The sequence below is a fragment of the Schistocerca gregaria genome, unplaced genomic scaffold (assembly GCF_023897955.1).
Source record: "Schistocerca gregaria isolate iqSchGreg1 unplaced genomic scaffold, iqSchGreg1.2 ptg000486l, whole genome shotgun sequence".
Lineage (NCBI taxonomy): Eukaryota > Metazoa > Arthropoda > Insecta > Orthoptera > Acrididae > Schistocerca > Schistocerca gregaria.
This window is the reverse complement of record NW_026061895.1, coordinates 1,201,718-2,355,150: the sequence shown is the minus strand read 5'-3', so window position 1 is coordinate 2,355,150 and position 1,153,433 is coordinate 1,201,718. Positions and strand designations below refer to the sequence as shown.

Sequence of the window (1,153,433 nt, the reverse complement as noted above, 5' to 3'; positions counted from 1 at the left end):
AGAACACAGATGAAGCTTCTAAGTTGATGTAATAGCCAGTAAGAAGTAGTACAATTCAAGTTTTAAGTATCGATTGTTGACTTTTTAGCTGCCCTTGGTTCCTTGGACATGAGCTAGGACCTTAAGATTCTGCATGAAAGGAGGACTAGCAGCCGAGTTGCACGGGAGAATGTGAAAAGTGTTCATATGTAGTAAAAACCAGAGAAATCCGTCCGTGTTCAACATTTGTTATCGAATCGACTTAAAGCCAGATCGTAACATTGGCCGCTCTTCTCTCTGAAACGGTTGTACTTATCGTCTGCAAAGCTATGTCGAGTGCTGCGGCATGCGGAGACACTAAAAGCACCATAGTAGAACACAGATGAAGCTTCTAAGTTGATGTAATAGCCAGTAAGAAGTAGTACAATTCAAGTTTTAAGTATCGATTGTTGACTTTTTACCCTTCTTTGGTGCCTTGGGCATGAGCTAGGAACTTAAGATTTTGCATGATAGGAGGTCTAGCAGCCGCGTTGCACGTGAGAATGTGAAAAGTGTTCATATGTAGTAAAAACCTGAGAAATCCGTCCGTTTTCGTCATTTGTTGTCGAATCGACTTAAAGCCAGATCGTCACATTGGCCGCTCTTCTCTTTGAAACGGTGGTACTTATCGTCTGCCAAGCTACGTGTCGTGCTGCGGTATGCGGAGACACTAAAAGCACCATAGTAGAACACAGATGAAGCTTCTAAGTTGATGTAATATCCAGTAAGAAGTAGTACAATTCAAGTTGTAGGTATCGATTATTGATTTTCTAGCTGGCTTTGGTGCCTTGGACATGAGCTAGGACCTTAAGATTCTGCATGAAAGGAGGACTAGCAGCCGAGTTGAACGGGAGAATGTGAAAAGTGTTCCTATGTAGTAAAAACCTGAGAAATCCGTTCGTTATCGTCATTTGTTATCGAATCGACTTAAAGCCAGATCGTCACATTAGCCGCTCTTCTCCCTGAAACGGTTGTACTTATCGACTGCAAAGCTATGTCGCGTGCTGCGGTATGCGGAGACACTAAAAGCACCATAGTAGAACGCAGATGAAGCTTCTAAGATGATGTAATAGTCATTAAGAAGTAGTACAATTCCAGTTTTAGGTATCGATTATTGACTTTTTAGCTGAGTTTGGTGCCTTGGACATGAGTTAGGACCTTAAGATTCTGCATGAAAGGAGGTCTAGAAGCCGAGTTGACCGGGAGAATGTGAAAAGTGTTCTTATGTCGTAAAAACCTGAGAAATCCGTCCATTTCCGCCATTTGTTATCGAATCGACTTAATGCCAGATCGTCACATTGGCCGCTCTTCTCTCTGAAACGGTTGTACTTATCGTCTGCAAAGCTATGTCTCGTGCTGCGGTATGCGGAGATACTAAAATCACCATAGTAGAACACAGATGAAACTTCTAAGTTGAAGTAATATATAGTAGGATGTAGTACAAATCACGTCTTAGGTATCGATTATTGACTTTTTACCATTCTTTGGTGCCTTGGACATGAGCTGGGACCTTAAGATTCTGCATGAACGGAGGACTAGCAGCCGAGTTGCACGGGAGAATGTGAATAGTGTTCATATGTAGTAAAAACCTGAGAAATCGGTCCGTTTTCGTCATTTGTTATCGAATCGACTTAAAGCCAGATCGTCACATTGGCCGCTCTTCTCTCTGAAACGGTTGTACTTATCGTCTGCAAAGCTATGTCGCGTGCTGCGGTATGCGGACACACTAAATGCACCATAGTAGAACACAGATGAAGCTTCTAAGTTGATGTAATAGCCAATAAGAAGTAGTACAATTCAAGTTTTAGGTATCGATTATTGACTTTTTAGCTGGCTTTGGTGCCTTGGACATGAGCTAGGACCTTAAGATTCTGCATGAAAGGAGGACTAGCAGCCGAGTTGCACGGGAGAATGTGAATAGTGTTCATATGTAGTAAAAATCTGAGACATCCGTAAGTTTTCGTCATTTGTTATCGAATCGACTTAAAGCCAGATCGTCACATTGACCGCTCTTCTCTCTGAAACGGTTGTACTTATCGTCTGCAAAGCTATGTGGTGTTCTGCGGTATGCGGAGACAGTAAAAGCACCATAGTAGAACACAGATGATGCTTCTAAGTTGATATAATAGCCAGTAAGATATAGTACAATTCAAGTTTTAGGTATCGATTATTGACTTTTTAGCTGGCTTTGGTGCCTTGGACATGAGCTAGGACCTTACGATTCTGCATGAAAGGAGGACTGGCAGCCGATTTGCATGGGAGAATGTGAAAAGTGTTCATATGTAGTAAAAACCTGAGAAATCCGTCCGTTTTCGTTATTTGTTATCGAATCGACTTAAAGCCAGTTCGTCACATTGGCCGCTCTTCTCTCTGAAACGGTTGTACTTATCGATTGCAAAGCTATGTCGCGTGCTGCGGTATGCGGAGACACTAAAAGCACCATAGTAGAACACAGATGAAGCTTCTAAGTTGATGTCCGTTTTCGTCATTAGTTATCGAATCGACTTCAAGCCAGATCGTCACATTGGCCGCTCTTCTCTCTGAAAAAGTTGTACTTATCGTCTGCAAAGCTATGTCGCGTGCTGCAATATGCGGACACACTAAAAGCACCATAGTAGAACACAGATGAAGCTTCTAAGTTGATGTAATAGCCAGTAAGAAGTAGTACAATTCAAGTTTTAGGTATCGGTTATTGACTTTTTACCCTTCTTTGGTGCCTTGGACATCAGCTAGGAAATTAAGATTTTGCATGAAGGAGGATTAGCAGCCGAGTTGCACGGGAGAATGTGAAAAGTGTTCATATGTAGTAAAAACCTGAGACATCCGTCCGTTTTCGTCATTTGTTATCGAATCGACTTAAAGCCAGTTCGTCACATTGGCCGCTCATCTCTCTGAAACGGTTGTACTTATCGTCTGCAAAGCTATGTGGCGTTCTGCGGTATGCGGAGACAGTAAAAGCACCATAGTAGAACACAGATGATGCTTCTAAGTTGATGTAATAGCCAGTAAGATATAGTACAATTCAAGTTTTAGGTATCGATTATTGACTTTTTAGCTGGCTTTGGTGCCTTGGACATGAGCTAGGACCTTAAGATTCTGCATGAAAGGAGGACTGGCAGCCGATTTGCATGGGAGAATGTGAAAAGTGTTCATATGTAGTAAAAACCTGAGAAATCCGTCCGTTTTCGTCATTTGTTATCGAATCGACTTAAAGCCAGATCGTCACATTGGCCGCTCTTCTCTCTGAAACGGTTGTACTTATCGTCTGCAAAGCTATGTGGCGTTCTGCGGTATGCGGAGACAGTAAAAGCACCATAGTAGAACACAGATGATGCTTCTAAGTTGATGTAATAGCCAGTAAGAAGTAGTACAATTCAAGTTTTAGGTATCGATTATTGACTTTTTAGCTGGCTTTGGTGCCTTGGACATGAGCGAATACCTTAACATTCTGCATGAAAATAGGGATAGCAGCCGATTTGCACGGGAGAATGTGAAAAGAGTTCATATGTAGTAAAAACCTGAGTAATCCGTCCGTTTTCGTCATTTGTTATCGAATCGACTTAAAGCCAGATCGTCACATTGGCCGCTCTTCTCTCTGAAACGGTTGTACTTATCGATTGCAAAGCTATGTCGCGTGCTGCGGTATGCGGAGACACTAAAAGCACCATAGTAGAACACAGATGAAACTTCTAAGTTGATGTAATAGTCAGTAAGAAGTAGTACAATACAAGTTTTAGTTATCGATTATTGACGTTTTAGCTGGCTTTGGTGCCTTGGACAAGAGCTAGGACCTTAAGATTCTGCATGAAAGGAGGACTAGCAGCCAAGTTGCACGGGAAAATGTGAAAAGTGTTCAAATGTAGTAAAAACCTGAGAAATCCGTCCGTTTTCGTCATTTGTTATCGAATCGACTTAAAGTCAGATCGTCACATTGGCCGCTCTTCTCTCTGAAACGCTCGTAGTTATCGTCTGCAAAGCTATGTCGCGTGCTGCGGTATGCGGAGACACTAAAAGCACCATAGTAGAACACAGATGAAGCTTCTAAGTTGATGTAATACAAAGGAAGAAGTAGTACAATTCAAGTTTTAGGTATCGATTATTGACCTTTTAGCTGGCTTTGGTGCCTTGGACATGAGCTAGGACCTTAACATTCTGCATGAAAATAGGAATAGCAGCCGATTTGCACGGGAGAATGTGAAAAGTGTTCATATGTAGTAAAAACCTGAGAAATCCATTCCGTTTTCGTCATTTGTTATCGAATCGACTTAAAGCCAGATCGTCACATTGGCCGCTCTTCTCTCTGAAACGGTTGTACTTATCGATTGCAAAGCTATGTCGCGTGCTGCGGTATGCGGAGACACTAAAAGCGTCATAGTAGAACACAGATGAAGCTTCTAAGTTGATGTAATAGCCAGTAAGAAGTAGTACAATTCAAGTTTTATGTATCGATTATTGACTTTTTAGCTGCCCTTGGTTCCTTGGACATGAGCTAGGACCTTAAGATTCTGCATGAAAGGAGGACTAGCAGCCGAGTTGCACGGGAGAATGTGAAAAGTGTTCATATGTAGTAAAAACCAGAGAAATCCGTCCGTGTTCAACATTTGTTATCGAATCGACTTAAAGCCAGATCGTCACATTGGCCGCTCTTCTCTCTGAAACGGTTGTACTTATCGTCTGCAAATCTATGTCGAGTGCTGCGGCATGCGGAGACACTAAAAGCACCATAGTAGAACACAGATGATGCTTCTAAGTTGATGTAATAGCCAGTAAGATATAGTACATTTCAAGTTTTAGGTAACGATTATTGACTTTTTAGCTGGCTTTGGTGCCTTGGACATGAGCTAGGACCTTAAGATTCTGCATGAAAGGAGGACTGGCAGCCGATTTGCACGGGAGAATGTGAAAAGTGTTCATATGTAGTAAAAACCTGAGAAATCTGTCCGTTCTCGTCATTTGTTATCGAATCGACTTAAAGCCAGATCGTCACATTGGCCGCTCTTCTCTCTGAAACGGTTGTACTTATCGATTGCAAAGCTATGTCGCGTGCTGCGGTATGCGGACACACTAAATGCACCATAGTAGAACACAGATGAAGCTTCTAAGTTGATGTAATAGCCAATAAGAAGTAGTACAATTCAAGTTTTAGGTATCGATTATTGACTTTTTAGCTGGCTTTGGTGCCTTGGACATGAGCTAGGACCTTAAGATTCTGCATGAAAGGAGGACTAGCAGCCGAGTTGCACGGGAGAATGTGAAAAGTGTTCATACGTAGTAAAAACCTGAGAAATCCGTCCGTTTTCGTCATTTGTTATCGAATCGACTTAAAGCCAGATCGTCACATTGGCCGCTCTTCTCTCTGAAACGGTTGTACTTATCGTCTGCAAAGCTATGTGGCATTCTGCGGTATGCGGAGACAGTAAAAGCACCATAGTAGAACACAGATGATGCTTCTAAGTTGATGTAATAGCCAGTAAGAAGTAGTACAATTCAAGTTTTAGGTATCGATTATTGACTTTTTAGCTGGCTTTGGTGCCTTGGACATGAGCTAGGACCTTAAAATTCTGCATGTAAGGAGGACTAGCAGCCGAGTTGCACGGGGGAATGTGAAAAGTGTTCATATGTAGTAAAAACCTGAGAAATCCGTCCGTTTTCGTCATTTGTTATCGAATCGACTTAAAGCCAGATCGTCTCATTGGCCGCTCTTCTCTCTGAAACGGTTGTACTTATCGTCTGCGAAGCTATGTCGCATGCTGCGGTATGCGGGGACACTAAAATCACCATAGTAGAACACAGATGAAGCTTCTAAGTTATGTAATAGCCAGTAAGATGTAGTACAATTCAAGTTTTAGGTATCGATTATTGACTTTTCAGCTGGCTTTGGTACCTTGGACATGAGCTAGGACCTTAAGATTCTGCATGAAAGGAGGACTAGCAGCCGACTTGCACGGGAGAATGTGAAAAATGTTCATATGTAGTAAAAACCTGAGACATCCGTCCGTTTACGTCATTTGTTATCGAATCGACTTAAAGCCAGATCGTCACATTGGCCGCTCTTCTCTCTGAAACGGTAGTACTTATCGTCTGCAAAGATATGTCGCGTGCTGCGGTATGCGGAGACACTAAAAGCACCATAGTAGGACACAGATGAAGCTTCTAAGTTGATGTAATAGCCAGTAAGATGTAGTACAATTCAAGTTTTAGGTATCGATTATTGACTTTTTAGCTGGCTTTGGTGCCTTGGACATGAGCTAGGACCTTAAGCTTCTGCATGAAAGGAGGATTAGCAGCGGAGTTGCACGGGAGAATATGAAAAGTGTTCATATGTAGTAAAAACCTAGAAATCCGTCCGTTTTCGTCATTTGTTATCGAATCTTCTTCAAGCCAGATCGTCACATTGGCCGCTCTTCTCTCTGAAACGGTTGTACTTATCGTCTGCAAAGCTATGTCGCGTGCTGCGGTATGCGGAGACACTAAAAGCACCAAAGTAGAACACAGATGAAGCTTCTAAGTTGTTGTAATAGCCAGGAAGAAGTAGTACAATTCAAGTTTTAGATATCGTTTATTGACTTTTTAGCTGGCTTTGGTGCCTTGGACATGAGCTAGGACCTTAACATTCTGCATGAAAGGAGGACTACCAGCCGATTTGCATGCGAGAATGTGAAAAGTGTTTATATGTAGTAAAAACCCGATAAATCCGTCCGTTTTCGTCATTTGTTATCGAATCGACTTAAAGCCAGATCGTCAAATTAGCTGCTCTTCTCTCTGAAACGGTTGTACTTATCGATTGCAAAGCTATGTCGCGTGCTGCGGTATGCGGAGACACTAAAAGCACCATAGTAGAACACAGATGAAGCTTCTACGTTGATGTAATAGCCAGTAAGAAGTAGTACAGTTCAAGTTTTAGGTATCGATTATTGACTTTTTAGCTGGCTTTGGTGCCTTGGACATGAGCTACGACCTTAACATTCTGCATGAAAGGAGGACTAGCAGCCCAGTTGCATGGGAGAATGTGAAAAGTGTTCATATGTAGTAAAAACCTGAGAAATCCGTACGTTTTCGTCATTTGTTATCGAATCGACTTAAAGCCAGATCGTCACATTGGCCGCTCTTCTCTCTGAAACGGTTGTACTTATCGATTGCAAAGCTATGTCGCGTGCTGCGGTATGCGGACACACTAAATGCACCATAGTAGAACACAGATGAAGCTTCTAAGTTGATGTAATAGCCAATAAGAAGTAGTACAATTCAAGTTTTAGGTATCGATTATTGACTTTTTAGCTGGCTTTGGTGCCTTGGACATGAGCTAGGACCTTAAGATTCTGCATGAAAGGAGGACTAGCAGCCGAGTTGCACGGGAGAATGTGAAAAGTGTTCATACGTAGTAAAAACCTGAGAAATCCGTCCGTTTTCGTCATTTGTTATCGAATCGACTTAAAGTCAGATCGTCACATTGGCCGCTCTTCTCTCTGAAACGGTTGTACTTATCGTCTGCAAAGCTATGTGGCGTTCTGCGGTATGCGGAGACAGTAAAAGCACCATAGTAGAACACAGATGATGCTTCTAAGTTGATGTAATAGCCAGTAAGAAGTAGTACAATTCAAGTTTTAGGTATCGATTATTGACTTTTTAGCTGGCTTTGGTGCCTTGGACATGAGCTAGGACCTTAAAATTCTGCATGTAAGGAGGACTAGCAGCCGAGTTGCACGGGGGAATGTGAAAAGTGTTCATATGTAGTAAAAACCTGAGAAATCCGTCCGTTTTCGTCATTTGTTATCGAATCGACTTAAAGCCAGATCGTCTCATTGGCCGCTCTTCTCTCTGAAACGGTTGTACTTATCGTCTGCGAAGCTATGTCGCGTGCTGCGGTATGCGGGGACACTAAAATCACCATAGCAGAACACAGATGAAGCTTCTAAGTTATGTAATAGCCAGTAAGATGTAGTACAATTCAAGTTTTAGGTATCGATTATTGACTTTTCAGCTGGCTTTGGTACCTTGGACATGAGCTAAAACCTTAAGATTCTGCATGAAAGGAGGACTAGCAGCCGACTTGCACGGGAGAATGTGAAAAATGTTCATATGTAGTAAAAACCTGAGACATCCGTCCGTGTACGTCATTTGTTATCGAATCTACTTAAAGCCAGATCGTCACATTGGCCGCTCTTCTCTCTGAAACGGTAGTACTTATCGTCTGCAAAGATATGTCGCGTGCTGCGGTATGCGGAGACACTAAAAGCACCATAGTAGGACACAGATGAAGCTTCTAAGTTGATGTAATAGCCAGTAAGAAGTAGTACAATTCAAGTTTTAGGTATCGATTATTGACTTTTTAGCTGGCTTTGGTGCCTTGGACATGAGCTAGGACCTTAAGCTTCTGCATGAAAGGAGGATTAGCAGCGGAGTTGTTCGGGAGAATATGAAAAGTGTTCATATGTAGTAAAAACCTAGAAATCCGTCCGTTTTCGTCATTTGTTATCGAATCTTCTTCAAGCCAGATCGTCACATTGGCCGCTCTTCTCTCTGAAACACTTGTACTTATCGTCTGCAAAGCTATGTCGCGTGCTGCGGTATGCGGAGACACTAAAAGCACCAAAGTAGAACACAGATGAAGCTTCTAAGTTGATGTAATAGCCAGTAAGAAGTAGTACAATTCAAGTTTTAGGTATTGAATATTGAATTTTTAGCTGGCTTTGGTGCCTTGGACATGAGCTAGGACCTTAAGATTCTGCATGAAAGGAGGACGAGGAGCCAAGTTGCACGGGAGAATGTGAAAAGTGTTCATATGTAGTAAAAACCTGAGAAATCGGTCCGTTTTCGTCACTTGTTATCGAATCGACTTAAAGCCAGATCGTCTCATTGGCCGCTCTTCTCTCAGAAACGGTTGTACTTATCGTCTGCAAAGCTATGTCGCGTGCTGCGGTATGCGGAGACACTAAAATCACCATAGTAGAACACAGATGAAGCTTACAAGTTGATGTAATAGCCAGTAAGAAGTAGTACAATTCAAGTTTTAGGTATCGATTATTGACTTTTCAGCTGGCTTTGGTACCTTGGACATGAGCTAGAACCTTAAGATTCTGCATGAAAGGAGGACTAGCAGCCGAGTGTAACGGGAGAATGTGAAAAATGTAAATATGTAGAAAAAACCTGAGACATCCGTCCGTTTACGTCATTCGTTATCGAATATACTTAAAGCCAGATTGTCACATTGGCCTCTCTTCTCTCTGAAACGGTTGTACTTATCGTCTGCGAAGCTATGTCGCGTGTTGCGGTATGCGGGGACACTAAAATAACCATAGCAGAACACAGATGAAGCTTCTAAGTTGATGTAATAGCCAGTAAGAAGTAGTACAATTCAAGTTTTAGGTATCGATTATTGACTTTTTAGCTGGCTTTGGTGCCTTGGACATGAGCTAGGACCTTAAGCTTCTGCATGAAAGGAGGATTAGCAGCGGAGTTGCACGGGAGAATATGAAAAGTGTTCATATGTAGTAAAAACCTAGAATTCCGTCCGTTTTCGTCATTTTTTATCGAATCTTCTTCAAGCCAGGTCGTCACATTGGCCGCTCTTCTCTCTGAAACACTTGTACTTATCGTCTGCAAAGCTATGTCGCGTGCTGCGGTATGCGGACACACTAAAAGCACCATAGTAGAACACAGATGAAGCTTCTAAGTTGATGTAATAGCCAGTAAGAAGAAGTACAATTCAAGTTTTAGGTATCGGTTATAGACTTTTTACCCTTCTTTGGTGCCTTGGACATCAGCTAGGAAATTAAGATTTTGCATGAAGGAGGACTAGCAGCCGAGTTGCACGGGAGAATGTGAATAGTGTTCATATGTAGTAAAAACCTGAGACATCCGTCCGTTTTCGTCATTTGTTATCGAATCGACTTAAAGCCAGATCGTCACATTGACCGCTCGTCTCTCTGAAAGGGTTGTACTTATCGTCTGCAAAGCTATGTGGCGTTCTGCGGTATGCGGAGACAGTAAAATCACCATAGTAGAACACAGATGATGCTTCTAAGTTGATGTAATTGCCAGTAAGATATAGTACAATTCAAGTTTTAGGTATCGATTATTGACTTTTTAGCTGGCTTTGGTGCCTTGGACATGAGCTAGGACCTTAAGATTCTGCATGAAAGGAGGACTGGCAGCCGATTTGCACGGGAGAATGTGAAAAGTGTTCATATGTAGTAAAAACCTGAGAAATCCGTCCGTTTTCGTCATTAGTTATCGAATCGACTTGAAGCCAGATCGTCACATTGGCCGCTCTTCTCTCTGAAAAAGTTGTACTTATCGTCTGCAAAGCTATGTCGCGTGCTGCGGTATGCGGACACACTAAAAGCACCATAGTAGAACACAGATGAAGCTTCTAAGTTGATGTAATAGCCAGTAAGAAGTTGTACAATTCAAGTTTTAGGTATCGGTTATTGACTTTTTACCCCATCTTTGGTGCCTTGGACATGAGCTAGGAAATTAAGATTTTGCATGAAGGAGGACTAGCAGCCGAGTTGCACGGGAGAATGTGAATAGTGTTCATATGTAGTAAAAACCTGAGACATCCGTCCGTTTTCGTCATTTGTTATCGAATCGACTTAAAGCCAGATCGTCACATTGGCTGCTCTTCTCTCTGAAACGGTTGTACTTATCGTCTGCAAAGCTATGTGGCGTTCTGCGGTATGCGGAGACAGTAAAAGCACCATATTAGAACACAGGTGATGCTTCTAAGTTGATGTAATAGCCAGTAAGATATAGTACAATTCAAGTTTTAGGTATCGATTATTGACTTTTTAGCTGGCTTTGGTGCCTTGGACATGAGCTAGGACCTTAAGATTCTGCATGAAAGGAGGACTGGCAGCCGATTTGCACGGGAGAATGTGAAAAGTGTTCAAATGTAGTGAAAACCTGAGAAATCCGTCCGTTTTCGTCATTAGTTATCGAATCGACTTCAAGCCAGATCGTCACATTGGCCGCTCTTCTCTCTGAAAAAGTTGTACTTATCGTCTGCAAAGCTATGTCGCGTGCTGCGGTATGCGGACACACTAAAAGCACCATAGTAGAACACAGATGAAGCTTCTAAGTTGATGTAATAGCCAGTAAGAAGTAGTACAATTAAAGTTTTAGGTATCGGTTATTGACTTTTTACCCTTCTTTGGTGCCTTGGACATGAGCTAGGAAATTAAGATTTTGCATGAAGGAGGACTAGCAGCCGAGTTGCACGGGAGAATGTGAATAGTGTTCATATGTAGTAAAAACCTGAGACATCCGTCCGTTTTCGTCATTTGTTATCGAATCGACTTATAGCCAGATCGTCACATTGGCCGCTCTTCTCTCTGAAACGGTTGTACTTATTGTCTGCAAAGCTATGTGGCGTTCTGCGGTATGCGGAGACAGTAAAAGCACCATATTAGAACACAGATGATGCCTCTAAGTTGATGTAATAGCTAGTAAGATATAGTACAATTCAAGTTTTAGGTATCGATTATTGACTTTTTATCTGGCTTTGGTGCCTTGGACATGAGCTAGGACCTTAAGATTCTGCATGAAAGGAGGACTGGCAGCCGATTTGCACGGGAGAATGTGAAAAGTGTTCAAATGTAGTAAAAACCTGAGAAATCCGTCCGTTTTCGTCATTAGTTATCGAATCGACTTCAAGCCAGATCGTCACATTGGCCGCTCTTCTCTCCGAAACACTAGTACTTATCGTCTGCAAAGCTATGTCGCGTGCTACGGTATGCTGATACACTAAAAGCACCATAGTAGAACACAGATGAAGCTTCTATGTCGATGTAATAGCCAGGAAGAAGTAGTACAATTCAAGTTTTAGATATCGATTATTGACCTTTTAGCTGGCTTTGGTGCCTTGGACATGAGCTAGGACCTTAACATTCTGCATGAAAATAGGAATAGCAGCCGATTTGCACGGGAGAATGTGAAAAGTGTTCATATGTAGTAAAAACCTGAGAAATCCGTCCGTTTTCGTCATTTGTTATCGAATCGACTTAAAGCCAGATCGTCACATTGGCCGCTCTTCTCTCTAAAACGGTTGTACTTATCGATTGCAAAGCTATGTCGCGTGCTGCGGTATGCGGAGACACTAAAAGCACCATAGTAGAACACAGATGAAGCTTCTAAGTTGATGTAATACAAAGGAAGAAGTAGTACAATTCAAGTTTTAGGTATCGATTAATGACTTTTTAGCTGGCTTTGGTGCCTTGCACATGAGCTAGGACCTTAACATTCTGCATGAAAGGAGGAATAGCAGAGCTGTTGCACGGGAGAATGTGAAAAGTGTTCATATGTAGTAAAAACCTGAGAAATCGGTCAGTTTTCGTCATTTGTTATCGAATCGACTTAAAGCCAGATCGTCACATTGGCTGCTCTTCTCTCTGAAACGGTTGTACTTATCGTCTGCAAAGCTATGTCGCGTGCTGCGGTATGCTGAGACACTATGAGCACCATAGTAGAACACAGATGAAGCTTCTAAGTTGATGTAATTTCCAGTAAGAAGTAGTACAATTCAAGTTTTAGGTATCGGTTATTGACTTTTTACCCTTCTTTGGTGCCTTGGACATCAGCTAGGAAATTAAGATTTTGCATGAAGGAGGACTAGCAGCCGAGTTGCACGGGAGAATGTGAATAGTGTTCATATGTAGTAAAAACCTGAGACATCCGTCCGTTTTCGTCATTTGTTATCGAATCGACTTAAAGCCAGATCGTCACATTGACCGCTCTTCTCTCTGAAACACTTGTACTTATCGTCTGCAAAGCTATGTCGCGTGCTGCGGTATGCGGAGACACTAAAAGCACCAAAGTAGAACACAGATGAAGCTTCTAAGTTGTTGTAATAGCCAGGAAGTAGTAGTACAATTCAAGTTTTAGATATCGTTTATTGACTTTTTAGCTGGCTTTGGTGCCTTGGACATGAGCTAGGACCTTGACATTCTGCATGAAAGGAGGACTACCAGCCGATTTGCATGCGAGAATGTGAAAAGTGTTTATATGTAGTAAAAACCCGATAAATCCGTCCGTTTTCGTCATTTGTTATCGAATCGACTTAAAGCCAGATCGTCTCATTGGCCGCTCTTCTCTCTGAAACGGTAGTACTTATCGTCTGCAAAGATATGTCGCGTGCTGCGGTATGCGGAGACACTAAAAGCACCATAGTAGGACACAGATGAAGCTTCTAAGTTGATGTAATAGCCAGTAAGAAGTAGTACAGTTCAAGTTTTAGGTATCGATTATTGACTTTTTAGCTGGCTTGGGTGCCTTGGACATGAGCTACGACCTTAACATTCTGCATGAAAGGAGGACTAGCAGCCCAGTTGCACGGGAGAATGTGAAAAGTGTTCATATGTAGTAAAAACCTGAGAAATCCGTACGTTTTCGTCATTTGTTATCGAATCGACTTAAAGCCAGATCGTCTCATTGGCCGCTCTTCTCTCAGAAACGGTTGTACTTATCGTCTGCAAAGCTATGTCGCGTGCTGCGGTATGCGGAGACACTAAAATCACCATAGTAGAACACAGATGAAGCTTACAAGTTGATGTAATAGCCAGTAAGAAGTAGTACAATTCAAGTTTTAGGTATCGATTATTGACTTTTCAGCTGGCTTTGGTACCTTGGACATGAGCTAGAACCTTAAGATTCTGCATGAAAGGAGGACTAGCAGCCGAGTGTAACGGGAGAATGTGAAAAATGTACATATGTAGAAAAAACCTGAGACATCCGTCCGTTTACGCCATTCGTTATCGAATATACTTAAAGCCAGATTGTCACATTGGCCGCTCTTCTCTCTGAAACGGTTGTACTTATCGTCTGCGAAGCTATGTCGCGTGTTGCGGTATGCGGGGACACTAAAATCACGATAGCAGAACACAGATGAAGCTTCTAAGTTGATGTAATAGCCAGTAAGAAGTAGTACAATTCAAGTTTTAGGTATCGATTATTGACTTTTTAGCTGGCTTTGGTGCCTTGGACATGAGCTAGGACCTTAAGCTTCTGCATGAAAGGAGGATTAGCAGCGGAGTTGCACGGGAGAATATGAAAAGTGTTCATATGTAGTAAAAACCTAGAATTCCGTCCGTTTTCGTCATTTTTTATCGAATCTTCTTCAAGCCAGGTCGTCACATTGGCCGCTCTTCTCTCTGAAACACTTGTACTTATCGTCTGCAAAGCTATGTCGCGTGCTGCGGTATGCGGACACACTAAAAGCACCATAGTAGAACACAGATGAAGCTTCTAAGTTGATGTAATAGCCAGTAACAAGAAGTACAATTCAAGTTTTAGGTATCGGTTATTGACTTTTTACCCTTCTTTGGTGCCTTGGACATCAGCTAGGAAATTAAAATTTTGCATGAAGGAGGACTAGCAGCCGAGTTGCACGGGAGAATGTGAATAGTGTTCATATGTAGTAAAAACCTGAGACATCCGTCCGTTTTCGTCATTTGTTATCGAATCGACTTAAAGCCAGATCGTCACATTGACCGCTCGTCTCTCTGAAAGGGTTGTACTTATCGTCTGCAAAGCTATGTGGCGTTCTTGCGGTATGCGGAGACAGTAAAAGCACCATAGTAGAACACAGATGATGCTTCTAAGTTGATGTAATTGCCAGTAAGATATAGTACAATTCAAGTTTTAGGTATCGATTATTGACTTTTTAGCTGGCTTTGGTGCCTTGGACATGAGCTAGGACCTTAAGATTCTGCATGAAAGGAGGACTGGCAGCCGATTTGCACGGGAGAATGTGAAAAGTGTTCATATGTAGTAAAAACCTGAGAAATCCGTCCGTTTTCGTCATTAGTTATCGAATCGACTTCAAGCCAGATCGTCACATTGGCCGCTCTTCTCTCTGAAAAAGTTGTACTTATCGTCTGCAAAGCTATGTCGCGTGCTGCGGTATGCGGACACACTAAAAGCACCATAGTAGAACACAGATGAAGCTTCTAAGTTGATGTAATAGCCAGTAAGAAGTAGTACAATTCAAGTTTTAGGTATCGGTTATTGACTTTTTACCCCATCTTTGGTGCCTTGGACATGAGCTAGGAAATTAAGATTTTGCATGAAGGAGGACTAGCAGCCGAGTTGCACGGGAGAATGTGAATAGTGTTCATATGTAGTAAAAACCTGAGACATCCGTCCGTTTTCGTCATTTGTTATCGAATCGACTTAAAGCCAGATCGTCACATTGGCCGCTCTTCTCTCTGAAACGGTTGTACTTATCGTCTGCAAAGCTATGTGGCGTTCTGCGGTATGCGGAGACAGTAAAAGCACCATATTAGAACACAGGTGATGCTTCTAAGTTGATGTAATAGCCAGTAAGATATAGTACAATTCAAGTTTTAGGTATCGATTATTGACTTTTTAGCTGGCTTTGGTGCCTTGGACATGAGCTAGGACCTTAAGATTCTGCATGAAAGGAGGACTGGCAGCCGATTTGCACGGGAGAATGTGAAAAGTGTTCAAATGTAGTGAAAACCTGAGAAATCCGTCCGTTTTCGTCATTAGTTATCGAATCGACTTCAAGCCAGATCGTCACATTGGCCGCTCTTCTCTCTGAAAAAGTTGTACTTATCGTCTGCAAAGCTATGTCGCGTGCTGCGGTATGCGGACACACTAAAAGCACCATAGTAGAACACAGATGAAGCTTCTAAGTTGATGTAATAGCCAGTAAGAAGTAGTACAATTAAAGTTTTAGGTATCGGTTATTGACTTTTTACCCTTCTTTGGTGCCTTGGACATGAGCTAGGAAATTAAGATTTTGCATGAAGGAGGACTAGCAGCCGAGTTGCACGGGAGAATGTGAATAGTGTTCATATGTAGTAAAAACCTGATACATCCGTCCGTTTTCGTCATTTGTTATCGAATCGACTTAAAGCCAGATCGTCACATTGGCCGCTCTTCTCTCTGAAACGGTTGTACTTATTGTCTGCAAAGCTATGTGGCGTTCTGCGGTATGCGGAGACAGTAAAAGCACCATATTAGAACACAGATGATGCCTCTAAGTTGATGTAATAGCTAGTAAGATATAGTACAATTCAAGTTTTAGGTATCGATTATTGACTTTTTAGCTGGCTTTGGTGCCTTGGACATGAGCTAGGACCTTAAGATTCTGCATGAAAGGAGGACTGGCAGCCGATTTGCACGGGAGAATGTGAAAAGTGTTCAAATGTAGTAAAAACCTGAGAAATCCGTCCGTTTTCGTCATTAGTTATCGAATCGACTTCAAGCCAGATCGTCACATTGGCCGCTCTTCTCTCCGAAACACTAGTACTTATCGTCTGCAAAGCTATGTCGCGTGCTACGGTATGCTGATACACTAAAAGCACCATAGTAGAACACAGATGAAGCTTCTATGTCGATGTAATAGCCAGGAAGAAGTAGTACAATTCAAGTTTTAGATATCGATTATTGACCTTTTAGCTGGCTTTGGTGCCTTGGACATGAGCTAGGACCTTAACATTCTGCATGAAAATAGGAATAGCAGCCGATTTGCACGGGAGAATGTGAAAAGTGTTCATATGTAGTAAAAACCTGAGAAATCCGTCCGTTTTCGTCATTTGTTATCGAATCGACTTAAAGCCAGATCGTCACATTGGCCGCTCTTCTCTCTAAAACGGTTGTACTTATCGATTGCAAAGCTATGTCGCGTGCTGCGGTATGCGGAGACACTAAAAGCACCATAGTAGAACACAGATGAAGCTTCTAAGTTGATGTAATACAAAGGAAGAAGTAGTACAATTCAAGTTTTAGGTATCGATTAATGACTTTTTAGCTGGCTTTGGTGCCTTGCACATGAGCTAGGACCTTAACATTCTGCATGAAAGGAGGAATAGCAGAGCTGTTGCACGGGAGAATGTGAAAAGTGTTCATATGTAGTAAAAACCTGAGAAATCGGTCAGTTTTCGTCATTTGTTATCGAATCGACTTAAAGCCAGATCGTCACATTGGCTGCTCTTCTCTCTGAAACGGTTGTACTTATCGTCTGCAAAGCTATGTCGCGTGCTGCGGTATGCTGAGACACTATGAGCACCATAGTAGAACACAGATGAAGCTTCTAAGTTGATGTAATTTCCAGTAAGAAGTAGTACAATTCAAGTTTTAGGTATCGGTTATTGACTTTTTACCCTTCTTTTGTGCCTTGGACATCAGCTAGGAAATTAAGATTTTGCATGAAGGAGGACTAGCAGCCGAGTTGCACGGGAGAATGTGAATAGTGTTCATATGTAGTAAAAACCTGAGACATCCGTCCGTTTTCGTCATTTGTTATCGAATCGACTTAAAGCCAGATCGTCACATTGACCGCTCTTCTCTCTGAAACGGTTGTACTTATCGTCTGCAAAGCTATGTGGCGTTCTGCGGTATGCGGAGACAGTAAAAGCACCATAGTAGAACACAGATGATGCTTCTAAGTTGAACTAATATCCAGTAAGATGTAGTACAATTCAAGTCTTAGGTATCGATTATTGACTTTTTACCTGGCTTTGGTGCCTTGGACATGAGCTAGGACCTTAAGATTCTGCATGAAAGGAGGACTGGCAGCCGATTTGCATGGGAGAATGTGAAAAGTGTTCATATGTAGTAAAAACCTGAGAAATCCGTCCGTTTTCGTCATTTGTTATCGAATCGACTTAAAGCCAGATCGTCACATTGGCCGCTCTTCTCTCTGAAACGGTTGTACTTATCGATTGCAAAACTATGTCGCGTGCTGCGGTATGCGGAGACACTAAAAGCACCATAGTAGAACACAGATGAAGCTTCTAAGTTGATGTAATAGCCAGTAAGAAGTAGTACAATTCAAGTTTTAGGTATCGATTATTGACTTTTTAGCTGGCTTTGGTGCCTTGGACATGAGCTAGGACCTTAACATTCTGCATGAAAGAGCACTAGCAGCCGAGTTGCACGGGAGAATGTGAAAAGTGTTCATACGTAGTAAAAACCTGAGAAATCCGTCCGTTTTCGTCATTAGTTATCGAATCGACTTTAAGCCAAATCGTCACATTGGCCGCTCTTCTCTCTGAAAAAGTTGTACTTATCGTCTGCAAAGCTATGTCGCGTGCTGCGGTATGCGGACACACTAAAAGCACCATAGTAGAACACAGATGAAGCTTCTAAGTTGATGTAATAGGCAGTAAGAAGTAGTACAATTCAAGTTTTAGGTATCGGTTATTGACTTTTTACCCTTCTTTGGTGCCTTGGACATGAGCTAGGAAATTAAGATTTTGCATGAAGGAGGATTAGCAGCCGAGTTGCACGGGAGAATGTGAAAAGTGTTCATATGTAGTAAAAACCTGAGACATCCGTCCGTTTTCGTCATTTGTTATCGAATCGACTTAAAGCCAGATCGTCACATTGCCCGCTCTTCTCTCTGAAACGGTTGTACTTATCGATTGCAAAGCTATGTCGCGTGCTGCGGTGTGCGGACACACTAAAAGCACCATAGTAGAACACAGATGAAGCTTCTAAGTTGATGTAATAGCCAGTAAGAAGTAGTACAATTCAAGTTTTAGGTATCGATTATTGACTTTTTAGCTATCTTTGGTGCCTTGCACATGAGCTAGGACCTTAACATTCTGCATGAAAGGAGGAATAGCAGAGCTGTTGCACGGGAGAATGTGAAAAGTGTTCATATGTAGTAAAAACCTGAGAAATCGGTCAGTTTTCGTCATTTGTTATCGAATCGACTTAAAGCCAGATCGTCACATTGGCTGCTCTTCTCTCTGAAACGGTTGTACTTATCGTCTGCAAAGCTATGTCGCGTGCTGCGGTATGCTGAGACACTATGAGCACCATAGTAGAACACAGATGAAGCTTCTAAGTTGATGTAATTTCCAGTAAGAAGTAGTACAATTCAAGTTTTAGGTATCGGTTATTGACTTTTTACCCTTCTTTGGTGCCTTGGACATCAGCTAGGAAATTAAGATTTTGCATGAAGGAGGACTAGCAGCCGAGTTGCACGGGAGAATGTGAATAGTGTTCATATGTAGTAAAAACCTGAGACATCCGTCCGTTTTCGTCATTTGTTATCGAATCGACTTAAAGCCAGATCGTCACATTGACCGCTCTTCTCTCTGAAACGGTTGTACTTATCGTCTGCAAAGCTATGTGGCGTTCTGCGGTATGCGGAGACAGTAAAAGCACCATAGTAGAACACAGATGATGCTTCTAAGTTGAAGTAATATCCAGTAAGATGTAGTACAATTCAAGTCTTAGGTATCGATTATTGACTTTTTACCTGGCTTTGGTGCCTTGGACATGAGCTAGGACCTTAAGATTCTGCATGAAAGGAGGACTGGCAGCCGATTTGCATGGGAGAATGTGAAAAGTGTTCATATGTAGTAAAAACCTGAGAAATCCGTCCGTTTTCGTCATTTGTTATCGAATCGACTTAAAGCCAGATCGTCACATTGGCCGCTCTTCTCTCTGAAACGGTTGTACTTATCGATTGCAAAACTATGTCGCGTGCTGCGGTATGCGGAGACACTAAGAGCACCATAGTAGAACACAGATGAAGCTTCTAAGTTGATGTAATAGCCAGTAAGAAGTAGTACAATTCAAGTTTTAGGTATCGATTATTGACTTTTTAGCTGGCTTTGGTGCCTTGGACATGAGCTAGGACCTTAACATTCTGCATGAAAGAGCACTAGCAGCCGAGTTGCACGGGAGAATGTGAAAAGTGTTCATACGTAGTAAAAACCTGAGAAATCCGTCCGTTTTCGTCATTAGTTATCGAATCGACTTTAAGCCAAATCGTCACATTGGCCGCTCTTCTCTCTGAAAATTTGTACTTTTCGTCTGCAAAGCTATGTCGCGTGCTGCGGTATGCGGACACACTAAAAGCACCATAGTAGAACACAGATGAAGCTTCTAAGTTGATGTAATAGCCAGTAAGAAGTAGTACAATTCAAGTTTTAGTATCGGTTATTGACTTTTTACCCTTCTTTGGTGCCTTGGACATGAGCTAGGAAATTAAGATTTTGCATGAAGGAGGATTAGCAGCCGAGTTGCACGGGAGAATGTGAAAAGTGTTCATATGTAGTAAAAACCTGAGACATCCGTCCGTTTTCGTCATTTGTTATCGAATCGACTTAAAGCCAGATCGTTACATTGCCCGCTCTTCTCTCTGAAACGGTTGTACTTATCGATTGCAAAGCTATGTCGCGTGCTGCGGTATGCGGACACACTAAAAGCACCATAGTAGAACACAGATGAAGCTTCTAAGTTGATGTAATAGCCAGTAAGAAGTAGTACAATTCAAGTTTTAGGTATCGATTATTGACTTTTTAGCTGGCTTTGGTGCCTTGGACATGAGCTAGGACCTTAAGATTCTGCATGAAAGGAGGACTAGCAGCCGAGTTGCACGGGAGAATGTGAAAAGTGTTCATACGTAGTAAAAACCTGAGAAATCCGTCCGTTTTCGTCATTAGTTATCTGACTCGACTTAAGCCAGATCGTCACATTGGCCGCTCTTCTCTCTGAAAAAGTTGTACTTATCGTCTGCAAAGCTATGTCGCGTGCTGCGGTATGCGGACACACTAAAAGCACCATAGTAGAACACAGATGAAGCTTCTAAGTTGATGTAATAGCCAGTAAGAAGTAGTACAATTAAAGTTTTAGGTATCGGTTATTGACTGTTTACCCTTCTTTGGTGCTTTGGACATGAGCTAGGGAATTAAGATTTTGCATGAAGGAGGACTAGCAGCCGAGTTGCACGGGAGAATGTGAAAAGTGTTCATATGTAGTAAAAACCTGAGAAATCCGTCCGTTTTCGTCATTTGTTATCGAATCGACTTAAAGCCAGATCGTCACATTGGCCGCTCTTCTCTCTGAAACGGTTGTACTTATCGTCTGCAAAGCTATGTCGCGTGCTGCGGTATGCGGAGACACTAAAATCACCATAGTAGAACACAGATGAAGCTTACAAGTTGATGTAATAGCCAGTAAGAAGTAGTACAATTCAAGTTTTAGGTATCGATTATTGACTTTTCAGCTGGCTTTGGTACCTTGGACATGAGCTAGAACCTTAAGATTCTGCATGAAAGGAGGACTAGCAGCCGAGTGTAACGGGAGAATGTGAAAAATGTACATATGTAGAAAAAACCTGAGACATCCGTCCGTTTACGCCATTCGTTATCGAATATACTTAAAGCCAGATTGTCACATTGGCCGCTCTTCTCTCTGAAACGGTTGTACTTATCGTCTGCGAAGCTATGTCGCGTGTTGCGGTATGCGGGGACACTAAAATCACGATAGCAGAACACAGATGAAGCTTCTAAGTTGATGTAATAGCCAGTAAGAAGTAGTACAATTCAAGTTTTAGGTATCGATTATTGACTTTTTAGCTGGCTTTGGTGCCTTGGACATGAGCTAGGACCTTAAGCTTCTGCATGAAAGGAGGATTAGCAGCGGAGTTGCACGGGAGAATATGAAAAGTGTTCATATGTAGTAAAAACCTAGAATTCCGTCCGTTTTCGTCATTTTTTATCGAATCTTCTTCAAGCCAGGTCGTCACATTGGCCGCTCTTCTCTCTGAAACACTTGTACTTATCGTCTGCAAAGCTATGTCGCGTGCTGCGGTATGCGGGCACACTAAAAGCACCATAGTAGAACACAGATGAAGCTTCTAAGTTGATGTAATAGCCAGTAACAAGAAGTACAATTCAAGTTTTAGGTATCGGTTATTGACTTTTTACCCTTCTTTGGTGCCTTGGACATCAGCTAGGAAATTAAGATTTTGCATGAAGGAGGACTAGCAGCCGAGTTGCACGGGAGAATGTGAATAGTGTTCATATGTAGTAAAAACCTGAGACATCCGTCCGTTTTCGTCATTTGTTATCGAATCGACTTAAAGCCAGATCGTCACATTGACCGCTCGTCTCTCTGAAAGGGTTGTACTTATCGTCTGCAAAGCTATGTGGCGTTCTGCGGTATGCGGAGACAGTAAAAGCACCATAGTAGAACACAGATGATGCTTCTAAGTTGATGTAATTGCCAGTAAGATATAGTACAATTCAAGTTTTAGGTATCGATTATTGACTTTTTAGCTGGCTTTGGTGCCTTGGACATGAGCTAGGACCTTAAGATTCTGCATGAAAGGAGGACTGGCAGCCGATTTGCACGGGAGAATGTGAAAAGTGTTCATATGTAGTAAAAACCTGAGAAATCCGTCCGTTTTCGTCATTAGTTATCGAATCGACTTCAAGCCAGATCGTCACATTGGCCGCTCTTCTCTCTGAAAAAGTTGTACTTATCGTCTGCAAAGCTATGTCGCGTGCTGCGGTATGCGGACACACTAAAAGCACCATAGTAGAACACAGATGAAGCTTCTAAGTTGATGTAATAGCCAGTAAGAAGTAGTACAATTCAAGTTTTAGGTATCGGTTATTGACTTTTTACCCCATCTTTGGTGCCTTGGACATGAGCTAGGAAATTAAGATTTTGCATGAAAGAGGACTAGCAGCCGAGTTGCACGGGAGAATGTGAATAGTGTTCATATGTAGTAAAAACCTGAGACATCCGTCCGTTTTCGTCATTTGTTATCGAATCGACTTAAAGCCAGATCGTCACATTGGCCGCTCTTCTCTCTGAAACGGTTGTACTTATCGTCTGCAAAGCTATGTGGCGTTCTGCGGTATGCGGAGACAGTAAAAGCACCATATTAGAACACAGGTGATGCTTCTAAGTTGATGTAATAGCCAGTAAGATATAGTACAATTCAAGTTTTAGGTATCGATTATTGACTTTTTAGCTGGCTTTGGTGCCTTGGACATGAGCTAGGACCTTAAGATTCTGCATGAAAGGAGGACTGGCAGCCGATTTGCACGGGAGAATGTGAAAAGTGTTCAAATGTAGTGAAAACCTGAGAAATCCGTCCGTTTTCGTCATTAGTTATCGAATCGACTTCAAGCCAGATCGTCACATTGGCCGCTCTTCTCTCTGAAAAAGTTGTACTTATCGTCTGCAAAGCTATGTCGCGTGCTGCGGTATGCGGACACACTAAAAGCACCATAGTAGAACACAGATGAAGCTTCTAAGTTGATGTAATAGCCAGTAAGAAGTAGTACAATTAAAGTTTTAGGTATCGGTTATTGACTTTTTACCCTTCTTTGGTGCCTTGGACATGAGCTAGGAAATTAAGATTTTGCATGAAGGAGGACTAGCAGCCGAGTTGCACGGGAGAATGTGAATAGTGTTCATATGTAGTAAAAACCTGATACATCCGTCCGTTTTCGTCATTTGTTATCGAATCGACTTAAAGCCAGATCGTCACATTGGCCGCTCTTCTCTCTGAAACGGTTGTACTTATTGTCTGCAAAGCTATGTGGCGTTCTGCGGTATGCGGAGACAGTAAAAGCACCATATTAGAACACAGATGATGCCTCTAAGTTGATGTAATAGCTAGTAAGATATAGTACAATTCAAGTTTTAGGTATCGATTATTGACTTTTTAGCTGGCTTTGGTGCCTTGGACATGAGCTAGGACCTTAAGATTCTGCATGAAAGGAGGACTGGCAGCCGATTTGCACGGGAGAATGTGAAAAGTGTTCAAATGTAGTAAAAACCTGAGAAATCCGTCCGTTTTCGTCATTAGTTATCGAATCGACTTCAAGCCAGATCGTCACATTGGCCGCTCTTCTCTCCGAAACACTAGTACTTATCGTCTGCAAAGCTATGTCGCGTGCTACGGTATGCTGATACACTAAAAGCACCATAGTAGAACACAGATGAAGCTTCTATGTCGATGTAATAGCCAGGAAGAAGTAGTACAATTCAAGTTTTAGATATCGATTATTGACCTTTTAGCTGGCTTTGGTGCCTTGGACATGAGCTAGGACCTTAACATTCTGCATGAAAATAGGAATAGCAGCCGATTTGCACGGGAGAATGTGAAAAGTGTTCATATGTAGTAAAAACCTGAGAAATCCGTCCGTTTTCGTCATTTGTTATCGAATCGACTTAAAGCCAGATCGTCACATTGGCCGCTCTTCTCTCTAAAACGGTTGTACTTATCGATTGCAAAGCTATGTCGCGTGCTGCGGTATGCGGAGACACTAAAAGCACCATAGTAGAACACAGATGAAGCTTCTAAGTTGATGTAATACAAAGGAAGAAGTAGTACAATTCAAGTTTTAGGTATCGATTAATGACTTTTTAGCTGGCTTTGGTGCCTTGCACATGAGCTAGGACCTTAACATTCTGCATGAAAGGAGGAATAGCAGAGCTGTTGCACGGGAGAATGTGAAAAGTGTTCATATGTAGTAAAAACCTGAGAAATCGGTCAGTTTTCGTCATTTGTTATCGAATCGACTTAAAGCCAGATCGTCACATTGGCTGCTCTTCTCTCTGAAACGGTTCTACTTATCGTCTGCAAAGCTATGTCGCGTGCTGCGGTATGCTGAGACACTATGAGCACCATAGTAGAACACAGATGAAGCTTCTAAGTTGATGTAATTTCCAGTAAGAAGTAGTACAATTCAAGTTTTAGGTATCGGTTATTGACTTTTTACCCTTCTTTTGTGCCTTGGACATCAGCTAGGAAATTAAGATTTTGCATGAAGGAGGACTAGCAGCCGAGTTGCACGGGAGAATGTGAATAGTGTTCATATGTAGTAAAAACCTGAGACATCCGTCCGTTTTCGTCATTTGTTATCGAATCGACTTAAAGCCAGATCGTCACATTGACCGCTCTTCTCTCTGAAACGGTTGTACTTATCGTCTGCAAAGCTATGTGGCGTTCTGCGGTATGCGGAGACAGTAAAAGCACCATAGTAGAACACAGATGATGCTTCTAAGTTGAACTAATATCCAGTAAGATGTAGTACAATTCAAGTCTTAGGTATCGATTATTGACTTTTTACCTGGCTTTGGTGCCTTGGACATGAGCTAGGACCTTAAGATTCTGCATGAAAGGAGGACTGGCAGCCGATTTGCATGGGAGAATGTGAAAAGTGTTCATATGTAGTAAAAACCTGAGAAATCCGTCCGTTTTCGTCATTTGTTATCGAATCGACTTAAAGCCAGATCGTCACATTGGCCGCTCTTCTCTCTGAAACGGTTGTACTTATCGATTGCAAAACTATGTCGCGTGCTGCGGTATGCGGAGACACTAAAAGCACCATAGTAGAACACAGATGAAGCTTCTAAGTTGATGTAATAGCCAGTAAGAAGTAGTACAATTCAAGTTTTAGGTATCGATTATTGACTTTTTAGCTGGCTTTGGTGCCTTGGACATGAGCTAGGACCTTAACATTCTGCATGAAAGAGCACTAGCAGCCGAGTTGCACGGGAGAATGTGAAAAGTGTTCATACGTAGTAAAAACCTGAGAAATCCGTCCGTTTTCGTCATTAGTTATCGAATCGACTTTAAGCCAAATCGTCACATTGGCCGCTCTTCTCTCTGAAAAAGTTGTACTTATCGTCTGCAAAGCTATGTCGCGTGCTGCGGTATGCGGACACACTAAAAGCACCATAGTAGAACACAGATGAAGCTTCTAAGTTGATGTAATAGGCAGTAAGAAGTAGTACAATTCAAGTTTTAGGTATCGGTTATTGACTTTTTACCCTTCTTTGGTGCCTTGGACATGAGCTAGGAAATTAAGATTTTGCATGAAGGAAAATTAGCAGCCGAGTTGCACGGGAGAATGTGAAAAGTGTTCATATGTAGTAAAAACCTGAGACATCCGTCCGTTTTCGTCATTTGTTATCGAATCGACTTAAAGCCAGATCGTCACATTGCCCGCTCTTCTCTCTGAAACGGTTGTACTTATCGATTGCAAAGCTATGTCGCGTGCTGCGGTGTGCGGACACACTAAAAGCACCATAGTAGAACACAGATGAAGCTTCTAAGTTGATGTAATAGCCAGTAAGAAGTAGTACAATTCAAGTTTTAGGTATCGGTTATTGACTTTTTACCCTTCTTTGGTGCCTTGGACATCAGCTAGGAAATTAAGATTTTGCATGAAGGAGGACTAGCAGCCGAGTTGCACGGGAGAATGTGAATAGTGTTCATATGTAGTAAAAACCTGAGACATCCGTCCGTTTTCGTCATTTGTTATCGAATCGACTTAAAGCCAGATCGTCACATTGACCGCTCTTCTCTCTGAAACGGTTGTACTTATCGTCTGCAAAGCTATGTGGCGTTCTGCGGTATGCGGAGACAGTAAAAGCACCATAGTAGAACACAGATGATGCTTCTAAGTTGAAGTAATATCCAGTAAGATGTAGTACAATTCAAGTCTTAGGTATCGATTATTGACTTTTTACCTGGCTTTGGTGCCTTGGACATGAGCTAGGACCTTAAGATTCTGCATGAAAGGAGGACTGGCAGCCGATTTGCATGGGAGAATGTGAAAAGTGTTCATATGTAGTAAAAACCTGAGAAATCCGTCCGTTTTCGTCATTTGTTATCGAATCGACTTAAAGCCAGATCGTCACATTGGCCGCTCTTCTCTCTGAAACGGTTGTACTTATCGATTGCAAAACTATGTCGCGTGCTGCGGTATGCGGAGACACTAAAAGCACCATAGTAGAACACAGATGAAGCTTCTAAGTTGATGTAATAGCCAGTAAGAAGTAGTACAATTCAAGTTTTAGGTATCGATTATTGACTTTTTAGCTGGCTTTGGTGCCTTGGACATGAGCTAGGACCTTAACATTCTGCATGAAAGAGCACTAGCAGCCGAGTTGCACGGGAGAATGTGAAAAGTGTTCATACGTAGTAAAAACCTGAGAAATCCGTCCGTTTTCGTCATTAGTTATCGAATCGACTTTAAGCCAAATCGTCACATTGGCCGCTCTTCTCTCTGAAAATTTGTACTTTTCGTCTGCAAAGCTATGTCGCGTGCTGCGGTATGCGGACACACTAAAAGCACCATAGTAGAACACAGATGAAGCTTCTAAGTTGATGTAATAGCCAGTAAGAAGTAGTACAATTCAAGTTTTAGTATCGGTTATTGACTTTTTACCCTTCTTTGGTGCCTTGGACATGAGCTAGGAAATTAAGATTTTGCATGAAGGAGGATTAGCAGCCGAGTTGCACGGGAGAATGTGAAAAGTGTTCATATGTAGTAAAAACCTGAGACATCCGTCCGTTTTCGTCATTTGTTATCGAATCGACTTAAAGCCAGATCGTCACATTGCCCGCTCTTCTCTCTGAAACGGTTGTACTTATCGATTGCAAAGCTATGTCGCGTGCTGCGGTATGCGGACACACTAAAAGCACCATAGTAGAACACAGATGAAGCTTCTAAGTTGATGTAATAGCCAGTAAGAAGTAGTACAATTCAAGTTTTAGGTATCGATTATTGACTTTTTAGCTGGCTTTGGTGCCTTGGACATGAGCTAGGACCTTAAGATTCTGCATGAAAGGAGGACTAGCAGCCGAGTTGCACGGGAGAATGTGAAAAGTGTTCATACGTAGTAAAAACCTGAGAAATCCGTCCGTTTTCGTCATTAGTTATCGGATCGACTTCAAGCCAGATCGTCACATTGGCCGCTCTTCTCTCTGAAAAAGTTGTACTTATCGTCTGCAAAGCTATGTCGCGTGCTGCGGTATGCGGACACACTAAAAGCACCATAGTAGAACACAGATGAAGCTTCTAAGTTGATGTAATAGCCAGTAAGAAGTAGTACAATTAAAGTTTTAGGTATCGGTTATTGACTGTTTACCCTTCTTTGGTGCTTTGGACATGAGCTAGGGAATTAAGATTTTGCATGAAGGAGGACTAGCAGCCGAGTTGCACGGGAGAATGTGAAAAGTGTTCATATGTAGTAAAAACCTGAGAAATCCGTCCGTTTTCGTCATTTGTTATCGAATCGACTTAAAGCCAGATCGTCACATTGGCCGCTCTTCTCTCTGAAACGGTTGTACTTATCGTCTGCAAAGCTATGTCGCGTGCTGCGGCATGCTGAGACACTAAAAGCACCATAGCAGAACACAGATGAAGCTTCTAAGTTGATGTAATAGCCAGTAAGAAGTAGTACAATTCAAGTTTTAGGTATTGAATATTGACTTTTTAGCTGGCTTTGGTGCCTTGGACATGAGCTAGGACCTTAAGATTCTGCATGAAAGGAGGACTGGCAGCCGATTTGCACGGGAGAATGTGAAAAGTGTTCATATGTAGTAAAAACCTGAGAAATCCGTCCGTTTTCGTCATTTGTTATCGAATCGACTTAAAGCCAGATCGTCACATTGCCCGCTCTTCTCTCTGAAACGGTTGTACTTATCGATTGCAAAGCTATGTCGCGTGCTGCGGTATGCGGACACACTAAAAGCACCATAGTAAAACACAGATGAAGCTTCTAAGTTGATGTAATAGCCAGTAAGAAGTAGTACAATTCAAGTTTTAGGTATCGATTATTGACTTTTTAGCTGGCTTTGGTGCCTTGGACATGAGCTAGGACCTTAAGATTCTGCATGAAAGGAGGACTAGCAGCCGAGTTGCACGGGAGAATGTGAAAAGTGTTCATACGTAGTAAAAACCTGAGAAATCCGTCCGTTTTCGTCATTAGTTATCGAATCGACTTCAAGCCAGATCGTCACATTGGCCGCTCTTCTCTCTGAAACGGTTGTACTTATCGTCTGCAAAGCTATGTCGCGTGCTGCGGTATGCGGACACACTAAAAGCACCATAGTAGAACACAGATGAAGCTTCTAAGTTGATGTAATAGCCAGTAAGAAGTAGTACAATTAAAGTTTTAGGTATCGGTTATTGACTTTTTACCCTTCTTTGGTGCTTTGGACATGAGCTAGGAAATTAAGATTTTGCATGAAGAAGGACTAGCAGCCGAGTTGCACGGGAGAATGTGAAAAGTGTTCAAATGTAGTAAAAACCTGAGAAATCCGTCCGTTTTCGTCATTTGTTATCGAATCGACTTAAAGCCAGATCGTCACATTGGCCGCTCTTCTCTCTGAAACGGTTGTACTTATCGTCTGCAAAGCTTTGTCGCGTGCTGCGGTATGCGGAGACACTAAAATCACCATAGTAGAACACAGATGAAGCTTCTAAGTTGATGCAATAGCCAGTAAGAAGTAGTACAATTCAAGTTTTAGGTATCGATTATTGACTTTTTAGCTATCTTTGGTGCCTTGCACATGAGCTAGGACCTTAAGATTCTGCATGAACGGAGGATTAGCAGCGGAGTTGCACGGGAGAATGTGAAAAGTGTTCATATGTAGTAAAAACATGAGAAATCCGTCCGTTTTCGTCATTTGTTATCGAATCAACTTAAAGCTAGATCGTCACATTGGCCGCTCTTCTCTCTGAAACGGTTGTACTTATCGATTGCAAAGCTATGTCGCGTGCTGCGGTATGCGGAGACACTAAAAGCACCATAGTAGAACACAGATGAAGCTTCTAAGTTGATGTAATAGCCAGTAAGAAGTAGTACAATTCAAGTTTTAGGTATCGATTATTGACTTTTTAGCTGGCTTTGGTGCCTTGGACATGAGCTAGGACCTTAAGATTCTGCATGAAAGGAGGACTAGCAGCCGAGTTGCACGGGAGAATGTGAAAAGTGTTCATACGTAGTAAAAACATGAGAAATTCGTCCGTTTTCCTCATTAGTTATCGAATCGACTTCAAGCCAGATCGTCACATTGGCCGCTCTTCTCTCTGAAAAAGTTGTACTTATCGTCTGCAAAGCTATGTCGCGTTCTGCGGTATGCGGACACACTAAAAGCACCATAGTAGAACACAGATGAAGCTTCTAAGTTGATGTAATAGCCAGTAAGAAGTAGTACAATTCAAGTTTTAGGTATCGGTTATTGACTTTTTACCCTTCTTTGGTGCCTTGGACATCAGCTAGGAAATTAAGATTTTGCATGAAGGAGGACTAGCAGCCGAGTTGCACGGGAGAATGTGAATAGTGTTCATATGTAGTAAAAACCTGAGACGTCCGTCCGTTTTCGTCATTTGTAATCGAATCGACTTAAAGCCAGATCGTCACATTGGCCGCTCTTCTCTCTGAAACGGTTGTACTTATCGTCTGCAAAGCTATGTGGCGTTCTGCGGTATACGGAGACAGTAAAAGCACCATAGTAGAACACAGATGATGCTTCTAAGTTGATGTAATAGCCAGTAAGATATAGTACAATTCAAGTTTTAGGTATCGATTATTGACTTTTTAGCTGGCTTTGGTGCCTTGGACATGAGCTAGGACCTTAAGATTCTGCATGAAAGGAGGACTGGCAACCGATTTGCACGGGAGAATGTGAAAAGTGTTCATATGTAGTAAAAACCTGAGAAATCCGTCCGTTCTCGTCATTTGTTATCGAATCGACTTAAAGCCAGATCGTCACATTGGCCGCTCTTCTCTCTGAAAAAGTTGTACTTATCGTCTGCAAAGCTATGTCGCGTGCTACGGTATGCGGACACACTAAAAGCACCATAGTAGAACACAGATGAAGCTTCTAAGTTAATGTAATAGCCAGTAAGAAGTAGTACAATTCAAGTTTTAGGTATCGGTTATTGACTTTTTACCCTTCTTTGGTGCCTTGGACATCAGCTAGGAAATTAAGAATTTGCATGAATTAGGACTAGCAGCCGAGTTGCACGGGAGAATGTGAATAGTGTTCATATGTAGTAAAAACCTGAGACATCTGTCCGTTTTCGTCATTTGTTATCGAATCGACTTAAAGCCAGATCGTCACTTTGGCCGCTCTTCTCTCTGAAACGGTTGTACTTATCGTCTGCAAAGCTATGTGGCGTTCTGCGGTATGCGGAGACAGTAAAAGCACCATAGTAGAACACAGATGATGCTTCTAAGTTGATGTAATAGCCAGTAAGATATAGTACAATTCAAGTTTTAGGTATCGATTATTGATTTTTAGCTGGCTTTGGTGCCTTGGACATGAGCTAGGACCTTAAGATTCTGCATGAAAGGAGGACTGGCAGCCGATTTGCACGGGAGAATGTGAAAAGTGTTCATATGTATTAAAAACCTGAGAAATCCGTCCGTTCTCGTCATTTGTTATCGAATCGACTTAAAGCCAGATCGTCACATTGGCCGCTCTTCTCTCTGAAACGGTTGTACTTATCGTGTGCAAAGCTATGTCGCGTGCTGCGGCATGCTGAGACACTAAAAGCACCATAGCAGAACACAGATGAAGCTTCTAAGTTGATGTAATAGCCAGTAAGAAGTAGTACAATTCAAGTTTTAGGTATTGAATATTGACTTTTTAGCTGGCTTTGGTGCCTTGGACTTGAGCTAGGACCTTAAGATTCTGCATGAAAGGAGGACTAGCAGCCGAGTTGCGCAGGAGAATGTGAAAAGTGTTCATATGTAGTAAAAACCTGAGAAATCCGTCCGTTTTCGTCATTTGTTATCGAATCGACTTAAAGCCAGATCGTCACTTTGGCCGCTCTTCTCTCTGAAACAGTTGTACTTATCGTCTGCAAAGCTATGTCGCGTGCTGCGGTATGCGGACACACTAAAAGCACCATAGTAGAACACAGATGAAGCTTCTAAGTTGATGTAATAGCCAGTATCAAGTAGTACAATTCAAGTTTTAGGTATCGGTTATTGACTTTTTAGCTGGCTTTGGTGCCTTGGACATCAGCTAGGAAATTAAGATTTTGCATGAAGGAGGACTAGCAGCCGAGTTGCACGGGAGAATGTGAATAGTGTTCATATGTAGTAAAAACCTGAGACATCCGTCCGTTTTCGTCATTTGTTATCGAATCGACTTAAAGCCAGATCGTCACGTTGGCCGCTCTTCTCTCTGAAACGGTTGTACTTATCGTCTGCAAAGCTATGTGGCGTTCTGCGGTATGCGGAGACAGTAAAAGCACCATAGTAGAACACAGATGATGCTTCTAAGTTGATGTAATAGCCAGTAAGATATAGTACAATTCAAGTTTTAGGTATCGATTATTGACTTTTTAGCTGGCTTTGGTGCCTTGGACATGAGCTAGGACCTTAAGATTCTGCATGAAAGGAGGACTGGCAGCCGATTTGCACGGGAGAATGTGAAAAGTGTTCATATGTATTAAAAACCTGAGAAATCCGTCCGTTCTCGTCATTTGTTATCGAATCGACTTAAAGCCAGATCGTCACATTGGCCGCTCTTCTCTCTGAAACGGTTGTACTTATCGTCTGCAAAGCATTGTCGCGTGCTGCGGTATGCGGAGACACTAAAAGCACCATAGTAGAACACAGATGAAGCTTCTAAGTTGATGTAATAGCCAGTAAGAAGTAGTACAATTCAAGTTTTAAGTATCGATTATTGACTTTTTAGCTATCTTTGGTGCCTTGCACATGAGCTAGGACCTTAAGATTCTGCATGAACGGAGGATTAGCAGCGGAGTTGCACGGGAGAATGTGAAAAGTGTTCATATGTAGTAAAAACCTGAGAAATCCGTCCGTTTTGGTCATTTGTTATCGAATCAACTTAAAGCTAGCTCGTCACATTGGCCGCTCTTCTCTCTGAAACGGTTGTACTTATCGTCTGCAAAGCTATGTCGCGTGCTGCGGTATGCTGAGACACTATGAGCACCATAGTAGAACACAGATGAAGCTTCTAAGTTGATGTAATTTCCAGTAAGAAGTAGTACAATTCAAGTTTTAGGTATTCAATATTGAATTTTTAGCTGGCTTTGGTGCCTTGGACATGACCTAGGACCTTAAGATTCTGCATGAAAGGAGGACTAGCAGCCCTGTTGCACGGGAGAATGTGAAAAGTGTTCATATGTAGTAAAAACCTGAGAAATCCGTCCGTTTTCGTCATTTGTTATCGAATCGACTTAAAGCCAGATCGTCACATTGGCCGCTCTTCTCTCTGAAACGGTTGTACTTATCGTCTGCAAAGCTATGTCGCGTACTGCGGTATGCGGAGACACTAAAATCACCATAGTAGAACACAGATGAAGCTTCTAAGTTGACGTAATGGCCAGTAAGAAGTAGTACAATTCAAGTTTTAGGTATCGATTATTGACTTTATAGCTGGCTTTGGTGCCTTGGACATGAGCTAGGACCTTAACATTCTGCATGAAAGGAGGACTAGCAGCCGATTTGCACGGGAGAATGTGAAAAGTCTTAACATGTAGTAAAAACCCGAGAAATCCGTCCGTTTTCGTCATTTGTTATCGAATCGACTTAAAGCCAGATCGTCACATTTGCCGCTCTTCTCTCTGAAACGGTTGTACTTATCGATTGCAAAGCTATGTCGCGTGCTGCGGTATGCGGAGACACTAAAAGCACCATAGTAGAACACAGATGAAGCTTCTAAGTTGATGTAATAGCCAGTAAGAAGTAGTACAATTCAAATTTTAGGTATTCAATATTGAATTTTTAGCTGGCTTTGGTGCCTTGGACATGAGCTAGGACCTTAAGATTCTGCATGAAAGGAGGACTAGCAGCCCTGTTGCACGGGAGAATGTGAAAAGTGTTCATATGTAGTAAAAACCTGAGAAATCGGTCCGTTTTCGTCATTTGTTGTCGGATCGACTTAAAGCCAGATCGTCACATTGGCCGCTCTTCTCTCTGAAACGGTTGTACTTATCGTCTGCAAAGCTATGTCGCGTGCTGCGGTATGCTGAGACACTATGAGCATCATAGTAGAACACATATGAAGCTTCTAAGTTGATGTAATTTCCAGTAAGAAGTAGTACAATTCAAGTTTTAGGTATCGGTTATTGACTTTTTACCCTTCTTTGGTGCCTTGGACATCAGCTAGGAAATTAAGATTTTGCATGAAGGAGGACTATCAGCCGAGTTGCACGGGAGAATGTGAATAGTGATGTAATAGCCAGTAAGAAGTAGTACAATTCAAGTTTTAGGTATCGATTATTGACTTTATAGCTGGCTTTGGTGCCTTGGACATGAGCTAGGACCTTAACATTCTGCATGAAAGGAGGACTAGCAGCCGATTTGCACGGGAGAATGTGAAAAGTCTTAACATGTAGTAAAAACCCGAGAAATCCGTCCGTTTTCGTCATTTGTTATCGAATCGACTTAAAGCCAGATCGTCACATTTGCCGCTCTTCTCTCTGAAACGGTTGTACTTATCGATTGCAAAGCTATGTCGCGTGCTGCGGTATGCGGAGACACTAAAAGCACCATAGTAGAACACAGATGAAGCTTCTAAGTTGATGTAATACCCAGTAAGAAGTAGTACAATTCAAATTTTAGGTATTCAATATTGAATTTTTAGCTGGCTTTGGTGCCTTGGACATGAGCTAGGACCTTAAGATTCTGCATGAAAGGAGGACTAGCAGCCCTGTTGCACGGGAGAATGTGAATAGCGTTCATATGTAGTAAAAACCTGAGAAATCGGTCCGTTTTCGTCATTTGTTATCGGATCGACTTAAAGCCAGATCGTCACATTGGCCGCTCTTCTCTCTGAAACGGTTGTACTTATCGTCTGCAAAGCTATGTCGCGTGCTGCGGTATGCTGAGACACTATGAGCATCATAGTAGAACACATATGAAGCTTCTAAGTTGATGTAATTTCCAGTAAGAAGTAGTACAATTCAAGTTTTAGGTATCGGTTATTGACTTTTTACCCTTCTTTGGTGCCTTGGACATCAGCTAGGTAATTAAGATTTTGCATGAAGGAGGACTAGCAGCCGAGTTGCACGGGAGAATGTGAATAGTGTTCATATGTAGTAAAAACCTGAGACATCCGTCCGTTTTCGTCATTTGTTATCGAATCGACTTAAAGCCAGATCGTCACATTGACCGCTCTTCTCTCTGAAACGGTTGTACTTATCGTCTGCAAAGCTATGTGGCGTTCTGCGGTATGCGGAGACAGTAAAAGCACCATAGTAGAACACAGATGATGCTTCTAAGTTGATGTAATAGCCAGTAAGATATAGAACAATTCAAGTTTTAGGTATCGATTATTGACTTTTTAGCTGCCTTTGGTGCCTTGGACATGAGCTAGGACCTTAAGATTCTGCATGAAAGGAGGACTGGCAGCCGATTTGCACGGGAGAATGTGAAAAGTGTTCATATGTAGTAAAAACCTGAGATATCCGTCCGTTTTCGTTATTTGTTATCGAATCGACTTAAAGCCAGATCGTCACATTGGCCGCTCTTCTCTCTGAAACGGTTGTACTTATCGATTGCAAAGCTATGTCGCGTGCTGCGGTATGCGGAGACACTAAAAGCACCATAGCAGAACACAGATGAAGCTTCTAAGTTGATGTAATAGCCTGTAAGAAGTAGTACAATTCAAGTTTTAGGTATCGATTATTGACTTTTTAGCTGGCTTTGGTGCCTTGGACATGAGCTAGGACCTTAAGATTCTGCATGAAATGAGGACTAGCAGCCGAGTTGCACGGGAGAATGTGAAAAGTGTTCATACGTAGTAAAAACCTGAGAAATCCGTCCGTTTTCGTCATTAGTTATCGAATCGACTTCAAGCCAGATCGTCACATTGGCCGCTCTTCTCTCTGAAAAAGTTGTACTTATCGTCTGCAAAGCTATGTCGCGTGCTGCGGTATACGGACACACTAAAAGCACCATAGTAGAACACAGATGAAGCTTCTAAGTTGATGTAATAGCCAGTAAGAAGTAGTACAATTCAAGTTTTAGGTATCGGTTATTGACTTTTTACCCTTCTTTGGTGCCTTGGACATGAGCTAGGAAATTAAGATATTGCATGAAGGAGGACTAGCAGCCGAGTTGCACGGGAGAATGTGAAAAGTGTTCATATGTAGTAAAAACCTGAGACATCCGTCCGTTTTCGTCATTTGTTATCGAATCAACTTAAAGCCAGATCGTCACATTGGCCGCTCTTCTCTCTGAAACGGTTGTACTTATCGTCTGCAAAGCTATGTGGCGTTCTGCGGTATGCGGAGACAGTAAAAGCACCATAGTATAACACAGATGATGCTTCTAAGTTGATGTAATAGCCAGTAAGATATAGTACAATTCAAGTTTTAGGTATCGATTATTGACTTTTTAGCTGGCTTTGGTGCCTTGGACATGAGCTAGGACCTTAAGATTCTGCATGAAAGGAGGACTGGCAGCCGATTTGCACGGGAGAATGTGAAAAGTGTTCATATGTATTAAAAACCTGAGAAATCCGTCCGTTCTCGTCATTTGTTATCGAATCGACTTAAAGCCAGATCGTCACATTGGCCGCTCTTCTCTCTGAAACGGTTGTACTTATCGTGTGCAAAGCTATGTCGCGTGCTGCGGCATGCTGAGACACTAAAAGCACCATAGCAGAACACAGATGAAGCTTCTAAGTTGATGTAATAGCCAGTAAGAAGTAGTACAATTCAAGTTTTAGGTATTGAATATTGACTTTTTAGCTGGCTTTGGTGCCTTGGACTTGAGCTAGGACCATAAGATTCTGCATGAAAGGAGGACTAGCAGCCGAGTTGCACAGGAGAATGTGAAAAGTGTTCATATGTAGTAAAAACCTGAGAAATCCGTCCGTTTTCGTCATTTGTTATCGAATCGACTTAAAGCCAGATCGTCACATTGGCCGCTCTTCTCTCTGAAACAGTTGTACTTATCGTCTGCAAAGCTATGTCGCGTGCTGCGGTATGCGGAGACACTAAAAGCACCATAGTAAAACACAGATGAAGCTTCTAAGTTGATGTAATAGCCAGTAAGAAGTAGTACAATTCAAGTTTTAGGTATCGATTATTGACTTTATAGCTGGCTTTAGTGCCTTGGACATGAGCTAGGACCTTAACATTCTGCATGAAAGGAGGACTAGCAGCCGATTTGCACGGGAGAATGTGAAAAGTCTTAACATGTAGTAAAAACCCGAGAGATCCGTCCGTTTTCGTCATTTGTTATCGAATTGACTTAAAGCCAGATCGTCACATTTGCCGCTCTTCTCTCTGAAACGGTTGTACTTATCGATTGCAAAGCTATGTCGCGTGCTGCGGTATGCGGAGACACTAAAAGCACCATAGTAGAACACAGATGAAGCTTCTAAGTTGATGTAATAGCCAGTAAGAAGTAGTACAATTCAAATTTTAGGTATTCAATATTGAATTTTTAGCTGGCTTTGGTGCCTTGGACATGAGCTAGGACCTTAAGATTCTGCATGAAAAGAGGACTAGCAGCCCTGTTGCACGGGAGAATGTGAAAAGTGTTCATATGTAGTAAAAACCTGAGAAATCGGTCCGTTTTCGTCATTTGTTATCGGATCGACTTAAAGCCAGATCGTCACATTGGCCGCTCTTCTCTCTGAAACGGTTGTACTTATCGTCTGCAAAGCTATGTCGCGTGCTGCGGTATGCTGAGACACTATAAGCATCATAGTAGAACACATATGAAGCTTCTAAGTTGATGTAATTTCCAGTAAGAAGTAGTACAATTCAAGTTTTAGGTATCGGTTATTGACTTTTTACCCTTCTTTGGTGCCTTGGACATCAGCTAGGAAATTAAGATTTTGCATGAAGGAGGACTAGCAGCCGAGTTGCACGGGAGAATGTGAATAGTGTTCATATGTAGTAAAAACCTGAGACATCCGTCCGTTTTCGTCATTTGTTATCGAATCGACTTAAAGCCAGATCGTCACATTGACCGCTCTTCTCTCTGAAACGGTTGTACTTATCGTCTGCAAAGCCATGTGGCGTTCTGCGGTATGCGGAGACACTAAAAGCACCATAGTAGAACACAGATGATGCTTCTAAGTTGATGTAATAGCCAGTAAGTTATAGAACAATTCAAGTTTTAGGTATCGATTATTGACTTTTTAGCTGGCTTTGGTGCCTTGGACATGAGCTAGGACCTTAAGATTCTGCATGAAAGGAGGACTGGCAGCCGATTTGCACGGGAGAATGTGAAAAGTGTTCATATGTAGTAAAAACCTGAGATATCCGTCCGTTTTCGTTATTTGTTATCGAATCGACTTAAAGCCAGATCGTCAAATTGGCCGCTCTTCTCTCTGAAACGGTTGTACTTATCGATTGCAAAGCTATGTCGCGTGCTGCGGTATGCGGAGACACTAAAAGCACCATAGTAGAACACAGATGAAGCTTTTAGGTTGATGTAATAGCCAGTAAGAAGTAGTACAATTCAAGTTTTAGGTATCGATTATTGACTTTTTAGCTGGCTTTGGTGCCTTGGACATGAGCTAGGACCTTAAGATTCTGCATGAAATGAGGACTAGCAGCCGAGTTGCACGGGAGAATGTGAAAAGTGTTCATACGTAGTAAAAACCTGAGAAATCCGTCCGTTTTCGTCATTAGTTATCGAATCGACTTCAAGCCAGATCGTCACATTGGCCGCTCTTCTCTCTGAAAAAGTTGTACTTATCGTCTGCAAAGCTATGTCGCGTGCTGCGGTATGCGGACACACTAAAAGCACCATAGTAGAACACAGATGAAGCTTCTAAGTTGATGTAATAGCCAGTAAGAAGTAGTACAATTCAAGTTTTAGGTATCGGTTATTGACTTTTTACCCTTCTTTGGTGCATTGGACATGAGCTAGGAAATTAAGATATTGCATGAAGGAGGACTAGCAGCCGAGTTGCACGGGAGAATGTGAAAAGTGTTCATATGTAGTAAAAACCTGAGACATCCGTCCGTTTTCGTCATTTGTTATCGAATCAACTTAAAGCCAGATCGTCACATTGGCCGCTCTTCTCTCTGAAACGGTTGTACTTATCGTCTGCAAAGCTTTGTGGCGTTCTGCGGTATGCGGACACACTAAAAGCACCATAGTAGAACACAGATGAAGCTTCTAAGTTGATGTAATAGCCAGTAAGAAGTAGTACAATTAAAGTTTTAGGTATCGGTTATTGACTTTTTACCCTTCTTTGGTGCTTTGGACATGAGCTAGGAAATTAAGATTTTGCATGAAGGAGGACTAGCAGCCGAGTTGCACGGGAGAATGTGAAAAGTGTTCATATGTAGTAAAAACCTGAGAAATCCGTCCGTTTTCGTCATTTGTTATCGAATCGACTTAAAGCCAGATCGTCACATTGGCCGCTCTTCTCTCTGAAACGGTTGTACTTATCGATTGCAAAGCTATGTCGCGTGCTGCGGTATGCGGAGACACTAAAAGCACCATAGTAGAACACAGATGAAGCTTCTAAGTTGATGTAATACCCAGTAAGAAGTAGTACAATTCAAATTTTAGGTATTCAATATTGAATTTTTAGCTGGCTTTGGTGCCTTGGACATGAGCTAGGACCTTAAGATTCTGCATGAAAGGAGGACTAGCAGCCCTGTTGCACGGGAGAATGTGAATAGCGTTCATATGTAGTAAAAACCTGAGAAATCGGTCCGTTTTCGTCATTTGTTATCGGATCGACTTAAAGCCAGATCGTCACATTGGCCGCTCTTCTCTCTGAAACGGTTGTACTTATCGTCTGCAAAGCTATGTCGCGTGCTGCGGTATGCTGAGACACTATGAGCATCATAGTAGAACACATATGAAGCTTCTAAGTTGATGTAATTTCCAGTAAGAAGTAGTACAATTCAAGTTTTAGGTATCGGTTATTGACTTTTTACCCTTCTTTGGTGCCTTGGACATCAGCTAGGTAATTAAGATTTTGCATGAAGGAGGACTAGCAGCCGAGTTGCACGGGAGAATGTGAATAGTGTTCATATGTAGTAAAAACCTGAGACATCCGTCCGTTTTCGTCATTTGTTATCGAATCGACTTAAAGCCAGATCGTCACATTGACCGCTCTTCTCTCTGAAACGGTTGTACTTATCGTCTGCAAAGCTATGTGGCGTTCTGCGGTATGCGGAGACAGTAAAAGCACCATAGTAGAACACAGATGATGCTTCTAAGTTGATGTAATAGCCAGTAAGATATAGAACAATTCAAGTTTTAGGTATCGATTATTGACTTTTTAGCTGGCTTTGGTGCCTTGGACATGAGCTAGGACCTTAAGATTCTGCATGAAAGGAGGACTGGCAGCCGATTTGCACGGGAGAATGTGAAAAGTGTTCATATGTAGTAAAAACCTGAGATATCCGTCCGTTTTCGTTATTTGTTATCGAATCGACTTAAAGCCAGATCGTCACATTGGCCGCTCTTCTCTCTGAAACGGTTGTACTTATCGACTGCAAAGCTATGTCGCGTGCTGCGGTATGCGGAGACACTAAAAGCACCATAGTAGAACACAGATGAAGCTTCTAAGTTGATGTAATAGCCAGTAAGAAGTAGTACAATTCAAGTTTTAGGTATCGATTATTGACTTTTTAGCTGGCTTTGGTGCCTTGGACATGAGCTAGGACCTTAAGATTCTGCATGAAATGAGGACTAGCAGCCGAGTTGCACGGGAGAATGTGAAAAGTGTTCATACGTAGTAAAAACCTGAGAAATCCGTCCGTTTTCGTCATTAGTTATCGAATCGACTTCAAGCCAGATCGTCACATTGGCCGCTCTTCTCTCTGAAAAAGTTGTACTTATCGTCTGCAAAGCTATGTCGCGTGCTGCGGTATACGGACACACTAAAAGCACCATAGTAGAACACAGATGAAGCTTCTAAGTTGATGTAATAGCCAGTAAGAAGTAGTACAATTCAAGTTTTAGGTATCGGTTATTGACTTTTTACCCTTCTTTGGTGCCTTGGACATGAGCTATTAAATTAAGATATTGCATGAAGGAGGACTAGCAGCCGAGTTGCACGGGAGAATGTGAAAAGTGTTCATATGTAGTAAAAACCTGAGACATCCGTCCGTTTTCGTCATTTGTTATCGAATCAACTTAAAGCCAGATCGTCACATTGGCCGCTCTTCTCTCTGAAACGGTTGTACTTATCGTCTGCAAAGCTATGTGGCGTTCTGCGGTATGCGGAGACAGTAAAAGCACCATAGTATAACACAGATGATGCTTCTAAGTTGATGTAATAGCCAGTAAGATATAGTACAATTCAAGTTTTAGGTATCTATTATTGACTTTTTAGCTGGCTTTGGTGCCTTGGACATGAGCTAGGACCTTAAGATTCTGCATGAAAGGAGGACTGGCAGCCGATTTGCACGGGAGAATGTGAAAAGTGTTCATATGTATTAAAAACCTGAGAAATCCGTCCGTTCTCGTCATTTGTTATCGAATCGACTTAAAGCCAGATCGTCACATTGGCCGCTCTTCTCTCTGAAACGGTTGTACTTATCGTGTGCAAAGCTATGTCGCGTGCTGCGGCATGCTGAGACACTAAAAGCACCATAGCAGAACACAGATGAAGCTTCTAAGTTGATGTAATAGCCAGTAAGAAGTAGTACAATTCAAGTTTTAGGTATTGAATATTGACTTTTTAGCTGGCTTTGGTGCCTTGGACTTGAGCTAGGACCATAAGATTCTGCATGAAAGGAGGACTAGCAGCCGAGTTGCACAGGAGAATGTGAAAAGTGTTCATATGTAGTAAAAACCTGAGAAATCCGTCCGTTTTCGTCATTTGTTATCGAATCGACTTAAAGCCAGATCGTCACATTGGCCGCTCTTCTCTCTGAAACAGTTGTACTTATCGTCTGCAAAGCTATGTCGCGTGCTGCGGTATGCGGAGACACTAAAAGCACCATAGTAAAACACAGATGAAGCTTCTAAGTTGATGTAATAGCCAGTAAGAAGTAGTACAATTCAAGTTTTAGGTATCGATTATTGACTTTATAGCTGGCTTTGGTGCCTTGGACATGAGCTAGGACCTTAACATTCTGCATGAAAGGAGGACTAGCAGCCGATTTGCACGGGAGAATGTGAAAAGTCTTAACATGTAGTAAAAACCCGAGAGATCCGTCCGTTTTCGTCATTTGTTATCGAATTGACTTAAAGCCAGATCGTCACATTTGCCGCTCTTCTCTCTGAAACGGTTGTACTTATCGATTGCAAAGCTATGTCGCGTGCTGCGGTATGCGGAGACACTAAAAGCACCATAGTAGAACACAGATGAAGCTTCTAAGTTGATGTAATAGCCAGTAAGAAGTAGTACAATTCAAATTTTAGGTATTCAATATTGAATTTTTAGCTGGCTTTGGTGCCTTGGACATGAGCTAGGACCTTAAGATTCTGCATGAAAAGAGGACTAGCAGCCCTGTTGCACGGGAGAATGTGAAAAGTGTTCATATGTAGTAAAAACCTGAGAAATCGGTCCGTTTTCGTCATTTGTTATCGGATCGACTTAAAGCCAGATCGTCACGTTGGCCGCTCTTCTCTCTGAAACGGTTGTACTTATCGTCTGCAAAGCTATGTCGCGTGCTGCGGTATGCTGAGACACTATGAGCATCATAGTAGAACACATATGAAGCTTCTAAGTTGATGTAATTTCCAGTAAGAAGTAGTACAATTCAAGTTTTAGGTATCGGTTATTGACTTTTTACCCTTCTTTGGTGCCTTGGACATCAGCTAGGAAATTAAGATTTTGCATGAAGGAGGACTAGCAGCCGAGTTGCACGGGAGAATGTGAATAGTGTTCATATGTAGTAAAAACCTGAGACATCCGTCCGTTTTCGTCATTTGTTATCGAATCGACTTAAAGCCAGATCGTCACATTGACCGCTCTTCTCTCTGAAACGGTTGTACTTATCGTCTGCAAAGCTATGTGGCGTTCTGCGGTATGCGGAGACAGTAAAAGCACCATAGTAGAACACAGATGATGCTTCTAAGTTGATGTAATAGCCAGTAAGTTATAGAACAATTCAAGTTTTAGGTATCGATTATTGACTTTTTAGCTGGCTTTGGTGCCTTGGACATGAGCTAGGACCTTAAGATTCTGCATGAAAGGAGGACTGGCAGCCGATTTGCACGGGAGAATGTGAAAAGTGTTCATATGTAGTAAAAACCTGAGATATCCGTCCGTTTTCGTTATTTGTTATCGAATCGACTTAAAGCCAGATCGTCAAATTGGCCGCTCTTCTCTCTGAAACGGTTGTACTTATCGATTGCAAAGCTATGTCGCGTGCTGCGGTATGCGGAGACACTAAAAGCACCATAGTAGAACACAGATGAAGCTTCTAGGTTGATGTAATAGCCAGTAAGAAGTAGTACAATTCAACTTTTAGGTATCGATTATTGACTTTTTAGCTGGCTTTGGTGCCTTGGACATGAGCTAGGACCTTAAGATTCTGCATGAAATGAGGACTAGCAGCCGAGTTGCACGGGAGAATGTGAAAAGTGTTCATACGTAGTAAAAACCTGAGAAATCCGTCCGTTTTCGTCATTAGTTATCGAATCGACTTCAAGCCAGATCGTCACATTGGCCGCTCTTCTCTCTGAAAAAGTTGGCACTTATCGTCTGCAAAGCTATGTCGCGTGCTGCGGTATGCGGACACACTAAAAGCACCATAGTAGAACACAGATGAAGCTTCTAAGTTGATGTAATAGCCAGTAAGAAGTAGTACAATTCAAGTTTTAGGTATCGGTTATTGACTTTTTACCCTTCTTTGGTGCCTTGGACATGAGCTAGGAAATTAAGATATTGCATGAAGGAGGACTAGCAGCCGAGTTGCACGGGAGAATGTGAAAAGTGTTCATATGTAGTAAAAACCTGAGACATCCGTCCGTTTTCGTCATTTGTTATCGAATCGACTTAAAGTCATATCGGCACATTGGCCGCTCTTCTCTCTGAAACGGTTTAACTTATCGTCTGCAAAGCTATGTCGCGTGCTGCGGTATGCGGAGACACTAAAAGCACCATAGTAGAACACAGATGAAGCTTCTAAGTTGATGTAATAGCCAGTAAGAAGTAGTACAATTCAAGTTTTAGGTATCGATTATTGACTTTTTACCCTTCTTTGGTGCCTTGGACATCAGCTAGGAAATTAAGATTTTGCATGAAAGGAGGACTAGCAGCCGAGTTGCACGGGAGAATGTGAATAGTGTTCATATGTAGTAAAAACCTGAGACATCCGTCCGTTTTCGTCATTTGTTATCGAATCGACTTAAAGCCAGATCGTCACATTGACCGCTCTTCTCTCTGAAACGCTCGTAGATATCGTCTGCAAAGCTATGTCGCGTGCTGCGGTATGCGGAGACACTAAAAGCACCATAGTAGAACACAGATGAAGCTTCTATGTTGATGTAATACAAAGGAAGAAGTAGTACAATTCAAGTTTTAGGTATCGATTAATGACTTTTTAGCTGGCTTTGGTGCCTTGGACATGAGCTAGGACCTTAACATTCTGCATGAAAGGAGGACTAGCAGCCGATTTGCACGAGAGAATGTGAAAAGTCTTCACATGTAGTAAAAACCCGAGAAATCCGTCCGTATTCGTCATTTGTTATCGAATCGACTTAAAGCCAGATCGTCACATTGGCCGCTCTTCTCTCTGAAACGGTTGTACTTATCGACTGCAAAACTATGTCGCATGCTGCGGTATGCGGAGACACTAAAAGCACCATAGTAGAACACAGATGAAGCTTCTAAGTTGATGTAATAGCCAGTAAGACGTAGTACAATTAAAGTTTTAGGTATTCAATATTGAATTTTTAGCTGGCTTTGGTGCCTTGGACATGAGCTAGGACCTTAAGATTCTGCATGAAAGGAGGACTAGCATCCGAGTTGCACGGGAGAATGTGAAAAGTGTTCAAATGTAGTAAAAACCTGAGAAATCCGTCCGTTTTCGTCATTTGTTATCGAATCGACTTAAAGCCTGATCGTCACATTGGCCGCTCTTCTCTCTGAAACGGTTGTACTTATCGTCTGCAAAGCTATGTCGCGTGCTGCGGTATGCGGAGACACTAAAAGCACCATAGTAGAACACAGATGAAGCTTCTAAGTTGATGTAATAGCCAGTAAGAAGAAGTACAATTCAAGTTTTAGGTATCGATTATTGACTTTTTAGCTAGCTTTGGTGCCTTGCACATGAGCTAGGACCTTAAGATTCTGCACGAACGGAGGATTAGCAGCGGAGTTGCACGGGAGAATGTGAAAAGTGTTCATATGTAGTAAAAACCTGAGAAATCCGTCCGTTTTCGTCATTTGTTATCGAATCAACTTAAAGCCAGATCGTCACATTAGCCGCTCTTCTCTCTGAAACGGTTGTACTTATCGTCTGCAAAGCTATGTCGCGTGCTGCGGTATGCTGAGACACTATGAGCACCATAGTAGAGCACAGATGAAGCTTCTAAGTTGATGTAATTTTCAGTAAGAAGTAGTACAATTCAAGTTTTAGGTATTCAATATTGAATTTTTAGCTGGCTTTGGTGCCTTGGACATGAGCTAGGACCTTAAGATTCTGCATGAAAGGAGGACTAGCAGCCCTGTTGCACGGGAGAATGTGAAAAGTGTTCATATGTAGTAAAAACCTGAGAAATCCGTCCGTTTTCGTCATTTGTTATCAAATCGACTTAAAGCCAGATCGTCACATTGGCCGCTCTTCTCTCTGAAACTGTTGTACTTATCGATTGCAAAGCTATGTCGCGTGCTGCGGTATGCGGAGACACTAAAAGCACCATAGTAGAACACAGATGAAACTTCTAAGTTGATGTAATAGCCAGTAAGAAGTAGTACAATACAAGTTTTAGTTATCGATTATTGACGTTTTAGCTGGCTTTGGTGCCTTGGACATGAGCTAGGACCTTAAGATTCTGCATGAAAGGAGGACTAGCAGCCGAGTTGCACGGGAAAATGTGAAAAGTGTTCAAATGTAGTAAAAACCTGAGAAATCCGTCCGTTTTCGTCATTTGTTATCGAATCGACTTAAAGTCATATCGTCACATTGGCCGCTCTTCTCTCTGAAACGGTTGTACTTATCGTCTGCAAAGATATGTCGCGTGCTGCGGTATGCGGAGACACTAAAAGCACCATAGTAGAACACAGATGATGCTTCTAAGTTGATGTAATAGCCAGTAAGATATAGAACAATTCAAGTTTTAGGTATCGATTATTGACTTTTTAGCTGGCTTTGGTGCCTTGGACATGAGCTAGGACCTTAAGATTCTGCATGAAAGGAGGACTGGCAGCCGATTTGCACGGGAGAATGTGAAAAGTGTTCATATGTAGTAAAAACCTGAGATATCCGTCCGTTTTCGTTATTTGTTATCGAATCGACTTAAAGCCAGATCGTCAAATTGGCCGCTCTTCTCTCTGAAACGGTTGTACTTATCGATTGCAAAGCTATGTCGCGTGCTGCGGTATGCGGAGACACTAAAAGCACCATAGTAGAACACAGATGAAGCTTCTAAGTTGATGTAATAGCCAGTAAGAAGTAGTACAATTCAAGTTTTAGGTATCGATTATTGACTTTTTAGCTGGCTTTGGTGCCTTGGACATGAGCTAGGACCTTAAGATTCTGCATGAAATGAGGACTAGCAGCCGAGTTGCACGGGAGAATGTGAAAAGTGTTCATACGTAGTAAAAACCTGAGAAATCCGTCCGTTTTCGTCATTAGTTATCGAATCGACTTCAAGCCAGATCGTCACATTGGCCGCTCTTCTCTCTGAAAAAGTTGTACTTATCGTCTGCAAAGCTATGTCGCGTGCTGCGGTATGCGGACACACTAAAAGCACCATAGTAGAACACAGATGAAGCTTCTAAGTTGATGTAATAGCCAGTAAGAAGTAGTACAATTCAAGTTTTAGGTATCGGTTATTGACTTTTTACCCTTCTTTGGTGCCTTGGACATGAGCTAGGAAATTAAGATATTGCATGAAGGAGGACTAGCAGCCGAGTTGCACGGGAGAATGTGAAAAGTGTTCATATGTAGTAAAAACCTGAGACATCCGTCCGTTTTCGTCATTTGTTATCGAATCAACTTAAAGCCAGATCGTCACATTGGCCGCTCTTCTCTCTGAAACGGTTGTACTTATCGTCTGCAAAGCTATGTCGCGTGCTGCGGTATGCGGAGACACTAAAAGCACCATAGTAGAACACAGATGAAGCTTCTAAGTTGATGTAATAGCCAGTAAGAAGAAGTACAATTCAAGTTTTAGGTATCGATTATTGACTTTTTAGCTAGCTTTGGTGCCTTGCACATGAGCTAGGACCTTAAGATTCTGCACGAACGGAGGATTAGCAGCGGAGTTGCACGGGAGAATGTGAAAAGTGTTCATATGTAGTAAAAACCTGAGAAATCCGTCCGTTTTCGTCATTTGTTATCGAATCAACTTAAAGCCAGATCGTCACATTAGCCGCTCTTCTCTCTGAAACGGTTGTACTTATCGTCTGAAAAGCTATGTCGCGTGCTGCGGTATGCTGAGACACTATGAGCACCATAGTAGAGCACAGATGAAGCTTCTAAGTTGATGTAATTTTCAGTAAGAAGTAGTACAATTCAAGTTTTAGGTATTCAATATTGAATTTTTAGCTGGCTTTGGTGCCTTGGACATGAGCTAGGACCTTAAGATTCTGCATGAAAGGAGGACTAGCAGCCCTGTTGCACGGGAGAATGTGAAAAGTGTTCATATGTAGTAAAAACCTGAGAAATCCGTCCGTTTTCGTCATTTGTTATCAAATCGACTTAAAGCCAGATCGTCACATTGGCCGCTCTTCTCTCTGAAACTGTTGTACTTATCGATTGCAAAGCTATGTCGCGTGCTGCGGTATGCGGAGACACTAAAAGCACCATAGTAGAACACAGATGAAACTTCTAAGTTGATGTAATAGCCAGTAAGAAGTAGTACAATACAAGTTTTAGTTATCGATTATTGACGTTTTAGCTGGCTTTGGTGCCTTGGACATGAGCTAGGACCTTAAGATTCTGCATGAAAGGAGGACTAGCAGCCGAGTTGCACGGGAAAATGTGAAAAGTGTTCAAATGTAGTAAAAACCTGAGAAATCCGTCCGTTTTCGTCATTTGTTATCGAATCGACTTAAAGTCATATCGTCACATTGGCCGCTCTTCTCTCTGAAACGGTTGTACTTATCGTCTGCAAAGATATGTCGCGTGCTGCGGTATGCGGAGACACTAAAAGCACCATAGTAGAACACAGATGATGCTTCTAAGTTGATGTAATAGCCAGTAAGATATAGAACAATTCAAGTTTTAGGTATCGATTATTGACTTTTTAGCTGGCTTTGGTGCCTTGGACATGAGCTAGGACCTTAAGATTCTGCATGAAAGGAGGACTGGCAGCCGATTTGCACGGGAGAATGTGAAAAGTGTTCATATGTAGTAAAAACCTGAGATATCCGTCCGTTTTCGTTATTTGTTATCGAATCGACTTAAAGCCAGATCGTCAAATTGGCCGCTCTTCTCTCTGAAACGGTTGTACTTATCGATTGCAAAGCTATGTCGCGTGCTGCGGTATGCGGAGACACTAAAAGCACCATAGTAGAACACAGATGAAGCTTCTAAGTTGATGTAATAGCCAGTAAGAAGTAGTACAATTCAAGTTTTAGGTATCGATTATTGACTTTTTAGCTGGCTTTGGTGCCTTGGACATGAGCTAGGACCTTAAGATTCTGCATGAAATGAGGACTAGCAGCCGAGTTGCACGGGAGAATGTGAAAAGTGTTCATACGTAGTAAAAACCTGAGAAATCCGTCCGTTTTCGTCATTAGTTATCGAATCGACTTCAAGCCAGATCGTCACATTGGCCGCTCTTCTCTCTGAAAAAGTTGTACTTATCGTCTGCAAAGCTATGTCGCGTGCTGCGGTATGCGGACACACTAAAAGCACCATAGTAGAACACAGATGAAGCTTCTAAGTTGATGTAATAGCCAGTAAGAAGTAGTACAATTCAAGTTTTAGGTATCGGTTATTGACTTTTTACCCTTCTTTGGTGCCTTGGACATGAGCTAGGAAATTAAGATATTGCATGAAGGAGGACTAGCAGCCGAGTTGCACGGGAGAATGTGAAAAGTGTTCATATGTAGTAAAAACCTGAGACATCCGTCCGTTTTCGTCATTTGTTATCGAATCAACTTAAAGCCAGATCGTCACATTGGCCGCTCTTCTCTCTGAAACGGTTGTACTTATCGTCTGCAAAGCTTTGTGGCGTTCTGCGGTATGCGGACACACTAAAAGCACCATAGTAGAACACAGATGAAGCTTCTAAGTTGATGTAATAGCCAGTAAGAAGTAGTACAATTAAAGTTTTAGGTATCGGTTATTGACTTTTTACCCTTCTTTGGTGCTTTGGACATGAGCTAGGAAATTAAGATTTTGCATGAAGGAGGACTAGCAGGGAGAATGTGAAAAGTGTTCATATGTAGTAAAAACCTGAGAAATCCGTCCGTTTTCGTCATTTGTTATCGAATCGACTTAAAGCCAGATCGTCACATTGGCCGCTCTTCTCTCTGAAACGGTTGTACTTATCGTCTGCAAAGCTATGTCGCGTGCTGCGGCATGCTGAGACACTAAAAGCACCATAGCAGAACACAGATGAAGCTTCTAAGTTGATGTAATAGCCAGTAAGAAGTAGTACAATTCAAGTTTTAGGTATTGAATATTGACTTTTTAGCTGGCTTTGGTGCCTTGGACTTTAGCTAGGACCTTAAGATTCTGCATGAAAGGAGGACTAGCAGCCGAGCTGCACAGGAGAATGTGAAAAGTGTTCATATGTAGTAAAAACCTGAGAAATCCGTCCGTTTTCGTCATTTGTTATCGAACCGACTTAAAGCCAGATCGTCACATTGGCCGCTCTTCTCTCTGAAACGGTTGTACTTATCGTCTGCAAAGCTATGTTGCGTGCTGCGGTATGTGGAGACACTAAAAGCACCATAGTAAAACACAGATGAAGCTTCTAAGTTGATGTAATAGCCAGTAAGAAGTAGTACAATTCAAGTTTTAGGTATCGTTTATTGACTTTTTAGCTGGCTTTGGTGCCTTTGACATGAGCTAGGACCTTTAGATTCTGCATGAAAGGAGGACTAGCAGCCGAGTTGCACGGGAGAATGTGAAAAGTGTTCATATTTAGTAAAAACCTGAGAAATCCGTCCGTTTTCGTCATTTGTTATCGAATCGACTTAAAGCCAGATCGTCACATTGGCCGCTCTTCTCTCTGAAACGGTTGTACTTATCAATTGCAAAGCTATGTCGCGTGCTGCGGTATGCGGAGACACTAAAAGCACCATAGTAGAACACAGATGAAACTTCTAAGTTGATGTAATAGCCAGTAAGAAGTAGTACAATACAAGTTTTAGTTATCGATTATTGACGTTTTAGCTGGCTTTGTAGCCTTGGACATGAGCTAGGACCTTAAGATTTTGCATGAAAGGAGGACTAGCAGCCGAGTTGCACGGGAGAATGTGAATAGTGTTCATATGTAGTAAAAACCTGAGACATCCGTCCGTTTTCGTCATTTGTTATCGAATCGACTTAAAGCCAGATCGTCACATTGACCGCTCTTCTCTCTGAAACGCTCGTAGATATCGTCTGCAAAGCTATGTCGCGTGCTGCGGTATGCGGAGACACTAAAAGCACCATAGTAGAACACAGATGAAGCTTCTATGTTGATGTAATACAAAGGAAGAAGTAGTACAATTCAAGTTTTAGGTATCGATTAATGACTTTTTAGCTGGCTTTGGTGCCTTGGACATGAGCTAGGACCTTAACATTCTGCATGAAAGGAGGACTAGCAGCCGATTTGCACGAGAGAATGTGAAAAGTCTTCACATGTAGTAAAAACCCGAGAAATCCGTCCGTATTCGTCATTTGTTATCGAATCGACTTAAAGCCAGATCGTCACATTGGCCGCTCTTCTCTCTGAAACGGTTGTACTTATCGACTGCAAAACTATGTCGCATGCTGCGGTATGCGGAGACACTAAAAGCACCATAGTAGAACACAGATGAAGCTTCTAAGTTGATGTAATAGCCAGTAAGACGTAGTACAATTAAAGTTTTAGGTATTCAATATTGAATTTTTAGCTGGCTTTGGTGCCTTGGACATGAGCTAGGACCTTACGATTCTGCATGAAAGGAGGACTAGCATCCGAGTTGCACGGGAGAATGTGAAAAGTGTTCAAATGTAGTAAAAACCTGAGAAATCCGTCCGTTTTCGTCATTTGTTATCGAATCGACTTAAAGCCTGATCGTCACATTGGCCGCTCTTCTCTCTGAAACGGTTGTACTTATCGTCTGCAAAGCTATGTCGCGTGCTGCGGTATGCGGAGACACTAAAAGCACCATAGTAGAACACAGATGAAGCTTCTAAGTTGATGTAATAGCCAGTAAGAAGAAGTACAATTCAAGTTTTAGGTATCGATTATTGACTTTTTAGCTAGCTTTGGTACCTTGCACATGAGCTAGGACCTTAAGATTCTGCACGAACGGAGGATTAGCAGCGGAGTTGCACGGGAGAATGTGAAAAGTGTTCATATGTAGTAAAAACCTGAGAAATCCGTCCGTTTTCGTCATTTGTTATCGAATCAACTTAAAGCTAGATCGTCACATTAGCCGCTCTTCTCTCTGAAACGGTTGTACTTATCGTCTGCAAAGCTATGTCGCGTGCTGCGGTATGCTGAGACACTATGAGCACCATAGTAGAGCACAGATGAAGCTTCTAAGTTGATGTAATTTTCAGTAAGAAGTAGTACAATTCAAGTTTTAGGTATTCAATATTGAATTTTTAGCTGGCTTTGGTGCCTTGGACATGAGCTCTTCTCTCTGAAACGCTCGTACTTATCGTCTGCAAAGCTATGTCGCGTGCTGCGGTATGCGGAGACACTAAAAGCACCATAGCAGAGCACAGATGAAGCTTCTAAGTTGATGTAATACAAAGGAAGAAGTAGTACAATTCAAGTTTTAGGTATCGATTATTGACTTTTTAGCTGGCTTTAGTGACTTGGACATGAGCTAGGGCCTTAACATTCTGCATGAAAGGAGGACTAGCAGCCGATTTGCACGGGAGAATGTGAAAAGTCTTTACATGTAGTAAAAACCCGAGAAATCCGTCCGTATTCGTCATTTGTTATCGAATCGACTTAAAGCCAGATCGTCACATTGGCCGCTCTTCTCTCTGAAACGGTTGTACTTATCGACTGCAAACCTATGTCGCATGCTGCGGTATGCGGAGACACTAAAAGCACCATAGTAGAACACAGATGAAGCTTCTAAGTTGATGTAATAGCCAGTAAGAAGTAGTACAATTCAAGTTTTAGGTATTGAATATTGAATTTTTAGCTGGCTTTGGTGCCTTGGACATGAGCTAGGACCATAATATTCTGCATGAAAGGAGGACTAGCATCCGAGTTGCACGGGAGAATGAGAAAAGTGTTCAAATGTAGTAAAAACCTGAGAAATCCGTCCGTTTGCGTCATTTGTTATCGAATCGACTTAAAGCCTGATCGTCACATTGGCCGCTCTTCTCTCTGAAACGGTTCTACTTATCGTCTGCAAAGCTATGTCACGTGCTGCGGTATGCGGAGACACTAAAATCACCGTAGTAGAACACAGATGAAGCTTCTAAGTTGATGTAATAGTCAGTAAGAAGTAGTACAATTCAAGTTTTAGGTATTGATTATTGACTTTTTAGCTATCTTTGGTGCCTTGCACATGAGCTAGGACCTTAAGAATCTGCATGAACGGAGGATTAGCAGCGGAGTTGCACGGGAGAATGTGAAAAGTGTTCATATGTAGTAAAAACCCGAGAAATCCGTCCGTTTTCGTCATTTGTTATCGAATCAACTTAAAGCTAGATCGTCACATTGGCCGCTCTTCTCTCTGAAACGGTTGTACTTATCGTCTGCAAAGCTATGTCGCGTGCTGCGGTATGCTGAGACACTATGAGCACCATAGTAGAACACAGATGAAGCTTCTAAGTTGATGTAATTTTCAGTAAGAAGTAGTACAATTCAAGTTTTAGGTATTCAATATTGAATTTTTAGCTGGCTTTGGTGCTTTGGACATGAGCTAGGACCTTAATATTCTGCATGAAAGGAGGACTAGCATCCGAGTTGCACGGGAGAATGTGAAAAGTGTTCAAATGTAGTAAAAACCTGAGAAATCCGTCCGTTTTCGTCATTTGTTATTGAATCGACTTAAAGCCAGATCGTCACATTGGCCGCTCTTCTCTCTGAAACGCTTGTACTTATCGTCTGCAAAGGTATGTCGCGTGCTGCGGTATCCGTCCGTTTTCGTCATTTGTTATCGAATCGACTTAAAGCCAGATCGTCTCATTGGCCGCTCTTCTCTCTGAAACGGTTGTACTTATCGTCTGCAAAGCTATGTCGCGTGCTGCGGTATGCGGAGACACAATAATCACCATAGTAGAACACAGATGAAGCTTCTAAGTTGATGTAATAGCCAGTAAGAAGTAGTACAATTCAAGTTTTAGGTATCGATTATTGACTTTTTAGCTGGCATTGGTGCTTTGGACATGAGCTAAGACCTTAACATTCTGCATGAAAGGAGGACTAGCAGCCGATTTGCACGGGAGAATGTGAAAAGTCTTCACATGTAGTAAAAACCCGAGAAATCCGTCCGTTTTCGTCATTTGTTATCGAATCGACTTAAAGCCAGATCGTCACATTGGCCGCTCTTCTCGCTGAAACGGTTGTACTTTTCGATTGCAAAGCTATGTCGCGTGCTGCGGTATGCGGAGACACTAAAAGCACCATAGTAGAACACAGATGAAGCTTCTAAGTTGATGTAATAGAAAGTAAGAAGTAGTACAATTCAAGTTTTAGGTATTCAATATTGAATTTTTAGCTGGCTTTGGTGCCTTGGACATGAGCTAGGACCTTAAGATTCTGCATGAAAGGAGGAGTAGCAGCCCTGTTGCACGGGAGAATGTGAAAAGTGTTCATATGTAGTAAAAACCTGAGAAATCGGTCCGTTTTCGTCATTTGTTATCGAATCGACTTAAAGCCAGATCGTCACATTGGCCGCTCTTCTCTCTGAAACGGTTGTACTTATCGTCTGCAATGCTATGTCGCGTGCTGCGGTATGCTGAGACACTATGAGCACCATAGTAGGACACAGATGAAGCTTCTAAGTTGATGTAATAGCCAGTAAGAAGTAGTAAAATTCAAGTTTTAGGTATCGATTATTGACTTATTAGCTGGCTTTGGAGCCTTGGACATGAGCTAGGACCTTAACATTCTGCATGAAAGGAGGACTAGCAGCCGATTTGCACGGGAGAATGTGAAAAGTCTTCACATGTAGTAAAAAACCGAGAAATCCGTCCGTATTCGTCATTTGCTATCGAATCGACTTAAAGCCAGATCGTCACATTGGCCGCTCTTCTCTCTGAAACGGTTGTACTTATCGACTGCAAAACTATGTCGCGTGCTGCGGTATGCGGAGACACTAAAAGCACCATAGTAGAACAAAGATGAAGCTTCTAAGTTGATGTAATAGCCAGTAAGAAGTAGTACAATTCAAGTTTTAGGTATTGAATATTGAATTTTTAGCTGGCTTTGGTGCCTTGGACATGAGCTAGGACCTTAAGATTCTGCATGAAAGGAGGACTAGCATCCGAGTTGCACGGGAGAATGTGAAAAGTGTTCAAATGTAGTAAAAACCTGAGAAATCCGCCCGTTTTCGTCATTTGTTATCGAATCGACTTAAAGCTAGATCGTCACATTGGCCGCTCTTCTCTCTGAAACGGTTGTACTTATCGTCTGCAAAGCTATGTCGCGTGCTGCGGTATGCTGAGACACTATGAGCACCATAGTAGAACACAGATGAAGCTTCTAAGTTGATGTAATTTCCAGTAAGAAGTAGTACAATTCAAGTTTTAGGTATTCAATATTGAATTTGTAGCTGGCTTTGGTGCTTTGGACATGAGCTAGGACCTTAATATTCTGCATGAGAGGAGGACTAGCAGCCGATTTGCACGGGAGAATGTGAAAAGTCTTAACATGTAGTAAAAACCCGAGAAGTCCGTCCGTTTTCGTCATTTGTTATCGAATCGACTTAAAGCCAGATCGTAACATTGGCCGCACTTCTCTCTGAAACGTTTGTACTTATCGATTGCAAAGCTATGTCGCGTGCTGCGGTATGCGGAGACACTAAAAGCACCATAGTAGAACACAGATGTAGCTTCTAAGTTGATGTAATAGTCAGTAAGAAGTAGTACAATTCAAATTTTAGGTATTCAATATTGAATTTTTAGCTGGCTTTGGTGCCTTGGACATGAGCTAGGACCTTAATATTCTGCATGAAAGGAGGACTAGCAGCCCTGTTGCACGGGAGAATGTGAAAAGTGTTCATATGTAGTAAAAACCTGAGAAATCGGTCCGTTTTCGTCATTTGTTATCGAATCTACTTAAAGCCAGATCGTCACATTGGCCGCTCTTCTCTCTGAAACGGTTGTACTTATCGTCTGCAAAGCTATGTCGCGTTCTGCGGTATGCTGAGACACTATGAGCACCATAGTATAACACAGATGAAGCTTCTAAGTTGATGTAATTTCCAGTAAGAAGTAGAACAATTCAAGTTTTAGGTATTCAATATTGAATTTTTAGCTGGCTTTGGTGCTTTGGACATAAGCTAGGACCTTAATATTCTGCATGAAAGGAGGACTAGCATCGTGTTGCACGGGAGAATGTGAAAAGTGTTCAAATGTAGTAAGAACCTGAGAAATCCGTCCGTTTTTGTCATTTGTTATCGAATCGACTTAAAGCCAGATCGTCACATTGGCCGCTCTTCTCCCTGAACGGTTGTACTTATCGTCTGCAATGCTATGTCGCGTGCTGCGGTATGCTGAGACACTATGAGCACCATAGTAGGACACAGATGAAGCTTCTAAGTTGATGTAATAGCCAGTAAGAAGTAGTAAAATTCAAGTTTTAGGTATCGATTATTGACTTTTTAGCTGGCTTTGGTGCCTTGGACATGAGCTAGGACCTTAACATTCTGCATGAAAGGAGGACTAGCAGCCGATTTGCACGGGAGAATGTGAAAAGTCTTCACATGTAGTAAAAACCCGAGAAATCCGTACGTATTCGTCATTTGTTATCGAATCGACTTAAAGCCAGATCGTCACATTGGCCGCTCTTCTCTCTGAAACGGTTGTACTTATCGACTGCAAAACTATTGCGTGCTGCGGTATGCGGAGACACTAAAAGCACCATAGTAGAACACAGATGAAGCTTCCAAGTTGATGTAATTGCCAGTAAGAAGTAGTACAATTCAAGTTTTAGGTATTGAATATTGAATTTTTAGCTGGCTTTGGTGCCTTGGACATGAGCTAGGACCTTAATATTCTGCATGAAAGGAGGACTAGCAGCCGAGTTGCACGGGAGAATGTGAAAAGTGTTCAAATGTAGTAAAAACCTGAGAAATCCGTCCGTTTTCGTCATTTGTTATCGAATCGACTTAAAGCTAGATCGTCACATTGGCCGCTCTTCTCTCTGAAACGGTTGTACTTATCGTCTGCAAAGCTATGTCGCGTGCTGCGGTATGCTGAGACACTATGAGCACCATAGTACAACACAGATGAAGCTTCTAAGTTGATGTAATTTCCAGTAAGAAGTAGTACAATTCAAGTTTTAGGTATTCAATATTGAATTTTTAGCTGGCTTTGGTGCTTTGGACATGAGCTAGGACCTTAATATTCTGCATGAAAGGAGGACTAGCATCCGAGTTGCACGGGAGAATGTGAAAAGTGTTCAAATGTAGTAAAAACCTGAGAAATCCGTCCGTTTTCGTCATTTGTTATTGAATCGACTTAAAGCCAGATCGTCTCATTGGCCGCTCTTCTCTCTGAAACGGTTGTACTTATCGTCTGCAAAGCTATGTCGCGTGCTGCGGTATGCGGAGACACAATAATCACCATAGTAGAACACAGATGAAGCTTCTAAGTTGATGTAATAGCCAGTAAGAAGTAGTACAATTCAAGTTTTAGGTATCGATTATTGACTTTTTAGCTGGCATTGGTGCTTTGGACATGAGCTAAGACCTTAACATTCTGCATGAAAGGAGGACTAGCAGCCGATTTGCACGGGAGAATGTGAAAAGTCTTAACATGTAGTAAAAACCCGAGAAATCCGTCCGTTTTCGTCATTTGTTATCGAATCGACTTAAAGCCAGATCGTCACATTGGCCGCTCTTCTCTCTGAAACGGTTGTACTTTTCGATTGCAAAGCTATGTCGCGTGCTGCGGTATGCGGAGACACTAAAAGCACCATAGTAGAACACAGATGAAGCTTCTAAGTTGATGTAATAGAAAGTAAGAAGTAGTACAATTCAAGTTTTAGGTATTCAATATTGAATTTTTAGCTGGCTTTGGTGCCTTGGACATGAGCTAGGACCTTAAGATTCTGCATGAAAGGAGGAGTAGCAGCCCTGTTGCACGGGAGAATGTGAAAAGTGTTCATATGTAGTAAAAACCTGAGAAATCGGTCCATTTTCGTCATTTGTTATCGAATCGACTTAAAGCCAGATCGTCACATTGGCCGCTCTTCTCTCTGAAACGGTTGTACTTATCGTCTGCAATGCTATGTCGCGTGCTGCGGTATGCTGAGACACTATGAGCACCATAGTAGGACACAGATGAAGCTTCTAAGTTGATGTAATAGCCAGTAAGAAGTAGTAAAATTCAAGTTTTAGGTATCGATTATTGACTTATTAGCTGGCTTTGGTGCCTTGGACATGAGCTAGGACGTTAAGATTCTGCATGAAAGGAGGACTAGCAGCCGATTTGCACGGGAGAATGTGAAAAGTCTTCACATGTAGTAAAAACCCGAGAAATCCGTCCGTATTCGTCATTTGTTATCGAATCGACTTAAAGCCAGATCGTCACATTGGCCGCTCTTCTCTCTGAAACGGTTGTACTTATCGACTGCAAAACTATGTCGCGTGCTGCGGTATGCGGAGACACTAAAAGCACCATAGTAGAACACAGATGAAGCTTCTAAGTTGATGTAATAGCCAGTAAGAAGTAGTACAATTCAAGTTTTAGGTATTGAATATTGAATTTATAGCTGGCTTTGGTGCCTTGGACTTTAGCTAGGACCTTAAGATTCTGCATGAAAGGAGGACTAGCAGCCGAGCTGCACAGGAGAATGTGAAAAGTGTTCATATGTAGTAAAAACCTGAGAAATCCGTCCGTTTTCGTCATTTGTTATCGAATCGACTTAAAGCCAGATCGTCACATTGGCCGCTCTTCTCTCTGAAACGGTTGTACTTATCGTCTGCAAAGCTATGTCGCGTGCTGCGGCATGCTGAGACACTAAAAGCACCATAGCAGAACACAGATGAAGCTTCTAAGTTGATGTAATAGCCAGTAAGAAGTAGTACAATTCAAGTTTTAGGTATTGAATATTGACTTTTTAGCTGGCTTTGGTGCCTTGGACTTTAGCTAGGACCTTAAGATTCTGCATGAAAGGAGGACTAGCAGCCGAGCTGCACAGGAGAATGTGAAAAGTGTTCATATGTAGTAAAAACCTGAGAAATCCGTCCGTTTTCGTCATTTGTTATCGAACCGACTTAAAGCCAGATCGTCACATTGGCCGCTCTTCTCTCTGAAACGGTTGTACTTATCGTCTGCAAAGCTATGTTGCGTGCTGCGGTATGTGGAGACACTAAAAGCACCATAGTAAAACACAGATGAAGCTTCTAAGTTGATGTAATAGCCAGTAAGAAGTAGTACAATTCAAGTTTTAGGTATCGTTTATTGACTTTTTAGCTGGCTTTGGTGCCTTTGACATGAGCTAGGACCTTTAGATTCTGCATGAAAGGAGGACTAGCAGCCGAGTTGCACGGGAGAATGTGAAAAGTGTTCATATTTAGTAAAAACCTGAGAAATCCGTCCGTTTTCGTCATTTGTTATCGAATCGACTTAAAGCCAGATCGTCACATTGGCCGCTCTTCTCTCTGAAACGGTTGTACTTATCAATTGCAAAGCTATGTCGCGTGCTGCGGTATGCGGAGACACTAAAAGCACCATAGTAGAACACAGATGAAACTTCTAAGTTGATGTAATAGCCAGTAAGAAGTAGTACAATACAAGTTTTAGTTATCGATTATTGACGTTTTAGCTGGCTTTGTAGCCTTGGACATGAGCTAGGACCTTAAGATTTTGCATGAAAGGAGGACTAGCAGCCGAGTTGCACGGGAGAATGTGAATAGTGTTCATATGTAGTAAAAACCTGAGACATCCGTCCGTTTTCGTCATTTGTTATCGAATCGACTTAAAGCCAGATCGTCACATTGACCGCTCTTCTCTCTGAAACGCTCGTAGATATCGTCTGCAAAGCTATGTCGCGTGCTGCGGTATGCGGAGACACTAAAAGCACCATAGTAGAACACAGATGAAGCTTCTATGTTGATGTAATACAAAGGAAGAAGTAGTACAATTCAAGTTTTAGGTATCGATTAATGACTTTTTAGCTGGCTTTGGTGCCTTGGACATGAGCTAGGACCTTAACATTCTGCATGAAAGGAGGACTAGCAGCCGATTTGCACGAGAGAATGTGAAAAGTCTTCACATGTAGTAAAAACCCGAGAAATCCGTCCGTATTCGTCATTTGTTATCGAATCGACTTAAAGCCAGATCGTCACATTGGCCGCTCTTCTCTCTGAAACGGTTGTACTTATCGACTGCAAAACTATGTCGCATGCTGCGGTATGCGGAGACACTAAAAGCACCATAGTAGAACACAGATGAAGCTTCTAAGTTGATGTAATAGCCAGTAAGACGTAGTACAATTAAAGTTTTAGGTATTCAATATTGAATTTTTAGCTGGCTTTGGTGCCTTGGACATGAGCTAGGACCTTACGATTCTGCATGAAAGGAGGACTAGCATCCGAGTTGCACGGGAGAATGTGAAAAGTGTTCAAATGTAGTAAAAACCTGAGAAATCCGTCCGTTTTCGTCATTTGTTATCGAATCGACTTAAAGCCTGATCGTCACATTGGCCGCTCTTCTCTCTGAAACGGTTGTACTTATCGTCTGCAAAGCTATGTCGCGTGCTGCGGTATGCGGAGACACTAAAAGCACCATAGTAGAACACAGATGAAGCTTCTAAGTTGATGTAATAGCCAGTAAGAAGAAGTACAATTCAAGTTTTAGGTATCGATTATTGACTTTTTAGCTAGCTTTGGTACCTTGCACATGAGCTAGGACCTTAAGATTCTGCACGAACGGAGGATTAGCAGCGGAGTTGCACGGGAGAATGTGAAAAGTGTTCATATGTAGTAAAAACCTGAGAAATCCGTCCGTTTTCGTCATTTGTTATCGAATCAACTTAAAGCTAGATCGTCACATTAGCCGCTCTTCTCTCTGAAACGGTTGTACTTATCGTCTGCAAAGCTATGTCGCGTGCTGCGGTATGCTGAGACACTATGAGCACCATAGTAGAGCACAGATGAAGCTTCTAAGTTGATGTAATTTTCAGTAAGAAGTAGTACAATTCAAGTTTTAGGTATTCAATATTGAATTTTTAGCTGGCTTTGGTGCCTTGGACATGAGCTCTTCTCTCTGAAACGCTCGTACTTATCGTCTGCAAAGCTATGTCGCGTGCTGCGGTATGCGGAGACACTAAAAGCACCATAGCAGAGCACAGATGAAGCTTCTAAGTTGATGTAATACAAAGGAAGAAGTAGTACAATTCAAGTTTTAGGTATCGATTATTGACTTTTTAGCTGGCTTTAGTGACTTGGACATGAGCTAGGGCCTTAACATTCTGCATGAAAGGAGGACTAGCAGCCGATTTGCACGGGAGAATGTGAAAAGTCTTTACATGTAGTAAAAACCCGAGAAATCCGTCCGTATTCGTCATTTGTTATCGAATCGACTTAAAGCCAGATCGTCACATTGGCCGCTCTTCTCTCTGAAACGGTTGTACTTATCGACTGCAAACCTATGTCGCATGCTGCGGTATGCGGAGACACTAAAAGCACCATAGTAGAACACAGATGAAGCTTCTAAGTTGATGTAATAGCCAGTAAGAAGTAGTACAATTCAAGTTTTAGGTATTGAATATTGAATTTTTAGCTGGCTTTGGTGCCTTGGACATGAGCTAGGACCATAATATTCTGCATGAAAGGAGGACTAGCATCCGAGTTGCACGGGAGAATGAGAAAAGTGTTCAAATGTAGTAAAAACCTGAGAAATCCGTCCGTTTGCGTCATTTGTTATCGAATCGACTTAAAGCCTGATCGTCACATTGGCCGCTCTTCTCTCTGAAACGGTTCTACTTATCGTCTGCAAAGCTATGTCACGTGCTGCGGTATGCGGAGACACTAAAATCACCGTAGTAGAACACAGATGAAGCTTCTAAGTTGATGTAATAGTCAGTAAGAAGTAGTACAATTCAAGTTTTAGGTATTGATTATTGACTTTTTAGCTATCTTTGGTGCCTTGCACATGAGCTAGGACCTTAAGAATCTGCATGAACGGAGGATTAGCAGCGGAGTTGCACGGGAGAATGTGAAAAGTGTTCATATGTAGTAAAAACCCGAGAAATCCGTCCGTTTTCGTCATTTGTTATCGAATCAACTTAAAGCTAGATCGTCACATTGGCCGCTCTTCTCTCTGAAACGGTTGTACTTATCGTCTGCAAAGCTATGTCGCGTGCTGCGGTATGCTGAGACACTATGAGCACCATAGTAGAACACAGATGAAGCTTCTAAGTTGATGTAATTTTCAGTAAGAAGTAGTACAATTCAAGTTTTAGGTATTCAATATTGAATTTTTAGCTGGCTTTGGTGCTTTGGACATGAGCTAGGACCTTAATATTCTGCATGAAAGGAGGACTAGCATCCGAGTTGCACGGGAGAATGTGAAAAGTGTTCAAATGTAGTAAAAACCTGAGAAATCCGTCCGTTTTCGTCATTTGTTATTGAATCGACTTAAAGCCAGATCGTCACATTGGCCGCTCTTCTCTCTGAAACGCTTGTACTTATCGTCTGCAAAGGTATGTCGCGTGCTGCGGTATCCGTCCGTTTTCGTCATTTGTTATCGAATCGACTTAAAGCCAGATCGTCTCATTGGCCGCTCTTCTCTCTGAAACGGTTGTACTTATCGTCTGCAAAGCTATGTCGCGTGCTGCGGTATGCGGAGACACAATAATCACCATAGTAGAACACAGATGAAGCTTCTAAGTTGATGTAATAGCCAGTAAGAAGTAGTACAATTCAAGTTTTAGGTATCGATTATTGACTTTTTAGCTGGCATTGGTGCTTTGGACATGAGCTAAGACCTTAACATTCTGCATGAAAGGAGGACTAGCAGCCGATTTGCACGGGAGAATGTGAAAAGTCTTCACATGTAGTAAAAACCCGAGAAATCCGTCCGTTTTCGTCATTTGTTATCGAATCGACTTAAAGCCAGATCGTCACATTGGCCGCTCTTCTCGCTGAAACGGTTGTACTTTTCGATTGCAAAGCTATGTCGCGTGCTGCGGTATGCGGAGACACTAAAAGCACCATAGTAGAACACAGATGAAGCTTCTAAGTTGATGTAATAGAAAGTAAGAAGTAGTACAATTCAAGTTTTAGGTATTCAATATTGAATTTTTAGCTGGCTTTGGTGCCTTGGACATGAGCTAGGACCTTAAGATTCTGCATGAAAGGAGGAGTAGCAGCCCTGTTGCACGGGAGAATGTGAAAAGTGTTCATATGTAGTAAAAACCTGAGAAATCGGTCCGTTTTCGTCATTTGTTATCGAATCGACTTAAAGCCAGATCGTCACATTGGCCGCTCTTCTCTCTGAAACGGTTGTACTTATCGTCTGCAATGCTATGTCGCGTGCTGCGGTATGCTGAGACACTATGAGCACCATAGTAGGACACAGATGAAGCTTCTAAGTTGATGTAATAGCCAGTAAGAAGTAGTAAAATTCAAGTTTTAGGTATCGATTATTGACTTATTAGCTGGCTTTGGAGCCTTGGACATGAGCTAGGACCTTAACATTCTGCATGAAAGGAGGACTAGCAGCCGATTTGCACGGGAGAATGTGAAAAGTCTTCACATGTAGTAAAAAACCGAGAAATCCGTCCGTATTCGTCATTTGTTATCGAATCGACTTAAAGCCAGATCGTCACATTGGCCGCTCTTCTCTCTGAAACGGTTGTACTTATCGACTGCAAAACTATGTCGCGTGCTGCGGTATGCGGAGACACTAAAAGCACCATAGTAGAACACAGATGTAGCTTCTAAGTTGATGTAATAGCCAGTAAGAAGTAGTACAATTCAAGTTTTAGGTATTGAATATTGAATTTTTAGCTGGCTTTGGTGCCTTGGACATGAGCTAGGACCTTAAGATTCTGCATGAAAGGAGGACTAGCATCCGAGTTGCACGGGAGAATGTGAAAAGTGTTCAAATGTAGTAAAAACCTGAGAAATCCGCCCGTTTTCGTCATTTGTTATCGAATCGACTTAAAGCTAGATCGTCACATTGGCCGCTCTTCTCTCTGAAACGGTTGTACTTATCGTCTGCAAAGCTATGTCGCGTGCTGCGGTATGCTGAGACACTATGAGCACCATAGTAGAACACAGATGAAGCTTCTAAGTTGATGTAATTTCCAGTAAGAAGTAGTACAATTCAAGTTTTAGGTATTCAATATTGAATTTGTAGCTGGCTTTGGTGCTTTGGACATGAGCTAGGACCTTAATATTCTGCATGAGAGGAGGACTAGCAGCCGATTTGCACGGGAGAATGTGAAAAGTCTTAACATGTAGTAAAAACCCGAGAAGTCCGTCCGTTTTCGTCATTTGTTATCGAATCGACTTAAAGCCAGATCGTAACATTGGCCGCACTTCTCTCTGAAACGTTTGTACTTATCGATTGCAAAGCTATGTCGCGTGCTGCGGTATGCGGAGACACTAAAAGCACCATAGTAGAACACAGATGTAGCTTCTAAGTTGATGTAATAGTCAGTAAGAAGTAGTACAATTCAAATTTTAGGTATTCAATATTGAATTTTTAGCTGGCTTTGGTGCCTTGGACATGAGCTAGGACCTTAATATTCTGCATGAAAGGAGGACTAGCAGCCCTGTTGCACGGGAGAATGTGAAAAGTGTTCATATGTAGTAAAAACCTGAGAAATCGGTCCGTTTTCGTCATTTGTTATCGAATCTACTTAAAGCCAGATCGTCACATTGGCCGCTCTTCTCTCTGAAACGGTTGTACTTATCGTCTGCAAAGCTATGTCGCGTTCTGCGGTATGCTGAGACACTATGAGCACCATAGTATAACACAGATGAAGCTTCTAAGTTGATGTAATTTCCAGTAAGAAGTAGAACAATTCAAGTTTTAGGTATTCAATATTGAATTTTTAGCTGGCTTTGGTGCTTTGGACATAAGCTAGGACCTTAATATTCTGCATGAAAGGAGGACTAGCATCGTGTTGCACGGGAGAATGTGAAAAGTGTTCAAATGTAGTAAGAACCTGAGAAATCCGTCCGTTTTCGTCATTTGTTATCGAATCGACTTAAAGCCAGATCGTCACATTGGCCGCTCTTCTCCCTGAACGGTTGTACTTATCGTCTGCAATGCTATGTCGCGTGCTGCGGTATGCTGAGACACTATGAGCACCATAGTAGGACACAGATGAAGCTTCTAAGTTGATGTAATAGCCAGTAAGAAGTAGTAAAATTCAAGTTTTAGGTATCGATTATTGACTTTTTAGCTGGCTTTGGTGCCTTGGACATGAGCTAGGACCTTAACATTCTGCATGAAAGGAGGACTAGCAGCCGATTTGCACGGGAGAATGTGAAAAGTCTTCACATGTAGTAAAAACCCGAGAAATCCGTACGTATTCGTCATTTGTTATCGAATCGACTTAAAGCCAGATCGTCACATTGGCCGCTCTTCTCTCTGAAACGGTTGTACTTATCGACTGCAAAACTATTGCGTGCTGCGGTATGCGGAGACACTAAAAGCACCATAGTAGAACACAGATGAAGCTTCCAAGTTGATGTAATTGCCAGTAAGAAGTAGTACAATTCAAGTTTTAGGTATTGAATATTGAATTTTTAGCTGGCTTTGGTGCCTTGGACATGAGCTAGGACCTTAATATTCTGCATGAAAGGAGGACTAGCAGCCGAGTTGCACGGGAGAATGTGAAAAGTGTTCAAATGTAGTAAAAACCTGAGAAATCCGTCCGTTTTCGTCATTTGTTATCGAATCGACTTAAAGCTAGATCGTCACATTGGCCGCTCTTCTCTCTGAAACGGTTGTACTTATCGTCTGCAAAGCTATGTCGCGTGCTGCGGTATGCTGAGACACTATGAGCACCATAGTACAACACAGATGAAGCTTCTAAGTTGATGTAATTTCCAGTAAGAAGTAGTACAATTCAAGTTTTAGGTATTCAATATTGAATTTTTAGCTGGCTTTGGTGCTTTGGACATGAGCTAGGACCTTAATATTCTGCATGAAAGGAGGACTAGCATCCGAGTTGCACGGGAGAATGTGAAAAGTGTTCAAATGTAGTAAAAACCTGAGAAATCCGTCCGTTTTCGTCATTTGTTATTGAATCGACTTAAAGCCAGATCGTCTCATTGGCCGCTCTTCTCTCTGAAACGGTTGTACTTATCGTCTGCAAAGCTATGTCGCGTGCTGCGGTATGCGGAGACACAATAATCACCATAGTAGAACACAGATGAAGCTTCTAAGTTGATGTAATAGCCAGTAAGAAGTAGTACAATTCAAGTTTTAGGTATCGATTATTGACTTTTTAGCTGGCATTGGTGCTTTGGACATGAGCTAAGACCTTAACATTCTGCATGAAAGGAGGACTAGCAGCCGATTTGCACGGGAGAATGTGAAAAGTCTTAACATGTAGTAAAAACCCGAGAAATCCGTCCGTTTTCGTCATTTGTTATCGAATCGACTTAAAGCCAGATCGTCACATTGGCCGCTCTTCTCTCTGAAACGGTTGTACTTTTCGATTGCAAAGCTATGTCGCGTGCTGCGGTATGCGGAGACACTAAAAGCACCATAGTAGAACACAGATGAAGCTTCTAAGTTGATGTAATAGAAAGTAAGAAGTAGTACAATTCAAGTTTTAGGTATTCAATATTGAATTTTTAGCTGGCTTTGGTGCCTTGGACATGAGCTAGGACCTTAAGATTCTGCATGAAAGGAGGAGTAGCAGCCCTGTTGCACGGGAGAATGTGAAAAGTGTTCATATGTAGTAAAAACCTGAGAAATCGGTCCATTTTCGTCATTTGTTATCGAATCGACTTAAAGCCAGATCGTCACATTGGCCGCTCTTCTCTCTGAAACGGTTGTACTTATCGTCTGCAATGCTATGTCGCGTGCTGCGGTATGCTGAGACACTATGAGCACCATAGTAGGACACAGATGAAGCTTCTAAGTTGATGTAATAGCCAGTAAGAAGTAGTAAAATTCAAGTTTTAGGTATCGATTATTGACTTATTAGCTGGCTTTGGTGCCTTGGACATGAGCTAGGACGTTAAGATTCTGCATGAAAGGAGGACTAGCAGCCGATTTGCACGGGAGAATGTGAAAAGTCTTCACATGTAGTAAAAACCCGAGAAATCCGTCCGTATTCGTCATTTGTTATCGAATCGACTTAAAGCCAGATCGTCACATTGGCCGCTCTTCTCTCTGAAACGGTTGTACTTATCGACTGCAAAACTATGTCGCGTGCTGCGGTATGCGGAGACACTAAAAGCACCATAGTAGAACACAGATGAAGCTTCTAAGTTGATGTAATAGCCAGTAAGAAGTAGTACAATTCAAGTTTTAGGTATTGAATATTGAATTTATAGCTGGCTTTGGTGCCTTGGACATGAGCTAGGACCTTAAGATTCTGCATGAAAGGAGGCCTAGCATCCGAGTTGCACGGGAGAATGTGAAAAGTGTTCAAATGTAGTAAAAACCTGAGAAATCCGTCCGTTTTCGTCATTTGTTATCGAATCGACTTAAAGCTAGATCGTCACATTGGCCGCTCTTCTCTCTGAAACGGTTGTACTTATCGTCTGCAAAGCTATGTCGCGTGCTGCGGTATGCTGAGACACTATGAGCACCATAGTAGAACACAGATGAAGCTTCTAAGTTGATGTAATTTCCAGTAAGAAGTAGTACAATTCAAGTTTTAGGTATTCAATATTGAATTTTTAGCTGGCTTTGGTGCTTTGGACATGAGCTAGGACCTTAATATTCTGCATGAGAGGAGGACTAGCAGCCGATTTGCACGGGAGAATGTGAAAAGTCTTAACATGTAGTAAAAACCCGAGAAGTCCGTCCGTTTTCGTCATTTGTTATCGAATCGACTTAAAGCCAGATCGTAACATTGGCCGCACTTCTCTCTGAAACGTTTGTACTTATCGATTGCAAAGCTATGTCGCGTGCTGCGGTATGCGGAGACACTAAAAGCACCATCGTAGAACACAGATGTAGCTTCTAAGTTGATGTAATAGTCAGTAAGAAGTAGTACAATTCAAATTTTAGGTATTCAATATTGAATTTTTAGCTGGCTTTGGTGCCTTGGACATGAGCTAGGACCTTAATATTCTGCATGAAAGGAGGACTAGCAGCCCTGTTGCACGGGAGAATGTGAAAAGTGTTCATATGTAGTAAAAACCTGAGAAATCGGTCCGTTTTCGTCATTTGTTATCGAATCTACTTAAAGCCAGATCGTCACATTGGCCGCTCTTCTCTCTGAAACGGTTGTACTTATCGTCTGCAAAGCTATGTCGCGTTCTGCGGTATGCTGAGACACTATGAGCACCATAGTATAACACAGATGAAGCTTCTAAGTTGATGTAATTTCCAGTAAGAAGTAGAACAATTCAAGTTTTAGGTATTCAATATTGAATTTTTAGCTGGCTTTGGTGCTTTGGACATAAGCTAGGACCTTAATATTCTGCATGAAAGGAGGACTAGCATCGTGTTGCACGGGAGAATGTGAAAAGTGTTCAAATGTAGTAAGAACCTGAGAAATCCGTCCGTTTTCGTCATTTGTTATCGAATCGACTTAAAGCCAGATCGTCACATTGGCCGCTCTTCTCCCTGAACGGTTGTACTTATCGTCTGCAATGCTATGTCGCGTGCTGCGGTATGCTGAGACACTATGAGCACCATAGTAGGACACAGATGAAGCTTCTAAGTTGATGTAATAGCCAGTAAGAAGTAGTAAAATTCAAGTTTTAGGTATCGATTATTGACTTTTTAGCTGGCTTTGGTGCCTTGGACATGAGCTAGGACCTTAACATTCTGCATGAAAGGAGGACTAGCAGCCGATTTGCACGGGAGAATGTGAAAAGTCTTCACATGTAGTAAAAACCCGAGAAATCCGTACGTATTCGTCATTTGTTATCGAATCGACTTAAAGCCAGATCGTCACATTGGCCGCTCTTCTCTCTGAAACGGTTGTACTTATCGACTGCAAAACTATTGCGTGCTGCGGTATGCGGAGACACTAAAAGCACCATAGTAGAACACAGATGAAGCTTCCAAGTTGATGTAATTGCCAGTAAGAAGTAGTACAATTCAAGTTTTAGGTATTGAATATTGAATTTTTAGCTGGCTTTGGTGCCTTGGACATGAGCTAGGACCTTAATATTCTGCATGAAAGGAGGACTAGCAGCCGAGTTGCACGGGAGAATGTGAAAAGTGTTCAAATGTAGTAAAAACCTGAGAAATCCGTCCGTTTTCGTCATTTGTTATCGAATCGACTTAAAGCTAGATCGTCACATTGGCCGCTCTTCTCTCTGAAACGGTTGTACTTATCGATTGCAAAGCTATGTCGCGTGCTGCGGTATGCTGAGACACTATGAGCACCATAGTACAACACAGATGAAGCTTCTAAGTTGATGTAATTTCCAGTAAGAAGTAGTACAATTCAAGTTTTAGGTATTCAATATTGAATTTTTAGCTGGCTTTGGTGCTTTGGACATGAGCTAGGACCTTAATATTCTGCATGAAAGGAGGACTAGCATCCGAGTTGCACGGGAGAATGTGAAAAGTGTTCAAATGTAGTAAAAACCTGAGAAATCCGTCCGTTTTCGTCATTTGTTATTGAATCGACTTAAAGCCAGATCGTCTCATTGGCCGCTCTTCTCTCTGAAACGGTTGTACTTATCGTCTGCAAAGCTATGTCGCGTGCTGCGGTATGCGGAGACACAACAATCACCATAGTAGAACACAGATGAAGCTTCTAAGTTGATGTAATAGCCAGTAAGAAGTAGTACAATTCAAGTTTTAGGTATCGATTATTGACTTTTTAGCTGGCATTGGTGCTTTGGACATGAGCTAAGACCTTAACATTCTGCATGAAAGGAGGACTAGCAGCCGATTTGCACGGGAGAATGTGAAAAGTCTTAACATGTAGTAAAAACCCGAGAAATCCGTCCGTTTTCGTCATTTGTTATCGAATCGACTTAAAGCCAGATCGTCACATTGGCCGCTCTTCTCTCTGAAACGGTTGTACTTTTCGATTGCAAAGCTATGTCGCGTGCTGCGGTATGCGGAGACACTAAAAGCACCATAGTAGAACATAGATGAAGCTTCTAAGTTGATGTAATAGAAAGTAAGAAGTAGTACAATTCAAGTTTTAGGTATTCAATATTGAATTTTTAGCTGGCTTTGGTGCCTTGGACATGAGCTAGGACCTTAAGATTCTGCATGAAAGGAGGAGTAGCAGCCCTGTTGCACGGGAGAATGTGAAAAGTGTTCATATGTAGTAAAAACCTGAGAAATCGGTCCATTTTCGTCATTTGTTATCGAATCGACTTAAAGCCAGATCGTCACATTGGCCGCTCTTCTCTCTGAAACGGTTGTACTTATCGTCTGCAATGCTATGTCGCGTGCTGCGGTATGCTGAGACACTATGAGCACCATAGTAGGACACAGATGAAGCTTCTAAGTTGATGTAATAGCCAGTAAGAAGTAGTAAAATTCAAGTTTTAGGTATCGATTATTGACTTATTAGCTGGCTTTGGTGCCTTGGACATGAGCTAGGACGTTAAGATTCTGCATGAAAGGAGGACTAGCAGCCGATTTGCACGGGAGAATGTGAAAAGTCTTCACATGTAGTAAAAACCCGAGAAATCCGTCCGTATTCGTCATTTGTTATCGAATCGACTTAAAGCCAGATCGTCACATTGGCCGCTCTTCTCTCTGAAACGGTTGTACTTATCGACTGCAAAACTATGTCGCGTGCTGCGGTATGCGGAGACACTAAAAGCACCATAGTAGAACACAGATGAAGCTTCTAAGTTGATGTAATAGCCAGTAAGAAGTAGTACAATTCAAGTTTTAGGTATTGAATATTGAATTTATAGCTGGCTTTGGTGCCTTGGACATGAGCTAGGACCTTAAGATTCTGCATGAAAGGAGGCCTAGCATCCGAGTTGCACGGGAGAATGTGAAAAGTGTTCAAATGTAGTAAAAACCTGAGAAATCCGTCCGTTTTCGTCATTTGTTATCGAATCGACTTAAAGCTAGATCGTCACATTGGCCGCTCTTCTCTCTGAAACGGTTGTACTTATCGTCTGCAAAGCTATGTCGCGTGCTGCGGTATGCTGAGACACTATGAGCACCATAGTAGAACACAGATGAAGCTTCTAAGTTGATGTAATTTCCAGTAAGAAGTAGTACAATTCAAGTTTTAGGTATTCAATATTGAATTTTTAGCTGGCTTTGGTGCTTTGGACATGAGCTAGGACCTTAATATTCTGCATGAGAGGAGGACTAGCAGCCGATTTGCACGGGAGAATGTGAAAAGTCTTAACATGTAGTAAAAACCCGAGAAGTCCGTCCGTTTTCGTCATTTGTTATCGAATCGACTTAAAGCCAGATCGTAACATTGGCCGCACTTCTCTCTGAAACGTTTGTACTTATCGATTGCAAAGCTATGTCGCGTGCTGCGGTATGCGGAGACACTAAAAGCACCATCGTAGAACACAGATGTAGCTTCTAAGTTGATGTAATAGTCAGTAAGAAGTAGTACAATTCAAATTTTAGGTATTCAATATTGAATTTTTAGCTGGCTTTGGTGCCTTGGACATGAGCTAGGACCTTAATATTCTGCATGAAAGGAGGACTAGCAGCCCTGTTGCACGGGAGAATGTGAAAAGTGTTCATATGTAGTAAAAACCTGAGAAATCGGTCCGTTTTCGTCATTTGTTATCGAATCTACTTAAAGCCAGATCGTCACAATGGCCGCTCTTCTCTCTGAAACGGTTGTACTTATCGTCTGCAAAGCTATGTCGCGTTCTGCGGTATGCTGAGACACTATGAGCACCATAGTATAACACAGATGAAGCTTCTAAGTTGATGTAATTTCCAGTAAGAAGTAGTACAATTCAAGTTTTAGGTATTCAATATTGAATTTTTAGCTGGCTTTGGTGCTTTGGACATAAGCTAGGACCTTAATATTCTGCATGAAAGGAGGACTAGCATCGTGTTGCACGGGAGAATGTGAAAAGTGTTCAAATGTAGTAAAAACCTGAGAAATCCGTCCGTTTTCGTCATTTGTTATCGAATCGACTTAAAGCCAGATCGTCACATTGGCCGCTCTTCTCTCTGAAACGGTTGTACTTATCGTCTGCAATGCTATGTCGCGTGCTGCGGTATGCTGAGACACTATGAGCACCATAGTAGGACACAGATGAAGCTTCTAAGTTGATGTAATAGCCAGTAAGAAGTAGTAAAATTCAAGTTTTAGGTATCGATTATTGACTTTTTAGCTGGCTTTGGTGCCTTGGACATGAGCTAGGACCTTAACATTCTGCATGAAAGGAGGACTAGCAGCCGATTTGCACGGGAGAATGTGAAAAGTCTTCACATGTAGTAAAAACCCGAGAAATCCGTACGTATTCGTCATTTGTTATCGAATCGACTTAAAGCCAGATCGTCACATTGGCCGCTCTTCTCTCTGAAACGGTTGTACTTATCGACTGCAAAACTATTGCGTGCTGCGGTATGCGGAGACACTAAAAGCACCATAGTAGAACACAGATGAAGCTTCCAAGTTGATGTAATTGCCAGTAAGAAGTAGTACAATTCAAGTTTTAGGTATTGAATATTGAATTTTTAGCTGGCTTTGGTGCCTTGGACATGAGCTAGGACCTTAATATTCTGCATGAAAGGAGGACTAGCAGCCCTGTTGCACGGGAGAATGTGAAAAGTGTTCAAATGTAGTAAAAACCTGAGAAATCCGTCCGTTTTCGTCATTTGTTATCGAATCGACTTAAAGCTAGATCGTCACATTGGCCGCTCTTCTCTCTGAAACGGTTGTACTTATCGTCTGCAAAGCTATGTCGCGTGCTGCGGTATGCTGAGACACTATGAGCACCATAGTACAACACAGATGAAGCTTCTAAGTTGATGTAATTTCCAGTAAGAAGTAGTACAATTCAAGTTTTAGGTATTCAATATTGAATTTTTAGCTGGCTTTGGTGCTTTGGACATGAGCTAGGACCTTAATATTCTGCATGAAAGGAGGACTAGCATCCGAGTTGCACGGGAGAATGTGAAATGTGTTCAAATGTAGTAAAAACCTGAGAAATCCGTCCGTTTTCGTCATTTGTTATTGAATCGACTTAAAGCCAGATCGTCACATTGGCCGCTCTTCTCTCTGAAACACTTGTACTTATCGTCTGCAAAGCTATGTCGCGTGCTGCGGTATGCTGAGACACTAAAAGCACCATAGTAGAACACAGATGAAGCTTCTAAGTTGATGTAATAGAAAGGAAGAAGTAGTACAATTCAAGTTTTAGGTATCAATTACTGACTTTTTAGCTGACTTTCGTGCCTTGGACATGAGCTAGGACCTTAACATTCTGCATGAAAGGAGGACTAGCAGCCGATTTGCACGGGAGAATGTGAAACGTTTTCACATGTAGTAAAAACCCGAGAAATCCGTCCGTTTTCGTCATTTGTTATCGAATCGACTTAAAGCCAGATCGTCTCATTGGCCGCTCTTCTCTCTGAAACGGTTGTACTTATCGTCTGCAAAGCTATGTCGCGTGCTGCGGTATGCGGAGACACAATAATCACCATAGTAGAACACAGATGAAGCTTCTAAGTTGATGTAATAGCCAGTAAGAAGTAGTACAATTCAAGTTTTAGGTATCGATTATTGACTTTTTAGCTGGCATTGGTGCTTTGGACATGAGCTAAGACCTTAACATTCTGCATGAAAGGAGGACTAGCAGCCGATTTGCACGGGAGAATGTGAAAAGTCTTCACATGTAGTAAAAACCCGAGAAATCCGTCCGTTTTCGTCATTTGTTATCGAATCGACTTAAAGCCAGATCGTCACATTGGCCGCTCTTCTCTCTGAAACGGGTATACTTATCCATTGCAAAGCTATGTCGCGTGCTCCGGTATGCGGAGACACTAAAAGCACCATAGTAGAACACAGATGAAGCTTCTAAGTTGATGTAATAGCCAGAAAGAAGTAGTACAATTCTAGTTTTAGGTATTCAATATTGAATTTTTAGCTGGCTTTGGTGACTTGGACATGAGCTAGGACCTTAAGATTCTGCATGAAAGGAGGACTAGCAGCCCTGTTGCACGGGAGAATGTGAAAAATGTTCATATGTAGTAAAAACCTGAGAAATCTGTCCGTTTTCGTCATTTGTTACCGAATCGACTTAAAGCCAGATCGTCACATTGGCCGGTCTTCTCTCTGAAACACTTGTACTTATCGTCTGCAAAGCTATGTCGCGTGCTGTGGTATGCGGAGACACTCAAAGCACCATAGTAGAACACAGATGAAGCTTCTAAGTCGATGTAATAGCCAGTAAGAAGTAGTACAATTCAAGTTTTAGGTATCGATTATTGACTTTTTTGCTGGCTTTGGTGCCTTGGACATGAGCTAGGACCTTAACGTTCTGCATGAAAGGAGGACTAGCAGCCGATTTGCACGGGAGAATGTGAAAAGTCTTCACATGTAGTAAAAACCCGAGAAATCCGTCCGTTTTCGTCATTTGTTATCGAATCGACTTAAAGCCAGATCGTCACATTGGCCGCTTTTCTCTCTGAAACGGTGGTACTTATCGTCTGCAAAGCTATGTCGCGTGCTGCGGTATGCTGAGACACTAAAAGCACCATAGTAGAACACAGATCAAGCTTCTAAGTTGATGTAATAGCCAGTAAGAAGTAGTACAATTCAAGTTTTAGGTATTCAATATTGAATTTTTAGCTGGCTTTGGTGCCTTGGACATGAGCTAGGACCTTAAGATTCTGCATGAAAGGAGGATTAGCAGCGGAGTTGCACGGGAGAATATGAAAAGTGTTCATATGTAGTAATAACCTGAGGAATCCGTCCGTTTTCGTCATTTGTTATCGAATCGACTTAAAGCCAGATCGTCACATTGGCCGCTCTTATCTCTGAAACGCTTGTACTTATCGTCTGCAAAGCTATATCGCGTGCTGCGGTATGCGGAGACACTAAAAGCACCATAGTAGAACACAGATGAAGCTGCTAAGTTGATGTAATAGCCAGTAAGAAGTAGTACAATTCAAGTTTTAGGTATCGATTATTGACTTCTTAGCTGGCTTTGGTGCCTTGGACATGAGCTACGACCTTAAGATTCTGCATGAAAGGAGGTCTAGCAGCCGAGGTGAACGGGAGAATGTGAAAAGTGTTCATATGTAGTAAAAACCTGAGAAATCCGTCCGTTTTCGTCATTTGTTATCGAATCGATTTCAAGCCAGATCGTCACATTGGCCGCTCTTCTCTCTGAAAAATTTGTACATATCGTCAGCAAAGCTATGTCGCGTGCTGCGGTATGCGGAAACACTAAAAGCACCATAGTAGAACACAGATGAAGCTTCTAAGTTGATGTAATAGCCAGTAAGAAGTAGTACAGTTCAAGTTTTAGGTATCGATTATTGACTTTTTAGCTGGCTTTGGTGCCTTGGACATGAGCTAGGACCTTAAGATTCTGCATTAAAGGAGGATTAGCAGCGGAGTTGCACGGGAGAATGTGAAAAGTGTTCATATGTAGTAAAAACCTGTGACATCCGTCCGTTTTCGTCATTTGTTATCGAATCGACTTAAAGCCAGATCGTCACATTGGCCGCTCTTCTCTCTGAAACGGTTGTACTTATCGTCTGCAAAGCTATGTCGCGTGCTGCGGTATGCGGAGACACTAAAAGCACCATAGTAGAACACAGATGAAGCTTCTATGTTGATGTAATAGCCAGTAAGATATAGTACAATTCAAGATTTAGGTATCGATTATTGACTTTTTAGCTGGCATTGGTGCCTTGGACATGAGCTAGGACCTAAAGATTCTGCATGAAAGGAGGACTAGCAGCCGTGTTGCACGGGAGAATGTGAAAAGTGTTCATATGTAGTAAAAACCTGAGAAATCGGTCCGTTTTCGTCATTTGTTATCGAATCGACTTAAAGCCAGATCGTCACATTGGCCGCTCCTCTCTCTGAAACGGTTGTACTTATCGTCTGCAAAGCTATGTCGCGTGCTGCGGTATGCGGAGACACTAAAATCAACATAGTAGAACACAGATGAAGCTTCTAAGTTGATGTAATAGCCAGTAAGAAGTAGTACAATTCAAGTTTTAGGTATCGATTATTGACTTTTTAGCTATCTTTGGTGCCTTGGACATGAGCTAGGACCTTAAGATTCTGCATGAACGGAGGATTAGCAGCGGAGTTGCACGGGAGAATGTGAAAGGTGTTCATATGTAGTAAAAACCTGAGACACCCGTCCGTTTTCGTCATTTGTTATCGAATCGACTTAAAGCCAGATCGTCACATTGGCCGCTCTTCTCTCTGAAACGGTGGTACTTATCGTCTGCAAAGCTATGACGCGTGCTGCGGTATGCTGAGACACTAAAAGCACCATAGTAGAACACAGATCAAGCTTCTAAGTTGATGTAATAGCCAGTAAGAAGTAGTACAATTCAAGTTTTAGGTATTGAATATTGAATTTTTAGCTTGCTTTGGTGCCTTGGACATGAGCTAGGACCTTAGTATTCTGCATGAAAGGAGGACTAGCAGCCGAGTTGCACGGGAGAATGTGAAAAGTCTTCAAATGTAGTAAAAACCTGAGAAATACGTCCGTTTTCGTCATTTGTTATCGAATCGACTTAAAGCCAGATCGTCACATTGGCCGCTCTTCTCTCTGAAACGGTTGTACTTATCGATTGCAAAGCTATGTCGCGTGCTGCGGTATGCGGAGACACTAAAAGCACCATAGTAGAACACAGATGAAGCTTCTAAGTTGATGTAATAGCCAGTAAGAGGTAGTACAATTCAAGTTTTAGGTATTCAATATTGAATTTTTAGCTGGCTTTGGTGCTTGGACATGAGCTAGGACGTTAAGATTCTGCATGAAAGGAGGACTAGCAGCCGAGTTGCCCAGGAGAATGTGAAAAGTGTTCATATGTAAAAAAATACCTGAGATATCCGTCCGTTTTCGTCATTTGTTATCGAATCGACTTAAAGCCAGATCGTCACATTGGCCGCTCTTCTCTCTGAAACGGTTGTACATATCGTCTGCAAAGCTATGTCGCGTGCTGCGGTATGCGGAGACAGTAAAAGCACCATAGTAGAACACAGATGAAGCTTCTAAGTTGATGTAATAGCCAGTAAGATATAGTACAATTCAAGTTTTAGGTATCGATTATTTACTTTTTAGCTGGCTTTGGTGACTTGGACTTGAGCTAGGACCTTAACATACTGCATAAAAGGAGGACGAGCAGCCGAGATGCACGGGAGAATGTGAAAAGTGTTCATATGTAGTAAAAACCTGAGAAATCGGTCCGTTTTCGTCTTTTGTTATCGAACCGACTTAAAGCCAGATCGTCACATTGGCCGCTCATCTCTCTGAAACGGTTGTACTTATCGTCTACAAAGCAATGTCGCGTGCTGCGGTGTGCGGAGACACTAAAATCACCGTAGTAGAACACAGATGAGGCTTCTAAGTTGATGCAATATCCAGTAAGAAGTAGTAAGATTAAAGTTTTAGGTATCGATTATTGACTTTTTAGCTGGCTTTGGTGCCTTGGACACGAGCTAGGACCTTAACATTCTGCATGAAAGGAGGACTAGCAGCCGATTTGCACGGGAGAATGTGAAAAGTGTTCATATGTAGTTATAACCTGAGAAATCCGTCCGTTTTCCTTATTTGTTATCGAATCGACATAAAGCCAGATCGTCACATTAGCCGCACTTCTGTCTGAAACGGTTACATTTATCGTCTGCAAAGCTATATCTCGTGCTGCGGTATGCGGAGACACTAAAAGCACCATCGTAGAACACAGATGAAGCTTCTAAGTTGATGTAATAGCCAGTAAGAAGTAGTACAATTCAAGTTTATGGTATCGATTATTGACTTTTTAGCTGGCTTTGGTGCCTTGGACATGAGCTAGGTCCTTAAGATTCTGCATGAAAGGAGGATTAGCAGCGGAGTTGGACGGGAGAATATGAAAAGTGTTCATATGTGGTAAAAACCTAGACATCCGTCCGTTTTCGTCATTTGATATCGAATCGACTTAAAGCCAGATCGTCACATTGGCCGCTCTTCTCTCTGAAACGGTTGTACTTATCGTCTGCAAAGCTATGTCGCGTGCTGCGGTATGCTGATACACTAAAAGCACCATAGTAGAACACAGATGAAGCTTCTAAGTTGATGTAATAGCCAGTAAGAAGTAGTAAAATTCGAGTTTTAGTTATTGAATATTGAATTTTTTGCTGGATTTTGTGCCTTGGACCTGAGCTAGGACCTTAATATTCAGCATGAAAGGAGGACTAGCAGCCGAGTTGCACGGGAGAATGTGAAAAGTTTTCAAATGTAGTAAAAACCTGAGAAATCCGTCCGTTTTCGTCATTTGTTATCGAATCGACTTAAAGCCAGATCGTCACATTGGCCGCTCTTCTCTCTGAAACACTTGTACTTATCGTCTGCAAAGCTATGTCGCGTGCTGCGGTATGCTGAGACACTAAAAGCACCATATTAGAACACAGATCAAGCTTCTAAGTTGATGTAATAGCCAGTAAGAAGTAATACAATTCGAGTTTTAGGTATTGAATATTGAATTTTTAGCTGGATTTTGTGCCTTGGACATTAACCGGGAACTTAAGACCTTGCATGAAGGAGGACTAGCAGCCGAGTTGCACTGGAGAATGTGAAAAGTGTTCATATGTAGTAAAAACCCGAGAAATCCTTCCATTTTCGTCATTTGTTATCGAATCGACTTAAAGCCAGATCGTCACATTGGCCGCTCTTCTCTCTGAAACGGTTGTACTTATCGATTGCAATGCTATGTCGCGTGCTGCGATATGCGGAGACACTAAAAGCACCATAGTAGAACACAGATGAAGCTTCTAAGTTGATGTAATAGCCAGTAAAAAGTAGTACAATTCAAGTTTTACCTATCGGTTATTGACATATTACCCTTCTTTGGTGCCTTGGACACGAGCTAGGAACTTAAGATTTTGCATGAAGGAGGACTAGCAGCCGAGTTGCACGGGGGAATGTGAAAAGTCTTCAAATGTAGTAAAAACCCGAGAAATCCTACCATTTCCGTCATTTGTTATCGAATCGACTTAAAGCCAGATCGTCACATTTTCCGATCTTCTCTCTGAAACGCTTGTACTTTTCGTCTGCAAAGCTATGTCGCGTGCTGCGGTATGCGGAGACACTAAAAGCACCGTAGTAGAACACAGATGAAGCTTCTAAGTTGATGTAATACCAAGTAAGACGTAGTACAATTCAAGTTTTAGGTATCGATTATTGATCTTTAGCAGGCTTTGGTGCTTTGGACATGAGCTAGGACCTTAACATTCAGCATGAAAGAAGGACTAGCAGCCGAGTTGCACGGGAGAATGTGCAAAGTGTTCATATGTAGTAAAAACCTGAGAAATCGGTCCGTTTTCGTCATTTGTTATCGAATCGCCTTAAAGCCAGATCGCCACATTGGCCGCTCTTCTCTCTGAAACGGTTGTACTTATCGATTGCAAAGCTATGTCGCGTGCTGTGGTATGCGGAGACTCTAAAAGCACCATAGTAGAACACAGATGGAGCTTCTAAGTTGATGTTATAGCCAGTAAGAAGTAGTACAATTCAAGTTTTAGGTATCGATTATTGACGTTTTAGCTGGCTTTGGTGCCTTGGACATAAGCTAGGACCTTATGATTCTGCATGAAAGGAGGACTAGCAGCCGAATTGCACGGGAGAATGAGAAAAGTGTTCATATGTAGTAAAAACCTGAGAAATCCGTCCGTTTTCGTCATTTGTTATCGAATCGACTTAAAGCCAGATCGTCACATTGGCCGCTCTCCTCTCTGAATCGGTTGTACATATCGTCTGCAAAGCTATGTCGCGTGCTGCGGTAAGCTGAGACACTAAAAGCACCATAGTAGAACACAGATCAAGCTTCTAAGTTGATGTAATAGCCAGTAAGAAGTGGTACAATTCAAGTTTTAGGTATTGAATATTGATCTTTAGCTGGCTTTGGTGCCTTGGACAAGAGCTAGGACCTTAAGATTCAGCACGAAAGGAGGACTAGCATCCGAGTTGCACGGGAGAAAGTGTAAAGTGTTCATATGTAGTAAAAACCTGAGAAATCCGTCAGTTTTCGTCATTTGTTATCGAATCGACTTAAAGCCAGATCGTCACATTGGCCGCTCTTCTCTCTGAAACGGTTGTACTTATCGTCTGCAGAACTATGTCGCCTGCTGCGGTATGCGGAGAAACTAAAAGCACCGTAGTAGAACACAGATGAAGCTTCTAAGTTGATGTAATAGCCAGTAAGAAGTAGTACAATTCAAGTTTTAGGTATCGATTATTGACTTTTTAGCTGGCTTTGGTGCCTTGGACATGAGCTAGGACCTTATGATTCTGCATGAAAGGAGGAATAGCAGCCGAGTTGCACGGGAGAATGAGAAAAGTGTTCATATGTAGTAAAAACCTGAGAAATCCGTCCGCTTTCGTCATTTGTTATCGAATCGACTTAAAGCAAGATCGTCACATTGGCCGCTCTTCTCTCTGAAACGGTTGTACTTCTCGTGTGCAAAGCTATGTCGCGTGCTGCGGTATGCGGAGACACTAAAAGCACAATAGTAGAACACAGATGAATCTTCTAACTTGATGTAATACCCAGTAATAAGTAGTACAATTCAAGTTTTAGGTATCGATTATTTACTTTTTAGCTGGCTTTGGTGCCTTGGACATGAGCTAGGACCTCAAGATTCTGCATGAAAGGGGGACTAGCAGCCGAGTTGCACGGGAGAATGTGAAAATTGTTCATATGTAGTAAAAACCTGAGAAATCCGTCCGTTTTCGTCATTTGTTATCGAATCGACTTAAAGCCAGATCGTCACATTGGCCGCTCTGCTCTCGGGAACGGTTGTACTTATCGTCTGCAAAGCTATGTCGCGTGTTGCCGTAGGCGGAAACAGGAAAAGCACCATAGTAGAACACACATGAAGCTTCAAAGTAGATGTAATAGCCAGTAAGAAGTAGTACAATTCAAGTTTTAGGTATCGATTATTGACTTTTTAGCTGGCTTTGGTGCTTTGGACATAAACTAGGACTTTAAGATTCTGCATAAGAGGAAGACTAGCAGCCCAGTTGCACGGAAGAATGTGAAAAGTGTTCATATGTAGTAAAAACCTGAGACATCCGTCCGTTTTCGTCATTTGTTATCGAATCGACTTAAAGCCAGATCGTCACATTGGCCGCTCTTCTCTCTGAAACGGTTGTACTTATCGTCTGCAAAGCTATGTCGCGTGCTGCGGTATGCGGAGACACTAAAAGCACCATAGTAGAACACAGATGAAGCTTCTAAGTTGATGTAATAGCCAGTAAGAAGTAGTACAATTCAAGTTTTAGGTATCGATTATTGACTTTTTAGCTGGCTTTGGTGCCTTGGACATGAGCTAGGACCTTACGATTCTGCATGAAAGGAGGGCTAGCAGCCGAGTTGCACGGGAGAATGTGAAAAGTGTTCATATGTAGTAAAAACCTTAGAAATCCGTCCGTTTTCGTCATTTGTTATCGAATCGACTTAAAGCCAGATCGTCACATTGGCCGCTCTTCTCTCTGAAACGCTTGTACTTATCGTCTGCAAAGCTATGTCGCGTGCTGCGGTATGCAGAGACACTAAAGCAGCATAGTAGAACACAGATGAAGCTTCTAAGTTGATGTAATAGCCAGTAAGAAGTAGTACAATTCATGTTTTAGGTATCGATTATTGACTTTTTAGCTGGCTTTGGTGCCTTGGACATGAGCTAGGACCTTAAGACTCTGCATGAAAGGAGGACTAGCAGCCGAGTTGCACGGGAGAATGTGAAAAGTGTTCATATGTAGTAAAAACCTGAGAAATCCGTCCGTTTTCGTCATTTGTTATCGAATCGACTTAAAGCCAGATCGTCACATTGGCCGCTCTTCTCTCTGAAACGGTTGTACTTATCGTCTGCAGAGCTATGTCGCGTGCTGCGGTATGCTGGGACACTAAAAGCACCATAGTAGAACACAGATCAAGCTTCTAAGTTGATGTAATAGCCAGTAAGAAGTGGTACAATTCAAGTTTTAGGTATTGAATATTGATCTTTAGCTGGCTTTGGTGCCTTGGACAAGAGCTAGGACCTTAAGATTCAGCATGAAAGGAGGACTAGCATCCGAGTTGCACGGGAGAAAGTGTAAAGTGTTCATATGTAGTAAAAACCTGAGAAATCCGTCAATTTTCGTCATTTGTTATCGAATCGACTTAAAGCCAGATCGTCACATTGGCCGCTCTTCTCTCTGAAACGGTTGTACTTATCGTCTGCTAAGCTATGTCGCGTGCTGCGGTATGCGGAGACACTAAAAGCACCATAGTAGAACACAGATGAAGCTTCTAAGTTGATGTAATACCCAGTAAGACGTAGTACAATTCAAGTTTTAGGTATCGATTATTGACTTTATAGCTGGCTTTGGTGCCTTGGACATGACATAGGACTTTAACATTCTGCATGAAAGGAGGACTAGCAGCCGAGTTGCACGGGAGAATGTGAAAAGTGTTCATATGTAGTAAAAACCTGAGAAATACGTCCGTTTTCGTCATTTGTTATCGAATCGAGCTAAAGCCAGATCGTCAGATTGGCCGCTCTCCTCTCTGAATCGGTTGTACTTATCGTCTGCAAAGCTATGTCACGTGCTGCGGGATCTGGAGACACTAAAATCACCACAGTAGAACACAGATGAAGCTTCTAAGTTGATGTAATAACCAGTAAGAAGTAGTCCAATTCAAGTTTTAGGTATCGATTATTGACTTTTTAGCAGGCTTTGGTGCCTTGGACATGAGCTAGGACCTTAACATTCTGTATGAAAGGAGGACTAGCAGCCGAGTTGCACGGGAGAATGTGAAAAGTGTTCATATGTAGTAAAAACCTGAGAAATCCGTCCGTTTTCGTCATTTGTTATCGAATCGACTTAAAGCCAAATCGTCACATTGGACGCTCTTCTCTCTGAAACGGTTGTACTTATCGTCTGCAAAGCTATGTCGCGTGCTGCTGTATGCGGAGACACTAAAAGCACCATAGTAGAACACAGATGAAGCTTCTAAGTTGATGTAATAGCCAGTAAGAAGTAGTACAATTCAAGTTTTAGGTATCGATTATTGACTTTTTAGCTGGCTTTGGTGCCTTGGACATGAGCTAGGACCTTAAGATTCTGCATGAAAGGAGGACTAGCAGCCGAGTTGCACATCAGAATGTGAAAAGTGTTCAAATGTAGTTAAAACTTGAGAAATCCGTCCGTTTTCGTCATTTGTTATCGAATCGACTTATAGCCAGATCGTCACAATGGCCGCTCTTCTCTCTGAAACGCTTGTACTTATCGTCTGCTAAGCTATGTCGCGTGCTGCGGTATGCGGAGACACTAAAAGCACAATAGTAGAACACAGATGAATCTTCTAAGTTGATGTAATACCCAGTAAGAAGTAGTACAATTCAAGTTTTAGGTATCGATTATTTACTTTTTAGCTGGCTTTGGTGCCTTGGACATGAGCTAGGACCACAAGATTCTGCATGAAAGGAGGACTAGTAGCCGAGTTGCACGGGAGAATGTGAAAATTGTTCATATGTAGTAAAAACCTGAGAAATCCGTCCGTTTTCGTCATTTGTTATCGAATCGACTTAAAGCCAGATCGTCACATTGGCCGCTCTGCTCTCGGGAACGGTTGTACTTATCGTCTGCAAAGCTATGTCGCGTGTTGCCCTAGGCGGAAACAGGAAAAGCACCATAGTAGAACACACATGAAGCTTCTAAGTTGATGTAATAGCCAGTAAGAAGTAGTACAATTCAAGTTTTAGGTATCGATTATTGACTTTTTAGCTGGCTTTGGTGCTTTGGACATGAACTAGGACTTTAAGATTCTGCATAAAAGGAGGACTAGCAGCCCAGTTGCACGGGAGAATGTGAAAAGTGTTCATATGTAGTAAAAACCTGAGACATCCGTCCGTTTTCGTCATTTGTTATCGAATCGACTTAAAGCCAGATCGTCACATTGGCCGCTCTTCTCTCTGAAACGGTTGTACTTATCGTCTCCAAAGCTATGTCGCGTGCTGCGGTATGCGGAGACACTAAAAGCACCATAGTAGAACACAGATGAAGCTTCTAAGTTGATGTAATAGCCAGTAAGAAGTAGTACAATTCAAGTTTTAGGTATCGATTATTGACTTTTTAGCTGGCTTTGGTGCCTTGGACATGAGCTAGGACCTTACGATTCTGCATGAAAGGAGGACTAGCAGCCAAGTTGCACGGGAGAATGTGAAAAGTGTTCATATGTAATAAAAACCTTAAAAATCCGTCCGTTTTCGTCATTTGTTATCGAATCGACTTAAAGCCAGATCGTCACATTGGCCGCTCTTCTCTCTGAAACGGTTGTACTTATCGTCTGCAAAGCTATGTCGCGTGCTGCGGTATGCTGAGACACTAAAAGCACCATAGTAGAACACAGATGAAGCTTCTAAGTTGATGTAATAGCCAGTAAGAAGTGGTACAATTCAAGTTTTAGGTATTGAATATTGATCTTTAGCTGGCTTTGGTGCCTTGGACAAGAGCTAGGACCTTAAGATTCAGCATGAAAGGAGGACTAGCATCCGAGTTGCACGGGAGAAAGTGTAAAGTGTTCATATGTATTAAAATCCTGAGAAATCCGTCCATTTTCGTCATTTGTTATCGAATCGACTTAAAGCCAGATCGTCACATTGGCCGCTCTTCTCTCTGAAACGGTTGTACTTATCGTCTGCTAAGCTATGTCGCGTGCTGCGGTATGCGGACACACTAAAAGCACCATAGTAGAACACAGATGAAGCTTCTAAGTTGATGTAATACCCAGTAAGACGTAGTACAATTCAAGTTTTAGGTATCGATTATTGACTTTATAGCTGGCTTTGGTGCCTTGGACATGACCTAGGACTTTAACATTCTGCATGAAAGGAGGACTAGCAGCCGAGTTGCACGGAGAATGTGAAAAGTGTTCATATGTAGTAAAAAGCTGAGAAATACGTCCGTTTTCGTCATTTGTTATCGAATCGACTTAAAGCCAGATCGTCAGATTGGCCGCTCTCCTCTCTGAATCGGTTGTACTTATCGTCTGCAAAGCTATGTCACGTGCTGCGGGATCTGGAGACACTAAAATCACCACAGTAGAACACAGATGAAGCTTCTAAGTTGATGTAATAACCAGTAAGAAGTAGTCCAATTCAAGTTTAAGGTATCGATTATTGACTTTTTAGCTGGCTTTGGTGCCTTGGACATGAGCTAGGACCTTAACATTCTGTATGAAAGGAGGACTAGCAGCCGAGTTGCATGGGAGAATGTGAAAAGTGTTCATATGTAGTAAAAACCTGAGAAATCCGTCCGTTTTCGTCATTTGTTATCGAATCGACTTAAAGCCAAATCGTCACATTGGACGCTCTTCTCTCTGAAACGGTTGTACTTATCGTCTGCAAAGCTATGTCGCGTGCTGCTGTATGCGGAGACACTAAAAGCACCATAGTAGAACACAGATGAAGCTTCTAAGTTGATGTAATAGCCAGTAAGAAGTAGTACAATTCAAGTTTTAGGTATCGATTATTGAATTTTAGCTGGCTTTGGTGCATTGGACATGAGCTAGGACCTTATGATTCTGCATGAAAGGAGGACTAGCAGCCGAGTTGCACGGGAGAATGAGAAAAGTGTTCATATGTAGTAAAAACCTGACAAATCCGTCCGCGTTCGTCATTTGTTATCGAATCGACTTAAAGCCAGATCGTCACATTGGCCGCTCTTCTCTCTGAAACGGTTGTACTTATCGTCTGCAAAGCTATGTCGCGTTCTGCGATTTGCGGAGACACTAAAAGCACCATAGTAGAACACAGATGAAGCTTCTAAGTTGATGGAATGGCCAGTAAGAAGTAGTACAATTCAAGTTTTAGGTATCGATTATTGACTTTTTAGCTGGCTTTGGTGCCTTGGACATGAGCTAGGACCTTAAGATTCTGCATGAAAGGAGGACTAGCAGCCGAGTTGCACATGAGAATGTGAAAAGTGTTCAAATGTAGTTAAAACTTGAGAAATCCGTCCGTTTTCGTCATTTGTTATCGAATCGACTTATAGCCAGATCGTCACAATGGCCGCTCTTCTCTCTGAAACGCTTGTACTTATCGTCTGCTAAGCTATGTCGCGTGCTGCGGTATGCGGAGACACTAAAAGCACAATAGTAGAACACAGATGAATCTTCTAAGTTGATGTAATACCCAGTAAGAAGTAGTACAATTCAAGTTTTAGGTATCGATTATTGACTTTTTAGCTGGCTTTGGTGCCTTGGACATGAGCTAGGACCTTATGATTCTGCATGAAAGGAGGACTAGCAGCCGAGTTGCACGGGAGAATGAGAAAAGTGTTCATATGTAGTAAAAATCTGACAAATCCGTCCGCGTTCGTCATTTGTTATCGAATCGACTTAAAGCCAGATCGTCACATTTTCCGATCTTCTCTCTGAAACGCTTGTACTTTTCGTCTGCAAAGCTATGTCGCGTGCTGCGGTATGCGGAGACACTAAAAGCACCGTAGTAGAACACAGATGAAGCTTCTAAGTTGATGTAATACCAAGTAAGACGTAGTACAATTCAAGTTTTAGGTATCGATTATTGATCTTTAGCAGGCTTTGGTGCTTTGGACATGAGCTAGGACCTTAACATTCAGCATGAAAGAAGGACTAGCAGCCGAGTTGCACGGGAGAATGTGAAAAGTGTTCATATGTAGTAAAAACCTGAGAAATCGGTCCGTTTTCGTCATTTGTTATCGAATCGCCTTAAAGCCAGATCGCCACATTGGCCGCTCTTCTCTCTGAAACGGTTGTACTTATCGATTGCAAAGCTATGTCGCGTGCTGTGGTATGCGGAGACTCTAAAAGCACCATAGTAGAACACAGATGGAGCTTCTAAGTTGATGTTATAGCCAGTAAGAAGTAGTACAATTCAAGTTTTAGGTATCGATTATTGACGTTTTAGCTGGCTTTGGTGCCTTGGACATAAGCTAGGACCTTATGATTCTGCATGAAAGGAGGACTAGCAGCCGAATTGCACGGGAGAATGAGAAAAGTGTTCATATGTAGTAAAAACCTGAGAAATCCGTCCGTTTTCGTCATTTGTTATCGAATCGACTTAAAGCCAGATCGTCACATTGGCCGCTCTCCTCTCTGAATCGGTTGTACATATCGTCTGCAAAGCTATGTCGCGTGCTGCGGTATGCTGAGACACTAAAAGCACCATAGTAGAACACAGATCAAGCTTCTAAGTTGATGTAATAGCCAGTAAGAAGTGGTACAATTCAAGTTTTAGGTATTGAATATTGATCTTTAGCTGGCTTTGGTGCCTTGGACAAGAGCTAGGACCTTAAGATTCAGCACGAAAGGAGGACTAGCATCCGAGTTGCACGGGAGAAAGTGTAAAGTGTTCATATGTAGTAAAAACCTGAGAAATCCGTCAGTTTTCGTCATTTGTTATCGAATCGACTTAAAGCCAGATCGTCACATTGGCCGCTCTTCTCTCTGAAACGGTTGTACTTCTCGTGTGCAAAGCTATGTCGCGTGCTGCGGTATGCGGAGACACTAAAAGCACAATAGTAGAACACAGATGAATCTTCTAACTTGATGTAATACCCAGTAATAAGTAGTACAATTCAAGTTTTAGGTATCGATTATTTACTTTTTAGCTGGCTTTGGTGCCTTGGACATGAGCTAGGACCTCAAGATTCTGCATGAAAGGAGGACTAGCAGCCGAGTTGCACGGGAGAATGTGAAAATTGTTCATATGTAGTAAAAACCTGAGAAATCCGTCCGTTTTCGTCATTTGTTATCGAATCGACTTAAAGCCAGATCGTCAGATTGGCCGCTCTGCTCTCGGGAACGGTTGTACTTATCGTCTGCAAAGCTATGTCGCGTGTTGCCGTAGGCGGAAACAGGAAAAGCACCATAGTAGAACACACATGAAGCTTCAAAGTTGATGTAATAGCCAGTAAGAAGTAGTACAATTCAAGTTTTAGGTATCGATTATTGACTTTTTAGCTGGCTTTGGTGCTTTGGACATAAACTAGGAATTTAAGATTCTGCATAAGAGGAAGACTAGCAGCCCAGTTGCACGGGAGAATGTGAAAAGTGTTCATATGTAGTAAAAACCTGAGACATCCGTCCGTTTTCGTCATTTGTTATCGAATCGACTTAAAGCCAGATCGTCACATTGGCCGCTCTTCTCTCTGAAACGGTTGTACTTATCGTCTGCAAAGCTATGTCGCGTGCTGCGGTATGCGGAGACACTAAAAGCACCATAGTAGAACACAGATGAAGCTTCTAAGTTGATGTAATAGCCAGTAAGAAGTATTACAATTCAAGTTTTAGGTATCGATTATTGACTTTTTAGCTGGCTTTGGTGCCTTGGACATGAGCTAGGACCTTACGATTCTGCATGAAAGGAGGACTAGCAGCCGAGTTGCACGGGAGAATGTGAAAAGTGTTCATATGTAATAAAAACCTTAAAAATCCGTCCGTTTTCGTCATTTGTTATCGAATCGACTTAAAGCCAGATCTTCACATTGGCCGCTCTTCTCTCTGAAACGGTTGTACTTATCGTCTGCAAAGCTATGTCGCGTGCTGCGGTATGTGGAGACACTAAAAGCACCATAGTAGAACACAGATGAAGCTTATAAGTTGATGTAATAGCCAGTAAGAAGTAGTACAATTCAAGTTTTAGGTATCGATTATTGACTTTTTAGCTGGCTTTGGTGCCTTGGACATGAGCTAGGACCTTACGATTCTGCATGAAAGGAGGGCTAGCAGCCGAGTTGCACGGGAGAATGTGAAAAGTGTTCATATGTAGTAAAAACCTTAGAAATCCGTCCGTTTTCGTCATTTGTTATCGAATCGACTTAAAGCCAGATCGTCACATTGGCCGCTCTTCTCTCTGAAACGGTTGTACTTATCGTCTGCTAAGCTATGTCGCGTGCTGCGGTATGCGGAGACACTAAAAGCACCATAGTAGAACACAGATGAAGCTTCTAAGTTGATGTAATACCCAGTAAGACGTAGTACAATTCAAGTTTTAGGTATCGATTATTGACTTTATAGCTGGCTTTGGTGCTTTGGACATGAACTAGGACTTTAAGATTCTGCATAAAAGTAGGACTAGCAGCCCAGTTGCACGGGAGAATGTGAAAAGTTTTCATATGTAGTAAAAACCTGAGACATCCGTCCGTTTTCGTCATTTGTTATCGAATCGACTTAAAGCCAGATCGTCACATTGGCCGCTCTTCTCTCTGAAACGGTTGTACTTATCGTCTCCAAAGCTATGTCGCGTGCTGCGGTATGCGGAGACACTAAAAGCACCATAGTAGAACACAGATGAAGCTTCTAAGTTGATGTAATAGCCAGTAAGAAGTAGTACAATTCAAGTTTTAGGTATCGATTATTGACTTTTTAGCTGGCTTTGGTGCCTTGGACATGAGCTAGGACCTTACGATTCTGCATGAAAGGAGGACTAGCAGCCAAGTTGCACGGGAGAATGTGAAAAGTGTTCATATGTAATAAAAACCTTAAAAATCCGTCCGTTTTCGTCATTTGTTATCGAATCGACTTAAAGCCAGATCGTCACATTGGCCGCTCTTCTCTCTGAAACGGTTGTACTTATCGTCTGCAAAGCTATGTCGCGTGCTGCGGTATGCTGAGACACTAAAAGCACCGTAGTAGAACACAGATGAAGCTTCTAAGTTGATGTAATAGCCAGTAAGAAGTGGTACAATTCAAGTTTTAGGTATTGAATATTGATCTTTAGCTGGCTTTGGTGCCTTGGACAAGAGCTAGGACCTTAAGATTCAGCATGAAAGGAGGACTAGCATCCGAGTTGCACGGGAGAAAGTGTAAAGTGTTCATATGTATTAAAATCCTGAGAAATCCGTCCATTTTCGTCATTTGTTATCGAATCGACTTAAAGCCAGATCGTCACATTGGCCGCTCTTCTCCCTGAAACGGTTGTACTTATCGTCTGCTAACCTATGTCGCGTGCTGCGGTATGCGGAGACACTAAAAGCACCATAGTAGAACACAGATGAAGCTTCTAAGTTGATGTAATACCCAGTAAGACGTAGTACAATTCAAGTTTTAGGTATCGATTATTGACTTTATAGCTGGCTTTGGTGCCTTGGACATGACCTAGGACTTTAACATTCTGCATGAAAGGAGGACTAGCAGCCGAGTTGCACGGAGAATGTGAAAAGTGTTCATATGTAGTAAAAACCTGAGAAATACGTCCGTTTTCGTCATTTGTTATCGAATCGACTTAAAGCCAGATCGTCAGATTGGCCGCTCTCCTCTCTGAATCGGTTGTACTTATCGTCTGCAAAGCTATGTCACGTGCTGCGGGATCTGGAGACACTAAAATCACCACAGTAGAACACAGATGAAGCTTCTAAGTTGATGTAATAACCAGTAAGAAGTAGTCCAATTCAAGTTTTTGGTATCGATTATTGACTTTTTAGCTGGCTTTGGTGCCTTGGACATGAGCTAGGACCTTAACATTCTGTATGAAAGGAGGACTAGCAGCCGAGTTGCATGGGAGAATGTGAAAAGTGTTCATATGTAGTAAAAACCTGAGAAATCCGTCCGTTTTCGTCATTTGTTATCGAATCGACTTAAAGCCAAATCGTCACATTGGACGCTCTTCTCTCTGAAACGGTTGTACTTATCGTCTGCAAAGCTATGTCGCGTGCTGCTGTATGCGGAGACACTAAAAGCACCATAGTAGAACACAGATGAAGCTTCTAAGTTGATGTAATAGCCAGTAAGAAGTAGTACAATTCAAGTTTTAGGTATCGATTATTGAATTTTAGCTGGCTTTGGTGCATTGGACATGAGCTAGGACCTTATGATTCTGCATGAAAGGAGGACTAGCAGCCGAGTTGCACGGGAGAATGAGAAAAGTGTTCATATGTAGTAAAAACCTGACAAATCCGTCCGCGTTCGTCATTTGTTATCGAATCGACTTAAAGCCAGATCGTCACATTGGCCGCTCTTCTCTCTGAAACGGTTGTACTTATCGTCTGCAAAGCTATGTCGCGTTCTGCGATTTGCGGAGACACTAAAAGCACCATAGTAGAACACAGATGAAGCTTCTAAGTTGATGGAATGGCCAGTAAGAAGTAGTACAATTCAAGTTTTAGGTATCGATTATTGACTTTTTAGCTGGCTTTGGTGCCTTGGACATGAGCTAGGACCTTAAGATTCTGCATGAAAGGAGGACTAGCAGCCGAGTTGCACATGAGAATGTGAAAAGTGTTCAAATGTAGTTAAAACTTGAGAAATCCGTCCGTTTTCGTCATTTGTTATCGAATCGACTTATAGCCAGATCGTCACAATGGCCGCTCTTCTCTCTGAAACGCTTGTACTTATCGTCTGCTAAGCTATGTCGCGTGCTGCGGTATGCGGAGACACTAAAAGCACAATAGTAGAACACAGATGAATCTTCTAAGTTGATGTAATACCCAGTAAGAAGTAGTACAATTCAAGTTTTAGGTATCGATTATTGACTTTTTAGCTGGCTTTGGTGCCTTGGACATGCGCTAGGACCACAAGATTCTGCATGAAATGAGGACTAGCAGCCGAGTTGCACGGGAGAATGTGAAAATTGTTCATATGTAGTAAAAACCTGAGAAATCCGTCCGTTTTCGTCATTTGTTATCGAATCGACTTAAAGCCAGGTCGTCACATTGGCCGCTCTGCTCTTGGGAACGGTTGTACTTATCGTCTGCAAAGCTATGTCGCGTGTTGCCGTAGGCGGAAACAGGAAAAGCACCATAGTAGAACACACATGAAGCTTCAAAGTTGATGTAATAGCCAGTAAGAAGTAGTACAATTCAAGTTTTAGGTATCGATTATTGACTTCTTAGCTGGCTTTGGTGCTTTGGACATGAACTAGGACTTTAAGATTCTGCATAAAAGGAGGACTAGCAGCCGAGTTGCACGGGAGAATGTGAAAAGTGTTCATATGTAGTAAAAACCTGAGACATCCGTCCGTTTTCGTCATTTGTTATCGAATCGACTTAAAGCCAGATCGTCACATTGGGCGCTCTTCTCTCTGAAACGGTTGTACTTATCGTCTGCAAAGCTATGTGGCGTTCTGCGGTATGCGGAGACAGTAAAAGCACCATAGTAGAACACAGATGAAGCTTCTAAGTTGATGTAATAGCCAGTAAGAAGTAGTACAATTCAAGTTTTAGGTATCGATTATTGACTTTTTAGCTGGCTTCGGTGCCTTGGACATGAGCTAGGACCTTACGATTCTGCATGAAAGGAGGGCTAGCAGCCGGGTTGCACGGGAGAATGTGAAAAGTGTTCATATGTAGTAAAAACCTTAGAAATCCGTCCGTTTTCGTCATTTGTTATCGAATCGACTTAAAGCCAGATCGTCACATTGGCCGCTCTTCTCTCTGAGACGGTTGTACTTATCGTCTGCAAAGCTATGTCGCGTGCTGCGGTATGCGGAGACACTAAAATCACCATAGTAGAACACAGATGAAGCATCTAAGTTGATGTAATAGCCAGTAAGAAGTAATCCAATTCAAGTTTTAGCTATCGATTATTGACTTTTTAGCTGGCTTTGGTGCCTTGGACATGAGCTAGGACCTTAAGATTCTGCATGAAAGGAGGACTAGCAGCCGAGTTGCATGGGAGAATGTGAAAAGTGTTCATATGCAGTAAAAACCTGAGGCATCCGTCCGTTTTCGTCATTTGTTATGGAATCGAATTAAAGCCAGATCGTCACATTGGCCGCTCTTCTCCCTGAAACGGTTGTACTTATCGTCGGCAAAGCTATGTCACGTGCTGCGGTATGCGGACACACTAAAAGCACAATAGTAGAACACAGATGAAGCTTCTAAGTTGATGTAATAGCCAGTAAGAAGTAGTAAAATTCAAGTTTTAGGTATCGGTTATTGACTTTTTAACCTTCTTTGGTGCCTTAGACACGAGCTAGGAAGTTAAGACTTTTCATGAAAGAGGACTAGCAGCCGAGTTGCACGGGAGAATGTGAAAAGTGTTCATATGTAGTAAAAACCTGAGAAATCCGTCCGTTTTCGTAATTTGTTATCGAATCGACTTAAAGCCAGATCGTCACATTGGCCGCTCTTCTCTCTGAAACGGTTGTACTTCTCGTCTGCAAAGCTATGTCGCGTGCTGCGGTATGCGGAGACATTGAAATCACCATAGTAGAACACAGATGAAGCATCTAAGTTGATGTAATAGCCAGTAAGAAGTAGTCCAATTCAAGTTTTAGGTATCGATTATTGACTTTTTAGCTGGCTTTGGTGACTTGGACATGAGCTAGGACCTTAAGATTCTGCATGAAAGGAGGACTAGCAGCCGAGTTGGACGGGAGAATGTGAAAAGTGTTCATATCTAAAAAAATAAAAACCTGAGAAATCCGTCCGTTTTCGTCATTTGTTATCGAATCGACTTAAAGCCAGATCGTCACATTGGTCGCTCTTCTCTCTGAAACGGTTGTACTTATCGTCTACAAAGCAATGTCGCGTGCTGCGGTATGCGGAGACACTAAAATCACCATAGTAGAACACAGATGAAGCTTCTAAGTTGATGTAATAGAAGGTAAGAAGTAGTACAATTCAAGTTGTAGGTATCGAATATTGACTTTTTAGCTGGCTTTGGTGCCTTGGACATGAGCTAGGACCTTACGATTCTGCATGAAAGGAGGACTAGCAGCCGAGTTGCACGGGAGAATGTGAAAAGTGTTCATACGTAGTAAAAACCTTAGAAATCCGTCCGTTTTCGTCATTTGTTATCGAATGGACTTGAAGCCAGATCGTCACATTATCAGCTCTTCTCTCTGAAACGGTTGTACTTATCGTCTGCAAAGCTATGTCGCGTGCTGCGGTATGCAGAGACACTAAAAGCACCATAGTAGAACACAGATGAAGCTTCTAAGTTGATGTAATAGCCAGTAAGAAGTAGTACAATTCATGTTTTAGGTATTGATTATTGACTTTTTAGCTGGCTTTGGTGACTTGGACATGAGCTAGGACCTTAAGACTCTGCATGAAAGGAGGAATAGCTGCCGAGTTGCACGGGAGAATGTGAAAAGTGTTCATATGTTGTAAAAACCTGAGAAATCCGTCCGTTTTCGTCATTTGTTATCGAATCGACTTAAAGCCAGATCGTCAAATTGGCCGCTCTTTTCTCTGAAATGGTTGTACTTATCGTCTGCAAAGCTATGTCGCGTGCTGCGGTATGCGGAGACACTAAAATCACCACAGTAGAACACAGATGACGCTTCTAAGTTGATGCAATAGCCAGTAAGAAGTAATCCAATTCAAGTTTTAGGTATCGATTATTGACTTTTTAGCTGGCTTTGGTGCCTTGGACATGAGCTAGGACATTAAGATTCTGCATTAAAGGAGGACTATCAGCCGAGTTGCATGGGAGAATGTGAAAAGTGTTCATATGTAGTAAAAACCTGACAAATCCGTCCGTTTTCGTCAATTGTTATCGAATCGACTTAAAGCCAGTTCATCACATTGGCTGCTCTTCTCTCTGAAACGGTTGCACTTATCGTCTGCAAAGCTATGTCGCGTGCTGCGGTATGCTGAGACACTAAAATCACCATAGTAGAACACAGATGAAGCATCTAAGTTGATGTAATAGCCAGTAAGAAGTAATCCAATTCAAGTTTTAGGTATCGATTATTGACTTTTTAGCTGGCTTTGGTGCACTGGACATGAGCTAGGACCTTAAGATTCTGCATGAAAGGAGGACTAGCAGCCGAGTTGCACGGGAGAATGTGAAAAGTGTTCATATGCAGTAAAAACCTGAGACATCCGTCCGTTTTCGTCATTTGTTATCGAATCGACTTAAAGCCAGATCGTCACATTGGCCGCTCTTCTCTCTGAAACGGTTGTACTTATCGTCTGCAAAGCTATGTCGCGTGTTGCCGTACGCGGAAACAGGAAAAGCACCATAGTAGAACACAGATGAAGCTTCTAAGTTGATGTAATAGCCAGTAAGAAGTAGTACAATTCATGTTTTAGGTATCGATTATTGACTTTTTAGCTGGCTTTGGTGCCTTGGACATGAGCTAGGACTTTAAGATTATGCATAAAAGGAGGACTAGCAGCCGAGTTGCAGGGGAAAATGTGAAAAGTGTTCATATGTAGAAAAAACCTGAGAAATCCGTACGTTTTCGTCATTTGTTATCGAATCGACTTAAGGCCTGTTCGTCACATTGGCCGCTCTTCTCTCTGAAACGGTTGTACTTATCGTCTGCAAAGCTATGTCGCGTGTTGCCGTAGGCGGAAACAGGAAAAGCACCATAGTAGAACACAGATGAAGCTTCTAAGTTGATGTAATAGCCAGTAAGAAGTAGTACAATTCAAGTTTTAGGTATCGATTATTGACTTTTTAGCTGGCTTTGGTGCTTTGGACATGAGCTAGGACTTTAAGATTCTGCATAAAAGGAGGACTAGCAGCCCAGTTGCACGGGAGAATGTGAAAAGTGTTCATATGTAGTAAAAACCTGGGACATCCGTCCGTTTTCGTCATTTGTTATCGAATCGACTTAAAGCCAGATCGTCACATTGGCCGCTCTTCTCTCTGAAACGGTTGTACTTATCGTCTGCAAAGCTATGTCGCGTGCTGCGGTATGTGCAGAGAGTAAAAGCACCATAGTTGAACACAGATGAAGCTTCTAAGTTGATGTAATAGCCAGTAAGAAGTAGTACAATTCAAGTTTTAGGTATCGATTATTGACTTTTTAGCTGGGTTTGGTGCCTTGGACATGAGCTAGGACCTTACGATTCTGCATGAAAGGAGGACTAGCAGCCGAGATGCACGGGAGAATGTGAAAAGTGTTCATATGTAATAAAAACCTTAAAAATCCGTTCGTTTTCGTCATTTGTTATCGAATCGACTTAAAGCCAGATCGTCACATTGGCCGCTCTTCTCTCTGAAACGGTTGTACTTACCGTCTGCAAAGCTATGTCGCGTGCTGCGGTATGTGGAGACACTAAAAGCACCATAGTAGAACACAGATGAAGCTTCTAAGTTGATGTAATAGCCAGTAAGAAGTTGTACAATTCAAGTTTTAGGTATCGATTATTGACTTTTTAGCTGGCTTTGGTGCCTTGGACATGAGCTAGGACCTTAAGATTCTGCATGAAAGGAGGACTAGCAGCCGAGTTGCATGGGAGAATATGGAAAGTGTTCATATGTAGTAAAAACCTAAGAAATCCGTCCGTTTTCGTCATTTGTTATCGAATCGACTTAAAGCCAGATCGTCACATTGGCCGCTCTTCTCTCTGAAACGGTTGTACTTATCGTCTGCAAAGCTATGTCGCGTACTGCGGTATGCGGAGACACTAAAATCACCATAGTAGAACACACATGAAGCTTCTAAGTTGATGTAATAGCCAGTAAGAAGTAATCCAATTCAAGTTTTAGGTATTGAATATAGACCTTTTAGCTGGCTTTGGTGCCTTGGACATGAGCTAATACTTTAAGATTCTGCATAAAAGGTGGACTAGCAGCCCAGTTGCACGGGAGAATGTGAAAAGTGTTCATATCTAGTAAAAATCTGAGACATCCGTCCGTTTTCGTCATTTGTTATCGAATCGACTTAAAGCCAGATCGTCACATTGGCCGCTCTTCTCTCTGAAACGGTTGTACTTATCGTCTGCAAAGCTATGTCGCGTGCTGCGGTATGCGGAGACACTAAAAGCACCATAGTAGAACACAGATGAAGCTTCTAAGTTGATGTAATAGCCAGTAAGAAGTAGTCCAATTCAAGTTTTAGGTATCGATTATTGACTTTTTAGCTGGCTTTGGTGCCTTGGACATAAGCTAGGACCTTAAGATTCTGCATGAAAGGAGGACTAGCAGCCGAGGTGCATGGGAGATTGTGAAAAGTTTTCATATGTAGTAAAAACCTAAGAAATCCGTCCGTTTTCGTCATTTGTTATCGAATCGACTTAAAGCCAGATCGTCACATTGGCCGCTCTTCTCTCTGAAACGCTTGTACTTATCGTCTGCAAAGCTATGTCGCGTACTGCGGTATGCGGAGACACTAAAATCACCATAGTAGAACACAGATGAAGCTTCTAAGTTGATGTAATAGCCAGTAAGAAGTAGTACAATTCAAGTTTTAGGTATCGATTATTGACTTTTTAGCTGGCTTTGGTGCCTTGAACATGAGCTAGGATCTTAACATTCTGCATGAAAGGAGGACCAGCAGCCGAGTTACACGGGAGAATGTGAAAACTGTTCATATGTAATAAAAACCTTAGAAATCCGTCCGTTTTCGTCATTAGTTATCGAATCGACTTAAAGACAGATCGTCACATTGGCCGCTCTTCTCACTGAAACGGTTGTACTTATCGTCTGCAAAGCTATGTCGCGTGCTGCGGTATGTGGAGAGAGTAAAAGCACCATAGTAGAACACAGATGAAGCTTCTAAGTTGATGTAATAGCCAGTAAGAAGTAGTAGAATTCAAGTTTTAGGTATCGATTATTGACTTTTTAGCTGGCTTTGGTGCCTTGGACATGAGCTAGGACCTTTAGATTGTGCATGAAAGGAGGACTAGCAGCCGAGTTGCACGGGAGAATGTGAAATGTGTTCATATGTAGTAAAAACCTGAGAAATCCGTCCGTTTTCGTCATTTGTTATCGAATCGACTTAAAGCAAGATCGTCACATTGGCCGCTCTTCTCTCTGAAACGCTTGTACTTATCATCTGCAAAGCTATGTCGCGTGCTGCGGTGTGCGGAGACACTAAAATCACCATAGTAGAACACAGATGAAGCTTCTAAGTTGATGTAATAGCCAGTAAGAAGTAGTAAAATTCAAGTTTTAGGTATCTGTTATTGACTTTTTAACATTCTTTGGTGCCTTGGACACGAGCTAGGAACTTAAGACTTTGCATGAAGGAGGACTAGCAGCCGAGTTGCACGGGAGAATGTGAAAAGTGTTCATATGTAGTAAAAACCTGAGAAATCCGTCCGTTTTCGTCATTTGTTATCGAATTGACTTAAAGCCAGATCGTCACATTGGCCGCTCTTCTCTCTGAAACGGTTGTACTTCTCGTCTGCAAAGCTATGTCGCGTGCTGCGGTATGCTGAGACACTGAAATCACCATAGTAGAACACAGATGAAGCATCTAAGTTGATGTAATAGCCTGTAAGAAGTAGTCCAATTCAAGTTTTAGGTATCGATTATTGACTTTTTAGCTGGCTTTGGTGACTTGGACATGAGCTAGGACCTTAAGACTCTGCATGAAAGGAGGACTGGCAGCCGAGTTCCACGGGAGAATGTGAAAAGTGTTCATATGTAGTAAAAACCTGAGAAATCCGTCCGTTTTCGTCATTTGTTATCGAATCGACTTAAAGCCAGATCGACACATTGGCCGCTCTTCTCTCTAAAACGGTGGTACTTATCGTCTGCAAAGCTATGTCGCGGGCTGCGGTATGCTGAGACACTAAAAGCACCATAATAGAACACAGATGAAGCTTCTAAGTTGATGTAATAGCCAGTAAGAAGTAGTACAATTCAAGTTTTAGGTATTGAATATGGAACTTTTAGCTGGCTTTGGTGCCTTGGACATGAGCTAGGACCTTAAGATTCTGCATGAAAGGAGGACTAGCAGCTGAGTTGCACGGGAGAATGTGAAAAGTGTTCATATGTAGTTAAAACTTGAGAAATCCGTCCGTTTTCGTCATTTGTTATCGAATCGACTTAAAGCCAGATCGTCACATTGGCCGCTCTTCTCTCTGAAACGGTTGTACTTATCGTCTTCAAAGGTATGTCGCGTGTTGCCGTAGGCGGAAACAGGAAAAGCACCATAGTAGAACACAGATGAAGCTTCTAAGTTGATGTAATAGCCAGTAAGAAGTAGTCCAATTCAAGATTTAGGTACCGATTATTGACTTTTTAGCTGGCTTTGGTGCCTTGGACATGAGCTAGGACCTTAAGATTCTGCATGAAAGGAGGACTAGCAGCCGAGTGGCATGGGGGAATGTGAAAAGTGTTCAAATGTAGTAAAAACCTGAGAAATACGTCCGTTTTCGTCATTTGTTATCGAATCGACTTAAAGCCAGATCGTCATATTGGCCGCTCTTCTCTCTGAAACGGTTGTACTTATCGTCTGCAAAGCTATGTCGCGTGCTGCGGTATGCGGAGACACTAAAAGCACCATAGTAGAACACAGATCAAGCTTCTAAGTTGATGTAATACCCAGTAAGAAGTAGTAAAATTAAAGTTTTAGTTATCGATTATTGACCTTTTAGCTGGCTTTGGTGCCTTGGACATGAGCTAGGACCTTAACATTCTGCATGAAAGGAGGACTAGCAGCCGAGTTGCACGGGAGAACGTGAAAAGTGTTCATATGTAGTAAAAACCTTAGAAATCCGTCCGTTTTCGTCATTTGTTATCGAATCGACTTAAAGCCAGATTGTCACATTGGCCGCTCTTCTCTCTAAAACGGTTGTACTTATCGTCTGCAAAGCTATGTCGCGTGCTGCGGCATGCGGAGACACTAAAATCACCATAGTAGAACACAGATGAAACATCTACGTTGATGTAATAGCCAGTAAGAAGTAATCCAATTCAAGTTTTAGCTATCGATTATTGACTTTTTAGCTGGCTTTGGTGACTTGGACATGAGCTAGGACCTTACGATTCTGCATGAAAGGAGGACTAGCAGCCGAGTTGCATGGGAGAATGTGAAAAGTGTTCATATGCAGTAAAAACCTGAGACATCCGTCCGTTTTCGTCATTTGTTATCGAATCGACTTAAAGCCAGATCGTCACATTGGCCGCTCTTCTCTCTGAAACGCAAGTACTTATCATCTGCACAGCTATGTCGCGTGCTGCGGTATGCAGAGACACTAAAAGCACCATAGTAGAACACAGATGAAGCTTCTAAGTTGAAGTAATAGCCAGTAAGAAGTAGTACAATTCATGTTTTAGGTATCGATTATTGACTTTTTAGCTGGCTTTGGTGCCTTGGACATGAGCTAGGACCTTAAGATTCTGCATGAAAGGAGGACTAGCAGCCGAGTTGCATGGGGGAATGTGAAAAGTGTTCAAATGTAGTAAAAACCTGAGAAATACGTCCGTTTTCGTCATTTGTTATCGAATCGACTTAAAGCCAGATCGTCACATTGGCTGCTCTTCTCTCTGAAACGGTTGCACTTATCGTCTGCAAAGCTATGTCGCGTGCTGCGGTATGCGGAGACACTAAAATCACCATAGTAGAACAAAGATGAAGCATCTAAGTTGATGTAATAGCCAGTAAGAAGTAATACCATTCAAGTTTTAGGTATCGATTATTGACTTTTTAGCTGGCTTTGGTGCCTTGGACATGAGCTAGGACCTTAAGATTCTGCATGAAAGGAGGACTAGCAGCCGAGTTGCACGGGAGAATGTGAAAAGTGTTCATATGCAGTAAAAACCTGAGACATCCGTCCGTTTTCGTCATTTGTTATCGAATCGACTTAAAGCCAGATCGTCACATTGGCCGCTCTTCTCTCTGAAACGGTTGTACTTATCGTCTGCAAAGCTATGTCGCGTGCTGCGGTATGCGGACACACTAAAAGCACCATAGTAGAACACAGATGAAGCATCTAAGTATGTAATAGCCAGTAAGAAGTAATCCAATTCAAGTTTTAGGTATTGAATATTGACCTTTTAGCTGGCTTTGGTGACTTGGACATGAGCTAGGACCTTAAGATTCTGCATTAAAGGAGGACTAGCAGCCGAGTTGCATGGGAGAATGTGAAAAGTGTTCATATGTAGTAAAAACCTGAGAAATCCGTCCGTTTTCGTCATTTGTTATCGAATCGACTTAAAGCCAGATCGTCACATTGGCTGCTCTTCTCTCTGAAACGGTTGCACTTATCGTCTGCAAAGCTATGTCGCGTGCTGCGGTATGCGGAGACACTAAAATCACCATAGTAGAACACAGATGAAGCATCTAAGTTGATGTAATAGCCAGTAAGAAGTAATCCAATTCAAGTTTTAGGTATCGATTATTGACTTTTTAGCTGGCTTTGGTGCCTTGGACATGAGCTAGGACCTTAAGATTCTGCATGAAAGGAGGACTAGCAGCCGAGTTGCACGGGAGAATGTGAAAAGTGTTCATATGCAGTAAAAACCTGAGACATCCGTCCGTTTTCGTCATTTGTTATCGAATCAACTTAAAGCCAGATCGTCACATTGGCCGCTCTTCTCTCTGAAACGGTTGTACTTATCGTCTGCAAAGCTATGTCGCGTGCTGCGGTATGCGGACACACTAAAAGCACCATAGTAGAACACAGATGAAGCTTCTAAGTTGATGTAATAGCCAGTAAGAAGTAGTTCAATTCAAGTTTTAGGTATTGAATATGGAACTTTTAGCTGGCTTTGGTGCCTTGGACATGAGCTAGGACCTTAAGATTCTGCATGAAAGGAGGACTAGCAGCCGAGTTGCACGGGAGAATGTGAAAAGTGTTCATATGTAGTAAAAACCTGAGAAATCCGTCCGTTTTCGTCATTTGTTATCGAATCGACTTAAAGCCAGATCGTCACATTGGCCGCTCTTCTCTCTGAAACAGTTGTACTTATCGTCTTCAAAGGTATGTCGCATGTTGCCGTAGGCGGAAACAGGAAAAGCACCATAGTAGAACACAGATGAAGCTTCTAAGTTGATGTAATAGCCAATAAGAATTAGTCCAATTCAAGATTTAGGTATCGATTATTGACTTTTTAGCTGGGTTTTGGTGCCTTGGACATGAGCTAGGACCTTAATATTCTGCATGAAAGGAGGACTAACAGCCGAGTTGCAGGGGGGAATGTGAAAAGTGTTCAAATGTAGTAAAAACCTGAGAAATACGTCCGTTTTCGTCATTTGTTATCGAATCGACTTAAAGCCAGATCGTGACATTGGCCGCTCTTCTCTCTGAAACGGTTGTACTTATCGTCTGCAAAGCTATGTCGCGTGCTGCGGTATGCGGAGACACTAAAATCACCATAGTAGAACACCCATTAAGCTTCTAAGTTGATGTAATACCCAGTAAGAAGTAGTAAAATTCAAGTTTTAGGTACCGATTATTGACTTTTTAGCTGGCTTTGGTGCCTTGGACATGAGATAGGAACTTAACATTCTGCATGAAAGGAGGACTAGCAGCCGAGATGCACGGGAGAATGCGAAAAGTGTTCATGTGTAGTAAAAACCTTAGAAATCCGTCCGTTTTCGTCATTTGTTATCGAATCGACTTAAAGCCAGATCGTCACATTGGCTGCTCTTCTCTCTGAAACGGTTGTACTTATCGTCTGCAAAGCTATGTCGCGTGCTGCGGTATGCGGACACACTAAAAGCACATTAGTAGAACACAGATGAAGCTTCTAAGTTGATGTAATAGCCAATAAGAAGAAGTAAAATTCAAGTTTTATGTATCGGTTATTGACTTTTTACACTTCTTTGGTGCCTTGGACACGAGCTAGGAACTTAAGATTTCGCATGAACGAGTACTAGCAGCCGAGTTGCACGGGAGAATGTGAAAAGTGTTCATATGTAGTAAAAACCTGAGAAATCCGTCCGTTTTCGTCATTTGTTATCGAATCGACTTAAAGCCAGATCGTCACATTGGCCGCTCTTCTCTCTGAAACGCTAGTACTTATCGTCTGCACAGCTATGTCGCGTGCTGCGGTATGCAGAGACACTAAAAGCACCATAGTAGAACACAGATGAAGCTTCTAAGTTGATGTCATAGCCAGTAAGAAGTAGTACAATTCATGTTTTAGGTATCGATTATTGACTTTTTAGCTGGCTTTCCTGCCTTGGACAAGAGCTAGGACTTTAAGACTCTGCATGAAAGGAGGACTAGCAGCCGAGTTGCATGGAAGAATGTGAAAAGTGTTCATATGTAGTAAAAACCTGAGAAATCCGTCCGTTTTCGTCATTTGTTATCGAATCGACTTAAAGCCAGATCGACACATTGGCCGCTCTTCTCTCTGAAACGGTTGTACTTATCGTCTGCAAAGCTATGTCGCGTGCTGCGGTATGCTGAGACACTAAAAGCACCATAATAGAACACAGATGAAGCTTCTAAGTTGATGTAATAGCCAGTAAGAAGTAGTACAATTCAAGTTTTAGGTATTGAATATGGAACTTTTAGCTGGCTTTGGTGCCTTGGACAATAGCTAGGACTTTAAGATTCTGCATGAAAGGAGGACTAGCAGCCGAGTTGCACGGGAGAATGTGAAAAGTGTTCATATGTAGTTAAAACTTGAGAAATCCGTCCGTTTTCGTCATTTGTTATCGAATCGACTTAAAGCCAGATCGTCACATTGGCCGCTCTTCTCTCTGAAACGGTTATACTTATCGTCTTCAAAGGTATGTCGCGTGTTGCCGTAGGCGGAAACAGGAGAAGCACCATAGTAGAACACAGATGAAGCTTCTAAGTTGATGTAATAGCCAGGAAGAAGTAGTACAATTCAAGATTTAGGTATCGATTATTGACTTTTTAGATGGCTTTGGTGCCTTGGACATGAGCTAGGACCTTAAGATTCTGCATGAAAGGAGGACTAGCAGCCGAGTTGCATGGGGGAATGTGCAAAGTGTTTAAATGTAGTAAAAACCTGAGAAATCCGTCCGTTTTCGTCATTTGTTATCGAATCGACTTAAAGCCAGATCGTCACATTGGCTGCTCTTCTCTCTGAAACGGTTGCACTTATCGTCTCCAAAGCTATGTCGTGTGCTGCGGTATGCGGAGACACTAAAATCACCATAGTAGAACACAGATGAAGCATCTAAGTTGATTTAATAGCCAGTAAGAAGTAATCCAATTCAAGTTTTAGGTATCGATTATTGACTTTTTAGCTGGCTTTGGTGCCTTGGACATGAGCTAGGACCTTAAGATTCTGCATGAAAGGAGGACTAGCAGCCGAGTTGCACGGGAGAATGTGAAAAGTGTTCATATGCAGTAAAAACCTAAGACATCCGTCCGTTTTCGTCATTTGTTATCGAAACGACTTAAAGCCAGATCGTCACATTGGCCGCTCTTCTCTCTGAAACGGTTGTACTTATCGTCTTCAAAGGTATGTCGCATGTTGCCGTAGGCGGAAACAGGAAAAGCACCATAGTAGAACACAGATGAAGCTTCTAAGTTGATGTAATAGCCAGTAAGAAGTAGTCCAATTCAAGTTTTAGATATCGATTATTGATTTTTAGCTGGGTTTTGGTGCCTTGGACATGAGCTAGGACCTTAATATTCTGCATGAGGGGAGGACTAACAGCCGAGTTGCAGGGTGGAATGTGAAAAGTGTTCAAATGTAGTAAAAACCTGAGAAATACGTCCGTTTTCGTCATTTGTTATCGAATCGACTTAAAGCCAGATCGTCACATTGGCCGCTCTTCTCTCTAAAACGGTTGTACTTATCGTCTGCAAAGCTATGTCGCGTGCTGCGGTATGCGGAGACACTAAAAGCACCATAGTAGAACACCCATTAAGCTTCTAAGTTGATGTAATACCCAGTAAGAAGTAGTAAAATTCAAGTTTTAGGTATCGATTATTGCCTTGTTAGCTGGCTTTGGTGCATTGGACATGAGATAGGAACTTAACATTCTGCATGAAAGGAGGACTAGCAGCCGAGATGCACGGGAGAATGCGAAAAGTGTTCATGTGTAGTAAAAACCTTAGAAATCCGTCCGATTTCGTCATTTGTTATCGAATCGACTTAAAGCCAGATCGTCACATTGGCTGCTCTTCTCTCTGAAACGGTTGCACTTATCGTCTGCAAAGCTATGTCGCGTGCTGCGGTATGCGGAGACACTAAAATCACCATAGTAGAACACAGATGAAGCATCTAAGTTGATGTAATAGCCAGTAAGAAGTAATCCAATTCAAGTTTTAGGTATCGATTATTGACTTTTTAGCTGGCTTTGGTGCCTTGGACATGAGCTAGGACCTTAAGATTCTGCATGAAAGGAGGACTAGCAGCCGAGTTGCACGGGAGAATGTGAAAAGTGTTCATATGCAGTAAAAACATGAGACATCCGTCCGTTTTCGTCATTTGTTATCGAATGGACTTAAAGCTAGATCGTCACATTGGCCGCTCTTCTCTCTGAAACGGTTGTACTTATCGTCTGCAAAGCTATGTCGCGTGCTGCGGTATGCGGACACACTAAAAGCACCTTAGTAGAACACAGATGAAGCTTCTAAGTTGATGTAATAGCCAGTAAGAAGAAGTAAAATTCAAGTTTTATGTATCGGTTATTGACTTTTTACACTTCTTTGGTGCCTTGGACACGAGCTAGGAACTTAAGATTTCGCATGAAGGAGGACTAGCAGCCGAGTTGCACGGGAGAATGTGAAAAGTGTTCATATGTAGTAAAAACCTGAGAAATCCGTCCGTTTTCGTAATTTGTTATCGAATCGACTTAAAGCCAGATCGTCACATTGGCCGCTCTTCTCTCTGAAACGCTAGTATTTATCGTCTGCACAGCTATGTCGCGTGCTGCGGTATGCAGAGACACTAAAAGCACCATAGTAGAACAAAGATGAAGCTTCTAAGTTGATGTAATAGCCAGTAAGAAGTAGTACAATTCATGTTTTAGGTATCGATTATTGACTTTTTAGCTGGCTTTCCTGCCTTGGACATGAGCTATGACCTTAAGACTCTGCATGAAAGGAGGACTAGCAGCCGAGTTGCATGGGAGAATGTGAAAAGTGTTCATATGTAGTAAAAACCTGAGAAATCCGTCCGTTTTCGTCATTTGTTATCGAATCGACTAAAACCCAGATCGTCAAATTGGCCGCTCTTTTCTCTGAAACGGTTGCACTTATCGTCTTCAAAGGTATGTCGCGTGTTGCCGTAGGCGGAAACAGGAAAAGCACCATAGTAGAACACAGATGAAGCTTCTAAGTTGATGTAATAGCCAGTAAGAAGTAGTCCAATTCAAGATTTAGGTATCGATTATTGACTTTTTAGCTGGCTTTGGTGCCTTGGACATGAGCTAGGACCTTAAGATTCTGCATGAAAGGAGGACTAGCAGCCGAGTTGCACGGGAGAATGTGAAAAGTGTTCATATGCAGTAAAAACCTGAGACATCCGTCCGTTTTCGTCATTTGTTATCGAATCGACTTAAAGCCAGATCGTCACATTGGCCGCTCTTCTCTCTGAAACGGTTGTACTTATCGTCTGCAAAGCTATGTCGCGTCCTGCGGTATGCGGACACACTAAAAGCACCATAGTAGAACACAGACGAAGCATCTAAGTTGATGTAATAGCCAGTAAGAAGTAATCCAATTCAAGTTTTAGGTATTGAATATTCACCTTTTAGCTGGCTTTGGTGCCTTGGACATGAGCTAGGACCTTAAGATTCTGCATTAAAGGAGGACTAGCAGCCGAGTTGCATGGGAGAATGTGAAAAGTGTTCATGTGTAGTAAAAACCTGAGAAATCCGTCCGTTTTCGTCATTTGTTATCGAATCGACTTAAAGCCAGATCGTCACATTGGCTGCTCTTCTCTCTGAAACGGTTGCACTTATCGTCTGCAAAGCTATGTCGCGTGCTGCGGTATGCGGAGACACTAAAATCACCATAGTAGAACACAGATGAAGCATCTAAGTTGATGTAATAGCCAGTAAGAAGTAATCCAATTCAAGTTTTAGGTATCGATTATTGACTTTTTAGCTGGCTTTGGTGCCTTGGACATGAGCTAGGACCTTAAGATTCTGCATGAAAGGAGGACTAGCAGCCGAGTTGCACGGGAGAATGTGAAAAGTGTTCATATGCAGTAAAAACCTGAGACATCCGTCTGTTTTCGTCATTTGTTATCGAATCGACTTAAAGCCAGATCGTCACATTGGCCGCTCTTCTCTCTGAAACGGTTGTACTTATCGTCTGCAAAGCTATGTCGCGTGCTGCGGTATGCGGACACACTAAAAGCACCATAGTAGAACACAGATGAAGCTTCTAAGTTGATGTCATAGCCAGTAAGAAGTAGTACAATTCAAGTTTTAGGTATCGATTATTGACTTTTTAGCTGGCTTTGGTGCCTTGGACATGAGATAGGACCTTAAGATTCTGCATGAAAGGAGGACTAGCAGCCGAGTTGCACGGGAGAATGTGAAACGTGTTCATATGCAGTAAAAACCTGAGACATCCGTCCGTTTTCGTCATTTGTTATCGAATCGACTTAAAGCCAGATCGACACATTGGCCGCTCTTCTCTCTGAAACGGTTGTACTTATCGTCTGCAAAGCTATGTCGCGTGCTGCGGTATGCTGAGACACTAAAAGCACCATAATAGAACACAGATGAAGCTTCTAAGTTAATGTAATAGCCAGTAAGAAGTAGTACAATTCAAGTTTTAGGTATTGAATATGGAACTTTTAGCTGGCTTTGGTGCCTTGGACATGAGCTAGGACCTTAAGATTCTGCATTAAAGGAGGACTAGCAGCCGAGTTGCATGGGAGAATGTGAAAAGTGTTCATATGTAGTAAAAACCTGAGAAATCCGTCCGTTTTCGTCATTTGTTATCGAATCGACTTAAAGCCAGATCGTCACATTGGCTGCTCTTCTCTCTGAAACGGTTGCACTTATCGTCTGCAAAGCTATGTCGCGTGCTGCGGTATGCGGAGACACTAAAATCACCATAGTAGAACACAGATGAAGCATCTAAGTTGATGTAATAGCCAGTAAGAAGTAATCCAATTCAAGTTTTAGGTATCGATTATTGACTTTTTAGCTGGCTTTGGTGCCTTGGACATGAGCTAGGACCTTAAGATTCTGCATGAATGGAGGACTAGCAGCCGAGTTGCAGGGGGGAATGTGAAAAGTGTTCAAATGTAGTAAAAACCTGAGAAATACGTCCGTTTTCGTCATTTGTTATCGAATCGACTTAAAGCCAGATCGTCACATTGGCTGCTCTTCTCTCTGAAACGGTTGCACTTATCGTCTGCAAAGCTATGTCGCGTGCTGCGGTATGCGGAGACACTAAAATCACCATAGTAGAACACAGATGAAGCATCTAAGTTGATGTAATAGCCAGTAAGAAGTAATACCATTCAAGTTTTAGGTATCGATTATTGACTTTTTAGCTGGCTTTGGTGCCTTGGACATGAGCTAGGACCTTAAGATTCTGCATTAAAGGAGAACTAGCAGCAGAGTTGCATGGGAGAATGTGAAAAGTGTTCATATGTAGTAAAAACCTGAGAAATCCGTCCGTTTTCGTCATTTGTTATCGAATCGACTTAAAGCCAGATCGTCACATTGGCTGCTCTTCTCTCTGAAACGGTTGCACTTATCGTCTGCAAAGCTATGTCGCGTGCTGCGGTATGCGGAGACACTAAAATCACCATAGTAGAACACAGATGAAGCATCTAAGTTGATTTAATAGCCAGTAAGAAGTAATCCAATTCAAGTTTTAGGTATCGATTATTGACTTTTTAGCTGGCTTTGGTGCCTTGGACATGAGCTAGGACCTTAAGATTCTGCATGAAAGGAGGACTAGCAGCCGAGTTGCACGGGAGAATGTGAAAAGTGTTCATATGCAGTAAAAACCTGAGACATCCGTCCGTTTTCGTCATTTGTTATCGAATCGACTTAAAGCCAGATCGTCACATTGGCCGCTCTTCTCTCTGAAACGGTTGTACTTATCGTCTGCAAAGCTATGTCGCGTGCTGCGGTATGCGGACACACTAAAAGCACCATAGTAGAACACAGATGAAGCATCTAAGTATGTAATAGCCAGTAAGAAGTAATCCAATTCAAGTTTTAGGTATTGAATATTGACCTTTTAGCTGGCTTTGGTGACTTGGACATGAGCTAGGACCTTAAGATTCTGCATTAAAGGAGGACTAGCAGCCGAGTTGCATGGGAGAATGTGAAAAGTGTTCATATGTAGTAAAAACCTGAGAAATCCGTCCGTTTTCGTCATTTGTTATCGAATCGACTTAAAGCCAGATCGTCACATTGGCTGCTCTTCTCTCTGAAACGGTTGCACTTATCGTCTGCAAAGCTATGTCGCGTGCTGCGGTATGCGGAGACACTAAAATCACCATAGTAGAACACAGATGAAGCATCTAAGTTGATGTAATAGCCAGTAAGAAGTAATCCAATTCAAGTTTTAGGTATCGATTATTGACTTTTTAGCTGGCTTTGGTGCCTTGGACATGAGCTAGGACCTTAAGATTCTGCATGAAAGGAGGACTAGCAGCCGAGTTGCACGGGAGAATGTGAAAAGTGTTCATATGCAGTAAAAACCTGAGACATCCGTCCGTTTTCGTCATTTGTTATCGAATCGACTTAAAGCCAGATCGTCACATTGGCCGCTCTTCTCTCTGAAACGGTTGTACTTATCGTCTGCAAAGCTATGTCGCGTGCTGCGGTATGCGGACACACTAAAAGCACCATAGTAGAACACAGATGAAGCTTCTAAGTTGATGTAATAGCCAGTAAGAAGTAGTTCAATTCAAGTTTTAGGTATTGAATATGGAACTTTTAGCTGGCTTTGGTGCCTTGGACATGAGCTAGGACCTTAAGATTCTGCATGAAAGGAGGACTAGCAGCCGAGTTGCACGGGAGAATGTGAAAAGTGTTCATATGTAGTTAAAACCTTAGAAATCCGTCCGTTTTCGTCATTTGTTATCGAATCGACTTAAAGCCAGATCGTCACATTGGCCGCTCTTCTCTCTGAAACAGTTGTACTTATCGTCTTCAAAGGTATGTCGCATGTTGCCGTAGGCGGAAACAGGAAAAGCACCATAGTAGAACACAGATGAAGCTTCTAAGTTGATGTAATAGCCAATAAGAATTAGTCCAATTCAAGATTTAGGTATCGATTATTGACTTTTTAGCTGGGTTTTGGTGCCTTGGACATGAGCTAGGACCTTAATATTCTGCATGAAAGGAGGACTAACAGCCGAGTTGCAGGGGGGAATGTGAAAAGTGTTCAAATGTAGTAAAAACCTGAGAAATACGTCCGTTTTCGTCATTTGTTATCGAATCGACTTAAAGCCAGATCGTGACATTGGCCGCTCTTCTCTCTGAAACGGTTGTACTTATCGTCTGCAAAGCTATGTCGCGTGCTGCGGTATGCGGAGACACTAAAAGCACCATAGTAGAACACCCATTAAGCTTCTTAGTTGATGTAATACCCAGTAAGAAGTAGTAAAATTCAAGTTTTAGGTACCGATTGTTGACTTTTTAGCTGGCTTTGGTGCCTTGGACATGAGATAGGAACTTAACATTCTGCATGAAAGGAGGACTAGCAGCCGAGATGCACGGGAGAATGCGAAAAGTGTTCATGTGTAGTAAAAACCTTAGAAATCCGTCCGTTTTCGTCATTTGTTATCGAATCGACTTAAAGCCAGATCGTCACATTGGCTGCTCTTCTCTCTGAAACGGTTGTACTTATCGTCTGCAAAGCTATGTCGCGTGCTGCGGTATGCGGACACACTAAAAGCACATTAGTAGAACACAGATGAAGCTTCTAAGTTGATGTAATAGCCAATAAGAAGAAATAAAATTCAAGTTTTATGTATCGGTTATTGACTTTTTAGCTGGCTTTGGTGCCTTGGACATGAGCTAGGACCTTAAGATTCTGCATGAAAGGAGGACTAGCAGCCGAGTTGCACGGGAGAATGTGAAAAGTGTTCATATGCAGTAAAAACCTGAGACATCCGTCCGTTTTCGTCATTTGTTATCGAATCGACTTAAAGCCAGATCGTCACATTGGCCGCTCTTCTCTCTGAAACGGTTGTACTTATCGTCTGCAAAGCTATGTCGCGTCCTGCGGTATGCGGACACACTAAAAGCACCATAGTAGAACACAGACGAAGCATCTAAGTTGATGTAATAGCCAGTAAGAAGTAATCCAATTCAAGTTTTAGGTATTGAATATTCACCTTTTAGCTGGCTTTGGTGCCTTGGACAGGAGCTAGGACCTTAAGATTCTGCATTAAAGGAGGACTAGCAGCCGAGTTGCATGGGAGAATGTGAAAAGTGTTCATATGTAGTAAAAACCTGAGAAATCCGTCCGTTTTCGTCATTTGTTATCGAATCGACTTAAAGCCAGATCGTCACATTGGCTGCTCTTCTCTCTGAAACGGTTGCACTTATCGTCTGCAAAGCTATGTCGCGTGCTGCGGTATGCGGAGACACTAAAATCACCATAGTAGAACACAGATGAAGCATCTAAGTTGATGTAATAGCCAGTAAGAAGTAATCCAATTCAAGTTTTAGGTATCGATTATTGACTTTTTAGCTGGCTTTGGTGCCTTGGACATGAGCTAGGACCTTAAGATTCTGCATGAATGGAGGACTAGCAGCCGAGTTGCAGGGGGGAATGTGAAAAGTGTTCAAATGTAGTAAAAACCTGAGAAATACGTCCGTTTTCGTCATTTGTTATCGAATCGACTTAAAGCCAGATCGTCACATTGGCTGCTCTTCTCTCTGAAACGGTTGCACTTATCGTCTGCAAAGCTATGTCGCGTGCTGCGGTATGCGGAGACACTAAAATCACCATAGTAGAACACAGATGAAGCATCTAAGTTGATGTAATAGCCAGTAAGAAGTAATACCATTCAAGTTTTAGGTATCGATTATTGACTTTTTAGCTGGCTTTGGTGCCTTGGACATGAGCTAGGACCTTAAGATTCTGCATTAAAGGAGAACTAGCAGCCGAGTTGCATGGGAGAATGTGAAAAGTGTTCATATGTAGTAAAAACCTGAGAAATCCGTCCGTTTTCGTCATTTGTTATCGAATCGACTTAAAGCCAGATCGTCACATTGGCTGCTCTTCTCTCTGAAACGGTTGCACTTATCGTCTGCAAAGCTATGTCGCGTGCTGCGGTATGCGGAGACACTAAAATCACCATAGTAGAACACAGATGAAGCATCTAAGTTGATTTAATAGCCAGTAAGAAGTAATCCAATTCAAGTTTTAGGTATCGATTATTGACTTTTTAGCTGGCTTTGGTGCCTTGGACATGAGCTAGGACCTTAAGATTCTGCATGAAAGGAGGACTAGCAGCCGAGTTGCACGGGAGAATGTGAAAAGTGTTCATATGCAGTAAAAACCTGAGACATCCGTCCGTTTTCGTCATTTGTTATCGAATCGACTTAAAGCCAGATCGTCACATTGGCCGCTCTTCTCTCTGAAACGGTTGTACTTATCGTCTGCAAAGCTATGTCGCGTGCTGCGGTATGCGGACACACTAAAAGCACCATAGTAGAACACAGATGAAGCATCTAAGTATGTAATAGCCAGTAAGAAGTAATCCAATTCAAGTTTTAGGTATTGAATATTGACCTTTTAGCTGGCTTTGGTGACTTGGACATGAGCTAGGACCTTAAGATTCTGCATTAAAGGAGGACTAGCAGCCGAGTTGCATGGGAGAATGTGAAAAGTGTTCATATGTAGTAAAAACCTGAGAAATCCGTCCGTTTTCGTCATTTGTTATCGAATCGACTTAAAGCCAGATCGTCACATTGGCTGCTCTTCTCTCTGAAACGGTTGCACTTATCGTCTGCAAAGCTATGTCGCGTGCTGCGGTATGCGGAGACACTAAAATCACCATAGTAGAACACAGATGAAGCATCTAAGTTGATGTAATAGCCAGTAAGAAGTAATCCAATTCAAGTTTTAGGTATCGATTATTGACTTTTTAGCTGGCTTTGGTGCCTTGGACATGAGCTAGGACCTTAAGATTCTGCATGAAAGGAGGACTAGCAGCCGAGTTGCACGGGAGAATGTGAAAAGTGTTCATATGCAGTAAAAACCTGAGACATCCGTCCGTTTTCGTCATTTGTTATCGAATCGACTTAAAGCCAGATCGTCACATTGGCCGCTCTTCTCTCTGAAACGGTTGTACTTATCGTCTGCAAAGCTATGTCGCGTGCTGCGGTATGCGGACACACTAAAAGCACCATAGTAGAACACAGATGAAGCTTCTAAGTTGATGTAATAGCCAGTAAGAAGTAGTTCAATTCAAGTTTTAGGTATTGAATATGGAACTTTTAGCTGGCTTTGGTGCCTTGGACATGAGCTAGGACCTTAAGATTCTGCATGAAAGGAGGACTAGCAGCCGAGTTGCACGGGAGAATGTGAAAAGTGTTCATATGTAGTTAAAACCTTAGAAATCCGTCCGTTTTCGTCATTTGTTATCGAATCGACTTAAAGCCAGATCGTCACATTGGCCGCTCTTCTCTCTGAAACAGTTGTACTTATCGTCTTCAAAGGTATGTCGCATGTTGCCGTAGGCGGAAACAGGAAAAGCACCATAGTAGAACACAGATGAAGCTTCTAAGTTGATGTAATAGCCAATAAGAATTAGTCCAATTCAAGATTTAGGTATCGATTATTGACTTTTTAGCTGGGTTTTGGTGCCTTGGACATGAGCTAGGACCTTAATATTCTGCATGAAAGGAGGACTAACAGCCGAGTTGCAGGGGGGAATGTGAAAAGTGTTCAAATGTAGTAAAAACCTGAGAAATACGTCCGTTTTCGTCATTTGTTATCGAATTGACTTAAAGCCAGATCGTGACATTGGCCGCTCTTCTCTCTGAAACGGTTGTACTTATCGTCTGCAAAGCTATGTCGCGTGCTGCGGTATGCGGAGACACTAAAAGCACCATAGTAGAACACCCATTAAGCTTCTAAGTTGATGTAATACCCAGTAAGAAGTAGTAAAATTCAAGTTTTAGGTACCGATTGTTGACTTTTTAGCTGGCTTTGGTGCCTTGGACATGAGATAGGAACTTAACATTCTGCATGAAAGGAGGACTAGCAGCCGAGATGCACGGGAGAATGCGAAAAGTGTTCATGTGTAGTAAAAACCTTAGAAATCCGTCCGTTTTCGTCATTTGTTATCGAATCGACTTAAAGCCAGATCGTCACATTGGCTGCTCTTCTCTCTGAAACGGTTGTACTTATCGTCTGCAAAGCTATGTCGCGTGCTGCGGTATGCGGACACACTAAAAGCACATTAGTAGAACACAGATGAAGCTTCTAAGTTTATGTAATAGCCAATAAGAAGAAGTAAAATTCAAGTTTTATGTATCGGTTATTGACTTTTTACACTTCTTTGGTGCCTTGGACACGAGCTAGGAACTTAAGATTTCGCATGAACGAGGACTAGCAGCCGAGTTGCACGGGAGAATGTGAAAAGTGTTCATATGTAGTAAAAACCTGAGAAATCCGTCCGTTTTCGTCATTTGTTATCGAATCGACTTAAAGCCAGATCGTCACATTGGCCGCTCTTCTCTCTGAAACGGTTGCACTTATCGTCTGCAAAGCTATGTCGCGTGCTGCGGTATGCGGAGACACTAAAATCACCATAGTAGAACACAGATGAAGCATCTAAGTTGATGTAATAGCCAGTAAGAAGTAATACCATTCAAGTTTTAGGTATCGATTATTGACTTTTTAGCTGGCTTTGGTGCCTTGGACATGAGCTAGGACCTTAAGATTCTGCATTAAAGGAGAACTAGCAGCAGAGTTGCATGGGAGAATGTGAAAAGTGTTCATATGTAGTAAAAACCTGAGAAATCCGTCCGTTTTCGTCATTTGTTATCGAATCGACTTAAAGCCAGATCGTCACATTGGCTGCTCTTCTCTCTGAAACGGTTGCACTTATCGTCTGCAAAGCTATGTCGCGTGCTGCGGTATGCGGAGACACTAAAATCACCATAGTAGAACACAGATGAAGCATCTAAGTTGATTTAATAGCCAGTAAGAAGTAATCCAATTCAAGTTTTAGGTATCGATTATTGACTTTTTAGCTGGCTTTGGTGCCTTGGACATGAGCTAGGACCTTAAGATTCTGCATGAAAGGAGGACTAGCAGCCGAGTTGCACGGGAGAATGTGAAAAGTGTTCATATGCAGTAAAAACCTGAGACATCCGTCCGTTTTCGTCATTTGTTATCGAATCGACTTAAAGCCAGATCGTCACATTGGCCGCTCTTCTCTCTGAAACGGTTGTACTTATCGTCTGCAAAGCTATGTCGCGTGCTGCGGTATGCGGACACACTAAAAGCACCATAGTAGAACACAGATGAAGCATCTAAGTATGTAATAGCCAGTAAGAAGTAATCCAATTCAAGTTTTAGGTATTGAATATTGACCTTTTAGCTGGCTTTGGTGACTTGGACATGAGCTAGGACCTTAAGATTCTGCATTAAAGGAGGACTAGCAGCCGAGTTGCATGGGAGAATGTGAAAAGTGTTCATATGTAGTAAAAACCTGAGAAATCCGTCCGTTTTCGTCATTTGTTATCGAATCGACTTAAAGCCAGATCGTCACATTGGCTGCTCTTCTCTCTGAAACGGTTGCACTTATCGTCTGCAAAGCTATGTCGCGTGCTGCGGTATGCGGAGACACTAAAATCACCATAGTAGAACACAGATGAAGCATCTAAGTTGATGTAATAGCCAGTAAGAAGTAATCCAATTCAAGTTTTAGGTATCGATTATTGACTTTTTAGCTGGCTTTGGTGCCTTGGACATGAGCTAGGACCTTAAGATTCTGCATGAAAGGAGGACTAGCAGCCGAGTTGCACGGGAGAATGTGAAAAGTGTTCATATGCAGTAAAAACCTGAGACATCCGTCCGTTTTCGTCATTTGTTATCGAATCGACTTAAAGCCAGATCGTCACATTGGCCGCTCTTCTCTCTGAAACGGTTGTACTTATCGTCTGCAAAGCTATGTCGCGTGCTGCGGTATGCGGACACACTAAAAGCACCATAGTAGAACACAGATGAAGCTTCTAAGTTGATGTAATAGCCAGTAAGAAGTAGTTCAATTCAAGTTTTAGGTATTGAATATGGAACTTTTAGCTGGCTTTGGTGCCTTGGACATGAGCTAGGACCTTAAGATTCTGCATGAAAGGAGGACTAGCAGCCGAGTTGCACGGGAGAATGTGAAAAGTGTTCATATGTAGTTAAAACCTTAGAAATCCGTCCGTTTTCGTCATTTGTTATCGAATCGACTTAAAGCCAGATCGTCACATTGGCCGCTCTTTTCTCTGAAACAGTTGTACTTATCGTCTTCAAAGGTATGTCGCATGTTGCCGTAGGCGGAAACAGGAAAAGCACCATAGTAGAACACAGATGAAGCTTCTAAGTTGATGTAATAGCCAATAAGAATTAGTCCAATTCAAGATTTAGGTATCGATTATTGACTTTTTAGCTGGGTTTTGGTGCCTTGGACATGAGCTAGGACCTTAATATTCTGCATGAAAGGAGGACTAACAGCCGAGTTGCAGGGGGGAATGTGAAAAGTGTTCAAATGTAGTAAAAACCTGAGAAATACGTCCGTTTTCGTCATTTGTTATCGAATCGACTTAAAGCCAGATCGTGACATTGGCCGCTCTTCTCTCTGAAACGGTTGTACTTATCGTCTGCAAAGCTATGTCGCGTGCTGCGGTATGCGGAGACACTAAAAGCACCATAGTAGAACACCCATTAAGCTTCTAAGTTGATGTAATACCCAGTAAGAAGTAGTAAAATTCAAGTTTTAGGTACCGATTGTTGACTTTTTAGCTGGCTTTGGTGCCTTGGACAAGAGATAGGAACTTAACATTCTGCATGAAAGGAGGACTAGCAGCCGAGATGCACGGGAGAATGCGAAAAGTGTTCATGTGTAGTAAAAACCTTAGAAATCCGTCCGTTTTCGTCATTTGTTATCGAATCGACTTAAAGCCAGATCGTCACATTGGCTGCTCTTCTCTCTGAAACGGTTGTACTTATCGTCTGCAAAGCTATGTCGCGTGCTGCGGTATGCGGACACACTAAAAGCACATTAGTAGAACACAGATGAAGCTTCTAAGTTGATGTAATAGCCAATAAGAAGAAGTAAAATTCAAGTTTTATGTATCGGTTATTGACTTTTTACACTTCTTTGGTGCCTTGGACACGAGCTAGGAACTTAAGATTTCGCATGAACGAGGACTAGCAGCCGAGTTGCACGGGAGAATGTGAAAAGTGTTCATATGTAGTAAAAACCTGAGAAATCCGTCCGTTTTCGTCATTTGTTATCGAATCGACTTAAAGCCAGATCGTCACATTGGCCGCTCTTCTCTTTGAAACGCTAGTACTTATCGTCTGCACAGCTATGTCGCGTGCTGCGGTATGCAGAGACACTAAAAGCACCATAGTAGAACACAGATGAAGCTTCTAAGTTGATGTCATAGCCAGTAAGAAGTAGTACAATTCATGTTTTAGGTATCGATTATTGACTTTTTAGCTGACTTTCCTGCCTTGGACATGAGCTAGGACCTTAAGACTCTGCATGAAAGGAGGACTAGCAGCCGAGTTGCATGGAAGAATGTGAAAAATGTTCATATGTAGTAAAAACCTGAGAAATCCGTCCGTTTTCGTCATTTGTTATCGAATCGACTTAAAGCCAGATCGACACATTGGCCGCTCTTCTCTCTGAAACGGTTGTACTTATCGTCTGCAAAGCTATGTCGCGTGCTGCGGTATGCTGAGACACTAAAAGCACCATAATAGAACACAGATGAAGCTTCTAAGTTGATGTAATAGCCAGTAAGAAGTAGTACAATTCAAGTTTTAGGTATTGAATATGGAACTTTTAGCTGGCTTTGGTGCCTTGGACAATAGCTAGGACTTTAAGATTCTGCATGAAAGGAGGACTAGCAGCCGAGTTGCACGGGAGAATGTGAAAAGTGTTCATATGTAGTTAAAACTTCAGAAATCCGTCCGTTTTCGTCATTTGTTATCGAATCGACTTAAAGCCAGATCGTCACATTGGCCGCTCTTCTCTCTGAAACGGTTATACTTATCGTCTTCAAAGGTATGTCGCGTGTTGCCGTAGGCGGAAACAGGAGAAGCACCATAGTAGAACACAGATGAAGCTTCTAAGTTGATGTAATAGCCAGGAAGAAGTAGTACAATTCAAGATTTAGGTATCGATTATTGACTTTTTAGATGGCTTTGGTGCCTTGGACATGAGCTAGGACCTTAAGATTCTGCATGAAAGGAGGACTAGCAGCCGAGTTGCATGGGGGAATGTGAAAAGTGTTTAAATGTAGTAAAAACCTGAGAAATCCGTCCGTTTTCGTCATTTGTTATCGAATCGACTTAAAGCCAGATCGTCACATTGGCCGCTCTTCTCTCTGAAACGGTTGTACTTATCGTCTTCAAAGGTATGTCGCATGTTGCCGTAGGCGGAAACAGGAAAAGCACCATAGTAGAACACAGATGAAGCTTCTAAGTTGATGTAATAGCCAGTAAGAAGTAGTCCAATTCAAGATTTAGAGATCGATTATTGACTTTTTAGCTGGGTTTTGGTGCCTTGGACATGAGCTAGGACCTTAATATTCTGCATGAGGGGAGGACTAACAGCCGAGTTGCAGGGGGGAATGTGAAAAGTGTTCAAATGTAGTAAAAACCTGAGAAATACGTCCGTTTTCGTCATTTGTTATCGAATCGACTTAAAGCCAGATCGTCACATTGGCCGCTCTTCTCTCTAAAACGGTTGTACTTATCGTCTGCAAAGCTATGTCGCGTGCTGCGGTATGCGGAGACACTAAAAGCACCATAGTAGAACACCCATTAAGCTTCTAAGTTGATGTAATACCCAGTAAGAAGTAGTAAAATTCAAGTTTTAGGTATCGATTATTGACTTTTTAGCTGGCTTTGGTGCATTGGACATGAGATAGGAACTTAACATTCTGCATGAAAGGAGGACTAGCAGCCGAGATGCACGGGAGAATGCGAAAAGTGTTCATGTGTAGTAAAAACCTTAGATATCCGTCCGTTTTCGTCATTTGTTATCGAATCGACTTAAAGCCAGATCGTCACATTGGCTGCTCTTCTCTCTGAAACGGTTGCACTTATCGTCTGCAAAGCTATGTCGCGTGCTGCGGTATGCGGAGACACTAAAATCACCATAGTAGAACACAGATGAAGCATCTAAGTTGATGTAATAGCCAGTAAGAAGTAATCCAATTCAAGTTTTAGGTATCGATTATTGACTTTTTAGCTGGCTTTGGTGCCTTGGACATGAGCTAGGACCTTAAGATTCTGCATGAAAGGAGGACTAGCAGCCGAGTTGCACGGGAGAATGTGAAAAGTGTTCATATGCAGTAAAAACCTGAGACATCCGTCCGTTTTCGTCATTTGTTATCGAATGGACTTAAAGCTAGATCGTCACATAGGCCGCTCTTCTCTCTGAAACGGTTGTACTTATCGTCTGCAAAGCTATGTCGCGTGCTGCGGTATGCGGACACACTAAAAGCACCTTAGTAGAACACAGATGAAGCTTCTAAGTTGATGTAATAGCCAGTAAGAAGAAGTAAAATTCAAGTTTTATGTATCGGTTATTGACTTTTTACACTTCTTTGGTGCCTTGGACACGAGCTAGGAACTTAAGATTTCGCATGAAGGAGGACTAGCAGCCGAGTTGCACGGGAGAATGTGAAAAGTGTTCATATGTAGTAAAAACCTGAGAAATCCGTCCGTTTTCGTAATTTGTTATCGAATCGACTTAAAGCCAGATCGTCACATTGGCCGCTCTTCTCTCTGAAACGCTAGTACTTATCGTCTGCACAGCTATGTCGCGTGCTGCGGTATGCAGAGACACTAAAAGCACCATAGTAGAACACAGATGAAGCTTCTAAGTTGATGTAATAGCCAGTAAGAAGTAGTACAATTCATGTTTTAGGTATCGATTATTGACTTTTTAGCTGGCTTTCCTGCCTTGGACATGAGCTATGACCTTAAGACTCTGCATGAAAGGAGGACTAGCAGCCGAGTTGCATGGGAGAATGTGAAAAGTGTTCATATGTAGTAAAAACCTGAGAAATCCGTCCGTTTTCGTCATTTGTTATCGAATCGACTAAAACCCAGATCGTCAAATTGGCCGCTCTTTTCTCTGAAACGGTTGCACTTATCGTCTTCAAAGGTATGTCGCGTGTTGCCGTAGGCGGAAACAGGAAAAGCACCATAGTAGAACACAGATGAAGCTTCTAAGTTGATGTAATAGCCAGTAAGAAGTAGTCCAATTCAAGATTTAGGTATCGATTATTGACTTTTTAGCTGGCTTTGGTGCCTTGGACATGAGCTAGGACCTTAAGATTCTGCATGAAAGGAGGACTAGCAGCCGAGTTGCACGGGAGAATGTGAAAAGTGTTCATATGCAGTAAAAACCTGAGACATCCGTCCGTTTTCGTCATTTGTTATCGAATCGACTTAAAGCCAGATCGTCACATTGGCCGCTCTTCTCTCTGAAACGGTTGTACTTATCGTCTGCAAAGCTATGTCGCGTCCTGCGGTATGCGGACACACTAAAAGCACCATAGTAGAACACAGACGAAGCATCTAAGTTGATGTAATAGCCAGTAAGAAGTAATCCAATTCAAGTTTTAGGTATTGAATATTCACCTTTTAGCTGGCTTTGGTGCCTTGGACATGAGCTAGGACCTTAAGATTCTGCATTAAAGGAGGACTAGCAGCCGAGTTGCATGGGAGAATGTGAAAAGTGTTCATATGTAGTAAAAACCTGAGAAATCCGTCCGTTTTCGTCATTTGTTATCGAATCGACTTAAAGCCAGATCGTCACATTGGCTGCTCTTCTCTCTGAAACGGTTGCACTTATCGTCTGCAAAGCTATGTCGCGTGCTGCGGTATGCGGAGACACTAAAATCACCATAGTAGAACACAGATGAAGCATCTAAGTTGATGTAATAGCCAGTAAGAAGTAATCCAATTCAAGTTTTAGGTATCGATTATTGACTTTTTAGCTGGCTTTGGTGCCTTGGACATGAGCTAGGACCTTAAGATTCTGCATGAAAGGAGGACTAGCAGCCGAGTTGCACGGGAGAATGTGAAAAGTGTTCATATGCAGTAAAAACCTGAGACATCCGTCTGTTTTCGTCATTTGTTATCGAATTGACTTAAAGCCAGATCGTCACATTGGCCGCTCTTCTCTCTGAAACGGTTGTACTTATCGTCTGCAAAGCTATGTCGCGTGCTGCGGTATGCGGACACACTAAAAGCACCTTAGTAGAACACAGATGAAGCTTCTAAGTTGATGTAATAGCCAGTAAGAAGAAGTAAAATTCAAGTTTTATGTATCGGTTATTGACTTTTTACACTTCTTTGGTGCCTTGGACACGAGCTAGGAACTTAAGATTTCGCATGAAGGAGGACTAGCAGCCGAGTTGCACGGGAGAATGTGAAAAGTGTTCATATGTAGTAAAAACCTGAGAAATCCGTCCGTTTTCGTAATTTGTTATCGAATCGACTTAAAGCCAGATCGTCACATTGGCCGCTCTTCTCTCTGAAACGCTAGTACTTATCGTCTGCAAAGCTATGTCGCGTGCTGCGGTATGCAGAGACACTAAAAGCACCATAGTAGAACACAGATGAAGCTTCTAAGTTGATGTAATAGCCAGTAAGAAGTAGTACAATTCATGTTTTAGGTATCGATTATTGACTTTTTAGCTGGCTTTCCTGCCTTGGACATGAGCTATGACCTTAAGACTCTGCATGAAAGGAGGACTAGCAGCCGAGTTGCATGGGAGAATGTGAAAAGTGTTCATATGTAGTAAAAACCTGAGAAATCCGTCCGTTTTCGTCATTTGTTATCGAATCGACTAAAACCCAGATCGTCAAATTGGCCGCTCTTTTCTCTGAAACGGTTGCACTTATCGTCTTCAAAGGTATGTCGCGTGTTGCCGTAGGCGGAAACAGGAAAAGCACCATAGTAGAACACAGATGAAGCTTCTAAGTTGATGTAATAGCCAGTAAGAAGTAGTCCAATTCAAGATTTAGGTATCGATTATTGACTTTTTAGCTGGCTTTGGTGCCTTGGACATGAGCTAGGACCTTAAGATTCTGCATGAAAGGAGGACTAGCAGCCGAGTTGCACGGGAGAATGTGAAAAGTGTTCATATGCAGTAAAAACCTGAGACATCCGTCCGTTTTCGTCATTTGTTATCGAATCGACTTAAAGCCAGATCGTCACATTGGCCGCTCTTCTCTCTGAAACGGTTGTACTTATCGTCTGCAAAGCTATGTCGCGTCCTGCGGTATGCGGACACACTAAAAGCACCATAGTAGAACACAGACGAAGCATCTAAGTTGATGTAATAGCCAGTAAGAAGTAATCCAATTCAAGTTTTAGGTATTGAATATTCACCTTTTAGCTGGCTTTGGTGCCTTGGACATGAGCTAGGACCTTAAGTTTCTGCATTAAAGGAGGACTAGCAGCCGAGTTGCATGGGAGAATGTGAAAAGTGTTCATATGTAGTAAAAACCTGAGAAATCCGTCCGTTTTCGTCATTTGTTATCGAATCGACTTAAAGCCAGATCGTCACATTGGCTGCTCTTCTCTCTGAAACGGTTGCACTTATCTTCTGCAAAGCTATGTCGCGTGCTGCGGTATGCGGAGACACTAAAATCACCATAGTAGAACACAGATGAAGCATCTAAGTTGATGTAATAGCCAGTAAGAAGTAATCCAATTCAAGTTTTAGGTATCGATTATTGACTTTTTAGCTGGCTTTGGTGCCTTGGACATGAGCTAGGACCTTAAGATTCTGCATGAAAGGAGGACTAGCAGCCGAGTTGCACGGGAGAATGTGAAAAGTGTTCATATGCAGTAAAAACCTGAGACATCCGTCTGTTTTCGTCATTTGTTATCGAATTGACTTAAAGCCAGATCGTCACATTGGCCGCTCTTCTCTCTGAAACGGTTGTACTTATCGTCTGCAAAGCTATGTCGCGTGCTGCGGTATGCGGACACACTAAAAGCACCATAGTAGAACACAGATGAAGCTTCTAAGATGATGTAATAGCCAGTAAGAAGTAGTACAATTCAAGTTTTAGGTATCGATTATTGACTTTTTAGCTGGCTTTGGTGCCTTGGACATGAGATAGGACCTTAAGATTCTGCATGAAAGGAGGACTAGCAGCCGAGTTGCACGGGAGAATGTGAAACGTGTTCATATGCAGTAAAAACCTGAGACATCCGTCCGTTTTCGTCATTTGTTATCGAATCGACTTAAAGCCAGATCGACACATTGGCCGCTCTTCTCTCTGAAACGGTTGTACTTATCGTCTGCAAAGCTATGTCGCGTGCTGCGGTATGCTGAGACACTAAAAGCACCATAATAGAACACAGATGAAGCTTCTAAGTTAATGTAATAGCCAGTAAGAAGTAGTACAATTCAAGTTTTAGGTATTGAATATGGAACTTTTAGCTGGCTTTGGTGCCTTGGACATGAGCTAGGACCTTAAGATTCTGCATGAAAGGAGGACTAGCAGCCGAGTTGCACGGGAGAATGTGAAAAGTGTTCATATGTAGTTAAAACTTGAGAAATCCGTCCGTTTTCGTCATTTGTTATCGAATCGACTTAAAGCCAGATCGTCACATTGGCCGCTCTTCTCTCTGAAACGCTTGTACTTATCGTCTGCAAAGCTATGTCGCGTGCTGCGGTATGCGGAGACACTAAAAGCACCATAGTAGAACACAGATTAAGCTTCTAAGTTGATGTAATACCCAGTAAGAAGTAGTAAAATTCAAGTTTTAGTTATCGATTATTGACTTTTTAGCTGGCTTTGGTGCCTTGGACATGAGCTAGGACCTTAAGATTCTGCATGAAAGGAGGACTAGCAGCCGAGTTGCACGGGAGAATGTGAAAAGTGTTCATATGCAGTAAAAACCTGAGACATCCGTCCGTTTTCGTCATTTGTTATCGAATCGACTTAAAGCCAGATCGTCACATTGGCCGCTCTTCTCTCTGAAACGGTTGTACTTATCGTCTGCAAAGCTATATCGCGTCCTGCGGTATGCGGACACACTAAAAGCACCATAGTAGAACACAGACGAAGCATCTAAGTTGATGTAATAGCCAGTAAGAAGTAATCCAATTCAAGTTTTAGGTATTGAATATTCACCTTTTAGCTGGCTTTGGTGCCTTGGACATGAGCTAGGACCTTAAGTTTCTGCATTAAAGGAGGACTAGCAGCCGAGTTGCATGGGAGAATGTGAAAAGTGTTCATATGTAGTAAAAACCTGAGACATCCGTCCGTTTTCGTCATTTGTTATCGAATGGACTTAAAGCTAGATCGTCACATTGGCCGCTCTTCTCTCTGAAACGGTTGTACTTATCGTCTGCAAAGCTATGTCGCGTGCTGCGGTATGCGGACACACTAAAAGCACCTTAGTAGAACACAGATGAAGCTTCTAAGTTGATGTAATAGCCAGTAAGAAGAAGTAAAATTCAAGTTTTATGTATCGGTTATTGACTTTTTACACTTCTTTGGTGCCTTGGACACGAGCTAGGAACTTAAGATTTCGCATGAAGGAGGACTAGCAGCCGAGTTGCACGGGAGAATGTGAAAAGTGTTCATATGTAGTAAAAACCTGAGAAATCCGTCCGTTTTCGTAATTTGTTATCGAATCGACTTAAAGCCAGATCGTCACATTGGCCGCTCTTCTCTCTGAAACGCTAGTACTTATCGTCTGCAAAGCTATGTCGCGTGCTGCGGTATGCAGAGACACTAAAAGCACCATAGTAGAACACAGATGAAGCTTCTAAGTTGATGTAATAGCCAGTAAGAAGTAGTACAATTCATGTTTTAGGTATCGATTATTGACTTTTTAGCTGGCTTTCCTGCCTTGGACATGAGCTATGACCTTAAGACTCTGCATGAAAGGAGGACTAGCAGCCGAGTTGCATGGGAGAATGTGAAAAGTGTTCATATGTAGTAAAAACCTGAGAAATCCGTCCGTTTTCGTCATTTGTTATCGAATCGACTAAAACCCAGATCGTCAAATTGGCCGCTCTTTTCTCTGAAACGGTTGCACTTATCGTCTTCAAAGGTATGTCGCGTGTTGCCGTAGGCGGAAACAGGAAAAGCACCATAGTAGAACACAGATGAAGCTTCTAAGTTGATGTAATAGCCAGTAAGAAGTAGTCCAATTCAAGATTTAGGTATCGATTATTGACTTTTTAGCTGGCTTTGGTGCCTTGGACATGAGCTAGGACCTTAAGATTCTGCATGAAAGGAGGACTAGCAGCCGAGTTGCACGGGAGAATGTGAAAAGTGTTCATATGCAGTAAAAACCTGAGACATCCGTCCGTTTTCGTCATTTGTTATCGAATCGACTTAAAGCCAGATCGTCACATTGGCCGCTCTTCTCTCTGAAACGGTTGTACTTATCGTCTGCAAAGCTATGTCGCGTCCTGCGGTATGCGGACACACTAAAAGCACCATAGTAGAACACAGACGAAGCATCTAAGTTGATGTAATAGCCAGTAAGAAGTAATCCAATTCAAGTTTTAGGTATTGAATATTCACCTTTTAGCTGGCTTTGGTGCCTTGGACATGAGCTAGGACCTTAAGTTTCTGCATTAAAGGAGGACTAGCAGCCGAGTTGCATGGGAGAATGTGAAAAGTGTTCATATGTAGTAAAAACCTGAGAAATCCGTCCGTTTTCGTCATTTGTTATCGAATCGACTTAAAGCCAGATCGTCACATTGGCTGCTCTTCTCTCTGAAACGGTTGCACTTATCTTCTGCAAAGCTATGTCGCGTGCTGCGGTATGCGGAGACACTAAAATCACCATAGTAGAACACAGATGAAGCATCTAAGTTGATGTAATAGCCAGTAAGAAGTAATCCAATTCAAGTTTTAGGTATCGATTATTGACTTTTTAGCTGGCTTTGGTGCCTTGGACATGAGCTAGGACCTTAAGATTCTGCATGAAAGGAGGACTAGCAGCCGAGTTGCACGGGAGAATGTGAAAAGTGTTCATATGCAGTAAAAACCTGAGACATCCGTCTGTTTTCGTCATTTGTTATCGAATTGACTTAAAGCCAGATCGTCACATTGGCCGCTCTTCTCTCTGAAACGGTTGTACTTATCGTCTGCAAAGCTATGTCGCGTGCTGCGGTATGCGGACACACTAAAAGCACCATAGTAGAACACAGATGAAGCTTCTAAGATGATGTAATAGCCAGTAAGAAGTAGTACAATTCAAGTTTTAGGTATCGATTATTGACTTTTTAGCTGGCTTTGGTGCCTTGGACATGAGATAGGACCTTAAGATTCTGCATGAAAGGAGGACTAGCAGCCGAGTTGCACGGGAGAATGTGAAACGTGTTCATATGCAGTAAAAACCTGAGACATCCGTCCGTTTTCGTCATTTGTTATCGAATCGACTTAAAGCCAGATCGACACATTGGCCGCTCTTCTCTCTGAAACGGTTGTACTTATCGTCTGCAAAGCTATGTCGCGTGCTGCGGTATGCTGAGACACTAAAAGCACCATAATAGAACACAGATGAAGCTTCTAAGTTAATGTAATAGCCAGTAAGAAGTAGTACAATTCAAGTTTTAGGTATTGAATATGGAACTTTTAGCTGGCTTTGGTGCCTTGGACATGAGCTAGGACCTTAAGATTCTGCATGAAAGGAGGACTAGCAGCCGAGTTGCACGGGAGAATGTGAAAAGTGTTCATATGTAGTTAAAACTTGAGAAATCCGTCCGTTTTCGTCATTTGTTATCGAATCGACTTAAAGCCAGATCGTCACATTGGCCGCTCTTCTCTCTGAAACGCTTGTACTTATCGTCTGCAAAGCTATGTCGCGTGCTGCGGTATGCGGAGACACTAAAAGCACCATAGTAGAACACAGATTAAGCTTCTAAGTTGATGTAATACCCAGTAAGAAGTAGTAAAATTCAAGTTTTAGTTATCGATTATTGACTTTTTAGCTGGCTTTGGTGCCTTGGACATGAGCTAGGACCTTAAGATTCTGCATGAAAGGAGGACTAGCAGCCGAGTTGCACGGGAGAATGTGAAAAGTGTTCATATGCAGTAAAAACCTGAGACATCCGTCCGTTTTCGTCATTTGTTATCGAATCGACTTAAAGCCAGATCGTCACATTGGCCGCTCTTCTCTCTGAAACGGTTGTACTTATCGTCTGCAAAGCTATGTCGCGTCCTGCGGTATGCGGACACACTAAAAGCACCATAGTAGAACACAGACGAAGCATCTAAGTTGATGTAATAGCCAGTAAGAAGTAATCCAATTCAAGTTTTAGGTATTGAATATTCACCTTTTAGCTGGCTTTGGTGCCTTGGACATGAGCTAGGACCTTAAGTTTCTGCATTAAAGGAGGACTAGCAGCCGAGTTGCATGGGAGAATGTGAAAAGTGTTCATATGTAGTAAAAACCTGAGAAATCCGTCCGTTTTCGTCATTTGTTATCGAATCGACTTAAAGCCAGATCGTCACATTGGCTGCTCTTCTCTCTGAAACGGTTGCACTTATCTTCTGCAAAGCTATGTCGCGTGCTGCGGTATGTGGAGACACTAAAATCACCATAGTAGAACACAGATGAAGCATCTAAGTTGATGTAATAGCCAGTAAGAAGTAATCCAATTCAAGTTTTAGGTATCGATTATTGACTTTTTAGCTGGCTTTGGTGCCTTGGACATGAGCTAGGACCTTAAGATTCTGCATGAATGGAGGACTAGCAGCCGAGTTGCAGGGGGGAATGTGAAAAGTGTTCAAATGTAGTAAAAACCTGAGAAATACGTCCGTTTTCGTCATTTGTTATCGAATCGACTTAAAGCCAGATCGTCACTTTGGCCGCTCTTCTCTCTAAAACGGTTGTACGTATCGTCTGCAAAGCTATGTCGCGTGCTGCGGTATGCGGAGACACTAAAAGCACCATAGTAGAACACCCATTAAGCTTCTAAGTTGATGTAATACCCAGTAAGAAGTAGTAAAATTCAAGTTTTAGGTATCGATTATTGACTTTTTAGCTGGCTTTGGTGCCTTGGACATGAGATAGGAACTTAACATTCTGCATGAAAGGAGGACTAGCAGCCGAGATGCACGGGAGAATGCGAAAAGTGTTCATGTGTAGTAAGAACCTTAGAAATCCGTCCGTTTTCGTCATTTATTATCGAATCGACTTAAAGCCAGATCGTTACATTGGCTGCTCTTCTCTCTGAAACGGTTGCACTTATCGTCTGCAAAGCTATGTCGCGTGCTGCGGTATGCGGAGACACTAAAAGCACCTTAGTAGAACACAGATGAAGCTTCTAAGTTGATGTAATAGCCAGTAAGAAGAAGTAAAATTCAAGTTTTATGTATCGGTTATTGACTTTTTACACTTCTTTGGTGCCTTGGACACGAGCTAGGAACTTAAGATTTCGCATGAAGGAGGACTAGCAGCCGAGTTGCACGGGAGAATGTGAAAAGTGTTCATATGTAGTAAAAACCTGAGAAATCCGTCCGTTTTCGTAATTTGTTATCGAATCGACTTAAAGCCAGATCGTCACATTGGCCGCTCTTCTCTCTGAAACGCTAGTACTTATCGTCTGCACAGCTATGTCGCGTGCTGCGGTATGCAGAGACACTAAAAGCACCATAGTAGAACACAGATGAAGCTTCTAAGTTGATGTAATAGCCAGTAAGAAGTAGTACAATTCATGTTTTAGGTATCGATTATTGACTTTTTAGCTGGCTTTCCTGGCTTGGACATGAGCTAGGACCTTAAGACTCTGCATGAAAGGAGGACTAGCAGCCGAGTTGCATGGGAGAATGTGAAAAGTGTTCATATGTAGTAAAAACCTGAGAAATCCGTCCGTTTTCGTCATTTGTTATCGAATCGACTAAAACCCAGATCGTCAAATTGGCCGCTCTTTTCTCTGAAACGGTTGTACTTATCGTCTGCAAAGCTATGTCACGTGCTGCGGTATGCGGAGACACTAAAATCACCACAGTAGAACACAGATGAAGCTTCTAAGTTGATGTAATATCCAGTAAGAAGTAGTACAATTCGAGATTTAGGTATTGATTATTGACTTTTTAGCTGGCTTTGGTGCCTTGGACATGAGCTAGGACCTTAAGATTCTGCATGAAAGGAGGACTAACAGCCGAGTTCCACGGGAGAATGTGAAAAGTGTTCATATGTAGTTAAAACTTGAGAAATCCGTCCGTTTTCGTCATTTGTTAGCGAATCGCCTTAAAGCCAGATCGTCACATTGGCCGCTCTTCTCTCTGAAACGGTTGCACTTATCGTCTTCAAAGGTATGTCGCGTGTTGCCGTAGGCGGAAACAGGAAAAGCACCATAGTAGAACACAGATGAAGCTTCTAAGTTGATGTAACAGCCAGTAAGAAGTAGTCCAATTCAAGATTTAGGTATCGATTATTGACTTTTTAGATGGCTTTGGTGCCTTGGACATGAGCTAGGACCTTAAGACTCTGCATGAAAGGAGGACTAGCAGCCGAGTTGCATGGGGGAATGTGAAAAGTGTTTAAATGTAGTAAAAACCTGAGAAATACGTCCGTTTTCGTCATTTGTTATCGAATCGACTTAAAGCCAGATCGTCACATTGGCCGCTCTTCTCTCTGAAACGGTTGTACTTATCGTCTGCAAAGCTATGTCGCGTGCTGCGGTATGCGGAGACACTAAAAGCACGATAGTAGAACACAGATTAAGCTTCTAAGTTGATGTAATACCCAGTAAGAAGTAGTAAAATTCAAGTTTTAGTTATCGATTATTGACTTTTTAGCTGGCTTTGGTGCCTTGGACATGAGCTAGGACCTTAAGATTCTGCATGAAAGGAGGACTAGCAGCCGAGTTGCACGGGAGAATGTGAAAAGTGTTCATATGCAGTAAAAACCTGAGACATCCGTCCGTTTTCGTCATTTGTTATCGAATCGACTTAAAGCCAGATCGTCACATTGGCCGCTCTTCTCTCTGAAACGGTTGTACTTATCGTCTGCAAAGCTATGTCGCGTCCTGCGGTATGCGGACACACTAAAAGCACCATAGTAGAACACAGACGAAGCATCTAAGTTGATGTAATAGCCAGTAAGAAGTAATCCAATTCAAGTTTTAGGTATTGAATATTCACCTTTTAGCTGGCTTTGGTGCCTTGGACATGAGCTAGGACCTTAAGATTCTGCATTAAAGGAGGACTAGCAGCCGAGTTGCATGGGAGAATGTGAAAAGTGTTCATATGTAGTAAAAACCTGAGAAATCCGTCCGTTTTCGTCATTTGTTATCGATTCGACTTAAAGCCAGATCGTCACATTGGCTGCTCTTCTCTCTGAAACGGTTGCACTTATCGTCTGCAAAGCTATGTCGCGTGCTGCGGTATGCGGAGACACTAAAATCACCATAGTAGAACACAGATGAAGCATCTAAGTTGATGTAATAGCCAGTAAGAAGTAATCCAATTCAAGTTTTAGGTATCGATTATTGACTTTTTAGCTGGCTTTGGTGCCTTGGACATGAGATAGGACCTTAAGATTCTGCATGAAAGGAGGACTAGCAGCCGAGTTGCACGGGAGAATGTGAAACGTGTTCATATGCAGTAAAAACCTGAGACATCCGTCCGTTTTCGTCATTTGTTATCGAATCGACTTAAAGCCAGATCGACACATTGGCCGCTCTTCTCTCTGAAACGGTTGTACTTATCGTCTGCAAAGCTATGTCGCGTGCTGCGGTATGCTGAGACACTAAAAGCACCATAATAGAACACAGATGAAGCTTCTAAGTTGATGTAATAGCCAGTAAGAAGTAGTACAATTCAAGTTTTAGGTATTGAATATGGAACTTTTAGCTGGCTTTGGTCCCTTGGACATGAGCTAGGACCTTAAGACTCTGCATGAAAGGAGGACTAGCAGCCGAGTTGCACGGGAGAATGTGAAAAGTGTTCATATGTAGTTAAAACTTGAGAAATCCGTCCGTTTTCGTCATTTGTTATCGAATCGACTTAAAGCCAGATCGTCACATTGGCCGCTCTTCTCTCTGAGACGCTTGTACTTATCGTCTGCAAAGCTATGTCGCGTGCTGCGGTATGCGGAGACACTAAAAGCACCATAGTAGAACACAGATTAAGCTTCTAAGTTGATGTAATACCCAGTAAGAAGTAGTAAAATTCAAGTTTTAGTTATCGATTATTGACTTTTTAGCTGGCTTTGGTGCCTTGGACATGAGCTAGGACCTTAAGATTCTGCATGAAAGGAGGACTAGCAGCCGAGTTGCACGGGAGAATGTGAAAAGTGTTCATATGCAGTAAAAACCTGAGACATCCGTCCGTTTTCGTCATTTGTTATCGAATCGACTTAAAGCCAGATCGTCACATTGGCCGCTCTTCTCTCTGAAACGGTTGTACTTATCGTCTGCAAAGCTATGTCGCGTCCTGCGGTATGCGGACACACTAAAAGCACCATAGTAGAACACAGACGAAGCATCTAAGTTGATGTAATAGCCAGTAAGCAGTAATCCAATTCAAGTTTTAGGTATTGAATATTCACCTTTTAGCTGGCTTTGGTGCCTTGGACATGAGCTAGGACCTTAAGATTCTGCATTAAAGGAGGACTAGCAGCCGAGTTGCATGGGAGAATGTGAAAAGTGTTCATATGTAGTAAAAACCTGAGAAATCCGTCCGTTTTCGTCATTTGTTATCGAATCGACTTAAAGCCAGATCGTCACATTGGCTGCTCTTCTCTCTGAAACGGTTGCACTTATCGTCTGCAAAGCTATGTCGCGTGCTGCGGTATGCGGAGACACTAAAATCACCATAGTAGAACACAGATGAAGCATCTAAGTTGATGTAATAGCCAGTAAGAAGTAATCCAATTCAAGTTTTAGGTATCGATTATTGACTTTTTAGCTGGCTTTGGTGCCTTGGACATGAGCTAGGACCTTAAGATTCTGCACGAAAGGAGGACTAGCAGCCGAGTTGCACGGGAGAATGTGAAAAGTGTTCATATGCAGTAAAAACCTGAGACATCCGTCTGTTTTCGTCATTTGTTATCGAATCGACTTAAAGCCAGATCGTCACATTGGCCGCTCTTCTCTTTGAAACGGTTGTACTTATCGTCTGCAAAGCTATGTCGCGTGCTGCGGTATGCGGACACACTAAAAGCACCATAGTAGAACACAGATGAAGCTTCTAAGTTGATGTAATTGCCAGTAAGAAGTAGTACAATTCAAGTTTTAGGTATCGATTATTGACTTTTTAGCTGGCTTTGGTGCCTTGGACATGAGATAGGACCTTAAGATTCTGCACGAAAGGAGGACTAGCAGCCGAGTTGCACGGGAGAATGTGAAACGTGTTCATATGCAGTAAAAACCTGAGACATCCGTCCGTTTTCGTCATTTGTTATCGAATCGACTTAAAGCCAGATCGACACATTGGCCGCACTTCTCTCTGAAACGGTTGTACTTATCGTCTGCAAAGCTATGTCGCGTGCTGTGGTATGCGGAGACACTAAAAGCACCATAGTAGAACACAGATTAAGCTTCTAAGTTGATGTAATACCCAGTAAGAAGTAGTAAAATTCAAGTTTTAGTTATCGATTATTGACTTTTTAGCTGGCTTTGGTGCCTTGGACATGAGCTAGGACCTTAACATTCTGCATGAAAGGAGGACTAGCTGCCGAGTTGCACGGGAGAACGTGAAAAGTGTTAATATGTAGTAAAAACCTTAGAAATCCGTCCGTTTTCGTCATTTGTTATCGAATCGACTTAAAGCCAGATTGTCACATTGGCCGCTCTTCTCTCTGAAACGCTTGTACCTATCGTCTGCAAAGCTATGTCGCGTGCTGCGGTATGCTGGGACACGAAAAGCACCATAATAGAACACAGATGAAGGTTCTAAGTTGATGTAATAGCCAGTAAGAAGTAGTACAATTCAAGTTTTAGGTATTGAATATGGAACTTTTAGCTGGCTTTGGTGCCTTGGACATGAGCTAGGACCTTAAGATTCTGCATGAAAGGAGGACTAGCAGCCGAGTTGCACGGGAGAATGTAAAAAGTGTTCATATGTAGTTAAAACCTGAGAAATCCGTCCGTTTTCGTCATTTGTTATCGAATCGACTTAAAGCCAGATCGTCACATTGGCCGCTCTTCTCTCTGAAACGGTTGTACTTATCGTCTTCAAAGGTATGTCGCATGTTGCCGTAGGTGGAAACAGGAAAAGCACCATAGTAGAACACAGATGAAGCTTCTAAGTTGATGTAATAGCCAGTAAGAAGTAGTCCAATTCAAGATTTAGGTTTCGATTATTGACTTTTTAGCTGGGTTTTGGTGCCTTGGACATGAGGTAGGACCTTAATATTCTGCATGAAAGGAGGACTAGCAGCCGAGTTGCATGGGGGAATGTGAAAAGTGTTCAAATGTAGTAAAAACCTGAGAAATCCGTCCGTTTTCGTCATTTGTTATCGAATCGACTTAAAGCCAGATCGTCACATTGGCCGCTCTTCTCTCTGAAACGGTTGTACTTATCGTCTGCAAAGCTATGTCGCATGATGCGGTATGCGGAGACACTAAAAGCAACATAGTAGAACACCCATTAAGCTTCTAAGTTGATGTAATACCCAGTAAGAAGTAGTAAAATTAGAGTTTTAGGTATCGATTATTGACTTTTTAGCTGGCTTTGGTGCCTTGGACATGAGATAGGACCTTAACATTCTGCATGAAGGGAGGACTAGCAGCCGAGATGCACGGGAGAATGCGAAAAGTGTTCATATGTAGTAAAAACCTTAGAAATCCGTCCGTTTTCGTCATTTGTTATCGAATCGACTTAAAGCCAGATCGTCACATTGGCCGCTCTTCTCTCTGAAACGGTTGTACTTATCGTCTGCAAAGCTATGTCGCGTCCTGCGGTATGCGGACACACTAAAAGCACCTTAGTAGAACACAGACGAAGCATCTAAGTTGATGTAATAGCCAGTAAGAAGTAATCCAATTCAAGTTTTAGGTATTGAATATTCACCTTTTAGCTGGCTTTGGTGCCTTGGACATGAGCTAGGACCTTAAGATTCTGCATTAAAGGAGGACTAGCAGCCGAGTTGCATGGGAGAATGTGAAAAGTGTTCATATGTAGTAAAAACCTGAGAAATCCGTCCGTTTTCGTCATTTGTTATCGAATCGACTTAAAGCCAGATCGTCACATTGGCTGCTCTTCTCTCTGAAACGGTTGCACTTATCGTCTGCAAAGCTATGTCGCGTGCTGCGGTATGCGGAGACACTAAAATCACCATAGTAGAACACAGATGAAGCATCTAAGTTGATGTAATAGCCAGTAAGAAGTAATCCAATTCAAGTTTTAGGTATCGATTATTGACTTTTTAGCTGGCTTTGGTGACTTGGACATGAGCTAGGACCTTAAGATTCTGCATGAAAGGAGGACTAGCAGCCGAGTTGCACGGGAGAATGTGAAAAGTGTTCATATGCAGTAAAAACCTGAGACATCAGTCTGTTTTCGTCATTTGTTATCGAATCGACTTAAAGCCAGATCGTCACATTGGCCGCTCTTCTCTCTGAAACGGTTGTACTTATCGTCTGCAAAGCTATGTCGCGTGCTGCGGTATGCGGACACACTAAAAGCACCATAGTAGAACACAGATGAAGCTTCTAAGTTGGTGTAATTGCCAGTAAGAAGTAGTACAATTCAAGTTTTAGGTATCGATTATTGACTTTTTAGCTGGCTTTGGTGCCTTGGACATGAGATAGGACCTTAAGATTCTGCATGAAAGGAGGACTAGCAGCCGAGTTGCACGGGAGAATGTGAAAAGTGTTCATATGTAGTAAAAACCTTAGACATCCGTCCGTTTTCGTCATTTGTTATCGAATCGACTTAAAGCCAGATCGTCACATTGGCCGCTCTTTTCTCTGAAACGGTTGTACTTATCGTCTGCAAAGCTATGTCGCGTCCTGCGGTATGCGGACACACTAAAAGCACCATAGTAGAACACAGACGAAGCATCTAAGTTGATGTAATAGCCAGTAAGCAGTAATCCAATTCAAGTTTTAGGTATTGAATATTCACCTTTTAGCTGGCTTTGGTGCCTTGGACATGAGCTAGGACCTTAAGATTCTGCATTAAAGGAGGACTAGCAGCCGAGTTGCATGGGAGAATGTGAAAAGTGTTCATATGTAGTAAAAACCTGAGAAATCCGTCCGTTTTCGTCATTTGTTATCGAATCGACTTAAAGCCAGATCGTCACATTGGCTGCTCTTCTCTCTGAAACGGTTGCACTTATCGTCTGCAAAGCTATGTCGCGTGCTGCGGTATGCGGAGACACTAAAATCACCATAGTAGAACACAGATGAAGCATCTAAGTTGATGTAATAGCCAGTAAGAAGTAATCCAATTCAAGTTTTAGGTATCGATTATTGACTTTTTAGCTGGCTTTGGTGCCTTGGACATGAGCTAGGACCTTAAGATTCTGCATGAAAGGAGGACTAGCAGCCGAGTTGCACGGGAGAATGTGAAAAGTGTTCATATGCAGTAAAAACCTGAGACATCCGTCTGTTTTCGTCATTTGTTATCGAATCGACTTAAAGCCAGATCGTCACATTGGCCGCTCTTCTCTCTGAAACGGTTGTACTTATCGTCTGCAAAGCTATATCGCGTGCTGCGGTATGCGGACACACTAAAAGCACCATAGTAGAACACAGATGAAGCTTCTAAGTTGATGTAATTGCCAGTAAGAAGTAGTACAATTCAAGTTTTAGGTATCGATTATTGACTTTTTAGCTGGCTTTGGTGCCTTGGACATGAGATAGGACCTTAAGATTCTGCACGAAAGGAGGACTAGCAGCCGAGTTGCACGGGAGAATGTGAAACGTGTTCATATGCAGTAAAAACCTGAGACATCCGTCCGTTTTCGTCATTTGTTATCGAATCGACTTAAAGCCAGATCGACACATTGGCCGCTCTTCTCTCTGAAACGGTTGTACTTATCGTCTGCAAAGCTATGTCGCGTGCTGCGGTATGCTGAGACACTAAAAGCACCATAATAGAACACAGATGAAGCTTCTAAGTTGATGTAATAGCCAGTAAGAAGTAGTACAATTCAAGTTTTAGGTATTGAATATGGAACTTTTAGCTGGCTTTGGTGCCTTGGACATGAGCTAGGACCTTAAGATTCTGCATGAAAGGAGGACTAGCAGCCGAGTTGCACGGGAGAATGTGAAAAGTGTTCATATGTAGTTAAAACTAGAGAAATCCGTCCGTTTTCGTCATTTGTTATCGAATCGACTTAAAGCCAGATCGTCACATTGGCCGCTCTTCTCTCTGAAACGGTTGTACTTATCGTCTGCAAAGCTATGTCGCGTGCTGTGGTATGCGGAGACACTAAAAGCACCATAGTAGAACACAGATTAAGCTTCTAAGTTGATGTAATACCCAGTAAGAAGTAGTAAAATTCAAGTTTTAGTTATTGATTATTGACTTTTTAGCTGGCTTTGGTGCCTTGGACATGAGCTAGGACCTTAACATTCTGCATGAAAGGAGGACTAGCAGCCGAGTTGCACGGGAGAACGTGAAAAGTGTTAATATGTAGTAAAAACCTTAGAAATCCGTCCGTTTTCGTCATTTGTTATCGAATCGACTTAAAGCCAGATTGTCACATTGGCCGCTCTTCTCTCTGAAACGCTTGTACCTATCGTCTGCAAAGCTATGTCGCGTGCTGCGGTATGCTGAGACACTAGAATCACCATAGTAGAACACAGATGAAGCATCTAAGTTGATGTAATAACCAGTAAGAAGTAATCCAATTCAAGTTTTAGGTATCGATTATTGACTTTTTAGCTGGCTTTGGTGCCTTGGACATGAGCTAGGACCTTAAGATTCTGCATTAAAGGAGGACTAGCAGGCGAGTTGCATGGGAGAATGTGAAAAGTGTTCATATGCAGTAAAAACCTGAGACATCCGTCTGCTTTCGTCATTTGTTATCGAATCGACTTAAAGCCAGATCGTCACATTGTCCGCTCTTCCCTCTGAAACGGTTGTACTTATCGTCTGCAAAGCTATGTCGCGTGCTGCGGTATACGGACACACTAAAAGCACCATAGTAGAACACAGATGAAGCTTCTAAGTTGATGTAATAGCCAGTAAGAAGTAGTACAATTCAAGTTTTAGGTATCGATTATTGACTTTTTAGCTGGCTTTGGTGCCTTGGACATGAGCTAGGACCTTAAGATTCTGCATGAAAGGAGGACTAGCAGCCGAGTTGCACGGGAGAATGTGAAACGTGTTCATATGTAGTAAAAACCTGAGACATCCGTCCGTTTTCGTCATTTGTTATCGAATCGACTCAAAGCCAGATCGACACATTGGCCGCTCTTCTCTCTGAAGCGGTTGTACTTATCGTCTGCAAAGCTATGTCGCGTGCTGCGGTATGCTGAGACACTAAAAGCACCATAATAGAACACAGATGAAGGTTCTAAGTTGATGTAATAGCCAGTAAGAAGTAGTACAATTCAAGTTTTAGGTATTGAATATGGAACTTTTAGCTGGCTTTGGTGCCTTGGACATGAGCTAGGACCTTAAGATTCTGCATGAAAGGAGGACTAGCAGCTGAGTTGCACGGGAGAATGTAAAAAGTGTTCATATGTAGTTAAAACCTGAGAAATCCGTCCGTTTTCGTCATTTGTTATCGAATCGACTTAAAGCCAGATCGTCACATTGGCCGCTCTTCTCTCGGAAACGGTTGTACTTATCGTCTTCAAAGGTATGTCGCATGTTGCCGTAGGTGGAAACAGGAAAAGCACCATAGTAGAACACAGATGAAGCTTCTAAGTTGATGTAATAGCCAGTAAGAAGTAGTCCAATTCAAGATTTAGGTTTCGATTATTGACTTTTTAGCTGGGTTTTGGTGCCTTGGACATGAGGTAGGACCTTAATATTCTGCATGAAAGGAGGACTAGCAGCCGAGTTGCATGGGGGAATGTGAAAAGTGTTCAAATGTAGTAAAAACCTGAGAAATCCGTCCGTTTTCGTCATTTGTTATCGAATCGACTTAAAGCCAGATCGTCACATTGGCCGCTCTTCTCTCTGAAACGGTTGTACTTATCGTCTGCAAAGCTATGTCGCATGATGCGGTATGCGGAGACACTAAAAGCAACATAGTAGAACACCCATTAAGCTTCTAAGTTGATGTAATACCCAGTAAGAAGTAATCCAATTCAAGTTTTAGGTATCGATTATTGACCTTTTAGCTGGCTTTGGTGCCTTTGACATGAGCTATGACCTTTAGATTCTGCATTAAAGGAGGACTAGCAGCCGAGTTGCATGGGAGAATGTGAAAAGTGTTCATATGTAGTAAAAACCTGAGAAATCCGTCCGTTTTCGTCATTTGTTATCGAATCGACTTAAAGCCAGATCGTCACATTGGCCGCTCTTCTGTCTGAAACGGTTGTACTTATCGTCTGCAAAGCTATGTCGCGTCCTGCGGTATGCGGACACACTAAAAGCACCATAGTAGAACACAGACGAAGCATCTAAGTTGATGTAATAGCCAGTAAGAAGTAATCCAATTCAAGTTTTAGGTATTGAATATTCACCTTTTAGCTGGCTTTGGTGCCTTGGACATGAGCTAGGACCTTAACATTCAGCATGAAAGGAGGACTAGCAGCCGAGTTGCATGGGAGAATGTGAAAAGTGTTCATATGCAGTAAAAACCTGAGACATCCGTCTGTTTTCGTCATTTGTTATCGAATCGACTTAAAGCCAGATCGTCACATTGGCCGCTCTCCTCTCTGAAACGGTTGTACTTATCGTCTGCAAAGCTATGTCGCGTGCTGCGGTATGTGGACACACTAAAAGCACCATAGTAGAACACAGATGAAGCTTCTAAGTTGATGTAATAGCCAGTAAGAAGTAGTACAATTCAAGTTTTAGGTATCGATTATTGACTTTTTAGCTGGCTTTGGTGCCTTGGACATGAGCTAGGACCTTAAGATTCTGCATGAAAGGAGGACTAGCAGCCGAGTTGCACGGGAGAATGTGAAACGTGTTCATATGTAGTAAAAACCTGAGACATCCGTCCGTTTTCGTCATTTGTTATCGAATCGACTTAAAGCCAGATCGACACATTGGCCGCTCTTCTCTCTGAAACGGTTGTACTTATCGTCTGCAAAGCTATGTCGCATGATGCGGTATGCGGAGACACTAAAAGCAACATAGTAGAACACCCATTAAGCTTCTAAGTTGATGTAATAGCCAGTAAGAAGTAGTACAATTCAAGTTTTAGGTATTGAATATGGAACTTTTAGCTGGCTTTGGTGCCTTGGACATGAGCTAGGACCTTAAGATTCTGCATGAAAGGAGGACTAGCAGCCGAGTTGCACGGGAGAAAGTGAAAAGTGTTCATATGCAGTAAAAACCTGAGACATCCGTCCGTTTTCGTCATTTGTTATCGAATCGACTTAAAGCCAGATCGTCACATTGGCCTCTCTTCTGTCTGAAACGGTTGTACTTATCGTCTGCAAAGCTATGTCGCGTGCTGCGGTATGCGGACACAGTAATAGCACCATAGTAGAACACAGATGAAGCTTCTAAGTTGATGTAATTGCCAGTAAGAAAAAGTAAAATTCAAGTTTTATGTATCGGTTATTGACTTTTTACACTTCTTTGGTGCCTTGGACACGAGCTAGGAACTTAAGATTTCGCATGAAGGAGGACTAGCAGCCGAGTTGCACGGGAGAATGTGAAAAGTGTTCATATGTAGTAAAAACCTGAGACATCCGTCCGTTTTCGTCATTTGTTATCGAATCGACTTAAAGCCAGATCGTCACATTGGCCGCTCTTCTGTCTGAAACGGTTGTACTTATCGTCTGCAAAGCTATGTCGCGTGCTGCGGTATGCGGACACAGTAAAAGCACCATAGTAGAACACAGATGAAGCTTCTAAGTTGATGTAATTGCCAGTAAGAAAAAGTAAAATTCAAGTTTTATGTATCGGTTATTGACTTTTTACACTTCTTTGGTGCATTGGACACGAGCTAGGAACTTAAGATTTCGCATGAAGGAGGACTAGCAGCCGAGTTGCACGGGAGAATGTGAAAAGTGTTCATATGTAGTAAAAACCTGAGAAATCCGTCCGTTTTCGTCATTTGTTATCGAATCGACTTAAAGCCAGATCGTCACATTGGCCGCTCTTCTCTCTGAAACGGTTGTACTTATCGTCTGCAACGCTATGTCGCGTGCTGCGGTATGCGGAGACACTAAAAGCACAATAGTAGAACACAGATGAAGCTTCTAAGTTGATGTAATAGCCAGTAAGAAGTAGTACAATTCAAGTTTTAGGTATCGATTATTGACTTTTTAGCTGGCTTTGGTGCCTTAGACATGAGCTAGGACCTTAAGATTCTGCATGAAAGGAGGACTAGCAGCCGAGTTGCACGGGAGAATGTGAAACGTGTTCATATGTAGTAAAAACCTGAGAAATCCGTCCGTTTTCGTCATTTGTTATCGAACCGACTTAAAGCCAGATCGTCACATTGGCCGCTCTTCTCTCTGAAACGGTTGTACTTATCATCTGCGAAGCTATGTCACGTGCTGCGGTATGCGGAGACACTAAAATCACCACAGTAGAACACAGATGAAGCTTCTAAGTTGATGTAATATGCAGTAAGAAGTAGTACAATTCGCGTTTTAGGTATCGATTATTGACTTTTTAGCTGGCTTTGGTGCCTTGGACATGAGCTAGGATCTTAAGATTCTCCAATAAAGGAGGACTAGCAGCCGAGTTGCACGGGAGAATGTGAAAAGTGTTCATATGTAGTAAAAACCTGAGAAACCCATCCGTTTTCGTCATTTGTTATCGAATCGACTTAAAGCCAGATCGTCACATTGGCCGCTCTTCTCTCTGAAACGGTTGTACTTATCGTCTGCAAAGCTATGACGCGTGTTGCCTTAGGCGGAAACAGGAGAAGCACCATAGTAGAACACAGGTGAAGCTTCTAAGTTGATGTAATAGCCAGTAAGAAGTAGTAGAATTCAAGATTTAGGTATCGATTATTGACTTTTTAGCTGGCTTTGGTGCCTTGGACATGAGCTAGGACCTTAAGATTCTGCATGAAAGGAGGACTAGCAGCCGAGTTGCACGGGAGGATGTGAAAAGTTTTCATATGTAGTAAAAACCTAAAAATTCGTCCGTTTTCGTCATTTGTTATCGAATCTACTTAAAGCAAGATCGTCACATTGGCCGCTCTTCTCTCTGAAACGGATGTACTTATCGTCTACAAAGCTATGTCGCGTGCTGCGATATGCAGAGACACTAAAAGCACCATAGTAGAACACAGATGAAGCTTCTAAGTTGATGTAATAGCCAGTAAGAAGTAGTACAATTAAAAGTTTTAGGTATCGGTTATTGACTTTTTATCCTTCTTTGGTGCCTTGGACACGATCTAGGAACTTAAGATTTTGCATGAAGGAGGACTAGCAGCCGAGTTGCACGGGAGAATGTGGAAAGTGTTCATATGCAGTAAAAACCTGAGACATCCGTCCGTTTTCGTCATTTGTTATCGAATCGACTTAAAGCCAGATCGTCACATTGGCCGCTCTTCTCTCTGAAACGGTTGTACTTATCGTCTGCAAAGCTATGTCGCGTCCTGCGGTATGCGGACACACTAAAAGCACCATAGTAGAACACAGATGAAGCATCTAAGTTGATGTAATAGCCAGTAAGAAGTAATCCAATTCAAGTTTTAGGTATCGATTATTGACTTTTTAGCTGGCTTTGGTGCCTTGGACATGAGCTAGGACCTTAAGATTCTGCATGAAAGGAGGACTAGCAGCCGAGTTGCACGGGAGAATGTGAAAAGTGTTCATATGCAGTAAAAACCTGAGACATCCGTCTGTTTTCGTCATTTGTTATCGAATCGACTTAAAGCCAGATCGTCACATTGGCCGCTCTTCTCTCTGAAACGGTTGTACTTATCGTCTGCAAAGCTATGTCGCGTGCTGCGGTATGCGGACACACTAAAAGCACCATAGTAGAACACAGATGAAGCTTCTAAGTTGATGTAATTGCCAGTAAGAAGTAGTACAATTCAAGTTTTAGGTATCGATTATTGACTTTTTAGCTGGCTTTGGTGCCTTGGACATGAGATAGGACCTTAAGATTCTGCACGAAAGGAGGACTAGCAGCCGAGTTGCACGGGAGAATGTGAAACGTGTTCATATGCAGTAAAAACCTGAGACATCCGTCCGTTTTCGTCATTTGTTATCGAATCGACTTAAAGCCAGATCGACACATTGGCCGCTCTTCTCTCTGAAACGGTTGTACTTATCGTCTGCAAAGCTATGTCGCGTGCTGCGGTATACGGACACACTAAAAGCACCATAGTAGAACACAGATGAAGCTTCTAAGTTGATGTAATAGCCAGTAAGAAGTAGTACAATTCAAGTTTTAGGTATTGAATATGGAACTTTTAGCTGGCTTTGGTGCCTTGGACATGAGCTAGGACCTTAAGATTCTGCATGAAAGGAGGACTAGCAGCCGAGTTGCACGGGAGAATGTGAAAAGTGTTCATATGTAGTTAAAACTAGAGAAATCCGTCCGTTTTCGTCATTTGTTATCGAATCGACTTAAAGCCAGATCGTCACATTGGCCGCTCTTCTCTCTGAAACGGTTGTACTTATCGTCTGCAAAGCTATGTCGCGTGCTGTGGTATGTGGAGACACTAAAAGCACCATAGTAGAACACAGATTAAGCTTCTAAGTTGATGTAATACCCAGTAAGAAGTAGTAAAATTCAAGTTTTAGTTATCGATTATTGACTTTTTAGCTGGCTTTGGTGCCTTGGACATGAGCTAGGACCTTAAGAATCTGCATGAAAGGAGGACTAGCAGCCGAGTTGCACGGGAGAACGTGAAAAGTGTTAATATGTAGTAAAAACCTTAGAAATCCGTCCGTTTTCGTCATTTGTTATCGAATCGACTTAAAGCCAGATTGTCACATTGGCCGCTCTTCTCTCTGAAACGCTTGTACCTATCGTCTGCAAAGCTATGTCGCGTGCTGCGGTATGCTGAGACACTAGAATCACCATAGTAGAACACAGATGAAGCATCTAAGTTGATGTAATAACCAGTAAGAAGTAATCCAATTCAAGTTTTAGGTATCGATTATTGACTTTTTAGCTGGCTTTGGTGCCTTGGACATGAGCTAGGACCTTAAGATTCTGCATTAAAGGAGGACTAGCAGGCGAGTTGCATGGGAGAATGTGAAAAGTGTTCATATGCAGTAAAAACCTGAGACATCCGTCTGCTTTCGTCATTTGTTATCGAATCGACTTAAAGCCAGATCGTCACATTGGCCGCTCTTCCCTCTGAAACGGTTGTACTTATCGTCTGCAAAGCTATGTCGCGTGCTGCGGTATACGGACACACTAAAAGCACCATAGTAGAACACAGATGAAGCTTCTAAGTTGATGTAATAGCCAGTAAGAAGTAGTACAATTCAAGTTTTAGGTATCGATTATTGACTTTTTAGCTGGCTTTGGTGCCTTGGACATGAGCTAGGACCTTAAGATTCTGCATGAAAGGAGGACTAGCAGCCGAGTTGCACGGGAGAATGTGAAACGTGTTCATATGTAGTAAAAACCTGAGACATCCGTCCGTTTTCGTCATTTGTTATCGAATCGACTCAAAGCCAGATCGACACATTGGCCGCTCTTCTCTCTGAAGCGGTTGTACTTATCGTCTGCAAAGCTATGTCGCGTGCTGCGGTATGCTGAGACACTAAAAGCACCATAATAGAACACAGATGAAGGTTCTAAGTTGATGTAATAGCCAGTAAGAAGTAGTACAATTCAAGTTTTAGGTATTGAATATGGAACTTTTAGCTGGCTTTGGTGCCTTGGACATGAGCTAGGACCTTAAGATTCTGCATGAAAGGAGGACTAGCAGCCGAGTTGCACGGGAGAATGTAAAAAGTGTTCATATGTAGTTAAAACCTGAGAAATCCGTCCGTTTTCGTCATTTGTTATCGAATCGACTTAAAGCCAGATCGTCACATTGGCCGCTCTTCTCTCTGAAATGGTTGTACTTATCGTCTTCAAAGGTATGTCGCATGTTGCCGTTGGTGGAAACAGGAAAAGCACCATAGTAGAACACAGATGAAGCTTCTAAGTTGATGTAATAGCCAGTAAGAAGTAGTCCAATTCAAGATTTAGGTTTCGATTATTGACTTTTTAGCTGGGTTTTGGTGCCTTGGACATGAGGTAGGACCTTAATATTCTGCATGAAAGGAGGACTAGCAGCCGAGTTGCATGGGGGAATGTGAAAAGTGTTCAAATGTAGTAAAAACCTGAGAAATCCGTCCGTTTTCGTCATTTGTTATCGAATCGACTTAAAGCCAGATCGTCACATTGGCCGCTCTTCTCTCTGAAACGGTTGTACTTATCGTCTGCAAAGCTATGTCGCATGATGCGGTATGCGGAGACACTAAAAGCAACATAGTAGAACACCCATTAAGCTTCTAAGTTGATGTAATACCCAGTAAGAAGTAGTAAAATTAGAGTTTTAGGTATCGATTATTGACTTTTTAGCTGGCTTTGGTGCCTTGGACATGAGATAGGACCTTAACATTCTGCATGAAGGGAGGACTAGCAGCCGAGATGCACGGGAGAATGTGAAAAGTGTTCATATGTAGTAAAACCCTTAGAAATCCGTCCGTTTTCGTCATTTGTTATCGAATCGACTTAAAGCCAGATCGTCACATTGGCTGCTCTTCTCTCTGAAACGGTTGCACTTATCGTCTGCAAAGCTATGTCGCGTGCTGCGGTATGCGGAGACACTAAAATCACCATAGTAGAACACAGATGAAGCATCTAAGTTGATGTAATAGCCAGTAAGAAGTAATCCAATTCAAGTTTTAGGTATCGATTATTGACCTTTTAGCTGGCTTTGGTGCCTTTGACATGAGCTATGACCTTTAGATTCTGCATTAAAGGAGGACTAGCAGCCGAGTTGCATGGGAGAATGTGAAAAGTGTTCATATGTAGTAAAAACCTGAGAAATCCGTCCGTTTTCGTCATTTGTTATCGAATCGACTTAAAGCCAGATCGTCACATTGGCCGCTCTTCTCTCTGAAACGGTTGTACTTATCGTCTTCAAAGGTATGTCGCATGTTGCCGTAGGCGGAAACAGGAAAAGCACCACAGTAGAACACAGATGAAGCTTCTAAGTTGATGTAATAGCCAGTAAGAAGTAGTCCAATTCAAGATTTAGGTTTCGATTATTGACATTTAGCTGGGTTTTGGTGCCTTGGACATGAGGTAGGACCTTAATATTCTGCATGAAAGGAGGACTAGCAGCCGAGTTGCATGGGGGAATGTGAAAAGTGTTCAAATGTAGTAAAAACCTGAGAAATCCGTCCGTTTTCGTCATTTGTTATCGAATCGACTTAAAGCCAGATCGTCACATTGGCCGCTCTTCTCTCTGAAACGGTTGTACTTATCGTCTGCAAAGCTATGTCGCATGATGCGGTATGCGGAGACACTAAAAGCAACATAGTAGAACACCCATTAAGCTTCTAAGTTGATGTAATACCCAGTAAGAAGTAGTAAAATTAGAGTTTTAGGTATCGATTATTGACTTTTTAGCTGGCTTTGGTGCCTTGGACATGAGATAGGACCTTAACATTCTGCATGAAAGGAGGACTAGCAGCCGAGATGCACGGGAGAATGCGAAAAGTGTTCATATGTAGTAAAAACCTTAGAAATCCGTCCGTTTTCGTCATTTGTTATCGAATCGACTTAAAGCCAGATCGTCACATTGGCCGCTCTTCTCTCTGAAACGGTTGCACTTATCGTCTGCAAATCTATGTCGCGTGCTGCGGTATGCGGAGACACTAAAATCACCATAGTAGAACACAGATGAAGCATCTAAGTTGATGTAATAGCCAGTAAGAATTAATCCAATTCAAGTTTTAGGTATCGATTATTGACTTTTTAGCTGGCTTTGGTGCCTTGGACATGAGCTAGGACCTTAAGATTCTGCATGAAAGGAGGACTAGCAGCCGAGTTGCACGGGAGAAAGTGAAAAGTGTTCATATGTAGTAAAAACCTGAGAAATCCGTCCGTTTTCGTCATGTGTTATCGAATCGACTTAAAGCCAGATCGTCACATTGGCTGCTCTTCTCTCTGAAACGGTTGCACTTATCGTCTGCAAAGCTATGTCGCGTGCTGCGGTATGCGGAGACACTAAAATCACCATAGTAGAACACAGATGAAGCATCTAAGTTGATTTAATAGCCAGTAAGAAGTAATCCAATTCAAGTTTTAGGTATCGATTATTGACTTTTTAGCTGGCTTTGGTGCCTTGGACATGAGCTAGGACCTTAAGATTCTGCATGAAAGGAGGACTATCAGCTGAGTTTCACGGGAGAATGTGAAAAGTGTTCATATGCAGTAAAAAGCTGAGACATCCGTCAGTTTTCGTCATTTGTTATCGAATCGACTTAAAGCCAGATCGTCACATTGGCCGCTCATCTGTCTGAAACGGTTGTACTTATCGTCTGCAAAGCTATGTCGCGTCCTGCGGTATGCGGACACACTAAAAGCACCATAGTAGAACACAGACGAAGCATCTAAGTTGATGTAATAGCCAGTAAGAAGTAATCCAATTCAAGTTTTAGGTATTGAATATTCACCTTTTAGCTGGCTTTGGTGCCTTGGACATGAGCTAGGACCTTAACATTCAGCATGAAAGGAGGACTAGCAGCCGAGTTGCACGGGAGAATGTGAAAAGTGTTCATATGCAGTAAAAACCTGAGACATCCGTCTGTTTTCGTCATTTGTTATCGAATCGACTTAAAGCCAGATCGACACATTGGCCGCTCTTCTCTCTGAAACGGTTGTACTTATCGTCTGCAAAGCTATGTCGCATGATGCGGTATGCGGAGACACTAAAAGCAACATAGTAGAACACCCATTAAGCTTCTAAGTTGATGTAATACCCAGTAAGAAGTAGTAAAATTCAAGTTTTAGGTATCGATTATTGACTTTTTAGCTGGCTTTGGTGCCTTGGACATGAGATAGGACCTTAACATTCTGCATGAAAGGAGGACTAGCAGCCGAGATGCACGGGAGAATGCGAAAATTGTTCAAATGTAGTAAAAACCTTAGAAATCCGTCCGTTTTCGTCATTTGTTATCGAATCGACTTAAAGCCAGATCGTCACATTGGCTGCTCTTCTCTCTGAAACGGTTGCACTTATCGTCTGCAAAGCTATGTCGCGTGCTGCGGTATGCTGAGACACTAAAAGCACCATAATAGAACACAGATGAAGCTTCTAAGTTGATGTAATAGCCAGTAAGAAGTAGTACAATTCAAGTTTTAGGTATTGAATATGGAACTTTTAGCTGGCTTTGGTGCCTTGGACATGAGCTAGGACCTTAAGATTCTGCATGAAAGGAGGACTAGCAGCCGAGTTGCATGGGGGAATGTGAAAAGTGTTCATATGCAGTAAAAACCTGAGAGATCCGTCCGTTTTCGTCATTTGTTATCGAATCGACTTAAAGCCAGATCGTCACATTGGCCGCTCTTCTGTCTGAAACGGTTGTACTTATCGTCTGCAAAGCTATGTCGCGTGCTGCGGTATGCGGACACAGTAAAAGCACCATAGTAGAACACAGATGAAGCTTCTAAGTTGATGTAATTGCCAGTAAGAAAAAGTAAAATTCAAGTTTTATGTATCGGTTATTGACTTTTTACACTTCTTTGGTGCCTTGGACACGAGCTAGGAACTTAAGATTTCGCATGAAGGAGGACTAGCAGCCGAGTTGCACGGGAGAATGTGAAAAGTGTTCATATGTAGTAAAAACCTGAGACATCCGTCCGTTTTCGTCATTTGTTATCGAATCGACTTAAAGCCAGATCGTCACATTGGCCGCTCTTCTGTCTGAAACGGTTGTACTTATCGTCTGCAAAGCTATGTCGCGTGCTGCGGTATGCGGACACAGTAAACGCACCATAGTAGAACACAGATGAAGCTTCTAAGTTGATGTAATTGCCAGTAAGAAAAAGTAAAATTCAAGTTTTATGTATCGGTTATTGACTTTTTACACTTCTTTGGTGCCTTGGACACGAGCTAGGAACTTAAGATTTCGCATGAAGGAGGACTAGCAGCCGAGTTGCACGGGAGAATGTGAAAAGTGTTCATATGTAGTAAAAACCTGAGAAATCCGTCCGTTTTCGTCATTTGTTATCGAATCGACTTAAAGCCAGATCGTCACATTGGCCGCTCTTCTCTCTGAAACGGTTGTACTTATCGTCTGCAACGCTATGTCGCGTGCTGCGGTATGCGGAGACACTAAAAGCACAATAGTAGAACACAGATGAAGCTTCTAAGTTGATGTAATAGCCAGTAAGAAGTAGTACAATTCAAGTTTTAGGTATCGATTATTGACTTTTTAGCTGGCTTTGGTGCCTTGGACATGTGCTAGGACCTTAAGATTCTGCATGAAAGGAGGACTAGCAGCCGAGTTGCACGGGAGAATGTGAAACGTGTTCATATGTAGTAAAAACCTGAGAAATCCGTCCGTTTTCGTCATTTGTTATCGAACCGACTTAAAGCCAGATCGTCACATTGGCCGCTCTTCTCTCTGAAACGGTTGTACTTATCATCTGCGAAGCTATGTCACGTGCTGCGGTATGCGGAGACACTAAAATCACCACAGTAGAACACAGATGAAGCTTCTAAGTTGATGTAATATGCTGTAAGAAGTAGTACAATTCGCGTTTTAGGTATCGATTATTGACTTTTTAGCTGGCTTTGGTGCCTTGGACATGAGCTAGGACCTTAAGATTCTCCAATAAAGGAGGACTAGCAGCCGAGTTGCACGGGAGAATGTGAAAAGTGTTCATATGTAGTAAAAACCTGAGAAACCCATCCGTTTTCGTCATTTGTTATCGAGTCGACTTAAAGCCAGATCGTCACATTGGCCGCTCTTCTCTCTGAAACGGTTGTACTTATCGTCTGCAAAGCTATGATGCGTGTTGCCTTAGGCGGAAACAGGAGAAGCACCATAGTAGAACACAGGTGAAGCTTCTAAGTTGATGTAATAGCCAGTAAGAAGTAGTAGAATTCAAGATTTAGGTATCGATTATTGACTTTTTAGCTGGCTTTGGTGCCTTGAACATGAGCTAGGACCTCAAGATTCTGCATGAAAGGAGGACTAGCAGCCGAGTTGCACGGGAGGATGTGAAAAGTTTTCATATGTAGTAAAAACCTAAAAATTCGTCCGTTTTCGTCATTTGTTATCGAATCTACTTAAAGCAAGATCGTCACATTGGCCACTCTTCTCTCTGAAACGGATGTACTTATCGTCTACAAAGCTATGTCGCGTGCTGCGATATGCAGAGACACTAAAAGCACCATAGTAGAACACAGATGAAGCTTCTAAGTTGATGTAATAGCCAGTAAGAAGTAGTACAATTAAAAGTTTTAGGTATCGGTTATTGACTTTTTATCCTTCTTTGGTGCCTTGGACACGATCTAGGAACTTAAGATTTTGCATGAAGGAGGACTAGCAGCCGAGTTGCACGGGAGAATGTGGAAAGTGTTCATATATAGTAAAAACCTGAGAAATCCGTCCGTTTTCGTCATTTGTTATCGAATCGACTTAAAGCCAGATCGTCATATTGGCCGCTCTTCTCTCTGAAACGGTTGTACTTATCGTCTGCAAAGCTATGTCACCTGCTGCGGTATGCGGAGACACTAAAATCACAACAGTAGAACACAGATCAAGCTTCTAAGTTGATGCAATATCCAGTAAGAAGTAGTACAATTCGCGTTTTAGGTATCGATTATTGACTTTTTAGCTGGCTTTGGTGCCTTGGACATGAGCTAGGACCTTAAGATTCTGCATGAAAGGAGGACTTGCAGCTCAGTTGCACGGGGGTATGTGAAAAGTGTTCATATGTAGTAAAAACCTGAGAAATCCGTCCGTTTTTGTCATTTGTTATCGAATCGACTTAAAGCCAGATCGACACATTGGCCGCTTTTCTCTCTGAAACGGTTGTACTTATCGTCTGCAAAGCTATGTCGCGTGCTGCGGTATGCTGAGACACTAAAAGCACTATAGTAGAACACAGATCAAGCTTCTAAGTTGATGTAATAGCCAGTAAGAAGTAGTACAATACAAGTATTTGGTATTGAATATTGACCTTTTAGCTGGCTTTTGTGCCTTGGACATGAGCTGGGACCTTAAGATTCTGCATGAAAGGAGGACTAGCAGCCGAGTTCCACGGGAGAATGTGAAAAGTGTTCATATGTAGTAAAAACATGAGAAATACGTCCGTTTTCGTCATTTATTATCGAATCTACATAAAGCCAGATCGTCACATTGGCCGCTCTTCTCTCTCAAACGGTTGTACTTATCGTCTGCAAAGCTATGTCGCGTACTGCGGTATTCGGAGACGCTAAAAGCACCATGGTAGAACACAGATGAAGCTTCTAAGATGATGTAATAGCCAGTAAGAAGTAGTACAATTCAAGTTTTAGGTATCGGTTGTTGACTTTTTAGCTGGCTTTGGTGCCTTGGACATGAGCTAGGACCTTAAGATTCTGCAATAAAGGAGGACTAGCAGCCGAGTTGCACGGGAGAATGTGAAAAGTGTTCATATGTAGTAAAAACCTGAGAAATCGGTCCGTTTTCGTCATTTGTTAGAGAATCGACTTAAAGCCAGATCGTCACATTGGCCGCTCTTCTCTCTGAAACTGTTGTACTTATCGTCTGCAAAGCTATGTCGCGTGTTGCCGTAGGCGGAAACAGGAAAAGCACCATAGTAGAACACAGATTAAACTTCTAAGTTGATGTAATAGCCAGTAAGAAGTAGTCCAATTCAAGATTTAGGAATCGATTATTGACTTTTTAGCTGGCTTTGGTGCCTTGGACATGAGCTAGGACCTTAAGAATCTGCATGAAAGGAGGACTAGCAGCCGAGTTGCACGGGAGAATGTGAAAAGTTTTCATATGTAGTAAAAACCTAAGAAATTCGTCCGTTTTCGTCATTTGTTATCGAATCGACTTAAAGCCAGATCGTCACATTGGCCGCTCTTCTCTCTGAAACGGTTGTACTTATCGTCTGCAAAGCTATGTCGCGTGCTGCTGTATGCGGAAACACTAAAAGCACCATAGTAGAACACAGATGAAGCTTCTAAGTTGACGTAATAGCCAGGAAGAAGTAGTACAATTCAAGTTTTAGGTGTCGGTTATTGACTTTTTAGCTGGCTTTGGTGCCTTGGACAAAAGCTAGGACCTTAACATTCTGTATGAAAGGAGGACTAGCAGCCGATTTGCATGGGAGAATGTGAAAAGTGTTCATATGTAGTAAAAACCCGAGAAATCCGTCCGTTTTCGTCATTTGTTATCGAATCGACTTAAAGCCAGATCGTCACATTGGCCGCTCTTCTCTCTGAAACGGATGTACTTATCGTCTGCAAAGCTATGTCGCGTGCTGCGGTATGCTGAGACACTAAAAGTACCATAGTAGAACACAGATGAAGCTTCTAAGTTGATGTAATAGCCAGTAAGAAGTAGTACAATTCAAGTTTTTGGTATTGAATATTGAATTTTTAGCTGGCTTTGGTGCCTTGGACATGAGCTAGGACCTTAATATTCTGCATGAAAGGAGTGCTAGCAGCCGAGTTGCACGGGAGAATGTGAAAAGTGTTCATATGTAGTAAAAACCTGAGATATCCGTCCATTTTCGTCATTTGTTATCGAATCGACTTAAAGCCAGATCGTCACATTGGCCGCTCATCTCTCTGAAAAACTTGTACTTATCGTCTGCAAAGCTATGTTGCGTGCTGCGGAATGCGGACACACTAAAAGCACCATAGTAGAACCCAGATGAAGCTTCTAAGTTGATGTAATAGCGAGTAAGAAGTAGTACAATTAAAGTTTTAGGTATCAGTTAACGACTTTTTACCCTTCTTTGGTGCCTTGGACACGTTCTAGGAAATTAAGATTTTGCATGAAGGAGGACTATCAGCCGAGTTGCACGGGAGAATGTGAAAAGTGTTCATATGTGGTAAAAACCTGAGACATCCGTCCGTTTTCGTCATTTGTTATCGAATCGACTTAAAGCCAGACCGTCACATTGGCCGCTCTTCTCTCTGAAACGCTTGTACTTATCGTCTGCAAAGCCATGTCGCGTGCTGCGGTATGCGGAGGCACTAAAAACACCATAGTAGAACACAGATGAAGCTTCTAAGTTGATGTAATAGCCAGTAATAAGTAGTACAATTCAAGTTTTAGGTATCGATTATTGACTTTTTAGCTAGCTTTGGTGCCTTGGACATGAGCTAGGACCTTAAGATTCTGCATGAAAGGAGGACTAGCAGCCGAGTTGCACGGGAGAATGTGAAAAGTGTTCATAAGTAGTAAAAACCTGAGAAATTCGTCCGTTTTTGTCATTTGTTTTCGAATCGACTTAAAGCCAGATCGTCACATTGGCCGCTCTTCTCTCTGAAACGCTTGTACTTATCGTCTGCAAAACTATGTCGCATGCTGCGGTATGCTGAGACACTACAAGCAGCATAGTAGAACATAGATGAAGCTTCTAAGTTGATGTAATAGCCAGTAAGAAGTAGTACAATTCAAGTTTTAGGTATTGATTATTGACTTTTTAGCTGGCTTTGGTGCCTTGGACATGAGCTAGGACCTTAAGATTCTGCATGAAAGGAGGACTAGCAGCCGAGTTGCACGGGAGAATGTGAAAAGTGTTCATATGTAGTAAAATCCTAAGAAATTCGTCCGTTTTCGTCATTTGTTATCGAATCGACTTAAAGCCAGATCGTCACATTGGCCGCTCTTCTCTCTGAAACGGTTGTACTTATCGTCTGCAAAGCTATGGCGCATGCTGCGGTATGCGGAGACAATAAAAGCACCATAGTAGAACACAGATGAAGCTTCTAATTTGACGTAATAGCCAGGAAGAAGTAGTACAATTCAAGTTTTAGGTATCGACTATTGACTTTTTAGCTGGCTTTGGTGCCTTGGCCATGAGCTAGGACCTTAACATTCTGCATGAAAGGAGGACTAGCAGCCGTTTGCATGGGAGAATATGAAAAGTGTTCATATGTAGTAAAAACCCGAGAAATCCGTCCGTTTTCGTCATTTGTTATCGTATCGTCTTAAAGCCAGATCGTCACATTAGCCGCTCTTCACTCTGAAACGGTTGTACTTATCGATTGCAAAGCTACGTCGCGTGCTGCGGTATGCGGAGACACTAAAAGCACCATAGTAGAACACAGATGAAGCTTCTAAGTTGATGTAATAGCCAGTAAGAAGTAGTACAATTTAAGTTTTAGGTATCGATTATTGACATTTAGCTAGCTTTGGTGCTTTGGACATGAGCTAGGACCTTATGATTCTGCATGAAAGGAGGACTAGCAGCCGAGTTGCACGGGAGAATGTGAAAAGTGTTCATATGTAGTACAAACCTGAGAAATCCGTCCGTTTTCGTCATTTGTTATCGAATCGACTTAAAGCCAGATCGTCACATTGGCCGCTCTGCTCTCGGAAACGGTTGTACTTATCGTCAGCAAAGCTATGTCGCTTGTTGCTGTAGGCGGAAACAGAAAAGGACCATAGTAGAACACAGATGAAGCTTCTAAGTTGATGTAATAGCCAATAAGAAGTAGTACAATTAAAGTTTTAGGTATCGGTTATTGACTTTTTACCCTTCTTTGGTGCCTTGGACACGAGCTAGGAACTTAAGATTTTGCATGAGGGAGGACTAGCAGCCGAGTTGCACGGGAGTATGTGAAAAGTGTTCATATGTAGTAAAAACCTGAGAAATCCGCCCGTATTCGTCATTTGTTATCGAATCGACTTAAAGCCAGATCGTCACATTGGCCGCTCTTCTCTCTGAAACGGTTGTACTTATCGTCTACAAAGCTATGTCGCGTGCTGCGATATGCGGAGACATTGAAAGCACCATAGTAGAAGACAAATGATGCGTCTAAGTTGATGTAATAGCCAGTAAGAAGTAGTCCAATTCAAGATTTAGGTATCGATTATTGACTTTTTAGCTGGCTTTGGTGCCTTGGACATGAGCTAGGACCTTATGATTCTGTATGAAACGAGGACTAGCGGCCGCGTTGCACGGGAGTATGTGAAAAGTGTTCATATGTAGTAAAAACCTGAGAAATCCGTCCATTTTCGTCATTTGTTATCGAATCGACTTAAAGCCAGATCGTCACATTGGCCGCTCTTCTCTCTGAAACGCTTGAACTTATCGTCTGCAAAGCTATGTCGCGTCCTGCGGTATGCGGAGACACTAAAATCACCATAGTAGAACACAGATGAAGCTTCTAAGTTGATGTAATAGCCAGTAAGAAGTAGTACAATTCAAGTTTTAGGTATCGATTATTGACTTTTTAGCTGGCTTTGGTGCCTTGGACATGAGCTAATACCTTAAGATTCTGCATGAAAGGTGGACTAGCAGCCGAGTTGCAGGGGAGAATGTAAAAAGTGTTCATATGAAGTTAAAACCTGAGAAATCCGTCCGTTTTCGTCATTTGTTATGGAATCGACTTAAAGCCAGATCGTCACATTGGCCGCTCTGCTCTCGGAAACGGTTGTACTTATCGTCTGCAAAGCTATGTCGCTTGTTGCTGTAGGCGGAAACAGAAAAGCACCATAGTAGAACACAGATGAAGCTTCTAAGTTGATGTAATAGCCAGTAAGAAGTAGTACAATTCTAGTTTTAGGTATCGATTATTGACTTTTTAGCTGGCTTTGGTGCCTAGGACATGAGCTAGTATCTTAAGATTCTGCATGAAAGGAGGACTAGCAGTCGAGTTGCACGGGAGAATGTGAAAAGTGTTCATAAGTAGTAAAAACCTTAGAGATCCGTTCGACATCGTCATTTGTTAACGAATCGACTTAAAGCCAGATCGTCACATTGGCCGCTCTTCTCTATGAAACGGTTGTACTTATCGTCTGCAAAGCTATGTCGCGTGCTGCGGTATGTGGAGACACTAAAAGCACCATATGAGATCACAGATGAAGCTTCTAAGTTGATGTAATAGCCAGTAAGAAGTAGTACAATTCATGTTTTAGGTATCGATTATTGACTTTTTAGCTGGCTTTGGTGCCTTGGACATGAGCTAGGACCTTAAGATTTTGCATGAAAGGAGGACTAGCAGCCGAGATGCAGGGGAAAATGTGAAAAGTGGTCATATGTAGTAAAAACCTGAGAAATCGGTCCGTTTTCCTCATTTGTTATCGAATCGACTTAAAGCCAGATCGTCACATTGGCCGCTCTTCTCTCTGAAACGGTTGTACTTATCGTCTGCAAAGCTATGTCACGTGTTGCCGTAGGCGGAAACAGGAAAAGCACCATAGTAGAACACAGATGAAGCTTCTAAGTTGATGTAATAGCGAGTAAGAAGTAGTCCAATTCAAGTTTTAGGTATCGATTATTGACTTTTTAGCTGGCTTTGGTGCCTTGGACATGAGCTAGGACCTTAAGATTCTGCATGAAAGGAGGACTAGCAGCCGAGTTGCACGGGAGAATGTGAAATGTGTTCATATGTAGTAAAAACCTGAGAAATCCGTCCGTTTTCGTCATTTGTTATCGAATCGACTTTAAGCCAGATCGTCACTTTGGCCGCTCTTCTCTCTGAAACGGTTGTACTTATCGTCTACAAAGCTATGTCGCGTGCTGCGGTATGCGGAGACACTAAAATCACCATAGTAGAACACAGATGGAGCTTCTAAGTTGATGTAATAGCCAGTAAGAAGTAGTACAATTCAAGTTTTAGGTATCGATTATTGACTTTTTAGCTAGCATTGGTGCCTTGGACATGAGCTAGGACCTTAAGATTCTGCATGAAAGGAGGACTAGCAGCCGAGTAACACGGGAGAATGTGAAAAGTGTTCATACGTAGTAAAATCCTTGGAAATTCGTCCGTTTTCGTCATTTGTTATCGAATCGACTTAAAGCCAGATCGTCACATTGGCCGCTCTTCTCTGAAACGCTTGTACTTATCGTCTGCAAAGCTATGTCGCATACTGCGGGATGCTGAGACACTACAAGCAGCATAGTAGAACACAGATGAAGTTTCTAAGTTGATGTAATAGCCAGTAAGAAGTAGTACAATTCAAGTTTTAGGTATCGATTATTGACTTTTTAGCTAGCTTTGGTGCCTTGGACATGAGCTAGGACCTTAAGATTCTGCATGAAAGGAGGACTAGCAGCCGAGTAGCACGGGAAAATGTGAAAAGTGTTCATATGTAGTAAAAACCTGAGAAATTCGTCCGTTTTCGTCATTTGTTATCGAATCGACTTAAAGCCAGTTCGTCACATTGGCCGCTCTTCTCTCTGAAACGGTTGTACTTATCGTGTGCAAAGCTATGTCGCATGCTGCGGTATGCTGAGACACTACAAGCAGCATAGTAGAACACAGATGAGGCTTCTATGTTGACGTAATAGCCAGTAAGAAGTAGTACAATTCAAGTTTTAGGTATCGATTATTGACTTTTTAGCTGGCTTTGGTGCCTTGGACATGAGCTAGGACCTTAAGATTCTGCATGAAAGGAGGACTAGCAGCCGAGTTGCAGGGGAGAATGTAAAAAGTGTTCATATGAAGTAAAGACCTGAGTAATCCGTCCGTTTTCGTCATTTGTTATCGAATCGACTTAAAGCCAGATCGTCACATTGGCCGCTCTGCTCTCAGAAACGGTTGTACTTATCGTCTGCAAAGCTATGTCGCGTGTTGCCGTAGGCGGAAACAGAAAAGCACCATAGTAGAACACAGATGAAGCTTCTAAGTTGATGTAATAGCCAGTAAGAAGTAGACCAATTGGAGATTTAGGTATCGATTATTGACTTTTTAGCGGGCTTTGGTGATTTGGACATGAGCTAGGACTTTAAGATTCTGCATAAAAGGAGGACTAGCAGCCCAGTTGCACGGGAGAATGTGAAAAGTGTTCATATGTATTAAAAACCTGAGACATCCGTCCGTTTTCATCATTTGTTATCGAATCGACTTAAAGCCAGATCGTCACATTGGCCGCTCTTCTCTCTGAAACGGTTGTACTTATCGTCTGCAAAGCTATGTCGCGTGCTGCGGTATGCGGAGACACTAAAAGCACCATAGTAGAACACAGATGAAGCTTCCAAGTTGATGTAATAGCCAGTAAGAAGTAGTAGAATTCAAGTTTTAGGTATCGATTATTGACTTTTTAGCTGGCTTTGGTGCTTTGGACATGAGCTAGTACCTTAAGATTCTGCATGAAAGGAGGACTAGCAGCCGAGTTGCACGGGAGAATGTGAAAAGTGTTCATATGTAGTAAAAACCTTAGATATCCATCCGTTTTTGTCATTTGTTATCGAATCGACTTTAAGTCAGATCGTCACATTGGCCGCTCTTCTCTCTGAAACGGTTGTACTTATCGTCTACAAAGCTATGTCACGTGCTGCGGTATGTGGAGACACTAAAAGCAAAATAGTAGAACACAGATGAAGCTTCTAAGCTGATGTAATAGCCAGTAAGAAGTAGTACAATTCAAGTTTTAGGTATCAATTATTGACTTTTTAGCTGGCTTTGGTGCCTTCGACATGAGCTAGGACCTTAAGATTCTGCATGTAAGGAGGACTAGCAGCCGAGTTGCACGGGAGAATGTGAAAAATGTTCATATGCAGTAAAAACCTGAGATATCCGTCCGTTTTCGTCATTTGTTATCGAATCGTCTTAAAGCCAGATAGTCACATTGGCCGCTCTTATCTCCGAAACGCTTGTACTTATCGTCTGCAAAGCTATGTCGCGTGCTGCGGTATGCGGAGACACTAAAATCACCATAGTAGAACACAGACCAAGATTCTAAGTTGATGTAATAGCCAGTAAGAAGTAGTACAATTCAAGTTTTAGGTATCGATTATTGACTTTTTAGCTGGCTTTGGTGCCTTGGACATGAGCTAGGTCCTTAAGATTCTGCATGAAAGGAGGAGTATCAGCCGAGTTGCAGGGGAAAATGTGAAAAGTGTTCATATGTAGTAAAAACCTGAGAAATCTGTCCGTTTTCGTCATTTGTTATCGAATCTACTTAAAGCCAGATCGTCACATTGGCCGCTCTGCTCTCGGAAACGGTTGTACTTATCGTCTGCAAAGCTATGTCGCGTGTTGCCGTAGGCGGAAACAGGAAAAGCACCATAGTAGAACACAGATGAAGCTTCTAAGTTGATGTAATAGCGAGTAAGAAGTAGTCCAATTCAAGTTTTAGGTATCGATTATTGACTTTTTAGCTGGCTTTGGTGCCTTGGACATGAGCTAGGACCTTAAGATTCTGCATGAAAGGAGGACTAGCAGCCGAGTAGCACGGGAGAATGTGAAAAGTGTTCATATGTAGTAAAAACCTGAGAAATTCGTCCGTTTTCGTCATTTGTTATCGAATCGACTTAAAGCCAGATCGTCACATTGGCCGCTCTTCTCTCTGACACGGTTGTACTTATAGTCTACAAAGCTATGTTGCGTGCTGGGGTATGCGGAGACACTAAAATCACCATAGTAGAACACAGATGGAGCTACTAAGTTGATGTAATAGCCAGTAAGAAGTAGTTCAATTCAAGTTTTAGGTATCGATTATTGACTTTTTAGCTAGCTTTGGTGCCTTGGACATGAGCTAGGACCTTAAGATTCTGCATGAAAGGAGGACTAGCAGCCGAGATGCACGGGAGAATGTGAAAAGTGTTCATATGTAGTAAAAAACTGGGAAATTCGTCCGTTTTCGTCATTTGTTATCGAATCGACTTAAAGCCACATCGTCTTATTGGCCGCTCTTCTCTCTGAAACGCGTGTACTTATCGCCTGCAAAGCTATGTCGCATGCTGCGGTATGCTGAGACACTACAGGCAGCATAGTAGAACACAGATGAAGCTTCTAAGTTGATGTAATAGCCAGTAAGAATTAGTACAATTCAAGTTTTAGGTATCGATTATTGACTTTTTAGCTAGTTTTGGTGCCTTGGACATGAGCTAGGACTTAAGATTCTGCATGAAAGGAGGACTAGCAGCCGAGTAGCACGGGAGAATGTGAAAAGTGATCATATGTAGTAAAAACCTGAGTAATCCGTCCGTTTTCGTCATTTGTTATCGAATCGACTTAAAGCCAGATCATCACATTGGCCGCTCTGCTCTCGGAAACGGTTGCACTTATCGTCTGCAAAGCAATGTCGCGTTTTGCCGTAGGCGGAAACAGAAAAGCACCATAGTAGAACACAGATGAAGCTTCTAAGTTGATGTAATAGCCAGTAAGGAGTAGACCAATTGGAGATTTATTTATCGATTATTGACTTTTTAGCTGGCTTTGGTGCCTTGGACATGAGCTAGTACCTTAAAATTCTGCATGAAAGGAGGACTAGCATCCGAGTTGCACGGGAGAATGTGAAAAGTGTTCATATGTAGTGAAAACCTTAGAAATCCATCCGTTTTCGTCATTTGTTATCGAATCGACTTAAAGCCAGATCGTCACATTGGCCGCTCTTCTCTTTGAAACGGTTGTACTTATCGTCTGCAAAGCTATGTCGCGTGCTGCGGTATGTGGAGACACTAAAATTACCATAGTAGAACACAGATGAAGCATCTAAGTTGATGTAATAGCCAGTAAAAAGTAGTACAATTCAAGTTTTAGGTATCGATTATTGACTTTTTAGCTGGCTTTGGTGCCTTCGACATGAGCTAGGACCTTAAGATTCTGCATGTAAGGAGGACTAGCAGCCGAGTTGCACGGGAGAATGTGAAAAGTGTTCATATGTAAAAAAATACCTGAGAAATCCATCCGTTTTCGTCATTTGTTATCGAATCGACTTAAAGCCAGATCGTCACATTGGTCGCTCTTCTCTCTGAAACGGTTGTTCTTATCGTCTGCAAAGCTATGTCGCATGCTGCGGTATGCTGAGACACTACAAGCAGCATAGTAGAACACAGATGAAGCTTCTAAGTTGATGTAATAGCCAGGAAGAAGTAGTCCAATTCAAGTTTTAGGTATCGATTATTGACTTTTTAGCTGGCTTTGGTGCCTTGGACATGAGCTAGGACCTTAAGATTCTGCATGAAAGGAGGACTAGCAGCCGAGTTGCAGGGGAAAATGTGAAAAGTGTTCATATGTAGTAAAAACCTGAGTAATCCGTCCGTTTTCGTCATTTGTTATCGAATCGACTTAATGCCAGATCGTCACATTGGCCGCTCTGCTCTCGGAAACGGTTGTACTTATCGTCTGCAAAGCTATGTCGCGTGTTGCCATAGGCGGAAACAGGAAAAGCACCATAGTAGAACACAGATGAAGCTTCTAAGATGATGTAATAGCCAGTAAGAAGTAGTACAATTCAAGTTTTAGGTATCGATTATTGACTTTTTAGCTGGCTTTGGTGCCTTGGACATGAGCTACGACCTTAAGATTCAGCATGAAAGGAGGATTAGAAGCCGAGTTGCACGGGAGAATGTGAAAAGTGTTCATATGTAGTAAAAACCTGAGAAATCCGTCCGTTTTCGTCATTTGTTATCGAATCGACTTAAAGCCAGATCGTCACATTGGCCGCTCTTCTCTCTGAAACGCTTGTACTTATCGTCTGCAAAGCTATGTCGCATGCTGCGGTATGCTGAGACACTACAAGCAGCATAGTAGAACACAGATGAAGCTTCTAAGATGATGTAATAGCCAGTAAGAAGTAGTACAATTCAAGTTTTAGGTATCGATTATTGACTTTTTAGCTAGCTTTGGTGCCTTGGACATGAGCTAGGACCTTAAGATTCTGCATGAAAGGAGGACTAGCAGCCGAGTTGCAGGGGAGAATGTAAAAAGTGTTCATATGAAGTAAAAACCTGAGAAATCCGTCCGTTATCGTCATTTGTTATCGAATCGACTTAAAGCCAGATCGTCACATTGGCCGCTCTTCTCTCTGAAACGGTTGTACTTATCGTCTGCAAAGCTATGTCGCGTGCTGCGGTATGCGGAGACACTAAACGCACCATAGTAGAACACAGATGAAGCTTCTAAGTTGATGTAATAGCCAGTAAGAAGTAGTACAATTCAAGTTTTAGGTATCCATTATTGACTTTTTAGCTGGCTTTGGTACCTTGGACATGAGCTAAGACCTTAAGATTCTGCATGAAAGGAGGACTAGCAGCCGAGTTGCACGGGGGAATGTGAAAAGTGTTCATATGTAGTAAAAACCTGAGAAATCCGTACGTTTTCGACATTTGTTATCGAATCGACTTAAAGCCAGATCGTCACATTGGCCGCTTTTCTCTCTGAAAAAGTTGTACTTATCGTCCGCAAAGCTATGTCGCGTGTTGCCGTAGGCGGAAACAGGAAAAGCACCATAGTAGAGCACAGATGTAGCTTCTAAGTTGATGTAATAGCGAGTAAGAAGTAGTCCAATTCAAGTTTTAGCTATCGATTATTGACTTTTTAGCTGGCTTTGGTGCCTTGGACATGAGCTAGGACCTTAAGATTCTGCATGAAAGGAGGACTAGCAGCCGAGTAGCACGGGAGAATGTGAAAAGTGTTCATATGTAGTAAAAACCTGGGAAATTCGTCCGTTTTCGTCATTTGTTATCGAATCGACTTAAAGCCACATCGTCTTATTGGCCGCTCTTCTCTCTGAAACGCTTGTACTTATCGTCTGCAAAGCTATGTCGCATGCTGCGGTATGCTGAGACACTACAAGCAGCATAGTAGAACACAGATGAAGCTTCTAAGTTGATGTAATAGCCAGTAAGAATTAGTACAATTCAAGTTTTAGGTATCGATTATTGACTTTTTAGCTAGCTTTGGTGCCTTGGACATGAGCTTGGACCTTAAGATTCTGCATGCAAGGAGGACTAGCAGCCGAGTTGCACGGGAGAATGTGAAAAGTGATCATATATAGTAAAAACCTGAGAAATTCGTCCGTTTTCGTCATTTGTTATCGAATCGACTTAAAGCCAGATCGTCACATTGGCCGCTCTTCTCTCTGAAACACTTGTACTTATCGTCTGCAAAGCTATGTCGCATGCTGCGGTATGCTGAGACACTACAAGCAGCATAGTAAAACACAGATGAAGCTTCTAAGTTGATGTAATAGCCAGTAAGAAGTAGTACAATTCAAGTTTTAGGTATCGATTATTGACTTTTTAGCTGGCTTTGGTGCCTTGGACATGAGCTAGGACCTTAAGATTCTGCATGAAAGGAGGACTAGCAGCCGAGTTGCAGGGGAAAATGTAAAAAGTGTTCATATGAAGTAAAAACCTGAGAAATCCGTCCGTTTTCGTCATTTGTTATCGAATCGACTTAAAGCCAGATCGTCACATTGGCCGCTCTTCTCTCTGAAACGGTTGTACTTATCGTCTGCAAAGCTATGTCGCGTGCTGCGGTATGCGGAGACACTAAAAGCACCATAGTAGAACACAGATGAAGCTTCTAAGTTGATGTAATAGCCAGTAAGAAGTAGTACAATTCAAGTTTTAGGTATCCATTATTGACTTTTAGCTGGCTTTGGTACCTTGGACATGAGCTAGGACCTTAAGATTCTGCATGAAAGGAGGACTAGCAGCCGAGTTGCACGGGAGAATGTGAAAAGTGTTCATATGTAGTAAAAACCTGAGAAATCCGTACGTTTTCGTCATTTGTTATCGAATCGACTTAAAGCCACATCGTCTTATTGGCCGCTCTTCTCTCTGAAACGCTTGTACTTATCGTCTGCAAAGCTATGTCGCATGCTGCGGTATGCTGAGACACTACAAGCAGCATAGTAGAACACAGATGAAGCTTCTAAGTTGATGTAATAGCCAGTAAGAAGTAGTACAATTCAAGTTTTAGGTATCGATTATTGACTTTTTAGCTAGCTTTGGTGCCTTGGACATGAGCTAGGACCTTAAGATTCTGCATGCAAGGAGGACTAGCAGCCGAGTAGCACGGGAGAATGTGAAAAGTGATCATATATAGTAAAAACCTGAGAAATTCGTCCGTTTTCGTCATTTGTTATCGAATCGACTTAAAGCCAGATCGTCACATTGGCCGCTCTTCTCTCTGAAACACTTGTACTTATCGTCTGCAAAGCTATGTCGCATGCTGCGGTATGCTGAGACACTACAAGCAGCATAGTAAAACACAGATGAAGCTTCTAAGTTGATGTAATAGCCAGTAAGAAGTAGTACAATTCAAGTTTTAGGTATCGATTATTGACTTTTTAGCTGGCTTTGGTGCCTTGGACATGAGCTAGGACCTTTAGATTCTGCATGAAAGGAGGACTAGCAGCCGAGTTGCACGGGAGAATGTGAAAAGTGTTCATATGAAGTAAAAACCTGAGAAATCCGTCCGTTTTCGTCATTTGTTATCGAATCGACTTAAAGCCAGATCGTCACATTGGCCGCTCTTCTCTCTGAAACGGTTGTACTTATCGTCTGCAAAGCTATGTCGCGTGCTGCGGTATGCTGAGACACTAAAAGCACCATAGTAGAACACAGATGAAGCTTCTAAGTTGATGTAATAGCCAGTAAGAAGTAGTACAATTCAAGTTTTAGGTATCCATTATTGACTTTTTAGCTGGCTTTGGTACCTTGGACATGAGCTAGGACCTTAAGATTCTGCATGCAAGGAGGACTAGCAGCCGAGTAGCACGGGAGAATGTGAAAAGTGATCATATATAGTAAAAACCTGAGAAATTCGTCCGTTTTCGTCATTTGTTATCGAATCGACTTAAAGCCAGATCGTCACATTGGCCGCTCTTCTCTCTGAAACACTTGTACTTATCGTCTGCAAAGCTATGTCGCATGCTGCGGTATGCTGAGACACTACAAGCAGCATAGTAAAACACAGATGAAGCTTCTAAGTTGATGTAATAGCCAGTAAGAAGTAGTACAATTCAAGTTTTAGGTATCGATTATTGACTTTTTAGCTGGCTTTGGTGCCTTGGACATGAGCTAGGACCTTAAGATTCTGCATGAAAGGAGGACTAGCAGCCGAGTTGCAGGGGAGAATGTAAAAAGTGTTCATATGAAGTAAAAACCTGAGAAATCCGTCCGTTTTCGTCATTTGTTATCGAATCGACTTAAAGCCAGATCTTCACATTGGCCGCTCTTCTCTCTGAAACGGTTGTACTTATCGTCTGCAAAGCTATGTCGCGTGCTGCGGTATGCTGAGACACTAAAAGCACCATAGTAGAACACAGATGAAGCTTCTAAGTTGATGTAATAGCCAGTAAGAAGTAGTACAATTCAAGTTTTAGGTATCCAATATTGACTTTTTAGCTGGCTTTGGTGCCTTGGACATGAGCTAGGACCTTAAGATTCTGCATGAAAGGAGGACTAGCAGCCGAGTTGCACGGGAGAATGTGAAAAGTGTTCATATGTAGTAAAAACCTGAGAAATCCGTACGTTTTCGTCATTTGTTATCGAATCGACTTAAAGCCAGATCGTCACATTGGCCGCTCTTCTCTCTGAAAAAGTTGTACTTATCGTCTGCAAAGCTATGTCGTGTGTTGCCGTAGGCGGAAACAGGAAAAGCACCATAGTAGAACACAGATGAAGCTTCTAAGTTGATGTAATAGCGAGTAAGAAGTAGTCCAATTCAAGTTTTAGGTATCGATTATTGACTTTTTAGCTGGGTTTGGTGCCTTGGACATGAGCTAGGACCTTAAGATTCTGCATGAAAGGAGGACTAGCAGCCGAGTAGCACGGGAGAATGTGAAAAGTGTTCATATGTAGTAAAAACCTGGGAAATTCGTCCGTTTTCGTCATTTGTTATCGAATCGACTTAAAGCCACATCGTCTTATTGGCCGCTCTTCTCTCTGAAACGCTTGTACTTATCGTCTGCAAAGCTATGTCGCATGCTGCGGTATGCTGAGACACTACAAGCAGCATAGTAGAACACAGATGAAGCTTCTAAGTTGATGTAATAGCCAGTAAGAAGTAGTACAATTCAAGTTTTAGGTATCGATTATTGACTTTTTAGCTAGCTTTGGTGCCTTGGACAAGAGCTAGGACCTTAAGATTCTGCATGCAAGGAGGACTAGCAGCCGAGTAGCACGGGAGAATGTGAAAAGTGATCATATATAGTAAAAACCTGAGAAATTCGTCCGTTTTCGTCATTTGTTTTCGAATCGACTTAAAGCCAGATCGTCACATTGGCCGCTCTTCTCTCTGAAACACTTGTACTTATCGTCTGCAAAGCTATGTCGCATGCTGCAGTATGCTGAGACACTACAAGCAGCATAGTAAAACACAGATGAAGCTCCTAAGTTGATGTAATAGCCAGTAAGAAGTAGTACAATTCAAGTTTTAGGTATCGATTATTGACTTTTTAGCTGGCTTTGGTGCCTTGGACATGAGCTAGGACCTTAAGATTCTGCATGAAAGGAGGACTAGCAGCCGAGTTGCAGGGGAGAATGTAAAAAGTGTTCATATGAAGTAAAAACCTGAGAAATCCGTCCGTTTTCGTCATTTGTTATCGAATCGACTTAAAGCCAGATCGTCACATTGGCCGCTCTGCTCTCGGAAACGGTTGTACTTATCGTCTGCAAAGCTATGTCGCGTGTTGCCGTAGGCGGAAACAGGAAAAGCACCATAGTAGAACACAGATGAAGCTTCTACGTTGATGTAATAGCGAGTAAGAAGTAGTCCAATTCAAGTTTTAGGTATCGATTATTGACTTTTTAGCTGGCTTTGGTGCCTTGGACATGAGCTAGGACCTTAAGATTCTGCATGAAAGGAGGACTAGCAGCCGAGTAGCACGGGAGACTGTGAAAAGTGTTCATATGTAGTACAAACCTGAGAAATTCGTCCGTTTTCGTCATTTGTTATCGAATCGACTTAAAGCCAGATCGTCACATTGGCCGCTCTTCTCTCTGAAACGGTTGTACTTATCGTCTACAAAGCTATGTCGCGTGCTGCGGTATGCGGAGACACTAAAATCACCATAGTAGAACACAGATGGAGCTACTAAGTTGATGTAATAGCCAGTAAGAAGTAGTAGAATTCAAGTTTTAGGTATCGATTATTGACTTTTTTGCTAGCTTTGGTGCCTTGGACATGAGCTATGACCTTAAGATTCTGCATGAAAGGAGGACTAGCAGCCGAGTAGCACGGGAGAATATGAAAAGTGTTCATATGTAGTAAAAACCTGGGAAATTCGTCCGTTTTCGTCATTTGTTATCGAATCGACTTAAAGCCACATCGTCTTATTGGCCGCTCTTCTCTCTGAAACGGTTGTACTTATCGTCTGTAAAACTATGTCGCGTGCTGCGGTATGCGGAGACACTAAAAGCACCATAGTAGAACACAGATGAAGCTTCTAAGTTGATGTAATAGCCAGTAAGAAGTAGTACAATTCAAGTTTTAGGTACCCATTATTGACTTTTTAGCTGGCTTTGGTACCTTGGACATGAGCTAAGACCTTAAGATTCTGAATGAAAGGAGGACTAGCAGCCGAGTTGCATGGGAGAATGTGAAAAGTTTTCATATGTAGTAGAAACCTGAGAAATCCGTACGTTTTCGTCATTTGTTATCGAATCGACTTAAAGCCAGATCGTCACATTGGCCGCTCTTCTCTCTGAAAAAGTTGTACTTATCGTCTGCAAAGCTATGTCGCGTGCTGCGGTATGCGGAGACACTAAAATCACCATAAAAGAACACAGATGGAGCTACTAAGTTGATGTAATAGCCAGTAAGAAGTAGTACAATTCAAGTTTTAGGTATCGAGTATTGACTTTTTAGCTAGCTTTGGTGCCTCGGACATGAGCTATGACCTTAAGATTCTGCATGAAAGGAGGACTAGCAGCCGAGTAGCACGGGAGAATGTGAAAAGTGTTCATATGTAGTAAAAACCTGGGAAATTCGTCCGTTTTCGTCATTTGTTATCGAATCGACTTAAAGCCACATCGTCTTATTGGCCGCCCTTCTCTCTGAAACGCGTGTACTTATCGTCTGCAAAGCTATGTCGCATGCTGCGGTATGCTGAGACACTACAGGCAGCATAGTAGAACACAGATGAAGCTTCTAAGTTGATGTAATAGCCAGTAAGAAGTAGACCAATTCAAGATTTAGGTATCGATTATTGACTTTTTAGGTGGCTTTGGTGCCTTGGACATGAGCTAGGACTTTAAGATTCTGCATAAAAGGAGGACTAGCAGCCCAGTTGCACGGGAGAATGTGAAAAGTGTTCATATGTATTAAAAACCTGAGACATCCGTCCGTTTTCGTCATTTGTGATCGAATCGACTTAAAGCCAGATCGTCACATTGGCCGCTCTTCACTCTGAAACGGCTGTACTTATCGTCTGCAAAGCTATGTCGCGTGCTGCGATATGCGAAGACACTAAAAGCACCGTAGTAGAACACAGATCGAGCTTCTAAGTCGATGTAATAGCCAGTAAGAAGTAGTACAATTCAAGTTTTAGGTATCGATTATTGACTTTTTAGCTGGCTTTGAGCCTTGGACATGAGCTAGTACCTTAAAATTCTGCATGAAAGGAGGACCAGCATCCGAGTTGCACGGGAGTATGTGAAAAGTGTTCATATGTAGTAAAAACCTTAGAAATCCATCCGTTTTCGCATTTGTTATCGAATCGACTTAAAGCCAGATCGTCACATTGGCCGCTCTTCTCTCTGAAACGGTTGTACTTATCGTCTGCAAAGCTATGTCGCGTGCTGCGGTATGTGGAGACACTAAAATTACCATAGTAGAACACAGATGAAGCATCTAAGTTGATGTAATAGCCAGTAAGAAGTAATCCAATTCAAGTTTTAGGTATCGATTATTGACTTTTTAGCTGGCTTTGGTGCCTTCGACATGAGCTAGGACCTTTAGATTCTGCATGTAAGGAGGACTAGCAGCCGAGTTGCACGGGAGAATGTGAAAAGTGTTCATATGTAAAAAAATACCTGAGAAATCCGTCCGTTTTCGTCATTTGTTATCGAATCGACTTAAAGCCAGATCGTCACATTGGTCGCTCTTCTCTCTGAAACGGTTGTACTTATCGTCTGCAAAGCTATGTCGCATGCTGCGGTATGCTGAGACACTACAAGCAGTATAGTAGAACACAGATGAAGCTTCTTCGTTGATGTAATAGCCAGTAAGAAGTAGTACAATTCAAGTTTTAGGTATCGATTATTGACTTTTTAGCTAGCTTTGGTGCCTTGGACATGAGCTAGGACCTTAAGATTCAGCATGAAAGGAGGACTAGCAGCCGAGTAGCATGGGAGAATGTGAAAAGTGTTCATATGTAGTAAAAACCTGAGAAATTCGTCCGTTTTTGTCATTTGTTATCGAATCGACTTAAAGCCAGATCGTCACATTGGCCGCTCTGCTCTCGGAAACGGTTGTACTTATCGTCTGCAAAGCTATGTCGCGTGTTGCCGTAGGCGGAAACAGGAAAGGCACCATAGTAGAACACAAATGAAGCTTCTAAGTTGATGTAATAGCCAGTAAGAAGTAGTCCAATTCAAGTTTTAGGTATCGATTATTGACTTTTTAGCTGGCTTTGGTGCCTTGGACATGAGCTAGGACCTTAAGATTCTGCAAGAAAGGAGGACTAGCAGCCGAGTTGTAGGGGAAAATGTGAAAAGTGTTCATATGTAGTAAAAACCTGAGAAATCCATCCGTTTTCGTCATTTGTTATCGAATCGACTTAATGCCAGATCGTCACATTGGCCGCTCTGCTCTCGGAAACGGTTGTACTTATCGTCTGCAAAGCTATGTCGCGTGTTGCCATAGGCGGAAACAGGAAAAGCACCATAGTAGAACACAGATGAAGCTTCTAAGTTGATGTAATAGCCAGTAAGAAGTAGTACAATTAAAGTTTTAGGAATCAGTTAATGACTTTTTACCCTTCTTTGTTGCCTTGGACACAAGATAGGAAATTAAGATTTTGCATGAAGGAGGACTAGCAGCCGAGTTGCACGGGAGAATGTGAAAAGTGTTCATATGTAGTAAAAACCTGAGAAATCCGTCTGTTTTCCTCATTTATTATCGAATCTACTTAAAGCCAGATCGTCACATTGGCCGCTCTTCTCTCTGAAACGGTTGTGCTTATCGATTGCAAAGCTATGTCGCGTGCTGCGGTATGCGGAGACACTAAAAGCACAATAGTAGAACACAGATGAAGCTTCTAAGTTGATGTAATAGCCAGTAAGAAGTAGTACAATTCAAGTTTTAGGTATCGATTATTGTCTTTTTAGCTAGCTTTGGTGCCTTGGACATGAGCTAGGACCTTATGATTCTGCATAAAAGGAGGACTAGCAGCCGAGTTGCACGGGAGAATGTGAAAAGTGTTCATATGTAGTAAAAACCTGAGAAATCCGTCCGTTTTCGTCATTTGTTATCGAATCGACTTAAAGCCAGATCGTCACATTGGCCGCTCTTCTCTCTGAAACGGTTGTACTTATCGTCTGCAAAGCTATGTCGCGTGCTGCGGTATGCGGAGACACTAAAAGCACCATAGTAGAACACAGATCAAGCTTCTAAGTTGATGTAATAGCCAGTAAGAAGTAGTACAATTCAAGTTTTAGGTATTGAATATTGAATTTTTAGCTGGCTTTGGTGCCTTGGACATGAGCTAGGACCTTAATATTCTGCATGAAAGGAGGGCTAGCAGCCGAGTTGCACGGGAGAATGTGAAAAGTGTTCATATGTAGTAAAAACCTGAGATATCCGTCCATTTTCGTCATTTATTATCGAATCGACTTAAAGCCAGATCGTCACATTGGCCGCTCTTCTCTCTGAAAAAGTTGTACTTATCGTCTGCAAAGCTATGTCGCGTGCTGCGGTATGCGGAGGCACTAAAAGCACCATAGTAGAACACAGATGAAGCTTCTAAGTTGATGTAATAGCCAGTAAGAAGTAGTACAATTCAAGTTTTAGGTATCGATTATTGACTTTTAAGCTGGCTTTGGTGCCTTGGACATGAGCTAGGACCTTCAGAATCTGCATGAAAGGAGGACTAGCAGCCGAGTTGCACGGGAGAATGTGAAAAGTTTTCATATGTAGTAAAAACCTAAGAAATTCGTCCGTTTTCGTCATTTGTTATCGAATCGACTTAAAGCCAGATCGTCACATTGGCCGCTCTTCTCTCTGAAACGGTTGTACTTATCGTCTGCAAAGCTATGTCGCGTGCTGCGGTATGCGGAGACACTAAAAGCACCATAGTAGAACACAGATGAAGCTTCTAAGTTGACGTAATAGCCAGGAAGAAGTAGTACAATTCAAGTTTTAGGTGTCGGTTATTGACTTTTTAGCTGGCTTTGGTGCCTTGGACAAAAGTTAGGACCTTAACATTCTGTATGAAAGGAGGACTAGCAGCCGATTTGCATGGGAGAATGTGAAAAGTGTTCATATGTAGTAAAAACCCGAGAAATCCGTCCGTTTTCTTCATTTGTTATCGAATCGACTTAAAGCCAGATCGTCACATTGGCCGCTCTTCTCTCTGAAACGGTTGTACTTATCGTCTGCAAAGCTATGTCGCGTGCTGCGGTATGCTGAGACACTAAAAGCACCATAGTAGAACACAGATCAAGCTCCTAAGTTGATGTAATAGCCAGTAAGAAGTAGTACAATTCAAGTTTTAGGTATTGAATATTGAATTTTTAGCTGGCTTTGGTGCCTTGGACATGAGCTAGGACGTTAATATTCTGCATGAAAGGAGGGCTAGCAGCCGCGTTGCACGGGAGAATGTGAATAGTGTTCATATGTAGTAAAAACCTGAGATATCCGTCCATTTTCGTCATTTGTTATCGAATCGTCTTAAAGCCAGTTCGTCACATTGGCCGCTCTTCTCTCTGAAAAAGTTGTACTTATCGTCTGCAAAGCTATGTCGCGTGCTGCGGAATGCGGACACACTAAAAGCACCAAAGTAGAACCCAGATGAAGCTTCTAAGTTGATGTAATAGCCAGTAAGAAGTAGTACAATTCAAGTTTTAGGTATCGATTATTGACTTTTTAGCTAGCTTTGGTGCCTTGGACATGAGCTAGGACCTTAAGATTCTGCATGAAAGGAGGACTAGCAGCCGAGTTGCACGGGAGAATGTGAAAAGTGTTCATAAGTAGTAAAAACCTGAGAAATTCGTCCGTTTTCGTCATTTGTTTTCGAATCGACTTAAAGCCAGATCGTCACATTGGCCGCTCTTCTCTCTGAAACGCTTGTACTTATCGTCTGCAAAGCTATGTCGCATGCTGCGGTATGCGGAGACAATAAAAGCACCATAGTAGAACACAGATGAAGCTTCTAATTTGACGTAATAGCCAGGAAGAAGTAGTACAATTCAAGTTTTAGGTATCGACTATTGACTTTTTAGCTGGCTTTGGTGCTTTGGACATGAGCTAGGACCTTAACATTCTGCATGAAAGGAGGACTAGCAGCTGATTTGCATGGGAGAATGTGAAAAGTGTTCATATGTAGTAAAAACCCGAGAAATCCGTCCGTTTTCGTCATTTGTTATCGAATCGTCTTAAAGCCAGATCGTCACATTAGCCGCTCTTCACTCTGAAACGGTTGTACTTATTGATTGCAAAGCTATGTCGCGTGCTGCGGTACGGGGAGACACTAAAACCAACATAGTAGAACGCAGATGAAGCTTCTAAGTTGATGTAATAGCCAGTATGAAGTAGTACAATTCTAGTTTTAGGTATCGATTATTGACATTTAGCTAGCTTTGGTGCCTTGGACATGAGCTAGGACCTTATGATTCTCCATGAAAGGAGGACTAGCAGCCGAGTTGCAAGGGAGACTGTGAAAAGTGTTCATATATAGTAAAAACCTGAGAAATCCGTCCGTTTTCGTCATATGTTATCGAATCTACTTAAAGCAAGATCGTCACATTGGCCGCTCTTCTCTCTGAAACGGTTGTACTTATCCTCTACAAAGCTATGTCGCGAGCTGCGATATGCGGAGACAATAAAAGCACCATAGTAGAACACAGATGAAGCTTCTAAGTTGATGTAATAGCCAGTAAGAAGTAGTACAATTAAAGTTTTAGGTATCGGTTATTGACTTTTTACCCTTCTTTGGTGCCTTGGACACGAGCTAGGAACTTAAGATTTTGCATGAGGGAGGACCAGCAGCCGAGTTGCACGGGAGAATGTGAAAAGTGTTCATATGTAGTAAAAACCTGAGAAATCCGTCCGTTTTCGTCATTTGTTATCGAATCGACTTAAAGCCAGATCGTCACATTGGCCGCTCTTCTCTCTGAAACGGTTGTACTTATCGTCTGCAAAGCTATGTCGCGTGCTGCGGTATGCGGAGACACTAAAAGCACATAGTAGAACACAGATCAAGCTTCTAAGTTGATGTAATAGCCAGTAAGAAGTAGTACAATTCAAGTTTTAGGTATTGAATATTGAATTTTTAGCTGGCTTTGGTGCCTTGGACATGAGCTAGGACCTTAATATTCTGCATGACAAGAGGGCTAGCAGCCGAGTTGCACGGGAGAATGTGAAAAGTGTTCATAAGTAGTAAAAACCTGAGAAATTCGTCCGTTTTCGTCATTTGTTTTCGAATCGACTTAAAGCCAGATCGTCACATTGGCCGCTCTTCTCTCTGAAACGCTTGTACTTATCGTCTGCAAAGCTATGTCGCATGCTGCGGTATGCGGAGACAATAAAAGCACCATAGTAGAACACAGATGAAGCTTCTAATTTGACGTAATAGCCAGGAAGAAGTAGTACAATTCAAGTTTTAGGTATCGACTATTGACTTTTTAGCTGGCTTTGGTGCTTTGGACATGAGCTAGGACCTTAACATTCTGCATGAAAGGAGGACTAGCAGCTGATTTGCATGGGAGAATGTGAAAAGTGTTCATATGTAGTAAAAACCCGAGAAATCCGTCCGTTTTCGTCATTTGTTATCGAATCGTCTTAAAGCCAGATCGTCACATTAGCCGCTCTTCACTCTGAAACGGTTGTACTTATTGATTGCAAAGCTATGTCGCGTGCTGCGGTACGGGGAGACACTAAAACCAACATAGTAGAACGCAGATGAAGCTTCTAAGTTGATGTAATAGCCAGTATGAAGTAGTACAATTCTAGTTTTAGGTATCGATTATTGACATTTAGCTAGCTTTGGTGCCTTGGACATGAGCTAGGACCTTATGATTCTCCATGAAAGGAGGACTAGCAGCCGAGTTGCAAGGGAGACTGTGAAAAGTGTTCATATATAGTAAAAACCTGAGAAATCCGTCCGTTTTCGTCATATGTTATCGAATCTACTTAAAGCAAGATCGTCACATTGGCCGCTCTTCTCTCTGAAACGGTTGTACTTATCCTCTACAAAGCTATGTCGCGAGCTGCGATATGCGGAGACAATAAAAGCACCATAGTAGAACACAGATGAAGCTTCTAAGTTGATGTAATAGCCAGTAAGAAGTAGTACAATTAAAGTTTTAGGTATCGGTTATTGACTTTTTACCCTTCTTTGGTGCCTTGGACACGAGCTAGGAACTTAAGATTTTGCATGAGGGAGGACCAGCAGCCGAGTTGCACGGGAGAATGTGAAAAGTGTTCATATGTAGTAAAAACCTGAGAAATCCGTCCGTTTTCGTCATTTGTTATCGAATCGACTTAAAGCCAGATCGTCACATTGGCCGCTCTTCTCTCTGAAACGGTTGTACTTATCGTCTGCAAAGCTATGTCGCGTGCTGCGGTATGCGGAGACACTAAAAGCACATAGTAGAACACAGATCAAGCTTCTAAGTTGATGTAATAGCCAGTAAGAAGTAGTACAATTCAAGTTTTAGGTATTGAATATTGAATTTTTAGCTGGCTTTGGTGCCTTGGACATGAGCTAGGACCTTAATATTCTGCATGACAGGAGGGCTAGCAGCCGAGTTGCACGGGAGAATGTGAAAAGTGTTCATATGTAGTAAAAACCTGAGAAATCCATCCATTTTCGTCATTTGTTATCGAATCGACTTAAAGCCAGATCGTCACATTGGCCGCTCTTCTCTCTGAAAAAGTTGTACTTATCGTCTGCAAAGCTATGTAACGTGCTGCGGTATGCGGAGGCACTAAAAGCACCATAGTAGAACACAGATGAAGCTTCTAAGTTGATGTAATAGCCAGTAAGAAGTAGTACAATTCAAGTTTTAGGTATCGATTATTGACTTTTAAGCTGGCTTTGGTGCCTTGGACATGAGCTAGGACCTTCAGAATCTGCATGAAAGGAGGACTAGCAGCCGAGTTGCACGGGAGAATGTGAAAAGTTTTCATATGTAGTAAAAACCTAAGAAATTCGTCCGTTTTCGTCATTTGTTATCGAATCGACTTAAAGCCAGATCGTCACATTGGCCGCTCTTCACTCTGAAACGGTTGTACTTATCGTCTGCAAAGCTATGTCGCGTGCTGCGGTATGCGGAGACACTAAAAGCACCATAGTAGAACACAGATGAAGCTTCTAAGTTGACGTAATAGCCAGGAAGAAGTAGTACAATTCAAGTTTTAGGTGTCGGTTATTGACTTTTTAGCTGGCTTTGGTGCCTTGGACAAAAGTTAGGACCTTAACATTCTGTATGAAAGGAGGACTAGCAGCCGATTTGCATGGGAGAATGTGAAAAGTGTTCATATGTAGTAAAAACCTGAGAAATCCGTCCGTTTTCGTCATTTGTTATCGAATCGACTTAAAGCCAGATCGTCACATTGGCCGCTCTTCTCTCTGAAAAAGTTGTACTTATCGTCTGCAAAGCTATGTCGCGTGCTGCGGTATGCTGAGACACTAAAAGCACCATAGTAGAACACAGATCAAGCTTCTAAGTTGATGTAATAGCCAGTAAGAAGTAGTACAATTCAAGTTTTAGGTATTGAATATTGAATTTTTAGCTGGCTTTGGTGCCTTGGACATGAGCTAGGACGTTAATATTCTGCATGAAAGGAGGGCTAGCAGCCGAGTTGCACGGGAGAATGTGAAAAGTGTTCATATGTAGTAAAAACCTGAGATATCCGTCCATTTTCGTCATTTGTTATCGAATCGTCTTAAAGCCAGTTCGTCACATTGGCCGCTCTTCTCTCTGAAAAAGTTGTACTTATCGTCTGCAAAGCTATGTCGCGTGCTGCGGTATGCGGACACACTAAAAGCACCAAAGTAGAACCCAGATGAAGCTTCTAAGTTGATGTAATAGCCAGTAAGATGTAGTACAATTCAAGTTTTAGGTATCGATTATTGACTTTTTTGCTAGCTTTGGTGCCTTGGACATGAGCTAGGACCTTAAGATTCTGCATGAAAGGAGGACTAGCAGCCGAGTTGCACGGGAGAATGTGAAAAGTGTTCATAAGTAGTAAAAACCTGAGAAATTCGTCCGTTTTCGTCATTTGTTTTCGAATCGACTTAAAGCCAGATCGTCACATTGGCCGCTCTTCTCTATGAAACGCTTGTACTTATCGTCTGCAAAGCTATGTCGCATGCTGCGGTATGCTGAGACACTACAAGCAGCATAGTAGAACACAGATGAAGCTTCTAAGTTGATGTAATAGCCAGGAAGAAGTAGTACAATTCAAGTTTTAGGTATTGATTATTGACTTTTTAGCTGGCTTTGGTGCCTTGGACATGAGCTAGGACCTTAAGATTCTGCATGAAAGGAGGACTAGCAGCCGAGTTGCACGGGAGAATGTGAAAAGTGTTCATATGTAGTAAAAACCTAAGATATTCGTCCGTTTTCGTCATTTGTTATCGAATCGACTTAAAGCCAGATCGTCACATTGGCCGCTTTTCTCTCTGAAACGGTTGTACTTATCGTCTGCAAAGCTATGTCGCATGCTGCGGTATGCGGAGACAATAAAAGCACCATAGTAGAACACAGATGAAGCTTCTAATTTGACGTAATAGCCAGGAAGAAGTAGTACAATTCAAGTTTTAGGTATCGACTATTGACTTTTTAGCTGGCTTTGGTGCCTTGGACATGAGCTAGGACCTTAACATTCTGCATGAAAGGAGGACTAGCAGCCGATTTGCATGGGAGAATGTGAAAAGTGTTCATATGTAGTAAAAACCCGAGAAATCCGTCCGTTTTCGTCATTTGTTATCGAATCGTCTTAAAGCCAGATCGCCACATTAGCCGCTCTTCACTCTGAAACGGTTGTACTTATCGATTGCAAAGCTATGTCGCGTGCTGCGGTATGCGGAGACACTAAAACCACCATAGTAGAACACAGATGAAGCTTCTAAGTTGATGTAATAGCCAGTATGAAGTAGTACAATTAAAGTTTTAGGTATCGGTTATTGACGTTTTACCCTTCTTTGGTGCCTTGGACACGAGCTAGGAACTTAAGATTTTGCATGAGGGAGGACCAGCAGCCGAGTTGCACGGGAGAATGTGAAAAGTGTTCATATGTAGTAAAAACCTGAGAAATCTGTCCGTTTTCGTCATTTGTTATCGAATCACTTAAAGCCAGATCGTCACAATGGACGCTCTTCTCTCTGAAACGGTTGTACTTATCGTCTGCAAAACTATGTCGCGTGCTGCGGTATGCGGAGAAACTAAAAGCACCGTAGTAGAACACAGATGTAGCTTCTACGTTGACGTAATAGCCAGTAAGAAGTAGTACAATTCAAGTTTTAGGTATTGATTATTGACTTTTTAGCTGGCTTTGGTGACTTGTACATGAGCTAGGACCTTAAGATTCTGCATGAAAGGAGGACTAGCAGCCTAGTTGCAAGGGAGAATGGGAAAAGTGTTCATATGTAGTAAAAACCTGAGAAATCGGTCCGTTTTCGTCATTTGTTATCGAATCGACTTAAAGCCAGATCGTCACATTGGCCGCTCTTCTCTCTGAAACGGTTGTACATATCGTCTACAAAGCTATGTCGCGTGCTGCGATATGCGGAGACACTAAAAGCACCATAGTAGAACACAAATGATGCTTCTAAGTTGATGTAATAGCAAGTAAGAAGTAGTGAATTCAAGATTTAGGTATCGATTATTGACTTTTTAGCTGGCTTTGGTGCCTTGGACATGAGCTAGGACCTTATGATTCTGCATGAAACGAGGACTAGCGGCCGCGTTGCACGGGAGTATGTGAAAAGTGTTCATATGTAGTAAAAACCTGAGAAATCCGTCCATTTTCGTCATTTGTTATCGAATCGACTTAAAGCCAGATCGTCACATTGGCCGCTCTTCTCTCTGAAACGGTTGTACTTTTCGTCTGCAAAACTATGTCGCGTGCTGCGGTATGCGGAGAAACTAACTAGCGGCCGCGTTGCAAGGGAGTATGTGAAAAGTGTTCATATGTAGTAAAAACCTGAGAAATCCGTCCATTTTCGTCATTTGTTATCGAATCGACTTAAAGCCAGATCGTCACATTGGCCGCTCTTCTCTCTGAAACGGTTGTACTTATCGTCTGCAAAACTATGTCGCGTGCTGCGGTATGCAGAGAAACTAAAAGCACCGTAGTAGAACACAGATGAAGCTTCTAAGTTGATGTAATAGCCAGTAAGAAGTAGTACAATTCAAGTTTTAGGTATTGATTATTGACTTTTTAGCTGGCAATGGTGCCTTGGACATGAGCTAGGACCTTAAGATTCTGCATGAAAGGAGGACTAGCAGCCGAGTTGCAAGGGAGAATGTGAAAAGTGTTCATAAGTAGTAAAAACCTGAGAAATCGGTCCGTTTTCGTCATTTGTTATCGAATCGACTTAAAGCCAGATCGTCACACTGGCCGCTCTTCTCTCTGAAACACTTGTACTTATCGTCTGCAAAGCTATGTCGCGTGCTGTGGTATGCGGAAACACTAAAATCACCATAGTAGAACACAGATGAACCTTCTAAGTTGATGTAATAGCCAGTAAGAAGTAGTACAATTCAAGTTTTAGGTATGGATTATTGACTTTTTAGCTGGCTTTGGTGCCTTGGACATGAGCTAGGACTTTAAGATTCTGCATGAAAGGAGGACTAGCAGCCGAGTTGCAGGGGAGAATGTAAAAAGTGTTCATATGAAGTAAAAACCTGATAAATCCGTCCGGTTTCGTCATTTGTTATCGAATCGACTTAAAGCCAGATCGTCACATTGGCCGCTCTGCTCTCGGAAACGGTTGTACTTATCGTCTGCAAAGCTATGTCGCGTGCTGCGGTATGCGGAGGCTCTAAAAGCACCATAGTAGAACACAGATGAAACTTCTAAGTTGCTGTAATAGCCAGTAAGAAGTATTACCATTCAAGTTTTAGGTATCGATTATTGACTTTTTAGCTGGCTTTGGTGCCTTGGACATGAGCTAGGACTTTAAGATTCTGCATAGAAGGAGGACTAGCAGCCCAGTTTCACGGGAGAATGTGAAAAGTGTTCATATGTATTAAAAACTTGAGACATCCGTCCGTTTTCGTCATTTGTTATTGAATCGACTTAAAGCCAGATCGTCACATTGGCTGCTCTTCTCTCTGAAACGGTTGTACTTATCGTCTGCAAAGCTATGTCGCGTGCTGCGGTATGCGGAGACACTAAAAGCACCATAGTAGAACACAGATGAAGCTTCTAAGTTGATGTAATAGCCAGTAAGAAGTAGTAGAATTCAAGTTTTAGGTATCGATTATTGACTTTTTAGCTGGCTCTGGTGCCTTGGACATGAGCTAGGACCTTAAGATTCTGCATGAAAGGAGGACTAGCAGCCGAGTTGCAAGGGAGAATGTGAAAAGTGTTCGTATGTAGTAAAAACCTGAGAAATCGGTCCGTTTTCGTCATTTGTTATCGAATCGACTTAAAGCCAGATCGTCACACTGGCCGCTCTTCTCTCTGAAACACTTGTACTTATCGTCTGCAAAGCTATGTCGCGTGCTGCGGTATGTGGAAACACTAAAATCACCGTAGTAGAACACAGATGAACCTTCTAAGTTGATGTAATAGCCAGTAAGAAGTAGTACAATTCAAGTTTTAGGTATGGATTATTGACTTTTTAGCTGGCTTTGGTGCCTTGGACATGAGCTAGGACCTTAAGATTCTGGATGAAAGGAGGACTAGCAGCCGAGTTGCAGGGGAGAATGTAAAAAGTGTTCATATGAAGTAAAAACCTGAGAAATCCGTCCGGTTTTGTCATTTGTTATCGAATCGACTTAAAGCCAGATCGTCACATTAGCCGCTCTGCTCTCGGAAACGGTTGTACTTATCGTCTGCAAAGCTATGTCGCGTGCTGCGGTATGCGGAGGCTCTAAAAGCACCATAGTAGAACACAGATGAAGCTTCTAAGTTGCTGTAATAGCCAGTAAGAAGTAATACCATTCAAGTTTTAGGTATCGATTATTGACTTTTTAGCTGGCTTTGGTGCCTTGGACATGAGCTAGGACTTTAAGATTCTGCATAAAAGGAGGACTAGCAGCCCATTTGCACGGGAGAATGTGAAAAGTGTTCATATGTATTAAAAACTTGGGACATCCGTCCGTTTTCGTCATTTGTTATCGAATCGACTTAAAGCCAGATCGTCACATTGGCCGCTCTTCTCTCTGAAACGGTTGTACTTATCGTCTGCAAAGCTATGTCGCGTGCTGCGGTATGCGGAGACACTAAAAGCACCATAGTAGAACACAGATGAAGCTTTTAAGTTGATGTAATAGCCAGTAAGAAGTAGTCCAATTCAATTTTTAGGTATCGATTATTGACTTTTTAGCTGGCTTTGGTGCCTTGGACATGAGCTAGGACGTTAAGATACTGCATGAAAGGAGGACTAGCAGCCGAGTTGCAAGGGAGAATGTGAAAAGTGTTCATATGCAGTGAAAACCTGAGACATCCGTCCGTTTTCGTCATTTGTTATCGAATCGACTTAAAGCCAGATCGTCACATTGGCCGCTCTTCTCTCTGAAACGCTTGTACTTATCGTCTGCAAAGCTATGTCGCATGCTGCGGTATGCGGAGACAATAAAAGCACCATAGTAGAACACAGATGAAGCTTCTAATTTGACGTAATAGCCAGGAAGAAGTAGTACAATTCAAGTTTTAGGTATCGACTATTGACTTTTTAGCTGGCTTTGGTGCTTTGGACATGAGCTAGGACCTTAACATTCTGCATGAAAGGAGGACTAGCAGCTGATTTGCATGGGAGAATGTGAAAAGTGTTCATATGTAGTAAAAACCCGAGAAATCCGTCCGTTTTCGTCATTTGTTATCGAATCGTCTTAAAGCCAGATCGTCACATTAGCCGCTCTTCACTCTGAAACGGTTGTACTTATTGATTGCAAAGCTATGTCGCGTGCTGCGGTACGGGGAGACACTAAAACCAACATAGTAGAACGCAGATGAAGCTTCTAAGTTGATGTAATAGCCAGTATGAAGTAGTACAATTCTAGTTTTAGGTATCGATTATTGACATTTAGCTAGCTTTGGTGCCTTGGACATGAGCTAGGACCTTATGATTCTCCATGAAAGGAGGACTAGCAGCCGAGTTGCAAGGGAGACTGTGAAAAGTGTTCATATATAGTAAAAACCTGAGAAATCCGTCCGTTTTCGTCATATGTTATCGAATCTACTTAAAGCAAGATCGTCACATTGGCCGCTCTTCTCTCTGAAACGGTTGTACTTATCCTCTACAAAGCTATGTCGCGAGCTGCGATATGCGGAGACAATAAAAGCACCATAGTAGAACACAGATGAAGCTTCTAAGTTGATGTAATAGCCAGTAAGAAGTAGTACAATTAAAGTTTTAGGTATCGGTTATTGACTTTTTACCCTTCTTTGGTGCCTTGGACACGAGCTAGGAACTTAAGATTTTGCATGAGGGAGGACCAGCAGCCGAGTTGCACGGGAGAATGTGAAAAGTGTTCATATGTAGTAAAAACCTGAGAAATCCGTCCGTTTTCGTCATTTGTTATCGAATCGACTTAAAGCCAGATCGTCACATTGGCCGCTCTTCTCTCTGAAACGGTTGTACTTATCGTCTGCAAAGCTATGTCGCGTGCTGCGGTATGCGGAGACACTAAAAGCACATAGTAGAACACAGATCAAGCTTCTAAGTTGATGTAATAGCCAGTAAGAAGTAGTACAATTCAAGTTTTAGGTATTGAATATTGAATTTTTAGCTGGCTTTGGTGCCTTGGACATGAGCTAGGACCTTAATATTCTGCATGACAGGAGGGCTAGCAGCCGAGTTGCACGGGAGAATGTGAAAAGTGTTCATATGTAGTAAAAACCTGAGAAATCCATCCATTTTCGTCATTTGTTATCGAATCGACTTAAAGCCAGATCGTCACATTGGCCGCTCTTCTCTCTGAAAAAGTTGTACTTATCGTCTGCAAAGCTATGTAACGTGCTGCGGTATGCGGAGGCACTAAAAGCACCATAGTAGAACACAGATGAAGCTTCTAAGTTGATGTAATAGCCAGTAAGAAGTAGTACAATTCAAGTTTTAGGTATCGATTATTGACTTTTAAGCTGGCTTTGGTGCCTTGGACATGAGCTAGGACCTTCAGAATCTGCATGAAAGGAGGACTAGCAGCCGAGTTGCACGGGAGAATGTGAAAAGTTTTCATATGTAGTAAAAACCTAAGAAATTCGTCCGTTTTCGTCATTTGTTATCGAATCGACTTAAAGCCAGATCGTCACATTGGCCGCTCTTCACTCTGAAACGGTTGTACTTATCGTCTGCAAAGCTATGTCGCGTGCTGCGGTATGCGGAGACACTAAAAGCACCATAGTAGAACACAGATGAAGCTTCTAAGTTGACGTAATAGCCAGGAAGAAGTAGTACAATTCAAGTTTTAGGTGTCGGTTATTGACTTTTTAGCTGGCTTTGGTGCCTTGGACAAAAGTTAGGACCTTAACATTCTGTATGAAAGGAGGACTAGCAGCCGATTTGCATGGGAGAATGTGAAAAGTGTTCATATGTAGTAAAAACCTGAGAAATCCGTCCGTTTTCGTCATTTGTTATCGAATCGACTTAAAGCCAGATCGTCACATTGGCCGCTCTTCTCTCTGAAAAAGTTGTACTTATCGTCTGCAAAGCTATGTCGCGTGCTGCGGTATGCTGAGACACTAAAAGCACCATAGTAGAACACAGATCAAGCTTCTAAGTTGATGTAATAGCCAGTAAGAAGTAGTACAATTCAAGTTTTAGGTATTGAATATTGAATTTTTAGCTGGCTTTGGTGCCTTGGACATGAGCTAGGACGTTAATATTCTGCATGAAAGGAGGGCTAGCAGCCGAGTTGCACGGGAGAATGTGAAAAGTGTTCATATGTAGTAAAAACCTGAGATATCCGTCCATTTTCGTCATTTGTTATCGAATCGTCTTAAAGCCAGTTCGTCACATTGGCCGCTCTTCTCTCTGAAAAAGTTGTACTTATCGTCTGCAAAGCTATGTCGCGTGCTGCGGTATGCGGACACACTAAAAGCACCAAAGTAGAACCCAGATGAAGCTTCTAAGTTGATGTAATAGCCAGTAAGATGTAGTACAATTCAAGTTTTAGGTATCGATTATTGACTTTTTAGCTAGCTTTGGTGCCTTGGACATGAGCTAGGACCTTAAGATTCTGCATGAAAGGAGGACTAGCAGCCGAGTTGCACGGGAGAATGTGAAAAGTGTTCATAAGTAGTAAAAACCTGAGAAATTCGTCCGTTTTCGTCATTTGTTTTCGAATCGACTTAAAGCCAGATCGTCACATTGGCCGCTCTTCTCTATGAAACGCTTGTACTTATCGTCTGCAAAGCTATGTCGCATGCTGCGGTATGCTGAGACACTACAAGCAGCATAGTAGAACACAGATGAAGCTTCTAAGTTGATGTAATAGCCAGGAAGAAGTAGTACAATTCAAGTTTTAGGTATTGATTATTGACTTTTTAGCTGGCTTTGGTGCCTTGGACATGAGCTAGGACCTTAAGATTCTGCATGAAAGGAGGACTAGCAGCCGAGTTGCACGGGAGAATGTGAAAAGTGTTCATATGTAGTAAAAACCTAAGATATTCGTCCGTTTTCGTCATTTGTTATCGAATCGACTTAAAGCCAGATCGTCACATTGGCCGCTTTTCTCTCTGAAACGGTTGTACTTATCGTCTGCAAAGCTATGTCGCATGCTGCGGTATGCGGAGACAATAAAAGCACCATAGTAGAACACAGATGAAGCTTCTAATTTGACGTAATAGCCAGGAAGAAGTAGTACAATTCAAGTTTTAGGTATCGACTATTGACTTTTTAGCTGGCTTTGGTGCCTTGGACATGAGCTAGGACCTTAACATTCTGCATGAAAGGAGGACTAGCAGCCGATTTGCATGGGAGAATGTGAAAAGTGTTCATATGTAGTAAAAACCCGAGAAATCCGTCCGTTTTCGTCATTTGTTATCGAATCGTCTTAAAGCCAGATCGCCACATTAGCCGCTCTTCACTCTGAAACGGTTGTACTTATCGATTGCAAAGCTATGTCGCGTGCTGCGGTATGCGGAGACACTAAAACCACCATAGTAGAACACAGATGAAGCTTCTAAGTTGATGTAATAGCCAGTATGAAGTAGTACAATTAAAGTTTTAGGTATCGGTTATTGACGTTTTACCCTTCTTTGGTGCCTTGGACACGAGCTAGGAACTTAAGATTTTGCATGAGGGAGGACCAGCAGCCGAGTTGCACGGGAGAATGTGAAAAGTGTTCATATGTAGTAAAAACCTGAGAAATCTGTCCGTTTTCGTCATTTGTTATCGAATCACTTAAAGCCAGATCGTCACAATGGACGCTCTTCTCTCTGAAACGGTTGTACTTATCGTCTGCAAAACTATGTCGCGTGCTGCGGTATGCGGAGAAACTAAAAGCACCGTAGTAGAACACAGATGTAGCTTCTACGTTGACGTAATAGCCAGTAAGAAGTAGTACAATTCAAGTTTTAGGTATTGATTATTGACTTTTTAGCTGGCTTTGGTGACTTGTACATGAGCTAGGACCTTAAGATTCTGCATGAGAGGAGGACTAGCAGCCTAGTTGCAAGGGAGAATGGGAAAAGTGTTCATATGTAGTAAAAACCTGAGAAATCGGTCCGTTTTCGTCATTTGTTATCGAATCGACTTAAAGCCAGATCGTCACATTGGCCGCTCTTCTCTCTGAAACGGTTGTACATATCGTCTACAAAGCTATGTCGCGTGCTGCGATATGCGGAGACACTAAAAGCACCATAGTAGAACACAAATGATGCTTCTAAGTTGATGTAATAGCAAGTAAGAAGTAGTGAATTCAAGATTTAGGTATCGATTATTGACTTTTTAGCTGGCTTTGGTGCCTTGGACATGAGCTAGGACCTTATGATTCTGCATGAAACGAGGACTAGCGGCCGCGTTGCACGGGAGTATGTGAAAAGTGTTCATATGTAGTAAAAACCTGAGAAATCCGTCCATTTTCGTCATTTGTTATCGAATCGACTTAAAGCCAGATCGTCACATTGGCCGCTCTTCTCTCTGAAACGGTTGTACTTTTCGTCTGCAAAACTATGTCGCGTGCTGCGGTATGCGGAGAAACTAACTAGCGGCCGCGTTGCAAGGGAGTATGTGAAAAGTGTTCATATGTAGTAAAAACCTGAGAAATCCGTCCATTTTCGTCATTTGTTATCGAATCGACTTAAAGCCAGATCGTCACATTGGCCGCTCTTCTCTCTGAAACGGTTGTACTTATCGTCTGCAAAACTATGTCGCGTGCTGCGGTATGCAGAGAAACTAAAAGCACCGTAGTAGAACACAGATGAAGCTTCTAAGTTGATGTAATAGCCAGTAAGAAGTAGTACAATTCAAGTTTTAGGTATTGATTATTGACTTTTTAGCTGGCAATGGTGCCTTGGACATGAGCTAGGACCTTAAGATTCTGCATGAAAGGAGGACTAGCAGCCGAGTTGCAAGGGAGAATGTGAAAAGTGTTCATAAGTAGTAAAAACCTGAGAAATCGGTCCGTTTTCGTCATTTGTTATCGAATCGACTTAAAGCCAGATCGTCACACTGGCCGCTCTTCTCTCTGAAACACTTGTACTTATCGTCTGCAAAGCTATGTCGCGTGCTGTGGTATGCGGAAACACTAAAATCACCATAGTAGAACACAGATGAACCTTCTAAGTTGATGTAATAGCCAGTAAGAAGTAGTACAATTCAAGTTTTAGGTATGGATTATTGACTTTTTAGCTGGCTTTGGTGCCTTGGACATGAGCTAGGACTTTAAGATTCTGCATGAAAGGAGGACTAGCAGCCGAGTTGCAGGGGAGAATGTAAAAAGTGTTCATATGAAGTAAAAACCTGATAAATCCGTCCGGTTTCGTCATTTGTTATCGAATCGACTTAAAGCCAGATCGTCACATTGGCCGCTCTGCTCTCGGAAGCGGTTGTACTTATCGTCTGCAAAGCTATGTCGCGTGCTGCGGTATGCGGAGGCTCTAAAAGCACCATAGTAGAACACAGATGAAACTTCTAAGTTGCTGTAATAGCCAGTAAGAAGTATTACCATTCAAGTTTTAGGTATCGATTATTGACTTTTTAGCTGGCTTTGGTGCCTTGGACATGAGCTAGGACTTTAAGATTCTGCATAGAAGGAGGACTAGCAGCCCAGTTTCACGGGAGAATGTGAAAAGTGTTCATATGTATTAAAAACTTGAGACATCCGTCCGTTTTCGTCATTTGTTATTGAATCGACTTAAAGCCAGATCGTCACATTGGCTGCTCTTCTCTCTGAAACGGTTGTACTTATCGTCTGCAAAGCTATGTCGCGTGCTGCGGTATGCGGAGACACTAAAAGCACCATAGTAGAACACAGATGAAGCTTCTAAGTTGATGTAATAGCCAGTAAGAAGTAGTAGAATTCAAGTTTTAGGTATCGATTATTGACTTTTTAGCTGGCTCTGGTGCCTTGGACATGAGCTAGGACCTTAAGATTCTGCATGAAAGGAGGACTAGCAGCCGAGTTGCAAGGGAGAATGTGAAAAGTGTTCGTATGTAGTAAAAACCTGAGAAATCGGTCCGTTTTCGTCATTTGTTATCGAATCGACTTAAAGCCAGATCGTCACACTGGCCGCTCTTCTCTCTGAAACACTTGTACTTATCGTCTGCAAAGCTATGTCGCGTGCTGCGGTATGCGGAAACACTAAAATCACCGTAGTAGAACACAGATGAACCTTCTAAGTTGATGTAATAGCCAGTAAGAAGTAGTACAATTCAAGTTTTAGGTATGGATTATTGACTTTTTAGCTGGCTTTGGTGCCTTGGACATGAGCTAGGACCTTAAGATTCTGGATGAAAGGAGGACTAGCAGCCGAGTTGCAGGGGAGAATGTAAAAAGTGTTCATATGAAGTAAAAACCTGAGAAATCCGTCCGGTTTTGTCATTTGTTATCGAATCGACTTAAAGCCAGATCGTCACATTAGCCGCTCTGCTCTCGGAAACGGTTGTACTTATCGTCTGCAAAGCTATGTCGCGTGCTGCGGTATGCGGAGGCTCTAAAAGCACCATAGTAGAACACAGATGAAGCTTCTAAGTTGCTGTAATAGCCAGTAAGAAGTAATACCATTCAAGTTTTAGGTATCGATTATTGACTTTTTAGCTGGCTTTGGTGCCTTGGACATGAGCTAGGACTTTAAGATTCTGCATAAAAGGAGGACTAGCAGCCCATTTGCACGGGAGAATGTGAAAAGTGTTCATATGTATTAAAAACTTGGGACATCCGTCCGTTTTCGTCATTTGTTATCGAATCGACTTAAAGCCAGATCGTCACATTGGCCGCTCTTCTCTCTGAAACGGTTGTACTTATCGTCTGCAAAGCTATGTCGCGTGCTGCGGTATGCGGAGACACTAAAAGCACCATAGTAGAACACAGATGAAGCTTTTAAGTTGATGTAATAGCCAGTAAGAAGTAGTCCAATTCAATTTTTAGGTATCGATTACTGACTTTTTAGCTGGCTTTGGTGCCTTGGACATGAGCTAGGACGTTAAGATACTGCATGAAAGGAGGACTAGCAGCCGAGTTGCAAGGGAGAATGTGAAAAGTGTTCATATGCAGTGAAAACCTGAGACATCCGTCCGTTTTCGTCATTTGTTATCGAATCGACTTAAAGCCAGATCGTCACATTGGCCGCTCTTCTCTCTGAAACGGTTGTACTTATCGTCTGCAAAGCTATGTCGCGTGCTGCGGTATGCGGACACACTAAAAGCACCGTAGTAGAACACAGATGAAGCTTCTAAGTTGATGTAATAGCCAGTAAGAAGTAGTACAATTAAAGTTTTAGGTATCGGTTATTGACGTTTTACCCTTCTTTGGTGCCTTGGACACGAGCTAGGAACTTAAGATTTTGCATGAGGGAGGACCAGCAGCCGAGTTGCACGGGAGAATGTGAAAAGTGTTCATATGTAGTAAAAACCTGAGAAATCTGTCCGTTTTCGTCATTTGTTATCGAATCACTTAAAGCCAGATCGTCACAATGGCCGCTCTTCTCTCTGAAACGGTTGTACTTATCGTCTGCAAAACTATGTCGCGTGCTGCGGTATGCGGAGAAACTAAAAGCACCGTAGTAGAACACAGATGTAGCTTCTACGTTGACGTAATAGCCAGTAAGAAGTAGTACAATTCAAGTTTTAGGTATTGATTATTGACTTTTTAGCTGGCTTTGGTGACTTGTACATGAGCTAGGACCTTAAGATTCTGCATGAAAGGAGGACTAGCAGCCTAGTTGCAAGGGAGAATGGGAAAAGTGTTCATATGTAGTAAAAACCTGAGAAATCGGTCCGTTTTCGTCATTTGTTATCGAATCGACTTAAAGCCAGATCGTCACATTGGCCGCTCTTCTCTCTGAAACGGTTGTACATATCGTCTACAAAGCTATGTCGCGTGCTGCGATATGCGGAGACACTAAAAGCACCATAGTAGAACACAAATGATGCTTCTAAGTTGATGTAATAGCAAGTAAGAAGTAGTGAATTCAAGATTTAGGTATCGATTATTGACTTTTTAGCTGGCTTTGGTGCCTTGGACATGAGCTAGGACCTTAAGATTCTGGATGAAAGGAGGACTAGCAGCCGAGTTGCAGGGGAGAATGTAAAAAGTGTTCATATGAAGTAAAAACCTGAGAAATCCGTCCGGTTTTGTCATTTGTTATCGAATCGACTTAAAGCCAGATCGTCACATTAGCCGCTCTGCTCTCGGAAACGGTTGTACTTATCGTCTGCAAAGCTATGTCGCGTGCTGCGGTATGCGGAGGCTCTAAAAGCACCATAGTAGAACACAGATGAAGCTTGTAAGTTGCTGTAATAGCCAGTAAGAAGTAATACCATTCAAGTTTTAGGTATCGATTATTGACTTTTTAGCTGGCTTTGGTGCCTTGGACATGAGCTAGGACTTTAAGATTCTGCATAAAAGGAGGACTAGCAGCCCATTTGAACGGGAGAATGTGAAAAGTGTTCATATGTATTAAAAACTTGGGACATCCGTCCGTTTTCGTCATTTGTTATCGAATCGACTTAAAGCCAGATCGTCACATTGGCCGCTCTTCTCTCTGAAACGGTTGTACTTATCGTCTGCAAAGCTATGTCGCGTGCTGCGGTATGCGGAGACACTAAAAGCACCATAGTAGAACACAGATGAAGCTTCTAAGTTGATGTAATAGCCAGTAAGAAGTAGTCCAATTCAATTTTTAGGTATCGATTATTGACTTTTTAACTGGCTTTGGTGCCTTGGACATGAGCTAGGACGTTAAGATACTGCATGAAAGGAGGACTAGCAGCCGAGTTGCAAGGGAGAATGTGAAAAGTGTTCATATGCAGTGAAAACCTGAGACATCCGTCCGTTTTCGTCATTTGTTATCGAATCGACTTAAAGCCAGATCGTCACATTGGCCGCTCTTCTCTCTGAAACGGTTGTACTTATCGTCTGCAAAGCTATGTCGCGTGCTGCGGTATGCGGACACACTAAAAGCACCGTAGTAGAACACAGATGAAGCTTCTAAGTTGATGTAATAGCCAGTAAGAAGAAGTAAAATTCAAGTTTTAGGTATCGGTTATTGACTTTTTACACTTCTTTGGTGCCTTGGACACGAGCTAGGAACTTAAGTTTTTGCATGAAGGAGGACTAGCAGCCGAGTTGCACGGGAGAATGTGAAAAGTGTTCATATGTAGTAAAAACCTGAGAAATCCGTCCGTTTTCGTCATTTGTTATCGAATCGACTTAAAGCTAGATCGTCACATTGGCCGCTCTTCTCTCTGAATCGGTTGTACTTATCGTCTGCAAAGCTATGTCACGTGCTGCGGTATGCGGAGACACTAAAATCACCACAGTAGAACACAGATGAAGCTTCTAAGTTGATGCAATATCCAGTAAGAAGTAGTACAATTCGCGTTTTAGGTATCGATTATTGACTTTTTAGCTGGCTTTGGTGCCTTGGACATGAGCTAGGACCTTAAGATTCTGCATGAAAGGAGGACTAGCAGCTCAGTTGCACGGGAGTGTGTGAAAAGTGTTCATATGTAGTAAAAACCTGAGAAATCCGTCCGTTTTCGTCATTTGTTATCGAATCGACTTAAAGCCAGATCGTCACATTGGCCGCTCTGCTCTCGGAAACGGTTGTACTTATCGTCTGCAAAGCTATGTCGCGTGCTGCGGTATGCGGAGGCTCTAAAAGCACCACAGTAGAACACAGATGAAACTTCTAAGTTGCTGTAATAGCCAGTAAGAAGTAATACCATTCAAGTTTTAGGTATCGATTATTGACTTTTTAGCTGGCTTTGGTGCCTTGGACATGAGCTAGGACCTTAAGATTCTGCATTAAAGGAGGACTAGCAGCCGAGTTGCACGGGAGAATGTGAAAAGTGTTCATATGTAGTAAAAACCTGAGAACTCCGTCCGTTTTCGTCATTTGTTATCGTATCGACTTAAAGCCAGATCGTCACATTGGCCGCTCTTCTCTCTGAAACGGTTGTACTTATCGTCTGCAAAACTATGTCGCGTGCTGCGGTATGCGGAGACACTAAAATCACCATAGTAGAACACAGATGAAGCATCTAAGTTGATGTAATAGCCAGTAAGAAGTAGTCCAATTCAAGTTTTAGGTATCGATTATTGACATTTTAGCTGGCTTTGGTGCCTTGGACATGAGCTAGGACCTTAAGATTCTGCATGAAAGGAGGACTAGCAGCCGAGTTGCACGGGACAATGTGAAAAGTGTTCATAGGCAGTAAAAACCTGAGACCTCCGTCCGTTTTCGTCATTTGTTATCGAATCGACTTAAAGCCAGATCGTCACATTGGCCGCTCTTCTCTCTGAAACGGTTGTACTTATCGTCTGCAAAGCTATGTCGCGTGCTGCGGTATGCGGACACACTAAAAGCACCATAGTAGAACACAGATGAAGCTTCTAAGTTGATGTAATAGCCAGTAAGAAGAAGTAAAATTCAAGTTTTAGGTATCGGTTATTGACTTTTTACACTTCTTTGGTGCCTTGGACACGAGCTAGGAACTTAAGATTTTGCATGAAGGAGGACTAGCAGCCGAGTTGCACGGGAGAATGTGAAAAGTGGTCATATGTAGTAAAAACCTGAGAAATCGGTCCGTTTTCGTCATTTGTTATCGAATCGACTTAAAGCCAGATCGTCACATTGGCCGCTCTTCTCTCTGAAACGGTTGTACTTATCGTCTGCAAAGCTATGTCGCGTGTTGCCGTAGGCGGAAACAGGAAAAGCACCATGGTGGAACACAGATGAAACTTCTAAGTTGATGTAATAGCCAGTAAGAAGTAGTCCAATTCAAGATTTAGGTATCGATTATTGACTTTTTAGCTTGCTTTGGTGCCTTGGACATGAGCTAGGACCTTAAGATTCTGCATGAAAGGAGGACTAGCAGCCGAGTTGGACGGGAGAATGTGAAAAGTGTTCATATGTAGTAAAAACCTAAGAAATTCGTCCGTTTTCGTCATTTGTTATCGAATCGACTTAAAGCCAGATCGTCACATTGGCCGCTCTTCTCTCTGAAACGGTTGTACTTATCGTCTTCAAAGCTATGTCGCGTGCTGCGGTATGCGGAGACACTAAAAGCACCATAGTAGAACACAGATGAAGCTTCTAAGTTGACGTAATAGCCAGGAAGAAGTAGTACAATTCAAGTTTTAGGTGTCGGTAATTGACTTTTTAGCTGGCTTTGGTGCCTTGGACAAAAGCTAGGACCTTAACATTCTGCATGAAAGGAGGACTAGCAGCAGATTTGCATGGGAGAATGTGAAAAGTGTTCATATGTATTAAAAACTTGGGACATCCGTCCGTTTTCGTCATTTGTTATCGAATCGACTTAAAGCCAGATTGTCAAATTAGCCGCTCTTCTCTCTGAAACGGTTGTACTTATCGATTGCAAAGCTATGTCGCATGCTGCGGTATGCGGAGACACTAAAAGCACCATAGTAGAACCCAGATGAAGCTTCTAAGTTGATGTAATAGCCAGTAAGAAGTAGTACAATTAAAGTTTTAGGTATCAGTTAATGACTTTTTACCCTTCTTTGGTGCCTTGGACACGTTCTATGAAATTAAGATTTTGCATGAAGGAGGACTATCAGCCGAGTTGCACGGGAGAATGTGAAAAGTGTTCATATGTAGTAAAAACCTGAGACATCCGTCCGTTTTCGTCATTTGTTATCGAATCGACTTAAAGCCAGATCGTCACATTGGCCGCTCTTCTCTCTGAAACGCTTGTACTTATCGTCTGCAAAGCTATGTCGCGTGCTGCGGTATGCTGAGACACTAAAATCACCACAGTAGAACACAGATCAAGCTTCTACGTTGATGTAATAGCCAGGAAGAAGTAGTACAATTCAAGTTTTAGGTATAGGTTATTGACTTTTTAGCTGGCTTTGGTGCCTTGGACATGAGCTAGGACCTTATGATTCTGCATGAAACGAGGACTAGCGGCCGCGTTGCACGGGAGTATGTGAAAAGTGTTCATAAGTAGTAAAAACCTGAGAAATTCGTCCGTTTTCGTCATTTGTTTTCGAATCCACTTAAAGCCAGATCGTCACATTGGCCGCTCTTCTCTCTGAAACGCTTGTACATATCGTCTGCAAAGCTATGTCGCATGCTGCGGTATGCTGAGACACTACAAGCAGCATAGTAGAACACAGATGAAGCTTCTAAGTTGATGTAATAGCCAGTAAGAAGTAGTACAAATAAAGTTATAGGTATCGGTTATTGACTTTTTACCCTTCTTTGGTGCCTTGGACACGAGCTAGGAACTTAAGATTTTGCATGAGGGAGGACTAGCAGCCGAGTTGCACGGGAGAATGTGAAAAGTGTTCATATGTAGCAAAAACCTGAGAAATCCGTCCGTTTTCCTCATTTGTTATCGTATCGACTTAAAGCCAGATCGTCACAATGGCCGCTCTTCTCTCTGAAACGGTTGTACATATTGTCTGCAAAACTATGTCGCGTGCTGCGGTATGCGGAGAAACTAAAAGCACCGTAGTAGAACACAGATGTACCTTCTACGTTGACGTAATAGCCAGGAAGAAGTAGTACAATTCAAGTTTTAGGTATTGATTATTGACTTTTTAGCTGGCTTTGGTGCCTTGGACATGAGCTAGGACCTTAAGATTCTGCATGAAAGGAGGACTAGCAGCCTAGGTGCAAGGGAGAATGTGAAAAGTGTTCATATGTAGTAAAAACCTGAGAAATCTGTCCGTTTTCGTCATTTGTTATCGAATCGACTTAAAGCCAGATCGTCACATTGGCCGCACTTCTCTCTGAAACGGTTGTACTTATCGTCTACAAAGCTATGTCGCGTGCTGCGATATGCGGAGACACTAAAAGAACCATAGTAGAACACAAATGATGCTTCTAAGTTGATGTAATAGCCAGTAAGAAGTAGTCCCATTCAAGAATTAGGTATCGATTATTGACTTTTTAGCTGGCTTTGGTGCCTTGGACATGAGCTAGGACCTTATGATTCTGCATGAAACGAGGACTAGCGGCCGCGTTGCACGGGAGTATGTGAAAAGTGTTCATATGTAGTAAAAACCTGAGAAATCGGTCCGTTTTCGTCATTTGTTATCGAATCGACTAAAAGCCAGATCGTCACATTGGCCGCTCTTCTCTCTGAAACGGTTGTACTTATCGACTGCAGAGCTATGTCGCGTGCTGCGGTATGCGGAGACACTAAAAGCACCATAGTAGAACACAGAAGAAACTTCTAAGATGATGTAATAGCCAGTAAGAAGTAGTACAATTCAAGTTTTGGGTACTGATTATTGACTTTTTAGCTGGCTTTGGTGCCTTGGACATGAGCTAGGACCTTAAGATTCTGCATGAAAGGAGGACTAGCAGCCGAGTTGCAAGGGAGAATGTGAAAAGTGTTCATATGTAGTAAAAACCTGAGAAATCCGTCCGTTTTCGTCATTTGTTATCGAATCGACTTAAAGTCAGATCGTCAAATTGGCCGCACTTCTCTCTGAAACGGTTGTACTTATCGTCTACAAAGCTATTTCACGTGCTGCGGTATGTGGAGACACTAAAAGCACCATATGAGATCACAGATGAAGCTTCTAAGTTGATGTAATAGCCAGTAAGAAGTAGTACAATTCATGTTTTTGGTATCGATTATTGACTTTTTAGCTGGCTTTGGTGCCTTGGACATGAGCTAGGACCTTAAGATTGTGCATGAAAGGAGGACTAGCGGCCGAGTTGCAGGAGAAAATGTGAAAAGTGTTCATATGTAGAAAAAACCTGAGAAATCCGTCTGTTTTCGTCATTTGTTATCGAATCGACTTAAAGCCAGATCGTCACATTGGCCGCTCTTCTCTCTGAAACGGTTGTACTTATCGTCTGCAAAGCTATGTCGCGTGTTGCCGTAGGCGGAAACAGGAAAAGCACCATAGTAGAACACAGATGAAGCTTCTAAGTTGATGTAATAGCGAGTAAGAAGTAGTCCAATTCAAGTTTTTGGTATCGATTATTGACTTTTTAGCTGGCTTTGGTACCTTGGACACGAGCTAGGAAATTAAGATTTTGCATGAAGGAGGACTATCAGCCGAGTTGCACGGGAGAATGTGAAAAGTGTTCATATGTAGTAAAAACCTGAGAAATCCGTCCGTTTTCGTCATTTGTTATCGAATCGACTTAAAGCCAGATCGTCACATTGGCCGCTCTTTTCTCTGAAACGGTTGTACTTATCGTCTGTAAAACTATGTCGCGTGCTGCGGTATGCGGAGAAACTAAATACACCGTAGTAGAACACAGATGAAGCTTCTAAGTTGATGTAATAGCCAGGAAGAAGTAGTACAATTCAAGTTTTAGGTATCGATTATTGACTTTTTAGCTGGCTTTGGTGCCTCGGACATGAGCTAGGACCTTAAGATTCTGCATGAAAGGAGGACTAGCAGCCGAGTTGCACGGGAGAATGTGAAAAGTGTTCATATGTAGTAAAAACCTTAGAAATCCGTCCGTTTTCGTCATTTGTTATCGAATCGACTTAAAGCCAGATCGTCACATTGGCCGCTCTTCTCTCTGAAACGGTTGTACTTATCGTCTGCAAAGCTATGTCGCGTGCTGCGGTATGTGGAGACACTAAAAGCACCATAGTAGAACACAGATGAAGCTTCTAAGTTGATGTAATAGCCATTAAGAAGTAGTACAATACAAGTTTTATGTATCGATTATTGACTTTTTAGCTAGCATTGGTGCCTTGGACATGAGCTAGGACCTTAAGATTCTGCATGAAAGGAGGACTAGCAGCCGAGTAGCACGGGAGAATGTGAAACGTGTTCATATGTAGTAAAAACCTGGGATATTCGTCCGTTTTCGTCATTTGTTATCGAATCGACTTAAAGCCAGATCGTCACATTGGCCGCTCTTCTCTCTGAAACGCTTGTACTTATCGTCTGCAAAGCTATGTCGCATGCTGCGGTATGCTGAGACACTACAAGCAGCATAGTAGAACACAGATGAAGTTTCTAAGTTGATGTAATAGCCAGTAAGAAGTAGTACAATTCAAGTTTTAGGTATCGATTATTGACTTTTTATCTAGCTTTGTTGCCTTGGACATGAGCTAGGACCTTAAGATTCTGCATGAAAGGAGGACTAGCAGCCCAGTTGCACGGGAGAATGTGAAAAGTGTTCATATGTATTAAAAACCTGAGACATCCGTCCGTTTTCGTCATTTGTTATCGAATCGACTTTAAGTCAGATCGTCACATTGGCCGTTCTTCTCTCTGAAACGGTTGTACTTATCGTCTACAAAGCTATGTCACGTGCTGCGGTATGTGGAGACACTAAAAGCAAAATAGTAGAACACAGATGAAGCTTCTAAGTTGATGTAATAGCCAGTAAGAAGTAGTACAATTCAAGTTTTAGGTATCGATTATTGACTTTTTAGCTGGCTTTGGTGCCTTCGACATGAGCTAGGACCTTAAGATTCTGCATGTAAGGAGGACTAGCAGCCGAGTTGCACGGAAGAATGTGAAAAGTGTTCATATGCAGTATAAACCTGAGACATCCGTCCGTTTTCGTCATTTGTTATCGAATCGACTTAAAGCCAGATAGTCACATTGGCCGCTCTTATCTCCGAAACGCTTGTACTTATCGTCTGCAAAGCTATGTCGCGTGCTGCGGTATGCGGAGACACTATAATAACCATAGTAGAACACAGACCAAGCTTCTAAGTTGATGTAATAGCCAGTAAGAAGTAGTACAATTGAAGTTTTAGGTATCGATTATTGACTTTTTAGCTGGCTTTGGTGCCTTGGACATGAGCTAGGACCTTAAGATTCTGCATGAAAGGAGGACTAGCAGCCGAGTAGCACGGGAGAATGCGAAAAGTGTTCATATGTAGTAAAAACCTGGGAAATTCGTCCGTTTTCGTCATTTGTTATCGAATCGACTTAAAGCCACATCGTCTTATTTGCCGCTCTTCTCTCTGAAACGCTTTTACTTATCGTCTGCAAAGCTATGTCGCATGCTGCGGTATGCTGAGACACTACAAGCAGCATAGTAGAACACAGATGAAGCTTCTGAGTTGATGCTGCGACACTACAAGCAGCATAGTAGAACACAGATGAAGCTTCTAAGTTGATGTAACAGCCAGTAAGAAGTAGTACAATTCAAGTTTTAGGTATCGATTATTGACTTTTTAGCTGGCTTTGGTGCCTTCGACATGAGCTAGGACCTTAAGATTCTGCATGTAAGGAGGACTAGCAGCCGAGTTGCACGGGAGAATGTGAAAAGTATTCATATGTAAAAAAATACCTGAGATATCCGTCCGTTTTCGTCATTTGCTATCGAATCGACTTAAAGCCAGATCGTCACATTGGTCGCTCTTCTCTCTGAAACGGTTGTACTTATCGTCTGCAAAGCTATGTCGCATGCTGCGGTATGCGGAGACACTAAAATCACAATAGTAGGAAACAGATGAAGCATCTAAGTTGATGTAATAGCCAGTAAGAAGTAATCCAATTCAAGTTTTAGGTATCGATTATTGACTTTTTAGCTGGCTTTGGTGCCTTGGACATGAGCTAGGACCTTACGATTCTGCATGAAAGGAGGACTAGCAGCCGAGTTGCACGGGAGAATGTGAAAAGTGTTCATATGTAATAAAAACCTGAGAAATCCGTCCGTTTTCGTCATTTGTTATCGAATCCACTTAAAGCCAGATCGTCATATTGGGCGCTCTGCTCTCGGAAACGGTTGTACTTATCGTCTACTAAGCTATGTCGCGTGCTGCGGTATGCGGAGACACTAAAAGCGCCATAGTAGAACACAGATTAAGCTTCTAAGTTAATGTAATAGCCAGTAAGAAGTAGTACAATTCAAGTCTTAGGTATCGATTATTGACTTTTTAGCTGGCTTTGGTGCCTTGAACATGAGCTAGGACCTTAACATTCTGCATGAAAGGATTACTAGCAGCCGAGTTGCACGGGAGAACGTGAAAAGTGTTCATATGTAGTAAAAACCTTAGAAATCCGTCCGTTTTCGTAATTTGTTATCGAATCGACTTAAAGCCAGATCGTCACATTGGCCGCTCTTCTCTCTGAAACGGTTGTTCCTATCGTCTGCAAAGCTATGTCGCGTGCTGCGGTATGTGGACACACTAAAAGCACCATAGTAGAACACAGATGAAGCTTCTAAGTTGATGTAATAGCCAGTAAGAAGTAGTTGAATTCAAGTTTTAGGTATCGATTATTGACTTTTTAGCTGGCTTTGGTGCCTTGGACATGCGCTAGGCCCTTAAGATTCTGCATGAAAGGAGGACAAGCAGCCGAGTTGCAGGGGAGAATGTAAAAAGTGTTCATATGAAGTAAAAACCTGAGTAATCCGTCCGTTTTCGTCATTTGTTATCGAATCGAGTTAAAGCCGGATCGTCACATTGGCCGCTCTTCTCTTGAAACGGTTGTACTTATCGTCTGCAAAGCAATGTCGCGTTTTGCCGTAGGCGGAAACAGAAAAGCACCATAGTAGAACACAGATGAAGCTTCTAAGTTGATGTAATAGCCAGTAAGAATTAGACCAATTCAAGATTTAGGTATCGATTATTGACTTTTTAGATGGTTTTTTGTGCCTTGGACATGAGCTAGGACTTTATGATTCTGCATAAAAGGAGGACTCGCAGCCCAGTTGCACGGGAGAATGTGAAAAGTGTTCATATGTATTAAAAACCTGAGACATCCGTCCGTTTTCGTCATTTGTGATCGAATCGACTTAAAGCCAGATCGTCACATTGGCCGCTCTTCTCTCTGAAACGGTTGTACTTATCGTCTACAAAGCTATGTCACGTGCTTCGGTATGTGGAGACACTAAAAGCACCATAGTAGAACACAGATGAAGCTTCTAAGTTGATGTAATAGCCAGTAAGAAGTAGTACAATTAAAGTTTTAGGTATCGATTATTGACTTTTTAGCTGGCTTTGATGCCTTGGACATGAGCTAGGACCTTAAGATACTGCATGAAAGGAGGACTAGCAGCCGAGTTGCACGGGAGAATGTGAAAAGTGTTCATATGTAATAAAAACCTGAGAAATCCGTCCGTTTTCGTCATTTGTTATCGAATCGACTTAAAGTCAGATCGTCACATTGGTCGCTCTTCTCTCTGAAACGGTTGTTCTTATCGTCTGCAAAGCTATGTCGCATGCTGCGGTATGCTGAGACACTACAAGCAGCATAGTAGAACACAGATGAAGCTTCTAAGTTGATGTAATAGCCAGTAAGAAGTAGTACAATTCAAGTTATAGGTATCGATTATTGACTTTTTAGCTAGCTTTGGTGCCTTGGACGTGAGCTAGGACCTTAAGATTCAGCATGAAAGGAGGACTAGCAGCCGAATAGCACGGGAGAATGTGAAAAGTGTTCATGTGTAGTAAAAACTTGAGAAATTCGTCCGTTTTCGTCATTTGTTATCGAATCGACTTAAAGCCATTTCGTCACATTGGCCGCTCTTCTCTCTGAAACGCTTGTATTTATCGTCTGCAAAGCTATGTCGCGAGCTGCGGTATGCGGAGACACTAAAATCACAATAGTAGGAAACAGATGAAGCATCTAAGTTGATGTAATAGCCAGTAAGAAGTAATCCAATTCAAGTTTTAGGTATCGATTATTGACTTTTTAGCTGGCTTTGGTGCCTTGGACATGAGCTAGGACCTTAAGATTTAGCATGAAAGGAGGACTAGCAGCCGAGTTGCACGGGAGAATGTGAAAAGTGTTCATATGTAATAAAAACCTGAGAAATCCGTCCGTTTTCGTCATTTGTTTTCGAATCGACTTAAAGCCAGATCGTCACATTGGCCGCTCTGCTCTCGGAAACGGTTGTACTTATCGTCTACTAAGCTATGTCGCGTGCTGCGGTATGCGGAGACACTAAAAGCACCATAGTAGAACACAGATGAAGCTTCTAAGTTAATGTAATAGCCCTTAAGAAGTAGTACAATTCAAGTTTTAGGTATCGATTATTGACTTTTTAGCTGGCTTTGGTGCCTTGGACATGAGCTAGGACCTTACGATTCTGCATGAAAGGAGGACTAGCAGCCGAGTTGCATGGGAGAATGTGAAAAGTGTTCATATGTAATAAAAACCTGAGAAATCCGTCCGTTTTCGTCATTTGTTATCGAATCCACTTAAAGCCAGATCGTCACATTGGCCGCTCTGCTCTCGGAAACGGTTGTACTTATCGTCTGCAAAGCTATGTCGCGTGCTGCGGTATGTGGACACACTAAAAGCACTATAGTAGAACACAGATGAAGCTTCTAAGTTGATGTAATAGCCAGTAAGAAGTAGTTGAATTCAAGTTTTAGGTATCGATTATTGACTTTTTAGCTGGCTTTGGTGCCTTGGACATGAGCTAGGACCTTAAGATTCTGCATGAAAGGAGGACTAGCAGCCGAGTTGCAGGGGAGAATGTAAAAAGTGTTCATATGAAGTAAAAACCTGAGTAATCCGTCCGTTTTCGTCATTTGTTATCGAATCGCCTTAAAGCCAGATCGTCACATTGGCCGCTCTTCTCTTGAAACGGTTGTACTTATCGTCTGCAAAGCAATGTCGCGTTTTGCCGTAGGCGGAAACAGAAAAGCACCAAAGTAGAACACAGATGAAGCTTCTAAGTTGATGTAATAGCCAGTAAGAAGTAGACCAATTCAAGATTTTGGTATCGATTATTGACTTTTTAGCTGGTTTTTTGTGCCTTGGACATGAGCTAGGACTTTATGATTCTGCATAAAAGGAGGACTCGCAGCCCAGATGCACGGGAGAATGTGAAAAGTGTTCATATGTATTAAAAACCTGAGACATCCGTCCGTTTTCGTCATTTGTGATCGAATCGACTTAAAGCCAGATCGTCACATTGGCCGCTCTTCTCTCTGAAACGGTTGTACTTATCGTCTGCAAAGCTATGTCGCGTGCTGCGGTATGCGGAGACACTAAAAGCACCATAGTAGAACACAGATGGAGCTTCTAAGTTGATGTAATAGCCAGTAAGAAGTAGTACAATTCAAGTTTTAGGTATCGATTATTGACTTTTTAGCTGGCTTTGGTGCCTTGGACATGAGCTAGTACCTTAAAATTCTGCATGAAAGGAGGACTAGCAGCCGAGTTGCACGGGAGAATGTGAAAAGTGTTCATATGTAGTAAAAACCTTAGAAATCCGTCCGTTTTCATCATTTGTTATCGAATCGACTTAAAGCCAGATCGTCACATTGGCCGCTCTTCTCTCTGAAAAAGTTGTACTTATCGTCTGCAAAGGTATGTCGCGTGCTGCGGTACGTGGACACAATAAAAGCACCATAGTAGAACACAGATGAAGCTTCTAAGCTGATGTAATAGCGAGTAAGAAGTAGTCCAATTCAAGTTTTAGGTATCGATTATTGACTTTTTAGCTGGCTTTGGTGCCTTGGACATGAGCTAGGACCTTAAGATTCTGCATGAAAGGAGGACTAGCAGCCGAGTTGCACGGGAGAATGTGAAAAGTGTTCATATGTAGTAAAAACCTGGGAAATTCGTCCGTTTTCGTCATTTGTTATCGAATCGACTTAAAGCCTCATCGTCTTATTTGCCGCTCTTCTCTCTGAAACGCTTGTACTTATCGTCTGCAAAGCTATGTCGCATGCTGCGGTATGCTGAGACACTACAAGCAGCATAGTAGAACACAGATGAAGCTTCTAAGTTGATGTAATAGCCAGTAAGAAGTAGTACAATTCAAGTTTTAGGTATCGATTATTGACTTTTTAGCTAGCTTTGGTGCCTTGGACATGAGCTAGGACCTTAAGATTCTGGATGAAAGGAGGACTAGCAGCCGAGTAGCACGGGAGAATGTGAAAAGTGATCATATGTAGTAAAAACCTGAGAAATTCGTCTGTTTTCGTCATTTGTTATCGAATCGACTTAAAGCCAGATCGTCACATTGGCCGCTCTTCTCTCTGAAACGCTTGTACTTATCGTCTGCAAAGCTATGTCGCATGCTGCGGTATGCTGAGACACTACAAACAGCATAGTAAAACATAGATGAAACTTCTAAGTTGATGTAATAGCCAGTAAGAAGTAGTACAATTCAAGTTTTAGGTATCGATTATTGACTTTTTAGCTGGTTTTTTTTTTTTTGCCTTGGACATGAGCTAGGACTTTATGATTCTGCATAAAAGGAGGACTAGCAGCCCAGTTGCACGGGAGAATGTGAAAAGTGTTCATATGTATTAAAAACCTGAGACATCCGTCCGTTTTCGTCATTTGTTATCGAATCGACTTAAAGCCAGATCGTCACATTGGCCGCTCTTCACTCTGAAACGGTTGTACTTATCGATTGCAAAGCTATGTCGCGTGCTGCGGTATGCGGAGACACTAAAACCACAATAGTAGAACACAGATGAAGCTTCTATGTTGATGTAATAGCCAGTAAGAAGTAGTACAATTAAAGTTTTAGGTATCGATTATTGACATTTAGCTAGCTTTGTTGCCTTGGATATGAGCTAGGACCTTATGATTCTGCATGAAAGGAGGACTAGCAGCCGAGTTGCACGGGAGAATGTGAAAAGTGTTCATATGTAGTAAAAACCTGAGAAATCCGTCCGTTTTCGTCATTTGTTATCGAATCTACTTAAAGCAAGGTCGTCACATTGGCCGCTCTTCTCTCTGAAACGGTTGTACTTATCAACTACAAAGCTATGTCGCGAGCTGCGATATGCGGAGACACTAAAAGCACCATAGCAGAACACAGATGAAGCTTCTAAGTTGATGTAATAGCCAGTAAGAAGTAGTACAATTAAAGTTATAGGTATCGGTTATTGACTTTTTACCCTTCTTTGGTGCCTTGGACACGAGCTAGGAACTTAAGATTTTGCATGAGGGAGGACTAGCAGCCGAGTTGCACGGGAGAATGTGAAAAGTGTTCATAAGTAGTAAAAACCTGAGAAATCCGTCCGTTTTCGTCATTTGTTATCGTATCGACTTAAAGCCAGATCGTCACAATGGCCGCTCTTCTCTCTGAAACGGTTGTACATATTGTCTGCAAAACTATGTCGCGTGCTGCGGTATGCGGAGAAACTAAAAGCACCGTAGTAGAACACAGATGTAGCTTCTACGTTGACGTAATAGCCAGGAAAAAGTAGTACAATTCAAGTTTTAGGTATTGATTATTGACTTTTTAGCTGGCTTTGGTGCCTTGGACATGAGCTAGGACCTTAAGATTCTGCATGAAAGGAGGACTAGCAGCCTAGTTGCAAGGGAGAATGTGAAAAGTGTTCATATGTAGTAAAAACCTGAGAAATCGGTCCGTTTTCGTCATTTGTTATCGAATCGACTTAAAGCCAGATCGTCACATTGGCCGCTCTTCTCTCTGAAACGGTTGTACTTATCGTCTACAAAGCTATGTCGCGTGCTGCGATATGCGGAGACACTAAAAGAACCATAGTAGAACACAAATGATGCTTCTAAGTTGATGTAATAGCCAGTAAGAAGTAGTCCAATTCAAGATTTAGGTATCGATTATTGACTTTTTAGCTGGCTTTGGTGCCTTGGACATGAGCTAGGACCTTATGATTCTGCATGAAACGAGGACTAGCAGCCGCGTTGCACGGGAGTATGTGAAAAGTGTTCATATGTATTAAAAACCTGAGAAATCCGTCCATTTTCGTCATTTGTTATCGAATCGACTTAAAGCGAGATCGTCACATTGGCCGCTTTTCTCTCTGAAACGGTTGTACTTATCGTCTGCAAAGCTATGTCGCGTGCTGCGGTATGCGGAGACACTAAAAGCACCATAGTAGAACACAGATGAAGCTTCTAAGTTGATGTAATAGCCAGTAAGAAGTAGTACAATTCAAGTTTTAGGTATAGATTATTGACTTTTTAGCTGGCTTTGGTGCCTTGGACATAAGCTAGGACCTTAAGATTCTGCATGAAAGGAGGACTAGCAGCCGAGTTGCAAGGGAGAATGTGAAAAGTGTTCATATGTAGTAAAAACCTGAGAAATCGGTCCGTTTTCGTCATTTGTTATCGAATCGACTTAAAGCCAGATCGTCTTATTTGCCGCTCTTCTCTCTGAAACGCTTGTACTTATCGTCTGCAAAGCTATGTCGCTTGTTGCCGTAGGCGGAAACAGAAAAGCACCATAGTAGAACACAGATGAAGCTTCTAAGTTGATGTAATAGCCAGTAAGAAGTAGTACAATTCTAGTTTTAGGTATCGATTATTGACTTTTTAGTTGGCTTTGGTGCCTTGGACATGAGCTAGTACCTTAAGATTCTGCATGAAAGGAGGACTAGCAGCCGAGATGCACGGGAGAATGTGAAAAGTGTTCATATGTAGTAAAAACCTGAGAAATACGTCCGTTTTCGTCATTTGTTATCGAATCGACTTAAAGTCAGATCGTCAAATTGGCCGCACTTCTCTCTGAAACGGTTGTACTTATCGTCTACAAAGCTATTTCACGTGCTGCGGTATGCGGAGACACTAAAATCACCATAGTAGAACACAGATGGAGCTACTAAGTTGATGTAATATCCAGTAAGAAGTAGTACAATTCATGTTTTTGGTATCGATTATTGACTTTTTAGCTGGCTTTGGTGCCTTGGACATGAGCTAGGACCTTAAGATTGTGCATGAAAGGAGGACTAGCAGCCGAGTTGCAGGGGAAAATGTGAAAAGTGTTCATATGTAGAAAAAACCTGAGAAATCCGTCTGTTTTCGTCATTTGTTATCGAATCGACTTAAAGCCAGATCGTCACATTGGCCGCTCTTCTCTCTGAAACGGTTGTACTTATCGTCTGCAAAGCTATGTCGCGTGTTGCCGTAGGCGGAAACAGGAAAAGCACCATAGTAGAACACAGATGAAGCTTCTAAGTTGATGTAATAGCGAGTAAGAAGTAGTCCAATTCAAGTTTTTGGTATCGATTATTGAATTTTTAGCTGGTTTTGGTGCCTTGGACATGAGCTAGGACCTTAAGATTCTGCATGACAGGAGGACTAGCAGCCGAGTTGCACGGGAGAATGTGAAAAGTGTTCATATGTAGTAAAAACCTGAGAAATCCGTCCGTTTTCGTCATTTGTTATCGAATCGACATAGAGCCAGATCGTCACATTGGCCGCTCTTCTCTCTGAAACGGTTGTACTTATCGTCTGCAAAGCTATGTCGCGTGCTGCGGTATGCGGAGACACTAAAAGCACCATAGTAGAACACAGATGAAGCTTCTAAGTTGATGTAATAGCCAGCAAGAAGTTGTAGAATTCAAGTTTTTGGTATCGATTATTGACTTTTTTCTGGCTTTGGTACCTTGGACATGAGCTAGGACCTTATGATTCTGCATGAAAGGAGGACTAGCAGCCGAGTTGCACGGGAGAATGTGAAAAGTGTTCATATGTAGTAAAAACCTGAGAAATACGACCGTTTCGGTCATTTGTTATCGATTCGACTTAAAGCCAGATCGTCACAATGGCCGTTCTTCTCTCTGAAAAAGTTGTACTTATCGTCTGCAAAGCTATGTCGCGTGCTGCGGTATGCGGACACAATAAAAGCACCATAGTAGAACACAGATGAAGCTTCTAAGTTGATGTAATAGCCAGTGAGAAGTAGTACAATTAAAGTTTTAGGTATCGGTTATTGACTTTTTAGCTGGCTTTGGTGCCTTCGACATGAGCTAGGACCTTAAGATTCTGCATGTAAGGAGGACTAGCAGCCGAGTTGCACGGAAGAATGTGAAAAGTGTTCATGTTCAGAATAAACCTGAGACATCCGTCCGTTTTCGTCATTTGTTATCGAATCGACTTAAAGCCAGATAGTCACATTGGCCGCTCTTATCTCCGAAACGCTTGTACTTATCGTCTGCAAAGCTATGTCGCGTGCTGCGGTATGCGGAGACACTAAAATAACCATAGTAGAACACAGACCAAGCTTCTAAGTTAATGTAATAGCCAGTAAGAAGTAGTACAATTAAAGTTTTAGGTATCGATTATTGACTTTTTAGCTGGCTTTGGTGCCTTGGACATGAGCTAGGACCTTAAGATTCTGCATGAAAGGAGGACTAGCAGCCGAGTAGCACGGGAGAATGTGAAAAGTGTTCATATGTAGTAAAAACCTGGGAAATTCGTCCGTTTTCGTCATTTGTTATCGAATCGACTTAAAGCCACATCGTCTTATTTGCCGCTCTTCTCTCTGAAACGCTTGTACTTATCGTCTGCAAAGCTATGTCGCATGCTGCGGTATGCTGAGACACTACAAGCAGCATAGTAGAACACAGATGAAGCTTCTAAGTTGATGCTGAGACACTACAAGCAGCATAGTAGAACACAGATGAAGCTTCTAAGTTGACGTAACAGCCAGTAAGAAGTAGTACAATTCAAGTTTTGGGTATCGATTATTGAATTTTTAGCTAGCTTTGGTGCCTTGGACATGAGCTAGGACCTTAAGATTCTGCATGAAAGGAGGACTAGCAGCCGAGTAGCACGGGAGAATGTGAAAAGTGATCATATGTAGTAAAAACCTGAGAAATTCGTCTGTTTTCGTCATTTGTTATCGAATCGACTTAAAGCCAGATCGTCATATTGGCCGCTCTTCTCTCTGAAACGCTTGTACTTATCGTCTGCAAAGCTATGTCGCATGCTGCGGTATGCGGAGACACTAAAATCACAATAGTATGAAACAGATGAAGCATCTAAGTTGATGTAATAGGCAATAAGAAGTAATCCAATTCAAGTTTTAGGTATCGATTATTGACTTTTTAGCTGGCTTTGGTGCCTTGGACATGAGCCAGGACCTTAACATTCTGCATGAAAGGATTACTAGCAGCCGAGTTGCACGGGAGAACGTGAAAAGTGTTCATATGTAGTAAAAACCTTAGAAATCCGTCCGTTTTCGTAATTTGTTATCGAATCGACTTAAAGCCAGATCGTCACATTGGCCGCTCTTCTCTCTGAAACGGTTGTTCCTATCGTCTGCAAAGCTATGTCGCGTGCTGCGGTATGTGGACACACTAAAAGCACCATAGTAGAACACAGATGAAGCTTCTAAGTTGATGTAATAGCCAGTAAGAAGTAGTTGAATTCAAGTTTTAGGTATCGATTATTGACTTTTTAGCTGGCTTTGGTGCCTTGGACATGAGCTAGGCCCTTAAGATTCTGCATGAAAGGAGGACAAGCAGCCGAGTTGCAGGGGAGAATGTAAAAAGTGTTCATATGAAGTAAAAACCTGAGTAATCCGTCCGTTTTCGTCATTTGTTATCGAATCGAGTTAAAGCCGGATCGTCACATTGGCCGCTCTTCTCTTGAAACGGTTGTACTTATCGTCTGCAAAGCAATGTCGCGTTTTGCCGTAGGCGGAAACAGAAAAGCACCATAGTAGAACACAGATGAAGCTTCTAAGTTGATGTAATAGCCAGTAAGAAGTAGACCAATTCAAGATTTAGGTATCGATTATTGACTTTTTAGATGGTTTTTTGTGCCTTGGACATGAGCTAGGACTTTATGATTCTGCATAAAAGGAGGACTCGCAGCCCAGTTGCACGGGAGAATGTGAAAAGTGTTCATATGTATTAAAAACCTGAGACATCCGTCCGTTTTCGTCATTTGTGATCGAATCGACTTAAAGCCAGATCGTCACATTGGCCGCTCTTCTCTCTGAAACGGTTGTACTTATCGTCTACAAAGCTATGTCACGTGCTTCGGTATGTGGAGACACTAAAAGCACCATAGTAGAACACAGATGAAGCTTCTAAGTTCATGTAATAGCCAGTAAGAAGTAGTACAATTAAAGTTTTAGGTATCGATTATTGACTTTTTAGCTGGCTTTGATGCCTTGGACATGAGCTAGGACCTTAAGATACTGCATGAAAGGAGGACTAGCAGCCGAGTTGCACGGGAGAATGTGAAAAGTGTTCATATGTAATAAAAACCTGAGAAATCCGTCCGTTTTCGTCATTTGTTATCGAATCGACTTAAAGTCAGATCGTCACATTGGTCGCTCTTCTCTCTGAAACGGTTGTTCTTATCGTCTGCAAAGCTATGTCGCATGCTGCGGTATGCTGAGACACTACAAGCAGCATAGTAGAACACAGATGAAGCTTCTAAGTTGATGTAATAGCCAGTAAGAAGTAGTACAATTCAAGTTATAGGTATCGATTATTGACTTTTTAGCTAGCTTTGGTGCCTTGGACGTGAGCTAGGACCTTAAGATTCAGCATGAAAGGAGGACTAGCAGCCGAATAGCACGGGAGAATGTGAAAAGTGTTCATGTGTAGTAAAAACTTGAGAAATTCGTCCGTTTTCGTCATTTGTTATCGAATCGACTTAAAGCCAGATCGTCACATTGGCCGCTCTTCTCTCTGAAACGCTTGTATTTATCGTCTGCAAAGCTATGTCGCGAGCTGCGGTATGCGGAGACACTAAAATCACAATAGTAGGAAACAGATGAAGCATCTAAGTTGATGTAATAGCCAGTAAGAAGTAATCCAATTCAAGTTTTAGGTATCGATTATTGACTTTTTAGCTGGCTTTGGTGCCTTGGACATGAGCTAGGACCTTAAGATTTAGCATGAAAGGAGGACTAGCAGCCGAGTTGCACGGGAGAATGTGAAAAGTGTTCATATGTAATAAAAACCTGAGAAATCCGTCCGTTTTCGTCATTTGTTTTCGAATCGACTTAAAGCCAGATCGTCACATTGGCCGCTCTGCTCTCGGAAACGGTTGTACTTATCGTCTACTAAGCTATGTCGCGTGCTGCGGTATGCGGAGACACTAAAAGCACCATAGTAGAACACAGATGAAGCTTCTAAGTTAATGTAATAGCCCGTAAGAAGTAGTACAATTCAAGTTTTAGGTATCGATTATTGACTTTTTAGCTGGCTTTGGTGCCTTGGACATGAGCTAGGACCTTACGATTCTGCATGAAAGGAGGACTAGCAGCCGAGTTGCATGGGAGAATGTGAAAAGTGTTCATATGTAATAAAAACCTGAGAAATCCGTCCGTTTTCGTCATTTGTTATCGAATCCACTTAAAGCCAGATCGTCACATTGGCCGCTCTGCTCTCGGAAACGGTTGTACTTATCGTCTGCAAAGCTATGTCGCGTGCTGCGGTATGTGGACACACTAAAAGCACCATAGTAGAACACAGATGAAGCTTCTAAGTTGATGTAATAGCCAGTAAGAAGTAGTTGAATTCAAGTTTTAGGTATCGATTATTGACTTTTTAGCTGGCTTTGGTGCCTTGGACATGAGCTAGGACCTTAAGATTCTGCATGAAAGGAGGACTAGCAGCCGAGTTGCAGGGGAGAATGTAAAAAGTGTTCATATGAAGTAAAAACCTGAGTAATCCGTCCGTTTTCGTCATTTGTTATCGAATCGCCTTAAAGCCAGATCGTCACATTGGCCGCTCTGCTCTTGAAACGGTTGTACTTATCGTCTGCAAAGCAATGTCGCGTTTTGCCGTAGGCGGAAACAGAAAAGCACCAAAGTAGAACACAGATGAAGCTTCTAAGTTGATGTAATAGCCAGTAAGAAGTAGACCAATTCAAGATTTTGGTATCGATTATTGACTTTTTAGCTGGTTTTTTGTGCCTTGGACATGAGCTAGGACTTTATGATTCTGCATAAAAGGAGGACTCGCAGCCCAGATGCACGGGAGAATGTGAAAAGTGTTCATATGTATTAAAAACCTGAGACATCCGTCCGTTTTCGTCATTTGTGATCGAATCGACTTAAAGCCAGATCGTCACATTGGCCGCTCTTCTCTCTGAAACGGTTGTACTTATCGTCTGCAAAGCTATGTCGCGTGCTGCGGTATGCGGAGACACTAAAAGCACCATAGTAGAACACAGATGGAGCTTCTAAGTTGATGTAATAGCCAGTAAGAAGTAGTACAATTCAAGTTTTAGGTATCGATTATTGACTTTTTAGCTGGCTTTGGTGCCTTGGACATGAGCTAGTACCTTAAAATTCTGCATGAAAGGAGGACTAGCAGCCGAGTTGCACGGGAGAATGTGAAAAGTGTTCATATGTAGTAAAAACCTTAGAAATCCGTCCGTTTTCATCATTTGTTATCGAATCGAGTTAAAGCCAGATCGTCACATTGGCCGCTCTTCTCTCTGAAAAAGTTGTACTTATCGTCTGCAAAGGTATGTCGCGTGCTGCGGTACGTGGACACAATAAAAGCACCATAGTAGAACACAGATGAAGCTTCTAAGCTGATGTAATAGCGAGTAAGAAGTAGTCCAATTCAAGTTTTAGGTATCGATTATTGACTTTTTAGCTGGCTTTGGTGCCTTGGACATGAGCTAGGACCTTAAGATTCTGCATGAAAGGAGGACTAGCAGCCGAGTTGCACGGGAGAATGTGAAAAGTGTTCATATGTAGTAAAAACCTGGGAAATTCGTCCGTTTTCGTCATTTGTTATCGAATCGACTTAAAGCCTCATCGTCTTATTTGCCGCTCTTCTCTCTGAAACGCTTGTACTTATCGTCTGCAAAGCTATGTCGCATGCTGCGGTATGCTGAGACACTACAAGCAGCATAGTAGAACACAGATGAAGCTTCTAAGTTGATGTAATAGCCAGTAAGAAGTAGTACAATTCAAGTTTTAGGTATCGATTATTGACTTTTTAGCTAGCTTTGGTGCCTTGGACATGAGCTAGGACCTTAAGATTCTGCATGAAAGGAGGACTAGCAGCCGAGTAGCACGGGAGAATGTGAAAAGTGATCATATGTAGTAAAAACCTGAGAAATTCGTCTGTTTTCGTCATTTGTTATCGAATCGACTTAAAGCCAGATCGTCACATTGGCCGCTCTTCTCTCTGAAACGCTTGTACTTATCGTCTGCAAAGCTATGTCGCATGCTGCGGTATGCTGAGACACTACAAACAGCATAGTAAAACATAGATGAAACTTCTAAGTTGATGTAATAGCCAGTAAGAAGTAGTACAATTCAAGTTTTAGGTATCGATTATTGACTTTTTAGCTGGTTTTTTTTTTGCCTTGGACATGAGCTAGGACTTTATGATTCTGCATAAAAGGAGGACTAGCAGCCCAGTTGCACGGGAGAATGTGAAAAGTGTTCATATGTATTAAAAACCTGAGACATCCGTCCGTTTTCGTCATTTGTTATCGAATCGACTTAAAGCCAGATCGTCACATTGGCCGCCCTTCACTCTCAAACGGTTGTACTTATCGATTGCAAAGCTATGTCGCGTGCTGCGGTATGCGGAGACACTAAAACCACAATAGTAGAACACAGATGAAGCTTCTATGTTGATGTAATAGCCAGTAAGAAGTAGTACAATTAAAGTTTTAGGTATCGATTATTGACATTTAGCTAGCTTTGTTGCCTTGGATATGAGCTAGGACCTTATGATTCTGCATGAAAGGAGGACTAGCAGCCGAGTTGCACGGGAGAATGTGAAAAGTGTTCATATGTAGTAAAAACCTGAGAAATCCGTCCGTTTTCGTCATTTGTTATCGAATCTACTTAAAGCAAGGTCGTCACATTGGCCGCTCTTCTCTCTGAAACGGTTGTACTTATCAACTACAAAGCTATGTCGCGAGCTGCGATATGCGGAGACACTAAAAGCACCATAGCAGAACACAGATGAAGCTTCTAAGTTGATGTAATAGCCAGTAAGAAGTAGTACAATTAAAGTTATAGGTATCGGTTATTGACTTTTTACCCTTCTTTGGTGCCTTGGACACGAGCTAGGAACTTAAGATTTTGCATGAGGGAGGACTAGCAGCCGAGTTGCACGGGAGAATGTGAAAAGTGTTCATAAGTAGTAAAAACCTGAGAAATCCGTCCGTTTTCGTCATTTGTTATCGTATCGACTTAAAGCCAGATCGTCACAATGGCCGCTCTTCTCTCTGAAACGGTTGTACATATTGTCTGCAAAACTATGTCGCGTGCTGCGGTATGCGGAGAAACTAAAAGCACCGTAGTAGAACACAGATGTAGCTTCTACGTTGACGTAATAGCCAGGAAAAAGTAGTACAATTCAAGTTTTAGGTATTGATTATGGACTTTTTAGCTGGCTTTGGTGCCTTGGACATGAGCTAGGACCTTAAGATTCTGCATGAAAGGAGGACTAGCAGCCTAGTTGCAAGGGAGAATGTGAAAAGTGTTCATATGTAGTAAAAACCTGAGAAATCGGTCCGTTTTCGTCATTTGTTATCGAATCGACTTAAAGCCAGATCGTCACATTGGCCGCTCTTCTCTCTGAAACGGTTGTACTTATCGTCTACAAAGCTATGTCGCGTGCTGCGATATGCGGAGACACTAAAAGAACCATAGTAGAACACAAATGATGCTTCTAAGTTGATGTAATAGCCAGTAAGAAGTAGTCCAATTCAAGATTTAGGTATCGATTATTGACTTTTTAGCTGGCTTTGGTGCCTTGGACATGAGCTAGGACCTTATGATTCTGCATGAAACGAGGACTAGCGGCCGCGTTGCACGGGAGTATGTGAAAAGTGTTCATATGTAGTAAAAACCTGAGAAATCCGTCCATTTTCGTCATTTGTTATCGAATCGACTTAAAGCGAGATCGTCACATTGGCCGCTTTTCTCTCTGAAACGGTTGTACTTATCGTCTGCAAAGCTATGTCGCGTGCTGCGGTATGCGGAGACACTAAAAGCACCATAGTAGAACACAGATGAAGCTTCTAAGTTGATGTAATAGCCAGTAAGAAGTAGTACAATTCAAGTTTTAGGTATAGATTATTGACTTTTTAGCTGGCTTTGGTGCCTTGGACATAAGCTAGGACCTTAAGATTCTGCATGAAAGGAGGACTAGCAGCCGAGTTGCAAGGGAGAATGTGAAAAGTGTTCATATGTAGTAAAAACCTGAGAAATCGGTCCGTTTTCGTCATTTGTTATCGAATCGACTTAAAGCCAGATCGTCTTATTTGCCGCTCTTCTCTCTGAAACGCTTGTACTTATCGTCTGCAAAGCTATGTCGCTTGTTGCCGTAGGCGGAAACAGAAAAGCACCATAGTAGAACACAGATGAAGCTTCTAAGTTGATGTAATAGCCAGTAAGAAGTAGTACAATTCTAGTTTTAGGTATCGATTATTGACTTTTTAGTTGGCTTTGGTGCCTTGGACATGAGCTAGTACCTTAAGATTCTGCATGAAAGGAGGACTAGCAGCCGAGTTGCACGGGAGAATGTGAAAAGTGTTCATATGTAGTAAAAACCTGAGAAATACGTCCGTTTTCGTCATTTGTTATCGAATCGACTTAAAGTCAGATCGTCAAATTGGCCGCACTTCTCTTTGAAACGGTTGTACTTATCGTCTACAAAGCTATTTCACGTGCTGCGGTATGCGGAGACACTAAAATCACCATAGTAGAACACAGATGGAGCTACTAAGTTGATGTAATATCCAGTAAGAAGTAGTACAATTCATGTTTTTGGTATCGATTATTGACTTTTTAGCTGGCTTTGGTGCCTTGGACATGAGCTAGGACCTTAAGATTGTGCATGAAAGGAGGACTAGCAGCCGAGTTGCAGGGGAAAATGTGAAAAGTGTTCATATGTAGAAAAAACCTGAGAAATCCGTCTGTTTTCGTCATTTGTTATCGAATCGACTTAAAGCCAGATCGTCACATTGGCCGCTCTTCTCTCTGAAACGGTTGTACTTATCGTCTGCAAAGCTATGTCGCGTGTTGCCGTAGGCGGAAACAGGAAAAGCACCATAGTAGAACACAGATGAAGATTCTAAGTTGATGTAATAGCGAGTAAGAAGTAGTCCAATTCAAGTTTTTGGTATCGATTATTGAATTTTTAGCTGGTTTTGGTGCCTTGGACATGAGCTAGGACCTTAAGATTCTGCATGACAGGAGGACTAGCAGCCGAGTTGCACGGGAGAATGTGAAAAGTGTTCATATGTAGTAAAAACCTGAGAAATCCGTCCGTTTTCGTCATTTGTTATCGAATCGACATAGAGCCAGATCGTCACATTGGCCGCTCTTCTCTCTGAAACGGTTGGACTTATCGTCTGCAAAGGTATGTCGCGTGCTGCGGTATGCGGAGACACTAAAAGCACCATAGTAGAACACAGATGAAGCTTCTAAGTTGATGTAATAGCCAGCAAGAAGTTGTAGAATTCAAGTTTTTGGTATCGATTATTGACTTTTTTCTGGCTTTGGTACCTTGGACATGAGCTAGGACCTTATGATTCTGCATGAAAGGAGGACTAGCAGCCGAGTTGCACGGGAGAATGTGAAAAGTGTTCATATGTAGTAAAAACCTGAGAAATCCGACCGTTTCGGTCATTTGTTATCGATTCGACTTAAAGCCAGATCGTCACAATGGCCGTTCTTCTCTCTGAAAAAGTTGTACTTATCGTCTGCAAAGCTATGTCGCGTGCTGCGGTATGCGGACACAATAAAAGCACCATAGTAGAACACAGACCAAGCTTCTAAGTTAATGTAATAGCCAGTAAGAAGTAGTACAATTAAAGTTTTAGGTATCGATTATTGACTTTTTAGCTGGCTTTGGTGCCTTGGACATGAGCTAGGACCTTAAGATTCTGCATGAAAGGAGGACTAGCAGCCGAGTAGCACGGGAGAATGTGAAAAGTGTTCATATGTAGTAAAAACCTGGGAAATTCGTCCGTTTTCGTCATTTGTTATCGAATCGACTTAAAGCCACATCGTCTTATTTGCCGCTCTTCTCTCTGAAACGCTTGTACTTATCGTCTGCAAAGCTATGTCGCATGCTGCGGTATGCTGAGACACTACAAGCAGCATAGTACAACACAGATGAAGCTTCTAAGTTGATGCTGAGACACTACAAGCAGCATAGTAGAACACAGATGAAGGTTCTAAGTTGACGTAACAGCCAGTAAGAAGTAGTACAATTCAAGTTTTGGGTATCGATTATTGAATTTTTAGCTAGCTTTGGTGCCTTGGACATGAGCTAGGACCTTAAGATTCTGCATGAAAGGAGGACTAGCAGCCGAGTAGCACGGGAGAATGTGAAAAGTGATCATATGTAGTAAAAACCTGAGAAATTCGTCTGTTTTCGTCATTTGTTATCGAATCGACTTAAAGCCAGATCGTCATATTGGCCGCTCTTCTCTCTGAAACGCTTGTACTTATCGTCTGCAAAGCTATGTCGCATGCTGCGGTATGCGGAGACACTAAAATCACAATAGTATGAAACAGATGAAGCATCTAAGTTGATGTAATAGGCAATAAGAAGTAATCCAATTCAAGTTTTAGGTATCGATTATTGACTTTTTAGCTGGCTTTGGTGCCTTGGACATGAGCTAGAACCTTAAGATTTAGCATGGAAGGAGGACTAGCAGCCGAGTTGCACGGGAGAATGTGAAAAGTGTTCATATGTAATAAAAACCTGAGAAATCCGTCCGTTTTCGTCATTTGTTATCGAATCCACTTAAAGCCAGATCGTCACATTGGCCGCTCTGCTCTCGGAAACGGTTGTACTTATCCTCTACTAAGCTATGTCGCGTGCTGCGGTATGCGGAGACACTAAAAGCACCATAGTAGAACACAGATGAAGCTTCTAAGTTAATGTAATAGCCAGTAAGAAGTAGTACAATTCAAGTTTTAGGTATCGATTATTGACTTTTTAGCTGGCTTTGGTGCCTTGGACATGAGCTAGGACCTTACGATTCTGCATGAAAGGAGGACTAGCAGCCGAGTTGCACGGGAGAATGTGAAAAGTGTTCATATGTAATAAAAACCTCAGAAATCCGTCCGTTTTCGTCATTTGTTATCGAATCCACTTAAAGCCAGATCGTCACATTGGCCGCTCTGCTCTCGGAAACGGTTGTACTTATCGTCTACTAAGCTATGTCGCGTGCTGCGGTATGCTGAGACACTAAAAGCACCATAGTAGAACACAGATTAAGCTTCTAAGTTAATGTAATAGCCAGTAAGAAGTAGTACAATTCAAGTCTTAGGTATCGATTATTGACTTTTTAGCTGGCTTTGGTGCCTTGGACATGAGCTAGGACCTTAACATTCTGCATGAAAGGATGACTAGCAGCCGAGTTGCAGGGGAGAATGTAAAAAGTGTTCATATGAAGTAAAAACCTGAGTAATCCGTCCGTTTTCGTCATTTGTTATCGAATCGACTTAAAGCCGGATCGTCACATTGGCCGCTCTGCTCTTGAAACGGTTGTACTTATCGTCTGCAAAGCAATGTCGCGTTTTGCCGTAGGCGGAAACAGAAAAGCACCATAGTAGAACACAGATGAAGCTTCTAAGTTGATGTAATAGCCAGTAAGAAGTAGACCAATTCAAGATTTAGGTATCGATTATTGACTTTTTAGATGGTTTTTTGTGCCTTGGACATGAGCTAGGACTTTATGATTCTGCATAAAAGGAGGACTCGCAGCCCAGTTGCACGGGAGAATGTGAAAAGTGTTCATATGTATTAAAAACCTGAGTCATCCATCCGTTTTCGTCATTTGTGATCGAATCGACTTAAAGCCAGATCGTCATATTGGCCGCTCTTCTCTCTGAAACGGTTGTACTTATCGTCTACAAAGCTATGTCACGTGCTTCGGCATGTGGAGACACTAAAAGCACCATAGTAGAACACAGATGAAGCTTCTAAGTTGATGTAATAGCCAGTAAGAAGTAGTACAATTAAAGTTTTAGGTATCGATTATTGACTTTTTAGCTGGCTTTGATGCCTTCGACATGAGCTAGGACCTTAAGATTCTGCATGAAAGGAGGACTAGCAGCCGAGTTGCACGGGAGAATGTGAAAAGTGTTCATATGTAATAAAAACCTGAGAAATCCGTCCGTTTTCGTCATTTGTTATCGAATCGACTTAAAGCCAGATCGTCACATTGGTCGCTCTTCTCTCTGAAACGGTTGTACTTATCGTCTGCGAAGCTATGTCGCATGCTGCGGTATGCTGAGACACTACAAGCAGCATAGTAGAACACAGATGAAGCTTCTAAGTTGATGTAATAGCCAGTAAGAAGTAGTACAATTCAAGTTTTAGGTATCGATTATTGACTTTTTAGCTAGCTTTGGTGCCTTGGACGTGAGCTAGGACCTTAAGATTCAGCATGAAAGGAGGACTAGCAGCCGAATAGCACGGGAGAATGTGAAAAGTATTCATATGTAGTAAAAACCTGAGAAATTCGTCCGTTTTCGTCATTTGTTATCGAATCGACTTAAAGCCAGATCGTCACATTGGCCGCTCTTCTCTCTGAAACGCTTGTATTTATCGTCTGCAAAGCTATGTCGCGAGCTGCGGTATGCGGAGACACTAAAATCACAATAGTAGGAAACAGATGAAGCATCTAAGTTGATGTAATAGCCAGTAAGAAGTAATCCAATTCAAGTTTTAGGTATCGATTATTGACTTTTTAGCTGGCTTTGGTGCCTTGGACATGAGCTAGGACCTTAAGATTTAGCATGAAAGGAGGACTAGCAGCCGAGTTGCACGGGAGAATGTGAAAAGTGTTCATATGTAATAAAAACCTGAGAAATCCGTCCGTTTTCGTCATTTGTTATCGAATCGACTTAAAGCCAGATCGTCACATTGGCCGCTCTGCTCTCGGAAACGGTTGTACTTATCGTCTACTAAGCTATGTCGCGTGCTGCGGTATGCGGAGACACTAAAAGCACCATAGTAGAACACAGATGAAGCTTCTAAGTTAATGTAATAGCCCGTAAGAAGTAGTACAATTCAAGTTTTAGGTATCGATAATTGACTTTTTAGCTGGCTTTGGTGCCTTGGACATGAGCTAGGACCTTACGATTCTGCATTAAAGTAGGACTAGCAGCCGAGTTCCACGGGAGAATGTGAAAAGTGTTCATATGTAATAAAAACCTGAGAAATCCGTCCGTTTTCGTCATTTGTTATCGAATCCACTTAAAGCCAGATCGTCACATTGGCCGCTCTGCTCTCGGAAACGGTTGTACTTATCGTCTACTAAGCTATGTCGCGTGCTGCGGTATGCGGAGACACTAAAAGCACCATAGTAGAACACAGATTAAGCTTCTTAGTTAATGTAATAGCCAGTAAGAAGTAGTACAATTCAAGTCTTAGGTATCGATTATTGACTTTTTAGCTGGCTTTGGTGCCTTGGACATGAGCTAGGACCTTAACATTCTGCATGAAAGGAGGACTAGCAGCCGAGTTGCACGTTAGAACGTGAAAAGTGTTCATATGTAGTAAAAACCTTAGAAATCTGTCCGTTTTCGTAATTTGTTATCGAATCGACTTAAAGCCAGATCGTCACATTGGCCGCTCTGCTCTTGAAACGGTTGTACTTGTCGTCTGCAAAGCAATGTCACGTTTTGCCGTAGGCGGAAACAGAAAAGCACCATAGTAGAACACAGATGAAGCTTCTAAGTTGATGTAATAGCCAGTAAGAGGTAGACCAATTCAAGATTTAGGTATCGATTATTGACTTTTTAGCTGGTTTTTTGTGCCTTGGACATGACCTAGGACTTTATGATTCTGCATAAAAGGAGGACTCGCAGCCCAGTTGCACGGGAGAATGTGAAAAGTGTTCATATGTATTAAAAACCTGAGTCATCCATCCGTTTTCGTCATTTGTGATCGAATCGACTTAAAGCCAGATCGTCATATTGGCCGCTCTTCTCTCTGAAACGGTTGTACTTATCGTCTACAAAGCTATGTCACGTGCTTCGGCATGTGGAGACACTAAAAGCACCATAGTAGAACACAGATGAAGCTTCTAAGTTGATGTAATAGCCAGTAAGAAGTAGTACAATTAAAGTTTTAGGTATCGATTATTGACTTTTTAGCTGGCTTTGATGCCTTCGACATGAGCTAGGACCTTAAGATTCTGCATGAAAGGAGGACTAGCAGCCGAGTTGCACGGGAGAATGTGAAAAGTGTTCATATGTAATAAAAACCTGAGAAATCCGTCCGTTTTCGTCATTTGTTATCGAATCGACTTAAAGCCAGATCGTCACATTGGTCGCTCTTCTCTCTGAAACGGTTGTACTTATCGTCTGCGAAGCTATGTCGCATGCTGCGGTATGCTGAGACACTACAAGCAGCATAGTAGAACACAGATGAAGCTTCTAAGTTGATGTAATAGCCAGTAAGAAGTAGTACAATTCAAGTTTTAGGTATCGATTATTGACTTTTTAGCTAGCTTTGGTGCCTTGGACGTGAGCTAGGACCTTAAGATTCAGCATGAAAGGAGGACTAGCAGCCGAATAGCACGGGAGAATGTGAAAAGTGTTCATATGTAGTAAAAACCTGAGAAATTCGTCCGTTTTCGTCATTTGTTATCGAATCGACTTAAAGCCAGATCGTCACATTGGCCGCTCTTCTCTCTGAAACGCTTGTATTTATCGTCTGCAAAGCTATGTCACGAGCTGCGGTATGCGGAGACACTAAAATCACAATAGTAGGAAACAGATGAAGCATCTAAGTTGATGTAATACCCAGTAAGAAGTAATCCAATTCAAGTTTTAGGTATCGATTATTGACTTTTTAGCTGGCTTTGGTGCCTTGGACATGAGCTAGGACCTTAAGATTTAGCATGAAAGGAGGACTAGCAGCCGAGTTGCACGGGAGAATGTGAAAAGTGTTCATATGTAATAAAAACCTGAGAAATCCGTCCGTTTTCGTCATTTGTTATCGAATCGACTTAAAGCCAGATCGTCACATTGGCCGCTCTGCTCTCGGAAACGGTTGTACTTATCGTCTACTAAGCTATGTCGCGTGCTGCGGTATGCGGAGACACTAAAAGCACCATAGTAGAACACAGATTAAGCTTCTTAGTTAATGTAATAGCCAGTAAGAAGTAGTACAATTCAAGTCTTAGGTATCGATTATTGACTTTTTAGCTGGCTTTGGTGCCTTGGACATGAGCTAGGACCTTAACATTCTGCATGAAAGGAGGACTAGCAGCCGAGTTGCACGTTAGAACGTGAAAAGTGTTCATATGTAGTAAAAACCTTAGAAATCTGTCCGTTTTCGTAATTTGTTATCGAATCGACTTAAAGCCAGATCGTCACATTGGCCGCTCTGCTCTTGAAACGGTTGTACTTATCGTCTGCAAAGCAATGTCACGTTTTGCCGTAGGCGGAAACAGAAAAGCACCATAGTAGAACACAGATGAAGCTTCTAAGTTGATGTAATAGCCAGTAAGAGGTAGACCAATTCAAGATTTAGGTATCGATTATTGACTTTTTAGCTGGTTTTTTGTGCCTTGGACATGACCTAGGACTTTATGATTCTGCATAAAAGGAGGACTCGCAGCCCACTTGCACGGGAGAATGTGAAAAGTGTTCATATGTATTAAAAACCTGAGACATCCGTCCGTTTTCATCATTTGTTATCGAATCGACTTAAAGCCAGATCGTCACATTGGCCGCTCTTCTCTCTGAAAAAGTTGTACTTATCGTCTGCAAAGCTATGTCGCGTGCTGCGGTACGTGGACACAATAAAAGCACCATAGTAGAACACAGATGAAGCTTCTAAGTTGATGTAATAGCGAGTAAGAAGTAGTTCAATTCAAGTTTTAGGTATCGATTATTGACTTTTTAGCTGGCTTTGGTGCCTTGGACATGAGCTAGGACCTTAACATTCTGCATGAAAGGAGGACTAGCAGCCGAGTTGCACGGGAGAATGTGAAAAGTGTTCATATGTAGTAAAAACCTGGGAAATTCGTCCGTTTTCGTCATTTGTTATCGAATCGACTTAAAGCCACATCGTCTTATTTGCCGCTCTTCTCTCTGAAACGCTTGTACTTATCGTCTGCAAAGCTATGTCGCATGCTGCGGTATGCTGAGACACTACAAGCAGCATAGTAGAACACAGATGAAGCTTCTAAGTTGATGTAATAGCCAGTAAGAAGTAGTACAATTCAAGTTTTAGGTATCGATTATTGACTTTTTAGCTAGCTTTGGTGCCTTGGACATGAGCTAGGACCTTAAGATTCTGCATGAAAGGAGGACTAGCAGCCGAGTAGCACGGGAGAATGTGAAAAGTGATCATATGTAGTAAAAACCTGAGAAATTCGTCTGTTTTCGTCATTTGTTATCGAATCGACTTAAAGCCAGATCGTCACATTGGCCGCTCTTCTCTCTGAAACGCTTGTACTTATCGTCTGCAAAGCTATGTCGCATGCTGCGGTATGCTGAGACACTACAAGCAGCATAGTAAAACATAGATGAAACTTCTAAGTTGATGTAATAGCCAGTAAGAAGTAGTACAATTCAAGTTTTAGGTATCGATTATTGACTTTTAGCTGGTTTTTTTTTGCCTTGGACATGAGCTAGGACTTTATGATTCTGCATAAAAGGAGGACTAGCAGCCCAGTTGCACGGGAGAATGTGAAAAGTGTTCATATGTATTAAAAACCTGAGACATCCGTCCGTTTTCGTCATTTGTTATCGAATCGACTTAAGCCAGATCGTCACATTGGTCGCTCTTCTCTCTGAAACGGTTGTACTTATCGTCTGCAAAGCTATGTCGCATGCTGCGGTATGCTGAGACACTACAAGCAGCATAGTAGAACACAGATGAAGCTTCTAAGTTGATGTAATAGCCAGTAAGAAGTAGTACAATTCAGGTTTTAGGTATCGATTATTGACTTTTTAGCTAGCTTTGGTGCCTTGGACGTGAGCTTGGACCTTAAGATTCAGCATGAAAGGAGGACTAGCTGCCGAATAGCACGGGAGAATGTGAAAAGTGTTCATATGTAGTAAAAACCTGAGAAATTCGTCCGTTTTCGTCATTTGTTACCGAATCGACTTAAAGCCAGATCGTCACATTGGCCGCTCTTCTCTCTGAAACGCTTGTATTTATCGTCTGAAAAAGCTATGTCGCGAGCTGCGGTATGCGGAGACACTAAAATCACCATAGTAGGAAACAGATGAAGAATCTAAGTTGATGTAATAGCCAGTAAGAAGTAATCCAATTCAAGTTTTAGGTATCGATTATTGACTTTTTAGCTGGCTTTGGTGCCTTGGACATGAGCTACGGCCTTAAGATTCTGCATGAAAGGAGGACTAGCAGCCGAGTTGCACGGGAGAATGTGAAAAGTGTTCATATGTAAACAAATACTTGAGAAATCCGTCCGTTTTCGTCATTTGTTATCGAATCGACTTAAAGCCAGATCGTCACATTGGTCGCTCTTCTCTCTGAAAAGGTTGTACTTATCGTCTGCAAAGCTATGTCGCGTGCTGCGGTATGCGGAGACACTAAAATCACCAGAGTAGATTACAGATGAAGCTTCTAAGTTGACGTAATAACCATGAAGAAGTAGTACAATTCACGTTTTAGGTATCGATTATTGACTTTTTAGCTGGCCTTGGTGCCTTGGACGTGAGCTAGGACCTTAACATTCAGCATGAAAGGAGGACTAGCAGCCGATTTGCATGGAAGAATGTGAAAAGTGTTCATATGTAGTAAAAACCCGAGAAATCCGTCCGTTTTCGTCATTTGTTATCGAATCGACTTAAAGCCAGATCGTCACATTAGCCGCTCTTCTCTCTGAAACGGTTGTACTTATCGATTGCAAAGCTATGTCGCGTGTTGCGGTATGCGGAGACACTAAAAGCACCATAGTAGAACACAGATGAAGCTTCTAAGTTGACGTAATAGCCAGGAAGAAGTAGTACAATTCAAGTTTTAGGTATCGATTATTGACTTTTTAGCTGGCTTTGTTGCCTTGGACACGAGCTAGGACCTTAACATTTTGCATGAAAGGAGGACTAGCAGCCGATTTGCATGGGAGAATGTGAAAAGTGTTCATATGTAGTAAAAACCTGAGAAATCCGTCCACTTTCGTCATTTGTTATCGAATCGACTTAAAGCCAGATTGTCACATTGGCCGCTCTTCTCTCTGAAAAAGTTGTACTTATCGTCTGCAAAGCTATGTCGCGTGCTGCGGTATGCGGAGACACTAAAAGCACCATAGTAGAACACAGATGAAGCTTCTAAGTTGATGTAATAGCCAGTAAGAAGTAGTACAATTAAAGTTTTAGGTATCAGTTAATGACTTTTTACCCTTCCTTGGTGCGTTGGACATGAGCTAGGACCTTAAGATTCTGCATGAAAGGAGGACTAGCAGCCGTGTTGCAGGGAAGAATGTGAAAAATGTTCATATGTAGTAAAAACCCGAGAAATCCGTCCAATTTTCGTCATTTGTTATCGAATCGATTTAAAGCCAGATCGTCACATTGGCCGTTCTGCTCTCGGAAACGCTTGTACTTATCGTCTGCAAAGCTATGTCGCGTGTTGCCGTAGGCGGAAACAGGAAAAGCATCATAGTAGAACACAGATGAAGCTTCTAAGTTGATGTAATAGCCAGTAAGAAGTAGTCCATTTCAAGTTTTAGGTATCGATTATTGACTTTTTAGCTGGCTTTGGTGCCTTGGACATGAGCTAGGACCTTACGATTCTGCATGAAAGGAGGACTGGCAGCCGAGTTGCAGGGGAGAATGTGAAAAGTGTTCATATGTAGTAAAAACCTGAGAAATCCGTCCGTTTTCATAATTTGTTTTCGAATCGACTTAAAGCCAGATCGTCACATTGCCCGCTGTGCTCTCGGAAACGGTTGTACTTATCGTCTGCAAAGCTATGTCGCGTGTTGCCGTAGGCGGAAACAGGAAAAGCACCGTAGTAGAACACAGATGAAGCTTCTAAGTTGATGTAATAGCCAGTAAGAAGTAGTCCAATTCAAGTTTTAGGTATCGATTATTGACTTTTTAGCTTGCTTTGGTGCCTTGGACATGAGCTAGGACCTTAACATTCTGCATGAAAGGAGGACTAGCTGCCGCGTTGCACGGGAGAATGTGAAAAGTGTTCATATGTAGTAAAAACCTTAGAAATCCGTCCATTTTCGTCATTTGTTATCGAATCGACTTAAAGCCAGATCGTCACATTGGCCGCTCTTCTCTCTGAAACGGTTGTACTTATCGTCTGCAATGCTATGTCGCGTGCTGCGGTAAGCGGAGACACTAAAATCACCATAGTAGAACACAGATGAAGCATCTAAGTTGATGTAATAGCCAGTAAGAAGTAATCCAATTCAAGTTTTAGGTATCGATTATTGACTTTTTAGCTGGCTTTGGTGCCTTGGACATGAGCTAGGACCTTAAGATTCTGCATGAAAGGAGGACTAGCAGCCGAGTTGCACGGGAGAATGTGAAAAGTGTTCATATGTAGTAAAATCCTGAGAAATCAGTCCGTTTTCGTCATTTGTTATCGAATCGACTTAAAGCCAGATCGTCACATTGGCCGCTCTTCTCTCTGAAACGGTTGTACTTATCGTCTGCAAAGCTATGTCGCGTGCTGCGGTATGTGGAGACACTAAAAGCACCATAGTAGAACACAGATGAAGCTTCTAAGTTGATGTAATTGCCAGTAAGAAGTAGTACAATTCAAGTTTTAGGAATCGATTATTGACTCTTTAGCTGGCTTTGGTGCCTTGGACATGAACTTGGACCTTAAATTTCTGCATGAAAGGAGGACTAGCAGCCGCGTTGCACGGGAGAATGTGAAAAGTGTTAATATGTAGTAAAAACCTTAGAAATACTTCCGTTTTCGTCATTTGTTATCGAATCGACTTAAAGCCAGATCGTCACATTGGCCGCTCTTCTCTCTGAAACGGTTGTACTTATCGTCTGCAAAGCTATGTCGCGTGCTGCGGTATGCGGAGACACTAAAATCACCATAGTAGAACACAGATGAAGCTTTTAAGTTGATGTAATAGCCAGTAAGAAGTAGTCCAATTCAAGTTTTAGGTATCGATTATTGACTTTATAGCTGGCTTTGGTGCCTTGGACATGAGCTAGGACCTTAACATTCTGCATGAAAGGAGGACTAGCAGCCGAGTTGCACGGGAGAATGTTAAAAGTGTTCATATGTAGTAAAAACCTTAGAAATCCGTCCGTTTTCGTCATTTGTTATCGAATCGACTTAAAGCCAGATCGTCACATTGGCCGCTCTTCTCTCTGAAACGCTTGTACTTATCGTCTGCAAAGCTATGTCGCGTGCTGCGGTATGCGGAGACACTGCACTCACCAAAGTAGAACACAGTTCCAGCTTCTAAGTTGATGTAATAGCCAGTAAGAAGTAGTACAATTCAAGTTTTAGGTATCGTTTATTGACTTTTTAGCTGGCTTTGGTGCCTTGGACATGAGCTAGGACCTTAAGATTCTGCATGAAAGGAGGACTAGCAGCCGAGTTGCAGGGGAGAATGTGAAAAGTGTTCATATGTAGTAAAAACCTGAGAAATCCGTCCGTTTTCGTCATTTGTTATCGAATCGACTTAAAGCCAGATCGTCACATTGGCCGCTCTGCTCTCGGAAACGGTTGTACTTATCGTCTGCAAAGCTATGTCGCGTGTTGCCGTAGGCGGAAACAGGAAAAGCACCATTGTAGAACACAGACGAAGCTTCTAAGTTGATGTAATAGCCAGTAAGAAGTAGTGGAATTCAAGTTTTAGGTATCGATTATTGACTTTTTAGCTGGCTTTGGTGCCTTGGACATGAGCTAGCACCTTAAGATTCTGCATGAAAGGAGGACTAGCAGCCGAGTTGCACGGGAGAATGTGAAAAGTGTTCATATGCAGTAAAAACCTGAGAAATCCGTCCGTTTTCGTCATTTGTTATCGAATCGACTTAAAGCCAGATCGTCACATTGGCCGCTCTTCTCTCTGAAACGGTTGTACTTATCGTCTGCAAAGCTATGTCGCGTGCTGCGGTATGTGGAGACACTAAAATCACCATAGTAGAACACAGATGAAGCTTCTAAGTTGATGTAATAGCCAGTAAGAAGTAGTACAATTCAAGTTTTAGGTATCGATTATTGACTTTTTAGCTGGCTTTGTTGCCTTGGACATGAGCTAGGACCTTAACATTCTGCATGAAAGGAGGACTAGCAGCCGAGTTGCACGGGAGAATGTGAAAAGTGTTCATATGTAGTAAAAACCTTAGAAATCCGTCCATTTTCGTCATTTGTTATCGAATCGACTTAAAGCCAGATCGTCACATTGGCCGCTCTTCTCTCCGAAACGCTTGTACTTATCGTCTGCAAAGCTATGTCGCGTGCTGCGGTATCCGGAGACACTGCACTCACCATAGTAGAACACAGTTCAAGCTTCTAAGTTGATGTAATAGCCAGTAAGAAGTAGTACAATTCAAGTTTTAGGTATCGATTATTGACTTTTTAGCTGGCTTTGGTGCCTTGGACATGAGCTAGGACTTTAAGATTCTGCATGAAAGGAGGACTAGCAGCCGAGTTGCAGGGAAGAATGTGAAAAATGTTCATATGTAGTAAAAACCAGAGAAATCCGTCCATTTTCGTCATTTGTTATCGAATCGACTTAAAGCCAGATCGTCACATTGGCCGTTCTTCTCTCGGAAACACTTGTACTTATCGTCTGCAAAGCTATGTCGCGTGTTGCCGTAGGCGGAAACAGGAAAAGCATCATAGTAGAACACAGATGAAGCTTCTAAGTTGATGTAATAGCCAGTAAGAAGTAGTCCATTTCAAGTTTTAGGTATCGATTATTGACTTTTTAGCTGGCTTTGGTGCCTTGGACATGAGCTAGGACCTTACGATTCTGCATGAAAGGAGGACTGGCAGCCGAGTTGCAGTGGAGAATGTGAAAAGTGTTCATATGTAGTAAAAACCTGAGAAATCCGTCCGTTTTCATCATTTGTTATCGAATCGACTTAAAGCCAGATCGTCACATTGCCCGCTGTGCTCTCGGAAACGGTTGTACTTATCGTCTGCAAAGCTATGTCGCGTGTTGCCGTAGGTGGAAACAGGAAAAGCACCGTAGTAGAACACAGATGAAGCTTCCAAGTTGATGTAATAGCCAGTAAGAAGTAGTCCAATTCTAGTTTTAGGTATCGATTATTGACTTTTTAGCTGGCTTTGGTGCCTTGAACATGAGCTAGGACCTTAACATTCTGCATGAAAGGAGGACTAGCTGCCGCGTTGCACGGGAGAATGTGAAAAGTGTTCATATGTAGTAAAAACCTTAGAAATCCGTCCATTTTCGTCATTTGTTATCGAATCGACTTAAAGCCAGATCGTCACATTGGCCGCTCTTCTCTCTGAAACGGTTGTACTTATCGTCTGCAATGCTATGTCGCGTGCTGCGGTAAGCGGAGACACTAAAATCACCATAGTAGAACACAGATGAAGCATCTAAGTTGATGTAATAGCCAGTAAGAAGTAATCCAATTCAAGTTTTAGGTATCGATTATTGACTTTTTAGCTGGCTTTGGTGCCTTGGACATGAGCTAGGACCTTAAGATTCTGCATGAAAGGAGGACTAGCAGCCGAGTTGCACGGGAGAATGTGAAAAGTGTTCATATGTAGTAAAATCCTGAGAAATCAGTCCGTTTTCGTCATTTGTTATCGAATCGACTTAAAGCCAGATCGTCACATTGGCCGCTCTTCTCTCTGAAACGGTTGTACTTATTGTCTGCAAAGCTATGTCGCGTGCTGCGATATGCGGAGACACTAAAATCACCATAGTAGAACACAGTTGAAGCTTTTAAGTTGATGTAATAGCCAGTAAGAAGTAGTAGAATTCATGTTTTAGGTATCGATTATTGACTTTTTAGCTGGCTTTGTTGCCTTGGACATGAGCTAGGACCTTAACATTCTGCATGAAAGGAGGACTAGCAGCCGAGTTGCACGGGAGAATGTGAAAAGTGTTCATATGTAGTAAAAACCTTAGAAATCCGTCCATTTTCGTCATTTGTTATCGAATCGACTTAAAGCCAGATCGTCACATTGGCCGCTCTTCTCTCCGAAACGCTTGTACTTATCGTCTGCAAAGCTATGTCGCGTGCTGCGGTATCCGGAGACACTGCACTCACCATAGTAGAACACAGTTCAAGCTTCTAAGTTGATGTAATAGCCAGTAAGAAGTAGTACAATTCAAGTTTTAGGTATCGATTATTGACTTTTTACCTGGCTTTGGTGCCATGGACATGAGCTAGGACTTTAAGATTCTGCATGAAAGGAGGACTAGCAGCCGAGTTGCAGGGAAGAATGTGAAAAATGTTCATATGTAGTAAAAACCAGAGAAATCCGTCCATTTTCGTCATTTGTTATCGAATCGACTTAAAGCCAGATCGTCACATTGGCCGTTCTGCTCTCGGAAACACTTGTACTTATCGTCTGCAAAGCTATGTCGCGTGTTGCCGTAGGCGGAAACAGGAAAAGCATCATAGTAGAACACAGATGAAGCTTCTAAGTTGATGTAATAGCCAGTAAGAAGTAGTCCATTTCAAGTTTTAGGTATCGATTATTGACTTTTTAGCTGGCTTTGGTGCCTTGGACATGAGCTAGGACCTTACGATTCTGCATGAAAGGAGGACTAGCAGCCGAGTTGCAGGGGAGAATGTGAAAAGTGTTCATATGTAGTAAAAACCTGAGAAATCCGTCCGTTTTCATCATTTGTTATCGAATCGACTTAAAGCCAGATCGTCACATTGCCCGCTGTGCTCTCGGAAACGGTTGTACTTATCGTCTGCAAAGCTATGTCGCGTGTTGCCGTAGGCGGAAACAGGAAAAGCACCGTAGTAGAACACAGATGAAGCTTCCAAGTTGATGTAATAGCCAGTAAGAAGTAGTCCAATTCAAGTTTTAGGTATCGATTATTGACTTTTTAGCTGGCTTTGGTGCCTTGGACATGAGCTAGGACCTTAACATTCTGCATGAAAGGAGGACTAGCTGCCGCGTTGCACGGGAGAATGTGAAAAGTGTTCATATGTTGTAAAAACCTTAGAAATCCGTCCATTTTCGTCATTTGTTATCGAATCGACTTAAAGCCAGATCGTCACATTGGCCGCTCTTCTCTCTGAAACGGTTGTACTTATCGTCTGCAATGCTATGTCGCGTGCTGCGGTAAGCGGAGACACTAAAATCACCATAGTAGAACACAGATGAAGCATCTAAGTTGATGTAATAGCCAGTAAGAAGTAATCCAATTCAAGTTTTAGGTATCGATTATTGACTTTTTAGCTGGCTTTGGTGCCTTGGACATGAGCTAGGACCTTAAGATTCTGCATGAAAGGAGGACTAGCAGCCGAGTTGCACGGGAGAATGTGAAAAGTGTTCATATGTAGTAAAATCCTGAGAAATCCGTCCGTTTTCGTCATTTGTTATCGAATCGACTTAAAGCCAGATCGTCACATTGGCCGCTCTTCTCTCTGAAACGGTTGTACTTATCGTCTGCAAAGCTATGTCACGTGCTGCGGTATGTGGAGACACTAAAAGCACCATAGTAGAACACAGATGAAGCTTCTAAGTTGATGTAATTGCCAGTAAGAAGTAGTACAATTCAAGTTTTAGGTATCGATTATTGACTTTTTAGCTGGCTTTGGTGCCTTGGACATGAGCTAGGACCTTAAATTTCTGCATGAAAGGAGGACTAGCAGCCGCGTTGCACGGGAGAATGTGAAAAGTGTTCATATGTAGTAAAAACCTTAGAAATCCTTCCGTTTTCGTCATTTGTTATCGAATCGACTTAAAGCCAGATCGTCACATTGGCCGCTCTTCTGTCTGAAACGGTTGTACTTATCGTCTGCAAAGCTATGTCGCGTGCTGCGGTATGCGGAGACACTAAAATCACCATAGTAGAACACAGATGAAGCTTTTAAGTTGATGTAATAGCCAGTAAGAAGTAGTACAATTCATTTTTTAGGTATCGATTATTGTCTTTTTAGCTGGCTTTGGTGCCTTGGACATGAGCTAGGACCTTACGATTCTGCATGAAAGGAGGACTGGCAGCCGAGTTGCAGGGGAGAATGTGAAAAGTGTTCATATGTAGTAAAAACCTGAGAAATCCGTCCGTTTTCATCATTTGTTATCGAATCGACTTAAAGCCAGATCGTCACATTGCCCGCTGTGCTCTCGGAAACGGTTGTACTTATCGTCTGCAAAGCTATGTCGCGTGTTGCCGTAGGCGGAAACAGGAAAAACACCGTAGTAGAACACAGATGAAGCTTCCAAGTTGATGTAATAGCCAGTAAGAAGTAGTCCAATTCAAGTTTTAGGTATCGATTATTGACTTTTTAGCTGGCTTTGGTGCCTTGGACATGAGCTAGGACCTTAACATTCTGCATGAAAGGAGGACTAGCTGCCGCGTTGCACGGGAGAATGTGAAAAGTGTTCATATGTTGTAAAAACCTTAGAAATCCGTCCATTTTCGTCATTTGTTATCGAATCGACTTAAAGCCAGATCGTCACATTGGCCGCTCTTCTCTCTGAAACGGTTGTACTTATCGTCTGCAATGCTATGTCGCGTGCTGCGGTAAGCGGAGACACTAAAATCACCATAGTAGAACACAGATGAAGCATCTAAGTTGATGTAATAGCCAGTAAGAAGTAATCCAATTCAAGTTTTAGGTATCGATTATTGACTTTTTAGCTGGCTTTGGTGCCTTGGACATGAGCTAGGACCTTAAGATTCTGCATGAAAGGAGGACTAGCAGCCGAGTTGCACGGGAGAATGTGAAAAGTGTTCATATGTAGTAAAATCCTGAGAAATCAGTCCGTTTTCGTCATTTGTTATCGAATCGACTTAAAGCCAGATCGTCACATTGGCCGCTCTTCTCTCTGAAACGGTTGTACTTATCGTCTGCAAAGCTATGTCACGTGCTGCGGTATGTGGAGACACTAAAAGCACCATAGTAGAACACAGATGAAGCTTCTAAGTTGATGTAATTGCCAGTAAGAAGTAGTACAATTCAAGTTTTAGGTATCGATTATTGACTTTTTAGCTGGCTTTGGTGCCTTGGACATGAGCTAGGACCTTAAATTTCTGCATGAAAGGAGGACTAGCAGCCGCGTTGCACGGGAGAATGTGAAAAGTGTTCATATGTAGTAAAAACCTTAGAAATCCTTCCGTTTTCGTCATTTGTTATCGAATCGACTTAAAGCCAGATCGTCACATTGGCCGCTCTTCTGTCTGAAACGGTTGTACTTATCGTCTGCAAAGCTATGTCGCGTGCTGCGGTATGCGGAGACACTAAAATCACCATAGTAGAACACAGATGAAGCTTTTAAGTTGATGTAATAGCCAGTAAGAAGTAGTACAATTCATTTTTTAGGTATCGATTATTGTCTTTTTAGCTGGCTTTGGTGCCTTGGACATGAGCTAGGACCTTAACATTCTGCATGAAAGGAGGACTAGCAGCCGAGTTGCACGGGAGAATGTGAAAAGTGTTCATCTGTAGTAAAAACCTTAGAAATCCGTCCGTTTTCGTCATTTGTTATCGAATCGACTTAAAGCCAGATCGTCACATTGGCCGCTCTTCTCTCCGAAACGCTTGCACTTATCGTCTGCAAAGCTATGTCGCGTGCTGCGGTATCCGGAGACACTGCACTCACCATAGTAGAACACAGTTCAAGCTTCTAAGTTGATGTAATAGCCAGTAAGAAGTAGTACAATTCAAGTTTTAGGTATCGATTATTGACTTTTTAGCTGGCTTTGGTGCCATGGACATGAGCTAGGACTTTAAGATTCTGCATGAAAGGAGGACTAGCAGCCGAGTTGCAGGGAAGAATGTGAAAAATGTTCATATGTAGTAAAAACCAGAGAAATCCGTCCATTTTCGTCATTTGTTATCGAATCGACTTAAAGCCAGATCGTCACATTGGCCGTTCTGCTCTCGGAAACACTTGTACTTATCGTCTGCAAAGCTATGTCGCGTGTTGCCGTAGGCGGAAACAGGAAAAGCATCATAGTAGAACACAGATGAAGCTTCTAAGTTGATGTAATAGCCAGTAAGAAGTAGTCCATTTCAAGTTTTAGGTATCGATTATTGACTTTTTAGCTGGCTTTGGTGCCTTGGACATGAGCTAGGACCTTACGATTCTGCATGAAAGGAGGACTGGCAGCCGAGTTGCAGGGGAGAATGTGAAAAGTGTTCATATGTAGTAAAAACCTGAGAAATCCGTCCGTTTTCATCATTTGTTATCGAATCGACTTAAAGCCAGATCGTCACATTGCCCGCTGTGCTCTCGGAAACGGTTGTACTTATCGTCTGCAAAGCTATGTCACGTGTTGCCGTAGGCGGAAACAGGAAAAGCACCGTAGTAGAACACAGATGAAGCTTCCAAGTTGATGTAATAGCCAGTAAGAAGTAGTCCAATTCAAGTTTTAGGTATCGATTATTGACTTTTTAGCTGGCTTTGGTGCCTTGGACATGAGCTACGACCTTAACATTCTGCATGAAAGGAGGACTAGCTGCCGCGTTGCACGGGAGAATGTGAAAAGTGTTCATATGTTGTAAAAACCTTAGAAATCCGTCCATTTTCGTCATTTGTTATCGAATCGACTTAAAGCCAGATCGTCACATTGGCCGCTCTTCTCTCTGAAACGGTTGTACTTATCGTCTGCAATGCTATGTCGCGTGCTGCGGTAAGCGGAGACACTAAAATCACCATAGTAGAACACAGATGAAGCATCTAAGTTGATGTAATAGCCAGTAAGAAGTAATCCAATTCAAGTTTTAGGTATCGATTATTGACTTTTTAGCTGGCTTTGGTGCCTTGGACATGAGCTAGGACCTTAAGATTCTGCATGAAAGGAGGACTAGCAGCCGAGTTGCACGGGAGAATGTGAAAAGTGTTCATATGTAGTAAAATCCTGAGAAATCAGTCCGTTTTCGTCATTTGTTATCGAATCGACTTAAAGCCAGATCGTCACATTGGCCGCTCTTCTCTCTGAAACGGTTGTACTTATCGTCTGCAAAGCTATGTCACGTGCTGCGGTATGTGGAGACACTAAAAGCACCATAGTAGAACACAGATGAAGCTTCTAAGTTGATGTAATTGCCAGTAAGAAGTAGTACAATTCAAGTTTTAGGTATCCATTATTGACTTTTTAGCTGGCTTTGGTGCCTTGGACATGAGCTAGGACCTTAAATTTCTGCATGAAAGGAGGACTAGCAGCCGCGTTGCACGGGAGAATGTGAAAAGTGTTCATATGTAGTAAAAACCTTAGAAATCCTTCCGTTTTCGTCATTTGTTATCGAATCGACTTAAAGCCAGATCGTCACATTGGCCGCTCTTCTGTCTGAAACGGTTGTACTTATCGTCTGCAAAGCTATGTCGCGTGCTGCGGTATGCGGAGACACTAAAATCACCATAGTAGAACACAGATGAAGCTTTTAAGTTGATGTAATAGCCAGTAAGAAGTAGTCCAATTCATTTTTTAGGTATCGATTATTGTCTTTTTAGCTGGCTTTGGTGCCTTGGACATGAGCTAGGACCTTCACATTCTGCATGAAAGGAGGACTAGCAGCCGAGTTGCACGGGAGAATGTTAAATTGTTCATCTGTAGTAAAAACCTTAGAAATCCGTCCGTTTTCGTCATTTGTTATCGAATCGACTTAAAGCCAGATCGTCACTTTGGCCGCTCTTCTCTCTGAAACGCTTGTACTTATCGTCTGCAAACTATGTCGCGTGCTGCGGTATCCGGAGACACTGCACTCACCATAGTAGAACACAGATGAAGCTTCTAAGTTGATGTAATAGCCAGTAAGAAGTAGTACAATTCAAGTTTTAGGTATCGATTATTGACTTTTTAGCTGGCTTTGGTGCCTTGGACATGAGCTAGGACCTTAAGATTCTGCATGAAAGGAGGACTAGCAGCCGAGTTGCAGGGGAGAATGTGAAAAGTGTTCATATGTAGTAAAAACCTGAGAAAACCGTCCGTTTTCGTCATTTGTTATCGAATCGACTTAAAGCCAGATCGTCACATTGCCCGTTGTGCTCTCGGAAACGGTTGTACTTATCGTCTGCAAAGCTATGTCGCGTGTTGCCGTAGGCGGATACAGGAAAAGCACCGTAGTAGAACACAGATGAAGCTTCTAAGTTGATGTAATAGCCAGTAAGAAGTAGTACAATTCATGTTTTAGGTATCGATTATTGACTTTTTAGCTGGCTTTGGTGCCTTGGACATGAGCTAGGACCTTAACATTCTGCATGAAAGGAGGACTAGCTGCCGCGTTGCACGGGAGAATGTGAAAAGTGTTCATATGTAGTAAAAACCTGAGAAATCCGTCCATTTTCGTCATTTGTTATCGAATCGACTTAAAGCCAGATCGTCACATTGGCCGCTCTTCTCTCTGAAACGGTTGTACTTATCGTCTGCAATGCTATGTCGCGTGCTGCGGTAAGCGGAGACACTAAAATCACCATAGTAGAACACAGATGAAGCATCTAAGTTGATGTAATAGCCAGTAAGAAGTAATCCAATTCAAGTTTTAGGTATCGATTATTGACTTTTTAGCTGGCTTTGGTGCCTTGGACATGAGCTAGGACCTTAAGATTCTGCATGAAAGGAGGACTAGCAGCCGAGTTGCACGGGAGAATGTGAAAAGTGTACATATGTAGTAAAATCCTGAGAAATCAGTCCGTTTTCGTCATTTGTTATCGAATCGACTTAAAGCCAGATCGTCACATTGGCCGCTCTTCTCTCTGAAACGGTTGTACTTATCGTCTGCAAAGCTATGTCGCGTGCTGCGGTATGTGGAGACACTAAAAGCACCATAGTAGAACACAGATGAAGCTTCTAAGTTGATGTAATTGCCAGTAAGAAGTAGTACAATTCAAGTTTTAGGTATCGATTATTGACTTTTTCGCTGGCTTTGGTGCCTTGGACATAAGCTAGGACCTTAAATTTCTGCATGAAAGGAGGACTAGCAGCCGCGTTGCACGGGAGAATGTGAAAAGTGTTCATATGTAGTAAAAACCTTAGAAATCCTTCCGTTTTCGTCATTTGTTATCGAATCGACTTAAAGCCAGATCGTCACATTGGCCGCTCTTCTCTCTGAAACGCTTGTACTTATCGTCTGCAAAGCAATGTCGCGTGCTGCGGTATGCGGAGACACTAAAATCACCATAGTAGAACACAGATGCAGCTTTTTTAGTTCATGTAATAGCCAGTAAGAAGTAGTACAATTCATGTTTTAGGTATCGATTATTGACTTTTTAGCTGGCTTTGGTGCCTTGGACATGAGCTAGGACCTTAACATTCTGCATGAAAGGAGGACTAGCAGCCGAGTTGCACGGGAGATTGTTAAAAGTGTTCATATGTAGTAAAAACCTTAGAAATCCGCCCGTTTTCGTCATTTGTTATCGAATCGACTTAAAGCCAGATCGTCACATTGGCCGCTCTGCTCTCGGAAACGGTTGTAATTATCGTCTGCAAAGCTATGTCGCGTGTTGCCGTAGGCGGAAACAGGAAAAGCACCATAGTAGAACACAGATGAAGCTTCTAAGTTGATGTAATAGCCAGTAAGAAGTAGTCCAATTCAAGTTTTAGGTATCGATTATTGATTTTTAGCTGGCTTTGGTGCCTTGGACATGAGCTAGGACCTTAAGATTCTGCATGAAAGGAGGACTAGCAGCCGAGTTGCAGGGGAGAATGTGAAAAGTGTTCATATGTAGTAAAAACCTGAGAAATCCGTCCGTTTTGTTCATTTGTTATCGAATCGACTTAAAGCCAGATCGTCACATTGGCCGCCCATCTCTCTGAAACGGTTGTACTTATCGTCTGCAAAGCTATGTCGCGTGCTGCGGTATGCGGAGACACTAAAATCACCATAGTAGAACACAGATGAAGCTTTTAAGTTGATGTAATAGCCAGTAAGAAGTAGTACAATTCATTTTTTAGGTATCGATTATTGTCTTTTTAGCTGGCTTTGGTGCCTTGGACATGAGCTAGGACCTTAACATTCTGCATGAAAGGAGGACTAGCAGCAGAGTTGCACGGGAGAATGTTAAAAGTGTTCATCTGTAGTAAAAACCTTAGAAATCCGTCCGTTTTCGTCATTTGTTCTCGAATCGACTTAAAGCCAGATCGTCACATTGGCCGCTCTTCTCTCTGAAACGCTTGTACTTATCGTCTGCAAAGCTATGTCGCGTGCTGCGGTATCCGGAGACACTGCACTCACCATAGTAGAACACAGATGAAGCTTCTAAGTTGATGTAATAGCCAGTAAGAAGTAGTACAATTCAAGTTTTAGGTATCGATTATTGACTTTTTAGCTGTCTTTGGTGCCTTGGACATGAGCTAGGACCTTAAGATTCTGCATGAAAGGAGGACTAGCAGCCGAGTTGCAGGGGAGAATGTGAAAAGTGTTCATATGTAGTAAAAACCTGAGAAAACCGACCGTTTTCGTCATTTGTTATCGAATCGACTTAAAGCCAGATCGTCACATTGGCCGCTCTGCTCTCGGAAACGGTTGTACTTATCGTCTGCAAAGCTATGTCGCGTGTTGCCGTAGGCGGAAACAGGAAAAGCACCATTGTAGAACACAGACGAAGCTTCTAAGTTGATGTAATAGCCAGTAAGAAGTAGTCCAATTCAAGTTTTAGGTATCGATTATTGACGTTTTAGCTGGCTTTGGTGCCTTGGACATGAGCAAGGACCTTAAGATTCTGCATGAAAGGAGGACTAGCAGCCGAGTTGCAGGGGAGAATGTGAAAAGTGTTCATATGTAGTAAAAACCCGAGAAATCCGTCCGTTTTTGTCATTTGTTATCGAATCGACTTAAAGCCAGATCGTCACATTGGCCGCTCTTCTCTCTGAAACGCTTGTACTTATCGTCTGCAAAGCTATGTCGCGTGCTGCGGTATGTGGAGACACTAAAAGCACCATAGTAGAACACAGATGAAGCTTCTAAGTTGATGTAATAGCCAGTAAGAAGTAGTGGAATTCAAGTTTTAGGAATCGATTATTGACTTTTTAGCTGGCTTTGGTGCCTTGGACATGAGCTAGCACCTTAAGATTCTGCATGAAAGGAGGACTAGCAGCCGAGTTGCAGGGGAGAATGTGAAAAGTGTTCATATGTAGTAAAAACCTGAGAAATCCGTCCGTTTTCGTCATTTGTTATCGAATCGACTTAAAGCCAGATCGTCACATTGGCCGCTCTGCTCTCGGAAACGGTTGTACTTATCGTCTGCAAAGCTATGTCGCGTGCTACGGTATGTGGAGACACTAAAATCACCATAGTAGAACACAGATGAAGCTTCTATGTTGATGTAATAGCCAGTAAGAAGTAGTACAATTCAAGTTTTAGGTATCGATTATTGACTTTTTAGCTGGCTTTGTTGCCTTGGACATGAGCTAGGACCTTAAATTTCTGCATGAAAGGAGGACTAGCAGCCGCGTTGCACGGGAGAATGTTAAAACTGTTCATATGCAGTAAAAACCTTAGAAATCCGTCCGTTTTCGTCATTTGTTATCGAATCGACTTAAAGCCGGATCGTCACATTGGCCGCTCTTCTCTCTGAAACGGTTGTACTTATCGTCTGCAAAGCTATGTCGCGTGCTGCGGTATGTGGAGACACTAAAATCACCATAGTAGAACACAGATGAAGCTTCTAAGTTGATGTAATAGCCAGTAAGAAGTAGTACAATTCAAGTTTTAGGTATCGATTATTGACTTTTTAGCTGGCTTTGTGGCCTTGGACATGAGCTAGGACCTTAACATTCTGCATGAAAGGAGGACTAGCAGCCGAGTTGCACGGGAGAATGTGAAAAGTGTTCATATGTAGTAAAAACCTTAGAAATCCGTCCATTTTCGTCATTTGTTATCGAATCGACTTAAAGCCAGATCGTCACATTGGCCGCTCTTCTCTCCGAAACGCTTGTACTTATCGTCTGCAAAGCTATGTCGCGTGCTGCGGTATCCGGAGACACTGCACTCACCATAGTAGAACACAGTTCAAGCTTCTAAGTTGATGTTATAGACAGTAAGAAGTAGTACAATTCAAGTTTTAGGTATCGATTATTGACTTTTTAGCTGGCTTTGGTGCCTTGGACATGAGCTAGGACCTTATGATTCTGCATGAAAGGAGGACTAGCAGCCGAGTTGCAGGGAAGAATGTGAAAAATGTTCATATGTAGTACAAACCACAGAAATCCGTCCATTTTCGTCATTTGTTATCGAATCGACTTAAAGCCAGATCGTCACATTGGCCGTTCTGCTCTCGGAAACGCTTGTACTTATCGTCTGCAAAGCTATGTCGCGTGTTGCCGTAGGCGGAAACAGGAAAAGCATCATAGTAGAACACAGATGAAGCTTCTAAGTTGATGTAATAGCCAGTAAGAAGTAGTCCATTTCAAGTTTTAGGTATCGATTATTGACTTTTTAGCTGGCTTTGGTGCCTTGGACATGAGCTAGGACCTTACGATTCTGCATGAAAGGAGGACTGGCAGCCGAGTTGTAGGGGAGAATGTGAAAAGTGTTCATATGTAGTAAAAACCTGAGAAATCCGTCCGTTTTCGTCATTTGTTATCGAATCGACTTAAAGTCAGATCGTCACATTGCCCGCTGTGCTCTCGGAAACGGTTGTACTTATCGTCTGCAAAGCTATGTCGCGTGTTGCCGTAGGCGGATACAGGAAAAGCACTGTAGTAGAACACAGATGAAGCTTCTAAGTTGATGTAATAGCCAGTAAGAAGTAGTACAATTCATGTTTTAGGTATCGATTATTGACTTTTTAGCTGGCTTTGGTGCCTTGGACATGAGCTAGGACCTTAACATTCTGCATGAAAGGAGGACTAGCTGCCGCGTTGCACGGGAGAATGTGAAAAGTGTTCATATGTAGTAAAAACCTGAGAAATCCGTCCATTTTCGTCATTTGTTATCGAATCGACTTAAAGCCAGATCGTCACATTGGCCGCTCTTCTCTCTGAAACGGTTGTACTTATCGTCTGCAAAGCTATGTCGCGTGCTGCGGTATGTGGAGACACTAAAAGCACCATAGTAGAACACAGATGAAGCTTCTAAGTTGATGTAATTGCCAGTAAGAAGTAGTACAATTCAAGTTTTAGGTATCGATTATTGACTTTTTCGCTGGCTTTGGTGCCTTGGACATAAGCTAGGACCTTAAATTTCTGCATGAAAGGAGGACTAGCAGCCGCGTTGCACGGGAGAATGTGAAAAGTGTTCATATGTAGTAAAAACCTTAGAAATCCTTCCGTTTTCGTCATTTGTTATCGAATCGACTTAAAGCCAGATCGTCACATTGGCCGCTCTTCTCTCTGAAACGCTTGTACTTATCGTCTGCAAAGCAATGTCGCGTGCTGCGGTATGCGGAGACACTAAAATCACCATAGTAGAACACAGATGCAGCTTTTTTAGTTCATGTAATAGCCAGTAAGAAGTAGTACAATTCATGTTTTAGGTATCGATTATTGACTTTTTAGCTGGCTTTGGTGCCTTGGACATGAGCTAGGACCTTAACATTCTGCATGAAAGGAGGACTAGCAGCCGAGTTGCACGGGAGATTGTTAAAAGTGTTCATATGTAGTAAAAACCTTAGAAATCCGCCCGTTTTCGTCATTTGTTATCGAATCGACTTAAAGCCAGATCGTCACATTGGCCGCTCTGCTCTCGGAAACGGTTGTACTTATCGTCTGCAAAGCTATGTCGCGTGTTGCCGTAGGCGGAAACAGGAAAAGCACCATAGTAGAACACAGATGAAGCTTCTAAGTTGATGTAATAGCCAGTAAGAAGTAGTCCAATTCAAGTTTTAGGTATCGATTATTGATTTTTAGCTGGCTTTGGTGCCTTGGACATGAGCTAGGACCTTAAGATTCTGCATGAAAGGAGGACTAGCAGCCGAGTTGCAGGGGAGAATGTGAAAAGTGTTCATATGTAGTAAAAACCTGAGAAATCCGTCCGTTTTGGTCATTTGTTATCGAATCGACTTAAAGCCAGATCGTCACATTGGCCGCCCATCTCTCTGAAACGGTTGTACTTATCGTCTGCAAAGCTATGTCGCGTTCTGCGGTATGCGGAGACACTAAAATCACCATAGTAGAACACAGATCAAGCTTCTAAGTTGATGTAATAGCCAGTAAGAAGTAGTACAATTCTAGTTTTAGGTATCGATTATTGACTTTTTAGCTGGCTTTAGTGCCTTGGACCTGAGCTAGGACCTTAAGATTCTGCATGGAAGGAGGACTAGCAGCCGAGTTGCAGGGGAGAATGTGAAAAAAGTTCATATGTAGTAAAAACCAGAGAAATCCGTCCGTTTTCGTCATTTGTTATCGAATCGACTTAAAGCCAGATCGTCACATTGGCCGTTCTGCTCTCGGAAACGGTTGTACTTATCGTCTGCAAAGCTATGTCGCGTGTTGCCGTAGGCGGAAACAGGAAAAGCACCGTAGTAGAACACAGATGAAGCTTCTAAGTTGATGTAATAGCCAGTAAGAAGTAGTCCAATTCAAGTTTTAGGTATCGATTATTGACTTTTTAGCTGGCTTTGGTGCCTTGGACATGAGCTAGGACCTTATCATTCTGCATGAAAGGAGGACTAGCTGCCGCGTTGCACGGGAGAATGTGAAAAGTGTTCATATGTAGTAAAAACCTTAGAAATCCCTCCGTTTTCGTCATTTGTTATCGAATCGACTTAAAGCCAGATCGTCACATTGGCCGTTCTGCTCTCGGAAACGCTTGTACTTATCGTCTGCAAAGCTATGTCGCGTGTTGCCGTAGGCGGAAACAGGAAAAGCATCATAGTAGAACACAGATGAAGCTTCTAAGTTGATGTAATAGCCAGTAAGAAGTAGTCCATTTCAAGTTTTAGGTATCGATTATTGAGTTTTTAGCTGGCTTTGGTGCCTTGGACATGAGCTAGGACCATAACATTCTGCATGAAAGGAGGACTAGCTGCCGCGTTGCACGGGAGATTGTGAAAAGTGTTCATATGTAGTAAAAACCTTAGAAATCCGTCCATTTTCGTCATTTGTTATCGAATCGACTTAAAGCCAGATCGTCACATTGGCCGCTCTTCTCTCCGAAACGCTTGTACTTATCGTCTGCAAAGCTATGTCGCGTGCTGCGGTATCCGGGGACACTGCACTCACCATAGTAGAACACAGTTCAAGCTTCTAAGTTGATGTAATAGCCAGTAAGAAGTAGTACAATTCAAGTATTAGGTATCGATTATTGACTTTTTAGCTGGCTTTGGTGCCTTGGACATGAGCTAGGACCTTAAGATTCTGCATGAAAGGAGGACTAGCAGCCGAGTTGCACGGGAGAATGTGAAAAGTGTTCATATGTAGTAAAAACCTGAGAAATCCGTCCGTTTTGGTCTTTTGTTATCGAATCGACTTAAAGCCAGATCGTCACATTGGCCGCCCATCTCTCTCAAACGGTTGTACATATCGTCTGCAGAGCTATGTCGCGTTCTGCGGTATGCGGAGACACTAAAATCACCATAGTAGAACACAGATCAAGCTTCTAAGTTGATGTAATAGCCAGTAAGAAGTATTCCATTTCAAGTTTTAGGTATCGATTATTGACTTTTTAGCTGGCTTTGGTGCCTTGGACATGAGCTAGGACCTTAATATTCTGCATGAAAGGAGGACTAGCAATCGAGTTGCACGGGAGAATGTGAAAAAAGTTCATATGTAGTAAAAACCAGAGAAATCCGTCCGTTTTCGTCATTTGTTATCGAATCGACTTAAAGCCAGATCGTCACATTGGCCGTTCTGCTCTCGGAAACGCTTGTACTTATCGTCTGCAAAGCTATGTCGCGTGTTGCCGTAGGCGGAAACAGGAAAAGCACCGTAGTAGAACACAGATGAAGCTTCTAAGTTGATGTAATAGCCAGTAAGAAGTAGTCCAATTCAAGTTTTAGGTATCGATTATTGACTTTTTAGCTGGCTTTGGTGCCTTGGACATGAGCTAGGACCTTATCATTCTGCATGAAAGGAGGACTAGCTGCCGCGTTGCACGGGAGAATGTGAAAAGTGTTCATATGTAGTAAAAACCTTAGAAAATAGTCCGTTTTCGTCATTTGTTATCGAATCGACTTAAAGCCAGATCGTCACATTGGCCGTTCTGCTCTCGGAAACGCTTGTACTTATCGTCTGCAAAGCTATGTCGCGTGTTGCCGTAGGCGGAAACAGGAAAAGCATCATAGTAGAACACAGATGAAGCTTCTAAGTTGATGTAATAGCCAGTAAGAAGTAGTCCATTTCAAGTTTTAGGTATCGATTATTGACTTTTTAGCTGGCTTTGGTGCCTTGGACATGAGCTAGGACCATAACATTCTGCATGAAAGGAGGACTAGCTGCCGCGTTGCACGGGAGATTGTGAAAAGTGTTCATATGTAGTAAAAACCTTAGAAATCCGTCCAAATTCGTCATTTGTTATCGAATCGACTTAAAGCCAGATCGTCACATTGGCCGCTCTTCTCTCCGAAACGGTTGTACTTATCGTCTGCAAAGCTATGTCGCGTGCTGCGGTATCCGGAGACACTGCACTCACCATAGTAGAACACAGTTCAAGCTTCTAAGTTGATGTAATAGCCAGTAAGAAGTAGTACAATTCAAGTTTTAAGTATCGATTATCGACTTTTTAGCTGGCTTTGGTGCCTTGGACATGAGCTAGGACCTTAAGATTCTGCATGAAAGGAGGACTAGCAGCCGAGTTGCAGGGGAGAATGTGAAAAGTGTTCATATGTAGTAAAAACCTGAGAAATCCGTCCGTTTTCGTCATTTGTTATCGAATCGACTTAAAGCCAGATCGTCACATTGGCCGCTCTGCTCTCGGAAACGGTTGTACTTATCGTCTGCAAAGCTATGTCGCGTGTTGCCGTAGGCGGAAACAGGAAAAGCACCATAGTAGAACACAGATGAAGCTTCTAAGTTGATGTAATAGCCAGTAAGAAGTAGTCCAATTCAAGTTTTAGGTATCGATTATTGACTTTTTAGCTGGCTTTGGTGCCTTGGACATGAGCTAGGACCTTAAGATTCTGCATGAAAGGAGGACTAGCAGCCGAGTTGCAGGGGAGAATGTGAAAAGTGTTCATATGTAGTAAAAACCTGAGAAATCCGTCCGTTTTGGTCATTTGTTATCGAATCGACTTAAAGCCAGATCGTCACATTAGCCGCCCATCTCTCTGAAACGGTTGTACATATCGTCTGCAAAGCTATGTCGCGTTCTGCGGTATGCGGAGACACTAAAATCACCATAGTAGAACACAGATCAAGCTTCTAAGTTGATGTAATAGCCAGTAAGAAGTATTCCATTTCAAGTATTAGGTATCGATTATTGACTTTTTAGCTGGCTTTGGTGCCTTGGACATGAGCTAGGACCTTAATATTCTGCATGAAAGGAGGACTAGCAATCGAGTTGCACGGGAGAATGTGAAAAGTGTTCATATGTAGTAAAAACCTTAGAAATCCGTCCATTTTCGTCATTTGTTATCGAATCGACTTAAAGCCAGATCGTCACATTGGCCGATCTGCTCTCGGAAACGCTTGTACTTATCGTCTGCAAAGCTATGTCGCGTGTTGCCGTAGGCGGAAACAGGAAAAGCATCATAGTAGAACACAGATGAAGCTTCTAAGTTGATGTAATAGCCAGTAAGAAGTAGTCCATTTCAAGTTTTAGGTATCGATTATTGACTTTTTAGCTGGCTTTGGTGCCTTGGACATGAGCTAGGACCTTACGATTCTGCATGAAAGGAGGACTGGCAGCCGAGTTGCAGGGGAGAATGTGAAAAGTGTTCATATGTAGTAAAAACCTGAGAAATCCGTCCGTTTTCGTCATTTGTTATCGAATCGACTTAAAGTCAGATCGTCACATTGCCCGCTGTGCTCTCGGAAACGCTTGTACTTATCGTCTGCAAAGCTATGTCGCGTGTTGCCGTAGGCGGAAACAGGAAAAGCACCGTAGTAGAACACAGATGAAGCTTCTAAGTTGATGTAATAGCCAGTAAGAAGTAGTCCAATTCAAGTTTTAGGTATCGATTATTGACTTTTTAGCTGGCTTTGGTGCCTTGGACATGAGCTAGGACCTTAACATTCTGCATGAAAGGAGGACTAGCTGCCGCGTTGCACGGGAGAATGTGAAAAGTGTTCATATGTAGTAAAAACCTTAGAAATCCGTCCATTTTCGTCATTTGTTATCGAATCGACTTAAAGCCAGATCGTCACATTGGCCGCTGTTCTCTCTGAAACGGTTGTACTTATCGTCTGCAAAGCTATGTCGCGTGCTGCGGTATGCGGAGACACTAAAATCACCATAGTAGAACACAGATGAAGCTTTTAAGTTCATGTAATAGCCAGTAAGAAGTAGTACAATTCATGTTTTAGGTATCGATTATTGACTTTTTAGCTGGCTTTGGTGCCTTGGACATGAGCTAGGACCTTAACGTTCTGCATGAAAGGAGGACTAGCAGCCGAGTTGCACGGGAGAATGTGAAAAGTGTTCATATGTAGTAAAAACCTGAGAAATCCGTCCGTTTTCGTCATTTGTTATCGAATCGACTTAATGCCAGATCGTCACATTGGCCGCTCTTCTCTCTGAAACGGTTGTACTTATCGTCTGCAAAGCTATGTCGCGTGCTGCGGTATCCGGAGACACTGCACTCACCATAGTAGAACACAGTTCAAGGTTCTAAGTTGATGTAATAGCCAGTAAGAAGTAGTACAATTCAAGTTTTAGGTATCGATTATTGACTTTTTAGCTGGCTTTGGTGCCTTGGACATGAGCTAGGACCTTAACATTCTGCATGAAAGGAGGACTAGCTGCCGCGTTGCACGGGAGAATGTGAAAAGTGTTCATATGTAGTAAAAACCCTAGAAATCCGTCCATTTTCGTCATTTGTTATCGAATCGACTTAAAGCCAGATCGTCACATTGGCCGCTCTTCTCTCTGAAACGGTTGTACTTATCGTCTGCAATGCTATGTCGCGTGCTGCGGTAAGCGGAGACATTAAAATCACCATAGTAGAACACAGATGAAACATCTAAGTTGATGTAATAGCCAGTAAGAAGTAATCCAATTCAAGTTTTAGGTATCGATTATTGACTTTTTAGCTGGCTTTGGTGCCTTGGACATGAGCTAGGACCTTAATATTCTGCATGAAAGGAGGACTAGCAATCGAGTTGCACGGGAGAATGTGAAAAGTGTTCATATGTAGTAAAAACCTTAGAAATCCGTCCATTTTCGTCATTTGTTATCGAATCGACTTAAAGCCAGATCGTCACATTGGCCGCTCTTCTCTCCGAAACGCTTGTACTTATCGTCTGCAAAGCTATGTCGCGTGCTGCGGTTTCCGGAGACACTGCACTCACCGTAGTAGAACACAGTTCAAGCTTCTAAGTTGATGTAATAGACAGTAAGAAGTAGTACAATTCAAGTTTTAGGTATCGATTATTGACTTTTTAGCTGGCTTTGGTGCCTTGGACATGAGCTAGGACCTTAAGATTCTGCATGAAAGGAGGACTAGCAGCCGAGTTGCAGGGAAGAATGTGAAAAATGTTCATATGTAGTAAAAACCAGAGAAATCCGTCCATTTTCGTCATTTGTTATCGAATCGACTTAAAGCCAGATCGTCACATTGGCCGTTCTGCTCTCGGAAACGCTTGTACTTATCGTCTGCAAAGCTATGTTGCCTGTTGCCGTAGGCGGAAACAGGAAAAGCATCATAGTAGAACACAGATGAAGCTTCTAAGTTGATGTAATAGCCAGTAAGAAGTAGTCCATTTCAAGTTTTAGGTATCGATTATTGACTTTTTAGCTGGCTTTGGTGCCTTGGACATGAGCTAGGACCTTACGATTCTGCATGAAAGGAGGACTGGCAGCCGAGTTGCAGGGGAGAATGTGAAAAGTGTTCATATGTAGTAACAACCTGAGAAATCCGTCCGTTTTCGTCATTTGTTATCGAATCGACTTAAAGTCAGATCGTCACATTGCCCGCTGTGCTCTCGGAAACGCTTGTACTTATCGTCTGCAAAGCTATGTCGCGTGTTGCCGTAGGCGGAAATAGGAAAAGCACCGTAGTAGAACACAGATGAAGCTTCTAAGTTGATGTAATAGCCAGTAAGAAGTAGTACAATTCAAGTTTTAGGTATCGATTATTGACTTTTTAGCTGGCTTTGGTGCCTTGGACATGAGCTAGGACCTTAACATTCTGCATGAAAGGAGGACTAGCTGCCTCGTTGCACGGGAGAATGTGAAAAGTGTTCATATGTAGTAAAAACCTTAGAAATCCGTCCATTTTCGTCATTTGTTATCGAATTGACTTAAAGCCAGATCGTCACATTGGCCGCTCTTCTCTCTGAAACGGTTGTACTTATCGTCTGCAATGCTATGTCGCGTGCTGCGGTAAGCGGAGACACTAAAATCACCATAGTAGAACACAGATGAAGCATCTAAGTTGATGTAATAGCCAGTAAGAAGTAATCCAATTCAAGTTTTACGTATCGATTATTGACTTTTTAGCTGGCTTTGGTGCCTTGGACATGAGCTAGGACCTTAAGATTCTGCATGAAAGGAGGACTAGCAGCCGAGTTGCACGGGAGAATGTGAAAAGTGTTCATATGTAGTAAAATCCTGAGAAATCAGTCCGTTTTCGTCATTTGTTATCGAATCGACTTAAAGCCAGATCGTCACATTGGCCGCTCTTCTCTCTGAAACGGTTGTACTTATCGTCTGCAAAGCTATGTCGCGTGCTGCGGTATGCGGAGACACTAAAATCACCATAGTAGAACACAGATGAAGCTTTTAAGTTCATGTAATAGCCAGTAAGAAGTAGTACAATTCATGTTTTAGGTATCGATTATTGACTTTTTAGCTGGCTTTGGTGCCTTGGACATGAGCTAGGACCTTAATATTCTGCATGAAAGGAGGACTAGCAATCGAGTTGCACGGGAGAATGTGAAAAGTGTTCATATGTAGTAAAAACCTGAGACATCCGTCTGTTTTCGTCATTTGTTATCGAATCGACTTAAAGCCAGATCGTCACATTGGCCGCTCTTCTCTCTGAAACGGTTGTACTTATCGTCTGCAAAGCTATGTCGCGTGCTGCGGTATGCGGAGACACTAAAAGCACCATAGTAGAACACAGATGAAGCTTCTAAGTTGATGTAATAGCCAGCAAGAAGTAGTAAAATTCAAGTTTTAGGTATCGATTATTGACTTTTTCGCTGTCTTTGGTGCCTTGGACATGAGCTAGGACCTTAAATTTCGGCATGGAAGGAGGACTAGCAGCCGAGTTGCATGGGAGAATGTGAAAAGTGTTCATATGTAGTAAAAACCTGAGAAATCTGTCCGTTTTCGTCATTTGTTATCGAATCGACTTAAAGCCAGATCGTCACATTGGCCGCTCTTCTCTCTGAAACGGTTGTACTTATCGTCTGCAAAGCTTTGTTGCGTGCTGCGTTATGTGGAGACACTAAAAGCACCATAGTAGGAAACAGATGAAATAACTAAGTTGATGTAATAGCCAGTAAGAAGTAATCCAATTCAAGTTTTAGGTATCGATTATTGACTTTTTACCTGGCTTTGGTGCCTTGGACATGAGCTAGGACCTTAATATTCTGCATGAAAGGAGGACTAGCAATCGAGTTGCACGGGAGAATGTGAAAAGTGTTCATATGTAGTAAAAACCTGAGACTTCCGTCTGTTTTCGTCATTTGTTATCGAATCGACTTAAAGCCAGATCGTCACATTGGCCGCTCTGCTCTCGCAAACGGTTGTACTTATCGTCTGCAAAGCGATGTCGCGTGTTGCCGTAGGCGGAAACAGGAAAAGCACCATAGTAGAACACAGATGAAGCTTCTAAGTTGATGTAATAGCCAGTAAGAAGTAGTCCAATTCAAGTTTTAGGTATCGATTATTGACTTTTTAGCTGGCTTTGGTGCCTTGGACATGAGCTAGGACCTTAAGATTCTGCATGAAAGGAGGACTAGCAGCCGAGTTGCAGGGGAGAATGTGAAAAGTGTTCATATGTAGTAAAAACCTGAGAAATCCGTCCGTTTTGGTCATTTGTTATCGAATCGACTTAAAGCCAGATCGTCACATTGGCCGCCCATCTCTCTGAAACGTTTGTACTTATCGTCTGCAAAGCTATGTCGCGTGCTGCGGTATGCGGAGACACTAAATTCACCATAGTAGAACACAGATCAAGCTTCTAAGTTGATGTAATAGCCAGTAAGAAGTAGTACAATTCTAGTTTTAGGTATCGATTATTGACTTTTTAGCTGGCTTTGGTGCCTTGGACATGAGCTAGGACCTTAAGATTCTGCATGGAAGGAGGACTAGCAGCCGAGTTGCAGGGGAGAATGTGAAAAATGTTCATATGTATTAAAAACCAGAGAAATCCGTCCGTTTTCGTCATTTGTTATCGAATCGACTTAAAGCCAGATCGTCACATTGGCCGTTCTGCTCTCGGAAACGCTTGTACTTATCGTCTGCAAAGCTATGTCGCGTGTTGCCGTAGGCGGAAACAGGAAAAGCACCGTAGTAGAACACAGATGAAGCTTCTAAGTTGATGTAATAGCCAGTAAGAAGTAGTCCATTTCAAGTTTTAGGTATCGATTATTGACTTTTTTGCTGGCTTTGATGCCTTTGACATGAGCTAGGACCTTACGATTCTGCATGAAACGAGGACTGGCAGCCGAGTTGCAGGGGAGAATGTGAAAAGTGTTCATATGTAGTAAAAACCTGAGAAATCCGTCGATTTTCGTCATTTGTTATCGAATCGACTTAAAGTAAGATCGTCACATTGCCCGCCGTGCTCTCGGAAACGGTTGTACTTATCGTCTGCAAAGCTATGTCGCGTGTTGCCGTAGGCGGAAACAGGAAAAGCACCGTAGTAGAACACAGATGAAGCTTCTAAGTTGATGTAATAGCCAGTAAGAAGTAGCCCAATTCAAGTTATAGGTATCGATTATTGACTTTTTAGCTGGCTTTGGTGCTTCGTACATGAGCTAGGACCTTAACATTCTGCATGAAAGGAGGACTAGCTGCCGCGTTGCACGGGAGAATGTGAAAAGTGTTCATATGTAGTAAAAACCTTAGAAATCCGTCCATTTTCGTCATTTGTTATCGAATCGACTTAGAGCCAGATCGTCACATTGGCCGCTCTTCTCTCTGAAACGGTTGTACTTATCGTCTGCAATGCTATGTCGCGTGCTGCGGTAAGCGGAGACACTAAAATCACCATAGTAGAACACATATGAAGCATCTAAGTTGATGTAATAGCCAGTAAGAAGTAATCCAATTCAAGTTTTAGGTATCGATTATTGACTTTTTAGCTGGCTTTGGTGCCTTGGACATGAGCTAGGACCTTAATATTCTGCATGAAAGGAGGACTAACAATCGAGTTGCACGGGAGAATGTGAAAAGTGTTCATATGTAGTAAAAACCTGAGACATCCGTCTGTTTTCGTCATTTGTTATCGAATCGACTTAAAGCCAGATCGTCACATTGGCCGCTCTTCTCTCTGAAACGGTTGTACTTATCGTCTGCAAAGCTATGTCGCGTGCTGCGGTATGCGGAGACACTAAAAGCACCATAGTAGAACACAGATGAAGCTTCTAAGTTGATGTAATAGCCAGTAAGAAGTAGTACAATTCAAGTTTTAGTAATCGATTATTGACTTTCTCGCTGTCTTTGGTGCCTTGGACATGAGCTAGGACCTTAAATTTCGGCATGAAAGGAGGACTAGCAGCCGAGTTGCATGGGAGAATGTGAAAAGTGTTCATATGTAGTAAAAACCTGAGAAATCTGTCCGTTTTCGTCATTTGTTATCGAATCGACTTAAAGCCAGATCGTCACATTGGCCGCTCTTCTCTCTGAAACGGTTGTACTTATCGTCTGCAAAGCTTTGCTGCGTGCTGCGTTATGTGGAGACACTAAAAGCACCATAGTAGGAAACAGATGAAGCATCTAAGTTGATGTAATAGCCAGTAAGAAGTAATCCAATTCAAGTTTTGAGTATCGATTATTGACTTTTTAGCTGGCTTTGGTGCCTTGGACATGAGCTAGGACCTCAAGATTCTGCTTGAAAGGAGGACTAGCAGCCGAGTTGCACGGGAGAATGTGAAAAGTTTTCATATGTAGTAAAAACCTGAGATATCCGTCCGTTTTCGTCATTTGTTATCGAATCGACTTAAAGCCAGATCGACACATTGGCCGCTCTTCTCTCTGAAACGGTTGTACTTATCGTCTGCAAAGCTATGTCGCGTGCTGCGGTATGCTGAGACACTACAAGCACCATAGTAGAACACAGATGAAGCTTCTAAGTTGATGTACTAGCCAGTAAGAGGTAGTACAATTCAAGTTTTAGGTACTGAATATTGACCTTTTAGCTGGCTTTGGTGCCTTGGACATGAGCTAGGACCTTAGGATTCTGCATGAAAGGAGGACTAGCAGCCGAGTTGCACGGGCGAATGTGAAAAGTGTCCATATGTAGTAAAAACCTGAGACATCCGTCCGTTTTCGTCATTTGTTATCGAATCGACTTAAAGCCATATCGTCACATTGCCCGCTCTGCTCTCGGAAACGGTTGTACTTATCGTCTGCAAAGCTATGTCGCGTGCTGCGGTATGCGGAGACACTAAAAGCACCATAGTAGAACACAGATCAAGCTTCTAAGTTGATGTAACAGCCAGTAAGAGGTAGTACAATTCAAGTTTTAATTACTGAATATTGACCTTTTAGCTGGCTTTGGTGCCTTGGACATGAGCTAGGACCTTAAGATTTTGCATGAAAGGAGGACTAGCAGCCGAGTTGCACGGGGGAAAGTGAAAAGTGTTCATATGTAGTAAAAACCTGAGACATCCATCCGTTTTCGTCATTTGTTATCGAATCGACTTAAAGCCAGATCGTCACATTGGCCGCTCTTCTCTCTGAAACGGTTGTACTTATCGTCTGCAAAACTATGTCGCGTGGTGCGGTATGCGGAGAAACTAAAACCACCGTAGTAGAACACACATGAAGCTTCTAAGTTGATGTAATAGCCAGTAAGAAGTAATCCAATTCAAGTTTTGGGTATCGATTATTGACTTTTTAGCTTGCTTTGGTGCCTTGGACATGAGCTAGGACCTTAAGATTCCGCATGATAGGAGGACTAGCAGCCGAGTTGCACGGGAGAATGTGAAAAGTTTTCATATGTAGTAAAAACCTGAGAAATCCGTCCGTTTTCGTCATTTGTTATCGAATTGACTTAAAGCCAGATCGACACATTGGCCGCTCTTCTCTCTGAAACGGTTGTACTTATCGTCTGCAAAGCTATGTCGTGTGCTGCGGTATGCTGAGACACTACAAGCACCATAGTAGAACACAGATGAATCTTCTAAGTTGATGAACTAGCCAGTAAGAGGTAGTACAATTCAAGTTTTAGGTACTGAATATTGACCTTTTAGCTGGCTTTGGTGCCTTGGACATGAGCTAGGACCTTAAGATTCTGCATGAAAGGAGAACTAGCAGCCGAGTTGCAGGGGAGAATGTGAAAAGTGTTCAAATAGAGTAAAAACCTGAGAAATCCGTCCGTTTTCGTCATTTGTTATCGAATCGACTTAAAGCCAGATCGTCACATTGGCCGTTCTGCTCTCGGAAACGCTTGTACTTATCGTCTGCAAAGCTATGTCGCGTGTTGCCGTAGGCGGAAACAGGAAAAGCATCATAGTAGAACACAGATGAAGCTTCTAAGTTGATGTAATAGCCAGTAAGAAGTAGTCCATTTCAAGTTTTATGTATCGATTATTGACTTTTTAGCTGGCTTTGGTTCCTATGACATGAGCTAGGACCTTACGATTCTGCATGAAAGGAGGACTGGCAGCCGAGTTGCAGGGGAGGATGTGAAAAGTGTTCATATGTAGTAAAAACCTGAGAAATCCGTCCGTTTTCGTCATTTGTTATCGAATCGACTTAAAGCCAGATCGTCACATTGCCCGCACTGCTGTCGGAACGGTTGTACTTATCGTCTGCAAAGCTATGTCGCGTGCTGCGGTATGCGGAGACACTAAAAGCACCATAGTAGAACACAGATCAAGCTTCTAAGTTGATGTAATAGCCAGTAAGAAGTAGTACAATTCAAGTTTTAGGTATCGATTATTGACTTTTTAGCTGGCTTTGGTGCCTTGGACATGAGCTATGACCTTAACATTTTGCATGAAAGGAGGAATAGCAGCCGAGTTGCACGGGAGAATGTGAAAAGTGTTCATATGTAGTAAAAACCTTAGAAATCTGTCCGTTTTCGTCATTTGTTATCGAATCGACTTAAAGCCAGATCGTCACATTGGCCGCTCTTCTCTCTGAAACGGTTGTACTTATCGTCTGCAAAGCTATGTTGCGTGCTGCGGTATGTGGAGACACTAAAAGCACCATAGTAGGAAACAGATGAAGCATCTAAGTTGATGTAATAGACAGTAAGAAGTAATCCAATTCAAGTTTTGGGTATCGATTATTGACTTTTTAGCTTGCTTTGGTGCCTAGGACATGAGCTAGGACCTTAAGATTCTGCATGAAAGGAGGACTAGCAGCCGAGTTGCACGGGAGAATGTGAAAAGTTTTCATATGTAGTAAAAACCTGAGAAATCCGTCCGTTTTCGTCATTTGTTATCGAATCGACTTAAAGCCAGATCGACACATTGGCCGCTCTTCTCTCTGAAACGGTTGTACTTATCGTCTGCAAAGCTATGTCGCGTGCTGCTGTATGCGGAGACACTAAAATCACCATAGTAGAACACAGATGAAGCTTCTAAGTTCATGTAATAGCAGGTAAGAAGTAGTACAATTCAAGGTTTAGGTATCGATTATTGACTTTTTAGCTGGCTTTGGTGCCTTGGACATGAGCTATTACCTAAACATTCTGCATGAAAGGAGGAGTAGCAGCCGAGTTGCACGGGAGAATGTGAAAAGTGTTCATATGTAGTAAAAACCTTAGAAATCCGTCCGTTTTCGTCATTTGTTATCGAATCGACTTAAAGCCAGATCGTCACATTGGCCGCTCTTCTCTCTGAAACGGTTGTACTTATCGTCTGCAAAGCTATGTTGCGTGCTGCGGTATGTGGAGACACTAAAAGCACCATAGTAGGAAACAGATGAAGCATCTAAGATGATGTAATAGCCAGTAAGAAGTAATCCAATTCAAGTTTTGGGTATCGATTATTGACTTTTTAGCTGGCTTTGGTGCCTTGGACATGAGCTAGGACCTTAAGATTCTGCATGAAAGGAGGACTAGCAGCCCAGTTGCACGGGAGAATGTGAAAAGTTTTCATATGTAGTAAAAACCTGAGAAATCCGTCCGTTTTCGTCATTTGTTATCGAATCGACTTAAAGCCAGATCGACACATTGGCCGCTCTTCTCTCTGAAACGGTTGTACTTATCGTCTGCAAAGCTATGTCGCGTGCTGCGGTATGCTGAGACACTACAAGCACCATAGTAGAACACAGATGAAGCTTCTAAGTTGATGTACTAGCCAGTAAGAGGTAGTACAATTCAAGTTTTAGGTAATGAATATTGATCTTTTAGCTGGCTTTGGTGCCTTGGACATGAGCTAGGACCTTAAGATTTTGCATGAAAGGAGGACTAGCAGCCGAGTTGCACGGGAGAATGTGAAAAGTGTTCATATGTAGTAAAAACCTGAGACATCCATCCGTTTTCGTCATTTGTTATCGAATCGACTTAAAGCCAGATCGTCACATTGGCCGCTCTTCTCTCTGAAACGGTTGTACTTATCGTCTGCAATGCTATGTCGCGTGCTGCGGTAAGCGGAGACACTAAAATCACCATAGTAGAACACATATGAAGCATCTAAGTTGATGTAATAGCCAGTAAGAAGTAATCCAATTCAAGTTTTAGGTATCGATTATTGACTTTTTAGCTGGCTTTGGTGCCTTGGACATGAGCTAGGACCTTAATATTCTGCATGAAAGGAGGACTAGCAATCGAGTTGCACGGGAGAATGTGAAAAGTGTTCATATGTAGTAAAAACCTGAGACATCCGTCTGTTTTCGTCATTTGTTATCGAATCGACTTAAAGCCAGATCGTCACATTGGCCGCTCTTCTCTCTGAAACGGTTGTACTTATCGTCTGCAAAGCTATGTCGCGTGCTGCGGTATGCGGAGACACTAAAAGCACCATAGTAGAACACAGATGAAGCTTCTAAGTTGATGTAATAGCCAGTAAGAAGTAGTACAATTCAAGTTTTAGGTATCGATTATTGACTTTTTCGCTGTCTTTGGTGCCTTGGACATGAGCTAGGACCTTAAATTTCGGCATGAAAGGAGGACTAGCAGCCGAGTTGCATGGGAGAATGTGAAAAGTGTTCATATGTAGTAAAAACCTGAGAAATCTGTCCGTTTTCGTCATTTGTTATCGAATCGACTTAAAGCCAGATCGTCACATTGGCCGCTCTTCTCTCTGAAACGGTTGTACTTATCGTCTGCAAAGCTTTGTTGCGTGCTGCGTTATGTGGAGACACTAAAAGCACCATAGTAGGAAACTGATGAAGCATCTAAGTTGATGTAATAGCCAGTAAGAAGTAATCCAATTCAAGTTTTGAGTATCGATTATTGACTTTTTAGCTGGCTTTGGTGCCTTGGACATGAGCTAGGACCTCAAGATTCTGCATGAAAGGAGGACTAGCAGCCGAGTTGCACGGGAGAATGTGAAAAGTTTTCATATGTAGTAAAAACCTGAGATATCCGTCCGTTTTCGTCATTTGTTATCGAATCGACTTAAAGCCAGATCGACACATTGGCCGCTCTTCTCTCTGAAACGGTTGTACTTATCGTCTGCAAAGCTATGTCGCGTGCTGCGGTATGCTGAGACACTACAAGCACCATAGTAGAACACAGATGAAGCTTCTAAGTTGATGTACTAGCCAGTAAGAGGTAGTACAATTCAAGTTTTAGGTACTGAATATTGACCTTTTAGCTGGCTTTGGTGCCTTGGACATGAGCTAGGACCTTAGGATTCTGCATGAAAGGAGGACTAGCAGCCGAGTTGCACGGGCGAATGTGAAAAGTGTCCATATGTAGTAAAAACCTGAGACATCCGTCCGTTTTCGTCATTTGTTATCGAATCGACTTAAAGCCATATCGTCACATTGCCCGCTCTGCTCTCGGAAACGGTTGTACTTATCGTCTGCAAAGCTATGTCGCGTGCTGCGGTATGCGGAGACACTAAAAGCACCATAGTAGAACACAGATCAAGCTTCTAAGTTGATGTAACAGCCAGTAAGAGGTAGTACAATTCAAGTTTTAATTACTGAATATTGACCTTTTAGCTGGCTTTGGTGCCTTGGACATGAGCTAGGACCTTAAGATTTTGCATGAAAGGAGGACTAGCAGCCGAGTTGCACGGGGGAAAGTGAAAAGTGTTCATATGTAGTAAAAACCTGAGACATCCATCCGTTTTCGTCATTTGTTATCGAATCGACTTAAAGCCAGATCGTCACATTGGCCGCTCTTCTCTCTGAAACGGTTGTACTTATCGTCTGCAAAACTATGTCGCGTGGTGCGGTATGCGGAGAAACTAAAACCACCGTAGTAGAACACACATGAAGCTTCTAAGTTGATGTAATAGCCAGTAAGAAGTAATCCAATTCAAGTTTTGGGTATCGATTATTGACTTTTTAGCTTGCTTTGGTGCCTTGGACATGAGCTAGGACCTTAAGATTCCGCATGATAGGAGGACTAGCAGCCGAGTTGCACGGGAGAATGTGAAAAGTTTTCATATGTAGTAAAAACCTGAGAAATCCGTCCGTTTTCGTCATTTGTTATCGAATTGACTTAAAGCCAGATCGACACATTGGCCGCTCTTCTCTCTGAAACGGTTGTACTTATCGTCTGCGAAGCTATGTCGTGTGCTGCGGTATGCTGAGACACTACAAGCACCATAGTAGAACACAGATGAATCTTCTAAGTTGATGAACTAGCCAGTAAGAGGTAGTACAATTCAAGTTTTAGGTACTGAATATTGACCTTTTAGCTGGCTTTGGTGCCTTGGACATGAGCTAGGACCTTAAGATTCTGCATGAAAGGAGAACTAGCAGCCGAGTTGCAGGGGAGAATGTGAAAAGTGTTCAAATAGAGTAAAAACCTGAGAAATCCGTCCGTTTTCGTCATTTGTTATCGAATCGACTTAAAGCCAGATCGTCACATTGGCCGTTCTGCTCTCGGAAACGCTTGTACTTATCGTCTGCAAAGCTATGTCGCGTGTTGCCGTAGGCGGAAACAGGAAAAGCATCATAGTAGAACACAGATGAAGCTTCTAAGTTGATGTAATAGCCAGTAAGAAGTAGTCCATTTCAAGTTTTATGTATCGATTATTGACTTTTTAGCTGGCTTTGGTTCCTATGACATGAGCTAGGACCTTACGATTCTGCATGAAAGGAGGACTGGCAGCCGAGTTGCAGGGGAGGATGTGAAAAGTGTTCATATGTAGTAAAAACCTGAGAAATCCGTCCGTTTTCGTCATTTGTTATCGAATCGACTTAAAGCCAGATCGTCACATTGCCCGCACTGCTGTCGGAACGGTTGTACTTATCGTCTGCAAAGCTATGTCGCGTGCTGCGGTATGCGGAGACACTAAAAGCACCATAGTAGAACACAGATCAAGCTTCTAAGTTGATGTAATAGCCAGTAAGAAGTAGTACAATTCAAGTTTTAGGTATCGATTATTGACTTTTTAGCTGGCTTTGGTGCCTTGGACATGAGCTATGACCTTAACATTTTGCATGAAAGGAGGAATAGCAGCCGAGTTGCACGGGAGAATGTGAAAAGTGTTCATATGTAGTAAAAACCTTAGAAATCTGTCCGTTTTCGTCATTTGTTATCGAATCGACTTAAAGCCAGATCGTCACATTGGCCGCTCTTCTCTCTGAAACGGTTGTACTTATCGTCTGCAAAGCTATGTTGCGTGCTGCGGTATGTGGAGACACTAAAAGCACCATAGTAGGAAACAGATGAAGCATCTAAGTTGATGTAATAGACAGTAAGAAGTAATCCAATTCAAGTTTTGGGTATCGATTATTGACTTTTTAGCTTGCTTTGGTGCCTAGGACATGAGCTAGGACCTTAAGATTCTGCATGAAAGGAGGACTAGCAGCCGAGTTGCACGGGAGAATGTGAAAAGTTTTCATATGTAGTAAAAACCTGAGAAATCCGTCCGTTTTCGTCATTTGTTATCGAATCGACTTAAAGCCAGATCGACACATTGGCCGCTCTTCTCTCTGAAACGGTTGTACTTATCGTCTGCAAAGCTATGTCGCGTGCTGCTGTATGCGGAGACACTAAAATCACCATAGTAGAACACAGATGAAGCTTCTAAGTTCATGTAATAGCAGGTAAGAAGTAGTACAATTCAAGTTTTAGGTATCGATTATTGACTTTTTAGCTGGCTTTGGTGCCTTGGACATGAGCTATTACCTAAACATTCTGCATGAAAGGAGGAGTAGCAGCCGAGTTGCACGGGAGAATGTGAAAAGTGTTCATATGTAGTAAAAACCTTAGAAATCCGTCCGTTTTCGTCATTTGTTATCGAATCGACTTAAAGCCAGATCGTCACATTGGCCGCTCTTCTCTCTGAAACGGTTGTACTTATCGTCTGCAAAGCTATGTTGCGTGCTGCGGTATGTGGAGACACTAAAAGCACCATAGTAGGAAACAGATGAAGCATCTAAGATGATGTAATAGCCAGTAAGAAGTAATCCAATTCAAGTTTTGGGTATCGATTATTGACTTTTTAGCTTGCTTTGGTGCCTTGGACATGAGCTAGGACCTTAAGATTCCGCATGATAGGAGGACTAGCAGCCGAGTTGCACGGGAGAATGTGAAAAGTTTTCATATGTAGTAAAAACCTGAGAAATCCGTCCGTTTTCGTCATTTGTTATCGAATTGACTTAAAGCCAGATCGACACATTGGCCGCTCTTCTCTCTGAAACGGTTGTACTTATCGTCTGCAAAGCTATGTCGTGTGCTGCGGTATGCTGAGACACTACAAGCACCATAGTAGAACACAGATGAATCTTCTAAGTTGATGAACTAGCCAGTAAGAGGTAGTACAATTCAAGTTTTAGGTACTGAATATTGACCTTTTAGCTGGCTTTGGTGCCTTGGACATGAGCTAGGACCTTAAGATTCTGCATGAAAGGAGAACTAGCAGCCGAGTTGCAGGGGAGAATGTGAAAAGTGTTCAAATAGAGTAAAAACCTGAGAAATCCGTCCGTTTTCGTCATTTGTTATCGAATCGACTTAAAGCCAGATCGTCACATTGGCCGTTCTGCTCTCGGAAACGCTTGTACTTATCGTCTGCAAAGCTATGTCGCGTGTTGCCGTAGGCGGAAACAGGAAAAGCATCATAGTAGAACACAGATGAAGCTTCTAAGTTGATGTAATAGCCAGTAAGAAGTAGTCCATTTCAAGTTTTATGTATCGATTATTGACTTTTTAGCTGGCTTTGGTTCCTATGACATGAGCTAGGACCTTACGATTCTGCATGAAAGGAGGACTGGCAGCCGAGTTGCAGGGGAGGATGTGAAAAGTGTTCATATGTAGTAAAAACCTGAGAAATCCGTCCGTTTTCGTCATTTGTTATCGAATCGACTTAAAGCCAGATCGTCACATTGCCCGCACTGCTGTCGGAACGGTTGTACTTATCGTCTGCAAAGCTATGTCGCGTGCTGCGGTATGCGGAGACACTAAAAGCACCATAGTAGAACACAGATCAAGCTTCTAAGTTGATGTAATAGCCAGTAAGAAGTAGTACAATTCAAGTTTTAGGTATCGATTATTGACTTTTTAGCTGGCTTTGGTGCCTTGGACATGAGCTATGACCTTAACATTTTGCATGAAAGGAGGAATAGCAGCCGAGTTGCACGGGAGAATGTGAAAAGTGTTCATATGTAGTAAAAACCTTAGAAATCTGTCCGTTTTCGTCATTTGTTATCGAATCGACTTAAAGCCAGATCGTCACATTGGCCGCTCTTCTCTCTGAAACGGTTGTACTTATCGTCTGCAAAGCTATGTTGCGTGCTGCGGTATGTGGAGACACTAAAAGCACCATAGTAGGAAACAGATGAAGCATCTAAGTTGATGTAATAGACAGTAAGAAGTAATCCAATTCAAGTTTTGGGTATCGATTATTGACTTTTTAGCTTGCTTTGGTGCCTAGGACATGAGCTAGGACCTTAAGATTCTGCATGAAAGGAGGACTAGCAGCCGAGTTGCACGGGAGAATGTGAAAAGTTTTCATATGTAGTAAAAACCTGAGAAATCCGTCCGTTTTCGTCTTTTGTTATCGAATCGACTTAAAGCCAGATCGACACATTGGCCGCTCTTCTCTCTGAAACGGTTGTACTTATCGTCTGCAAAGCTATGTCGCGTGCTGCTGTATGCGGAGACACTAAAATCACCATAGTAGAACACAGATGAAGCTTCTAAGTTCATGTAATAGCAGGTAAGAAGTAGTACAATTCAAGTTTTAGGTATCGATTATTGACTTTTTAGCTGGCTTTGGTGCCTTGGACATGAGCTATTACCTAAACATTCTGCATGAAAGGAGGAGTAGCAGCCGAGTTGCACGGGAGAATGTGAAAAGTGTTCATATGTAGTAAAAACCTTAGAAATCCGTCCGTTTTCGTCATTTGTTATCGAATCGACTTAAAGCCAGATCGTCACATTGGCCGCTCTTCTCTCTGAAACGGTTGTACTTATCGTCTGCAAAGCTATGTTGCGTGCTGCGGTATGTGGAGACACTAAAAGCACCATAGTAGGAAACAGATGAAGCATCTAAGATGATGTAATAGCCAGTAAGAAGTAATCCAATTCAAGTTTTGGGTATCGATTATTGACTTTTTAGCTGGCTTTGGTGCCTTGGACATGAGCTAGGACCTTAAGATTCTGCATGAAAGGAGGACTAGCAGCCCAGTTGCACGGGAGAATGTGAAAAGTTTTCATATGTAGTAAAAACCTGAGAAATCCGTCCGTTTTCGTCATTTGTTATCGAATCGACTTAAAGCCAGATCGACACATTGGCCGCTCTTCTCTCTGAAACGGTTGTACTTATCGTCTGCAAAGCTATGTCGCGTGCTGCGGTATGCTGAGACACTACAAGCACCATAGTAGAACACAGATGAAGCTTCTAAGTTGATGTACTAGCCAGTAAGAGGTAGTACAATTCAAGTTTTAGGTAATGAATATTGATCTTTTAGCTGGCTTTGGTGCCTTGGACATGAGCTAGGACCTTAAGATTTTGCATGAAAGGAGGACTAGCAGCCGAGTTGCACGGGAGAATGTGAAAAGTGTTCATATGTAGTAAAAACCTGAGACATCCATCCGTTTTCGTCATTTGTTATCGAATCGACTTAAAGCCAGATCGTCACATTGGCCGCTCTTCTCTCTGAAACGGTTGTACTTATCGTCTGCAAAACTATGTCGCGTGCTGCGGTATGCGGAGACACTAAAAGCACCATAGTAGAACACAGATCAAGCTTCTAAGTCGATGTAATAGCCAGTAAGAAGTAGTACAATTCAAGTTTTAGGTATTGAATATTGACCTTTTAGCTGGCTTTGGTGCCTTGGACATGAGCTAGGACCTTAAGATTCTGCATGAAAGGAGGACTAGCAGCCGAGTTGCACGGGAGAATGTGAAAAGTGTTCATATGTAGTAAAAACCTGAGACATCCGTCCGTTTTCGACATTTGTTATCGAATCGACTTAAAGCCACATAGTCACATTGGCCGCTCTTCTCTCTGAAACGATTGTACTTATCGTCTGCAAAACTATGTCGCGTGCTGCGGTATGCGGAGAAACTAAAAGCACCGTAGTAGAACACAGATGAAGCTTCTAAGTTGATGTATTAGACAGTAAGAAGTGTACAATTCAAGTTTTAGGTATTGATTATTGACTTTTTAGCTGGCTTTGGTGCCTTGGACATGAGCTAGGACCTTAACATTCTGCATGAAAGGAGGACTAGCAGCCAAGTTGCACGGGAGAATGTGAAAAGTGTTCATATGTAGTAAAAACCTGAGAAATCCGTCCGTTTTCGTCATTTGTTATCGAATCGACTTAAAGCCAGATCGTCACATTGGCCGCTCTTCTCTCTGAAACGGTTGTACTTATCGTCTGCAAAACCATGTCGCGTGCTGCGGTATGCGGAGAAACTAAAAGCACCGTAGGAGAACACAGATGAAGCTTCTAAGTTTATGTAATAGCCAGTAAGAAGTACTAGAATTCAAGTTTTAGGTATCGATTATTGACTTTTTAGCTGGCTTTGGTGCCGTGGACATGAGCTAGGACCTTAAGATTCTGCATGAAAGGAGGACTAGCAGCCGAGTTGCATGGGAGGATGTGAAAAGTGTTCATATGTAGTAAAAACCTGAGAAATCCGTACGTTTTCCTCATTTGTTATCGAATCGACTTAAAGCCAGATCGTCACATTGGCCGCTCTTCTCTCTGAAACGGTTGTACTTATCGTCTGCAAAGCTATGTCGCCTGCTGCGGTATGCTGAGAGACTACAAGCACCACAGTAGAACACAGATGAAGCTTCTAAGTTGATGTAATAGCCAGTAAGAAGTAGTACAATTCAAGTTTCAGGTATTGAATATTGAATTTTTAGCTGGATTTGGTGCCTTGGACATGAGCTAGGACCTTAATATTCTGCATGAAAGGAGGACTAGCAGCCGAGTTGCATGAGAGAATGTGAAAAGTGGTCAAATGTAGTAAAAACCTGAGAAATACGTCTGTTTTCGTCATTTGTTATCGAATCGACTTAAAGCCAGATCGTCACATTGGCCGCTCTTCTCCCTGAAACGGTTTTACTTATCGTCTGCAAAGCTATGTTGCGTGCTGCGGTATGTGGAGACACTAAAAGCACCATAGTAGGAAACAGATGAAGCATCTAAGTTGATGTAATAGCCAGTAAGAAGTAATCCAATTCAAGTTTTGGGTATCGATTATTGACTTTTTAGCTGGCTTTGGTGCCTTGGACATGAGCTAGGACCTTAAGATTCTGCATGAAAGGAGGACTAGCAGCCCAGTTGCACGGGAGAATGTGAAAAGTTTTCATATGTAGTAAAAACCTGAGAAATCCGTCCGTTTTCGTCATTTGTTATCGAATCGACTTAAAGCCAGATCGACACATTGGCCGCTCTTCTCTCTGAAACGGTTGTACTTATCTTCTGCAAAGCTATGTCGCGTGCTGCGGTATGCTGAGACACTACAAGCACCATAGTAGAACACAGATGAAGCTTCTAAGTTGATGTACTAGCCAGTAAGAGGTAGTACAATTCAAGTTTTAGGTACTGAATATTGATCTTTTAGCTGGCTTTGGTGCCTTGGACATGAGCTAGGACCTTAAGATTTTGCATGAAAGGAGGACTAGCAGCCGAGTTGCACGGGAGAATGTGAAAAGTGTTCATATGTAGTAAAAACCTGAGACATCCATCCGTTTTCGTCATTTGTTATCGAATCGACTTAAAGCCAGATCGTCACATTGGCCGCTCTTCTCTCTGAAACGGTTGTACTTATCGTCTGCAAAACTATGTCGCGTGCTGCGGTATGCGGAGACACTAAAAGCACCATAGTAGAACACAGATCAAGCTTCTAAGTTGATGTAATAGCCAGTAAGAAGTAGTACAATTCAAGTTTTAGGTATTGAATATTGACCTTTTAGCTGGCTTTGGTGCCTTGGACATGAGCTAGGACCTTAAGATTCTGCATGAAAGGAGGACTAGCAGCCGAGTTGCACGGGAGAATGTGAAAAGTGTTCATATGTAGTAAAAACCTGAGACATCCGTCCGTTTTCGTCATTTGTTATCGAATCGACTTAAAGCCAGATCGTCACATTGGCCGCTCTTCTCTCTGAAACGGTTGTACTTATCGTCTGCAAAACTATGTCGCGTGGTGCGGTATGCGGAGAAACTAAAACCACCGTAGTAGAACACACATGAAGCTTCTAAGTTGATGTAATAGCCAGTAAGAAGTAATCCAATTCAAGTTTTGGGTATCGATTATTGACTTTTTAGCTTGCTTTGGTGCCTTGGACATGAGCTAGGACCTTAAGATTCCGCATGATAGGAGGACTAGCAGCCGAGTTGCACGGGAGAATGTGAAAAGTTTTCATATGTAGTAAAAACCTGAGAAATCCGTCCGTTTTCGTCATTTGTTATCGAATCGACTTAAAGCCAGATCGACACATTGGCCGCTCTTCTCTCTGAAACGGTTGTACTTATCGTCTGCAAAGCTATGTCGTGTGCTGCGGTATGCTGAGACACTACAAGCACCATAGTAGAACACAGATGAATCTTCTAAGTTGATGAACTAGCCAGTAAGAGGTAGTACAATTCAAGTTTTAGGTACTGAATATTGACCTTTTAGCTGGCTTTGGTGCCTTGGACATGAGCTAGGACCTTAAGATTCTGCATGAAAGGAGAACTAGCAGCCGAGTTGCAGGGGAGAATGTGAAAAGAGTTCAAATAGAGTAAAAACCTGAGAAATCCGTCCGTTTTCGTCATTTGTTATCGAATCGACTTAAAGCCAGATCGTCACATTGGCCGTTCTGCTCTCGGAAACGCTTGTACTTATCGTCTGCAAAGCTATGTCGCGTGTTGCCGTAGGCGGAAACAGGAAAAGCATCATAGTAGAACACAGATGAAGCTTCTAAGTTGATGTAATAGCCAGTAAGAAGTAGTCCATTTCAAGTTTTAGGTATCGATTATTGACTTTTTAGCTGGCTTTGGTTCCTATGACATGAGCTAGGACCTTCCGATTCTGCATGAAAGGAGGACTGGCAGCCGAGTTGCAGGGGAGGATGTGAAAAGTGTTCATATGTAGTAAAAACCTGAGAAATCCGTCCGTTTTCGTCATTTGTTATCGAATCGACTTAAAGCCAGATCGTCACATTGCCCGCACTGCTGTCGGAACGGTTGTACTTATCGTCTGCAAAGCTATGTCGCGTGCTGCGGTATGCGGAGACACTAAAAGCACCATAGTAGAACACAGATCAAGCTTCTAAGTTGATGTAATAGCCAGTAAGAAGTAGTACAATTCAAGTTTTAGGTATCGATTATTGACTTTTTAGCTGGCTTTGGTGCCTTGGACATGAGCTATGACCTTAACATTTTGCATGAAAGGAGGAATAGCAGCCGAGTTGCACGGGAGAATGTGAAAAGTGTTCATATGTAGTAAAAACCTTAGAAATCTGTCCGTTTTCGTCATTTGTTATCGAATCGACTTAAAGCCAGATCGTCACATTGGCCGCTCTTCTCTCTGAAACGGTTGTACTTATCGTCTGCAAAGCTATGTTGCGTGCTGCGGTATGTGGAGACACTAAAAGCACCATAGTAGGAAACAGATGAAGCATCTAAGTTGATGTAATAGACAGTAAGAAGTAATCCAATTCAAGTTTTGGGTATCGATTATTGACTTTTTAGCTTGCTTTGGTGCCTAGGACATGAGCTAGGACCTTAAGATTCTGCATGAAAGGAGGACTAGCAGCCGAGTTGCACGGGAGAATGTGAAAAGTTTTCATATGTAGTAAAAACCTGAGAAATCCGTCCGTTTTCGTCATTTGTTATCGAATCGACTTAAAGCCAGATCGACACATTGGCCGCTCTTCTCTCTGAAACGGTTGTACTTATCGTCTGCAAAGCTATGTCGCGTGCTGCTGTATGCGGAGACACTAAAATCACCATAGTAGAACACAGATGAAGCTTCTAAGTTCATGTAATAGCAGGTAAGAAGTAGTACAATTCAAGTTTTAGGTATCGATTATTGACTTTTTAGCTGGCTTTGGTGCCTTGGACATGAGCTATTACCTAAACATTCTGCATGAAAGGAGGAGTAGCAGCCGAGTTGCACGGGAGAATGTGAAAAGTGTTCATATGTAGTAAAAACCTTAGAAATCCGTCCGTTTTCGTCATTTGTTATCGAATCGACTTAAAGCCAGATCGTCACATTGGCCGCTCTTCTCTCTGAAACGGTTGTACTTATCGTCTGCAAAGCTATGTTGCGTGCTGCGGTATGTGGAGACACTAAAAGCACCATAGTAGGAAACAGATGAAGCATCTAAGATGATGTAATAGCCAGTAAGAAGTAATCCAATTCAAGTTTTGGGTATCGATTATTGACTTTTTAGCTGGCTTTGGTGCCTTGGACATGAGCTAGGACCTTAAGATTCTGCATGAAAGGAGGACTAGCAGCCCAGTTGCACGGGAGAATGTGAAAAGTTTTCATATGTAGTAAAAACCTGAGAAATCCGTCCGTTTTCGTCATTTGTTATCGAATCGACTTAAAGCCAGATCGACACATTGGCCGCTCTTCTCTCTGAAACGGTTGTACTTATCGTCTGCAAAGCTATGTCGCGTGCTGCGGTATGCTGAGACACTACAAGCACCATAGTAGAACACAGATCAAGCTTCTAAGTTGATGTACTAGCCAGTAAGAGGTAGTACAATTCAAGTTTTAGGTAATGAATATTGATCTTTTAGCTGGCTTTGGTGCCTTGGACATGAGCTAGGACCTTAAGATTTTGCATGAAAGGAGGACTAGCAGCCGAGTTGCACGGGAGAATGTGAAAAGTGTTCATATGTAGTAAAAACCTGAGACATCCATCCGTTTTCGTCATTTGTTATCGAATCGACTTAAAGCCAGATCGTCACATTGGCCGCTCTTCTCTCTAAAACGGTTGTACTTATCGTCTGCAAAACTATGTCGCGTGCTGCGGTATGCGGAGACACTAAAAGCACCATAGTAGAACACAGATCAAGCTTCTAAGTCGATGTAATAGCCAGTAAGAAGTAGTACAATTCAAGTTTTAGGTATTGAATATTGACCTTTTAGCTGGCTTTGGTGCCTTGGACATGAGCTAGGACCTTAAGATTCTGCATGAAAGGAGGACTAGCAGCCGAGTTGCACGAGAGAATGTGAAAAGTGTTCATATGTAGTAAAAACCTGAGACATCCGTCCGTTTTCGACATTTGTTATCGAATCGACTTAAAGCCACATAGTCACATTGGCCGCTCTTCTCTCTGAAACGATTGTACTTATCGTCTGCAAAACTATGTCGCGTGCTGCGGTATGCGGAGAAACTAAAAGCACCGTAGTAGAACACAGATGAAGCTTCTAAGTTGATGTATTAGACAGTAAGAAGTGTACAATTCAAGTTTTAGGTATTGATTATTGACTTTTTAGCTGGCTTTGGTGCCTTGGACATGAGCTAGGTCCTTAAGATTCTGCATGAAAGGAGGACTAGCAGCCAAGTTGCACGGGAGAATGTGAAAAGTGTTCATATGTAGTAAAAACCTGAGAAATCCGTCCGTTTTCGTCATTTGTTATCGAATCGACTTAAAGCCAGATCGTCACATTGGCCGCTCTTCTCTCTGAAACGGTTGTACTTATCGTCTGCAAAACCATGTCGCGTGCTGCGGTATGCGGAGAAACTAAAAGCACCGTAGGAGAACACAGATGAAGCTTCTAAGTTTATGTAATAGCCAGTAAGAAGTACTAGAATTCAAGTTTTAGGTATCGATTATTGACTTTTTAGCTGGCTTTGGTGCCGTGGACATGAGCTAGGACCTTAAGATTCTGCATGAAAGGAGGACTAGCAGCCGAGTTGCATGGGAGGATGTGAAAAGTGTTCATATGTAGTAAAAACCTGAGAAATCCGTACGTTTTCCTCATTTGTTATCGAATCGACTTAAAGCCAGATCGTCACATTGGCCGCTCTTCTCTCTGAAACGGTTGTACTTATCGTCTGCAAAGCTATGTCGCCTGCTGCGGTATGCTGAGACACTACAAGCACCACAGTAGAACACAGATGAAGCTTCTAAGTTGATGTAATAGCCAGTAAGAAGTAGTACAATTCAAGTTTCAGGTATTGAATATTGAATTTTTAGCTGGATTTGGTGCCTTGGACATGAGCTAGGACCTTAATATTCTGCATGAAAGGAGGACTAGCAGCCGAGTTGCATGAGAGAATGTGAAAAGTGGTCAAATGTAGTAAAAACCTGAGAAATACGTCTGTTTTCGTCATTTGTTATCGAATCGACTTAAAGCCAGATCGTCACATTGGCCGCTCTTCTCCCTGAAACGGTTTTACTTATCGTCTGCAAAGCTATGTTGCGTGCTGCGGTATGTGGAGACACTAAAAGCACCATAGTAGGAAACAGATGAAGCATCTAAGTTGATGTAATAGCCAGTAAGAAGTAATCCAATTCAAGTTTTGGGTATCGATTATTGACTTTTTAGCTGGCTTTGGTGCCTTGGACATGAGCTAGGACCTTAAGATTCTGCATGAAAGGAGGACTAGCAGCCCAGTTGCACGGGAGAATGTGAAAAGTTTTCATATGTAGTAAAAACCTGAGAAATCCGTCCGTTTTCGTCATTTGTTATCGAATCGACTTAAAGCCAGATCGACACATTGGCCGCTCTTCTCTCTGAAACGGTTGTACTTATCTTCTGCAAAGCTATGTCGCGTGCTGCGGTATGCTGAGACACTACAATAACCATAGTAGAACACAGATGAAGCTTCTAAGTTGATGTACTAGCCAGTAAGAGGTAGTACAATTCAAGTTTTAGGTACTGAATATTGATCTTTTAGCTGGCTGTGGTGCCTTGGACATGAGCTAGGACCTTAAGATTTTGCATGAAAGGAGGACTAGCAGCCGAGTTGCACGGGAGAATGTGAAAAGTTTTCATATGTAGTAAAAACCTGAGACATCCATCCGTTTTCGTCATTTGTTATCGAATCGACTTAAAGCCAGATCGTCACATTGGCCGCTCTTCTCTCTGAAACGGTTGTACTTATCGTCTGCAAAACTATGTCGCGTGCTGCGGTATGCGGAGACACTAAAAGCACCATAGTAGAACACAGATCAAGCTTCTAAGTTGATGTAATAGCCAGTAAGAAGTAGTACAATTCAAGTTTTAGGTATTGAATATTGACCTTTTAGCTGGCTTTGGTGCCTTGGACATGAGCTAGGACCTTAAGATTCTGCATGAAAGGAGGACTAGCAGCCGAGTTGCACGGGAGAATGTGAAAAGTGTTCATATGTAGTAAAAACCTGAGACATCCGTCCGTTTTCGTCATTTGTTATCGAATCGACTTAAAGCCACATCGTCACATTGGCCGCTCTTCTCTCTGAAACGATTGTACTTATCGTCTGCAAAACTATGTCGCGTGCTGCGGTATGCGGAGAAACTAAAAGCACTGTAGTAGAACACAGATGAAGCTTCTAAGTTGATGTATTAGACAGTAAGAAGTGTACAATTCAAGTTTTAGGTATTGATTATTGACTTTTTAGCTGGCTTTGGTGCCTTGGACATGAGCTAGGACCTTAAGATTCTGCATGAAAGGAGGACTAGCAGCCAAGTTGCACGGGAGGATGTGAAAAGTGTTCATATGTAGTAAAAACCTGAGAAATCCGTACGTTTTCCTCATTTGTTATCGAATCGACTTAAAGCCAGATCGTCACATTGGCCGCTCTTCTCTCTGAAACGGTTGTACTTATCGTCTGCAAAGCTATGTCGCCTGCTGCGGTATGCTGAGACACTACAAGCACCACAGTAGAACACAGATGAAGCTTCTAAGTTGATGTAATAGCCAGTAAGAAGTAGTACAATTCAAGTTTCAGGTATTGAATATTGAATTTTTAGCTGGATTTGGTGCCTTGGACATGAGCTAGGACCTTAATATTCTGCATGAAAGGAGGACTAGCAGCCGAGTTGCATGAGAGAATGTGAAAAGTGGTCAAATGTAGTAAAAACCTGAGAAATACGTCTGTTTTCGTCATTTGTTATCGAATCGACTTAAAGCCAGATCGTCACATTGGCCGCTCTTCTCTCTGAAACGGTTGTACTTATCTTCTGCAAAGCTATGTCGCGTGCTGCGGTATGCTGAGACACTACAAGCACCATAGTAGAACACAGATGAAGCTTCTAAGTTGATGTACTAGCCAGTAAGAGGTAGTACAATTCAAGTTTTAGGTACTGAATATTGATCTTTTAGCTGGCTTTGGTGCCTTGGACATGAGCTAGGACCTTAAGATTCTGCATGAAAGGAGGACTAGCAGCCGAGTTGCACGGGAGAATGTGAAAAGTGTTCATATGTAGTAAAAACCTGAGAAATCCGTCCGTTTTCGTCATTTGTTATCGAATCGACTTAAAGCCAGATCGTCACATTGGCCGATCTTCTCTCTGAAACGGATGTACTTATCGTCTGCAAAGCTATGTCGCGTGCTGCGGTATGCTGAGACACTAAAAGCACCATAGTAGAACACAGATCAAGCTTCTAAGTTGATGTAATAGCCAGTAAGAAGTAGTACAATTCAAGTTTTAGGTATTGAATATTGACCTTTTAGCTGGCTTTGGTGCTTTGGACATGAGCTAGGACCTTAAGATTCTGCATGAAGGGAGGACTAGCAGCTGAGTTGCAGGGGAGAATGTGAAAAGTGTTCATATGTAGTAAAAACCTGAGAAATCCGTCCGTTTTCGTCATTTGTTATCGAATCGACTTAAAGCCAGATCGTCACATTGGCCGCTCTTCTCTCTGAAACGCTTGTACTTATCGTCTGCAAAGCTATGTCGCGTGCTGCTGTATGTGGAGACACTAAAAGCACCACAGTAGAACACAGATCAAGCTTCTAAGTTGATGTAATAGCCAGTAAGAAGTAGTGGAATTCAAGTTTTGGGTATCGATTATTGACTTTTTAGCTGGCTTTGGTGCCTTGGACATGAGCTAGGACCTTAAGATTCTGCATGAAAGGAGGACTAGCAGCCGAGTTGCACGGGAGAATGTGAAAAGTGTTCATATGTAGTAAAAACCTGAGAAATCCGTCCGTTTTCTTCATTTGTTATCGAATCGACTTAAAGCCAGATCGTCACATTGGCCGATCTTCTCTCTGAAACGGATGTACTTATCGTCTGCAAAGCTATGTCGCGTGCTGCGGTATGCGGAGACACTAAAAGCACCATAGTAGAACACAGATCAAGCTTCTAAGTTGATGTAATAGCCAGTAAGAAGTAGTACAATTCAAGTTTTAGGTATTGAATATTGACCTTTTAGCTGGCTTTGGTGCCTTGGACATGAGCTAGGACCTTAAGATTCTGCATGAAAGGAGGACTAGCAGCCGAGTTGCACGGGAGAATGTGAAAAGTGTTCATATGTAGTAAAAACCTGAGAAATCCGTCCGTTTTGGTCATTTGTTATCGAATCGACTTAAAGCCAGATCGTCACATTGGCCGCTCTTCTCTCTGAAACGCTTGTACTTATCGTCTGCAAAGCTATGTCGCGTGCTGCGGTATGTGGAGACACTAAAAGCACCATAGTAGAACACAGATGAAGCTTCTAAGTTGATGTAATAGCCAGTAAGAAATAGTGGAATTCAAGTTTTAGGTATCGATTATTGACTTTTTAGCTGGCTTTGGTGCCTTGGACATGAGCTAGGACCTTAAGATTCTGCATGAAAGGAGGACTAGCAGCCGAGTTGCACGGGAGAATGTGAAAAGTGTTCATATGTAGTAAAAACCTGAGACATCCGTCCGTTTTCGTCATTTGTTATCGAATCGACTTAAAGCCACATCGTCACATTGGCCGCTCTTCTCTCTGAAACGATTGTACTTATCGTCTGCAAAACTATGTCGCGTGCTGCGGTATGCGGAGAAACTAAAAGCACTGTAGTAGAACACAGATGAAGCTTCTAAGTTGATGTATTAGACAGTAAGAAGTGTACAATTCAAGTTTTAGGTATTGATTATTGACTTTTTAGCTGGCTTTGGTGCCTTGGACATGAGCTAGGACCTTAAGATTCTGCATGAAAGGAGGACTAGCAGCCAAGTTGCACGGGAGGATGTGAAAAGTGTTCATATGTAGTAAAAACCTGAGAAATCCGTACGTTTTCCTCATTTGTTATCGAATCGACTTAAAGCCAGATCGTCACATTGGCCGCTCTTCTCTCTGAAACGGTTGTACTTATCGTCTGCAAAGCTATGTCGCCTGCTGCGGTATGCTGAGACACTACAAGCACCACAGTAGAACACAGATGAAGCTTCTAAGTTGATGTAATAGCCAGTAAGAGGTAGTACAATTCAAGTTTCAGGTATTGAATATTGAATTTTTAGCTGGATTTGGTGCCTTGGACATGAGCTAGGACCTTAATATTCTGCATGAAAGGAGGACTAGCAGCCGAGTTGCATGAGAGAATGTGAAAAGTGGTCAAATGTAGTAAAAACCTGAGAAATACGTCTGTTTTCGTCATTTGTTATCGAATCGACTTAAAGCCAGATCGTCACATTGGCCGCTCTTCTCTCTGAAACGGTTGTACTTATCTTCTGCAAAGCTATGTCGCGTGCTGCGGTATGCTGAGACACTACAAGCACCATAGTAGAACACAGATGAAGCTTCTAAGTTGATGTACTAGCCAGTAAGTGGTAGTACAATTCAAGTTTTAGGTACTGAATATTGATCTTTTAGCTGGCTTTGGTGCCTTGGACATGAGCTAGGACCTTAAGATTCTGCATGAAAGGAGGACTAGCAGCCGAGTTGCACGGGAGAATGTGAAAAGTGTTCATATGTAGTAAAAACCTGAGAAATCCGTCCGTTTTCGTCATTTGTTATCGAATCGACTTAAAGCCAGATCGTCACATTGGCCGATCTTCTCTCTGAAACGGATGTACTTATCGTCTGCAAAGCTATGTCGCGTGCTGCGGTATGCTGAGACACTAAAAGCACCATAGTAGAACACAGATCAAGCTTCTAAGTTGATGTAATAGCCAGTAAGAAGTAGTACAATTCAAGTTTTAGGTATTGAATATTGACCTTTTAGCTGGCTTTGGTGCTTTGGACATGAGCTAGGACCTTAAGATTCTGCATGAAGGGAGGACTAGCAGCTGAGTTGCAGGGGAGAATGTGAAAAGTGTTCATATGTAGTAAAAACCTGAGAAATCCGTCCGTTTTCGTCATTTGTTATCGAATCGACTTAAAGCCAGATCGTCACATTGGCCGCTCTTCTCTCTGAAACGCTTGTACTTATCGTCTGCAAAGCTATGTCGCGTGCTGCTGTATGTGGAGACACTAAAAGCACCACAGTAGAACACAGATCAAGCTTCTAAGTTGATGTAATAGCCAGTAAGAAGTAGTGGAATTCAAGTTTTGGGTATCGATTATTCACTTTTTAGCTGGCTTTGGTGCCTTGGACATGAGCTAGGACCTTAAGATTCTGCATGAAAGGAGGACTAGCAGCCGAGTTGCACGGGAGAATGTGAAAAGTGTTCATATGTAGTAAAAACCTGAGAAATCCGTCCGTTTTCTTCATTTGTTATCGAATCGACTTAAAGCCAGATCGTCACATTGGCCGATCTTCTCTCTGAAACGGATGTACTTATCGTCTGCAAAGCTATGTCGCGTGCTGCGGTATGCGGAGACACTAAAAGCACCATAGTAGAACACAGATCAAGCTTCTAAGTTGATGTAATAGCCAGTAAGAAGTAGTACAATTCAAGTTTTAGGTATTGAATATTGACCTTTTAGCTGGCTTTGGTGCCTTGGACATGAGCTAGGACCTTAAGATTCTGCATGAAAGGAGGACTAGCAGCCGAGTTGCACGGGAGAATGTGAAAAGTGTTCATATGTAGTAAAAACCTGAGAAATCCGTCCGTTTTGGTAATTTGTTATCGAATCGACTTAAAGCCAGATCGTCACATTGGCCGCTCTTCTCTCTGAAACGCTTGTACTTATCGTCTGCAAAGCTATGTCGCGTGCTGCGGTATGTGGAGACACTAAAAGCACCATAGTAGAACACAGATGAAGCTTCTAAGTTGATGTAATAGCCAGTAAGAAATAGTGGAATTCAAGTTTTAGGTATCGATTATTGACTTTTTAGCTGGCTTTGGTGCCTTGGACATGAGCTAGGACCTTAAGATTCTGCATGAAAGGAGGACTAGCAGCCGAGTTGCACGGGAGAATGTGAAAAGTGTTCATATGTAGTAAAAACCTGAGAAATCCGTCCGTTTTCGTCATTTGTTATCGAATCGACTTAGAGCCAGATCGACACATTGGCCGCTCTTCTCTCTGAAACGGTTGTACTTATCGTCTGCAAAGCTATGTCGCGTGCTGCGGTATGCTGAGACACTACTAGCACCATAGTAGAACACAGATGAAGCTTCTAAGTTGATGTAATATCCAGTAAGAAGTAGTACAATTCAAGTTTTAGGTATTGATTATTGACTTTTTAGCTGGCTTTGGTGCCTTGGACATGAGCTAGGACCTTAAGATTCTGCATGAAAGGAGGACTAGCAGCCGAGTTGCACGGGAGAATGTGAAAAGTGTTCATATGTAGTAAAAACCTGAGAAATCCGTCCGTTTTCGTCATTTGTTATCGAATCGACTTAGAGCCAGATCGACACATTGGCCGCTCTTCTCTCTGAAACGGTTGTACTTATCGTCTACAAAGCTATGTCGCGTGCTGCGTTATGCGGAGACACTAAAAGCACCATAGAAGAACACAGATGAAGCTTCTAAGTTGATGTAATAGCCAGTAAGAAGTAGTACAATTCAAGTTTTAGGTATCGATTATTGACTTTTTAGCTGGCTTTGGTGCCTTGGACATGAGCTAGGACCTTAAGATTCTGCATGAAAGGAGGACTAGCAGCCGAGTTGCACGGGAGAATGTGAAAAGTGTTCATATGCAGTAAAAACCTGAGACATCCGTCCGTTTTCGTCATTTGTTATCGAATCGACTTAAAGCCAGATCGTCACATTGGCCGCTCTTTTCTCTGAAACGGTTGTACTTATCGTCTGCAAAGCTATGTTGCGTGCTGCGGTATGCTGAGACACTACAAGCACCATAGTAGAACACAAATGAAGCTCCTAAGTTGATGTAATATCCAGTAAGAAGTAGTACAATTCAAGTTTTAGGTATTGAATATTGAATTTTTAGCTGGCTTTGGTGCCTTGGACATGAGCTAGGACCTTAATATTCTGCATGAAAGGAGGACTAGCAGCCGAGTGGCACGGGAGAATGTGAAAAGTGTTCATCTGTAGTAAAAACCTGAGAAATCCGTCCGTTTTCGTCATTTGTTATCGAATCGACTTAAAGCCAGATCGTCACATTGACCGCTCTGCTCTCTGAAACGGTTGTACTTATCGTCTGCAAAGCTATGTCGCGTACTGCGGTATTCGGAGACACTAAAAGCACCATAGTAGAACACAGATGAAGCTTCTAAAATGATGTAATAGCCAGTAGGAAGTAGTACAATTCAAGTTTTAGGTATCGGTTATTGACTTTTTAGCTGGCTTTGGTGCCTTGGACATGAGCTAGGACCTTAAGATTCTGCATGAAAGGAGGACTAGCAGCCGAGTTGCACGGGAGAATGTGAAAAGTGTTCATATGTAGTAAAAACCTGAGAAATCCGTCCGTTTTCGTCATTTGTTATCGAATCGACTTAAAGCCAGATCGACACATTGGCCGCTCTTCTCTCTGAAACGGTTGTACTTATCTTCTGCAAAGCTATGTCGCGTGCTGCGGTATGCTGAGACACTACAAGCACCATAGTAGAACACAGATGAAGCTTCTAAGTTGATGTACTAGCCAGTAAGAGGTAGTACAATTCAAGTTTTAGGTACTGAATATTGATCTTTTAGCTGGCTTTGGTGCCTTGGACATGAGCTAGGACCTTAAGATTTTGCATGAAAGGAGGACTAGCAGCCGAGTTGCACGGGAGAATGTGAAAAGTGTTCATATGTAGTAAAAACCTGAGACATCCATCCGTTTTCGTCATTTGTTATCGAATCGACTTAAAGCCAGATCGTCACATTGGCCGCTCTTCTCTCTGAAACGGTTGTACTTATCGTCTGCAAAACTATGTCGCGTGCTGCGGTATGCGGAGACACTAAAAGCACCATAGTAGAACACAGATCAAGCTTCTAAGTTGATGTAATAGCCAGTAAGAAGTAGTACAATTCAAGTTTTAGGTATTGAATATTGACCTTTTAGCTGGCTTTGGTGCCTTGGACATGAGCTAGGACCTTAAGATTCTGCATGAAAGGAGGACTAGCAGCCGAGTTGCACGGGAGAATGTGAAAAGTGTTCATATGTAGTAAAAACCTGAGACATCCGTCCGTTTTCGTCATTTGTTATCGAATCGACTTAAAGCCACATCGTCACATTGGCCGCTCTTCTCTCTGAAACGATTGTACTTATCGTCTGCAAAACTATGTCGCGTGCTGCGGTATGCGGAGAAACTAAAAGCACTGTAGTAGAACACAGATGAAGCTTCTAAGTTGATGTATTAGACAGTAAGAAGTGTACAATTCAAGTTTTAGGTATTGATTATTGACTTTTTAGCTGGCTTTGGTGCCTTGGACATGAGCTAGGACCTTAAGATTCTGCATGAAAGGAGGACTAGCAGCCAAGTTGCACGGGAGGATGTGAAAAGTGTTCATATGTAGTAAAAACCTGAGAAATCCGTACGTTTTCCTCATTTGTTATCGAATCGAATTAAAGCCAGATCGTCACATTGGCCGCTCTTCTCTCTGAAACGGTTGTACTTATCGTCTGCAAAGCTATGTCGCCTGCTGCGGTATGCTGAGACACTACAAGCACCACAGTAGAACACAGATGAAGCTTCTAAGTTGATGTAATAGCCAGTAAGAAGTAGTACAATTCAAGTTTCAGGTATTGAATATTGAATTTTTAGCTGGATTTGGTGCCTTGGACATGAGCTAGGACCTTAATATTCTGCATGAAAGGAGGACTAGCAGCCGAGTTGCATGAGAGAATGTGAAAAGTGGTCAAATGTAGTAAAAACCTGAGAAATACGTCTGTTTTCGTCATTTGTTATCGAATCGACTTAAAGCCAGATCGTCACATTGGCCGCTCTTCTCTCTGAAACGGTTGTACTTATCTTCTGCAAAGCTATGTCGCGTGCTGCGGTATGCTGAGACACTACAAGCACCATAGTAGAACACAGATGAAGCTTCTAAGTTGATGTACTAGCCAGTAAGAGGTAGTACAATTCAAGTTTTAGGTACTGAATATTGATCTTTTAGCTGGCTTTGGTGCCTTGGACATGAGCTAGGACCTTAAGATTCTGCATGAAAGGAGGACTAGCAGCCGAGTTGCACGGGAGAATGTGAAAAGTGTTCATATGTAGTAAAAACCTGAGAAATCCGTCCGTTTTCGTCATTTGTTATCGAATCGACTTAAAGCCAGATCGTCACATTGGCCGATCTTCTCTCTGAAACGGATGTACTTATCGTCTGCAAAGCTATGTCGCGTGCTGCGGTATGCTGAGACACTAAAAGCACCATAGTAGAACACAGATCAAGCTTCTAAGTTGATGTAATAGCCAGTAAGAAGTAGTACAATTCAAGTTTTAGGTATTGAATATTGACCTTTTAGCTGGCTTTGGTGCTTTGGACATGAGCTAGGACCTTAAGATTCTGCATGAAGGGAGGACTAGCAGCTGAGTTGCAGGGGAGAATGTGAAAAGTGTTCATATGTAGTAAAAACCTGAGAAATCCGTCCGTTTTCGTCATTTGTTATCGAATCGACTTAAAGCCAGATCGTCACATTGGCCGCTCTTCTCTCTGAAACGCTTGTACTTATCGTCTGCAAAGCTATGTCGCGTGCTGCTGTATGTGGAGACACTAAAAGCACCACAGTAGAACACAGATCAAGCTTCTAAGTTGATGTAATAGCCAGTAAGAAGTAGTGGAATTCAAGTTTTGGGTATCGATTATTGACTTTTTAGCTGGCTTTGGTGCCTTGGACATGAGCTAGGACCTTAAGATTCTGCATGAAAGGAGGACTAGCAGCCGAGTTGCACGGGAGAATGTGAAAAGTGTTCATATGTAGTAAAAACCTGAGAAATCCGTCCGTTTTCTTCATTTGTTATCGAATCGACTTAAAGCCAGATCGTCACATTGGCCGATCTTCTCTCTGAAACGGATGTACTTATCGTCTGCAAAGCTATGTCGCGTGCTGCGGTATGCGGAGACACTAAAAGCACCATAGTAGAACACAGATCAAGCTTCTAAGTTGATGTAATAGCCAGTAAGAAGTAGTACAATTCAAGTTTTAGGTATTGAATATTGACCTTTTAGCTGGCTTTGGTGCCTTGGACATGAGCTAGGACCTTAAGATTCTGCATGAAAGGAGGACTAGCAGCCGAGTTGCACGGGAGAATGTGAAAAGTGTTCATATGTAGTAAAAACCTGAGAAATCCGTCCGTTTTGGTCATTTGTTATCGAATCGACTTAAAGCCAGATCGTCACATTGGCCGCTCTTCTCTCTGAAACGCTTGTACTTATCGTCTGCAAAGCTATGTCGCGTGCTGCGGTATGTGGAGACACTAAAAGCACCATAGTAGAACACAGATGAAGCTTCTAAGTTGATGTAATAGCCAGTAAGAAATAGTGGAATTCAAGTTTTAGGTATCGATTATTGACTTTTTAGCTGGCTTTGGTGCCTTGGACATGAGCTAGGACCTTAAGATTCTGCATGAAAGGAGGACTAGCAGCCGAGTTGCACGGGAGAATGTGAAAAGTGTTCATATGTAGTAAAAACCTGAGAAATCCGTCCGTTTTCGTCATTTGTTATCGAATCGACTTAGAGCCAGATCGACACATTGGCCGCTCTTCTCTCTGAAACGGTTGTACTTATCGTCTGCAAAGCTATGTCGCGTGCTGCGGTATGCTGAGACACTACTAGCACCATAGTAGAACACAGATGAAGCTTCTAAGTTGATGTAATATCCAGTAAGAAGTAGTACAATTCAAGTTTTAGGTATTGATTATTGACTTTTTAGCTGGCTTTGGTGCCTTGGACATGAGCTAGGACCTTAAGATTCTGCATGAAAGGAGGACTAGCAGCCGAGTTGCACGGGAGAATGTGAAAAGTGTTCATATGTAGTAAAAACCTGAGAAATCCGTCCGTTTTCGTCATTTGTTATCGAATCGACTTAGAGCCAGATCGACACATTGGCCGCTCTTCTCTCTGAAACGGTTGTACTTATCGTCTACAAAGCTATGTCGCGTGCTGCGTTATGCGGAGACACTAAAAGCACCATAGTAGAACACAGATGAAGCTTCTAAGTTGATGTAATAGCCAGTAAGAAGTAGTACAATTCAAGTTTTAGGTATCGATTATTGACTTTTTAGCTGGCTTTGGTGCCTTGGACATGGGCTAGGACCTTAAGATTCTGCATGAAAGGAGGACTAGCAGCCGAGTTGCACGGGAGAATGTGAAAAGTGTTCATATGCAGTAAAAACCTGAGACATCCGTCCGTTTTCGTCATTTGTTATCGAATCGACTTAAAGCCAGATCGTCACATTGGCCGCTCTTTTCTCTGAAACGGTTGTACTTATCGTCTGCAAAGCTATGTTGCGTGCTGCGGTATGCTGAGACACTACAAGCACCATAGTAGAACACAGATGAAGCTTCTAAGTTGATGTAATATCCAGTAAGAAGTAGTACAATTCAAGTTTTAGGTATTGAATATTGAATTTTTAGCTGGCTTTGGTGCCTTGGACATGAGCTAGGACCTTAATATTCTGCATGAAAGGAGGACTAGCAGCCGAGTTGCACGGGAGAATGTGAAAAGTGTTCATCTGTAGTAAAAACCTGAGAAATCCGTCCGTTTTCGTCATTTGTTATCGAATCGACTTAAAGCCAGATCGTCACATTGACCGCTCTGCTCTCTGAAACGCTTGTACTTATCGTCTGCAAAGCTATGTCGCGTACTGCGGTATTCGGAGACACTAAAAGCACCATAGTAGAACACAGATGAAGCTTCTAAAATGATGTAATAGCCAGTAGGAAGTAGTACAATTCAAGTTTTAGGTATCGGTTATTGACTTTTTAGCTGGCTTTGGTGCCTTGGACATGAGCTAGGACCTTAAGATTCTGCATGAAAGGAGGACTAGCAGCCGAGTTGCACGGGAGAATGTGAAAAGTGTTCATATGTAGTAAAAACCTGAGAAATCCGTCCGTTTTCGTCATTTGTTATCGAATCGACTTAAAGCCAGATCTTCACATTGGCCGATCTTCTCTCTGAAACGGATGTACTTATCGTCTGCAAAGCTATGTCGCGTGCTGCGGTATGCTGAGACACTAAAAGCACCATAGTAGAACACAGATCAAGCTTCTAAGTTGATGTAATAGCCAGTAAGAAGTAGTACAATTCAAGTTTTAGGTATTGAATATTGACCTTTTAGCTGGCTTTGGTGCTTTGGACATGAGCTAGGACCTTAAGATTCTGCATGAAGGGAGGACTAGCAGCTGAGTTGCAGGGGAGAATGTGAAAAGTGTTCATATGTAGTAAAAACCTGAGAAATCCGTCCGTTTTCGTCATTTGTTATCGAATCGACTTAAAGCCAGATCGTCACATTGGCCGCTCTTCTCTCTGAAACGCTTGTACTTATCGTCTGCAAAGCTATGTCGCGTGCTGCTGTATGTGGAGACACTAAAAGCACCACAGTAGAACACAGATCAAGCTTCTAAGTTGATGTAATAGCCAGTAAGAAGTAGTGGAATTCAAGTTTTGGGTATCGATTATTGACTTTTTAGCTGGCTTTGGTGCCTTGGACATGAGCTAGGACCTTAAGATTCTGCATGAAAGGAGGACTAGCAGCCGAGTTGCACGGGAGAATGTGAAAAGTGTTCATATGTAGTAAAAACCTGAGAAATCCGTCCGTTTTCTTCATTTGTTATCGAATCGACTTAAAGCCAGATCGTCACATTGGCCGATCTTCTCTCTGAAACGGATGTACTTATCGTCTGCAAAGCTATGTCGCGTGCTGCGGTATGCGGAGACACTAAAAGCACCATAGTAGAACACAGTTCAAGCTTCTAAGTTGATGTAATAGCCAGTAAGAAGTAGTACAATTCAAGTTTTAGGTATTGAATATTGACCTTTTAGCTGGCTTTGGTGCCTTGGACATGAGCTAGGACCTTAAGATTCTGCATGAAAGGAGGACTAGCAGCCGAGTTGCACGGGAGAATGTGAAAAGTGTTCATATGTAGTAAAAACCTGAGAAATCCGTCCGTTTTGGTCATTTGTTATCGAATCGACTTAAAGCCAGATCGTCACATTGGCCGCTCTTCTCTCTGAAACGCTTGTACTTATCGTCTGCAAAGCTATGTCGCGTGCTGCGGTATGTGGAGACACTAAAAGCACCATAGTAGAACACAGATGAAGCTTCTAAGTTGATGTAATAGCCAGTAAGAAATAGTGGAATTCAAGTTTTAGGTATCGATTATTGACTTTTTAGCTGGCTTTGGTGCCTTGGACATGAGCTAGGACCTTAAGATTCTGCATGAAAGGAGGACTAGCAGCCGAGTTGCACGGGAGAATGTGAAAAGTGTTCATATGTAGTAAAAACCTGAGAAATCCGTCCGTTTTCGTCATTTGTTATCGAATCGACTTAAAGCCAGATCGTCACATTGGCCGATCGTCTCTCTGAAACGGATGTACTTATCGTCTGCAAAGCTATGTCGCGTGCTGTGGTATGCTGAGACACTAAAAGCACCATAGTAGAACACAGATCAAGCTTCTAAGTTGATGTAATAGCCAGTAAGAAGTAGTACAATTCAAGTTTTAGGTATTGAATATTGACCTTTTAGCTGGCTTTGGTGCCTTGGACATGAGCTAGGAACTTAAGATTCTGCATGAAAGGAGGACTAGCAGCCGAGTAGCACGGGAGAATGTGAAAAGTGTTCATATGTAGTAAAAACCTGAGACATCCGTCCGTTTTCGTCATTCGTTATCGAATCGACTTAAAGCCAGATCGTCACATTGGCCGCTCTTCTCTCTGAAACGGTTGTACTTATCGTCTGCAAAACTATGTCGCGTGCTGCGGTATGCGGAGAAACTAAAAGCAACGTAGTAGAACACAGATGAAGCTTCTAAGTTGATGTAATAGCCAGTAAGAAGCAGTACATTTCAAGTTTTAGGTATTGATTATTGACTTTTTAGCTGGCTTTGGTGCCTTGGACATGAGCTAGGACCTTAAGATTCTGCACGAAAGGAGGACTAGCAGCCGAGTAGCACGGGAGAATGTGAAAAGTGTTCATATGTAGTAAAAACCTGAGACATCCGTCCGTTTTCGTCATTTGTTATCGAATCGACTTAAAGCCACATCGTCACATTGGCCGCTCTTCTCTCTGAAACGGTTGTACTTATCGTCTACAAAACTATGTCGCGTGCTGCGGTATACGGAGAAACTAAAAGCACCGTAGTAGAACACAGATGAAGCTTCTAAGTTGATGTATTAGCCAGTAAGAAGTAGTACAATTCAAGTTTTAGGTATCGGTTATTGACTTTTTAGCTGGCTTTGGTGCCTTGGACATGAGCTAGGACCTTAAGATTCTGCATGAAAGGAGGACTAGCAGCCGAGTTGCACGGGAGAATGTGAAAAGTGTTCATATGTAGTAAAAACCTGAGAAATCCGTCCGTTTTCGTCATTTGCTACCGAATCGACTTAAAGCCAGATCGTCACATTGGCCGATCTTCTCTCTGAAACGGTTGTACTTATCGTCTGCAAAGCTATGTCGCGTGTTGCCGTTGGCGGAAACAGGAAACGCACCATAGTAGAACACAGATGAAGCTTCTAAGTTGATGTAATAGCCAGTAAGAAGTAGTCCAATTCAAGTTTTAGGTATCGGTTATTGACTTTTTAGCTGGCTTTGGTGCCTTGACCATGAGCTAGGACCTTAAGATTCTGCATGAAAGGAGGACTAGCAGCCGAGTTGCACGGCAGAATGTGAAAAGTGTTCACATGTAGTAAAAACCTGAGAAATCCGTCCGTTTTCGTCATTTGTTATGGAATCGACTTAAAGCCAGATCGTCACATTGGCCGCTCTTCTCTCTGAAACGCTTGTACTTATCGTCTGCAAAACTATGTCGCGTGCTGCGGTATGCGGAGAAACTAAAACCATCGTAGGAGAACACACATGAAGCTTCTAAGTTGATGTAATAGCCAGTAAGAAGTAGTACAATTCAAGTTTTAGGTATTGATTATTGACTTTTTAGCTGGCTTTGGTGCCTTGGACATGAGCTAGGACCTTAAGATTCTGCATGAAAGGAGGACTAGCAGCCGAGTTGCACGGGAGAATGTGAAAAGTGTTCATATGTAGTAAAAACCTGAGAAATCCGTCCGTTTTCGTCATTTGTTATCGAATCGACTTAAAGCCAGATCGACACATTGGCCGCTCTTCTCTCTGAAACGGCTGTACTTATCGTCTGCAAAGCTTTGTCGCGTGCTGCGGTATGCTGAGACACTACAAGCACTATAGTAGAACACAGATGAAGCTTCTAAGTTGAGGTAATAGCCAGTAAGAGGTAGTACAATTCAAGTTTTAGGTATTGAATATTGACCTTTTAGCTGGCTTTGGTGCCTTGGACATGAGATAGGACCTTAAGATTCTGCATGAAAGGAGGACTAGCTGCCGAGTTGCACGGGAGAATGTGAAAAGTGTTCATATGTAGTAAAAACCTGAGAAATCCGTCCGTTTTCGTCATTTGTTATCGAAACGACGTAAAGCCAGATCGTCACATTGGCCGCTCTGCTCTCTGAAATGGTTGTACTTATCGTCTGCAAAGCTATGTCGCGTACTGCGGTATTCGGAGACACTAAAAGCACCACAGTAGAACACAGATGAAGCTTCTAAGTTGATGTAATATCCAGTAAGAAGTAGTACAATTCAAGTTTCAGGTATCGATTATTGACATATTAGCTGGCTTTGGTGCCTTGGACATGAGCTAGGACCTTAAGATTCTGCATGAAAGGAGGACTAGCAGCCGAGTTGCACGGGAGAATGTGAAAAGTGTTCATATGTAGTAAAAACCTGAGAAATCCGTCCGTTTTCGTCATTTGTTATCGAATAAACTTAAAGCCAGATCGTCACATTGGCCGCTCTTCTCTCTGAAACGGTTGTACTTATCGTCTGCAAAGCTATGTCGCGTGCTGCGGTATGCTGAGACACTAAAAGCACCATAGTAGAACACAGATGAAGCTTCTAAGTTGATGTAATACCCAGTAAGAATTAGTACAATTCAAGTTTTAGGTATTGATTATTGACTTTTTAGCTGGCTTTGGTGCCTTGGACATGAGCTAGGACCTTAAGATTCTGCATGAAAGGAGGACTAGCAGCCGAGTTGCACGGGAGAATGTGAAAAGTGTTCATATGTAGTAAAAACCTGAGAAATCCGTCCGTTTTCGTCATTTGTTATCGAATCGACTTAAAGCCAGATCGTCACATTGGCCGATCTTCTCTCTGAAACGGATGTACTTATCGTCTGCAAAGCTATGTCGCGTGCTGCGGTATGCTGAGACACTAAAAGCACCATAGTAGAACACAGATCAAGCTTCTAAGTTGATGTAATAGCCAGTAAGAAGTAGTACAATTCAAGTTTTAGGTATTGAATATTGACCTTTTAGCTGGCTTTGGTGCTTTGGACATGAGCTAGGACCTTAAGATTCTGCATGAAGGGAGGACTAGCAGCTGAGTTGCAGGGGAGAATGTGAAAAGTGTTCATATGTAGTAAAAACCTGAGAAATCCGTCCGTTTTCGTCATTTGTTATCGAATCGACTTAAAGCCAGATCGTCACATTGGCCGCTCTTCTCTCTGAAACGCTTGTACTTATCGTCTGCAAAGCTATGTCGCGTGCTGCTGTATGTGGAGACACTAAAAGCACCACAGTAGAACACAGATCAAGCTTCTAAGTTGATGTAATAGCCAGTAAGAAGTAGTGGAATTCAAGTTTTGGGTATCGATTATTGACTTTTTAGCTGGCTTTGGTGCCTTGGACATGAGCTAGGACCTTAAGATTCTGCATGAAAGGAGGACTAGCAGCCGAGTTGCACGGGAGAATGTGAAAAGTGTTCATATGTAGTAAAAACCTGAGAAATCCGTCCGTTTTCGTCATTTGTTATCGAATCGACTTAGAGCCAGATCGACACATTGGCCGCTCTTCTCTCTGAAACGGTTGTACTTATCGTCTACAAAGCTATGTCGCGTGCTGCGTTATGCGGAGACACTAAAAGCACCATAGTAGAACACAGATGAAGCTTCTAAGTTGATGTAATAGCCAGTAAGAAGTAGTACAATTCAAGTTTTAGGTATCGATTATTGACTTTTTAGCTGGCTTTGGTGCCTTGGACATGGGCTAGGACCTTAAGATTCTGCATGAAAGGAGGACTAGCAGCCGAGTTGCACGGGAGAATGTGAAAAGTGTTCATATGCAGTAAAAACCTGAGACATCCGTCCGTTTTCGTCATTTGTTATCGAATCGACTTAAAGCCAGATCGTCACATTGGCCGCTCTTTTCTCTGAAACGGTTGTACTTATCGTCTGCAAAGCTATGTTGCGTGCTGCGGTATGCTGAGACACTACAAGCACCATAGTAGAACACAGATGAAGCTTCTAAGTTGATGTAATATCCAGTAAGAAGTAGTACAATTCAAGTTTTAGGTATTGAATATTGAATTTTTAGCTGGCTTTGGTGCCTTGGACATGAGCTAGGACCTTAATATTCTGCATGAAAGGAGGACTAGCAGCCGAGTTGCACGGGAGAATGTGAAAAGTGTTCATCTGTAGTAAAAACCTGAGAAATCCGTCCGTTTTCGTCATTTGTTATCGAATCGACTTAAAGCCAGATCGTCACATTGACCGCTCTGCTCTCTGAAACGCTTGTACTTATCGTCTGCAAAGCTATGTCGCGTACTGCGGTATTCGGAGACACTAAAAGCACCATAGTAGAACACAGATGAAGCTTCTAAAATGATGTAATAGCCAGTAGGAAGTAGTACAATTCAAGTTTTAGGTATCGGTTATTGACTTTTTAGCTGGCTTTGGTGCCTTGGACATGAGCTAGGACCTTAAGATTCTGCATGAAAGGAGGACTAGCAGCCGAGTTGCACGGGAGAATGTGAAAAGTGTTCATATGTAGTAAAAACCTGAGAAATCCGTCCGTTTTCGTCATTTGTTATCGAATCGACTTAAAGCCAGATCTTCACATTGGCCGATCTTCTCTCTGAAACGGATGTACTTATCGTCTGCAAAGCTATGTCGCGTGCTGCGGTATGCTGAGACACTAAAAGCACCATAGTAGAACACAGATCAAGCTTCTAAGTTGATGTAATAGCCAGTAAGAAGTAGTACAATTCAAGTTTTAGGTATTGAATATTGACCTTTTAGCTGGCTTTGGTGCTTTGGACATGAGCTAGGACCTTAAGATTCTGCATGAAGGGAGGACTAGCAGCTGAGTTGCAGGGGAGAATGTGAAAAGTGTTCATATGTAGTAAAAACCTGAAAAATCCGTCCGTTTTCGTCATTTGTTATCGAATCGACTTAAAGCCAGATCGTCACATTGGCCGCTCTTCTCTCTGAAACGCTTGTACTTATCGTCTGCAAAGCTATGTCGCGTGCTGCTGTATGTGGAGACACTAAAAGCACCACAGTAGAACACAGATCAAGCTTCTAAGTTGATGTAATAGCCAGTAAGAAGTAGTGGAATTCAAGTTTTGGGTATCGATTATTGACTTTTTAGCTGGCTTTGGTGCCTTGGACATGAGCTAGGACCTTAAGATTCTGCATGAAAGGAGGACTAGCAGCCGAGTTGCACGGGAGAATGTGAAAAGTGTTCATATGTAGTAAAAACCTGAGAAATCCGTCCGTTTTCTTCATTTGTTATCGAATCGACTTAAAGCCAGATCGTCACATTGGCCGATCTTCTCTCTGAAACGGATGTACTTATCGTCTGCAAAGCTATGTCGCGTGCTGCGGTATGCGGAGACACTAAAAGCACCATAGTAGAACACAGTTCAAGCTTCTAAGTTGATGTAATAGCCAGTAAGAAGTAGTACAATTCAAGTTTTAGGTATTGAATATTGACCTTTTAGCTGGCTTTGGTGCCTTGGACATGAGCTAGGACCTTAAGATTCTGCATGAAAGGAGGACTAGCAGCCGAGTTGCACGGGAGAATGTGAAAAGTGTTCATATGTAGTAAAAACCTGAGAAATCCGTCCGTTTTGGTCATTTGTTATCGAATCGACTTAAAGCCAGATCGTCACATTGGCCGCTCTTCTCTCTGAAACGCTTGTACTTATCGTCTGCAAAGCTATGTCGCGTGCTGCGGTATGTGGAGACACTAAAAGCACCATAGTAGAACACAGATGAAGCTTCTAAGTTGATGTAATAGCCAGTAAGAAATAGTGGAATTCAAGTTTTAGGTATCGATTATTGACTTTTTAGCTGGCTTTGGTGCCTTGGACATGAGCTAGGACCTTAAGATTCTGCATGAAAGGAGGACTAGCAGCCGAGTTGCACGGGAGAATGTGAAAAGTGTTCATATGTAGTAAAAACCTGAGAAATCCATCCGTTTTCGTCATTTGTTATCGAATCGACTTAAAGCCAGATCGTCACATTGGCCGATCGTCTCTCTGAAACGGATGTACTTATCGTCTGCAAAGCTATGTCGCGTGCTGTGGTATGCTGAGACACTAAAAGCACCATAGTAGAACACAGATCAAGCTTCTAAGTTGATGTAATAGCCAGTAAGAAGTAGTACAATTCAAGTTTTAGGTATTGAATATTGACCTTTTAGCTGGCTTTGGTGCCTTGGACATGAGCTAGGAACTTAAGATTCTGCATGAAAGGAGGACTAGCAGCCGAGTAGCACGGGAGAATGTGAAAAGTGTTCATATGTAGTAAAAACCTGAGACATCCGTCCGTTTTCGTCATTCGTTATCGAATCGACTTAAAGCCAGATCGTCACATTGGCCGCTCTTCTCTCTGAAACGGTTGTACTTATCGTCTGCAAAACTATGTCGCGTGCTGCGGTATGCGGAGAAACTATAAGCAACGTAGTAGAACACAGATGAAGCTTCTAAGTTGATGTAATAGCCAGTAAGAAGCAGTACATTTCAAGTTTTAGGTATTGATTATTGACTTTTTAGCTGGCTTTGGTGCCTTGGACATGAGCTAGGACCTTAAGATTCTGCACGAAAGGAGGACTAGCAGCCGAGTAGCACGGGAGAATGTGAAAAGTGTTCATATGTAGTAAAAACCTGAGACATCCGTCCGTTTTCGTCATTTGTTATCGAATCGACTTAAAGCCACATCGTCACATTGGCCGCTCTTCTCTCTGAAACGGTTGTACTTATCGTCTACAAAACTATGTCGCGTGCTGCGGTATACGGAGAAACTAAAAGCACCGTAGTAGAACACAGATGAAGCTTCTAAGTTGATGTATTAGCCAGTAAGAAGTAGTACAATTCAAGTTTTAGGTATCGGTTATTGACTTTTTAGCTGGCTTTGGTGCCTTGGACATGAGCTAGGACCTTAAGATTCTGCATGAAAGGAGGACTAGCAGCCGAGTTGCACGGGAGAATGTGAAAAGTGTTCATATGTAGTAAAAACCTGAGAAATCCGTCCGTTTTCGTCATTTGCTACCGAATCGACTTAAAGCCAGATCGTCACATTGGCCGATCTTCTCTCTGAAACGGTTGTACTTATCGTCTGCAAAGCTATGTCGCGTGTTGCCGTTGGCGGAAACAGGAAACGCACCATAGTAGAACACAGATGAAGCTTCTAAGTTGATGTAATAGCCAGTAAGAAGTAGTCCAATTCAAGTTTTAGGTATCGGTTATTGACTTTTTAGCTGGCTTTGGTGCCTTGACCATGAGCTAGGACCTTAAGATTCTGCATGAAAGGAGGACTAGCAGCCGAGTTGCACGGCAGAATGTGAAAAGTGTTCACATGTAGTAAAAACCTGAGAAATCCGTCCGTTTTCGTCATTTGTTATGGAATCGACTTAAAGCCAGATCGTCACATTGGCCGCTCTTCTCTCTGAAACGCTTGTACTTATCGTCTGCAAAACTATGTCGCGTGCTGCGGTATGCGGAGAAACTAAAACCATCGTAGGAGAACACACATGAAGCTTCTAAGTTGATGTAATAGCCAGTAAGAAGTAGTACAATTCAAGTTTTAGGTATTGATTATTGACTTTTTAGCTGGCTTTGGTGCCTTGGACATGAGCTAGGACCTTAAGATTCTGCATGAAAGGAGGACTAGCAGCCGAGTTGCACGGGAGAATGTGAAAAGTGTTCATATGTAGTAAAAACCTGAGAAATCCGTCCGTTTTCGTCATTTGTTATCGAATCGACTTAAAGCCAGATCGACACATTGGCCGCTCTTCTCTCTGAAACGGCTGTACTTATCGTCTGCAAAGCTTTGTCGCGTGCTGCGGTATGCTGAGACACTACAAGCACTATAGTAGAACACAGATGAAGCTTCTAAGTTGAGGTAATAGCCAGTAAGAGGTAGTACAATTCAAGTTTTAGGTATTGAATATTGACCTTTTAGCTGGCTTTGGTGCCTTGGACATGAGATAGGACCTTAAGATTCTGCATGAAAGGAGGACTAGCTGCCGAGTTGCACGGGAGAATGTGAAAAGTGTTCATATGTAGTAAAAACCTGAGAAATCCGTCCGTTTTCGTCATTTGTTATCGAAACGACGTAAAGCCAGATCGTCACATTGGCCGCTCTGCTCTCTGAAATGGTTGTACTTATCGTCTGCAAAGCTATGTCGCGTACTGCGGTATTCGGAGACACTAAAAGCACCACAGTAGAACACAGATGAAGCTTCTAAGTTGATGTAATATCCAGTAAGAAGTAGTACAATTCAAGTTTCAGGTATCGATTATTGACATATTAGCTGGCTTTGGTGCCTTGGACATGAGCTAGGACCTTAAGATTCTGCATGAAAGGAGGACTAGCAGCCGAGTTGCACGGGAGAATGTGAAAAGTGTTCATATGTAGTAAAAACCTGAGAAATCCGTCCGTTTTCGTCATTTGTTATCGAATAAACTTAAAGCCAGATCGTCACATTGGCCGCTCTTCTCTCTGAAACGGTTGTACTTATCGTCTGCAAAGCTATGTCGCGTGCTGCGGTATGCTGAGACACTAAAAGCACCATAGTAGAACACAGATGAAGCTTCTAAGTTGATGTAATACCCAGTAAGAATTAGTACAATTCAAGTTTTAGGTATTGATTATTGACTTTTTAGCTGGCTTTGGTGCCTTGGACATGAGCTAGGACCTTAAGATTCTGCATGAAAGGAGGACTAGCAGCCGAGTTGCACGGGAGAATGTGAAAAGTGTTCATATGCAGTGAAAACCTGAGACATCCGTCCGTTTTCGTCATTTGTTATCGAATCGACTTAAAGCCAGATCGTCACATTGGCCGCTCTTCTCTCTGAAACGGTTGTACTTATCGTCTGCAAAACTATGTCGCGTGCTGCGGTATACGGAGAAACTAAAAGCACCGTAGTAGAACACAGATGAAGCTTCTAAGTTGATGTATTAGCCAGTAAGAAGTAGTACAATTCAAGTTTTAGGTATCGGTTATTGACTTTTTAGCTGGCTTTGGTGCCTTGGACATGAGCTAGGACCTTAAGATTCTGCATGAAAGGAGGACTAGCAGCCGAGTTTCACGGGAGAATGTGAAAAGTGTTCATATGTAGTAAAAACCTGAGAAATCCGTCCGTTTTCGTCATTTGTTACCGAATCGACTTAAAGCCAGATCGTCACATTGGCCGATCTTCTCTCTGAAACGGTTGTACTTATCGTCTGCAAAGCTATGTCGCGTGTTGCCGTAGGCAGAAACAGGAAAAGCACCATAGTAGAACACAGATGAAGCTTCTAAGTTGATGTAATAGCCAGTAAGAAGTAGTCCAATTCAAGTTTTAGGTATCGGTTACTGACTTTTTAGCTGGCTTTGGTGCCTTGACCATGAGCTAGGACCTTAAGATTCTGCATGAAAGGAGGACTAGCAGCCGAGTTGCACGGCAGAATGTGAAAAGTGTTCACATTTTGTAAAAACCTGAGAAATCCGTCCGTTTTCGTCATTTGTTATGGAATCGACTTAAAGCCAGATCGTCACATTGGCCGCTCTTCTCTCTGAAACGCTTGTACTTATCGTCTGCAAAACTATGTCGCGTGCTGCGGTATGCGGAGAAACTAAAACCATCGTAGGAGAACACACATGAAGCTTCTAAGTTGATGTAATAGCCAGTAAGAAGTAGTACAATTCAAGTTTTAGGTATTGATTATTGACTTTTTAGCTGGCTTTGGTGCGTTGGACACGAGCTAGGACCTTAAGATTCTGCATGAAAGGAGGACTAGCAGCCGAGTTGCACGGGAGAATGTGAAAAGTGTTCATATGTAGTAAAAACCTGAGAAATCCGTCCGTTTTCGTCATTTGTTATCGAATCGACTTAAAGCCAGATCGACACATTGGCCGCTCTTCTCTCTGAAACGGTTGTACTTATCGTCTGCAAAGCTTTGTCGCGTGCTGCGGTATGCTGAGACACTACAAGCACTATAGTAGAACACAGATGAAGCTTCTAAGTTGAGGTTATAGCCAGTAAGAGGTAGTACAATTCAAGTTTTAGGTATTGAATATTGACCTTTTAGCTGGCTTTGGTGCCTTGGACATGAGATAGGACCTTAAGATTCTGCATGAAAGGAGGACTAGCAGCCGAGTTGCACGGGAGAATGTGAAAAGTGTTCATATGTAATAAAAACCTGAGACATCCGTCCGTTTTCGTCATTTGTTATCGAAACGACGTAAAGCCAGATCGTCACATTGGCCGCTCTGCTCTCTGAAATGGTTGTACTTATCGTCTGCAAAGCTATGTCGCGTACTGCGGTATTCGGAGACACTAAAAGCACCACAGTAGAACACAGATGAAGCTTCTAAGTTGATGTAATATCCAGTAAGAAGTAGTACAATTCAAGTTTTAGGTATCGATTATTGACATATTAGCTGGCTTTGGTGCCTTGGACATGAGCTAGGACCTTAAGATTCTGCATGAAAGGAGGACTAGCAGCCGAGTTTCACGGGAGAATGTGAAAAGTGTTCATATGTAGTAAAAACCTGAGAAATCCGTCCGTTTTCGTCATTTGTTATCGAATCAACTTAAAGCCAGATCGTCACTTTGGCCGCTCTTCTCTCTGAAACGGTTGTACTTACCGTCTGCAAACCTATGTCGCGTGCTGCGGTATGCTGAGACACTAAAAGCACCATAGTAGAACACAGATGAAGCTTCTAAGTTGATGTAATACCCAGTAAGAATTAGTACAATTCAAGTTTTAGGTATTGATTATTGACTTTTTAGCTGGCTTTGGTGCCTTGGACATGAGCTAGGACCTTAAGATTCTGCATGAAAGGAGGACTAGCAGCCGAGTTGCACGGGAGAATGTGAAAAGTGTTCATATGCAGTGAAAACCTGAGACATCCGTCCGTTTTCGTCATTTGTTATCGAATCGACTTAAAGCCAGGTCGTCACATTGGCCGCTCTTCTCTCTGAAACGGTTGTACTTATCGTCTACAAAACTATGTCGCGTGCTGCGGTATACGGAGAAACTAAAAGCACCGTAGTAGAACACAGATGAAGCTTCTAAGTTGATGTATTAGCCAGTAAGAAGTAGTACAATTCAAGTTTTAGGTATCGGTTATTGACTTTTTAGCTGGCTTTGGTGCCTTGGACATGAGCTAGGACCTTAAGATTCTGCATGAAAGGAGGACTAGCAGCCGAGTTGCACGGGAGAATGTGAAAAGTGTTCATATGTAGTAAAAACCTGAGAAATCCGTCCGTTTTCGTCATTTGTTACCGAATCGACTTAAAGCCAGATCGTCACATTGGCCGATCTTCTCTCTGAAACGGTTGTACTTATCGTCTGCAAAGCTGTGTCGCGTGTTGCCGTAGGCGGAAACAGGAAAAGCACCATAGTAGAACACAGATGAAGCTTCTAAGTTGATGTAATAGCCAGTAAGAAGTAGTCCAATTCAAGTTTTAGGTATCGGTTATTGACTTTTTAGCTGGCTTTGGTGCCTTGACCAAGAGCTAGGACCTTAAGATTCTGCATGAAAGGAGGACTAGCAGCCGAGTTGCACGGCAGAATGTGAAAAGTGTTCACATGTAGTAAAAACCTGAGAAATCCGTCCGTTTTCGTCATTTGTTATGGAATCGACTTAAAGCCAGATCGTCACATTGGCCGCTCTTCTCTCTGAAACGCTTGTACTTATCGTCTGCAAAACTATGTCGCGTGCTGCGGTATGCGGAGAAACTAAAACCATCGTAGGAGAACACACATGAAGCTTCTAAGTTGATGTAATAGCCAGTAAGAAGTAGTACAATTCAAGTTTTAGGTATTGATTATTGACTTTTTAGCTGGCTTTGGTGCCTTGGACATGAGCTAGGACCTTAAGATTCTGCATGAAAGGAGGACTAGCAGCCGAGTTGCACGGGAGAATGTGAAAAGTGTTCATATGTAGTAAAAACCTGAGAAATCCGTCCGTTTTCGTCATTTGTTATCGAATCGACTTAAAGCCAGATCGACACATTGGCCGCTCTTCTCTCTGAAACGGTTGTACTTATCGTCTGCAAAGCTTTGTCGCGTGCTGCGGTATGCTGAGACACTACAAGCACTATAGTAGAACACAGATGAAGCTTCTAAGTTGAGGTAATAGCCAGTAAGAGGTAGTACAATTCAAGTTTTAGGTATTGAATATTGACCTTTTAGCTGGCTTTGGTGCCTTGGACATGAGATAGGACCTTCAGATTCTGCATGAAAGGAGGACTAGCAGCCGAGTTGCACGGGAGAATGTGAAAAGTGTTCATATGTAGTAAAAACCTGAGAAATCCGTCCGTTTTCGTCATTTGTTATCGAAACGACGTAAAGCCAGATCGTCACATTGGCCGCTCTGCTCTCTGAAATGGTTGTACTTATCGTCTGCAAAGCTATGTCGCGTGCTGCGGTATGCTGAGACACTAAAAGCACCATAGTAGAACACAGATGAAGCTTCTAAGTTGATGTAATACCCAGTAAGAATTAGTACAATTCAAGTTTTAGGTATTGATTATTGACTTTTTAGCTGGCTTTGGTGCCTTGGACATGAGCTAGGACCTTAAGATTCTGCATGAAAGGAGGACTAGCAGCCGAGTTGCACGGGAGAATGTGAAAAGTGTTCATATGCAGTGAAAACCTGAGACATCCGTCCGTTTTCGTCATTTGTTATCGAATCGACTTAAAGCCAGATCGTCACATTGGCCACTCTTCTCTCTGAAACGGTTGTACTTATCGTCTGCAAAACCATGTCGCGTGCTGCGGTATACGGAGAAACTAAAAGCACCGTAGTAGAACACAGATGAAGCTTCTAAGTTGATGTATTAGCCAGTAAGAAGTAGTACAATTCAAGTTTTAGGTATCGGTTATTGACTTTTTAGCTGGCTTTGGTGCCTTGACCATGAGCTAGGACCTTAAGATTCTGCATGAAAGGAGGACTAGCAGCCGAGTTGCACGGCAGAATGTGAAAAGTGTTCACATGTAGTAAAAACCTGAGAAATCCGTCCGTTTTCGTCATTTGTTATGGAATCGACTTAAAGCCAGATCGTCACATTGGCCGCTCTTCTCTCTGAAACGCTTGTACTTATCGTCTGCAAAACTATGTCGCGTGCTGCGGTATGCGGAGAAACTAAAACCATCGTAGGAGAACACACATGAAGCTTCTAAGTTGATGTAATAGCCAGTAAGAAGTAGTACAATTCAAGTTTTAGGTATTGATTATTGACTTTTTAGCTGGCTTTGGTGCCTTGGACATGAGCTAGGACCTTAAGATTCTGCATGAAAGGAGGACTAGCAGCCGAGTAGCACGGGAGAATGTGAAAAGTGTTCATATGTAGTAAAAACCTGAGACATCCGTCCGTTTTCGTCATTTGTTATCGAATCGACTTAAAGCCACATCGTCACATTGGCCGCTCTTCTCTCTGAAACGGTTGTACTTATCGTCTACAAAACTATGTCGCGTGCTGCGGTATACGGAGAAACTAAAAGCACCGTAGTAGAACACAGATGAAGCTCCTAAGTTGATGTATTAGCCAGTAAGAAGTAGTACAATTCAAGTTTTAGGTATCGGTTATTGACTTTTTAGCTGGCTTTGGTGCCTTGGACATGAGCTAGGACCTTAAGATTCTGCATGAAAGGAGGACTAGCAGCCGAGTTGCACGGGAGAATGTGAAAAGTGTTCATATGTAGTAAAAACCTGAGAAATCCGTCCGTTTTCGTCATTTGTTACCGAATCGACTTAAAGCCAGATCGTCACATTGGCCGATCTTCTCTCTGAAACGGTTGTACTTATCGTCTGCAAAGCAATGTCGCGTGTTGCCGTAGGCGGAAACAGGAAAAGCACCATAGTAGAACACAGATGAAGCTTCTAAGTTGATGTAATAGCCAGTAAGAAGTAGTCCAATTCAAGTTTTAGGTATCGGTTATTGACTTTTTAGCTGGCTTTGGTGCCTTGACCATGAGCTAGGACCTTAAGATTCTGCATGAAAGGAGGACTAGCAGCCGAGTTGCACGGCAGAATGTGAAAAGTGTTCACATGTAGTAAAAACCTGAGAAATCCGTCCGTTTTCGTCATTTGTTATCGAAACGACGTAAAGCCAGATCGTCACATTGGCCGCTCTGCTCTCTGAAATGGTTGTACTTATCGTCTGCAAAGCTATGTCGCGTACTGCGGTATTCGGAGACACTAAAAGCACCACAGTAGAACACAGATGAAGCTTCTAAGTTGATGTAATATCGAGTAAGAAGTAGTACAATTCAAGTTTTAGGTATCGATTAATGACATATTAGCTGGCTTTGGTGCCTTGGACATGAGCTAGGACCTTAAGATTCATCATGAAAGGAGGACTAGCAGCCGAGTTTCACGGGAGAATGTGAAAAGTGTTCATATGTAGTAAAAACCTGAGAAATCCGTCCGTTTTCGTCATTTGTTATCGAATCAACTTAAAGCCAGATCGTCACATTGGCCGCTCTTCTCTCTGAAACGGTTGTACTTATCGTCTGCAAAGCTATGTCGCGTGCTGCGGTATGCTGAGACACTAAAAGCACCATAGTAGAACACAGATGAAGCTACTAAGTTGATGTAATACCCAGTAAGAATTAGTACAATTCAAGTTTTAGGTATTGATTATTGACTTTTTAGCTGGCTTTGGTGCCTTGGACATGAGCTAGGACCTTAAGATTCTGCATGAAAGGAGGACTAGCAGCCGAGTTGCACGGGAGAATGTGAAAAGTGTTCATATGCAGTGAAAACCTGAGACATCCGTCCGTTTTCGTCATTTGTTATCGAATCGACTTAAAGCCAGATCGTCACATTGGCCGCTCTTCTCTCTGAAACGGTTGTACTTATCGTTTGCAAAACTATGTCGCGTGCTGCGGTATACGGAGAAACTAAAAGCACCGTAGTAGAACACAGATGAAGCTTCTAAGTTGATGTATTAGCCAGTAAGAAGTAGTACAATTCAAGTTTTAGGTATCGGTTATTGACTTTTTAGCTGGCTTTGGTGCCTTGGACATGAGCTAGGACCTTAAGATTCTGCATGAAAGGAGGACTAGCAGCCGAGTTGCACGGGAGAATGTGAAAAGTGTTCATATGTAGTAAAAACCTGAGAAATCCGTCCGTTTTCGTCATTTGTTACCGAATCGACTTAAAGCCAGATCGTCACATTGGCCGATCTTCTCTCTGAAACGGTTGTACTTATCGTCTGCAAAGCTATGTCGCGTGTTGCCGTAGGCGGAAACAGGAAAAGCACCATAGTAGAACACAGATGAAGCTTCTAAGTTGATGTAATAGCCAGTAAGAAGTAGTCCAATTCAAGTTTTAGGTATCGGTTATTGACTTTTTAGCTGGCTTTGGTGCCTTGACCATGAGCTAGGACCTTAAGATTCTGCATGAAAGGAGGACTAGCAGCCGAGTTGCACGGCAGAATGTGAAAAGTGTTCACATGTAGTAAAAACCTGAGAAATCCGTCCGTTTTCGTCATTTGTTATGGAATCGACTTAAAGCCAGATCGTCACATTGGCCGCTCTTCTCTCTGAAACGCTTGTACTTATCGTCTGCAAAACTATGTCGCGTGCTGCGGTATGCGGAGAAACTAAAACCATCGTAGGAGAACACACATGAAGCTTCTAAGTTGATGTAATAGCCAGTAAGAAGTAGTACAATTCAAGTTTTAGGTATTGATTATTGACTTTTTAGCTGGCTTTGGTGCCTTGGACATGAGCTAGGACCTTAAGATTCTGCATGAAAGGAGGACTAGCAGCCGAGTTGCATGGGAGAATGTGAAAAGTGTTCATATGTAGTAAAAACCTGAGAAATCCGTCCGTTTTCGTCATTTGTTATCGAATCGACTTAAAGCCAGATCGACACATTGGCCGCTCTTCTCTCTGAAACGGTTGTACTTATCGTCTGCAAAGCTTTGTCGCGTGCTGCGGTATGCTGAGACACTACAAGCACTATAGTAGAACACAGATGAAGCTTCTAAGTTGAGGTAATAGCCAGTAAGAGGTAGTACAATTCAAGTTTTAGGTATTGAATATTGACCTTTTAGTTGGCTTTGGTGCCTTGGACATGAGATAGGACCTTAAGATTCTGCATGAAAGGAGGACTAGCAGCCGAGTTGCACGGGAGAATGTGAAAAGTGTTCATATGTAATAAAAACCTGAGACATCCGTCCGTTTTCGTCATTTTTTATCGAAACGACGTAAAGCCAGATCGTCACATTGGCCGCTCTGCTCTCTGAAATGGTTGTACCTATCGTCTGCAAAGCTATGTCGCGTACTGCGGTATTCGGAGACACTAAAAGCACCACAGTAGAACACAGATGAAGCTTCTAAGTTGATGTAATATCCAGTAAGAAGTAGTACAATTCAAGTTTTAGGTATCGATTATTGACATATTAGCTGGCTTTGGTGACTTGGACATGAGCTAGGACCTTAAGATTCTGCATGAAAGGAGGACTAGCAGCCGAGTTTCACGGGAGAATGTGAAAAGTGTTGATATGTAGTAAAAACCTGAGAAATCCGTCCGTTTTCGTCATTTGTTATCGAATCAACTTAAAGCCAGATCGTCACATTGGCCGCTCTTCTCTCTGAAACGGTTGTACTTATCGTCTGCAAAGCTATGTCGCGTGCTGCGGTATGCTGAGACACTAAAAGCACCATAGTAGAACACAGATGAAGCTTCTAAGTTGATGTAATAGCCAGTAAGAAGCAGTACATTTCAAGTTTTAGGTATTGATTATTGACTTTTTAGCTGGCTTTGGTGCCTTGGACATGAGCTAGGACCTTAAGATTCTGCATGGAAGGAGGACTAGCAGCCGAGTAGCACGGGAGAATGTGAAAAGTGTTCATATGTAGTAAAAACCTGAGACATCCGTCCGTTTTCGTCATTTGTTATCGAATCGACTTAAAGCCACATCGTCACATTGGCCGCTCTTCTCTCTGAAACGGTTGTACTTATCGTCTACAAAACTATGTCGCGTGCTGCGGTATACGGAGAAACTAAAAGCACCGTAGGAGAACACACATGAAGCTTCTAAGTTGATGTAATAGCCAGTAAGAAGTAGTACAATTCAAGTTTTAGGTATTGATTATTGACTTTTTAGCTGGCTTTGGTGCCTTGGACATGAGCTAGGACCTTAAGATTCTGCATGAAAGGAGGACTAGCAGCCGAGTTGCACGGGAGAATGTGAAAAGTGTTCATATGTAGTAAAAACCTGAGAAATCCGTCCGTTTTCGTCATTTGTTACCGAATCGACTTAAAGCCAGATCGTCACATTGGCCGATCTTCTCTCTGAAACGGTTGTACTTATCGTCTGCAAAGCTTTGTCGCGTGCTGCGGTATGCTGAGACACTACAAGCACTATAGTAGAACACAGATGAAGCTTCTAAGTTGAGGTAATAGCCAGTAAGAGGTAGTACAATTCAAGTTTTAGGTATTGAATATTGACCTTTTAGCTGGCTTTGGTGCCTTGGACATGAGATAGGACCTTAAGATTCTGCATGAAAGGAGGACTAGCAGCCGAGTTGCACGGGAGAATGTGAAAAGTGTTCATATGTAATAAAAACCTGAGACATCCGTCCGTTTTCGTCATTTGTTATCGAATCGACGTAAAGCCAGATCGTCACATTGGCCGCTCTGCTCTCTGAAATGGTTGTACTTATCGTCTGCAAAGCAATGTCGCGTACTGCGGTATTCGGAGACACTAAAAGCACCACAGTAGAACACAGATGAAGCTTCTAAGTTGATGTAATATCCAGGAAGAAGTAGTACAATTCAAGTTTTAGGTATCGATTATTGACTTTTTAGCTGGCTTTGGTGCCTTGGACATGAGCTAGGACCTTAAGATTCTGCATGAAAGGAGGACTAGCAGCCGAGTTTCACGGGAGAATGTGAAAAGTGTTCATATGTAGTAAAAACCTGAGAAATCCGTCCGTTTACGTCATTTGTTATCGAATCGACTTAAAGCCAGATCGTCACATTGGCCGCTCTTCTCTCTGAAACGGTTGTACTTATCGTCTGCAAAGCTATGTCGCGTGCTGCGGTATGCTGGGACACTAAAAGCACCATAGTAGAACACAGATGAAGCTTCTAAGTTGATGTAATACCCAGTAAGAATTAGTACAATTCAAGTTTTAGGTATTGATTATTGACTTTTTAGCTGGCTTTGGTGCCTTGGACATGAGCTAGGACCTTAAGATTCTGCATGAAAGGAGGACTAGCAGCCGAGTTGCACGGAACAATGTGAAAAGTGTTCATATGTATTAAAAACCTGAGAGGTCCGTCCGTTTTCGTCATTTGTTATCGAAGCGACTTAGAGCCAGATCGACACATTGGCCGCTCTTCTCTCTGAAACGGTTGTACTTATCGTCTACAAAGCTATGTCGCGTGCTGCGTTATGCGGAGACACTAAAAGCACCATAGTAGAACACAGATTAAGCTTCTAAGTTGATGTAATAGCCAGTAAGAAGTAGTAGAATTCAAGTTTTAGGTATCGATTATTGACTTTTTAGCTGGCTTTGGTGCCTTGGACATGAGCTAGGACCTTCAGATTCTGCATGAAAGGAGGACTAGCAGCCGAGTTGCACGGGAGAATGTGAAAAGTGTTCATATGCAGTGAAAACCTGAGACATCCGTCCGTTTTCGTCATTTGTTATCGAATCGACTTAAAGCCAGATCGTCACATTGGCCGCTCTTCTCTCTGATACGGTTGTACATATCGTCTGCAAAGCTATGTCGCGTGCTGCGGTATGCTGAGACACTACAAGCACCATAGTAGAACACAGATCAAGCTTCTAAGTTGATGTAATATCCAGTATGAAGTAGTACAATTCAAGTTTTAGGTATTGAATATTGAATTTTTAGCTGGCTTTGGTGCCTTGGACATGAGCTAGGACCTTAATATTCGGCATGAAAGGAGGACTAGCAGCCGAGTTGCACGGGAGAATGTGAAAAGTGTTCATATGCAGTAAGAACCTGAGAAATCCGTCCGTTTTCGTCATTTGTTATCGAATCGACTTAAAGCCAGATCGTCACATTGGCCGCTCTTCTCTCTGAAACGGTTGTACTTATCGTCTGCAAAACGATGTCGCGTGCTGCGGTATGCGGAGAAACTAAAAGCAACGTAGTAGAACACAGATGAAGCTTCTAAGTTGATGTAATAGCCAGTAAGAAGCAGTACATTTCAAGTTTTAGGTAATGATTATTGACTTTTTAGCTGGCTTTGGTGCCTTGGACATGAGCTAGGACCTTAAGATTCTGCATGGAAGGAGGACTAGCAGCCGAGTAGCACGGGAGAATGTGAAAAGTGTTCATATGTAGTAAAAACCTGAGACATCCGTCCGTTTTCGTCATTTGTTATCGAATCGACTTAAAGCCACATCGTCACATTGGCCGCTCTTCTCTCTGAAACGGTTGTACTTATCGTCTACAAAACTACGTCGCGTGCTGCGGTATTCGGAGACACTAAAAGCACCACAGTAGAACACAGATGAAGCTTCTAAGTTGATGTAATATCCAGGAAGAAGTAGTACAATTCAAGTTTTAGGTATCGATTATTGACTTTTTAGCTGGCTTTGGTGCCTTGGACATGAGCTAGGACCTTAAGATTCTGCATGAAAGGAGGACTAGCAGCCGAGTTTCACGGGAGAATGTGAAAAAGTGTTGATATGTAGTAAAAACCTGAGAAATCCGTCCGTTTACGTCATTTGTTATCGAATCGACTTAAAGCCAGATCGTCACATTGGCCGCTCTTCTCTCTGAAACGGTTGTACTTATCGTCTGCAAAGCTATGTCGCGTGCTGCGGTATGCTGGGACACTAAAAGCACCATAGTAGAACACAGATGAAGCTTCTAAGTTGATGTAATACCCAGTAAGAATTAGTACAATTCAAGTTTTAGGTATTGATTATTGACTTTTTAGCTGGCTTTGGTGCCTTGGACATGAGCTAGGACCTTAAGATTCTGCATGAAAGGAGGACTAGCAGCCGAGTTGCACGGAAGAATGTGAAAAGTGTTCATATGTATTAAAAACCTGAGAGGTCCGTCCGTTTTCGTCATTTGTTATCGAAGCGACTTAGAGCCAGATCGACACATTGGCCGCTCTTCTCTCTGAAACGGTTGTACTTATCGTCTACAAAGCTATGTCGCGTGCTGCGTTATGCGGAGACACTAAAAGCACCATAGTAGAACACAGATTAAGCTTCTAAGTTGATGTAATAGCCAGTAAGAAGTAGTAGAATTCAAGTTTTAGGTATCGATTATTGACTTTTTAGCTGGCTTTGGTGCCTTGGACATGAGCTAGGACATTCAGATTCTGCATGAAAGGAGGACTAGCAGCCGAGTTGCACGGGAGAATGTGAAAAGTGTTCATATGCAGTGAAAACCTGAGACATCCGTCCGTTTTCGTCATTTGTTATCGAATCGACTTAAAGCCAGATCGTCACATTGGCCGCTCTTCTCTCTGATACGGTTGTACATATCGTCTGCAAAGCTATGTCGCGTGCTGCGGTATGCTGAGACACTACAAGCACCATAGTAGAACACAGATCAAGCTTCTAAGTTGATGTAATATCCAGTATGAAGTAGTACAATTCAAGTTTTAGGTATTGAATATTGAATTTTTAGCTGGCTTTGGTGCCTTGGACATGAGCTAGGACCTTAATATTCGGCATGAAAGGAGGACTAGCAGCCGAGTTGCACGGGAGAATGTGAAAAGTGTTCATATGTAGTAAGAACCTGAGAAATCCGTCCGTTTTCGTCATTTGTTATCGAATCGACTTAAAGCCAGATCGTCACATTGCCCGCTCTTCTCTCTGAAACGGTTGTACTTATCGTCTGCAAAGCTATGTCGCGTACTGCGGTATTCGGAGACACTAAAAGCACCATAGTAGAACACAGATGAAGCTTCTAAAATGATGTAATATCCAGTAAGAAGTAGTCCAATTCAAGTTTTAGGTATCGGTTATTGACTTTTTAGCTGGCTTTGGTGCCTTGACCATGAGCTAGGACCTTAAGATTCTGCATGAAAGGAGGACTAGCAGCCGAGATGCACGGGAGAATGTGAAAAGTGTTCATATGTAGTAAAAACCTGAGAAATCCGTCCGTTTCCGTCATTTGTTATCGCATCGACTTAAAGCCAGATCGACACATTGGCCGCTCTTCTCTCTGAAACGGTTGTACTTATCGTCTGCAAACCTTTGTCGCGTGCTGCGGTATGCTGAGACACTACAAGCACCATAGTAGAACACAGATGAAGCTTCTAAGTTGAGGTAATAGCCAGTAAGAGGTAGTACAATTCAAGTTTTAGGTATTGAATATTGACCTTTTAGCTGGCTTTGGTGCCTTGGACATGAGATAGGACCTTAAGATTCTGCATGAAAGGAGGACTAGCAGCCGAGTTCCACGGGAGAATGTGAAAAGTGTTCATATGTAATAAAAACCTGAGACATCCGTCCGTTTTCGTCATTTGTTATCGAATCGACGTAAAGCCAGATCGTCACATTGGCCGCTCTGCTCTCTGAAATGGTTGTACTTATCGTCTGCAAAGCTATGTCGCGTACTGCGGTATTCGGAGACACTAAAAGCACCACAGTAGAACACAGATGAAGCTTCTAAGTTGATGTAATATCCAGTAAGAAGTAGTACAATTCAAGTTTTATGTATCGATTATTGAATTTTTAGCTGGCTTTGGTGCCTTGGACATGAGCTAGGACCTTAAGATTCTGCATGAAAGGAGGACTAGCAGCCGAGTTGCAGGGGAGAATGTGAAAAGTGTTCATATGTAGTAAAAACCTGAAACATCCGTCCGTTTTCGTCATTTGTTATCGAATCGACTTAAAGCCAGATCGTCACATTGGCCGCTCTTCTCTCTGAAACGCTTGTACTTATCGTCTGCAAAGCTATGTCGCGTGCTGCGGTATGTGGAGACACTAAAAGCACCATAGTAGAACACAGATGAAGCTTCTAAGTTGATGTAATAGCCAGTAAGAAGTAGTACAATTCAAGTTTTAGGTATTGATTATTGACTTTTTAGTTGGCTTTGGTGCCTTGGACATGAGCTAGGACCTTAAGATTCTGCATGAAAGGAGGAGTAGCAGCCGAGTTGCACGGGAGAATGTGAAAAGTGTTCATATGTAGTAAAAACCTGAGAAATCCGTCCGTTTTCGTCATTTGTTATCGCATCGACTTAAAGCCAGATCGACACATTGGCCGCTCTTCTCTCTGAAACGGTTGTACTTATCGTCTGCAAAGCTTTGTCGCGTGCTGCGGTATGCTGAGACACTACAAGCACTATAGTAGAACACAGATGAAGCTTCTAAGTTGAGGTAATAGCCAGTAAGAGGCAGTACAATTCAAGTTTTAGGTATTGAATATTGACCTTTTAGCTGGCTTTGGTGCCTTGGACATGAGATAGGACCTTAAGATTCTGCATGAAAGGAGGACTAGCAGCCGAGTTGCACGGGAGAATGTGAAAAGTGTTCATATGTAATAAAAACCTGAGACATCCGTCCGTTTTCGTCATTTGTTATCGAATCGACGTAAAGCCAGATCGTCACATTGGCCGCTCTGCTCTCTGAAATGGTTGTACTTATCGTCTGCAAAGCTATGTCGCGTACTGCGGTATTCGGAGACACTAAAAGCACCACAGTAGAACACAGATGAAGCTTCTAAGTTGATGTAATAGCCAGTAAGAAGTAGTAGAATTCAAGTTTTAGGTATCGATTATTGACTTTTTAGCTGGCTTTGGTGCCTTGGATTTGAGCTAGGACCTTCAGATTCTGCATGAAAGGAGGACTAGCAGCCGAGTTGCACGGGAGAATGTGAAAAGTGTTCATATGCAGTGAAAACCTGAGACATCCGTCCGTTTTCGTCATTTGTTATCGAATCGACTTAAAGCCAGATCGTCACATTGGCCGCTCTTCTCTCTGATACGGTTGTACATATCGTCTGCAAAGCTATGTCGCGTGCTGCGGTATGCTGAGACACTACAAGCACCATAGTAGAACACAGATCAAGCTTCTAAGTTGATGTAATATCCAGTATGAAGTAGTAGAATTCAAGTTTTAGGTATTGAATATTGAATTTTTAGCTGGCTTTGGTGCCTTGGACATGAGCTAGGACCTTAATATTCGGCATGAAAGGAGGACTAGCAGCCGAGTTGCATGGGAGAATGTGAAAAGTGTTCATATGTAGTAAGAACCTGAGAAATCCGTCCGTTTTCGTCATTTGTTATCGAATCGACTTAAAGCCAGATCGTCACATTGCCCGCTCTTCTCTCTGAAACGGTTGTACTTATCGTCTGCAAAGCTATGTCGCGTACTGCGGTATTCGGAGACACTAAAAGCACCATAGTAGAACACAGATGAAGCTTCTAAAATGATGTAATAGCCAGTAAGAAGTAGTACAATTCAAGTTTTAGGTATCGGTTATTGACTTTTTAGCTGGCTTTGGTGCCTTGGACATGAGGTAGGACCTTACGATTCTGCATGAAAGGAGGACTAGCAGCCGAGTTGCACGGGAGAATGTGAAAAGTGTTCATATGTAGTAAAAACCTGAGAAATCCGTCCGTTCTCGTCATTTGTTATCGAATCGACGTAAAGCCAGATCGTCACATTGGCAGATCTTCTCTCTGAAACGGATGTACTTATCGTCTGCAAAGCTATGTCGCGTGCTGCGGTATGCTGAGACACTAAATGCACCATAGTAGAACACAGATCAAGCTTCTAAATTGATGTAATAGCCAGTAAGAAGTAGTACAATTCAAGTTTTAGGTATTGAATATTGACCTTTTAGCTGGCTTTGGTGCCTTGGACATGAGCTAGGACCTTAAGATTCTGCATGAAAGGAGGACTAGCAGCCGAGTAGCACGGGAGAATGTGAAAAGTGTTCATATGTAGTAAAAACCTGAGAAATCCGTCCGTTTTCGTCATTTGTTATCGCACCGACTTAAAGCCAGATCGACACATTGGCCGCTCTTCTCTCTGAAACGGTTGTACTTATCGTCTGCAAAGCTTTGTCGCGTGCTGCGGTATGCTGAGACACTACAAGCACCATAGTAGAACACAGATGAAGCTTCTAAGTTGAGGTAATAGCCAGTAAGAGGTAGTCCAATTCAAGTTTTAGGTATTGAACATTGACCTTTTAGCTGGCTTTGGTGCCTTGGACATGAGATAGGACCTTAAGATTCTGCATGAAAGGAGGACTAGCAGCCGAGTTGCACGGGAGAATGTGAAAAGTGTTCATATGTAGTAAAAATCTGAGAAATCCGTCCGTTTTCGTCATTTGTTATCGAATCGACTTAAAGCCAGATCGTCACATTGGCCGATCTTCTCTCTGAAACGGATGTACTTATCGTCTGCAAAGCTATGTCGCGTGCTGCGGTATGCTGAGACACTAAAAGCACCATAGTAGAACACAGATCAAGGTTCTAAGTTGATGTAATAGCCAGTAAGAAGTAGTACAATTCAAGTTTTAGGTATTGAATATTGACCTTTTAGCTGGCTTTGGTGCTTTGGACATGAGCTAGGACCTTAAGATTCTGCATGAAAGGAGGACTAGCAGCCGAGTTGCAGGGGAGAATGTGAAAAGTGTTCATATGTAGTAAAAACCTGAGATATCCGTCCGTTTTCGTCATTTGTTATCGAATCGACTTAAAAACAGATCGTCACATTGGCCGCTCTTCTCTCTGAAACGCTTGTACTTATCGTCTGCAAAGCTATGTCGCGTGCTGCGGTATGTGGAGACACTAAAAGCACCATAGTAGAACACAGATGAAGCTTCTAAGTTGATGTAATAGCCAGTAAGAAGTAGTACAATTCAAGTTTTAGGTATCGGTTATTGACTTTTTAGCTGGCTTTGGTGCCTTGGACATGAGGTAGGACCTTACGATTCTGCATGAAAGGAGGACTAGCAGCCGAGTTGCACGGGAGAATGTGAAAAGTGTTCATATGTAGTAAAAACCTGAGAAATCCGTCCGTTCTCGTCATTTGTTATCGAATCGACGTAAAGCCAGATCGTCACATTGGCCGATCTTCTCTCTGAAACGGATGTACTTATCGTCTGCAAAGCTATGTCGCGTGCTGCGGTATGCTGAGACACTAAAAGCACCATAGTAGAACACAGATCAAGGTTCTAAGTTGATGTAATAGCCAGTAAGAAGTAGTACTATTCAAGTTTTAGGTATTGAATATTGACCTTTTAGCTGGCTTTGGTGCTTTGGACATGAGCTAGGACCTTACGATTCTGCGTGAAAGGAGGACTAGCAGCCGAGTTGCAGGGGAGAATGTGAAAAGTGTTCATATGTAGTAAAAACTTGAGACATCCGTCCGTTTTCGTCATTTGTTATCGAATCGACTTAAAGCCAGATCGTCACATTGGCCGCTCTTCTCTCTGAAACGGTTGTACTTATCGTCTGCAAAGCTATGTCGCGTGTTGCCATAGGCGGAAACAGGAAAAGCACCATAATAGAACACAGATGAAGCTTCTAAGTTGATGTAATAGCCAGTAAGAAGTAGTCCAATTCAAGTTTTAGGTATCGGTTATGGACTTTTTAGCTGGCTTTGGTGCCTTGACCATTTGCTAGGACCTTAAGATTCTGCATGAAAGGAGGACTAGCAGCCGAGATGCACGGGAGAGTGTGAAAAGTGTTCATATGTAGTAAAAACCTGAGAAATCCGTCTGTTTCCGTCATTTGTTATCGCATCGACTTAAAGCCAGATCGACACATTGGCCGCTCTGCTCTCTGAAATGGTTGTACTTATCGTCTGCAAAGCTTTGTCGCGTGCTGCGGTATGCTGAGACACTACAAGCACCATAGTAGAACACAGATGAAGCTTCTAAGTTGAGGTAATAGCCAGTAAGAGGTAGTACAATTCAAGTTTTAGGTATTAAATATTGACCTTTTAGCTGGCTTTGGTGCCTTGGACATGAGATAGGACCTTAAGATTCTGCATGAAAGGAGGACTAGCAGCCGAGTTGCACGGGAGAATGTGAAAAGTGTTCATATGTAATAAAAACCTGAGACATCCGTCCGTTTTCGTCATTTGTTATCGAATCGACTTAAAGCCAGATCGTCACATTGGCCGCTCTGCTCTCTGAAATGGTTGTACTTATCGTCTGCAAAGCTATGTCGCGTACTGCGGTATTCGGAGACACTAAAAGCACCACAGTAGAACACAGATGAAGCTTCTAAGTTGATGTAATATCCAGTAAGAAGTAGTACAATTCAAGTTTTATGTATCGATTATTGACTTTTTAGCTGGCTTTGGTGCCTTGGACATGAGCTAGGACCTTAAGATTCTGCATGAAAGGAGGACTAGCAGCCGAGTTGCACGGGAGAATGTGAAAAGTGTTCATATGTAGTAAAAATCTGAGAAATCCGTCCGTTTTCGTCATTTGTTATCGAATCGACTTAAAGCCAGATCGTCACATTGGCCGCTCTTCTCCCTGAAACGGATGTACTTATCGTCTGCAAAGCTATGTCGCGTGCTGCGGTATGCTGAGACACTAAATGCACCATAGAAGAACACAGATCAAGCTTCTAAATTGATGTAATAGCCAGTAAGAAGTAGTACAATTCAAGTTTTAGGTATTGAATATTGACCTTTTAGCTGGCTTTGGTGCCTTGGACATGAGCTAGGACCTTAAGATTCTGCATGAAAGGAGGACTAGCAGCCGAGTAGCACGGGAGAATGTGAAAAGTGTTCATATGTAGTAAAAACCTGAGAAATCCGTCAGTTTTCGTCATTTGTTATCGCACCGACTTAAAGCCAGATCGACACATTGGCCGCTCTTCTCTCTGAAACGGTTGTACTTATCGTCTGCAAAGCTTTGTCGCGTGCTGCGGTATGCTGAGACACTACAAGCACCATAGTAGAACACAGATGAAGCTTCTAAGTTGAGGTAATAGCCAGTAAGAGGTAGTACAATTCAAGTTTTAGGTCTTGAACATTGACCTTTTAGCTGGCTTTGGTGCCTTGGACATGAGATAGGACCTTAAGATTCTGCATGAAAGGAGGACTAGCAGCCGAGTTGCACGGGAGAATGTGAAAAGTGTTCATATGTAATAAAAACCTGAGACATCCGTCCGTTTTCGTCATTTGTTATCGAATCGACGTAAAGCCACATCGTCACATTGGCCGCTCTTCTCTCTGAAACGGTTGTACTTATCGTCTGCAAAACTATGTCGCGTGCTGCGGTATGCGGAGAAACTAAAAGCAACGTAGTAGAACACAGATGAAGCTTCTAAGTTGATTTAATAGCCAGTAAGGAGCAGTACATTTCAAGTTTTAGGTATTGATTATTGACTTTTTAGCTGGCTTTGGTGCCTTGGACATGAGCTAGGACCTTAAGATTCTGCATGAAAGGAGGACTAGCAGCCGAGTAGCACGGGAGAATGTGAAAAGTGTTCATATGTAGTAAAAACCTGAGACATCCGTCCGTTTTCGTCATTTGTTATCGAATCGACTTAAAGCCACATCGTCACATTGGCCGCTCCTCTCTCTGAAACGGTTGTACTTATTGTCTACAAAACTGTGTCGCGTGCTGCGGTATACGGAGAAACTAAAAGCACCGTAGTAGAACACAGATGAAGCTTCTAAGTTGAGGTAATAGCCAGTAAGAGGTAGTACAATTCAAGTTTTAGGTATTAAATATTGACCTTTTAGCTGGCTTTGGTGCCTTGGACATGAGATAGGACCTTAAGATTCTGCATGAAAGGAGGACTAGCAGCCGAGTTGCACGGGAGAATGTGAAAAGTGTTCATATGTAATAAAAACCTGAGACATCCGTCCGTTTTCGTCATTTGTTATCGAATCGACTTAAAGCCAGATCGTCACATTGGCCGCTCTGCTCTCTGAAATGGTTGTACTTATCGTCTGCAAAGCTATGTCGCGTACTGCGGTATTCGGAGACACTAAAAGCACCACAGTAGAACACAGATGAAGCTTCTAAGTTGATGTAATATCCAGTAAGAAGTAGTACAATTCAAGTTTTATGTATCGATTATTGACTTTTTAGCTGGCTTTGGTGCCTTGGACATGAGCTAGGACCTTAAGATTCTGCATGAAAGGAGGACTAGCAGCCGAGTTGCACGGGAGAATGTGAAAAGTGTTCATATGTAGTAAAAATCTGAGAAATCCGTCCGTTTTCGTCATTTGTTATCGAATCGACTTAAAGCCAGATCGTCACATTGGCCGCTCTTCTCCCTGAAACGGATGTACTTATCGTCTGCAAAGCTATGTCGCGTGCTGCGGTATGCTGAGACACTAAATGCACCATAGAAGAACACAGATCAAGCTTCTAAATTGATGTAATAGCCAGTAAGAAGTAGTACAATTCAAGTTTTAGGTATTGAATATTGACCTTTTAGCTGGCTTTGGTGCCTTGGACATGAGCTAGGACCTTAAGATTCTGCATGAAAGGAGGACTAGCAGCCGAGTAGCACGGGAGAATGTGAAAAGTGTTCATATGTAGTAAAAACCTGAGAAATCCGTCCGTTTTCGTCATTTGTTATCGCACCGACTTAAAGCCAGATCGACACATTGGCCGCTCTTCTCTCTGAAACGGTTGTACTTATCGTCTGCAAAGCTATGTCGCGTGTTGCCGTTGGCGGAAACAGGAAAAGCACCATAGTAGAACACAGATGAAGCTTCTAAGTTGATGTAATAGCCAGTAAGAAGTAGTGGAATTCAAGTTTTAGGTATCGCTTATTGACTTTATAGCTGGCTTTGGTGCCTTGGACATGAGCTAGGACCTTAAGATTCTGCATGAAAGGAGGACTAGCAGCCGAGTTGCATGGGAGAATGTGAAAAGTGTTCATATGTAGTAAAAACCTGAGAAATCCTTCCGTTTTCGTCATTTGTTATCGAATCGACTTAAAGCCAGATCGTCACATTGGCCGCTCTTCTCCCTGAAACGGATGTACTTATCGTCTGTAAAGCTGTGTCGCGTGCTGCGGTATGCTGAGACACTAAAAGCACCATAGTAGAACACAGATCAAGCTTCTACATTTATGTAATAGCCAGTAAGAAGTAGTACAATTCAAGTTTTAGGTATTGAATATTGACCTTTTAGCTGGCTTTGGTGCCTTGGACATGAGCTAGGACCTTAAGATTCTGCATGAAAGGAGGACTAGCAGCCGAGTAGCACGGGAGAATGTGAAAAGTGTTCATATGTAGTAAAAACCTGAGAAATCCGTCAGTTTTCGTCATTTGTTATCGCACCGACTTAAAGCCAGATCGACACATTGGCCGCTCTTCTCTCTGAAACGGTTGTACTTATCGTCTGCAAAGCTTTGTCGCGTGCTGCGGTATGCTGAGACACTACAAGCACCATAGTAGAACACAGATGAAGCTTCTAAGTTGAGGTAATAGCCAGTAAGAGGTAGTACAATTCAAGTTTTAGGTCTTGAACATTGACCTTTTAGCTGGCTTTGGTGCCTTGGACATGAGATAGGACCTTAAGATTCTGCATGAAAGGAGGACTAGCAGCCGAGTTGCACGGGAGAATGTGAAAAGTGTTCATATGTAATAAAAACCTGAGACATCCGTCCGTTTTCGTCATTTGTTATCGAATCGACGTAAAGCCACATCGTCACATTGGCCGCTCTTCTCTCTGAAACGGTTGTACTTATCGTCTGCAAAACTATGTCGCGTGCTGCGGTATGCGGAGAAACTAAAAGCAACGTAGTAGAACACAGATGAAGCTTCTAAGTTGATTTAATAACCAGTAAGGAGCAGTACATTTCAAGTTTTAGGTATTGATTATTGACTTTTTAGCTGGCTTTGGTGCCTTGGACATGAGCTAGGACCTTAAGATTCTGCATGAAAGGAGGACTAGCAGCCGAGTAGCACGGGAGAATGTGAAAAGTGTTCATATGTAGTAAAAACCTGAGACATCCGTCCGTTTTCGTCATTTGTTATCCAATCGACTTAAAGCCAGATCGTCACATTGGCCGCTCTTCTCTCTGAAACGGTTGTACTTATCGTCTGCAAAGCTATGTCGCGTGTTGCCATAGGCGGAAACAGGAAAAGCACCATAATAGAACACAGATGAAGCTTCTAAGTTGATGTAATAGCCAGTAAGAAGTAGTCCAATTCAAGTTTTAGGTATCGGTTATGGACTTTTTAGCTGGCTTTGGTGCCTTGACCATGTGCTAGGACCTTAAGATTCTGCATGAAAGGAGGACTAGCAGCCGAGATGCACGGGAGAGTGTGAAAAGTGTTCATATGTAGTAAAAACCTGAGAAATCCGTCCGTTTCCGTCATTTGTTATCGCATCGACTTAAAACCAGATCGACACATTGGCCGCTCTTCTCTCTGAAACGGTTGTACTTATCGTCTGCAAAGCTTTGTCGCGTGCTGCGGTATGCTGAGACACTACAAGCACCATAGTAGAACACAGATGAAGCTTCTAAGTTGAGGTAATAGCCAGTAAGAGGTAGTACAATTCAAGTTTTAGGTATTGAATATTGACCTTTTAGCTGGCTTTGGTGCCTTGGACATGAGATAGGACCTTAAGATTCTGCATGAAAGGAGGACTAGCAGCCGAGTTGCACGGGAGAATGTGAAAAGTGTTCATATGTAATAAAAACCTGAGACATCCGTCCGTTTTCGTCATTTGTTATCGAATCGACGTAAAGCCAGATCGTCACATTGGCCGCTCTGCTCTCTGAAATGGTTGTACTTATCGTCTGCAAAGCTATGTCGCGTACTGCGGTATTCGGAGACACTAAAAGCACCACAGTAGAACACAGATGAAGCTTCTAAGTTGATGTAATATCCAGTAAGAAGTAGTACAATTCAAGTTTTATGTATCGATTATTGACTTTTTAGCTGGCTTTGGTGCCTTGGACATGAGCTAGGACCTTAAGATTCTGCATGAAAGGAGGACTAGCAGCCGAGTTGCACGGGAGAATGTGAAAAGTGTTCATATGTAGTTAAAACCTGAGAAATCCGTCCGTTTTCGTCATTTGTTATCGAATCGACTTAAAGCCAGATCGTCACATTGGCCGCTCTTCTCCCTGAAACGGATGTACTTATCGTCTGCAAAGCTATGTCGCGTGCTGCGGTATGCTGAGACACTAAATGCACCATAGTAGAACACAGATCAAGCTTCTAAATTGATGTAATAGCCAGTAAGAAGTAGTACAATTCAAGTTTTAGGTATTGAATATTGACCTTTTAGCTGGCTTTGGTGCCTTGGACATGAGCTAGGACCTTAAGATTCTGCATGAAAGGAGGACTAGCAGCCGAGTAGCACGGGAGAATGTGAAAAGTGTTCATATGTAGTAAAAACCTGAGAAATCCGTCCGTTTTCGTCATTTGTTATCGCACCGACTTAAAGCCAGATCGAGACATTGGCCGCTCTTCTCTCTGAAACGGTTGTACTTATCGTCTGCAAAGCTTTGTCGCGTGCTGCGGTATGCTGAGACACTACAAGCACCATAGTAGAACACAGATGAAGCTTCTAAGTTGAGGTAATAGCCAGTAAGAGGTAGTCCAATTCAAGTTTTAGGTATTGAACATTGACCTTTTAGCTGGCTTTGGTGCCTTGGACATGAGATAGGACCTTAAGATTCTGCATGAAAGGAGGACTAGCAGCCGAGTTGCACGGGAGAATGTGAAAAGTGTTCATATGTAGTAAAAATCTGAGAAATCCGTCCGTTTTCGTCATTTGTTATCGAATCGACTTAAAGCCAGATCGTCACATTGGCCGATCTTCTCTCTGAAACGGATGTACTTGTCGTCTGCAAAGCTATGTCGCGTGCTGCGGTATGCTGAGACACTAAAAGCACCATAGTAGAACACAGATCAAGGTTCTAAGTTGATGTAATAGCCAGTAAGAAGTAGTACAATTCAAGTTTTAGGTATTGAATATTGACCTTTTAGCTGGCTTTGGTGCTTTGGACATGAGCTAGGACCTTAAGATTCTGCATGAAAGGAGGACTAGCAGCCGAGTTGCAGGGGAGAATGTGAAAAGTGTTCATATGTAGTAAAAACCTGAGATATCCGTCCGTTTTCGTCATTTGTTATCGAATCGACTTAAAAACAGATCGTCACATTGGCCGCTCTTCTCTCAGAAACGCTTGTACTTATCGTCTGCAAAGCTATGTCGCGTGCTGCGGTATGTGGAGACACTAAAAGCACCATAGTAGAACACAGATGAAGCTTCTAAGTTGATGTAATAGCCAGTAAGAAGTAGTGGAATTCAAGTTTTAGGTATCGCTTATTGACTTTATAGCTGGCTTTGGTGCCTTGGACATGAGCTAGGACCTTAAGATTCTGCATGAAAGGAGGACTAGCAGCCGAGTTGCATGGGAGAATGTGAAAAGTGTTCATATGTAGTAAAAACCTGAGAAATCCGTCCGTTTTCGTCATTTGTTATCGAATCGACTTAAAGCCAGATCGTCACATTGGCCGCTCTTCTCCCTGAAACGGATGTACTTATCGTCTGCAAAGCTGTGTCGCGTGCTGCGGTATGCTGAGACACTAAAAGCACCATAGTAGAACACAGATCAAGCTTCTAAATTGATGTAATAGCCAGTAAGAAGTAGTACAATTCAAGTTTTAGGTATTGAATATTGACCTTTTAGCTGGCTTTGGTGCCTTGGACATGAGCTAGGACCTTAAGATTCTGCATGAAAGGAGGACTAGCAGCCGAGTAGCACGGGAGAATGTGAAAAGTGTTCATATGTAGTAAAAACCTGAGAAATCCGTCCGTTTTCGTCATTTGTTATCGCACCGACTTAAAGCCAGATCGACACATTGGCCGCTCTTCTCTCTGAAACGGTTGTACTTATCGTCTGCAAAGCTTTGTCGCGTGCTGCGGTATGCTAAGACACTACAAGCACCATAGTAGAACACAGATGAATCTTCTAAGTTGAGGTAATAGCCAGTAAGAGGTAGTACAATTCAAGTTTTAGGTATTGAACATTGACCTTTTAGCTGGCTTTGGTGCCTTGGACATGAGATAGGACCTTAAGATTCTGCATGAAAGGAGGACTAGCAGCCGAGTTGCACGGGAGAATGTGAAAAGTGTTCATATGTAATAAAAACCTGAGACATCCGTCCGTTATCGTCATTTGTTATCGAATCGACGTAAAGCCACATCGTCACATTGGCCGCTCTTCTCTCTGAAACGGTTGTACTTATCGTCTGCAAAACTATGTCGCGTGCTGCGGTATGCGGAGAAACTAAAAGCAACGTAGTAGAACACAGATGAAGCTTCTAAGTTGATTTAATAGCCAGTAAGGAGCAGTACATTTCAAGTTTTAGGTATTGATTATTGACTTTTTAGCTGGCTTTGGTGCCTTGGACATGAGCTAGGACCTTAAGATTCTGCATGAAAGGAGGACTAGCAGCAGAGTTGCACGGGAGAATGTGAAAAGTGTTCATATGTAATAAAAACCTGAGACATCCGTCCGTTTTCGTCATTTGTTATCGAATCGACGTAAAGCCAGATCGTCACATTGGCCGCTCTGCTCTCTGAAATGGTTGTACTAATCGTCTGCAAAGCTATGTCGCGTACTGCGGTATTCGGAGACACTAAAAGCACCACAGTAGAACACAGATGAAGCTTCTAAGTTGTTGTAATATCTATTAAGAAGTAGTACAATTCAAGTTTTAGGTATCGATTATTGAATTTTTAGCTGGCTTTGGTGCCTTGGACATGAGCTAGGACCTTAAGATTCTGCATGAAAGGAGGATTAGCAGCCGAGTTTCACGGGAGAATGTGAAAAGTGTTCATATGTAGTAAAAACCTGAGAAATCCGTCCGTTTTCGTCATTTGTTATCGAATCGACTTAAAGCCAGATCGTCACATTGGCCGCTCTTCTCTCTGAAACGGTTGTACTTATCGTTTGCAAAGCTATGTCGCGTGCTGCGATATGCTGAGACACTAAAAGCACCATAGTAGAACACAGATCACGCTTCTAAGTTGATGTAATAGCCAGTAAGAAGTAGTACAAATCAAGTTTTAGGTATTGAATATTGACCTTTTAGCTGGCTTTGGTGCCTTGGACATGAGCTAGGACCTTAAGTTTCTGCATGAAAGGAGGACTAGCAGCCGAGTTGCATGGGAGAATGTGAAAAGTGTTCATATGTAGTAAAAAAATGAGACATCCGTCCATTTTCGTCATTTCTTTTCTAATCGACTTAAAGCCACATCGTCACATTGGCCGCTCTTCTCTGTGAAACGGTTGTACTTATCGTCTGCAAAGCTATGTCGCGTACTGCGGTATTCGGAGACATTAAAAGCACCATAGTAGAACACAGATGAAGCTTCTAAGTTGATGTAATAGCCAGTAAGGAGTAGTACAATTCAAGTTTTAGGTATCGGTTATTGACTTTTTAGCTGACTTTGGTGCCTTGGACATGAGCTAGGACCTTAAGATTCTGCATGAAAGGAGGACTAGCAGCCGAGTTGCACGGGAGAATGTGAAAAGTGTTCATATGTAGTAAAAACCTGAGAAATCCGTTCGTTTTCTGTCATTTGTTATCGAATCGACTTAGAGCCAGATCGACACATTGGCCGCTCTTCTCTCTGAAACGAGTGTACTTATCGTCTACAAAGCTATGTCGCGTGCTGCGTTATGCGGAGACACTAAAAGCACCATAGTAGAACACAGATTAAGCTTCTAAGTTGATGTAATAGCCAGTAAGAAGTAGTAGAATTTAAGTTTTAGGTATCGAATATTGACTTTTTAGCTGGCTTTGGTGCCTTGGACAGGAGCTAGGACCTTAACATTCTTCATGAAAGGAGGACTAGCAGCCGAGTTGCACGGGAGAATGTGAAAAGTGTTCATATGCAGTAAAAACCTGAGATATCCGTCCGTTTTCGTCATTTGTTATCGAATCGACTTAAAGCCAGATCGTCACATTGGCCGCTCTTCTCTCTGAAACGCTTGTACTTATCGTCTGCAAAACTATGTCGCGTGCTGCGGTATGCGGAGAAACTAAAACCATCGTAGGAGAACACACATGAAGCTTCTAAGTTGATGTAATAGCCAGTAAGAAGTAGTACAATTCAAGTTTTAGGTATTGATTATTGACTTTTTAGCTGGCTTTGGTGCCTTGGACATGAGCTAGGACCTTAAGATTCTGCATGAAAGGAGGACTAGCAGCCGAGTTGCACGGGAGAATCTGAAAAGTGTTCATATGTAGTAAAAACCTGAGAAATCCGTCCGTTTTCGTCATTTGTTATCGTTCGACTTAAAGCCAGATCGACACATTGGCCGCTCTTCTCTCTGAAACGGTTGTACTTATCGTCTGCAAAGCTTTGTCGCGTGCTGCGGTATGCTGAGACACTACAAGCACTATAGTAGAACACAGATGAAGCTTCTAAGTTGAGGTAATAGCCAGTAAGAGGTAGTACAATTCAAGTTTTAGGTATTGAATATTGACCTTTTAGCTGGCTTTGGTGCCTTGGACATCAGATAGGACCTTAAGATTCTGCATGAAAGGAGGACTAGCAGCCGAGTTGCACGGGAGAATGTGAAAAGTGTTCATATGTAGTAAAAACCTGAGAGGTCCGTCCGTTTTCGTCATTTGTTATCGAATCGACTTAAAGCCACATCGTCACATTGGCCGCTCTTCTCTCTGAAACGGTTGTACTTATCGTCTACAAAACTATGTCGTGTGCTGCGGTATACGGAGAAACTAAAAGCACCGTAGTAGAACACAGATGAAGCTTCTAAGTTGATGTATTAGCCAGTAAGCAGTAGTACAATTCAAGTTTTAGGTATCGGTTATTGACTTTTTAGCTGACTTTGGTGCCTTGGACATGAGCTAGGACCTTAAGATTCTGCATGAAAGGAGGACTAGCAGCCGAGTTGCACGGGAGAATGTGAAAAGTGTTCATATGTAGTAAAAACCTGAGAAATCCGTCCGTTTTCGTCATTTGTTACCGAATCGACTTAAAGCCAGATCGTCACATTGGCCGATCTTCTCTCTGAAACGGTTGTACTTATCGTCTGCAAAGCTATGTCGCGTGTTGCCGTAGGCGGAAACAGGATAAGCACCATAATAGAACACAGATGAAGCTTCTAAGTTGATGTAATAGCCAGTAAGAAGTAGTCCAATTCAAGTTTTAGGTATCGGTTATTGACTTTTTAGCTGGCTTTGGTGCCTTGACCATGAGCTAGGACCTTAAGATTCTGCATGAAAGGAGGACTAGCAGCCGAGTTGCACGGCGGAATGTGAAAAGTGTTCATATGTAGTAAAAACCTGAGAAATCCGTCCGTTTTCGTCATTTGTTATGGAATCGACTTAAAGCCAGATCGTCACATTGGCCGCTCTTCTCTCTGAAACGCTTGTACTTATCGTCTGCAAAACTATGTCGCGTGCTGCGGTATGCGGAGAAACTAAAACCATCGTAGGAGAACACACATGAAGCTTCTAAGTTGATGTAATAGCCAGTAAGAAGTAGTACAATTCAAATTTTAGGTATTGATTATTGACTTTTTAGCTGGCTTTGGTGCCTTGGACATGAGCTAGGACCTTAAGATTCTGCATGAAAGGAGGACTAGCAGCCGAGTTGCACGGCAGAATGTGAAAAGTGTTCATATGTAATAAAAACCTGAGACATCCGTCCGTTTTCGTCATTTGTTATCGAATCGACGTAAAGCCAGATCGTCACATTGGCCGCTCTGCTCTCTGAAATGGTTGTACTTATCGTCTGCAAAGCTATGTCGCGTACTGCGGTATTCGGAGACACTAAAAGCACCACAGTAGAACACAGATGAAGCTTCTAAGTTGATGTAATAGCCAGTAAGAAGTAGTCCAATTCAAGTTTTAGGTATCGGTTATTGACTTTTTAGCTGGCTTTGGTGCCTTGACCATGAGCTAGGACCTTAAGATTCTGCATGAACGGAGGACTAGCAGCCGAGTTGCACGGCAGAATGTGAAAAGTGTTCATATGTATTAAAAACCTGAGAGGTCCGTCCGTTTTCGTCATTTGTTATCGAATCGACTTAGAGCCAGATCGACACATTGGCCGCTCTTCTCTCTGAAACGGATGTACTTATCGTCTACAAAGCTATGTCGCGTGCTGCGTTATGCGGAGACACTAAAAGCACCATAGTAGAACACAGATGAAGCTTCTAAGTTGATGTAATAGCCAGTAAGAAGTAGTCCAATTCAAGTTTTAGGTATCGGTTATTGACTTTTTAGCTGGCTTTGGTGCCTTGACCATGAGCTAGGACCTTAAGATTCTGCATGAACGGAGGACTAGCAGCCGAGTTGCACGGCAGAATGTGAAAAGTGTTCATATGTAGTAAAAACCTGAGAAATCCGTCGGTTTTCGTCATTTGTTATCGAATCGACTTAAAGCCAGATCGTCACATTGGCCGCTCTTCTCTCTGAAACGGTTGTACTTATCGTCTGCAAAGCTATGTCGCGTACTGCGGTATTCGGAGACACTAAAAGCACCATAGTAGAACACAGATGAAGCTTCTAAAATGATGTAATAGCCAGTAAGAAGTAGTACAATTCAAGTTTTAGGTATTGATTATTGACTTTTTAGCTGGCTTTGGTGCCTTGGACATGAGCTAGGACCTTAAGATTCTGCATGAAAGGAGGACTAGCAGCCGAGATGCACGGGAGAATGTGAAAAGTGTTCATATGTAGTAAAAACCTGAGAAATCCGTCCGTTTCCGTCATTTGTTATCGCATCGACTTAAAGCCAGATCGACACATTGGCCGCTCTTCTCTCTGAAACGGTTGTACTTATCGTCTGCAAAGCTTTGTCGCGTGCTGCGGTATGCTGAGACACTACAAGCAGCATAGTAGAACACAGATCAAGCTTCTAAGTTGATGTAATAGCCAGTAAGAAGTAGTACAATTCAAGTTTTAGGTATTGAATATTGACCTTTTAGCTGGCTTTGGTGCCTTGGACATGAGCTAGGACCTTAAGATTCTGCATGAAAGGAGGACTAGCAGCCGAGTAGCACGGGAGAATGTGAAAAGTGTTCATATGTAGTAAAAACCTGAGAAATCCGTCCGTTTTCGTCATTTGTTATCGCACCGACTTAAAGCCAGATCGACACATTGGCCGCTCTTCTCTCTGAAACGGTTGTACTTATCGTCTGCAAAGCTTTGTCGCGTGCTGCGGTATGCTGAGACACTACAAGCACCATAGTAGAACACAGATGAAGCTTCTAAGTTGAGGTAATAGCCAGTAAGAGGTAGTACAATTCAAGTTTTAGGTATTGAACATTGACCTTTTAGCTGGCTTTGGTGCCTTGGACATGAGATAGGACCTTAAGATTCTGCATGAAAGGAGGACTAGCAGCCGAGTTGCACGGGAGAATGTGAAAAGTGTTCATATGTAATAAAAACATGAGACATCCGTCCGTTTTCGTCATTTGTTATCGAATCGACGTCAAGCCACATCGTCACTTTGGCCGCTCTTCTCTCTGAAACGGTTGTACTTATCGTCTGCAAAACTATGTCGCGTGCTGCGGTATGCGGAGAAACTAAAAGCAACGTAGTAGAACACAGATGAAGCTTCTAAGTTGATGTAATAGCCAGTAAGGAGCAGTACATTTCAAGTTTTAGGTATTGATTATTGACTTTTTAGCTGGCTTTGGTGCCTTGGACATGAGCTAGGACCTTAATATTCTGCATGAAAGGAGGACTAGCAGCCGAGTAGCACGGGAGAATGTGAAAAGTGTTCATATGTAGTAAAAACCTGAGACATCCGTCCGTTTTCGTCATTTGTTATCGAATCGACTTAAAGCCACATCGTCACATTGGCCGCTCTTCTCTCTGATACGGTTGTACTTATCGTCTACAAAGCTATGTCGCGTGCTGCGTTATGCGGAGACACTAAAAGCACCATAGTAGAACACAGATGAAGCTTCTAAGTTGAAGTAATAGCCAGTAAGAAGTAGTAGAATTCAAGTTTTAGGTATCGATTATTGACTTTTTAGCTGGCTTTGGTGCCTTGGACATGAGCTAGGACCTTCAGATTCTGCATGAAAGGAGGACTAGCAGCCGAGTTGCACGGGAGAATGTGAAAAGTGTTCATATGCAGTGAAAACCTGAGAAATCCGTCCGTTTTCGTCATTTGTTATCGAATCGACTTAAAGCCAGATCGTCACATTGGCCGCTCTTCTCTCTGATACGGTTGTACTTATCGTCTGCAAAGCTATGTCGCGTGCTGCGGTATGCTGAGACACTACAAGCACCATAGTAGAACACAGATCAAGCTTCTAAGTTGATGTAATATCCAGTATGAAGTAGTAAAATTCAAGTTTTAGGTATTGAATATTGAATTTTTAGCTGGCTTTGGTGCCTTGGACATGAGCTAGGACCTTAATATTCTGCATGAAAGGAGGACTAGCAGCCGAGTTGCACGGGAGAATGTGAAAAGTGTTCATATGTAGTAAGAACCTGAGAAATCCGTCCATTTTCGTCATTTGTTATCGAATCGACTTAAAGCCAGATCGTCACATTGCCCGCTCTGCTCTCTGAAACGGTTGTACTTATCGTCTGCAAAGCTATGTCGCGTACTGCGGTATTCGGAGACACTAAAAGCACCATAGTAGAACACAGATGAAGCTTCTAAAATGATGTAATAGCCAATAAGAAGTAGTACAATTCAAGTTTTAGGTATCGGTTATTGACTTTTTAGCTGGCTTTGGTGCCTTGGACATGAGGTAGGACCTTACGATTCTGCATGAAAGGAGGACTAGCAGCCGAGTTGCACGGGAGAATGTGAAAAGTGTTCATATGTAGTAAAAACCTGAGAAATCCGTCCGTTTTCGTCATTTGTTATCGAATAGACGTAAAGCCAGATCGTCACATTGGCCGATCTTCTCCCTGAAACGGATGTACTTATCGTCTGCAAAGCTATGTCGCGTGCTGCGGTATGCTGAGACACTAAAAGCACCATAGTAGAACACAGATCAAGGTTCTAAGTTGATGTAATAGCCAGTAAGAAGTAGTACTATTCAAGTTTTAGGTATTGAATATTGACCTTTTAGCTGGCTTTGGTGCTTTGGACATGAGCTAGGACCTTAAGATTCTGCGTGAAAGGAGGACTAGCAGCCGAGTTGCAGGGGAGAATGTGAAAAGTGTTCATATGTAGTAAAAACCTGAGACATCCGTCCGTTTTCGTCATTTGTTATCGAATCGACTTAAAGCCAGATCGTCACATTGGCCGCTCTTCTCTCAGAAACGGTTGTACTTATCGTCTGCAAAGCTATGTCGCGTGTTGCCGTAGGCGGAAACAGGTAAAGCACCATAATAGAACACAGATGAAGCTTCTAAGTTGATGTAATAGCCAGTAAGAAGTAGTCCAATTCAAGTTTTAGGTATCGGTTATTGACTTTTTAGCTGGCTTTGGTGCCTTGACCATGAGCTAGGACCTTAAGATTCTGCATGAACGGAGGACTAGCAGCCGAGTTGCACGGCAGAATGTGAAAAGTGTTCATATGTAGTAAAAACCTGAGAAATCCGTCGGTTTTCGTCATTTGTTATCGAATCGACTTAAAGCCAGATCGTCACATTGGCCGCTCTTCTCTCTGAAACGGTTGTACTTATCGTCTGCAAAGCTATGTCGCGTACTGCGGTATTCGGAGACACTAAAAGCACCATAGTAGAACACAGATGAAGCTTCTAAAATGATGTAATAGCCAGTAAGAAGTAGTACAATTCAAGTTTTAGGTATTGATTATTGACTTTTTAGCTGGCTTTGGTGCCTTGGACATGAGCTAGGACCTTAAGATTCTGCATGAAAGGAGGACTAGCAGCCGAGATGCACGGGAGAATGTGAAAAGTGTTCATATGTAGTAAAAACCTGAGAAATCCGTCCGTTTCCGTCATTTGTTATCGCATCGACTTAAAGCCAGATCGACACATTGGCCGCTCTTCTCTCTGAAACGGTTGTACTTATCGTCTGCAAAGCTTTGTCGCGTGCTGCGGTATGCTGAGACACTACAAGCAGCATAGTAGAACACAGATGAAGCTTCTAAGTTGAGGTAATAGCCAGTAAGAGGTAGTACAATTCAAGTTTTAGGTATTGAATATTGACCTTTTAGCTGGCTCTGGTGCCTTGGACATGAGCTAGGACCTTAAGATTCTGCATGAAAGGAGGACTAGCAGCCGAGTTGCACGGGAGAATGTGAAAAGTGTTCATATGTAATGAAAACCTGAGACATCCGTCCATTTCGTCATTTGTTATCGAATCGACGTAAAGCCAGATCGTCACATTGGCCGCTCTGCTCTCTGAAATGGTTGTACTTATCGTCTGCAAAGCTATGTCGCGTACTGCGGTATTCGGAGACACTAAAAGCACCACAGTAGAACACAGATGAAGCTTCTAAGTTGATGTAATATCCAGTAAGAAGTAGTACAATTCAAGTTTTAGGTATCGATTATTGACTTTTTAGCTGGCTTTGGTGCCTTGGACATGAGCTAGGACCTTAAGATTCTGCATGAAAGGAGGACTAGCAGCCGAGTAGCACGGGAGAATGTGAAAAGTGTTCATATGTAATAAAAACATGAGACATCCGTCCGTTTTCGTCATTTGTTATCGAATCGACGTAAAGCCACATCGTCACATTGGCCGCTCTTCTCTGTGAAACGGTTGTACTTATCGTCTGCAAAACTATGTCGCGTGCTGCGGTATGCGGAGAAACTAAAAGCAACGTAGTAGAACACAGATGAAGCTTCTAAGTTGATGTAATAGCCAGTAAGGAGCAGTACATTTCAAGTTTTAGGTATTGATTATTGACTTTTTAGCTGGCTTTGGTGCCTTGGACATGAGCTAGGACCTTAATATTCTGCATGAAAGGAGGACTAGCAGCCGAGTAGCACGGGAGAATGTGAAAAGTGTTCATATGTAGTAAAAACCTGAGACATCCGTCCGTTTTCGTCATTTGTTATCGAATCGACTTAAAGCCACATCGTCACATTGGCCGCTCTTCTCTCTGAAACGGTTGTACTTATCGTCTACAAAACTATGTCGCGTGCTGCGGTATACGGAGAAACTAAAAGCACCGTAGTAGAACACAGATGAAGCTTCTAAGTTGAGGTATTAGCGAGTAAGAAGTAGTACAATTCAAGTTTTAGGTATCGGCTATTGACTTTTTAGCTGGCTTTGGTGCCTTGGACATGAGCTAGGACCTTAAGATTCTGCATGAAAGGAGGACTAGCAGCCGAGTTGCACGGGAGAACGTGAAAAGTGTTCATATGTAGTAAAAATCTGAGAAATCCGTCCGTTTTCGTCATTTGTTATCGAATCGACTTAAAGCCAGATCGTCACATTGGCCGATCTTCTCTCTGAAACGGATGTACTTATCGTCTGCAAAGCTATGTCGCGTGCTGCGGTATGCTGAGACACTAAAAGCACCATAGTAGAACACAGATCAAGGTTCTAAGTTGATGTAATAGCCAGTAAGAAGTAGTAAAATTCAAGTTTTAGGTATTGAATATTGACCTTTTAGCTGGCTTTGGTGCTTTGGACATGAGCTAGGACCTTAGGATTCTGCATGAAAGGAGGACTAGCAGCCGAGTAGCATGGGAGAATGTGAAAAGTGTTCATATGTAGTAAAAACCTGAGAAATCCGTCCGTTTTCGTCATTTGTTATCGCACCGACTTAAAGCCAGATCGACACATTGGCCGCTCTTCCCTCTGAAACGGTTGTACTTATCGTCTGCAAAGCTTAGTCGCGTGCTGCGGTATGCTGAGACACTACAAGCACCATAGTAGAACACAGATGAAGCTTCTAAGTTGATGTAATATCCAGTAAGAAGTAGTACAATTCAAGTTTTAGGTATTGATTATTTACTTTTTAGCTGGCTTTGGTGCCTTGGACATGAGCTAGGACCTTAAGATTCTGCATGAAAGGAGGACTAGCAGCCGAGTTGCATGGGAGAATGTGAAAAGTGTTCATATGTAGTAAAAACCTGAGAAATCCGTCCGTTTTCGTAATTTGTTATCGAATCGACTTAAAGCCAGATCGTCACATTGGACGATCTTCTCTCTGAAACGGATGTACTTATCGTCTGCAAAGCTATGTCGCGTGCTGCGGTATGCTGAGACACTAAAAGCACCATAGTGGAACACAGATCAAGCTTCTAAGTTGATGTAATAGCCAGTAAGAAGTAGTACAATTCAAGTTTTAGGTATTGAATATTGACCTTTTAGCTGGCTTTGGTGCCTTGGACATGAGCTAGGACCTTAAGATTCTGCATGAAAGGAGGACTAGCAGCCGAGTAGCACGGGAGAATGTGAAAAGTGTTCATATGTAGTAAAAACCTGAGAAATCCGTCCGTTTTCGTCATTTGTTATCGCACCGACTTAAAGCCAGATCGACACATTGGCCGCTCTTCTCTCTGAAACGGTTGTACTTATCGTCTGCAAAGCTTTGTCGCGTGCTGCGGTATGCTGAGACACTACAAGCACCATAGTAGAACACAGATGAAGCTTCTAAGTTGAGGTAATAGCCAGTAAGAGGTAGTACAATTCAAGTTTTAGGTATTGAACATTGACCTTTTAGCTGGCTTTGGTGCCTTGGACATGAGATAGGACCTTAAGATTCTGCATGAAAGGAGGACTAGCAGCCGAGTTGCACGGGAGAATGTGAAAAGTGTTCATATGTAATAAAAACATGAGACATCCGTCCGTTTTCGTCATTTGTTATCGAATCGACGTAAAGCCACATCGTCACATTGGCCGCTCTTCTCTCTGAAACGGTTGTACTTATCGTCTGCAAAACTATGTCGCGTGCTGCGGTATGCGGAGAAACTAAAAGCAACGTAGTAGAACACAGATGAAGCTTCTAAGTTGATGTAATAGCCAGTAAGGAGCAGTACATTTCAAGTTTTAGGTATTGATTATTGACTTTTTAGCTGGCTTTGGTGCCTTGGACATGAGCTAGGACCTTAATATTCTGCATGAAAGGAGGACTAGCAGCCGAGTAGCACGGGAGAATGTGAAAAGTGTTCATATGTAGTAAAAACCTGAGACATCCGTCCGTTTTCGTCATTTGTTATCGAATCGACTTAAAGCCACATCGTCACATTGGCCGCTCTTCTCTCTGAAACGGTTGTACTTATCGTCTACAAAACTATGTCGCGTGCTGCGGTATACGGAGAAAGTAAAAGCACCGTAGTAGAACACAGATGAAGCTTCTAAGTTGATGTATTAGCGAGTAAGAAGTAGTACAATTCAAATTTTAGGTATCGGTTATTGACTTTTTAGCTGGCTTTGGTGCCTTGGACATGAGCTAGGACCTTAAGATTCTGCATGAAAGGAGGACTAGCAGCCGAGTTGCACGGCAGAATGTGAAAAGTGTTCATATGTAGTAAAAATCTGAGAAATCCGTCCGTTTTCGTCATTTGTTATCGAATCGACTTAAAGCCAGATCGTCACATTGGCCGATCTTCTCTCTGAAACGGATGTACTTATCGTCTGCAAAGCTATGTCGCGTGCTGCGGTATGCTGAGACACTAAAAGCACCATAGTAGAACACAGATCAAGGTTCTAAGTTGATGTAATAGCCAGTAAGAAGTAGTACAATTCAAATTTTAGGTATTGAATATTGACCTTTTAGCTGGCTTTGGTGCTTTGGACATGAGCTAGGACCTTAAGATTCTGCATGAAAGGAGGACTAGCAGCCGAGTTGCAGGTGAGAATGTGAAAAGTGTTCATATGTAGTAAAAACCTGAGACATCCGTCCGTTTTCGTCATTTGTTATCGAATCGACTTAAAGCCAGATCGTCACATTGGCCGCTCTTCTCTCTGAAACGCTTGTACTTATCGTCTGCAAAGCTATGTCGCGTGCTGCGGTATGTGGAGACACTAAAAGCACCATAGTAGAACACAGATGAAGCTTCTAAGTTGATGTAATAGCCAGTAAGAAGTAGTACAATTTAAGTTTTAGGTATTGAATATTGACCTTTTAGCTGGCTTTGGTGCCTTGGACATGAGCTAGGACCTTAAGATTCTGCATGAAAGGAGGACTAGCAGCCGAGTAGCACGGGAGAATGTGAAAAGTGTTCATATGTAGTAAAAACCTGAGAAATCCGTCCGTTTTCGTCATTTGTTATCGCACCGACTTAAAGCCAGATCGACACATTGGCCGCTCTTCTCTCTGAAACGGTTGTACTTATCGTCTGCAAAGCTTTGTCGCGTGCTGCGGTATGCTGAGACACTACAAGCACCATAGTAGAACACAGATGAAGCTTCTAAGTTGAGGTAATAGCCAGTAAGAGGTAGTACAATTCAAGTTTTAGGTATTGAACATTGACCTTTTAGCTGGCTTTGGTGCCTTGGACATGAGATAGGACCTTAAGATTCTGCATGATAGGAGGACTAGCAGCCGAGTTGCACGGGAGAATGTGAAAAGTGTTCATATGTAATAAAAACCTGAGACATCCGTCCGTTTTCGTCATTTGTTATCGAATCGACGTAAAGCCACATCGTCACATTGGCCGCTCTTCTCTCTGAAACGGTTGTACTTATCGTCTGCAAAACTATTTCGCGTGCTGCGGTATGCGGAGAAACTAAAAGCAACGTAGTAGAACACAGATGAAGCTTCTAAGTTGATGTAATAGCCAGTAAGGAGCAGTACATTTCAAGTTTTAGGTATAGATTATTGACTTTTTAGCTGGCTTTGGTGCCTTGGACATGAGCTAGGACCTTAAGATTCTGCATGAAAGGAGGACTAGCAGCCGAGTAGCACGGGAGAATGTGAAAAGTGTTCATATGTAGTAAAAACCTGAGACATACGTCCGTTTTCGTCATTTGTTATCGAATCGACGTAAAGCCAGATCGTCACATTGGACGCTCTGCTCTCTGAAATGGTTGTACTTATCGTCTGCAAAGCTATGTCGCGTACTGCGGTATTCGGAGACACTAAAAGCACCACAGTAGAACACAGATGAAGCTTCTAAGTTGATGTAATATCCAGTAAGAAGTAGTACAATTCAAGTTTTAGGTATCGGTTATTGACTTTTTAGCTGGCTTTGGTGCCTTGGACATGAGCTAGGACCTTAAGATTCTGCATGAAAGGAGGACTAGCAGCAGAGTTGCACGGGAGAATGTGAAAAGTGTTCATATGTAATAAAAACCTGAGACATCCGTCCGTTTTCGTCATTTGTTATCGAATCGACGTAAAGCCAGATCGTCACATTGGCCGCTCTGCTCTCTGAAATGGTTGTACTTATCGTCTGCAAAGCTATGTCGCGTACTGCGGTATTCGGAGACATTAAAAGCACCACAGTAGAACACAGATGAAGCTTCTAAGTTGATGTAATATCCAGTAAGAAGTAGTACAATTCAAGTTTTAGGTATCGATTATTGACTTTTTAGCTGGCTTTGGTGCCTTGGACATGAGCTAGGACCTTAAGATTCTGCATGAAAGGAGGACTAGCAGCCGAGTTTCACGGGAGAATGTGAAAAGTGTTCATAAGTAGTAAAAACCTGAGAAATCCGTCCGTTTTCGTCATTTGTTATCGAATCGACTTAAAGCCAGATCGTCACATTGGCCGCTCTTCTCTCTGAAACGGTTGTACTTATCGTTTGCAAAGCTATGTCGCGTGCTGCGGTATGCTGAGACACTAAAAGCACCATAGTAGAACACAGATCACGCTTCTAAGTTGATGTAATAGCCAGTAAGAAGTAGTACAAATCAAGTTTTAGGTATTGAATATTGACCTTTTAGCTGGCTTTGGTGCCTTGGACATGAGCTAGGACCTTAAGGTTCTGCATGAAAGGAGGACTAGCAGCCGAGTTGCACGGGAGAATGTGAAAAGTGTTCATATGTAGTAAAAAAATGAGACATCCGTCCATTTTCGTCATTTCTTTTCTAATCGACTTAAAGCCACATCGTCACATTGGCCGCTCTTCTCTGTGAAACGGTTGTACTTATCGTCTACAAAGCTATGTCGCGTGCTGCAGTATGCGGAGACACTAAAAGCACCATAGTAGAACACAGATGAAGCTTCTAAGTTGATGTAATAGCCAGTAAGGAGTAGTACAATTCAAGTTTTAGGTATCGGTTATTGACTTTTTAGCTGGCTTTGGTGCCTTGGACATGAGCTAGGACCTTAAGATTCTGCATGAAAGGAGGACTAGCAGCCGAGTTGCACGGGAGAATGTGAAAAGTGTTCATATGTAGTAAAAACCTGAGAAATCCGTTCGTTTTCTGTCATTTGTTATCGAATCGACTTAGAGCCAGATCGACACATTGGCCGCTCTTCTCTCTGAAACGGTTGTACTTATCGTCTACAAAGCTATGTCGCGTGCTGCGTTATGCGGAGACACTAAAAGCACCATAGTAGAACACAGATTAAGCTTCTAAGTTGATGTAATAGCCAGTAAGAAGTAGTGGAATTCAAGTTTTAGGTATCGAATATTGACTTTTTAGCTGGCTTTCGTGCCTTGGACATGAGCTAGGACCTTAACATTCTTCATGAAAGGAGGACTAGCAGCCGAGTTGCACGGGAGAATGTGAAAAGTGTTCATATGCAGTAAAAACCTGAGACATCCGTCCGTTTTCGTCATTTGTTATCGAATCGACTTAAAGCCAGATCGTCACATTGGCCGCTCTTCTCTCTGAAACGGTTGTACTTATCGTCTGCAAAGCTATGTCGCGTGCTGCGGTATGCTGAGACACTACAAGCACCATAGTAGAACACAGATGAAGCTTCTAAGTTGATGTAATATCCAGTAATAAGTAGTACAATTCAAGTTTTAGGTATTGAATATTGAATTTTTAGCTGGCTTTGGTGCCTTGGACATGAGCTAGGACCTTAATATTCTGCATGAAAGGAGGACTAGCAGCCGAGTTGCACGGGAGAACGTGAGAAGTGTTCATATGTAGTAAAAACCTGAGAAATCCGTCCGTTTTCGTCATTTGTTATCGAATCGACTTAAAGCCAGATCGTCACATTGACCGCTGTTCTCTCTGAAACGGTTGTACTTATCGTCTGCAAAGCTATGTCGCGTACTGCGGTATTCGGAGACACTAAAAGCACCATAGTAGAACACAGATGAAGCTTCTAAAATGATGTACTAGCCAGTAAGAAGTAGTACAATTCAAGTTTTAGGTATCGGTTATTGACTTTTTAGCTGGCTTTGGTGCCTTGGACATGAGCTAGGACCTTAAGATTCTGCATGAAAGGAGGACTAGCAGCCGAGTTGCACGGGAGAATGTGAAAAGTGTTCTTATGTAGTAAAAACCTGAGAAATCCGTCCGTTTTCGTCATTTGTTATCGAATCGACTTAAAGCCAGATCGTCACATTGGCCGATCTTCTCTCTGAAACGGATATACTTATCGTCTGCAAAGCTATGTCGGGTGCTGCGGTATGCTGAGACACTAAAATCACCATAGTAGAACACAGATCAAGGTTCTAAGTTGATGTAATAGCCAGTAAGAAGTAGTACAATTCAAGTTTTAGGTATTGAATATTGACCTTTTAGCTGGCTTTGGTGCTTTGGACATGAGCTAGGACCTTAAGATTCTGCATGAAAGGAGGACTAGCAGCCGAGTTTCACGGGAGAATGTGAAAAGTGTTCATATGTAGTAAAAACCTGAGAAATCCGTCCGATTTGGTCATTTGTTATCGAATCGACTTAAAGCCAGATCGTCACATTGGCCGCTCTTCTCTCTGAAACGCTTGTACTTATCGTCTGCAAAGCTATGTCGCGTGCTGCGGTATGTGGAGACACTAAAAGCACCATAGTAGAACACAGATGAAGCTTCTAAGTTGATGTAATAGCCAGTAAGAAGTAGTGGAATTCAAGTTTTAGGTATCGCTTATTGACTTTTTAGCTGGCTTTGGTGCCTTGGACATGAGCTAGGACTTTAAGATTCTGCATGAAAGGAGGACTAGCAGCCGAGTTGCACGGGAGAATGTGAAAAGTGTTCATATGTAGTAAAAACCTGAGAAATCCGTCCGTTTTCGTCATTTGTTATCGAATCGACTTAAAGCCAGATCGTCACATTGGCCGATCTTCTCTCTAAAACGGATGTACTTATCGTCTGCAAAGCTATGTCGCGTGCTGCGGTATGCTGAGACACTAAAAACACCATAGTAGAACACAGATGAAGCTTCTAAGTTAATGTAATAGCCAGTAAGAAGTAGTACAATTCAAGTTTTAGGTATTGAATATTGACCTTTTAGCTGGCTTTGGTGCCTTGGACATGAGCTAGGACCTTAAGATTCTGCATGAAAGGAGGACTAGCAGCCGAGTAGCACGGGAGAATGTGGAAAGTGTTCATATGTAGTAAAAACCTGAGACATCCGTCCGTTTTCGTCATTTGTTATCGAATCGACTTAAAGCCACATCGTCACATTGGCCGCTTTTCTCTCTGAAACGGTTGTACTTATCGTCTACAAAACTATGTCGCGTGCTGCGGTATACGGAGAAACTAAAAGCACCGTAGTAGAACACAGATGATGCTTCTATGTTGATGTATTAGCCAGTAAGAAGTAGTACAATTCAAGTTTTAGGTATTGATTATTGACTTTTTAGCTGGCTTTGGTGCCTTGAACATGAGCTAGGACCTTAAGATTCTGCATGAAAGGAGGACTAGCAGCCAAGTTGCACGGGAGAATGTGAAAAGTGTTCATATGTAGTAAAAACCTGAGAAATCCGTCCGTTTTCGTCATTTGTTATCGAATCGACTTAAAGCCAGATCGTCAGATTGGCCGCTCTTCTCTCTGAAACGGTTGTACTTATCGTCTGCAAAACTATGTCGCGTGCTGCGGTATGCGGAGAAACTAAAAGCAACGTAGTAGAACACAGATGAAGCTTCTAAGTTGATGTAATAGCCAGTAAGAAGCAGTACATTTCAAGTTTTAGGTATTGATTATTGACTTTTTAGCTGGCTTTGGTGCCTTGGAAATGAGCTAGGACCTTAAGATTCTGCATGAAAGGAGGACTAGCAGCCGAGTTGCACGGGAGAATGTGAAAAGTGTTCATATGTAGTACAAACCTGAGAAATCCGTCCGTTTTCGTCATTTGTTATCGAATCGACTTAAAGCCAGATCGTCACATTGGCCGCTCTTCTCTCTGAAACGGTTGTACTTATCGTCTGCAAAGCTATGTCGCGTACTGCGGTATTCGGAGACACTAAAAGCAACATAGTAGAACACAGATGAAGCTTCTAAAATGATGTAATAGCCAGTAAGAAGTAGTACAATTTAAGTTTTAGGTATCGGTTATTGACTTTTTAGCTGGCTTTGGTGCCTTGGACATGAGCTAGGACCTTAAGATTCTGCATGAAAGGAGGACTAGCAGCCGAGTTGCACGGGAGAATGTGAAAAGTGTTCATATGTAGTAAAAACCTGAGAAATCCGTCCGTTTTCGTCATTTGTTACCGAATCGACTTAAAGCCAGATCGTCACATTGGCCGATCTTCTCTCTGAAACGGTTGTACTTATCGTCTGCAAAGCTATGTCGCGTGTTGCCGTAGGCGGAAACAGGAAAAGCACCATAATAGAACACAGATGAAGCTTCTAAGTTGATATAATAGCCAGTAAGAAGTAGTGCAATGCAAGTTTTAGGTATCGGTTATTGACTTTTTAGCTGGCTTGGGAGCCTTGACCATGAGCTAGGACCTTAAGATTCTGCATGAAAGGAGGACTAGCAGCCGAGTTGCACGGATGAATGTGAAAAGTGTTCATATGTAGTAAAAACCTGAGAAATCCGTCCATTTTCGTCATTTGTTATCGAATCGACTTAAAGCCAGATCGTCACATTGGCCGCTCTTCTCTCTGAAACGGTTGTACTTATCGTCTGCAAAACTATGTCGCGTGCTGCGGTATGCGGAGAAACTAAAACCACCGTAGGAGAACACACATGAAGCTTCTAAGTTGATGTAATAGCCAGTAAGAAGTAGTACAATTCAAGTTTTAGGTATTGATTATTGACTTTTTAGCTGGCTTTGGTGCCTTGGACATGAGCTAGGACCTTAAGATTCTGCATGAAAGGAGGACTAGCAGCCGAGTTGCACGGGAGAATGTGAAAAATGTTCATATGTAGTAAAAACCTGAGAAATCCGTCCGTTTTCGTCATTTGTTATCGAATCGACTTAAAGCCAGATCGACACATTGGCCGCTCTTCTCTCTGAAACGGTTGTACTTATCGTCTGCAAAGCTTTGTCGCGTGCTGCGGTATGCTGAGACACTACAAGCACCATAGTAGAACACAGATGAAGCTTCTAAAATGATGTAATAGCCGGTAAGAAGTAGTACAATTCAAGTTTTAGGTATCGGTTATTTACTTTTTAGCTGGCTTTGGTGCCTTGGACATGAGCTAGGACCTTAAGATTCTGCATGAAAGGAGGACTAGCAGCCGAGTTGCACGGGAGAATGTGAAAAGTGTTCATATGTAGTAAAAACCTGAGAAATCCGTTCGTTTTCGTCAATTTGTTATCGCATCGACTTAAAGCCAGATCGACACTTTGGCCGCTCTTCTCTCTGAAACGGTTGTACTTATCGTCTGCAAAGCTTTGTCGCGTGCTGCGGTATGCTGAGACACTACAAGCACCATAGTAGAACACAGATGAAGCTTCTAAGTTGAGGTAATAGCCAGTAAGAGGTAGTACAATTCAAGTTTTAGGTATTGAATGTTGACCTTTTAGATGGCTTTGGTGCCTTGGACATGAGATAGAACCTTAAGATTCTGCATGAAAGGAGGACTAGCAGCCGAGTTGCACGGGAGAATGTGAAAAGTGTTCATATGTAGTAAAAACCTGAGAAATCCGTCCGTTTTCGTCATTTGTTATCGAATCGACTTAAAGCCAGATCGTCACATTGGCCGCTCTTCTCTCTGAAACGGTTGTACTTATCGTCTGCAAAGCTATGTCGCGTACTGCGGTATTCGGAGACACTAAAAGCAACATAGTAGAACACAGATGAAGCTTCTAAAATGATGTAATAGCCAGTAAGAAGTAGTACAATTCAAGTTTTAGGTATCGGTTATTGACTTTTTAGCTGGCTTTGGTGCCGTGGACATGAGCTAGGACATTAAGATTCTGCATGAAAGGAGGACTAGCAGCCGAGTTGCACGGGAGAATGTGAAAAGTGTTCATATGTAGTAAAAACCTGAGTAATCCGTCCGTTTTCGTCATTTGTTACCGAATCGACTTAAAGCCAGATCGTCATATTGGCCGATCTTCTCTCTGAAACGGTTGTACTTATCGTCTGCAAAGCTATGTCGCGTGTTGCCGTAGGCGGAAACAGGAAAAGCACCATAATAGAACACAGATGAAGCTTCTAAGTTGATATAATAGCCAGTAAGAAGTAGTGCAATTCAAGTTTTAGGTATCGGTTATTGACTTTTTAGCTGGCTTTGGTGCCTTGACCATGAGCTAGGACCTTAAGATTCTGCATGCAAGGATGACTAGCAGCCGAGTTGCACGGCAGAATGTGAAAAGTGTTCATATGTAGTAAAAACCTGAGAAATCCGTCCGTTTTCGTCATTTGTTATCGAATCGACTTAAAGCCAGATCGACACATTGGCCGCTCTTCTCTCTGAAACGGTTGTACTTATCGTCTGCAAAGCTTTGTCGCGTGCTGCGGTATGCTGAGACACTACAAGCACCATAGTAGAACACAGATGAAGCTTCTAAGTTGAGGTAATAGCCAGTAAGAGGTAGTACAATTCAAGTTTTAGGTATTGAATATTGACCTTTTAGCTGGCTTTGGTGCCTTGGACATGAGATAGGACCTTAAGATTCTGCATGAAAGGAGGACTAGCAGCCGAGTTGCACGGGAGAATGTGAAAAGTGTTCATATGTAATAAAAACCTGAGACATCCGACCGTTTTCGTTATTTGTTATCGAATCGACGTAAAGGCAGATCGTCACATTGGCCGCTCTGCTCTCTGAAATGGTTGTACTTATCGTCTGCAAAGCTATGTCGCGTGCTGCGGTATGCTGAGACACTACAAGCACCATAGTAGAACACAGATGAAGCTTCTAAGTTGATGTAATATCCAGTAAGAAGTAGTAAAATTCAAGTTTTAGGTATTGAATATTGAATTTTTAGCTGGCTTTGGTGCCTTGGATATGAGCTAGGACCTTAATATTCTGCATGAAAGGAGGACTAGCAGCCGAGTTGCACGGGAGAATGTGAAAAGTGTTCATATGTAGTAAAAACCTGAGAAATCCGTCCGTTTTCGTCATTTGTTATCGAATCGACTTAAAGCCAGATCGTCACATTGACCGCTCTGCTCTCTGAAACGGTTGTACTTATCGTCTGCAAAGCTATGTCGCGTGCTGCGGTATGCTGAGACACTACAAGCACCATAGTAGAACACAGATGAAGCTTCTAAGTTGATGTAATATCCAGTAAGAAGTAGTAAAATTCAAGTTTTAGGTATTGAATATTGAATTTTTAGCTGGCTTTGGTGCCTTGGATATGAGCTAGGACCTTAATATTCTGCATGAAAGGAGGACTAGCAGCCGAGTTTCACGCGAGAATCAGAAAAGTGTTCATATGTAGTAAAAACCTGAGAAATCCGTCCGTTTTCGTCATTTGTTATCGAATCGACTTAAAGCCAGATCGTCACATTGGCCGATCTTCTCTCTGAAACGGATATACTTATCGTCTGCAAAGCTATGTCGCGTGCTGCGGTATGCTGAGACACTAAAAGCACCATAGTAGAACACAGATCAAGGTTCTAAGTTATGTAATAGCCAGTAAGAGGTAGTACAATTCAAGTTTTAGGTATTGAATATTGAATTTTTAGCTGGCTTTGGTGCTTTGGACATGAGCTAGGACCTTAAGATTCTGCATGAAAGGAGGACTAGCAGCCAAGTTGCACGGGAGAATGTGAAAAGTGTTCATATGTAGTAAAAACCTGAGACATCCGTCCGTTTTCTTCATTTGTTATCGAATCGACTTAAAGCCACATCGTCACATTGGCAGCTTTTCTCTCTGAAACGGTTGTACTTATCGTCTACAAAACTATGTCGCGTGCTGCGGTATACGGAGAAACTAAAAGCACCGTAGTAGAACACAGGTGAACCTTCTATGTTGATGTATTAGCCAGTAAGAAGTAGTACAATTCAAGTTTTAGGTATGGATTATTGACTTTTTAGCTGGCTTTGGTGCCTTCGACATGAGCTAGGACCTTAAGATTCTGCATGAAAGGAGGACTAGCAGCCAAGTTGCACGGGAGAATGTGAAAAGTGTTCATATGTAGTAAAAACCTGAGAAATCCGTCCGTTATCGTCATTTGTTATCGAATCGACTTAAAGCCAGATCGCCACATTGGCCGCTCTTATCTCTGAAACGGTTGTACTTATCGTCTGCAAAACTATGTCGCGTGCTGCGGTATGCGGAGAAACTAAAAGCAACGTAGTAGAACACAGATGAAGCTTCTAAGTTGATGTAATAGCCAGTAAGAAGCAGTACATTTCAAGTTTTAGTTATTGATATTGACTTTTTAGCTGGCTTTGGTGCCTTGGACATGAGCTAGGACCTTAAGATTCTGCATGAAAGGAGGACTAGCAGCCGAGTTGCACGGGAGAATGTGAAAAGTGTTCATATGTAGTAAAAACCTGAGAAATCAGTCCGTTTTCCTCATTTGTTACCGAATCGACTTAAAGCCAGATCGTCACATTGGCCGATCTTCTCTCTGAAAAGGTTGTACTTATCGTCTGCAAAGCTATGTCGCGTGTTGCCGTAGGCGGAAACAGGAAATGCACCATAATAGAACACAGATGAAGCTTCTAAGTTGATGTAATAGCCAGTAAGAAGTAGTCCAATTCAAGTTTTAGGTATCGGTTATTGACTTTTTAGCTGGCTTTGGTGCCTTGACCATGAGCTAGGACCTTAAGATTCTGCATGAAAGGAGGACTAGCAGCCGAGTTGCACGGCAGAATGTGAAAAGTGTTCATATGTAGTAAAAACCTGAGAAATCCGTCCGTTTTCGTCATTTGTTATCTAATCGACTTAAAGCCAGATCGTCACATTGGCCGCTCTTCTCTCTGAAACGGTTGTACTTATCGTCTGCAAAACTATGTCGCGTGCTGCGGTATGCGGAGAAACTAAAACCACCGTAGGAGAACACACATGAAGCTTCTAAGTTGATGTAATAGCCAGTAAGAAGTAGTACAATTCAAGTTTTAGGTATTGATTATTGACTTTTTAGCTGGCTTTGGTGCCTTGGACATGAGCTAGGACCTTAAGATTCAGCATGAAAGGAGGACTAGCAGCCGAATTGCACGGGAGAATGTGAAAAGTGTTCATATGTAGTAAAAACCTGAGACATCCGTCCGTTTTCGTCATTTGTTATCGAATCGACTTAAAGCCAGATCGTCACATTGGCCGCTCTTCTCTCTGAAACGGTTGTACTTATCGTCTGCAAAACTATGTCGCGTGCTGCGGAATGCGGAGAAACTAAAAGCAACGTAGTAGAACACAGATGAAGCTTCTAAGTTGATGTAATAGCCAGTAAGAAGCAGTACATTTCAAGTTTTAGGTATTGATTATTGACTTTTTAGCTGGCTTTGGTGCCTTGGACATGAGCTAGGACCTTAAGATTCTGCATGAAAGGAGGACTAGCAGCCGAGTTGCACGGGAGAATGTGAAAAGTGTTCATATGTAGTAAAAACCTGAGAAATCCGTCCGTTTTCGTCATTTCTTATCGAATCGACTTAAAGCCAGATCGTCACATTGGCCGCTCTTCTCTCTGAAACGGTTGTACTTATCGTCTGCAAAGCTATGTCGCGTACTGCGGTATTCGGAGACACTAAAAGCAACATAGTAGAACACAGATGAAGCTTCTAAAATGATGTAATAACCGGTAAGAAGTAGTACAATTCAAGTTTTAGGTATCGGTTATTGACTTTTTAGCTGGCTTTGGTGCCTTGGACATGAGCTAGGACCTTAAGATTCTGCATGAAAGGAGGACTAGCAGCCGAGTTGCACGGGAGAATGTGAAAAGTGTTCATATGTAGTAAAAACCTGAGAAATCAGTCCGTTTTCCTCATTTGTTACCGAATCGACTTCAAGCCAGATCGTCACATTGGCCGCTTTTCTCTTGAAACGGTTGTACTTATCGTCTGCAAAGCTATGTCGCGTGTTGCCGTAGGCGGAAACAGGAAAAGCACCATAATAGAACACAGATGAAGCTTCTAAGTTGATGTAATAGCCAGTAAGAAGTAGTCCAATTCAAGTTTTAGGTATCGGTTATTGACTTTTTAGATGGCTTTGGTGCCTTGACCATGAGCTAGGACCTTAAGATTCTGCATGAAAGGAGGACTAGCAGCCGAGTTGCACGGGAGAATGTGAAAAGTGTTCATATGTAGTAAAAACCTGAGAAATCCGTCCGTTTTCGTCATTTGTTATCGAATCGACTTAAAGCCAGATCGTCACATTGGCCGCTCTTCTCTCTGAAACGGTTGTACTTATCGTCTGCAAAGCTATGTCGCGTGCTGCGGTATACGGAGAAACTAAAAGCACCGTAGTAGAACACAGATGAACCTTCTATGTTGATGTATTAGCCAGTAAGAAGTAGTACAATTCAAGTTTTAGGTATTGATTATTGACTTTTTAGCTGGCTTTGGTGCCTTGGACACGAGCTAGGACGTTAGGATTCTGCATGAAAGGAATACTAGCAGCCAAGTTGCACGGGAGAATGTGAAAAGTGTTCATATGTAGTAAAAACCTGAGAAATCCGTCCGTTTTCGTCATTTGTTATCGAATCGACTTAAAGCCAGATCGTCACATTGGCCGCTCTTCTCTCTGAAACGGTTGTACTTATCGTCTGCAAAACTATGTCGCGTGTTGCGGTATTCGGAGACACTAAAAGCAACATAGTAGAACACCGATGAAGCTTCTAAAATGATGTAATAGCCGGTAAGAAGTAGTACAATTCAAGTTTTAGGTATCGGTTATTTACTTTTTAGCTGGCTTTGGTGCCTTGGACATGAGCTAGGACCTTAAGATTCTGCATGAAAGGAGGACTAGCAGCCGAGTTGCACGGGAGAATGTGAAAAGTGTTCATATGTAGTAAAAACCTGAGAAATCAGTCCGTTTTCCTCATTTGTTACCGAATCGACTTAAAGCCAGATCGTCACATTGGCCGATCTTCTCTCTGAAACGGTTGTACTTATCGTCTGCAAAGCTATGTCGCGTGTTGCCGTAGACGGAAACAGGAAAAGCACCATAATAGAACACAGATGAAGCTTCTAAGTTGATGTAATAGCCAGTAAGAAGTAGTCCAATTCAAGTTTTAGGTATCGGTTATTGACTTTTTAGCTGGCTTTGGTGCCTTGACCATGAGCTAGGAACTTAAGATTCTGCATGAAAGGAGGACTAGCAGCCGAGTAGCACGGCAGAATGTGACAAGTGTTCATATGTAGTAAAAACCTGAGAAATCCGTCCGTTTTCGTCATTTGTTATCGAATCGACTTAAAGCCAGATCGTCACATTGGCCGCTCTTCTCTCTGAAACGGTTGTACTTATCGTCTGCAAAACTATGTCGCGTGCTGCGGTATGCGGAGAAACTAAAACCACCGTAGGAGAACACACATGAAGCTTCTAAGTTGATGTAATAGCCAGTAAGAAGTAGTACAATTCAAGTTTTAGGTATTGATTATTGACTTTTTAGCTGGCTTTGGTACCTTGGACATGAGCTAGGACCTTAAGATTCTGCATGAAAGGAGGACTAGCAGCCGAGTTGCACGGGAGAATGTGAAAAGTGTTCATATGTAATAAAAACCTGAGACATCCGACCGTTTTCGTCATTTGTTATCGAATCGACGTAAAGCCAGATCGTCACATTGGCCGCTCTGCTCTCTGAAATGGTTGTACTTATCGTCTGCAAAGCTATGTCGCGTACTGCGGTATTCGGAGACACTAAAAGCACCACAGTAGAAAACAGATGAAGCTTCTAAGTTGATGTAATATCCAGTAAGAAGTAGTACAATTCAAGTTTTAGGTATTGAATATTGACCTTTTAGCTGGCTTTGGTGCCTTGGACATGAGCTAGGACCTTAAGGTTCTGCATGAAAGGAGGACTAGCAGCCGAGTTGCACGGGAGAATGTGAAAAGTGTTCATATGTAGTAAAAAAATGAGACATCCGTCCGTTTTCGTCATTTGTTATAGAATCGACTTAAAGCCACATCGTCACATTGGCCGCTCTTCTCTCTGAAACGGTTGTACTTATCGTCTGCAAAACTATGTCGCGTGCGGCGGTATGCGGAGAAACTAAAAGCACCGTAGTAGAACACAGATGAAGCTTCTAAGTTGATCTAATAGCCAGTAAGAAGTAGTACAATTCAAGTTTTAGGTATTGATTATTGACTTTTTAGCTGGCTTTGGTGCCTTGGCCATGAGCTAGGATCTTAATATTCTGCATGAAAGGAGGACTAGCAGCCGAGTTGCACGGGAGAATGTGAAAAGTGTTCATATGTAGTAAAAACCTTAGAAATCCGCCCGTTTTCGTCATTTGTTATCGAATCGACTTAAAGCCACATCGTCACATTGGCAGCTTTTCTCTCTGAAACGGTTGTACTTATCGTCTACAAAACCATGTCGCGTGCTGCGGTATACGGAGAAACTAAAAGCACAATAGTAGAACACAGGTGAACCTTCTATGTTGATGTATTAGCCAGTAAGAAGTAGTACAATTCAAGTTTTAGGTATGGATTATTGACTTTTTAGCTGGCTTTGGTGCCTTCGACATGAGCTAGGACCTTAAGTTTCTGCATGAAAGGAGGACTAGCAGCCAAGTTGCACGGGAGAATGTGAAAAGTGTTCATATGTAGTAAAAACCTGAGAAATCCGTCCGTTTTCGTCATTTGTTATCGAATCGACTTAAAGCCAGATCGTCACATTGGCCGCTCTTCTCTCTGAAACGGTTGTACTTATCGTCTGCAAAACTATGTCGCGTGCTGCGGTATGCGGAGAAACTAAAAGCAACGTAGTAGAACACAGATGAAGCTTCTAAGTTGATGTAATAGCCAGTAAGAAGCAGTACATTTCAAGTTTTAGTTATTGATATTGACTTTTTAGCTGGCTTTGGTGCCTTGGACATGAGCTAGGACCTTAAGATTCTGCATGAAAGGAGGACTAGCAGCCGAGTTGCACGGGAGAATGTGAAAAGTGTTCATATGTAGTAAAAACCTGAGAAATCAGTCCGTTTTCCTCATTTGTTACCGAATCGACATAAAGCCAGATCGTCACATTGGCCGATCTTCTCTCTGAAAAGGTTGTACTTATCGTCTGCAAAGCTATGTCGCGTGTTGCCGTAGGCGGAAACAGGAAATGCACCATAATAGAACACAGATGAAGCTTCTAAGTTGATGTAATAGCCAGTAAGAAGTAGTCCAATTCAAGTTTTAGGTATCGGTTATTGACTTTTTAGCTGGCTTTGGTGCCTTGACCATGAGCTAGGACCTTAAGATTCTGCATGAAAGGAGGACTAGCAGCCGAGTTGCACGGGAGAATGTGAAAAGTGTTCATATGTAGTAAAAACCTGAGAAATCAGTCCGTTTTCCTCATTTGTTACCGAATCGACTTCAAGCCAGATCGTCACATTGGCCGATCTTCTCTCTGAAACGGTTGTACTTATCGTCTGCAAAGCTATGTCGCGTGTTGCCGTAGGCGGAAACAGGAAATGCACCATAATAGAACACAGATGAAGCTTCTAAGTTGATGTAATAGCCAGTAAGAAGTAGTGGAATTCAAGTTTTAGGTATCGGTTATTGACTTTTTAGCTGGCTTTGGTGCCTTGACCATGAGCTAGGACCTTAAGATTCTGCATGAAAGGAGGACTAGCAGCCGAGTTGCACGGCAGAATATGAAAAGTGTTCATATCTAGTAAAAACCTGAGAAATCCGTCCGTTTTCGTCATTTGTTATCGAATCGACTTAAAGCCAGATCGTCACATTGGCCGCTCTTCTCTCTGAAACGGTTGTACTTATCGTCTGCAAAACTATGTCGCGTGCTGCGGTATGCGGAGAAACTAAAACCACCGTAGGAGAACACAGATGAAGCTTCTAAGTTGATGTAATAGCCAGTAAGAAGTAGTGGAATTCAAGTTTTAGGTATCGGTTATTGACTTTTTAGCTGGCTTTGGTGCCTTGACCATGAGCTAGGACCTTCAGATTCTGCATGAAAGGAGGACTAGCAGCCGAGTTGCACGGCAGAATGTGAAAAGTGTTCATATGTAGTAAAAACCTGAGAAATCCGTCCGTTTTCGTCATTTGTTATCGAATCGACTTAAAGCCAGATCGTCACATTGGCCGCTCTTCTCTCTGAAACGGTTGTACTTATCGTCTGCAAAACTATGTCGCGTGCTGCGGTATGCGGAGAAACTAAAACCACCGTAGGAGAACACACATGAAGCTTCTAAGTTGATGTAATAGCCAGTAAGAAGTAGTACAATTCAAGTTTTAGGTATTGATTATTGACTTTTTAGCTGGCTTTGGTGCCTTGGACATGAGCTAGGACCTTAAGATTCTGCATGAAAGGAGGACTAGCAGCCGAGTTGCACGGGAGAATGTGAAAAGTGTTCATATGTAGTAAAAACCTGAGAAATCCGTCCGTTTTCGTCATTTCTTATCGAATCGACTTAAAGCCAGATCGTCACATTGGCCGCTCTTCTCTCTGAAACGGTTGTACTTATCGTCTGCAAAGCTATGTCGCGTACTGCGGTATTCGGAGACACTAAAAGCAACATAGTAGAACACAGATGAAGCTTCTAAAATGATGTAATAACCGGTAAGAAGTAGTACAATTCAAGTTTTAGGTATCGGTTATTGACTTTTTAGCTGGCTTTGGTGCCTTGGACATGAGCTAGGACCTTAAGATTCTGCATGAAAGGAGGACTAGCAGCCGAGTTGCACGGGAGAATGTGAAAAGTGTTCATATGTAGTAAAAACCTGAGAAATCAGTCCGTTTTCCTCATTTGTTACCGAATCGACTTCAAGCCAGATCGTCACATTGGCCGATCTTCTCTCTGAAACGGTTGTACTTATCGTCTGCAAAGCTATGTCGCGTGTTGCCGTAGGCGGAAACAGGAAAAGCACCATAATAGAACACAGATGAAGCTTCTAAGTTGATGTAATAGCCAGTAAGAAGTAGTCCAATTCAAGTTTTAGGTATCGGTTATTGACTTTTTAGCTGGCTTTGGTGCCTTGACCATGAGCTAGGACCTTAAGATTCTGCATGAAAGGAGGACTAGCAGCCGAGTTGCACGGGAGAATGTGAAAAGTGTTCATATGTAGTAAAAACCTGAGAAATCCGTCCGTTTTCGTCATTTGTTATCGAATCGACTTAAAGCCAGATCGTCACATTGGCCGCTCTTCTCTCTGAAACGGTTGTACTTATCGTCTGCAAAGCTATGTCGCTTGCTGCGGTATACGGAGAAACTAAAAGCACCGTAGTAGAACACAGATGAACCTTCTATGTTGATGTATTAGCCAGTAAGAAGTAGTACAATTCAAGTTTTAGGTATTGATTATTGACTTTTTAGCTGGCTTTGGTGCCTTGGACACGAGCTAGGACCTTAAGATTCTGCATGAAAGGAATACTAGCAGCCAAGTTGCACGGGAGAATGTGAAAAGTGTTCATATGTAGTAAAAACCTGTGAAATCCGTCCGTTTTCGTCATTTGTTATCGAATCGACTTAAAGCCAGATCGTCACATTGGCCGCTCTTCTCTCTGAAACGGTTGTACTTATCGTCTGCAAAACTATGCCGCGTGCTGCGGTATGCGGAGAAACTAAAAGCAACGTAGTAGAACACAGATGAAGCTTCTAAGTTGATGTAATAGCCAGTAAGAAGCAGTACATTTCAAGTTTTAGGTATTGATTATTGACTTTTTAGCTGGCTTTGGTGCCTTGGACATGAGCTAGGACCTTAAGATTCTGCATGAAAGGAGGACAAGCAGCCGAGTTGCAAGGGAGAATGTGAAAAGTGTTCATATGTAGTAAAAACCTGAGAAATCCGTCCTTTTTCGTCATTTGTTATCGAATCGACTTAAAGCCAGATCGTCACATTGGCCGCTCTTCTCTCTGAAACGGTTGTACTTATCGTCTGCAAAGCTATGTCGCGTACTGCGGTATTCGGAGACACTAAAAGCAACATAGTAGAACACAGATGAAGCTTCTAAAATGATGTAATAGCCGGTAAGAAGTAGTACAATTCAAGTTTTAGGTATCGGTTATTTACTTTTTAGCTGGCTTTGGTGCCTTGGACATGAGCTAGGACCTTAAGATTCTGCATGAAAGGAGGACTAGCAGCCGAGTTGCACGGGAGAATGTGAAAAGTGTTCATATGTAGTAAAAACCTGAGAAATCAGTCCGTTTTCCTCATTTGTTACCGAATCGACTTAAAGCCAGATCGTCACATTGGCCGATCTTCTCTCTGAAACGGTTGTACTTATCGTCTGCAAAGCTATGTCGCGTGTTGCCGTAGACGGAAACAGGAAAAGCACCATAATAGAACACAGATGAAGCTTCTAAGTTGATGTAATAGCCAGTAAGAAGTAGTCCAATTCAAGTTTTAGGTATCGGTTATTGACTTTTTAGCTGGCTTTGGTGCCTTGACCATGAGCTAGGAACTTAAGATTCTGCATGAAAGGAGGACTAGCAGCCGAGTAGCACGGCAGAATGTGAAAAGTGTTCATATGTAGTAAAAACCTGAGAAATCCGTCCGTTTTTGTCATTTGTTATCGAATCGACTTAAAGCCAGATCGTCACATTGGCCGCTCTTCTCTCTGAAACGGTTGTACTTATCGTCTGCAAAACTATGTCGCGTGCTGCGGTATGCGGAGAAACTAAAACCACCGTAGGAGAACACACATGAAGCTTCTAAGTTGATGTAATAGCCAGTAAGAAGTAGTACAATTCAAGTTTTAGGTATTGATTATTGACTTTTTAGCTGGCTTTGGTACCTTGGACATGAGCTAGGACCTTAAGATTCTGCATGAAAGGAGGACTAGCAGCCGAGTTGCACGGGAGAATGTGAAAAGTGTTCATATGTAATAAAAACCTGAGACATCCGACCGTTTTCGTCATTTGTTATCGAATCGACGTAAAGCCAGATCGTCACATTGGCCGCTCTGCTCTCTGAAATGGTTGTACTTATCGTCTGCAAAGCTATGTCGCGTACTGCGGTATTCGGAGACACTAAAAGCACCACAGTAGAACACAGATGAAGCTTCTAAGTTGATGTAATATCCAGTAAGAAGTAGTACAATTCAAGTTTTAAGTATTGAATATTGACCTTTTAGCTGGCTTTGGTGCCTTGGACATGAGCTAGGACCTTAAGGTTCTGCATGAAAGGAGGACTAGCAGCCGAGTTGCACGGGAGAATGTGAAAAGTGTTCATATGTAGTAAAAAAATGAGACATCCGTCCGTTTTCGTCATTTGTTATAGAATCGACTTAAAGCCACATCGTCACATTGGCCGCTCTTCTCTCTGAAACGGTTGTACTTATCGTCTGCAAAACTATGTCGCGTGCGGCGGTATGCGGAGAAACTAAAAGCACCGTAGTAGAACACAGATGAAGCTTCTAAGTTGATCTAATAGCCAGTAAGAAGTAGTACAATTCAAGTTTTAGGTATTGATTGTTGACTTTTTAGCTGGCTTTGGTGCCTTGGCCATGAGCTAGGATCTTAATATTCTGCATGAAAGGAGGACTAGCAGCCGAGTTGCACGGGAGAATGTGAAAAGTGTTCATATGTAGTAAAAACCTTAGAAATCCGCCCGTTTTCGTCATTTGTTATCGAATCGACTTAGAGCCAGATCGACACATTGGCCGCTCTTCTCTCTGAAACGGTTGTACTTATCGTCTACAAAGCTATGTCGCGTGCTGCGGTATGCGGAGACACTAAAAGCACCATAGTAGAACACAGATGAAGCCTCTATGATGATGTAATAGCCAGTAAGAAGTAGTACAATTCAAGTTTTAGGTATCGATTATTGACTTTATAGCTGGCTTTGGTGCCTTGGACATGAGCTGTTACCTTAAGATTCTGCATGAAAGGAGGACTAGCAGCCGAGTTGCACGGGAGAATGTGAAAAGTGTTCATATGTAGTAAAAACCTGAGAAATCAGTCCGTTTTCCTCATTTGTTACCGAATCGACTTAAAGCCAGATCGTCACATTAGCAGCTCTTCTCTCTGAAACGGTTGTACTTATCGTCTGCAAAGCTATGTCGCGTGCTGCGGTATGCGGAGACACTAAAATCACCACAGTAGAACACAGATGAAGCTTCTAAGTTGATGTAACAGCCAGTAAGAAGTAGTACAATTCCAGTTTTAGGTATTGAATATTGACCTTTTTGCTGGCTTTGGTGCCTTGGACATGTGCTTGGACCTTAAGATTCTGCATGAAAGGAGGACTAGCTGCCGAGTTGCACGGGAGAATTTGAAAAGTGTTCATATGTAGTAAAAACCTGAGAAATCCGTCCGTTTTCGTCATTTGTTATCGAATAGACTTAAAGCCAGATCGTCACATTGGCCGCTCTTCTCTCTGAAACGGTTGTACTTATCGTCTGCAAAGCTATGTCGCGAGCTGTGGTATGCGGAGACACTAAAATCACCATAGTAGGAACAGATGAAGCATCTAAGTTGATGTAATAGCCAGTAAGAAGTAATCCTATTCAAGATTTGGGTATCGATTATTTACTTTTTACCTGGCTTTGGTGCCTTGGACATGAGCTAGGACCTTAAGATTCTGCATGAAAGGAGGACTAGCAGCCGAGTTGCACGGGAGAATGTGAAAAGTGTTCATATGTAATAAAAACCTGAGAAATCCGTCCGTTTTCGTCATTGGTTATCGAATCGACTTCAAGCCAGATCGTCACATTGGCCGCTCTTCTCTCTGAAACGCTTGTACTTATCGTCTGCAAAGCTATGTCGCGTGCTGCGGTATGCGGAGACACTAAAAGCACCATAGTAGAACACAGATGAAGCTTGTAAGTTGATGTAATACCCAGTAAGAATTAGTACAATTCAAGTTTTAGGTAATGATTATTGACTTTTTAGCTGGCTTTGGTGCCTTGGACATGAGCTAGGACCTTAAGATTCTGCATGAAAGGAGGACTAGCAGCCAAGTTGCACGGGAGAATGTGAAAAGTGTTCATATGTAGTAAAAACCTGAGAAATCCGTCTGTTTTCGTCATTTGTTATCGAATCGACTTAAAGCCAGATCGTCACATTGGCCGCTCTTCTCTCTGAAACACTTGTACTTATCGTCTGCAAAACTATGTCGCGTGCTGCGGTATGCGGAGAAACTAAAAGCAACGTAATAGAACACAGATGAAGCATCTAAGTTGATGTAATAGCCAGTAAGAAGTAGTACAATTCAAGTTTTAGGTATTGAATATTGAATTTTTAGCTGGCTTTGGTGCCTTGGACATGAGCTAGGACCTTAATATTCTGCATGAAAGGAGGACTAGCAGCCGAGTTGCATGAGACAATGTGAAAAGTGTTCAAATGTAGTAAAAACCTGAGAAATACGTCTGTTTTCGTCATTGGTTTTCGAATCGACTTCAAGCCAGATCGTCACACTGGCCGCTCTTCTCTCTGAAACGCTTGTACTTATCGTCTGCAAAGCTATGTCGCGTGCTGCGGTATGCGGCGACACTAAAAGCACCATAGTAGAACACAGATGAAGCTTGTAAGTTGATGTAATACCCAGTAAGAGTTAGTACAATTCAAGTTTTAGGTATTGATTATTGACTTTTTAGCTGGCTTTGGTGCCTTGGACATGAGCTAGGACCTTAAGATTCTGCATGAAAGGAGGACTAGCAGCCAAGTTGCACGGGAGAATGTGAAAATTGTTCATATGTAGTAAAAACCTGAGAAATCCGTCTGTTTTCCTCATTTGTTATCGAATCGACTTAAAGCCAGATCGTCACATTGGCCGCTCTTCTCTCTGAAACACTTGTACTTATCGTCTGCAAAACTATGTCGCGTGCTGCGGTATGCGGAGAAACTAAAAGCAACGTAGTAGAACACAGATGAAGCATCTAAGTTGATGTAATAGCCAGTAAGAAGTAGTACAATTCAAGTTTTAGGTATTGATTATTGACTTTTTAGCTGGCTTTGGTGCCTTGGACATGAGCTAGGACCTTAAGATTCTGCATGAAAGGAGGACTAGCAGCCAAGTTGCACGGGAGAATGTGAAAAGTGTTCATATGTAGTAAAAACCTGAGAAATCCGTCTGTTTTCGTCATTTGTTATCGAATCGACTTAAAGCCAGATCGTCACATTAGCCGCTCTTCTCTCTGAAACGGTTGTACTTATCGTCTGCAAAGCTATGTCGCGTGCTGCGGTATGCGGAGACACTAAAATCACCACAGTAGAACACAGATGAAGCTTCTAAGTTGATGTAACAGCCAGTAAGAAGTAGTACAATTCCAGTTTTAGGTATTGAATATTGACCTTTTTGCTGGCTTTGGTGCCTTGGACATGTGCTAGGACCTTAAGATTCTGCATGAAAGGAGGACTAGCTGCCGAGTTGCACGGGAGAATTTGAAAAGTGTTCATATGTAGTAAAAACCTGAGAAATCCGTCCGTTTTCGTCATTTGTTATCGAATAGACTTAAAGCCAGATCGTCACATTGGCCGCTCTTCTCTCTGAAACGGTTGTACTTATCGTCTGCAAAGCTATGTCGCGAGCTGTGGTATGCGGAGAGACTAAAATCACCATAGTAGGAACAGATGAAGCATCTAAGTTGATGTAATAGCCAGTAAGAAGTAATCAAATTCAAGATTTGGGTATCGATTATTTACTTTTTACCTGGCTTTGGTGCCTTGGACATGAGCTAGGACCTTAAGATTCTGCATGAAAGGAGGACTAGCAGCCAAGTTGCACGGGAGAATGTGAAAAGTGTTCATATGTAGTAAAAACCTGAGACATCCGTCCGTTTTCGTCATTTGTTATCGAATCGACTTAAAGCCACATCGTCACATTGGCAGCTTTTCTCTCTGAAACGGTTGTACTTATCGTCTACAAAACTATGTCGCGTGCTGCGGTATACGGAGAAACTAAAAGCACCGTAGTAGAACACAGGTGAACCTTCTATGTTGATGTATTAGCCAGTAAGAAGTAGTACAATTCAAGTTTTAGGTATGGATTATTGACTTTTTAGCTGGCTTTGGTGCCTTCGACATGAGCTAGGACCTTAAGATTCTGCATGAAAGGAGGACTAGCAGCCAAGTTGCACGGGAGAATGTGAAAAGTGTTCATATGTAGTAAAAACCTGAGAAATCCGACCGTTTTCGTCATTTGTTATCGAATCGACTTAAAGCCAGATCGTCACATTGGCCGCTCTTCTCTCTGAAACGGTTGTACTTATCGTCTGCAAAACTATGTCGCGTGCTGCGGTATGCGGAGAAACTAAAAGCAACGTAGTAGAACACAGATGAAGCTTCTAAGTTGATGTAATAGCCAGTAAGAAGCAGTACATTTCAAGTTTTAGTTATTGATATTGACTTTTTAGCTGGCTTTGGTGCCTTGGACATGAGCTAGGACCTTAAGATTCTGCATGAAAGGAGGACTAGCAGCCGAGTTGCACGGGAGAATGTGAAAAGTGTTCATATGTAGTAAAAACCTGAGAAATCAGTCCGTTTTCCTCATTTGTTACCGAATCGACTTAAAGCCAGATCGTCACATTGGCCGATCTTCTCTCTGAAAAGGTTGTACTTATCGTCTGCAAAGCTATGTCGCGTGTTGCCGTAGGCGGAAACAGGAAATGCACCATAATAGAACACAGATGAAGCTTCTAAGTTGATGTAATAGCCAGTAAGAAGTAGTCCAATTCAAGTTTTAATTATCGGTTATTGACTTTTTAGCTGGCTTTGGTGCCTTGACCATGAGCTAGGACCTTATGATTCTGCATGAAAGGAGGACTAGCAGCCGAGTTGCACGGCAGAATGTGAAAAGTGTTCATATGTAGTAAAAACCTGAGAAATCCGTCCGTTTTCGTCATTTGTTATCGAATCGACTTAAAGCCAGATCGTCACATTGGCCGCTCTTCTCTCTGAAACGGTTGTACTTATCGTCTGCAAAACTATGTCGCGTGCTGCGGTATGCGGAGAAACTAAAACCACCGTAGGAGAACACACATGAAGCTTCTAAGTTGATGTAATAGCCAGTAAGAAGTAGTACAATTCAAGTTTTAGGTATTGATTATTGACTTTTTAGCTGGCTTTGGTGCCTTGGACATGAGCTAGGACCTTAAGATTCTGCATGAAAGGAGGACTAGCAGCCGAATTGCACGGGAGAATGTGAAAAGTGTTCATATGTAGTAAAAACCTGAGACATCCGTCCGTTTTCGTCATTTGTTATCGAATCGACTTAAAGCCAGATCGTCACATTGGCCGCTCTTCTCTCTGAAACGGTTGTACTTATCGTCTGCAAAACTATGTCGCGTGCTGCGGAATGCGGAGAAACTAAAAGCAACGTAGTAGAACACAGATGAAGCTTCTAAGTTGATGTAATAGCCAGTAAGAAGCAGTACATTTCAAGTTTTAGGTATTGATTATTGACTTTTTAGCTGGCTTTGGTGCCTTGGACATGAGCTAGGACCTTAAGATTCTGCATGAAAGGAGGACTAGCAGCCGAGTTGCACGGGAGAATGTGAAAAGTGTTCATATGTAGTAAAAACCTGAGAAATCCGTCCGTTTTCGTCATTTCTTATCGAATCGACTTAAAGCCAGATCGTCACATTGGCCGCTCTTCTCTCTGAAACGGTTGTACTTATCGTCTGCAAAGCTATGTCGCGTACTGCGGTATTCGGAGACACTAAAAGCAACATAGTAGAACACAGATGAAGCTTCTAAAATGATGTAATAACCGGTAAGAAGTAGTACAATTCAAGTTTTAGGTATCGGTTATTGACTTTTTAGCTGGCTTTGGTGCCTTGGACATGAGCTAGGACCTTAAGATTCTGCATGAAAGGAGGACTAGCAGCCGAGTTGCACGGGAGAATGTGAAAAGTGTTCATATGTAGTAAAAACCTGAGAAATCAGTCCGTTTTCCTCATTTGTTACCGAATCGACTTCAAGCCAGATCGTCACATTGGCCGATCTTCTCTCTGAAACGGTTGTACTTATCGTCTGCAAAGCTATGTCGCGTGTTGCCGTAGGCGGAAACAGGAAAAGCACCATAATAGAACACAGATGAAGCTTCTAAGTTGATGTAATAGCCAGTAAGAAGTAGTCCAATTCAAGTTTTAGGTATCGGTTATTGACTTTTTAGCTGGCTTTGGTGCCTTGACCATGAGCTAGGACCTTAAGATTCTGCATGAAAGGAGGACTAGCAGCCGAGTTGCACGGCAGAATGTGAAAAGTGTTCATATGTAGTAAAAACCTGAGAAATCCGTCCGTTTTCGTCATTTGTTATCGAATCGACTTAAAGCCAGATCGTCACATTGGCCGCTCTTCTCTCTGAAACGGTTGTACTTATCGTCTGCAAAGCTATGTCGCGTGCTGCGGTATACGGAGAAACTAAAAGCACCGTAGTAGAACACAGATGAACCTTCTATGTTGATGTATTAGCCAGTAAGAAGTAGTACAATTCAAGTTTTAGGTATTGATTATTGACTTTTTAGCTGGCTTTGGTGCTTGGACACGAGCTAGGACCTTAAGATTCTGCATGAAAGGAATACTAGCAGCCAAGTTGCACGGGAGAATGTGAAAAGTGTTCATATGTAGTAAAAACCTGAGAAATCCGTCCGTTTTCGTCATTTGTTATCGAATCGACTTAAAGCCAGATCGTCACATTGGCCGCTCTTCCCTCTGAAACGGTTGTACTTATCGTCTGCAAAACTATGCCGCGTGCTGCGGTATGCGGAGAAACTAAAAGCAACGTAGTAGAACACAGATGAAGCTTCTAAGTTGATGTAATAGCCAGTAAGAAGCAGTACATTTCAAGTTTTAGGTATTGATTATTGACTTTTTAGCTGGCTTTGGTGCCTTGGACATGAGCTAGGACCTTAAGATTCTGCATGAAAGGAGGACAAGCAGCCGAGTTGCATGGGAGAATGTGAAAAGTGTTCATATGTAGTAAAAACCTGAGAAATCCGTCCTTTTTCGTCATTTGTTATCGAATCGACTTAAAGCCAGATCGTCACATTGGCCGCTCTTCTCTCTGAAACGGTTGTACTTATCGTCTGCAAAGCTATGTCGCGTACTGCGGTATTCGGAGACACTAAAAGCAACATAGTAGAACACAGATGAAGCTTCTAAAATGATGTAATAGCCGGTAAGAAGTAGTACAATTCAAGTTTTAGGTATCGGTTATTTACTTTTTAGCTGGCTTTGGTGCCTTGGACATGAGCTAGGACCTTAAGATTCTGCATGAAAGGAGGACTAGCAGCCGAGTTACACGGGAGAATGTGAAAAGTGTTCATATGTAGTAAAAACCTGAGAAATCAGTCCGTTTTCCTCATTTGTTACCGAATCGACTTAAAGCCAGATCGTCACATTGGCCGATCTTCTCTCAGAAACGGTTGTACTTATCGTCTGCAAAGCTATGTCGCGTGTTGCCGTAGACGGAAACAGGAAAAGCACCATAATAGAACACAGATGAAGCTTCTAAGTTGATGTAATAGCCAGTAAGAAGTAGTCCAATTCAAGTTTTAGGTATCGGTTATTGACTTTTTAGCTGGCTTTGGTGCTTTGACCATGAGCTAGGAACTTAAGATTCTGCATGAAAGGAGGACTAGCAGCCGAGTAGCACGGCAGAATGTGAAAAGTGTTCATATGTAGTAAAAACCTGAGAAATCCGTCCGTTTTCGTCATTTGTTATCGAATCGACTTAAAGCCAGATCGTCACATTGGCCGCTCTTCTCTCTGAAACGGTTGTACTTATCGTCTGCAAAACTATGTCGCGTGCTGCGGTATGCGGAGAAACTAAAACCACCGTAGGAGAACACACATGAAGCTTCTAAGTTGATGTAATAGCCAGTAAGAAGTAGTACAATTCAAGTTTTAGGTATTGATTATTGACTTTTTAGCTGGCATTGGTGATTTGGACATGAGCTAGGACCTTAAGATTCTGCATGAAAGGAGGACTAGCAGCCGAGTTGCACGGGAGAATGTGAAAAGTGTTCATATGTAATAAAAACCTGAGACATCCGACCGTTTTCGTCATTTGTTATCGAATCGACGTAAAGCCAGATCGTCACATTGGCCGCTCTGCTCTCTGAAATGGTTGTACTTATCGTCTGCAAAGCTATGTCGCGTACTGCGGTATTCGGAGACACTAAAAGCACCACAGTAGAACACAGATGAAGCTTCTAAGTTGATGTAATATCCAGTAAGAAGTAGTACAATTCAAGTTTTAGGTATTGAATATTGACCTTTTAGCTGGCTTTGGTGCCTTGGACATGAGCTAGGACCTTAAGGTTCTGCATGAAAGGAGGACTAGCAGCCGAGTTGCACGGGAGAATGTGAAAAGTGTTCATATGTAGTAAAAAAATGAGACATCCGTCCGTTTTCGTCATTTGTTATAGAATCGACTTAAAGCCACATCGTCACATTGGCCGCTCTTCTCTCTGAAACGGTTGTACTTATCGTCTGCAAAACTATGTCGCGTGCGGCGGTATGCGGAGAAACTAAAAGCACCGTAGTAGAACACAGATGAAGCTTCTAAGTTGATCTAATAGCTAGTAAGAAGTAGTGCAATTCAAGTTTTAGGTATTGATTATTGACTTTTTAGCTGGCTTTGGTGCCTTGGCCATGAGCTAGGATCTTAATATTCTGCATGAAAGGAGGACTAGCAGCCGAGTTGCACGGGAGAATGTGAAAAGTGTTCATATGTAGTAAAAACCTTAGAAATCCGCCCGTTTTCGTCATTTGTTATCGAATCGACTTAAAGCCAGATCGTCACATTAGCCGCTCTTCTCTCTGAAACGGTTGTACTTATCGTCTGCAAAGCTATGTCGCGTGCTGCGGTATGCGGAGACACTAAAATCACCACAGTAGAACACAGATGAAGCTTCTAAGTTGATGTAACAGCCAGTAAGAAGTAGTACAATTCCAGTTTTAGGTATTGAATATTGACCTTTTTGCTGGCTTTGGTGCCTTGGACATGTGCTAGGACCTTAAGATTCTGCATGAAAGGAGGACTAGCTGCCGAGTTCCACGGGAGAATTTGAAAAGTGTTCATATGTAGTAAAAACCTGAGAAATCCGTCCGTTTTCGTCATTTGTTATCGAATAGACTTAAAGCCAGATCGTCACATTGGCCGCTCTTCTCCCTGAAACGGTTGTACTTATCGTCTGCAAAGCTATGTCGCGAGCTGTGGTATGCGGAGACACTAAAATCACCATAGTAGGAACAGATGAAGCATCTAAGTTGATGTAATAGCCAGTAAGAAGTAATCCAATTCAAGATTTGGGTATCGATTATTTACTTTTTACCTGGCTTTGGTGCCTTGGACATGAGCTAGGACCTTAAGATTCTGCATGAAAGGAGGACTAGCAGCCGAGTTGCACGGGAGAATGTGAAAAGTGTTCATATGTAATAAAAAACTGAGAAATCCGTCCGTTTTCGTCATTTGTTATCGAATCGACTTCAAGCCAGATCGTCACATTGGCCGCTCTTCTCTCTGAAACGCTTGTACTTATCGTCTGCAAAGCTATGTCGCGTGCTGCGGTATGCGGAGACACTAAAAGCACCATAGTAGAACACAGATGAAGCTTGTAAGTTGATGTAATACCCAGTAAGAATTAGTACAATTCAAGTTTTAGGTAATGATTATTGACTTTTTAGCTGGCTTTGGTGCCTTGGACATGAGCTAGGACCTTAAGATTCTGCATGAAAGGAGGACTAGCAGCCGAGTTGCACGGGAGAATGTGAAAAGTGTTCATATGTAGTAAAAACCTGAGAAATCCGTCCTTTTTCGTCATTTGTTATCTAATCGACTTAAAGCCAGATCGTCACATTGGCCGCTCTTCTCTCTGAAACGGTTGTACTTATCGTCTGCAAAGCTATGTCGCGTGCTGCGGTATGCTGAGACACTAAAAGCACAGTAGTAGAACACAGATGAAGCTTCTAAGTTGATGTATTAGCCAGTAAGAAGTTGTACAATTCAAGTTTTAGGTATTGATTATTGACTTTTTAGCTGGCTTTGGTGCCTTGGACATGAGCTAGGACCTTAAGATTCTGCATGAAAGGAGGACTAGCAGCCAAGTTGCACGGGAGAATGTGAAAAGTGTTCATATGTAGTAAAAACCTGAGAAATCCGTCTGTTTTCGTCATTTGTTATCGAATCGACTTAAAGCCAGATCGTCACATTGGCCGCTCTTCTCTCTGAAACACTTGTACTTATCGTCTGCAAAACGATGTCGCGTGCTGCGGTATGCGGAGAAACTAAAAGCAACGTAGTAGAACACAGATGAAGCATCTAAGTTGATGTAATAGCCAGTAAGAAGTAGTACAATTCAAGTTTTAGGTATTGAATATTGAATTTTTAGCTGGCTTTGGTGCCTTGGACATGAGCTAGGACCTTAATATTCTGCATGAAAGGAGGACTAGCAGCCGAGTTGCATGAGACAATGTGAAAAGTGTTCAAATGTAGTAAAAACCTGAGAAATACGTCTGTTTTCGTCATTGGTTATCGAATCGACTTCAAGCCAGATCGTCACACTGGCCGCTCTTCTCTCTGAAACGCTTGTACTTATCGTCTGCAAAGCTATGTCGCGTGCTGCGGTATGCGGCGACACTAAAAGCACCATAGTAGAACACAGATGAAGCTTGTAAGTTGATGTAATACCCAGTAAGAGTTAGTACAATTCAAGTTTTAGGTATTGATTATTGACTTTTTAGCTGGCTTTGGTGCCTTGGACATGAGCTAGGACCTTAAGATTCTGCATGAAAGGAGGACTAGCAGCCGAGTTGCACGGGAGAATGTGAAAAGTGTTCATATGTAGTAAATACCTGAGAAATCCGTCCGTTTTCGTCATTTGTTATCGAATCGACTTAAAGCCAGATCGTCACATTGGCCGCTCTTCTCTCTGAAACGGTTGAACTTATCGTCTGCAAAGCTATGTCGCGTGCTGCGGTATGCTGAGACACTAAAAGCACCGTAGTAGAACACAGATGAAGCTTCTAAGTTGATGTATTAGCCAGTAAGAAATAGTACAATTCAAGTTTTAGGTATTGATTATTGACTTTTTAGCTGGCTTTGGTGCCTTGGACATAAGCTAGGACCTTATGATTCTGCATGAAAGGAGGACTAGCAGCCAAGTTGCACGGGAGAATGTGAAAAGTGTTCATATGTAGTAAAAACCTGAGAAATCCGTCCGCTTTCGTCATTTGTTATCGCATCGACTTAAAGCCAGATCGACACATTGGCCGCTCTTCTCTCTGAAACGGTTGTACTTATCGTCTGCAAAGCTTTGTCGCGTGCTGCGGTATGCTGAGACACTACAAGCACCATAGTAGAACACAGATGAAGCTTCTAAGTTGAGGTAATAGCCAGTAAGAGGTAGCACAATTCAAGTTTTAGGTATTGAATATTGACCTTTTAGCTGGCTTTGGTGCCTTGGACATGAGATAGGACCTTAAGGTTCTGCATGAAAGGAGGACTAGCAGCCGAGTTGCACGGGAGAGTGTGACAAGTGTTAATATGTAATAAAAACCTGAGACATCCGACCGTTTTCGTCATTTGTTATCGAATCGACGTAAAGCCAGATCGTCACATTGGCCGCTCTGCTCTCTGAAATGGTTGTACTTATAGTCTGCAAAGCTATGTCGCGTGCTGCGGTATGCTGAGACACTACAAGCACCATAGCAGAACACAGATGAAGCTTCTAAGTTGATGTAATATCCAGTAAGAAGTAGTACAATTCAAGTTTTAGGTATTGAATATTGAATTTTTAGCTGGCTTTGGTGCCTTGGACATGAGCTAGGACCTTAATATTCTGCATGAAAGGGGGACTAGCAGCCGAGTTGTACGGGAGAATGTGAAAAGTGTTCATATGTAGTAAAAACCTGAGAATACCGTCCGTTTTCTTCATTTGTTATCGAATCGACTTAAAGCCAGATCGTCACATTGACCGCTCTGCTCTCTGAAACGGTTGTACTTATCGTCTGCAAAGCTATGTCGCGTACTGCGGTATTCGGAGACACTAAAAGCACCATAGTAGAACACAGATGAAGCTTCTAAGTTGATGTAATACCCAGTAAGAAGTAGTACAATTCAAGTTTTAGGTATCTGTTATTGACTTTTTAGCTGGCTTTGGTGCCTTGGACATGAGCTAGGACCTTAAGATTCTGCATGAAAGGAGGACTAGCAGCCGAGTTGCACGGGAGAATGTGAAAAGTGTTCATATGTAGTAAAAACCTGAGAAATCCGTCCGTTTTGGTCATTTGTTATCGAATCGACTTAAAGCCAGATCGTCACATTGGCCGATCTTCTCTCTGAAACGGATATACTTATCGTCTGCAAAGCTATGTCGCGTGCTGCGGTATGCTGAGACACTAAATGCACCATAGTAGAACACAGATCAAGATTCTAAGTTGATGTAATAGCCAGTAAGAAGTAGTACAATTCAAGTTTTAGGTATTGAATATTGACCTTTTAGCTGGCTTTGGTGCTTTGGACATGAGCTAGGACCTTAAGATTCTGCATGAAAGGAGGACTAGCAGCCGAGTTGCAGGGGAGAATGTGAAATGTGTTCATATGTAGTAAAAACCTGAGAAATCCGTCCGTTTTGGTCATTTGTTATCGAATCGACTTAAAGCCAGATCGTCACATTGGCCGCTCTTCTCTCTGAAACGGTTGTACTTATCGTCTGCAAAACTATGTCGCGTGCTGCGGTATGCGGAGAAACTAAAAGCAACGTAGTAGAACACAGATGAAGCTTCTAAGTTGATGTAATAGCCAGTAAGAAGCAGTACATTTCAAGTTTTAGGTATTGATTATTGACTTTTTAGCTGGCTTTGGTGCCTTGGACATGAGCTAGGACCTTAAGATTCTGCATGAAAGGAGGACTAGCAGCCGAGTTGCACGGGAGAATGTGAAAAGTGTTCATATGTAGTAAAAACCTGAGAAATCCGTCCGTTTTCGTCATTTGTTACCGAATCGACTTAAAGCCAGATCGTCACATTGGCCGATCTTCTCTCTGAAACGGTTGTACTTATCGTCTGCAAAGCTATGTTGCGTGTTGCCGTAGGCGGAAACAGGAAAAGCACCATAATAGAACACAGATGAAGCTTCTAAGTTGATGTAATAGACAGTAAGAAGTAGTCCAATTCAAGTTTTAGGTATCGGTTATTGACTTTTTAGCTGGCTTTGGTGCCTTGACCATGAGCTAGGACCTTAAGATCCTGCATGAAAGGAGGACTAGCAGCCGAGTTGCACGGCAGAATATGAAAAGTGTTCATATCTAGTAAAAACCTGAGAAATCCGTCCGTTTTCGTCATTTGTTATCGAATCGACTTAAAGCCAGATCGTCACATTGGCCGCTCTTCTCTCTGAAACGCTTGTACTTATCGTCTGCAAAACTATGTCGCGTGCTGCGGTATGCGGAGAAACTAAAACCACCGTAGGAGAACACACATGAAGCTTCTAAGTTGATGTAATAGCCAGTAAGAAGTAGTACAATTCATGTTTTAGGTATTGATTATTGATTTTTAGCTGGCTTTGGTGCCTTGGACATGAGCTAGGACCATAAGATTCTGCATGAAAGGAGGACTAGCAGCCGAGTTGCACGGGAGAATGTGAAAAGTGTTCATATGTAGTAAAAACCTGAGAAATCCGTCCGTTTTCGTCATTTGTTATCGCATCGACTTAAAGCCAGATCGACACATTGGCCGCTCTTCTCTCTGAAACGGTTGTACTTATCGTCTGCAAAGCTTTGTCGCGTGCTGCGGTATGCTGAGACACTACAAGCACCATAGTAGAACACAGATGAAGCTTCTAAGTTGAGGTAATAGCCAGTAAGAGGTAGTACAATTCAAGTTTTAGGTATTGAATATTGACCTTTTAGCTGGCTTTGGTGCCTTGGGCATGAGATAGGACCTTAAGATTCAGCGTGAAAGGAGTACTAGCAGCCGAGTTGCGCGGGAGAATGTGAAAAGTGTTCATATGTAGTAAAAACCTGAGAAATCCGTCCGTTTTCGTCATTTGTTATCGAATCGACTTAAAGCCAGATCGTCACATTGGCCGATCTTCTCTCTGAAACGGATGTACTTATCGTCTGCAAAGCTATGTCGCGTGCTGCGGTATGCTGAGACACTAAAAGCACCATAGTAGAACACAGATCAAGCTTCTAAGTTGATGTAATAGCCAGTAAGAAGTTGTCCAATTCAAGTTTTAGGTATTGAATATTGAACTTTTAGCTGGCTTTGGTGCCTTGGACATGACCTAGGACCTTAAGGTTCTGCATGAAAGGAGGACTAGCAGCCGAGTAGCACGGGAGAATGTGAAAAGTGTTCATATGTAGTAAAAACCTGAGAAATCCGTCCGTTTTCGTCATTTGTTATCGAATCGACTTAAAGCCAGATCGTCACATTGGCCGCTCTTCTCTCTGAAACGGTTGTACTTATCGTCTGCAAAACTATTTCGCGTGCTGCGGTATGCGGAGAAACTAAAAGCAACGTAGTAGAACACAGATGAAGCTTCTAAGTTTATGTAATAGCCAGTAAGAAGCAGTACATTTCAAGTTTTAGGTATTGATTATTGACTTTTTAGCTGGCTTTGGTGCCTTGGACATGAGCTAGGACCTTAAGATTCTGCATGAAAGGAGGACTAGCAGCCGAGTTGCACGGGAGAATGTGAAAAGTGTTAATATGTAGTAAAAACCTGAGAAATCCGTCCGTTTTCGTCATTTGTTATCGAATCGACTTAAAGCCAGATCGTCACATTGGCCGCACTTCTCTCTGAAACCTTTGTACTTACCGTCTGCAAAGCTATGTCGCGTACTGCGGTATTCGGAGACACTAAAAGCACCATAGTAGAACACAGATGAAGCTTCTAAAATGATGTAATAGCCAGTAAGAAGTAGTACAATTCAAGTTTTAGGTATCGGTTATTGACTTTTTAGCTGGCTTTGGTGCCTTGGACATGAGCTAGGACCTTAAGATTCTGCATGAAAGGAGGACTAGCAGCCGAGTTGCACGTCAGAATGTGAAAAGTGTTCATATGTAGTAAAAACCTGAGAAATCCGTCCGTTTTCGTCATTTGTTATCGAATCGACTTAAAGCCAGATCGTCACATTGGCCGATCTTCTCTCTGAAACGGATATACTTATCGTCTGCAAAGCTATGTCGCGTGCTGCGGTATGCTGAGACACTAAAAGCACCATAGTAGAACACAGATCAAGGTTCTAAGTTGATGTAATAGCCAGTAAGAAGTAGTACAATTCAAGTTTTAGGTATTGAATATTGACCTTTTAGCTGGCTTTGGTGCTTTGGACATAAGCTAGGACTTTAAGATTCTGCATGAAAGGAGGACTAGCAGCCGAGTTGCACGGGAGAATGTGAAAAGTGTTCATATGTAGTAAATACCTGAGAAATCCGTCCGTGTTGGTCATTTGTTATCGAATCGACTTAAAGTCAGATCGTCACATTGGCCGCTCTTCTCTCTGAAACGGTTGTACTTATCGTCTGCAAAACTATGTCGCGTGCTGCGGTATGCGGAGAAACTAAAACCACCGTAGGAGAACACACATGAAGCTTCTAAGTTGATGTAATAGCCAGTAAGAAGTAGTACAATTCAAGTTTTAGGTATTGATTATTGACTTTTTAGCTGGCTTTGGTGCCTTGGACATGAGCTAGGACCTTAAGATTCTGCATGAAAGGAGGACTAGCAGCCGATTTGCACGGGAGAATGTGAAAAGTGTTCATATGTAGTAAAAACCTGAGAAATCCGTCCGTTTTCGTCATTTGTTATCGCATCGACTTAAAGCCAGATCGACACATTGGCCGCTCTTCTCTCTGAAACGGTTGTACTTATCGTCTGCAAAGCTTTGTCGCGTGTTGCGGTATGCTGAGACACTACAAGCACCATAGTAGAACACAGATGAAGCTTCTAAGTTGAGGTAATAGCCATTAAGAGGTAGTACAATTCAAGATTTAGGTATTGAATATTGAACTTTTAGCTGGCTTTGGTGCCTTGGACATGAGATAGGACTTTAAGATTCTGCATGAAAGGAGGACTAGCAGCCGAGTTGCACGGGAGAATGTGAAAAGTGTTCATATGTAATAAAAACCTGAGACATCCGACGGTTTTCGTCATTTGTTATCGAATCGACGTAAAGCCAGATCGTCACATTGGCCGCTCTGCTCTCTGAAATGGTTGTACTTATCGTCTGCAAAGCTATGTCGCGTACTGCGGTATTCGGAGACACTAAAAGCACCACAGTAGAACACAGATGAAGCTTCTAAGTTGATGTAATATCCAGTAAGAAGTAGTACAATTCAAGTTTTAGGTATCGATTATTGACTTTTTAGCTGGCTTTGGTGCCTTGGACATGAGCTAGGACCTTAAGATTCTGCATGAAAGGAGGACTAGCAGCCGAGTTGCACGGGAGAATGTGAAAAGTGTTCATATGAAGTAAAAACCTGAGAAATCCGTCCGTTTTCGTCATTTGTTATCTAATCGACTTAAAGCCAGATCGTCACATTGGCCGCTCTTCTCTCTGAAACGGTTGTACTTATCGTCTGCAAAGCTATGTCGCGTGCTGCGGTATGCTGAGACACTAAAAGCACAGTAGTAGAACACAGATGAAGCTTCTAAGTTGATGTATTAGCCAGTAAGAAGTTGTACAATTCAAGTTTTAGGTATTGATTATTGACTTTTTAGCTGGCTTTGGTGCCTTGGACATGAGCTAGGACCTTAAGATTCTGCATGAAAGGAGGACTAGCAGCCAAGTTGCACGGGAGAATGTGAAAAGTGTTCATATGTAGTAAAAACCTGAGAAATCCGTCTGTTTTCGTCATTTGTTATCGAATCGACTTAAAGCCAGATCGTCACATTGGCCGCTCTTCTTTCTGAAACACTTGTACTTATCGTCTGCAAAACTATGTCGCGTGCTGCGGTATGCGGAGAAACTAAAAGCAACGTAGTAGAACACAGATGAAGCATCTAAGTTGATGTAATAGCCAGTAAGAAGTAGTACAATTCAAGTTTTAGGTATTGAATATTGAATTTTTAGCTGGCTTTGGTGCCTTGGACATGAGCTAGGACCTTAATATTCTGCATGAAAGGAGGACTAGCAGCCGAGTTGCATGAGACAATGTGAAAAGTGTTCAAATGTAGTAAAAACCTGAGAAATACGTCTGTTTTCGTCATTGGTTATCGAATCGACTTCAAGCCAGATCGTCACACTGGCCGCTCTTCTCTCTGAAACGCTTGTACTTATCGTCTGCAAAGCTATGTCGCGTGCTGCGGTATGCGGCGACACTAAAAGCACCATAGTAGAACACAGATGAAGCTTGTAAGTTGATGTAATACCCAGTAAGAGTTAGTACATTTCAAGTTTTAGGTATTGATTATTGACTTTTTAGCTGGCTTTGGTGCCTTGGACATGAGCTAGGACCTTAAGATTCTGCATGAAAGGAGGACTAGCAGCCGAGTTGCACGGGAGAATGTGAAAAGTGTTCATATGTAGTAAATACCTGAGAAATCCGTCCGTTTTCGTCATTTGTTATCGAATCGACTTAAAGCCAGATCGTCACATTGGCCGCTCTTCTCTCTGAAACGGTTGAACTTATCGTCTGCAAAGCTTTGTCGCGTGCTGCGGTATGCTGAGACACTACAAGCACCATAGTAGAACACAGATGAAGCTTCTAAGTTGAGGTAATAGCCAGTAAGAGGTAGCACAATTCAAGTTTTAGGTATTGAATATTGACCTTTTAGCTGGCTTTGGTGCCTTGGACATGAGATAGGACCTTAAGGTTCTGCATGAAAGGAGGACTAGCAGCCGAGTTGCACGGGAGAGTGTGAAAAGTGTTCATATGTAATAAAAACCTGAGACATCCGACCGTTTTCGTCATTTGTTATCGAATCGACGTAAAGCCAGATCGTCACATTGGCCGCTCTGCTCTCTGAAATGGTTGTACTTATAGTCTGCAAAGCTATGTCGCGTGCTGCGGTATGCTGAGACACTACAAGCACCATAGTAGAACACAGATGAAGCTTCTAAGTTGATGTAATATCCAGTAAGAAGTAGTACAATTCAAGTTTTAGGTATTGAATATTGAATTTTTAGCTGGCTTTGGTGCCTTGGACATGAGCTAGGACCTTAATATTCTGCATGAAAGGGGGACTAGCAGCCGAGTTGCACGGGAGAATGTGAAAGGTGTTCATATGTAGTAAAAACCTGAGAATACCGTCCGTTTTCGTCATTTGTTATCGAATCGACTTAAAGCCAGATCGTCACATTGACCGCTCTGCTCTCTGAAACGGTTGTACTTATCGTCTGCAAAGCTATGTCGCGTACTGCGGTATTCGGAGACACTAAAAGCACCATAGTAGAACACAGATGAAGCTTCTAAGTTGATGTAATACCCAGTAAGAAGTAGTACAATTCAAGTTTTAGGTATCTGTTATTGACTTTTTAGCTGGCTTTGGTGCCTTGGACATGAGCTAGGACCTTAAGATTCTGCATGAAAGGAGGACTAGCAGCCGAGTTGCACGGGAGAATGTGAAAAGTGTTCATATGTAGTAAAAACCTGAGAAATCCGTCCGTTTTGGTCATTTGTTATCGAATCGACTTAAAGCCAGATCGTCACATTGGCCGATCTTCTCTCTGAAACGGATATACTTATCGTCTGCAAAGCTATGTCGCGTGCTGCGGTATGCTGAGACACTAAATGCACCATAGTAGAACACAGATCAAGATTCTAAGTTGATGTAATAGCCAGTAAGAAGTAGTACAATTCAAGTTTTAGGTATTGAATATTGACCTTTTAGCTGGCTTTGGTGCTTTGGACATGAGCTAGGACCTTAAGATTCTGCATGAAAGGAGGACTAGCAGCCGAGTTGCAGGGGAGAATGTGAAAAGTGTTCATATGTAGTAAAAACCTGAGAAATCCGTCCGTTTTGGTCATATGTTATCGAATCGACTTAAAGCCAGATCGTCACATTGGCCGCTCTTCTCTCTGAAACGGTTGTACTTATCGTCTGCAAAACTATGTCGCGTGCTGCGGTATGCGGAGAAACTAAAAGCAACGTAGTAGAACACAGATGAAGCTTCTAAGTTGATGTAATAGCCAGTAAGAAGCAGTACATTTCAAGTTTTAGGTATTGATTATTGACTTTTTAGCTGGCTTTGGTGCCTTGGACATGAGCTAGGACCTTAAGATTCTGCATGAAAGGAGGACTAGCAGCCGAGTTGCACGGGAGAATGTGAAAAGTGTTCATATGTAGTAAAAACCTGAGAAATCCGTCCGTTTTCGTCATTTGTTACCGAATCGACTTAAAGCCAGATCGTCACATTGGCCGATCTTCTCTCTGAAACGGTTGTACTTATCGTCTGCAAAGCTATGTTGCGTGTTGCCGTAGGCGGAAACAGGAAAAGCACCATAATAGAACACAGATGAAGCTTCTAAGTTGATGTAATAGACAGTAAGAAGTAGTCCAATTCAAGTTTTAGGTATCGGTTATTGACTTTTTAGCTGGCTTTGGTGCCTTGACCATGAGCTAGGACCTTAAGATCCTGCATGAAAGGAGGACTAGCAGCCGAGTTGCACGGCAGAATATGAAAAGTGTTCATATCTAGTAAAAACCTGAGAAATCCGTCCGTTTTCGTCATTTGTTATCGAATCGACTTAAAGCCAGATCGTCACATTGGCCGCTCTTCTCTCTGAAACGCTTGTACTTATCGTCTGCAAAACTATGTCGCGTGCTGCGGTATGCGGAGAAACTAAAACCACCGTAGGAGAACACAAATGAAGCTTCTAAGTTGATGTAATAGCCAGTAAGAAGTAGTACAATTCATGTTTTAGGTATTGATTATTGACTTTTTAGCTGGCTTTGGTGCCTTAGACATGAGCTAGGACCATAAGATTCTGCATGAAAGGAGGACTAGCAGCCGAGTTGCACGGGAGAATGTGAAAAGTGTTCATATGTAGTAAAAACCTGAGAAATCCGTCCGTTTTCGTCATTTGTTATCGCATCGACTTAAAGCCAGATCGACACATTGGCCGCTCTTCTCTCTGAAACGGTTGTACTTATCGTCTGCAAAGCTTTGTCGCGTGCTGCGGTATGCTGAGACACTACAAGCACCATAGTAGAACACAGATGAAGCTTCTAAGTTGAGGTAATAGCCAGTAAGAGGTAGTACAATTCAAGTTTTAGGTATTGAATATTAAACTTTTAGCTGGCTTTGGTGCCTTGGGCATGAGATAGGACCTTAAGATTCAGCGTGAAAGGAGTACTAGCAGCCGAGTTGCGCGGGAGAATGTGAAAAGTGTTCATATGTAGTAAAAACCTGAGAAATCCGTCCGTTTTCGTCATTTGTTATCGAATCGACTTAAAGCCAGATCGTCACATTGGCCGATCTTCTCTCTGAAACGGATGTACTTATCGTCTGCAATGCTATGTCGCGTGCTGCGGTATGCTGAGACACTAAAAGCACCATAGTAGAACACAGATCAAGCTTCTAAGTTGATGTAATAGCCAGTAAGAAGTTGTCCAATTCAAGTTTTAGGTATTGAATATTGAACTTTTAGCTGGCTTTGGTGCCTTGGACATGACCTAGGACCTTAAGATTCTGCATGAAAGGAGGACTAGCAGCCGAGTAGCACGGGAGAATGTGAAAAGTGTTCATATGTAGTAAAAACCTGAGAAATCCGTCCGTTTTCGTCATTTGTTATCGAATCGACTTAAAGCCAGATCGTCACATTGGCCGCTCTTCTCTCTGAAACGGTTGTACTTATCGTCTGCAAAACTATTTCGCGTGCTGCGTTATGCGGAGAAACTAAAAGCAACGTAGTAGAACACAGATGAAGCTTCTAAGTTTATGTAATAGCCAGTAAGAAGCAGTACATTTCAAGTTTTAGGTATTGATTATTGACTTTTTAGCTGGCTTTGGTGCCTTGGACATGAGCTAGGACCTTAAGATTCTGCATGAAAGGAGGACTAGCAGCCGAGTTGCACGGGAGAATGTGAAAAGTGTTCATATGTAGTAAAAACCTGAGAAATCCGTCCGTTTTCGTCATTTGTTATCGAATCGACTTAAAGCCAGATCGTCACATTGGCCGCACTTCTCTCTGAAACCTTTGTACTTACCGTCTGCAAAGCTATGTCGCGTACTGCGGTATTCGGAGACACTAAAAGCACCATAGTAGAACACAGATGAAGCTTCTAAAATGATGTAATAGCCAGTAAGAAGTAGTACAATTCAAGTTTTAGGTATCGGTTATTGACTTTTTAGCTGGCTTTGGTGCCTTGGACATGAGCTAGGACCTTAAGATTCTGCATGAAAGGAGGACTAGCAGCCGAGTTGCACGTCAGAATGTGAAAAGTGTTCATATGTAGTAAAAACCTGAGAAATCCGTCCGTTTTCGTCATTTGTTATCGAATCGACTTAAAGCCAGATCGTCACATTGGCCGATCTTCTCTCTGAAACGGATATACTTATCGTCTGCAAAGCTATGTCGCGTGCTGCGGTATGCTGAGACACTAAAAGCACCATAGTAGAACACAGATCAATGTTCTAAGTTGATGTAATAGCCAGTAAGAAGTAGTACAATTCAAGTTTTAGGTATTGAATATTGACCTTTTAGCTGGCTTTGGTGCTTTGGACATAAGCTAGGACCTTAAGATTCTGCATGAAAGGAGGACTAGCAGCCGAGTTGCACGGGAGAATGTGAAAAGTGTTCATATGTAGTAAATACCTGAGAAATCCGTCCGTGTTGGTCATTTGTTATCGAATCGACTTAAAGCCAGATCGTCACATTGGCCGCTCTTCTCTCTGAAACGGTTGTACTTATCGTCTGCAAAACTATGTCGCGTGCTGCGGTATGCGGAGAAACTAAAACCACCGTAGGAGAACACACATGAAGCTTCTAAGTTGATGTAATAGCCAGTAAGAAGTAGTACAATTCAAGTTTTAGGTATTGATTATTGACTTTTTAGCTGGCTTTGGTGCCTTGGACATGAGCTAGGACCTTAAGATTCTGCATGAAAGGAGGACTAGCAGCCGAGTTGCACGGGAGAATGTGAAAAGTGTTCATATGTAGTAAAAACCTGAGAAATCCGTCCGTTTTCGTCATTTGTTATCGCATCGACTTAAAGCCAGATCGACACATTGGCCGCTCTTCTCTCTGAAACGGTTGTACTTATCGTCTGCAAAGCTTTGTCGCGTGTTGCGGTATGCTGAGACACTACAAGCACCATAGTAGAACACAGATGAAGCTTCTAAGTTGAGGTAATAGCCATTAAGAGGTAGTACAATTCAAGATTTAGGTATTGAATATTGAACTTTTAGCTGGCTTTGGTGCCTTGGACATGAGATAGGACTTTAAGATTTTGCATGAAAGGAGGACTAGCAGCCGAGTTGCACGGGAGAATGTGAAAGGTGTTCATATGTAATAAAAACCTGAGACATCCGACGGTTTTCGTCATTTGTTATCGAATCGACCGAAAGCCAGATCGTCACATTGGCCGCTCTGCTCTCTGAAATGGTTGTACTTATCGTCTGCAAAGCTATGTCGCGTACTGCGGTATTCGGAGACACTAAAAGCACCACAGTAGAACACAGATGAAGCTTCTAAGTTGATGTAATATCCAGTAAGAAGTAGTACAATTCAAGTTTTAGGTATCGATTATTGACTTTTTAGCTGGCTTTGGTGCCTTGGACATGAGCTAGGACCTTAAGATAATGCATGAAAGGAGGACTAGCAGCCGAGTTTCACGGGAGAACGTGAAAAGTGTTCATATGTAGTACAAACCTGAGAAATCCGTCCGTTTTCGTCATTTGTTATCGAATCGACTTAAAGCCAGATCGTCACATTGGCCGCTCTTCTCTCTGAAACGGTTGTACTTATCGTCTGCAAAGCTATGTCGCGTGCTGCGGTATGCTGAGACACTAAAAGCACCATAGTAGAACACAGATCACGCTTCTAAGTTGATGTAATAGCCAGTAAGAAGTAGTACAATTCAAGTTTTAGGTATTGAATATTGACTTTTTAGCTGGCTTTGGTGCCTTGGACATGAGCTAGGACCTTAAGGTTCTGCATGAAAGGAGGACTAGCAGCCGAGTTGCACGGGAGAATGTGAAAAGTGTTCATATGTAGTAAAAAAATGAGACATCCGTCCGTTTTCATCATTTGTTATCGAATCAACTTAAAGCCACATCGTCACATTGGCCGCTCTTCTCTCTGAAACGGTTGTACTTATCGTCTGCAAAACTATGTCGCGTGCTGCGGTATGCGGAGAAACTAAAAGCACCGTAGTAGAACACAGATGAAGCTTCTAAGTTGATGTAATAGCCAGTAAGAAGTAGTACAATTCAAGTTTTAGGTATTGATTATTGACTTTTTAGCTGGCTTTGGTGCCTTGGACATGAGCTAGGACCTTAAGATTCTGCATGAAAGGAGGACTAGCAGCCGAGTTGCACGGCAGAATGTGAAAAGTGTTCATATGTAGTAAAAACCTGAGAAATCCGTCCGTTTTCGTCATTTGTTATCGAATCGACTTAAAGCCAGATCGTCACATTAGCCGCTCTTCTCTCTGAAACGGTTGTACTTATCGTCTGCAAAGCTATGTCGCGTGCTGCGGTATGCGGAGACACTAAAATCACCACAGTAGAACACAGATGAAGCTTCTAAGTTGATGTAACAGCCAGTAAGAAGTAGTACAATTCCAGTTTTAGGTATTGAATATTGACCTTTTTGCTGGCGTTGGTGCCTTGGACATGTGCTAGGACCTTAAGATTCTGCATGAAAGGAGGACTAGCTGCCGAGTTGCACGGGAGAATTTTAAAAGTGTTCATATGTAGTAAAAACCTGAGAAATCCGTCCGTTTTCGTCATTTGTTATCGAATAGACTTAAAGCCAGATCGTCACATTGGCCGCTCTTCTCAATGAAACGGTTGTACTTATCGTCTGCAAAGCTATGTCGCGAGCTGTGGTATGCGGATACACTAAAATCACCATAGTAGGAACAGATGAAGCATCTAAGTTGATGTAATAGCCAGTAAGAAGTAATCCAATTCAAGATTTGGGTATCGATTATTTACTTTTTAGCTGGCTTTGGTGCCTTGGACATGAGCTAGGACCTTAAGATTCTGCATGAAAGGAGGACTAGCAGCCGAGTTGCACGGGAGAATGTGAAAAGTGTTCATATGTAATAAAAACCTGAGAAATCCGTCCGTTTTCGTCATTTGTTATCGAATCGACTTAAAGCCAGATCGTCACATTGGCCGCTCTTCTCTCTGAAACGGTTGTACTTATCGTCTGCAAAGCTATGTCGCGTGCTGCGGTATGCTGAGACACTAAAAGCACTTTAGTAGAACACAGATGAAGCTTCTAAGTTGATGTAATAGCCAGTAAGAAGTAGTACAATTCAAGTTTTAGGTATTGAATATTGAATTTTTAGCTGGCTTTGGTGCCTTGGACATGAGCTAGGACCTTAATATTCTGCATGAAAGTAGGACTAGCAGCCGAGTTGCATGAGACAATGTGAAAAGTGTTCAAATGTAGTAAAAACCTGAGAAATACGTCTGTTTTCGTCATTGGTTATCGAATCGACTTCAAGCCAGATCGTCACATTGGCCGCTCTTCTCTCTGAAACGCTTGTACTTATCGTCTGCAAAGCTATGTCGCGTGCTGCGGTATGCGGAGACACTAAAAGCACCATAGTAGAACACAGATGAAGCTTGTAAGTTGATGTAATACCCAGTAAGAATTAGTACAATTCAAGTTTTAGGTATTGATTATTGACTTTTTAGCTGGCTTTAGTGCCTTGGACATGAGCTAGGACCTTAAGATTCTGCATGAAAGGAGGACTAGCAGCTGAGTTGCACGGGAGAATGTGAAAAGTGTTCATATGTAGTAAAAACCTGAGAAATCCGTCCGTTTTCGTCATTTGTTATCGAATCGACTTAAAGCCAGATCGTCACATTGGCCGCTCTTCTCTCTGAAACGGTTGTACTTATCGTCTGCAAAGCTATGTCGCGTGCTGCGGTATGCTGAGACACTAAAAGCACCGTAGTAGAACACAGATGAAGCTTCTAAGTTGATGTATTAGCCAGTAAGAAGTAGTACAATTCTAGTTTTAGGTATCGATTATTGACTTTTTAGCTGGCTTTGGTGCCTTGGACATGAGCTAGGACCTTAAGATTCTGCATGAAAGGAGGACTAGCAGCCGAGTTGCACGGGAGAATGTGAAAAGTGTTCATATGTAGTAAAAACCAGAGAAATACGTCCGTTTTCGTCATTTGTTATCGAATCGACTTAAAGCCAGATCGTCACATTGGCTGATCTTCTCTCTGAAATGGTTGTACTTATCGTATGCAAAGCTATGTCGCGTGTTGCCGTAGGCGGAAACAGGAAAACCACCATAATAGAACACAGATGAAGCTTCTAAGTTGATGTAATAGCCAGTAAGAAGTAGTCCAATTCAAGTTTTATGTATCGGTTATTGACTTTATAGCTGGCTTTGGTGCCTTGGACATGAGCTAGGACCTTAAGATTCTGCATGAAAGGAGGACTAGCAGCCGAGTTGCACGGGAGAATGTGAAAAGTGTTCATATGTAGTAAAAACCAGAGAAATACGTCCGTTTTCGTCATTTGTTATCGAATCGACTTAAAGCCAGATCGTCACATTGGCCGATCTTCTCTCTGAAATGGTTGTACTTATCGTATGCAAAGCTATGTCGCGTGTTGCCGTAGGCGGAAACAGGAAAAGCACCAAAATAGAACACAGATGAAGCTTCTAAGTTGATGTAATAGCCAGTAAGAAGTAGTCCAATTCAAGTTTTAGGTATCGATTATTGACTTTTTAGCTGGCTTTGGTGCCTTGGACATGAGCTAGGACCTTAAGATTCTGCATGAAAGGAGGACTAGCAGCCGAGTTGCACGGGAGAATGTGAAAAGTGTTCATGTGTAGTAAAAACCTGAGACATCCGTCCGTTTTCATCATTTGTTATTGAATCGATGTAAAGCCAGATCGTCACATTGGCCGCTCTTCTCTCTGAAACGGTTGTACTTATCGTCTGCAAAGCTATGTCGCGTACTGCGTTATTCGGAGACACTAAAAGCACCACAGTAGAACACAGATGTAGCTTCTAAGTTGATGTAATATCCAGTAAGAAGTAGTACAATACAAGTTTTAGGTATCGATTATTGAGTTTTTAGCTGGCTTTGGTGCCTTGGAAATGAGCTGTTACCTTAAGATTCTGCATGAAAGGAGGACTAGCAGCCGAGTTGCACGGGAGAATGTGAAAAGTGTTCATATGTAGTAAAAACCTGAGAAACCCGTCCGTTTTCGTCATTTGTTATCGAATCGACTTAAAGCCAGATCGTCACATTGGCCGCTCTTCTCTCTGAAACGGTTGTACTTATCGTCTGCAAAGCTATGTCGCGTGCTGCGATATGCTGAAACACCAAAAGCACAATAGTAGGATACAGATCAAGCTTCTAAGTTGATGTAATAGCCAGTAAGAAGTAGTACAATTCAAGTTTTAGGTATTGAATATTGACCTTTTAGCTGGCTTTGGTGCCTTGGACATGAGCTAGGACCTTAAGATTCTGCATGAAAGGAGGACTAGCAGCCGAGTTGCACGGGAGAATGTGAAAAATGTTCATATGTAGTAAAAAAATGAGACATCCGTCCGTTTTCGTCATTTGTTATCGAATCGACTTAAAGCCACATCGTCACATTGGCCGCTCTTCTCTCTGAAACGGATGTACTTATCGTCTGCAAAACTATGTCGCGTGCTGCGGTATGCGGAGAAACTAAAAGCACCATAGTAGAACACAGATGAAACTTCTAAGTTGATGTAATAGCCAGTAAGAAGTAGTACAATTCAAGTTTTATGTATTGAATATTGACCTTTTTGTTGGCTTTGGTGCCTTGGACATGTGCTAATACCTTAAGATTCTGCATGAAAGGAGGACTAGCAGCCGGGTTGCACGGGAGAATGTGAAAAGTGTTCATATGTAGTAAAAACCTGAGAAATCCGTCCGTTTTCGTCATTTGTTATCGAATCGACTTAAAGCCAGATCCTCACATTGGCCGCTCTTCTCTCTGAAACGGTTGTACTTATCGTCTGCAAAGCTATGTCGCGTACTGCGGTATTCGGAGACACTAAAAGCACCATAGTAGAACACACATCAAGCTTCTAAGATGATGTAATAACCAGTAAGAAGAAGTACAATTCTAGTTTTAGGTATCGGTTATTGACTTTTTAGCTGGCTTTGGTGCCTTGGACATGAGCTAGGACCTTAAGATTCTGCATGAAAGGAGGACTAGCAGCCGAGTTGCACGGGAGAATGTGAAAAGTGTTCATATGTAGTACAAACCTGAGAAATCCGTCCGTTTTCGTCATTTGTTATCGAATCGACTTAAAGCCAGATCGTCACATTGGCCGCTCTTCTCTCTGAAACGGTTGTACTTATCGTCTGCAAAGCTATGTCGCGTGTTGCCGTAGGCGGAAACAGGAAAACCACCATAATAGAACACAGATGAAGCTCCTAAGTTGATGTAATAGCCAGTAAGAAGTAGTATAATTCAAGTTTTAGGTATCGATTATTGACTTTTTAGATGGCTTTGGTGCCTTGGACATGAGCTAGGACCTTAAGATTCTGCATGAAAGGAGGACTAGCAGCCGAGTTGCACGGGAGAATGTGAAAAGTGTTCATATGTAATAATAACCTGAGAAATCCGTCCTTTTTCGTCATTTGTTATCGAATCGACTTAAAGCCAGATCGTCACATTGGCCGCTCTTCTCTCTGAAGCGGTTGTACTTATCGTCTGCAAAGCTATGTCACGTGCTGCGGTATGTGGTGACACTAAAATCACCGCAGTAGAACACAGATGAAGCTTCTAAGATGATGTAATACCCAATAAGAAGTAGTACAATTCAAGTTTTAGGTATCGAATATTGACTTTTTAGCTGGCTTTGGTGCCTTGGACATGAGCTAGGACCTTAAGATTCTGCATGAAAGGAGGACTAGCAGCCGAGTTGCACGGGAGAATGTGAAAAGTGTTCATATGTAATAATAACCTGAGAAATCCGTCCTTTTTCGTCATTTGTTATCGAATCGACTTAAAGCCAGATCGTCACATTGGCCGCTCTTCTCTCTGAAGCGGTTGTACTTATCGTCTGCAAAGCTATGTCACGTGCTGCGGTATGTGGTGACACTAAAATCACCGCAGTAGAACACAAATGAAGCTTCTAAGATGATGTAATATCCAGTAAGAAGTAGTACAATTCAAGTTTTAGGTATCGATTATTGACTTTTCAGCTGGCTTTGGTGCATTGGACATGAGCTAGGACCTAAAGATTCTGCATGAAAGGTGGACTAGCAGCCGAGTTCCACGGGAGAATGTGAAAAGTGTTCATATGTAGTACAAACCTGAGAAATCCGTCCGTTTTCGTCATTTGTTATCGAAACGACTTAAAGCCAGGTCGTCACATTGGCCGCTCTTCTCTCTGAAACGGCTGTACTTACCGTCTGCAAAGCTATGTCACGTGCTGCGGTATGCGGAGACACTAAAATCACCATAGTAGAACACAGATGAAGCTTCTAAGTTGATGCAATAGCCAGTAAGAAGTAGTACTATTCAAGTTTTAGGTATCGATTATTGACCCTTTAGCTGGCTTCGGTACCTTGGACATGAGCTAGGACTTTAAGATTCTGCATGAAAGGAGGACTAGCAGCCGAGTTGCACGTCAGAATGTGAAAAGTGTTCATATGTAGTAAAAACCTGAGAAATCCGTCCGTTTTCGTCATTTGTTATCGAATCGACTTAAAGCCAGATGGTCACATTGGCCGCTCTTCTCTCTGAAACGTTTGTACATATCGTCTGCAAAGCTATGTCGCGTGCAGCGGTATGTGGAGACACTAAAATCACCATAGTAGAACACAGATGAAGCATCTAAGTTGATATAATAGCCAGTAAGAAGTAGTACAATTCAAGTTTTAGGAATCGATTATTGACTTTTTAGCTAGCTTTGGTGCCATGGACATGAGCTAGAACTTTAAGATTCTGCATGTAAGGAGGAATAGCAGCCGAGTTGCACGGGAGAATGTGAAAAGTGTTCATATGTAGTAAAAACCTGAGAAATCCGTACGTTTTCGTCATTTGTTATCGAATCGACTTAAAGCCAGATCGTCACATTGGCCGCTCTTCTCTCTGAAACTGTTGTACTTATCGTCTGCAAAGCTATGTCGCGGGCTGCGGGATGCTGAGACACTAAAAGCACCATAGTAGACCACAGATCAAGCTTCTAAGTTGATGTAATAGCCAGTAAGAAGTAGTACAATTCAAGTTTTAGGTATTGAATATGGACCTTTTAGCTGGCTTTGGTGCCTTGGACATGAGCTAGGACCTTAAGATTCTGCATGAAAGTAGGAATAGCAGCCGAGTTGCACGGGAGAATGTGAAAAGTGTTCATATATAGTAATAACCTGAGAAATCCGTCCTTTTTCGTCATTTGTTAGCGAATCGACTTAAAGCCAGATCGTCACATTGGCCGCTCTTCTCTCTGAAACGGTTGTACTTATCATCTGCAAAGCTATGTCACGTGCTGCGGTATGCGGAGACACTAAAATCACCACAGTAGAACACAGATGAAGCTTCTAAGTTGATGTAATACCCAGTAAGAAGTAGTACAATTCAAGTTTAAGGTATCGATTATTGGATTTTTAGCTTGCTTTGGTGCCTTGGACATGAGCTAGTACCTTAACATTCTTCATGAAAGGAGGACTAGCAGCCGAGTTGCACGGGAGAGTGTGAAAAGTGTTCATTTGTAGTAAAAACCTTAGAAATCCGTCCGTTTTCGTCATTTGTTATCGAATCGACTTAAAGCCAGATCGTCACATTGGCCGCTCTTCTCTCTAAAACGGTTGTACTTGTCGTCTGCAAAGCTATGTCACGTGCTGCGGTATGCGGAGACACTAAAATCACCACAGTAGAAGACAGATGAAGCTTCTAAGTTGATGTAATAGCCAGTAAGAAGTAGTACAATTCAAGTTTTACGTATTGAATATTGACCTTTTTGCTGGCTTTTGTGCCTTGGACATGTGCTAGGACCTTAAGATTCTGCATGAAAGGAGGACAAGCAGCCGAGTTGCACGGGAGAATGTGAAGAGTGTTGATATGTAGTAAAAACCTGAGAAATCCGTCAGTTTTCGTCATTTGTTATCGAATCGACTTAAAGCCAGATCGTCAAATTGGCCGCTCCTTTCTCTGAAACGGTTGTACTTATCGTCTGCAAAGCTATGTCGCGTGCTGCGGTATGCGGAGACACTAAAAGCACCATAGTAGAACACAGATGATGCTTCTAAGTTGATGTAATAGCCAGTAAGAAGTAGTACAATTCAAGTTTTAGGTATTGAATATTGACCTTTTAGCTGGCTTTGGTGCCTTGGACATGAGCTAGGACCTTAAGATTCTGCATGAAAGGAGGACTAGCAGCCGAGTTGCACGGGAGAATGTGAAAAGTGTTCATATGTAGTAAAAACCTGAGAAATCCGTCCGTTTTCGTCATATGTTATCGAATTGACTTAAAGCCAGATCGTCACATTGGCCGCTCTTCTCTCTGAAGCGGTTGTACTTATCGTCTGCAAAGCTATGTCACGTGCTGCGGTATGTGGTGACACTAAAATCACCGCAGTAGAACACAGATGAAGCTTCTAAGATGATGTAATATCCAGTAAGAAGTAGTACAATACAAGTTTTAGGTATCGATTATTGACTTTTCAGCTGGCTTTGGTGCATTGGACATGAGCTAGGACCTAAAGATTCTGCATGAAAGGTGGACTAGCAGCCGAGTTCCACGGGAGAATGTGAAAAGTGTTCATATGTAGTACAAACCTGAGAAATCCGTCCGTTTTCGTCATTTGTTATCGAAACGACTTAAAGCCAGGTCGTCACATTGGCCGCTCTTCTCTCTGAAACGGCTGTACTTACCTTCTGCAAAGCTATGTCACGTGCTGCGGTATGCGGAGACACTAAAATCACCATAGTAGAACACAGATGAAGCTTCTAAGTTGATGCAATAGCCAGTAAGAAGTAGTACTATTCAAGTTTTAGGTATCGATTATTGACCCTTTAGCTGGCTTCGGTACCTTGGACATGAGCTAGGACCTTAAGATTCTGCATGAAAGGAGGACTAGCAGCCGAGTTGCACGTCAGAATGTGAAAAGTGTTCATATGTAGTAAAAACCTGAGAAATCCGTCCGTTTTCGTCATTTGTTATCGAATCGACTTAAAGCCAGATGGTCACATTGGCCGCTCTTCTCTCTGAAACGTTTGTACATATCGTCTGCAAAGCTATGTCGCGTGCAGCGGTATGTGGAGACACTAAAATCACCATAGTAGAACACAGATGAAGCATCTAAGTTGATATAATAGCCAGTAAGAAGTAGTACAATTCAAGTTTTAGGAATCGATTATTGACTTTTTAGCTAGCTTTGGTGCCATGGACATGAGCTAGGACCTTAAGATTCTGCATGAAAGTAGGAATAGCAGCCGAGTTGCACGGGAGAATGTGAAAAGTGTTCATATATAGTAATAACCTGAGAAATCCGTCCTTTTTCGTCATTTGTTAGCGAATCGACTTAAAGCCAGATCGTCACATTGGCCGCTCTTCTCTCTGAAACGGTTGTACTTATCATCTGCAAAGCTATGTCACGTGCTGCGGTATGCGGAGACACTAAAATCACCACAGTAGAACACAGATGAAGCTTCTAAGTTGATGTAATATCCAGTAAGAAGTAGTACAATTCAAGTTTTAGGTATCGATTATTGACTTTTTAGCTGGCTTTGGTGCATTGGACATGAGCTAGGACCTTAATATTCTGCATGAAAGGTGGACTAGCAGCCGATTTGCACGGGAGAATGTGAAAACTGTTCAAATGTAGTAAAAACCTGAGAAATCCGTCCGTTTTCGTCATTCGTTATCGAATCTACTTAAAGCCAGATCGTCACATTGGCCGCTCTTCTCTCTGAAACGGTTGTACTTATCGTCTGCAAAGCTATGTCTCGTGCTGCGGTATGCGGAGACACTAAAATCACCACAGTAGAACACAGATGAAGCTTCTAAGTTGATGTAATATCCAGTAAGAAGTAGTACAATTCAAGTTTTAGGTATCGATTATTGACTTTTTAGCTGGCTTTGGTGACTTGGACATGAGCTAGGACCTTAATATGCTGCATGAAAGGAGGACTAGCAGCCGAGTTGCACGGGAGAATGTGAAAACTGTTCAAATGTAGTAAAAACCTGAGAAATACGTCCGTTTTCGTCATTTGTTATCGAATCGACTTAAAGCCAGATCGTCACATTGGCCGCTCTTCTCTCTGAAACGGTTGTACTTATCGTCTGCAAAGCTATGTCTCGTGCTGCGGTATGCGGAGACACTAAAATCACCACAGTAGAACACAGATGAAGCTTCTAAGTTGATGTAATATCCAGTAAGAAGTAGTACAATTCAAGTTTCAGGTATCGATTATTGACTTTTTAGCTGGCTTTGGTGCCTTGGACATGAGCTAGGACCTTAACATTCTTCATGAAAGGAGGACTAGCAGCCGAGTTGCACGGGAGAGTGTGAAAAGTGTTCATTTGTAGTAAAAACCTTAGAAATCCGTCCGTTTTCGTCATTTGTTATCGAATCGACTTAAAGCCAGATCGTCACATTGGCCGCTCTTCTCTCTAAAACGGTTGTACTTGTCGTCTGCAAAGCTATGTCACGTGCTGCGATATGCGGAGACACTAAAATCACCACAGTAGAAGACAGATGAAGCTTCTAAGTTGATGTAATAGCCAGTAAGAAGTAGTACAATTCAAGTTTTACGTATTGAATATTGACCTTTTTGCTGGCTTTTGAGCCTTGGACATGTGCTAGGACCTTAAGATTCTGCATGAAAGGAGGACAAGCAGCCGAGTTGCACGGGAGAATGTGAAGAGTGTTGATATGTAGTAAAAACCTGAGAAATCCGTCAGTTTTCGTCATTTGTTATCGAATCGACTTAAAGCCAGATCGTCAAATTGGCCGCTCCTCTCTCTGAAACGGTTGTACTTATCGTCTGCAAAGCTATGTCGCGTACTGCGATATTCGGAGACACTAAAAGCACCATAGTAGAATACAGATCAAGCTTCTAAGTTGATGTAATAGCCAGTAAGAAGTAGTACAATTCAAGTTTTAGGTATTGAATATTGACCTTTTAGTTGGCTTTGGTGCCTTGGACATGAGCTTGGACCTTAAGATTCTGCATGAAAGGAGGACTAGCAGACGAGTTGCACGGGAGAATGTGAAAAATGTTCATATGTAGTAAAAAAATGAGACATCCGTCCGTTTTCGTCATTTGTTATCGAATCGACTTAAAGCCACATCGTCACATTGGCCGCTCTTCTCTCTGAAACGGTTGTACTTATCGTCTGCAAAACTATGTCGCGTGCTGCGGTATGCTGAGACACTAAAAGCACCATAGTAGAACACAGATGAAGCTTCGAAGTTGATGTAATAGCCAGTAAGAAGTAGTACAATTCAAGTTTTAGGTATTGAATATTGACCTTTTAGCTGGCTTTGGTGCCTTGGACATGAGCTAGAACCTTAAGATTCTGCATGAAAGGAGGACTAGCAGCCGAGTTGCACGGGAGAATGTGAAAAGTGTTCATATGTAGTAAAAACCTGAGAAATCCGTCCGTTTTCGTCATTTGTTATCGAATTGACTTAAAGCCAGATAGTCACATTGGCCGCTCTTCTCACTGAAACGGTTGTACTTATCGTCTGCAAAGCTATGTCGCGTGCTGCGGTATGTGGAGACACTAAAAGCACCATAGTAGAACACAGATGAAGCTTCGAAGTTGATGTAATACCCAATAAGAAGTAGTACAATTCAAGTTTTAGGTATCGAATATTGACTTTTTAGCTGGCTTTGGTGCCTTGGACATGAGCTAGGACCTTAAGATTCTGCATGAAAGGAGGACTAGCAGCCGAGTTGCACGGGAGAATGTGAAAAGTGTTCATATGTAGTAATAACCTGAGAAATCCGTCCTTTTTCGATATTTGTTATCGAATCGACTTAAAGCCAGATCGTCACATTGGCCGCTCTTCTCTCTGAAGCGGTTGTACTTATCGTCTGCAAAGCTATGTCACGTGTTGCGGTATGTGGTGACACTAAAATCAGCGCAGTAGAACACAGATGAAGCTTCTAAAATGATGTAATATCCAGTAAGAAGTAGTACAATTCAAGTTTTAGGTATCGAATATTGACTTTTCAGCTGGCTTTGGTGCATTGGACATGAGCTAGGACCTTAAGATTCTGCATGAAAGGTGGACTAGCAGCCGAGTTCCACGGGAGAATGTGAAAAGTGTTCATATGTAGTAAAAACCTGAGGAATCCGTCCTTTTTCGTCATTTGTTATCGAATCGACTTAAAGCCAGATCGTCACATTGGGCGCTCTTCTCTCTGAAACGGTTGTACTTATCGTCTGCAAAGCTATGTCGCGTGCTGCGGTATGCGGAGAAACTAAAAGCAACGTAGTAGAACACAGATGAATCTTCTAAGTTGATGTAATAGCCAGTAAGAAGTAGTACAATTCAAGTTTTACGTATTGATTATTGATTTTTAGCTGGCTTTGGTGCCTTGGACATGAGCTAGGACCTTAAGATTCTGCATGAAAGGAGGACTAGCAGCCGAGTTGCACGGGAGAATGTGAAAAGTGTTCATATGTAGTAAAAACCTGAGAAATCCGTACGTTTTCGTCATTTGTTATCGAATCGACTTAAAGCCAGATCGTCACATTGGCCGCTCTTCTCTCTGAAACTGTTGTACTTATCGTCTGCAAAGCTATGTCGCGTGCTGCGGGATGCTGAGACACTAAAAGCACCATAGTAGACCACAGATCAAGCTTCTAAGTTGATGTAATAGCCAGTAAGAAGTAGTACAATTCAAGTTTTAGGTATTGAATATGGACCTTTTAGCTGGCTTTGGTGCCTTGGACATGAGCTAGGACCTTAAGATTCTGTATGAAAGTAGGAATAGCAGCCGAGTTGCACGGGAGAATGTGAAAAGTGTTCATATATAGTAATAACCTGAGAAATCCGTCCTTTTTCGTCATTTGTTAGCGAATCGACTTAAAGCCAGATCGTCACATTGGCCGCTCTTCTCTCTGAAACGGTTGTACTTATCATCTGCAAAGCTATGTCACGTGCTGCGGTATGCGGAGACACTAAAATCACCACAGTAGAACACAGATGAAGCTTCTAAGTTGATGTAATATCCAGTAAGAAGTAGTACAATTCAAGTTTTAGGTATCGATTATTGACTTTTTAGCTGGCTTTTGTGCATTGGACATGATCTAGGACCTTAATATTCTGCATGAAAGGTGGACTAGCAGCCGATTTGCACGGGAGAATGTGAAAACTGTTCAAATGTAGTAAAAACCTGAGAAATCCGTCCGTTTTCGTCATTTGTTATCGAATCTACTTAAAGCCAGATCGTCACATTGGCCGCTCTTCTCTCTGAAACGGTTGTACTTATCGTCTGCAAAGCTATGTCTCGTGCTGCGGTATGCGGAGACACTAAAATCACCACAGTAGAACACAGATGAAGCTCCTAAGTTGATGTAATATCCAGTAAGAAGTAGTACAATTCAAGTTTTAGGTATCGATTATTGACTTTTTAGCTGGCTTTGGTGACTTGGACATGAGCTAGGACCTTAATATGCTGCATGAAAGGAGGACTAGCAGCCGAGTTGCACTGGAGAATGTGAAAACTGTTCAAATGTAGTAAAAACCTGAGAAATACGTCCGTTTTCGTCATTTGTTATCGAATCGACTTAAAGCCAGATCGTCACATTGGCCGCTCTTCTCTCTGAAACGGTTGTACTTATCGTCTGCAAAGCTATGTCTCGTGCTGCGGTATGCGGAGACACTAAAATCACCACAGTAGAACACAGATGAAGCTTCTAAGTTGATGTAATATCCAGTAAGAAGTAGTACAATTCAAGTTTCAGGTATCGATTATTGACTTTTTAGCTGGCTTTGGTGCCTTGGACATGAGCTAGGACCTTAACATTCTTCATGAAAGGAGGACTAGCAGCCGAGTTGCACGGGAGAGTGTGAAAAGTGTTCATTTGTAGTAAAAACCTTAGAAATCCGTCCGTTTTCGTCATTTGTTATCGAATCGACTTAAAGCCAGATCGTCACATTGGCCGCTCTTCTCTCTAAAACGGTTGTACTTGTCGTCTGCAAAGCTATGTCACGTGCTGCGATATGCGGAGACACTAAAATCACCACAGTAGAAGACAGATGAAGCTTCTAAGTTGATGTAATAGCCAGTAAGAAGTAGTACAATTCAAGTTTTACGTATTGAATATTGACCTTTTTGCTGGCTTTTGTGCCTTGGACATGTTCTAGGACCTTAAGATTCTGCATGAAAGGAGGACAAGCAGCCGAGTTGCACGGGAGAATGTGAAGAGTGTTGATATGTAGTAAAAACCTGAGAAATCCGTCAGTTTTCGTCATTTGTTATCGAATCGACTTAAAGCCAGATCGTCAAATTGGCCGCTCCTCTCTCTGAAACGGTTGTACTTATCGTCTGCAAAGCTATGTCGCGTACTGCGATATTCGGAGACACTAAAAGCACCATAGTAGAATACAGATCAAGCTTCTAAGTTGATGTAATAGCCAGTAAGAAGTAGTACAATTCAAGTTTTAGGTATTGAATATTGACCTTTTAGTTGGCTTTGGTGCCTTGGACATGAGCTTGGACCTTAAGATTCTGCATGAAAGGAGGACTAGCAGACGAGTTGCACGGGAGAATGTGAAAAATGTTCATATGTAGTAAAAAAATGAGACATCCGTCCGTTTTCGTCATTTGTTATCGAATCGACTTAAAGCCACATCGTCACATTGGCCGCTCTTCTCTCTGAAACGGTTGTACTTATCGTCTGCAAAACTATGTCGCGTGCTGCGGTATGCTGAGACACTAAAAGCACCATAGTACAACACAGATGAAGCTTCAAAGTTGATGTAATAGCCAGTAAGAAGTAGTACAATTCAAGTTTTAGGTATTGAATATTGACCTTTTAGCTGGCTTTGGTGCCTTGGACATGAGCTAGAACCTTAAGATTCTGCATGAAAGGAGGACTAGCAGCCGAGTTGCACGGGAGAATGTGAAAAGTGTTCATATGTAGTAAAAACCTGAGAAATCCGTCCGTTTTCGTCATTTGTTATCGAATTGACTTAAAGCCAGATAGTCACATTGGCCGCTCTTCTCACTGAAACGGTTGTACTTATCGTCTGCAAAGCTATGTCGCGTGCTGCGGTATGTGGAGACACTAAAAGCACCATAGTAGAACACAGATGAAGCTTCGAAGTTGATGTAATACCCAATAAGAAGTAGTACAATTCAAGTTTTAGGTATCGAATATTGACTTTTTAGCTGGCTTTGGTGCCTTGGACATGAGCTAGGACCTTAATATTCTGCATGAAAGGTGGACTAGCAGCCGATTTGCACGGGAGAATGTGAAAACTGTTCAAATGTAGTAAAAACCTGAGAAATCCGTCCGTTTTCGTCATTTGTTATCGAATCTACTTAAAGCCAGATCGTCACATTGGCCGCTCTTCTCTCTGAAACGGTTGTACTTATCGTCTGCAAAGCTATGTCTCGTGCTGCGGTATGCGGAGACACTAAAATCACCACAGTAGAACACAGATGAAGCTTCTAAGTTGATGTAATATCCAGTAAGAAGTAGTACAATTCAAGTTTTAGGTATCGATTATTGACTTTTTAGCTGGCTTTGGTGACTTGGACATGAGCTAGGACCTTAATATGCTGCATGAAAGGAGGACTAGCAGCCGAGTTGCACGGGAGAATGTGAAAACTGTTCAAATGTAGTAAAAACCTGAGAAATACGTCCGTTTTCGTCATTTGTTATCGAATCGACTTAAAGCCAGATCGTCACATTGGCCGCTCTTCTCTCTGAAACGGTTGTACTTATCGTCTGCAAAGCTATGTCTCGTGCTGCGGTATGCGGAGACACTAAAATCACCACAGTAGAACACAGATGAAGCTTCTAAGTTGATGTAATATCCAGTAAGAAGTAGTACAATTCAAGTTTCAGGTATCGATTATTGACTTTTTAGCTGGCTTTGGTGCCTTGGACATGAGCTAGGACCTTAACATTCTTCATGAAAGGAGGACTAGCAGCCGAGTTGCACGGGAGAGTGTGAAAAGTGTTCATTTGTAGTAAAAACCTTAGAAATCCGTCCGTTTTCGTCATTTGTTATCGAATCGACTTAAAGCCAGATCGTCACATTGGCCGCTCTTCTCTCTAAAACGGTTGTACTTGTCGTCTGCAAAGCTATGTCACGTGCTGCGATATGCGGAGACACTAAAATCACCACAGTAGAAGACAGATGAAGCTTCTAAGTTGATGTAATAGCCAGTAAGAAGTAGTACAATTCAAGTTTTACGTATTGAATATTGACCTTTTTGCTGGCTTTTGAGCCTTGGACATGTGCTAGGACCTTAAGATTCTGCATGAAAGGAGGACAAGCAGCCGAGTTGCACGGGAGAATGTGAAGAGTGTTGATATGTAGTAAAAACCTGAGAAATCCGTCAGTTTTCGTCATTTGTTATCGAATCGACTTAAAGCCAGATCGTCAAATTGGCCGCTCCTCTCTCTGAAACGGTTGTACTTATCGTCTGCAAAGCTATGTCGCGTACTGCGATATTCGGAGACACTAAAAGCACCATAGTAGAATACAGATCAAGCTTCTAAGTTGATGTAATAGCCAGTAAGAAGTAGTACAATTCAAGTTTTAGGTATTGAATATTGACCTTTTAGTTGGCTTTGGTGCCTTGGACATGAGCTTGGACCTTAAGATTCTGCATGAAAGGAGGACTAGCAGACGAGTTGCACGGGAGAATGTGAAAAATGTTCATATGTAGTAAAAAAATGAGACATCCGTCCGTTTTCGTCATTTGTTATCGAATCGACTTAAAGCCACATCGTCACATTGGCCGCTCTTCTCTCTGAAACGGTTGTACTTATCGTCTGCAAAACTATGTCGCGTGCTGCGGTATGCTGAGACACTAAAAGCACCATAGTAGAACACAGATGAAGCTTCGAAGTTGATGTAATAGCCAGTAAGAAGTAGTACAATTCAAGTTTTAGGTATTGAATATTGACCTTTTAGCTGGCTTTGGTGCCTTGGACATGAGCTAGAACCTTAAGATTCTGCATGAAAGGAGGACTAGCAGCCGAGTTGCACGGGAGAATGTGAAAAGTGTTCATATGTAGTAAAAACCTGAGAAATCCGTCCGTTTTCGTCATTTGTTATCGAATTGACTTAAAGCCAGATAGTCACATTGGCCGCTCTTCTCACTGAAACGGTTGTACTTATCGTCTGCAAAGCTATGTCGCGTGCTGCGGTATGTGGAGACACTAAAAGCACCATAGTAGAACACAGATGAAGCTTCGAAGTTGATGTAATACCCAATAAGAAGTAGTACAATTCAAGTTTTAGGTATCGAATATTGACTTTTTAGCTGGCTTTGGTGCCTTGGACATGAGCTAGGACCTTAAGATTCTGCATGAAAGGAGGACTAGCAGCCGAGTTGCACGGGAGAATGTGAAAAGTGTTCATATGTAGTAATAACCTGAGAAATCCGTCCTTTTTCGATATTTGTTATCGAATCGACTTAAAGCCAGATCGTCACATTGGCCGCTCTTCTCTCTGAAGCGGTTGTACTTATCGTCTGCAAAGCTATGTCACGTGTTGCGGTATGTGGTGACACTAAAATCAGCGCAGTAGAACACAGATGAAGCTTCTAAAATGATGTAATATCCAGTAAGAAGTAGTACAATTCAAGTTTTAGGTATCGAATATTGACTTTTCAGCTGGCTTTGGTGCATTGGACATGAGCTAGGACCTTAAGATTCTGCATGAAAGGTGGACTAGCAGCCGAGTTCCACGGGAGAATGTGAAAAGTGTTCATATGTAGTAAAAACCTGAGGAATCCGTCCTTTTTCGTCATTTGTTATCGAATCGACTTAAAGCCAGATCGTCACATTGGGCGCTCTTCTCTCTGAAACGGTTGTACTTATCGTCTGCAAAGCTATGTCGCGTGCTGCGGTATGCGGAGAAACTAAAAGCAACGTAGTAGAACACAGATGAATCTACTAAGTTGATGTAATAGCCAGTAAGAAGTAGTACAATTCAAGTTTTACGTATTGATTATTGATTTTTAGCTGGCTTTGGTGCCTTGGACATGAGCTAGGACCTTAAGATTCTGCATGAAAGGAGGACTAGCAGCCGAGTTGCACGGGAGAATGTGAAAAGTGTTCATATGTAGTAAAAACCTGAGAAATCCGTCCGTTTTCGTCATTTGTTATCGAATCGACTTAAAGCCAGATGGTCACATTGGCCGCTCTTCTCTCTGAAACGTTTGTACATATCGTCTGCAAAGCTAAGTCGCGTGCAGCGGTATGTGGAGACACTAAAATCACCATAGTAGAACACAGATGAAGCATCTAAGTTGATATAATAGCCAGTAAGAAGTAGTACAATTCAAGTTTTAGGAATCGATTATTGACTTTTTAGCTAGCTTTGGTGCCATGGACATGAGCTGGGACTTTAAGATTCTGCATGTAAGGAGGACTAGCAGCCGAGTTGCACGGGAGAATGTGAAAAGTGTTCATATGTAGTAAAAACCTGAGAAATCCGTACGTTTTCGTCATTTGTTATCGAATCGACTTAAAGCCAGATCGTCACATTGGCCGCTCTTCTCTCTGAAACTGTTGTACTTATCGTCTGCAAAGCTATGTCGCGTGCTGCGGGATGCTGAGACACTAAAAGCACCATAGTAGACCACAGATCAAGCTTCTAAGTTGATGTAATAGCCAGTAAGAAGTAGTACAATTCAAGTTTTAGGTATTGAATATGGACCTTTTAGCTGGCTTTGGTGCCTTGGACATGAGCTAGGACCTTAAGATTCTGTATGAAAGTAGGAATAGCAGCCGAGTTGCACGGGAGAATGTGAAAAGTGTTCATATATAGTAATAACCTGAGAAATCCGTCCTTTTTCGTCATTTGTTAGCGAATCGACTTAAAGCCAGATCGTCACATTGGCCGCTCTTCTCTCTGAAACGGTTGTACTTATCATCTGCAAAGCTATGTCACGTGCTGCGGTATGCGGAGACACTAAAATCACCACAGTAGAACACAGATGAAGCTTCTAAGTTGATGTAATATCCAGTAAGAAGTAGTACAATTCAAGTTTTAGGTATCGATTATTGACTTTTTAGCTGGCTTTTGTGCATTGGACATGATCTAGGACCTTAATATTCTGCATGAAAGGTGGACTAGCAGCCGATTTGCACGGGAGAATGTGAAAACTGTTCAAATGTAGTAAAAACCTGAGAAATCCGTCCGTTTTCGTCATTTGTTATCGAATCTACTTAAAGCCAGATCGTCACATTGGCCGCTCTTCTCTCTGAAACGGTTGTACTTATCGTCTGCAAAGCTATGTCTCGTGCTGCGGTATGCGGAGACACTAAAATCACCACAGTAGAACACAGATGAAGCTCCTAAGTTGATGTAATATCCAGTAAGAAGTAGTACAATTCAAGTTTTAGGTATCGATTATTGACTTTTTAGCTGGCTTTGGTGACTTGGACATGAGCTAGGACCTTAATATGCTGCATGAAAGGAGGACTAGCAGCCGAGTTGCACTGGAGAATGTGAAAACTGTTCAAATGTAGTAAAAACCTGAGAAATACGTCCGTTTTCGTCATTTGTTATCGAATCGACTTAAAGCCAGATCGTCACATTGGCCGCTCTTCTCTCTGAAACGGTTGTACTTATCGTCTGCAAAGCTATGTCTCGTGCTGCGGTATGCGGAGACACTAAAATCACCACAGTAGAACACAGATGAAGCTTCTAAGTTGATGTAATATCCAGTAAGAAGTAGTACAATTCAAGTTTCAGGTATCGATTATTGACTTTTTAGCTGGCTTTGGTGCCTTGGACATGAGCTAGGACCTTAACATTCTTCATGAAAGGAGGACTAGCAGCCGAGTTGCACGGGAGAGTGTGAAAAGTGTTCATTTGTAGTAAAAACCTTAGAAATCCGTCCGTTTTCGTCATTTGTTATCGAATCGACTTAAAGCCAGATCGTCACATTGGCCGCTCTTCTCTCTAAAACGGTTGTACTTGTCGTCTGCAAAGCTATGTCACGTGCTGCGATATGCGGAGACACTAAAATCACCACAGTAGAAGACAGATGAAGCTTCTAAGTTGATGTAATAGCCAGTAAGAAGTAGTACAATTCAAGTTTTACGTATTGAATATTGACCTTTTTGCTGGCTTTTGTGCCTTGGACATGTTCTAGGACCTTAAGATTCTGCATGAAAGGAGGACAAGCAGCCGAGTTGCACGGGAGAATGTGAAGAGTGTTGATATGTAGTAAAAACCTGAGAAATCCGTCAGTTTTCGTCATTTGTTATCGAATCGACTTAAAGCCAGATCGTCAAATTGGCCGCTCCTCTCTCTGAAACGGTTGTACTTATCGTCTGCAAAGCTATGTCGCGTACTGCGATATTCGGAGACACTAAAAGCACCATAGTAGAATACAGATCAAGCTTCTAAGTTGATGTAATAGCCAGTAAGAAGTAGTACAATTCAAGTTTTAGGTATTGAATATTGACCTTTTAGTTGGCTTTGGTGCCTTGGACATGAGCTTGGACCTTAAGATTCTGCATGAAAGGAGGACTAGCAGACGAGTTGCACGGGAGAATGTGAAAAATGTTCATATGTAGTAAAAAAATGAGACATCCGTCCGTTTTCGTCATTTGTTATCGAATCGACTTAAAGCCACATCGTCACATTGGCCGCTCTTCTCTCTGAAACGGTTGTACTTATCGTCTGCAAAACTATGTCGCGTGCTGCGGTATGCTGAGACACTAAAAGCACCATAGTACAACACAGATGAAGCTTCAAAGTTGATGTAATAGCCAGTAAGAAGTAGTACAATTCAAGTTTTAGGTATTGAATATTGACCTTTTAGCTGGCTTTGGTGCCTTGGACATGAGCTAGAACCTTAAGATTCTGCATGAAAGGAGGACTAGCAGCCGAGTTGCACGGGAGAATGTGAAAAGTGTTCATATGTAGTAAAAACCTGAGAAATCCGTCCGTTTTCGTCATTTGTTATCGAATTGACTTAAAGCCAGATAGTCACATTGGCCGCTCTTCTCACTGAAACGGTTGTACTTATCGTCTGCAAAGCTATGTCGCGTGCTGCGGTATGTGGAGACACTAAAAGCACCATAGTAGAACACAGATGAAGCTTCGAAGTTGATGTAATACCCAATAAGAAGTAGTACAATTCAAGTTTTAGGTATCGAATATTGACTTTTTAGCTGGCTTTGGTGCCTTGGACATGAGCTAGGACCTTAAGATTCTGCATGAAAGGAGGACTAGCAGCCGAGTTGCACGGGAGAATGTGAAAAGTGTTCATATGTAGTAATAACCTGAGAAATCCGTCCTTTTTCGATATTTGTTATCGAATCGACTTAAAGCCAGATCGTCACATTGGCCGCTCTTCTCTCTGAAGCGGTTGTACTTATCGTCTGCAAAGCTATGTCACGTGTTGCGGTATGTGGTGACACTAAAATCACCGCAGTAGAACACAGATGAAGCTTCTAAAATGATGTAATATCCAGTAAGAAGTAGTACAATTCAAGTTTTAGGTATCGAATATTGACTTTTCAGCTGGCTTTGGTGCATTGGACATGAGCTAGGACCTTAAGATTCTGCATGAAAGGTGGACTAGCAGCCGAGTTGCACGGGAGAATGTGAAAAGTGTTCATATGTAGTAAAAACCTGAGAAATCCGTCCGTTTTCGTCATTTGTTATCGAATTGACTTAAAGCCAGATAGTCACATTGGCCGCTCTTCTCACTGAAACGGTTGTACTTATCGTCTGCAAAGCTATCTCGCGTGCAGCGGTATGTGGAGACACTAAAAGCACCATAGTAGAACACAGATGAAGCTTCGAAGTTGATGTAATACCCAATAAGAAGTAGTACAATTCAAGTTTTAGGTATCGAATATTGACTTTTTAGCTGGCTTTGGTGCCTTGGACATGAGCTAGGACCTTAAGATTCTGCATGAAAGGAGGACTAGCAGCCGAGTTGCACGGGAGAATGTGAAAAGTGTTCATATGTAGTAATAACCTGAGAAATCCGTCCTTTTTCGACATTTGTTATCGAATCGACTTAAAGCCAGATCGTCACATTGGCCGCTCTTCTCTCTGAAGCGGTTGTACTTATCGTCTGCAAAGCTATGTCACGTGCTGCGGTATGTGGTGACACTAAAATCACCGCAGTAGAACACAGATGAAGCTTCTAAAATGATGTAATATCCAGTAAGAAGTAGTACAATTCAAGTTTTAGGTATCGAATATTGACTTTTCAGCTGGCTTTGGTGCATTGGACATGAGCTAGGACCTTAAGATTCTGCATGAAAGGTGGACTAGCAGCCGAGTTCCACGGGAGACTGTGAAAAGTGTTCATATGTAGTAAAAACCTGAGGAATCCCTCCGTTTTCGTCATTTGTTATCGAATCGACTTAAAGCCAGATCGTCACATTGGGCGCTCTTCTCTCTGAAACGGTTGTACTTGTCGTCTGCAAAGCTATGTCGCGTGCTGCGGTATGCGGAGAAACTAAAAGCAACGTAGTAGAACACAGATGAATCTTCTAAGTTGATGTAATAGCCATTAAGAAGTAGTACAATTCAAGTTTTACGTATTGATTATTGATTTTTATTTGGCTTTGGTGCCTTGGACATGACCTAGGACCTTAAGATTCTGCATGAAAGGAGGACTAGCAGCCGAGTTGCACGGGAGAATGTGAAAAGTGTTCATATGTAGTAAAAACCTGAGAAATCCGTCCGTTTTCGTCATTTGTTATCGAATCGACTTAAAGCCAGATCGTTACATTGGCCGCTCTTCTCCCTGAAACGGTTGTACTTATCGTCTGCAAAGCTATGTCGCGTACTGCGGTATTCGGAAACACTAAAAGCACCATAGTAGAACACAGATGAAGCTCCTAAGATGATGTAATAGCCAGTAAGAAGTAGTACAATTCAAGTTTTAGGTATCGGTTATTGACTTTTTAGCTGGCTTTGGTGCCTTGGACATGAGCTAGGACCTTAAGATTCTGCATGAAAGGAGGACTAGCAGCCGAGTTGCACGGGAGAATGTGAAAAGTGTTCATATGTAGTACAAACCTGAGAAATCCGTCCGTTTTCGTCATTTGTTATCGAATCGACTTAAAGCCAGATGGTCACATTGGCCGCTCTTCTCTCTGAAACGGTTGTACTTACCGTCTGCAAAGCTATGTCGCGTGCTGCGGTATGCGGAGACACTAAAATCACCATAGTAGAACACAGATGAAGCTTCTAAGTTGATGCAATAGCCAGTAAGAAGTAGAACAATTCAAGTTTTAGGTATCGATTATTGACTCTTTAGCTGGCTTCGGTACCTTGGACATGAGCTAGGACCTTAAGATTCTGCATGAAAGGAGGACTAGCAGCCGATTTGCACGGGAGAATGTGAAAAGTGTTCATATGTAGTAAAAACCTGAGAAATCCGTACGTTTTCGTCATTTGTTATCGAATCGACTTAAAGCCAGATGGTCACATTGGCCGCTCTTCTCTCTGAAACGTTTGTACATATCGTCTGCAATACTATGTCGCGTGCAGCGGTATGTGGAGACACTAAAATCACCATAGTAGAACACAGATGAAGCATCTAAGTTGATGTAATAGCCAGTAAGAAGTAGTACAATTCAAGTTTTAGGAATCGATTATTGAATTTTTAGCTAGCTTTTTGTGACTTGGACATGAGCTAGGACTTTAAGATTCTGCATGTAAGGAGGACTAGCAGCCGAGTTGCACGGGAGAATGTGAAAAGTGTTCATATGTAGTAAAAACCTGATAAATCCGTACGTTTTCGTCATTTGTTATCGAATCGACTTAAAGCCAGATCGTCACATTGGCCGCTCTTCTCTCTGAAACGGTTGTACTTATCGTCTGCAAAGCTATGTCGCGTGCTGCGGTATGCTGAGACACTAAAAGCACCATAGTAGAACACAGATGAAGCTTCGAAGTTGATGTAATAGCCAGTAAGAAGTAGTACAATTCAAGTTTTAGGTATTGAATATTGACCTTTTAGCTGGCTTTGGTGCCTTAGACATGTGCTAGGACCTTAAGATTCTGCATGAAAGGAGGACAAGCAGCCGAGTTGCACGGGAGAATGTGAAGAGTGTTCATATGTAGTAAAAACCTGAGAAATCCGTCAGTTTTCGTCATTTGTTATCGAATCGACTTAAAGCCAGATCGTCAAATTGGCCGCTCTTCTCTCTGAAACGGTTGTACTTATCGTCTGCGAAGCTATGTCGCGTACTGCGGTATTCGGAGACACTAAAAGCACCATAGTAGAATACAGATCAAGCTTCTAAGTTGATGTAATAGCCAGTAAGAAGTAGTACAATTCAAGTTTTAGGAATTGAATATTGACCTTTTAGTTGGCTTTGGTGCCTTGGACATGAGCTAGGAGCCGGCCGCGGTGGTCTCGCGGTTCTAGGCGCGCAGTCAGGAACCGTGTGACTGCTACGTTCGCAGGTTCGAATCCTGCCTCGGGCATGGATGTGTGTGATGTCCTTAGGTTAGTTAGGTTTAAGTAGTTCTAAGTTCTAGGGGACTAATGACCACAGCAGTTGAGTCCCATAGTGCTCAGAGCCATTTTTTTGTGACATGAGCTAGGACCTTAAGATTCTGCATGAAAGGAGGACTAGCAGACGAGTTGCACGGGAGAATGTGAAAAATGTTCATATGTAGTAAAAAAATGAGACATCCGTCCGTTTTCGTCATTTGTTATCGAATCGACTTAAAGCCACATCGTCACATTGGCCGCTCTTCTCTCTGAAACGGTTGTACTTATCGTCTGCAAAACTATGTCGCGTGCTGCGGTATGCTGAGACACTAAAAGCACCATAGTAGAACACAGATGAAGCTTCGAAGTTGATGTAATAGCCAGTAAGAAGTAGTACAATTCAAGTTTTAGGTATCGGTTATTGACTTTTTACCCTTCTTTGGTGCCTTGGACACGAGCTAGGAACTTAAGATTTTGCATGAAGGAGAACTAGCAGCCGAGTTGCACGGGAGAATGTGAAAAGTGTTCATATGTAGTAAAACCTGAGAAATACGTCCGTTTTCGTCATTTGTTATCGAATCGACTTAAAGCCAGATCGTCACATTGGCCGCTCTTCTCTCTGAAACGGTTGTACTTATCGTCTGCAAAGCTATGTCGCGTGCTGCGGTATACTGAGACACTAAAAGCACCATAGTAGAACACAGATGAAGCTTCGAAGTTGATGTAATAGCCAGTAAGAAGTAGTACAATTCAAGTTTTAGGTATTGAATATTGACCTTTTAGCTGGCTTTGGTGCCTTGGACATGAGCTAGGACCTTAAGATTCTACATGAAAGGAGGACTAGCAGCCGAGTTTCACGGGAGAATGTGAAAAGTGTTCATATGTAGTAAAAACCTGAGAAATCCGTCCGTTTTCGTCATTTGTTATCGAATTGACTTAAAGCCAGATCGTCACATTGGCCGCTCTTCTCACTGAAACGTTTGTACTTATCGTCTGCAAAGCTATGTCGCGTGCTGCGGTATGTGGAGACACTAAAAGCACCATAGTAGAACACAGATGAAGCTTCGAAGTTGATGTAATACCCAATAAGAAGTAGTACAATTCAAGTTTTAGGTATCGAATATTGAATTTTAGCTGGCTTTGGTGCCTTGGACGTGTGCTAGGACCTTAAGATTCTGCATGAAAGGAGGACTAGCAGCCGAGTTGCACGGGAGAATGTGAAAAGTGTTCATATGTAGTAATAACCTGAGAAATCCGTCCTTTTTCGTCATTTGTTATCGAATCGACTTAAAGCCAGATCGTCACATTGGCCGCTCTTCTCTCTGAAGCGGTTGTACTTATCGTCTGCAAAGCTATGTCACGTGCTGCGGTATGTGGTGACACTAAAATCACCGCAGTAGAACACAGATGAAGCTTCTAAAATGATGTAATATCCAGTAAGAAGTAGTACAATTCAAGTTTTAGGTATCGATTATTGACTTTTCAGCTGGCTTTGGTGCATTGGACTTGAGCTAGGACCTTAAGATTCTGCATGAAAGGTGGACTAGCAGCCGAGTTCCACGGGAGAATGTGAAAAGTGTTCATATGTAGTAAAAACCTGAGGAATCCGTCCGTTTTCGTCATTTGTTATCGAATCGACTTAAAGCCAGATCGTCACATTGTGCGCTCTTCTCTCTGAAACGGTTGTACTTATCGTCTGCAAAGCTATGTCGCGTGCTGCGGTATGCGGAGAAACTAAAAGCAACGTAGTAGAACACAGATGAAGCTTCTAAGTTGATGTAATAGCCAGTAAGAAGTAGTACAATTCAAGTTTTACGTATTGATTATTGACTTTTTAGCTGGCTTTGGTGCCTTGGACATGAGCTAGGACCTTAAGATTCTGCATGAAAGGAGGACTAGCAGCCGAGTTGCACGGGAGAATGTGAAAAGTGTTCATATGTAGTACAAACCTGAGAAATCCGTCCGTTTTTGTCATTTGTTAGCGAATCGACTTAAAGCCAGATCGTCACATCGGCCGCTCTTCTCTCTGAAACGGTTGTACTTATCGTCTGTAAAGCAATGTCACGTGCTGCGGTATGCGGAGACACTAAAATCACCACAGTAGAACACAGATGAAGCTTCTAAGTTGATGTAATATCCAGTAAGAAGTAGCACAATTCAAGTTTTAGGTATCGATTATTGACTTTTTAGGTGTCTTTGGTGCATTGGACATGAGCTAGGACCTTAAGATTCTGCATGAAAGGAGGACTAGCAGCCGAGTTGCACGGGAGAATGTGAAAAGTGTTCATATGTAGTACAAACCTGAGAAATCCGTCCGTTTTCGTCATTTGTTATCGAATCGACTTAAAGCCAGATCGTCACATTGGCCGCTCTTCTCTCTGAAACGGTTGTACTTATCGTCTGCAAAGCTATGTCGCGTGCTGCGGTATGCTGAGACACTAAAAGCACCATAGTAGAACACAGATGAAGCTTCGAAGTTGATGTAATAGCCAGTAAGAAGTAGTACAATTCAAGTTTTAGGTATTGAATATTGACCTTTTAGCTGGCTTTGGTGCCTTGGACATGAGCTAGGACCTTAAGATTCTGCATGAAAGGAGGACTAGCAGCCGAGTTGCACGGGAGAATGTGAAAAGTGTTCATATGTAGTAAAAACCTGAGAAATCCGTCCGTTTTCGTCATTTGTTATCGAATTGACTTAAAGCCAGATAGTCACATTGGCCGCTCTTCTCACTGAAACGTTTGTACTTATCGTCTGCAAAGCTATGTCGCGTGCTGCGGTATGTGGAGACACTAAAAGCACCATAGTAGAACACAGATGAAGCTTCGAAGTTGATGTAATACCCAATAAGAAGTAGTACAATTCAAGTTTTAGGTATCGAATATTGACTTTTTAGCTGGCTTTGGTGCCTTGGACATGTGCTAGGACCTTAAGATTCTGCATGAAAGGAGGACTAGCAGCCGAGTTGCACGGGAGAATGTGAAAAGTGTTCATATGTAGTAATAACCTGAGAAATCCGTCCTTTTTCGTCATTTGTTATCGAATCGACTTAAAGCCAGATCGTCACATTGGCCGCTCTTCTCTCTGAAGCGGTTGTACTTATCGTCTGCAAAGCTATGTCACGTGCTGCGGTATGTGGTGACACTAAAATCACCGCAGTAGAACACAGATGAAGCTTCTAAAATGATGTAATATCCAGTAAGAAGTAGTACAATTCAAGTTTTAGGTATCGATTATTGACTTTTCAGCTGGCTTTGGTGCATTGGACATGAGCTAGGACCTTAAGATTCTGCATGAAAGGTGGACTAGCAGCCGAGTTCCACGGGAGAATGTGAAAAGTGTTCATATGTAGTAAAAACCTGAGGAATCCGTCCGTTTTCGTCATTTGTTATCGAATCGACTTAAAGCCAGATCGTCACATTGTGCGCTCTTCTCTCTGAAACGGTTGTACTTATCGTCTGCAAAGCTATGTCGCGTGCTGCGGTATGCGGAGAAACTAAAAGCAACGTAGTAGAAAACAGATGAAGCTTCTAAGTTGATGTAATAGCCAGTAAGAAGTAGTACAATTCAAGTTTTACGTATTGATTATTGACTTTTTAACTGGCTTTGGTGCCTTGGACATGAGCTAGGACCTTAAGATTCTGCATGAAAGGAGGACTAGCAGCCGAGTTGCACGGGAGAATGTGAAAAGTGTTCATATGTAGTAAAAACCTGAGAAATCCATCCGTTTTCGTCATTTGTTATCGAATCGACTTAAAGCCAGATCGTCACATTGGCCGCTCTTCTCTCTGAAACGGTTGTACTTATCGTCTGCAAAGCTATGTCGCGTACTGCGGTATTCGGAAACACTAAAAACACCAAAGTAGAACACAGATGAAGCTCCTAAGATGATGTAATAGCCAGTAAGAAGTAGTACAATTCAAGTTTTAGGTATCGGTTATTGACTTTTTAGCTGGCTTTGGTGCCTTGGACATGAGCTAGGACCTTAAGATTCTGCATGAAAGGAGGACTAGCAGCCGAGTTGCACGGGAGAATGTGAAAAGTGTTCATATGTAGTACAAACCTGAGAAATCCGTCCGTTTTCGTCATTTGTTATCGAATCGACTTAAAGCCAGATCGTCACATTGGCCGCTCTTCTCTCTGAAACGGTTGTACTTATCGTCTGCAAAGCTATGTCACGTGCTGCGGTATGCGGAGACACTAAAATCACCACAGTAGAACACAGATGAAGCTTCTAAGTTGATGTAATATCCAGTAAGAAGTAGTACAATTCAAGTTTTAGTTATCGATTATTGACTTTTTAGCTGGCTTTGGTGCCTTGGACATGAGCTAGGACCTTAATATGCTGCATGAAAGGAGGACTAGCAGCCGAGTTGCACTTGAGAATGTGAAAACTGTTCAAATGTAGTAAAAACATGAGAAATACGTCCGTTTTCGTCATTTGTTATCGAATCGACTTAAAGCCAGATCGTCACATTGGCCGCTCTTCTCTCTGAAACGGTTGTACTTATCGTCTGCAAAGCTATGTCGCGTGTTGCGGTATGCGGAGACACTAAAAGCACCATAGTAGAACACAGATGAAGCTTCTAAGTTGATGTAATAGCCAGTAATAAGTAGTACAATTCAAGTTTTAGGTATTGAATATTCACCTTTTTGCTGGCTTTGGTGCCTTGGACATGTGCTAGGATCTTAAGATTCTGCATGAAAGGGGGACAAGCAGCCGAGTTGCACGGGAGAATGTGAAAAGTGTTCATATGTAGTAAAAACCTGAGAAATCTTTCAGTTTTCGTCATTTGTTATGGAATCGACTTAAAGCCAGATCGTCACATTGGCCGCTCTTGTCTCTGAAACGGTTGTACTTATCGTCTGCAAAGCCATGTCGCGCACTGCGGTATTCGGAGACACTAAAAGCACCATAGTAGAACACAGATGAAGCTTCTAAGATGATGTAATAGCCAGTAAGAAGAAGTACAATTCAAGTTTTAGGTATCGGTTATTGACTTTTTAGCTGGCTTTGGTGCCTTAGACATGAGCTAGGACCTTAAGATTCTGCATGAAAGGAGGACTAGCAGCCGAGTTGCACGGGAGAATGTGAAAAGTGTTCATATGTAGTAAAAACCTGAGAAATCCGTCAGTTTTCGTCATTTGTTATCGAATCGACTTAAAATCAGATCGTCACATTGGCCGCTCTTCTCTCTGAAACGGTTCTGCTTATCGTCTGCAAAGCTATGTCGCGTGTTGCCGTAGGCGGAAACAGGAAAAGCACCATAATAGAACACAGATGAAGCTTCTAAGTTGATGTAATAGCCAGTAAGGAGTAGTCCAATTCAAGTTTTAGGTATAGATTATTGACTTTTTAGCTGGCTTTGATGCCTTGGACATGAGCTAGGACCTTAAGATTCTGCATGAAAGGAGGACTAGCAGCCGAGTTGCACGGGAGAATGTGAAAAGTGTTCATATGTAGTAAAAACCTGAGAAATCGGTCCGTTTTCGTCATTTGTTATCGAATGGACTTAAAGCCAGATCGTCAAAATGGCCGCTCTTCTATCTGAAACGGTTGTACTTATCGTCTGCAAAGCTATGTCGCGCACTGCGATATGCTGAGACACTAAAAGGACCATAGTAGAACACAGATGAAGCTTCTAAGTTGATGTAATAGCCAGTAAGAAGTAGTACAATTCAAGTTTTAGGTATTGAATATTGACCTTTTAGTTGGCTTTGGTGCCTTGGACATGAGCTAGGACCTTAAGATTCTGCATGAAAGGAGGACTAGCAGCCGAGTTGCACGGGAGAATGTGAAAATTGTTCATATGTAGTAAAAAAATGAGACATCCGTCCGTTTTCGTCATTTGTTATCGAATCGACTTAAAGCCACATCGTCACATTGGCCGCTCTTCTCTCTGAAACGGTTGTACTTATCGTCTGCAAAACTATGTCGCGTGCTGCGGTATGCGGAGAAACTAAAAGCACCGTAGTAGAACACAGATGAAGCTTCTAAGTTGATGTAATAGCCAGTAAGAAGTAGTACAATTCAAGTTTTAGGTATTGATTATTGACTTTTTTGCTGGTTTTGGTGCCTTGGACATGAGCTAGGACCTTAATATTCTGCATGAAAGGAGGACTAGCAGCCGCGTTGCACGGGAGAATGTGAAAAGTGTTCATATGTAGTAAAAACCTTAGAAACCCGTCCGTTTTCGTCATTTGTTATCGAATCGACTTAAAGCCAGATCGTCACATTGGTCGCTCTTCTCTCTGAAACGGTTGTACTTGTCGTCTGCAAAGCTATGTCACGTGCTGCGGTATGCGGAGACACTAAAATCACCACAGTAGAACACAGATGAAGCTTCTAAGTTGATGTAATAGCCAGTAAGAAGTAGTACAATTCAAGTTTTAGGTATTGAATATTGACCTTTTTGCTGGCTTTGGTGCCTTGGACATGTGCTAGGACCTTAAGATTCTGCATGAAAGGAGAACTAGCAGCCGAGTTGCACGGGAGAATGAGAAAAGTGTTCATATGTAGTACAAACCTGAGAAATCCGTCCGTTTTCGTCATTTGTTATCGAATCGACTTAAAGCCAGATCGTCACATTGGCCGCTCTTCTCTCTGAAACGGTTGTACTTATCGTCTGCAAAGCCATGTCGCGTACTGCGGTATTCGGAGACACTAAAAGCACGATAGTAGAACACAGATGAAGCTTCTAAGATGATGTAATAGCCAGTAAGAAGAAGTACAATTCAAGTTTTAGGTATCGATTATTGACTTTTTAGCTGGCTTAGGTGCCTTGGACATGAGCTAGGACTTTAAGATTCTGCATAAAAGGAGGACTAGCAGCCCAGTTGCACGGGAGAATGTGAAAAGTGTTCATATGAAGTAAAAACCTGAGACATCCGTCCGTTTTCGTCATTTGTTATCGAATTGACTTAAAGCCAGATCGTCACATTGGCCGCTCTTCTCTCTGAAACGGTTGTACTTATCGTCTGCAAAGCTATGTCGCGTGCTGCGGTATGCTGAGACACTAAAAGCACCTTAATAGAACACAGATGAAGCTTCTAAGTTGATGTAATACCCAATAAGAAGTAGTACAATTCAAGTTTTAGGTATCGAATATTGACTTTTTAGCTAGCTTTGGTGCCTTGGACATGAGCTAGGACCTTAAGATTCTGCATGAAAGGAGGACTAGCAGCCGAGTTGCACGGGAGAATGTGAAAAGTGTTCATATGTAGTAATAACCTGAGAAATCCGTCCTTTTTCGTCATTTGTTATCGAATCGACTTAAAGCCAGATCGTCACATTGGCCGCTCTTTTCTCTGAAACGGTTGTACTTATCGTCTGCAAAGCTATGTCACGTGCTGCGGTATGTGGTGACACTAAAATCACCGCAGTAGAACACAGATGAAGCTTCTAAGATGATGTAATATCCAGTAAGAAGTAGTACAATTCAAGTTTTAGGTATCGATTATTGACTTTTCAGCTGGCTTTGGTGCATTGGACATGAGCTAGGACCTTAAGATTCTGCATGAAAGGAGGACTAGCAGCCGAGTTCCACGGGAGAATGTGAAAAGTGTTCATATGTAGTACAAACCTGAGAAATCCGTCCGTTTTCGTCATTTGTTGTCGAATCGACTTAAAGCCAGATCGTCACATTGGCCGCTCTTCTCTCTGAAACGGTGGTACTTATCGTCTGCAAAGCTATGTCGCGTGTTGCCGTAGGCGGAAACAGGAAAAGCACCATAATAGAACACAGATGAAGCTTCTAAGTTGATGTAATAGCCAGTAAGAAGTAGTCCAATTCAAGTTTTAGGTATCGATTATTGACTTTTTAGCTGGCTTAGGTGCCTTGGACATGAGCTGGGACTTTAAGATTCTGCATAAAAGGAGGACTAGCTGCCCAGTTGCACGGGAGAGTGTGAAAAGTGTTCATATGTAGTAAAAACCTGAGACATCCGTCCGTTTTCGTCATTTGTTATCGAATTGACTTAAAGCCAGATCGTCACATTTTCCGCTCTTCTCTCTGAAACGGTTGTACTTATCATCTGCAAAGCTATGTCGCGTGCTGCGGTATGCGGAAACACTAAAAGCACCATAGTAGAACACAGATGATGCTTCTAAGTTGATGTAATATCCAGTAAGAAGTAGTACAATTCAAGTTTTAGGTATTGAATATGGACCTTTTAGCTCGCTTTGGTGCCTTGGACATGAGCTAGGACCTTAAGATTCTGCATGAAAGTAGGACTAGCAGCCGAGTTGCACGGGAGAGTGTGAAAAGTGATCATATGTAGTAATAACCTGAGAAACCCGTCCTTTTTCGTCATTTGTTAGCGAATCGACTTAAAGCCAGATCGTCACATAGGCCGCTCTTCTCTCTGAAACGGTTGTACTTATCGTCTGCAAAGCAATGTCACGTGCTGCGGTATGCGGAGACACTAAAATCACCACAGTAGAACACAGATGAAGCTTCTAAGTTGATGTAATATCCAGTAAGAAGTAGTACAATTCAAGTTTTAGGTATCGATTATTGACTTTTTAGGTGTCTTTGGTGCATTGGACATGAGCTAGGACCTTAATATTCTGCATGAAAGGTGGACTAGCAGCCGAGTTGCACGGGAGAATGTGAAAACTGTTCAAATGTAGTAAAAACCTGAGAAATCCGTCCGTTTTCGTCATTTGTTATCGAATCGACTTAAAGCCAGATCGTCACATTGGCCGCTTTTCTCTCTGAAACGGTTGTACTTATCGTCTGCAAAGCTATGTCACGTGCTGCGGTATGCGGAGACACTAAAATCACCACAGTAGAACACAGATGAAGCTTCTAAGTTGATGTAATATCCAGTAAGAAGTAGTACAATTCAAGTTTTAGGTATCGATTATTGACTTTTTAGCTGGCTTTGGTGCATTGGACATGAGCTAGGACCTTAATATGCTGCATGAAAGGAGGACTAGCAGCCGAGTTGCACGGGAGAATGTGAAAACTGTTCAAATGTAGTAAAAACATGAGAAATACGTCCGTTTTCGTCATTTGTTATCGAATCGACTTAAAGCCAGATCGTCACATTGGCCGCTCTTCTCTCTGAAACGGTTGTACTTATCGTCTGCAAAGCTATGTCGCGTGTTGCGGTATGCGGAGACACTAAAAGCACCATAGTAGAACACAGATGAAGCTTCTAAGTTGATGTAATACCCAGTAAGAAGTAGTACAATTCAAGTTTAAGATATCGATTATTGACTTTTTAGCTGGCTTTGGTGCCTTGGACATGAGCTAGGACCTTAACATTCTTCATGAAAGGAGGACTAGCAGCCGAGTTGCACGTCAGAATGTGAAAAGTGTTCATATGTAGTAAAAACCTGAGAAATCCGTCCGTTTTCGTCATTTGTTATCGAATCGACTTAAAGCCAGATGGTCACCTGGGCCGCTCTTCTCTCTGAAACGTTTGTACATATCGTCTGCAAAGCTATGTCGCGTGCAGCGGTATGTGGAGACACTAAAATCACCATAGTAGAACACAGATGAAGCATCTAAGTTGATGTAATAGCCAGTAAGAAGTAGTACAATTCAAGTTTTAGGAATCGATTATTGACTTTTTAGCTAGCTTTTTGTGCCTTGGACATGAGCTAGGACTTTAAGATTCTGCATGTAAGGAGGACTAGCAGCCGAGTTGCACGGGAGAATGTGAAAAGTGTTCATATGTAGTAAAAACCTGAGAAATCCGTACGTTTTCGTCATTTGTTATCGAATCGACTTAAAGCCAGATCGTCACATTGGCCGCTCTTCTCTCTGAAACGGTTGTACTTATCGTCTGCAAAGCTATGTCGCATGCTGCGGGAAGCTGAGACACTAAAAGCACCATAGTAGACCACAGATCAAGCTTCTAAGTTGATGTAATATCCAGTAAGAAGTAGTACAATTCAAGTTTTAGGTATTGAATATGGACCTTTTAGCTCGCTTTGGTGCCTTGGACATGAGCTAGGACCTTAAGATTCTGCATGAAAGTAGGACTAGCAGCCGAGTTGCACGGGAGAATGTGAAAAGTGATCATATGTAGTAATAACCTGAGAAACCCGTCCTTTTTCGTGATTTGTTAGCGAATCGACTTAAAGCCAGATCGTCACATTGGCCGCTCTTCTCTCTGAAACGGTTGTACTTATCGTCTGCAAAGCAATGTCACGTGCTGCGGTATGCAGAGACACTAAAATCACCACAGTAGAACACAGATGAAGCTTCTAAGTTGATGTAATATCCAGTAAGAAGTAGTACAATTCAAGTTTTAGGTATCGATTATTGACTTTTTAGGTGTCTTTGGTGCATTGGACATGAGCTAGGACCTTAATATTCTGCATGAAAGGTGGACTAGCAGCCGAGTTGCACGGGAGAATGTGAAAACTGTTCAAATGTAGTAAAAACCTGAGAAATCCGTCCGTTTTCGTCATTTGTTATCGAATCGACTTAAAGCCAGATCGTCACATTGGCCGCTTTTCTCTCTGAAACGGTTGTACTTATCGTCTGCAAAGCTATGTCACGTGCTGCGGTATGCGGAGACACTAAAATCACCACAGTAGAAGACAGATGAAGCTTCTAAGTTGATGTAATATCCAGTAAGAAGTAGTACAATTCAAGTTTTAGGTATCGATTATTGACTTTTTAGCTGGCTTTGGTGCCTTGGACATGAGCTAGGACCTTAATATGCTGCATGAAAGGAGGACTAGCAGCCGAGTTGCACGGGAGAATGTGAAAAGTGTTCATATGTAGTAAAAACCTGAGAAATCCGTCAGTTTTCGTCATTTGTTATCGAATCGACTTAAAGCCAGATCGTCACATTGGCCGCTCTTCTCTCTGAAACGGTTCTGCTTATCGTCTGCAAAGCTATGTCGCGTGTTGCCGTAGGCGGAAACAGGAAAAGCACCATAATAGAACACAGATGAAGCTTCTAAGTTGATGTAATAGCCAGTAAGAAGTAGTACAATTCAAGTTTTAGGTATTGATTATTGACTTTTTAGCTGGTTTTGGTGCCTTGGACATGAGCTAGGACCTTAATATTCTGCATGAAAGGAGGACTAGCAGCCGCGTTGCACGGGAGAATGTGAAAAGTGTTCATATGTAGTAAAAACTTTAGAAATCCGTCCGTTTTCGTCATTTGTTATCGAATCGACTTAAAGCCAGATCGTCACATTGGTCGCTCTTCTCTCTGAAACGGTTGTACTTGTCGTCTGCAAAGCTATGTCACGTGCTGCGGTATGCGGAGACACTAAAATCACCACAGTAGAACACAGATGAAGCTTCTAAGTTGATGTAATAGCCAGTAAGAAGTAGTACAATTCAAGTTTTAGGTATTGAATATTGACCTTTTTGCTGGCTTTGGTGCCTTGGACATGTGCTAGGACCTTAAGATTCTGCATGAAAGGAGAACTAGCAGCCGAGTTGCACGGGAGAATGAGAAAAGTGTTCATATGTAGTACAAACCTGAGAAATCCGTCCGTTTTCGTCATTTGTTATCGAATCGACTTAAAGCCAGATCGTCACATTGGCCGCTCTTCTCTCTGAAACGGTTGTACTTATCGTCTGCAAAGCCATGTCGCGTACTGCGGTATTCGGAGACACTAAAAGCACGATAGTAGAACACAGATGAAGCTTCTAAGATGATGTAATAGCCAGTAAGAAGAAGTACAATTCAAGTTTTAGGTATCGATTATTGACTTTTTAGCTGGCTTAGGTGCCTTGGACATGAGCTAGGACTTTAAGATTCTGCATAAAAGGAGGACTAGCAGCCGAGTTGCACGGCAGAATGTGAAAAGTGTTCATATGAAGTAAAAACCTGAGACATCCGTCCGTTTTCGTCATTTGTTATCGAATTGACTTAAAGCCAGATCGTCACATTGGCCGCTCTTCTCTCTGAAACGGTTGTACTTATCGTCTGCAAAGCTATGTCGCGTGCTGCGGTATGCTGAGACACTAAAAGCACCTTAATAGAACACAGATGAAGCTTCTAAGTTGATGTAATACAAAATAAGAAGTAGTACAATTCAAGTTTTAGGTATCGAATATTGACTTTTTAGGTAGCTTTGGTGCCTTGGACATGAGCTAGGACCTTAAGATTCTGCATGAAAGGAGGACTAGCAGCCGAGTTGCACGGGAGAATGTGAAAAGTGTTCATATGTAGTAATAACCTGAGAAATCCGTCCTTTTTCGTCATTTGTTATCGAATCGACTTAAAGCCAGATCGTCACATTGGCCGCTCTTCTCTCTGATACGGTGGTACTTATCGTCTGCAAAGCTATGTCGCGTGTTGCCGTAGGCGGAAACAGGAAAAGCACCATAATAGAACACAGATGAAGCTTCTAAGTTGATGTAATAGCCAGTTAGAAGTAGTCCAATTCAAGTTTTAGGTATCGATTATTGACTTTTTAGCTGGCTTAGGTGCCTTGGACGTGAGCTGGGACTTTAAGATTCTGCATAAAAGGAGGACTAGCTGCCCAGTTGCACGGGAGAGTGTGAAAAGTGTTCATATGTAGTAAAAACCTGAGACATCCGTCCGTTTTCGTCATTTGTTATCGAATCGACTTAAAGCCAGATCGTCACATTGGCCGCTCTTCTCTCTGAAACGGTTGTACTTATCGTCTGCAAAGCTATGTCGCGTGTTGCGGTATGCGGAGACACTAAAAGCACCATAGTAGAACACAGATGAAGCTTCTAAGTTGATGTAATACCCAGTAAGAAGTAGTACATTTCAAGTTTAAGGTATCGATTATTGACTTTTTAGCTGGCTTTGGTGCCTTGGACATGAGCTAGGACCTTAACATTCTTCATGAAAGGAGGACTAGCAGCCGAGTTGCACGGGAGAATGTGAAAAGTGTTCATATGTAGTAAAAACCTTAGAAATCCGTCCGTTTTCGTCATTTGTTATCGAATCGACTTAAAGCCAGATCGTCACATTGGCCGCTCTTCTCTCTGAAACGGTTGTACTTATCGTCTGCAAAGCTATGTCACGTGCTGCGGTATGCGGAGACACTAAAATCACCACAGCAGAACACAGATAAAGCTTCTAAGTTGATGTAATATCCAGGAAGAAGTAGTACAATTCAAGTTTTAGGTATTGATTATTGACTTTTTAGCTGGTTTTGGTGCCTTGGACATGAGCTAGGACCTTAATATTCTGCATGAAAGGAGGACTAGCAGCCGCGTTGCACGGGAGAATGTGAAAAGTGTTCATATGTAGTAAAAACTTTAGAAATCCGTCCGTTTTCGTCATTTGTTATCGAATCGACTTAAAGCCAGATCGTCACATTGGGCGCTCTTCTCTCTGAAACGGTTGTAATTGTCGTCTGCAAAGCTATGTCACGTGCTGCGGTATGCGGAGACACTAAAATCACCACAGTAGAACACAGATGAAGCTTCTAAGTTGATGTAATAGCCAGTAAGAAGTAGTACAATTCAAGTTTTAGGTATTGAAAATTGACCTTTTTGCAGGCTTTGGTGCCTTGGACATGTGCTAGGACCTTAAGATTCTGCATGAAAGGAGAACTAGCAGCCGAGTTGCACGGGAGAATGAGAAAAGTGTTCATATGTAGTACAAACCTGAGAAATCCGTCCGTTTTCGTCATTTGTTATCGAATCGACTTAAAGCCAGATCGTCACATTGGCCGCTCTTCTCTCTGAAACGGTTGTACTTATCGTCTGCAAAGCTATGTCGCGTACTGCGGTATTCGGAGACACTAAAAGCACGATAGTAGAACACAGATGAAGCTTCTAAGATGATGTAATAGCCAGTAAGAAGAAGTACAATTCAAGTTTTAGGTATCGATTATTGACTTTTTAGCTGGCTTAGGTGCCTTGGACATGAGCTAGGACTTTAAGATTCTGCATAAAAGGAGGACTAGCAGCCCAGTTGCACGGCAGAATGTGAAAAGTGTTCATATGAAAAAAACCTGAGACATCCGTCCGTTTTCGTCATTTGTTATCGAATTGACTTAAAGCCAGATCGTCACATTGGCCGCTCTTCTCTCTGAAACGGTTGTACTTATCGTCTGCAAAGCTATGTCGCGTGCTGCGGTATGCTGAGACACTAAAAGCACCTTAATAGAACACAGATGAAGCTTCTAAGTTGATGTAATACAAAATAAGAAGTAGTACAATTCAAGTTTTAGGTATCGAATATTGACTTTTTAGCTAGCTTTGGTGCCTTGGACATGAGCTAGGACCTTAAGATTCTGCATGAAAGGCGGACTAGCAGCCGAGTTGCACGGGAGAATGTGAAAAGTGTTCATATGTAGTAATAACCTGAGAAATCCGTCCTTTTTCGTCATTTGTTATCGAATCGACTTAAAGCCAGATCGTCACATTGGCCGCTCTTCTCTCTGAAACGGTTGTACTTATCGTCTGCAAAGCTATGTCACGTGCTGCGGTATGTGGTGACACTAAAATCACCGCAGTAGAACACAGATGAAGCTTCTAAGATGATGTAATATCCAGTAAGAAGTAGTACAATTCAAGTTTTAGGTATCGATTATTGACTTTTCAGCTGGCTTTGGTGCATTGGACATGAGCTAGGACCTTAAGATTCTGCATGAAAGGAGGACTAGCAGCCGAGTTCCACGGGAGAATGTGAAAAGTGTTCATATGTAGTACAAACCTGAGAAATCCGTCCGTTTTCGTCATTTGTTATCGAATCGACTTAAAGCCAGATCGTCACATTGGCCGCTCTTCTCTCTGATACGGTGGTACTTATCGTCTGCAAAGCTATGTCGCGTGCTGCGGTATGCTGACACACTAAAATCACCATAGCAGAACACAGATGAAGCTTCGAAGTTGATGTAATAGCCAGTAAGAAGTAGTCCAATTCAAGATTTAGGTATCGATTATTGACTTCTTAGCTGGCTTTCGTGCCTTGGACATGAGCTAGGACTATAAGATTCTGCATAAAAGGATGACTAGCAGCCCAGTTGCACGGGTGAATGTGAAAAGTGTTCATATGTAGTAAAAACCTGAGAAATCCGTCCGTTTTCGTCATTTGTTATCGAATCGACTTAAAGCCAGATCGTCACATTGGCCGCTCTTCTCTCTGAAACGGTTGTACTTATCGTCTGCAAAGCTATGTCGCGTGTTGCGGTATGCGGAGACACTAAAAGCACCATAGTAGAACACAGATGAAGCTTCTAAGTTGATGTAATACCCAGTAAGAAGTAGTACATTTCAAGTTTAAGGTATCGATTATTGACTTTTTAGCTGGCTTTGGTGCCTTGGACATGAGCTAGGACCTTAACATTCTTCATGAAAGGAGGACTAGCAGCCGAGTTGCACGGGAGAATGTGAAAAGTGTTCATATGTAGTAAAAACCTTAGAAATCCGTCCGTTTTCGTCATTTGTTATCGAATCGACTTAAAGCCAGATGGTCACATTGGCCGCTCTTCTCTCTGAAACGGTTGTACTTATCGTCTGCAAAGCTATGTCACGTGCTGCGGTATGCGGAGACACTAAAATCACCACAGCAGAACACAGATGAAGCTTCTAAGTTGATGTAATATCCAGGAAGAAGTAGTACAATTCAAGTTTTAGGTATCGATTATCGACTTTTTAGCTGGCTTTGGTGCATTGGACATGAGCTAGGACCTTAAAATTCTGCATGAAAGGTGGACTAGCAGCCGAGTTCCACGGGAGAATGTGAAAAGTGTTCATATGTAGTAAAAACCTGAGAAATCCGTCCGTTTTCGTCATTTGTTATCGAATCGACTTAAAGCCAGATCGTCACATTGGCCGCTCTTCTCTCTGAAACGGTTGTACTTATCGTCTGCAAAACTATGTCCCGTGCTGCAGTATGCGGAGAAACTAAAAGCACCGTAGTAGAACACAGATGAAGCGTCTAAGTTGATGTAATAGCCAGTAAGAAGTAGTACAATTCAAGTTTTACGTATCGATTATTGCCTTTTTAGCTGGCTTTGGTGCCTTGGACATGAGCTAGGACCTTAAGATTCTGCATGAAAGGAGGACTAGCAGCCGAGTTGCACGGGAGAATGTGAAAAGTGTTCATATGTAGTACAAACCTGAGAAATCCGTCCGTTTTCGTCATTTGTTATCGAATCGACTTAAAGCCAGATCGTCACATTGGCCGCTCTTCTCTCTGAAACGGTTGTACTTATCGTCTTCAAAGCTATGTCTCGTGCTGCGGTATCCGGAGACACTAAAATCACCATAGTAGAACACAGATGAAGCTTCTAAGTTGATGCAATAGCCAGTAAGAAGTAGAAAAATTCAAGTTTTAGGTAACGATTATTGTCTTTTTAGCTGGCTTCGGTATCTTGGACATGAGCTAGGACCTTAAGATTCTGCATGAAAGGAGGACTAGCAGCCGAGTTGCACGTCAGAATGTGAAAAGTGTTCATATGTATTAAAAACCTGAGAAATCCGTCCGTTTTCGTCATTTGTTATCGAATCGACTTAAAGCCAGATGGTCACATTGGCCGCTCTTCTCTCTGAAACGTTTGTACATATCGTCTGCAAAGCTATGTAACGTGCAGCGGTATGTTCAGACACTAAAATCACCATAGTAGAACACAGATGAAGCATCTAAGTTGATGTAATAGCCAGTAAGACGTAGTACAAATCAAGTTTTAGGAATCGATTATTGACTTTTTAGCTGGCTTTGGTGCCTTGGACATGAGCTAGGACTTTAAGATTCTGCATGAAAGGTGGACTAGCAGCCGAGTTCCACGGGAGAATGTGAAAAGTGTTCATATAAAGTAAAAACCTGAGAAATTGGTCCGTTTTCGTCATTTGTTATCGAATCGACTTAAAGCCAGATCGTCAAAATGGCCGCTCTTCTCCCTGAAACGGTTGTACTTATCGTCTGCAAAGCTATGTCGCGTGCTGCGATATGCTGAGACACTAAAAGGACCATAGTAGAATACAGATCAAGCTTCTAAGTTGATGTAATAGCCAGTAAGAAGTAGTACAATTCAAGTTTTAGGTATTGAATATTGACCTTTTAGTTGGCTTTGGTGCCTTGGACATGAGCTAGGACCTTAAGATTCTGCATGAAAGGAGGACTAGCAGCCGAGTTGCACGGGAGAATGTGAAAATTGTTCATATGTAGTAAAAAAATGAGACATCCGTCCGTTTTCGTCATTTGTTATCGAATCGACTTAAGGCCACATCGTCACATTGGCCGCTCTTCTCTCTGAAACGGTTGTACTTATCGTCTGCAAAACTATGTCGCGTGCTGCGGTATGCGGAGAAACTAAAAGCACCGTAGTAGAACACAGATGAAGCATCTAAGTTGATGTAATAGCCAGTAAGAAGTAGTACAATTCAAGTTTTAGGTATTGATTATTGACATTTTAGCTGGTTTTGGTGCCTTGGACATGAGCTAGGACCTTAATATTCAGCATGAAAGGAGGACTAGCAGCCGCGTTGCACGGGAGAATGTGAAAAGTGTTCATATGTAGTAAAAACTTTAGAAATCCGTCCGTTTTCGTCATTTGTTATCGAATCGACTTAAAGCCAGATCGTCACATTGGCCGCTCTTCTCTCTGAAACGGTTGTACTTATCGTCTTCAAAGCCATGTCGCGTACTGCGGTATTCGGAGACACTAAAAGCACGATAGTAGAACACAGATGAAGCTTCTAAGATGATGTAATAGCCAGTAAGAAGAAGTACAATTCAAGTTTTAGGTATCGATTATTGACTTTTTAGCTGGCTTAGGTGCCTTGGACATGAGCTAGGACTTTAAGATTCTGCATAAAAGGAGGACTAGCAGCCCAGTTGCACGGGAGAATGTGAAAAGTGTTCATATGAAGTAAAAACCTGAGACATCCGTCCGTTTTCGTCATTTGTTATCGAATTGACTTAAAGCCAGATCGTCACATTGGCCGCTCTTCTCTCTGAAACGGTTGTACTTATTGTCTGCAAAGCTATGTCGCGTGCTGCGGTATGCTGAGACACTAAAAGCACCTTAATAGAACACAGATGAAGCTTCTAAGTTGATGTAATACAAAATAAGTAGTAGTACAATTCAAGTTTTAGGTATCGAATATTGACTTTTTAGCTAGCTTTGGTGCCTTGGACAAGAGCTAGGACCTTAAGATTCTGCATGAAAGGAGGACTAGCAGCCGAGTTGCACGGGAGAATGTGAAAAGTGTTCATATGTAGTAATAACCTGAGAAATCCGTCCTTTTTCGTCATTTGTTATCGAATCGACTTAAAGCCAGATCGTCACATTGGCCGCTCTTCTCTCTGAAACGGTTGTACTTATCGTCTGCAAAGCTATGTCACGTGCTGCGGTATGTGGTGACACTAAAATCACCGCAGTAGAACACAGATGAAGCTTCTAAGATGATGTAATATCCAGTAAGAAGTAGTACAATTCAAGTTTTAGGTATCGATTATTGACTTTTCAGCTGGCTTTGGTGCATTGGACATGAGCTAGGACCTTAAGATTCTGCATGAAAGGAGGACTAGCAGCCGAGTTCCACGGGAGAATGTGAAAAGTGTTCATATGTAGTACAAACCTGAGAAATCCGTCCGTTTTCGTCATTTGTTATCGAATCGACTTAAAGCCAGATCGTCACATTGGCCGCTCTTCTCTCTGATACGGTGGTACTTATCGTCTGCAAAGCTATGTCGCGTGTTGCCGTAGGCGGAAACAGGAAAAGCACCATAATAGAACACAGATGAAGCTTCTAAGTTGATGTAATAGCCAGTTAGAAGTAGTCCAATTCAAGTTTTAGGTATCGATTATTGACTTTTTAGCTGGCTTAGGTGCCTTGGACATGAGCTGGGACTTTAAGATTCTGCATAAAAGGAGGACTAGCTGCCCAGTTGCACGGGAGAGTGTGAAAAGTGTTCATATGTAGTAAAAACCTGAGACATCCGTCCGTTTTCGTCATTTGTTATCGAATCGACTTAAAGCCAGATCGTCACATTGTCCGCTCTTGTCCCTGAAACGGTTGTACTTATCGTCTGCAAAGCTATGTCGCGTGCTGCGGTATGCTGACACACTAAAATCACCATAGTAGAACACAGATGAAGCTTCGAAGTTGATGTAATAGCCAGTAAGAAGTAGTCCAATTCAAGATTTAGGTATCGATTATTGACTTCTTAGCTGGCTTTCGTGCCTTGGACATGAGCTAGGACTATAAGATTCTGCATAAAAGGATGACTAGCAGCCCAGTTGCACGGGAGAATGTGAAAAGTGTTCATATGTAGTAAAAACCTGAGAAATCCGTCCGTTTTCGTCATTTGTTATCGAATCGACTTAAAGCCAGATCGTCACATTGGCCGCTCTTCTCTCTGAAACGGTTGTACTTATCGTCTGCAAAGCTATGTCGCGTGTTGCGGTATGCGGAGACACTAAAAGCACCATAGTAGAACACAGATGAAGCTTCTAAGTTGATGTAATACCCAGTAAGAAGTAGTACATTTCAAGTTTAAGGTATCGATTATTGACTTTTTAGCTGGCTTTGGTGCCTTGGACATGAGCTAGGACCTTAACATTCTTCATGAAAGGAGGACTAGCAGCCGAGTTGCACGGGAGAATGTGAAAAGTGTTCATATGTAGTAAAAACCTTAGAAATCCGTCCGTTTTCGTCATTTGTTATCGAATCGACTTAAAGCCAGATGGTCACATTGGCCGCTCTTTTCTCTGAAACGGTTGTACTTATCGTCTGCAAAGCTATGTCACGTGCTGCGGTATGCGGAGACACTAAAATCACCACAGCAGAGCACAGATGAAGCTTCTAAGTTGATGTAATATCCAGGAAGAAGTAGTACAATTCAAGTTTTAGGTATCGATTATCGACTTTTTAGCTGGCTTTGGTGCATTGGACATGAGCTAGGACCTTAAGATTCTGCATGAAAGGTGGACTAGCAGCCGAGTTCCACGGGAGAATGTGAAAAGTGTTCATATGTAGTAAAAACCTGAGAAATCCGTCCGTTTTCGTCATTTGTTATCGAATCGACTTAAAGCCAGATCGTCACATTGGCCGCTCTTCTCTCTGAAACGGTTGTACTTATCGTCTGCAAAACTATGTCCCGTGCTGCGGTATGCGGAGAAACTAAAAGCACCGTAGTAGAACACAGATGAAGCGTCTAAGTTAATGTAATAGCCAGTAAGAAGTAGTACAATTCAAGTTTTACGTATCGATTATTGCCTTTTTAGCTGGCTTTGGTGCCTTGGACATGAGCTAGGACCTTAAGATTCTGCATGAAAGGAGGACTAGCAGCCGAGTTGCACGGGAGAATGTGAAAAGTGTTCATATGTAGTACAAACCTGAGAAATCCGTCCGTTTTCGTCATTTGTTATCGAATCGACTTAAAGCCAGATCGTCACATTGGCCGCTCTTCTCTCTGAAACGGTTGTACTTATCGTCTTCAAAGCTATGTCTCGTGCTGCGGTATCCGGAGACACTAAAATCACCATAGTAGAACACAGATGAAGCTTCTAAGTTGATGCAATAGCCAGTAAGAAGTAGAAAAATTCAAGTTTTAGGTAACGATTATTGTCTTTTTAGCTGGCTTCGGTATCTTGGACATGAGCTAGGACCTTAAGATTCTGCATGAAAGGAGGACTAGCAGCCGAGTTGCACGTCAGAATGTGAAAAGTGTTCATATGTAGTAAAAACCTGAGAAATCCGTCCGTTTTCGTCATTTGTTATCGCATCGACTTAAAGCCAGATGGTCACATTGGCCGCTCTTCTCTCTGAAACGTTTGTACATATCGTCTGCAAAGCTATGTAACGTGCAGCGGTATGTTCAGACACTAAAATCACCATAGTAGAACACAGATGAAGCATCTAAGTTGATGTAATAGCCAGTAAGACGTAGTACAAATCAAGTTTTAGGAATCGATTATTGACTTTTTAGCTGGCTTTGGTGCCTTGGACATGAGCTAGGACTTTAAGATTCTGCATAAAAGGAGGACCAGCAGCCCAGTTGCACGGGAGAATGTGAAAAGTGTTCATATGTAGTAAAAACCTGAGAAATCCGTCCGTTTTCGTCATTTGTTATCGAATCGACTTAAAGCCAGATCGTCACATTGGCCGCTCTTCTCTCTGAAACGGTTGTACTTATCGTCTGCAAAGCTACGTCGCGTGTTGCGGTATGCGGAAACAGGAAAAGCACCATAATAGAACACAGATGAAGCTTCTAAGTTGATGTAATAGCCAGTAAGAAGTAGTCCAATTCAAGTTTTAGGTACCGATTATTGACTTTTTAGCTGGCTTAGGTGCCTTGGACATGAGCTGGGACTTTAAGATTCTGCATAAAAGGAGGACTAGCTGCCCAGTTGCACGGGAGAGTGTGAAAAGTGTTCATATGTAGTAAAAACCTGAGACATCGGTCCGTTTTCGTCATTTGTTATCGAATTGACTTAAAGCCAGATCGTCACATTTTCCGCTCTTCTCTCTGAAACGGTTGTACTTATCGTCTGCAAAGCTATGTCGCGTGCTGCGGTATGCGGAAACACTAAAAGCACCATAGTAGAACACAGATGATGCTTCTAAGTTGATGTAATAGCCAGTAAGAAGTAGTACAATTCAAGTTTTAGGTATCGGTTATTGACTGTTTACCCTTCTTTGGTGCCTTGGACACGAGCTAGGAACTTAAGATTTTGCATGAAGGAGGACTAACAGCCGAGTTGCACGGGAGAATGTGAAAAGTGTTCATATGTAGTAAAACCTGAGAAATACGTCCGTTTTCGTCATTTGTTATCGAATCGACTTAAAGCCAGATCGTCACATTGTCCGCTCTTGTCCCTGAAACGGTTGTACTTATCGTCTGCAAAGCTATGTCGCGTGCTGCGGTATGCTGACACACTAAAATCACCATAGTAGAACACAGATGAAGCTTCGAAGTTGATGTAATAGCCAGTAAGAAGTAGTCCAATTCAAGATTTAGGTATCGAGTATTGACTTCTTAGCTGGCTTTCGTGCCTTGGACATGAGCTAGGACTATAAGATTCTGCATAAAAGGATGACTAGCAGCCCAGTTGCACGGGAGAATGTGAAAAGTGTTCATATGTAGTAAAAACCTGAGAAATCCGTCCGTTTTCGTCATTTGTTATCGAATCGACTTAAAGCCAGATCGTCACATTGGCCGCTCTTCTCTCTGAAACGGTTGTACTTATCGTCTGCAAAGCTATGTCGCGTGTTGCGGTATGCGGAGACACTAAAAGCACCATAGTGGAACACAGATGAAGCTTCTAAGTTGATGTAATACCCTGTAAGAAGTAGTACATTTCAAGTTTAAGGTATCGATTATTGACTTTTTAGCTGGCTTTGGTGCCTTGGACATGAGCTAGGACCTTAACATTCTTCAAGAAAGGAGGACTAGCAGCCGAGTTGCACGGGAGAATGTGAAAAGTGTTCATATGTAGTAAAAACCTGAGACATCCGTCCGTTTTCGTCATTTGTTATCGAATCGACTTAAAGCCAGATCGTCACATTGGCCGCTCTTCTCTCTGAAACGGTTGTACTTATCGTCTGCAAAACTATGTCCCGTGCTGCGGTATGCGGAGAAACTAAAAGCACCGTAGTAGAACACAGATGAAGCGTCTAAGTTGATGTAATAGCCAGTAAGAAGTAGTACAATTCAAGTTTTACGTATCGATTATTGACTTTTTAGCTGGCTTTGGTGCCTTGGACATGAGCTAGGACCTTAAGATTCTGCATGAAAGGAGGACTAGCAGCCGAGTTGCACGGGAGAATGTGAAAAGTGTTCATATGTAGTACAAACCTGAGAAATCCGTCCGTTTTCGTCATTTGTTATCGAATCGACTTAAAGCCAGATCGTCACATTGGCCGCTCTTCTCTCTGAAACGGTTGTACTTATCGTCTTCAAAGCTATGTCTCGTGCTGCGGTATCCGGAGACACTAAAATCACCATAGTAGAACACAGATGAAGCTTCTAAGTTGATGCAATAGCCAGTAAGAAGTAGAAAAATTCAAGTTTTAGGTAACGATTATTGTCTTTTTAGCTGGCTTTGGTGCCTTGGACATGAGCTAGGACCTTAAGATTCTGCATGAAAGGAGGACTAGCAGCCGAGTTGCACGTCAGAATGTGAAAAGTGTTCATATGTAGTAAAAACCTGAGAAATCCGTCCGTTTTCGTCATTTGTTATCGAATCGACTTAAAGCCAGATGGTCACATTGGCCGCTCTTCTCTCTGAAACGTTTATACATATCGTCTGCAAAGCTATGTAACGTGCAGCGGTATGTTCAGACATTAAAATCACCATAGTAGAACACAGATGAAGCATCTAAGTTGATGTAATAGCCAGTAAGACGTAGTACAAATCAAGTTTTAGGAATCGATTATTGACTTTTTAGCTGGCTTTGGTGTCTTGGACATGAGCTAGGACCTTAAGATTCTGCATGAAAGGAGGACTAGCAGCCGAGTTGCACGGGAGAATGTGAAAAGTGTTCATATGTAGTACAAACCTGAGAAATCCGTCCGTTTTCGTCATTTGTTATCGAATCGACTTAAAGCCAGATCGTCACATTGGCCGCTCTTCTCCTTGAAACGGTTGTACTTATCGTCTTCAAAGCTATGTCTCGTGCTGCGGTATCCGGAGACACTAAAATCACCATAGTAGAACACAGATGAAGCTTCTAAGTTGATGCAATAGCCAGTAAGAAGTAGTAAAATTCAAGTTTTAGGTAACGATTATTGTCTTTTTAGCTGGCTTCGGTATCTTGGACATGAGCTAGGACCTTAAGATTCTGCATGAAAGGAGGACTAGCAGCCGAGTTGCACGTCAGAATGTGAAAAGTGTTCATATGTAGTAAAAACCTGAGAAATCCGTCCGTTTTCGTCATTTGTTATCGAATCGACTTAAAGCCAGATGGTCACATTGGCCGCTCTTCTCTCTGAAACGTTTGTACATATCGTCTGCAAAGCTATGTAACGTGCAGCGGTATGTTCAGACACTAAAATCACCATAGTAGAACACAGATGAAGCATCTAAGTTGATGTAATAGCCAGTAAGACGTAGTACAAATCAAGTTTTAGGAATCGATTATTGACTTTTTAGCTGGCTTTGGTGCCTTGGACATGAGCTAGGACTTTAAGATTCTGCATAAAAGGAGGACCAGCAGCCCAGTTGCACGGGAGAATGTGAAAAGTGTTCATATGTAGTAAAAACCTGAGAAATCCGTCCGTTTTCGTCATTTGTTATCGAATCGACTTAAAGCCAGATCATCACATTGGCCGCTCTTCTCTCTGAAACGGTTGTACTTATCGTCTGCAAAGCTATGTCGCGAGTTGCGGTATGCGGAAACAGGAAAAGCACCATAATAGAACACAGATGAAGCTTCTAAGTTGATGTAATAGCCAGTAAGAAGTAGTCCAATTCAAGTTTTAGGTATCGATTATTGACTTTTTAGCTGGCTTAGGTGCCCTGGACATGAGCTGGGACTTTAAGATTCTGCATAAAAGGAGGACTAGCTGCCCAGTTGCACGGGAGAGTGTGAAAAGTGTTCATATGTAGTAAAAACCTGAGACATCCGTCCGTTTTCGTCATTTGTTATCGAATTGACTTAAAGCCAGATCGTCACATTTTCCGCTCTTCTCTCTGAAACGGTTGTACTTATCGTCTGCAAAGCTATGTCGCGTGCTGCGGTATGCGGAAACACTAAAAGCACCATAGTAGAACACAGATGATGCTTCTAAGTTGATGTAATAGCCAGTAAGAAGTAGTACAATTCAAGTTTTAGGTATCGGTTATTGACTGTTTACCCTTCTTTGGTGCCTTGGACACGAGCTAGGAACTTAAGATTTTGCATGAAGGAGGACTAACAGCCGAGTTGCACGGGAGAATGTGAAAAGTGTTCATATGTAGTAAAACCTGAGAAATACGTCCGTTTTCGTCATTTGTTATCGAATCGACTTAAAGCCAGATCGACACATTGTCCGCTCTTGTCCCTGAAACGGTTGTACTTATCGTCTGCAAAGCTATGTCGCGTGCTGCGGTATGCTGACACACTAAAATCACCATAGTAGAACACAGATGAAGCATCTAAGTTGATGTAATATCCAGGAAGAAGTAGTACAATTCAAGTTTTAGGTATCGATTATCGACTTTTTAGCTGGCTTTGGTGCATTGGACATGAGCTAGGACTTTAAGATTCTGCATGAAAGGTGTACTAGCAGCCGAGTTCCACGGGAGAATGTGAAAAGTGTTCATATGTAGTAAAAACCTGAGAAATCCGTCCGTTTTCGTCATTTGTTATCGAATCGACTTAAAGCCAGATCGTCACATTGGCCGCTCTTCTCTCTGAAACGGTTGTACTTATCGTCTGCAAAACTATGTCCCGTGCTGCGGTATGCGGAGAAACTAAAAGCACCGTAGTAGAACACAGATGAAGCGTCTAAGTTGATGTAATAGCCAGTAAGAAGTAGTACAATTCAAGTTTTACGTATCGATTATTGACTTTTTAGCTGGCTTTGGTGCCTTGGACATGAGCTAGGACCTTAAGATTCTGCATGAAAGGAGGACTAGCAGCCGAGTTGCACGGGAGAATGTGAAAAGTGTTCATATGTAGTACAAACCTGAGAAATCCGTCCGTTTTCGTCATTTGTTATCGAATCGACTTAGAGCCAGATCGTCACATTGGCCGCTCTTCTCTCTGAAACGGTTGTACTTATCGTCTTCAAAGCTATGTCTCGTGCTGCGGTATCCGGAGACACTAAAATCACCATAGTAGAACACAGATGAAGCTTCTAAGTTGATGCAATAGCCAGTATGAAGTAGAAAAATTCAAGTTTTAGGTAACGATTATTGTCTTTTTAGCTGGCTTCGGTATCTTGGACATGAGCTAGGACCTTAAGATTCTGCATGAAAGGAGGACTAGCAGCCGAGTTGCACGTCAGAATGTGAAAAGTGTTCATATGTAGTAAAAACCTGAGAAATCCGTCCGTTTTCGTCATTTGTTATCGAATCGACTTAAAGCCAGATGGTCACATTGGCCGCTCTTCTCTCTGAAACGTTTGTACATATCGTCTGCAAAGCTATGTAACGTGCAGCGGTATGTTCAGACATTAAAATCACCATAGTAGAACACAGATGAAGCATCTAAGTTGATGTAATAGCCAGTAAGACGTAGTACAAATCAAGTTTTAGGAATCGATTATTGACTTTTTAGCTGGCTTTGGTGTCTTGGACATGAGCTAGGACCTTAAGATTCTGCATGAAAGGAGGACTAGCAGCCGAGTTGCACGGGAGAATGTGAAAAGTGTTCATATGTAGTACAAACCTGAGAAATCCGTCCGTTTTCGTCATTTGTTATCGAATCGACTTAAAGCCAGATCGTCACATTGGCCGCTCTTCTCCTTGAAACGGTTGTACTTATCGTCTTCAAAGCTATGTCTCGTGCTGCGGTATCCGGAGACACTAAAATCACCATAGTAGAACACAGATGAAGCTTCTAAGTTGATGCAATAGCCAGTAAGAAGTAGTAAAATTCAAGTTTTAGGTAACGATTATTGTCTTTTTAGCTGGCTTCGGTATCTTGGACATGAGCTAGGACCTTAAGATTCTGCATGAAAGGAGGACTAGCAGCCGAGTTGCACGTCAGAATGTGAAAAGTGTTCATATGTAGTAAAAACCTGAGAAATCCGTCCGTTTTCGTCATTTGTTATCGAATCGACTTAAAGCCAGATGGTCACATTGGCCGCTCTTCTCTCTGAAACGTTTGTACATATCGTCTGCAAAGCTATGTAACGTGCAGCGGTATGTTCAGACACTAAAATCACCATAGTAGAACACAGATGAAGCATCTAAGTTGATGTAATAGCCAGTAAGACGTAGTACAAATCAAGTTTTAGGAATCGATTATTGACTTTTTAGCTGGCTTTGGTGCCTTGGACATGAGCTAGGACTTTAAGATTCTGCATAAAAGGAGGACCAGCAGCCCAGTTGCACGGGAGAATGTGAAAAGTGTTCATATGTAGTAAAAACCTGAGAAATCCGTCCGTTTTCGTCATTTGTTATCGAATCGACTTAAAGCCAGATCATCACATTGGCCGCTCTTCTCTCTGAAACGGTTGTACTTATCGTCTGCAAAGCTATGTCGCGAGTTGCGGTATGCGGAAACAGGAAAAGCACCATAATAGAACACAGATGAAGCTTCTAAATTGATGTAATAGCCAGTAAGAAGTAGTCCAATTCAAGTTTTAGGTATCGATTATTGACTTTTTAGCTGGCTTAGGTGCCCTGGACATGAGCTGGGACTTTAAGATTCTGCATAAAAGGAGGACTAGCTGCCCAGTTGCACGGGAGAGTGTGAAAAGTGTTCATATGTAGTAAAAACCTGAGACATCCGTCCGTTTTCGTCATTTGTTATCGAATTGACTTAAAGCCAGATCGTCACATTTTCCGCTCTTCTCTCTGAAACGGTTGTACTTATCGTCTGCAAAGCTATGTCGCGTGCTGCGGTATGCGGAAACACTAAAAGCACCATAGTAGAACACAGATGATGCTTCTAAGTTGATGTAATAGCCAGTAAGAAGTAGTACAATTCAAGTTTTAGGTATCGGTTATTGACTGTTTACCCTTCTTTGGTGCCTTGGACACGAGCTAGGAACTTAAGATTTTGCATGAAGGAGGACTAACAGCCGAGTTCCACGGGAGAATGTGAAAAGTGTTCATATGTAGTAAAACCTGAGAAATACGTCCGTTTTCGTCATTTGTTATCGAATCGACTTAAAGCCAGATCGACACATTGTCCGCTCTTGTCCCTGAAACGGTTGTACTTATCGTCTGCAAAGCTATGTCGCGTGCTGCGGTATGCTGACACACTAAAATCACCATAGTAGAACACAGATGAAGCATCTAAGTTGATGTAATAGCCAGTAAGAAGTAGTCCAATTCAAGTTTTAGGTATCGATTAATGACTTTTTAGCTGGCTTTGGTGACTTGGACATGAGCTAGGACCTTAAGATTCTGCATGAAAGGAGGACTAGCAGCCGAGTTGCACGTCAGAATGTGAAAAGTGTTCATATGTAGTAAAAACCTGAGAAATCCGTCCGTTTTCGTCATTTGTTATCGAATCGACTTAAAGCCAGATCGTCACATTGGTCGCTCTTCTCTCTGAAACGGTTGTACTTATCGTCTACAAAGCAATGTCGCGTGCTGCGGTATGCGGAGACACTAAAATCACCATAGTAGAACACAGATGAAGCTTCTAAGTTGATGTAATAGAAGGTAAGAAGTAGTACAATTCAAGTTGTAGGTATCGAATATTGACTTTTTAGCTGGCTTTGGTGCCTTGGACATGAGCTAGGACCTTACGATTCTGCATGAAAGGAGGACTAGCAGCCGAGTTGCACGGGAGAATGTGAAAAGTGTTCATACGTAGTAAAAACCTTAGAAATCCGTCCGTTTTCGTCATTTGTTATCGAATCGACTTAAAGCCAGATCGTCACATTGGCCGCTCTTCTCTCTGAAACGGTTGTACTTATCGTCTGCAAAACTATGTCCCGTGCTGCGGTATGCGGAGAAACTAAAAGCACCGTAGTAGAACACAGATGAAGCGTCTAAGTTGATGTAATAGCCAGTAAGAAGTAGTACAATTCAAGTTTTACGTATCGATTATTGACTTTTTAGCTGGCTTTGGTGCCTTGGACATGAGCTAGGACCTTAAGATTCTGCATGAAAGGAGGACTAGCAGCCGAGTTGCACGGGAGAATGTGAAAAGTATTCATATGTAGTACAAACCTGAGAAATCCGTCCGTTTTCGTCATTTGTTATCGAATCGACTTAAAGCCAGATCGTCACATTGGCCGCTCTTCTCTCTGAAACGGTTGTACTTATCGTCTTCAAAGCTATGTCTCGTGCTGCGGTATCCGGAGACACTAAAATCACCATAGTAGAACACAGATGAAGCTTCTAAGTTGATGCAATAACCAGTAAGAAGTAGAAAAATTCAAGTTTTAGGTAACGATTATTGTCTTTTTAGCTGGCTTCGGTATCTTGGACATGAGCTAGTACCTTAAGATTCTGCATGAAAGGAGGACTAGCAGCCGAGTTGCACGTCAGAATGTGAAAAGTGTTCATATGTAGTAAAAACCTGAGAAATCCGTCCGTTTTCGTCATTTGTTATCGAATCGACTTAAAGCCAGATGGTCACATTGGCCGCTCTTCTCTCTGAAACGTTTGTACATATCGTCTGCAAAGCTATGTAACGTGCAGCGGTATGTTCAGACACTAAAATCACCATAGTAGAACACAGATGAAGCATATAAGTTGATGTAATAGCCAGTAAGACGTAGTACAAATCAAGTTTTAGGAATCGATTATTGACTTTTTAGCTGGCTTTGGTGCCTTGGACATGAGCTAGGACTTTAAGATTCTGCATAAAAGGAGGACCAGCAGCCCAGTTGCACGGGAGAATGTGAAAAGTGTTCATATGTAGTAAAAACCTGAGAAATCCGTCCGTTTTCGTCATTTGTTATCGAATCGACTTAAAGCCAGATCGTCACATTGGCCGCTCTTCTCTCTGAAACGGTTGTACTTATCGTCTTCAAAGCTATGTCTCGTGCTGCGGTATCCGGAGACACTAAAATCACCATAGTAGAACACAGATGAAGCTTCTAAGTTGATGCAATAGCCAGTAAGAAGTAGAACAATTCAAGTTTTAGGTATCGATTATTGACTTTTTAGCTGGCTTCGGTACCTTGGACATGAGCTAGGACCTTAAGATTCTGCATGAAAGGAGGACTAGCAGCCGAGTTGCACGTCAGAATGTGAAAAGCGTTCATATGTAGTAAAAACCTGAGAAATCCATCCGTTTTCGTCATTTGTTATCGAATCGACTTAAAGCCAGATGGTCACATTGGCCGCTCTTCTCTCTGAAACGTTTGTACATATCGTCTGCAAAGCTACGTCGCGTGCAGCGGTATGTGGAGACACTAAAATCACCATAGTAGAACACAGATGAAGCATCTAAGTTGATGTAATAGCCAGTAAGAAGTTGTACAATTCAAGTTTTAGGAATCGATTATTGACTTTTTAGCTGGCTTTGGTGCCTTGGACATGAGCTAGGACCTTAAGATTCTGCATGAAAGGAGGACTAGCAGCCGAGTTGCACGTCAGAATGTGAAAAGCGTTCATATGTAGTAAAAACCTGAGAAATCCATCCGTTTTCGTCATTTGTTATCGAATCGACTTAAAGCCAGATGGTCACATTGGCCGCTCTTCTCTCTGAAACGTTTGTACATATCGTCTGCAAAGCTACGTCGCGTGCAGCGGCATGTGGAGACACTAAAATCACCATAGTAGAACACAGATGAAGCATCTAAGTTGATGTAATAGCCAGTAAGAAGTTGTACAATTCAAATTTTACGAACCGATTATTGACTTTTTAGCTGGCTTTGGTGCCTTGGACATGAGCTAGGACCTTAAGATTCTGCATGAAAGGAGGACTAGCAGCCGAGTTGCACGTCAGAATGTGAAAAGCGTTCATATGTAGTAAAAACCTGAGAAATCCGTCCTTTTTCGTCATTTGTTAGCGAATCGACTTAAAGCCAGATCGTCACATTGGCCGCTCTTCTCTCTGAAACGGTTGTACTTATCGTCTGCAAAGCTATGTCGCGTGCTGCGGTATGCGGAGACACTAAAAGCACCATAGTAGAACACAGATGAAGCTTCTAAGTTGATGTAATACCCAGTAAGAAGTAGTATATTTCAAGTTTTAGGTATCGATTATTGACTTTTCAGCTGGCTTTGGTGCATTGGACATGAGCTAGGACCTTAAGATTCTGCATGAAAGGTGGACTAGCAGCCGAGTTCCACGGGAGAATGTGAAAAGTGTTCATATGTAGTAAAAACCTGAGAAATCCGTCCGTTTTCGTCATTTGTTATCGAATCGACTTAAATCCAGATCGTCACATTGGCCGCTCTTCTCTCTGAAACGGTTGTACTTATCGTCTGCAAAACTATGTCGCGTGCTGCGGTATGCGGAGAAACTAAAAGCAACGTAGTAGAACACAGAAGAAGCTTCTAAGTTGATGTAATAGCCAGTAAGAAGTAGTATATTTCAAGTTTTAGGTATCGATTATTGACTTTTCAGCTGGCTTTGGTGCCTTGGACATGAGCTAGGACCTTAAGATTCTGCATGAAAGGAGGACTAGCAGCCGAGTTGCACGGGAGAATGTGAAAAGTGTTCATATGTAGTAAAAACCTGAGAAATCCGTCCGTTTTCGTCATTTGTTATCGAATCGACTTAAAGCCAGATCGTCACATTGGCCGCTCTTCTCTCTGAAACGGTTGTACTTACCGTCTGCAAAGCAATGTCGCGTGCTGCGGTATGCGGAGACACTAAAATCACCATAGTAGAACACAGATGAAGCTTCTAAGTTGATGCAATACCCAGTAAGAAGTAGAACAATTCAAGTTATAGGTATCGATTATTGACTTTTTAGCTGGCTTCGGTACCTTGGACATGAGCTAGGACCTTAAGATTCTGCATGAAAGGAGGACTAGCAGCTGAGTTGCACGTCAGAATGTGAAAAGCGTTCATATGTAGTAAAAACCTGAGAAATCCATCCGTTTTCGTCATTTGTTATCGAATCGACTTAAAGCCAGATGGTCACATTGGCCGCTCTTCTCTCTGAAACGGTTGTACTTATCGTCTGCAAAGCTATGTCGCGTGCTGCGGTATGCGGAGACACTAAAATCACCATAGTAGAACACAGATGAAGCTTCTAAGTTGATGCAATACCCAATAAGAAGTAGAACAATTCAAGTTTTAGGTATCGATTATTGACTTTTTAGCTGGCTTCGGTACCTTGGACATGAGCTAGGACCTTAAGATTCTGCATGAAAGGAGGACTAGCAGCCGAGTTGCACGTCAGAATGTGAAAAGCGTTCATATGTAGTAAAAACCTGAGAAATCCATCCGTTTTCGTCATTTGTTATCGAATCGACTTAAAGCCAGATGGTCACATTGGCCGCTCTTCTCTCTGAAACGTTTGTACATATCGTCTGCAAAGCTATGTCGCGTGCTGCGGTATGTGGAGACACTAAAATCACCATAGTAGAACACAGATGAAGCATCTAAGTTGATGTAATAGCCAGTAAGAAGTTGTACAATTCAAGTTTTAGGAATCGATTATTGACTTTTTAGCTGGCTTTGGTGCCTTGGACATGAGCTAGGACTTTAAGATTCTGCATGAAAGGAGGACTAGCAGCCGAGTTGCACGGGAGAATGTGAAAAGTGTTCATATGTAGTAAAAACCAGAGAAATCCGTCCGTTTTCGTCATTTGTTACCGAATCGACTTAAAGCCAGATCGTCACATTGGTCGCTCTTCTCTCTGAAACGGTTGTACTTATCGTCTGCAAAGCTATGTCGCGTGCTGCGGCATGCTGAGACACTAAAAGCACCATAGTAGACCACAGATCAAGCTTCTAAGTTGATGTAATAGCCAGTAAGAAGTAGTACAATTCAAGTTTTAGGTATTGAATATTGAACTTTTAGTTGGCTTTGGTGCCTTGGACATGAGCTAGGACCTTAAGATTCTGCATGAAAGGAGGACTAGCAGCCGAGTTGCACGGGAGAATGTGAAAAGAGTTCATATGTAGTAATAACCTGAGAAATCCGTCCTTTTTCGTCATTTGTTAGAGAATCGACTTAAAGCCAGATCGTCACATTGGCCGCTCTTCTCTCTGAACCGGTTGTGCTTATAGTCTGCAATGCTATGTCGCGTGTTGCCGTAGGCGGAAACAGGAAAAGCACCATAGTAGAACACAGATGAAGCTTCTAAGTTGATGTAATAGCCAGTAAGAAGTAGTCCAATTCAAGATTTAGGTATCGATTATTGACTTTTTAGCTGGCTTTCGTGCCTTGGACATGAGCTAGGACTTTAAGATTCTGCATAAAAGGAGGACTAGCAGCCCAGTTGCATGGGATAATGTGAAAAGTGTTCATATGTAGTAAAAACCAGAGAAATCCGTCCGTTTTCGTCATTTGTTATCGAATCGACGTAAAGCCAGATCGTCACATTGGCCGCTCTCCTCTCTGAAACGGTTGTACTTATCGTCTGCAAAGCTATGTCGCGTGTTGCGGTATGCGGAGACACTAAAAGCACCATAGTAGAACACAGATGAAGCTTCTAAGTTGATGTAATAGCCAGTAAGAAGTAGTACAAATCAAGTTTTAGGAATAGATTATTGACTTTTTAGCTGGCTTTGGTGCCTTGGACATGAGCTAGGACTTTAAGATTCTGCATAAAAGGAGGACCAGCAGCCCAGTTGCACGGGAGAATGTGAAAGGTGTTCATATGTAGTAAAAACCTGAGAAATCCGTCCGTTTTCGTCATTTGTTACCGAATCGACTTAAAGCCAGATCGTCACATTGGCCGCTCTTCTCTCTGAAACGGTTGTACTTATCGTCTGAAAAGCTATGTCGCGTGCTGCGGAATGCTGAGACACTAAAAGCACCATAGTAGAACACAGATCAAGCTTCTAAGTTGATGTAATAGCCAGTAAGAAGTAGTACAATTCAAGTTTTAGGTATTGAATATGGACCTTTTAGCTGGATTTGGTGCCTTGGACATGAGCTAGGACCTTAAGATTCTGCATGAAAGGAGGACTAGCAGCCGAGTAGCACGGGAGAATGTGAAAAGTGTTCATATGTAGTAATAACCTGAGAAATCCGTCTTTTTTCGTCATTTGTTAGCGAATCGACTTAAAGCCAGATCGTCACATTGGCCGCTCTTCTCTCTGAAACGGTTGTGCTTATCGTCTGCAAAGCTATGTCGCGTGCTGCGGTATGCCGAGACACTAAAAGCACCATAGTAGAACACAGATGAAGTTTCTAAGTTGATGTAATACCCAGTAAGAAGTAGTACAATTCAAGTTTAAGGTATCGATTATTGACTTTTTAGCTGGCTTTGGTCGCTTGGACATGAGCTAGGACCTTAACATTCATCATGAAAAGAGGACTAGCAGCCGAGTTGCACGGGAGAATGTGAAAAGTGTTCATATGTAGTAAAAACCTGAGAAATCCGTCCGTTTTCGTCATTTGTTATCGAATCGACATAAAGCCAGATGGTCACATTGGCCGCTCTTCTCTCTGAAACGTTTGTACATATCGTCTGCAAAGCTATGTAACGTGCAGCGGTATGTTCAGACACTAAAATCACCATAGTAGAACACAGATGAAGCATATAAGTTGATGTAATAGCCAGTAAGACGTAGTACAAATCAAGTTTTAGGAATCGATTATTGACTTTTTAGCTGGCTTTGGTGCCTTGGACATGAGCTAGGACTTTAAGATTCTGCATAAAAGGAGGACCAGCAGCCCAGTTGCACGGGAGAATGTGAAAAGTGTTCAAATGTAGTAAAAACCTGAGAAATCCGTCCGTTTTCGTCATTTGTTATCGAATCGACTTAAAGCCAGATCGTCACATTGGCCGCTCTTCTCTCTGAAACGGTTGTACTTATCGTCTGCAAAACTATGTCCCGTGCTGCGGTATGCGGAGAAACTAAACGCACCGTAGTAGAACACAGATGAAGCGTCTAAGTTGATGTAATAGCCAGTAAGAAGTAGTACAATTCAAGTTTTACGTATCGATTATTGACTTTTTAGCTGGCTTTGGTGCCTTGGACATGAGCTAGGACCTTAAGATTCTGCATGAAAGGAGGACTAGCAGCCGAGTTGCACGGGAGAATGTGAAAAGTGTTCATATGTAGTACAAACCTGAGAAATCCGTCCGTTTTCGTCATTTGTTATCGAATCGACTTAAAGCCAGATCGTCACATTGGCCGCTCTTCTCTCTGAAACGGTTGTACTTATCGTCTTCAAAGCTATGTCTCGTGCTGCGGTATCCGGAGACACTAAAATCACCATAGTAGAACACAGATGAAGCTTCTAAGTTGATGCAATAGCCAGTAAGAAGTAGAAAAATTCAAGTTTTAGGTAACGATTATTGTCTTTTTAGCTGGCTTCGGTATCTTGGACATGAGCTAGGACCTTAAGATTCTGCATGAAAGGAGGACTAGCAGCCGATTTGCACGTCAGAATGTGAAAAGTGTTCATATGTAGTAAAAACCTGAGAAATCCGTCCGTTTTCGTCATTTGTTATCGAATCGACTTAAAGCCAGATGGTCACATTGGCCGCTCTTCTCTCTGAAACGTTTGTACATATCGTCTGCAAAGCTATGTAACGTGCAGCGGTATGTTCAGACACTAAAATCACCATAGTAGAACACAGATGAAGCATATAAGTTGATGTAATAGCCAGTAAGACGTAGTACAAATCAAGTTTTAGGAATCGATTATTGACTTTTTAGCTGGCTTTGGTGCCTTGGACATGAGCTAGGACCTTAAGATTCTGCATGAAAGGAGGACTAGCAGCCGAGTTGCACGGGAGAATGTGAAAAGTGTTCATATGTAGTAAAAACCTGAGAAATCAGTCCGTTTTCCTCATTTGTTACCGAATCGACTTAAAGCCAGATCGTCACATTGGCCGATCTTCTCTCTGAAACGGTTGTACTTATCGTCTGCAAAGCTATGTCGCGTGTTGCCGTAGACGGAAACAGGAAAAGCACCATAATAGAACACAGATGAAGCTTCTAAGTTGATGTAATAGCCAGTAAGAAGTAGTCCAATTCAAGTTTTAGGTATCGGTTATTGACTTTTTAGCTGGCTTTGGTGCCTTGACCATGAGCTAGGAACTTAAGATTCTGCATGAAAGGAGGACTAGCAGCCGAGTAGCACGGCAGAATGTGAAAAGTGTTCATATGTAGTAAAAACCTGAGAAATCCGTCCGTTTTCGTCATTTGTTATCGAATCGACTTAAAGCCAGATCGTCACATTGGCCGCTCTTCTCTCTGAAACGGTTGTACTTATCGTCTGCAAAACTATGTCGCGTGCTGCGGTATGCGGAGAAACTAAAACCACCGTAGGAGAACACACATGAAGCTTCTAAGTTGATGTAATAGCCAGTAAGACGTAGTACAAATCAAGTTTTAGGAATCGATTATTGACTTTTTAGCTGGCTTTGGTGCCTTGGACATGAGCTAGGACTTTAAGATTCTGCATAAAAGGAGGACCAGCAGCCCAGTTGCACGGGAGAATGTGAAAAGTGTTCATATGTAGTAAAAACCTGAGAAATCCGTCCGTTTTCGTCATTTGTTATCGAATCGACTTAAAGCCAGATCGTCACATTGGCCGCTCTTCTCTCTGAAACGGTTGTACTTATCGTCTTCAAAGCTATGTCTCGTGCTGCGGTATCCGGAGACACTAAAATCACCATAGTAGAACACAGATGAAGCTTCTAAGTTGATGCAATAGCCAGTAAGAAGTAGAACAATTCAAGTTTTAGGTATCGATTATTGACTTTTTAGCTGGCTTCGGTACCTTGGACATGAGCTAGGACCTTAAGATTCTGCATGAAAGGAGGACTAGCAGCCGAGTTGCACGTCAGAATGTGAAAAGCGTTCATATCTAGTAAAAACCTGAGAAATCCATCCGTTTTCGTCATTTGTTATCGAATCGACTTAAAGCCAGATGGTCACATTGGCCGCTCTTCTCTCTGAAACGTTTGTACATATCGTCTGCAAAGCTACGTCGCGTGCAGCGGTATGTGGAGACACTAAAATCACCATAGTAGAACACAGATGAAGCATCTAAGTTGATGTAATAGCCAGTAAGAAGTTGTACAATTCAAGTTTTAGGAATCGATTATTGACTTTTTAGCTGGCTTTGGTGCCTTGGACATGAGCTAGGACCTTAAGATTCTGCATTAAAGGAGGACTAGCAGCCGAGTTGCACGTCAGAATGTGAAAAGCGTTCATATGTAGTAAAAACCTGAGAAATCCATCCGTTTTCGTCATTTGTTATCGAATCGACTTAAAGCCAGATGGTCACATTGGCCGCTCTTCTCTCTGAAACGTTTGTACATATCGTCTGCAAAGCTACGTCGCGTGCAGCGGTATGTGGAGACACTAAAATCACCATAGTAGAACACAGATGAAGCATCTAAGTTGATGTAATAGCCAGTAAGAAGTTGTACAATTCAAATTTTAGGAATCGATTATTGACTTTTTAGCTGGCTTTGGTGCCTTGGACATGAGCTAGGACCTTAAGATTCTGCATGAAAGGAGGACTAGCAGCCGAGTTGCACGTCAGAATGTGAAAAGCGTTCATATGTAGTAAAAACCTGAGAAATCCGTCCTTTTTCGTCATTTGTTATCGAATCGACTTAAAGCCAGATCGTCACATTGGCCGCTCTTCTCTCTGAAACGGTTGTACTTATCGTCTGCAAAACTATGTCGCGTGCTGCGGTATGCGGAGAAACTAAAAGCAACGTAGTAGAACACAGATGAAGCTTCTAAGTTGATGTAATAGCCAGTAAGAAGTAGTATATTTCAAGTTTTAGGTATCGATTATTGACTTTTCAGCTGGCTTTGGTGCCTTGGACATGAGCTAGGACCTTAAGATTCTGCATGAAAGGAGGACTAGCAGCCGAGTTGCACGGGAGAATGTGAAAAGTGTTCATATGTAGTAAAAACCTGAGAAATCCGTCCGTTTTCGTCATTTGTTATCGAATCGACTTAAAGCCAGATCGTCACATTGGCCGCTCTTCTCTCTGAAACGTTTGTACATATCGTCTGCAAAGCTACGTCGCGTGCAGCGGTATGTGGAGACACTAAAATCACCATAGTAGAACACAGATGAAGCATCTAAGTTGATGTAATAGCCAGTAAGAAGTTGTACAATTCAAGTTTTAGGAATCGATTATTGACTTTTTAGCTGGCTTTGGTGCCTTGGACATGAGCTAGGACCTTAAGATTCTGCATGAAAGGAGGACTAGCAGCCGAGTTGCACGTCAGAATGTGAAAAGCGTTCATATGTAGTAAAAACCTGAGAAATCCATCCGTTTTCGTCATTTGTTATCGAATCGACTTAAAGCCAGATGGTCACATTGGCCGCTCTTCTCTCTGAAACGGTTGTACTTATCGTCTGCAAAGCTATGTCGCGTGCTGCGGTATGCGGAGACACTAAAAGCACCATAGTAGAACACAGATGAAGCTTCTAAGTTGATGTAATACCCAGTAAGAAGTACTATATTTCAAGTTTTAGGTATCGATTATTGACTTTTCAGCTGGCTTTGGTGCATTGGACATGAGCTAGGACCTTAAGATTCTGCATGAAAGGTGGACTAGCAGCCGAGTTCCACGGGAGAATGTGAAAAGTGTTCATATGTAGTAAAAACCTGAGAAATCCGTCCGTTTTCGTCATTTGTTATCGAATCGACTTAAATCCAGATCGTCACATTGGCCGCTCTTCTCTCTGAAACGGTTGTACTTATCGTCTGCAAAACTATGTCGCGTGCTGCGGTATGCGGAGAAACTAAAAGCAACGTAGTAGAACACAGATGAAGCTTCTAAGTTGATGTAATAGCCAGTAAGAAGTAGTATATTTCAAGTTTTAGGTATCGATTATTGACTTTTTAGCTGGCTTTGGTGCCTTGGACATGAGCTAGGACCTTAAGATTCTGCATGAAAGGAGGACTAGCAGCCGAGTTGCACGGGAGAATGTGAAAAGTGTTCATATGTAGTAAAAACCTGAGAAATCCGTCCGTTTTCGTCATTTGTTATCGAATCGACTTAAAGCCAGATCGTCACATTGGCCGCTCTTCTCTCTGAAACGGTTGTACTTACCGTCTGCAAAGCTATGTCGCGTGCTGCGGTATGCGGAGACACTAAAATCACCATAGTAGAACACAGATGAAGCTTCTAAGTTGATGCAATACCCAGTAAGAAGTAGAACAATTCAAGTTATAGGTATCGATTATTGACTTTTTAGCTGGCTTCGGTACCTTGGACATGAGCTAGGACCTTAAGATTCTGCATGAAAGGAGGACTAGCAGCTGAGTTGCACGTCAGAATGTGAAAAGCGTTCATATGTAGTAAAAACCTGAGAAATCCATCCGTTTTCGTCATTTGTTATCGAATCGACTTAAAGCCAGATGGTCACATTGGCCGCTCTTCTCTCTGAAACGGTTGTACTTATCGTCTGCAAAGCTATGTCGCGTGCTGCGGTATGCGGAGACACTAAAAGCACCATAGTAGAACACAGATGAAGCTTCTAAGTTGATGTAATACCCAGTAAGAAGTAGTATATTTCAAGTTTTAGGTATCGATTATTGACTTTTCAGCTGGCTTTGGTGCATTGGACATGAGCTAGGACCTTAAGATTCTGCATGAAAGGTGGACTAGCAGCCGAGTTCCACGGGAGAATGTGAAAAGTGTTCATATGTAGTAAAAACCTGAGAAATCCGTCCGTTTTCGTCATTTGTTATCGAATCGACTTAAAGCCAGATCGTCACATTGGCCGCTCTTCTCTCTGAAACGGTTGTACTTATCGTCTGCAAAACTATGTCGCGTGCTGCGGTATGCGGAGAAACTAAAAGCAACGTAGTAGAACACAGATGAAGCTTCTAAGTTCTACATCTACATCCGTACTCCGCAAGCCACCTGACGGTGTGTGGCGGAGGGTACCCTGAGTACCTCTATCGGTTCTCCCTTCTATTCTAGTCTCGTATTGTACGTAGAAAGAAGGACTGTCGGTATGCTTCTGTGTGGGATCTAATCTCTCTGATTTTATCGTCATGGTCTCTTCGCGAGATATACGTAGGAGGGAGCAATATACTGCTTGACTCTTCGGTGAAGGTATGTTCTCGAAACTTCAACAAAAGCCCGTACCGAGCTACTGAGCGTCTCTCCTGCAGAGCCTTCCACTGGAGTTTATCTATCATCTCCGTAACGCTTTCGCAATTACTAAATGATCCTGTAACGAAGCGCGCTGCTCTCCGTTGGATCTTCTCTATCTCTTCTATCAACCCTACCTGGTGCGGATCCCACACTGCTGAGCAGTATTCAAGCATTGGGCGAACAAGCGTACTGTAAACTACTTCCTTTGTTGTCGGATTGCATTTCCTTAGGATTCTTCCAATGAATCTCAGTCTGGCATCTGCTTTACCGACGATCAACTTTATATGATCATTCCATTTTAAATCACTCCTAATGCGTACTCCCAGATAATTTATGGAATTAACTGCTTCCAGTTGCTGACCTGCTATTTTGTAGCTAAATGATAAGGGACCTATCTTTCTATGTATTCGCATCACATTACACTTCGCTACATTGAGATTCAATTGCCATTCCGTGCACCATGCGTCAATTCGCTGCAGATCCTCCTGCATGTAATAGCCAGTAAGAAGTAGTACAATTCAAGTTTTAGGTATTGATTATTGACTTTTTAGCTGGCTTTGGTGCCTTGGACATGAGCTAGGACCTTAAGATTCTGCATGAAAGGAGGACTAGCAGCCGAGTTGCACGGGAGAATGTGAAAAGTGTTCATATGTAGTAAAAACCTGAGAAATCCGTCCGTTTTCGTCATTTGTTATCGAATCGACTTAAAGCCAGATCGTCACATTGGCCGCTCTTCTCTCTGAAACGGTTGTACTTACCGTCTGCAAAGCTATGTCGCGTGCTGCGGTATGCGGAGACACTAAAATCACCATAGTAGAACACAGATGAAGCTTCTAAGTTGATGCAATACCCAGTAAGAAGTAGAACAATTCAAGTTTTAGGAATCGGTTATTGACTTTTTAGCTGGCTTTGGTGCCTTGGACATGAGCTAGGACTTTAAGATTCTGCATGTAAGAAGGACTAGCAGCCGAGTTGCACGAGAGAATGTGAAAAGTGTTCATATGTAGTAAAAACCAGAGAAATCCGTCCGTTTTCGTCATTTGTTACCGAATCGACTTAAAGCCAGATCGTCACATTGGTCGCTCTTCTCTCTGAAACGGTTGTACTTATCGTCTGCAAAGCTATGTCGCGTGCTGCGGCATGCTGAGACACTAAAAGCACCATAGTAGACCACAGATCAAGCTTCTAAGTTGATGTAATAGCCAGTAAGAAGTAGTACAATTCAAGTTTTAGGTATTGAATATTGAACTTTTAGTTGGCTTTGGTGCCTTGGACATGAGCTAGGACCTTAAGATTCTGCATGAAAGGAGGACTAGCAGCCGAGTTGCACGGGAGAATGTGAAAAGAGTTCATATGTAGTAATAACCTGAGAAATCCGTCCTTTTTCGTCATTTGTTAGAGAATCGACTTAAAGCCAGATCGTCACATTGGCCGCTCTTCTCTCTGAACCGGTTGTGCTTATAGTCTGCAATGCTATGTCGCGTGTTGCCGTAGGCGGAAACAGGAAAAGCACCATAGTAGAACACAGATGAAGCTTCTAAGTTGATGTAATAGCCAGTAAGAAGTAGTCCAATTCAAGATTTAGGTATCGATTATTGACTTTTTAGCTGGCTTTCGTGCCTTGGACATGAGCTAGGACTTTAAGATTCTGCATAAAAGGAGGACTAGCAGCCCAGTTGCATGGGATAATGTGAAAAGTGTTCATATGTAGTAAAAACCAGAGAAATCCGTCCGTTTTCGTCATTTGTTATCGAATCGACTTAAAGCCAGTCGTCACATTGGCCGCTCTCCTCTCTGAAACGGTTGTACTTATCGTCTGCAAAGCTATGTCGCGTGTTGCGGTATGCGGAGACACTAAAAGCACCATAGTAGAACACATATGAAGCTTCTAAGTTGATGTAATACCCAGTAAGAAGTAGTACATTTCAAGTTCAAGGTATCGATTATTGACTTTTTAGCTGGCTTTGGTGCTTTGGACATGAGCTAGGACCTTAACATTCTTCATGAAAGGAGGACTAGCAGCCGAGTTGCACGGGAGAATGTGAAAAGTGTTCATATGTAGTAAAAACCTGAGAAATCCGTCCGTTTTCGTCATTTGTTATCGAATCGACTTAAAGCCAGATGGTCACATTGGCCGCTCTTCTCTCTGTAACGTTTGTACATATCGTCTGCAAAGCTATGTAGCGTGCAGCGGTATGTTCAGACACTAAAATCACCATAGTAGAACACAGATGAAGCATCTAAGTTGATGTAATAGCCAGTAAGAAGTAGTACAAATCAAGTTTTAGGAATAGATTATTGACTTTTTAGCTGGCTTTGGTGCCTTGGACATGAGCTAGGACTTTAAGATTCTGCATAAAAGGAGGACCAGCAGCCCAGTTGCACGGGAGAATGTGAAAGGTGTTCATATGTAGTAAAAACCTGAGAAATCCGTCCGTTTTCGTCATTTGTTACCGAATCGACTTAAAGCCAGATCGTCACATTGGCCGCTCTTCTCTCTGAAACGGTTGTACTTATCGTCTGAAAAGCTATGTCGCGTGCTGCGGAATGCTGAGACACTAAAAGCACCATAGTAGAACACAGATCAAGCTTCTAAGTTGATGTAATAGCCAGTAAGAAGTAGTACAATTCAAGTTTTAGGTATTGAATATGGACCTTTTAGCTGGATTTGGTGCCTTGGACATGAGCTAGGACCTTAAGATTCTGCATGAAAGGAGGACTAGCAGCCGAGTAGCACGGGAGAATGTGAAAAGTGTTCATATGTAGTAATAACCTGAGAAATCCGTCTTTTTTCGTCATTTGTTAGCGAATCGACTTAAAGCCAGATCGTCACATTGGCCGCTCTTCTCTCTGAAACGGTTGTGCTTATCGTCTGCAAAGCTATGTCGCGTGCTGCGGTATGCCGAGACACTAAAAGCACCATAGTAGAACACAGATGAAGTTTCTAAGTTGATGTAATACCCTGTAAGAAGTAGTACAATTCAAGTTTAAGGTATCGATTATTGACTTTTTAGCTGGCTTTGGTCGCTTGGACATGAGCTAGGACCTTAACATTCATCATGAAAAGAGGACTAGCAGCCGAGTTGCACGGGAGAATGTGAAAAGTGTTCATATGTAGTAAAAACCTTAGAAATCCGTCCGTTTTCGTCATTTGTTATCGAATCGACTTAAAGCCAGATCGTCACATTGGCCGCTCTTCTCTCTGAAACGGTTGTACTTATCGTCTGCAAAGCTATGTCACGTGCTGCGGTATGCGGAGACACTAAAATCACCACAGTAGAACACAGATGAAGCTTCTAAGTTGATGTAATATCCAGTAAGAAGTAGTACAATTCAAGTTTTAGGTATCGATTATTGAGTTTTTAGCTGGCTTTGGTGCATTGGACATGAGCTAGGACCTTAATATTCTGCATGAAAGGTGGACTAGCAGCCGAGTTGCACGGGAGAATGTGAAAACTGTTCAAATGTAGTAAAAACCTGAGAAATCCGTCCGTTTTCGTCATTTGTTATCGAATCGAGTTAAAGCCAGATCGTCACATTGGCCGCTCTTCTCTCTGAACGGTTGTACTTATCGTCTGCAAAAATATGTCACGTGCTGCGGTATGCGGAGACACTAAAATCACCACAGTAGAACACAGATGAAGCTACTAAGTTGATGTAATATCCAGTCAGAAGTAGTACAATTCAAGTTTTAGGTATCGATTATTGACTTTTTAGCTGGCTTTGGTGCCTTGGACATGAGCTAGGACCTTAAGATTCTGCATGAAAGGAGGACTTGCAACCGAGTTGCACGGGAGAATGTGAAAAGTGTTCATATGTAGTAAAAACCTTAGAAATCCGTCCGTTTTCGTCATTTGTTATCGAATCGACTTAAAGCCAAATCGTCACATTGGCCGCTCTTCTCTCTGAAACGGTTGTACTTATCGTCTGCAATGCTATGTCGCGTGCTGCGGTATGCTGAGACACTAAAAGCACCATAGTAGAACACAGATCAAGCTTCTAAGTTGATGTAATAGCCAGTATGAAGTAGTAAAATTCAAGTATAAGGTACTGAATATTGAATTTTTAGCTGGTTTTGGTGCCTTGGACATGAGCTAGGACCTTAATATTCTGCATGAAAGGAGGACTAGCAGCCGAGTTGCACGGGAGAATGTGAAAACAGTTCAAATGTAGTAAAAACCTGAGAAATCCGTCCGTTTTCGTCATTTGTTATCGAATCGACTTAAAGCCAGATCGTCACATTGGCCGCTCTTCTCTGTGAAACGGATGTACTTATCGTCTGCAAAGCTATGTCGCGTGCTGCGGTATGCGGAGACACTAAAAGCACCATAGTAGAACACAGATGAAGCTTCTAAGTTGATGTAATACCCAGTAAGAAGGAGTATAATTCAAGTTTAAGGCATCGATTATTGCCTTTTTAGCTGGGTTTGGTCCCTTGGACATGAGCTAGGACCTTAACATTCTTCATGAAAGGAGGACTAGCAGCCGAGTTGCACGGGAGAATGTGAAAAGTGTTCATATGTAGTAAAAACATTAGAATTCCATCCGTTTTCGTCATTTCTTATCGAATCGACTTAAAGCCAGATCGTCACATTGGCCGCTCTTCTCTCTGAAACGGTTGTACTTATCGTCTGCAAAGCTATGTCACGTGCTGCGGTATGCGGAGACACTAAAATCACCACAGTAGAACACAGATGAAGATTCTAAGTTGATGTAATATCCAGTAGGAAGTAGTACAATTCAAGTTTTAGGTATCGGTTATTGACTTTTTAGCTGGCTTAGGTGCCTTGGACATGAGCTAGGACCTTAAGATTTTGCATGAAAGGAGGGCTAGCAGCCGAGTTGCACGGAAGAGTGTGAGAAGTGTTCATATGTAGTAAAAACCTGAGAAATCCGTCCGTTTTCCTCATTTGTTATCGAATCGACTTGAAGCCAGATCGTCACATTGGCCGCTCTTCTCTCTGAAACGGTTGTACTTATCGTCTGCAAAGCTATGTCGCGAGTTGCTTTAGGCGGAAACAGGAAAAGCACCATAATAGAACACAGATGAAGCTTCTAAGTTGATGTAATACCCAGTAAGAAGTAGTCCAATTCAAGTTTTAGGTATCGATTATTGACTTTTTAGCTGGCTTTGGTGCCTTGGACATGAGCTACGACTTTAAGATTCTGCATAATAGGAGGACTAGCAGCCGAGTTGCACGGGAGAATGTGAAAACAGTTCAAATGTACTAAAAACCTGAGAAATCCGTCCGTTTTCGTCATTTGTTATCGAATCGACTTAAAGCCAGATCGTCACATTGGCAGCTCTTCTCTCTGAAATGGTTGTACCTATCGTCTGCAAAACTATGTCGCGTGCTGCGGTATGCGGAGAAACTAAAAGCACCGTAGTAGAACACAGATGAAGCTTCTAAGTTGATGTAATAGCCAGTAAGAAGTAGTACAATTCAAGTTTTAGGTATTGATTATTGACTTTTTAGCTGGCATTGGTGATTTGGACATGAGCTAGGACCTTAAGATTCTGCATGAAAGGAGGACTAGCAGCCGAGTTGCACGGGAGAATGTGAAAAGTGGTCATATGTAGTATAAACCTGAGAAATCCGTTCGTTTTCGTCATTTGTTATCGAATCGACTTAAAGCCAGATCGTCACATTGGCCGCTCTTCTCTCTGAAACGGTTGTACTTATCGTCTGCAAAGCTATGTCGCGTACTGCGGTATTCGGAGACACTAAAAGCACCATAGTAGAACACAGATGAAGCTCCTAAGATGAGGTAATAGCCAGTAAGAAGTAGTACAATTCAAGTTTTAGGTATCGGTTATTGACTTTTTAGCTGGCTTTGGTGCCTTGGACATGAGCTAGGTCCTTAAGATTCTGCATGAAAGGAGGACTAGCAGCCGAGTTGCACGGGAGAGTGTGAAAAGTGTTCATATGTAGTAAAAACCTGAGAAATCCGTCCGTTTTCCTCATTTGTTATCGAATCGACTTAAAGCCAGATCGTCACATTGGCCGCTCTTCTCTCTGAAACGGTTGTACTTATCGTCTGCAAAACTATGTCGCGTGGTGCGGTATGCGGAGAAACTAAAAGCACCGTAGTAGAACACAGATGAAGCTTCTAAGTTGATGTAATAGCCAGTAAGAAGTAGTACAATTCAAGTTTTAGGTATCGATTATTGACTTTTTAGGTGGCTTTGGTGCCTTGGACATGAGCTAGGGCCTTAAGATTCTGCAAGAAAGGAGGACTAGCAGCCGAGTTGCGAGGGAGAAAGTGAAAAGTGTTCATATGTAGTAAAAACCTGAGAAATCCGTCCGTTTTCGTCATTTGTTATCGAATCGACTTAAAGCCAGATCGTCACACTGGCCGCTCTTCTCTCTGAAACGGTTGTACTTATCGTCTGCAAAGCTATGTCGCGTGCTGCGGTATGCGGAGACACTAAAATCACCATAGTAGAACACAGATGAAGCTTCTAAGTTGGTGCAATAGCCAGTAAGAAGTAGAACAATTCAAGTTTTAGGTATCGATTATTGTCTTTTTAGCTGGCTTCGGTACCTTGGACATGAGCTAGGACCTTAAGATTCTGCATGAAAGGAGGACTAGCAGCCGAGTTGCACGTCAGAATGTGAAAAGTGTTCATATGTAGTAAAAACCTGAGAAATCCGACCGTTTTCGTCATTTGTTATCGAATCTACTTAAAGCCAGATGGTCACATTGGCCGCTCTTCTCTCTGAAACGTTTGTACATATCGTCTGCAAAGCTATGTCGCGTGCAGCGGTATGTGGAGACACTAAAATCACCATAGTAGAACACAGATGAAGCATCTAAGTTGATGTAATAGCCAGTAAGAAGTAGTACAATTCAAGTTTTAGGAATCGATTATTGACTTTTTAGCTGGCTTTGGTGCCTTGGACATGAGCTAGGACTTTAAGATTCTGCATGAAAGGAGGACTAGCAGCCGAGTTGCGCCGGAGAATGTGAAATGTGTTCATATGTAGTAAAAACATGAGTAATCCGTCCGTTTTCGTCATTTGTAATCGAACCGACTTAAAGACAGATCGTCACATTGGCCGCTCTTCTCTCTGAAACGGTTGTACTTATCGTCTGAAAAGCTATGTCGCGTGCTGCGGCATGCTGAGACACTAAAAGCACAATAGTAGAACACAGATCAAGCTTCTAAGTTGATGTAATAGCCAGTAAGAAGTAGTACAATTCAAGTTTTAGGTATTGAATATGGACCTTTTAGCTGGCTTTGGTGCCTTGGACATGAGCTAGGACCTTAAGATTCTACATGAAAGGAGGACTAGCATCCGAGTTGCACGGTAGAATGTGAAAAGTGTTCATATGTAGTAATAACCTTAGAAATCCGTCCTTTCTCGTCATTTGTTAGCGAACCGACTTAAAGCCAGATGATCACATTGGCCGCTCTTCTCTCTGAAACGGTTGTGCTTATCGTCTGCAAAGTTATGTCGCGTGTTGCCGTAGGCGGAAACAGGAAAAGAACCATAGTAGAACACAGATGAAGCTTCTAAGTTGATATAATAGCCAGTAAGAAGTAGTCCAATTCAAGATTTAGGTATCGATTATTGACTTTTTAGCTGGCTTTCGTGCCTTGGACATGAGCTAGGACTTTAAGATTCTGCATAATAGGAGGACTAGCAGCCGAGTTGCACCGGAGAATGTGAAAAGTGTTCATATGTAGTAATAACCTGAGAAATCCGTCCTTTTTCGGCATTTGTTATCGAATCGACTTAAATCCAGATCGTCACATTGGCAGCTCTTCTGTCTGAAATGGTAGTACTTATCGTCTGCAAAACTATGTCGCGTGCTGCGGTATGCGGAGAAACTAAAAGCACCGTAGTAGAACACAGATGAAGCTTCTAAGTTGATGTAATAGCCAGTAAGAAGTAGTACAATTCAAGTTTTAGGTATTGATTATTGTCTTTTTAGCTGGCTTTGCTGCCTTGGACATGAGCTAGGACCTTAAGATTCTGCATGAAAGGAGGACTAGCAGCCGAGTTGCACGGGAGAATGTGAAAAGTTGTCATATATAGTAAAAACCTGAGAAATCCGTTCGTTTTCGTCATTTGTTATCGAATCGACTTAAAGCCAGATCGTCACATTGGCCGCTCTTCTCTCTGAAACGGTTGTACTTATCGTCTCCAAAGCTATGTCGCGTACTGCGATATTCGGAGACACTAAAAGCACCATAGTAGAACACAGATAAAGCTCCTAAGATGATGTAATAGCCAGTAAGAAGTAGTACAATTCAAGTTTTAGGTATCGGTTATTGACTTTTTAGCTGGCTTTGGTGCCTTGGACATGAGCTAGGACCTTAAGATTCTGCATGAAAGGAGGACTAGCAGCCGAGTTGCACGGGAGAATGTCAAAAGTGTTCATATGTAGTAAAAACCTGAGAAATCCGTCCGTTTTCGTCATTTGTTATCGAATCGACCTAAAGCCAGATCGTCACATTGGCCGCTCTTCTCTCTGAAACGGTTGTACTTATCGTCTGCAAAGCTATGTCGCGTGCTGCGCTATGTGGAGACACTAAAAGCAACATAGTAGAACACAGACGAAGCTTCTAAGTTAATGTAATAGCCAGTAAGAAGTAGTACAATTCAAGTTTTAGGTATCGATTATTGACTTTTTAGCTGGCTTTGGTGCATTGGACATGAGCTAGGACCTTAAGATTCTGCATGAAAGGAGGACTAGCAGCCGAGTTGCACGGGAGAATGTGAAAAGTGTTCATATGTAGTAAAAACCTGAGAAATCCGTCCGTTTTCGTCATTTGTTATCGAATCGACTTAAAGCCAGATCGTCACATTGGCCGCTCTTCTCTCTGAAACGGTTGTACTAATCGTCTGAAAAGCTATGTCGCGTGCTGCGGCATGCTGAGACACTAAAAGCACCATAGTAGAACACAGATCAAGCTTCTAAGTTGATGTAATAGCCAGTAAGAAGTAGTACAATTCAAGTTTTAGGTGTTGAATATGGACCTTTTAGATGGCTTTGGTGCCTTGGACATGAGCTAGGACCTTAAGATTCTGCATGAAAGGAGGACTAGCAGCCGAGTTGCACGGGAGAATGTGAAAAGTGTTCATATGTAGTAATAAACTTAGAAATCCGTCCTTTTTCGTCATTTCTTAGCGAATCGACTTAAAGCCAGATCGTCACATTGGCCGCTCTTCTCTCTGAAACGGTTGTACTTATCGTCTGCAAAACTATGTCGCGTGCTGCGGTATGCGGAGACACTAAAAGCACCATAGTAGAACACAGATGAAGCTTCTAAGTTGATGTAATACCCAGTAAGAAGTAGTACAATTCAAGTTTAAGGTATCGATTATTGACTTTTTAGCTGGCTTTGGACCCTTGGACATGAGCTAGGACCTTAACATTCTTCATGAAAGGAGGACTAGCAGCCGAGTTGCACGGGAGAATGTGAAAAGTGTTCATATGTAGTAAAAACCTCAGAAATCCGTCCGTTTTCGTCATTTGTTATCGAATCGACTTAAAGCCAGATCGTCACATTATCCGCTCTTCTCTCTGAAACGGTTGTACTTATCGTCTGCAAAGCTATGTCACGTGCTGCGGTATGCGGAGACACTAAAATCACCACAGTAGAACACAGATGAAGCTTCTAAGTTGATGTAATATCCAGTAAGAAGTAGTACAATTCAAGTTTTAGGTATCGATTATTGACTTTTTAGCTGGCTTTGGTGCATTGGACATGAGCTAGGACCTTAACATTCTTCATGAAAGGAGGACTAGCAGCCGAGTTGCACGGGAGAATGTGAAAAGTGTTCATAAGTAGTAAAAACCTGAGAAATCCGTCCGTTTTCGTCATTTGTTATCGAATCGACTTAAAGCCAGATCGACACATTGGCCGCTCTTCTCTCTGAAACGGTTGTACTTATCGTCTGCAAAGCTATGTCGCGTACTGCGGTATTCGGAGACACTAAAAGCACCATAGTAGAACACAGATGAAGCTACTAAGCTGATGTAATAGCCATTAAGAAGAAGTACAATTCAAGTTTTAGGTATCGGTTATTGACTTTTTAGCTGGCTTTGGTGCTTTGGACATGAGCTAGGACCTTAAGATTCTGCATGAAAGGAGGACTAGCAGCCGAGTTGCACGGGAGAATGTGAAAAGTGTTCATATGTAGTAAAAACCTGAGAAATCCGTCCGTTTTCGTCATTTGTTATCGAATCGACTTAAAGCCAGATCGTCACATTGGCCGCTCTTCTCTCTGAACCGGTTGTACTTATCGTCTGCAAAGCTATGTCGCGTGTTGCCGTAGGCGGAAACAGGAAAAGCACCATAATAGAACACAGATGAAGCTTCTAAGTTGATGTAATACCCAGTAAGAAGTAGTCCAATTCAAGTTTTAGGTATCGATTATTGACTTTTTAGCTGGCTTTGCTGCCTTGGACATGAGCTAGTACTTTAAGATTCTGCATAATAGGAGGACCAGCAGCCGAGTTGCACGGGAGAATGTAAAAAGTGTTCATATGTAGCAAAAACCTGAGAAATCCGTCCGTTTTCGTCATTTGTTATCCAATCGACTTAAAGCCAGATCGTCACATTGGCCGCTCTTCTCTCTGAAACGGTTGTACTTATCGTCTGCAAAGCTATGTCGCGTACTGCGGTATGCTGAGACACTAAAAGCACCATAGTAGAACACAGACGAAGCTTCTAAGTTGATGTAATAGCCAGTAAGAAGTAGTACAATTCAAGTTTTAGGTATAGATTATTGACTTTTTAACAGGCTTTGGTGCCTTGGCCATGAGCTAGGACCTTGACATTCTGCATGAAAGGAGGACTAGCAGCCGAGTTGCACGGGAGAATGTGAAAAGAGTTCATATGTAGTAAAAACCTCAGAAATCCGTCCGTTTTCGTCATTTGTTATCGAATCGACTTAAAGCCAGATCGTCACATTGGCCGCTCTTCTCTCTGAAACGGTTGTACTTATCGTCTGCAAAGCTATGTCGCGTGCTGCGGAATGCGGAGACACTAAAAGCACCATAGTAGAACACAGATGAAGCTTCTAAGTTGATGCAATAGCCAGTAAGAAGTAGAACAATTCAAGTTTTAGGTATCGATTATTGCCTTTTTAGCTGGCTTCGGTACCTTGGACATGAGCTAGGACCTTAAGATTCTGCATGAAAGGAGGACTAGCAGCCGAGTTGAACGGGAGAATTTGAAAAGTGTACATATGTAGTAAAAACCTGAGAAATCCGTCCGTTTTCGTCATCTGTTATCGAATCGACTTAAATCCAGATCGTCACATTGGCCGCTCTTCTCTCTGAAACGGTTGTACTTATCATCTGCAAAGCTATGTCGCGTGTTGCCGTAGGCGGAAACAGAAAAGCACCATAATAGAACACAGATGAATCTTCTAAGTTGATGTAATAGCCAGTAAGAAGTAGTACAATTCAAGTTTTAGGTATCGATTATTGACTTTTTAGCTGGCTTTGGTGCCTTGGACATGAGCTAGGACTTTAAGATTCTGCATAAGAGGAGGACTAGCAGCCGAGTTGCACGGGAGAATGTGAAAAGTGTTCATATGTAGTAATAACCTGAGAAATCCGTCCTTTTTCGTCATTTGTTATCGAATCGACTTAAAGCCAGATCGTCACATTGGCCGCTCTTCTCTCTGAAACGGTTGTACTTATCGTCTGCAAAGCTATGTCACGTGTTGCCGTAGGCGGAAGCAGGAAAAGCACCATAGTAGAACACAGACGAAGCCTCTAAGTTGATGTAATAGCCAGTAAGAAGTAGTACAATTGAAGTATTAGGTATCGATTATTGACTTTTTAACTGGCTTTGGTGCCTTGGCCATGAGCTAGGACCTTGACATTCTGCATGAAAGGAGGACTAGCAGCCGAGTTGCACGGGAGAATGTGAAAAGTGTTCATATGTAGTAAAAACATGAGAAATCCGTCCGTTTTCGTCATTTGTTATCGAATCGACTTAAAGCCAGATCGTCTCATTGGCCGCTCTTCTCTCTGAAACGGTTGTACTTATCGTCTGCAAAGCTATGTCGCGTGCTGCGGTATGCGGAGACACTAAAATCACCATAGTAGAACACAGATGAAGCTTCTAAGTTGATGCAATAGCCAGTAAGAAGTAGAACAATTCAAGTTTTTGGTATCGATTATCGACTTTTTAGCTGGCTTCGGTACCTTGGACATGAGCTAGGACCTTAAGATTCTGCATGAAAGGAGGACTAGCAGCCGAGTTGCACGTCAGAATGTGAAAAGCGTTCATATGTAGTAAAAACCTGAGAAATCCGTCCGTTTTCGTCATTTGTTATCGAACCGACTTAAAGCCAGATCGTCACATTGGCCGCTCTTCTCTCTGAAACGGTTGTACTTATCGTCTGCAAAGCTATGTCGCGTGCTGCGGCATGCTGAGACACTAAAAGCACCATAGTAGAACACAGATCAAGCTTCTAAGTTGATGTAATAGCCAGTAAGAAGTAGTACAATTCAAGTTTTAGGTATTGAATATGGACCTTTTAGCTGGCTTTGGTGCCTAGGACATGAGCTAGGACCTTAAGATTCTGCATGAAATAAGGACTAGCAGCCGAGTTGCACGGGAGAATGTGAAAAGTGTTCATATGTAGTAATAACCTGAGAAATCCGTCCTTTTTCGTCATTTGTTATCGAATCGACTTAAAGCCAGATCGTCACATTGGCCGCTCTTCTCTCTGAAACGGTTGTGCTTATCGTCTGCAAAGCTATGTCGCGTGTTGCCGTAGGCGGAAACAGGAAAAGCACCATAGTAGAACACAGATGAAGCTTCTAAGTTGATGTAATAGCCAGTAAGAAGTAGTCCAATTCAAGATTTAGGAATCGATTATTGAATTTTAGCTGGGTTTCGTGCCTTGGACATGAGCTAGGACTTTACGATTCTGCATAATAAGAGGAGTAGCAGCCCAGTTGCACGGGAGAATGTGAAAAGTGTTCATATGTAGTAATAAACTTAGAAATCCGTCCTTTTTCGTCATTTCTTAGCGAATCGACTTAAAGCCAGATCGTCACATTGGCCGCTCTTCTCTCTGAAACGGTTGTACTTATCGTCTGCAAAACTATGTCGCGTGCTGCGGTATGCGGAGACACTAAAAGCACCATAGTAGAACACAGATGAAGCTTCTAAGTTGATGTAATACCCAGTAAGAAGTAGTACAATTCAAGTTTAAGGTATCGATTATTGACTTTTTAGCTGGCTTTGGACCCTTGGACATGAGCTAGGACCTTAACATTCTTCATGAAAGGAGGACTAGCAGCCGAGTTGCACGGGAGAATGTGAAAAGTGTTCATATGTAGTAAAAACCTCAGAAATCCGTCCGTTTTCGTCATTTGTTATCGAATCGACTTAAAGCCAGATCGTCACATTATCCGCTCTTCTCTCTGAAACGGTTGTACTTATCGTCTGCAAAGCTATGTCACTTGCTGCGGTATGCGGAGACACTAAAATCACCACAGTAGAACACAGATGAAGCTTCTAAGTTGATGTAATATCCAGTAAGAAGTAGTACAATTCAAGTTTTAGGTATCGATTATTGACTTTTTAGCTGGCTTTGGTGCATTGGACATGAGCTAGGACCTTAACATTCTTCATGAAAGGAGGACTAGCAGCCGAGTTGCACGGGAGAATGTGAAAAGTGTTCATAAGTAGTAAAAACCTGAGAAATCCGTCCGTTTTCGTCATTTGTTATCGAATCGACTTAAAGCCAGATCGACACATTGGCCGCTCTTCTCTCTGAAACGGTTGTACTTATCGTCTGCAAAGCTATGTCGCGTACTGCGGTATTCGGAGACACTAAAAGCACCATAGTAGAACACAGATGAAGCTACTAAGCTGATGTAATAGCCATTAAGAAGAAGTACAATTCAAGTTTTAGGTATCGGTTATTGACTTTTTAGCTGGCTTTGGTGCTTTGGACATGAGCTAGGACCTTAAGATTCTGCATGAAAGGAGGACTAGCAGCCGAGTTGCACGGGAGAATGTGAAAAGTGTTCATATGTAGTAAAAACCTGAGAAATCCGTCCGTTTTCGTCATTTGTTATCGAATCGACTTAAAGCCAGATCGTCACATTGGCCGCTCTTCTCTCTGAACCGGTTGTACTTATCGTCTGCAAAGCTATGTCGCGTGTTGCCGTAGGCGGAAACAGGAAAAGCACCATAATAGAACACAGATGAAGCTTCTAAGTTGATGTAATACCCAGTAAGAAGTAGTCCAATTCAAGTTTTAGGTATCGATTATTGACTTTTTAGCTGGCTTTGCTGCCTTGGACATGAGCTAGTACTTTAAGATTCTGCATAATAGGAGGACCAGCAGCCGAGTTGCACGGGAGAATGTAAAAAGTGTTCATATGTAGCAAAAACCTGAGAAATCCGTCCGTTTTCGTCATTTGTTATCCAATCGACTTAAAGCCAGATCGTCACATTGGCCGCTCTTCTCTCTGAAACGGTTGTACTTATCGTCTGCAAAGCTATGTCGCGTACTGCGGTATGCTGAGACACTAAAAGCACCATAGTAGAACACAGACGAAGCTTCTAAGTTGATGTAATAGCCAGTAAGAAGTAGTACAATTCAAGTTTTAGGTATAGATTATTGACTTTTTAACAGGCTTTGGTGCCTTGGCCATGAGCTAGGACCTTGACATTCTGCATGAAAGGAGGACTAGCAGCCGAGTTGCACGGGAGAATGTGAAAAGAGTTCATATGTAGTAAAAACCTCAGAAATCCGTCCGTTTTCGTCATTTGTTATCGAATCGACTTAAAGCCAGATCGTCACATTGGCCGCTCTTCTCTCTGAAACGGTTGTACTTATCGTCTGCAAAGCTATGTCGCGTGCTGCGGTATGCGGAGACACTAAAAGCACCATAGTAGAACACAGATGAAGCTTCTAAGTTGATGCAATAGCCAGTAAGAAGTAGAACAATTCAAGTTTTAGGTATCGATTATTGCCTTTTTAGCTGGCTTCGGTACCTTGGACATGAGCTAGGACCTTAAGATTCTGCATGAAAGGAGGACTAGCAGCCGAGTTGAACGGGAGAATTTGAAAAGTGTACATATGTAGTAAAAACCTGAGAAATCCGTCCGTTTTCGTCATCTGTTATCGAATCGACTTAAATCCAGATCGTCACATTGGCCGCTCTTCTCTCTGAAACGGTTGTACTTATCATCTGCAAAGCTATGTCGCGTGTTGCCGTAGGCGGAAACAGAAAAGCACCATAATAGAACACAGATGAATCTTCTAAGTTGATGTAATAGCCAGTAAGAAGTAGTACAATTCAAGTTTTAGGTATCGATTATTGACTTTTTAGCTGGCTTTGGTGCCTTGGACATGAGCTAGGACTTTAAGATTCTGCATAAGAGGAGGACTAGCAGCCGAGTTGCACGGGAGAATGTGAAAAGTGTTCATATGTAGTAATAACCTGAGAAATCCGTCCTTTTTCGTCATTTGTTATCGAATCGACTTAAAGCCAGATCGTCACATTGGCCGCTCTTCTCTCTGAAACGGTTGTACTTATCGTCTGCAAAGCTATGTCACGTGTTGCCGTAGGCGGAAGCAGGAAAAGCACCATAGTAGAACACAGACGAAGCCTCTAAGTTGATGTAATAGCCAGTAAGAAGTAGTACAATTGAAGTATTAGGTATCGATTATTGACTTTTTAACTGGCTTTGGTGCCTTGGCCATGAGCTAGGACCTTGACATTCTGCATGAAAGGAGGACTAGCAGCCGAGTTGCACGGGAGAATGTGAAAAGTGTTCATATGTAGTAAAAACATGAGAAATCCGTCCGTTTTCGTCATTTGTTATCGAATCGACTTAAAGCCAGATCGTCTCATTGGCCGCTCTTCTCTCTGAAACGGTTGTACTTATCGTCTGCAAAGCTATGTCGCGTGCTGCGGTATGCGGAGACACTAAAATCACCATAGTAGAACACAGATGAAGCTTCTAAGTTGATGCAATAGCCAGTAAGAAGTAGAACAATTCAAGTTTTTGGTATCGATTATCGACTTTTTAGCTGGCTTCGGTACCTTGGACATGAGCTAGGACCTTAAGATTCTGCATGAAAGGAGGACTAGCAGCCGAGTTGCACGTCAGAATGTGAAAAGCGTTCATATGTAGTAAAAACCTGAGAAATCCGTCCGTTTTCGTCATTTGTTATCGAACCGACTTAAAGCCAGATCGTCACATTGGCCGCTCTTCTCTCTGAAACGGTTGTACTTATCGTCTGCAAAGCTATGTCGCGTGCTGCGGCATGCTGAGACACTAAAAGCACCATAGTAGAACACAGATCAAGCTTCTAAGTTGATGTAATAGCCAGTAAGAAGTAGTACAATTCAAGTTTTAGGTATTGAATATGGACCTTTTAGCTGGCTTTGGTGCCTAGGACATGAGCTAGGACCTTAAGATTCTGCATGAAATAAGGACTAGCAGCCGAGTTGCACGGGAGAATGTGAAAAGTGTTCATATGTAGTAATAACCTGAGAAATCCGTCCTTTTTCGTCATTTGTTATCGAATCGACTTAAAGCCAGATCGTCACATTGGCCGCTCTTCTCTCTGAAACGGTTGTGCTTATCGTCTGCAAAGCTATGTCGCGTGTTGCCGTAGGAGCAAACAGGAAAAGCACCATAGTAGAACACAGACGAAGCTTCTAAGTTGATGTAATAGCCAGTAAGAAGTAGTCCAATTCAAGATTTAGGTATCGATTATTGACTTTTTAGCTGGCTTTGGTGCCTTGGACATGAGCTAGGACTTAAAGATTCTGCATAAAAGGAGGACTAGCAGCCCAGTTGAACGGGAGAATGTGAAAAGTGTTCATATGTAGTAAAAACCTGAGAAATCCGTCCGTTTTCGTCATTTGTTATCGAATCGACTTAAAGCCAGATCGTCACATTGGCCGCTCTTCTCTCTGAAACGGTTGTACTTATCGTCTGCAAAGCTATGTCGCGTACTGCAGTATTCGGAGACACTAAAAGCACCATAGTAGAACACAGATGAAGCTTCTAAGATGATGTAATAGCCAGTAAGAAGAAGTACAATTCAAGTTTTAGGTATCGGCTATTGTCTTTTTAGCTGTCTTTGGTGCCTTGGACATGAGCTAGGACCTTAAGATTCTGCATGAAAGGAGGACTAGCAGCCGAGTTGCACGGGAGAATGTGAAAAGTGTTCATATGTAGTAAAAACCTGAGAAATCCGTCCGTTTTCGTCAATTGTTATCGAATCGACATAAAGCCAGATCGTCACATTAGCCGCTCTTCTCTCTGAAACGGTTGTACTTATCGTCTGCAAAGCTATGTCACGTGCTGCGGTATGCGGTGACACTAAAATCACCACAGTAGAACACAGATGAAGCTTCTAAGTTGAAGTAATATAAAATAAGATGTAGTACAATTCAAGTTTTAGGTATCGATTATTGACTTTTTAGCTAGCTTTGGTGCATTGGACATAAGCTAGGACCTTAAGATTCTGCATGAAAGGTGGACTAGCAGCCGAGTTCCACGGGAGAATGTGAAAAGTGTTCATATGTAGTAAAAACCTGAGAAATCCGTCCGTTTTCGTCATTTGTTATCGAATCGACTTAAAGCCAGATCGTCACATTGGCCGCTCTTCTCTCTGAAACGGTTGTACTTATCGTCTGCAATACTGTGTCGCGTGCTGCGGTATGCGGAGAAACTAAAAGCACCGTAGTAGAACACAGATGAAGCTTGTAAGTTGATGTAATAGCCAGTAAGAAGTAGTACAATTTAAGTTTTAGGTATTGATTATTGACTTTTTGGCTGGCTTTGGTGCCTTGGACATGAGCTAGGACATTAAGATTCTGCATGAACGGAGGACTAGCAGCCGAGTTGCACGAGAGAATGTGAAAAGTGTTCATATGTAGTAAAAACCTGAGTAATCCGTCCGTTTTCGTCATTTGTTATCGATTCGACTTAAAGACAGATCGTCACATTGGCCGCTCTTCTCTCTGAAACGGTTGTACTAATCGTCTGAAAAGCTATGTCGCGTGCTGCGGCATGCTGAGACACTAAAAGCACCATAGTAGAACACAGATCAAGCTTCTAAGTTGATGTAATAGCCAGTAAGAAGCAGTACAATTCAAGTTTTAGGTGTTGAATATGGACCTTTTAGATGGCTTTGGTGCCTTGGACATGAGCTAGGACCTTAAGATTCTGCATGAAAGGAGGACTAGCAGCCGAGTTGCACGGGAGAATGTGAAAAGTGTTCATATGTAGTAATTAACTTAGAAATCCGTCCTTTTTCGTCATTTGTTAGCGAATCGACTTAAAGCCAGATCGTCACATTGGCCGCTCTTCTCTCTGAAACGGTTGTACTTATCGTCTGCAAAACTATGTCGCGTGCTGCGGTATGCGGAGACACTAAAAGCACCATAGTAGAACACAGATCAAGCTTCTAAGTTGATGTAATACCCAGTAAGAAGTAGTACAATTCAAGTTTAAGGTATCGATTATTGACTTTTTAGCTGGCTTTGGACCCTTGGACATGAGCTAGGACCTTAACATTCTTCATGAAAGGAGGACTAGCAGCCGAGTTGCACGGGAGAATGTGAAAAGTGTTCATATGTAGTAAAAACCTCAGAAATCCGTCCGTTTTCGTCATTTGTTATCGAATCGACTTAAAGCCAGATCGTCACATTGGCCGCTCTTCTCTCTGAAACGGTTGTACTTATCGTCTGCAAAGCTATGTCACGTGCTGCGGTATGCGGAGACACTAAAATCACCACAGTAGAACACAGATGAAGCTTCTAAGTTGATGTAATATCCAGTAAGAAGTAGTACAATTCAAGTTTTAGGTATCGATTATTGACTTTTTAGCTGGCTTTGGTGCATTGGACATGAGCTAGGACCTTAACATTCTTCATGAAAGGAGGACTAGCAGCCGAGTTGCACGGGAGAATGTGAAAAGTGTTCATAAGTAGTAAAAACCTGAGAAATCCCTCCGTTTTCGTCATTTGTTATCGAATCGACTTAAAGCCAGATCGTCACATTGGCCGCTCTTCTCTCTGAAACGGTTGTACTTATCGTCTGCAAAGCTATGTCGCGTACTGCGGTATTCGGAGACACTAAAAGCACCATAGTAGAACACAGATGAACCTGCTAAGATGTTGTAATAGCCAGTAAGAAGAAGTACAATTCAAGTTTTAGGTATCGGTTATTGACTTTTTAGCTGGCTTTGGTGCTTTGGACATGAGCTAGGACCTTAAGATTCTGCATGAAAGGAGGACTAGCAGCCGAGTTGCACGGGAGAATGTGAAAAGTGTTCATATGTAGTAAAAACCTGAGAAATCCGTCCGTTTTCGTCATTTGTTATCGAATCGACTTAAAGCCAGATCGTCACATTGGCCGCTCTTCTCTCTGAACCGGTTGTACTTATCTTCTGCAAAGCTATGTCGCGTGTTGCCGTAGGCGGAAACAGGAAAAGCACCATAATAGAACACAGATGAAGCTTCTAAGTTGATGTAATACCCAGTAAGAAGTAGTCCAATTCAAGTTTTAGGTATCGATTATTGACTTTTTAGCTGGCTTTGGTGCCTTGGACATGAGCTAGGACTTTAAGATTCTGCATAATAGGAGGACCAGCAGCCGAGTTGCACGGGAGAATGTGAAAAGTGTTCATATGTAGCAAAAACCTGAGAAATCCGTCCGTTTTCGTCATTTGTTATCCAATCGACTTAAAGCCAGATCGTCACATTGGCCGCTCTTCTCTCTGAAACGGTTGTACTTATCGTCTGCAAAGCTATGTCGCGTACTGCGGTATGCTGAGACACTAAAAGCACTATAGTAGAACACAGACGAAGCTTCTAAGTTGATGTAATAGCCAGTAAGAAGTAGTACAATTCAAGTTTTAGGTATAGATTATTGACTTTTTAACAGGCTTTGGTGCCTTGGCCATGAGCTAGGACCTTGACATTCTGCATGAAAGGAGGACTAGCAGCCGAGTTGCACGGGAGAATGTGAAAAGAGTTCATATGTAGTAAAAACCTCAGAAATCCGTCCGTTTTCGTCATTTGTTATCGAATCGACTTAAAGCCAGATCGTCACATTGGCCGCTCTTCTCTCTGAAACGGTTGTACTTATCGTCTGCAAAGCTATGTCGCGGTCTGCGGTATGCGGAGACACTAAAAGCACCATAGTAGAACACAGATGAAGCTTCTAAGTTGATGCAATAGCCAGTAAGAAGTAGAACAATTCAAGTTTTAGGTATCGATTATTGCCTTTTTAGCTGGCTTCGGTACCTTGGACATGAGCTAGGACCTTAAGATTCTGCATGAAAGGAGGACTAGCAGCCGAGTTGAACGGGAGAATTTGAAAAGTGTTCATATGTAGTAAAAACCTGAGAAATCCGTCCGTTTTCGTCATTTGTTATCGAATCGACTTAAATCCAGATCGTCACATTGGCCGCTCTTCTCTCTGAAACGGTTGTACTTATCATCTGCAAAGCTATGTCGCGTGTTGCCGTAGGCGGAAACAGGAAAAGCACCATAATAGAACACAGATGAAGCTTCTAAGTTGATGTAATAGCCAGTAAGAAGTAGTCCAATTCAAGATTTAAGAATCGATTATTGACTTTTTAGCTGGCTTTCGTGCCTTGGACATGAGCTAGGACTTTAAGATTCTGCATAATAGGAGGACTAGCAGCCCAGTTGCACGGGAGAATGTGAAAAGTGTTCATATGTAGTAAAAACCTGAGAAATCCGTCCGTTTTCGTCATTTGATATCGAATTGACTTAAAGCCAGATCGTCACATTGGCCGCTCTTCTCTCTGAAACGGTTGTACTTATCGTCTGCAAAGCTAGGTCGCGTGCTGCGGTATGCTGAGACACTAAAAGCACCATAGTAGAACACAGATCAAGCTTCTAAGTTGATGTAATAGCCAGTAAGAAGTAGTACAATTCAAGTTTTAGGTATTGAATATGGACCTTTTAGCTGGCTTAGGTGCCTTGGACATGAGCTAGGACCTTAAGATTCTGCATTAAAGGAGGACTAGCAGCCGAGTTACACGGGAGAATGTGAAAAGTGTTCATATGTAGTAATAACCTGAGAAATCCGTCCTTTTTCGTCATTTGTTATCGAATCGACTTAAAGCCAGATCGTCACATTGGCCGCTCTTCTCTCTGAAACGGTTGTGCTTATCGTCTGCAAAGCTATGTCGCGTGTTGCCGTAGCAGGAAACAGGAAAAGCACCATAGTAGAACACAGACGAAGCTTCTAAGTTGATGTAATAGCCAGTAAGAAGTAGTCCAATTCAAGATTTAGGTATCGATTATTGACTTTTTAGCTGGCTTTGGTGCCTTGGACATGAGCTAGGACTTTAAGATTCTGCATAAAAGGAGGACTAGCAGCCCAGTTGAACGGGAGAATGTGAAAATTGTTCATATGTAGTAAAAACTTGAGAAATCCGTCCGTTTTCGTCATTTGTTATCGAATCGACTTAAAGCCAGATCGTCACATTGGCCGCTCTTCTCTCTGAAACGGTTGTACTTATCGTCTGCAATACTGTGTCGCGTGCTGCGGTATGCGGAGAAACTAAAAGCACCGTAGTAGAACACAGATGAAGCTTGTAAGTTGATGTAATAGCCAGTAAGAAGTAGTACAATTCAAGTTTTAGGTATTGATTATTGACTTTTTAGCTGGCTTTGGTGCCTTGGACATGAGCTAGGACATTAAGATTCTGCATGAATGGAGGACTAGCAGCCGAGTTGCACGAGAGAATGTGAAAAGTGTTCATATGTAGTAAAAACCTGAGATATCCGTCCGTTCTCGTCATTTGTTATCGAATCGACTTAAAGCCAGATCGTCACATCGGCCGCTCTTCTCTCTGAAACGGTAGTGCTTATCGTCTGCAAAGCTATGTCGCGTGTTGCCGTATGCGGAAACAGGAAAAGCACCATAGTAGAACACAGATGAAGCTTCTAAGTTGATGTAATAGCCAGTAAGAAGTAGTCCAATTCAAGATTTAGGTATCGATTATTGACTTTTTAGCTGGCTTTGGTGCCTTGGACATGAGCTAGGACTTTAAGATTCTGCATAAAAGGAGGACTAGCAGCAGAGTTGCACGGGAGAATGTGAAAAGTGTTCATATGTAGTAAAAACCTGAGAAATCCGTCCGTTTTCGTCATTTGTTATCGAATCGGCTTAAAGCCCGATCGTCACATTGGCCGCTCTTCTCTCTGAAACGGTTGTGCTTATCGTCTGCAAAGCTATGTCGCGTGTTGCCGTAGGCGGAAACAGGAAAATCACCATAGTAGAACACAGATGAAGCTTCTAAGCTGATGCAATAGCCAGTAAGAAGTAGAACAATTCAAGTTTTAGGTATCGATTATTGACTTTTTAGCTGGCTTCGGTACCTTGGACATGAGCTAGGACCTTAAGATTCTGCATGAAAGGAGGACTAGCAGCCGAGTTGCACGTGAGAATGTGAAAAGTGTTCATATGTAGTACAAACCTGAGAAATCCGTCCGTTTTCGTCATTTGTTATCGAATCGACTTAAAGCCAGATCGTCACATTGGCCGCTCTTCTCTCTGAAACGGTTGTACATATCGTCTGCAAAGATTGTCGCGTGCAGCGGTATGTGGAGACACTAAAATCACCATAGTAGAACACAGATGAAGCATCTAAGTTGATGTAATAGACAGTAAGAAGTAGTACAATTCAAGTTTTAGGAATCGATTATTGACTTTTAAGCTGGCTTTGGTGCCTTGGACATGAGCTAGGACCTTAAGATTCTGCATGAAAGGAGGACTAGCAGCCGAGTTGCACGTGAGAATGTGAAAAGTGTTCATATGTAGTAAAAACCTGAGAAATCCGTCCGTTTTCGTCATTTGTTATCGAATCGACATAAAGCCAGATCGTCGCATTGGCCGCTCTTCTCTCTGAAACGGTTGTACTTATCGTCTGCAAAGCTATGTCGCGTGCTGCGGCATGCTGAGACACTAAAAGCACCATAGTAGAACACAGATCAAGCTTCTAAGTTGATGTAATAGCCAGTAAGAAGTAGTACAATTCAAGTTATAGGTATTGAATATGGAACTTTTAGCTGGCTTTGGTGCCTTGGACATGAGCTAGGACCTTAAGATTCTGCATGAAAGGAGGACTAGAAGCCGAGTTGCACGGGAGAATGTGAAAAGTGTTCATATGTAGTAATAACCTGAGAAATCCGTCCTTTTTCGTCATTCGTTATCGAATCGACTTAAAGCCAGGTCGTCAAATTGGCCGCTCTTCTCTCTGAAACGGTTGTGCTTATCGTCTGCAAAGCTATGTCGCGTGTTGCCGTAGGCGTAAACAGGAAAAGCACCATAGTAGAACACAGATGAAGCTTCTAAGTTGACGTAATAGCCGGTAAGATGTAGTCCAATTCAAGATTTATGTATCGATTATTGACTTTTTAACTGGTTTTGGTGCCTTGGACATGAGATAAGACCTTGACATTCTGCATGAAAGGAGGACTAGCAGCCGAGTTGCACGGGAGAATGTGAAAATTGTTCATATGTAGTAAAAACCTGAGAAATCCGTCCGTTTTCGTCATTTGTTATCGAATCGACTTAAAGCCAGATGGTCACATAAGCCGCTCTTCTCTCTGAAACGGTTGTACATATCGTCTGCAAAGCTATGTCGCGAGCAGCAGCATGTGGAGACACTAAAATCACCATAGTAGAACACAGATGAAGCATCTAAGTTGATGTAATAGCCAGTAAGAAGTAGTACAATTCAAGTTTTAGGAATCTATTATTGACCTTTTAGCTGGCTTTGGTGCCTTGGACATGAGGTAGGACCTTAAGATTCTGCATGAAAGGAGGACTAGCAGCCGAGTTGCACGGGAGAATGTGAAAAGTGTTCATATGTAGTAAAATCATGAGAAATCCGTCCGTTTTCGTCATTTGTTATCGAATCGACTTAAAGCCAGATCGTCACATTGGCCGCCCTTCTCTCTGAAACGGTTGTACTTATCGTCTGCAAACCTATGTCGCGTGCTGCGGTATGCTAAGACACTAAAAGCACCATAGTAGAACACAGATCAAGCTTCTAAGTTGATGTAATAGCCAGTAAGAAGTAGCACAATTCAAGTTTTAGGTAGTGAATATGGAACTTTTAGGTGGCTTTGGTGCCTTGGACATGAGCTAGGACCTTGAGATTCTGACTGAAAGGAGGACTAGCAGCCGAGTTGCACGGGAGAATGTGAAAAGTGTTCATATGTAGTAAAAACCTGAGAAATCCGTCCTTTTTCGTCATTTGTTATCGAATCGACTTAAAGCCAGATCGTCACATTGACCGCTCTTCTCTCTGAAACGGTTGTGCTTATCGTCTGCAAAACTATGTCGCGTGCTGCGGTATGCGGAGAAACTAAAAGCATCGTAGTAGAACACAGATGAAGCTTCTAAGTTGATGTAATAGCCAGTAAGAAGTAGTCCAATTCAAGTTTTAGGTATCGATTATTGACTTTTTAGCTGGCTTTGGTGCCTTGGAAATGAGCTAGGACTTTAAGATTCTGCATAAAAGAAGGACTAGCAGCCCAGTTGCACAGGAGAATGTCAAAAGTGTTCACATGTAGTAAGAACCTGAGACATCCGTCCGTTTTCGTCATTTGTATCAATCGACTTAAAGCCAGATCGTCACATTGGCCGCTCTTCTCTCTGAAACTGTTGTACTTATCGTCTGCAAAGCTATGTCGCGTGCTGCGGTATGCGGAGACACTAAAATCACCATAATAGAACTCAGATGAAGCTTCTAAGTTGATGCAATAGCCAGTAAGAAGTAAAACAATTCAAGTTTTAGGTATCGATTATTGACTTTTTAGCTGGCTTCGGTACCTTGGACATGAGCTAGGACGTTAAGATTCTGCATGAAAGGTAGACTAGCAGCCGAGTTGCACGGGAGAATGTGAAAAGTGTTCATATGTAGTAAAAACCTGAGAAATCCGTCCGTTTTCGTCATTTGTTATCGAATCGACTTAAAGCCACATCGTCACATTGGCCGCTCTTCTCTCTGAAACGGTTGTGCTTATCGTCTGCAAAACTATGTCGCGTGCTGCGGTATGCGGAGAAACTAAAAGCACCGTAGTAGAACACAGATGAAGCTTCTAAGTTGATGTAATAGCCAGTAAGAAGTAGTCCAATTCAAGTTTTAGGTATCGATTATTGACTTTTGAGCTGGCTTTGGTGCCTTGGACATGAGCTAGGACTTTAAGATTCTGCATAAAAGGAGGACTAGCAGCCCAGTTGCACAGGAGAATGTGAAAAGTGTTCACATGTAGTAAAAACCTGAGACATCCGTCAGTTTTCGTCATTTGTTATTCAATCGACTTATAGCCAGATCGTCACATTGGCAGCTCTTCTATCTGAAACGGTTGTACTTATCGTCTGCAAAGCTATGTCGCGTGCTGCGGTATGCGGAGACACTAAAAGCACCATAGTAGATCACAGATGATGCTTCTAAGTTGATGTAATAGCCAGTAAGAAGTAGTACAATTCAAGTTTTAGGTATCGGTTATTGACTATTTACCCTTCTTTGGTGCCTTGGACACGAGCTAGGAACTTAAGATTTTGCATGAAGGAGGACTAGCAGCCGAGTTGCACGGGAGAAAGTGAAAAGTGTTCATATGTAGTAAAAACCTGAGAAATCCGTCCGTTTTCGTCATTTGTTATCGAATCGACTTATAGCCACATCGTCACATTGGCCGCTCTTCTCTCTGAAACGGTTGTGCTTATCGTCTGCAAAACTATGTCGCGTGCTGCGGTATGCGGAGAAACTAAAAGCACCGTAGTAGAGCACAGATGAAGCTTCTAAGTTGATGTAATAGCCAGTAAGAAGTAGTCCAATTCAAGTTTTAGGTATCGATTATTGACTTTTGAGCTGTCTTTGGTGCCTTGGACATGAGCTAGGACCTTAAGATTCTGCATAAAAGGAGGACTAGCAGCCGAGTTGAACGGGAGAATGTGAAAAGTGTTCATATGTAGTAAAAACCTGAGAAATCCGTCCGTTTTCGTCATTTGTTATCGAATCGACTTAAAGCCACATCGTCACATTGGACGCTCTTCTCTCTGAACCGGTTGTACTTATCGTCTGCAAAGCTATGTCGCGTGTTGCCGTAGGCGGAAACAGGAAAAGCACCATAATAGAACACAGATGAAGCTTCTAAGTTGATGTAATACCCAGTAAGAAGTAGTCCAATTCAAGTTTTAGGTATCGATTATTGACTTTTTAGCTGGCTTTGGTGCCTTGGACATGAGCTAGGACTTTAAGATTCTGCATAATAGGAGGACCAGCAGCCGAGTTGCACGGGAGAATGTGAAAAGTGTTCATATGTAGCAAAAACCTGAGAAATCCGTCCGTTTTCGTCATTTGTTATCCAATCGACTTAAAGCCAGATCGTCACATTGGCCGCTCTTCTCTCTGAAACGGTTGTACTTATCGTCTGCAAAGCTATGTCGCGTACTGCGGTATGCTGAGACACTAAAAGCACCATAGTAGATTACAGACGAAGCTTCTAAGTTGATGTAATAGCCAGTAAGAAGTAGTACAATTCAAGTTTTAGGTATAGATTATTGACTTTTTAACAGGCTTTGGTGCCTTGGCCATGAGCTAGGACCTTGACATTCTGCATGAAAGGAGGACTAGCAGCCGAGTTGCACGGGAGAATGTGAAAAGTTTTCATATGTAGTAAAAACCTCAGAAATCCGTCCGTTTTCGTCATTTGTTATCGAATCGACTTAAAGCCAGATCGTCACATTGGCCGCTCTTCTCTCTGAAACGGTTGTACTTATCGTCTGCAAAGCTATGTCGCGTGCTGCGGTATGCGGAGACACTAAAAGCACCATAGTAGAACACAGATGAAGCTTCTAAGTTGATGCAATAGCCAGTAAGAAGTAGAACAATTCAAGTTTTAGGTATCGATTATTGCCTTTTTAGCTGGCTTCGGTACCTTGGACATGAGCTAGGACCTTAAGATTCTGCATGAAAGGAGGACTAGCAGCCGAGTTGAACGGGAGAATTTGAAAAGTGTTCATATGTAGTAAAAACCTGAGAAATCCGTCCGTTTTCGTCATTTGTTATCGAATCGACTTAAATCCAGATCGTCACATTGGCCGCTCTTCTCTCTGAAACGGTTGTACTTATCATCTGCAAAGCTATGTCGCGTGTTGCCGTAGGCGGAAACAGGAAAAGCACCATAATAGAACACAGATGAAGCTTCTAAGTTGATGTAATAGCCAGTAAGAAGTAGTACAATTCAAGTTTTAGGTATCGATTATTGACTTTTTAGCTGGCTTTGGTGCCTTGGACATGAGCTAGGACTTTAAGATTCTGCATAAAAGGAGGACTAGCAGCCGAGTTGCACGGGAGAATGTGAAAAGTGTTCATATGTAGTAATAACCTGAGAAATCCGTCCTTTTTCGTCATTTGTTATCGAATCGACTTAAAGCCAGATCGTCACATTGGCCGCTCTTCTCTCTGAAACGGTTGTACTTATCGTCCGCAAAACTATGTCGCGTGCTGCGGTATGCGGAGAAACTAAAAGCACCGTGGTAGAACACAGATGAAGCTTCTAAGTTGATGTAATAGCCAGTAAGAAGTAGTACAATTCAAGTTTTAGGTATTGATTATTGACTTTTTAGCTGGCTTTGGTTCCTTGGACATGAGCTAGGACCTTAAGATTCTGCATGAAAGGAGGACTAGCAGCCGAGTTGCACGGGAGAATGTGAAAAGTTTTCATATGTAGTAAAAACCTGAGAAATCAGTCCGTTTTCGTCATTTGTTATCGAATCGACTTAAAACCAGATCGTCACATTGGCCGCTCTTCTCTCTGAAACGGTTGTACTTATCGTCTGCAAAGCTATGTCACGTGTTGCCGTAGGCGGAAACAGGAAAAGCACCATAGTAGAACACAGACGAAGCTTCTAAGTTGATGTAATAGCCAGTAAGAAGTAGTACAATTCAAGTATTAGGTATCGATTATTGACTTTTTAACTGGCTTTGGTGCCTTGGCCATGAGCTAGGACCTTGACATTCTGCATGAAAGGAGGACTAGCAGCCGAGTTGCACGGGAGAATGTGAAAAGTGTTCATATGTAGTAAAAACATGAGAAATCCGTCCGTTTTCGTCATTTGTTATCGAGTCGACTTAAAGCCAGATCGTCTCATTGGCCGCTCTTCTCTCTGAAATGGTTGTACTTATCGTCTGCAAAGCTATGTCGCGTGCTGCGGTATGCGGAGACACTAAAATCACCATAGTAGAACTCAGATGAAGCTTCTAAGTTGATGCAATAGCCAGTAAGAAGTAGAACAATTCAAGTTTTTGGTATCGATTATTGACTTTTTAGCTGGCTTCGGTACCTTGGACATGAGCTAGGACCTTAAGATTCTGCATGAAAGGAGGACTAGCAACCGAGTTGCACGTCAGAATGTGAAAAGTGTTCATATGTAGTAAAAGCCTGAGAAATCCGTCCGTTTTCGTCATTTGTTATCGATCCGACTTAAAGCCAGATCGTCACATTGGCCGCTCTTCTCTCTGAAACGGTTGTACTTATCGTCTGCAAAGCTATGTCGCGTGCTGCGGCATGCTGAGACACTAAAAGCACCATAGTAGAACACAGATCAAGCTTCTAAGTTGATGTAATAGCCAGTAAGAAGTAGTACAATTCAAGTTTTAGGTATTGAATATGGACCTTTTAGCTGGCTTTGGTGCCTAGGACATGACCTCGGACCTTAAGATTCTGCATGAAATAAGGACTAGCAGCCGAGTTGCACGGGAGAATGTGAAAAGTGTTCATATGTAGTAATAACCTGAGAAATCCGTCCTTTTTCGTCATTTGTTATCGAATCGACTTAAAGCCAGATCGTCACATTGGCCGCTCTTCTCTCTGAAACAGTTGTGCTTATCGTCTGCAAAGCTATGTCGCGTGTTGCCGTAGGCGGAAACAGGAAAAGCACCATAGTAGAACACAGATGAAGCTTCTAAGTTGATGTAATAGCCAGTAAGAAGTAGTCCAATTCAAGATTTAATAATCGATTATTGACTTTTTAGCTGGCTTTCGTGCCTTGGACATGAGCTAGGACTTTAAGATTCTGCATAATAGGAGGACTAGCAGCCCAGTTGCACGGGAGAATGTGAAAAGTGTTCATATGTAGTAAAAACCTGAGAAATCCGTCCGTTTTCGTCATTTGATATCGAATTGACTTAAAGCCAGATCGTCACATTGGCCGCTCTTCTCTCTGAAACGGTTGTACTTATCGTCTGCAAAGCTAGGTCGCGTGCTGCGGTATGCTGAGACACTAAAAGCACCATAGTAGAACACAGATCAAGCTTCTAAGTTGATGTAATAGCCAGTAAGAAGTAGTACAATTCAAGTTTTAGGTATTGAATATTGACCTTTTAGCTGGCTTAGGTGCCTTGGACATGAGCTAGGACCTTAAGATTCTGCATGAAATGAGGACTAGCAGCCGAGTTGCACGGGAGAATGTGAAAAGTGTTCATATGTAGTAATAACCTGAGAAATCCGTCCTTTTTCGTCATTTGTTATCGAATCGACTTAAAGCCAGATCGTCACATTGGCCGCTCTTCTCTCTGAAACGGTTGTGCTTATCGTCTGCAAAGCTATGTCGCGTGTTGCCGTAGGAGGAAACAGGAAAAGCACCATAGTAGAACACAGACGAAGCTTCTAAGTTGATGTAATAGCCAGTAAGAAGTAGTCCAATTCAAGATTTAGGTATCGATTATTGACTTTTTAGCTGGCTTTGGTGCCTTGGACATGAGCTAGGACTTTAAGATTCTGCATAAAAGGAGGACTAGCAGCCCAGTTGAACGGCAGAATGTGAAAATTGTTCATATGTAGTAAAAACCTGAGAAATCCGTCCGTTTTCGTCATTTGTTATCGAATCGACTTAAAGCCAGATCGTCACATTGGCCGCTCTTCTCTCTGAAACGGTTGTACTTATCGTCTGCAATACTGTGTCGCGTGCTGCGGTATGCGGAGAAACTAAAAGCACCGTAGTAGAACACAGATGAAGCTTGTAAGTTGATGTAATAGCCAGTAAGAAGTAGTACAATTCAAGTTTTAGGTATTGATTATTGACTTTTTAGCTGGCTTTGGTGCCTTGGACATGAGCTAGGACATTAAGATTCTGCATGAATGGAGGACTAGCAGCCGAGTTGCACGAGAGAATGTGAAAAGTGTTCATATGTAGTAAAAACCTGAGATATCCGTCCGTTCTCGTCATTTGTTATCGAATCGACTTAAAGCCAGATCGTCACATCGGCCGCTCTTCTCTCTGAAACGGTAGTGCTTATCGTCTGCAAAGCTATGTCGCGTGTTGCCGTATGCGGAAACAGGAAAAGCACCATAGTAGAACACAGATGAAGCTTCTAAGTTGATGTAATAGCCAGTAAGAAGTAGTCCAATTCAAGATTTAGGTATCGATTATTGACTTTTTAGCTGGCTTTGGTGCCTTGGACATGAGCTAGGACCTTAAGATTCTGCATGAAAGGAGGAGTAGCAGCCGAGTTGCACGGGAGAATGTGAAAAGTGTTCATATGTAGTAAAAACCTGAGAAATCCGTCCGTTTTCGTCATTTGTTATCGAATCGACTTAAAGCCCGATCGTCACGTTGGCCGCTCTTCTCTCTGAAACGGTTGTGCTTATCGTCTGCAAAGCTATGTCGCGTGTTGCCGTAGGCGGAAACAGGAAAATCACCATAGTAGAACACAGATGAAGCTTCTAAGTTGATGCAATGGCCAGTAAGAAGTAGAACAATTCAAGTTTTAGGTATCGATTATTGACTTTTTAGCTGGCTTCGGTACCTTGGACATGAGCTAGGACCTTAAGATTCTGCATGAAAGGAGGACTAGCAGCCGAGTTGCACGTGAGAATGTGAAAAGTGTTCATATGTAGTAAAAACCTGAGAAATCCGTCCGTTTTCGTCATTTGTTATCGAATCGACTTAAAGCCAGATCGTCACATTGGCCGCTCTTCTCTCTGAAACGGTTGTACATATCGTCTGCAAAGATTGTCGCGTGCAGCGGTATGTGGAGACACTAAAATCACCATAGTAGAACACAGATGAAGCATCTAAGTTGATGTAATAGACAGTAAGAAGTAGTACAATTCAAGTTTTAGGAATCGATTATTGACTTTTAAGCTGGCTTTGGTGCCTTGGACATGAGCTAGGACCTTAAGATTCTGCATGAAAGGAGGACTAGCAGCCGAGTTGCACGGGAGAATGTGAAAAGAGTTCATATGTAGTAAAAACCTGAGAAATCCGTCCGTTTTCGTCATTTGTTATCGAATCGACATAAAGCCAGATCGTCACATTGGCCGCTCTTCTCTCTGAAACGGTTGTACTTATCGTCTGCAAAGCTATGTCGCGTGCTGCGGCATGCTGAGACACTAAAAGCACCATAGGAGAACACAGATCAAGCTTCTAAGTTGATGTAATAGCCAGTAAGAAGTAGTACAATTCAAGTTATAGGTATTGAATATGGAACTTTTAGCTGGCTTTTGTGCCTTGGACATGAGCTAGGACCATAAGATTCAGCATGAAAGGAGGACTAGAAGCCGAGTTGCACGGGAGAATGTGAAAAGTGTTCATATGTAGTAATAACCTGAGAAATCCGTCCTTTTTCGTCATTCGTTATCGAATCGACTTAAAGCCAGGTCGTCAAATTGGCCGCTCTTCTCTCTGAAACGGTTGTGCTTATCGTCTGCAAAGCTATGTCGCGTGTTGCCGTAGGCGTAAACAGGAAAAGCACCATAGTAGAACACAGATGAAGCTTCTAAGTTGACGTAATAGCCGGTAAGATGTAGTCCAATTCAAGATTTATGTATCGATTATTGACTTTTTAACTGGTTTTGGTGCCTTGGACATGAGATAAGACCTTGACATTCTGCATGAAAGGAGGACTAGCAGCCGAGTTGCACGGGAGAATGTGAAAATTGTTCATATGTAGTAAAAACCTGAGAAATCCGTCCGTTTTCGTCATTTGTTATCGAATCGACTTAAAGCCAGATGGTCACATAAGCCGCTCTTCTCTCTGAAACGGTTGTACATATCGTCTGCAAAGCTATGTCGCGTGCAGCGGCATGTGGAGACACTAAAATCACCATAGTAGAACACAGATGAAGCATCTAAGTTGATGTAATAGCCAGTAAGAAGTAGTACAATTCAAGTTTTAGGAATCTATTATTGACTTTTTAGCTGGCTTTGGTGCCTTGGACATGAGGTAGGACCTTAAGATTCTGCATGAAAGGAGGACTAGCAGCCGAGTTCCACGGGAGAATGTGAAAAGTGTTCATATGTAGTAAAATCATGAGAAATCCGTCCGTTTTCGTCATTTGTTATCGAATCGACTTAAAGCCAGATCGTCACATTGGCCGCCCTTCTCTCTGAAACGGTTGTACTTATCGTCTGCAAAGCTATGTCGCGTGCTGCGGTATGCGGAGACACTAAAAGCACCATAGTAGAACACAGATCAAGCTTCTAAGTTGATGTAATAGCCAGTAAGAAGTAGCACAATTCAAGTTTTAGGTAGTGAATATGGAACTTTTAGGTGGCTTTGGTGCCTTGGACATGAGCTAGGACCTTGAGATTCTGACTGAAAGGAGGACTAGCAGCCGAGTTGCACGGGAGAATGTGAAAAGTGTTCATATGTAGTAAAAACCTGAGAAATCCGTCCTTTTTCGTCATTTGTTATCGAATCGACTTAAAGCCAGATCGTCACATTGACCGCTCTTCTCTCTGAAACGGTTGTGCTTATCGTCTGCAAAACTATGTCGCGTGCTGCGGTATGCGGAGAAACTAAAAGCATCGTAGTAGAACACAGATGAAGCTTCTAAGTTGATGTAATAGCCAGTAAGAAGTAGTCCAATTCAAGTTTTAGGTATCGATTATTGACTTTTTAGCTGGCTTTGGTGCCTTGGAAATTAGCTAGGACTTTAAGATTCTGCATAAAAGGAGGACTAGCAGCCCAGTTGCACAGGAGAATGTCAAAAGTGTTCACATGTAGTAAGAACCTGAGACATCCGTCCGGTTTCGTCATTTGTTATCAATCGACTTAAAGCCAGATCGTCACATTGGCCGCTCTTCTCTCTGAAACTGTTGTACTTATCGTCTGCAAAGCTATGTCGCGTGCTGCGGTATGCGGAGACACTAAAATCACCATAATAGAACTCAGATGAAGCTTCTAAGTTGATGCAATAGCCAGTAAGAAGTAGAACAATTCAAGTTTTAGGTATCGATTATTGACTTTTTAGCTGGCTTCGGTACCTTGGACATGAGCTAGGACGTTAAGATTCTGCATGAAAGGTAGACTAGCAGCCGAGTTGCACGGGAGAATGTGAAAAGTGTTCATATGTAGTAAAAACCTGAGAAATCCGTCCGTTTTCGTCATTTGTTATCGAATCGACTTAAAGCCACATCGTCACATTGGCCGCTCTTCTCTCTGAAACGGTTGTGCTTATCGTCTGCAAAACTATGTCGCGTGCTGCGGTATGCGACGAAACTAAAAGCACCGTAGTAGAACACAGATGAAGCTTCTAAGTTGATGTAATAGCCAGTAAGAAGTAGTCCAATTCAAGTTTTAGGTATCGATTATTGACTTTTGAGCTGGCTTTGGTGCCTTGGACATGAGCTAGGACTTTAAGATTCTGCATAAAAGGAGGACTAGCAGCCCAGTTGCACAGGAGAATGTGAAAAGTGTTCACATGTAGTAAAAACCTGAGACATCCGTCAGTTTTCGTCATTTGTTATTCAATCGACTTATAGCCAGATCGTCACATTGGCAGCTCTTCTATCTGAAACGGTTGTACTTATCGTCTGCAAAGCTATGTCGCGTGCTGCGGTATGCGGAGACACTAAAAGCACCATAGTAGATCACAGATGATGCTTCTAAGTTGATGTAATAGCCAGTAAGAAGTAGTACAATTCAAGTTTTAGGTATCGGTTATTGACTATTTACCCTTCTTTGGTGCCTTGGACACGAGCTAGGAACTTAAGATTTTGCATGAAGGAGGACTAGCAGCCGAGTTGCACGGGAGAATGTGAAAAGTGTTCATATGTAGTAAAAACCTGAGAATACCGTCCGTTTTCGTCATTTGTTATCGAATCGACTTAAAGCCACATCGTCACATTGGCCGCTCTTCTCTCTGAAACGGTTGTGCTTATCGTCTGCAAAACTATGTCGCGTGCTGCGGTATGCGGAGAAACTAAAAGCACCGTAGTAGAACACAGATGAAGCTTCTAAGTTGATGTAATAGCCAGTAAGAAGTAGTCCAATTCAAGTTTTAGGTATCGATTATTGACTTTTGAGCTGTCTTTGGTGCCTTGGACATGAGCTAGGACCTTAAGATTCTGCATAAAAGGAGGACTAGCAGCCGAGTTGCACGGGAGAATGTGAAAAGTGTTCATATGTAGTAAAAACCTGAGAAATCCGTCCGTTTTCGTCATTTGTTATCGAATCGACTTAAAGCCACATCGTCACATTGGACGCTCTTCTCTCTGAAACGGTTGTACTTATCGTCTGCAAAGCTATGTCGCGTACTGCGGTATTCGGAGTCACTAAAAGCACCATAGTAGAACACAGATGAAGCTCCTAAGATGATGTAATAGCCAGTAAGAAGTAGTACAATTCAAGTTTTAGGTATCGGTTATTGACTTTTTAGCTGGCTTTGGTGCCTTGGACATGAGCTAGGACCTTAAGATTCTGCATGAAAGGAGGACTAGCAGCCGAGTTGCACGGGAGAATGTGAAAAGTGTTCATATGTAGTAAAAACCTGAGAAATCCGTCCGTTTTGGTCATTTGTTATCGAATCGACTTAAAGCCAGATCGTCACATTGGCCGCTCTTCTCTCTGAAACGGTTGTATTTTTCGTCTGCAAAGCTATGTCGCGTGTTGCCGTAGGCGGAAACAGTAAAAGCACCATAGTAGAACACAGATGAACCTTCTACGTTAATGTAATAGCCAGTAAGAAGTAATCCAATTCAAGATTTAGGTATCGATTATTGACTTTTTAGCTGGCTTTGGTGCCTTGGACATGAGCTAGGACCTTGAGATTCTGACTGAAAGGAGGACTAGCAGCCGAGTTGCACGGGAGAATGTGAAAAGTGTTCATATGTAGTAAAAACCTGAGAAATCCGTCCTTTTTCGTCATTTGTTATCGAATCGACTTAAAGCCAGATCGTCACATTGACCGCTCTTCTCTCTGAAACGGTTGTGCTTATCGTCTGCAAAACTATGTCGCGTGCTGCGGTATGCGGAGAAACTAAAAGCATCGTAGTAGAACACAGATGAAGCTTCTAAGTTGATGTAATAGCCAGTAAGAAGTAGTCCAATTCAAGTTTTAGGTATCGATTATTGACTTTTTAGCTGGCTTTGGTGCCTTGGAAATTAGCTAGGACTTTAAGATTCTGCATAAAAGGAGGACTAGCAGCCCAGTTGCACAGGAGAATGTCAAAAGTGTTCACATGTAGTAAGAACCTGAGACATCCGTCCGGTTTCGTCATTTGTTATCAATCGACTTAAAGCCAGATCGTCACATTGGCCGCTCTTCTCTCTGAAACTGTTGTACTTATCGTCTGCAAAGCTATGTCGCGTGCTGCGGTATGCGGAGACACTAAAATCACCATAATAGAACTCAGATGAAGCTTCTAAGTTGATGCAATAGCCAGTAAGAAGTAGAACAATTCAAGTTTTAGGTATCGATTATTGACTTTTTAGCTGGCTTCGGTACCTTGGACATGAGCTAGGACGTTAAGATTCTGCATGAAAGGTAGACTAGCAGCCGAGTTGCACGGGAGAATGTGAAAAGTGTTCATATGTAGTAAAAACCTGAGAAATCCGTCCGTTTTCGTCATTTGTTATCGAATCGACTTAAAGCCACATCGTCACATTGGCCGCTCTTCTCTCTGAAACGGTTGTGCTTATCGTCTGCAAAACTATGTCGCGTGCTGCGGTATGCGACGAAACTAAAAGCACCGTAGTAGAACACAGATGAAGCTTCTAAGTTGATGTAATAGCCAGTAAGAAGTAGTCCAATTCAAGTTTTAGGTATCGATTATTGACTTTTGAGCTGGCTTTGGTGCCTTGGACATGAGCTAGGACTTTAAGATTCTGCATAAAAGGAGGACTAGCAGCCCAGTTGCACAGGAGAATGTGAAAAGTGTTCACATGTAGTAAAAACCTGAGACATCCGTCAGTTTTCGTCATTTGTTATTCAATCGACTTATAGCCAGATCGTCACATTGGCAGCTCTTCTATCTGAAACGGTTGTACTTATCGTCTGCAAAGCTATGTCGCGTGCTGCGGTATGCGGAGACACTAAAAGCACCATAGTAGATCACAGATGATGCTTCTAAGTTGATGTAATAGCCAGTAAGAAGTAGTACAATTCAAGTTTTAGGTATCGGTTATTGACTATTTACCCTTCTTTGGTGCCTTGGACACGAGCTAGGAACTTAAGATTTTGCATGAAGGAGGACTAGCAGCCGAGTTGCACGGGAGAATGTGAAAAGTGTTCATATGTAGTAAAAACCTGAGAATACCGTCCGTTTTCGTCATTTGTTATCGAATCGACTTAAAGCCACATCGTCACATTGGCCGCTCTTCTCTCTGAAACGGTTGTGCTTATCGTCTGCAAAACTATGTCGCGTGCTGCGGTATGCGGAGAAACTAAAAGCACCGTAGTAGAACACAGATGAAGCTTCTAAGTTGATGTAATAGCCAGTAAGAAGTAGTCCAATTCAAGTTTTAGGTATCGATTATTGACTTTTGAGCTGTCTTTGGTGCCTTGGACATGAGCTAGGACCTTAAGATTCTGCATAAAAGGAGGACTAGCAGCCGAGTTGCACGGGAGAATGTGAAAAGTGTTCATATGTAGTAAAAACCTGAGAAATCCGTCCGTTTTCGTCATTTGTTATCGAATCGACTTAAAGCCACATCGTCACATTGGACGCTCTTCTCTCTGAAACGGTTGTACTTATCGTCTGCAAAGCTATGTCGCGTACTGCGGTATTCGGAGTCACTAAAAGCACCATAGTAGAACACAGATGAAGCTCCTAAGATGATGTAATAGCCAGTAAGAAGTAGTACAATTCAAGTTTTAGGTATCGGTTATTGACTTTTTAGCTGGCTTTGGTGCCTTGGACATGAGCTAGGACCTTAAGATTCTGCATGAAAGGAGGACTAGCAGCCGAGTTGCACGGGAGAATGTGAAAAGTGTTCATATGTAGTAAAAACCTGAGAAATCCGTCCGTTTTGGTCATTTGTTATCGAATCGACTTAAAGCCAGATCGTCACATTGGCCGCTCTTCTCTCTGAAACGGTTGTATTTTTCGTCTGCAAAGCTATGTCGCGTGTTGCCGTAGGCGGAAACAGTAAAAGCACCATAGTAGAACACAGATGAACCTTCTACGTTAATGTAATAGCCAGTAAGAAGTAATCCAATTCAAGATTTAGGTATCGATTATTGACTTTTTAGCTGGCTTTGGTGCCTTGGACATGAGCTAGGACTTTAAGATTCTGCATAAAAGGAGGACTAGCAGCCCAGTTGCACGGGAGAATGTGAAAAGTGTTCATATGTAGTAAAAACCTGAGAAATCCGTCCGTTTTCGTCATTTGTTATCGAATCGACTTAAAGCCAGTTCGTCACATTGGCCGCTCTTCTCTCTGAAACGGTTGTACTTATCGTCTGCAAAGCTATGTCGCGTGCTGCGGTATGCTGAGACACTAAAAGCACCATAGCAGAACACAGATCAAGGTTCTAAGTTGATGTAATAGCCAGTAAGAAGTAGTACAATTCAAGTTTTAGGTATTGAATATGGATCTTTTAGCTGGCTTTGGTGCCTTGGACATGAGTTGGACCTTAAGATTCTGCATGAAAGGAAGACTAGCAGCCGAGTTGCACGGGAGAATGTGAAAAGTGTTCATATGTAGTAATAACCTGAGAAATCCGTCCTTTTTCGTCATTTGCTATCGAATCGACATAAAGAAAGATCGTCACATTGGCCGCTCTTCTCTCTGAAACGGTTGAGCTTACCGTCTGCAAAGCTATGTCGCGTGTTGCCGTAGGCGGAAACAGGAAAAGCACCATAGTAGAACACAGATGAAGCTTCTAAGTTGATGTAATAGCCAGTAATAAGTAGTCCAATTCAAGATTTAGGTATCGATTATTGACTTTTTAGCTGGCTTTCGTGCCTTGGACATGAGCCAGGACTTTAAGATTCTGCATAAAAGGAGGACTAGCAGCCCAGTTGCACGGGAGAATGTGAAAAGTGTTCATATGTAGTAAAAACCTGAGAAATCCGTTTTCGTCATTTGTTATCGAATCGACTTAAAGCCAGATCGTCACATTGGCCCCTCTTCTCTCTGAAACGGTTGTAGTTATCGTCTGCAAAGTTATGTCGCGTGCTGCGGTATGCGGAGACACTAAAATCACCATAGTAGAACACAGATGAAGCTTCTAAGTTGATGTAATATCCAGTAAGATGTAGTACAATTCAAGTTTTAGGTATCGATTTTTGACTTTTTAGCTGGCTTTGGTGCATTGGACATGAGCTAGGACGTTAAGATTCTGCATGAAAGGTGGACTAGCAGCCGAGTTGCACGGGAGAATGTGAAAAGTGTTCATATGTAGTAAAAACCTGAGAATACCGTCCGTTTTCGTCATTTGTTATCGAATCGACTTAAAGCCAGATCGTCACATTGGCCGCTCTGCTCTCTGAAACGGTTGTACTTATCGTCTGCAAAGCTATGTCGCGTACTGCGGTATTCGGAGACACTAAAAGCACCATAGTAGAACACAGATGAAGCTCCTAAGATGATGTAATAGCCAGTAAGAAGTAGTACAATTCAAGTTTTAGGTATCGGTTATTGACTTTTTAGCTGGCTTTGGTGCCTTGGACATGAGCTAGGACCTTAAGATTCTGCATGAAAGGAGGACTAGCAGCCGAGTTGCACGGGAGAATATGAAAAGTGTTCATATGTAGTAAAAACCTGAGAAATCCGTCCGTTTTCGTCATTTGTTATCGAATCGACTTAAAGCCAGATCGTCACATTGGCCGCTCTTCTCTCTGAAACGGTTGTACTTTTCGTCTGCAAAGCTATGTCGCGTGTTGCCGTAGGCGGAAACAGTAAAAGCACCATAGTAGAACACAGATGAACCTTCTACGTTGATGTAATAGCCAGTAAGAAGTAATCCAATTCAAGATTTAGGTATCGATTATTAACTTTTTAGCTGGCTTTGGTGCCTTGGCCATGGGCTAGGACTTTAAGATTCTGCATAAAAGGAGGACTAGCAGCCCAGTTGCACGGGAGAATGTGAAAAGTGTTCATATGTAGTAAAAACCTGAGAAATCCGTTTTCGTCATTTGTTATCGAATCGACTTAAAGCCAGATCGTCACATTGGCCCCTCTTCTCTCTGAAACGGTTGTAGTTATCGTCTGCAAAGCTATGTCGCGTGCTGCGGTATGCGGAGACACTAAAATCACCATAGTAGAACACAGATGAAGCTTCTAAGATGATGCAATAGCCAGTAAGAAGTAGAACAATTCAAGTTTTAGGTATCGATTATTGACTTTTTAGCTGGCTTCGGTACCTTGGACATGAGCTAGGACCTTAAGATTCTGCATGAAAGGAGGACTAGCAGCCGGGTTGCACGAGAGAATGTAAAAAGTGTTCATATGTAGTAAAAACCTGAGAAATCCGTCCGTTTTCGTCATTTGTTATCGAATCGACTTAAAGCCAGATCGTCACATTGGCCGCTCTTCTCTCTGAAACGGTTGTACTTATCGTCTGCAAAGCTATGTCGCTTGCTGCGGTATGCTGAGACACTAAAAGCACCATAGTAGAACACAGATGAAGCATCTAAGTTGATGTAATAGCCAGTAAGAAGTAGTACAATTCAAGTTTTAGGTATCGATTATTGACTTTTTAGCTGGCTTTGGTGCCTTGGACATGAGCTAGGACCTTGACATTCTGCATGAAAGAAGGACTAGCAGCCGAGTTGCACGGGAGACTGTGAAAAGTTTTCATATGTAGTAAAATCCTTAGAAATCCGTCCGTTTTCGTCATTTGTTATAGAATCGACTAAAAAGCCAGATCGTCACATTTGCCGCTCTTCTCTCTGAAACGGTTGCACTTTTCGTCTGCAAAGCTATGTCGCGTGTTGCCGTAGGCGGAAACAGTAAAAGCACCATAGTAGAGCACAGATGAACCTTCTACGTTGATGTAATAGCCAGTAAGAAGTAATCCAATTCAAGATTTAGGTATCGATTATTGACTTTTTAGCTGGCTTTGGTGCCTTGGACATGAGCTAGGACTTTAAGATTCTGCATAAAAGGAGGACTAGCAGCCCAGTTGCACGGGAGAATGTGAAAAGTGTTCATATGTAGTAAAAACCTGAGAAATCCGTTTTCGTCATTTGTTATCGAATCGACTTAAAGCCAGATCGTCACATTGGCCCCTCTTCTCTCTGAAACGGTTGTAGTTATCGTCTGCAAAGCTATGTCGCGTGCTGCGGTATGCGGAGACACTAAAATCACCATAGTAGAACACAGATGAAGCTTCTAAGATGATGCAATAGCCAGTAAGAAGTAGAACAATTCAAGTTTTAGGTATCGATTATTGACTTTTTAGCTGGCTTCGGTACCTTGGACATGAGCTAGGACCTTAAGATTCTGCATGAAAGGAGGACTAGCAGCCGGGTTGCACGAGAGAATGTAAAAAGTGTTCATATGTAGTAAAAACCTCAGAAATCCGCCCGTTTTCGTAATTTGTTATCGAATCGACTTAAAGCCAGATCGTCACATTGGCCGCTCTTCTCTCTGAAACGGTTGTGCTTACCGTCTGCAAAGCTATGTCGCGTGTTGCCGTAGGCGGAAACAGGAAAAGCACCATAGTAGAACACAGATGAAGCTTCTAAGTTGATGTAATAGCCAGTAAGAAGTAGTACAATTCAAGTTTTAGGAATCGATTATTGACTTTTTAGCTGGCTTTTGCCTTGGACATGAGCTAGGACTTTAAGATTCTGCATAAAAGGAGGACTAGCAGCCCAGTTGCATGGGTGAATGTGAAAAGTGTTCATATGTAGTAAAAACCTGAGAAATCCGTCCGTTTTCGTCATTTGTTATCGAATCGACTTAAAGCCAGATCGTCACATTGGCCGCTCTGCTCTCTGAAACGGTTGTACTTATCGTCTGCAAAGCTATGTCGTGTGCTGCGGTATGCCGTGACACTAAAATCACCATAGTAGAACACAGATGAAGCTTCTAAGTTGATGCAATAGCCAGTAAGAAGTAGAACAATTAATGTTTTAGGTATCGATTATTGACTTTTTAGCTGGCTTTGGTGCCTTGGACATGAGCTAGGACCTCAAGATTCTGCATGAAAGGAGGACTAGCAGCCGATTTGCACGGGAGAATGTGAAAAGTGTTCATATGTAGTAAAAACCTGAGAAATCCGTCCGTTTTTCGTCATTTGTTATCGAATCGACTTAAAGCCAGATCGTCACATTGGCCGCTCTGCTCTCTGAAACGGTTGTACTTATCGTCTGCAAAGCTATGTCGCGTACTGCGGTATTCGCAGACACTAAAAGCACCATAGTAGAACACAGATGAAGCTCCTAAGATGATGTAATAGCCAGTAAGAAGTAGTACAATTCAAGTTTTAGGGATCGGTTATTGACTTTTTAGCTGGCTTTGGTGCCTTGGACATGAGCTAGGACCTTAAGATTCTGCATGAAAGGAGGACTAGCAGCCGAGTTGCACGGGAGACTGTGAAAAGTTTTCATATGTAGTAAAATCCTTAGAAATCCGTCCGTTTTCGTCATTTGTTATCGAATCGACTTAAAGCCAGATCGTCACATTGGCCGCTCTTCTCTCTGAAACGGTTGTACTTATCGTCTGCAAAGCTACGTCGCGTGCTGCGGTATGCTGAGACACTAAAAGCACCATAGTAGAACACAGATCAAGGTTCTAAGTTGATGTAATAGCCAGTAAAAAGTAGTACAATTCAAGTTTTAGGTATTGAATATGGACCTTTTAGCTGGCTTTGGTGTCTTGGACATGAGCTAGGACCTTAAGATTCTGCATGAAAGGAAGACTAGCAGCCGAGTTGCACGGGAGAATGTGAAAAGTGTTCATATGTAGTAATAACCTGAGAAATCCGTCCTTTTTCGTCATTTGCTATCGAATCGACATAAAGCCAGATCGTCACATTGGCCGCTCTTCTCTCTGAAACGGTTGTGCTTACCGTCTGCAAAGCTATGTCGCGCGTTGCCGTAGGCGGAAACAGGAAAAGCACCATAGTAGAACACAGATGAAGCTTCTAAGTTGATGTAATAGCCAGTAATAAGTAGTCCAATTCAAGATTTAGGTATCGATTATTGACTTTTTAGCTGGCTTTCGTGCCTTGGACATGAGCCAGGACTTTAAGATTCTGCATAAAAGGAGGACTAGCAGCCCAGTTGCACGGGAGAATGTGAAAAGTGTTCATATGTAGTAAAAACCTGAGAAATCAGTTTTCGTCATTTGTTATCGAATCGACTTAAAGCCAGATCGTCACATTGGCCGCTCTTCTCTCTGAAACGGTTGTACTTATCGTCTGCAAAGCTATGTCGCGTGCTGCGGTATGCTGAGACACTAAAAGCACCATAGTAGAACACAGATGAAGCTTCTAAGTTGATGTAATAGCCAGTAAGAAGTAGTACAATTCAAGTTTTAGGTATCGATTATTGACTTTTTAGCTGGCTTTGGTGCCTTGGACATGAGCTAGGACCTTGACATTCTGCATGAAAGAAGGACTAGCAGCCGAGTTGCACGGGAGACTGTGAAAAGTTTTCATATGTAGTAAAAACCTGAGAAATCCGTCCGTTTTCGTCATTTGTTATCGAATCGACTTAAAGCCAAATCGTCACATTGGCTACTCTTCTCTCTGAAACGGTTGTACTTATCGTCTGCAAAGCTATGTCGCGTGCTGCGGTATGTGGAGACACTAAAAGCACCGTAGTAGAACACAGATGAAGCTTCTAAGTTGATGTAATAGCCAGTAAGAAGTAGTCCAATTCAAGTTTTAGATATCGATTATTGACTTTTTAGCTGGCTTTGGTGCCTTGGACATGAGCTATGACTTAAAGATTCTGCATAAAATGAGGACTAGCAGCCTAGTCTCACGGGAGAATGTGAAAAGTGTTCACATGTAGTAAAAACCTGAGACATCCGTCCGTTTTCGTCATTTGTTATTGAATCGGCTTAAAGCCAGATCGTCACATTGGCCGCTCTTCTCTCTGAAACGGTTGTACTTATCGTCTGCAAAGCTATGTCGCGTGCTGCGGTATGCTGAGACACTAAAATCACCATAGTAGAACACAGATGAAGCATCTAAGTTGATGTAATAGCCAGTAAGAAGTAGTACAATTCAAGTTTTAGGAATCGATTATTGACTTTTTAGCTGGCTTTTGCCTTGGACATGAGCTAGGACTTTAAGATTCTGCATAAAAGGAGGACTAGCTGCCCAGTTGCACGGGAGAATGTGAAAAGTGTTCACATGTAGTAAAAACCTGAGACATCCGTCCGTTTTCGTCATTTGTTATTGAATCGACTTAAAGTCAGATCGTCACATTGGCCGCTCTTCTCTCTGAAACGGTTGTACTTATCGTCTGCAAAGCTATGTCGCGTACTGCGGTATGCTGAGACACTAAAAGCACCATAGTAGAACACAGATCAAGCTTCTAAGTTGATGTAATAGCCAGTAAGAAGTAGTACAATTCAAGTTTTAGGTATTGAATATTGACCTTTTAGCTGGCTTTGGTGCCTTGGACATGAGCTAGGACCTTAAGATTCTGCATGAATGGAGGACTAGCAGCCGCGTTGCACGGGAGAATGTGAAAAGTGTTCATATGTAGTAAAAACCTGAGAAATCCGTCTGTCTTCGTCATTTGTTATCGAATCGACTTAAAGCCAGTTCGTCACATTGGCCGCTCTGCTCTCTGAAACGGTTGTACTTATCGTCTGCAAAGCTATGTCGCGTGCTGCGCTATGCGGAGACACTAAAAGCACCACAGTAGAACACAGATGAAGCTCCTAAGATGACGTAATAGCCAGTAAGAAGTAGTACATTTCAAGTTTTAGGTATCGGTTATTGACTTTTTAGCTGGCTTTGGTGCCTTGGACATGAGCTAGGACCTTAAGATTCTGCATGAAAGGAGGACTAGCAGCCGAGTTGCACGGGAGAATGTGAAAAGTGTTCATATGTAGTAAAAAAATGAGAAATCCGTCCGTTTTCGTCATTTGTTATCGAATCGACTTCAAGCCAGATCGTCACATTGGCCGCTCTTCTCTCTGAAACGGTTGTACTTATCGTCTGCAAAGCTATGTTGCGTGCTGCGGTATGCGGAGACACTAAAATCACCATAGTAGAACACAGATTAAGCTTCTAAGTTGATGTAATAGCCAGTAAGAAGTAGTACAATTCAAGTTTTAGGTATTGAATATGGACCTTTTAGCTGGCTTTGGTGCCTTGGACATGAGCTAGGACCTTAAGATTCTGCATGAAAGGAGGACTAGCAGCCGAGTTGCACGGAAGAATGTGAAAAGTGTTCATATGTAGTAAAAACCTGAGAAATCCGTCCTTTTTCGTCATTTGTTATCGAATCGACATAAAGCCAGATCGTCACATTAGCCGCTCTTCTCTCTGAAACGTTTGTGCTTATCGTCTGCAAAGCTATGTCGCGTGTTGCCGTAGGCGGAAACAGGAAAAGCACCATAGTAGAACACAGATGAAGCTTCTAAGTTGATGTAATAGACAGTAATAAGTAGTCCTATTCAAGATTTAGGTATCGATTATTGACTTTTTATCTGGCTTTGGTGCCTTGGACATGAGCTGGGACCTTAAGATTCTGCATAAAAGGAGGACTAGCAGCCCAGTTGCACGGGAGAATGTGAAAAGTGTTCATATGTAGTAAAAACCTGAGAAATCCGTCCGTTTTCGTCATTTGTTATCGAATCGACTTAAAGCAAGATCGTCACATTGGCCGCTCTTCTCTCTGAAAAGTTTGTACTTATCGTCTGCAAAGATTTGTCGCGTGCTGCGGTATGCGGAGACACTAAAAGCACCATAGTAGAACACAGAAGAAGCTTCTAAGTTAATGTAATAGCCAGTAAGAAGTAGTACAATTCAAGTTTTAGATATCGATTATTGACTTTTTAACTGGCTTTGGTGCCTTGGACATGAGCTAGGACCTTGAAATTCTGCATGAAAGGAGGACTAGCAGCCGAGTTGCACGGGAGAATGTGAAAAGTGTTCATATGTAGTAAAAACCTGAGAAATCCGTCCGTTTTCGTCATTTGTTATCGAATCGACTTAAAGCCAGATCGTCACATTGGCCGCTCTTCTCTCTGAAACGGTTGTATTTATCGTCTGCAAAGCTATGTCGCGTGCTGCGGTATGCGGAGACACTAAAAGCACCATAGTAGAACACAGATGAAGCTTCTAAGATGATATAATAGCCAGTAAGAAATAGTAGAATTCAAGTTTTAGGTATTGAATATTGACCTTTTAGCTGGCTTTGGTGCCTTGGACATGAGCTACGACCTTAAGATTCTGCATGAAAGGAGGACTAGCAGCCGAGTTGCACGGCAGAATGTGAAAAGTGTTCATATGTAGTAATAACCTGAGAAATCCGTCCGTTTTCGTCATTTGTTATCGAATTGACTTAAAGCCAGATCGTCACATTGGCCACTCTTCTCTCTGAAACGGTTGTACTTATCGTCTGCAAAGCTGTGTCGCGTGCTGCGGTATGCGGAGAAACAAAAAGCACCGTAGTAGAACACAGATGAAGCTTCTAAGTTGATGTAATAGCCAGTAAGAAGTTAGGTATCGATTATTGACTTTTTAGCTGGCTTTGGTGCCTTGGAAATGAGCTAGGACCTTAACATTCTGCATGAAAGGAGGACTAGCAGCCGCGTTGCTAGGGAGAATGTGTAAAGTGTTCATATGTAGTAAATACCTGAGAAATCCGTCCGGTTTCGTCATTTGTTATCGAATCGAGTTAAAGCCAGATCGTCACATTAGCCGCTCTTCTCTCTGAAACGGTTGTACTTATCGTCTGCAAAGCTATGTCGCGTGCTGCGGTATGCTGAGACACTAAAAGCACCATAGTAGAACACAGATGAAGCTTCTAAGTTGATGTAATAGCCAGAAAGAAGTAGGCCAATTCAAGTTTTAGGTATCGATTATTGACTTTTTAGCTGGCTTTGGTGCCTTGGACATGAGCTGGGACCTTAAGATTCTGCATAAAAGGAGGACTAGCAGCCCAGTTGCACGGGAGAATGTGAAAAGTGCTCATATGTAGTAAAAACCTGAGAAATCCGTCCGTTTTCGTCATTTGTTATCGAATCGACTTAAAGCCAGATCGTCACATTGGCCGCTCTTCTCTCTGAAACGGTTGTACTTATCGTCTGCAAAGCTATGTCTCGTGCTGCGGTATGCGGAGACACTGAAAGCACCATAGTAGAACACATATGAAGCTTCAAAGTTGATGTAATAGCCAGTAACAAGTAGTACAGTTCAAGTTTTAGGTATGGATTATTGACTTTTTAGCTGGCTTTGGTGCATTGGACATGAGCTAGGACCTTAACATTCTGCATGAAAGGAGGACTAGCAGCCGAGTTGCACGGGAGAATCTGAAAAGTGTTCATATGTGGTAAAAACCTGAGAAATTCGACCGTTTTCGTCATTTGTTATCGAATCGACTTAAAGCCAGATCGTCACATTGGCCGCTCTTCTCTCTGAAACGCTTGTACTTATCGTCTGATAAGCTATGTCGCGTGCTGCGGTATGCGGAGACACTAAAATCACCATAGTAGAACACAGATGAAGCTACTAAGTTGATGCAATAACCAGTAAGAAGTAGTCCAATTCAAGATTTAGGTATTGAATATTGACCTTTTAGCTGGCTTTGGTGCCTTGGACATGACCAAGGACCTTAAGATTCTGCATGAAAGGAGGACTAGCAGCCGAGTTGCACGGGAGAATGTGAAAAGTGTTCATATGTAATAAAAAAATGAGAAATCCGTCCGTTTTCGTCATTTGTTATCGAATCGACTTAAAGCCAGATCGTCACATTGGCCGCTCTTCTCTCTGAAACGGTTGTATTTATCGTCTGCAAAGCTATGTCGCGTGCTGCGCTATGCGGAGACACTAAAAGCACCATAGTAGAACACAGATGAAGCTTCTAAGTTGATGTAATAGCCAGTAAGAAGTAGTACAATTCAAGTTTTGGGTATCGATTATTGACTTCTTAGCTGGCTTTGGTGCCTTGTACATGAGCTAGGACCTTAAGATTCTGCATGAAAGGAGGAGTAGCAGCCGAGTTGCACGGGAGAATGTGAAAAGTGTTTATATGTAGTAAAAACGGGAGAAATTCGTCCGTTTTCGTCATTTGTTATCGAATCGACTGAAAGCCAGATCGTCACATTGGCCGCTCTTCTCTCTGAAACGGTTGTGCTTATCGTCTGCAAAGCTATGTCGCGTGTTGCCGTAGGCGGAAACAGGAAAAGCACCATAGTAGAACACAGATGAAGCTTCTAAGTTGACGTAATAGACAGTAATAAGTAGTCCTATTCAAGATTTAGGTATCGATTATTGACCTTTTAGCTGGCTTTCGTGCCTTGGACATGAGCCATGACCTTAAGATTCTGCATAAAAGGAGGACTAGCAGCCCAGTTGCACGGGAGAATGTGAAAAGTGTTCATATGTAGTAAAAACCTGAGAAATCCGTCCGTTTTCGTCATTTGTTATCGAATCGACTTAAAGCAAGATCGTCACATTGGCCGCTCTTCTCTCTGAAAAGGTTGTACTTATCGTCTGCAAAGATTTGTCGCGTGCTGCGGTATGCGGAGACACTAAAAGCACCATAGTAGAACACAGAAGAAGCTTCTAAGTTGATGTAATAGCCAGAAAGAAGTAGTACAATTCAAGTTTTAGATATCGATTATTGACTTTTTAACTGGCTTTGGTGCCTTGGACATGAGCTAGGACCTTGAAATTCTGCATGAAAGGAGGACTAGCAGCCGAGTTGCACGGGAGAATGTGAAAAGTGTTCATATGTAGTAAAAACCTGAGAAATCCGTCCGTTTTCGTCATTTGTTATCGAATCGACTTAAAGCCAGATCGTCACATTGGCCGCTCTTCTCTCTGAAACGGTTGTATTTATCGTCTGCAAAGCTATGTCGCGTGCTGCGGTATGCGGAGACACTAAAAACACCATAGTAGAACACAGATCATGCTTCTAAGTTGATGTAATAGCCAGTAAGAAGTAGTACAGTTCAAGTTTTAGGTATTGAATATTGACCTTTTAGCTGGCTTTGGTGCCTTGGACATGAGCTACGACCTTAAGATTCTGCATGAAAGGAGGACTAGCAGCCGAGTTGCACGGCAGAATGTGAAAAGTGTTCATATGTAGTAATAACCTGAGAAGTCCGTCCGTTTTCGTCATTTGTTATCGAATTGACTTAAAGCCAGATCGTCACATTGGCCGCTCTTCTCTCTGAAACGGTTGTACTTATCGTCTGCAAAGCTGTGTCGCGTGCTGCGGTATGCGGAGAAACAAAAAGCACCGTAGTAGAACACAGATGAAGCTTCTAAGTTGATGTAATAGCCAGTAAGAAGTTAGGTATCGATTATTGACTTTTTAGCTGGCTTTGGTGCCTTGGAAATGAGCTAGGACCTTAACATTCTGCATGAAAGGAGGACTAGCAGCCGCGTTGCTCGAGAGAATGTGAAAAGTGTTCATATGTAGTAAATACCTGAGAAATCCGTCCGGTTTCGTCATTTGTTATCGAATCGAGTTAAAGCCAGATCGTCACATTAGCCGCTCTTCTCTCTGAAACGGTTGTACTTATCGTCTGCAAAGCTATGTCGCGTGCTGCGGTATGCTGAGACACTAAAAGCACCATAGTAGAACACAGATGAAGCTTCTAAGTTGATGTAATAGCCAGAAAGAAGTAGGCCAATTCAAGTTTTAGGTATCGATTATAGACTTTTTAGCTGGCTTTGGTGCCTTGGACATGAGCTGGGACCTTAAGATTCTGCATAAAAGGAGGACTAGCAGCCCAGTTGCACGGGAGAATGTGAAAAGTGTTCATATGTAGTAAAAACCTGAGAAATCCGTCCGTTTTCGTCATTTGTTATCGAATCGACTTAAAGCCAGATCGTCACATTGGCCGCTCTTCTCTCTGAAACGGTTGTACTTATCGTCTGCAAAGCTATGTCTCGTGCTGCGGTATGCGGAGACACTAAAAGCACCATAGTAGAACACATATGAAGCTTCAAAGTTGATGTAATAGCCAGTAACAAGTAGTACAGTTCAAGTTTTAGGTATGGATTATTGACTTTTTAGCTGGCTTTGGTGCATTGGACATGAGCTAGGACCTTAACATTCTGCATGAAAGGAGGACTAGCAGCCGAGTTGCACGGGAGAATCTGAAAAGTGTTCATATGTGGTAAAAACCTGAGAAATTCGTCCCTTTTCGTCATTTGTTATCGAATCGACTTAAAGCCAGATCGTCACATTGGCCGCTCTTCTCTCTGAAACGCTTGTACTTATCGTCTGAAAAGCTATGTCGCGTGCTGCGGTATGCGGAGACACTAAAATCACCATAGTAGAACACAGATGAAACTACTAAGTTGATGCAATAACCAGTAAGAAGTAGTCCAATTCAAGATTTAGGTATTGAATATTGACCTTTTAGCTGGCTTTGGTGCCTTGGACATGACCAAGGACCTTAAGATTCTGCATGAAAGGAGGACTAGCAGCCGAGTTGCACGGGAGAATGTGAAAAGTGTTCATATGTAATAAAAAAATGAGAAATCCGTCCGTTTTCGTCATTTGTTATCGAATCGACTTAAAGCCAGATCGTCACATTGGCCGCTCTTCTCTCTGAAACGGTTGTATTTATCGTCTGCAAAGCTATGTCGCGTGCTGCGCTATACGGAGACACTAAAAGCACCATAGTAGAACACAGATGAAGCTTCTAAGTTGATGTAATAGCCAGTAAGAAGTAGTGCAATTCAAGTTTTAGGTATCGATTATTGACTTCTTAGCTGGCTTTGGTGCCTTGTACATGAGCTAGGACCTTAAGATTCTGCATGAAAGGAGGAGTAGCAGCCGAGTTGCACGGGAGAATGTGAAAAGTGTTTATATGTAGTAAAAACCGGAGAAATTCGTCCGTTTTCGTCATTTGTTATCGAATCGACTGAAAGCCAGATCGTCACATTGGCCGCTCTTCTCTCTGAAACGGTTGTGCTTATCGTCTGCAAAGCTATGTCGCGTGTTGCCGTAGGCGGAAACAGGAAAAGCACCATAGTAGAACACAGATGAAGATTCTAAGTTGATGTAATAGACAGTAATAAGTAGTCCTATTCAAGATTTAGGTATCGATTATTGACTTTTTAGCTGGCTTTCGTGCCTTGGACATGAGCCATGACCTTAAGATTCTGCATAAAAGGAGGACTAGCAGCCCAGTTGCACGGGAGAATGTGAAAAGTGTTCATATGTAGTAAAAACCTGAGAAATCCGTCCGTTTTCGTCATTTGTTATCGAATCGGCTTAAAGCAATATCGTCACATTGGCCGCTCTTCTCTCTGAAAAGGTTGTACTTATCGTCTGCAAAGATTTGTCGCGTACTACGGTATTCGGAGACACTAAATGAACCATAGCAGAACACAGATGAAGCTCCTAAGATGATGTAATAGCCAGTAAGAAGTAGTAGAATTCAAGTTTTAGGTAATGAATATTGACCTTTTAGCTGGCTTTGGTGCCTTGGACATGAGCTAGGACCTTAAGATTCTGCATGAAAGGAGGACTAGCAGCCGAGTTGCACGGGAGAATGTGAAAAGTGTTCATATGTAGTAAAAACCTGAGAAATCCGTCCGTTTTCGTCATTTGTTATCGAATCGACTTAAAGCCAGATCGTCACATTGGCCGCTCTTCTCTCTGAAACGGTTGTATTTATCGTCTGCAAAGCTATGTCGCGTGCTGCGGTATGCGGAGACACTAAAAACACCATAGTAGAACACAGATCAAGCTTCTAAGTTGATGTAATAGCCAGTAAGAAGTAGTACAGTTCAAGTTTTAGGTATTGAATATTGAACTTTTAGCTGGCTTTGGTGCCTTGGACATGAGCTAGGACCTTAAGATTCTGCATGAAAGGAGGACTAGCAGCCGAGTTGCACGGAAGAATGTGAAAAGTGCTCATATGTAGTAAAAACCTGAGAAATCCGTCCTTTTTCGTCATTTGTTATCGAATTGACTTAAAGCCAGATCGTCACATTGGCCGCTCTTCTCTCTGAAACGGTTGTACTTATCGTCTGCAAAGCTGTGTCGCGTGCTGCGGTATGCGGAGAAGCTAAAAGCACCGTAGTAGCACACAGATGAAGCTCCTAAGATGATGTAATAGCCAGTAAGAAGTAGTACAATTCAAGTTTTAGGTATCGATTATTGACTTCTTAGCTGGCTTTGGTGCCTTGTACATGAGCTAGGACCTTAAGATTCTGCATGAAAGGAGGAGTAGCAGCCGAGTTGCACGGGAGAATGTGAAAAGTGTTTATATGTAGTAAAAACCGGAGAAATTCGTCCGTTTTCGTCATTTGTTATCGAATCGACAGAAAGCCAGATCGTCACATTGGCCGCTCTTCTCTCTGAAACGGTTGTACTTATCGTCTGCAAAGCTATGTCACGTGCTGCGGTATGCGTAGACACTAAAATCACCATAGTAGAACACAGATGAAGCTACTAAGATGATGCAATAGCCAGTAAGAAGTAGTCCAATTCAAGATTTAGGTATCGATTATTGACCTTTTAGCTGGCTTCGGTACCTTGGACATGAGCTAGGACCTTAAGTTTCTGCATAAAAGGAGGACTAGCAGCCCAGTTGCACGGGAGAATGTGAAAAGTGTTCATATGCAGTAAAAACCTGAGAAATCCGTCGGTTTTCGTCAATTGTTATCGAATCGACTTAAAGCCAGATCGTCACATTGGCCGCCCTTCTCTCTGAAACGCTTGTACTTATCGTCTGCAAAGCTATGTCGCGTACTACGGTATTCGGAGACACTAAATGCACCATAGTAGAACACAGATGAAGCTCCTAAGATGATGTAATAGCCAGTAAGAAGTAGTAGAATTCAAGTTTTAGGTAATGAATATTGACCTTTTAGCTGGCTTTGGTGCCTTGGACATGAGCTAGGACCTTAAGATTCTGCATGAAAGGAGGACTAGCAGCCGAGTTGCACGGGAGAATGTGAAAAGTGTTCATATGTAGTAAATACCTGAGAAATCCGTCCGGTTTCGTCATTTGTTATCGAATCGAGTTAAAGCCAGATCGTCACATTAGCCGCTCTTCTCTCTGAAACGGTTGTACTTATCGTCTGCAAAGCTATGTCGCGTGCTGCGGTATGCTGAGACACTAAAAGCACCATAGTAGAACACAGATGAAGCTTCTAAGTTGATGTAATAGCCAGAAAGAAGTAGGCCAATTCAAGTTTTAGGTATCGATTATAGACTTTTTAGCTGGCTTTGGTGCCTTGGACATGAGCTGGGACCTTAAGATTCTGCATAAAAGGAGGACTAGCAGCCCAGTTGCACGGGAGAATGTGAAAAGTGTTCATATGTAGTAAAAACCTGAGAAATCCGTCCGTTTTCGTCATTTGTTATCGAATCGACTTAAAGCCAGATCGTCACATTGGCCGCTCTTCTCTCTGAAACGGTTGTACTTATCGTCTGCAAAGCTATGTCTCGTGCTGCGGTATGCGGAGACACTAAAAGCACCATAGTAGAACACATATGAAGCTTCAAAGTTGATGTAATAGCCAGTAACAAGTAGTACAGTTCAAGTTTTAGTTATGGATTATTGACTTTTTAGCTGGCTTTGGTGCATTGGACATGAGCTAGGACCTTAACATTCTGCATGAAAGGAGGACTAGCAGCCGAGTTGCACGGGAGAATCTGAAAAGTGTTCATATGTGGTAAAAACCTGAGAAATTCGTCCCTTTTCGTCATTTGTTATCGAATCGACTTAAAGCCAGATCGTCACATTGGCCGCTCTTCTCTCTGAAACGCTTGTACTTATCGTCTGAAAAGCTATGTCGCGTGCTGCGGTATGCGGAGACACTAAAATCACCATAGTAGAACACAGATGAAACTACTAAGTTGATGCAATAACCAGTAAGAAGTAGTCCAATTCAAGATTTAGGTATTGAATATTGACCTTTTAGCTGGCTTTGGTGCCTTGGACATGACCAAGGACCTTAAGATTCTGCATGAAAGGAGGACTAGCAGCCGAGTTGCACGGGAGAATGTGAAAAGTGTTCATATGTAATAAAAAAATGAGAAATCCGTCCGTTTTCGTCATTTGTTATCGAATCGACTTAAAGCCAGATCGTCACATTGGCCGCTCTACTCTCTGAAACGGTTGTATTTATCGTCTGCAAAGCTATGTCGCGTGCTGCGCTATACGGAGACACTAAAAGCACCATAGTAGAACACAGATGAAGCTTCTAAGTTGATGTAATAGCCAGTAAGAAGTAGTGCAATTCAAGTTTTAGGTATCGATTATTGACTTCTTAGCTGGCTTTGGTGCCTTGTACATGAGCTAGGACCTTAAGATTCTGCATGAAAGGAGGAGTAGCAGCCGAGTTGCACGGGAGAATGTGAAAAGTGTTTATATGTAGTAAAAACCGGAGAAATTCGTCCGTTTTCGTCATTTGTTATCGAATCGACTGAAAGCCAGATCGTCACATTGGCCGCTCTTCTCTCTGAAACGGTTGTGCTTATCGTCTGCAAAGCTATGTCGCGTGTTGCCGTAGGCGGAAACAGGAAAAGCACCATAGTAGAACACAGATGAAGATTCTAAGTTGATGTAATAGACAGTAATAAGTAGTCCTATTCAAGATTTAGGTATCGATTATTGACTTTTTAGCTGGCTTTCGTGCCTTGGACATGAGCCATGACCTTAAGATTCTGCATAAAAGGAGGACTAGCAGCCCAGTTGCACGGGAGAATGTGAAAAGTGTTCATATGTAGTAAAAACCTGAGAAATCCGTCCGTTTTCGTCATTTGTTATCGAATCGGCTTAAAGCAATATCGTCACATTGGCCGCTCTTCTCTCTGAAAAGGTTGTACTTATCGTCTGCAAAGATTTGTCGCGTACTACGGTATTCGGAGACACTAAATGAACCATAGCAGAACACAGATGAAGCTCCTAAGATGATGTAATAGCCAGTAAGAAGTAGTAGAATTCAAGTTTTAGGTAATGAATATTGACCTTTTAGCTGGCTTTGGTGCCTTGGACATGAGCTAGGACCTTAAGATTCTGCATGAAAGGAGGACTAGCAGCCGAGTTGCACGGGAGAATGTGAAAAGTGTTCATATGTAGTAAAAACCTGAGAAATCCGTCCGTTTTCGTCATTTGTTATCGAATCGACTTAAAGCCAGATCGTCACATTGGCCGCTCTTCTCTCTGAAACGGTTGTATTTATCGTCTGCAAAGCTATGTCGCGTGCTGCGGTATGCGGAGACACTAAAAACACCATAGTAGAACACAGATCAAGCTTCTAAGTTGATGTAATAGCCAGTAAGAAGTAGTACAGTTCAAGTTTTAGGTATTGAATATTGAACTTTTAGCTGGCTTTGGTGTCTTGGACATGAGCTAGGACCTTAAGATTCTGCATGAAAGGAGGACTAGCAGCCGAGTTGCACGGAAGAATGTGAAAAGTGCTCATATGTAGTAAAAACCTGAGAAATCCGTCCTTTTTCGTCATTTGTTATCGAATTGACTTAAAGCCAGATCGTCACATTGGCCGCTCTTCTCTCTGAAACGGTTGTACTTATCGTCTGCAAAGCTGTGTCGCGTGCTGCGGTATGCGGAGAAGCTAAAAGCACCGTAGTAGCACACAGATGAAGCTCCTAAGATGATGTAATAGCCAGTAAGAAGTAGTACAATTCAAGTTTTAGGTATCGATTATTGACTTCTTAGCTGGCTTTGGTGCCTTGTACATGAGCTAGGACCTTAAGATTCTGCATGAAAGGAGGAGTAGCAGCCGAGTTGCACGGGAGAATGTGAAAAGTGTTTATATGTAGTAAAAACCGGAGAAATTCGTCCGTTTTCGTCATTTGTTATCGAATCGACTGAAAGCCAGATCGTCACATTGGCCGCTCTTCTCTCTGAAACGGTTGTACTTATCGTCTGCAAAGCTATGTCACGTGCTGCGGTATGCGTAGACACTAAAATCACCATAGTAGAACACAGATGAAGCTACTAAGATGATGCAATAGCCAGTAAGAAGTAGTCCAATTCAAGATTTAGGTATCGATTATTGACCTTTTAGCTGGCTTCGGTACCTTGGACATGAGCTAGGACCTTAAGTTTCTGCATAAAAGGAGGACTAGCAGCCCAGTTGCACGGGAGAATGTGAAAAGTGTTCATATGCAGTAAAAACCTGAGAAATCCGTCGGTTTTCGTCATTTGTTATCGAATCGACTTAAAGCCAGATCGTCACATTGGCCGCCCTTCTCTCTGAAACGCTTGTACTTATCGTCTGCAAAGCTATGTCGCGTACTACGGTATTCGGAGACACTAAATGCACCATAGTAGAACACAGATGAAGCTCCTAAGATGATGTAATAGCCAGTAAGAAGTAGTAGAATTCAAGTTTTAGGTAACGAATATTGACCTTTTAGCTGGCTTTGGTGCCTTGGACATGAGCTAGGACCTTAAGATTCTGCATGAAAGGAGGACTAGCAGCCGAGTTGCACGGGAGAATGTGAAAAGTGTTCATATGTAGTAAAAACCTGAGAAATCCGTCCGGTTTCGTCATTTGTTATCGAATCGACTTAAAGCCAGATCGTCACATTGGCCGCTCTTCTCTCTGAAACGGTTGTACTTATCGTCTGCAAAGCTATGTCGCGTGCTGCGGTATGCTGAGACACTAAAAGCACCATAGTAGAACACAGATGAAGCTTCTAAGTTGATGTAATAGCCTGTAAGAAGTAGTCCAATTCAAGTTTTAGGTATCGACTATTGACTTTTTAGCTGGCTTTGGTGCCTTGGACATGAGCTAGGACTTTAAGGTTCTGCATAAAAGGAGGACTAGCAGCCCAGTTGCACGGGAGAATGTGAAAAGTGCTCATATGTAGTAAAAACCTGAGAAATCCGTCCGTTTTCGTCATTTGTTATCGAATCGACTTAAAGCCAGATCGTCACATTGGCCGCTCTTCTCTCTGAAACGGTTGTACTTATCGTCTGCAAAGCTATGTCGCGTGCTGCGGTATGCGGAGACACTAAAAGCACCATAGTAGAACACATATGAAGCTTTAAAGTTGATGTAATAGCCAGTAACAAGTAGTACAGTTCAAGTTTTAGGTATCGATTATTGACTTTTTAGCTGGCTTTGGTGCATTGGACATGAGCTAGGACCTTAACGTTCTGGATGAAAGGAGGACTAGCAGCCGAGTTGCATGGGAGAATGTGAAAAATGTTCATATGTAGTAAAAACCTTAGAAATCCGTCCGTTTTCGTCATTTGTATCGAATCGACTTAAAGCCAGATCGTCACATTGGCCACTCTCTCCGTGAAACGGTTGTACTTATCGTCTGCAAAGCTATGTCGCGTGCTGCGGTATGCGGAGACACGAAAATCATCATAGTAGAACACAGATGAAGCTTCTAAGTTGATGCAATAGTCAGTAAGAAGTAGTACAGTTCAAGTTTTAGGTATCAATTATTGACTTTTTAGCTGTCTTTGGTGCCTTGGACATGAGCTAGGACCTTAAGATTCTGCATGAAAGGAGGACTATCAGCCGAGTTGCACGGGAGAATGTGAAAAGTGTTCATATGTAGTAAAAACCTTAGAAATCCGTCCGTTTTCGTCATTTGTTATCGAATCGACTTAAAGCCAGATCTTAACATTGGCCGCTCTTCTCTCTGAAACGGTTGTACTTATCTTCTGCAAAGCTATGTCGCGTGCTGCGGTATGTGGAGACACTAAAAGCACCATAGTAGAACAGAGATGAAGCTTCGAAGTTTTTGTAATAGCCAGTAAGAAGAAGTAGAATTCAAGTTTTAGGTATCGATTATTGACTTTTTAGCTGGCTTTGGTGCCTTGGACATGAGCAAGGACCTTAAGATTCTGCATGAAAGGAGGACTAGCAGCCGAGTTGCACGGTAGAATGTGAAAAGTGTTCATATGTAGTAAAAACCTGAGAAATCCGTCCGTTTTCGTCATTTGTTATCAGCAACTTAAAGCCAGATCGTCACATTGGCCACTCTTCTCCGTGAAACGGTTGTACTTATCGTCTGCAAAGCTATGTCACGTGCTGCGGTATGCGGAGACACGAAAATCATCATAGTAGAACACAGATGAAACTTCTAAGTTGATGTAATAGCCAGTAAGAAGTAGTACAATTCAAGTTTTAGATATCGATTATTGACTTTTTAGCTGGCTTTGGTGCCTTGGACATGAGCTACGACCTTGAGATTCTGCGTGAATGGAGGACTAGCAGCAGAGTTGCACGGGAGAATGTGAAAAGTGTTCGCATGTAGTAAAAACCTGAGAAATCCGTCCGTTTTCTTCATTTGTTATCGAATCGACTTAAAGCCAGATCGTCACATTGGCCGCTCTTCTCTCTGAAACGGTTGTACTTATCTTCTGCAAAGCTATGTCGCGTGCTGCGGTATGTGAAGACAATAAAAGCACCATAGTAGAACAGAGATGAAGCTTCTAAGTTGATGTAATAGCCAGTAAGAAGTAGTACAATTCAAGTTTTAGGAACTGAATATTGAATATTTAGATGGCATTGGTGCCTTGGACATGAGCTAGGACCTTAATATTCTGCATGAAAGGAGGACTAGCAGCCGAGTTGCACGGGAGAATGTGAAAAGTGTTCATATGTAATAAAAACCTGAGAAATCCGTCCGTTTTCGTCATTTGTTATCGAATCGACTTAAAGCCAGATCGTCACATTGGCCGCTCGTCTCTCTGAAACGGTTGTACTTATCGTCTACAAAGCTATATCGCGTGCTGCGGTATGCGGAGACACTAAAATCACCATAGTAGAACACAGATGAAGCTACTAAGTTGATGCAATAGCCAGTAAGAAGTAGTCCAATTCAAGATTTAGGTATTGAATATTGACCTTTTAGCTGGCTTTGGTGCCTTGGACATGAGCAAGGACCTTAAGGTCCTGCATGAAAGGTGTACTAGCAGCCGAGTTGCACGGGAGAATGTGAAAAGTGTTCATATGTAGTAAAAACCTGAGAAATCAGTCCGTTTTCGTCATTTGTTATCGAATCGACTTAAAGCCAGATCGTCACATTGGCCGCTCTTCTCTCTGAAACGGTTGTATTTATCGTCTGCAAAGCTATGTCGCGTGCTGCGCTATGCGGAGACACTAAAAGCACCATAGTAGAACACAAATGAAACTTCTGAGTTGATGTAATAGCCAGTAAGAAGTAGTACAATTCAAGTTTTAGGTTTCGATTATTGACTTCTTAGCCGGCTTTGGTGCCTTGGACATGAGCTAGGACCTTAAGATTCTGCATGAAAGGAGGAGTATCAGCCGAGTTGCACGGGAGAATGTGAAAAGTGTTTATATGTAGTAAAAACCGCAGAAATTCGTCCGTTTTCGTCATTTGTTATCGAATCGACTGAAAGCCAGATAGTCACATTGGCCGCTCTTCTCTCTGAAACGCTTGTACGTATCGTCTGCAAAGCTATGTCACGTGCTGCGGTATGCGGAGACACTAAAATCACCATAGTAGAACACAGGTGAAGCTACTAAGTTGATGCAATAGCCAGTAAGAAGTAGTCCAATTCAAGATTTAGGTATCGATTATTGACTTTTTAGCTGGCTTCGGTGCCTTGGACATAAGCTAGGACCTTAAGATTCTGCATAAAAGGAGGACTAGCAGCCCAGTTGCACGGGAGAATGTGAAAAGTGTTCATATGCAGTAAAAACCTGAGAAATCCGTCCGTTTTCGTCATTTGTTATCGAATCGACTTAAAGCCAGATCGTCACATTGGCCGCTCTTCTCTCTGAAACGGTTGTGCTTATCGTCTGCAAAGCTATGTCGCGTGCTGCGCTACGCGGAGGCACTAAAAACACCATAGTAGAACAGAGATGAAGCTTCTAAGTTGATGTAATAGCCAGTAAGAAGTAGTACAATTTAAGTTTTAGGTATCGATTATTGACTACTTAGCTGGCTTTGGTGCCTTGGACATGAGCTATTACCTTAAGATTCTGCATGAAAGTAGGACTAGCAGCCGAGTTGCACGGGAGAATTTGAAAAGTGTTCATATGTAGTAAAAACCTGAGAAATTCGTCCGTTTTCGTCATTTGTTATCGAATCGACTTAAAGCCAGATCGTCACATTGGCCGCTCTTCTCTCTGAAACGCTTGTACTTATCGTCTGAAAAGCTATGTCTCGTGCTGCGGTATGCGGAGACACTAAAATCACCATAGTAGAACACAGATGAAGCTACTAAGTTGATGCAATAACCAGTAAGAAGTAGTCCAATTCAAGATTTAGGTATTGAATATTGACCTTTTAGCTGGCTTTGGTGCCTTGGACATGAGCAAGGACCTTAAGATTCTGCATGAAAGGAGGACTAGCAGCCGAGTTGCACGGGAGAATGTGAAAAGTGTTCATATGTAATAAAAACCTGAGAAATCCGTCCGTTTTCGTCATTTGTTATCGAATCGACTTAAAGCCAGATCGTCACATTGGCCGCTCTTCTCTCTGAAACGGTTGTATTTATCGTCTGCAAAGCGATGTCGCGTGCTGCGCTATGCGGAGACACTAAAAGCACCATAGTAGAACACAGATGAAGCTTCTAAGTTGATGTAATAGCCAGTAAGAAGTAGTACAATTCAAGTTTTAGGTATCGATTATTGACTTCTTAGCTGGCTTTGGTGCCTTGTACATGAGCTAGGACCTTAAGATTCTGCATGAAAGGAGGAGTAGCAGCCGAGTTGCACGGGAGAATGTGAAAAGTGTTTATATGTAGTAAAAACCGGAGAAATTCGTCCGTTTTCGTCTTTTGTTATCGAATCGACTGAAAGCCAGATCGTCACATTGGCCGCTCTTCTCTCTGAAACGGTTGTACTTATCGTCTGCAAAGCTATGTCACGTGCTGCGGTATGCGTAGACACTAAAATCACCATAGTAGAACACAGATGAAGCTACTAAGATGATGCAATAGCCAGTAAGAAGTAGTCCAATTCAAGATTTAGGTATCGATTATTGACCTTTTAGCTGGCTTCGGTACCTTGGACATAAGGTAGGACCTTAAGTTTCTGCATAAAAGGAGGACTAGCAGCCCAGTTGCACGGGAGAATGTGAAAAGTGTTCATATGCAGTAAAAACCTGAGAAATCCGTCGGTTTTCGTCATTTGTTATCGAATCGACTTAAAGCCAGATCGTCACATTGGCCGCCCTTCTCTCTGAAACGCTTGTACTTATCGTCTGCAAAGCTATGTCGCGTACTACGGTATTCGGAGACACTAAATGCACCATAGTAGAACACAGATGAAGCTCCTAAGATGATGTAATAGCCAGTAAGAAGTAGTAGAATTCAAGTTTTAGGTAATGAATATTGACCTTTTAGCTGGCTTTGGTGCCTTGGACATGAGCTAGGACCTTAAGATTCTGCATGAAAGGAGGACTAGCAGCCGAGTTGCACGGGAGTATGTGAAAAGTGTTCATATGTAGTAAAAACCTGAGAAATCCGTCCGGTTTCGTCATTTGTTATCGAATCGAGTTAAAGCCAGATCGTCACATTGTCCGCTCTTCTCTCTGAAACGGTTGTACTTATCGTCTGCAAAGCTATGTCGCGTGCTGCGGTATGCTGAGACACTAAAAGCACCATAGTAGAACACAGATGAAGCTTCTAAGTTGATGTAATAGTCTGTAAGAAGTAGTCCAATTCAAGTTTTAGGTATCGACTATTGACTTTTTAGCTGGCTTTGGTGCCTTGGACATGAGCTAGGACTTTAAGATTCTGCATAAAAAGAGGACTAGCAGCCCAGTTGCACGGGAGAATGTGAAAAGTGCTCATATGTAGTAAAAACCTGAGAAATCCGTCCGTTTTCGTCATTTGTTATCGAATCGACTTAAAGCCAGATCGTCACATTGGCCGCTCTTCTCTCTGAAACGGTTGTACTTATCGTCTGCAAAGCTATGTCGCGTGCTGCGGTATGCGGAGACACTAAAAGCACCATAGTAGAACACATATGAAGCTTTAAAGTTGATGTAATAGCCAGTAACAAGTAGTACAGTTCAAGTTTTAGGTATCGATTATTGACTTTTTAGCTGGCTTTGGTGCATTGGACATGAGCTAGGACATTAACGTTCTGGATGAAAGGAGGACTAGCAGCCGAGTTGCATGGGAGAATGTGAAAAGTGTTCATATGTAGTAAAAACCTTAGAAATCCGTCCGTTTTCGTCATTTGTATCGAATCGACTTAAAGCCAGATCGACACATTGGCCACTCTCTCCGTGAAACGGTTGTACTTATCGTCTGCAAAGCTATGTCGCGTGCTGCGGTATGCGGAGACACGAAAATCATCATAGTAGAACACAGATGAAGCTTCTAAGTTGATGCAATAGTCAGTAAGAAGTAGTACAGTTCAAGTTTTAGGTATCAATTATTGACTTTTTAGCTGTCTTTGGTGCCTTGGACATGAGCTAGGACCTTAAGATTCTGCATGAAAGGAGGACTATCAGCCGAGTTGCACGGGAGAATGTGAAAAGTGTTCATATGTAGTAAAAACCTTAGAAATCCGTCCGTTTTCGTCATTTGTTATCGAATCGACTTAAAGCCAGATCTTCACATTGGCCGCTCTTCTCTCTGAAACGGTTGTACTTATCTTCTGCAAAGCTATGTCGCGTGCTGCGGTATGTGGAGACACTAAAAGCACCATAGTAGAACAGAGATGAAGCTTCTAAGTTGATGTAATAGCCAGTAAGAAGAAGTAGAATTCAAGTTTTAGGTATCGATTATTGACTTTTTAGCTGGCTTTGGTGCCTTGGACATGAGCTACGACCTTGAGATTCTGCGTGAATGGAGGACTAGCGGCAGAGTTGGACGGGAGAATGTGAAAAGTGTTCGCATGTAGTAAAAACCTGAGAAATCCGTCCGTTTTCTTCATTTGTTATCGAATCGACTTAAAGCCAGATCGTCACATTGGCCGCTCTTCTCTCTGAAACGGTTGTACTTATCTTCTGCAAAGCTATGTCGCGTGCTGCGGTATGTTAAGACAATAAAAGCACCATAGTAGAACAGAGATGAAGCTTCTAAGTTGATGTAATAGCCTGTAAGAAGTAGTACAATTCAAGTTTTAGGAACTGAATATTGAATATTTAGATGGCTTTGGTGCCTTGGACATGAGCTAGGACCTTAATATTCTGCATGAAAGGAGGACTAGCAGCCGAGTTGCACGGGAGAATGTGAAAAGTGTTCATATGTAATAAAAACCTGAGAAATCCGTCCGTTTTCGTCATTTGTTATCGAATCGACTTAAAGCCAGATCGTCACATTGGCCGCTCGTCTCTCTGAAACGGTTGTACTTATCGTCTACAAAGCTATATCGCGTGCTGCAGTATGCGGAGACACTAAAATCACCATAGTAGAACACAGATGAAGCTACTAAGTTGATGCAATAGCCAGTAAGAAGTAGTCCAATTCAAGATTTAGGTATTGAATATTGACCTTTTAGCTGGCTTTGGTGCCTTGGACATGAGCAAGGACCTTAAGATTCTGCATGAAAGGTGGACTAGCAGCCGAGTTGCACGGGAGAATGTGAAAAGTTTTCATATGTAGTAAAAACCTGAGAAATCCGTCCGTTTTCGTCATTTGTTATCGAATCGACTTAAAGCCAGATCGTCACATTGGCCGCTCTTCTCTCTGAAACGGTTGTATTTATCGTCTGCAAAGCTATGTCGCGTGCTGCGCTATGCGGAGGCACTAAAAGCACCATAGTAGAACACAAATGAAACTTCTAAGTTGATGTAATAGCCAGTAAGAAGTAGTACAATTCAAGTTTTAGGTTTCGATTATTGACTTCTTAGCCGGCTTTGGTGCCTTGGACATGAGCTAGGACCTTAAGATTCTGCATGAAACGAGAAGTATCAGCCGAGTTGCACGGGAGAATGTGAAAAGTGTTTATATGTAGTAAAAACCGGAGAAATTCGTCCGTTTTCGTCATTTGTTATCGAATCGACTGAAAGCCAGATAGTCACATTGGCCGCTCTTCTCTCTGAAACGCTTGTACGTATCGTCTGCAAAGCTATGTCACGTGCTGCGGTATGCGGAGACACTAAAATCACCATAGTAGAACACAGGTGAAGCTACTAAGTTGATGCAATAGCCAGTAAGAAGTAGTCCAATTCAAGATTTAGGTATCGATTATTGACTTTTTAGCTGGCTTCGGTACCTTGGACATAAGCTAGGACCTTAAGATTCTGCATAAAAGGAGGACTAGCAGCCCAGTTGCACGGGAGAATGTGAAAAGTGTTCATATGCAGTAAAAACCTGAGAAATCCGTCCGTTTTCGTCATTTTTATCGAATCGACTTAAAGCCAGATCGTCACATTGGCCGCTCTTCTCTCTGAAACGGTTGTGCTTATCGTCTGCAAAGCTATGTCGCGTGCTGCGCTACGCGGAGGCACTAAAAACACCATAGTAGAACAGAGATGAAGCTACTAAGTTGATGTAATAGCCAGTAAGAAGTAGTACAATTTAAGTTTTAGGTATCGATTATTGACTACTTAGCTGGCTTTGGTGCCTTGGACATGAGCTATTACCTTAAGATTCTGCATGAAAGTAGGACTAGCAGCCGAGTTGCACGGGAGTATGTGAAAAGTGTTCATATGTAGTAAAAACCTGAGAAATCCGTCCGGTTTCGTCATTTGTTACCGAATCGAGTTAAAGCCAGATCGTCACATTGTCCGCTCTTCTCTCTGAAACGGTTGTACTTATCGTCTGCAAAGCTATGTCGCCTGCTGCGGTATGCGGAGACACTAAAATCACCATAGTAGAACACAGATGAAGCTTATAAAGTTGATGCAATAGCCAGTAAGAAGTAGAACAATTCAAGTTTTAGGTATCGATTATTGACTCTGTAGCTGGCTTCGGTACCTTGGACAAGAGCTTGGACCTTAAGATTCTGCATGAAAGGAGGACAAGCAGCCGAGTTGCACGTCAGAATGTGAAAAGTGTTCATATGTAGTAAAAACCTGAGAAATCCGTCCGTTTTCGTCATTTGTTATCGAATCGACTTAAAGCAAGATGGTCACATGGGCCGCTCTTCTCTCTGAAACGTTTGTACATATCGTCTGCAAAGCTATGTCGCGTGCAGCGGTATGTGGAGACACTAAAATCACCATAGTAGAACACAGATGAAGCATCTAAGTTGATGTAATAGCCAGTAAGAAGTAGTACAATTCAAGTTTTAGGAAACGATTATTGACTTTTTAGCTAGCTTTTTGTGCCTTGGACATGAGCTAGGACTTTAAGATTCTGCATGTAAGGAGGACTAGCAACCGAGTTGCACGGGAGAATGTGAAAACTGTTCATATGTAGTAAAAACCTGAGAAATCCGTACGTTTTCGTCATTTGTTATCGAATCGACTTAAAGCCAGATCGTCACATTGGCCACTCTCTCCGTGAAACGGTTGTACTTATCGTCTGCAAAGCTATGTCGCGTGCTGCGGTATGCGGAGACACGAAAATCATCATAGTAGAACACAGATGAAGCTTCTAAGTTGATGCAATAGTCAGTAAGAAGTAGTACAGTTCAAGTTTTAGGTATCAATTATTGACTTTTTAGCTGTCTTTGGTGCCTTGGACATGAGCTAGGACCTTAAGATTCTGCATGAAAGGAGGACTATCAGCCGAGTTGCACGGGAGAATGTGAAAAGTGTTCATATGTAGTAAAAACCTTAGAAATCCGTCCGTTTTCGTCATTTGTTATCGAATCGACTTAAAGCCAGATCTTCACATTGGCCGCTCTTCTCTCTGAAACGGTTGTACTTATCTTCTGCAAAGCTATGTCGCGTGCTGCGGTATGTGGAGACACTAAAAGCACCATAGTAGAACAGAGATGAAGCTTCGAAGTTGATGTAATAGCCAGTAAGAAGAAGTAGAATTCAAGTTTTAGGTATCGATTATTGACTTTTTAGCTGGCTTTGGTGCCTTGGACATGAGCTACGACCTTGAGAATCTGCGTGAATGGAGGACTAGCGGCAGAGTTGCACGGGAGAATGTGAAAAGTGTTCGCATGTAGTAAAAACCTGAGAAATCCGTCCGTTTTCTTCATTTGTTATCGAATCGACTTAAAGCCAGATCGTCACATTGGCCGCTCTTCTCTCTGAAACGGTTGTACTTATCTTCTGCAAAGCTATGTCGCGTGCTGCGGTATATTAAGACAATAAAAGCACCATAGTAGAACAGAGATGAAGCTTCTAAGTTGATGTAATAGCCTGTAAGAAGTAGTACAATTCAAGTTTTAGGAACTGAATATTGAATATTTAGATGGCTTTGGTGCCTTGGACATGAGCTAGGACCTTAATATTCTGCATGAAAGGAGGACTAGCAGCCGAGTTGCACGGGAGAATGTGAAAAGTGTTCATATGTAATAAAAACCTGAGAAATCCGTCCGTTTTCGTCATTTGTTATCGAATCGACTTAAAGCCAGATCGTCACATTGGCCGCTCGTCTCTCTGAAACGGTTGTACTTATCGTCTACAAAGCTATATCGCGTGCTGCGGTATGCGGAGACACTAAAATCACCATAGTAGAACACAGATGAAGCTACTAAGTTGATGCAATAGCCAGTAAGAAGTAGTCCAATTCAAGATTTAGGTATTGAATATTGACCTTTTAGCTGGCTTTGGTGCCTTGGACATGAGCAAGGACCTTAAGATTCTGCATGAAAGGTGGACTAGCAGCCGAGTTGCACGGGAGAATGTGAAAAGTGTTCATATGTAGTAAAAACCTGAGAAATCCGTCCGTTTTCGTCATTTGTTATCGAATCGACTTAAAGCCAGATCATCACATTGGCCGCTCTGCTTTCTGAAACGGTTGTACTTATCGTCTGCAAAGCTATGTCGCGTACTGCGGTATTCGGAGACACTAAAAGCACCATAGTAGAACACAGATGAAGCTCCTAAGATGATGTAATAGCCAGAAAGAAGTAGTACAATTCAAGTTTTAGGTAATGAATATTGACCTTTTAGCTGGCTTTGGTGCTTTGGACATGAGCTAGGACCTTAAGATTCTGCATGAAAGGAGGACTAGCAGCCGAGTTGCACGGGAGAATGTGAAGTGTTCATATGTAGCAAAAACCTGAGAAATCCGTCCGTTTTCGTCATTTGTTATCGAATCGACTTAAAGCCAGATCGTCACATTGGCCGCTCTTCTCTCTGAAACGGTTGTATTTATCGTCTGCAAAGCTATGTCGCGTGCTGCGCTATGCGGAGACACTAAAAGCACCATAGTAGAACACAAATGAAAGTTCTAAGTTGATGTAATAGCCAGTAAGAAGTAGTCCAATTCAAGATTTAGGTATCGATTATTGACTTTTTAGCTGGCTTCGGTACCTTGGACATAAGCTAGGACCTTAAGATTCTGCATAAAATGAGGACTAGCTGCCCAGTTGCACGGGAGAATGTGAAAAGTGTTCATATGCAGTAAAAACCTGAGAAATCCGTCCGTTTTCGTCATTTGTTATCGAATCGACTTAAAGCCAGATCGTCACATTGGCCGCTCTTCTCTCTGAAACGGTTGTATTTATCGTCTGCAAAGCGATGTCGCGTGCTGCGCTATGCGGAGACACTAAAAGCACCATAGTAGAACACAGATGAAGCTTCTAAGTTGATGTAATAGCCAGTAAGAAGTAGTACAATTCAAGTTTTAGGTATCGATTATTGACTTCTTAGCTGGCTTTGGTGCCTTGTACATGAGCTAGGACCTTAAGATTCTGCATGAAAGGAGGAGTAGCAGCCGAGTTGCACGGGAGAATGTGAAAAGTGTTTATATGTAGTAAAAACCGGAGAAATTCGTCCGTTTTCGTCATTTGTTATCGAATCGACTGAAAGCCAGATCGTCACATTGGCCGCTCTTCTCTCTGAAACGGATGTACTTATCGTCTGCAAAGCTATGTCACGTGCTGCGGTATGCGTAGACACTAAAATCACCATAGTAGAACACAGATGAAGCTACTAAGATGATGCAATAGCCAGTAAGAAGTAGTCCAATTCAAGATTTAGGTATCGATTATTGACCTTTTAGCTGGCTTCGGTACCTTGGACATGAGCTAGGACCTTAAGTTTCTGCATAAAAGGAGGACTAGCAGCCCAGTTGCACGGGAGAATGTGAAAAGTGTTCATATGCAGTAAAAACCTGAGAAATCCGTCGGTTTTCGTCATTTGTTATCGAATCGACTTAAAGCCAGATCGTCACATTGGCCGCCCTTCTCTCTGAAACGCTTGTTCTTATCGTCTGCAAAGCTATGTCGCGTACTACGGTATTCGGAGACACTAAATGCACCATAGTAGAACACAGATGAAGCTCCTAAGATGATGTAATAGCCAGTAAGAAGTAGTACAATTCAAGTTTTAGGTAATGAATATTGACCTTTTAGCTGGCTTTGGTGCCTTGGACATGAGCTAGGACCTTAAGATTCTGCATGAAAGGAGGACTAGCAGCCGAGTTGCATGGGAGAATGTGAAAAGTGTTCATATGTAGTAAAAACCTTAGAAATCCGTCCGTTTTCGTCATTTGTATCGAATCGACTTAAAGCCAGATCGTCACATTGGCCACTCTCTCCGTGAAACGGTTGTACTTATCGTCTGCAAAGCTATGTCGCGTGCTGCGGTATGCGGAGACACGAAAATCATCATAGTAGAACACAGATGAAGCTTCTAAGTTGATGCAATAGTCAGTAAGAAGTAGTACAGTTCAAGTTTTAGGTATCAATTATTGACTTTTTAGCTGTCTTTGGTGCCTTGGACATGAGCTAGGACCTTAAGATTCTGCATGAAAGAAGGACTATCAGCCGAGTTGCACGGGAGAATGTGAAAAGTGTTCATATGTAGTAAAAACCTTAGAAATCCGTCCGTTTTCGCCATTTGTTATCGAATCGACTTAAAGCCAGATCTTCACATTGGCCGCTCTTCTCTCTGAAACGGTTGTACTTATCTTCTGCAAAGCTATGTCGCGTGCTGCGGTATGTGGAGACACTAAAAGCACCATAGTAGAACAGAGATGAAGCTTCGAAGTTGATGTAATAGCCAGTAAGAAGAAGTAGAATTCAAGTTTTAGGTATCGATTATTGACTTTTTAGCTGGCTTTGGTGCCTTGGACATGAGCAAGGACCTTAAGATTCTGCATGAAAGGAGGACTAGCAGTCGAGTTGCACGGTAGAATGTGAAAAGTGTTCATATGTAGTAAAAACCTGAGAAATCCGTCCGTTTTCGTCATTTGTTGTCAGCAACTTAAAGCCAGATCGTCACATTGGCCACTCTTCACCGTGAAACGGTTGTACTTATCGTCTGCAAAGCTATGTCACGTGCTGCGGTATGCGGAGACACGAAAATCATCATAGTAGAACACAGATGAAACTTCTAAGTTGATGTAATAGCCAGTAAGAAGTAGTACAATTCAAGTTTTAGGTATCGATTATTGACTTTTTAGCTGGCTTTGGTGCCTTGGACATGAGCTACGACCTTGAGATTCTGCGTGACTGGAGGACTAGCAGCAGAGTTGCACGGGAGAATGTGAAAAGTGTTCGCATGTAGTAAAAACCTGAGAAATCCGTCCGTTTTCTTCATTTGTTATCGAATCGACTTAAAGCCAGATCGTCACATTGGCCGCTCTTCTCTCTGAAACGGTTGTACTTATCTTCTGCAAAGCTATGTCGCGTGCTGCGGTATGTTAAGACAATAAAAGCACCATAGTTGAACAGAGATGAAGCTTCTAAGTTGATGTAATAGCCAGTAAGAAGTAGTACAATTCAAGTTTTAGGAACTGAATATTGAATATTTAGATGGCTTTGTTGCCTTGGACATGAGCTAGGACCTTAATATTCTGCATGAAAGGAGGACTAGCAGCCGAGTTGCACGGGAGAATGTGAAAAGTGTTCATATGTAATAAAAACCTGAGAAATCCGTCCGATTTCGTCATTTGTTATCGAATCGACATAAAGCCAGATCGTCACATTGGCCGCTCGTCTCTCTGAAACGGTTGTACTTATCGTCTACAAAGCTATATCGCGTGCTGCGGTATGCGGAGACACTAAAATCACCATAGTAGAACACAGATGAAGCTACTAAGTTGATGCAATAGCCAGTAAGATGTAGTCCAATTCAAGATTTAGGTATTGAATATTGACCTTTTAGCTGGCTTTGGTGCCTTGGACATGAGCAAGGACCTTAAGATTCTGCATGAAAGGTGGACTAGCAGCCGAGTTGCACGGGAGAATGTGAAAAGTGTTCATATGTAGTAAAAACCTGAGAAATCCGTCCGTTTTCGTCATTTGTTATCGAATCGACTTAAAGCCAGATCATCACATTGGCCGCTCTGCTTTCTGAAACGGTTGTACTTATCGTCTGCAAAGCTATGTCGCGTACTGCGGTATTCGGAGACACTAAAAGCACCATAGTAGAACACAGATGAAGCTCCTAAGATGATGTAGTAGCCAGAAAGAAGTAGTACAATTCAAGTTTTATGTAATGAATATTGACCTTTTAGCTGGCTTTGGTGCTTTGGACATGAGCTAGGACCTTAAGATTCTGCATGAAAGGAGGACTAGCAGCCGAGTTGCACGGGAGAATGTGAAGTGTTCATATGTAGTAAAAACCTGAGAAATCCGTCCGTTTTCGTCATTTGTTATCGAATCGACTTAAAGCCAGATCGTCACATTGGCCGCTCTTCTCTCTGAAACGGTTGTATTTATCGTCTGCAAAGCTATGTCGCGTGCTGCGCTATGCGGAGACACTAAAAGCACCATAGTAGAACACAAATGAAATTTCTAAGTTGATGTAATAGCCAGTAAGAAGTAGTAAAATTCAAGTTTTAGGTTTCGATTATTGACTTCTTAGCCGGCTTTGGTGCCTTTGACATGAGCTAGGACCTTAAGATTCTGCATGAAAGGAGGAGTATCAGCCGAGTTGCACGGGAGAATGTGAAAAGTTTTTATATGTAGTAAAAACCGGAGAAATTCGTCCGTTTTCGTCATTTGTTATCGAATCGACTGAAAGCCAGATAGTCACATTGGCCGCTCTTCTCACTGAAACGCTTGTACGTATCGTCTGCAAAGCTATGTCACGTGCTGCGGTATGCGGAGACACTAAAATCACCATAGTAGAACACAGGTGAAGCTACTAAGTTGATGCAATAGCCAGTAAGAAGTAGTCCAATTCAAGATTTAGGTATCGATTATTGACTTTTTAGCTGGCTTCGGTACCTTGGACATAAGCTAGGACCTTAAGATTCTGCATAAAAGGAGGACTAGCAGCCCAGTTGCACGGGAGAATGTGAAAAGTGTTCATATGCAGTAAAAACCTGAGAAATCCGTCCGTTTTCGTCATTTGTTATCGAATCGGCTTAAAGCCAGATCGTCACATTGGCCGCTCTTCTCTCTGAAACGGTTGTGCTTATCGTCTGCAAAGCTATGTCGCGTGCTGCGCTACGCGGAGGCACTAAAAGCACCATAGTAGAACAGAGATGAAGCTTCTAAGTTGATGTAATAGCCAGTAAGAAGTAGTACAATTTAAGTTTTAGGTATCGATTATTGACTACTTAGCTGGCTTTGGTGCCTTGGACATGAGCTATTACCTTAAGATTCTGCATGAAAGTAGGACTAGCAGCCGAGTTGCACGGGAGAATTTGAAAAGTGTTCATATGTAGTAAAAACCTGAGAAATCCGTCCGTTTTCGTCGTTAGTTATCGAATCGACTTAAAGCCAGATCGTCACATTGGCCGCTCTTCTCTCTGAAACGGTTGTACTTATCGTCTGCAAAGCTGTGCCGCGTGCTGCGGTATGCGGAGAAACTAAAAGCACCGTAGTAGAACACAGATGAAGCTTCTAAGTTGATGTAATAGCCAGTAAGAAGTTAGGTATCGATTATTGACTTTTTAGCTGGCTTTGGTGCCTTGGACATGAGCTAGGACTTTAACATTCTGCATGAAAGGAGGACTAGCAGCCGAGTTGCACGGGAGAATGTGAAAAGTGTTCAGATGTAGTGAAAACCTGAGAAATCCGTCCGTTTTCGTCATTTGCTATCGAATCGACTTAAAGCCAGATCGTCACATTGGCCGCTCTTCTCTCTGAAACGGTTGTACGTATCGTCTGCAAAGCTATGTCGCGTACTGCGGTATTCGGAGACACTAAAAGCACCATAGTAGAACACAGATGAAGCTCCTAAGATGTTTGTAATAGCCAGTAAGAAGTAGTACAATTCAAGTTTTAGGTAATGAATATTGACCTTTTAGCTGGCTTTGGTGCCTTGGACATGAGCTAGGACCTTAAGGTTCTGCATAAAAGGAGGAGTAGCAGCCGAGCTGCACGAGAGAATGTGAAAAGTGTTCATATGTAGTAAAAACCTGAGAAATCCGTCCGTTTTCGTCATTTGTTATCGAATCGACTTAAAGCCAGATCGTCACATTGGCCGCTCTTCTCTCTGAAACGGTTGTATTTATCGTCTGCAAAGCTGTGTCGCGTGCTGCGGTATGCGGAGAAATTAAATGCACCGTAGTAGAACACAGATGAAGCTTCTAAGTTGATGTAATAGCCAGTAAGAAGTTAGGTATCGATTATTGACTTTTTAGCTGGCTTTGGTGCCTTGGACATGAGCTAGGACCTTAACATTCTGCATGAAAGGAGGACTAGCAGCCGAGTTGCACGGGAGAATGTGAAAAGTGTTCAGATGTAGTAAAAACCTGAGAAATCCGTCCGTTTTCGTCATTTGCTATCGAATCGACTTAAAGCCAGATCGTCACATTGGCCGCTCTTCTCTCTGAAACGGTTGTACGTATCGTCTGCAAAGCTATGTCGCGTACTGCGGTATTCGGAGACACTAAAAGCACCATAGTAGAACACAGATGAAGCTCCTAAGATGATGTAATAGCCAGTAAGAAGTAGTACAATTCAAGTTATAGGTATCGGTTATTGACTTTTTAGCTGGCTTTGGTGCCTTGGACATGAGCTAGGACCTTAAGATTCTGCATGAAAGGAGGACTAGCAGCCGACTTGCACGGGAGAATGTGAAAAGTGTTCATATGTAGTAAAAACCTAAGAAATCCGTCCGTTTTCGTCATTTGTTATCGAATCGAGTTAGAGCCAGATCGTCACATTGGCCGCTCTTCTCTCTGAAACGGTTGTACTTATCGTCTGCAAAGCTATGTCGCGTGCTGCGCTACGCGGAGGCACTAAAAGCACCATAGTAGAACACAGATGAAGCTTCTAAGTTGATGTAATAGCCAGTAAGAAGTAGTACAATTCAAGTTTTAGGTATTTATTATTGACTTCTTAGCTGGCTTTGGTGCCTTGGACATGAGCTATTACCTTAAGATTCTGCATGAAAGTAAGACTAGCAGCCGAGTTGCACGGGAGAATGTGAAAAGTGCTCATATGTAGTAAAAACCTGAGAAATCCGTCCGTTTTCGTCATTTGTTATCGAATCGACTTAAAGCCAGATCGTCACATTGGTCGCTCTTCTCTCTGAAACGGTTGTACTTATCGTCTGCAAAGCTATGTCGCGTGCTGCGGTATGCGGAGACACTAAAAGCACCGTAGTAGAACACATATGAAGCTTCAAAGTTGATGTAATAGCCAGTAACAAGTAGTACAGTTCAAGTTTTAGGTATCGATTATTGACTTTTTAGCTGGCTTTGGTGCATTGGACATGAGCTAGGACCTTAACGTTCTACATGAAAGGAGGACTAGCAGCCGAGTTGCATGGGAGAATGTGAAAAGTGTTCATATGTAGTAAAATCCTTGTAAATCCGTCCGTTTTCGTCATTTGTTATCGAATCGACTTATAGCCAGATCGTCACATTGGCCACTCTTCTCCGTGAAACGTTTGTACTTATCGTCTGCAAAGCTATGTCGCGTGCTGCGGTATGCGGAGACACGAAAATCATCATAGTAGAACACAGATGAAGCTTCTAAGTTGGTGTAATAGCCAGTAAGAAGTAGTACAGTTCAAGTTTTAGGTATCGATTATTGACTTTTTAGCTGGATTTGGTGCTTTGGACATGAACTAGGACCTTGAGATTCTGCGTGAAAGGAGGACTAGCAGCAGAGTTGCACGGGAGAATGTGAAAAGTGTTCGCATGTAGTAAAAACCTGAGAAATCCGTCCGTTTTCGTCATTTGTTATCGAATCCACTTAAAGCCAGATCGTCACATTGGCCGCTCTTCTCTCTGAAACGCTTGTGCTTATCGTCTGCAAAACTATGTCGCGTGCTGCGGTATGCGGAGAAACTAAAAGCACCGTAGTAGAACACAGATGAAGCTTCTAAGTTGATGTAATAGCCAGTAAGAAGTAGTACAGTTGAAGTTTTAGGTATCGATTATTGACTTTTTAGCTGGCTTTGGTGACTTGGACATGAGCTAGGAATTTAAGATTCTGCATGATAGGAGGACTAGAAACCGAGTTGCACGGGAGAATGTGAAAAGTGTTCATATGTCATAAAAACCTGAGAAATCCGTCCGTTTTCGTCATTTGTTATCGAATCGACTGAAAGCCAGATCGTCACATTGGCCGCTCTTCTCTCTGAAACGGTTGTACTTATCGTCTACAAAGCTATGTCGCGTGCTGCGGTATGCGGAGACACTAAAAGCACCATAGTAGAACACAGATGAAGCTTCTAAGTTGATGTAATAGCCAGTAAGAAGTAGTACAATTCAAGTTTTAGGTATCGATTATTGACTTTTTAGTTGGCTTTGGTGCCTTGGACATGAGCTACGACCTTGAGATTCTGCGTGAATGGAGGACTAGCAGCAGAGTTGCACGGGAGAATGTGAAAAGTGTTCGCATGTAGTAAAAACCTGAGAAATCCGTCCGTTTTCTTCATTTGTTATCGAATCGACTTAAAGCCAGATCGTCACATTGGCCGCTCTTCTCTCTGAAACGGTTGTACTTATCGTCTGCAAAGCTATGTCGCGTACTGCGGTATGCTGAGACACTAAAAGCACCATAGTACAACACAGATCAAGCTTCTAAGTTGATGTAATAGCCAGTAAGAAGTAGTACAATTCAAGTTTTAGGTATTGAATATTGACCTTTTAGCTGGCTTTGGTGCTTTGGTGCCTTGGACATGAGCTAGGACCTTAAGATTCTGCATGAAAGGAGGACTAGCAGCCGAGTTGCACGGGAAAGTGTGAAAAGTGTTCATATGTAGTAAAAACCTGAGAAATCCGTCCGTTTTCGTCATTTGTTATCGGATCGACTGTTAGCCAGATCGTCACATTGGCCGCTCTTCTCTCTGAAACGGTTGTGCTTATCGTCTGCAAAACTATATCGCGTGCTGCGGTATGCGGAGAAACTAAAAGCACCGTAGTAGAACACAGATGAAGCTTCTTAGTTGATGTAATAGCCAGTAAGAAGTAGTCCAATTCAAGTTTTAGGTATAGATTATTGACTTTTTAGCTGGCTTTGGTGCCTTGGACATGAGCTAGGACCTTAAGATTCTGCATAAAAGGAGGACTAGCAGCCCAGTTGCACGGGAGAACATGAAAAGTGTTCACATGTAGTAAAAACCTGAGACATCCGTCCGTTTTCGTCATTTGTTATCGAATCGACTTAAAGCCAGATCGTCACATTGGCCGCACTTCTCTCTGAAACGGTTGTACTTATCTTCTGCAAAGCTATGTTGCGTGCTGCGTTATGTGGAGACACTAAAAGCACCATAGTAGAACAGAGATGAAGCTTCTAAGTTGATGTAATAGCCAGTAAGAAGTAGTAGAATTCAAGTTTTAGGTATTGATTATTGACATTTTAGCTGGCTTTGATGCCTTGGACATTAGCTAGGACCTTAAGATTCTGCATGAAAGGAGGACTAGCAGCCGAGTTGCACGGGAGAATGTGAAAAGTGTTCATATGTAATAAAAACCTGAGAAATCCGTCCGTTTTCGTCATTTGTTATCGAATCGACTTAAAGCCAGATCGTCACATTGGCCGCTCTTCTCTCTGAAACGGTTGAACTTATCGTCTACAAAGCTATGTCGCGTGCTGCGGTATGCGGAGACACTAAAAGCACCATAGTAGAACACAGATGAAGCTTCTAATTTGATGTAATAGCCAGTAAGAAGTAGTACAATTGAATTTTTAGTTATCGATTACTGACTTTGTAGCTGGCTTTGATGCCTTGGACATGAGCTAGGACCTTCAGATTCTGCATGAAAGGAGGACTAGCAGCCGAGTTGCACGGGAGAATGTGAAAAGTGTTCGCATGTATTAAAAACCTGAGAAATCCGTTCGATTTCGTCATTTATACTTATCGTCTACAAAGCTATGTCGCGTGCTGCGGTATGCGGAGACACTAAAAGCACCATAGTAGAACACAGATGAAGCTTCTAAGTTGATGTAATAGCCAGTAAGAAGTAGTACAATTGAAGTTTTAGGTATCGGTTATTGACTTTTTAGCTGGCTTTGGTGCCTTGGACATGAGCTAGGACCTTAAGATTCTGCATGAAAGGGCTAGCTGCCGAGTTGCACGGGAGAATGTGAAAAGCGATCATATGTAGTAAAAACCTAAGAAATCCGTCCGTTTTCGTCATTTGTTATCGAATCGTCTTAAAGCCAGATCGTCACATTGACCACTCTTCTCTCTGAAACGGTTGTACTTATCGTCTGCAAAGCTATGTCGCGTGCTGCGGTATGCGGAGACACTAAAAGCACCATGGTAGAACACAGATGAAGCTTCTAAGTTGATGTAATAGCCAGTAAGAAGTAGTACAATTGAAGTTTTAGTTATCGATTACTGACTTTGTAGCTATCTTAGATGCCTTGGACAAGAGCTAGGACCTTAAGATTCTGCATGAAAGGAGGACTAGCAGCCGAGTTGCACGGGAGAATGTGAAAACTGTTGATATGTAGTAAAAACCTGAGAAATCCGTCCGTTTTCGTCACTTGGTATCGAATCGACTTAAAGCCAGATCGTAACATTGGCCGCTCTTCTCTCTGAAACGGATGTACTTATCGTCTGCAAAGCTATGTCGCGTGCTGCGGTATGCGGATACACTAAAATCACCATAGTAGAACACAGATGAAGCTTCTAAGTTGATGTAATAGCCAGTAAGAAGTACTACAATTCAAGTTTTAAGTATTGATTACTGACCTTTTAGCTGCCTTGGTGCCTTGGACATGAGGTAGGACCTTGAGATTCTGCATGAAAGGAGGACTAGCAGCCGAGTTGCACGGGAGAATGTGAAAAGTGTTCACATGTAGTAAAAACCTGAGATATCCGTCCGTTTTCGTCATTTGTTATCGAATCTACTTATAGCCAGATCGTCACATTGGCCGCTCTTCTCTCTGAAACGGTTGTACTTATCGTCTGCAAAGCTGTGTCGCGTGCTGCGGTATGCGGAGACACTAAAAGCACCATAGTAGAACACAGATGAAGCTTCTAAGTTGATGTAATAGCCAGTAAGAAGTAGTACAATTCAAGTTTTAAGTATTGATTATTGACCTTTTAGCTGGCTTTGGTGCCTTGGACAGCATGAAAGGAGGACTAGCAGCCGAGTTGCACGGGAGAATGTGAAAAGTGTTCATATGTAGTAAAAACCTGAGAAATCCGTCCGTTTTCGTCATTTGTTATCGAATCGACTTTTAGCCAGATCGTCACATTGGCCGCTCTTCTCTCTGAAAGCTATGTCGCGTGCTGCGGTATGTGGAGACACTAAAAGCACCATAGTAGAATAGAGATGAAGCTTCTAAGTTGATGTAATAGCCAGTAAGAAGTAGTAGAATTCAAGTTTTAGGTATTGATTATTGACTTTTTAACTGGCTTTGGTGCCTTGGACATGAGCTAGGACCTTAAGATTCTGCATGAAAGGAGGACTAGCAGCCGAGTTGCACGGGAGAATGTGAAAAGTGTTCATATGTAATAAAATCCTGAGAAATCCGTCCATTTTCGTCATTTGTTATCGAATCGACTTAAAGCCAGATCGTCACATTGGCCGCTCTTCTCTCTGAAACGGTTGTACCTATCGTCAGCAAAGCTATTTCGCGTGCTGCGGTATGCGGAGACACTAAAATCACCATAGTAGAACACGGATGAAGCAACTAAGTTGTTGTAATAGCCAGTAAGAAGTAGTCCAATTCAAATTTAGGTATCGATTATTGACTTTTTAGCTGGCTTTGGTGACTTGGACATGAGCTAGGACCTTAAGATTCTGCATGAAAGGAGGACTAGCAACCGAGTTGCACGGGAGAATGTGAAAAGTGTTCATATGTAATAAAAACCTTAGAAATAAGTCCGTTTTCGTCATTTGTTATCGAATCGACTTAAAGCCAGATCGTCACATTGGCCGCTCTTCTCTCTGAAACGGTTGAACTTATCGTCTACAAAGCTATGTCGCGTGCTGCGGTATGCGGAGACACTAAAAGCACCATAGTAGAACACAGATGAAGCTTCTAAGTTGATGTAATAGCCAGTAAGAAGTAGTACAATTCAAGTTTTAGGTATCGGTTATTGACTTTTTAGCTGGCTTTGGTGCCTTGGACATGAGCTAGGACCTTAAGATTCTGCATGAAAGGAGGACTAGATGCCGAGTTGCACGGGAGAATGTGAAAAGTGTTCATATGTAGTAAAAACCCAAGAAAACCGTCCGTTTTCGTCATTTGTTATCGAATCGTCTTAAAGCCAGATCGTCACATTGACCGCTCTTCTCTCTGAAACGGTTGTACTTATCGTCTGCAAAGCTATGTCGCGTGCTGCGGTATGCGGAGACATTAAAAGCACCATAGTAGAACACAGATGAAGCTTCTAAGTTGATGTAATAGCCAGTAAGAAGTAGTACAATTCAAGTTTTAAGTATTGATTATTGACCTTTTAGCTGCCTTGGTGCCTTGGACACGAGCTTGGACCTTAAGATTCTGCATGAAAGGAGGACTAGCTGCCGAGTTGCACGGGAGAATGTGAAAAGTGTTCATATGTAGTAAAAACCCAAGAAATCCGTCCGTTTTCGTCATTTGTTATCGAATCGTCTTAAAGCCAGATCGTCACATTGACCGCTCTTCTCTCTGAAACCGTTGTACGTATCGTCTGCAAAGCTATGTCGCGTGCTGCGATATGCGGAGACACTAAAAGCACCATAGTAGAACACAGATGAAGCTTCTAAGTTAATGTAATAGCCAGTAAGAAGTAGTACAATTCAAGTTTTAGATATTGATTATTGACTTTTTAGCTGGCTTTGGTGCCTTGGACATGATCTAGGACCTTAAGATTCTGCATGAAAGAAGGACTAGCAGCCGAGTTGCCCGGGAGAATGTGAAAAGTGTTCATATGTAGTAAAAACCTGAGAAATCCGTCCGTTTTCGTCATTTGTTATCGAATCGACTTTTAGCCAGATCGTCACACTGGCCGCTCTTCTCTCTGAAACGGTTGTACTTATCTTCTGCAAAGCTATGTCGCGTGCTGCGGTGTGTGGAGACACTAAAAGCACCATAGTAGAACAGAGATGAAGCTTCTAAGTTGATGTAATAGCCAGTAAGAAGTAGTAGAATTCAAGTTTTAGGTATTGATTATTGACTTTTTAGCTGGCTTTGGTGCCTTTGACATGAGCTAGGACCTTAAGATTCAGCATGAAAGGAGGACTAGCAGCCGAGTTGCACGGGAGAATGTAAAAAGTGTTCATATGTAATTAAATCCTGAGAAATCCGTCCGTTTTCGTCATTTGTTATCGAATCGACTTAAAGCCAGATCGTCACATTGGCCGGTCTTCTCTCTGAAACGGTTGTACTTATCGTCTACAAAGCTATGTCGCATGCTGCGGTATGCGGAGACACTAAAAGCACCATAGTAGATCACAGATGAAGCTTCTAAGTTGATGTAATAGCCAGTAAGAACTAGTACAATTCAAGTTTTAGGTATCGGTTATTGACTTTTTAGCTGGCTTTGGTGACTTGGACAAAAGCTAGGACCTTAAGATTCTGCATGAAAGGAGGACTAGCTGCCGAGTTGCACGTGAGAATGTGAAAAGTGTTCATATGTAGTAAAAACCCAAGAAATCCGTCCGTTTTCGTCATTTGTTATCGAATCGTCTTAAAGCCAGAACGTCACATTGACCGCTCTTCTCTCTGAAACGGTTGTACTTATCGTCTGCAAAGCTATGTCGCCTGCTGCGGTATGCGGAGACACTAAAAGCACCATAGTAGAACACAGATGAAGCTTCTAAGTTGATGTAATAGCCAGTAAGAAGTAGTACAATTCAAGTTTTAAGTATTGATTATTGACCTTTTAGCTGCCCTGGTGCCTTGGACATGAGCTAGGACCTTGAGATTCTGCATGAAAGGAGGACTAGCAGCCGAGTTGCACGGGAGAATGTGAAAAGTGTTCGCATGTAGTAAAAACCTAAGAAATCCGTCCGTTTTCGTCATTTGTTATCCAATCGACTTATAGCCAGATCGTCACATTGGCCGCTCTTCTCTCTGAAACGGTTGTACTTATCGTCTGCAAAGCTATGTCGCGTGCTGCGGTATGCGGAGACACTAAAATCACCATAGTAGAACACAGATGAAGCATCTAAGTTGATGTAATAGCCAGTAAGAAGTAGTCCAATTGAAGTTTTTGGTATCGATTATTGACATTTTAGCTGGCTTTGGTGACTTGGACATGAGCTAGGACCTTAAGATTCTGCATGATAGGAGGACTAGCAGCCGAGTTGCACGGGAGAATGTGAAAAGTGTTCATATGTAGTAAAAACCTGAGAAATCCGACCGTTTTCGTCATTTGTTATCGAATCGACTTAAAGCCAGATCGTCACATTGGCCGCTCTTCTCGCTGAACGGTTGTACATATCGTCTGCAAAGCTATGTCGCGTGCTGCGGTATGCGGAGACAAGAAAATCTTCATAGTAGAACACAGATGAAGCTTCTAAGTTGATGTAATAGCCAGTAAGAAGTAGTACAATTCAAGTTTTAGTTATCGATTATTGACTTTTTAGCTGGCTTTGATGCCTTGGACATGAGCTAGGACCTTAAGATACTGCATGAAAGGAGGACTAGCAGAGGAGTTGCACGGGTGAATGTGAGAAGTGTTCATACGTAGTAAAAACCTGAGAAATCCGTCCGTTTTCGTCATTTGTTATCGAATCGACTTAAAGCCAGATCGTCACATTGGCCGCTCTTCTCTCTGAAACCGTTGTACTTATCGTCTGCAAACCTACGTCGCGTGCTGCGGTATGGGGAGACACTAAAAGCACCATAGTAGAACACAGATGAAGCTTCTAAGTTGATGCAGTAGCCAGTAAGAAGTAGTAGAATTCAAGTTTTATTTATCGATTTTTGACTTTTTAGCTGGCTTCGGTGCCTTGGACATGAGCTAGGACCTTAAGATTCTGCATGAAAGGAGGACTAGCAGCCGAGTTGCACGGGAAAATGTGGAAAGTGTTCATATGTAGTAAAAACCTGAGAAATCCGTCCGTTTTCGTCATTTGTTATCGAATCGACTTAAAGCCAGATGGTCACATTGGCCGCTCTTCTCTCTGAAACGGTTGTACTTATGGTCTGCAAAGCTATGTCACGTACTGCGGTATTCGGAGACACTAAAAACACCATAGTAGAACACAGATGAAGCTTCTAAGATGATGTAATAGCCAGTAAGAAGTTGTACAATTCAATTTTTAGGTATCGGTTATTGACTTTTAGGCTCGCTTTGGTCCCTTGGACATGAGCTAGGACCTTAAGATTCTGCATGAAAGGAGGACTAGGAGCAGAGTTGCACGGGAGAATGTGAAAAGTGTTCATATGTAGTAAAAACCTGAGAAATCCGTCCGTTTTCGTCATTTGTTATCGAATCGACTTAAAGCCAGATCGTCACATTGGTCACTCTTCTCTCTGAAACGGTTGTACTTATCGTCTGCAAAGCTATGTTGCGTACTGCGGTATTCGGAGACACTAAACGCACCATAGTAGTACACAGATGAAGCTTCTAAGATGATGTAATAGCCAGTAAGAAATAGTACATTTCAAGTTTTAAATATCGTTATTGACTTTTTAGCTGGCTTTGGTGCCTTGGACATGGGCTATGACCTTAAGATTCTGCATGAAAGGAGGACTAGCAGCCGAGTTGCCCGGGAGAATGTGAAAAGTGTTCATATGTAGTAAAAATCTGAGAAATCCGTCCGTTTTCGTCATTTTTTTATCCAATCGAGTTAAAGCCAGATCGTCACATTGGCCGCTCTTCTCTCTGAAACGGTTGTACTTATCGTCTGCAAAACTATGTCGCGTGCTGCGGTATGCGGAGAAACTAAAAGCACCGTAGTAGAACATAGATGAAGGTTCTAAGTTGATGTAATAGCCAGTAAGAGGTAGTCCAATTCAAGTTTTAGGTATCGATTATTGACTTTTTAGCTGGCTTTGGTGCCTTGAGCTAGGACCTTAAGATTCTGCATAAAAGGAGGACTAGCAGCCGAGTTGCACGGGAGAATGTGAAAAGTGTTCATATGTAGTAAAAACCTGAGACATCCGTCCGTTTTCGTCATTTGTTATCGAATCGACTTAAAGCCAGATCGTAACATTGGCCGCTCTTCTCTCTAAAACGGTTGTACTTATCGTCTGCAAAGCTGTGTCGTGTGCTGCGGTATGCGGAGAAACTAAAAGCACCGTAGTAGGACATTGATGAAGGTTCTAAGTTGATGTAATAGCCAGTAAGAAGTAGTCCAATTCAAGTTTTAGGTATCGATTATTGACTTTTTATCTGGCTTTGGTGCCTTGGACATGAGCTAGGACCTTAAGATTCTGCATAAAAGGAGGACTAGCAGCCGAGTTGCACGGGAGAATGTGAAAAGTGTTCATATGTAGTAAAAACCTGAGAAATCCGTCCGTTTTCGTCATTTGTTATCGAATCGACTTAAAGCCAGATCGTCACATTGGCCGATCTTCTCTCTAAAACGGTTGTACTTATCGTCTGAAAAGCTATGTCGCGTGCTGCGGTATGCGGAGACACTAAAATCACCATAGTAGAACACAGATGAAGCATCTAAGTTGATGTAATAGCCAGTAAGAGGTAGTCCAATTCAAGTTTTAGGTATCGATTATTGACTTTTTAGCTGGCTTTGGTGACTTGGACATGAGCCAGGACCTTACGATTCTGCATGAAAGGAGGACTAGCAGCCGAGTTGCACGGGAGAATGTGAAAAGTGTTCATATGTAGTAAAAACCTGAGAAATCCGTCCGTTTTCGTCATTTGTTATCGAATCGACTTAAAGCCAGATCGTCACATTGGCCGCTCTTCTCTCTGAACGGTTGTACTTATCGTCTGCAAAGCTATGTCGCGTACTGCGGTATTCGGAGACACTAAACGCACCATAGTAGAACACAGATGAAGCTTCTAAGATGATGTAATAGCCAGTAAGAAATAGTACAATTCAAGTTTTAGGTATCGATTATTGACTTTTTAGCTGGCTTTGGTGCCTTGGACATGAGCTATGACCTTAAGATTATGCATGAAAGGAGGACTAGCACCCGAGTTGCACGGGAGACTGTGAAAAGTGTTCATATCTAGTAAAAACCTGAGAAATCCGTCCGTTTGCGTCATTTGTTATCGAATCGACTTAAAGCCAGATCGTCAAATTTGCCGCTCTTCTCTCTGAAACCGTTGTACTTATCGTCTGCAGAGCTATGTCGCGTGCTGCGATATGCGGAGACACTAAAAGCACCATAGTAGAACACAGATGAAGCTTTTAAGATGATGTAATAGCCAGTAAGAAGTAGTACAATTCAGTTTTTAGGTATCGGTTATTGACATTTTAGCTGGCTTTGGTGCCTTGGACATGAGCCAGGACCTTAAGATTCTGCATGAAAGGAGGACTAGCAGCCGAGTTGCACGGGAGAATGTGAAAAGTGTTCATATGTAGTAAGAACCTGAGAAATCCGTCCGTTTTCGTCATTTGTTATCGAATAGACTTAAAGCCAGATCGTCACATTGGCCACTCTTCTCTCTGAAACGGTTGTACTTATTGTCTGCAAAGTTATGTCGCGTGCTGCGGTATGCGGAGACACTAAAAGCACCATAGTAGAACACAGATGAAGCTTCTAAGTTGATGTAATAGCCAGTAAGAATTAGTACAATTCAAGTTTTAGATATTGATTATTGACTTATTAGCTGGCTTTGGTGCCTTGGACATGATCTAGGACCTTAAGATTCTGCATGAAAGAAGGACTAGCAGCCGAGTTGCACGGGAGAATGTGAAAAGTGTTCATATGTAGTAAAAACCTGAGACATCCGTCCGTTTTCGTCATTTGTTATCGAATCGACTTAAAGCCAGATCGTAACATTGGCCGCTCTTCTCTCTAAAACGGTTGTACTTATCGTCTGCAAAGCTGTGTCGCGTGCTGCGGTATGCGGAGAAACTAAAAGCACCGTAGTAGAACATTGATGAAGGTTCTAAGTTGATGTAATAGCCAGTAAGAAGTAGCCCAATTCAAGTTTTAGGTATCGATTATTGACTTTTTAGCTGGCTTTGGTGCCTTGGACATGAGCTAGGACCTTAAGATTCTGCATAAAAGGAGGACTAGCAGCGGAGTTCCACGGGAGAATGTGAAAAGTGTTCATATGTAGTAAAAACCTGAGAAATCCGTCCGTTTTCGTCATTTGTTATCGAATCGACTTAAAGCCAGATCGTCACATTGGCCGATCTTCTCTCTAAAACGGTTGTACTTATCGTCTGGAAAGCTATGTCGCGTGCTGCGGTATGCGGAGACACTAAAATCACCATAGTAGAACACAGATGAAGCATCTACGTTGATGTAATAGCCAGTAAGAAGTAGTCCAATTCAAGTTTTAGGTATCGATTATTGACTTTTTAGCTGGCTTTGGTGACTTGGAAATGAGCCAGGACCTTAAGATTCTGCAGGAAAGGAGGACTAGCAGCCGAGTTGCACGGGAGAATGTGAAAAGTGTTCATATGTAGTAAAAACCTGAGAAATCCGTCCGTTTTCGTCATTTGTTATCGAATCGACTTAAAGCCAGATCGTCACATTGGCCGCTCTTCTCTCTGAACGGTTGTACTTATCGTCTGCAAAGCTATGTCGCGTACTGCGGTATTCGGAGACACTAAACGCACCATAGTAGAACACAGATGAAGCTTCTAAGATGATGTAATAGCCAGTAAGAAATAGTACAATTCAAGTTTTAGATATCGTTATTGACTTTTTAGCTGGCTTTGGTGCCTTGGACATGAGCTATGACCTTAAGATTATGCATGAAAGGAGGACTAGCACCCGAGTTGCACGGGAGAATGTGAAAAGTGTTCATATCTAGTAAAAACCTGAGAAATCCGTCCGTTTGCGTCATTTGTTATCGAATCGACTTAAAGCCAGATCGTCACATTGGCCGCTCTTCTCACTGAAACCGTTGTACTTATCGTCTGCAAAGCTATGTCGCGTGCTGCGATATGCGGAGACACCAAAAGCACCATAGTAGAACACAGATGAAGCTTCTAAGTTGATGTAATAGCCAGTAAGAAGTAGTACAATTCAAGTTTTAGATATTGATTATTGACTCTTTAGCTGTCTTTGGGGCCTTGGACATGATCTAGGACCTTAAGATTCTGCATGAAAGAAGGACTAGCAGCCGAGTTGCACGGGAGAATGTGAAAAGTGTTCATATGTAGTAAAAACCTGAGAAATCCGTCCGTTTTCGTCATTTGTTATCCAATCGACTTAAAGCCAGATCGTCACATTGGCCGCTCTTCTCTCTGAAACGGATGTACTTATCGTCTGCAAAGCTATGACGCGTACTGCGATATTCGGAGACACTATAAACACCATAGTAGAACACAGATGAAGCTTTTAAGATGATGTAATAGCCAGTAAGAAGTAGTACAATTCAATTTTTAGGTATCGGTTATTGACATTTTAGCTGGCTTTGGTGCCTTGGACATGACAAGGACCTTAAGATTCTGCATGAAAGGAGGACTAGCAGCCGAGTTGCACGGGAGAATGTGAAAAGTGCTCATATGTAGTAAGAACCTGAGAAATCCGTCCGTTTTCGTCATTTGTTATCGAATCGACTTAAAGCCAGATCGTCACATTGGCCACTCTTCTCTCTGAAACGGTTGTACTTATTGTCTGCAAAGTTATGTCGCGTGCTGCGGTATGCGGAGACACGAAAATCCTCATAGTAGAACACAGATAAAGCTTCTAAGTTGATGTAATAGCCAGTAAGAAGTAGTAGAATTCAAGTTTTAGGTATCGATTATTGACTTTTTAGGTGGCTTTGGTGCCTTGGACATGTGCTAGGACCTTAAGATTCTGCATGAAAGGAGGACTAGCTGCCGAGTTGCACGGGAGAATGTGAAAGGTGTTCATATGTAGTAAAAACCTGAGAAATCGGTCCGTTTTCGTCATTTGTTATCGAATCGACTTAAAGCCAGATCGTCACATTGGCCGCTCTTCTCACTGAAACCGTTGTACTTATCGTCTGCAAAGCTATGTCGCGTGCTGCGGTATGCGGAGACACTAAAATCACCACAGTAGAACACAGATGAAGCTTCTAAGTTGATGTAACAGCCAGTAAGAAGTAGTACAATTCCAGTTTTAGGTATTGAATATTGACCTTTTTGCTGGCTTTGGTGCCTTGGACATGTGCTAGGACCTTAAGATTCTGCATGAAAGGAGGACTAGCTGCCGAGTTGCACGGGAGAATGTGAAAGGTGTTCATATGTAGTAAAAACCTGAGAAATCGGTCCGTTTTCGTCATTTGTTATCGAATCGACTTATAGCCAGATCGTCACATTGGCCGCTCTTCTCTCTGAAACGGTTGTACTTATCGTCTGCAAAGCTATGTCGCGTACTGTTGTATTCGGAGACACTAAACGCACCATAGTAGAACACAGATGAAGCTTCTAAGATGATATAATAGAAAGTAATAAGTTGTACAATTCAAGTTTTAGGTATTGATTATTGACTTTTTAGGTGGCTTTGGTGCCTTGGACATGAGCTAGGACCTTAAGATTCTTCATGAAAAGAGGAGTAGCAGCCGAGTTGCACGGAAGAATGTGAAAAGTGTTCATATGTAGTAAAAACCTGAGAAATCCGTCCGTTTTCGTGATTTGTTATCGAATCGACTTAAAGCCAAATCGTCACATTGGTTGCTCTTCTCTCTGAAACGGTTGTACTTATCGTCTGCAAAGCTATGTCGCGTGCTGCGGTATGCGGAGACACTAAAAGCACCATAGTAGAACACAGATGAAGCTTCTAAGTTGATGTAATAGCCAGTAAGAAGTAGTCCAATTCAAGTTTTAGGTATCGATTATTGACTTTTTAGCTGTCTTTGGTGCCTTGGACATGAGCTAGGACCTTAAGATTCTGCATAAAAGGAGGACTAGCAGCCCAGTTGCACGGGAGAATATGAAAGGTGTTCATATGTAGTAAAAACCTGAGACATCCGTCCTTTTTCGTCATTTGTTATCGAATCGACTTAAAGCCAGATCGTCAGATTGGCCGCTCTTCTCTCTGAAACCGTTGTACTTACCGTCTGCAAAGCTATGTCGCGTGCTGCGGTATGCGGAGACACTAAAAGCACCATAGTAGAACACAGATGAAGCTTCTAAGTTGATGTAATAGCCAGTAAGAAGTAGTACAATTCAAGTTTTAGGTACTGATTATTGAGTTTTTAGCTGGCTTTGGTGCCTTGGACATGAGCTAGGACCTTAAGATTCTGCATGAAAGGAGGACTAGCAGCCGAGTTGCACGGGAGAATGTAAAAGTGTTCAAATGTAGTAAAAACCTGAGAAACCCGTCCGTTTTCGTCATTTGTTATCGAATCGACTTAAAGCCAGATCGTCACATTGGCCGCTCTTCTCTCTGAAACGGTTGTACTTATCGTCTGCAAAACTATGTCGCGTGCTGCGGTATGCGGAGACACGAAAATCATCATAGTAGAACACAGATGAAGCTTCTAAGTTGATGTAATAGCCAGTAAGAACTAGTACAATTCAAGTTTTAGGTATCGATTATTGACTTTTTAGCTGGCTTTGATGCCTTGGACATGAGCTAGGACCTTAAGATTCTGCATGAAAAGAGGACTAGCTGCCTAATTGCACGGGAGAATGTGAAAAGTGTTAATATAGAGTAAAAACCTGGGAAATCCGTTCGTTTTCGTCATTTGTTATCGAATCGACTTAAAGCCAGATGGTCGCATTGGCCGCTCTTCTCTCTGAAACGGTTGTACTTACCGTCTGCAGAGCTATGTCGCGTGCTGCGGTATGCAGAGACACTAAAAGCACCATAGTAGAACACAGATGATACTTCCAAGTTGATGTAATAGCCAGTAAGAAGTAGTAAAATTCAAGTTTTAGGTACTGATTATTGACTCTTTAGCTGGCTTTGGTGCCTTGGACATGAGCTAGGACCTTACGATTCTGCATGAAAGGAGGACTAGCAGCCGAGTTACACGGGAGAATGTGAAAACTGTTCATATGTAGTAAAAACCTGAGAAAACCGTTCGTTTTCGTCATTTGTTATCGAATCGACTTAAAGCCAGATGGTCACATTGGCCGCTCTTCTCTCTGAAACGGTTGTACTTACCGTCTGCAGAGCTATGTCGCGTGCTGCGGTATGCAGAGACACTAAAATCACCATAGTAGAACACAGATGATACTCCTAAGTTAATGTAATAGCCAGTAAGAAATAGTAAAATTCAACTTTTAGGTACAGATTATTGACTTTTTAGCTGGCTTTGGTGCCTTGGACATGAGCTAGGACCTTAAGATTCTGCATGAAAGGAGGACTAGCAGCCTAATTGCACGGGAGAATGTGAAAAGTGTTCATATAGGGTAAAAACCTGAGAAATCCGTTCGTTTTCGTCATTTGTTATCGACTCGACTTAAAGCCAAATCGTCACATTGGCCGCTCTTCTCTCTGAAACGGTTGTACTAATCGTCTGCAAAGCTATGTCGCGTACTGCGGTATTCGGAGACACTAAAAGCACCATAGTAGAACACAGATGAAGCTTCTAAGATGATGTAATAGGCTGTAAGAAATAGTACAATTCAAGTTTTAGGAATCGGTTATTGTCTTTTTACCCTTGTTTGGCGCCTTGGACATGAGCTATGACCTTAAGATTCAGCATGAAAGGAGGACTAGCACTCGAGTTGCACGGGAGAATTTGAAAAGTGTTCATATGTAGTAAAAACCTCAGAAATCCGTCCGTTTTCGTCATTTGTTATCGAATCGACTTAAAGCCAGATCGTCACATTTGCCGTTCTTCTCTCTGAATCCGTTGTACTTATCGTCTGCAAAGCTATGTCGCGTGCTGCGGTATGCGGAGACACTAAAAGCACCATAGTAGAACACAGACGAAGCTTCTAAGTTGATGTAATAGCCAGTAAGAAGTAGTCCAATTCAAGTTTTAGGTATCGATTATTGACTTTTTAGCTGGCTTTGGTGCCTTGGACATGAGCTAGGACCTTAAGATTCTGCAAAAAAGGCGGACTAGCAGCCGAGTTGCACGGGACAATGTGAAAAGTGTTCATATGTAGTAAAAACCTGAGAAATCCGTCCGTTTTCGTCATTTGTTATCGAATCGACTTAAAGCCAGATCGTCACATTGGCCGCTCTTCTCTCTGAAACGGTTGTACTTATCGTCTGCAAAGCTATGTCGCGTGCTGCGGTGTGCGGAGGCACTAAAAGCACCATAGTAGAACACAGATGAAGCTTCTAAGATGATGTAATAGAAAGTAATAAGTTGTACAATTCAAGTTTTAGGTATTGATTATTGACTTTTTAGCTGGCTTTGGTGCCTTGGACATGAGCTAGGACCTTAAGATTCTTCATGAAAGGAGGAGTAGCAGCCGAGTTGCACGGGAGAATGTGAAAAGTGTTCATATGTAGTAAAAACCTGAGAAATCCGTCCGTTTTCGTGATTTGTTATCGAATCGACTTAAAGCCAGATCGTCACATTGGTTGCTCTTCTCTCTGAAACGGTTGTACTTATCGTCTGCAAAGCTATGTCGCGTGCTGCGGTATGCGGAGACACTAAAAGCACCATAGTAGAACACAGATGAAGCTTCTAAGTTGATGTAATAGCCAGTAAGAAGTAGTCCAATTCAAGTTTTAGGTATCGATTATTGACTTTTTAGCTGTCTTTGGTGCCTTGGACATGAGCTAGGACCTTAAGATTCTGCATAAAAGGAGGACTAGCAGCCCAGTTGCACGGGAGAATATGAAAGGTGTTCATATGTAGTAAAAACCTGAGACATCCGTCCTTTTTCGTCATTTGTTATCGAATCGACTTAAAGCCAGATCGTCACATTGGCCGCTCTTCTCTCTGAAACCGTTGTACTTACCGTCTGCAGAGCTATGTCGCGTGCTGCGGTATGCAGAGACACTAAAAGCACCATTGTAGAACACAGATGATACTTCCAAGTTGATGTAATATCCAGTAAGAAGTAGTAAAATTCAACTTTTATGTACTGATTATTGACTTTTTAGCTGGCTTTGGTGCCTTGGACATGAGCTAGGACCTTAAGATTCTGCATGAAAGGAGGACTAGCAGCCGAGTTTCACGGGAGAATGTGAAAAGTGTTCATATGTAGTAAAAACCTGAGTAATCCGTCCGTTTTCGTCATTTGTTATCGAATCGACTTAAAGCCAGATCGTCACATTGGCCGCTCTTCTCTCTGAAACGGTTGTACTGATCGTCTGCAAATCTATGTCGCGTGCTGCGGTATGCGGAGACACGAAAATCATCATAGTAGAACACAGATGAAGCTTCTAAGTTGATGTAATAGCCAGTAAGAACTAGTACAATTCAAGTTTTAGTTATCGATTATTGACTTTTTAGCTGGCTTTGGTGCCTTGGACATGAGCTAGGACCTTAAGATTCTGCATGAAAGGAGGACTAGCTGCCTAATTGCACGGGAGAATGTGAAAAGTGTTAATATAGAGTAAAAACCTGAGAAATCCGTTCGTTTTCGTCATTTGTTATCCAATCGACTTAAAGCCAGATGGTCACGTTGGCCGCTCATCTCTCTGAAACGGTTGTACTTACCGTCTGCAGAGCTATGTCGCGTGCTGCGGTATGCAGAGACACTAAAAGCACCATAGTAGAACACAGATGATACTTCCAAGTTGATGTAATAGCCAGTAAGAAGTAGTAAAATTCAAGTTTTAGGTACTGATTATTGACTTTTTAGCTGGCTTTGGTGCCTTGGACATGAGCTAGGACCTTAAGATTCTGCATAAAAGGAGGACTAGCAGCCGAGTTGCACGGGAGAATGTGAAAAGTGTTCATATGTAGTAAAAACCTGAGAAATCCGTTCGTTTTCGTCATTTTTTATCGAATCGACTTAAAGCCAGATGGTCACATTGGCCGCTCTTCTCTCTGAAACGGTTGTACTTAACGTCTGCAGAGCTATGTCGCGTGCTGCGGTATGCAGAGACACTAAAAGCACCATAGTAGAACACAGATCATACTTCCAAGTTAATGTAATAGCCAGTAAGAAATAGTAAAATTCAACTTTTAGGTACTGATTATTGACTTTTTAGCTGGCTTTGGTGCCTTGGACATGAGCTAGGACCTTAAGATTCTGCATGAAAGGAGGACTAGCAGCCTAATTGCACGGGAGAATGTGAAAAGTGTTCATATAGAGTAAAAACCTGAGAAATCCGTTCGTTTTCGTCATTTGTTATCGAATCGACTTAAAGCCAAATCGTCACATTGGCCGCTCTTCTCTCTGAAACGGTTGTACTTATCGTCTGCAAAGCTATGTCGCGTACTGCGGTATTCGGAGACACTAAAAGCACCATAGTAGAACACAGATGAAGCTTCTAAGATGATGTAATAGGCAGTAAGAAATAGTACAATTCAAGTTTTAGGAATCGGTTATTGTCTTTTTACCCTTGTTTGGTGATTTGGACATGAGCTAGCACCTTAAGATTCTGCATGAAAGGAGGACTAGCAGCCGAGTTGCACGGGAGAATGTGTAAAGTGTTCATATGTAGTAAAAACCTGAGAAATCCGTTCGTTTTCGTCATTTGTTATCGAATCGACTTAAAGCCAGATGGTCACATTGGCCGCTCTTCTCTCTGAAACGGTTGTACTTACCGTCTGCAGAGCTATGTCGCGTGCTGCGGTATGCAGAGACACTAAAAGCACCATTGTAGAACACAGATGATACTTCCAAGTTGATGTAATAGCCAGTAAGAAGTAGTAAAATTCAATTTTTATGTACTGATTATTGACTTCTTAGTTGGCTTTGGTGCCTTGGACATGAGCTATTACCTTAAGATTCTGCATGAAAGGAGGACTAGCAGCCGAGTTGCACGGGATAATGTGAAAAGTGTTCATATGTAGTAAAAACCTGAGAAATCCGTCCGTTTTCGTCATTTGTTATCGAATCGACTTAAAGCCCGATCGTCACATTGGCCGCTCTTCTCTCTGAAACGGTTGTACTTATCGTCTGCAATGCTATGTCGCGTGCTGCGGTATGCGGAGACACTAAAATCTCCATAGTAGAACACAGATGAAGCTTCTAAGTTGATGTAATAGCCAGTAAGAAGTAGTACAATTCAAGTTTTAGGTATCGATTATTGACTTCTTAGTTGGCTTTGGTGCCTTGGACATGAGCTATTACCTTAAGATTCTGCATGAAAGGAGGACTAGCAGCCGAGTTGCACGGGAGAATGTGAAAAGTGTTCATATGTAGTAAAAACGTGAGAAATCCGTCCGTTTTTGTCATTTGTTATCGAATCGACTTAAAGGCAGATCGTCACACTGGCCACTCTTCTCTCTGAAACGGTTGTACTTATCGTCTGCAAAGCTATGTCGCATGCTGCGGTATGCGGAGACACTAAAAGCACCATAGTAAAACACCGATGAAGCTTCTAAGTTGATGTAATAGCCAGTAGGATGTAGTACAATTCAAGTTTTAGCTACTGATTATTGACTTTTTAGCTGGCTTTGGAGCCTTGGACATGAGCTAGGACCTTAAGATTCTGCATGAAAGGAGGACTAGCAGCCGAGTTGCACAGGAGAATGTGAAATGTGTTCATATGTAGTAAAAACCTGAGAAATCCGTCCGTTTTCGTCATTTGTTATCGAATCGACTTAAAGCCAAATCGTCACATTGGCCGCTCTTCTCTCTGAAACGGTTGTACTTATCGTCTGCAAAGCTATGTCGCGTGATGCGGTATGCGGGGACACTAAAATCACCATAGTAGAACACAGATGAAGCTTCTAAGTTGATGTAATAGCCAGTAAGAAGTAGTACAATTCAAGTTTTAGGTATCGATTATTGACTTCTTAGTTGGCTTTGGTGCCTTGGACATGAGCTATTACCTTAAGATTCTGCATGAAAGGAGGACTAGCAGCCGAGTTGCATGGGAGAATGTGAAAAGTGTTCATATGTAGTAAAAACCTGAGAAATCCGTCCGTTTTCGTCATTTGTTATCGAATCGACTTAAAGCCAGATCGTCACATTGGCCGCTCTTCTCTCTGAAACGGTTGTACTGATCGTCTGCAAAACTATGTCGCGTGCTGCGGTATGCGGAGACACGAAAATCATCATAGTAGAACACAGATGAAGCTTCTAAGTTGATGTAATAGCCAGTAAGAACTAGTACAATTCAAGTTTTAGTTATCGATTATTGACTTTTTAGCTGGCTTTGGTGCCTTGGACATGAGCTAGGACCTTAAGATTCTGCATGAAAGGAGGACTAGCTGCCTAATTGCACGGGAGAATGTGAAAAGTGTTAATATAGAGTAAAAACCTGAGAAATCCGTTCGTTTTCGTCATTTGTTATCCAATCGACTTAAAGCCAGATGGTCACGTTGGCCGCTCATCTCTCTGAAACGGTTGTACTTATCGTCTGCAGAGCTATGTCGCGTGCTGCGGTATGCAGAGACACTAAAAGCACCATAGTAGAACACAGATGATACTTCCAAGTTGATGTAATAGCCAGTAAGAAGTAGTAAAATTCAAGTTTTAGGTACTGATTATTGACTTTTTAGCTGGCTTTGGTGCCTTGGACATGAGCTAGGACCTTAAGATTCTGCATAAAAGGAGGACTAGCAGCCGAGTTGCACGGGAGAATGTGAAAAGTGTTCATATGTAGTAAAAACCTGAGAAATCCGTTCGTTTTCGTCATTTTTTATCGAATCGACTTAAAGCCAGATGGTCACATTGGCCGCTCTTCTCTCTGAAACGGTTGTACTTAACGTCTGCAGAGCTATGTCGCGTGCTGCGGTATGCAGAGACACTAAAAGCACCATAGTAGAACACAGATCATACTTCCAAGTTAATGTAATAGCCAGTAAGAAATAGTAAAATTCAACTTTTAGGTACTGATTATTGACTTTTTAGCTGGCTTTGGTGCCTTGGACATGAGCTAGGACCTTAAGATTCTGCATGAAAGGAGGACTAGCAGCCTAATTGCACGGGAGAATGTGAAAAGTGTTCATATAGAGTAAAAACCTGAGAAATCCGTTCGTTTTCGTCATTTGTTATCGAATCGACTTAAAGCCAAATCGTCACATTGGCCGCTCTTCTCTCTGAAACGGTTGTACTTATCGTCTGCAAAGCTATGTCGCGTACTGCGGTATTCGGAGACACTAAAAGCACCATAGTAGAACACAGATGAAGCTTCTAAGATGATGTAATAGGCAGTAAGAAATAGTACAATTCAAGTTTTAGGAATCGGTTATTGTCTTTTTACCCTTGTTTGGTGATTTGGACATGAGCTAGCACCTTAAGATTCTGCATGAAAGGAGGACTAGCAGCCGAGTTGCACGGGAGAATGTGTAAAGTGTTCATATGTAGTAAAAACCTGAGAAATCCGTTCGTTTTCGTCATTTGTTATCGAATCGACTTAAAGCCAGATGGTCACATTGGCCGCTCTTCTCTCTGAAACGGTTGTACTTACCGTCTGCAGAGCTATGTCGCGTGCTGCGGTATGCAGAGACACTAAAAGCACCATTGTAGAACACAGATGATACTTCCAAGTTGATGTAATAGCCAGTAAGAAGTAGTAAAATTCAATTTTTATGTACTGATTATTGACTTCTTAGTTGGCTTTGGTGCCTTGGACATGAGCTATTACCTTAAGATTCTGCATGAAAGGAGGACTAGCAGCCGAGTTGCACGGGATAATGTGAAAAGTGTTCATATGTAGTAAAAACCTGAGAAATCCGTCCGTTTTCGTCATTTGTTATCGAATCGACTTAAAGCCCGATCGTCACATTGGCCGCTCTTCTCTCTGAAACGGTTGTACTTATCGTCTGCAATGCTATGTCGCGTGCTGCGGTATGCGGAGACACTAAAATCTCCATAGTAGAACACAGATGAAGCTTCTAAGTTGATGTAATAGCCAGTAAGAAGTAGTACAATTCAAGTTTTAGGTATCGATTATTGACTTCTTAGTTGGCTTTGGTGCCTTGGACATGAGCTATTACCTTAAGATTCTGCATGAAAGTAGGACTAGCAGCCGAGTTGCACGGGAGAATGTGAAAAGTGTTCATATGTAGTAAAAACCTGAGAAATCCGTCCGTTTTCGTCATTTGTTATCGAATCGACTTAAAGCCCGATCGTCACATTGGCCGCTCTTCTCTCTGAAACGGTTGTACTTATCGTCTGCAATTCTACGTCGCGTGCTGCGGTATGCGGAGACACTAAAATCTCCATAGTAGAACACAGATGAAGCTTCTAAGATGATGTAATAGCCAGTAAGAAGTAGTAGAATTCAAGTTTTTGGTATCGATTATTGACTTTTATGTTGGCTTTGGTACCTTGGACATGAGCTAGGACCTTAAGATTCTGCATGAAAGGAGGACTAGCAGCCGAGTTGCACGGGAGAATGTGAAAAGTGTTCATATGTAGTAAAAACGTGAGAAATCCGTCCGTTTTTGTCATTTGTTATCGAATCGACTTAAAGGCAGATCGTCACACTGGCCACTCTTCTCTCTGAAACGGTTGTACTTATCGTCTGCAAAGCTATGTCGCATGCTGCGGTATGCGGAGACACTAAAAGCACCATAGTAAAACACCGATGAAGCTTCTAAGTTGATGTAATAGCCAGTAGGATGTAGTACAATTCAAGTTTTAGCTACTGATTATTGACTTTTTAGCTGGCTTTGGAGCCTTGGACATGAGCTAGGACCTTAAGATTCTGCATGAAAGGAGGACTAGCAGCCGAGTTGCACAGGAGAATGTGAAATGTGTTCATATGTAGTAAAAACCTGAGAAATCCGTCCGTTTTCGTCATTTGTTATCGAATCGACTTAAAGCCAAATCGTCACATTGGCCGCTCTTCTCTCTGAAACGGTTGTACTTATCGTCTGCAAAGCTATGTCGCGTGATGCGGTATGCGGGGACACTAAAATCACCATAGTAGAACACAGATGAAGCTTCTAAGTTGATGTAATAGCCAGTAAGAAGTAGTACAATTCAAGTTTTAGGTACCGATTAATGAATTTTTATGTGGCTTTGGTGCCTTGGATAATGAGCTAGGACCTTAAGATTCTGCATGAAAGGAGGACTAGCAGCCGAGTTGCACGGGAGAATGTGAAAAGTGTTCAAATAGAGTAAAAACCTGAGAAATCCGTCCGTTTTCATCATTTTTATCGAATCGACTTAAAGCCAAATCGTCACATTGGCCGCTCTTCTCTCTGAAACGGTTGTACTTATCGTCTGCAGAGCTACGTCGCGTGCTGCGGTATGCAGAGACACTAAAAGCACCATAGTAGAACACAGATGACACTTCCAAGTTGAAGTAATAGCCAGTAAGAAGTAGTACAATTCAAGTTTTAGTTACTGATTATTGACTTTTTAGCTGGCTTTGGTGCCTTGGACATGAGGTAGGACCTTAAGATTCTGCATGAAAGGAGGAGTAGCAGCCGAGTTGCCCAGGAGAATGTGAAAAGTGGTCATATGTAGTACAAACCTGAGAAATCCGTCCGTTTTCGTCATTTGTTATCGAATCGACTTAAAGCCTGATTGTCACATTGGCCGCTCTTCTCTCTGAAACGGTTGTACTTATCGTCTGCAAAGCTGTGTCGCGTGCTGCGGTATGCGGAGAAACTAAAAGCACCATAGTAGAACACAGATGAAGCTTCTAAGTTGATGTAATAGCCAGTAAGAAGTAGTACAATTCAAGTTTTAGGTATTGATTATTGACTTTTTAGCTGGCTTTGGTGCCTTGGACATGAGCTAGGACCTTAAGATTCTGCATGAAAGGAGGACTAGCAGCCGCGTTGCACGGGAGAATGTGAAAAGTGTTCATATGTAGTAAAAACCTGAGAAATCCGTCCGTTTTCGTCATTTGTTATCGAATCGACTTAAAGCCAGATCGTCAAATTGGCCGCTCTTCTCTCGGAAACGGTTGTACTTATCGTCTGCAGAGCTGTGTCGCGTGCTGCGGTATGCAGAGACACTAAAAGCTCCATAGTAGAACACAGATGACACTTCCAAGTTGATGTAATAGCCAGTAAGATGTAGTACAATTCAAGTTGTAGTTACTGATTATTGACTTTTTAGCTGGCTTTGGTGCATTGGACATGAGCTAGGACCTTAAGATTCTGCATGAAAGGAGGACTAGCAGCCGAGTTGCCATGGAGAATGTGAAAAGTGTTAATATGTAGTAAAAACCTGAGAAATCCGTCCGTTTTCGTCATTTGTTATCGAATCGACTTAAAGCCAGATCGTCACATTGGCCGCTCTTGTCTCCGAAACGGTTGTACTTATCGTCTGCAAAGCTATGTCGCATGCTGCGGTATGCGGAGACACTAAAAGCACCATAGTAGAACACACATGAAGCTTCTAAGATGATGTAATAGCCAGTAAGAAGTAGTACAATTCAAGTTTTAGGTATCGATTATTGACTTTTTAGCTGGCTTTGATGCCTTGGACATGAGCTAGGACCTTAAGATTCTCCATGAAAGGAGGACTAGCAGCCGAGTTGCACGGGAGAATTTGAAAAGTGTTCATATGTAGTAAAAACCTGAGAAATCCGTCCGTTTTCGTCATTTGTTATTGAATCGACTTAAAGCCAGATTGTCACCTTGGCCGCTCTTCTCTCTGAAACGGTTGTACTTATCGTCTGCAATGCTATGTCGCGTGCTGCGCTATGCGGAGACACTAAAAGCACCATAGTAGAACACAGATGAAGCTTCTAAGTTGATGTAATAGCCAGTAAGAAGTAGTACAATTCAAGTTTTAGGTATCGATTATTGACTTTTTAGCTGGCTTTGACGCCTTGGACATGAGCTAGGACCTTAAGATTCTGCATGAAAGGAGGAATAGCAGCCGAGTTGCACGGGAGAATGTGAAAAGTGTTCAAATAGAGTAAAAACCTGAGAAATCCGTCCGTTTACGTCATTTGTTATCGAATCGACTTAACGCCTGATTGTCACATTGGCCGCTCTTCTCTCTGAAACGGTTGTACTTATCGTCTGCAAAGCTGTGTCACGTGCTGCGGTATGCGGAGAAACTAAAAGCACCATAGTAGAACACAGATGAAGCTTCTAAGTTGATGTAATAGCCAATAAGAAGTAGTACAATTCACGTTTTAGGTATCGATTATTGACTTTTTAGCTGGCTTTGGTGCCTTGGACATGAGCTAGGACCTTAAGATTCTGCATGAAAGGAGGACTAACAGCCGAGTTGCACGGGAGAATTTGAAAAGTGTTCATATGTAGTAAAAACCTGAGAAATCCGTCCGTTTTGGTCATTTGTTATCGAATCGACTTAAAGCCAAATCGTCACATTGGCCGCTCTTCTCTCTGAAACGGTTGTACTTATCGTCTGTAAAGCTATGTCGCGTGCTGCGGTATGCGGAGACACTAAAATCACCATACTAGAACACAGATGAAGCTTCAAAGTTGATGTAATAGCCAGTAAGAAGTAGTACAATTCAAGTTTTAGGTATCGATTTTTGACTTCTTAGTTGGCTTTGGTGCCTTGGAAATGAGCTATTACCTTAAGATTCTGCATGAAAGGAGGTCTAGCAGCCGAGTTGCACGGGAGAATGTGAAAAGTGTTCATATGTAGTAAAAACCTGAGAAATCCGTCCGGTTTCGTCATTTGTTATCGAATCGACTTAAAGCCAGATCGTCACATTGGCCGCTCTTCCCTCCGAAACGGTTGTACATATCGTCTGCAAAGCTATGTCGCATGCTGCGGTATGCGGAGCCACTAAAAGCACTATAGTAGAACACCGATGAATCTTCTAAGTTGATGTAATAGCCAGTAAGGTGTAGTACAATTCAAGTTTTAGCTTCTGATTATTGACTTTTTAGCTGGCTTTGGTGCCTTGGACATGAGCTATTACCTTAAGATTCTGCATGAAAGGAGGACTAGCAGCCGAGTTGCACGGGAGAATGTGAAAAGTGTTCAAATAGAGTAAAAACCTGAGAAATCCGTCCGTTTTCGTCATTTTTATCGAATCGAATTAAAGCCAAATCGTCACATTGGCCGCTCTGCTCTCTGCAACCGGTTGTACTTATCGTCTGCAAAGCTATGTCGCGTACTGCGGTATTCGGAGACACTAAAAGCACCATAGTAGAACACAGATGTAGCTTCTAAGATGATGTAATAGCCAGTAAGAAATAGTACCATTCAAGTTTTAGGAATCGGTTATTGACTTTTTACCCTTGTTTGGTGCCTTGGACATGAGCTAGGAACTTAAGATTTTACATGCAGCAGGACTAGCAGACGAGTTGCACGGGAGAATGTGTAAAGTGTTCATATGTAGTAAAAACCTAAGAAATCCGTTCGTTTTCGTCATTTGTTATCGAATCGACTTAAAGCCAGATCGTCACATTGGCCGCTCTTCTCTCTGAAACGGTTGTACTTATCGTCTGCAAAGCTATGTCGCGTGCTGCGGCATGCGGGGACACTAAAATCACCATAGTGGAACACAGATGAAGCTTCTAAGTTGATGTAATAGCCAGTAAGAAGTAGTACAGTTCAAGTTTTAGTTATCGATGATTGACTTTTTAGCTGGCTTTGATGCTTTGGACATGAGCTAGGACCTTAATATTCTGCATGAAAGGAAGACTAGCAGCCAAGTTGCACGGGAGAATTTGAAAAGTGTTCATATGTAGTAAAAACCTGAGAAATCCGTCTGTTTTCGTCATTTGTTATCGAATCGACTTAAAGCTAGATTGTCACATTGGCCGCTCTTCACTCAGAAACGGTTGTACTTATCGTCTGCAATGCTGTGTCGCGTGCTGCGCTATGCGGAGACACTAAAAGCACCATAGTAGAACACAGATGAAGCTTCTAAGTTGATGTAATAGCCAGTAAGAAGTAGTACAATTCAAGTTTTAGGTATCGATTATTGACTTTTTAGCTGGCTTTGGTGCCTTGGACATGATCTATAATTTATGATTCTGCATGAAAGGAGTACTAGCAGCCGAGTTGCACGAGAGAATTTGAAAAGTGTTCATATGTAGTAAAAACCTGAGAAATCCGTTCGTTTTCGTCATTTGTTATCGAATCGACTTAAAGCCAGATCGTCACATTGGCCGCTCTTCTCTCTGAAACGGTTGTACTTATCGTCTGCAAAGCTATGTCGCATGCTGCGGTATGCGGAGACACTAAAAGCACCATAGTAGAACACCGATGAAGTATCTAAGTTGATGTAATAGCCAGTAAGATGTAGTACAATTCAAGTTTTAGCTTCTGATTATTGACTTTTTAGCTGGCTTTGGTGCCATGGACATGAGCTATTACCTTAAGATTCTGCATGAAAGGAGGACTAGCAGCCGAGTTGCACGGGAGAATGTGAAAAGTGTTCATATGTAGTAAAAACCTGAGAAATCCGTCCGTTTTCGTCATTTGTTATCGAATCGACTTAAAGCCAGATCGTCACATTGGCCGCTCTCCTCTCTGAAACGGTTGTACTTATCGCCTGCAAAGCTATGTCGTGTGCTGCGGTATACGGAGACACTAAAAGCACCATATTGGAACACAGATGAAGCTTCTAAGTTGATGTAATAGCCAGTAAGAATTAGTACAATTCAAGTTTTAGGTATCGATTATTCACTTTTTAGCTGGCTTTGATGCCTTGGACATGAGCTAGGACCTTAAGATTCTGCATGAAATGAGGACTAGCAGCCGAGTTGCACGGGAGAATTTGAAAAGTGTTCATATGTAGTAAAAACCTGAGAAATCCGTCCGTTTTCGTCATTTGTTATCGAATCGACTTAAAGCCTGATTGTCACATTGGCCGCTCTTCTCTCTGAAACGGTCGTACTTATCGTCTGCAAAGCTGTGTCGCGTGCTGCGGTATGCGGAGAAACTAAAAGCACCATAGTAGAACACAGATGAAGCTTCTAAGTTGATGTAATAGCCAGTAAGAAGTAGTACACTTCAAGTTTAAGGTATCGATTATTGACTTCTTAGATGGATTTGGTGCCTTGGACATGAGCTAGGACCTTAGGATTCTGCATGAAAGGAGGACTAGAAGTCGCGTTGCACGGGAGAATGTGAAATGTGTTCATATGTAGTAAAAACCTGAGAAATCCGTCCGTTTTCGTCATTTGTTATCGAATCGACTTAAAGCCCGATCGTCACATTGGCCGCTTTTCTCTCTGAAACGGTTGTACTTATCGCCTGCAAAGCTATGTCGCGTGATGCGGTATGCGGAGACACTAAAAGCACCATAGTAGAACACAGATGAAGCTTCTAAGTTGATGTAATAGCCAGTAAGAAGTAGTACACTTCAAGTTTAAGGTATCGATTATTGACTTCTTAGATGGATTTGGTGCCTTGGACATGAGCTAGGACCTTAAGATTCTGCATGAAAGGAGGACTAGCAGCCGCGTTGCCCAGGAGAATGTGAAAAGTGTTCATATGTACTAAAAAACTGAGAAATCCGACCGTTTTCGTCATTTGTTATCGAATCGACTTAAAGCCAGATCGTCACATTGGCCGCTCTTCCCTCCGAAACGGTTGTACTTATCGTCTGCAAAGCTATGTCGCGTGCTGCGGTATGTGGAGACACTAAAAGCACCATAGTAGAACACAGATGAAGCCTCTATGATGATGTAATAGCCAGTAAGAAGTAGTACAATTCAAGTTTTAGGTATCGATTATTGACTTTATAGCTGGCTTTGGTGCCTTGGACATGAGCTGTTACCTTAAGATTCTGCATGAAAGGAGGACTAGCAGCCGAGTTGCACGGGAGAATGTGAAAAGTGTTCATATGTAGTAAAAACCTGAGAAATCCGTCCGTTTTCGTCATTTGTTATCGAATCGACTTAAAGCTAGATTGTCACATTGGCCGCTCTTCACTCAGAAACGGTTGTACTTATCGTCTGCAATGCTGTGTCGCGTGCTGCGCTATGCGGAGACACTAAAAGCACCATAGTAGAACACAGATGAAGCTTCTAAGTTGATGTAATAGCCAGTAAGAAGTAGTACAATTCAAGTTTTAGGTATCGATTATTGACTTTTTAGCTGGCTTTGGTGCCTTGGACATGATCTATAATTTATGATTCTGCATGAAAGGAGTACTAGCAGCCGAGTTGCACGGGAGAATTTGAAAAGTGTTCATATGTAGTAAAAACCTGAGAAATCCGTTCGTTTTCGTCATTTGTTATCGAATCGACTTAAAGCCAGATCGTCACATTGGCCGCTCTTCTCTCTGAAACGGTTGTACTTATCGTCTGCAAAGCTATGTCGCATGCTGCGGTATGCGGAGACACTAAAAGCACCATAGTAGAACACCGATGAAGTATCTAAGTTGATGTAATAGCCAGTAAGATGTAGTACAATTCAAGTTTTAGCTTCTGATTATTGACTTTTTAGCTGGCTTTGGTGCCATGGACATGAGCCATTACCTTAAGATTCTGCATGAAAGGAGGACTAGCAGCCGAGTTGCACGGGAGAATGTGAAAAGTGTTCATATGTAGTAAAAACCTGAGAAATCCGTCCGTTTTCGTCATTTGTTATCGAATCGACTTAAAGCCAGATCGTCACATTGGCCGCTCTCCTCTCTGAAACGGTTGTACTTATCGCCTGCAAAGCTATGTCGTGTGCTGCGGTATACGGAGACACTAAAAGCACCATATTGGAACACAGATGAAGCTTCTAAGTTGATGTAATAGCCAGTAAGAATTAGTACAATTCAAGTTTTAGGTATCGATTATTGACTTTTTAGCTGGCTTTGATGCCTTGGACATGAGCTAGGACCTTAAGATTCTGCATGAAAGGAGGACTAGCAGCCGAGTTGCACGGGAGAATTTGAAAAGTGTTCATATGTAGTAAAAACCTGAGAAATCCGTCCGTTTTCGTCATTTGTTATCGAATCGACTTAAAGCCTGATTGTCACATTGGCCGCTCTTCTCTCTGAAACGGTTGTACTTATCGTCTGCAAAGCTGTGTCGCGTGCTGCGGTATGCGGAGAAACTAAAAGCACCATAGTAGAACACAGATGAAGCTTCTAAGTTGATGTAATAGCCAGTAAGCAGTAGTACACTTCAAGTTTAAGGTATCGATTATTGACTTCTTAGATGGATTTGGTGCCTTGGACATGAGCTAGGACCTTAGGATTCTGCATGAAAGGAGGACTAGAAGTCGCGTTGCACGGGAGAATGTGAAATGTGTTCATATGTAGTAAAAACCTGAGAAATCCGTCCGTTTTCGTCATTTGTTATCGAATCGACTTAAAGCCCGATCGTCACATTGGCCGCTTTTCTCTCTGAAACGGTTGTACTTATCGCCTGCAAAGCTATGTCGCGTGATGCGGTATGCGGAGACACTAAAAGCACCATAGTAGAACACAGATGAAGCTTCTAAGTTGATGTAATAGCCAGTAAGAAGTAGTACACTTCAAGTTTAAGGTATCGATTATTGACTTCTTAGATGGATTTGGTGCCTTGGACATGAGCTAGGACCTTAAGATTCTGCATGAAAGGAGGACTAGCAGCCGCGTTGCCCAGGAGAATGTGAAAAGTGTTCATATGTACTAAAAAACTGAGAAATCCGACCGTTTTCGTCATTTATTATCGAATCGACTTAAAGCCAGATCGTCACATTGGCCGCTCTTCCCTCCGAAACGGTTGTACTTATCGTCTGCAAAGCTATGTCGCGTGCTGCGGTATGCGGAGACACTAAAAGCACCATAGTAGAACACAGATGAAGCCTCTATGATGATGTAATAGCCAATAAGAAGTAGTACAATTCACGTTTTAGGTATCGATTATTGACTTTTTAGCTGGCTTTGGTGCCTTGGACATGAGCTAGGACCTTAAGATTCTGCATGAAAGGAGGACTAACAGCCGAGTTGCACGGGAGAATTTGAAAAGTGTTCATATGTAGTAAAAACCTGAGAAATCCGTCCGTTTTGGTCATTTGTTATCGAATCGACTTAAAGCCAGATCGTCACATTGGCCGCTCTTCTCTCTGAAACGGTTGTACTTATCGTCTGTAAAGCTATGTCGCGTGCTGCGGTATGCGGGGACACTAAAATCACCATACTAGAACACAGATGAAGCATCAAAGTTGATGTAATAGCCAGTAAGAAGTAGTACAATTCAAGTTTTAGGTATCGATTTTTGACTTCTTAGTTGGCTTTGGTGCCTTGGAAATGAGCTATTACCTTAAGATCATGAAAGGAGGTCTAGCAGCCGAGTTGCACGGGAGAATGTGAAAAGTGTTCATACGTAGTAAAAACCTGAGAAATCCGTCCGGTTTCGTCATTTGTTATCGAATCGACTTAAAGCCAGATCGTCACATTGGCCGCTCTTCCCTCCGAAACGGTTGTACATATCGTCTGCAAAGCTATGTCGCATGCTGCGGTATGCGGAGCCACTAAAAGCACTATAGTAGAACACCGATGAAGCTTCTAAGTTGATGTAATAGCCAGTAAGGTGTAGTACAATTCAAGTTTTAGCTTCTGATTATTGACTTTTTAGCTGGCTTTGGTGCCTTGGACATGAGCTATTACCTTAAGATTCAGCATGAAAGGAGGACTAGCAGCCGAGTTGCACGGGAGAATGTGAAAAGTGTTCAAATAGAGTAAAAACCTGAGAAATCCGTCCGTTTTCGTCATTTTTATCGAATCGAATTAAAGCCAAATCGTCACATTGGCCGCTCTGCTCTCTGCAACCGGTTGTACTTATCGTCTGCAAAGCAATGTCGCGTACTGCGGTATTCGGAGACACTAAAAGCACCATAGTAGAACACAGATGTAGCTTCTAAGAAGATGTAATAGCCAGTAAGAAATAGTACCATTCAAGTTTTAGGAATCGGTTATTGACTTTTTACCCTTGTTTGGTGCGTTGGACATGAGCTAGGAACTTAAGATTTTACATGCAGGAGGACTAGCAGACGAGTTGCACGGGAGAATGTGTAAAGTGTTCATATGTAGTAAAAACCTGAGAAATCCGTTCGTTTTCGTCATTTGTTATCGAATCGACTTATAGCCAGATCGTCACATTGGCCGCTCTTCTCTCTGAAACGGTTGTACTTATCGTCTGCAAAGCTATGTCGCGTGCTGCGGCATGCGGGGACACTAAAATCACCATAGTGGAACACAGATGAAGCTTCTAAGTTGATGTAATAGCCAGTAAGAAGTAGTACAATTCAAGTTTTAGTTATCGATGATTGACTTTTTAGCTGGCTTTGATGCTTTGGACATGAGCTAGGACCTTAATATTCTGCATGAAAGGAGGACTAGCAGCCAAGTTGCACGGGAGAATTTGAAAAGTGTTCATATGTAGTAAAAACCTGAGAAATCCGTCTGTTTTCGTCATTTGTTATCGAATCGACTTAAAGCTAGATTGTCACATTGGCCGCTCTTCACTCAGAAACGGTTGTACTTATCGTCTGCAATGCTGTGTCGCGTGCTGCGCTATGCGGAGACACTAAAAGCACCATAGTAGAACACAGATGAAGCTTCTAAGTTGATGTAATAGCCAGTAAGAAGTAGTACAATTCAAGTTTTAGGTATCGATTATTGACTTCTTAGATGGATTTGGTGCTTTGGACATGAGCTAGGACCTTAGGATTCTGCATGAAAGGAGGACTAGAAGTCGCGTTGCACGGGAGAATGTGAAATGTGTTCATATGTAGTAAAAACCTGAGAAATCCGTCCGTTTTCGTCATTTGTTATCGAATCGACTTAAAGCCCGATCGTCACATTGGCCGCTTTTCTCTCTGAAACGGTTGTACTTATCGCCTGCAAAGCTATGTCGCGTGATGCGGTATGCGGAGACACTAAAAGCACCATAGTAGAACACAGATGAAGCTTCTAAGTTGATGTAATAGCCAGTAAGAAGTAGTACACTTCAAGTTTAAGGTATCGATTATTGACTTCTTAGATGGATTTGGTGCCTTGGACATGAGCTAGGACCTTAAGATTCTGCATGAAAGGAGGACTAGCAGCCGCGTTGCCCAGGAGAATGTGAAAAGTGTTCATATGTACTAAAAAACTGAGAAATCCGACCGTTTTCGTCATTTGTTATCGAATCGACTTAAAGCCAGATCGTCACATTGGCCGCTCTTCCCTCCGAAACGGTTGTACTTATCGTCTGCAAAGCTATGTCGCGTGCTGCGGTATGCGGAGACACTAAAAGCACCATAGTAGAACACAGATGAAGCCTCTATGATGATGTAATAGCCAGTAAGAAGTAGTACAATTCAAGTTTTAGGTATCGATTATTGACTTTATAGCTGGCTTTGGTGCCTTGGACATGAGATGTTACCTTAAGATTCTGCATGAAAGGAGGACTAGCAGCCGAGTTGCACGGGAGAATGTGAAAAGTGTTCATATGTAGTAAAAACCTGAGAAATCCGTCCGTTTTCGTCATTTGTTATCGAATCGACTTAAAGCCAGATCGTCACATTGGCTGCTCTTCTCTCTGAAACGGTTGTACTTATCGTCTGCAAAGCTATGTCGCGTGATGCGGTATGCGGAGACACTAAAAGCACCATAGTAGAACACAGATGAAGCTTCTAAGTTGGTGTAATAGCCAGTAAGAAGTAGTACACTTCAAGTTTTAGGTATCGATTATTGACTTTTTAGCTGGCTTTGGTGCCTTGGACATGAGCTAGGACCTTAAGATTCGGCATGAAAGGAGGACTAGCAGCCGAGTTGCACGGGAGAATGTGAAAAGTGTTCATATGTATTAAAAACCTGAGAAATCCGTCCGTTTTCGTCATTTGTTATCGAATCGACTTAAAGCCAGATCGTCACATGGGCCACTCTTCTCTCTGAAACGGTTGTACTTATCGTGTGCAGAGCTATGTCGCGTGCTGCGCTATGCAGAGACACTAAAAGCAACATAGTAGAACACAGATGACACTTCCAAGTTGATGTAATAGCCAGTAAGAAGTAGTACAATTCAAGTTTTAGTTACTGATTATTGACTTTTTAGCTGGCTTTGGTGCCTTGGACATGAGCTACGACCTTAAGATTATGCATGAAAAGAGGACTAGCAGCCGAGTTACACAGGAGAATGTGAAAGGTGTTTATATGTAGTAAAAACCTGAGAAATCCGTCCGTTTTCGTCATTTGTTATCGAATCGACTTAAAGCCAGATCGTTACATTGGCTGCTCTTCCCTCCGAAACGGTTGTACTTATCGTCTGCAAAGCTATGTCGCATGCTGCGGTATGCGGAGACACTAAAAGCACCATAGTAGAACACAGATGAAGCTTCTAAGTTGATGTAATAGCCAGTAAGAAGTAGTACAATTCAAGTTTTAGGTATCGATTATTGACTTTTTAGCTGGCTTTGGTGCCTTGGACATGAGCTAGGACCTTAAGATTCTGCATGAAAGGAGGACAGAGCAGCCGAGTTGCACGGGAGAATGTGAAAAGTGTTCAAATAGAGTAAAAACCTGAGAAATCCGTCCGTTTTCGTCATTTGTTATCGAATCGACTTAAAGCCAGATTGTCACATTGGCCGCTCTTCTCTCTGAAACGGTTGTACTTATCGTCTGCAATGCTATGTCGCGTGCTGCGCTATGCGGTGACACTAAAAGCACCATAGTAGAACACAGATGAAGCTTCTAAGTTGATGTAATAGCCAGTAAGAAGTAGTACAATTCAAGTTTTAGGTATCGATTATTGACTTTTTAGCTAGCTTTGGTGCCTTGGACACGAGCTAGGACCTTAAGATTCTGCATGAAAGGAGGACAGAGCAGCCGAGTTGCACGGGAGAATGTGAAAAGTGTTCAAATAGAGTAAAAACCTGAGAAATCCGTCCGTTTTCGTCATTTGTTATCGAATCGACTTAAAGCCAGATCGTCACATTGGCCGCTCTTCCCTCCGAAACGGTTGTACTTATCGTCTGCAAAGCTATGTCGCATGCTGCGGTATGCGGAGACACTAAAAGCACCATAGTAGAACACAGATGAAGCTTCTAAGTTGATGTAATAGCCAGTAAGATGTAGTAAAATTCAAGTTTTAGCTATTGATTATTGACTTTTTAGCTGGCTTTGGAGCCTTGGACATGAGCTAGGACCTTAAGATTCTAGATGAAAGAGCACTAGCAGCCGAGTTACACAGGAGAATGTGAAAAGTGTTTATATGTAGTAAAAACCTGAGAAATCCGTCCATTTTCGCCATTTGTTATCGAATCGACTTAAAGCCAGATCGTCACATTGGCCGCTCTTCTCTCTGAAACGGTTGTACTTATCGTCTGCAAAGCTATGTCGCGTGCTGTGGTATGCGGAGACACTAAAAGCACCATAGTAGAACACATATGCAGCTTCTAAGAAGATGTAATTGCCAGTAAGAAGTAGTACAATTCAAGTTTTAGGTATCGATTATTGACTTTTTAGCTAGCTTTGGTGCCTTGGAGATGAGCTTGGAACATAAGATTCTGCATGAAAGGAGGAGTAGCAGCCGAGTTGCACGGGAGAATGTGGAAAGTGTTCATATGTAGTAAAAACCTGAGAAATCCGTCCGTTTTCGTCATTTGTTATCGACTCGCCAGATCGTCACATTGGAAGCTCTTCTCTCTGAAACGGTTGTACTTATCGTCTGCAAAGCTATGTCGCATGCTGCGGTATGCGGAGACACTAAAAGCACCATAGTAGAACACAGATGAAGCCTCTATGATGATGTAATAGCCAGTAAGAAGTAGTACAATTCAAGTTTTAGGTATCGATTATTGACTTTATAGCTGGCTTTGGTGCATTGGACATGGGCTGTTACCTTAAGATTCTGCATGAAAGGAGGACTAGCAGCCGAGTTGCACGGGAGAATGTGAAAAGTGTTCATATGTAGTAAAAACCTGAGAAATCCGTCCGTTTTCGTCATTTGTTATCGAATCGACTTAAAGCCAGATCGTCACATTGGCTGCTCTTCTCTCTGAAACGGTTGTACTTATCGTCTGCAAAGCTATGTCGCGTGATGCGGTATGCGGAGACACTAAAAGCACCATAGTAGAACACAGATGAAGCTTCTAAGTTGGTGTAATAGCCAGTAAGAAGTAGTACACTTCAAGTTTTAGGTATCGATTATTGACTTTTTAGCTGGCTTTGGTGCCTTGGACATGAGCTAGGACCTTAAGATTCGGCATGAAAGGAGGACTAGCAGCCGAGTTGCACGGGAGAATGTGAAAAGTGTTCATATGTATTAAAAACCTGAGAAATCCGTCCGTTTTCGTCATTAGTTATCGAATCGACTTAAAGCCAGATCGTCACATGGGCCACTCTTCTCTCTGAAACGGTTGTACTTATCGTGTGCAGAGCTATGTCGCGTGCTGCGCTATGCAGAGAAACTAAAAGCAACATAGTAGAACACAGATGACACTTCCAAGTTGATGTAATAGCCAGTAAGAAGTAGTACAATTCAAGTTTTAGTTACTGATTATTGACTTTTTAGCTGGCTTTGGTGCCTTGGACATGAGCTACGACCTTAAGATTCTGCATGAAAAGAGGACTAGCAGCCGAGTTACACAGGAGAATGTGAAAAGTGTTTATATGTAGTAAAAACCTGAGAAATCCGTCCGTTTTCGTCATTTGTTATCGAATCGACTTAAAGCCAGATCGTTACATTGGCTGCTCTTCCCTCCGAAACGGTTGTACTTATCGTCTGCAAAGCTATGTCGCATGCTGCGGTATGCGGAGACACTAAAAGCACCATAGTAGAACGCAGATGTAGCTTCTAAGATGATGTAATAGCCAGTAAGAAATAGAACAATTCAAGTTTTAGGAATCGGTTATTGACTTTTTACCCTTGTTTGGTGCCTTGGACATGAGCTAGGAACTTAAGATTTTACATGCAGGAGGACTAGCAGCCGAGTTGCACGGGACAATGTGTAAAGTGTTCATATGTAGTAAAAACCTGAGAAATCCCTTCGTTTTCGTCATTTGTTAGCGAATCGACTTAAAGCCAGATCGTCACATTGGCCGCTCTTCTCTCTGAAACGGTTGTACTTATCGTCTGCAAAGCTATGTCGCGTGCTGCGGTATGCGGAGACACTAAAAGCACCATAGTAGAACACATATGAAGCTTCTAAGATGATGTAATAGCCAGTAAGAAGTAGGACAGTTCAAGTTTTAGGTATCGATTATTGACTTTGTAGCTGGCTTTGGTGCCTTGGAGATGAGCTTGGACCTTAAGATTCTGGATGAAAGGAGGAGTAGCAGCCGAGTTGCACGGGAGAATGTGAAAAGTGTTCATATGTAGTAAAAACCTGAGAAATCCGTCCGTTTTCGTCATTTGTTATCGAATCGACTTAAAGCCAGATCGTTACATTGGCCGCTCTTCTCTCTGAAAAGGTTGTACTTACCGTCTGCAAAGCTATGTCGCGTGCTGCGGTATGCGGAGACACTAAAAGCACCATAGTAGAACACATATGAAGCTTCTATGATGATGTAATAGCCAGTAAGAAGTAGTACAATTCAAGTTTAAGGTATCGTATCGACTTCTTAGATGGATTTGGTGACTTGGACATGAGCTAGGAGTTTAAGATTCTGCATGAAAAGAGGACTAGCTGCCGAGTTGCACGGGACAATATGAAAAGTGTTCATATGTAGTAACAACCTGAGAAATCCGTCCGTTTTCGTCATTTGTTATCGAATCGCCTTAAAGCCAGATCGTCACTTGGCCGCTCTTCTCTCTGAAACGGTTGTACATATCGTCTGCAAAGCTATGTCGCGTGCTGCGGTATACGGAGACACTAAAAGCACCATAGTAGAACACAGATGAAGCTTCTAAGTTGGTGTAAGAGCCAGTAAGAAGTAGTACACTTCAAGTTTTAGGTATCGATTTTTGACTTTTTAGCTGGCTTTGGTGCCTTGGACATGAGCTAGGACCTTAAGATTCGGCATGAAAGGAGGACTAGCAGCCGAGTTGCACGGGAGAATGTGAAAAGTGTTCATATGTATTAAAAACCTGAGAAATCCGTCCGTTTTCGTCATTAGTTATCGAATCGACTTAAAGCCAGATCGTCACATGGGCCACTCTTCTCTCTGAAACGGTTGTACTTATCGTGTGCAGAGCTATGTCGCGTGCTGCGCTATGCAGAGACACTAAAAGCAACATAGTAGAACACAGATGACACTTCCAAGTTGATGTAATAGCCAGTAAGAAGTAGTACAATTCAAGTTTTAGTTACTGATTATTGACTTTTTAGCTGGCTTTGGTGCCTTGGACATGAGCTACGACCTTAAGATTCTGCATGAAAAGAGGACTAGCAGCCGAGTTACACAGGAGAATGTGAAAAGTGTTTATATGTAGTAAAAACCTGAGAAATCCGTCCGTTTTCGTCATTTGTTATCGAATCGACTTAAAGCCAGATCGTCACATTGGCCGCTCTTCTCTCTGAAACGGTTGTACTTATCGTCTTCAAAGCTATGTCGCGTGCTGCGGTATGCGGAGACACTAAAAGCACCATAGTAGAACACCGATGAAGCTTCTAAGTTGATGTAATAGCCAGTAAGAAGTAGTACAATTCAAGTTTTAAGTATCGATTATTGACTTTTTAGCTGGCTTTGGTGCCTTGGACATGAGCTAGGACCTTAAGATTCTGCATGAAAGGAGGACTAGCAGCCGAGTTGCCCAGGAGAATGTGAAAAGTGTTCATATGTAGTAAAAACCTGAGAAATCCGTCCGTTTTCGTCATTTGTTATCGAATCGACTTAAAGCCAGATCGTCACATGGGCCACACTTCTCTCTGAAACGGTTGTACTTATCGTCTGCAAAGCTATGTCGCGTACTGCGGTATTCGGAGACACTAAAAGCACCATAGTAGAACACAGATGTAGCTTCTAAGATGATGTAATAGCCAGTAAGAAATAGTACAATTTAAGTTTTAGGAATCGGTTATTGACTTTTTACCCTTGTTTGGTGCCTTGGACATGAGCTAGGAACTTAAGATTTTACATGCAGGAGGACTAGCAGCCGCGTTGCACGGGAGAATGTGAAAAGTGTCCATATGTAGTAAAAACCAACCTGAGAAATCCGTCCGTTTTCGTCATTTGTTATCGAATCGACTTAAAGCCAGATCGTCACATTGGCAGCTCTTCTCTCTGAAACGGTTGTACTTATCGTCTGCAAAGCTATATCGCGTGCTGCGGTATGCGGAGACACTAAAAGCACCATAGTAGAACACATATGAAGCTTCTAAGATGATGTAATAGCCAGTAAGAAGTAGGACAGTTCAAGTTTTAGGTATCGATTATTGACTTTGTAGCTGGCTTTGGTGCCTTGGAGATGAGCTTGGACCTTAAGATTCTGGATGAAAGGAGGACTAGCAGCCGAGTTTCACGGGAGAATGTGAGAAGTGTTCATATGTAGTAAAAACCTGAGAAATCCGTCCGTTTTCGTCATTTGTTATCGAATCGACTTAAAGCCAGATCGTCACATTGGCCGCTCTTCTCTCTGAAACGGTTGTACTTACCGTCTGCAAAGCTATGTCGCGTGCTGCGGTATGCGGAGACACTAAAATCACCATAGTAGAACACACATGAAGCTTCTATGATGATGTAATAGCCAGTAAGAAGTAGTACAATTCTAGTTTAAGGTATCGTATCGACTTCTTAGATGGCTTTGGTGCCTTGGTCATGAGCTAGGACTTTAAGATTCTGCATGAAAAGAGGACTAGCTGCCGAGTTGCACGGGACAATATGAAAAGTGTTCATATGTAGTAACAACCTGAGAAATCCGTCCGTTTTCGTCATTTGTTATCAAATCGACTTAAAGACAGATCGTCACATTGGCCACTCTTCTCTCTGAAACGGTTGTACTTATCGTGTGCAGAGCTATGTCGCGTGCTGCGCTATGCAGAGACACTAAAAGCAACATAGTAGAACACAGATGACACTTCCAAGTTGATGTAATTGCCAGTAAGAAGTAGTACAATTCAAGTTTTAGTTACTGATTATTGACTTTTTAGCTGGCTTTGGTGCCTTGGACATGAGCTAGGACCTTAAGATTCTGCATGAAAAGAGGACTAGCAGCCGAGTTACACAGGAGAATGTGAAAAGTGTTTATATGTAGTAAAAACCTGAGAAATCCGTCCGTTTTCGTCATTTGTTATCGAATCAACTTAAAGCCAGATCGTCACATTGGCTGCTCTTCCCTCCGAAACGGTTGTACTTATCGTCTGCAAAGCTATGTCGCATGCTGCGGTATGCGGAGACAGTAAAAGCACCATAGTAGAACACAGATGAAGCTTCTAAGTTGATGTAATAGCCAGTAAGATGTAGTACAATTCAAGTTTTAGCTACTGATTATTGACTTTTTAGCTGGCCTTGGAGCCTTGGACATGAGCTAGGACCTTAAGATTCTGCATGAAAGGAGGACTAGCAGCCGAGTTACACAGGAGAATGTGAAAAGTGTTTATATGTAGTAAAAACCTGAGAAATCCGTCCGTTTTCGTCATTTGTTATCGAATCGACTTAAAGCCAGATCGTCACATTGGCCGCTCTTCTCTCTGAAACGGTTGTACTTATCGTCTGCAAAGCTATGTCGCGTGCTGCGGCATGCGGGGACTCTAAAATCACCCTAGTGGAACACAGATGAATCTTCTAAGTTGATGTAATAGCCAGTAAGAAGTAGTACAATTCAAGTTTTAGGTATCGATTATTGACTTTTTAGCTGGCTTTGATGCCTTGAACATGAGCTAGGACCTTAAGATTCTGCATGAAAGGAGGACTAGCAGCCGAGTTGCATGGGAGAATTTGAAAAGTGTTCATATGTAGTAAAAACCTGAGAAATCCGTCCGTTTTCGTCATTTGTTATCGAATCGACTTAAAGCCAGATTGTCACATTGGCCGCTCTACTCTCTGAAACGGTTGTACTTATCGTCTGCAATGCTATGTCGCGTGCTGCGCTATGCGGTGACACTAAAAGCACCATAGTAGAACACAGATGAAGCTTCTAAGTTGATGTAATAGAAAGTAAGAAGTAGTACAATTCAAGTTTTAGGTATCGATTATTGACTTTTTAGCTGGCTTTGGTGCCTTGGACATGAGCTAGGACCTTAAGATTCTGCATGAAAGGAGGACAAGCAGCCGAGTTGCACGGGAGAATGTGAAAAGTGTTGAAATAGAGTAAAAACCTGAGAAATCCGTCCGTTTTCGTCATTTTTATCGAATCGACTTAAAGCCAAATCGTCACATTGGCCGCTCTGCTCTCTGAAACGGTTGTATTTATCGTCTGCAAAACTATGTTGCGTACTGCGGTATTCGGAGACACTAAAAGCACCATAGTAGAACGCAGATGTAGCTTCTAAGATGATGTAATAGCCAGTAAGAAATAGAACAATTCAAGTTTTAGGAATCGGTTATTGACTTTTTACCCTTGTTTGGTGCCTTGGACATGAGCTAGGAACTTAAGATTTTACATGCAGGAGGACTAGCAGCCGAGTTGCACGGGACAATGTGTAAAGTGTTCATATGTAGTAAAAACCTGAGAAATCCCTTCGTTTTCGTCATTTGTTATCGAATCGACTTAAAGCCAGATCGTCACATTGGCCGCTCTTCTCTCTGAAACGGTTGTACTTATCGTCTGCAAAGCTATGTCGCGTGCTGCGGTATGCGGAAACACTAAAAGCACCATAGTAGAACACATATGAAGCTTCTAAGATGATGTAATAGCCAGTAAGAAGTAGGACAGTTCAAGTTTTAGGTATCGATTATTGACTTTTTAGCTGGCTTTGGTGCCTTGGAGATGAGGTAGGACCTTAAGATTCTGGATGAAAGGAGGAGTAGCAGTCGAGTTGCACGGGAGAATGTGAAAAGTGTTCATATGTAGTAAAAACCTGAGAAATCCGTCCGTTTTCGTCATTTGTTATCGAATCGACTTAAAGCCTGATTGTCACATTGGCCGCTCTTCTCTCTGAAACGGTTGTAATTATCGTCTGCAAAGCTGTGTCGCGTGCTGCGGTATGCGGAGAAACTAAAAGCACCATAGTATAACACAGATGAAGCTTCTAAGTTGATGTAATAGCCAGTAAGAAGTAGTACAATTCAAGTTTTAGGTATCGTTTATTGACTTTTTAGCTGGCTTTGGTGCCTTGGACATGTGCTAGGACCTTAAGATTCTGCATGAAAGGAGGACTAGCAGCCGCGTTGCACGGGTGAATGTGAAAAGTGTCCATATGTAGTAAAAACCAACCTGAGAAATCGGTCCGTTTTCGTCATTTGTTATCGAATCGACTTAAAGCCAGATCGTCACATTGGCCGCTCTTCTCTCTTAAACGGTTGTACTTATCGTCTGCAAAGCTATGTCGCGTGCTGCGGTATGCGGAGACACTAAAAGCACCATAGTAGAACACATATGAAGCTTCTAAGATGATGTAATAGCCAGTAAGAAGTAGGACAGTTCAAGTTTTAGGTATCGATTATTGACTTTGTAGCTGGCTTTGGTGCCTTGGAGATGAGCTTGGACCTTAAGATTCTGGATGAAAGGAGGAGTAGCAGCCGAGTTGCACGGGAGAATGTGAAAAGTGTTCATATGTAGTAAAAACCTGAGAAATCCGTCCGTTTTCGTCATTTGTTATCGAATCGACTTAAAGCCCGATCGTCACATTGGCCGCTCTTCTCTCTGAAACGGTTGTACTTATCGTCTGCAATGCTATGTCGCGTGCTGCGGTATGCGGAGACACTAAAAGCACCATAGTAGAACACAGATGAAACTTCTAAGTTGATGTATTAGCCAGTAAGAAGTAGTACAATTCAAGTTAAAGGTACCGATTATTGACTTTTAAGCTGGCTTTGATGCCTTGGACATGAGCTAGGCCCTTAAGATTCTACATGAAAGGAGGACTAGCAGCCGAGTTTTACGGGAGAATGTGAGAAGTGTTCATATGTAGTAAAACCTGAGAAATCCGTCCGTTTTCGTCATTTGTTATCGAATCGACTTAAAGCCAGATCGTCACATTGGCCGCTCTTCTCTCTGAAAAGGTTGTACTTACCGTCTGCAAAGCTATGTCGCGTGCTGCGGTATGCGGAGACACTAAAAGCACCATAGTAGAACACATATGAAGCTTCTATGATGATGTAATAGCCAGTAAGAAGTAGTACAATTCAAGTTTAAGGTATCGTATCGACTTCTTAGATGGATTTGGTGACTTGGACATGAGCTAGGACTTTAAGATTCTGCATGAAAAGAGGACTAGCTGCCGAGTTGCACGGGACAATATGAAAAGTGTTCATATGTAGTAACAACCTGAGAAATCCGTCCGTTTTCGTCATTTGTTATCGAATCGCCTTAAAGCCAGATCGTCACTTGGCCGCTCTTCTCTCTGAAACGGTTGTACATATCGTCTGCAAAGCTATGTCGCGTGCTGCGGTATACGGAGACACTAAAAGCACCATATTGGAACACAGATGAAGCTTCTAAGTTGATGTAATAGCCAGTAAGAAGTAGTACAATTCAAGTTTTAGGTACTGATTATTGAGTTTTTAGCTGGCTTTGGTGCCTTGGACATGAGCTAGGACCTTAAGATTCTGCATGAAGGGAGGACTAGCAGCCGAGTTGCACGGGAGAATGTGAAAAGTGATCATATGTAGTAAAAACCTGAGAAATCCGTCCGTTTTCGTCATTTGTTATCGAATCGACTTAAAGCCGGATCGTCACACTGGCCGCTCTTCTCTCTGAAACGGTTGTACTTATCGTCAGCAAAGCTATGTCGCGTGCTGCGGTATACGGAGACACTAAATGCACCATATTGGAACACAGATGAAGCTTCTAAGTTGATGTAATAGCCAGTAAGAACTAGTACGATTCTAGTTTCAGGTATCGATTATTGACTTTTTAGCTGGCTTTGATGCCTTGGACATGAGCTAGGACCTTAAGATTCTGCATGAAAGGAGGACTAGCAGCCGAGTTGCACGGGAGAATTTGAAAAGTGTTCATATGTAGTAAAAACCTGAGAAATCCGTCCGTTTTCGTCATTTGTTATCGAATCGACTTAAAGCCTGATTGTCACATTGGCCGCTCTTCACTCTGAAACGGTTGTACTTATCGTCTGCAAAGCTGTGTCGCGTGCTGCGGTATGCGGAGAAACTAAAAGCACCATAGTAGAACACAGATGAAGCTTCTAAGTTGATGTAATAGCCAGTAAGAAGTAGTACACTTCAAGTTTAAGGTATCGATTATTGACTTCTTTGATGGATTTGGTGCCTTGGACATGAGCTAGGACCTTAAGATTCTGCATGAAAGGAGGACTAGCAGCCGAGTTGCACGGGAGAATGAGAAAAGTGTTCATATGTAGTAAAAACCTGAGAAATCCGTCCATTTTCGTCATTTGTTATCGAATCGACTTAAAGCTAGATCGTCACATAGGCCGCTCTTCTCTCTGAAACGGTTGTACTTATCGTCTGCAAAGCTATGTCGCGTGCTGCGGTATGCGGAGACACTAAAAGCACCATATTGGAACACAGATGAAGCTTCTAAGTTGATGTAATAGCCAGTAAGAAGTAGTACACTTCAAGTTTAAGGTATCGATTATTGACTTCTTAGATGGATTTGGTGCTATGGACATGAGCTAGGACCTTAAGATTCTGCATGAAAGGAGGACTAGCAGCCGAGTTGCCCAGGAGAATGTGAAAAGTGTTCATATGTAGTAAAAACCTGAGAAATCCGTCCGTTTTCGTCATTTGTTATCGAATCGACTTAAAGCCAGATCGTCACATTGGCCGCTCTTCCCTCCGAAACGGTTGTACTTATCGTCTGCAAAGCTATGTCGCATGCTGCGGTATGCGGAGACACTAAAAGCACCATAGTAGAACACAGATGAAGCTTCTAAGTTGATGTAATAGCCAGTAAGATGTAGTACAATTCAAGTTTTAGCTACTGATTATTGACTTTTTACCTGGCTTTGGAGCCTTGGACATGAGCTAGGACCTTAAGATTCTACATGAAAGAGCACTAGCAGCCGAGTTACACAGGAGAATGTGAAAAGTGTTTATATGTAGTAAAAACCTGAGAAATCCGTCCGTTTTCGTCAATTGTTATCGAATCGACTTAAAGCCAGATCGTCACATTGGCCGCTCTTCTCTCTGAAACGGTTGTACTTATCGTCTGCAAAGCTATGTCGCGTGCTGCGGTATGCGGAGACACTAAAAGCACCATAGTAGAACACATATGAAGCTTCTAAGAAGATGTAATAGCCAGTAAGAAGTAGTACAATTCAAGTTTTAGGTATCGATTATTGACTTTTTAGCTAGCTTTGCTGCCTTGGACATGAGCTGTTACCTTAAGATTCTGCATGAAAGGAGGACTAGCAGCCGAGTTGCACGGGAGAATGTGAAAAGTGTTCATATGTAGTAAAAACCTGAGAAATCCGTCCGTTTTCGTCATTTGTTATCGAATCGACTTAAAGCCAGATCGTCACATTGGCTGCGTTTCTCTCTGAAACGGTTGTACTTATCGTCTGCAAAGCTATGTCGCGTGATGCGGTATGCGGAGACACTAAAAGCACCATAGTAGAACACAGATGAAGCTTCTAAGTTGGTGTAATAGCCAGTAAGAAGTAGTACACTTCAAGTTTTAGGTATCGATTATTGACTTTTTAGCTGGCTTTGGTGCCTTGGACATGAGCTAGGACCTTAAGATTCGGCAAGAAAGGAGGACTAGCAGCCGAGTTGCACGGGAGAATGTGAAAAGTGTTCATATGTAGTAAAAACCTGAGAAATCCGTCCGTTTTCGTCATTTGTTATCGAATCGACTTAAAGCCAGATCGTCACATTGGCCACTCTTCTCTCTGAAACGGTTGTACTTATCGTGTGCAGAGCTATGTCGCGTGCTGCGCTATGCAGAGACACTAAAAGCAACATAGTAGAACACAGATGACACTTCCAAGTTGATGTAATAGCCAGTAAGAAGTAGTACAATTCAAGTTTTAGTTACTGATTATTGACTTTTTAGCTGGCTTTGGTGCCTTGGACATGAGCTAGGACCTTAAGATTCTGCATGAAAAGAGGACTAGCAGCCGAGTTACAGAGGAGAATGTGAAAAGTGTTTATATGTAGTAAAAACCTGAGAAATCCGTCCGTTTTCGTCATTTGTTATCGAATCGACTTAAAGCCAGATCGTCACATTGGCTGCTCTTCCCTCCGAAGCGCTTGTACTTATCGTCTGCAAAGCTATGTCGCGTGCTGCGGTATGCGGAGACACTAAAAGCACCATAGTAGAACACATATGAAGCTTCTAAGAAGATGTAATAGCCAGTAAGAAGTAGTACAATTCAAGTTTTAGGTATCGATTATTGACTTTTTAGCTAGCTTTGCTGCCTTGGAGATGAGCTTGGACCATAAGATTCTGCATGAAAGGAGGAGTAGCAGCCGAGTTGCACGGGAGAATGTGAAAAGTGTTCATATGTAATAAAAACCTGAGAAATCCGTCCGTTTTCGTCATTTGTTATCGACTCGCGAGATCGTCACATTGGCCGCTCTTCTCTCTGAAACGGTTGTACTTATCGTCTGCAAAGCTATGTCGCGTGCTGCGGTATGCGGAGACACTAAAAGCACCATAGTAGAACACAGATGAAGCCCCTATGATGATGTAATAGCCAGTAAGAAGTAGTACAATTCAAGTTTTAGGTATCGATTATTGACTTTATAGCTGGCTTTGGTGCCTTGGACATGAGCTGTTACCTTAAGATTCTGCATGAAAGGAGGACTAGCAGCCGAGTTGCACGGGAGAATGTGAAAAGTGTTCATATGTAGTAAAAACCTGAGAAATCCGTCCGTTTTCGTCATTTGTTATCGAATCGACTTAAAGCCAGTTCGTCACATTGGCTGCGTTTCTCTCTGAAACGGTTGTACTTATCGTCTGCAAAGCTATGTCGCGTGATGCGGTATGCGGAGACACTAAAAGCACCATAGTAGAACACAGATGAAGCTTCTAAGTTGGTGTAATAGCCAGTAAGAAGTAGTACACTTCAAGTTTTAGGTATCGATTATTGACTTTTTAGCTGGCTTTGGTGCCTTGGACATGAGCTAGGACCTTAAGATTCGGCAAGAAAGGAGGACTAGCAGCCGAGTTGCACGGGAGAATGTGAAAAGTGTTCATATGTAGTAAAAACCTGAGAAATCCGTCCGTTTTCGTCATTTGTTATCGAATCGACTTAAAGCCAGATCGTCACATTGGCCACTCTTCTCTCTGAAACGGTTGTACTTATCGTGTGCAGAGCTATGTCGCGTGCTGCGCTATGCAGAGACACTAAAAGCAACATAGTAGAACACAGATGACACTTCCAAGTTGATGTAATAGCCAGTAAGAAGTAGTACAATTCAAGTTTTAGTTACTGATTATTGACTTTTTAGCTGGCTTTGGTGCCTTGGACATGAGCTAGGACCTTAAGATTCTGCATGAAAAGAGGACTAGCAGCCGAGTTACAGAGGAGAATGTGAAAAGTGTTTATATGTAGTAAAAACCTGAGAAATCCGTCCGTTTTCGTCATTTGTTATCGAATCGACTTAAAGCCAGATCGTCACATTGGCTGCTCTTCCCTCCGAAGCGCTTGTACTTATCGTCTGCAAAGCTATGTCGCATGCTGCGGTATGCGGAGACAGTAAAAGCACCATAGTAGAACACAGATGAAGCTTCTAAGTTGATGTAATAGCCAGTAAGATGTAGTACAATTCAAGTTCTAGCTACTGATTATTGACTTTTTAGCTGGCCTTGGAACCTTGGACATGACCTAGGACCTTAAGATTCTGCATGAAAGGAGGACTAGCAGCCGAGTTACACAGGAGAATGTGAAAAGTGTTTATATGTAGTAAAAACCTGAGAAATCCGTCCGTTTTCGTCATTTGTTATCGAATCGACTTAAAGCCAGATCGTCACATTGGCCGCTCTTCTCTCTGAAACGGTTGTACTTATCGTCTGCAAAGCTATGTCGCGTGCTGCGGCATGCGGGGACACTAAAATCACCCTAGTGGAACACAGATGAAGCTTCTAAGTTGATGTAATAGCCAGTAAGAAGTAGTACAATTCAAGTTTTGGTACCGATTATTGACTTTTTAGCTGGCTTTGATGCCTTGGACATGAGCTAGGACCTTAAGATTCTGCATGAAAGGAGGACTAGCAGCCGAGTTGCACGGGAGAATTTGAAAAGTGTTCATATGTAGTAAAAACCTGAGAAATCCGTCCGTTTTCGTCATTTGTTATCGAATCGACTTAAAGCCAGATTGTCACATTGGCCGCTCTTCTCTCTGAAACGGTTGTACTTATCGCTGCAATGCTATGTCGCGTGCTGCGCTATGCGGAGACACTAAAAGCACCATAGTAGAACACAGATGAAGCTTCTAAGTTGATGTAATAGCCAGTAAGAAGTAGTACAATTCAAGTTTTAGGTATCGATTATTGACTTTTTAGCTGGCTTTGGTGCCTTGGACATGAGCTAGGACCTTAAGATTCTGCATGAAAGGAGGACAAGCAGCCGAGTTGCACGGGAGAATGTGAAAAGTGTTCAAATAGAGTAAAAACCTGAGAAATCCATCCGTTTTCGTCATTTTTATCGAATCGACTTAAAGCCAGATTGTCACATTGGCCGCTCTTCTCTCTGAAACGGTTGTATTTATCGTCTGCAAAACTATGTCGCGTACTGCGGTATTCGGAGACACTAAAAGCACCATAGTAGAACACAGATGTAGCTTCTAAGATGATGTAATAGCCAGTAAGAAATAGTACAATTCAAGTTTTAGGAATCGGTTATTGACTTTTTACCCTTGTATGCTGCCTTGGACATGAGCTAGGAACTTAAGATTTTACATGCAGGAGGACTAGCAGCCGAGTTGCACGGGACAATGTGTAAAGTGTTCATATGTAGTAAAAACCTGAGATATCCGTTCGTTTTCGTCATTTGTTATCGAATCGACTTAAAGCCAGATCGTCACATTGGCCGCTCTTCTCTCTGAAACGGTTGTACTTATCGTCTGCAAAGCTATGTCGCGTGCTGTGGTATGCGGAAACACTAAAAGCACCATAGTAGAACACATATGAAGCTTCTAAGATGATGTAATAGCCAGTAAGAAGTAGGACAGTTCAAGTTTTAGGTATCGATTATTGACTTTTTAGCTGGCTTTGGTGCCTTGGAGATGAGGTAGGACCTTAAGATTCTGGATGAAAGGAGGAGTAGCAGCCGAGTTGCACGGGAGAATGTGAAAAGTGTTCATATGTAGTACAAACCTGAGAAATCCGTTCGTTTTCGTCATTTGTTATCGAATCGACTTAAAGCCAGATCGTCACATTGGCCGCTCTTCTCTCTGAAACGGTTGTAATTATCGTCTGCAAAGCTGTGTCGCGTGCTGCGGTATGCGGAGAAACTAAAAGCACCATAGTAGAACACAGATGAAGCTTCTAAGTTGATGTAATAGCCAGTAAGAAGTAGTACAATTCAAGTTTTAGGTATCGTTTATTGACTTTTTAGCTGGCTTTGGTGCCTTGGACATGAGCTAGGACCTTAAGATTCTGCATGAAAGGAGGACTAGCAGCCGCGTTGCACGGGAGAATGTGAAAAGTGTCCATATGTAGTAAAAACCAACCTGAGAAATCCGTCCGTTTTCGTCATTTGTTATCGAATCGACTTAAAGCCAGATCGTCACATTGGCCGCTCTTCTCTCTGAAACGGTTGTACTTATCGTCTGCAAAGCTATGTCGCGTGCTGCGGTATGCGGAGACACTAAAAGCACCATAGTAGAACACATATGAAGCTTCTAAGATGATGTAATAGCCAGTAAGAAGTAGGACAGTTCAAGTTTTAGGTATCGATTATTGACTTTGTAGCTGGCTTTGGTGCCTTGGAGATGAGCTTGGACCTTAAGATTCTGGATGAAAGGAGGAGTAGCAGCCGAGTTGCACGGGAGAATGTGAAAAGTGTTCATATGTAGTAAAAACCTGAGAAATCCGTCCGTTTTCGTCATTTGTTATCGAATCGACTTAAAGCCAGATCGTCACATTGGCCGCTCTTCTCTCTGAAACGGTTGTACGTATCGTCTGCAAAGCAATGTCGCGTGCTGCGGTATGCGGAGACACTAAAAGCACCATAGTAGAACACAGATGAAACTTCTAAGTTGATGTATTAGCCAGTAAGAAGTAGTACAATTCAAGTTAAAGGTACCGATTATTGACTTTTAAGCTGGCTTTGATGCCTTGGACATGAGCTAGGACCTTAAGATTCTACATGAAAGGAGGACTAGCAGCCGAGTTTCACGTTAGAATGTGAGAAGTGTTCATATGTAGTAAAAACCTGAGAAATCCGTCCGTTTTCGTCATTTGTTATCGAATCGACTTAAAGCCAGATCGTCACATTGGCCGCTCTTCTCTCTGAAACGGTTGTACTTACCGTCTGCAAAGCTATGTCGCGTGCTGCGGTATGCGGAGACACTAAAAGCACCATAGTAGAACACATATGAAGCTTCTATGATGATGTAATAGCCAGTAAGAAGTAGTACAATTCAAGTTTAAGGTATCGTATCGACTTCTTAGATGGATTTGGTGACTTGGACATGAGCTAGGACCTTAAGATTCTGCATGAAAAGAGGACTAGCTGCCGAGTTGCACGGGACAATATGAAAAGTGTTCATATGTAGTAACAACCTGAGAAATCCGTCCGTTTTCGTCATTTGTTATCGAATCGCCTTAAAGCCAGATCGTCACTTGGCCGCTCTTCTCTCTGAAACGGTTGTACTTATCGTCTGCAAAGCTATGTCGCGTGCTGCGGTATGCGGACACACTAAAAGCACCATAGTAGAACACAGATGAAGCTTCTATGATGATGTAATAGCCAGTAAGAAGTAGTACAATTCAAGTTTTAGGTATCGATTATTGACTTTTTAGCTGGCTTTGGTGCCTTGGACATGAGCTATTACCTTAAGATTCTGCATGAAAGGAGGAATAGCAGCCGAGTTGCACGGAAGAATGTGAAAAGTGTTCATAAGTAGTAAAAACCTGAGAAATCCGTCCGTTTTCGTCATTTGTTATCGAATCGACTTAAAGCCGGATCGTCACATTGGCCGCTCTTCTCTCTGAAACGGTTGTACTTATCGTCTGCAAAGCTATGTCGCGTGATGCGGTATGCGGAGACACTAAAAGCACCATAGTAGAACACAGATGAAGCTTCTATTATGATGTAATAGCCAGTAAGAAGTAGTACAATTCAAGTTTTAGGTATCGATTATTGACATTTTAGCTGGCTTTGGTGCCTTGGACATGAGCTATTACCTTAAGATTCTGCATGAAAGGAGGAATAGCAGCCGAGTTGTACGGAAGAATGTGAAAAGTGTTCATATGTAGTAAAAACCTGAGAAATCCGTCCGTTTTCGTCATTTGTTATCGAATCGACTTAAAGCCGGATCGTCACATTGTTCGCTCTTCTCTCTGAAACGGTTGTACTTATCGTCTGCAAAGCTATGTCGCGTGATGCGGTATGCGGAGACACTAAAAGCACCATAGTAGAACATAGATGAAGCTTCTAAGTTGATGTAATAGCCAGTAAGAAGTAGTACAATTCAAGTTTTAGGTATCGATTATTGACTTTTTAGCTGGCTTTGGTGCCTTGGACATGAGCTAGGACCTTAAGATTCTGCATGAAAGGAGGACTAGCAGCCGAGTTGCACGGGAGAATGTGAAAAGTGTTCATATGTAGTAAAAACCTGAGAAATCCGTCCGTTTTCGTCATTTGTTATCGAATCGACTTAAAGCCAGATCGTCACATTGGCCGCTCTTCTCTCTGAAACGGTTGTACTTATCGTCTTCAAAGCTATGTCGCGTGCTGCGGTATGCGGAGACACTAAAAGCACCATAGTAGAACACAGATGAAGCTTCTAAGTTGATGTAATAGCCAGTAAGAAGTAGTACAATTGAAGTTTTAGGTATTGATTATTGACTTTTTAGCTGGCTTTGATGCCTTGGACATGAGTTAGGACCTTAAGATTCTGCATAGAAGGAGGACCAGCAGCCGAGTTGCACGGGAGAATGTGAAAAGTGTTCATATGTAGTAAAAACCTGAGAAATCCGTCCGTTTTCGTCATTTGTTATCGAATCGACTTAAAGCCAGATCGTCACATTGGCCGCTCTTCTCCCGTAAACGGTTGTACTTATCGTCTGCAAAGCTATGTCGCGAACGGCGGTATTCGGAGACACTAAAAGCACCATTGTAGAACACAGATGTAGCTTCTAAGATGATGTAATAGCCAGTAAGAAATAGTACAATTCAAGTTTTAGGAATCGGTTATTGACTTTTTACCCTTGTTTGGTGCCTTGGACGTGAGCTAGGAACTTAAGATTTTACATGCAGGAGGACTAGCAGCCGAGTTGCACGGGAGAATGTGTAAAGTGTTCATATGTAGTAAAAACCTGAGAAATCCGTCCGTTTTCGTCATTTGTTATCGAATCGACTTAAAGCCAGATCGTCACATTGGCCGCTCTTCTCTCTGAAACGGTTGTACTTATCGTCTGCAAAGCAATGTCGCGTGCTGCGGTATGCGGAGACACTAAAAGCACCATAGTAGAACACAGATGAAACTTCTAAGTTGATGTATTAGCCAGTAAGAAGTAGTACAATTCAAGTTAAAGGTACCGATTATTGACTTTTAAGCTGGCTTTGATGCCTTGGACATGAGCTAGGACAATAAGATTCTACATGAAAGGAGGACTAGCAGCCGAGTTTCACGGGAGAATGTGAGAAGTGTTCATATGTAGTAAAAACCTGAGAAATCCGTCCGTTTTCGTCATTTGTTATCGAATCGACTTAAAGCCAGATCGTCACATTGGCCGCTCTTCTCTCTGAAACGGTTGTACTTATCGTCTGCAAAGCTATGTCGCGTGCTGCGGTATGCGGAGACACTAAAAGCACCATAGTAGAACTCATATGAAGCTTCTATGATGATGTAATAGCCAGTAAGAAGTAGTACAATTCAAGTTTAAGGTATCGTATCGACTTCTTAGATGGATTTGGTGACTTGGACATGAGCTAGGACTTTAAGATTCTGCATGAAAAGAGGACTAGCTGCCGAGTTGCACGGGACAATATGAAAAGTGTTCATATGTAGTAACAACCTGAGAAATCCGTCCGTTTTCGTCATTTGTTATCGAATCGCCTTAAAGCCAGATCGTCACTTGGCCGCTCTTCTCTCTGAAACGGTTGTACTTATCGTCTGCAAAGCTATGTCGCGTGCTGCGGTATGCGGAGACACTAAAAGCACCATAGTAGAACACAGATGAAGCGTCTATGATGATGTAATAGCCAGTAAGAAGTAGTACAATTCAAGTTTTAGGTATCGATTATTGACTTTTTAGCTGGCTTTGGTGCCTTGAACATGAGCTATTACCTTAAGATTCTGCATTAAAGGAGGAATAGCAGCCGAGTTGTACGGAAGAATGTGAAAAGTGTTCATATGTAGTAAAAACCTGAGAAATCCGTCCGTTTTCGTCATTTGTTATCGAATCGACTTAAAACCGGATCGTCACATTGGCCGCTCTTCTCTCTGAAACGGTTGTACTTATCGTCTGCAAAGCTATGTCGCGTGATGCGGTATGCGGAGACACTAAAAGCACCATAGTAGAACATAGATGAAGCTTCTAAGTTGATGTAATAGCCAGTAAGAAGTAGTACAATTCAAGTTTTAGGTATCGATTATTGACTTTTTAGCTGGCTTTGGTGCCTTGGACATGAGCTAGGACCTTAAGATTCTGCATGATAGGAGGACTAGCAGCCGAGTTGCACGGGAGAATGTGAAATGTGTTCATATGTAGTAAAAACCTGAGAAATCCGTCCGTTTTCGTCATTTGTTATCGAATCGACTTAAAGCCAGATCGTCACATTGGCCGCTCTTCTCTCTGAAACGGTTGTACTTATCGTCTTCAAAGCTATGTCGCGTGCTGCGGTATGCGGAGACACTAAAAGCACCATAGTAGAACACAGATGAAGCTTCTAAGTTGATGTAATAGCCAGTAAGAAGTAGTACAATTCAAGTTTTAAGTATCGATTATTGACTTTTTAGCTGGCTGTGGTGCCTTGGATATGAGCTAGGACCTTAAGATTCTGCATGAAAGGAGGACTAGCAGCCGCGTTGTACGGGAGAATGTGAAATGTGTTCATATGTAGTAAAAACCTGAGAAATCCGTCCGTTTTCGTCACTTGTTATCAAATCGACTTAAAGCCAGATCGTCACATTGGCTGCTCTTCTCTCTGAAACGGATGTACTTATCGTCTGGAAAGCTTTGTTGCGTGCTGCGGTATGCGGAGACACTAAAAGCACCATAGTAGAACACAGATGAAGCTTCTAAGATGATGTAATAGCCAGTAAGAAGTAGTACAATTCAAGTTTTAGGTATCGACTATTGACTTTTTAGGTGACTTTGGTGCCTTGGACATGAGCTAGGACCTTAAGATTCTGCATGAAAGGAGGACTAGCAGCCGAGTTGCAGGGGAGAATGTGAAAAGTGTTCATATGTAGTAAAAACCTGAGAAATCCGTCCGTTCTCGTCATTTGTTATCGAATCGACTTAAAGCCAGATCGTCACATTGGCCGCTCTTCTCTCTGAAACGGTTGTACTTATCGTCTTCAAAGCTATGTCGCGTGCTGCGGTATGCGAGACACTAAAAGCACCATAGTAGAACACAGATGAAGCTTCTATGTTGATGTAATAGCCAGTAAGAAGTAGTACAATTCAAGTTTTAAGTATCGATTATTGACTTTTTAGCTGGCTTTGGTGCCTTGGACATGAGCTAGGACCTTAAGATTCTGCATGAAAGGAGGACTAGCAGCCGAGTTGCACGGGAGAATGTGAAAAGTGTTCATATGTAGTAAAAACCTGAGAAATCCGTCTGTTTTCGTCATTTGTTATCGAATCGACTTAAAGCCAGATCGTCACATTGGCCGCTCTTCTCTCTTAAACGGTTGTACTTATCGTCTGCAAAGCTATGTCGCGAACGGCGGTATTCGGAGACACAAAAAGCACCATTGTAGAACACAGATGTAGCTTCTAAGATGATGTAATAGCCAGTAAGAAATAGTACAATTCAAGTTTTAGGAATCGGTTATTGACTTTTTACCCTTGTTTGGTGCCTTGGACGTGAGCTAGGAACTTAAGATTTTACATGCAGGAGGACTAGCAGCCGAGTTGCACGGGAGAATGTGTAAAGTGTTCATATGTAGTAAAAACCTGAGAAATCCGTCCGTTTTCGTCATTTGTTATCGAATCGACTTAAAGCCAGATCGTCACATTGGCCGCTCTTCTCTCTGAAACGGTTGTACTTATCGTCTGCAAAGCAATGTCGCGTGCTGCGGTATGCGGAGACACTAAAAGCACCATAGTAGAACACAGATGAAACTTCTAAGTTGATGTATTAGCCAGTAAGAAGTAGTACAATTCAAGTTAAAGGTACCGATTATTGACTTTTAAGCTGGCTTTGATGCCTTGGACATGAGCTAGGACCTTAAGATTCTACATGAAAGGAGGACTAGCAGTCGAGTTTCACGGGAGAATGTGAGAAGTGTTCATATGTAGTAAAAACCTGAGAAATCCGTCCGTTTTCGTCATTTGTTATCGAATCGACTTAAAGCCAGATCGTCACATTGGCCGCTCTTCTCTCTGAAACGGTTGTACTTACCGTCTGCAAAGCTATGTCGCGTGCTGCGGTATGCGGAGACACTAAAAGCACCATAGTAGAACACATATGAAGCTTCTATGATGATGTAATAGCCAGTAAGAAGTAGTACAATTCAAGTTTAAGGTATCGTATCGACTTCTTAGATGGATTTGGTGACTTGGACATGAGCTAGGACTTTAAGATTCTGCATGAAAAGAGGACTAGCTGCCGAGTTGCACGGGACAATATGAAAAGTGTTCATATGTAGTAACAACCTGAGAAATCCGTCCGTTTTCGTCATTTGTTATCGAATCGCCTTAAAGCCAGATCGTCACTTGGCCGCTTTTCTCTCTGAAACGGTTGTACTTATCGTCTGCAAAGCTATGTCGCGTGCTGCGGTATGCGGAGACACTAAAAGCACCATAGTAGAACACAGATGAAGCTTCTATGATGATGTAATAGCCAGTAAGAAGTAGTACAATTCAAGTTTTAGGTATCGATTATTGACTTTTTAGCTGGCTTTGGTGCCTTGGACATGAGCTATTACCTTAAGATTCTGCATGAAAGGAGGAATAGCAGCCGAGTTGTACGGAAGAATGTGAAAAGTGTTCATATGTAGTAAAAACCTGAGAAATCCGTCCGTTTTCGTCATTTGTTATCGAATCGACTTAAAGCCGGATCGTCACATTGGCCGCTCTTCTCTCTGAAACGGTTGTACTTATCGTCTGCAAAGCTATGTCGCGTGATGCGGTATGCGGAGACACTAAAAGCACCATAGTAGAACATAGATGAAGCTTCTAAGTTGATGTAATAGCCAGTAAGAAGTAGTACAATTCAAGTTTTAGGTATCGATTATTGACTTTTTAGCTGGCTTTGGTGCCTTGGACATGAGCTAGGACCTTAAGATTCTGCATGAAAGGAGGACTAGCAGCCGAGTTGCACGGGAGAATGTGAAAAGTGTTCATATGTAGTAAAAACCTGAGAAATCCGTCCGTTTTCGTCATTTGTTATAGAATCGACTGAAAGCCAGATCGTCACATTGGCCGCTCTTCTCTCTGAAACGGTTGTACTTATCGTTTTCAAAGCTATGTCGCGTGCTGCGGTATGCGGAGACACTAAAAGCACCATAGTAGAACACAGATGAAGCTTCTAAGTTGATGTAATAGCCAGTAAGAAGTAGTACAATTCAAGTTTTAAGTATCGATTATTGACTTTTTAGCTGGCTTTGGTGCCTTGGATATGAGCTAGGACCTTAAGATTCTGCATGAAAGGAGGACTAGCAGCCGCGTTGTACGGGAGAATGTGAAATGTGTTCATATGTAGTAAAAACCTGAGAAATCCGTCCGTTTTCGTCACTTGTTATCAAATCGACTTAAAGCCAGATCGTCACATTGGCTGCTCTTCTCTCTGAAACGGATGTACTTATCGTCTGGAAAGCTTTGTTGCGTGCTGCGGTATGCGGAGACACTAAAAGCACCATAGTAGAACACAGATGAAGCTTCTAAGATGATGTAATAGCCAGTAAGAAGTAGTACAATTCAAGTTTTAGGTATCGACTATTGACTTTTTAGCTGACTTTGGTGCCTTGGACATGAGCTAGGACCTTAAGATTCTGCATGAAAGGAGGACTAGCAGCCGAGTTGCAGGGGAGAATGTGAAAAGTGTTCATATGTAGTAAAAACCTGAGAAATCCGTCCGTTTTCGTCATTTGTTATCGAATCGACTTAAAGCCAGATCGTCACATTGGCCGCTCTTCTCTCTGAAACGGTTGTACTTATCGTCTTCAAAGCTATGTCGCGTGCTGCGATATGCGGAGACACTAAAAGCACCATAGTAGAACACCGATGAAGCTTCTAAGTTGATGTAATAGCCAGTAAGAAGTAGTACAATTCAAGTTTTAAGTATCGATTATTGACTTTTTAGCTGGCTTTGGTGCCTTGGACATGAGCTAGGACCTTAAGATTCTGCATGAAAGGAGGACTAGCAGCCGAGTTGCACGGGAGAATGTGAAAAGTGTTCATATGTAGTAAAAACCTGAGAAATCCGTCCGTTTTCGTCATTTGTTATCGAATCGACTTAAAGCCAGATCGTCACATGGGCCACACTTCTCTCTGAAACGGTTGTACTTATCGTCTGCAAAGCTATGTCGTATGCTGCGGTAGGCGGAGACACTAAAACCACCACAGTAGAACACAGATGTAGCTTCTAATTTGATGTAATAGCCAGTAAGAAGTAGTACAATTGAAGTTTTAGGTATTGATTATTGACTTTTTAGCTGGCTTTGATGCCTTGGACATGAGCTAGGACCTTAAGATTCTGCATAGAAGGAGGACTAGCAGCCGAGTTGCACGGGAGAATGTGAAAAGTGTTCATATGTAGTAAAAACCTGAGAAATCCGTCCGTTTTCGTCATTTGTTATCGAATCGACTTAAAGCCAGATCGTCACATTGGCCGCTCTTCTCTCTTAAACGGTTGTACTTATCGTCTGCAAAGCTATGTCGCGTGCTGCGGTATTCGGAGACACTAAAAGCACCATTGTAGAACACAGATGTAGCTTCTAAGATGATGTAATAGCCAGTAAGAAATAGTACAATTCAAGTTTTAGGAATCGGTTATTGACTTTTTACCCTTGTTTGGTGCCTTGGACGTGAGCTAGGAACTTAAGATTTTACATGCAGGAGGACTAGCAGCCGAGTTGCACGGGAGAATGTGTAAAGTGTTGATATGTAGTAAAAACCTGAGAAATCCGTCCGTTTTCGTCATTTGTTATCGAATCGACTTAAAGCCAGATCGTCACATTGGCCGCTCTTCTCTCTGAAGCCGTTGTACTTATCGTGTTCAGAGCTATGTCGCGTGCTGCGGTATGCAGAGACACTAAAAGCAACATAGTAGAACACAGATGACACTTCCAAGTTGATGTAATAGCCAGTAAGAAGTAGTACAATTCAAGTTTTAGTTACTGATTATTGACATTTTAGCTGGCTTTGGTGCCTTGGACATGAGCTAGGACGTTAAGATTCTGCATGAAAGGAGGACTAGCAGCCGAGTTACACAGGAGAATGTGAAAAGTGTTTATATGTAGTAAAAACCTGAGAAATCTGTCCGTTTTCGTCATTTGTTATCAAATCGACTTAAAGCCAGATCGTCACATTGGCTGCTCTTCTCTCTGAAACGGTTGTACTTATCGTCTGGAGAGCTTTGTCGCGTGCTGCGGTATGCGGAGACACTAAATGCACCATAGTAGAACACAGATGAAGCTTCTAAGATGATGTAATAGCCAGTAAGAAGTAGTACAATTCAAGTTTTAGGTATCGATTATTGACTTTTTAGCTGGCTTTGGTGCCTTGGACATGAGCTAGGACCTTAAGATTCTGCATGAAAGGAGGACTAGCAGCCGAGTTGCACGGGAGAATGTGAAAAGTGTTCACATGTAGTAAAAACCTGAGAAATCCGTCCGTTTTCGTCATTTGTTATAGAATCGACTTAAAGCCAGATCGTCACATTGGCCACTCTTCTCTCTGAAACGGTTGTACTTATCGTCTGCAAAGCTATATCGTATGCTGCGGTAAGCGGAGACACTAAAACCACCACAGTAGAACACAGATGAAGCTTTTAATTTGATGTAATAGCCAGTAATAAGTAGTACAATTGAAGTTTTAGGTATTGATTATTGACTTTTTAGCCGGCTTTGATGCCTTGGACATGAGCTAGGACCTTAAGATTCTGCATAGAAGGAGGACTAGCAGCCGAGTTGCACGGGAGAATGTGAAAAGTGTTCAAATAGATTAAAAACCTGAGAAATCCGTCCATTTTCGTCATTTTTATCGAATCGACTTAAAGCCAAATCGTCACATTGGCCGCTCTGCTCTCTGAAACGGTTGTACTTATCGTCTAAAAGCTATGTTGCGAACGGCGGTATTCGGAGACACTAAAAGCACCATAGTAGAACACAGATGTAGCTTCTAAGATGATGTAATAGCCAGTAAGAAATAGTACAATTCAAGTTTTAGGAATCGGTTATTGACTTTTTACCCTTGTTTGGTGCCTTGGACATGAGCTAGGAACTTAAGATTTTACATGCAGGAGGACTATCAGCCGAGTTGCACGGGAGAATGTGTAAAGTGTTCATATGTAGTAAAAACCTGAGAAATCCGTCCGTTTTCGTCATTTGTTATCGAAACGACTTAAAGCCAGATCGTCACATTGGCCGCTCTTCTCTCTGAAACGGTTGTATTTATCGTCTGCAAAGCTATGTCGGGTACTGCGGTATTCGGAGACACTAAAAGCACCATAGTAGAACACAGATGTAGCTTCTAAGATGATGTAATAGCCAGTAAGAAATAGTACAATTCAAGTTTTAGGAATCGGTTATTGACTTTTTACCCTTGTTTGGTGCCTTGGACATGAGCTAGGAACTTAAGATTTTACATGCAGGAGGACTAGCAGCCGAGTTGCACGGGACAATGTGTAATGTGTTCATATGTAGTAAAAACCTGAGAAATCCGTCCGTTTTCGTCATTTGTTATCGAATCGACTTAAAGCCAGATCGTCACATTGGCCGCTCTTCTCTCTGAAACGGTTGTACTTATCGTCTGCAAAGCTATGTCGCGTGCTGCGGTATGCGGAGACACTAAAAGCACCATAGTAGAACACATATGAAGCTTCTAAGTTGATGTAATAGCCAGTAAGAAGTAGTACAATTCAAGTTAAAGGTATCGATTATTGACTTCTTAGATGGATTTGTTGCCTTGGACATGAGCTAGGACCTTAAGATTCTGCATGAAAGGAGGACTAGCAGCCGAGTTGCATCGGACAATGTGAAAAGTGTTCATACGTAGTAAAAACCTGAGAAATCCGTCCCTTTTCGTCATTTGTTATCGAATCGACTTAAAGCCAGATCGTCACATTGGCCGCTCTTCTCTCTGAAACGATTGTACTTATCGTCTTCAAAGCTATGTCGCGTGCTGCGGTATGCGGAGACACTAAGAGCACCATAGTACAACACAGATGAAGCTTCTAAGTTGATGTGAAAGCCAGTAAGAAGTAGTACAATTAAAGTTTTAGGTATTGATTATTGACTATTTAGCTGGCTTTGGTGCCTTGGACATGAGCTAGGACCTTAAGATTCTGCATGAAAGGAGGAGTAGCAGCCGCGTTGTACGGGAGAATGTGAAATGTGTTCATATGTAGTAAAAACCTGAGAAATCCGTCCGTTTTCGTCATTTGTTATCAAATCGACTTAAAGCCAGATCGTCACATTGGCCGCTCTTCTCTCTGAAACGGTTGTATATATCGTCTGCAAAGCTATGTCGCGTGCTGCGGTATGCGGAGACACTAAAACCACCATAGTAGAACACATATGAAGCTTCTAAGATGATGTAATAGCCAGTAAGAAGTAGGACAGTTCAAGTTTTAGGTATCGATTATTGACTTTTTTGCTGGCTTTGGTAACTTGGAGATGAGCTTGGACCTTAAGATTCTGGATGAAAGGAGGACTAGTAGACGAGTTGCACGGGAGAATGTGAAATGTGTTCATATGTAGTAACAACCTGAGAAATCCGTCCGTTTTCGTCATTTGTTATCGAATCGACTTAAAGCCCTATCGTCACATTGGCCGCTCTTCTCTCTGAAACGGTTGTACTTATCGTCTGCAAAGCTATGTCGTATGCTGCGGTAGGCGGAGACACTAAAACCACCACAGTAGAACACAGATGAAGCTTCTAATTTGATGTAATAGCCAGTTAAAAGTAGTACAATTCAAGTTAAAGGTATCGATTATTGACTTCTTAGATGGATTTGTTGCCTTGGACATGAGCTAGGACCTTAAGATTCTGCATGAAAGGAGGACTAGCAGCCGAGTTGCACGGGAGAATTTGAGAAGTGTTCATATGTAGTAAAAACCTGAGAAATCCGTCCGTTTTCGTCATTTGTTATCGAATCGACTTAAAGCCAGATTGTCACATTGGCCGCTCTTCTCTCTGAAACGGTTGTACTTATCGTCTGCAAAGCTATGTCGCGTGCTGCGGTATGCGGAGACACTAAAAGCACCATAGTAGAACACATATGAAGCTTCTAATTTGATGTAATAGCCAGTAAGAAGTAGTACAATTCAAGTTTAAGGTATCGATTATCGATTTCTTAGATGGATTTGGTGCCTTGGACATGAGCTAGGACTTAAAGATTCTGCATGAAAAGAGGACTAGCTGCCGAGTTGCATGGGACAATATGAAAAGTGTTCATATGTAGTAAAAACCTGAGAAATCCGTCCGTTATCGTCATTTGTTATCGAATCGCCTTAAAGCCAGATCGTCACTTGGGTGCTCTTCTCTCTGAAACGGTTGTACTTATCGTCTGCAAAGCTATGTCGCGTGCTGCGGTATGCGGAGACACTAAGAGCACCATAGTACAACACAGATGAAGCATCTAAGTTGATGTAATAGCCAGTAAGAAGTAGTGCAATTCAAGTTTTAGGTATCGATTATTGACTTTTTTGCTGGCTTTGGTGCCTTGGACATGAGCTAGGACCTTAAGATTCTGCATGAAAGGAGGACTAGCAGCCGAGTTGCACGGGAGAATGTGAAAAGTGTTCATATGTAGTAAAAACCTGAGAAATCCGTCCGTTTTCGTCATTTGTTATCGAATCGACTTAAAGCCAGATCGTCATATTGGCCGCTCTTCCCTCTGAAACGGTTGTACTTATCGTCTGCAAAGCTATGTCGTATGCTGCGGTATGCGGAGACACTAAAACCACCATAGTAGAACACATATGAAGCTTCTAAGATGATGTAATAGCCAGTAAGAAGTAGGACAGTTCAAGTTTTAGGTATCGATTATTGACTTTTTTGCTGGCTTTGGTGCCTTGGAGATGAGCTTGGACCTTAAGATTCTGGATGAAAGGAGGAGTAGCAGCCGAGTTGCACGGGAGAATGTGAAAAGTGTTCATATGTAGTAAAAACCTGAGAAATCCGTCCGTTTTCGTCATTTGTTATTGAATCGACTTAAAGCCAGATCGTCACATTGGCCGCTCTTCTCTCTGAAACGGTTGTACTTATCGTCTGCAAAGCTATGTCGTATGCTGCGGTAGGCGGAGACACTAAAACCACCACAGTAGAACACAGATGAAGCTTCTAATTTGATGTAATAGCCAGTAAAAAGTAGTACAATTCAAGTTAAAGGTATCGATTATTGACTTCTTAGATGGATTTGTTGCCTTGGACATGAGCTAGGACCTTAAGATTCTGCATGAAAGGAGGACTAGCAGCCGAGTTGCACGGGAGAATGTGAGAAGTGTTCATATGTAGTAAAAACCTGAGAAATCCGTCCGTTTTCGTCATTTGTTATCGAATCGACTTAAAGCCAGATCGTCACATTGGCCGCTCTTCTCTCTGAAACGGTTGTACTTATCGTCTGCAAAGCTATGTCGCGTGCTGCGGTATGCGGAGACACTAAAAGCACCATAGTAGAACACAGATGAAGCTTCTAAGTTGATGCAATAGCCAGTAAGAAGTAGAACAATTCAAGTTTTAGGTATCGATTATTGCCTTTTTAGCTGGCTTCGGTACCTTGGACATGAGCTAGGACCTTAAGATTCTGCATGAAAGGAGGACTAGCAGCCGAGTTGAACGGGAGAATTTGAAAAGTGTTCATATGTAGTAAAAACCTGAGAAATCCGTCCGTTTTCGTCATTTGTTATCGAATCGACTTAAATCCAGATCGTCACATTGGCCGCTCTTCTCTCTGAAACGGTTGTACTTATCATCTGCAAAGCTATGTCGCGTGTTGCCGTAGGCGGAAACAGGAAAAGCACCATAATAGAACACAGATGAAGCTTCTAAGTTGATGTAATAGCCAGTAAGAAGTAGTACAATTCAAGTTTTAGGTATCGATTATTGACTTTTTAGCTGGCTTTGGTGCCTTGGACATGAGCTAGGACTTTAAGATTCTGCATAAAAGGAGGACTAGCAGCCGAGTTGCACGGGACAATATGAAAAGTGTTCATATGTAGTAAAAACCTGAGAAATCCGTCCGTTTTCCTCATTTGTTATCGAATCGCCTTAAAGCCAGATCCTCACTTGGCCGCTCTTCTCTCTGAAATGGTTGTACTTATCGTCTGCAAGGCTATGTCGCGTGCTGCGGTATGCGGAGACACTGAAAGCGACATAGTAGAACACAGATTAAGCATCTAAGTTGATGTAATAGCCAGTAAGAAGTAGTACAATTCAAGTTTTAGGTATCGATTATTGACTTTTTAGCTGGCTTTGGTGCCTTGGACGTGAGCTAGGACCTTAAGATTCTGCATGAAAGGAGGACTAGCAGCCGAGTTGCACGGGAGAATGTGAAAAGTGTTCATATGTAGTAAAAACCTGAGAAATCCGTCCGTTTTCGTCATTTGTTATCGAATTGACTTAAAGCCAGATCGTCATATTGGCCGCTCTTCTCTCTGAAACGGTTGTACTTATCGTCTGGAAAGCTTTGTCGCGTGCTGCGGTATGCGGAGACACTAAAAGCACCATAGTAGAACACATATGAAGCTTCTAAGATGATGTAATAGCCAGTAAGAAGTAGGACAGTTCAAGTTTTAGGTATCGATTATTGACTTTTTGCTGGCTTTGGTGCCTTGGAGATGAGCTTGGACCTTAAGATTCTGGATGAAAGGAGGAGTAGCAGCCGATTTGCACGGGAGAATGTGAAAAGTGTTCATATGTAGTAAAAACCTGAGAAATCCGTCCGTTTTCGTCATTTGTTATCGAATCGACTTAAAGCCAGATCGTTACATTGGCCGCTCTTCTCTCTGAAACGGTAGTACTTATCGTCTGCAAAGCTATGTCACGTGCTGCGGTATGCGGAGACACTAAAAGCACCATAGTAGAACACACATGAAGCTTCTAAGTTGATGTAATAGCCAGTAAGAAGTAGTACAATTCAAGTTAAAGGTATCGATTATTGACTACTTAGATGGATTTGTTGCCTTGGACATCCGCTAGGACCTTAAGATTCTGCATGAAAAGAGGACTAGCTGCCGAGTTCATGGGACAATATGAAAAGTGTTCATATGTAGTAAAAACCTGAGAAATCCGTCCGTTTTCGTCATTTGTTATCGAATCGCCTTAATGCCAGATCGTCACTTGGCCGCTCTTCTCTCTGAAACGGTTGTACTTATCGTCTGCAAGGCTATGTCGCGTACTGCGGTGTGCGGAGACACTAAAAGCACCATGGTAGAACACAGATGAAGCTTCTAAGTTGATGTAATAGCCAGTAAGATGTAGTACAATTCAAGTTTTAGGTATCGATTATTGACTTTTTAGCTGGCTTTGGTGCCTTGGACATGAGCTAGGACCTTACGATTTTGCATTAAAGGAGGACCAGCAGCCGAGTTGCACGGGAGAAAGTGAAAAGTATTCATATGTAGTAAAAACCTGAGAAATCCGTCCCTTTTCGTCATTTGTTATCGAATCGACTTAAAGCCAGATCGTCACATTGGCCGCTCTTCTCTCTGAAACGGTTGTACTTATCGTCTTCAAAGCTATGTCGCGTGCTGCGGTAGGCGGAGACACTAAAAGCACCATAGTACAACACAGATGAAGCTTCTAAGTTGATGTGATAGCCAGTAAGAAGTAGTACAATTCAAGTTTTAGGTATTGATTATTGATTTTTAGCTGGCTTTGGTGCCTTGGACATGAGCTAGGACCTTAAGATTCTGCATGAAAGGAGGACTAGCAGCCGCGTTGTACGGGAGAATGTGAAATGTGTTTATATGTAGTAAGAACCTGAGAAATCCGTCCGTTTTCGTCATTTGTTATCAAATCGACTTAAAGCCAGATCGTCACATTGGCTGCTCTTCTCTCTGAAACGGTTGTACTTATCGTCTGGAAAGCTTTGTCGCGTGCTGCGGTATGCGGAGACACTAAAAGCACCATAGTAGAACACAGATGAAGCTTCTAAGATGATGTAGTAGCCAGTAAGAAGTAGTACAATTAAAGTTTTAGGTATTGATTATTGACTTTTTAGCTGGCTTTGGTGCCTTGGACATGAGCTAGGACCTTAAGATTCTGCATGAAAGGAGGACTAGCAGCCGAGTTGCAGGGGAGAATGTGAAAAGTGTTCATATGTAGTAAGAACCTGAGAAATCCGTCCGTTTTCGTCATTTGTTATCGAATCGACTTAAAGCCAGATCGTCACATTGGCCGCTCGTCTCTCTGAAACGGTTGTACTTATCGTCTTCAAAGCTATGTCGCGTGCTGCGGTATGCGGAGACACTGAAAGCACCATAGTAGAACACAGATGAAGCTTCTAAGTTGATGTAATAGCCAGTAAGAAGTAGTACAATTCAAGTTTTAGGTATCGATTATTGACTTCTTAGCTGGCTTTGGTGCCTTGGACATGAGCTAGGACCTTAAGATTCTGCATGAAAGGAGGACTAGCAGCCGCGTTGGATGGGAGAATGTGAAATGTGTTCATATGTAGTAGAAACCTGAGAAATCCGTCCGTTTTCGTCATTTGTTATCGAATCGACTTAAAGCCCGATCGTCACATTGGCCGCTCTTCTCTCTCAAACGGTTGTACTTATCGTCTGCAAACCTATGTCGCGTGCTGCGGTATGCGGAGACAATAAAATCACCATACTAGAACACAGATGAAGCTTCTAAGTTGATTTGATTGCCCGTAATAAGTAGTACAATTCAAGTTTTAGGTATCGATTATTGACTTCTTAGATGGATTTGGTGCCTTGGACATGAGCTAGGACCTTAAGATTCTGCATGAAAGGAGGACTAGCAGCCGAGTTGCACGGGACAATATGAAAAGTGTTCATATGTAGTAAAAACCTGAGAAATCCGTCCGTTTTCGTCATTTGTTATCGAATCGCCTTAAAGCCAGATCGTCACTTGGCCGCTCTTCTCTCTGAAACGGTTGTACTTATCGTCTGCAAAGCTATGTTGCGTGCTGCGGTATGCGGAGACACTAAAAGCACCATAGTAGAACACAGATGAAGCTTCTATGATGATGTAATAGCCAGTAAGAAGTAGTACAATTCAAGTTTGAGGTATCGGTTATTGACTTTTTAGCTGGCTTTGGTCCCTTGGACATGAGCTAGGACCTTAAGATTCTGCATGGAAGGAGGACTAGCAGCCGAGTCGCACGGGAGAATGTGAAAAGTGTTCATATGTAGTAAAAACCTGAGAAATCCGTCCCTTTTCGTCATTTGTTATCGAATCGACTTAAAGCCAGATCGTCACATTGGCCGCTCTTCTCTCTGAAACGGTTGTACTTATCGTCTGCAAAGCTATGTCGAGTGCTGCGGTATGCGGAGACACTAAAAGCACCACAGTAGAACACAGATGAAGCTTCTAAGTTGATGTAATAGCCAGTAAGAAGTAGTACAATTCAAGTTTTAGGTATCGATTATTGATTTTTTAGCTGGCTTTGGTGCCTTGAACAAGAGCTAGGATCTTAAGATTCTGCATGAAAAGGAGGACTAGCAGCCGAGTTGCACGGGACAATGTGAAAAGTGTTCATACGTAGTAAAAACCTGAGAAATCCGTCACTTTTCGTCATTTGTTATCGAATCGACTTAAAGCCAGATCGTCACATTGGCCGCTCTTCTCTCTGAAACGGTTGTACTTATCGTCTGCAAAGCTATGTCGCGTGCTGCGGTAAGCGGAGACACTAAAAGCACCATAGTAGAACACAGATGAAGCTTCTAAGTTGATGTAATAGCCAGTAAGAAGTAGTACAATTCAAGTTTTAGGTATCGATTATTGACTTTTTAGCTGGCTTTGGTGCCTTGGACATGAGCTAGGACCTTAAGATTCTGCATGAAAGGAGGACTAGCAGCCGCGTTGGATAGGAGAATGTGAAAAGTGTTCATATGTAGTAAAAACCTGAGAAATCCGTCCGTTTTCGTCATTTGTTATCGAATCGACTTAAAGCCAGATTGTCACATTGGCCGCTCTTCTCTCTGAAACGGTTGTACTTATCGCCTGCAAAGCTATGTCGCGTGCTGCGGTATGCGGAGACACTAAAAGCACCATAGTAGAACACATATGAAGCTTCTATGATGATGTAATAACCAGTAAGATGTAGTACAATTAAAGTTATAGGTATCGATTATCGTCTTCTTAGATGGATTTGGTGCCTTGGACATGAGCTAGGACTTAAAGATTCTGCATGAAAAGAGGACTAGCTGCCGAGTTGCATGGGACAATATGAAAAGTGTTGATATGTAGTAAAAACCTGAGAAATCCGTCCGTTTTCGTCATTTGTTATCGAAACGACTTAAAGCCAGATCGTCACATTGGCCGCTCTTCTCTCTGAAACGGTTGTATTTATCGTCTGCAAAGCTATGTCGGGTACTGCGGTATTCGGAGACACTAAAAGCACCATAGTAGAACACAGATGTAGCTTCTAAGATGATGTAATAGCCAGTAAGAAATAGTACAATTCAAGTTTTAGGAATCGGTTATTGACTTTTTACCCTTGTTTGGTGCCTTGGACATGAGCTAGGAACTTAAGATTTTACATGCAGGAGGACTAGCAGCCGAGTTGCACGGGACAATGTGTAATGTGTTCATATGTAGTAAAAACCTGAGAAATCCGTCCGTTTTCGTCATTTGTTATCGAATCGACTTAAAGCCAGATCGTCACATTGGCCGCTCTTCTCTCTGAAACGGTTGTACTTATCGTCTGCAAAGCTATGTCGCGTGCTGCGGTATGCGGAGACACTAAAAGCACCATAGTAGAACACATATGAAGCTTCTAAGTTGATGTAATAGCCAGTAAGAAGTAGTACAATTCAAGTTAAAGGTATCGATTATTGACTTCTTAGATGGATTTGTTGCCTTGGACATGAGCTAGGACCTTAAGATTCTGCATGAAAGGAGGACTAGCAGCCGAGTTGCATCGGACAATGTGAAAAGTGTTCATACGTAGTAAAAACCTGAGAAATCCGTCCCTTTTCGTCATTTGTTATCGAATCGACTTAAAGCCAGTTCGTCTCATTGGCCGCTCTTCTCTCTGAAACGATTGTACTTATCGTCTTCAAAGCTATGTCGCGTGCTGCGGTATGCGGAGACACTAAGAGCACCATAGTACAACACAGATGAAGCTTCTAAGTTGATGTGAAAGCCAGTAAGAAGTAGTACAATTCAAGTTTTAGGTATTGATTATTGACTTTTTAGCTGGCTTTGGTGCCTTGGACATGAGCTAGGACCTTAAGATTCTGCATGAAAGGAGGAGTAGCAGCCGCGTTGTACGGGAGAATGTGAAATGTGTTCATAGGTAGTAAAAACCTGAGAAATCCGTCCGTTTTCGTCATTTGTTATCAAATCGACTTAAAGCCAGATCGTCACATTGGCCGCTCTTCTCTTTGAAACGGTTGTACTTATCGTCTGCAAAGCTATGTCGCGTGCTGCGGTATGCGGAGACACTAAAACCACCATAGTAGAACACATATGAAGCTTCTAAGATGATGTAATAGCCAGTAAGAAGTAGGACAGTTCAAGTTTTAGGTATCGATTATTGACTTTTTTGCTGGCTTTGGTAACTTGGAGATGAGCTTGGACCTTAAGATTCTGGATGAAAGGAGGAGTAGTAGCCGAGTTGCACGGGAGAATGTGAAATGTGTTCATATGTAGTAACAACCTGAGAAATCCGTCCGTTTTCGTCATTTGTTATCGAATCGACTTAAAGCCCTATCGTCACATTGGCCGCTCTTCTCTCTGAAACGGTTGTACTTATCGTCTGCAAAGCTATGTCGTATGCTGCGGTAGGCGGAGACACTAAAACCACCACAGTAGAACACAGATGAAGCTTCTAATTTGATGTAATAGCCAGTTAAAAGTAGTACAATTCAAGTTAAAGGTATCGATTATTGACTTCTTAGATGGATTTGTTGCCTTGGACATGAGCTAGGACCTTAAGATTCTGCATGAAAGGAGGACTAGCAGCCGAGTTGCACGGGAGAATTTGAGAAGTGTTCATATGTAGTAAAAACCTGAGAAATCCGTCCGTTTTCGTCATTTGTTATCGAATCGACTTAAAGCCAGATTGTCACATTGGCCGCTCTTCTCTCTGAAACGGTTGTACTTATCGTCTGCAAAGCTATGTCGCGTGCTGCGGTATGCGGAGACACTAAAAGCACCATAGTAGAACACATATGAAGCTTCTAATTTGATGTAATAGCCAGTAAGAAGTAGTACAATTCAAGTTTAAGGTATCGATTATCGATTTCTTAGATGGATTTGGTGCCTTGGACATGAGCTAGGACTTAAAGATTCTGCATGAAAAGAGGACTAGCTGCCGAGTTGCATGGGACAATATGAAAAGTGTTCATATGTAGTAAAAACCTGAGAAATCCGTCCGTTATCGTCATTTGTTATCGAATCGCCTTAAAGCCAGATCGTCACTTGGGTGCTCTTCTCTCTGAAACGGTTGTACTTATCGTCTGCAAAGCTATGTCGCGTGCTGCGGTATGCGGAGACACTAAGAGCACCATAGTACAACACAGATGAAGCATCTAAGTTGATGTAATAGCCAGTAAGAAGTAGTACAATTCAAGTTTTAGGTATCGATTATTGACTTTTTTGCTGGCTTTGGTGCCTTGGACATGAGCTAGGACCTTAAGATTCTGCATGAAAGGAGGACTAGCAGCCGAGTTGCACGGGAGAATGTGAAAAGTGTTCATATGTAGTAAAAACCTGAGAAATCCGTCCGTTTTCGTCATTTGTTATCGAATCGACTTAAAGCCAGATCGTCATATTGGCCGCTCTTCTCTCTGAAACGGTTGTACTTATCGTCTGCAAAGCTATGTCGTATGCTGCGGTATGCGGAGACACTAAAACCACCATAGTAGAACACATATGAAGCTTCTAAGATGATGTAATAGCCAGTAAGAAGTAGGACAGTTCAAGTTTTAGGTATCGATTATTGACTTTTTTGCTGGCTTTGGTGCCTTGGAGATGAGCTTGGACCTTAAGATTCTGGATGAAAGGAGGAGTAGCAGCCGAGTTGCACGGGAGAATGTGAAAAGTGTTCATATGTAGTAAAAACCTGAGAAATCCGTCCGTTTTCGTCATTTGTTATTGAATCGACTTAAAGCCAGATCGTCACATTGGCCGCTCTTCTCTCTGAAACGGTTGTACTTATCGTCTGCAAAGCTATGTCGTATGCTGCGGTAGGCGGAGACACTAAAACCACCACAGTAGAACACAGATGAAGCTTCTAATTTGATGTAATTGAGAGTAAAAAGTAGTACAATTCAAGTTAAAGGTATCGATTATTGACTTCTTAGATGGATTTGTTGCCTTGGACATGAGCTAGGACCTTAAGATTCTGCATGAAAGGAGGACTAGCAGCCGAGTTGCACGGGAGAATGTGAGAAGTGTTCATATGTAGTAAAAACCTGAGAAATCCGTCCGTTTTCGTCCTTTGTTATCGAATCGACTTAAAGCCAGATTGTCACATTGGCCGCTCTTCTCTCTGAAACGGTTGTACTTATCGTCTGCAAAGCTATGTCGCGTGCTGCGGTATGCGGAGACACTAAAAGCACCATAGTAGAACACATATGAAGCTTCTATGATGATGTAATAGCCAGTAAGAAGTAGTACAATTCAAGTTTAAGGTATCGATTATCGACTTCTTAGATGGATTTGGTGCCTTGGACATGAGCTAGGACTTAAAGATTCTGCATGAAAAGAGGACTAGCTGCCGAGTTGCATGGGACAATATGAAAAGTGTTCATATGTAGTAAAAACCTGAGAAATCCGTCCGTTTTCCTCATTTGTTATCGAATCGCCTTAAAGCCAGATCCTCACTTGGCCGCTCTTCTCTCTGAAATGGTTGTACTTATCGTCTGCAAGGCTATGTCGCGTGCTGCGGTATGCGGAGACACTGAAAGCACCATAGTAGAACACAGATTAAGCATCTAAGTTGATGTAATAGCCAGTAAGAAGTAGTACAATTCAAGTTTTAGGTATCGATTATTGACTTTTTAGCTGGCTTTGGTGCCTTGGACATGAGCTAGGACCTTAAGATTCTGCATGAAAGGAGGACTAGCAGCCGAGTTGCACGGGAGAATGTGAAAAGTGTTCATATGTAGTAAAAACCTGAGAAATCCGTCCGTTTTCGTCATTTGTTATCGAATTGACTTAAAGCCAGATCGTCATATTGGCCGCTCTTCTCTCTGAAACGGTTGTACTTATCGTCTGCAAAGCTATGTCGCGTGCTGCGGTATGCGGAGACACTAAAAGCACCATAGTACAACACGGATGAAGCTTCCATGTTGATGTGATAGCCAGTAAGAAGTAGTACAATTCAAGTTTTAGGTATTGATTATTGACTTTTTAGCTGGCTTTGGTGCCTTGGACATGAGCTAGGACCTTAAGATTCTGCATGAAAGGAGGACTAGCAGCCGCGTTGTACGGGAGAATGTGAAATGTGTTCATATGTAGTAAAAACCTGAGAAATCCGTCCGTTTTCGTCATTTGTTATCAAATCGACTTAAAGCCAGATCGTCACATTGGCTGCTCTTCTCTCTGAAACGGTTGTACTTATCGTCTGGAAAGCTTTGTCGCGTGCTGCGGTATGCGGAGACACTAAAAGCACCATAGTAGAACACATATGAAGCTTCTAAGATGATGTAATAGCCAGTAAGAAGTAGGACAGTTCAAGTTTTAGGTATCGATTATTGACTTTTTGCTGGCTTTGGTGCCTTGGAGATGAGCTTGGACCTTAAGATTCTGGATGAAAGGAGAAGTAGCAGCCGATTTGCACGGGAGAATGTGAAAAGTGTTCATATGTAGTAAAAACCTGAGAAATCCGTCCGTTTTCGTCATTTGTTATCGAATCGACTTAAAGCCAGATCGTCACATTGGCCGCTCTTCTCTCTGAAACGGTAGTACTTATCGTCTGCAAAGCTATGTCGATGGTGCGGTATGCGGAGACACTAAAAGCACCATAGTAGAACACACATGAAGCTTCTAAGTTGATGTAATAGCCAGTAAGAAGTAGAACAATTCAAATTAAAGGTATCGATTATTGACTACTTAGATGGATTTGTTGCCTTGGACATCCGCTAGGACCTTAAGATTCTGCATGAAAGGAGGACTAGCAGCCGAGTTGCACGGGAGAAGGTGAGAAGTGTTCATATGTAGTAAAAACCTGAGAAATCCGTCCGTTTTCGTCATTTGTTATCGAATCGACTTAAAGCCAGATTGTCACATTGGCCGCTCTTCTCTCTGAAACGGTTGTACTTATCGTCTGCAAAGCTATGTCGCGTGCTGCGGTATGCGGAGACACTAAAAGCACCATAGTAGAACACATATGAAGCTTCTATGATGATGTAATAGCCAGTAAGAAGTAGTACAATTCAAGTTTAAGGTATCGATTATCGACTTCTTAGATGGATTTGGTGCCTTGGACATGAGCTAGGACTTAAAGGTTCTGCATGAAAAGAGGACTAGCTGCCGAGTTCATGGGACAATATGAAAAGTGTTCATATGTAGTAAAAACCTGAGAAATCCGTCCGTTTTCGTCATTTGTTATCGAATCGCCTTAATGCCAGATCGTCACTTGGCCGCTCTTCTCTCTGAAACGGTTGTACTTATCGTCTGCAAAGCTATGTCGCGTACTGCGGTGTGCGGAGACACTAAAAGCACCATGGTAGAACACAGATGAAGCTTCTAAGTTGATGTAATAGCCAGTAAGATGTAGTACAATTCAAGTTTTAGGTATCGATTATTGACTTTTTAGCTGGCTTTGGTGCCTTGGACATGAGCTAGGACCTTACGATTTTGCATTAAAGGAGGACCAGCAGCCGAGTTGCACGGGAGAAAGTGAAAAGTATTCATATGTAGTAAAAACCTGAGAAATCCGTCCCTTTTCGTCATTTGTTATCGAATCGACTTAAAGCCAGATCGTCACATTGGCCGCTCTTCTCTCTGAAACGGTTGTACTTATCGTCTTCAAAGCTATGTCGCGTGCTGCGGTAGGCGGAGACACTAAAAGCACCATAGTACAACACAGATGAAGCTTCTAAGTTGATGTGATAGCCAGTAAGAAGTAGTACAATTCAAGTTTTAGGTATTGATTATTGATTTTTAGCTGGCTTTGGTGCCTTGGACATGAGCTAGGACCTTAAGATTCTGCATGAAAGGAGGACTAGCAGCCGCGTTGTACGGGAGAATGTGAAATGTGTTTATATGTAGTAAGAACCTGAGAAATCCGTCCGTTTTCGTCATTTGTTATCAAATCGACTTAAAGCCAGATCGTCACATTGGCTGCTCTTCTCTCTGAAACGGTTGTACTTATCGTCTGGAAAGCTTTGTCGCGTGCTGCGGTATGCGGAGACACTAAAAGCACCATAGTAGAACACAGATGAAGCTTCTAAGATGATGTAGTAGCCAGTAAGAAGTAGTACAATTAAAGTTTTAGGTATTGATTATTGACTTTTTAGCTGGCTTTGGTGCCTTGGACATGAGCTAGGACCTTAAGATTCTGCATGAAAGGAGGACTAGCAGCCGAGTTGCAGGGGAGAATGTGAAAAGTGTTCATATGTAGTAAGAACCTGAGAAATCCGTCCGTTTTCGTCATTTGTTATCGAATCGACTTAAAGCCAGATCGTCACATTGGCCGCTCGTCTCTCTGAAACGGTTGTACTTATCGTCTTCAAAGCTATGTCGCGTGCTGCGGTATGCGGAGACACTGAAAGCACCATAGTAGAACACAGATGAAGCTTCTAAGTTGATGTAATAGCCAGTAAGAAGTAGTACAATTCAAGTTTTAGGTATCGATTATTGACTTCTTAGCTGGCTTTGGTGCCTTGGACATGAGCTAGGACCTTAAGATTCTGCATGAAAGGAGGACTAGCAGCCGCGTTGGATGGGAGAATGTGAAATGTGTTCATATGTAGTAGAAACCTGAGAAATCCGTCCGTTTTCGTCACTTGTTATCGAATCGACTTAAAGCCCGATCGTCACATTGGCCGCTCTTCTCTCTCAAACGGTTGTACTTATCGTCTGCAAACCTATGTCGCGTGCTGCGGTATGCGGAGACAATAAAATCACCATACTAGAACACAGATGAAGCTTCTAAGTTGATTTGATTGCCCGTAATAAGTAGTACAATTCAAGTTTTAGGTATCGATTATTGACTTCTTAGATGGATTTGGTGCCTTGGACATGAGCTAGGACCTTAAGATTCTGCATGAAAGGAGGACTAGCAGCCGAGTTGCACGGGACAATATGAAAAGTGTTCATATGTAGTAAAAACCTGAGAAATCCGTCCGTTTTCGTCATTTGTTATCGAATCGCCTTAAAGCCAGATCGTCACTTGGCCGCTCTTCTCTCTGAAACGGTTGTACTTATCGTCTGCAAAGCTATGTTGCGTGCTGCGGTATGCGGAGACACTAAAAGCACCATAGTAGAACACAGATGAAGCTTCTATGATGATGTAATAGCCAGTAAGAAGTAGTACAATTCAAGTTTGAGGTATCGGTTATTGACTTTTTAGCTGGCTTTGGTCCCTTGGACATGAGCTAGGACCTTAAGATTCTGCATGGAAGGAGGACTAGCAGCCGAGTTGCACGGGAGAATGTGAAAAGTGTTCATATGTAGTAAAAACCTGAGAAATCCGTCCGTTTTCGTCATTTGTTATCGAATCGACTTAAAGCCAGATCGTCACATTGGCCGCTCTTCTCTCTGAAACGGTTGTACTTATCGTCTGCAAAGCTATGTCGCGTGCTGCGGTATGCGGAGACACTAAAAGCACCATACTAGAACACAGATGAAGCTTCTAAGTTGATGTAATAGCCAGTAAGAAGTAGTACAATTCAAGTTTTAGGTATCGATTATTGATTTTTTAGCTGGCTTTGGTGCCTTGGACATGAGCTAGGATCTTAAGATTCTGCATGAAAAGGAGGACTAGCAGCCGAGTTGCACGGGAGAATGTGAAAAGTGTTCATACGTAGTAAAAACCTGAGAAATCCGTCCCTTTTCGTCATTTGTTATCGAATCGACTTAAAGCCAGATCGTCACATTGGCCGCTCTTCTCTCTGAAACGGTTGTACTTATCGTCTGCAAAGCTATGTCGCGTGCTGCGGTATGCGGAGACACTAAAAGCACCATAGTAGAACACAGATGAAGCTTCTAAGTTGATGTAATAGCCAGTAAGAAGTAGTACAATTCAAGTTTTAGGTATCGATTATTGACTTTTTAGCTGGCTTTGGTGCCTTGGACATGAGCTAGGACCTTAAGATTCTGCATGAAAGGAGGACTAGCAGCCGCGTTTTATAGGAGAATGTGAAAAGTGTTCATATGTAGTAAAAACCTGAGAAATCCGTCCGTTTTCGTCATTTGTTATCGAATCGACTTAAAGCCAGATTGTCACATTGGCCGCTCTTCTCTCTGAAACGGTTGTACTTATCGCCTGCAAAGCTATGTCGCGTGCTGCGGTATGCGGAGACACTAAAAGCACCATAGTAGAACACATATGAAGCTTCTATGATGATGTAATAACCAGTAAGATGTAGTACAATTAAAGTTATAGGTATCGATTATCGTCTTCTTAGATGGATTTGGTGCCTTGGACATGAGCTAGGACTTAAAGATTCTGCATGAAAAGAGGACTAGCTGCCGAGTTGCATGGGACAATATGAAAAGTGTTCATATGTAGTAAAAACCTGAGAAATCCGTCCGTTTTCGTCATTTGTTATCGAATCGCCTTAATGCCAGAACGTAACTTGGCCGCTCTTCTCTCTGAAACGGTTGTACTTATCGTCTGCAAAGCTATGTCGCGTGCTGCGGTATGCGGAGACACTGAAAGCACCATAGTAGAACACAGATTAAGCATCTAAGTTGATGTAATAGCCAGTAAGAAGTAGTACAATTCAAGTTTTAGGTATCGATTATTGACTTTTTAGCTGGCTTTGGTGCCTTGGACATGAGCTAGGACCTTAAGATTCTGCATGAAAGGAGGACTAGCAGCCGAGTTGCACGGGAGAATGTGAAAAGTGTTCATATGTAGTAAAAACCTGAGAAATCCGTCCGTTTTCGTCATTTGTTATCGAATCGACTTAAAGCCAGATCGTCATATTGGCCGCTCTTCTCTCTGAAACGGTTGTACTTATCGTCTGCAAAGCTATGTCGTATGCTGCGGTAGGCGGAGACACTAAAACCACCACAGTAGAACACAGATGAAGCTTCTAATTTGATGTAACAGCCAGTAAGAAGTAGTACAATTCCAGTTTTAGGTATCGATTATTGACTTTTAAGCTGGCTTTGATGCCTTGGACATGAGCTAGGACCTTAAGAATCTGCATGAAAGGAGGATTAGCAGCCGACTTGCACGGGACAATGTGAAAAGTGCTCATATGTAGTAAAAACCTGAGAAATCCGTCCGTTTTCGTCAATTGTTATCGAATCGACTTAAAGCCAGATCGTCACATTGGCCGCTCTTCTCTCTGAAACGGTTGTACTTATCGTCTTCAAAGCTATGTCGCGTGCTGCGGTATGCGGAGACACTAAAAGCACCATAGTAGAACACAGATGAAGCTTCTAAGTTGATGTAATAGCCAGTAAGAAGTAGTACAATTCAAGTTTTAGGTATCGATTATTGATTTTTTAGCTGGCTTTGGTGCCTTGGACATGAGCTAGGATCTTAAGATTCTGCATGAAAAGGAGGACTAGCAGCCGAGTTGCACGGGACAATGTGAAAAGTGTTCATACGTAGTAAAAACCTGAGAAATCCGTCCCTTTTCGTCATTTGTTATCGAATCGACTTAAAGCCAGATCGTCACATTGGCCGCTCTTCTCTCTGAAACGGTTGTACTTATCGTCTTCAAAGCTATGTCGCGTGCTGCGGTATGCGGAGACACTAAAAGCACCACAGTACAACACAGACGAATCTTCTAAGTTGATGTGATAGCCAGTAAGAAGTAGTACAATTCAAGTTTTAGGTATTGATTATTGACTTTTTAGCTGGCTTTGGTGCTTTGGACATGAGCTAGGACCTTAAGATTCTGCATGAAAGGAGGACTAGCAGCCGCGTTGTACGGGAGAATGTGAAATGTGTTCATATGTAGTAAAAACCTGAGAAATCCGTCCGTTTTCGTCATTTGTTATCAAATCGACTTAAAGCCAGATCGTCACATTGGCTGCTCTTCTCTCTGAAACGGTTGTACTTATCGTCTGGAAAGCTTTGTCGCGTGCTGCGGTATGCGGAGACACTAAAAGCACCATAGTAGAACACAGATGAAGCTTTTAAGATGATGTAGTAGCCAGTAAGAAGTAGTACAATTCAAGTTTTAGGTATCGATTATTGACTTTTTAGCTGGCTTTGGTGCCTTGGAGATGAGCTAGGACCTTAAGATTCTGCATGAAAGGAGGACTAGCAGCCGAGTTGCACGGGAGAATGTGAAAAGTGTTCATATGTAGTAAAAACCTGAGAAATCCGTCCGTTTTCGTCATTTGTTATCGAATCGACTTAAAGCCAGATCGTCACATTGGCCGCTCGTCTCTCTGAAACGGTTGTACTTATCGTCTTCAAAGCTATGTCGCGTGCTGCGGTATGCGGAGACACTGAAAGCACCATAGTAGAACACAGATGAAGCTTCTAAGTTGATGTAATAGCCAGTAAGAAGTAGTACAATTCAAGTTTTAGGTATCGATTATTGACTTCTTAGCTGGCTTTGGTGCCTTGGACATGAGCTAGGACCTTAAGATTCTGCATGAAAGGAGGACTAGCAGCCGAGTTGCACGGGAGAATGTGAAAAATGTTCATATGCAGTAAAAACCTGAGAAATCCGTCCGTTTTCGTCATTTGTTATCGAATCGACTTAAAGCCAGATCGTCACATTGGCCGCTCTTCTCCCTGAAACGTTTCTACTTATCGTCTGCAAAGCTATGTCGCGTGCTGCGGTATGCGGAGACACTAAAAGCACCATAGTAGAACACAGATGAAGCTTCTATGATGATGTAATAGCCAGTTAGAAGTAGTACAATTCAAGTTTTAGGTATCGATTATTGACTTTTTAGCTGGCTTTGGTGCCTTGGACATGAGCTAGGACCTTAAGATTCTGCATGAAAGGAGGACTAGCAGCCGCGTTGTACGGGAGAATATGAAATGTGTTCATATGTACTAAAAACCTGAGAAATACGTCCGTTTTCGTCATTTGTTATCGAATCGACTTAAAGCCCGATCGTCACATTGGCCGCTCTTCTCTCTCAAACGGTTGTACTTATCGTCTGCAAAGCTATGTCACGTGCTGCGGTATGCGGAGACAATAAAATCACCATACTAGAACACAGATGAAGCTTCTAAGTTGATTTGATAGCCCGTAATAAGTAGTACAATTCAAGTTTTAAGTATCGATTATTGACTTCTTAGATGAATTTTGGTGCCTTGGACATGAGCTAGGACCTTAAGATTCTGCATGAAAGGAGGACTAGCAGCCGAGTTGCACGGGAGAATATGAAAAGTGTTCATATGTAGTAAAAACCTGAGAAATCCGTCCGTTTTCGTCATTTGTTATCGAATCGCCTTAAAGCCAGATCGTCACATTTGCCGCTCTTCTCTCTGAAACGATTGTACTTATCGTCTGCAAAGCTATGTTGCGTGCTGCGGTATGCGGAGACACTAAAAGCACCATAGTAGAACACAGATGAAGCTTCTATGATGATGCAATAGCCAGTAAGAAGTAGTACAATTCAAGTTTGAGGTATCGATTATTGACTTTTTAGCTCGCTTTGGTCCCTTGGACATGAGCTAGGACCTTAAGATTCTGCATGGAAGGAGGACTAGCAGCCGAGTTGCACGGGAGAATGTGAAAAGTGTTCATATGTAGTAAAAACCTGTGAAATCCGTCCGTTTTCGTCATTTGTTATCGAATCGACTTAAAGCCAGATCGTCACATTGGCCGCTCTTCTCTCTGAAACGGTTGTACTTATCGTCTGCAAAGCTATGTCGTATGCTGCGGTAGGCGGAGACACTAAAACCACCACAATTGAACACAGATGATGCTTCTAATTTGATGTAATAGCCAGTAAAAAGCAGTACAATTCAAGTTTTAGGTATCGATTATTGACTTTTTAGCTGGCTTTGGTGCCTTGGACATGAGCTAGGACCTTAAGATTCTGCATGAAAGGAGGACTAGCAGCCGAGTTGCACGGGAGAATGTGAAAAGTGTTCATATGTAGTAAAAACCTGAGAAATCCGTCCGTTTTCGTCATTTGTTATCGAATCGACTTAAAGCCAGATCGTCACATTGGCCGCTCTTCTCTCTGAAACGGTAGTACTTATCGTCAGCAAAGCTATTTCGCGTGCTGCGGTATGCGGAGACACTAAAATCACCATAGTAGAACACGGATGAAGCATCTAAGTTGATGTAATAGCCAGTAAGAAGTAGTCCAATTCAAATTTAGGTATCGATTATTGACTTTTTAGCTGGCTTTGGTGCCTTGGACATGAGCTAGGACCTTAAGATTCTGCATGAAAGGAGGACTAGCAGCCGAGTTGCACGGGACAATATGAAAAGTGTTCATATGTAGTAAAAACCTAAGAAATCCGTCCGTTTTCGTCATTTGTTATCGAATCGACTTAAAGCCAGATCGTTACATTGGCCGCTCTTCTCCCTGAAACGGTTCTACTTATCGTCTGCAAAGCTATGTCGCGTGCTGCGGTATGCGGAGACACTAAAAGCACCATAGTAGAACACAGATGAAGCTTCTAAGTTGATGTAATAGCCAGTAAGAAGTAGTACAATTCAAATTTTAGGTATCGATTATTGACTTTTTAGCTGTCTTTGGTGCCTTGGACATGAGCTAGGACCTTAAGATTCTGCATGAAAGGAGGACTAGCAGCCGCGTTGGATGGGAGAATGTGAAATGTGTTCATATGTAGTAGAAACCTGAGAAATCCGTCCGTTTTCGTCATTTGTTATCGAATCGACTTAAAGCCCGATCGTCACATTGGCCGCTCTTCTCTCTCAAACGGTTGTACTTATCGTCTGCAAAGCTATGTCGCGTGCTGCGGTATGCGGAGACAATAAAATCACCATACTAGAACACAGATGAAGCTTCTAAGTTGATTTGATAGCCCGTAATAAGTAGTACAATTCAAGTTTTAGGTATCGATTATTGACTTCTTAGATGAATTTTGGTGCCTTGGACATGAGCTAGGACCTTAAGATTCTGCATGAAAGGAGGACTAGCAGCCGAGTTGCACGGGACAATATGAAAAGTGTTCATATGTAGTAAAAACCTGAGAAATCCGTCCGTTTTCGTCATTTGTTATCGAATCGCCTTAAAGCCAGATCGTCACATTTGCCGCTCTTCTCTCTGAAACGGTTGTACTTATCGTCTGCAAAGCTATGTTGCGTGCTGCGGTATGCGGAGACACTAAAAGCACCATAGTAGAACACAGATGAAGCTTCTATGATGATGTAATAGCCAGTAAGAAGTAGTACAATTCAAGTTTGAGGTATCGTTTATTGAATTTTAGCTGGCTTTGGTCCCTTGGACATGAGCTAGGACCTTAAGATTCTGCATGGAAGGAGGACTAGCAGCCGAGTTGCACGGGAGAATGTGAAAAGTGTTCATATGTAGTAAAAACCTGAGAAATCCGTCCGTTTTCGTCATTTGTTATCGAATCGACTTAAAGCCAGATCGTCACATTGGCCGCTCTTCTCTCTGAAACGGTTGTACTTATCGTCTGCAAAGCTATGTCGCGTGCTGCGGTATGCGGAGACACTAAAAGCACCATAGTAGAACACAGATGAAGCTTCTAATTTGATGTAATAGCCAGTAAGAAGTAGTACAATTCAAGTTTTAGGTACTGATTATTGACTTTTTAGCTGGCTTTGGTGCCTTGGACATGAGCTATGACCTTAAGATTCTGCATGAAAGGAGGACTAGCAGCCGAGTTGCACGGGAGAATGTGAAAAGTGTTCATATGTAGTAAAAACCTGAGAAATCCGTCCGTTTTCGTCATTTGTTATCGAATCGACTTAAAGCCAGATCGTCACATTGGCCGCTCTTCTCTCTGAAACGGTTGTACTTATCGTCTTCAAAGCTATGTCGCGTGCTGCGGTATGCGGAGACACTAAAAGCACCATAGTAGAACACAGATGAAGCTTCTAAGTTGATGTAATAGCCAGTAAGAAGTAGTACAATTCAAGTTTTAGGTATCGATTATTGACTTTTTAGCTGGCTTTGGTGCCTTGGACATGAGCTAGGACCTTAAGATTCTGCATGAAAGGAGGATCAGCAGCCGAGTTGCACGGGAGAATGTGAAAAGTGTTCATATGTAGTAAAAACCTGAGAAATCCATCCGTTTTTGTCATTTGTTATCGAATCGACTTAAAGCCAGATCGACACATTGGCCGCTCTTCTCTCTGAAACGGTTGTACTTATCGTCTGCAACGCTATGTCGTATGCTGCGGTAGGCGGAGACACTAAAACCACCACAGTAGAACACAGATGAAGCTTCTAATTTGAAGTAATAACCAGTAAGAAGTAGTACAATTCAAGTTTAGGTATTGATTATTGACTTTTAAGCTGGCTTTGATGCCTTGGACATGAGCTAGGACCTTAAGAATCTGCATGAAAGGAGGATTAGCAGCCGAGTTGCACGGGAGAATGTGAAAAGTGTTCATATGTAGTAAAAACCTGAGAAATCCGTCCGTTTTCGTCATTTGTTATCGAATCGACTTAAAGCCACATCGTCACATTGGCCGCTCTTCTCTCTGAAACAGTTGTACTTATCGTCTTCAAAGCTATGTCGCGTGCTGCGGTATGCGGAGACACTAAAAGCACCATAGTAGAACACAGATGAAGCTTCTAAGTTGATGTAATAGCCAGTAAGAAGTAGTACAATTCAAGTTTTAGGTATCGATTATTGATTTTTTAGCTGGCTTTGGTGCCTTGGACATGAGCTAGGACCTTAAGATTCTGCATGAAAGGAGGACTAGCTGCCGCGTTGGATGGGAGAATGTGAAAAGTGTTCATATGTAGTAAAAACCTGAGAAATCCGTCCGTTTTCGTCATTTGTTATCGAATCGACTTAAAGCCAGATCGTCACATTGGCCGCTCTTCTCTCTGAAACGGTTGTACTTATCGTCTGCAAAGCTATGTCGTATGCTGCGGTAGGCGGAGACACTAAAACCACCACAATTGAACACAGATGAAGCTTCTAATTTGATGTAATAGCCAGTAAGAAGTAGTACAATTCAAGTTTTCGGTATCGATTATTGACTTTTTAGCTGTCTTTGGTGCCTTGGACATGAGCTAGGACCTTATGATTCTGCATGAAAGGAGGACTAGCAGCCGCGTTGGATGGGAGAATGTGAAATGTGTTCATATGTAGTAGAAACCTGAGAAATCCGTCCGTTTTCGTCATTTGTTATCGAATCGACTTAAAGCCCGATCGTCACATTGGCCGCTCTTCTCTCTCAAACGGTTGTACTTATCGTCTGCAAAGCTATGTCGCGTGCTGCGGTATGCGGAGACAATAAAAACACCATACTAGAACACAGATGAAGCTTCTAAGTTGATGTGATAGCCCGTAATAAGTAGTACAATTCAAGTTTTAGGTATCGATTATTGACTTCTTAGATGAATTTTGGTGCCTTGGACATGAGCTAGGACCTTAAGATTCTGCATGAAAGGAGGACTAGCAGCCGAGTTGCACGGGACAATATGAAAAGTGTTCATATGTAGTAAAAACCTGAGAAATCCGTCCGTTTTCGTCATTTGTTATCGAATCGCCTTAAAGCCAGATCGTCACATTTGCCGCTCTTCTCTCTGAAACGGTTGTACTTATCGTCTGCAAAGCTATGTTGCGTGCTGCGGTATGCGGATACACTAAAAGCACCATAGTAGAACACAGATGAAGCTTCTATGATGATGTAATAGCCAGTAAGAAGTAGTACAATTCAAGTTTGAGGTATCGTTTATTGACTTTTTAGCTGGCTTTGGTCCCTTGGACATGAGCTAGGACCTTAAGATTCTGCATGGAAGGAGGACTAGCAGCAGAGTTGCACGGGAGAATGTGAAAAGTGTTCATATGTAGTAAAAACCTGAGAAATCCGTCCGTTTTCGTCATTTGTTATCGAATCGACTTAAAGCCAGATCGTCACATTTGCCGCTCTTCTCTCTGAAACGGTTGTACTTATCGTCTGCAAAGCTATGTCGCGTGCTGCGGTATGCGGAGACACTAAAAGCACCATAGTAGAACACAGATGAAGCTTCTAATTTGATGTAATAGCCAGTAAGAAGTAGTACAATTCAAGTTTTAGGTACTGATTATTGACTTTTTAGCTGGCTTTGGTGCCTTGGACATGAGCTAGGACCTTAAGATTCTGCATGAAAGGAGGACTAGCAGCCGAGTTGCACGGGAGAATGTGAAAAGTGTTCATATGTAGTAAAAACCTGAGAAATCCGTCCGTTTTCGTCATTTGTTATCGAATCGACTTAAAGCCAGATCGTCACATTGGCCGCTCGTCTCTCTGAAACGGTTGTACTTATCGTCTTCAAAGCTATGTCGCGTGCTGCGGTATGCGGAGACACTGAAAGCACCATAGTAGAACACAGATGAAGCTTCTAAGTTGATGTAATAGCCAGTAAGAAGTAGTACAATTCAAGTTTTAGGTATCGATTATTGACTTCTTAGCTGGCTTTGGTGCCTTGGACATGAGCTAGGACCTTAAGATTCTGCATGAAAGGAGGACTAGCAGCCGAGTTGCACGGGAGAATGTGAAAAATGTTCATATGCAGTAAAAACCTGAGAAATCCGTCCGTTTTCGTCATTTGTTATCGAATCGACTTAAAGCCAGATCGTCACATTGGCCGCTCTTCTCCCTGAAACGTTTCTACTTATCGTCTGCAAAGCTATGTCGTGTGCTGCGGTATGCGGAGACACTAAAAGCACCATAGTAGAACACAGATGAAGCTTCTATGATGATGTAATAGCCAGTTAGAAGTAGTACAATTCAAGTTTTAGGTATCGATTATTGACTTTTTAGCTGGCTTTGGTGCCTTGGACATGAGCTAGGACCTTAAGATTCTGCATGAAAGGAGGACTAGCAGCCGCGTTGTACGGGAGAATATGAAATGTGTTCATATGTACTAAAAACCTGAGAAATACGTCCGTTTTCGTCATTTGTTATCGAATCGACTTAAAGCCCGATCGTCACATTGGCCGCTCTTCTCTCTCAAACGGTTGTACTTATCGTCTGCAAAGCTATGTCACGTGCTGCGGTATGCGGAGACAATAAAATCACCATACTAGAACACAGATGAAGCTTCTAAGTTGATTTGATAGCCCGTAATAAGTAGTACAATTCAAGTTTTAAGTATCGATTATTGACTTCTTAGATGAATTTTGGTGCCTTGGACATGAGCTAGGACCTTAAGATTCTGCATGAAAGGAGGACTAGCAGCCGAGTTGCACGGGAGAATATGAAAAGTGTTCATATGTAGTAAAAACCTGAGAAATCCGTCCGTTTTCGTCATTTGTTATCGAATCGCCTTAAAGCCAGATCGTCACATTTGCCGCTCTTCTCTCTGAAACGATTGTACTTATCGTCTGCAAAGCTATGTTGCGTGCTGCGGTATGCGGAGACACTAAAAGCACCATAGTAGAACACAGATGAAGCTTCTATGATGATGCAATAGCCAGTAAGAAGTAGTACAATTCAAGTTTGAGGTATCGATTATTGACTTTTTAGCTCGCTTTGGTCCCTTGGACATGAGCTAGGACCTTAAGATTCTGCATGGAAGGAGGACTAGCAGCCGAGTTGCACGGGAGAATGTGAAAAGTGTTCATATGTAGTAAAAACCTGTGAAATCCGTCCGTTTTCGTCATTTGTTATCGAATCGACTTAAAGCCAGATCGTCACATTGGCCGCTCTTCTCTCTGAAACGGTTGTACTTATCGTCTGCAAAGCTATGTCGTATGCTGCGGTAGGCGGAGACACTAAAACCACCACAATTGAACACAGATGATGCTTCTAATTTGATGTAATAGCCAGTAAAAAGCAGTACAATTCAAGTTTTAGGTATCGATTATTGACTTTTTAGCTGGCTTTGGTGCCTTGGACATGAGCTAGGACCTTAAGATTCTGCATGAAAGGAGGACTAGCAGCCGCGTTGCACGGGAGAATGTGAAATGTGTTCATGAGTAGTAGAAACCTGAGATATCCGTCCGTTTTCGTCATTTGTTATCGAATCGACTTAAAGCCCGATCGTCACATTGGCCGCTCTTCTCTCTGAAACGGTAGTACTTATCGTCAGCAAAGCTATTTCGCGTGCTGCGGTATGCGGAGACACTAAAATCACCATAGTAGAACACGGATGAAGCATCTAAGTTGATGTAATAGCCAGTAAGAAGTAGTCCAATTCAAATTTAGGTATCGATTATTGACTTTTTAGCTGGCTTTGGTGCCTTGGACATGAGCTAGGACCTTAAGATTCTGCATGAAAGGAGGACTAGCAGCCGAGTTGCACGGGACAATATGAAAAGTGTTCATATGTAGTAAAAACCTAAGAAATCCGTCCGTTTTCGTCATTTGTTATCGAATCGACTTAAAGCCAGATCGTTACATTGGCCGCTCTTCTCCCTGAAACGGTTCTACTTATCGTCTGCAAAGCTATGTCGCGTGCTGCGGTATGCGGAGACACTAAAAGCACCATAGTAGAACACAGATGAAGCTTCTAAGTTGATGTAATAGCCAGTAAGAAGTAGTACAATTCAAATTTTAGGTATCGATTATTGACTTTTTAGCTGTCTTTGGTGCCTTGGACATGAGCTAGGACCTTAAGATTCTGCATGAAAGGAGGACTAGCAGCCGCGTTGGATGGGAGAATGTGAAATGTGTTCATATGTAGTAGAAACCTGAGAAATCCGTCCGTTTTCGTCATTTGTTATCGAATCGACTTAAAGCCCGATCGTCACATTGGCCGCTCTTCTCTCTCAAACGGTTGTACTTATCGTCTGCAAAGCTATGTCGCGTGCTGCGGTATGCGGAGACAATAAAATCACCATACTAGAACACAGATGAAGCTTCTAAGTTGATTTGATAGCCCGTAATAAGTAGTACAATTCAAGTTTTAGGTATCGATTATTGACTTCTTAGATGAATTTTGGTGCCTTGGACATGAGCTAGGACCTTAAGATTCTGCATGAAAGGAGGACTAGCAGCCGAGTTGCACGGGACAATATGAAAAGTGTTCATATGTAGTAAAAACCTGAGAAATCCGTCCGTTTTCGTCATTTGTTATCGAATCGCCTTAAAGCCAGATCGTCACATTTGCCGCTCTTCTCTCTGAAACGGTTGTACTTATCGTCTGCAAAGCTATGTTGCGTGCTGCGGTATGCGGAGACACTAAAAGCACCATAGTAGAACACAGATGAAGCTTCTATGATGATGTAATAGCCAGTAAGAAGTAGTACAATTCAAGTTTGAGGTATCGTTTATTGAATTTTAGCTGGCTTTGGTCCCTTGGACATGAGCTAGGACCTTAAGATTCTGCATGGAAGGAGGACTAGCAGCCGAGTTGCACGGGAGAATGTGAAAAGTGTTCATATGTAGTAAAAACCTGAGAAATCCGTCCGTTTTCGTCATTTGTTATCGAATCGACTTAAAGCCAGATCGTCACATTGGCCGCTCTTCTCTCTGAAACGGTTGTACTTATCGTCTGCAAAGCTATGTCGCGTGCTGCGGTATGCGGAGACACTAAAAGCACCATAGTAGAACACAGATGAAGCTTCTAATTTGATGTAATAGCCAGTAAGAAGTAGTACAATTCAAGTTTTAGGTACTGATTATTGACTTTTTAGCTGGCTTTGGTGCCTTGGACATGAGCTATGACCTTAAGATTCTGCATGAAAGGAGGACTAGCAGCCGAGTTGCACGGGAGAATGTGAAAAGTGTTCATATGTAGTAAAAACCTGAGAAATCCGTCCGTTTTCGTCATTTGTTATCGAATCGACTTAAAGCCAGATCGTCACATTGGCCGCTCTTCTCTCTGAAACGGTTGTACTTATCGTCTTCAAAGCTATGTCGCGTGCTGCGGTATGCGGAGACACTAAAAGCACCATAGTAGAACACAGATGAAGCTTCTAAGTTGATGTAATAGCCAGTAAGAAGTAGTACAATTCAAGTTTTAGGTATCGATTATTGACTTTTTAGCTGGCTTTGGTGCCTTGGACATGAGCTAGGACCTTAAGATTCTGCATGAAAGGAGGATCAGCAGCCGAGTTGCACGGGAGAATGTGAAAAGTGTTCATATGTAGTAAAAACCTGAGAAATCCATCCGTTTTTGTCATTTGTTATCGAATCGACTTAAAGCCAGATCGACACATTGGCCGCTCTTCTCTCTGAAACGGTTGTACTTATCGTCTGCAACGCTATGTCGTATGCTGCGGTAGGCGGAGACACTAAAACCACCACAGTAGAACACAGATGAAGCTTCTAATTTGAAGTAATAACCAGTAAGAAGTAGTACAATTCAAGTTTAGGTATTGATTATTGACTTTTAAGCTGGCTTTGATGCCTTGGACATGAGCTAGGACCTTAAGAATCTGCATGAAAGGAGGATTAGCAGCCGAGTTGCACGGGAGAATGTGAAAAGTGTTCATATGTAGTAAAAACCTGAGAAATCCGTCCGTTTTCGTCATTTGTTATCGAATCGACTTAAAGCCACATCGTCACATTGGCCGCTCTTCTCTCTGAAACAGTTGTACTTATCGTCTTCAAAGCTATGTCGCGTGCTGCGGTATGCGGAGACACTAAAAGCACCATAGTAGAACACAGATGAAGCTTCTAAGTTGATGTAATAGCCAGTAAGAAGTAGTACAATTCAAGTTTTAGGTATCGATTATTGATTTTTTAGCTGGCTTTGGTGCCTTGGACATGAGCTAGGACCTTAAGATTCTGCATGAAAGGAGGACTAGCTGCCGCGTTGGATGGGAGAATGTGAAAAGTGTTCATATGTAGTAAAAACCTGAGAAATCCGTCCGTTTTCGTCATTTGTTATCGAATCGACTTAAAGCCAGATCGTCACATTGGCCGCTCTTCTCTCTGAAACGGTTGTACTTATCGTCTGCAAAGCTATGTCGTATGCTGCGGTAGGCGGAGACACTAAAACCACCACAATTGAACACAGATGAAGCTTCTAATTTGATGTAATAGCCAGTAAGAAGTAGTACAATTCAAGTTTTCGGTATCGATTATTGACTTTTTAGCTGTCTTTGGTGCCTTGGACATGAGCTAGGACCTTATGATTCTGCATGAAAGGAGGACTAGCAGCCGCGTTGGATGGGAGAATGTGAAATGTGTTCATATGTAGTAGAAACCTGAGAAATCCGTCCGTTTTCGTCATTTGTTATCGAATCGACTTAAAGCCCGATCGTCACATTGGCCGCTCTTCTCTCTCAAACGGTTGTACTTATCGTCTGCAAAGCTATGTCGCGTGCTGCGGTATGCGGAGACAATAAAAACACCATACTAGAACACAGATGAAGCTTCTAAGTTGATGTGATAGCCCGTAATAAGTAGTACAATTCAAGTTTTAGGTATCGATTATTGACTTCTTAGATGAATTTTGGTGCCTTGGACATGAGCTAGGACCTTAAGATTCTGCATGAAAGGAGGACTAGCAGCCGAGTTGCACGGGACAATATGAAAAGTGTTCATATGTAGTAAAAACCTGAGAAATCCGTCCGTTTTCGTCATTTGTTATCGAATCGCCTTAAAGCCAGATCGTCACATTTGCCGCTCTTCTCTCTGAAACGGTTGTACTTATCGTCTGCAAAGCTATGTTGCGTGCTGCGGTATGCGGATACACTAAAAGCACCATAGTAGAACACAGATGAAGCTTCTATGATGATGTAATAGCCAGTAAGAAGTAGTACAATTCAAGTTTGAGGTATCGTTTATTGACTTTTTAGCTGGCTTTGGTCCCTTGGACATGAGCTAGGACCTTAAGATTCTGCATGGAAGGAGGACTAGCAGCAGAGTTGCACGGGAGAATGTGAAAAGTGTTCATATGTAGTAAAAACCTGAGAAATCCGTCCGTTTTCGTCATTTGTTATCGAATCGACTTAAAGCCAGATCGTCACATTTGCCGCTCTTCTCTCTGAAACGGTTGTACTTATCGTCTGCAAAGCTATGTCGCGTGCTGCGGTATGCGGAGACACTAAAAGCACCATAGTAGAACACAGATGAAGCTTCTAATTTGATGTAATAGCCAGTAAGAAGTAGTACAATTCAAGTTTTAGGTACTGATTATTGACTTTTTAGCTGGCTTTGGTGCCTTGGACATGAGCTAGGACCTTAAGATTCTGCATGAAAGGAGGACTAGCAGCCGAGTTGCACGGGAGAATGTGAAAAGTGTTCATATGTAGTAAAAACCTGAGAAATCCGTCCGTTTTCGTCATTTGTTATCGAATCGACTTAAAGCCAGATCGTCACATTGGCCGCTCTTCTCTCTGAAACGGTTGTACTTATCGTCTTCAAAGCAATGTCGCGTGCTGCGGTATGCGGAGACACTAAAAGCACCATAGTAGAACACAGATGAAGCTTCTAAGTTGATGTAATAGCCAGTAAGAAGTAGTACAATTCAAGTTTTAGGTATCGATTATTGACTTTTTAGCTGGCTTTGGTGCCTTGGACATGAGCTAGGACCTTAAGATTCTGCATGAAAGGAGGATCAGCAGCAGAGTTGCACGGGAGAATGTGAAAAGTGTTCATATGTAGTAAAAACCTGAGAAATCCATCCGTTTTTGTCATTTGTTATCGAATCGACTTAAAGCCAGATCGACACATTGGCCGCTCTTCTCTCTGAAACGGTTGTACTTATCGTCTGCAAAGCTATGTCGTATGCTGCGGTAGGCGGAAACACTGAAACCACCACAGTAGGATACAGATGAAGCTTCTAATTTGAAGTAATAACCAGTAAGAAGTAGTACAATTCAAGTTTAGGTATTGATTATTGACTTTTAAGCTGGCTTTGATGCCTTGGACATGAGCTAGGACCTTAAGAATCTGCATGAAAGGAGGATTAGCAGCCGAGTTGCACGGGAGAATGTGAAAAGTGTTCATATGTAGTAAAAACCTGAGAAATCCGTCCGTTTTCGTCATTTGTTATCGAATCGACTTAAAGCCACATCGTCACATTGGCCGCTCTTCTCTCTGAAACAGTTGTACTTATCGTCTTCAAAGCTATGTCGCGTGCTGCGGTATGCGGAGACACTAAAAGCACCATAGTAGAACACAGATGAAGCTTCTAAGTTGATGTAATAGCCAGTAAGAAGTAGTACAATTCAAGTTTTAGGTATCGATTATTGATTTTTTAGCTGGCTTTGGTGCCTTGGACATGAGCTAGGACCTTAAGATTCTGCATGAAAGGAGGACTAGCTGCCGCGTTGGATGGGAGAATGTGAAAAGTGTTCATATGTAGTAAAAACCTGAGAAATCCGTCCGTTTTCGTCATTTGTTATCGAATCGACTTAAAGCCAGATCGTCACATTGGCCGCTCTTCTCTCTGAAACGGTTGTACTTATCGTCTGCAAAGCTATGTCGTATGCTGCGGTAGGCGGAGACACTAAAACCACCACAATTGAACACAGATGAAGCTTCTAATTTGATGTAATAGCCAGTAAGAAGTAGTACAATTCAAGTTTTCGGTATCGATTATTGACTTTTTAGCTGTCTTTGGTGCCTTGGACATGAGCTAGGACCTTATGATTCTGCATGAAAGGAGGACTAGCAGCCGCGTTGGATGGGAGAATGTGAAATGTGTTCATATGTAGTAGAAACCTGAGAAATCCGTCCGTTTTCGTCATTTGTTATCGAATCGACTTAAAGCCCGATCGTCACATTGGCCGCTCTTCTCTCTCAAACGGTTGTACTTATCGTCTGCAAAGCTATGTCGCGTGCTGCGGTATGCGGAGACAATAAAAACACCATACTAGAACACAGATGAAGCTTCTAAGTTGATGTGATAGCCCGTAATAAGTAGTACAATTCAAGTTTTAGGTATCGATTATTGACTTCTTAGATGAATTTTGGTGCCTTGGACATGAGCTAGGACCTTAAGATTCTGCATGAAAGGAGGACTAGCAGCCGAGTTGCACGGGACAATATGAAAAGTGTTCATATGTAGTAAAAACCTGAGAAATCCGTCCGTTTTCGTCATTTGTTATCGAATCGCCTTAAAGCCAGATCGTCACATTTGCCGCTCTTCTCTCTGAAACGGTTGTACTTATCGTCTGCAAAGCTATGTTGCGTGCTGCGGTATGCGGATACACTAAAAGCACCATAGTAGAACACAGATGAAGCTTCTATGATGATGTAATAGCCAGTAAGAAGTAGTACAATTCAAGTTTGAGGTATCGTTTATTGACTTTTTAGCTGGCTTTGGTCCCTTGGACATGAGCTAGGACCTTAAGATTCTGCATGGAAGGAGGACTAGCAGCAGAGTTGCACGGGAGAATGTGAAAAGTGTTCATATGTAGTAAAAACCTGAGAAATCCGTCCGTTTTCGTCATTTGTTATCGAATCGACTTAAAGCCAGATCGTCACATTTGCCGCTCTTCTCTCTGAAACGGTTGTACTTATCGTCTGCAAAGCTATGTCGCGTGCTGCGGTATGCGGAGACACTAAAAGCACCATAGTAGAACACAGATGAAGCTTCTAATTTGATGTAATAGCCAGTAAGAAGTAGTACAATTCAAGTTTTAGGTACTGATTATTGACTTTTTAGCTGGCTTTGGTGCCTTGGACATGAGCTAGGACCTTAAGATTCTGCATGAAAGGAGGACTAGCAGCCGAGTTGCACGGGAGAATGTGAAAAGTGTTCATATGTAGTAAAAACCTGAGAAATCCGTCCGTTTTCGTCATTTGTTATCGAATCGACTTAAAGCCAGATCGTCACATTGGCCGCTCTTCTCTCTGAAACGGTTGTACTTATCGTCTTCAAAGCAATGTCGCGTGCTGCGGTATGCGGAGACACTAAAAGCACCATAGTAGAACACAGATGAAGCTTCTAAGTTGATGTAATAGCCAGTAAGAAGTAGTACAATTCAAGTTTTAGGTATCGATTATTGACTTTTTAGCTGGCTTTGGTGCCTTGGACATGAGCTAGGACCTTAAGATTCTGCATGAAAGGAGGATCAGCAGCAGAGTTGCACGGGAGAATGTGAAAAGTGTTCATATGTAGTAAAAACCTGAGAAATCCATCCGTTTTTGTCATTTGTTATCGAATCGACTTAAAGCCAGATCGACACATTGGCCGCTCTTCTCTCTGAAACGGTTGTACTTATCGTCTGCAAAGCTATGTCGTATGCTGCGGTAGGCGGAAACACTGAAACCACCACAGTAGGATACAGATGAAGCTTCTAATTTGAAGTAATAACCAGTAAGAAGTAGTACAATTCAAGTTTAGGTATTGATTATTGACTTTTAAGCTGGCTTTGATGCCTTGGACATGAGCTAGGACCTTAAGAATCTGCATGAAAGGAGGATTAGCAGCCGAGTTGCACGGGAGAATGTGAAAAGTGTTCATATGTAGTAAACACCTGAGAAATCCGTCCGTTTTCGTCATTTGTTATCGAATCGACTTAAAGCCACATCGTCACATTGGCCGCTCTTCTCTCTGAAACAGTTGTACTTATCGTCTTCAAAGCTATGTCGCGTGCTGCGGTATGCGGAGACACTAAAAGCACCATAGTAGAACACAGATGAAGCTTCTAAGTTGATGTAATAGCCAGTAAGAAGTAGTACAATTCAAGTTTTAGGTATCGATTATTGATTTTTTAGCTGGCTTTGGTGCCTTGGACATGAGCTAGGACCTTAAGATTCTGCATCAAAAGGAGGACTAGCAGCCGAGTTGCACGGGACAATGTGAAAAGTGTTCATATGTAGTAAAAACCTGAGAAATCCGTCCGTTTTCGTCATTTGTTATCGAATTGACTTAAAGCCAGATCGTCACATTGGCCGCTCTTCTCTCTGAAACGGTTGTACTTATCGTCTGCAAAGCTATGTCGTATGCTGCGGTAGGCGGAGACACTAAAACCACCACAATTGAACACAGATGAAGCTTCTAATTTGATGTAATAGCCAGTAAGAAGTAGTACAATTCAAGTTTTCGGTATCGATTATTGACTTTTTAGCTGGCTTTGGTGCCTTGGACATGAGCTAGGACCTTAAGATTCTGCATGAAAGGAGGACTAGCAGCCGCGTTGTACGGGAGAATGTGAAAAGTGTTCATATGTATTAAAAACCTGAGAAATCCGTCCGTTTTCGTCATTTGTTATCGAATCGACTTAAAGCCAGATCGTCACATTGGCTGCTCTTCTCTCTGAAACGGTTGTACTTATCGTCTGGAAAGCTTTTCCGCGTGCTGCGGTATGCGGAGACACTAAAAGCACCATAGTAGAACACAGATGAAGCTTCTAAGATGATGTAATAGCCAGTAAGAAGTAGTACAATTCAAGTTTTAGGTATCGATTATATACTTTTTAGCTGGCTTTGGTGCCTTGGACATGAGCTAGGACCTTAAGATTCTGCATGAAAGGAGGACTAGCAGCCGAGGTGCACGGGAGAATGTGAAAAGTGTTCATATGTCGTAAAAACCTGAGAAATCCGTCCGTTTTCGTCATTTGTTATCGAATCGACTTAAAGCCAGATCGTCACTTTGGCCCCTCTTTTCTCTGAAACGGTTGTACTTATCGTCTGCAAAGCTATGTCGCGTGCTGCGGTGTGCGGAGACACTAAAAGCACCATGGTAGAACACAGATGAAGCTTCTAAGTTGATGTAATATCCAGTAAGAAGTAGTACAATTCAAGTTTTAGGTATCGATTATTGACTTTTTATCTGGCTTTGGTGCCTTGGACATGAGCTAGGACCTTAAGATTCTGCATGAAAGGAGGACTAGCAGCCGAGTTGCACGGGAGAATGTGAAAAGTGTTCATATGTAGTAAAAACCTGAGAAATCCGTCCGTTTTCGTCATTTGTTATCGAATCGACTTAAAGCCAGATCGTCACATTAGCCCCTCTTTTCTCTGAAACGGTTGTACTTATCGTCTGCAAAGCTATGTCGCGTGCTGCGGTGTGCGGACACACTAAAAGCACCATGGTAGAACACAGATGAAGCTTCTAAGTTGATGTAATAGCCAGTAAGAAGTAGTACAATTCAAGTTTTAGGTATCGATTATTGACTTTTTAGCTGGCTTTGGTGCCTTGGACATGAGCTAGGACCTTAAGATTCTGCATGAAAGGAGGACTAGCAGCCGCGTTGCACGGGAGAATGTGAAATGTGTTCATATGTAGTAGAAACCTGAGAAATCCGTCCGTTTTCGTCATTTGTTATCGAATCGACTTAAAGCCCGATCGTCACATTGGCCGCTCTTCTCTCTGAAACGGTTGTACTTATCGTCTGCAAAGCTATGTCGCGTTCTGCGGTATGCGGAGACAATAGAATCACCATAGTAGAACACAGATGAAGCTTCTAAGTCGATGTAATAACCAGTAAGAAGTAGTACAATTCAAGTTTTAGGTACTGATTATTGACTTTTTAGCTGGCTTTGGTGCCTTGGACATGAGCTACGACCTTAAGATTCTGCATGAAAGGAGGACTAGCAGCCGAGTTGCACGGGAGAATTTGAAAAGAGTTCATATGTAGTAAAAACCTGAGAAATCCGTCCGTTTTCGTCATTTGTTATCGAATCGACTTAAAGCCAGATCGTCATATTGGCCGCTCTTCTCTCTGAAACGGTTGTACTTATCGTCTGCAAAGCTATGTCGCGTCCTGCGGTATGCGGAGACACTAGAAGCACCATATTAGAACACAGATGAAGCTTCTATGATGATGTAATAGCAAGTAAGAAGTAGTACAATTCAAGTTTTAGGTATCGATTATTGACTTTTTAGCTGGCTTTGGTGCCTTGGACATGAGCTAGGACCTTAAGATTCTGCATGAAAGGAGGACTAGCAGCCGCGTTGGATAGGAGAGTGTGAAAGGTGTTCATATGCAGTAAAAACCTGAGAAATCCGTCCGTTTTCGTCATTTGTAATCGAATCGACTTAAAGCCAGATCGTCACATTGGCCGCTCTTCTCTCTGAAACGGTTGTACTTATCGCCTGCAAAGCTATGTCGCGTGCTGCGGTATGCGGAGACTCTAAAAGCACCATAGTAGAACACAGATGAAGCTTCTAAGTTGATGTAATAGCCAGTAAGAAGTAGTACAATTCAAGTATTAGGTATCGATTATTGACTATTTAGCTGGCTTTGGTGCCTTGGACATGAGCTAGGACGTTAAGATTCTGCATGAATGGAGGACTAGCAGCCGAGTTGCAAGGGAGAATGTGAAAAGTATTCATATGTAGTAAAAAAATGAGAAATCCGTCCGTTTTAGTCATTTGTTATCGAATCGACTTAAAGCCACATCGTCACATTGGCCGCTCTTCTCTCTGAAACGGTTGTTCTTATCGTCTTCAAAGCTATGTCGCGTGCTGCGGTATGCGGAGACACTAAAAGCACGATAGTAGAACACAGATGAAGCTTCTAAGTTGATGTAGTAGCCAGTAAGAAGTAGTACAATTCAAGTTTTAGGTATCGATTATTGATTTTTTAGCTGGCTTTGGTGCCTTGGACATGAGCTAGGACCTTAAGATTCTGCATCAAAATGAGGACTAGCAGCCGAGTTGCACGGGACAATGTGAAAAGTGTTCATATGTAGTAAATACCTGAGAAATCCGTCCGTTTTCGTCATTTGTTATCGAATCGACTTAAAGCCAGATCGTCACATTGGCTGCTCTTCTCTCTGAAACGGTTGTACTTATCGTCTGCAAAACTATGTCGCGTGCTGCGGTATGCGGAGAAACTAAAAGCACCGTAGTAGAACACAGATGAAGCTTCTAAGTTGATGTAATAACCAGTAAGAAGTAGTACAGTTCAAGTTTTAGGTACTTATTATTGACTTTTTAGCTGGCTTTGGTGCCGTGGACATGAGCTAGGACCTTACGATTCTGCATGAAAGGAGGACTAGCAGCCGCGTTGCACGGGAGAATGTGAAATGTGTTCATATGTAGTAGAAACCTGAGAAATCCGTCCGTTTTCGTCATTTGTTATCGAATCGACTTAAAGCCCGATCGTCACATTGGCCGATCTTCTCTCTGAAACGGTTGTACTTATCGTCTTCAAAGCTATGTCGCGTGCTGCGGTATGCGGAGACAATAAAATCACCATAGTAGAACACAGATGAAGCTTCTAAGTCGATGTAATAGCCAGTAGGAAGTAGTACAATTCACGTTTTAGGTACTGATTATTGACTTTTTAGCTGGCTTTGGTGCCTTGGACATGAGCTAGGACCTTAAGATTCTGCATGAAAGGAGGACGAGCAGCCGAGTTGCACGGGAGAATGTGAAAAGTGTTCATATGTAGTAAAAACCTGAGAAATCCGTCCGTTTTCGTCATTTGTTATCGAATCGACTTAAAGCCAGATCGTCACATTGGCCGCTCTTCTCTCTGAAACGGTTGTACTTATCGTCTGCAAAGCTATGTCGCGTGCTGCGGTATGGGGAGACACTAAAAGCACCATAGAAGAACACAGATGAAACTTCTATGATGATGTAATAGCAAGTAAGAAGTAGTACAATTCAAGTTTTAGGTATCGATTATTGACTTTTTAGCTGGCTTTGGTGCCTTGGACATGAGCTAGGACCTTAAGATTCTGCATGAAAGGAGGACTAGCAGCCGCGTTGGATAGGAGAATGTGAAAAGTGTTCATATGTAGTAAAAACCTGAGAAATCCGTCCGTTTTCGTCATTTGTTATCGAATCGACTTAAAGCCAGATCGTCACATTGGCCGCTCTTCTCTCTGAAACGGTTGTACTTATCGCCTGCAAAGCTATGTCGCATGATGCGGTATGCGGAGACACTAAAAGCACCATAGTAGAACACAGATGAAGCTTCTAAGTTGATGTAATAGCCAGTAAGAAGTAGTACAATTCAAGTTTTAGGTATCGATTATTGACTTTTCAGCTGGCTTTGGTGTCTTGGACATGAGCTAGGACCTATAGATTCTGCATTAAAGGAGAACTAGCAGCCGAGTTGCACGGGAGAATGTGAAAAGTATTCATATGAAGTAAAAACCTGAGATATCCGTCCGTTTTCGTCATTTGTTATCGAATCGACTTAAAGCCAGATCGTCACATTGGCCGCTCTACTCTCTGAAACGGTTGTACTTATCGTCTTCAAAGCTATGTCGCGTGCTGCGGTATGCGGAGACACTAAAAGCACCATAGTAGAACACAGATGAAGCTTCTAAGTTGATGTAATAGCCAGTAAGAAGTAGTACAATTCAAGTTTTAGGTATCGATTATTGATTTTTTAGCTGGCTTTGGTGCCTTGGACATGAGCTAAGACCTTAAGATTCTGCATCAAAAGGAGGACTAGCAGCCGAGTTGCACGGGACAATGTGAAAAGTGTTCATATGTAGTAAAAACCTGAGAAATCCGTCCGTTTTCGTCATTTGTTATCGAATCGACTTAAAGCCAGATCGTCACATTGGCCGCTCTTCTGTCTGAAACGGTTGTACTTATCGTCTGCAAAGCTATGTCGCGTGCTGCGGTATGCGGAGACACTAAAAGCACCATAGTAGAACACAGATGAAGCTTCTAAGTTGATGTGATAGCCAGTAAGAAGTAGTACAATTCCAGTTTTAGGTATCGATTATTGACTTTTTAGCTGGCTTTGGTGCCTTGGACATGAGCTAGGACCTTAAGATTCTGCATGAAAGGAGGACTAGCAGCCGAGTTGCACGGGAGAATGTGAAAAGTGTTCATATGTAGTAAAAACCTGAGAAATCCGTCCGTTTTCGTCATTTGTTATCGAATCGACTTAAAGCCAGATCGTCACATTGGCCCCTCTTTTCTCTGAAACGGTTGTACTTGTCGTCTGCAAAGCTATGTCGCGTGCTGCGGTGTGCGGAGACACTAAAAGCACCATGGTAGAACACAGATGAAGCTTCTAAGTTGATGTAATAGCCAGTAAGAAGTAGTACAATTCAAGTTTTAGGTATCGATTATTGACTTTTTAGCTGGCTTTGGAGCCTTGGACATGAGCTAGGACCTTAAGATTCTGCATGAAAGGAGGACTAGCAGCCGCGTTGCACGGGAGAATGTGAAATGTGTTCATATGTAGTAGAAACCTGAGAAATCCGTCCGTTTTCGTCATTTGTTATCGAATCGACTTAAAGCCCGATCGTCACATTGGCCGCTCTTCTCTCTGAAACGGTTGTACTTATCGTCTTCAAAGCTATGTCGCGTGCTGCGGTATGCGGAGACAATAAAATCACCATAGCAGACCACAGATGAAGCTTCTAAGTCGATGTAATAGCCAGTAAGAAGTAGTATAATTCAAGTTTTAGGTACTTATTATTGACTTTTTAGCTGGCTTTGGTGCCTTGGACATGAGCTAGGACCTTAAGATTCTGCATCAAAAGGAGGACTAGCAGCCGAGTTGCACGGGACAATGTGAAAAGTGTTCATATGTAGTAAAAACCTGAGAAATCCGTCCGTTTTCGTCATTTGTTATCGAATCGATTTAAAGCCAGATCGTCACATTGGCTGCTCTTCTCTCTGAAACGGTTGTACTTATCGTCTGGAAAGCTTTGTCGCGTGCTGCGGTATGCGGAGACACTAAAAGCACCATAGTAGAACACAGATGAAGCTTCTAAGATGATGTAATAGCCATTAAGAAGTAGTACAATTCAAGTTTTAGGTATGGATTATTGACTTTTTAGCTGGCTTTGGTGCCGTGGGCATGAGCTAGGACCTATAGATTCTGCATGAAAGGAGGACTAGCAGCCGAGTTGCACGGGAGAATGTGAAAGGTGTTCATATGTAGTAAAAACCTGAGAAATCCGTCCGTTTTCGTCATTTGTTATCGAATCGACTTAAAGCCAGATCGTCACATTGGCCGCTCTTCTCTCTGAAACGGTTGTACTTATCGTCTGCAAAGCTATGTCGCGTGCTGCGGTATGCGGAGACAATAAAATCACCATAGCAGAACACAGATGAAGCTTCTAAGTCGATGTAATAGCCAGTAAGAAGTAGTATAATTCAAGTTTTAGGTACTTATTATTGACTTTTTAGCTGGCTTTGGTGCCTTGGACATGAGCTAGGACCTTAAGATTCTGCATGAAAGGAGGACTAGCAGCCGCGTTGGATAGGAGAATGTGAAAAGTGTTCATATGTAGTAAAAACCTGAGAAATCCTTCCGTTTTCGTCATTTGTTATCGAATCGACTTAAAGCCAGATCGTCACATTAGCCGCTCTTCTCTCTGAAACGGTTATACTTATCGTCTTCAAAGCTATGTCGCGTGCTGCGGTATGCGGAGACAGTAAAAGCACCATAGTAGTACACAGATGAAGCTTCTAAGTTGATGTTATAGCCAGTTAGAAGTAGTACAATTCAAGGTTTAGGTATCGATTATTGATTTTTTAGCTGGCTTTGGTGCCTTGGACATGAGCTAAGACCTTAAGATTCTAAAATCAAAACGAGGACTAGCAGCCGAGTTTCACGGGACAATGTGAAAAGTGTTCATATGTAGTAAAAACCTGAGAAATCCGTCCGTTTTCGTCATTTGTTATCGAATCGACTTAAAGCCAGATCGTCACATTGGCTGCTCTTCTCTCTGAAACGGTTGTACTTATCGTCTGGAAAGCTTTGTCGCGTGCTGCGGTATGCGGAGACACTAAAGGCACCATAGTAGAACACAGATGAAGCTTCTAAGATGATGTAATAGCCAGTAAGAAGTAGTACAATTCAAGTTTTAGGTATCGATTATTGACTTTTTAGCTGGCTTTGGTGCCTTGGACATGAGCTGGGACCTTAAGATTCTGCATGAAAGGAGGACTAGCAGCCGCGTTGGATGGGAGAATGTGAAAAGTGTTCATATGTAGTAAAAACCTGAGAAATCCGTCCGTTTTCGTCATTTGTTATCGAATCGACTTAAAGCCAGATCGTCACATTGGCCGCTCTTATCTCTGAAACGGTTGTACTTATCGTCTGCAAAGCTATGTCGCGTGATGCGGTATGCGGAGACACTAAAAGCACCATAGTAGAACACAGATGAAGCTTCTAAGTTGATGTAATAGCCAGTAAGAAGTAGTACAAATCAAGTTTTAGGTATCGATTATATACTTTTTAGCTGGCTTTGGTGCCTTGGACATGAGCTAGGACTTTAAGATTCTGCATCAAAAGGAGGACTAGCAGCCGAGTTGCACGGGACAATGTGAAAAGTGTTCATATGTAGTAAAAACCTGAGAAATCCGTCCGTTTTCGTCATTTGTTATCGAATCGACTTAAAGCCAGATCGTCACATTGGCTGCTCTTCTCTCTGAAACGGTTGTACTTATCGTCTGGAAAGCTTTGTCGCGTGCTGCGGTATGCAAAGCTATGTCGCGTGATGCGGTATGCGGAGACACTAAAAGCACCATAGTAGAACACAGATGAAGCTTCTAAGATGATGTAATAGCCAGTAAGAAGTAGTACAATTCAAGTTTTAGGTATCGATTATTGACTTTTTAGCTGGCTTTGGTGCCTTGGACATGAGCTAGGACCTTTAGATTCTGCATGAAAGGAGGACTAGCAGCCGAGTTGCAGGGGAGAATGTGAAAAGTGTTCATATGTAGTAAAAACCTGAGAAATCCGTCCGTTTTCGTCATTTGTTATCGAATCGACTTAAAGCCAGATCGTCACATTGGCCGCTCTTCTCTCTGAAACGGTTGTACTTATCGTCTGCAAAGCTATGTCGCGTGCTGCGGTATGCGGAGACACTAAAAGCACCATAGTAGAACACAGATAAAGCTTCTAAGTTGATGTAATAGCCAGTAAGAAGTAGTACAATTCAAGTTTTAGGTATCGATTATATACTTTTTAGCTGGCTTTGGTGCCTTGGACATGAGCTAGGACCTTAAGATTCTGCATGAAAGGAGGACTATCAGCCGAGTTGCACGGGAGAATGTGAAAAGTGTTCATATGTAGTAAAAACCTGAGAAATCCGTCCGTTTTCGTCATTTGTTATCGAATCGACTTAAAGCCAGATCGTCACATTGGCCGCTCTTCTCTCTGAAACGGTTGTACTTATCGTCTGCAAAGCTATGTCGCTTGCTGCGGTATGCGGAGACTCTAAACGCACCATAGTAGAACACAGATGAAGCTTCTAAGTTGATGTAATAGCCAGTAACAAGTAGTACAATTCAAGTTTTAGGTATCGATTATTGACTTTATAGCTGGCTTTGGTGCCTTGGACATGAGCTAGGACCTTAAGATTCTGCATTAAAGGAGGACTAGCAGCCGAGTTGCACGGGAGAATGTGAAAAGTATTCATATGTAGTAAAAACCTGAGAAATCCGTCCATTTTCGTCATTTGTTATCGAATCGACTTAAAGCCAGATCGTCACATTGGCCGCTCTTCTCTCTGAAACGGTTGTACTTATCGTCTTCAAAACTATGTCGCGTGCTGCGGTATGAGGAGACACTAAAAGCACCATAGTAGAACACAGATGAAGCTTCTAAGTTGATGTAATAGCCAGTAAGAAGTAGTACAATTCAAGTTTTAGGTATCGATTATTGATTTTTTAGCTGGCTTTGGTGCCTTGGACATGAGCTAGGACCTTAAGATTCTGCATCAAAAGGAGGACTAGCAGCCGAGTTGCACGGGACAATGTGAAAAGTGTTCATATGTAGTAAAAACCTGAGAAATCCGTACGTTTTCGTCATTTGTTATCGAATCGACTTAAAGCCAGATCGTCACATTGGCTGCTCTTCTCTCTGAAACGGTTGTACTTATCGTCTGGAAAGCTTTGTCGCGTGCTGCGGTATGCGGAGACACTAAAAGCACCATAGTAGAACACAGATGAAGCTTCTAAGATGATGTAATAGCCAGTAAGAAGTAGTACAATTCAAGATTTAGGTATCGATTATTGACTTTTTAGATGGCTTTGGTGCCTTGGACATGAGCTAGGACCTTAAGATTCTGCATGAAAGGAGGACTAGCTGCCGCGTTGGATGGGAGAATGTGAAAAGTGTTCATATGTAGTAAAAACCTGAGAAATCCGTCCGTTTTCGTCATTTGTTATCGAATCGACTTAAAGCCAGATCGTCACATTGGCCGCTCTTCTCTCTGAAACGGTTGTACTTAACGCCTGCAAAGCTATGTCGCGTGATGCGGTATGCGGAGACACTAAAAGCACCATAGTAGAACACAGATGAAGCTTCTAAGTTGATGTAATAGCCAGTAAGAAGTAGTACAATTCAAGTTTTAGGTATCGATTATATACTTTTTAGCTGGCTTTGGTGCCTTGGACATGAGCTAGGACCTTAAGATTCTGCATGAAAGGAGGACTAGCAGCCGCGTTGTACGGGAGAATGTGAAATGTGTTCATATGTAGTAAAAACCTGAGATATACGTCCGTTTTCGTCATTTGTTATCGAATCGATTTAAAGCCAGATCGTCACATTGGCTGCTCTTCTCTCTGAAACGGTTGCACTTATCGTCTGGAAAGCTTTGTCGCGTGCTGCGGTATGCGGAGGCACTAAAAGCACCATAGTAGAACACAGATGAAGCTTCTAAGATGATGTAATAGCCAGTAAGAAGTAGAACAATTCAAGTTTTAGGTACTGATTATTGACTTTTTAGCTGGCTTTGGTGCCTTGGACATGAGCTAGGACCTTAAGATTCGGCATTAAAGGAGGACTAGCAGCCGAGTTGCACGGGAGAATGTGAAAAGTATTCATATGTAGTAAAAACCTGAGAAATCCGTCCGTTTTCGTGATTTGTTATCGAATCGACTTAAAGCCAGATCGTCACATTGGCCGCTCTTCTCTCTGAAACGGTTGTACTTATCGTCTTCAAAGCTATGTCGCGTGCTGCGGTATGCGGAGACACTAAAAGCACCATAGTAGAACACAGATGAAGCTTCTAAGTTGATGTAATAGCCAGTAAGAAGTAGTACAATTCAAGTTTTAGGTATCGATTATTGATTTTTTAGCTGGCTTTGGTGACTTGGACATGAGCTAGGACCTTAAGATTCTGCATCAAAAGGAGGACTAGCAGCCGAGTTGCACGGGACAATGTGAAAAGTGTTCATATGTAGTAAAAACCTGAGAAATCCGTCCGTTTTCGTCATTTGTTATCGAATCGACTTAAAGCCAGATCGTCACATTGGCCGCTCTTCTCTCTGAAACGGTTGTACTTATCGTCTGCAAAGCTATGTCGCGTGCTGCGGTATGCGGAGACACTAAAAGCACCATAGTAGAACACAGATGAAGCTTCTATGATGATGTAATAGCCAGTAAAAAGTAGTACAATTCAAGTTTTAGGTATCGATTATATACTTTTTAGCTGGCTTTGGTGCCTTGGACATGAGCTAGGACCTTAAGATTCTGCATGAAAGGAGGACTAGCAGCCGAGTTGCATGGGAGAATGTGGAAAGTGTTCATATGTAGTAAAAAACTGAGAAATCCGTCCGTTTTCGTCATTTGTTATCGAATCGACTTAAAGCCAGATCGTCACATTGGCCGCTCTTCTCTCTGAAACGGTTGTACTTATCGTCTGCAAAGCTATGTCGCGTGCTGCGGTATGCGGAGACTATAAAAGCACCATAGTAGAACACAGATGAAGCCTCTAAGTTGATGTAATAGGCAGTAAGAAGTAGTACAATTCAAGTTTTAGGTATGGATTATTGACTTTTTAGCTGGCTTTGGTGCCTTGGACATGAGCTAGGACCTTAAGATTCTGCATGAAAGGAGGACTAGCTGCCGCGTTGGATGGGAGAATGTGAAAAGTGTTCATATGTAGTAAAAACCTGAGAAATCCGTCCGTTTTCGTCATTTGTTATCGAATCGACTTAAGGCCAGATCGTCACATTGGCTCCTCTTTTCTCTGAAACGGTTGTACTTATCGTCTGCAAAGCTATGTCGCGTACTGCGGTGTGCGGAGACACTAAAAGCACCATGGTAGAACACAGATGAAGCTTCTAAGTTGATGTAATAGCCAGTAAGATGTAGTACAATTCAAGTTTTAGGTATCGATTATTGACTTTTTAGCTGGCTTTGGTGCCTTGGACATGAGCTAGGACCTTAAGATTCTGCATTAAAAGAGGACTAGCAGCCGAGTTGCACGGGACAATGTGAAAAGTGTTCATATGTAGTAAAAACCTGAGAAATCCGTCCGTTTTCGTCATTTGTTATCGAATCGACTGAAAGCCAGATCGTCACATTGGCCGCTCTTCTCTCTGAAACGGTTGTACTTATCGTCTGCAAAGCTATGTCGCGTGCTGCGGTATGCGGAGACACTAAAATCAACATAGTAGAACACAGATGAAGCTTCTAAGTTGATGTAATAGACAATAAGAAGTAGTACAATTCAAGTTTTAGGTATGGATTATTGACTTTTTAGCTGGCTTTGGTGCCTTGGGCATGAGCTAGGACCTTAAGATTCTGCATGAAAGGAGGACTAGCAGCCGAGTTGCACGGGAGAATGTGAAAGGTGTTCATATGTAGTAAAAACCTGAGAAATCCGTCCGTTTTCGTCATTTGTTATCGAATCGACTTAAAGCCAGATCGCCACATTGGCCGCTCCTCTCTCTGAAACGGTTGTACTTATCGTCTGCAAAGCTATGTCGCGTGCTGCGGTATGCGGAGACACTAAAAGCACCATAGTAGAACACAGATGAATCTTCTATGATGATGTAATAGCCAGTAAGAAGTAGTACAATTCAAGTTTTAGGTATCGATTATTGACTTTTTAGCTGGCTTTGGTGCCTTGGACATGAGCTAGGACCTTAAGATTCTGCATGAAAGGAGGACTAGCAGCCGCGTTGGATGGGAGAATGTGAAAAGTGTTCATATGTAGTAAAAACCTGAGAAATCCGTCCGTTTTCGTCATTTGTTATCGAATCGACTTAAAGCCAGATCGTCACATTGGCCGCTCTTCTCTCTGAAACGGTTGTACTTATCGCCTGCAATGCTATGTCGCGTGATGCGGTATGCGGAGACACTAAAAGCACCATAGTAGAACACAGATGAAGCTTCTAAGTTGATGTAATAGCCAGTAAGAAGTAGTACAATTCAAGTTTTAGGTATCGATTATATACTTTTTAGCTGGCTTTGGTGCCTTGGACATGAGCTAGGACCTTAAGATTCTGCATGAAAGGAGGACTAGCAGCCGCGTTGTACGGGAGAATGTGAAATGTGTTCATATGTAGTAAAAACCTGAGATATACGTCCGTTTTCGTCATTTGTTATCGAATCGACTTAAAGCCAGATCGTCACATTGGCTGCTCTTCTCTCTGAAACGGTTGCACTTATCGTCTGGAAAGCTTTGTCGCGTGCTGCGGTATGCGGAGACACTAAAAGCACCATAGTAGAACACAGATGAAGCTTCTAAGATGATGTAATAGCCAGTAAGAAGTAGTACAATTCAAGTTTTAGGTACCGATTATTGACTTTTTAGCTGGCTTTGGTGCCTTGGACATGAGCTAGGACCTTAAGATTCGGCATGAAAGGAGGACTATCAGCCGAGTTGCACGGGAGAATGTGAAAAGTGTTCATATGTAGTAAAAACCTGAGAAATCCGTCCGTTTTCGTCATTTGTTATGGAATCGACTTAAAGCCAGATCGTCCCATTGGCCCCTCTTTTCTCTAAAACGGTTGTACTTATCGCCTGCAAAGCTATGTCGCGTGATGCGGTGTGCGGAGACACTAAAAGCACCATGGTAGAAAACAGATGAAGCTTCTAAGTTGATGTAATAGCCAGTAAGATGTAGTACAATTCAAGTTTTAGGTATCGATTATTGACTTTTTAGCTGGCTCTGTTGCCTTGGACATGAGCTAGGACCTTAAGATTCTGCATTAAAAGAGGACTAGCAGCCGAGTTGCACGGGAGAATGTGAAAAGTATTCATATGTAGTAAAAACCAGAGAAATCCGTCCGTTTTCGTCATTTGTTATCGAATCGACTTAAAGCCAGATCGTCACATTGGCTGCTCTTCTCTCTGAAACGGTTGCACTTATCGTCTGGAAAGCTTCGTCGCGTGCTGCGGTATGCGGAGACACTAAAAGCACCATAGTAGAACACAGATGAAGCTTCTAAGATGATGTAATAGCCAGTAAGAAGTAGTACAATTCAAGTTTTAGGTACTGAATATTGACATTTTAGCTGGCTTTGGTGCCTTGGACATGAGCTAGGACCTTAAGATTCTGCATGAAAGGAGGACTAGCAGCCGAGTTGCACGGGAGAATGTGAAAAGTGTTCATATGTAGTAAAAACCTGAGAAATCCGTCCGTTTTCGTCATTTGTTATCGAATCGACGTAAAGCCAGATCGTCACATTGGCCCCTCTTTTCTCTGAAACGGTTGTACTTATCGTCTGCAAAGCTATGTCGCGTACTGCGGTGTGCGGAGACACTAAACGCACCGTGGTAGAACAGAGATGAAGCTTCTAAGTTGATGTAATAGCCAGTAAGATGTAGTACAATTCAAGTTTTAGGTATCGATTATTGACCTTTTAGCTGGCTTTGGTGCCTTGGACATGAGCTAGGACCTTAAGATTCTGTATTAAAGGAGGACTAGCAGCCGAGTTGCACGGGAGAATGTGAAAAGTATTCATATGTAGTAAAAACCTGAGAAATCCGTCCGTTTTCGTCATTTGTTATCGAATCGACTTAAAGCCAGATCGTCACATTGGCCGCTCTTCTCTCTGAAACGGTTGTACTTATCGTCTTCAAAGCTATGTCGCGTGCTGCGGTATGCGGAGACACTAAAAGCACCATAGTCGAACACAGATGAAGCTTCTAAGTTGATGTAATAGCCAGTAAGAAGTAGTACAATTCAAGTTTTAGGTATCGATTATTGATTTTTTAGCTGGCTTTGGTGCCTTGGACATGAGCTAGGACCTTAAGATTCTGCATCAAAAGGAGGACTAGCAGCCGAGTTGCACGGGACAAAGTGAAAAGTGTTCATATGTAGTAAAAACCTGAGAAATCCGTCCGTTTTCGTCATTTGTTATCGAATCGACTTAAAGCCAGATCGCCACATTGGCTGCTCTTCTCTCTGAAACGGTTGTACTTATCGTCTGGAAAGCTTTGTCGCGTGCTGCGGTATGCGGAGACACTAAAAGGACCATAGTAGAACACAGATGAAGCTTCTAAGATGATGTAATAGCCAGTAAGAAGTAGTACAATTCAAGTTTTAGGTATCGATTATTGCCTTTTTAGCTGGCTTTGGTGCCTTGGACATGAGCTAGGACCTTAAGATTCTGCATTAAAGGAGGGGTAGCAGCCGTTTTGCACGGGAGAATGTGAAATGTGTTCATATGTAGTAGAAACCTGAGAAATCCGTCCGTTTTCGTCATTTGTTATCGAATCGACTTAAAGCCAGATCGTCACATTGGCCGCTCTTCTCTCTGAAACGGTTGTACTTATCGTCTGCAAAGCTATGTCGCGTGCTGCGGTATGCGGAGAACTAAAATCACCATAGTAGAACACAGATGAAGCTTCTAAGTTGATGTAATAGACAATAAGAAGTAGTACAATTCAAGTTTTAGGTATGGATTATTGACTTTTTAGCTGGCTTTGGTGCCTTGGGCATGAGCTAGGACCTTAAGATTCTGCATGAAAGGAGGACTAGCAGCCGAGTTGCACGGGAGAATGTGAAAGGTGTTCATATGTAGTAAAAACCTGAGAAATCCGTCCGTTTTCGTCATTTGTTATCGAATCGACTTACAGCCAGATCGTCACATTGGCCGCTCTTCTCTCTGAAACGGTTGTACTTATCGTCTGCAAAGCTATGTCGCGTGCTGCGGTATGCGGAGACACTAAAAGCACCATAGTAGAACACAGATGAAGCTTCTATGATGATGTAATAGCCAGTTAGAAGTAGTACAATTCAAGTTTTAGGTATCGATTATTGACTTTTTAGCTGGCTTTGGTGCCTTGGACATGAGCTAGGACCTTAAGATTCTGCATGAAAGGAGGACTAGCAGCCGCGTTGTACGGGAGAATATGAAATGTGTTCATATGTAGTAAAAACCTGAGAAATACGTCCGTTTTCGTCATTTGTTATCGAATCGACTTAAAGCCAGATCGTCACATTGGCTGCTCTTCTCTCTGAAACGGATGTACTTATCGTCTGGAAAGCTTTGTCGCGTGCTGCGGTATGCGGAGACACTAAAAGCACCATAGTAGAACACAGATGAAGCTTCTAAGATGATGTAATAGCCAGGAAGAAGTAGTACAATTCAAGTTTTAGGTATGGATTATTGACTTTTTAGCTGGCTTTGGTGCCTTGGACATGAGCTAGGACCTTACAATTCTGCATGAAAGGAGGACTAGCAGCCGAGTTGCACGGGAGAATGTGAAAAGTGTTCATATGTAGTAAAAACCTGAGAAATCCGTCCGTTTTCGTCATTTGTTATGGAATCGACTTAAAGCCAGATCGTCCCATTGGCCCCTCTTTTCTCTAAAACGGTTGTACTTATCGCCTGCAAAGCTATGTCGCGTGATGCGGTGTGCGGAGACACTAAAAGCACCATGGTAGAAAACAGATGAAGCTTCTAAGTTGATGTAATAGCCAGTAAGATGTAGTACAATTCAAGTTTTAGGTATCGATTATTGACTTTTTAGCTGGCTCTGTTGCCTTGGACATGAGCTAGGACCTTAAGATTCTGCATTAAAAGAGGACTAGCAGCCGAGTTGCACGGGAGAATGTGAAAAGTATTCATATGTAGTAAAAACCAGAGAAATCCGTCCGTTTTCGTCATTTGTTATCGAATCGACTTAAAGCCAGATCGTCACATTGGCTGCTCTTCTCTCTGAAACGGTTGCACTTATCGTCTGGAAAGCTTCGTCGCGTGCTGCGGTATGCGGAGACACTAAAAGCACCATAGTAGAACACAGATGAAGCTTCTAAGATGATGTAATAGCCAGTAAGAAGTAGTACAATTCAAGTTTTAGGTACTGAATATTGACATTTTAGCTGGCTTTGGTGCCTTGGACATGAGCTAGGACCTTAAGATTCTGCATGAAAGGAGGACTAGCAGCCGAGTTGCACGGGAGAATGTGAAAAGTGTTCATATGTAGTAAAAACCTGAGAAATCCGTCCGTTTTCGTCATTTGTTATCGAATCGACGTAAAGCCAGATCGTCACATTGGCCCCTCTTTTCTCTGAAACGGTTGTACTTATCGTCTGCAAAGCTATGTCGCGTACTGCGGTGTGCGGAGACACTAAACGCACCGTGGTAGAACAGAGATGAAGCTTCTAAGTTGATGTAATAGCCAGTAAGATGTAGTACAATTCAAGTTTTAGGTATCGATTATTGACCTTTTAGCTGGCTTTGGTGCCTTGGACATGAGCTAGGACCTTAAGATTCTGTATTAAAGGAGGACTAGCAGCCGAGTTGCACGGGAGAATGTGAAAAGTATTCATATGTAGTAAAAACCTGAGAAATCCGTCCGTTTTCGTCATTTGTTATCGAATCGACTTAAAGCCAGATCGTCACATTGGCCGCTCTTCTCTCTGAAACGGTTGTACTTATCGTCTTCAAAACTATGTCGCGTGCTGCGGTATGCGGAGACACTAAAAGCACCATAGTCGAACACAGATGAAGCTTCTAAGTTGATGTAATAGCCAGTAAGAAGTAGTACAATTCAAGTTTTAGGTATCGATTATTGATTTTTTAGCTGGCTTTGGTGCCTTGGACATGAGCTAGGACCTTAAGATTCTGCATCAAAAGGAGGACTAGCAGCCGAGTTGCACGGGACAAAGTGAAAAGTGTTCATATGTAGTAAAAACCTGAGAAATCCGTCCGTTTTCGTCATTTGTTATCGAATCGACTTAAAGCCAGATCGCCACATTGGCTGCTCTTCTCTCTGAAACGGTTGTACTTATCGTCTGGAAAGCTTTGTCGCGTGCTGCGGTATGCGGAGACACTAAAAGGACCATAGTAGAACACAGATGAAGCTTCTAAGATGATGTAATAGCCAGTAAGAAGTAGTACAATTCAAGTTTTAGGTATCGATTATTGCCTTTTTAGCTGGCTTTGGTGCCTTGGACATGAGCTAGGACCTTAAGATTCTGCATTAAAGGAGGGGTAGCAGCCGTTTTGCACGGGAGAATGTGAAATGTGTTCATATGTAGTAGAAACCTGAGAAATCCGTCCGTTTTCGTCATTTGTTATCGAATCGACTTAAAGCCAGATCGTCACATTGGCCGCTCTTCTCTCTGAAACGGTTGTACTTATCGTCTGCAAAGCTATGTCGCGTGCTGCGGTATGCGGAGAACTAAAATCACCATAGTAGAACACAGATGAAGCTTCTAAGTTGATGTAATAGACAATAAGAAGTAGTACAATTCAAGTTTTAGGTATGGATTATTGACTTTTTAGCTGGCTTTGGTGCCTTGGGCATGAGCTAGGACCTTAAGATTCTGCATGAAAGGAGGACTAGCAGCCGAGTTGCACGGGAGAATGTGAAAGGTGTTCATATGTAGTAAAAACCTGAGAAATCCGTCCGTTTTCGTCATTTGTTATCGAATCGACTTACAGCCAGATCGTCACATTGGCCGCTCTTCTCTCTGAAACGGTTGTACTTATCGTCTGCAAAGCTATGTCGCGTGCTGCGGTATGCGGAGACACTAAAAGCACCATAGTAGAACACAGATGAAGCTTCTATGATGATGTAATAGCCAGTTAGAAGTAGTACAATTCAAGTTTTAGGTATCGATTATTGACTTTTTAGCTGGCTTTGGTGCCTTGGACATGAGCTAGGACCTTAAGATTCTGCATGAAAGGAGGACTAGCAGCCGCGTTGTACGGGAGAATATGAAATGTGTTCATATGTAGTAAAAACCTGAGAAATACGTCCGTTTTCGTCATTTGTTATCGAATCGACTTAAAGCCAGATCGTCACATTGGCTGCTCTTCTCTCTGAAACGGTTGTACTTATCGTCTGGAAAGCTTTGTCGCGTGCTGCGGTATGCGGAGACACTAAAAGGACCATAGTAGAACACAGATGAAGCTTCTAAGATGATGTAATAGCCAGTAAGAAGTAGTACAATTCAAGTTTTAGGTATCGATTATTGCCTTTTTAGCTGGCTTTGGTGCCTTGGACATGAGCTAGGACCTTAAGATTCTGCATTAAAGGAGGGGTAGCAGCCGTTTTGCACGGGAGAATGTGAAATGTGTTCATATGTAGTAGAAACCTGAGAAATCCGTCCGTTTTCGTCATTTGTTATCGAATCGACTTAAAGCCAGATCGTCACATTGGCCGCTCTTCTCTCTGAAACGGTTGTACTTATCGTCTGCAAAGCTATGTCGCGTGCTGCGGTATGCGGAGAACTAAAATCACCATAGTAGAACACAGATGAAGCTTCTAAGTTGATGTAATAGACAATAAGAAGTAGTACAATTCAAGTTTTAGGTATGGATTATTGACTTTTTAGCTGGCTTTGGTGCCTTGGGCATGAGCTAGGACCTTAAGATTCTGCATGAAAGGAGGACTAGCAGCCGAGTTGCACGGGAGAATGTGAAAGGTGTTCATATGTAGTAAAAACCTGAGAAATCCGTCCGTTTTCGTCATTTGTTATCGAATCGACTTACAGCCAGATCGTCACATTGGCCGCTCTTCTCTCTGAAACGGTTGTACTTATCGTCTGCAAAGCTATGTCGCGTGCTGCGGTATGCGGAGACACTAAAAGCACCATAGTAGAACACAGATGAAGCTTCTATGATGATGTAATAGCCAGTTAGAAGTAGTACAATTCAAGTTTTAGGTATCGATTATTGACTTTTTAGCTGGCTTTGGTGCCTTGGACATGAGCTAGGACCTTAAGATTCTGCATGAAAGGAGGACTAGCAGCCGCGTTGTACGGGAGAATATGAAATGTGTTCATATGTAGTAAAAACCTGAGAAATCCGTCCGTTTTCGTCATTTGTTATCGAATCGACTTAAAGCCAGATCGTCACATTGGCTGCTCTTCTCTCTGAAACGGATGTACTTATCGTCTGGAAAGCTTTGTCGCGTGCTGCGGTATGCGGAGACACTAAAAGCACCATAGTAGAACACAGATGAAGCTTCTAAGATGATGTAATAGCCAGGAAGAAGTAGTACAATTCAAGTTTTAGGTATGGATTAGTGACTTTTTAGCTGGCTTTGGTGCCTTGGACATGAGCTAGGACCTTACAATTCTGCATGAAAGGAGGACTAGCAGCCGAGTTGCACGGGAGAATGTGAAAAGTGTTCATATGTAGTAAAAACCTGAGAAATCCGTCCGTTTTCGTCATTTGTTATCGATTCGACTTAAAGCGAGATCGTCACATTGGCCCCTCTTTTCTCTGAAACGGTTGTACTTATCGTCTGCAAAGCTATGTCGCGTACTGCGGTGTGCCGAGACACTGAAAGCACCATGGTAGAACACAGATGAAGCTTCTATGATGATGTAATAGCCAGTAGGAAGTAGTACAATTCAAGTTTTAGGTATCGATTATTGACGTTTTAGCTGGCTTTGGTGCCTTGGACATGAGCTAGGACCTTAAGATTCTGCATAAAAGGAGGACTAGCAGCCGCGTTGGATGGGAGAATGTAAAAAGTGTTCATATGTAGTAGAAACCTGAGAAATCCGTCCGTTTTCATCATTTGTTATCGAATCGACTTAAAGCCAGATCGTCACATTGGCCGCTCTTCCCTCTGAAACGGTTGTACTTATCGCCTGCAAAGCTATGTCGCTTGATGCGGTATGCGGAGACAGTAAAAGCACCATAGTAGAACACAGATGAAGCTTCTAAGTTGATGTAATAGCCAGTAAGAAGTAGTACAATTCAAGTTTTAGGTATCGATTATATACTTTTTAGCTGGCTTTGGTGCCTTGGACATGAGCTAGGACCTTAAGTTTCTGCATGAAAGGAGGACTAGCAGCCGCGTTGTAAGGGAGAATGTGAAATGTGTTCAAATGTAGTAAAAACCAGAGAAATCCGTCCGTTTTCGTCATTTGTTATCGAATCGACTTAAAGCCAGATCGTCACATTGGCTTCTCTTCTCTCTGAAACGGTTGTACTTATCGTCTTCAAAGCTATGTCACGTGCTGCGGTATGCGGAGACACTAAAAGCACCATAGTAGAACACAGATGAAGCTTCTATGATGATGTAACAGCCAGTAAGAAGTAGTACAATTCAAGTTTTAGGTATCGATTATTGACTTTTTAGCTGGCTTTGGTGCCTTGGACATGAGCTAGGACCTTAAGATTCTGCATGAAAGGAGGACTAGCAGCCGCGTTGGATGGGAGAATGTGAAAAGTGTTCATATGTAGTAGAAACCTGAGAAATCCGTCCGTTTCCGTCATTTGTTATCGAATCGACTTAAAGCCAGATCGTCACATTGGCCGCTCTTCTCTCTGAAACGGTTGTACTTATCGTCTGCAAAGCTATGTCGCGTGCTGCGGTATGCGGAGACACTAAAATCAACATAGTAGAACACAGATGAAGCTTCTAAGTTGATGTAATAGACAATAAGAAGTAGTACAATTCAAGTTTTAGGTATGGAGTATTGACTTTTTAGCTGGCTTTGGTGCCTTGGGCATGAGCTAGGACCTTAAGATTCTGCATGAAAGGAGGACTAGCAGCCGAGTTGCACGGGAGAATGTGAAAGGTGTTCATATGTAGTAAAAACCTGAGAAATCCGTCCGTTTTCGTCATTTGTTATCGAATCGACTTAAAGGCAGATCGTCACATTGGCCGCTCTTCTCTCTGAAACGGTTGTACTTATCGTCTGCAAAGCTATGTCGCGTGCTGCGGTGTGCGGAGACACTAAAAGCACCATAGTAGAACACAGATGAAGCTTCTATGATGATGTAATAGCCAGTAAGAAGTAGTACAATGCAAGTTTTAGGTATCGATTATTGACTTTTTAGCTGGCTTTGGTGCCTTGGACATGAGCTAGGACCTTAAGATTCTGCATGAAAGGAGGACTAGCAGCCGCGTTGGATGGGAGAATGTGAAAAGTGTTCATATGTAGTAAAAACCTGAGAAATCCGTCCGTTTTCGTCATTTATTATCGAATCGACTTAAAGCCAGATCGTCACATTGGCCGCTCTTCTCTCTGAAACGGTTGTACTTATCGCCTGCAAAGCTATGTCGCGTGATGCGGTATGCGGAGACACTAAAAGCACCATAGTAGAACACAGATGAAGCTTCTAAGATGATGTAATAGCCAGTAAGAAGTAGTACAATTCAAGTTTTAGGTACTGATTATTGACTTTTTAGCTGGCTTTGAAGCCTTGGACATGAGCTAGGACCTTAAGATTCTGCATGAAAGGAGGACTAGCAGCCGAGTTGCACGGGAGAATGTGAAAAGTGTTCATATGTAGTAAAAACCTGAGAAATCCGTCCGTTTTCGTCATTTGTTATCGAATCGACTTAAAGCCAGATCGTCACATTGGCCCCTCTTTTCTCTGAAACGGTTGTACTTATCGTCTGCAAAGCTATGTCGCGTACTGCGGTGTGCGGAGACACTAAACGCACCATGGTAGAACACAGATGAAGCTTCTAAGTTGATGTAATAGCCAGTAAGATGTAGTACAATTCAAGTTTTAGGTATCGATTATTGACTTTTTAGCTGGCTTTGGTGCCTTGGACATGAGCTAGGACCTTAAGATTCTGCATTAAAGGAGGACTAGCAGCCGAGATTCACGGGAGAATGTGAAAAGTATTCATATGTAGTAAAAACCTGAGAAATCCGTCCGTTTTCGTCATTTGTTATCGAATCGACTTAAAGCCAGATCGTCACATTGGCCGCTCTTCTCTTTTAAACGGTTGTACTTATCGTCTTCAAAGCTATGTCGCGTGCTGCGGTATGCGGACCCACCAAAATCAACATAGTAGAACACAGATGAATCTTCCAAGTTGATGTAATAGACAATAAGAAGTAGTACAATTCAAGTTTTAGGTATGGATTATTGACATTTTAGCTGGCTTTGGTGTCTTGTGCATGAGGTAGGACCTTAAGATTCTGCATGAAGGAGGACTAGCAGCAGAGTTGCACGGGAGAATGTGAAAGGTGTTCATATGTAGTAAAAACCTGAGAAATCCGTCCGTTTTCGTCATTTGTTATCGAACCGACTTAAAGGCAGATCGTCACATTGGCTGCTCTTCTCTCTGAAACGGTTGTACTTATCGTCTGGAAAGCTTTGTCGCGTGCTGCGGTATGCGGAGACACTAAAAGCACCATAGTAGAACACAGATGAAGCTTCTAAGATGATGTAATAGCCAGTAAGAAGTAGTACAATTCAAGTTTTAGGTATCGATTATTGACTTTTTAGCTGGCTTTGGTGCCTTGGACATGAGCTAGGACCTTAAGATTCTGCATTAAAGGAGGAGTAGCAGCCGTTTTGCACGGGAGAATGTGAAATGTGTTCATATGTAGTAGAAACCTGAGAAATCCGTCCGTTTTCGTCATTTGTTATCGAATCGACTTAAAGCCAGATCGTCACATTGGCCGCTCTTCTCTCTGAAACGGTTGTACTTATCGTCTGCAAAGCTATGTCGCGTGCTGCGGTATGCGGAGACACTAAATTCACCATAGTAGAACACAGATGAAGCTTCTAAGTTGATGTAATAGACAATAAGAAGTAGTACAATTCAAGTTTTAGGTATGGATTATTGACTTTTTAGCTGGCTTTGGTGCCTTGGGCATGAGCTAGGACCTTAAGATTCTGCATGAAAGGAGGACTAGCAGCCGGGTTGCACGGGAGAATGTGAAAGGTGTTCATATGTAGTAAAAACCTGAGAAATCCGTCCGTTTTCGTCATTTGTTATCGAATCGACTTACAGCCAGATCGTCACATTGGCCGCTCTTCTCTCTGAAACGGTTGTACTTATCGTCTGCAAAGCTATGTCGCGTGCTGCGGTATGCGGAGACACTAAAAGCACCATAGTAGAACACAGATCAAGCTTCTATGATGATGTAATAGCCAGTTAGAAGTAGTACAATTCAAGTTTTAGGTATCGATTATTGACTTTTTAGCTGGCTTTGGTGCCTTGGACATGAGCTAGGACCTTAAGATTCTGCATGAAAGGAGGACTAACAGCCGCGTTGTACGGGAGAATATGAAATGTGTTCATATGTACTAAAAACCTGAGAAATACGTCCGTTTTCGTCATTTGTTATCGAATCGACTTAAAGCCAGATCGTCACATTGGCTGCTCTTCTCTCTGAAACGGTTGTACTTATCGTCTGGAAAGCTTTGTCGCGTGCTGCGGTATGCGGAGACACTAAAAGCACCATAGTAGAACACAGATGAAGCTTCTAAGATGATGTAATAGCCAGGAAGAAGTAGTACAATTCAAGTTTTAGGTACTGATTATTGACTTTTTAGCTGGCTTTGGTGCCTTGGACATGAGCTAGGACCTTAAGATTCTGCATGAAAGGAGGACTAGCAGCCGAGTTGCACGGGAGAATGTGAAAAGTGTTCATATGTAGTAAAAACCTGAGAAATCCGTCCGTTTTCGTCATTTGTTATCGAATCGACTTAAAGCCAGATCGTCACATTGGCCCCTCTTTTCTCTGAAACGGTTGTACTTATCGTCTGCAAAGCTATGTCGCGTACTGCGGTGTGCGGAGACACTAAAAGCACCATGGTAGAACACAGATGAAGCTTCTAAGTTGATGTAATAGCCAGTAAGATGTAGTACAATTCAAGTTTTAGGTATCGATTATTGACTTTTTAGCTGGCTTTGGTGCCTTGGACAGGAGCTAGGACCTTAAGATTCTGCATGAAAGGAGGACTAGCAGCCGTTTTGCACGGGAGAATGTGAAATGTGTTCATATGTAGTAGAAACCTGGGAAATCCGTCCGTTTTCGTCATTTGTTATCGAATCGACTTAAAGCCCGATCGTCACATTGGCCGCTCTTCTCTCTGAAACGGTTGTACTTATCGTCTGCAAAGCTATGTCGCGTGCTGCGGTATGCGGAGACAATAAAATCACCATAGTAGAACACAGATGAAGCTTCTAAGTCGATGTAATAGCCAGTAAGAAGTAGTACAATTCAAGTTTTAGGTACTGATTATTGACTTTTTAGCTGGCTTTGGTGCATTGGACATGAGCTAGGACCTTAAGATTCTGCATGAAAGGAGGACTAGCAGCCGAGTTGCACGGGAGAATGTGAAAAGTGTTCATATGTAGTAAAAACCTGAGAAATCCGTCCGTTTTCGTCATTTGTTATCGAATCGACTTAAAGCCAGATCGTCACATTGGCCGCTCTTCTCTCTGAAACGGTTGTACTTATCGTCTGCAAAGCTATGTCGCGTGCTGCGGTATGCGGAGACACTAAAAGCACCATAGTAGAACACAGATGAAGCTTCTATGATGATGTAACAGCCAGTAAGAAGTAGTACAATTCAAGTTTTAGGTATCGATTATTGACTTTTTAGCTGGCTTTGGTGCCTTGGACATGAGCTAGGACCTTAAGATTCTGCATGAAAGGAGGACTAGCAGCCGAGTTGCACGGGAGAATGTGAAAGGTGTTCATATGTAGTAAAAACCTGAGAAATCCGTCCGTTTTCATCATTTGTTATCGAATCGACTTAAAGCCAGATCGTCACATTGGCCGCTCTTCTCTCTGAAACGGTTGTACTTATCGTCTGCAAAGCTATGTCGCGTGCTACGGTATGCGGAGACACTAAAAACACCATAGTAGAACACAGATGAAGCTTCTATGATGATGTAATAGCCAGTAGGAAATAGTACAATTCAAGTTTTAGGTATCGATTATTGACATTTTAGCTGGCTTTGGTGCCTTGGACATGAGCTAGGACCTTAAGATTCTGCATAAAAGGAGGACTAGCAGCCGCGTTGGATGGGAGAATGTGAAAAGTGTTCATATGTAGTAGAAACCTGAGAAATCCGTCCGTTTTCATCATTTGTTATCGAATCGACTTACAGCCAGATCGTCACATTGGCCGCTCTTCTCTCTGAAACGGTTGTACTTATCGTCTGCAAAGCTATGTCGCGTGCTGCGGTATGCGGAGACACTAAAAGCACCATAGTAGAACACAGATGAAGCTTCTATGATGATGTAATAGCCAGTTAGAAGTAGTACAATTCAAGTTTTAGGTATCGATTATTGACTTTTTAGCTGGCTTTGGTGCCTTGGACATGAGCTAGGACCTTAAGATTCTGCATGAAAGGAGGACTAGCAGCCGCGTTGTACGGGAGAATATGAAATGTGTTCATATGTACTAAAAACCTGAGAAATACGTCCGTTTTCGTCATTTGTTATCGAATCGACTTAAAGCCAGATCGTCACATTGGCTGCTCTTCTCTCTGAAACGGTTGTACTTATAGTCTGGAAAGCTTTGTCGCGTGCTGCGGTATGCGGAGACACTAAAAGCACCATAGTAGAACACAGATGAAGCTTCTAAGATGATGTAATAGCCAGGAAGAAGTAGTACAATTCAAGTTTTAGGTACTGATTATTGACTTTTTAGCTGGCTTTGGTGCCTTGGACATGAGCTAGGACATTAAGATTCTGCATGAAAGGAGGACTAGCAGCCGAGTTGCACGGGAGAATGTGAAAAGTGTTCATATGTAGTAAAAACCTGAGAAATCCGTCCGTTTTCGTCATTTGTTATCGAATCGACTTAAAGCCAGATCGTCACATTGGCCCCTCTTTTCTCTGAAACGGTTGTACTTATCGTCTGCAAAGCTATGTCGCGTACTGCGGTGTGCGGAGACACTAAAAGCACCATGGTAGAACACAGATGAAGCTTCTAAGTTGATGTAATAGCCAGTAAGATGTAGTACAATTCAAGTTTTAGGTATCGATTATTGACTTTTTAGCTGGCTTTGGTGCCTTGGACATGAGCTAGGACCTTAAGATTCTGCATGAAAGGAGGACTAGCAGCCGTTTTGCACGGGAGAATGTGAAATGTGTTCATATGTAGTAGAAACCTGAGAAATCCAGCCGTTTTCGTCATTTGTTATCGAATCGACTTAAAGCCCGATCGTCACATTGGCCGCTCTTCTCTCTGAAACGGTTGTACTTATCGTCTGCAAAGCTATGTCGCGTGCTGCGGTATGCGGAGACAATAAAATCACCATAGTAGAACACAGATGAAGCTTCTAAGTCGATGTAATAGCCAGTAAGAAGTAGTACAATTCAAGTTTTAGGTACTGATTATTGACTTTTTAGCTGGCTTTGGTGCCTTGGACATGAGCTAGGACCTTAAGATTCTGCATGAAAGGAGGACTAGCAGCCGAGTTGCACGGGAGAATGTGAAAAGTGTTCATATGTAGTAAAAACCTGAGAAATCCGTTCGTTTTCGTCATTTGTTATCGAATCGACTTGAAGCCAGATCGTCACATTGGCCGCTCTTCTCTCTGAAACGGTTGTACTTATCGTCTGCAAAGCTATGTCGCGTGCTGCGGTATGCGGAGACACTAAAAGCACCATAGTAGAACACAGATGAAGCTTCTATGATGATGTAACAGCCAGTAAGAAGTAGTACAATTCAAGTTTTAGGTATCGATTATTGACTTTTTAGCTGGCTTTGGTGCCTTGGACATGAGCTAGGACCTTAAGATTCTGCATGAAAGGAGGACTAGCAGCCGAGTTGCACGGGAGAATGTGAAAAGTGTCCATATGTAGTAAAAAACTGAGAAATCCGTCCGTTTTCGTCATTTGTTATCGAATCGACTTAAAGCCAGATCGTCACATTGGCCGCTCTTCTCTCTGAAACGGTTGTACCTATCGTCTGGAAAGCTATGTCGCGTGCTGCGGTATGCGGAGACACTAAAAGCACCATAGTAGAACACAGATGAAGCTTCTATGATGATGTATAGCCAGTAAGAAGTAGTACAATTCAAGTTTTAGGTATCGATTATTGACTTTTTAGCTGGCTTTGGTGCCTTGGGCATGAGCTAGGACCTTAAGATTCTGCATGAAAGGAGGACTAGCAGCCGAGTTGCACGGGAGAATGTGAAAGGTGTTCATATGTAGTAAAAACCTGAGAAATCCGTCCGTTTTCATCATTTGTTATCGAATCGACTTAAAGCCAGATCGTCACATTGGCCGCTCTTCTCTCTGAAACGGTTGTACTTATCGTCTGCAAAGCTATGTCGCGTGCTACGGTATGCGGAGACACTAAAAGCACCATAGTAGAACACAGATGAAGCTTCTATGATGATGTAATAGCCAGTAGGAAGTAGTACAATTCAAGTTTTAGGTATCGATTATTGACGTTTTAGCTGGCTTTGGTGCCTTGGACATGAGCTAGGACCTTAAGATTCTGCATAAAAGGAGGACTAGCAGCCGCGTTGGATGGGAGAATGTGAAAAGTGTTCATATGTAGTAGAAACCTGAGAAATCCGTCCGTTTTCATCATTTGTTATCGAATCGACTTAAAGCCAGATCGTCACATTGGCCGCTCTTCTCTCTGAAACGGTTGTACTTATCGCCTGCAAAGCTATGTCGCTTGATGCGGTATGCGGAGACAGTAAAAGCACCATAGTAGAACACAGATGAAGCTTCTAAGTTGATGTAATAGCCAGTAAGAAGTAGTACAATTCAAGTTTTAGGTATCGATTATATACTTTTTAGCTGGCTTTGGTGCCTTGGACATGAGCTAGGACCTTAAGTTTCTGCATGAAAGGAGGACTAGCAGCCGCGTTGTAAGGGAGAATGTGAAATGTGTTCAAATGTAGTAAAAACCAGAGAAATCCGTCCGTTTTCGTCATTTGTTATCGAATCGACTTAAAGCCAGATCGTCACATTGGCTTCTCTTCTCTCTGAAACGGTTGCACTTATCGTCTGGAAAGCTTTGTCTCGTGCTGCGGTATGCGGAGACACTAAAAGCACCATAGTAGAACACAGATGAAGCTTCTATGATGATGTAATAGCCAGTAAGAAGTAGTACAATTCAAGTTTTAGGTACTGATTATTGACTTTTTAGCTGGCTTTGGTGCCTTGGACATGAGCTAGGACCTTAAGATTCTGCATGAAAGGAGGACTAGCAGCCGAGTTGCACGGGAGAATGTGAAAAGTGTTCATATGCAGTAAAAACCTGAGAAATCCGTCCGTTTTCGTCATTTGTTATCGAATCGACTTAAAGCCAAATCGTCACATTGGCCCCTCTTTTCTCTGAAACGGTTGTACTTATCGTCTGCAAAGCTATGTCGCGTACTGCGGTGTGCGGAGACACTAAAAGCACCATGGTAGAACACAGATGAAGCTTCTAAGTTGATGTAATAGCCAGTAAGATGTAGTACAATTCAAGTTTTAGGTATCGATTATTGACTTTTTAGCTGGCATTGGTGCCTTGGACATGAGCTAGGACCTTAAGATTCTGCATTAAAGGAGGACTAGCAGCCGAGTTGCACGGGAGAATGTGAAAAGTATTCATATGTAGTAAAAACCTGAGAAATCCGTCCGTTTTCGTCATTTGTTATCGAATCGACTTAAAGCCAGATCGTCACATTGGCTGCTCTTCTCTCTGAAACGGTTGTACTTATCGTCTGGAAAGCTTTGTCGCGTGCTGCGGTATGCGTAGACACTAAAAGCACCATAGTAGAACACAGATGAAGCTTCTAAGATGATGTAATAGCCAGTAAGAAGTAGTACAATTCAAGTTTTAGGTATCGATTATTGACTTTTTAGCTGGCTTTGGTGCCTTTGACATGAGCTAGGACCTTAAGATTCTGCATTAAAGGAGGAGTAGCAGCCGTTTTGCACGGGAGAATGTGAAATGTGTTCATATGTAGTAGAAACCTGAGAAACCCGTCCGTTTTCGTCATTTGTTATCGAATCGACTTAAAGCCAGATCGTCACATTGGCCGCTCTTCTCTCTGAAACGGTTGTACTTATCGTCTGCAAAGCTATGTCGCGTGCTGCGGTATGCGGAGACACTAAAATCACCATAGTAGAACACAGATGAAGCTTCTAAGTTGGTGTAATAGACAAGAAGATGTAGTACAATTCAAGTTTTAGGTATGGATTATTGACTTTTTAGCTGGCTTTGGTGCCTTGGGCATGAGCTAGGACCTTAAGATTCTGCATGAAAGGAGGACTAGCAGCCGAGTTGCACGGGAGAATGTGAAAGGTGTCCATATGTAGTAAAAACCTGAGAAATCCGTCCGTTTTCTTCATTTGTTATCAAATCGACTTACAGCCAGATCGTCACATTGGCCGCTCTTCTCTCTGAAACGGTTGTACTTATAGTCTGCAAAGCTATGTCGCGTGCTGCGGTATGCGGAGACACTAAAAGCACCATAGTAGAACACAGATGAAGCTTCTATGATGATGTAATAGCCAGTTAGAAGTAGTACAATTCAAGTTTTAGGTATCGATTATTGACTTTTTAGCTGGCTTTGGTGCCTTGGACATGAGCTAGGACCTTAAGATTCTGCATGAAAGGAGGACTAGCAGCCGCGTTGTACGGGAGAATATGAAATGTGTTCATATGTAGTAAAAACCTGAGAAATACGTCCGTTTTCGTCATTTGTTATCGAATCGACTTAAAGCCAGATCGTCACATTGGCTGCTCTTCTCTCTGAAACGGTTGTACTTATCGTCTGGAAAGATTTGTCGCGTGCTGCGGTATGCGGAGACACTAAAAGCTCCATAGTAGAACACAGATGAAGCTTCTAAGATGATGTAATAGCCAGTAAGATGTAGTACAATTCAAGTTTTAGGTATCGATTATTGACTTTTTAGCTGGCTTTGGTGCCTTGGACATGAGCTAGGACCTTAAGATTCTGCATGAAAGGAGGACTAGCAGCCGTTTTGCACGGGAGAATGTGAAATGTGTTCATATGTAGTAGAAACCTGAGAAATCCGTCTGTTTTCGTCATTTGTTATCGAATCGACTTAAAGCCCGATCGTCACATTGGCCGCTCTTCTCTCTGAAACGGTTGTACTTATCGTCTGCAAAGCTATGTCGCGTGCTGCGGTATGCGGAGACACTAAAATCACCATAGTAGAACACAGATGAAGCTTCTAAGTCGATGTAATAGCCAGTAAGAAGTAGTACAATTCAAGTTTTAGGTACTGATTATTGCCTTTTTAGCTGGCTTTGGTGCCTTGGACATGAGCTAGGACCTTAAGATTCTGCATTAAAGGAGGACTAGCAGCCGAGTTGCACGGGAGAATGTGAAAAGTGTTCATATGTAGTAAAAACCTGAGAAATCCGTCCGTTTTCGTCATTTGTTATCGAATCGACTTAAAGCCAGATCGTCACATTGGCCCCACTTTTCTCTGAAACGGTTGTACTTATCGTCTGCAAAGCTATGTCGCGTACTGCGGTGTGCGGAGACACTAAAAGCACCATGGTAGAACACAGATGAAGCTTCTAAGTTGATGTAATAGCCAGTAAGATGTAGTACAATTCAAGTTTTAGGTATCGATTATTGACTTTTTAGCTGGCTTTGGTGCCTTGGACATGAGCTAGGACCTTACGATTTTGCATTAAAGGAGGACCAGCAGCCGAGTTGCACGGGAGAAAGTGAAAAGTATTCATATGTAGTAAAAACCTGAGAAATCCGTCCGTTTTCGTCATTTGTTATCGAATCGACTTAAAGCCAGATCGTCACATTGGCCGCTCTTCTCTCTGAAACGGTTGTACTTATCGTCTTCAAAGCTATGTCGCGTGCTGCGGTATGCGGAGACACTAAAAGCACCATAGTAGAACACAGATGAAGCTTCTAAGTTGATGTAATAGCCAGTAAGAAGTAGTACAATTCAAGTTTTAGGTATCGATTATTGATTTTTTAGCTGGCTCTGGTGCCTTGGACATGAGCTAGGACCTTAAGATTCTGCATCAAAAGGAGGACTAGCAGCCGAGTTGCACGGGACAATGTGAAAAGTGTTCATATGTAGTAAAAACCTGAGAAATCCGTCCGTTTTCGTCATTTGTTATCGAATCGACTTAAAGCCAGATCGTCACATTGGCTGCTCTTCTCTCTGAAACGGTTGTACTTATCGTCTGGAAAGCTTTGTCGCGTGCTGCGGTATGCGGAGACACTAAAAGCACCATAGTAGAACACAGATGAAGCTTCTAAGATGATGTAATAGCCAGTAAGAAGTAGTACAATTCAAGTTTTAGGTATCGATTATTGACTTTTTAGCTGGATTTGGTGCCTTTGACATGAGCTAGGACCTTAAGATTCTGCATGAAAGGAGGACTAGCAGCCGCGTTGTACGGGAGAATATGAAATGTGTTCATATGTAGTAAAAACCTGAGAAATACGTCCGTTTTCGTCATTTGTTATCGAATCGACTTAAAGCCAGATCATCACATTGGCCCCTCTTCTCTCTGAAACGGTTGTACTTATCGTCTGGAAAGCTTTGTCGCGTGCTGCGGTATGCGGAGACACTAAAAGCTCCATAGTAGAACATAGATGAAGCTTCTAAGATGATGTAATAGCCAGTAAGAAGTAGTACAATTCAAGTTTTAGGTACTGATTACTGACTTTTTAGCTGGCTTTGGTGCCTTGGACATGAGCTAGGACCTTAAGATTCTGCATGAAAGGAGGACTAGCAGCCGAGTTGCACGGGAGAATGTGAAAAGTGCTCATATGTAGTAAAAACCTGAGAAATCCGCCGTTTTCGTCATTTGTTATCGAATCGACTTAAAGCAGATCGTCACATTGGCCGCTCTTCTCTCTGAAACGGTTGTACTTATCGCCTGCAAAGCTATGTCGCGTGATGCGGTATGCGGAGACACTAAAAGCACCATAGTAGAACACAGATGAAGCTTCTAAGTTGATGTATTAGCCAGTAAGATGTAGTACAATTCAAGTTTTAGGTATTGATTATTGACTTTTTAGCTGGCTTTGGTGCCTTGGACATGAGCTAGGACCTTAAGATTCTGCATGAAAGGAGGACTAGCAGCCGAGTTGCACGGGAGAATGTGAAAAGTATTCATGTGTAGTAAAAACCTGAGAAATCCGTCCGTTTTCGTCATTTGTTATCGAATCGACTTAAAGCCAGATCGTCACATTGGCCGCTCTTCTCTCTGAAACGGTTGTACTTATCGTCTGCAAAGCTATGTCGCGTGCTGCGGTATGCGGAGACACTAAAATCACCATAGTAGAACACAGATGAAGCTTCTAAGTTGGTGTAATAGACAAGAAGATGTAGTACAATTCAAGTTTTAGGTATGGATTATTGACTTTTTAGCTGGCTTTGGTGCCTTGGGCATGAGCTAGGACCTTAAGATTCTGCATGAAAGGAGGACTAGCAGCCGAGTTGCACGGGAGAATGTGAAAGGTGTCCATATGTAGTAAAAACCTGAGAAATCCGTCCGTTTTCTTCATTTGTTATCAAATCGACTTACAGCCAGATCGTCACATTGGCCGCTCTTCTCTCTGAAACGGTTGTACTTATAGTCTGCAAAGCTATGTCGCGTGCTGCGGTATGCGGAGACACTAAAAGCACCATAGTAGAACACAGATGAAGCTTCTATGATGATGTAATAGCCAGTTAGAAGTAGTACAATTCAAGTTTTAGGTATCGATTATTGACTTTTTAGCTGGCTTTGGTGCCTTGGACATGAGCTAGGACCTTAAGATTCTGCATGAAAGGAGGACTAGCAGCCGCGTTGTACGGGAGAATATGAAATGTGTTCATATGTAGTAAAAACCTGAGAAATACGTCCGTTTTCGTCATTTGTTATCGAATCGACTTAAAGCCAGATCGTCACATTGGCTGCTCTTCTCTCTGAAACGGTTGTACTTATCGTCTGGAAAGATTTGTCGCGTGCTGCGGTATGCGGAGACACTAAAAGCTCCATAGTAGAACACAGATGAAGCTTCTAAGATGATGTAATAGCCAGTAAGATGTAGTACAATTCAAGTTTTAGGTATCGATTATTGACTTTTTAGCTGGCTTTGGTGCCTTGGACATGAGCTAGGACCTTAAGATTCTGCATGAAAGGAGGACTAGCAGCCGTTTTGCACGGGAGAATGTGAAATGTGTTCATATGTAGTAGAAACCTGAGAAATCCGTCTGTTTTCGTCATTTGTTATCGAATCGACTTAAAGCCCGATCGTCACATTGGCCGCTCTTCTCTCTGAAACGGTTGTACTTATCGTCTGCAAAGCTATGTCGCGTGCTGCGGTATGCGGAGACACTAAAATCACCATAGTAGAACACAGATGAAGCTTCTAAGTCGATGTAATAGCCAGTAAGAAGTAGTACAATTCAAGTTTTAGGTACTGATTATTGCCTTTTTAGCTGGCTTTGGTGCCTTGGACATGAGCTAGGACCTTAAGATTCTGCATTAAAGGAGGACTAGCAGCCGAGTTGCACGGGAGAATGTGAAAAGTGTTCATATGTAGTAAAAACCTGAGAAATCCGTCCGTTTTCGTCATTTGTTATCGAATCGACTTAAAGCCAGATCGTCACATTGGCCCCACTTTTCTCTGAAACGGTTGTACTTATCGTCTGCAAAGCTATGTCGCGTACTGCGGTGTGCGGAGACACTAAAAGCACCATGGTAGAACACAGATGAAGCTTCTAAGTTGATGTAATAGCCAGTAAGATGTAGTACAATTCAAGTTTTAGGTATCGATTATTGACTTTTTAGCTGGCTTTGGTGCCTTGGACATGAGCTAGGACCTTACGATTTTGCATTAAAGGAGGACCAGCAGCCGAGTTGCACGGGAGAAAGTGAAAAGTATTCATATGTAGTAAAAACCTGAGAAATCCGTCCGTTTTCGTCATTTGTTATCGAATCGACTTAAAGCCAGATCGTCACATTGGCCGCTCTTCTCTCTGAAACGGTTGTACTTATCGTCTTCAAAGCTATGTCGCGTGCTGCGGTATGCGGAGACACTAAAAGCACCATAGTAGAACACAGATGAAGCTTCTAAGTTGATGTAATAGCCAGTAAGAAGTAGTACAATTCAAGTTTTAGGTATCGATTATTGATTTTTTAGCTGGCTCTGGTGCCTTGGACATGAGCTAGGACCTTAAGATTCTGCATCAAAAGGAGGACTAGCAGCCGAGTTGCACGGGACAATGTGAAAAGTGTTCATATGTAGTAAAAACCTGAGAAATCCGTCCGTTTTCGTCATTTGTTATCGAATCGACTTAAAGCCAGATCGTCACATTGGCTGCTCTTCTCTCTGAAACGGTTGTACTTATCGTCTGGAAAGCTTTGTCGCGTGCTGCGGTATGCGGAGACACTAAAAGCACCATAGTAGAACACAGATGAAGCTTCTAAGATGATGTAATAGCCAGTAAGAAGTAGTACAATTCAAGTTTTAGGTATCGATTATTGACTTTTTAGCTGGATTTGGTGCCTTGGACATGAGCTAGGACCTTAAGATTCTGCATGAAAGGAGGACTAGCAGCCGCGTTGTACGGGAGAATATGAAATGTGTTCATATGTAGTAAAAACCTGAGAAATACGTCCGTTTTCGTCATTTGTTATCGAATCGACTTAAAGCCAGATCGTCACATTGGCCCCTCTTCTCTCTGAAACGGTTGTACTTATCGTCTGGAAAGCTTTGTCGCGTGCTGCGGTATGCGGAGACACTAAAAGCTCCATAGTAGAACATAGATGAAGCTTCTAAGATGATGTAATAGCCAGTAAGAAGTAGTACAATTCAAGTTTTAGGTACTGATTATTGACTTTTTAGCTGGCTTTGGTGCCTTGGACATGAGCTAGGACCTTAAGATTCTGCATGAAAGGAGGACTAGCAGCCGAGTTGCACGGGAGAATGTGAAAAGTGCTCATATGTAGTAAAAACCTGAGAAATCCGTCCGTTTTCGTCATTTGTTATCGAATCGACTTAAAGCAGATCGTCACATTGGCCGCTCTTCTCTCTGAAACGGTTGTACTTATCGCCTGCAAAGCTATGTCGCGTGATGCGGTATGCGGAGACACTAAAAGCACCATAGTAGAACACAGATGAAGCTTCTAAGTTGATGTATTAGCCAGTAAGATGTAGTACAATTCAAGTTTTAGGTATTGATTATTGACTTTTTAGCTGGCTTTGGTGCCTTGGACATGAGCTAGGACCTTAAGATTCTGCATGAAAGGAGGACTAGCAGCCGAGTTGCACGGGAGAATGTGAAAAGTATTCATGTGTAGTAAAAACCTGAGAAATCCGTCCGTTTTCGTCATTTGTTATCGAATCGACTTAAAGCCAGATCGTCACATTGGCCGCTCTTCTCTCTGAAACGGTTGTACTTATCGTCTTCAAAGCTATGTCGCGTGCTGCGGTATGCGGAGACACTAAAAGCACCATAGTAGAACACAGATGAAGCTTCTAAGTTGATGTAATAGCCAGTAAGAAGTAGTACAATTCAAGTTTTAGGTATCGATTATTGATTTTTTAGCTGGCTTTGGTGCCTTGGACATGAGCTAGGACCTTAAGATTCTGCATCAAAAGGCGGACTAGCAGCCGAGTTGCACGGGACAATGTGAAAAGTGTTCATATGTAGTAAAAACCTGAGAAATCCATCCGTTTTCGTCATTTGTTATCGAATCGACTTAAAGCCAGATCGTCACATTGGCTGCTCTTGTCTCTGAAACGGTTGTACTTATCGTCTGGAAAGCTTTGTCGCGTGCTGCGGTATGCGGAGACACTAAAAGCACCATAGTAGAACACAGAAGAAGCTTCTAAGATGATGTAATAGCCAGTAAGAATTAGTACAATTCAAGTTTTAGGTATCGATTATTGACTTTTTAGCTGGCTTTGGTGCCTTGGACATGAGCTAGGACCTTAAGATTCTGCATGAAAGGAGGACTAGCAGCCGAGTTGCAGGGGAGAATGTGAAAAGTGTTCATATGTAGTAAAAACCTGAGAAATCAGTCCGTTTTCGTCATTTGTTATCGAATCGACTTAAAGCCAGATCGTCACATTGGCCGCTCTTCTCTCTGAAACGGTTGTACTTATCGTCTTCAAAGCTATGTCGCGTGCTGCGGTATGCGGAGACACTAAAAGCACGATAATAGAACACAGATGAAGCTTCTAAGTTGATGTAATAGCCAGTAAGAAGTAGTACAATTCAAGTTTTAGGTATCGAATATTGACTTCTTAGCTGGCTTTGGTGCCTTGGACATGAGCTAGGACCTTAAGATTCTGCATGAAAGGAGGACTAGCAGCCGAGTTGCACGGGAGAATGTGAAAAGTGTTTATATGTAGTAAAAACCTGAGAAATCCGTCCGTTTTCGTCATTTGTTATCGAATCGACTTAAAGCCAGATCGTCACATTGGCCGCTCTTCTCTCTGAAACGGTTCTACTTATCGTCTGCAAAGCTATGTCGCGTGCTGCGGTATGCGGAGACACTAAAAGCACCATAGTAGAACACAGATGAAGCTCCTAAGTTGATGTAATAGCCAGTAAGAAGTAGTACAATTCAAGTTTTAGGTACTGATTATCTACTTTTTAGCTGGCTTTGGTGCCTTGGACATGAGCTAGGACCCTAAAATTCTGCATGAAAGGAGGACTAGCAGCCGAGTTGCACGGGAGAATGTGAAAAGTGTTCATATGTAGTAAAAACCTGAGAAATCCGTCCGTTTTCGTCATTTGTTATCGAATCGACTTAAAGCCAGATCGTCACATTGGCCGCTCTTCTCTCTGAAACGGTTGTACTTATCGCCTCCAAAGCTATGTCGCGTGATGCGGTATGCGGAGACAATAAAATCACCATAGTAGAACACAGATGAAGCTTCTAAGTCGATGTAATAGCCAGTAAGTAGTAGTACAATTCAAGATTTAGGTATCGATTATTGACTTCTTAGATGGATTTGGTGCCTTGGACATGAGCTAGGATGTTAAGATTCTGCATGAAAGGAGGACTAGTAGCCGAGTTGCACGGGACAATATGAAAAGTGTTCATATGTAGTAAAAAAATTAAAAATCCGTCCGTTTTCGTCATTTGTTATCGAATCGCCTTAAAGCCAGATCGTCACTTGGCCGCTCTTCTCTCTGAAACGGCTGTACTTATCGTCTGCAAAGCTATGTCGCGTGCTGCGGTATGCGGAGACACTAAAAGCACCATAGTAGAACACAGATGAAGCTTCTAAGTTGATGTAATAGCCAGTAAGAAGTAGTATAATTTAAGTTTTAGGTATCGATTATTGACTTTTTAGCTGGCTTTGGTGCCTTGGACATGAGCTAGGACCTTAAGATTCGGCATGAAAGGAGGACTAGCAGCCGAGTTGCACGGGAGAATGTGAAAAGTGTTCACATGTAGTAAAAACCTGAGAAATCCGTCCGTTTTCGTCATTTGTTATCGAATCGACTTAAAGCCAGATCGTCACATTGTCCGCTCTTCTCTCTGAAACGGTTGTACTTATCGTCTGCAAAGCTATGTCTCGTTATGCGGTATGCGGCGACACTGAAACCACCACAGTAGAACACAGATGCAGCTTCTAATTTGATGTAATAGCCAGTAACAAGTAGTACAATTCAAGTTTTATGTATCGATTATTGAATTTTTAGCTGGCTTTGATGCCTTGGACATGAGCTAGGACCTTAAGAATCTGCATGAAAGGAGGACTAGCAGCCGAGTTGCAGGGAAGAATGTGAAAAGTGTTCATATGTAGTAAAAACCTGAGAAATCCGTCCGTTTTCGTCATTTGTTATCGAATCGACTTAAAGCCCGATCGTCACATTGGCCGCTCTTCTCTCTGAAACGGTTGTACTTATCGCCTGCAAAGCTATGTCGCGTGATGCGGTATGCGGAGACACTAAAAGCACCATAGTAGAACACAGATGAAGCTTCTAAGTTGATGTAATAGCCAGTAAGAAGTAGTACAAGTCAAGTTTTTAGGTATCGATTATATACTTTTTAGCTGGCTTTGGTGCCTTGGACATGAGCTAGGACCTTAAGATTCTGCATGAAAGGAGGACTAGCAGCCGAGTTCCACGGGAGAATGTCAAATGTGTTCATATGTAGTAAAAACCTGAGAAATCCGTCCGTTTTCGTCATTTGTTATCGAATCGACTTAAAGCCAGATCGTCACATTGGCCCCTCTTTTCTCTGAAACGGTTGTACTTATCGTCTGCAAAGCTATGTCGCGTACTGCGGTGTGCGGAGACACTAAAAGCACCATGGTAGAACACAGATGAAGCTTCTAAGTTGATGTAATAGCCAGTAAGATGTAGTACAATTCAAGTTTTAGGTATCGATTATTGACTTTTTAGCTGGCTTTGGTGCCTTGGACATGAGCTAGGACCTTAAGATTCTGCATTAAAGGAGGACTAGCAGCCGAGTTGCACGGGAGAAAGTGAAAAGTATTCATATGTAGTAAAAACCTGAGAAATCCGTCCGTTTTCGTCATTTGTTATCGAATCGACTTAAAGCCAGATCGTCACATTGGCCGCTCTTCTCTCTGAAACGGTTGTACTTATCGTCTTCAAAGCTATGTCGCGTGCTGCGGTATGCGGAGACACTAAAAGCACCATAGTAGACACAGATGAAGCTTCTAAGTTGATGTAATAGCCAGTAAGAAGTAGTACAATTCAAGTTTTAGGTATCGATTATTGATTTTTTAGCTGTCTCTGGTGCCTTGGACATGAGCTAGGACCTTAAGATTCTGCATCAAAAGGAGGACTAGCAGCCGAGTTGCACGGGACAATGTGAAAAGTGTTCATATGTAATAAAAACCTGAGAAATCCGTCCGTTTTCGTCATTTGTTATCGAATCGACTTAAAGCCAGATCGTCACATTGGCTGCTCTTCTCACTGAAACGGTTGTACTTATCGTCTGGAAAGCTTTGTCGCGTGCTGCGGTATGCGGAGACACTAAAAGCACCATAGTAGAACACAGATAAAGCTTCTAAGATGATGTAATAGCAAGTAAGAAGTAGTACAATTCAAGTTTTAGGTATCGATTATTGACTTTTTAGCTGGCTTTGGTGCCTTGGACATAAGCTAGGACCTTAAGATTCTGCATTAAAGGAGGAGTAGCAGCCGTTTTGCACGGGAGAATGTGAAATGTGTTCATATGTAGTAGAAACCTGAGAAATCCGTCCGTTTTCGTCATTTGTTATCGAATCGACTTAAAGCCAGATCGTCACATTGGCCGCTCTTCTCTCTGAAACGGTTGTACTTATCGCCTGCAAAGCTATGTCGCGTGCTGCGGTATGCGGAGACACTAAAAGCACCATAGTAGAACACAGATGAAGCTTCTAAGTTGATGTATTAGCCAGTAAGAAGTAGTACAATTCAAGTTTTAGGTATTGATTATTGACTTTTTAGCTGGCTTTGGTGCCTTGGACATGAGCTAGGACCTTAAGATTCTGCATGAAAGGAGGACTAGCAGCCGAGTTGCACGGGAGAATGTGAAAAGTATTCATATGTAGTAAAAACCTGAGAAATCCGTCCGTTTTCGTCATTTGTTATCGAATCGACTTAAAGCCAGATCGTCACATTGGCCGCTCTTCTCTCTGAAACGGTTGTACTTATCGTCTTCAAAGCTATGTCGCGTGCTGCGGTATGCGGAGACACTAAAAGCACCATAGTAGAACACAGATGAAGCTTCTAAGTTGATGTAATAGCCAGTAAGATGTAGTACAATTCAAGTTTTAGGTATCGATTATTGATTTTTTGGCTGGCTTTGGTGCCTTGGACATGAGCTAGGACCTTAAGATTCTGCATGAAAGAAGGACTAGCAGCCGAGTTGCACGGGACAATGTGAAAAGTGTTCATATGTAGTAAAAACCTGAGAAATCCATCCGTTTTCGTCATTTGTTATCGAATCGACTTAAAGCCAGATCGTCACATCGGCTGCTCTTGTCTCTGAAACGGTTGTACTTATCGTCTGGAAAGCTTTGTCGCGTGCTGCGGTATGCGGAGACACTAAAAGCACCATAGTAGAACACAGAAGAAGCTTCTAAGATGATGTAATAGCCAGTAAGAATTAGTACAATTCAAGTTTTAGGTATCGATTATTGACTTTTTAGCTGGCTTTGGTGCCTTGGACATGAGCTAGGACCTTAAGATTCTGCATGAAAGGAGGACTAGCAGCCGAGTTGCAGGGGAGAATGTGAAAAGTGTTCATATGTAGTAAAAACCTGATAAATCCGTCCGTTTTCGTCATTTGTTATCGAATCGACTTAAAGCCAGATCGTCACATTGGCCGCTCTTCTCTCTGAAACGGTTGTACTTATCGTCTTCAAAGCTATGTCGCGTGCTGCGGTATGCGGAGACACTAAAAGCACCATAGTAGAACAGAGATGAAGCTTCTAAGTTGATGTAATACCCAGTAAGAAGTAGTACAATTCAAGTTTTAGGTATCGATTATTGACTTCTTAGCTGGCTTTGGTGCCTTGGACATGAGCTAGGACCTTAAGATTCTGCATGAAAGGAGGACTAGCAGCCGAGTTGCACGGGAGAATGTGAAAAGTGTTCATATGTAGTAAAAACCTGAGAAATCCGTCCGTTTTCGTCATTTGTTATCGAATCGACTTAAAGCCAGATCGTCACATTGGCCGCTCTTCTCTCTGAAACGGTTGTACTTATCGTCTGCAAAGCTATGTCGCGTGCTGCGGTATGCGGAGACACTAAAAGCACCATAGTAGAACACAGATGAAGCTTCTAAGTCGATGTAATAGCCAGTAAGTAGCAGTACAATTCAAGATTTAGGTATCGATTATTGACTTCTTAGATGGATTTGGTGCCTTGGACATGAGCTAGGAAGTTAAGATTCTGCATGAAAGGAGGACTAGCAGCCGAGTTGCACGGGACAATATGAAAAGTGTTCATATGTAGTAAAAAAATGAGAAATCCGTCCGTTTTCGTCATTTGTTATCGAACCGCCTTAAAGCCAGATCGTCACTTGGCCGCTCTTCTCTCTAAAACGGCTGTACTTATCGTCTGCAAAGCTATGTCGCGTACTGCGGTAGGCGGAGACACTGAAACCACCACAGTAGAACACAGATGCAGCTTCTAATTTGATGTAATAGCCAGTAAGAAGTAGTACAATTCAAGTTTTAGGTATCGATTATTGACTTTTTAGCTGGCTTTGATGCCTTGGACATGAGCTAGGACCTTAAGAATCTGCATGAAAGGAGGACTAGCAGCCGAGTTGCAGGGAAGAATGTGAAAAGTGTTCATATGTAGTAAAAACCTGAGAAATCCGTCCGTTTTCGTCATTTGTTATCGAATCGACTTAAAGCCCGATCGTCACATTGGCCGCTCTTCTCTCTGAAACAGTTGTACTTATCGTCTGCAAAGCTATGTCGCGTGGTGCGGTATGCGGAGACAATAAAATCACCATAGTAGAACACAGATGAAGCTTCTAAGTCGATGTAATAGCCAGTAAGAAGTAGTACAATTCAAGTTTTAGGTACTGATTATTGACTTTTTAGCTGGCTTTGGTGCCTTGGACATGAGCTAGGACCTTAAGATTCTGCATTAAAGGAGGACTAGCAGCCGAGTTGCACGGGAGAATGTGAAAAGTATTCATATGTAGTAAAAACCTGAGAAATCCGTCCGTTTTCGTCATTTGTTATCGAATCGACTTAAAGCCAGATCGTCACATTGGCCGCTCTTCTCTCTGAAACGGTTGTACTTATCGCCTGCAAAGCTATGTCGCGTGATGCGGTATGCGGAGACACTAAAAGCACCATAGTAGAACACAGATGAAGCTTCTAAGTTGATGTAATAGCCAGTAAGAAGTAGTACAATTCAAGTTTTAGGTATCGATTATATACTTTTTAGCTGGCTTTGGTGCCTTGGACATGAGCTATTACCTTAAGATTCTGCATGAAAGGAGGACTAGCAGCCGCGTTGTACGGGAGAATGTGAAATGTGTTCATTTGTAGTAAAAACCTGAGATATACGTCCGTTTTCGTCATTTGTTATCGAATCGACTTAAAGCCAGATCGTCACATTGGCTGCTCTTCTCTCTGAAACGGTTGCACTTATCGTCTGGAAAGCTTTGTCGCGTGCTGCGGTATGCGGAGACACTAAAAGCACCATAGTAAAACACAGATGAAGCTTCTAAGATGATGTAATAGCCAGTAAGAAGTAGTACAATTCAAGTTATAGGTACTGATTATTGACTTTATAGCTGGCTTTGGTGCCTTGGACATGAGCTAGGACCTTAAGATTCTGCATGAAAAGAGGACTAGCAGCCGAGTTGCACGGGAGAATGTGAAAAGTGTTCATATGTAGTAAAAACCTGAGAAATCCGTCCGTTTTCGTCATTTGTTATCGAATCGACTTAAAGCCAGATCGTCACATTGGCCCCTCTTTTCTCTGAAACGGTTGTACTTATCGTCTGCAAAGCTATGTCGCGTACTGCGGTGTGCGGAGACACTAAAAGCACCATGGTAGAACACAGATGAAGCTTCTAAGTTGATGTAATAGCCAGTAAGATGTAGTACAATTCAAGTTTTAGGTATCGATTATTGACTTTTTAGCTGGCTTTGGTGCCTTGGACATGAGTTAGGACCTTAAGATTCTACATTAAAGGAGGACTAGCAGCCGAGTTGCACGGGAGAAAGTGAAAAGTATTCATATGTAGTAAAAACCTGAGAAATCCGTCCGTTTTCGTCATTTGTTATCGAATCGACTTAAAGCCAGATCGTCACATTGGCCGCTCTTCTCTCTGAAACGGTTGTACTTATCGTCTTCAAAGCTATGTCGCGTGCTGCGGTATGCGGAGACACTAAAATGACCATAGTAGAACACAGATGAAGCTTCTAAGTTGATGTAATAGCCAGTAAGAAGTAGTACAATTCAAGTTTTGGGTATCGATTATTGATTTTTTTAGCTGGCTCTGGTGCCTTGGACATGAGCTAGGACCTTAAGATTCTGCATCAAAAGGAGGACTAGCAGCCGAGTTGCACGGGACAATGTGAAAAGTGTTCATATGTAGTAAAAACCTGAGAAATCCGTCCGTTTTCGTCATTTGTTATCGAATCGACTTAAAGGCAGATCGTCACATTGGCTGCTCTTCTCTCTGAAACGGTTGTACTTATCGTCTGGAAAGCTTTGTCGCGTGCTGCGGTATGCGGAGACACTAAAAGCACCATAGTAGAACACAGATGAAGCTTCTAAGATGATGTAATAGCCAGTAAGAAGTAGTACAATTCAAGTTTTAGGTATCGATTATTGACTTTTTAGCTGGCTTTGGTGCCTTGGACATGAGCTAGGACCTTAAGATTCTGCATTAAAGGAGGAGTAGCAGCCGTTTTGCACGGGAGATTGTGAAATGTGTTCATATGTAGTAGAAACCTGAGAAATCCGTCCGTTTTCGTCATTTGTTATCGAATCGACTTAAAGCCAGATCGTCACATTGGCCGCTCTTCTCTCTGAAACGGTTGTACTTATCGTCTGCAAAGCTATGTCGCGTGCTGCGGTATGCGGAGACACTAAAATCACCATAGTAGAACACAGATGAAGGTTCTAAGTTGATGTAGTAGACAATAAGAAGTAGTACAATTCAAGTTTTAGGTATGGATTATTGACTTTTTAGCTGGCTTTGGTGCCTTGGGCATGAGCTACGACCTTAAGATTCTGCATGAAAGGAGGACTAGCAGCCGAGTTGCACGGGAGAATGTGAAAGGTGTTCATATGTAGTAAAAACCTGAGAAATCCGTCCGTTTTCGTCATTTGTTATCGAATCGACTTAAAGCCAGATCGTCACATTGGCCGCTCTTCTCTCTGAAACGGTTGTACTTATCGTCTGCAAAGCTATGTCGCGTGCTGCGGTATACGGAGACACTAAAAGCACCATAGTAGAACACAGATGAAGCTTCTATGATGATGTAATAGCCAGTTAGAAGTAGTACAATTCAAGTTTTAGGTATCGATTATTGACTTTTTAGCTGGCTTTGGTGCCTTGGACATGAGCTAGGACCTTAAGATTCTGCATGAAAGGAGGACTAGCAGCCGCGTTGAACGGGAGAATATGAAATGTGTTCATATGAACTAAAAACCTGAGAAATACGTCCGTTTTCGTCATTTGTTATCGAATCGACTTAAAGCCAGATCGTCACATTGGCCCCTCTTTTCTCTGAAACGGTTGTACTTATCGTCTGCAAAGCTATGTCGCGTACTGCGGTGTGCGGAGACACTAAAAGCACCATGGTAGAACACAGATGAAGCTTCTAAGTTGATGTAATAGCCAGTAAGATGTAGTACAATTCAAGTTTTAGGTATCGATTATTGACTTTTTAGCTGGCTTTGGTGCCTTGGACATGAGCTAGGACCTTAAGATTCTGCATGAAAGGAGGATTAGCAGCCGCGTTGGATAGGAGAATGTGAAATGTGTTCATATGTAGTAAAAACCTGAGAAATCCGTCCGTTTTCGTCATTTGTTATCGAATCGACTTAAAGCCAGATCCACACATTGGCCGCTCTTCTCTCTGAAACGGTTCTACTTATCGTCTTCAAAGCTATGTCGCGTGCTGCGGTATGCGGAGACACTAAAAGCACCATTGTAGAACACAGATGAAGCTTCTAAGTTGATGTAATAGCCAGTAAGAAGTAGTACAATTCAAGTTTTAGGTATCGATTATTGACTTCTTAGCTGGCTTTGGTGCCTTGGACATGAGCTAGGACCTTAAGATTCTGCATGAAAGGAGGACTAGCAGCCGAGTTGTACGGGAGAATGTGAAAAGTGTTCATATGTAGTAAAAACTTGAGAAATCCGTCCGTTTTCGTCATTTGTTATCGAATCGACTTAAAGCCAGATCGTCACATTGGCCGCTCTTCTCTCTGAAACGGTTCTACTTATCGTCTGCAAAGCTATGTCGCGTGCTGCGGTATGCGGAGACTCTAAAAGCACCATAGTAGAACACAGATGAAGCTTCTAAGATGATGTAATAGCCAGTAAGAAGTAGTACAATTCAAGTTTTAGGTATCGATTATTGACTTTTTAGCTGGCTTTGGTGCCTTGGACATGAGCTAGGACCTTAAGATTCTGCATTAAAGGAGGAGTAGCAGCCGCGTTGCACGGGAGAATGTGAAATGTGTTCATATGTAGTAAAAACCTGAGAAATCCGTCCGTTTTCGTCATTTGTTATCGAATCGACTTAAAGCCCGATCGTCACATTGGCCGCTCTTCTCTCTGAAACGGTTGTACTTATCGCCTGCAAAGCTATGTCTCGTGATGCGGTATGCGGAGACACTAAAAGCACCATAGTAGAACACAGATGAAGCTTCTAAGTTGATGTAATAGCCAGTAAGAAGTAGTACAATTCAAGTTTTAGGTATCGATTATTGACTTTTTTGCTGGCTTTGGTGCCTTGGACATGAGCTAGGACCTTAAGATTCTTCATGAAAGGAGGACTAGCAGCCGCGTTGTACGGGAGAATGTCAAATGTGTTCATATGTAGTAAAATCCTGAGAAATACGTCCGTTTTCGTCATTTGTTGTCGAATTGACTTAAAGCCAGATCGTCACATTGGATGCTCTTCTCTCTGAAACGGTTGTACTTATCGTCTGGAAAGCTTTGTCGCGTGCTGCGATATGCGGAGACACTGAAAGCACCATAGTAGAACACAGATGAAGCTTCTAAGATGATGTAATAGCCAGTAAGAAGTAGTACAATTCAAGTTTTAGGTATCGATTATTGACTTTTTAGCTGGCTTTGGTGCCTTTGACATGAGCTAGGACCTTAAGATTCTGCATGAAAGGAGGACTAGCAGCCGAGTTGCACGGGAGAATGTGAAAAGTGTTCATATGTAGTAAAAACCTGAGAAATCGGTCCGTTTTCGTCATTTGTTATCGAATCGACTTAAAGCCAGATCGTCACATTGGCCGCTCTTCTCTCTGAAACGGTTGTACTTATCGTCTGGAAAGCTATGTCGCGTGCTGCGGTATGCGGAGACACTAAAATCACCATAGTAGAACATAGATGAAGCTTCTATGATGATGTAATAGCGGGTAAGAAGTAGTACAATTCAAGTTTTAGGTATCGATTATTGACTTTTTAGCTGGCTTTGGTGCCTTGGACACGAGCTAGGACCTTAAGATTCTGCATGAAAGGAGGACAAGCAGCCGAGTTGCACGGGAGAATGTGAAAAGTGTTCAAATAGAGTAAAAACCTGAGAAATCCGTCCGTTTTCGTCATTTTTATCGAATCGACTTAAAGCCAAATCGTCACATTGGCCGCTCTGCTCTCTGAAACGGTTGTATTTATCGTCTGCAAAACTATGTCGCGTACTGCGGTATTCGGAGACACTAAAAGCACCATAGTAGAACGCAGATGTAGCTTCTAAGATGATGTAATAGCCAGTAAGAATTAGTACAATTCAAGTTTTAGGTATCGATTATTGACTTTTTAGCTGGCTTTGGTGCCTTGGACATGAGCTAGGACCTTAAGATTTTGCATGAAAGGAGGACTAGCAGCCGAGTTGCAGGGGAGAATGTGAAAAGTGTTCATATGTAGTAAAAACCTGAGAAATCCGTCCGTTTTCGTCATTTGTTATCGAATCGACTTAAAGCCAGATCGTCACATTGGCCGCTCTTCTCTCTGAAACGGTTGTACTTATCGTCTTCAAAGCAATGTCGCGTGCTGCGGTATGCGGAGACACTAAAAGCACCATAGTAGAACACAGATGAAGCTTCTAAGTTGATGTAATAGCCAGTAAGAAGTAGTACAATTCAAGTTTTAGGTATCGATTATTGACTTCTTAGCTGGCTTTGGAGACTTGGACATGAGCTAGGACCTTAAGATTCTGCATGAAAGGAGGACTAGCAGCCGAGTTGCACGGGAGAATGTGAAAAGTGTTCATATGTAGTAAAAACTTGAGAAATCCGTCCGTTTTCGTCATTTGTTATCGAATCGACTTAAAGCCAGATCGTCACATTGGCCGCTCTTCTCTCTGAAACGGTTCTACTTATCGTCTGCAAAGCTATGTCGCGTGCTGCGGTATGCGGAGACACTAAAAGCACCATAGTAGAACACAGATGAAGCTTCTAAGTTGATGTAATAGCCAGTAAGAAGTAGTACAATTCAAGTTTTAGGTACTGAGTATCTACTTTTTAGCTGGCTTTGGTGCCTTGGACATGAGCTAGGACCTTAAGATTCTGCATGAAAGGAGGACTAGCAGCCGAGTTGCACGGGAGAATGTGAAAAGTGTTCATATGTAGTAAAAACCTGAGAAATCCGTCCGTTTTCGTCATTTGTTATCGAATCGACTTAAAGCCAGATCGTCACATTGGCCGCTCTTCTCTCTGAAAAGGTTGTACTAATCGCCTGCAAAGCTATGTCGCGTGATGCGGTATGCGGAGACAATAAAATCACCATAGTAGAACACTGATGAAGCTTCTAAGTCGATGTAATAGCCAGTAAGTAGTAGTATAATTCAAGATTTAGGTATCGATTATTGACTTCTTAGATGGATTTGGTGCCTTGGACATGAGCTAGGAAGTTAAGATTCTGCATGAAAGGAGGACTAGCAGCCGAGTTGCACGGGACAATATGAAAAGTGTTCATATGTAGTAAAAAAATGAGAAATCCGTCCGTTTTCGTCATTTGTTATCGAATCGCCTTAAAGCCAGATCGTCACTTGGCCGCTCTTCTCTCTGAATCGGCTGTACTTATCGTCTGCAAAGCTATGTCGCGTGCTGCGGTATGCGGAGACGCTAAAAGCACCATAGTAGAACACAGTTGAAGCTTCTAAGTTGATGTAATAGCCAGTAAGAAGTAGTACAATTCAAGTTTTAGGTATCGATGATTGACTTTTTAGCTGGCTTTGGTGCCTTGGACATGGGCTAGCACCTTAAGATTCTGCATGAAAGGAGGACTAGCAGCCGCGTTGGATGGGAGAATGTGAATAGTGTTCATATGTAGTAAAAACCTGAGAAATCCGTCCGTTTTCGTCATTTGTTATCGAATCGACATAAAGCCAGCTCGTCACATTTTCCGCTCTTCTCTCTGAAACGGTTGTACTTATCGCCTGCAAAGCAATGTCGCGTGCTGCGGTATGCGGAGACACTAAAAGCACCATAGTAGAACACAGATGAAGCTTCTAAGTTGATGTAATAGCCAGTAAGAAGTAGTATAATTCAAGTTTTAGGTATCGATTATTGAATTTTTAGCTGGCTTTGGTGCCTTGGACATGAGCTATTACCTTAAGATTCTGCATGAAAGGAGGACTAGCAGCCGCGTTGTACGGGAGAATGTGAAATGTGTTCATTTGTAGTAAAAACCTGAGATATACGTCCGTTTTCGTCATTTGTTATCGAATCGACTTAAAGCCAGATCGTCACATTGGCTGCTCTTCTCTCTGAAACGGTTGCACTTATCGTCTGGAAAGCTTTGTCGCGTGCTGCGGTATGCGGAGACACTAAAAGCACCATAGTAGAACACAGATGAAGCTTCTAAGATGATGTAATAGCCAGTAAGAAGTAGTACAATTCAAGTTTTAGGTACTGATTATTGACTTTATAGCTGGCTTTGGTGCCTTGGACATGAGCTAGGACCTTAAGATTCTGCATGAAAGGAGGACTAGCAGCCGAGTTGCACGGGAGAATGTGAAAAGTGTTCATATGTAGTAAAAACCTGAGAAATCCGTCCGTTTTCGTCATTTGTTATCGAATCGACTTAAAGCCAGATCGTCACATTGGCCCCTCTTTTCTCTGAAACGGTTGTACTTATCGTCTGCAAAGCTATGTCGCGTACTGCGGTGTGCGGAGACACTAAAAGCACCATGGTAGAACACAGATGAAGCTTCTAAGTTGATGTAATAGCCAGTAAGATGTAGTACAATTCAAGTTTTAGGTATCGATTATTGACTTTTTAGCTGGCTTTGGTGCCTTGGACATGAGTTAGGACCTTAAGATTCTACATTAAAGGAGGACTAGCAGCCGAGTTGCACGGGAGAAAGTGAAAAGTATTCATATGTAGTAAAAACCTGAGAAATCCGTCCGTTTTCGTCATTTGTTATCGAATCGACTTAAAGCCAGATCGTCACATTGGCCGCTCTTCTCTCTGAAACGGTTGTACTTATCGTCTTCAAAGCTATGTCGCGTGCTGCGGTATGCGGAGACACTAAAATGACCATAGTAGAACACAGATGAAGCTTCTAAGTTGATGTAATAGCCAGTAAGAAGTAGTACAATTCAAGTTTTAGGTATCGATTATTGATTTTTTTAGCTGGCTCTGGTGCCTTGGACATGAGCTAGGACCTTAAGATTCTGCATCAAAAGGAGGACTAGCAGCCGAGTTGCACGGGACAATGTGAAAAGTGTTCATATGTAGTAAAAACCTGAGAAATCCGTCCGTTTTCGTCATTTGTTATCGAATCGACTTAAAGGCAGATCGTCACATTGGCTGCTCTTCTCTCTGAAACGGTTGTACTTATCGTCTGGAAAGCTTTGTCGCGTGCTGCGGTATGCGGAGACACTAAAAGCACCATAGTAGAACACAGATGAAGCTTCTAAGATGATGTAATAGCCAGTAAGAAGTAGTACAATTCAAGTTTTAGGTATCGATTATTGACTTTTTAGCTGGCTTTGGTGCCTTGGACATGAGCTAGGACCTTAAGATTCTGCATTAAAGGAGGAGTAGCAGCCGTTTTGCACGGGAGATTGTGAAATGTGCTCATATGTAGTAGAAACCTGAGAAATCCGTCCGTTTCCGTCATTTGTTATCGAATCGACTTAAAGCCAGATCGTCACATTGGCCGCTCTTCTCTCTGAAACGGTTGTACTTATCGTCTGCAAAGCTATGTCGCGTGCTGCGGTATGCGGAGACACTAAAATCACCATAGTAGAACACAGATGAAGCTTCTAAGTTGATGTAGTAGACAATAAGAAGTAGTACAATTCAAGTTTTAGGTATGGATTATTGACTTTTTAGCTGGCTTTGGTGCCTTGGGCATGAGCTACGACCTTAAGATTCTGCATGAAAGGAGGACTAGCAGCCGAGTTGCACGGGAGAATGTGAAAGGTGTTCATATGTAGTAAAAACCTGAGAAATCCGTCCGTTTTCGTCATTTGTTATCGAATCGACTTAAAGCCAGATCGTCACATTGGCCGCTCTTCTCTCTGAAACGGTTGTACTTATCGTCTGCAAAGCTATGTCGCGTGCTGCGGTATGCGGAGACACTAAAAGCACCATAGTAGAACACAGATGAAGCTTCTATGATGATGTAGTAGACAATAAGAAGTAGTACAATTCAAGTTTTAGGTATGGATTATTGACTTTTTAGCTGGCTTTGGTGCCTTGGGCATGAGCTACGACCTTAAGATTCTGCATGAAAGGAGGACTAGCAGCCGAGTTGCACGGGAGAATGTGAAAGGTGTTCATATGAACTAAAAACCTGAGAAATACGTCCGTTTTCGTCATTTGTTATCGAATCGACTTAAAGCCAGATCGTCACATTGGCCCCTCTTTTCTCTGAAACGGTTGTACTTATCGTCTGCAAAGTTATGTCGCGTACTGCGGTGTGCGGAGACACTAAAAGCACCATGGTAGAACACAGATGAAGCTTCTAAGTCGATGTAATAGCCAGTAAGATGTAGTACAATTCAAGTTTTAGGTATCGATTATTGACTTTTTAGCTGGCTTTGGTGCCTTGGACATGAGCTAGGACCTTAAGATTCTGCATGAAAGGAGGATTAGCAGCCGCGTTGGATAGGAGAATGTGAAATGTGTTCATATGTAGTAAAAACCTGAGAAATCCGTCCGTTTTCGTCATTTGTTATCGAATCGACTTAAAGCCAGATCGTCACATTGGCCGCTCTTGTCTCTGAAACGGTTGTACTTATCGTCTGGAAGGCTTTGTCGCGTGCTGCGGTATGCGGAGACACTAAAAGCACCATAGTAGAACACAGAAGAAGCTTCTAAGATGATGTAATAGCCAGTAAGAATTAGTACAATTCAAGTTTTAGGTATCGATTATTGACTTTTTAGATGGCTTTGGTGCCTTGGACATGAGCTAGGACCTTAAGATTCTGCATGAAAGGAGGACTAGCAGCCGAGTTGAAGGGGAGAATGTGAAAAGTGTTCATATGTAGTAAAAACCTGAGAAATCCGTCCGTTTTCGTCATTTGTTATCGAATCGACTTAAAGCCAGATCCACACATTGGCCGCTCTTCTCTCTGAAACGGTTCTACTTATCGTCTTCAAAGCTATGTCGCGTGCTGCGGTATGCGGAGACACTAAAAGCACCATTGTAGAACACAGATGAAGCTTCTAAGTTGATGTAATAGCCAGTAAGAAGTAGTACAATTCAAGTTTTAGGTATCGATTATTGACTTCTTAGCTGGCTTTGGTGCCTTGGACACGAGCTAGGACCTTAAGATTCTGCATGAAAGGAGGACAAGCAGCCGAGTTGCACGGGAGAATGTGAAAAGTGTTCAAATAGAGTAAAAACCTGAGAAATCCGTCCGTTTTCGTCATTTTTATCGAATCGACTTAAAGCCAAATCGTCACATTGGCCGCTCTGCTCTCTGAAACGGTTGTATTTATCGTCTGCAAAACAATGTCGCGTACTGCGGTATTCGGAGAGACTAAAAGCACCATAGTAGAACGCAGATGTAGCTTCTAAGATGATGTAATAGCCAGTAAGAATTAGTACAATTCAAGTTTTAGGTATCGATTATTGACTTTTTAGCTGGCTTTGGTGCCTTGGACATGAGCTAGGACCTTAAGATTTTGCATGAAAGGAGGACTAGCAGCCGAGTTGCAGGGGAGAATGTGAAAAGTGTTCATATGTAGTAAAAACCTGAGAAATCCGTCCGTTTTCGTCATTTGTTATCGAATCGACTTAAAGCCAGATCGTCACATTGGCCGCTCTTCTCTCTGAAACGGTTGTACTTATCGTCTTCAAAGCAATGTCGCGTGCTGCGGTATGCGGAGACACTAAAAGCACCATAGTAGAACACAGATGAAGCTTCTAAGTTGATGTAATAGCCAGTAAGAAGTAGTACAATTCAAGTTTTAGGTATCGATTATTGACTTCTTAGCTGGCTTTGGTGCCTTGGACATGAGCTAGGACCTTAAGATTCTGCATGAAAGGAGGACTAGCAGCCGAGTTGCACGGGAGAATGTGAAAAGTGTTCATATGTAGTAAAAACTTGAGAAATCCGTCCGTTTTCGTCATTTGTTATCGAATCGACTTAAAGCCAGATCGTCACATTGGCCGCTCTTCTCTCTGAAACGGTTCTACTTATCGTCTGCAAAGCTATGTCGCGTGCTGCGGTATGCGGAGACACTAAAAGCACCATAGTAGAACACAGATGAAGCTTCTAAGTTGATGTAATAGCCAGTAAGAAGTAGTACAATTCAAGTTTTAGGTACTGAGTATCTACTTTTTAGCTGGCTTTGGTGCCTTGGACATGAGCTAGGACCTTAAGATTCTGCATGAAAGGAGGACTAGCAGCCGAGTTGCACGGGAGAATGTGAAAAGTGTTCATATGTAGTAAAAACCTGAGAAATCCGTCCGTTTTCGTCATTTGTTATCGAATCGACTTAAAGCCAGATCGTCACATTGGCCGCTCTTCTCTCTGAAACGGTTGTACTAATCGCCTGCAAAGCTATGTCGCGTGATGCGGTATGCGGAGACAATAAAATCACCATAGTAGAACACTGATGAAGCTTCTAAGTCGATGTAATAGCCAGTAAGTAGTAGTATAATTCAAGATTTAGGTATCGATTATTGACTTCTTAGATGGATTTGGTGCCTTGGACATGAGCTAGGAAGTTAAGATTCTGCATGAAAGGAGGACTAGCAGCCGAGTTGCACGGGACAATATGAAAAGTGTTCATATGTAGTAAAAAAATGAGAAATCCGTCCGTTTTCGTCATTTGTTATCGAATCGCCTTAAAGCCAGATCGTCACTTGGCCGCTCTTCTCTCTGAATCGGCTGTACTTATCGTCTGCAAAGCTATGTCGCGTGCTGCGGTATGCGGAGACGCTAAAAGCACCATAGTAGAACACAGTTGAAGCTTCTAAGTTGATGTAATAGCCAGTAAGAAGTAGTACAATTCAAGTTTTAGGTATCGATGATTGACTTTTTAGCTGGCTTTGGTGCCTTGGACATGGGCTAGCACCTTAAGATTCTGCATGAAAGGAGGACTAGCAGCCGCGTTGGATGGGAGAATGTGAATAGTGTTCATATGTAGTAAAAACCTGAGAAATCTGTCCGTTTTCGTCATTTGTTATCGAATCGACATAAAGCCAGCTCGTCACATTTTCCGCTCTTCTCTCTGAAACGGTTGTACTTATCGCCTGCAAAGCAATGTCGCGTGCTGCGGTATGCGGAGACACTAAAAGCACCATAGTAGAACACAGATGAAGCTTCTAAGTTGATGTAATAGCCAGTAAGAAGTAGTATAATTCAAGTTTTAGGTATCGATTATTGAATTTTTAGCTGGCTTTGGTGCCTTGGACATGAGCTACGACCTTAAGATTCTGCATGAAAGGAGGACTAGCAGCCGAGTTGCACGGGAGAATGTGAAAAGTGTTCACATGTAGTAAAAACCTGAGAAATCCGTCCGTTTTCGTCATTTGTTATCGAATCGACTTAAAGCCAGATCGTCACATTGGCCGCTCTTCTCTCTGAAACGGTTGTACTTATCGTCTGCAAAGCTATGTCGTATGCTGCGGTAGGCGGAGACACTGAAACCACCACAGTAGAACACAGATGCAGCTTCTAATTTGATGTAATAGCCAGTAAGAAGTAGTACAATTCACGTTTTAGGTATCGATTATTGACTTTTTAGCAGGCTTTGATGCCTTGGACATGAGCTAGGACCTTAAGAATCTGCATGAAAGGAGGACTAGCAGCCGAGTTGCAGGGAAGAATGTGAAAAGTGTTCATAAGTAGTAAAAACCTCAGAAATCCGTCCGTTTTCGTCATTTGTTATCGAATCGACTTAAAGCCAGATCGTCACATTGGTCGCTCTTCTCTCTGAAACGGTTGTACTTATCGCCTGCAAAGCTATGTCTCGTGATGCGGTATGCGGAGACACTAAAAGCACCATAGTAGAACACGGATGAAGCTTCTAAGTTGATGTAATAGTAAGTAAGAAGTAGTACAATTCAAGTTTTAGGTATCGATTATTGACTTTTTTGCTGGCTTTGGTGCCTTGGACATGAGCTAGGACCTTAAGATTCTTCATGAAAGGAGGACTAGCAGCCGCGTTGTACGGGAGAATGTGAAATGTGTTCATATGGAGTAAAATCCTGAGAAATACGTCCGTTTTCGTCATTTGTTATCGAATCGACTTAAAGCCAGATCGTCACATTGGATGCTCTTCTCTCTGAAACGGTTGTACTTATCGTCTGGAAAGCTTTGTCGCGTGCTGCGGTATGCGGAGACACTGAAAGCACCATAGTAGAACACAGATGAAGCTTCTAAGATGATGTAATAGCCAGTAAGAAGTAGTACAATTCAAGTTTTAGGTATCGATTATTGACTTTTTAGCTGGCTTTGGTGCCTTGGACATGAGCTAGGACCTTAAGATTCTGCATTAAAGGAGGACTAGCAGTCGCGTTGCACGGGAGAATGTGAAATGTGTTCATATGTAGTAGAAACCTGAGAAATCCGTCCGTTTTCGTCATTTGTTATCGAATTGACTTAAAGCTCGATCGTCACATTGGCCGCTCTTCTCTCTGAAACGGTTGTACTTACCGTCTGCAAAGCTATGTCGCGTGCTGCGGTATGCGGAGGCAATAAAATCACCATAGTAGAACACAGATGAAGCTTCTAACTCGATGTAATAGCCAGTAAGAAGTAGTACAATTCAAGTTTTAGGTATCGATTATTGACATCTTAGATGGATTTTGTGCCTTGGACATGAGCTAGGATGTTAAGATTCTGCATGAAAGGAGGACTAGCAGCCGAGTTGCACGAAACAATATGAAAAGTGTTCATATGTAGTAAAAACCTGAGAAATCCGTCCGTTTTAGTCATTTGTTATCGAATCGCCTTAAAGCCAGATCGTCACTTGGCCGCTCTTCTCTCTGAAACGGCTGTACTTATCGTCTGCAAAGCTATGTCGCGTGCTGCGGTATGCGGAGACACTAAAAGCACCATAGTAGAACACAGATGAAGCTTCTAAGTTGATGTAATAGCCAGTAAGAATTAGTACAATTCAAGTTTTAGGTACTGAGTATCTACTTTTTAGCTGGCTTTGGTGCCTTGGACATGAGCTAGGACCTTAAGATTCTGCATGAAAGGAGGACTAGCAGCAGAGTTGCACGGGAGAATGTGAAAAGTGTTCATATGTAGTAAAAACCTGAGAAATCCGTCCGTTTTCCTCATTTGTTATCGAATCGACTTAAAGCCAGATCGTCACATTGGCCGCTCTTCTCTCTGAAACGGTTGTACTTATCGTCTGCAAAGCTATGTCGCGTGCTGCGGTATGCGGAGACACTAAAAGCACCATAGTAGAACACAGATGAAGCTTCTATGATGATGTAATAGCCTGTAAGAAGTAGTGCAATTCAAGTTTTAGGTATCGATTATTGACTTTTTAGCTCGCTTTGATGCCTTGGACATGAGCTAGGACCTTAAGAATCTGCATGAAAGGAGGACTAGCAGCCGAGTTGCAGGGAAGAATGTGAAAAGTGTTCATATGTAGTAAAAACCTGAGAAATCCGTCCGTTTTCGTCATTTGTTATCGAATCGACTTAAAGCCAGATCGTCACATTGGCCGCTCTTCTTTCTGAAACGGTTGTACTTATCGTCTGCAAAGCTATGTCGCGTGCTGCGGTATGCGGAAACACTAAAAGCACCATAGTAGAACACAGATGAAGCTTCTAAGTTGATGTAATAGCCGGTAAGAAGTAGTACAATTCAAGTTTTAGGTATCGATTATTGACTTCTTAGCTGGCTTTGGTGCCTTGGACATGAGCTAGGACCTTAAGATTCTCCATGAAAGGAGGACTAGCAGCCGAGTTGCACGGGAGAATGTGAAAAGTGTTCATATGTAGTAAAAACCTGAGAAATCCGTCCGTTTTCGTCATTTGTTATCGAATCGACTTAAAGCCAGATCGTCACATTGGCCGCTCTTCTCTCTGAAACGGTTCTACTTATCGTCTGCAAAGCTATGTCGCGTGCTGCGGTATGCGGAGACACTAAAAGCACCATAGTAGAACACAGATGAAGCTTATAAGTTGAAGTAATAGCCAGTAAGAAGTAGTACAATTCAAGTTTTAGGTACTGATTATTTACTTTTTAGCTGGCGTTGGTGCCTTGGACATGAGCTAGGACCTTAAGATTCTGCATGAAAGGAGGACTAGCAGCCGAGTTGCACGGGAGAATGTGAAATGTGTTCATATGTAGTAGAAACCTGAGAAATCCGTCCGTTTCCGTCATTTGTTATCGAATCGACTTAAAGCCAGATCGTCACATTGGCCGCTCTTCTCTCTGAAACGGTTGTACTTATCGTCTGCAAAGCTATGTCGCGTGCTGCGGTATGCGGAGACAATAAAATCACCATAGTAGAACACAGATGAAGCTTCTAAGTCGATGTAATAGCCAGTAAGAAGTAGTACAATTCAAGTTTTAGGTATCGATTATTGACTTCTTAGATGGATTTGGTGCCTTGGACATGAGCTAGGATGTTAAGATTCTGCATGAAAGGAGGACTAGCAGCCGAGTTGCACGGGACAATATGAAAAGTGTTCATATGTAGTAAAAACCTGAGAAATCCGTCCGTTTTAGTCATTTGTTATCGAATCGCCTTAAAGGCAGATCGTCACTTGGCCGCTCTTCTCTCTGAAACGGCTGTACTTATCGTCTGCAAAGCTATGTCGCGTGCTGCGGTATGCGGATACACTAAAAGCACCATAGTAGAACACAGATGAAGCTTCTAAGTTGATGTAATAGCCAGTAAGACGTAGTACAATTCAAGTTTTAGGTACTGATTATTGACTTTTTAGCTGGCTTTGTTGCCTTGGACATGAGCTAGGACCTTAAGATTCTGCATGAAAGGAGGACTAGCAGCAGAGTTGCACGGGAGAATGTGAAAAGTGTTCATATGTAGTAAAAACCTGAGAAATCCGTCCGTTTTCCTCATTTGTTATCGAATCGACTTAAAGCCAGATCGTCACATTGGCCGCTCTTCTCTCTGAAACGGTTGTACTTATCGTCTGCAAAGCTATGTCGCGTGCTGCGGTATGCGGAGACACTAAAAGCACCATAGTAGAACACAGATGAAGCTTCTATGATGATGTAATAGCCTGTAAGAAATAGTGCAATTCAAGTTTTAGGTATCGATTATTGACTTTTTAGCTGGCTTTGGTGCCTTGGACATGAGCTAGGACCTTAAGATTCTGCATGAAAGGAGGACTAGCAGCCGCGTTGGATGGGAGAATGTGAATAGTGTTCATATGTAGTAAAAACCTGAGAAATCCGTCCGTTTTCGTCATTTGTTATCGAATCGACTTAAAGCCAGATCGTCACATTGGCCGCTCTTCTCTCTGAAACGGTTGTACTTATCGTCTGCAAAGCTATGTCGCGTGCTGCGGTATTCTGAGACACTAAAAGCACCATAGTAGAACACAGATAAAGCTTCTAAGTTGATGTAATAGCCAGTAAGAAGTAGTACAATTCAAGTTTTAGGTATCGATTATTGACTTTTTAGCTGGCTTTGGTGCCTTGGACATGAGCTAGGACCTTATGATTCTGCATGAAAGAAGGACTAGCAGCCGATTTGCACGGGAGAATGTGAAAAGTGTTCATATGTAGTAAAAACCTGAGATATCCGTCCGTTTTCGTCATTTGTTATCGAATCGACGTAAAGCCAGATCGTCACATTGGCCGCTCTTCTCTCTGAAACGCTTGTACTTATCGTCTGCAAAGCTATGTCGTATGCTGCGGTAGGCGGAGACACTGAAACCACCACAGTAGAACACAGATGAAGCTTCTAATTTGATGTAATAGCCAGTAAGAAGTAGTACAATTCAAGTTTTAGGTATCGATTATTGACTTTTTAGCTGGCTTTGATGCCTTGGACATGAGCTAGGACCTTAAGAATCTGCATGAAAGGAGGACTAGCAGCCGAGTTGCAGGGAAGAATGTGAAAAGTGTTCATATGTAGTAAAAACCTGAGAAATCCGTCCGTTTTCGTCATTTGTTATCGAATCGACTTAAAGCCCGATCGTCACATTGGCCGCTCTTCTCTCTGAAACGGTTGTACTTATCGTCTGCAAAGCTATGTCGCGTGCTGCGGTATACGGAGACTCTAAAAGCACCATTGTAGAACACAGATGAAGCTTCTAAGTTGATGTAATAGCCAGTAAGAAGTAGTACAATTCATGTTTTAGGTACTGATTATTTACTTTTTAGCTGGCTTTGGTGCCTTGGACATGAGCTGGGACCTTAAGATTCTGCATGAAAGGAGGACTAGCAGCCGCGTTGCACGGGAGAATGTGAAATGTGTTCATATGTAGTAAAAACCTGAGAAATCTGTCCGTTTTCGTCATTTGTTATCGAATCGACTTAAAGCCCGATCGTCACATTGGCCGCTCTTCTCTCTGAAACGGTTGTACTTATCGCCTGCAAAGCTATGTCGCGTGATGCGGTATGCGGAGACACTAAAAGCACCATAGTAGAACACAGATGAAGTTTCTAAGTTGATGTAATAGCCAGTAAGAAGTAGTACAATTCAAGTTTTAGGTATCGATTATTGACTTTTTAGCTGGCTTTGATGCCATGGACATGAGCTAGGACCTTAAGAATCTGCATGAAAGGAGGACTAGCAGTCGAGTTGCAGGGAAGAATGTGAAAAGTGTTCATATGTAGTAAAAACCTGAGTAATCCGTCCGTTTTCGTCATTTGTTATCGAATCGACTTAAAGCCAGATCGTCACATTGGCCGCTCTTCTCTCTGAAACGGTTGTACTTATCGTCTGCAAAGCTATGTCGCGTGCTGCGGTATGCGGAGACTCTTAAAGCACCATAGTAGAACACAGATGAAGCTACTAAGTTGATGTAATAGCCAGTAAGAAGTAGTACAATTCAAGTTTTAGGTACTGATTATTTACTTTTTAGCTGGCTTTGGTGCCTTGGACATGAGCTAGGACCTTAAGATTCTGCATGAAAGGAGGACTAGAAGCCGCGTTGCACGGGAGAATGTGAAAAGTGTTCATATGTAGTAAAAACCTGAGAAATCCGTCCGTTTTCGTCATTTGTTATCGAATCGACTTAAAGCCAGATCGTCACTTTGGCCGCTCTTCTCTCTGAAACGGTTGTACTTATCGTCTGCAAAGCTATGTCGCGTGCTGCGGTATGCGGAGACTCTAAAAGCACCATAGTAGAACACAGATGAAGCTACTAAGTTGATGTAATAGCCAGTAAGAAGTAGTACAATTCAAGTTTAAGGTATCGATTATCGACTTTTTAGCTGGCTTTGGTGCCTTGGACATGAGCTAGGACCTTAAGATTCTGCATGAAAGGAGGACTAGCAGCCGAGTTGCACGGGAGAATGTGAAAAGTGTTCATATGTAGTAAAAACCTGAGAAATCCGTCCGTTTTCGTCATTTGTTATCGAATCGACTTGAAGCCAGATCGTCACATTGGCCCCTCTTTTCTCTGAAACGGTTGTACTTATCGTCTGCAAAGCTATGTCGCGTACTGCGGTGTGCGGAGACACTAAAAGCACCATGGTAGAACACAGATGAAGCTTCTAAGTTGATGTAATAGCCAGTAAGAAGTAGTACAATTCAAGTTTTAGGTATCGATTATTGACTTTTTAGCTGGCTTTGGCGCATTGGACATGAGCTAGGACCTTAAGATTCTGCATTAAATGAGGACTAGCAGCCGCGTTGCACGGGAGAATGTGAAATGTGTTCATATGTAGTAGAAACCTGAGAAATCCGTCCGTTTTCGTCATTTGTTATCGAATCGACTTAAAGCCCGATCGTCACATTGGCCGCTCTTCTCTCTGAAACGGTTGTACTTATCGTCTGCAAAGCTATGTCGCGTGCTGCGGTATGCGGAGACAATAAAATCACCATAGTAGAACACAGATGAAGCTTCTAAGTCGATGTAATAGCCAGTAAGATGTAGTACAATTCAAGTTTTAGGTACATATTATTGACTTTTTAGCTGGCTTTGGTGCCTTGGACATGAGCTAGGACCTTAAGATTCTGCATGAAAGAAGGACTAGCAGCCGAGTTGCACGGGAGAATGTGAAAAGTGTTCATATGTAGTAAAAACCTGAGAAATCCGTCCGTTTTCGTCATTTGTTTTCGAATCTACTTAAAGCCAGATCGTCACATTGGCCGCTCTTCTCTCTGAAACGGTTGTACTTATCGTCTGCAAAGCTATGTCGCGTGCTGCGGTAGGCGGAGACACTAAAAGCACCATAGTAGAACACAGATGAAGCTTCTATGATGATGTAATAGCCAGTAAGAAGTAGTACAATTCAAGTTTTAGGTATCGATTATTGACTTTTTAGCTGGCTTTGGTGCCTTGGACATGAGCTAGGACCTTAAGATTCTGCATGAAATGAGGACTAGCAGCCGCGTTGGATAGGAGAATGTGAAAAGTGTTCATATGTAGTAAAAACCTGAGAAATCCGTCCGTATTCGTCATTTGTTATCGAATCGACTTAAAGCCAGATCGTCACATTGGCTGCTCTTCTCTCTGAAACGGTTGTACTTATCGTCTGGAAAGCTTTGTCGCGAACTGCGGTATGCGGAGACACTAAAAGCACCATAGTAGAACACAGATGAAGCTTCTAAGATGATGTAATAGCCAGTAAGAAGTAGTACAATTCAAGTTTTAGGTATCGATTATTGACTTTTTAGCTGGGTTTGGTGCCTTGAACATGAACTAGGACCTTAAGATTCTGCATGAAAGGAGGACTAGCAGCCGAGTTGCAGGGAAGAATGTGAAAAGTGTTCATATGTAGTAAAAACCTGAGAAATCCGTCCGTTTTCGTCATTTGTTATCGAATCGACTTAAAGCCAGATCGTCACATTGGCCGCTCTTCTCTCTGAAACAGTTGTACTTATCGTCTTCAAAGCTATGTCGCGTGCTGCGGTATGCGGAGACACTAAAAGCACCATAGTAGAACACAGATGAAGCTTCTAAGTTGATGTAATAGCCAGTAAGAAGTAGTACAATTCAAGTTTTATGTATCGATTATTGACTTCTTAGCTGGCTTTGGTGCCTTGGACATGAGCTAGGACCTTAAGATTCTGCATGAAAGGAGGACTAGCACTTGAGTTGCACGGGAGAATGTGAAAAGTGTTCATATGTAGTAAGAACCTGAGAAATCCGTCCGTTTTCGTCATTTGTTATCGAATCGACTTAAAGCCAGATCGTCACTTGGCCGCTCTTCTCTCTGAAACGGTTCTACTTATCGTCTGCAAAGCTATGTCGCGTGCTGCGGTATGCGGAGACACTAAAAGCACCATAGTAGAACACAGATGAAGCTTCTAAGTTGATGTAATAGCCAGTAAGAAGTAGTACAATTCAAGTTTTAGGTACTGATTAATTACTTTTTAGCTGGCTTTGGTGCCTTGGACATGAGCTAGGACCTTAAGATTCTGCATGAAAGGAGGACTAGAAGCCGCGTTGCACGGGAGAATGTGAAAAGTGTTCATATGTAGTAAAAACCTGAGAAATCCGTCCGTTTTCGTCATTTGTTATCGAATCGACTTAAAGCCAGATCGTCACTTTGGCCGCTCTTCTCTCTGAAACGGTTGTACTTATCGTCTGCAAAGCTATGTCGCGTGCTGCGGTATGCGGAGACTCTAAAAGCACCATAGTAGAACACAGATGAAGCTACTAAGTTGATGTAATAGCCAGTAAGAAGTAGTACAATTCAAGTTTAAGGTATCGATTATCGATTTTTAGCTGGCTTTGGTGCCTTGGACATGAGCTAGGACCTTAAGATTCTGCATGAAAGGAGGACTAGCAGCCGAGTTGCACGGGAGAATGTGAAAAGTGTTCATATGTAGTAAAAACCTGAGAAATCCGTCCGTTTTCGTCATTTGTTATCGAATCGACTTGAAGCCAGATCGTCACATTGGCCCCTCTTTTCTCTGAAACGGTTGTACTTATCGTCTGCAAAGCTATGTCGCGTACTGCGGTGTGCGGAGACACTAAAAGCACCATGGTAGAACACAGATGAAGCTTCTAAGTTGATGTAATAGCCAGTAAGAAGTAGTACAATTCAAGTTTTAGGTATCGATTATTGACTTTTTAGCTGGCTTTGGCGCATTGGACATGAGCTAGGACCTTAAGATTCTGCATTAAATGAGGACTAGCAGCCGCGTTGCACGGGAGAATGTGAAATGTGTTCATATGTAGTAGAAACCTGAGAAATCCGTCCGTTTTCTTCATTTGTTATCGAATCGACTTAAAGCCCGATCGTCACATTGGCCGCTCTTCTCTCTGAAACGGTTGTACTTATCGTCTGCAAAGCTATGTCGCGTGCTGCGGTATGCGGAGACAATAAAATCACCATAGTAGAACACAGATGAAGCTTCTAAGTCGATGTAATAGCCAGTAAGATGTAGTACAATTCAAGTTTTAGGTACATATTATTGACTTTTTAGCTGGCTTTGGTGCCTTGGACATGAGCTAGGACCTTAAGATTCTGCATGAAATGAGGACTAGCAGCCGAGTTGCACGGGAGAATGTGAAAAGTGTTCATATGTAGTAAAAACCTGAGAAATCCGTCCGTTTTCGTCATTTGTTTTCGAATCTACTTAAAGCCAGATCGTCACATTGGCCGCTCTTCTCTCTGAAACGGTTGTACTTATCGTCTGCAAAGCTATGTCGCGTGCTGCGGTAGGCGGAGACACTAAAAGCACCATAGTAGAACACAGATGAAGCTTCTATGATGATGTAATAGCCAGTAAGAAGTAGTACAATTCAAGTTTTAGGTATCGATTATTGACTTTTTAGCTGGCTTTGGTGCCTTGGACATGAGCTAGGACCTTAAGATTCTGCATGAAATGAGGACTAGCAGCCGCGTTGGATAGGAGAATGTGAAAAGTGTTCATATGTAGTAAAAACCTGAGAAATCCGTCCGTATTCGTCATTTGTTATCGAATCGACTTAAAGCCAGATCGTCACATTGGCTGCTCTTCTCTCTGAAACGGTTGTACTTATCGTCTGGAAAGCTTTGTCGCGAACTGCGGTATGCGGAGACACTAAAAGCACCATAGTAGAACACAGATGAAGCTTCTAAGATGATGTAATAGCCAGTAAGAAGTAGTACAATTCAAGTTTTAGGTATCGATTATTGACCTTTTAGCTGGCTTTGGTGCCTTGAACATGAACTAGGACCTTAAGATTCTGCATGAAAGGAGGACAAGCAGCCGAGTTGCAGGGAAGAATGTGAAAAGTGTTCATATGTAGTAAAAACCTGAGAAATCCGTCCGTTTTCGTCATTTGTTATCGAATCGACTTAAAGCCAGATCGTCACATTGGCCGCTCTTCTCTCTGAAACAGTTGTACTTATCGTCTTCAAAGCTATGTCGCGTGCTGCGGTATGCGGGGACACTAAAAGCACCATAGTAGAACACAGATGAAGCTTCTAAGTTGATGTAATAGCCAGTAAGAAGTAGTACAATTCAAGTTTTATGTATCGATTATTGACTTCTTAGCTGGCTTTGGTGCCTTGGACATGAGCTAGGACCTTAAGATTCTGCATGAAAGGAGGACTAGCACTTGAGTTGCACGGGAGAATGTGAAAAGTGTTCATATGTAGTAAGAACCTGAGAAATCCGTCCGTTTTCGTCATTTGTTATCGAATCGACTTAAAGCCAGATCGTCACTTGGCCGCTCTTCTCTCTGAAACGGTTCTACTTATCGTCTGCAAAGCTATGTCGCGTGCTGCGGTATGCGGAGACACTAAAAGCACCATAGTAGAACACAGATGAAGCTTCTAAGTTGATGTAATAGCCAGTAAGAAGTACTACAATTCAAGTTTTAGGTACTGATTATTTACTTTTTAGCTGGCTTTGGTGCCTTGGACATGAGCTAGGACCTTAAGATTCTGCATGAAATGAGGACTAGCAGCCGCGTTGCACGGGAGAATGTGAAATGTGTTCATATGTAGTAAAAACTTGAGAAATCCGTCTGTATCCGTCATTTGTTATCGAATCGACTTAAAGCCCGATCGTCACATTGGCCGCTCTTCTCTCTGAAACGTTTGTACTTATCGTCTGCAAAGCTATGTCGCGTGCTGCGGTATGCGGAGACACTAAAAGCACCATAGTAGAACACAGATGAAGCTTCTATGATGATGTAATAGCCAGTAAGAAGTAGTACAATTCAAGTTTTAGGTATCGATTATTGACTTTTTAGCTGGCTTTGGTGCCTTGGACATGAGCTAGGACCTTAAGATTCTGCATGAAAGGAGGACTAGCAGCCGCGTTGGATGGGAGAATGTGAAAAGTGTTCATATGTAGTAAAAACCTGAGAAATCCGTCCGTTTTCGTCATTTGTTATCGAATCGACTTAAAGCCAGATCGTCACATTGGCCGCTCTTCTCTCTGAAACGTTTGTACTTATCGCCTGCAAAGCTATGTCGCGTGATGCGGTATGCGGAGACACTAAAAGCACCATAGTAGAACACAGATGAAGCTTCTAAGTTGATGTAATAGCCAGTAAGAAGTATTACAATTCAAGTTTTAGGTATCGATTATTGACTTTTTAGCTGGCTTTGGTGCCTTGGACATGAGCTAGGACCTTAAGATTCTGCATGAAAGAAGGACTAGCAGCCGAGTTGCACGGGAGAATATGAAAAGTATTCAAATGTAGTAAAAACGTGAGAAATCCGTCCGTTTTCGTCATTTGTTATCGAATCGACTTAAAGCCAGATCGTCACATTGGCCGCTCTTCTCTCTGAAACGGTTGTACTTATCGTCTTCAAAGCTATGTCGCGTGCTGCGGTATGCGGAGACACTAAAAGCACCATAGTAGAACACAGATGAAGCTTCTAAGTTGATGTAATAGCCAGTAAGAAGTAGTACAATTCAAGTTTTAGGTATCGATTATTGATTTTTTAGCTGGCTTTGTTGCCTTGGACATGAGCTAGGACCTTAAGATTCTGCAAGAAAGGAGGACTAGCAGCCAAGTTGCAGGGGAGAATGTGAAAAGTGATCATATGTAGTAAAAACCTGAGAAATCCGTCCGTTTTCGTCATTTGTTATCGAATCGACTTAAAGCCAGATCGTCACATTGGCCGCTCTTCTCTCTGAAACGGTTGTACTTATCGTCTGCAAAGCTATGTCGCGTGCTGCGGTATGCGGAGACACTAAAAGCACCATAGTAGAACACAGATGAAGCTTCTAAGTTGATGTAATAGCCAGTAAGAAGTAGTACAATTCAAGTTTTAGGTACTGATTATTTACTTTTTAGCTGGCTTTGGTGCCTTGGACATGAGCTGGGACCTTAAGATTCTGCATGAAAGGAGGACTAGCAGCCGCGTTGCACGGGAGAATGTGAAATGTGTTCATATGTAGTAAAAACCTGAGAAATCTGTCCGTTTTCGTCATTTGTTATCGAATCGACTTAAAGCCCGATCGTCACATTGGCCGCTCTTCTCTCTGAAACGGTTGTACTTATCGCCTGCAAAGCTATGTCGCGTGATGCGGTATGCGGAGACACTAAAAGCACCATAGTAGAACACAGATGAAGTTTCTAAGTTGATGTAATAGCCAGTAAGAAGTAGTACAATTCAAGTTTTAGGTATCGATTATTGACTTTTTAGCTGGCTTTGATGCCATGGACATGAGCTAGGACCTTAAGAATCTGCATGAAAGGAGGACTAGCAGTCGAGTTGCAGGGAAGAATGTGAAAAGTGTTCATATGTAGTAAAAACCGGAGTAATCCGTCCGTTTTCGTCATTTGTTATCGAATCGACTTAAAGCCAGATCGTCACATTGGCCGCTCTTCTCTCTGAAACGGTTGTACTTATCGTCTGCAAAGCTATGTCGCGTGCTGCGGTATGCGGAGACTCTAAAAGCACCATAGTAGGACACAGATGAAGCTACTAAGTTGATGTAATAGCCAGTAAGAAGTAGTACAATTCAAGTTTTAGGTACTGATTATTTACTTTTTAGCTGGCTTTGGTGCCTTGGACATGAGCTAGGACCTTAAGATTCTGCATGAAAGGAGGACTAGAAGCCGCGTTGCACGGGAGAATGTGAAAAGTGTTCATATGTAGTAAAAACCTGAGAAATCCGTCCGTTTTCGTCATTTGTTATCGAATCGACTTAAAGCCAGATCGTCACTTTGGCCGCTCTTCTCTCTGAAACGGTTGTACTTATCGTCTGCAAAGCTATGTCGCGTGCTGCGGTATGCGGAGACTCTAAAAGCACCATAGTAGAACACAGATGAAGCTACTAAGTTGATGTAATAGCCAGTAAGAAGTAGTACAATTCAAGTTTAAGGTATCGATTATCGATTTTTAGCTGGCTTTGGTGCCTTGGACATGAGCTAGGACCTTAAGATTCTGCATGAAAGGAGGACTAGCAGCCGAGTTGCACGGGAGAATGTGAAAAGTGTTCATATGTAGTAAAAACCTGAGAAATCCGTCCGTTTTCGTCATTTGTTATCGAATCGACTTGAAGCCAGATCGTCACATTGGCCCCTCTTTTCTCTGAAACGGTTGTACTTATCGTCTGCAAAGCTATGTCGCGTACTGCGGTGTGCGGAGACACTAAAAGCACCATGGTAGAACACAGATGAAGCTTCTAAGTTGATGTAATAGCCAGTAAGAAGTAGTACAATTCAAGTTTTAGGTATCGATTATTGACTTTTTAGCTGGCTTTGGCGCATTGGACATGAGCTAGGACCTTAAGATTCTGCATTAAATGAGGACTAGCAGCCGCGTTGCACGGGAGAATGTGAAATGTGTTCATATGTAGTAGAAACCTGAGAAATCCGTCCGTTTTCTTCATTTGTTATCGAATCGACTTAAAGCCCGATCGTCACATTGGCCGCTCTTCTCTCTGAAACGGTTGTACTTATCGTCTGCAAAGCTATGTCGCGTGCTGCGGTATGCGGAGACAATAAAATCACCATAGTAGAACACAGATGAAGCTTCTAAGTCGATGTAATAGCCAGTAAGATGTAGTACAATTCAAGTTTTAGGTACATATTATTGACTTTTTAGCTGGCTTTGGTGCCTTGGACATGAGCTAGGACCTTAAGATTCTGCATGAAAGAAGGACTAGCAGCCGAGTTGCACGGGAGAATGTGAAAAGTGTTCATATGTAGTAAAAACCTGAGAAATCCGTCCGTTTTCGTCATTTGTTTTCGAATCTACTTAAAGCCAGATCGTCACATTGGCCGCTCTTCTCTCTGAAACGGTTGTACTTATCGTCTGCAAAGCTATGTCGCGTGCTGCGGTAGGCGGAGACACTAAAAGCACCATAGTAGAACACAGATGAAGCTTCTATGATGATGTAATAGCCAGTAAGAAGTAGTACAATTCAAGTTTTAGGTATCGATTATTGACTTTTTAGCTGGCTTTGGTGCCTTGGACATGAGCTAGGACCTTAAGATTCTGCATGAAATGAGGACTAGCAGCCGCGTTGGATAGGAGAATGTGAAAAGTGTTCATATGTAGTAAAAACCTGAGAAATCCGTCCGTATTCGTCATTTGTTATCGAATCGACTTAAAGCCAGATCGTCACATTGGCTGCTCTTCTCTCTGAAACGGTTGTACTTATCGTCTGGAAAGCTTTGTCGCGAACTGCGGTATGCGGAGACACTAAAAGCACCATAGTAGAACACAGATGAAGCTTCTAAGATGATGTAATAGCCAGTAAGAAGTAGTACAATTCAAGTTTTAGGTATCGATTATTGACTTTTTAGCTGGCTTTGGTGCCTTGAACATGAACTAGGACCTTAAGATTCTGCATGAAAGGAGGACTAGCAGCCGAGTTGCAGGGAAGAATGTGAAAAGTGTTCATATGTAGTAAAAACCTGAGAAATCCGTCCGTTTTCGTCATTTGTTATCGAATCGACTTAAAGCCAGATCGTCACATTGGCCGCTCTTCTCTCTGAAACAGTTGTACTTATCGTCTTCAAAGCTATGTCGCGTGCTGCGGTATGCGGAGACACTAAAAGCACCATAGTAGAACACAGATGAAGCTTCTAAGTTGATGTAATAGCCAGTAAGAAGTAGTACAATTCAAGTTTTATGTATCGATTATTGACTTCTTAGCTGGCTTTGGTGCCTTGGACATGAGCTAGGACCTTAAGATTCTGCATGAAAGGAGGACTAGCACTTGAGTTGCACGGGAGAATGTGAAAAGTGTTCATATGTAGTAAGAACCTGAGAAATCCGTCCGTTTTCGTCATTTGTTATCGAATCGACTTAAAGCCAGATCGTCACTTGGCCGCTCTTCTCTCTGAAACGGTTCTACTTATCGTCTGCAAAGCTATGTCGCGTGCTGCGGTATGCGGAGACACTAAAAGCACCATAGTAGAACACAGATGAAGCTTCTAAGTTGATGTAATAGCCAGTAAGAAGTACTACAATTCAAGTTTTAGGTACTGATTATTTACTTTTTAGCTGGCTTTGGTGCCTTGGACATGAGCTAGGACCTTAAGATTCTGCATGAAATGAGGACTAGCAGCCGCGTTGCACGGGAGAATGTGAAATGTGTTCATATGTAGTAAAAACTTGAGAAATCCGTCTGTATCCGTCATTTGTTATCGAATCGACTTAAAGCCCGATCGTCACATTGGCCGCTCTTCTCTCTGAAACGTTTGTACTTATCGTCTGCAAAGCTATGTCGCGTGCTGCGGTATGCGGAGACACTAAAAGCACCATAGTAGATCACAGATGAAGCTTCTATGATGATGTAATAGCCAGTAAGAAGTAGTACAATTCAAGTTTTAGGTATCGATTATTGACTTTTTAGCTGGCTTTGGTGCCTTGGACATGAGCTAGGACCTTAAGATTCTGCATGAAAGGAGGACTAGCAGCCGCGTTGGATGGGAGAATGTGAAAAGTGTTCATATGTAGTAAAAACCTGAGAAATCCGTCCGTTTTCGTCATTTGTTATCGAATCGACTTAAAGCCAGATCGTCACATTGGCCGCTCTTCTCTCTGAAACGTTTGTACTTATCGCCTGCAAAGCTATGTCGCGTGATGCGGTATGCGGAGACACTAAAAGCACCATAGTAGAACACAGATGAAGCTTCTAAGTTGATGTAATAGCCAGTAAGAAGTATTACAATTCAAGTTTTAGGTATCGATTATTGACTTTTTAGCTGGCTTTGGTGCCTTGGACATGAGCTAGGACCTTAAGATTCTGCATGAAAGAAGGACTAGCAGCCGAGTTGCACGGGAGAATATGAAAAGTATTCAAATGTAGTAAAAACTTGAGAAATCCGTCCGTTTTCGTCATTTGTTATCGAATCGACTTAAAGCCAGATCGTCACATTGGCCGCTCTTCTCTCTGAAACGGTTGTACTTATCGTCTTCAAAGCTATGTCGCGTGCTGCGGTATGCGGAGACACTAAAAGCACCATAGTAGAACACAGATGAAGCTTCTAAGTTGATGTAATAGCCAGTAAGAAGTAGTACAATTCAAGTTTTAGGTATCGATTATTGATTTTTTAGCTGGCTTTGTTGCCTTGGACATGAGCTAGGACCTTAAGATTCTGCAAGAAAGGAGGACTAGCAGCCAAGTTGCAGGGGAGAATGTGAAAAGTGATCATATGTAGTAAAAACCTGAGAAATCCGTCCGTTTTCGTCATTTGTTATCGAATCGACTTAAAGCCAGATCGTCACATTGGCCGCCCTTCTCTCTGAAACGGTTGTACTTATCGTCTTCAAAGCTATGTCGCGTGCTGCGGTATGCGGAGACACTAAAAGCACCATAGTAGAACACAGATGAAGCTTCTAAGTTGATGTAATAGCCAGTAAGAAGTAGTACAATTCAAGTTTTAGGTATCGATTATTGACTTTTTAGCTGGCTTTGGTGCCTTGGACATGAGCTAGGACCTTAAGATTCCGCATGAAAGGAGGACTAGCAGCCGAGTTGCACGGGAGAATGTGAAAAGTGTTCATATGTAGTAAAAACCTGAGAAATCCGTCCGTTTTCGTCATTTGATATCGAATCGACTTCAAGCCAGATCGTCACATTGGCCGCTCTTCTCTCTGAAACGGTTGTACTTATCGTCTGCAAAGCTATGTCGCGTGCTGCGGTATGCGGAGACACTAAAAGCACCATAGTAGAACACAGATGAAGCTTCTATGATGATGTAATAGCCAGTAAGAAGTAGTAGAATTCAAGTTTTAGGTATCGATTATTGACTTTTTAGCTGGCTTTGGTGCCTTGGACATGGGCTAGGACCTTAAGATTCTGCATGAAAGGAGGACTAGCAGCCGCGTTGGATGGGAGAATGTGAAAAGTGTTCATATGTAGTAAAAACCTGAGAAATCCGTCCGTTTTCGTCATTTGTTATCGAATCGACTTAAAGCCAGATCGTCACATTGGCCGCTCTTCTCTCTGAAACGTTTGTACTTATCGCCTGCAAAGCTATGTCGCGTGATGCGGTGTGCGGAGACACTAAAAGCACCATAGTAGAACACAGATGAAGCTTCTAAGTTGATGTAATAGCCAGTAAGAAGTATTACAATTCAAGTTTTAGGTATCGATTATTGACTTTTTAGCTGGCTTTGGTGCCTACGACATGAGCTAGGACCTTAAGATTCTGCATGAAAGAAGGACTAGCAGCCGAGTTGCACGGGAGAATATGAAAAGTATTCAAATGTAGTAAAAACGTGAGAAATCCGTCCGTTTTCGACATTTGTTATCGAATCGACTTAAAGCCAGATCGTCACATTGGCCGCTCTTCTCTCTGAAACGGTTGTACTTATCGTCTTCAAAGCTATGTCGCGTGCTGCGGTATGCGGAGACACTAAAAGCACCATAGTAGAACACAGATGAAGCTTCTAAGTTGATGTAATAGCCAGTAAGAAGTAGTACAATTCAAGTTTTAGGTATCGATTATTGACTTTTTAGCTGGCTTTGGTGCCTTGGACATGAGCTAGGACCTTAAGATTCCGCATGAAAGGAGGACTAGCAGCCGAGTTGCACGGGAGAATGTGAAAAGTGTTCATATGTAGTAAAAACCTGAGAAATCCGTCCGTTTTCGTCATTTGATATCGAATCGACTTCAAGCCAGATCGTCACATTGGCCGCTCTTCTCTCTGAAACGGTTGTACTTATCGTCTGCAAAGCTATGTCGCGTGCTGCGGTATGCGGAGACACTAAAAGCACCATAGTAGAACACAGATGAAGCTTCTATGATGATGTAATAGCCAGTAAGATGTAGTACAATTCAAGTTTTAGGTATCGATTATTGACTTTTTAGCTGGCTTTGGTGCCTTGGACATGGGCTAGGACCTTAAGATTCTGCATGAAAGGAGGACTAGCAGCCGCGTTGGATGGGAGAATGTGAAAAGTGTTCATATGTAGTAAAAACCTGAGAAATCCGTCCGTTTTCGTCATTTGTTATCGAATCGACTTAAAGCCAGATCGTCACATTGGCCGCTCTTCTCTCTGAAACGTTTGTACTTATCGCCTGCAAAGCTATGTCGCGTGATGCGGTATGCAGAGACACTAAAAGCACCATAGTAGAACACAGATGAAGCTTCTAAGTTGATGTAATAGCCAGTAAGAAGTATTACAATTCAAGTTTTAGGTATCGATTATTCACTTTTTAGCTGGCTTTGGTGCCTTGGACATGAGCTAGGACCTTAAGATTCTGCATGAAAGGAGGACTAGCAGCCGAGTTGCACGGGAGAATGTGAAAAGTGTTCATATGTAGTAAAAACCTGAGAAATCCGTCCGTTTTCGTCATTTGATATCGAATCGACTTAAAGCCAAATCGTCACATTGGCCGCTCTTCTCTCTGAAACGGTTGTACTTATGGTCTGCAAAGCTATGTCGCGTGCTGCGGTATGCGGAGACACTAAAAGCACCATAGTAGAACACAGATGAAGCTTCTATGATGATGTAATAGCCAGTAAGAAGTAGTACAATTAAAGTTTTAGGTATCGATTATTGACTTTTTAGCTGGCTTTGATGCCTTGGACATGAGCTAGGACTATAAGAATCTGCATGAAAGGAGGACTAGCAGCCGAGTTGCAGGGAAGAGTGTAAAAAGTGTTCATATGTAGTAAAAACCTGAGAAATCCGTCCGTTTTCGTCATTTGTTATCGAATCGACTTAAAGCCAGATCGTCACATTGGCCGCTCTTCTCTCTGAAACGGTTGTACTTATCGTCTGCAAAGCTATGTCGCGTGCTGCGGTATGCGGAGACTCTAAAAGCACCATAGTAGAACACAGATGAAGCTTCTAAGTTGATGTAATAGCCAGTAAGAAGTAGTACAATTCAAGTTTTAGGTATGGATTATTGCCTTTTTAGCTGGCTTTGGTGCCTTGGACATGAGCTAGGACATTAAGATTCTGCATGAAAGGAGGACTAGCAGCCGCGTTGCACGGGAGAATGTGAAATGTGTTCATATGTAGTAAAAACCTGAGAAATCCGTCCGTTTTCGTCATTTGTTTTCGAATCGACTTAAAGCCCGATCGTCACATTGGCCGCTCTTCTCTCTGAAACGGTTGTACTTATCGTCTGCAAAGCTATGTCTCGTGCTGCGCTATGCGGAGACACTAAAATCACCATAGTAGAACACAGATGAAGCTTCTAAGATGATGTAATAGACAATAAGAAGTAGTACAATTCAAGTTTTAGGTATGGATTATTGTCTTTTTAGCTGGCTTTGGTGCATTGGGCATGAGCTAGGACCTTAAGATTCTGCATGAAAGGAGGACTAGCAGCCGAGTTGCACGGGAGAATCTGAAAAGTGTTCATATGTAGTAAAAACCTGAGAAATCCGTCCGTTTTCGTCATTTGTTATCGAATCGACTTAAAGCCAGATCGTCACATTGGCCGCTCTTCTCTCTGAAACGGTTGTACTTATCGTCTGCAAAGCTATGTCGCGTGCTGCGGTATGCGCAGACACTAAAAGCACCATAGTAGAACACAGATGAAGCTTCTAAGATGATGTAATAGCCAGTAAGAAGTAGTACAATTCAAGTTTTTAGGTATCGATTATTGACTTTTTAGCTGGCTTTGGTGCCTTGAACATGAGCTAGGACCTTAAGATTCTGCATGAAAGGAGGACTAGCAGCCGAGTTGCACGGGAGAATGTGAAAAGTGTTCATATGTAGTAAAAACCTGAGAAATCCGTCCGTTTTCGTCATTTGTTATCGAATCGACTTAAAGCCAGATCGTCACATTGGCCGCTCTTCTCTCTGAAACAGTTGTACTTATCGTCTTCAAAGCTATGTCGCGTGCTGCGGTATGCGGAGACACTAAAGGCACCATAGTAGATCACAGATGAAGCTTCTAAGTTGATGTAATAGCCAGTAAGAAGTAGTACAATTCAAGTTTTATGTATCGATTATTGACTTCTTAGCTGGCTTTGGTGCCTTGGACATGAGCTAGGACCTTAAGATTCTGCATGAAAGGAGGACTAGCACTTGAGTTGCACGGGAGAATGTGAAAAGTGTTCATATGTAGTAAGAACCTGAGAAATCCGTCCGTTTTCGTCATTTGTTATCGAATCGACTTAAAGCCAGATCGTCACATTGGCCGCTCTTCTCTCTGAAACGGATGTACTTATCGCCTGCAAAGCTATGTCGCGTGATGCAGTATGCGGAGACACTAAAAGCACCATAGTAGAACACAGATGAAGCTTCTAAGTTGATGTAATAGCCAGTAAGAAGTATTACAATTCAAGTTTTAGGTATCGATTATTGACTTTTTAGCTCGCTTTGGTGCCTTGGACATGAGCTAGGACCTTAAGATTCTGCATGAAAGGAGGACTAGCAGCCGAGTTGCACGGGAGAATATGAAAAGTATTCAAATGAAGTAAAAACCTGAGAAATCCGTCCGTTTTCGTCATTTGTTATCGAATCGACTTAAAGCCAGATCGTCACATTGGCCGCTCTTCTCTCTGAAACGGTTGTACTTATCGTCTTCAAAGCTATGTCACGTGCTGCGGTATGCGGAGACACTAAAAGCACCATAGTAGAACACAGATGAAGCTTCTAAGTTGATGTAATAGCCAGTAAGAAGTAGAACAATTCAAGTTGTAGGTATCAATTATTGATTTTTTAGCTGGCTTTGTTGCCTTGGACATGAGCTAGGACCTTAAGATTCTGCAAGAAAGGAAGACTAGCAGCCAAGTTGCAGGGGAGAATGTGAAAAGTGTTCATATGTAGTAAAAACCTGAGAAATCCGTCCGTTTTCGTCATTTGTTATCGAATCGACTTAAAGCCAGATCGTCACATTGGCCGCTCTTCTCTCTGAAACGGTTGTACTTATCGTCTTCAAAGCTATGTCGCGTGCTGCGGTATGCGTAGACACTAAAAGCACCATAGTAGAACACAGATGAAGCTTCTAAGTCGATGTAATAGCCAGTAAGAAGTAGTACAATTCAAGTTTTAGGTATCGATTATTGACTTTTTAGCTGGCTTTGGTGCCTTGGACATGAGCTAGGACCTTAACATTCTGCATGAAAGGAGGACTAGCAGCCGAGTTGCACGGGAGAATGTGAAAAGTGTTCATATGTAGTAAAAACCTGAGAAATCCGTCCGTTTTCGTCATTTGTTATCGAGTCGACTTAAAGCCAGATCGTCACATTGGCCGCTCTTCTCTCTGAAACGGTTGTACTTATCGTCTGCAAAGCTATGTCGTAAGCTGCGGTAGGTTGAGACACTGAAACCACCACAGTAGAACACAGATGAAGCTTCTAATTTGATGTAATAGCCAGTAAGAAATTGTACAATTCTAGTTTTAGGTATCGATTATTGACTTTTTAGCTGGCTTTGATGCCTTGGACATGAGCTAGGACCTTAAGAATCTGCATGAAAGGAGGACTAGCAGCCGTGTTGCAGGGAAGAGTGTGAAAAGTGTTCATATGTAGTAAAAACCTGAGAAATCCGTCCGTTTTCGTCATTTGTTATCGAATCGACTTAAAGCCAGATTGTCACACTGGCCGCTCTTCTCTCTGAAACCGTTGTACTTATCGTCTGCAAAGCTATGTCGCGTGCTGCGGTATGCGGAGACTCTAAAAGCACCATAGTAGAACACAGATGAAGCTTCTAAGTTGATGTAATAGCCAGTAAGAAGTAGTACAATTCAAGTTTTAGGTACTGATTATTTACTTTTTAGCTGGCTTTGGTGCCTTGGACATGAGCTAGGACATTAAGATTCTGCATGAAATGAGGACTAGCAGCCGCGTTGCACGGGAGAATGTGAAATGTGTTCATATGTAGTAAAAACCTGAGAAATCCGTCCGTTTTCGTCATTTGTTTTCGAATCGACTTAAAGCCCGATCGTCACATTGGCCGCTCTTCTCTCTGAAACGGTTGTACTTATCGTCTGCAAAGCTATGTCGCGTGCTGCGGTATGCGGAGACACTAAAATCACCATAGTAGAACACAGATGAAGCTTCTAAGATGATGTAATAGACAATAAGAAGTAGTACAATTCAAGTTTTAGGTATGGATTACTGACTTTTTAGCTGGCTTTGGTGCCTTGGGCATGAGCTAGAACCTTAACATTCTGCATGAAAGGAGGACTAGCAGCCGAGTTGCACGGGAGAATCTGAAAAGTGTTCATATGTAGTAAAAACCTGAGAAATCCGTCCGTTTTCGTCATTTGTTATCGAATCGACTTAAAGCCAGATCGTCACATTGGCCGCTCTTCTCTCTGAAACGGTTGTACTTATCGTCTGCAAAGCTATGTCGCGTGCTGCGGTATGCGCAGACACTAAAAGCACCATAGTATAAAACAGATGAAGCTTCTAAGTTGATGTAATAGCCAGTAAGAAGTAGTACAACTGAAGTTTTAGGTATCGATTATTGACTTTTTAGCTGGCTTTGGTGCCTTGGACATGAGCTAGGACCTTAAGATTCTGCATGATAGGAGGACTAGCAGCCGCGTTGCACGGGAGAATGTGAAATGTGTTCATATGTAGTAGAAACCTGAGAAATCCGTCCGTTTTCGTCATTTGTTATCGAATCGACTTAAAGCCCGATCGTCACATTGGCCGCTCTTCTCTCTGAAACGATTGTACTTATCGTCTGCAAAGCTATGTCGCGTGCTGCGGTATGTGGAGACACTAAAAGCACCATAGTAGAACACAGATGAAGCTTCTAAGTGGATGTAATAGCCAGTAAGAAGTAGTACAATTCAAGTTTTAGGTATCGATTATTGACTTTTTAGCTGGCTTTGGTGCCTTGGACACGAGCTAGGACCTTAAGATTCTGCATGAAAGGAGGACTAGCAGCCGAGTTGCACGGGAGAATGTGAAAAGTGTTCATATGTAGTAAAAACCTGAGAAATCCGTTCGTTTTCGTCAATTGTTATCGAATCGACTTAAAGGCAGATCGTCACATTGGCCGCTCTTCTCTCTGAAACGGTTCTACTTATCGTCTGCAAAGCTATGTCGCGTGCTGCGGTATGCGGAGACACTAAAAGCACCATAGTAGAACACAGATGAAGCTTCTAAGTTGATGTAATAGCCAGTAAGAAGTAGTACAATTCAAGTATTAGGTACTGATTATTTACTTTTTAGCTGGCTTTGGTGCCTTGGGCATGAGCTAGGACCTTAAGATTCTGCATGAAAGGAGGACTAGCAGCCGAGTTGCACGGGAGAATGTGAAAAGTGTTCATATGTAGTAAAAACCTGAGAAATCCGTCCGTTTTCGTCATTTGTTATCGAATCGACTTAAAGAGAGATCGTCACATTGGCCGCTCTTCTCTCTGAAACGGTTGTACTTATCGTCTGCAAAGCTATGTCGCGTGCTGCGGTATGCGCAGACACTTAAAGCACCATAGTATAAAACAGATGAAGCTTCTAAGTTGATGTAATAGCCAGTAAGAAGTAGTACAACTCAAGTTTTAGGTATCGATTATTGACTTCTTAGATGGATTTGGTGCCTTGGACATGAGCTAGGACAATAAGATTCTGCATGAAAGGAGGACTAGCAGCCGAGTTGCACGGGACAATATGAAAAGTGTTCATATGTAGTAAAAACCTGGGAAATCCGTCCGTTTTCGTCATTTGTTATCGAATCGACTTAAAGCCAGATCGTCACATTGGCCGCTCTTCTCTCTGAAACGGTCAACTTATCGTCTGCAAAGCTATGTCGCGTGCTGCGGTATGCGGAGACACTAAAAGCACCATAGTAGAACACAGATGAAGCTTCTATGATGATGTAATAGCCAGTAAGATGTAGTACAATTAAAGTTTTAGGTATCGATTATTGACTTTTTAGCTGGCTTTGGTGCCTTGGACATGATCTAGGACCTTAAGATTCTGCATGAAAGGAGGACTAGCAGCCGAGTTGCAGGGGAGAATGTGAAAAGTGTTCATATGTAGTAAAAACCTGAGAAATCCGTCCGTTTTCGTCATTTGTTATCGAATCGACTTAAAGCCAGATCGTCACATTGGCCGCTCTTCTCTCTCAAACGTTTGTACTTATCGATTGCAAAGCTATGTCGCGTGATGCGGTATGCGGAGACACTAAAAGTACCATAGTAGAACACAGATGAAGCTTCTAAGTTGATGTAATAGCCAGTAAGAAGTATTACAATTCAAGTTTTAGGTATCGATTATTGACTATTTAGCTGGCTTTGGTGCCTTGGACATGAGCTAGGACCTTAAGATTCTGCATGAAAGAAGGACTAGCAGCCGAGTTGCACGGGAGAATATGAAAAGTATTCAAATGTAGTAAAAACGTGAGAAATCCGTCCGTTTTCGTCATTTGTTATCGAATCGACTTAAAGCCAGATCGTCACATTGGCCGCTCTTCTCTCTGAAACGGTTGTACTTATCGTCTTCAAAGCTATGTCGCGTGCTGCGGTATGCGGAGACACTAAAAGCACCATAGTAGAACACAGATGAAGCTTCTAAGTTGATGTAATAGCCAGTAAGAAGTAGTACAATTCAAGTTTTAGGTATCGATTATTGATTTTTTAGCTGGCTTTGTTGCCTTGGACATGAGCTGGGACCTTAAGATTCTGCAAGAAAGGAGGACTAGCAGCCAAGTTGCAGGGGAGAATGTGAAAAGTGATCATATGTAGTAAAAACCTGAGAAATCCGTCCGTTTTCGTCATTTGTTATCGAATCGACTTAAAGCCAGATCGGCATATTGGCCGCTCTTCTCTCTGAAACGGTTGTACTTATCGTCTTCAAAGCTATGTCCCGTGCTGCGGTATGCGGAGACACTAAAAGCACCATAGTAGAACACAGATGAAGCTTCTAAGTTGATGTAATAGCCAGTAAGAAGTAGTACAATTCAAGTTTTAGGTATCGATTATTGACTTTTTAGCTGGCTTTGGTGCCTTGGACATGAGCTAGGACCTTAAGATTCCGCATGAAAGGAGGACTAGCAGCCGAGTTGCACGGGAGAATGTGAAAAGTGTTCATATGTAGTAAAAACCTGAGAAATCCGTCCGTTTTCGTCATTTGATATCGAATCGACTTAAAGCCAGATCGTCACATTGGCCGCTCTTCTCTCTGAAACGGTTGTACTTATCGTCTGCAAAGCTATGTCGCGTGCTGCGGTATGCGGAGACACTAAAAGCACCATAGTAGAACACAGATGAAGCTTCTAAGTTGATGTAATAGCCAGTAAGAAGTAGTACAATTCAAGTTTTAGGTATCGATTATTGACTTTTTAGCTGGCTTTGGTGCCTTGGACATGGGCTAGGACCTTAAGATTCTGCATGAAAGGAGGACTAGCAGCCGCGTTGGATGGGAGAATGTGAAAAGTGTTCATATGTAGTAAGAACCTGAGAAATCCGTCCGTTTTCGTCATTTGTTATCGAATCGACTTAAAGCCAGATCGTCACATTGGCCGCTCTTCTCTCTGAAACGTTTGTACTTATCGCCTGCAAAGCTATGTCGCGTGATGCGGTATGCGGAGACACTAAAAGCACCATAGTAGAACACAGATGAAGGTTCTAAGTTGATGTAATAGCCAGTAAGAAGTATTACAATTCAAGTTTTAGGTATTGATTATTGACTTTTTAGCTGGCTTTGGTGCCTTGGACATGAGCTAGGACCTTAAGATTCTGCATGAAAGGAGGACTAGCAGCCGAGTTGCACGGGAGAATATGAAAAGTATTCAAATGTAGTAAAAACCTGAGAAATCCGTCCGTTTTCGTCATTTGTTATCGAATCGACTTAAAGCCAGATCGTCACATTGGCCGCTCTTCTCTCTGAAACGGTTGTACTTATCGTCTTCAAAGCTATGTCGCGTGCTGCGGTATGTGGAGACACTAAAAGCACCATAGTAGAACACAGATGAAGCTTCTAAGTTGATGTAATAGCCAGTAAGAAGTAGTACAATTCAAGTTTTAGGTATCGATTATTGACTTTTTAGCTGGCTTTGATGCCTTGGACATGAGCTAGGACCTTAAGATTCTGCATGAAAGGAGGACTAGCAGCCGAGTTGCACGGGAGAATGTGAAAAGTGTTCATATGTAGTAAAAACCTGAGAAATCCGTCCGTTTTCGTCATTTGTTATCGAATCGGCTTAAAGCCAGATCGTCACATTGGCCGCTCTTCTCTCTGAAACGGTTGTACTTATCGTCTGCAAAGCTATGTCGTATGCTGCGGTAGGCGGAGACACTGAAACCACCACAGTAGAACACAGATGAAGCTTCTAATTTGATGTAATAGCCAGTAAGAAATAGTACAATTCAAGTTTTAGGTATCGATTATTGATTTATTAGCTGGCTTTGTTGCCTTGGACATGAGCTAGGACCTTAAGATTCTGCAAGAAAGGAGGACTAGCAGCCGAGTTGCACGGGAGAATGTGAAAAGTGTTCATATGTAGTAAAAACCTGAGAAATCCGTCCGTTTTCGTCATTTGATATCGAATCGACTTAAAGCCAAATCGTCACATTGGCCGCTCTTCTCTCTGAAACGGTTGTACTTATGGTCTGCAAAGCTATGTCGCGGGCTGCGGTATGCGGAGACACTAAAAGCACCATAGTAGAACACAGATGAAGCTTCTATGATGATGTAATAGCCAGTAAGAAGTAGTACAATTAAAGTTTTAGGTATCGTTTATTGACTTTTTAGCTGGCTTTGGTGCCTTGGACATGACCTAGGAGCTTAAGATTCTGCATGAAAGGAGGACTAGCAGCCGAGTTGCAGGGGAGAATGTGAAAAGTGTTCATATGTAGTAAAAACCTGAGAAATCCGTCCGTTTTCGTCATTTGTTATCGAATCGCCTTAAAGCCATTTCGTCACATTGGCCGCTCTTCTCTCTGAAACGCTTGTACTTATCGCCTGCAAAGCTATGTCGCGTGATGCGGTATGCGGAGACACTAAAAGCACCATAGTAGAACACAGATGAAGCTTCTAAGTTGATGTAATAGCCAGTAAGAAGTAGTACAATTCAAGTTTTAGGTATCGATTATTGACTTTTTAGCTGGCTTTGATGCCTTGGACATGAGCTAGGACCTTAAGATTCTGCATGAAAGGAGGACTAGCAGCCGAGTTGCACGGGAGAATGTGAAAAGTGTTCATATGTAGTAAAAACCTGAGAAATCCGTCCGTTTTCGTCATTTGTTATCGAATCGGCTTAAAGCCAGATCGTCACATTGGCCGCTCTTCTCTCTGAAACGGTTGTACTTATCGTCTGCAAAGCTATGTCGTATGCTGCGTTAGGCGGAGACACTGAAACCACCACAGTAGAACACAGATGAAGCTTCTAATTTGATGTAATAGCCAGTAAGAAATAGTACAATTCAAGTTTTAGGTATCGATTATTGACTTTTTAGCTGGCTTTGATGCCTTGGACATGAGCTAGGACTTTAAGAATCTGCATGAAAGGAGGACTAGCAGCCGAGTTGCAGGGAAGAGTGTGAAAAGTGTTCATATGTAGTAAAAACCAGAGAAATCCGTCCGTTTTCGTCATTTGTTATCGAATCGACTTAAAGCCAGATCGTCACATTGGCCGCTCTTCTCTCTGAAGCGGTTGTACTTATCGTCTGCAAAGCTATGTCGCGTGCTGCGGTATGCGGAGACTCTAAAAGCACCATAGTAGAACACAGATGAAGCTTCTAAGTTGATGTAATAGCCAGTAAGAAGTAGTACAATTCAAGTTTTAGGTATGGATTATTGACTTTTTAGCTGGCTTTGGTGCCTTGGACATGAGCTAGGACATTAAGATTCTGCATGAAAGAAGGACTAGCAGCCGCGTTGGACGGGAGAATGTGAAATGTGTTCATATGTAGTAAAAACCTGAGAAATCCGTCCGTTTTCGTCATTTGTTTTCGAATCGACTTAAAGCCCGATCGTCACATTGGCCGCTCTTCTCTCTGAAACGGTTGTACTTATCGTCTGCAAAGCTATGTCGCGTGCTGCGGTATGCGGAGACACTAAAATCACCATAGTAGAACACAGATGAAGCTTCTAAGATGATGTAATAGACAATAAGAAGTAGTACAATTCAAGTTTTAGGTATGGATTATTGTCTTTTTAGCTGGCTTTGGTGCATTGGGCATGAGCTAGGACCTTAAGATTCTGCATGAAAGGAGGACTAGCAGCCGAGTTGCACGGGAGAATCTGAAAAGTGTTCATATGTAGTAAAAACCTGACAAATCCGTCCGTTTTCGTCATTTGTTATCGAATCGACTTAAAGCCAGATCGTCACATTGGCCGCTCTTCTCTCTGAAACGGTTGTACTTATCGTCTGCAAAGCTATGTCGCGTGCTGCGGTATGCGCAGACACTAAAAGCACCATAGTAGAACACAGATGAAGCTTCTAAGATGATGTAATAGCCAGTAAGAAGTAGTACAATTCAAGTTTTAGGTATCGATTATTGACTTTTTAGCTGGCTTTGGTGCCTTGAACATGAGCTAGGACCTTAAGATTCTGCATGAAAGGAGGACTAGCAGCCGAGTTGCACGGGAGAATGTGAAAAGTGTTCATATGTAGTAAAAACCTGAGAAATCCGTCCGTTTTCGTCATTTGTTATCGAATCGACTTAAAGCCAGATCGTCACATTGGCCGCTCTTCTCTCTGAAACAGTTGTACTTATCGTCTTCAAAGCTATGTCGCGTGCTGCGGTATGCGGAGACACTAAAAGCACCATAGTAGATCACAGATGAAGCTTCTAAGTTGATGTAATAGCCAGTAAGAAGTAGTACAATTCAAGTTTTATGTATCGATTATTGACTTCTTAGCTGGCTTTGGTGCCTTGGACATGAGCTAGGACCTTAAGATTCTGCATGAAAGGAGGACTAGCACTTGAGTTGCACGGGAGAATGTGAAAAGTGTTCATATGTAGTAAGAACCTGAGAAATCCGTCCGTTTTCGTCATTTGTTATCGAATCGACTTAAAGCCAGATCGTCACATTGGCCGCTCTTCTCTCTGAAACGGTTGTACTTATCGTCTGCAAAGCTATGTCGCGTGCTGCGGTATACGGAGACTCTAAAAGCACCATTGTAGAACACAGATGAAGCTTCTAAGTTGATGTAATAGCCAGTAAGAAGTAGTACAATTCAAGTTGTAGGTATCAATTATTGATTTTTTAGCTGGCTTTGTTGCCTTGGACATGAGCTAGGACCTTAAGATTCTGCAAGAAAGGAAGACTAGCAGCCAAGTTGCAGGGGAGAATGTGAAAAGTGTTCATATGTAGTAAAAACCTGAGAAATCCGTCCGTTTTCGTCATTTGTTATCGAATCGACTTAAAGCCAGATCGTCACATTGGCCGCTCTTCTCTCTGAAAAGGTTGTACTTATCGTCTTCAAAGCTATGTCGCGTGCTGCGGTATGCGGAGACACTAAAAGCACCATAGTAGAACACAGATGAAGCTTCTAAGTTGATGTAATAGCCAGTAAGAAGTAGTACAATTCAAGTTTTAGGTATCGATTATTGACTTTTTAGCTGGCTTTGGTGCCTTGGACATGAGCTAGGACCTTAACATTCTGCATGAAAGGAGGACTAGCAGCCGAGTTGCACGGGAGAATGTGAAAAGTGTTCATATGTAGTAAAAACCTGAGAAATCCGTCCGTTTTCGTCATTTGTTATCGAATCGACTTAAAGCCAGATCGTCACATTGGCCGCTCTTCTCTCTGAAACGGTTGTACTTATCGTCTGCAAAGCTATGTCGTATGCTGCGGTAGGCCGAGACACTGAAACCACCACAGTAGAACACAGATGAAGCTTCTAATTTGATGTAATAGCCAGTAAGAAATTGTACAATTCAAGTTTTAGGTATCGATTATTGACTTTTTAGCTGGCTTTGATGCCTTGGACATGAGCTAGGACCTTAAGAATCTGCATGAAAGGAGGACTAGCAGCCGTGTTGCAGGGAAAAGTGTGAAAAGTGTTCATATGTAGTAAAAACCTGAGAAATCCGTCCGTTTTCGTCATTTGTTATCGAATCGACTTAAAGCCAGATTGTCACATTGGCCGCTCTTCTCTCTGAAACGGTTGTACTTATCGTCTGCAAAGCTATGTCGCGTGCTGCGGTATGCGGAGACTCTAAAAGCACCATAGTAGAACACAGATGAAGCTTTTAAGTTGATGTAATAGCCAGTAAGAAGTAGTACAATTCAAGTTTTAGGTACTGATTATTTACTTTTTAGCTGGCTTTGGTGCCTTGGACATGAGCTAGGACATTAAGATTCTGCATGAAAGGAGGACTAGCAGCCGCGTTGCACGGGAGAATGTGAAATGTGTTCATATGTAGTAAAAACCTGAGAAAACTGTCCGTTTTCGTCATTTGTTTTCGAATCGACTTAAAGCCCGATCGTCACATTGGCCGCTCTTCTCTCTGAAACGGTTGTACTTATCGTCTGCAAAGCTATGTCGCGTGCTGCGGTATGCGGAGACACCAAAATCACCATAGTAGAACACAGATGAAGCTTCTAAGATGATGTAATAGACAATAAGAAGTAGTACAATTCAATTTTTAGGTATGGATTACTGACTTTTTAGCTGGCTTTGGTGCCTTGGGCATGAGCTAGAACCTTAAGATTCTGCATGAAAGGAGGACTAGCAGCCGAGTTGCACGGGAGAATCTGAAAAGTGTTCATATGTAGTAAAAACTTGAGAAATCCGTCCGTTTTCGTCATTTGTCATCGAATCGACTTAAAGCCAGATCGTCACTTTGGCCGCTCTTCTCTCTGAAACGGTTGTACTTATCGTCTGAAAAGCTATGTCGCGTGCTGCGGTATGCGCAGACACTAAAAGCACCATAGTATAAAACAGATGAAGCTTCTAAGTTGATGTAATAGCCAGTAAGAAGTAGTACAACTGAAGTTTTAGGTATCGTTTATTGACTTTTTAGCTGGCTTTGGTGCCTTGGACATGAGCTAGGACCTTAAGATTCTGCATGATAGGAGGACTAGCAGCCGCGTTGCACGGGAGAATGTGAAATGTGTTCATATGTAGTAGAAACCTGAGAAATCCGTCCGTTTTCGTCATTTGTTATCGAATCGACTTAAAGCCCGATCGTCACATTGGCCGCTCTTCTCTCTGAAACGATTGTACTTATCGTCTGCAAAGCTATGTCGCGTGCTGCGGTATGTGGAGACACTAAAAGCACCATAGTAGAACACAGATGAAGCTTCTAAGTGGATGTAATAGCCAGTAAGAAGTAGTACAATTCAAGTTTTAGGTATCGATTATTGACTTTTTAGCTGGCTTTGGTGCCTTGGACGTGAGCTAGGACCTTAAGATTCTGCATGAAAGGAGGACTAGCAGCCGAGTTGCACGGGAGAATGTGAAAAGTGTTCATATGTAGTAAAAACCTGAGAAATCTGTTCGTTTTCGTCATTTGTTATCGAATCGACTTAAAGGCAGATCGTCACATTGGCCGCTCTTCTCTCTGAAACGGTTGTACTTATCGTCTGCAAAGCTATGTCGCGTGCTGCGGTATGCGGAGACACTAAAAGCACCATAGTAGAACACAGATGAAGCTTCTAAGTTGATGTAATAGCCAGTAAGAAGTAGTACAATTCAAGTATTAGGTACTGATTATTTACTTTTTAGCTGGCTTTGGTGCCTTGGGCATGAGCTAGGACCTTAAGATTCTGCATGAAAGGAGGACTAGCAGCCGAGTTGCAGGGGAGAATGTGAAAAGTGTTCATATGTAGTAAAAACCTGAGAAATCCGTCCGTTTTCGTCATTTGTTATCGAATCGACTTAAAGCCAGATCGTCACATTGGCCGCTCTTCTCTCTGAAACGGTTGTACTTATCGCCTGCAAAGCTATGTCGCGTGATGCGGTATGCGGAGACACTAAAAGCACCATAGTAGAACACAGATGAAGCTTCTAAGTTGATGTAATAGCCAGTAAGAAGTAGTACAATTCAAGTATTAGGTACTGATTATTTACTTTTTAGCTGGCTTTGGTGCCTTGGGCATGAGCTAGGACCTTAAGATTCTGCATGAAAGGAGGACTAGCAGCCGAGTTGCACGGGACAATATGAAAAGTGTTCATATGTAGTAAAAACCTGGGAAATCCGTCCGTTTTCGTCATTTGTTATCGAATCGACTTAAAGCCAGATCGTCACATTGGCCGCTCTTCTCTCTGTAACGGTCGACTTATCGTCTGCAAAGCTATGTCGCGTGCTGCGGTATGCGGAGACACTAAAAGCACCATAGTAGAACACAGATGAAGCTTCTATGATGATGTAATAGCCAGTAAGAAGTAGTACAATTAAAGTTTTAGGTATCGATTATTGACTTTTTAGCTGGCTTTGATGCCTTGGACATGACCTAGGACCTTAAGATTCTGCATGAAAGGAGGACTAGCAGCCGAGTTGCAGGGGAGAATGTGAAAAGTGTTCATATGTAGTAAAAACCTGAGAAATCCGTCCGTTTTCGTCATTTGTTATCGAATCGACTTAAAGCCAGATCGTCACATTGGCCGCTCTTCTCTCTGAAACGGTTGTACTTATCGCCTACAAAGCTATGTCGCGTGATGCGGTATGCGGAGACACTAAAAGCACCATAGTAGAACACAGATGAAGCTTCTAAGTTGATGTAATAGCCAGTAAGAAGTAGTACAATTCAAGTTTTAGGTATCGATTATTGACTTTTTAGCTGGCTTTGGTGCCTTGGACATGAGCTAGGACCTTAAGATTCTGCATGAAAGGAGGACTAGCAGCCGAGTTGCACGGGAGAATATGAAAAGTATTCAAATGTAGTAAAAACCTGAGAAATCCGTCCGTTTTCGTCATTTGTTATCGAATCGACTTAAAGCCAGATCGTCACATTGGCCGCTCTTCTCTCTGAAACGGTTGTACTTATCGTCTTCAAAGCTATGTCACGTGCTGCGGTATGCGGAGACACTAAAAGCACCATAGTAGAACACAGATGAAGCTTCTAAGTTGATGTAATAGCCAGTAAGAAGTAGTACAATTCAAGTTGTAGGTATCAATTATTGATTTTTTAGCTGGCTTTGTTGCCTTGGACATGAGCTAGGACCTTAAGATTCTGCAAGAAAGGAAGACTAGCAGCCAAGTTGCAGGGGAGAATGTGAAAAGTGTTCATATGTAGTAAAAACCTGAGAAATCCGTCCGTTTTCGTCATTTGTTATCGAATCGACTTAAAGCCAGATCGTCACATTGGCCGCTCTTCTCTCTGAAAAGGTTGTACTTATCGTCTTCAAAGCTATGTCGCGTGCTGCGGTATGCGGAGACACTAAAAGCACCATAGTAGAACACAGATGAAGCTTCTAAGTTGATGTAATAGCCAGTAAGAAGTAGTACAATTCAAGTTTTAGGTATCGATTATTGACTTTTTAGCTGGCTTTGGTGCCTTGGACATGAGCTAGGACCTTAACATTCTGCATGAAAGGAGGACTAGCAGCCGAGTTGCACGGGAGAATATGAAAAGTGTTCATATGTAGTAAAAACCTGAGAAATCCGTCCGTTTTCGTCATTTGTTATCGAATCGACTTAAAGCCAGATCGTCACATTGGCCGCTCTTCTCTCTGAAACGGTTGTACTTATCGTCTGCAAAGCTATGTCGTATGCTGCGGTAGGCCGAGACACTGAAACCACCACAGTAGAACACAGATGAAGCTTCTAATTTGATGTAATAGCCAGTAAGAAATTGTACAATTCAAGTTTTAGGTATCGATTATTGACTTTTTAGCTGGCTTTGATGCCTTGGACATGAGCTAGGACCTTAAGAATCTGCATGAAAGGAGGACTAGCAGCCGTGTTGCAGGGAAAAGTGTGAAAAGTGTTCATATGTAGTAAAAACCTGAGAAATCCGTCCGTTTTCGTCATTTGTTATCGAATCGACTTAAAGCCAGATTGTCACATTGGCCGCTCTTCTCTCTGAAACGGTTGTACTTATCGTCTGCAAAGCTATGTCGCGTGCTGCGGTATGCGGAGACTCTAAAAGCACCATAGTAGAACACAGATGAAGCTTTTAAGTTGATGTAATAGCCAGTAAGAAGTAGTACAATTCAAGTTTTAGGTACTGATTATTTACTTTTTAGCTGGCTTTGGTGCCTTGGACATGAGCTAGGACATTAAGATTCTGCATGAAAGGAGGACTAGCAGCCGCGTTGCACGGGAGAATGTGAAATGTGTTCATATGTAGTAAAAACCTGAGAAAACTGTCCGTTTTCGTCATTTGTTTTCGAATCGACTTAAAGCCCGATCGTCACATTGGCCGCTCTTCTCTCTGAAACGGTTGTACTTATCGTCTGCAAAGCTATGTCGCGTGCTGCGGTATGCGGAGACACCAAAATCACCATAGTAGAACACAGATGAAGCTTCTAAGATGATGTAATAGACAATAAGAAGTAGTACAATTCAATTTTTAGGTATGGATTACTGACTTTTTAGCTGGCTTTGGTGCCTTGGGCATGAGCTAGAACCTTAAGATTCTGCATGAAAGGAGGACTAGCAGCCGCGTTGCACGGGAGAATCTGAAAAGTGTTCATATGTAGTAAAAACCTGAGAAATCCGTCCGTTTTCGTCATTTGTTATCGAATCGACTTAAAGCCAGATCGTCACATTGGCCGCTCTTCTCTCTGAAACGGTTGTACTTATCGTCTGAAAAGCTATGTCGCGTGCTGCGGTATGCGCAGACACTAAAAGCACCATAGTATAAAACAGATGAAGCTTCTAAGTTGATGTAATAGCCAGTAAGAAGTAGTACAACTGAAGTTTTAGGTATCGATTATTGACTTTTTAGCTGGCTTTGTTGCCTTGGACATGAGCTAGGACCTTAAGATTCTGCATGATAGGAGGACTAGCAGCCGCGTTGCACGGGAGAATGTGAAATGTGTTCATATGTAGTAGAAACCTGAGAAATCCGTCCGTTTTCGTCATTTGTTATCGAATCGACTTAAAGCCCGATCGTCACATTGGCCGCTCTTCTCTCTGAAACGATTGTACTTATCGTCTGCAAAGCTATGTCGCGTGCTGCGGTATGTGGAGACACTAAAAGCACCATAGTAGAACACAGATGAAGCTTCTAAGTGGATGTAATAGCCAGTAAGAAGTAGTACAATTCAAGTTTTAGGTATCGATTATTGACTTTTTAGCTGGCTTTGGTGCCTTGGACGTGAGCTAGGACCTTAAGATTCTGCATGAAAGGAGGACTAGCAGCCGAGTTGCACGGGAGAATGTGAAAAGTGTTCATATGTAGTAAAAACCTGAGAAATCTGTTCGTTTTCGTCATTTGTTATCGAATCGACTTAAAGGCAGATCGTCACATTGGCCGCTCTTCTCTCTGAAACGGTTGTACTTATCGTCTGCAAAGCTATGTCGAGTGCTGCGGTATGCGGAGACACTAAAAGCACCATAGTAGAACACAGATGAAGCTTCTATGATGATGTAATAGCCAGTAAGAAGTAGTACAATTCAAGTATTAGGTACTGATTATTTACTTTTTAGCTGGCTTTGGTGCCTTGGACATTAGCTAGGACCTTAAGATTCTGCATGATAGGAGGAATAGCAGCCGCGTTGCACGGGAGAATGTGAAATGGGTTTTCATATGTAGTAGAAACCTGAGAAATCCGTCCGTTTTCGTCATTTGTTATCGAATCGACTTAAAGCCCGATCGTCACATTGGCCGCTCTTCTCTCTGAAACGGTTGTACTTATCGTCTGCAAAGCTATGTCGCGTGCTGCGGTATGCGGAGACACTAAAAGCACCATAGTAGAACACAGATGAAGCTTCTAAGTTGATGTAATAGCCAGTAAGAAGTAGTACAATTCAAGTTTTAGGTATCGATTATTGACTTTTTAGCTGGCTTTGGTGCCTTGGACATGAGCTAGGACCTTAAGATTCTGCATGAAAGGAGGACTAGCAGCCGCGTTGCACGGGAGAGAGTGAAATGTGTTCATATGTAGTAGAAACCTGAGAAATCCGTCCGTTTTCGTCATTTGTTATCGAATCGACTTAAAGCCAGATCGTCACATTGGCCGCTCTTCTCTCTGAAACGGTTGTACTTATCGTCTGCAAAGCTAAGTCGCGTGCTGCGGTATGCGGAGACAATAAAATCACCATAGTAGAACACAGATGAAGCTTCTAAGTCGATGTAATAGCCAGTAAGAAGTAGTACAATTCAAGTTTTAGGTATCGATTATTGACTTCTTAGATGGATTTGGTGCCTTGGACATGAGCTAGGACCTTAAGATTCTGCATGAAAGGAGGACTAGCAGCCGAGTTGCACGGGACAATATGAAAAGTGTTCATATGTAGTCTAAACCTGAGAAATCCGTCCGTTTTCGTCATGTGTTATCGAATCGCCTTAAAGCCAGATCGTCACATTGGCCGCTCTTCTCTCTGAAACGGTTGTACTTATCGTCTGCAAAGCTATGTCGTATGCTGCGGTAGGCGGAGACACTGAAACCACCACAGTAGAACACAGATGAAGCTTCTAATTTGATGTAATAGCCAGTAAGAAATAGTACAATTCAAGTTTTAGGTATCGATTATTGACTTTTTAGCTGGCTTTGATGCCTTGGACAGGAGCTAGGACCTTAAGAATCTGCATGAAAGGAGGACTAGCAGCCGAGTTGCAGGGAAGAATGTGAAAAGTGTTCATATGTAGTAAAAACCTGAGAAATCCGTCCGTTTTCGTCATTTGTTATCGAATCGACTTAAAGCCAGATCGTCACATTGGCCGCTCTTCTCTCTGAAACGGTTGTACTTATCGTCTGCAAAGCTATGTCGCGTGCTGCGGTATGCGGAGACTCTAAAAGCACCATAGTAGAACACAGATGAAGCTTCTAAGTTGATGTAATAGCCAGTAAGAAGTAGTACAATTCAAGATTTAGGTACTGATTATTTACTTTTTAGCTGGCTTTGGTGCCTTGGACATGAGCTAGGACATTAAGATTCTGCATGAAAGGAGGACTAGCAGCCGCGTTGCACGGGAGAAAGTGAAATGTGTTCATATGTAGTAAAAACCTGAGAAATCCGTCAGTTTTCGTCATTTGTTATCGAATCGACTTAAAGCCCGATCGTCACATTGGCCGCTCTTCTCTCTGAAACGGTTGTACTTATCGTCTGCAAAGCTATGTCGCGTGCTGCGGTATGCGGAGACTCTAAAAGCACCATAGTAGAACACAGATGAAGCTTCTAAGTTGATGTAATAGCCAGTAAGAAGTAGTACAATTCAAGTTTTAGGTACTGATTATTTACTTTTTAGCTGGCTTTGGTGCCTTGGACATGAGCTAGGACATTAAGATTCTGCATGAAAGGAAGACTAGCAGCCGCGTTGCACGGGAGAATGTGAAATGTGTTCATATGTAGTAAAAACCTGAGAAATCCGTCCGTTTTCATCATTTGTTTTCGAATCGACTTAAAGCCCGATCGTCACATTGGCCGCTCTTCTCTCTGAAACGGTTGTACTTATCGTCTGCAAAGCTATGTCGCGTGCTGCGGTATGCGGAGACACTAAAATCACCATAGTAGAACACAGATGAAGCTTCTAAGATGATGTAATAGACAATAAGAAGTAGTACAATTCAAGTTTTATGTATGGATTACTGACTTTTTAGCTGGCTTTGGTGCCTTGGGCATGAGCTAGGACCTTAAGATTCTGCATGAAAGGAGGACTAGCAGCCGAGTTGCACGGGAGAATCTGAAAAGTGTTCATATGTAGTAAAAACCTGAGAAATCCGTCCGTTTTCGTCAATTGTTATCGAATCGACTTAAAGCCAGATCGTCACATTGGCCGCTCTTCTCTCTGAAACGGTTGTACTTATCGTCTTCAAAGCTATGTCGCGTGCTGCGGTATGCGGAGACACTAAAAGCACCATAGTAGAACACAGATGAAGCTTCTAAGTTGATGTAATAGCCAGTAAGAAGTAGTACAATTCAAGTTTTAGGTATCGATTATTGATTTTTTAGCTGGCTTTGTTGCCTTGGACATGAGCTAGGACCATAAGATTCTGCAAGAAAGGAGGACTAGCAGCCAAGTTGCAGGGGAGAATGTGAAAAGTGTTCATATGTAGTAAAAACCTGAGAAATCCGTCCGTTTTCGTCATTTGTTATCGAATCGACTTAAAGCCAGATCGTCACATTGGCCGCTCTTCTCTCTGAAACGGTTGTACTTATCGTCTTCAAAGCTATGTCGCGTGCTGCGGTATGCGGAGACACTAAAAGCACCATAGTAGAACACAGATGAAGCTTCTAAGTTGATGTAATTGCCAGTAAGAAGTAGTACAATTCAAGTTTTAGGTATCGATTATTGACTTTTTAGCTGGCTTTGGTGCCTTGGACATGAGCTAGGACCTTAAGATTCTGCATGAAAGGAGGACTAGCAGCCGAGTTGCACGGGAGAATGTGAAAAGTGTTCATATGTAGTAAAAACCTGAGAAATCCGTCCGTTTTCGTCATTTGTTATCGAATCGACTTAAAGCCAGATCGTCACATTGGCCGCTCTTCTCTCTGAAACGGTTGTACTTATCGTCTGCAAAGCTATGTCGTATGCTGCGGTAGGCGAAGACACTGAAACCACCACAGTAGAACACAGATGAAGCTTCTAATTTGATGTAATAGCCAGTAAGAAATAGTACAATTCAAGTTTTAGGTATCTATTATTGACTTTTTAGCTGGCTTTGATGCCTTGGACATGAGCTAGGACCTTAAGAATCTGCATGAAATGAGGACTAGCAGCCGTGTTGCAGGGAAGAGTGTGAAAAGTGTTCATATGTAGTAAAAACCTGAGAAATCCGTCCGTTTTCGTCATTTGTTATCGAATCGACTTAAAGCCAGATCGTCACATTGGCCGCTCTTCTCTCTGAAACGGTTGTACTTTCGTCTGCAAAGCTATGTCGCGTGCTGCGGTATGCGGAGACTCTAAAAGCACCATAGTAGAACACAGATGAAGCTTCTAAGTTGATGTAATAGCCAGTAAGAGGTAGTACAATTCAAGTTTTAGGTACTGATTATTTACTTTTTACCTGGCTTTGGTGCCTTGGACATGAGCTAGGACATTAAGATTCTGCATGAAAGGAGGACTAGCAGCCGCGTTGCACGGGAGAATGTGAAATGTGTTCATATGTAGTAAAAACCTGAGAAATCCGTCCGTTTTCGTCATTTGTTTTCGAATCGACTTAAAGCCCGATCGTCACATTGGCCGCTCTTCTCTCTGAAACGGTTGTACTTATCGTCTGCAAAGCTATGTCGCGTGCTGCGGTATGCGGAGACACTAAAATCACCATAGTAGAACACAGATGAAGCTTCTAAGATGATGTAATAGACAATAAGAAGTAGTACAATTCAAGTTTTATGTATGGATTACTGACTTTTTAGCTGGCTTTGGTGCCTTGGGCATGAGCTAGGACCTTAAGATTCTGCATGAAAGGAGGACTAGCAGCCGAGTTGCACGGGAGAATCTGAAAAGTGTTCATATGTAGTAAAAACCTGAGAAATCCGTCCGTTTTCGTCAATTGTTATCGAATCGACTTAAAGCCAGATCGTCACATTGGCCGCTCTTCTCTCTGAAACGGTTGTACTTATCGTCTTCAAAGCTATGTCGCGTGCTGCGGTATGCGGAGACACTAAAAGCACCATAGTAGAACACAGATGAAGCTTCTAAGTTGATGTAATAGCCAGTAAGAAGTAGTACAATTCAAGTTTTAGGTATCGATTATTGATTTTTTAGCTGGCTTTGTTGCCTTGGACATGAGCTAGGACCATAAGATTCTGCAAGAAAGGAGGACTAGCAGCCAAGTTGCAGGGGAGAATGTGAAAAGTGTTCATATGTAGTAAAAACCTGAGAAATCCGTCCGTTTTCGTCATTTGTTATCGAATCGACTTAAAGCCAGATCGTCACATTGGCCGCTCTTCTCTCTGAAACGGTTGTACTTTCGTCTGCAAAGCTATGTCGCGTGCTGCGGTATGCGGAGACTCTAAAAGCACCATAGTAGAACACAGATGAAGCTTCTAAGTTGATGTAATAGCCAGTAAGAGGTAGTACAATTCAAGTTTTAGGTACTGATTATTTACTTTTTACCTGGCTTTGGTGCCTTGGACATGAGCTAGGACATTAAGATTCTGCATGAAAGGAGGACTAGCAGCCGCGTTGCACGGGAGAATGTGAAATGTGTTCATATGTAGTAAAAACCTGAGAAATCCGTCCGTTTTCGTCATTTGTTTTCGAATCGACTTAAAGCCCGATCGTCACATTGGCCGCTCTTCTCTCTGAAACGGTTGTACTTATCGTCTGCAAAGCTATGTCGCGTGCTGCGGTATGCGGAGACACTAAAATCACCATAGTAGAACACAGATGAAGCTTCTAAGATGATGTAATAGACAATAAGAAGTAGTACAATTCAAGGTTTAGGTATGGATTACTGACTTTTTAGCTGGCTTTGGTGCCTTGGGCATGAGCTAGGACCTTAAGATTCTGCATGAAAGGAGGACTAGCAGCCGAGTTGCACGGGAGAATCTGAAAAGTGTTCATATGTAGTAAAAACCCGAGAAATCCGTCCGTTTTCGTCATTTGTTATCGAATCGACTTAAAGCCAGATCGTCACATTGGCCGCTCTTCTCTCTGAAACGGTTGTACTTATCGTCTGCAAAGCTATGTCGTATGCTGCGGTAGGCGGAGACACTGAAACCACCACAGTAGAACACAGATGAAGCTTCTAATTTGATGTAATAGCCAGTAAGAAATAGTACAATTCAAGTTTTAGGTATCTATTATTGACATTTTAGCTGGCTTTGATGCCTTGGACATGAGCTAGGACCTTAAGAATCTGCATGAAATGAGGACTAGCAGCCGTGTTGCAGGGAAGAGTGTGAAAAGTGTTCATATGTAGTAAAAACCTAAGAAATCCGTCCGTTTTCGTCATTTGTTTTCGAATCGACTTAAAGCCCGATCGTCACATTGGCCGCTCTTCTCTCTGAAACGGTTGTACTTATCGTCTTCAAAGCTATGTCGCGTGCTGCGGTATGCGGAGACACTAAAAGCACCATAGTAGAACACAGATGAAGCTTCTAAGTTGATGTAATAGCCAGTAAGAAGTAGTACAATTCAAGTTTTAGGTATCGATTATTGACTTTTTAGCTGGCTTTGGTGCCTTGGACATGAGCTAGGACCTTAAGATTCTGCATGAAAGGAGGACTAGCAGCCGAGTTGCACGGGAGAATGTGAAAAGTGTTCATATGTAGTAAAAACCTGAGAAATCCGTCCGTTTTCGTCATTTGTTATCGAATCGACTTAAAGCCAGATCGTCACATTGGCCGCTCTTCTCTCTGAAACGGTTGTACTTATCGTCTGCAAAGCTATGTCGTATGCTGCGGTAGGCGGAGACACTGAAACCACCACAGTAGAACACAGATGAAGCTTCTAATTTGATGTAATAGCCAGTAAGAAATAGTACAATTCAAGTTTTAGGTATCGATTATTGACTTTTTAGCTGGCTTTGGTGCCTTGGGCATGAGCTAGGACCTTAAGATTCTGCATGAAAGGACGACTAGCAGCCGAGTTGCACGGGAGAATCTGAAAAGTGTTCATATGTAGTAAAAACCTGAGAAATCCGTCCGTTTTCGTCATTTGTTATCGAATCGACTTAAAGCCAGATCGTCACATTGGCCGCTCTTCTCTCTGAAACGGTTGTACTTATCGTCTTCAAAGCTATGTCGCGTGCTGCGGTATGCGGAGACACTAAAAGCACCATAGTAGAACACAGATGAAGCTTCTAAGTTGATGTAATAGCCAGTAAGAAGTAGTACAATTCAAGTTTTAGGTATCGATTATTGACTTTTTAGCTGGCTTTGGTGCCTTGGACATGAGCTAGGACCTTAAGATTCTGCATGAAAGGAGGACTAGCAGCCGAGTTGCACGGGAGAATGTGAAAAGTGTTCATATGTAGTAAAAACCTGAGAAATCCGTCCGTTTTCGTCATTTGTTATCGAATCGACTTAAAGCCAGATCGTCACATTGGCCGCTCTTCTCTCTGAAACGGTTGTACTTTCGTCTGCAAAGCTATGTCGCGTGCTGCGGTATGCGGAGACTCTAAAAGCACCATAGTAGAACACAGATGAAGCTTCTAAGTTGATGTAATAGCCAGTAACAAGTAGTACAATTCAAGTTTTAGGTACTGATTATTTACTTTTTACCTGGCTTTGGTGCCTTGGACATGAGCTAGGACATTAAGATTCTGCATGAAAGGAGGACTAGCAGCCGCGTTGCACGGGAGAATGTGAAATGTGTTCATATTTAGTAAAAACCTGAGAAATCCGTCCGTTTTCGTCATTTGTTTTCGAATCGACTTAAAGCCCGATCGTCACATTGGCCGCTCTTCTCTCTGAAACGGTTGTACTTATCGTCTGCAAAGCTATGTCGCGTGCTGCGGTATGCGCAGACACTAAAAGCACCATAGTATAAAACAGATGAAGCTTCTAAGTTGATGTAATAGCCAGTAAGAAGTAGTACTACTGAAGTTTTAGGTATCGATTATTGACTTTTTAGCTGGCTTTGGTGCCTTGGACATGAGCTAGGACCTTAAGATTCTGCATGATAGGAGGACGAGCAGCCGCGTTGCACGGGAGAACGTGAAATATGTTCATATGTAGTAGAAACCTGAGAAATCCGTCCGTTTTCGTCATTCGTTATCGAATCGACTTAAAGCCCGATCGTCACATTGGCCGCTCTTCTCTCTGAAACGGTTCTACTTATCGTCTGCAAAGCTATGTCGCGTGCTGCGGTATGCGGAGACACTAAAAGCACCATAGTAGAACACAGATGAAGCTTCTAAGTTGATGTAATAGCCAGTAAGAAGTAGCACAATTCAAGTATTAGGTACTGATTATTTACTTTTTAGCTGGCTTTGGTGCCTTGGGCATGAGCTAGGACCTTAAGATTCTGCATGAAAGGAGGACTAGCAGCCGAGTTGCACGGGAGAATCTGAAAAGTGTTCATATGTAGTAAAAACCTGAGAAATCCGTCCGTTTTCGTCATTTGTTATCGAATCGACTTAAAGCCAGATCGTCACATTGGCCGCTCTTCTCTCTGAAACGGTTGTACTTATCGTCTGCAAAGCTATGTCGCGTGCTGCGGTATGCGGAGACACTAAAAACACCATAGTAGAACACAGATGAAGCTTCTATGATGATGTAATAGCCAGTAAGATGTAGTACAATTAAAGTTTTAGGTATCGATTATTGACTTTTTAGCTGGCTTTGGTGCCTTGGACATGACCTAGGACCTTAAGATTCTGCATGAAAGGAGGACTAGCAGCCGAGTTGCACGGGAGAATGTGAAAAGTGTTCATATGTAGTAAAAACCTGAGAAATCCGTCGGTTTTCGTCATTTGTTATCGAATCGGCTTAAAGCCAGATCGTCACATTGGCCGCTCTTCTCTCTGAAACGGTTGTACCTATCGTCTGCAAAGCTATGTCGCGTGCTGCGGTAGGCGGAGACACTGAAACCACCACAGTAGAACACAGATGAAGCTTCTAATTTGATGTAACAGCCAGTAAGAAATAGTACAATTCAAGTTTTAGGTATCGATTATTGACTTTTTAGCTGGCATTGATGCCTTGGACATGAGCTAGGACCTTAAGAATCTGCATGAAAGGAGGACTAGCAGCCGAGTTGCAGGGAAGAATGTGAAAAGTGTTCATATGTAGTAAAAACCTGAGAAATCCGTCCGTTTTCGTCATTTGTTGTCGAATCGACTTAAAGCCAGATCGTCACATTGGCCGCTCTCCTCTCTGAAACGGTTGTACTTATCGTCTGCAAAGCTATGTCGCGTGCAGCGGTATGCGGAGACTCTAAAAGCACCATAGTAGAACACAGATGAAGCTTCTAAGTTGATGTAATAGCCAGTAAGAAGTAGTACAATTCAAGTTTTAGGTACTGATTATTTACTTTTTAGCTGGCTTTGGTGCCTTGGACATGAGCTAGGACATTAAGATTCTGCATGAAAGGAGGACTAGCAGCCGCGTTGCACGGGACAATGTGAAATGTGTTCATATGTAGTAAAAACCTGAGAAATCCGTCCGTTTTCGTCATTTGTTTTCGAATCGACTTAAAGCCCGATCGTCACATTGGCCGCTCTTCTGTCTGAAACGGTTGTACTTATCGTCTGCAAAGCTATGTCGCGTGCTGCGGTATGCGGAGACACTAAAATCACCATAGTAGAACACAGATGAAGCTTCTAAGATGATGTAATAGACAATAAGAAGTAGTACAATTCAAGTTTTAGGTATGGATTACTGACTTTTTAGCTGGCTTTGCTGCCTTGGGCATGAGCTAGGACCTTAAGATTCTGCATGAAAGGAGGACTAGCAGCCGAGTTGCACGGGAGAATCTGAAAAGTGTTCATATGTAGTAAAAACCTGAGAAATCCGTCCGTTTTCGTCATTTGTTATCGAATCGACTTAAAGCCAGATCGTCACATTGGCCGCTCTTCTCTCTGAAACGGTTGTACTTATCGTTAGCAAAGCTATGTCGCGTGCTGCGGTATGTGCAGACACTAAAAGCACCATAGTATAAAACAGATGAAGCTTCTAAGTTGATGTAATAGCCAATAAGAAGTAGTACAACTGAAGTTTTAGGTATCGATTATTGACTTTTTAGCTGGCTTTGGTGCCTTGGACATGAGCTAGGACCTTAAGATTCTGCATGATAGGAGGACTAGCAGCCGCGTTGCACGGGAGAATGTGAAATGTGTTCATATGTAGTAGAAACCTGAGAAATCCGTCCGTTTTCGTCATTTGTTATCGAATCGACTTAAAGCCCGATCGTCACATTGGCCGCTCTTCTCTCTGAAACGGTTGTACTTATCGTCTGCAAAGCTATGTCGCGTGCTGCGGTATGTGGAGACACTAAAAGCACCATAGTAGAACACAGATGAAGCTTCTAAGTGGATGTAATAGCCAGTAAGAAGTAGTACAATTCAAGTTTTAGGTATCGATTATTGACTTTTTAGCTGGCTTTGGTGCCTTGGACATGAGCTAGGACCTTAAGATTCTGCATGAAAGGAGGACTAGCAGCCGAGTTGCACGGGAGAATGTGAAAAGTGTTCATATGTAGTAAAAACCTGAGAAATCCGTCCGTTTTCGTCAATTGTTATCGAATCGACTTAAAGGCAGATCGTCACATTGGCCGCTCTTCTCTCTGAAACGGTTCTACTTATCGTCTGCAAAGCTGTGTCGCGTGCTGCGGTATGCGGAGACACTAAAAGCACCATAGTAGAACACAGATGAAGCTTCTAAGTTGATGTAATAGCCAGTAAGAAGTAGTACAATTCAAGTATTAGGTACTGATTATTTACTTTTTAGCTGGCTTTGGTGCCTTGGGCATGAGCTAGGACCTTAAGATTCTGCATGAAAGGAGGACTAGCAGTCGAGTTGCACGGGAGAATGTGAAAAGTGTTCATATGTAGTAAAAACCTGAGAAATCCGTCCGTTTTCGTCATTTGTTATCGAATCGACTTAAAGCCAGATCGTCACATTGGCCGCTCTTCTCTCTGAAACGGTTGTACTTATCGTCTGCAAAGCTATGTCGCGTGCTGCGGTATGCGCAGACACTAAAAGCACCATAGTATAAAACAGATGAAGCTTCTAAGTTGATGTAATAGCCAGTAAGAAGTAGTACAACTCAAGTTTTAGGTATCGATTATTGACTTTTTAGCTGGCTTTGGTGCCTTGGACATGACCTAGGACCTTAAGATTCTGCATGAAAGGAGGACTAGCAGCCGAGTTGCACGGGACAATATGAAAAGTGTTCATATGTAGTAAAAACCTGAGAAATCCGTCCGTTTTCGTCATTTGTTATCGAATCGACTTAAAGCCAGATCGTCACATTGGCCGCTCTTCTCTCTGAAACGGTTGTACTTATCGCCTGCAAAGCTATGTCGCGTCATGCGGTATGCGGAGACACTAAAAGCACCATAGTAGAACACAGATGAAGATTCTAAGTTGATGTAATAGCCAGTAAGAAGTAGTACAATTCAAGTTTTAGGTATCGATTATTGACTTTTTAGCTGGCTTTGGTACCTTGGACATGAGCTAGGACCTTAAGATTCTGCATGAAAGGAGGACTAGCAGCTGAGTTGCACGGGAGAATGTGAAAAGTGTTCATATGTAGTAAAAACCTGAGAAATCCGTCCGTTTTCGTCATTTGTTATCGAATCGGCTTAAAGCCAGATCGTCACATTGGCCGCTCTTCTCTCTGAAACGGTTGTACTTATCGTCTGCAAAGCTATGTCGCGTGCTGCGGTAGGCGGAGACACTGACACCACAACAGTAGAACACAGATGAAGCTTCTAATTTGATGTAATAGCCAGTAAGAAATAGTACAATTCAAGTTTTAGGTATCGATTATTGACTTTTTAGCTGGCTTTGGTACCTTGGACATGAGCTAGGACCTTAAGATTCTGCATGATAGGAGGAATAGCAGCCGCGTTGCACGGGAGAACGTGAAATGTGTTCATATGTAGTAGAAACCTGAGAAATCCGTCCGTTTTCGTCATTTGTTATCGAATCGACTTAAAGCCCGATCGTCACATTGGCCGCTCTTCTCTCTGAAACGGTTGTACTTATCGTCTGCAAAGCTATGTCGCGTGCTGCGGTATGCGGAGACACTAAAAGCACCATAGTAGAACACGGATGAAGCTTCTAAGTTGATGTAATAGCCAGTAAGAAGTAGTACAATTCAAGTTTTAGGTATCGATTATTGACTTTTTAGCTGGCTTTGGTGCCTTGGACATGAGCTAGGACCTTAAGATTCTGCATGAAAGGAGGACTAGCAGCCGCGTTGCACGGGAGAGAGTGAAATGTGTTCATATGTAGTACAAACCTGAGAAATCCGTCCGTTTTCGTCATTTGTTATCGAATCGCCTTAAAGCCAGATCGTCACATTGGCCGCTCTTCTCTCTGAAACGGTTGTACTTATCGTCTGCAAAGATATGTCGCGTGCTGCGGTATGCGGAGACACTAAAATCACCATAGTAGAACACAGATGAAGCTTCTAAGATGATGTAATAGACAATAAGAAGTAGTACAATTCAAGTTTTAGGTATGGATTATTGACTTTTTAGCTGGCTTTGGTGCCTTGGGCATGAGCTAGGACCTTAAGATTCTGCATGAAAGGAGGACTAGCAGCCGAGTTGCACGGGAGAATCTGAAAAGTGTTCATATGTAGTAAAAACCTGAGAAATCCGTCCGTTTTCGTCATTTGTTATCGAATCGACTTAAAGCCAGATCGTCACATTGGCCGCTCTTCTCTCTGAAACGGTTGTACTTATCGTCTGCAAAGCTATGTCGATTGCTGCGGTATGCGCAGACACTAAAAGCACCATAGTATAAAACAGATGAATTCTAAGTTGATGTAATAGCCAGTAAGAAGTAGTACAACTGAAGTTTTAGGTATCGATTATTGAATTTTAGCTGGCCTTGGTGCCTTGGACATGAGCTAGGACCTTAAGATTCTGCATGATAGGAGGACTAGCAGCCGCGTTGCACGGGAGAATGTGAAATGTGTTCATATGTAGTAGAAACCTGAGAAATCCGTCCGTTTTCGTCATTTGTTATCGAATTGACTTAAAGCCCGATCGTCACATTGGCCGCTCTTCTCTCTGAAACGGTTGTACTTATCGTCTGCAAAGCTATGTCGCGTGCTGCGGTATGCGGAGACACTAAAAGCACCATAGTAGAACACAGATGAAGCTTCAAAGTTGATGTAATAGCCAGTAAGAAGTAGTACAATTCAAGTTTTAGGTATCGATTATTGACTTTTTAGCTGGCTTTGGTGCCTTGGACATGAGCTAGGACCTTAAGATTCTGCATGAAAGGAGGACTAGCAGCCGAGTTGCACGGGAGAATGTGAAAAGTGTTCATAAGTAGCAAAAACCTGAGAAATCCATCCGTTTTGGGCATTTGTTATTGAATCGACTTATGGCCAGATCGTCACATTGGCCGCTCTTCTCTCTGAAACGGTTGTACTTATCGTCTGCAAAGCTATGTCTTATGCTGCGGTAGGCGGAGACACTGAAACCACCACAGTAGAACACAGATGAAGCTTCTAATTTGATGTAATAGCCAGTAAGAAGCAGTACAATTCAAGTTTTAGGTATCGATTATTGACTTTATAGCTGGCTTTGATGCCTTGGAAATGAGCTAGGACCTTAAGAATCTGCATGAAAGGAGGACTAGCAGCCGAGTTGCAGGGAAGAATGTGAAAAGTGTTCATATGTAGTAAAACCCTGAGAAATCCGTCCGTTTTTGCCATTTGTTATCGAATCGACTTGAAGCCAGATCGTCACATTGGCCGCTGTTCTCTCTGAAACGGTTGTACTTATCGCCTGCAAAGCTATGTCGCGTGCTGCGGTATGCGGAGACTCTAAAAGCACCATAGTAGAACACAGATGAAGCTTCTAAGTTGATGTAATAGCCAGTAAGAAGTAGTACAATTCAAGTTTTGGTATCGATTATTGACTTTTTAGCTGGCTTTGGTGCCTTGGACATGAGCTAGGACCTTAAGATTCTGCATGAAAGGAGGACTAGTAGCCGCGTTGCACGGGAGAATGTGAAATGTGTTCATATGTAGTAGAAACCTGAGAAATCCGTACGTTGTCGTCATTTGTTATCGAATCGACTTAAAGCCCGATCGTCACATTGGCCGCTCTTCTCTCTGAAACGGTTGTACTTATCGTCTGCAAAGCTATGTCGCGTGCTGCGGTATGTGGAGACAATAAAATCACCATATTAGAACACAGATGAAGTTTTAAGTCGATGTAATAGCCAGTAAGAAGTAGTACAATTCAAGTTTTAGGTATCGATTATTGACCTTTTAGCTGGCTTTGGTGCGTTGGACATGAGCTATGACCTTAAGATTCAGCATGAAAGGAGGACTAGCAGCCGAGTTGCACGGGAGAATGTGAAATGTGTTCATATGTAGTAAAAACCTGAGAAATCCGTCCGTTTTCGTCATTTGTGATTGAATCGACTTAAAGCCAGATCGTCACATTGGCCGCTCTTCTCTCTGGAAGGTTGTACTTATCGTCTGCAAAGCTATGTCGCGTGCTGCGGTATGCGGAGACACTAAAAGCACCATAGTAGAACACGGATGAAGCTTCTAAGTTGATGTAATAGCCAGTAAGAAGTAGTACAATACAAGTTTTAGGTATCGATTATTGATTTCTTAGATGGATTTGGTGCCTTGGACATGAGCTAGTACCTTAAGATTCTGCATGAAAGGAGGACTAGCAGCCGAGTTGCACGGGACAATATGAAAAGTGTTCATATGTAGTCTAAACCTGAGAAATCCGTCCGTTTTCGTCATTTGTTATCGAATCGCCTTAAAGCCAGATCGTCACGTTGGCCGCTCTTCTCTCTGAAACGGTTGTACTTATCGTCTGCAAAGCTATGTCGTATGCTGCGGTAGGCGGAGACACTGAAACCACCACAGTAGAACACAGATGAAGCTTCTAATTTGATGTAATAGCCAGTAAGAAATAGTACAATTCAAGTTTTAGGTATCGATTATTGACTTTTTAGCTGGCTTTGATGCCTTGGACATGAGCTAGGACCTTAAGAATCTGCATGAAAGGAGGACTAGCAGCCGAGTTGCAGGGAAGAATGTGAAAAGTGTTCATATGTAGTAAAAACCTGAGAAATCCGTCCGTTTTCGTCATTTGTTGTCGAATCGACTTAAAGCCAGATCGTCACATTGGCCGCTCTTCTCTCTGAAACGGTTGTACTTATCGTCTGCAAAGCTATGTCGCGTGCAGCGGTATGCGGAGACTCTAAAAGCACCATAGTAGAACACAGATGAAGCTTCTAAGTTGATGTAATAGCCAGTAAGAAGTAGTACAATTCAAGTTTTAGGTACTGATTATTTACTTTTTAGCTGGCTTTGGTGCCTTGGACATGAGCTAGGACATTAAGATTCTGCATGAAAGGAGGACTAGCAGCCGCGTTGCACGGGAGAATGTGAAATGTGTTCATCTGTAGTAAAAACCTGAGAAATCCGTCCGTTTTCGTCATTTGTTTTCGAATCGACTTAAAGCCCGATCGTCACTTTGTCCGCTCTTCTCTCTGAAACGGTTGTACTTATCGTCTGCAAAGCTATGTCGCGTGCTGCGGTATGCGGAGACACTAAAATCACCATAGTAGAACACAGATGAAGCTTCTAAGATGATGTAATAAACAATAAGAAGTAGTACAATTCAAGTTTTAGGTATGGATTACTGACTTTTTAGCTGGCTTTGGTGCCTTGGGCATGAGCTAGGACCTTAAGATTCTGCATGAAAGGAGGACTAGCAGCCGAGTTGCACGGGAGAATCTGAAAAGTGTTCATATGTAGTAAAAACCTGAGAAATCCGTCCGTTTTCGTCATTTGTTATCGAATCGACGTAAAGCCAGATCGTCACATTGGCCGCTCTTCTCCCTGAAACGGTTGTACTTATCGTCTGCAAAGCTATGTCGCGTGCTGCGGTATGTGCAGACACTAAAAGCACCATAGTATAAAACAGATGAAGCTTCTAAGTTGATGTAATAGCCAATAAGAAGTAGTACAACTGAAGTTTTAGGTATCGATTATTGACTTTTTAGCTGGCTTTGGTGCCTTGGACATGAGCTAGGACCTTAAGATTCTGCATGATAGGAGGACTAGCAGCCGCGTTGCACGGGAGAATGTGAAATGTGTTCATATGTAGTAGAAACCTGAGAAATCCGTCCGTTTTCGTCATTTGTTATCGAATCGACTTAAAGCCCGATCGTCACATTGGCCGCTCTTCTCTCTGAAACGGTTGTACTTATCGTCTGCAAAGCTATGTCGCGTACTGCGGTATGTGGAGACACTAAAAGCACCATAGTAGAACACAGATGAAGCTTCTAAGTGGATGTAATAGCCAGTAAGAAGTAGTACAATTCAAGTTTTAGGTATCGATTATTGACTTTTTAGCTGGCTTTGGTGCCTTGGACATGAGCTAGGACCTTAAGATTCTGCATGAAAGGAGGACTAGCAGCCGAGTTGCACGGGAGAATGTGAAAAGTGTTCATATGTAGTAAAAACCTGAGAAATCCGTCCGTTTTCGTCAATTGTTATCGAATCGACTTAAAGGCAGATCGTCACATTGGCCGCTCTTCTCTCTGAAACGGTTCTACTTATCGTCTGCAAAGCTGTGTCGCGTGCTGCGGTATGCGGAGACACTAAAAGCACCATAGTAGAACACAGATGAAGCTTCTAAGTTGATGTAATAGCCAGTAAGAAGTAGTACAATTCAAGTATTAGGTACTGATTATTTACTTTTTAGCTGGCTTTGGTGCCTTGGGCATGTGCTAGGACCTTAAGATTCTGCATGAAAGGAGGACTAGCAGTCGAGTTGCACGGGAGAATGTGAAAAGTGTTCATATGTAGTAAAAACCTGAGAAATCCGTCCGTTTTCGTCATTTGTTATCGAATCGACTTAAAGCCAGATCGTCACATTGGCCGCTCTTCTCTCTGAAACGGTTGTACTTATCGTCTGCAAAGCTATGTCGCGTGCTGCGGTATGCGCAGACACTAAAAGCACCATAGTATAAAACAGATGAAGCTTCTAAGTTGATGTAATAGCCAGTAAGAAGTAGTACAACTCAAGTTTTAGGTATCGATTATTGACTTTTTAGCTGGCTTTGGTGCCTTGGACATGACGTAGGACCTTAAGATTCTGCATGAAAGGAGGACTAGCAGCCGAGTTGCACGGGACAATATGAAAAGTGTTCATATGTAGTAAAAACCTGAGAAATCCGTCCGTTTTCGTCATTTGTTATCGAATCGACTTAAAGCCAGATCGTCACATTGGCCGCTCTTCTCTCTGAAACGGTTGTACTTATCGCCTGCAAAGCTATGTCGCGTCATGCGGTATGCGGAGACACTAAAAGCACCATAGTAGAACACAGATGAAGCTTCTAAGTTGATGTAATAGCCAGTAAGAAGTAGTACAATTCAAGTTTTAGGTATCGATTATTGACTTTTTAGCTGGCTTTGGTACCTTGGACATGAGCTAGGACCTTAAGATTCTGCATGAAAGGAGGACTAGCAGCCGAGTTGCACGGGAGAATGTGAAAAGTGTTCATATGTTGTAAATACCTGAGAAATCCGTCCGTTTTCGTCATTTGTTATCGAATCGGCTTAAAGCCAGATCGTCACATTGGCCGCTCTTCTCTCTGAAACGGTTGTACTTATCGTCTGCAAAGCTATGTCGCGTGCTGCGGTAGGCGGAGACACTGAAATCACAACAGTAGAACACAGATGAAGCTTCTAATTTGATGTAATAGCCAGTAAGAAATAGTACAATTCAAGTTTTAGGTATCGATTATTGACTTTTTAGCTGGCTTTGGTGCCTTGGACATGAGCTAGGACCTTAAGATTCTGCATGATAGGAGGAATAGCAGCCGCGTTGCACGGGAGAATGTGAAATGTGTTCATATGTAGTAGAAACCTGAGAAATCCGTCCGTTTTCGTCATTTGTTATCGAATCGACTTAAAGCCCGATCGTCACATTGGCCGCTCTTCTCTCTTAAACGGTTGTACTTATCGTCTGCAAAGCTATGTCGCGTGCTGCGGTATGCGGAGACACTAAAAGCACCATAGTAGAACACAGATGAAGCTTCTAAGTTGATGTAATAGCCAGTAAGAAGTAGTACAATTCAAGTTTTAGGTATCGATTATTGACTTTTTAGCTGGCTTTGGTGCCTTGGACATGAGCTAGGACATTAAGATTCTGCATGAAAGGAGGACTAGCAGCCGCGTTGCACGGGAGAGAGAGAAATGTGTTCATATGTAGTAGAAACCTGAGAAATCCGTCCGTTTTCGTCATTTGTTATCGAATCGACTTAAAGCCCGATCGTCACATTGGCCGCTCTTCTCTCTGAAACGGTTGTACTTATCGTCTGCAAAGCTAAGTCGCGTGCTGCGGTATGCGGAGACAATAAAATCACCATAGTAGAACACAGATGAAGCTTCTAAGTCGATGTAATAGCCAGTAAGAAGTAGTACAATTCAAGTTTTAGGTATCGATTATTGACTTCTTAGATGGATTTGGTACCTTGGACATGAGCTAGGACCTTAAGATTCTGCATGAAAGGAGGACTAGCAGCCGAGTTGCACGGGACAGTATGAAAAGTGTTCATATGTAGTCTAAACCTGAGAAATCCGTCCGTTTTCGTCATTTGTTATCGAATCGCCTTGAAGCCAGATCGTCACATTGGCCGCTCTTCTCTCTGAAACGGTTGTACTTATCGTCTGCAAAGATATGTCGCGTGCTGCGGTATGCGGAGACACTAAAATCACCATAGTAGAACACAGATGAAGCTTCTAAGATGATGTAATAGACAATAAGAAGTAGTACAATTCAAGTTTTAGGTATGGATTATTGACTTTTTAGCTGGCTTTGGTGCCTTGGGCATGAGCTAGGACCTTAAGATACAGCATGAAAGGAGGACTAGCAGCCGAGTTGCACGGGAGAATCTGAAAAGTGTTCATATGTAGTAAAAACCTGAGAAATCCGTCCGTTTTCGTCATTTGTTATCGAATCGACTTAAAGCCAGATCGTCACATTGGCCGCTCTTCTCTCTGAAACGGTTGTACTTATCGTCTGCAAAGCTATGTCGCGTGCTGCGGTATGCGGAGACACTAAAAACACCATAGTAGAACACAGATGAAGCTTCTATGATGATGTAATAGCCAGTAAGATGTAGTACAATTAAAGTTTTAGGTATCGATTATTGACTTTTTAGCTGGCTTTGGTGCCTTGGACATGACCTAGGACCTTAAGATTCTGCATGAAAGGAGGACTAGCAGCCGAGTTGCACGGGAGAATGTGAAAAGTGTTCATATGTAGTAAAAACCTGAGAAATCCGTCGGTTTTCGTCATTTGTTATCGAATCGGCTTAAAGCCAGATCGTCACATTGGCCGCTCTTCTCTCTGAAACGGTTGTACCTATCGTCTGCAAAGCTATGTCGCGTGCTGCGGTAGGCGGAGACACTGAAACCACCACAGTAGAACACAGATGAAGCTTCTAATTTGATGTAACAGCCAGTAAGAAATAGTACAATTCAAGTTTTAGGTATCGATTATTGACTTTTTAGCTGGCTTTGGTGCCTTGGACATGAGCTAGGACATTAAGATTCTGCATGAAAGGAGGACTAGCAGCCGCGTTGAACGGGACAATGTGAAATGTGTTCATATGTAGTAAAAACCTGAGAAATCCGTCCGTTTTCGTCATTTGTTTTCGAATCGACTTAAAGCCCGATCGTCACATTGGCCGCTCTTCTCTCTGAAACGGTTGTACTTATCGTCTGCAAAGCTATGTCGCGTGCTGCGGTATGCGGAGACACTAAAATCACCATAGTAGAACACAGATGAAGCTTCTAAGATGATGTAATAGACAATAAGAAGTAGTACAATTCAAGTTTTAGGTATGGATTACTGACTTTTTAGCTGGCTGTGGTGCCTTGGGCATGAGCTAGGACCTTAAGATTCTGCATGAAAGGAGGACTAGCAGCCGAGTTGCACGGGAGAATCTGAAAAGTGTTCATATGTAGTAAAAACCTGAGAAATCCGTCCTTTTTCGTCATTTGTTATCGAATCGACTTAAAGCCAGATCGTCACATTGGCCGCTCTTCTCTCTGAAACGGTTGTACTTATCGTCTGCAAAGCTATGTCGCGTGCTGCGGTATGTGCAGACACTAAAAGCACCATAGTATAAAACAGATGAAGCTTCTAAGTTGATGTAATAGCCAATAAGAAGTAGTACAACTGAAGTTTTAGGTATCGATTATTGACTTTTTAGCTGGCTTTGGTACCTTGGACATGAGCTAGGACCTTAAGATTCTGCATGATAGGAGGACTAGCAGCCGCGTTGCACGGGAGAATGTGAAATGTGTTCATATGTAGTAGAAACCTGAGAAATCCGTCCGTTTTCGTCATTTGTTATCGAATCGACTTAAAGCCCGATCGTCACATTGGCCGCTCTTCTCTCTGAAACGGTTGTACTTATCGTCTGCAAAGCTATGTGGCGTGCTGCGGTATGTGGAGACACTAAAAGCACCATAGTAGAACACAGATGAAGCTTCTAAGTGGATGTAATAGCCAGTAAGAAGTAGTACAATTCAAGTTTTAGGTATCGATTATTGACTTTTTAGCTGGCTTTGGTGCCTTGGTCATGAGCTAGGACCTTAAGATTCTGCATGAAAGGAGGACTAGCAGCCGAGTTGCACGGGAGAATGTGAAAAGTGTTCATATGTAGTAAAAACCTGAGAAATCCGTCCGTTTTCGTCAATTGTTATCGAATCGACTTAAAGGCAGATCGTCAAATTGGCCGCTCTTCTCTCTGAAACGGTTCTACTTATCGTCTGCAAAGCTGTGTCGCGTGCTGCGGTATGCGGAGACACTAAAAGCACCATAGTAGAACACAGATGAAGCTTCTAAGTTGATGTAATAGCCAGTAAAAAGTAGTACAATTCAAGTATTAGGTACTGATTATTTACTTTTTAGCTGGCTTTGGTGCCTTGGGCATGAGCTAGGACCTTAAGATTCTGCATGAAAGGAGGACTAGCAGTCGAGTTGCACGGGAGAATGTGAAAAGTGTTCATATGTAGTAAAAACCTGAGAAATCCGTCCGTTTTCGTCATTTGTTATCGAATCGACTTAAAGCCAGATCGTCACATTGGCCGCTCTTCTCTCTGAAACGGTTGTACTTATCGTCTGCAAAGCTATGTCGCGTGCTGCGGTAGGCGGAGACACTGAAACCACAACAGTAGAACACAGATGAAGCTTCTAATTTGATGTAATAGCCAGTAAGAAGTAGTACAACTCAAGTTTTGGTATCGATTATTGACTTTTTAGCTGGCTTTGGTGCCTTGGACATGACCTAGGACCTTAAGATTCTGCATGAAAGGAGGACTAGCAGCCGAGTTGCACGGGACAATATGAAAAGTGTTCATATGTAGTAAAAACCTGAGAAATCCGTCCGTTTTCGTCATTTGTTATCGAATCGACTTAAAGCCAGATCGTCACATTGGCCGCTCTTCTCTCTGAAACGGTTGTACTTATCGCCTGCAAAGCTATGTCGCGTCATGCGGTATGCGGAGACACTAAAAGCACCATAGTAGAACACAGATGAAGCTTCTAAGTTGATGTAATAGCCAGTAAGAAGTAGTACAATTCAAGTTTTAGGTATCGATTATTGACTTTTTAGCTGGCTTTGGTACCTTGGACATGAGCTAGGACCTTAAGATTCTGCATGAAAGGAGGACTAGCAGCCGAGTTGCACGGGAGAATGTGAAAAGTGTTCATATGTAGTAAAAACCTGAGAAATCCGTCCGTTTTCGTCATTTGTTATCGAATCGGCTTAAAGCCAGATCGTCACATTGGCCGCTCTTCTCTCTGAAACGGTTGTACTTATCGTCTGCAAAGCTATGTCGCGTGCTGCGGTAGGCGGAGACACTGAAACCACAACAGTAGAACACAGATGAAGCTTCTAATTTGATGTAATAGCCAGTAAGAAATAGTACAATTCAAGTTTTAGGTATCGATTATTGACTTTTTAGCTGGCTTTGGTGCCTTGGACATGAGCTAGGACCTTAAGATTCTGCATGATAGGAGGACTAGCAGCCGCGTTGCACGGGAGAATGTGAAATGTGTTCATATGTAGTAGAAACCTGAGAAATCCGTCCGTTTTCGTCATTTGTTATCGAATCGACTTAAAGCCCGATCGTCACATTGGCCGCTCTTCTCTCTGAAACGGTTGTACTTATCGTCTGCAAAGCTATGTCGCGTGCTGCGGTATGCGGAGACACTAAAAGCACCATAGTAGAACACAGATGAAGCTTCTAAGTTGATGTAATAGCCAGTAAGAAGTAGTACAATTCAAGTTTTAGGTATCGATTATTGACTTTTTAGCTGGCTTTGGTGCCTTGGACATGACCTAGGACCTTAAGATTCTGCATGAAAGGAGGACTAGCAGCCGCGTTGCACGGGAGAGAGTGAAATGTGTTCATATGTAGTAGAAACCTGAGAAATCCGTCCGTTTTCGTCATTTGTTATCGAATCGACTTAAAGCCCGATCGTCACATTGGCCGCTCTTCTCTCTGAAACGGTTGTACTTATCGTCTGCAAAGCTAAGTCGCGTGCTGCGGTATGCGGAGACAATAAAATCACCATAGTAGAACACAGATGAAGCTTCTAAGTCGATGTAATAGCCAGTAAGAAGTAGTACAATTCAAGTTTTAGGTATCGATTATTGACTTCTTAGATGGATTTGGTGCCTTGGACATGAGCTAGGACCTTAAGATTCTGCATGAAAGGAGGACTAGCAGCCGAGTTGCACGGGACAATATGAAAAGTGTTCATATGTAGTCTAAACCTGAGAAATCCGTCCGTTTTCGTCATTTGTTATCGAATCGCCTTAAAGCCAGATCGTCACATTGGCCGCTCTTCTCTCTGAAACGGTTGTACTTATCGTCTGCAAAGATATGTCGCGTGCTGCGGTATGCGGAGACACTAAAATCACCATAGTAGAACACAGATTAAGCTTCTACGATGATGTAATAGACAATAAGAAGTAGTACAATTCAAGTTTTAGGTATGGATTATTGACTTTTTAGCTGGCTTTGGTGCCTTGGGCATGAGCTAGGACCTTAAGATTCAGCATGAAAGGAGGACTAGCAGCCGAGTTGCACGGGAGAATCTGAAAAGTGTTCATATGTAGTAAAAACCTGAGAAATCCGTCCGTTTTCGTCATTTGTTATCGAATCGACTTAAAGCTAGATCGTCACATTGGCCGCTCTTCTCTCTGAAACGGTTGTACTTATCGCCTGCAAAGCTATGTCGCGTGCTGCGGTATGCGGAGACTCTAAAAGCACCATAGTAGAACACAGATGAAGCTTCTAAGTTGATGTAATAGCCAGTAAGAAGTAGTACAATTCAAGTATTAGGTACTGATTATTTACTTTTTAGCTGGCTTTGGTGCCTTGGGCATGAGCTAGGACCTTAAGATTCTGCATGAAAGGAGGACTAGCAGTCGAGTTGCACGGGAGAATGTGAAAAGTGTTCATATGTAGTAAAAACCTGAGAAATCCGTCCGTTTTCGTCATTTGTTATCGAATCGACTTAAAGCCAGATCGTCACATTGGCCGCTCTTCTCTCTGAAACGGTTGTACTTATCGTCTGCAAAGCTATGTCGCGTGCTGCGGTATGCGCAGACACTAAAAGCACCATAGTATAAAACAGATGAAGCTTCTAAGTTGATGTAATAGCCAGTAAGAAGTAGTACAACTCAAGTTTTAGGTATCGATTATTGACTTTTTAGCTGGCTTTGGTGCCTTGGACATGACGTAGGACCTTAAGATTCTGCATGAAAGGAGGACTAGCAGCCGAGTTGCACGGGACAATATGAAAAGTGTTCATATGTAGTAAAAACCTGAGAAATCCGTCCGTTTTCGTCATTTGTTATCGAATCGACTTAAAGCCAGATCGTCACATTAGCCGCTCTTCTCTCTGAAACGGTTGTACTTATCGCCTGCAAAGCTATGTCGCGTCATGCGGTATGCGGAGACACTAAAAGCACCATAGTAGAACACAGATGAAGCTTCTAAGTTGATGTAATAGCCAGTAAGAAGTAGTACAATTCAAGTTTTAGGTATCGATTATTGACTTTTTAGCTGGCTTTGGTACCTTGGACATGAGCTAGGACCTTAAGATTCTGCATGAAAGGAGGACTAGCAGCCGAGTTGCACGGGAGAATGTGAAAAGTGTTCATATGTTGTAAATACCTGAGAAATCCGTCCGTTTTCGTCATTTGTTATCGAATCGGCTTAAAGCCAGATCGTCACATTGGCCGCTCTTCTCTCTGAAACGGTTGTACTTATCGTCTGCAAAGCTATGTCGCGTGCTGCGGTAGGCGGAGACACTGAAACCACAACAGTAGAACACAGATGAAGCTTCTAATTTGATGTAATAGCCAGTAAGAAATAGTACAATTCAAGTTTTAGGTATCGATTATTGACTTTTTAGCTGGCTTTGGTGCCTTGGACATGAGCTAGGACCTTAAGATTCTGCATGATAGGAGGAATAGCAGCCGCGTTGCACGGGAGAATGTGAAATGTGTTCATATGTAGTAGAAACCTGAGACATCCGTCCGTTTTCGTCATTTGTTATCGAATCGACTTAAAGCCCGATCGTCACATTGGCCGCTTATCTCTCTTAAACGGTTGTACTTATCGTCTGCAAAGCTATGTCGCGTGCTGCGGTATGCGGAGACACTAAAAGCACCATAGTAGAACACAGATGAAGCTTCTAAGTTGATGTAATAGCCAGTAAGAAGTAGTACAATTCAAGTTTTAGGTATCGATTATTGACTTTTTAGCTGGCTTTGGTGCCTTGGACATGAGCTAGGACCTTAAGATTCTGCATGAAAGGAGGACTAGCAGCCGCGTTGCACGGGAGAGAGTGAAATGTGTTCATATGTAGTAGAAACCTGAGAAATCCGTCCGTTTTCGTCATTTGTTATCGAATCGACTTAAAGCCCGATCGTCACATTGGCCGCTCTTCTCTCTGAAACGGTTGTACTTATCGTCTGCAAAGCTAAGTCGCGTGCTGCGGTATGCGGAGACAATAAAATCACCATAGTAGAACACAGATGAAGCTTCTAAGTCGATGTAATAGCCAGTAAGAAGTAGTACAATTCAAGTTTTAGGTATCGATTATTGACTTCTTAGATGGATTTGGTGCCTTGGACATGAGCTAGGACCTTAAGATTCTGCATGAAAGGAGGACTAGCAGCCGAGTTGCACGGGACAATATGAAAAGTGTTCATATGTAGTCTAAACCTGAGAAATCCGTCCGTTTTCGTCATTTGTTATCGAATCGCCTTAAAGCCAGATCGTCACATTGGCCGCTCTTCTCTCTGAAACGGTTGTACTTATCGTCTGCAAAGCTATGTCGTATGCTGCGGTAGGCGGAGACACTGAAACCACCACAGTAGAACACAGATGAAGCTTCTAATTTGATGTAATAGCCAGTAAGAAGCAGTACAATTCAAGTTTTAGGTATCGATTATTGACTTTATAGCTGGCTTTGATGCCTTGGAAATGAGCTAGGACCTTAAGAATCTGCATGAAAGGAGGACTAGCAGCCGAGTTGCAGGGAAGAATGTGAAAAGTGTTCATATGTAGTAAAACCCTGAGAAATCCGTCCGTTTTTGCCATTTGTTATCGAATCGACTTAAAGCCAGATCGTCACATTGGCCGCTCTTCTCTCTGAAACGGTTGTACTTATCGCCTGCAAAGCTATGTCGCGTGCTGCGGTATGCGGAGACTCTAAAAGCACCATAGTAGAACACAGATGAAGCTTCTAAGTTGATGTAATAGCCAGTAAGAAGTAGTACAATTCAAGTATTAGGTACTGATTATTTACTTTTTAGCTGGCTTTGGTGCCTTGGGCATGAGCTAGGACCTTAAGATTCTGCATGAAAGGAGGACTAGCAGTCGAGTTGCACGGGAGAATGTGAAAAGTGTTCATATGTAGTAAAAACCTGAGAAATCCGTCCGTTTTCGTCATTTGTTATCGAATCGACTTAAAGCCAGATCGTCACATTGGCCGCTCTTCTCTCTGAAACGGTTGTACTTATCGTCTGCAAAGCTATGTCGCGTGCTGCGGTATGCGCAGACACTAAAAGCACCATAGTATAAAACAGATGAAGCTTCTAAGTTGATGTAATAGCCAGTAAGAAGTAGTACAACTCAAGTTTTAGGTATCGATTATTGACTTTTTAGCTGGCTTTGGTGCCTTGGACATGACGTAGGACCTTAAGATTCTGCATGAAAGGAGGACTAGCAGCCGAGTTGCACGGGACAATATGAAAAGTGTTCATATGTAGTAAAAACCTGAGAAATCCGTCCGTTTTCGTCATTTGTTATCGAATCGACTTAAAGCCAGATCGTCACATTAGCCGCTCTTCTCTCTGAAACGGTTGTACTTATCGCCTGCAAAGCTATGTCGCGTCATGCGGTATGCGGAGACACTAAAAGCACCATAGTAGAACACAGATGAAGCTTCTAAGTTGATGTAATAGCCAGTAAGAAGTAGTACAATTCAAGTTTTAGGTATCGATTATTGACTTTTTAGCTGGCTTTGGTACCTTGGACATGAGCTAGGACCTTAAGATTCTGCATGAAAGGAGGACTAGCAGCCGAGTTGCACGGGAGAATGTGAAAAGTGTTCATATGTTGTAAATACCTGAGAAATCCGTCCGTTTTCGTCATTTGTTATCGAATCGGCTTAAAGCCAGATCGTCACATTGGCCGCTCTTCTCTCTGAAACGGTTGTACTTATCGTCTGCAAAGCTATGTCGCGTGCTGCGGTAGGCGGAGACACTGAAACCACAACAGTAGAACACAGATGAAGCTTCTAATTTGATGTAATAGCCAGTAAGAAATAGTACAATTCAAGTTTTAGGTATCGATTATTGACTTTTTAGCTGGCTTTGGTGCCTTGGACATGAGCTAGGACCTTAAGATTCTGCATGATAGGAGGAATAGCAGCCGCGTTGCACGGGAGAATGTGAAATGTGTTCATATGTAGTAGAAACCTGAGACATCCGTCCGTTTTCGTCATTTGTTATCGAATCGACTTAAAGCCCGATCGTCACATTGGCCGCTCTTCTCTCTTAAACGGTTGTACTTATCGTCTGCAAAGCTATGTCGCGTGCTGCGGTATGCGGAGACACTAAAAGCACCATAGTAGAACACAGATGAAGCTTCTAAGTTGATGTAATAGCCAGTAAGAAGTAGTACAATTCAAGTTTTAGGTATCGATTATTGACTTTTTAGCTGGCTTTGGTGCCTTGGACATGAGCTAGGACCTTAAGATTCTGCATGAAAGGAGGACTAGCAGCCGCGTTGCACGGGAGAGAGTGAAATGTGTTCATATGTAGTAGAAACCTGAGAAATCCGTCCGTTTTCGTCATTTGTTATCGAATCGACTTAAAGCCCGATCGTCACATTGGCCGCTCTTCTCTCTGAAACGGTTGTACTTATCGTCTGCAAAGCTAAGTCGCGTGCTGCGGTATGCGGAGACAATAAAATCACCATAGTAGAACACAGATGAAGCTTCTAAGTCGATGTAATAGCCAGTAAGAAGTAGTACAATTCAAGTTTTAGGTATCGATTATTGACTTCTTAGATGGATTTGGTGCCTTGGACATGAGCTAGGACCTTAAGATTCTGCATGAAAGGAGGACTAGCAGCCGAGTTGCACGGGACAATATGAAAAGTGTTCATATGTAGTCTAAACCTGAGAAATCCGTCCGTTTTCGTCATTTGTTATCGAATCGCCTTAAAGCCAGATCGTCACATTGGCCGCTCTTCTCTCTGAAACGGTTGTACTTATCGTCTGCAAAGATATGTCGCGTGCTGCGGTATGCGGAGACACTAAAATCACCATAGTAGAACACAGATGAAGCTTCTAAGATGATGTAATAGACAATAAGAAGTAGTACAATTAAAGTTTTAGGTATGGATTATTGACTTTTTAGCTGGCTTTGGTGCCTTGGGCATGAGCTAGGACCTTAAGATTCTGCATGAAAGGAGGACTAGCAGCCGAGTTGCACGGGAGAATCTGAAAAGTGTTCATATGTAGTAAAAACCTGAGAAATCCGTCCGTTTTCGTCATTTGTTATCGAATCGACTTAAAGCCTGATCGTCATATTGGCCGCTCTTCTCTCTGAAACGGTTGTACTTATCGTCTGCAAAGCTATGTCGATTGCTGCGGTATGCGCAGACACTAAAAGCACCATAGTATAAAACAGATGAATTCTAAGTTGATGTAATAGCCAGTAAGAAGTAGTACAACTGAAGTTTTAGGTATCGATTATTGAATTTTAGCTGGCTTTGGTGCCTTGGACATGAGCTAGGACCTTAAGATTCTGCATGAAAGGAGGACTAGCAGCCGAGTTGCACGGGAGAATGTGAAAAGTGTTCATAAGTAGCAAAAACCTGAGAAATCCATCCGTTTTCGTCATTTGTTATTGAATCGACTTATGGCCAGATCGTCACATTGGCCGCTCTTCTCTCTGAAACGGTTGTACTTATCGTCTGCAATGCTATGTCGTATGCTGCGGTAGGCGGAGACTCTAAAAGCACCATAGTAGAACACAGATGAAGCTTCTAAGTTGATGTAATAGCCAGTAAGAAGTAGTACAATTCAAGTTTTAGGTATCGATTATTGACTTTTTAGCTGGCTTTGGTGCCTTGGACATGAGCTAGGACCTTAAGATTCTGCATGAAAGGAGGACTAGTAGCCGCGTTGCACGGGAGAATGTGAAATGTGTTCATATGTAGTAGAAACCTGAGAAATCCGTACGTTTTCGTCATTTGTTATCGAATCGACTTAAAGCCCGATCGTCACTTTGGCCGCTCTTCTCTCTGAAACGGTTGTACTTATCGTCTGCAAAGCTATGTCGCGTGCTGCGGTATGTGGAGACAATAAAATCACCATAGTAGAACACAGATGAAGTTTTAAGTCGATGTAATAGCCAGTAAGAAGTAGTACAATTCAAGTTTTAGGTATCGATTATTGACCTTTTAGCTGGCTTTGGTGCGTTGGACATGAGCTATGACCTTAAGATTCAGCATGAAAGGAGGACTAGCAGCCGAGTTGCACGGGAGAATGTGAAATGTGTTCATATGTAGTAAAAACCTGAAAAATCCGTCCGTTTTCGTCATTTGTGATTGAATCGACTTAAAGCCAGATCGTCACATTGGCCGCTCTTCTCTCTGGAAGGTTGTACTTATCGTCTGCAAAGCTATGTCGCGTGCTGCGGTATGCGGAGACACTAAAAGCACCATAGTAGAACACGGATGAAGCTTCTAAGTTGATGTAATAGCCAGTAAGAAGTAGTACAATACAAGTTTTAGGTATCGATTATTGACTTTTTAGCTGGCTTTCGTGCCTTGGACATGATCTAGGACCTTAAGATACTAGATGAAAGGAGGACTAGCAGCCGACTTGCACGGGAGAATGTGAAAAGTGTTCATATGTAGTAAAAACCTGAGAAATCCGTCCGTTTTCGTCATTTGTTATCGAATCGACTTAAAGCCAGATCGTCACATTGGCCGCTCTTCTCTCTGAAACGGTTGTACGTATCGTCTTCAATGCTATGTCGCGTGCTGCGGTATGCGGAGACACTAAAAGCACCATACTAGAACACAGATGAAGCTTCTAAGTTGATGTAATAGCCAGTAAGAAGTAGTACAATTCAAGTTTTAGGTATCGATTATTGATTTTTTAGCTGGCTTTGGTGCCTTGGACATGAGCTAGGACCTTAAGATTCTGCATCAAAAGGAGGACTAGCAGCCGAGTTGCACGGGAGAATGTGAAAAGTGTTCATATGTAGTAAAAACCTGAGAAATCCGTCCGTTTTCGTCATTTGTTATCGAATCGACTTAAAGCCAGATCGTCACATTGGCCCCTCTTTTCTCTGAAACGGTAGTACTTTTCGTCTGCAAAGCTATGTCGCGTGCTGCGGTGTGCGGAGGCACTAAAAGTACCATAGTAGAACACAGATGAAGCTTCTAAGTTGATGTAATAGCCAGTAAGAAGTAGTACAATTCAAGTTTTAGTTATCGATTATTGACTTTTTAGCTGGCTTTGGTGCCTTGGACATGAGCTAGGGCCTTAAGATTCTGCATGAAAGGATGACTAGTAGCCGCGTTGCACGGGAGAATGTGAAATGTGTTCATATGTAGTAGAAACCTGAGAAATCCGTCCGTTTTCGTCATTTGTTATCGAATCGTCTTAATGCCCGATCGTCACATTGGAAGCTCTTCTCTCTGAAACGGTTGTACTTATCGTCTGCAAAGCTATGTCGCGTGCTGCGGTATGTGGAGACAATAGAATCACCATAGTAGAACACAGATGTAATTTTAAGTCGATGTAATAGCCAGTAAGAAGTAGTACAATTCAAGTTTTAGGTATCGATTATTGACTTTTTAGCTGGCTTTGGTGCCTTGGACATGAGCTATGACCATAAGGTTCTGCATGAAAGGAGGACTAGCAGCCGAGTTGCACGGGAGAATGTGAAAAGTGTTGATATGTAGTAAAAACCTGTGAAATCCGTCCGTTTTCGTCATTTGTTATCGAATCGACTTAAAGCCAGATCGTCACATTGGCCGCTCTTCTCTCTGAAACGGTTGTACTTATCGTCTTCAAAGCTATGTCGCGTGCTGCGGTATGCGGAGACACTAAAAGCACCATAGTAGAACACAGATGAAGCTTCTAAGTTGATGTAATAGCCAGTAAGAAGTAGTACAATTCAAGTTTTAGGTATCGATTATTGACTTTTTACCTGGCTTTGGTGCCTTGGACATGAGCTAGGACCTTAAGATTCTGCATGAAAGGAGGACTAGCAGCCGAGTTGCACGGGAGAATGTCAAAAGTGCTCATATGTAGTAAAAACCTGAGAAATCCGTCCGTTTTCATCATTTGTTATCGAATCGACTTAAAGCCAGATCGTTACATTGGCCGCTCTTCTCTCTGAAACGGTTGTACTTATCGTCTGCAAAGCTATTTCGCGTGCTGCGGAACGCGGAGACTCTAAAAGCACCATAGTAGAACACAGATGAAGCTTCTAAGTTGATGTAATAGCCAGTAAGATATAGTACAATTCAAGTTTTAGGTATCGATTATTGACTGTTTAGCTGGCTTTGGTGCCTTGGACATAATCTAGGACCCTAAGATTCTCCATGAAAGGAGGACTATCTGCCGAGTTGCACGCGAGAATGTGAAACGTGTTCATATGTAGTAAAAACCTGAGAAATCCGTCAGTTTTCGTCATTTGTTATCGAATCGACTTAAAGCCAGATCGTCACTTGGCCGCTCTTATCCCTGAAACGGTTGTACTTATCGTCTGCAAAGCTATGTCGCGTGCTGCGGTGTGCGGAGACACTAAAAGCACCATAGTAGAACACAGATGAAGCTTCTAAGTTGATGTAATAGCCAGTAAGAAGTAGTACAATTCAAGTTTTAGCTATCGATTATTGACTTTTTAGCTGGCTTTGGTGCCTTGGACATGAGCTAGGACCTTAAGATTCTGCAAAGAAGGAGGACTAGCAGCCGCGTTGCACGGGAGAATGTGAAATGTGTTCATATGTAGTAGAAACCTGAGAAATCCGTTCGTTTTCGTCATTTGTTATCGAATCGACTTAAAGCCCGATCGTCACATTGGCCGCTCTTCTCTCTGAAACGTTTGTACTTATCGTTTGCAAAGCTATGTCGTATGCTGCGGTATGTGGAGACAATAAAATCACCATAGTAGAACACAGATGAAGTTTTAAGTCGATGTAATAGCCAGTAAGAAGTAGTACAATTCAAGTTTTAGGTATCGATTATTGACCTTTTAGCTGGCTTTGGTGCCTTGGACATGAGCTATGACCTTAAGATTCAGCATGAAAGGAGGACTAGCAGCCGAGTTGCACGGGAGAATGTGAAATGTGTTCATATGTAGTAAAAACCTGAGAAATCCGTCCGTTTTCGTCATTTGTGATTGAATCGACTTAAAGCCAGATCGTCACATTGGCCGCTCTTCTCTCTGGAAGGTTGTACTTATCGTCTGCAAAGCTATGTCGCGTGCTGCGGTATGCGGAGACACTAAAAGCACCATAGTAGAACACGGATGAAGCTTCTAAGTTGATGTAATAGCCAGTAAGAAGTAGTACAACTCAAGTTTTAGGTATCGATTATTGATTTTTTAGCTGGCTTTGGTGCCTTGGACATGAGCTAGGACCTTAAGATTCTGCATCAAAAGGAGGACTAGCAGCCGAGTTGCACGGGAGAATGTGAAAAGTGTTCATATGTAGTAAAAACCTGAGAAATCCGTCCGTTTTCGTCATTTGTTATCGAATCGACTTAAAGCCAGATTGTCACATTGGCCCCTCTTTTTTCTGAAACGGTAGTACTTTTCGTCTGCAAAGCTATGTCGCGTGCTGCGGTGTGCGGAGGCACTAAAAGTACCATAGCAGAACACAGATGAAGCTTCTAAGTTGATGTAATAGCCAGTAAGAAGTAGTACAATTCAAGTTTGAGTTATCGATTATTGACTTTTTAGCTGGCTTTGGTGCCTTGGACATGAGCTAGGACCTTAAGATTCTGCATGAAAGGATGACTAGTAGCCGCGTTGCACGGGAGAATGTGAAATGTGTTCATATGTAGTAGAAACCTGAGAAATCCGTCCGTTTTCGTCATTTGTTATCGAATCGACTTAAAGCCCGATCGTCACATTGGAAGCTCTTCTCTCTGAAACGGTTGTACTTATCGTCTGCAAAGCTATGTCGCGTGCTGCGGTATGTGGAGACAATAAAATCACCATAGTAGAACACAGATGTAGTTTTAAGTCGATGTAATAGCCAGTAAGAAGTAGTACAATTCAAGTTTTAGGTATCGATTATTGACTTTTTAGCTGGCTTTGGTGCCTTGGACATGAGCTATGACCATAAGGTTCTGCATGAAAGGAGGACTAGCAGCCGCGTTGCACGGGAGAATGTGAAAAGTGATCTTATGTAGTAAAAACCTGTGAAATCCGTCCGTTTTCGTCATTTGTTATCGAATCGACTTAAAGCCAGATCGTCACATTGGCCGCTCTTATCCCTGAAACGGTTGTACTTATCGTCTTCAAAGCTATGTCGCGTGCTGCGGTATGCGGAGACACTAAAAGCACCATAGTAGAACACAGATGAAGCTTCTAAGTTGATGTAATAGCCAGTAAGAAGTAGTACAATTCAAGTTTTAGGTATCGATTATTGACTTTTTAGCTGGCTTTGGTGCCTTGGACATGAGCTAGGACCTTAAGATTCTGCATGAAAGGAGGACTAGCAGCCGAGTTGCACGGGAGAATGTGAAAAGTGTTCATATGTAGTAAAAACCTGAGAAATCCGTCCGTTTTCATCATTTGTTATCGAATCGACTTAAAGCCAGATCGTTACATTGGCCGCTCTTCTCTCTGAAACGGTTGTACTTATCGTCTGCAAAGCTATTTCGCGTGCTGCGGTACGCGGAGACTCTATAAGCACCATAGTAGAACACAGATGAAGCTTCTAAGTTGATGTAATAGCCAGTAAGAAATAGTACAATTCAAGTTTTAGGTATCGATTATTGACTGTTTAGCTGGCTTTGGTGCCTTGGACATAATCTAGGACCCTAAGATTCTCCATGAAAGGAGGACTATCTGCCGAGTTGCACGCGAGAATGTGAAACGTGTTCATATGTAGTAAAAACCTGAGAAATCCGTCAGTTTTCGTCATTTGTTATCGAATCGACTTAAAGCCAGATCGTCACTTGGCCGCTCTTATCCCTGAAACGGTTGTACTTATCGTCTGCAAAGCTATGTCGCGTGCTGCGGTGTGCGGAGACACTAAAAGCACCATAGTAGAACACAGATGAAGCTTCTAAGTTGATGTAATAGCCAGTAAGAAGTAGTACAATTCAAGTTTTAGGTATCGATTATTGATTTTTTAGCTGGCTTTGGTGCCTTGGACATGAGCTAGGACCTTAAGATTCTGCATCAAAAGGAGGACTAGCAGCCGAGTTGCACGGGAGAATGTGAAAAGTGTTCATATGTAGTAAAAACCTGAGAAATCCGTCCGTTTTCGTCATTTGTTATCGAATCGACTTAAAGCCAGATCGTCACATTGGCCCCTCTTTTCTCTGAAACGGTAGTACTTTTCGTCTGCAAAGCTATGTCGCGTGCTGCGGTGTGCGGAGGCACTAAAAGTACCATAGTAGAACACAGATGAAGCTTCTAAGTTGATGTAATAGCCAGTAAGAAGTAGTACAATTCAAGTTTTAGTTATCGATTATTGACTTTTTAGCTGGCTTTGGTGCCTTGGACATGAGCTAGGACCTTAAGATTCTGCATGAAAGGATGACTAGTAGCCGCGTTGCACGGGAGAATGTGAAATGTGTTCATATGTAGTAGAAACCTGAGAAATCCGTCCGTTTTCGTCATTTGTTATCGAATCGACTTAAAGCCCGATCGTCACATTGGAAGCTCTTCTCTCTGAAACGGTTGTACTTATCGTCTGCAAAGCTATGTCGCGTGCTGCGGTATGTGGAGACAATAAAATCACCATAGTAGAACACAGATGTAGTTTTAAGTCGATGTAATAGCCAGTAAGAAGTAGTACAATTCAAGTTTTAGGTATCGATTATTGACTTTTTAGCAGCCTTTTGTGCCTTGGACATGAGCTAGGACCTTAAGATTCTGCATGAAAGGAGGACTAGCAGCCGAGTTGCACGGGAGAATGTGAAAAGTGTTCATATGTAGTAAAAACCTGAGAAATCCGTCCGTTTTCATCATTTGTTATCGAATCGACTTAAAGCCAGATCGTTACATTGGCCGCTCTTCTCTCTGAAACGGTTGTACTTATCGTCTTCAAAGCTATGTCGCGTGCTGCGGTATGCGGAGACACTAAAACCACCATAGTAGAACACAGATGAAGCTTCTAAGTTGATGTAATAGCCAGTAAGAAGTAGTACAATTCAAGTTTTAGGTATCGATTATTGACTTTTTAGCTGGCTTTGGTGCCTTGGACATGAGCTAGGACCTTAAGATTCTGCATGAAAGGAGGACTAGCAGCCGAGTTGCACGGGAGAATGTGAAAAGTGTTCATATGTAGTAAAAACCTGAGAAATCCGTCCGTTTTCATCATTTGTTATCGAATCGACTTAAAGCCAGATCGTTACATTGGCCGCTCTTCTCTCTGAAACGGTTGTACTTATCGTCTGCAAAGCTATTTCGCGTGCTGCGGTACGCGGAGACTCTAAAAGCACCATAGTAGAACACAGATGAAGCTTCTAAGTTGATGTAATAGCCAGTAAGAAATAGTACAATTCAAGTTTTAGGTATCGATTATTGACTGTTTAGCTGGCTTTGGTGCCTTGGACATAATCTAGGACCCTAAGATTCTCCATGAAAGGAGGACTATCTGCCGAGTTGCACGCGAGAATGTGAAACGTGTTCATATGTAGTAAAAACCTGAGAAATCCGTCAGTTTTCGTCATTTGTTATCGAATCGACTTAAAGCCAGATCGTCACATTGGCCGCTCTTCTCTCTGAAACGGTTGTACATATCGTCTGCAAAGCTATGTCGCGTGCTGCGGTGTGCGGAGACACTAAATGCACCATAGTAGAACACAGATGAAGATTCTAAGTTGATGTAATAGCCAGTAAGAAGTAGTACAATTCAAGTTTTAGGTATCGATTATTGACTTCTTAGCTGGCTTTGGTGCCTTGGACATGAGCTAGGACCTTAAGATTCTGCATGAAAGGAGGACTAGCAGCCGCGTTGCACGGGAGAATGTGAAATGTGTTCATATGTAGTAAAAACCTGAGAAATCCGTCCGTTTGCGTCATTTGTTATCGAATCGACTTAAAGCCCGATCGTCACATTGGCCGCTCTTCTCTCTGAAACGGTTGTACTTATCGTCTGCAAAGCTATGTCGTATGCTGCGGTATGTGGAGACACTAAAACCACCACAATAGAACACAGATGAAGCTTCTAAGTTGATGTGATAGCCAGTAAGAAGTAGTACAATTCAATTTTTAGGTATTGATTATTGACTTTTTAGCTGGCTTTGGTGCCTTGGACATGAGCTAGGCCCTTAAGAATCTGCATGAAAGGAGGACTAGCAGCCGAGTTGCACGGGAGAATGTGAAAAGTGTTCATATGTTGTAAAAACCTGAGAAATCCGTCCGTTTTCGTCATTTGTTATCGAATCGATTTAAAGCCAGATCGTCACATTGGCCGCTCTTCTCTCTGAAACGGTTGTACTTATTGTCTGCAAAGCTATGTCGCGTGCTTCGGTATGCGGAGACACTAAAAGCACCATAGTAGAACACAGATGAAGCTTCTAAGTTGATGTAAAAGCCAGTAAGAAGTAGTACAATTCAAGTTTTAGGTAGTGATTATTGACTTTTTAGCTGGCTTTGGTGCCTTGGACATGAGCTAGGACATTAAGATTATGCATGAAAGGAAGACTAGCAGCCGAGTTGCACGGGACAATGTGAAAAGTGTTCATATGTAGTATAAACTTGAGAAATCCGTCCGTTTTCGTCATTTGTTATCGAATCGACTTAATGCCCGATCGTCACATTGGCCGCTCTTCTCTCTGAAACGGTTGTACTTATCGTCTGCAAAGCTATGTCTCGTGCTTCGGTATGCGGAGACACTAAAAGCACCATAGTAGAACACAGATGAAGCTTCTAAGTTGATGTAATAGCCAGTAAGAAGTAGTACAATTCAAGTTTTAGGTAGTGATTATTGACTTTTTAGCTGGCTTTGGTGCCTTGGACATGAGCTAGGACATTAAGATTCTGCATGAAAGGAGGACTGGCAGCCGCGTTGCATGGGACAATGTGAAAAGTGTTCATATGTAGTAAAAACCTGAGAAATCCGTCCGTTTTCGTCATTTGTTATCGAACCGACTTAAAGCCCGATCGTCAAAATGGCCGCTCTTCCCTCTGAAACGGTTGTACTTATCGTCTGCAAAGCTATGTCGCGTGCTGCGGTATGCGGAGACACTAAAAGCACCATAGTAGAACACAGATGAAGCTTCTAAGATGATGTAATAGCCAGTAAAAAGTAGTACAATTCAAGTTTTAGGTATCGATTATTGACTTTTTAGCTGGCTTTGGTGATCTGGACATGAGCTAGGACATTAAGATTCTGCATAAAAGGAGGACTAGCAGCCGAGTTGCACGGGACAATGTGAAAAGTGTTCATATGTAGTAAACACCTGAGAAATCCGTCCGTTTTCGTCATTTGTTATCGAATCGACCTAAAGCCCGATCGTCAAAATTGCCGCTCTTCCCTCTGAAACGGTTGTACTTATCGTCTGCAAAGCTATGTCGCGTGCTGCGGTATGCGGAGACACTAAAAGCACCATAGTAGAACACAGATGAAGCTTCTAAGTTGATGTAATAGCCAGTAAGAAGTAGTACAATTCAAGTTTTAGGTATCGATTATTGACTTTTTAGCTGTCTTTGGTGCCTTGGACGTGAGCTAGGACCTTAAGATTCTGCATGAAAGGCGATCTAGCAGCCGAGTTGCACGGGAGAATGTGAAAAGTGTTCATATGTAGTAAAAACCTGAGAAATCCGTCCGTTTTCGTCATTTGATATCGAATCGACTTAAAGCCAGATCGTCACATTGGCCGCTCTTCTCTCTGAAACGGTTGTACTTATCGTCTGCAAAGCTATGTCGCGTGCTGCGGTATGCGGAGACACTAAAAGCACCATAGTAGAACACAGATGAAGCTTCTATGTTGATGTAATAGCCAGTAAGAAGTAGCACAATTCAAGTTGTATGTATTGATTATTGACTTCTTAGCTGGCTTTGGTGCCTTGGACATGAGCTAGGACCTTAAGATTCTGCATGAAAGGAGGACTAGCAGCCGAGTTGCACGGGAGAATGTGAAAAGTGTTCACATGTAGTAAAAACCTGAGAAATCCGTCCGTTTTCGTCATTTGTTATCGAATCGACTTAAAGCCAGAACGTCACTTGGCTGCTCTTCTCTCTGAAACGGTTGTACTTATCGTCTGCAAAGCTATGTCGCATGCTGCGGTATGCGGAGACACTAAAAGCACCATAGTAGAACACAGATGAAGCTTCTAAGTTGATGTAATAGCCAGTAAGAAGTAGTACACTTCAAGTTTTAGGTATCGATTATTGACTTTTTAGCTGGCTTTGGTGCCTTGGACATGAGCTAGGACCTTCAGATTCTGCATCAAAAGGAGGACTAGCAGCCGAGTTGCACGGGAGACTGTGAAAAGGTTTCATATGTAGTAAAAACCTGAGAAATCCGTCCGATTTCGTCATTTGTTATCGAATCGACTTAAAGCCAGATCGTCTCATTGGCCGCTCTTCCCTCTGAAACGGTTGTACTTTTCGTCTGCAAAGCTATGTCGCGTGCTGCGGTATGCGGAGACTCTAAAAGCACCATAGCAGAACACAGATGAAGCCTCTAAGATGATGTAATTGCCAGTAAGAAGTAGTACAATTCAAGTTTTAGGTATCGATTATTGACTTTTTAGCTGGCTTTGGTTATCTGGACAAGAGCTAGGACCTTAAGATTCTGCATGAAAGGAGGACTAGCAGCCGAGTTGCACGGGAGAATGTGAAAAGTGTTCATATGTAGTAAAAACCTGAGAAATCCGTCCGTTTTCGTCATTTGTTAACGAATCGACTTAACGCCAGAACGTCACATTGGCCGCTCCTATCTCTGAAACGGTTGTACTTATCGTCCTCAAAGCTATGTCGCGTGCTGCGGTATGCGGAGACACTAAAAGCACCATAGTAGAACACAGATGAAGCTTCTAAGTTGATGTAATAGCCAGTAAGAAGTAGTACAATTCAAGTTTTAGGTATCGATTATTGACTTTTCAGCTGGCTTTGGTGCCTTGGACATGAGCTAGGACCTTAAGATTCTGCATGAAAGGAGGACTAGCAGCCGAGTTGCACGTGAAAATGTGAAAAGTGTTCATATGTAGTAAAAACCTGAGAAATCCGTCCGTTTTCGTCATTTGTTATCGAATCGACTTAAAGCCAGATCGTCACATTGGCCGCTCTTCTCTCTGAAACGGTTGTACTTATCGTCCTCAAAGCTATGTAGCGTGCTGCGTTATGCGGAGACACTAAAAGCATCATAGTAGAACACAGATGAAGCTTCTAAGTTAATGTAATAGCCAGTAGGAAGTAGTGCAATTCAAGTTTTAGGTATCGATTATTGATTTCTTAGCTGGCTTTGCTGCCTTGGAAATGAGATAGGACCTTAAGATTCTGCATGAAAGGAGGACTAGCAGCCGAGTTGCATGGTAGAAAGTGAAAAGTGTTCATATGTAGTAAAAACCTGAGAAATCCGTCCGTTTTCGTCATTTGTTATAGAATCGACTTAAAGCCAGATCGCCACATTGGCCGCTCTTCTCTCTCAAACGGTTGTACTTATCGTCCTCAAAGCTATGTCGCGTGCTGCGGTATGCGGAGACACTAAAAGCACCATAGTAGAACGCAGAGGAAGATTCTAAGTTGACGTAATAGCCACTAAGAAATAGTACAATTCAAGTTTTAGGTACCGATTATTGACTTTTTAGCTGGCTTTTTGTGCCTTGGACATGAGCTAGGACCTTACGTATCTGCATGAAAGGAGGACTAGCAGCCGAGTTGCACTGGAGAATGTGAGAAGTGTTCATATGTAGTAAAAACCTGAGAAATCCGTCCGTTTTCGTCATTTGTTATCGAATCGACTTAAAGCCAGATCGTCACATGGCCGCTCTTCTCTCTGGAACGGTTGTACTTATCGTCTGCAAAGCTATGTCGCGTGCTGCGGTATGCGGAGGCACTAAAAGCACCATAGTAGAACACAGATGAAGCTTCTAAGTTGATAAAATAGCCGGTAAGAAGTAGTACAATTCAAGTTTTAGGTATTGATTATTGACATTTTAGCAGGCTTTGGTTCCTTGGACATGAGCTAGGACCTTAAGATTCTGCATAAGGAGAACTAGCAGCCGAGTTGCACGGGAGAATGTGAAAAGTGTTCATATGTAGTAAAAACCTGAGAAATCCGTCCGTTTTCGACATTTGTTATCGAATCGATTTAAAGCCAAATCGTCACATTGGCCGCTCTTCTCTCTGAAACGGTTGTACTTATCGTCTGCAAAGCTATGTCGCGTGCTGCGATATGTGGAGACACTAAAAGCACCATAGTAGAACACAGATGAAGCTTCTCAGTTGATGTAATAGCCAGTAGGAAGTAGTGCAATTCAAGTTTTAGGTATCGATTATTGACTTCTTAGCTGGCTTTGGTGCCTTGGAAATGAGCTAGGACCTTAAGATTCTGCATGAAAGGAGGACTAGCAGCCGAGTTGCACGGGAGAATGTGAAAAGTGTTCATATGTAGTAAAAACCTGAGAAATCCGTCCGTTTTCGTCATTTGTTATCGAATCGACTTAAAGCCACATCGTAACATTGGCCGCTCTTCTCTCTGAAACGGTTGTACTTATCGTCTGCAAAGCTATTTCGCGTGCTGCGGTATGCGGAGACACGAAAAGCACCATAGTAGAACACAGATGATGATTTAAGTAAATGTAATAGCCAGTAAGAAGTAGTAAAATACAAGTTTTAGGTACTGATTATTTACTTTATAGCTGGCTTTGGTGCCTTGGACATGAGCTAGGACCTTAAGATTCTGCATGAAAGGAGGACTAGCAGCCGAGTTGCACGTGAAAATGTGAAAAGTGTTCATATGTAGTGAAAACCGGAGAAATCCGTCCGTTTTCGTCATTTGTTATCGAATCGACTTAAAGCCAGATCGTCACATTGGCCGCTCTTCTCTCTCTGAAACGGTTGTACTTATCGTCCTCAAAGCTATGTAGCGTGCTACGTTATGCGGAGACACTAAAAGCATCATAGTAGAACACAGATCAAGCTTCTAAGTTAATGTAATAGCCAGTAGGAAGTAGTGCAATTCAAGTTTTAGGTATCGATTATTGATTTCTTAGCTGGCTTTGCTGCCTTGGAAATGAGATAGGACCTTAAGATTCTGCATGAAAGGAGGACTAGCAGTCGAGTTGCATGGTAGAATGTGAAAAGTGTTCATATGTAGTAAAAACCTGAGAAATCCGTCCGTTTTCGTCATTTGTTATCGAATCGACTTAAAGCCAGTTCGTACTTGGCCGCTCTTCTCTCTGAAACGGTTGTACTTATCGTCTGCAAAGCTATGTCGCGTGCTGCAGTATGCGGAGACAATAAAATCACCATAGTAGAACACAGATGAAGCTTCTAAGTTGATATAATAGCCAGTAAGAAGTAGTACACTTCAAGTTTTAGGTATCGATTATTGACTTTTTAGCTGGCTTTGGTGCCTTGGACATGAGCTAGGACCTTCAGATTCTGCATCAAAAGGAGGACTAGCAGCCGAGTTGCACGGGAGAATGTGAAAAGTTTTCATATGTAGTAAAAACCTGAGAAATCCGTCCGATTTCGTCATTTGTTATCGAATCGACTTAAAGCCAGATCGTCACATTGGCCGCTCTTCTCTCTGAAACGGTTGTACTTATCGTCCTCAAAGCTATGTAGCGTGCTGCGTTATGCGGAGACACTAAAAGCATCATAGTAGAACACAGATGAAGCTTCTAAGTTAATGTAATAGCAAGTAGGAAGTAGTGCAATTCAAGTTTTAGGTATTGATTATTGACTTTTAAGCTGGCTTTGATGCCTTGGACATGAGCTAGGACCTTAAGAATCTGCATGAAAGGAGGATTAGCAGCCGAGTTGCACGGGAGAATGTGAAAAGTGTTCATATGTAGTAACAACCTGAGAAATCCGTCCGTTTTCGTCATTTGTTATCGAATCGACTTAAAGCCAGATCGTCACATTGGCCGCTCTTCTCTCTGAAACGTTTGTACTTATCGTCTGCAAAGCTATGTCGCGTGCTGCGGTATGCGGAGACACTAAAAGCACCATAGTAGAACACAGATGAAGCTTCTAATTTGATGTAATAGCGAGTAAGAAGTAGTGCAATACAAATTTTAGGTTCTGATTATTTACTTTATAGCTGGCTTTGGTGCCTTGGACATGAGCTAGGACCTTAAGATTCTGCATGAAAGGAGGACTAGCAGCCGAGTTGCACGGGAGAATGTGAAAAGTGTTCATATGTAGTAAAAACCTGAGAAATCCGTCCGTTTTCGTCATTTGTTATCGAATCGACTTAAAGCCTGATCGTCACATTGGCCGCTCTTCTCTCTGAAACGGTTGTACTTATCGTCTGCAAAGCTATGTCGCGTGCTGCGGTATGCGGAGACACTAAAAGCACCATAGTAGAACACAGATGAAGCTTCTAAGTTGATGTAACAGCCAGTAAGAAGTAGTACAATTCAAGTTTTAGATATTGATTATTAACTTTTTAGCTGGCTTTGGTGCCTTGGACATGAGCTAGGACCTTAAGAATCTGCATGAAAGGAGGACTAGCAGCCGAGTTGCACGGGAGAATGTGAAAAGTGTTCATATGTAGTAAAAACCTGAGAAATCCGTCCGTTTTCGTCATTTGTTATCGAATCGACTTAAAGCCAGATCGTCACATTGGCCGCTCTTCTCTCTGAAACGGTTGTACTTATCGTCTGCAGAGCTATGTCTCGTGCTGCGGTATGCGGAGACACTAAAAGCACCATAGCAGAACACAGATGAAGCCTCTAAGATGATGTAATTGCCAGTAAGAAGTAGTACAATTCAAGTTTTATTTATCGATTATTGACTTTTTAGCTGGCTTTGGTGGTTGGACATGAGCTAGGACCTTAAGATTCTGCATGAAAGGAGAACTAGCAGCCGAGTTGCACGGGAGAGTGTGAAAAGTGTTTATATGTAGTAAAAACCTGAGAAATCCGTCCGTTGTTGTCATTTGTTATCGAATCGACTTAAAGCCAGATCGTGACATTGGCCGCTCTTCTCTCTAAAACGGTTGTACTTATCGTCTGCAAAGCTATGTCGCGTGCTGCGGTATGTGGAGACACTAAAAGCACCATAGTAGAACGCAGATGAAGCTTCTAAGTTGATGTAATAGCCAGTAAGATGTAGTACACTTCAAGTTTTAGGTATTGATAATTTACATTTTAGCTTACTTTGGTTCCTTGGACATGAGCTAGGACCTTAACATTCTGCATGAAAGGAGAACTAGCAGCCGAGTTGCACGGGAGAACGTGAAAAGTGTTCATATGTAGTAAAAACCTGAGAAATCCGTCCGTTTTGACATTTGTTATTGAATCGACTTAAAGCCAAATCGTCACATTGGCCGCTCTTATCTCTGAAACGGTTGTACTTATCGTCTGCAAAGCTATGTCGCGTGCTGCGGAATGTGGAGACACTAAAAGCACCATAGTAGAACACAGATGTAGCTTCTAAGTTGATGTAATAACCAGTAAGAAGTAGTACAATTCAAGTTTTAGGTATCGATTATTGACTTTTTAGATGGCTTTGGTGCCTTGGACATGAGCTAGGACCTTAAGATTCTGCATGAAAGGAGGACTAGCAGCCGAGTTGCACGGGAGAATGTGGTATGTATTCATATGTAGTAAAAACGTAGATATTCGCCCGTTATCGTCATTTGTTATCGAAGCGACTTAAAGCCAGATCTTCACATTGGCCGCTCTTCTCTCTGAAACGGTTGTTCTTATCGTCTGCAAAGCTATGACGTGTGCTGCGGTATGCGGAGACACTAAAACCACCATAGTAAAACACAGATGAAGCTCCTAAGTTGATGTAATAGCCAGTAAGAAGTAGTACAACTCAAGTTTTAGGTATCGTTTATTGACTTTTTAGCTGGCTTTTTGTGCCTTGGACATGAGCTAGGACCTTACGTATCTGCATGAAAGGAGGACTAGCAGCCGAGTTGCACGGGAGAATGTGAGAAGTGTTCATATGTAGTAAAAACCTAAGAAATCCGTCCGTTTTCGTCATTTGTTATCGAATCGACTTAAAGCCAGATCGCCACATGGCCGCTCTTCTCTCTGGAACGGTTGTACTTATCGTCTGCAAAGCTATGTCGCGTGCTGCGGTATGCGGAGACACTAAAAGCACCATAGTAGAACACAGATGAAGCTTCTAAGTTGATAAAATAGCCGGTAAGAAGTAGTACAATTCAAGTTTTAGGTATTGATTATTGACATTTTAGCAGGCTTTGGTTCCTTGGACATGAGCTAGGACCTTAAGATTCTGCATGAAAGGAGAACTAGCAGCCGAGTTGCACGGGAGAATGTGAAAAGTGTTCATATGTAGTAAAAACCTGAGAAATCCGTCCGTTTTCGACATTTGTTATCGAATCGAGTTAAAGCCAAATCGTCACATTGGCCGCTCTTCTCTCTGAAACGGTTGTACTTATCGTCTGCAAAGCTATGTCGCGTGCTGCGATATGTGGAGACACTAAAAGCACCATAGTAGAACACAGATGAAGCTTCTCAGTTGATGTAATAGCCAGTAGGAAGTAGTGCAATTCAAGTTTTAGGTATCGATTATTGACTTCTTAGCTGGCTTTGGTGCCTTGGAAATGAGCTAGGACCTTAAGATTCTGCATGAAAGGAGGACTAGCAGCCGAGTTGCACGGGAGAATGTGAAAAGTGTTCATATGTAGTAAAAACCTGAGAAATCCGTCCGTTTTCGTCATTTGTTATCGAATCGACTTAAAGCCACATCGTAACATTGGCCGCTCTTCTCTCTGAAACGGTTGTACTTATCGTCTGCAAAGCTATTTCGCGTGCTGCGGTATGCGGAGACACGAAAAGCACCATAGTAGAACACAGATGATGATTTAAGTAAATGTAATAGCCAGTAAGAAGTAGTAAAATACAAGTTTTAGGTACTGATTATTTACTTTATAGCTGGCTTTGGTGCCTTGGACATGAGCTAGGACCTTAAGATTCTGCATGAAAGGAGGACTAGCAGCCGAGTTGCACGTGAAAATGTGAAAAGTGTTCATATGTAGTGAAAACCGGAGAAATCCGTCCGTTTTCGTCATTTGTTATCGAATCGACTTAAAGCCAGATCGTCACATTGGCCGCTCTTCTCTCTCTGAAACGGTTGTACTTATCGTCCTCAAAGCTATGTAGCGTGCTACGTTATGCGGAGACACTAAAAGCATCATAGTAGAACACAGATCAAGCTTCTAAGTTAATGTAATAGCCAGTAGGAAGTAGTGCAATTCAAGTTTTAGGTATCGATTATTGATTTCTTAGCTGGCTTTGCTGCCTTGGAAATGAGATAGGACCTTAAGATTCTGCATGAAAGGAGGACTAGCAGTCGAGTTGCATGGTAGAATGTGAAAAGTGTTCATATGTAGTAAAAACCTGAGAAATCCGTCCGTTTTCGTCATTTGTTATCGAATCGACTTAAAGCCAGTTCGTACTTGGCCGCTCTTCTCTCTGAAACGGTTGTACTTATCGTCTGCAAAGCTATGTCGCGTGCTGCAGTATGCGGAGACAATAAAATCACCATAGTAGAACACAGATGAAGCTTCTAAGTTGATATAATAGCCAGTAAGAAGTAGTACACTTCAAGTTTTAGGTATCGATTATTGACTTTTTAGCTGGCTTTGGTGCCTTGGACATGAGCTAGGACCTTCAGATTCTGCATCAAAAGGAGGACTAGCAGCCGAGTTGCACGGGAGAATGTGAAAAGTTTTCATATGTAGTAAAAACCTGAGAAATCCGTCCGATTTCGTCATTTGTTATCGAATCGACTTAAAGCCAGATCGTCACATTGGCCGCTCTTCTCTCTGAAACGGTTGTACTTATCGTCCTCAAAGCTATGTAGCGTGCTGCGTTATGCGGAGACACTAAAAGCATCATAGTAGAACACAGATGAAGCTTCTAAGTTAATGTAATAGCAAGTAGGAAGTAGTGCAATTCAAGTTTTAGGTATTGATTATTGACTTTTAAGCTGGCTTTGATGCCTTGGACATGAGCTAGGACCTTAAGAATCTGCATGAAAGGAGGATTAGCAGCCGAGTTGCACGGGAGAATGTGAAAAGTGTTCATATGTAGTAACAACCTGAGAAATCCGTCCGTTTTCGTCATTTGTTATCGAATCGACTTAAAGCCAGATCGTCACATTGGCCGCTCTTCTCTCTGAAACGTTTGTACTTATCGTCTGCAAAGCTATGTCGCGTGCTGCGGTATGCGGAGACACTAAAAGCACCATAGTAGAACACAGATGAAGCTTCTAATTTGATGTAATAGCGAGTAAGAAGTAGTACAATACAAATTTTAGGTTCTGATTATTTACTTTATAGCTGGCTTTGGTGCCTTGGACATGAGCTAGGACCTTAAGATTCTGCATGAAAGGAGGACTAGCAGCCGAGTTGCACGGGAGAATGTGAAAAGTGTTCATATGTAGTAAAAACCTGAGAAATCCGTCCGTTTTCGTCATTTGTTATCGAATCGACTTAAAGCCTGATCGTCACATTGGCCGCTCTTCTCTCTGAAACGGTTGTACTTATCGTCTGCAAAGCTATGTCGCGTGCTGCGGTATGCGGAGACACTAAAAGCACCATAGTAGAACACAGATGAAGCTTCTAAGTTGATGTAACAGCCAGTAAGAAGTAGTACAATTCAAGTTTTAGATATTGATTATTAACTTTTTAGCTGGCTTTGGTGCCTTGGACATGAGCTAGGACCTTAAGAATCTGCATGAAAGGAGGACTAGCAGCCGAGTTGCACGGGAGAATGTGAAAAGTGTTCATATGTAGTAAAAACCTGAGAAATCCGTCCGTTTTCGTCATTTGTTATCGAATCGACTTAAAGCCAGATCGTCACATTGGCCGCTCTTCTCTCTGAAACGGTTGTACTTATCGTCTGCAGAGCTATGTCTCGTGCTGCGGTATGCGGAGACACTAAAAGCACCATAGCAGAACACAGATGAAGCCTCTAAGATGATGTAATTGCCAGTAAGAAGTAGTACAATTCAAGTTTTATTTATCGATTATTGACTTTTTAGCTGGCTTTGGTGGTTGGACATGAGCTAGGACCTTAAGATTCTGCATGAAAGGAGAACTAGCAGCCGAGTTGCACGGGAGAGTGTGAAAAGTGTTTATATGTAGTAAAAACCTGAGAAATCCGTCCGTTGTTGTCATTTGTTATCGAATCGACTTAAAGCCAGATCGTGACATTGGCCGCTCTTCTCTCTAAATCGGTTGTACTTATCGTCTGCAAAGCTATGTCGCGTGCTGCGGTATGTGGAGACACTAAAAGCACCATAGTAGAACGCAGATGAAGCTTCTAAGTTGATGTAATAGCCAGTAAGATGTAGTACACTTCAAGTTTTAGGTATTGATAATTTACATTTTAGCTTACTTTGGTTCCTTGGACATGAGCTAGGACCTTAACATTCTGCATGAAAGGAGAACTAGCAGCCGAGTTGCACGGGAGAACGTGAAAAGTGTTCATATGTAGTAAAAACCTGAGAAATCCGTCCGTTTTGACATTTGTTATTGAATCGACTTAAAGCCAAATCGTCACATTGGCCGCTCTTATCTCTGAAACGGTTGTACTTATCGTCTGCAAAGCTATGTCGCGTGCTGCGGAATGTGGAGACACTAAAAGCACCATAGTAGAACACAGATGTAGCTTCTAAGTTGATGTAATAACCAGTAAGAGGTAGTACAATTCAAGTTTTAGGTATCGATTATTGACTTTTTAGATGGCTTTGGTGCCTTGGACATGAGCTAGGACCTTAAGATTCTGCATGAAAGGAGGACTAGCAGCCGAGTTGCACGGGAGAATGTGGTATGTATTCATATGTAGTAAAAACGTAGATATTCGCCCGTTATCGTCATTTGTTATCGAAGCGACTTAAAGCCAGATCTTCACATTGGCCGCTCTTCTCTCTGAAACGGTTGTTCTTATCGTCTGCAAAGCTATGACGTGTGCTGCGGTATGCGGAGACACTAAAACCACCATAGTAAAACACAGATGAAGCTCCTAAGTTGATGTAATAGCCAGTAAGAAGTAGTACAACTCAAGTTTTAGGTATCGTTTATTGACTTTTTAGCTGGCTTTGGTGCCTTGGACATGAGCTAGGACCTTAAGATTATGCATGAAAGGAGGACTAGCAGCCGAGTTGCATGCGAGAATGTAAAAAGTGTTCATATGTAGTAAACACCTGAGAAATCCGTCCGATTTCGTCATTTGTTATCGAATCGACTTAAAGCCAGATCGTCACATTGGCCGCTCTTCTCTCTGAAACGGTTGTACTTATCGTCTGCAGAGCTATGTCGCGTGCTGCGGTATGCGGAGACACAAAAAGCACCACAGTAGAACACAGATGAAGCTTCTAAGTTGACGTAATAGCCAGTAAGAAGTAGTACAATTCAAGTTTTAGGTATCGATTATTGACTTTTTAGCTAGCTTTGGTGCCTTGGACATGAGCTAGGACCTTAAGAATCTGCATGAAATGAGGACTAGCAGCCGAGTTGCACGGGAGAATGTGAAAAGTGTTCATAAGTAGTAAAAACCTGCGAAATCCGTCCGTTTTCGTCATTTGTTATCGAATCGACTTAAAGCCAGATCGTCACATTTGCCGCTCTTCTCTCTGAAACGGTTGTACTTATCGTCTGCAAAGCTATGTCGCCTGCTGCGGTATGCGGAGACCCTAAAAGCACCATAGTAGAACACAGATGAAGCTTCTAAGTTGATGTAATAGCCAGTAAGAAGTAGTACAATTCAAGTTTTAGGTATTGATTATTGACTTTTTAGCTGGCTTTGGTGCCTTGGACATGAGCTAGGACCTTAAGATTCTGCATGAAAGGAGAACTAGCAGCCGAGTTGCACGGGAGAATGTGGAATGTATTCATATGTAGTAAAAACCTAGATATTCGCCCGTTATCATCATTTGTTATCGAATCGACTTAAAGCCAGATCTTCACACTGGCCGCTCTTCTCTCTGAAACGGTTGTTCTTATCATCTGCAAAGCTATGACGTGTGCTGCGGTATGCGGAGACACTAAAATGACCATAGTAGAACACAGATGAAGCTTCTAAGATGATGTAATTGCCCGTAAGAAGTAGTACAATTCAAGTTTTAGTTACTGATTATTGACTTTTTAGCTGGCTTTGGTGCCTTGGACATGAGCTAGGACCTAGAGATTCTGCATGAAAGGAGAACTAGCAGCCGAGTTGCATGGGAGAATTTGAAAAGGGTTCATATGTATTAAAAACCTGAGAAATCCGTCTGTTTTCGTCATTTGTTATCGAATCGACTTAAAGCCAGATCGTCACATTTGCCGCTCTTCACTCAGAAACGGTTGTACTTATCGTCTGCAAAGCTATGTCGCGTGCTGCGGTATGCGGAGACACTAAAAACACCATAGTAGGACACAGATGAAGCTTCTAAGTTGATGTAATAGCCAGTAAGAAGTAGTACAATTCAAGTTTTTGGTATCGATTTTTGACTTTTTAGCTGGCTTTGGTGCCATGGACATGAGCTAGGACCTTAAGATTCTGCATGAAAGGAGGACTAGCAGCCGAGATACACGGGAGAATGTGAAAAGTGTTCATATGTAGTAAAAACCCGAAAAATCTGTCCGTTTTCGTCATTTGTTATCGAATCGACTTAAAGCCAGATCGTCACATTGGCCGCTCTTCTCTCTGAAATGGCTGTACTTATCGTCTGCAAAGCTATGGCGTGTGCTGCGGTATGCGGAGACACTAAAGCCACCATAGTAAAACACAGATGAAGCATCTAATTTAATATAATAGAAAGTAAGAAGTAGTAGAATTCAAGTTTTAGGTATCGAGTATGGACTTTTTAGCTGGCTTTGGTGCCTTGGACATGAGCTAGGACCTTAAGAATCTGCATGAAAGGAGAACTAGCAGCCGAGTTGCACGGGAGAAAGTGAAAAGTGTTCATATGTAGTAAAAACCTGAGAAATTCGTCCGTTTTCGTCATTTGTTATCGAATCGACTTAAAACCAGATCGTCACATTGGTCGCTCTTTTCTCTGAAACGATTGTACTTATCGTCTGCAAAGCTATGTCGCGTGCTGCGGTATGCGGAGACACTAAAAGCACCATGGTAGAACATAGATGAAGGTTCTAAGTTGATGTAATAGCCAGTAAGAAGTAGTCCATTTCAAGTTTTACGTATCCATTATTGACTTTTTAGCTGGCTTTGGTGCCTTGGACATGAGCTAGGACCTTAAGATTCTGCATGAAAGGAGGACTAGCAGCCGAGTTGCACGGGAGAATGTGAAAAGTGTTCATATGTAGTAAAATCCTGAGAAATCAGTCCGTTTTCGTCATTTGTTATCGAATCGACTTAAAGCCTGATCGTCACATTGGCCGCTCTTCTCTCTGGAACGGTTGTACTTATCGTCTGCAAAGCTATGTCGCGTGCTGCGGTATGCGGAGACACTAAATGCACCATAGTAGAACACAGATGAAGCTTCTAAGTTGATGTAATAGCCAGTAAGAAGTAGTACAATTCAAGTTTTAGGTATTGATTATTGACTTTTTAGCTGGCTTTGGTGCCTTGTACATGAGCTAGGACCTTAAGATTCTGCATGAAAGGAGGACTAGCAGCCGAGTTGCACGGGACAATGTGAAAAGTGTTCATATGTAGTAAAAACCTGAGAAATCCGTCCGTTTTCGTCATTTGTTATCGAATCGACTTAAAGCCAGATCGTCACATTGGCCGCTCTTCTCTCTGAAACGGTTGTACTTATCGTCTGCAAAGCTATGTCGCGTGCTGCGGTATGTGGAGACACTAAAAGCACCTTAGTAGAACACAGATGAAGCTTCTAAGTTGAAGTAACAGCCAGTAAGAAGTAGTACAATTCAAGTTTTAGGTATCGATTATTGACTTTTTAGCTGGCTTTGGTGCCTTGGACATGAGCTAGGACCTTAAGATTCTGCATGAAAGGAGGACTAGCAGCCGAGTTGCACGGGAGAATGTGAAAAGTGTTCATATGTAGTAAAATCCTGAGAAATCAGTCCGTTTTCGTCATTTGTTATCGAATCGACTTAAAGCCAGATCGTCACATTGGCCGCTCTTCTCTCTGAAACGGTTGTACTTATCGTCTGCAAAGCTATGTCGCGTGCTGCGGTATGTGGAGACACTAAAAGCACCATAGTAGAACGCAGATGAAGCTTCTAAGTTGATGTAATAGCCAGGAAGATGTAGTACACTTCAAGTTTTAGGTATTGATAATTGACATTTTAGCTTACTTTGGTTCCTTGGACATGAGCTAGGACCTTAACATTCTGCATGAAAGGAGAACTAGCAGCCGAGTTGCACGGGAGAACGTGAAAAGTGTTCATATGTAGTAAAAACCTGAGAAATCCGTCCGTTTTCGACATTTGTTATTGAATCGACTTAAAGTCAAATCGTCACATTGGCCGCTCTTATCTCTGAAACGGTTGTACTTATCGTCTGCAAAGCTATGTCGCGTGCTGCGGAATGTGGAGACACTAAAAGCACCATAGTAGAACACAGATGTAGCTTCTAAGTTGATGTAATAACCAGTAAGAAGTAGTACAATTCAAGTTTTAGGTATCGATTATTGACTTTTTAGATGGCTTTGGTGCCTTGGACATGAGCTAGGACCTTAAGATTCTGCATGAAAGGAGGACTAGCAGCCGAGTTGCACGGGAGAATGTGGTATGTATTCATATGTAGTAAAAACCTAGATATTCGCCCGTTATCGTCATTTGTTATCGAAGCGACTTAAAGCCAGATCTTCACATTGGCCGCTCTTCTCTCTGAAACGGTTGTTCTTATCGTCTGCAAAGCTATGACGTGTGCTGCGGTATGCGGAGACACTAAAACCACCATAGTAAAACACAGATGAAGCTCCTAAGTTGATGTAATAGCCAGTAAGAAGTAGTACAACTCAAGTTTTAGGTATCGTTTATTGACTTTTTAGCTGGCTTTGGTGCCTTGGACATGAGCTAGGACCTTGAGATTCTGCATGAAAGGAGGACTAGCAGCCGAGTTGCACGGGAGAGTGTGAAAAGTGTTCATATGTAGTAAAAATCTGAGAAATCCGTCCGATTTCGTCATTTGTTATCGAATCGACTTAAAGCCAAATCGTACATTGGCCGCTCTTCTCTCTGAAACGGTTGTACTTCTCGTCTGCAAAGCTATGTCGCGTGCTGCGGTATGCGGAGACACCAAATGCACCATAGTAGAACACAGATGAAGATTCTAAGTTGATGTAATAGCCAGTAAGAAGTAGTACAATACAAGTTTTAGGTACTGATTATTTACTTTATAGCTGGCTTTGGTGCCTTGGACATGAGCTAGGACCTTAAGAATCTGCATGAAAGGAGGACTAGCAGCCGAGTTGCACGGGAGAATGTGAAAAGTGTTCATATGTAGTAATCACCTGAGAAATCCGTCCGATTTCGTCATTTGTTATCGAATCGACTTAAAGCCAGATCGTCACATTGGCCGCTCTTCTCTCTGAAACGGTTGTACTTATCGACTGCAGAGCTATGTCGCGTGCTGCGGTATGCGGAGACACTAAAAGCACCATAGTAGAACACAGAAGAAGCTTCTAAGATGATGTAATAGCCAGTAAGAAGTAGTACACTTCAAGTTTTAGGTATTGATAATTTACATTTTAGCTTACTTTGGTTCCTTGGACATGAGCTAGGACCTTAAGATTCTGCATGAAAGGAGAACTAGCAGCCGAGTTGCACAGGAGAGTGTGAAAAGTGTTTATATGTAGTAAAAACCTGAGAAATCCGTCCGTTGTTGTCATTTGTTATCGAATCGACTTAAAGCCAGATCGTGACATTGGCCGCTCTTCTCTCTAAAACGGTTGTACTTATCGTCTGCAAAGCTATGTCGCGTGCTGCGGTATGTGGAGACACTAAAAGCACCATAGTAGAACGCAGATGAAGCTTCTAAGTTGATGTAATAGCCAGTAAGATGTAGTACACTTCAAGTTTTAGGTATTGATAATTTACATTTTAGCTTACTTTGGTTCCTTGGACATGAGCTAGGACCTTAACATCCTGCATGAAAGGAGAACTAGCAGCCGAGTTGCACGGGAGAACGTGAAAAGTGTTCATATGTAGTAAAAACCTGAGAAATCCGTCCGTTTTGACATTTGTTATTGAATCGACTTAAAGCCAAATCGTCACATTGGCCGCTCTTATCTCTGAAACGGTTGTACTTATCGTCTGCAAAGCTATGTCGCGTGCTGCGGAATGTGGAGACACTAAAAGCACCATAGTAGAACACAGATGTAGCTTCTAAGTTGATGTAATAACCAGTAAGAAGTAGTACAATTCAAGTTTTAGGTATCGATTATTGACTTTTTAGATGGCTTTGGTGCCTTGGACATGAGCTAGGACCTTAAGATTCTGCATGAAAGGAGGACTAGCAGCCGAGTTGCACGGGAGAATGTGGTATGTATTCATATGTAGTAAAAACCTAGATATTCGCCCGTTATCGTCATTTGTTATCGAAGCGACTTAAAGCCAGATCTTCACATTGGCCGCTCTTCTCTCTGAAACGGTTGTTCTTATCGTCTGCAAAGCTATGACGTGTGCTGCGGTATGCGGAGACACTAAAACCACCATAGTAAAACACAGATGAAGCTCCTAAGTTGATGTAATAGCAAGTAAGAAGTAGTACAACTCAAGTTTTAGGTATCGTTTATTGACTTTTTAGCTGGCTTTGGTGCCTTGGACATGAGCTAGGACCTTAAGATTATGCATGAAAGGAGGACTAGCAGCCTAGTTGCATGCGAGAATGTAAAAATTGTTCATATGTAGTAAACACCTGAGAAATCCGTCCGATTTCGTCATTTGTTATCGAATCGACTTAAAGCCAGATCGTCACATTGGCCGCTCTTCTCTCTGAAACGGTTGTACTTATCGTCTGCAGAGCTATGTCGCGTGCTGCGGTATGCGGAGACACAAAAAGCACCACAGTAGAACACAGATGAAGCTTCTAAGTTGACGTAATAGCCAGTAAGAAGTAGTACAATTCAAGTTTTAGGTATTGATTATTGACTTTTTAGCTGGCTTTGGTGCCTTGGACATGAGCTAGGACCTTAAGATTCTGCATGAAAGGAGAACTAGCAGCCGAGTTGCACGGGAGAGTGTGAAAAGTGTTTATATGTAGTAAAAACCTGAGAAATCCGTCCGTTGTTGTCATTTGTTATCTAATCGACTTAAAGCCAGATCGTCACATTGGCCGCTCTTCTCTCTGAAACGGTGGTACGTATCGTCTGCAAAGCTATGTCGCGTGCTGCGGTATGTGGAGACACTAAAAGCACCATAGTAGAACACAGATGAAGCTTCTAAGTTGATGTAATAGCCAGTAAGAAGTAGTACAATTCAAGTTTTAGGTACTGATTATTGACATTTTAGCATACTTTGGTTCCTTGGACATGAGCTAGGACCTTAACATTCTGCATGAAAGGAGAACTAGCAGCCGAGTTTCACGGGAGAGTGTGAAAAGTGTTCATATGTAGTAAAAACCTGAGAAATCCGTCCGTTTTCGACATTTGTTATTGAATCGACTTAAAGCCAAATTGCCACATTGGCCGCTCTTATCTCTGAAACGGTTGTACTTATCGTCTGCAAAGCTATGTCGCGTGCTGCGGTATGTGGAGACACTAAAAGCTCCTTAGTAGAACACAATTGTAGCTTCTAAGTTGATGTAATAACCAGTAAGAAGTAGTACAATTCAAGTTTTAGGTATCGATTATTGACTTTTTAGATGCCTTTGGTGCCTTGGACATGAGCTAGGACCTTAAGATTCTGCATGAAAGGAGGACTAGCAGCCGAGTTGCACGGGAGAATGTGGAATGTATTCATATGTAGTAAAAACCTAGATATTCTCCCGTTATCGTCATTTGTTATCGAATCGACTTAAAGCCAGATCTTCACATTGGCCGCTCTTCTCTCTGAAACGGTTGTTCTTATCGTCTGCAAAGCTATGACGTGTGCTGCGGTATGCGGAGACACTAAAAGGACCATAGTAGAACACAGATGAAGCTTCTAAGATGATGTAATTGCCAGTAAGAAGTAGTACAATTCAAGTTTTAGTTACTGATTATTGACTTTTTAGCTGGCTTTGGTGCCTTGGACATGAGCTAGGACCTAGAGATTCTGCATGAAAGGAGAACTAGCAGCCGAGTTGCATGGGAGAATTTGAAAAGGGTTCATATGTATTAAAAACCTGAGAAATCCGTCTGTTTTCGTCATTTGTAATCGAATCGACTTAAAGCCAGATCGTCACATTTGCCGCTCTTCACTCAGAAACGGTTGTACTTATCGTCTGCAAAGCTATGTCGCGTGCTGCGGTATGCGGAGACACTAAAAGCACCATAGTAGGACACAGATGAGGCTTCTAAGTTGATGTAATAGCCAGTAAGAAGTAGTACAATTCAAGTTTTTGGTATCGATTTTTGACTTTTTAGCTGGCTTTGGTGCCATGGACATGAGCTAGGACCTTAAGATTCTGCATGAAAGGAGGACTAGCAGCCGAGATACACGGGAGAATGTGAAAAGTGTTCATATGTAGTAAAAACCCGAAAAATCCGTCCGTTTTCGTCATTTGTTATCGAATCGACTTAAAGCCAGATCGTCACATTGGCCGCACTTCTCTCTGAAATGGCTGTACTTATCGTCTGCAAAGCTATGGCGTGTGCTGCGGTATGCGGAGACACTAAAGCCACCATAGTAAAACACAGATGAAGCATCTAATTTAATATAATAGAAAGTAAGAAGTAGTAGAATTCAAGTTTTAGGTATCGAGTATGGACTTTTTAGCTGGCTTTGGTGCCTTGGACATGAGCTAGGACCTTAAGAATCTGCATGAAAGGAGAACTAGCAGCCGAGTTGCACGGGAGAAAGTGAAAAGTGTTCATATGTAGTAAAAACCTGAGTAATTCGTCCGTTTTCGTCATTTGTTATCGAATCGACTTAAAACCAGATCGTCACATTGGTCGCTCTTTTCTCTGAAACGATTGTAGTTATCGTCTGCAAAGCTATGTCGCGTGCTGCGGTATGCGGAGACACTAAAAGCACCATAGTAGAACATAGATGAAGGTTCTAAGTTGATGTAATAGCCAGTAAGAAGTAGTCCATTTCAAGTTTTACGTATCCATTATTGACTTTTTAGCTGGCTTTGGTGCCTTGGACATGAGCTAGGACCTTAAGATTCTGCATGAAAGGAGGACTAGCAGCCGAGTTGCACGGGAGAATGTGAAAAGTGTTCATATGTAGTAAAATCCTGAGAAATCAGTCCGTTTTCGTCATTTGTTATCGAATCGACTTAAAGCCTGATCGTCACATTGGCCGCTCTTCTCTCTGGAACGGTTGTACTTATCGTCTGCAAAGCTATGTCGCGTGCTGCGGTATGCGGAGACACTAAATGCACCATAGTAGAACACAGATGAAGCTTCTAAGTTGATGTAATAGCCAGTAAGAAGTAGTACAACTCAAGTTTTAGGTATTGATTATTGACTTTTTAGCTGGCTTTGGTGCCTTGTACATGAGCTAGGACCTTGAGATTCTGCATGAAAGGAGGACTAGCAGCCGAGTTGCACGGGACAGTGTGAAAAGTGTTCATATGTAGTAAAAATCTGAGAAATCCGTCCGTTTTCGTCATTTGTTATCGAATCGACTTAAAGCCAGATCGTCACATTGGTCGCTCTTCTCTCTGAAACGGTTGTACTTATCGTCTGCAAAGCTATGTCGCGTGCTGCGGTATGCGGAGACACTAAAAGGACCATAGTAGAACACAGATGAAGCTTCTAAGTTGATGTAACAGCCAGTAAGAAGTAGTACAATTCAAGTTTTAGGTATCGATTATTGACTTTTTAGCTGGCTTTGGTGCCTTGGACATGAGCTAGGACCTTAAGATTCTGCATGAAAGGAGGACTAGCAGCCGAGTTGCACGGGAGAATGTGAAAAGTGTTCTTATGTAGTAAAATCCTGAGAAATCAGTCCGTTTTCGTCATTTGTTATCGAATCGACTTAAAGCCAGATCGTCACATTGGCCGCTCTTCTCTCTGAAACGGTTGTACTTATCGTCTGCAAAGCTATGTCGCGTGCTGCGGTATGTGGAGACACTAAAAGCACCATAGTAGAACGCAGATGAAACTTCTAAGTTGATGTAATAGCCAGTAAGATGTAGTACACTTCAAGTTTTAGGTATTGATAATTGACATTTTAGCTTACTTTGGTTCCTTGGACATGAGCTAGGACCTTAACATTCTGCATGAAAGGAGAACTAGCAGCCGAGTTGCACGGGAGAACGTGAAAAGTGTTCATATGTAGTAAAAACCTGAGAAATCCGTCCGTTTTCGACATTTGTTATTGAATCGACTTAAAGCCAAATCGTCACATTGGCCGCTCTTATCTCTGAAACGGTTGTACTTATCGTCTGCAAAGCTATGTCGCGTGCTGCGGAATGTGGAGACACTAAAAGCACCATAGTAGAACACAGATGTAGCTTCTAAGTTGATGTAATAACCAGTAAGAAGTAGTACAATTCAAGTTTTAGGTATCGATTATTGACTTTTTAGATGGCTTTGGTGCCTTGGACATGAGCTAGGACCTTAAGATTCTGCATGAAAGGAGGACTAGCAGCCGAGTTGCACGGGAGAATGTGGTATGTATTCATATGTAGTAAAAACCTAGATATTCGCCCGTTATCGTCATTTGTTATCGAAGCGACTTAAAGCCAGATCTTCACATTGGCCGCTCTTCTCTCTGAAACGGTTGTTCTTATCGTCTGCAAAGCTATGACGTGTGCTGCGGTATGCGGAGACACTAAAACCACCATAGTAAAACACAGATGAAGCTCCTAAGTTGATGTAATAGCCAGTAAGAAGTAGTACAACTCAAGTTTTAGGTATCGTTTATTGACTTTTTAGCTGGCTTTGGTGCCTTGGACATGAGCTAGGACCTTGAGATTCTGCATGAAAGGAGGACTAGCAGCCGAGTTGCACGGGACAGTGTGAAAAGTGTTCATATGTAGTAAAAATCTGAGAAATCCGTCCGTTTTCGTCATTTGTTATCGAATCGACTTAAAGCCAGATCGTCACATTGGTCGCTCTTCTCTCTGAAACGGTTGTACTTATCGTCTGCAAAGCTATGTCGCGTGCTGCGGTATGCGGAGACACTAAAAGGACCATAGTAGAACACAGATGAAGCTTCTAAGATGATGTAATTGCCAGTAAGAAGTAGTACAATTCAAGTATTAGTTACTGATTATTGACTTTTTAGCTGGCTTTGGTGCCTTGGACATGAGCTAGGACCTTAAGATTCTGCATGAAAGGAGAACTAGCAGCCGAGTTGCATGGGAGAATTTGAAAAGGGTTCATATGTAGTAAAAACCTGAGAAATCCGTCCGTTTTCGTCATTTGTTATCGAATCGACTTAAAGCCAGATCGTCACATTGGCCGCTCTTCTCTCTGAAACGGTTGTACTTATCGTCTGCAAAGCTATGTCGCGTGCTGCGGCATGCGGAGACACAAAAAGCACCATAGTAGAACACAGATGAAGCTTCTAAGTTGATGTAATAGCAAGTAAGAAGAAGTACAATTCTATGTTTTGGTACTGATTAGTGACTTTTTAGCTGGCTTTGGTGCCTTGGACATGAGCTAGGACCTTAAGATTCTGCATGAAAGGAGGACTAGCAGCCGAGTTGCACGGGAGAGTGTGAAAAGTGTTTATATGTAGTAAAAACCTGAGAAATCCGTCCGTTTTCGTCATTTGTTATCGAATCGACTTAAAGCCAGATCGTCACATTGGCCGCTCTTCTCTCTGAAACGGTTGTACTAATCGTCTGCAAAGCTATGTCGCCTGCTGCGGTATGTGGAGACACTAAAAGCACCATAGTAGAACACAGATGAAGCTTCTAAGTTGATGTAATAGCCAGTAAGAAGTAGTACAATTCAAGTTTTAGGTAATGATTATTGACATTTTAGCTGGGTTTGGTTCCTTGGACATGAGCTAGGACCTTAAGATTCTGCATGAAAGGAGAACTAGCAGCCGAGTTGCACGGGAGAATGTGAAAAGTGTTCATATGTAGTAAAATCCTGAGAAATCCGTCCGTTTTCGACATTTGTTATCGAATCGACTTAAAGCCAAATCGTCACATTGGCCGCTCTTCTCTCTGAAACGGTTGTACTTATCGTCTGCAAAGCTATGTCGCGTGCTGCGGTATGTGGAGACACTAAAAGCACCATTGTAGAACACAGATGAAGCTTCTAAGTTGATGTAATAGCCAGTAGGAAGTAGTGCAATTCAAGTTTTAGGTATCGATTATTGACTTCTTAGCTGGCTTTGGTGCCTTGGAAATGAGCTAGGACCTTAAGATTCTGCATGAAAGGAGGACTAGCAGCCGAGTTGCACGGGAGAATGTGAAAAGTGTTCATATGTAGTAAAAACCTGCGAAATCCGTCCGTTTTCGTCATTTGTTATCGAATCGACTTAAAGCCAGATCGTACTTGGCCGCTCTTCTCTCTGAAACGGTTGTACTTATCGTCTGCAAAGCTATGTCGCGTGCTGCGGTATGCGGAGACACTAAAGGCACCATAGTAGAACACAGATGAAGCTTCTAAGTTGATGTAATAGCCAGTAAGAAGTAGTATAAATCAAATTTTAGGTACTGATTATTTACTTTATAGCTGGCTTTGGTGCCTTGGACATGAGCTAGGACCTTAAGATTCTGCATGAAAGGAGGACTAGCAGCCGAGGTGCACGGGAGAATGTGAAAAGTGTTCATATGTAGTAAAAACCTGAGAAATCCGTCCGTTTTCGTCATTTGTTATCGAATCGACTTAAAGCCAGATCGTCACATTGGCCGCTCTTCTCTCTGAAATTGTTGTACTTATCGTCTGCAAAGCTATGTCGCGTGCTGCGGTATGCGGAGACACTAAAAGCACCATAGTAGAACACAGATGAAGCTTATAAGTTGATGTAATAGCCAGTAAGAAGTAGTACAATTCAAGTTTTAGGTATTGATTATTGACTTTTTAGCTGGCTTTGGTGCCTTGGACATGAGCTAGGACCTTAAGATTATGCATGAAAGGAGGACTAGCAGCCGAGGTGCATGGGAGAATGTAAAAAGTGTTCATATGTAGTAAACACCTGAGAAATCCGTCCGATTTCGTCATTTGTTATCGAATCGACTTAAAGCCAGATCGTCACATTGGCCGTTCTTCTCTCTGAAACGGTTGTACTTATCGTCTGCAGAGCTATGTCGCGTGCTGCGGTATGCGGAGACACAAAAAGCACCACAGTAGAACACAGATGAAGCTTCTAAGTTGACGTAATAGCCAGTAAGAAGTAGTACAATTCAAGTTTTAGGTATCGATTATTGACTTTTTAGCTGGCTTTGGTGCCTTGGACATGAGCTAGGACCTTAAGAATCTGCATGAAATGAGGACTAGCAGCCGAGTTGCACGGGAGAATGTGAAAAGTGTTCATAAGTAGTAAAAACCTGCGAAATCCGTCCGTTTTCGTCATTTGTTATCGAATCGACTTAGAGCCAGATCGTCACATTTGCCGCTCTTCTCTCTGAAACGGTTGTACTTATCGTCTGCAAAGCTATGTCGCCTGCTGCGGTATGCGGAGACCCTAAAAGCACCATAGTAGAACACAGATGAAGCTTCTAAGTTGATGTAATAGCCAGTAAGAAGTAGTACAATTCAAGTTTTAGGTATTGATTATTGACTTTTTAGCTGGCTTTGGTGCGTTGGACATGAGCTAGGACCTTAAGATTCTGCATGAAAGGAGAACTAGCAGCCGAGTTGCACGGGAGAGTGTGAAAAGTGTTTATATGTAGTAAAAACCTGAGAAATCCGTCCGTTGTTGTCATTTGTTATCTAATCGACTTAAAGCCAGATCGTCACATTGGCCGCTCTTCTCTCTGAAACAGTTGTACGTATCGTCTGCAAAGCTATGTCGCGTGCTGCGGTATGTGGAGACACTAAAAGCACCATAGTAGAACACAGATGAAGCTTCTAAGTTGATGTAATAGCCAGTAAGAAGTAGTACAATTCAAGTTTTAGGTACTGATTATTGACATTTTAGCTTACTTTGGTTCCTTGGACATGAGCTAGGACCTTAACATTCTGCATGAAAGGAGAACTAGCAGCCGAGTTTCACGGGAGAGTGTGAAAAGTGTTCATATGTAGTAAAAACCTGAGAAATCCGTCCGTATTCGACATTTGTTATTGAATCGACTTAAAGCCAAATTGCCACATTGGCCGCTCTTATCTCTGAAACGGTTGTACTTATCGTCTGCAAAGCTATGTCGCGTGCTGCGGTATGTGGAGACACTAAAAGCTCCTTAGTAGAACACAGATGTAGCTTCTAAGTTGATGTAATAACCAGTAAGAAGTAGTACAATTCAAGTTTTAGGTATCGATTATTGACTTTTTAGATGGCTTTGGTGCCTTGGACATGAGCTAGGACCTTAAGATTCTGCATGAAAGGAGGACTAGCAGCCGAGTTGCACGGGAGAATGTGGAATGTATTCATATGTAGTAAAAACCTAGATATTCGCCCGTTATCGTCATTTGTTATCGAATCGACTTAAAGCCTGATCTTCACATTGGCCGCTCTTCTCTCTGAAACGGTTGTTCTTATCGTCTGCAAAGCTATGACGTGTGCTGCGGTATGCGGAGACACTAAAATTACCATAGTAGAACACAGATGAAGCTTCTAAGATGATGTAATTGCCAGTAAGAAGTAGTACAATTCAAGTTTTAGTTACTGATTATTGACTTTTTAGCTGGCTTTGGTGCCTTGGACATGAGCTAGGACCTAGAGATTCTGCATGAAAGGAGAACTAGCAGCCGAGTTGCATGGGAGAATTTGAAAAGGGTTCATATGTAGTAAAAACCTGAGAAATCCGTCTGTTTTCGTCATTTGTTATCGAATCGACTTAAAGCCAGATCGTCACATTTGCCGCTCTTCACTCAGAAACGGTTGTACTTATCGTCTGCAAAGCTATGTCGCGTGCTGCGGTATGCGGAGACACTAAAAGCACCATAGTAGAACACAGATGAAGCTTCTAAGTTGATGTAATAGCCAGTAAGAAGTAGTACAATTCAAGTTTTTGGTATGGATTTTTGACTTTTTAGCTGGCTTTGGTGCCTTGGACATGAGCTAGGACCTTAAGATTCTGCATGAAAGGAGGACTAGCAGCCGAGATACACGGGAGAATGTGAAAAGTGTTCATATGCAGTAAAAACCCGAAAAATCCGTCCGTTTTCGTCATTTGTTATCGAATCGACTTAAAGCCAGATCGTCACATTGGCCGCAATTCTCTCTGAAATGGCTGTACTTATCGTCTGCAAAGCTATGTCGCGTGCTGCGGTATGCGGAGACACTAAAGCCACCATAGTAAAACACAGATGAAGCATCTAATTTAATATAATAGAAAGTAAGAAGTAGTAGAATTCAAGTTTTAGGTATCGAGTATGGACTTTTTAGCTGGCTTTGGTGCCTTGGACATGAGCTAGGACCTTAAGAATCTGCATGAAAGGAGAACTAGCAGCCGAGTTGCACGGGAGAAAGTGAAAAGTGTTCATATGTAGTAAAAACCTGAGAAATTCGTCCGTTTTCGTCATTTGTTATCGAATCGACTTAAAGCCAGATCGTCACATTGGCCGCTCTTCTCTCTGAAATTGTTGTACTTATCGTCTGCAAAGCTATGTCGCGTGCTGCGGTATGCGGAGACACTAAAAGCACCATAGTAGAACACAGATGAAGCTTATAAGTTGATGTAATAGCCAGTAAGAAGTAGTACAATTCAAGTTTTAGGTATTGATTATTGAATTTTTAGCTGGCTTTGGTGCCTTGGACATGAGCTAGGACCTTAAGATTATGCATGAAAGGAGGACTAGCAGCCGAGTTGCATGGGAGAATGTAAAAAGTGTTCATATGTAGTAAACACCTGAGAAATCCGTCCGATTTCGTCATTTGTTATCGAATCGACTTAAAGCCAGATCGTCACATTGGCCGTTCTTCTCTCTGAAACGGTTGTACTTATCGTCTGCAGAGCTATGTCGCGTGCTGCGGTATGCGGAGACACAAAAAGCACCACAGTAGAACACAGATGAAGCTTCTAAGTTGACGTAATAGCCAGTAAGAAGTAGTACAATTCAAGTTTTAGGTATCGATTATTGACTTTTTAGCTGGCTTTGGTGCCTTGGACATGAGCTAGGACCTTAAGAATCTGCATGAAATGAGGACTAGCAGCCGAGTTGCACGGGAGAATGTGAAAAGTGTTCATAAGTAGTAAAAACCTGCGAAATCCGTCCGTTTTCGTCATTTGTTATCGAATCGACTTAGAGCCAGATCGTCACATTTGCCGCTCTTCTCTCTGAAACGGTTGTACTTATCGTCTGCAAAGCTATGTCGCCTGCTGCGGTATGCGGAGACCCTAAAAGCACCATAGTAGAACACAGATGAAGCTTCTAAGTTGATGTAATAGCCAGTAAGAAGTAGTACAATTCAAGTTTTAGGTATTGATTATTGACTTTTTAGCTGGCTTTGGTGCGTTGGACATGAGCTAGGACCTTAAGATTCTGCATGAAAGGAGAACTAGCAGCCGAGTTGCACGGGAGAGTGTGAAAAGTGTTTATATGTAGTAAAAACCTGAGAAATCCGTCCGTTGTTGTCATTTGTTATCTAATCGACTTAAAGCCAGATCGTCACATTGGCCGCTCTTCTCTCTGAAACAGTTGTACGTATCGTCTGCAAAGCTATGTCGCGTGCTGCGGTATGTGGAGACACTAAAAGCACCATAGTAGAACACAGATGAAGCTTCTAAGTTGATGTAATAGCCAGTAAGAAGTAGTACAATTCAAGTTTTAGGTACTGATTATTGACATTTTAGCTTACTTTGGTTCCTTGGACATGAGCTAGGACCTTAACATTCTGCATGAAAGGAGAACTAGCAGCCGAGTTTCACGGGAGAGTGTGAAAAGTGTTCATATGTAGTAAAAACCTGAGAAATCCGTCCGTTTTCGACATTTGTTATTGAATCGACTTAAAGCCAAATTGCCACATTGGCCGCTCTTATCTCTGAAACGGTTGTACTTATCGTCTGCAAAGCTATGTCGCGTGCTGCGGTATGTGGAGACACTAAAAGCTCCTTAGTAGAACACAGATGTAGCTTCTAAGTTGATGTAATAACCAGTAAGAAGTAGTACAATTCAAGTTTTAGGTATCGATTATTGACTTTTTAGATGGCTTTGGTGCCTTGGACATGAGCTAGGACCTTAAGATTCTGCATGAAAGGAGGACTAGCAGCCGAGTTGCACGGGAGAATGTGGAATGTATTCATATGTAGTAAAAACCTAGATATTCGCCCGTTATCGTCATTTGTTATCGAATCGACTTAAAGCCTGATCTTCACATTGGCCGCTCTTCTCTCTGAAACGGTTGTTCTTATCGTCTGCAAAGCTATGACGTGTGCTGCGGTATGCGGAGACACTAAAATTACCATAGTAGAACACAGATGAAGCTTCTAAGATGATGTAATTGCCAGTAAGAAGTAGTACAATTCAAGTTTTAGTTACTGATTATTGACTTTTTAGCTGGCTTTGGTGCCTTGGACATGAGCTAGGACCTAGAGATTCTGCATGAAAGGAGAACTAGCAGCCGAGTTGCATGGGAGAATTTGAAAAGGGTTCATATGTAGTAAAAACCTGAGAAATCCGTCTGTTTTCGTCATTTGTTATCGAATCGACTTAAAGCCAGATCGTCACATTTGCCGCTCTTCACTCAGAAACGGTTGTACTTATCGTCTGCAAAGCTATGTCGCGTGCTGCGGTATGCGGAGACACTAAAAGCACCATAGTAGAACACAGATGAAGCTTCTAAGTTGATGTAATAGCCAGTAAGAAGTAGTACAATTCAAGTTTTTGGTATGGATTTTTGACTTTTTAGCTGGCTTTGGTGCCTTGGACATGAGCTAGGACCTTAAGATTCTGCATGAAAGGAGGACTAGCAGCCGAGATACACGGGAGAATGTGAAAAGTGTTCATATGCAGTAAAAACCCGAAAAATCCGTCCGTTTTCGTCATTTGTTATCGAATCGACTTAAAGCCAGATCGTCACATTGGCCGCAATTCTCTCTGAAATGGCTGTACTTATCGTCTGCAAAGCTATGTCGCGTGCTGCGGTATGCGGAGACACTAAAGCCACCATAGTAAAACACAGATGAAGCATCTAATTTAATATAATAGAAAGTAAGAAGTAGTAGAATTCAAGTTTTAGGTATCGAGTATGGACTTTTTAGCTGGCTTTGGTGCCTTGGACATGAGCTAGGACCTTAAGAATCTGCATGAAAGGAGAACTAGCAGCCGAGTTGCACGGGAGAAAGTGAAAAGTGTTCATATGTAGTAAAAACCTGAGAAATTCGTCCGTTTTCGTCATTTGTTATCGAATCGACTTAAAACCAGATCGTCACATTGGTCGCTCTTTTCTCTGAAACGATTGTACTTATCGTCTGCAAAGCTATGTCGCGTGCTGCGGTATGCGGAGACACTAAAAGCACCATAGTAGAACATAGATGAAGGTTCTAAGTTGATGTAATAGCCAGTAAGAAGTAGTCCATTTCAAGTTTTACGTATCCATTATTGACTTTTTAGCTGGCTTTGGTGCCTTGGACATGAGCTAGGACCTTAAGATTCTGCATGAAAGGAGGACTAGCAGCCGAGTTGCACGGGAGAATGTGAAAAGTGTTCATATGTAGTAAAATCCTGAGAAATCAGTCCGTTTTCGTCATTTGTTATCGAATCGACTTAAAGCCTGATCGTCACATTGGCCGCTCTTCTCTCTGGAACGGTTGTACTTATCGTCTGCAAAGCTATGTCGCGTGCTGCGGTATGCGGAGACACTAAAAGCACCATAGTAGAACACAGATGAAGCTTCTAAGTTGATGTAACAGCCAGTAAGACGTAGTACAATTCATGTTTTAGGTATCGATTATTGACTTTTTAGCTGGCTTTGGTGCCTTGGACATGAGCTAGGACCTTAAGATTCTGCATGAAAGGAGGACTAGCAGCCGCGTTGCACGGGAGAATGTGAAAAGTGTTCATATGTAGTAAAAACCTTAGAAATCCGTCCGTTTTCGTCATTTGTTATCGAATCGACTTAAAGCCAGATCGCCACATTGGCCGCTCTTCTCTCTGAAATGGCTGTACTTATCGTCTGCAAAGCTATGACGTGTTCTGCGGTATGCGGAGACACTAAAACCACCATAGTAAAACACAGATGAAGCATCTAATTTAATGTAATAGACAGTAAGAAGTAGTACAATTCAAGTTTTAGGTTTCTATTATGGACTTTTTAGCTGGCTTTGGTGCCTTGGGCATGAGCTAGGACCTTAAGAATCTGCATGAAAGGAGATCTAGCAGCCGAGTTGCACGGGAGAATGTGAAAAGTGTTCATATGTAGTAAAAACCTGAGAAATCCGTCCGTTTTCGTAATTTGTTATCGAATCGACTTAAAGCCAGATCGTCACATTGGCCCCTCTTCTCTCTGAAACGGTTGTACTTATCGTCTGCAAAGCTATGTCGCGTGCTGCGGTATGCGGAGTCACTAAAAGCACCATAGTAGAACACAGTTGAAGCTCCTAAGTTGATGTGACAGCCAGTGAGAAGTAGTACAATTCAAGTTTTAGGTATCGATTATTGACTTTTTAGCGGGCTTTTGTGCCTTGGACATGAGCTACGACCTTAAGATTCTGCATGAAAGGAGGACTAGCAGCCGAGTTGCACGGGAGAATGTGAAAAGTGTTCATATGTAGTAAAATCCTGAGAAATCAGTCCGTTTTCGTCATTTGTTATCGAATCGACTTAAAGCCAGATCGTCACATTGGCCGCTCTTCTCTCTGAAACGGTTGTACTTATCGTCTGCAAAGCTATGTCGCGTGCTGCGGTATGTGGAGACACTAAAAGCACCATAGTAGAACGCAGATGAAGCTTCTAAGTTGATGTAATAGCCAGTAAGATGTAGTACACTTCAAGTTTTAGGTATTGATAATTGACATTTTAGCTTACTTTGGTTCCTTGGACATGAGCTAGGACCTTAACATTCTGCATGAAAGGAGAACTAGCAGCCGAGTTGCACGGGAGAACGTGAAAAGTGTTCATATGTAGTAAAAACCTGAGAAATCCGTCCGTTTTCGACATTTGTTATTGAATCGACTTACAGCCAAATCGTCACATTGGCCGCTCTTATCTCTGAAACGGTTGTACTTATCGTCTGCAAAGCTATGTCGCGTGCTGCGGAATGTGGAGACACTAAAAGCACCATAGTAGAACACAGATGTAGCTTCTAAGTTGATGTAATAACCAGTAAGAAGTAGTACAACTCAAGTTTTAGGTATCGTTTATTGACTTTTTAGCTGGCTTTGGTGCCTTGGACATGAGCTAGGACCTTGAGATTCTGCATGAAAGGAGGACTAGCAGCCGAGTTGCACGGGAGAATGTGGTATGTATTCATATGTAGTAAAAACCTAGATATTCGCCCGTTATCGTCATTTGTTATCGAAGCGACCTAAAGCCAGATCTTCACATTGGCCGCTCTTCTCTCTGAAACGGTTGTTCTTATCGTCTGCAAAGCTATGACGTGTGCTGCGGTATGCGGAGACACTAAAACCACCATAGTAAAACACAGATGAAGCTCCTAAGTTGATGTAATAGCCAGTAAGAAGTAGTACAACTCAAGTTTTAGGTATCGTTTATTGACTTTTTAGCTGGCTTTGGTGCCTTGGACATGAGCTAGGACCTTGAGATTCTGCATGAAAGGAGGACTAGCAGCCGAGTTGCACGGGACAGTGTGAAAAGTGTTCATATGTAGTAAAAATCTGAGAAATCCGTCCGTTTTCGTCATTTGTTATCGAATCGACTTAAAGCCAGATCGTCACATTGGCCGCTCTTCTCTCTGGAACCATTGTACTTATCGTCTGCAAAGCTATGTCGCGTGCTGCGGTATGCGGAGACACTAAAAGCACCATAGTAGAACACAGATGAAGCTTATCAGTTGATGTAATAGCCAGTAAGAAGTAGTACAATTCAAGTTTTAGGTATTGATTATTGACTTTTTAGCTGGCTTTGGTGCCTTGGACATGAGCTAGGACCTTAAGATTATGCATGAAAGGAGGACTAGCAGCCGAGTTGCATGGGAGAATGTAAAAAGTGTTCATATGTAGTAAACGCCTGAGAAATCCGTCCGATTTCGTCATTTGTTATCGAATCGACTTAAAGCCAGATCGTCACATTGGCCGCTCTTCTCTCTGAAACGGTTGTACTTATCGTCTGCAGAGCTATGTCGCGTGCTGCGGTATGCGGAGACACAAAAAGCACCACAGTAGAACACAGATGAAGCTTCTAAGTTGACGTAATAGCCAGTAAGAAGTAGTACAATTCAAGTTTTAGGTATCGATTATTGACTTTTTAGCTGGCTTTGGTGCCTTGGACATGAGCTAGGACCTTAAGAATCTGCATGAAATGAGGACTAGCAGCCGAGTTGCACGGGAGAATGTGAAAAGTGTTCATAAGTAGTAAAAACCTGCGAAATCCGTCCGTTTTCGTCATTTGTTATCGAATCGACTTAAAGCCAGATCGTCACATTTGCCGCTCTTCTCTCTGAAACGGTTGTACTTATCGTCTGCAAAGCTATGTCGCCTGCTGCGGTATGCGGAGACCCTAAAAGCACCATAGTAGAACACAGATGAAGCTTCTAAGTTGATGTAATAGCCAGTAAGAAGTAGTACAATTCAAGTTTTAGGTATTGATTATTGACTTTTTAGCTGGCTTTGGTGCCTTGGACATGAGCTAGGACCTTAAGATTCTGCATGAAAGGAGAACTAGCAGCCGAGTTGCACGGGAGAGTGTGAAAAGTGTTTATATGTAGTAAAAACCTGAGAAATCCGTCCGTTGTTGTCATTTGTTATCTAATCGACTTAAAGCCAGATCGTCACATTGGCCGCTCTTCTCTCTGAAACAGTTGTACGTATCGTCTGCAAAGCTATGTCGCGTGCTGCGGTATGTGGAGACACTAAAAGCACCATAGTAGATCACAGATGAAGCTTCTAAGTTGATGTAATAGCCAGTAAGAAGTAGTACAATTCAAGTTTTAGGTACTGATTATTGACATTTTAGCTTACTTTGGTTCCTTGGACATGAGCTAGGACCTTAACATTCTGCATGAAAGGAGAACTAGCAGCCGAGTTTCACGGGAGAGTGTGAAAAGTGTTCATATGTAGTAAAAACCTGAGAAATCCGTCCGTTTTCGACATTTGTTAGTGAATCGACTTAAAGCCAAATTGCCACATTGGCCGCTCTTATCTCTGAAACGGTTGTACTCATCGTCTGCAAAGCTATGTCGCGTGCTGCGGTATGTGGAGACACTAAAAGCTCCTTAGTAGAACACAGATGTAGCTTCTAAGTTGATGTAATAACCAGTAAGAAGTAGTCCATTTCAAGTTTTACGTATCCATTATTGACTTTTTAGCTGGCTTTGGTGCCTTGGACATGAGCTAGGACCTTAAGATTCTGCATGAAAGGAGGACTAGCAGCCGAGTTGCACGGGAGAATGTGGAATGTATTCATATGTAGTAAAAACCTAGATATTCGCCCGTTATCGTCATTTGTTATCGAATCGACTTAAAGCCAGATCTTCACATTGGCCGCTCTTCTCTCTGAAACGGTTGTTCTTATCGTCTGCAAAGCTATGACGTGTGCTGCGGTATGCGGAGACACTAAAAGGACCATAGTAGAACACAGATGAAGCTTCTAAGATGATGTAATTGCCAGTAAGAAGTAGTACAATTCAAGTTTTTGTTACTGATTATTGACTTTTTAGCTGGCTTTGGTGCCTTGGACATGAGCTAGGACCTAGAGATTCTGCATGAAAGGAGAACTAGCAGCCGAGTTGCATGGGAGAATTTGAAAAACGGTTCATATGTAGTAAAAACCTGAGAAATCCGTCTGTTTTCGTCATTTGTTATCGAATCGACTTAAAGTCAGATCGTCACATTTGCCGCTCTTCACTCAGAAACGGTTGTACTTACCGTCTGCAAAGCTATGTCGCGTGCTGCGGTATGCGGAGACACTAAAAGCACCATAGTAGAACACAGATGAAGCTTCTAAGTTGATGTAATAGCCAGTAAGAAGTAGTACAATTCAAGTTTTTGGTATGGATTTTTGACTTTTTAGATGGCTTTGGTGTCTTGGACATGAGCTAGGACCTTAAGATTCTGCATGAAAGGAGGACTAGCAGCCGAGATACACGGGAGAATGTGAAAAGTGTTCATATGCAGTAAAAACCCGAAAAATCCTTCCGTTTTCGTCATTTGTTATCGAATCGACTTAAAGCCAGATCGTCACATTGGCCGCACTTCTCTCTGAAATGGCTGTACTTATCGTCTGCAAAGGTATGGCGTGTGCTGCGGTATGCGGAGACACTAAAGCCACCATAGTAAAACACAGATGAAGCATCTAATTTAATATAATAGAAAGTAAGAAGTAGTAGAATTCAAGTTTTAGGTATCGAGTATGGACTTTTTAGCTGGCTTTGGTGCCTTGGACATGAGCTAGGACCTTAAGAATCTGCATGAAAGGAGAACTAGCAGCCGAGTTGCACGGGAGAAAGTGAAAAGTGTTCATATGTAGTAAAAACCTGAGAAATTCGTCCGTTTTCGTCATTTGTTATCGAATCGACTTAAAACCAGATCGACACATTGGTCGCTCTTTTCTCTGAAACGATTGTACCTATCGTCTGCAAAGCTATGTCGCGTGCTGCGGTATGCGGAGACACTAAAAGCACCATAGTAGAACATAGATGAAGGTTCTAAGTTGATGTAATAGCCAGTAAGAATTAGTCCATTTCAAGTTTTACGTATCCATTATTGACTTTTTAGCTGGCTTTGGTGCCTTGGACATGAGCTAGGACTTTAAGATTCTGCATGAAAGGAGGACTAGCAGCCGAGTTGCACGGGAGAATGTGAAAAGTGTTCATATGTAGTAAAATCCTGAGAAATCAGTCCGTTTTCGTCATTTGTTATCGAATCGACTTAAAGCCTGATCGTCACATTGGCCGCTCTTCCCTCTGGAACGGTTGTACTTATCGTCTGCAAAGCTATGTCGCGTGCTGCGGTATGCGGAGACACTAAATGCACCATAGTAGAACACAGATGAAGCTTCTAAGTTGATGTAATAGCCAGTAAGAAGTAGTACAATTCAAGTTTTAGGTATTGATTATTGACTTTTTAGCTGGCTTTGGTGCCTTGTACATGAGCTAGGAAATTAAGATTCTGCATGAAAGGAGGACTAGCAGCCGAGTTGCACGGGACAATGTGAAAAGTGTTCATATGTAGTAAAAACCTGAGAAATCCGTCCGTTTTCGTCATTTGTTATCGAATCGACTTAAAGCCAGATCGTCACATTGGCCGCTCTTCTCTCTGAAATTGTTGTACTTATCGTCTGCAAAGCTATGTCGCGTGCTGCGGTATGCGGAGACACTAAAAGCACCATAGTAGAACACAGATGAAGCTTCTAAGTTGATGTAACAGCCAGTAAGAAGTAGTACAATTCAAGTTTTAGGTATCGATTATTGACTTTTTAGCTGGCTTTGGTGCCTTGGACATGAGCTAGGACCTTAAGATTCTGCATGAAAGGAGGACTAGCAGCCGAGTAGCACGGGAGAATGTGAAAAGTGTTCATATGCAGTAAAAACCCGAAAAATCCGTCCCTTTTCGTCATTTGTTATCGAATCGACTTCAAGCCAGATCGTCACATTGGCCGCTCTTCTCTCTGAAACCGTTGTACTTATCGTCTGCAAAGCTATGTCGCGTGCTGCGGTATGCGGAGACACTAAAAGCACCATAGTAGAACACAGATGAAGCTTCTAAGTTGATGTAATAGCCAGTAAGAAGTAGTACAATTCAAGTTTTAGGTATCGATTATTGGCTTATTAGCTATCTTTGGCGCCTTGGACATGAGCTAGGACCTTAAGATTCTGCATGAAAGGAGGACTAGCAGCCGCGTTGCACGGGAGAATGTGAAAAGTGTTCATATGTAGTAAAAACCTTAGAAACCCGTCCGTTTTCGTCATTTGTTATCGAATCGACTTAAAGCCAGATCGCCACATTGGCCGCTCTTCTCTCTGAAATGGCTGTACTTATCGTCTGCAAAGCTATGACGTGTCCTGCGGTATGCGGAGACACTAAAACCACCATAGTAAAACACAGATGAAGCATCTAATTTAATGTAATAGACAGTAAGAAGTAGTACAATTCAAGTTTTAGGTTTCGATTATGGACTTTTTAGCTGGCTTTGGTGCCTTGGGCATGAGCTAGGACCTTAAGAATCTGCATGAAAGGAGAACTAGCAGCCGAGTTGCACGGGAGAATGTGAAAAGTGTTCATATGTAGTAAAAACCTGAGAAATCAGTCCGTTTTCGTAATTTGTTATCGAATCGACTTAAAGCCATATCGTCACATTGGCCCCTCTTCTCTCTGAAACGGTTGTACTTATCGTCTGCAAAGCTATGTCGCGTGCTGCGGTATGCGGAGTCACTAAAAGCACCATAGTAGAACACAGATGAAGCTCCTAAGTTGATGTGACAGCCAGTGAGAAGTAGTACAATTCAAGTTTTAGGTATCGATTATTGACTTTTTAGCAGCCTTTTGTGCCTTGGACATGAGCTACGACCTTCAGATTCTGCATGAAAGGAGGACTAGCAGCCGAGTTGCACGGGAGAATGTGTGAAAGTGTTCATATGTAGTAAAAACCAGACAAATCTGTGGGTTTTCGTCATTTGTTATCGAATCGAATTAAAGCCAGATAATGACATTGGCCGCTCTTCTCTCTGAAATCGTCGTAATTATCGTCTGCAAAGCTATGTCTCGTGCTCCGGAATGCGGAGACACTAAAAGCACCATAGTAGAACACAGATGAAGCTTCTAATTTGATGTAATAGCGAGTAAGAAGTAGTACAATACAAATTTTAGGTTCTGATTATTTACTTTATAGCTGGCTTTGGTGCCTTGGACATGAGCTAGGACGTTAAGATTCTGCATGAAAGGAGGACTAGCAGCCGAATTGCACGGGACATTGTGAAAAGTGTTCATATGTAGTAAAAACCTGAGAAATCCGTCCGTTTTCGTCATTTGTTTTCGAATCAACTTTAAAGCCAGATCGTCACATTGGCCGCTCTTCTCTCTGAAACGGTTGTACTTATCGTCTGCAAAGCTATTTCACGTGCTGCGGTATGCGGAGACTCTCAAAGCACCATAGTAGAACACAGATGAAGCTTCTAAGTTTATGTAATAGCCAGTAAGAAGTAGTAAAATTCAAGTTTTACTTATCGATTATTGACTTTTTAGCTGGCTTTGGTGCCTTGGACATGAGCTAGGACCTTAAGATTATGCATGAAAGGAGGACTAGCAGCCGAGTTGCACGGGAGAATGTGGAATGTGTTCATATGTAGTAAAAACCTAGAAATCCGTCCGTTTTCGTCATTTGTTATCAAATCGACTTAAAGCCAGATCGTCACATGGGCCGCTCTTTTCTCTGAAACGGTTGTACTTATCGTCTGAAAAGCTATGTCGCATGCTGCGGTATGCGGAGACACAAAAAGCACCATAGTAGAACACAGATGAAGCTTCTAAGTTGATGTAATAGCAAGTAAGAAGTAGTACAATTCTATGTTTTGGTACACATTATTGACTTTTTAGCTGGCTTTGGTGCCTTGGACATGAGCTAGGACCTTAAGATTCTGCATGAAAGGAGGACTAGCAGCAGAGTTGCATGGGACAATGTGAAAAGTGCTCATATGTAGTAAAAACCTGAGAAATCCGTCCGTTTTCGTCATTTGTTATCGAATCGACTTAAAGATAGATCGTCACATTGGCCGCTCTTCTGTCTGAAACGGTTGTACTTATCGTCTGCAAAGCTATGTCGCGTGCTGCGGTATGCGGAGACACTAAAAGGACCATAGTAGAACACAGATGAAGCCTCTAAGATGATGTAATAGCCAGTAAGAAGTAGTACAATTCAAGTTTTAGGTATCGATTATTGAATTTTTAGCTGACTTTGGTGCCTTGTGCATGAGCTAGGACCTTAAGAATCTGCATGAAAGGAGGACTAGCAGCCGATTTGCTCGGGAGAATGTGTGAAAGTGTTCATATGTAGTAAAAACCAGACAAATCCGTCCGTTTTCGTCATTTGTAATCGAATCGACTTAAAGCCAGATCATGACATTGGCCGCTCTTCTCTCTGAAATCGTCGTAATTATCGTCTGCAAAGCTATGTCTCGTGCTCCGGAATGCGGAGACACTAAAAGGACCATAGTAGAAAACAGATGAAGCTTCTAAGTTGATGTAATAGCCAGTAGGATATAGTACAGTTCAAGTTTTAGGTATCGATTATTGACTTTTTACCCTTCTTTGGTGCCTTGGACATGAGCTAGGACCTTAAGATTATGCATGAAAGGAGGACTAGCAGCCGAGTTGCACGGGAGAATGTGGAATGTGTTCATATGTAGTAAAAACCTGAGAAATCCGTCCGTTGTTGTCATTTGTTATCTAATCGACTTAAAGCCAGATCGTCACATTGGCCGCTCTTCTCTCTGAAACAGTTGTACGTATCGTCTGCAAAGCTATGTCGCGTGCTGCGGTATGTGGAGACACTAAAAGCACCATAGTAGATCACAGATGAAGCTTCTAAGTTGATGTAATAGCCAGTAAGAAGTAGTACAATTCAAGTTTTAGGTACTGATTATTGACATTTTAGCTTACTTTGGTTCCTTGGACATGAGCTAGGACCTTAACATTCTGCATGAAAGGAGAACTAGCAGCCGAGTTTCACGGGAGAGTGTGAAAAGTGTTCATATGTAGTAAAAACCTGAGAAATCCGTCCGTTTTCGACATTTGTTAGTGAATCGACTTAAAGCCAAATTGCCACATTGGCCGCTCTTATCTCTGAAACGGTTGTACTCATCGTCTGCAAAGCTATGTCGCGTGCTGCGGTATGTGGAGACACTAAAAGCTCCTTAGTAGAACACAGATGTAGCTTCTAAGTTGATGTAATAACCAGTAAGAAGTAGTCCATTTCAAGTTTTACGTATCCATTATTGACTTTTTAGCTGGCTTTGGTGCCTTGGACATGAGCTAGGACCTTAAGATTCTGCATGAAAGGAGGACTAGCAGCCGAGTTGCACGGGAGAATGTGGAATGTATTCATATGTAGTAAAAACCTAGATATTCGCCCGTTATCGTCATTTGTTATCGAATCGACTTAAAGCCAGATCTTCACATTGGCCGCTCTTCTCTCTGAAACGGTTGTTCTTATCGTCTGCAAAGCTATGACGTGTGCTGCGGTATGCGGAGACACTAAAAGGACCATAGTAGAACACAGATGAAGCTTCTAAGATGATGTAATTGCCAGTAAGAAGTAGTACAATTCAAGTTTTTGTTACTGATTATTGACTTTTTAGCTGGCTTTGGTGCCTTGGACATGAGCTAGGACCTAGAGATTCTGCATGAAAGGAGAACTAGCAGCCGAGTTGCATGGGAGAATTTGAAAAACGGTTCATATGTAGTAAAAACCTGAGAAATCCGTCTGTTTTCGTCATTTGTTATCGAATCGACTTAAAGTCAGATCGTCACATTTGCCGCTCTTCACTCAGAAACGGTTGTACTTACCGTCTGCAAAGCTATGTCGCGTGCTGCGGTATGCGGAGACACTAAAAGCACCATAGTAGAACACAGATGAAGCTTCTAAGTTGATGTAATAGCCAGTAAGAAGTAGTACAATTCAAGTTTTTGGTATGGATTTTTGACTTTTTAGATGGCTTTGGTGTCTTGGACATGAGCTAGGACCTTAAGATTCTGCATGAAAGGAGGACTAGCAGCCGAGATACACGGGAGAATGTGAAAAGTGTTCATATGCAGTAAAAACCCGAAAAATCCTTCCGTTTTCGTCATTTGTTATCGAATCGACTTAAAGCCAGATCGTCACATTGGCCGCACTTCTCTCTGAAATGGCTGTACTTATCGTCTGCAAAGGTATGGCGTGTGCTGCGGTATGCGGAGACACTAAAGCCACCATAGTAAAACACAGATGAAGCATCTAATTTAATATAATAGAAAGTAAGAAGTAGTAGAATTCAAGTTTTAGGTATCGAGTATGGACTTTTTAGCTGGCTTTGGTGCCTTGGACATGAGCTAGGACCTTAAGAATCTGCATGAAAGGAGAACTAGCAGCCGAGTTGCACGGGAGAAAGTGAAAAGTGTTCATATGTAGTAAAAACCTGAGAAATTCGTCCGTTTTCGTCATTTGTTATCGAATCGACTTAAAACCAGATCGACACATTGGTCGCTCTTTTCTCTGAAACGATTGTACTTATCGTCTGCAAAGCTATGTCGCGTGCTGCGGTATGCGGAGACACTAAAAGCACCATAGTAGAACATAGATGAAGGTTCTAAGTTGATGTAATAGCCAGTAAGAATTAGTCCATTTCAAGTTTTACGTATCCATTATTGACTTTTTAGCTGGCTTTGGTGCCGTGGACATGAGCTAGGACTTTAAGATTCTGCATGAAAGGAGGACTAGCAGCCGAGTTGCACGGGAGAATGTGAAAAGTGTTCATATGTAGTAAAATCCTGAGAAATCAGTCCGTTTTCGTCATTTGTTATCGAATCGACTTAAAGCCTGATCGTCACATTGGCCGCTCTTCCCTCTGGAACGGTTGTACTTATCGTCTGCAAAGCTATGTCGCGTGCTGCGGTATGCGGAGACACTAAATGCACCATAGTAGAACACAGATGAAGCTTCTAAGTTGATGTAATAGCCAGTAAGAAGTAGTACAATTCAAGTTTTAGGTATTGATTATTGACTTTTTAGCTGGCTTTGGTGCCTTGTACATGAGCTAGGAAATTAAGATTCTGCATGAAAGGAGGACTAGCAGCCGAGTTGCACGGGACAATGTGAAAAGTGTTCATATGTAGTAAAAACCTGAGAAATCCGTCCGTTTTCGTCATTTGTTATCGAATCGACTTAAAGCCAGATCGTCACATTGGCCGCTCTTCTCTCTGAAATTGTTGTACTTATCGTCTGCAAAGCTATGTCGCGTGCTGCGGTATGCGGAGACACTAAAAGCACCATAGTAGAACACAGATGAAGCTTCTAAGTTGATGTAACAGCCAGTAAGAAGTAGTACAATTCAAGTTTTAGGTATCGATTATTGACTTTTTAGCTGGCTTTGGTGCCTTGGACATGAGCTAGGACCTTAAGATTCTGCATGAAAGGAGGACTAGCAGCCGAGTAGCACGGGAGAATGTGAAAAGTGTTCATATGCAGTAAAAACCCGAAAAATCCGTCCCTTTTCGTCATTTGTTATCGAATCGACTTCAAGCCAGATCGTCACATTGGCCGCTCTTCTCTCTGAAACCGTTGTACTTATCGTCTGCAAAGCTATGTCGCGTGCTGCGGTATGCGGAGACACTAAAAGCACCATAGTAGAACACAGATGAAGCTTCTAAGTTGATGTAATAGCCAGTAAGAAGTAGTACAATTCAAGTTTTAGGTATCGATTATTGGCTTATTAGCTATCTTTGGCGCCTTGGACATGAGCTAGGACCTTAAGATTCTGCATGAAAGGAGGACTAGCAGCCGCGTTGCACGGGAGAATGTGAAAAGTGTTCATATGTAGTAAAAACCTTAGAAACCCGTCCGTTTTCGTCATTTGTTATCGAATCGACTTAAAGCCAGATCGCCACATTGGCCGCTCTTCTCTCTGAAATGGCTGTACTTATCGTCTGCAAAGCTATGACGTGTCCTGCGGTATGCGGAGACACTAAAACCACCATAGTAAAACACAGATGAAGCATCTAATTTAATGTAATAGACAGTAAGAAGTAGTACAATTCAAGTTTTAGGTTTCGATTATGGACTTTTTAGCTGGCTTTGGTGCCTTGGGCATGAGCTAGGACCTTAAGAATCTGCATGAAAGGAGAACTAGCAGCCGAGTTGCACGGGAGAATGTGAAAAGTGTTCATATGTAGTAAAAACCTGAGAAATCAGTCCGTTTTCGTAATTTGTTATCGAATCGACTTAAAGCCATATCGTCACATTGGCCCCTCTTCTCTCTGAAACGGTTGTACTTATCGTCTGCAAAGCTATGTCGCGTGCTGCGGTATGCGGAGTCACTAAAAGCACCATAGTAGAACACAGATGAAGCTCCTAAGTTGATGTGACAGCCAGTGAGAAGTAGTACAATTCAAGTTTTAGGTATCGATTATTGACTTTTTAGCAGCCTTTTGTGCCTTGGACATGAGCTACGACCTTCAGATTCTGCATGAAAGGAGGACTAGCAGCCGAGTTGCACGGGAGAATGTGTGAAAGTGTTCATATGTAGTAAAAACCAGACAAATCTGTGGGTTTTCGTCATTTGTTATCGAATCGAATTAAAGCCAGATAATGACATTGGCCGCTCTTCTCTCTGAAATCGTCGTAATTATCGTCTGCAAAGCTATGTCTCGTGCTCCGGAATGCGGAGACACTAAAAGCACCATAGTAGAACACAGATGAAGCTTCTAATTTGATGTAATAGCGAGTAAGAAGTAGTACAATACAAATTTTAGGTTCTGGTTATTTACTTTATAGCTGGCTTTGGTGCCTTGGACATGAGCTAGGACGTTAAGATTCTGCATGAAAGGAGGACTAGCAGCCGAATTGCACGGGACATTGTGAAAAGTGTTCATATGTAGTAAAAACCTGAGAAATCCGTCCGTTTTCGTCATTTGTTTTCGAATCAACTTTAAAGCCAGATCGTCACATTGGCCGCTCTTCTCTCTGAAACGGTTGTACTTATCGTCTGCAAAGCTATTTCACGTGCTGCGGTATGCGGAGACTCTCAAAGCACCATAGTAGAACACAGATGAAGCTTCTAAGTTTATGTAATAGCCAGTAAGAAGTAGTAAAATTCAAGTTTTACTTATCGATTATTGACTTTTTAGCTGGCTTTGGTGCCTTGGACATGAGCTAGGACCTTAAGATTATGCATGAAAGGAGGACTAGCAGCCGAGTTGCACGGGAGAATGTGGAATGTGTTCATATGTAGTAAAAACCTAGAAATCCGTCCGTTTTCGTCATTTGTTATCAAATCGACTTAAAGCCAGATCGTCACATGGGCCGCTCTTTTCTCTGAAACGGTTGTACTTATCGTCTGAAAAGCTATGTCGCATGCTGCGGTATGCGGAGACACAAAAAGCACCATAGTAGAACACAGATGAAGCTTCTAAGTTGATGTAATAGCAAGTAAGAAGTAGTACAATTCTATGTTTTGGTACACATTATTGACTTTTTAGCTGGCTTTGGTGCCTTGGACATGAGCTAGGACCTTAAGATTCTGCATGAAAGGAGGACTAGCAGCAGAGTTGCATGGGACAATGTGAAAAGTGCTCATATGTAGTAAAAACCTGAGAAATCCGTCCGTTTTCGTCATTTGTTATCGAATCGACTTAAAGATAGATCGTCACATTGGCCGCTCTTCTGTCTGAAACGGTTGTACTTATCGTCTGCAAAGCTATGTCGCGTGCTGCGGTATGCGGAGACACTAAAAGGACCATAGTAGAACACAGATGAAGCCTCTAAGATGATGTAATAGCCAGTAAGAAGTAGTACAATTCAAGTTTTAGGTATCGATTATTGAATTTTTAGCTGACTTTGGTGCCTTGTGCATGAGCTAGGACCTTAAGAATCTGCATGAAAGGAGGACTAGCAGCCGATTTGCTCGGGAGAATGTGTGAAAGTGTTCATATGTAGTAAAAACCAGACAAATCCGTCCGTTTTCGTCATTTGTAATCGAATCGACTTAAAGCCAGATCATGACATTGGCCGCTCTTCTCTCTGAAATCGTCGTAATTATCGTCTGCAAAGCTATGTCTCGTGCTCCGGAATGCGGAGACACTAAAAGGACCATAGTAGAAAACAGATGAAGCTTCTAAGTTGATGTAATAGCCAGTAGGATATAGTACAGTTCAAGTTTTAGGTATCGATTATTGACTTTTTACCCTTCTTTGGTGACTTGGACATGAGCAAGGACCTTAAGAATCTGCATGAAAGGAGGACTAGAAGACGAGTTGCACGGGAGAATGTGAAAAGTGTTCATATTTTGTAAAAACCTGAGAAATCCGTCCGTTTTCGTCATTTGTTATCGAATCGACTTAAAGCCAGATCGTCACTTGGCCGCTCTTCTCTCTGGAACGGTTGTACTTATCGTCTGCAAAGCTATGTCGCGTGCTGAGGTATGCGGAGAATCTAAATGCACCATAGTAGAACACAGATGAAGCTTCTAAGTTGATGTAATAGCCAGTAAGAAGTAGTACAATTCAAGTTTTAGGTAGTGATTATTGACTTTTTATCTGGCTTTGGTGCTTTTAAATGAGCTAGGACGTTAAGATTCTGCATGAAAGGAGGACTAGCAGGCGATGTTGCACGGGACAATGTGAAAAGTGTTCATATGTAGTAAAAACCTGAGAAATCCGTCCGTTTTCGTCATTTGTTATCGAATCGACTTAAAAGCCAGATCGTCACTTTGGCCGCTCTTCTCTCTGAAACGGTCGTAATTATCGTCTTAAAGCTATGTCTCGTGCTCCGGTATGCGGAGACACTAAAAGCACCATAGTAGAACACAGATGAAGCTTCTAAGTTGATGTAATAGCCAGTAAGATATAGTACAATTCAAGTTTAAGGTATCGATTATGACTTTTTAGCTGGCTTTGGTGCCTTGGACATGAGCTAGGACCTTAAGATTCTGCATGAAAGGAGGACTAGCAGCCGAGGTGCACGGGAGAATGTGGAATGTGTTCATATGTAGTAAAAACCTAGGAATCCGTCCGTTTTCGTCATTTGTTATCGAATCGACTTAAAGCCAGATCGTCACATTGGCCGCTCTTTTCTCTGAAACGGTTGTACTTATCGTCTGCAAACCTATGTCGCGTGCTGCGGTATGCGGAGACACTAAAAGGACCATAGTAGAACACATATGAAGCCTCTAAGATGATGTAATTGCCAGTAAGAAGTAGTACAATTCAAGTTTTAGGTATCGATTATTGACTTTTTAGCTGGCTTTGGTGCCTTGGACTTGAGCTAGGACCTTAAGATTCTGCATGAAAGGAGGACTAGCAGCCGAGTTGCACGGGAGAGTGTGAAAAGTGTTAACATGTAGTAAAAACCTGAGAAATCCGTCCGTTTTCGTCATTTGTTATCGAATCGACTTAAAGCCAGATCGTCACATTTGCCGCTCTTCACTCTGAAACGGTTATACTTATCGTCTGCAAAGCTATGTCGCGTGCTGCGGTATGCGGAGACACTAAAAGCACCATAGTAGAACACAGATGAAGCTTCTAAGTTGATGTAATAGCCAGTTACAAGTAGTACAATTCAAGTTTTAGGTATCGATTATTGATTTTTTAGCTGGCTTTGGTGCCTTGGACATGAGCTAGGACCTTAAGATTCTGCATGAAACGAGGACTAGTTGCCGAGTTGCACGGGAGGAAGTGAAAAGTGTTCATATGTAGTAAAAACCTGAGAAATTAGTCCGTTTTTGTCATTTGCTATAGAAACGACTTAAAACCAGATCGTCACATTGGTCGCTCTTTTCTCTGAAACGATTGTACTTATCGTCTGCAAAGCTATGTCGCATGCTGCGGTATGCGGAGACACTAAAAGCACCATAGTAGAACACAGATGACGGTTCTAAGTTGATGTAATAGCCAGTAAGAAGTAGTCCAATTCAAGTTTTAGGTATCCATTATTGACTTTTTAGCTGGCTTTGGTGCCTTGGACATGAGCTAGGACCTTAAGATTCTGCATGAAAGGAGGACTAGCAGCCGAGGTCCACGGGAGAATGTGAAAAGTGTTCATATGTAGTAAAAACCTGAGAAAATCGGCCGTTTTCGTCATTTGTTATGGAATCGACTTAAAGCCAGATCGTCACATTGGCCGCTCTTCTCTCTGGAACGGTTGAACTTATCGTCTGCAAAGCTATGTCGCGTGCTGCGGTATGCGGAGGCACTAAATGCACCATAGTAGAACACAGGTGAAGCTTCTAAGTTGATGTAATAGCCAGTAAGAAGTAGTACAATTCAAGTTTTAATTAGTGATTATTGACTTTTTAGCTGGATTTGGTGCCTTGGACATGAGCTAGGACCTTAAGATTCTGCATGAAAGGAGGACTAGCAGCCGAGTTCCACGGCAGAATGTGAAAAGTGTTCATATGTAGTAAAAACCTGTGAAATCCGTCCGTTTTCGTCATTTGTTATCGAATCGACTTAAAGCCAGATCGTCACATTGGCCGCTCTTCTCTCTGGTACGGTTGTACTTATCGTCTGCAAAGCTATGTCGCGTGCTGCGGTATGCGGAGGCACTAAATGCACCATAGTAGAACACAGATGAAGCTTCTAAGTTGATGTAATAGCCAGAAAGAAGTAGTACAATTCAAGTTTTAATTAGTGATTATTGACTTTTTAGCTGGATTTGGTGCCTTGGACATGAGCTGGGACCTTAAGATTCTGCATGAAAGGAGGACTAGCAGCCGAGTTGCACGGGAGAATGTGAAAGTGTTCATATGTGGTAAAAACCTGAGAAATCCGTCCGTTTTCGTCATTTGTTATCGAATCGACTTAAAGCCAGATCGTCACATTGGCCGCTCTTCTCTCTGAAACGGTTGTACTTATCGTCTGCAAAGCTATGTCGCGTGCTGCGGTATGCGGAGACACAAAAAGCACCATAGTAGAACACAGATGAAGCTTCTAAGTTGATGTAATAGCAAGTAAGAAGTAGTACAATTCAAGTTTTAGGTATCGATTATTGAATTTTTAGCTGGCTTTGGTGCCTTGGACATGAGCTAGGACCTTAAGATTTTGCATGAAAGGAGGACTAGCAGCCGAGTTGCACGAGAGAGTGTGAAAAGTGTTCACATGGAGTAAAAACCTGAGAAATCCGTCCGTTTTCGTCATTTGTTATCGAATCGACTTAAAGCCAGATCGTCACATTGGCCGCTCTTCTCTCTGAACCGGTTGTACTTATCGTCTGCAAAGCTATGTCGCGTGCTGCGGTATGCGGAGACACTAAAAGCACCATAGTAGAACACAGATGAAGCTTCTAAGTTGATGTAATAGCCAGTAAGAAGTAGTACAATTCAAGTTTTAGGTATCGATTATTGGCTTTTTACCTCGCTTTGGCGCCTTGGACATGAGCTAGGACCTTAAGATTCTGCATGAAAGGAGGACTAGCAGCCGCGTTGCACGGGAGAATGTGAAAAGTGTTCATATGTAGTAAAAACCTTAGAAATCCGTCCGTTTTCGTCATTTGTTATCGAATCGACTTAAAGCCAGATCGCCACATTGGCCGCTCTTCTCTCTGGAACCGTTGTACTTATCGTCTGCAAAGCTATGACGTGTGCTGCGGTATGCGGAGACACTAAAACCACCATAGTAAAACACAGATGAAGCATCTAATTTAATGTAATAGAAAGTAAGAAGTAGTACAATTCAAGTTTTAGGTATCGATTATGGACTTTTTAGCTGGCTTTGGTGCCTTGGGCATGAGCTAGGACCTTAAGATCCTGCATGAAAGGAGGACTAGCAGCCGAGATGCACGGAAGAATGTGGAATGTGTTCATATGTAGTAAAAACCTAGAAATCCGTCCGTTTTCGTCATTTGTTATCGAATCGACTTAAAGCCAGATCGTCACATTGGCCGCTCTTCTCTCTGAAACAGTTGTACTTATCGTCTGCAAAGCTACGTCGCGTGCTGCGGTATGCGGAGACACTAAAACCACCATAGTAAAACACAGATGAAGCTTCTAAGTTGATGTAATAGCCAGTAAGATATAGTACAATTCAAGTTTTAGGTATCGATTATTGACTTTTTAGCTGGCTTTGGTGCCTTGGACATGAGCTAGGACCTTAAGATTCTGCATGAAAGGAGGACTATCAGCCGAGTTGTACGGGAGAATGTGAAAAGTGTGCATATGTAGTAAAAACCTAGAAATCCGTCCGTTTTCGTCATTTGTTATCGAATCCACTTAAAGCCAGATCGTCATATTGGCCGCATTTATGTCTAAAACGGTTGGACTTATCGTCTGCAAAGCTATGTCGCGTGCTGCGGTATGCGGAGACACTAAAAGCATCATAGTAGAACACAGATGAAGCTTCTAAATTGATGTAATAGACAGTAAGAAGTAGTACAATTCAAGTTTTAAGTATCGATTATTGACTTTATAGCTATCTTTGGTGCCTTGGACATGAGCTAGGACCGTAAGATTCTGCATGAAAGGAGGACTAGCAGCTGATTTGCACGGGAGAATGTGAAAAGTGTTCATATGTAGTAAAATCCTGAGACATCGGTCCGTTTTCGTCATTTGTTATCGACTCGACTTAAAGCCAGAACTTCACATTGGCCGCACTTCTCTCTGAAACGGTTGTACTTATCGTCTGCAAAGCTATGACGTGTGCTGCGGTATGCGGAGACACTAAAACCACCATAGTAAAACACAGATGAAGCTGCTAAGTTGATGTAATAGCCAATAAGATTTTGTACAATTCAAGTTTAAGGTATCGGTTATTGACTTTTTGGCTGGCTTTGGTTCCTTGGACATGAGCTAGGACCTTAAGATTCTGCATGAAAGGAGGACTAGCAGCCGTGTTGCACGGGAGAATGTGAGAAGTGTTCATACGTAGTAAAAACCTAGAAATCCGTCCGTTTTCGTCATTTGTTACCGAATCGACTTAAAGCCAGATCGTCACATTGGTCGCTCTTCTCTCTGAAACGGGTGTACTTATCGTCTGCAAAGCTATGTCGCGTGCTGCGGTATGCGGAGACACTAAAAGCACCATAGTAGAACACAGATGAAGGTTCTAAGTTGATGTAATAGCCAGTAAGAAGTAGACCAATTCAAGTTTTAGGTATGGATTATTGACATTTTAGCTGGCTTTGGTTCCTTGGACATAAGCTAGGAACTTAAGATTCTGCATGAAAGGAGGACTAGCTGCCGAGTTGCACGGGAGAATGTCAAAAGTGTTCATATGTAGTAAAAACCTGAGAAATCCGTCCGTTTTCGTCATTTGTTATCGAATCGACTTAAAGCCAGATCGTCACTTGGCCGCTCTTCTCTCTGGAACGGTTGTACTTATCGTCTGCAAAGCTATGTCTCGTGCTTCGGTATGCGGAGACACTAAAAGCACATAGTAGAAAACAGATGAAGCTTCTAAGTTGATGTAATAGCCAGTAAGATATAGTACAATTCAAGTTTAAGGTATCGGTTATTGACTTTTTAGCTGGCTTTGGTGCCTTGGACATGAGCTAGGACCTTAAGATTCTGCATGAAAGGAGGACTAGCAGCCGAGTTGCACGGAAGAATTTGGAATGTGTTCATATGTAGTAAAAACCTAGAAATCCGTCCGTTTTCGTCATTTGTTATCGAATCGACTTAAAGCCAGATCGTCACATTGGCCGCTCTTCTCTCTGAAACAGTTGTACTTATCGTCTGCAAAGCTACGTCGCGTGCTGCGGTCTGCGGAGACACTAAAAGCACCATAGCAGAACACAGATGATGGTCCTAAGTTAATGTAATAGCCAGTAAGAAGTAGACCAATTCAAGTTTTTGGTATCGATAATTGACTTTTTAGCGGGCTTTGGTGCCTTGGACATGAGCTAGGACCTTAAGATTCTGCATGAAAGGAGGACTAGCAGCCGAGTTGCACGGGAGAATGTGGAATGTGTTCATATGTAGTAAAAACCTAGAAATCCGTCCGTTTTCGTCATTTGTTACAGAATCGACTTAAAGCCAGATCGTCACATTGGCCGCTCTTCTCTCTGAAACGGTTGTACTTATCGTCTGCAAAGCTATGTCGCGTGCTGCGGTATGCGGAGACACTAAAAGCACCATAGTAGAACACAGATGAAGGTTCTAAGTTGATGTAATAGCCAGTAAGAAGTAGTCCAATTCAAGTTTTAGGTATCGATAATTGACTTTTTAGCGGGCTTTGGTGCCTTGGACATGAGCTAGGACCTTAAGATTCTGCATGAAAGGAGGACTAGCAGCTGAGTTGCACGGGAGAATGTGAAAAGTGTTCATACGCAGAAAAAACCCGAAAAATCCGTTAGTTATCGTCATTTTTTTATCGAATCGACATAAAGCCAGATCGTCACATTGGCCGCTCTTCTCTCTGAAATGGTTGTACTTATCGTCTTCAAAGCTATGACGTGTGCTGCGGTATGCGGAGACACTAAAACCACCATAGTAAAACACAGATGAAGCATCTAATTTAATGTAATAGCCAGTAAGAAGTAGTACAATTCAAGTTTTAGGTATCGATTATGGACTTTTTAGCTGGCTTTGGTGCCTTGGCCATGAGCTAGGACCTTAAGATTCTGCATGAAAGGAGGACTAGCAGCCGAGTTGCACGGGAGAATGTGAAAAGTGTTCATATGTAGTAAAAACCTAGAAATCCGACCGTTTTCGTCATTTGTTATCGAATCGACTTAAAGCCAGATCGTCACATTGGTCGCTCTTCTCTCTGAAACAATTGTACTTATCGACTGCAAAGCTATGTCGCGTGCTGCGGTATGCGGAGACACTAAAAGCACCATAGTAGAAAACAGATGAAGCTTCTAAGTTGATGTAATAGCCAGTAAGATATAGTACAATTCAAGTTTTAGGTATCGATTATTGACTTTTTAGCTGGCTTTGGTGCCTTGGACATGAGCTAGAACCTTAAGATTCTGCATGAAAGGAGGACTATCAGCCGAGTTGCACGGAAGAATGTAGAATGTGTTCATATGTAGTAAAAACCTAGAAATCCGTCCGTTTTCGTCATTTGTTATCGAATCGACTTAAAGCCAGATCGTCACATTGGCCGCTCTTCTCTCTGAAACGGTTGTACTTATCTTCTGCAAAGCTACGTCGCGTGCTGCGGTATGCGGAGACACTAAAAGATCCATGGTATAACACAGTTGAAGCTTCTAAGTTGATGTAATAGCCAGTAAGAAGTAGCACAATCAAGTTTTAGGTATCGATTATTGACTTTTTAGCTGGCTTTGGTGCCTTGGACATGAGCTAGGACCTTAAGATTCTGCATGAAAGGAGGACTATCAGCCGAGTTGTACGGGAGAATGTGAAAAGTGTTCATATGTAGTAAAAACCTAGAAATCCGTCCGTTTTCGTCATTTGTTATCGAATCCACCTAAAGCCAGATCGTCATATTGGCCTCATTTATGTCTAAAACGGTTGTACTTATCGACTGCAAAGCTATGTTGCGTGCTGCGGTATGCGGGGACACTAAAAGCATCATAGTAGAACACAGATGAAGCTTCTAAGTTGATGTAATAGACAGTAAGAAGTAGTACAATTCAAGTTTTAGGTATCGATTATTGACTTTATAGCTATCTTTGGTGCCTTGGACATGAGCTAGGACCTTAAGTTTCTGCATGAAAAGAGGACTAGCAGCTGATTAGCACGGGAGAATGTGAAAAGTGTTCATATGTAGTAAAAACCTGAGAAATCCGTCCGTTTTCGTCATTTGTTTTCGACTCGACTTAAAGCCAGATCTTCACATTGGCCGCTCTTCTCTCTGAAACGGTTGTACTTATCGTCTGCAAAGCTATGACGTGTGCTGCGGTATGCGGAGACACTAAAACCACGATAGTAAAACACAGATGAAGCTTCTAAGTTGATGTAATAGCCAGTAAGATATAGTACAATTCTAGTTTAGGTATCGATTATTGACTTTTTAGCTGGCTTTGGTTCCTTGGACATGAGCTAGGACCTTAAGATTCTGCATGAAAGGAGGACTGGCAGCCGCGTTGCACGGGAGAATGTGAAAAGTGTTCATATGTAGTAAACACCTGAGAAATCCGTCCGTTTTCGTCATCTGTTATCGAATCGACTTAAAGCCAGATCGTCACATTGGCCGCTCTACTCTCTGAAACGATTGTACTTATCGTCTACTAATCTATGTCGCTTGCTGCGGTATGCGGGGACACAAAAAAGCACCACAGTAGAACACAGATGAAGGTTCTAAGTTGATGTAATAGCCAGTAAGAAGTAGTTCAATTCAAGTTTTAGGTATCGATTATTGACTTTTTAGCGGGCTTTGGTGCCTTGGACATGAGCTAGGACCTTAAGATTCTGCACGAAAGGAGGACTAGCAGCCGAGTTGCACGGGAGAATATGAAAAGTGTTCATATGTAGTAAAAACCTGAGAAATCCTTCCGTTTTCGTCATTTGTTATCGACTCGACTTAAAGCCAGATCATCACATTGGCCGCTCTTCTCTCTGAAACGGTTGTACTTATCGTCTGCAAAGCTATGTCGCGTGCTGCGGTATGCGGAGACACTAAAAGCACCATAGTAGAACACAGATGAAGCTTCTAAGTTGATGTAATAGCCAGTAAGAAGTAGTACAATTCAAGTTTTAGGTATCGATTATTGACTTTTTAGGTGGCTTTGGTGCCTTGGACTTGAGCTAGGACCTTAAGATTCTGCATGAAAGGAGGACTAGCAGCTGAGTTGCATGGGAGAATGTGAAAAGTGTTCATATGCAGTAAAACCCCGAAAAATCCGTTCGTTATCGTCATTTTTTTATCGAATCGACATAAGGCCAGATCGTCACATTGGCCGCTCTTCTCTTTGAAATGGTTGTACTTATCGTCTGCAAAGATAAGACGTTTTCTGCGGTATGCGGAGACACTAAAAGCACCATAGTAGAACACAGATGAAGCTTCTAAGTTGATGTAATAACCAGTAAGATATAGTACAATTCTAGTTTTAGGTATCGATTATTGACTTATTAGCTATCTTCGGTGCCTTGGACATGAGCTAGGACCTTAAGATTCTGCATGAAAGGAGGACTAGCAGCCGCGTTGCACGGGAGAAAGTGAGAAGTGTTCATATGTAGTAAAAACCTGAGAAATCCGTCCGTTTTCGTCATTTGTTATCGACTCGACTTAAAGCCAGATCTCCACATTGGCCGCTCTTCTCTCTGAAACGGTCCTAATTACCGTCTGCAAAGCTATGTCTCGTGCTCCGCTATGCGGAGACACTAAAAGCACATAGTAGAAAACAGATGAAGCTTCTAAGTTGATGTAATAGCCAGTAAAATATAGTACAATTCAAGTTTAAGGTATCGATTATTGACTTTTTAGCTGGCTTTGGTGCCTTGGACATGAGCTAGGACCTTAAGATTCTGCATGAAAGGAGGACTAGCAGCCGAGTTGCACGGAAGAATTTGGATTGTGTTCATATGTAGTAAAAACCTAGAAATCCGTCAGTTTTCGTCATTTGTTATCGAATCGACTTAATGCCAGATCGTCACATTGGCCGCTCTTCTCTCTGAAACAGTTGTACTAATCGTCTGCAAAGCTACGTCGCGTGCTGCGGTCTGCGGAGACACTAAAAGCACCATAGCAGAACACAGATGAAGGTCCTAAGTTAATGTAATAGCCAGTAAGAAGTAGACCAATTCAAGTTTTAGGTATCGATAATTGACTTTTTAGCGGTTTTGGTGCCTTGGACATGAGCTAGGACCTTAAGATTCTGCATGAAAGGAGGACTAGCAGCCGAGTTGCACGGGAGAATGTGAAAAGTGTTCATATGTAGTAAAAACTTGAGAAATCCGTCCGTTATCGTCATTTGTTATCGACTCGACTTAAAGCCAGATCATCACATTGGCCGCTCTTCTCTCTGAAATCGTCGTAATTATCGTCTGCAAAGCTATGTCTCGTGCTCCGGAATGCTGAGACACTAAAAGCACCATAGTAGAAAACAGATGAAGCTTCTAAGTTGATGTAATAGCCAGTAATATATAGTACAATTCAAGTTTCAAGTATCGATTATTGACTTTATAGCTGGCTCTGGAGCCTTGGACATGAGCTAGGACCTTAAGATTCTGCATGAAAGGAGGACTAGCAGCCGAGTTGCACGGGAGAATGTGGAATGTGTTCATATGTTGTAAAAACCTAGAAATACGTCCGTTTTCGTCATTTGTTACAGAATCGACTTCAAGCCAGATCGTCACATTGGCCGCTCTTCTCTCTGAAACGGTTGTACTTATCGTCTGCAAAGCTATGTCGCGTGCTGCGGTATGCGGAGACACTAAAAGCACCATAGTAGAACACAGATGAAGGTTCTAAGTTGATGTAATAGCCAGTAAGAAGTAGTCCAATTCAAGTTTTAGGTATCGATAATTGACTTTTTAGCGGGCTTTGGTGCCTTGGACATGAGCTAGGACCTTAAGATTCTGCATGAAAGGAGGACTAGCAGCTGAGTTGCACGGGAGAATGTGAAAAGTGTTCATATACAGTAAAAACCCGAAAAATCCGTTCGTTATCGTCATTTTTTTATCGAATCGACATAAAGCCAGATCGTCACATTGGCCGCTCTTCTCTCTGAAATGGTTGTACTTATCGTCTTCAAAGCTATGACGTGTGCTGCGGTATGCGGAGACACTAAAACCACCATAGTAAAACACAGATGAAGCATCTAATTTAATGTAATAGCCAGTAAGAAGTAGTACAATTCAAGTTTTAGGTATAGATTATTGACTTTTTAGCTGGCTTTGATTCTTTGGACATGAGCTAGGAACTTAAGATTCTGCATGAAAGGAGGACTAGCTGCCGAGTTGCACGGGAGAATGTGAAAAGTGTTCATATGTAGTAAAAACCTGATAAATCCGTCCGTTTTCGTCATTTGTTATCGACTCGACTTAAAGCCAGATCTCCACATTGGCCGCTCTTCTCTCTGAAACGGTCCTAATTATCGTCTGCAAAGCTATGTCTCGTGCTCCGGTATGCGGAGACACTAAAAGCACCATAGTAGAAAACAGATGAAGCTTCTAAGTTGATGTAATAGCCAGGAAGATATAGTACAATTCAAGTTTTAGGTATCGATTATTGACTTCTTAGCTGGCTTTGGTGCCTTGGACATGAGCTAGGACCTTAAGATTCTGCATGAAAGGAGGACTAGCTGCCGAGTTGCACGGAAGAATGTGGAATGTGTTCATATGTAGTAAAAACCTAGAAATCCGTCCGTTTTCGTCATTTGTTATAGAATCGACTTAAAGCCAGATCGTCACATTGGCCGCTCTTCTCTCTGAAACAGTTGTACTTATCGTCTGCAAAACTACGTCGCGTGCTGCGGTATGCGGAGACACTAAAACCACCATAGTAAAACACAGATGAAGCTTCTAAGTTGATGTAATAGCGAGTAAGATATAGTACAATTCAAGTTTTAGGTATCGATTATTGACTTTTTAGCTGGCTTTGGTGCCTTGGACATGAGCTAGGACCTTAAGATTATGCATGAAAGGAGGACAATCAGCCGAGTTGTACGGGAGAATGTGAAAAGTGTTCATATGTAGTAAAAACCTAGAAATCCGTCCGTTTTCGTCATTTGTTATCGAATCCACTTAAAGCCAGATCGTCATATTGGCCGCATTTATGTCTAAAACGGTTGGACTTATCGTCTGCAAAGCTATGTCGCGTGCTGCGGTATGCGGAGACACTAAAAACACCATAGTAAAAGACAGATGAAGCATGTAATTTAATGTAATAGCCAGTAAGAAGTAGTACAATTAAAGTTTTAGGTATCGATTATGGACTTTTTAGCTGGCTTTGGTGACTTGGACATGAGCTAGGCCTTAAGAATCTGCATGAAAGTAGGACTAGCAGCCGTGTTGCATGGGAGAATGTGAAAAGTGTTCATGTGTAGTAAAAACCTGAGAAATCCGTCCGTATTCGTCATTTGTTACCGAATCGGCTTAAAGCCAGATCGTCACATTGGTCGCTCTTCGCTCTGAAACAATTGTACTTATCGACTGCAAAGCTATGTCGCGTGCTGCGGTATGCGGAGACACTAAAAGCACCATAGTAGAAAACAGATGAAGCTTCTAAGTTGATGTAATAGCCAGTAAGATATAGTACAATTCAAGTTTTAGGTATCGATTATTGACTTTTTAGCTGGCTTTGGTGCCTTGGACATGAGCTAGGACCTTAAGATTCTGCATGAAAGGAGGACTAGCAGCCGAGTTGCACGGAAGAATGTGGAATGTGTTCATATGTAGTAAAAACCTAGAAATCCGTCCGTTTTCGTCATTTGTTATCGAATCGACTTAAAGCCAGATCGTCACATTGGCCGCTCTTCTCTCTGAAACAGTTGTACTTATCGTCTGCAAAGCTACGTCGCGTGCTGCGGTATGCGGAGACACTAAAAGATCCATAGTATAACACAGTTGAAGCTTCTAAGTTGATGTAATAGCCAGTAAGAAGTAGCACAATCAAGTTTTAGGTATCGATTGTTGACTTTTTAGCTGGCTTTGGTGCCTTGGACATGAGCTAGGACCTTAAGATTCTGCATGAAAGGAGGACTATCAGCCGAGTTGTACGGGAGATTGTGAAAAGTGTTCATATGTAGTAAAAACCTGGAAATCCGTCCGTTTTCGTCATTTGTTATCGAGTCCACCTAAAGCCAGATCGTCATATTGGCCGCATTTATGTCTAAAACGGTTGTACTTATCGACTGCAAAGCTATGTCGCGTGCTGCGGTATGCGGGGACACTAAAAGCATCATAGTAGAACACAGATGAAGCTTCTAAGTTGATGTAATAGACAGTAAGAAGTAGTACAATTCAAGTTTTAGGTATCGATTATTGACTTTATAGCTGGCTTTGGTGCCTTGGACATGAGCTAGGACCTTAAGTTTCTGCATGAAAAGAGGACTAGCAGCTGATTAGCACGGGAGAATGTGAAAAGTGTTCATATGTAGTAAAAACCTGAGAAATCCGTCCGTTTTCGTGATTTGTTATCGAATGCACTTAAAGCAAGATCGTCATATTGGCCGCATTTATGTCTAAAACGGTTGTACTTATCGTCTGCAAAGCTATGTCGCGTGCTGCGGTATGCGGAGACACTAAAAGCACCATAGTAGAACACAGATGAAGGTTCTAAGTTGATGTAATAGCCAGTAAGAAGTAGTCCAATTCAAGTTTTATTTATCGATTATTGACTTTTTAGCTGGCTTTGGTGCCTTGGACATGAGCTAGGACCTTAAGATTCTGCATGAAAGGAGGACTAGCAGCCGAGTTGCACGGGAGAATGTGAAAAGTGTTCATTCGTAGTAAAAACCTAGAAATCCGTCCGTTTTTTCATTTGTTATCGAATCGACTTAAAGCCAGATCGTCACATTGGTCGCTCTTCTCTCTGAAACGATTGTACTTATCGTCTGCAAAGCTATGTCGCGTGCTGCGGTATGCGGAGACACTAAAACCACCATAGTAGAACACAGATGAAGGTTCTAAGTTGATGTAATAGCCAGTAAGAAGTAGACCAATTCAAGTTTTAGGTATCGATTATTGACTTTTTAGCTGGCTTTGGTTCCGTGGACATGAGCTAGGAACTTAAGATTCTGCATGAAAGGAGGACTAGCTGCCGAGTTGCACGGGAGAATGTGAAAAGTGTTCATATGTAGTAAAAACCTGAGAAATCCGTCCGTTTTCGTCATTTGTTATCGACTCGACTTAAAGCCAGATCTTCACATTGGCCGCTCTTCTCTCTGAAACGGTCCTAATTATCGTCTGCAAAGCTATGTCTCGTGCTCCGGTATGCGGAGACACTAAAAGCACCATAGTAGAAAACAGATGAAGCTTCTAAGTTGATGTAATAGCCAGTAAGATATAGTACAATTCAAGTTTTAGGTATCGATTATTGACTTTCTAGCTGGCATTGGTGCCTTGGACATGGGCTAGGACCTTAAGATTCTGCATGAAAGGAGGACTAGCAGCCGAGTTGCACGGGAGAATGTGAAAAGTGTTCATATGTAGTTAAAACCTGAGAAATTCGTCCGTTTTCGTCATTTGTTATCGACTCGACTTAAAGACAGATCTTCACATTGACCGCATTTCTGTCTAAAACGGTTGTACTTATCGTCTGCAAGGCTATGTTGCTTGCTGCGGTATGTGGAGACACTAAAAGCACCATAGCAGAACACATATGATGCTTCTAAGTTGATGTAATAGCCAGTAAGATATAGTACAATTCAAGTTTCAGGTATCGATTATTGACTTTATAGCTGGCCCTGGAGACTTGGACATAGCTAGGACCTTAAGATTCTGCATGAATTGAGGACTAGCAGCCGAGTTGCACGGGAGAATGTGAAAAGTGTTCATATGTAGTAAAAACCCGAGAAATCGGTCCGTTTTCGTCATTTGTTATCGACTCGACTTAAAGCCAGATCATCACACTGGCCGCTCTTCTCTCTGAAATGGTCCTAATTATCGTCTGCAAAGCTATGTCTCTTGCTCCGGTATGCGGAGACACTAAAAGCACCATAGTAGAAAACAGATGAAGCTTCTAAGTTGATGTAATAGCCAGTAAGTTATAGTACAATTCAAGTTTTAGGTATCGATTATTGACTTTTTAGGTGGCTTTGGTGCCTTGGACATGAGCTAGGACCCTAAGATTCTGCATGAAAGGAGAACTAGCAGCTGAGTTGCAAGGGAGAAAGTGAAAAGTGTTCATATGCAGTAAAGACCTGAGAAATCCGTCCGTTTTCGTCATTTGTTATCGAATCCACTTAAAGCCAGATCGTCACATTGGTCGCTCTTCTCTCTGAAACGATTGTACTTATCGTCTGCAAAGCTATGTCGCGTGCTGCGGTATGCGGAGACACTAAAAGCACCATAGTAGAACACAGATGAAGGTTCTAAGTTGATGTAATAGCCAGTAAGAAGTAGACCAATTCAAGTTTTAGGTATCGATTATTGACTTTTTAGCTGGCTTTGGTTCCGTGGACATGAGCTAGGAACTTAAGATTCTGCATGAAGGGAGGACTAGCTGCCGAGTTGCACGGGAGAATGTGAAAAGTGTTCATATGTAGTAAAAACCTGAGAAATCCGTCCGTTTTCGTCATTTGTTATCGACTCGACTTAAAGCCAGATCTTCACATTGGCCGCTCTTCTCTCTGAAACGGTCCTAATTATCGTCTGCAAAGCTATGTCTCGTGCTCCGGTTTGCGGAGACACTAAAAGCACCATAGTAGAAAACAGATGAAGCTTGTAAGTTGATGTAATAGCCAGTAAGATATAGTACAATTCAAGTTTTAGGTATCGATTATTGACTTTTTAGCTGGCTTTGGTGCCTTGGACATGAGCTAGGACCTTAAGATTCTGCATGAATGGAGGACTAGCAGCCGAGTTGCACGGAAGAATGTGGAATGTGTTCATATGTAGTAAAAAATTAGAAATCCGTCCGTTTTCGTCATTTGTTATCGAATCGACTTAAAGCCAGATCGTCACATTGGCCGCTCTTCTCTCTGAAACGGTTGTACTTATCGTCTGCAAAGCTATGTCGCGTGCTGCGGTATGCGGAGACACAAAAAGATCCATAGTAGAACACAGATGAAGCTTCTAAGTTGATGTAATAGCCAGTAAGAAGTAGCACAATTCAAGTTTTAGGTATCGATTATTGACTTTTTAGCTGGCTTTGGTGCCTTGGACATGAGCTAGGACCTTAAGATTCTGCATGAAAGGAGGACTATCAGCCGAGTTGTACCGGAGAATGTGAAAAGTGTTCATATGTAGTAAAAACCTAGAAATCCGTCCGTTTTCGTCATTTGTTATCGAATCCACTTAAAGCCAGATCGTCATATTGGCCGCATTTATGTCTAAAACGGTTGTACTTATCGACTGCAAAGCTATGTCGCGTGCTGCGGTATGCGGAGACACTAAAAGCATCATAGTAGAACACAGATGAAGCTTCTAAGTTGATGTAATAGACAGTAAGAAGTAGTACAATTCAAGTTTTAGGTATCGATTATTGACTTTATAGAGATCTTTGGTGCCTTGGACATGAGCTAGGACCTTAAGATTCTGCATGAAAGGAGGACTAGCAGCTGATTTGCACGGGAGAATGTGAAAAGTGTTCATATGTAGTAAAAACCTGAGAAATTCGTCCGTTTTCGTCATTTGTTATCGACTCGACTTAAAGCCAGATCTTCACATTGACCGCATTTCTGTCTAAAACGGTTGTACTTATCGTCTGCAAAGCTATGTTGCTTGCTGCGGTATGTGGAGACACTAAAAGCACCATAGTAGAACACATATGAAGCTTCTAAGTTGATGTAATAGCCAGTAAGATATAGTACAATTCAAGTTTCAGGTATCGATTATTGACTTTATAGCTGGCTCTGGAGACTTGGACATAGCTAGGACCTTAAGATTCTGCATGAAAGGAGGACTAGCAGCCGAGTTGCACGGGAGAATGTGAAAAGTGTTCATATGTAGTAAAAACCTGAGAAATCCGTCCGTATTCGTCATTTGTTATCGAATCGACTTAAAGCCAGATCGACACATTGGTCGCTCTTCTCTCTGAAACGATTGTACTTATCGTCTGCAAAGCTATGTAGCGTGCTGCGGTATGCGGAGACACTAAAAGCACCATAGTAGAACACAGATGAAGCTTCTAAGTTGATGTAATAGCCCGTAAGATGTAGTACAATTCAAGTTTTAGGTATCGATTATTAACTTTTTAGGTGGCTTTGGTGCCTTCGACATGAGCTAGGACCTTAAGATTCTGCATGAAAGGAGAACTAGCAGCTGAGTTGCAAGGGAGAATGTGAAAAGTGTTCATATGCAGTAAAAACCTGAGAAATCCGTCCGTTTCCGTCATTTGTTATCGAATCGACTTAAAGCCAGATCGTCACAATGGCCGCTCTACTGTGTGAAACGGTTGTACTTATCGTCTGCAAAGCTATGTCGTGTGCTGCGGCATGCGGAGACACAAAAAGCACCATAGTAGAATACAGATGAAGCTTCTAAGTTGATGTAATAGCAAGTAAGAAGTAGTACAATTCTATGTTTTTGTACTGATTATTGACTTTTTAGCTGGCTTTGGTGCCTTGGACATAAGCTAGGACCTTAAGATTCTGCATGAAAGGAGGACTAGCAGCCGAGTTGCACGGGAGAATGTGAAAAGTGTTCATATGTAGTAAAAACCTGAGAAATCCGTCCGTTTTCGTCATTTGTTATCGAATCGACTTAAAGCCAGATCGTCACATTGGCCGCTCTTCTCTCTGAAACGGTTGTACTTATCGTCTGCAAAGCTATGTCGCGTGCTGCGGTATGCGGAGACACTAAAAGGACCATAGTAGAACACAGGTGAAGCCTCTAAGATGATGTAATTGCCAGTAAGAAGTAGTACAATACAATTTTTAGGTATCGATTATTGACTTTTTAGCTGGCTTTGGTGCCTTGGACACGAGCTAGGACCTTAAGATTCTGCATGAAAGGAGAACTAGCAGCCACGTTGCACGGGAGAGTGTGAAAAGTGTTCATTTGCAGTAAAAATCCGAAAAATCCGTCCGTTTACGTCATTTGTTATCGAATCGACTTAAAGCCAGATCGTCACATTAGCCGCTCTTCTCTCTGAAACGGTTGTACTTGTCGTCTGCAAAGCTATGTCGCGTGCTGCGGTATGCGGAGACACTAAAAGCACCATAGTAGAAAACAGATGAAGCTTCTAAGTTGATGTAATAGCCAGTAAGATATAGTACAATTCAAGTTTTAGGTATCGATTATTGACTTTTTAGCTGGCTTTGGTGCCTTGGACATGAGCTAGGACCTTAAGATTCTGCATGAAAGGAGGACTAGCAGCCGAGTTGCACGGGAGAATGTGGAATGTGTTCATATGTAGTAAAAACCTAGAAATCCTTCCGTTTTCGTCATTTGTTATCGAATCGACTTAAAGCCAAATCGTCACATTGGCCGCTCTTCTCTCTGAATCGGTTGTACTTATCGTCTGCAAAGCTATGACGCGTGCTGCGGTATGCGGAGACACTAAAACCACCATAGTAAAACACAGATGAAGCATCTAATTTAATGTAATAGAAAGTAAGAAGTAGTACAATTCAAGTTTTAGGTATCGATTATGGACTTTTTAGCTGGCTTTGGTGCCTTGGGCAAGAGCTAGGACCTTAAGAATCTGCATGAAAGGAGGACTAGCAGCCGAGTTGCACGGGAGAATGTGAAAAGTGTTCATATGTAGTAAAAACCTGAGAAATCCGTCCGTTTTCGTCATTTGTTATCGACTCAACTTAAAGCCAGATTATCACATTGGCCGCTCTTCTCTCTGAAACGGTCGTAATTATCTTCTGCAAAGCTATGTCTCGTGCTCCAGTATGCGGAGACACTAAAAGCACCATAGTAGAAAACAGATGAAGCTTCTAAGTTGATGTAATAGCCAGTAAGATATAGTACAATTCAAGTTTTAGGTATCGATTATTGACTTTTTAGCTGGCTTTGGTGCCTTGGACATGAGCTAGGACCTTAAGATTCTGCATGAAAGGAGGACTAGCAGCCGAGTTGCACGGGAGAATGTGGAATGTGTTCATATGTAGTAAAAACCTAGAAATCCTTCCGTTTTCGTCATTTGTTATCGAATCGACTTAAAGCCAAATCGTCACATTGGCCGCTCTTCTCTCTGAATCGGTTGTACTTATCGTCTGCAAAGCTACGTCGCGTGCTGCGGTATGCGGAGACACTAAAAGATCCATAGTATAACACAGATGAAGCTTGTAAGTTGATGTAATAGCCAGTAAGAAGTAGCACAATTCAAGTTTTAGGTATCGATTATTGACTTTTTAGCTGTCTTTGGTGCCTTGGACATGAGCTAGGACCTTAAGATTCTGCATGAAAGGAGGACTATCAGCCGCGTTGTACGGGAGAATGTGAAAAGTGTTCATATGTAGTAAAAACCTAGAAATCCGTCCGTTTTCGTCATTTGTTATCGAATGCACTTAAAGCCAAATCGTCATATTGGCCGCATTTATGTCTAAAACGGTTGTACTCATCGTCTGCAAAGCTATGTCGCGTGCTGCGGTATGCGGAGACATTAAAAGCATCATAGTAGAACACAGATGAAGCTTCTAAGTTGATGTAATACACAGTAAGAAATAGTACAATTCAAGTTTTAGGTATCGATTATTGACTTTATAGCTATCTTTGGTGCCTTGGACGTGAGATAGGACCTTAAGATTCTGCATGAAAGGAGGACTAGCAGCTGATTTGCACGGGAGAATGTGAAAAGTGTTCATATGTAGTAAAAACCTGAGAAATTCGTCCGTTTTCGTCATTTGTTATCGACTCGACTTAAAGACAGATCTTCACATTGACCGCATTTCTGTCTAAAACGGTTGTACTTATCGTCTGCAAAGCTATGTTGCTTGCTGCGGTATGTGGAGACACTAAAAGCACCATAGCAGAACACATATGATGCTTCTAAGTTGATGTAATAGCCAGTAAGATATAGTACAATTCAAGTTTCAGGTATCGATTATTGACTTTATAGCTGGCCCTGGAGACTTGGACATAGCTAGGACCTTAAGATTCTGCATGAATTGAGGACTAGCAGCCGAGTTGCACGGGAGAATGTGAAAAGTGTTCATATGTAGTAAAAACCCGAGAAATCGGTCCGTTTTCGTCATTTGTTATCGACTCGACTTAAAGCCAGATCATCACATTGGCCGCTCTTCTCTCTGAAATGGTCCTAATTATCGTCTGCAAAGCTATGTCTCTTGCTCCGGTATGCGGAGACACTAAAAGCACCATAGTAGAAAACAGATGAAGCTTCTAAGTTGATGTAATAGCCAGTAAGATATAGTACAATTCAAGTTTTAGGTATCGATTATTGACTTTTTAGGTGGCTTTGGTGCCTTGGACATGAGCTAGGACCTTAAGATTCTGCATGAAAGGAGAACTAGCAGCTGAGTTGCAAGGGAGAAAGTGAAAAGTGTTCATATGCAGTAAAGACCTGAGAAATCCGTCCGTTTTCGTCATTTGTCATCGAATCCACTTAAAGCCAGATCGTCACATTGGTCGCTCTTCTCTCTGAAACGGTCCTAATTATCGTCTGCAAAGCTATGTCTCGTGCTCCGGTTTGCGGAGACACTAAAAGCACCATAGTAGAAAACAGATGAAGCTTCTAAGTTGATGTAATAGCCAGTAAGATATAGTACAATTCAAGTTTTAGGTATCGATTATTGACTTTTTAGCTGGCTTTGGTGCCTTGGACATGAGCTAGGACCTTAAGATTCTGCATGAAAGGAGGACTAGCAGCCGAGTTGCACGGAAGAATGCGGAATGTGTTCATATGTAGTAAAAAATTAGAAATCCGTCCGTTTTCGTCATTTGTTATCGAATCGACTTAAAGCCAGATCGTCACATTGGCCGCTCTTCTCTCTGAAACGGTTGTACTTATCGTCTGCAAAGCTACGTCGCGTGCTGCGGTATGCGGAGACACTAAAAGCACCATAGTAGAACACAGATGAAGCTTCTAAGTTGATGTAATAGCCAGTAAGAAGTAGTACAATTCAAGTTTTAGGTATCGATTATTGGCTTTTTAGCTGGCTTTGGCGCCTTGGACATGAGCTAGGACCTTAAGATTCTGCATGAAAGGAGGGCTAGCAGCCGCGTTGCACGGGAGAATGTGAAAAGTGTTCATATGTAGTAAAAACCTTAGAAATACGTCCGTTTTCGTCATTTGTTATCGAATCCACTTAAAGCCAGATCGTCATATTGGCCGCATTTATGTCTAAAACGGTTGTACTTATCGACTGCAAAGCTATGTCGCGTGCTGCGGTATGCGGAGACACTAAAAGCATCATAGTAGAACACAGATGAAGCTTCTAAGTTGATGTAATAGACAGTAAGAAGTAGTACAATTCAAGTTTTAGGTATCGATTATTGACTTTATAGAGATCTTTGGTGCCTTGGACATGAGCTAGGACCTTAAGATTCTGAATGAAAGGAGGACTAGCAGCTGATTTGCACGGGAGAATGTGAAAAGTGTTCATATGTAGTAAAAACCTGAGAAATTCGTCCGTTTTCGTCATTTGTTATCGACTCGACTTAAAGCCAGATCTTCACATTGACCGCATTTCTGTCTAAAACGGTTGTACTTATCGTCTGCAAAGCTATGTTGCTTGCTGCGGTATGTGGAGACACTAAAAGCACCATAGTAGAACACATATGAAGCTTCTAAGTTGATGTAATAGCCAGTAAGATATAGTACAATTCAAGTTTCAGGTATCGATTATTGACTTTATAGCTGGCTCTGGAGACTTGGACATAGCTAGGACCTTAAGATTCTGCATGAAAGGAGGACTAGCAGCCGAGTTGCACGGGAGAATGAGAAAAGTGTTCATATGTAGTAAAAACCTGAGAAATCCGTCCGTATTCGTCATTTGTTATCGAATCGACTTAAAGCCAGATCGTCACATTGGTCGCTCTTCTCTCTGAAACGATTGTACTTATCGTCTGCAAAGCTATGTAGCGTGCTGCGGTATGCGGAGACACTAAAAGCACCATAGTAGAACACAGATGAAGCTTCTAAGTTGATGTAATAGCCAGTAAGATGTAGTACAATTCAAGTTTTAGGTATCAATTATTAACTTTTTAGGTGGCTTTCTTGCCTTCGACATGAGCTAGGACCTTAAGATTCTGCATGAAAGGAGAACTAGCAGCTGAGTTGCAAGGGAGAATGTGAAAAGTGTTCATATGCAGTAAAAACCTGAGAAATCCGTCCGTTTCCGTCATTTGTTATCGAATCGACTTAAAGCCAGATCGTCACAATGGCCGCTCTACTGTGTGAAACGGTTGTACTTATCGTCTGCAAAGCTATGTCGTGTGCTGCGGCATGCGGAGACACAAAAAGCACCATAGTAGAATACAGATGAAGCTTCTAAGTTGATGTAATAGCAAGTAAGAAGTAGTACAATTCTATGTTTTTGTACTGATTATTGACTTTTTAGCTGGCTTTGGTGCCTTGGACATAAGCTAGGACCTTAAGATTCTGCATGAAAGGAGGACTAGCAGCCGAGTTGCACGGGAGAATGTGAAAAGTGTTCATATGTAGTAAAAACCTGAGAAATCCGTCCGTTTTCGTCATTTGTTATCGAATCGACTTAAAGCCAGATCGTCACATTGGCCGCTCTTCTCTCTGAAACGGTTGTAGTTATCGTCTGCAAAGCTATGTCGCGTGCTGCGGTATGCGGAGACACTAAAAGGACCATAGTAGAACACAGGTGAAGCCTCTAAGATGATGTAATTGCCAGTAAGAAGTAGTACAATTCAATTTTTAGGTATCGATTATTGACTTTTTAGCTGGCTTTGGTGCCTTGGACATGAGCAAGGACCTTAAGATTCTGCATGAAAGGAGGACTAGCAGCTTATTTGCACGGGAGAATGTGAAAAGTGTTCATATGTAGTAAAAACCTAGAAATCCGTCCGTTTACGTCATTTGTTATCGAATCGACTTAAAGCCAGATCGTCACATTGGCCGCTCTTCTCTCTGAAATGGCTGTACTTATCGTCTGCAAAGCTATGACGCGTGCTGCGGTATGCGGAGACACTAAAACCACCATAGTAAAACACAGATGAAGCATCTAATTTAATGTAATAGAAAGTAAGAAGTAGTACAATTCAAGTTTTAGGTATCGATTATGGACTTTTTAGCTGGCTTTGGTGCCTTGGGCAAGAGCTAGGACCTTAAGAATCTGCATGAAAGGAGGACTAGCAGCCGAGTTGCACGGGAGAATGTGAAAAGTGTTCATATGTAGTAAAAACCTGAGAAATCCGTCCGTTTTCGTCATTTGTTATCGACTCAACTTAAAGCCAGATTATCACATTGGCCGCTCTTCTCTCTGAAACGGTCGTAATTATCTTCTGCAAAGCTATGTCTCGTGCTCCAGTATGCGGAGACACTAAAAGCACCATAGTAGAAACCAGATGAAGCTTCTAAGTTGATGTAATAGCCAGTAAGATATAGTACAATTCAAGTTTTAGGTATCGATTATTGACTTTTTAGCTGGCTTTGGTGCCTTGGACATGAGCTAGGACCTTAAGATTCTGCATGAAAGGAGGACTAGCAGCCGAGTTGCACGGGAGAATGTGGAATGTGTTCATATGTAGTAAAAACCTAGAAATCCTTCCGTTTTCGTCATTTGTTATCGAATCGACTTAAAGCCAAATCGTCACATTGGCCGCTCTTCTCTCTGAATCGGTTGTACTTATCGTCTGCAAAGCTACGTCGCGTGCTGCGGTATGCGGAGACACTAAAAGATCCATAGTATAACACAGATGAAGCTTGTAAGTTGATGTAATAGCCAGTAAGAAGTAGCACAATTCAAGTTTTAGGTATCGATTATTGACTTTTTAGCTGTCTTTGGTGCTTTGGACATGAGCTAGGACCTTAAGATTCTGCATGAAAGGAGGACTATCAGCCGCGTTGTACGGGAGAATGTGAAAAGTGTTCATATGTAGTAAAAACCTAGAAATCCGTCCGTTTTCGGCATTTGTTATCGAATGCACTTAAAGCCAAATCGTCATATTGGCCGCATTTATGTCTAAAACGGTTGTACTCATCGTCTGCAAAGCTATGTCGCGTGCTGCGGTATGCGGAGACACTAAAAGCATCATAGTAGAACACAGATGAAGCTTCTAAGTTGATGTAATACACAGTAAGAAATAGTACAATTCAAGTTTTAGGTATCGATTATTGACTTTATAGCTATCTTTGGTGCCTTGGACATGAGCTAGGACCTTAAGATTCCGCATGAAAGGAGGACTAGCAGCTTATTTGCACGGGAGAATGTGAAAAGTGTTCATATGTAGTAAAAACCTAGAAATCCGTCCGTTTTCGTCATTTGTTATCGAATCGACTTAAAGCCAGATCGTCACATTGGCCGCATTTATGTCTAAAACGGTTGTACTTATCGTATGCAAAGCTATGTCGCGTGCTGCGGTATGCGAAGACAGTAAAAGCATCATAGTAGAACACAGATGAAGCTTCTAAGTTGATGTAATAGATAGTAAGAAGTAGTACAATTCAAGTTTTAGGTATCGATTATTGACTTTTTAGCTGGCTTTAGTTCCGTGGACATGAGCTAGGAACTTAAGATTCTGCATGAAAGGAGGACTAGCTGCCGAGTTGCACGGGAGAATGTGAAAAGTGTTCATATGTAGTAAAAACCTGAGAAATCCGTCCGTTTTCGTCATTTGTTATCGACTCGACTTAAAGCCAGATCTTCACATTGGCCGCTCTTCTCTCTGAAACGGTCCTAATTATCGGCTGCATAGCTATGTCTCGTGCTCCGGTATGCGGAGACACTAAAAGCACCATAGTAGAAAACAGATGAAGCTTCTAAGTTGATGTAATAGCCAGTAAGATATAGTACAATTCAAGTTTTAGGTATCGATTATTGACTTTTTAGCTGGCTTTGGTGCCTTGGACATGAGCTAGGACCTTAAGATTCTGCATGAAAGGAGAACTAGCAGCTGAGTTGCAAGGGAGAATGTGAAAAGTGTTCATATGCAGTAAAAACCTGAGAAATCCGTCCGTTTTCGTCATTTGTTATCGAATCGACTTAAAGCCAGATCGTCACAATGGCCGCTCTACTGTGTGAAACGGTTGTACTTACCGTCTGCAAAGCTATGTCGTGTGCTGCGGCATGCGGAGACACAAAAAGCACCGTAGTAGAATACAGATGAAGCTTCTAAGTTGATGTAATAGCAAGTAAGAAGTAGTACAATTCTATGTTTTTGTACTGATTATTGACTTTTTAGCTGGCTTTGGTGCCTTGGACATAAGCTAGGACCTTAAGATTCTGCATGAAAGGAGGACTAGCAGCCGAGTTGCACGGGAGAATGTGAAAAGTGTTCATATGTAGTAAAAACCTGAGAAATCCGTCCGTTTTCGTCATTTGTTATCGAATCGACTTAAAGCCAGATCGTCACATTGGCCGCTCTTCTCTCTGAAACGGTTGTACTTATCGTCTGCAAAGCTATGTCGCGTGCTGCGGTATGCGGAGACACTAAAAGGACCATAGTAGAACACAGGTGAAGCCTCTAAGATGATGTAATTGCCAGTAAGAAGTAGTACAAATCAATTTTTAGGTATCGATTATTGACTTTGTAGCTGGCTTTGGTGCCTTGGACATGAGCTAGGACCTTAAGATTCTGCATGAAAGGAGGACTAGCAGCCGAGTTGCACGGGAGAGTGTGAAAAGTGTTCATTTGCAGTAAAAACCCGAAAAATCCGTCCGTTTACGTCATTTGTTATCGAATCGACTTAAAGCCAGATCGTCACATTAGCCGCTCTTCTCTCTGAAACGGTTGTACTTATCGTCTGCAAAGCTATGTCGCGTGCTGCGGTATGCGGAGACACTAAAAGCACCATAGTAGAACACACATGAAGCTTCTAAGTTGATGTAATAGCCAGTAAGAAGTAGTACAATTCAAGTTTTAGGTATCGATTATTGGCTTTTTAGCTGGCTTTGGCGCCTTGGACATGAGCTAGGACCTTAAGATTCTGCATGAAAGGAGGACTAGCAGCCGCGTTGCACGGGAGAATGTGAAAAGTGTTCATATGTAGTAAAAACCTTAGAAATCCGTCCGTTTTCGTCATTTGTTATCGAATCGACTTAAAGCCAGATCGTCACATTGGCCGCTCTTCTCTCTGAAATGGCTGTACTTATCGTCTGCAAAGCTATGACGCGTGCTGCGGTATGCGGAGACACTAAAACCACCATAGTAAAACACAGATGAAGCATCTAATTTAATGTAATAGAAAGTAAGAAGTAGTACAATTCAAGTTTTAGGTATCGATTATGGACTTTTTAGCTGGCTTTGGTGCCTTGGGCAAGAGCTAGGACCTTAAGAATCTGCATGAAAGGAGGACTAGCAGCCGAGTTGCACGGGAGAATGTGAAAAGTGTTCATATGTAGTAAAAACCTGAGAAATCCGTCCGTTTTCGTCATTTGTTATCGACTCAACTTAAAGCCAGATTATCACATTGGCCGCTCTTCTCTCTGAAACGGTCGTAATTATCTTCTGCAAAGCTATGTCTCGTGCTCCAGTATGCGGAGACACTAAAAGCACCATAGTAGAAACCAGATGAAGCTTCTAAGTTGATGTAATAGCCAGTAAGATATAGTACAATTCAAGTTTTAGGTATCGATTATTGACTTTTTAGCTGGCTTTGGTGCCTTGGACATGAGCTAGGACCTTAAGATTCTGCATGAAAGGAGGACTAGCAGCCGAGTTGCACGGGAGAATGTGGAATGTGTTCATATGTAGTAAAAACCTAGAAATCCTTCCGTTTTCGTCATTTGTTATCGAATCGACTTAAAGCCAAATCGTCACATTGGCCGCTCTTCTCTCTGAATCGGTTGTACTTATCGTCTGCAAAGCTACGTCGCGTGCTGCGGTATGCGGAGACACTAAAAGATCCATAGTATAACACAGATGAAGCTTGTAAGTTGATGTAATAACCAGTAAGATGTAGCACAATTCAAGTTTTAGGTATCGATTATTGACTTTTTAGCTGTCTTTGGTGCTTTGGACATGAGCTAGGACCTTAAGATTCTGCATGAAAGGAGGACTATCAGCCGCGTTGTACGGGAGAATGTGAAAAGTGTTCATATGTAGTAAAAACCTAGAAATCCGTCCGTTTTCGGCATTTGTTATCGAATGCACTTAAAGCCAAATCGTCATATTGGCCGCATTTATGTCTAAAACGGTTGTACTCATCGTCTGCAAAGCTATGTCGCGTGCTGCGGTATGCGGAGACACTAAAAGCATCATAGTAGAACACAGATGAAGCTTCTAAGTTGATGTAATACACAGTAAGAAATAGTACAATTCAAGTTTTAGGTATCGATTATTGACTTTATAGCTATCTTTGGTGCCTTGGACATGAGCTAGGACCTTAAGATTCCGCATGAAAGGAGGACTAGCAGCTTATTTGCACGGGAGAATGTGAAAAGTGTTCATATGTAGTAAAAACCTAGAAACCCGTCCGTTTTCGTCATTTGTTATCGAATCGACTTAAAGCCAGATCGTCACATTGGCCGCATTTATGTCTAAAACGGTTGTACTTATCGTATGCAAAGCTATGTCGCGTGCTGCGGTATGCGGAGACAGTAAAAGCATCATAGTAGAACACAGATGAAGCTTCTAAGTTGATGTAATAGATAGTAAGAAGTAGTACAATTCAAGTTTTAGGTATCGATTATTGACTTTTTAGCTGGCTTTGGTTCCGTGGACATGAGCTAGGAACTTAAGATTCTGCATGAAAGGAGGACTAGCTGCCGAGTTGCACGGGAGAATGTGAAAAGTGTTCATATGTAGTAAAAACCTGAGAAATCCGTCCGTTTTCTTCATTTGTTATCGACTCGACTTAAAGCCAGATCTTCACATTGGCCGCTCTTCTCTCTGAAACGGTCCTAATTATCGGCTGCATAGCTATGTCTCGTGCTCCGGTATGCGGAGACACTAAAAGCACCATAGTAGAAAACAGATGAAGCTTCTAAGTTGATGTAATAGCCAGTAAGATATAGTACAATTCAAGTTTTAGGTATCGATTATTGACTTTTTAGCTGGCTTTGGTGCCTTGGACATGAGCTAGGACCTTAAGATTCTGCATGAAAGGAGAACTAGCAGCTGAGTTGCAAGGGAGAATGTGAAAAGTGTTCATATGTAGTAAAAACCTGAGAAATCCGTCCGTTTTCGTCATTTGTTATCGAATCGACTTAAAGCCAGATCGTCACAATGGCCGCTCTACTGTGTGAAACGGTTGTACTTATCGTCTGCAAAGCTATGTCGTGTGCTGCGGCATGCGGAGACACAAAAAGCACCGTAGTAGAATACACATGAAGCTTCTAAGTTGATGTAATAGCAAGTAAGAAGTAGTACAATTCTATGTTTTTGTACTGATTATTGACTTTTTAGCTGGCTTTGGTGCCTTGGACATAAGCTAGGACCTTAAGATTCTGCATGAAAGGAGGACTAGCAGCCGAGTTGCACGGGAGAATGTGAAAAGTGTTCATATGTAGTAAAAACCTGAGAAATCCGTCCGTTTTCGTCATTTGTTATCGAATCGACTTAAAGCCAGATCGTCACATTGGCCGCTCTTCTCTCTGAAACGGTTGTACTTATCGTCTGCAAAGCTATGTCGCGTGCTGCGGTATGCGGAGACACTAAAAGGACCATAGTAGAACACAGGTGAAGCCTCTAAGATGATGTAATTGCCAGTAAGAAGTAGTACAAATCAATTTTTAGGTATCGATTATTGACTTTGTAGCTGGCTTTGGTGCCTTGGACATGAGCTAGGACCTTAAGATTCTGCATGAAAGGAGGACTAGCAGCCGAGTTGCACGGGAGAGTGTGAAAAGTGTTCATTTGCAGTAAAAACCCGAAAAATCCGTCCGTTTACGTCATTTGTTATCGAATCGACTTAAAGCCAGATCGTCACATTAGCCGCTCTTCTCTCTGAAACGGTTGTACTTATCGTCTGCAAAGCTATGTCGCGTGCTGCGGTATGCGGAGACACTAAAAGCACCATAGTAGAACACAGATGAAGCTTCTAAGTTGATGTAATAGCCAGTAAGAAGTAGTACAATTCAAGTTTTAGGTATCGATTATTGGCTTTTTAGCTGGCTTTGGCGCCTTGGACATGAGCTAGGACCTTAAGATTCTGCATGAAAGGAGGACTAGCAGCCGCGTTGCACGGGAGAATGTGAAAAGTGTTCATATGTAGTAAAAACCTTAGAAATCCGTCCGTTTTCGTCATTTGTTATCGAATCGACTTAAAGCCAGATCGTCACATTGGCCGCTCTTCTCTCTGAAATGGCTGTACTTATCGTCTGCAAAGCTATGACGCGTGCTGCGGTATGCGGAGACACTAAAACCACCATAGTAAAACACAGATGAAGCATCTAATTTAATGTAATAGAAAGTAAGAAGTAGTACAATTCAAGTTTTAGGTATCGATTATGGACTTTTTAGCTGGCTTTGGTGCCTTGGGCAAGAGCTAGGACCTTAAGAATCTGCATGAAAGGAGGACTAGCAGCCGAGTTGCACGGGAGAATGTGAAAAGTGTTCATATGTAGTAAAAACCTGAGAAATCTGTCCGTTTTCGTCATTTGTTATCGACTCAACTTAAAGCCAGATTATCACATTGGCCGCTCTTCTCTCTGAAACGGTCGTAATTATCTTCTGCAAAGCTATGTCTCGTGCTCCAGTATGCGGAGACACTAAAAGCACCACAGTAGAAACCAGATGAAGCTTCTAAGTTGATGTAATAGCCAGTAAGATATAGTACAATTCAAGTTTTAGGTATCGATTATTGACTTTTTAGCTGGCTTTGGTGCCTTGGACATGAGCTAGGACCTTAAGATTCTGCATGAAAGGAGGACTAGCAGCCGAGTTGCACGGGAGAATGTGGAATGTGTTCATATGTAGTAAAAACCTAGAAATCCTTCCGTTTTCGTCATTTGTTATCGAATCGACTTAAAGCCAAATCGTCACATTGGCCGCTCTTCTCTCTGAATCGGTTGTACTTATCGTCTGCAAAGCTACGTCGCGTGCTGCGGTATGCGGAGACACTAAAAGATCCATAGTATAACACAGATGAAGCTTGTAAGTTGATGTAATAGCCAGTAAGAAGTAGCACAATTCAAGTTTTAGGTATCGATTATTGACTTTTTAGCTGTCTTTGGTGCTTTGGACATGAGCTAGGACCTTAAGATTCTGCATGAAAGGAGGACTATCAGCCGCGTTGTACGGGAGAATGTGAAAAGTGTTCATATGTAGTAAAAACCTAGAAATCCGTCCGTTTTCGTCATTTGTTATCGAATCGACTTAAAGCCAGATCGTCACATTGGCCGCATTTATGTCTAAAACGGTTGTACTTATCGTATGCAAAGCTATGTCGCGTGCTGCGGTATGCGGAGACAGTAAAAGCATCATAGTAGAACACAGATGAAGCTTCTAAGTTGATGTAATAGATAGTAAGAAGTAGTACAATTCAAGTTTTAGGTATCGATTATTGACTTTTTAGCTGGCTTTGGTTCCGTGGACATGAGCTAGGAACTTAAGATTCTGCATGAAAGGAGGACTAGCTGCCGAGTTGCACGGGAGAATGTCAAAAGTGTTCATATGTAGTAAAAACCTGAGAAATCCGTCCGTTTTCGTCATTTGTTATCGACTCGACATAAAGCCAGATCTTCACATTGGCCGCTCTTCTCTCTGAAACGGTCCTAATTATCGGCTGCATAGCTATGTCTCGTGCTCCGGTATGCGGAGACACTAAAAGCACCATAGTAGAAAACAGATGAAGCTTCTAAGTTGATGTAATAGCCAGTAAGATATAGTACAATTCAAGTTTTAGGTATCGATTATTGACTTTTTAGCTGGCTTTGGTGCCTTGGACATGAGCTAGGACCTTAAGATTCTGCATGAAAGGAGAACTAGCAGCTGAGTTGCAAGGGAGAATGTGAAAAGTGTTCATATGCAGTAAAAACCTGAGAAATCCGTCCGTTTTCGTCATTTGTTATCGAATCGACTTAAAGCCAGATCGTCACAATGGCCGCTCTACTGTGTGAAACGGTTGTACTTATCGTCTGCAAAGCTATGTCGTGTGCTGCGGCATGCGGAGACACAAAAAGCACCGTAGTAGAATACAGATGAAGCTTCTAAGTTGATGTAATAGCAAGTAAGAAGTAGTACAATTCTATGTTTTGGTACTGATTATTGACTTTTTAGCTGGCTTTGGTGCCTTGGACATAAGCTAGGACCTTAAGATTCTGCATGAAAGGAGGACTAGCAGCCGAGTTGCACGGGAGAATGTGAAAAGTGTTCATATGTAGTAAAAACCTGAGAAATCCGTCCGTTTTCGTCATTTGTTATCGAATCGACTTAAAGCCAGATCGTCACATTGGCCGCTCTTCTCTCTGAAACGGTTGTACTTATCGTCTGCAAAGCTATGTCGCGTGCTGCGGTATGCGGAGACACTAAAAGGACCATAGTAGAACACAGGTGAAGCCTCTAAGATGATGTAATTGCCAGTAAGAAGTAGTACAAATCAATTTTTAGGTATCGATTATTGACTTTGTAGCTGGCTTTGGTGCCTTGGACATGAGCTAGGACCTTAAGATTCTGCATGAAAGGAGGACTAGCAGCCGAGTTGCACGGGAGAGTGTGAAAAGTGTTCATTTGCAGTAAAAACTCGAAAAATCCGTCCGTTTACGTCATTTGTTATCGAATCGACTTAAAGCCAGATCGTCACATTAGCCGCTCTTCTCTCTGAAACGGTTGTACTTATCGTCTGCAAAGCTATGTCGCGTGCTGCGGTATGCGGAGACACTAAAAGCACCATAGTAGAACACACATGAAGCTTCTAAGTTGATGTAATAGCCAGTAAGAAGTAGTACAATTCAAGTTTTAGGTATCGATTATTGGCTTTTTAGCTGGCTTTGGCGCCTTGGACATGAGCTAGGACCTTAAGATTCTGCATGAAAGGAGGACTAGCAGCCGCGTTGCACGGGAGAATGTGAAAAGTGTTCATATGTAGTAAAAACCTTAGAAATCCGTCCGTTTTCGTCATTTGTTATCGAATCGACTTAAAGCCAGATCGTCACATTGGCCGCTCTTCTCTCTGAAATGGCTGTACTTATCGTCTGCAAAGCTATGACGCGTGCTGCGGTATGCGGAGACACTAAAACCACCATAGTAAAACACAGATGAAGCATCTAATTTAATGTAATAGAAAGTAAGAAGTAGTACAATTCAAGTTTTAGGTATCGATTATGGACTTTTTAGCTGGCTTTGGTGCCTTGGGCAAGAGCTAGGACCTTAAGAATCTGCATGAAAGGAGGACTAGCAGCCGAGTTGCACGGGAGAATGTGAAAAGTGTTCATATGTAGTAAAAACCTGAGAAATCCGTCCGTTTTCGTCATTTGTTATCGACTCAACTTAAAGCCAGATTATCACATTGGCCGCTCTTCTCTCTGAAACGGTCGTAATTATCTTCTGCAAAGCTATGTCTCGTGCTCCAGTATGCGGAGACACTAAAAGCACCATAGTAGAAACCAGATGAAGCTTCTAAGTTGATGTAATAGCCAGTAAGATATAGTACAATTCAAGTTTTAGGTATCGATTATTGACTTTTTAGCTGGCTTTGGTGCCTTGGACATGAGCTAGGACCTTAAGATTCTGCATGAAAGGAGGACTAGCAGCCGAGTTGCACGGGAGAATGTGGAATGTGTTCATATGTAGTAAAAACCTAGAAATCCTTCCGTTTTCGTCATTTGTTATCGAATCGACTTAAAGCCAAATCGTCACATTGGCCGCTCTTCTCTCTGAATCGGTTAAACTTATCGTCTGCAAAGCTACGACGCGTGCTGCGGTATGCGGAGACACTAAAAGATCCATAGTATAACACAGATGAAGCTTGTAAGTTGATTTAATAGCCAGTAAGAAGTAGCACAATTCAAGTTTTAGGTATCGATTATTGACTTTTTAGCTGTCTTTGGTGCCTTGGACATGAGCTAGGACCTTAAGATTCTGCATGAAAGGAGGACTATCAGCCGCGTTGTACGGGAGAATGTGAAAAGTGTTCATATGTAGTAAAAACCTAGAAATCCGTCCGTTTTCGTCATTTGTTATCGAATGCACTTAAAGCCAAATCGTCATATTGGCCGCATTTATGTCTAAAACGGTTGTACTCATCGTCTGCAAAGCTATGTCGCGTGCTGCGGTATGCGGAGACACTAAAAGCATCATAGTAGAACACAGCTGAAGCTTCTAAGTTGATGTAATACACAGTAAGAAAAAGTACAATTCAAGTTTTAGGTATCGATTATTGACTTTATAGCTATCTTTGGTGCCTTGGACATGAGCTAGGACCTTAAGATTCCGCATGAAAGGAGGACTAGCAGCTTATTTGCACGGGAGAATGTGAAAAGTGTTCATATGTAGTAAAAACCTAGAAATCCGTCCGTTTTCGTCATTTGTTATCGAATCGACTTAAAGCCAGATCGTCACATTGGCCGCTCTTCTCTCTGAAATGGCTGTACTTATCGTCTGCAAAGCTATGACGCGTGCTGCGGTATGCGGAGACACTAAAACCACCATAGTAAAACACAGATGAAGCATCTAATTTAATGTAATAGAAAGTAAGAAGTAGTACAATTCAAGTTTTAGGTATCGATTATTGACTTTTTAGCTGGCTTTGGTGCCTTGGACATGAGCTAGGACCTTAAGATTCTGCATGAAAGGAGAACTAGCAGCTGAGATGCAAGGGAGAATGTGAGAAGTGTTCATATGCAGTAAAAACCTGAGAAATCCGTCCGTTTTCGTCATTTGTTATCGAATCGACTTAAAGCCAGATCGCCACATTGGCCGCTCTTCTCTCTGAAATGGCTGTACTTATCGTCTGCAAAGCTATGACGCGTGCTGCGGTATGCGGAGACACTAAAACCACCATAGTAAAACACAGATGAAGCATCTAATTTAATGTAATAGAAAGTAAGAAGTAGTACAATTCAAGTTTTAGGTATCGATTATGGACTTTTTAGCTGGCTTTGGTGCCTTGGGCAAGAGCTAGGACCTTAAGAATCTGCATGAAAGGAGGACTAGCAGCCGAGTTGCACGGGAGAATGTGAAAAGTGTTCATATGTAGTAAAAACCTGAGAAATCCGTCCGTTTTCGTCATTTGTTATCGACTCAACTTAAAGCCAGATTATCACTTTGGCCGCTCTTCTCTCTGAAACGGTCGTAATTATCTTCTGCAAAGCTATGTCTCGTGCTCCAGTATGCGGAGACACTAAAAGCACCATAGTAGAAAACAGATGAAGCTTCTACGTTGATGTAATAGCCAGTAAGATATAGTACAATTCAAGTTTTAGGTATCGATTATTGACTTTTTAACTGGCTTTGGTGCCTTGGACATGAGCTAGGACCTTAAGATTCTGCATGAAAGGAGTACTATCAGCCGAGTTGTACGGGAGAATGTGAAAAGTGTTCATATGTAGTAAAAACCTAGAAATCCGTCCGTTTTCGTCATTTGTTATCGAATGCACTTAAAGCCAAATCGTCATATTGGCCGCATTTATGTCTAAAACGGTTGTACTTATCGTCTGCAAAGCTATGTCGCGTGCTGCGGTATGCGGAGACACTAAAACCACCATAGTAAAACACAGATGAAGCTTCTAAGTTGATGTAATAGCCAGTAAGATATAGTACAATTCAAGTTTTAGGTATCGATTATTGACTTTTTAGCTGGCTTTGGTGCCTTGGACATGAGATAGGACCTTAAGATTCTGCATGAAAGGAGGACTAGCAGCCGAGTTGCACGGAAGAATGTGGAATGTGTTCATATGTAGTAAAAACCTAGAAATCCGTCCGTTTTCGTCATTTGTTATCGAATCGACTTAAAGCCAGATCGTCACATTGTCCGCTCTTTTCTCTGAAACGGTTGTACTTATCGTCTGCAAAGCTATGTCGTATGCTGCGGTAGGCGGAGACACTGAAACCACCACAGTAGAACACAGATGAAGCTTCTAAGTTGATGTAATAGCCAGTAAGAAGTAGCACAATTCAAGTTTTAGGTATCGATTATTGACTTTTTAGCTGGCTTTGGTGCCTTGGACATAAGCTAGGACCTTAAGATTCTGCATGAAAGGAGGACTATCAGCCGAGTTGTACCGGATAATGTGAAAAGTGTTCATATGTAGTAAAAACCTAGAATTCCGTCCGTTTTCGACATTTGTTATCGAATCCACTTAAAGCCAGATCGTCATATTGGCCGCATTTATGTCTAAAACGGTTGTACTTATCGACTGCAAAGCTATGTCGCGTGCTGCGGTATGCGGAGACACTAAAAGCATCATAGTAGAACACAGATGAAGCTTCTAAGTTGATGTAATAGACAGTAAGAAGTAGTACAATTCAAGTTTTAGGTATCGATTTTTGACTTTATAGCTATCTTTGGAGCCTTGGACATGAGCTAGGACCTTAAGATTCTGCATGAAAGGAGGACTAGCAGCCGCGTTGCACAGGAGTATGTGGAATGTGTTCATATGTAGTAAAAACCTAGAAATCCGTCCGTTTTCGCCATTTGTTACCGAATCGACTTAAAGCCAGATCGTCACATTGGTCGCTCTTCTCTCTGAAACGATTGTACTTATCGACTGCAAAGCTCTGTCGCGTGCTGCGGTATCCGGAGCACTAAAAGCACCATAGTAGAACACAGATGAAGGTTCTAAGTTGATGTAATAGCCAGTAAGAAGTAGTCCAATTCAAGTTTTAGGTATCGATTATTGACTTTTTAGCTGGCTTTGGTGCCTTGGACATGAGCTAGGACCTTAAGATTCTGCATGAAAGGAGGACTAGCAGCAGAGTTGCACGGGACAATGTGAAAAGTGTTCATATGTAGTAAAAACCTAGAAATCCGTCCGTTTTCGTCATTTGTTATCGAATCGACTTAAAGCCAGATCGTTACATTGGTCGCTCTTCTCTCTGAAACGATTGTACTTATCGTCTGCAAAGCTATGTCGCGTGCTGCGGTATGCGGAGACACTAAAAGCACCAAGGTAGAACACAGATGAAGCTTCTAAGATGATGTAATTGCCAGTAAGAAGTAGTACAATTCAAGTTTTAGTTACTGATTATTGACTTTTTAGCTGGCTTTGGTGCCTTGGACATGAGCTAGGACGTTAAGATTCTGCATGAAAGGAGAACTAGCAGCCGAGTTGAACGGGAGAATTTGAAAAGCGTTCATATGTAGTAAAAACCTGAGTAATCCGTCCGTTTTCGTCAATAGTTATCGAATCGACTTAAAAGCCTGATCGTCACATTGGCCGCTCTTCTCTCTGAAACGGTTGTACTTATCGTCTGCAAATCTATGTCGCGTGGTGCGGTATGCGGAGACTCTAAAAGCACTATAGTAGAACACAGATGAAGCTTCTAAGTTGATGTAATAGCCAGTAAGAAGTAGTACAATTTAAGTTTTAGGTATCGATTATTGACTTTTTAGCTGGCTTTGGTGCCTTGGACATGAGCTAGGACCTTAAGATTCTGCATGAAAGGAGAACTAGCCCCGGAGTTGCACGGGAGAATGTGAAAAGTGTTTATATGTAGTAAAAACCTAAGAAATCCGTCCGTATTTGTCATTTGTTATCGACTCAACTTAAAGCCAGATCATCATATTGGCCGCTCTTCTCTCTGAAACGGTCGTAATTATCGTCTGCAAAGCTATGTCTCGTGCTCCAGTATGCGGAGACACTAAAAGCACCATAGTAGAAAACAGATGAAGCTTCTAAGTTGATGTAATAGCCAGTAAGATATAGTACAATTCAAGTTTTAGGTATCGATTATTGACTTTTTAGCTGGCTTTGGTGCCTTGGACATGAGCTAGGACCTTAAGATTCTGCATGAAAGGAGGACTAGCAGCCGAGTTGCACGGGAGTATGTGGAATGTGTTCATATGTAGTAAAAAACTAGAAATCCTTCCGTTTTCGTCATTTGTTATCGAATCGACTTAAAGCCAGATCGTCATATTGGCCGCATTTATGTCTAAAACGGTTGTACTTATCGTCTGCAAAGCTATGTCGCATGCTGCGGTATGCGCAGACACTAAAAGCACCATAGTAGAAAACAGATGAAGCTTCTAAGATGATGTAATAGCCAGTAAGAAGTATTACAACTCAAGTTTTAGGTATCGATAATTGACTTTTTAGCTTGCTTTTGTGCCTTGGATATGAGCTAGGACCTTAAGATTCTGCATGAAAGGAGGACTAGCAGCCGAGTTGCCTGGGAGAATGTGGAATGTGTTCATATGTAGTAAAAACCTAGAAATCCGTCCGTTTTCGTCATTTGTTACCGACTCGACTTAAAGCCAGAGCGTTACATTGGCCGCTCTTCTCTCTGAAACGGTTGTACTTATCGTCTGCAAAGCTATGTAGCGTGCTGCGGTATGTGGAGACACTAAAAGCACCATAATAGAACACAGATGAAGCTTCTAAGTTGATGTAATAGCCAGTAAGAAGTAGTCCAATTCAAGTTTTAGGTATCGATTATTGACTTTTTAGCTGGCTTTGGTTCCTTGGACATGAGCTAGGACCTTAAGATTTTGCATGAAAGGAGGCCTAGCTGCAGAGTTGCACGGGAGAATGTGAAAAGTGTTCATATGTAGTAAAAACCCGAGAAATCGGTCCGTTTTCGTCATTTGTTATCGACTCGACTTAAAGCCAGATCATCACATTGGCCGCTCTTCTCTCTGAAATGGTCCTAATTATCGTCTGCAAAGCTATGTCTCTTGCTCCGGTATGCGGAGACACTAAAAGCACCATAGTAGAAAACAGATGAAGCTTCTAAGTTGATGTAATAGCCAGTAAGATATAGTACAATTCAAGTTTTAGGTTTCGATTATTGACTTTTTAGCTGGCTTTGGTGTCTTGGACATGAGCTAGGACCTTAAGATTCTGCATGAAAGGAGGACTAGCAGCCGAGTTGCACAGGCGAATGTGGAATGTGTTCATATGTAGTAAAAACCAAAAATCCGTCCGTTTTCGTCATTTGTTACCGAATCGACTTAAAGCCAGATCGTCACATTGGCCGCTCTTCTCTCTGAAACGGTTGTACTTATCGTCTGCAAAGCTATGTCGCGTGCTGCGGTATGCGGAGACACTAAAAGCACCATAGTAGAACACAGATGAAGCTTCTAAGTTGATGTAATAGCCAGTAAGAAGTAGTACAATGCAAGTTTTAGGTTTCGATTATTGACTTTTTAGCTGGCTTTGGTGCCTTGGACATGAGCTAGGACCTTAAGATTCTGCATGAAAGGAGGACTAGCAGCCGAGTTGCCTGGGAGAATGTGGAATGTGTTCATATGTAGTGAAAACCTAGAAATCCGTCCGTTTTCGTCATTTGTTACCGAATCGACTTAAAGCCAGATCGTCACATTGGCCGCTCTTCTCTCTGAAACGGTTGTACTTATCGTCTGCAAAGCTATGTCGCGTGCTGCGGTATGCGGAGACACTAAAAGCACCATAGTAGAACACAGATGAAGCTTCTAAGTTGATGTAATAGCCAGTAAGAAGTAGTACAATTCAAGTTATAGGTATCGATTATTGACTTTTTAGGGGGCTTTGGTGCCTTGGACTTGAGCTAGGACCTTAAGATTCTGCATGAAAGGAGGACTAGCAGCTGAGTTGCACGGGAGAATGTGAAAAGTGTTGATATGCAGTAAAAACCTGAAAAATCCGTTCGTTATCGTCATTTTTTATCGAATCGTCATAAGGCCAGATCGTCACATTGGCCGCTCTTCTCTCTGAAATGGTTGTACTTATCGTCTGCAAAGATGTGACGTGTGCTGCGGTATGCGGAGACACTAAAATCACCATAGTAAAACACAGATGAAGCATCTAATTTAATGTAATAGCCAGTAAGAAGTAGTACAATTCAAGTTTTAGGTATCGATTATGGACTTTTTAGCTGGCTTTGGTGCCTTGGACATGAGCTAGGACCTTAAGAATCTGCATGAAAGGAGGACTAGCAGCCGAGTTGCACGGGAGAATGTGAAAAGTGTTCATATGTAGTAAAAACCTGAGAAATCCGTCCGTATTCGTCATTTGTTTTCGAATCGACTTAAAGCCAGATCGTCACATTGGTCGCTCTTCTCTCTGAAACGATTGTACTTATCGACTGCAAAGCTATGTCGCGTGCTGCGGTATCCGGAGACACTAAAAGCACCATAGTAGAACACAGATGAAGGTTCTAAGTTGTTGTAATAGCCAGTAAGAAGTAGTCCAATTCAAGTTTTAGGTATCGATTATTGACTTTTTAGCTGGCTTTGGTGCCTTGGACATGAGCTACGACCTTAAGATTCTGCATGAAAGAAGGACTAGCAGCAGAGTTGCACGGGACAATGTGAAAAGTGTTCATATGTAGTAAAAACCTAGAAATCCGTCCGTTTTCGTCATTTGTTATCGAATCGACTTAAAGCCAGATCGTCACATTGGTCGCTCTTCTCTCTGAAACGATTGTACTTATCGGTTGCAAAGCTATGTCGCGTGCTGCGGTATGCGGAGACACTAAAAGCACCATAGTAGAACACAGATGAAGGTTCTAAGTTGATGTAATAGCCAGTAAGAAGTAGACCAATTCAAGTTTTAGGTATCGATTATTGACTTTTTAGCTGGCTTTGGTTCCTTGGACATGAGCTAGGACCTTAAGATTCTGCATGAAAGGAGGACTAGCTGCCGAGTTGCACGGGAGAATGTGAAAAGTGTTCACATGTAGTAAAAACCTGAGAAATCCGTCCGTTTTCGTCATTTGTTATCGACTCGACTTAAAGCCAGATCTTCACATTGGCCGCTCTTCTCTCTGAAACGGTCCTAATTATCGTCTGCAAAGCTATGTCTCGTGCTCCGGTATGCGGAGACACTAAAAGCACCATAGTAGAAAACAAGATGAAGCTTGTAAGTTGATGTAATAGCCAGTAAGATATAGTACAATTCAAGTTTTAGGTATCGATTATTGACTTTTTAGCTGGCTTTGGTGCCTTGGACATGAGCTAGGACCTTAAGATTCTGCATGAAAGGAGGACTAGCAGTCGAGTTGCACGGAAGAATTTGGAATGTGTTCATATGTAGTAAAAACCTAGAAATCCGTCCGTTTTCGTCATTTGTTATCGAATCGACTTAAAGCCAGATCGTCACATTGGCCGCTCTTCTCTCTGAAACGGTTGTACTTATCGTCTGCAAAGCTACGTCGCGTGCTGCGGTATGAGGAAACACTAAAAGATCCATAGTAGAACACAGATGAAGCTTCTAAGTTGATGTAATAGCCAGTAAGAAGTAGCACAATTCAAGTTTTAGGTATCGATTATTGACTTTTTAGCTGGCTTTGGTGCCTTGGACATGAGCTAGGACCTTAAGATTCTGCATGAAAGGAGGACTATCAGAAGAGTTGTACGGGAGAATGTGAAAAGTGTTCATATGTAGTAAAAACCTAGAAATCCGTCCGTTTTCGTCAATTGTTATCGAATCGACTTAAAGCCAGATCGTCACATTGGCCGCATTTATGTCTAAAACGGTTGTACTTATCGTATGCAAAGCTATGTCGCGTGCTGCGGTATGCGGAGACAGTAAAAGCATCATAGTAGAACACAGATGAAGCTTCTAAGTTGATGTAATAGATAGTAAGAAGTAGTACAATTCAAGTTTTAGGTATCGATTATTGACTTTATAGCTATCTTTGGTGCCTTGGACATGAGCTAGGACCTTAAGATTCTTCATGAAAGGACGACTAGCAGCTGATGTGCACGGGAGAATGTGAAAAGTGTTCATATGTAGTAAAAACCTGAGAAATCCGTCCGTTTTCGTCATTTGTTATCGACTCGACTTAAAGCCAGATCTTCACATTGGCCGCTCTTCTCTCTGAAACGGTTGTACTTATCGTCTGCAAAGCTATGACGTGTGTTGCGGTATGCGGAGACACTAAAACCACCATAGTAAAAGACAGATGAAGCTTCTAAGTTGATGTAATAGCCAGTAAGATATAGTACAATTCTAGTTTTAGGTATCGATTATTGACTTTTTAGCTGGCTTTGGTGCCTTGGACATGAGCTAAGACGTTAAGATTCTGCATGAAAGGAGGACTAGCAGCCGCGTTGCACGGGAGAATGTGAGAAGTGTTCATATGTAGTAAAAACCTGAGAAATCCGTCCTTTTTCGTCATTTGTTATCGAATCGACTTAAAGCCAGAATGTCACATTGGCCGCTCTTCTCTCTGAAACGGTTGTACTTATCGTCTGCAAAGCTATGACGTGTGCTGCGGTATGCGGAGACACTAAAACCACAATAGTAAAACACAGATGAAGCATCTAATTTAATGTAATAGCCAGTAAGAAGTAGTCCAATTCAAGTTTTAGGTATCGATTATTAATTTCTTAGTTGGCTTTGGTGCCTTGGACATGAGCTAGGACCTTAAGATTCTGCATGAAAGGAGGACTAGCAGCTGAGTTGCACGGGAGAATGTGAAAAGTGTTCATATGCAGGAAAAACCTGAAAAATCCGTTCGTTATCGTCATTTGTTATCGAATCGACTTAAAGCCAGATCGTCACATTGGTCGCTCTTCTCTCTGAAACGATTGTACTTATCGACTGCATCGTTATGTCGCGTGCTGCGGTATATGGAGACACTAAAAGCACCATAGTAGAACACAGATGAAGCTTCTAAGTTGATGTAATAGCCAGTAAGAAGTAGTACAATTCAAGTTTTAGGTATCGATTATTGACTTTTTAGCTGGCTTTGGTGCCTTGGACATGAGCTAGGACCTTAAGATTCTGCATGAAAGGAGAACTAGCAGCCGAGTTGCACGGGAGTATGCGAAAAGTGTTCATATGTAGTAGAAACCTGAGAAATCCGTCCGTATTCGTCATTTGTTATCGAATCGACCTAAAGCCAGAATGTCACACTGGCCGCTCTTCTCTCTGAAACGGTTGTACTTATCGTCTGCAAAGCTATGACGTGTGCTGCGGTATGCGGAGACACTAAAACCACCATAGTAAAACACAGATGAAGCATCTAATTAATTGTAATAGCTAGTAAGAAGTAGTACAATTCAAGTTTTAGTTATCGATAATGGACTTTTTAGCTGGCTTTGGTGCCTTGGACATGAGCTAGGACCTTAAGAATCTGCATGAAACGAGGACCAGCAGCCGAGTTGCACTGGAGAATGTGAAAAGTGTTCATATGTAGTAAAAAAATGAGAAATCCGTCCGTTTTCGTCATTTTTTATCGAATCGACTTAAAGCCAGATCGTCACATTGGTCGCTCTTCTCTCTGAAACGATTGTACTTATCGTCTGCAAAGCTATGTCGCGTGCTGCGGTATGCGGAGACACTAAAAGCACCATAGTAGAACACAGATGAAGGTTCTAAGTTGATGTAATAGCCAGTAAGAAGTAGTACAATTCAAGTTTTTGTTATCGATTATTGACTTTTTAGCTGGCTTTGGTTCCTTGGACATGAGCTAGGACCTTAAGATTCTGCATGAAAGGTGGACTAGCAGCTGAGTTGCACGGGAGAATGTGAAAAGTGTTCATATGCAGTAAAAACCTGAGAAATCCGTCCGTTTTCTTCATTTGTTATCGAATCGACTTAAAGCCAGATCGTCACATTGGTCGCTCTTCTCTCTGAAACGATTGTACTTATCGTCTGCAAAGCTATGTCGCGTGCTGCGGTATGTGGAGAACTAAAAGCACCATAGTAGAACACAGATGAAGCTTCTATGTTGATGTAATAGCCAGTAAGAAGTAGTACAATTCAAGTTTTAGGTATCGATTATTGACTTTTTAGGTGGCTTTGGTGCCTTGGGCATGAGCTACGACCTTAAGATTCTGCATGAAAGGAGGACTAGCAGCTGAGTTGCACGGGAGAATGTGAAAAGTGTTCATATGCAGTAAAAACCCGAAAAATCCGTTCGTTATCGTCATTTGTTATCGAATCGCTTAAAGCCAGATCGTCACATTGGCCGCTCTTCTCTCTGAAACGGTTGAACTTATCGTCTGCAAAGCTAAGACGTGTGCTGCGGTATGTGGCGACACTAAAACCACCATAGTAAAACACAGATGAAGCATCTAATTAAATGTAATAGCCTGTAAGAAGTAGTACAATTCAAGTTTTAGGTATCGATTATGGACTTTTTAGCTGGCTTTGGCGCCTTTAACATGAGCTAGGGCCTTAAGAATCTGCATGAAAGGAAGACTGGCAGCCGAGTTGCACGGGAGAATGTGAAAAGTGTTCATATGTAGTAAAAACCTGAGAAATCCGTCCGTATTCGTCATTTGTTATCGAATCGACTTAAAGCCAGATCGTCACATTGGTCGCTCTTCTCTCTGAAATGGTTATACTTATCGTCTGCAATACTATGACGTGTGCTGCGGTATGCGGAGACACTAAAACCACCATAGTAAAACACAGATGAAGCATCTAATTAAATGTAATAGCCTGTAAGAAGTAGTACAATTCAAGTTTTAGGTATCGATTATGGACTTTTTAGCTGGCTTTGGCGCCTTGGACATGAGCTAGGACCTTAAGAATCTGCATGAAAGGAGGACTGGCAGCCGAGTTGCACGGGAGAATGTGAAAAGTGTTCATATGTAGTAAAAACCTGAGAAATCCGTCCGTATTCGTCATTTGTTATCGAATCGACTTAAAGCCAGATCGTCACATTGGTCGCTCTTCTCTCTGAATCGATTGTACTTATCGTCTGCAAAGCTATGTCGCGTGCTGCGGTATGCGGAGACACTAAAAACACCATAGTAGAACACAGATGAAGGTTCTAAGTTGATGTAATAGCCAGTAAGAAGTAGTCCAATTCAAGTTTTAGGTATCGATTATTGACTTTTTAGCTGGCTTTGGTGCCTTGGACATGAGCTAGGACTTTAAGATTCTGCATGAAAGGAGGACTAGCAGCCGAGTTGCACTGGAGAATGTGAAAAGTGTTCATATGTAGTAAAAACCTAGAAATCCGTCCGTATTCGTCATTTGTTATCGAATCGACTTGAAGCCAGATCGTCACATTGGCCGCACTTCAGTCTGAAACGGTTACATTTATCGTCTGCAAAGCTATGTCGCGTGCTGCGGTATGCGGGGACACTAAAAGCACCATAGTAGAACACAGATGAAGCCTCTATGTTGATGTAATAGCAAGTGAGAAGTAGTACAATTCAAGTTTTAGTTATAGATTATTGAATTTTTAGCTGGCTTTGGTGCCTTGGACATGAGCTAGGACCTTAACATTTTGCATGGAAGGAGGACCAGCAGCCGAGTTGCACGGGAGAATGTGAAAAGTATTCATATGTAGTAAAAACCTGAGAAATCCGTCCGTTTTCGTCATTTGTTATCGAATCGATTTAAAGCCAGATTGTCACATTGGCCGCTCTTCTATCTGAAACGGTTACATTTATCGTCTGCAAAGCAATGTCGCGTGCTGCGGTATGCGGAAACACTAAAAGATCCATAGTAGAACACAGATGAAGCTTCTAAGTTGATGTAATAGCCAGTAAGAAGTAGCACAATTCAAGTTTTAGGTATCGATTATTGACTTTTTAGCTGGCTTTGGTGCCTTGGACATGAGCTAGGACCTTAAGATTCTGCATGAACGGAGGACTAGCAGCTGAGTTGCACAAGAGAATGTGAAAAGTATTCATATGTAGTAAAAACCTGAGAAATCCGTTCGTTATCGTCATTTGTTATCGAATCGACTTAAAGCCAGATCGTCACATTGGTCGCTCTTCTCTCTGAAACGATTGTACTTATCGACTGCATCGCTATGTCGCGTGCTGCGGTATACGGAGACACTAAAAGCACCATAGTAGAACACAGATGAAGCTTCTAAGTTGATGTAATAGCCAGTAAGAAGTAGTACAACTCAAGTTTTAGGTATCGATTATTGACTTTTTAGCTGGCTTTGGTGCCTTGGACATGAGCTAGGACCTTAAGATTCTGCATGAAAGGAGAACTAGCAGCCGAGTTGCACGGGAGTATGCGAAAAGTGTTCATATGTAGTAGAAACCTGAGAAATCCGTCCGTATTCCTCATTTGTTATCGAATCGACCTAAAGCCAGAATGTCACACTGGCCACTCTTCTCTCTGAAACGGTTGTACTTATCGTCTGCAAAGCTAAGACGTGTGCTGCGGTATGCTGAGACACTAAAACCACCATAGTAAAACACAGATGAAGCATCTAATTTATTGTAATAGCTAGTAAGAAGTAGTACAATTCAAGTTTTAGGTATCGATAATGGACTTTTTAACTGGCTTTGGTGCCTTGGACATGAGCTAGGATCTTAAGAATCTGCATGAAAGGAGGACCAGCAGCCGAGTTGCACGGGAGAATGTGAAAAGTGTTCATATGTAGTAAAAAAATGAGAAATCCGTTCGTTTTCGTCATTTGTTATCGAATCGACTTAAAGCCAGATCGTCACATTGGTCGCTCTTCTCTCTGAAACGATTGTACTTATCGTCTGCAAAGCTATGTCGCGTGCTGCGGTATGCGGAGACACTAAAAGCACCATAGTAGAACACAGATGAAGGTTCTAAGTTGATGTAATAGCCAGTAAGAAGTAGTACAATTCAAGTTTTAGGTATCGATTATTGACTTTTTAGCTGGCTTTGGTTTCTTGGACATGAGGTAGGACCTTAAGATTAAGCATGAAAGTTGGACTAGCAGCTGAGTTGCACGGGAGAATGTGAAAAGTGTTCATATGCAGTAAAAACCTGAGAAATCCGTCCGTTCTCTTCATTTGTTATCGAATCGACTTAAAGCCAGATCGTCACATTGGTCGCTCTTCTCTCTGAAACGATTGTACTTATCGTCTGCAAAGCTATGTCGCGTGCTGCGGTATGTGGAGAACTAAAAGCACCATAGTAGAACACAGACGAAGCTTCTATGTTGATGTAATAGCCAGTAAGAAGTAGTACAATTCAAGTTTTAGGTATCGATTATTGACTTTTTAGGTGGCTTTGGTGCCTTGGGCATGAGCTAGGACCTTAAGATTCTGCATGAAAGGAGGACTAGCAGCTGAGTTGCACGGGAGAATGTGAAAAGTGTTCATATGCAGTAAAAACCCGAAAAATCCGTTCGTTATTGTCATTTGTTATCGAATCGCTTAAAGCCAGATCGTCACATTGGCCGCTGTTCTCTCTGAAATGGTTGTACTTATCGTCTGCAATGCTATGACGTGTGCTGCGGTATGCGGAGACACTAAAACCACCATAGTAAAACACAGATGAAGCATCTAATTAAATGTAATAGCCTGTAAGAAGTAGTACAATTCAAGTTTTAGTTATCGATTGTGGACTTTTTAGCTGGCTTTGGCGACTTGGACATGAGCTAGCACCTTTAGAATCTGCATGAAAGGAGAACTAGCAGCCGAGTTGCACGGGAGAATGTGAAAAGTGTTCACATGTAGCAAAACCTGAGAAATCCGTCCGTTTTCGTCATTTGTTATCGAATCGACTTAAAGCCAAATCGTCACATTGGCCTCTCTTCTCTCTGAAACGGTTGTACTTATCGTCTGCAAAGCTATGTCGCGTGCTGCGGTATGTGGAAATAATAAAAGCACCATAGCAGAACACAGATGAAGCTTCTATGTTGATGTAATAGCCAGTAAGAAGTAGTACAATTCAAGTATTAGGTATCGATTATTGACTTTTTAGCTGCGCTTTGGTGCGGTTGGACATGAGCTAGAACCTTAAGATTCTGCATGAAAAGAGAACTAGCAGCCGAGTTGCACGGCAGAATGTGAAAAGTCTTCATATGTAGTAAAAACCTGAGAAATCCGTCCGTTTTCGTCATTTGTTATCGAATCGACTTAAAACCAGAATGTCGCACTTGCCGCTCTTCTCTCTGAAACGGTTGTACTTATCGTCTGCAAAGCTAAGACGTGTGCTGCGGTATGTGGCGACACTAAAACCACCATAGTAAAACACAGATGAAGCATCTAATTAAATGTAATAGCCTGTAAGAAGTAGTACAATTCAAGTTTTAGGTATCGATTATGGACTTTTTAGCTGGCTTTGGCGCCTTGGACATGAGCTAGGACCTTAAGAATCTGCATGAAAGGAGGACTGGAAGCCGAGTTGCACGGGAGAATGTGAAAAGTGTTCATATGTAGTAAAAACCTGAGAAATCCGTCCGTATTCGTCATTTGTTATCGAATCGACTTAAAGCCAGATCGTCACATTGGTCGCTCTTCTCTCTGAAATGGTTGTACTTATCGTCTGCAATACTATGACGTGTGCTGCGGTTTGCGGAGACACTAAAACCACCATAGTAAAACACAGATGAAGCATCTAATTAAATGTAATAGCCTGTAAGAAGTAGTACAATTCAAGTTTTAGGTATCGATTATGGACTTTTTAGCTGGCTTTGGTGCCTTGGACATGAGCTAGGACCTTAAGAATCTGCATGAAAGGAGGACTGGCAGCCGAGTTGCACGGGAGAATGTGAAAAGTGTTCATATGTAGTAAAAACCTGAGAAATCCGTCCGTATTCGTCATTTGTTATCGAATCGACTTAAAGCCAGATCGTCACATTGGTCGCTCTTCTCTCTGAATCGATTGTACTTATCGTCTGCAAAGCTATGTCGCGTGCTGCGGTATGCGGAGACACTAAAAGCACCATAGTAGAACACAGATGAAGCTTCTAAGTTGATGTAATAGCCAGTAAGAAGTAGTACAATTCAAGTTTTAGGTATAGATTATTGAATTTTTAGCTGGCTTTGGTGCCTTGGACATGAGCTAGGACCTTAACATTTGCATGGAAGGAGGACCAGCAGCCGAGTTGCACGGGAGAATGTGAAAAGTATTCATATGTAGTAAAAACCTGAGAAATCCGTCAGTTTTCGTCATTTGTTATCGAATCGATTTAAAGCCAGATTGTCACATTGGCCGCTCTTCTATCTGAAAAGGTTACATTTATCGTCTGCAAAGCTATGTCGCGTGCTGCGGTATGCGGAGACACTAGAAGCACCATAGTAGAACACAGATGAAGCTTCTAAGTTGATGTAATAGCCAGTAAGAAGTAGTACAATTCAAGTTTTAGTTATAGATTATTGACTTTTTAGCTGGCTTTTGTGACTTGGTCATGAGCTAGGACCTTAGCATTTTGCATGAAAGGAGGACTAGCAGCCGAGTTGCACTGGAGAATGTGAATAGTGTTCATATGTAGTAAAAACCTGAGAAATCCGTTCGTTTTCGTCATTTGTTATCGAATCGACTTAAAGCCAGATCGTCACATTGGCCGCTCTTCTCTCTGAAACGGTTGTACTTATCGTCTGCAAAGCTATGTCGCGTGCTTCGGTATGCGAGACACTAAAAGCACCATAGTAGAACACAGATGAAGCTTCTCAACTGACGTAATAGCCAGTAAGAAGTAGTACAATTCAAGTTTTAGTTATGGATTATTGACTTTTTAACCTTCTTTGGTTCCCTGGACATGAGCTAGGAACTTAAGATTTTGCATGAAAGGAGGACTAGCAGCCGCGTTGCACGGGAGAATGTGAATTGTGTTCATATGTAGTAAAAACCTGAGAAATCCGCCCGTTTTCGTCATTTGTTATCGAATCGCCTTAAAGCCAGATCGTCACATTGGCCGGTATTCTCTCTGAAACGGTTGTACTTATTGTCTGCAAAGCTATGTCGCGTGCTGTGGTATGCGAGACATTAAATGCACCATAGTAGAACACAGATGAAGCTTCACAACTGATGTAATAGCCAGTAAGAAGTAGTACAATTCAAGTTTTTGTTATCGATTATTGACTTTTTAACCTTGTTTGGTGCCCTGGACATGAGGTAGGACCTTAAGAAATTTCATGAAATTAGGACTAGCAGCCGCGTTTCACGGGAGAATGTGAAAAGTGTTCATATGTAGTAAAAACCTGAGAAATCCGTCCGTTTTCGTCATTTGTTATCGAATCGACTTGAAGCCACATCGTCACATTGGCCGCACTTCAGTCTTAAACGGTTACATTTATCGTCTGCAAAGCTATGTCTCGAGCTGCGGTATGCGGAGACACTAAAAGCACCATAGTAGAGCAGAGATGGAGCTTCTAGGTTGATGTAATAGCCAGTAAGAAGTAGAACAATTCAAGTTTTAGTTTTCGATTATTGACTTTTTACACTACTTTGGTGCCTTGGACATGTTCTAGGACCTTAACGTTTTGCATGAAAGGAGGACTAGCAGCCGCGTTGCACGGGAGACTGTGGAAAGTGTTCATATGTATAAAAACCTGAGAAAGGCGTCCGTTTTCTTCATTTGTTATCGAATCGACTTAAAGCCAGATCATCACATTGGCCGCTCTTCTCTCTGAAACGGTTACATTTATCGTCTGCAAAGTTATGTCGCGTGCTGCGGTATGCGGGGACACTAAAAGCACCATAGTAGAACACGGATGAAGCTTCTATGTTGATGTAATAGCAAGTAGTGAGAAGTAGTACAACTCACGTTTGAGGTATCGATTAATGACTTTTTACACTTCTTTGGTGCCTTGGATATGAGCTAGGACCTTAACATTTTGCATGAAAGGAGGACCAGCAGCCGAGTTGCACGGGAGAATGTGAGAAGTGTTCATATGTAGTAAAAACCTGAGAAATCCGTCCGTTTTCGTCATTTGTTAACGAATCGACTTAAAGCCAGATCGTCACATTGTCCGCTCTTCTCTCTGAAACGGTAGTAATTACCGTCTGCAAAGCTATGTCGCGTGCTGCTGTATGCGGCGACACTGAAAGCACCATAGTAGAATACAGATGAAGCTTCTAAGAAGGTGTAATAGCCAGTAAGAAGTAGTACAATTCAAGTTTTAGGTATCGATTTTTGAATTTCTACCCTTCTTTTGTGCCTTGGACATGAGCTAGGAACTTAATTTTTTGCATGAAAAGAGGACTAGTAGCTGCGTTGCACGGGAGAATGTGAAAAGTGTTCATATGTAGTAAAAACCTGAGAAATCCTTCCGTTTTCGTCATTTGTTATCGAATCGACTTAAAGCCAGATTGTCACATTGGCCGCTCTTCTGTCTGAAACGGTTACATTTATCGCCTGCAAACCTATGTCGCGTGCTGCGGTATGCGGAGACACTAAAAGCACCATAGTAGAACACAGATGAAGCTTCAAATTTGATGTAATAGCCAGTAAGAAGTAGTACAATTCAAGTTTTAGTTATAGATTATTGAATTTTTAGCTGGCTTTGGTGCCTTGGACATGAGCTAGGACCTTAACATTTTGCATGAAAGGAAGACTAGCAGCCGAATTGCACAGGAGAATGTGAATAGTGTTCATATGTAGTAAAAACCTGAGAAATCCGCCCGTGTTCGTCATTTGTTATCTAATCGACTTAAAGCCAGATCTTACCATTGGCCGCTCGTCTCTCTGAAACGGTTGTACTTATCGTCTGCAAAGCTATGTCGCGTGCTGCGGTATGCGGAGACACTAAAAGCACCATAGTAGAACACAGATGAAGCTTCTAAGTTGATGTAATAGCCAGTAAGATGTAGTACAATTCATGTTTTCGTTATGGATTATTGACTTTTTACCCTTCTTTGGTGCCTTGGACATGAGCTAGGACCTTAACATTTTGCATGGAAGGAGGACCAGCAGCCGAGTTGCACGGAAGAATGTGAAAAGTATTCATATGTAGTAAAAACCTGAGAAATCCTTCCGTTTTCGTCATTTGTTATCGAATCGACTTAAAGCCAGATTGTCACATTGGCCGCTCTTCTGTCTGAAACGGTTACATTTATCGTCTGCAAAGCTATGTCGCGTGCTGCGGTATGCGGAGACACTAGAAGCACCATAGTAGAACACAGATGAAGCTTCTAAGTTGATGTAATAGCCAGTAAGAAGTAGTACAATTCAAGTTTAGAGGACCATACGCAACCGTCTCCATGAAGCTGGGCTACGGTCCCGCACACCGTTAGGCCGTCTTCCGCTCACGCCCCAACATCGTGCAGCCCACCTCCAGTCGTGTCGCGACAGGCGTGAATGTAGGGACAAATGGAGACGTGTCGTCTTCAGTGATGAGAATCGCTTCTGCCGTGGTGCCAATGATGGTCGTATGCGTTTTTGGCGCTGTGCAGGTGAGCGCCACAATCAGGACTGCATACGACCGAGGCACACAGGGCCAACACCCGGCCTCATGGTGTGGGGAGCGATCTCCTACACTGGCCGTACACCTCTGGTGATCGTCGAGGGGACACTGAATAGTGCACGGTACATCCAAACCGTCATCGAACCCATCGTTCTACGATTCCTAGACCGGCAAGGGAACTTGCTGTTCCAACAGGACAATGCACGTCCGCATGTATCCCGTGCCACCCAACGTGCTCTAGAAGGTGTAAGTCAACTACCCTGGCCAGCAAGATCTCCGGATCTGTCCCCCATTGAGCATGTTTGGGACTGGATGAAGCGTCGTCTCACGCGGTCTGCACGTCCAGCACGAACGCTGGTCCAAGTCGCCACGTGGAAATGGCATGGCAAGCCGTTCCACAGGACTACATCCAGCATCTCTACGATCGTCTCCGTGGGAGAATAGCAGTTTGCATTGCTGCGAAAGGTGGATATACCCTGTACTAGTGCCGACATTGTGCATGCTCTGTTGCCTGTGTCTATGTGCCTGTGGTTCTGTCTGTGTGATCATGTGATGTATCCGACCCCAGGAATGTGTCAATAAAGTTTCCCCTTCCAGGGACAATGAATTCACGGTGTTCGTATTTCAATTTCCAGGAGTGTATTATGGTGCTACTAGTGTCTCCGCATACTGCAGCACGCGACATAGTTTTCCACATGATAAATGTAACCGATTCAGATAGAGGAGCGGCCAATATGACGATCTGGCATTACGTCGATTCGATAGCAAGTGACAAAAACCTGCGAATTCCTCACGTTTTCACTACATATGAAGAGTTTTCACATTCCCCGGTGCAACGTGGCTGCTAGACCTCCCTTCATGCAAAAGCTTAAGGTCCTAGCACATATCCAAGGCACCAAAGAAGGGTAAAAAGTCAATAATCGATAACTAAAGCTTGAATTGTACTACTTCTAACTGGCTATTATATCAACTTAGAAGCTTCATCTGTGTTTTACTATGGTGCTTTTACTGTCTCCTCGTACCGCAGCACACGACATAGCTTTGCAGACGATAAATATAACCGTTAAAGAGAGAAGTGTCGCCAATATGACGATCTGGCATTAAGTAGATTCGATAGCAAATGACGAAAACGTGCAGATTTCTCAGCTTTTCACCACAAATGAACACTTTTCACATTCCCCCGTGCAACGCGGCTGCTAGACCTCCCTTCATGCCAAATCTTAAGGTCATAGCTCATCTCCAAAGCACCAAATCCGTCGAAATAGTCAATAATCGATAACTAAAACTTGAATTTTACTGCTTCGTACTCTTTATCACATCAACTTAGAAGCTTCTTCTGTGTTCTATTATGCTGCTACTAGTGTCTCCGCATATCGCAGCACGCGACATGGTTTTCCACATGATAAATATAACCGTTTCTGATAGAAGAGCGGCCAATATGACGATCTGGCATTACGTCGATTCAATAGCAAGTGACGAAAACCCGTGGATTGCTCACGTTTTCACTACATATGAAAAGTTTTCACATTCCCCCGTGCAACGCGGCTGCCAGACCTCCCTTCATGTAAAATCTTAAGGTCCTAGCTCATGTCCAAGGCACCAAAGCCGTCTAAAAAGTCAATAAACGATAAATAAAACTTGAATTTTACTGCTTCGTACTGGCTATCACATCAACTTAGAAGCTTCTTCTGTGTTCTAATATATTGCTTTTAGTGTCTCCGCATACCGCAGCACGCGACATAGCTTTGCACACGATAAATATAATCGTTAAAGAGAGACGTGTGGCCAATGTGACGATCTGGCATTAAGTCGATTCGATAGCAAATGACGAAAACGTGCGAATTTCTCAGGATTCCACTACAAATGAACGCGTTTCACATTCCCCCGTGCAACGCGGCTGCTAGACCTCCCTACATGCAAAATCTTAAGGGTCTAGCTCATATCCAAGGCACCAAAGCCTTCGAAAATTTCAATAATCGATAACTAAAATTTGAATTGTACTGCTTCGTACTCATTATCACATCAAATTAGAAGCTTCTTCTGTGTTCTATTATAGTGCTTTTAGTGTCTCCGCATACCGCAGCACGCTATATAGCCTTGCACACGATAAATGTAACCGTTTCAGAGAGAAGAGCGGCCAATATGACGATCTGGCATTAAGTCGACTCGATAGCAAATGACGAAAACGGGCGCATTTCTGAGGTTTTCACTACGTATGAACACTTTTCACATTCCCCGTGCAACGCGTATTCTAGACAACCACTCATGCAAAATCGTAAGGTCATAGCTCATGTCCAAGGCACAAAAGAAGGGTAAAAAGTCAATAATCCATAACTAAAACCTGAATTGTACTACTTCTTACTGGCTATTACATCAATTTAGAAGCTTCATCTGTGTTCTACTATGGTGCTTTTAGTGTCTCCGCATACCGCAGCACGCGACATAGCTTTGCAGACGATAAGTACAACAGTTTCAGAGAGAAGAGCGGCCAATGTGAAGATCTGGCTTTAAGTCGATTCCATAACAAATGACGAACACGGACGGATTTCTCAGGTTTTTACTACATATGAACACTTTTCACATTCTCCCGTGAAACTCGGCTGCTAGTCCTCCTTTCATGCAAAACGTTAAGGTTCTAATTCATGTCCAAGGCATCAAAGCCAGCTAAAAAGTCAACAATCGATGCCTTAAACTTGAATTGTACTACTTCTTACTGGCTATTACATCAACTTAGAAGCTTCATCTGTGTTCTACTATGGCGATTTTAGTGTCTCCGCATACCGCAGCACGCGACATAGCTTTGCAGACGATAAGTACAACCGTTTCAGAGAGATGAGCGGCCAATGTGACGATCTGGCTTTAAGTCGATTCGATAACAAATGACGAAAACGGGCGGATATCTCAGGTTTTTAGTACATATGAAACCTATTCACATTCTCCCGTGCAACTCGGCTGCTAGTCCTCCTTTCATGCAAAATCCTAAGTTCCTAGCTCATGTCCAGGGCACGAAAGAAGGTTAAAAAGTCAATAATCCATAACTAAAACTTGAATTGTACTACTTCTTACTGGCTATTACATCAATTTAGAAGCTTCATCTGTGTTCTACTATGGTGCATTTAATGTCTCGCATACCACAGCACGCGACATAGCTTTGCAGACGATAAATGTAACTGTTTCAGACAGAAGAAAGGACAATGTGACAATCTACCTTTAAGTCGATTCGATAACAAATGACGAAAACGGACGAATTTCTCAGGTTTTTACTACATAAGAACACTTTTCACATTCTCCCGTGCAACGCGGCTGCTAGTCCTCCTTTCATGCAGAATCTTAAGTTCCTAGCTCATGTCCAAGGCACCAAAGAAGGGTAAAAAGTCAACAGTCGATACCGAAAACTTGAATTGTACTACTTCTTAATGGCTATTACATCAACTTAGAAGCTTCATCTGTTTTCTACTATGGTGCTTTTAGTGTCTCCGCATACCGCAGCACGCGACATAGCTTTGCAGATGATAAGTAGAACCGTTTCAGAGAGACGAGCGGCCAATATCAAGATCTGGCTTAAAATCGATTCAATAATAAATGACGATACGGACGGATTTCTCAGGTTTTTTACTACATATGAACACTTTTCACATTCTCCCGTGCAACTCGGCTGCTAGTCCTCCTTTCATGCGGAATATTAAGGTCCTAGCTCATGTCCAAGCCAAAAAAGCCAGCTAAAAAGTCAATAATCGATACCTAAAACTTGAATTGTACTACTTCTTACTTCTAAGCTTCTAAGTTGATATAATAGCCAGTTAGAAGTAGTACAATTCAAGCTTTAGTTATCGATTATTGACTTTTTACCCTTCTTTGGTGCCTTGGATATGTGCTAGGACCTTACGATTTTGCATGAAGTGAGGTCTAGCAGCCACGTTTCATGGGGGAATGTGAAACGTGTTCATATGTAGTGAAAACTTGAGAAATCAGCCCGTTTCGTCTTTTGCTATCGAATCAACTTAATGCCAGATTGTCATATTGGCCGCTCTTTTCTCTGAAACGGTTCCATTTATCGTGTGCAAACCTATGTCGCGAGCTGCGGAATGCCTGAACACTAAAAGCATAATAATAGAACACAGAAGAACCTTCTAAGTTGATGTGACTGTCATGTGCAAAGCTATGTCGCGTGCTGCGGTATGCGGAGACACTAAAAACTGCATAATAGAACACACAAGAAACTACTAAGTTGATGTGATAGCCAGTACGAAGCAGTACAATTCAAGTTTTACTTACCGATTATTGACTTGTCAGACGGCTTTGGTGCCGTGGACATGAGCTAGGACTTTAAGATTTTGCAGGAATGGAGGTCTCGCAGCCGCGTTGCACGGGGGAATGTGAAAAGTGTTCATATGTATTGAAAACCTGAGAAATCCGCCCGTTTTCGTCATTTGCTATCGAATCGACTTAATGCCAGATCGTCATATTGGCCGCTCTTCTCTCTGAAACTGTTACATTTGTCGTGTGCAAACCTATGTCGCGAGCTGCGGAATGCCTGAACACTAAAAGCACCATAATAGAACACAGAAGAAGCATCTAAGTTGATGTGATAGAAAGTACTTAGCCGTACATTTCAAGTTTTAGTTATCGATTATTGACTTTTTAGACGGCTTTGGTGCATTGGACATGAGCTAGGACCTTAAGATTTTGCATGAAGGGAGGTCTAGCAGCCACGTTGCACGAGACAATGTGAAGAGTGTTCATATGTTGTAAAAACCTGAGAAATCTGCCCGTTTTCGTTATTTGCTATCGAATCGACCTAATGCCAGATCTTCATATTGGCCGCTCTTCTCTCTTGAACGGTTACATTTATCGTGTGCAAAGCTATCTCGCCTGCTGCGGAATGCCTAGACACTAAAAGCACCATAATGGAACATAGGAGAAGCATCTAAGTTGATGTGATAGCCAGTACGAAGCCGTACGTTTTAAGTTTTAGTTATCGATTATTGACTTTTTAGACGGCTTTGGTGCCTTGGACATGAGCTAGTACCTTAAGTTTTTTGTAAGAAGGTACGTATAGCGGCCGCGTTGCACAGGGGAATGTGAAAAGTGTTCATATGTAGTGAAAACCTGAGAAATCTGCCCGTTTTCGTCATTTGCTATAGAATCGACTTAATGCCAGATCGTCATATTGGCCGCTTTTCTCTCTGAAACGGTTACATTTATCGTGTGCATAGCTATGTCGCGTGCTGCGGTATGAGGAGACACTAAAAGCACCATAACAGAACACAGAAGAAATTTCTAAGTTGATGTGATAGAACACAGAAGAAGCTTCTAAGTTGATGTGAAAGCCAGCACGTAGCAGTACAATTCAAGTTTTGGTTATCGATTATTGAGTTTTTAGACGGCTTTGGTGAATCGAACATGATCTAAGACCTTAAGATTTGGCATGAAGGGAATTCTAGCAGCCACGTTGCACGGGGTGATGTGAAAAGTTTCGTATGTAGTGAAAAGCTGAGAAATCCGCCCGTTTCCGTTATTTGCTATCGAATCGACCTAATGCCAGATCTTCATATTGGCCGCTCTTCTCTCTTGAACGGTTACATTTATCGTGTGCAAAGCTATCTCGCCTGCTGCGGAATGCCTAGACACTAAAAGCACCATAATGGAACATAGGAGAAGCATCTAAGTTGATGTGATAGCCAGTACGAAGCCGTACATTTCAAGTTTTAGTTATCGATTATTGACTTTTTAGACGGCTTTGGTGCCTTGGACATGAGCTAGTACCTTAAGATTTTGTAAGAAGGTAGGTATAGCAGCCGCGTTGCACAGGGGAATGTGAAAAGTGTTCATATGTTGTAAAAACCTGAGGAATTCGCCCGTTCTCTTTATTTGCTATCGAATCGACTTAATGCCAGATCGTCATATTGGACGCTCTTCTCTCTGAAACGGTTACATTTATCGCGTGCAAAGCTATGTCGCGTGCTGCGGTATGAGGAGACACTAAAAGCACCATAACAGAACACAGAAGAAATTTCTAAGTTGATGTGTTAGAACACAGAAGAAGCTTCTAAGTTGATGTGAAAGCCAGCACGTAGCACTACAATTCAAGTTTTAGTTATCGATTATTGCCTTTTTTAGACGGCCTTGGTGCCTTGGACATGAGCTAGGACCTTAAGATTTTGCATGAAGGGAGGTCTAGCAGCCACGTTGCACAACAGAATGTGAAAAGTGCTCATATATATTAAACACCTGAGAAATCCGCCCGTTTTCGTCATTTGCTATCGAATCGATTTAATGTCATATCGTCAAATTTGTCGCCCTTCTCTCTGAAACGGTTACATTCATCGTGTGCAAACCTATGTCGCGGGCTGCGGAATGCCTGGACACTAAAAGCACCATAATAGAACACAGAAGAAGCATCTAAGTTGATGTGATAGAAAGTACTTAGCCGTACATTTCAAGTTTTAGTTATCGATTATTACCTTTTTAGACGGCTTTGGTGCCTTGGACATGAGCTGGGACCTTAAGATTTTGCATGAACGGAGGTCTAGCAGCCACGTTACAAGAGAGAATGTGAAAGGTGTTCATATGTTGTAAAAACCTGAGAAATCCGCCCGTTTTCTTTATTTGCTATCGAATCGACCTAATGCCAGAGCGTCATATTGGCCGTTCTTCTCTCTGAAATGGTTACATTTATCGTGTGCAAAGCTATGTCGCGTGCTGCGGTATGTGGTAACACCAAAAGCACCATAATATAATACAAAAGAAGCATCTAAGTTGATGTGATAGCCAGTACGAAGCAGTACTATTCAAGTTTTACGTATCGATTATTGACTTGTCAGACGGCTTTGGTGCCGTGGACATGAGCTAGGACTTTAAGATTTTGCAGGAATGGAGGTCTCGCAGCCGCGTTGCACGGGGGAATGTGAAAAGTGTTCATATGTAGTGAATACCTGAGAAATCCGCCCGTTTTCGTCATTTGCTATCGAATCGACTTAATGCCAGATCGTCATATTGTCCGCTCTTCTCTCTGAAACTGTTACATTTGTCGTGTGCAAAGCCATATCGCGTGCTGCGGTATGCGGAGACACTAAAAACAGCGTAATAGAACACACAAGAAGCTTCTAAGTTGATGTGATACCAGTACGAAGCAGTATAATTCAAGTTTTAGTTATCGATTATTGACTTGTCAGACGGCTTTGGTGCCTTCAACAAGAGCTGTGACATTAAGATTTTGCATGAAGGGAGGTCTAGCAGCCACGTTGCACGGGGGAATGTGAAAAGTGTTCATATGTAGTGAAAACCTGAGAAATCCGCCCGTTTTCGTCTTTTGCTATCGAATCGACTTAATGCCAGATCGTCATATTGGCCGGTATTCTCTCTGAAACGGTTACATTTATCGTGTGCAAACCTATGTCGCGAGCTGCGGAATGCCTGAACACTAAAAGCACCATAATAGAACACAGAAAAAGCATCTAAGTTGATGTGATAGAAAGTACTTAGCCGTACCTTTCAAGTTTTAGTTATCGATTATTGACTTTTTAGACGGCTTTGGTGCATTGGACATGAGCTAGGACCTTAAGATTTTGCATGAAGGGAGGTCTAGCAGCCACGTTGCACGAGACAATGTGAAGAGTGTTCATATGTTGTAAAAACCTGAGAAATCCGCCCGTTTTCGTTATTTGCTATCGAATCGACTTAATGCGAGATCGTCATATTGACGGTTCTTCTCTCTGAAATGGTTACATTTATCGTGTGCAATGCTATGTCGCGTGCTGCGGTATGTGGAGACACGAAAAGCACCATAATATAATACAAAAGAAGCACCTAAGTTAATGTGATAGCCAGTACGAAGCAGTACAATTCAAGTTTCAGTTATCGATTATTGCATTTTTTAGACGGCTTTGGTGCCTTGGACATGAGCTACGACCTTCAGATTTTGCAGGAAGGGAGGTCTAGCAGCCGCGTTGCTTGGGAGAATGTGAAAAGTGTTGATATGTAGTGAAAACTTGTGAAATCCGCCCGTTTTCGTTATTTGCTATCGATTCGACTTAATGCCAGATCGTCATCTTGGCCGCTGTTCTCTCTGAAACGGTTACATTTATCGTGTGCAAAGCTATGTCGCGTGCTGCGGTATGAGGAGACACTAAAAGCACCATAACAGAACACAGAGGAAATTTCTAAGTTGATGTGATAGAACACAGAAGAAGCTTCTAAGTTGATGTGAAAGCCAGCACGTAGCAGTACAATTCAAGTTTTGGTTATCGATTATTGAGTTTTTAGACGGCTTTGGTGAATCGAACATGATCTAAGACCTTAAGATTTGGCATGAAGGGAATTCTAGCAGCCACGTTGCACGGGGTGATGTGAAAAGTTTCGTATGTAGTGAAAAGCTCAGAAATCCGCCCGTTTTCGTTATTTGCTATCGAATCGACCTAATACCAGATCTTCATATTTGCCGCTCTTCTCTCTTGAACGGTTACATTTATCGTGTGCAAAGCTATCTCGCCTACTGCGGAATGCCTAGACACTAAAAGCACCATAATGGAACATAGGAGAAGCATCTAAGTTGATGTGATAGCCAGTACGAAGCCGTACATTTCAAGTTTTAGTTACCGATTATTGACTTTTTAGACGGCTTTGGTGCCTTGGACATGAGCTAGTACCTTAAGATTTTGTAAGAAGGTTGGTATAGCAGCCGCGTTGCACAGGGGAATGTGAAAAGTGTTCATATGTAGTGAAAACCTGAGAAATCGGCCCGTTTTCGTCATTTGCTATCGAATCGACTTAATGCGAGATCGTCATATTGACGGTTCTTCTCTCTGAAATGGTTACATTTATCGTGTGCAATGCTATGTCGCGTGCTGCGGTATGTGGAGACACGAAAAGCACCATAATATAATACAAAAGAAGCACCTAAGTTAATGTGATAGCCAGTACGAAGCTGTGCAATTCAAGTTTTAGTTATCGATTATTGACTTTTTAGACGGCTATGGTGCATTGGACATGAGCTAGGACGTGAAGATTTTGCATGAAGGGAATTCTAGCAGCCGCGTTGCACGGGGTGATGTGAAAAGTTTCGTATGTAGTGAAAAGCTGAGAAATCCGCCCGTTTTCTTTATTTCTATCGAATCGACCTAATGCCAGATCGTCTTATTGGCCGCTCTTCTCTCTGAAATGGTTACATGTATCGTGTGCAAAGCTATGTCGCGTGCTGCGGTATGTGGAGACACTAAAAGCACCATAACAGAACACAGAAGAAGCGTCTAAATTGATGTGATAGCCAGTACCAAGCAGTACAATTAATGATTTTGTTATCGATTATTGACTTTTTAGACGGCTTTGGTTCCTTTGACATGAGCTACGACCTGTCCTGATGTGATAGCCTGTACGAAGCAGTACAGTTCAAGTTTTAGTTATCGGTTATTGAATTTTTAGACTATATTGGTGAATTGGACATTAGCTAGGACCTTACGACCTTGAATGAAGGGGGGTCTAGCAGCCGCGTTGCACGGGAGAATGTAAAAACTGTTCATATGCATTGAAAACCTGAGAAATCCGCTTGTTTTCGTCATTTCCTATCGAATCGACTTAATGCCAGATCGTCATATTGGCCGGTATTCTCTCTGAAACGGTTACATTTATAGTGTGCAAAGATATGTCGCGTGCTGTGGTATGCGGAGACACTAAAAGCACCATAATGGAACACAGAAGATGCTTCTAAGTTGATGTGATAGCGAGTAAGAAGCAGTACAATTCAAGTTTTAGTTATCGATTATTGACTTTTTAGATGGAGATGAGCTGGGACTTTACGATTTGCATGAGGGAGTTATAGCAGCCGCGTTGCACGTTGGAATGTGAAAAATGTTCATATGTAGTGAAAACCTGAGAAATCCTCCAGTTTTCGTCATTTGCTATCGAATCGACTTTTGCCAGATGGTCATATTGGCCGCTCTTCTCTCTGAAACGGTTACATTTATCGTGTGCAAAGCTACGTTTCGTGCTGCGTTATGCGGAGACACTAAAAGGACCATAATGGATCACAGAAGAAGCTTCTAAGTTGATGTGATAGCCAGTACGAAGCAGTACTATTGTAGTTTTAGTTATCAATTATTGACATTTTAGACGGGTTTGGTGCCTTGTACATGAGCTAGGACCTTACGATTTTGTATGAAGGGAGGTCTAGCAGCCGCGTTGCACGGGAGAATGTGAAATGTGTTCATGTGTGGTGAAAACCTGAGAAATCCGCCCGTTTTCGTCATTCGCTATCGAATCGAATTAATGCCAGATCGTCATATTGCCCGCTATTCTCTCTGAAATGATTACGTTTATCGTGTGCAAAGCTATGTCGCGTGCTGCGGTATGCGGAGACACTAAAAGCACCATAACAGAACACAGAAGAAGCTTCTATGATGACATGATATCCAGTACGAAGCAGTACAATTCAAGTTTCAGTTATCGATTATTGACTTTTAAGAAGGCTTTGGTTCCTTTGACATAAGCGTCGACCTTAAGATATTGCATGAAGGGAGATCTAGGAGCTGCGTTGCATGGGGGAATGTGAAATGTGTTCATATGTAGTGAAAACCTGAGAGATCCGCCCGTTTTCGTCACTTGCTATCGAATCGACTTAATGCCAGATCGTCATATTGGCCGCTCTTCTCTCTGAATCGGTTACATTTATAGTGTGCAAAGCAAGGCCTCGCGCTGCGGTATGCGGAGACACTAAACGCACCATAATAGATCACAGAAGAAGCTTCTCAGTTGATGTGATAGACAGTACGAAGCAGTACAGTTCAAGTTTTAGTTATCGATTATTGACTTTTTAGACTGCTTTGGTGCCTTGGACATGAGCTAGGACCTTACGATTTTGAATGAAGGGAGGTCTAACAGCCGCGTTGCACTGGAGACCGTGAAAAGTTTTCATATGCAAAAAAAACCTGAGAAATCCGCCCGTTTTCGTCATTTGCTATCGAATCGACTAAATGCCAGATCGCCATTTTGGCTGGTATTCTCACTAAAACGGTTACATTTATCGTGTGCAAAGCCATGTCGCGTGCTGCGCTATGCGGAGACACTAAAAGCACCATAATAGAACACAGAAGAAGCTTCTAAGTTGATGTGATAGCCAAAACGAAGCAATACAATTCAATTTTTAGCTATCGATTGTTGACTTTTTAGCTGGCTTTTGTGACTTGGTCATGAGCTAGGACCTTAGCATTTTGCATGAAAGGAGGACTAGCAGCCGAGTTGCACTGGAGAATGTGAATAGTGTTCATATGTAGTAAAAACCTGAGAAATCCGTTCGTTTTCGTCATTTGTTATCGAATCGACTTAAAGCCAGATCGTCACATTGGCCGCTCTTCTCTCTGAAACGGTTGTACTTATCGTCTGCAAAGCTATGTCGCGTGCTTCGGTATGCGAGACACTAAAAGCACCATAGTAGAACACAGATGAAGCTTCTCAACTGACGTAATAGCCAGTAAGAAGTAGTACAATTCAAGTTTTAGTTATGGATTATTGACTTTTTAACCTTCTTTGGTTCCCTGGACATGAGCTAGGAACTTAAGATTTTGCATGAAAGGAGGACTAGCAGCCGCGTTGCACGGGAGAATGTGAATTGTGTTCATATGTAGTAAAAACCTGAGAAATCCGCCCGTTTTCGTCATTTGTTATCGAATCGCCTTAAAGCCAGATCGTTACATTGGCCGGTATTCTCTCTGAAACGGTTGTACTTATTGTCTGCAAAGCTATGTCGCGTGCTGTGGTATGCGAGACATTAAATGCACCATAGTAGAACACAGATGAAGCTTCACAACTGATGTAATAGCCAGTAAGAAGTAGTACAATTCAAGTTTTTGTTATCGATTATTGACTTTTTAACCTTGTTTGGTGCCCTGGACATGAGGTAGGACCTTAAGAAATTTCATGAAATTAGGACTAGCAGCCGCGTTTCACGGGAGAATGTGAAAAGTGTTCATATGTAGTAAAAACCTGAGAAATCCGTCCGTTTTCGTCATTTGTTATCGAATCGACTTGAAGCCACATCGTCACATTGGCCGCACTTCAGTCTTAAACGGTTACATTTATCGTCTGCAAAGCTATGTCTCGAGCTGCGGTATGCGGAGACACTAAAAGCACCATAGTAGAACAGAGATGGAGCTTCTAGGTTGATGTAATAGCCAGTAAGAAGTAGAACAATTCAAGTTTTAGTTTTCGATAATTGACTTTTTACACTACTTTGGTGCCTTGGACATGTTCTAGGACCTTAACGTTTTGCATGAAAGGAGGACTAGCAGCCGCGTTGCACGGGAGACTGTGGAAAGTGTTCATATGTAGTAAAAACCTGAGAAAGGCGTCCGTTTTCTTCATTTGTTATCGAATCGACTTAAAGCCAGATCATCACATTGGCCGCTCTTCTCTCTGAAACGGTTACATTTATCGTCTGCAAAGTTATGTCGCGTGCTGCGGTATGCGGGGACACTAAAAGCACCATAGTAGAACACAGATGAAGCTTCTATGTTGATGTAATAGCAAGTAGTGAGAAGTAGTACAACTCACGTTTGAGGTATCGATTAATGACTTTTTACACTTCTTTGGTGCCTTGGATATGAGCTAGGACCTTAACATTTTGCATGAAAGGAGGACCAGCAGCCGAGTTGCACGGGAGAATGTGAGAAGTGTTCATATGTAGTAAAAACCTGAGAAATCCGTCCGTTTTCGTCATTTGTTAACGAATCGACTTAAAGCCAGATCGTCACATTGTCCGCTCTTCTCTCTGAAACGGTAGTAATTACCGTCTGCAAAGCTATGTCGCGTGCTGCTGTATGCGGCGACACTGAAAGCACCATAGTAGAATACAGATGAAGCTTCTAAGAAGGTGTAATAGCCAGTAAGAAGTAGTACAATTCAAGTTTTAGGTATCGATTTTTGAATTTCTACCCTTCTTTTGTGCCTTGGACATGAGCTAGGAACTTAATTTTTTGCATGAAAAGAGGACTAGTAGCTGCGTTGCACGGGAGAATGTGAAAAGTGTTCATATGTAGTAAAAACCTGAGAAATCCTTCCGTTTTCGTCATTTGTTATCGAATCGACTTAAAGCCAGATTGTCACATTGGCCGCTCTTCTGTCTGAAACGGTTACATTTATCGCCTGCAAACCTATGTCGCGTGCTGCGGTATGCGGAGACACTAAAAGCACCATAGTAGAACACAGATGAAGCTTCAAATTTGATGTAATAGCCAGTAAGAAGTAGTACAATTCAAGTTTTAGTTATAGATTATTGAATTTTTAGCTGGCTTTGGTGCCTTGGACATGAGCTAGGACCTTAACATTTTGCATGAAAGGAAGACTAGCAGCCGAATTGCACAGGAGAATGTGAATAGTGTTCATATGTAGTAAAAACCTGAGAAATCCGCCCGTGTTCGTCATTTGTTATCTAATCGACTTAAAGCCAGATCTTACCATTGGCCGCTCGTCTCTCTGAAACGGTTGTACTTATCGTCTGCAAAGCTATGTCGCGTGCTGCGGTATGCGGAGACACTAAAAGCACCATAGTAGAACACAGATGAAGCTTCTAAGTTGATGTAATAGCCAGTAAGATGTAGTACAATTCATGTTTTCGTTATGGATTATTGACTTTTTACCCTTCTTTGGTGCCTTGGACATGAGCTAGGACCTTAACATTTTGCATGGAAGGAGGACCAGCAGCCGAGTTGCACGGAAGAATGTGAAAAGTATTCATATGTAGTAAAAACCTGAGAAATCCTTCCGTTTTCGTCATTTGTTATCGAATCGACTTAAAGCCAGATTGTCACATTGGCCGCTCTTCTGTCTGAAACGGTTACATTTATCGTCTGCAAAGCTATGTCGCGTGCTGCGGTATGCGGAGACACTAGAAGCACCATAGTAGAACACAGATGAAGCTTCTAAGTTGATGTAATAGCCAGTAAGAAGTAGTACAATTCAAGTTTAGAGGACCATACGCAACCGTCTCCATGAAGCTGGGCTACGGTCCCGCACACCGTTAGGCCGTCTTCCGCTCACGCCCCAACATCGTGCAGCCCACCTCCAGTCGTGTCGCGACAGGCGTGAATGTAGGGACAAATGGAGACGTGTCGTCTTCAGTGATGAGAATCGCTTCTGCCGTGGTGCCAATGATGGTCGTATGCGTTTTTGGCGCTGTGCAGGTGAGCGCCACAATCAGGACTGCATACGACCGAGGCACACAGGGCCAACACCCGGCCTCATGGTGTGGGGAGCGATCTCCTACACTGGCCGTACACCTCTGGTGATCGTCGAGGGGACACTGAATAGTGCACGGTACATCCAAACCGTCATCGAACCCATCGTTCTACGATTCCTAGACCGGCAAGGGAACTTGCTGTTCCAACAGGACAATGCACGTCCGCATGTATCCCGTGCCACCCAACGTGCTCTAGAAGGTGTAAGTCAACTACCCTGGCCAGCAAGATCTCCGGATCTGTCCCCCATTGAGCATGTTTGGGACTGGATGAAGCGTCGTCTCACGCGGTCTGCACGTCCAGCACGAACGCTGGTCCAAGTCGCCACGTGGAAATGGCATGGCAAGCCGTTCCACAGGACTACATCCAGCATCTCTACGATCGTCTCCGTGGGAGAATAGCAGTTTGCATTGCTGCGAAAGGTGGATATACCCTGTACTAGTGCCGACATTGTGCATGCTCTGTTGCCTGTGTCTATGTGCCTGTGGTTCTGTCTGTGTGATCATGTGATGTATCCGACCCCAGGAATGTGTCAATAAAGTTTCCCCTTCCAGGGACAATGAATTCACGGTGTTCGTATTTCAATTTCCAGGAGTGTATTATGGTGCTACTAGTGTCTCCGCATACTGCAGCACGCGACATAGTTTTCCACATGATAAATGTAACCGATTCAGATAGAGGAGCGGCCAATATGACGATCTGGCATTACGTCGATTCGATAGCAAGTGACAAAAACCTGCGAATTCCTCACGTTTTCACTACATATGAAGAGTTTTCACATTCCCCGGTGCAACGTGGCTGCTAGACCTCCCTTCATGCAAAAGCTTAAGGTCCTAGCACATATCCAAGGCACCAAAGAAGGGTAAAAAGTCAATAATCGATAACTAAAGCTTGAATTGTACTACTTCTAACTGGCTATTATATCAACTTAGAAGCTTCATCTGTGTTTTACTATGGTGCTTTTACTGTCTCCTCGTACCGCAGCACACGACATAGCTTTGCAGACGATAAATATAACCGTTAAAGAGAGAAGTGTCGCCAATATGACGATCTGGCATTAAGTAGATTCGATAGCAAATGACGAAAACGTGCAGATTTCTCAGCTTTTCACCACAAATGAACACTTTTCACATTCCCCCGTGCAACGCGGCTGCTAGACCTCCCTTCATGCCAAATCTTAAGGTCATAGCTCATCTCCAAAGCACCAAATCCGTCGAAATAGTCAATAATCGATAACTAAAACTTGAATTTTACTGCTTCGTACTCTTTATCACATCAACTTAGAAGCTTCTTCTGTGTTCTATTATGCTGCTACTAGTGTCTCCGCATATCGCAGCACGCGACATGGTTTTCCACATGATAAATATAACCGTTTCTGATAGAAGAGCGGCCAATATGACGATCTGGCATTACGTCGATTCAATAGCAAGTGACGAAAACCCGTGGATTGCTCACGTTTTCACTACATATGAAAAGTTTTCACATTCCCCCGTGCAACGCGGCTGCCAGACCTCCCTTCATGTAAAATCTTAAGGTCCTAGCTCATGTCCAAGGCACCAAAGCCGTCTAAAAAGTCAATAAACGATAAATAAAACTTGAATTTTACTGCTTCGTACTGGCTATCACATCAACTTAGAAGCTTCTTCTGTGTTCTAATATATTGCTTTTAGTGTCTCCGCATACCGCAGCACGCGACATAGCTTTGCACACGATAAATATAATCGTTAAAGAGAGACGTGTGGCCAATGTGACGATCTGGCATTAAGTCGATTCGATAGCAAATGACGAAAACGTGCGAATTTCTCAGGATTCCACTACAAATGAACGCGTTTCACATACCCCCGTGCAACGCGGCTGCTAGACCTCCCTACATGCAAAATCTTAAGGGTCTAGCTCATATCCAAGGCACCAAAGCCTTCGAAAATTTCAATAATCGATAACTAAAATTTGAATTGTACTGCTTCGTACTCATTATCACATCAAATTAGAAGCTTCTTCTGTGTTCTATTATAGTGCTTTTAGTGTCTCCGCATACCGCAGCACGCTATATAGCCTTGCACACGATAAATGTAACCGTTTCAGAGAGAAGAGCGGCCAATATGACGATCTGGCATTAAGTCGACTCGATAGCAAATGACGAAAACGGGCGCATTTCTGAGGTTTTCACTACGTATGAACACTTTTCACATTCCCCGTATTCTAGACAACCACTCATGCAAAATCGTAAGGTCATAGCTCATGTCCAAGGCACAAAAGAAGGGTAAAAAGTCAATAATCCATAACTAAAACCTGAATTGTACTACTTCTTACTGGCTATTACATCAATTTAGAAGCTTCATCTGTGTTCTACTATGGTGCTTTTAGTGTCTCCGCATACCGCAGCACGCGACATAGCTTTGCAGACGATAAGTACAACAGTTTCAGAGAGAAGAGCGGCCAATGTGAAGATCTGGCTTTAAGTCGATTCCATAACAAATGACGAACACGGACGGATTTCTCAGGTTTTTACTACATATGAACACTTTTCACATTCTCCCGTGAAACTCGGCTGCTAGTCCTCCTTTCATGCAAAACGTTAAGGTTCTAATTCATGTCCAAGGCATCAAAGCCAGCTAAAAAGTCAACAATCGATGCCTTAAACTTGAATTGTACTACTTCTTACTGGCTATTACATCAACTTAGAAGCTTCATCTGTGTTCTACTATGGCGATTTTAGTGTCTCCGCATACCGCAGCACGCGACATAGCTTTGCAGACGATAAGTACAACCGTTTCAGAGAGAAGAGCGGCCAATGTGACGATCTGGCTTTAAGTCGATTCGATAACAAATGACGAAAACGGGCGGATATCTCAGGTTTTTAGTACATATGAAACCTATTCACATTCTCCCGTGCAACTCGGCTGCTAGTCCTCCTTTCATGCAAAATCCTAAGTTCCTAGCTCATGTCCAGGGCACGAAAGAAGGTTAAAAAGTCAATAATCCATAACTAAAACTTGAATTGTACTACTTCTTACTGGCTATTACATCAATTTAGAAGCTTCATCTGTGTTCTACTATGGTGCATTTAATGTCTCGCATACCACAGCACGCGACATAGCTTTGCAGACGATAAATGTAACTGTTTCAGACAGAAGAAAGGACAATGTGACAATCTACCTTTAAGTCGATTCGATAACAAATGACGAAAACGGACGAATTTCTCAGGTTTTTACTACATAAGAACACTTTTCACATTCTCCCGTGCAACGCGGCTGCTAGTCCTCCTTTCATGCAGAATCTTAAGTTCCTAGCTCATGTCCAAGGCACCAAAGAAGGGTAAAAAGTCAACAGTCGATACCGAAAACTTGAATTGTACTACTTCTTAATGGCTATTACATCAACTTAGAAGCTTCATCTGTTTTCTACTATGGTGCTTTTAGTGTCTCCGCATACCGCAGCACGCGACATAGCTTTGCAGATGATAAGTAGAACCGTTTCAGAGAGACGAGCGGCCAATATCAAGATCTGGCTTAAAATCGATTCAATAATAAATGACGATACGGACGGATTTCTCAGGTTTTTTACTACATATGAACACTTTTCACATTCTCCCGTGCAACTCGGCTGCTAGTCCTCCTTTCATGCGGAATATTAAGGTCCTAGCTCATGTCCAAGCCAAAAAAGCCAGCTAAAAAGTCAATAATCGATACCTAAAACTTGAATTGTACTACTTCTTACTTCTAAGCTTCTAAGTTGATATAATAGCCAGTTAGAAGTAGTACAATTCAAGCTTTAGTTATCGATTATTGACTTTTTACCCTTCTTTGGTGCCTTGGATATGTGCTAGGACCTTACGATTTTGCATGAAGTGAGGTCTAGCAGCCACGTTTCATGGGGGAATGTGAAACGTGTTCATATGTAGTGAAAACTTGAGAAATCAGCCCGTTTCGTCTTTTGCTATCGAATCAACTTAATGCCAGATTGTCATATTGGCCGCTCTTTTCTCTGAAACGGTTCCATTTATCGTGTGCAAACCTATGTCGCGAGCTGCGGAATGCCTGAACACTAAAAGCATAATAATAGAACACAGAAGAACCTTCTAAGTTGATGTGACTGTCATGTGCAAAGCTATGTCGCGTGCTGCGGTATGCGGAGACACTAAAAACTGCATAATAGAACACACAAGAAACTACTAAGTTGATGTGATAGCCAGTACGAAGCAGTACAATTCAAGTTTTACTTACCGATTATTGACTTGTCAGACGGCTTTGGTGCCGTGGACATGAGCTAGGACTTTAAGATTTTGCAGGAATGGAGGTCTCGCAGCCGCGTTGCACGGGGGAATGTGAAAAGTGTTCATATGTATTGAAAACCTGAGAAATCCGCCCGTTTTCGTCATTTGCTATCGAATCGACTTAATGCCAGATCGTCATATTGGCCGCTCTTCTCTCTGAAACTGTTACATTTGTCGTGTGCAAACCTATGTCGCGAGCTGCGGAATGCCTGAACACTAAAAGCACCATAATAGAACACAGAAGAAGCATCTAAGTTGATGTGATAGAAAGTACTTAGCCGTACATTTCAAGTTTTAGTTATCGATTATTGACTTTTTAGACGGCTTTGGTGCATTGGACATGAGCTAGGACCTTAAGATTTTGCATGAAGGGAGGTCTAGCAGCCACGTTGCACGAGACAATGTGAAGAGTGTTCATATGTTGTAAAAACCTGAGAAATCTGCCCGTTTTCGTTATTTGCTATCGAATCGACCTAATGCCAGATCTTCATATTGGCCGCTCTTCTCTCTTGAACGGTTACATTTATCGTGTGCAAAGCTATCTCGCCTGCTGCGGAATGCCTAGACACTAAAAGCACCATAATGGAACATAGGAGAAGCATCTAAGTTGATGTGATAGCCAGTACGAAGCCGTACGTTTTAAGTTTTAGTTATCGATTATTGACTTTTTAGACGGCTTTGGTGCCTTGGACATGAGCTAGTACCTTAAGTTTTTTGTAAGAAGGTACGTATAGCGGCCGCGTTGCACAGGGGAATGTGAAAAGTGTTCATATGTAGTGAAAACCTGAGAAATCTGCCCGTTTTCGTCATTTGCTATAGAATCGACTTAATGCCAGATCGTCATATTGGCCGCTTTTCTCTCTGAAACGGTTACATTTATCGTGTGCATAGCTATGTCGCGTGCTGCGGTATGAGGAGACACTAAAAGCACCATAACAGAACACAGAAGAAATTTCTAAGTTGATGTGATAGAACACAGAAGAAGCTTCTAAGTTGATGTGAAAGCCAGCACGTAGCAGTACAATTCAAGTTTTGGTTATCGATTATTGAGTTTTTAGACGGCTTTGGTGAATCGAACATGATCTAAGACCTTAAGATTTGGCATGAAGGGAATTCTAGCAGCCACGTTGCACGGGGTGATGTGAAAAGTTTCGTATGTAGTGAAAAGCTGAGAAATCCGCCCGTTTCCGTTATTTGCTATCGAATCGACCTAATGCCAGATCTTCATATTGGCCGCTCTTCTCTCTTGAACGGTTACATTTATCGTGTGCAAAGCTATCTCGCCTGCTGCGGAATGCCTAGACACTAAAAGCACCATAATGGAACATAGGAGAAGCATCTAAGTTGATGTGATAGCCAGTACGAAGCCGTACATTTCAAGTTTTAGTTATCGATTATTGACTTTTTAGACGGCTTTGGTGCCTTGGACATGAGCTAGTACCTTAAGATTTTGTAAGAAGGTAGGTGTAGCAGCCGCGTTGCACAGGGGAATGTGAAAAGTGTTCATATGTTGTAAAAACCTGAGGAATTCGCCCGTTCTCTTTATTTGCTATCGAATCGACTTAATGCCAGATCGTCATATTGGACGCTCTTCTCTCTGAAACGGTTACATTTATCGCGTGCAAAGCTATGTCGCGTGCTGCGGTATGAGGAGACACTAAAAGCACCATAACAGAACACAGAAGAAATTTCTAAGTTGATGTGTTAGAACACAGAAGAAGCTTCTAAGTTGATGTGAAAGCCAGCACGTAGCACTACAATTCAAGTTTTAGTTATCGATTATTGCCTTTTTTAGACGGCCTTGGTGCCTTGGACATGAGCTAGGACCTTAAGATTTTGCATGAAGGGAGGTCTAGCAGCCACGTTGCACAACAGAATGTGAAAAGTGCTCATATATATTAAACACCTGAGAAATCCGCCCGTTTTCGTCATTTGCTATCGAATCGATTTAATGTCATATCGTCAAATTTGTCGCCCTTCTCTCTGAAACGGTTACATTCATCGTGTGCAAACCTATGTCGCGGGCTGCGGAATGCCTGGACACTAAAAGCACCATAATAGAACACAGAAGAAGCATCTAAGTTGATGTGATAGAAAGTACTTAGCCGTACATTTCAAGTTTTAGTTATCGATTATTACCTTTTTAGACGGCTTTGGTGCCTTGGACATGAGCTGGGACCTTAAGATTTTGCATGAACGGAGGTCTAGCAGCCACGTTACAAGAGAGAATGTGAAAGGTGTTCATATGTTGTAAAAACCTGAGAAATCCGCCCGTTTTCTTTATTTGCTATCGAATCGACCTAATGCCAGAGCGTCATATTGGCCGTTCTTCTCTCTGAAATGGTTACATTTATCGTGTGCAAAGCTATGTCGCGTGCTGCGGTATGTGGTAACACCAAAAGCACCATAATATAATACAAAAGAAGCATCTAAGTTGATGTGATAGCCAGTACGAAGCAGTACTATTCAAGTTTTACGTATCGATTATTGACTTGTCAGACGGCTTTGGTGCCGTGGACATGAGCTAGGACTTTAAGATTTTGCAGGAATGGAGGTCTCGCAGCCGCGTTGCACGGGGGAATGTGAAAAGTGTTCATATGTAGTGAATACCTGAGAAATCCGCCCGTTTTCGTCATTTGCTATCGAATCGACTTAATGCCAGATCGTCATATTGTCCGCTCTTCTCTCTGAAACTGTTACATTTGTCGTGTGCAAAGCCATATCGCGTGCTGCGGTATGCGGAGACACTAAAAACAGCGTAATAGAACACACAAGAAGCTTCTAAGTTGATGTGATACCAGTACGAAGCAGTATAATTCAAGTTTTAGTTATCGATTATTGACTTGTCAGACGGCTTTGGTGCCTTCAACAAGAGCTGTGACATTAAGATTTTGCATGAAGGGAGGTCTAGCAGCCACGTTGCACGGGGGAATGTGAAAAGTGTTCATATGTAGTGAAAACCTGAGAAATCCGCCCGTTTTCGTCTTTTGCTATCGAATCGACTTAATGCCAGATCGTCATATTGGCCGGTATTCTCTCTGAAACGGTTACATTTATCGTGTGCAAACCTATGTCGCGAGCTGCGGAATGCCTGAACACTAAAAGCACCATAATAGAACACAGAAAAAGCATCTAAGTTGATGTGATAGAAAGTACTTAGCCGTACCTTTCAAGTTTTAGTTATCGATTATTGACTTTTTAGACGGCTTTGGTGCATTGGACATGAGCTAGGACCTTAAGATTTTGCATGAAGGGAGGTCTAGCAGCCACGTTGCACGAGACAATGTGAAGAGTGTTCATATGTTGTAAAAACCTGAGAAATCCGCCCGTTTTCGTTATTTGCTATCGAATCGACTTAATGCGAGATCGTCATATTGACGGTTCTTCTCTCTGAAATGGTTACATTTATCGTGTGCAATGCTATGTCGCGTGCTGCGGCATGTGGAGACACGAAAAGCACCATAATATAATACAAAAGAAGCACCTAAGTTAATGTGATAGCCAGTACGAAGCAGTACAATTCAAGTTTCAGTTATCGATTATTGCATTTTTTAGACGGCTTTGGTGCCTTGGACATGAGCTACGACCTTCAGATTTTGCAGGAAGGGAGGTCTAGCAGCCGCGTTGCTTGGGAGAATGTGAAAAGTGTTGATATGTAGTGAAAACTTGTGAAATCCGCCCGTTTTCGTTATTTGCTATCGATTCGACTTAATGCCAGATCGTCATCTTGGCCGCTGTTCTCTCTGAAACGGTTACATTTATCGTGTGCAAAGCTATGTCGCGTGCTGCGGTATGAGGAGACACTAAAAGCACCATAACAGAACACAGAGGAAATTTCTAAGTTGATGTGATAGAACACAGAAGAAGCTTCTAAGTTGATGTGAAAGCCAGCACGTAGCAGTACAATTCAAGTTTTGGTTATCGATTATTGAGTTTTTAGACGGCTTTGGTGAATCGAACATGATCTAAGACCTTAAGATTTGGCATGAAGGGAATTCTAGCAGCCACGTTGCACGGGGTGATGTGAAAAGTTTCGTATGTAGTGAAAAGCTGAGAAATCCGCCCGTTTTCGTTATTTGCTATCGAATCGACCTAATACCAGATCTTCATATTTGCCGCTCTTCTCTCTTGAACGGTTACATTTATCGTGTGCAAAGCTATCTCGCCTACTGCGGAATGCCTAGACACTAAAAGCACCATAATGGAACATAGGAGAAGCATCTAAGTTGATGTGATAGCCAGTACGAAGCCGTACATTTCAAGTTTTAGTTACCGATTATTGACTTTTTAGACGGCTTTGGTGCCTTGGACATGAGCTAGTACCTTAAGATTTTGTAAGAAGGTTGGTATAGCAGCCGCGTTGCACAGGGGAATGTGAAAAGTGTTCATATGTAGTGAAAACCTGAGAAATCGGCCCGTTTTCGTCATTTGCTATCGAATCGACTTAATGCGAGATCGTCATATTGACGGTTCTTCTCTCTGAAATGGTTACATTTATCGTGTGCAATGCTATGTCGCGTGCTGCGGTATGTGGAGACACGAAAAGCACCATAATATAATACAAAAGAAGCACCTAAGTTAATGTGATAGCCAGTACGAAGCTGTGCAATTCAAGTTTTAGTTATCGATTATTGACTTTTTAGACGGCTATGGTGCATTGGACATGAGCTAGGACGTGAAGATTTTGCATGAAGGGAATTCTAGCAGCCGCGTTGCACGGGGTGATGTGAAAAGTTTCGTATGTAGTGAAAAGCTGAGAAATCCGCCCGTTTTCTTTATTTCTATCGAATCGACCTAATGCCAGATCGTCTTATTGGCCGCTCTTCTCTCTGAAATGGTTACATGTATCGTGTGCAAAGCTATGTCGCGTGCTGCGGTATGTGGAGACACTAAAAGCACCATAACAGAACACAGAAGAAGCGTCTAAATTGATGTGATAGCCAGTACCAAGCAGTACAATTAATGATTTTGTTATCGATTATTGACTTTTTAGACGGCTTTGGTTCCTTTGACATGAGCTACGACCTGTCCTGATGTGATAGCCTGTACGAAGCAGTACAGTTCAAGTTTTAGTTATCGGTTATTGAATTTTTAGACTATATTGGTGAATTGGACATTAGCTAGGACCTTACGACCTTGAATGAAGGGGGGTCTAGCAGCCGCGTTGCACGGGAGAATGTAAAAACTGTTCATATGCATTGAAAACCTGAGAAATCCGCTTGTTTTCGTCATTTCCTATCGAATCGACTTAATGCCAGATCGTCATATTGGCCGGTATTCTCTCTGAAACGGTTACATTTATAGTGTGCAAAGATATGTCGCGTGCTGTGGTATGCGGAGACACTAAAAGCACCATAATGGAACACAGAAGATGCTTCTAAGTTGATGTGATAGCGAGTAAGAAGCAGTACAATTCAAGTTTTAGTTATCGATTATTGACTTTTTAGATGGAGATGAGCTGGGACTTTACGATTTGCATGAGGGAGTTATAGCAGCCGCGTTGCACGTTGGAATGTGAAAAATGTTCATATGTAGTGAAAACCTGAGAAATCCTCCAGTTTTCGTCATTTGCTATCGAATCGACTTTTGCCAGATGGTCATATTGGCCGCTCTTCTCTCTGAAACGGTTACATTTATCGTGTGCAAAGCTACGTTTCGTGCTGCGTTATGCGGAGACACTAAAAGGACCATAATGGATCACAGAAGAAGCTTCTAAGTTGATGTGATAGCCAGTACGAAGCAGTACTATTGTAGTTTTAGTTATCAATTATTGACATTTTAGACGGGTTTGGTGCCTTGTACATGAGCTAGGACCTTACGATTTTGTATGAAGGGAGGTCTAGCAGCCGCGTTGCACGGGAGAATGTGAAATGTGTTCATGTGTGGTGAAAACCTGAGAAATCCGCCCGTTTTCGTCATTCGCTATCGAATCGAATTAATGCCAGATCGTCATATTGCCCGCTATTCTCTCTGAAATGATTACGTTTATCGTGTGCAAAGCTATGTCGCGTGCTGCGGTATGCGGAGACACTAAAAGCACCATAACAGAACACAGAAGAAGCTTCTATGATGACATGATATCCAGTACGAAGCAGTACAATTCAAGTTTCAGTTATCGATTATTGACTTTTAAGAAGGCTTTGGTTCCTTTGACATAAGCGTCGACCTTAAGATATTGCATGAAGGGAGATCTAGGAGCTGCGTTGCATGGGGGAATGTGAAATGTGTTCATATGTAGTGAAAACCTGAGAGATCCGCCCGTTTTCGTCACTTGCTATCGAATCGACTTAATGCCAGATCGTCATATTGGCCGCTCTTCTCTCTGAATCGGTTACATTTATAGTGTGCAAAGCAAGGCCTCGCGCTGCGGTATGCGGAGACACTAAACGCACCATAATAGATCACAGAAGAAGCTTCTCAGTTGATGTGATAGACAGTACGAAGCAGTACAGTTCAAGTTTTAGTTATCGATTATTGACTTTTTAGACTGCTTTGGTGCCTTGGACATGAGCTAGGACCTTACGATTTTGAATGAAGGGAGGTCTAACAGCCGCGTTGCACTGGAGACCGTGAAAAGTTTTCATATGCAAAAAAAACCTGAGAAATCCGCCCGTTTTCGTCATTTGCTATCGAATCGACTAAATGCCAGATCGCCATTTTGGCTGGTATTCTCACTAAAACGGTTACATTTATCGTGTGCAAAGCCATGTCGCGTGCTGCGCTATGCGGAGACACTAAAAGCACCATAATAGAACACAGAAGAAGCTTCTAAGTTGATGTGATAGCCAAAACGAAGCAATACAATTCAATTTTTAGCTATCGATTGTTGACTTTTTAGACGGCTTCGGTGCCTTGGACATGAGCTAGGACCTTAAGATTTTGCATAAAGGTAGGTCTAGTAGCCGCGTTGCACTGTGGAATGTGAAAACTGTTCATACGTTGTGAAAACCTGAGAAATCCGCCCGTTTTCGTCATTTGCTATCCAATCGACTTAATGCCAGATCGTCATATTGGCCGGTATTCTCTCTGAAACGGTTACATTTATCGTGTGCAAAGCAATGCCGCTGCTGTGGTATGCGGAGACACTAAAAGCACCATAATAGAACACAGAACAAGCTTCTAAGTTGATGAGATAGTCAGTACTAGGCAGTAATATTGAAGTTTTAGTTATCGATTATTGACTTTTCAGACGATTTTGGTGACTTGGGCATGAGCTAGGACCTTACGACCTTGCATGACGGGAGGTTTAGCAACCGCGTTGGACGGGGGAATGTGAAAAGTGTTCATATGTAGTGTAAACGTGAGAAATCCGCTCGTTTTCGTCATTTGCTATCGAATCGACTTAATGCCAGATCGCCATATTGGCAGCTCTTCACTCTGAAACGGTTACATTTATCGTGTGCAAAGCTATGTCGCGTGCTGTGGAATACGGAGACACTAGAAGCACTATAATAGAACACAGAAAAAGCTTCTAGGTTGATGTGATCGCCAGTACGAAGCAGTACAATTCAAGATTTAGTTACAGATTATTGACTTTTTAGACGATTTTGGTGCCATGTACATGCGCTAGGACCTTACGACCTTGCATGAAAGGAGTCTAGCAGCCGCGTTGCACGGGGGAATGTGAAAAGTGTTCATATGTAGTGAAATCCTGAGAAATCCGCTCGTTTTCGTCATTTGCTATCGAATCGACTTAATGCCAGATCGTCATATTGGCCGCTCTTCTCTCTGAAATGTTTACATTTCTCGTGTGCAAAGCTATGAAAGCTATGTCGCGTGCTGCGGTATGCGGAGACACTAAAAGCTCCATAATAGAACACAGAATAAGCTTCTAAGTTGATGTGATAGAAAGTACGCAGCAGTACAATTCAAGTTTTAGGTATCGATTATTACCTTTTTAGACGGCTTCGGTGCCTTGGACATGATCCAGGACCTTAAGATTTTGCATGAAGGGAGGGCTAGCAGCCGCGTTGGACGGGGGAATGTGAAAAGTGTTCATATGTTGTAAAAACCTGAGAAATTCGCCCGTTTTCGTTATTTGCTATGGAATAGACTTTAGGCAGATCGTCATATTGGGCGCTCTTTTCTCTGAAACGGTTACATTTATCGTGTGCAAAGCTTTGTCGCGTGCTGCGGTATGTGGAGACACTAAAAGCACGATAATATAAAAGATAAGAAGCTTCTAAGATGGTGTGATAGCCAAAACGAAGCAGTACAATTCAATTTTTAGCTATCGATTGTTGACTTTTTAGACGGCTTTGGTGCCTTGGACATGAGCTTGGACGTTAAGATTTTGCATGAGGGAATTCTAGCACCGGTCTTTCACGGGGGAATGTGAAATGTGTTCATATGTAGTGAAAACCTGAGAAATCCCCCCGTTTTGGTCATTTGCTATCGAATCGACTTCATGCCATATCGTCATATTGGACGCTCTTCTCTCGGAAACGATTATTTTTTTCGTGTGCAAAGCTATGTCGCGTGCTGTGGTTGCGGAGGCACTAGAAGCACCATAATAGAACACAGAAGAAGCTTCTAGGTTGATGTGATAGCCAGTACGAAGCAGTACAATTCAAGATTTAGTTATCGATTATTGACTTTTTAGACGATATTTGTGCCTTGGACATGCGCTGGGACCTTAAGACCTTGCATAAAAGCACTCTAGCTGCCACGTTGGACGGAGGAATGTGAAAAGTGTTCAAATGTAGTGAAATCCTGAGAAATCCACTCGTTTTCGTCATTTGCTATCGAATCGACTTAATGCCAGATCGTCATATTGGCCTCTCTTCTCTCTTAAACGGTTACATTTATCCTGTGCAAAGCTATGTCGCGTGCTGCGGTATGCGGAGACACTAAAGGCATCATAATAGAACACAGAAGAAGCTTCTAAGTTGAAGTGATAGCCAGTACGAAGCAGTCCAATTCAAGTTTTAGTTAATGATTATTTACTTTTTAGACGGCTTTGGTGCCTTGGACATGAGCTAATACCTTATGATTTTGCATGAAGGGAGTTCTAGCAGCGCCGTTGGATGGGGGTATGTGAAAGGTGTTCATATGTAGTGAAAACCTGAGAAATCGGCAAGTTTTCATCATTTGCTATCGAATCGACTTCATGCCATATCGTCATATTGGCCGCTCTTCTCTCGGAAACTATTATTTTTTTCGTGTTCAAAGCTATGTCGCGTGCTGTGGTATGTGGAGACACTAGAAGCACCATAATAGAACACAGAAGAAGCTTCTAGGTTGATGTGATAGCCAGTACGAAGCAGTACAATTCAAGATTTAGTTATCGATTTTTGACTTTTTAGACTATATTGGTGCCTTGGACATGCGCTGGGACCTTACGACCTTGCATGAAAGCAGTCTAGCTGCCGCGTTGGACGGGGGAATGTGAAAAGTGTTCAAATGTAGTGAAATCCTGAGAAACCCATTCGTTTTCGTCATTTGCTATCGAATCGACTTAATGCCAGATCGTCATATTGGCCGCTCTTCTCTCTTAAACGGTTACATTTATCGTGTGCAAAGCTATGTCGCGTGCTGCGGTATGCGGAGACACTAAAGGCATCATAATAGAACACAGAAGAAGCTTCTAAGTTGATATGATAGCCAGTACGAAGCAGTACAATTCAAGTTTTAGTTACCGATTATTGACTTTTTAGACGGCTTTGGTGCTTTGGACATGAGCTAGGACCTTAAGATTCTGCATGAAGGGAGATCTAGCAGCCGCGTTGCACGGGGGAATGTGAAAAGTGGTTATATGCAGTGAAAACGTGAGAAATCTGCCCGTTTTCGACATTAGCTATCGAATCGACTTTTGCCAGATCGTCAATTTGGCCGCTCTTCTCTCTGTAACGGTTACATTTATCGGGTGCAAAGCTATGTTGCGTGCTGCGGTATGCGTAGACACTAAAAGCAACATAATAGAACACAGATGAAGCTTCTAAATTGATGTGATAGCCTGTACGAAGCAGTACAATTCAAGTTTTATTTATCGATTATTGAATTTTTAGACGATTTTGTGCCTTGGACATGGGCTAGGACCTTGTGACCTTGCATGAAGGGAGGTCTAGCATCCGCGTTGCACGGGGGAATGTGAAAAGTGTTCATATGTAGTGAAAACCTGAGAAATCCCCCAGTTTTCGTCATTTGCTATCGAATCGACTAAATGCCAGATCGTCATATTGCCCGCTCTTCTCTCTGAAACGGTTACATTTATCGTGTGCAACGCTATGTCGCGTGCTGCAGTATGCGGAGACACTAAAAGCACCATAACAGAACTCAAAAGAAGCTTCTAAATTGGTGTGATAGCCAGTCCGAAGCAGTACATTTCAAGTTTCAGTTATCGATTATTGACTTTTTAAACGGCTTTGGTGCCTTGGACATGAGCTAGGACCTTAAGATTTTGCATAAAGGTAGGTCTAGTAGACGCGTTGCACTGGGGAATGTGAAAAGTGTTCATACGTTGTGAAAACCTGAGAAATCCGCCCGTTTTCGTCATTTGCTATCGAATCAAATTAATGACAGATCGTCATATTGGCCGGTATTCTCTCTGAAACGGTTACATTCATCGTGTGCAAAGCAATGTCGCTGCTGTGGTATGTGGAGACACTAAAAGCAACATAATAGAACACAGAAGAAGCTTCTAAGTTGATGAGATAGTCAGTCCTAAGCAGTACAATTGAAGTTTTAGTTATCGATTATTGACTTTTCAGACGATTTTGGTGACTTGGTCATGAGCTAGGACCTTACGACCTTGCATGACGGTAGGTTTAGCAACCGCGTTGGACGGGGGAATGTGAAAAGTGTTCATATGTAGTGTAAACGTGAGAAATCCGCCCTTTTTCGTCATTTGCTATCGAATCGACTTAATGCCAGATCGTCATATTGGCAGCTCTTCACTCTGAAACGGTTACATTTATCGTGTGAAAAGCTATGTCGCGTGATGTGGTATGCGGAGACACTAGAAGCACCATAATAGAACACAGAAAAAGCTTCTAGGTTGATGTGATCGCCAGTACGAAGCAGTAAAATTCAAGATTTAGTTACAGATTGTTGACTTATTAGACGATTTTGGTGCCATGTACATGCGCTAGGACCTTACGACCTTGCATGAAAGGAGTCTAGCAGCCGCGTTGCATGGGAGAATGTGAAATGTGTTCATGTGTGGTGAAAACCTGAGAAATCCGCCCGTTTTCGTCATTTGCTATCGAATCGAATTAATGCCAGATCGTCATATTGCCCGCTATTCTCTCTGAAATGATTACGTTTATCGTGTGCAAAGCTATGTCGCGTGCTGCGGTATGCGGAGACACTAAAAGCACCATAACAGAACACAGAAGAAGCTTCTATGATGACATGATATCCAGTACGAAGCAGTACAATTCAAGTTTCAGTTATCGATTATTGACTTTTAAGAAGGCTTTGGTTCCTTTGACATAAGCGTCGACCTTAAGATATTGCATGAATGGAGATCTAGGAGTTGCGTTGCACGGGGGAATGTGAAATGTGTTCATATGTAGTGAAAACCTGAGAGATCCGCCCGTTTTCGTCACTTGCTATCGAATCGACTTAATGCCAGATCGTCATATTGGCCGCTCTTCTCTCTGAATCGGTTACATTTATCGTGTGCAAAGCAAGGTCTCGCGCTGCGGTATGCGGAGACACTAAACGCACCATAATAGATCACAGAAGAAGCTTCTCAGTTGATGTGATAGACAGTACGAAGCAGTACAGTTCAAGTTTTAGTTATCGATTATTGACTTTTTAGACTGCTTTGGTGCCTTGGACATGAGCTAGGACCTTACGATTTTGAATGAAGGGAGGTCTAACAGCCGCGTTGCACTGGAGACCGTGAAAAGTTTTCATATGCAAAAAAAACCTGAGAAATCCGCCCGTTTTCGTCATTTGCTATCGAATCGACTAAATGCCAGATCGCCATTTTGGCTGGTATTCTCACTAAAACGGTTACATTTATCGTGTGCAAAGCCATGTCGCGTGCTGCGCTACGCGGAGACACTAAAAGCACCATAATAGAACACAGAAGAAGCTTCTAAGTTGATATGATAGCCAAAACGAAGCAATACAATTCAAGTTTTAGTTATCGATTATTGACTTTTTAGGCGATTTTCGTGCCTTGGACATGAGCTAGGACCTTACAAACTTGCATGAATGGAGGACTAGCAGCCGCGTTGCACGGGAGAATGTAAAAAGAGTTCATATGTAGTGAAAACGTGAGAAATCCGACCGTTTTCGTCATTTGCTATCGAATCGACTAAATGCCAGATCGTCATATTGCCCGCTCTTCTCTCTGAAACGGTTACATTTATCGTGTGCAAAGCCATGTCGCGTGCTGCGCTATGCGGAGACACTAAAAGCACCATAATAGAACACAGAAGAAGCTTCTAAGTTGATGTGATAGCCAAAACGAAGCAATACAATTCAATTTTTAGCTATCGATTGTTGACTTTTTAGACGGCTTCGGTGCCTTGGACATGAGCTAGGACCTTAAGATTTTGCATAAAGGTAGGTCTAGTAGCCGCGTTGCACTGTGGAATGTGAAAACTGTTCATACGTTGTGAAAACCTGAGAAATCCGCCCGTTTTCGTCATTTGCTATCGATTCGACTTAATGCCAGATCGTCATATTGGCCGGTATTCTCTCTGAAACGGTTACATTTACCGTGTGCAAAGCAATGCCGCTGCTGTGGTATGCGGAGACACTAAAAGCACCATAATAGAACACAGAACAAGCTTCTAAGTTGATGAGATAGTCAGTACTAAGCAGTAATATTGAAGTTTTAGTTATCGATTATTGACTTTTCAGACGATTTTGGTGACTTGGGCATGAGCTAGGACCTTACGACCTTGCATGACGGGAAGTTTAGCAACCGCGTTGGACGGGGGAATGTGAGAAGTGTTCATATGTAGTGTAAACGTGAGAAATCCGCCCGTTTTCGTCATTTGCTATCGAATCGACTTAATGCCAGATCGCCATATTGGCAGCTCTTCACTCTGAAACGGTTACATTTATCGTGTGCAAAGCTATAACGCGTGCTGTGGAATACGGAGACACTAGAAGCACTATAATAGAACACAGAAAAAGCTTCTAGGTTGAAGTGATCGCCAGCACGAAGGAGTACAATTCAAGATTTAGTTACAGATTATTGACTTTTTAGACAATTTTGGTGCCATGTACATGCGCTAGGACCTTACGACCTTGCATGAAAGGAGTCTAGCAGCCGCATTGCACGGGGGAATGTGTAAAGTGTTCAAATGTAGTGAAATCCTGAGAAATCCACTCGTTTTCGTCATTTGCTATCGAATCGACTTAATGCCAGATCGTCATATTGGCCTCTCATCTCTCTTAAACGGTTACATTTATCCTGTGCAAAGCTATGTCGCGTGCTGCGGTATGCGGAGACACTAAACGCACCATAACAGAACACAAAAGAAGCTTCTAAATTGGTGTGATAGCCAGTCCGAAGCAGTACATTTCAAGTTTCAGTTATCGATTATTGACTTTTTAAACGGCTTTGGTGCCTTGGACATGAGCTAGGACCTTAAGATTTTGCATAAAGTTAGGTCTAGTAGCCGCGTTGCATTGTGGAATGTGAAAACTGTTCATACGTTGTGAAAACCTGAGAAATCCGCCCGTTTTCGTCATTTGCTATCGAATCGACTTAATGCCAGATCGTCATATTGGACGGTATTCTCTCTGAAACGGTTACATTTATCGTGTGCAAAGCAATGCCGCTGCTGTGGTATGCGGAGACACTAAAAGCACCATAATAGAACACAGAAGAAGCTTCTAAGATGATGAGATAATCAGTACTAAGCAGTAATATTGAAGTTTTAGTTATCGATTATTGACTTTTCAGACGATTTTGGTGACTTGGGCATGAGCTAGGACCTTACGACCTTGCATGACGGGAGGTTTAGCAACCACGTTGGACGGGGGAATGTGAAAAGTGTTCATATGTAGTGTAAACGTGAGAAATCCGCCCGTTTTCGTCATTTGCTATCGAATCGACTTAATGCCAGATCGCCATATTGGCAGCTCTTCACTCTGAAACTTTTACATTTATCGTGTGCAAAGCTATGTCGCGTGCTGTGGAATACGGAGACACTAGAAGCACTATAATAGAACACAGAAAAAGCTTCTAGGTTGATGTGATCGCCAGTACGAAGCAGTACAATTCAAGATTTAGTTACAGATTATTGACTTTTTAGACGATTTTGGTGCCATGTACATGCGCTAGGACCTTACGACTTTGCATGAAAGGAGTCTAGCAGCCGCGTTGCACGGGGGAATGTGAAAAGTGTTCATATGTAGTGAAATCCTGAGAAATCCGCTCGTTTTCGTCATTTGCTATCGAATCGACTTCATGCCATATCGTCATATTGGACGCTCTTCTCTCGGAAACGATTATTTTTTTCGTGTGCAAAGCTATGTCGCGTGCTGTGGTTGCGGAGGCACTAGAAGCACCATAATAGAACACAGAAGAAGCTTCTAGGTTGATGTGATAGCCAGTACGAAGCAGTACAATTCAAGATTTAGTAATCGATTATTGACTTTTTAGACGATATTTGTGCCTTGGACATGCGCTGGGACCTTAAGACCTTGCATGAAAGCACTCTAGCTGCCACGTTGGACGGGGGAATGTGAAAAGTGTTCAAATGTAGTGAAATCCTGAGAAATCCACTCGTTTTCGTCATTTGCTATCGAATCGACTTAATGCCAGATCGTCATATTGGCCTCTCTTCTCTCTTAAACGGTTACATTTATCCTGTGCAAAGCTATGTCGCGTGCTGCGGTATGCGGAGACACTAAAGGCATCATAATAGAACACAGAAGAAGCTTCTAAGTTGAAGTGATAGCCAGTACGGAGCAGTCCAATTCAAGTTTTAGTTAACGATTATTTACTTTTTAGACGGCTTTGGTGACTTGGACATGAGCTAGGACCTTATGATTTTGCATGAAAGGAGTTCTAGCAGCCGCGTTGGATGGGGGTATGTGAAAGGTGTTCATATGTAGTGAAAACCTGAGAAATCGGCAAGTTTTCATCATTTGCTATCGAATCGACTTCATGCCATATCGTCATATTGGCCGCTCTTCTCTCGGAAACTATTATTTTTTCGTGTTCAAATCTATGTCGCGTGCTGTGGTATGTGTAGACACTAGAAGCACCATAATAGAACACAGAAGAAGCTTCTAGGTTGATGTGATAGCCAGTACGAAGCAGTACAATTCAAGATTTAGTTATCGATTTTTGACTTTTTAGACGATATTGGTGCCTTGGACATGCGCTGGGACCTTACGACCTTGCATGAAAGCAGTCTAGCTGCCGCGTTGGACGGGGGAATGTGAAAAGTGTTCAAATGTAGTGAAATCCTGAGAAATCCATTCGTTTTCGTCATTTGCTATCGATTCGACTTAATGCCAGATCGTCATATTGGCCGGTATTCTCTCTGAAACGGTTACATTTACCGTGTGCAAAGCAATGCCGCTGCTGTGGTATGCGGAGACACTAAAAGCACCATAATAGAACACAGAACAAGCTTCTAAGTTGATGAGATAGTCAGTACTAAGCAGTAATATTGAAGTTTTAGTTATCGATTATTGACTTTTCAGACGATTTTGGTGACTTGGGCATGAGCTAGGACCTTACGACCTTGCATGACGGGAAGTTTAGCAACCGCGTTGGACGGGGGAATGTGAGAAGTGTTCATATGTAGTGTAAACGTGAGAAATCCGCCCGTTTTCGTCATTTGCTATCGAATCGACTTAATGCCAGATCGCCATATTGGCAGCTCTTCACTCTGAAACGGTTACATTTATCGTGTGCAAAGCTATAACGCGTGCTGTGGAATACGGAGACACTAGAAGCACTATAATAGAACACAGAAAAAGCTTCTAGGTTGAAGTGATCGCCAGCACGAAGGAGTACAATTCAAGATTTAGTTACAGATTATTGACTTTTTAGACAATTTTGGTGCCATGTACATGCGCTAGGACCTTACGACCTTGCATGAAAGGAGTCTAGCAGCCGCATTGCACGGGGGAATGTGTAAAGTGTTCAAATGTAGTGAAATCCTGAGAATTCCACTCGTTTTCGTCATTTGCTATCGAATCGACTTAATGCCAGATCGTCATATTGGCCTCTCATCTCTCTTAAACGGTTACATTTATCCTGTGCAAAGCTATGTCGCGTGCTGCGGTATGCGGAGACACTAAACGCACCATAACAGAACACAAAAGAAGCTTCTAAATTGGTGTGATAGCCAGTCCGAAGCAGTACATTTCAAGTTTCAGTTATCGATTATTGACTTTTTAAACGGCTTTGGTGCCTTGGACATGAGCTAGGACCTTAAGATTTTGCATAAAGTTAGGTCTAGTAGCCGCGTTGCATTGTGGAATGTGAAAACTGTTCATACGTTGTGAAAACCTGAGAAATCCGCCCGTTTTCGTCATTTGCTATCGAATCGACTTAATGCCAGATCGTCATATTGGACGGTATTCTCTCTGAAACGGTTACATTTATCGTGTGCAAAGCAATGCCGCTGCTGTGGTATGCGGAGACACTAAAAGCACCATAATAGAACACAGAAGAAGCTTCTAAGATGATGAGATAATCAGTACTAAGCAGTAATATTGAAGTTTTAGTTATCGATTATTGACTTTTCAGACGATTTTGGTGACTTGGGCATGAGCTAGGACCTTACGACCTTGCATGACGGGAGGTTTAGCAACCACGTTGGACGGGGGAATGTGAAAAGTGTTCATATGTAGTGTAAACGTGAGAAATCCGCCCGTTTTCGTCATTTGCTATCGAATCGACTTAATGCCAGATCGCCATATTGGCAGCTCTTCACTCTGAAACTTTTACATTTATCGTGTGCAAAGCTATGTCGCGTGCTGTGGAATACGGAGACACTAGAAGCACTATAATAGAACACAGAAAAAGCTTCTAGGTTGATGTGATCGCCAGTACGAAGCAGTACAATTCAAGATTTAGTTACAGATTATTGACTTTTTAGACGATTTTGGTGCCATGTACATGCGCTAGGACCTTACGACCTTGCATGAAAGGAGTCTAGCAGCCGCGTTGCACGGGGGAATGTGAAAAGTGTTCATATGTAGTGAAATCCTGAGAAATCCGCTCGTTTTCGTCATTTGCTATCGAATCGACTTCATGCCATATCGTCATATTGGACGCTCTTCTCTCGGAAACGATTATTTTTTTCGTGTGCAAAGCTATGTCGCGTGCTGTGGTTGCGGAGGCACTAGAAGCACCATAATAGAACACAGAAGAAGCTTCTAGGTTGATGTGATAGCCAGTACGAAGCAGTACAATTCAAGATTTAGTAATCGATTATTGACTTTTTAGACGATATTTGTGCCTTGGACATGCGCTGGGACCTTAAGACCTTGCATGAAAGCACTCTAGCTGCCACGTTGGACGGGGGAATGTGAAAAGTGTTCAAATGTAGTGAAATCCTGAGAAATCCACTCGTTTTCGTCATTTGCTATCGAATCGACTTAATGCCAGATCGTCATATTGGCCTCTCTTCTCTCTTAAACGGTTACATTTATCCTGTGCAAAGCTATGTCGCGTGCTGCGGTATGCGGAGACACTAAAGGCATCATAATAGAACACAGAAGAAGCTTCTAAGTTGAAGTGATAGCCAGTACGGAGCAGTCCAATTCAAGTTTTAGTTAACGATTATTTACTTTTTAGACGGCTTTGGTGACTTGGACATGAGCTAGGACCTTATGATTTTGCATGAAAGGAGTTCTAGCAGCCGCGTTGGATGGGGGTATGTGAAAGGTGTTCATATGTAGTGAAAACCTGAGAAATCGGCAAGTTTTCATCATTTGCTATCGAATCGACTTCATGCCATATCGTCATATTGGCCGCTCTTCTCTCGGAAACTATTATTTTTTCGTGTTCAAATCTATGTCGCGTGCTGTGGTATGTGTAGACACTAGAAGCACCATAATAGAACACAGAAGAAGCTTCTAGGTTGATGTGATAGCCAGTACGAAGCAGTACAATTCAAGATTTAGTTATCGATTTTTGACTTTTTAGACGATATTGGTGCCTTGGACATGCGCTGGGACCTTACGACCTTGCATGAAAGCAGTCTAGCTGCCGCGTTGGACGGGGGAATGTGAAAAGTGTTCAAATGTAGTGAAATCCTGAGAAATCCATTCGTTTTCGTCATTTGCTATCGAATCGACTTAATGCCAGATCGTCATATTGGCCGCTCTTCTCTCTTAAACGGTTACATTTATCGTGTGCAAAGCTATGTCACGTGCTGCGGTATGCGGAGACACTAAAGGCATCATAATAGAACACAGAAGAAGCTTCTAAGTTGATGTGATAGCCAGTACGAAGCAGTACAATTCAAGTTTTAGTTATCGATTATTGACTTTTTAGACGGCTTTGGTGCTTTGGACATGAGCTAGGACCTTAAGATTCTGCATGAAGGGAGATCTAGCAGCCGCGTTGCACGGGCGAATGTGAAAAGTGGTTATATGCAGTGAAAACGTGAGAAATCTGCCCGTTTTCGACATTAGCTATCGAATCGACTTTTGCCAGATCGTCAATTTGGCCGCTCTTCTCTCTGTAACGGTTACATTTATCGTGTGCAAAGCTATGTTGCGTGCTGCGGTATGCGTAGACACTAAAAGCAACATAATAGAACACAGATGAAGCTTCTAAATTGATGTGATAGCCTGTACGAAGCAGTACAATTCAAGTTTTATTTATCGATTATTGAATTTTTAGACGATTTTGTGCCTTGGACATGGGCTAGGACCTTGTGACCTTGCATGAAGGGAGGTCTAGCATCCGCGTTGCACGGGGGAATGTGAAAAGTGTTCATATGTAGTGAAAACCTGAGAAATCCCCCCGTTTTCGTCATTTGCTATCGAATCGACTAAATGCCAGATCGTCATATTGCAAACTCTTCTCTCTGAAACGGTTACATTTATCGTGTGCAACGCTATGTCGCGTGCTGCGGTATGCGGAGACACTAAAAGCACCATAACAGAACTCAAAAGAAGCTTCTAAATTGGTGTTATAGCCAGTCCGAAGCAGTACATTTCAAGTTTCAGTTATCGATTATTGACTTTTTAAACGGCTTTGGTGCCTTGGACATGAGCTGGGACCTTAAGATTTTGCATAAAGGTAGGTCTAGTAGACGCGTTGCACTGGGGAATGTGAAAAGTGTTCATACGTTGTGAAAACCTGAGAACTCCGTCCGTTTTCGTCATTTTCTATCGAATCAAATTAATGACAGATCGTCATATTGGCCGGTATTCTCTCTGAAACGGTTACATTTATCGTATGCAAAGCAATGTCGCTGCTGTGGTATGCGGAGACACTAAAAGCAACATAATAGAACACAGAAGAAGCTTCTAAGTTGACGTGATAGCCAGTAAGAAGCAGTACAATTCAAGTTTTAGTTATCGATTATTGACTTTTTAGATGGCTTTGATGCCTTGGACATGAGCTGGGACCATAAGATTTTGGATGAAGGAGTTATAGCAGCCGCGTTGCACGGGGGAATGTGAAATGTGTTCATATGTAGTGAATACCTGAGAAATCCGCCCGTTTTCCTCATTTGCTATCGAATCGACTTAATGCCAGATCGTCATATTGCACGCTCTTCGCTTTGAAACGGTTACATTTGTCGTCTGGTTTTAGTTATCGATTATTGACTTCTTAGACGGCTTTGGTGCCTTGGACATGAGCTAGGACCTTAAGATTTTGCATGAGGTAGTTCTAGCAGCCACGTTGCACGGGGGAATGTGAAAAGTGTTCATATGTACTGAAAACCTGAGAAAACCGCCGATATCGTCATTTGCTATCGAATCGACTTAACGCCAAATCGTCATATTGGCCGCTCTTCTCTCTGAAACGGTTACATTTATCGTGTTCAAAGCTATGTCGCGAGCTGCGGTATGCGTAGACATTAAAAGCAACATAATAGAACACAGAAGAAGTTTCTAAGTTGATGTAATAGCCAGTACGAAGCAGTACAATTCAAGTTTTAGTTATCGATTATTGACTTTTTAGACGGCTTTGGTTCCTTTGAGATGAGCTAGGACCTTAAGATATTGCATAAAGGGATGACTAAGAGAAGCGATGCACGGGTGAATGTGAAAATTGTTCATATGTAGAGAAAACCTGAGATATCCGAGCGTTTTCGTAATTTGCTATCGAATCCACTTAATTTCAGATCGTCATATTGCCCGCTATTCTCTCTGAAACCGTCACATTTATCGTGTACAAAGCTATGTCGCGTGCTGCGGTATGGAGAGACACTAAAAGCACCATAATAGAACACAGAAGATGCTTCTAAGTTGATGTGATAGCCAGTAAGAATCAGTGCAATTCAGGTTTTAGTTATCGATTATTGACTTCCTAGACGGCTTTTGTGCCTTGGACATGAGATAGAACCTTAAGATTTTGCATGAATGGAGGTCTAGCAGCCGCGTTGCACGACGGAATTTGAAAAGTGTTCATATGTAGTGGAAACCGGAGAAATCCGCCCGTTTTCGTCATTTGCTATCGAATCGACTTAATGCCAGATCTTCGTATTGGCCGCTCATCGCTCTGAAACTGTTACATTTATCGTGTGCAAAGCTATATGGCGTGCTGCGGTATGTGGAGACACTAAATGCACCATAATAGAACACAGATGAAGCTTCTAAGATAATGTGATAATCAGTACGATGCAGTACAATTCAAGTTTTAGTTATCGATTATTAACTTTTTAGACGGCTTCGGTGTCTTGGACATGATCCAGGAACTTAAGATTTGGCATGAACCGAGGTCTAGCAGCCACGTTGTACGGGAGATTGTGAAAACTGTTCATATGTAGTGAAAAACTAAAAATACGCCGTTTTCGTCATTTTCTATCGAATCGAATTAATGCCAGATCGTCATATTGGCCGCTCTTCTCTCTGAAACGGTTACATTTATCGTGTGCAAAGCTCTGTCGCGTGCTGCGGAATGCCTGGACCTTAAAAGCACCATAATAGAACACAGAAGAAGCTTCTAAGTTGATGTGATAGCCAGTAAGAAGTAGTACAATTCAAGTTTTAACTATCGATTATTGACTTTTTAGACGGCGTTGGTGCCTTCGACATGAGCTAGGACCTTAAAATTTTGCATGAATGGAGATCTAGCAGCCGCGTTGCACGGGGGAATGTGAAAAGTGTTCTTATGTAGCGAAAACCTGAGAAATCCGCCCGTCTTCGTCATTTGCTGTCGATTCGAGTTTTGCCTGATCGTCATATTGGCCGCTCTTCTCAATGAAACGGTTACAATTATCGTGTGCAAAGCTATGTCGCGTGCTGAGGTATGCGGAGACAATAAAAGCACCATAATAGGACACAGAAGAAGCTTCAAAGATGATGTGATAGCCTGTACTAAGCATTACAATTTTTGTTTTAGTTATCGATTATTGACCTTTTACACGGCTTTGGTGCCTTTGACATGAGCTAGGATCTTAAGATATTGCATGAAGGGAGGTCTAGGAGCTGTGTTGCACTGGGGAATGTGAAAAGTGTTCATATGTAGTGAAAAAATGAGAAATCCGCCCGTTTGCGTCATTTGCTATCGAATCAGGTTAATGCAAGATCGTCATATAGCCCGCTTTTCTCTCTGAAACCGTTACATTTATCGTGTGCAAAGATATGTCGCGTGCTGCGGTATGCGGAGACACTAAAAGCACCATAATAGAATACAGAAGAAGCTTCTAAGTTCATGTGATAGCTAGTACGAAGCAGTACAATTCAAATTTAGTTATCGATTATTGATTTTATAGACGGCTTTGTTGCGTTGGGCATGAGCTAGGACCTACAGATTTTGCATGAAGGGAGCTCTAGTAGCCGCGTTGCTCGGGGGAATGTGCAAAAGTGTTCATATGTAGTGAAAACCTGAGAAACCCGCCCGTTTTCGTCATTTGCTATCGAATCGACTTATGCCAGATCGTCAGATTAGACGCTCTTCTCTCTGATACGGTTAAATTTATCGTCTGCAAAGCTATGGCGCGTGCTGCGTATGCGGAGATACTAAAAGCACCATAACAGAACACAGAAGAAATTTCTAAGTTGATGTGATAGAACACAGAAGAAGCTTCTAAGTTGATGTGACCATAGTAGAACAATGATGAAGCTTCTAAAATGATGTAATAGCCAGTAAGAAGCAGTACAACTCAAATTTTGGCTATCGATTATTGACTTTTTACCCATCTTTGGTGCCTTAGACATGAGCTAGGACCTCAAGATTTTGCATGAAAGGAGGCCTAGCAGCCGCATTGCACGGGAGAATGTGAAAAGTGTTCATATGTAGTAAAAACCTGAGCAATCCGTCCGTTATCGTCATTTGTTATCGATTCGAGTTAAAGTCTAATCGTCACATTGGCCGCTCTTCTCTCTAAAACGGTTACATTTATCGTCTGTAAAGCTATGTCGCATGCTGCGGTACGCGGATACACTAAATGCACCATAGTAGAACACTGAAGAAGCTTCTAAGTTGATGTAATAGCCAGTAAGAAGTAATACAATACAAGTTTTAGATATCGATTATTGTGTTTTCAGCCTTTGGTGCCTTTGACATGAGCTAGGACCTTACGATTTTTCATGATGGGAGGTCTAGCAGCCGCGTTGCACGAGAGAATGTGAAAAGTGTTAATTTGTAGTAAAAAACAGAGAAATCAGTCCGTTTTCGTCATTTGTTATCGAATCGCCTTTTAGCTAGATCGTCACATTGGCCGGTCTTCTCTCTGAAACGGTTACATTTATGGACTGCAAATCTATGTCGCGTGCTGCGGTATGCGGAGACACTAAATGCAGCATAGCAGAACACATAAGAGGCTTCTAAGTTGATGTAATAGGCAGTAAGAAGTAGTACAATTCAAGTTTTAGTTATCGATTATTGACATTTACCCTTCTTTGGTGCGTAGGACTTGAGCTAGGACCTTACAATTTTGCACCACAGAAAAACTAGCAGCCGCGGTACAAGGGAGACTGTGTTCACAAGTAGTAAAAACCTGGAAATCCGTCCGTTTTCGTCATTTGTTATCAAATCGACTTAAAGTGAGATCGTCATTTGCTATCGAGTCGACTTTTGCCAGATCGTCATATTGGCCGCTCTTTTCTCTGAAACGGTTACATTTATCGTCTGCAAAGCTAAGTCGCGTGCTGTGGTATGCGGGGACAATAAAAGCACCATAACAGAACACAGAAGAAGGTTCTATGTTGATGTAATAGCCAGTAAGAAGTAGTACAATTCAAGTTTTAGTTATCGATTATTGACTTTTTAGCCGGCTTTGGTGCCTTGGACATGAGCTAGGACCTTAAGATTTGGCATGAAGGGAGGTCGAGCAGCCGCGTTGCACGGGGGAATGTGAAATGTGTTCATATGTAGTGAAAACCTGACAAATTCGGCCGTTTTCGTCATTTGATATCGAATCGACTTAATGCCAGATCGTCATATTGGCCGCTTTTCTCTCTGCAATGGTTATATTTATCTTCTGCAAAACTATATCGTGTCCTTCGCTATGCTTAGACACTAAAAGAACCATAGTAGAACACAGAAGAAGACTCTCAGAAGATGTAATCGGCCAGTACGAAGCATTACAATTCACATTTTACTTATCTATTATTGACTTATTAACCGGCTTTGGTTATTTGTACATGAGCTATGACCTTGAGATTGTTCATGAAACGAGGTCTGTCTGCCACGTTGCGCGGGAGAATGTGAAAAGTGTTCATATGTAGTAAAAACCTGAGAAATCCTCCCGTTTTCGTCATTTTCTATTTAATCGACTAATTGCCAGATCTGCAAGCTTATGTCGCGTGCTGCGTTATGCGGAGACAGTCAAAGCATCACAGTAGAACACTGATGAAGCTTCTCTGTTGGTGTAATCAGCGAGAAAGAACCAGTAATAAGTTGTACAATTCAAATTTTAGTTATCATTTATTGACTTATTAGCCTGCTTTGGTACCTTGGACATGAGCTAGGGCCTTAAGATTTTGCATGAAACGCGGTCTGGACGCCACGTTGCACGGGATGATGTGACAGTGTCCATTTGTAGTAAAAACCTGACAAATCCGACCGTTTTCTTCATTTGCTGACGAATCGACTTATTGGCAGATCGTCACATCGGCCGCTTTACGCTCTGAGACGGTTAAATTTATAGTCTGCAAACTTATGTCGCCTGCTGCGGTTTGCGGAGACACTAAAAGCACCACAGTAGAAGACAGAAGAAGGTGTTAAGAAGATGTATTCGGCCAGTAAGAAGCAGTACAATTCAAGTTTTAGTTATAGATTACTGACTTATTAGCCGGCTTTGGTGCCTTGGACATGATCGAGGACCTCAAGCTTTTGCATCAAACGAGGTCTGAACGTCACGTTGCACGGGGAAATGTGAAACGTGTTAATATATATTAAAAACCTAAGAAAACCTTTCGCATTTATTTAAGTTCCTTTAGTACAATAAGAATCTGTTAAAAAACTGACTACAATAATCATAATCTTGCTGTACAAGGGAAGTAGCTACTATTATTAACAGTATTTATCAACAGCAATTAAAACATAAGGTAAAACAGAAAGATTATCAAACGTCTAATGGCACAGTAACGAAACTGAAAACAGTTCGCGACAATTTCTTCTGAAATTATTTCACCAGGAAACAACAAGAACACCGATTGAAGACTACTAAAGTTCCAAAATAAACCACTATACACAAACAACTAATTAGTACTTAGCTTTGGATGCGCCGCTACAGCTGCAACTGGTCAGCGCGGAATGTAAACACAGGTAAGAAGTTAAGTTGCTCGATACGAAACACTCGCAAATATCAGGTCACAACCCAAGAAAGGCGGAGGTGAATGAAAAAACCATTAATAAGTATCTTATATAGTAAATATTATCACAAAAACCGTTAAAATATGTATCTGAAACCTATAAATGTATGAAAACTTAGAGAGCGATTTCACACGCACTCACGCGCCTAATCGTAATGCCAGATCGTCGCAGTGGCAGCTTTGCTCACGGAACTGTTTACATATACATCTGGAAACTTACGTCATGTGCTGAGGTATGCGGTCGCACCACAAACAACAAAATAGGGGCTTCTAATTTGATGCAATCGGCAGGTAAGAAGTAGTACTACTCAAGTTTTAGATATCGAAAATTCAACTGTAGGCCGGTTCTGGGGTCTTGCAGTTGATAGAGGACCTTGGAACATGCCTGTCTTTTTACCCCCCTCCCCCCTCGTAAGATGACTGTCTACGTACACCCGCCACCCCCCCCCCCCCTCGTAATATGTCTTCCTACCTACTCAATCCTTCTGAAAATGTGTGTCTACCCACTTCCCCCTCAGAAGATGACTCTCTACTTATCCCCCCAACCGGAAAACGTCAGTTTTCCCACCCCCTCCCCCCTCAGAAGACGACTGTCTACCTACACACCCTCGGAAGATACCTGTCTACTTACCCCCCCCCCCTCGTTTGGAACATGTCTGCCTACCTACCAGCCTCTCAAAATATGTCTTTCTATCTACATCCCCCACCCCCCTCAGAAGATCACTCTCTACCTACTCCGCACGTGGATGATGCCTGTCTCCCTAACCCACCCTTCAGAAGATGTTTGCCTACATACCCCTTCTTGGAAGATGTCTGTCTACCTACACACCTTTGCAAGAGGCCTGTCTACCTACCCCCTCCCCACCCCTTGGAAGATGTCTGCCCAGCTACCCTCCATCTAAGAAAATATTTGTCTACATACACCCCCTTCGGAAAATGTCTGTCTACCTACTACTGCTCTGATGATGTCTGTCTCCCTACCCCACCCTTCAGAAGATGTCTGCCTACCTTCTACTCCATGGAAGATGTCTCTATACATACCACCTATCGGGTGATGTTTGTCTACTCGCCCTCCCCCCCACCCCATAACATGCCAATCTAACATCCCCCCCTGTGAAGATGCCTATCTATCGCCTAGCTCGGAAGCTACCCCAACTCAGAAGATTCCTATCTATCTGCACTTGGAAGATGACTATCTCTCCATCACCTTCAGAAGACTCTTATCTACCCCCTCAGAAGATGGCTGTCTACATACCCCACCCTCAGAATATGACTGTCTCTGATCTCCCACACTATCTGTCTGTCTACCATTCTCACACATCGAGAGAGGTGGTACAGTGGTTAGCACACTGGACTCGCATTCGGGAGGACGACGGTTCAATCCCGTCTCCGGCCATCCTGATTTAGGTTTTTCGTGATTACCCTAAATCGTTTCAGGCAAATGCCGGGATGGTTCCTCTGAAAGGGCACGGCCAATTTCTTTCCCAATCCTTCCCTAACCCGAGCTTGCGCTCCGTCTCTAATGACCTCGTTGTTGACGAGACATTAAACACTAACCACCACCACCACCATTCTCACAATCAGAAACTGTCTGTCTACCTACCTCCCCCCCCCCCCCCGAAGATGTTTGCCTATCTTCCTAGGTACCGCCATTTAGAAGGTGTCTGCCTACCTACACCCACTTCAAAAGATGTGTAACTGACTACCCCACCTCCAAAGATCTCTGTCAAACCCTCCTCCCATCCCCGGAGGATGTATGTGTGCAGACCCCCCTCTTGGAAGACATTTGACAACCGAAAAAACCGCTTTGGAAGATGTATGACTTCCTACCACTACCCTCGGAAGGTGTATGTCTACCTAGCATCCCCTCGAAGATGCCTGTCTATCTACCGAACCACGGTATATGCCTGCCTCACCCTGTCAGAATATGTCTGTCTACATACCCCACAAGGAAGATGTCTGTCTACTTACCCCCCCCCCCCCCCCTTGGAAGATGTTTGTCTACCTAGCCCCTCTTGGAAGATGTCTGCCCACATAAACACACACTCGGAATATGTATGACTAGCCACCACTCCCCTCGGAACATGTATGTCTACCTACCCCACCTCCAGACATGTCTCTCTACCTACGCCCCCACTCATAAGTTGTGTGTCTACCAACCTGCCATTTGAAGATGTCTGTCAACCTGGCCCTCCCTCAGAAAATGTCTGTCTACCTGCCCACCTTGGAATATTTATGTCTACCAAAACCCGGAGGATATCTGTCTACCCAACACCCCCTCAGAAGATGATTGTCTACCTACCCCCGGAAGATTTCAGTCTACCTGCACCCCTCACTTCTGAAAGATGCCTGTCAATCAACCCCTCCAACAGAAAATGTCTGTCTACCTACCGCCCCTCGAAAGTTGTATGTCTACCACCCCTCCTCGGGAGATGTCTGTCTACCTACCCCCCTTCAGAAGATGTCTATCTACCTACCCCCCATCCCCTCGGTAAATGCCTGTCTACCCAACCCCCTCTCGGGAAAAGTATGTCTACCTATCCCCACTCGGAAGATGGCTGTCTACCTACCACCTCCCTCGGAATATGTCTGTATATCGAACCCGACCTCGGAATATGATTTTCCACCTAATGCATGGGAGATGTCAGTCCACCTGCACCCCACTTTGTAAAATGCCTGTCTACTTTCCACCCCTTTGGAAGATGTCTATCATCCCACCTCGGAAGATGTCTGTCTACCTACCCCCCTCTGAACATGATTGCCTACTGAACCACAACTCAGAAGATGATTGTCTACTGACCACCCAGAAGATGGAAGCCTACCTGCCCCCTCCCACTACAACAGAAGATGACCATCCATCTAACCCCCTTGGTGGATGTCTGTTCATCTCCCCCCCCCCCCCTTGGAGGACTTTGTCTTCCTACCCCCTCGGAAGATGTATGTATTCCATTCGCCCCTCAGAAGAGGTCTATCTTCCAACCGCCCTCAGAAGATTTTTGTCTACCTACCCTGCCTTGGTATATGTATGTCTTCCTACACCCCCTCATACGATGTCTGCATACCTACCCCCCTCGGAAGAAGTCTATCATCCCTCTGTTAGAGAATTTCTGTCTACCTTGCCCCCCCCCCCCTCGGAAGATATATGTCTTCATATCCTCTACCCTTGGTGCCTACATACTCAACCTCAGAAGATGTCTACCAACCTACCCCACCTTATAAGAAATCTTTCTACCTACCCCCCCCCCCCTCATAATATGTGTGTCTACCACCTCATGGAGGATGTATGTCTACTCCCCCCCCTCGTAAAATGTCTATCTTTCCCAGTTGGAAAGATGTCTATCATCCCACTCTTAGAAGGTGTCTGTCTACCTGTCCTCCCACTCTGAAGATGTCTGTGTACCTACCCTCCCTCAGGAGATATCGGTCTAATTGCCCACCGGGACTATGTCTATCTACATACTCTCAGCCTTGGAAAATACGTGCCTACCTACCCCACCCCCTGTAAGATATCTGTCTACCTACAACCTGCCCTCGGATACTGTCTGTCTACATACACCCTCTAATAAGATGTCTGTCTACCTACCCCACACTGTCTGTCTTCCTACCCCAACCATCCTCGGAAGATGTTTGTCTACCTACCCCTCCTTGGAAAATGCCTGTCTACCTAAATCTCGCTTGGAAAATATCTGTCTACCTACCCCCCATCCTTGGAAGGTGTCTGTCCACCAACTCTCCTGTCGGAAGATGTATGGCTACCTAACGCCCCTCAGAAGATGTCTGTCTATCTATCTGCCTGTGGAATGTGTATGTCTACCTAACTCCCTTAGACAATGTCAGTCTACATACCCCCCTCGGAAGATACCTGTCTACCAATACTCTTCCCTCTACATGCCAAAACTAATAAGATAGCTGCCAACCTAACCCACCTCAGAAGGTCTCTGTTTATGCACACAAACTGAACATGTATGTCTATCTACCCCCCAGAAGTTGTCTGTCTACCTGCCCCCTCAGAAAATGTCAGTCGACCTACCCCCCCTTGGAAGATTTCTGTCTACCTATAACACCTCACGGAAAATATCTGTCTACCAGCCCCCTCTCAGAAGATATCTGTCTACCTACCACCCCCTCAGAAGTAGTATATCTATCTACCGTACCCTTGGAACATGTCTACCTACCCCCCCTCACAGTCAGCAGTTGTCTGTCCACCACCTACATAAGTTGTCTATCTACACCCCCTCGGAAGATGTCTGTCCAATACACCACCCTCAGAAGATATCTGTCCTACCCCTCTCGAAAATGTTAGTCTACCTACACCCCAGATAATGAATGTCTACCAACCCCACCTCGGAAGATGTTTGTCTACCTACCCCATGGAAGATGTGTTTACCTACCACCACTCGTAGTATGTGTGTCTACCTACCCCCATTGGAAAATATCGGTCTACCAACTGCCCTTGAAGATGTATGCCTACATACCCAACACCCTCGGAAGACGTCTGGCTACCTAGCTCCCCCCCACGAAGATATCTGCCTTCATACCCACTTCTCTTGGAAGATGTCTGTCAACGGACCCAAATTCAGAAAACGACTGCCTACCTACCCCACCTCAAAAGATGTCTGCCTACCAACCACCCCTTGGAATATGTATGTCTACCTACACTCATTCGGAATATTGCTCTCTACCACCCCTCCCTCTGAACATGTCTATCTACCTACCTCCCTCAGAACATGTCTATCTACCAACATCCCCCACCTCTTATGAAGTCTCTCTCACTACCCCCCCCCCCTTCGAAAGTGACACCCTACCTACCATCCTCAGGAAATGTCAGTCTTCCTACTCCCCATACCTCAGAAGGTGTGTCTAACTATCCCCATGGACAATGTCTGTCTACATACCCCTAGCCTCAGAAAATACTTTTCTAACTACACCCCTCAGATTATTTCTGTCTACCTACAACCCAGCCTCGGATAATGTCTGTCTACCTACCCCCTCACTAATTGTCTCTCTACCTAAGCTACCTTAGAAGATATCTGTCTACATATCCCTCATCCTCTGAAGCTGTATGTCTACTACCCCTGCTCAGAAGATGTCTGTCTACTTAAAAACCCCTCAGAACATGTCTGTCTAACAACCCCCCCCCCCCCAGTTGTCTGTCTACCTACCCCCTTGAAGATGTCTGTCTACCTACCCCCAGTAAAATGTCTCTGTACCCATCTTCCCCTCAGAAGATGATTGTCTACCTACCCCCGTACAGAAGATGCACCCCTTTCAGAAAATGTCTGTCTACCTACCCCATCCACACATGGAAGATTCCTATCTACCCACTTTGGACAATGCCTTGCTACCCCAACTCAGAAATGTCTATCTACTACCATCTCAGAAGATGTCTGTCTACCTACCCCCCATTGAATATATCTGCCTACCCAACCCATCTTTGGAAGATGATTGGCTACCTACCCCATGGAAGATGTCAGGCAACCTGCCCGCTCACTTAGGAAGATGCCTACCTCCCCCTTGGAAGTGGTCTATTTTCCACGACTCAGAAGATGTCTGTCTAACTACCCCCTCTGAATGTATATGTCTATCAACTATGTCTGTTTACCTACTCCCATAAGATGTCTATCATCCCCCTCAGAAGGTATCTTCCTATATACTCCCTCCCCTTGGAAGATGTCTGTCTACATACCCAAACTAAGATGATGTCTGGCAATCTACTCCCCCACAGAAGATGTCTGTCTACCTACCACCCTTGGAACATCTATGTCTTTCTACTCCCCGGAAGATGTCTGTCAGTCTGCCCAACTTGGAAAATGTCTGTCTACGTGCCCTCCTTCGGAAGATGTCTATCATCCCCAGCCTCAGAAGAATTATGTCTATTTGTCCCGCACCAACAGTAGATGTCTGTGTACCTACCCCCTTAAGAAGAAGTCTGTTTACCAACCCCCCTTCAGGAGATTCTCAAACCACCCACCAGGAAAGTCTCTGTCTACCTATCCCTCCCCCCCCCCCCCTTTGGGAGATATGTGTCTACCTACAACACAGCTCGGTAAATGTCTGTCTACCTACCCCTCAGAAGATGTCTGTTTATCCACACCTCCACAGATGATGTCTATCTACCTACCCCCTGCCCCCATCCTCCGAGGATGTCTGTCTTCCTACACCCTCAGAAGATGTCTGTCTACCTACCCCCCTTGGAAGATGTTGGTCTACTTACCCCTCTAGATGATGTCTGTCTACGTACGCCCCTCAGAAGATGGCTGTCTACCAATCCACCAATGGGAGATGTCTGTCTACCAACCCCCTCGAAAGGTGCCTTTGTGCCTACCCCCTCAGAAGATTGTCTACCTACGAACACTCAGTAAATGTATATATACCTACCCCCCCCCCCCCTTGGAAGAAGTCTGTCTAATTATTCCCCACCCCTTGGTAATTTCTGTCTACATACCACTCCCTTGCAAGATGTCTGTGTACCTACTCCCTCTTGAAAGATATCTGTTTACCTACATCTTCTGTGGGGAGGTAGGAAGACACACATCTTCCGCGAGGGGTAGGTAGACAGACATATTCCAAAGCAGGGTACATGGTCAGACATCTTCTGAAGGGTGGTAGGTAGACAGACATCCTCCAAGAGGGGGGGGGAGACATTTTCTGTGGTGATAATGGTAGACAAACAATTCCAAGGAGGGGTAGTTAGACAGTCATCTTCTGAGTGGTTGTTTCTTAGTGAGACGTCTTCAAGGGGGAGGATTGGTAGACTGACAGTTTCCAAGGGGGGAGACATTTTTCGATTGGGGCCAAATAGGTAAACAGATATCCTTTGAGAGGGAGGTAGACATTTTCCGGGGGGGGGGGGGAGATATTTTCGAGGGGGAGAGTAGATTGACATCTTCTGGGAGGGGGGAGATAGTATTCTTCCATGGGGGGAGGTGAGTTGTCAGACATCTTCAAAGGTTGGGGGGGGGGGGGGGTCGGTAGACAGACATCTTCCAAGAAATGTCGGTAAGTAGACAGACATCTTCTGTGGGAAGTGATGGTATGTACACTTACATCTTCTGATGGGTTCGGGTAGATAAACAGGCATCTTTCATGATGGGGGGATAGAGCTCCTCGAAGATGGGGTGTAGATGTCTTTGGCAAGGAGGGTAGATAGACATATTCCGAGAGGGGGTTAGATAGATTTCTTCCATAGCGGGGATAGATAGACTTGTCCCGAGTTTGTGAGGCAGACAGACATACAGACATCTTCCTAGAATTTGGAGGTAGACAAACATATTCAGAATGGGCAGTAGACACATTCCAAATGAAGGGAGGCTGTAGAAATCTTCTGAGTCTAGGATAAATGTTCTCTGAGAGGAGGGGCTAGATGGAAATCTTAACAGGGGTGGGGTAGGTAGTCAGACATATTCTGAGAGGAGGGGGTTGATAGACAGGCATCTTTCATGAGGTGAGTTATCGACATCCGCCTGGGGGATAGACATCTTCTGAGGTGGGGATAGGTATCTTCCAGTGGGTGTAGATATCTGTGGGTGGGGTAGATAGACATCTTCTGAGGTGTTGGTTGATAGTCACCTTCCTAGTGGAGGGATACAGATATTTTCCGCCTGGGCTGGGTAGATAATCTTCTGAAGGGGGGTAGACGTCTTCCAAGGGGGGGTAGAGAGACAGCTTCTGAGGGGGTAGATAGACATTTTCCAAGGATGGGGGCAGATACACATCTTCTGAGGGGGTAGATACACCTCTTCCGAGGAAGGTATGGATAGATAATCTTATGAGGTGGGTGTTGGTAGGCATCAGCTGAAGGGGGCTAGATTGGCATCTTCCGATGTGGAAGGGTTTAAGTAGGCATTTTTAGAGGGAGGGATTTCTTCCCAGGGGTTTAGATAGGCATCTTCCAAGTGGGTGTAGAATGACATCTCAGAGAGGGGGTAGACAAAATCTTCCGAGAGGGGGTAGGTAGAAAGACATCTTTCGATGGGAGAGTAGGTAAGCAGACATCTTTTGAGTGGGGTTGGTAAACTGACATCTTCCAAAGGGGCAAGGTAGACATATAGTTTCTGAGGGTGGGGCATAGGTAGACTGACATTTTCCGATGTGTGGTAAGTAGAATTACATCTTCTGAAGTGATGGGGTAGGTATACAGACATATACCTAGGGGGAAGGTAGACAGACATGTCCCGAGTGGTGGTAGGTAGACAGCCATCTTCCAGTTGGGTAGGTACACAGACATCATCCAAGGAGGTTAGAAGGACAGACATTTTCCATGTGGGGGTTGGTAGACATAAATCATCTGAGGGGGGAGAGACATCTTTTGAGGGGAGGGTACATAGACGGACATCTTCAGAGAGGAGGTAGTCATCCTCCGAGAGGGAGATAGTCATCCTCCGAGAGGGGGAGTAGATGTCTTCCGAGATGGGAGGCAGTTGTACATCTAACACGCGATCTAGTGTGGCAGACATCTTCTGAGGGAGGGTATGTAGACAGACATCTTCTGAGGGGGATAACGTCGACAGTCATCTTCTGATCGGGGTGGGTGGGTAGACAGACATCTTCCGAGTGGTGGTAGGTATGGAGACATCTTCTGAGGCTGGATTCGGTAGACAGGCATCTTCCAAGGGGGGGTGTTGGAAGACAGATATTTTTCAAGGGGTGGGAAACATCTTCTAAAGGATGCAGTTTGGTAAGCAGTATCCTCCGAGAGGGGTCTAGACATTCTGTGAGGGGGATAACGTCGACAGTCATCTTCCTATTGGGGGGGGCAGGTAGAAAGACATCTTCCGAGGAGTGTTAGGTATGGAGACATCTTCTGAGCCTGGGTGCAGTAGAAAGACATCTTCCAAGGGGTGGAGGGGTGTGTTGGAAGACAGACATCTTCCAAGGGGTGGGAAGCACCTTCTAAAGGATGCAGTTTGGTAGACAGACATCCTACGAGAGAGGATGTAGACATTCTCAGATGGGGAGTGTATATCTTCTGAGAGGAGTGGTAGATTGACATCTTCCGAGAGGGGGGAGATACTTTTCTTCCATGGCGGCAATAGATAGATATCTTCCGAGAGGAGGTACATAGATAGACATGTTTAAATGTGTGGTGAATGTACACAGACAACTTTCGAGAAGGGTGGTAGGTATACAGACATCCTCAGAGGGGGTGGGTTGGGAGACAGACATCTTCCGAGATAGGGATAAGATAGAGACAAATCATTCAAGGTGTGGTAGATAAATATACAGATTCTGAGGGGTTTAGGTAAACATTCATATTATGACGGGTTGTGGGTGTAGGTAGACAGAAACCATCCGAGGAGGGGTATTTAGGCAGATAATGTCTGAGAGGGTTTATGTAGACTGGCATCTTCTGAGGGGTTGTAGGAGGACAGATATCTTCCAAGTGGAGGGTTGGTAGACAGACATCTTCAGATGTGGGGTGGGGTAGGTAGCCAGACATCTTCCAATAGGGGGTTGGTAGGCAGACATATCATGTGAGGGGATGGTTTAGACAACCTTCTTCTGATGGGTGGGTGGGTAGACTGACATCTTCCATGATGGGGCGTAGGCAGAGAGACATTGTCCGAGGCAGGGTGACTATAGACATTTTTCGAGAGGGGGGGGTAGTTAGACAGACTTCTTCTGGGGGGTTGTAGGTAAACTGACCTCTTCAGAGAGGTGGCATAGAATGACATTTGCCAAGAGGGGTAGGTAGAGAGACATTTTCCGATGGTGGAAAGTAGACAACATCTTCTGATGAGTGTAGGTAGACAGACATCTTCCGAGGGGGATGTGTAGGTGGACATACATCTTCCGATGGTTGGTGGGTACATAGACAGACATATTCCAATGGGTGCGATAGGTAGACAAACATCTTCCAAGTGCGGGCGTCGTAGACAGATATCATACAAAAGTTCATGTAGGTAGACACACATCTTCTGAGGGGGTGTAGGGAGACAGACATTTTCCGAGGGGTGTACATAGACATACATTTTCCACGTGGGGTCTAGGTAGACAGACATCTTCAGATGAGGGGGTAATTAGACAATCATCTTTTGGGGTAGGCTGACAGACATATTCAGAAGTATGGGTTGGTAGACAATACTTTATGACTGGAGGGATGTAGAGAGACATCTTCCAAGGGGTGTAAGTAGGTAGACAGACCTCTTCTGTTGTGGGATTTGTAGGTAGGCAGACATCTTCTGAAGCAGAGGTGTTGGTAAACAGACAATTATCATGGACAGGGTTAGGTAGGCAGACATCTTCCCAGTGAAGTTTTGTAGACAGACATCTTCCAACGAGGGGTTAGGTAGACTGACACCTTCTGAGGCAGGGTAGGTAGATAGTCATCTTCGGAGGAGTGTTTGGTATACAGACATCTTCCGAACGGGTGTAGGTATACAGACATATACCTAAGGGGGAGGTAGACAGACATCATGGGAGTGGGGGTACGTAGACAGACAGGTGGGTAGGTATACAGACATCTTCCGAGGGGGATTAGGAGGACAGACATTTTCCATTTGAGGGTTGATAGACTTACATCATCTGAGGGAGGAGAAATATCTTTTGAGAGGAGGGTATGTAGACAGACATTTCAGAGAGAGGGTAGACATCATCCGAGAGGGAGGTAGTCATCCTCCAACACAGGGGTAGATATCTTCCAAGAGGGGTGTAAATAAATATCTTCCAAGATGCGAGGTAGATGGACCTCTTCCGAGGGTTTTAGGTAGGCAGACATGTTCCGAGGTGTGGCATGTAGACATACACCTTCTGAGGGGAATAAGGTAGACAGTCATCTTCTTATGGGAAATGGGTAGGTAGACAGACATATTCCAAGGGAGGGGGGGGTAGGTAAGGAGGAGATATATTCTGAGGGTGAGTTCAGTACTCAGACATCTTCTGAGGGGTGTTCATGGTAGACAGACATCTTTCAAAGGGGGGGAGACATCTTCCAAAGTATGCATTTTGGTATACAGACATCCTACAAGAGGGGTGTGGACATTCTCTGATGTGGGAGTAGATATCTTCCCAGAGGAGTGGTAGTTTAACAACTTCCGAGAGGGGGGGTTGGGTAGGCAGACAGATATCCTCAGAGGTAGGGGTAGGGAGACAGATATCTCCCACAGGAGGGATAAAATCGAATCATTTGAAGGGGGTAGATAGGCATACATCTTCTGAGGGGTTTAGGTAGACATTCATCTTATGACAGGGGAAGGGGGTAGGTAGACAGATCATGCGGGGGGGGGGGGGGGATATGTAGACAGATATCTTACAAGAGGGGGGTAGGTAGGCAGACATATTCTGAAGAGTTGTAGGAGGACGGACATATTCCAAGGGGGTAGGTAGACAGGCATCTACAGAGGGGGTTAGGTAGACAGTCTTATCAGAGGTGTATAGGTAGACACCCATCTTCTAAGGGGTTTGGTAGACCAACATTTCCTAAGGAGTGGCAGGTAGACAAACTTCTTCCAAGTGTGGGTGGGTATGTAGACAGACACCAGTAAGGAATTGTAGGCTGACAGACATCCTTTGTGATAGATGGTAGGTAGGCAGAAATATTCCGAAGGGAGGGTTGGAAAACATACATCTTCCAATGGAAGGGGTAGGTAGTCATACATCTTCTGAGGGCTGGGTTTAGGTATACAGAGATCTTTCCAAGGGGGGGCAGGTAAGTAGACAGACATATACTCAGGGTAGGGGGATGAGAGACAGACATTTTCCGAGGGGGAGGGGTAGGTACACAGACATCTTCTGATGGTTGGGTAGGTAGACAGACATCTTCCGGGGTGGACAGCTAATCGGACATGGTTTGAGGGAGCTTAGGTAGACAGACATTTCCGATGGGGAGTGTAGGTAGACAGACATATTCTAAGGGTGGGGAGATGAGAGACATTTTCTGATGTGGAGATAGGTAGACAGACGTCTTCTGAGGGGTTGTAGGTAGACAGACATCTTCCAAGCGGGAGCTGTAGGTAGACAGATATCTTCAGAAGGAGATTGTAGGTTGATGGACATATTTTGTGCAGGTAATGATAGATAAACAAATTCCAAGGGGTGGTAGTTTAACAGACATCTTCCCAGGGGGGCTGAGTAGATAGACAGACATCATCCAACGTGGGTAGACAGACATATTCCAGGTGGAGTAGACATCCTCCAAGGGGTAGACATCTTCGAATGGTGGTGAGGGTAGGTAGACATCCTATGAGAGTGGGGTTAGAGATTCTCTGAGAGGGAGGTGTAGATAGCTACCAAGAGTGGAGGTAGATAGACATATTCCGAGTGGGGGGGGGGGGGGTTGGATAGAAATCTTCTGGGGGTTGAAATTGGGCAGTTGGTAGACTGGGCTTTTCTGAGACTGTGTTTGGAAGACATTTTCCGAGGTGGGAGGTAGACAGATATATTCCGAGGCAGTTGGTAGGTAGACAGACTAATTCCAGGGTGGTTGGTATGCTGACAGACATCTTCTGAGGGGGGGGGGGGGGTAGACAGACATCGCCTGAGGGGCTGGAAGACACCTTCCAAAGTTTGGGGGTCTCTAGACATCTTCCGAGACAGGGGTAAACAACTTCCGAGTGGGGGGGCTGAGTAGGGGTTGGGATAGGTAGACAGACAAATTCCGAGAGGGCAGGTAGGTAGATAGACTTCTCCTTAGTGTGGGGGGGGGGGGTGTTGAGAGACATCTTTCAGGGTGATAGACATCTTACGAGGTGGGGAGAGAGTTTTTGTGGGGGTATAGATAGACATCTTCACAGGGTGAGGTAGGTGGACAAACATCTTCCTTAGGGGGGTGAGGTAGGCAGACATCTGACGAGGGGGCAGGTAGACAGACATCTCCTGTGGAGAGTTACGTAGACTGACATTTTATAAGGAGCAAGTAGGTAGAATTACATATTAGGTGGTGGGGCGATGAGAGACAGACAGCTTTCGATGGGGTAGAGGTAGTATGAAATCTTCCGATGTGGGAGGTGTAGGTAGATATCATCTTAGAGGGGTAGGTACACAGACATCTCCCGAGGGGTGGGGTAGGTAGACATTCATATTCTGTGGGGAGGGGTAGGTAGTCATACATATTCTAAGGGGGGGGGGGGGTTTAGGTAGACAGACATATTCCAAGGGTGTGGGTAGGTACACAGACATCATCTGAGGGGGGAGGGGAGGTGCAGGTTGACAGAGATCTTCCATGGATGGGTAGCTCGGTAGATATCTTCTGAGGGGGATAGATAGGCATATTTCGAAGGTGGGGTAGATAGCCACCTTCCCAGGGGGGGGGGGGCAGATCATCATGGGTGTGACGTCACGTGAGCTGCACTGCTGTTGAAATAGCTTGTTAATGTTTTATAAATTTTAGACTTCATTTACGGATTTTAAAGTTTTTTTGTGTTATTATTTTTGCCGTAAAAGCAAATTATTAGTGGATATTCATTTATCTCAGTGTTTCTTCCTGTGGTATTGACTCGAGTGGTCTATTATGTGTAAGTGTGCTTCCATGGTTCGTCTAAGCCTCGCGCCTCATCAGCGTGTTTACATTTTGCGGCGTGCACTGCATCTGCAGCGGTTATAAGCTAAGTACTGACGAACTTGTTTGTGCTCTGTAATACGTTATTAAACTGAATAGATTGCAGTGGTGTTGCTTGCCATTTTTGGCGAAATAATGACTTAATAAACTCTTGTAATCGTTCGCTCGCTGTGTTTTATAGAGTTTTCAGTGTGTTGAAGTCGTTTAGTAAATTTCGTGCTTTAGTTTTCAACTGGCGTTTAGTTTAAATTTTTTGGTTTTAGCCAATAATTTTGTGAAGTTTTGCTGGTATTGGTATCGGCTGTGTTGTAGTAGTATTAATACAAGTAGCTGCTTTCTTAGTAGGCAGAGAATTTCGAGACCATAGTTGTTAGTTCTTAAATAGTGCTGCTTTTGTAACTGAACTTTGGTAACGTAGACGTATAGTTTTTTTTAGTAACTGTAAAATTTTATCGTGAGTGAGAAGTGATTGCTATGTCGTAGGTTTGTGAGTAGTGGATTAAGCTGTGGGATTTGTTCAAAGTATTTTCATTGGGGGGAATGCGGTGGGGAAGCCAGTGGTCATTTGAGGGTGATCCTGTCCTGGGAATGTAGAATCTGTAATAGAAACAAGTTAATAGAGGAGCAGGAGCGTAAGATCTGTGCCCTTCAGGTGCAGTTACAATGCGCAAAGGAGGAACTAGATAAGTTGAGGAGGGTGAAGGGTGCTGGGGAATGGGAACTGGCAGTTGACAAGAAGATAGATAGGAAAAGGAGGTAGTCAGACAGTTTTACTTTGCATACATGCAATAGATTCGACAAACTGTCAAAGTTGAGCGGAGAGGAGCCTCGTGTAGCTGTATATGGAGGTAACTTGCAGCCGTCCTCAGCAATTAGGAGGCCTAGGTTCTGCTGCTAGGTAGTTACCGGGTAGAGGTGTGGGCCAGCATTTGGAAGTTTTGTGGAGTGAGTACCAGGTCACAAGCATTGTGAAGCCTAATGCAGGGTTGGCTCAGGTGGCTGAAAGCATAGGGGAGTTATGTAAGAATTTTACAAAGGAGGATCAGGTAGTGATAGTGGGTGGTGCTGGGAGCAGTCGCAATAGGGACAGGGGGTATGATGTCAGTGGTGACTTGGTTAAGATAGCTACTCAAACTGGTGGCACTAATGTGCTTTTCGTGCAACTGTTTCAGCATAATGATCGGCCACACCTTAATGCGGCTGTTGGGGGCGTAATTGTGGGGCTGGGGAGTGCAGTGATGGGAGAGGGCATGGATCACATCTCAGTGGTGCCAGTTGGGTCTATCAGTAGATGGGGTTTCACTAGGCATGGCCTGCACCTCAATAGGTATGCGAAGGAGAGGCTACCTAAGCTTATAGGTGACAGTGTAGTGGGTGGTGGTGGCGGTAGTGGTGTCACTCATGGAAAAATTCCTGTAGTATTTGGTGTTAGAGCTGCACCTTTTTAATACTGAAGTCAGCTGATTGGTATACCAGCTTAAAGGAAGTGCCTCTAAGGTTCAAAAATGGTTCTAATGGCTCTGAGCACTATGCAAATTAACATATGGGGTCATCAGTCGCCTAGAACTTAGAACTAATTAAACCTAACTAACCTAAGGACGTCACACACATCCATGCCCGAGGCAGGATTCGAACCTGCGACCGTAGCAGTCGCGCGGTTCCGAACTGAGCGCTTAGAACCGCAAGACCACCGCGGCCGGCGTGCCTCTAAGGGCTCTCCTCCAGAGGATGTAATGTTTCCAAGTAGAGAAGGAATTGGCATATTTCATCAGAATATAAGAGTTATTAGAGATAAAGTTAGTGAACTGCTAACAGATGTTAACGCTGAAATTATTTGTATATCAGAGCACCACTTCAATAAATTGATAATTTATAGGCTTCCTTTACCAGGCTACATATTACCTGGCTGTTTCTCAAGGAGTTCCTTGCGGGGTGGGGAGGTGTCTCCGTACATAAAAAACAGTACGTTATTTGAGTCCATAGACTTATCACGACACTGCACTGAACAGATATTTGAAAGTTGTGCAGCATTTGTTGAATTTAGTGAAACTCAACTTCTAATTGCTGGTGTTTATAGGGCCTCTAACTCAAACTTCAGAGCATTTTTGCTTAAGCTAGAGAGGGTTCTTGATTCACTTTGTAGGAAGTACCAGAAAGTAGTTATATGTGGGGAATTCAATATTAATTTTGTATATGATTGTGCAAGAAAAAGGGGGGTTGGGTTGTTTGGGGAAGGAGACCAGACAGCGATGTCACTGGTCTCATCGGATTAGGGAAGGATTGGGAAGGAAGTCGGCCATGCCCTTTGAGAGGAACTAACCCAGAATTTGCCGGGAGTGATTTAGGGAAATCACGGAAAACCTGAATCAAGATGGCTGAACGCGGGACTGAACCGTCGTCCTCCCGAATGTGAGTCCAGTGCCTTAACCACTGCGCCACCTCGCTCGGTCCCAAGAAAAATGATGTTGGTAGATCTCCTAAATTCATATGATCTGATGCCAACTGTGTTTTGTTTTTTTTTTTTTTTCAAACTAGGGTGCAGGCGAATAGTAGCACAATTATAGACAATATTTTTATTCGTTCTTCAATACTAGATGGGCATCCTGTTAGTAAAAAAGGGAATGGCCTTTCAGACCATAATGCACAAATTTTAACACTAAAAGGTTTTTGTACTCAACCCAATGTCATATTTAGTTACAAAGAACGTAGGAAAGTCAATCCAACAGCAATAGAGTGTTTTTAAAACTTGTCAAGGAACAAGAGTGGCAAGATGTTTATAGTGCCAATAATACAGATGATAAATACAATGCTTTCCATGGCACATTTCTCATGCTCTTTGAGAGTTGTTTTCCATTAGAACATTCTGAATGGGGTACTAGCAGTAATAGACAGCACAGTTGGCTGACTAGTGGGATAATGATTTCATGTAGAACATAGGGCGAATTATATCAAAATGTTAGAAGTAGTCACAATCAAGCTAAATAAAAATTTAGTTTCAACAGGAAATCATACAAATTTCTTCGCAAATACCTTTCTGAGATTGACGTCTGAAATACTCCTCTGTGATACAAACAAGAGAGAGATTGAGTCAATAACTATATCACTGAAGACTAAGGACTCTCATGGATATGATGGAGTGCCTAGAAGCATATTAAAGTACTGTGCTGCACATGTTAGCCCTGTATTTAGCCATATTTGCAATTTTTCCTTTAGAGTTGGTCAGTTTCCTGACCGATTAAAGTACTCATCAGTAAAGCCGCTTTATGAAAAGGGAGAAAGGGATAATATAGATAATTTTAGACCTACTTCTATGCCATCAGTGTTTGCAAAAGTTACCGAAAAGGCTGTGCATGTAAGGTTAATTGATCACTTGATATCACACAATTTGCTGTCAAATGAACAGTTCGGTTTTAGAAGCCGTCTGACAACTGAAAATGCTGTATTCTGGCGTACAGACGTACTTTTATGCAAAATCGTAAGGTCCTAGCTCTTGTCCAATGCACCAAAGCCGACAAATAAGGGAATAACCGATAACTAAAACTTGAATAGTACTGCTTCTTACTGGCTACTACATCTTCTTAGAAGATATTTCTGTGTTATAATATGATGTTTTCAGTTTCCTCCGCATACCGCAACACGCGACATAATTTTGCAGACGATAAATGTAACCGTTTCAGAGAGAAAAGCGGCCAATGTGAAGATGTGGCAATAAAGTCGATTCGATAGCAAATGACGAAAGCGGGCGGATTTCTGAAGTTTTTACTACGTATGAACAGTTTCCACATTCTCCCGTGCAACGTGGTTTCCAGACGTGGTTTCATGCTGAATCTTTAGGTCGTCGGTCATGTGCAATGTACCAAAGCCGGCAAATAAGTGAATAACCGATAACTAAAACTTGACTACTACTGCTTGTTACTGGCCGATAACATCTTCTTAGAAGCTTCTTCTGTGTTCTACTATGGTGCTTTTAGTGTCTCCGCATACAGCGGCAAGAGACATAACTTTGCAGACGATGTATGTGACCGATTCAGAGAGAAAATCGACCAATATGACGATCTGGCGTTAAGTCGATTCTTTTGGCAAATGACGAAAACGGGCGGATTTCTCATCGTGTTACTACATATGAAAGCTTTTCTCATTCTCCCGTGCAACGTGGCGTACAGACGTACTTCCATGCAAAATCTTAAGGTCCTAGCTCATGTCCAATGCACCAAGGCGGCAAATAAGTGAATAACCGATAACTAAGCATGTATATTACTGCTTCCTACTTTCGATTATATCTTCTTTGAAGCTTTTTCTTTGTTCTAATATAATGTTTTCAGTTTTTTCCGCATACCCCAACACGCGACATAACTTTACAGACGATAAATGTAACCGTTTCAGAGAGAAAAGTAGCCAATTTGACGATCTGACAATAAGTCGATTCAATGGCAAATGTCGAAAACGGGCGGATTTCTCATGTTGTTAGTACATATGAACACTTTTCACATTCTCCCGTGCAACGTGGCGTACATACGTACTTTCATGCAAAATCTTAAGCTCCTAGCTCATGTCCAACCGTGCGACTGCTAAGGTCGCAGGTTCGAATCATACCTGGGGCATGGATGTGTGTGATCTCCTTGGGTGAGTTAGGTTTAAGTAGTTCTAAGTTCTAGGGGACTAACGACCTCAGCAGTTGAGTCCCATTGTGCTCAGAGCCATTTGAACTGATGTTTAATGCACCAAAGCCGGCAAATAAGTCAATAGTATAGTTCTGCTTGCTACTTTCGATTCCATCTTCTTAGAAGCTTTTTTGTGTTCTAATATGATGTTTTCAGTTTCTTCCGCATATTGCAATACGCGACATACATTTCCAGACGATAAATGTAACTGTTTCAGAGAGAAAAGCGGCCAATGTGACGATCTGGCATCAAGTCGATTCGATGGCAAATGACGAAAGCGAGCGGATCTCTCAAATTTTTACTACATATGAACAGTTTTCACATTCCCCCGCGCAATGTGATTTCCAGACGTCGTTTCATGCGAAATCTATAGGTCGTCGGTCATGTCCAATATACCAAACCCGGCAAATAAGTGAATTACCGCTAACTAAATCTAGAATAGTACTGCTTCTTATCGACGATTACATCTTCTTCGAAGCTTTTTCTGTGTTCTAATATAATGTTTTCAGTTTTTTTCCATACCGCAACACGCGACATAATTTTGCAGACGATGGATGTAACCTGTTCAGAGAGAAAAGCGGCCAATGGGACGATCTGGCAATACATTCGACTCTATAGCAAATGATGAAAGCGATCGGGTTTCTTAGGTTTTTACTACATATGAACGCTTTCCACATTCTCCCGTGCAACGTGTCGTACAGACGTACTTTCTTGCAAAATCTTAACGTCCTAGCTCATGTCCAAGGCACAAAAGCCGGCAAATAAGTGAGTAATCGATAACTAGAACTTGACTAGTACTGCTTGTTACTGGCCAATTACATCTTCTTAGAAGCTTCTTCTGTGACTACTATAGTGATTTTAGTATCTGCGCATACCGCGGCAAGCGACATAACTTTGCATACGATGAATGTAACCGTTTCAGAGGGAAAAGCCACCAGTGTGACGATCTGTCATTAAGTCGATTCGATGGCAAATGACGAAAACGGGCGGATTTCTCATGGTGTTACTACATATGAAAGCTTTTCTCATTCTCCCGTACAACGTGGCGTACAGACGTACTTTCATGCAAAATCTTAAGATCTTAGCTCATGTCCAATGTACCAAAGAAGGCAAATAAGTGAATAAACCGATATTTAAACTTGAATAGTACTGCTTCTTATTGGCTATTACATCTTCTTAGAAGCTTTTTCTGTGTTCTAATATGATGTTTTCAGTTTTTTCTGCATACCGCAACACGCGACATACTTTTGCAGCCGCTAAATGTAACCGTTTCAGAGAGAAAAGCGGCCAATGTGACGATCTGACATTAAGTCGATTCGATGGAAAATGTCGAAAACGGGCGGATTTCTCATGTTGTTACTACATATGAACAATTTTTATATTCTCCCGTGCAACGTGGCGTACAGACGTACTCTCATGCATAATCTTAAGGTCCTAGCTCATGTCCAATGCACCAAGGCGCAAATAAGTGAATAACCTATAACTAAAGCATGTATACTACTGCTTCCTACTTATGATTATATCTTCTTTGAAGCTTTTTCTGTGTTCTAATATAATGTTTTCAGTTTTTTCCGCATACCCCAACACGCGACATAACTTTACAGACGATAAATGTAACCGTTTCAGAGAGAAAAGTAGCCAATATGACGACCTGACAATAAGTCGATTCAATGGCAAATGTCGAAAACGGGCGGATTTCTCATGTTGTTAGTACATATGAACACTTTTCACATTCTCCCGTGCAACGTGGCGTACATACGTACTTTCATGCAAAATCTTAAGGTCCTAGCTCATGTCCAACCGTGCGACTGCTAAGGTCGCAGGTCCGAATCCTGCCTGGGGCATGGATGTGTGTGATCTCCTTGGGTGAGTTAGGTTTAAGTAGTTCTAAGTTCTAGGGGACTAACGACCTCAGCAGTTGAGTCCCATTGTGCTCAGAGCCATTTGAACTGATGTTCAATGCACCAAAGCCGGCAAATAAGTCAATAGTATAGTTCTGGTTGCTACTTTCGATTACATCTTCTTAGAAGCTTTTTTTGTGTTCTAATATGATGTTTTCAGTTTCTTCCGCATATTGCAATACGCGACATACATTTCCAGACGATAAATGTAACTGTTTCAGAGAGGAAAGCGGCCAATGTGACGATCTGGCATCAAGTCGATTCGATGGCAAATGACGAAAGCGAGCGGATCTCTCAAATTATTACTACATATGAACAGTTTTCACATTCCCCCGCGCAATGTGATTTCCAGACGTCGTTTCATGCGAAATCTATAGGTCGTCGGTCATGTCCAATATACCAAACCCGGCAAATAAGTGAATTACCGCTAAGTAAATCTAGAATAGTACTGCTTCTTATCGGCGATTACATCTTCTTCGAAGCTTTTTCTGTGTTCTAATATAATGTTTTCAGTTTTTTTCCATACCGCAACACGCGACATAATTTTGCAGACGATGGATGTAACCTGTTCAGAGAGAAAAGCGGCCAATGGGACGATCTGGCAATACATTCGACTCTATAGCAAATGATGAAAGCGATCGGGTTTCTTAGGTTTTTACTACATATGAACGCTTTCCACATTCTCCCGTGCAACGTGTCGTACAGACGTACTTTCTTGCAAAATCTTAACGTCCTAGCTCATGTCCAAGGCACAAAAGCCGGCAAATAAGTGAGTAATCGATAACTAGAACTTGACTAGTACTGCTTGTTACTGGCCAATTACATCTTCTTAGAAGCTTCTTCTGTGACTACTATAGTGATTTTAGTATCTGCGCATACCGCGGCAAGCGACATAACTTTGCATACGATGAATGTAACCGTTTCAGAGGGAAAAGCCACCAGTGTGACGATCTGTCATTAAGTCGATTCGATGGCAAATGACGAAAACGGGCGGATTTCTCATGGTGTTACTACATATGAAAACTTTTCTCATTCTCCCGTGCAACGTGGCGTACAGACGTACTTTCATGCAAAATCTTAAGGTCGTAGCTCATGTCCAATGCACCAAAGCCGGCAAATAAGTGAATAAACCGATAACTGAAACTTGAATAGTACTGCTTCTTACTGGCAATTACATCTTCTTTGAAGCTTTTTCTGTATTCTAATATAATGTTTTCAGCTTTTTCCGCATACCGCAACACGCGACATAATTTTGCATACGATAAATGTAACCGTTTCAGAGAGAAAAGCGGCCAATGTTACGATCTGGCATTAAGTCGATTCGAACGCAAATGACGAAAACGGGCCGACTTCTCATGTTGTTACTATTATGTACACCTTTGTCATTCTCCCGTGCAACGTGGCGTACAGACGTAGTTTCATGCAAAATCTTAAGGTTATAGCTCACGTCCAATGCACCAAGCTTGCAAATAAGTGAATAACCGATAGCAAAAACTTGAAAGTACTGCTTCCTACTTTCGATTACATCTTCTTAGAAGCTTTTTTGTGTTCTGATATGATGTTTTCAGTTTTTTCCACATATTGCAAACACTTGGCACAAATTTCCAGACGATAAATGTAACCGTTTCAGAGAGAAAAGCGGCCAATGGGACGATCTGGCAATACATTCGATTCGTTAGCAAATGACGAAAGCGATGGATTTCTCTGGTTTTTACTACATATGAACACTTTCTACATTCTCCCGTGCAACGTGGCGTACAGACGTACTTTCATGCAAAATCCTAAGGTCCTAGCTCATGTCCAATGCAATAAAGCCGCAAGTAAGTGAATAACCGATCGCTTAAACTTGAATAGTACTGCTTCCTACTTTCGATTACATCTTCTTAGAAGCTTTTTTTGTGTTCTAATAAGATGTTTTCAGTTTTTTCCGCATATTGCAATACGCGACATACATTTCCAGACGATAAATGTAACTGTTTCAGAGAGAAAAGCAGCCAATGTGAAGATGTTGCAATAAAATAGATTCGGTAGCAAATGACGAAAGCGGGCGGTTTTCTCCAGTTTTTACTACATATGAACAGTTTCCACATTTCCCCGTGCAATGTGGTTTCCAGACGTCGTTTCATGCAAAATCTTTACGTCGTCGGTCATGTCCAATGTACCAAAGGCGGCAAATAAGTGAATAACCGATAACTAAAACTTGAATAGTACTGCTTCTTATTGGCGATTACATCTTCTTAGAAGCTTTTTCTGTGTTCTAATATGATGTTTTCAGTTCTTTTCCGCATATTGCAACACACGACATAAATTTCCAGACGGTAAATGTAACCTTTTCAGTGAGAAAAGCGGCCAATATGACGCTCTATCATTAATTCGATTAGATGGCAAATGTCGAAAACGGGCGGATTTTTCATGTGGTTACTACATGTGAACACTTTTCACATCCTCCTGTGCATCGTGGTTTCCAGACGTCGTTTCATGCAAAATCATTAGGTCGTCGGTCATGTCCAATGTACCAAAGCCGGCAAATATGTGAATAACTGATAACTAACACTTGAATAACACTGCTTGTTACTGGCCGATTACATTTTCTTAGAAGCATCCTCTGTGTTCTACTATTTTGCCTTTAGTGTCTGCGCATACCGCGGCAATCGACGTAACTTTGCAGACGATGAATGTAACAGTTTCAAAGAGAAAAGCGGCCAATGTGACGATCTGGCATTAAGTCGATTCGAAGGATAATGTCGAAAACGGTCGGATTTCTCATGTTGTTACTACATATGAACATCTTTTACATTCACCCGTGCAACGTGGCGTACAGAGGTACTCTCATGCAAAATCTTAAGGTCCTTGCTCATGTCCAATGCACCAAGGCGGAAAATAAGTGAATAACCGATAACTAAAGCTTGTATATTACTGCTTCCTACTTTCGATTACATCTTCTTAGAAGCTTTTTCTGTGTTCTAATATTATGTTTTCAGTTTTTTCCGCATATTGCAATAAGCGACATAAATTTCCAGGCGATAAATGTAACTGTTTCAGAGAGAAAAGCGGCCAATGTGAAGATCTGGTAATACTTTCGATTCGATAGCAAACGACGAAAGCGATTGAATTCCTCAGGTTATTACTACGTATGAACACTTTCCACATTCTCCCGTGCAACGTGGCGTACAGACGTACTTTCATGCAAAATCTTAAGGTCCTAGTTCATGTCCAACCGTGCGACTGCTAAGGTCGCAGGTTCGAATCCTGCCTGGGGCATGGATGTGTGTGATCTCCTTAGGTGCGTTAGGTTTAAGTAGTTCTAAGTTGTAGGGGACTAATGATCTCAGCAGTTGAGTCCCATTGTGCTCAGAGCCATTTAAACTGATGTCCAATGCATCAAAGCCGGCAAATTAGTAAATAACCGATAGCTAAAACGTGAATAGTACTGCTTCCTACATTCGATTATATCTTCTTAGAAGCTTTTTTCGTGATCTAATATGATTTCTTCAGTTTTTTCCTCATATTGCAATACGCGACATACATTTCCAGACGATAAATGTAATTGTGTCAGAGAGAAAAGCTGCCAATGTGAAGATGTGGCAATATAATAGATTCGGTAGCAAATGACGAAAGCTGGCGGTTTTCTGTAGTTTTTACTACATATGAACAGTTTCCACATTCCCCCGTGCAAAGTGGTTTCCAGACGTCGTTTCATGCAAAACTTTAGGTCGTCGGTCATGTCCAATGTACCAAAGGTGGCAAATATGTGAATAACCGACAACTAAATCTTGAATAGTGCTGCTTCTTATTGGCGATTACATCTTCGTAGAATGTGCTTCTCTATTATACTATGTTGCTTTTGTGTCTCCACATACTGCGGCAAGTGACATATCTTTGCAGACGATGAATGTCTTTACTACATATGAACACTTTTCACATTTTCATATGCAACGCGTCTGCTAGACCTCCCCTCATGCAAAATCTTAAGGTACTAACTCATGTACAAGGCACCAAAGTCGGCTAAATATTCAATTTTCGGTAATTAAAACTTGAATTGTATTGCTTCTTGCCGGCTACTACATCAACTTAGAAGCTTCTTCTGTGTTCTACTATGGTGCTTTTAGTGTCTCCGCATACCTCAGAACGGAACATAGCTTTGCACACGATAAATGTAACCGTTTCAGAGAGAAGAGCAGCCAATGTGACGATCTGGCATAAAGTAGATTCGATAGCAAATGACGAAAACGAACGAATTTCTCTGGTTTTTACTACATATGAACAATCTTCACATTCTCCCATGCAACGTGGCTGCTAGTCCTCCCTTCATGCAAAATCTTAAAGTTCTAGCTCATGTCTAAGGCACCAAAGCCGGCTAAAATATCACAAGTCGATAACTGATTTTGAGTCGTACTGCTTCTTACTGGTTATTAATTCAACTTAAAAGCTTCTTCTGTGTTCTACTATGGTACTTTTAGTGTCTTCGCATTCCGCAGCACGCGACATAGTTTTGCACACGATAAATGTAACCGTTTCATACAGAAGAGCGGCAAATGTGACTATCTGACACTAAGTCGATTCGATAGCAAATGACGAAAACGGGCGGATCTCTTACGTTTTTACTACATATGAATTCTTTTCACATTCTCCCGTACAACGGGCTGATAGCCCTCCCTTCATGCAACATCTTAAGGTTCTTGCTCATGTCCAAGGCACCAAAACCGGCTAAAAATCAAAAATCGATAACTAAAACTTAAATTGTACTGCTTCTTACTGTCTATTACATAAACTTAGAAGTTTCTTCTGTGTTCCACTACTGTGCTTTCAGTGTATCCGCATATCGCAGCACGCGACATAGCTTTGCACACGATACATGTAACCGTTTCAGAGAGAAGTGTGGCCAAAGTAAGGATCTGACATTAAGTCGATTCAATAGCAAATGACCAAAACGGGCGGATTTCTCAGGTTTTTACTACATATGAACACTCTTCACATTCCCACGCACAACGTGGCTGCTAGTCATCCCTTCATGCAACATCTTAAGGTACTAACTCAAGTCCAAGTCACCAAACCAGGCTAGTGAGTAAATAATCGGTAACTAAAACTAGAATTGTAGTACTCCTTACTACCCGATTATATCAACTTAGAAACTTTTTCTGTGTACGACCATGATTCATTTAGTGTCTCCGCATACTTCAAAACGCTACATAGTTTGGAAGACGATAAATGAAACCGTTTCAGAGATATGAGCCTCCAATGATTCGATCGTTCATTAAGTCGATTCGATAGCAAATGAAGAAAACGGGAGGATTTCTGAGGGTTTTACAACATATGAACACATTTCACATTCACCCGTGCAACGCGGATGCTAGTCCTCCCTTCATGCAAAATCTTAAGGTCCTAGCTCATTTCCAAGGCACCGAAGAAGGGAAAAACGTCAGTAATCGATAACTAAAACTTAGATTTTACTGCTTCTTACTGGCTATTACATCACCTTAGAAGCTTCTTCTGTGTTCTACTATGGGGCTTTTAGTGTCTCCGCATTCCGCAGCACGCGACATATCTTTGCACACGATAAATGTAACCGTTTCAGGGAGAAGAGGAGCCAATGTGACGATCTGACATTAAGACGATTCGATAGCAAGAGAAGAAAACGGGCGGATTTCTTAGGTTTTTACTACATATGAACAATTTTCACATTCTCCCGTGCACCAAAGCCGCCTTAAAAGTAAAAAATCGTTAACTAAAACTTGAATTGTACTGCTTCATATTGGCTATTACATCAACGTAGAAGCTTCTTCTGCGGTCTACTATGGTGTTTTAGTGTCTCCGCATTCCGCAGCACGCGACATAGCTTTTCACACGTTAAATGTAACCGTTTTAGAGAGAATAGCGGCCAATGTGACCATTTGCCATTAAGTCGATTCGATAGGAAATGACGAAAACGGGCAGATTTATTAGGTTGTTACTACATATGAACACTTTTCACAATCTCCCGTGCGACGTGGCTGCGAGTCCTCCCTTCATGCAAAATCTTAAAGTTCTAGCTCATGTCTAAGGCACCAAAGCCGGCTAAAAAATCCAAAATCGATAACTAAACTTGAGTTGTACTGCTTCTTACTTGCTATTACATCAACTTATAATCTTATTCTGTGTTCTACTATGGTGCTTTAAGTGTCTCCGCATATCGCAGCACGCGACATAGCTTTGCACACGATACATGTAACCGTTTCAGAGAGAAGTGTGGCCAAGGTAAGGATCTGACATTAAGTCGATTCAATAGCAAATGACCAAAACGGGCGGATTTCTCAGGTTTTTACTACATATGAACACTCTTCACATTGTCCCGTGCAACGTGGCTGCTAGTGCTCCATTCATGAAAAATCTTAATGTCCAAGCTAATGTCCAAGGCACCAAAGCCGGCTAAAAAGTCAAAAATCGATAACTAAACTTGAGTTGTACTGCTTCTTACTTGCTATTACATCAACTTATAATCTTATTCTGTGTTCTACTATGGTGCTTTTAGTGTCTCCGCATATCGCAGCACGCAACATAGCTTAGCACACGATAAATGTAACCGTTTGAGAGAGAATAGCGGCCAATGTGACCATCTGACATTAACTCAATTCGATAGCAAATGACGAAAACGGGCAGATTTATTAGGTTGTTTCTACATATGAACACTTTTCACATTCCCCCGCGCAACGTGGCTGCTAGTACTCCCTTCGTGCAACATCTTAAGGTCCTAGCTCATGTCCAGGCACCAAAGCCGGCTAAAAAGTCAAAAATCGTTCACTAAAACTTGAATTGTACTGCTTCTTATTGGCTATTACATCAACTTAGAAGCTTCTTCTGTGGTCTAGTGTCTCCGCGCTCCGCAGCACGCGACATAGCTTTTCACACGTTAAATGTAACCGTTTCAGAGAGAAGAGAGGCCAATGTGACGATATGACATTAAGACGAATCGATAGCACAGGAACAAAAACGGGGGGATTTCCTAGGTTTATACTACATTTGAACACTTTTCACATTCGCCCGTGGAACGTGGCTGCTAGTCATCCCTTCATAGAAATTCTTAAGGTCCTAGCTCATGTCCAACGAACCAAAGCCGGCTAAAAAGTCAATAATCTATAGCTAAAACTATTATATTACTGCTTCTTACTGACTATTACATCAACTTAGAACCTTCTTCCGTGTTCTACTATGGTACATTTAGATTCTCCGCATTCCGCAGCACGCGAAATAGCTTTGCACACGATAAATGTAACCGTATCATAGAGAAGAGCGGCCAATGTGACCATCTGACATTAAGACGATTCGATAGCAAATGACGAAAACGGGCGGATTTCCTAGGTTTTTACTACATATGAACACTCTCCACATTCTCCCGTGCAACGTGGCTGCTAGTCCTCCCTTCATGCAAAATCTTAAGGTCCTAGATAATGTCCAAGGCACCAAAGCTGGCTAAAAAGTCAAAACTCGTTAACTAAAACTTGAAATGTACTGCTTCTTATTGGCTATTACATCAACATAGAAGCTTCTTCTGTGGTCTACTATGGTGCTTTTAGTGTCTCCGCTTTCCACAGCAAGCGACATAGCTTTGCACACGTTAAATGTAACCGTTTCAGAGAAAAGAGCGGCCAATGTGACCATCTGACATTAAGTCGATTCAATAGCAAATGACGAAAACGGGCGGATTTATTAGGTTGTTATTAGATATGAAAACTTTTCACATTCACCCGTGCAACGTTTCTGCTAGTCCTCCCTGCATGCAAAATCGTAAGGTCCTAGCTCATGTCCAAGGCACCGAAGCCGGCTAAAAAGTCAAAAATCGATAATTAAATTTTATTTGTACTGCTTCTTACTGGCCATTACATCAACTTAGAAGCTTCTTCTGTGTTCTACTATGGTGCTTTTAGTGTCTCCGTATATCGCAGCACGCGACATAGCTTTGCACGCGATAAATGTAACCGTTTCACAGAGAAGAGCGGCCAATGTGACTATATGACATTAAGTTGATTCGATAGCAAATGACGAAAACGGGCGGATTTCTTAGGTTTTTACTACATATGAACACTTTTCACATTCTTTCGTGCAACGTTGGTGCTAGTCCTCCCTTCATGCAAAATCTTAAGGTCCTACCTCATTTGTAAGGCGCCAAAGCCGGCTAAAAAGCCAAAAATCGAAAACTAAACTTTAATTGTACTGCTTTATACTGGCTATTACTTCAACTTAGAAGCTTCTTCTGTGTTCTACTATGGGGATTTTGGTGTCTCCGCATTCCGCAGCACGCGACATAGCTTTGCACCCGATAAATGTAACCGTTTCGGAGAGAAGAGCGGCCAATGTGACGATCTGACATTAAGTCGAGTCGATAGCAAGTGACGAAAACGGACGAATTTCTCAGGTTTTTACTACATATGAACACTTTTCACATTCTCCCGTGCGAGATGGCTGCTAGTCCTCCCTTCATGCAAAATCGTAAGGTCCTAGCTCATGTCCAAGGCACCAAATCCGGCTGTAAAGTCAACAATCGATAATTAAAACTTGTATTGTACTGCTTCTTACTGGTTATTACATCAACTTAGAAGCTCCTTCTGTGTTCTACTGTTGTGCTTTAATGGCTCCGAGTTTCGCAGCACGCAACAAAGCTTTGCGCACGATAAATGTAACCGTTTCAGAGAGAAGAGCGGCCAATGTGACGATCTGATATAAAATCGAATCGATAGCAAACGACGAAAACGGGCGGATGTCTTAGGTTTTTACTACATATGAACACTTTTCACATTCTCCCGTGCAACGTGGCTGCTAGTCCTCCCATAATACAAATTCTTAATTTCTTAGCTCATGTCCAAGGCACCAAAGACGACTAAAAAGTCAATAATCGATAGCTGAAACAATTATTTTACGGCTTCTTACTGTCTATTACGTCAACTTAGAAGCTTGTTCTGTGTTCTACTATGGTGCTTGTAGTGTCTCCGCATTCCGCAGCACGCGACATAGCTTAGAACACGATAAATGTAACCGTTTCAGAGAGAAGAGCGACCAGTGTGACGATCTGACATTAAGTCTTTTCGATAGCAAATGACGACAACGGGCGGATTCCTTAGGTTTTTACTACATGCGATCTCTTTTCACATTCTCCAGTGCAACGTGGCTGTTAGTCCTCCCTTCATGCAAAATATTAAGTTCCTACCTCATGTCCAAGGCACCAAAGCCGGCTAAAAATTCAAAAATCGATAGCTAAATTTGAGTTCTTCTGCTTCTTACTGGCTACTACATCAACTTAGAAGCTTTTTCTGTGTTCTACTATGGTGCTTTTAGTGTCTCCGCATATCGCAGCACGCAACATAGCTTTGCACACGATAAATGTAACCGTTTCAGAGAGAAGAGCGGCCAATGTGACGATCTGATATAAAGTCGAATCGATGGCAAATGACGAAAACAAGCGGATTACTTAGTTTTTTACTACATTCGATCACTTTTCACATTCTCCCGTGCAACGTGGCTGCTAGTCCTCCCTTTATAGACATTCTTAAGGTCCTAGCTCATGTTCAAGGCACCAAAGCCGGCTAAAAAGTTAATAATCGATAACTAAAACGATTATTTTACGGCTTCTTACTGGCTATTACGTCAACTTGGAAGCTTCTTCTGTGTTCTACTATGGTGCTTGTAGTGTCTCCGCATATCGCAGCACGCGACGTAGCTTTCCACACGATAAATGTAACCGTTTCATATAGAACAGCCTCCAATGTGACCATCTGACATTAAGTCGATTCGATAGCAAATGACGAAAGCGTTCGGATTTCTTAGGTTTTTACTACATATGAACACGTTTCACATTCTCCCGTGCAACGTGGCTGCTAGTCCTCCCTGCATGTAAATTCTTAAGTTCCTACCTCATGTCCAAGGCACCAAAGCCGGCTAAAAATTCAAAAATCGATAACTAAATTTGAGTTCTACTGCTACTTAATGTCTATTACATCAACTTAGAAGCTTTTTTGTGTTCTACTATGGTGCTTTTAGAGTCTCCGCATATCGCAGCACGCAACATAGCTTTGCACACGATATATGTAACCGTTTCGGAGAGAAGAGCGGCCAATGTGACGATCTGACATTAAGTCGAGTCGATAGCAAATGACGAAAACGGGCGGATTTCTTAGTTTCTTACTACATATGGACACGTTTCACATTCTCCCGTCCAACGTGGTTGCGAGTCCTCCCTTCATGCAAAATCTTAAGGTACTAGTTCATGTCCAAGGCACCAAAGCCGGCTAAAAATTTAAAAATCGATCGCTAAAACTTAAATTGTACTGCTCCTTGCTGGCTATTACATCAACTTAGAAGCTTCTTCTTTGTTCTACTATGGGGATTTTGGTGTCTCCGCATTCCGCAGCACGCGACATAGCTTTGCACCCGATAAATGTAACCGTTTCGGAGAGAAGAGCGGCCAATGTGACGATCTGACATTAAGTCGAGTCGATAGCAAGTAACGAAAACGGACGAATTTCTCAGGTTTTTACTACATATGAACACTTTTCACATTCTCCCGTGCGAGATGGCTGCTAGTCCTCCCATAATACAAATTCTTAATTTCTTAGCTCATGTCCAAGGCACCAAAGACGACTAAAAAGTCAATAATCGATAGCTGAAACAATTATTTTACGGCTTCTTACTGTCTATTACGTCAACTTAGAAGCTTGTTCTGTGTTCTACTATGGTGCTTGTAGTGTCTCCGCATTCCGCAGCACGCGACATAGCTTAGAACACGATAAATGTAACCGTTTCAGAGAGAAGAGCAACCAGTGTGACGATCTGACATTAAGTCTTTTCGATAGCAAATGACGACAACGGGCGGATTCCTTAGGTTTTTACTACATGCGATCTCTTTTCACATTCTCCAGTGCAACGTGGCTGTTAGTCCTCCCTTCATGCAAAATATTAAGTTCCTACCTCATGTCCAAGGCACCAAAGCCGGCTAAAAATTCAAAAATCGATAGCTAAATTTGAGTTCTTCTGCTTCTTACTGGCTACTACATCAACTTAGAAGCTTTTTCTGTGTTCTACTATGGTGCTTTTAGTGTCTCCGCATATCGCAGCACGCAACATAGCTTTGCACACGATAAATGTAACCGTTTCAGAGAGAAGAGCGGCCAATGTGACGATCTGATATAAAGTCGAATCGATGGCAAATGACGAAAACAAGCGGATTACTTAGTTTTTTACTACATTCGATCACTTTTCACATTCTCCCGTGCAACGTGGCTGCTAGTCCTCCCTTTATAGACATTCTTAAGGTCCTAGCTCATGTTCAAGGCACCAAAGCCGGCTAAAAAGTTAATAATCGATAACTAAAACGATTATTTTACGGCTTCTTACTGGCTATTACGTCAACTTGGAAGCTTCTTCTGTGTTCTACTATGGTGCTTGTAGTGTCTCCGCATATCGCAGCACGCGACGTAGCTTTCCACACGATAAATGTAACCGTTTCATATAGAACAGCCTCCAATGTGACCATCTGACATTAAGTCGATTCGATAGCAAATGAAGAAAGCGTTCGGATTTCTTAGGTTTTTACTACATATGAACACGTTTCACATTCTCCCGTGCAACGTGGCTGCTAGTCCTCCCTGCATGTAAATTCTTAAGTTCCTACCTCATGTCCAAGGCACCAAAGCCGGCTAAAAATTCAAAAATCGATAACTAAATTTGAGTTCTACTGCTACTTAATGTCTATTACATCAACTTAGAAGCTTTTTTGTGTTCTACTATGGTGCTTTTAGAGTCTCCGCATATCGCAGCACGCAACATAGCTTTGCACACGATATATGTAACCGTTTCGGAGAGAAGAGCGGCCAATGTGACGATCTGACATTAAGTCGAGTCGATAGCAAATGACGAAAACGGGCGGATTTCTTAGTTTCTTACTACATATGGACACGTTTCACATTCTCCCGTGCAACGTGGTTGCGAGTCCTCCCTTCATGCAAAATCTTAAGGTACTACTTCATGTCCAAGGCACCAAAGCCGGCTAAAAATTTAAAAATCGATCGCTAAAACTTAAATTGTACTGCTCCTTGCTGGCTATTACATCAACTTAGAAGCTTCTTCTTTGTTCTACTATGGGGATTTTGGTGTCTCCGCATTCCGCAGCACGCGACATAGCTTTGCACCCGATAAATGTAACCGTTTCGGAGAGAAGAGCGGCCAATGTGACGATCTGACATTAAGTCGAGTCGATAGCAAGTGACGAAAACGGACGAATTTCTCAGGTTTTTACTACATATGAACACTTTTCACATTCTCCCGTGCGAGATGGCTGCTAGTCCTCCCATAATACAAATTCTTAATTTCTTAGCTCATGTCCAAGGCACAAAAGACGACTAAAAAGTCAATAATCGATAGCTGAAACAATTATTTTACGGCTTCTTACTGTCTATTACGTCAACTTAGAAGCTTGTTCTGTGTTCTACTATGGTGCTTGTAGTGTCTCCGCATTCCGCAGCACGCGACATAGCTTAGAACACGATAAATGTAACCGTTTCAGAGAGAAGAGCGACCAGTGTGACGATCTGACATTAAGTCTTTTCGATAGCAAATGACGACAACGGGCGGATTCCTTAGGTTTTTACTACATGCGATCTCTTTTCACATTCTCCAGTGCAACGTGGCTGTTAGTCCTCCCTTCATGCAAAATATTAAGATCCTACCTCATGTCCAAGGCACCAAAGCCGGCTAAAAATTCAAAAATCGATAGCTAAATTTGAGTTCTTCTGCTTCTTACTGGCTATTACATCAACTTAGAAGCTTTTTCTGTGTTCTACTATGGTGCTTTTAGTGTCTCCGCATATCGCAGCACGCAACATAGCTTTGCACACGATAAATGTAACCGTTTCAGAGAGAAGAGCGGCCAATGTGACGATCTATTATAAAGTCGAATCGATGGCAAATGACGAAAACAAGCGGATTACTTAGTTTTTTACTACATTCGATCACTTTTCACATTCTCCCGTGCAACGTGGCTGCTAGTGCTCCCTTTATAGACATTCTTAAGGTCCTAGCTCATGTTCAAGGCACCAAAGCCGGCTAGAAAGTTAATAATCGATAACTAAGACGATTATTTTACGGCTTCTTACTGGCTATTACGTCAACTTGGAAGCTTCTTCTGTGTTCTACTATGGTGCTTGTAGTGTCTCCGCATATCGCAGCACGCGACGTAGCTTTCCACACGATAAATGTAACCGTTTCATATAGAACAGCCTCCAATATGACCATCTGACATTAAGTCGATTCGATAGCAAATGACGAAAGCGTTCGGATTTCTTAGGTTTTTACTACATATGAACACGTTTCACATTCTCCCGTGCAACGTGGCTGCTAGTCCTTCCTGCATGTAAATTCTTAAGTTCCTACCTCATGTCCAAGGCACCAAAGCTGGCTAAAAATTCAAAAATCGATAACTAAATTTGAGTTCTACTGCTTCTTAATGTCTATTACATCAACTTACAAGCTTTTTTGTGTTCTACTATGGTGCTTTTAGAGTCTCCGCATATCGCAGCACGCAACATAGCTTTGCACACGATATATGTAACCGTTTCGGAGAGAAGAGCGGCCAATGTGACGATCTGACATTAAGTCGAGTCGATAGCAAGTGACGAAAACGGACGAATTTCTCAGGTTTTTACTACATATGAACACTTTTCACATTCTCCCGTGCGAGATGGCTGCTAGTCCTCCCTTCATGCAAAATCATAAGGTCCTAGCTCATGTCCAAGGCACCAAATCCGGCTGTAAAGTCAACAATCGATAATTAAAACTTGTATTGTACTGCTTCTTACTGGTTATTACATCAACTTAGAAGCTCCTTCTGTGTTCTACTATTGTGCTTTAATGGCTCCGAGTTTCGCAGCACGCAACAAAGCTTTGCGCACGATAAATGTAACCGTTTCAGAGAGAAGAGCGGCCAATGTGACGATCTGATATAAAATCGAATCGATAGCAAACGACGAAAACGGGCGGATGTCTTAGGTTTTTACTACATATGAACACTTTTCACATTCTCCCGTGCAACGTGGCTGCTAGTCCTCCCATAATACAAATTATTAATTTCCTAGCTCATGTCCAAGGCACCAAAGACGACTAAAAAGTCAATAATCGATAGCTGAAACAATTATTTTACGGCTTCTTACTGTCTATTACGTCAACTTAGAAGCTTGTTCTGTGTTCTACTATGGTGCTTGTAGTGTCTCCGCATTCCGCAGCACGCGACATAGCTTAGAACACGATAAATGTAACCGTTTCAGAGAGAAGAGCGACCAGTGTGACGATCTGACATTAAGTCTTTTCGATAGCAAATGACGACAACGGGCGGATTCCTTAGGTTTTTACTACATGCGATCTCTTTTCACATTCTCCAGTGCAACGTGGCTGTTAGTCCTCCCTTCATGCAAAATATTAAGATCCTACCTCATGTCCAAGGCACCAAAGCCGGCTAAAAATTCAAAAATCGATAGCTAAATTTGAGTTCTTCTGCTTCTTACTGGCTATTACATCAACTTAGAAGCTTTTTCTGTGTTCTACTATGGTGCTTTTAGTGTCTCCGCATATCGCAGCACGCAACATAGCTTTGTACACGATAAATGTAACCGTTTCAGAGAGAAGAGCGGCCAATGTGACGATCTGATATAAAATCGAATCGATAGCAAACGACGAAAACGGGCGGATGTCTTAGGTTTTTACTACATATGAACACTTTTCACATTCTCCCGTGCAACGTGGCTGCTAGTCCTCCCATAATACAAATTCTTAATTTCCTAGCTCATGTCCAAGGCACCAAAGACGACTAAAAAGTCAATAATCGAATGCTGCAACAATTATTTTACGGCTTCTTACTGTCTATTACGTCAACTTAGAAGCTAGTTCTGTGTTCTACTATGGTGCTTGTAGTGTCTCCGCATATCGCAGCACGCGACGTAGCTTTCCACACGATAAATGTAACCGTTTCATATAGAACAGCCTCCAATGTGACCATCTGACATTAAGTCGATTCGATAGCAAATGACGAAAGCGTTCGGATTTCTTAGGTTTTTACTACATATGAACACGTTTCACATTCTCCCGTGCAACGTGGCTGCTAGTCCTTCCTGCATGTAAATTCTTAAGTTCCTACCTCATGTCCAAGGCACCAAAGCCGGCTAAAAATTCAAAAATCGATAACTAAATTTGAGTTCTACTGCTTCTTAATGTCTATTACATCAAATTACAAGCTTTTTTGTGTTCTACTATGGTGCTTTTAGAGTCTCCGCATATCGCAGCACGCAACATAGCTTTGCACACGATATATGTAACCGTTTCGGAGAGAAGAGCGGCCAATGTGACGATCTGACATTAAGTCGAGTCGATAGCAAATGACGAAAACGGGCGGATTTCTTAGTTTCTTACTACATATGGACACGTTTCACATTCTCCCGTGCAACGTGGTTGCGAGTCCTCCCTTCATGCAAAATCTTAAGGTACTAGTTCATGTCCAAGGCACCAAAGCCGGCTAAAAATTTAAAAATCGATCGCTAAAACTTAAATTGTACTGCTCCTTGCTGGCTATTACATCAACTTAGAAGCTTCTTCTGTGTTCTACTATGGGTATTTTGGTGTCTCCGCATTCCGCAGCACGCGATATAGCTTTGCACCCGATAAATGTAACCGTTTCGGAGAGAAGAGCGGCCAATGTGACGATCTGATATAAAGTCGAATCGATAGCAAACGACGAAAACGGGCGGATGTCTTAGGTTTTTACTACATATGAACACTTTTCACATTCTCCCGTGCAACGTGGCTGCTAGTCCTCCCATAATACAAATTCTTAATTTCCTAGCTCATGTCCAAGGCACCAAAGACGACTAAAAAGTCAATAATCGATAGCTGAAACAATTATTTTACGGCTTCTTACTGTCTATTACGTCAACTTAGAATCTTGTTCTGTGTTCTACTATGGTGCTTGTAGTGTCTCCGCATTCCGCAGCACGCGACATAGCTTAGAACACGATAAATGTAACCGTTTCAGAGAGAAGAGCAACCAGTGTGACGATCTGACATTAAGTCTTTTCGATAGCAAATGACGACAACGGGCGGATTCCTTAGGTTTTTACTACATATGAACACCTTTCACAGTCTCCCGTGCAACGTGGCTGCTAGTCCTCCCTTCATGCAAAATCGTAAGGTCCTAGCTAATTTCCAAGGCACCAAAGCTGTCTAAAATGTCAAAAACCGATAACTAAACTTGAATTGTACTGCTTCTTACTGGCTATTACATCAACTTAGTAGTTTCATTTGTGTTCTACTGCGGCGCTTTTAGTGTCTCCGCATATCGCAGCACGCGACATAGCTTTGCACACGATAAATGTAACCATTTCAGAGAGAAGAGCAGCCAATGTGACGATTTGTTATTAAGTCAATTCGACAGCAAATGACGAAAACTTTCGGATTTCTTAGATTTTTACTACATTTGAACACATATCATATTCTCCCGTGCAAGGTGGCTTCTAGTCCTCCCTTCATACAAATTCTTAAGGTCCTAGCTCATGTCCAAGGCACCAAAGCCGGCTAAAAAGTCAATAATCGATAGCTAAAACTATTATTTTACGTCTTCTTACTGGCTATTACGTCAACTTAGAAGCTTCTTCTGTGTTCTACTATGGTGCTTGTAATGTCTCCGCATTCCGCAGCACGCGACATAGCTTTGCACACGATAAATGTAACCGTTACAGAGAGAAGAGCGGCCAATGTGACGATCTGACATTAAGTCTTTTCGATAGCAAACGACGAAAACGGGCGGATTTCTTAGGTTTTTACTACATATGAACACTTTGCACATACTTTCGTGCAACGTGGCTGAAAATCTTCCCATCATGCAAAATCGTAAGGTCCTAGCTGATGCACAAGGCACCAAAGCCGCCTAAAAATTTAAAAATCTATCACTAAAGCTTCAATTGTACTCCTCCTTACTGGCTATTACACCAACTTAGAAGGGTCTTCTGTGTTCTACTATGGGGCTTTTGGTGTCTCCGCATTCCTCAGCACGCGACATAGCTTTGAACACGATAAATGTAACCGTTTCAGTGAGAAGAGCGGCCAATGTGACGGCTGACATTAAGTCGATTCGATAGCAAATGACGAAAACGGACGAATTTTTCAGGTTTTTACTACATATGAACTCTTTTCACATTCTCTCGTGCAACGTGGCTGCTAGTCCTCGCATCATGCAAAATCTTAAGATCCTAGCTCATGTCCAAGGCACCAAAGCCAGCTAAAAAGTCAATAATCGATAGCTAAAACTTTTATTTTACGTCTTCTTACTGGCTATTACGTCAACTTAGAAGCATCTTCTCTGTTCTACTATGGTGCTTTTAGTGTCTCCGAATTCCGCAGTATGCGACATAGTATTGCACACGATAAATGTAACCGTTTCAGAGAGAAGAGCGGCCAATGTGACGATCTGACATTAAGTCGATTAGATAGTAAATGACGAAAACGGGCGGATTTCTATGTTTTTACTACATATGTACACTTTTCACATTCTCCCGTGTAACGTAGCTAATAGTCCTCCCTTCATGCAAAATCTTAAGTTCCTAGCTCATGTCCAAGGCACCAAAGCCGTCTAAACAGTTAATAATCGATAGCTAAAACTATTATTTTACGGCTTCTTACTGGCTATTACGTCAACTTGGAAGCTTCTTCTCTGTTCTACTATGGTGCTTGTAGTGTCTCCGCATATCGCAGCACGCGACATAGCTTTGCACACGATAAATGTAACCATTTCAGAGAGAAGAGCATCCAATGTGACGATCTGACATTACGTCGATACGATAGCAAAAGACGAAAACGAGCGGATTTCTTAGGTTTTTACTACATATGAACACTTTTCACATTCTCCCGTGCAACGTGGCTGCTAGTCCTCCCTTCATGCAAAATCGTAAGGTCCTAACTCATGGCCAAGACACCAAAGCCGGCTAAAAAGTCAAATATCGATAACTAAACTTGAATTGTACTGCTTCTTACTCGCTGTTACATCAACTTAGAAGCTTCTTCTGTGTTCTGCTATGGTGCTTTTAGTGTCTCCGCATATCGCAGCACGCAACATAGCTTTGCACACGATAAATGTAACCGTTTCAGAGAAAAGAGCGGCCAATGTGACGATCTGACATTAAGACAAATCGACAGCAAATGACGAAGACGGGGTGATTTCTTAAGTTTTTTCTACATATGAACACTTTTCACATTCTCACGTGCAACGTGGCTGCTAGTCCTCCTTTTATACAAATTCTTAAGGTCCTAGCTCATGCCCAAGGCACCAAAGCCGGCTACAAAGTTAATAATCGATAGCTAAAACTACATTTCTGGAAATGGAAAAAAGAACACATTGTCACCGGTGTGTCAGACCCACCATACGTGCTCCTGACATTGCGAGACGGATGTACAAGCAATGATCACACGCACGGCACAGCGGACACACCAGGAATTGCGGTGTTGGCCGTCGAATGGCGCTAGCTGCGCAGCATTTGTGCACCGCCGCCGTCAGTGTCAGCCAGTTTGCCGTGGCATACGGAGCTCCATCGCAGTCTTTAACACTGGTAGCATGCCGCGACAGCGTGGACGTGAACCGTATGTGCAGTTGACGGACTTTGAGCGAGGGCGTATAGTGGGCATGAGGGAGGCCGGGTGGACGTACCGCCGAATTGCTCAACACGTGGGGCGTGAGGTCTCCACAGTACATCGATGTTGTCGCCAGTGGTCGGCGGAAGGTGCACGTGCCCGTCGACCTGGGACCGGACCGCAGCGACGCACGGATGCACGCCAAGACCGTAGGATCCTACGCAATGCCGTAGGGGACCGCACCGCCACTTCCCAGCAAATTGGGGACACTGTTGCTCCTGGGGTATCGGCGAGCACCATTCGCAACCGTCTCCATGAAGCTGGGCTGCGGTCCCGCACACCGTTAGGCCGTCTTCCGCTCACGCCCCAACATCGTGCAGCCCGCCTCCAGTGGTGTCGCGACAGTCGTGAATAGAGGGACGAATGGAGACGTGTCGTCTTCAGCGATGAGAGTCGCTTCTGCCTTGGTGCCAATGATGGTCGTATACGTGTTTGGCGCCGTGCAGGTGAGCGCCACAATCAGGACTGCATATGACCGAGGCACACAGGGCCAACACCCGGCAACATGGTGTGGGGAGCGATCTCCTACACTGCCCGTACACCTCTGTGATCGTCGAGGGGACACTGAATAGTGCACGCTACATCCAAACCGTCATCGAACCCATCGTTCTACCACTCCTAGACCGGCAAGGGAACTAGCTGTTCCAACAGGACAATGCACGTCCGCATGAATCCCGTACCACCCTACGTGCTCTAGAAGGTGTAAGTCAACTACCCTGGCCAGCAAGATCTCCGGATCTGTCCCCCATTGAGCATGTTTGAGACTGGATGAAGCGTCGTCTCACGCGGTCTGCACGTCCAGCACGAACGCTGGTCCAACTGAGGCGCCAGGTGGAAATGGCATGGCAAGCCGTTCCACAGGACTACATCCAGCATCTCTATGATCGTCTCCATGGGAGAATAGCAGCCTGCATTGCTGCGAAAGGTGGATATACAATGTACTAGTGCCGACATTGTGCACGATCTGTTGCCTGTGTCTATGTGCCTGTGGTTCTGTCAGTGTGATCATGTGATGTACCTGACCCCCAGTAATGTGTCAATAAAGTTTCCCCTTCCTGGGACAATGAATTCACGGTGTTCTTATTTCAATTTCCAGGAGTGTATTATTTTACCGCTTCTTACTGGCTATTACTTCAACTTAGAAGCTTCTTCTTTATTCTACTATGGTGCTTGTAGTGTTTCCGCATATCGCAGCACGCGACATAGCTTTGCACACGATAAATGTAACCGTTTCAGAGAGAAGAGAATCCAATGTGACGATCTGACATTAAGTCGATTCGATAGCAACTGACGAAAACGGGCGGATTTCTTATGTTTTTACTACATTTGAACACATTTCACCTTCTCCCGAGCAACGTGGCTGCTAGTCCTCCCTGCATACAAATTCTTAAGGTCCTACCTCATGTCGAAGGCACCAAAGCCGCCTAAAAATTCAAAAATCGATATCTAAATTTGAGTTCTACTGCGACTTACTGGCTATTACATCAACTTAGAAGCTTTACTGTGTTCTACTATGGTGCTTTTTGTGTCTCTGCATATTGCAGCACGCAACATAGCTTTGCACACGATTAATGTAACCGTTTCAGAGACAAGAGCGGTCAATTTGACGATCTGATATAAAGTCGAATCGTTAGCAAATGACGAAAACGGGTGGATTTCTTAGGTTTTTACTACATATGAACACTTTTCACATTCTCCCGTGCAACGTGGCGGCAAGTCCTCCCTTCATGCAAAATCTTAAAGTCGTAGCTCATGTCCAAGGCACCAAAGCCGGCTAAAAAGTCAAAAATCGATAACTAAAACTTGAATGGTACTGCTTCTTACTGGTTATTACATCAACTTAGAAGCTACTTCTGTGTTCTACTATGGTGCTTTTAGTGTCTCCGCATATCGCAGCTCGCAACATAGCTTTGCACACGATAAATGTATCCGTTTCAGAGTGAAGAGCGGCCAATGTGACGATCTGACATTAAGTCGATTCGATAGCAAATGACGAAAACGGCGGATTTCTTAGGTTTTTACTACATATGAACACTCTTCACATGCTCCCGTGCCACGTGGCTGCTAGTGCTCCCTTCATGCAAAATCGTAAAGTCCTAGCTCAGTCCAGATCACCAAAGCCGGCTAAAAAGTCAAAAATCGGTAACTGAACTTGAATTGCACTGCTGCTTACTGGCTATTACATCAACTTAAAAGCTTCTTCTGTGTTCTACTGTGGTGCTTTTAGTGTCCCCGCATATGGCAGCACGCGACATAGCTTTGCACACGATAAATGTAGCCGTTTCAAAGAGAAGAGCGGCCAATGTGACGATCTGACATTAAGTCAATTCGATAGCAAATGTTGAGAACGGACGAATTTCTTAGGTTTTTACTACATATGAACACTTTTCACATTCTCCCGTGCAACGTGGCTGCTAGTCCTCCCTTCATGCAAAATCGTAAGGTCCTAGCTCATGTCCAAGGCACCAAAGCTGGCTAAAAATTAAAAAATCGATCACTAAAACTGAAATTGTACTGCTATTTACTGGCTATTACATCAACATAGAAGCTTATTCTGTGTACTACAATGGGGCTTTTAGTGTCTCCACATATCGCAGCACGCCACATAGTTTTGCACACGATAAATGTATCCGTTTCAGAGAGAAGAGCGGCCAATGTGACGATCTGACATTAAGTCGATTCGATAGCAAATGACGAAAACGGTTGGATATCTGTGGTTTGTATTACATATGAACACTTTTCACATTCTCCTGTGCAACGTGGCTGCTAGTCTTCCATTCTTGCAAAATCGTAAGGTCCTAGGTCATGTCCAAGGCACCAAAGACGGCTAAAAATTTAAAAATCGATCACTAAAACTTAAATAATACTGCTCCTTACTCGCTATTACATCAACTTAGAAGCTTCTTCTGTGTTCTACTACGGGGCTTTTGGTGTCTCCGCATTCCGCAGCACGCGACATAGCTTTGCACACGATAAATGTAACCGTTTCAGGGAGAAGTGCGGCTAATGTGACGATATGACATTAAGTAGAATCGATAGCAAATGACGAAAACGGGCGGATGTCTTAGGTTTTTACAACATATGAACATTTTTCACATTGTCCCGTGCAACGTGGCTGTAATTCTTAACTTCATGCAAAATCGTAACGTCCTAGCTCATGTCCAAGGCACCAAAGCCGGCTAAAAAGTCAATAATCGGTAGCTAAAACTAATATTTTACGGCGTCTTACTGGCTATTACGTCAACTTAGAAGCTTCATCTGTGTTCTACTATGGTGCTTTTAGTGTCTCCGCATTCCGCATCACGCGACATAGCTTTGCACACGATAAATGTAACCGTTACAGAGAGAAGAGCGGCCAGTGTGACGATCTGACATTAAGTCGATTCAAAGACAAATGACGAAAACTGGCGGATTTCTCAGGTTCTTACTACATATGAATACTTTTCACATTCTCCTGTGCAACGTGACTGCTAGTCCACCCTGCATGCAAAATCTTAAGGCCCTTGCTCAAGTCCAACCCACCAAAGCCGGCTAAAAAGTCAAAAATCGGTAAGTAAACTTGAATGGTACTGCTTCTTACTGGCTATTACATCGACTTAGAAGCTTCTTCTGTGTTCTACTATGGTGCTTTTAGTGTCTCCGCATTCCGCAGCACGCGACCGTTTCAGAGAGAAGAGGGGCCAATGTGACCATCTAACATGAAGCCGAATAGATAGCAAATGACGAAAACGGGCTGATTTCTTAGGTTATTACTACATATTCACACTTATGAAATACTCCCGTGCAACGGGGTTGCTAGTCCTCCCTTTATGCAAAATCTTAAGGTACTAGCTCATGTCCAAGGCACCGAACCGGGCTAAATATTCTATAACCTGTAACTAAAACTTGAATTGTACTGCTTCTTACTCTCTATTACTTTAACTTGGAAGATTCTTCTGTGTTCTATTATGGTGCTTTTAGTGTCTCCGCATTTCGCAGCAAGAGACATAGCTTTGCACACGTTAAATGTAACCGTTTCAGAGAGAAGAGCGGCCAATGTGACGATCTGACATTAAGTCGACTCGATAGCAAATGACGATAACGGGCTGATTTCTTAGGTTTTTACTACATATGAAATCTTTTCAGATTCTCCCATGCAACGTGGCTGCTAGTCCTCCCTTCATGCAAAATCTTAAGGCCCTTGCTCAAGTCCAACGCACCAAAGCCGGCTAAAAAGTCAAAAATCGGTAAGTAATCTTGAATGGTACTGCTTCTTACTGGCTATTACATCAACTTAGAAGCCTCTTCTGTGTTCTACTATGGTGCTTTTAGTGTCTCCGCATTCGGAAGCACGCGACATAGCTTTGCACACGGTAAATGTAACCGTTTCAGAGAGAAGAGCGGCCAATGTGACGATCAGACATTAACTCGATTCGAAAGCAAATGACGAAAACGGTCGGATTTCTTTGGTTTTTACTACATATGAACACTCTCCACATTCTCCCATGCAAGGTGTTAGCTAGTCCTCCCTTCATGCAAAATCTTAAGGTCCTAGCTCATGTCAAAGTCACCAAAGCCCCCTAAAAAGGCAAAAATCGATAACTAAACTTTAATTGTACTGCTTCTTACAGGCAATTACATCAACTTCGAAGCTTCTTCTGTGCTCTACTAAGGTGCTTTTAGTGTCTCCGCATATCACAGCACGCGACAAAGATTTGCACACGATAAATGTAACTGTTTCAGAGAGAAAAGCTGCCAATTTGACGATCTGACATTAAGTCGATTCGATAGCAAATGACGAAAACGGGCAGATTTCTCAGGTTTTTACTACATATGAACAATTTTCACATTCTGCTGTGCAACGTTTCTGCTAGACCTCCCTTCATGCAAAATCGTAAGGTCCTAGCTCATGTCCAAGGCACCGAAGCCGGTAAAAAAGTCAAAAATCGATAACTAAATTTTATTTGTACTGCTTCTTACTGGCCATTACATCAACTTAGAAGCTTCTTCTGTGTTCTACTATGGTGCTTTTAGTGTCTCCGTATATCGCAGCACGCGACATAGCTTTGCACGCGATAAATGTAACCGTTTCACAGAGAAGAGCGGCCAATGTGACTATATGACATTAAGTTGATTCGATAGCAAATGACGAAAACGGGCGGATTTCTTAGGTTTTTACTACATATGAACACTTTTCACATTCTTTCGTGCAACGTTGGTGCTAGTCCTCACTTCATGCAAAATCTTAAGGTCCTGCCTCATTTGCAAGGCGCCAAAGCCGGCTAAAAAGCCAAAAATCGAAAACTAAACTTTAATTGTACTGCTTTATACTGGCTATTACTTCAACTTAGAAGCTTCTTCTCTGTTCTACTATGGTTCTTTTAGTGTCTCCGCATTTCGCAGCTCGCGACATAGCGTTGCACAAGATAAATGTAACCGTTTCAGAGCGAAGAGCGGCCAATGTGACGATCTGACTTTAAGTCGATTCGATAGCAAATTTATATATTTATTTATTTATTTTTTTATTTAACCTGACAAGATTAGGGCCATCAGTCCCTCTCTTACATCTAACCAGGCATTCTACTTATTTTACAGTCGTATGTTGTAGTAGGCATGTTAAACTACATCTAATACAAAAAGTGAGATAAACAATTAGAAAGGTACACCTCGAAAAATACATTATTGAAGAGAAAGATTTCAGATAGGAGTGCTGGCAGCAGGGAGTGTGGGGGGAACTCATGGTGAAGGGAGGAGAGGAATAGAGGGACATGATGAAACATAATTAAGGAAAATATAAAGGAAAAGAAGACTGCGTGGCTAATAGAGATAGATGAAGAGGAAGGCATCTCAGAAGCAAGATAGGAGACGCTAGCTTTGCTATTTGACATATGAGAGGATTGGCCTTGCACATTAATTTTGTGGAGAATTTTCATGCGGATGATAGTAGGAAATGCTTCAACTTCTTCTTAAAAGCAACAGGAGATTGAATTTTCCTCAAGGTGAGGGGCAGTTTGTTCCAGAGGCGAACAGCGGCAACTGAGAAGGAGTTTGCAAAAGTTTTTGTTTTGTGAGTGGGCACAGCTAGGATACCAGATAAGAGCGACCTCGTGTTTCGATTATGATGGCATTACACGTTTTTAATCTCTGAAGCTAGGTACTGGGGTGCTTGCGCGACGAGGAGTCGGTGAAGTAGACATATAGTGTGGTAGTCACGCAGTTTGTCCGGCCGCAGCCGCCCTAGCTCGGAGTATGAAGCACTAACATGATCATATCGGCGAATGTTGCAGGTGTAACGCACACAGGCATTCATGGTTAGCTCTAGCCGTCTTTTGTTTTCACTACTCATGCCTTGTTGAATCACATCACAATAGTGGAGGTTCGGTAGAACGAGTGCTTGCACGAGCTGGCGTTTCAAGTTCTGTGGGAATATGTTCCGAAACTTTTTGAGAGCATAGAGAGAAGCAGACGTCTTTCGGCACACTGCGACTGTATTCTCCGCCCAGTTGAGATGCTCGTCCAAAGTTACACCCAAGTTTTTCACTGTTTTCTGATATGGTATTGGAGTACCTTCGAGCAGAATAGGAGGTAGCCGTTCGCGGAAATCTGAACTTATTAATTTCTGATGGGCTATTAAGATTACTTGCGTCTTTTTTGCGTTTAATTTAAGCCCCTGGTTTTTCGCCCATGTCACTACTGAAGACAGATCATCATTCATCAGAGCGATTGCAGTGTTTACGTCTTCAGGTCTGACGCTTAGGTAGAGCTGGAGGTCGTCGGCATATGTTTACAGGAGGACAAAACCGACGAAAACAACAGTGGTCCTAAGACTGATCCTTGTGGCACTCCCGAAGAAATATGTTTCGAGGAAGATTTTTCATTTGCGCAGACAACACATTGCTGTCTGTCTTTTAAGTAGCTTTCAAACCATCTCATTGCACTATCAGAGAAATTAAGCTGTTGCATTTTTCTGAGTAATATGTCAAAGTTAACAGTGTCAAAAGCTTTGCTGAAGTCCAGTAGCGTCAATATTGTTGCCTTTCGATTGTCGATGGCATATTTCAAGTCATCAGTTACTTTAATTAGAGCAGTGTTTGTGCTGTGATGTTTACGGAAACCAGATTGAAATTTGTCATATAGACTGAATTCATGCAAGTGTTCAGTGATTTGGTCATGAACAATATATTCAAGTGCTTTGGAAACAGCTGGCTGTATGCTAATTGGTCGGTAATCACTAGGCAGTTGCGGGTTTTCGATCTTAGGGATGGGTCGAATTATGCTTCTTTTCCATGCAGTGGGGTATATTCCGTTCACGAGGGAAAAATTAAATATGTCAGTTAAGACAGGTACTAAGATATCGGCAACATTCTTAATCATGGTTATACCGATAATGTCGTTGCCTATTGCATCAGAAGAGATTCTCATTATTGCTATTCTTGCCGTATTTGTTGTTACATGTTTTAGATGGAAGGTATCGTTGTTAGTTATCCTGTTTGGGGATTCTTGTGGGCGGTAATTATCAGCCGTGCTGGTAATCAGAGGTGCAGAGAAGAATTCATTTAATTCGTTAGCTGACACATGAAAAGTAGTTTCCGATTTTGCCTTTCCGACCCCCAAGCTACGGAGATTCTTCCATAGAGTCGTGGGTTTCAGATCGCTGCTTACAAGGGAGCAAGCGTGCCTGATTTTGGCATTGCGAATGCATTGTTTCACTCTGTTCCGTAGCTTTCTATATTCTTCGAAACGCTCGGTTTTCGGATCTGCCTTGAAACGCCTGTGGGCAGCATCATTATTAGTCATCCTTTGACGTAATTCAGCTGTCAGCCATGGAGCAGGAGATTTTCTTACACGGACTGTGTGCGCAGCTGCATGTTTGTCATAGAGGGCAAAGAGTTTATCACCAAGTTCATTAATTTTGCCGTCGATTGAAGGTTCTCTGATTATTTGATGCCATGAGATTTCTGAGCAATCGGCTGTTAGAGCGTCAAGGTCAATACTTTTCATGTTCCTACAAGTTATGTAACGCGTAAAGTCAAAAATCGATAAATAAATTTGAATTGTACTGCTCCTTACTGGCTGTTACATCAACGTAGAATCTTCTTCTGTATTCTACTATGGTGCTTTTTGTGTCTCCGCATATCGCAGCACGCGACATAGCGTTGCACACGATAAATGTAACCGTTTCAGAGTGTAGAGCAGCCAATGCGACGATCTGACATAAACTCGATTCGATAACAAATGACGAAAACTGGCCGATTTCTTATGTTTTTACTACATATGAATATTTTTCACATACTACCGTGCAACGTGGCTGCTAGTCCTACCTGCATGCAAAATCTTAAGTTCCTAGCTCATGTCCAGTGCCCCAAAGCCGGCTAAAAAGTACAAAATCGATAACTTGAATTGCACTGCTTCTTACTGGCTAGTACATCAACTTAGAAGTTTCTTCTGTGTTCTACTATGGTGCTTTTAGTGTCTCCGCATATCGCAGTACGCGACATAGCTTTGCACTCGATAAATGTAACCGTTTCAGAGAGAAGAGCGGCCAATGTAACCGTTTCAGAGAGAAGAGCGGCCAATGTGACCATTTGACATTAAGTCGATTCGATAGCAAATGACGAAAAGGGGCGGATTTGTTAGGTTTGTACCACATATGAACACTTTTCTCATTGTCCCCTGCAACGTGGCTGCTAGACCCTGCATGCAAAATCTTAAGGTCCTAGCTCATGTCCAAGGCTCCAAAGAAGGCTAAAAAGTAAAAAATCGATAACTAATCTTGAATTGTCCTGCTTCTTACTGGCTATTACATCAACTTAGTAGCTTCTTCTGTGTTCCACTATGGTGTTTTTAGTGTCTCCGCATATCGCAGCAAGCGACATAGCCTTCCACATGATAAATGTAACCGTTTCAGAGAGTAGAGCGGCCAATGTGACGATGTGACATTAAGTCGATTCGGTAGTAAATGACGAAAACAGTCGGATTTGTTGGATTTTTACTACATATGAACACTTTTCACATTCCCCCGTGCAACGTGGCTGCTAGTCCTCGTTGCATGCAAAATCTTAAGGTCATAGCTTATGTCCAAGGCACCAAAGCCGCCTAAAAATTGAAAAATCGATAACTAAACTTAAATTGTACTGCTTCTTACTGGCTATTACATCAACTAAGAATCTTCTTGTGTTCTACTATAGTGCTTTTAGTGTCTCCGAATATCGCAGCACGCGTCATAGCCGTCCACACGATAAATGTAACCGTTTCAGAGAGTAGAGCTGCCAATGTGACGTTCTGTCATTAAATCGATTCGATAGCATATGAACGGGCGGATTTGTTAGGTTTTTTCTACATATAAATAGGTTTCAAATACTCCCGTGGGACGTGGCTGCTAGTCCTCCCTGCATGCAAAATCTTAAGTTCGTAGTTCATGTCCAAGCCCCAAAGCCGACTAAAGAGTCAAAATCGATAACCTGAATTGTACTGCTTCTTACTGGATATTACATCAACTTAGAAGCTTCTTCTGTGTTCTACTATGGTGCTTTTAGTGTCTCCGCATATCGCAGTACGCGACATAGCTTTGCACTGGATAAATGTAACCGTTTCAGAGAGAAGAGCGGCCAATGTGACCATCTGACATTAAATCGATTCGATCGCAAATGACGAAAACGGTCGGATTTGTTAGGTTTTTACTACATATGAACTCTTTTCTCATTGTCCCCTGCAACGTGGCTGCTAGACCTCCCTGCATGCAAAATCTTAATGTCCTAGCTCATGTCCAAGGCTCCAGAGAAGGCTAAAAAGTAAAAAAATCGATAACTATACTTGAATTTTACTGCTGCATACAGGCTATTACATCTACTTAGTAGCTTCTTCTGTGTTCTACTATGGTGCTATTAGTGTCTCCGCATATCGCAGCACGCGACATAGCCTTCCACACGATAAATGTAACCGTTTCAAAGTGTAGAGCGGCCAATGTGACGAACTGACATAAAGTCGATTCGATAGCAAATGACGAAACCTGGCGGACTTCTTAGGTTTTTACTACATATGATCACTTTTCACATTCTCCCGTGCAACGTGGATGCTAGTCGTCCCTGCATGCAAAATGGTAAGGACCTAGCTGATATCCAAGGCACCAAAGAAGGCTAAAAAGTCAAAAATCGATAAATAAACTTAAATTGTACTGCTTCTTACTGGCTATTACATCAACTTAGAAGCTTCTTCTGTGTTCTACTATGGTGCTTTTAGTGTCTCCGCATATCGCAGCACACGACATAGCTTTGCCCACGATAAATGTAACCGTTTCAGAGAGAAGAGCGGCCATTGTGGCGATCTGGTATTTCGTCGATTCGATAGTAGATGCCGAAACCGGGAGGATTTCTTAAGTTTTTACTACATATGATCAGTTTTCACACATTCTCGTGTAACGTGGCTCCCAGACCTCGTTTCATGCAAAATCGTAACGTCGTCATTCATATCCCTGGCGCCATAGGCGGCTAATAAGTCAATAATCGATAGCTAAAACTTGAATTGTACTGCTTCTTACTGGCCGATTACATCAACTTAGAGCCGGCCGCGGTGGTCAAGAAGTTCAGGCGCTCAGTCCGGAACCGCGGGACTGCTACGCTCGGAGGTTCGAATCCTGCTCGGGCATGGATGTGTTTAATGTCCTTTTGTTAGTTACGTTTAAGGAGTTCTACGCTCTAGGGGACTGATGAAAACAGATGTTAAGTCCCATAGTGCTCAGAGCCATTTGAACCAATAACTTAGAAGCTTCTTCTGTGTTCTATGGAGTTGCTATTAGTGCCTCCGCATGCCGCAGCCAGGGACATAAGTTTCCAGACGATAAATGTAACTGTTTTATAGAGAAAAGCATCCAATGTGACGATATGTCATTACGTCGATTCGACGGCAATTGACGAAAACGGGACGATTTCTTAGGTTTTTACAACACATGAACACTTTTCCAATTCTATCGTGTAACGTGTCTTCCAGACTTCGTTTCATGCCAAATCTTAAGGTCGTCGGACATGTCTGAGGCACCAAAGCCGGATAATAAGTCAATAATCGATTACTAAAACTTGAATTTTACTGCTTCTTACTGGCTGATTACATCAACTTATAAGTTTCTTCTGTGTTTTACTGTGTTGCTATTAGTGCCTCCGCATACCGCAGCACACAAAGTAAGTTTGAAGACGATGAAGGTAACCGCTTCACAGAGAAATTTCAAATTCTGTGTCTGTGTCTATTGCCTGCTCATATTGTTTAAAGCAGGTTGCTCTAAATGCCCAGTGGATCTGATTCCATTGATACCTATTCTAAACAATCTCGGATTGGTAAAGACCAAGCTCTGCTTATACTTATAGTCTGGGAAGTTGACAGTAAAATATGATGGTTAAAGATGTCCACTGAGTATTCCCATATACACTGAAGTTAGCTTTGAACAACAAATTATTAATTGGCCACCTACTCTTGACTCAATAGCTACTAAGATCTTTCACTAGTGAAGGAGGTGACGACGTTGTTATGTCCACTAGAGGCTTCTGTAGTTTGCTGAAAATGATGTGATATAATTGTGCCTTGTGATTTTCTGTGGAGTTCCAGAGTAAGTTCTATACTGGTGCAGGACATTCATTCGTGCTGTTCTCATTCGAGGCAATCCTGGATTCTGAATCTCAAGCACCAGAGGATTATAAACAGCAATGCAACCTCTGTCTTCCTGGCTGTGCAGTATTTCAAAGTGCTCTGGTTGACAGTCTCTTCTCATTGTGCAGTGCTTGTAGATTATTGTAAATGGATTATCTGCATTATTTAGAACATCTCATTCTAAACTTTCTAAAGAAAGAGACTTTTCTGTCATTACCACTTTTTGTGTGAGGTGATAAATACCAGGAATTTGATTGCATTTTGAGAACCTAATCGTAACTAACATTATTGTCTATGTAAATTAATGGAACTGGATTTTTCCTGAGGTCAGCAGTTTTCCGAAGGTCGTCGTTTTTCCACGATGTCGTCGTTTTTCCCCAAGGTCGGCGTTTTTCCCCGAGGTCGACGTTTTTTCCCGAGGTCTGCGTTTTTGCCCCGAGGTCGGATCAAAGATTTTTTTTCCCGAGGTCTAGAAATCTATCGATATATTGAAAATCCAAAGTATTTTCATGTATGTAGACTATACCGTTATGTCATGTCATCTTGAAACATTTATCCGACCACTAGATAATGGTATTTATCAAGATAGCGATATATTTCGTTATATCTATTTATTTCGATAATCGTTTTCTTAGGGGTACAGATTTATTTTGAGACGTCCATACTTTTCCCATTATCGATTCAATTCGATATATCGACTTACGTAGATGCGCACATTAAATCATGATATCGATTTATTTCGAGATATCTATCTATATTGAGGAGTCTATTTATTTCGAGATATCGATTGATTTAGAGTATCCGTTATATCGAGATATCGATTTATTTTGATATACCGACACAATTAAGGTTGTCTATATATTTCCAGGTATCGATATATTTCCATGTATTGGTGTACTACAGATATCGATTCTTATCGAGATATCGATATAATTCAAGGTACCTCCATATCTCTAGTAATCCATAAATTTCTAGATATCGCTATTTTGAGAGATATCTTTATATTACGTGGTACCAATATATTTCGAGATATCGATATATTTCTGTACCTCAATTTATCTCGATATGTCGACTAGCATCGAGATTTCGGTCTATATGGTAAGCCGAAATGCGTCTAGATGTCGATATACTTCGGGATATCGACTCATTTCGGTGTAGCGGTTTTTTGGAGGTGTCGATTTATTTCGAGGTTTCGATTTATTTCACGGTGTCGATTTATTTCGAGGTTGCGGTTTTTCGAGGGTTGCGATTTATTTCGAGGTGGCGATTTATTTCGAGGTGGCGATTTATTTCGAGGTGTGGATTTATTTCGAGGTGTCGATGTATTTCTAGGTGACGATATATTTCGATGTTACTTGTCGACTGCATCAGCTTAGAACCTATTTCGTACAGAGTGGTGCGACTGCATACCTCAGCAGGCGACATTGATATCCAGACGATCAATTTTACCGTTTCCGAGAGAAAAGCGTGCGATGTGATGAATTGGCACTACTTCATTATGAAAACAAATGACGAAAACGTGAGGTTTTCTTCGGTTTTTCTGCCACTGCTGCCAACTTTCAGCCCACCCCCTCCTCCCCTTCCCCAGTCGTGGCGATCAGCTTTTGTGATGGAAATGGACACAGGAAAGTAATAACGTTCCATGAAATCCCATTCTAGGGACGTTCAAGGGTAAATGTTCCAGACGGTTTATTTGCATTAAGACACGCATACTGCGCATCTACAATGTCACATCTGCCAGATCGTTTCTATTGTCAACAGTGGAAAACAAAACAGCGTACTGAAGAAGCCATAGTGAGACGCGGTTTTTGGTAGACGAAATAATAGGAATACTCTAGCCACTGATAATGATGATCTAATGAGAATTCTGTTATTGTTTTGAAAGATGCATTTAAATATGCATTGAACGTAGCTCCAAATTATTTTGAGAATTATAATTGCGGTATTATGAATCTACATTGGAGATTTTGTAATGCAAAACATTTCGATCTGAGAATACTTTACGTGATAGTACGGCATTGACCTTGTGTGTCATTAGGGTAAAGTTAATTTGCCGCCATTCACATAAAATTTATCCGCCATTAACATAAAATCTATTTTTCAGCGTACTGCAATAAGGACTCACTTCAGATGATTGGACAATTAAAGAGAACTCAAACCGTTATTTTAATAGTATTCGTAGGTCCATTGCAGCATTTACCGTGGACAGTCCCTGAGCCTAGACTGTCAGTTTTATGTAGGGAGTACTACTTTAAAAAAGCACTCCGTGTTCAGATCACAAGTGGCCAATCAGGACCATCCGACCGCCACGTCATTCTCACTGAGGGTGGAGGAGGAGCTGGCTCTCCCACTCGTTGTGGTAGTTTCCTTTGACTGGAGCCGCTACTATTCGGACGAGTAGTTCCTCAATTGGCATCGGAAGGCTGAGTGCAACCCGAAAAATGCCAACAGCGCATAGCGGCCCATATGGTCACCCATCCAAGTGCCGACCACGCCCGAAAGTGCTAAACTTCAGTTATCTGACGGGAACCGGTGTATCCACTGCGGCAAGGCCATTGCCCCTACCACTTTTTATGATATTTTTGATCGTAGTTCAGGTCTGATGGCTGGGAAGAATGGACGTTTACCATGTTATGCACATTTATATTTTCACTACGTCGACACAGCTGGTCCAATTACGACCACAGGTGATGGTAGCCATAATGATCGTGCCAAGCATCCCGTGTACATTAGTTACACCCAAGTGTGTGGGCATCACAGCATTCGTGACATTTAAATTTGTTACTTCTTTGCTACTATATTCGCAATAAATTTTGCAGGCAGTATCCGCATATGACGCTGAATGTACCTACAAAATTATATCATTGTACGACACATGTTTCGGGAGATACGTCATAAAAACTCAGGACAAGGCCAGACGCTGCATAGTACGGACGTGGACGCACAACTCTAAATAAATGCCTGGTCAACACCAAGCTTTTCCGCTAGTCATCTTTAAAGATAAAAATTCCCAATATTGTCTACCAGCGTATTTTTGAAAAACCTTTATTTTGTCATCCATTTTTTTCCTGTAAAAATCGTAAAAGCCGTGCATCATTGTGTTTTTAAAAAGCGTTTCTTATTGTCATCTCTTTTTATGTATTTTAAACCATCTATCGCTTGTGTAACCTGTGGCTACAAGTCCATTCCCTTTATGGTGTAATCGAAATAATAAACAACGCAAAAAAGTGTGGGTCAATTTCTTCCTCATTTTTCGGAACTTCTGATAATAGTAAATCGTTGGCTCTTTGAGGGCGTGGTAGGTACATACAAGAGATTAGTGTAAGATTAGAATTTGGGTTAGATGCAGTGCCAGGAGGTTCTGTTTCTATCTGGCTAGCTTCAGAGTACTTCACCATCTACTAAGTGATGCGTTTCATTGTGAATGGTGTGTTCTGTGCTAGGTCTACCCTTTTACTGCACAATGCTGTTCCTTCGATGCTATTAAAACCAGGATGTTATCAAAATATATGCACAGTGGCAGACTGGAGTCTGCTGAAATATTTCCAGTGGTGGGGAGGGGGGAAGGCGCGTCGGGGCTGGAGTGCATGATTCTGAAACTGGCACTCTGTGTACAAATCAGCTGGTCAGTTACGAGGTGCATCAAGCTACAAGACCCTAACTCTATAAGCGCTACAACTGGCCAAAGCTAAGGTTTATCAGTATTGTGGAGAATTCTTATCTGGAAGAGTATATTGTAACGAATAAAAACTCTTTACTCCAGATTCCAGGGAGGGTTGGGGGCGATGGGTGAAAGTGCCCTTTTGCCTATCCTCCCCTCCCGACCTCCTCCCCTCCCCCTCCCCTTCACCCTCGCAGACGCTAATGGCTGGCCCGTTCATTTTGAGAACATCAGAGCTCCAGTAACCTTTCTGAGAAACTGTTCTTGTTGTCCTTGTGCGTCAATCTTACCACTCAGAACACCAGTGGGAATGTTGGTTATCGCTGAAATAACTGGTTTTCGGCTCTTATCAGTTTCCCAACCCTTCTTTAAGCTAATTGTTAAAGCCCGTCACAATACCAGTTCTTGTAATAACCGATTTTCAGTCTTTTATTTACATTATTTTCTCTAGTAAACGTAGAAATCAAACAAAGATTAAACAATTTTTACTTTCTCAGTTTCTTGATAAATGGAATCAAAATGTCAAATTAAATACCCTTATGATGACCTGCAGCCGTTCAGAACGAAATTAGAATTATATTAATACCGTCAGCTGCTCACGTGTGTCGATATATATCAACGGCGACAGGTGACAATGTCTGCACGTCTGGGACTCGAACCCGGGATCTCCTGCTTACATGGCAGGTGCTCTGCCCATCTGAGCCACCGAGGGCACAGACGATAGTGTGACTGCAGGTACTATCTCGCGCACGCCTCCCGCGAGACTCACATTCTCACCTTGCATGTCCACACACTACATTCGTAGTGTCCCACACCGACACACTCATTACTCGTGGAACACATTCTTACCAAGTCCAGTTCGGGGAATACGTGTGCATCTTCACAGAAGAAGGTCATGGCTGGTATTGCCAGAACCATATACTTATATTGATATGGACATGTCTTCCACGAGGAATGAGTGTGTTGGAGTGGGACTCTACGACTGTAGTGTATGGACATTCAAGGTGAGAATGTGAGTCTCGCAGGAGGCGTGCGCGAGATAGTCCCTGCAGTCGAACCATACACTCTGTCCTCTGTGCCTCAGATGGATAGAGCGTCTGTCATTTTAGCAAGAGATCCCGGGTTCGAGTCCCGGTCGCGGCACACATTTTCACTTGTCCACGTTGATATTTATCAACGCCCGCGAGCAACTGACGGTATTAATATAATTCTAATTTCTTTAAATTAAATAGTCAAATAAAACTTTGTCCGATCTTCGCTGCTGGCGAGTGCTTCTATACTACAGAAAACTGGCAATATTATCCTACTGATTATAGTTTTTAGAAGCTCTGCTCAAAAATTATATTGTAATCGGTTATCACAGCACTATGCAGGCATTACGTATAGTCCCGCGATAAAGAGTGAAAACTGCGGCAGGAGAACTCTCTTTTTCGTTTTAATTTCTCTGTTTTTAAGGGCTAAAAGCAGATAACGGCATACTACGTAGACACAGCAGCAGATCAGGCACTTTCTACTTTTATCCAGAACTATGAATGATTTGTTAAATTTTAACTTTTTTCCTTGTATGATGTCGCAAGTCGACCAAATCTAACTTTGTTCTTCACTCGTACCGCATATCGTAAAATACTTCCAGACTTCCAGATGGTGCCATTCTATGTTACAACTGACGTTCGACAACAGCGAGAAACTGTGTCCAGTCTCGCGCTCTGCTTGTATAACAGGCACAGTATTGTCTCGGCAATGTTGGACCAATCCATTTGTTGCTCGTTTCTATCAGCAGTGTTATTAAAGTGGCATACATAACTTTTCCCATTTTTTTCTGTAATAACGCCGTATTTCAGTGCTATGGAAATCTTACGAATAAAAATTACTCGTCTTTTTTTAAAAAGGTTTATTTGAAAACTAAAAATTTTACTACGACATCTGTGGCTAATTGATATATCTGTTTTTACGTGGTTATCAGGAAAAAATGAAAAGATACTTGTTATAACCGAGAGCAAACAAATACTGAAAGACATCGGTTATTCAGAACTAAAATACCCATGTCGTTTTAACTGATCGGTTTTTCTATCTATAAACTGCAGTGTCGCCATAGAAAAGTGTGTCGCTCCATCAATGTCCATAGCAACTTTGAGATATGTGTTTATGCGCAATATCGGCAAATGGAAACACGAAGAGGTAATAAGCACCTGAGCGATAGAATTTATTTCACAGTCAGAAAAGTCGAGTGACAGGCAAGACTGAATCACTGTAATAGAAATTATATGGAAAGCTGTGTAAAGGAAAATTTCCAGTTCTTTCGTGGATTCCAAAATTGAAGCAAATTCCGGGACACCAAGGTGACATAGTCTTATACGGATAGTATTCCATGACTAACGTAATTGGCCCATATACTGTACTGGTATACGGATAATATTACACGACTAACGTAATTTACCTGAAATAATTTACAAACATGTTACTGTAACATTCGCTACTACTCATTACGCTAATTCACCTTCAGCCATTAAGCGCAAATCTCAGTTATGATACGTGCGCCAAACAAAAATTTATCAACCTAGTAACTCAAGACAACTACAAACGATCATTGTGTGCAAAATAAATAGAACACTTCATAAGAAGAACATGACGGGTTTGAATCATTCCCACCGCAAAGGATGAAAAATTCAGGCTCGCACACAAGACCACTTGATAACTAACCAGAAATTCAGATTAGTTGTAGCTTCGGTGACAATCGCCTTTTTTACATTTTCCCCGTAAACTAGATAATTATGAAACGTAAGCAACTACTGTAAAATATCTGCGGCAACGGCCTTGCCGCGGAGGTTGCATCGGTTCACGTGGGATCACCGAAGTTAAGTGCGTTGTCGGGCGTTGAAGGCACTTGGATGGGTGATCATCCAGGCCGCCATGCGCTCTTGCCATTTCTCGGGGTGCACTCAGCCTCATGATGCCAATCGAGGAGCTACTCGACCCAATAGTAGCGGCTCCGGTCAAAAAATACCAACATAACGACCGGGAGAGCAGTGTGCTGACCCCCGCCCCTCCTATTCGCATCCTCCACGGATGATGACACGGCGGTCGGATGGTGCTGTCCCAGTAGGTCACTCGTGGCCTGAAGACGGAGTGCTTACAAAGCAAACTACTCTCCAGTGGATGGTCGTACTACTGAGACCTTGATGCCTGGCATCAATAACAGATGGCAGCACAAGAGGTTGGCTTACGCCTACTGCCGAATTTTGCGATCTGTCGTAAGCCTGCGTAAGCACGTAGGGCCTTCCGTCTTAAGTGCAAGCATATCCATTGCGTTTTCTGTCAAGCGACTTGAGTGGAATATTTCATTATTTCTGAAATTTTATAGAAATGTTTTTCTTTGTATATCCTCACCATCGGTACTGAATTTACTGTAAAATTATTTGCTCACTTTTCGGAACTTCCGTTCATAGTAAATCGATACTATTTGAAGCCGTGGTAGACACGAGTCTAGTGTGCTTCACCTTCAGCACCTTCTGTGTCAGTCTCGGTTAATATGTCGCTGATTTCACAACGAACAGTTCGTTGTCTACTGAGTATACTGTCTGTTGCACGACACTATCCCTCCCACGCTGCTAAATGTAGGTCGTCGGCAAAATATGACTGCAGTGGAACAAGGGCGTCTGCAGAAATTTCCCCAGGAGGTGGTGGTGGCATTGGTAGTGGTGTGTGTGTGTGTGTGTGTGTGTGTGTGTGTGTGTGTGTGTGTGTGTGTGTGTGTGTGTGTGTGTGTGTGTGTGTGGAGGACTATTACTATGAAACTCACACAGTCCAGACCGCCAAGGAAAATAAACCTTGAGATTTGGAAAGAGTGTTGATCTTATACCGCTTATACTGCATATTTCAAAATTCCACCTCTAAGGGGGAGACGCAGGACATGAAAGGATTTCTGAATCATGTAGCTATTAAGGTAATTTTGAAGCTAGGCATACGAACATTTGTATCTGGTTTCTAGGTCAGAAATAAAGAAATATGTGTTCCAGTATCTTTGGGAATTTAACCTCTATGAGGTGAAATATTGGATGAACATTTTATTTTGAGATAAATAATTATGGAAGAACTATGAAAGTATTTTTAAGGCTACATCTACGAAAATTGGTATTTGACTTCAAGGCTACAAATAAGAAAATACGTGTTTCGGTGTTTTTGGAAGTTCAACCCCTAAGGGGATGAAATAGAGTGAGCTGGTGCGTTTCTGGCGCCAGTTTCCGTCGATCGTTGTTTCGATCTTTGAGTCGCGGTCCAGAGGACACTGCTCCCTAAGCGACTGTAGTAGTTCTCTGTGCAGCCCAACATCGGGCTTACCACGCTTACACTGGACACAGTTGCCAACAAATCGCCTGCCATCGCGATATAGGTTGGGCCAAAACATGTATTCCTGAACTCGGTTCAAGGTCTTGTAGAACCCAAAATGACCCCCGTCCGCCGACTCGTGGAAATATCTGAGTGCCATGCTAACTCGTTCCTGTGGAATACAGACCTTCACTTGGCCACGGTTGGCTCCCCCTTTACACAAGAGGCCCGCACGAAGGCAACAGCTAGTGACGACGTCGCCATCCACAAACTGCTGCATATTCGGTCCCCACCCGGCGTCCTCGGCCTGTTTGCCGGCTAAGTCGAAGAAGAAGCCGGGTGTCTCGGAGAGAAGGAAATTCACCCCCAGATCCGGCTCCACGTTTCTGAAAATGGTTCATTATGAAAGCATTATGAAAGCATATCTGACAATTCGTATTCGGCTAATCTGTTACAATTTTTAAAAACTACGTGTTTCACTGGTTTTTAACTTCGAGCATAAGGGGATGAAAATTTTAATGAAATATTTATTGCGTTATATTAAAATATTTAAAATCTGCATCTACGAAAACCGGTATTTCACTTCTCAGTTAGATATAAAGAAATATGCGTTATACAAGCAAGAATACAAACGGCTTGATTAACAAAAACCTTGGACCCCAGCTGTCAGCATTGCTTTTTGGTCATTCAGCAAAAGACCATGCTTCAACGGCGTTAAGTTTAGAAAAGTTTAGAAAGTGTTGCAGTTTATAAAAGACATAAAAAAACGATTAAAGAAAAAATGCTTTGCAGACCATGAACGGTCTAAGTAAGTAAAGAAGCGGATGATAAGCTAGCTCTTTATGCAAATAAGTTGGTCAGTTTAAGTTCCGAGACATGTCATGCAGCAGGAACGGAATCCTATAGTTGCTACGATTGGCTAAAGGAAAAGTTTTGCAGAATCACGCGAAATCACTTCTGCAAGTGGCTGAGAATCTCGTAATGAATAAAAATTCTGTACTGAGAATTCCAAGGTGGGAGAGGCGAGATTCCTCCCCCCCCCCCTTCCCCCTTCTCAGAATCCTATCCTTCTTTACCTACAGCAAAAAATAAATAAATAAATAAAACTAGAGAAATTTCTACTGTGAAACTATTTGCATACAAGAGAACGGCCATTAAAATTTAACTCTTCAAAGTTTTAAGCCCTGGCCCGTTCGAAAATTCAATTTCTTTGTAGTTGCATTTTTTAAAGGTGTACTTGTCTAGACTCCTGGAACGGAAAGGTTTTTTTTTTTTAATCCGTGCTTTACAAAAGTTTCTACAGTCCATTGTTTGAAGCAGTGTCACGGCTGCCATGAGCCGCGCGGGGTACCCGCCATGTGTCCAACGCCTTGTCACGGCTCGCGCGGCTCCCCCCGTTGGAGGTTCGAGTCCTCCCTCGGGCATGGTTGTGTGTGTGTTGTCCTTAGCATAAGTTACTGTAAGTAGTGTGCAAACATACGGACTGATGGTTCAAATGGCTCTGAGCACTTTGGGACTTAACATCTGAGGTCATCAGTTTCCTAGAACTTAGAACGACTTAAACGTAACTAAATTAAGGACATCACACACATCCATGCTCGAGGCAGGATTTGAACCTGCGACCGTAGCGGTCGCGTGGCTCCCGACTGAAGTGCCTACAACCGCTCGGCCACATCGGCCGGTCTATCATGTATTCTAGAAGAGCTGCAAGGTCGTCAGTGGCGCCTGTTCTTTCTAGAACAGTTACTATCTTCATATCTATGGTTAAACGTCACCCAGCCATTGACCTTCGTCTGTGCGAATGCGCACAGGCTACCGGAAATCTTACGGGAATCGTCACCTTAGTGTGAGCCAGTAATGAGTGGATGGACAAATACCTAATAAGTACATTACGTAATCGGATTGTGGGCGGTTCGGGGTGTGAGTCTCACGGGAAGCGTGCGAGGGATAAATTCCTGCAGTCGTGCTGTTCATTTGTGCCCTCGATAGCTCAGATGGATTGAGCGTCTGCCTTGTAAGCAGGAGATCCTGGGTTCGAGTCCCAGTAGCGGCACACTTTTCAGCTGTCCCCATCGAAGTATATCAACAACACCTGTCGGCAGCTGAGGGTTTCAATTAATTATCAGTTGTGTAGGTGATTCGATGAACCCTTTGCCAGGCACTTAAATGTGTTTTGCAGGGTATCCATATAGATGTAGATGATAACTCGTCCCGTGTCGCACGTGCTCAAAAGGATTCATACTGCAGAATGCATGCAAACATACTCACCGAAAATACGGACGAATATCAAGTGCAGGCCGCCGAGTGCTGCATATCCAGCTTAGACAGATCGGCTTCTCCTGCCAAGAAGAACAGGAAGTTGCTGTCTAGGAACAATCAGAGGTAGAGGAAGGGCTGATAAATACTCCTTGAATTGCAGACTAAACGTAAATAACGAAAATACATTTTTGGTAAAAATTGGTCAAAACATAATCGTTTGCCCTCCGTATTGGATTAGCTGTTTTGAATATTGAAAATCTGACTTCAGATTCGTTTTCAGCGACATTAAGAATATATGTGTAACACTCAGTTCATGCAAATCGAAGTAATAATATAACTAAATGTTTTCCCTAAACTTTGAACACTTTTTTTTTCGAGTAACGATTTTCTCAGAACGGCATGCAGCATAAATTAAAAGTGGTTCGATCTCTTAACTTCTACCTCTGACCCCTAAAAGTAAACACTTTTCTTAGGAACTTATAGCTATAATATGACATTTGTTAATATTAACTAATTTTTGTGTAGGCATAAGGAGTGAAACAAACCCCTCAAAATCGAACTCAAAGTTCGAATTAGCACTGTATCGTTAAATTTAAGGTTGTTTCATTGCGGTTAGGTATACGCTCCCATTAATTTTATGTATTATCGACTGATGTTATCCATTTTCAAGTTCAGAGAAATAATGTAGTATCAACTGATGTTACCCATTTTTGAATTCAGGTAACATCTGAGGTGCCACACTGCACGCACTCTGCGTACTCCAGTCTCGCAAGCCCTTGATCAAATCATAATTACGGGCGCCATTTTTTATTGAAAATCTAAAATTAAGCTCATAGTATTGTCACTCGTAATTCCCAAACAGATCGTTCGAATGTATTTTCATTGTCTCAAAAAAAATTTCAAATTTACCCTTTTTTGCTCATTTGTATGAGAACCTGGCCGTAACGCCGGAATATAGTCACTAGATTTTTTTTTCAGAGACGCTGTACGTTCGCGAGAAGACTTTCGTTCTGCGCGTGTCGAAGGACATTCCTCAGATATTACTGTGTGTGTGCTACTCAGTCGTGCCATTTAAGTGTACATCTTTGCATAGTTTTCCTTTCACGATGTAAACAGTGTTCCGCTCAGTTGCCAACTGGCCAGTGAGTGGTTCCGAAGGTGTCGGATGTGCGGTGCGTTCGGTCTGCTAGGACAACAGCAGACTGGCGTGGTGCGATGGCAGAAGCAGACACTGAGGGAGCTAGCTGCTGGGACGCCAGCGAACAATTTATGCCAAGTAAGACGAAGAGGACTATTCTAAAATTACGAGCCGTCTAAAAAGTGTTTACCATTGGTAAATCTTGCTGTTGAGTCTGACAAAACTGACAGTTTTTCCTAGAGATACAGGAAATCCCCCCACCCCCACTCAATGAATGTTTGGTTGTGATGACAGGCCGATTGGTAGTGTAGCCCGAGATCTAAGTTAGGTTGGAAGGTGGTAATTTGATTGAGAGTTGTTTACGCCAACGATTATGAATGCCGACTAAACGTTGTGCGAGCAGATTGCCCTGTAGCGTAGCCTAGTGTTTCCGTCCGCGCCACATTTAACACACTTTCTCTAACTGTGTACAAAAGTCTCACAACAGCCACGATAACTACGTTTCTGGTGGGGGGAGGGTAGAGTCCACTATGTAACTTTCACGGCAAATTTTAGTAACCGCACAAACTAACCGAAATAGAAGCGTCATTTTAACTATATTTCCTTTTGTGGGAAAATAATGGTTCTCCTCTTTTGGCAGCAACTGTAATATGTAGGCGACTTATTAGTTTTTTTTAAACTCTGAATCATGATCTCAATAGACGCAGTGCTTTTTTTACGTTACTTGATTTGTGGTCTATAGTAAACAATGCAACGAATTGGTAAATTCTTTGAAGTTTGACGTGTGTTACATAGACGACGTCTGCAATGTTCGTAAGGCCAAGTTTGCATATATTCGGTGTCTGTTTTTTTGGCCATGTACTGTATAATTAAGGGGAGGAGGATTATGTTCAAGGAGCAGTGCATCAGCAGTCTATGGAGAAATTGAGAATTTGGATCTAACGAACGGCATGCTCGGGCAGTTCGTGATATTCTGTTGACCACTGTGTAATTCGGACACAGTGATCATTGCCTCTCCCTAGTAACCAGGGGACTCGGGTGCTAATCCTGGTCTGGCACAAATTTTCGACAGTGCCCATTGACTAAAGTCTGTGCCCATTGTCAGCTAATATCATTGTTTCGGTGTTAAATAGTATTTTGTTCGCGATACGTGGTTTAGCTTTTTCATGGATAACAGCTTTGAAAAGCGTACAGGTTATATTGATATTCGCTCGTCGTTAGTCCAAGGCAACTATAGCGATTTATAAACACAGTTGTAGTTCGTATTAAGCCCACATACGTAATTGTGTCCTGTGTTTCTTTACCAAGAACTACTCCGTAAGTAATTCCCCTGTAGTGGTATTTTGTTATAGTATTTTGTTTAAATATTTATAGACTGCAGGCTTGGATGAAATATGAAACACATGTCCGAAGTTCCTGTTGATATTGCAGATACTGTTTCATCCGTACTAGGGGCCAAAACATTTCATCAAATACAGAAGGACACAATTTGTCTCGAGATTTAGCAATTTTTCGTAATAGAGGCCTTGCGTCGATATGTTTTTCTCTAATTCTTGTTTGGACTTAATCTTAAAACACACTAACTCTTCCACCACTTATTCGATATGTGTTTTCATCCCTTTCGTAGCCTAGAGTTCCTAAACGGTCGATAATATTAATAATTTCCTTTCTCAATTTTATTTTCTGTAAAATCTCCTGTTTATGGTTATTGCTAACATGTTTCACGTTCTCACTTTTATTATTTTTATTTTTCTAGTTTTGTGCCTTGTAGCCAAATTTTCTTTGAATCTGGTTTTCAATTCTGAAATAGTAACAGTTGAAGGTCAAGAGAAGATTGCGGTCTATTTGAGGAGAGTGGCTTGGAGATTTTTTATAACAGACGTATACAGGTCATGGGGATCCTTACCTATATACATTTACTTCGAGTGTGATGTAGCCCATTCTCTTGTCATGATCTCGGCTGTATCGTAGCACATTGTCTCGGTTAGGTTGGAGATTTCTGTTGAGAGTTGCCGAAGTCAACGAAAGTGATTACAAAGTAAACACTGTGCTAACAGAACGATCTGTAGCGTAGTCCAACACGTTCTTTCTGTCCTTTTAAAGCCTCTTTTAATTAAAAATAACTAAAGCTGCAAGATACAATCACAAAAACTGTATTACGTAATAGAGTAATCCCAGACTATTGTTGTGTAAGTTGTGTGCGTACACTATTTTTTTTGTCAGTGAATATACACTTTTTTACTCATTTGCTGGGTTTCAGTTTTCCCCGTTTTCTGGCAAAAAACCTTTTCCTGTGAAGGGCCCATTAGCTTGTCGGTTATATTTGTGACATTCTCGACGGTCAGTAATTTCGTGATAGTCCATCCACCGGCGTCATTGTTAACATCGGATATAGATTTAAGTATTAGGAAGGCTAATATGAAGCTAATGCATGAGTAGGTCTAATAATTAATAAAAATAGGAATGCGGGTAAGCTACTACATACAGCATAGTGAACGCATTGTTGTGGCCAAGATAGCCACGAATCCCACGCCTACCAAAGTCGTAAAAGTAGTCTTCAGATGATGAAGAAATTGATGGAATGTGTGATGAGATAAAAGAAATCATTCAGATAGTGATGGGAGATGAAAATTTAATATTAATGGGTGACTGGAATTCGACAGTAGGAAATGGAAGAAAAGGAAACCTAGTAGGTGAATATGGAATGGGGGTAAAAAATTAAAGAGGAAGCCGCCTGGTAGGCTTTTGCCCAGAGCATAACTTAATCATAACTAACACTTGGTTCAAAAATCATGAAAGAAGGTTGTATACGTGGAAGAGACCTGGAGATACTGCAATATTTCATATAGATTATATAATGGTAAGACAGAGATTTAGGAACCATATTTTAAATTGTATGACATTTCCAGGGGCAAATGTGAACTCTGATCACAATATATTGATTATGAACTGTAGATTAAAACTGAAGAAACTGGAAAAAGTTGGGAATTTAAGGAGATGGGACCTGAAAGAACTGACAGAATCAGAAGTTGTACAGTGTTTCAGGAAGAGCATTAGGGAACGATCTACAGAAATGGGGGAACGTAATACAGTATGATGGGGGATCTGAGTGGTGTACTGTCAAGGGGGAGGGGGTTCCTCAGGGATCAGTGTTGGGGCCGCTGTAGTTCCTTATTTATATAAATGATATGCCCTCAAGTATTACGGGTAACTCTAAAATATTTTTGTTTGCTGATGACACTAGCTTGGTAGTAAAGGATGTTGTGTGCAACATTGACTCCGTTTCAAGTAGTGCAGTACATGACCTCAGTCAATGGCTTGTAGAAAATAAACTAACGTTAAATCACAGTAAGATTCAGTTTTTACAGTTTCTAACACACAATTCAACAAAACCTGACGTTTTAATATCACAGCATAGGCATATGATTAGTGAAACTGAACGGTTCAAATTCCTAGGTGTTCAAATAAATAGTAAGGTGTTGTGGAAAGCCCACGTTCAGGATCTTGTTCAAAGACTTAATACTGCCATTTTCACTATTCGAACGGTACCGAAAGTGAGTGATACTTCGCCAAGTAAATTGGTCTACTTTGCTTATTTCCATTCACTTATGTCGTATGGTATTATGTTTTTGGGTAACTCTTCCCATTCTAGAACGATATTTTTGGCTCAGAAACGAGAGGTTCGGGCAAAAAGTGGTGTGAGTTCACGAACCTCTTGTCGACCTCTGTTCAGGGAGTCTGGGTATTTTGACATTGGCCTCTCAATATGTATATTCCTTATTGTCGTTTCTTGTTACCAATATTAGTTTATTTCCAACAATAAGCAGCTTTCACTCGGTTAATACTCGGGAGAAATCAAACCTCCATTTGGATCGGACTTCCTTAACTCTTGTGCAAAAATGTGTGCAGTATACTGCTGCATCCATTTTCAATAAGCTGCCACTCGAATTCAAAAATCTTAGCAGTAATCCACGCGCTTTCAAATCGAAACTGGAGTGTTTCCTCATGGGTCACTCCTTCTATTCTGTCGAGGAGTTAATTGAAAAATTAAGCTGATTCTCATTGTACTGCTGATAGCGTTTGCTTAAACTTATGGACTGATTTTCTCTCAGGTTCATGAACATGTATTTTTATCTGTTATTACTTTTATGTTGTAAGTTCATGTGTCGCCCTAACCGCCGTCTGCTTCACGTCTGCTGTGCAGCGAGCTACCTTAATTTAAGTATTAACTGTATTTTTCTTACTTGTCACTTCTTCTTCCGTGTGTTTTTGCTTTTGCTGCCTCGGAGTGTAGCGGCAGTGGGGAGTCTAGTGCGTCGCATGGTGCACCCCAGGTGTTAGATGCTTCACCCACTGTCCCTGCTGTCGAGACATCTTCGCGGGTACCGGGCGCGGCTGGCCACCCTCTCCCCAAGGGGAGTGGCGGGTTCAGCGGCGTTCGCGGCGCACGAGGCGGAGGGTCAATGTGGAGGCTGGCCGTGTGGCATCGCCCGCTCTGCCTGTGAATGGACATGTGGCTGCTCCTTCAGCAAGGTCCGAGCAGGCACACGGGGGGAGGGGTTTATTAGTTATTGGGAGCTCCAACGTTAGGCTGGTGATGGAGCCCCTTAGGGAAATAGCGGAATGGTCGGGGAAGAAGGCCAGTGTTCACTCTGTGTGCTTGCCGGGGGGTCTCATCCGAGATGTGGAGGGGGCCCTACCGGCGGCGATAGAGAGCACTGGGTGCACCCGACTGCAAATTGTTGCTGATGTCGACACCAATGACTCCTGCCGTCTGGGTTCAGAGGTCATCCTCAGTTCGTACAGGCGGTTGGCGGAGTTGGTGAAGGCGGAAAGCCTCGCTCGCGGGGTGGAATCAGAGCTAACTATTTGTAGTATCGTTCCCAGAACCGATCGCGGTCCTCTGGTTTGGATCCGAGTGGAAGGCTTAAACCAGAGGCTCAGACGATTGTTCGGAGAGCTGGGGTGCAAATTTCTCGACCTCCGCAATGGGGTGGAGAAATGTATGGTCCCCCTGAATAGGTCAGCCGTGCACTACACGCCGGAAGCGGCTACGAGGGTAGCGGAGTACGTGTGGAGTGCACATGGGCTTTTTATTAGGTTAGAGAATTCCCTCCCTAGGCCCGACAAGACGCCTCCTGAGACGCGGCAAGGCAGGAGTAGGCAAAATGCGACAGGGAATAACAATATTAATGTGCTAATAGTAAACTGCAGGAGCGTCTATAGAAAGGTCCCAGAACTGCTCTAATTAATAAACGGTCACAACGCCCATATAGTACTAGGGACAGAAAGTTGGCTGAAACCACATGTAAACAGTAATGAAATCCTAAACTCCGATTAGAATGTATATCGCAGAGAAAGGCTGGACAGTAAAGGGGGAGGCGTGTTTATAGCGATAAGAAGTGCAATAGTATCGAAGGAAATTGACGGAGATTCTAATTGTGAAATGATTTGGGTGAAGGTCACGGTTAAAGCAGGCTCAGACATGATAATTGGATGTCTCTATAGGCCACCAGGCTCAGCAGCTGTTGTGGCTCAGCACCAGAAGAATAATTTGGAAAATATTTCGAGTAGATTTCCCCACCACGTTATAGTTCTGGGTGGAGATTTTAATTTGCTGGATATAGACTGGGAGACTCAAACGTTCATAACGGGTGGCAGGGACAAAGAATCTAGTGAAATATTTTTAAGTGCTTTATCTGAAAACTACCTTGAGCAGTTAAACAGAGAACCGACTCGTGGCGATAATATATTAGACGTTCTGGTGACAAACAGACCCGAACTATTTGAATCAGTTAATGCAGAACAGGGAATCAGCGATCATAAAGCGGTTACTGCAACGACGATTTCAGCCGTAAATAGAAATATTAAAAAAGGTAATAAGATTTTTCTGTTTAGCAAAAGTGACAAAAAGCAGATTACAGAGTACCTGACGGCTCAACACAAAAGTTTTGTCTCAAGTACAGATAGTGTTGAGGATCAGTGGACAAAGTTCAAAACCATCGTACAATATGCGTTAGATGAGTATGTGCCAAGCAAGATCGTAAGAAATGGAAAAGAGCCACCGTGGTACGACAACCGAGTTAGAAAACTGCTGCGGAAGCAAAGGGAACTTCACAGCAAACATAAACATAGCCAAAGCCTTGCAGACAAACAAAAATTACGCGAAGCGAAATGTAGTGTGAGGAGGGCTATGCGAGAGGCTTTCAGTGAATTCGAAAGTAAAGTTCTATGTACTGAATTGGCAGAAAATCGTAAGAAATTTTGGTCCTATGTCAAAGCGGTAGGTGGATCAAAACAAAATGTCCAGACACTCTGTGGCCAAAATGGTACTGAAACAGAGGATGACAGACTAAAGGCCGAAATACTAAATGTCTTCTTCCAAAGCTGTTTCACAGAGGAAGACTGCACTGTGCTTCCTTCTCTTGAAGTCGCATAGTTGACAAAATGGTAGATATCGAAATAGACGACAGAGGAATAGAGAAACAATTAAAACCGCTCAAAAGAGGAAAGGCCGCTGGTCCTGATGGGATACCAGTTCGGTTTTACACAGTGTACGCGAAGGAACTTGCCCCCCTTCTTGCAGCGGTGTACCGTAGGTCTCTAGAATAGCGAAGCGTTCCAAAGGATTGGAAAAGGGCACAGGTCATCCCCGTTTTCAATAAGGGACGTCGAACAGATGTGCAGAACTATAGACCTATATCTCTAACGTCGATTAGTTGTAGAATTTTGGAACACGTATTATGTTCGAGTATAATGACTTTTCTGGAGACTAGAAATCTACTCTGTAGGAATCAGCATGGGTTTCGAAAAAGACGGCCGTGTGAAACCCAGCTCGCGCTATTCGTCCACGAGACTCAGAGGGTCTTAGACACGGGTTCACAGGTAGATGCCGTGTTTCTTGACTTCCGCAAGGCGTTTGACACAGTATCCCACAGTCGTTTAATTAACAAAGTAGGAGCATACGGACTATCAGATCAGTTGTGTGCTTGGATCGAGGAGTTCCTAGATAACAGAACGCAGCATGTCATTCTCAATGGAGAGAAGTCTTCCGAAGTAAGAGTGATTTCAGGTGTGCCTCACGGGAGTGTCATAGGGCCGTTGCTATTCACAATATTCATAAATGACCTGGTGAGTGACATCGGAAAGTCTCTGAGGCTTTTTGCAGATGATGCTGTGGTGTATCGAGAGGTTGCAATAATGGAAAATTGTACTGATATGCAGGAGGATCTGCAGCGAATCTACGCATGGTGCACGGAATGGCAATTGAATCTCAATGTAGACAAGTGTAATGTGATGCGAATACATAGAACGATAGGTCCCTTATCATTTAGCTACAAAATAGCAGGTCAGCAACTGGAAGCAGTTAATTCCATAAATTATCTGGGAGTACGCATTAGGAGTGATTTAAAATGTCGACTGTCAATGGTAAGAAAAGTGTTTCTAAAGAAGAAAAATTTGTTAACATCGAGTATAGCTTTAGGTATCAGGAAGTCTTTTCTCCGAGTATTTGTATGGAGTGTAGCCACGTATGGAAGTGAATAATGGACAATAAATAGTTTGAACAAGAAGAGAATAGAAGCTTTCGAAATGTGGTGCTACAGAAGAATGCTGAAGATTAGATGGGTAGATCACATAACTAATGTGGAGGTATTGAATAGGATACTGGAGAAGAGAACTTTGTGGCACAACTTGACTAGAAGATGGGGTCGGATGGTAGGACACGTTCTGAGACATTAAGGAATCACCAATTTAATATTGGAGGGCAACGTGAAGGGTAAAAATCGAGGAGGGAGACCAGGAGATGAATACACTAAGCAGATTCACAAGGATGTAGGTTGCAGTTGGTACTGGGAGATGAAGCTTCCACACGATACAGTAGCATGGAGAGCTACATCAAACCAGTTTGTGGACTGAAGACAACAACAACAACAACAACAACAAGGTATTTGTCTCATGTGTAACCTTCAACAGAAGTGGGGCAGACAAGAGGGTTAGATTATATGTACTTTCCATTGAAATTGATCCATAATGGGGAGATACTCAATGGGAAAATAATATGCTAATTTATTATCCACAGACCGCAAATGGACTGATCATGAACGAGGAATGAAAATTTGGTCACACTTCTGATAGTACACGTATTATTTGACCCCCTCTCTCTCTCTCTCTCTCTCTCTCTCTCTCTCTCTCTCTCTCTCTCTCTCTCTCTCTCTCTCTCTCTCTCTCTCACACACACACACACACACTCAATCGCGCGCGCGCGCTTGTTCTACTAAGTAATTCAATTCATTAATGGTGTCGGAAGAGATGGTTAGCAAGAAATCCTTTAGGCTCCTCGTAAACTGAAATCTGTCAGTAGTAAAGCTTTTTATGGCTGCCGGCAAGTTATTGAAAACATCGTTCTCCTTAATGATGGAGACTTTCTTGCACCAAAGTAATTAACTTACCAATTTTTGTGGAGATTATTCACTTCTAGTTATGACTTCATGAAATGAGCTGTTGATTTGAAAATATTCATTTGTTTTTAAACACAATATTCACGGGGAGAACGTATCTTCCATCTCCACCAGTTAACTGATCTATTTATATGACCCTTATTCTAAGTTGTGTTATATTAACGGTAAAACACAAAACATTTCTTACATGCATTTCCACTATTTTCCAACAAGCTGACAATTTTTCATGAATAATATATTAATAGTGAAATTTTTAGAAAAATTTTGAAAGACAGGTTTTGCGGGCAAATTTCAAAAATTAAAAGACCATAGTGTTCATTATAATACAATTTCTCCATGGTTTTTAATTCCTACTCCGAAGTTTTCTTTTGTTTCCTTTACTGCTTGCTCAGCAAACAGATTGAATAACATCGGGGATAGGCTACAACCCTGTCTCACTCTCTTCCCAACCACTGCTTCCCTTTCATATCCCTCGACTCTTCATGCCCTCGAGTAAGAAAACTGGTCGTTAGAATTCCATGGTTCTGGGATAAATGGTTTGAGAGGAAAGGTACATTTAGTTAGAAAAGTTACGGAAAATTTAAAGTTGTATTGCACTTACCGTCGTACATGCGCTCATTTAAATTCATAGTTTCTTTCACTTTCCAATAGTACGCATGCTGTACATAAACATAACATTTGTTTCATGATATTTACTTTTTTATTTCTTGCAAGTCTTCTAGAACTTCTTTCGAAAACTTTGTGGGTAGATCTTGGCATTTGTTTTGTTCAGAAACGTTATTACTCTAGCAAACAACTGACTACGAGACAAGAAAAAATGTATTCAATAGGTGAAAGCTCAAAGCTACGGGTAAAATGTCCCTAGGCTTATCATCTCAAAGAAGAGATGGCACAGAGAAACAAGTGGGCATGTCTTACATAGCAAGCTGCCATTTAAACCGACATTTAGAACCTTCAAATACGGATTTGGACTAAAATACTTTCATATTCACACTAAGTGTAAATAAAACTGGTACAATCACCAATAAACAAAATTATTTTCATTGTTTTCGGGGTTCCTTTTGCCTTTCGGAATAAATATATTGCGAATCAGCAGTTAACATGCCTGGTTCCCCAAACAGGAGACGACTAGAAACTTCCGAAATGTGGTGGTGTAGAAGAATGCTAAAAAAGTTTTGATCGAATAGCTGATGGGGAGATACGAAATCAGATTAGGGAGCAGAGAAATTAATGGCACAAATTGACAAAAAGAAGCGATCGTGGGTAAATGTCATATTTCGATTCCACCCATCCGCTGTGACCCACGACGTTCTGCATGACGTTGATTAGTTGCATTTCGAAGGATACCAGTGGCCTTATTAAATGTCAACTGCGATTGCCTTCGTTTCTAGAGCAATTTATAATGTTCGTTAACTATGATTTTTTTCGGAATATATCGTGATGAACTCTGGGAGGAACCACAGAACACAGCTTAAATTGTCGTTGAAGAAACGAGTAGTGATTGTATTTTTATCTTTCTTATCCGACACGTTGGGGAATCCAAGGTATAATGGGGTACACAGTTGAAAACTTTGATTAAATGTACAAAATTGATAAATAAGAGAGTTACAAATTTTTATATGAACACATTATGATGTATTAATCACAAAAATACAAGAACATTGCCATAAAATAAAACAACAATATTTTCTCACTCAAAAACAGAAATTTATAACATTTGCACGCGTCACAATGGGGTGGTAAATACAAGTGATTACAAAAACGTATAAAATTATCCGAAATGCAGAAAATATTGGCTTGCTCGTTATTTTTTTTAGTTTAAAGTGAGTATTAATGTCAAACTACAGTTTTCATGAATCGTATCCTTTCCTTGAGGCTGTTTACAAAATTCACACACGGGGAGACACTCATCATCTTCGCTATCTATTCCTGCACAAGAATCGTGTGTCAGTTTTTTGCAGGTGGAACAAGCGACCCAACTTCCAACTGATTTTGAATATAACCCACCACAATATACACATTGACAGTCAGAACTTTCCTCATAATCACTCTCGTTAGTATTGTATTCTCTCCCCTTTTTTCCATTTACCTTCAGAATCTTTCTCTCTTTTTTGAGTTCTTAATTTTATTCTCTTTCGCAGAAAGTTTTCTGTTTGCTCTTTCTTCTTTGTCAATGTTCTTTTTTCTATTTCTCCCATTAATGACTTTTAACTCTTTTTTTGTACGGCGAATCAGTTAAAACAACGTTGTTCCCCCTTTTCAGTCTCGCTCTTTTCTTGCTTTCGTTAACTTTTGACAAGAAAATCAGAATCTCAGGTGAAATATGAAATGAGGAGGTTGTGTTGTCAGTTGTCATCCAAGAGCACCCAAGATTAGAACAATTAGCCCCAATAACTTTGTTATTCTTAGGCGGCAGTTCATTGTAACAATTCGCTGAAACCTCGTCCCCTTGATTATCCAGCCCGTTTGAGTCGTCTTTTTCAGCTGGTGTGCTAGGTGAAGGCAATTCCAATTGTTCAGATATAATAACCTCTTTATCTGACGGCCTATCACGTCCGCTGTCAGTTGTGTGTGCCGGGAGGAAGTGTGCGTCGTGAATATGGATGGGTCCGTGGGCCATATTGCAGTAGCTTCGAAACCTTTAATAGCGGTTTTCATTGTTGCGCTTTAGACGAAAGCTGAACCAAAAAGCGTTGAAATTTCAAAGATAGTTACGACTTTCGCTGCATGGTTCCGTAGCCATTTTCGAAGCTGATCACTATAACGAGGATTTATAAAACAAACATCAAGCGGCTGAAGTCTGTGAGAGCAATGTGGTGGTAAAGAAACGCCACTCTCCCTCGCGTAGTCCATAACGTCAATGTTCGTGGTATGTGCTGAGTGGCCATCTGATATAAGGAGAACTGGGACCTGCTTTGATGCCTTAGAAAATACCACTAATTGTGGAAACCATACAAATAAGGACTCTGTGGCCATACATGCTGTGCTGTGGACCTCAGCGCAACCTCCTGCTGCCTGTCCTAACTCAAATTCTTTCTGCTTCTTCTTTCGTGGAAAAATAATCGTAGGAGGAATGTCAGCTCCGCTTGCTGACGTACTAATGAGGCTGGTTGCAGTTTTTCCCTTTCTGCAGATGTTAACGATCGCACTGGACGGTTCCCTTTGCAAGCTGCGATGTTCGATTAGTTTTTAGCATTAACCGAGACGCCTGTTCCATCACAATTAGTTATTTGAGAAGTCATTAGTTTGTGATTGTCAGTTACATCTGTAAGCAACGAAAAAAACCTATCGACAGCTACTTTATTAAAATCCATGATTCTTGTACCAGATGTTGCTTCGGGCTTGCGAACAAACCCGCATTTGCTTCTTCATTGTTTCATGATGTAATAAAGATTTCGATTTGTTTTGCTCGAAATTTTCGAAAAGGTATCTGTGAAACGTGCAAAAATTGAAATGGCAAAACTGTGCACCTGCCGAAATACGAGTGCGTATACTCATTTGAAAAAATGTTCCTAAACTGCTTCTGATACGCTAGAGGTTACCTCACAGTAAACAGCAATTGTAGTTGACCATTTGCCTGCACCGTATAAAGTACGGCCAATAAAATATTTTTGTAGGGAGGACACATCATCTCATCCTAAATGGAGAGTTCATCTATACGTGTAAAAGTAACCACTTGTGCCAGAGGGAAGCGTGTTGGGAGCCTTACTGTTCATGTTGTATATTAACATTACAGATAATATAAGAAAGCTCACATATTTCGAAAATGATGCCGATATCGACATTGAGGTAACAAAGGTCGTGTGAAGCGATATGCACATACAGGGGATAGTAAAAATGTGACCACCTATACTTGCATCTACATGGATACTCTGCAAATCACATTTAAGTGCCTGGCAGGTTGTTCATCGAACCACCTTCACAAGTCTCTATTATTCCAATCTCGCATAGCACCCGGAAAGAATGATCACCTGTGTCTTTCCATACGAGCTCTGACTTCCCTTATTTTATCGTTGTGGTCGTTTCTCCCTACGTAGGTCGGTGTCAACAAAATATTTTCGCATTCGGAGGAAAAAGTTGGTGATTGGAATTTCGTGAGAAGATTCCGTCGCAAAGAAAAACGCTTTTCTTTTAATGATGTCCAGCCAAAATCCTGTATCATTTGTGTGACACACTCTCTCATATTTCGCGATAATAGGAGGACGTGCTGCCTTTCTTTGGACTTTTTCGATCTACTCCGTCAGTCCGATCTTTTAAGGATCCCACATTTCCCAGCAGTATTCTAAAAGAGGACGGACAAGCGTAGTGTAGGCAGTGTCCTTTGTAGGTCTGTTACGTTTTCTAAGTGTTGTGCCAATAAAACGCAGTCTTCGGTTAGCCTTAACCGCAACATTTTATATGTGTTCTTTCCAATTTAAGTTGTTCGTTATTGTATAATAATAATAATGGCGTGTGACGAGGGCCTCCCATCGGGTAGATCGTTCGCCTGGTGCAAGTCTTTCGATTTGACGCCACTTCGGCGACTTGCGCGTCGATGGGGATGAAATGATGATTAGTACAACACAACACCCAGTCCCTGAGCGGAGAAAATCTCCGACCCAGCCGGGAATCTAACCCGGTCTTTTAGGATTGACAGTCTGTCGTGCTGACCACTCAGCTACCGCGGGCGGACGTTAGTTATTGTAACACCTAGTTAGTTAGTTGACTTTACGGCTTTTAGATTAGACTACAACTTCTCTGATAGTGATTGGTCCATTCTGCTTCACCAGCAATATTGCGGGATCAGTAACGACCTGATTTGCGGATATTGCGGGCGTACCTTAACTGGCTTCTGTCTTCATTGATTAGCGGCTACCTTTGAAATGGTTGTACCACTCCTTTAGCCCTGCAGTACCCATTACTTTGTCCACAAACACACGATGGTTTCAACTTGAGAATCGCCAAGCTTGGAGCCAAATGTGATGTAAAGACGTCATTTTGCTCATAATACTAAATCCAACGTGTACGACTTGCAAGTGTTCCGAAGTAGTGGAGAAAATCAGGTATGTGTGCTAAATATGCCTGAAAACATGAGCCCATGCGCGCCCTGATACCATTGTTGATTTCAACAATTAAAAAAGGTCGGATATTTTTTGAACAGCTCATGTATATAAGCCATCGCCAGTGATGTCGAAAGAGCAAGATACCCCTAACTACGCCAGTTGTATAGGTAGTTCGAATGGAGCGGTCTATTGTCTGACGTATCTCCATAACAGCTCTGAACCGAATACCCCAAAGTTCGACAAATGGTTCAAATGGCTCTGAGCACTATGGGTCTTAACATCTATGGTCATCAGTCCCCTAGAACTTACAACTACTTAAACCTAACTAACCTAAGGACATCACAAAACACCCAGCCATCACGAGGCAGACAAAATCCCTGACCCCGCCGTGAATCGAACCCGGGAACCCAGACGCGGAAAGCGAGAACGCTACCTTTACGTCAGGAATCAAGCTGAGCTCAGAAGGGCGCAATTCCGGGGCTGTCTCAGGCCGATACTGATCTTCGGCCTGACGTGGCTGCTTGTCCTGTTCCAGGGGTTGCCCCTCAGTCTGCAAGATCCGAGCAGTCGCAGAGGGTGGTCTTACTGGTAGTTGGGAGCTCCAACGTCAGGCGCGTAATGGGGCCCCTTAGGGATATGGCAGCAAGAGAGGGGAAGAAAACCAATGTGCAATCCGTGTGCATACCGGGGTGAGTCATTCCAGATGTGGAAAGGGTCCTTCCGGATGCCATGAAGGGTACAGGTTGCACCCATTTGCAGGTGGTCGCTCATGTCGACACCAATGATGTGTGTCGCTATGGATCGGAGGAAACCCTTCCTGGCTATCTGATTTGGTGAAGACTGCCAGTCTCGCTAGCCGGATGAAAGCAGAGCTCACCGCTCACCATCTGCAGCATCGTCGACAGGACTGACTGCGGGCCTTTGGTAAAGAGCTGAGTAAAGGGTCTGAATCAGAGGCTGAGATTGTTCTGTGACCGTGTGGGCTGCAGATTCCTCGACTTAAGCCATAGGGTGGTGGGGTTTCGGGTTCCGCTGGATAGGTCAGGAGTCAACTACACGCAACAAGCGGCTACACGGGTAGCAGGGGTTGTGTGGCGTGAGCTGGGCGGTTTTTTAGGTTAGATGGCATTGGGCAAGTACAAAAAGGGCGGCAGCCTCAACGAGTTCGGGGCAAAGCAGGACATGAGGGGACCAAGCAGCAATCGGTATTGTAATGGTAAACTGTCGAAGCTGCGTTGGTAAAGTACCGGAACTTCAAGCGCTGATAGAAAGTACCGAAGCTGAAATCGTTATAGGTACAGAATGCTGGCTGAAACCAGAGAGGAATTCTGCCGAAATTTTTACAAAGGTACAGACAGATATAAAGGATAGATTGCATGCAACCGGTGGTGGAGAGTTAGTCGCTGTTAGTAGAAGTTTATCCTGTAGTGAAGTAGAAGTGGATAGTTCCTGTGAATTATTATGGGTGGAGGTTACACGCAACAGCCGAGCTAGGTTAATAATTGGCTCCTTTTACCGACCTTCCGACTCAGCAGCATTAGCGGCAGAACAACTGAGAGAAAATTTGGAATACATTTCACATCAATTTTCTCAGCAAGTTATAGTCTTAGGTAGAGATTTCAATTTACCAGATATAGACTGGGACACTCAGATGTTTAGGATGGGTCGTAGGGACAGAGCGTCGAGTGACATTATACTGAGTGCGCTATCCGAAAATTACCTCATGCAATTAAACAGAGAACCGACTCGTGGAGATGACATCTAGGACCTACTGATAACAAACAGACCCAAACTTTTCGACTCTGTATGTGCAGAACAGGGATTAGTGATCATAAGGCTGTTGCAACATCCCTGAATATGGAAGTTAATAGGAATATAAAAAGAGGGAGGAAGGCTTACGTGTTTAGCAAGGGTAATAGAAGGCAGATTTCAGTCTACCTAACAGATCAAAACGAAAATTTCTGTTCTGACACTGACAATGTTGAGTATTTTTGGAAAAAGTTCAAGGCAATCGTAAAATGCGTTTTAGACAGGTACGTGTAGAGTAAAACTGTGAGGGACGGGATAAACCCACCGTGGTTCAACAACAAAGTTAGGAAACTACTGCGAAAGCAAAGACAGCTTCACTCCAAGTATAAACGCAGCCAAAACCTCTCAGACAAACAGAAGCTAAACGATGTCAAAGTTAGCGTAAGGAGGGCTATGCGTGAAGCGTTCAGTGAATTCGAAAGTAAAATTCTATGTACCGACTTGACAGAATATCCTAGAAAGTTCTGGTCTCAATTTAAATCAGTAAGTGGTTGGAAACAGCATGTCCAGACACTCCGGGGTGATGATGGCATTGAAACAGAGGATGACAGGCGTAAAGCTGAAATACTAAACACCTTTTTCCAAAGATGTTTCATAGAGGAAGACCGCACTGCAGTTCCTTCTCTAAATCCTAGCACAAACGAGAAAATGGCTGACATCGAAATAAGTGTCCAAGGAGTAGAAAAGCAACTGGAATCACTCAACAGAGGAAAGTCCACTGGACCTGACGGGGTACCAATTCGATTCTACACAGTACGCGAAAGAACTTGCCCTCCCTTTTAACAGCCGTGTACCGCAAGTCTCTAGGGGAACGGAAGGCTCCAAATGATTGGAAAAGAGCACAGGTAGTCCGAGTCTTCAAGAAGGGTCGTAGAGCAGATGCGCAAAACTATAGACCTATATCTCTGACGTCGATCTGTTGTAGAATTTTAGAACATGTTTTTTGCTCGAGTATCATGTCGTTTTTGGAAACCCAGAATCTACTCTGTAGGAATCAACATGGATTCCGGAAACATCCATCGTGTGAGACCCAACTCACTTTATTTGTTCATGAGACCCAGAAAATATTAGATACAGGCTCCCAGGTATATGCTATTTTTCTCGACTTCCGGAAGGCGTTCGATACAGTTCCGCACTGTCGCCTGATAAATAAGGTAAGAGCCCACGGAATATCAGACCAGCTCTGTGGCTGGATTGAAGAGTTTTAACAAACAGAACACAGCATGTTGTTATCACTGGAGAGACGTCTACAGACGTTAAAATAATATCTGGCGTGCCACAGGGGAGTGTTATGGGACCATTACTTTTCACAATATATATATAAATGAGGTAGTAGATAGTGTCGGAATTCCATGCGGTTTTTCGCGGATGATTCTGTAGCATACACAGAAGTTGCAGCATTAGAAAATTGTAGCGAAATGCCGGATGATCTGCAGCGAATAGGCCCTTGGTGCAGGGAGTGGAAACTGACCCTTAACATATGCAAATGTAATGTATTGCGAATACATAGAAAGAAGGATCCTTTATTGTATGATTATATGATAGCGGATCAAACACTGGTAGCAGTTACTTCTGTAAAATATCTCGGAGTATGCGTGCGGATCGATTTGAAATGGAATGATCATATAAAATTAACTGTTGGTAAGGCGCGTACCAGGTTGAGATCCATTGGGAGAGTCCTTAGAAACTGTAGTTCATCAACAAAGGAGGTGGCTTACAAAACACTCGTTCGACCTATACTTGAGTATTGCTCATCAGTGTGGGATCCGTACCAGATCGGGTTTGCGGAGGAGATAGAGAAGATTCAAAGAAGAGCGGCTCGTTTCGTCACAGGGTTATTTGGTAACCGTGATAGCGTTACGGAGATGTTTGACAAACTCAAGTGCCAGACTCTGCAAGAGAGCCGCTCTACATCGCGGTGTAGCTTGCTCGCCAGATTTCGAGAGGGTGCGTTTCTGGATGAGGTATCGAATATATTGCTTCCCCTTACTTATACCTCCCGAGGAGATCACGAATGCAAAATTAGAGAGAGGCTTTCAGATAGTCTTTCCTCCCGCGAACCATACGCGACTGGAACAGGAAAGGGAGGTAATGACAGTGGCACGTAAAGTGCCCTCCGCCACACACCGTTGGGTGGCTTGCGGAGTATAAATATAGATGTAGATGAGTGTGGTGCGTGATGCGGCGCTCCCCATCCCTATATACCGATCAAATCAGTCACGACTTGAACCGAGCGTGCCCGAACATTGTCCTACAAAATGATGGCCGCCTCCTGCAGAAACCGACGTTGCTTCTTTCTCTCAGTTGCTTTTCAACTTTGTAACACAGTCTGTTTCGTTTTAGAGTCCAAACCGCTTAACAGATATTGTTCAAATTTGTCATGGAGACAGTTTGAACCCTTAGAAAGAACATAGCCCACTTTAAAAAGCAAGAATTTTTTTTTTGAATCAGTGAACGTAAACTACATTAAAACTTACTTATTTTGGTTGTATAACTTAAGAATTCTATAATGTATAAGTACTTCAGTAGTCGCCGTGCGGGATAGTCTCTCAAACGAAATTGCTCCCACGTCCGAGGCCTTTCAATATCACGTCTTCCATTCCGTTTGTAGTTCAGAATATTTTGGGGAAGTCTTCACGATATTTTTGAATTTTTTAGTTTCTGTTGAAAATACTTAATTTTTCTCTAGTATCTTCATTCCTAATCATTTCTTGTTGTGCAGCTCTTCGAATTTCTTAGGAACCTCATCTCTGCCGTGTGATTTTTTTTTTGCTTTTTTTTAAACCATGTTTTCGCTTTCATAGCATAATACAGGAACCGCGACCACGTTATAGAATTTCGGGACAATCTTTTTGTACTTTATTGCCCAATATTCAGATAATAGTGTCACAAACAGCTTAGAATTTGTGTAATTTATTTTAAGTATCAGAGTAAAAATCAGATCTTACAGCGTAGCCTAAATGAAAGATTAAGAGACCAGTTCTAAAGCAGGATTTTCCAAAACTAGTTTTAAACTGACTGAGTATTTTCCTCGGAGTGCACTTATTTTCGTTTTGTTCCTAGAAATTTTAAAGTTGTATTCATTGCATATTTCGTTCAGGTGGTATATAGATCTTTGGAGGTCATTTCGTGAACGTGAATCATGTCATCTACAAACAGAAGCACAATCAGGTATTTCTCATTCGTTATCCCAATTCCTTTGTCTTGTCATAGTTCCTGCTTTCATTTATGAAGAACGAAGTCAATGTAAATACTAAAAATGCTGACTTAATCTGCTCATTTAAATGTATACCGAACGAGCTGCCGCAGTGGTTATTACATGGTATGATGATGATGATGATGATGATGATTGGTTTTTGGGGCGCTTAACTGCACGGTTATCAGTGCCTGTACAAAGCTCCAACCTTTACACAGTCCAGTTTCGCCACCTTCACGGATGATGATGAAATGATGACACCACAGACACCTACTTCCCGGGCGGAGAAAGCAACCCAGCCGTGAATCGAACCCGGAATCCCATCACCAACAACGCTAGCTTCTACACGACGAGCTGTCAACTAGTACACTAGACTCGCATTCGGGAGGATGACGTTTAAATCCGCATCCGGCCATCCTGATACGTTTTCCGTAACTTTCCTGAATCGCTCCAAGTAAATGCTGGGATGGTTCCTTTGAAAGGGAACGGCGGACTTCTTTTACCCTTCCCTGACGCAGTGCCAACTCCTGCTCCGTCTCTAATGACCTCGACATCGATAGCACATTAAATGCAATCCTCCTTCCGTCCTTCATTTAAAGGCATAGGTTTACGCAATAAGTCGGGCGTTAAAAGTTAAAAACTGCGTACTCGTCTAAGGCAGCATAATTTCATGGCGCGCAAATTATCGAGACTATATTCACCGAGCATTTGTGAAAGGCAGCACGTGGCGACTTCCAACAAACTTCACACATAATTTCGAAACTTGGCGAAACTTTTTTTCCCCTCTGACATCCCTGACATAATGATGAAAGGAAAAAGACTTTTATCACTTCTACATTTTCGCTGATCGTGCAGTAAGGTGTCAGCATCAGGCTTGATGTTTCACTTTATTACTTCTTTACTACTCACTTTATTCGCAACACATTTGTCAGACAGTATCCACAAACGTCGCCGAATGTACCTGAAAATTATAGAATTGTACAACACCTAGTTCACTACATAAATATTGAGACGTTTTCGAAAAACTAGCTTCTCTTACAACTGAGGGTCTTCAACTGCAAAGGGTTATGTTTCTTCAGGTCATGTTTTTAACACATTAACTGATACGGAATGTGAACGAACTTCTGAAGGTGTTTTACGAATGGGACTTCCAGTTTTCAGACAGCAATTTGGAGGGGAGAAGGGGGCCGTGGTTACGCGGTCTATTTGGAACTTCAGTGTTTTCGCAAATGATGCTGTTGCCTGTAATAAAGTTCTGTTTGAAAGGAGTCACGCCTTCATAAGATTTCAGTGTAGTGCAAAGCATGACAACTTAGTTTAAATGTTCCCGAAATGTAAAATTGTTCGGTTCACAAAACGATATAACCTTATCCTACGAGTATAGTGCAGCGAGTCAAACTCGCTATCGCTCAACCCACATGAATACCTGGGTGTAAAAATTTCTAGAGATTTGAAATGGAACCGTCACATAGTCGCAGTCTTAGGGAAATACGGTGGATGGCTGCAATTCGTTGGTAGAATTCTAGGAAAATACAATCAGTGTACAAAAGAAATTGCTTACTAATCACGCTTGCGACCCATCCCCGAATATTGCTCGAGATTCTTGGATCCTAATCAGATACAACTGCCCGGCGATACTGAATGTATACAGAGAAGGGCGGCACGAATGGTCACAGGTTTTTTGACCCGTTGGAGAATGTCACACAGTTTCTGATCAAATTGAACAGGCAGGCGCTTGGAAAGAAACGTAAAATATCTAGAGAAAGTCTACTTGGAATATTTCCGGAGGAATCCTTAACTGTTGAATATAGGCGAATGGTAGTCAATGGAGGGAATGACTGCGAATGATCGTTCGATTTGCGTTCTCTTCCGTAGGCTGCGATGCAAACCAATCCTGGTCATATTCCCGGTGTGAGATGTAGTTGGCAGCTCTGTAAATGCTGACCGGTGAGTCGCTTAAAGCCCAGGTGAAATTAATCTCGGAGGGACACATCACGCTCTCAACCGACTAAGCTTGTCCCCTAAGGATCGCCTAGAGCCTGTGACTAGTGCATTGAATGTAAATACGGAAAACTGCAAAAACTCACTTTTCAACTATTTGTAATTCCATTAACTAGTTTTGTAACCTTTACAGACTCATCTTCAAATGTGGCACACAGAATTTCCGTCTCTCTGGCGTGGAGACAGAGCGACAGTTACATGGCGACATGTGTCGGAAAACCAGTTATTCCACTTACTGACTAACGGACAGTTCATGGTAGACACAGACTATCCCGTGGAAGAGTAAAGTATCTCGAGGAGACCTAATTAGAAAGTTTCTAGAACTGACGTTACATGATGAAAGTAGGAATGGAATATACTTAAACCGCCTACGTATTGTAACTGTAGGAAGCGTGAAGACCAGAAGAGACTAAGCACAGCACGCACAGAGGCTTTCAAGCAGCCACAGTTCGCACGCTCCATACGTCAGTGGAGTGGGAATAAGTCCTAATAACTGGTATACTGGCAAGTTCCATCTGTCACGCAATTCACGGTCATTTATAGACTACAAATTATAAGCTGCCTATGTTTTGTTTAAATTTGGATTACAAGAAAATGGGCGTTTTGCAAAATGTCCTACATAAGTCTCCTCTTCATCAACACCACCACCATGAGTGTTCTGCCCTAGGGCAGGTCTTCACATGTAGTTCTCCATGCAGTCCCATCATTTGTTACCCTCTTGTTTTCTCACAACTATTTTCTGTTCTTACGCTGTCCACCACCTGGTATGTTCTGCGTCTTCTTCTTCTTCTTCTTCTTCTTCTTCTTCTTCTTCTTCTTCTTCTTCTTGCATTCACCATTTCCTTCATACCATCAATAAACAATCTCTTCTCATTCAGTGTCCATGCCAATTGTGTTTGCTCATCCTGCTACCTTTAAAATTTCTCTCTGTTCTCCCAATCAACACCACCTCATTTCTCACTGTGCCTGCCTATTTTATCCCCTATCAACGCACCCACATAAAAGCCTCCTGTTATGAAACGTCTCGTTGGCAATTGCTATACGTATTTTCACCTCCTTATTACTTCCAATGTCGTCCATAATAGCACGTCGCAGTTATCTAAAAACACTAAATTGTTGTGTATCTTCCTGCCTAACATTATAGTTGTTCTTGCTTTTCTTGCACCTATCACCGGACATTTTGCGTTTTTCTTATTATTTCTCATTCCAATTTACTCACGTCTCTTGTTCAATTCTTTTAACATTTCAGTCATACTTTCGCTCTCTGCCAATAACACCACATGATCCGCGAGTCTAATACATTCTGCTCTCCTAACAACAACCCGCTCCCGTCTATGTCGTTTCAAACGTTTTTGAATGACATGCTCCAAATATATTTACACACTAGGGAGAATAAACGTACCCCGGAGGACTTACCCCAGCGCGATGGAAATCGATACACGTGATGTTCATTCATGCCCAATAGTATCCGAACGACCTGAATTGAATTTCGCCTGATTCACATGCAACCCACATAGCGCAACTGTCTAGCAGGTCTCCTTATCGCTCCTTGGTACAGTCGTTTGACTATTGAAAGTGGTTCCAACAAGTCACCACGAGAAAAAACTGTTCTGTATTGCAATAACTCAAGATGCAAAGTAATACCACGATACTACAAATATCACCTTATCACAGATAAGATTGCCCTTAAGGCTTGTAGCTCACATTTATTACAATAAATGACATACCTGACATTTTACCACTCTCATTATTACGTCAGATAGGTAATGCACGTGGTAAATTCGTCGTATTCATGATTTACTCTTCAAAGTAACATACCGTACTTATTATTTAACACAAAATAAGATTAAAAATTAAAGATATTCACGAGCAGCTAATTGAGAATATTTATGAACTTCAAATGACACGACGAACCGTCTCGTTCTGCATATGGATGCAAACTCAGGTCATGCAGACTAAGCAATGATTTCGTGCCTGACGGATACTGACTGTCACTCCTGATTAGGCATACAGAGAGTGATATACCTCGATTTTAGACAGAGCCAGTTTGCAAATTCCAACTTTAAATTACATATCGCAAGTATTTTTGCCGGACGCGAATTCCTACCCAGCACCTATTTTCACTGTTAACGAACGACGAGAGATGTTGAATCTTGGTTCTTAACAAGTAACTTACGTGAATTGCCGTGAGGTAAGGCTTTGTGTTGGACAGGGGTTCGAACTCAGAACTTAATCGGATAGATATCGACGCACAATCAACTGTGACATTTCGGGTTTTCTCGGCAGTAGCTAGATGTTTTAACTGAAATGACGAGACGAAACATACATTTTTTTCCTTCCCAAGACTCCAACCCGGCATCTATCGCTGTTATATTCTAGAGAAAACGAACGTTAAATATGGGTTTGTTGCACCAGCAGCGACATGTGAGCGTGTTTCAACTAGAAATAATATGACGAAGAGTTCAGTGCTCACTGGGAATACAGCTCCACACATCATATCGCTTTTGACTACACACAAAGATACGTCAGCTTCCGAATTTTTGTCCAGCTCGGACTAACATCTTGAACTTACAGTGATCTCGCAAATAGTTCTGTGTCTCACTGGGTGTCAAAAACGTCACATATCGTTAGTGTTGACAAAGAATGAAAATACATTAAACATTAAAATAATTATCCACCAGCAGATAGGTGTTCTCATGCTAGAGCTTGATAATACATAATGAAATCTATAGTGCCGGGCCAGGATTCGAACCCATTCACGCGCAGTATGTGGAGATGTTGAGGAATCTGCAGTTCTGAACAAACAACAAATTGTAGACGTGCTGTATTCTCACGAAGGGATCAAATTCAGCGTTAAGTACGGTCTAAGTTGCATTCCCAGATCAGAACCGATTTTATCGACATACAGAAGCTCATATAAAATATGGACTAAATGTCCTGTGAGCCTACATAGCGTTTGTTTCGTCACTAGAAATAAATAACAAGTATAAGAAAGGTTTCTACGTGTCGCCGCTCCAGTCTTTATTGTGATTCATCCTAACGTCTACTTTGTAGTAAAGGAATATTATTTTTCATGTTAATTTCAGACCACAATGTCATTATATCTTCTTCACTTGGTGTAGCCAGAAGAGAATGGAATCTGTCTCTTCTTATCTAAAATCATTGACAGAAGTTGGAATCGAACCCAGTCCATAGATATACAAGCATATTATAAGTATGTGGCTCATTTTTCTATCGTAACGCCGTTGCACCTCTCTGGATGAGAATTGACACACAGGCTTCCTGTAGTAATTTGCAGCAGGTTCAGTAAATTCATTTACTTGGTTGACCGAATCACAATGAACTAGCTGCCTCGACTACCCAGTGCATAAATTCGACTTTATTTTGTAATCACCGAAATAAAATCACGTACCTGCCACCTACACAGAACAGCCAACAGTGTAGGATGCACAAATTTGAAAAGGAAGTGTTTCTTTCCACTTGAGCTACTGTATTGCGCCATCTCTTTGTTGAAAACGTCGTGCATTGCAAATGTCGCATTTCATAAGTAAAGTTTTGTATTCCTAGAAACCCAAAATTTGTTTGTCAGCTGCGGGAAGAGGAGTTACCCGTTGTGCAGCATTGTAAGTTTTCACCATTGCACTATGAGCCGAAAGTATTTTTTTGCGATTTCCTTATCGATGTTTTATCTGACTGCTTGTAGCTCTTTCACAGAAGGGATAAAAACGTTACAGTCAGCGAGACTGGAAGTGCGAACCATAACAGATGCTATTTCTCAGGTCAGCGCATTACCATAGAGCTGGCGTAGAAGTACGTGTCTTAGCTTACTCTTACGAGTTCGATAATGTCTAGCACTCGTAAACCGCTATTTAAAGGACGAGATTAGTTGCGATTTCCACGTGCAACGACTTTTCTGGGCTGAAAACCGTAAATTTACAATCTTTTGTTACACCTAACGTGATAATAAATCAGATTATTCAATGGAAATGACAGGTAAAATCAAGTGAACTTTGAGGATAAATTCCGTGCGCACCAGGAAGGAACTCGTCGAACACAGAGTTGCAAAACATACGTTGCCTTGTTGTCAAATCTCAGTTACAGTACCAGCAGAAAGAAGACGAACCGATGTGATCGTACAGCGGGCTGGGAAGTGACCATAGCTGGTGTCTCCAAGTCGCGGTTGCTACGGCCTGGAATACGTAATGCGTCTGATTCGCATTTCTGTAACTAGGTTTAGGGACTGGAGCGTGGTTACTAATAATACTCCAAACTAACTGAAAACTAAGCATCATATACCAGTAACTCTCACAGTTGTTTTTATATTTATTTCGTAAGTGTACTAAAAACTAAGAAGCTCATTCAGAGACGTTTTGATGCCTCGCCGATAGTCGAGCAAAACAAACAAATAAAGAAAAAAAGAATGTGTGTGTGTATGAGAGAGAGAGAGAGAGAGAGAGAGAGAGAGAGAGAGAGAGAGAGAGAGAGAGAGAGAGAGAGAAATCAAAAAGAATGAGAGAGAGTAAGAAATTGTTGTAAAGAAATTGAATCATGGTATGTAAAGAAATCTTTCATTAAAATTACACGTTACACATCATTACGAAATATCGTATTCATGATCTATGAAACAAAAATTGATCTAATGTAATCTAATCATATCATATTGATGGCTATCCATGAAGAGTCATGAATTACCGAAATTTTTGCCAATACCAGTAATGAAATCTAAACTTGAAAATAAAAGACGACAATTTTTGTAATAAACCTGGACTCCTAACAAGACAATTTCGTCCCTGTTAACTAACCACGAAAGATGTCTGATATACCTCCAAGCTCAAGTAACTAAGTGCGCATGCATTTAAAGATTAAGTGCATGATGTGAATTTATATGACGGAGATACGAACCCAACACGTAATCGTATTGTTAATTAAGTAAAATCAAATGTTACGTATCGCTTTTCCTTACCAGCTGCTAGGTGTTTGAATCTAAACTAAGGATACAAACTTTTGTACCTAAGTGACAATCTAACTACACGCCTACCGTGCATCCACAAATATAGCTTAAATATCAGTTGCTTACTCACCAACGGTAAGGTGTGTGCGTGTTTGACAAGAAATAATGACACCTATTGCGATTGTTGGCAACACATGAATAGACATTAAAAGCGCACGTTGGTTTTCACTAGCGGGACGGTGTGCACGTTATAGGGCTTGAACTGAAACTATGAATATTTTTGTATTGGATCAGGATTCGGACCCACATCCTTACCTTTGGAGGAGACCTAGAGAAGGTTGCAGTCTTGCGAAAAGGGACGAAATGGTTGAACTATAATGTCCCGAGAGCTTCAGATCCTCGAAAGAGGAGAAACGAATTCGAATCACAGTCCAGCACCAAATTTTTCAACGTCTCTAGTTGAATCAATTACAAGTAAAATAAGAGCCCCATCCTTTAAATGGCTATCGGTTCATAAAATAAAATAAAATTTTCTAATGTAAGTAAGTTTACTGGCGACTGTATTTCTGTTTACGATGACTTCCGCTATGTCATTTCCCAACGTAACCTGGCTCTGCCCAGTTGGTAATGATGGAACGTGATTTGTATTGCGAATTCTGGATTATAACGTCTTTCTTTTGAGGTTACCAGACGCAAAGTAAATCTGTTTGTGCTTCTTAAAAGTAAATGTCTGAACCCACGCATTGCTCCTGTGATAGTTCCACCAGGCCACTGTGCCCACATTTCCCAGCCCCAGGAGTGAGCTGCAATGGATGATGTGCTGAGCTTACAAAAGTAGTCACGGTGGATAAAACGCGAGTCTATTAAATGTTTAAGTAGAAAAAAGCTTCTGACGCGGAGATTATGCTATTCTCATGTCAGCAGGATGTAAAGACCCTTGTAGACATCATAGGCTCGATGTGAAGCCATTTTGAAATGTTCACAAATTCAGATATTTTCTTAGTTCGTGAAGATCCACTGGGAAGTGTGAAGTTACCGGATAATTGGATTATTACCGACATTATTACTATCATTTTCTTCATGCCGCTGCTGGAACACTGTACTTGAATATAAGTTCGTGCCTTTTGGTCACTATACAAGTAGTTTCCCAAGAAGAGGTTCTTTCTCTGTCTACAGAATTCTTTTCATGTTAATATCAAACATCAGCAATTACTCATAGATTACATTAAAACTAAAGTAATCGATGAAGACGTTACTTGATAACAAAAACGCGCTGCCATTCTTCTATTACTTGCGCCTAGAAATGGCTGTCGAGTGCTGCCAAACCAAAAGCTAAGAGATGTTACTGCCTGCCGATATACGTTCGAATCCCTGCCCAGTACAAAGCCTTACCTCACGGCAATTCAAGTAAGTTACTTGTTAAGAACCAAGATTCAACATCTCTCGTCGTTCGTTAACAGTGAAAATAGGTGCTGGGTAGGAATTCGCGTCCGGCAAAAATACTTGCGATATGTAATTTAAAGTTGAAATTTGAAAACTGGCTCTGTCTAAAATCGAGGTATATCACTCTCTGTACGCCTAATCAGGAGTGACAGTTAGTATCCGTCAGGCACGAAATCATTGCTTAGTCTGCATGACCTGAGTTTGCATCCATAAGCAGAACGAGACGGTTCGTCGTGTCATTTGAAGTTCATACATATTCTCAACTGGTTGCCCGTGAATAACTTCAATTTTTAATCTCATTTTGTGTTCAATGATAAGTACGGTATGTTACTTTGAAGAGTAAATCATGAATTCGACGAATTTACAATGTGCATTACCTATATGACGTAATAATAATGAGAGTGGTAAAATGTCAGGTATGTCATTTATTGTAATAAATGTGAGCTACAAGCCTTAAGGGCAGTCTTATCTGTGGTAAGGTGTTCCGTGATATTTGTAGTATCGTGGTATTACTTTACGTCTTGAGTTATTGCGATACAGAACAGTGTTTTCTTGTGGTGATTTGTTGGAACCATTTTCAATAGTCAAACGACTGTACCAAGGAGCGATAAGGGGACCTGCTAGACAGTTGCGTTATGTGGGTTGCATGTGAATCAGGCGAAATTCAATTCGGGCGTTAGGATAGTTTTGAGCATGACTGTACGTGTAGGGTCAAATGAATGATTAGACTTGAAGAAAAACTGGATGATTAATTCAAGACAAAGAGCTTCACAAATTGATAAGTCGATAACGTGTTGGGCCACCCCTGGCCTTTCCGCGGTCAGTTACTAGGCTTGACATTCACTGATAAAGTTAGTTTATACCCTTCTGACGGATATCGTACCAAATTCAGTTCAGTTGGTTCGTTACATCCTCAAAATCGCGACCTGCTTTAAAGAACCTGCCCATTGTGCTCCAGATGTTGAAAATTGATGAGAGATATGGCGATCTTGCTGAGCAATTTATTGCCTTGCGTGTACAAACACGTAGATACGATATCCGTGTGTGGTGCGTAAATTGTCGGTAGGCACCTCACTTAGTGTCCCGAGCAGAGTTCAAGCCGCCATAAAGACAAAGGGTGGACGCACTGCATATTAATGTCCACTAACAGGTGTCTGTACACTCACTGATAGGATAGTGTATTTCGAAATGTTAGCAGAGGCCAGAAGTTGGAGCATTTGGTCTTCCTTTTTAAAGCTTACGTGGGGCGAGTCGTAGAATCTCTAAAAAGAGACACCTCTGGCAACACTAGTTGAAAGTGGCCTTCAAACTAGCCGTCAGAGCTGCCGTAGCCGAGACGCCCCCTGGGTAAACGCTACGGATTTCTGCAGTCGCGCCTCGCGATCTGTCACGAATTATGGAATGTATTCGCAGATACCAATTGTAATACGACAACGGCTATACAGTTTGCTGGAAACGTACAGGATGTTCTGAAATTCCCATCACTACCTGCTACAACTTGTAGAGGGGACTGAGTACATAATACTCTTATTTTAAATTGTAACCTGTCTCCCGAGACGTACCGTATACTAGAACCACTTGAAAACATGTTGGTAACGCTGTCACTTTGATAAGTAATTTGTTACATTGAGGAGCCAAAGAAATATCGTTTAAGGTCCCCGCGAGCACGCAGAAGTGCCTCAACACGCCGTGGCATGGACTCTACTGATGGCTGAAGTCGCGCTGCCGGGAACTGACACCATAAAACCTGCAGAGCTGCCCATAAATCCGTAACAGTAAGAGGGAGCAGAGATCTCTTCTGATCAACACGTTGCAAGGCATTCCAGATATGCTAGTTAATGCTATAAAATTTACTAGAAACGTACAGTATGTTTGGGGAGTTTGGTGGCCAGCGAAAGTGTTTAGGCTCGGAAGAGTGTTCCTGCAGCCACTCTGTAGCAACTGTGGTTGTGTGGGCCGCTCCATTGTCCTGCTGGAATTACCCACTTCCGTCGGAATCCACAATGGACACGAATGGATTCAGGTGATCAGACAGGATGTATCTAGACGAATCAGGGATCCCACATCACTCCGAATGCGCACGCTCTACAACGTCACAGAGCCTCCACCAGATTGAACAGTCCGCAGTTGACATGCGGGGTCCATGGAGTCATGATGTTGTCTTCATACCCATACACGTCCATACTGTATATACATTTTGAAATGAGACACGTCCAACCAGGGATTATGTTACGAGTCATCAACAGTCCAATGTTCGTACCGATGGGCCCAAATGAGGCGTAAAGCTTTGTGCTGTGCAGTCAGCAAGGGTACACGAGTGGGCCTTCGGCTCTGAAAGGCCATGTAGATGATGTTTCCATGAATGGTTCGCATGCTGATACTTGTTGATGGTCAAGCATTGAAATTTTCAGTTATTTTCGGAAGGGTTGCACTTTCGCCACTCTGAACGATTCTCTTCAGATTCCATTCTTGCAGGATTTTTTTTCTGGCCGCAGAGATGTTGGAGATTTATTGTTTTACTGGATTGCTGATATTCACGGTGCCCTCGTGAAATGATCGTACAGGAAAATCCCCACTTCATCGCTACCTCGTAGATGCTGTGTCCCATCGGCCTTGCGCCAAGTATAAAACCACGTTCAAAGTCATTTAAATCTTGATAACCTGCCATTGTAGCAGCAGTAACCGATCTAACAACTACGGTAGACACATGTCTTACATAGGCGTTGCCGGCGGCAGCACCATATTAAGCCTGTTTACATATCTCTGTGTTTGAATACGTATTATTATAATAGTTTCTTTGGCATTTCAGTGTAGATGTGACCGAGTACATCTATTGTTCTACAGTTTCACTCTTTAATAACCAAAGAATCAAAAAAATCGGTCTTCAGAGACACTGGTTTTACAGGAGGGCGTTTTCCAATTTGAAATTACAATGATATTATTTCCTTCAGCTGCTGACGGGCGTTAATAGATATCAACGAAGACAGGTGAAAATGTTTGCCCCGACCGGAACTTGAACCAGGGATCTCCTGCTTAGATGGCAGTCGCTCTATCCATCTGAGCCACAGACGGCACAGAGGATAGTGAGACTACAGGGACTGTCTCGCGCACGCCTCCCGCGAGACCCACATTCTCACCTTTGTATGTCCACACACTACATTCGTAGCGTCCTTTCGCACATGTCCGGAAGAACAGACACAATATCCATATAAATATATTTTCCAATTCGCGTGCGCTGCGTCTCCACGGGGCACCACAGACGCACCTGCTGACGGTGAAGACACCCATAGTCGAAGACGTTGTGCAATGGCAACGAAAAGCGTGTGGGGAGGAGTCAGACGTTGTGGACAACGATCTTGATAAAGGCGACCAGCAGCTCTTCCAGTACTGTGCGCTTTGGCCACACAGGATACTCGTGTCGGTGTATTCGGCAAAAGTGTACTCAGAAATGTTGCTCTAACACTCACAGTCACATGAACGAGACTCGATCCAGGTCAGAGAGGAGACAGCCGTCAAATGACAGCATAGGATCAGACGTAAGTAACCCCCCCCCCCACCAGTGATTATAACCCTGTTGCATACCACATTAGCGAAGGTGTATTTATACGGCTGTAGCACGGATATACCTTTCCATACATAGGCTCCTCTTCAGAATATCGTCACTCAGTTCCCTAGAAGTTTTTAACGGGAATTTTGCAACATCCTGTATCTCTCCACTAACTATACAGTTCTTTCCAGAATTAGATCCCTCTGCAGTGGAGTGTGCGCCGATATGAAATTTCCCGGCAAATTAAAACTGTGTGCGGGACCGAGACTTGAACTCGGGACCTTTGCCTTTCGTGGGCGAGTGCTCTACCATCTGAGCTACCCAAACACGACTCACGTCCCGTCTAAACAGCTTTACTTCTGCAGTACCCCGTCTCCTACCTACAGCTGTTGCACGACATTCGAAATATACGGATGTATTTCAGAATTTCGGCGTAATGCAACTTCGCAGAAACATGGCTGAATTTTCCTGTATATTGTTATCATTAAAACCAAGCACTGTCTCTGTCTCCATATCAAAAAGTATTAGGTAATATTTTCATCATTTCTAGCACTATTAAAGTTGGTAGGTGTAGGAAAAAATACTACTATCATTCTGAAAATATCGTTGAGAAGCGATAGAATTCCTACAAACAAATTTAAGAAAATCATTTTGGGTACTAGGCCATGTCATTATACAACAGTGAAACAACTAAAATAACGACATTTCGACCATCATTTGAACGATCCTCTTCAGAGCGAATAAATGCCACGAAATTTCAAATCAGCAGCAGCGAAATGAAAGGTCGATTTGGAAACAATTTCTATTTCTTCTTTCTTATCTTCGATTAATTTCCCAAATATCTCGTTCGTTTCGTATGTTGCTTTCTTTATACAAGGTGCTCAACATTTCTAGAGCTTGCAATTTTACCTAGTAACTCATGCATGCAAACGTCATCTAACGAGGCTACAGAGCATCAAAATACAGGCACCAGCCCCGGCGAATGTATGTAAGTAGAGTGTGATGCCGTGATTATTTATCAATTTGATCATGTATCATGTTCCGGAAGTTACAAGGGAATATCGTTATCATACCTCTGACGGCGGAATACAAGTACTGGTACCGTTGTTGCTAACTTTCATAGGTGGTAGTATGGATCAAAGTAAGAAAAAAATGTCCGGTAAACATGGGCTACAAAATGCATACCTGAGGCGCTATGAGCACTTGTTCAACAGTGGAGATATGTTTTATGCTAGCGAAGATGAACAAGTCCTCACAGCTCTTAAGGTATGCATTTTACAGCCCATGTGTACTGGACATTCGGTCCATACTACCACCTCTGAAAGTTTCCTGCCCTACATCTTAGCTGCAACACTACTGGTACATACTGTCACACGCAACAGGAATGTCTTCTCTTCCAATTTTCCGTTATAGGGACATAACCTCAAATTTATACATTTATCCATCTCCATCATCATAGAAAATTGGTAACATCTTCATTGAATCTTTCTGTGTACACATATTTTACAGACTCCAGCGCCTGTAACTTCGATACCCTGTAGCGTCGCTGGATGACGTTTCCAGACATCGATTCCTATGTAAAACTTCATCTGGTAGGTCCCCTCTACAGACGCGATAAGTGTGTAGCACGACGTGTGAAACATTCTGTATGCAAAGTGAATAACATGGGTGAATGGGCTAGAACCGAACCGCCCCCCCCCCCTCCCATTATCTCTCTCTCTCTCTCTCTCTCTCTCTCTCTCTCTCTCTCTCTCTCTCTCTCTCTCTCTCTGTCTCTCTCATTCTCTCACTTTCATTCTCTCACTCTCTCTTCTCAACTATCAACTGCCAGCTTTCCTTTATGTCTTTTAAGTCTTAAAATTGCTGTCTGATTTCTGGCAGAGCTCTAGATAACATGCCGCTCACTGTATTTTGTCGCTGGTTGCATCATCTTAAATTCAAACTGTATATTTTGCTCAAAATTGTCAGAAGTTATTTTGTAACATCTATAGATGTTATAAATATGGGTTGAATTTCTTCAACCGATCTCTAGCGGCTAGTGTGTTCTCTCAAAATCGATTTTCCTCTAGCTCGTCTCCTCTAATTCCTGTGTAAATATTTTGGATCAGTATTTTCAGCCAGGACGTATGAAAGTGATGGTTCGATAGTATACGCACTTATCACTATTTGCCTTATTTGGTGTTGGTGTTATTTTTTTCGTTTAGTCTGAAAATTTAGCAGTCACGTCAGTTAGCATAGATGTTGAGGAGTGAAGCAGCAAACGTCGACAGAGTGAGTCCTCGCCGGTGCTGATAGAGCCTTCTGGTGGCGGAGCCCTGCACTACAGACAACTGAGTGTGTGAGGAACTAGTAGCGACATCTAGCAGCGAAGTGATGAACAGCAAAATGGCCGCGAAAATTGAGTGACTTAAATGTCTAGTTGCTGTTTATTTCTTCCTTTACACTATTATTACAAAACAGATTACGGCATCACTGCTCGGTTTGTCTGTTACCGTATTTTTGTGTATTTCACACATTACAAAATAGTTCTGTTCTGATAACATATAATGCAAACTACATCTCGAGCGACATTAATGTACGCAGCATGTTACATTCATCATTCCCTCTTCGTAATTTAGTATTACTAATAGTTTTGTCCACACTTTTAAGCATTAAAAATGGATATGTGGCTCGGAACAGGACTACTGTTACATTAAATGTTAACAACATAATCGCACAGTATAGTGAGTTAAAGAATATTGAACAGCAACGAGAACTGTAAGTAAGTTTATGCAGTGCAACGTTAGTGATATAATAGTACAACAGTAATAGGCGTTTTTCAGCCCTTATTTCTATTTTACAGTTTCACTCATTACTGATGGCAAATGCCTTGCAGAGAACGTAATATTCTGCATCTTCGGTCCGGCCTTTACAATCTCTTTCATTGAACTGCACTTAACCTGGAGAGGTAGTAATACAATTTTTTCTCTGATCTACAAGATACTTTTACAAAAAGTAGTGGCAGAGAGGTAGTCATGTAACTATTAATCGAAATATTATATGAACTATATGGGCGTGTTAGTAAAATCACCAAGAAATTCCTCTCATTAATTTTAAGTGTTATCTGTTTGATACAGCATTCAGCTCACATAAAACCACGAGAAATATCGTTTTTATAAAAAAAACAGTTTATGTCATTAGTGACCTGTGTAAAATCAAACATCTCATTTTGACACTAGAATAATTTGAGAAAAAAAGGCCTGTTTTAGTTTTTGAAAATGCAATAAGTGAAAACAATGTATTTTTAAAAGGTATTGTCAATTGTTACGAAACGATTTATTATACAGAATTTATTAATCGCATAGTAAATCATGATACAAAAAAGAACACCTTGTTGGCTTGTGATACAATATTTTGCATTTTCTTATGACTTTGAAATAATTACTGCTTTTTCAGCACTGAGAATGAGTAAAATACATTATGTAATATATGAATCAGTATGATAAACTTTTTTCGAATATTCATTGTTAACTACAAGAAAATGGCAGATGTTTGGGTATTTACCTCAGAAGTATTCAGCACACGAAGGATAACAAAAATCATTTTTTTGGTAAGGTTTTTGTTTCATAGTTTCCTACAAATATTACTGATACCACAGTGAGATATATTAAGTACCTTAAAATATATGTAGATGTGGTCTGGTGAAGAAAGTGTGTGAATTAAAATTTAAAATGCTTGCACCAGCATAATCAGGTTTAGTTTGTAGTGTGGGAGTGAGCTCCACGTGGGACCCGAAGCACGGACCCCACGGGGGTGCCCGGCATGCGCCACATGCCAAGGCAGAGGTGGAGGCTAGTGTTCGGAAATCTGAAAATTCCAGCGCCGGCCGGGGATTGAACCCCGGCCCGGCTGGGGCGAATAGCCCCAGCTGAGGCGCTGGAACGTTCCAGACCCCCTTACCACTAGACCACCGGGGACCCCGGCTGTTTCTTGCTCCATAGTCCAGCTAGTGGTCGTAGAGCACTTCCTGTTGTCCCCCGTGTTTACACCGAGGCAGCAGTGGCGTGGTGTAACAGGAAGTGTTTACTTGCGTCCGCTGGATGTCCACTTAGTGTACGACTTATTTACCCGGCTGCCGTTCGTGTCGCTATAATCTCCTTAGTTCCGTTACAATTACATGCAGGGACTGAAAATCTGCCTATGCAGTTGCACGCAGTCGCATCTCACTATTTGAACCTCTGTAATTCGATCGTGTTGTCAAGACCCATGTCAGAACTGTTTATCGAAGAATGCTCATGTGTTCGGTACATTTCATAAACGGAAGCGACTGGGATAACAGACAGCCCGTAAACATTTTGTAATGAAGTGTCAGCCGGTACGTAATACTCGATATCTGGAGTTGTTTTATCGGTTATTAAGATAATCGTTTCACCCCTATACACTTAAAAAATTCCCGTGTTTTCTTAATAAAGCATAAGCACAGTACATAAATCCCTCGCGAAAATGACATCGGAGAAGTACAAGTGTTCGAGTGCCACAGAAAACAAGTGGGTCCTTGAAGGTGTGGAACGGAGAGCAGAACTAAAATAAGATGTAACGTTTCGGGATTCCCTCATAGTCGCGTAGACACTCCAGAAGCAGGAAGATCCGTTTGATGACGTCTCTTGAGGAGCGAGGAAAAAATTCACTCTCAAATAACTACTGTACAAGATGCCTCGCCGCCTCTTGAAGGGTGTCATGGGATTCTGCAGCCGTGGACTCGGCGACCTGTGAGCCAACGCGGTGTTTCTGACCACATACATTTTAGCTGCGGGTTCTCCGACGTGCAAAGGAAGCCGCGACAATGGGGAGGCTCTGCGTGCCGTTTTGTAATAAGAACGCCTCTCCACATTTTATCGTAGGAATGATATAAATTTTAAACTTCTTAGATCCACCGAGTCATTATGTATTCTTAAAATATCTTTTAACTCTTTTTCAACACATATGTATCTTTTACCTCTTTCACTGAAGAAGCTGACCAACAGATTTTTTTTCAATTTCAGGTATTGGTTTTATTGCATTCTCCTTTAGCGTATTGATCAGAAATTGTAGGTTAAGATACCTTTGCCTTATTGAGTATCGTTTGCTATGCCAAACTTCGACAGCATTCATGGTCCTGTGCATCGAATTGATGACGGTAGATAGCTGACCGAAATCACTTTGAAATAAATTCTCTGAACGCAGATAACTTTGATACAGTAGTGTTAGGTATCGAAGTATTATCTAACGCAACTGAAGCCAACCTAAGAGTGAATTTATTTCGAAATAATTTTAGTCGACTGTCTGTCTTCACCAATTCCACATTTCAGGTTGTGTACTAGCATTTTCCATCTATTGACTGATTAAATAGTCTACGCCACTGGGCACTTGCTACGCTGTTACTCTCCATGCTTCATCAAGGCAGTCCGGTGGAAGATGGACTCTACAGCACACGTGCGGCAAGACAAACGAACTACTTCTTCATCCCTGTATTGCTCCACTAATCGCAGTTCTTGTATGTCTTCCACAGGCATTGCTTGAAATGAAAATTACAACTGTAAAATAAATGTCTCGGATAACACTGTTTTCATAGTTTAATTTGCAATCATTTCGAAGTAAAGCAATGCAGTTTTAAATGACAACCAAGTTATGACATTTCTCGGTTGAGAAAAAATATTTCACAATTATTTTGACTTTCCTCTGGTAAAAAAGCTAGTCTTCCGTGCTTCAGGTATCAACAAGTTGTTTCGAACACCTCTGAAACGTCCGTCCATAAGAAGAGCTTTATTTTCAAACATTTTCTCCCCTTCTTCGTAACTGATCACCAGGATTCATTTGTCAGGAACAGGGTTATTATCAGTCTCCAAAAAAACTTCAGTCACTTTCAAAATATCTTCGTGCTGCCGAATCCCTGAACTACTGCCACGGTTATGGGACATCCCAGAAGCTTCCCTTACACAGTGCAGTCTTTCTCATAATTCGTTATACTTGCGACGTAATCTAAACCTTTATCTCGCAAATCTTGAAATTGCTCTTTAAACCCTCCGAAAAAAGGCACTGTCTACTCACCGCAGACTGTTTCCCAGCAGTTATGCATTCGTTTCTCAATCTCCACATCTGTTTCGTCAGGTTGGGCGAGAAACTTACAGTTGAGCCGTGATTCTACCATTTACAATTTTTAAACTGCCGCTGCTCCTATTCCGTTCGGAGTTCCTGTACAAGCAATTCGTATAATTACCACATTTCCGGTGCTCCTGGCACCGCTTACCATCCTTTCCCCTTTCTGTTTCCTTTTCCTTTCCTTTTTCTAACCACAGGCTCCAGTCACATTAACGTGATCACCGCCTGTGTCCGACGCTAATGAGTAGGGTATGCGTAACGCGGAAACTCAGCCACTTATGTGACATCCAAAAGGACGTGATCATTGCCTTTCGGGCCACAGGTGGATGCATTTTCGAAACGGCAGAGTTCGTAAAATGTTGGCGTGTTGCCATATTTAAAGCACTCCGCGCATGGCGCTGTCGAGAGCCGACGCTGAGGCCGTTGTGGTGCCCCACGGTCCACAGAGGACAGGAGTTAAAGGAGACCGCAGGTGAATAACGTGCAACTGCTGAGCAACTGACCATGCACGTGAACCGAAGAGCCTACCGACAGTGTCTCCTCTAAGACCACTCAGCGAAAAATGCTATGTGTGGGTCTCCACAGCAGACTCCTGGTCCACACACCTATGCTGACTGCTGTTCGTCCGCGACGAAGGCTGGAATTTTCACGCCAGTTCTGCGACTGGGCGTCCACTGAACGGTGACCTGCGGGCTTTCCAAGTGACAGACAGGCGTCGGCGTGTAGGGCGCGATTCACCTGAAAGTGAACACCCTGCAACAGTCGGCGGCAGGGTTAGGACAGGAGGAAGGATCGTTACGATCTCACAAACGTTATCGTGACACTCCCGTCGTTCTGGAAGGCACAGTGGATGAGCAGAAATATCGGTCGGAACCGTTGCCACACCTACATCGAGTCTTTTTTCCCTCGGTATCTACCAGCAGAACAACTAAATCTGTGACACAGCTTGCAGTGTGAAAAGCACCAGGATGAGTTTGCTGTACTCCGCCGACCACCAGGCTTCCCGGAATCGAGAATATGTGGGACCACCTCGATGAAGCTCTTCCTATCCTGGGTCCTCAACCGAAAAACGTAGCGCAGCTAACTAAGGCACCGGCGTCGGCATGGCTCAGTACCTCACTGACTCCTACGCGTTTCTCAGTTGTCCGCGCTTCCCGTTAATCGTACCCCCCTACAGTAACTCAATGACGACACTCTCCCGTACACGTCAGCATCATCAACAGCCGCAGACTGCTGTTCACTCAGCCTGTCACCTCATTTATGTCTATACAGCATAACAGCTGTCTGTTACACTTCCTGGGACACTCCTGACGATATCCTTGTGTCTGATCAACGCTCGCCGTCGAGAACGTACTGGTATCTGTTGTAGACTTGAAGCCGCTCTCATATCTGGGAACCGACTCCGTATGCTCATACGACGCCCTTGGTTAACAGTGTGCAGTGGAGCACCGTGCCAAAGGCTTTTCTCAAATATAGGAGAGTGCAATGTGCTTGGGACCTTTCATCCGTGGTTCGCAGTATATAATGTGCGAAAAGGGCAAGCTGCGTTTCACACGAGCTTTCTAAAACCGTGCTGATTTCTGGACGTAAGCTTTTCGGTGTCTAGGAAATTTATTATAATCATATTTAGAATACGTTCTAGGATTCTGCAGAAAATCGATGTCTGTAATTTTGCACATCCTTTCTGTTACTCTTCTTTTACACGAGTGTCACCTGCGATTTTTTTAAACTGCCTTAGGTTGGACCCATTACAGGTGTAATATTCAGAAGGCAAATGTATATTGATCTCGTTATATACGGCTGCAACTTGCGCTTTTGCCAGTCCTTTGCGAAATACTGCTGGGCAAGAGAAAGGCGATAAATGCGAATGAAGTAAGTAAAACTGAAATTGTTTTAATTTCTTCGCTGTCGCCGAATCCTTTCCAAGCGATGCGTCCTTGAGCGGGTCAAACAGGTAGCAATAAATGCTCTACAAGTGAGGTTGACTTTTGAAGTTTTTCTTACCAGTCAAGTACAATGCAGACAGCTTCCATTCTCCATAATATCAGCAATATGAAAATGAAAATTCACGAAAGTCAAATCTGGACTGTAGCGATAATGACGCAGAGTCTCCCAACCCATTACTGTTTCTTTTCCCTTCCAGTGGTTTCTTGGATCAGCTGCGCTATGTTTGGGCGAGCGTTGTTGTGTAATAGTATCACGTCTTTTCTTTGACATTGGCGACCCTTTCCTCTCGTTTTCGGCTTTACTTTGCTCATCACTATGTGTGAGTGGTCAGCGCTGCATCCTGTACGCTGATCTTCCAAATAATCACCAAAATACAACTACTTTGGCATCCAAATGATGGCCAGCATCACTTTCCTCGCTGATGCTCGAGTTTGAATTCCTTTCGGACAGGTGAACTAGTGTGCTTCCATTTCACTCCTTGTCTTTTCGAGTCGGGTTCCCCATTTTGAACGAAAGTTTAATCACACGTTAAAATCTCGTTCGAGAAAGGTTCACCTTCACGTTCATAGCACTCTTTGTTTCCTTGTGTTGTGTGAATTCTCTCGGGACCCACGTTGGACTTGTTTCGCTGTACTTGAGCATGTCAATGACGACGTTGTGGACTGTGCCACTACCTGTTGCAGCTATTTTGCTATTCAGTTCTACTGCAACACGTCGGCCATCAGGAGTAATGTCGTCAGAGCCGGCTTTAAGCGAAGGAGGAGACAGTTCAATTGGCCGGCCACGGTGTTTTTTTATTAGTCACTGAAGTTAGATTGTTTTTGAACTGTCCTACGTATTTATCAAAAATTTCCGTCGTTCGCACAGCTTCGACCATACTGAAAAAACGTTAGAGAAAATATTTCGGCCGTTTTCCGTCTTCTGAAAGGGAAAACGCATCGTTGAACGTTGTTCAGTTAATGTGGAAACTTCAACCAGATACGCCATTCTCAATTGCAACATTAAGGTTATAAATAAAACAATTATTTTTTGTCAGCCGCTCTTAGCTCATCACAGTCATGCCATCCTAAAGTCATGAAACTACAAAAATTCTTCCTACGGACTATTCGACTTCATTAATTTGCTTTGCAGGGGAAACTCACGAAGGAGTATGCGCTTAGTATTTAGTCGGTCATTTCTAGTTGATGAGAAAGTTAAAACAAACAAGTAGCAAACCATTGCTCATTTATTTAGGAACAACATTTATCAGATACAGCTGAGTAACGTTTAACCCAAACCTTAAATGTCATATATATGACACTGCTCGTAGCTGCATCATCTGGCAAGAGTACGCACTAACACCAATAACAAGAAAATGCACCATGACTTTCGTAAACTGTGCATTCTTCATGCCACTGTTGGGAGCAGACATCACACTCAATACAGTCTTCCGTGACAGACTCGTTTTAGTCTTCACCACACCTTGGGCAGTTCAAGACATGAAGTTGGAATAAAAGACAATTGTGAAGGTGATTCGATAAACCCTATGCCTGGCACTTAGATATGATTTGCACAATATCCATGTGGGTGTAGATCCCTCCTTGGATTGTGCCCTGGTTGTTGCTGAAGATGATGGAGCAGTTTAATCCAGATTAGCCACAGAGATTCTACGTTGTTCGTTACTGATATTTTGTCCCTCCTTGGTTTAGTTTGTTTTCCTAACAATGCATTTTTGTACGTAGACTCAAACAGAATTCCGGATGTTTTTGCAGCTTGCTTTAGATGTTCGAAAACCTAAAATTGTGCAGTTCACAAAACGAAAAATCATAGTGTCCTATGACTACAGCATCAATAACTCTCATTTTCAGTCGGTCAGCTCACACAAATACCTCGGTATAACACATTGTAAGGATACGGAATGGAAGCAGGACTGAATAAAACTCAAACGATTTCTACACCTGGATAAGCGTTCGACAATGTAAAATGGTGCAAGATCGAAGTTGTGAAGAAAATAGCTCTAGGCAGAGACGGGTATATATTAGTACAAGACCCAAGAGGAAATAAGAGTGGAAGATCAAGAACGAAGTGCAAGGATTAAAAAGAGAGTAAGACTTTGATGTAGTTATTCGCCTATACTGTTCAATGTTTGTATCAAAGAAGCAATGAAGAAAATAAGAGAGAGGTTCAAGATTCGCACTGAAATACGGGTTGAAAGGATATCAGTGACAGTGTTTGCTGATAATATTATCGTTGTCAGTGAAAGTGAATTACTACAGGATCTGATGAATGAAATATACAATATAATGAGTGTAGAATTAGGGGTCAGAGTAAATCAAAGACAATAGTGATGAGATGAAGCATAAACGGGAAAAGCGAGAGTCTTAACATTGGTGATAACGAAGTAAGAAATGGAACCATCACATCGTGTCGGTCAAAGATAATGGTGGTGGCGAACTGTAATTTATTGTTAGAATTAAAGAGAAATATAATCAGTGCACAAAGATGATCTTTTTTGAACTATTGGTGCGACCCATACTCTAATATTGCTCCATGGTGTGGGACCTGTCCCATATACGAGTAGCAGGGGATATTGAACTGTTCATAATAAAGACAGCACAGGTTTGTTTGGCTCACAGGAGAATGTAACAGAGATGCTGAAGAAATTGGGAGATGCCTGAAGATACACATAAGCTATCCCGAGAAAGCTTACTTGCCAAATTTCTAGAACATACCGTAAATTTTGAATATACGAGGTGTGTTAAAAAAAATTGGGAACGTTCGTAATTTCGCGCCAATGGCGTGTTGGGGCGAAATGCAGTTGACATCCCTGCACGCGCGTGTGCTTAATGTGTAACTGCGGGAAGTTTCACTGTTGTATGTCTGTTAGCTTATTGTTCAGTGCTGTATTGACTAGAACGTTGTGTCGCACAGTTGGCGAACTTCGAGAGGGTATAGTTAGAGGAGCAAAGCGCCTGCAATAAATTTTGCGTGAAACTCAAGAAAACCGCCGCTCGGGGTAGCTGCGCAGTCTAGGGGCCTTGCCACGGTTCGTGTGGCTCCCCTCTGTCGGAGGTTAGAGTCCTCCCTCGGGCGTGGGTGTGTGTAAGTGGTGCAAGCCTAGGGACTGATGACATCAGCAGTTGGTCCCATAGGAACATAAGAGCTAAACTCAAGAACACCTCTACAGAGACACGCCAAATGATGCAGGAAGCCTACGGTGATGAGTGCTTAAGCCGCACTCGGTGTTACGGATGGTTCACACGGTGTAAGAACGGCCGGACGGAAGCTAAAGACGACGCTCGTCCTCCGACTTCTGCCAGCAACGCTTGTGTCAGGAACGTCAACGATCCTGTGCGTGCTGAACGAAGACTGACTGTCCGAGAGATTGCAGAAGAATGTAACATTGCAGTTGGATCGTGAAATCCTAATACAGCGTCTTGCAATGTATCGTGTTGCCGCCAAGTTCGTGCCACGGCTCACGAGTCAAGAGCAGAAAGACCTCCACCTCCCAATCTGAGAAGAGCCTTAGGATCACCCAAATGAGAACGAGATGTTCCTTAAGAAAATTATAACTGGTGATGGGTCTGCAGTTTTGACGTTGTCATGAAGGTTCAATCTTCACAATGTGTAGGGAAATGTTCTGAACGATCAACATATAAAATAGCTTGTCAGGTCAGCTTGGCCCTTGCAGACATTTATTTTCAAAGTTGAAAACCAAGTTGAGAGGACGAAGATTTGTAACGATAGACGCACGGTCCAGCGAATGGCGAACCAAGTCTGCTCCCAGAAGTGGAAACGGTTTATCAGTCGTGGGGGTGATCATATACAAATATGTGAAGGTAAGCGTAGAAAATTTTTGTGGACAAAGTTCCGGAATTTTTTAAACAGACCTCTTAGACGAAAGGTAATGAATACAGGCAAGTGGTCTGCAAATGTTCGTACGCTTGAGTTCGCTTCCATTCGCTGCTGTTGAAACTGGGCTTAATAATAATATTCCCTGTGTGAGATGTAATTGGAAAACTATGTAAACGCTGAGCTGTGCGCCGCTTACAGCCCACGCGAAATTATTCTCGGAGGGACACATCATTATCCCCTTCGTGCCTAAAGTTGCTTCGGCCAAACTCAAACTCAAACTCAATTGCCAGGCCGATAGCTCGTTATCCTACTGCTCTGCAAGTAACACTTGGTCTGAAACCATCTGTACGGTTATGTAGGTTAAGACACTGCAGCCACTCAAAATGGTGGCTCCACGTTTGCGAGTAACTGACGAGAAAAGAAATTCTGAATTTTCTGTGACACTCCGTAGCATTAAGAAAGCTGAGTGACGTTAGTTGGTTGTGAGGTGTAATGGAAAGGATAATAGCTTCACATGTTGTGTTCGGATACCAAGATTTAAAAGCCTGAAGTCTTATATTTCAGAAGCAAGGAGCGTAACAATCAAGTGATTTATGAACAGTACGTGCACACATTTTTGCTCGGTTGATTTTAATTGAGGTTGCAACGTGCAGATCAAGCAAGTACCGTACTGTAGAGAGGTTGAGCAAGAGAAGCGTTTGGAACATGTGTTTACCCTTATTTTGGATAGTTAGCTTTCTTATCTGAGAAGTAATTGTGGCTAGCCCTTGACATGCATCACGAATTCCTTCGTCGTTCAGTCTAATATCGCCTTCCCCCCCCCCCCCCCCCCCCCACACACACAATACCCTCCACCTCTCATGATTTTGAAAATAAAAGTGTTCCTAGAAAAGTTGTTCACTGTACAGTTTATTTATGTGCCAAAGTTAGTGATAATGTGGGGGAGGGAAGGCCACAGACCTCAGGGAGGAGGGGGGGGGGGGGTAGGACAGGGGGTACTGGCAAATGTCTGATGACACTCAGGAGCAACGGTCTAAGAAAGGCTGGGAACCACTGTTCAACTGCCTGTGAATGTATACTGAACATAAATGTGGAAAACTGACACAACCCACTTTTTGAATTTTTTTTAATTCGAGTTAACTAGTTTTGGAACCGTTTGAGGGACATCTGAAAATGTGGCGCACAGAATTCGCGTCTTTATTTCTTTAGATTGAATCTGGGTACTGGCTCTTTGACAATAAGACAGAGCACTCTTTAATGTATCGCCACGAGCGGCAGTTAAACGGCGACATGTATCGCGAAACCAAAACACCTACTTACCGTGGCAGCGTGGGCGCTATTGCAGTTAATATCCATCTAGCAACTTGCGTTTTAGTTGTCTGTTGGCCACTGGTCAATCTCTTTCCATTGTAAATATAAATACGAATTGTCACCATATATCACAAGCATAACGTTTACCACAGATGTACGTTACAAAGATCTTCACTTAAAAATACAGCATACTTTGCTCTGAAACAATTTTTTTGGATTTTTGTGCTTATAACACGACGGCGTGCTGAGAAGATAATGACTCGGTCTGTTTTATTTGAAGTCAGTAACATTCCACATCTTTACTATGGATATCTGCAGCCCTCTGCTTCGTACCGCGTTACATAGCGGTGTGTGACGTGACTATGTTGGGGGTGAGAAAAAGCTCACAACACTAAAAGCACGAATTCGAAGACTTCGTCCGCATGTGGAGCACACTCTCCTTGAGCACGGCAGTGCCAAACTACACACGATCGCTGCGGCATCTGCAGCAAGCCGACGTCCTTGGTTCACTGCCGTCGATCATCCTACACACAGTCTCGATTTTCGTCTATGTGCAAAACTAAGAAAACCTTCGAGCACTTCAATTATTTCAAGCGGTGCAAGCAGAGGTAAGGTTGTGGCTCTGTTAACATAGTCGAACAATATACTGTGACGGTGTCAACAAAATAGTATCTAGTTGGGGAAATTGTGCTGGTTCCGAGGGTGAGTGTGTTGAAAACTAAATTTATTGACGTGAAGAATACCGATGCAGAATGTTCATGAAGTTTGTTTTATTTAAAAATCTTTGTGACTTTTCACTCAAAACTTGTCAACATTACTTTTCTGTACGTCCTCGTACAATGGATGTCTCAAAAAATACGTACATTGATCAAAATAAGTGTTAACATGAATGCTTTTAACAGCACTAGGTTCAAAAAATTTTAACTCTATGCCAATTGCAGATTAATTTTAATGGCAGCTAGCGCGATTATATGAGTGGACTATTAGATTTAATGGTGAGCATTTATGTAATTTTTAAACATTCTCTGCCTTGTCATTCTTCCTCTCTTAAGTGCCTCGTCTTCCAGTAACACTGTCGATCGATAGCATGATCTGTTGTCCGTCCATGGTTTTTCAGACCATTGATTCAGTGCTGAACCCAAACTGCTGGTCTGAGTTATTTAGCCTGGATAATCCTGTGCGTCGTGGGTCACGTATGCCATTAATCTTTCAAAGAAATGGTTCAAATGGCTCTGAGCACTATGGGACTTAACATCTGAGGTCATCAGTCCCTTAGAACTTAGGTTTAAGTAGTTCTAACTAACCTAAGGACATCACACACACACACACACACACACACACACACACACACACACACACACACACCCGAGTCTGGATTCGAACCTGCGACCGTAGCGGTCGCGCGGTTCGAGACTGAAGCGCCTAGAACAGCTCGTCCACAATGGCCGGCCATTAATGTTTCATTGAATTATTAATTTCAACAAGTTTTATTTATTGTTGCGAAATTGCGCTACCAAAACAATCGAGTTTTGCTATGTGGATGCTGTTGAGAATTTCTGCATTTTCGTACCGCTATATTTTTGACTATATCTGTCGATGGTGTTGTTGTCTTCAGTCCTGAGACTGGTGTGATGCAGCTCTCCATGCTACTCTATCCTGTGAAAGCTGCTTCATCTCCCAGTACCTACTGCAACCTACATCCTTCTGAATCTGCTTAGTGTATTCATCTCTTGGTCTCCCTCTACGATTTTTACCCTGCACGCTGCCCTCCAATGCTAAATTTGTGATCCCTTGATGCCTCAAAACATGTCCTACCAACCGATCCCTTCTTCTAGTCAAGTTGTGCCACAAACTTCTCTTCTCTCCAATCCTATTCAATACCTCCTCATTAGTTACGTGATGTACCCATCTAATCTTCAGCATTCTTCTGTAGCATCACATTTCGAAAGCTTCTATTCTCTTCTTGTCCAAACTAGTTATCGTCCATGTTTCACTTTCATACATGGTTACACTCCAAACAAATACTCGGAGAAACGACTTCCTGATACATAAATCTGTATTCGATATTAACAAATTTCTCTTCTTCAGAAACGCTTTCCTTGCCATTGCCAGTCTACATTTTATATCCTCTCTACTTCGACCATCATCAGTTATTTTACTTCCTAAATAGCAAAACTCCTTTACTAATTTAAGTGTCTCATTTCCTAATCTAATCCCCTCAGCATCACCCGATTTAATTTGACTACATTCCATTATCCTCGTTTTGCTTTTGTTGATGTTCATCTTATATCCTCTTTTCAAGACACTGTCCATTCCGTTCAACTGCTCTTCCAAGTCCTTTGCCGTCTCTGACAGAATTACTATTTCATCGGCGAACCTCAAAGTTTTTACTTCTTCTCCATGAATTTTAATACCTACTCCAAATTTTTCTTTTGTTTCCTTCACTGCTTGCTCAATATACAGATTGAATAACATCGGGAGAGGCTACAACCCTGTCTCACTCCTTTTCCAATCACTGCTTCCCTTTCATGCCCCTCGACTCTAATAATTGCCATCTGGTTTCTGTACAAATTGTAAATATCCTTTCGCTCCCTGTATTTTACCCCTCTGTCGATGGTATCCTTAATATTTTTCGATACGATCGCATTTCAAATGCCTAATAGAGTCCATGACTCAGCTCCATAGAGTAGGACACCGAATGTGTAACATCGAAGTAGTCGACTGCTCTGAAGGTTCTCAGCAGTCGCCGCGGACTAAATGACTGCAGGGGACTCGATGCATTGGCCATAAGTTTTCTAGTAATTCTGGAGATTTTCCTTTGGACTAAGTATGAAGTCGTTCCTTGTTGCTTAGATCGTGCAGGTTTCAGACCGATTGTGTTAGTATTGCTACACTACTAAATGTGTATCCACCACCATATCAGGGTATATAATGAAACGGCGGCCCTCTTTCGTCATGCCTTACAAGGAGATATCTCCAGCGGTAGGATCGACTTTTTGGAACCATCTATACGGTTATGTAGGTTAAGCACCCAAGTATCGCACACTGCAGCCATTCATCCTGTTGAGTCGACGTTAGCGAGGAAGTGACGAGAAAAGAAATTCGGAATTTTGTGTGAGACTCGATAGTATGAAGAAAGCCGAATGACATCAGTTGGTTATGAGGATAATTGAAAGGATACTAGCTTCACATGCATGAGGTTGTGGGTTCGAATCTCACCAGAGAAATAAATCTATTTTAGGTCTTTATCGAAGTGACATTGATAATCATATTCCTTCAACTGATGTAAATATATATATAGATTTTTAGTTCCACTCCTGGGTCACGTGATTCAATAGTGATATGAACTTCTTCATTTGGTCTGGTTTTTCTTCTTATCATCCCTTCTCCACTGGAAATATTTGTTTGTGAACTTTTAATTATCTTCATGTATCAATTCCGATTTAATGCCTCCTGTTTTTATTACCCTGTATTTTCATCTACGTTATTGTGTACATTATATCGATTTCTCACTTTGCTTGAATTTTATTTTACTTAGAAAACATTCTCTCATTTATGTCCTCATCTACACTATAATTTCCATAGTGCACAAAGATTTTATGTTATGTTTTAAATATTTGTATATCGATTACCATGCAAAAAAAGGCACGTCTCCCAAAGAAAAACGTTTTTCACATTAATGCACAGTCAATATAAATAGATTATTTCGTCTTTTGTTTTTTAATTCATTTATCGGAGTTTTGAAGTAATTCAATAGTCAAACAGATAGGTGTAATAAATTACACATTCACAAAAATTCCGATTGGAAGAAAAATTAAACAAATGGAAAAGTTCATACGGTGACTAAAACGATGTGACAAAAGAATAGAACGAAATAAATTACATTTAAACCAATAAATAGAGTACAAATAAACATCAAAGTCATTTCTATAAAGATTTAAAAAAAATTACTGCACCTGACGAGGCATGGTTAAGCTTCTATCGTAACCATTATGACACGTAACCAGACTGTGGAATACGACTTCCTTCACGCTATGTAGCATCACGCAAAATTTTGAAATCTTTTCCGTCAGTTACTTTCAAACTGAGGGCCACCTGGATGCAGGGATCTTAAGTTGCACTACGGCTTATTTGGATTCAAAAAGTCGATCCCACCGCTGGGGGCTCTCCTTGTTAGTTTTAAGAGTAACAAACGGCTCATTTTGAAATAACAGTAATATCGCAGTCCAGTAGCGCCGGACCCTGCAAACTTGAAAGACAACTCCAGCAAAGGCAAAGAAAATGTTACTGTAGCAAGTAAATTACTGTAGGCAACTGAACAACAACGAAATAATAATAATAATTGGTTCGCAGGAGAGCTTCTGTAAAGTTTGCAAGGTAGGAGACGAGGCACTGGTAAAGCTGTGAGGACAGGGCGTGAGTCGTGCTGGGGTGGCTCAGTTGGTAGAGCACTTGCCAGCGAAAGGCAAGGGTCCCGAGTTCGAGTCTCGGTGCGGCACCCATTTTCAGTCTGCCAGGAAGTTTCAATAATAATAATAATAGATCCAGTCATATTAATATGACCAACTCCTATTTTCGAGGTCAACGTGTAATAACCCATAGACTCCAGGAGATAGCATTAGTAGGTGATGAATGGGGGTGGGGGGAGGAGGCTGGAAACAGTGAAGTCGTTGTCATAATGCGTAAAAGGGGCGATTTATGTGACGTCCAACAGGGCATAATCGTTGGCTTTCTTCCCAAGGGTGGAAGCATTTCCGAAACGGCAAAATCTGTAATCTTTTCACATGCCACTGTATGTAAAGTAAACCGTGAGTGGCAAAATCTCGGTATTCTAATCCGGCTCCAAGGCAAGTGTGTTGGACTACGGGCAGTAGGCGACACAGGTGAACGATAGCTGCAGATGTGTGTGCTGGCGAGAAGACGTGCAACTTTTGTGCAGCTGACAGCCCAGGCGAACCGAGGGCTGCCACCAATGTTTCCTCAACAACTTATGGGCTTCCGCAGTGGGCACCTGGTCCCTGCACCCACGCTGACTGCTCTTCATTGGCGTTGAAAGCTTCCATTTGCACGCCGGTACCACAACTGAAAGTCCACTGAGTGCTACAGGTGGCCTCTCCATATTCATCACATTTTGTGCTCCATCGGACAGATTGAAAGCAAACGCCCTGCAACCCTGAGGGAGTGTTATGGTGTGGGCAATGTTTTCGTGGCACTCCCTGGGTGATCTCGTTGTTCTGAAAGGCACAATTGATCAACCCTAGTACGCACCTATCCTTGGGGACCAAATACACCCCTAGATGCACGTGTAACATAGCTCGCAGTGTATGTGCGTGGTTCTGAAAGCTCTAGGATGAATTTACCGTACTGCCCTCACCACCAAATTTTCCGCCTTTAAACCCAATCGAGAATCTGAAAGGTCACCTCGATCGAGTAGTTTGTGCCACGGATCCTCAATCGATAGAATTCTATCGCAGCATGACAAGTACTGGGGTAGGAATGGCTTCTTATGACTGTCGTTACATCATTGACTCTATTCCTGTACGTCTCGTGCTGCAGAAGGTGTTTATTCGGTATTTTAACACGTGGTCAGATTACTGCGACTGGACAGTGTAATAATAATAATAAATTTCGCTTATTTCAGTGCCCTCGTTTAAGTCTTTCAATTGGACGGCACTTTGAAGACATGCTTATCATTAACGTACTCCAGTTGTCCAACCGGGGAAAGGGAATCGGCAGTTTAACGTGGAATCCGCACCACATGTTGTTTCTACCGACTCCTCATATCATTGAGAGGTGAAGGCTGTATTAAAAGCAGACAGAAAAATTTATTTGTTCATCTGGGATTCGATCCCGAGATTCTCGATTTGCAGGCACGCGCTGTGCCGGTAGACCACCAGGTCCAACAGTTACGAGACGGTAATCGAACTGTATTGGCAGAGTATTTCGTCGTATTTTGCGTCAAGTAAATGTGCTGTGGTGCAAGCCAAAGTACATTCACGCTAAGGGCATCAGTTCCGATCCCAGAAAAATGTGCAGCCAGAGCAGTATTGTAAGTAAAAATCAAACTCTTCCATTTTTCTTACCGAATTGCTATACATCTAGAAAACAAACCAAAATTGTGAAAACATTTCATACAAGATTACTGACAAATTTTTTATGAGTAAAAATAAACGGGTATGGTAATATACATGGAGGTGAATGAAAAGTAGTGGCAGTTTGGCTATAATTCATGTCAGTCTTCATTGACTAAAATTCACTTTATCACATTTCCGTCTCGCGTCTCGATCACTTTCCACACCCACATGAAAGATGTCATACACTGTCTGTGCATCCATCTGTGATGATGTCTCGCTAGGACCGCCATATGGTGTCTTATCATTTGCTGTAAGACGTGCCACGAAATACTTCGTTCATTTGGGTGATCAGGCCATAATTGGGGGGACTCTACCGGATGAATACGGTGGATGTCCCAGTATGTCCCGCTGCCACGTATGCGGTGCTCCTGCACAGGGCTCGTCGTTTGGCGTCGTGTAAGTTGGTAGAATGCAGCACTGGAGGGAAAGATTGTTGCGCGCTCCGACCACGTGCCCTTCCAGTCTGCACCCAAGCACGTTTTTCGTGTTTCCCAAACATACTATTAAGGCACTCGAGCTAGCCTCTCCAACTCTGAGAGAGTACACACTGCAACTGACTCAAACACGACTTGTGCTGCTGACTTTACTACTTCAGCCCACCATCTGTCAGCAACAGAAAGTGTGCGTACCGAATGACTCACATCCGTCATATTATGGCATTGTGCTACCACTTTTTATCCAACACATGCAAAGACGCATGTGTGACTACTTGTTGTCTCCCATCTTGGTAGTGGCCTAATTATTGGGAGATTTTGAAGTGCATTATCTATACGTGGTGTATCAAAAACAATCATCCGACCTGGGCCGTCTATATTTCTGGAACTAAGAAACATATACAATGAATACAATGAATTTTGTCCTTTGATGTACGAAAACTAAAAAAGTTATTTTCATCCTTTTCATTGGTGTTCAATATGCATCGTTGAGATGCACGGAACATGTCAATGCGGTGTTCAAATTGTACCAACACTGCAGCAAGCATGTCTGGAGTTACAGTTTCCACAGGTGCTGTTATGCGATGTCTCAGTTCATTTATTGCTGTTGGTAATGTAGGTACATAAAGAGTCTCTTACAAAACCATACGTATATAATCACATATAGTCGGGTGCGGTGACCTTGGAGTCTAGTAGTCTAAGGGTGAGTGATTTAGTCCAGTGTGAACGATCCATCGTTCAGCAATCGTTTGATTTAGAAATTCCCACACTTCCAGATGCCACTGTCGCGGTGCCCCATCGCATTGGAAAATGAAGTCGTTCGAATCAAACTGTGGGAAGAGAAAGTTTTCAGGCATATCGAGATATATGCTTACTGTAACAGTGTTTCCGGCAAAGAAATATGAATCATACACATTTTCCCTCTAAACTGTACAAAATACATTAAATTTAGGAGAGTCTATTTTATGTTGTACACCTTCATGTGGTTGTCCCGTACCTCATATTGTCACATTATGACAGTTCACCTCTCTGTGTAAATGGAGTGTTGCCTCGTCACTAAACACTAACTGTGGGAGAAAACGGCCATCCTCCACCTTGACAAGAGTGAAATTATGGAACTTCACACGATGTATCGCCCTCACGAACAGCTCGCATTAAGCTGAATTTAATATTGTTTGATGCATAAACGTCGACGCAGAGACGCCAGACGGACATCGGGGACGTGCTGAGCTCTCGAGCTGCACGGCGAACGGATTTCTGCGGACCCCTCGTGAAACTGTGGCGGATGCGTTTGACGTCTGTGTCAGGCATTCGGGGAATGCCCGGCGATTCGCCTTTCCGCAAACCTTCTCTTTCTCTTAATCGTTGATGCCATCATCTAATGCTCTGTGCTGTAGGAGGATCATCATCGTACCTTGTACGAAAGTCACGTCGAACACTTATTACTGCCCACACTGCGCAAAATGCAGAACACAAAACGCTTCCTGACGCCGCGACACCATTTTTACTAGGACTGAAATGGTCGGACAGTGCTGCTGCCAAGCGGTAACCATGTAAAGCCGTAGGGTTTGCTCTTTCCAGCAGTACGCTATTCACGCACATATGTCGAATAACATAATAGTTACTTTTTTTAAAAAAATCGGTTGATCCTTTTTGATACACCCTGCATATTTACACCCTAAGCAGTACCACCAATAAATTATCCCAGTGTGAAGGAAATCGTTAGATGTGATGTACGTGTAAAGGCAAACAAATGATAACAATTGCTGTTAAATTGGGTGACTCATTCAGGAGAAAGTCATAACGCGTTGGGCCACCTCTGGCCCTTAAGGAAGCAGCTATTCGACTTGATCTTCATTGATAAAGTTGGTGGATGTCCTCCTGACGGATGTCGTACCATATTCAGTTCAATTGATTTGTTACATCGTCAAAATCTCGACCTGGTTGCAAGGATAATCCCATATAGCTCCAAAATTGGGGAGAGAGGTGGAGATCTTGTTGGCCAGTGTATTGTCACGTACGTACACACAGATGAAACTCTCAACATGTGTGATGCATAAAATATCGTCTACACTGAAAGCGTTCCCAGCAGAGGTTAACCCCTCGTAATGGCAAAAGGTGGTCATACCGCATATTGAAGTCCACTACCAGGTGTCTGGATACTTTTGATCCGATAGTGTATTTCAGAATGTTAGCAGTGGCCAGAATTTGGGACATTCGGCTTTGAGCTTAAAGCTGGTGCGAGGCGGTTCAAGATACCTCTAAAAATAGACACATCTGGCAGCATTAGAGTGAAATGTCCATCAAAGAAGCTGTGTTGCGCTCTCTACCTACAGTTGTTCTCGTGGGCGTCAGAGCCCCCGTACGCAAGAGGCCCCCTGGGTTTTTATACTGCGGACACGGTAGTCGCGCCTGATGAGCTCTCAGAAATTATGAAATGTATTCGAAATTTCTATTATGGTGGAACAACAACTGTACAATATACCGGAAACATGCACGATGTTCCGAAATTTCCGTTACAAACTCCTAGTGTAGATGGGGAATCAGTACACAGTACTCGTATTCTGAATTGGAACCCATCTCCTGTAACGCACCGTTTCCTCGCTACAGCCGTCGGAAAACATGTTAGTAACGCTACCACTTGTACAAGTAAGTCATTAGCTGTGACCCAGTACATCGATAGTCCCACAATTCCACTCATTGAAAGGAAACTTGATAAGTTTTAGAAACACTCTTCTTTACAATACGGCCTTTTCAAACTTAGGTGCGCTGCGTCTCTTTGTAGCACTGCAGTCACCCGTGCTGACGGTGAACGCACCATTATCTCAAAGTCGTTGCGCAGTTGTGGCGAAAAGCGTATGCCGTGAAGTTGGACGCTGCTGAGAACGAGCTTGATAAAGGCGACGAACTTCGCCATACAGTAGGATCATATCGGTGTATTCGGCAAAAGTGCACTCCGCAATATTGCTCTAATACTGACAGACACTTGAGTGACGCACGAGCCTTGTCAGAGTGGCAGGGCTGACGGTGAATGACATCCGACGTAAGCATCTTCCCCCACCCCTTCCGCCATCCCACGATGGCTACCCCTGTTGCATACCCACCTAGCAAACATGTATTCAAACGGCTGTAGCACGGAAAGTATACGTTTCCGTACGGGGTTCAAATTAAAAATATTGTTGCTTAGTTCCCTCTAAAAGTGCTAGAATTTCGGAAAACTCTGTATCTGTCCAGTAAACTGTACAGCTGGTGTCGTACCACATTCGAAATATCCGATTATGTTTCAGGATTTGGGTGTTATGGCATTTTGCAGAAACATTACTGAATATTGTTATCATTAAAGTGAACTACCGTTTCTGTCTCCATACCATAAATCATAAGTACCATTAACACGCGATCTAGTGTTTCAGCTGCTAGGTTTTAGGAAAAAATAATTGTATCATTCTCAAAATATCGGACAGAAGCGATATAGTTCCTACAAAGAACGCTAGCGAAGATGAACAAGTGCTCATGGTTCCTGATGTATGCATGTAACAGCCTATGTGTACTGCACATTGTTTTCTTCTCTCGTTCCGTACCACCACACCTGAAAGTTTCCTGTCCTACATCTTAGCAACAACGATAACGGTACATACTGAGGTAACAGAAAGGTTCTCTGTTATAATTTTCCGGTACAAGGACATAATCTCAAATTTATGCATTTTTCCATCTGCATCATCTTAGAAAGGTTGTAACATCTTCGTGGGATCCCTCTATTTTTGTAGGCACCGGTATCTATAACTTTGACGCTCTGTAGCGTCGCTGGCTGACGTTTTCAGAAGTAGATTCCTATGTAAAACTTCATCAGTTACGTCCCCTGAACAGCCCTGAGTAGTGTGAAGCATGATTTGTGAAACACCCTGTATAAAGAATGAATAACATCAGGGAATGGACTAGAATCCTGTCTCACTCACTTGTCACGTATTTCCTTTCTTTCATGTCCTTCAACTCGTACAGCTGCTGTCTCGTTTCTGGTGGAGTTCTAAGTAATGCTTCGCTCGCTATATTTTATTCCTGGTTGCATCTTAAATTCAAACTGTATATTCTGGTCAACATCGTCAAAAGTTTTTTCTGTATCGAAAGATGTTATAAATATGGGTGAAGTACCCTCCAAATTGATTTTCCTCTAAATCAGCTTCTGTAAGGTGCTCCATTCCTCTGCAAATAGTTTGTATCAGTATTTTCAGCTAGGAGTTATCATAGTGGTGGTTTGAAAATATTCGCACTGACCACGAGTTGCCTTATTTGGTATTGGTGCTATTACGCTTCTCGTTTAGTGTGAGGATTTAGCGGGTATTTCAGCCGGCGTACTCGTTCAGGAATGAAGCAGCAAATCCCGACAGAGTGAGTCGTCGCCAGCTCCGCTAGAGTCCACTGGTAGCGAAGCCCTGCGCTACAGACAACTGACTGTGTGAGGGACCAGTAGCGACACCTAGCAGCGATGTGGTGAAAAGGAAATAGTATTGCTAAAAGTTTATCCACGATTTTTAGCATTTAGAATGGAGTTATGGCACGGAATTTCATAGAAAAAGAAAACAGCTATAGTAGCAGTCTCTCTCTCGCAATGCAACAATAGTACAACAACAATAGACCAACTGAATCTGTAGAGGTAGTAATAAAATTTATTTTCTGACCTGCAAGATACTTTCATATAAAGCTGAGCCTGAGAGGATGTCAGCTAACTACCGTCAGAAATATAATATGAAACATGTAGACCTGTCAGTAAAATCGTCAAGAAATTCGTTTTTTAAATGTTAAATGTTATCTGTTTAATTTAACATTTAGCTCACATAAAACCAGGATAATTATCCTCTTTCATACAAAGAAAGAGAGTACCTCATTAGTGACCTGTGTCATATCATAATCTCATTTTGACTCTTGAATAATTAAAAAAAAATTTGATATAATATTTTGCATTTCTTTTGACATTGAAACAATTTATCCTGTTCCTGCACTGAGAATGTACTAAGTAAATATGTAATATATGTATCAGTATTATAGCCAAATTTATTTTTCTAATTACTGATTATTAAATACCAAAACAGCTTCCAATTTCTTGTAGTTATCTTAGCAGCATTTAGAACAAAAACGAAAATAAAACATTAGTTTTTTTAGTAAGGATATTATTTCATTGTTGTAATCCTACAAATGTTCATGATACTATGCTGTTTCTTTTGACAGTGAGATATAATATGTAGAAAGTACCTGGAAAATATATGCAGATGTGGTCTGGTGAAGAAAGTGTGCGTATTAAAATTTAAAATAAGTGATTGCAGCAGCATAATGAGGTATATTTTGTAGTGTGGGAGTGAGCTCCACGTGGGATCCGAAGCACGGACCCCACGGGGGTGCCCGGCATGCGCCACATGCCAGGGCAGAGGTGGAGGCTAGTGTTCGGAAATCTGAAAATTCCAGCGCCGGCCGGGGATTGAACCCCGGCCCAGCTGGGGCGAATAGCCCCAGCCGAGGCGCTGGAACGTTCCAGACCCCCTTACCACTAGACCACCGGGGACCCCGGCCGTTTCCTGCTCTGAACTCGGTTTGGTAGTCCTGTCACACTTCCTGTTGTCGGCTGTGTTTACATCGGACGCTGAGTGGCATAGTGTAGCCGGCAACATTAGAACGCTGTGAGGGGGAAGTGTTTACCTCCGACTAGTAGCTGTCCCCCCTACCCAGGTGAAGTAGCTTTACAGTTACCAAAGACATTTGAAATCAGCCTTTGCGACTGTATGCAGTCGACGGTTGTTAATCGTTTGTTTCAACCTGTTCCCAAATGCCTCGAGAAAACCGAAGCAACTTCTTCACTAATCGAGTCGACTGTCATAACAGAGCGACCCGCAGACATTCTGTAATTACAAGTCAACGCCTAGCTTACACCAGATAATTCTGTCTGTTTCATCAGTTGTTTTAACAGTGCACGAAATACCACAGCATATTATTAATCCGTTGCAAATAAATTTCTGTGTGTGCAGTTCAGGTCTGCGCCGTAGATTTTTCGTGAGAACGTCGGGATAAAATCGTAACATGTGTTTCATATTAATATGAAATTTAGTTATCAATATCTTTATCACAGTGTTCACACTCACAATTTTGGACTTTTCAGTGGCTGGGGTACGATATAGCCTTTGAGTACGTTATCGCGTTGCGCAATTTCTTCCTTTTTTTCCGACTCTGAGGGAGCTGTCGCCTTCTCTCAACGCTGCCCTTTTTAGGCTTTTCTCGCGTTTTCTGTAATTTAGAGCATATTTACAAGTCCTGAGACGAACTCTTCCTGTGTGTCGTAGGTTTAAACTCAATATAGATTTTCGTTTATATTCCGGCAAATACTTTTATTTTCTATTACTCCTAGCGGCGCTCCCTAAGCTGTTCATCGCAATGACACACGAATGAGAATCCTAGCTTACAACTTTACACTAAGATGATTCCTAACAATGACCCGCATATGCCAACACAGGCAATAAGCGACAACCACGTGACTTAACCTTTGTTTGCGCACTGTCGGTCTCGTAATTAATAGTGATTCAAATCTGACGCCATTTTGTCATATAAGAAACTCCGACCAAGGAGAAACTAGACGTTTTCACGTCAGAATACCTTCCAGGAAGTTTTCGACTTTCGTAAAACAGAAACGAGTTTCGACGCTGTGGAATGCTTCGAGAAGTAGTAGGTGACGAATTGTTTCGGGATTTTACTATCCATGCTGCAAACGATCATCGAGCAGAAAGATAATGTTGCTGATAATTGTTAAAAGGCGGGAGCAAGCAGACCGGCGAGGCGAGTTCCCGCCTCTTGCTGAAAGCTTATGGAATTGGCTTACTCAATGCAGGGTAGCAAGGGTATTTGTCTGAGGTTATAGCTTAACGGAACGCTAAATCATTAACGGTTAGTCTGGGAACCGAAGTCTCAGATACAAATAAGAAGTGACACGCTAAATCCAAAGACATAAGGTGGTTTATAAGAAATTTAGTTCACAAAATGCATCCATTCGTAACAGTTTGTTCAATATTGAAAAATGAATGAAGCTGAATTTATGTATTTTTGAAGATTTGTGCGTGCCTTCCGTTTCAAATACAAAAGGAAATAACATGTAAGAAAACTGGGGACACAATTGAAAAAAAGTCGCAATTTTATTTCGATTTTTCCTGATTCCATCTGGAATAAAGGCGAGTTAAATAGAATAATTAATTCTAACTTTTTCTTACATCCTTCGAATTGTGCGGACTCGATTGTAACTGGCCCTTGGGCTTCGAATTTTTTAGAGTCTGCAAAGTAAAAATAAATCTCCTCGTGCTACTATCCACTTTTCAGCGGATGCTGATTTGGTTGTCCTTCTTAGTATATCAATATGATTCTAGAGTCCTAATCCACGTACGCAACGCTGTTACGGTATAAACGTACGTTTATTTTTACCAAATTTGCGTAAGAATGCGCTTTTGCTATGCATACCCACTCCTTAAATCCGCCATCAGGCAAAAGAAAGTGAATACATTTCCTTTGTTTTTCACCCTTCATCGATGACAAGTGATAATGACTTGGCAGCAGAGACCTGTTTAGCTTGAGTGAGTGCTTAAACGAAAGGCATGGACGAATAAAAATACAAAACAGATATATACGTAACGTCACGTAACCATGAAGAAAAGCAGACTTGGTTTATTTTACCATATAAGTTAATTCTTTTAGAATCTCATAAGTGGAATTAACAATTTCGGTCGCTTTCTACATCTAGGAACGTTCTTTATAATAGATAAGTCTCTGATATTCACTTACAGCATTGTTGTGTCTTTTCCCCTTGCATTTGTGAATTGTCTTCTCAGACTGCAGATTTCTGAGCAGCACTGGTGCCATTAGCCTAAATTTATGTTGGTCTACAGCGCTGAGGTTGATCCCTCACCTGTGGTCGAGTGAGAGATCATTCCAAAGTGTGGCAGGCAGCGAACGACTTTGCGAGGGGCTGATCGTAGGGCCTCCAGAGGAAGCTTCTTGGAACGCAAATTCTGGGCGTTCACAGAAGGTGAATTTGCTGGTAGTTCGGAACTCCAATAATAGGCGAGTAATTGGGCCCCCTTAATAACATGGCTGCCAAGGAGGGGAAGGACGGCAGTGTGCACAAGGTGAGGGAGTCATTCCTGATTTGTAAAGAGTGTTCCGGATGCCATGAAGAGTACAGGGCGCAGCCAATAGCAGGTGGTGGCCCCAGTCGGTTCCAATGGCGTGTGTCGCTTTGGATTGGAGGAGATTCTCTCTGGTTTTGTTTAGCGGATATGGTTAAGCGAGTTTAAGGCGGAGCTCACAATCTGCACCATCATCGACAGAACTGACTGTGATCCTTCGGTGCAGAGCCGAGTGAAAGGTATGAACCATAGGCTCGGGTGGTTATCTTACTGTGTAGGCCTCAGAGTCCTTGACTTGTGCCATAGGGTAGTGGGTTTCTGGATTCCGCTTAATAGGTCAGGAGTCCACTATACACAGGAAGCGGCTACACGGGTAGCGGGGGCGGATTTGTAGGTTAGAGGGTCTCAGGAAAACATACAAATGGCGTCTGTCTAAAAGGGGGCAGGTAACACACAGTAAGGTGGTTGTAGAAACGATCGGTGTTGTAAATTATCGTAACTGTGTTGGGAAAGAACCAGAGCTCCAGGCCCTAATAGAAAGCACTGAAGCTCTCAAACAGTTATAGGTACGGAAAGCTGGCTAAAGCCGGAAATAAGTTAAGCCGAAATTTTTTCAAACGACCTAACAACGTTCAGAAGGGATAGATTAAACATAGTTGGTGCTGGAGTATTTATTGCTGTCAGAAGTAGTTTACCTTGTAGTGAAACTGAAGTAGATAGTTCCTGCGAAATAGTTTGGGTAGAGGCTGTACTTGTCAATCGGACTAAACTGGATCGTTTTACCGACCCCCGAGTGAGAGGATATAGTTGCTGAACAGTTCAAAGAAAACGTGAGTCTCATTTCAAAAGGTACCCCACTCACACAATTATAGTCGGTGGTGATTTCAATGTATCCTCGATATGCTGGAAAATTTACACGTTTAAAGCCGGCGGCAGGCTTAAAACGTCACCTGAAATAGTACTGAATGCTTTCTAAAAAAAGTATTTTGAACTATTAGTTCGTGAGCCCACTCGAAGCATAAATGGTTACGAAAGCGTACTTGACGAATACAGGGATTGGCGACCACAAGGCAGTTGCCTGTACACTGAATACTGTAACACCTATAACCATCAAAAAGAAACTTAAAGTACATCTGTTTAAAAAAAGCTGAGAATGCTCTTAACGATTTTTAAGGAAACAGCCTCCACTCCTTCCGATCTGATCATGTAAGCGTAGAAAAGATGTGGAATGATTTCAGAGAAATAGTATCGATTGCAATTGAGAGATATATATACCACATAGATTAATAAGTGATGGTACTGATCCCCCATGGACAAAACGGGTGAAATCGCTGTTGCAGAAGTAACGAAAAAGCATGCCAAATCTAAAAGAATCCAAAATCCGGAAGACTGGCAATGTTTTGCAGAAGTTCTAAATATAGCGGTTACTACAGTGCGAGATGCTCTTGATAATTTCCGCAACAAAACTCTGTTTCGAAATCTGGCGAAAAACCCAGAGATTCTGTTCATGCATAGAGTACACCAGTGTCAAGACGCAATCCGTACCTTCACTGCGCGAAATAACGGTGGAGTTACTGATGACAGTGCCACTAAAGTAGAGTTAAGAAACGTGGTTTTCCGAAACTCCTTCAGCAAAGAATACGAAGTAAGCCTTCCCGAAGCCCAGTCAACAGAAAGTGCCAAAATGAGAAGCATATGTCCTCGGTGTAGCAAAGCAGCTTAAATCACTTATTAAAGGCAAGGTTTCCGTTCCAGATTGTATACCAGTCAAGTTCCTCTGAGTGTGCTGATACAATAGCTCCATGTTTACTAATTATATACAACCGCTCACAGAAAGATCCGTACCTAAAGACTGGAAAATGGCTCAGGCCACACCAATTTGTTAAAGTACTGCCTTTTGTGATGTTTAACAATACTGTTGGCAAGCGTACTTGTTATACAAATGGGCACGGCATAGGCTTACGGTCGTAAAATATATTTCAGCGTTAAACTGGAAATAGTTGTAGGAGAGTATCAGAAGTAATAACCTAATGAGATCTTTAATTTCTTGTACATTAGGTTTATGTGTTGGAGAAGATTCTCATCAGTAATTTTAATAGTCTCAAAAATGTGAATGTTAGCAAGTAAATTAACTACGTTAAAGGATACGAAATTACCATCATTAGGAATTGGAAATGTTTTTAATTTTAGCTGTTAGTTAAAGGGAATTTTTGACAGTGTAGTTTTCTTCAAAGACATAATACTCTTTAAATGGTGTATGAGATTTTTTGCCGATTTCATAGAAGCGCCGTCTGTATAGTTAACACTGTGGACAGGAAGCGAAGGCGGTGTGCAGTCGGAGGCGATGCTGGGTTCGTAGCGGTGGGCACCAATTGTCGGCTACGACGGGACTGCCCGGGAGGCACACTCACGTGGCCGCACGTGTCACGGTGGATGCAGCAGAAGGTCCATAGCATCAGTGACCCTGTCGCGGATGCGTGCACCACCTGTTCTAGTGTCTCGTGTACACGAAGGACCTCTGCGGACCGAGCTGCAACTTTCTTAGCTCGCTGGACTGTGCAGTTACTGATATACAGGGGCTATGCTCTATGCAGCCTGCCTGGCAGAGGTGTGTTGCAGGGTGGCATTAGAGCCTGACGGCTTCCGCGACTGGACAAATGAACTGGCGATAAAAAAAAATCATAGCAACAAACGAACAAAAAATCATGTACAGTAATGAAATTTCGGGAATACGTCTGTCTATGTAGGATATTTAAGTAATTAACATTGCAGCATCACAGGGCAACGTAAGCGCGAAATAAGCCGTTGCAAAAGTGACATGCTGGTAAGTTAATAACAGATGTAACGATCAGAATGTTGAATGCAAGCATTGAAACGGGCACGCATTGTGTTGTAATGGTGTGCGATGTCAGTTTTGTGTCGCAAATGCCGGTGGTTTGGGGGTCAGTGAAATGCATGCTACTGGGCCCCTTGGCTCGGGGCTGTCCCTGAAGTAATCGATTTTTAATTCGTTATGTCGCCGACTGCTGTTCGAATTGCTACTGCAGAAGAAATGTGATGTGCCAGAGACGTACGCCAGACACGACTGCCTTCCCTCTTGGTAGCGCCACGTGACCGGTCGGAGCTCGAGCTTTTTGCGACCGTACATTCTCGCGGTCACCGCTGCCAGTATACAGTGCTAAATTTCTGCCAAGTCTCCTGCGAAATCGCTGGAGGAACATCCAGCTTCTCGTGTCCCTATTACACGACCTCGTTCAAACTCATTAAGATGATCGTAATGGCGCCTCTGTCTCCTCAAAGGCATTCTTGGCTAAGATCAAACCACCACGTCCAATCTAGAAGGTAACTAACGCTCACAACCGCCACGGCGTGTATTTACAGTAGACCTGATCTGCACCCTCACAGTGCCCCTACTAACACCATTCTTATGCGAATGGCGCGAAATTTAAATTGACACCATTTTTCAATTGTAGAAACACGCCTACCAACTTTCGTTTATCTCTCACAACTGCTTGTGGTGTTGCGATTTTTTCCGTAGCTGTATGTTCAAGAATTCTGCAGCAAATGGATGTCAACGATATTGGACTGTAATTTTGCAGGTCCGTCCTATTACTGTTCTTATACACTACTGGCCATTAAAATTGCTACAGATGATTAACGGGTATTCATTGGACAAATATATTATACTAAAACTGACATGTGATTACATTTTCACGCAATTTGGGTCCATAGATCCAGAGAAATCAGTACCCAGAACAACCACCCCTGGCCGTAATAACGGCCTTGATACGCCTGGGCATTGAGTCAAACAGAGCTTGGATGGCGTGTACAGGTACAGCTGCCCATGCAGCTTCAACACGATACCACAGTTCATCAACAGTAGTGACTGGAGTATTGTGACGAGCCCGTTGCTCGGCTACCATTGACCAGGCCTTTTCAGTTGGTGAGAGATCTGGAGAATGTGCTGGCCAGGGCATCAGTCGAAAATTTTCTGTATCCAGAAAGGCCAGTACAGGACCTGTAACATGTGGTAACTATTTGCCTGAAATTCTTTACATTGTATGCTATAGCATACAACTGTAGCTATTGTTATTTTCCTGGTTACCTTACTCGCTCACCTACTCGGTTTAAACTGCCGAGAGAAATATCGCAATCACTATTATTGTAGTAATTCCTAACTTGTTGGCATTCTTCGTTAATTTTATAGCGAACTGCTTTTCGTCCCCTGACACATCGTATCTATTCTCGACGGCACCCCTTCACAACGAATACTCTCCGCTCCTCTCTACTCCGTACTGTAACTGGGTTTTCTCTGTTTGTGATGGTCATCTGTCAGGATGAGCACTACTGCAAAGGGCATTTGATTCTAAAGCATTATGTCAGGGTGAAAAACACTAAATAAATTACTTTTTCTCTCTTAACAACATTTTTGCAGGGTGGGTTCATCCTTGCCTCAGGTATGAGGTAGAATGAAACAGCAGTTTTACATAAGATAACTTTTATTGAAAGTTTTGTACAAGGGTTTCTGGCTGGGATACTGGCAACTGTGTCGTTTGCGAAGCCTTCTGCTTGCGTGAGCGGCGGCGTCTGATTACGCACGGCGGTGTGTATCTCGTGTCGCCGTTTCGCCCAGTTGACTGGAGACGCGCATCGCGAGGTGGTCCGTTTAATTATTGAGGAAGAAGTCGTGAATCGGACGGTGACGACTCGGATGTGCGCTGTCTCCTTCCCGTCCTCACGAGTCACTCGGGTACATAAAAATCTGGCCTCAAATACCTTCTGTCTTCTGGCGCCGAGGCTGCTGCTTGCTATTCCATTACAGCGGCGGACTCGGTGCTTCTGTGTACGATGTAGTATCTTCCTGCATGACGGTCTTGAGCACCGACTGTACCGGAACTGAACTGAAAGCTACTCCTGTCGGGCCCACTGCGTCTCGCGTACTTATTCACTTCACTTCACTGGAGGTGAACAACATCGCTGTCGTTGCCTCTTTTGTCACGTCGAAAAGCTTCGCGAAGAATCTTCTTAACGTCGGTCATTGGCTCTCGGAATGTAGGCGAGAGCCTTTGATCACGTGTGACAATTGAGGAACACGTGAGCCGGACGGGCGATGCCCTGACGGCTGAATCGACAGCTTCTGCTTACGTGGGGGAGGACGATAGCTTCTCCTGAATGTGCTGACTTCGCGGTCATTGCCTCCTCTGCTCTGCCCGTTGTTTGCCAGAGTGTAACTCTTCTAAGCTAAACGAAGTTTCTCATTAATTTTAAATTTCTACTTCACTTCACCTTGATTTCACTAATTTATTTCCCTATCTTAAGTACCACTCAACAGTATTTACGCCGATCTCCGTGCACTGTTTTAGGAAAGTGTAATGCCGTCACTACACGGACGGTGTTGTGAACGTCAGTCTTGAGCGTGCCAAGTTGAAAGTGCTGCCGAACGCTCTGACTTGTGCATACAGCATGTGCGTGTCAACGTGGTACACGCGACCGCAGCGGCAGCATCTGGGTCACACATCACCCGGTTGTCCGCCCCGGTAGCTGAGTGGTCAGCGTGACAGACGGGTTCGATTCCTGGCTGGGTTGGAGATTTTCTCTGCTCAGGGACTGGGTGTCGTGTTGTCCTAATCGTCATCATTTCATCTCCAAGGACGCGCAAGTGGCGTCAAGTCGAAAGACCTGCACCAGGCGAGCGGTCGGGAGGCCCTCGTCACACGTTTCTCTCTATCACCCACTTTACAAAATGCATGGGCGTAAAATTCTTAAGCTAGCGCTATTAAAACGCGCCTTTCCTCTCTTGTCCACGTGAGAGTCACGTTGTTCTGCGTGTAGTGTCCACGGACATGTTATAAGGCAGAAAGAGAAGCTCCGTAACAAATAGCGCGATTCAAAGTCTTACTTTATATTTGTTCCTATTCAGCAGCAGAATCTTCACAACATGTGAAATAAAAAAGAATTGTTTTACACTTTCTTGTTATATCTTACTGCATGTAGTGCAATCTGTCTTGTAGATTAAACCATTCGAACAAACTCCATCCTCAGATGGAACGTACATATGTAACATCGAATATTAGAGAATATACTTTCTTTTCGGTGCAATAAAAGTATCAGATCCTAACAGAAAAAGCGAAGACTAGTAATAAAAATATTCGGATCCACTGAGGCGCAAACAAGAATCACATTACCAGCTACCTCATCATTTCGCTCTACCGACTGTGACTGTCGAATGGTCATACATTGAATCTGACCTATTGAAAGTTTTAATGGTAGATACGTTATTAACTGACACTGAAATATGACAGATTGTATCAACGACAATGCGTTTCTTATGGATCCTCACTGTGCCCGTTTACAGTCTGTCCCCACTCTGGCTACCCAGCCACGTCACCGGGCGCCTCCACAGGCTGTCTCACGACGCAGTACCGCCCTGCCGCGGCGCGCGCTTTAAGTCGGCGGCGACGCCGTCTGCATACACGGCCCGGCAGCGTTAATTTTTAGACGAGTGTTTTAGTACCGTAAAGAATACAAAAGACGATAGCTTCTTCCGAAACATAACGCTATAGAGTAAATAATATTAACATATGAACGTAAGTCGGGATTTTACTACAAACATGGAACCGAATGCCTGTTCATGTGAATGTACGTTCCTCTACTTCTACCCCATAAAGCGCAATGAAACTGTAGAATTTAAGAATTATTCTCACTTTGTGTTTCTACTAAAGGATAGAAGTTTTCTTTGAAGGATTGCGTTGAAACTTAACAGGTCTTGCAACACGATGAGTGTTTAAAAAGTAACAAGAAATTTACAATTTCTTGTGTTGTACTAGTCCGATTTGCACTACATTTTTTGTCACTGCCTTCGTAAACGTACGTGAAAAGTATGTGGACAATGTTATATCCATTGGCTATTTGCTCTATTGTCAGCTGTCAAAAAGGATACATGTGTTTTGGTAGCATCAACGATTATTTGTTTTGTGTAAAAACAGATTAGAGAATCTTTCTTACATAAAGAGTATGGAATTTTAGAAAAGTTAAATATTCCTTTTGGCGAGCCTGTTACGAGTAAAACTGGAGTTTTTTGTTTCACGACAATTTGTAGTTTCCGTAATGTCGGCACTATTTTTAGATTGATGTAAAAGCCCTCCATCGTTTGTGGAAGGATCGATTTTATGAAATTGTCTACGACGACGGGTTTCCTCCCAAAATTACTAGTTTTCCTTCGTGGCGATCCCTGTAAACCACGCGGTTTATTTTTGCTTTCCTTCCTTAGGCGTGACAGACGTTTGCATAAATTGGAGCCCTTTGCTTGGAACGGGTAACAGTTCTTTTCGTGTCACCTCCTTAACACACGCTCGTTACATCTACATCTACATCCATTCTCTGCAAGCTACCTGACGGTGTGTGGCGGAGGGTACCTTGAGTATCTCTATCAGTTGTCCCTTCTATTCCAGTCTCGTATTGTTCGTGGAAAGAAGGATTGTCGGTATGCCTCTGTGTGACCTCTAATCTCTCTGATTTTATCCTCATGTCTCTTCGCGAGACCTACGTAGGAGGGAGCAATATACTGCTTGACTCCTCGGTGAAGGTATGTTCTAGAAACTTCAACAGAAGCCCATACAGAGCTACTGAGCGTCTCCGTGCAGAGTCTTCGAGTTTATCTGTCATCTCTGTAACGCTTTCGCGATTACTAAATCGTCCTGTAACGAAGCGCGCGGCTCTCCGTTGGATCTTCTCTATCTCTTCTATCAACCCTATCTGGTGCGGATCCCACACTGCTGAGCAGTATTGAAGCAGTGGGCGAACAAGGGTACTGTAACCTACTTCCTTTGTTGTCGGATTGCATTTCCTTAGGATTCTTCCAATGAATTTCAGTCTGGCATCTGCTTTACCGACGATCAACTTCATATGATCATTCCATTTTAAATCACTCCTAATGCGTTCTCCCAGTTGCTGACCTGCTATATTGTAGCTAAATGATAAGGGATTTATCTTTCTATGTATTCGCAGCACATTACACTTGTCCACATTGAGATTCAATTGCCATTCCCTGCAACATGCGTCAATTCGTTGCAGATCCTTCTTCATTTCGGTACAATTTTCCATTGTTACAACCTCTGGATATACTACAGCGTCATCCGCAAAAAGCCTCAGTGATCTTCCGATGATATCCTCAAGGTCATTTATGTATATTGTGAATAGCAACGGTCCTATGACACTCCCCTGCGGCACACCTGAAATCACTCTTACTTCGGAAGACTTCTCTCCATTGAGAACGACATGCTGCGTTCTGTCATGTAGGAACTCTTCAATCCAATCACACAATTGGTCTGATAGTCCGTATGCTCTTACTTTGTTCATTAAACGATTGTGGGGAACTGTATCAAAAGCCTTGCGGAAGTCAAGAAACACGGCATCTACCTGTGAACCCGTGTCTATGCCCTTCTGAGTCTCATGGACGAATAGCGAGAGCTGGGTATCACACGACCGTCTTTTCCGAAACCCGTGCTGATTCCTACAGAGTAGATTTCTAGTCTCCAGAAAAGTCATTATACTCGAACATAATACGTGTTCCAAAATTCTACAACTGATTGACGTTAGAGATATAGGTCTATAGTTCTGCACATTTGTTTGAAGTCCCTTCTTGAAAACGTGGATGACCTGTGCCCTTTTCCAATCTTTCGGAACGCTACACCGCTGCAAGAAGGGGGGCAAGTTCCTTCGCGTACTCTGTGTAAAATCGAACTGGTATCCCATAAGGTCCAGCGGCCTTTCCTCTTTTGAGCGATTTTAATTGTTTCTCTATCCCTCTGCCATCTCTTTCGACATCTACTATTTTGTCATATGTGCGACAGTGTAGAGAGGGAACTACAGTGCAGTCTTCCTCTGTGAATTAGCCATTTAGTAGTTCGGCCTTCAGTCTGTTTCAGTACCATTTTGGTCACAGAGTGTCTGAACATTTCGTTTTGCTCCACCTACTGCTTTGACATAAGACCAAAATTTCTTAGGGTTTTCTGCCAATCAGTACATAGAGCTTTACTTTCGAATTCATTGAATGCCTCTCGCATAGCCCTCCTCACATTACATTTCGCTTCGCGTAATTTTTGTTTGTCTGCAAGGCTTTGGCTATGTTCATGTTTGCTGTGAAGTTCCCTTTGCTTCCGCAGCAGTTTTCAAACTCGGTTGTTGTACCACGGTGGCTCTTTTCCATTTCTTACGATCTTGCTTGGCACGTACTCATCTAACGCATATTGTACGATGGTTTTGAACTTTGTCCACTGATCCTCAACACTATCTGTACTTGAGACAAAACTTTTGTGTTGAGCCGTCAGGTACTCTGTAATCTGCTTTTTGTCACTTTTGCTAAACAGAAAAATCTTCCTACCTTCTTTAATATTTCTACTTATGGCTGAAATCAGTGATGCAGTAACCGCTTTATGATCGCTGATTCCGTGTTCTGCGTTAACTGTTTCGGGTCTGTTTGTCGCCAGAATGTCCAATATGTTATCGCCACGAGTCGGTTCTCTGTTTAACTGCTCAAGGTAGTTTTTCAGATAAAGCACTTTAAAAAAATTTCACTGGATTCTTTGTCCCTGCCACCCGTTATAAACGTTTGAGTCTCCCAGTCTAACGGGTGATCAAAAAGTCAGTATAAATTGGAAAAAGTGATAAACCATGGAATAATGTAGATAAAGAGTTAAAAATTGAGACACATGCTTGGAATGACATGGGGATTTATTAGAAAAAACAAATTCACAAAATGTCTGACAGATCTCTTATGCGCGTCGTTTGGTGATGATCGTGTGCTGAGCCGCCACTTTCGTCACACTTGGCCTCCTAGGTCCCCAGACCTCAGTCCGTGCTATTGTTGGCTTTGGGGTTACCTGAAGTCGCAAGTGTATCGTGATCGAGCGACATCTCTAGCGATGCTGAAAGACAACATCCAACGCCAATGCCTCACCACATACTCCGGACATGCTTTACAGTGCTTTTCACAACATTATTCCTCGATTACAATTACTGTTGAGGAATGATGGTGGACATATTGAGCATTTCCTGTAAAGAACATCATTTTAGCTTTGTCATGCTATTCTGATCTGATGAAGCGCCACCTGTCGGACATTTTTTGAGCTTTTGTATTTTTTTTTTTTTTTTTTTTTTGTTCTAATCAAATCCCATGTCATTCCAAGCATGTGTGTCAATTTGTACCTCCCTATCTACATTATTCCGTGATTTATTCAGTTTTCAAATTTATACTGACTTCTTGGTCACCTGGTGTATCTGGCAAATTAAAATCTCCACCCAGAACTAGAACATGATGGGGAAATGTACTCCGCAAATAGCTCCTCTTCGTCTTCTGCAATTTTCTTGCAATGCAACGCTGTTATCCAGCACTTCCAGATACCGAAGTATGTCAGTGACTGATGCTGGCAACAAGGATCTCACGAACAGAAACGACGTATTGTACACCACTGCACGCCGATCTACGCCGCTAGACAGGTAACAGGCAACTGATTTTGGGTGCCCCTGGTGAGAGAAGCCTCTACATCCTTACATTTGTCCTCTATCCATCCCTGCTTAGCCATTTTGCACTTCCTGTCGATTTCATTTTTGAGACGTTTGTATTCCTTTTTGCCTGCTTCACTTACTGTATTTTCATATTTTCTCCTTTCATCAGTTAGATTCAATATCTCTTCTGTTACCCAAGGATTTCTAGCAGCCCTCATCTTTTTACCTACTTGATCCTCTGCTGCCTTCACTATTTCATCTCTGAAAGCTACCCATTCTTCTTCTACTGTATTTCTTTCCCCCATTACTATCAATTGTTCCTTTATGCTCTCACTGAAACTCTGTACAACCTCTTGTTCTTTCTCTTTATCGAGGTCCCATCTCCTTAAATTCCCACCTGTTTGCAGTTTTAATCTACAGGACATAACCAATAGATTGTGGTCAGAGTCCACATTTGCCCCTGGAAATGTCTTACAATTTAAAACCTGGTTCCTTAATCTCTGCCTTATCATTATATAATCTATCTGATACCTTTTAGTATCTCCAGGGTTCTTCCATGTATACAACCTCCTTTCATGATTCTGAAACCAAGTGTTAGCTACGATTAAGTTGTGCTGTGTGCAAAATTCTACCAGGCAGCTTCCTCTTTCATTTCTTAACCCCAATCCATATTCACCTACTACGTTTCCTTCTCTTCCTTTTCCCACTATCGTGTTCCAGTCACGGCGTAGCGTGCCATCATCATCAGATTACTCCTGTTGACTGACGTCCAATGCCGGCGGGCGGTGTGGTATATATACCTGTCGCCTCTCCCCTCCGTATGGACTCCGCGTATGGACCGAGGGATGTGCAGGCCGCGGTGGTCTTTCAAATTTCAACGCTTTTTTCATCAAAAGTGCAACAATGCTATTTGCTATTAAAGGTTTGAAAGCTACTGGAGTATGGCCCACGGACCAGTCCGTATTCACCGATGCAGATTTCCTCCCGGAAGACAAAACTGACATCGGACTTGAGAGGCCGTCAGATAAAGAGGTTATTGTATCTGGAGCTGAACAGGTAAAAAGACGACGCCAACAGGTTGGGTGATCAAGCTGGCAGGTTTCAGCGAATTGTAACTATGAACTGCCGCCCAAGAATGACGAAGTTATTGAGGCTAATTGTTCTAGTCCTGCAACTGCTAGATCGTACATTTATGGGTGCACTTAAGACTCACTACAGCGAGAATATTTGGCAGTGGATGCTCCATGAAAGCAAACTTGTTGGATCCTATGATATAGTGTGTTTCTTTGGCAAGGGAAGGAAATACAGTAGAAGGATGAAGTAGTGAAGGCAGCAGAGGATCAAATAGGTAAAAAGACGAGGGCTATTAGAAATCCTTGGATAACAGAAGAGATATTGAATTTAATTGATGAAGGGAGAAAATATAAAAATGCAATAAATGAAGCAGCCAACAAGGTACACAGACGTCTCAAAAATGAGATCGACAGGAAGCGCAAAATGGCTAAGCAGACATGGATGGCTAGAGGACAAATGTAAGGATGTAGAAGCTTATCTCACTAGGGGGTCTTTGGCAAAGTTCTTTTCCTCTCTTTTCTTTAATAATGACTTCTAACTCTTTTTTGTACAGCAAATCAGTTGAAACAATGGTCTTTCCCCTCATCCATTCTCGGGAATACGAACATCAGGGCAACATAAGAACCTCCTGCACTCAGCAAACAGACGACCATTACTAGAGACCCACACTCAGCAGCAGTCAGAGAACAAATTTGGCGTTTACCTCTGCTTGCAGTATCAGTCTGAACTACACTAAGGCCTGTTTCCTCAACGTTCCATACACGATCTTCTGGATATTTATGTTTCCAGAATTCAGCTTATAGCAAGTCGTAGAATGAGTTAACTCTCTCATGCGAAAAGCGTTTTGCTCGAGCATATGATGTTCCAGTTGGCTTTCTAATCGAAAGCTTATCTTGATGACGTCGAAGAAAATGGCCAAGACAAGCCCTTCCATTCACAACTGCAAGTTGGTAGGCCATTTTTCTAACATCCATACTAGTAAAAGCATAGAATTTGGCCTCCATATAGTGTATGTAAACCACTAGTTCTCTTTCTAGGGCAGCTGGTTTTCTTCCAAACTTTTTAGTTTCAACATCTGTCAGGTATTAGCCTCATACACATACTGGCACAGAGTTGTTTTTGGGACAGTGCAATGTTTGCTTTTTTAACTCCCATGATTTTTACTACAACAGCAGACACTGCCTCTCGCATTTTGTTTTTATCCCACACCTGCCTTTTACGGGTTCATTTAGGTGCCAGATTAGTCCTAGGCATCTGAAAACAGAAATAAAAACATTTTACGGTCTGCTTATAATATGGACCCTGAGGTCCACATTACACTTACACCTTGTAAACTAGTGTAGACAGCTTAAAAATGCAATAATACCATACTTTTAATCTATTTGAAACTGTTGCCAATACTTAGATGCAACCTACTAAGTATTAACCAATAATGGTATGTTAATACACTACTAGAGTTCAGCTAAATATTATTAAGATATTAAGGGGGGGGGGGGGTGCATATTACCACCACTTACTCTACATGGTAATGCAAAGCAGGTGAAACATTTGGATAAAGGTGTACTTGCATTCACGTTGCTTGTAACAGCAAATCTGTTTGACAGGCTCATTGTCATTGTAAAAGCAAAACTAACAAGTAAAATGAAAACATCCACCATAAGCACGAATCCAGTATTTTGATGAATAAGGACTCAACTAGAAAGGTAGGCTGAGGTTGGAAAGTACCAGCCACAAAATCACTTGAAGTTTACCTTGTGGAAGAAAATATTATCCACTGTAACTCCAAATTAGTGTGCACTGACTGTAAAGTAAGAATTAATAGATATTACTATGCATGTATTGGTTATAGCATTAAGTTAAATACGTGCAAGCATATACATAATGTTTATGAAGTAGAGAGTATAGAAGAAAAACCGTTTGAAATTTCTGAATTACCAGATGTACTACTTATGAATGTTGGAGAGGAAAATTCTGAAGCCAGTTTGTTCCTGTGACACAGAGGTACTGGCAGAAATTGTTTCTGGTATTTCAGTTACTGAAGTTTAGCTGGCCAACAAAATGGTAACTTCACTGAAGGCTAGTGTAGGTGCTGTTCATGCCAGTAGTGGCGTCTCTTTCAATAGCCCACAAAGGAGTCACAAGAGAAAACTTGCAGTACAGAGGAGACTGTTTTGAGCAAAGAAAACAAATTCCTCAAGCTGCATACTCATGGCAGTTCCTGATACAGAAGAAACTGTGAACACTTCTGGATGAAGGTTTACACCACATTAGCTAGTGTGTTGATCTCACATTCAGGAACATGATGGCTTTATTCCGTGTCCTGCCATCCAGTTTTAGGTTTTCCATTATTTCCCTAGATCAATCAAGGCAAATTCTGGGATGGTTCCTTTGAAAGGCCAAGGCCAATTTTCTCCCCCATCCTTGAAACAGTCAGAGCTTATGCTCTGTCTCTGATGGCCTCACTGTTGACAGAATGTCAGATGTCGATATTCCTTCCTTCTTCACTGGCCTCTGGTGCGGCAGTTCTGCTGACACATGGGACCACCAGAAACTGCTGCGGCTTGTGCCAGCAGCCTAGAATGCTGGCATCACTGGGTCAGCCCCCTCCCAAGCCGTGCTGGGCAGTGATGACTGTGACTGAGGCTCAGCGCACTGCTGGTGATGGCCACACATTTGACAACTGTCCCAACGTGACAACAGAGTGAGTTGCAATCGTCAACTTGTAATATATATTTATTTTTGATCTAGCTAGATGGGTAACACTAGTGCAACTGTTAAACAGATTAAATATTTTCATATTCTAGCAAGGAATACACTAACATCTGATTGTTCACAATCAATTTTCCTGATAATGTAACTCATTTACCAAAAAAAAAAATTTGGTGAATAAATAATAATTTCAGTATCAGTACAAACACATGCAGTTGGAATTAGGAATGAGTAATTATGAATTAGCAATATAACCCAACTGAAAGCCTTTCAGGTTCCAATTTGCAGTATAATTTTACTTTTTTTAAAAAAAATCCCCTTTTTGAAAAGTTATCTGTAACCAAATAACTCATATTCCAGAATTTTCTGTTTTTAGCGGGCCATTATTTCCTAAATTTAAGCATATAATTTTGTAGTTCTAATTTACCAGGGCACAAAAGTGGCTGTTTTTATTTGGAAACAAGTAATAAACTTGTCATTAATGCTAGTAACACCCTGACACAGATGCTAAGAGAGCAGATACCAAGTCTCACTGCTTGCCTGCTGGCTGCAGATGTTGATTGATTGTCTGAATGAGGAGAGGAACGAAACAGTGACATCATTTGTCCCAAGATCCAAAGTGGCAGAGACTGTGGGAGCAGCAAACCAACAGCACAATCTATTTGATGGCGAAGCAAAACAGGCAAATGGAGATGGAACACTGGGGTGGCAGGAAGATTAAAGAACTGGAGGGAGGAAGGGGGAGATCATAAGACACCCCAATGGTGCTATGTGTGACATGGTGCTGGAATCACTGCTAACCCACCCCAGTTCCCACTTCATACCATGATTGCGACACAATGGGGGATGACACAAGAAGAGGGGGTGGTGATGAAACAGCACAAAATGGAGAGGAAAACCTGACCAGCATGAAAGCAATGATGAAAGCCTTCAATTGTGGAAGACAATTCAGGTACTTAAATCCATGGAACAAACCACTTTTATGATGAAAACCAAGGACAGATGTAACTATGTAAGGTTGTATGCTACCATCTGTGATAATGGAGAATGGAAGAGTGTGTTTAGTGCAAAAGGCCAAATGGTAGGGGAGTCTCATAACATGTGGGGGTTACAGATCATTATGGAGTAAGAGGCTTAGATTCAACCTTGTATGACCAATACGAAGTTCGCAGAGGATGGTAGATCCCCAGTGGGCCATGTGGCAAGAGTCCCCTTATCGCAATAAGTTTATTAGGCAGGGGGTTGGCCTCCAAGAGTCAGCTCAAGGCTGAGCAAAAAGGAATTGGACATGAGGCTGCAAACCCAGCACCAGAGAGGTCACACAAAAGGGGCACACCCTCCAGCCACAGGATCAGCAGTTCATTACCTGGGATACCCACATGAGTGGGAACCCAAAGAAAGTCAACTGAACAACCAGCATGGTCAAGATTGGTAAGGTGGTCTTAGATGTCATAGACCAAGAAGAGGAAGGGAAAACCACTGCCTGATATCCTCAAGGGCAGTTATCGAGTCTGCACATAACGTGGGTGGGAGAGGACTGTTAAACATACTAAAGAACCTGGTAAATGGCCATTAGCTATGCAGTACACATGCTACATGGGGCAGGTAAGAGATGGTGTTACTTGCCAGCAGAAGGCACATTCCTTCTAATTAGCAGATTTAGGGCCTAGAGCCATTCCATTAAAACACAACAGCAGCCTGAAACTCCCATAAAAGCTGGCAGAACAAACAATGAAACACAGACCCCTCTGAATCTGGGATCAAGGAACTAACCAAGGGGGAGGAGGTTTTTGGAGAGAACGGGGAACAGGACAAAGAGGGAAGATAAAAATCATGGCAAAGGACTGCAAGCTGGAGCCCAACTGTTAAACTCACCTGAAGAGCGAGCAATTTCCTGCTGCTAAAGTATAAAATATAAGGGATGTGTGGGGAAAGAGAAGATGGTGATGGCATAGGAAACAAGAAGCTTAGACTGTTGAACCAGAAGGGCAGTGAGTGGGGGACAATCCCAGCTTCAACCAGGAAACAATACGGTTAGTGCAAAAGGTACTGATGATCAGACAGATACCACAATGGTGGACCTGCTCCAAGAGGATCAGTATGGAAGGAGCAACTGAGCCCTAAATTTGGCTACCATGCCCCCCTCCCCCTCCCCCCCCCCCCCCCCCCCACACACACACACACACACACACACACACAAGTAAATGTCATAAGACGACCCAAGAAATGGAAGTGGTGGACCACAATCAGAAATTGGGTCTCGAGATAGAGCTCCAGTAGGTATCGTACACAATATGGTGACAGAAATGCACCACCCACAATTTAAGAGGAGAAAACTGAAAACTGTGTGAGAAGGTCCATGCAGAAGCATACCACATGGCACCCTGGAACTGTCACTTCACAAAAGCCACCAAGTGTTAAATAACTCAGACACAGAAGTCATCCACATGCAGAGCAGGGGTGACCAACAACAGTTTGACGGAGGTCACAAGTCCTTTAATAGTGATGAGGAAAAGGATACTTAACACTGAACCCTATGGAATGCCATCCTCCTCAGCAATGGAGTGTCCTCATCCCAGGACTTATGTCCCTTCTTCTCTTTCATAAGTAGAGGAGGACACACGCTAGATGCCAGAGTGGTAAGGGGGGAGAGAGGGTTCTGCTAGTTCTATAAAGAGAGACCAGGCAACCTTGGGGGATGCTAGAGCTGACGGTTCCATGGCCAATGTGTACCAGCAGACTCTTGGACTGAGAGGAGGCCCTAATGGCAGCAGACACCAGAGAAGAGGCACTTCTCTGGTGGATGAAAGGAGCAACAGTTGGAGGGGAGGAAGATGTAAGTTGAGGGGAGAGGGAGAGAAGAGTGAGGCATCACTGGGATAAGGTGGGGGAAAGGATGTAACAGAGTCAATAGTAGATTTTTGTAGACACAAGGCGAAGCTGATCGTAAACCCCAATATATTCTTTCCTTCTTACAAACCAGCGACAGTTGTGACAATGAATACATGTGGTCAGTAGAACAAAGGCACACCTGGGCATCCTCATTCATTGCATACAGGATTAATACATGTGTACAAATCATAAACACCAAAAACATTTTAGCAGTGGCAGGACATACATCACAGTGCACAGTGATAAGCCATAACCTTGACCTTGTCTTGGGGGTATCCACTTCAAAGACCAGAATAAAGTGGTCATTATCAGTGTGGTTGTCCTTAGTGCCTTTCTGAATATGATGAACAAAATGAATGCCTTGCCACTCCAGACTGGCCCATGCTTCACCAGTTTGGAAGATGAGGTCTCTATGAAAAAGACATCCTGAAGCATATTCAAAGGCTAGTGAGGAGTAATGGTTTGCCAAACTTGTCTTTGATAGTTTCTACCAAAATAATGGGTTCATGGTGGGAAGGTGTCCTTGTCAGTCTTGATGCAGACCAGGTAATGGGGAAAAGATTTGACCCCAAGCAAGCGAGTCTGACCCTCCTCCCATGAGGGGATAGTTGTAAGTTGAAAAGTCGTTCCTGACTAAAGGTCCGCCAAAGACGGCCGGTTTTTTAAGTCTGATACGTTTGATACACAAAGTGTAGACCCTAATAACACCAAAACCAATCAGGGGCTCTCCCCTTGTGCACTACTCAGCCACACCAAGGGCCAATGCCATAGGGGCTGCTGCTGGGAGTTCCAATGCTCCAGAATGACAAGCCACTACTCATAGGCATACACAGGGAGGTAGCAGCTCGTGTATCAGAACTGTCATCCCTGTTTTCAGAGGACTCCATCAAAAGAGTACATAACACCCCAAGCACACGAAATGACTACTGTGCTAGTGGTACAGCACAAAAAGGACAATGGCTTCAGGTAAAAAATGGAAGAGGTGGTAAGCCCACATGCCAAAGACTTCATGTATGGTGTTGTTCCACAGCTGGCTCACACCATGGAGACAAAATTTAGAGTAGTTCAATCCCCAAAGAGGGACCAAAAATTCCAAAAAGGGAATTGTAAAGCAAGAGGAATGATAGTGTAAGGGATAGCAACAAAAAAAAGATAGCCAGGCCAATGTAAGCAAGGGAAAGGATTGAGGACAGGGATGGATGAGCACGGGAAAGTTAATGCAGTTTTGAAAAGTAGAAAGGATCCAATTACTAGCAGACTCATGTGCACAAAATAATTGTTACCCCCCCTTCCACTGGGGAATGGGGATGGAGCAGATATAGAAACATGATTCTGTGATGTTAAAGATAAACAAATCTTCATATGTGAGTATTACTGGATTTGCTCCAAGTACCCACTGGCCAACATGCAAACATGTAGTACTGAGGTCAGACTGGCCATTGTGACAGCTCTATTTCTCATGCAGTGAAGTAGACAACACTACCCAGTGCTGTTGGCACTGTTGCAGTCGCATGTTGTATTGCCATGCTAGGTGACACGACAACTCACCATAGTGCACACAACTACACACTGCTTACTCTAGAGCCCTGCAAATTAATATTAAACCGACTGAGCATATACAAATTAAGAGATGACTCACAATTCAATAATGTGCATATCAGAGAATCAGTATCATACCTAGCGTGAAATGAAATGACAGTATGGCATTTCTGGCCGGGAGATCGTATGCAGGAGAAATCGGCTGCCTACTGCAAGTCTACATCAGTTGATACTGCTTATTTTTGCATCTAAAGAAATGGTAAAATGGTGATAAGCACAACACAACACCCAACCTCTGAGAGGATAAATTCTCAAATTGGCCAGTAATTGCACCTGGAGCCCCTGCACAGCTGTTGGTCTCTCTATCCGACAGCCACAGTGATGGACAGAGCTGGCGTCCAGCACACTCATTTACTGACAGTCCTGTAAGGCATTGTGTATCGGAAGAGGAAAGCAACATTGGGCATATGAATATAGGGATGACTCACAAGGCATTTCAGTATTGTGCTTACACACAATCAGTTGCATATATGGTGTGCTGTTTGGATGCTCTTGCTGCCATGGTATGCCAAAAGCTTATCCCTCACACCCAGTGACAGGTCCTATAAGTAAACACTAAATCAGAATGCAGGCATTGTGTACTGAAACAGGAAAGTAACATTGAGCATATTTGAATTTATAGACGTCTCACAAGACATTTCAGTATAGTGCATATTACATAATTAATCTCATACCTGGTGTGCTGTGTGGAATCTCCAGCTACCTTTTTTAAGCCAAAAGCTTACCCTTCACGCCCAGTAAGTAAACAAACATTAAAACAGACAGGAAGACAAGATGTCCAGCGAGTGAGATCACAGGTGTTTTCTTCGTCCACTAAAAGAACTTATTTGAGAGGAAATAGTGTCAAATTTAAATTTCCTTTGTTTTGTATATTTGCTGTAGTGTCCATTCTTGTCACAAAACTGAATATTTGCGTCCCCATAGAGATGATTCTTGAAGAAAAAAAAAAAAAAAAAAAAAAACTTTGTGTAATCTGAAGTCACGATAATTGTGACATAATGCGAAATTTTCCATTCCAAAACACAAAAAATTCTATTCAAATTTTCCTGATAGCGGAAAATTCGTTTAAGAAAGGCAGCTACTAGTTTCATCAGTGCCTATTGTTACTATAAAAGTATAATTAAAAGTTTTTTAAATTGTATTTAACTAACACATTTCATATTGTTCACTAGTTAGAGGTGATCTAGGTATAAATTTAAAACCTGACCAAACACTAAAGTAAATTCTCTAAAAGCAAAGTAATTACTAATTCATTCTTCTGTCATTGTATCTCTAAATCATTACAAAAACAACAACAATAGCATGTAAGACCTCCATGTCATTTTTGCATACATATAGCCAATCTCGTGTCCTGGACAAATTTAAAACTTAATTATTCTTTTGAAACTGATCATGAGTGGGAAATGTGGAAGCTGTTATAGCATTGTGAGTAAAGGGATTTGTTGCTAACCTTGTAGGAAATATTTTCACTGGGGGAGGGAGAGGTGGGGGGAGAACAGAAGAGGCTCTCTCCTGGAACTGCAGAGTATGCAGTAGGAACATTTTGGTTGGGGTACAGGAAAGGAAAATCTGTGTCCTTGTGGCACAGTTGAAGGAAGCAAGGAAGGAACTGATAAGGATCAAGAGAGATAGGGAGGAGGAGGGTGGTTGTGAACTGGCAGCTTGTAGGAGGGTAGGAAGAAAGAGAACATGATCTGATGTTTTTGGCGTTGATGATAAAACTGTGTGTCTACCACTGCCAGAGCCTCTGGTAGAACACAGAGCACGAAATGTGCTTCACACTTCAACTGAGGCCAAGAAGCTTAGAAATATACAAAATGTTAGGAAGAAGAAAGTGCTGCTGCTAGGTATTAGGCATGGGTGAGTTGTAGGCCCCGAGTTACAGGAATGTTTAGGGGCAACATACCAGGCCACCAGTATGTTCCAGCCAAATGCAGGGCTAAGTCATGTGATAGAGGACTTAAGGTCTTTACAAAAGAAGACCATGTAGTGATAGTGGGTGGGGCAGGAAACAGTTTGCACAGGGATAGGGCACATGACATAGGTGGTGACCTGGGCAAGATAGCTTCCCTGACTTGTGGCAGTACACTTTGTTGAGCTGTTCCGGTGTCACGATTGGCCAAACCTTGATGGAGATGTGAGGCGAATCAATTTGGGGTTAGGGAAGCCAACTTTGCTCACATGCCCGTCTGGACTATCGACAGATGGGGTTTCACTGGGTGTGGCCTATACCTAAACAGGACTGGCAAAGGAAGATTGGTACAGCTGATTCGTGAAAGTATAGGGGGTGGATCTCGGGCCACACATGGTCAAATACCTGTTGTCATCAGTATGAGAAGTAGGTCTTTTTTAGGATAAATCCAGACAACAGGTTCCCCTGCCTAAAGAGTGTCTCCAGCAGTTTGAATTAACAGGGCTTGATATCACCAAGATATTAATAATTTTGTGTTTGTATGGATCTCCCAGAGATAGTGTGGACACTGTTTTTCAATAAATTAACAGAATTTCTATATAAAGTCTCAAGTACAAAGCTCAGCACAATTCTGTGTGGGGACATTAAAATCAACATGAATATCATAAATGAATCCAGCAGCACCTTCATAAATATACTTCAAAGTTTTGGCCTCTCCCTATTGGTCAATAGTGCAACAAGGGTTGCTACAATGACTTCATCAGTAATTGACCATGTTGCCACAAATATGGGCAGGGAAAAATGTGATGTAGCTGTAAAAGATCTCGGATTATCAGACCATCTCTGTCAAACAACAACAGTAATATGAGACATGAAATCATCCCATAAACTACAAGCCTACAAATGACATCCATTGGAAATGAAAATAAAAGATTTTTCAAAGGAACTAGCAAAAAAAAAAAACAAAAAAAAAAACGCTGGGATGAAGTGTATAGGGAAACCAATGTGAATAAGAATCCACATTATTTAAATTGAACTTTGAAAAGGCATTTACAAAAGTATGCATGTCTGTATCAACGTCACACAAAAGTAGATGGATAACAGCAGGTACTAAGAAGTCCTCCCAAACAATTAAATACCTCACTTCCATGGAAAAGAGTCACAATGATCCATAGGAAGGTGCTGATAGCTGCAACAAAATCGTTTAATGACACAGTAATATATAATGCAGGGAATAAAAGCAAAGCAGTCTGGGATGTTATAAAAACGGGAACGGGAACAGGGAGAGGCAAAGAAAGACAGACAGAATAACATATTCCTAAGGGAGGAGGATAAGGTAATAAATAAGCCACAACACTTATCAAAGTATGTAAATGAGCATTTTTCAAGTATTTTAGGGAAGTTACGGCAAGAATTCCCCAAAACAAATATAACCCCTGTAAAAAATGTTGCACTAAATACAATGATGTTACTTCAAATCACAGATAATGAAGCCAGTAAAACTGTTGGAAAACTAAAAAGCCAGTAGGCTTATATGAAGTATCAATGTGTGTACTAAAACAATGCATAGAGGTTGTACAAGGTCCCTTAACACACATAATAAATGAATCCTGTACACCAGGGACATTTCCACAGCAGTTAAAACAGGCAAGAGTTGTGCCTTTGTTTAAGAAAGGTAATGCAGAAAATTACAAGCTGTCACCATTCTCAAAAATAATAGAAGCAATTATGAAAAACAGATTAGTGAATTACCTGAATAAATACAATCTTTTAAGTGAATCACAGTTTTGATTGTGATGTGGCAAAAATACGGAGTCAGCTGTCGTAGAATGCACAAAAGTTGTACTTGATGCTCTTGATAAAGAAGAGTCTGTCAGAGGGTTCCTTTATGATCTTTCTAAGCCCTTTGATGCAGTCGACCACAAGATTCAATTAAATCAATTAGAAGCATTAGGAGAAAGAGTGGTAGCTAAGGACTGGTTTTGATCATACCTAGCAGATAGGGTACAAAGAATAGTGATAACACATACTTCAAATAGAGCTTAACATTTAGTAAAACACTTACCCGAACAAATGTAAGCACATTACACACATCCATGCCCGAGGCAGGATTTCAACCTGCGACCGTAGCAGTCGTGCGGTTCTGGACTGAACTGCTCGGCCACCACGGCCGGTGAAAAATACATTAATATGGGGTTTCCGCAAGGTATCAAATGAGGACCAATAGTATTCCTGATGTACATCAATGACTTTCCCAGTAGTGTTACTCATGGTGAAAAAATTCTTTTCACTGATGACAGCAATATTATAGTCAGTGAGAAAACAAGAGAACTCCTCTAAGAGAAAGCAAATGAAACTCTCAAGGAAGTCTACAATTGATTGATTTTTATTGTTGTAGAGACCTCAGAGGCATTACAAAACAGAGAAACTTCTGGTACAAATTGATATTGCATAGTAATTTTAGCCAATTACAGACTTACTCATGTATAGAAGCATGTAAAAACTGATCACAAAGTGTGGTCATACCATATTCTTTGCCTCCCTTCAAAATTCATCCGTTTCATAAATGTTGAGTTCAAGAAGAAATTCTTTTACTTTTTTTTTTATTGGAAGATCTGTGATATGTTGGGGTATGGCATTAAAAAATTTTATGGGCTTGTATAAAGAGCACTTTTGTGTTTTTTTATAGTTACATCAGAAAGAAACTAGGTCTTGCTTGTTTCTTGTGTTATAATTATGCCGCATGTCATACTGTTGATACTTCGGATAGATATCCTTGGTATGCATTACACACAATGGTATAAATATTGACAGCAGGGTCATAATCTGTAATTTTTTAAAGCTTGGTCTACAGTGAGCTCTGGGTGCCAAGCTACATATCAGTCTTATTGCCTTATTTTGTAGTTTGAAGACATTAGCTGCCTTGCTTTGATGTCCCCACAGTAAATGTGACTGTGGTTTGTTTTGCTTTAAGTACTGGCACATTTAGACAAAGACACAGCTTCCTTGGAGAAAATATTCCTTTGCTAATGCTGCTTCCCACCTTTTTGAATCAATTGAGATTCCTAGGAAATCAACAGCATTTGAGCTCTGCTCAAGTTCAGTGTTATTATTCCACGATACATACAGGTCTTGATTTTTTTTTTTTTGACACAAAGGGAATTAGCTTTACACCAGTTTTCAACTTTGACAGTGCACTGGTCTGCTTAATATTTGACCTTCTGTGCTGTTTCTGCAGTTATACAGACTGCAAGATCATCTGCAAATAAGTAACTCCTTGCTGATGGCCCAACTATGTTACATGATAAGTCATATATATAAATAATAAATAGAATTGGGCCAAGTACAGAACATGCCCACAAGTAAGTAATCTGATTCTGTACCATTAAAAACCACCTTCTGCACTCTATTACTTAGATAGGATTTTATCAATTCCCGAGCACTTCGTGTAAAGCCATAGAATTGCACTTTGTTCAATAAGATTTCATGAGACACAGTGTCAAAAGCTTTTCATAAATCACAGAGTCTATTATGAACCATGAGCTTGCTTTCTAGTTGCTTCACACACTGTGTTAAAAGTGATAAGGCAGATTTAACAGTTCCTAACCCTGATCTGAAGCCAAATGGTCTATCACTGAAGATATAGTTTCCTTCAAAGTATTTTACTATTTAATATAGCTTCTATCACTTTAGACAAGACTGGCACAATTGAAACAGGCCTAAAATTATCACAACTTTGGAGGCTGCCTTTTTTGTGTTTTCGAGTGACTTTACTGCCCTGGGGAACTGAGCCTCCAAAATACATGTATTTACTACATGTGTTATCAATTCTGGCAGCTGAACTGAATCACATTTAACATGGCTGAACTTAAACCATAAACGTCATCAGTAAAACTGTTCTTCATTTTCCTCAGTATATAGGTAACATCCTGTACCTTGACAAATTTAAAGCTAAATGTACTTCCAGGTTTTGTGGTGTTTCTCAGGCAGTATTTATGGTCAGTGACTATATTGTAAGTGCCAATCACCTTCTCAGTGAAGGATGTATTTAACTGTGCAGCATTCAGATTGCTGCCTTCAGCTTGTGAAGTCATTTTCCTGTTGCATTGACTGTTAATGATATTATTTTCTGATGTTAGTATTATATCTTCATTTTTTCATACACCTAGCTTCCTTTAAGGCCTGTCTTAATCTTTCCTTTTTCACTGTGAGCATGTCTTTAAATACTTGAGAACCTGTACTTCTGTACAGGCATAATATTGATCACACTCCCTCTTGATCTCCAACACCTTTTCACCCTTGACCTTATTTACTCTTAGTGCCTTTTTATTATTTGGTACGTTAATGGGAAACGACATCTTAGCATATACAGAAAGAGTAGATATGAGTTCTTCCACCTTTCTACCTATTGCATGTTCTCGATAAACTTGCAACCAATAACTTTTATCAATATTAGACTTAAACATATTTAGATTATCATAATTGACCACACATACACTCTTTCCTGCCATGTGCACTGAGTCAGTGGCCAGATACCCAGGTCTTAATTACGTCTGACTTCAGATGCACTAACTCATTTGATACAAATATATTGTCAATACATGTACCAGTACCTTTATAATGAAGCCTTGTTATTTCAGTGGTTGTAATATAAAGAACAAATGAATTTAATAAATTATTTGCATATGAGTTACAGATAGTGGACAACTGAAAATTCAAATTTAAATCTCCACAGACTGTCAGTATTGCCTCACGTGTTCCAATATTTCTACGGAATCCAAACTGACCTTCCCCAAGGTCGGCTTCAACTAGTTTTTCCATTTGTCTGTAAAGAATTCACATTAGTATTTTGCAGCAGTGACTTATTAAACTGATAGTTTGGTAATTTTCTCATCTGTCAACGCTTGCTCTCTTTGGGATTGGAATTATTATACTCTTCTTGAGGTCTGAGGGTATTTCGCCTGTCTCATACACCTTGCTCACCAGATGGTAGAGTTCTGTCAGGACTGGCTCTGCCAAGGCCGTCAGTAGTTCTAATGTAATGTTGTCTACTCCTGGGGCTTTGGTTCGACTCAGGTCTTTCAGTGCTCTGTCAAACTCTTCACACAGTATCATATCTCCCACTTCATTTTCATCTACATTCTCTTCCATTTCCATAATATTGTCCTCAAGTACATTGGCCTTGTATAGACCCTCTATATACTCCTTCCACCTTTCTGCTTAGAACTGGGTTTCCATCTGAGCTCTTGATGTTCATACAAGTGGTTCTCTTTTCTTCAAAGGTCTCTCAAATTTTCCTGTAGGCAGTATCTATCTTACCCCTAGTGAGATCAGCCCCTACAGCCTTACATTTGTCCTCTAGCCATCTTGCACTTCCTGACAATCACATTTTTGAGACGTTTGTATTCCTTTTTGCCTGCATTTTTATGTTTTTTCCTTTCATCAATTAAATTCAATATTTCTTCTGTTACCCAACGGTTTCTACTAGACCTCTTCTTTTTACATATTTGATCTTCTGCTGCCTTTACTGTTTCATCCCTCAATGCTACCCATTCTTCTTCTACTGTATTTCCTTCCCCCATTGGTTCCCTTATGCTCTCCCTGAAACTCTGTACCACCTCTGCTTCTTTCAGTTTATCCAGGTCCCATCTCCTTAAATTCCCACCTTTTTGCAGTTTCTTCAGTTTTAATCTACAGGTCCTAACCAATAGATTGTGGTCAGAGTCCACATCTGCCCCTGGAAATGTCTTACAATGTTTCCTTTCCTCCCTACCGAATTCCATTCACCCATGACTATTAAATTTTCGTCTCCCTTCACTACCTGAATAATTTCTTTTACCTCATCATACATTTTATCAATTTCTTCATCATGTGCAGAGCTAGTTGGCATATAAACTTGTACTACTGTAGTAGCGTTCACTATGCTGTTTGTAGTAGCTTACCCGCATTCCTATTCATTATTAAACCTACTCCTGCATTACCCCTATTTGACTTTGTGTTTATAACCCTGTATTCAACTCACCAAAGTCTTGTTCCTCTTGCCACCGAACTTTACTAATTCTCACTATATCTAACTTTAACCTATCCATTTCTCTTTTTAAATTTTCTTACATACCTGCCCGATTAAGGGATCTGACATTACACGCTGCGATCCGTAGAATGCCAGTTTTCTTTCTCCTGATAACGACATCCTCGAGTAGGCCCCTCCTGGAGATTATAATGGGGGACTATTTTACCCAAGAAGACACCATCATTTAACCATACAGTAAAGCTGCATGCCCTCAGGAAAAAATATGGCTGTAGTTTCCCCTTGCTTTCAACTGTTTGCAGTACCAGCACAGCAGGGCCATTTTGATTAGTGTTTCAAGACCAGATCATTCAATCATCCAGACTGTTGCTCCTGCAACTACTGAAAAGGCTGCTGCCCCTCTTCAGGAACCACACGTTTGTCGGGCCTCTCAACAGATACCCCTCCGTTGTGGTTGCTCCTACAGTACGGCTATCTGTATCGCTGAGGCACGCAAGCCTCCACACCAATGGCAAGGTCCATGTTTCTTGGGGTGGGGGGGTGTACTTTTCATTAATAATCCAAATTATTAGCATTGATATTGTTGTGTCTTAACGTATTATTATAATACATTATTAATGTTAGTGTTATTATTATTTTGTTTTCTGTGTAATATTGTTCCTGGTCATGTGTAAGTTAGCGCCTGAAGCATCTAATCTAGTCAGGGTAAATAAGCCATAAATAAATAAGTTTGGGAATTTTGTTGCAAAAACTACAACAGTTAACTGATAAAATTTGTCAAAGTGTCTTCACTCTGAATGCTGTCTGATTTTGTTATCTGTATGTCAACTGCTTTGTGTTCATCAGAGTATCTCAGACTACCATGTAGGCTAAAAACCACCATGTGCACCCCGCAAGTACTTACCTAACTGAGTAGCTGCTTCCTTTGTGTAGTGTACCCTGACGTGTCTAGGAGAGTCCTACAATTATCCACCCAATAATGGAGGTCCAGCCAAGACTGTCAGACTCAACAAAGCCTCTGGCCGAGATTGTCCACTCGGCTCCAGACCTTAGGACCCCAGTCAACTCTGGAAACTGTGCTGCAAATCGTGAGCTGTTCTTGCACTCGATATGAGAGGCCAGCAGCCTCCACCAGTCATCTGAATGAACTGAGGATGACCTCGGAACCCTCGCAAAAGGCACTGTCAGAACTGATGCCACTCCTCGGAGATGACTGCACCCTGCAAGCTCGATAGCCACAGGCAAAGATGCCCCATCTCGGATGAGGCTCCCTGACAGACCTACTGAGTGCATATTGGCTATCTTTCTGGCTCTGAACAATATTTCCCTAATGTGTCCAACACTTGTGAACCCCTCCTCCAGTGAGCTCGCTCAGATGCCGTCGGAGGAGTGACTCACAGACGAGTGGGCGTGGCCGGACAGCCAGCCTCCACATGCCTAACCTAGTAGTGTAGTTAGTCGTTCAAGAGAAATGACGACTGTGCTACACACTACTTGAATTTCCACTTTAAAGTTACAAAAATGTGAGACTACACCTCTTAAATACAAGAAAACTCATGGAATTTAAGAATTAATCTATGAAGAAAACAGAAAAATCTAAAGACATAACTAGCTGTTGTCCACATCTGGAACCAGTGTGTAACTCAGCTTTACTTGTTTCTTGTCAAGACAAGATTTAAAAAAGATTGTGCTCTGGGTTGATCTATATTTATTTTTGTCGTTATGAAATTTTGAACTTTATTTATAAGCCAGTCAGTGCCCCATTGTGAATTTACGGAAAAGCTGAATAATGCAGCAATACTGAGCATTAGCTGAAGTTTAGATATATTAGGAACCTGTGCATACTGTCAGTCTTTTAGCCTCCTTCTTTTAGAGAGTCTTTGTACATATGATGGACTACAAGCACACTTTTATAACAACAGCTTAATAATCATATATTTTACTCTTCCATAAAAAAAAGAAATTTAAATAACAATCAGTACTTTTCAGCCATGACTAGAACCCCCCCCAAAAAAAGATCTATGCAAAGAGGCATCGGACGTCTCAACAGTGATGACTGACAACTGTGTCACCCTCAGCTAACCAAATTAATTGGAGGGGCACGTGGTCAGCACACCTCTGTCCCGGACCTTGCCAGTTTTTGGCAACGGCGATGCTACTTCTCAGTCGAGTAGCTCCTCAGTTGGCCTTACAAGGGCTGCGTGCACCCTTATTGAACCTTGCCCACACAGCACAGTCCAGAGAGCTTCACTCACAATGTTTCATCGAGATGTGCGTCGGTTAAAATCACACGTGGTTTCTTACAGGGCTCAGAATTTTGCTGCCAAGCTGGATAACAGACATGTCTAATCCCACAACCATAGTTTTTTATTACAGTCCCAATGTATTTGACTAAATTGCTCGCTAACAAATGAATACTTCACTTACAGGCTTTGTGAAAATTGGCTACATCTTTCAACAGAACTTGCCCACTTCATCATAGCTTGATGTGAGGAGTAAGAATATTGTGGTCAAAATTTTGTGTTTGCTTCCAATAACAGTATGCTATTAATCACTTAACTTAAACCATATGCTAGTACATTTGTATGTCATCCTGATACCAAGTTCCCACCATATATTTCATTCCCTTGAGAATCAGCTAGCAAATCTCCTTACACTCTATTCGTGCATGGTACGACGTATGACCAGCTGTCTGCTATCCTGAATGGACTCTTCCAAACTGTGACCAACAACCACCTAAACTGACTCGTGTGATGGAATGGGGCATTTACACAACATTTTAAAATATTTCACATTCCAAGCTAAAATTTCAATTGAAACAGGAACTTTCTTTCTGTGGCCATAAAATGATGTAGACCTAACTATGAAGCTATTATATTCGTTACAGGACAACTTTTCAACACTGTCATACAACATACACAAGTTCTTGTGAGTTCATAGTAGAGGTCCACCTTGAGCCGTGCAATTAATTACGAATGAAGCACGGTATTGATATTAAATGTCTGAGTGATAGTCAGTTTAGAGAGTAATTTAAAACAGATTTGTACATTAGCTGGGAATAAGGGGATCTGGCTGAGCTCGTCTGGAAAGCGGCGGTGAGGGGAAACTTTCACTGTGGCAGCCTGGCCCAGTAAGTGTCTTTGTGATCCCTAATGGCACCACCGTGCAGATGGACAAGAGTCAAGACATTCTGCATTGTTCACTCACACAAATATTTTACGTGTTGGAGTGAGAAGTAATGTTTGTGAAAGATGCAATTGACTGCCAAATGCAGAAAATCTGGCTTTGGGATGTGTGCCAGAGATTGCTGTCTTACAGGTGAACTCCCAGCTAGGCCTTTTAAATGCCACCAAACACATAACTCTTACAAAAATTTTGTTTAGGGATTTAAGACCTTTGGACAGTGGTTCATCTTGATGTTTTTCAGAGTGACAGAGAGCTAAAAGGAAGCTGCCTCACTGACACGGGAGAGAGGTACGAATAGTGAGGCATGACTTTTTCCAAGGGGTATAGCAGAAATGGAAGCAATGGTTGCCCGAGTAAAACATAGCCCAGGGAAGGGGAGTTGTGCTCTCTGAGGAGCATTTTTCCCAGTCAGAGCTTGGAAGATCCAGAGCACAGCCAGTAAAATTAAGCACATATAGAAAAATTTGGCAATTTGAGGTTTCTCTCCTCACAGTTGCTACACTGATGTGTAAGGAGACTTGTCAAATATTTGGCCAGCCACAGAAGTGGTCTGCTGCTACTGAATGGTATCAAGGGAACTTCAAGTCATCTTGTAAATACAATGTCAGAGATTCATTCGGAATATTTGTATTGCAAAGTCGTTAACACTCTGCTTCTAAAATCCACAAAAAGTGTGACAAATTACCTCCAATAACTTATTAGTTTCAGTAGTTCTATTCTGTGCTCATAAACCAACTAATCACAATACATGTTCCACAGTCGTAAAACACTCCTTCCCACCCAAACACACAACCTCTCAAAGCTTCCAGAATGAAATTTTCTCTCTGCAGTAAAGTGTACACAGATTTAAAACTATGTGCTGTACTGAGACTCTATCTCAGTACCTTTGCCTTCTGTGGGAAAGTGCTCTACCAACTGAGCCACCTAAGCATGACTCATCCTCACAGCTTTACTTCCTCCAGTACCTCATCTCCTACCATCCAAACTTCAGAGAAGCTGTCCTGCAATGCTGGAAGAAAGGATATAGCAAAGACATGGCTTGTCACAGCGTGGGGGATGTTTACAGAATGAAATTTTCACTCTGCAGTGGAATGTGTGCTGATGTGAAACTTCCTGGCAGATTAAAACTGAGACTCAAACTCAGATCCTTTGCCTTTAGCAGGCAAGTGCTCTCAAAGCTTGTCACAGTTTGGAGCTACCATGTACACAAAGCCATTGCTGCTAATTTTGGCTAACAATAAAAGACAAGCTGCTCCATTACACTGAGTCCAATACATTATTGATAGAGTAGTTTGTATTAGGAAACCTGCAATAAAGTTCTATGCATGCACACGGATTAGCATTTTACTTAAGTGTCAGTGTACACCATTTTCCCAAAACTGCGAAAAAGAGAATAATGTATCATGTAATAAAATGTACTGTAGCCTGTTTGATGCATCAGTCCATTTGTCACAAGCAACTGGAGTTGAGTAAAATAGTGTTAAAAGCAGAATAAGTGCTAAGTGTGAAATGGTATATTGAAACTTACTTAACATACTTGTAGACAGAGTGTCAGGGACACAGATTATTAATAACAACTTTTTCATTTATGGTCTTGTGCTGGTATGAACTACCAATTTTCTTTTGGTTCCAGCTGTATGGAATTGAATTCTCACAAGCTTTTTGTTGAGTACTCGTAAACCGATGTCAGATGGTAGCTGACTCTCATACCAAACACGACCTCATCCACAGCCATGTTGCCAGCACTATCATGAAGATGGCTGCAGTATAATTGGATAAATAAGATGATCTACTCACCACACTGGTGGCAGCAGAAACTATATGCAAAGGATATAGAAATGTGGAAGCCTTCAGAGCCAATGGCTCTTCCTTCTAGCAGAAGATTTGAAGGGAAAGAAAGAAGACTGGCAAGAAAGGGAGAGAGTTATGGAAAAGTTGTCCAAAACCATAGGTCAGAGGAGACTTACCAGACAGGATGAGAAGGAAAGACTGATCCTTGGTGCCTGCGCTGGATGAGATTTGAAAACCTGAGAGCTTAACGATGGAAGATGCGGTAATCAGCAAGACACAATTTACTGGAAAAAAAAGGTCATTTGGAGTCAATATGAGCTGAAAGCTAACTGCATTGTACATGACAGGCATATATGGGGAGGGGGAAGATGGTGGAGATGTGTGTGTGTGTGTGTGGGGGGGGGGGGATAGACGGACTGCAAAATGAAAGGGGAGCAAAGAAAAGGAATAGTTACTGAGAATAAATTCTGACAACACTATGATGCAATTTTACTTTTTTAAGCTGATGTTTCTCATTGATTGTGTAAACAAAACAAACGGATCACATACTTTTGGACATATAAATACAGACTGATTATTGGCTCCAGTGTCCAAGGTTGTTGAATAAGTCAGTTTGCAGTCTGCTTGTTTCTATTAAATCATTGTCCACCCACGTTAGCTGAGTGGTGAGTGTGACATACTGTCGATCTTAAGGGCCTGCATTTGATCCCCAGCTGGATAAGAGATTTTCTCCACTCAGGGACTGGGTGTTGTGTTGTCCAGATAATCACCTATTCATCCCCATCCAAGCACAATTCGCCAAAGTGGTGTGAAATTAATTAGTTTGTTTATTTTCATTCATTTTAGAAAAAACATCTGTCTGTCTCTGATTTGATTGTCTTGGCCATGGTTTCTAAATCTGCCTCTACTTGTGTGACACGCCTCGTGATGTCATCATGAGGGGTAACGCACTTTCCTACTTTTGTCATTATGTGCTACTTAAAGGTTTGACATTGATTTCATTATGTTTTGCTAAAACTGTTAGTTTTGAAAACTAGGTGGCCATTTGAGTGATCCTTTTGTTCAAGTCAGCACCAATTTTGGTTAATTTACCATCATTACTGTCAAGTTTTTTCATTATTTCCTGAAATTTTTCCGTAAACAGTTTCTCATTGTTCTGTAAACTTGTATTCATCTGCTGAAATTGTTGCATGACTGCACTGATAAATTGTGAGAAATTTACTGTTTGAACATTATCTGCCCCCGTAAATTGTGAGAATTTACTGCTTGTGATTCACTTTCCATATCTTGCAACTCTATGTTACTGTCGGTTGCTACAGCTGGATTATTTAGGTTCTGTATTTCATTTACTGTTTGAGCAAGTGTAATTTAATTCTATGCTGCTTCATTGGATATGGAACTTGCAGTAGGCAAACTGTTTATGTTATCCATTCTATGAGTCATGACCGTATCAATAGTAATAAGATTTTTTTTTTAAAACTCGTCTCTACAATGTTTAGCTTGTATGTAATGTTATTCAAACAATGTGTAGAGTTGATCTATTATTGACAATGTCTCTACTGAGCTGTGTATCGGCCATTTTGCAGTAATTGTTGTCGTACTTTGAAAAAAACAAAAAATATACACTCAGCAGTAAAAATCACTTTTTAACTTTAGCAAAACTTCGCTATATATCGTGAGTTAATGAAAGATTGTGCCAACAAACAGCCCAAGATGCTATGGGGCAATTTATCACAGGATGGCATTTGGCACCTTTATGTGTCAGAATATACACCTGCATTGCCATCAGAGAGTGGTATGCATTGTAGTGATGTGACAGGACACCCTTCACTGTGACACGTGTTCCATTTGACCTGAATTACAGCGATGTCACATCGTATGACAAAAATGACCATATCCTTGAGGGTGTTGCAGTTTCTTCTTTCAGCAGAGTAAATGGTATGCATTTCATTGTAACCTTTCTAGTTTAGTAAATAAATCACCTTCCTTGACAAGGATCTCAATATCTGTTTATTGTTGTTACTAAGTATATACTACAGGTCAAAATTATTCGATCACCTATGAAAAAAGCTGTGCACTTTATTTTAATAGACAACTACACTCTTCAAACTAAATAGGCTAACAATACAAATATTTTCTCTCTCTCTGTCATTAAGTACCCTTCGTGCTAAGAACAGCTGCGCAGACTGTTGGCATTATGGAGATAATATTTTTGCAGAGATTACAGTCCCATGCATCTGTAATCCATAGATTTTCAACATTAGATGACGCCAGTTCTCTGATCTCTCTGCCATGTTCATCCCAGTGGGTGAGGTGGAGCAGTGGTTAGCACACTGGACTTGCATTCGGGAGGACAACGGTTCAAACCCATGTCCAGCCATCTTGATTTAGGTTTTCTGTGATATCCCTAAATCACTTCAGGCCAATGCCGTGATGGTTCTTGTGAAAGGGCAGAGTGGACTTCCCTCCCCATCCTTCCCTAATCCAAGCTTGTGCTCCGTCTCTAATAACCTTGTTTTCAATGGGACATTAGTGTTTAATCTCCCTTCCTCAAGTTCATCCCGTAAGTATTCGATGGGATTTAAGTGAGGCGGCTGACTTCACCAGACCATATTCTTCAGTTTCCCAAATTTCTTTCCTCTATTGACTTACTATTGGCACAATTTAGAAGTCTGTCTGAGATCATTGTCTTGCTGCAGATCAACCCACAACTAATATGCCTCTTGGCAGATTGAACTGAATTGTTGATCAGTACTGACTTCATACGTTCTCCACGATGTCAATGAGTAAACATTCTGTGAAGGCTTACAAATTTAAAACTCGATTAATCCTTGAACCATTGCTGTGCCCATTGCAATCAATTCAACTTCTCTCTATCCATCCATGTAAGTCATGGTCACACAAATGGCATTGCTCTGCTGAGACAAAGGTTGGAGCTTCTCACATATTGTTTACTTTATTATTAATTATAGGTGCAGGAGGATTCTTCACATTTACTCTGTACACATAGGAACTAATCTTTGCTTTACCGTGTTACTCAGGGTCTTCCAGATTGTCAAACACTTGAGCTGGCACCAGAGCAATGTATACACTACTGTAGGCTTGGTTAGGCCAAAATTTGTTACTATTGCCTTGCTAGAATAGCCTTTGTGATGCAGAGCTACAATTACAGCACTTTTTTCAATTCCGACCTCCTCCTTCCATCTTGTTAGGATGCAATACAGCATGAACTTGAACAAGTATAGAAACTCACTTCTAGGTACACACAGTGTACAAAGGCAGCAAAAGAAATGAGACCTATTTAAATGGAACCCTCTTAGGTAAAGGCCACCAGTGTTGTGGAGACTCACCAGCACCTCTCTGGGTGAAGAATGAGCTTAGTTTTTGCATGTTTTACTATCAAAACAGGTTTATGGTGCAATACTCAAAGTTAAATCCCTGTGTTAACGCAAATCAATAGCTGTGACTGAAAACTTTTCTTCACTTTAGCATCTAAAATTCGCAGACAATGTGTGTGATCATCTGGACCACAGCCCTTGGACACCCAAAAAGATCAAAATGCATCTGACAGCAAGCCATCCGAGTCATTGGCACATCTCAAGGGCCCAAGTAGCATGTACGTGGTTTTATAGTGATCCCAACATAAACTGCTTCCAAACCTCAGAAATGGAATTCTGTGATTGAAATTCAACCTTTGTAAGAGATTAGAATGTATGCCACTTACTACTAGCACAGACATACTGCTATTTTAAGTGTTCTCTCTGTCAAGGTAACTGTAACTGAATTGGCAGAGAAGTGACTAAACACAGGACTGATATTGAGTTGCTACAACAAAATCAGGGATCTTCTCTTTATAACAGTATCTAATTTTGTAATATGTTTCTGCTGTTGAATCGTGTTCCATCTGTGTATTACAGTGCCTATGTAGCACCAAAATGTTCCATCTTCAAAATTTGAATTCAGAATATTTTCATGTGCTTTTGGAAGGTGTGAAATGTCACAACTCGTATCCCTAGAAGTGTGCCAGCTCAGAGACATGGTTATTCATTACAAATGATGGGGGAAAAAGCCTCCAATTGAATACAAAGCTGATATATAAATGAGTGAGTGAACGTACAATTGCTCATTGGATTACACTGTGTCTGTTATTGTTATATTTCCAATTCTTAATTTTCTGCATTCAGTTACAGTTATCATTGTACAGCTTGCTACATTGAAGCATGGAAATCACCCCAAGACAGTGAAGATCACATGGAACATGGAATGAGTGTCTGAACTGAAATGATTCCAAGCAAGCTACCCTGGGAATAGATTAATACTAAAAGTGTGTACTGCTTGGAGTATCTGACAAATTGTGCAGGGTCAGAAACACATACATTTTACAGAAAAAGTACAAGATGTGGTGAACATTCTGTCTGCAGTCTGGTATAGTGAACTGCTATGGGTGAAACAGAGTACAGTACTGCTCAAAGTAGAGGTGCTAGTTCTTGGAGTGCATTTACAGTAACCAGGATGAAATGTTTGTGGCTTTGCTTGCCTGTGTGAGAAGGACTGTTGCTAAAGAAAAAATCCATTTTATTTTGCCAAATGTGTTTAAAAGTAAAAAATAATACATATATTGACTGAATTATAAAGGTAACTAATGATAATGGTGTTTCAGACATTCCAGACTACATCTTGGGTACAGTTACAAGAATTATCAGGTGCTGTGAAAAATGGTATTGGCTGCTAAACATTTAAATGTAATGCTGTGGTAATTTAGGATCAAGAAAGTGCCTTGAAAAAAATGTTTATGTCTCCTTTTTCGTATATTTTTTAAGTTGAAGTGACTGTACATCATGTGGCAATAGCTGAAACAAATTGGCAACAAATTTAAATGAAATGTATACAATTTTTACGGTTCATATAGAAGATAACATGTTTAATAAACAATGCTGTTTTTAACAATAGTATAATGAGTACTATGCCTTATCTTACGATAACATTAGAATAATATTTAAATACCTAAATTTGGGAGTTGTTATAGCCAGTAGTGTCTGCAACACATCAAACAGAGCTTTTCGTTAGCTACCATTGTATGTTTCAGCACCATGTTAACAAGCCTGCCACTCCTATCATACTTTATGTACACCCTATATAAAGTCCAGGAACACTTTCAAGTAATTACTGCACAAGAACTAAACATTGTACAGATATCATACATATTGCAATTTGAAGCGAAACTGTAAAAAAACTTCCAAACAAACGGGGCACTGCTTCATCATGTGGTAGAGGCAGTACATACACCAGATCTTTAATGCGTCCCCACAGAAAAAAGTCACATGGAGTGAGATGTGGTGATTGGGGAACCATTTAGTGAAACACCTGTCCTCTTCTGTAGCAAGTCCGATCCATCGATGCAGCAGCTCTGTGTTCAGACACCCACAAACTTCACGATGAAAATGGGTTGGAGCTCCATCCTGCTGAAAAATGAATGAAGGGTCCAGTTGCATTTGAGGTATCAGCCATTGCTGCAACACATCCAAGTAGGAATATCCAGTAACAGTGCTCTCAGTGAAGAAGAATTGCCTGTACTGTTTTTGGTACGACAAGGCACAAAAAACATTTACTTTTGGGGACTCATGCTCAAATTCAATGCATTCGTGTGGATGCTTTGTACCCCCAGATATGACAATTATGCCTGTTCACTTTCCCATTAGTGTGAAAAGTGGCTTCCCTGCTAAATATTATGTAATCAAAGCCATTACCATCCCCATTCAGTTTTTGCAACTCTGAACAAAACTCAAAGAGAAGCGTTTTGTCATCATCATTGAGTTCCTGCACTAGCTCCAGTTTGAATGATTTCATTGACACCTTCTGTAGCAGGACTTTTCACTATGTCATTGGAGCTATTTTGAGATCATGGGATGCACGACGCACAGATTTTCTCGGACTCCTTATAGATGACTCTCGTATGCACTCCTCATTCACTTCACTCACACTGGGACGTCTGCTTCTCTTTCCCGGGCACAAGCAACCCATCATAACAAATTTGTTGTGCCAGTGGTAAATGGCCTTCCTTGTTGGTGGCTCCTTACCACACTAGTTTTTGTTGGACGCCAACACACCACGTTTGCGACTATCCTCAAGTTACGAAACTACACTGTGGTGGTATACATTAAAAAAAAACTTTCAGTGTCTCTTTGAAATGACACATGTATGATAGGTGCACACTGTTTGGTTCTTGTGCAATAAATAATTGAAAGTGTTTGTGGTCTTTATGTACGCCTCATATTTTTTTATACATGGCAAAATCATGATATTCTCAACATTAGAAATGTTCATAATGTAACCATATTCATAAATTAATTTGCAAATGAATGTAAAATGACTCATTCCTCATCATTATGATCCATAGAACATGTATCCTACTAACTAAATTGGATTTGATGATGATGCATCACTATTAAATCATTTGCCTGTATTCTCTCTGTCGCCAAAAAGTGTATTATTAAGGGAGATAAGACTATTAGTTTGTTCTTTCAGTTGTCACTTGAAACTGAAAATAACATTGATATGAATGATCATCAAAAAGAAAAGAAACTTTATGGTTCCATGGACCTTTACAAGTCTCAACCAACTATGCAGTATACATGTAGACTGAAGAGATGAATGAAAATTTGAACCCAGATCCTCTGCTCACTGGGCAGATGCACAAACCACTACACCACCCTGGCACAGTGGCTCTGCACTGTTTGCCCCAGCATGCCTCCCTCCTCAGTCCAAAATCCTGTTCACAACTCAGTCCACTTATTTCCCCAAAACACAAAGAGCACCACAGAGGATGTCAAACTGTCATGGAATAGCACCTCAGTTTTGAATGAAATGGGGATTCCTCTCTGGAACCATATAGTTTCATTTAATGAAAGCAGCTATACCTGGGTCTCAGGCAGGACCTCCTGTTTCGTTTGATTCTGAGGTACTATTCCAATACTGTTGGACATGTTCCACACCCAGGAGGATACCCTCTTTTGTGGGTCTGTGGAATAAATAATTAATGTAATCTAGTCTGAGATCCCCTCCTCTTGTGGCAGTTAATTGTATATCACTGGAGCAACAAGGCATTGTGACTAAAAAGGACACACCATTCCCATTTTCTGGAATGGTTGCAAGGCAAATGCACTTACTTGCAGGCCTTTATTATGGATAACAAGCTGTTGAAGCATTAAAGAACACAGTTAACATTTCTGAATTGTGACACACTTTATAGACCAGAATTGTCTTCTCTAGGTCTCAACATGAATTTGATGAAGGGTAATTGCCTGAAACTTTACTGATAAAGGCAAAATAGTTCTCTTAATTCACCTCAAAAGCACGATAACCGACCTCGATATCAGATGGAGCAATAAATGAAATATTCGAAAGTGTCATTCATTGGTTCTCAATAAATGGTCTAGCACATCATTTACAAAGAAAAGGCATCTTATTCAGTTTTGTACAAGGAAAGACAAATCATCACTAATAATGAAGCATTACGGAAAAGAAATATGTGAAGACTGATTGTTAAAAATACTTGGGGGTACATAGTGATGAGAACAAGAATTATAAAACTGAGTGCAGCAACATTTGCTCTAAATTTGATTGCCATAAGTGGCAATGACATCACTAGAAAATTTAACTTCCTTCTTTCATTGATGTCATATTTAGAATGGGGGCCTCTGACCCCTCCCCCTACACACACGCACAGTGCCTATCCTCAAACTTCACATAGATAAAGAAATTAGGTAGCCTCACAACACATACACTCTTACAAAGTTTGTTTTGAAGGATCAGCACAATTTGAAAATAATACTAGGAGGAAAACAGTGGGACTTAATCTTGTTGTAGCACAGAAAGAAGCATATCATGCAGCCATAAAAATATTTGACAACCTCCCTTTAATTAACAAGGTGCTGGCTGATAATGAAAGTTGACAAGTGCTATTCCATAGATGAATTTCTGAGAAGGAAACAACAGGTTACCCACGAGCACTGATGTGCTGCTTCCTGGACTTGGGTAGGCGCGCCGGCCCCGGACTGAATCAGCCCAGCAGGTTAACAACGAGGGACGGCATGCCTGAATGTGGTTTTTAGGCAGTTTTCCACATCCCACATGGTAAATACTGGGCTGGTCCCCATGTACCACCTCAGTTACACAACTTACAGACATCTGAAAAACATTCGCACTATTTCATGGCTTACACTAGACGCAGACAGCTAGGGTACATTACTTCTGTCCTGGGGGGTACATGATGGTGACAAGAAGGGCATCTGGCAACAGCACTCTGTGACACTAACATTGCCAACTCTATAGTAACAGGGTCAACCCCGTGTTGAAGCGGGGCAAAGGCCCAAGCAAATTATGAGAAGGTGACATCCAAAAATGAACATATCTACTAAATGCAATTTATCACAGTCAACATGAAACTTATTTTGGGCATACATAAGAATGAAAATAGCATACTGCAGTGTGAATGCCTTTTACTTTTAGGCCAAAAGGCAGTTCATATCTGTAAATCAAATCTACAATGAAAATATTCCTTTAAAAAGCACATTTAAATATGGACATGTTCTCATTACATGAACCATGAGCGATTTTCAAAACTAAAAATCTTCTTCTTTCTTTCAAAATAACTTACCTCTTATTGTATAATGCTTGTTATACCATATCATTTCACACATTTTTATTGTGTAGTATGTGATACCATAGAAAAAACTGTAAAGTGGCCACTATAGTACTAATATTCGTTTTCGATATTTTATTCAAATTTCAGGTTTATTATTACTTCACAATTATTTAAAATGTTTCAGATCACCATGCCAGAATAAAATGACGTAACTGTGGCATTAACTATCTTTAGAAGTATTCTTTGACGTAAATGCAAAAAAGAATAATTTTCTTAACAGTCACAAGCAACATGGAAATATCATCGGTGATGGTTGTGTTCCAACTTAAGTACTAGTGATTTTGGCAGGCTTCTTAAAAATTAGTTTACTGTAAACCATCAACATCTTTTTTCCTATTATCTTAGACTGGATGGCTGAAAAGTACTTGGGCTTTTGTCCAAGGAAAGGGTTTTGTAGTGGTTCATCTGCTCTTTTACATCTAGTTGGGACTTCTAGAATGCATTTGTCTCAACATCAGTATGAGTGTTTCCCATAGCTTTGTACTTGTGTATGGAAATGCATTTTATTTCACATATTTAATGTGAAATCCCTATCTAAGGACCTACAAGATGTACATCGGCGAGCAAGGTTTCTTAGCTGAGTCACTGATTGTAGATCTCATTGTATTCCTCTTTTGTTACAATTGTTGGCCTTTTTCTTAGAAGTTTTCCTATTCTATCAAAAGTGGAGTCAGTGCATAAGTAACTGTGTCCTTTTAATAATAATAAAAAGTAGTGCTATGCAACATATTATGAGGGAGCACGGAAGCACAAACAGTTGCTCTGCATTAGAGAAACAGTGTGACTGGAATGGAAATCACTCGACTGGATGTAATGGATTAGTTATCCTTCACACAAAATGTGTATGTGGACACAGATGTATTTTCCTAGGCTTGTATCTTGGCAAATGTTTGATTTCACTTAAATTGTATGATTATCTAGGTTCTGCTTATCCTGTTTGTTTTGTTCCATTCTGTGTCTCATTTATTTTAAATTCCTGACATGTTTGCTTTTGTGTGTAAGCTCCTCATATAAAATTTTGTTGAGGATTAAGGCAGCAACAAAGTTCAGTAAATAGTCAGCATGAACTAATTCTGTGCAATGGGAACCCCAGAAAAGCAGATGATAAAAGCTCTCAGATTACAATTGCCTTCCTCATCTTCCAGAAAGCACGCTACTTTTGATTTTTGGGTCATGACAAATGTTGACCATCTTGATGAGATCAGTCTCCTTGACTGGGTGCACATTTGTCAAACATGGATTTCATGAGCTGGGGACTTGTTAACACGAACAGTCGATTGCTACTCTAAGCTCTGGACATACTTTTGCCTACCATCCAATGACACAGTAATGGAACATTGTACGTCATAGTGCATGGGATTTTGATCTTATTGGCTGAACTGTGAACATTGTAGGAGAAAAATAATTTTGAAAATGCACCATTTGTCAATAAGGGTTGAGGGGAGTGAAACAATCATTACTGAGTAACTGCTATGGAATATGCTGTACTGGGGCAAGCAGGGTTCTGTTTGGGTGGGCCCCAAATAGGCTTGTGATTATCTCACTGTATAAATTTCCAGAGGGTTATTGGTTGACCCTACCACCCCATCAGCAAACAAACATTTAACAGTAAAAATGTGATAGTAACACAGTATCAGGAGAATTATTAAATAATGTTGCACTAGTTACAGAACACAGATTTGAACCGTTGCCTCATGACTCACACACATGAATGTATCTTCTTCTGCTTCTACACAATGAGCACTGATCCAAAGGAATTGCTGAAGAAATGGTCTTGGATGGTTATTGATTCATTCAAGAGACATACTTGAGGTATAGGGACTTCTGAAATTAAGTTACGCAACAGGCACGGCACCCTTTCAGAAGAGTGGGCATGTTACCAATTTCCTGAGAGACAATTCTGCTGCAGTACGGACAACAGGTTCATCACATTGTGGGAGTGAAATGGCTCTCCAAAGTTGAGGTACAAGGAACAGTAAGTTTCTTGTTAGCCAAACATACAAATTCGCCATGGAATTCTTGCAGTGTATGGTGCAATGCAATGTAGCATCCAGTCGTAGTGAAACAGTGCCAACAATTTGATGAAGACCATTCAGTCTTTCCAGCAAGCTCAGTGGATATTTGACAGGAAAGAGATTTTCCATCAAAGAGGAAATTCACACAGCAATCCTCAAATTGTTCCATGACTGAGGCACACGTTTATATTTTCAAGAAACTGAACAGTTTGTGGGATGTTACAATTGTTGTTTACAGGTTTTAGTGACTGTAGTGAAAAGTAGCATCACTTTGAATTGTATTGCAGCATACAGTAAAAGTTACTCAGTCTGCCATAGTAACAGGTAACTTTCTTTCTGAAGTCTCATAGTTTCCTGCTGCTTTCACACCTTTCTTTGACAATCATCAGATGTCAGGTTACTCCTGGATGCATCAGTGAATGGAATCCTACTCTGCTGACTGAGTACCCATTCTGTGTTTTCCCATACCCAACTCCACAGACCAATGCTTTGGGGGAGGGATGCTAGTGCTATCTGAGGCCACATTGATAATGTGGAGACTTGGATTCTGTCTTGACCATAGTGGCCTGATATCCCAGATATCTGGTTGGAAACCCAACTCCCAACTGTACTTTGTTGGGATAGATAAAATTCCTGGTTACATAAAAATGGACAACATTATATAAAATGATGTGGTCTTCACTTCAAATTGCTCATTACCAATTTCTAATGAGGGGCAGTCTTGTATGAGTTACTGACTTAAACTCCTCCTTTTATTAACAGCGCTAAGTGGCCATACTTGACTAAATAGCCATTGTTTTCAAGTAGTGCATCAGAGGTCAATCGTGACAGTGCTTTGTAATTCTCTGCTGAAAAAATTGAATAGGGTTGTGCAGTTTCCTTCCCCTGTGGCAGCCTTAGTCGTCATGATGATCTTATCAAAACATTCGAAAGAGAAATTGTGACGAAGGAAGCTGGGATAATTTTTTAATTTTTACTTCCCCCTTGTTTTGCAATATGCCTCCTTCAAATTTGTTTCTTCACTTTCAACTAATTACCATTAACATATGTGAATTGTAATCTGCATTTTCATAAAAGAGAAAGGCAGCCCCCTCAGGTTGAATTTTGTCTGTGTAATTCATTTTCTAATTTATATTGAGTATTCCTAGCTAGTATCTTTTATTATGGGGCAAAATCAGTCATTTTTGTGTAACTTTAATTCCGATGTTGACTTATAAACAAATATAAATGGGAAGTTGTGCACTGGCCATACATAACTGTGTATTATTGGGAGGATGTGAAAAGTGAAAGTAGAAGACTGTGAAACGCAAGTGTGCATCTGTCGGCTACATCATTTACAGTAGACAGTACTGCACACCCCTATGTTTTCAGCCAGTATGTAGACACCGAGGACAACAAAGGAACAAAGTAGGCAAACCACAACAAAATGGCAGTTTACTTGCAGCACAGTCTAAACTATGTTGAAAAATGATTTGACTTTGAAGAAAGTGTCTACAGGACTTTCAAACCATTTTCACTGACAGTGAAACAGAGCTCAGTTTCAGAATATCTAGAAGTTATTTCTTGCAGATGGGGATTTGATGTTTGAAGAATGTGTGCAGTTAAAGAACTTTCTCAAGGATGAAGAGAAGAACTTTTCAAGCTGAAATCTGATTAGTGGAAGGAATTTTTTTTCATTGTTATGAAAACTATGACAACTTCTTAAAACTTTTCCGTCTTGTTTCAGATGATGGTGAACACTTGGTGAGCTGAGAGGAACCTTTTCCCAGCAGCAACATTAGAAGCTGAAATAATAATAATAATAATAATGAAGATGGTTTAGTGATTTACATGTCTCCAGTTTTATTGAGGAAGAAGAGAAGATTCTATGAAGGAGATTGAAAAGTGAGCAAAAAATCTCAATAAGGTAAAAAAAAAAAAAAAAAAAAAAAAAAAACATTGAATTGTAGCCTGTGTGTGTTTAGTCTTGGTTTTTTAAAAAATATCCCGATTTAGTTCAGAAAAAACTTGGTGTCTGGTCTGTACTAATACAGCTGCCTTCTAAATGGGCAGTGCACAGCTCTTTTGCATTTTCTTGTGGGTGCCTATGAGCCACAACTCTTATGCTCTAAACAGGTTGTCGACTCCAGGCTACCACTGGAAGATGGTTTGTCTCACAGTAGTGGTTCTCTGTTTGAATGATGTCACTGTGGTGTATGACAAATTGACAGGCAACTTATCATGCTGCTATACACTCACAATGTAGATAAGCCTGAAATGATCCTTCAGAGCATGTTTACAGACAACACAGTTGAAGATTTTAATGAATCTGTCTCACAGACACTTCTGTTCAATAGTAGATTATGATAAATATTCTGGCCAACAAAGTATCTGATTCCATTAAATTTTCAGCTATGTTTTTTCAATAATTGCAAATCTGTTGTTCAAAAATGGAAGCCTTTTGGATTGAAATTTCTTTCTGTTTCTTTGATGTTTGAGATTATAAATTTCATGTGTTTCAAATTATTTGGTTATGAAAATGCCTCATAGCACTTCTGTGTCAAATAGAAACTGTTATAATTTTTCATAACCACTAGAACAGTTCCTGAAGTTAATATTGTAAAAATGTACCTTTGATGCTTTGCACCCGTGAGTTGAGTTGTGCTATCGTTGTTAACTTTCTCAATAGTTTTAGTGAGGTTACTGAATGAGAGTAGTTGTCTTGGACTTGATGTCACATGGAACCAAGTGCAGTTTTATCTGTTGGACTGAGTAATGTGAACTCAGTGTATATCATGAACTGTAATTTGCTTTTATACTTCTGCAACTTTGAAATCAGTGACTCTTTTTTAGCCAGTTGCCAAAGCTTTAGAAATGTGGTTTAGCTGTTTACATTTGGAGAATTGGGCTTATCAAAAGCTACAATGTTATTTCATCAGCAAGTCAAGATATTAACTGAAACTATATGACCTAGAGCCCACATGAATTGTACTTCTAAATATATTTGGATGGTGAGCTGAGCCACAAAATACTTCAAATCATGTCGATGATTGTTGATACTGTTTTCTAGGTTATGCAACAAATGTCATTGGAACTCTATCCTACAGTGTCATATCCCAACATTACACTTCAGACAGTTCTGACAAACAAGTGTTACATCGTTTCAATATTTTCTTGTTGTTTGGAGTGAGTAACGGGACTCTTATAATACACAGGAAGAGAGAAGAAATAAAGCTCTTGATATCAGAGGCAGGAAGGGTCTTGGAAGATAAATTGAATGGAATGGAAGGGATAAAAATCAGAAATTTTTGACATTCCTACCTGGAATTTCCGTTGGTTGTTTTAAAAATGCTAAAATTCCACCAACCGACATATTGCCCCCTGCCAGTGGTGTGGTGTGATGTGATGCAACATGGAGGGGCAGCTGGTCAGCACACCTCTGTCCTAGGATTTTTTTTACTGTGAAACCACTACTACTCGGTCAAGCAGCTCCTCACAAGACTGACTGCATTTTGTACCAGTCACAGTCCCCCCCCCCCGAGGAAAAATCTCTGGCAGTTAGTCGAATGGCACAGCTAAGGAGGCAGACAGTGGAATGGGTAGTGTGTTAAAGAGCAGTTCTAAGATGAACATAAGACAAGAATAATGGAATGTAGTCAAGTTGAATCAGGAGATGCGGAATGAATAACGAGGGATGATCAGCGAGTTTGCATTTGAAAGCTGTACGAGGAGGGGTGAAAAAGCTTCTACCCTAACAAATAAAGAGTGAAAGAAATTTCATAATATAAATTTATTTGTATATATAATACCTATGTACACCAATACACTTGGAGGCATGCTCAGATAACTTCTGCAAACCATTCAAAGAAAAGATCTTTGATTTCAATTGCAACAAAACATCAGTCACTGCATCATCATCCTTTGAGGTATTTTTTTTTTCGGTTTGGGACAAGGAAAAAGTCTGACCCAGTCAGATCTGGAGAATATGGCAGGTGACACGTTCCACATCATTACGAAAGAATCGTGTTCATGATCCATGGAACAACTAATATAACTAACTAGAATTGGAAGTTTTTCATTGTCCATTATACGAGGTTTGTCCGGAAAATACGTATAAAGGTTGAATAATGTCTTTATGTTACAGGTTGCAGTCACCATCAGGTGAGACTACTGCTGTAATCAATCAAATCAATGCTCAGTTCGAGTCAGAGCACTCTGCGTGAAGGTGGGAGTGTGCAGCAGGTTGTGTTCTTAAAGACCGTGGATTGACAGAATGATTGCTGACAAGCTGTCAACCCTCAAAACAATTGTTCAGAAAAACTTGAAATGAAGAAATTGTACCGAAGCTCTTGACACCAGAACAGAAAGCAAAGAGGGTTGAGTGCTGTAGGGATTGGTTAGAAGCAGAGGAATGAGGTGACTTTCTCAACCGAGTCATCACTGAAGACGTGTCCTGGTATTAGAAATTCGATGTGGAGCTCAAAGCAAGGAATGGAAACTAGCAGGAGAACCGAGAACAAAAGAGTCGCGAAAATCAAGGTCCAATGTGATGACAGTGTTGATTCTTGGAGCATTGTTCACAAGGAATTTGTCCCTCCCAGCAAGAGAGTGAACGGAAATTTTTACGTTGAAGTTCTGACACGTCTCGGAGCTCTTGTGGCAAGAGTTTGACCCTTCATCACAAGAATGCGCCCGCACACATGTCGCTCGTTGTGTTTTTGGCCCGAAGCTCAATCACCACTGGATTTAATCCCGTGTGAGTTCTTCATGTTCCCAAAAATGCGTAATGGTGTGGCATTGGGAGATGTGGAAACGACATGGCAACTAAACAACATCACAACTGAAGACTTTCAGCAATGTTATCAACAGTGGAAATGGCGTTGGCAGAAGTGTATCACGTCTCAGGGTGAGCACTTTGAAGGAGACCATATTGTAATACCTGAATAATTGTAAAATAAAGTTATTATGCAACTTTTATATGTATTTTTCGGACAAACCTCGCAGATTAGGAAATGAGACACTGAAGATAATAGAAGTGTTTTGTTATTTGGGTAACAAAATAATTGATTTTGGCTGACACAGAGAGGATATAGAATGCAGGCCTCACTGTATATCTGAGAAAGAGGAATATGTTAGGAGTGGATGTAAATGTTACGGAGTCTTTTCTGGAGGTATCTGCGTGAAGTGTAGCCTTGCTCCAAAACGAGATGTGAACAACAAGCAGTTGAAGCTAGAAAAGGATGGTATCTTTAAAAATGTGTTTCTGGGAAGAAATTTTGATGATTTCGTGGATAAAACATAAGGTAAACTCTGTCCATCGGTACTGGCCGACCACCGTGTCATCGTTTACCAATGACGTCCAGCACACCACTATCCTGCCTGTGTCAGTTTTCTTGTCCTCGAGTTCCTCAGTTGGCATCACAAGGGTGAATGTACACTTTCCCAATCCTCTCACCCAGAAAAATCCCTGGCAGTACAGGGAATCTAAACCTGCGTCCTCGCCATGATAGGCAGCAGCAGTGAACACTAAGTTACAGAGGTAGTCAATAAGTGGATAGATGACTACTACTGGCACTCGACACCCTCTGCACTGCACCTAGAGGTGGCTAATGGAATAATTATGCAGTTGCAAATCAAATTACCAGGGACATAGTATTGAAAGGAATTTTCAGCACAACATGAGTAAAAGAAGGAACTGGTTGATAAGACATATGCTGATGCATCGAGGAATCATCAATTTGGTGTTGGTGGGATTTGAGTGAGAGGAGGAAAAACTGTTGAAGGGGAAATACAGTAAGCAGGTTCAAATAGATGTAGGCTTGCATAGAGAGCTGCATCAAACCAGTCTTTGGACTGAAGACCACAACAACAAAAACAGTTGGCTGTGTGTAGGAATTTTCTGTGGTCAGGAAAGCAATGAGAAATGATTTTCTGATTAAGAAAAGTGCAAACACTATACATTAATGTGGTGTAAAATGTTTCTTGAGCTGTTTATGAAGCCAGAGAAATCTTATATTAGTTCTTTTGGCATGATAAACCTGTACACGATGATTAAACTACACCTACCCATGGGTTTTATGCAACTTGCAATGCCTACAAATGTCATGGGCAAGATTTTCATTTCTCTCACCCACTACATGCAAATTACTAGTCCTACATAAAAAAATGAACAGGATCTTTTTGTGGGAAATTTAATGTAGTCATTTCTTTTTGGGAGGGGAGGGGATACATTTTTACTAGAAGCCATAGTTTTTGAATTATTTAACAAAAAGTACAAGACAGGCATTCAAATGCCTTTTTTCTTGAATGCCACAGAAAGTGTGGTGTCCAAAAAAGTACAAAATGTAATGTAGTTAATTTTGATACAAAAAGGTTCTGTTCATTGTTTTTGCAGGACTAACAGTGAGCATGTAGGGAGGAGAGAAGATTAAAATCATGGGTGTGGTTCTTGAAGATGTTGCAGGTTCCATAAAACTTTATGGCAGGGGCAGCTGAATAACCCTGTGTATGATCCACAAGATTCAACAACATGCTGATCAAACCTCATGGTCAAACATGGCTGCTGATAGAAAATAGGTGGTTCATATTGGCTTGAGTATCCCCATTATGTGACTGCTGTAAAGAAGAGGATGTGGGGTGTTCTCCGTCAGCTTTTATACCCACACTGGTATGCCAAAAGGCATTAAAATATACAAGGCATGCCAGAAAAGTAAGTACCATTGTGGGAAAGGACTCATGAAAACATTTCTTCAGACCGTAACAGCCACCACTGTTCAGACATTTGTCATAGCAGTAATCCAACTTTTCTATGCCCTTTTCATAGAAAGATAATACCAGTTAAGACCTCCAATACTGATCACACTTGCTTACATCATCATAGGTGTTCAAGCACCTTCATCCTGACTGATGATGAAGTAAAAGTGGTAGTCCGAAGATGTGAGATCAGCACTGATTGGCAGGTGGTCTCACTGTTCCCAAGTGAATTGTTTAGTAAGGATTTCAGTGCCACCAGCAGAAATGAAGCATCATAATGATTCGATTGAGAGTTTTGCATCTTTTGTTTTGAATAGTGTGATGGAGTTCTCTCGGTGTTTTGCAGTATCATACCGCTTTCATGGTTTCAGCTCTGAGAAGGAACTCAACAAGCAGAATGCCTTGTTGGTCGCAGAATCCATTTCACCTGACTTTTTGCACTTGCAACTTCATTATGATTTCTTTTTTGGGGGTGGTGGAGGATTGTCGGACTGTCAGTTCCTTCACTCCATAGATTGTTGATTTTATTTTGGAGTGTCATGAAGACCCCAAGTTTCATCACCAGTCACGATTCTATTTAAGAACTCATCTTCCTCATCACTGTATTCAGTGCTGAAATGTCAAAACTCTGCCAAGGTACATAATTTTGAAAGCATTTTTCAAACGCAATTTATGACTGAGTCATGCAAAACAGTTTTTGAAATACATTCTTATTGTGAACCATGTGTTTTCTCACCCATACCATCAGTGACAACAGAAGGCTGTCCAACACATGCTTCGTCATGAGTGTTTCTTCAACTGTCTCATCCACTTTCTCACCGTAAATGTCTACAAGTTGATGAATTTCAGCTGGCTTAATGTTCTGTGTGTTGGAACTAAACATAACAGAGCACACTTCACAGTCACTGGGCTCAGAGGTTGTCCTAAAGATTTTGACTGATCACTAACAAATATAAATACCACAAAATTGAGCTGCAGTGTCAAGACAATGAACCAGAGAAATGTGTGAACCTACAACACAAGTGCTGCAGTGGCAGTAGAATGATTTGGCAATTACTTTCAGGATGCACCTCATACTTAGGACTTCAATGGAAGTGCCTGTCGCCTTTTAATGTAAATTTTTGCTTATGATGGTAACTATGTTTAAGCAGTGTGTGTGTGTGGCAAGGGGGTAATTAACAGTTGAACTATCTTTGTTTTGTTTATCTCTCTCTAGTCATGACAGGTAATGTGAATCAAGGACAAAGGTACTTTCTGAGTTACCTTAGTCAAGCTCCAACCCTTCTGTCCTGTACAGCTACTTGCTTTTATCCTGAGGTTGTTACTCTCTGGTCAGCAGGTGCTCCTAAAAAAGTTGCATACATTGTGTACAAAAATCTACATTTACAAAGAATTTGTGGGGCCAGACATGTTAGTAATGCTCAAGATATGGTGTGACTATTGGTATAGGGGCAATTCAGAAAATATCACCTGCCTACATTATGGCGCAACTGGAATATGCTTGCTCAAATAGTGACAATGCATTCAGCTGAACTGGTAACCAGTGCTTCATATACCAACATCGTCTCCCCCTATAAAAAAAGAAATTTAGAGGCAGTCACATAAAAAAAAGCTTCTTTTCCTCTCCTAAACACTCGAAAATTGTGTGTATGTAGTTTGTTTTCATATACAGGGTGTATTAAAAGAGCTGTCACCATTACCTACACTGCTTGCATGGTGTTAATTTGCACACAGATTTCTGGTTGTTCCACTGGAAAGCTTACCAAGACATTTACAGCATAAAACTGATACCTGCTTGTATTTTAAAACATGTACACAGCTCAAAGGTAGTGCAACTCCAACTCTGTACAATTACCAAGCCTTTCATGCAGTACAACATTTTTAACCTCTGGGATAAGCTACGAAGTAATTACTCGATGCCATACGAAAAAACAAAACAGCCTCACTGCTAATATTTCTCACATACGTAATAGGTGATGGGAACAATGAAACCAACAAAATTAAGAAGACCATTAGCATTTTTTTTAAATTCATCTATCTTTTACAGTAAATTTCAACCATAAATGTTTCGTAGGCACATTACAACATTAACAAACACTGCATTATAAATATAATTTGGGACTTCAGTGTGCAACTATATACATGACCATTTTTATTACTTAAGGGTTAATTTTATCGACTTACAGAAACAGTTAGTTTAAGAAACATTTAATCATGCCGATGGTCACCTGTTATCTCACTGCTACATAGTGTTAAACCATAAGCTAGGTGGAAGACTCACTGGACGAAAAATTGTTAGAACTACCTACATACATTGGTAAAAAGCACTTCTGCTGGTCTCAAAATACTTTATTGTGCGCTTCTGTTCCAAATGACAACTTCACAGCTACAGTAATTTCACCAATAAGGTGGGCTACAAATAGGTTGTAATATTCTGACCTGAGTAGCTCTTCAGCAAATAGAGCTACATAATATGTGCTACTGTTTTTACATGACCACTAATGCTAGTCATGTTTACAATAGAAACAATAATTAGGCCGAATACATTTAAAATTGTATGCCTACAGCCAGAATGTACTACTTGTTGGAAATGAAAATTCATCAAAATACTTGTAGTACACACTGAAATACCTTGCATCCATTCTCTCTTGCTGCAATAAAGCTAAATCTCATAGCCAAAGGCAGTTGTACATTGTTGAGGGGAACTAGAACAGCTAGTAAATGTAACTAAATAATATCTGTATTCATTTGAGTTTGTTTCACCAAGATCCAGATTATGTTGTCACTTATGTCCCCTTGTTCTCACATTAACCGATTAGTTTTCAATTTTGGCCAATTGATACAAGACAGACTTATAACTCCTTCATGTTCATTGTTATTGGCAATAACTTTATTAGCTCTGATGACAATACAAAACTTGATAAACAAGTCAATGCAATCTGTGCCCGCACTTACCTCTTTCAAATTTTGTTTACATTCAGTGCTATTCATTTTGTTCTAAGGCTTGTGTTTAGTATAAATAACCAATGGTGCATCTGTAGGCCATACCAGGTCCAATATTAAAACTGCCTCAATTTGATCCCATAGATTGCCACTTTACTGATGTGGCATTTAATAAATTAAAAAGAGCATCTCTCTTGAAATATTTACAAACTGAATACTGCTGAACAAGACGTACATACATTTTGACACAGTTATACAATTGAAAACGTTGACAGATGCTCCAAAAATTTCTTTTGCAACCTGAATACTGAAACATGTTCTAGGAACTACTTTAAAATGTTAAAATTCTACACTGGAAGACACTCTGTTTCATTTTTATATTACTGCAGAAGGGCAGGAGCAAGATAAGGTACTTTCAGGTTCCAGTACTGACCATGGTCTTACTGTCATCCAGTTAGAAACATTCACACAATGTTAGTCATAGCAGAAGCACTTCCACTACAATGGTTGTGACAAGTATGCTCCTAAACCCTATTATTCTCATTTACTTTTTTGTGGTTTACATTGTTCACTGATAAACAATGGCGTCCTAGCAGACACTGTAGAAATAAACTTCTTTGGACCAAATACATGTTAAATGTTTATTAGTATTTCTGTCACAACAATAGAAGGTAAGTAAGGTTGCTCCACACCAAAATTATAAAATTTTTTACTGCCAACACCAGTTGTTCTGCTCCAAAATCAAACTAAATTTTCAGGTCTTCTGTGTGGTCTGCAAGTTCCTTTATGTTGGGAGCATATGTTTTACTTAATAGGCAAGTTTTCTGGAACTTGTGATTTAGTAGAAAGCAAAGAAAAAACTAAAAGGCGATGAAATGAGAAATTAGAATGTGTGAGAATCACTCCAATTAGGCCAGTGGCTATATAATCTTGGTGGTGCACGGAACTGGGTTCTCAAGGCTGAGAAGAGACAGAAAAATGAAGTGAGATGTTTATGTTCCTTTGAAAGATCTAGAGACACTAGGAAGGATTATGTATGCCAATCAAGGACTATTTAAGACCATGACAGTTGGTCCTCTTGACTAGGGGTGTGAGAGAACAAACCACCACAGAAGAAAGGGAAAAATATTGTGAACTGCTATGCCAGATAGACAAATGTGTAAATTCATTAACTGAACACATAACAGGTATTGACTAGTAATAAGTTTCGCCAAAGCCAGTTGTCATTGGTTAGGTCAATACATGCCTAAGATGTCATTTTTCATGAGTAACACTGTGTGAACAAAGAACAGCTCTCAAGCATACTAAACATCAATGACCCGCTGCCTACTGGAATAACAAAGTTTCTTTATGGACCACATTTTGATTACTTGGCAGAAGCAATCTCTAGTTTATAGTGGGCTGTAATGATATCAAGCATAATATCTCACATCACCTCATAACTTTGGCATTCTGCTGTTTTTAGGGCAGTGCTTAACAAATCAAAGAAGTTCGCCAAGATATGGCACCGTTTTTTACAATACCTGCCACTCTGCTTGTGTCATGTTAATGGAAACTGACAATCATAGCACCCACAATGGTTCAATTTTCACTTTCACAAAAAGAAAACCAGACTGTCTGTGGGTTTGGTGTTCAGCAGGGGGCAAAACCTTGTTAGTGGTCTCGCTGCGAGACTCAAAAGCATTCTAATGCCCGTGCTTACATCACCGGGTTTTGAGAGAACTGTCGGAAGGCAGCAGTGTTATTCTTGGCAGGTCCTGGCAAAAATTACTATTGGGACAGCAAATGCATTAAATCACTAGAAACTGCTGTCAGGTAGAACCACTGTACTCAATAACAACCAGAATCATTTCTATAAGTATCGCATATGAGTGCAGCTTATGGAAACTATATGGACATGAGTTCAAAATCCCTTTCTTATCTGCAGGAATTTACACTAGATTATCACACAACAGCTGTAGGGACCTAGAATAAGTTTATTCATTGAGAATACAGAAAATTGCGACACTCTCATTTCGTTATTTTCAACAGAACAACCAAAGGAAATGGAAAATCTAGCTGAAGAAATTAATAAATTACACCACAAAATTCAATTCATTTCATGTCACTGTAGGAATGAAACATTAACAAAACTTTTTATATAAAATTCTGAAATTTCCAGGAAGCCAACAATTACCAGGGTTACCATCCATATCAATATAAAAATGTGTTCTTCAGAAGAATGTTTAATCACATGCGTAATGATCCAATGGATACAAGTGAAATATAAAAAGAAACACAAATTGTAAAATCAGCTGCCTCCAGTTATGAATACATTCCCACTGTAATACATAAATTAAACCAACCACCCACAAACAGGAAGACCATCTTTGTAATAAGCTGACCTTCCTCAAGGAAGATTTCATGCCAACCTCTTCAAGTTGTATGACATAAAAATAAGCTTCTTCACAAGCAACACAATACTGAAAGCACTAAGCAAGAATATCACAAGTCAGGTATGTCCAAACTTCTGCAATAAACAAACTGGTAGAAGCACAGGGATGCACTCTGTCTTAACATCCAAAACAAATCTGACTTTGCAGAATGAGTTACTGGGCAAGAATTGTGGCAATCAGTGTAGAAAAGAACCAGGCAAGAAATCTGACTTTCTTGAAGGAACTGAAATATCTTTCAACAGAGATACAGCACCAGTCTACTTGCTCAATGACAAATCTTGCCTTCACAACTATGAAGGCTTTATATTTCAAAAATAATTAAATTAAAAAAAAACCTGCCCCCCTATCTCTCTTTACATCTTACCTACATTAATATCACTATAAATAATCTTGCATGATATATCTAAGCCTTCTACTCTTGTTTTTAAAAGTAAACTTCATCTACATAGCAAGAGCTGCAAATATTGGAACTTAACTCTATTTTTGGGCATTCATGTTCAGTTTTGATAAAAGTATTTACCCACACACTTTTATTGTCTCTGAGCAAAGTATGTTATATCTTCATAACACGCATCAGTTGTACAGTGCTGGCTAAGTTTAGTAATCAATTGTGCCTCATGGGCATGACTATTGTCTGAAGTAGTGATGGAAGGAATTGACACTTTGAATGCTGCATAGAGGGCTATGTGAGTGTCTTTTCTGAGCAGCACATTGCAAATCATACCAGATAAGCTCAATGTTCAAATCTGGGGAGTTTAGTGGCCAGTGGAAGTGTTTAAATTTAGAAGAGTGTTCCAGGAACCACTTTGTAGCAATTCTGGACCTGCCAACTGTATCATTGTCCTGCTGGAATTGACCGAGTCCATCAGAATTCCCAATGGACAGGATGCTTATGTATGTGTCACCTTTCAGGGTCATACCTAGCCATATACTCCAACTGCATGCCTCCTACATCATTACAGAGCCTCCACCAGCTACAACTGTCCCCTACTGACATGCAGTGTCCATAGATTCAAGAGGTTGTCTCCATGCCTGTACGTGTCCAACTGCACGACACAGTTTGAAATGAGACTTGTCCGACCAGGCAATGCGTTTCCACTCATCAACAGTCAAATATCAGTGTTGATGGACCCAGGTGAGGCGTAAAGCTTTGTGTCATTCAGTCAACAAGGGTACACAAGTGGACCTTCCGCTACAAAAGTTCATATCGGTGATGGTTCACACTCTGACACTTGTCCATGGCCCAGCATTGAAATATGCAGAAGGGTTGCACTTCTGTCCCTTTGAATGATTCTCTTCAGTTGTTGGTCCTGTTTTTGCAGGATCTTTCTTCGGCTGCAATGATGTCGGAGATCTTATGTTTTACTAGACTCCGGATATTCACTGAATGCTCATGAAAATAACCACTTCATTCTTACGTTGGAGATGCTTTGTCCCATTGCTCATATGCCAACTATAACACCACATTCAAATTCACGTAAATCTTGATAAGCTGCCATTGTAGCAGCACTAAGCAATCTAGCATCTGTGCCAGAAAAATGTTGTCTTATATAGGCATTGCCGACTGCAGTGCCATAATCTGTATGTTTACAAATCCCTGTATTTGAATACGCATGCCTAAGCCAGTTTTGTTGGCAATTCAGAGTATATACATATCCAGTGAGAAGATAATGATATGTTACCAATCCACATACTGTGATGGAAGAGGTACATGGCAGGGAATGTGTTCTGTTGTTTGGTGGTTGATGGTATTCTGGGACCATTTTATCCTCAGAAAAAAAACCTCTTACCTTGATATGCTCAGGCTGTTACTATGACTGGCTGACTCCCGAGACACAGTCTTTTTCCAGCAATATGGTGCACTGTGGCAGATGTTGCGGACCAGGTGTTACGAGGTATGCTGAAATGGCAGGGGTGGTCCTATTCCCTGGTGTTCTAGGCCAACAGGCATTAGAAACGTGGGCTTGTTTCTGTGAGCACATACCAAGGACAGAGTCTAACAAGCAGCTGTCAACCACATCAAAAATTTAATGAACAAAATCATTTCTGTCCTTGCCACAGGTGATGCAGATATAATGTGCTGAATGTGGATCGATCCTGATAACAGACTGGAAATTGTGCCCACATGTTGAAATTGATTAAACTGCATAAAACTTTGTGACAATACCTTAGGTCAAATTTGTTTGCATGCTGTTACACAACATAAGTGTTCTGTAACTTTTGAGACACTCTGTTTATCCTCTGCCCATTGCAGGTTAAAAACCTTATTGTGCTGTCAGAGCCCTTGATATGTTCTCAGAAAGAGGCTAAACCACCACACATTTCAAGTCACCTGCTGTCCAGTTTATGTGGTGTTTGCTCCACTGACAACATATACATTTTTATGCCTCAATAGTCTTCTGCAACGGTCCCACTGCATGCAACTTGGCATCACAATATTTGGTTGAAAACTAGTAGACATGGGTCTGCAGTGATTCCTGTTGTGTTTGAGACTGACTGTCAATGGCAACTTACAATGTTCATCTCGATGACTAACTACGAGTTAGGATCTTAATGTGGCCACATTGTGTGGTACAACATTCCTTGTAGACAAGCATTTGGGAGAGAATAATCCCATACGAGGAGGGTTGAGGAAAGAGCATGTAAAAGGCACATTATAAAATATGTGATGAAGGGAGGCAAATAACGTTGAGTAGCATCTATCGACCCACTTCACTGAGTGGTCAGCATATCTGACTGCCATGCAGTTCATTTCCAGTCATGTCGCACCTTCTCTCTGCTCAGGGAGTGGGTGATATGTTGTCCTTATTATTGATTCATCATCGCCAGCATGAAAGTCACCCACCGTGGTGTCAACAGAAAAGACCTGCTACTTGTCAGCCAAACTTACCCAGCAAGTGACTCCCAGGTATCAATGTCCATATGACCACTTCATTCCACCTAGAGCATTAGAAAGGGAAACGTACCAAAGAGGAACAGTGACTAAATATGCTAAATGTGTTGGGCTATAAACAAACAAAGATACTATTTCAAAATTTAAAAGCTTTTGTCTACCTTGGTCACCAAAGTCTGAACATTATGGCCTTTCCTCAGAAACATACAGTGATCACAAGTCCAAAGTAGCAACCGAAAAGATATCTTATCAGTGTACTATCAGATATGAGGCTCCTCTGAAATTGTCTATGGAGGTTTTTTACTTTCTCCTACATAAAGGGTGAGATGAACTCCACTGATAAAATTCAGGTGGTGGTTCAAAGATGTTTTATGAGTATTTTGGTACAATGGACCTTGGTCTCCTGTGGCTCACTGCAAAGTAATAATGTAATTATGATTTATTTAGTTTGTTACCTTCATTTCTTCTGAAAATACACTGTCCAGACACGTTAATGTGACTACCCGTCAAGACCTCGAATAACCTCTTTTTGCAGTGCACACCGTTGCGAGACATGCAGGAAGAGATTCATGGAAATGATCATATGGCATTAATGACTGGCAGACCCCATCCAGGCTCGATCAGCTGCCTACTGCAATTCTTTTCATTTTATGCTGCTTTTGAGACATGCTTGTTGATGACAAGAACAACACAATGCCCACTTTCCAAGGACACAAAAATCCCGTATCAAACTGGGCTCCCCCACGTGGCTGTGAGGTTCTGTATTAACAGGGGTGTGGAGCCATTACTATTTCATTGCCAAGTCCAGGTGTTCTAGGATTCTCATGTGAGGATCCACAGACAATACACCCTGGCAGGGGGGTTCCCACAGATTCTCAGTTGGTTTAAATCCGAGGACTTTGGTGGTTAGAGGCATGTAATAAACTCGTCCTGTTGCTGTTTGAACCACACATGTACACTGCGAGCTGTGTTGCATTGTACTGCTGGTAAATGTCACTATGCTGAATAAAAACAAACTGTGTGTACGGGTGGACACGGCCCTCGAGGACAGACGGATACATCTGTTGATCCTTTGTGCCTCCCAGAATATCATCACCACCCAGGGAATGCCACAGACTCCCTCCCCTGTTGTGCCCCATTCTGACAGTTGTTGCAGTGTGTTTTGCTTTCAGACATTTAACAATGTGCATGCCAATGGCCATCTGTCATTTGAAAAGCCTCTCGGTTCATCTGGGTGGTCAGTTGTTTAACAGATGCACGTCTCTGCAGCTGACACTCACCCCTGTCATCTGTGGCCCATGACTACACAACAGTATCCACGGCACCAATTCTGAATAGCACCATTTTGCTGAGCACAGTATACTTTAACCACACTGACATGCAAACAGTTTACAGACTTACTCATTCCCAAATGCTTCCACCCTTTCCCCAAAAGCCAATGACAGTGCACATTTTGTCTCCTCCTTACAGTGACAACTGCACTATTTTCTCTGGCTCCCAACATGCTTTGTATACCCTTCACTGCTAGTGGTGTTGTCTGTGAGTGATTACTGCATGCCGATTTTGATTGCAGGCAGTGGTCATATTAATATTATGGACCAGACCATGTATCTACACAATAAAGAAAAAACCCAGTGTAGCATATCAACTGTATTTTGTCAAAAAATATGCAAGTTTTTTCCACAGAAACGAAAATTTCTAAATTCGTTCCCCTGTTGAAAAAGAGTGATAATCTTGAAACAGAAAACTGCAGACCTGTCTCACTTCTCCCAACTTTCTCTAAGGTTTTGGCGATACTAATCAAATATAGAGTGACACATTATCTTAATTATGGAATCTGATAAACAGTAATCAGCATGGATTTCTAGCTGGGAGTAGTACCGAAACAGCTTTACTGGAAAAAACCCAAAAGAAATAATTAGTAAATTGGGAGAGGGAAAAAGTGTTGTCAGGATAAATCTAGAGCTTCAAAAGCCTTTGACACTGTTGACCACAGCATACTTTTGGAAAAGCTTGAAGCTATAGGTATCAGAGGACCGGAACAAAAAGTGGCTTGAGTAGTATCTGGAAAAGAGGATGACGGTGGTTGGAATTACAGCACCAAAAGAAGTCTATTAGGCCCCTTGCTGTTCCCCATTTACATTAATTATATTCATGTGCCAGAGAGAAAAGCTAGAATCAAGTTGTTTTGCTGAAGATACTAGTTTAATTGTTTGTTTTATGAAGCAGTCATTGCACACTATTGTGGACCATGTCCTACAAGATACACAAAAATGGCTCGGTGCAAACAAGCTAACACTGAATGCAAAAAAAAAAAAAACTAATTATGTGCAATATTTAAGAATAAGTGAACATGACGACCTACATCTCACTATGGAGGGAAACAACTTGAAAGAGTTCAGTGAGCAAAATTCCTGGGTATGCACATTGATGAGAAGATAAACTGGAAGGACCATGTGGTGAGCTTAGCACTAAAACCCAATTCAGCATGTTTTGTACTTGGAATAATTTCAAGAGTTTGTAGTACTGACTGTACCAGATTAGTATATTTTGGCTATTTCCAGTCAATTGAGGCCTATAGGATAGTATCCTTGAGGAAAAACAAATTGTTGTTTAAATGAGATTTTCAAATTACAAAAACACCCTATTCAGATAACGACCCAGAGCCCACATCAAACACGTTGTAGGCCCCTTTTTAAAGCATTGGAAATTTTTGCAATTCCATCATTATACATTCTGAAATGTCTGTCGGTGATCAAACAAAATCGCGACAAAATGAAAAACCAATACAGGTTACCATACACGGCAATGTAAAAATCTCCACTTACAGGCTGTAATAAGGACCCAAAGTCAGAAACATGTATGTAATCAAGGCATCAAACTTTTTAATGCACTACCAAAACATATCAAAGAGCTGGAAAATTAGGATAAATTTAAAACTGTTATAAAGAACAACATGCTTGACAAATGTTATTACAGCATAAGTGAATAGCTGTGCACAAATGTATAAGGATTTAATTTCATGTGATGAACAAAATTTCATCAGTGAATGTGTCTGGCAAGCCCATAAGAAGATCAATAACCACATGCTTAAAAAATGTCACTAAAGTATAAGTGAATAGCTCTGCTCAACTGTAGAAAAATATATGATGTGGCAAATGAAATCACAACTTCAAGGAATAGGTCTGTCCAGCACATAATTTCTTGTGTCATAAAAACAGTTATTTGTTGTATATTGTATTAAAAATGAGATAAATTAATATGAATACAGCACAAATTTGATCATTGGGATGTTGTGGTCTTAAGTCCTGATACTGGTTTGATGCAGCTCTCCATGCTGCTCTATCCTGTGCAAGCTGCTTCATCTCCCAGTACCTACTGCAACCTACATCCTTCTGAATCTGTTTACTGTATTCATCTCTTGGTCTTCCTCTACGTTTTTACCTTTCCTGCTGCCCTCCAATACTAAATTGGTGATGTCTGAGAACATGTCCTACCAACCGATCCCTTCTTCTACTCAAGTTGTGCCACAAACTCGCCTTCTCCCGAATCGTATCCAATACCTCCTCATTAGTTATATGATCTACCCATCTAATCTTCAGCATTCTTCTGTAGCACCACATTTCGAAAGCTTCTATTCTCTTATTGTCCATGTTTCACTTCCATACCAGGCTACACTCCATACAAATACTTTCAGAAACGACTTCCTGACACATAAATCTATACTCGATGTGAACAAATTTCTCTTCTTCAGAAACGCTTTCCTTGCCAGTCTACATTTTATATCCTCTCTACTTCTCATCAGTTATTTTGCTCCCCAAATAGCAAAACTCATTTACTACTTTAAGTGTCTCATTTCCTAATATCATTCCCTCAGTATCACCTGACTTAATTCGACTACATTCCATTATCCTTGTTTTGCTTTTGTTGATGTTCACCTTATATCCTCCTTTCAAGACACTATTCATTCCGTTCAACTGCTCTTCCAGGTCATTTGCTGTCTCTGACAGAATTACAATGTCACTGGCGAACCTCAAAGTTTTTATTTCTTCTCCATGGCTTTTAATACCTACTCCGAACTTTTCTTTTGTTTCCTTTACTGCTTGCACAATATACAGATTGAATAACATCGAGGAGAGGCTACAACCCTGTCTCATTCCCTTCCCAACCACTGCTTCCTTTTCATGTCCCTCGAATCTTATAACTGCCATCTTGTTTCTGTACAAATTGTAAATAGCCTTTCGCTCCCTGTATTTTACCCCTGCCACCTTTAGAATTTGAAAGCAAGTATTCCAGTCAACATTGTCAAAAGCTTTCTCTAAGTCTACAAATGTTAGAAACGTAGGTTTGCCTTTCCTTAATCTACTTTATAAGGTAAGTCGTAGGGTCAGTATTGCCTCATGTGTTCCAATATTTCTACGGAATCCAAACTGATCTTCCCCGAGGTTGGCTTCTAGTTTTTTCCATTCATCTGTAAAGAATTTGCGTTAGTACTTTGCAGCTGTGACTTATTAAACTTATAGTTTGGTAATTTTCTCATCTGTCAACGCTTGCTCTCTTTGGGATTGGAATTATTATACTCTTCTTGAGGTCTGAGGGTATTTCGCCTGTCTCATACACCTTGCTCACCAGATGGTAGAGTTTTGTCAGGACTGGCTCTCCCAAGGCTGTCAGTAGTTCTAATGGAAGGTTTTCGACTCAGGTCTTTCACTGCTTTGTCAAACTCTTCATGCAGTATCATATCTCCCATTTCATCTTCATCTACATCCTCTTCCATTTCCACAATATTGTCCTCAAGTACATCACCCTTGTATAGATCCTCTATATACTCCTTCCAACTTTCAGCTTTCCCTTCTTTGCTTAGAACTAAGTTTCCATCTGAGCTCTTGATATTCATACAAGTGGTTCTCTTTAATTTTCCTGTAGGCAGTATCTATATTACCCCTGGTGAGACAAGCCTCTACATCCTTACATTTGTCCTCTACCCATCTCTGCTTAGCCATTTTGCACATCCTGTTGATCTCATTTTTGAGACATTTGTATACCTTTTTGCCTTCTTCATTTACTGCATTTTTATATTTTCTCCTTTCATCAGTTAGGTTCAATAACTCTTCTGTTACCCAAGGATTTCTAGCAGCCCTCATCTTTTTTCCTACTTTATCCTCTGCTGCCTTCACTACTTCATTTCTCAAAGCTACCCATTCTTCTTCTACTGTATTACTTTCCCCCATTCCTGTCATTTGTTCCCTTACGGTCTCCTTGAAGCTCTGTACAACCACTGGTTCTTTCAGTTTATCCAGGTCCCATCTCCTTAAATTCCCACCTTTTTGCAGTTTCTACAGGTCATAACCAATAGATTGTGGCCAGAGTCCACATTTGCCCCTGGAAATGTCTTACAATTTAAAACCTGTTTCCTAAATCTCTGTCTTACCATTATATAATGTGAAATATTGCAGTATCTCCAGGTCTCTTCCACATATACAACCTTCTTTCATGATTCTTGAACCCAGTGTTAATCATAGCTAAATTATGCTCTGAGCAAAATTCTACCAGATGGCTTCCTCTTTCATTTCTCCCCCCCCCCCCCCCCCCCCCAAATCCATATTCACCTACCACGTTTCCTTATTTCCCTTTTCCTGCTACCGAATTGCAGTCACCAATGACTATTAAATTTTCGTCTCCTTTCACTATCTGAATAATTTCTTTTACTTCATCATACATTTCTTCGTCATCTGCAGAGCTAGTTGGCATATAAAGTTCTACTACTGTGGTAGGCGTGGGCTTCGTGTCTATCTTGGCCACAATAATGCGTTTACTATGCTGTTTGTAGTAGCTTACCCACACTCCTATTTTTTTTATTCATTATTTAACCTACTCCTGGTTACCCCTCATTGATTTTGTGTTTATAACCCTGTAGTCACCTGACCAAAAGTCTTGTTCCTCCTGCCACCGAACTTCACCAATTCCCGCTATATCTTACTTTAACTTATCCATTTCCCTTTTTAAATTTTCTAACCTACCTGCCCGATTAAGGGATCTGAAATTCCACGCTCCGTTCCGTAGAACGTCAGTTTTCTTTCTCCTGATAACGACATCCTACTGAGTAGAGCTCGCCCAGAGATCCGAATGGGGGATTATTTTACCCCCGAAATGTTTTACCGAAGAGGACGCCATCATCATTTAACCATACAGTAAATGTGCATGCCCTCGGGAAAAATTTCTGCCATAGTTTCCCCTCGCTTTCAGCCATTCGCAGTCCCAGCACAGCAGGGCCGTTTCGGTTCGTGTTACAAGGGCAGATCAGTCAATCATCCATAATGTTGCCCTGCAACTACTAAAAAGGCTGCCTTTGTCTGGCCTCTCAACAGATACTCCTCCGTTTTGGTTGCCCTATGGTACGTCTATCTGTATCACTGAGGCAAGCAAGCCTCCCCACCAACGGCAAGTTCCATGGTTCATGGTTCATTGGGATGATGATAAATAAAAGTGGCGAGTGGATGAGTGTGTTATGCATTGCAAGGCAAAACACAGCCAACTGGGCACGGTATAGCAAGAGCCAACGCTGCAGCACACTACTGGAACAGAAACCTTTCATCATTTTCCACTATGGAAGTGTTTAGAGAACGTGAGCTTAAGTCCTAAACGAACATAGTGTGGATGTGTAAGCCCTCAGCCTTCGTGCACTAAATTCTTCTCATCTCAGTACCACAGCCTTCGCCATCGGCGTAACCGTGGAATGCAGTAAGGGGTTGGCTGTTCGACCACAAGAAGCAGCAGCCTGCCCTGAGTTACAAGGGGCTAGCGGAAATTCGCGGGGATTGTCAGCTGCACTGTTTTGCTGCTTTACCTACAACTCAGACTATTGTGGTCGTGACATTTCTTGTACCTATTAAGTGTTGCAACAATGTATTTGTATGATTTCAGCTGTTACAACTGCGACTCTTTGGCATCACGGTAATAGGGTACGGCATTTTTTCGCCTGTTTAACTGCACAGTTTTATTTTTCGCTATCGATTTGCTGTAGTACCTTAGAACATATTCTGAGGTCAAACAGAACGACCTCACCGCGAGCCAGCATGAATTTCGAGAATATAGATCATGCAAAACCCAATTCACTTAAAAAGCACAGTTGTCCTGGTGAGTGAAATGCGTTTCGGAAATCAGTAAACACCGTTTTCCCCTGTCTGCCTTGATCTCTGGTCGTCGAGTCGGGTTGCACGTAGTCGATGTTTTCGGAATCCATGCTGCTTAGCAGGGGGGAGCTCATTCAGTCTGAGGTAACTCGTTACGCCTGAGTTCAGAATTATAAATTTTCTGCTTGACCAAGATTTCGTGCCACCGTGAAGACCAGCCTAGACTTCAGGGTGGCTCTAATGCCACTCTTGATTCCTTGTGGATAGCTTGGAAGTTAATGCTGATAATCTCTGAGAACTGTACACAGTCGTATGCGTGAATACAAGGTGCGCTGATAAAAAGTAAAACATTTATTAACTGTCGGCTGCTACTTGGTAATCAGCACGTGATTACCGACGCAAAAGGTAATACAGAGTTTGACAGTAGGCGTACAAAAAATATCTCGTGACCAAAGACGTAAGCGTAGTTATGGCGATTCGCTTCTTAAAAGTTTACACAAGTACAGATGGAAATTGTGCTCGAATATGTGATACAAATAAAGCAATATACTGATGCGAGTTGGGCGTTTTACTGCTCTGTAACTGGCAACAGGATCGCGTTTACGTGTATGTTATCTGGGCATCACAACCAATTAAAATAAATCCTCCCCCCCCCCCCCCCCCATAAGCATAAAAAAGCAAATGTCGGGCTTGGTAGTCTAGCGATAATGAGCGTGCAGGAACAGTAGAAGTCGCTAGTTCGAATCTCGGTGCCTTTCTTTTTTGTATTTTTAAGTGCAGTGTGCCATGTTTTTGGCTAAATATACCACTTAATCTTTTACCCTTGTTTTCGTCTGTCTGTTGCAGATCCTTTGCTTCGGGAACGAGGAGATGTATCAAGTTGAAATTTTTTTCACATACAGAGGTCGTGTTCCCTTCACGGTGTAAAATATACAGACCTAGAGGGCACTTTCTGTTGACCTACACTAATGAAAATTAGCAAGGAGCAAGGTTTTACAGTACACGTAAAGGAAAAATCCGAAAACTGGCAATTTGTTATTATATCACACGGAAATTGTTATCCAACATCGAACTTCAAATTACAACATCAGTAGTTCTGCGTTCATGTTGACTGGGTCCCAATACTAAACGTCAAATATCGCGCAAGGAATGGCAGTATTGTGTTTCGGAATGTAGCCGTCATCAGATATCCATATGCATATGTCGTTCAAAGTTGCATGTGAAGCAAAATTTCGCAGAATAGACGCAGTTAGCCTCAATGCAAAACTTCTAATTACTCTAATAACAGTAATACTTAAATATCTTCAACATTTCGCGGTCCTGTCACCAACTGTATAAACATTAATTTTAATAATGAACAGTCTCAGTTGCACCGTTTATCTAGAATTTACCTGTGTTTCAGTCGGGATAACCCAACCTTCTTCACAATAACATATCTACTGTCTGTCCATAGTGGACATCGCCAAGTTAATACTACTAATTCATAAACTATCGCCAGACCGTAAAACTTATCTGGCACTGCCTCGGCCCCACTTCGCGACCGCGATACGGCAGCCACGAGTGCTGTAGTGGATCTCCACTATGAACACACAGTAAACACTGTTATTCTGAAGAAGGTTCAGTTATCCCTACTGAAACCTGGGTAAAGTCTAGGTAAGCGGTGCAACAGAGGCTGTTCATTATTAAAATAATAATACTGGTCGCCTGCTTCCTGCATGACTTTGTCACATTTATACTATTAAAATGAAAACATTCTCGAAAATCTTTTAATCCGTGGGATCGGTATCTTGCCAGGATCAATGTCGATAACGGGTGAAAATAGTCGAGATTCTCTACTCCCGGAACGTATGAACTGTCTACATACATAATTAAGTTTGTATAACATCCTCACCGAGCGAGTCCATTTTTTCGTTTTTTTTTGTATATTATGCAATGTACCTTTTTTCTCTTTTGAAAATGTGTCTTAATGACGTGTAAGATTTGGCAGTTCATGGATGACTGACATGCAATGATTCAAACCCATTACATTCTTATGCCTTGTATTAAATAACAATGCTGCAATGAGACTGAAAATTGAAACCTATTACAGGGTTGCCACAACTTTCCCCCAAGTGAAAGACCTAAATTGTAAAAAAAAAAAAAAAAAAGTAATGACCTCTGTGTTTCTGAACGTGTGAACAAAAATCTTAAGTACTAACATCAAAATGTTGTGTAATGAACTGCTTGTAGATGGAGAAAGGAAGCCCAATGGTAGATATGTTTAATTAAGATCACTGATTTTATTTTCATAAAGCGAAACCTATTTGGTGACGAAAATATGCATTTTCTTGGAGTTGCGAGACACATTCCTGAAAGCAGTGATGGTATTTAAAATAATCTCAGAAAAAAAGTAGGCCTCTCGAAATAAATGTACAAGGTGGGGAAGAGGTGTGTCAACCAACACTGTAGGTGACTGCTAATAAAATTATGCTTCTATGTTCGTAATTGTCGGTTATTACTCACTGAGTTATGTCTATTATCTACAGGTATTGTGTGATTCTTTTTCTTTCAATAAATACATGACCTCATAGTGTACAAACTGCCTGCGATTGCCACAAATATTTTTTTCTTATCGTCCATTCTTTCAAATATATAAACTACTTTCGAAGTGCCAAAATATACTATAATAAATAAATTTTGTATCAAACGCCGCACTGTACAATGTACTTGCTGTGAGACAGTCACGATGCCCGAAATACATCGCCTGGGGCCGAGGAGGGGGCACCACAGTCCTAGGTCCATGGTAGTACCCGCACATTAGTGGCAAACTATGGGCTTTGGATCGGCAGGCCCGATCCGTTAGAGAGACCCACAGAAATGGCCTGCAATTTTGGCCCGCCACGAAAGTCCATTCATGTGGCCAGCCATTCACATGTCACAGTCACCACATCGATGAAATGAGACCGCGGCGATAACACACGCAACGGGTAACTCGAGCAAATACTCTGAGAGTAGTCAGCAACTCACCGTAAGGATGATCGCTCAGGCACATAGAAAAGACCATCAAACTCTATAACTAAATTTTTGGCTATAGCCTTTGTCAGAAAACGAAAGTAGTTGTGACTTTTTTTTACCGCCAGTTCATTCGTCCAGTTGCGGAAGCTGTCAGGCGCTGACGCCACGCTGCAACACACTACTGCCAGGCGGGCTGCATCGGGCACAGCCCCTGTAAATTAGCAACTGCACAGTCCAGCGAGCTAAGAAAGTTGCAACTCGGTCTGCAGAGGTCCTTGGTGCACACAAGACACTAGAACAGGTGGTGCACACAACCGCGACAGTATCACTGCTGCTGCGGACCTTTCGCTGCATCCACCGTGACTCGTGCGGCCTCTGGAGTGTAAGTGTGCCTCCCGGGCAGTCCCGTCGTAGCCGACAATTGGTGCCCAGCATCGACTCCGACTGCACGCCGCCTTCGCTTCCTGTCCACAGTGTTAACTATACAGACGGCGCTTCTACGAAATCGGCAAAAAATTATATACACCATTTAAAGAATATTATGTTTTTGAAGAAAACTACACTGTCAAAAATTCCCTTTAACTAACAGCTAAAATTAAAAACTTTTCCATTTCTGATGATGGTAATTTCGTATCCTTTAACGTAGTTAATTTACTTGCTAACATTCACATTTATGAGACTATTAAAATTACTGATGAGAATCTTCTCCAACACAAAAACCTAATGTACAAGAAATTAAAGATGTCATTAGGTTATTACTTCTGATACTCTCCTACAACTATTTCCAGTTTAACGCTGAAATTTTTTTTACGACCTTTAGCCTTTGCCGTGCCCATTTGTATAACAAGTACGCTTGCCAACAGTTTTGTTAAACATCACAAAAGGCAGTACTTTAAGAAATTGGTGTGACCTGAGCAATTTTCCAGTCTTTAGGTACGGATCTTTCTGTGAGCGGTTGTATATAATTACTAAACATGGAGCTATTGTATCAGCACACTCAGAGGAAATTGACTGGTATACAATCTGGAACGGAAACCTTGCCTTTAATAAGTGATTTAAGCTGCTTTGCTACACCGAGGATATATGCTTCTCATTTTGGCACTTTCTGTTGACTGGGCTTCGGGAATACTTGCTTCGTATTCATTGCTGAAGGAGTTTCGGAAAACCACGTTTCTTAACTCTACTTTAGTAGCACTGTCATCAGTGACTCCACCGTTACTTTCGCGCAGTGAAGGTACTGATTGCGTCTTGACACTGGTGTACTTCATGCATGACCAGAATCTCTTTGGGTTTTTCGCCAGATTTCGAAACAGAGTTTTGTTGCGGAAATTATCAAGAGCATCTCGCTGTAGTAACCGCTATATTTAGAACTTCTGCAAAACATTGCTAGTCTTGCGGATTTTGGATTCTTTTAGTTTTGGCATGCTTTTTCGTTACTTCTGCAACAGCGATTTCACCCGTTTTGTCCATGGGGGATCAGTACCATCACTTATTAATCTATGTGGTATATATATCTCTCAATTGCAATCGATACTATTTCTCTGAAATCATTCCACATCTTTTCTACGCTTACATGATCAGATCGGAAGGGGTGGAGGCTGTTTCCTTAAAAATCGTTAAGAGCATTGTCAGCTTTTTTTAAACAGATGTACTTTAAGTTTCTTTTTGATGGTTGTAGGTGTTACACTATTCAGTGTACGGGCAACTGACTTGTGGTCGCTAATCCCTGTATTCGTCATGATACTACCTATTCATCCAGGAATATTTGCTGCTATGAGGTCAAGTACGCTTTCGTAACCATTTATGCTTCGAGTGGGCTCACGAACTAATTGTTCAAAATAATTTTTTTAGAAAGCATTCAGTACAATTTCGGCTGACGTTTTATGCGTACCGCCGCCTTTAAAGGTATAAATTTTCCAGCATATCGAGGATAGATCGAAATCAACACCGACTATAATTGTGGGAGTGGGGTACCGATTTGAAATGAGACTCACGTTTTCTTTGAACTGTTCAGCAACTATATCCTCTTAGTCGGGGTCGGTAAAACGATCCAGTTTAGTCCGATTGACAAGTACAGCCTCTCTGGTTCTTTCCCAACACAGTTACGATAATTTACAACACCGATCGTTTCTACAACCACCTTACTGTGTGTTACCTGCCCCCTTTTAGACAGACGCCATTTCTATGTTTTCCTGAGACCCTCTAACCTAAAAATCCGCCCCCACTACCCGTGTAGTGGACTCCTGACCTATTAAGCGGAATCCGGAAACCCACCACACTATGGCTCAAGTCAAGGAATCTGAGGCCTACACAGTCACATAACCGCCTGAGCCTATGATTCATACCTTCCACTCGGCTCTGCACCGAAGGACCACAGTCGGTTCTGTCGATGATGGTGCAGATTATGAGCTCCGCCTTAAACTCGCTTAACCATATCCGCTAAACAAAAGGAGAGAGAATCTCCTCCAATCCAAAGCGACACAAGCCATTGGCACCGACTGGGGCCACCACCTGCAGTTGGGTGCACCCTGTACTCTTCATGGCATCCGGAAGCACTCTTTAGAAATCAGGACTGACTCCCCCACCTTGTGCACACTGCCATCCTTCCACACTTTGCCAGCCATGTTACTAAGGGGGCCCAATTACGCGCCTGTTATTGGAGTTCCGAACCACCAGCAAACTCACCTTCTGTGAACACCACGAATTTGCGTTCCAAGAAGGTTCCTCTGGAGGCCCTACGATCGGCCCCTCGCAAAGTCTTTCGCTGCCTGCCATACTTTGGAATGATCTCTCACTCGACCACAGGTGAGGGATCAACCTCAGCGCTGCAGACCAACATAAATGTAGGATAATGACATCACTGCTGCTCAAAAATCTGCAGTCAGAGAAGACAACTCCAAATGCAAGGGGAAAAGACACAACAATGCTGTAAGTGAATATCAGAAACTTATCTATTATAAAGAACGTTCCTAGATGTAGAAAGCGACCGAAATTGTTAATTCCACTTATGAGATTCTAAAAGAATTAACTTATATGGTAAAATAAACCAAGTCTGCTTTTCTTCATGGTTACGTGACGTTACGTATATATGTTTTTTATTTTTATTCGTCAATGCCTTCCGTTTAAGCACTCACTCAAGCTAAACAGGTCTCTGCTGCCAAGTCATTATCAATTGTCATTGATGAAGGGTGAAAGCAAAGGAAAGAGTATTCACTTTCTTTTGCCTGATGGCGGATTTAGGGAGTTGGGATGCATGGCAAAAGCGCATTCTTACGCGACTTTTATTTTTACCAAAGTACTTTTATACCGTAACAGCGTTGTGTACGTTGATTATGACTCTATGATCATACTGATATACTAAAAAGGACAACCAAACCAGCATCCACTGCAACGTGGATAGTAGTACGAAAAGATTTGTTTTTACTTTTTAGACATTACTCCTGAGTAGAAAATTCGAAGCGCAAATGACCGTTACAATCGAGTCTGCACAATTCGAAGTTCGAATAATTAACTCGACTTTACTCTAGATGAAATCAGGAAAAATCGAAATAAAATTTTGATTTTTTTTTACTAACGTATTTCCAGTTTTCTTACATGTTTTTTTGCTTTAGTATTTGAAACGGAAGGTATACATAAATTCAGCTTCATTCATTTTTCAATGCTGAACCAACTGTCACGAATGGTTGCTTTTTGTCAATTAAGTTTCTCATAAAGAACCTTATGTCTTTGGAGCTAGCGTGTCACTCCTTATTTGTATCTGAGACTTCTGTTCCCAGACTAACCGTAAATGTCTTAGCGTTCCGACAAATACCTTTTGTACCCTGCATTGAGTAAGGCAATACTATAAACTTTCGCCTCGCCCGGTCTGCTTGCTCCCGCTTTTTAATACTTATGAGCAACATTATCTTTCCGCTCGATGATCGTTTGCAGCTTGGATGGTGGAATCCCGAAACAATTCGTTACCTGCTACTTCTCGTTGCATTCCACAGCGTCGAAACTCGTTTCTGTTTTACGAATGTCGGAAACTTCCTGGAAAATATCCTAAAGTGAAAAACGTCTACTTTCTCCGTGGTCGAAGTTCCTTGTGTGACAAAATGGCGTCAGATTTGAATCACTATTAATTACGAGACTGACAGTGCGCAAACAAAGGTTAAGTCCACGTGGTTGTCACTTATTGCCTGTATTGGCATATGCGGGTCATTGTTAGGAATCATCTTTATGTAAAATTATAAACTGGTGAAGCTGTTAGCTAGGATTCTCATTTGTGTGTCATTGCGATGAACAGCTTAGGGAGCGCCGCTAGGAGTAACAGAAAATAAAAATATTCGCTGGAATATAAACGAAAATCTATATTGAGTTTAAACCTACGACACATAGGAAGAGTTCGTCTCAGGACTTGTAAATATGCTCTAAATTACAGAAAACGTGAGAAAAGCCCTCCCAGAAGCCTAAATAGGGCAGCGCTGAGAGAAGGTGACAGCTCCCTCAGAGTCGGAAAAAAAGGAAGAAATTGCGCAACGCGATAACGTACTCAAAGGCTATATCGTACCCCAGCCACTGAAAAGTCCAAAATTGTGAGTGTGACCACTGTAATAAAGATATTGTTAACTAAATTTCATATTAATATGAAACACATGTTACGATTTTATCCCGACGTTTTCACGAAAACTCTACGGCCCAGACCTGAACTGGACACACAGAAATTTATTTGCAACGGATTAATAATATGCTGTGGTATTTCGTGCACTGTTAAAACAACTGATGAAACAGACAGAATTATCTGGTGTAAGCTAGGCGTTGACTTGTAATTACAGAATGTCTGCGGGTCGCTCTGTTATGACAGTCGACTCGATTAGTGAAGAAGTTGCTTCGGTTTTCTCGAGGCATTTGGGAACAGGTTGAAACAAACGATTAACAACCGTCGACTGCATACAGTCGCAAAGGCTGATTTCAAATGTCTTTGGTAACTGTAAAGCTACTTCACCTGGGTAGGGGGGACAGCTACTAGTCGGAGGTAAACACTTCCCCCTCACAGCGTTCTAATGTTGCCGGCTACACTATGCCACTCAGCGTCCAATGTAAACACAGCCGACAACAGGAAGTGTGACAGGACTACCAGACCGAGTTCAGAGCAGGAAACGGCCGGGGTCCCCGGTGGTCTAGTGGTAAGGGGGTCTGGAACGTTCCAGCGCCTCGGCTGGGGCTATTCGCCCCAGCCGGGCCGGGGTTCAATCCCCGGCCGGCGCTGGAATTTTCAGATTTCCGAACACTAGCCTCCACCTCTGCCCTGGCATGTGGCGCATGCCGGGCACCCCCGTGGGGTCCGTGCTTCGGATCCCACGTGGAGCTCACTCCCTCACTACAAAATATACCTCATTATGCTGCTGCAATCACTTATTTTAAATTTCAATACGCACACTTTCTTCACCAGACCACATCTACATATATTTTCCAGGTACTTTCTACATAAGACATCTCACTGTCGCAAGAAACTGCATAGTATCATGAACATTTGTAGGATTGCAACAATGAAATGAAATCCTCACTAAAAAAACTAATAAGTTTTATTTTCCTTTTTGTGCTAAATGCTGCTAAGATAAATACCAAAACAGCTTTCATTTTCTTGTAGGTAATTATGAAAGTAAGTTTGGCTATAATACTGAATAAATTATCTCAATGTCAAAGAAATGCAAAATATTATATCAATACCATCACACAAGATATTTTCAGGTGTCTCAGTCTGCCTTTTCTTTTTATTATCAGGATTGATTATACGATAATAAATAAATTCTGTATCAGAAATCGTTTCGTAACCGTTCACACTCAGTGCCATTTATAAGTGTATATTGTCAGCAATTGTAGTTTCAAAACAAACACAGGCCTTTTTTTCAAATTATTCAAGTGTCTAAATGAGATTAAGATAGGATACAGGTCACTAATGAGATAAACTCTTTGTTTGTATGATACAGGATAATTCTCCTGGTCTTATGTCAGCTGAATGCTAAATTAAACAGTTAACATTTAAAAAAACGAATTTTACTGACAGGTCTACATGTCTCATATAATATTTCTGTTGGTAGTTTCATGACAACCTCTCAGGCTCAGCTTTATATAAAAGTATCTTGCAGGTCAGAAAAGAAATTTTATTACTACCTCTACAGATTCAGTTGGTCTATTGTTGTTGTACTATTGTTGCATTGCGAGAGAGAGACTGCTACTATAGCTGTTTTCTTTTGCTATTAAATTCCGTGCCATATCTCCATTCTAAATGCTAAAAGGCGTGGATAAACTTTTAGCAATACTATTTCCTTTTCACCACATCGCTGCTAGGTGTCGCTACTGGTCCCTCACACAGTCAGTTGTCTGTAGCGCAGGGCTTCGCTACCAGAGGGCTCTAGCGGAGCTGGCGACGACTCACTCTGCCGGGATTTGCTGCTCCACTCCTGAACGAGTACGCCAGCTGAGATACCCGCTAAATCCTCACACTAAACGAGAAGCGTAATAGCACCAATGCTACATAAGGCAAATCGTGATCAGCGAAACCACCACTATTATAACTGCTTGCTGAAAATACTGCTACAAACTATTTAGAGCGGAAGGGAGCACCTTACCGAAGCCGATCTAGAGGAAAATCCATTTGGAATGAACAGAACCCATATCTATAACATCTTTAGATACAGAAACTTTTGACAATGTTGACCAGAATATGCAGTTTGAATTTAAGATGCAACCAGGAATAAAATATAGCGAGAGAAACATTACTTAGAACTCCACCAGAAATGAGACAGAGGCTGTACAAGTCGAAGGACATAAAAGTAAGGCAATACGTGAGAAGTGAGTGAGACAGCGTTCTAGTCCATTGCCTGATGTTATTCATTCTATATGCAGGGTGTTTCACACTACTCGGGACTGTACAGGCGATTTAACTGATCAAGTTTTACATAGGAATCTACTTCTGAAAACGTCATCTTGCGATGCTACAGAACGTCAAAGTTATAGGAACCGGCATCTACAAAATAGATGGATCCCACGAAGATGTTACAAACTTTCTAAGATGATGCAGATGGATAAATGCGTACATTTGTGATTATGTCCTTGCACCGGAAAATTATAACAGAAAACCTTTCTGTTACCTCTGACAGCATGTAACGTTATCGTTGTTGCTAGGATGTAGGACAGGAACCTTGCAGAGGCGGTGGTATGGAACGAAAGAAGAAAACAATGTGCAGTATACATAGGCTGTAAGATGCATACATCATGAACCATGAGCACTTGTTCATCATCGCTTGCGTGAAAGCCATCTCCACTATTGAACAAGTGCTTACAGCTCCAGAATTATGCAGTTTAGAGTCCATGTTTACTGCACTTTTTTTCTTGTTTCGGTCTATACTGCCGCCTCTGAACGTTGCCTACCCTACAATCCTAGCAACAACAGTACCAGTACACGTATTCCACTGTCAGAGGCAGGATAACGATTTTCACTTACAACTTTCGACACGTTTGTTTCCGGTACAGGGGCCCTTACCTCAAATCGATACATTTGTCTGTTTCCATCATACTAGGAAGTTTGTAACACAATCACGGATCATCTTGCATATACATACATTTACCGGAGCTGGCGCCTGTGACTTTGATGCTCCACAGCGTCGGTGGGTGACGTTCGCAGGCATGAGTTTCTAAGTAAAACTGCAAGCTCTAGAAGTGTTGTGGCTCAGTGGTCTGAAGAAGATGATTCTTGCGAGGAAGGAAATATATTTGAAGATGCAAGTAGTGAAGAATTAGCCAATGAACCTGCAGATGTGAATATTGAGGCAGATGGCAGTCCTTCCGATAATATTACTTCATCAGAGTCTGAAAATGAAGCACCACCACAAAAAGGTATAGAAGACCACACATACATTAGTCGGAATGGAGCGATTTGGAAATTAGATCCTCCTGCAACTTTTCGTACGCCTGTCCATAACATCGTAAAGAAGGCACCTAGTCCAACCCTTGGTTTGAATACCTGTAAACCTAAGGATGCCTGGGACTATTTCATCTCCAAGGAAATGATCATCTGCACAAATATTGAAGGCAGAAGAGTGGCTGCTTTACGTGGAAAAACGTTTTGCTTCCTGGAATGGTGGGTTTTCTTGGTCTTTTACTGCTTTCTGGTGATGAGAAGACTTGGGATGTCCTTATTAGAGAATTATTCTAGGATGAAAAGGAAAATCCTACATAGAAGGCTACCTTGCCAGTAAATAGATTCGAGGATATAAGGAGAATGATTAGATTTGATGACAGGCGTACCCGTGAAGCTCGATCTGCAGATGACGCAGCAGTTCGCTATGTATGGGAACTATTTCTTGACAAGTGTAGAAATAGAATGAATCCCAATCATTCGCTCACAGTTGACGAACAGCTAGTCCTAATCCGTGGAAGATGCAGCTTCACCCAGTATATGCCCTCTGAACCATCCAAGTGTGGCATAAAAATATTTTTGTTATGTGATCATATGCTTTAGAGGGAACTGTTTACACGAGAAGGAAGCCCCATGAATTTATTCAGAAAAATCTTGGATTGAATGTAGTGAAAGATCTTGCTAAAAGCATTCAATGATCATCAAAAAATATTACCGTTGACAACTTCTTTACTAGTGTGCTTCAGAAGCAAATTACAGTGGTGGGAACAATCAAACAAAATAAACCAGAAATTCCTAATGAGATGAAACCATCTGTCTCAAGAGCAATTCATTCCTCTTTGTTTGCATTTATAGGTGTCATTACAATGGTGAGTTATCTTCCCAATAAGAAGAAGTCTATAGTTCTCATTAGCACAATGCAATACGACAGAAACATTGATGAAACTCATGCAAAAAAGAAACCAGATGCAATAAACTTCTATAACTCTACGAAGGGTGGAGTAGATAAATGGACCAGAATATTCGTTATTACACTTGCAAGAGACGAACGAGAAGATGTCCATTTGCATTATGGATGAATATGATGGACATCGCAGCAATGACCACTGAAATTTTATTTTCCGCCCAACATCTGACATACCATAGTGGAAGAAGTAATAAAAGGCGTTTGTTCCTAAGAGGTTTAGCAGAGGAAATGGTAAGACCTCTAATGGAACTTCATATTCAGATCCCTAATCTTCCAAAGAAAATCGTTGATGATATGCGAACATGTCATATTGCCAAACCAACTACATGTTTCAGGAAAAAGAAGAAGATGCAATTATTGTCCATATAAGAAACACAGGAAAAGTGCTATGACATGCATTAAGTGCAAACCCAACTTTTGTAAGGAACATAGTGGCGTTCTTTGTGCTTCTTGTTTGTCACATGTTGAAAACTAAGAAAGATGCAATTTTATGTGAACAATGAATAATAACTTTTTATAAAAATATTGCCTATACACATAATACTGTGAATAATGAGCATGTTTTAATTGAAGAAATTGGTTGTAATAAGTGTTTTAAAATGTAAACTGCAAGTTATAAGTGAATTAATAAAATAATTTGTATATGTTGTTTGTAAAGGAAAGTAACTAATAAAAATTCACTCTTAGAGTTTTATATAAAAGAAATGTTAATCAGGCCCACCAGATCCTGTCACTGTATCTTAGGAATCTTGCGATATGACAAAAAATTTGACAGAACGAAATTTAACTCCAAAGAATGAATATGTGATATGTGGAAAGAGGAAAATTTTAAATTAGGTCAGGGCCTTGGAGGCCCTGCATATGCATTCACGTGTGTTTTCGGCACCATGCATCCTAGCGTTAAGAGAAACAGAATGTTTGCATAAAGGCAAACCGCCGGGCTGTCCCCGAGTGAATGATACAGACGTCGAACGCATCCGCCACAGTTTCACGAGGGGTCCGCAGAAATCCGTTCGCCATGCAGCTCGACAGCTCAGCACGCCCCCGATGTCCGTCTGGCGTCTATGCGTCGACGTTTCTGCATCAAACAATATTAAATTCAGGTACTGCGAGCTGTTCGTGAGGGTGCTAACATCGTGTGAAGTTCCGTAATTTCACTCTTGGCAAGGTGGAGCATGGCTGTTTTCTCCCACAGTTAGTGTTTAGTGACGAGGCAACACTCCATTTACATGGAGAGGTGAACTGTCATAATGTGACAATATGAGGTACGGGACAACCACATGAAGTTGTACAACATAAAATATACTCTCCTAAATTTAATATTTGTCTTATGTATTCCTATTTTTTGTCTGCATCCTAGATATTTATAGGCATCTGATTATTCCAGCGCTTCTATGCAGTCGCTGTGGTTATCCAATATGTAATCTTCTTGTTTAGTGTGTTTTCCCTTGTCTATGCTATTTTTCTTACATTTGTCTGTTCCAAAAGCCATATTTATATAATTGCTGAATACTTATGTTATCTTTAGTAATTGGTTGAGTTGTTGATTTGTTGCTGCCAGTAGTTTTAGATCATCCATGTGTGGGTATGTTCCAGTAATATTGTATCCATAATTTGTATTATTTAGCATGTTGGATAGTGGGTTCAGAGCAAGGCAGAACCAGAAAGGACTTAATGAGTCTCCTTAGTATATTCGACGCTTAATCTGTATTGGCTGTGATGTGATATTATTTGAATTTGTTTGGATATTAAGTGTCGTTTTTCATTACTATGTTTAGGAACTGTATCAATTTAGGATCTACTTTGTATATTTCCAATATTTATAGTAACCATGAGTGGGGTACACTATCAAAACCTTTTCAGTAATCAATGTATGTGTAGTGTAGCGTCCTTTGTTTAGTTTTAGCTTGATATGTTACCTCTGCATCTATTATCAGGTGCTCTTTACATACTCGTGCTCCTTTGCAACAGCCTTTTTGTTCTTCATTTATAATTTTGTTCTGTGTTGTATGTATCGTTATTTTCTGTGTAATGACTGAAGTTAATATTTAGTATATTGTTGGTAGGCATGTCATGGGGCAATAATTTGCTGGGTTTGCTGTGTGTGCTTGATCTTTAGGTTTCAGACAAGTTATTCCTTGTGTATGTGTATCAGGGAATGTGTATGGGTCTGCAATGTAACTGTTAAATTATTTAGTTAGATGTGAATGTGTTGACGTGAACTTCTTTAGGCAGAAATTTGCTATTTTATCTTTTCCAGTGGTTTTCCAATTGTGTGCAGAATTAATTGCTTTGGTCGCTTCATGTTGCAAAATTATCACTTCAGGCATTTGTGGTATCATCTTTTATGTCTCTGTTTTCGCTTGTATCCACCGTGCATGTCTTTTATGTTGTACCGGGTTTGACCATATGTTGTTCCAGAAGTGTTCCATGTCTGTTATGTTTGGTGGATTGTCTATTTTAATGCGTGTGTTATCTATTGTCTGGTAAAATTTCTTTTGGTTTGTGTTGAATGTTTGGTTTTGTTTCCTTCTATTTTCACTTTTTTTGTATGTTCTAAGTCGTTTGGCCAATGCTTCTAATTTCTGCTTCTTTTCATCTAATTGCTCTATCGCTTCTTGTTGTGAGATTTTACCTAACCTTTTTGGTTTTTTATATGATATTTCTTTTCTTAGAAATTGTGTTAGCTGTCTGATGTCTTCTCTCAGTTTTTCTATTCCGATCTGTAGCCTGTGTTGCCATGCAGGTTTTGTGGGTTTCTTCTGTGTGTTGCTTGGTTCTGATGTCTGTCTAGTGTGTAAATTTAGTGTAGAGAGTGCTCCTATTTAAACCAGTAGTTGTAACTCTCCCATAGTTGTGTTTCCATTTATTTTGTTGTGTATGATTGTGTTGATAGTTTTTATTGTTGTTTCGACTTGTGGGTTATTTGGCGGTGTATGCAACAATGGTCTAATGTCTGTATTTGTGTCTTTGTATTCTATATATGTCAGCTGAAATTTTTCTTTTATATCTAACATGTGTGTCACTTCGTGTTCTATTTGTACTTGTTCTGGTGGCAGTCTTAAGATTTCGTTTTCCTCTGATTGTTTAATTGATGCGTGTTGTTCTTTGTTTGTTTGCTCTGGGATGTGTGAGTCCATTACTGTATTATTTTCTTCTTCTTCTGATTGGGCATTATTTTGTTCCAGTATTTGTTGTTCTCGTTGTTTGATGTTTTCTAATTCTGATTATTACACGGATCTGATCAGCTAGTCGTTGTTCTGTTAAAAATTTTAAATCTGGGCATCTGGTAGGAAATGTTGTGTATACTTGTGATCTGTATCCAGTTGTATTGGTTGCTAGGTTTGTTGCTTGGTATTATTATTATTTCGTTGTTGTTCTGTTGGTTAAACGTGTGTGTAGCGTTGCCAGGTTACTTACTACAGTAATTTTTTTTTTTTTTTTTTTTTTTTTGCCTTTGCTAGAGCCGTCTTTTAAGTTTGCAGGAGCCACCGCTAGTTGCTTCTTTTGGACTGCGACATTACTGTTCTTTCGAAATGTGCCGTTTGTTACTCTTAAAACCAACATGGAGAGCTCCCCAGCGGTGGGGTCGACTTTTTGAAACCAAATAAGCGGTAGTGTAACTCAAGACCCCCCAGTATCAGACCCTGCATCCAGGTGGGCCTCCGTTTGCAAGTAACTGACGCAGAAGAGTTTGGAATTTTGCGTCATGCTATATAGCGTTAAGGAAGTCTTATTCCATAGTCTTGTTGCGTGTCATAATGGTTAGGACAGAAGCTTAACCATGCCTCGTCAGGTGCAGTAAAATTTTTTTAAAATCCTTATCGAAATGACTTTGGTGCCTATTTTTACTCAATTTATTGTTTTAAATGTAATTTCTTTCGTTCTATTCCTTTGTCACATCGTTTTAATCACCGTATGAACTTTTCCATTTGTTTCATTTTTCTTTGCATCATTCTTCTTCCAATCGGAATTTTTGTGAATGTGTATTTTATTGTACCTATCTGTTTGACTATTCAATTACTTCAAATCTCCGATAAATTAATTAAAAAAACAAAAGACGAAATAATCTATTTATATTGACTGTGCATTAACGTGAAAAACGTATTTTTCATTACAAGACGTGCCTTTTTCTGCATGGTAATCGACATACAAATATTTAAAACATTACCTAAATTCTTTGTGTACTATGGAAATGTATGGTAGATGATGATATGAATGAGAGAAGGTTTTCTAAGTAAAACAAAATTCAAGCAATGTGAGAAATCGATATAATGAACACAATAACGAAAACACAGGGCCATAAAAATAGGAGAAATTAAATCGGAATTAGTACATGAAGATAATTAAAAGTTCACGAACAAATATTTCCAGTGGAAAATGGATGATAAGAAGAAAAATTAGACCAAATGAAGAAGTTCATATCACTATTGAATCACGTGACCGAGGAGCGGAAATAAAAAAAATATATTTACATCAGTTGAATGAAAATGATTATCAATATCACTTCGATAAACACCTAGCATAGATTTCTTCCTCTGGTGAGATTCGAACCCACAACCTCATGCATGTGAAGCTAGTATCCTTTCCAATACCCTCACAACCTACCTAGGTCATTCGGCTTTCTTCACGTTATTGAGTCTCACACAAAATTCCGAATTTCTTTTCTCGTCAGTTCCTCGAAAACGTCTACCCACCAGGATGAATGGCTGCACTGTGTGATACTTGGGTGCTTAACCTACATAACCGTATAGATGGTTACAGAAAGTCGATCCTACCCCTGGAGAAATCTCCTTGTAAGACATAACGAAAGAGTGCCGCCGTTTCATTATATCTACTGATACGGTGGTCGACACACTGTTAGTAGTGTAGCCATAGTAACACAAACGGTCTGAAAACTGCACGATCTAAGTAACGCACTTAGTCCAAAGGAAAATCTGCAGAATTACTAAAAGACTTGTAGCCAATGAACCGAGTCCCCTGAAGTCATTTAGTCCGTAGCGACTGCTGAGAACCTTCAGAGCAGTCATTAGGATTCGCACTCTACTACTTCGATGTTACACGTTCGGTGTCCTACTCTATGGAGCTGAGTCATGGACTGTATTAGGCATTTGAAATGCGATCGTATGGAAAAATATTAAGGATACCATCGACAGATTTAGTCAAAAGTACGGCGGTACGAAAATGTAGAAATTCTCAACAGCATCCAGAGAGCAGAACTCGATTGTTTTGGTAGCGCAATTCCGCAACAACAAATAAAACCTGTTGAAATTAATAATTCAAGGAAACATTAATGGCCGGCAGTCTGGACGAGCGTTTCTAGGCGCTTCAGTCTGGAACCGTGCGACCGCTACGGTCGCAGGTTCGAATCCTGCTCTGGAAATGGGTGTGTGTGATGTCCTTAGGTTACTTAGGTTTAAGTAGTTGTAGGTTCTAGGGGACTGATGAGCTCAGATGTTAAGTCCCATAGTGCTCAGAGCCATATGAACCATTTTTTGAAAGATTAATGGAATATGTGATCCACGACGCATAGGATTAACCTGGCTAAATAACTCAAACCAGCAGTTTGGGTTCAGCACTGAATCAATGTTCTGAAAAACCATGGACGGACAACAGATCATGCTATCGATCGGCAGTGTTACTGGAGGACGAGGTACTTAAGAGAGGAAGAATGACAATGCTTAAAAATTACATAAATGCTCACCATTAAATTTAATACTCCACTCATATAATCGCGCTAGCTGCCATTAAAATTAATCTGCAATTGGCATACAGTTAAAATTTTTTGAACCTAGTGCTCTTAACAGCACTCATGTCACCACTTATTTTAATCAATGTATTTATTTTCTCAGACATCCACCGTACGAGGACGCACTGAAAAGTAATGTCGACAGATGTTTTACGTGAAAACTCTCAAAGCTTTTTAAATAAAACAAACTTCATTAACATTCTACATTGTATTCTTCACGTCTATAAATTTATTTCTCAAGACACTCACCCTCGGAACCAGCAAAATTTCCCCAACTAGATACTATTTTGTTGACACCGTCACAGTGTACTGTTTGACTATGTTAACAGAGCCACAACCTTACCTCTGCTTGCACCGCTTGAAACAACTGAAGTGCTCAAAGGTTTTCTTAGTTTTGCGATAGACGAAAATCGAGACTGTGTGTAGGATGATCGACGGCAGTGCAAGGACGTCGGCTTGCTGCAGATGCCGCAGCGATCGTGTGTAGTTTGGCACTGCCGTGCTCAAGGAGAGTGTGCTCCACATGCGGACGAAGTCTTCGAATTCGTTCTTTTAGTTTTGTGAGCTCTTTCTCACCCACCAACATAGTCACTCAGATAAGAGAGGTAACTATCCAAAATAAGGATAAACACTTGTTACAAGACGCTCCTTACGCAAAATCAGAGGGCTGCAGATATCCAAAGTAAAGATGTAGAATGTTACTGACTTCATCAAATAAAACAGACCGAGTCATTATCTTCTCAGCACGCCGTCGTGTTATAAGCACAAAAATCCAAAAAATTGTTTCAGAGCAAAGTATGCTGTATTTTTAAGTGATGATCTTTGTAATGTACATCTGTATTAAACGTTATGCTGGTGATATATGGTGACAATGCGTATTTATATTTACAATGAAGAGAGATTGACCAGTGGCCAATATACAACTAAAACCAAGTTGTCACATGGATATTAACTGCAATGGATTAGTGGAGAAATACAGGGATGAAGAAGTAGTTCGATTGTCTTGCCGCATGTATGCTGTAGAGCACATCTTCCACCGGACTGCCTTGATGATGCATGGATGGTAACAGCGCAGTAAATGACCGGTGACGAAAAGGTCATGAATTCGTAGACTATATAGTCAGTCAATAGATGGAAAATCCTAGTACACCATCTGAAATGTGGAATTGGTGAAGACAGACAGTCGACCGAAATTATATCGAAATAAATTCATTCTTAACTTGTCTTCAGTTGCGTTAGGTAACACCTCGATAGCTAACACATCTGCGTTCAGAGAATTTATTTCGAAGTGATTTCGGTCAGCTATCTACCGTCATCAATTCGATGCACAGGACCATGAATACTGTCGAAGTTTGGCATAGCAAACGATACTCAATCAGGCAAAGGTATCTGAACCTACAATTTCTGATCAATATGCTAAAGGAGAATGTAATAAAATCAATACCTGAAATTTAAAAAAATGTAATCCGTCGGTTAGCCTCTTCAGTGAAAGAGATTAAAAATAAATCCGTGTTGAAAAGGAGTTAAAAGATATTTTAAGAATACATAATGACTTGGTGGATTTAAGGAGTTTAAAATTTACGTCATTCGTACGAAAAGTTCGTAAAATAAGACAGAAGTAATGTTGTAGAACAGAAAATGTAAAAAATAATATTTTTTTAAACACGGCTATGCACAGCCTTAAGCCTAGATAAAATGTGGAGGGGCGATCTTATTACAAAACAACAGGCAGAGCCTCCCCATTGTCGCGGCTTCCTTTGCAGGTCGGAGAAACCGCAGCTAAAATGTATGTGGCCAGAAACACCAGGTTGACTCACGGCCGCAGAAGCCCATGACACCCTTTAAGAGGCGGCGAGGCATCTCGTACTGTAGTTATATGAGAGTGAATTTATTCCTCGCTCCTCATGAGACATCATCAAACTTATTTTCCTGCTTCTGGAGTGTCTACAGCGAGTATGAGCGAATCCCGAAACGTGACATCTTACTTTTGTACTGCTCTTCGTTCCACACCTTCAAGGACAAACTTCTTTTCTGTGGCACTCGAACACTTGTACTTCTTCGATGTCATTTTCACGGCGGATCTATGTACTGTGCTTATGCTTTATTGAGAAAACACGTAAATTTTTCAAAGTGTTTAGAGATGAAACGATTATCTTAATAACCGATAAAACAATTCCAGATATCGAGTATTACGTACCGGCTGGCACTTCATTACGAAATGTTTACGGGGCTGTCTGTTATGACAGTCGCTTCCGTTTATGGAATGTACCGAACACAGGAGGTTTCTTCGGTAAACAGAAGTTCTTACATGGGTCTTGACAACACGATCGAATTACAGAGGTTCAAATAGTGAGACGCGACTGTGTGGAACTGCATAGGCAGATTTCGGTCTCTGGAAATAATTGTAACTCAACTAAGGACTTTATAGCGACACGAACGTCAGCCGGGTAAATAAGTCCCACACTAAGTGGACATCCAGCGGACGCAGGTAAACACTTCCTGTTACACCACGCCACTGCTGCCTCGGTGTAAACACGGAGGACAGCAGGAAGTGCACGACCACTAGCTGGACTCCAGAGCAGGAAACAGCCGGGGTCCCCGGTGGTCTAGTGGTAAGGGGGTCTGAAACGTTCCAGCGCCTCGGCTGGGGCTATTCGCCCCAGCCGGGCCGGGGTTCAATCCCCTGCCGGCGCTGGAATTTTCAGACTTCCGAACACTAGCCTCCACCTCTGCCTTGGCATGTGGCGCATGTCAGGCACCCCCGTGGGGTCCGTGCTTTGGATCCCACGTGGAGCTCACTCCCACACTACAAACTGTACCTGATTATGCTGCTACAAACATTTAAAATTTTGATTCGCACACTTTCTTCACCAGACTTCATCTACATATATTTTAAGGTATTTAATATATCTCACTATCAAAAGAAACTGCTTGGTATATTTGTAGGATTACAACTATGAAATAAAACCCTTACAAAAAAAAAAAAAAAAAAAAAAAAAAAGATTTTGTTTTCCTTCGTGTACTGAATACTGCTGAGGTTAATACACAAACATGTGCCATTTTCCTGTAGTTACCAGTGAATATTCGAAAAAAAGGTTATCATACTGATTCATATATTACATACTGTATTTCACACATTCTCAGTGCTGAAAAAGCAATAATTATTTCAACGTCATAAGAAAATACAAAATATTACATCAATAGCAAATCACAAGCCAACGCTGTGTTATTTTTAGTATCATGATTGACTATGTGATAAATAAATCCTGTATAAGAAATCGTTTCGTAATAGTTGACAATATCTTTTAAAAATACTTTTCACTAATTGCATTTTCAAAAACGAACAAAGGCCTTCTTTTTTCTCAAATTATTCTAGTATCAAAATGAGATGTTTGATGTGACACAGGTCACTAAAGAGATAAACTCTTTTTTGTATGAAAAACGTTATTTCTCGTGGTTTTATGTGAGCTGAATGCTGAATCAAACAGATAATACTTAACGTTAACAAGAGGAATTTCTTGGGGATTTCACTAACAAGCCCATATATTTGATATAATATTTCGATTAATAGTTATATGACAACCTCCCTGCCTCTACTTTATGTAAAAGTATCTTTTGGATCAGAAAAGAAATTATGTTACTACTTCTATGAGTTAAGTCTGGTTGAATGAAAGAGATTGTAAAGGCCTTAGCCGAAGATGCAGAATGTTACCTTCTCTGCAAGGCATTTGCCATCAGTAATGAGTGAAACTGTAAGATAGGAAAAATGGATGACAAACGTCTATTACTGTTGTACTATTATATCACTAACGTTGCATTGCATAAACTTACTTACAGTTCTCGTTGCTGTTCAATATTCTTTAACTCACTATACCGTGCGATTATTTTGTTAACATTTAATATAACAGTAGCCCTGTTCCGAGCCACATATCCATTTTTAATGCTTAAAACTGTGGACAAAACTATTAGTAATACTAAATTACGAAGAGGTAATGATGAATGTAACATGCTGCATACATTAATGTCGCTCGAGATGTAGTTTGCATTATATGTTACGAGAACAGAATTATTTTGTAATGTGTGAAATACACAAAAATACGGTAACAGACAAACCGAGCAGTGATGCCGTAGTCTGTTTTGTAATAATAGTGTAAAGGAAGAAATAAACAGCAACTAGACATTTAAGTCACTCAATATTCGCGGCCATTTTGCGGTTCATCACTTCGCTGCTACGTGTCGCTACTAGTACCTCACACACTTCGTTGCCTGTAGTGCAGAGCTTCGCTACCAGAGGGCTCTATCAGCATCGGCGAGGACTCACTCTGTCGGCGTTTGCTGCTTCACTGCTCAACATCTATGCTCGCTGATATGCTGCTAAATCTTCAGAATAAACGAAAAAAATAACACCAAATATGGCAAATAGTGATAATTGTGAATACTACCGAACCATCTCTTTCATACGTCCTGGCTGAAAATACTGATCCAAAATATTTACAGAGGAATGGAACACATTAGAGGAGACGAGCTATAGGAAAATCGAACACACTAGCCGCTAGAGATCGGTTGAAGAAATTCAACCCATATTTATAACATCTATAGATGTAGAAAATAACTTTTCACAGTTTTGACCAAAATATAGTTTGAATTTAAGATGCAACCAGCGATAAAATACAGTGAGCGGCATGTTATCTAGAGCTCTGCCAAAAATCAGCCAGCAGATGTAAGACTTATAAGAAAGCTGGTAGTTGATAGTTGAGGAGGGAGAGAGAGAGTGAGTTTGCATACAGAAAGTTTCACACGTCGTGCGACACACTTATCGCGTTTGTAGAGGGGACCTACCTGGGAATCGATGTCTGGAAACGTCATCCAGCGAGGCTACAGAGTATCAAAGTTACAGGCGCTGTAGTCTGTAAAATGTGTGTACACAGGGAGATCCAATGAAGATGTTAGGAATTTTCTATGATGATGGAGATGGATAAATTTGAGGTTATGTCCCTATAACGAAAAATTGGAAGAGAAGACATTCCTGTTACGTGTAACAGTATGTACCAGTAGTGTTGCAGCTAAGATGTAGGGCAGGAAACTTTCAGAGGTGGTAGTATGGACCGAATGTCCAGTACACATGGGCTGTAAAATGCATACCTTAAGAGCTGTGAGGACTTGTTCATCTTCGCTAGCATAAAACATATCTCCACTGTTGAACAGGTGCTCATAGCGCCTCAGGTATGCATTTTGTAGCCCATGTTTACCGGACATTTTTTTCTTACTTTGATCCATACTACCACCTATGAAAGTTAGCAACAACAGTACCAGTACTTGTATTCCGCCGTCAGAGGTATGATAACGATATTCCCTTGTAACTTCCGGAACATGATACATGATCAAATTGATAAATAATCACGGCATCACACTCTACTTACATACATTCGCCGGGGCTGGTGCCTGTATTTTGATGCTCTGTAGCCTCGTTAGATGACGTTTGCATGCATGAGTTACTAGGTAAAATTGCAAGCTCTAGAAATGTTGAACACCTTGTATAAAGAAAGCAACATACGAAACGAACGAGATATTTGGGAAATTAATCGAAGATAAGAAAGAAGAAATAGAAATTGTTTCCAAATCGACCTTTCATTTCGATGCTGCTGATTTGAAATTTCGTGGCATGTATTCGCTCTGAAGAGGATCGTTCAAATGATGGTCGAAATGTCGTTATTTTAGTTGTTTCACTGTTGTATACTGACACGGCCTAGTACCCAAAATGATTTTCTTAAATTTGTTTGTAGGAATTCTATCGCTTCTCAACGATATTTTCAGAATGATAGTAGTATTTTTTCCTACACCTACCAACTTTAATAGTGCTAGAAATGATGAAAATATTACCTAATACTTTTTGATATGGAGACAGAGACGGTGCTTGGTTTTAATGATAACAATATACAGGAAAATTCAGCCATGTTTCTGCGAAGTAGCATTACGCCGAAATTCTGAAATACATCCGTATATTTCGAATGTGGTACAACAGCTGTAGGTAGGAGACGAGGTACTGCAGAAGTAAAGCTGTTTAGACGGGGCGTGAGTCGTGTTTGGGTAGCTCAGATGGTAGAGCACTTGCCCATGAAAGGCAAAGGTAGCGAGTTCGAATCTTGGTCCCGCAAAGAGTTTTAATCTGCCGGGAAGTTTCATATCGGCGCACACTCCGCTCCAGAGGGAACTAATTCTGGAAACAGCTGTATAGTTACTGGAGAGATACAGGATGTTCCAAAATCACGTTAAAAACTTCTAGGGAAATGAGTAATGATATTTTGAAGAGGAGCCCATGTATGGAAAGGTATATCCGTGCTACAGCCGTATGAATACACCTTCGCTAATGTGGTATGCAACAGGGTTATAATCACTGGGGGGGGGGGGGGGAGGGGGGTTACTTACGTCGGATCGTATGATGTCATTTGACAGCTGTCTCCTCTCTGACCTGGTTCGAGTCTCGTTCATGTTTCTGTGAGTGTTAGAGGAACATTGCTGAGTACACTTTTGCCGAATATACCGACACGAGTATTCTGTGTGGCGAAGCTCACAGTACTGGAAGAGCTGCTGGTCGCGTTTATCAAGATCGTTGTCCACAGCGTCTGACTCCTCCCCACACGCTTTTCGTTACCATTGCACAACGTCTTCGAGTAAGGGTGCCTTCAACGTCATCAGGTGCGTGTGTGGTGCCTGTGGAGACGCAGCGCACGCGAATTGGAAAATATATTTATATGGATATGGTGTCTGTTCTTCCGGACATGTCCGAAAGGACGCTACGAATGTAGTGTGTGGTCATACATAGGTGAGAAAGTGGGTCTCGCGGGAGGCGTGCGCGAGATAATTCCTGTAGTCTCACTATCCTCTGTGCCGTCGGTGGCTCAGATGGATAGATCGACTGCCATGTAAGCAGGAGATCCCTGGTTCAAGTTCCGGTCGGGGCACACATTTTCACCTGTCTTCGTTGATATCTATCAACGCCCGTCAGCAGCTGAAGGAAATAATATCATTCTAATTTCAAATTGGAAAAGGCCCTCCTGTAAAAACAGTGTCTCTGAAGACCGATTTTTTTGATTCTTTGGTTATTAAAGAGTGAAACTGTAGAACAATAGATGTACTCGGCCACATCTACACTGAAATGCCAAAGAAACTATTATAATAATGCGTATTCAAACACAGAGATATGTAAACAGGCTTAATATGGTGCTGCCGCCGGCAACGCCTATGTAAGACATGTGTCTACCGTAGTTGTTAGATCGGTTACTGCTGCTACAATGGCAGGTTATCAAGATTTAAATGACTTTGAACGTGGTTTTATACTTGGCGCAAGACCGATGGGACACAGCATCTATGAGGTAGCGATGAAGTGGGGATTTTCCTGTACGACCATTTCACGAGGGCACCCTGAATATCAGCAATCCAGTAAAACAATAAATCTCCAACATCTCTGCGGCCAGAAAAAAAATCCTGCAAGAATGGAATCTGAAGAGAATCGTTCAGAGTGGCGAAAGTGCAACCCTTCCGAAAATAACTGAAAATTTCAATGCTTGACCATCAACAAGTATCAGCATGCGAACCATTCATGGAAACATCATCTACATGGGCTTTCAGAGCCGAAGGCCCACTCGTGTACCCTTGCTCGCTGCACAGCACAAAGCTTTACGCCTCATTTGGGCCCATCGGTACGAACATTGGACTGTTGATGACTCGAAACATATTGCCTGGTTGGACGTGTCTCATTTCAAAATGTATATACAGTATGGAAGTGTATGGGTATGAATACGACATCATGACTCCATGGACCCTGCATGTCAGCTGGAATCTGTTCAAGCTGGTGGAGGCTCTGTGACGTTGTAGAGCGTGCGCATTCGGAGTTATGTGGGATCCCTGACACGTCTAGATACATTCTGTCTAATCACCTGCATCCATTCGTGTCCATTGTGGATTCCGACGGAAGTGGGTAATTCCAGCAGGACAAAGGAGCGGCCCACACAACCACAATTGCTACAGAGTGGCTGCAGGAACACTCTTCCGAGCTTAAACACTTTCGCTGGCCACCAAACTCCCCAAACATACTGTACGTCTCTAGTAAATTTTATAGCATTAACTACCATATCTGGAATGCCTTGCAAAGTGTTGATCAGAGGAGATCTCTGCTCCCTCTTACTGTTACGGATTTATGGGCAGCTCTGCAGGTTTCATGGTGTCAGTTCCCTGCTGCGCGACTTCAGCCATCAGTAGAGTCCATGCCACGGCGTGTTGAGGCACTTCTGCGTGCTCGCGGGGGCCATAAACGATATTTCTTTGATTCCACAGTGTAACAAATTACTTGTCAATGTGACAGCCTTACCAACATGTTTTCAAATGGTTCTAGTATACGGTACGTCTCGGGAGACGGGTTACAATTTAAAATATGAGTATTATGTACTCAGTCCCCTCTACAAATTCTAGCAGGTAGTGATGGGAATTTCAGAACATCCTGTACGTTTCCAGCAAACTGTATAGCCGTTGTCGTGTTACAATTGGTATCTGCGAATACATTCCATAATTTGTGACAGATCGTGAGGCGCGACTGCAGACGTCCGTAGCGTTTACCCAGGGGGCGTCTCGGCTACGGCCGCTCTGACGGCCACGAGAATAGCCGGAGGTAGAGAGCGCAGCACGGCTAGTTTGAAGGCCACTTTCAACTAGTGTTGCCAGAGGTGTCTCTTTTTAGAGATTCTACGACTCGCCCCACGTAAGCTTTATCTGCTAACATTTCGAAATACACTATCCTATCAATGAGTGTACAGACACCTATTAGTGGACATTAATATGCAGTTTGTCCAACCTTTGTCTCTATGGCGGCTTGAACGCTGCTCGGGACACTAAGTGAGGTGCCTGCCGACAATTTACGCACCACACACGGAGATCTACGTGTTTGTACATGCAAGGCAATACATTGCTCAGCAAGATAGCCATATCTCTCACCAATTTTGAACATTTGGAGCACAATGGGCAGGCTCTTTAAAGCAGGTCGCGATTTTGGCGATGTAATGAACCAACTGAACTGAATTTGGTACCATATCCATCAGGAGGGTATCCACTAACTTTATAAGTCAATGTCAAGCCTAGTAACTGCCAGAGGTGGCCCAACACATTATCGACTTATCAATTTGTGAATCTCTTTGTCTTGAATTAATCATCCAGTTTTTCTTCAACTCTAATCATTCATTTGCCCCTACACGTACAGTGATGCTCAAAACTATCCTAACGCCCGAATTGAATTTCGCCTGATTCACATGCAACCCACATAACGCAACTGTCTAGCAGGTCCCCTTATCGCTCCTTGGTACAGTCTTTTGACTATTGAAAATGGTTCCAACAAATCACCACAAGAAAACACTGTTCTGTATCGCAATAACTCAAGATGTAAAGTAATACCACGATACTACAAATATCACGGAACACCTTATCACAGATAAGACTGCCCTTAAGGCTTGTAGCTCACATTTATTACAATAAATGACATACCTGACATTTTACCACTCTCATTATTATTACGTCAGATAGGTAATGCACATTGTAAATTCGTCGAATTCATGATTTACTCTTCAAAGTAACATACCGTACTTATTATTTAACACAAAATAAGATTAAAAATTAAAGGTATTCACGAGCAGCTAATTGAGAATATTTATGAACTTCAAATGACACGACGAACCGTCTCGTTCTGCATATGGATGCAAACTCAGGTCATGCAGACTAAGCAAAGATTTCGTGCCTGACGGAAACTAACAGTCACTCGTGATTAGGCATACAGAGAGTGATATACCTCGATTTTAGACTGAGCCAGTTTGCAAATACCAACTTTAAATTACATAGCGCAAGTATTTTTGCCGGACGCGAATTCCTACCCAGCACCTATTGTCCCTGTTAACGAACGACGAGAGATGTTGAATCTTGGTTCTTAACAAGTAACTTACTTGAATTGCCGTGAGGTAAGGCTTTGTACTGGGCAGGGATTCGAACTCAGAACTTAATCGAATAGATATCGACGCACAATCAACTGTGACATTTCGGATTTTCTCGGCAGTAGCTACATGTTTTAACTGAAATGACGAGACGAAACATACATTTTTTTCCTTCCCAAGACTCCAACCCGGCATCTATCGCTGTTATATTCTAGAGAAAACGAACGTTAAATATGGGTTTGTTGCACCAGCAGCGACATGTGAGCGTGTTGGAACTAGAAATAATATGACGAAGAGTTCAGTGCTCACTGGGAATACAGCTCCACACATCATATCGCTTTTGACTACACACAAAGATACGTCAGCTTCCGAATTTTTGTCCAGCTCGGCCTAACATCTTGAACTTACAGTGATCTCGCAAATAGTCCTGTGTCTCACTGGGTGTCAAAACGTCACATATCGTTAGTGTTGACAACGAATGAAAATACATTAAACATTAAAATAATTATCCACCAGCAGATAGGTGTTCTCATGCTAGAGCTTGATAATACATAATGAAATCTATAGTGCCGGGCCAGGATTCGAACCCATTCACGCGCAGTATGTGGAGATGTTGAGGAATCTGCAGTTCTGAACAAACAACAAATAGTAGCCGTGCTGTATTCTCACGAAGGGATCAAATTGAGCGTTAAGTACGGTCTAAGTTGCATTCCCAGTTCAGAACCGATTTTATCGACATACAGAAGCTCAGATAAAATATGGACTAAATGTCCTTTGAGCGTTATTTAAGCATCACAAGACTGCACATACATGCAATCGATTTCGAGGTGCAAAGTGTTTATCTTACTTTGGTGACAGCTGGGCATAAGAGATTTCCAAAAACTTTTTATCGTACTGAAATAATCTTTTGTCGGAAAGAAACAAGGAAAGTGTTTTATTTGTATATATTTTGTAGGAAACTGTAATCGTGATGGAAGATTATACACCTTAATGTTTGACACAACTGCTAGGAGAAAACGCTGCATCCTAACCAAACCCTGCGGTTCCTCTCCATATCCCCGTAAGACACGAGCAGGGGATTCTCCACGCATACCGCTACACAGCTGTTCCTAGCACACCTGAGATTTGGCAACATCGTCACAAACATTAGGCAACACTGTGACAATGCAATCACTTCCGCCTATGGTACTGAATTGGCTCACTAAATTTACTTGATATTACCTTTCCATTTGAATGGCTCATGCTGTATAATCCTTACGTAAACTAAGATACTGAGGCAGAAAATTCAATTTTTTGGCTAAAGAAATGCTATTCTTCACATAAGTGGCAACTTTTATTATCTTTCACGATGCGTTATGAGGCTGAGCGACCAATACCATGATGAGAGTGGTGCAAAGGTAGCAGTGTGTCTGTAACCCGGTGGTACCGCCCATGTCTCGTGTCAGAACGGCTCAATCAGTCGTCAGTTCCAACTGAGGTAGGGACCATCGTGTGCGAGCTTTTTTTTTTAAGGAGCTGCGAATTTCCAGAAAAAATTCTGTATCGAAATCGGAAGAAAACCTTTACACATCAAATCTTCTTGGTAGCTCGACTCAGTAAGTTGTGTTAATCGTCATAGATCATGGCGTTCTGACTTCCAAGCTGCTTCGCAATACCAGCGTCTCTGAAGAAATTCGAATCGATCATCAACGATACGAACTTCAATATTGTTCTTCACTTAAGACTCACATTCGAGGGTGATAAGTATGAAGGAAATGAGCCTCTTGATTACTCTATGCTAAACTTTCCTGCAGACATGTGCTGACAGTGTCTCTAGCAACTTGCTTTTTCTCTGGGTAGCTTCAAATGTGGCAGTTTTGTCGTCTTAAATCCAATTGAATATTCTAAATATCATTTGTGAACAGCGTTCACTTCTCCATTAATTAATTTATGGACCTCAAAAGAAGCAATTTGCCTTAGTAGCTATAGAGCAGGTTCTGATAGGAATTGACGCAATCTTTTTCATCCATTTACCATAGAAAATCAAAGAAAGAAACCAAACATTACATTGCATTTACTCCCTGTGCCTTGAGTAACACATATGAATCCATGACAATAATAAATTATTTCAAGAATCTCCTGTGCAAGGAAAAGAACAGAATGGGACGCTTTAATTATAGCGCACTGGATCAGAAACAATGAAATTAATTCTGTGTCACATTGATGTACTGCATTCTAATGTAATAAAATAATCATCAAATAAAAACGGTTTTGTGCCTCCTTTGCTATCAAGAATGAAACACAAATCGTAGACAGATTTTATGGGTCACTACTCAACAACATTAAAACATTTTACATGGTTGAGAGTGTGGAGTGGAGCAGATGTTGTCGGCAGAAGGCAGCGCAGTGCCTCAGCCCCCGCCGGTAGGCAGCAAACGGGTCCCAGAGAACTCAGACGCATGCGGTGTTCAGAGGCAGATGCTCGGTAAAGAAATCTTTCGCTAAAACATTGTTGAACCAAACTATTATTACCAGTGTGACACAAAGCGAAATATATTGTAGATTCGCTTGAATTACACGCATAGCTTCAGCACCGAGAGGAAAGGGGCGATAAAAATTTTGTCGTTGTCTGCTTCCGGTCGCCAGACGTCATATTAGCTAGTCTCACGTTTTACCTCAAGACTACGGCCTTAGTCAAGAATAATGTACTGAGACTGAACTCAAGACTTCCTCTGGGAGGTGCCGCAGTCTACAATGTTGCAGATCGAACTTACTGCCGGACACAGTATCCTGAGAGGAGCACGACTGTGTTGTCCACCTTATGTGGACGGCTCGGCGGTCAATGTTTTGCTCTAAGGCTGTATCTACAACACATATTGCATCCTGAACACCTAGAAGAATTAAAATAACAAAAGTAGTTTATGAGAGCAACGTTAACTATGGCGTTCGAAGTATTCATAGTGTTGTGTTCGTGTGTGCAAACGCCTTCCAATGCCCACTCAAGGAGGACAAGGATACAAAGTCTAGCTTCAGTATTATAAAATCGCTACAGTCTGCGAATAAACTCAGACTTGGGTTGATAATTAATTTGAATATTTAGCAATACTATACCCATTGGTGTTAAACTCGTTATTAACCAATGATTCCCACAGCTACAGGGACACTACTTGTGATACTTAGGCAGTGCTATCAGACGAAAAGATCAACCTGACACAAACTGTGGGAAGTTTGTTTTACAAACTTCGTACCAGGATAATGAGCTTTTACGTATTTGGGATGTCTGTGAACGTTGCTGCTTGAGACGATTTAAGACGAAAGTAAATTCCTTTAGCAACGACAATGTTTGAAGAAACCGTCTTAACGGGACTAAATCGTGATTTGTAAATCGTTTACCGGCCGTACTCTACCGCATTTCGCTGATTGGAAGGCAAATAGATTACGGAAAAATGTCACAGAAGGAAAAGGGAGAACGAAATGTCTCCCACTGGAAGGTCATGTTGTCTTATTTAAATGATTACAACATCAGGTAAAACGACCAGTCAGATTGTCAGTATAAGAACATTACTGTTGTCAGTATGATGTAGCACTGCTCAGGGCCTGTAACGATAAAGGGCCCGTTTAGGTCAGTCATATTGTATAAAGAAGTGGAAGAGAGAGCACCGCTAAATTCCACAATCCGTATGCATTGCAGACACACAGAAATTACTGTTACAGTGTACTAATGGAGCCCAATTAATGAGAGAACTGCGTATTTTCCGGTGAGAGAGAGCACTGGCAAATAATCTTCGCTAAATTAGGTTACTTAATCTGGTGTCACTCTGAGCCAGAATTTATGGCCGGCGGCTGAGTGTAAGGTCAGTGGGCCGGATCCGAGTTTTGCAAGTGCGAAATACTTTCCTACATTATAGAAGCGAATATTAAACTGGAACTAATATTCCAAAAATTTTGAACTTGGATAGCTTAGAATGAAAATCTTTTTCTTTATTGCAAAGGAAAACAATTGATTTTCTAAAACATTCTCTGTCATACACAACTTGAAACAGGTCACGTCGACCAAATCATATGGAAAAATTGCCAGCGGCGTATATCGGCAGGCAGTAAGATCTCTTGGCTTTTGGTTTGGCAGTACTCGACAGCCATTTCTAGGCGCAAGTAATAGAAGAAAGGCAGAGCGTTATTGTTATCAAGTAACGTCTTCATCGATTACTTTAGTTTTAATGTAATCTATGAGTAATTACTCATAGATATTAACATGAAAAGAATTCTGTAGACAGAGAAAGAACCTCTTCTTGGGAAACTACTTGTATAGTGACCAAAAGGCACGAACTGATATTCAAGTACAGTGTTCCAGCAGCGGCATGAAGAAAATGATAGTAATAATGACGGTAATAATCCAATTATCCGGTAACTTCACACTTCCCAGTGGATCTTCACGAACTAAGAAAATATCTGAATTTGTGAACATTTCAAAATGGCTTCACATCGAGCCTATGATGCCTACAAGGGTCTTTACATCCTGCTGACATGAGAATAGCATAATCTCCGCGTCAGAAGCTTGTTCCTACTTAAACATTTAATAGACTCGCGTTTTATCCACCGTGACTACTTTTGTAAGCTCAGCACATCATCCGTTGCAGCTCACTCCTGGGGCTGGGAAATATGGGCACAATGGCCTGGTGGAACTATCACAGGAGCAATGCGTTGGTTCAGACATTTACTTTTAAGAAGCACAAACAGATTTACTTTGCGTCTGGTAACCTCAAAAGAAAGACGTTATAATCCAGAATTCGCAATACAAATCACGTTCCATCATTACCAACTGGGCAGAGCCAGGTTACGTTGGGAAATGACATAGCGGAAGTCATCGTAAACAGAAATACAGTCGCCAGTAAACTTACTTACATTAGAAAATTTTATTTTATTTTATGAACCGATAGCCATTTAAAGGATGGGGCTCTTATTTTACTTGTAATTGATTGAACTAGAGACGTTGAAAAATTTGGTGCTGGACTGTGATTCGAATTCGTTTCTCCTCTTTCGAGGATCTGAATCTCTCGGGACATTATAGTTCAACCATTTCGTCCCTTTTCGCAAGACTGCAACCTTCTCTAGGTCTCCTCCAAAGGTAAGTATGTGGGTCCGAATCCTGATCCAATACAAAAATATTCATAGTTTCAGTTCAAGCCCTATAACGTGCACACCGTCCCGCTAGTGAAAACCAACGTGCGCTTTTAATGTCTATTCATGTGTTGCCAACAATCGCAATAGGTGTCATTATTTCTTGTCAAACACGCACACACCTTACCGTTGGTGAGTAAGCAACTGATATTTAAGCTATATTTGTGGATGCACGGTAGGCGTGTAGTTAGATTGTCGCTTAGGTACAAAAGTTTGTATCCTTAGTTTAGATTCAAACACCTAGCAGCTGGTAAGAAAAACCGATACGTAAATTTGATTTTACTTAATTAACAATACGATTACGTGTTGGGTTCGTATCTCCGTCATATAACTTCACATCATGCACTTAATCTTTAAATGCATGCGCACTTTGTTACTTGAGCATGGAGGTATATCAGACATCTTTCGTGGTTACTTAACAGGGACGAAATTGTCTTGTTAGGAGTCCCGGTTTATTAAAAAAATTGTCGTCTTTTATTTTCAAGTTTAGATTTCATTACTGGTATTGGTAAAAATTTCGGTAATTCATGACTCTTCATGGATAGCCATCAATATGATATGATTAGATTACATTAGATCAATTCTTGTTTCATAGATCATGAATACGATATTTCGTAATGACGTGTAACGTGTGATTTTAATGAAAGATTTCTTTACATACCATGATTCAATTTCTTTACAACAATTTCTTACTCTCTCTCATTCTTTTTGATTTCTCTCTCTCTCTCTCTCTCTCTCTCTCTCTCTCTCTCTCTCTCTCTCTCTATCATACACACACACATTCTTTTTTTCTTTATTTGTTTGTTTTGCTCGACTATCGGCGAGGCATGAAAACGTCTCTGAATGAGCTTCTTAGTTTTTAGTACACTTACGAAATAAATATAAAAATAACTGTGAGAGTTACTGATATATGATGCTTAGTTTTCAGTCAGTTCCGAGTATTATTAGTAACCACGCTCCAGTCCCTAAACCTAGTTACAGAAATGCGAATCAGACGCATTACGTATTCCAGGCCGTAGCAACCGCGACTTGGAGACACCAGCTATGGTCACTTCCCAGACCGCTGTACGATCACATCGGTTCGTCTTCTTTCTGCTGGTACTGTAACTGAGATTTGACAACAAGGCAACGTATGTTTGGCAACTCTGTGATCGACCAGTTGCTTCCTGGTGTGCACGGAATTTATCCTCAAAGTTCACTTGATTTTACCTGTCATTTCCATTGAATAATCTGATTTATTATCACTTTACGTGTAACAAAAGATTGTAAATTTACGGTTTTCAGCCCAGGAAAGTCGTTGCACGTGGAAATCGCAACTAATCTCGTCCTTTAAATAGCGGTTTACGAGTGCTAGACATTATCGAACTCGTAAGAGTAAGCTAAGACACGTACTTCTACGCCAGCTCTATGGTAATGCGCTGACCTGAGAAATAGCATCTGTTATGGTTCGCACTTCCAGTCTCGCTGACTGTAACGTTTTTATCCCTTCTGTGAAAGAGCTACAAGCAGTCAGATAAAACATCGATAAGGAAATCGCAAAAAAATACTTTCGGCTCATAGTGCAATGGTGAAAACTTACAATGCTGCACAACGGGTAACTCCTCTTCCCGCCGCTGACAAGCAAATTTTGGGTTTCTAGGAATACAAAACTTTACTTATGAAATGCGACATTTGTACTGCACGACGTTTTCAACAAAGAGATGGCGCAATACAGTAGCTCAAGTGGAAAGAAACACTTCCTTTTCAAATTTGTGCATCCTACACTGTTGGCTGTTCTGTGTAGGTGGCAGGTACGTGATTTTATTTCGGTCGAATTTATGCACTGGGTAGTCGAGGCAGCTAGTTCATTGTGATTCGGTCAACCAAGTAAATGAATTTACTGAACCTGCTGCAAATTACTACAGGAAGCCTGTGTGTCAATTCTCATCCAGTGTGGTGCAACGGCGTTACGATAGAAAAATGAGCCACATACTTATAATATGCTTGAATATCTATGGACTGGGTTCGATTCCAACTTCTGTCAATGATTTTAGATAAGAAGAGACAGATTCCATTCTCTTCTGGCAACACCAAGTGAAGAAGATATAATGACATTGTGGTCTGAAATTGACATAAAAAATGATATTCCTTTTCTACAAAGTAGACGTTAGGATGAATCACAATAAAGACTGGAGCGGCGACACGTAGAAACCTTTCTTATACTTGTTATTTATTTCTAGTGACGAAACAAACGCTATGTAGGCTCACAGGACATTTAGTCCATATTTTATCTGAGCTTCTGTATGTCGATAAAATCGGTTCTGAACTGGGAATGCAACTTAGACCGTACTTAACGCTCAATTTGATCCCTTCGTGAGAATACAGCACGGCTACTATTTGTTGTTTGTTCAGAACTGCAGATTCCTCAACGTCTCCACATACTGCGCGTGAATGGGTTCGAATCCTGGCCCGGCACTATAGATTTCATTATGTATTATCAAGCTCTAGCATGAGAACACCTATCTGCTGGTGGATAATTATTTTAATGTTTAATGTATTTTCATTCGTTGTCAACACTAACGATATGTGACGTTTTTGACACCCAGTGAGACACAGAACTATTTGCGAGATCACTGTAAGTTCAAGATGTTAGTCCGAGCTGGACAAAAATTCGGAAGCTGACGTATCTTTGTGTGTAGTCAAAAGCGATATGATGTGTGGAGCTGTATTCCCAGTGAGCACCGAACTCTTCGTCATATTATTTCTAGTTCCAACACGCTCACATGTCGCTGCTGGTGCAACAAACCCATATTTAACGTTCGTTTTCTCTAGAATATAACAGCGATAGATGCCGGGTTGGGGTCTTGGGAAGGAAAAAAATTAATGTTTCGTCTCGTCATTTCAGTTAAAACATCTAGCTACTGCCGAGAAAATCCGAAATGTCACAGTTGATTGTGCGTCGATATCTATCCGATTAAGTTCCGAGTTCGAATCCCTGCCCAATACAAAGCCTTACCTCACGGCAATTCACGTAAGTTACTTGTTAAGAACCAAGATTCAACATCTCTCGTCGTTCGTTACAGGGACAATAAATTCGCGTCCGGCAAAAATACTTGCGATATGTAATTTAAAGATGGAATTTGCAAACTGGCTTTGTCTAAAATCGAGGTATATCACTCTCTGTATGCCTAATCAGGAGTGGCAGTTAGTATCCGTCAGGCACGAAATCATTGCTTAGTCTGCATGACCTGAGTTTGCATCCATATGCAGAACGAGACGGTTCGTCGTGTCATTTGAAGTTCATAAATATTCTCAATTAGCTGCTCGTGAATACCTTTAATTTTTAATCTTATTTTGTGTTAAATAATAAGTACGGTATGTTACTTTGAAGAGTAAATCATGAATACGACGAATTTACTACGTGCATTACCTATCTGACGTAATAATGAGAGTGGTAAAATGTCAGGTATGTCATTTATTGTAATAAATGTGAGCTACAAGCCTTAAGGGCAGTCTTATCTGTGATAAGGTGTTCCGTGATATTTGTAGTATCGTGGTATTACTTTACATCTTGAGTTATTGCGATACAGAACAGTTTTTTCTCGTGGTGACTTGTTGGAACCACTTTCAATAGTCAAACGACTGTACCAAGGAGCGATAAGGAGACCTGCTAGACAGTTGCGCTATGTGGGTTGCATGTGAATCAGGCGAAATTCAATTCAGGTCGTTCGGATACTATTGGGCATGAATGAACATCACGTGTATCGATTTCCATCGCGCTGGGGTAAGTCCTCCGGGATACGTTTATTCTCCTTAGTGTGTAAATATATTTGGAGCATGTCATTCAAAAACGTTTGAAACGACATAGACGGGAGCGGGTTGTTGTTAGGAGAGCAGAATGTATTAGACTCGCGGATCATGTGGTGTTATTGGCAGAGAGCGAAAGAAGTATGACTGAAATGTTAAAAGAATTGAACAAGAGGCGTGAGTAAATTGGAATGATAAATAATAAGAAAATCGCAAAATGTCCGGTGATAGGTGCAAGAAAAGCAAGAACAACTATAATGTTAGGCAGGAAGATACACAACAATTTAGTGTTTTTAGATAACTGCGACGTGCTATTATGGACGACATTGGAAGTAATATGGAGGTGAAAATACGTATAGCAATTGCCAACGAGACGTTTCATAACAGGAGGCTTTTATGTGGGTGCGTTGATAGGGGATAAAATAGGCAGGCACAGTGAGAAATGAGGTGGTGTTGAGTGGGAGAACAGAGAGAAATTTTAAAGGTAGCAGGATGAGCAAACACAATTGGCATGGACACTGAATGAGAAGAGATTGTTTATTGATGGTATGGAGGAAACGGTGAATGCAAGAAGAAGAAGAAGAAGAAGAAGAAGAAGAAGAAGAAGACGATGAACATACCAGGTGATGGACAGCGTAAGAACAGAAAATAGTTGTGAGAAAACAAGAGGGTAACAAATGATGGGACTGCATGGAGAGCTACATGTGAAGACCTGCCCTAGGGCAGAACACTCATGGTGGTGGTGTTGATGAAGAGGAGACTTATGTAGGACATTTTGCAAAACGCCCATTTTCTTGTAATCCAAATTTAAACAAAACATAGGCAGCTTATAATTTGTAGTCTATAAATGACCGTGAATTGCGTGACAGATGGAACTTGCCAGTATACCAGTTATTAGGACTTATTCCCACTCCACTGACGTATGGAGCGTGCGAACTGTGGCTGCTTAAAAGCCTCTGTGTGTGCTGTGCTTAGTCTCTTCTGGTCTTCACGCTTCCTACAGTTACAATACGTAGGCGGTTTCAGTATATTCCATTCCTACTTTCATCATGTAACGTCAGTTCTAGAAACTTTCTAATTAGGTCTCCTCGCGATACTTTGCTCTTCCACGGGATAGTCTGTGTCTACCATGAACTGCCCGTTAGTCAGTAAGTGGAATAATTGGTTTTCCGACACATGTCACCATGTTACTGTCGCCCTGTCTCCACGTCAGAGAGACGGAAATTCTGTGTGCCACATTTGAAGATGAGTCTGTAAAGGTTACAAAACTAGTTAATGGAATTACAAATAGTTCAAAAAGTGAGTTTTTGCAGTTTTCCGTATTTACATTCAATGCACTAGTCACAGGCTCTAGGCGATCCTTAGGGGATATGCTTAGTCGGTTGGGAGCGTGATGTGTCCCTCCGAGATTAATTTCACCTGGGCTTTAAGCGACTCACCGGTCAGCATTTACAGAGCTGCCAACTACATCTCACACCGGGAATATTACCAGGATTAGTTTGCATCGCAGCCTACGGAAGAGAACGCAAATCGAACGAGCATTCGCAGTCATTCCCTCCATTGACCACCATTCGCCTATATTCAACAGTTAAGGATTCCGCCGGAAATATTCCAAGTAGACTTTCTCTGGATATTTTACGTTTGTTTCCAAGCGCCTGCCTGTTCAATTTGATCAGAAACTGTGTGACATTCTCCAACGGGTCAAAAAACCTGTGACCATTCGTGCCGCCCTTCTCTGTATACATTCAGTATCGCCGGGCAGTTGTATCTGATTAGGATCCAAGAATCTCGAGCAATATTGGGGGATGGGTCGCAAGCGTGATTTGTAAGCAATTTCTTTTGTACACCGATTGTATTTTCCTAGAATTCTACCAACGAATTGCAGCCAGCCACCGTATTTCCCTAAGACTGCGACTATGTGACGGTTCCATTTCAAATCTCTAGAAATTTTTACACCCAGGTATTCATGTGGGTTGAGCGATTGCGAATTTGACTCGCTGCACTATACTCGTAGGATAAGGTTATATCGTTTTGTGAACCGAACAATTTTACATTTCGGGAACATTTCAACTAAGTTGTCATGCTTTGCACTACACTGAAATCTTATGAAGGCGTGACTTCTTTCAAACAGAACTTTATTACAGGCAACAGCATCATTTGCGGAAACACTGAAGATCCAAATAGACCGCGTAACCACCGCCCCTTCTCCTCTCCAAATTGCTGTCTCAAAACGGTAAGTCCCATATGTAAACCACCTTCAGAAGTTCGTTCACTTTCCGTATCAGTTAATGTGTTAAAAACTTGACCTGAAGAAACATAACCCTTTGCAGTTGAAGACGCTCTGTTGTAAGAGAAGCTAGTTTTTCGAAAACGACTCAATATTTATGTACTGAACTAGGTGTTGTACAATTCTATAATTTTCAGGTACATTTGGCGACGTATGTGGATACTGTCTGACAAATGTGTTGCGAATAAAGTGAGTAGTAAAGAAGTAATGAAGTGAAACATCAAGCCTGATGCTGACACTTTACTGCACGATCAGCGAAAATGTAGAAGTGATAAAAGTCTTTTTCCTTTCATCATTCTGTCAGGGATGTCAGAGGGGAAAAAAAGTTTCGCCAAGTTTCGAAATTATGTGTGAAGTTTGTTGGAAGTCGCCACGTGCTGCCTTTCACAAATGCTCGGTGAATATAGTCTCGATAATTTGCGCTCCATGAAATTATGCTGCCTTAGACGAGTACGCAGTTTGTAACTTTTAACGCCCGACTTATTGCGTAAACCTATGCCTTTAAATGAAGGACGGAAGGAGGATTGCGTTTAATGTGCTATCGATGTCGAGGTCATTAGAGACGGAGCAGGAGTTGGCAATGCGTCAGGGAAGGGTAAAAGAAGTCCGCCGTTCCCTTTCAAAGGAATCATCCCAGCATTTGCTTGGAGCGATTCAGGAAAGTTACGGAAAACGTATCAGGATGGCCGGATGCGGATTTAAACGTCATCCTCCCGAATGCGAGTCTAGTGTACTAGTTGACAGCTCGTCGTGTAGAAGCTAGCGTTGCTGGTGATGGGATTCCGGGTTCGATTCACGGCTGGGTTGCGTTCTCCGCCCGGGAAGTAGGTGTCTGTGATGCCATCATTTCATCATCATTCGTGAAGGTGGCGAAACTGGACTGTGTAAAGGTTGGGGCTTTGTACAGGCGCTGATAACCGTGCAGTTAAGCGCCCCAAAAACCAAACATCATCATCATCATCATCATCATACCATGTACTAACCACTGCGGCAGCTCGTTCGGTATACATTTAAATGAGCAGATTAAGTCAGCATTTTTAGTATTTACATTGACTTCGTTCTTCATAAATGAAAGCAGGAACTACGACAAGACAAAAGAATTGGGATAACGAATGAGAAATACCTGATTGTGCTTCTGTTTGTAGATGACATGATTCACGTTCACGAAATGACCTCCAAAGATCTATATACCACCTGAACGAAATATGCAATGAATACAACTTTAAAATTTCTAGTAATAAAACGAAAATAAATGCACTCCGAGGAAAATGCTCAGTCATTTTAAAACTAGTTTTGGATAATCCTGCTTTAGAACTGGTCTCTTAATCTTTCACTTAGGCTACGCTGTAAGATCTGATTTTTACTCTGATACTTAAAATAAATTACACAAATTCTAAGCTGTCTGTGACACTATTATCTGAATATTGGGCAATAAAGTACAAAAAGATTGTTCCGAAATTCTATAACGTGGTCCCGGTTCCTGTATTATGCTATGAAAGCGAAAACATGGTTAAAAAAAAGCAAAAAAAATCACACGGCAGAGATGAGGTTCCTAAGAAATTCGAAGAGCTGCACAACAAGAAATGATTAGGAATGAAGATGCTAGAGAAAAATTAAGTATTTTCAACAGAAACTAAAAAATTCAAAAATATCGTGAAGACTGGTGAGAATGCTACGTCCCAGACTTCCCCAAAATATTCTGAACTACAAACGGAATGGAAGACGTGATATTGAAAGGCCTCGGACGTGGGAGCAATTTCGTTTGAGAGACTATCCCGCACGGCGACTACTGAAGTACTTATACATTATAGAATTCTTAAGTTATACAAGCAAAATAAGTAAGTTTTAATGTAGTTTACGTTCACTGATGCAAAAAAAAATTTTTCTTGCTTTTTAAAGTGGGCTATGTTCTTTCTCAGAGTTCAAACTGTCTCAATGCCAAATTTGAACAATATCTGTTAAGCGGTTTGGACTCGAAAACGAAACAGACTGTGTTACAAAGCAGAAAAGCAACTGAGAGAAAGAAGCGGCGTCGGTTTCTGCAGGAGGCGGACATCATTTTGTACGACAATGTTCGGGCACGCTCGGTTCAAGTCGTGACTGATTTGATCGGTATATGGGGATGGGGAGCGCCGCATCACGCACCACACTCATCTACATCTACATTTATACTCCGCAAGCCACCCAACGGTGTGTGGCGGAGGGCACTTTACGTGCCACTGTCATTACCTCCCTTTCCTGTTCCAGTCGCGTATGGTTCGCGGGAGGAAAGACTGTCTGAAAGCCCCTGTGCTCTCTCTAATCTCTCTAATTTTACATTCGTAATCTCCTCGGGAGGTATAAGTAGGGGGAAGCAATATATTCGATACCTCATCCAGAAACGCACCCTCTCGAAATCTGGCGAGCAAGCTACACCGCGATGAAGAGCGGCTCTCTTGCAGAGTCTGGCACTTGAGTTTGTCAAACATCTCCGTAACGCTATCACGGTTACCAAATAACCCTGTGACGAAACGCGCCGCTCTTCTTTGAATCTTCTCTATCTCCTCCGCAAACCCGATCTGGTACGGATCCCACACCGATGAGCAATACTCAAGTATAGGTCCAACGAGTGTTTTGTAAGCCACCTCCTTTGTTGATGAACTACAGTTTCTAAGGACTCTCGCAATGGATCTCAACCTGGTACGCGCCTTACCAACAGTTAATTTTATATGATCATTCCACTTCAAAAAGTTCCGCACGCATACTCCGAGATATTTTACAGAAGTAACTGAGACCAGTGTTTGATCCGCTATCATATAATCATACAATAAAGGATCCTTCTTTCTATGTATTCGCAATACATTACATTTGTATATGTTAAGGGTCAGTTGCCACTCCCTGCACCAAGGGCCTATCCGCTGCAGATCTTCCGGCATTTCGCTACAATTTTCTAATGCTGCAACTTCTGTGTATGCTACAGAATCATCCGCGAAAAACCGCATGGAACTTCCGACATTATCTACTACCTCATTTATATATATTGTGAAAAGTAATGGTCCCATAACACTCCCCTGTGGCACGCCAGAGATTATTTTAACGTCTGTAGACGTCTCTCCAGTGATAACAACATGCTGTGTTCTGTTTGTTAAAACTCTTCAATCCAGCCACAGAGCTGGTCTGATATTCCGTGGGCTCTTACTTTACTTATCAGGCGACAGTGCGGAACTGAATCTAACGCCTTCCGGAAGTCGAGAAAAATAGCATCTACCTGGGAGCCTGTATCTAATATTTTCTGGGTCTCATGAACAAATAAAGTGAGTTGGGTCTCACACGATGGATGTTTCCGGAATCCGTGTTGATTCCTACAGAGTAGATTCTGGGTTTCCAAAAACTACATGATACTCGAGCAAAAAACATGTTCTAAAATTCTACAACAGATCGACGTCAGAGATATAGGTCTATAGTTTTGCGCATCTGCTCTACGACCCTTCTTGAAGACTCGGACTACCTGTGCTCTTTTCCAATCATTTGGAGCCTTCCGTTTCCCTAGAGACTGGCGGTACACAGCTGTTAGAAGGGAGGGCAAGTTCTTTCTCGTACTGTGTAGAATCGAATTGGTACCCCGTCAGGTCCAGTGGACTTTCCTCTGTTGAGTGATTCCAGTTGCTTTTCTACTCCTTGGACACTTATTTCGATGTCAGCCATTTTCTCGTTTGTGCTAGGATTTAGAGAAGGAACTGCAGTGCGGTCTTCCTCTATGAAACATCTTTGGAAAAAGGTGTTTAGTATTTCAGCTTTACGCCTGTCATCCTCTGTTTCAATGCCATCATCACCCCGGAGTGTCTGGACATGCTGTTTCCAACCACTTACTGATTTAACGTGAGACCAGAACTTTCTAGGATATTCTGTCAAGTCGGTACATAGAATTTTACTTTCGAATTCACTGAACGCTTCACGCATAGCCCTCCTTACGCTAACTTTGACATCGTTTAGCTTCTGTTTGTCTGAGAGGTTTTGGCTGCGTTTATACTTGGAGTGAAGCTGTCTTTGCTTTCGCAGTAGTTTCCTAACTTTGTTGTTGAACCACGGTGGGTTTATCCCGTCCCTCACAGTTTTACTCTACACGTACCTGTCTAAAACGCATTTTACGATTGCCTTGAACTTTTTCCATAAATACGCAACATTGTCAGTGTCAGAACAGAAATTTTCGTTTTGATCTGTTAGGTAGAATGAAATCTGCCTTCTATTACTCTTGCTAAACACGTAAACCTTCCTCCCTCTTTTTATATTCCTATTAACTTCCATATTCAGGGATGTTGCAACAGCCTTATGATCACTGATTCCCTGTTCTGCACATACAGAGTCGAAAAGTTCGGGTCTGTTTGTTATCAGTAGGTCCAAGATGTTATCTCCACGAGTCGGTTCTCTGTTTAATTGCTCGAGGTAATTTTCCGATAGCGCACTCAGTATAATGTCACTCGATGCTCTGTCCCTACGACCCATCCTAAACATCTGAGTGTCCCAGTCTATATCTGGTAAATTGAAATCTCTACCTAAGACTATAACTTGCTGAGAAAATTGATGTGAAATGTATTCCAAATTTTCTCTCAGTTGTTCTGCCGCTAATGCTGCTGAGTCGGAAGGTCGGTAAAAGGAGCCAATTATTAACCTAGCTCGGCTGTTGCGTGTAACCTCCACCCATAATAATTCACAGGAACTATCCACTTCTACTTCACTACAGGATAAACTTCTACTAACAGCGACTAACTCTCCACCACCGGTTGCATGCCATCTATCCTTTCTACCTGTCTGTACCTTTGTAAAAATTTCGGCAGAATTCCTCTCTGGTTTCAGCCAGCATTCTGTACCTATAACGATTTCAGCTTCGGTACTTTCTATCAGCGCTTGAAGTTCCGGTACTTTACCAACGCAGCTTCGACAGTTTACCATTACAATACCGATTGCTGCTTGGTCCCCTCATGTCCTGCTTTGCCCCGAACTCGTTGAGGCTGCCGCCCTTTTTGTACTTGCCCAATGCCATCTAACCTAAAAAACCGCCCAGCCCACGCCACACAACCCCTGCTACCCGTGTAGCCGCTTGTTGCGTGTAGTTGACTCCTGACCTATCCAGCGGAACCCGAAACCCCACCACCCTATGGCTCAAGTCGAGGAATCTGCAGCCCACACGGTCGCAGAACAATCTCAGCCTCTGATTCAGACCCTTTACTCAGCTCTTTACCAAAGGTCAGCAGTCAGTCCTATCGACGATGCTGCAGATGGTGAGCTCTGCTTTCATCCGGCTAGCGAGACTGGCAGTCTTCACCAAATCAGATAGCCAGGGAGGGTTTGCTCCGATCCATAGCGACACACATCATTGGTGCCGACATGAGCGACCTGTGCAACCTGTACCCTTCATGGCATCCGGAAGGACCCTTTCCACATCTGGAATGACCCACCCCGGTATGCACACGGATTGCACATTGGTTTTCTTCGCCTCTCTTGCTGCCATATCCTTAAGGGGCCCCATTACGCGCCTGACGTTGGAGCTCCCAACTACCAGTAAGACCACCCTCTGCGACTGCTCGGATCTTGCAGACTGAGGGGCAACCCCTGGAACAGGACAAGCAGCCACGTCAGGCCGAAGATCAGTATCAGCCAGAGACAACCCCGGACTTGCGCCCTTCTGAGCTCAGCTTGATTCCTGACGTGAAGGTAGCGTTCTCGCTTTCCGCGTCTGGGTTCCGGGGTTCGATTCACGGCGGGGTCAGGGATTTTGTCTGCCTCGTGATGGCTGGGTGTTGTGTGATGTCCTTAGGTTAGTTAGGTTTAAGTAGTTCTAAGTTCTAGGGGACTGATGACGATAGATGTTAAGACCCATAGTGCTCAGAGTCATTTGAACCATTTGTCGAACTTTGGGGTATTCGGTTCGGAGCTGTTACGGAGATACGTCAGACAATAGACCGCTCCATTCGAACTACCTATACAACTGCCGTAGTTAGGGGTATCTTGCTCTTTCAACATCACTGGCGATGGCTTATATACATGAGCTATTCAAAAAATATCCGACCTTTTTTAATTGTTGAAATCAACAATGGTATCAGGGCGCGCATGCGCTCATGTTTTCAGGCATATTTAGCACACATACCTGATTTTCTCCACTACTTTGGAACGCTTGCAAGTGGTACACGTTGGATTTAGTATTCTGAGCAAAATGACGTCTTTACATCACATTTGGCTCCAAGCTTGGCAATTCTCAAGTTGAAACCATCGTGTGTTTGTGGACAAAGTAATGGGTACTGCAGGGCTAAAGGAGTGGTACAACCATTTCAAAGGTAGCCGCTAATCAATGAAGACAGAAGCCAGTTAAGGTACGCCCGCAATATCCGCAAATCAGGTCGTTACTGATCCCGCAATATTGCTGGTGAAGCAGAATGGACGAATCACTATCAGAGAAGTTGCAGTCTAATCTAAAAGCCGTAAAGTCAACTAAATAACTAGGTGTTACAATAACTAACGTCCACCCGCGGTAGCTGAGTGGTCAGCACGACAGACTGTCAATCCTAAAAGACCGGGTTAGATTCCCGGCTGGGTCGGAGATTTTCTCCGCTCAGGGACTGGGTGTTGTGTTGTACTAATCATCATTTCATCCCCATCGACGAGCAAGTCGCCGAAGTGGCGTCAAATCGAAAGACTTGCACCAGGCGAACGGGCTACCCGATGGGAGGCCCTCGTCACACGCCATTATTATTATACAATAACGAACAACTTAAATTGGAAAGAACACATAGAAAATGTTGCGGTTAAGGCTAACCAAAGACTGCGTTTTATTGGCACGACACTTATAAAACGTAACAGACCTACAAAGGAGACTGCCTACACTACGCTTCTCTGTCCTCTTTTAGAATACTGCTGGAAGATGTGGGATCCTTACAAGATAGGACTTACGGAGTAGATCGAAAAAGTCCAAAGAAAGGCAGCACGTTTTCTATTATCGCGAAATATGAGAGAGTGTGTCACACAAATGATACTGGATTTGGGCTGGACATCATTAAAAGAAAAGCGTTTTTCGTTGCGACAGTATCTTCTCACGAAATTCCAATCACCAACTTTTTCCTCCGAATGCGAAAATATTTTGTTGACACCGACCTACGTAGGTAGAAACGACCACAACGATAAAATAAGGGAAGTCAGAGCTCGTATGGAAAGACACAGGTGATCATTCTTTCCGGGTGCTATGCGAGATTGGAATAATAGAGACTTGTGAAGGTGGTTCGATGAACAATGTGCCATGCACTTAAATGTGACTTGCAGAGTATCCATGTAGATGCAAGTATAGGTGGTCACATTTTTACTATCCCCTGTATGTGCATATCGCTTCACACGACCTTTGTTACCTCAATGTCGATATCGGCATCATTTTCGAAATATGTGAGCTTACTTATATTATCTGTAATGTTAATATACAACAGGAACAATAAGGCTCCCAACACACTTCCCTCTGGCACAAGTGGTTACTTTTACACGTATAGATGAACTCTCCATTTAGAATGAGATGATGTGTCCCCCCTACAAAAATATTTTATTGGCCGTACTTTATACGATGCAGGCAAACGGTCAACTACAATTGTTGTTTACTGTGCGGTAACCTCTAGCGTATCAGAAGCGGTGTAGGAAAATGTTTTCAAATGAGTATACGCACTCGTATTTCGGCAGGTGCACAGTTTTGCCATTTCAATTTTTGCACGTTTTTACAGATACCTTTTCGAAAATTTCGAGCAAAACAAATCGAAATCTTTATTACATCACGAAACAATGAAGAAGCAAATGCGGGTTTGTTCGCAAGCCCGAAGCATTATCTGGTACAAGAATCATTGATTTTAATAAAGTAGCTGTCGATAGGTTTTTTTCGTTGCTAACAAATGTAACTGACAATCACAAACTAATGACTTCTCAAATAACTAATTGTGATGAAACAGGCGTCTCGGTTAATGCTAAAAACCAATCGAACATCGCAGCTTGCAAAGGGAACCGTCCAGTGCGATCGTTAACCTCTGCAGAAAGGGGCGAAACTGCAACCATCCTCATTAGTACGTCAGCAAGCGGAGCTGACATTCCTCCTACGATTATTTTTCCACTAAAGAAGAAGCAGAAAGAATTTGAGTTAGGACTGACAGCAGGAGGTTGCGCTGAGGTCCACAGCACCGCATGGATGGCCACAGAGACATTCTTTGTATGGTTTCCACAATTAGTGGTATTTTCTAAGACATCAAAGCACGTCCCAGTTCTCCTTATATCAGATGGCCACTCAGCTCATACCACGAACAATGACGTTATGGACTACGCGAGGGAGAGTGGCGTTTCTTCACCACCACATTGCTCTCACAGACTTCAGCCGCTTGATGTTTGTTTTATAAATCCTCGTTATAGTGATCAGCTTCGAAAATGGCTGCGAAGCCACGCAGGGAAAGTCGTAACTATCTTTCAAATTTCAACGCTTTTTGGTTCAGCTTTCGTCTAAAGCGCAACAATGAAAACCGCTATTAAAGGTTTCGAAGCTACTGCAATATGGCCCACGGACCCATCCATATTCAAGACGCACACTTCCTATCGGCACACACAACTGACAGCGGACGTGATAGGCCGTCAGATGAAGGGGTTATTATATCTGAACAATTTGAATTGCCTCCAACTAGCACACCAGCTGAAAAAGACGACTCAAACGGGCTGGATAATCAAGGGGACGAGGTTTCAGCGAATTGTTACAATGAACTGCCGCGTAGAATAACAAAGTTATTGGGGCTAATTGTTCTAATCTTGGGTGCTCTTGGATGACAACTGACAACACAACCTCCTCATTTCATATTTCACCTGAGATTCTGATTTTCTTGTCAAAAGTTAACGAAAGCAAGAAAAGAGCGAGACTGAAAAGGGGGAACAACGTTGTTTTAACTGATTCGCCGTACAAAAAAAGAGTTAAAAGTCATTAATGGGAGAAATAGAAAAAAGAACATTGACAAAGAAGAAAGAGCAAACAGAAAACTTTTTGCGAAAGAGAATAAAATTAAGAACTCAAAAACGAGAGAAAGAGCCTGAAGATAAATGGAAGAAAGGAGTAAGAATAATATACTAACGAGAGTGATTATGAGGTAAGTTCTGACTGTCAGTGTGTATATTGTGGTGGGTTATATTCAAAATCAGTTGGAGGTTGGGTCGCTTTTTCCACGTGCAAAAAATGGACACACGATTCTTGTGCAGGAATAGATAGCGAAGATGATGAGTGTCTCCCCATGTGTGAATTTTGTAAACAGCCTCAAGAAAAGGATACGATACATGAAAACTGTAGTTTGACATTAATACTCACTTTAAACTAAAAAAAATACCGAGCAAGCCAATATTTTCTGCATTTCCGATAATTTTATACGTTTTTGTAATCACTTGTATTTACCACCCCATTCTGCCGCGTGCAAATGATATAAATTTGTTTTTGAGTGAGAAAATATTGTTGTTTTATTTTATGGCAATGTTCTTATATTTTTGTGATTAATACATCATAATGTGTTCATATAAAAATTTGTAACTCTCTTATTTATCAATTTTGTACATTTAATCAAAGTTTTCAACTGTGTACCCCATTATACCTTGGATTCCCCAACGTGTCGGATAAGAAAGATAAAAATACAATCACTACTCGTTTCTTCAACGACAATTTAAGCTGTGTTCTGTGGTTCCTCCCAGAGTTCATCACGATATATTCCGAAAAAAATCATAGTTAACGAACGTTATAAATTGCTCTAGAAACGAAGGCAATCCCAGTTAACATTTAATAAGGCCACTGGTATCCTTCGAAATGCAACTAATCAAAGTAATGCAGAACGTCGTGGGTCACAGCGGATGGGTGGAATCGAAATATGACATTTACCCACGATCGCTTCTTTTTGTCAATTTGTGCCATTAATTTCTCTGCTCCCTAATCTGATTTCGTATCTCCCCATCAGCTATTCGATCAAAACTTTTTTAGCATTCTTCTACACCACCACATTTCGGAAGTTTCTAGTCGTCTCCTGTTTGGGGAACCAGGCATGTTAACTGCTGATTCGCAATATATTTATTCCGAAAGGCAAAAGGAACCCCGAAAACAATGAAAATAATTTTGTTTATTGGTGACTGTACCAGTTTGATTTACACTTAGTGCGAATATGAAAGTATTTTATTCCAAATCCTTATTTGAAGGTACTAAAATGTCGGTTTAAATGGCAGCTTGCTATGTAAGACATGCCCACTTGTTTCTCTGTGCCATCTCTTCTTTGAGATGATAAGCCTAGGGACATTTTACCCGTAGTTTTTGAGCTTTCACCTATTGAATACATTTTTTCTTGTCTCGTAGTCAGTTGTTTGCTACAGTAATAACGTTTCTGAACAAAACAAATGCCAAGATCTACCCACAAAGTTTTCGAGAGAAGTTCTAGAAGACTTGCAAGAAATAAAAAAGTAAATATCATGAAACAAATGTTATGTTTTTGTACAGCATTAATACTATTGGAAAGTGAAAGAAACTATGAATTTAAATGAGTGCATGTACGACGTTAAGTGCAATGCAACTTTAAATTTTCCGTAACTTTTCTAACTAAATGTACCTTTCCTCTCAAACCATTTATCCCAGAACCATGGAATTCTAACGGTCAGTTTTCTTACTCGAGGGCATGAAGAGTCGAGGGATATGAAAGGGAAGCAGTGGTTGGGAAGGGAGTGAGACAGGGTTGTAGCCTATCTCCGATGTTATTCAATCTGTTTGCTGAGCAAGCAGTAAAGAAAACAAAAGAAAACTTCGGAGTAGGAATTAAAAACCATGGAGAAGTTGTATTATAATGAACACTATGGTCTTTTTATTTTTGAAATTTGCCTGCAAAACCTCTCTTTCAAAATTTTTCTAAAAATTTCAGTATTAATATATTATTCATGAAAAATTGTTAGCTTGTTGGAAAACAGTGGAAATGCATGTAAGTAATGTTTTGTGTTTTACCGTTAATATAACACAACTTAGAATAAGGATCATATAAATAGATCAGTTAACATGGTGGAGATGGAAGATACGTTCTCCCCGTGAATATTGTGTTTAAAAACAAATGAATATTTTCAAATCAACAGCTCATTTCATGAAGTCATAACTAGAAGTGAATAATCTCCACAAAAATTGGTAAGTTAATTACTTTGGTGCAAGAAAGTCTCCATCATTAAGGAGAACGATGTTTTCAATAACTTGCCGGCAGCCACAAAAAGCTTTACTACTGACAGATTTCAGTTTACGAGGAGCCTAAAGGATTTCTTGCTAACCATCTCTTCCGACACCATTAATGAATTGAATTATTTATTAGAACTAGCGCGCGCGCGCGATTGAGAGAGAGAGAGTGTGTGTGTGTGTGTGTGTTAGAGAGAGAGAGAGAGAGAGAGAGAGAGAGAGAGAGAGAGAGAGAGAGAGAGAGAGAGAGAGAGAGAGAGAGAGAGGGGGGGGGGGTCAAATAATACGTGTACAATCAGAAGTGTGACTAAATTTTCATTCCTCGTTCATGATCAGTCCATTTGCGGTCTGTGGATAGTAAATTAGCATATTATTTTCCCATTGAGTATCTCCCCATTATGGATCAATTTCAATGGAAAGTACATATAATCTAATCCTCTTGTCTGCCCCACTTCTGTTGAAGGTTACACATCACACAAATACGTTGTTGTTGTTGTTGTCTTCAGTCCACAGACTGGTTTGATGCAGCTCTCCATGCTACTGTGTCGTCTGGAAGCTTCATCTCCCAGTACCCACTGCAACCTACATCCTTGTGAATCTGCTTAGTGTATTCATCTCCTGGACTCCCTCCTCGATTTTTACCCTCCACGCTGCCCTCCAATATTAAATTCGTGATCCCTTAATGCCTCAGAACGTGTCCTACTATCCGACCCCATCTTCTAGTCAAGTTGTGCCACAAAGTTCTCTTCTCCCGTATCCTATTCAATACCTCCACATTAGTTATGTGATCTACCCATCTAATCTTCAGCATTCTTCTGTAGCACCACATTTCGAAAGCTTCTATTCTCTTCATGTTCAAACTATTTATTGTCCATTATTCACCTCCATACGTGGCTACACTGCATACAAATACTCAGAGAAAAGACTTCCTGATACCTAAAGCTATACTCGATGTTAGCAAATTTTTCTTCTTTAGAAACACTTTTCTTACCATTGACAGTCTACATTTTATATCCTCTCTACTTCGACCGTCATCAGTTATTTTGCTCCCTAAATAGCAAAACTCCTTTACTACTTTAAATGTCTCATTTCCTAATCTAATTCCCTCAGCATCACCCACCTTAATTCGACTACATTCCATTATCCTCGTTTTGCTTTTATTGATGCTGATCTTATATCATCCCTTCAGGACACTTCATTCTGTTCAGCTACTCTTCTAGGTTCTTTGCTGTCTCTGAATTACAAAGTCATCGGCAAACCTCAAGGTTTTAGTTTCTTATCCATGGATTTTAATTTCTACTCAGAATTTTTCTTTTGTTTCCTTTACTGCTTGCTCAATAAACAGATTGAATAACACTGGGGATAGTCTACAACCCTGTCTCATTCCCTTCCCAACCACTGCTTCAATTTCATATCCCTTGACTCTTATAACTGCCACCTGCTTTCTGTACAAATTGTAAATTGAATTCGCTCCCTGTATTTTACCCCTGCCACCTTCAGAATTTGAAAGAGAGTATTCCAGTCAACATTGTCAAAAGATTTCTCTAAGTCTACAAATGTTAGAAACGTAGGTTTGCCTTTCCTTAATCTACTTAATAAGGTAAGTCGTAGGGTCAGTATTGCCTCACATGATCCAGTATTTCTACGGAATCCTAACTGGTCTTCCCTGAGGTCGGCTTCTACCATTCTTTCCATTCGTCTGTAAAGAATTTGCGTTAGTATTTTGCAGCTGTGACTTATTAAATTGATAGTTCGCTAATTTTCACATCTGTCAACACCTGCTTTCTTTGAAATTGGAATTATTTCATTCTTCTTGAAGTCTGACGGTATTTCGGCTGTCTCATGCATCTCGCTCATCAGACGGTAACGTTCTGTCAGAGTTGGGTCTCCCAAGGCTGTCAGTAGTTCTAATGGAATGTTGCCTACTACCGGGATCTTGTTTCGATTAAGGTCTTTCAGTGCTCTGTCAAACTCTTCACGCAGTATGTCATCTCCCATTTCATCTTCATCTACATCCTCTTCCATTTCCATTATATTGTCCTGAAGTACACTGCCCTTGTATAGATCCTCTATATACACCTTCCACCTTTCTGCATTCCCTTCTTTGCTGATAACAGGGTTTCCATCTGAGCTCTTGATATGCATACAAGTGAATCTCGTTTCTCTAAAGGTCTCTTTAATTTTCCTGTACGCAGTATCTATCTTACACCTAGTGATATGCGCCTCTACATCCTTACGTTTGTCCTCTAGATATCCCTGCTTAGCCATTTTGCACTTCCTGTCGATCTCATTTTGAGACATTAGTATTTCTTTTTGCCGGCTTAATTTACTGCATTTTTGTATTTTCTCCTTTCATAAATTAAATTCAATATATCTTCTGTTACCCTCTTTCTCTGCGCATGTCAAGTTCCGTAGGCCCAAATTGAGGAGCAAATCTTCAAGGTCATGGAACGTGTCAGTATCTACATCTACATCCGTACTCCGCAAGCCGCCTAACGGTGTGTGGCGGAGGGTACCCTGAGTACCTCTATCCGTTCTCCCTTCTATTCCAGTCTCGTATTGTACGTGGAAAGAAGGATTCTCGGTATGCTTCTGTGTGGGCTCTAATCTCTCTGATTTTATCCTCGTGGTCTCTTCGCGAAATATAAGTAGGAGGGAGCAATACACTGTTTGACTCTTCGGTGAAGGTATGTTCTCGAAACTTCAACAAAAGCCCATGCAAAGCTACGGAGCGTCTCTCCTGCAGAGTCTTCCACTGTAGGTTATCTATCATCTCCGTAACGCTTTCGCGATTACTAAATGATCCTGCAACGAAGCGCGCTGCTCTCCGTTGGATCTTCTCTATCTCTTCTATCAAACCTATCTGGTGTGGATCCCACACTGCTGAGCAGTATTCAAGCAGTGGGCGAACAAGCGTACTGTAACCTACTTCCTTTGTTGTCGGATTGCATTTCCTTAGGATTCTTCCAATGAATCTCAGTCTGGCATCTGCTTTACCGACGATCAACTTTATATGAACATTCCATTTTAAATCACTCCTAATGCGTACTCCCAGATAATTTATGGAATTAACTGCTTCCAGTTGCTGACCTGCTATTTTGTAGCTAAATGATAAGGGACCTATCTTTCTATACATTCGCATCACATTACACTTGTCTACATTGAGATTCAATTGCCATTCCGTGCACCATGCGTCAGTTCGCTGCAGATCCTCCTGCATATCAGTACAATTTTCCATTGTTGCAACCTCTCGATACACCACAGCATCATCTGCAAAAAGCCTCAGAGACTTTCCGATGTCATCCACCAGGTCATTTATGAATATTGTGAATAGCAACGGTCCTATGACACTCCCCTGCGGCACACCTGAAATCACTCTTACTTCGGAAGACTTCTCTCCATTGAGAATGACATGCTGCGTTCTGTTATCTAGGAACTCCTCGATCCAAGCACACAACTGATCTGATAGTCCGTATGCTCTTACTTTGTTCATTGAACGACTATGGGGAACTGTGTCAAACGCCTTGCGGAAGTCAAGAAACACGGCATCTACTTGTGAACCCGTGTCTAAGGCCCTCTGAGTCTCGTGGACGAATAGCGCGAGCTGGGTTTCACACGGCCGTCTTTTTCGAAACCCATGCTGATTCCTACAGAGTAGATTTCTAGTCTCCAGAAAAGGCATTATACTCGAACATAATACGTGTTCCAAAATTCTACAACTGATCGACGTTAGAGATATAGGTCTATAGTTCTGCACATCCGTTCGACGTCCCTTCTTGAAAACGGGGATGACCTGTGCCCTTTTCCAATCCTTTGGAACGCTTCGCTCTTCTAGAGACCTACGGTACACCGCTGCAAGAAGGGGGCAAGTTCCTTCGCGTATTCTGTGTAAAATCAAACTGGTATCCCATCAGGACCAGAGGCCTTTCCTCTTTTGAGCGATTTTAATTGTTTCTCTATCCCTCTGTCGTCTATTTCGATATCTACCATTTTGTCAACTGTGCGACTTCAAGAGAAGGAAGCACAGTGCAGTCTTCCTCTGTGAAACAGCTTTGGAAGAAGACATTTAGTATTTCGGCCTTTAGTCTGTCATCCTCTGTTTCAGTACCATTTTGGTCAAAGAGTGTCTGGACATTTTGTTTTGATCCACCTACCGCTTTGACATAGGACCAAAATTTCTTAGGATTTTCTGCCAAGTCAGTACATAGAACTTTACTTTCGAATTCATTGAAAGCCTCTCGCATAGCCCTCCTTACACTACATTTCGCTTCGCGTAATTTTTGTTTGTCTGCAAGGCTTTGGCTATGTTTATGTTTGCTGTGAAGTTCCCTTTGCTTCCGCAGCAGTTTTCTAACTCGGTTGTTGTACCACGGTGGCTCTTTTCCATTTCTTACGATCTTCCTTGGCACATACTCATCTAACGCATATTGTTCGATGGTTTTGAACTTTGTCCACTGACCCTCAACACTATCTGTACTTGAGACAAAACTTTTGTGTTGAGCCGTCAGGTACTCTGTAATCTGCTTTTTGTCACTTTTGCTAAACAGAAAAATCTTATTACCTTTTTAATATTTCTATTTACGGCTGAAATCGTCGATGCAGTAACCGCTTTATGATCGCTGATTCCCTGTTCTGCATTAACTGATTCAAATAGTTCGGGTCTGTTTGTCACCAGAAGGTCTAATATATTATCGCCACGAGTCGGTTCTCTGTTTAACTGCTCAAGGTAGTATTCAGATAAAGCACTTAAAAATATTTCAATGGATTCTTTGTCCCTGCCACCCGTTATGAACGTTTGAGTCTCCCAGTCTATATCCAGCAAAATTAAAATCTCCTCCCAGAACTATAACATTTCCCTAAGGGGCTCCATCACTAGCCTAACGTTGGAGCTCCCAATAACTAATAAACCCCTCCCCCCGTGTGCCTGCTCGGACCTTGCTGAAGGAGCAGCCACATGTCCATTCACAGGCAGAGCGGGCGATGCCACACGGCCAGCCTCCACATTGACCCTCCGCCTCGTGCGCCGCGAACGCCACTGAACCCGCCACTCCCCTTGGGGAGAGGGTGGCCCAACCGCGCCCGGTACCCGCGAAGATCTCTCGACAGCAGGGACAGTGGGTGAAGCATCTAATACCTGGGGTGCACCATGCGACGCACCAGACTCCCCACTGCCGCTACACTCCGAGGCAGCAGCCTGAAGACGGCTGACCGCGGCCATCAACACGCTCAGCTGTTCGCGAAGAGTGGCCAGCGTCCGTACACAGCAGTCACACATCCTATCCATCCTAAGGAATCAATTTACCGAAGAGACTTAATCAACTTTTAAGTAGACTGCTAATTCACTAAAGGCGATTGATTACTGACTAAACTGTGATTGCTAACCACTTCTTGTGGAAAACAATGAAAATAGCACTACCTGTCTCTGGACTGTATTCAAAACAAACACTAGCACTACTGGCACTATGGCTGACTACAAGGACTCTCTCTGACTGTATTCAAAACAAACACGAAATCTATGTAACACTATTACTAGCACTCGACAATTAAAGCTTCCTAAAAGCAAAAACACACGGAAGAAGAAGTGACAAGTAAGAAAAATAGAGTTAATACTTAAATTAAGGTAGCTCGCTGCACAGCAGACGTGAAGCAGCTGGCGGTTAGGGCGACACATGAACTTACAACAAAAAAGTAATAACAGATAGAAATACATGTTCATGAACCTGAGAGAAAATCAGTCCATAAGTTTAAGCAAACGCTATCAGCAGTACAATGAGAATCAGCTTAATTTTTCAATTAACTCCTCGACAGAATAAAAGGAGTGACCCATGAGGAAACACTCCAGTTTCGATTTGAAAGCGCGTGGATTACAGCTAAGATTTTTGAATTCGAGTGGCAGCTTATTGTAAATGGATGCAGCAGTATACTCACACATTTTTGCACAAGAGTTAAGGAAGTCCGATCCAAATGGAGGTTTGATTCCTCCCGAGTATTAACCGAGTGAAAGCTGCTTATTGTTGGAAATAAACTAATATCGGTAACAAGAAACGACAATAAGGAATATACATATTGAGAGGCCAAGGTCAAAATACCCAGACTCCCTGAACAGAAGTCGACAAGAGGTTCGTGAACTCACACCACTTTTTGCCCGAACCTCCAGTTTCTGAGCCAAAAATATCCATCTAGAATGGGAAGAGTTACCCAAAAACATAATACCATACGACATAAGTGAATGGAAATAAGCAAAGTAGACTAATTTACTTGTCGAAGTATCACTCACTTTCGGCACCGTTCCAATAATGAAAATGGCAGTATTAAGTCTTTGAACAAGATCCTGAACGTGGGCTTTCCACGACATCTTACTATTTATTTGAACACCTAGGAATGTGAACCGTTCAGTTTCACCAATCATATGCCCATGCTGTGAAATTAAAACGTCAGGTTTTGTTGAATTGTGTGTTAGAAAATGTAAAAACTGAAGCTTACTGTGATTTAACGTTAGTTTATTTTCTACAAGCCATGGACTGAGGTCATGTACTGCACTACTTGAAACGGAGTCAATGTTGCACCCAACATCCTTTACTACCAAGCTAGTGTCATCAGCAAACAGAAATATTTTAGAGTTACCCATAATACTTGAGGGCATATCATTTATATAAATAAGGAACTGGAGCGGCCCCAACACTGATCCCTGAGGAACCCCCTCCCCCTTGACAGTACACCACTCAGATCCCTCATCACACTGTATTACTTTCCCCCATTCCCGTAGATCGTTCCCTAATGATCTTCCTGAAACACTCTACAACTTCTGATTCTGTCAGTTCTTTCAGGTCCCATCTCCTTAAATTCCCACCTTTTTCCAGTTTCTTCAGTTTAATCTACAGTTCATAATCAATATATTGTGATCAGAGTCCACATTTGCCCCTGGAAATGTCTTACAATTTAAAATCTGGTTCCTAAATCTCTGTCTTACCATTATATAATATATATGAAATATTGCAGTATCTCCAGGTCTCTTCCACGTATACAATCTTCTTTCATGATTTTTGAACCAAGTGTTAGCTATGATTAAGTTATGCTCTGGGCAAAAACCTACCAGGCGGCTTCCTCTTTCATTTTTTACCCCCATTCCATATTCACCTACTACGTTTCCTTTTCTTCCATTTCCTACTGTCGAATTCCAGTCACCCATTAATATTAAATTTTCATCTCCCATCACTATCCGAATGATTTCCTTTATCTCATCACACATTTCATCAATTTCTTCATCATCTGCGGACTACTTTTACGGCTTTGGTAGGCGTGGGATTCGTGGCTATCTTGGCCACAACAATGCGTTCACTATGCTGTTTGTAGTAGCTTACCCGCATTCCTATTTTTATTAATCATTAGACCTACTTATGCATTAGCTTCATATTAGCCTTCCTAATACTAAAATCTATATCCGATGTTAACAATGACGCCGGTGGATGGACTATCAGGAAATTACTGACCGTCGAGAAAGTCACAAATATAACCGACAAGCTAATGGGCCCTTCACAGGAAAAGGTTTTTTGCCAGAAAACGGGGAAAATTGAAACCCAGCAAATGAGTAAAAAAATGTATATTCACTGACAAAAAAAATAGTGTACGCACACAACTTACACAACAATAGTCTGGGATTACTCTATTACGTAATACAGTTTTTGTGATTGTATCTTGCAGCTTTAGTTATTTTTAATTAAAAGAGGCTTTAAAAGGACAGAAAGAACGTGTTGGACTACGCTACAGATCATTCTGTTAGCACAGTGTTTACTTTGTAATCACTTTCGTTGACTTCGGCAACTCTCAACAGAAATCTCCAACCTAACCGAGACAATGTGCTACGATACAGCCGAGATCATGACAAGAGAATGGGCTACATCACACTCGAAGTAAATGTATATAGGTAAGGATCTCCATGACCTGTATACGTCTGTTATAAAAAATCTCCAAGCCACTCTCCTCAAATAGACCGCAATCTTCTCTTGACCTTCAACTGTTACTATTTCAGAATTAAAAACCAGATTCAAAGAAAATTTGGCTACAAGGCACAAAACTAGAAAAATAAAAATAATAAAAGTGAGAACGTGAAACATGTTAGCAATAATCATAAACAGGAGATTTACAGAAAATATAATTGAGAAAGGAAATCATTAATATTATCGACCGTTTAGGAACTCTAGGCTACGAAATGGATAAAACCACATATCGAATAAGTGGTGGAAGAGTTAGTGTGTTTTAAGATTAAAACCAAACAAGAATTAGAGAAAAATATATCGAAGCAAGGCCTCTATTACGAAAAATTGCTAAATCTCGAGACAAATTGTGTCCTTCTGTATTAGATGAAATGTTTTGGCCCCTAGTACGGATGAAACAGTATCTGCAGTATCAACAGGAACTTCGGACATGTGTTTCATATTTCATCCAAGCCTGCAGTCTATAAATATTTAAACAAAATACTAAAACAAAATACCACTACAGGGAATTACTTACGAAGTAGTTCTTGGTAAAGAAACACAGGACACAATTACGTATGTAGGCTTAATACGAACTACAACTGTGTTTATAAATCGCTATAGTTGCCTTGGACTAACGACGAGCGAATATCAATATAACCTGTACGCTTTTCAAAGCTGTTATCCATGAAAAAGCCAAACTACGTATCGTGAACAAAATACAATTTAACACCGAAACAATGACATTAGCTGACAATGGGCACAGACTTTAGTCAATGGGCACTGTTGAAAATTTGTGCCAGACCAGGATTAGCACCCGAGTCCCCTGGTTACGAGGGAGAGGCAATGATCACTGTGTCCGAATTACACAGTGGTCAACAGAATAGCACGAACTGCCCGAGCATGCCGTTCTTTAGATCCAAATTCTCAATTTCTCCATAGACTGCTAATGCACTGCTCCTTGAACATAATCCTCCTCCCTTTAATTATACAGTACATGGCCAAAAAAACAGACACCGAATATATGCAAACTTGGCCTTACGAACATTGCAGACGTCGTCTATGTAACACACGTCAAACTTCAAAGAATTTACCAATTCGTTGCATTGTTTACTATAGACCACAAATCAAGTAACGTAAAAAAAGCACTGCGTCTATTGAGATCATGATTCAGAGTTAAAAAAAACTAATAAGTCGCCTACATATTACAGGTGCTGCCGAAAGAGGAGAACCATTATTTTCCCACAAAAGGAAATATAGTTAAAATTACGCTTCTATTTCGGTTAGTTTATGCGGTTACTAAAATTTGCAGTGAAAGTTACATAGTGGACTCTACCCTCCCCCCACCAGAAACGTAGTTATCGTGGCTGTTGTGAGACTTTTGTACACAGTTAGAGAAAGTGTGTTAAATGTGGCGCGGACGGAAACGCTAGGCTACGCTACAGGGCAATCTGCTCGCACAACGTTTAGTCGGCATTCATAATCGTTGGCGTAAACAACTCTCAATCAAATTACCACCTTCCAACCTAACTTAGATCTCGGGCTACACTACCAATCGGCCTGTCATCACAACCAAAAATTCATTGAGGGGGGTGGAGGGATTTCCTGTAGCTCTCTCTAATGTATCTCTAGGCAAAACTGCCAGTTTTGTCAGACTCAACAGCAAGATTTACCAATGGTAAACACTTTTGAGACGGCTCGTAATATAGGAATAGTCCTCTTCGTCTTACTTGGCATAAATTGTTCGCTGGCGTCCCAGCAGCTAGCTCCCTCAGTGTCTGCTTCTGCCATCGCACCACGCTAGTCTGCTGTTGTCCTAGCAGACCGAACGCACCGCACATCCGATACCTTCGGAACCACTCACTGGCCAGTTAGCAACTGAGCGGAACACTGTTTACATCGTGAAAGGAAAACTATGCAAAGATGTACACTTAAATGGCACGACTGAGTAGCACACACACAGTAATATCTGAGGAATGTCCTTCGACACGCGCAGAACGAAAGTCTTCTCGCGAACGTACAGCGTCTCTGAAAAAAAATCTCGTGACTATATTCCGGCGTTACGGCCAGGTTCTCATACAAATGAGCAAAAAAGGGTACATTTGAAATTCTTTTTGAGACAATGAAAATACATTCGAAAGATCTGTTTGGGAATTACGAGTGATAATACTATGAGCTTAATTTTAGATTTTCAATAAAAAATGGCGCCCGTAATTATGATTTGATCAAGGGCCTGCGAGACTGGAGTACGCAGAGCGCGTGCAGTGTGGCACCTCATATGTTACCTGAATTCAAAAATGGGTAACATCAGTTGATACTACATTATTCCTCTGAAATTGAAAATGGATAACATCAGTCGATAAAACATAAAATTTATGGGAGCGTATACCTAACCGCAATGAAACAACCTTAACTTTAACGATACAGTGCTAATTCGAACTTTGAGTTCGATTTTTGAGGGTTTGTTTCACTCCTTATGCCTACACAAAAATTAGTTAATATTAACAAATGTCATATTATAGCTATAAGTTCCTAAGAAAAGTGTTTACTTTTAGGGGTCAGAGGTAGATGTTAAGAGAACGAACCACTTTTAATTTATGCTGCATGCCGTTCTGAGAAAATAGTTACCCGAAAAAAATGTGTTCAAAGTTTAGGGAAAACATTTAGTTATATTATTACTTCGATTTGCATGAACTGAGTGTTACATATATATTTTTAATGTCGCTGAAAACGAATCTGAAGTCAGATTTTCAATATTCAAAACAGCTAATCCAATACGGAGGGCAACCGATTATGTTTTGACCAATTTTTACCAAAAATGTATTTTCGTTATTTACGTCTAGTCTGCAAGTCAAGGAGTATTTATCAACCCTTCCTCTACCTCTGATTGTTCCTAGACAGCAACTTCCTGTTCTTCTTGGCAGGAAAAGCCGATCTGTCAAAGCTGGATATGCAGCACTCGGCAGCCTGCACTTGATATTCGTCCGTATTTTCGGTGAGTATGTTTGCATGCATTCTGCAGTATGAATCATTTTGAGCACGTGCGACACGGGACGAGTTATCATCTACATCTATATGGATACCCTGCAAAACACATTTAAGTGCCTGGCAAAGGGTTCATCGAATCACCTACACAACTGATAATTAATTGAAACCCTCAGCTGCCGACAGGTGTTGTTGATATACTTCGATGGGGACAGCTGAAAAGTGTGCCGCTACTGGGACTCGAACCCAGGATCTCCTGCTTACAAGGCAGACGCTCAATCCATCTGAGCTATCGAGGGCACAAATGAACAGCACGACTGCAGGAATTTATCCCTCGCACGCTTCCCGTGAGACTCACACCCCGAACCGCCCACAATCCGATTACGTAATGTACTTAATAGGTATTTGTCCATCCACTCATTACTGGCTCACACTAAGGTGACGATTCCCGTAAGATTTCCGGTAGCCTGTGCGCATTCGCACAGACGAAGGTCAATGGCTGGGTGACGTTTAACCATAGATATGAAGATAGTAACTGTTCTAGAAAGAACAGGCGCCACTGACGACCGTACAGCTCTTCTAGAATACATGATAGACCGGCCGATGTGGCCGAGCGGTTGTAGGCACTTCAGTCGGGAGCCACGCGACCGCTACGGCCGCAGGTTCAAATCCTGCCTCGAGCATGGGTGTGTGTGATGTCCTTAATTTAGTTAGGTTTAAGTCGTTCTAAGTTCTAGGAAACTGATGACCTCAGATGTTAAGTCCCAAAGTGCTCAGAGCCATTTGAACCATCAGTCCCTATGTTTACACACTACTTACAGTAACTTATGCTAAGGACAACACACACACAACCATGCCCGAGGGAGGACTCGAACCTCCAACAGGGGGAGCCGCGCGAACCGTGACAAGGCGTTGGACACATGGCGGGTACCCCGCGCGGCTCATGGCAGCCGTGACACTGCTTCAAACAATGGACTGTAGAAACTTTTGTAAAGCACGGATTAAAAAAAAAACTTTCTGTTCCAAGAGTCTAGACAAGTACACCTTTAAAAAATGCAACTACAAAGAAATTGAATTTTCGAACGTTTTGAATGAGAACCTGTCCTTATGGAACACCGTTGATCAAATGTCACAGGGATTATATACTCAGGTTTCACATGTGGATTAACACTTTCTAATCAATATCCGGAATGAGCAGGGCTCAAAACTTTGAAGAGTTAAATTTCAAGGGCCGTTCTCTTGTATGCAAATAGTTTCACAGTAGAAATTTCTCTAGTTTTATTTATTAATTTATTTATTTATTTTCTGCTGTAGGTAAAGAAGGATAGCATTGTGAGGAGGGGGAAGGGGGGGGGGGAGGAATCTCGCCTCTCCCACCTTGGAATTCTCAGTACAGAATTTTTATTCATTACGAGATTCTTAGCCACTTGCAGAAGTGATTTCGAGTGATTCTGCAAAACTTTTCCTTTAGCCAATCGTAGCAACTATAGGATTCCGTTCCTGCTGCATGACATGTCTCGGAACTTAAAGTGACCAACTCATTTGCATAAAGAGCTAGCTTATCATCCGCTTCTTTACTTGCGTAGACCGTTCATGGTCTGCAAAGAATTTTTTTCTTTAATCGTTTTTTTATGTCTTTTATAAACTGCAACACTTTCTAAACTTTCTAAACTTAGCGCCGTTGAAGCATGGTCTTTTACTGAATGATCAAAAAGCAATGCTGACAGCTGGAGTCCAAGGTTTTTGTTAATCAAGCCGTTTGTATTCTTGTGGTGATATCTCCGTACAGTCTTTCATTCCCTAACGCATATTTCTTTATATCTAATTGAGAAGTGAAATACCGGTTTTCATAGATGCAGATTTAAAATATTTTAATATAACGCAATAAATATTTCATTAAAATTTTCATCCCCTTATGCTCGAAGTTCCAAAACCAGAAAAACACGTAGTTTTTAAAAATTGTAACATATTAGCCGAATACGAATTGTCAGATATATTTAGCAATCCTTTCATAATGAACCATTTTCTGAAACATCTCACACCCTTTAGGGGTTGGGTTTTCAAAAACAATTAAACACGTATTCTTCTATTTAGAGCCGAGGAGCCAAATTCAAATCTTCATCCATTTAATTCTAAAAATGCTTTCATAGTGAAATATTTCATAAAACATTACATCCCCTATTTCACTCTATTAGTGAGTTAAATTTCCAAAAGCAACGAAACACATTTTTTTTTACATCCAACCGAGATGTCAAATACCTATTTTCATAGATGTAGCTATAAAAATGCTTCAGTAGTTCTTTAATAATGATTTATTTTCAAAAAATCTTCACTAATTATTTTATCCCCCAATGGAAGAATTTCGGAAAATGCTAAAAACCTGTTTCTTTTTTGTATCTGACTGAGACACCAAATGTCAATTTTCGTAGTTTTGTAGTTATAGCTTCAATAGGGACATAGGGACATATTTAAAAAAAAGACTTTCAACCCATGTTTCACCCCCATAGGAGTGAAATTTCGAACAATCTCTTCTTAAATGATGCTTTCAGCGTAAGATTTACACCTTCATCAAATTTCAAGTCCGTATACTTTGCAGGTTGGGCTGGAAGGCTATGGGTCAGTGAAACCTGTGCCCCTATTGCACCTTCTTGGAGGTTGTAGTTCCAAAAACAGTGAAACACGTAGTTTTCTATAACACAATATTCATAGATTTCGCTTTAAAAACTCTTTCGCACTGAAATACTTTCATAAAACATTACATCCTATATTCCACCCTCTTAATCGTTGAATGTATCAAAAACAGGTTTTCATATATTTCATGAAACATTTCATCCTCTGTGATATGGGGTATGGTAGTGACACACCAAAATCACAATAGTAATCCGTTGTAGTTGCTACATATTTTATTACAATCAAAAGCATTATAAAATCACAAGGCCAGATCAGTTGGACAAATAATAAATAAATTTCGTTAAGTGGAACGAGACCCGTAAAACTTGAAATTTGAATATGACTAGGTATATATACTTAGGTAAAGCTTTACTTAAATAGCACAAATGTCCATAAAATTCATAGCAGAACTCTCACTACTTGCAATCAGGGGAGAAACAGATTAAGCGTAAGAATACAGATATTTAACGTTCGGCTTGCCAACTTTCCTAAACAAAACTGTATAAAAATGACTAAAACAATTAAGGGGGTCCTTTAATTTTGACTAAACGGACCTTCAAATTTACTTACTCAGTTGATTAATCAACAATATTCTTAGAATGATTACAACTAGAACATGACTATATGACAATACCCTTAAAATAAGGTTGCTTCAATATTTCGTGTGAATTGGCGATAGACGCGAGCAGACCAAGGATTCAAATCAATACAAGAGATCCACGAGGCAGAGAATGACATGGAAATATACTCAACATGGCAATGCAATTGAACTTTGGATGCTATAGTTCAGCACCGGAAAGATGGAATCACGCAAAAGTGACAACATAACCCAAGATGTAAAGGAGAGGACATGGCCTCAAATATCTCTCTGCCGCCGTGGTGCTCTGCTCCCAGTATGCTAGCGTCGACCGCTGCCAGTTATCTCTAACACAACACACATCAAGAGCAGACAATTTTCTGAGACATAAACTACACAACCCTATCTGGAGAACAGGTGAGCAATACAACTGGACTGAAACCAATGAGCCTCCATGAGTTACTTGGCCAGTGCCAGCCCTTAAACTTTGATTAATAAGATCGCTAAAAATCATACCGAAGTTAAGATGACGAGACTTATCTCCAGGTTCACCATATTAGTGGCAGAGACAATAAATTGGCGACGCTCTTATCCGTATGTTCGCGGCAGAGTCTGGGGAAGGCAAGGGCCACGTGGAGCCGGATCTGGGGGTCAATTTCCTTCTCTCCGAGACACCCGGCTTCTTCTGCGACTTAGCCGGCAAACAGGAGAGGACCCCGGGTGGGGACCGATTCGGCAGCAGTTGGCGGATGGCGAGGTCTTCGGGGGGTGGGGTTGGGGGGGGGGGTGGTGTCTTGTGTAAAGGGGAAGACAACCGTGGTGAAGGGAAGGTCTGTATTCCACAGGAACGAGTTAGCATGGCACTCAGATATTTCCACGATTCGGCGGTAGGGGATCATTTGGGGTTCTACAAGACCTTGAACAGAGTTCGGGAACACATGTTTTGGCCCAACCTATATGGCGATGGCATGCGATTTGTTGGCAACTGTGTCCAGTGTAAGCGCGGTAAGCCCGATGTTGGGCCGCACAGAGAACTACTACAGTCGGTTAGCGAGCAGTGTCCTCTGGACCGCGACTCAAAGATCGAAACATCGATCGACGGAAACTGGCGCCAGAAACGCACCAGCTCACTCTATTTCATCCCCTTAGGGGTTGAACTTCCAAAAACACGAAAATACGTATTTTCTTATTTGTAACCTTGAAGTCAAATACCAATTTTCGTAGATATAGCCTTAAAAATACTTCCATAGTCCTTCCATAATTTTTTATCTCAAGATAAAATGTTCACCTACTATTTCACCTCATAGAGGTTAAATTCCCAATAATACTGGAACACATATTTCTTTATTTCTGACCTAGAAACCAGATACAAATTTTCGTCTGCCTAGCTTCAAAATTACCTTAATAGCTACATGTTTCAAAAATCCTTTCATTTCCTGTGTATCCCCCTTAGAGGTGGAATTTCGAAATATGCAGTATAAGCGGTATAAGATCAACAACCTTTCCAAATCTCAAGGTTTATTTTCCTTGGCGGTCTGGACTGTGTGAATTTCATAGTAATGGCCTCCACACAAACACACACACACACGCACACACACACACACACACACACACACACACACACACCACTAACAATGCCACCACCACCTCCTGGGGAAATTTCTGCAGACGCCCTTGTTCCACTGCAGTCATATTTTGCCGACGACCTACATTTAGCAGCGTGGGAGGGATAGTGTCGTGCAACAGACAGTATACTCAGTAGACAACGAACTGTTCGTTGTGAAATCAGGGACATAGGAACCGAGACTGACACAGAAGGTGCTGAAGGTGAAGCACACTAGACTCGTGTCTACCACGGCTTCAAATAGTATCGATTTACTATGAACGGAAGTTCCGAAAAGTGAGCAAGTAATTTTACAGTAAATTCAGTACCGATGGTGAGGATATACAACGAAAAACATTTCTATAATATTTCAGAAATAATGAAACATTCCACTCAAGTCGCGCGGCAGAAAACGCAATGGATATGCTTGCACTTAAGACGGAAGGCCCCACGTGCTTACGCAGGCTTACGACAGATCGCAAAATTCGGCAGTAGGCGTAAGCCAACCTCTTGTGCTGCCATCTGTTATTGATGCCAGGCATCAAGGTCTCAGTAGTTCGACCATCCACTGGAGAGTAGTTGCTTTATAAGTACTCCGTCTTCAGGCCACGAGTGACCTACTGGGACAGCACCATCCGACCGCCGTGTCATCATCTGTGGAGGATGTGAACAGGAGGGGCGGAGATCAGCACACTGTTCTCCCGGTCGTTATGATGGTTTTCTTTGACCGGAGCCGCTACTATTGGGTCGAGTAGCTCCTCGATTGGCATCATGAGGCGGCCTGGATGATCACCCATCCAAGTGCCTTCAACGCCCGACAACGCACTTAACTTCGGTGATCTCACGTGAACCGATGCCACCTCCGCGGCAAGTCCGTTGCTGCAGATATTTTAGAGTAGTTGTTACGTTTCATAATTATCTAGTTTACGGGGAAAATGTAAAAAAGGCGATTGTCACCGAAGCTACAACTAATCTGAATTTCTGGTTAGTTATCAAGTGGTCTTATGTGCAAGCCTGATTTTTCCATCCTTTGCGGTGGGAATGATTCAAACCCGTCATGTTCTTCTTATGAGGTGTTCTATTTATTTTGCACACAATGATCGTTTGTAGTTGTGTTGAGTTACCACCTTGATAAATTTTTGGATGGCGCACGTATCATAACTGAGATCTGCGCTTGCGCTTAATGGCTGAAGGTCAATTAGCGTAATGAGTAGTAGCGAATGTTATAGTAACATGTTTGTAAATTATTTCAGGTAAATTACCTTAGTAGTGTAATATTATCAGTATACCAGTACAGTATGTGGGCCAATTACGTTAGTCATGGAATACTATCCGTATAAGACTATGTCACCTTGATGTCCCGGAATTTGCTTCAATTTTGGAATCCACGAAAGAACTGGAAATTTTCCTTTACACAGCTTTCCATATAATTTCTATTACAGTGATTCAGTCTTGTCTGTCACTCGACTTTTCTGACTGTGAAATAAATTCTATCGCTCATGTGCTTATTACCTCTTCGTGTTTCCATTTGCCGATATTGCGCATAAACACATACATATCTCAACGTTGCTATGTACATTGATGGAACGACACACTTTTCTGTGGAGACACTGCAGTTTAGAGATAGAAAAACCGATCAGTTAAAACGACATGGGTATTTTAGTTCTGAATAACCGATGTCTTTCGGTATTTGTTTGCTCTCGGTTATAACAAGTATCTTTTTATATTTTCCTGATAACCACGTAAAAACAGATATACCAATTAGCCAAATTAGTAGTAAAATTTTTAGTTTTCAAATAAACCTTTTTTAAAAAAGACGAGTAATTTTTATTCGTAAGATTTCCATAGCTCTTAAATACTGCGTTATTACAGAAAAAATGGGAAAAGTGATGTATGCCACTTTAATAACACTGCTGATAGAAACGAGCAACAAGTGAATTGGTCCAACATTGCCGAGACAATACTGTGCCTGTTATACAAGCAGTGCGCGAGAATGGACGCAGTTTCTCGCTGTTGTCGAACGTCAGTTGTAACACAGAATGGCACCATCTGGAAGCCTGGAAGTATTTTACGATATGCAGTACGAGTGAAGCACAATGGTCGATTTGGTCGACTTGCGACATCATACAAGGAAAAAAGTTAAAATTTTACAAATCATTCATAGTTCGGGATAAAATTAGAAAGTGCCTGATCTGCTGCCTGTGTCTACGTTATCTGCTTTTAGCCGTTAACAGAGAAATTAAAACGAAAAAGAGAGTTCTCCTGCCGCAGTTTTCACTCTTTATCGCTGGATTATACGTAATGCCCGCATAGTGCTGTGATAACCGATTTAAATATAATTTTTGAGCAGAGTTCTAAAAACTAAAATCAGTAGGATAATACTGGCAGTTTTCTGTGGTATAGAAGTACTCGCTATATTTTGAGAGAAACAGCGAACAGCGGACAAAGTTTTATTGGACTATTTAATTTAAAGAAATTAGAATTATATTAATACCGTCAGTTGCTCACGGGCGTTGATAAATATCAACGTGGACAAGTGAAAATGTGTGCCACGACCGGGACTCGAACCCGGGATCTCTTGCTAAAATGACAGACGCTCTATGCATCTAGGCCACCGAGGGCACAGTGTATGGTTCGACTGCAGGGACTATCTCGCGCACGCCTCCTGCGAGACTCACATTCTTACCTTGAATGTCCATACACTACAGTCGTAGAGTCCCACTCCAACACACTCATTCCTCGTGGAAGACATGTCCATATCCATATAAGTATATGGTTCTGGCAACACCAGCCATGACCTTCTTCTGTGAAGATGCACAAGTATTCCCCGAACTGTTACGGGACTTGGTAAGAATGTGTTCCACGAGTAATGAATGTGTTGGTGTGGGACACTACGAATGTAGTGCGTGGACATGGAAGGTGAGAATGTGAGTCTCGCGGGAAGCGTGCGCGAGATAGTACCTGCAGTCACACTATCGTCTGTGCCCTCGGTGGCTCAGATGGGCAGAGAGCCTGCCATGTAAGCAGGAGATCCCGGGTTCGAGTCCCAGACAGGCACACATTGTCACCTGTCCCCGTTGATATATATCGACACCCGTGAGCAGCTGACGGTATTAATATAATTCTAATTTCGTTCTGGACGGCTGCAGGTCATCATAAATGTATTTGACGTTTTGATTCCATTTATCAAGAAACTGAGAAAGTAAAAATTTTTATCTTTGTTTGATTTCTACGTTTACAAGAGGAAATAATGTAAATAAAATACTGAAAATCGGTTATTACAAGAACTGGTATTGTGACGGGCTTTAACAATTAGGTTAAAGTGAGGCTGGGAAACTGATAAGAGCCGAAAACCAGTTGTTTGAGCGATAACCGACATTCCCACTGCTGTTGTGAGTGGTAAGATTGACGCGCAAGGACATCTAGAACAGTTTCTCAGAAAGGTTACTGCAACTCTGATGTTCTCAAAATGAACGGGCCAGCCATTGGCGTCCGCGAGGGGGAAGGGGAGGGGGAGGGGAGGAGGTGGGGAGGGGAGGATAGGCAAAAGGGCACTTTCACCCGTCGCCCCTAACCATCCTTGGAATCTGGAGTAAAGAGTTTTTATTCGTTACAGTATACTCATACTCTTCCAGATAAGAATTCTCCACAATACTGCTAAACCTTAGCTTTGACCAGTTGTAGCGCTTATAGAGTTAGGGTCTTGTAGCTTGATGCACCTCGTAACTGACCAGCTGATTTCTACACAGAGTGCCAGTTTCAGAATCATGCACTCCAGCCCCGACACGCCTTCCCCCCTCCCCACCACTGGAAATATTTCTGCAGACTCCAGTCTGCCACTGTGCATATATTTTGATAACATCCTGGTTTTAATAGCATCGAAGGAACAGCATTGTGGAGTAAAGGGTAGACCTAGCACAGACCACACCATTCACAATGAAACGCATCACTTAGTAGATGGTGAAGTACTTTGAAGCTAGCCAGATAGAAACAGAACCTCCTGGCACTGTATCTAACCCAAATTCTAATCTTACACTAATCTCTTGTATGTACCTACCACGCCCTCAAAGAGCCAACGATTTACTATTATCAAAAGTTCCAAAAAATGAGGAAGAAATTGACCCACACTTTTTTCCGTTGTTCATTATTTCGATTACCCCATAAAGGGAATGGACTTGTAGCCACAGGTTACACAAGCGATAAATGGTTTAAAATACATAAAAAGAGATGACAATAGGAAACGATTTTTAAAAACACAATGATGCGGCTTTTACGATTTTTACAGGAAAAAAAAAAATGGATGACAAAATAAAGGTTTTTCAAAAATATGCTGGTGGACAATATTGGGGATTTTTTATCTTTATAGATGACTAGCGGAAAAGCTTGGTGTTGACCAGGCATTTATTTACAGCTGTGCGTCCACGTCCGTACTATGCAGCGTCTGGCCTTGTCCTGAGTTTTTATGACGTATCTCCTGAAACATGTGTCGTACAATGATATAATTTTGTAGGTGCATTCAGCGTCATATGCGGATACTGTCTGCAAAATTTATTGCGAATATAGTAGCAAAGAAGTAACAAATTTAAATGTCACGAATGCTGTGATCCCCACACACTTGGGTGCAACCAATGTACACAGGATGCTTGGCTCGATCATTATGGCTACCATCACCGCTGGTCGAAATTGGACCAGCTGTGTCGACGTAGTGAAAATATAAATGTGCATAACATGGTAAATGTCCATTCTTTCCAGCCATCAGACCTGATCTACGATCAAAAATATCATGTAAAAGTGGTAGGGGCAACGGCCTTGCCGCAGTGGATACACCGGTTCCCGTCAGATCACTGAAGTTTAGCACTTTCGGGCGTGGTCGGCACTTGGATGGGTGACCATCCGGGCCGCTATGCGCTGTTTCCATTTTTCGGGTTGCACTCAGCCTTGCGATGCCAATTGAGGAACTACTCGACCGAATAGTAGCGGCTCCAGTCAAAGGAAACTACCACAACGAGTGGGAGAGCCAGCTCCTCCTCCACCCTCAGTGAGAATGACGTGGCGGTCGGATGGTCCTGATTGGCCACTTGTGGCCTGAACACGTAGTGCTTTCTTAAAGGAGTGCTCCCTACATAAAACTGACAGTCTTGACTCAGGGACTGTCCACGGTAAATGCTGCATTGGACCTACGAATACTATTAAAATAACGGTTTGAGTTCTCTTTAGTTGTCCAATCATCTGAAGTGAGTCCTTATTGAAGTAAGCTGAAAAATAGATTTTATGTTAATGGCGGATAAATTTTATGTTAATGGCGGCAAATTAACTTTACCCTAATGACACACAAGGTCAATGCCGTTCCATCACGTAAAGTACTCTCAGATCGAAATGTTTTGCATTACCAAATCTCCAATGTAGATCCATCATACCGCAATTATAATTCTCAAAATAATTTGGAGCTACGTTCAATGCATATTTAAATGCATCTTTCAAAACAATACCAGAATTCTCATTAGATCATCATTATCAGTGCCTAGAGTATTCCAATTATTTCGTCTACCAAAAACCGCGTCTCACTATGGCTTTTTCAGTACGCTGTTTTGTTTTCCACTGCTGACAATAGAAACGATCTGGCAGATGTGACATTGTAGATGTCCAGTATGCGTGTCTTAATGCAAATAAACCGTCTGGAACATTTACCCTTGAACCTCCCTAGAATGGGATTTCATGGAACGTTATTACTTTCCTGTGTCCATTTCTATCACACCAGCTGATCGCCACGACTGGGGAGAGTGAGGAGGGGGTGGGGTGAAAGTTGGCAGCACTTTGAGTGGCAGAAACCTCACGTTTCCGTCATTTGTTTTCATAATGACGTAGTGCCAATTCGTCACATTGGACGCTTTTCTCTCGGAAACGTTTACATTCATCGTCTGGATATCAATGTCGCCTTCTGAGGTATGCAGTCGCACCACTCTGTACGAAATAGGTTCTAAGCTGATGCAGTTGACAAGTAACGTCGAAATATATCGTCACCTCGAAATATATCGACACCTCGAAATAAATCCACACCCAGAAATAAATCGCCAACCCGAAATAAATCGCAACCTCGAAATAAATCGACACCATGAAAAAAATCGAAACTTCGAAATAAATCGACACCTCCAAAAGACAGCTACATCGAAATGATTAGATATCCCGAAATATATCGACATCTAGACGCATTTCAGCTTACCATATAGATCGATATCTCGAATCTCACGGACCTCTCGAGATAAATCGAGGTATAGAAATATATCGATATCTTGAAATATATTGGTACCAAGTAATATAAAGATATCTCTAAAAATACAATATCTAGAAATTTATGGATTACTTGAGATATAGAGGTTTCTTGAAATATATCGATATCTCGAAAGGAATCGATATCTGAAGTACACCGATACATGGAATAATATATCGATAGCTCGAAATAAACAGACAACCCGATTTGTTTCGGTATATCAAACTAAATCGATATCTCGACATAAACGGATACTTCGAAATCAATTGATACCTCGAAATAAATGGATGCCTCAATATAGATAGATATCTCGAAATAAATCGACATCTCGATATAATGAGTGCTTCGACATAAGTCGATATATCGAAATGAATCGATAATGGGAAAGAATGGACGTCTTGAAAAAAATCTGTACCCCTAAGAAAACGATTCTCGAAATAAATAGGTATATCGAAATATATCGCTATCTCGATAAATACCGATATCTAGTGGTCGGATATATGTTTCAAGTTGACTTGACATATCAGTATAGTTCGATATACATCAAAATACGTTGGATTTTCAATATACCGATAGATTTCTAGACCTCGGGGAAAAAATCGCCGATCCGACCTCAGTGCAAAAACGCAGACCTAGGGAAAAAACGCCGACCTCGGGGAAAAACGCAGACCTCGAGGGAAAAACGTCGACCTCGGGGTAAAACGCCGACCTCGTGGGAAAACGCCGACCTTCGGAAAACTGCCGACCTCAGGAAAAATCCAGTTCCATTAATTTACACAGACACTAATGTATGTCACCATTAGGTTCTCAAAATACAACCAAATTCCTGGTATTTATCACCTCACACAAAAAGTGGTCGTGACAGAAAAGTCTCGTTCTTTAGAAAGTTTAGAATGAGATGTTCTAAATATTGCAGTTTATCCATTTACAATAATCTACAAGCACTGCACAATGAGAAGAGACTGTCAACCACAGCACTTTGAAATAGTGGACAGCCAGGAAGACAGAGGTTGCATTGCTGTTTCTAATCCTCTGGTGCTTGAGATTTAGAATCCAGGATTGCCTCGAATGAGAACAGCAATAATGGATGTCCTGCACCAGTGTAGAACTTACTCTGGAACTCCACAGAAAATCACAAGGCACAATTATATCACATCATTCTCAGCAAACTACAGAAGCCTCTAATGGACGTAACAACGTTGTCACCTCCTTCACCAGTGAAAGATCTTAGTAGCTATTGAGTCAAGAGTAGGTGGCCAATTAATAATTTGTTGTTCAAAGCTAACTTCAGTGTATATGGGAATACTCAGTGGACATCTTTAACCATCATATTTTACTGTCTAAGATATGTCAACTTCTCAGACTATAAGTATAAGCAGAGCTTGGTCTTTCCCAATCCGAGATTGTTTAGAATGGGTATCAAGGGAATCAGATCCACTGGGCATTTAGAGCAACCTGCTTTAAACAATATGAGCAGGCAGTAGACACAGACACAGAATTTGGAATTTCTCTGTGAAGTGGTTACCTTCATCGTCTGAAAACTTATGTTGTGTGCTGCGCTATGTGGAGGTACTAATAGCAACACAGTAAAACACAGAAGAAGCTTATAAGTTGATGTAATCAGCCAGTAAGAAGCACTAAACTTTAAGTTTTAGTAATCGATTATTGACTTATTATCCGGCTTTGGTGCCTTGACATTACCGACGACCTTAAGATTTTGCATGAAGAGAGGCCTAAAAGCCACGTTACACGAGAGAATGTGAAAAGTGTTCATATGTAGTAAAAACCTAAGAAATAAGCCCGTTTTCGTCATTTGCTATCAAATCGACGTATTGCCAGAGCGTTACATTGGCAGCTTTTCTCTCTGAAACGGTTACATTTATCGTCTGCAAACTTATGTCGCGTGCTAAGGAATGCTGAGACACTAAAAACAACACAGTAGAACATAGAGGAAGCTTCTAGGTTGATGTAATTAGCCCGTAGGAAACAGTACAATTCAGGTTTTAGTTATCGATTAGTTGGGAGCTCCAATGTTAGGCGCGTAATGGGGCCCCTTAGGGATACGGTGGCTAAGGAGGGGAAGAAATCCAGTGTGCACTTCGTGTGCATTCCGGGAGGAGTCATTCCTGATGTGGAAAGGGTCATTCCGGATGCCATGAAGAGCACAGGGTGCAGCCAGCTGCAGGTGGTGGCACATGTCGGCACTAATGACGTGTGTCGCTTTGGATCAGAGGAAATTCTCTCTGGATTCCAGCGGCTATCTGATTTGGTGAAGGCTGCCGGTCTTTCTTACGAGATGAAGGCAGAGCTGACCATCTGCAGCATCGTTGAGAAAACCGACTGCGGACCTTTGGTGCAGAGCCGGATGGAGGGTCTGAATCAGAGGCTCAGACGGTTTTGCAACCTTATTGGCTGCAGATTCATTGACTTGCGCCATAGGCTGGTGGGGTTGCGGGTTCCGCTGAATAGGTCAGGAGTTCACTACACTCAGCTGGCGGCTACACGGGTAGCGGAGGCTGTGTGGCGTGGACTGGGCGGTTTTTTAGGTTAGAAGGCCTCGGGAAAGTGCGGGATGGGCTGCAATGTCAAAGGGTGCTTGGCAATTACAGGACGTGCTTGGATCAAGGAACAGTCGGAATTATAGTTGTAAATTGTTGTAGTTGCGCTGGAAAAGTCCCTGAGCTTCAAGCGCTAATAGAAAGCACAGAAGCTGATATCGTTATAGGTACAGAAAGCTGGCTAAAGCCTGAAATAAGTTCTGCAGAAATTTTTACGAAGTCTCAGACGGTGTTCAGGAAAGATAGATTAGGCAGAATTGGTGGTGGAGTGTTTGTGTCTGTCAGTAGTGGTTTATCTTGTAGTGAAGTCGAAGTAGATACTCCGTGTGAATTGGTGTGGGTGGAGGTTATACTTAAAAGCCGAATTAAGTTAACAATTAGCTCCTTCTACCGACCCCCAGACTCCGATGATACAGTTGCAGAACAGTTCAGAGAAAGTTTGAGTCTCGTAACAAATAAATACCCAACTCATACGGTTATAGTTGGTGGGGATTTCAACCTACCCTCGGTATGTTGGCAAAAATACTTGTTCAAAGCCGGTGGTAGGCAGAAAACGTCTTCCGAGATTGTCCTAAATGCATTCTCCGAAAATTATTTCGAGCAGTTAGTCCACGAACCCACGCGAATTGTAAATGGTTGCGAAAACACACTTGACCTCTTGACCACAAACAATCCAGAGCTGATAGAGAGCATCATGACTGATACAGGGATTAGTGATCACAAGGTCATTGTAGCTAGGCTCAATACCATTTCTTCCAAATCCATCAGAAACAAACGCAAAATAATTTTATTTAAAAAAGCGGATAAAGTGCCACTAGAAGCCTTCCTAAAAGACAATTTCCATTCCTTCCGAACTGACTATGCGAATGTAGACGAGATGTGGCTCAAATTCAAAGACATAGTAGCAACAGCAATTGAGATATTCATACCTCATAAATTGGTAAGAGATGGAACGGATCCCCCGTGGTACACAAAAAAAGTCCGAACGCTGTTGCAGAGGCAACGGAAAAAACATGCGAAGTTCAGAAGAACGCGAAATCCCGAAGATGGGCTAAAATTTACAGACGCGCGAAATTTGGCACGTACTTCGATGCGAGATGCCTTTAATAGGTTCCACAACGAAACATTGTCTCGAAATTTGGTAGAAAATCCGAAGAAATTCTGGTCGTATGTAAAGTAGACAAGCGGCAAGACGCAGTCAATACCTTCGCTGCGCAGTGCCGATGGTACTGTTATCGACGACTGTGCTGCTAAAGCGGAGTTATTGAACGCAGTTTTCCGAAATTCCTTCACCAGGGAAGACGAATGGAATATTCCAGAATTTGAAACACGAACATCTGCTAGTATGAGTTTCTTAGAAGTAGATACCTTAGGGGTTGCGAAGCAACTCAAATCGCTTGATACGGGCAAGTCTTCAGGTCCAGATTGTATACCGATTAGGTTCCTTTCAGATTACGCTGATACTATAGCTCCCTACTTAGCACTCATATACAACCGCTCGCTCACCGATAGATCTATACCTACAGATTGGAAAATTGCGCAGGTCGCACCAGTGTTCAAGAAGGATAGTAGGAGTAATCCATTTAACTACAGACCTATATCATTGACGTCGGTTTGCAGTAGGGTTTTGGAGCATATACTGTATTCAAACATTATGAATCACCTCGAAGGGAACGATCTATTGACACGTAATCAGCATGGCTTCAGAAAACATCGCTCTTGTGCAACGCAGCTAGCTCTTTATTCGCACGAAGTAATGGCCGCTATCGACAGGGGATCTCAAGTTGATTCCGTATTTATAGATTTCCGGAAAGCTTTTGACACCGTTCCCCACAAGCGACTTCTAATCAAGCTGCGGAGCTATGGGGTATCGTGTCAGTTGTGCGACTGGATTCGTGATTTCCTGTCAGGAAGGTCGCAGTTCGTAGTAATAGATGGCAAATCATCGAGTAAAACTAAAGTGATATCAGGTGTTCCCCAGGGAAGCGTCCTGGGACCTCTACTGTTCCTGATCTATATAAATGACCTGGGTGACAATCTGAGCAGTTCTCTTAGACTGTTCGCAGATGATGCTGTAATTTAACGTCTAGTAAGGTCATCCGAAGACCAGTATCAGCTGCAAAGCGATTTAGAAAAGATTGCTGTATGGTTTGTCAGGTGGCAGCTGACGCTAAATAACGGAAAGTGTGAGATGATCCACATGAGTTCCAAAAGAAATGCGTTGGAATTCGATTACTCGATAAATAGTACAATTCTCAAGGCTGTCAATTCAACTAAGTACCTGGATGTTAAAATTACGAACAACTTCAGTTGGAAGGACCACATAGATAATATTGTCGGGAGGGCCAGCCAAAGGTTGCGTTTCATTGGCAGGACACTTAGAAGATGCAAGAAGTCCACTAAAGAGACAGTTTACACTACACTCGTTCGTCCTCTGTTAGAATATTGCTGCGCGGTGTGGGATCCTTACCAGGTGGGATTGACGGAGGACATCGAAAGGGTGCAAAAACGGGCAGCTCGTTTTGTATTATCGCGTTATAGGGGAGAGAGTGTGGCAGATATGATACACGAGTTGGGATGGAAGTCATTACAGCATAGACGTTTTTCGTCATGGCGAGACCTTTTTACGAAATTTCAGTCACCAACTTTCTCTTCCGAATGCGAAAATATTTTGTTGAGCCCAACCTACATAGGTAGGAATGATCATCAAAATAAAATAAGAGAAATCAGAGCTCGAACAGAAAGGTGTAGTTGTTCGTTTTTCCCGCTCGCTGTTCGGGAGTGGAACAGTAGGAGATAGTATGATTGTGGTTTGATGAACCCTCTGAAAAGCACTTAAATGCGAATTGCAGAGTAGTCATGTAGATGTAGATGTAGATGATTTATTAGCCGGCTTTGGTGCCAGTGAAATTACCGACTACCTTAAGATTTGGCATTAAACAAGGTCTGGCAGCCACGTTACACGAGAGAATGTGAAAAGTGTTCATATGTACTAAAAACCAAGGAAATCCGCCCGTTTTCACATCTGCTTTCGAATCCACGTAATGCCAGATCGTCACATTGGCCGTTTCCTCTCTGAAACGGTTACATTTATTGTTTGCATAGCTATGTAGCGTGCTGCGGTTTGCGGAGACACTAAAAGCACCATAGTAAAACACAGAAGAAGCTTTTAATTTGGTGTAATAGCCAGTAAGAAGCAGTACAATTCAAGTTTTAGTTATCGATTATTGAATTTTTAGCCGGCTTTGGTGCCTTGGACATGAGCTAGGACCTTAAGATTTGGCATGAAGGGAGGTCTGGCAGCCACGTTGCACGGGAGAAAGTGAGAAGTTTTTATGTGCAGTAAAAACCTAAGAAATCCGCCCGTTTTCGTCATCTGCTTTCGAATCGACGTAATGCCAGATCGTCACATTGGCCGTTTTCCCTCTGAAACGGTTACATTTATCGTGTGCAAACTTATGTCGCGTGTTGCGGTATGCGGAGACACTAAAAGCACCATAGTAGAACACAGAAGAAGCTTCTAAGTTGATGTAATAGCCAGTAAGCAACTGTACAATTGAAGTATTAGTTATCGATTAGTGAATTTTTAGAAGGCTTTAGTGCATTCGACATGAGCTAGGACCTTACGATTTAGTATGAAGGGAGGTCTATGAGCCATATCGCACGGGAGAATGTGAAAAGTGTTCACATCTAGTAAAAACCTGAGAAATCCGCCCGTTATCGTCATTTGCTATCGAATCGAATTAATGCCAGATCGTCACATTTTCCGCTCTTCTTTCTGAAACGGTTACATTTATCGTGTGCCATGCTATGTCGCTTGCTGCGGTAGTCGGAGACACTAAAAGCACCATAGTAGAACAGAGAAGAAGCTTCTAAGTTGATCTAATAGCCAGTAAGCAGCTGTACAATTCAAGTATTAGTTACCGAGTATTGACTTTTTAGATGGCTTTAATGCACTGGACATGAGCTAGGACCTTACGTTTTAGTAAGAACGTAGATCTAGCTGCCACGTTGCACGGGAGAACGTGAAAAGTGTTCACATCTAGTAAAAACCTGAGAAATCCGCTCGTTTTCGTCATTTGCTATCCAATCGACTTAATTACAGATCGTCACATTGGCCGCTCTTCTCTCTGAAACGATTACATTTATCGTGTGCAAAGCTATGTCGCGTGCTGCAGTATGCGGAGACACTAAAAGCACCATAGTAGAACAGAGAAGAAGCTTCTAAGTTGATGTAATAGCAAGTAAGAAGCAGTACAATTCAAGTTTTAGTTGTCAGTTATAGACTTTTTAGATGGCTTCAGTGCATTGTACATGAGCTAGGACCTTAATATTTAGTATGAAAGGAGGTCTAGCGGCCACGTTGCACGGGAGAACGTAAAAAGTGTTCATATCTAGTAAAAACCTGAGAAATCCGACCGTTATAGTCATTTGCTATCGAATCGACGTAATGCCAGATCGTCACATTTTCCGCTCTTTTTTCTGAAACGGTTACATTTATCGTGTGCAAAGCTATGTCGCGTGCTGCGGTATGCGGAGACACTAAATACACCATAGTAGAACACAGAAGAAGCTTCTAAGTTCATGTAATACCCAGTAAGAAGCAGTACAATTCAAGTATTAGCTTTCGATTATTGACTTTTTAGCCGGCTTTGGTGCCTTGGACTTGAGCTTGGACCTTAAGATTTTGCATGAAAGGAGGACTAGCAGAAGCGTTGCACGGGATAATGTGAAAAGTCTTCTTATGTAGTAAAAACCTGAGATATCAGTCCGTTTTCGTCATTTTTTATCAAATCGACTTTAAGCCAGATCGTTACATTGGCCGCTCTTCTCTCTGAAACGGTTACGTTTATCGTCTCCAAAGAAGTGTCACGTGCTGCGGTATGCGGAGACACTAAAAGCACTATACTAGAACACATAGGAAACTTCCAAGTTGATGTAGTAGCCAGTAACACGTAGTTCAATTCAAGTTTTTGTTATCGATTATTCACTTTTTAGCCGCCTTGGTGCCTTGGACACGAGCTAGGACCTTAAGATTCTGCATGAAAGGAGGACTAGCAGCCGCGTTGCACGGGAGAATTTGAAAAGTGTTCTTATGTAGTTAAAACCTGAGATATCCGTCCGTTTTCGTCATTTGTTATCAAATCGACTTAAAGCCAGATTGTTACATTGGCCGCTCTTCTCTCTGAAACGGTTACATTTATCGTCTGCAAACTTATGTTGCGTGCTAAGGAATGCGGAGACACTAAAAACAACACAGTAGAACACAGAAGACGCTTCTAGGTTGATGTAATTAGCCCTTAGGAAACAGTACAATTCAGGTTTTAGTTATCGATTATTGATTTATTAGCCGGCTTTGGTGCCAGTGAAATGACCGAATACCGTAAAATTTGGCATTAATCAAGGTCTGATGAGCCACGTTTGCACGAGAGAATGTGAAAAGTGTTCATATGTACTAAAAACCTAAGAAATCCGCCCGTTTTCGTCATTTTTTATCGTATCGACTTAAAGCCAGATCGTCACATTGGCCGGTCTTCTCTCTAAAACCGTTACATTCATCGTGTGCAAAGCTATGTCGCGTGCTGCGGAATGCGGAGACACTAAAGCCACGATAGTACAACACAGAAGAAGTTTCTAAGTTGACGTAATAACCAGTAAGAAGCAGTCAAATTCAAGTTTTAGTTATTGATTAATGACTTTTTAGCCGGCATTGGTGCCTTGTACATGCGCTAGAATCTTATCATTTTGCATGAAGGAAGGTCTATCAGCTACATCGCACAGGAGAATGTGGAAAGTGTTCACATCTAGCAAAAACCTGAGAAATTCGCCCGTTTTCGTCATTTGCAATCGAATCGACTTAATGCCAGATCGAATATTGGCAGCTCTTCTCTCTGAAACGGTTACATTTATCGTGTGCAAAGCTATGTCGCGTGCTGCAGTATACGGAGACACTAAAAGCACCAAAATAGAGCACAGAAGAAGTTTCTAAGTTTATGTAATAGCCAGTAAGAAGCAGTACAATTCAAGATTCAGTTGTCGATTACTATCATTTTAGCCTTCTTTGGTACCTTGGACACGAGCAAGGACCTTACGATTTTGCATAAATGGAGGACTAGCAGCTGCGTTGCACGCGAGAATGTGAAAAGTGTTCATACGTAGTAAAAACCTGAGATATCCGTCCGTTTTCGTCATTTGTTATCATATCGACTTAAAGCCAGATAGTTACATTGGCCGCTCTTCTCTCTGAAACGGTTTCATTTATCGCTTGCAAAGCCATGTCGCGTGCTGCGTGCCGCGTTGCTATTGAGATTGTGAAAAGTGTTCATATGTACTAAAAAGATGAGAAATCCGTCCGTTTTCGACATTTGTTATTGAATCGACTTAAAGCCAGATCGTCACATTGGCCGCTCTTCTCTCTGAAACGGTTTTATTTATAGTCTGCAAAGCTATGTCGCGTGCTGAGGTATGCGGAGGCACTAAAAGCACCATAGTAGAACACACGTGAAGTTTCTAAGCTGATGTAGAAGCCAGTAAGAAGAAGTATAATTCAAGTTTTAGTTATCGATTATTGACTTTTTAGCCGGCTTTGTTGCCTTGGGCATGAGCTAGGACCTTAAAATTTTGCATGAAAGGAGGACTAGCAGCCGCGTTGCAAGGAAGAATGTGAAAAGTGTTCTTATGGAGTAAAAACCTGAGATATCGGTCCGGTTTCGTCATTTGTTATCAAATCGACTTGAAGCCAGATTGTTACATTGGCCGTTCTTCTCTCTGAAACCATTAAATTTATTGTCTGCAAAGGTATGTCGCTTGCTGCAGTATACGGAGACACTAAAAGCACCATAGTAGAACACAGAAGTAGCTTCTAAGTTGATGTAATAGCCAGTAAGATGTAGTACAATTCACATTTTAGTTATCGATTATTGACTTTTTAGACGGCTTTGGCGCCTTGGATTTGAACTAGGACCTTAAGTTTTTGCATAATGAAGGACTAGCAGCCGCTTTGCACGGGTAATTTGAAAAGTGTTCATAAGTAGTAAAAACCTGCGAAATCTGTCTGTTTTCGTCATTTGTTATCGTATAGACTTAAAGCCAGATCGTCACATTGGCCGCTCTTCTCTCTGAAAGGTTATATTTATAGTGTGCAAAGCTATGTCGCGTGTTGCGGTATGCGCGATACACTAAAAGCATCATAGCAGAACACAGAAGAAGCTTCAAAGTTGATGTAATAGCAAGTTAGAAATAGTACAATTCAAGTTATAGTTATCGATTATTGACCTTTTACCCTTCTTTGGTGATTTGGACATTAGCTAGGACCTTAAGATTTTGCATAAAGGGATGTCTAGCAGCCACTTTGCACGGGAGTATGTAAAAAGTGTTCATATATATAGTAAAAACCTGAGAAATCCGTCCGTTTTCGTCATTTGTTAACCATTCGACTTAAAGCCAGTTCGTCACATTGGCCGCTCTTCTCTCTGAAACGGTTTCATTTATCGTCTGCAAAGCTATGTCGTGTGCTGCGGTATGGGCTCGACACGTAAAGCACCATAGTAGAACACAGAAGAAGCTTCTAAGTTGACGTAATAGCTAGTAAGAAACAGTACAATTCAAGTTTTAGTTATTGATTATTTACCTTTTACCTTTCTTTGGTGCTTGCTTGATGGGAAGTCTGGCAGCCACGTTGCACGAGAGAATGTGAAAAGTGTTTATATGTAGTAAAAACCTGAGAAATCGGGCCGTTTTCGTTTTTTCTTATCGAATCGAATTAAAGCCAGATCGTCACACTGCCCGCTCTTGCCTCTGAAACGGTTACATTTATCGTCTGCATAGCTATGTCGCGTGCTGCGGCTTGCGGAGACACTAAAAGCACCATAGTAGAACACAGAAGAAGTTTCTAAGTTGAAGTAATAGCCAGTAAGAAGTAGTACAATTCACGTGTTAGTAATCGATTATTGACTTTTTATACGGGTTTGGCGCCTTGGACTTGTGCTAGGACCTTAAGTTTTTGCATGATGAAGGACTAGCAGCCGCTTTGCACGGGTAATTTGAAAAGTTTCCAGAATGAGATTTTCACTCTGCAGCGGAGTGTGCGCTGATATGAAACTTCCTGGCAGATTAAAACTGTGTGCCCGACCGAGACTCGAACTCAGGACCTTTGCCTTTCGCGGGCAAGTGCTCTACCAACTGAGCTACCGAAGCACGACTCACGTCCGGTACTCACAGCTTTACTTCTGCCAGTATCCGTCTCCTACCTTCCAAACTTTACAGAAGCTCTTCTGCGAGCACTTGCCCGCGAAAGGCAAAGGTCCTGAGTTCGAGTCTAGGTCGGGCACACAGTTTTAATCTGCCAGGAAGTTTCATATCAGCGCACACTCCGCTGCAGAGTGAAAATCTCATTCTGGAAACATCCCCCAGGCTGTGGCTAAGCCATGTCTCCGCAGTATCCTTTCTTTCAGGAGTGCTAGTTCTGCCGGTTCGCAGAAGAGCTTCTGTAAAGTTTCGAAGGTAGGAGACGGATACTGGCAGAAGTAAAGCTGTGAGTACCGGACGTGAGTCGTGCTTCGGTAGCTCAGTTGGTAGAGCACTTGCCCGCGAAAGGCAAAGGTCCTGAGTTGGAGTCTCGGTCGGGCACACAGTTTTAATCTGCCAGGAAGTTTCAATTTGAAAAGTGTTCATATGTGCTAAAAACCTGAGACATCTGCCATTTTCGCCATTTGTTATCAAATCGATTTAAAGCCAGATCGTTACATTGGCCACTCCTCTCTCTGAAACGGTTTCATTTATCGTCTGCAAAGCTGTGTCGTGTGCTGCGGTATGGGCTAGACACTAAAAGCACCATAGCAGACCACAGAAGAAGCTTCTAAGTTGATGTAATAGCCAGTAAGAAACACTACAATTCAAGTTTTAGTTATCGAATATTGACCTTTTACCCTTCTTTGGTGCCTTGGACATGAGCTAGGACCTTAAGATTTTGCTTGATGGGGAGTCTAGCAGACGCGTTGCACGGGAGAATGTGAAAAGGGTTCATATGTAGTAACAACCTGAGATATCCGTCCGTTTTTGTCATTTGTTATCCAATCGACTTAAACCCAGAACGTCACGTTGGCCGCTCTTCTCTCTGAAACGGTTACATTTATCGTCTACAAAGCTATGACGCGTGATGCGATATGCGGAGGCACTAAAAGCACCATAGTGGAACACAGAAGAAGCTTCTAAGCTGATGTAATAGCTAGTAAGAAGTATTACAATTCACGTATTAGTTATCGATTATTGTCCCTTTAGCCGTCTTTGGTGTCTTGTACATGAGCTAGGACATTAAGATTTTGCATTAAAGGAGGACCAGCAGCCGCGTTGCTCGGGAGAATGTGATAAGTGTTGATAAGTAGTAAAAACCTGAGAAATCCGTCCGTTTTCCTCATCTCTTATCAAATCGTCTTAAAGCCAGAACGTTACATTGGCCGCGATTCGCTTTGTAACGGTTACATTTATCGTCTTCACAGCTATGTCGGGTGCTGTGGTATGCTTAGACAATAAATGCACCATAGTAGAACACAGAAGAAGCTTCTAAGTTGATGTAACAGCCAGTAAGAAATAGTACAATAACGTTTTAGATATCGATTATTCACTTTTTAGCTGGGTTTGGGGCCTTGGACATGAGCTAGGACCTTCAGATTTTGCATCTAAGGAGGACTAGCAGCTGCGTAGCACGGGAGAATGTGAAAAGTGTTCATATATAATAAAAACCTGAGATATCCGTCCGTTTTCGTCATTTGTTATCGAATCGACTTAAAGCCAGATCATCACACTGGCCGCTCTTCTATCTGAAACGGTAACATTTAACGCTTGCAAAGCTATGTCGCGTGCTGCGGTATGCCGAGACACTAACAACACCATAGTAGAACACGGAAGAAGCTTCTAAGTTGATGTAATTGCCAGTAAGAAATAGTACAATAACGTTTTAGATATCGATTATTGACTTTTTAGCTGGCTTTGGGGCCTTGGACATGAGCTAGGGCATTAAGATTTTGCATCAAAGGAGGACTAGCAGCTGCGTTGCACGGGAGAATGTGAAAAGTGTTCATATATAGTAAAAACCTGAGATATCCGACGGTTTTCGTCATTTGTTATCGAATCGACTTAAAGCCAGATCGTCACACTGGCCGCTCTTCTCTCTGAAACGGTTACATTTATCGTCTGCAAAGCTATGTCGAGTGCTGCGGTATGCAGAGATACTAAAAGCACCATAGTAGAACACAGAAGCAGCTTCTAAGTTGATGTAATAGCCAGTAAGAAGTAGTACAATTCAAGTTATAGTTATCGTTTATTGACTATTTAGCCGTCTTTCGTGCCTTGGACATAAGCAGTGACATTAAGATTTGCGCATGAAAGGAGGACTAGCAGCTGCGTTGCACAGGCGAGAATGTGAAAAGTGTTGATAAGTAGTAAAAACCTGAGAAATCCGTCCGTTTTCCTCATCTGTTATCAAATCGACTTAAAGCCAGAACGTTAGATTGGCCGCTATTCACTCTGTAACGGTTACATTTATCGTCTGCAAAGCTATGTCGCGTGCTGTGGTATGCGAAGACAATATAGGCACCATAGTAGAATACAGAAGAAGCTTCTAAGTTGATGTAATAGCCAGTAAGAAGTAGGACGATAACGTTTTAGATATCGATTATTGACTTTTTAGCTGGCTTTGGGGCCTTGGACATGAGCTAGGACCTTAAGACTTTGCATCAAAGGAGAACTAGCAGCTGCGTTGCACGGGAGAATGTGAAAAGTGTTCACATGTAGTACAAACCTGAGAAATCCATCCGTTTTCGTCATTTCTTATCAAATCGACTTAAAGCCAGAACGTTACATTGGCCGCTCTTCTCTCTGAAACGGTACCATTTATCTCCTGCAAAGCTATGTCGCGTGCTGCGGTATGCCGAGACACTAACAGCACCATAGTAGAACACAGAAGAAGCTTCTAAGTTGATGTAATTGCCAGTAAGAAGTAGTACAATAACGTTTTAGATATCGATTATTGACTTTTTAGCTGGCTTTGGAGCCTTGGACATGAGGTAGGACCTTCAGATTTTGCATCTAAGGAGGACTAGCAGCTGCGTTGCACGGGAGAATGTGAAAAGTGTTCATATATAGTAAAAACCTGAGATATCCGTCCGTTTTCGTCATTTGTTATCGAATCGACTTAAAGCCAGATCATCACACTGGCCGCTCTTCTCTCTGAAACGGTTACATTTATCGTCTGCAAAGCTATGTCGAGTGCTGCGGTATGCAGAGATACTAAATGCACCATAGTAGAACACAGAAGAAGCTTCTAAGTTGATGTAATAGCCAGTAAGAAGTAGTACAATTCAAGTTTTAGTTATCGATTATTGACTATTTAGCCGTCTTTCGTGCCTTGGACATAAGCTGTGACATTAAGATTTGCGAATGAATGGAGGACTAGCAGCTGCGTTGCACAGGCGAGAATGTGGAAAGTGTTGATAAGTAGTAAAAACCTGAGAAATCCGTCCGTTTTCCTCATCTGTTATCAAATCGACTTAAAGCCAGAACGTTACATTGGCCGCTATTCTCTCTGTAACGGTTACATTTATCGTCTGCAAAGCTATGTCGCGTGCTGTGGTATGCGGAGACAATATAGGCACCATAGTAGAATACAGAAGAAGCTTCTAAGTTGATGTAATAGCCAGTAAGAAGTAGCACGATAACGTTTTAGATATCGATTATTGACTTTTTAGCTGGCTTTGGGGCCTTGAACATTAGCTACGGCATTAAGATTTTGCATCAAAGGAGGACTAGCGGCTGCGTTGCACGGGAGAATGTGAAAAGTGTTCATATGTAGTAAAAACCTGAGAAATCCGTTCGTTTTCGTCATTTCTTATCAAATCGACTTAAAGCCAGATCGTCACATTGGTCGCTCTTCTCTCTGAAACGGTTACATTTATCGTCTGCAAAGCTATGTCGCGTGCTGCGGTATGCGGAGACACTAACAGCACCATAGTAGAAATCAGATGAAACTCCCAAGTTGATGTAATAGCCAGTAAGAAGTAGTGCAATAACGTTTTAGATACCGATTATTGAATTTTTAGCTGGCTTTGGGGCCTTGGACATGAGCTAGGACCTTAAGATTTTGCATCAAAGGAGAACTAGCAGCTGCGTTGCACGGGAGAATGTGAAAAGTGTTCATGTGTAGTAAAAACCTGAGAAATCCGTCCGTTTTCGTCATTTCTTACCAAATCGACTTAAAGCAAGACCGTCACATTTGTCGCTCTTCTCTCTGTAACTGTTACATTTAACCATCTGCAAAGCTATATCGCGTGCTGCTGTATGTAGAGACACTAACAGTACCATAGTAGAACCCTGGTGAAACTTCTAAGTTGAAGTAATAGCCAGTAAGAAGTAGTGCAATAACGTTTTAGATATCGATTATTGACTTTTTAGCTGGCTTTGGGGTCTTGGACATGAGCTAGGGCCTTAAGATCTTGCATCAAAAGAGGACTAGCAGCTGCGTTGCACGGGAGAATGTGAAAAGTGTTCACATGTAGTACAAACCTGAGAAATCCGTCCGTTTTCGTCATTTCTTATCAAATCGACTTAAAGCCAGAACGTTACATTGGCCGCTCTTCTCTCTGAAACGGTACCATTTATCTCCTTTAAAGCTATGTCGCGTGCTGCGGTATGCCGAGACACTAACAGCACCATAGTAGAACACAGAAGAAGCTTCTAAGTTGATAACACTGCCAGTAAGAAGTAGTACAATAACGTTTTAGATATCGATTATTGACTTTTTAGCTGGCTTTGGGGCCTTGAACATGAGCTACGGCCTTAAGATTTTGCATCAAAGGAGGACTAGCAGCTGCGTTGCACGGGAGAATGTGAAAAGTGTTCATATGTAGTAAAAACCTGAGAAAACTGTTCGTTTTCGTCATTTCTTATCAAATCGACTTACAGCAAGATCGTCACATTGGTCGCTCTTCTCTCTGAAACTGTTACATTTATCATGTGCAAAGCTATGTCGCGTGCTGCGGTTTGCGGATACTCTAACAGCACCATCGTAGAACACAGATGAAACTTCTAAGTTGATGTAATAGCCAGTAAGAAGTAGTACAATAACGTTTTAATTATCGATTATTGACTTTTTAGCTGGCTTTGGGGCCTTGGACATGAGCTAGAACCTTAAGACTTTGCATCAAAGGAGGACTAGCAGCTGCGTTGCACGGGAGAATGTGAAAAGTGTTCATATGTTGTAAAAACCTGAGAAATCCGTCCGTTTTCGTCATTTCTTATCAAATCGACTTAAAGCCAGGACGTCACATTGGTCGCTCTTCTCTCTGAAACGGTTACATTTATCGTCTGCAAAGCTATATCGCGTGCTGCGGTATGCAGAGACACTAACAGTACCATAGTAGAACACTGATGAAACTTCTAAGTTGATGTAATAGGCAGTAAGAAGTATTGCAATAACGTTTCAGATATCGATTATTGACTTCTTAGCTTGCTTTGGGGTGTTGGAAATGAGCTAGGACCTTAAGACTTTGCATCAAAGGAGGACTAGCAGCTGCGTTGCACGGGAGAATGTGAAAAGTGTTCATATGTAGTAAAAACCTGAAAAATCCGTCCGTTTTCGTCATTTCTTATCAAATCAAATTAAAGCCAGAACGTTACATTGGCCGCCCTTCTCTCTGAAACGGTACCATTTATCGCCTGCAAAGCTATGTCGCGTGCCGCGGTATGCCGAGACACTAACAGCACCATAGTAAAACAGAAGAAGCTTCTAAGTTGATGTAATTGCTAGTAAGAAGTAGCACAATAACGTTTTAGATATCGATTATTGACTTTTTAGCTGGCTTTGGGGCCTTGGACATGAGCTAGGGCCTTAAGATTTTGCATCAAAGGAGGACTAGCAGCTGCGTTGCACGGGAGAATGTGAAAAGAGTTCACATGTAATACAAACCTGAGAAATACGTCCGTTTTCGTCATTTCTTATCAAATCGACTTAAAGCCAGAACGTTACAATGGCCGCTCTTATCTCTGAAACGGTACCATTTATCGCCTGCAAAGCTATGTCTCGTGCTGCGGTATGCCGAGACACTAACAGCACCATAGTAACGCAGAAGAAGCTTCTAAGTTGATGTAATAGCCAGTAAGAAGTAGTACATTAACGTTTTAGATTTCGATTATTGACTTTTTAGCTGGCTTTGGGGCCTTGGACTTGAGCTAGTACCTTAAGATTTTGCATCAATGGAGAACTAGCAGCTGCGTTGCACGGGAGAATGTGAAAAGTGTTCATATGTAGTAAAAACATGAGAAATCCGTCCGTTTTCGTCATTTCTTATCAAATCGACTTAAAGCCAGATCGTCACATTGGTCGCTCTTCTCTCTGAAACGGTTACATTTATCGTCTGCAAAGCTATGTCGCGTGCTGCGGCATGCGGAGACACTAACAGCACCATAGTAGAACACTGATGAAACTTCTAAGTTGATGTAATAGCCAGTAAGAAGTAGTATTATAACGTTTTAGATATCGATTATTGACTTTTTAGCTGGCATTGGGTTCTTGAACATGAGCTAGGACCTTAAGACCTTTCATCAAAGTAGGACTAGCAGCTGCGTTGCACGGGAGAATGTGAAAAGTGTTCATATGTAGTAAAAACCTGAGAAATTCGTCCGTTTTCGTCATTTCTCATCAAATCGACTTAAAGCCAGATCGTCTCATTGGTCACTCTTCTCTCTGAAACGGTTACATTTATCGTCTGTAAAGCTATGTCACATGCTGCGGTATGCGGAGACACTAACAGTACCATAGTAGAACACAGATGAAACTTCTAAGTTGATGTGATAGCCAGTAAAAAGTAGTACAATAACGTTTTATATATCGATTATTGACTTTTTATTTGGCTTTGGGGCCTTGGACATGACCTAGGACCTTAAGATATTGCATCAAAAAAGGACAAGCAGCTGCGTTGCACGGGAGAATGTGAAAAGTGTTCATATGTGGTAAAAACCTGAGAAATCCGTCCGTTTTCGTCATTTCTCATCAAATCGACTTAAAGCCAGATCGTCTCATTGGTCACTCTTCTCTCTGAAACGGTTACATTTATCGTCTGTAAAGCTATGTCACATGCTGCGGTATGCGGAGACACTAACAGAACCATAGTAGAAAACAGATGAAACTTCTAAGTTGATGTAATTGCCAGTAAGAAGTAGTACAATAACGTTATAGATACCGATTATTGACTTTTTAGCTGGCTTTGGGGTATTGGACATGAGCTAGGACATTAAGATTTTGCATCAATGGAGAACTAGCAGCTGCGTTGCACGGGAGAATGTGAAAAGTGTTCATTCGTAGTAAAAACCTGAGAAATCCGTCAGTTTTCGTCATTTCTTATCAAATCGACTTCAAGGCAGAACGTCACATTGGCCGCTCTTCTCTCTGAAACGGTTACATTTATCGTCTGCAAAGCTGTGTCGCGTGCTGCGGTATGCGGAGACACTAACAGTACCATAGTAGAACACAGATGAAACTTCAAAGTTGATGTGATAGCCAGTAAAAAGTAGTACAAAAACGTTTTATATATCGATTATTGACTTTTTATTTGGCTTTGGGGCCTTGGACATGAGCTAGGACCTTAAGATATTGCATCAAAAAAGGACTAGCAGCTGCTTTGCACGGGAGAATGTGAAAAGTGTTCATATGTAGTAAAAACCTGAGAAATTCATCCGTTTTCGTCATTTCTCATCAAATCGACTTAAAGCCAGATCGTCTCATTGGTCACTCTTCTCTCTGAAACGGTTACATTTATCGTCTGTAAAGCTATGTCACATGCTGCGGTATGCGGAGACACTAACAGCACCACAGTAGAAAACAGATGAAACTTCTAAGTTGATGTAATTGCCAGTAAGAAGTAGTACAATAACGTTATAGATACCGATTATTGACTTTTTAGCTGGCTTTGGGGTATTGGACATGAGCTAGGACCTTAAGATTTTGCATCAAAGGAGGACTAGCAGTTGCGGTGCACGGGAGAATGTGAAAAGTGTTCATATGTAGTAAAAACCTGAGAAATCCTTCAGTTTTCGTCATTTCTTATCAAATCGACTTAAAGCCAGATCGTCACATTGGTCTCTCTTCTCTCTGAAACTGTTACATTTATCATCTGCAAAGATATGTCGCGTGCTGCGGAATGCGGAGACACTAACAGCACCATAGTAGAACACAGATGAAACTTCTAAGTTGATGTAATTGCCAGTAAGAAGTAGTACAATAACGTTTTAGATATCGATTATTGACTTTTTAGCTGGCTTTGGGGTCTTGGACATGTGCTAGGACCTTAAGACATTGCATCAAAGGAGGACTAGCAGCTGCGTTGCACGGGAGAATGTGAAAAGTGTTCATATGTAGTAAAAACCTGAGAATTCCGTCAGTTTTCGTCATTTCTAATCAAATCGACTTCAAGGCAGAACGTCACATTGGCCGCTCTTCTCTCTGAAACGGTTACATTTATCGTCTGCAAAGCTGTGTCGCGTGCTGCGGTATGCGGAGACACTAACAGTACCATAGTAGAACACAGATGAAACTTCTAAGTTGATGTGATAGCCAGTAAAAAGTAGTACAATAACGTTTTATATATCGATTATTGACTTTTTATTTGGCTTTGGGGCCTTGGACATGACCTAGGACCTTAAGATATTGCATCAAAAAAGGACTAGCAGCTGCGTTGCACGGGAGAATGTGAAAAGTGTTCATATGTCGTAAAAACCTGAGAAATCCGTCCGTTTTCGTCATTTCTCATCAAATCGACTTAAAGCCAGATCGTCTCATTGGTCACTCTTCTCCCTGAAACGGTTACATTTATCGTCTGTAAAGCTATGTCACATGCTGCGGTATGCGGAGACACTAACAGCACCATAGTAGAAAACAGATGAAACTTCTAAGTTGATGTAATTGCCAGTAAGAAGTAGTACAATAACGTTATAGATACCGATTATTGACTTTTCAGCTGGCTTTGGGGTATTGGACATGAGCTAGGACCTTAAGATTTTGCATCAAAAGAGAACTAGCAGCTGCGTTGCACGGGAGAATGTGAAAAGTGTTCATATGTAGTAAAAACCTGAGACATCCGTCCGTTTTCGTCATTTCTTATCAAATCGACTTAAAGCCAGATCGTCACATTGGTCGCTCTTCTCTCTGAAACGGTTACATTTATCGTCTGCAAAGCTATGTCGCGTACTGCGGTATGCATAGACACTAACAGCACCATAGTAGAAAACAGATGAAACTTCTAAGTTGATGTAATAGCCAGTAAGAAGTAGTACAATAACGTTATAGATACCGATTATTGACTTTTTAGCTGGCTTTGGGGTCGTGGACATGAGCTAGGACCTTAAGATTTTGCATCCATAGAGAACTAGCAACTGCGTTACACGGGAGAATGTGAAAAGTGTTCATGTGTAGTAAAAACCTGAGAAATCCGTCCGTTTTCGTCATTTCTTATCAAATCGACTTAAAGCCAGATCGTCACATTGGTCGCTCTTCTCTCTGAAACGGTTACTTTTATAGTCTGCAAAGCTATGTCGCGTGCTGCGGTATGCGGAGACACTAACAGCACCATAGTAGAACAATGATGAAACTTCTAAGTTGATGTAATAGCCAGTAAAAAGTAGTACAATAACGTTTTAGATATCGATTATTGACTTTTTAGCTGGCATTGGGGTCTTGGACATGAGCTAGGACCTTAAGACTTTGCATCAAAGGAGGACTAGCAGCTGCGTTGCACGGGAGAATGTGAAAAGTGTTCATGTGTAGTAAAAACCTGAGAAATCCGTCCGTTTTTGTCATTTCTGATCAAATCGACTTAAAGCCAGATCGTCACATTGGTCGCTCTTCTCCCTGAAACGGTTACATTTATCGTCTGCAAAGCTATGTCGCGTGCTGCGATATGCGGAGACACTAACAGCACCATAGTAGAACACTGATGAAACTTCTAAGTTGATGTAATAGCCAGTAGGAAGTAGTACAATAACGTTTTAGATATCGATTATTTACTTTTTAGCTGGCTTTGGGGTCTTGGACATGAGCTAGGAACTTAAGACTTTGCATCAAAGGAGGACTAGCAGCTGCGTTGCACGGGAGAATGTGAAAAGTGTTCATATGTAGTAAAAACCTGAGAAATCCGTTCGTTTTGTTCATTTCTTATCAAATCGACTTAAAGCCAGATCGTCACATTGGTCGCTCTTCTGTCTGAAACGGTTACATTTATCGTCTGCAAAGCTATGTCGCGTGCTGCGGTATGCGGAGACACTAACAGCACCATAGTAGAACACAGATGAAACTTCTAAGTTGATGTAATAGGCAGTAAGAAGTAGTACAATGACGATTTAGATATCGATTATTGAATTTTTGCTGGCTTTGGGGCCTTGGACATGAGCTAGGACCTTAAGATTTTGCATCAAAGGAGAACTAGCAGCTGCGTTGCACGGGAGAAAGTGAAAAGTGTTCATATGTAGTAAAAACCTGAGAAATCCGTCCGTTTTCGTCATTTCTTATCAAATCGACTTAAAGCCAGATCGTCATATTGGTCGCTCTTCTCTCTGAAACGGTTACATTTATCGTCTGCAAAGCTATGTCGCGTGCTGCGGTATGCGGAGACACTAACAGCACCATAGTAGAACACTGATGAAACTTCTAAGTTGATGTATTAGCCAGTAAGAAGTAGTACAATAACGTTTTAGATATCGATTATTGACTTTTTAGCTGGCTTTGGGGTCTTAGACATGAGCTAGGACCTTAAGACATTGCATCAAAGGAGGGCTAGCAGCTGCGTTGCACGGGAGAATGTGAAAAGTGTTCATGTGTAGTAAAAACCTGAGAAATCCGTCCGTTTTCGTCATTTGTTATCGAATCGACTTAATGTCAGATCGTCTCATTGGCCGCTCATATCTCTGAAACGGTTACATTTATCGTCTGCAAAGCTATGGCCCGTCCTGCGGTATGCGGAGACACTAAAAGCACCATAGTAGAACACAGAAGAAGCTTCTAAGTCGATGTAATAGCCAGTAAGAAGTAGTACAATTCAAGTTTTAGTTATCGATTTTTGACTTTTTAGTCGGCTATGTAATAGCCAGTAAAATGTAGTACACTTCAAGTTTTAATTATCGATTATTGAATTTTTAGCCTTATTTGTTGCCTTGGACATGACCTAGGACTTTAAGATTTTGCATGAAAGGAGGAATAGCAGCCGCGTTGCACGGGAGAATGTGAAAAGTGTTCATATGTAGTAAAACCCTGAGAAATCCGTCCGTTTTCGTCATTTGTTATCGAATCGACTTAAAGCCAGATCGTCACATTGGTCACTCTTCTCTCTGAAACGGTTGTACTTATCGTCTGCAAAGCTATGTCGCGTGCTGCGGTATGCGGAGACAGTAAAAGCACTATAGTAGAACCCAGATGAAGCTTCTAAGTTCATGTAATAGCCAGTAAGAAGTAGTACAATTCAAGTTTTAGGTATCGATTATTGACTTTTTAGCCGGTTTTGGTGCATTGGACATGAGCTAGGACCTTAAGATTTTGCATGAAAGGAGGACTAGCAGCCGCGCTACACGGACGAATGTGAAAAGTGTTCATATGTAGTAAAAACCTGAAAATCCGTCCGTTTTCGTCATTTGGTATCGAATCGACTTTAAGCCAGATCGTCACATTATCCGCTCTTCTCTCTGAAACGATTACATTTATCGTCTGCAAAGCTATGTCGCGTGCTACGTTATCCGGAGACACTAAAAGCATCATAGTAAAACACAGATGAACCTTCTATGTTGATGTAATAGCCAGTAAAAAGTAGTACTATTCAAGTTTTTGTTATCGATTATTGACGTTTTACCAATCTTAGGTGCTTGGACATGAGCTAGGACTTTAAGATTTGGCATGAAGGGAAGTCCAGTGGCCGCGTTGCAGGGGAGAAAGTGACAAGTGTTCATATGTAGTAAAAATCTGAGAAATTCGTCCGTTTTCGTCATTTGTTATCGAATCGACTTAAATCCAGATCGACACATTGGCCGCTCTTCTCTCTGAAACGATTACATTTATCGTCTGCAAAGCTATGTCCGGTGCTGCGGTATGCGGAGACACTAAAAGCACCATAATACAATACAGATGAACCTTCTACGTTAGTGTAATAGCCAGTAAGAGGTAGTACAATTCAAGTTTTAGTTATAGATTATTGAATTTTTAGCCGGCTTTGGTGCCTTTGACATGAAATAGGACCTTAAGATTTTGCATGAAATTCAGGACTAGCAACCGCGTTGCACAGGGGAATGTGAAAAGTTTTCATATGTAGTAAAAACCTGAAAAATTGTCCGTTTTCGTCACTTGTTATCGTAACGAATTAAAGCCATATCGTCATATTAGCCGCTCTTCTCTCATAAACAGTTGCATTTATCGTCTGCAAAGCTCTGTCGCGTGCTGCGGTATACGGAGACACTAAAAGCAGCATTGCAGAGCACAGATGAAGCCTCTAAGTTGATGTAATAGCCAGTAAGAAGTAGTACAATTCAAGTTTTAGTTATCGATTACTGACTTTTTACCATTCTTTGGTGCTTCGACATGAGCTAGGAAATTAAGATTTTGCATGAAGGGAAGACTAGTGGAAGCGTTGCAGGGGGGAATGTGAAAAGTGTTCATATGTAGTAAAAATCTGAGAAATTCTTCCGTTTTCGTCATATGTTATGGAATCGACTTAAAGCCAGATCGTCACATTGGCCGCTCTTCCCTTTGAAACGAATACATTTATCGTCTGCAAAGCTATGTCGCCTGCTACGTTATCCGGAGACACTAAAAGTACCATAGTAGAACACAGATGAAGCTTATAAGTTGATGTAATAGCCAGTAAGAAGTAGTACAATTCAAGTTTTTGTTACCGATTATTCACTTTTTACCCTTCTTTGGTGCTTGGACATGAGCTAGGACCTCAAGATTTTGCATGAAGGGAAGTCTAGTGGCCGCGTTACAGGGGAGAATGTGAAAAGTGTTCATATGTAGCAAAAAACTGAAAAATTTGTCCGTTTTCGTCATTTGTTATCGTATCGAATTAAAGCCATATCGTCAAATTAGCCGCACTTCTCTCATAAACGGTTACATTTATCGTCTGCAAAGCTGTGTCGCGTGCTGCGTTATACGGAGACACTAAAAGCACCATAGTAGAACACAGATAAAGCTTCTAAGTTGATATAATAGCCAGTAAGAAGTAGTACAACTCAAGATTTAGTTATCGATTATTGACTTTTTAGCTGGCTTTTCTGCCTTGGACATGAGCTAGGACTTTATGATTCTGCATGAAAGGAGGACTAGCAGCCGAGTTGCATTGGAGAATGTGAAAAGTGTTCATATGTAGTAAAAACCTGAGAAATCCGTCCGTTTTCGTCATTTGTTATCGAATCGACTTAAAGCCAGATCGTCACATTGGCCGCTCTTCTCTCTGAAACGGTTACATTTGTCTTCTGCAAAGCTATGTTGCGTCCTGGGGTATGCGGCGACACTACAAGCACCATAGTAGAACACAGATGAAGCTTCTAAGTTGATGTAAAAGACAGTAAGAAGTCATACAATGCAAGTTTTAGTTATCGATTATTGACTTTTTAGACGGCTTTGGTGCCTTGGATATGGGCTACGTCTATACGATTTTGCAGGAAAGGAGGACTAGCAGCCGCGTTGCACGGGCGAATGTGAAAAGTGTTCATATGTAGTAAAAACCTGAGAAATCCGTCTGTTTTCGCCATTTGTTATCGAATCGACTTAAAGCCACATCGTCACATTGGCCGGTCTTCTCTCTGAAACGGTTGCATTTATCGTCTGCAAAGCTCTGTCGCGTGCTGCGGTATACGGAGACACTAAAAGCACCATAGTAGAACACAGATAAAGCTTCTAAGTTGATATAATAGCCAGTAAGAAGTAGTACAATTCAAGATTTAGTTATCGATTATTGACTTTTTAGCCGGCTTTGGTGCCTTTGACATGAGGTAGGACTATACGATTTTGGATGAAAGGAGGACTAGCAGCCGCGTTGCACGAGCGAATGTGAAAAGTGTTCATATGTAGTAAAAACCTGAGAAATCCGTCCGTTTTCGTCATTTGTTATCGAATCGACTTAATGTCAGATCGTCTCATTGGCCGCTCATATCTCTGAAACGGTTACATTTATCGTCTGCAAAGCTATGGCCCGTCCTGCGGTATGCGGAGACACTAAAAGCACCATAGTAGAACACAGAAGAAGCTTCTAAGTCGATGTAATAGCCAGTAAGAAGTAGTACAATTCAAGTTTTAGTTATCGATTTTTGACTTTTTAGTCGGCTATGTAATAGCCAGTAAAATGTAGTACACTTCAAGTTTTAATTATCGATTATTGAATTTTTAGCCTTATTTGTTGCCTTGGACATGACCTAGGACTTTAAGATTTTGCATGAAAGGAGGAATAGCAGCCGCGTTGCACGGGAGAATGTGAAAAGTGTTCATATGTAGTAAAACCCTGAGAAATCCGTCCGTTTTCGTCATTTGTTATCGAATCGACTTAAAGCCAGATCGTCACATTGGTCACTCTTCTCTCTGAAACGGTTGTACTTATCGTCTGCAAAGCTATGTCGCGTGCTGCGGTATGCGGAGACAGTAAAAGCACTATAGTAGAACCCAGATGAAGCTTCTAAGTTCATGTAATAGCCAGTAAGAAGTAGTACAATTCAAGTTTTAGGTATCGATTATTGACTTTTTAGCCGGTTTTGGTGCATTGGACATGAGCTAGGACCTTAAGATTTTGCATGAAAGGAGGACTAGCAGCCGCGCTACACGGACGAGTGTGAAAAGTGTTCATATGTAGTAAAAACCTGAAAATCCGTCCGTTTTCGTCATTTGGTATCGAATCGACTTTAAGCCAGATCGTCACATTATCCGCTCTTCTCTCTGAAACGATTACATTTATCGTCTGCAAAGCTATGTCGCGTGCTACGTTATCCGGAGACACTAAAAGCATCATAGTAAAACACAGATGAACCTTCTAAGTTGATGTAATAGCCAGTAAAAAGTAGTACTATTCAAGTTTTTGTTATCGATTATTGACGTTTTACCAATCTTAGGTGCTTGGACATGAGCTAGGACTTTAAGATTTGGCATGAAGGGAAGTCCAGTGGCCGCGTTGCAGGGGAGAAAGTGACAAGTGTTCATATGTAGTAAAAATCTGAGAAATTCGTCCGTTTTCGTCATTTGTTATCGAATCGACTTAAATCCAGATCGACACATTGGCCGCTCTTCTCTCTGAAACGATTACATTTATCGTCTGCAAAGCTATGTCCGGTGCTGCGGTATGCGGAGACACTAAAAGCACCATAATACAATACAGATGAACCTTCTACGTTAGTGTAATAGCCAGTAAGAGGTAGTACAATTCAAGTTTTAGTTATAGATTATTGAATTTTTAGCCGGCTTTGGTGCCTTTGACATGAAATAGGACCTTAAGATTTTGCATGAAATTCAGGACTAGCAACCGCGTTGCACAGGGGAATGTGAAAAGTTTTCATATGTAGTAAAAACCTGAAAAATTGTCCGTTTTCGTCACTTGTTATCGTAACGAATTAAAACCATATCGTCATATTAGCCGCTCTTCTCTCATAAACGGTTGCATTTATCGTCTGCAAAGCTCTGTCGCGTGCTGCGGTATACGGAGACACTAAAAGCAGCATTGCAGAGCACAGATGAAGCCTCTAAGTTGATGTAATAGCCAGTAAGAAGTAGTACAATTCAAGTTTTAGTTATCGATTACTGACTTTTTACCATTCTTTGGTGCTTCGACATGAGCTAGGAAATTAAGATTTTGCATGAAGGGAAGACTAGTGGAAGCGTTGCAGGGGGGAATGTGAAAAGTGTTCATATGTAGTAAAAATCTGAGAAATTCTTCCGTTTTCGTCATATGTTATGGAATCGACTTAAAGCCAGATCGTCACATTGGCCGCTCTTCCCTTTGAAACGAATACATTTATCGTCTGCAAAGCTATGTCGCCTGCTACGTTATCCGGAGACACTAAAAGTACCATAGTAGAACACTGATGAAGCTTATAAGTTGATGTAATAGCCAGTAAGAAGTAGTACAATTCAAGTTTTTGTTACCGATTATTCACTTTTTACCCTTCTTTGGTGCTTGGACATGAGCTAGGACCTCAAGATTTTGCATGAAGGGAAGTCTAGTGGCCGCGTTACAGGGGAGAATGTGAAAAGTGTTCATATGTAGCAAAAAACTGAAAAATTTGTCCGTTTTCGTCATTTGTTATCGTATCGAATTAAAGCCATATCGTCAAATTAGCCGCACTTCTCTCATAAACGGTTACATTTATCGTCTGCAAAGCTGTGTCGCGTGCTGCGTTATACGGAGACACTAAAAGCACCATAGTAGAACACAGATAAAGCTTCTAAGTTGATATAATAGCCAGTAAGAAGTAGTACAACTCAAGATTTAGTTATCGATTATTGACTTTTTAGCTGGCTTTTCTGCCTTGGACATGAGCTAGGACTTTATGATTCTGCATGAAAGGAGGACTAGCAGCCGAGTTGCATTGGAGAATGTGAAAAGTGTTCATATGTAGTAAAAACCTGAGAAATCCGTCCGTTTTCGTCATTTGTTATCGAATCGACTTAAAGCCAGATCGTCACATTGGCCGCTCTTCTCTCTGAAACGGTTACATTTGTCTTCTGCAAAGCTATGTTGCGTCCTGGGGTATGCGGCGACACTACAAGCACCATAGTAGAACACAGATGAAGCTTCTAAGTTGATGTAAAAGACAGTAAGAAGTCATACAATGCAAGTTTTAGTTATCGATTATTGACTTTTTAGACGGCTTTGGTGCCTTGGATATGGGCTACGTCTATACGATTTTGCAGGAAAGGAGGACTAGCAGCCGCGTTGCACGGGCGAATGTGAAAAGTGTTCATATGTAGTAAAAACCTGAGAAATCCGTCTGTTTTCGCCATTTGTTATCGAATCGACTTAAAGCCACATCGTCACATTGGCCGGTCTTCTCTCTGAAACGGTTGCATTTATCGTCTGCAAAGCTCTGTCGCGTGCTGCGGTATACGGAGACACTAAAAGCACCATAGTAGAACACAGATAAAGCTTCTAAGTTGATATAATAGCCAGTAAGAAGTAGTACAATTCAAGATTTAGTTATCGATTATTGACTTTTTAGCCGGCTTTGGTGCCTTTGACATGAGGTAGGACTATACGATTTTGGATGAAAGGAGGACTAGCAGCCGCGTTGCACGAGCGAATGTGAAAAGTGTTCATATGTAGTAAAAACCTGAGAAATCCGTCCGTTTTCGTCATTTGTTATCGAATCGACTTAAAGCCAGATCGATACATTGGGCGCTGTTCTCTCTGAAACGGTTACATTTATCGTCTGCAAAGCAATGTCTCGTGTTGCGGTATCCGGAGATACTAATAGCACCATAGTAGAACACAGATGAAACTTATAAGCTGATGTTATAGCCAGTAAGAAGTAGTACAATTCAGGTTTTAGTTATCGATTATTGACTTTTTAGCAGGCTTTGGTGCCTTGGACATTTGCTAGGACCTTCGGATTTTGCATGAAAGGAGGACTAGCAGCCGCGGTCCTCGGGCGAAAAAGTGTTCATATGTAGTAAGAAACTGAGAAATCCGTCTGTTTTCGTCATTTGTTATCGAATCGACTTAACACCAGATCGTCTTTTGGCCGCTCTTCTCTCTGAAACGGCTACATTTATCGTCTGCAAAGATATGTCGCGTGCTGTGGTATGCAGCGACACTAAAAGCACCATAGAAGAATACAGATCAAACTTCTAAGTTTATGTAATAGCCAGTAAGAAGTAGTAGAATTGAAGTTTTAGCTATCGATTATTGACTTTTTACCCTTCTTTGGCGCTTGGACATGAGTTAGGGCCTTAAGATATTTCATGAAGGGAAGGCTAGTGGCCACGATGCACGGGAGAATGTGAAAAGTGTTCATATGTAGTAAAAATGTGAGAAATTCGTCCGTTTTCGTCATTTGTTATCGAATCGACTGAAATCCAGATCGACACATTTGCCGCTCTTCTCTCTGGAACGATTACATTTATCGTCTGCAAAGCTATGTCGCGTGCTGCGGTATGCGGAGACACTAAAACCATAATAGTAGTACACAGATGAAGCCTCTAAGTTGATGTAATAGCCAGTAAGAAGTAGTAGATTTCAAGTTTTCGTTATCGATTATTACTTTTTAGCCGGCTTTGGTGCAATTGACATGAGCTAGGACCTTAAGATTTTGTATGAAAGGAAGACTAGCAGCCACGTTGCAAGGGACAATGTGAAAAGTGTTCATATGTAGTAAAAACCTGAGAAATCCGTCCGTTTTCGTCATTTGTTATCGAATCGACTTAAATCCAGATCGTCACACTGGCCGGTCTTCTCTCTGAAACGGTTACATTTATCGTCTGCAAAGATATGTCTCGTGTTGCGGAATGCGGAGACACTAAATGCACCATAGTAGAACACAGATGAAGCTTCTACGTTGATGTAATAGCCAGTAAGAAGTCATACAATGCAAGTTTTAGTTGTCGATTACTGACTTTTTAGCCGGCTTTGGTGCCTTGGACATGAGCTACGACTCTACGATTTTGCATGAAAGGAGGACTAGCAGCCGCGTTAACGGGAGAATGTGAAAAGTGTTCATATGTAGTAAAACCTGACAAATCCGTCCGTGTTCGTCAATTGTTATCGAATCGACTTAAAGCCAGATCGTCACAGTGGCCGCTCTTCCCTCTGAAACGGTTGTACTTATCGTCTGCAAAGCTATGTCGCATTTACATTTACCCACAGCAAACCTATGTCGCTGGGTGCGGTATGCGGAGACACTAAAAGCACCATAGTAGAACACAGTAGAAGCTTCTAAGTTGATGTAATATGTAGTAAGAAGTAGTACAATTCAAGTTTTAGTTTTCGATTATTGACTTTTTAGCCGGATTTGGTGCCTTGGGCATGAGCTAGGGCCTTAAGATTTTGCATGAAAGAACGACTAGCAGCCGCATTGCACGGGAATATGTGAAAAGTGTTCATATGTAGTAAAAACCTCAGATATCCATCCGTGTTCGTCATTTGTTATCGAATCGACTTATAGCGAGATCGTCACATTGCCCGCTCTTCTCACTGAAACGGTTTTATCTGTCGTCTGCAAAGCTATGTCGCTGGGTGCAGTATGCATAGACACTTAAGGCACCATAGTACAACACAGAAGAAGCTTCTAAGTTAATGTAATAGCCCGTAAGAAGTAGTACAATTCAAGTTTTCGTTATCGATTATTCACTTTTTAGCCTGCTTTGATGCCTTGTACATGAGCTAGGACCTTAAGTTTTTGCATGAAAGGAGGACTATTAGCCGCGTTGCACGGGACAATGTAAAAAGTGTTCATATGTAGTAAAAACCTGAGAAATCCGGCCCTTTTCGTCATTTGTTATCGAATCGACTTAAAGCCAGATCGTCACATTGGCCGCTCTTCTCCCGGAAACGATTACAATTATCATCTGCAAAGCTATGTCGCATGCTGCGGTATGCGGAGACACTAAAAGCACCATAGTAGAACACAGATGAAGCTTCTAAGTTGATGTAATAGCCAGTAAGAACTACTGCACTTCAAGTTTTAGTTTTCGATTATTGACCTTTTAGACTTTTTTGGTGCCTTGGACATGAGCTAGGACCTTAAGATTTTGCATGAAAGGAGGACTAGCAGCCGTGTTGCACGGGAGAATGTGAAAAGTATTCATATGTAGTAAATACCTAAGATATTCGCCTGTGTTCGTCATTTGTTATCAAATCGACTTTAAGCCAGATCCTCACATTAGCCGCTCTTCTCTCTGAAACGGTTACATTTATCGTCTGCAAAGCTATGTCGCATGCTGCGGTATGCGGAGACACTAAAAGCACCATAGTAGAACACAGATGAAGCTTCTAAGTTGATGTAATAGCCAGTAAGAACTACGGCACTTCAAGTTTTAGTTTTCGATTATTCACCTTTTAGACTTTTTTGGTGCCTTGGACATGAGCTAGGACCTTAAGATTTTGCACGAAAGGACGACTAGCAGCCGCATTGCACGGGACAATGTGAAAAGTGTTCATATGTAGTAAAAACCTCAGAAGTCCGTCCGTGTTCGTCATTTGTTATCGAATCGACTTATAGCGAGATCGTCACATTGCCCGCTCTTCTCACTGAAACGGTTTTATCTGTCGTCTGCAAAGCTATGTCGCTGGGTGCAGTATGGATAGACACTTAAGGCACCATAGTACAACACAGAAGAAACTTCTAAGTTAATGTAATAGCCCACAAGAAGTTGTACAATTCAAAGTTTTCGTTATCGATTATTCACTTTTTAGCCGGCTTTGGTGAGTTGTACATGAGCTAGGACCTTAAGATTTTGCATGAAAGGAGGACTATTACCCGCGTTGCACGGGAGAATGTAAAAAGTGTTCATATGTAGTAAAAACCTGAGAAATCCGTCTATTTTCGTCATTTGTTATCGAATCGACTTAAAGACACATCGTCACATTTAACGCTCTTCTCTCTGAAACGGTTACATTTATCGTCTGCAAAGCTATGTCACTTATTGCTGTATGCGGTGAGGCTAAAAGCAAACATAATAGAACACAGAAGAAACTTCTAAGTTGAAGTAATAGCCAGTAAGAAGCAGTACAATTCAAGTATTGGTTATCAATTATTGATTTTTAGCCGGCTTTGGTTCCTTGGACATGAGGTGGAATCATAAGATTTTGCATGAAAGGAGGACTAGCAGCCGCGTTGCACGGGAGAATGTGAAAAGGGTTCATATGTATTGAAAACCTGAGAAATCCGTATGTTTTCTTCAATTGTTATCGAAACGACCTAATGCCAGGTCGTTACATTGGCCGCTCTTTCCTCTGAAACCGTTATATTTATCGTCTCCAAAGATAGGTCGCGAGCTATGTAATGCTATACTAGAACACAGATGAAGCTTCTAAGTTGATGTCATAGCCAGTAAGAAGTAGTGCAATTCAAGTATTCGTTATCGATTATTCACTTTTCACCCGGCTTTGGTGCCTTGTACAGCAGCTAGGACATTAAGATTTTGCATGAAAGGAGGACTATCAGCCGCGTTGCACGGGAGAATGTGAAAAGTGTTCATATGTAGTAAAAACCTGAGAAATCCGTCCGTTTTCGTAATTTGTTATCGAATCGACTTAAAGCCAGGACGTACATTGGCCGCTCTTCTCTCTGAAACGGTTATATTTACCGTCTGCAAAGCTATGACGCGTGCTGCGGTATGCGGAGACACTAAAAGCACCATAGTAGAATACAGGAGAAGCTTCTAAGTTGATGTAAGAGCCAGTAAGAAACAGTAAAATTCAAGTTTTAGTTATCGATTATTGACCATTTAATTTTCTTTGGTGCTTTGGAAATGAGCTAGGACTTTACAATTTTGCATGTAGGGAAGTGTAAGAGCCGCTTCGCACGGGATAATGTGAAAAATGTTCATATATACTAAAAACATGAGAAATCCCTCCGTTTTCGTCATTTGTTATCGAATCGACTTAAAGCCAGATAGTCACATTGGGGGCTCTTCTCTCTGAATCGGTTATATTTACCGTCCACAAAGCTATGTCGCGTTCTGCGGTATGCGGAGACACTAAAAGCACCATAGTAGAACACTGAACAATCTCCTAAGTTTATGTAATAGCCAGTAAGAAGTAGTACAATTCACGTTTTAGCTATCGATTATTGACTTTTTAGCCGGCTTTGGTGCCTTGGGCATGAGCTAGGACCTTAAGATTTTGTGTGAAAGGAGGACTATCAGCCGCGTTACACGGGTGAATGTGAAAAGTGTTCATATGTAGTGAAAACCTGAGAAATCCGACCTTGTTCGTCAATTCTTATCGAATCGACTTAAAGCCAGGACGTACATTGGCCGCTCTTCCCTCTGAAACGGTATTATTTATCGTCTGCAATGCTATGTCGCTGGGTGCAGTATGCATAGACACTTAAAGCACCATAGTACAACACAGAAGAAGCTTCTAAGTTAATGTAATAGCCCGGAAGAAGTAGTACGATTCAAGTTTTCGTTATCGATTATTCACTTTTTAGCCTGCTTTGTTGCCTTGTACATGAGCTACGACCTTAAGTTTTTGCATGAAAGGAGGACTAGCAGCCGAGTTGCACGGGAGAATGTGAAAAGTGTTCATATGTAGTAAAAACCTGAGAAGTCCGTCCGTTTTCGTCATTGTTATCAAATCGACTTAAAGCCAGATCGTCACATTGGCCGCTCTTCCCTCTGAAACGGTTACATTTACCGTCTGCAAAGCTGTGTCGCGTGCTGCGGTATGCGGAGATACTAAAAGCACCATAGTAGAACACTGAAAAAACTAATAAATTTATGTAATAGCCAGTAAGGTGTAGTGCAATTCACGTTTTAGCTATCGATCATTGACTTTGTAGCCGGCTTTGGTGCCTTGGGCATGAGCTAGGACCTTACGATTTTGCGTGAAAGGAGGACTAGCAGCCGCGTTACTAGGGTGAATGTGAAAAGTGTTCATATGTAGTGAAAACCTGAGAAATCCGTATGTTTTCGTCAATTGTTGTCGAATCGACTTAAAGCCAGATCGTCACATTGGTCGCTCTTCCCTCTGAAACGGTTATATTATTCGTCTGCAATGCTATGTCGCTGGGTGCAGTATGCATAGACACTTAAAGCACCATAGTACAACACAGAAGAAGCTTCTAAGTTAATGTAATAGCCCGTAAGAAGTAGTACAATTTAAGTTTTCGATATCGATTATTCACTATTTAGCCTGCTTTGATGCCTTGTACATGAGCTAGGACCTTAAGTTTTTGCATGAAAGGAGGACTATTAGCCGCGTTGCACGGGACAATGTAAAAAGTGTTCATATGTAGTAAAAACCTGAGAAATCCGGCCCTTTTCGTCATTTGTTATCGAATCGACTTAAAGCCAGATCGTCACATTGGCCGCTCTTCTCCCTGAAACGATTACAATTATCATCTGCAAAGCTATGTCGCACGCTGCGGTATGCGGAGACACTAAAAGCACCATAGTAGAACACAGATGAAGCTTCTAAGTTGATATAATAGCCAGTAAGAAGTAGTACAATTCAAGTTTTAGGTATCGATTATTGACTTTTTAGCTGGCTTTGGTGATTTGGACATGAGCTAGGACCTTAAGATTCTGCATGAAAGGAGGACAAGCAGCCGAGTTGCATGGGAGAATGTGAAAAGTGTTCATATGTAGTAAATACCTGAGAAATTCGTCCGTTTTCGTCATTTGTTATCGAATCGACTTAAAGCCAGATCGTCACATTGGCCGCTGTTCCCTCTGAAACGGTTGTACTTATCGTTTGCAAAGCTATGTCGCGTGCTGCGGTATGCGGAGACACAAAAGGCACCATAGTGGACACACAGATGAAGCTTCTAAGTTGATGTAATAGCCAGTAAGAAGTAGTACAATTCAAGATTTACGTATCGATTATTGACTTTTTTGCTGGCTTTGGTGCCTTGGACATGAGCTAGGACCTTAAGATTCTGCATGAAAGGAGGACTAGCAGCCGAGTTGTATGGGACAATGTGAAAAGTGTTCATATGTAGTAAAAACCTGAGAAATCCGTCCGTTTTCGTCATTTGTTATCGAATCGACTTGAAGCAAGATCGTCACATTGACCGCTCTTATCTCTGAAACGGTTACATTTATCGTCTGCAAAGCTATGTCGCGTTCTGCGGTATTTGGAGACACTAAAAGCACCATAGTAGAACACAGATGAAGCTTCTAAGTTGATGTAATAGCCAGTAAGAAGTAGTACAATTCAAGTTTTAAGTATCGATTATTGACTTTTTAGCTGGCTTTGGTGATTTGGACATGAGATAGGACCTTAAGATTCTGCATGAAAGGAGGACAAGCAGCCGAGTTGCATGGGAGAATGTGAAAAGTGTTCATATGTAGTAAATACCTGAGAAATTCGTCCGTTTTCGTCATTTGTTATCGAATCGACTTAAAGCCAGATCGTCACATTGGCCGCTGTTCCCTCTGATACGGTTGTACTTATCGTTTGCAAAGCTATGTCGCGTGCTGCGGTATGCGGAGACACAAAAGGCACCATAGTGGACACACAGATGAAGCTTCTAAGTTGATGTAATAGCCAGTAAGAAGTAGTACAATTCAAGATTTACGTATCGATTATTGACTTTTTTGCTGGCTTTGGTGCCTTGGACATGAGCTAGGACCTTAAGATTCTGCATGAAAGGAGGACTAGCAGCCGAGTTGTATGGGACAATGTGAAAAGTGTTCATATGTAGTAAAAACCTGAGAAATCCGTCCGTTTTCGTCATTTGTTATCGAATCGACTTGAAGCAAGATCGTCACATTGGCCGCTCTTCTCTCTGAAACGGTTGTACTTATCGTCTGCAAAGCTATGTCGCGTGCTGCGGTATGCGGAGACACTAAAAGCACCATACTGGATCACAGATGAAGCATCTACGTTGATGTAATAGCCAGTAGGAAGTAGTACAATTCAAGTTTTAGGTATTGATTATTGACTTTTTACCCTTCTTTGGTGCCTTGGACATGAGTTAGGTACTTAAGATTTTGCATGAAAGGAGGACTAGTAGCCGCGATGCGCAGGAGAATGTGAAAAGTGTTCATACGTAGTAAAAACCTGAGAAATCCGTCCGTTTTCGTCATTTGTTATCGAATCGACTTAAAGCCAGATCGTCACATTGGCCGCTCTTCTGTCTGAAACGGTTACATTTATCGTCTGCAAAGCTATGTCGCATGCTGCGGTATGCGGAGACACTAAAAGCACCATAGTGGATCACAGATGAAGCATCTACGTTGATGTAATAGCCATTAAGAAGTAGTACAATTCAAGTTTTAGTTATCGATTATTGACTTTTTAGCTGGCTTTGGTGCCTTTGACATGAGGTAAGACCTTAAGATTCTGCATGAAAGGAGGAGTAGCAGCCGAGTTGCATGGGAGAATGTGAAAAGTGTTCATATGTAGTAAAAACGTGAGAAATCCGTTACTTTTCGTCATTTGTTATCGAATCGACTTAAAGCCAGGTCGACACATTGGCCGCCCTTCTGTCTGAAACGGTTACATTTATCGTCTGCAAAGCTATGTCGCATGGTGCGGTATGCGGAGACACTAAAAGCACCATAGTAGAACACAGATGAAGCTTCTAAGTTGATGTAATAGCCAGTAAGAAGTAGTACAATTCAAGGTTTAGGTATCGATTATTGACTTTTTAGCTGGCTTTGGTGACTTGGACATGAGCTAGGACCTTACGATTCTGCATGAAAGGAGGACTAGCAGCCGAGTTGCAAGGGAGAATGTGAAAAGTGTTCATATGTAGTAAAAACCTGAGAAATCCGTCCGTTTTCGTAATTTGTTATGGAATCGACTTAAAGCCAGATCGCCACATTGGCCGCGATTCTCTCTGAAACGGTTGTACTTATCGTCTGCAAAGCTATGTCGCGTGCTGCGGTATGCGTAGACACTAAAAGCATCATAGTAGAACACAGATGAAGTTTCTAAGTTGATGTAATAGCCAGTAAGATGTAGTACAATTCAAGATTTACCTATCGATTAATGACTTTTTTGCTGGCTTTTGTGCCTTGGACATGAGCTAGGACCTTAAGATTCTGCATGAAAGGAGGAGTAGCAGCCGAGTTGTATGGGACAATGTGAAAAGTGTTCATATGTAGTAAAAACCTGAGAAATCCGTCCGTTTTCGTCATTTGTTATCGAATCGACTTGAAGCAAGATCGTCACATTGGCCGCTCTTCTATCTGAAACGGTTGTACTTGTCGTCTGCAAAGCTATGTCGCGTGCTGCGGTATGCGGAGACACTAAAAGCACCATAGTAGAACACAGATGAAGCTTCTAAGTTGATGTAATAGCCAGTAAGAAGTAGTACACTTCAAGTTTTAGGTATCGATTATTGACTTTTTAGCAGGCTTTGGTGCCTTGGACATGAGCTACGTCCTTAAGATTCTGCATGAAAGGAGGACTAGCAGCCGCGTTGCACGGGAGTATGTGAAAAGTGTTCATATGTAGTAAAAACCTGAGATATCCGTCCATTTTCGTCATTTGTTATCGAATCGACTTATAGCCAGATCGTCACATTGGCCACTCTTCTCTCTGAAACGGTTATACTTATCGTCTGCAAAGCTATGTCGCGTGCTGCGGTATGCGAAGACACTAAAATCACCATAGTGGACACACAGATGAAGCTTCTAAGTTGATGTAATAGCCAGTAAGAAGTAGTACAATTCAAGTTTTAGGTTATGGATTATTGACTTTTTAGCTATCTTTGGTGCCTTGGAAATGAGCTAGGACATTAAGATTCTGCATGAAAGGAGGACTAGCAGCCGCGTTGCATGGGAGTATGTGACAAGTGTTCATATGTAGTAAAAACCTGAGAAATCCGTCCGTTTTCGTCATTTGTTATCGAATAAACTTAAAGCCAGATCTTCACATTGGCCGCTCTTCTCTCTGAAACGGTTGTACTTAACGTCTGCAAAGCTATGTCGCGTGCTGCGGTATGCGGTGACACTAAAAACACCATAGTAGAACACAGACGAAACTTCTAAGTTGATGTAATAGCCAGTAAGAAGTAGTACAATTCAAGTTTTAGGTATCGTTATTGACTTTTTAGCTGGCTTTGGTGCCTTGGACATGAGCTAGGACCTTAAGATTCTGCATGAAAGGAGGACTAGCAGCCGAGTTGCATGGGAGAATGTGAAAAGTGTTCATATGTAGTAAAAACCTGAGAAATCCGTCCGTTTTCGTAATTTGTTATGGAATCGACTTAAAGCCAGATCGTCACATTGGCCGCTCTTCTCTCTGAAACGGCTGTACTTATCGTCTGCAAAGCTATGTCGCGTGCTGCGGTATGCGTAGACACTAAAAGCACCATAGTAGAACACAGATGAAGCTACTAAGTTGATGCAATAACCAGTAAGAAGTAGTCCAATTCAAGATTTAGGTATTGAATATTGACCTTTTAGCTGGCTTTGGTGCCTTGGACATGACCAAGGACCTTAAGATTCTGCATGAAAGGAGGACTAGCAGCCGAGTTGCACGGGAGAATGTGAAAAGTGTTCATATGTAATAAAAAAAATGAGAAATCCGTCCGTTTTCGTCATTCGTTATCGAATCGACTTCAAGCCAGATCGTCACATTGGCCGCCCTTCTGTCTGAAACGGTTACATTTATCGTCTGCAAAGCTATGTCGCATGGTGCGGCATGCGCAGACACTAAACGCACCATAGTGGATCACAGATGAAGCATCTAAGTTGATGTAATAGCCAGTAAGAAGTAGTACAATTCAAGTTTTAGGTATCGATTATTGACTTATTTGCTGGCTTTGGTGCCTTGGACATGAGCTAGGACCTTAAGATTCTGCATTAAAGGAGGAGTAGCAGCCGCGTTGCACGGGAGAATGTGAAAAGTGTTTATACGTAGTAGAAACCTGAGAAATCCGTCCGTTTTCGTCATTTGTTATCGAATCGACTTAAAGCCAGATCGTCACATTGGCCGCTCTTCTCTCTGAAACGGTTACATTTATCGTCTGCAAAGCTATGTCGCGTTCTGCGGTATTTGGAGACACTAAAAGCACCATAGTAGAACACAGATGAAGCTTCTAAGTTGATGTAATAGCCAGTAAGAAGTAGTACAATTCAAGTTTTAGGTATCGATTATTGACTTTTTAGCTGGCTTTGGTGATTTGGACATGAGCTAGGACCTTAAGATTCTGCATGAAAGGAGGACAAGCAGCCGAGTTGCATGGGAGAATGTGAAAAGTGTTCATATGTAGTAAATACCTGAGAAATTCGTCCGTTTTCGTCATTTGTTATCGAATCGACTTAAAGCCAGATCGTCACATTGGCCGCTGTTCCCTCTGAAACGGTTGTACTTATCGTTTGCAAAGCTATGTCGCGTGCTGCGGTATGCGGAGACACAAAAGGCACCATAGTGGACACACAGATGAAGCTTCTAAGTTGATGTAATAGCCAGTAAGAAGTAGTACAATTCAAGATTTACGTATCGATTATTGACTTTTTTGCTGGCTTTGGTGCCTTGGACATGAGCTAGGACCTTAAGATTCTGCATGAAAGGAGGACTAGCAGCCGAGTTGTATGGGACAATGTGAAAAGTGTTCATATGTAGTAAAAACCTGAGAAATCCGTAAGTTTTCGTCATTTGTTATCGAATCGACTTGAAGCAAGATCGTCACATTGACCGCTCTTATCTCTGAAACGGTTACATTTATCGTCTGCAAAGCTATGTCGCGTTCTGCGGTATTTGGAGACACTAAAAGCACCATAGTAGAACACAGATGAAGCTTCTAAGTTGATGTAATAGCCAGTAAGAAGTAGTACAATTCAAGTTTTAGGTATCGATTATTGACTTTTTAGCTGGCTTTGGTGATTTGGACATGAGATAGGACCTTAAGATTCTGCATGAAAGGAGGACAAGCAGCCGAGTTGCATGGGAGAATGTGAAAAGTGTTCATATGTAGTAAATACCTGAGAAATTCGTCCGTTTTCGTCATTTGTTATCGAATCGACTTAAAGCCAGATCGTCACATTGGCCGCTGTTCCCTCTGAAACGGTTGTACTTATCGTTTGCAAAGCTATGTCGCGTGCTGCGGTATGCGGAGACATAAAAGGCACCATAGTGGACACACAGATGAAGCTTCTAAGTTGATGTAATAGCCAGTAAGAAGTAGTACAATTCAAGATTTACGTATCGATTATTGACTTTTTTGCTGGCTTTGGTGCCTTGGACATGAGCTAGGACCTTAAGATTCTGCATGAAAGGAGGACTAGCAGCCGAGTTGTATGGGACAATGTGAAAAGTGTTCATATGTAGTAAAAACCTGAGAAATCCGTCCGTTTTCGTCATTTGTTATCGAATCGACTTGAAGCAAGATCGTCACATTGGCCGCACTTCTCTCTGAAACGGTTGTACTTATCGTCTGCAAAGCTATGTCGCGTGCTGCGGTATGCGGAGACACTAAAAGCACCATACTGGATCACAGATGAAGCATCTACGTTGATGTAATAGCCAGTAGGAAGTAGTACAATTCAAGTTTTAGGTATTGATTATTGACTTTTTACCCTTCTTTGGTGCCTTGGACATGAGTTAGGTACTTAAGATTTTGCATGAAAGGAGGACTAGTAGCCGCGATGCGCAGGAGAATGTGAAAAGTGTTCATACGTAGTAAAAACCTGAGAAATCCGTCCGTTTTCGTCATTTGTTATCGAATCGACTTAAAGCCAGATCGTCACATTGGCCGCTCTTCTGTCTGAAACGGTTAAATTTATCGTCTGCAAAGCTATGTCGCATGCTGCGGTATGCGGAGACACTAAAAGCACCATAGTGGATCACAGATGAAGCATCTACGTTGATGTAATAGCCATTAAGAAGTAGTACAATTCAAGTTTTAAGTATCGATTATTGACTTTTTAGCTGGCTTTGGTGCCTTGGACATGAGCTAGGACCTTAAGATTCTGCATGAAAGGAGGAGTAGCAGCCGAGTTGTACGGGAGAATGTGAAAAGTGTTCACACGTTGTAAAAACCTGAGGAACCCGTCCATTTTCGTCATTTGTTATCGAATCGACTTAAAGCCAGATCGTCACATTGGCCGATCTTCTCTCTGAAACGGTTGTACTTATCGTCTGCAAAGCTATGTCGCGTGCTGCGGTATACGGAGACACTAAAAGCACCATAGTAGAACACAGATGAAGCTTCCTAGTTGATGTAATAGCCAGTAAGAAGTAGTACAATTCAAGTTTTAGTTATCGATTATTGACTTTTTAGCTGGCTTTGGTGCCTTGGACATGAGTAAGACCTTAAGATTCTGCATGAAAGGACGACTAGCAGCCGAGTTGCACGGGAGAATGTGAAAAGTGTTCATATGTAGTAAAAACGTGAGAAATCCGTTACTTTTCGTCATTTGTTATCGAATCGACTTAAAGCCAGATCGCCACATTGGCCGCGCTTCTCTCTGAAACGGTTGTACTTATCGTCTGCAAAGCTATGTCGCGTGCTGCGGTATGCGTAGACACTAAAAGCATCATAGTAGAACACAGATGAAGCTTCTAGGTTGATGTAATAGCCAGTAAGAAGTAGTACAATTCAAGATTTACCTATCGATTAATGACTTTTTTGCTGGCTTTTGTGCCTTGGACATGAGCTAGGACCTTAAGATTCTGCATGAAAGGAGGAGTAGCAGCCGAGTTGTATGGGACAATGTGAAAAGTGTTCATATGTAGTAAAAACCTGAGAAATCCGTCCGTTTTCGTCATTTGTTATCGAATCGACTTGAAGCAAGATCGTCACATTGGCCGCTCTTCTATCTGAAACGGTTGTACTTATCGTCTGCAAAGCTATGTCGCGTGCTGCGGTATGCGGAGACACTAAAAGCACCATAGTAGAACACAGATGAAG

The 1,153,433-nt window shown here is 42.1% G+C and overlaps 2 non-coding genes across 2 annotated transcripts; one reads left to right on the top strand and one right to left on the bottom strand.

Moving 5' to 3' along the window:
- Positions 1-915,892: 915,892 nt before the first annotated feature.
- On the top strand, positions 915,893-915,967 carry Trnat-ugu (transfer RNA threonine (anticodon UGU)). Its single transcript has one exon. It is a non-coding gene; the product is annotated as a tRNA-Thr (tRNA).
- Positions 915,968-1,101,447: 185,480 nt separating this feature from the next.
- Positions 1,101,448-1,101,522, bottom strand: Trnat-ugu (transfer RNA threonine (anticodon UGU)). The gene has a single exon. It is a non-coding gene; the product is annotated as a tRNA-Thr (tRNA).
- Positions 1,101,523-1,153,433: the final 51,911 nt, after the last annotated feature.